Source organism: Prinia subflava, chromosome Z, assembly GCF_021018805.1.
Source record: "Prinia subflava isolate CZ2003 ecotype Zambia chromosome Z, Cam_Psub_1.2, whole genome shotgun sequence".
NCBI classification, from domain to species: Eukaryota; Metazoa; Chordata; class Aves; order Passeriformes; family Cisticolidae; genus Prinia; species Prinia subflava.
Window position 1 is genome coordinate 79,894,088 of NC_086283.1, and position 1,143,110 is coordinate 81,037,197.

The window sequence follows — 1,143,110 nt, forward strand, 5'->3', positions numbered from 1 at the left end:
CTCAGCTAGCAGCAGATCGATACCCCTGTGAACAGAGGTTCGACCCATAATTACAGGACATGTGGCAAAGCCAGAATGTTTCTCCTCTTACATAGGGGAGATGGAAAGGTTGGCCTCGCTGTTGTTATTTATTTAAAGGCTGGAAATGTAGTGCCTATAGGGGCGGGAATTTATTCCTGTTTGGAAGTGGGAGGGAGGGAGGGTTAGATTTTGTCTTTCTCGTTTTGTTTTGTGGCTTTAGGAAAAAAAAATATTATTTGACTTCCACTGTTCCATTACTTCCTTAAAGAAGGAAATTCTTAAAAAGTGACCTTTTTAGTCCAAAGTTTAATAGCTGTGATGTGCTGATGCTGTACACTGAGGGCTGCAGCCAGCACACTTGCTGCATGTGTTCTGGGCCAACTAAAACCTGGACAAATACACATCATGTGTCATCGTGCCCCAGACTTTGAGCCCAGCCAAAAGGCAGAGCCTGCTCACCTGGGCTCAGCTCTGTGCAAACACAATCACAGGGTATTAGAGGACCAGCAGATGTAAATACCGCTGGCTCAGGGTGCATGTGTGTCTCTTTGCAGTGTAATCCCAGGAAGGTCTCTGCTCAATTCCCATTCTTGGCAGCGTGGCTGTATTTGCAGTCTTGGACATGTACATTCAGCTCTCTGGCCTTTAACCCTGCATGTGGGACAAGGATAGCAAATCCCTGCTCTGGTTTAGACCCTATGCGATGTGGGGAAGGCTCTGGATGACCCAAAAATTAAGGTAATCTGAATGAGTAATATTTACTCTGACAAGTAAAGACTGTGAGCAGGGTGGGATGCTGCCACTTCTGTATGTTGAGAAAATTTTTCTGTATTTCCTGATTTGTCAGTCCTAGACCACAGTAGCCAGATCATGCTTCTAGATATCAATACAGTTACTGGAAGTAGTTGAATCTCTCCCAAAGGTTTCATAGCCTAATTTAGCACCTATTATTCTTTTTGAGTGAAATTTCCATCGTCAAGATGACTTTTGAAAAAAAATAAGAAGGACTCATTCCAAAAATAGAATTATATGAGTCCTAAAACAAGTTTTAAATTAATGTTACCATATTTTTGTATGTACTGCAGCTGTGCAGTCCTCACAATGCCGGAGGGAACATGCTGTGGCAGATTCTGTAAGAAATGCCTTAAAAGAAAAAGTACCTGCCTTAACAATCTCACAACTCACCCAGATCAGGAAAACAGAGAAAATTGTCCCATTCCCTTTTTCACAGACAAAGACCTGAGTCACTGAATGAATGGTTCAGTGACAAGTCCAATGTCAGACTCAACTTTAAGTTGATGATTTATTACTGCAACATCTTTTATGTATTATATAGGCAAAAATTATAGGATACATGGATTTTGATGTCTCATTGTGTTAAATTTTTTCCTTATGACATAAGAAAAAGGAGGTGGCACTTTTGTGCTTGAGGGCATGCCCTAGCTGTAGGAATCTCTAGCAGATATTGCATTCATAGGACCTAAGGAAAACTTTGGGCTCATGTCAAGACTGTAAATAAAGGTTGGGTGTTGGAAAAGGCTTCTGGCCTGAAAATCATTCCATCTTAGAGTGGATGAGTGATTGTAGAGTTGTGACATCTTCAGGAAATGGCAATAAGTGGGAACAATCAGGAAAGCATCTCCCTTATGTAATGGTGCATGACAGGGAAGGGTAACAGGTTTGGTCTCAGTGGGGTGGGGACAATCTGCAAACCCAAAGGAGGAGTGAGAGGACCAGTGGATTCTGCTTCATTTCCCCATGGCAGGGGTCAGCAGGTGGCACTCACACACAGACACAGAAGGTGCCAATGCTACTGGAGTAGTGGCAAGTTTCTCTTTTTAGAAATGCTGCATCATTCTTAGATCTTTGCTGCAGTTCCTTTGTGGGAAGCTGTGGCAAACAGCTCAGGAAGAGTTTTTTCTGTCATAGCATTTCTGACTTAACAGAGAATTGCACTTTGGGAAGTGGTTTGAAGTCCCTGAAAGCCGGATGGTCCAAACTCTGATTTTATAAGTTCTGTTAAATAAGCAACATATATAATATCAATACATTATCAAGTTGAACCCTTATATAGAGTCATGAATTCTTCCTTCAGCTGCAAGAACAAGATATCTGCCTGCAATGAGAAGTATCACTGTTCAGTGTTATTCAATCTCTTTAAAAACCCCACTATTATATGTTTTCTTTGAAAATGTTTATTATTGTGCAGTTTTTCATCTGTTTTAAAATAGATAATCTTCTTGGAAGTCAACAGCATTTTTTCCCCATTGATGTGCTGGTCGTATGTGATGATTGTAAGTTTGTACCTGGGTAAAGAGAGTACTGCAGTATTCTGGGCCTCTTGAGATCAAAGGTTCATCTGCTGTGTAATTAACTCAGTGAGGGTACTTGCCATAAGATTTTGTCATTCTTTCCTCCCTTTCTCCTTTTCAATTGTTTTCCATCTTCTCTATTCAGATATCTCTGCTTCATGTTCGCACTCATCCTTTCTTTATCTGATTTCACCATAACAAACAGAAAAAAATAATCATGATAATTTAAAATGCATTATTCTGGATTTTGACTCAGGACAAAAACCTTTTGTCCAGCTTTAGACTGTCAGTTTTGATTTGAAGGAACTCTAAGCAATCACTGCATTTAGAAAGATTATAGAAACCAAAAGACCAATCTTTCTGCAAGACAAAACCCTGAATTCACCCTCCACTGGTTAAACTAAACTCAAGATCAATGGCTAGTACTTGAGAATTTCATTCTGAATTATTGTTCCTTTGTATGACTAGTTACATTTGTTTAATTAAAGTAACAGGTCTGTACAGTAAATAGCCTGTGATCGGCCAGTAATATAATATTGTACAAGCACAGCAGAAATTGGATAGTGTAATGAAATGCATGGTGGTTTGGGGGTGGGTTTCTTTTTTGTTTGTTTGTTTGTTTGTTGTTGTTGTTGTTGTTGTTTTGTTTTGTTTGTTTTTTAAGAAAATATAATGAGATTTTATAATTTTATACAAACAGGTAATTAGTTCTTAGAAATACAGGTAGAGTAAATTATCTGCAGATTTGAACTGTCAGCAAGTATTTTATATAGCCTGGCTGAAAAGGGAAAAATGTTCTGTTTTTAATCTCTTGAAATTCAAAGCAAAATGGGGCCAGTAGGAAATTAACATATTAGTAATAGCTGAAAGGATTGAGTTTATTTCAAGCTGTCTGCCGTAATGCCTACCATGCTTGTGGGTGAATTTGTGTAGATGACAGCAACTGCCTGGGCAGCACTACACACAACTGCAAGCCATCACCCAACCAGATCACTGTGCATGAGATTCCTTTTCATTAGACTTTTCATATTAACTTCTTTTTAAGCCCGTTCATCAAATGTGCCACAATATGGAGACACTTCCCATAAGAGGATGTCCCAAAACCAGGTGTTTATGGTATTAGGAATATGTGTAGAAGAAGGGTGCCAGGTTCTGGTCTGGAGCTGCAGTCAATGCAGATCTGCTTCTGGGCTAATACTGAACCTCTGTTCCTCACTTTTGGAAAATGAATGCTGTTCTCTTGATGTATCACAATCACATCCTCAGAGGGAAGGGTGAGGAGGGAGGTAAAACACGTTAGCATAGGTTAACATCCAGAGGGTTTGGCAGGCAGGATCAGAAGTCAGGGGATGCAACTGCCTGCATTGTGTCCTGAAAATTATCCATCTTCCTGCTCAGACAGTCCTGATGTTTAATTGATACATTTCTGCCTTCCCCCTTGTTGTTAATATTTAAGCAGGTGAGCACAGCGGGCAATGGGCTGCTTGCAGTAGCCAGGTGGCCCTGGCAGTAGCCTGCTACACTGATCACCTCCCCAGAAATTTGCATTGTTTTGGTTCTCCTCTGAACAGGCACCAACAGCCCCAATTTGAAAATGCAAACAAATAAACACACATCTAAACTTTCTCTGAAGGAAGCCTAACCCCCTTGAAAAAGTTCCGCAGGGCCACCACTAGATTCTTTTATTCTCCTCTCTCTATATTTTTTTTGTTTGTTTTTCTCTCTGCCTTTTTGTTCAGCTTTCACTCTTGTTCTCAGCATTGCTTTCTTTTCTTTGTACTTTGATGTTTCTTTGGGGATGTGAGGAAGAAAAACAATAACAAAACAAAGCAAAACAACGACAAAAAATGGGGGGAAAAAAACCACAAAAAATTCCCTCAGAAAACCCTCTAAGGCATTTACAGTTTGTATTCACGTTAACTACATCTGCCAACAAACATGGGGGAGAAATATCAAGAAATACAGAGGCAGGAAGACTGGGCTACAGGGAACCATTATCCTTCCCTAGAGCCTCTGCCCTGAGAGCACAGCCTTCCAATCATCCAGAGTGAAAGGCGCTCTGCCTGACTTAATGGCTGGATCATTTTCTCTTCCCCCACCCCATTCTGGCTCTTTTCCAGAGCAGCAACCAGGTTGCAGGCAACTGATATATTTGCTCTTGTCTAAGGGACAGTTGGTTCAGGTTAAGAGCCTCCAGCATTCGATGGTCAGCTGCTTGGTGAAGAGTTAGATTAATGGAAGTAGTCTGTGGTTAGTGTTTGCCCAGTTATCACTTAAGTGTCTGGGTCCAAATTCTCCTTCGTACAATATTTAAGCCCATAAGAATCTGTGCCTCCCCAGTCTCCTTTTACTGTGGCTCAATAGCATGACTGCTCTGGACAGGCTTGAGCTCAAGTCCTCTGCTAGAAATGGTTTCATTTTGTACAGATTTTTTTTTTCTTTTTAATATTGAAGGGGTTAAGAAGGTACTGAAAAGCTTATTTTATCTTTATGTAATTAAAATCCCTTCTTTGTCAGCCTAGCTAAAATGAAAAGACTGTCCTGAAGCTTTCTCAGATCTTTGGATATTCTTAGTTCATTCCTGAACATCTCTGAGAAACTCTGGGCACAAATATAACAGTTCCATACATGAAACAATGTACTGTCTTGAAGCTAGTACAGTCATCCACAACTGAGGAGGTCTGAATCACTATAAACACAGAGGAAAGCCAGACTGTGATCCTGCTACTAAGATTACAGCAAACTTACAGCTATCAACTAGGCTAACTTGAAATAGCATTTGTGGCCATGAGTGGAAGAAGGTAGAAATCATTCAAGTAATCCAGAATTAGGCATCTGTTTTCCTGAAAAAGGTAGCTTTGAGTCAACTGAATAGTTTGGATGTGTTTTGCTCTGAGAACATGAACTCAACTAGTCAATTAATTTAAATCTATGAAGCCCTGTACCCTTAATGTGTGCTGCAGTTTGATGTAAAAGCTGGTCCTGTTGTGTTCATCACTCTAGCCATTGCATCCTTTGAAGTTTTAGAGCCCAGTAGAGAGTTAAAATAATTTCAAAGGGTCCCAGTGCCTGAGATCTACTGGTACTGAGAACAAGTATCATCCAAAGACCTATGAATACCTTGATTACAGACAACTAGCTCTATTTCTTTTTCTGGTGTGATTTACCAAGAATTCTGGTGAGTCCTTGTCCTGACTTCTCTAATGATGCAAAAGTCATTGTCCTTATGAATTTACTGGATGGTTTTGATTTAGTTTGGTTTGGGGTTTTTTGTGATTATATATAGCTTATTCATTAACAAAACAGGTTCCCAATACTCCTGTCCTTGTTTGACACTAGACACAGCTTGTTGTCCTGGCTAAGTCTGTGGACTTGCAAGGATGTAAAGACAGTTATAGTCATCCTTCTCTTTGTGTGGAATGCCAGATCATGACAAAGATGTTCCCATCGCTGTATGAAAGTACACAAACCTGGATCAACCAAAATAGTGGAGGTTCTGTATAGAAACATCACTTGGAGAAACCCCAAATCAGTCTTCTGCCACATTTCTTTCCTTTGTGACCCAGAGGTTATACTGTTAAGGAGTTAATACTAGCAGAAGTTCTCTGACCTCTGTGATGCTCTTGATAGGGACACAAGTGGTTGAGAAGTAGTGGAAAGGGGCAGAAATTGGCAATCTGTGAGTGAGAGAAAGGACTGGAGTGGGACATGCTGACTTTGAGGGAATAACTCAGAAAATATATTTGCTCAATCCGCATATGTTCTCCCAGACTTCTGAATTTTTCCAAGAATTATTTTTTTATGAGATATTAGAAATTTCTCATTTTCATCAGAAGCAGACACAATCTTACTATCCACTGAAGTGAACACTCACAGTTTTCTTGCATATTAATCAGAGTGACAATGATCTTTCAAGCCCTTAAGTAAAACAATCACTATTATTTTATTGTGTGTGTTTATTTTGTTTATACAGGGGAGCTCAACATCTGAACCACAAAACATCACTTTTACCACAGTTCCATTTTGTAAATCAGGCACTGGACAGTCAAAGGTTCTTTTGTGTTCATTTTATTACATCTTCTGCATCCTCTAGTTCTTTGTATGGTGGAAATTTTGCCTTCACTATGTGCTTTGTCTACAATGAAATGTCTTCCCCCATTCTTATGTAGATGTAGATGGTATTCTAACACTCCCATTTAATCCACAAAGAAAAAAAAATAGTAAAGAACAGGTGATTTATTTATATGGACAAAATGGTTTGATGCTGTTCCTTGTTGACAGACTGATCTAGCCAGAGTAACATTCTATTGCTAAAACTGTGAAGGAATGACATTCATCAACCACATGAAGTTATGGGATTGGGGAAAATTAATATGTCACAGAACTTTCTTTCCCAAGCTGTCAGATGTTTCTGGAGATTCGAAAAGCTGTGTGCTCACATTTGTGTTCACAACTACTTTATCATCACTTGTTCAACATTTTGTCCTTGCACACATTCCTGTCAATGCAGCAAAATTTGAGCTGTCGGTTTCAGCAGTTACCTACCAACATCAAGTACTTGAGACTTTTATCTTGGTGGGTCTCCAAAATATTTTTGCTTATCATTAAATAAGTAAATCCATAGAGAACACAGTAGTGATTTTTTGAGATTGTGCAAGATTTCTCTTCTCATGCACCAGAATATACAATTTAGACTTGGGACCTGTTACTTCCAGAACAGATTCTCTCCACGCATGTCAAAATTCTCCATGTACCATGTGATTGTTATAGCTAGAATCTGACTGAAAGGTAAAAGTCCTCTTCTCACAGAACAGATGCATTTTAAGAGGGTGGGAACCCAAATAAGTCTTAGTATCTGAAATTATCCATTACATCTCTTTGTTTCTTTTATCTTCTTCTCACTTGGGCTCTGCTCATGATCCTTCAGTAAAACATTTAGTCTCACAAACACACACACTTGGGGACCTGTCATCTTTAAATAAGGAGTACACATGGAAAGGAAAGTGCTTTTAATTTAGATCTGTCTTAACTAGAATTAAACAGAGCTTTAGATCCCATGAGGTGGTGTAAGTCTGACATTTGCTTCTTGCTTTGATTCAAGCTAGTGAGCACAAATGTGCTTCCTCTATAAAGTAACAGAAAAGCTAAGATTGAATGTAATTAAAATAAAATAAAACAATATTAAAATAATATTAAAGGAAGTAAATGTAGTGCATAAACTAGTCATTAACCCCAGCATCCTCAATAGATTTAAATTTGAGTAACTGTTGGTTGATTTGCCTACTTATAATTCCCACTCTAGTTTTAGCTGGATATTATATTCTTTTTCATTCATTAAAGCTTTGCAGCTGCTTCCCACTCCAGTGAGGGGTGCACTGTCATGCCGAAGGGAATGATTCCTAGACAGAAAGAAGTTTTCAGTCCTTTGGGAACTTCTACAATGATTCCAAGGAGGCCTAGGATTTTACCCATAGGCTCATATCTATGCTATAGATTATCCTGGTATATTGCATCTAAATTCTCCTGAATTCTTATCAAGTTAGTTAAGCAAAAAGTTAGTGTAAATAAGTGCACAGACTACCAGAATACCCTCCAGATGGATTTTTTTCATCTATGACCCAAATTTGGAACTTGACACTGCATTACTGCCCTTTCCTTTATCACTGTGTGTGCATATACATAAATGCATATATGAGTATGTACATATAGCCTAGTAAGACATACTAAAATGCTTTAGGATGCAAGATCCTGGATAAAATGTTATTTATGCAGTTTCCTTGGAGGAAGATTAATTGGGTTGAGGTATGTACACTAATGCATGAGTCAGCTGTGGTATCGTCACTGCAGATACATGGCTGATTCAGATGATTTAAAACACACAGCCATACTACAAAGCAGCTCAGGACAGGAAGTTAAGAATGATTTCAAAGCCAGCAGATACTGCAGGAGAAATCTGAGCTGGTAGAATATAATTACACCAGTCAGCATGTTGTCTAGGCAAGTGAATGAATATTCTCCTTTCTGCATGAGAGCCAGAGGCTTCTTTCAAATATCCATAACTCCAAGTTTAGACATGATTATGAGGATACTTTGGATTTAATATTGATTTAGAGAGCACAAGATACTGGATGGAGTCCTGTAAAGTAAATCTCGGGACTGACAATCCCAGTAAAGGCTCTAGTCACCGGAATGAGTTCTGAAGTCTGGTCCTGAAGCTGCCCTCTTTGTCCATAGGTTGTGCAACTTCAGTAACGGCACTTGACACAGTTCCAGCACTTCCAGAAATGCATCTGTGGCCCAGCAGCCGCCAGAAGCTCAAGTTCATGGCCCTGTAAGAGATATCTGAAGTGACTCAATCACTCTTTATAAAAACTGTACAATTTAAAGGACAAGGCAGACAAAGAAATTGAAACCACACTTTGAGAGTGAAGATGGTGCAAAGGGACCATGCAGAACTCTTAGCAATTTGGAAGTATAATTCTGGATTCACAGCCACTGGTAGAGCAGAGAGAAAACCTATGGCTCTGGAGTCCCCAGTGGTTTCCTCATAAAAGCATCCTTCTCTGGCTTAATTTAGAAATGTGTTTTATGAATCCAAGCTGAAAAATCTCCCATGAATCTGTAGTTTGAACTGACAGGAGAATCCAGCATGTGAGAGAGTTGGGACAGGGGTACAGAGAAGGGTCACAAATTCATGACGGAGATCCAAGTCCAGTCTGAAGACCCAGTCCCCTCAGCTACTTCACTATAAAGCTATTTCACCCTGATCATTTATTCTTTTAGTTAATGAGAAGGATCCAGAGTCCTCACTCCTCCCACCACATACCTTGCTGCCAGCCCCTTGGCTCCATTTCATGCCAAATCAATATTATTTGACAACGTACAGGTCAGCAATGATGGCAGTTATATCAGCAGCATGGAAATTACAAAAGAAACTATTGTTTGTCTTGAAATTGAGGGCTACCGAAATCAATAGAACATTTGAAAATTGATATCGACCACTCTGTATGGGTGTCTTTGTATACATGTGTGTGTATTTGCATGTTTATGTACAAGAAAAATTTTAGGGGTTAACTTGCCATTCAGCTACATAATTTCTGCTTCTTTTTGACAAAGTCAATGAAATCACCCTAAAAATTATACACATCTGAATCTTTTTGAAGCAATTGAAAGGAGAACAATATTGACAACTCATAATTGGATTTCCCCACTTATAATGGCAACAGCCACTGTTTTGTGATTATTTTCCAGGGCTTGTGTGTTGGTTTATTGTTTTCGAGGTTTGCTCTGGGTTTTGTTTTATTTATTTAAAGGTTTCTATTGAAGTCATATCAAGGAGAGGGGAGGAATAATGTCTGCAAATGCCATTTGGATCAAACAAGCCAAGAATAGTAATAGTGATTGTTTGGCATGTTTGAGAGCTATTGTGTGACAAATAGATTTGGAGTCATCATTTGTTTAAAAAGGCAGTAAATGAAATTTTATGAGATGAGGACAGAGTAACAACACAAAATTACCCATCCAGAACTCCTGATGGTGATCAGTAAAATGAAATAGATTAACTGTTTGTTTTTTCTCCCTCCAAGACACCAAGAAAATAAGATGCAATCAAAAATATTTGTTATCCTTGACCTACAGTGAACCAAAAAATTGCATAGTAGTGGCTCATGACAGCGGAGTTTGATGGGTAATGACTAGATAACCAGACACAGATGAGAACATAACAAAAGGCCAACCAAGTATTGTCACAGTCAGAACAACAAGGTTTTATGATGAGAAAAATGATATCGTTATGAAATATGACAGTTGTCTCCTGGTGTATGCTGAGCCCATGCTTCATGACTTCTCACTACCTGAATGGACAAGGAAAGATTTTTCTCTTCACCTTTTTCTCCACCTGTACTTAATGAATAATTTAGTTTGTTCACCTTCTCGGAACTTCATCTACAAATCACATATGAGAGCATTTGTGTAAAACCTGAGAATGGTGCTGAGTTACTCTTGATTGGTTTACTGTTATAAAAAAGTATCCCACTCAGTGTTAGACCTGGAGACAGGAACCTCTCTCTAGGAACGTTACTCGGCACAAAACAGTCTTGCTTGTTTTTTGTTTTTTTTTTTTTTTTTTTTCTTTTTTCTCTCTTTTTTTCTCGTATGCTAATTGTCTTCACTGGACTTCTGGCTTTTAGAGGAAGGGAACAAAATGAGAAGTGAATTGTAGAAGTCCTTTAAGTAGTGGCTCATACACAATGACTTGTGGATCAGATTATTTGAGATTATGAAATTTCACAGAGATAGTGGGGAGAACCTCTTTACTTTTGGTGCTGTGTCAAATATTGCACTGTGTTGTGCAAAGGATGTTGACATAGACTCTTTACAGCAGAGAGTGTGGAAAATCAATGTGTTTTCTATCATCTTTCTTTAGTCTGTTTTTTTGGGTTTATTTTCTCTCTCTCTCTCTCTTTTTTTTTTTTTTTAGGGTTTTTCTATGGGGTTTTTTTTTTGTTTGTTTGGGGTTTTTTGTGTGTTTTTTTGTTTGTTTGCTTGGGGTTTTTTTTAAATGTCTCTTCTTTGCTTTTATCAATTTTCACTAGATGAAATTCTAGAAGTTAGTTACTTTTCCTGGAAATTCCACAAATGCCATTTTCTAACTTCAATTTCAAGTTGTCCCACCCTATCCAACACCCAGCAGAAAGCCAAACAAAAAATACCAAAACCAAACAAACAAAAAAACAAACAAACAACAAAAAACTCCAAGCAACACAACAAAGCAAAAAGTAAAAAGTCTGACCAATTAAACAAACAAAATCTACATTGCATCATTATTGCTCAAAAAATGGTTCTGTTAAACTCGCCTTATGAGAAAGATGTTTACTTTTGTCTTAATCACCAAGACAATTCTTCACATAGATGTTGTGAATATTATTATTGATTATGTAGCATGTGTCACCAGCTTGAAGCACTTTCTCCTGAATTATAAACTATTTGGCCAAATTTTGATCTCTCTTGCACCTTTATGTTACAGATCCCCAGATGGAAGACACTATAAAGAGAGTGCTAAATTTGAAGAATATTCATTTGAACATTGACAGACAGCAAGAAGACTCTTTTCAGGCCGTGGGCCAAACTGTGCTTTGAAACTCACTGCTCCAAGTCTAATATAACTCCCCTGAGTCATCACCACTCTCAATATTTCTAGTCTCAAGTTTTTCCCTGCAGTCTATCTGCTTCTTAGCCTAATGAATCCTTTTCTAGCTTTTCTTTGCCTCTCCTGATAATCCCAAATCCTCATCCTTTCCCTTCAGGTTAAATCAAACCACACAAAGCATTCCTCAATCTGAACAAATATCCATTTCCCTCAAACTTAGATCCTCATCTAATTATGTAATTATAATAATTTCAGTTCACAAAAGTTGCTTTAACTGTCCTAATTTATACCAATAAGAAATCTTACACATAAATAAATTTTTAAATGTTGAAAACATATTGTGCTCAAAACCTGTGAAATGGTCTTTCAGTAATCTGCTTCAAATGTATTGTATTTTGACGTCCTTCATTCTGCAAATCACAGTTTGGATCTTTTTCTACTCTGTGTGTTTTTTCTACAAAACAACATCTTTCTTCTTTAAGTTACATACTGATTCTAAAATTTCCCCTGAAAGCCATGTGGACAATCCTATAGTCTGTTTTTTAGTTAAATTGTGACTGACATAGGAAGATGCATCAATCTTGAATATCTGGAATATGAAGCAGGAGGTAGATTCCTACAAAAGCTTAAGATGTAAGAATTAAAAAACTTTTTTTTTTTTTTTTTTTTTTTTTTTCTTTTTTTTCTTTTTTCTTTTTTTTTTCTCTCTTTCAGGACATCAGGAAACCAAGGAAACTGAATCTGTATCCTGGGATATGATGCCAACAAATTTCACCCTTTGAAAGCTCTAATCTAGCAGATTTAGGAACCCAGCTCTCCTGGTGTGATTTAGGTATAGATTTACAGAAAAGGTCAGCCTGTACCCTGAAATGGTTGTCTAAGTCCTCCCCAACCCAAATGGTTGTCAGTGAGAATCAATAAACCCTTCTCTCTTGGTGGCCTCTGTTTGGAGCATACAGTGGTGGCAGAGACCTCTCTAGATGGGAGATCAGCTGAGAATTGATATCCACATTGTCCCCCAGCTCGGCCAGGTGGGTTAAATAAATCCCACATCTTGGGCTTTCAGTGACACACAGCAAGGAAATTGTGTCTTTTGCATTTGCAACTGTAACTTCTGACAGAGACATTTTCCTGCTATATCCTGAAGATATATACCTTCTCTGATAGGAAATATAACCTACTTACATAAATTTCTTATATATTACTTAAGGATTTTAATTTCAGTAAAAATTAGTGTTATATTAAGGTTCATTATGACACATTTCATTTAATATTGTATTGCAAACATGGAGTTGGAAAAGCCTAATCACCATAAAAATTATACCTAAATGACATCTGGAAAAATCAAAAAGGAAGATTGAGCCAGGTAATGGAGGCAGAATAGGATTTTTTTTTTTCGTAGGTTGTTCTTTTTCTATTACTATAATTTTATTTTATTTTAGCTCACTGAATTCAAGCTATAGAAGAGTAATGAAACATAGTCCAACTTCCAAATAATAACAATAATGATAAAAATAAAAACTATGTGGGAGAAGTGGAGAACAAAACTGTTCAGCAGAAATGAGCGAGCAGCAGATTGGAAGTATGAACAAGCCTGTCCAATGTCATAGCATGCCAAATTCTTGAAGATGACAGATGGTAGAATTTTCTTTTACTGCACTCTACAGAAATACACAATAAAGCAAAATGCACCTCCTTCTCTTCCATCCTCTAGCAGGTCATTACTAGACTTCTTGAGACATTATAGCACTCGTCCCTAGTTTTTCCATGACTTATTTTATTTTGCATCATTTACCTCATATTTAGCATTTCTTTTTTTTCCTCATCTTTTAATGACAGGATATTGATGTTTTGTTTCTGTTCCATGTGATTAGAGTCTTTTATTCTATATTAAAAAAAAAAAAAAAGCTTTTTAATGAAAATTTCCTCAAAATGGTGAGTATTAACATCTCAGAGGAAGTGTTTTAATTTTTATTGTAAGCCATACCAGTAATTTCATATTCCAGAGACTACACATCCTCTTTTGCAATAACTACCCTTGTGACATCCCTACATTTCTAATCTTTTATTATCTTTCCTTTTAGATGGTGTTACTCTTATGCATTTAATAATACTCACACGTGTGGTGATGCTCTTTGTCTGGCCATCACAGGGCTCTCCTGAGGGGACAGAGAGGGAATGGCTACCTTAATGAGCAAAACACTTCCTGGGAACATTCACAGGTACTAGGAGATGATTACTGATACTACTAAACAGAACAACTCCAGATATGGGTTTGTATTATGACAATTATCCACCCCCAAAGCTATTCCTTGGCATGCAAACTGTATGAGTTAGGGACTGTTCTTAGTAGGCAGTGAAAGTCATGTTTTAAAATCTAAGAAATTGTTGCAATGTGGATGAGAGCCATTTCATGACATTCAGTCATCAAGGAATGGACCAACAAAGGTTTATTTTACCCCTAATGATATTGTCTAATAGTTCTGGAGTACCTCTACACTGAAAACCATGGGATATACCCACAAACACACCAAGGTGAGACCAGAGAATAAAGGAAAAGTTGCATGCAGGTTTAGAACCAGTCTGAATTCTCAAATGATATATACTGAATGAAAAACACACTTTCATTTTTCTCTCCATGCTCCTTCTCAATTTTGTCTGTTTTCTGCCTTCAAACAGTAGGATTTTCAGGTCAGGGACTATTCATCACTATTGTTATGACTATTTCTTAGCACAAAACATCATATCTCTCTCATAGCTAAAGGAGTTATGACAATTGTTGTTAACCTACAGATCTTGATCTTGAACACTCATTGCCAAAATAATGCAATTATTAATACAAATAAAATGATCTTTCTGAAGATTTTTATGGAAAAGCCAACATTAATGCTCATCTTTTCCTTCTTTGTCTTGTTTAGTAAGAAAACACCATCCTTCTCAAAAACATTTGCTATATTTTATTAAAGGATTAATTTGAAGAGCTTTGTAACTCCTCTTAATAACAAAATATCTCTTCAAGATGGATTGCCTCCTCTTCCTTTCTGTGAAATAGCAAGAGCCTGACAAAAATTCAAAGAAAAAGGCAATAGAAAGCACCTTTTCTGAAGAATTTTCAAGAAAATAATCCTGCTAAACCAGTTTGGGGAGAATGAATGAAGCATAGTGGTACAGCAAACACATTAAAAGTTACCACACAAAGAGAGATATTTTTTATTTGTTTGTTTCTCTCCTTGTGTCATCCATGGCCTGTCCGGAGGCAAAGAGACTGACACTTGTAATATCCTCCCTCTCAAGCCGTCTGTCAGCTGGGAAATAATGAAGGGAATTGAGCTTGTTTCAGCAGAGATCAAGATTTCTAATGGGAAACTGGTGATGGAGATTGTCTGAGTGCTTGTGCCCTAAGCATGGATGAGTTAGTCAATGTCAGAACATAAACCATCACTCAGGGAATGTGGATAAGCTTGTTTGGCTCCACAGCTGCTTGCTGTGTTGGGAAAACTCCATTATGTGCTATGCTTTTCTAATTATTATTTATTTTTAAAGGCAGCAATTTCTTTTGTAAATATACAGTCAGAAAAAAAACCCCATTCTGCTAGGTATAGAAGTATTTGTTGCCATTTTGAACATGTGAAATAGACGAGTTTTACAGGAGTCACATTTGGAGTATTTTTCTTTTCTGCGTATTATTTGTGCAATATGTGGTGGTTTGGGGGTTTTTTAACACAAGTTGTGATCATCTAGAGGTTTGCTATTAGCTGTTAAAAAAACCAAGATGGATTAGGCTAATGCTAAAAAGTTAGAAATTCCATACAAAATAACCATGACACATTATTTCTCTTTCCCTTAGCTGCTTTTTCTGCTGAGACCAAAGGCTATTTGGAACTGGAATTGCTTCTTTCTACAGGTTTGCACAATGTCAGCTGGTAAGACTTTAATCTGGCCTGTATTCTCCAAATTCTGGTGTAATATATGTAAGTACATGGTTAGCAATACATCACTGGTCATTACTGAGAACAAGAGATAGACAATCTTCTCTTGCAAATGGCTTAGAGTAGTTGATCCTGCCTTGGGGAAAGAACTACATGGATTACACACACTCTTAAGACCCTTTGCAATGCTGTTTTTCTGTGATTGCATCTAATACATACTTCACTGCCATTAAGGCATTTGGAATCTCAAACAGGACTCCTCCTTTAACATAAAGGGAAGTGGAACTAAGTTCATCTGAAAAGCAAAGCAAACTGAAACAAAACAAATTTTTGTTTCTGAATTGATTTAATAAATAAATATATATATTTTTTTAAAATTTCTGAGTCAGACATTGTTCTGAAGCAGCCTTTTGGATTGCTGGATTGGATCTGTTTCATCTATTGCTCTTTATTCTATTGGATATGTTTCAGATATAAAAATCACTTGCTGTGAGCTCAGGTAGAAAGGTATCTAACAGAAAGGGGAAGCATGCCCATCTTTTGAAGGGAGAAGCAATACCTAAAATCTTCTGTAGCTTAGTTGCAAAGGCAGTTCTGTCTGTGTTTTGTCACTGGTTTCTTCATGTGCTTTGCTCAGGGATAGTGCAAGCGGCATTTCTCCAGCTTCAGACCAAGCTGAGGACACAATATTTGATCTACAACTACCTTTTGCTTTCCAGTTCTGTGTGAAGAGGAATGCATTTTCTGTTAAATTATCTAATCAGAATTACGCAGTGATGAACTGCCAAACAAATTGAAGAGAGAAATACAAGACTAAATATAAAAGTTTAACGTTTGTCTAGATATGCTTAAGCTCTTGTTTCGCCTCCAAGCAGAGCCTGGTCCATCCTCAGACATCTCCCTGCAGTTACTGACAGACACTGATAAGGTACCCTCTCACTTCTCTCTTTTCCAGGATTAACAGACACAGCTCCCTCATCCTTTTCTTATAAGAGAGGTGTTCTGGCCCCTTAATCCATCCACTGGATCTGCCCCAGGAACTGCAGATCTCTCTCGTCTCTAGGAGCCCAGAACTGGACACAGCACTCCAAGTAAGGTGCCACTACAGCCTATACATAACAATAGAAGTCTTTGTTGAAAGTTCAAGATGAGAAATTTTCTTTTTTTACTAAGACAGTGCTGTGCTGGTCAGACTGTATGATGACCTTTTGCCATGCTGGGTCCTTACTCTGAGATGTTTGGTATCTGAACGTGGTCTCTCCAACTGGCTTGGGAGCTCTGATTCTGCATCTGCAGATAAATCATCTCTATTATCTTTGCTTTAGCTCAGCAAACTTGCATAACATGGCACACTATGAGCTATGGTTAAACATTCAGAACACCTTCCTATTTGTCACCAGGCATTTTTCTGTCCTCTAGAGCAGATAAAGGTCATATACAGAAATTTAAAGTGCACCTCAGGAAATTATCGTATGTTAATTGACCTCTTCAGATAGTGATCTGTTCTCTGTATTATTACAAAATGTTGGATATTTTGTTTTATCATGACTCCCCATTGGGCCTTTTGAGTAAGAAGTCCAGCAATGTATGAGGCCTTTATATTTACTTATTTTCCATGTCCATTTAGCAGATGTTTTTGCTAAGTACAAGTCCTCATTCTCAGGGGCTTCTCACGGCACAGAGGCTTAAAGTTCAACCACAGCCTCTACAGGATAAGACTTACATCCTCTTCTGGGCTTTTTGAATTGCTGGAAACTCTCTCATCCTTCATCTAATAATAAATAATTGCAATAATTAGTATTATTAATAATGCAAAATCTCAGAGGGCATAAGCTCTGGTAAAACAGACCATCCAAAAGATTTCTGTGAGCATAGAAATGCTCCCCCAAGGAAATAAAGTAATCAGAGGGAAATATCTGGAAAACAATGTAACTTTGGGAGAAATGTGTTGTTTCTAATACACTTTTAGTTCTCTATGGAACAACAACAAAAAAACCCATTAATTATTATAATTGTTGATTATTTGTTAGGCACTAAAAATGCAGTCAGGGTAATGAATGATTTTTAATTTTCAAGGCTTTAGGATACTTACGTGAAAAGACTATGGTGGATTTCAGTCAGTCTCATGCTGAAGAGGTCACAGAGCACAAACAGAATAGTGAACACCTATTTTCACAGTGCTATCTATAAACTGTAGGCCAAATAAAACTGAGCAATTAATTTTCTCTTTTTTGTTTCCTGCCAGGAATACTTCAACGTGGAACTCATTCTGTCCAGAATATGAGTGTCCAGACTATTTTGAGCATCTGAGTATAATTGGTAAGCTTTGGGTATCTATTCCATGAATAGATCTATTTTATCCAATAAAAACAGGTACAAATTTTTCCTTTCAAGGTCAAACCAAGAACTTTTGGAAAACATCCCAGAAGAAAATTGCCTTTATAGACTGGAAGTTACCAGGAATTTCATGTTCATATGGCCTCACGTGTCTTTCCAGTGGTCAGAGCCCTCCACTACTGTTTGTAAGACCGAATAAAACCTACTCCAAAGGAAAAAGCATATTTCAGGCCTGAATAGATTCAACAGAGAGATTACAAGCTCTCAAAGGATTACCACAGGTTACCTCTAGTCTTAGGAAGACATGGAGAGACAGGGAAGGACAGTGGCTCTGAGAATGTCCTGGAGTATCAGGTAGCATTGGCAGGAAGGACAAGGGATACAGCAACCTACTGGATTTTGGTGAGGGGCACAGATGTATTACTCCTCCTGTTGAACAATAGGCCACCAAGGCTTAAAATCAAGGCTAGAACAGGGAAAACTCTGCAGCAAACGAGTCTCCTATCTTTTTGGTATATAATTCAATTTTCTAATGCAATTCTTGAATTGCCTCCCAAACTCTTCTGAACAACACAAGAAAAGGATTTTCATTCTCAAACGCAAATTTTCTGTACAGTGACAAACAGTACCTTTTAGTACCCCAGACTCTTCATTCTTGATCTCATGCTACATCCATGAATCCCAACTCCATGCTGCTTCTTCCTTCTTCTGATCTCAAGGGAAGAGGATTTTTTAAAGTAGAAACTCCTGTTTTCATCTGGAAAAGTGGCAACACTGAGCCTGATTGTCAGCCTTTCTGGGCTGGTGAGGTTTTTATGAAATTAGACATATTTGTCTTGATGTTTAGTAGAGAGCATGAAATTCAAATCTCTTTGTTTGGCATTCTGCAGGCCAGCGCTTTAATATTCAATGACATAACTTCATTGCGGTTTTGACAACACTATATAGGAGTTGTGCTTACCATTGAAAATTAAAGCCACTGAAAGAGTTGACAACAGCAGAATTGTGAATGCTTCCAGGCTCCTGAAGTGATTGTTATTCCAGTTTGTCTAGAAGTGCTTATTGTGTTTGTAATACCGTCAGTTCCACTTAAGGGCTACTTGAAGTCAAAGCAATATGGGTAAGTATTACAGAAATCTTTCTTTCCTCCTGAACATTTATACCTCTGTGGCTCATTTGCATTTTCATTTGCCCATATGTTTATTGATTAGATTTTTCTTGAAATCTTATCCAGGGTTAGTGTTTATGTCTGTCTATCCTATCTACCAAGATTCTTATCTGTTCCTTGTCTCCATCATATTTTAGCAGCTCAGAATCACTCACAGGCTTTTATCCTGAGCTCTGAGGGACAGAAGTGCTGTCTGTGTTTCAGAAATTGGAGATTTGTATGCAAGCCCACGAATTATGAAAACTCTATCCTAATTTCCTGTACACATTAGTTACACAGATTGATCTTGCTAAGGCTTCTACAATGAAAAGGGATTGTGTACTGAGTATCCAAACTTGGTTCAAAAAACAATAGCAGTTTAAAACATTATAAAAAACAACCTCCAAACTGTAATAAATTCAAAGCAATGAAGCTATAGAGCTTTCAAAACTGATATGCGTAAAAGTCAGGGAATTAAGGATTTTGCTTTTCTCAGTGACTTTTACATGCACATCACAAAGCAAAATTGTTTGATCAGGTTTACCGTGCTGATCTCATTTCTTTATATTGTATCTTGTAAAATCTCTACACTGATATGTAGAACCAATCCTAAATTTATTCTTAACCAGTTTGAGACATGTGAAGCTCCCCACCTTATCTTCATCGTACCTTGCCGTTCAATGCAAAGATTTGCTGACGGAACTTATTTCTCAAGAGTGTCATTAAGACACAACCCATAATCCTCTGGGTTTTACAAACCCAAGTCTTTCTTAGAAATTAATCTGAAATACAATTTTTCTTGTTTTCATTAGCTCTTCTCCCTGCATTCCTGGAGACCCTGAGGGGCAATGGTCAAATGCCAATAGAAATGACAGTTATCCAGATCCTTTCACTGGGAAAGTTGGAACTTCCAATTGGCTTGACAGTCTTGATGGCTTGTGCATACTCCATCTCCTGATTTTGAGTTTTAAAGTTCTCAATAACTTAATTTAAACATTTTAAAAATTCAGTCAAATTTTTTTGCTTCTGTTAACATAATATGGTATTCCGCCCAAGTTTGTTGCAATTATATTAACATTTAAGTAGTGGAATAAAAAAAGTATGCAAGGAATATTCACATTAATGAAGTAGAATTATTAATAACCATAAAATTTGTGAAATATGTTGAAATAAATTTATATTAAGTAAATTCTTCTTATACAATCAGTATCACAGGAATGTCATAAATTTCTGTTCATAAAATGCAGGTATTATGTCTGAAAATTGCTTTTATTATTTACTGAATTATAAGAGAATTAGGTTTCCTTTTCCTGATCCTCATATTACAAGGCTGGGAGATTGAAGTTAGGCACATAAGTTAAAGTTAAATTTTAAAATTAACTTTCTTATTTTTTGCTGGGAATGTTGTTTCCCTTTTCATCCCACATTTATTCTTTGCCAATTTATCTCCATATACCCTTGTGCCAACAATGCTTTTTATCCTAATAGTTTCTTCTTCCCTCAATGTTTATTTCTCTTTCCCCTCACTCACAGGCATTCCAAAAGTATCCACATTTCTTATCATCCTCTAATATGATGTCAGTGTTGGCTATACACTTATGCTAGATTTGGGATGGACTTCATACCAGTGGTGATTTAATCTGTGCAAATTGCTGAAGTAGTGATGATATCAATGGAAAAACATCAAGAGCAATAGATGATTCAACAGAGACTGACACCATTGTCCAAGATAGGACCTGCAGATCACTGCATACATCCCTCTCCTGAATCCTGGGAGAACCTAGGTGAGCCATCTTAGATACAGTATTTAAGAGTGAAAAGCCTGGGTGTAAATCTGCCGTGTTTTCCCTGCAGGCCACAGGTGATTGTGGATTATTCTCCATGCTTTGGCATTATTTGAGTGATCCATATGAACAAAAGCAGATAATGCATAATAGAGGAACATAGGGCCCATTCTGCTGGCTCAGAGCAAGAGCTAATGGATTCAATGTCCTGTCTCCCACAAAAAGAGACTTGCCTGACTCAAAGAAAAATCACAGGCATCAACATTAGACAGAAAATAAATGTGAATAAAAAAGGCAAACAAATAATCAAACATCCAAATTTAAAAAGGCTGTTATGAGTTATTGAAAACCTGCCCCTAGGAAAATTCTTTCTTAAAGCCTGAAAGATGGTAGTTGGTAAATATTATCATTATTATTGTATTCATCTTATTTGAGTATCTGTCTCAGCATTTGAGTCATGATATCTTCTAGGAGAAACAGGCTATCCAGCTCCATAGCCTTCATATTTCCAACTTTCTTTTTTATTTCTGGTCCTCTTATTCCTTTGTTTAAGAAACTAAGATCTCGTTACCTGCTGCAGATGATTTCCATGCCAAGATCTTGTTTTTCCAAACATTGAATTATTTGTGCACAAGCAAAGCATCTGAAATGGTCTTCAGGCACGAAAAGTACTTGCAATTCCCCAGCCACAGATAACTCAAACCATGAGATTTGAAAACATTTTATGAACAAAAAAATAAACCCTAAAATATTCAGCTCAGAAAGTGAGATGTGTTTCAGCCTAGAGAAATTTGTCCAATGCCAAAAGTTTTTTTAAACTGTTAAAGGTGCTAAGGATACGTTGTAAGGGTCTTAGTTGGAGTGTAACCAGACAAGCTCTCATGAGGGGCACTGGAACTCTGCAGCAAATGATCAAGTTCAGAGCAGCTGAACGTTTCTAGCCTTACTACTCATGAATATCCCTCTGCAGACTTCTAAAGCCTGGAAGCCTCAGAAACCTTGTGTTTTCAATCAATTTCTTTCCAAAAAACATTTTAACAGAAATTGGACCCTCTTTTCCCTTGTTGGTGTAAGAGTTTCTCACATGGCTTTCATTTTCTTCTTCACTGTCAATCTCTTCCCAGTGGTTCTATTGAATTATTTTAAATCCTCCTGATAAAAGGCTATGAAAGCTCACTCCACAGGTTAGTTGTTGTTTATTTCTTTTCCCCTTGTTCAGAGACATTAAGTGGTTCTAGTGCAGAAAACAGAATCAGGTTCCCACTTGGACTGCTGGGTCAAGTTCTGGGTTCCCCAAAACAGAGACATGGATAAAACAGAGCACATCCAGCAAAGGTCCATAATGGTGATAAGGTACGTGGAGCACTTGGCATATGAAGAGAAGTTGAGAGGTCTGAAACTGTTCATCCTAAAGGAAGAAAGGCTCAGGGGGATCTTATATCAATCTGCATAAATACATCAGGAGAGAGTAAAGAAGTCACAGTAAACAGGACAAGAGGCAGTGGGCATAAGTAAAAACACAAGAAAATCGTCCAAGCAAACAAAAGAAGCAGTTTTCTAACTGTAGGGTTGGTCAAACACTGCAGCAAGTCATCTAGAGAGGTTAGAGAATCTCCATTCTTGAAAATACTGAAATCACAAATGGACATGGTCCTGAGTAATCTGTTTAAGGGGACCCTAATCAGCTAGGGGTAAGACCAGAGGAACTCCGGAGACAGCTCCTATTCTCACCTATTCTGTGACTTTATGATTGCTTACTGCTGTGAACACCTAGCACATGCAGAGAGAAAACAGGTTCCATTCTGCTTTTCTTTCCTGGCACCATGCTATTATTCCCTCTGAACCGTTACTTTAGTCCTTATATATTCGCCTCTGTGCCCATTATTCAGAAATATGGTGGCCCCCAGGTGTCAAATCCTAACTAGTTAACTTTTTTCTATGTGACTTTAGTCACAGCTTTTCTTTCTCAAAATCAGTGTCTACACATCTTTGCTAATGTTTTTTGTTAATTTTTTAAATCAGTTTTCAATCCCACTAATAGTATCAGCATTTCAGTCTTAGTACTTTTGTAGAACTTTATCCTACCTTTAAGCCTGTGAGTCATTTTGTCAGCATTAATGATTTCTTCTAATTAGTCCACATAAAATATGCAAGATTTGGTGGAATTCAAAAATCAGAAATAAATGCTGAATGGTTCAGAAAAGTCCTGTGAATTAGCAGGATGTATTTGATGAGTAAAGTCTAAGTAAAAGCTTAGTGAATATGAGAAGTCATCCAGGAATATCTGAGCAGTCTATGGTTTCAGACTGTTCTCACAGGAGCTACTTGTCATGAATTCTAGTCAGCAAGATTGCACTTGTATTTCATGTTGGTACATGCATGGTGCTTATCGAAGAAAAAGATCGCTCTTCTGACACCAATCTCCAAGGCTTTGGTTTCCTGTCCAAACACTGACATGTTGACAGATATAAAGCCCCCCATTTCTCAGGCAATATTGTTCTGATCATGATGGTTTTGACGAAATTCCATCTTTATCCCCAATCCATTTTATTTTTTATCATGGTGATCGCTTCCTAGTTTCCCTCAGATTACTTAGTAGCTCAGCATCAATAGACAGTGGTACTAAAGGGAATACACTTTAGTGCTTGTACAAAGACCATCCATCATGGAGAGATGGATTTGGGTATTTTTATAGGATTCTCCTCCATGGTTGGCTGAGTGCTGTTCTGCTGCTGTCTAACATGTGGGGATTATAGGTGTCTCTCTGTTGTACCTGCTGCTTTCATATTGCAAAGTAGGGGGTTATTAATAGCGATTGTTTTCAGCTGGAGCTTTTAAGGCTTGTAATACCAAGACATAGGATTGAAAGTTATTAAATGAACTGCCAGTGCTGCAGCAGAGATGATAGTGTCTAGCTCTGGGCACTTTCTTCCTCAGTTTCTTCCTTTTTCCTGGGTAAGCAGACTTTATGTTGAATGCTTTTTCACTATAGCGCTTTCCTTTAGCAGACTGCTTTCTATACATAGTTTCCAAACAATGCTAATCTTTATTTAATTCCTTTTTTTTTAACCTTTCCCCATTTTTTATTCTCTGACAATTTTTACCCTTGGCATCAGGCTCTTCATCATCTTTCAGCTCCCTCAGCCTTTCTTGTACATAACAGCTTTCTGTGAGTGTTCTCACTCTGAACATCTTGCCCAGGATCATTATCTAAAGGTATTACTGTACCTAGAACTTCTTGTCCCATACTTTCGTTTTCCTCACACAAAGAACTCAGTCCCAGGCTTTGCTGATAAACCTGGGAACAAAAATCCTCACTTTATTTGTGCCATGATGGGCTCAGAGCTATTTGGAAATGTGATCTTGGGATGATAAAAGACAGATTTAGAAATGCAAGAGAGAGAAAAGCACTGCAAGTCTGCAGTGTCCCTTAACACGATGCTGGGTGCAGTTCTGCTTTTCCTTATCTCTTAGAGCATGTAAGAGAACTAGAGAAGATATAGAAAAAAAAGGCAACAAGAGAGATCACAGGTATAAAACAGCATCTATCCATGAAACTCTGAGGCCTAAATAAAGAGATGACTGAAAAATTATTTGATAAGGATCTGTGAAAACAATGTTTATGAGATCTTTCAAAATACAAGCTAAGGCAGATGGGAGTTTAGCAATTAACTTAGAAATTAAGACATTAATTTAGACATTAAAAGGAAACACTTCTTGGAACTTCTGATTGTTGGGTATGCTACAATTCTTATGGCTTTGAAAAACAGATAGAATGAGTAGAAAATTTGTTGATAGTTATTATTCTCAAAGATACTGCCCTTGGAACAGGAAAAAGAAATGTTTCTGAAACAAGAAATCCTTGGAGGATATTTAGGAAAAAAAATCACTCCCCTCTTCCCATGCAACATTTCTCACGCTATAGTTCTGGTCAGAAAAAGATTTTGAAAACTGAATTTGATCAGAAATGTTATTTCAATAGGATTATTCTCTGTGTGCACGTATGTGTATGCATGTATGTCTGTGAAATGAAATACCAATGAATATTTTTGCTTCAAGCACCTTAAGAGAAACTTTGAGTAATACATTTTCTGTTCAAACATTTTAATGAAATATTTAAATTTAATATCTCAAAATACAGTTAAACAAAGAAAATTACCCTATTTCATATGGGATACATAAATGCATAGATAATCAGAATTATATATTTTTTAAAATGTGTTGACTAACTCAAAACAGGTATGTTTATGTAAACTTCTAGAAAGGAAATTTTAAAAAGGTTTTTTTCCAGATTTTTATTGATATTATATGACACTGTTTCTCTGCAATGACATTTTGTACAGTAAAGAATTTATACTTGTTTCTGCATAAAAAAATATTTTTACCATATAATCTTAACAGGCAGAGATCATAAGGACCTCACATTATTAAAATATTCCATTTCTCTCCCAGGGTAGGATTATTATCCGTACTTACATTGTCTAGTGATTTTCTTCTATCTCCAGTTTTAAAAATCCAAGCAAATGAGTTTACTGGAAAAAAAAAACCCTTAAAACTGCTCAAACTATTTTTTTTATACAACTTTTTTTCCCCCTTGAAAATGCCATTTAAGCAAAACCAAAATGTTTCTGGAATGTGCTAATTTTGATAAAATTCTCCATGGAAACTTTTTTAAACAGTTCCAGGTGGTAGTGATAGCTGTGTTTGCTGTGCTTCTGACATTTTGTTCTGTAAATATTCTCTTTCATATGAAATTCCAGACTACATTTTATTCTACATCAAAATGAAATTTAAAAAAAAATAAAAATGTGTTTAGGAGTTGAAATCTTACTGCAAAAATGCATTTTCAGGTGAGTTCTATGTATCAGTTAAAGAGCAAAGTACATTTATTAATGCTTTCATTTCCTTTTGTTATGAACCATGATGAGAAGATGAGCTTCTCAACAGTTACGAGTGGCAATTTCCCTCATGAAAAATCCTTTGAGAAAGTTTCATTCTCCTTGTCACTACCAACCCTATAAAGATGCCAAATCCTTTCTTATTTGTATTTATTAGTTTTATTCTTATTTTTTCTGACCAAGTCGGTTCCAGCTTTGCCTCACATGGAGCTTGCCATGGTGTGGACAAGGTTTGCTGGAACTGATGAGCCAGACCAGAGTCCCACGTTAGAGGATATTGCTCAGACAGGTTCCCAGACAGCAGTGAGGCATCTCTTTGACCTCTGAGCCTTGAATAGAAATGTTCATGTACTCAAGAAAGACCATGAGAAACCCCAACCAGGCTGTCACTGAAAACCGGGAAATAAGCTCTCCAAACAATTTGCTAGTTTAGAGAGCCAAAATTACTTCATTAGCAGTGTTGGGTGCATGGAGAATTCTCATCAAAGCATGCATGCCCAGTAACCTAAGAGATCAGGTTATATTCCTGGAATTAATACATATTCAGCACATTTTATGAATACATTTGTATATGCTAATGATTTCAGTGGACTTATTTGGGTATGGTTCTGGATATTCTGGTCTCTTTCACCTTGAGAGTATTTCAAGTAGGAGGTCAGGTCAAAATGTACTTCCCTTATTGTTCTTTGTTCTGACACATGATCCTTGTTCTCAAAACTAAGACATCTACTAGTACATATTAGTCACTGATATAAGTAAACAAGGAAGCATTAACTGGCACAAAACTTATCAGTCATAATGTAGGGAGCTAAAAAAAGGCCACAGTAATCTCTGGCATTTGCACTAAGAGCTGAGTAGTACAAAAATAAGCACTACCCACAAATATAGAGATCATTCAATATGTGCTGAAGTTGAAAGAATTTTTCAACATCTTCCCCCACTGCTGCATAGACTCCTTCTTAAAGAAATACAGGTTGTTTGGGAACAAAGGTATCGCAGATTATATGGGTACAGACTGTAAATTGTACTGGGAGAGGAGATGCAGTTAGAGACTGAAGCCCCAGAGAGCCTGGCTTAGCACTGAGAGGGATGCCTCCACATGAGCAGAGACAGGGAAGGTAAACCTTAAACAAAGATGTAGCTGCAGCTACAGAATGACAGGACACAGGCCTGTGATCCCAAGGGAGGATGAGCAATGCAGTCTGGCACTGACACTGTCTAATCTCTTCTTAAAAACCTCCCAAGCAACAAAGTTTCACAACATTGCATCTCCATCACAAGAAGTAATGACCTGACATTCACTGAATGATTGTATCCCCATTCCCTCTCCTTTCCAATCCTTCATGTGAGATGGGGAAGTGCTGTTAGCTTTGCTTTGGAGAAGACTGAAAAAAATAAATGTTTTGGCCAATGTTACACAGGAAGGCAGAGCAGGAACTGAAGCCACTGCCTGAGTGCCACGCTCTGCTCCTCCTGTTCTCTCTGCCTCTGAAGCATGACTATTCTTCTTACACTTGCTTCTTCCCTTCCTTTTTCAGTCTCTGCCGTGGTTGAAATCATTTCTCTGTTTTCCACTTGGCCATCCTCCCCAGGCTCCTGTGCCTGGTGCCTCAGCTCTGGGGGAGCAGCAGAGCAGGAACTCAGCCCTGGGATCAGCTGCACTACGCCAGCCACCTACAACAGCTTCAGGATCAACCCTAATTTCTCTCCAACCTTCAGCCGAGGAATTCAGAGAAAGATGAAGTATCAGGAGGGGGCTGGGGGAAAGGTGAGGCATTTTGTCATTAACAATATAGCCTCACTTATCACTTACAACTGGAAGTGCAGATAGCAGTTATTAAAAGATGTACCATTAGTACAAAAGCTCATTACAGTGCTGTAATCCTTGTAAGCATTTGTGACTGATACCAATGGAGTTGGCACTGTGTAGAGGGTTTTTTAATCTTTTTTCCCCCTTTTTATTTTTTTGTTACATATATCTTGGATTGAGAAAGGAACCAGAGATTCAAGGAGCAAGTTATGCTTAGAGAAAATCCTGGTTCCAGTCTAATTATAAGCAGTGTTTATAAAGGGGCTGAAGAGTTATGTGTGAATATTTTTCCCTCCTTCATAAAAAGAGACTAAAATTCACTTTCTGGTAAGAGGTAACTTAGAATGGGCCTGCTCATATTTTTTTACTTATATCTGACTTACTTTCTCCAACCACATTTATCTCACTCTTAAGTCTAGAGTCTTTTCTCTTTCTATCTGTTATTATGACACTTTCCCTTCACCCATTGTCCCATATTCTTTCTTTTCATTTGAAACGGAGTTTTCTGTCCTAAAAACCAAATCCCAATATAAACCAGGGCACTTTGCCAGACATTTGACAAACTTACACTGGAAACTGCTATTCTACCCTGTTGACCCTTGAACTTTTTCTGAGCTGTGGTTTATTTCCAGCCACTCCACTAACCTCCATTTTAACTGTTGGCAAATTATTTCATTATTTCAGTGCCTCAGGAAAACAAGGATAAGAACATTTCCTTGTTTTATGAAGTTCTCTAAGATATATATAAGAAAAAGCTATAAAGAGCTAAGTAGTACTACTGGTAGTAATAATAACAATCATAATGGAGTTAAAATGTGCCTGTGTTCCAAACTTTGATGCTTTTTTTTTTCCTTGAAAATATCATTACTGAAATAAAAAGGGAAATAATGACAGAAAGGAAGATGTAGTTCATTCTATTAATATAAAAAATAATAATAATAAAAAAGTAGATCTCCATGAGATTGGCTAACCAAAGTAATATTTTGTTCAGTACAAGAGAGTATAGGTGGCAGCTAATATTCAGACACATGGACTTAGGTATTACAAAATTAACAGAAACATCATATATGCAAGTCTTATCTGCCTATAAAATGCTTAGAAAATAAAGATCTCTTGGTTTCAAGGATTCTTCTTCACTGCAATTTAAAATCAATGGGTCAGTTTAGTAAAATCACTTTTGATTCAGGGTGAAAAATAAAAATATTGGTCTTTTTCTATTCTGAAGTCACAAATTGGACTGACAAAGGAGAATCTATGTGACTGATACCCAGCTACTTGCTGTGGTTTGTTCCTCCTCTCTTGATGAAAAAACCCCATTTTTTGGTTATGCATAAGTAAACTCCAAGGAAATATTTAATTCATGTCACCTTAATGGGTTGAAACACTTTTTGCAAGCTTGAATTTCAAACAAATAGTCAAGACCACAAGGCTGCCAACAGCTGACTGAAAGGCTGAAAAGCCACCATGGGTGAATTTTGGATGCAGACACAAATCTCATTAAATGTATTGATGTATTAAAGCTAATGTTTTGGCCAAAAAATATCCTTCAGGCTCAGCAAAAATGGGAAACAAGCTGTTCTTTGCAGTATAACAGCTGGATTGTGTCAAAGATCTGAAACTAAAGTACTTGACAGGCTGGGACAAGTAACATGGAGGCTTCCCATAGGTAAATAAAATATAAGAATTTGCATTCTATAATCCTCTTAAAACAGAAATAAATGAGTTTTGAGAATGAGCCAAGGGGCTGGAAGAGTGAGTCAAAGACAGAGAGACAGGGCCATTAGCACAGAGAATGTCCTGGTGAGATGGACATATAGACTTGACTAAGGCAACTGACCTTACTTTCAGTTAAAAATGCTTCAGGATAGCCTGTTGGTAGTTGTATGCAAATAGTCTCCTCCAAGATTTTAGCTGGCTGTGGTCACTGGGGTCTCAGTTCAATCCTGGACACCCCAGAGGAAGGGTATGAGATGTGAGGTGCATGAGGTGCTACTCTTTTGTGCCCTGCATAGCAATACTGAGAGATTCACCATGGGAGACAGACCCACTATGGGGAAAAGATTCCAGTGCTCCAGTGACACAAGCAGTGGACACTGTTGAATGAAAAGGAATGGCTTCAAAAGAGACATCACTGGCCAGGGATTCAAATAGCCCTTGACAGAGAGCAAAGCCTAGGGGAAAGCCACTGTGTGCTCCTCATTTCCCAGCCCAGTACCTGTGCTCACAAAACCCAAGAGCTGTCACATAGCATTCTGCCTTCCCTACTCAGATAGCTCAGTAGCCCTGGCTGCCTTATCATTGGATCCCGCACCTCACACTTCTAATAATTCCTACAAGAGCTCTTCTCTTTCCCTCCCATTAGTTTTCCCCTCCTCTCCTCATTCCTCTGAGTGATTCATGTTGAAGTTAGAAGGATTAAACAATATGTTATCTCAAATGCTGATAATAGCTTCAGGTTAAAACCATGCAGTCTGCAAGAGGCACCTTGTTGCTTAAGTTATGCAGAGACCAGAGGCTGCAGAGCAATAGAATCTCTTCCAGACTTTTATCATGCCCACTCTTATAATGTTTTATAAATCATTACCTTCCCACTCAGCATCCTGGAGTCACCAATATTCAACAGCATGCTTTTTTTTTGCTTAGAAATAAATTAATATATATTTAAAAAGAAAATGCTGACTAAATTTGCTGCTCAGAAAAGTGATTGTCTAAGAAAAGGTGTGAATGGCTGTGGTGTGAATTCACACACACAGCTCTGCAGTCCCCTCACCACCCTGCTGCCTGCTCCAGCCCAGCTTCCTTCCTACTTCTTGCTATTGGAGAGTACTTCTTTCACCCTGCTACTGCTCCATTCTTTATTATTCTGCTCTTTTTCATCCTTTCCCTTCAGCCCTGTCAAAGCAGTTGAACTCAAATTCAAAGCCAACTGAAGCCTAGTAAAGCTAAGAGCAGGTTTTTTCCATTGACTCAAGGGGACTTTTGATGAGGTCTTCAGTGATTCAGAGGAATGAATGGGGACCAGCTTGAGGAGGGAGCTTATGGGAATATCATCAGGTTTGACAGGAACAAATGCAAGGTGATGAACCTGAGTTGGGGCATGCTCAGTATCAGCACAGGCTGGGCATGAAAAGACCCAGAGCAGCCCTGCCCAGAAGGACTTGGGGGTGCTCTGGGTGAGGGGCTGGACACGCCCCGGCCATGGCACTCACAGCCCAGAGAGCCAAACGTGTCCTGGGCTGCATCCAGAGCCCCGTGGGCAGCAGGGGAGGGAGGGGATTCTGCCCCTCTGCTCTGCTCTGCTGAGACCCAGCTGGAGCTCTGCATCCAGAGCTGGGGTCCCAGCATGGGAAGGACAGGGACCTGCTGGAGAGAGCCTCTTTGAGATACTGATTAGCACTTGGTAGCACACTGTCTTAGTCTATGACCAGCTTTCCTGCCTGCTGTGGTCAGAGATGTATGATTAACAGTGCATGCATAGAATGTGTTACACTAAGTATTAGTGAAATAGCAAGGATCTATAAGCTTTCTATCTCAGAGAGATTCAGCTGTTGTGTGGGCCATCACAAAAGCCTTTTGGCTTCAGTGCCAGGTTAAAAGACCCTCTGAGCTACTCCTATTCTATTCCCTATTCTAGGGAAATTCAGCATACGAGGACTGTTTAACGAGCCCCATACAGTGGAAGAAATAGCATTTCTTAACCACTCATACGTGAAAATTTGTTGCTTCCCATATCTGGGACAGGTCTCTGTAAAGGTATAAACCTAGCTCTGCCTTAAGCTGCTCCAGGATTCCTTCAAACAACCGAGCTTTCCAGTCACCTTGCTATGTTCCAAAATTCTGTTACATTACAAGGTTTTATTTCTGTGTTACAACAGAGAGGACAAGAAAGGCAAAAGGAGACAAATGGCTCTAACTGAAAACGGAACTTCAGTCTACTCTGGAGCCTGGTAAACTGAAGCATAATTTGAGGACTATCATAATTTTTCCTTTTAATTTTGGGTAATGGTCTTGGGCCCATGTAATGCTGTCTAATTTTTCAGATTTGTCTTCTTTAGATGATTAACTACCCTATTTCTCCTCCCAAGAAAATCTAATGAAGAGATAGAGAGAAGTCTCTTGATCATTGTCCAGATCTGGACTGGACTCTAGTCCCAGACTTATCTCTGATGAAAACCAGGGAAAATCCCACTCCCCATGCTGGCACCCCCTCAAAGTGGATGGATCCAACCTGCTGCTCCACAGTGCCTGCTTCCCCCTCTCTGAAGGTGACAGTCCAGCTCCTGCCTGTGCTGCCTGATGCTCAGGGACCCTGACAACACTGGGGGTAGGATGATTTGGTGTTTCTGCAACACAGTTCTGCAATTCCCCCTGCTGTCCTTCCCTTCCCCAATGTTTTCTACAGTGTTTTGTTGGGCTTTGTTTAAAGTGTTATTGCATGCAATGCTGAGAATGGATTATTCCTTGTTATGAATTTATACAGCGCCCTAAGGGTCCCTTGATTTGTACTGTAGAGTTTCTCATGAACAGAACTCATCTGGGACCTGAGAGCTATGAAGTGAGGCTGAGCAGTTCGCTCTCTTCTAGATGAACTGTGAGCAGGGGACTCAGTGATATACAGAGAGAAAAGCTTACTGCTGAGGGGAAGACTTGAAGGAGCCTCCTCTTAAGAGACCAGCCAAGAAAGTGCTCAAAAACAAAATGTGCATTTCTAGCCCTTTCCTTTGAGCAAATAACTCCCCCCAAAACAAATCCCCACCATAATTCTCTCAAAACAGCCTGCAAAGTTATGGAAAAGGAGACCTCCTGCAGCAAACTCAAATGGCAGCCAGCCATCCCATTCCATATGTACACACTCACCAGCATACAACCAAGGATTATGTCTGAGTGCTATCGGAGATCAGAGGGAGCTTGTGGATGGGAAAACCATAAACCAGTTGATGGCAGAGACTTGGACCTGTTTCCTCCACGTGTGACAATCCAAAATGGAATAAACCCACTGACTGCAAGCCAGCAAGCCCTGGAAAATAAAACTTGTCTATTTGGACACTTTCATACAAAGTTTAGGTAATGCAGTTTCTGAATACTAACTACTGGAAGCTGTTCTCCAAAGATATGTCCTAAGTGCACTAGGAAAAAACAGTGTGGCACCGGGAGCCAGGGAAGTGAATTCTCCCTGGGACTGCTCTGTGTGTAACACTATGCCCTTATTTACTCTCTGTCTCCACCATCTAACAGGTCTCTAAACTCTTGAGGACATGGGCTGTCTCTGCCTCACAGCTCAGCTCTGTTGTCTTCTTTGGATATTGATTTTTTTTTGTTGGCATATCTTGCTAACATCTCACAGAGAAATGGAGATTCAGAAGGCTCAAACTGGTATATAATTCTTAGAAAAGAATGACTGCTCAGTGAGACTGAAGTCATGGTTTCTCCAGCAGCTGCTAAGTAGCATAGAAAAGGCAGTGGCACCCCTCAGGAAAGTCATCCTGGTGATAGATTTTGATAGTTAAGAAAAGCAGGGACTTAGAGTGGCACTCTGTATTAGCCACCCTCGAGTGCAAAAAGCTTTGCTAATAAAAGGACCAGGCTAAAAACGAGGAAGAATTCCAGAATGGAATTTAGGTTTTGTAGGAGTTGGTTTGTTTTCAAATTTCTGTTTGTATGTGTAATTTTTAATTAAGTAGAGATTTCTGCCAATATTTGGAGTAAGATCACATGTCATCATAATGGTGGTCAGCATAGCTGGCAAATACCAACTTACCTCCTTTTCCAGGGAGAAAGTTCAAGTCTGAGTTCAAATCTGATAATTCAGATACTACCAGCCTCTGCATATACCAATCTCACTACATGGACCCAGTAAGTTCTCTGTAACTGTCTCATTCTCCCCTCAATATGAGGGCAGAAGAGTAACACAGGGGTTTTTTTCTGAAATGGCTTTTGATGAATGCTAGGAAGCTAAGTCAAGAAAAAAAAAAACAAATCTTGGTGATACATTAGAATGAGAGAGTCAGGCCCATGTGTCGAATATATTCTGGTGCAAATATTATCCTCACTAATGATGTTTCCATGAAAACATAAAGATCAAGGAAAGGAAAAGGAATAACAACATCTTTCATTGTGTTTCTGTGTGTCTGATAAAGACATTAGGGAAAACAAGAAAATGGCTTTTTGATGCTGATGCTGCATAAACATGTTTTCTGAAGGAAAATGTTTTCACATTATCCTAAGAGGGGAAAAAGAAGAGAGATTAAACTGCCAGGCTTCTTACACTGAGGGGTGATTTCCTTTAGTACCACTGACAGAGGGCAGAATGGCCTGGATAAATGACTACAGGGGTGGGTAAAAGGGTACCATCATCCTCTCTGTCTGGAAGATGTACAGAAAAGGAGTGGAATGGTGCTTAAAGGCCAGAGGAGAGCTGAGTTTGTGAAGGGAGCTGCAGAGAAACTAGACAGCTGAGCTGAAATGATTACCTGGACAAGAAATATTGAAAAAGAACATCATTGTGAGGCTGGTACATCAGAGAACTTGTTACACTTGCTGAGACTCGCACAATGATACCTATAGTCCTCTGCTGGGAATGGATGGGTTCTAACCCAGACTTTCTGTTTTATACATAGACTCCAGGCAGGTGGCCAAGACCTGCAGTTCCCCTGATGGGGAACATCCATGAATGTTTTGTTCTCTCAAACCAAGCTCTTAGAAGGCACATTGCCTGAACAGAAAACATAGTCAGGACTCATTGCCCTGCAGTCCATCCTTTCAGTGCATGTCCTGAGTATAGACCTTTTTGGTGGGTTCCTATGCTATGGTAGTGGGAATGTTACAGCAGCCCTGTTGTTAGAGGGTAGAAACGAGCCAAGACACAGACTTCTTGTTTACCACAGCATGAAAAGGGTCCAGGTTCATTCCTGTTCACAGCTCAGCCATCCTGACTCCAACCATTCCCTGACTCTGGCTGCAGCAAGCTCCCACTGTAGGTTTCCTTTGCAGCCTCTGACTGATGGTTATTTCCTACTAAACTCTGCCTGCAGGTATAAGTGTGCAGACTCTGACTGCAGGCTTTTACCCAGCTAGACTGTGACTGCAGATTCCACCAACAGGCTCTAACTGCAGAGCCAGACTGACCTCACAGCAGGGATTCTCTCTCCCCAGGATCCTTCTCCATAATTTCCCCATTTCTGATTCCTCCAACTCTGTTCATAATCCTCACTAGCTAACCCTCTCCCTTTTATCACACTTATCTTTATTGCATACAGCTGTGACTCACCAGGGGAAAGGCTGTATTGGGTAATTAACACAGCTGTTACTTATCAGGGGTGAGGTCACCTGAATTCCTTTCTCCTACACAGGAAGACCAACTGTCCCAGTGATGAGTGTGCCAAAGGACAGCAGTTCTACATGAGACTCTGTTCAAGGTTATATAGACTTCATCTTGTCTCCTGTATATGATCTTTTGTTGTTCTGAAATGGAGATTAATATGGTGGCTTCTGGAAATTGGAATAACTTTGCTGAATTGTTTTGTTCAGTTTTTCTGTGCTGTGAATATTGTTTGATGAATGTACAACAAACAGGACATCTTGGACCAACTCCATGTAATGGAGTCATCCCCAAGCTGTGACCCCAAAGCTTGCATGTTTAATGCATTTTCAACATAATAGCTGAGTTCTGTAATATTATATCTCTTATGGACATAAATTAGTTTATACCGCATCATAAAATGTGTGTACCATTTCTTCTTATATCTACCTTGCTTAGACATGTCTTGGAGAATTCTTGGACCTCGCTAGGATGATGAAATTTTGAGAACTCACACTGAAAAGGCTAACGTTTAAAATCTTTGCTATTTATTAAAATTCATTGCAAAGTCTAGATTTTCAACAGCAGTGAAAATCCACACAAACAAACAAATAAAAAACAGATGAAAACTGGTTTTCATATTTCAGCTAGTTGGCCTAATTCTGCTACACTGAGTAACCCCAAGGAAAAGGAAAAAACCCTGGATATCAAAGTATTGGCTGGCCAATTAAACTCAACCAGACACTTTTTGTTTGCCTGGAAGAATGAGATGTGGATGGGGTGAGCTTGAAGGAGCTCTTTTAGGGCATCCTAAAAGAGTTGATCTCATTAACTTTTCCATGGGGGACATAAGTTTTCTGTGGTATGTTATCTGATGCCCACAGTCCAGGCCAGAAGTAATCTCTTTTTTGCACCTGCAGCTAGCAGGATCTTTAGATCTTTAAAAGCACAAATTAGCTCTGTCACATTATGGGGGCTCTAGGAACAACTTTTCTTTAAAAGCATTTTACTCTTCACTATTTTCTCTTTTTTTCTTTTTTTTTTTTTTTTTTCCCAGCATATCAAACCTTAACTTCCTTTCCTTTCTTCCTTCCATTCTTTTTCCTTTTTTTTTCTTTATCATTAACCCCTTTTTTGGTCTCTTTTTTTTTTTTTTTTTTTTTTTTTTTTTCTTCAACCTCATTTTGGAGGTCTGACAGCTCAGATCTGTAATGGGTCTTCCTGCTGGACAGCTTTATAATTGGGACTGCAGAGTTCTGAAAGCGTGCCAGATGTGTCGTCATCAAACAGCAAAGCCCTCATTAGAGCCCAAGTTGTAAGTGCATGTGTATGTTTTCAGAAGAACTTTTCCATTAATGGCTAGTAGGTGTCCAGGAGCAAAGATCATTGTTGCTTTTGTAGCTGTCCTTTATATAAAGGATTTTACCTAGTGAAGTGAAATATTTTCTTTTGTCCTACTGTGTTTTCCATTGTAATGGGGACTTATCTGTATCATTTAGTTGCTGAAGTGGTGCTTGATATGACAAGAAACCACTCTCCAGATGCTAATTGCCCTTGGGTTGCATTATTTATGCAGAAGAAGCAAAAAATGGGATGTTCCATTATTTTTTTTTCCCTCAATTCTTCAACAGGATAGTTTTCCCTTTATTTTGTACATGGCTGAGCTGTAACATTTACCCAAAAAAGATTAATTTTCTTTTATTTTGAAAGAGAGGGAAGGGTGTACAATGGTACCTTACTTGATGCCTCAGCCCAGATTCTGCATAAAAATAATCTAATTTTTGCAAATAATTTAGAATTTCCATATCTTAGCATGTTAGTGAGGAAATTAATGCAAATATCCTTTATCCAGACTGTGCTTTGGAGCTGTTTTGAGAATAAAATGTATATGAGGTAAAGTTCCTTGAATTGAAAAATATTTTTAGGTACAAAGTAATTATTTTTTTCTGTAGAAGAACTATAGTAGATAAGTTTATAGAGAGAACTCAAATGAACTGATTAGCTATTTTTTGGTGGGGTTCCTTTTTTCTTTAATATAATACAGAGATTTTTAAATAAGACTGGCAGAATGTCCTCTACCAACCTTTCTCTCTTTCTTGCAGAAAATGATTGTCAAAACGGCATGCTTGTGTGAAAATCTATCAATTCTAATAAAATTCCATTATGAAGAAATCTGAGAAGACTGTTCTGATGAGCTTGTAATGGAACAGAATGTTCAGATGTTTCCATTTCAGTACAGCCTTTTCTGTATATCATTTTAAAGCTGTTCATAGTGTATAAAATCAAACATGAACATTACAATGAATCATTTCGCTTTCTTTGAAAAAGTAGGTTTCAAATAAAAATCATTATTATTTTATTTCAGGCTCACATTCCCGAGTAAATTTCACATTTCTCCTATTATTATTATCCAGCTAAAAAGAGTGAAAATTATGGGAATAATGAAATTTTCTGTGAAACAGAAAATATATTTGCAGCCAGGTTCTACTTTTAAAAGTAAATTGGTCAAACCGTGAGTGAGCAATTTTGTAGATACATGAAGCAGGGTTTATGTCATCTACTGTTAGATGTGAATAGTTCTAAGGATTTCTAGATCCTTTCTCTATCTCTGGGATCCATGGAGAAAAATAGGTGTTTCCACAGGAATCGTCTCATGTGTCTTACAATGGCATGAAGTACTCATGGCAGATATATAGTTATATATTCTGTTTCTTCAGGAAAGAAATGCAAAGAAAATATTGTAGTGAGAATGACTTTGTTTTAATAAGAACACAGTACAGGAATGGTTCTGTGCATCTTATTTTGGTCTTTTTCTTGTTATAATCTTGTTAAATCAAAACTCAAGAATGATTATATTATTTGTATTCCTCTAGCACATAGTTTTGCTCTTCTGGACCAGACCCCACACTCTGCTTAGTGCAATATAGCAGAAGCCTGACTGTTGTTACTCTGTCAGTAAAAGCGTGCAATGCAAGGGGACAGCTGCGTGAATCCTCAGGTCAGTTTCAGAAACCTCAGGTAGATTTAGTTTTACCTTTTAGTACATGTTAAACAAAACTGAAAATGTCAGTGCTCTCCTCAGCCAACAGAGGAGAGAGAACAGCACAGTATCTCAGTGTACAACAGGATATGTGTCATTTACTCCTCCCCCATGATCTTGATCCTGGTTGCAAAAAATCAGAACAGTTCTGTAAGGATTTTGAATTCACACAATAGCAAGTAGGACCAGAAATTATTTTGTTAATAAAAGCATATGTGTGATTCACAACAGTGAAAGATATGGTGCATTGCTCTTTTTGACTTTATCCTTACTCTTTCTTTTCTACTCTGTTCTGTCCTTTCTGTCTCCCCTTTATTTTCTTCAATCCAGTTGTGATTTATCACATTATAATTATATGTTGTCTTCTGACTACTAATAATTCCAATATCCTATCCATCCATAAAACAGTAATTATTAGTTATAAAATGTTGCTCAAAACAAGGACAAACAGACTCTCTCTTTCTTTTTCTCTTTTTTTTTCTTTTATTTTTTAAGCTGGTTTTTGAAGGCATTCTTGGTAATGATGCCTTTGCCTCGTCCCCCAAGGAAAACGAACAAAAAAAGAAAAGAAAAAAACAAATGCCTACACAAAGGAAGAATGAGGATACAAAGAGGAAATTCAATACTGTGTATTAACTCACAAAGAGAAACAGTGAGTAAAGTGCTGGGCTTATCATCGACTGGAATGAAAAAAGATTACCCAACAAATCTATTCCTTCTGTTGATGCAGAGCTTTTCGTAGACTTGCACCAGAAATTAATCTGGACCAACAAAATTACTTTATAAAAGAAGCACTAAAAAGAAAACCAGCAAATCACTTCAGAATGGGATTATTTCTTCATTTTATATATACATAAATGCAAGGATTAAAGAACTTGCATTACATTTACTCTTGACATATGTTGTAAGAAGTACCACTATTTATCTTCCCATTCTTATTAGAAATTCAGATTTTAATTACAGGTATCCTAAAAGCACTACAAATTGAATTCTTTTAGAAAACTATGTTTTAACAATTATAAAACATGTTGCAAGTTTGGCCCACAGTGCCATAATAGATAGAGATCCACAGGTCTTTTGCTAATAAGATCAAAATATGAAAGATTCATTTCATTTGCTAAAATGCATTATTGAGAGCTGAATCTCAAGTCAGTTGAAAACAGTGGCAAATGTCCCAGTCATTTCAAATGCTTTGCCCCAAGCATCTTAGAAGCTTAGACCACCACAACTCTGTGACAATAGTTTGAAATATTCTAATCCATCAAAATAAGTAGCCTCTCTAATACTGACAATTGGTGGACGGCCAGGTAAGATAAACATATAGTGGCATTTTATCAGAGTACTCTTTCAGTCTCCAATGCTAACTGCAATTTGCAGTGCAGAGATTTCTAAGATAAGGAATGGCCTTTTTATGTTAGCCTTGATGGCTTTTTCTTTCATGAAGGGCTTTTTACGAACCTATATAGATATTTAATCTTCAAATGTTCCTGCAGCAAGAAGTTCAACAACTCATCAGGCTTTTAGTCTTTACAATCAGAACACTCTTGATTTGTTAGATTTGTGTTTGCTTTTTAATGATTGAATTTGATGTCCTCTATTTTCTCTGTTGAAAAAAAGGTCATCAAATGTAATCTTTAGAGCATAAAGTCTGAAAATCTTCTTATTGACCTCCATGTCCTTTGTATTGGGCTCATAATAATTTCTGCTAGAGTATCTCAGAAGAGGTCCAGCACTATATACAACAGAAAGTTCAATACTCCTCATTCATTGCTTCTTAGACTTACTCGTCAATTAGAGACTGACTATGAGATGGTGGAATCCAGGACCATGAGAGGAAGGCAAAAAAAATAACAGCAGGATGACAAGCCTGGATTTGAAGTCAGAAAACTTGGATCTGTTTGGGGATCTGCTTGAAGGAGTCCCATGAATACAGACCTGAAGTGAAAATAGGTCCTGTACAATTGGTTGATTTTCCCAAGTCCAAGCACTAAGACAGTTCATCTCAATTAACAAGAAACCAAGAAAAGGCATCAAAAAGCTTGCATGGGTGGACAGTAACCTGACAAAACTCAGGATATGAAGGTAAGTGTAGAAAAAGTTGATGGATCTGGTGACCTGTGAAGAATACAAAGACTGAGTTCATACTGATGATGAAAGGCCAGTCAGTGGAGTCAACTCTGGCAAGAGGCATGAAGGATAAAAAGAACAAAAGGAGAATTTATAGAAAGTTGAAAATTGCTTCTGAATGGAGGGGATTTGCAGCGTAGTGAAGGGTAAGATGCTCAACGCTTTATTTGGTTTGGGTTTTAGTGGTGAGACTTAACATCAGGAATTCCAAGGCTCTTGAGGAAATCCCAGGAGCAGTGGAAAAGTCTGAGCAAGGAATATTTACTCTTGGTGGAGGAGGATCATCTTAAATCACATTTTAACAGAATGGACATACACGTGAACTTGTGACCAGATGGAATGCACCTGCAAATGCTAAGGTCCTGGTCAATGCCATTGTGAGGCCATTTTAAAATAATTTTTGAAATGTCATGGCATTTAGAGGAGGTTCATGAGGAAGCAAATACCACCCTTGCAAGCAAGAAAAGCAACTAGGGGGATTTAAGGAACCATGGAATGCTTAGTGTTATGTCAGTCCTTGGGGAGATGATGGAGAATATACTCAAGGAGCCAAACAAACAAAGTACAGTGAGATGATTTAGAATAGTCAGTACAGGCCCACAATAGAGGAAATCAAATCTTACAAATAGTCTTACAAACCTGATAACCATCTAAGGTGAAAGGAACAATTGTGGAAAAAGAGAAGAGCTGTGAATCTTTGTTTTTCTTGATTATATCAAAACATATGGCAAAACTAATTAAAACTAATACTCACTAACAAACTGATTAAATATGGGCCAGTTAAATAGACAGTGAGGTAGTCTGAAATCTGCTTAAAGAGTTGGTGATCAGCAAAATCCATGGACGCCACTTACTAGTGGTATATCCCAAGTGGTATAACCCAAGGGTCTTTAATGAGGGTAAATATTATTAAAAAACTGTACTAATAAACTGGATGATGGGAAAATGAACCTCCAACATGTTTGCATTACAAGCAATAGGCACAGAAAGATATACACAAAATTCCATTGAAACATAAAGAAAACTTCTTAACTGTGAATGTGATAAAACATTGCAATAAATTGTTTAAAGAATTTGCATACCCATGGAGATACTCAAAATCCCTCTGGACCTAATCTGACCCTGATTTGATCAGGGAGCTGGACTGAGCAATCTCTAGAGATCTCTGTCAACCTCAGTTATTTTGTGATTCAGTTAAATTTCCAAGTGAGTAGGGGTTTGTGTTACCACTTTTTTTCCTTCCTATTTCTGACATAGGTTAAGGGGCTGGCCAGAGCATAAACAGACCATATAATATGCTCTGGAGTGTTATTAATCCCTAGTTCATAAATGTTAATGACTTTCCTGCTCATGGCTAATCCAGACAGAGAAAAGTGGTTTTGAGATTAGAAGATAAATCCTTACTTTCATGGCAGGCCCAAAGGACTCTGAAGCATTTGGGAAAATGACATGTTAGCATCAACACCAATTTTGCATCAGGATGCACCAGCACAAATTTATGTTCCTGAGAGGCATCCCATTTATCACGTGTGTGCTGCACGATTCCATTTTGCATAGATTTTCCCACAAAAGTTCAAGCCATGTTAAGGCTGAGAATATTAAGAGAAAAAATACCAAGAGAGACTCTGTAAGGTGAAATGACAGATACCTCCTGTACCTGTTCACTCACCATTCATTTCATTCCCTTTCACTTGTTACTTTGTCAGTGTGGACTGTGTTCTTACAGTCCCTCAGACAGTTGAGATTTGGCTCTCAACATGGACAACTTGAAAGAAACTCAGGTTTTATAGTCTTCTCTGAGCAATCTGAGAAGTACAACTTCAGGAAAACAGATGTGTTTCTACTCTTATCTGAACAGTTGACAGAAAGGGAGAGATATCGGGCTGATGCATATTCGATCTGACATTATTTATATGCATGTACATATTTTTTGCATGTGTATCTAAAAATACATGGAGATACATGTAGATATGCATATGTATACACACAGAGAGATAAAATATATACCAGGTAGATATGTCAAAGTGCTATAGTAAATGCCTGTTCAGACTACTATTACATTGGTTTGTGTGTTTTTGAGCATTAGGGGTAAAGTTTTTCAATACTTTTGTATTTCATCATCTCCTGTCTCTATCAAAGAGATGAAAGTTATGTTGGGACAAAGGAAAAAAATATAAGCATAGTAAAGCCATTCTAAACTGTTTCAGTGCCCAAGCCCAAGAACTGGTATCGCAGGATATTGCCACACTACAATTTAAGGGAAAGTTATTGTTATAAGGGCCAAATTCTTGTTAAAATGCTATGTCTTCAACATGTTTATCCATACAAGCCTCAGGAGTTGCTGAGAGCTCTTTCTGACTTTTGCCTGCTAGCTAATGCGAATATTTCCTTTTTTAAATATCTGTACATGACCCTCACGGCAATCGGGGTTGGTGATGAGTAAGAAACATGAAGAGATCACAGAATAATAGAATTAAGTTGGAGGGGATCTTAGAGGACATCCAGTTCCAAACCCCTGCCTAGACAGGGACACCTTCTACTAGACCAGGCTGCTCAAAGCTCCATCCAATGTGGGTTTAAGCACTTCAAGTTTTGGGATTTCCACTGCTGCTCTGGAATCTGGAGGTGGTCCCTATTTAGCCAAACTGACTTGGCACCTATCTGGAATAAAAACTGAGGCTGCTTTCTGCAAAATGCCATGAGTAAGTCAGTTTTAGGTTTCCAGATAGCCTTATTAATGGGTGTGTCCAAAAATCTAAGCACATGCAGCCCATGAGTAGATGTTAAGTCTACTTAAAAGTTCCTTAAGTCTTTTGTCTTTTTTATTCTAAGTAGAAAAAATTGTCAAATATAAGATAAAAGGTTGGTCAAAAACATAAATAAAGAAAGAGAGTTTTGTTTACCATACATATCCATTTACTTTTTAAATTTTAGAATGTATTTTGCATGACACAACCATCAGTCATAACCACTACTCTTTTGCATGTTACAATATTGGCAATTGAAAAGCTTGAAAAATGTATAGCTGGAGTGTCTCAGTCCTGGAGACATCCTCAGTGCTCGATGTAAACTGAAGTCCACCTGAACCTGGTACAGCCAACACTAACAGTATGTTAACAAAATATCCCAGTTATGAGCATTCTGGTTTGTCTGGAACAGAAACAAAAATATCAAGACAATTTATAAAGGTCTCAAGTAAAATTACGGTTTTTACAAGGCTCAGAACAATAAAAAGAAAAGAAACAAAAAAATCATTTATCAAGTATACTAGGAATAAAAAATATTTGAGGAGTGAAATATTTCCATTACTAAGTAGTAATAAAATTATAATAAGGATGAAAAAAGATATATTTATATAAGAAGTAGTTAGCTTTCATATTTGAAAGAAGCAATATGAAGTACTTGTTGCAGATGAGGTCAATTAAGCACTTTTCAGTCCAGCAGCAACCAATAAAGATAGAGAAATATTATTTCTAGACATGAGCATTTACAGATCATGGGACTGAAATTCTCCTATCAGAAATGCGAACATGTGCCCTAAGTGCTCATCTTCCTCTTAATGTGAATTTGTATTGGTTTTTTTAGAAAAAGAAAAAAACCAAAATAACACAAAATCACCACAGGTTTCTAAAAGATAATACTATGATTCATTATGTATATATAAAAAATACCCCTAGCTCTCAGTTCTGGGTAAGACAATGGAAAATTTTACCTAATACTCAGAAAAAAGAAAATTGAAAAGTATATAATTGGTAGAAAATATGTAGAATATGATCAATAATTAATAACAACAACAGTAATTATAATGCATTATCCAAATTATGTTCCATAGAACAAACCTAGTTTAATCTTTGGAGTTGCTTACAGCTGGCTTGAAAAGAATAACTCTAGTACCATGCTATACATTAAAGTATTCCCTATTTCAGCACACCATTTTGATTAAAAAGATGTACTTCAGAGTATCATCAACACACACACTTATCTGTGCTATCCTGCCAGATGATTAATTGACAGCTCTGAAAAGATATTTTTATCAATAAGGAATCACCAGTGAATATTAGAAGGTTAGAAAATGGTTTAGTGCCTATCAACATTTTAAACAGGAAACTGGAAGAAAATCTAAAGTCATCACTGATGAAATGTGCAGATGACACAAAATTTGTCCATCCTTTAGCCGATTGAGGGACAAATATTACCAATATCCGAGCAGCCATACAAAGGCATGTGGGCTGCTGGGTAAACTGGTCTTTGCCATCCATGATATTTAGTTTTGCTGTGTTTGGTTCTTTAAATGCAATCACATATTCGGGAACAACAGATGCACCCCAGACTCAGGACTCTGGAAAATGAAGACTTTGAAAAGGTTGAGTGTAAACAATTATTTGAAGAGAGGTACTGATAGAAAAGAAACTTGTGTGATGCTAGGGTGCATAAAAAGGGAAGAAGTAGGAAAGAGTGGAGAAAATATTCCATTTCAGTGTTCAGCATTCATAGGATTGAGACTAGAATACAATTGTGGCATCTGCATGAATAAAAATAAAGACTTTATTTAAAAAAATGAGCTGGGTGCAGAAAAGAGCCATGGAAGTGATTTCTGGTCCAGAGAAACTGCTTCACAGAGAGAGACTTAAAGAGCTCAATCTGTTCAGCCTATTAAAATGAAGACTGAGAGGTGACTGCAGTACAGCATATCAGTACCTTCACAGGGGAAGAATGCTGGGTATTAATGGGCTCTTTAATCTAGTGGGGAAAGGCACATCAAGAACTAATGGTTGGGAGCTGAAGCCAGACAAATTCAAATTACAAATTAGGCACAACGGAGGAGATGATTAACCAGTCACAAACTACTGAGGAAAACTGTTTTCCCCATTGCTTGATATCTTCAAAATCAGGAAAGAGAATTTTGGAGTTTTTATTTTTCAGATCAGTTTTGGCTGAAGTTTTATTTCTTATTAAAAAGCTTGACATGACACAGGTTGGTGGGAGAGGTTTCTTGATGTGCACTGAGGTAACAAAAAACTAAGTGAATGTAGTTAGCACAGAGATGAGGCTGAGGTAACTAATCTGGCCCATTTATTAAAGCTCCAGTCTCAGGAGTCTTTTATGCTTTCCAGTTGGTACAAGGAAATGCATCTTGTCTTTTTTTTTTACATGAAATATCCTATAGAAATATACTTTCTTGTAAATAAGGATACATTTTATATCCCTAAAGAGATGCAATATTCACATAACTTTGTCCAGGTACAACATCAGAACTTTAGTTTTGGGGTTTGCAGTTCACAAAGCTGTCTTTCAATTTTAAGGATCAATATTCTACTTTAAATATATATTTATGTGAATAACATTAAGTAATTGAGCTGTAGACCTCCTTTCTGAGTCTTTTTGTCTGCTCTGGGTGTTTTGTGGGGTCTTTTTGTTTCTTTAGTTTTTAATGAAATGTAGAGGAAAAAATGGGAGACACAACACAAAGGAACTAGAAAATTAAACTGGAATAAATTAATAAAATGTGAGCTGTGCTGCTAGAGTTTTTGAATTCATTAGCCACAATGTCTCAAATAAAGGGACTGCTGCCATTTTCTCCACCAGTTATTCCAGGAAACCTATGTACCATGCACAAGTGTTGCAAGAGTTTTAATATGCTGCTAGACACTTATTACTTTTCTCATTACAAGCAGACAAACAGATATCAAGGATGATGATTATATAGACTATATATCCTTCTATGATTTCCAGCTGGCTCTGCTTTTTTGTGATTTTAATGCCATTGCAAAATGTATTTATTAGAGTATGTTCTTTCTTTTATTTTTTCCTTTCCTTTCCTTTCCTTTCCTTTCCTTTCCTTTCCTTTCCTTTCCTTTCCTTTCCTTTCCTTTCCTTTCCTTTCCTTTCCTTTCCTTTCCTTTCCTTTCCTTTCCTTTCCTTTCCTTTCCTTTCCTTTCCTTTCCTTTCCTTTCCTTTCCTTTCCTTTCCTTTCCTTTCCTTTCCTTTCCTTTCCTTTCCTTTCCTTTCCTTTCCTTTCCTTTCCTTTCCTTTCCTTTCCTTTCCTTTCCTTTCCTTTTCTTTTCTCTCTCTCTTTTATTTATTTTTTTTTTCTGATACCCCAGAGTGCTGTGCAGTGCTGAGGAAGAATAATGCCATGCACTCCATGCCCCACTAAACTCTGGGAAGAAGCTCTGTCTGGAAGGAGCTGAGGGTCCTGGTGGACAAGAACCCTCCCCATAGCCAGCAGTGTTCCCTGCTGGAAGGCCAATGGTTCTTCAGGGTGCCTTAGGAAGAGCACTGGCAGCAGGTCAGGGAGGTGATCCTGACCCTCTGCCGAGCCCTGTGTCACAGGGAGCTCTGTGCCCTGTTCTCAGCTCCTCAGGACAGGGGAGACGTGGCGCTCTCGGAGCAATTCCAGCAGAGAGCTTACAAGGAGGATTAGGAACTGGAGTGTCTCTGTTACAAGGAAAGGCTGAGTGAGCTGGGGCTGAGAGGATATATCACTGAGAGGATAACTCATCCCTGTTTTTCAGGGTCTGCAGGGAGGTCACCGAGGATGGACCAGTCTCTGCTCAGTGGTGCCCAGCAATAGGACGAGAAGCAAGGCAGGAACTGATGGCCATGAAGTTCCACCTGAACTTGAGGAAGAACTTATTTACTGTTTGAGTGACTGAGCACTGGGACAGACTGGCCAGAAAGGGTAATGAGTCTCTTTCACAGGAGATACCCCTGAACAGTCTGGATGTTATCCTGTGCCCTGTGCTCTGGGATGGCCCACCACGGTCCCTCGAACTTAACCCATTCTGTGATTCTGTGATTCTGTGATTCTGTGATTCTGTGATTAAACACAAGTCTCTTCTTAATATCTGGATCTGATCTTTTCAGAGTGGTCACTATACTGTGTTTTCCAGCAGATCTATTTTTTTTTCCTGAAGCTCAACATAAAGAGTAGAAATAAAACATATTCAAATATTGTGCTTCAAATTTACATTAATTTCTTTGTGTATATTTAAAAAAGGACTACATTCGTGTTCAAAAATTGCTTAAAAATTCATTCAGTGTCTATGAGATTTAGTCTAGCTGTTTAATTATTTTTTTATACATGTTCACTGTTTAGGATTGCCATTTCAATGAAAGGTAGTATTTATTACACTTCACATTTTTGGACAAGCAAAATGTTATTAACTGTGGCCTCTTCTTTGCCTTCTCACTACATTAAAGAGGATTTTGATTTCAGAATGGCCTTTTAAGATAACGCATTTTCCCCATTTTTTTTCCAGAATTCATGCTAAGTCATTTGAAACAATTGATGTCAAGGTTATAAAGAAAAAGTAAACATCAGATCATGACAGGAATATAGTTATGGCTGAAGTCTCCAGTGTAGGTCTCAGTCTCCTCTGAATGATACCCAGACCAAACACACACAATGCAATGATGACACCAAAGATTTTACAGCTGAGATAGAATTGGCCAGCAACTTCTACAGGAATAAATATTTGATTTAAGAATGTATGGATCAAGATTTCAATAAGAATTTACAATTACCAGACTTACTTTTGTGAAAAAGCCCTTGTAGCATGTGGAGAATATATTTTCAAAAGAATGAAGCTTAGACTGAAGAGATGAAAAATGTGATAAAGGTGATAGATGTTACCAACATTTTTTAATTTGATTTTGTGCAAATGTCTCATGATTTTCAGTAACACTAGAAAACACTTGCATCAGTTCTCCTTGTTTCTAGCCCATTTCACTTTATAAGTCCTGAAGAAGTCAACTTTCCAAGGATTTAGGAAAACTCAATACATTCTTGAAAAATGAACTGGCTTAAACTTGAGAATTTCTTCCTGAGATTACAAGTCCTGAGCAAACCTGATGCAAAACCCTCTGAAATGACCCCAAGAGAAAGTGATAAAACCTTACACAGTTCATTAAAAATTTGTGTCTTTTACAAGTTTTCCAATCAAATAAAAGAAACTTTTAATACTAGTATATTATTTTAAAATTTTATTTTATTTTGACACATTATTCACTGTATAGAGCACAAGAGCATAAAAGTATAGTCTATACTGGGGGATGTGGAATTTCTTCTATTAACCCAAAATTTTATTTTGAAAATTGTGGTTGTGTGGTTTTTATTATATGCTTTTTGTTGACTTTGGATGGCTTTCTCTAGATTTCCCCCAAAGTGATTGGTTTATTCCAAGTTTCTCCTCTCTCTCCCTATTCCATCATACCCCGAACCTGCCTACCTAGATGTCAATCATCCCCAAGCCCTGCCTCTTGTTCCAGAATGTCCCATGTCAATCCTCCCTTGAGCCAACCCCCTGCCCAAATTCCTCCCTGACCCTACCTCCTCATGCTGTCCCCTAATACACGGCTGACCCCGCCTTCAGGTCCAGAAGTTTCCCTATTCCTCGACACCCCGTTGGTCCTCTTAAGTTGTAGCCTCGCCTTGCATTCCCCCATTGGTCACTGCCTTGTCTGTCCCTCCTGGAGCTCCTCCCCTGCTTATCCCTGACTAGTTTCTGTTTTGTACCCTCCCCTTGCTCCACCCCAGCTTAAAAGCCAGTGCAGCGCTCTGTGCTGGGTGCTCTTCTGTTGTCTGTCTCTTGTTGGTAAGGGGTAAGCCCCTCTGAGAACCACACGAAGGCCACTCCCTGCTCTTTGTCCTGGCGCTTTCACATCAGGGGCGGCAGGGAGCAGCGCTGCTGCTGCGGGGAGCAATGCTCTTGCTGCGGGGAGCAGTGTTGCTGCTGCGGGGAGCAATGCTCTTGCTGCGGGGACCAGCACTGCTGCTGCGGGGAGCAACGCTCTTGCTGCGGGGACCAGCGCTGCTGCTGCGGGGAGCAGCCCTGCGCTGCCTCCACTTGGGCCAGGCCTGGTGTGGGGAGGCCGCCCTGGGCACGGCCCGCGGAGGGGCTGGTTCGGGTTCTCCGGCACTCGCGTCAGAAAATACTAGAAAATATTAAAGATATCACAAGTAAGGTGTATCCTTGAAGTGCAACTTGATCAGTCCAGGCTGGATGGTGGAAAAATGCCTGCTATTAGGGATTGTGCAGTCCTGGAGATAATCACACAGGAAATTGGAGGAGTTTCTATCTGTGGATAGTTTCAAGATGAGGCCAGTAAGAATGTGCCTGGCCTAACACAATACCATCTTACTTAAATAGGGAGCTGGTCTAGAGGCTTCAAAAGATGTCTCCAACCCATATATTCTATAAGTGGCTAAATAATTGCAACTTGCATTGGATCACTTCTTTTTTTAAACTAAATTTGTTAATCAAGGCCTAACAAATGATATGAAATAAGTCATGAGGAGACCATGATTTTTGTATTAAATATTCTAAGACCTCTTAATTCAGTATTCTGCATTTTATGTTGCTCTATAGAAAGCAAAAAAGTACTTTTTATGAACAGTTACTAAATAATCTGGATTTAGAAGGAATTGCTAAAACACATTAGAAGCCCTTTTTTACAGGATCATAGAATCATTTAAGTTGGAAATAATTTTTAAGATCATGAAGTCCAACAGAAGACCCAGCACTGCCAACCTCACATGTCCTTAAGCCCCACAACTGGATGGTGAGTCAAACCCTAGACACACCGTTCCTGTGCTTGTCAAATTCTTCTTTTGATGAAGAATTATTTGCTTAATAGCCAATGTAGCCTCCTCTGACTCAACTTGTGGCTATTTCCTCTTGTCCTATTACTTGTTACTTTTAAATGTGTTCATTTTATTTTATTTTAACTTTATGAAAAAACAAAAAGTCATCTGAATAAAAATAAAGTTTTAGTGCCAATTTTGTTATGATACCACATTTTGACATATTTTGGAATGAAACATTATAGCTTTCAATTTCCAAAATATCATTTCTGTTATTCCCTTGAAAGATTAATCCTCTCCTTCCTTCTGCGTCTTCAAATAAAAGAAAAAGTTTAACTTTTTAATCTGAATATTTTCTTTGATGATCGGTTTGTGGTACTTTTCATTTTGTGTATTTATATTTCAGAGAAAATAAATTAAAATAATGAAAACAGTTTCATATTGATGGGTTTTCCTTCTCTCCAACTCTGTAGTTTTTTTATTTCAACCTTCAAGTGCAAAAACAACAACAACATAAAAATGGTATTCTACCAATCTGTTACTTATTGCTAGAATAAGTAATTGAAATACAAATTATTATCCAAAATACTAAAAAAAATATTTACAAGGTCGATTTGGAATGTGACTCTAGAGCTTTGGTATCCACCTTTAAAAAAAAATAAAGATGGTACTTTTCTACCACAGTCTTTCAAAATTTATACATTTGGAATGCTTAATACTACATAGAGTTATTTCTAATTTACAGCAGTATGACTCCCCTAAATACAGTGCTTTTTATTGTGATTTACACCACTGTTGCTGAGTTCTGAATCACAACCTTGTCTGTATTTATGGTTTTCACAATCCCTTTGGTTGTATGTAATTTTTACAGTAGAATAAAAATAGCAGACCCCCTACTTAAAGGACCTTATCATCATAGATCCTTAATTACAGCTATGTTAAAGTAACCTCTACAGTGGCCCACCAGCCAAAGCAACAATAAATAAAAGGGACTGTAAAGTGAGTAGCTTCTTCCAAAGGGAAATGTCAGCCTGCGCAAGGAAATGTCACCAGTGCAATAACATTTCCCACTGCAGCACGGGGTGGGAGCAGCACAGAGAGAGGAGCTGGGGCTCTGTGGGGGGCATGCGTGGTGAGAGGCTGGGGACACACAGGACAAAGCAGGAGCAGTTGCCAGGTGGGTGACCTCTTCCCACAGAGGGAATGGACTGTCAGGCTCAGCCAAACTGCAGCTCTGTTCTGGAGCTGTGGAATGAGGCTGCTGCATCAGTTTTGATATCAATGCCCCATTTGAGTACTGTTTATTTTAATTCAGACACTACACAGCCTTCCCTGGAAGCAGAAGATCTTTCTTCCATCAGATGTGTTCCTGTTTCTGCAACAGCTGACATGGCAGTGTCAATCAAAAGAGAGTGGACATAACAAAGTTCACCAGCCTCTGTCTTCTGGGTGAGGTGGTCACATGTGATAGGATGGGAACACTGTGGCAGAGTGCAGCTATCCTACAAGAAGCCTCATACGCAGAATATGGAGGAAGTTACCTCATGCTCCTACAGGCAGCAAGTCTATCGGCAATATGTACTTTCTAAATCTGTACTTCCATCTTCAGTAAACTGTGGGTTTCGATTTTGCTCTGGATTGTTTGATTTTTCCCAGCCTCCCACCACATGGGCTGCAGACACAATTTAGTCCTGGGTTTGAAGAACCACACTCTGGGCCAAAAGCTTCCCCCTTTTGCCTCTCATGCAGCCATCTCTTGGTATGCTAGATTGCTAACCCTTTGTTATTTCTGTTGCAGGAAGAGGTCTTCTTGCTTCATTTGCTAAATCTGAAAGGCTATGCCTAACAGAGTGTCTGGCTTTAATGAACTCAGTGATTATCTCTGTTCTGAGAGCAGATGTAAGAGCTCTTGGTGCAGTAATGCCAGTGAACAAAACACTCAGACCAAAAAGAAAAAGGGAATCTGCTGATTCTAAGCAATCGTTAAGCTTAGTACCTGTAAAAAGCGGTAACAAGGCAGGTGAAATTTAGTTAACCAGCTATGACATGGACTGAAACATGCTCAGCCACAACCCTAGGAAAGATGGTTTAGCTAGTGGTAGGGAGTAAGACTTATACAGAAATTTTTAGGCTGAAGATGGGAATTTGCATAGTGAAATATAAACTGTAATGCATTATACATGACATATAAATGAAAAAAACTGGTCAACAATACAAGGCATATGATTCCCTCTGCATATGGCTTTAGCAATAAGCATGAAAGGTTTGCTGGGACTTTCTTTCCCTCCACTAACTGAACTTGTTCTAAGGTGAAATGAGAATCAGACCCTTTGCTCAGGGGGAAATCAAACCCAGCAAATGGCTCTGGCCCTACCCCTCCAGTCTGTGCCACATCATATAGCTAAAAGATCCAGCCTTACATCTCAGAAGAACTAACCTTTTGAAGTTGCTCAGAGATGATACCTGCTGCCAATGTCCAATTTTAACTGCCAGACTTCTCACCTGGAAAAAACGGCTTCATTTTCCCAGCAGAGGTGAAACTATTTCTTCCACCTCCTTCTCTCCCAGCTCTTTTGCATCTTTTCAATTTATAAAATGCTTTGGGATCATTCTGAGAGAAAAGCTCCATGCAGTATAACCACATTAGCTTGTAAAGCAAACAGAAAAAAATGGCCTGTTGGTCATAAACAAGCTGTCTGCAAATTTTTCTTACGCTATCTCTGCACTGGATCTTATTCAGGACTGCAAGATGTGGTGGTTTGTTTTGTACTGATGGGCACTGTTGCCAGGGATTCCATCCCAATATAGATGTTTGTAATACACACCGTGTGTCAGTCTCTTCAGTCAGTTGTCAGTAATAGAGTTTGAAAGGCATATAGTGACAGTATAAATGCATATGGTATATCTGAATATTTTGTTAGAAGGATGATGGGTCCTGGCTGCTTAGGATGCTGCATGGACTCCCTGTACAACCTGCATTTTTACTAGCTCGGTCTCCCAAACTGCAAACAAAGACAAGCCATGCTGGTTTCTCTTTACTGTCAGTGGGGTGAAATCTGGAGGTCAATTCATCCGACCTGCTTTTGACCTTCACCTTAGAATGAGATGAGCTTCCTTCTGTATTCCTTTCCACTGGCTATGAAAACAAGACCCACATGACGAGCTTAACAACTAGAACTCTATGCAATTCCTTAAACTTAGGCCCCGCCTAAGTTTCTGATCAACCTCTCCTTCCTGGGAGGAGCATCCTTTTGATAACATATGGTATCTGCCAGCCCTTTTAGCTGTCTCAGCCTACAGTACTTTGAGTAGTACTTACCACTTTATACATGAGCAGCTGAAAGTCCCAGGTTAAGCTCAGTGCTGGGGGACCTTTTCAGTAGACCACAAGTAGGTGGTAGGGCATCACCTCTGGCTTCCAGTGGCAAGAGGTTCCAGACATTTCCGTAAAGTCCTGCTCCTCCACGTAGGCCAGGCCGTGTGGGTGTCTCCAAAATGCAAGGACGCTTCAAATGTTGTCAGACTTCTATTTTCAGGCAACTGACTCAAGCCACTATGTATCTAAATTTAGGTATTTGCATATGAGCTAGGTGTCTCAGCTTGGAGAGCTATTTGTTGACCAGATATAGACATTTGCTTTATCTCTTTCTAAACCACTAATTGCATTGACTAGACCTCTACTCTCTTTAATGGGTACCTGGCCATTTATCTTGTGTGTGGACATCTAAAATTAGATGTTTTAATCCCTGAGCCTAATCACACCACTAACTTTTAGATTCCTAATTAAGATAAATTAATTGAAAACTACAAGACCTTCACACCATTTTTGAGCTTTCTTTGAGCTTTCATCTGCCCCTAGTTGGAAAGAGTAGATGACCACACTGTTTTCTCCTTTGATGAATTGCAGGAATTGAAAACGAAAACAAAAACCAAAACAAAAACAAAACTACAAAACTTTTAAAAATCAGAAACTGGGCTTCTGAAGAAGAGAAACCAGCAGCTTCACATACATGGAGATATGCTTCTTCATTCTGAATAGTCATGAAATACCAGAGCTTCAAAAGATGGATTGCTCTGTCATCAAGTTAAGTGTGTCAGGAGAGGTTTTAGTTGGATATCAGGAGAAGATTCTTATCACAGAGAGTGGTTGGGCACTGAACAGGCTCAGCAGGGCAGTGATCATGGTGGGATTCTTGGGTCTATCCTGTGCAAGGCAAGGAGTTGGACTCTGATCCTTGTGGGTCCCTTCCAACTCAGGATATTCCCTGATTCTGTAATTCTGTTAAGAAATAGCTACAGAAGGGGCTTATTTTTTCCACCTGGTTAGCAATACTGGCCAGACCTGACTGAGGGTTTAGGTAACCTTACAACCAGAGCTTCATGCCAAGACTTAAAAGTCTTGTTAAGCTTGACCAGTAGGATCTGAATCAGATCTGCCCTGGCTGTTATGGAATGAGGGCTGAGTACAGTAATGTTCAGCTCTATGCCATTGCATGTGTAGCCTTTACCTTGTTGGAAGTGTTTACTCATGCTTTGGCATTTTGGGGAATTTTGGGTTTGTTGGGTTTTGTGCTTAATTTTTGCAGTTGTTGTTGTGGGATTTGTTTTTGTTTGTAGTTGGGTGGTTTTGTTTGGGTTTTTTTTTATGAAATATCAGGAGACAATTTGTTTCCTTGTCAAATAAAAGAGATACAAAGTTTTGACTACCAGCCTCAGATAAGTCTGGTGAAGTTGAAAGACTGTAACCATGACATCAATAATAAAAATTTTCAGCAAGCAGAACATGCACAGGGACAGGATACAACAGAATTGTCAAAAAATATTCAAAACTTGTACAAGAATTGAAAATTCTCATTCTTACCTAATTAGAGGTTATTTGTGTCTCTTTACAGAAAATGTCCTCTGAAAACTGGTTGTTTAAAGACCAGTGTTTATTTATGTAAGTTATTGTTTTCATTTTTTTTTTCTCAGAAATGGTGTCATATCAGTCATATGATTTCATTTCTTCAAAGTGGCACGTATTTTCCATTTCAACAGCTGTGAAAGGTAGTTAGTACAAATATTTCAGGTTTACATGAAAGGAACTGAGACAGAGAAGGCCAAACCATAAAAGTATTTAACCTCCTACTTCCTTTTGAAATTATCATATAGCAATATTTTTGGAGATGTAGCTATAAACTTTAAAAGCAATATTCAGAGTACTCACTTTCACATCATAATGGCCAAAAATCAATTTCATTGATTCTATGCTGGCTGTTGAGCAGGGAGAGCTCCTGATTCTCATGTCAGAGGCTCTGTGAGGTCTGTTCAAGAGTCATCTACAACCTGTAGATGTTTTTAAGGATAAGCCTTCATTGTGCAAATGGCTCTCTCCTTGCACTGGTACCCAGCTCCTCATATATTGATTCACTTGGGTGGTAAAGATCATCTTGTTCCAACCCCTGCTAGACCAGGCTACTCAAGGCCCCATCCAACCTGGCCTTGAACACTTCCAGATTCTCCCACAGCTTCTCTGAGAAACCTGTGCCAGTGCCTCACCACCTCCCCAGTAAGTAATTTCTTGCTAATATCTAAAGTAAATCGGCTGTCATCACACTGCCTACACAATACCATGTAGTTTGGTACTGCATGGAAAGAGATGAAAGGTCTCTTTCCAATACCCCAAAAACTGTTGTTGAGAGGATGAGCCATTCACTGCTCCGGGTTTTAAAAGCAGAATGATGGTGAACCCTCTGGATTCCATTCTGAGGTATTCACTCAGTGGCCACTGCCATATCTCTACAGAAAATGCAGACACAAATCAGACTGCACCAATCAACTGAGGGCCTGAAATTTCTGGACTTTTTGGGGGTTGTTTTTGTTTTTCCTTGCTATGGGACAGTAAATTGTTTTCAAGCTTTGCCTTGAATAACAGAGTGGTGGGAAGCATTTCATGTTTAGAAATTTTTTGAGGAAGTCCCTCTGTGTCGTGGGCCTGACTGCACTCTAATGCCACAGGCCAAGCCACTCATGATTGTCCTGTTCTTTCTGAGGTCAGGCATCATGGAAATCTGCAGTGAGATTTGTGAAGCTCTAAGCTTAGACAATCCCTTGAAAACAGCTTCCTGGAATTTAAGGTTTAAGTTCATTCAAACCCCCATTTGGACACTGAAATAAACACTCTGGACCTCATCTCAAGTGCTTTGTTCAAGGTCATCTGAGAGGAGTTCAATGCATCTTGGAAATGAGCCCAGATCTCTGCTTAACTCTAGCCATAGATCCATCCATTTTCATTCCATAGCAGCATAATAGGGATTTGGAAAACGACTGTAAAACCTTGAGAACTGAATAGATATCAAAATCCTTCTGTATGTATTTGGAATCATCCCACAGATTTCAGTGGAGGAATATATTCTTTCTTATAACAGATTGAATTGCTAAATACATATTGAAATCTCTGATTACTTGTTAAAGTAACTACAGCTTTCTCATAAATATTGTAGAGATACATGCAGAGGGTTAAAAAGTGACAGCTCAGTGGTCTGGAATTAAATCTGTTGCAGGTATATAATTTAGTGTGACATTAATTGGGTAGTGGGGAAGCATAAATGAGGAACACAATGCGTATACATTGGAATTTTTTGTTAAAGAAAGAACACTGCAAATGCTAACCTCAGCAGCCCAAAATCAAAGAGAGCAGAGAGGAAGGGGAGGAAAGAAAGAAAAAAACAACAAAACAATCAATTTCCCCTCCTACTCCCCCCCCAAAAAAAACCCAAAAAACCCAAAGCAACACACAAAACAGTGTACAACCAAACAATTGCGGTTTTTTCTTTGGGAAGAAGTTTAAATTAGCTACCAAGGATTAAGATTTTCAGCTGAAGGATATCAGTGTAGCTCTGAAAATGTGGGTTTAGCTGATTCTAAGTCATCGCAGTTCAGCTCATCTTTGTAATTGTGTACATCTTGGGGCAAGCAGAGGGCAGCGGAGCTTTGTGTTTCTCAGTTGTGACCATGCACAGCCAGTCGCTCACTCCCACAGCAGCAGGACTGGGGAAACGACTGCAAGAGTAAAAGCTGGAAGACTCATGGGTTGAAATAAAGACAGCTTAATAGGGAAAGCAAAAAGCCATGCACACAAGCAAAGCAAAGCAAGAATTAATTGAATGCTACCCATGGTCAGGCAGGTGTTCAGCTGTGTCCAGGAGAGCAGGGCCCCACTATGCTCCTGTGACTTGGGAAGACTAACTCAAAACTATCCCCTCTCTTCCTCCTTCTTCCCTCCACTTTACATTCTAAGCATGATGTCACATGGTCTGGAAGATCCCTTTGGTTACCTGTCCCAGCTGTGTCTCCTCCTAGCCTCCCAAGCACCCCCATCCCCTCCCCAGCCTGGCAGCGCAAAAAGCAGAAAAGGCCTTGGCTCTGTTCAGCAATAACTAAAACATCTATATTTTATCAACCCTGTGTTCAGCACAGACCCAAAGCACAGCCCCACACCAGACACTGTGAAGAAAGCTCTCCTCACATCAGCCAAAACCAGCACACCCATTCTCTGTTTTGCTCTCACTGGCTAACCAGTGTTCATTTGTAGAAAATACATGATGCATAGATTAAAGCTGGCAGAATGGGTGAGATCTTACTGAAATTCAAGCATCAAAGAGAACATAGTAACTGGGCAGCACAAGTCACATGAACACCAAGAGGAATATATACTTCAGTCTCCTCTCAGGAAAACTTGTTTTAGCCATTTACATGACAAAAATTAAAAAAAAAAAGTCAGAAAAACCTTCCCAGCAGTGCACATACTTACAGAGTTGAATGGATCCCTGCACCACAAGAAACCAAAAACTACAAAATATGCAATTTTGCACGACAAAAGAGCAGAAGATACAAAGAATATTGCCATTGTTGTAAGTCTCTTTTGCCCTAATTGCATCTGTGTTTTTCCTGGCCTAGAACAGGGCTTTCTGTACTCTTTTTACTTCTCTCTCTTTTATCTCTCACTCTGTTTTTTGAGTCATTAGACATAGAATGTCCTGGTTTGGGTATTCAATTGTGTGTTCAGGCACCAACCTGGATGATTAAGTCATTTCACCTATCTGCTGTTCCTCTGGGTTCTTCCTTGACTTTTATGTTTAGGGTAGGGTCTGTCTTGTGTATAATAGATACTGCTATGGGGCCTTGGTCTTTGCTAGGGATATTAAATGTTTCTCCCACACAGACATTAAGTGTGCCTGCAGTTAGGCACAGGTAATCTTACAGCAGAAACTGGGGAAAAAGAATAAATTCAATGCTCTACCATATTAATTTGCAGAGTCGCAGTTTTGGAGATTAGTCTTAAATTATTTTGAATTGCAAATCCAATTGGACTTTAATTATGATTATGACCTCTACTTTGTGGCACACAGTTCAGTCTGTACAGCCACAGCCTATGGTAAATTACTATAATGGTGCTGTAGATGATGCACCATAGCACAGAGCCTTGCCCTATATCTGTAGACAAAGACATGCATGCATATGCACATTTTGACTTGGAACAACCTGTTAATAATACAGATTTATTCTCCTTTGGTTTTGCTTTTTTGGCTTCCCTTCACTCCACATACAGGGTAGCAAGGACTCAGTGACTTGCTGGAAAAAATCTGTAGAGTATGTTAATTTCTGTGGAACTTAGGCAGCCTCATAAGTCTTAGAGATTAATAAGAATCTGGGAAGTATCTATCTTCTGGTGATGCTTTCATTTGCGCAGTAATAAAGCTCGCCTTTCTTGTTTAATAAAAACAATGAGGAAACAAATGGGTGTGCAGGCATTGGAACTTTTGAGGAATTAATTCAAAAGCACGGAGGAAAGTTTTTTATCATGCTGTAAGCACCAGAAAGGTGAAAATTACTCTTCTCTCAAGCCCTTACCCTCTGTGTGCCTTATCTCCAACTTACGCCAAATTTAAGGCAAAACCCTCAGAAGGGCCAAAGTACTGATCATTTTCCTGAAAGGTGGTGGTCACATTTCGGTGAGACCATCAGCAGCCTGGAAGAATTTGGCATAATTCACCTTCTTCCCTTGCGCACTGGAATAATTTCCTACGAGAACATTCTCTCTCAATCAAATGACGTTCCTGTGGGAAATTTCAAATCAGTGAAAATTTTGAGACTTTTTTTCTTTCTTATAATTCCGTTTTCGTTTTGGAGGGATGGTTGGGATTTTGCCTGGCTGTTCCCTTTATCCTCCCCCCTAGAAAGCTTTTGTCACTTTAGCTTTCTCTGCACAGACAGGCAATTGATGAAAACAGGAGCCTTGCAGCAGGCAGGGGGCCAGGGGCTGATCACCCAGCTCCTGCCCAGCTCCCAGTCTCCCTACAGCTCCAGCTGCCAAAGAGGCACCAACCCAAGTCACTTAGCATCCCCATATCTCCTGCAACTCTGTCTGCCAGAGAGCTAGAGCAGAGTGAGAAGTTGCAAAAGTAATTAGCTTACCCCTCAAAAAAATAATTTTGCAAGTTAGCACAATTTTGTTTCATTTAGGCAAAAGGATTTAACAAAAAAGAGAGATGTTTCAAACCTTTGTTTTCCTTTGATGCACATTATCAAACTTATTATATTAAAAGTGTCTTTGATGTCTTAAGAACTGCACCTTTGTCAGCTGAGGTTACACACTGAGACAGTCCTCTTGCTGTGGCCAGGAGGTGACCAAGTCTCCCTACAGCCACCAGTTCCCAAGCTCTGTTTCAGGATGAACACAGCTGCCTACAGGGGTCACATTCAGTACCAGGAATGAAAGGATTGTGCAGCAATCACTTATTCAGGGTTCTGGGTCTCCTTGTCTTGCTACTATGGCATTTGGTGGTCTCAGGAAATGGTCCTACTCTTGTCTTTCTACAGAGGGAAATTCTCTTAAAGAACGCTGGCCAATCTAGTATTTGTTCTGCTTCTCAAGCATGCCATTACTTCAGCACTTAGAGCCCACATGGATGGAAATGTAACATACAGAATTGTGGTTTGATAGGTACTGCATGCAGACGTTGCTGTCTTTCTGGTTCAAGGATGGAGTGGATGTTTGGGTTCTCCTCTTAGCTCCCCGTCCCCAAGGTGATTTTTCTCTAAGTGTCAGAAACATTTCCTGTTTCTTTCACTTTGAGAACCTGAGAAATAAAATTAATTGGGATATTATTCTCTCTGCAACAGTTTTACACAGTCTTACTGTATAAACCTACAAAAATTACTTGATGGGCAGGCCTGTTGTCTGAGGTGCCGAGGTTTGTTCTTGTTTTGCAGCTGGTTCTCATGTTAACTGCAGCCTTTATCTTCCACATAATTTATGTGGCGTCACCTTTAAGGGTGATCCAGCTCTTCCTGGGTGGAGAATATGCAGAACCCTTTATCCTGGTAGAAACACAGTTAAAGTCAGGAAGCTTTTGCCTTTGCTTCTGATCTGGAGCTGATACTGTGGCATCGGTCTGGGTCAGGATATTATGTTTGTAATCATATTACAGTGGATCTGTTTGGGCCCTGACTTTAACCTTCACTTAATAAAAATGTGTTCTAGCCACAGGCTATGAGTTCTCATGACTAGCAAAGGCAGGGACCTTTGCAGTGTAATAAAAACAGGGAAGAAATACTGTGAGATATTGCACAGGTTCTGCTCTCGCCCTCCCCTCTTCTTGCACGCTGATGTGAAATCTTTGTTTTAGAAATAAACACTTTGGAACTTAAATCAGTTTTTGTTTAATCAAGCCCACTTTTTAAATATTCTTAAATAAAATACTACTATAAATGGGTAATTTTACATGAAGTGGGAGAGAAATAGTGCAAGAACCTACAGTATATCAGACTGAATGAGTTTTTCATGCTACAAGATGTAAACAAATCTATTTAATTAGAACACCTTGTTCTTATTGCATTCAGAGTAATTTTTTATACAGGCAGAAGGAGAAAAAAAAAGGGTTTGGCAGCAAATTTATACAATACTACAAAAAACCCATCTGAACTGAACATCTCCCTCACTAAAATGGATATTTTCAACTTGTTTGAATCAGGGTCTCAAAGTCTTACCCTACCTAAAAAGATGATCCCTGCACCAAGTACATACATTCCTAGAGACCAGCTTTGATTTGAAACCCTTCCTTTCTATTTCAGTGTAGACATCAGATGTGTAGTGATGCAGGGGGAAGCTGATCTTTCAAGTATCTTGTTTAGGTCATGCATACCAAGACCAGACTTCACTCATGGAACTTGCTGCCTCTGCTAAGGCCATGAGATACCCATGCTTGCTCACCTCTGGGGAGATTTATCCAATTTTCACCACTATTCCATATGTGTAATGTGGAAACAATAATGACTTTCCTGTCTTTGCAGTTCTTTGCTTTATAAGGCAAAATGGAATCTGGAACAGTAACAAGAGGAAGGAGAGGCTGTGTGCTCGAGGGCTTTATTAAACTCCATAAAAACTCTGGGAACACCCTTCTCTTTCCCCTCTGGTAGCCGTGCAAGGAGCCCACTTGGCTATACAGGCTCATTAGTCACAATAGAGAGGCAGCACAAGGTCCCACAGTGACAAGCTGCCATCTAAAACTAGGTAATGTGCCGTGCTAAAATGCTGTATGCTTGCTTGCAGCAAGATCTCAGCTCCTTGCTTAGGTGATGTTTCGTTTTCTTCCTGAATTCTAGACCTGGATTTACCACCCTTGTGGCCTGTGTTTTCTTTGATACACATTTTAAAATGTGTCATGTCCTGCCCACACGCTTCCGAAGGCAGTAGAGGCACACAAATGTTATCTGGGAATATTATGCCAGACCTCTAGATCCAGTCACCGCGTGGAGACTCAGGCCAACACAGAGGTAGGTTGAGATATTAAACACCAACATGGGAGTCTTTCCTCTCCTCTGTACATAACAGCCAGGTCTGTTCCACCAGATTACCACTACAAGAAAGATTCTTTGACTGTGTTGCGGTAGAAAGACCTCATAGTGAAATCTGGGGGCAAAACAGGGACTAGTTTCCCAAATAATCTTTCCTGAATAATGTGACCAACTATTTGACCAGAGCTGCACAATGCTTTCAAGAATGTTTTCATTACATGATGCCATTTGTTTTGGTTCTTATTACTAGACAGTCATGTTGCATACTGCTCCAGAAGGATATGGATGTAGATTAAAGGCAACTTTAGTAATAAGGGGATTTTTATTTTTTTTCTCTCTTTCTGTGCCTCCTGGAATAAATATCTTCTTTGCATTTGTGGAAGACATCTCAGCCCATGGCAGGGAGTTTGGAACTCAATAATATTAAGGTCTCTTTCAAACCAAAATGCCCAAAATATTGTTTTTCCTCTCCCACCTTTCCTTTGACCTACCCATTTATATGACCAGTTCTTCAGGAGAGTCTGTTTTGTTCCATACTGATGTCCAATGGACTCTCATCTCATCTGAACTGTCCAGAAATGGTAGTAGCCTGTAATCACAATAACCACACTGAAAACAGGATGCCAACATTTTTGTACCAATGTGAGGGCTGTTTTGTATTCCTCTGGCTTTGTCCCCTGTATTGGGGGTACATGCTTAGTGGCAAAGTAAAAAGCTGATCATCTCACCACCATTAAACACTATCAGCTACTTTTAAACAGTTGTCAGTGAACTTAAGTGCTTGTGTAAGTGACTAATTAACAGTTCTGGCTTAATAAATATCCCAGATACTGGCACACTACTTAGGGGCAAACTGTCAGTTATGCCTGGCTTCAAAAGTCTCCATCTGGAGAAGCAGCCAAGCAGCACACGACTCTACTGTCTGAGCCATCCTCCTCACTCCCACCCAGAAGCCACAGCTCACTTTATCACTCCTCAGATCTACTCTCTGTAATCCAGCCTTCTCTCCTCCCCCATTCCTATTCCAATTGTGGCTTTCCTGTGGTTGCTTCACACCCCTCCAAAAATGCACTTCCATGCACTTCCTTTCTAACACTTACACTGTTTTCTCATCCGTCCTTCATCGGATAAAGCACTGCTCTGTGCATCAAGAACAAAAGAGATTTAGAGAATCAGTATGATAGGGTATTGTCAAGGAGGACACCATGCCCATCTGCAGTCCTGGAAGAAATGCTGTGTTCAGTTCTGGGTTCCTCAGCATGAGGAACTTCTGGAGACAGTCCAGCAGAGACCATAAAGATCTGGAGCATAAGGAATCTGGAGCCTCTCTGATGAGAAGAGATGTGAAAGCTGGGCTGGTTTAGTCCAGAGAAGAGAACACTGGGAGGGGACCTCATTAATGCATATAAGGATCTCAGAGGCAGGTGTCAGAGGAGGGTGCCAGATTCTTTTCAGTGATGCCCAGTGACAGGATGAGGAGCAGTAGTTATAAACTGAAATACAAAAAGTTTCACTGCAGTGTGAGGAAAACGTTCATTGCATTGAGTGTGGTAGAGCCTTGGAACAGCTGCCTGGGAGGTAGTAGACTCTCCCTCTCTGAAGACATTTAAACCCCACTTGGATGTGTTCGTGTACCACCTGCTCCAGGTGCCTTGGCAGGGAGTTGGCCTGGGTGTTTTTCAGAGGTCCCTTTCAACCCCAGCATTACTATGATTCTGTGAAATAGAAGCCAGTGTCATCATGTGGCAAAATCTGTGGCCTGAAGGGCACACTCTATTACTAAAGTGCCCCGCATAAAAAGACAATGATGTCACTAGAAAACGATGTGCCTATATAAGATTATTCATATTTGTGTGCCCTTCCCAAGCTCTGGAAAGGTAGGCAAGTGTTGTTATGTCTATTTCACATGTAAAACTTTGGTGTAGAAAGGTTATTTTGTCCAGATTTATAAAAGACATTTTATGTCAGTACAGAGACATTAATTCAGTTCTTTTTGCATCTTGATCACTGCTCTTTATTTCCTCTCTCACTGTGATTTCTAGTCTCTAAATTTTCATTAATTCCTAGGAGGTAAAATTTTTTTGTGAGAAAAAAGGGATCTGTGTCTTTACTGGCTGCATGAGGAACATGGTTTAATCAGATGATTTTCAAAACAAATCCCAAATGCCTTCCAGAGACTTATTACCTTCCTTATGGTCTTCTGAGTATTTACCTCAGGGAAAATAAAATTTTTAAAAAATCGCTCATTTGCTTCTCTCACTCGTCTCTTCTGTTCTTGCCCCGTGGTGCCCCTTCTGCTTGGACCACATCCCTGACACTGTTCTATTGTCCCTTAACTGACTGCCCATACAAACATCTGCAGTACCCCCAAGGAACAAAATTTTCTTCCTTATAAGTGCAGCAAGAAATAAAGCCCAATTCTGAACAAAAACAATGTCCCTTTCCTACTGTGCTGTGTGAAATACTTTCCCGATGCTGGTATCAACTCTCTCCGTTTAAGTGAAGCTCATTTGCAGTCACTTGCCTATTCATAGTGGTTGGGCAGAGAGCAGAGCTCGGCTGCCTGTCACCATGATGAATAGACAGATGGCATGGACAAACGTGGTCACATTTGGTCCGAGCCAGGGGTGCCATTTTTAAGGTCAGGTCTTCATCTTGTAGTGGTCAGGAGGAGGCCTGTGATGGTGATGATGACAGTACATTTGGAATGATACTGCTATTTGTTTATCATGGCTTTTGCACAGGAGGTACCAATTTTAGCAAACACAGGAGGAAAGCAATTGAGTTAGCCCTGCAGCAGCTTCTGAGGATGCTGCTGGATCTGCATGGATGCCTCTTTTCTTACCTACTGCATATCAGAGTTTAGGTACAGGAACAAAAGCTGTTTTCTGTCCTGGGGCAACAGTGAATATTTCCTAGTTTGTACTTCAGGACTTGCTAAATTTCTTCCCATCTCTTGTTGGACAGAACTACCTGCAACTTCATCTGAGATTTACTTGCCAGTTTGAACCAAACATTAATCAGAACGGCTGGATCCTTCACTGGTGCTTATCCCAATGTCCTGGTTCTATGGACATGGATTTATGTGGAAGCTTTCCACTAATCTCAAATGACTGGTCAGAGTTTTCCCTGGTTAAACTGAACACATCACAAAAATGGCTTTGTCCCTCTTCTTCCCCTCCTACATCCCAGTGCAGACAGATGTTAGACCAAAAAATTATTTTTCAGTCAGTGAAAATAGATGTAGGTTCTCCAAATGCAAACATGATGTGTCAGTTTACCTTCAGTCAAGACTCTGAGTATAAACAAATTCCAAATATCTCCCACAAGTGCAAAGACCAGAATATAATTAGATTTTACTTTATCAACAACCCTAGAAGAGGGCATTGATGTCTAATGCATTTGCCTCATTAATTGGAGACTAAAACTTGACCTAAAGTAGAAAAAGCATATTTATTTACAAGTTGGAGATATGCTTTAAATAGGAAATTAAAAGCAGATAGCCGTATAATCTTATAAGAATAAATGAGGAGGAAGACTGATAAAAAAAAAACAAAGAAAAATAAAATTTCTTGCTGCTGTGTTTCACATATGACCTCTTCAGAATGTGATTAAGAAATAAAAACAAACAAAAACCTTCCTTCTGGTATATGTAATGTACTTATGAATAAAAAGTAGTTTGGATTAGTGCTGTGTTAACCAACTGCAAAACATGAATCTCTGTATATTTAGTTTTAATGCTAGAAATCGAGTTCAGCAATGTGATGGCAGGAACAGTCTCTTTCCAGGATGGGAAGTAAATCAAAGTTATGGTGGTTCTGACGTGATCCTGGTGTTGTGACAACATAAAATTGGAGTCCAGAAATAGCCAAGATGTTGTGTGACCCCCTATACTTTACAGCGCAGGGTAAGGAAGGAAAAATAAAACCTTCTTCCTCTTTGTGTGGTGCATATCCATCCCAAGGACTTTTTTGGTGGACAGGTACCTACAGTCTCTCTGACTGTCAGGACCGAAGGAGGAAAGGAACACCCGCCTGCCCAGGTAACCTCTTCCTCTCCAGAGCTTACTTCTAGAGTTCACTGGAAGTGGAGTAAAAGCAAGAAGATACTTAGTATGCTTACAGATGATCTGGAATTAATTTTCTTGCTCTTCTGCAGATGCAAAGTGTAAACAGTACAGTGGATTGAGTCTGTCTCAGCCTCCTTTGAGTAGTGCAGCAAAATACATTTCCTTTCTTTTGGCACAAGTCCATTCCCTCAGGTTGTGAGCTCCTTTCCATGAGAATTCCTTTTACCTGTGCCATACTCTCTGTAGCCCAAGTAGGCACATACCACCGCAAACCTAGAGTAACAGACCTGTTAATTCCCAAATCGTTAGAGGTTGCATTTCCTTCTCTTCATTTTCCTTTCTAGTGAATTGCTTCCCTCAGTGATCTCCAGAGCAGTTCTCTGTTTTTGGGCTGTTTTGGGCACCACAACAGCTTCTCCAAGGCAGGTTGGGACCCTTTGGCTGCATGTCTCACAATGTGAGGAACAACTTGAGGAGTCCATTGCCCCCACCCCAGCTGCTGAGGGAAGGATGGTGTCACCAGCAAGGTCAGCCTCACTTGATGCCTGGTGGCACTCTGTCCCCATATGCATCTTGGCTACCACCTCCTGGTGGGAAAATGTTTTTATATGGAGCAAAAACCGCTTCCTGGGGAGACCATTATTGCCTCCTTGGAGAGAGTCCAGTACCGGAGGAGACTGCAGTTTATCAGTTCTGTCCTCACCACTCCACTCAAAGTGTCTGTGCAGTCAGGGGGATTGATGGAGTTGGGAAAGCCCCCAAAGCCATATAACTTGACATTAAAGAGAGGCTGTGAAGCTCTCACGACCAAGAGTACCTTTCAGAGAGACATGCAGAGAAAACTGCTCTGTCTCTTTGGTGGATGACTTTTATCTTGAAGCTGCACAAAGCCATTACTAAGAAAGGAACAAATTTGCTGGAGCTTGGGGGGGAGAAAAAGGAAAAGAATCAACAACAATAAAAATAAGACACATGCTGCTCTCTTTTTTTTTCAGAGGCTTTGGAAGAATCTCCTGAGGACTAGAGGCAGCTGAAGAGATGTGGTAAGGAGGGAACCGTGTGCACAACCCACCTGTAATTTGGCCCAGCATGAGCACTGCAGTGGACAGGACTCCTAGTGTAGCACTAGACATCCCACCCTAATAAATTCACCTGGATAATACCTCCAAGACTCCTTATATTACATGTCAGTTTATTCTTTGAGCCTTAGGGCAGACAGCAAGGATTGGAGGCAGCAGGGACCTCATGGCAGCTCAGCAAGTGACTTTCAACATGGACTCTGAAATCATAAGAAAAGGCTAGTACTTGGTGGGCTTGGTGTTGCTCTATCTGGCTTCCTAACTATGTAGGAGCTTTCTAGCTACTCAGGTGAATCCACACAGGAGTGGTGGCCATTCAGCAAGTGGATCCTGTGGCTTTGTGCATCCTGCACCATGGGCAGCCTCACATGGGCGTTCACTGTCAATAACATCATGGTAGTGTAGGTGAGAAAGGGGGACTAGAGGATTTTTTTTAACTTACTGCATAAATAGAATCAAGGAAAATATAATGTAATATAAATAAAAACAAATGGCTCAGTCAACTCATCTTTAATGCTTTGCTATGTGACATCTATTTTGTCTAATAGAATACGACTTTCATACACCAACTGGATATTTAACCTTGGCCAAAAGTTATGATGTACATTACAATACACTTTTATTATGTTACAATCTATTGTTGTTGTTTTTTTAATCTATTGCTAGGCCCCTAACAGTATGTCTGTGACGATGAAACCCATCTGTCAAAAGCACAGAAGGGACATTATTATGTAAATGTGGTTGGGTCTTCCTTTTGTGGAATTGGGGGCAGGAATTTAATATACTGTCCTAATATTCCAGCCAGAGGGGAAAAATATTTATGAAAAAATCTTCTCTTTTTTTTAAGTAAGAAAATAATCTAGCTGAATTTGGCTTTTAAAAAGTCAGATATTTCTCTTCACCCTTCCCAGTAAGATCTTTAGAGCTAATGATACAGTTTCTAATAAAAAATAAAATAAAATACATGAGAGACTTTTTAAGTGCACCAGGAGACAGGTCATTAATATCAGCACTGCTATCTTTTCTATATTACACTCATATTTCAATAACCTACATTTTGGGGTTATTCTTTTTTTTCTTTAACAGGTGCCATTTTGGATTATTCCTTTATTAGGGTTTGTTATAATATATGCACAAAGGTATGTAGATTTCTAGGAGAGGCGTGGATGAGGAGGAGATTATTTATTACAGTTCTTAAATATCAGCCAAAATCCATCCATCTAAATTGTCTTGCCTTAGACGCATTGTGCCACTATTTGCAAAATTAAGACATTTGTCCCTGCTCAGAAAAGGGACTAAAATTGAAATAGCCACTGTAGGAAATGAAATATCTACACATCCCTCCCCTGGGCAAGCTCCCAGCCTGAGGAACAGACTCCAGGAGGTTTGTCCCAATGTGATGCATGAAATGAAGTGTATGTAGCTCTCTAAATCCAGATTACCAGCTGATTTCCTCCCCTAAATTCAAAGGCACCATCTGCTGAAATCACGACAGCCTCCAATATGAGGATCTCTGAGGTGGGAAAGTGTTGTCATCTCCTTTTCTGCAGATGGGGTGCTGAGGATCAGAGCAGCTGAGTGTGTGTTTGCACAGAATTAAGGTATATTCACAGCATAAGGAATGGCACACGCGTGCTGGCTGTGTTTCCTTAGCACAGGTAATGGAAACAAGGAGCATATGACAGGGGAAGGTTTAGCATGGACAACAAGTATTTATGGCCCACTCACAGTCTGGATCACCCTTTGGATCCTGAGTCTTGCCTCCTGTTCGGTGAGTCTTGGTGAAAGCTCCTCCTGTTTGGGAATCCTTTCTAATTTCTTTGCAAGGCAAACTGAGAACAGCCTGGTTTGGTTGAGAGACCTTACCAAAGCACTGTGGGACAGGAGGCTTCTAGGGAAGCAATAGCCAGCACCAATAACGAGGCTGTACATGCCCTGTAGGAGTTAGCCAGGGATGTAAGCATCTAATTCAAAGACTGAAGCCAAAAAAGGCATGACTTCACCATATCTTTCTTGTGCTGTTTCCTTCTTTGATAAAAAAGCTTTTCAAGTACGCTATAGAACCCTTTTCTTTGGTGAATTAACATTGGCATGGGAAAAAACAAGTTTTCAATATCCATACTAGACTCAAACCCTCAGCTACCACCCAAGACAAAAACACCCTTGTTTCCAGGCAAGCTCCAGGAGGAGACATTTATCCCTGGTCCCAGAGGGGCCACTGCACAAAAAGGAGTGTAACAAACACAGATGATGCTAGTACCTACTGCTGTTTTTGCCAGAATTGGGAAAACATTTAGCTTTGGGTACACTTGTCTCTGTATAGAGCTTGTGGATGTCTTGGAAAGATCCTGTTTGCTAATACTAAGTGCCACAGGATGTCCACGTAAGTTCCTAGACTTGACATCCTGGGCATACTAAACTGTTGAGTTTCACATATAAGTCATGTTCAATAAATATCTTGAAAGCATTTGACAAATTCTTTTGCTAGAAAAACCTCTCTTTTATCCAGAAGTACAGAAAAGGAAGTGTTCACACAAGAATACGGTAACTAACTTTTAAACCCTCAGTCTTTTTGAAGTGGTTTGAAGCAATATCTTTTCGTTTTCTGAAGTTTGGGTTAAGGTAATTTGAGATAGGTGTGATGCCTGGCACCCATGGTGGAAATACTCTGTACCTTAAAGACTTGAGAAAATCACTGAGAAAAATGGAAACCTTACACTACTCTGCAGACTCTGGCCCTGATTATTAAGTTGTTGTGCAGACAGGGATTCCTTCTCAGTATTTGCATAATATGGTACACAGAAACACCCAAATTATAATGTTTGGCTGGCTGGGCCTGGGTCTCAGCTCCTGAGTGTTCAGTCCTTCTCTCATTTAAAACACATTAGGGCAAAGCAGAGCCTCTGTGTGAATGACTGTATCTGACAGTGAGCATTGAGGTTCTGGTTTAGACTGATGAGCTCATGGAATCACCAAGAGATTTATGTTGGAAGGATGTTTATAAATGCCACAGAGTCCAACCATACAGCAGCAAGGTGTTGCCCATGAGTCAGACTTCCAAAGTATTTCCAGCCTGCCCTCTCTCCTCTCTCCTCTCTGCTGCTGCATGTCACCGTCTCTGCCAAGGGAAGAAGGTGAAGCTCAGAGCTGAATGAGCATAAACATAATGACTGGGCTTAATTGGGCAGCATACAGTGGAGACAAACACAGTGACTTTTCCTCATCCATAACTAAGTCTCACTGCACTCAGCCACTAAAATGCTGAACCTGATCAGCAAAGCTAATTTTCATTAGCTAATTGAGCAGACTCACAGCATTCTCCAGCTCCTACTGCTCCCAGCTGCCTGCTGAAGGAGGTGCACTGAGAGCAGATCCCATCTCAGAAGGGTCAGCTCAGGAGGGAGCTGTCTCAAGAGAGGAAAGATAACCAGAGCTGTTCCTTTTGGACGCCTTTCCCTCCTGCTTTCCACACACACTTCTTCAGATATTTCTTAATTTAAACTTTAATCAAATTTTCTTTTAACATCTAAGCCCTTATGTGACATTAATATCTCTAAAGACTAAAATCCAGATCTATAGATATCTCCAAGTCTAAAAATACTTATCCACTGTTATTCCAATATGTTAAATAACTATTAATTCCCCTTCAGGGCCAGGTTTTAAACCAAGCTGTAGCGATGCATTGTGTGAAGGAGGATGTAAGACACTGTCACGTGCCACTCACGGTGCAGCACAAGGCAGAGAAGATAAAGTGTACTATTTAGTAGTGGGAAGAATCTGAACACTGGCTTGTGAATCTTTTAAAGCTCCAAGCTAATTGGATAGGACCCATTTGGCAGGCTACAGTGGAAGAAATGGCAGGGATGACAGGATCTGCTTAGTACTACTGAAGCTGTTAAGAAAAATGGATTATATGCTGGGCTTTATGGTTTCGGGAGAGATTTTCCTGAATTTTTTTTAATACAAATTTTAAAAAATAAAGATCTGAAAAGTTTCTATTCAGAATGTCACCTGGCTGTTTCATAGGAGCCACAGTTTCCACAAATTTTATGGAAATTTAGTGTGTTCATTCCCCTTAACTGGCTGAATTGTGTGGTTAAACTACATTTCCCATTGCACCTCACAGCATCTACATGCTAAAAGATTAGGTACTAAGGCAAAAGGACCTCTGAACACAACCAACCAGACAGACACAATCCAAGAGGCAGATCTGTGAATTAAGATATTTGTGTTTGCTCATGTAATTGGAGGGCAAGAAAATTCTTGTTCCACAGAATTATTATTGGTGAAAGAAAAATTCAACACTATTTGCAAAAAAGATTTTATTTGTAAAATATCACCTTGTGATACTGCAGTAATAATTGTCATTTTTATTATATATACATAAATAGAGAGTATATAGAGAGATGTGTATATGTATATGTATTTCATATGTGTATTTGTATAATACTTCTTTTAAACCATTGACAGATGCTTTTCCTGCATCTCAGGTGGGCATTATGGGAAGACCTTAGCAATCCAGTGGTGAAATAAATAACTTGGATGCCCATCTAAACTTTTCTGTGGGTGTTTTCTCCTCACAAATGTCTTTTGCACACCAAGCACCCCCATCCACAGGCTGGATGTGGTGCTGCCCTGAGGAGCCCAGCCGTGCCTCAGCAGCAGCAATTAGCAAGGAGGGGTGGTAGGGAGGCTTCACCCTATGGTCTGTGAAATTTTCCAGGCTGCAGAGGGTGCGTCCAGCACTTCTGTATTTACACGTGGCAGAGAAAGGATGCTGCTGCCTCAGTCTGGGGAGAGGGGACAGCTGCTCTGGGCTGGCAGCAGGTAAGTGGCAGATTGGGAGGCAGTTGAGGGAAGGAGCCCATCTCCAGTGGTCCTGCCTTTTGTGCCTTTGAAGGGTTTTCCATACCTGAGTGAGCTGCAGCAGGCAGCTGCTTCTGGGTGTCCCAGAAGCCTCCTGTCAGAGCACATCTTGATGACAGCATCCTCACATCTTTTTGAGCACTTCTGAGGCACACAGGCCATAAGGAGGTGGAATGGGGACAGTGCTGGAAGCACAGACCATCTTTCATAAGGTCAGCACTGCTCCTTGATTGGCAGGGCGGCAGCTTCTGATCAATAACTGCAAGGGGTTATTGATTCAGCCACCAATCTGAACTCTTAATTACTGATATTAAATGTCAGAAACTTCCAGAGTTTCAGTCATATGACTATAATCTCTTACTCCAGGAGCTCTGCTGTGGCAAGCTCTCACCAACTCTGTGTGGCAAGGGCGTGCTCTCAGCTCAGCTGTTGCACACAGGGAATGTTGTGGCTGGCTTTGGTGTGGCTGTTCTGGGCTTGCTGCATGGGAGGAAGGTATTGTCTGTCCCATTGTGTCTTTCTGCGGCATATCAGTCAAAATTAAAGCAGAATAACAAAGAACAGCCCTTCTCTCCCACTAGCAGAAACTGGAGTCCTCTATCAGATGTAATCCTTGCTTTAAGCACCTCAGAAAGTCAGGAGATGAAGCTTTCCTTGTTGGGCCCATATAAATATATGCCTATAAAAAGAAACACAGCAAGTGAGCATTTCATAGATATGTATTTTTCCTATGTATGATCGATGAACCTTTGTACAGAAAAGGAAAATAAGTCACTGTCATGCTTTATATCTACAGGTACACATCTGTTTGCATGAGTTAAATGCACACAAGTGTTCTGGGGATAGCTGTGACAGTCTCTGCCAACTGCTTAATTGAGTTGTCTGTCTGATACTTAGTAAAATTTGAGTCTCTTTCCTGATCATATAATATCTTGCTCTCCATGTCCATTATCGTCATTTTTCGTCTTTTAGAATCATAGAATTATTTGGGTGGAAAAAGCTGTTCAGATCAACCCCACTGTAAATTCAGCACTACCAAGCACCTCCTAGCACAATGTCTATATAGTTAGGAATTTTCTCCTACTTTTTAATTACTTTGCATATACAAGCACTCAATTCCACCTGCCATTTTTTTCCCTCTCATTCAGCATCATGAGATCTGTGCTTCTAGCTGTCAGATTTATTTTAGTTACCATGACTATCTCAATCCCATCAACAGAGTTTTGTTTCTGCTGCAACAGAAAGGATCCCTGTGGGACTCCTTTGGTCGCTCCAATAAAATATGAGCATTCATTACTACACTTCACACCTACTTCTTTAGGCAGTTATTAACCCAAGAAAAACATTTCCTACTTCTTTCTGAAATACTCTGGTTTCTTTACAAGCTATTGGTAAGGGACTTTTCAAAAATCCAAGTGTGCTTTTATCCATATGCTTGCTGACTCTTTAAAAGCACTATAATAAATTTTGTAAGGGATAACTACCTCCTATAAAAGTTGTGTTGCCTCTTTCATATTACATTAGATCCATCTACTTGCCTGCCAGTTCTGTTCTTGATTACAGTTCCTTCCAATTAGGTTGATACTGTGTCACACTTGCTGGTTTGCAGTTTCCCATTTCTCAAACTGAAAAAAAAAAAAAAATCCCTGATAAAAAGGTTTCCTCTTTAGCAAGAGCTAATAATGAAATTAAAGGCCATGGAGTACTCTTGATTGCTAATAACACTTGTGAGTTTAGAAGGAGGAGTTATTTCAAGTTACTGAATATACCTTCTTTTAAATCTTCAGACTATTTATAATCTGAACAAATCATTAAAGGTAGAAACTAAATCTTAATATCTGTCTCTCTGGATGGTGAATCAGGGTTGATTCCCTCCATTTAGTCTCTTGAACTGGGTTGTTTGTCATGTCATAATTTAAAAAAATGGAAAAAAATAGATGGTTCTTTGCTGTGAACATTTCATTCTCAGAAAAAGGGAACTGCATTAAAAGTAAAACAATACACAAATAGTAATTACTTCAGCCTCTTGCATATTTCTTTTTAAAGGGTTTTTGGAAGATATTACACCTTGGAGAGTCAGATGATTCTTGAGGGAACCAAGTACTCTATTATCAAAATTAGTAGCAGACATGTAATACTGTATCACAGGTAATTAAAATACTTTATAGATGGGCAAAATTCATTAAAGGGTTGGTGAATCCTATTTGGTGAATCCCATGGACAACCTAAGCAATTTATAAATGGGCAAATGTGACTAATCTTAAATAAATCCTATGAAACCAAAGAAAGCCTTTAAGTCAGTTAATCAAAAGAAACCAGTCAAGCAGTTGTCTTGAGGCAGGTAAATCAATGAATATCAAGAACCTTAAATCTTAAATAAATCCCATTACTTATCTTTGTTTACCAAATTGTAACTTCAGTGCCCTCTCCAGGAATATATATTCCAAAAAAGCTGGTATTCAAAAGTAAAAAAACCTTCAGCCATCTACATGGCAATAGCACTTCCACATCTTGGTAGAACTGTTCAAAAAGAATTTAAATTAAGTTCCGTGGCAAAACTTTCCTGATGCACATCACCTCTTCAAATGTCACATCAGTGATGTCATCACATGGTAGGAATAATGTTGAGTTATTGAATACTGCTGTTTTATTTTGAGTTGTACTGTCTTTTGTTCTCAGTCCTTCTTCTTAGGCCTCTGGTTGCTGAAAACTCCCAGGAGTGAACTGGAAAAGCTGTTGGCCATACTATAAAGCTGAGCAGTAGGAGAGCTGCCTCTTTATTTCAGAGGATTTTATAACCTTCTCTCTTACTATAGTCAGGGAAAAATGTGCATCTCTTTCAGACTTCACTGGATTCAAAATCAGCTCTTTTCATCTACTCCTTAACACCTCCATGGCTTTAGAAACATAGCTCAGGACTAAGTCAATTTAACACGTATGTAGGACACATCTAACTGGCTTTTGTATGTATATGTATCTGGAAAGAATGATTCAGAGTTCTTTTCAGGCAAGGTTTTACATTTTTGCATTTATTTGAACCACTTAGTTACATGAAGCTCAGTACAATCTGAAATTCTGCTTCAATTTAACTTGCAGTTAACTTCCCTTTTATAAAAGAATAAGGGAACAGTCTAACATTTTTCATAAAAATCTTTTAAGACTTGGTTTTCAAGAGGGCTTTCCAAATTGAATGACCATGAAAAAACACTTCTGTTTAACTTCTTAACCCATGTGTACAAGCTTGAACTCTTATTTTTCCTTTGATTTCCCATTTGGTAAGGAAAGCTATAGCTATAACATCAGTTGCTGGCAAGAACAATAGTTCAACTTTTCTGCTAAGTTTATCAGAACATGTAAGAATTTTGTTAAAACACAGTAAGCCTAAATGAATAACCAGGACTAGAAAGGAACACTATGCTTTATTCTGTTGAGCACACTTCTGCTCTGCCTGAACAATGGCCATAACAAGCTCTCTCTTTTTGCAGCCTAATCTTCAGCACAGGTCTACTTTAATGAGTACATCCAGTGCTAAACAACAAGTACATAGTCTTACTGAAATGTTCATCTGCAATTGTATACACTACAGAACAGCACGCAGTCTTACATTTGAAAGGTTTCCTGTTAATAACCAGTCATTTCACAAGTGCAGTTCCTCTCTGTCCATGGGGATGGATAAGGCTTCTGTGAGCTTTGCAAGTCAAGGTAAGGCAAGTTTTTACAGTACTAAATTTTTGCCTCCCAAAATCACACTCTGAACAGTCACTTGTTTCTCTGAGGGAAATAAATAAGCCTTTGAAAGCCACTAAATAAAGATAAAGTCTATGTAAGTTTAGGTATTTAAGGTATCTAGACACAACCTCCCCTTGGAAAGAATCCTGTGAAGAAACCAACCTTTCCTTATTGACCAACAGGAAAAGTTCGTCTCACTTGTCAACTGCATGGATTTAGCATCTCATTGGATTTGTCAGGTAAGATGTCCTGCGTCAGATAGGCAGCTGCAGGACATTGTGCTTTGGTTAGCTTCATATGTCAAACAAATGACAAATGTCATAAGGGATAAAAACATCATGAATTCACTACAGCGGGAACCTGTGAGGCTAGTTTAGACTATACTCCTTTCTCTTAAATGCTAAAGCATGGTAAAATTAATCCCAATGTTATTTTACAATACCTGCTTCAGTTACTGTTAAAGGTTAGGCTTATACTAGGTACAAACTAAAATATTAGATTTATAGATAGATGTCTCAGAGGAATTATACTATAGGAGATCAAAACGAAGAAGTGTCTATAAGAATAAGAGAAAACACATTTAATATAGAAGTAATTGCCTTTTCCTCTAAAGCCTTTCTGAGTTATAAATATGCTTCTGAAGGTTCAAAAGTTTAGACCATTTTTAGAAGAAAACATGTTCAATAAGAAATCATCAGGCAGACTTGGTTTTATTTCAACAAGAAGTTTTTTTTAGCGTGCGGAATGAGAGTTGTTTATGATATATTCTGTTAACATATCCCTGCATTACTCTTTGCTCTTTACATTTTTGAAAGTCAGGATTCTTTCTAAAGCATATTTTATAAAAATCTGTTTTTGCAAGATTATGATAATGTCTCTACCAGCTGGATGTCTAGTACAAGGAGTCTTGTTCTTTGAGGAGACGTTCATGCTAGTAGCTTGATTGTTGACCAAATGGCTCCTAGTTTTACAACTGCATTGCATTTGCAACTTCATAATTATGGGTTTTTATTTAATATTCTATACAAAGCAAAAAAATATAATGTTTATATCAATTCTAGTTTAAACTCCAGTTTAAATCTACTAAAAATATGTTAATGATTTTCTTTTTGAAAGTGTTTTTTAATAGGTGCCATAAAATATTCAATGTTTATAAATATGTTGCCAAGAATAGCTGAAGACAGTGAAAGCTAAAACACATTATAATTATACAAGCTGATTTTCAGACTTCATATAATACTGGCTGTTGTACAGCCTGTGATATTATCCTCCTCTAACATGTACAGCTGATTCTTGGATGAAAGCAATAGGACCAGAATGGACTATTTTTAATTAGCTTGAATATTTGAATAGCCTGAATACTTTGGTAAAATACACACCCAGATACTCTTAAACCTATTTTAAATATATGAGATTTAAAACAATTAAAAAGCTATCTTAAAATTTTCTGGCAAGCTACTAACCAGAGTAAATTCTGCTAATAATATGTTACAATGCTATCTACAGGTACTCAAGGATCAGCAGTGATTGCACGACCCTTTTAGAATTCTGCTGTCCTTCAGAATAGTGCTACAGCAATAAAACAGTGTCTTCCAGAGTCTAAGGGCTACTCATTTTACTTATTTAGGTATCTATTCAAAACCAAGGAAAAATTACATTTTATGTTTTCTGACAGTTGAAAATTTTCATGCATTCTCCCTTTAGATGGAATTAAACATATACTAAAACGAAATAGAATATCTTGGAGATCTAAAGGTAATGATTTTCTTTCTGGGTCTAAAGATGGAATAGACGTAGCTAGAGGAAAGGAGGAATACTAAAACTTTTTGTTTCTTTGTTTGTGTGTATAAAGAAGACTGCTATTTCAAAAGTCAAATGTATTTTTTTTAATGTTTTTAGTGTCTGACTCAGAAAAGGAGCCACCAGTGCATATGGGAACCTAAACAGATATGCCACCAATAATGATATACTTAGAAATACCTTTTCCTCTTGTCTATATGTACATGATATTATCTGAAGCATTCGAAAATGTGTTTGTGTACAGCAGCACTATAATAGGATTTTGTGAATTGTTCTTATCTAAGCGTTATATATGCATCCAGAGGGAAAACTTTACTTTAAGCAGGTACATTATCAGAAAATAACAATCTGGGCCATAAGCATCCCAAGTGTGCACCTTTTTTATGGTGTCAAACAAAGCAAACAATACATATATTTTCCCATTATTTCATGTTTGATATTATTATTATTATTATTATTATTATTATTATTATTATTATTATTATTATTATTATTATTATGTTAAGCCAACTGTGTTGGATATGTAAATGGACTATGACTGTTACACTATAGCCTCTGCTTATCCAAACAAGTCTCTCCTGATAACGGTGCCCAGCATTGCAGGCCAGGAAGTGGCAACAGGAGATGAAACAAAGGGTGTATCTCTGCCAGTGGCCACAGGTTTCACCTCAGGCTGATTTACATGAATGCAATAAGCAATTCAACACAAAAGAGTTGTTTTCAAAAAGATATTTCCAACAGGAGAGCAAATACAATCCCCCAAGCTGCCCAAAAATTAAGATCAGGGAGGCAATGGTTGTTTCTGTTAAAAGTCACATTCCTGTGAGAGCAATGCACTGGAAACCAGAAGAAGCAGGAATCAGCAATGAAAGTAGGCAAAGGTAGCAAACATTCTTCATATCTCTCCTATGTACAAGAAACCTTTTTTTTAACTTCAGCACTTATTCACATAATTGTTTAGTGTATATTCCCAGCAGTAGAAGACAAGCTAAGCAAATTTTCATCAAAAGAATCTTTGCAGGACTGAAGTGCAAAGAAAAGAAAAACTGATCTAACTACTAAGATGAGAGAAAACATTTTTTACAGAGCTTATAGATAGGCAATTACCATTTTCTTGATGACAATGTCTGTGTTAATCAGCTTTCCACCTGAATTTGGCATAGAGGCAAAGCAGGTTTATTAGTCAGCCCTTTAAGTGAGTGATTTCTGTGAGTTCTAGTTACCAGATGCTAAAGTCTTCTTAATCCAGATGGTGAAAGAAAAGAGATATAGAGAGGTGTTGAGCTATAGAGAGATCAAAAGTGGAAAAGATTCCATCAAGATCATCATAAATACTGCTTTTCATTCAACACTCTTGCAACAAAAAAATCTTATGCTTAACTTGAACCACAGCTGCCAAATCTCACTGTGGCATTTCTTTTCATTTGTTGTAGGGGTAAGTTTTCCTCTTTTCAGAGGGCAGGTTGAGCCCTTCCACAACCCAACAGGTAAATTTAGTGTTAGAAGTAAAATAAATAGAAGGTTCTCCATGTTTGAGAAAGCATCCTTTTTTTCGAGACATCTAAAGGAAGGAAAGTAGAGACTCCGTGTCACACTTTCAAGAAGTACCTATTTCACTGCAAGATTGAGAGTGTTTATACTCACTCATTCCTTACGCTCATGAAAATTAACAAGATCACTGAAGCTGCAATGGTGAAAGCTGTACATTTCCCAGACAGGATGCCTTCCTACTTTAGTCTCTTAGTTGGCGTGGCTGTAACTGATATTTTACTTCTTGGATGGTCTCTCAGGATTTCACTTGGCATGGTAAGTTCCTGGTAAACTCACAATATTACTGCAACAGTTCCAATGCTAGAAGTCCTCGCTTAGGACAAAACGTTTAATATCTCTCCTCTCCCTTTGCAGTGAAACATTTGGGAAGCACCATGAAGCAGCTGCACATGGGCTGGTAAGATATAATTTGATACCTTTACACGAGGCAGATACAGAAGTAATTGGAGCCTGGTTTTTCAAGATCCCATGAAGACTCAGTCCTGAGGTTGAGAAAAAAACATGCAAGTAATTTATTACTTTTCATTTATTGTGTTTGTTTGTTTGTTCTCCTGAAGGGGAACTTTTATCCCTGCATGCTGGTTTTAGATACTCAACATATCTGACCATTGAAAAGAGGAGTTAAAATTGTGGTGTGAAGGAGTAACTCTTAGACGGTAGAGCCGGCGACAAAGTATGTCTATAAGCAAAGTAGCAGGGGTAGCACGTGGTTTATTGTAAGGACCTTGCTTGTAAGTGCTAGACACAGCTAAAGCAGGCCAGGAGAGCAGGAACAGCGAGCAGAGAGCAGAGCCCCAAATACCGTACATTAAATATCTTTCCAAGTTGAATAGTATGAGTTGGACCAACCAATCTAATACAAGATAACAACATTTACATACAGCCAATAGAAATGTCCCATTACCTAAGGCAAGCAGAAGGGGATTGTTTAATCAAGGGGGCTGGCCCTCTATGGCTTAGCACATCGTTGTTCACAAGCTGATGGCCCTGTACCCCACACCCTAAATCTCAAAGCTTGCTTTCATTTCTATCTCGCTTGTTGAACTCAGACTCCCAGAATCTAAACCACCATATTTGCAAGGTCTTTCTACTTCATCCTTCCCAACAGTGGTGAATTCCAGAATTAAATTCTTTATGTGTGATGAGATGGACTGCAGTCGAACAGCCCTCAGAACATGATAATAATAGCTGGCATGAACCACTGGCTCTGGAGAGTAAAAGCACCTTGAGTGTTTCCAATACATGTGAATAAGTCTTCTGTAATCTGTAAGGTAGTTTGGCTACCACAGGCTTTGACTCCATGACCCATTCATAGTACAGTAGCACCGATGGCTCTGTCCATTGACTTCAGTAACTTCCCAAGTAATTGTTATCCATCTGCAGAGTGTGATCACTGGTTTGTGAAGCTGCTAAGTGTTTTGCAGTTTTAATATAGCTAAGACAAATTATGTAAACGATATCTATTTATATTTAAAAGTGATACTGTAAATAGTTAAGATTCCATTTAATGCATTGCGAAGTTAGGTAACATGAAAAACAATCTGATAACAGGCAGACTTTCAAATCCATTAAGTGCATTTGAATATTGCATCCTAAATCTCCATCACTATTACAGGATTTTATGTGAGAGTACAAATATATAGGACTTTAAAAAATCTACACTGAAGACAGTAATAAGATAGAAGCCTACTGAGTTTCTTCTTTGACTACTCTTTCTTCTTCCTTTTAATCTTTATTTGACACTTTATTAAAAGTCCAGAGCTCAAGATTGCAACCCTTGCTTAATCACCACTTAATTGTTTGACATAAGTTAAACACACATCTGTGCTACATTGGTTTTTCCCTATACTACTCTCCTGATTAACCATCAGATATTGCTTCCTTTTCCCAATTACATCTCTAATTTAGATGTGGTCAATCCACCTTCTAAAATACTGCCAAGTTTACATACTATAGATACTTTAAAAATTATATGTAAACATGTGTCATCCTTGAAACAGATGCCACCCTAAATTATGTTGTGAGCTCCAGAGGAAGGATACAGACATGGACTGGGAACAAGTTGGTGTTTAATCTTGCTCGCATAACTAAAACTCTAAACTTTAAGGAGCTTCTTTGTACTTAGTCACCATGTGGTGACTAAGCTGGACAAATTGGGAAGCTGTGTGAGACTATGTGGTGTTTCAAAATTGCACAATTCCACCTTAGAGCAATTGTTCACAAATAACTATTTACTGCTGGCCACAACTAATTGATGGATGTCAGGAATCATGTTTCTGCACGGTACTGCAGGAGAAGGGCTGGAACCAGTTTTCCTTCCACCTAACTTTTGTTGCCTTCTCTGCACACCACTTCTTCCTCCTGTGAGTTGCAGAATTAATTTCAGCAGCGATGTGTGATCAGGAATGCAGGAAATCTTTGAGCCGAGATGGCTGCTTGACATAATGAGTAGTACAGTGACACCATAGAACTCGTCAGCTGTGATCATCACCAGGGCGCTGAGAGTTTGGGATATTTTCTGTAAACACACACATCTTTATTTTTCCATGTGTTTTGCAAACCCGTATGGTAGAAGGCTTTTCACACTTTTAGCCTGCAGACTTTTATTGAGTGTGGAAGCAGAGTTTATAAATAGGACTTCTCTTTTTTCTTTTAATGCCATTTAGATCTCATTTTAGCAGAGTTTATAAACAAGTTGCATTTGTTCTTTTTATTGGCTCAAGAGAACAGCTGTCTATCAAGCATTCCTGTTTACATGATATCCTTTGGTAAACCATGCTTAGAGACCTGTGGGTTATCAGTAGCTGTTATATAAATAACAGCATATTGGATGAAATCTGTGATATTATTTCATGTGCATTTTCTTCCCTTAGACTGAAGTTCTCTTGTAAGCAGTGGCCCAGAACGAGATCCATTCACCTCTGAAATATCTCCAAAGTGTTCTTTACAGGCACTGTGTTAAATCCTGGCAGACAATGCCCCAGGGTTGCACAGATCATATGCTGGCTATCTGTAGAAGACTGCATTTCAGCCATAATGAATTAAATGATTTCTTTCTTCAAAAAGCTGGAGATGTTTGACAGAAAAGCTAAAAAACACAGTGCCAAAGTGGGAGGTCTGTGCTGTCAAGAGGTGTCAAACTGACAGAACTGGAGACCTAAACCTTCTGTTCCCCTACAGCAAAAAACAGATTTCAAACCACGTCACATACTAGAAGCACTGGCAATGGAAGAATTCATGTATGTTAGCCACGATATAGAGGCACCAGATGTACAGACGTGAGGAGATTTTTGTTGCCATCTCGATTCCAGTCTAAACTTTAGAGATCTAGAATTTACTTCCAGAGAACTTTATCCAATACTGCACCTTTTATTTCTGTAACACTCTCCAATGCTTATCTCCAGTGCTCATTCAAATATAGGATTTTTATTCCAAAGCAGCTGAAGATTCTACTTTTCATTGCCCAAACATTCCCCAATTATATCAGTGAAGTAAAATGTTCAGCACGTGTTTAACTCCATGTTTTAGAAGTAGTAAATGTTCAGATTCCTAAAGGGCACAGCCCAAGTTAACCATATGTTTAGACAGCATCCTGAGTCAGTTGTTGCCCTGCATGTGGGGGCTCAATAAAAAATAATTAAAAAAAAAAAAAGAATTCCTAATTGTAATCCTGATTTTGGGTCAGGATTTTATTGAAATATTTATAAATAAAGACATGGTGGTATTTAATTATTTAAGAAACAAACTGGTTGTGGAAATTTCACAGAGATGTAAGGTTCTTGGACTTGTGCAAGAGACAAACTTGGCCCACTTTCCTGTGACTAATGCAAGCAGTACAGAAAGAGACAAAGGGGAAGGAAAAGCCATTTTCTTTCGCAACAGGAACATATGATATTAAGGAAACTGAAAACTACATTTCTAAAATTGTTTCCATTTCAGTATTCTTCTGCCTATGGAGAATCAGTATGCCAGAAGAGCATAGCCTATAACATTAATATTACAGAATAAAATTTGTTTTTGATGGATTGATAGGCACATTTTCTTAAGGCCAAGCAATAATGAATACAACCTTTTTTCCAGATAGTCTGTCTTTCCCCTCTCCCTGCACAGAGGATGTAGAGAATAATATCATAACACTTGCCTGTATATAGAAACATCTGTTATTAAGCACCAAGAGGTTTCACTAGGATGCATGTCCTCAACCCCATATATCCAATTGAAACAGCAAGGGGAAATCAGAATACAGGAAAAGGCTGTTGTTTGCTCTGTTTCAGCTTCAGAAAGCCAGTCAATCAAGAAACCTTGGCTGATGTCATGGTGGCTAATAATTCCCTGGGGATTTTACTCTGCCCTAACTACACAGTCCCTAAGCAGGCTGAGCTTAAAAGCAAATCCATGTACACCCTGATTTCAACACGTAGTTTTACATCATGTCACACTTGCTTTCCTTTCTGAATCAGCAATAACTAGTAAGTGCTTCCCTAGTAATTCTGATCTAACACATGGACAGAATGAAAATAATAATTTAGCTGTTGTACTGACATTTGGTGATTTTTGCAGGGAGGAAGCATGGGCCCATATTTCTGGGGCACCTCTTAATTCCTATGGCTCTGAGAGATGCTTCCAAGATCAGTGGGTAAGCACTGAAGTTGTCTTTCAAATGTGTATATGTTTCACTGTCAGACACATTTTTATTCACTTTTGTACTTACAGAAGAGGTAATTCTGATTCCACAAATTCCCTCTTTTCCTTCCTGGGTCTTTCCCACTTAAAAATGACAAAGTCAAATCTGAGCATCCTTCAGAGGGAGAAGAAACCGCTGGACCCAAGTAAAAAGAGCTTTTTGCAAGGTTCCTATATATTCTATTCATATATATATGTATGTATGTATGTATTCTATTCAAATATATGTACTGAGAGGGTTGATAATGTGAAGAAAACAATTCTGCTCCCATTTGAGATAAACCAAATAGGAGAAAGGCATGATGTTAGGACATTTATATCATAAGTAGTTTTACTCGGTCATGGCACAGTTTATGCAGAATTCAGGGAAAAGGCTTTTATAGAATGTCACTTTGTAACAACTCACAGTTTAGACTAATCATTTTCTTAAACTAAGGACTGGGAGGAGTATTCTTATTTTGCCTCAATTAAAAACTGTGGGGGCTCTATCCTAACTCCATTCAGCATCCTTAGTTTTGTATAGCTGCTCTGACGGAGTCAAAATCAGTGGAAGAAAAAAAAATGGAGGGGAAAAAGATTCCTAAAGCAAAGTTAAAATCAGTGTAAGGGTTCAGTTAGAAATCAGAATTTTGCAAAGTTCAGAGCAACTTTGCCATCCCCTGTAGTATTGTATTCATTGTAGTATTGTAGTCATTGATTTCATTTTATTATTGTATTCTGAGTGCTAACTGAGGAACTGTATTAGTGCAGAAAACAATGAAACCTGACTCACCCAAATGTTATAATTGTCTGGAATGAGGTTAAAGATATCACCACAAAATTGTTTTTGTTATGTTATTGCTGAAAAACCCAGCTTTTGGCCAACTCTGGAGCACTGTTTTATGTATGGAGCAGAGAAGGAACTTACCCTTAAGTCCCAAGAGCTTAGAAACTAAAGCTTCCTTAAGAAGACTACAAGCTAAAGCTTAACGCTGCAGTATTACGTGTTGATTTGCAATAATATCAGCATTTGCACATTGTAATATGACTTAGGAATATGTTATTGATTTTCTTCCCTAAGCATCCAGTAATCAGCATCTTGGCTAAGGTTCCTCTATCCTTCCATATGTTGTACAGCAAGTCATTGTATCTCCACAGAACCGATCCTTTCTTATTTCTTTTTAGGTTATTGCAGCCCCCACCTGTGCCAGGTGCTTCCCAAAGAACAAAGCTGAGGAAGTAGCTTTGAGATCTATGTAAAAACTCATTATAATGGTATTTTTTCCTTCTCCTCTGAATTGAACTGCACCTTTCAACTAGTGAATTCAGCAGAGTTAGCAACTTACACCAAAAATTGGTCCTTTGTTAAACTTTCTCAAGCTTTCTTTTCTCCCTTGTTTTGAATAGAGGGAGATACGGTTTCATCAGTTGGTTGTTCAATGAAATTCTCTTGGTTCTTTTTTCTTTTCCTTTTCTTTTTCCTCAAGAATAAACAGATGGCTTTGTAACTAAAAATATGATATAACACACCTCCGGTCAAAGTCTTCTGAAGCATATCTGTTCTTATTTTTCTCTGCAACCATAAATGTCCCAAATACTTTACAGAAATCATACCTGACTCTCACCTGGAAATGAGGAGTGGAGTTTTTAGTGGGTTTCTTTGTAAGCCTTTTCACTTCTATCCACTTTGACAGAAGTTTGGAAACTCAGAACTAAAAGGCCTCCTACTCTATAAACTCATTTTGAGCCGTTTCTGGACATATCTTTTAGCTTAATAGCTGTGTTCAGAGAGTAAATTTTTTGCTTTCCATCTGTCTTGGATCAAAAAGTTTATTGTTATTTGTTCATTTTCTTCAAAACTCATAATGTATTTAATAATCATGTGATGGGAAATGTTACTCTTATGTCAAAGAAAAGGCCTGGAAATCTTTTCATCTAGCTTCTGAAATCAGGATTTGTTCTATGACCTTTAATAAATCAATTCTTTATGTGTTGGTTTCCCCACTGGTATTTGATTAATAAAGACTCTTAATATAATTTCTGTAGTTCAGAACAGGGTGCTGAAAGTGAAGGCCCAGTCCTGGCAACTTTTACTTTATCAGGTAGCACTTACTCCTGAGAACGATTTTATAAACCTCAGTAGAAACTGCTCAGCTGAGAAGTTTACATGAATAAGTATGTTTTATTTAATATCTGTCAATATTTGTTATTTTTTTTCAATTCTTGAGGTTTAACATGGCATTTAAGTGAAAATTGTCTTTTCTTTATGAAGGTCTTCTTTTAGCCCATCATGTCTTATGACAACGCAGATAATTTAGCACCCTTTTTAATGATGGAAGAGCTGTTATAGTTTGATGCCACTTGGCTGCAGTTTAGGTTTTTTTTTTATTTGGAGCTGGGGTGGGGAAGAACTTGTCTCTGTGTAATTTTTGCCAGCATGGGTTTACACATTCAGACAAAGGCTCAAGTTGACTGATGACATTTCCATCTAAGGTAGACAGCAAAACTCTTTCCAAAATTTAGCTGCTATACAGTTAAACACATGCAAAATGACTCATTCTTTATTGCAGTGGTATCCAAGATTGTTACAAGAGCTATGACAGTGTCCAAAACAAAGAATGCACTCCAATTTAGTGGTGAGGGAAAAATGGCAGAAATTAAGAGCCTAAGAAATATTCTTACCATCTCCCAGCTATATTCAGGGATTTCAGGTCTCCATTTTCATACCAGGAAGCCAACACTTTATTCTTTAACATCTGAACAATGATATAATTCATCAGTTATGGCACACTTCTCTGTTTCAAGAAGATACATGTTTCAACAGCTTTATCAAGATGCATAACAGCAGAATTTTGATGTAGGCTCTTCCCACAGCTTCAGGATACCTTCTGTGAATGGCTTTATAGGCATTTCAGGGAAAACTCTTCTCTTACTAGTGGGACAAATCTGTTTTTCTCTGTCTTTGCAGATACTGAAATCTGTATTAGTTGGGATGAAGTGACGAGTCAAGCTATGGGTCTCAAGTATTTAAATTTAATAAACTCACAGTGCTAATTTTGCTCACAAAATTATCCAGAAATTCCATAATTTTTATTTTGTGGTACTTAATCCATTGTCACTGCAGTTTTCAGCTGGGTCTAGAAGGTGATAACTACCATGATAATTTGATCACTCTTTTTTTCTTTTTTCTTTTTTCTTTTTCTTTTTTTTTCTTCTTTTTTTTCTTTTTTTTTCTTTTTTTTTTTCTTTTTTTTTCTTTTTTTTTTTCATTTCAAAAATCAATATTCTAGTTATTTTCCACTGTTTCTGTTTCCTCTCCAGATTTTCAATTACTTTTCCAAAGTATTTTTCTTGGATAAAATTAAACCAATTACTGCTGATCTTGACGCGAGTCATGACACATGCCCTATGAACTAGTAGCTCTTTCTGTACTCTGAAAACAATACTTCAGGAAGCAAAGGTGTTTATTTGTTCTTTTAATACTTCTTTCTCCAGAAAATAGAAAACTTAACTACCATGCCTCTTGATACATCAGAAACTTCTTCTGCCAAACTTTCAGTATTACCTTCTATCAGATAGTGCCCTTTGCTATTAGATTACGCTACTGAATATTTTATTTTTAATAGAATTTTTAAATTAAGCCCCTCTAAAATTCTTCACCAAGCAAAGATCTTGAGCCTCTTTTTAACTTAAATCATATAAAAGCAGGAACCTGGGACAGGATGGGACATCAGAGCATGCTCTGAGATTTTGCAGTACAAGAACTATTTACACTCTGAGTCATAATGAAAGAAAATTATTTCCTGCCTCCAGAAATGGACCAAGTCACATTATTTCCTTTCTGTATTTTCAAATCAAAATACAACCTAATTTATTTTTTTAAAGCTGCTTTCATCATTTCAAAGTAGTTAAGGGATAGAAAAACAAACCAAATCAGTCTTCTGTGTCTCTCCAAGGATTTTTGTGGGTTTTCTTCAGTGACAAAATGAAAAAAATCTTTTTGGGTCTACCAGCCAAGTGAAAAATCAATTAGTTACACAGGTCTGGCTATTTGTTAGGATTAGGTATCAGACAATGCATGCTTTTTGTTCATTATTTTTTCCCCATAATAGGACATATCATGGACCACAAAACCACTGAATTTTTGTTTACACATGTACAGACAAAGTAGCATTTTTAGCACCATTCTTCAAGGTGCAGACAAAAATTGTAATAAAAGAGAAGAAGAAGGAGAAACGAGTTTGTCTATATTTTAAAAATATATGTATATTTTCTTGGGGAAAAAAAGTGATTTAAAGATAGCCCTAGAATGTTCAGCAGTCAGGGTTTTTACATGAAATCTCAAAGTGAAACTTCATTTGATCCTCCCATTTAGTGAGATTCTATTTGGCCACCATCAAATTCAACTTCTCACACCTTAGTTAGACTATTTATTCCCCCCCCTCACTCTCTTAAGATACTATTTAGAGGCTAAAGAACATCCTATTATTTTCAGTCTGGCCTTGCACAAATACTCTGTATGTTCTTTCTCTTTTTCTAGCAGCTACAAATTCCTTCTGAAAACCTATTTCTTCTCCTAGAATATTTCTATGTTGCAGCCTATTAAGTCTCCAAGTTTCAATATACTCCAATAACCACCAAACACGTAATTAGGACCAGTTAAGTAAATGAGTTTGCCAGGTAAAGAGGCAATAACTTGGGGGCAAACCATCAGCTGCTGTGAAGTAGTCCAGCTCCACTGGGTTCAGCACAAGAATTTCTGGTTATAACAGAGAAGACATCAGTAAAAAATCTTCTCTGCTGGAAGGCACTCAGTAAGAGATACCTGCGAATAAAATGCATATTTAAGAGTAGACTAAGGAAGGCAGATTACAGGCAAAAGATCAGAATTTTTTTTAAAAAATCATCTCTCTTCTGCCACCTAAGCTGTTCGCTGTGGAAAAATAACAACTGATGTACAGGGAAGTTGACAAGGAATATAAGGAAGCACAACTTCTTGTGCACTGCCTTGGACTAGTTAATATTCATCAGCAAAGGTCAAGGCCTTAAACAGAAAGGTTATTTCAGGGAATTGTTTGGAATAACAAGAATCAGTACAGCCCAGAAGTGTTGAACTTGGAATTCAAGGGTCAAGGTTTCCAAGACCTGAAATTGCACATGTGGCTGGATGTTCAGATGCTGCATTGTTTTTAATTGCTATAAATCTTGCGAGTTTTTAAGCTGTGCACATAATCTGCCTTTCTGCAACACACAGTTGTTAGTTACCAGAAATCCAATGTATTATTAATTTATTTAACGCTGATGGACTGAATTGTGTAATGGGAGAAGACAGTGAAGGATCAGTGACTGGCAGGAATAAACCAGTTTCACTGAATGGGGACAGGGAGGGTTTTATTCAAGGAAATGGCAGTGAAACGCATCCTAATAAATAACCAAGCTGTGTTGGCTCAAGCACTTATAATGCCAGTGTCTGTGATAAGCAATGGAAACATTAATACAAAATGCCTCACCATAAACGGATACGGTAGAGCTCAGAATGATATATTGCAGCACAGTCATGCCTAGCATGGCATGCTTTAAAAGTGATGCTTATAATCATTTTTATTTTGGTAACAATAGGGGGAAAAAAAGAACAGAACAGCAAAAATTGTTATCTGCTAAAAAGGAACTGCAATAGCAAAATTTTCTGATAAGAACCTACATAAGGATTTAGCCACAGCAAGAGAACTGTGCTCAGATACAAATGCAGTGACTAGGAATGTGGTTGTAGCTTGTTCATTTCTAATCCTAGCTGTATGTTATAGTCAGATGGTGAAAGCAGTCATTTCATGAAATAACTGAAATTTTCAGATATTTCATGAAATGACCAGCATTATGGCTGTTCTACTACACTCAGACTCTTTCACTCCATCATTAAATTAAATGACTGGTGTTACCGTGAAAGTCACATTGGTGTGATTTTTATCACTCATATTTAGGCACCTGAACTTAGTTGTACAGGTCAATTTAGGCTCTCACAGTCATTGAAGAAAAGGTAGCATCCCCAGCTGGTAAATTAACTGATCCAAACATAGCTGGCTTTAGATTAAATAAACTATCCTTTGCATATACTGCTCTCTTTCACTTAATTATAAAAGAAGTCAAATGTGATAGGTTTGAACAAAGATGCTTATTCTTTGGTTGATCCTTTTGACTCCTATTCACTGTGTTGCTTCGTATTACAAATGCTCGTATCTGCTGTGAAAAGTACTTCTGTTATGACACACTTGGAGACACTAACTTTTTACAGCCTGTGCTCTTTGCTACAGGACATCTGATTGCACTGGAGCCATTTGCTCCCTCCTTGTAGCTTACATTTCCCTTTCCCAGTGTGCCATGTGGGCTACAGGATAGAATTAGTATTATATTCAGGGGTGTTTTTTTCATTTTGTTTTGATCAGAACAAATAGCATGACACATCTTTCTTTACCCAGTCTGGGACATTTATTAATGCTCTCCACAGTTATGGCTTTTCTACAGTCCCCAGACTTAAAAATTTGCCCCTGTTGTGACAGTCAAATTCTAGTGACAGATGAGCATGTTAAATGCCTTTACTGCCTTGAAGAAATCCTGTCTCATATTCCTAGTAAATGCAGCATTTGTTGGTCCTTCCCCTTGCAGGCCAGAAAAGACTAAGAGCCTGTCTTTCTAACTGCTTCCCTGGGAAGTGAAAAGTTCTATCTTCAGACAGCCATGATGAAGTGGTACCATTCACAGCGAAGACAATATTAGTTGAAGTATGGATGTGGTGAGTGTCCATGAAGTTATATGACAGGTTCACTCTCTCCTAACGAGAATCTGAGAGGAGCCAAGGGATTCTACACATCAGATTAGGAATGTCCAATAAGGTTCTGATAGAACAGAGAGACTGGAAACTACAACTCAAAGCAAGTTTCCTGGCTGTGACTGCATAGCAGGAGAGATGCAGTTCTGGGTTTTTCTGGGCCCTAGGACAAAGGCAAAGCAGGCATTTGCAAGACAAAGGAGAACCTGATTCTCCAAGAGACTTACTGGATACTGAAACTGATAAAAAAAGCAGTCCTTAAACCAGGGAAAAGTGTCATTTAAATGGATAGGGTTGAAGTTTTGGATGAGGTCAAAGACTACCTGCCAGTTTGAGTCTTTCAGTCTAGGCTGAGAATATGGATAAGGTAAATATTAGTTCCTATTTCATTTGCATGTAAAACTCAAAGCACATCACAAGGTAGTGACTATCAAATCTGTTCACAAAACTGGGTACTCTGAATTCCTTAGAAGGAGGCTTTTTTTAGTATGTACTCCTGTGTGTTCTTTTGGTTGTGGGATGTTACACGGAAGAACACTCAAGAAGATAAGCAGGACTCTGTTGTTGAGATCTATTGCCCTTCCTGCATAAAACTTTACCACAAATTCATACTCCAGAAGAAAGCAGGTAAGAGTTATAATGGCATAACAACAGACAAAGTGAGATGTCACAAGTCTTCAATGGAAACTAGACAGTGAGACCTAGAAAATACTGGTCACAGAGGGAAGGTATTTCTCACCATACTTCACACTGTTTTATCAGATACAGGTTGTTATCATGAATATGTGCAGCTACCTCAGAACAGTTTTGAACTGGTGAAATGTGTATTTATGTCAGCAAATATTATGCAAGCTGTAGATCTTGACCCACTGAACCCACTGCCCACTAGAAGGTACAAAACCAACTCAAAGTCATCTGACAGTCAAGTAATTCTGAGACAAAATGCTTTATGCTCTTTCCTGGTCATGGTCCCATGAATCCCAGTGGTTCCCTCCTTCCACATCAAAAATGTGAAAAGAAATTGCCTTCTGATTGGTGTCTCTTTTTACTTTTACAGTCTGCCTTGAGAGATAAATGATCAGTTGAAACATCCTTTACAGACTTCGTGACTATCAAACAGTGGAGAGACTTGTCCTGAACTTTTGTAAAGCTAGATATTTCAGAAAAGCTGAAATATTGGACAAGAAGTGGGAATGTAATCCCAGACAAGAAACGCAAATTATCTTCCTAGGGTTGCTGCTAAGGCAGTGAGAAACATTAGTGATTTGGGCTTGTTTTTGTTGTTTTCATATGTCATCTAGATATTTTAAAAAAAATATTTACCTTCCAAGTTTGTTCCTTAGACTTGAGTTTTCTAGATTTTTTTAAAAGGCTCAACTAGGTTATTTACAAATTAGTTCATTTAAAGATTAAAGTGTTAGTTACAGAATTTGTTTTTTCATTTATTTAATGTAATATTTTCAAACTTTCTGAGAAGCAGATTGGTGGTGTTTGTTTGGGTTTTTTAAAATTAAAAGTTGGGGTTTTTTCATATTATTTATTAGGGCTTTAATTTTGTTTTTATATGCACAGATTTTGAACATATGAGTTTATGTTTATTTGTACCGTTCTTCAGTAAAGCATATACAGTTAGACTTTTGAGTCAGTATCCATGAGGTCAAACAATCTGACTTTTGAACTCCAGCTTCACATATTTAAGATCAGAGAACAGTAGCGTAATTTCAGTAGTGAAGAACTCCTGAAAGGTCAGGATGACTCTGAGCTCGGCCAATTTAAAAGTTATACAGTTTGACATAGGCCCTCATTCAGCCAAGTTTTGTACGTCAGCAGGAATGGGTGTTTCACGTCTTGTCTGGGCCTCTGCCTTAATGTTTGACCAGCCTGACTGTGTGATATTTTTTTCCTAATTTCTAATCAGAATTTCACTCTCTGTAACCTGTGTCCTTTTGCCTCTGTCGTGGTTTGAAGGGAAGTGAGTTTTTTTGGAAGTAGTGGTCAAACCAATCAGTCCTTAGGTCTGAGTATTGGCACCTTTGCTGGCCACTAAGAGGTTGGACACGCCTCTGAGGACACGAGGGGTTAAAAGCCGGCTTTCCCAGCAGGACCCTCTCTTTCCCTGCTCTGCTTTCGGAGAGGGAGCGTCTTCTCCTCTCCCCTGCCCGGGCCTGGCTAGGCCGGGTGGGGGAGGGGAGCAAGGTGGGCCTGGCTGAGCAAGGTGGGCCTCGGGGTGGGGAACAGAGGGAGCTGGAGTGGAGCTGGTCCAGCTTCCATCTAGAATGGAGGGGTGGAGGGAGAACTTTGGAGGTGCCTTCCATCCCCCTCCCTGTTCCATCCCGTTCCCCCCCCCCCCCCCCCCCCCGGTCCCGTCTCTCTCCTCCCCCCACAGAGAGAAGGTGCCGAGCTGGAGCTGCTTGTGAGAACTGCAGTGCCTGCGATCGCCTGTGCCTGACCTTGGTGGTGGGAGATAAAAGCTTTTAACTCTTTCTAAGGCAGAAGAGAGTTATCCCTGGACGCTGTATTCTCATAGTTGGTGGTTTTAGGAGAGAGAGGACAGCCTGGGACCGAGAGGGTAATGTGAGATGAAAAGAAGCCCCTTCGATTGCCGGAATGAAGAGGAGTGGCTTATGAGGCTGGACTTTTCTTGCATAATGATAGCCATAGACGGACCCTGGACCCTCCTGACTATAAATAAGACTGTGTTTGGGTGGATGTTTTTGGCTCAAACCCAGAGACGTTCTGGCCTGCTTCTTGGAGCCCCCGGCCCCAGGGGTAAATGGGGGGGACCTGAGTCCCAAAATGAGAAGATGGCTGGTTTTTGGTACTTGGCCAAAACATCCTTAAAAAGAGCCCTGTTGCAGTGCAGGTCCATGGACGGCAGTGAGAGTGCCGGACATGGAAAGGAGGGTGTCACCCTGGCAGACTCTTCGAGGCAGTGCCATGGGTGACGTGGGAACACGGGATGGTGGACCTGTGTTTCCTGTGGGGGGGGTCTGTGGTGCGAGAGAGACTCCTCTCGTCCTGGATGGAATGTGGATTGTCTGAATTTTAAAGGATGATGATTTGGATTAGGAACCCAGGGTTGTTGAGGGATTAAGCAAGTAGATGAAGGTAATGTGCTGGAGTCAACTGAGTGAGCATGTATGGAATGGAATTGGGGGGAGGAGAAGCAGTGTTTTGGGAGGTTTTCTCTTCTGCTTTTGGGTGGTTGGGTTTTTCTTTCCTTTTCTATTGTCCATTGTTATGTAATATAATAAATTGTCTGTCTGTTTCAAGAAGTAGGCCTGCTCTGCTCTGTTCTTGACCACATCTCACAGGAGTTCATTAGGTAAAATATACCCTCATGGGTGCATTGGCATTTTGTCTAATGTCAACCCATGACAGCCTCCTACCTCCAAAATGAGCCTGGCTCCACTATCTCTCTAACTGCCTAATTCATATTTAATGACATTATAATGACATATATAATGACATTATATTTAATGTTTATTCTGCTTTTCTGAAGACTGAATAAACACAGCTGCCTCAGTTTCTTTTAGTAGCTCTTGTAGTCTGGACACCCACACACCTTGCACATGCAGCATGCAGCTGCCTGTTGGCCAAGCTTGAGTATCTTGCAGATGTAGGAGAGACATAGTACTCCAGGCCTGGTTTCACTGGTGCTAAATGGAATGTAATAATCACTTCCTTCAGGCTTCTTCCAATGGTCTTGCTAATGTATCACAGTCTGTGGTCAGCCATCACCTCTGTAAGGATGCATTGTGACCCATGTTCAACTCAGTGTCCACCAGCCCCCCTTCCATGTTCTTTTGTGCACAGCCATTTCCAAGGACAGCTGGTGGGTCAGTGCAGAAGCTCTTGATCTGCACAAAACCCCTCCAGTCTTGACCACATTCAGGGGCCCCAGACAGCAAAGCCCAAAAAACACCCTGCAAAGGAAATGACTGCACCTCTGCCAGCCTGATGAGCAATGCACATCCATCAGATCAGGCCCAAGACAAAGCAGTGGATGGTATACTCCTTCAAGGTGTGGCTGCTTTAAGGTGAAATGAATTGGGGTTGACAATTTTCTTCACAACAACTTAAAGCTTTAATACAAGCTTTACTCACAATGGTAGAGATAGAGATCCCCTAAACTGAGATTGTGAGAACGAATTGTCTCAAAATAAACTGAAAATGTGGAAAAACAGTTGTGCATTTCCAGATGGTAATGAAATGCAGTTATATATTTGAACCAAACAGATGTATCATATAGCAACTGTTTTGAAACTATTAGAAACTGCTCAAGAGAGTAAGTGTGCCTTCTTGTTTGTCCCAAGCTCACAAAAAACTGAACTATACTCAGATCTCCTCAACTGGTGGGAGAATACACCTTCACTAGCAGGTAGTTAAACAATGTTGACTGATAATTCCAAACACAGGTTGTATCTATTTAGTGAATGTGGGTATAGTCTTGCTAATTTTCCAGTAATCCAGAAGTTACATGATGACACTTTCTGCAGCCAAACGGGTTATGTCCAATACTGATACGAAACCAAAATTAATCACTGGAAATCTTTAAAACATGAGATAAGGGTCTTATGTGCATCTTGACAAAGCTTATAGTCTAAACAAGATTTTACAGTAGGAGAGAAGATTGTCTAATCTCCACCTAGAGTCAACACAGGGAGATGTGACTCTCTCTAGAGACATATTGTGATTTGCTAAATGATGGCCTCAGCATGTCTGGTGGGACGGCAAGGGTGTGTTACAGAGCCTCTAACTTGAGACATGTCATTCACATGCAGCAGTAGCAGATGAAGAAAAATCTTATCTTCTGTCTTCTGTTGCAGGCAGAACCAGAACATATTTACTGTGTTATGACTGCATCTGGTCGTGAATAAAGAATCCTGGAATGGCTTGGGTTGGGAGGGATCTATAAAGGTCATCTAATCTAAAGCCCTGCAGTGAGCAGGGACATCTTTATCTGGATCAGGTTGCTCAGACCCTCTCCAGCTTGCCTTTGAATGTTTCCAGGAACGAGGCATCCACCATGTCTTTGGATAACTTATGGCACCACTCTTTCTTATATCTAAGCTAAATCTACCATGTTAGTTTAAAACCATGAGCCCTTGTCCACTTGCTGTAGGTCTTGCTAAGTCTGTTCCCATCTTTCTCATAAACTTCTTTTGAGTACTATAAGGCTGTTATAAGCTCTGCCCAGAGCCTTCTCTTCACCAGGCTGACAAATCCCAATTTATTCAGCTTTCTCTCTTACGAGGAACCCTCCAATCATCTTTGTGGTCTCCTCTGGACCCACTTCAGTATGCCCATGTTCTTCTTATGTTGGGGTAATAAATTGACAAATTGTACAAAATTAAGATTTAGGGAGCAGGCTGATTTAATTACAGTTTAATTTAAAGTAATATAGGAAGAATACTTATGGCATTGTAATGTCCCTTTTCTGTACTGGTAGAACAAAAACTTGGTATTTGTGTTACAATATGATTGTTATATTATGATAACATTTTATCTTAGATGAAATCTAACAAGATTTTAATGACTTAATTAGAGGTAGAACCTCATTATTTTGTTAAGGGAAAATCTTTGTTCCTAATGAACATTTTTGGTATATTTTATACAGTTCAGAAAAAATAACTTAATCAACTCAGAAGTTGTTGATAAAATGAAATCTGCTTCTTTTTCACACCTCTAGGTTATTTATTACACTATTCTTCATTCAACATCTGGCCCTTATTTTCAGTTGAAACTTTCATTGTTGCGATGGTTGACTACTCATACCAATTATTGCTGTTCTTCTGGTTGTACTCTATTTGAAAGAATATGCACAGCAAGCAAATGCATTATTATCTATTATGACATTTATTATGATTATTAGTATGTGTAGGGAATATATGCAGAGTATTATTCATATGGTAGTTAGACAGTTACACAGTCTTGATATTTGCCATCTTTGATATCAAGCTATAACAGTTTCCCCACTTTATGTATTAGACATAGAAGGAAATAATAATTAAAAATCTTGCCCAAGGTTAAGGAGAGAAAATGAGTTGGAGCAGGCATTCACAGTCTTCTGGCTCTAATTGCTTATGGAACAATATGTTTCATTGTATTATTGAGACCAAAAAGAACTAAGAGTGATAGATGAAAAAACTCCCAGTAGCAGATATCTGACTTACTCCTGCAGCCATATCACCAAAATGGATTGATTTTCATATCAACACAGTCAGTTTAGAAAATATTTGTCTGAAATCCAGGAAGGCTGAATACATCCATAAATACAGAATATCCAGTTCTCAGAGAAGTCAACAGGCGCTTTCTAAAAATTATTTTGGGTTAGAAGTTTGATGGTTTGCTTTCTCTTTAATTAAATTGAAGTTGTTGACTTCTGTATAATGAAAGAGACTTGTCAATATTGAAGATGAGGGAAAAGTTGTGTAACCTGCAATGGTTTTCAGAAGATCGTCTCATATTTTCATGATAATCTGAGTTTTGCATTACCACAACGAAAGCGCAGTGGATTGATAGACGAATCTTGCTATTATAGGTTAAATATTGTACTGAAATAAGGAGTACACATAACTGGTGCCAAAATAAGGGCATATAACTTTCAGAATGTAAGAAAGACAAGTGCCTCCAGTAGATAATTAATTCCATACATTTTAGGCTCCTTTTTGGCCATTTGAAAGTGCTCTATCATACTTCTCAATCAAAGACTGGGACCAACTTAACAGCTTAAGTTAGTAGCAAAGGATCTTGCTCTAAAGGTTAGGTCTGGAGCAGCTAGGAACAGGTCACCAGTAGTGAAAGACACAGGGACGTGGAGCTGGATGAAATTAGGTGCAAGGGTAGTGAAGGCATAAAGGACCCAATATCTAATGTGTGTAGAACATACTATGAGTAATAAAGTGGGATGTAATACAAGGATGCAAACAAGAAAGAAAAAGCAAGGTGTATAAGGATGTTACAAAATATAAAAATAGCCCATGCCAGTTCCCAAGAAAAGAGGAATAATGAAGAAACCCCATTAACACAGCATTTTTTTCCCTATTTGTGAACTTGGAACACTGATGGCCTCAGTGAAGGAGGAAGGTTCCTTTGCTTGAGAAGATGTGTAGTATAGGATCCAGAAGGACAGTGGCAGGATTACAACAATATTTATGAAAGGGATAGGTGCTATTTTGTGCATGACAATTGTAACTGCTTTGTTATAGTGCTGAGACATTTTTTTGGTATAAATATTCTTTATTTTCTTATCCTGTAATAAATAAATCTGAACTAATAATACTTGTCTAGCTTTACTATTAAGATTTTGTTTTTGTTAATAATAAATTCTTGACTTCATGTATTCATGTATTTAACAAGATTTTAAACATAATAAAAAGCTTAAAGTTTTAACATACAAACAAGTTCCCATTTGACTAGTTTTCAAAAAAAGCTTCAGGAAGCAGCTAGGACAAACAATTGTGTTTGTTTTTGTCTCATCATGTTTTTATTTCTTAGTGGAATTTGCTGCTAGCGAGCAAAAAGCATTTCTGATCATAGTCAGTTACTCTGAAAAATATATTTTATTACTTTCAAAAAAACCACACTTAAATGAAGGGAATTATAAAATCATTTTTACAGCAGTCTTTGGATAATAAATTGTCAAGTCTTAAATATCATCAGATTCTTTTATCTGAGTTTATCTTGTCAAGATGGATCAGAATGCTGTAATCAATCACTCAGTTTAGCCATAAAATGGCTTCATCATGCATGTGTATTCTCTTCAAAATCTAGTTGTAACATTTGCACATAATAACTTACTGGGCTGCATGGTTAGTCCAAGCCTCTGTTCAATATTATCTGACATTTTATTGGCTACTACACAAACTTTTGCCTAATACAGTCATTTACTTAGAAATTTAATTGAAAGGTTGCCTGTAACAAAGTACTTTTTTAATGTAGGAAGAGTAATGTAAAACTGCTTGATGCATGGGAGGAAGACAGGAGACAGTAAAATGTGGGAGAAAATGAAGAAGAAAAAGAAAACATTCATTCTAATGAGAAATGGAGTTTGAAGAGGAAGTTTCATAAGGATGAATTCATTCCCTAAGGGAGCTTAGTCTGCATTTGGTGCCTGGATCAGCACACCTTCCTAGATGAAAAGTATAAATCACACAGTTATGTGATGGATGATGTTTATTTAGAACGAGGCTTGTTAAAGAGATGCTTAGCAGGGAACGGGCGTCTTCTTTCAAGGAATGAGATCTTGATGCCGGCGTTTTGAGAGAATGAAAAGGAAGGCAGGAAGGCATGAGCTTGTGGGGGAAAGCTCCAGCAGAGGATAAAAAAGGGCTATCCTCAGTTTGTGACTATCTGGACGTTGTCAGAGGAATGTGCCAGATGCAAAGAGGCCTCTACTGGAGGTTTCAGGCAGGCGATGGGTCTAGTTTACATGTGAAACTTATACTGATCTATTTCATATCACAGGAATGAGGCTTTACAAAAGGTGAGATAAAAGTCTGCTTAAAAGAGTAATTGATGTCTGGAATGATAAGCATGCAACAGGCAACAGTCAAAACAGAAATATAATATTAACCAAACACTATGTTTTCTCATATAGGTGTTATTTTTTTCTCTCCTCCCACATCTTAGAGGTCTATAATTCTGTTGAAGAAAACCTTATAAAGCCTTGTCTTTAGAAAGCTTTTTTTATCTATTCTCAGCTATACCTCTAGGACAGAAGGGAGTCACACTCACTTCCTGGTTCTAAAAATAAAAATACCCCAAACATACAAATAAAAAAAAAATTAATCAAACAAAAAGAAACAACTATTTTCTGAATCTCTCTTATATGTGACATAGAATTAATATGTTAACAGTATGTGAAAGCAAAGTATTTTAACAAACAAACTAAAGAATGAATAAGCATGAAGAATATTATTAAAGTTGGGATTGTGGTTCCTAAATTTATGTACAAGCAGTCGACATGGAATAACAGTGAAACTGAAAAACAAACAAGCAATAAAACTTCTAGAAGTGCTTTATCTTCATTACCGTTTAGTAGAAACTTCCTGAATAATAATATTCCCTCAGGAGGTGATAATTTAGAAAATAAAAATTCATAAAATATAAATGTTTTATGACAGCTATTGAATGTTGATAGAGCTGTGTTGAAATCTAAGACTGGGTTCATTTTAAAAAATTGTCTTTTCTTTGGTCCATGTCTCTGTCTTTTCTATAGGTTGGCTACGGGGATTGCCAGGATCCCACTGTGCCTCCTTATATGGAAGGAAGATGAAAACTTGGAAACTATTGGATCTTCAGTTCCTGAAAAACTTGGCCCCTCCTCATCTTCCTACTTACTGAAGTGACTTCCCACTTAATATGTGTAGGATAAGAGAGACAGAAAACTTGTGGAGCCTCTGTACACCCACAGTCCCAGGAGCTTCCAGTGTTCACACCTTCAGGATGGCTCTTCTGGTGGGCTTCCTGAAGACAGTGACATTTTTTATTTTACACAAAGAATTTGAAATGTGAGGTTCTCCTTCAGTTCATAACAAAGTCAGCTATTCTGAAATATCAAAGCCCTTTGTGAATTGGAATGACCTTTCCCTGGTTAGCTCCTGCCCTTTAGCAATGGGTGTTGCTGGTTGCTCAAAATTCACATACATGGCCATTTTTTGCAAAAAAAAAGGCTGTGAGGGGGCAAACTTTCTCCAAAAGGTCTTTAACTTAAAAAAGTCAACCCAAGGCATGAAAAAAGAGAACCAGTTCTGCAGGCTATTCACCTCTTGGCCTCTTTGCTGAAATTGCCAGCAAGCAGAGGAGCTGCGATGAAGACTATTCATTTATCTCTGAAAATAATGTTGAATATCTGTCACTGCTTTGGGAAATGATTGACCTGATAATGATAGGTTTTATATCAGCAGGTCCTCGAGTGCCATTCTCAAAGTCACTATATGGGGTTTGAAAATTGACTTCTTAATGGTGACAATCCTGTGAAACAGAAAGGAATTGCATTGCAGATGAATTTTCTGATGCAATTGCATTGACTTTTCTCTACCCAGATTGATGCCCATGCACTAAGTATGTTGCCCAGAGCAAAACTTAAGGGAATTATAGTTCAATGACATTACACAGAGCCATATACCTTTTAAAGTCATGTATTAATTTACTCTTAAACTTTTTGTTATGATGGCTAAATGGTTCTCACTTAAAAAAAGAAAAACAAAAAAAACCCACAACCCAAACATGCTTACAGGAGAGTTATATTTAAATCTATGAGTATATAGTTGAGCTTTAAAAAAAAAAATATTTATTTCCCTCTTGTTTTTAAGGTTTATTAGTGTTAAAGTTTCCTTCCAGAGAAGCATCTCACAAAGGTCAATAGAAACTATAGGGGATTAAGGATGGAATTTTCAAAGTAATTACTGCTGGCCTAAGTCTGATCTCACTGGTTTCAATGAACTACTGTTAACTTCCTTTTCCATAGAGGTAGTCAAATATCAGGAGCTTTTTGGAAATCCAGGTGGAGTGATGTGTCATTCAGTTGACAGTGAGAGTACAAGACCCTCAAAGTGGGTTATCTCCCACTTTCGTTTCTGTGAAGTGTGGATATTAATTTCTTAGAAACATACAAATGTTTCTAAACAAAACAAATATGCAAATATAGAAAGAGGAAAAAATAGAGTGAATGAAATTGAATGGTTGGGCAAAAAGGGGTTAACAAAGACAAATATAGATAAAAGTAAACAAATACAAATCCAATGAGATATTGCCTAGGAAAATTGCTACCTAATTTATTTCCTCATTAGCATTTTTGAAACTTAACTAGGCCCAATTTCCCAGTAAACAAGAAAAATGAATTGCAGATCCCAACTCTGTTTATGTTCAATTTCTATGCTTTGTTTTGTTCTCCCTGAATTAAAGAAAAAAATCTGTCTTGTTTGCTCTTGAATTAATATTATAATAAATGCAACTTTCCATGGTGTTTGCAGTTTGTCACTACTATTTATTAAATACAGTATGTTAACACCTAAAGAATAACCAACAGAGGTATTCTGTTGTGATAGGCAAGACTGAGACATTACCCATTCTCATCTTAGCACACTGAAATGGTTCATTTTTAATGAGTAAAGCAAGGAATACTTTCAGAGGTAGAAGAGCAAACTACATATACCACACAAGTTAAGAAAATAATATTCTGATTTGTAGACTTCAGATTATTCCTACAGTTTTGGGCAACTTTGAGGAATAGCTGCTTTACAGCAATTTTCTAAGGAAATTGAGAACTTATGGTAAAAAGAACTGTAGAACTGTAAAAGTTAAATTTTCAACCCATGCACTCTGCTGGCAGTTGTGCAGCTATTTTTGCATAGTGAGCCAGTAAAAGGAATGGATGCATTTTTATGCAACAGGAAGAAAGAACCCACTCAGCAATCCTAACTGGAAAAGTAAGGCTGTGTTCTGTACATAGAATCCCAAAATCATACAATAGCCAGGGTTGGAATGGACCTTAAAGATAATGTTGTTCCAACCTTACCAGAATTCATGCCAACCAGGCTGCTCCGAGCCCCATCCAGCCTGGCCTCGAACATTTCCAGGGCTGGGACATCCACAGCTTCTCTGGGCAACCTGCACCAGTGCCTCAACATCCTCACAGGGAAGGATTGCCTCCTAATATGTAAACTAAACATCCTCTCTTTCAGTCTGATGCTCAGCCTGTCAGTACACACCCCTGTAAAAAATTCCTCTCTTTTATTCTTCTAGGCTCTCTTGGAAGATGGAAGGCTGCAATTAGTCACTCCAAAGCCTTTTCTATTCCAGGCTGAATAATCCCTGTTCTCTCAGCCTTTCCTCATAACATATCCTGGGTTGTTTGTTTGTTTTGATGTTTTGTTTTTGGTTTGGTTTGGTTGTGGGTTTGGTTTGGTTTTGCTTTTGTTTTTGTGTTTTTAATTCAGTCATATACATTTTTTTCCTTTATCTGGATACTTCACTCACAGACTATCAGGTACAAACTGAACTTTGTGCAGAGAAGATGACCCTTCAACAGTTAGGACAAGATGTGAGTAGGAACCTGTTCTTAGACAGGTGCTGGAATCAATCATGTTTGCTTATGTTGTAGCTTTAGGCCCCAATCCTCCATAGGTGAATGCATATGTGTACATCCAAATTAGTAAATTACAGTAAATTTTACAATTAAATTAGATACATCAGCTTCTGATGAACAAAAACTGGTCTTTTTAGCATCAAATCTTTGGGCAGAGATTCAGCTATGCTGCAAAAACTTGCAATATGTGACTGCTGTTCTCTGGTAGCTGTGGATGTTGTCTAGGAAAACTTCTGGACTAATGGAATCCTAATGGAATCCTATTCAAAATATTTCAATGCAATTTTTTTTAAATTATTATTTTGGGCTTATTAGGGTTCTTTTTTTCTGAGTGTTTTTTTGCATAACACAAACATTTATTCTCCCAAATATAAAAAGTCTGCTTACAAGTACTCATCCCCTATATGATTTATTTACATTGGCATTTGCCTTTCTAGAGACTTTCATCCAAACATGTAAAAACACTGAAAAATATCAGGTAATGACTTATAATTGCTACTTCTGAAGGACTATGGATTTTATATGATTAATTTTTTTCCTTCTTACCAGCCTCACATCTTTATAAGAATACCTTTGTGGGATTTTTTTTTTCAGGCTGCAAATTCTGTGGAATAGGAATTGTATCATTTGATTTATTTTTACAGAGTCTGACATAAAATACCGTTGTATTTTGGGGGGAATCCCGGGGAGGGTCCCCCGGGAGCCCCCTGGGTCCTAGGGTCGCGGGTGTTCGCGTGCTGGCAGGCAAAGAGACTCCAGACGCCGGTGGGGTGCTGATGAGGTGAGGGTTTATTCACTGAGGGAGAGGGGGAAGGGAAGGGGAGAGGGGGAAGGGGAGAGAGGGAAGGGGAGCCTCCAGAGACCTCCTGGGCCAAGAGAGCAAAGAGGGCGAGCCCTCTGCCTTAGCATTCTTATCACAGAGGTTCAAAGGGGCGCGGTAACATTCCCCAGCCAATGAGGTTACAGATACAGGATACTGCAGGGAGGATACAGACTTGAGATAAACCATACATTTTCCAGGGGTGAGCTAGAGCATACCATTTCAGTAAAATGCAATCTCACAAAATACTAAATATGTCTGTATATAATCAGTGCTGTATCAGTGTTAATAATAAATAGTAAAAATCCTGTAAGATTATTATTCATCACTCAGGTAAAGAAAAATTGAAGTAAGTAAGTAGGCAACTACCTTAGGCTCCTATACAAATCAAGGGCAGAAACAACAAACAACCTTCCAAACCAAAGCAGATTAAGATTCATTTTCAAGGCATGACAAAATGATGTGTTTCTCTAAAAGCACAAGTAAAAGATAGACTTCATCTGCCATGAGTATCCAAGGGTTGTCCACTACGGACCATTCCAGGTGGCTTAACATTTTGGCACATAGTTTTCTTGTTAGCAAAGGGTGAGGAATACCCACTTCCCAAAACAAATTCCTCACAGCTCTCTGTCCTTGCAGAGGGGGAGCCAAGACAGCTCAGAAACTCCCAGACATTCATGTCTCAGCTCACTTGCATGCACTGACATCCGATGATCCAGGACATTCAGGCTGGGCTGGCGGATGGCACGCAGGACCTTCCAGGAGCCTCTTGTCCTGCAATATGAACCTCGTGCTTAGGATCCTTTTCCAAGGAAAGCCAATGTATTCTGGTGAATAATCAAGCTCTGCCTGAAGTAGGCATGGTGTTTAATCAGAGGAATCCCTCAGAGGAGTCACACAATTTTAGCAACTGGAGCTCAGAAAACCAGCTCTTAGGTAGACACTTACCCTGCAGTTAACTAAAATTAGGTGAAATGAATCCCAAAATCATAATTTTTAAATAACTATAGTTATATTAAATGCAAATGAGCCACTGAGCAGGGATCTGCAGTAATTTCTGATCAAAGATTCCAGAGTTGGGCTGGAAGATGATGGCTGCTAAAGTTCAGGAACAAAACAGAAGAGGAAGCAGGGGACCTCACACAGGACTTAAAGTGGTGCTAGGCAGACAGTTCCAATAGAATTGACTCAAATCTATCTCAAGGAAGGTATTTGGGGAGTATAAAACCTTAATGCTAGCACCAGGGTTATGTGAAGAGGACTGGTTGATATTTTGCATATTTTGTCTCTTTAGAGAACTGTGTATCAGATTTCCACCCTTAAAAATGGTTTACTAATTGTAGAAAGGATCTCTTTGTACTTAAAAATCAGATATGTTCCTTACACCAAAGAACATAAGGCAGAGATCTAGATCAAGAAATACTTAAGGAGATTATTTTTAAAGAAGACTGAGAAAGACTGTCAGGCTGACAGGCTCTTGAATGTGTTCCATCCGTATGGAATAGAGTATTGAGCAGCAAAAATATAATATGCATACGCAAGAGAAAAAAACACATAACTAAATGACACAATGAGGAGCACTAAGAGCCTGGTACCATTCTGAATGCTAGACTGATGTAGTCAAATGAAGTGGGGAGGAAGACAGCATTTATTGTGTGCATCAGGGAAGAAAGATTCTGCTTTAGGCCAGTTGCCTATCAGCAAACAGCAAAAATATATTTTCAGTTAATACTGGGTGAAAAAACAAAAACAAAAACAAAAAAACCCCACTATTCACAAGCAATTGAAAAGGTTGGGAGTAGTTTATTTTCTATTTTTTGCCTGTAAGCAAAATTATGATAAAAATGCTCAGTGCATTTGCAGGTATGTGTTTCAGCAAATGGGAAGAAAAAATACCAAAAACAAACAAGCAAACACATAATAAACAACAAACAACAAAATCATAAGCATTTCTGGAAAAACACAAATAAAATTGCAGGTCGTTTTCATTCCAAAAGATTTGTGGGTTTTTGTTTTATGTTTTCAAATAAAATTTTTTTGGAGTTCCCAAGTACAAGAAATGGTGACTACTTATAAATGACCCAGATTTGTGATTTCAACAGAAGAAGTGAGAACCCCTGACTTCCTCCTGTTTTACACACTCTGACTGGGAATACCTTGAAAAATACCAATCCCTTTCAAGGAAGACATAAAAAATAAAGGTGTAGTCATCTTTCTCATGCAAACCAACGTGACACGTTCTGACTTTAGTGCAATTATGACAACCAACATCAGTGGAAGATTTGTCTAAACTGAACCTGAACTCTTTCAGTATGGTAGTCCAAAGCTGTGACTGTCTTTCTTTCATGTAAGGCTAAATAGCTTTGTGCTAAAAAGGATCACCACAGGCTCTGACACCTAGTCCAAATCTGGAGAAGTAAATGTTTGAATGCCTGGTCTACTGGAGACATTTGTTGTTGCTGTTCAACACCAGAAAAGTAGTTGACTGTAACTGCAAAACCAACTAAAGGATCCCCTTCTGGTTACAGAGGAAATAGATATCTATAGATGAACTTCTACAAACATTTCCGAGATGCAAAGAGCAGGAAACATGCAGTAACTACTACACTGGCTCCATTCATACAGTCACTGCTGTGACTGCCACTATAAATTTTTTAAAAAAGCAGTGAGAAATTAAGTCATAAGAACAGATGTAGAAAAGAAAAAAAAAAAAAAAAAAGAAAAAAGACACTTCACAAGCCTTAATTGCAATTAAAAATATTTCTATCATTCCTGAGTGTTGGAGTCCGAGACCTGAGTGAAAAATTTCTGCATCACTAAGATATAATTTTAGTCATCTTATACCTACACTAACAGAACAGCAGTTTCTGACTATCTAAAGGTAGCAGAAGCCATGTTTTCCTAATCCTGGGGTTGTTTATTTCCCCCAACATATGCAGTTGAAATAATAACAAAGCAGCCTCATTCCACCTCTACAACCCAGCAGCAAATATAAATCCATCAGGGTGACAATAGGATTAAACTGTGGGCACTGCTTGCTTGTTAGTCTTCTCCCTTAAATAACTTCCATGTGAGATGGGAAATTAATGTTGCAATAAGTTGGTTCCTGTTGTGGGCTCAACAATAGAGCCAGCAATCCTCTTACCGTGGAGCATTACTTTTGCCTGTATGTCGGCTGGCTAAACTGTTCAGTCACCTTTTGTCTCCATAGGAGTACAATGTGCTTGTTGATTTGCCAAGTCCCAAATCCTATATTTAATACAATGCCTTGGTGTAATTTGAAATATAAAAGTATGACTCTCCCTGAATATCATTAAGAAAATTGAAGCGGAGGGGAGAGAAACAGGGGCACAAGCTCACATATAGATATTTTCACATTCACACCCCAGAAAAAGACTCAAGCTGTGTCTTCAGGTGAAAGGAGGCATGGAAAAAAGAAAATGTAGTAATTGGACCACCTCAGGACTAGGACTTAAGTTATCATGGCTCATCTTCTTTCATTGATTTTTTCCTTGCTATAGTGCAAGGCAATTTAGACCAGTGGAGAAAGAGGACAGTGCCAAGTCTCTTCCTTTTCCTAACTAAACAGATATTCCTACACCTAAATCCATCTGTATTGGGTTTTATTTGTTCCTAGTTGTCGAATCTAAGCTCTAAGCCTGAATAAATCCAACATATGTAAGTCTATGCTAAAGGGCTGTCTAGTTCAAGTCTTCATGAGGAAAAGGGCCATACCTACTGAGCAGCCTGGAGTTTCTGCCTGCACTCCTCCTTTAGATGCCTTAAGCTGGTCAGAACATTTCAGAGCCAAAGTCACTGCAATTTAAAGCTGTTCAAAACAATGTTGTCAGAATTCCTGCCTGGTGAGGAAAATTATATCTTTCAAAATGCCTAAAAAAAATATTGCTTTCAAGTAAATTTCATGCAAGGAGGAAAACAAATGAAACACAGTGATGGTGACAAATTGTACTGTGACAAAAGCTTCCACATGGGATATTTCTTCTAAATTTCAAAATAGCTTTAAAAAAATCATTTGTTTAGTGCATTAAAAAAATTATATATAGATTTACTGTGAATTAAGTGCTCCAAATTTAGTACAGCAAAATATGTGGATTGACCTTGACCTCCCTCAATTTCTTTCCTCCAGGGAATTTAATTTTGAAGCAAGATGTTTATTTGTTCTCAAGGCATTTTTTGTATTTTATGAATGAACAAATAAAAACCATGGATTTATATTTTCCCATCATACAGGGAAATCTGTGTGTCCTCTCTCCCCAAGCCTACCACTGTCTCACCTCTTTTCTGTAGGTAATTTATCTGTGCCCTCAGTTTGTCTCCTGTTGGGCAAAAATAATGCTCAGAACTTCCCCAGCACACAAAAAGGAGGAGGGAGGGCATTTTCAGCTGTAAAATTGTGGGCATTATTTGTGTTCCAACACACTCCTTGAAAACCCATTGCCCGGGACTGAGGATCTGCTACTGCTCACACAGGTGACAAAAATTCTCCTGAATTTACAATCAAGATGTAGAAAGAGACAGATGAGAGAAGAGAAGGGCAGGTAGCAAGGCAGGAGCAAGAGTACAAGATAAAAGAGTCACACTTCACCTGGAAAATTCTGAGCTTCTGTTTCTGATTGCATGACTAGCAGAGTTACACATCCTACAGCCTCCTCTGAGGCCATCCCTTCAAGTCAGACATCATGAGACAGGAGGGAATCTTGGACTGTCTCTGTCTCTTATTCTAGAGGTAAATAGATGAGTAGCATAATAAATTTACTTTAATGAGAGAAACAGATGCATGCAATTTATTATACTGAGGGGATAAGGAAAGCAAGCAGCACTGTTGTGGCTTAAACACGATTCAGCCCCACACAGCCACTCATCCACTCCTTGGCCATGGTGGAATGGGGAGAGAATCAGAAGTGAAGAAACGCATGGGTTTTTCATGAAGACAGTTAACAGGTAAAGGAAAAAACCCAAGAAAAAGCAAACCAAGGAATGCATCCAACACTTCCAACCAGCAGGCAGGTGCTGAGCAATTCCCAGGAAAGCAGGGGATCCATCACACACAATGATGACATGGGAAGACAAAAGCCATCACTCTAGACTCCCTGCACACACTTTCTTCTTGTACACTGAGAGCGATGCCTACAATGATATCCCTGAAAAACCTGGGGTCAGCTGTCTTGCCTCTGTCCCATCCCAAGTCCCTGTGCATCTGCTCACTGCTGAGATGAGGTGAGAAGAAAAGTGCTTGATCCTGTGCAAGCCCTGCTCAGCAATAATGACATCATCTCTGTATTATCAACACTGCTTCAGCAAAAATTCAAAACACATCCACGTGGTAAATATTGTCAAGGAAATTAACTCTACCCCAGACAAAACCAGCACATGCATGAATCTCCATCCAAAGCACAGGAGACAATTCCTGTGACAATGAAAATAAATGGAGGGCTTCTGGAGCAGAGGTGCATTCTCAAAGTGACTTTATAAAAGCTTTGTCCTCACTCCAGTCTTCTCCCCCACTCAGCAGCCTCCTTGAGATCTCATGTATCATTGTTTTGTGCACATCACTTTCCATGAGATGAGTTTAATAGCATTATAAAAGTCACATTGTGCACAAATTGGGAACTTCAGCGCCTCGGTAACTGCTATGATGCATACACACTTGCAAAGTTTTCAAAGCAGAAATGTTGAAGGCACTTCAAGGCACAAAAACATCCTTGGGTAAATTACTTCCTATTAGTATGTCACATATATCTTATATATGACTCTGGTTTCATGAAGTGACAGCCGCGCTTGACAATAAAACTTTGCACTCTTTTTTATTTATATTTTTCCTGATTTTTTTTATTTCTTCCAAGTATGTAATGTCTGATACTAAACCACTTATCTTCCTGCTACCAGTGAGACCAGCACTGCCTACTTTGCTTACCAATAAGCTAGAGCACTTCTACCCCACACCTCTGCCTGAAATATCAAACAATTCTAATCACTGCTGGTTAAGTCAGACAAGAGAAGGAAGCATGGATAGTTTTAAAAGGTGGGTAGGTTGTAAGTCCTGTGACCCATTTAACATTAAAGGGGAAAATCATGAAAGAAAAGCTGAGTAAAAAAGAGATGTTTCCTTGTCTGGATAAATTCCACCTTAGATCACAGGATATCACCTCTTTTTTTTCAATATCTGGAAGGTATATAGCAAGAACAAAAAGTACCCAGCCTTCCCTCTCACTTATAAAAAAGGGAGAAAGAGGCATAGCTTCTACCTATATGAATCCCCCAAATTGTCTGCAACCCTCCCCCTTTCCAGATAGTGATTCCAGAGTGAGTAATTTGGTTCTCAATTTTTTAATGAAGAATCTGATCTCCTTTTTTTGTTGTTGTTGTTGTGTTTTATGCTTCTGCATAATGGGACACTGAAATTGAAAAATCAGTTTAACTTCAGGTTTACAATCTATTTCACTTCCTCATTTCCAATTACAATTTTGGAATATTTTGTTGTTTGCATTTAAGGCATCATATGGAGATATTTAACACTTCATATATAGTAGGTTAAATGACAAATTTAATTGACTGTTAGGAAAGTTTAGAAATACATAAAAACTAGGAAAAGATAACTCCATTTTTCTCTACTTTTCTGCCCCATACACATTTATGCATCACTTTGAAACACAGAAGTCACATCTCCTTAACAAGTTGATCATTTAAATAGCTCTTGTTTAACTTCCTCTAGAGTATATTTCTGAAATTTTGTGGCTTAGAGAAAGATGGAGTAGATATAGCTAAATTCTACAGAAAATAGAAGTGTATCAAACCTCCATATTAATCCTCAACTAAATTCACAGTGTCTGTTTAACTGAGCTAAAAATTCTCTGTTTACAACTATGGGAAATGTTTCCTAAATAGTTCTCTTTCCAGTTAAATTCCTAAATGTGGCCACATCTTGCCAGAGGAAAATATGGGAGGGAAAATTCAGCAATTAATAATAAATAATTTGAAAATTTAGGTGAAAAATCTTACTTTTCAGATCTTCCAATAAATAATCAAATTTGTATCTAGGATTAAATGTTACAATTATGTTCACTTGCAAATTTATTTTTCTGTAAAACCCTGTAATTTGGTCTGCACTAGAAAACTAATAATAATTCATATTAATCCTAAACAAAAATCAAAACCAAACAAAAAAGCAGTAATCACATCAATACCATTACAAAGGGTAACTGTAGGTTGATTTACTTTAGACACACATTCTCCATGTTTGTACTGGCTGAAAAATATTTTTTAAAATTTACATTTCTTAATATATCAAAATAAATTAAAAAAAATTAAAGATCATTACTACTCCTTCAAATAAAGAATTCAGTTTAGAATTAATGCGTTATGATGGTTTTAACTTCTAGTTTATTTTATTTCTAATTTTTTTCTTTTTTTTAGTTTTAGGAAGCAGACAGCTATTCAATCCCAGACTTTGACCTGTTGGAGTTTTATTTTTTCAACATTATATGACATCATAAATCATATATAAAGCAAATATCTGAAGCATAAATCTCCCATTAGACACACTAGACAATGTAATTTCCTTCATTTAAGCTTCAAAGATTTAATCATGACTCTTTACCTGAATTTTAGTTCTGATTTAGGTAGTGGCTGTCTAAATAAATCTCTCATAAATTGTAGGGAAAATCTTAGTTTGAAGGAGGTAGAAAAATTGGGAAAGAAGGAGAGAAAGAGTGAAAGCAAAAATCGGGGGGGCGGAGGGAGGGAGGAAGGGAGAGAGGGAGGAAGGGAAGGAGGGAGGGAGGGAGGAAGGAAGAAGGGTGGAAGGAAGGCAGGAAGGCAGGAAGGCAGGAAGGCAGGAAGGCAGGAAGGAAAAGGATCTCAAGCAAGACTGAATCCAGGGAGATTGCAGTGGACTTTAAGACTAAACCTCATCAGAGAAAGCTTTATTCCCAAAGGGAGTTGCATTGAAAAGGAATAATTGACTACAGAACAGAAAGAACCGATTCATATTCTTTGAAGTCAAATCAAATTCCTCATCCTGAAAACTTCCTTTCACAGATTAAGGGCCAAGTTTTCTTCTGCATTCTGTGAAGCACAATAAATTACCCTGGTATGAGTGAGACAAAAACTCGTCTACAGGCATTTGATTCTTAGATCAAGGAAGCAGAATATTTTTATATGCATTGATTATTCTGCTCACCATTTCACTGTACAAAATCTCTATATGACAGTTCATATTCTCTATTTTTCAACATATTTATTCTTATACTCTTAAAAATCTTTTTTTCTCATTCCAATTACACCCCAACGAATGTGGCCACTAGGGTTAGTTAGGTCCAGGTGTTTCTTATTCCTTAGCCTTCTATAAGAAAATTGTTTGGTTTTTTTTAAATTACTCTTTCATATCAGGGCAATATGAGTTATCTCTAAGACCAGCAGAAGGAATGCAGAAGTACACTTGACACCCATAATAGAAAGCATTATAATTTATACAATGGCTCTTTCTCATTTCAAAAAAACTGAGGGCAGTTCCTTCTTTCACAAGAAGTCTTTACACTAATAGGCTCAGAGTGTTTATCAGTCCCAGTTTTACCTTTCCATAATTTACAAAGTGAGTCTCAAGACTCTGAGCTTGATGTATGAAAGCAGAGCAAGGAAGAGAGGGCGTAAATGTTTTCCTTCTGGGAGCAAAGGAATAGATAGGATGGTGGTGGTAGCCTTTCATTGGCAGCATAAATAGGTGTATATATGGATGGGAACTATCAAAAAGCAGTTGGTTTATATATTCTTGAAACAAAGCAAAGTCTTACCCACTTTTAAACTTGCACAGTTTCCTGCACTGACATCAAGAGAACCTCCAATGGTATGGGACATCTTAGTGGAGAGCTCTCCACACATGCATATCAGAATCTGGGCCAACACATCATAAGGAAATAAAGGGGAGACAGATGTCCTGAGTAAAGCCAGAACAACATTACCATGTTCTGGTCTTTGGGAAATTCAGTCCTTTTCCTACTGTTTGTGTGGCCTTTGATGATACGGGTTCACCTTTGCAAAAGACATTTTGCAGCAGACAGTTCAGATCGCTGTCCTTTAAATCCAGACATTACAACCAGCTGGAAGTCTGCAATGACCTCTTCCATGGCAGAGGAGAATAAATCAGTGACAAAGTGCTAGAATCATTGCAAGAACAAAAGAGGTCCCCCTCCTGAAGCCTGTATTTTAACCTCTTTAGATGAGATTCTTGTTACCTCACATGGTCCTCTGAAAGTTAGACATCTAAGTCTAAGCTAGCCATTTATGATTCCTTAAGAGTCAACAGAAAGAAACACAAACCTCCAAAAGGGCAGTTCACCTCGTCCAAAAATAGTCTTTGGGAATGAGTCAGCAGTACTGCCCTCTCCATTACCCATATCTGTGCTTTGACTGTAATGGATTGTGAGGGCAGTCCATACCTGTAAACTTCAGACACTGAATTTATATTTGAGGACTCCCACTTTCTTTATGGTATTCCAGATTTCATTCCTGCAGAGTCAAAAAACATGAAATTATGAAGTCCACATATTCAAGACTTGCCTCTTATAAGTACTTGAATAGGTAACATAATCACAATATGAGTTGAGGACTGATCTGAATGGAGAAAAGACGTGTGTTGGTCACCTTAGCTATTGTGGAAAAAATGTACTGTAAACATAAAACCATAATATCAATCTCACTTTTATGTCCACACACCCACACACAAAAAGAAAAGGAAACAAGGTAAATTTGGTCTCAATTTACGTAGATGGATAATAAGACTTTCAATTATTGTTGCATTATTTGTTAGTATGTGGATGAAAGATTAGGTGACAATATGCAAAATATATTTTGTGCATATTATAATATTTAGTAATGTCATTCGATTTTTTATATGTTTCATTAAATTGTTTTGTGGCTTTATTATCTACCCAGATGCACAGCTCAGAAATACAATTATTCAGATTTAGAAGCAATAAAATTTGGCATGCATTTACTTGTATTCAGAATTCCTGCACGCTAAAGAGAAATTACTGCATTCTCCCCACATAGCTCGGTTCTCATGCCTTCACTGAACCATTCATTAGAAGGAGCACATTATAGAAAATACACCATTTATGTTAAGAAACCCTCTGATAACAGATGTATTTGTACAAAGCAAATATTTCAATATATCATAGCCTTTTGATCATGACTATAATAGAAGCAAACCTATACACATTTTCTGTAATGCATATCTTTCTTCTGTGATTATTGGGAGCGGGGAGGGGGAATGAGTGTTATAGATTATATGTTGTAAGAAAAGGCACCTGCAGACAGAGGTTGACAGTCATTTGAAAACATTATTGAATACAATAAAAATTGTTCCATTTTATAATAAATGTTTTGAGGTTGCATTAAAAGGCATGTCTCCTAGCTGAAGCAGAGGGAGCTTTGGTATAGACAAGTCATTCCAGCTTTGTTTTGCCTTTGCTATGTTTCATAAATCAAGCACTGAAATATACGACACAATGTCCTGAAGTCGTCCCCTGTCCCCTGTAGTTGCAACTGAGTCTGTTCCTGATGGATAGCAGGGTAGGGAGTAAGTCAGCGGTCGTGTCCTAGCAGGGGAGCTCTCAGCAGGGGTGTCTGCTGTGCCCTGTGAGGCTGCACAAAGCACCTCGGGGCCCTGCTTGGACCTCGAGTGATGGTCCTGGGCAGAAGCATCCCAGATGCTTTAGTTTGTGTTTTTCGTAAAAGCATGCCAGATGCACACTCTCTGTAGTACAGACCGCTGGGCTAAAATGGGCTGTAACTGCTTATCAATATACAAATAAATACAGTAAGGGGAAGGTGATACTGCTCAGTTTTCCTTCTATTCTACCTTCCAACAGGAACAGCAATCCCACCACTGAGTCAGTGTTTTCTTTCACCAGTGTGTTGCTTCTCACAACATCTCCACAAGAGGAGCATCCCCTGGCAGGAGAGCACTAATGAACTTCCATTTGCTGCCCAGGGGCAAATGGGAGGATGTCCAGCAACAAGACTCCTCTCCATTCTGACAGTTCCTGACCAGTAGTTCCATACTGGATCAGGCCACACTGCCTGGTCTTTGCTCACTCTCAGTGTCAGTGCCACTCTGAGTCACTACTTTTCGTTTTAGGTAGTTCCCTAAGGCATTGTCATGTGCTACACTGAGGACCTCCTGGTCTTTGGTCCTTCCTTCATGCTATCAGGACTGTGCCATAACTGGTGTTACTGCTGATGGATATCTTGAAGTTTTGTCTCTCGCAGACTCAAGCTGTCTCCAATTTCTGCCCACCCATCTCAGTGGCAAACTTTTATCTTCTAAGTCTGTGTAAGAGAGGAGTCAATGATAATCAGCTGGGCAGCTATGATTTAAGAGTTGGATAGCTGAGGCATAACATGGCCATCTGCAGGGCACAATCCCTAACCAATTTGGGAGATCTACAGAGTATCAGAAACTGACGTTTTTTCTACTATTTCCTTCAAAAAGCAGAAAGGCCTCCAAGCAGCAATATTAGTCTGAATATCTCTGCTTTGCAAGAGGCACAGATCTCACCCTCTTCTTTTTCTGCTGGAATTATTAAAATGTAGAATAGCATTTTATTTTTTAAATTAATAACTTCTGCTTCAACATTTCTGATTAGAGTATAAGAGCTTTATTACATGAATGAAATCAGTATAATCTTTTTTGCCTAAATTTACACACATAATACAGATAGATTTACTTCCCATTTCTGCAGAGGTATAGAGTTTTTATTCTTTTATCCTAATGGATAGAATTTCAGGCAATTATGTTGTTTATATTTTAGAGACCAAACTATTTTTTTTAATGTTAATTTCGAGTAACTCTATTGACTTCAACACAGTTAAAGTGGATTTACATTACTATAAATGGTAGTACATGTTGGTCCTTAAATGACTATGGGGAGTTTGGATTACCCAATGGATTTGGCAAACCACACTCAATAATTTTGCTAAAAATGTCTTTATTCCTGGGGCCATTTAATATTTATGCACTTGTTTCAAGCTCATTTCTAAAGAGTACAATGATTTATTATGAACCAACACTTGCACAATAAGCTATAATAAAACAACTATTTAGGTTTGCTTATGTTTACCACAAAATCAGTTCAAGGCATCTGAGAATTTTCCTTGGTTAAAATACAGTATGTCCAATATAAAGAAGAAATGTTACTTGATATAACTCAAAAACTTGTAGCTCAGACAGCAAAGTGCCCTGGTTTGACAAATGCCAGTGGATATTCATTGCCCACCACATTTTCCCTTCTTAGGGCTTCCCTGTTCCTCTTCTCCCTCCAAATATGTTCTCTCTTGAAACTGGGGATAAGTCTTACCAATAGTGAAGAAGCAGCAATCTCTTTCTGTGCTTCTTCGCTGAACAGCTGAGGTTTTTACTTGAGGGGTAATGTTCTGCAAGTTTCAAAATTGTAAGACAAACAGATGGCTGTCATTTATGTATGGTTTTCAATTTGTACATTACAATCTTTCCATTATTATTTTGAAAAAGTATCTGAATAGCTTTCAGCTTCTTCAAACCATGAATCACCTCTTTCAACATGTCTGCAGTCTCCTTGGACAGGTACGTTGTCTCAAGGGAGAGGAAGCCCTGCTCTTCATGCATGATTTGACCCTACACCAAGGTCATTGAAGATTCTCCCACTTACACTGGGTAACTGAATGAGGGCTAAATGAGACACTTGACAGAGTCAGGGTCAGTGAACAGAAAGGTTTAGAAATTATATTTTAATTTATTTTAATTTAATTTAATTTACCTTATTTTAAAGACTCAGAATCTAAACTCTACAGACTCAGAAAAATATCATATTGATGACTGACATTTAAACCAAAGGCAAAATTGATTTGAGATTCCAGATTTTTAATCTCTTGCCCTTCTGTCAAATGATGCTTTTTAGTAACCAGAGATGACTTTGATTTAATTTTTCACTACATTCTACCCACCCTATTTTGTTGTCCATCAAGGAAGAAACATTAGCCATCACTCTGACAACAACAGAAAAAAAATGGCTAAAATAGAGGTCAGATATATATATCAACAGCTGTTATTCTTATGGCAAATCAAGGGAATAAAATTTCCACAAATTTTCTTAGACTCATGAAGTCTCATGCTCAGATATACAGCTGGGATTTTGAAAGCCACATCAAAGCACAAACTCTGTCACTGCCGTAAGAGGAGAAACCTTGCTCGAATCATCAGCACCTGCATTATGCATACCCACTTCCTTGCCTTTGATGACATCAATGAGATCAAAATGGGCTCAGCTCTCAGAAAGGAGTGTTGTGGCTCAGTCATAGCTGTTTTGGCCAGAGAGAAATTGTGGGGAGAAACTCTCCACCTTCAGGCTATGCAGTAACGTCACCAACAAGCAGTTAAAAGCAATTTATTGCATCATCCTCTCTCCCAAGCTTTCTGCTTTCCACAATATCACACAAGCAAAAGACTTTGCATTTAGAAGAAATGCTTGCTGTGTGGCAATTGTCAAATCCTTGGAGAGAAAACAAAACAAAAACAAACAAACAAAAAAACAACAACAACAACAAACAACAACAACAACAAATAGCCTAGAAGACTGGTATGATTTTGGAAATCTATGAAGAGAGATAGAGAAATTCTCAGGATATAGTTGAATTTTGTGGCCATTGTAATTGTCAGGCAGTAGAGCTTCCTTTAAAAGGACGCTACAAGAAAATTTGATATAGTCTTACTGCCATGAGACTGCTCAAGTGAATAAAGGACAAATGGGGACAGTGGGGAGAAGGAAGTATCTCCCACTTACAGGTGCTTCCAAACTTAACAAATCTAAAATGTGTCCTGTCATCCTTAAAGAGAAAAATAAGATGGAAAATGGGGGGAAAAAAGGGTTAGGGTTAATGCTATTAATTCTTGTTTAATAAGATAGAACTTTGGCATGTGCTCGTACAAATGGCATAGAACTCTGCACATTCAGGAGCCATCATTTCCACACTCCATTATTTAGGTTGGTTTCAACTCCTGACCCAGGTCCCTACAAATAAGCCACACTGGACATCAGAGAGCTAAACTAGTCATGGGGGTTTTGTTGTGGGACACTAGAACTCCAGAATGGATGGATTTGGGCAGCCTCAAAAATTGTGAGCCTGAAAACAAATACATAACTTAATTTAACGTGTTTAAATCAATTCCATAAGCCTTCACTGGTCACTCTGTGGCAAAAGAAAGGGAAATTGCACAGTTGAGTAATACAGAAAATTGACCACAGTCTGACTACCCAAACTGGTGACAGGCAGAGAAGTCACCTGGATGTTAAGGTGATCAATTCTCTGCAGACAGAATTCACTCACTTACAAGGGCCCAGACATAAGCTGTTCTGAGTACTAAATGCAGCATGTACTTATTTAATAAGAAGCAACAACTTTCCATTTTGGCCATAAACCACGTGTAAACATCTCATTACTTTCTATTTTCATGCTGGAAATATATTTTTTTGGTTTTGATATGATTTGTGAGATAAAACTAAACTCTGCAGACAGCTAAAACTTCAGTCCATCTCTCTGGAACATCTGCTGGAAGTGTGAAGGAACACAGTGCAGAGGTTTCCTCTGAGCTTATTCTTTGATTTAACACAACCAAATGCCTTAAAAAAAATTATACTGTACTTGCTAAACAACTACTCTGAAAGAGAATCTGCATATCTTGGGAGGTAAAATATAATATCCCAGTTCTGGTGTGATACCACCAGGGTGACCAAGCTGACTGTGCTGCCTGGTGATTAGCATGTAGGATAAAAGCAATTTGTTCAGACCATTTCCATTTTTCTCACTTTGTGGCTGCATTCAGACGTTGTAACTAATTCTGGGAATGTACTAGGGCCAGTTAAGAATTGAAAAGCCTAAGAAAAAGCTAAAAGATCTATTGAAAACAAACAAATGAAAACCAACAGAAAACCAACAGCTAGACAAATATAAATTGACATTTAAGAAGTTGTCAAGACTTGTTATACATGCCACAAATATAAGTCCAGTCCAAATCAAAAAAATCCAATGTCATTGACTCAGGGACAAAAAAAGAAAAGGCTCTCTGGAGCAAAGCTGACATAGGTCTGATTATGCTGACAGAGGAAAATAAAGTACTTGTTCAAGAATATTATTCTAACTTCCCTGAAAGCTTACTAGAAGACATTATGGCTAAACAGGTAATCAGACATGCCAAATCTATTTTTGCTAAATATAGTACACCTGCGATCAAAAAGTCTGACAGTGGGCTACAATTTTGTAATTTACGGATGGGAATTAGATATATTAAGCAGTAAAGAGGCCCCGAGCATCCATCCTGTGGTTTACTGAAGTAGTCTTCTTAGAACCATAGAATCATATGGTTGTTTATACTAAAAGAAACACTTTTAAGAACATGGAGTCCAATCATTAACCCAGCACTGTCATGTAGACTACAAAACCATGTCCCTAAGAGCCACATTTACATGTCTTTTAAATAGCTACAGGTATGGTGATTTAATCAGATCCCTGGGCAGCCTATTTCAAATCTTGACAACCCTTTCCATAAGGAACTTTTTCCTAATATCCAATGAACCTGACTCAACTTAAGTCCATTTCCTTTTGTGTTGTTGCTGTGATTTGGTAGAAGAGACTAAACCCCACTTCTTTTTAGGTACTTTCAGAGAGCACAAAGGTCTCCTTTTCTCCAAACTAAACAACCCGAGTTCTTTCAGCTGCTCCACATCACACTTATATTCCAGATCCTTTCCCAGCACCACTGCCCTTTTCTGGACACTCCAGCATCTCAATATCTTTCTTCTTGTGAGGAGCCCAGCCTCTTAAGAAGGACAGTCTGCCCCACAGCAATCCAAGGTGTCAGTGTTGCTGACTCCATCCTGCTTACTTCTCCAAGAATCAAAAACTCTGTTTTTCCATTATTACTATGCCCAGGGCAGCCTCTGACCATCACATCACTGACCAGTTGCCTGACCAACTCAGCAGCCTTCTATGAGGGAGACTGCATCAGTGGACAAGGGAAGGGGAAGGAAAGGATATAGATGTGATTCATCTGGACTTCTGTAAAGCCTTTGACATGGTGGCCTGCAACATCCTTCTCTCCAAACTGAGATGGATTCAACAAGTGAACTCCTAGATGGAGAAAGAATTTGTTTGATGGTTGTCCCATTGCCCCAAGATGAGCTCAAAGCTTTGGCCCAGTCCCAGAGATTTGACAACACAAGTGCAAGTGAAACCCAGTGAGATTGGAGTGCCCTGTTGGGGGGTTTCAGATGCTTCAGTGGGGAGAGTCAGGAGATCTGGAGGGGTGGCACTGTTTGTAATGGAAGGGCTGGAATGTGTGGAGCTCACAGCTGGCAGTGGCACAGCTGACAGCTCTGGGTAAGAATCCAGGAACAAGGAGATAGTGCAGATGCCATCATGGGAGTTTGCTACAGACCTCCCAGCCACTCTGAAATTTGTGTGATCCTCGTGACGTTGAACAGGAGCAGGTGCAAGGTGTGCCCCTTGCTCTGGTGAGACCCCATCTGGAGTACTGCCTCTAGCTCCGAGCAAGCTGCACTAGTGGGAGGTGTCCCTGCTCATGATAGGTGGGGTGGAACTGAGGGGTTTTTAAGGTCCCTTCCAACCCATTCTATGATCACATTACCAGCCAGTCCTAGTTGTTATCTGCCCAGGCCTTCCCCTTGATCCTTACTCATAAATTATCAGCTATCATTAAGCTCCAGACAACCAAAACACTCTCAACACACATGGCTACCCCACATCTCCTTCTTTGCCTTCTGATGAAGTTAAAACCATTTGTTGCAGCACACCAGTAGTTCAAGAAACCAATCCATGTTTCTTCCTGTTTATTCTCTCATTATTCCCTGCAGTTGGAAGGATAGAGAAGACTTTTTGTGCTCCTGAGCCCTTAACCACTCATCCCAAGGTTCTGAAGTCTCTCCTGGTGGCTGTAGGACTTCTTGTTGTAATTTCATGAGTGCCCACCTGGGAAATCAACAGTGAATAATGATCTCAAGGCCCTACCAGAGAAGGTCCTCCCCTTCATGTTGGGGCCCAAGGGCAGCAGCAGTGTTCCCTAAGGAATGAAGTGGTCATAGACACACCTCCTGAACTGGGCAGGAATTTGTTCCCATGTCCCTCTGTCCCTTCAGTCAGTGTGTTCAGTCAGGTGAGGAGAGGACAGGGATGTGTGTCCTGTTTTTCAGGCCTGTCTCAGAGAAGTCTGGGTGCACTACCAGTCTGTCTCACATTCCCTAACACTTGTCAAGCTAATCCTCTCCTCCTGGAGTGTTGTCACTAGACAGGGGAGTTTCTCTGCCTGGGTGACCTCCCAGTGGCATAAGAGCAGTGCCTATCCTGCAGCTGAGTGTTCTGCCAGAGCTCTGCCTGGGTGGTTGCCTTAGTCACGGTGGACATGGAGCTCACAGAGGTCATGCCTTTCTGTCCTGTGTACACCATTGCTTCCTGATAGAGCTGACAGGGTTTCCGTGCCCCTCCTGCGTGCCTTTCTGCAGGAGCTGCCACCCAAACTGCCAGGCTATGCCCTGACAGCTGTGTTGTTCCTGTTTTCCCACCTTGCTGGTGTCACTCCTGGTTGCTAGTGCTCCCTATAAGTTCTTATTTCACAGGTGCAGAGGCTTGGCCACCATTGCCACTGGACCCACCTGGCTTCTGTCATCCAAAGCCACGTGATCTGTGGGCTTCCAGAAGCTCTCTCGTCTCCTCCTGAGCTTCCCTCAGGTCAGGAAGCTCTGTTGTGCACTGCACCAGAGTGTTCTGCTGCCAGTCCTGCCAGGACCAGAGCTGCTCAACTCAGCAGCCTCGGGAAGACCAAGCGGAAGATGTGCTGACAAAGGGGACAGAGGCAAAATGAAAGGGACATTTTTGCCAAAAAAAAACAACAACAACAAAAAAAAATCACACAGGCACCAAACAAAAAAGGAAGAAAGCTCAAAAAGATAACTATCCCAGGACTGTTGGATCTGGTACTTCAGAGCAGCAAATTGTACATTTTAAAGGAGTCAGTCCTGGCAAAAATAACATTAGTAAACAAGCACAGAGTCTAAGTACTGATGAAAGTCCCAATACTACTGGTATCTCAGGATAAACTCAGTAATTTAGGAAACTAAAGAGGCCTAATTTAATTTAAAATTCTGAATGAACTAAATATGATAGTTACAGATATTTGTGACAGGGTGTCATTTGCCTACATTTTATAAGTTGGTTTTGTTTGTTTGTTTTCCTCTTGCCTAGGACAGTAAAGCAGAACAAGTTTTGGGAATTGCACCTTTCAATGGAAAAAACAGGCTTTGATTTATGCCACCTTAGACACTTAAAATCAGGATCAAAATCCAAGCGAGTAAAACAAGATCCATTTCTGTCTAATGACAGAAAAACAGACACCTTCATAGGATGCTTTTCCATACCTCAAGCCAGAAATCTAAACTGGGAAAAGATCTTTCCCCTCTCTCTCTGTGTCTCTATCTCCCCATTGCCTATACAGGGAACACATTGGGAAGTCAGGCTTAAGTGTCTTACTGTGTGACATTTAGAATCAGGGGCACTGAATCCTGTGCTCAGCCTCAAGGATGATGCTTGACTAACAGTGTCCCTAGGAGACAGTTGTTTTCCATGACCTTTTCAGTGACCTTAGGCCAGGCCTTCAATAAGAAAGCTTTTTATCACTTCACCAAGGACTCCTACATGCTACAGGAGTTTGCTCTATCACCCTTTTGCGACATTGGATCGATTTCCCTGAGAGTCTCTACTACAGCTAGTTTCAAGGTCCCAAGTTAATTTTCTTGGTATTTTCATTCCCACACCCCTTTGGAGTCCTCTTTTGCAGCAAACCAAAACCCAGGGAACAAATCCAGGGACAGGACATCTGCATTTCCCTTGGGTTTCATCTGTTCCCTCATGCATGGGGCTATTGGCTACAACTCTGTGCATATAAGATCAGGTTGCTTTGCATAGCGTCTAGCTCAGCATTACCACAGAGTCTGCAGCTTTCCCTGTCCTCCGAAATGCTAACACCAGGGCGCTCTCGAAAGGCGACTGGGTGGCTGCTGGGGCTGGAGGTAATGCCTGGGCTTCTGCATCCCACTTTGAATCAGGCCCATGGTAGATAGCAAACAAGCATTGCTACCATCTGATGGTTGCTTGGGGAAGTGAGTTTAGATGCTGCAAGTGTTCGTCTCTGAAAAAAACCACCACTCCCCCTTGCCTCAAGGAGCACGGTGCTGGCAGCTTCCTGGCTTGCAACAGGAAAGATTCCCAGGCTTATGCTTTATTTCTAGCTCCTCTCACATGACTCTGAGGAAACCAGGCAGCATAGATGAGTCAAACTGAAAAGTGAAGTATTTTATATAATTAAACACTCACGTGAAAGACAGAGGTGTATTTTTAACTTGGTCAGATATTTTACTCCCAGGGAATGTAAAAATTATATTAAAAAGTTGTTTTATTAACAAAGGGAAATGTTCATTATTTTCATAATAAATCTTCATTGGGCAGGAGGAGGAAAAGCACTAAAAGGGTTCTTTTGTTTCTTTTAAAAAGTTTGATTTTTTAAAAAAAATTGCCTTCTTTTCAGTGTATGGATAAATCAATGGATTACTTCATTGTTTTGATGGCATATCCTATATACTGGGAAACTAAGGCACTGAGATATTAAAGTTTAAAAGCACAGATTCTCCATGAAAATGGCCAGTACCTGACCTTATAGTGTAGTTCACTTTACACTCCCTTTTGCATGTTCAAAATCCAGCTGCAGTGAATTCATCTGTCACTGAAGACTCAGCATTTCATCAATTAGGATAATTGCCCTTCTTGCATATATTGTGTGGTCACAATGGTTTCTGCCCACAGCACAGTATTCATCCCCAGATTCTTCTTGCCTTCTTGTCCCTCGCCCCATTCATTTTTAATTAAATGCATCAACCATCCAGTCTGTTTTTAATTTTTCTCCTTTCCTCTTCAACAGTACCTAATTCCAATTTATTTTTCCCTCCTTCTCCTCTGTTTTTCCTGCCCTATAATTTTCTTGTCCTGAGCTGTTTCCAACATTCTCAAGTCAGGTTTCTTTCTCATATGTGCAGCAAGCAATTTCCTCATCTTCTCCAGGCAAGACTCACTCGAGGAGAGGAGAAAGGATGTATACCAGGTAAAGCACAGGAGAGTCATTGCATTCAGGTACCGAAATGCTGAGTTTCACAGCCCACCGCCCAAACTGCAATTGGAGCTGAAATTGAATTTAGCAGCTGAAATTTAAGATATCTCAAAGAGCTCGAGGAGCTTGTCAGTTTTAGAAACCTGTACATCAGTCAAGTCCTGGTCACAGCAAGTGACCCACAGAGATCTTGAATCTTTACTACAGCTTATCAGAGCTCTAGAGCTTAATTAACAAATATTACCCAAAATCTTCAGATAGGATAAGCAATATATTTTTCTGTAGTCTTGTTATCTGGGGGAAAAAAAACCAAAAACCAAAAACCAAAAAAACAAAACAAAACAAAAACAAAAACAAAAACAAAAACAAAAACAAAAACAAACAAAAAAAAACCACCCTAGTGTTTCTGGACTTTTTGAGGGTTGTATTGGCTAATGTTTTGTTTTGTTGTTTTGTTTTGTTTTGCTTTGTTCTCCCTAAGAAGACATGCAAGTACCTAAGATATTAGAGCTATAAGGAACTGGATTTAGGGCCAAATAATGGGTAGTGTCATGAACTTTAGGAAGAAACAGGAAAACCAGAGCTGCTTATCTGAAAGAAAATGGCCTATTTTTTCGAGGTGACAAGACCCAACAGCATGTCATGAATCCATTATCTGAACTATTATCTGCTTTACAAAATGCCAAACTCTCCACTTAAGGAATAATTACAGTTGCAAATTGCCATCGTTTGCATAGTTTACAAATCAGACCGTTTAAAAATCCTACCAATTGAAAGCACTGAGGCTTCCACATTTACCCACAAAATAGACAACTGCACGAGTCATGTAAGTTATCAAGAAACGGACATGTAAAGTGGTGCTACACTAAGAAACCAATTTTTTGTATTTATTTCTCATCCTGATTTTGGTACTTAAATGTAAAATAAGAAATGCCTACAGTATAAATTCTTTGTAAAATTAATATGTATGGGAAATCTCATTTGAGGTAAACTGGCATGTATTTTTTATACATATTATGATTTGTTCCTGGAGCAAATGCATTTGTTTATGAGTTAAACAGTAAAAGGTTTTTGTGTACCTAGATCTTTGTGCATAATCTGAAGAGTGTCAGCTCTTCAGAGTTTGTTACAGAGCAGTTGTTCTTTCCATAATGATGCTTATGCATCTTATAATTTTTTTTAATACCATTATACAGTTTTAAATTATTTTCTCCTTATGAGAAATCTCCTTCTCCATCTTAAAGTGAGAGAAAACGTAGACAAAAGAAAGCTTAATGATTTACCCACCGTCATACAGGAAGCAATAAGACAGCTGAATGAGTTTTTCTGTGTCATGTATAATGAGGACAATATTTGCTCTCACTCCTTAAGTTCTAGAAATATGTTTCTTGCCGACTGTAACGGCTAAGCATTTTTCAGGGGTGTCCTCACTTACTGAGTGGCACAGCTTGGAGTCTTAGATGGAAAAACTGCAGTCACTGTGGTGAAACCTACAGTTCTTACACAGACTAAAGCACAGCCCCTGAAATCCTTGCAACTGGTAGTAACAGAGCTACAGCATCATGTCACCTTCTTTAAACTACTTTCAGAGGGCAAAGAGTGAGATGAAGGGTTACAAGGTTGGTTGTCTAATCAAGGCCAAATAGAAAATAATTTCTATTTACATTGATGTATGAGACAAGAATTAATACCACCAAAAATCCTAATGCAAAAAGAAAAGAATGGAATATTATGGACATAAATATGGTGATACATGAGTTACACCTGTCCTCCTAAATAAAAGCTGAAGGAGCTGGAGCAGTTTGTCCAAAAATGTGGGAAGCAAAGTAATGGTTCTTCAGTTCAAGAGCTGCCAAGGCCAGTATGATGAATTATTTTTCAGAGGCACCATGAACAGGAAAAGAAGGCATGGACTTAAATTACAGCAAAGATTTAAAGTAGACACCAGTAATATGTTCTGGAATAGTTAAATAGCTGAGTAAACTGTTTGGGAATCTTGTAACATCTCCATTTCTTGACGTTCTTTAAAACATAGTAGAGACCTGTCAGGCCTCAAACAGGCAGAAAAACAGCCTTAGAAGGACAAAGGAAAGGATTGTTTAATGATTCTACATCCTAATACTTATCTTCCATGTCTTACTAACTAGAGTTGACTTTTGTTTTTTCTTAAACAGAAACTCTCTGTAATATACAGAACCAGGAGACAAGCATATGATCTAGTAAACTGAAGACCTAATTTGGAAAATATTCATGAGATTTCAAGGCTAGGATATTTGAGGCAAAAATAGAACCATTCTCTTCAATGATTTATAAGATTGCTTTAGAGAGACAGGGTAGAACATGCACAGTGATGTAGTGAGTGAAAACAAAAGTAATTGTTAACATGTTGCATTTTGAAGAGTAGCAGCACCATTTGCCCTCCTGAATTTTGTATCAGTATTTCCATGAGCTCTTCTGATCGGTGCAGATGTGACTTTGGTAGGCCTGGGAAAGGCATGACCTCGGTTATTCTCTTGACCTAGAAATGTCAGGGTTAATCTGTTCTTCCAATTTATATCTAGGTTGCCTGCCCTCCTTCCCTGGGAGTGTTTCAAGACAAACTCTAAGCAACCGCTCAAAACTCTCAGCTGCTGTCTTATCCTCTATTTGACAAACTTGTGAGTTTTTGTAAATGTAAGTCTTACTTTGATTTTTTCCTGCTGCATCAAGCCCCTCAAATTAAGGGTTACTATTTCATGAGACTGAAATTGCCTCATGGGCCATATGTCTCCAGCAGCACAGCACAGCACAAACAAAATGGTAACACTCTTCCACTTGCTTAATATTAGAAATAAAATTGCATGGGTAATTTTCACTATAAGATATTTATGAAGTACGAGGTAATACAATTAGATGATGCCTCACTCTACCTAAACCAGTTAAAAATGTTTGCTTTCTTTTTGGTTTTTTTACCTGAAACTACTGGTAAGGACTTTCACCTAAGTGGCTTCTCTGTCATCTGTACTGTAATTTGGTATTATGCCAAGTGAGAACAGATCTCTCACAGAAGTGATAGCATGGTGTTTTGAAAACAATTGGAACCAATATTCAGATAACTAGCAGCTAAATTTGCTCAGTGTATGTGAACAGAGGGGATCCCTGAGAAGTCTGAAACTTTGCTAAAGGGCCTTCAGCTTTTTGGAGCAACATAAGGCTAGCAGTAATATGTGTGAACACCTCTACCATAGCTCTCAGCAACCTTAGAAATGGCCATAAAATCCTTGTTTCAAGTATGAGATTGAAGCAGGTGTTCTGTCAAATATTGTTTCCACTGGTTTGAAAATCAAGTCTGGAAGAACAAGAATTCTGCTAGTTCTATCCTCCAGAATTTCACATCTTTTTTGTTGAGCCTATTTTCTCTGCAAAAATCTATTACTTTCTGAGAGTCAGAATAGGCCAAAAATACACCTATTTGAATGTTTCAAATAATTCTTGGTAAGGGCTAGAAAGGAACAGAACATTGAGGGATCTTTAGTTGCTTTGTTGTACATGTTAAATCATGGTGCCATTTGTGAAGCTGCAGCACTCAGCCTCACATCTTTGCCATATTTTTCTTCAGAGGTCACTTAGATGAATTGCCCCTTTAACCTTCCTTATCTTCACCTGAAATTTTCTCCCTTGCCCTACATAAGTCCTGCAGTAGAATCCAGAACCTCTGATGGATCAGTAACTTTGGAAACCCTGTGTCATTCTGCCCCACTGCTCTCACACATCTGTCTTCAGCCCAGAGTTCTCCACCTTTGAGTTCCAGTTCATCTCATTCTACAGTCTTGTAACTCATCAAATATTATTTATTCATTTCACTGTTGTGGTAGGTTTCAGCCTAGAGAAAAACATCACTGAGCTGTATGAACAATGTAGGAGAGTTTCTGTTGCTGAAAAATTTATAGTCAAAAGGAACAAATAGGGAGGGAAACACAGTATTTTTGTCATATTTTTTCTGAGGTTGAGTGGGAACATCAAACTATTGCCTTCTGTTCGCACAAGAAATCTCTGACGTTTTAAAATACTCTGCTTCTCTGCCTAGATTACAAAATCACCTTCCATTTCATCAAGGTTTTTTATTATGCAAATGGGAGAAGACAGTCATATTTTAGAAGATCCAATTCATTCCCAACATTCATCTTTAAAGAGATTTATTTGTTGGATGGTTTGGTGGGTTTGTTTGGTTTTTTGGGTTTTTTTTTTTTTTTTTTTTTTGTTTGTATTTTTTTTTCTTTCCACTTTCCAAAATGGTTTGCTTTGATTTCATGTTGTTAAAATTAAAACCTGCGATCACCTTCCCATAAAATTTTGTCTGTGCTCTGAATTTGTCTGTTTCCTCCGTGCTTTGGCCACTAGAGGGTAGCACAAACAGCCTCCTGGAGCGAAGGCCCGGGGACCCCCGGGAGGACACGGGGGACAGCAGAGGTGGAGCAGGGTGGTGAAGCAGGAGCCAGGGGCCGTGGCCAGAGCTCCTCGCCTCTGCTCAACTCAGCAGTGAAGCCACCCCTGAACCAGGTGGGTCTAGACATGGGTCATTCCTATTAACCAATCCTAGGCGTAATTTTGGGGAGATAGAGGGTATTCATGCATATATATTAATGATTTTCAGCAGAGGTTAGTCTTGTTTAAAATGGAATCTGTTTGTGTTTAACCCTTTGGGCAGCATTCATTTGGATCTGATTGAGAATGAACGGCACATTAATTGTTTACAGAAAAAAAATGGATAAACTCAATGATGGTAGAATTAATGAGATTAGTTAATATTTTTTCAATATTGAAAAAGAGAAGTAACCAAAACATATTAAAGAAGTGGAAGTAGTGACATTATGCCTCCGTAAATTCACATGTACAGTAGCCTGTATTCTCGGAATTGTTTAAAAATCTTGCTCCCACTAATAACCCTTTGGCTTATAAGTCACATCACTACCTTCTGACTTTGCCTTGAGAAATCTGTCATACGTCAATCCACAGGATGAAAGGTTTACTAGCTTACATCCCCAAGCCTGAAGAATAGCCCAAGACTGAGGAGAAAGACAGGAGATAAAAACTCTGGAGTCAGAGTAAATTTCCTGTGTAGATACTAAGAAACAAGTCAGAGCTTGTGTAAAAATTTTCTCCCTTCTAATGAAAATGAAAAGCAATAAAATACAATATCCATGCTAGGATTCTGTCCACCTTGGGTGTCCAGATCAGAAAAGAAGGTGAAAAAGCCAAATCAGACAGAGTGAAAACAGACCTGTTGTGTATACTGACCACCAGATATCCTGTAAACTTTAACTGCTACACAGAACGGAAAAAACAGAAGAAAAACTTTAGAAATTATCCAATATAGAACAGGATGCAACAGCTGAGCAAGGCCTATTATAAAGCAATTTTCATAAAGTCTCTACAGTAGGCCAAAGAACAGGGAAAAAAAAAAAAGCATAAGAACAACAGACGGAAAAATTATATAACAGGTTGTAGATCATCAGTGTTGTTTTGATTTTTTTTTTCCTTCTCAGCAGCAATGAATCTGATAGTAAAATCAGCAGAAAAGCAGCGTACAGGTCCACTGATGGCAGGAATAAAGCAGACCCAGGGGAAAGCCTAAATGGACAATAATTGCAGGTTATTATATACTGTGCTACAGTACAGTGGAAAGCTGGTCAGCTATTAGCAAGTTTGGAAGGAATAATCAAGAGGACAGAGAAGAGTTTATAATCTTCACACTCAGCAAATCACAGGCAAGTCTCTAGAGCTGAGAGATGGGAAAAGAAACTAGTAATATGATGTACCAGGCTGGTATATCGACTGGTGAGGAAGGAATTTGTCTGAGGAAGGAACTTGTCTAAATATGATTTTTTTAAATCACCGTGGCCTGCAAAGATGTACTGAGCTGGGATTCCTAGCCTGGGTGCAGAGGTGTTCTAGGCTGATGGAGACAGCACCTCGGGAAAGGAATTATTTATTAAGGCTCTAGGCTTTTATTTGCCTATGTTTAACACTTTCAGCAAAAAATCAGTTTTTTTGACATAGACATCCACTGTCACAGAAGGAGCAGTGGGACATCCCACACTGTCCTGGGAGTCCTGTGTCATATCTATCTGCCCCAAGCACATGTCTTAGCAGGGCACCTGAGAGAACACTGGATACCTGTGTTCAGACACATGCATCCCATCCCCAGGTACATAGTGTTGTGAATCCAATGAAAAATGATAAACAGCTCCTAATCCAGATGAAGATTTCCATCCTTCTGCCTCTAATTTATATATCCTTGAATAACCAAACCTCTTCTTTGTTTCCTCTGACAAGTGTCACAGGTAAGTGGGATGAGTCTGGACCTGAGTGCCTCCCAGTCCTCAACGTATTTATCCTACCAACATTCCTGTGAAGGAAGGAGATGCTGTAATTCCTCCCTGACATATGGGCAACAGAAACAGTCACACAGAGTTGTGCTCAAGAAGGAAATTGAGTCTCTGTCTCCTAGATTGTAGCTGTTGAATTGTTCCCTCTTATGTTAGAACTGATCGCCTGCACAACAGACAAAGATTTAAAAAACAATATTACTACTAATTAGATTCTGCTGCATTCATTTAGTTTAACACTGTAGATTATTTGTTACTTTTTTTAATGCATCTTTGTCAAGTCTGTTTTTATTTAACATATCTGGATTTAGTTATGGCATTAGGAAAAAGAAAAGGGAGACAAGAGCCCAACTTTTCTGCTGATTATTTCAACTCCCACTGCACAGCAGATGACTGAGAAATCCTAAAGATGAGTCAGAAGGTGAAATAGGAAGTGTGGAGAGATTGTTTTAAATTAATGGGTGTGCTGAAAAAAATATCTGACCAAAAAAACAAACCAAACCAAAACCACAAAAACAAACAAACAAACAAAATTTAAAAATAAAGATAATAACATTTCTAGATAAACTGTCTTTAAAGACTTTCTAAGACAGTAAAAGTATCTGTGTATCTCCATGTCAAAGAGACAAAAAGTGTTGGAAAACATTTTTTTTCTTGATTAATTTTAGTAAAAGATTGAAGAAATAATTAAATCACTGAAGTGTAATGCAGGAGAAATTTGCATTGTAAGGTATCACAACTCAGTTTTTACTGTGGTATTGCCACTAATACAAGCTTAGAATAATATTTATCTGGAGATCTGCACGGGAAAACCAAGTGGCTCACGAAATGGAGTGGGTCAGTATAAGATCTCTTTCCTTTTCCAGTTGATGCCAGTTACCAAGTAGGGCTCAGCTGAGGCCGTGAAGGATATTATGATCTTGAAGATGCCTTCCTTCAAATGAGATATAAAATCAAGTCCTGACTACTGATAGTTACTGAAGGCCTCAGAGCCTGTCCTACCCAAAGTCTAAAAGGAATAATCACACCTACTCTCCATATACTGATCCTTCATTATCAATCAAGGAGTTTTTCCTTCAATTACAGATCTAAAATGTTGCCTAGTGGCTATCTGCTATTAAACAGACACTGCTCTCAACAACCTCTGTCCTCTTGGGAATCACAATTTTACACCTCATCTGTGAAGGCCATTGCACTGCACTTCTGGGCTCAACACAGAGAACTCTTGGTTCAACACAGAGAACTATGAGGAGATTTTCCAACAGATCTGACAGGTGAAAGGCACCTCACACAAAAAATTCAAACATTTCAAGTCATGCCTTTTAGACAATCAGAAGTAATAGTAATTTTTGCCCAGACTCAGATACACATAACAGAGGATGAGAACTACTGTTATTGACAGGAAATAGGGGTAGACTGCGTAGATTGCCAAAATATTCTTTACCAGCAGAGTGCTTTCCATCAGCGAGTACCTGGAGGAGTCTGCAAAAGGCTAGAAGGCAGACAGCTATAGAAATGCACTGCTGCCAGTTGTGGGAGAAGTGGAGGGTTTTGTTGGCTATGTAGTGTGAAGCAGAATCTTGGAGATCTTGCTCCCAGATTATTGCTTGCAGCAAGGCTTGGGTGGAATCATTTAGCCTACCTGGTCTCTGAGGAGAATTGCTGTCCTGAGCTATTTTGCATGGATGTTAGTCTTCTTTCAGAACTGCCTTGTCATATTCTGTGAGTTTTTGAATTATCCACTCCAAACAGACAGTAACACCTTTGCCTTTGCCTTCTACTGCATTCAAAGGAGTTTTGCTTGTGTGTGGGCTGATAAAATAAGCTGATAAAAAGACTGGATAACTAGATTAGGGCAAATAGGATATAACTGATAATGACAGTGAGTGAGAAGGCTGGCAACCGGGCACAGATAACAGGATTTGTTGGGGAAATCAAACCTGAATTGAAATGTTTTTTGGCAACCAAATGAGTTAAAACAATAAAACAAGGGACACCAAACCAGGCCTTCAGAAAACCAAACTCCTGGGCCCAGTGTAGCAGAAGAGAGGAGAATGAATGATTATTAACAAAGAAAAAATAAAGCAATCAAACAAAAACCAACTCACACCTTAGCAGGGGAGCAGGAAGATGAGATGAAATGATGAATGCTGATCAGGAAAGGGAGTGGAGCAAATCCTTTTGCTTGGGCTTGAGGCCAGACTGTGGGAAACAGGTAAATAACATATTGCTTAAACTTGATCTAGCCATGCTTCATTATCTGCTTTTTTCTTGACCACAGTGATGCTGAAAGTAAGAGACATGTATGAGAATATTGTTCATGTGTTTATTTAATAGGAAACACAGAAAATAAAATCTAGCTTCCTTCTTCAGCTCTTCATCTTGTGAGTTATCTGAGTTCATTTGTTATGGTGCAAGAACAGCTGATTTCAGGTTCCTCAGCACACAGGGAAGATGGCAGGCTGCAATATGTGCTTTGTCTGTTTGCCTTTTGTAAGTGGAGAAATGTCTGTTTCCTTGTAGACTGTTTTACACAAGTGAGTATGGCTAGGGTTTTTTTGTTTTTCTTTCAGAGGTGTAATACATAATGTTGGCATTGGTTTTGTAGTGAGAATTAATTAGGCATAGGATTAAGGTGAGTTAGATTAGAAGGAAGATAAATCTCATTATTAATCCAGCTATAGTGTTAAGGAAAACAAAACAAAACAAAGAAAACCACCCCCCCAAAAACAAAAACAAAACAAAACAAAATAAAAAACAACAAAAAAAAAACTAGCAATAAATACTTCCTCACCCATCAGATTTCTCCAAGGTCTTCTTCAAGCTCATGTGACTGAGATTTTTTGGGTTTAGGCTTTGGTGGCTGATTTGTGCAGGTTTTTCCTGCTTCTCCTGTTGATCTAACATAACTCCTCTGCTTCCAGTGTTACAGGGAAGACCACAAAACTGGAATCCAAAATGAGTCACCACTTACATTCAGAGGGATGTTTTTCCTAGGCTGGGGGGGGGGGGTGGCCATAGCATCACAGTCAGGAGACAAACAGTGATATTCCAAGTGTGAGTATTTGACCTTAAAAAAGATAATGATTTTATATTGTTTCTTTGAAAGAGTGTGGGGGGGGATTGAGATAAGGGAGAAATAATGCTATTTCCATTTTAGAGCTCATGAAACATAAAACAAAGTGGCCCACAGCCACCTCAGAGATCAGAACCAAGGAGTCAGTCCAAGTCATCAGACTCCAGGTGTGAGAAAGCAGAGAATATTGCCTTGTCCTTTTATTGAGACTGCTTCCCTGGCATCTCTCACCAGTGCTAAACACATAAGGATAAGAATAACAAAGACTCTAAGTGCAGGGAAATAATGAAGATTGTGAGGTTTTGTTCAGTTGCAGCAATCTCACATGTTTATTAATAGAAGGTCACCATGTGTAAATATATAATTTTGGCTGGATATGGGCAGAATCTCTTTAATTATCTGAAGAAAGAGGGTATTCATTATGTAGATAGTAAAGGAACATCATTCAGCAGAAAAGCAACAGAAAATTTCAAGCAAAGAAAGGCATGAACAGCTATTTTTCCCTGTCTCTTGCTTACCATTATGAGTAATTTCTACAGAGTCTCTCTATGTATGTGTAAGAGTGTATGTATTTTTACACATAAAACCATAACATCTGTATGAGTTATATAAAATCATATGTGTACTTCCTTGGTAACTCTAAAGGCAGGCAGGAGCTGGAAATCTTGGGGGGAAAAAAAAGTTAAATGAATGCAGATCTGACCTGGCTCAGTGTGCAGTGACTGAGGGTAAAGTAGAATTTGGTTTCACAAATTGAACTTCCTTTCATAGCCAATGTGTCCTAAAGTGCTTTACATACAGTACAATAAGGGTGATGCTGGGAGTAGAGGCAAACACAGAAGTCATTGTAGGCACAAAAATAGCTCACATGTAGCCTTCTATATTAGAATCTGTTTCAGTTGGAGAATGGTCTTGGAAACATTATTAACTCTATATTTGTCTGTTTCCTTATTTCCAAGGGATGTTGAACTTCTCCTTAGACAGCCTCTGAGAGGATGACTTGAAGAGCCTCACAGTTTCAGTCCTTTTTAAAAACCCCTGCTATTATCACTTCCAAGTACTCACATTTCACAGCACAGTTATGGCTGTATTGGTCTTCTCTTTCTTTTCTTCCGTCTTGGACCTTATCTGATTGAGTGTGTATGATTGAGGATATCAGACTGTTATTCAATCAGAAGACTGGATAAGGGCCAACAGCAGCATTACACTCAGCCCTTTCCATTCATTGTATGCATTGAGTCATATTGCAAAGGAGTGTTTCATCATTGCTAAGATTCCCAGGCATCTCAGTCCACCATCATGCAAATTATCTCCCAGGAAATTATTGAGTCCAGGGGAACTGCTATTTGTCATATGGTATTTATGTACCATAGTCACCTTTCTTGTAGGCATTCATAGACCACTTATGAACTTGGAACTAAATTTTCCCCACCTATTTTCAGGACTACAGTGAATTAGTGACTAATTGTGAGCCTTTCCATGTCACACTCCATGTTTGTTGAATAGATAAAGGCATCTCAAGCAGCCAATTTTGATTAGTCAGGAATAAAATGTCATCCAGAGATTCAGGTGGAGGTCCACCTCCTGTTTTCTGGGGTCTTGTGTGGACAAAAATTTAAATTCATCACTTTTGAAAAAAAACCCAAGACAGTGTGGGTCTTCATTACTGATCTTCTGTTACTCAGTTCTAGTGGGAAGCTGGAGGTCAGCACAGATAGATGATGGCCCTACTGTGAGCAGCATTAGAGTCAGGAATGAAATTCTATCCTTATCATTCACATCCTTTACTTCAGCACAATGTAAACTTTGTGTCAGAACTTTGGAAAGTCTACTGAATGCTTTAGGGTTCAGTGTAACCCAACATATTTAAAGACTATATCCAAACTGAATAGCCAATACCTTGTTTGTTCATTTTATTAAATCACCATTGTTCTAATTTGCTGATTGCTCAAATCAGAGAGAACGAAGGAAACTATACAACAGTTCCCAGCCAGAGTTCATGTCTCACATTTCTTTCCATGGAAAACACGGCACAGGAGCCTTGATTCAGTCCTGAAACTCATCCTGATATGAGTCCAGGGACTCAAAAACAGCTAGGTTTTTTCTGTTTGTTTGTTAGGTCTACAAGCTGTTCTGTACTCAGTTAAGTTTGGAGACTAATACTGCTCAGCCTGACTCAGCTCACATGCAAATCAGTTTATAACAGTGCCTTCCAGTTTACACAAGCTTAAGGGCAAGAAGAACTACTAATGTCCCAACAGTAATTGGGACAATAATTATAACCACAGAAAGCTCTATGTGGATAGATGTCCTGGAATACTAAGGTCAATATTAGGGTCTACATTGAGATTGTTCAGCTGATGTATTGATTTATCAGGAGGCACATTTCTCTCCCAAGCCCACCTGACATTATTGAGTTCTATTTTAGAATCTGTGATTTTCAAACCTTCAATATGTTCTATGGCAAGTATTGCAAAATCAATGAGGTATGATGACTGGGGATGATTTGGTATTTAATCTGCTGCTGACCAAGTTGACTGCTTTGAAAGAAAAGAAAGGGAATATGGCAGCCAAAGGAGCTTTTTGAAATGTATGCTTATGCATTTGATGTATATATTTGAGAGATAATTATAAAGGGGTTTTTGGGGTTTTTTTTAGGTGGTTTTTTGTTTTGGTTTGGTTTTTTTTTGGTTTTTTGGTTTTTTCTTTTTTTTCAGCTTTCAATGCTTAGAAACACTTGAGATGAGTTCTAGTGCTTTGAAATTGAGGGGCATGGTGAAGGTTACAGTGTTTTGAGTCTTACATGCTTAAGCAGAAGTTTTTACCTCTCAATTCTTATTTTCATTTTAAAAAGTAGAATAGAGGACTTGAATAGCCGCAAGGTTTCTTATTTAATTGTTTGACATGAAAGAACAGATCCTTACCTGATATGGACTAAGATATTTTATACCAATCATTAAAACAGAATTCAAATTTGTGTGAAAGAGCTCTTTCTTTTAAATGAAAAAGCTGTGTTTTTTCTGGAATGGGCTGTGAAATATGATGTAAATTTTCTATAAATCTTGGGAGAGGTAGAGAGAACTGATGTCCTTTTGGCAGCCACACCTGCTCTCTTGAGAAGCAAACTTTTTGCAGAATATAGTCACCAAAATTTTATCCTACATTTTCAGTTAAGCAAAATACTTTGGTTCTGAAACCTAGACCAGTCCGCTTTAAATAATAGAAACTCACAAACCACAAGCAAGGCTCTTGTCGTAATTTGACCCCTTGAAGTGACTGTGGAAGGCAACCAAGATTTCAGGCTCTAACAGTCTGATTTGACCACATGTCAGTAGGACAGCTTCCCCTGGCCTGAGGCTCACGGGATATATGCAGTTACAGAAATTCAACTGATTCAGCTGTGTGGATGCAAAATCACCTAGAGATAGACACCCCTTTGCTAAAAATGTTCCATTTTATAACTGAACCCCAAAGACAAAGAATCTGTTGTTATGTCAGGGTTATAATCTTATTACATAATGTTTATCACCCATTTAAAAATCTTCAAAGTGGCCAATTTCCTCATGGCCTGATCCCAGCTCTTCAAGGGAGCAGAATTCTCTCACATGCATTGCTAAGAAAGCCTCTCTTGCCACTGATTTCAGGGACAAGAGTAATAATACACATGGCTGGCATTTGCTGGATATCTCTCATAAATGTCTGGTATAACCTTACCATTATGTCCCATTCTGTGGAATTGTGATTCTGCTCAAGTTGCACTGCAAGCAAGCAGATATCATGCTCTTCTTTAGCCAGTTAGTTGGACATTTTCTGCAGTTACAACCAAGAAGAAATACTGTATTTCCTTTCCTCTGCACAGACTGGGAAGAAGACCAGGCCTTTTCTATTCAAAATCAATTGCCCCTGGAAAGCAAGGTCTGATTCTGTCAGCCTGGGACCTAGCAGGGCTCTCTGTTGTCTCTTCTTAGTGCTTCTCTGGCCGCTTGCCAGCAGAAGCATGAACTAACACATAGAAGAAGAACTACAGGACAGAAAGCCTCCCATTTTGCCACTGAGTCTCCAAATGATCCAACTTTGGATAGATGTGCTTCATTTGACTTATTCCACATGCTTGAGAAGACTTGCTGTTTATTCTGATGGCAGACCTTCCAACCAATCTAGTGGGTGGAAGTTTATTTAAACTTGCCCCATTATTTCACACAAAAAAAAGCTGGCTTCCAACTGTGTGAGAAGCTAGTGCTGGTGTATCCTAAGTTTCAATGTCAAAATATGCATGTAAATACGTATATAAACTTGCCTGCTCATCTTATGCCCTTTTTTGGTATAGATAAATTCACAAAGGTCATGATATCTTTCCACTCGTTCCATTATTTTCTGTCACAACGTAATAGATGGTAGTGATAGCAGGTTTCCATGAGGAGCCGCTGTAGATGGAGCTGGAACATTTTGTTCAGACTCTTAAATTAATTCAGAGCTGTGGAATTATGGCAAGTTTCAGGGTCCTGTTAACTCCGTTATGGATTCTGGAAGTGCCAATGTGGTTTTTGTCATTTCTCCCCATGCACGACCTCTTTGACTTTATGTTTATACCCCTCCAGGCTCTTGCATCTAGTTTTCTTAAGTGTTTGTTCAGACCTTCCTCAGAAAGGCCTCAGAGTAGCCTTACCTACCTGATTCTTTTTTTTATAAATTCTTCATTTTTTTATCCCAACAGATATCCTCACCAAGACTTTGCTAGTTCTTCCAGGAAAGGTAGTAGTTTCACCTTCTCCTGCCTGAACTGTGACTTAGAATTTTCCCTTCAACCTTGAAGTTCCTTTCAATTTTCCCTCTCTACCTCCCTTTCCCTGTCCCTCTTTTGACTTTCTCTGAGTATTTTTCTCATCTGCTGCCTCCTAGAGATCCGGCATTTCTGCTTTCTGAATTCTAATCTACCAGTTCCTCTTCAGCTAAAGGTCTGGAGAGATGAACAGCCCCCAGTAACACCTACCTTTTAGAATCAACTGCAGATGTAACTGAGATTCCAAAATGAAATGGATACATGCAGAAAGCACAATGGATAAAAGATTGTCTGTTCTAATTTCAGGCCCAGCACAACCCACCAGATGGAAACGTAGGAAAGACTCTTCACCCTCCTGTTTCAGTCAGTGGAGCAAACTGAGTCTGAATCTTTGTATTATGGTGTCACTTGTACTATAACTATTACTTTTAGATCATAGGGACGTACATGCAACACACAGTTTTCCTGAGATGCTGGAAGGCTGGCTGAGAGAAAGCCAGCTTCCAGGGGGAAAAGTATTTCTGAAGTGACCAAGACCCTACACTTTCCTAGAGAGTGCACACTTGAGTGTGCACACGGCAGCCAGAAAATCTCTTCTATTTGTTCCATGAGCTTATTAATGTGGGCTTGACCCCATAGCTAACTAGCACCATGAGTATTCTCTCCCACTGCTGTTGAAGCCATGGACAATTCAAATATCCCTACTTATTTCCTTTACTGTCTCTACATGTATGGCTGGCCTTCAGAAGACAGCTCACTGTGATTTACTATTCTGACAGAAACAGACAAAAAACAAATAATTAATAGGAGTTTAAAGAGATATAAGAACAGATCTACATTTTATTATATTCATAAATCTGGGACAGATTTATAAATTTGACCATTAAGGAAACTGAGCATATTTGCAACACCAGTAACAAATAATGCAGGTAGAAATATCATCTATCAGACAGCAAAGAACTGATATATTTGTAGATATGGAGACAAACAGATAGGAAGGGAGTGAAATAGGCAGAGAGACTCGCAGAGAGAGGAAAAAAAAGTCCTTAAGGTCTCTATGAAATTCTAGCAGAAAACTGATGAGGAGTATTTTTGCATGTTTGGCTGTAGAGTACCTTCCTTTTCTTTCAGCAGTATTTCCCCGGGTGCATGTGTGGATGCAGTCCTACATGGGCTCACAGCACCCCAAGAAAACACACACACACACACACACAGAGACACACGCTGTCAGCACTTGGTCATCTGCCATGCATCTGCCTTAGAATGAGGTACATTAAATCAGCGGCATTAATGCTGGACCCTGACTGTCATTCCCTCTGGGCACTCAGAGAATAAAATAGGAGCAAGAATGGGTTTTATAAAACAAGTATTCACTCATGCAAATAAATACAGCATTGAGACTGTGCCGACAACCTGTGTCATTCAAAGCAAGGCTGGGCATAGCTTCAGAAGTAAAACACGCCATGGAATGTCAGGGTGTTCCGAATCTGAGCTCTGACTTTGCCATGTTTTTCCCCTGAGGCTGTAAAGGTCCATGTGAAAAGGGACCAGTGATTTGGGATACTAACGTCACACACCTAATCTCCATGCTTCATTCTCTCTAAAGTTCAGCAAGCAGCTGGGTGCCTAAATATGAGTTAGCTGCTTAAAGTCTTTTCTCAGATTTAGGCCTGGTGTTCAAGCATACACACTGACTGTGGCTCTAGGAGGACAACACTCTCCAAAAACTAGCTTATAATCCATCTTTAACCTTGGTAAATTGAGTTAAAGTCCCCAAATCCCAAACTGGATATATTAAAAAAAAAAAAGTGTTGTGGGAAGTTTATTTTGTTATGGGTTTTTTTGGTGGTTTTGTTTGTTTTTTGTTTTTTTGTTTTGTTGTTTTTGTGGTTTTTTGGTTGGTTGGTTGGTTTTTTGATTTTTTGTTGTTGTTGTTGTTGTTTTGTTTTTTGGGGGGTTTGTTTTGGTTGGTTTGTTTGTTTTGGGGGGTTTTGGGGGGGTTTTTTTGGGGTTTTTTTTGTTTTGTTTTTTTTTCCTTGCACACAAGCCCTAATTAAAAGGAAATTATTCTGGTTGCAAAGACAAGCACTTAAATATTAAGAGCTCCCAGAATTGAGGTTACTTGCACAACCTGGATTTTCCTTTGTTGTACAGATGCATTCTAATTCAGACTTTAATTACATGATCATTCACAGAGTAGATGGCATGTGTAGTGCTGTTTGTTGACTACAGAGGACTGAGAGATTACCTCACATTTCAAGTAGACTCACAAAAGAGTGGACTTTTAAGAGCAAGTATTCTTTCAGTCAAGACCTCCAGTTCTTTCATCCCCGTCTCAGATCCACCCCTTTCACTCTGTATTCCCTTTCACTGTTCTAATCCTGTATCCAATTCTGCTTTTTGGCTCTTTTTCAATTTGTCTCTTTTACCCTGCCTCAGTATTTAAGTGCCTTACCCCTAAGTTTACCAGGCTCAGAGATCTCAGATCCTCTGTGCTTTACTAGAATTTATTTTCTGATGTTTTCTTACGTTGTGTTTTGTGTATTAATCACTCACTTTTCCCTGGTTTTGTACTGCAGATGGTTGCCCATCAGATTTATCTCGCCTCCCATTTCTCTCCATTTTCCCAGATTCCTCCTACTGAGAAGCAGACTGCTGTGTCTCAACACAACCTTTTCTCCAAAGCTCTCTGTGGCTAACTGGGTCAATACAAATAAATAACCAGAGAACTCTTTAACCCTGGGTCCAAATGGCATGGCACCAACTATCCATATGGCTAAATGTTCTTTTCCATAAAAAAACCCACATTGTCCTGTCTGCAGTGCCTATTGAAAACACCACACTGGTCTGGGATGACCTCCAAGCTGCACCCAGAAGGTACCTGGGGGACTGGTAAGGACCAAACTTGTCAGACTGTGCTGAGATTAAGGAAATTAATACTTTTCTTAAACCTTTTCTCTGAACTCGGTCATTGATTTCCTGATACACATACTATCTTTGAATCTGAATCTCAGTCTGTTGCCCATTTGAGTCCCTTCTGAATCCAACACAAAGATACTCCAATCTCCTTGTCTTTCCAGCTTACCTGAATTTTCCTCCAGCTGCCTCTTTTTAGTTTCTGCTCTAGTCTCACTGTTGGATCTCTCTGTCAGCCCCTGAGAGCAAAGGGGAGACACATTCCCTGCTTTTGTCTTAGGTATCCAGACTCCAATTTTTTCTGCCCTGTCCTGGCCCTGAGCTGCAATGACAGGAATAACTCTCTCTACTGTAGCAAACCCAGTGAGAGCCAAGTCACTGGGGAATCTGGTTTTGGAAATCTGCCTCTCTAGTGAGCATCTGAGAACTGCCATTTTCCCCAGGCTTTTAATTGGCCACTTTGGGGCAGATTTTCCCAGAGACAGCAAAAAAACTTGAGAAAGAGCTTCACCTTCTGACAGCTCTTAGTATCATGCTGTAAACCATGGGGACAGGAGAGCTTTACAAAGCATCTCATTTGAATCCGTTCAATCCAGCCCAGTTCTCCTACGTGTTGTTCTCAGGAACAGACAAACAGTTATAGACAAAATTTTGAGAAATAGTTAAAGAAACTGAGCTGCATGCTGGTGCCCAGTTTAGAGTTTCAGCCAACACAAGTGCAGTTTATCAAAGCTGAACAGGATTTTATTAGACTGAGGCAACCTTTTTAATTGGTGGTGCTACCAGATCCTATTAAAGTGAAATCTCCCTTCCTCACAGGGGCGCTGTAAGCATTAATTTGTTAATGACGGTACAATGCTTTGATGATGAAAAGGACGGTATTAACATGAAGCATTATTGTTCCTACAATACCAGCTTGCCTGCTTTCATTACTCATTATGTACAGGGACATACCTATTATGAAAAGGGATGAGGAGATAATAAACTTGATATTCTTTTCAAAGGACTAATCCAACAAGTTTACGGTGTGTGCAGCACAAGCAACAGGAATATTCTGGAGAGCTGTTTAGATGGCAGAATCCATTGTGTGGAATGTAATGATGTGCATGCATGTGTCTGCACAAAACCTGTGTCTAAACATCCCTTCAAACAGGTGCATGCATGCTCTCTTCTACTTTTCTATCCTCTATTAACCATGAGGTTTTTTGCAGCTCTCCCTTTGCCACCTCAAACTCACTAGTTCTACTTTAATAACAAAATGCCTCCATAAACAAACTCTTATTTTGTAACAATCCTGTGCTAAGCTCCTTTGGATACAAATAATTTTTCATTTCTCTCCACAATCAACCTTCTTGATTCTAACTAAGGCAGAGAACAAAAACAAACAAACAAACAAAACCACCACCAACCCACACTGATTTATGCATTAATTCAGGGACCAATCTTGCAAATGTTCACATGGGTAATCCTTCCTCAGATGAATAATCCCTCTGACCACAGCAGAGTGATTAACAACAATGCAGATTAAGGTTTTCAGGATCGGGCCCATCCCCTGATGCTTGGGTTCTCACCCAAAGTTTAGTGGATGATGGTCCCTCTTCTTTTGTTACATGTTATTAGAGGCCCACATGCAGCTCTCAATTATTTCATTTGATTACGTAGCTAATATGCCCTGATCCTGTCAGCACTCCCTGCAAAGCCGAACAAGCTGAAGTAAACAATTCCAGCTGAGTTAGAAGACTTGGCAGGATTGGGCCCTTTAAGAGCAGCTGTGAGCTGTATCTGATTTGTGATCAGAATGTCTTTTATACTAACAGTCTCATGTTTCATTTAGAAATAATCTTAATTTAAAAAATTCTAGCAGAAAATCTATGAGTATATGAGTGTATTTGTGAGTATAGCTAACTAAATCTAAAGAAGGAGAAATTGCTGTTTAAAAGCAAAAGTCACGTGAATTGTTATTTCTTTGGAGCAAAACTTGCCTGCTATATAGCTTATCTGTTTAAAAATAAAATTCACATATATTGGTAATTTATTTGGAACAAAACCTGCCTGCAATTCTTTTTACATCATACAACAGCTGATGGGTTTGTGTGCTGTGGGTCCAGGGGTTTGAAGTTCAGCAGAAGAATCCCCCTCCAGCAACCTTTCAGCCTATTCCTACCTTTCTTCTTCACTTGCTCATTTCCTGGAGAACGAAGACAGTCAGGACTGATGTATCGCTGTGTCCCCCTTGCCTGCACCACATGGTGTTCATTAAAAACTTGCTGCTAGCAAGGGCCTGATCCAGCCCTCCTGGAAGTCATTGGAAAACTGTCTATTGACGTCATGGGGACGAGGAGCATACTAATGCATGCAAGTACCTTTACTAATGCGGCCAGTCCTGTTAACAACACCGAAGTTGTTCACAGGATTAACAGCAATCAATCAAGCCCTTTGAAAGGCACATTAAAAGCCAAAGCCTGGTCTGCAAGCCCTTTCTCACAGGAGGTGTGTATATACCTGTGGCTGGTCCTGCTGCATCCTTCTGCTCCCGGCTTGGCAGTGTCGTGTCGGTGCCTTCTTCCAGCCCTGTTGATTCCGGATAACATTTCTTCTGAGGAGGTAAAAATTGATGGCTATCTACCACCAAAATAAATGGTGATTGTGTGCTAAAAAAAAATAAAAATAAAAATATGTACTAACCAGAGAGAAGCAGGAGAAAAGAGAAAATGGGGCTGCAAATGGCTGTGGGAGAGGGCTGCTTTTTCCCTGTAAGTACCAAAAAAAAAAAAAAAAAAAAAAAAAAAAAAAAAAAAAAAAAAAGAAGTGCTTCATTTTGGTCCCAAGCAGATAAATAATTTTTACTCTCTTGGAGAAATAAATCGAAGCCTGATACAAAAGACTTTATCATTACAAAATTCCTGTGGACTTCTCAGCCTCTGGATTGCTGAACTGGACCCACTGTGATTACACTGGGAACATTTCTCACTGGGGAACTGTTTAGCAAAAGCTGGCTTACAGATAACAATTTCACTCCTCCTTTGCCTGTATCTGTTTAAAATCCGTTACAGCCCCTTGTACATGTGTAAAGGTGCTTACGGGGTATAGCTATTTCCACCCACAGCAGCAGCTGTGTTCATCTTGGAGCCCTTGTAGCAATATTTGTGTCCATATTATTTCATCCTGCCACCCCTCACAGCTGTGCCTGTGCACCAGGGGGCTGTACTTGAACAGCATCCATTTCTAAATGACTATACTTACGGCTCTGTGAAAACGGGGCATGGACCAGCTCAAAGTTTTAAAAAATAGAGATTGTTATAAAAGGGACACCAGCACTGAGCAGCAAACTGACTCTTTTTACTGCCCTGTTCATTTTAATTGGCTTTCATTTGGGATAAGCCGTGCTTGCAGGCAGAGTGGCCTGCTCATGGACAAGGTGTTAACAGAACTATCCCGGGGATGGATCGGTGTCGGACGTTATACCACTGTATATTTTCTGTTATATTTTCACTGTAGTGGATATTTCTTCTTTAAAAAAAAAAAGGTTTAGGTCCTCTTTCTAGTGAGTCCTCCTGGTTCTATCACGTGTGTGGTTTTAGGGGTCACAAAGAGCGGTTATTAGGATTTTTAAGGGACGGGGGGGAGGGCTGAAAGGTTTTGTTGTTGTTGTCATTCTTTTATCACAGTCCAAGGCACAAGGCAGGACTTGAAAACAGGTGAGTCACAGGGCTGGGAATTTGGGAGTGGGGCTGTCTGAGGGTTTTACCCTCCACGCAGCTCCTGGGCTGTCACATCTCCGTAGCCTTTAAAGGTTGCAGAAGTGTGCCGAGGAAGGGAAGACGGGAAGACCAGCCCTCTCAACCCCCCGGCTTGGACCCCAGTACACGGCACGCCTGGTCAGACGGCAGACAATGCGCGGTGCCTGCCACCAGCCCGGCACCAGGCGGCTGACAGCCGCTGCTGCCCATCAGCGCCCGGAGATTTAAAGAGCCGTAAAAGGCAGCGCAGGCTGCCCGGGGCTCGGCACGGGTGTCGCCCCCAGGTGCGGGCCCCCGGAGGGTGGGATGGGGAGGCTCCTCGGGGCCGGTCCCGTCCCGCCTCCCGCCTGCAGCGCTCCCCTCGCAGGGATCGGCGGCGGCCCCGGGGAGGGGCACAGTCCTGCCGCCCCCCGATCCATCCCCGCTCCTCTGCTGGCAGGACAGGGGAGTACTCTCAGACACAGCAGTAGTTGGAATAGCCGAGCCACCTGCAATGGGGTGATTTTAATTTTTTTAAGGTTTTTGTTGTTTGGGGGTGGTTTTTTGTTTGTGCTTTTTTTTTTTTTTTTTTTTTTTTTTTTTTTTTTTTTTTTTTTTTTTTAAAGGGAGGCGGAGGGGATGGGGGACAGAGGGGGTTGGCAGGACACTGCCTTCCTTCTCTATTATTAAAACAAAAGCCAAATAAAGTGGAAAGGTGGTAAAGCTTGCTCCTTTCTTTTGTTTGTTTGCTTGTTTGGTTGTTTTTAAAACAGAAATAAAATTTGAAAAAAAAAAAAATCCCGATCAGTAAAGCAAGGCAGGAAGGTTGAAATTTTAAACTAATAACCTCCTTCCTCCGCGGCTGCCCCTTCCGTCGGCTGTCACACGTGTTCCCTGCGCTCCCGGGGGACGGGCGGCCGGGGGGGTCCCGCTCCCAGCCCGCCCCCCCTTCCCCAACTCCCCGGGGCCGCCGCCGCCTCCGCCGCGGGGCTCGGCCGGCGGCGCCGGGAACAATGGCCGGAGCCCCGCGGGGCCGGAGCGGCGGGGCCGGCGGGGCTGCGGGCACCCCGGGCAGCGGGGAGAGAGAGCCGAGCGCCCAGCGCCTGCAGCCCGCCCGGGAGCGGAGACGGGGTTCAGGCCAGGTAACTCGCAGGCTGCTCCGAGCTCGCCTGCTGGTGTTCCTGCGAGCTTCATCCGCGCACGGCTCGCACGGGAAGCGGGAGAACCGCAGGAAAGGGAAAGGGGAGAAAAACAAACAAGGGGAAGATTGCTCAGAGCGCACGCAGAGCCTTGTTTTGTTGCTGTCCGGATTACTGTTATTATTATTTGGGGGACAAGGGGGAGTTGTGTCCTTAATCCGAGGCTCCCTGCCCTCCCCACCCCCAGATGCTGTGAAAGAAGAGCTGATTTCGTCTCCACCGTACAGTACACTTTGTCTAGAGAGCATTGTTCGGACAAGCAACTCCCGATCACTGATGACTACAAAATACGATTTATGTTTCCATCAGGGACAGACAAAATATCCTGATGGCTTGAAAGTCGGGCAAGAAAAACCTTACCTAATCAATCCCTTTCCAATATACACACGCACATACACACACAGCCCGTATAGGAGATAACGCCCGCACTGACTTTACGTAAAATAAATACTGGCAGCACAAAAATTAACAACAGTAATTTCAATATTTTTCTCCTCTCTTTAAAGCACTACAATAATATAGTTTGTGCTTTCTTAGTTTGATGTCATAATCAGTAACATAATTTATATTTTAAAAAAAGAGCTTAAAGAGCATGCATTTTTTTTTTTAGATGCAACATGAACAGATATAGTAAAGAGAGCTTGTAACATCACAATCACAACAACAACAGCAAAAGCAACCTCTGAGCCGGGGGATTCATCCATATCTGAACTGCTTTTATTATCATTTCCAAAATTATAATAAGAGTAAATAATAAGTAAGAGGCATCATCATAACAGAAAGAAGTCAAAACACCTTGGGTTTGGGTTTTTTCCCCTCTCAAATAAAAAGGCAGATTTCCCGATGATCACTGAAATTATAACGACAGCGATTGATCGGAGGGCTTGCAAAGGAAAAGGAAAAAAAAATCATCATCATTGGTCCTAAAAACGCAACCATTCCCCTTTGCTCACTTGGCACAATAGAAATTGACTGTCTCTCAAAGAGCCATGCGCCTAGTGCTATTTATAGCCAGGGGCTGTGTTGGAAGATACCATTAAGCCTCTGCCGGGCAGACAGACAGGGGGGTGGTTGAATGGGAGGAGGGGGTTTAGCCAGAGTAGAGGCAAAAGCAATCCCCCACCCCTAGCCTCTCTTCCCCGTACACACACACATCCACACACTCACACCCCACCCCCTAGTCTGGCTGGGAATTTGAACCGATCCAGCCTGTTTAAACGGAAAGGACACAGATCTTCAATGTAAAAAAAAAATCAGATCAGACCCAGAGAGAGAGAGAGAGAGACAGAGAGGGAGGAGTGTGTGTGTGTGTGAGTGTGTGTGTGTGTGTGTGTGAAAGAGGGAGAGGGAGCGAGAGAGCGAGAGAGAGGGAGAGAGAGAGGGAGAGAGAGAGGGAGAGAGAAAAGAAGAGGGGGGAAAAAAAGGAAAGAAGATTTTCTCTATGTATATAAAGATGGCCACGTTAGCAAACGGACAACCAGACAATACCAGCCTGAGTAGCAATCACAGCAACCCCAGCACCAACGGGCATATGAACGGATTAAACCATAGTCCCGGAAACCCATCCACCATCCCAATGAAGGACCACGATGCCATTAAGCTCTTTATTGGGCAGATCCCCCGTAACCTGGACGAGAAAGACCTCAAACCGCTCTTCGAGGAGTTCGGGAAGATCTATGAACTGACGGTGCTGAAGGACAGGTTCACTGGCATGCACAAAGGTGAGTTACCTCCTGAACTTTCCCGGGAGAGATCGGGAGAGAAAGGCAGGCTTCCTCTCTCTCCCTGGCTCTCTCTTTCTCTCTCTCTCTCTTTTCTTTCGATTTCATTTCATTTTATTTCATTTTTGGTTGGCCCGGGGGCGGAGGCGGCAGGCTGGGGGGGCAGGGAAAGAAATAATAGACCCATCCTGGGAAGAGAAAAGCGAGAGTCAGGGCAGGGAGTGCGCTCCGTTTGGCTTATTTATTAGTATTTTTATTTTTTTCCCCGCTTTTTTGGAGGGGTGAGAGGCAGCTCCCCGGGAGCGCCGGGCGAGCGGCGGCCCGGGCGCGGGGCCGGCGGCAGCTGTCCGCGGTGCTGAAGCCGGAGCGGGTGCTCTGTATTTACCTTCGGGAGCAGCTCTTCGTCAGCCCAGGGGTCTGTCTGTGTGTCTGTCTGTGTGTCCCTGGGTTTGCTGGCAGCCCCCAATTTTACAACTGTTCTGTATCTAGCACCGGCGGCTTTTTCTTCTTCTTCTTCTTCTTTTCTTTTCTTTTTTTTTTTCTTTTTTTTTTTTTTTTTTTTTTTTTTTGGCAATTATTTATTTTTGCTGCTGTCACATTTATAATTTGTAGTCCTCTACAAAGCAAGAAGTGGAGGAGAGTGAGTTGCTCCGGGAGAGCTATTTCATTTGGCTCTATTCAACACGGGAAGAGGGATATAAACAACAATAAAGAAACCCATCTCAAGCGGGGCAGGGGTGTGTGCACAAAATCACGGTATGTGTGCTTGTGTGGGAGAAGGCGAGACAAAAAAGACAGGTGACAGGTTAGTTCCAGAGGGGAGAAGTCTCTGACCAGGCATATTGCAAACACTACTTTAATGTGCCCGAAGTCCACACTGGGAACTTTTTAGATTTTCTCTAAAGGTAGTAGAGATGTACTCCTCACACGATGCCTCACTTGCTCCATCTCTGCCAGCTCATTTCGCCGCTCAGCTTAGGCTCTCCGGAGATGCCTATGAGATTAGATGGTGCTCCGTTTTGGGGGCGGGGGAGGGTGTGTGTAGTGGGGGAGAGATGCTCAGATCCTCGGGTAGAAAAGTAGGACTCGTAGGGAGGAAGTTGAAGGAAATTTGCATGGTAGCCCCGCTTAGGAGCGAGAGAGAACCAGGAGTGATATGAGCCACCTTATTAACTCAGATTCTGTATACAAGTGTGTATGTGAATGTTTATAATAATTTTTTAAAAATAAAAGGGAAAAGAAAAAGACGGGGTCAGAAGTGGTTGGGGTGTGACTCCAGATTTAGTGCAAGAGGAGAAAGCCTTTAGCACGGGGCCACGGGGAGAGGAGAAGTTGTATCTTTTGCAGGACAGCTTCAGTAGCAGTGTCTAGTCCAGCTTGGTGGACTTCTGGCAGTGACAGTCACCGGTAATGTCATTACTGGCTTTCCAGCTTTCCAGATGCCTTAGCGAGTTGTAAATCTTGAACTTAACGACATGTTTAGCAGGCATCTCTTCCCCCTTCCCACTCACTCCCCTCCTTGCTTCCACTCTCAGGAAATGCGAATGAAAATATACCCTGACAGTGCAAAGTACCAGTTTTACACAGGCTAGAGAAAGTGTTCGGGGCTCGGGGACTAGGGACGCAGTCTAAGTTATAGGATATTTCTTCCATCATTTCTTGCCGGTCGCTTCATACACCCTTCTCATTTTTAAAATGATCAGTATAGCTCTTTTGAACCTAGCTTTCTTTTCAGACTGTCTTCCTAGAAGCCACATCAAGGTCTGATTGGCATCATTTAAACATGACACCTGTACTATGATAATTATTAATAATAGCAATAAAAATAATAGTAAGAAGTGCAGGGAAAGAAAGGTCCTGAGAGATTTCATCTAACAGTGAGAGTAGACACTGAGTTCATCTGTGTATATGCATGTGTTTGCAAAAAATTATCTAAGGTTTCTGTAAAATAAAAATAATAGCAGTAAAAGCTACACTGAAGAGAATCTCTCAACCCAGTGTAGAGGATATCTTTGAGCTAACACTTTGATAAAGTATTTTTTTTTTTGGTAGTGAGAGGTTACGGTGATTTGTTGATGAGATTTTATTCTTTTGTTTTATGTTAAACCTGAGATTAATCGTTCTGTGCACTAACTTCAATTTCTGTCTCATAAATTTGAGTTCTCTCTCTTTCAGTTCAGTTTTGCTTTTACTGTATGCCTGTATGCCTCTTCACAGAGACAAACTCAGGAAGGGGGAGAGAGAGAGAGATAGAGAGAGGGAGAGAGAGAGGGAGAGAGAGAGAGAGAGAGAGAGGAGAGAGAGAGAGAGAGATCATTTATCTTGCTTGGATGTGTTTAACACATATCCCTGAATTAAGCAAGATGCTAACTTCATTTCCCTTCATTTCATTTCTGTTGTAAAGCTGCAACCTAGGAAAAAAGCCAGGTGGGGAATCTGTAACCTCATCAAATCAGATTGCATGAGTTCATCTCAAAATAAACAGTCATTTTTAACCTGCTATAAGTTTTGGACTTTGGAAAGAAAATTTATGATGATGATTGTTATTTTGCGGGCTAGGGTTTGAGCAAAACTTCAATAGACACTGAGCTGCCAGCATTTCAGAGATCGGTTTTATTTAGTACATCCAAGAAGAGTTTGAACTCCTTTCTAGCGATGCCGCTGATTTATTAGCTAATCCTGATAAAAATGTGCCTCTGGCTACCTGGAAAAAAATTACTTTCTTGCCAGTAGTGATTAATTACTATTAAGTCAAAAAGCGTGATGGGGCTTTGAAGTATGAGGGTTGTGTTTGGGGTTTTTTGCTATTATTTTATTCACTTTATTTCATTTTTAATCTATTTTTTCTCTTTTCCCTTCTCTAAATGCAGTCATGTGAAGCATTGTATTCACTCAGATGTCCTTATTTTGGCTTTGCTTTGCAGGCGTAGGTGAAGAATTGCATAAAGATAGCCCAACTTGGCTCACAGGGGTAGGTTGGCAATACAAAACCCCAAGATGCTTTCCATAGAGATGCATAATGCTTATACATTAATTGATCCATCACTCTCAGTTGATTTCATTCCTAATTCAGGGGATGAGACTGTGGCAGTGGTACACCCTGAAGGGTTAATAGTAGGCTTTAGTTTATTTAAGTGTGCGGAGAGCAAACCTTGGGTGTAGAGGGGGAGAAGGTGGGATTGTTCTAGGAGGAGGGAAGAGAGAGGAATTAACTTAAAGTAAAAAAACAGCAACCAGAGTAGTTTCAGGTGTAAATTCATTGAAACGAGATCAAAGGATGTGTATTCTTGAAAATATTACGAAGACATCCCATTGCGGTGCCCCTGTATGGCAGGAGGAAATTGAAAATTAAGAACCTAAAGTACATTACTATGCCCTCCTCCAAGAAAAACTATCACAAAAGGAGAGTGAAGTCCCAGGTTCTCTCACCAGCAGCTCTGACTGATACCAGTACAGACACCAGGAAAGAGGCAGGGGATTATGATTCTTTTGCAGATATGCAAAGAGAGAAGGGGTACGGGGGAAGCTGGATGTGGGAGAAGGTGGGAAAGGCTTGCCAGATCCCTGAAAAAATAAGCTTTTATGGCACGAGCATAGCTGCTCTGTATTTCCCCCCATCCTCGCTTCTCTCCACACGGGGCAGGAACAGGCTCTTGCTCTGGTACTTTGCTGTAGGGTTGGGAAGAGGCTGTGTGCTGAGATCCACGGGTAGAAATCTACCGGGGCTGAGCTGACCCACCCACGCACTCACACATACTCGCACACACATGCACTGAGTTAACTAATCACAATTTAACAATTTAGCAAGACATTCATTCATAACTTCCCCTCATCTAGCTGTGGAGTATGCTTAAAGGCTGAGTTACTGGGAGATATAAAGGTTAGTGCTCTCAGGACAGCCATATTATAATGCATTATCTTTGAAGTCATTTAAGGCCAATTTAAGAGGTATTTAGAATAATATTTATGAATTAATGTAATCTAAATATAGGACTGTCCCCATAGGTTTAAACAGTCTTTTCTATTGAAGCTTGCTTGTACCCAAGGCCTGGGAAATGTTTTAATTTAAAACATACAGGTCTCCATACTATTCTATTTAGGAAGTCAGAAGAAATCAGCATTCCACACTTTAATGAGATTTACTGAAACACATGCGGGCGAATGTACTTAAAGTGTGGAGATAGTGTGCACTGGGAAAGGAGCCTTGCGTAGACTTGAGACCAACAACACTCTTTCAACCTTTATTTTGGAAAAAGCACAAACCCCCTAAAACCTCCTTGAAATCCACTGCTGCAGTCCCGTGATTGGGGTGTTTTTCCTATCTGACCCAAACCTCACTCTGTAAGCATTCAGTGCAGATAGAAAAATGCAGTATGGAAAGAATAGTTTAGTTCTTTTACAGCTTTATGTTCTTAAAAGTATAAATAAATTTGAAATTTATGACAGCTCTGGGGTAGGGGAACAAGGCTTCCATTCATTATATTCTGTTCTATTTGATTACAAAGATAGATGATTAAAAAAAAAAAACTTGTTAAGTTTAAGGATGTTTATGAAGGTTTTGGATATGTCAGAAATTCAAAGGCGCAATGAAAATGAGCATTTAGTCAGGATGATGTGTATGTTTATATGCAGCAATGTATAGTTTTGTGTGTGTATACATACAGAAAAAGAGATGTGTACACATTCATGTTTACAGCCTTTGGGAAATGGAAATTTTAGTTGAAAAGAAGCACAATGCAATACAGGTGCTGAATAAACTCCTCTATAATTGAAACATAAGACTTGCCTGGCTGAAAGCAACACATACAGCATTTAGTATGGTAGTAAACCAAACAAGTTTTAGGGAGGTAAACGCACAAATAAACTGGAATAAAACAAAGGAGACTTAAGCCTTAGGTCTAAAGAACAATCCATTAAAAGAGTCACAGTGCAACTGGATAACTTGATGGAAGAGAGGAGAAAAGCAACCCTCTGTTCATTAAAATCTCCTGTACATATGAGAGTCTATGTGTTTTGATAGTGTCAAACAGATAGCCCAGATTGCTCCATAAATTATAAGGGTATATGTTAACTCTTTTTTTTTCAGGGGTCTGGACATGGATTCTGGTTTCTAAAAGCAGCTGCAGCCAGTTATGATGCTGTTGTTACGGTTGTGTCAGCATTTCCAATACAAAGTCTAATTTTCTGGGATCTCTTGCTTGCCTGTCAAGTTTTGCACTGAAAGCTGTTCCTCAGCTAGTCCCACTACCATATGAACTAATCATCCTTACAAGATGGATTTGTTTAAAAGTTACATTATTGCAGAAAAAGGAAAGACATTAAAGTTTGTGTGCCCACAGCTTTTGTTTCTTTTCTTACATTTCACCAGGTTAGACTTACATTTCTTACACTTTTACGGACTAAAATTGCTTCTGCCCCTCAATGTCTACATATACTGGTGCCTTTGGGAATTTTATGGAATAAAAAAGGTATCTTTCTTCTTTAAAAAAAAAAAAAAAAAAAACAAAACTAATTAGAAACAAGCAAATTTCATAGTATTTATTTGTCCCTACCAAGATTTTAATTAAGGGGTGAATCATAAACTTACTAATTTCTGCAAGAAACAATAGGAACATTAGGTAATTTGGTTTAGTTTTATATAATTTTTTTCCCATATCGAGCCAGAAAACATCGGAAATTTCAGCACTGAAGTAGAGGGAAAAATTGAGGATCCTTGTCACCTTGTATGAGAAGCGTGGTTCATCTGGTCCTGTATCCCACATCTGCTAGTGGCCAGTGCCACCGGCAAGGCTTTCTTTAGCAGAGGATTCAAATTCCATAGCATAATAAAAGCCATGCAGCTGATGGAATAGTCTTTTGGAGAAGATTGTCAGAAAGCACCTGGAAATTTTGTCCGAGTAAAGAGTGAGCGAGATTACGGAAGATGTCTTGTGCTCAACCGAAAGGCAGATTGTATCTGTCAGGGAGGGCAGGCAGAGAACTCTGTTCATGATGGTCAAGAGCAAGGGACGGAAGAGTTTGAGTGATCAAGGAGGGTCTCCTCTAGCCTTAAGAGCTGGAAGTATGCAGCCACATTTCTCAGCAAGACATCAGGGTGTTTCTTTATTATGCATACCCTGTGCACATGCATACCAGCCGCATTGACCCGACAGACCATAACGACACTAAAGGAGCTGTTACTGTCCCTCCCGTCAATCAAGAGTGAACTGAGGTGGGTTTATGCGACAGGCAGTAATGGTTCCAAGGGAGAAAAAGTAGGGGAGATGATCTAGGCTGTTGGACCGCTTACCTGCATTTAAAAGAGAGAGAAAGCATCAGATGCTGGTGTTTGTTACAGCCTCAAAGTAATATTCTGAAAAAGCAGGGGGAGAGCTTAACGTGACCTGCCCATCAAACCACTGTGAGGTTTCTGCCCCATAAAAGCTTGCACTAAGCAAGCGAGGTATTAAGGAAACTAAGTTGAATCCTGACTTTAACAAAGAGCTGGTGCTTCCTTGATCGCTGCACCACCTTTACTTCGGAGCAAAGGCCTACTGCTTGCTGGGCAGAACACAGTAAGATTTCTGCTACGTCTTAGGTGGCTTCACATTTGAAATCCTCATGCAGGTTTGCACTTAGTATTTCACATTCTCTTTAAAATTCTGGGTTATCAGTTTACATAGCAAACCTCAACACTTGCAGGTAATGCTACTAATTTCTGCGGTTGCTGGCTTGTCCCTTACCTTAGCTTTACTTACTTCTGTAAGTGAAACTAAAACTAAAACACAGCTAAGGAACTGAAAAAAGCCTGAGCTCTGCCACATTTCTCACTCACTTAAATGCTTCACCAATGCTTGTACGACTGTTCCCAGGGTTTGCCATGATGGACTGACTTTTATACATTAAAATATGCTGCAGAAAAAGGGAAAAATATTAACCATAGCTAGTAAAAATTATGGTTTTCTTCCACCATTGCTCCACTTACTGAGCTGGGGTACCTATTACAAGGGCCTCTCTTTCTCTCTACCTTCTGGAGAGCCATTGTCATATTTTGAGGATCTTAGGATCTACTGAGTCACTTTGTCTATGCTTCCTCTCTTGGTGTGGTCTGGAGTCAGGATGTCATCACAGAGATTGCATTTGTTTGCTTTTGTCACTGTGAGCCACAGCCTGAATGCACATGCAGGTGAATGCAGCTTTTAATGTGCATTCATTATATCCAACTGACATCCCCTTGAAGGAAGAGAAGGCTTATTATTGTCGCTCCTTAAAATAAAGATGGATGAGAGCTCTAAACCTCTCAAATAAAGTGCCTGACCATACGTAGTAGCTAAAAATAAATCATATATGGCCATCTATTCCATGTAAATGAATGGCAAGACATATAGATATAGACATTGTGTTAAGTTTGTCAAGCAGAAGCAGCCAAAAATATTGATCAAGGCATGGGGGAAAAATTGATAATGAACTGGACTCAAAGAAGACTTTAATTGACAGTGACTTCTGTGAACCAGCTTTGGACAGTATATATAAACTGACCACGATGTAACTTTATTGCAATGCACTCTCCTGTAATTAATTGTCACCTTTGTTAAGACTGGCTACAGATCAAAGATTTAAAGATACTTAACAGGTTCTTAGTAACAAACCCTTCAAATGCATTAGAAATATCCGACAGCTCAGCCAATGAGGCATGCAGATTTTGATCTACCTCACCCTTATCTGTTTATTTCTCCTTCCTTTGTTGAACACAGAAAGTCATTGTTTAACATTAACTATTTAATAGATGACTTCATCGGCAATTTTGATGCCTCCAGGGAAATATGGTTGTGGTGATGGGGACCTTCACTGTAAGGTCTTTCAAAGTATTTTGTCAAAGAAAAGTTGTTTGTGGTTTGGTAGGTCATGGTGTAGTGCAGACACACTTTGCAGTGCATACTATTCTTACCCCTTTACTTGGCTAAGGTGTTTAATTTTGTTATTTAAACCCAGAAAACATAAAAAGAACATAAAAATCTAAAAAAAAATCAGAAAAAGTGTAGCTGAGAGTGAACTTCTATAACAAAACTGCGTATGCAGTGAGATAGAAATGCGCCTGATGTTTGTATATCACACACATGCAACCATTTTTTTTATGTGCATGTTAATGAAAACATGCATTCAGTACAGGTAGGGTAATATCGGTTTTTAAATAATTCCTTTCCAAAAGACAGTACAGAGAACATACTCTTATGTGAAAGTTAGGTTACTTAAGAGGGTATTCCTGGAATTATATGCAGAGTTTAATATGATATGTAACCATTTGCTCATTATACTATTTTAATGATACAGTCACACTTAATTAATTCATCTCTGGTTTATTTGTACACTGTGTCTGAGCCTCCAAAATATTTTAGAGGTATCCAGGCTGCCTTCCTAGTGCACCAGGGCAGATAACTCTGGACATGAAGCTTCTTCAATCAGAATAAAAACGGAGCTTTGCAGACAGAGTTGGTCTGATGAGATCTGACTGCATATTTGGCCTGTTTCTAATTCAAATGCCTGTGTATATACTACACAGGGACTGTGCATGCATGCATGTATCGAAAGGGCAGACTTATATTTGCACATAGTTCCTCTCCTTTCCAGTCCCTAAGGATAGATTCGCATCACATAATATGCATCACTCACTGCAAACGCACACAAATATCTTTGTCGGACTCAGTAGCTTCTTGCAGGTAGATGTATAAAGCAGCATCAGTCTAATAATATCCCTATAAAACAGTGCTTCCTTCCTAGGATCGAGAGGGATGAAGGTTGTCAGAAGATCAAAAGATATATCATAGTGTGCTTGTAGAAATCCCCTGATTATGTTTCCTCTCTATAATGCTGTAATTCACTATTTGATCAATTGTAAAAGGGCCAATGCTTTAGGAGGAAAAAAAAAAAGTATTAGGTTACTAGATGCTTCAGAGTGAGTGAAAATCATACCTAAAATTTTATGTAGCAATACAGTAATGAACTTGTCAATACTTCTTTAAGGAATCTGACAGCCCTATATGTGAGATTCAGTTCTGTGAGCAAAGGTCGCAATATAGGTATTGCTTATTAAGATTATCGATAGCCTAGTTGACCAATCTAACCAGAGATCGTAAAATGTACCTCCTGTTAACAGGTGGGGAGGAGATCTACAAAGAATTTACAGAACTGCCCACGTGTAATATTAATAATATTGATTCATTCTAATAATATAATAAGGTAAAAGATGCACTTCTTTGAAATGGCGCATAGAGGAAGCAGGGGGAGAGTGAGATACCTTTGCCGAGCAGATTGAATTGGTTTTCACCTCTCTGAAAGTTAACCTAGAGAAAATTCAGTTTTCTTGCCTAGGCTCCATTTCCTGCTCATTATTTCACCCAATACACATGGAAACCAGATTTGCTTTTCTCTAGAATCAGGTCTTGGCCCTGCAGGTGCACAAAAGCCAGGGATCTGAGAAAACTTCTCACCGCGAAGAGCATTTTGATCAACAACTTCAGCCCCAGTCAAAACGGGATTAATCCCAGAGAGCTCTTTTTCAACGTAGAATTGCAATGAAAGTGTTTAATTTTATTTTCCCACACTTTTGTCAGCATTTAAGGGGTGGGGGGGGAAACATGGTAGAAATAATGTATGTTCTTACTGTGTAAAATCTACAATTGATAAGAAAGGACTTTGCAGAGCAGCCACAAACCTACCCCAAAGGCTGCTGAAGTCCAGAAAAAGCTCTACCATGCCTGCGGCTGTGTTCGGATTGGGCCCAAAGTTATGGGCAGTTCTGCAAGATGCCACTGGTTGAAGCAGAAGCGGCCGATCACATGCGATGTGACAGACTTAAGGTTGTTACACACCTATACCCAGGCACACAGACCTGGCTCCATCCAAATTTCCTAACTACTGCCTCTGCAACAGTAGGCTGCCTTATCTAGGTAAGCCAGTTAACTCCTTCTGCTGTACCATTCAGCTTCAGCCGTTCTCGTTCCTGTGTCTATGGTAGTTTCAAGGTTTGCATGTCATTACACTTTTTTTTTTCAGTTTACAGGCCAAGTGTTTTTCTTTTGTGAACATTTAATTGTTTTTAAATGTGAATTATTTGATCGTATTCCATCTTCAGTAATACATGGATGAGGATGCAATTTTTCACCCTCTTGTATAAAGATATATTGTTATTCAATTAAGCATTTCTGTGGGATTTGCTCTGTTTTGTGCATTCACAGGGAGCTTGGTTATTTTTTTACTTTGTTTTCCTTCTTCCTATATTCTTTTTGTTATTACTTATATGGATTTTTTTTTCTTTTTAGAAAAAAGAATCTCTTTCAAGATGCTGGCAATAAATGAGAAAAGTAGCAGTGGAAATGAGGAATGGGCAAGACAACCAACAAAAATCTCTTGGAAAAATTATTTAAAAGCATACCATTGCCTCATGTTTATTTACAAGAGGGGATACAGTCAATTTTGATACCAAAAAAAAGAGTATCTTAGAAATTATTTAATTCCAAGTTTAGGAATTGACAGAAAAGGGAAAAGGAAGAAGCAAGTCAGCCTGTGGGAACACTGGCAGAAAAGGCACCTAAAGACCTTGCAGGAGGCAAGGATGCCAGAGTAATGCTAGTTTCTACATTCTGCTATGGATTTGGAAAAGTTAAAAGCAAATTAAACAAACAATAAAAAACCAAGAAACACAAACATTGTCATTAATTCCGAATTATTTGTAATGGCTAATACACCTTGGAGCTGCTCCGTTTAAATTTCTGCCTGTTCCTGCAGCTTCATTCAAAGGAAAAGCATTATCTGGTGGGTGAGGGCGGGTGGTGAGGACGTCTAGGTTCTAATCACAGCGTGGATAATTACTCACCAACACTCTCTGATGGAGTCACTTAAGCTCAGTGCCTTCAGGCCTGAACTGAAACCTGTTGAATCAATGGAAAGGTTCCTATTGGCTCTAGTGAGCTATTGATCTTTCATTTCCCCAACTTCAATATTAGGCCAGCTGGATTTTTTTTTTTTTTTGTGTGTGTTTTTTTTTTTTTTTTTTTTTTTTTTTTTTTTTTTTTTTTTTTGTTTTGTTTTGTTTTGTTTTGTTTTGTTTTTTTTTTGTTTTTATGAGGGAGAAGATAATGCCATAAATTTGACATTTACTTTTTTCTGTGTAAAGGTTTTGGTACATCTCTGATGGTAAATGTATTACATCAGAGCCCCTTTCAGCATAGATCTGAAAAACATGCTTTCAAAAAACACTAAGTGTGGGCATGGAAAATTAGCTTTGCCCATTTCACTTGTAAATACATATTTGTCCCTGCTTTGCTAAGAAAGGGTCAATGGCAATTTTGCTGTTTTTCTTTGTGTAAGTAGGATTCGGCCTTTGTAATTTCTCTGTCTGCAGGAATGTCATCATTCACTGATTCAGGATCTTGATTTTTTTTTCCCTTCTTTTAGTGAATCACATACATACTCTTCATTGTTATGGCAACTGAGGGAGCTGCAAAACAAGGATTTGATGAAGGGCTACATCCCACCTTTCTTCTTTAAGGGCCTGATCCAAACCTTTGCAATACAGTTTGGATCAGGCTGAAGGTATCTGCCTTCCCCGGGTCAGTAAAAAGAGCAAGTTCCCTCTAGACAGGTGTACTCCTGCCCTCAGTACAGGCAGATGGAATTGGCAGTCGTCGCCCATTTGCCGAACACCGACCCAACACTCTCTGAAGTCAGTAGTTAGACTCTGACCCAGCCTCACAAACAACAGAGAGACACAGTGTGAATCCTTAAGCAGTGATGTGAATACCCCTGACTTTGACAGAGCAAGGTAGTCCAGAAGGGAGTTTTCCCTGCTGCTACCCAAGGTGTAGGTTGTGGGGAATAAACAACATCCCATTAGGTACCCAGCCACAAAAGATTTAATTTAGTAATATTTTCATCAGAGAGCAGGGTTTCAGGTGATTGCCTACAGCAAAGATCCGACAGACAAATTAATCAGGCTTCTTGTGTTTTTTCTTTAATTATTTTAGCTGTAGTTTTCGTTCGTTCATCAGTAGGAATGTACTTGGGACACTTTTGTTTGTTTGGGCTCTTTTTTTGGTGTTTCCATCCCATCTGTGGTCATGTGTTTTATGAAATAAATGAAAGTGCTGGGGTGTACGTGTGGTTATGTGTGTGTATAGAGTTGATTATCTAACCCCTAGTCTATTTGAAATCATCACAGTGCACTCAAGTCAATGATATTCTGTCAAAGGTGGAGAGGAAGCCTACGTGCAGTGTGAGCGTGTGAACGCAATGCTGTTTGATTGCCTGAAATCCAACTAAGTCTCAGTTTCAGAGGCCTGGGGGCAGCAGAGAAAGTATTTGTTTGTTTAAATATTTATATATTTACTCAGCTTTACTGACTGTGTTTGCAGATGGGGGAAAAAAAGAAAAAAAAATGTAGAAGTAATGTTGGGTTCTTGTTTGGAGGGGAACGTGTGTTGTATTAGCCTCAATCTGTTCTCCCATATAACATACTGCTGCTTTGTGCTGTTCAGTGGTCATTTGTTACTGACCAGCTCATTGAAAAAAGCCAGAGAGGTGCTGGTAGAATTAGATTTCACGAGTTTATTCATAAAAGGAGTTACACAATTGGTCTGTCATTCGCCTGTCTTTTCCTCCGCACTGATCCAGGGATAGGACTTCTGGCAGCAGTTTCTTAAGTCAAAAAGAAGTAGCTGAGCCACCAGCAAACCAGGTGACCCTGCTGTGATAAAAGGTACAGGTCCGATTGCCGAGTGTGCAGCTCACTCCTCCGGCTCGGGCCTCCATCCTCGGTCTCTGCCTCTGCTGTTCAACTGCAGCACTCAGGCTTTCACTTGCTGGGCTTGCATTCAAGACCAGCTCTTCATCCTGGCTTTCCAGCCTTCCTTGAAGGTACAGGTGTGGGTGTGTAGACCACAGGCTTAGATACACTCTCAGATTATGACCCTTCCCTATGTGCTGCTCCAGGCTCTCTGCCTGTTCCCACTTCGCAGCTTACCATGCTCATGAGGAGTTTATTTTCCACACCCAAGCTACAGATCATTTTCCCCAGCTCTCACCATCGCTGTTCACACTCCTCTTCCCTTGGTTCATCTCTGCACTGATGTTCTGCCCTCACACGGTCCCTTGCAGAAATCACTTCACCAGTTTATGTCACAAGTCACCTGGGTTCTCTCAGACCATGCTAGCTATCTCTCCTCTCTTTCCTCGTCTCCTTCCCTAGCAGGCTGGGGAAATGGAAGCCATGCTGTCCATATTTTCAGAAAGCAAAACAGCCATGGGTAGTAGTAGAAAGACCTGCATTCACAAAATATGCAGAAACACAGATACACAGATGCATTTCTGAATGTAAGCTACTAAGACAGTAGACTGAAAAACATTATTTTTCTTTTTCCATTTTGAGGTTCGAAGCTCAATGTCCTCTTTCAAAGATTAGAAAAGAAAAAAAAAAATAGTGCAGTGAGCCCTTGATTTCACCAAATCAGTCGCACCTTTTTTGTTTTTTAACTTTGCTTGTTTCATAAAATCAGCAACTTCTTTTTCACACCTGAATAAAGATCCTGCATAGGTTTTCCTTCAAATTCTAAAAATTGTGATCTTATTCTTAATATTCCTGGCAGCCCATTGTGGGATTACGCTTCAGCTTCTTGTAAAAATATTTTTTCCTGATGTTTTTCAACATAACTAACAGAACTTCCCTTCCAGAACCCCTCTCTAGCAATACAAAATTAATACAAGAAGGCAAAATAAGCATTTGATGTGGTGTTGCATCAGAGTCTTCTTCATTCAGAGCTAGGTAGAAAGGTATTAGGAGCCTATTTCTAGCCCAGTCCTCTTACTAACCTTCTGTTATTCTACCTGATCCCATTCCTAGACCTTGTTCTTCCTTAGTTTGCTATGTGTAAAGAGGAATTTATGATATCCAGCTTTGCAAAGAGCTTTGTGTGTATTTAAGGCAGATGTCATGCTGTAGCTTTAGCGGTGATGGTCTAAGGTTATAAATGAGACCACATTTGTAAGGAGAGGTAATATCTTTTATTAGTCCAGCTGATATAGCTAAGTAAAAAAAAAAAAAAAAAAAAAAAAAAAAAAAGACAGACTTCCTTGTGTGCCTGAAAGCTTGTCTATTTTTCTCCAACTGTATCACTCGGTCTAATAAAAGATATTACCTCTCCCAGGAAGGCTTGTCTCATTTGAGGTGAAAAGCATGTAGGCTAGTAATCTAGGCCTGGTTTTTGTCTGTCTTGAGTGATTAGACTTTTCCTCACCTAGGTGGACAAGTGAAAAAGCACAGTGGGTTGGTGTCCGTGTCTCTCACTTTCTCTGATCAGCGGTGGTGGCCATCTCACAGGCATTGAGAGGTGCAGAGAAGCTCTGACAGCCCCTGTTTTCTGATTGTGGAGATGTCCTTCCTTTTTTGCTGCCCTGCTCCCTTCCACAGCACCACATGCCCTCTCCTCACCCCTGCGACTGTGATTTATTTATAAAATTGCTGGGTGTATGTGTGTGCGCGTATGTGTGTGGGCAACCACACAAACATCTCCAAGCTGCCGAGCAAGCTGATGAGCATTTTCTAATTTATTTAGCGAGTAATAATGCAAACCACAGGCAAAAAGTACAAGGAGAACAGGTAAAATGCTTAAACCAGGGAAAACTTTTGAAGAAAGGGATTTTTTTTCCACAGCTATGAATAAATTGCAGCCCCCTCTACGGCTGGGAGAAACATTTTGGTGGGAATTTTTTTCTGTTTGTTTGTTTGATTTTATAAAGCATTGCTGAAAATACTGAGCAGCAGAAAAGAATCCAGAAGCAGATAGCAGGTTCTCAGACACAGCAAAATCTGACTCGTACACATAAGGCAGCAGTAGTCAGAGGACAGCTATTACTTATGCTTGGCTTTACTACCAGGGAAAGCGTCGGATCATCTATTCAGATCAGGATAGTCAGCTATGCCAAAGGTTTAATCAAATATTAAACATGGTCGTTAGACATGCAGGAGTTCTGTTCCTTTTCAAGCAAGCACTCTAAGAGAGGAAAGTTTTCTCCTGTCTCTCTCTGATGGAGACCTTTTGCGGCTGGAGGGATTCTTTTTTCAGACAGGGATCCACATGTATGTATTTTTGCATAAATAGGTATGCAGGTTGGTCTCCAAATATGTGTCCCCTACCCCGTCAAGTAGAGACAGAGTTGATTTTTCCCAACAAGTTCATATCTTTCTCACTCAGATCATTTCCTGTATGCTGTTAACTGCTCACCCTGTCCATTGCTCTGTCCATCTGTCCCTCTCCAAACATGTAATCTCATAATCTCTTCAACGGAGTTAGAAAGATGCATGCTTGTGTACTTGCAAACCCGTTCAGGTAAATATGGCTTTCTGGCTACTTACTGATAAATAATACACTTACAAAGCCACATCTGCCTCCTTCTTCTGTGCACTTGGGCTGTATTTACACTCTCCAGCTTTTATTATTCTGACTGAGGACAGTCAAAGGTAGAACATTTTGCAGGGAGTTATGGTTTACAATGTTACCTCTCCCTTCTATTATTCATTCTCTCTGATTTTTATCTAATCTCTCTTTGATTGTCCTGGTGCAGCTTAAGAGACAAAGTGAATTTTTATTACATCATCAATATAATCTTCAGCTAATCAGCATCTGTGTGCATTACCTTGCCCCCTTTGGCTTTTCATCTGTGTCCATAAATAATAAGAATAAGGGCTGGTTTTTGCGTGTGTGCGTGTGTTTGTGTGTTGGTATCAGGAAGAGAGTCACAGCTGCACTTTTTCATTTCAGCCAGCTTGTTTTAGCAACATTGGACTCAGCTTTCTGCAGATTGTCTTGACTATTGCCCAGATTATTTTCCTGGTGCCTAATGCTTAAATCATGGAAAAAATTAGTGGATGAATCCATACACATCTTCATGCAGCAACTGAACTTTGCTGTAAATTGTACACACATTTCCATGTCATTACAGGCAACATGCCCAATGCCTGTGGAGTGTGAGGTAGCCAGTGTATCCCCCTAAATAGGCATTTATCCTCTAAATTTTTAGTGAACACTTGCCACTCTTTCTTGGGTAGGAGGATAGTATATCGCATGTTTTTGAACAGGAACCTCAGAGACCAGATTTTTGGCTTCTGATTGCTGATATTTTTCCACAGCTTGTTTTGTAGCTCTTAGCCTTCCACTCAGGTCCACAGATTTTGCAGAGTTGAGCTCCTATACATTTTTTTCTCCTCCTTTTCCAGCTCTGGAAGAACAATGAGAATAATACTTCCCCATAAAGTAAGACTTGTGCTGTACTTTGAAATTCTCATCCTCTGTACAGATGCATTGCGAATTTTAAACAGAATCACTCTGCTATCTCTTTAAAATACCCTGATTTGGCAGAGCAAGACAGTAGAAGTGCCTCTCTGTTAAGCAGGCAGATTTCAGATTGGCTTCCCAGTGGCTGAGGGTGATACTCACATCCGATACACAAACTGTAATGCTTCTGTCCTGCTCTGAAGTGCCAGGATCCAGTCCTTTCCAAGTTGTCCAAGACTCCTCACAAACACTGTGCGAGGGTTCAATTAGATACGACAAAATCTTCAATTAAAAAAGGCACATACACTTACGGAAAAATTTTAGACTGATATACTGGACAGCAGCGAACCCTCTGGGAAAGAGTATGGCTCTCTTCCAGATGTAATGTAGTTATGGTATAGAGCTGCCTATCCAGCAAAGTATGCGCTTAATTCACATTGTGGAAAGCCTCCCAGAACGCAATAGGTTCTTAAAGTTGAGCAGGTGCTTAAATGCTTTGCTGGATCTGTGAAAATCTGTAGTTCAGATGAAATAATTAAGCATAGGGGTGTTACAGAAGCCAAGTGAAAAGCATAATTCTGTGACTCAGAAATAACACTCCTTCGTAGCTGTGACAGAACAGTGAAATAATGAAGAAGAACTGTGTACCTTGAACACCTTGCAGGGTGGATTGTGCTCAGACCACCTCTATATTTCAAAATATTTCCTTTCTGAATTCTTTCTTCATGGACAAATTCAGATTAGATTTGGTTTGGGAGTGGGATTTGCTTCGAGCAAACAGAAACACAGAACATTTTCAGTTCTCATCTTCTGTTTTCTTTTTTACAGCAAATCATTTTCCCTGGCCCCTCCAGTTCCAATCCCTGTTTTGACAAACCAGCTCATTTATCAGATGGGAAAAGAAGATCGGGGGAATAGGAATATTTTTGGTTGCTTCTGTTTTGCATGATATAATCCCCCTCTCCACTTAGCACCTCCGTAAATAGGAGTTCCAATCTGAAATTGGTCACAGTTTATCGAACTCAGGATGAGACCAGATTGGGTCCTGAGTCTCTGTCAACCATGTAATAAAGAAAACAGAGTGTTATACTTCAGACAAATCTGACACTTCATGTAACATCTTCTCGTTTTTCTGGATCTTTATCCTTTATTCTTTTCTTTTTTTTTTCTTTTTATTTAATTTTGAATGTTTAATTGCATGTGTGCTACTAGGTTTCTCATTATTGTTTCACTATTTATTTATGCTGCTTTGCATGTTTTTACACCCTTTTTTTCCCAGCTTCCTCAATCCCAGTAGCTAAATCCCTTGGACACGTATGAAACCACTATAATTGCTGGATAAAATTCTACCTTGAAGGATGAAGAGCATCCTCCATTTGGAACAGGAAGCCATGAAAAAGAACACATCACTTGTCTGAATTTGCTGTTCATTCAAGCACTGTTTATGGAGATTTACAGTTCCTTGCCTGTGCAAAGAGCTCTATTGCATGGTGTCTGCTGGAGGATTTTAGGTGGCAGTATTAGCTGCAGTATTAAAAATGCATCGGAAGGCACGGAGTGGGAGATTAGTTGGATAGAAGGACCCATGAATGAAGGGTTAATTGCATTCAAAGAGGCCATCATATGGAGCAGAAGAGGCAATAGGTTTCTTTTCTTCAAAATTTACTAAATAGCTGGAAACACGGTTTAATGAATTTTAATGGGATCTTTCTGAATCCTATGCATATTGCATCTGCTGACTGTAGGAAGTCAAAGTATTGTTGAAAGGGAGGGTATTGCCCTACTTTAGGTTTCACAGTTCTGTATTTAAAAAAATATTCTGCAACAAGCACTTTATTCAATATATATTTTTCTCCTTATTTAATTCCTGCCCCCCCTCCACTGCAAGTGGAAAGACTTTCAGGATCTGTGAGCTCTCAATACCATAGATTATTCTACTGTTATGTAACACATGCTTTACATTTATTGAGCCATCTTGTGCTGTCAAGATAAAGGAGGCCTTAGTATTTTCCTTGTTTATGAACCATCAATGAAGACGTGGTGATGAATTCTCCTCTTGGTTATATCAATGCAAATCTAGAGGAACTGACTCTCGTGAATTTCTTCTAAGATTATTGTGATATAAATGAGACCGATTTTTGGCCCAGTCTGGTGGGAGAAATAAAGAAGGGAAAGAGTTGGAGTTCTCTTTCTCCCTTCCAAGTGTGTATCCTAGTGTATCCAAGTGTATATCTCCTATCCAAGGCTGGGATCTCACATCATGAGAAACACATTTCCACGGCAGCTCCAGCAGAGGTAGCAGAAAAGCCTACCTATTTGACTTTGATGCAACACAAACCAGATACCCACTCATGCTTTAGAGAGAACTTTTTCCCATGGGAAACCGAGGCAGGGCATGCAGTGAGTTTTTCTCAGAGCAGCTGTGTGAATCCAGCACGTATTTTTTTACGTCTGTCTTCACTACGTTGAGGTTTCCCATTGCCTTGGTAACTTGAATTTTCTGTCGTTCATCCTCAAAATGCCAGGCACCCTCTCAGGATAAGGCTGCCCTACTTTTTATTAACCTGGGGCCCAGTTCTCCTTTGGGGTGCAGAGAGAATTGCTGAGACCCTCAGAAAAGAAGCTTTGAGGTTCCCTTGAAGCCAGCAGGAACTGACAGGGCTTGACATCTTACAGGATTGTGTCTAGGTCTGTGGAAGGAGAAAACTGCACTGTTTTAACTGCAGCAGCATGATCAGGATGACAAAACATCTCTGTCAGACGTGTTGTAGTGCCTGTATAGAAATGGTCACACTCCCAGTTACGCACACAGACATACATACAAATATAGATAATGTGAAAGGAAAGTAAAAGCATGCTGGCATTAGGCATTTTTACACCAATAGGACTGTTGTCATTACATTGGGATAATATTTTCTGTGACCAGTTGTTGTTACACTGGCTATGCAGATCCAGAGGGTGTCCCAACACAGGAACCAGGGGTTCCTAAGAGCAGGGACAACTTTAGATCTGGATTTGGAGTGAAACTGAGAACAGCAGAAAGACTTTGCACTCAGAGTTCTTTAAAAAAGAAAGACAGGTATTTAAACACTTTTCTGCAGGACTCCAGACAGCACTTCTTCCCAGTACAATGCTGGTGTTGCTTTTCCCCCTTTTCTCCCATCCCTCCCTCATGTGTTTCAGATCTTTGCTTAGAAGCTGGCAATATGATGCCTGCTTTAATGGCACAGATAAGTTAGCCATGCAACTCGGAGCGTCAGCCCTAAACCACCTATCCTCCTCCCTTTGATCTGGAATCAAAACAAAAGAGGGCGGCATCAAAACGATCCTTTGCCAGGTAACGGTTACTTTGTGCGCGTTGCCTTAATTCAGCTGCGAGCAGCTCTCCTCTTTGTATCGTGCCCAGATCTGTGCTCATCTTAATACTTTATCAATGTGCCAGCAAGCTGCTTCTATCGTGGATACAGCTGTGCAGAAGCTGCCAGCATTTTTAAGTAAAGCATTAAACAATACTTCTGGAGACAGCAAATTGTTATTTCCTTAGCCCTCCTCCCATTCTTCCCTCTTCCCCTCCCTCGCCAAGCCCAAATGATGAAGCCCTTATTTTTATGTCAGCTTCGTGCTCGAATTATACAACCCAAATTCATTTTCCTTCCCCCCCATTCCGCCCCGATGGGATACATTCTCTCTCAAAGGGGTGGAGAAAGAGAGGCACAGGAGTCCTTCTGAGGAGCTGCAGACTAAATCAACCTCACGAGCAAGCTGGCTGTTTTGGTGGCTCATTACTCGTCCGTTCCAGGTGAGCTGCTGGAGTGAACCCAGAAAAGCCACCCATCTCACCCACGTCCTTCCACAGGTAGAGCCTGTGTTTCACAGCCTTTTCTAGACTTTTAACACACGGTGTTGTTTAGAGCTTGGAGTCAGGAGACATAGTTGTGTTGTTTTTTTTTTTTCCTAGCTCAGCTGTTGCTTTACTCTGTAGACGCTGAGCAAGTAATTTCTACGGAAAAATTAAAAGTGTCTGTCACTTATTTTAGTGCCTACTTGTTTTGTGTGCTTGTTGTGTACATGCTTTGGGGAAGGGGGGTCCCTAGCAAAATTGGTGTTTCAAGTTGGACACTGTAAATTCAAGATTGATTTAAAAACTTCAAGATACTTATTATCATTTCCTTTCTGGTCCTTGCTTTACAAAACTGAATAAATAAAATTTCCCCATAAAGAACTTCGAGATTTTCCAAAAGGTTAGCAATTGACAGTCACTTGAAGTATCAGAGATCAGACCTTGTTGGACTTTCACATACTGTGTAAACACATACTTCCTAACAGGAATACTTTGCCAGATTCTTGCATAAGGGAATCCAGCTTGTTTTGGTGCATAATAATCAAGCCACCTTTTTTTTTTTTTTTTTTTTTTTTTTTTTTTTTTTTTTTTTTTTTTTTTTCCTCCCTTTTTTTTTTTCCCTTTTTCCAGACAGGGGCAGTTCTGAGGCACCAGTATCTGAGAACAAAGTTTACTCCTCATTTGTCGCCTTCGGCACTGACCCTCTCCTAATAAGTCAGGTCGAATTTGATACAGGCAGGACCAAGGTCAGGCTCGCTTGACTCCAGCTGTCTCTTCCACACACCAGATACAATGCTGCCACTTTGTGGTTCCTTCCTCTCTGTTCTGATGCACACACTCACCCAGAGCTCTCATCCTGCCAGACAGCATCCCAGCTTTCTCTCCAGGAAGGACTAGTGACACTCCAAACACTCCAGCTCTCACACTGCCTGGTTGGGGGTGCTGTCCAGCCCCACCTCCCTCCACAACAGGCTGAGACCAAAAAAAAAGCTCCTCTGCCAGTGGTGGTCTATTGTAAGCCCCTTGTGCACTCCCATAGCTTGTCTCATGTGGCAGCTAGTGCTTCCAACTGAGACCCTCTGAGTTGGAAGGAAGGGTGTAAGGATGCCAAACTTCATTTCTCATATAGACACCACCTGTTTTTCCCCTCCTCTCCAGATCCTTACGGGGGTGGCTGATGATTTTGGTGCAAGAAAAATGTACTCAGGCCATTCTTTTCCTAAACATCTTTTCTCCTTATTGTCTGCCAGGTTCTTGATCCTCTTTATTTTTTTCTACCATTGCTTTTTTCTTATTTCCTTCCTTCCTTTGAGGAAAAGAAAAACGCGTACACACAAAAACACAGCAGGACAGGAAATAAAACCTTTGCACAAAGATGATTTGGTAAGATGCTGGCTTTTCACTGATTGTTTTGCACTGATTTTTTTTTTTTTTTTTAATAGGGGAGAAAGGAAAGAGTGAGAGCAAAAGGATGTGGCAGAGAGAGTAACTAAGTAGAGGAAAAAAGTCCTTTGATATATTTGGAGAGCTCAGATATTGGTTGTTGCTTTTTCCCTACACACGTGAGAAAACCAAAAGAGCTGTGAACCCACCAGCAAAACACATGAATGAAAAGGCAGGTGGAACTGCTCCCATTTTCCTGGATATGATAAGGACAATTGCTTCCTCCTGGTGAGATTCTCCCCACATCATCCTGGTTAAGCAAGTCTTAGCTGTATTGCAACACCACTAGGCATTCCAAGGCTCCTTTTAATTTAAATGAATCCATCACTTTATACTGAAAGGTTGTTTTAAAATAAGGCCATAGCAGTTCCTTCAAATCCCTCTTGGTCTTTTATGAGGATATGAACACTACAGCCAGGAAGCACTGGATGTCTCTGGCTCCCTGCTCATCCTCAGTGCTCCCCAGACAGCATGGTTTGCCTCCATGAAGTGAATCCTCAGAGAGGCTCTTCCCCTTGGAGATACTGAAATCCAAAGAGCAGGATTAGGAATTTGCACTTCAAAAAAAAAAAGTGCAGGTATATCAAGGATAGTAGCTATTTCTGAGGAAGATGTGCCCCAGATAGAAAGATTCCAGTGTTCATTCATGGAAGGGTCTTACACTTCCTGGAAACATGTTCAGGTGCAATGAGAAACAATTGTAATGGAGTCCCAGCAAACCTTAGCCTTCAACCACAGGCTGGGAGCTTCCCCACATGTCCTGCACAGGGTGGAGTAGCCCAAGGGGGTGAGTACAGAGAAAGCTCTCCTGCCCCATCTGTCCCTGGTGGCTATCATCAAGGGATGCACCTGCAGTCCTTGTGATGCACAAACACTGCCACACTGCCACCATTGTGTATCTGCCACAAGATTTAAACAGTTTCTCGTTCACACACTACAAACCCAGAAAACACCGTGTTGTCTGTGGTTGCTTTGTTCCGTGTTCCTACTGTCATGAAGGACACTGCCTGCTCTTACTGAGGGAGAGGGACAGCTTTAAGGTGCTGAATGCTGTTATCAGAAAAAAAATCCAAAACCTGGTGAGGTGCAGACAGAGGTGGCATAAAGGAGTGGTTTAGTAGCCAGAGGAGTGGAACTGTAACTCTCCTCCCCGGAGACGTGTTTAAAATTGGGATACTTGTAAATCTGACCAAAACAAGGGGAATGTGTGTCTGTTCCAGGGCAGCATTTACAGGGGTGTTTTGCCGTTTTAAGATCTAAGTGCTTATTTATGTATCTTTTGTCTGGAGCAAAGTTCTGTCACTCAGTTTCCTGGACTGCAAAGTAAACAAGGTAATAATCCCATATCTGGGAGGGCAGGATGCAAAGCCTAGTTCACGCTTGTAAAATAATTGAGATGTTTTGAGGAAGGGTCACTAGAAGAGTTGAATAATTGAAAAGGCCACAGGAGATCAATGCACAGCAAAATACATGGTGTTTGCTGGTAATTTTTAAAGCACAAAAGAACATTAACAAATAGACTATAATAAAAAGGTCCTCAGATATTTTTTTCTTTCAGTTTAACTCTCAGTATGTCTCGGGCACTTGGGTTGGGGTTTTTTGGCAGTTGTTATCATATTTGTATTATATTTTTTCAGCAACAGCTGAGATCAAGAATGCACTGTGCTAGATGCACAGGCACTTACACAGCTGTCATATTCCAAATTTACACAAACAAGCACACATCCAGTCAGAGAAAAGAAGTACCAGATCGTGATCAAATATGTTGGGTTCCTAACCCAGAGTTGCACTGAGATTAAGACTCAGATTCTTAAAGGCACTTAGAGCCCAACTCCCATTGAAATCAATGGGTGTTAGATACCTAAATAGCTTTATGGATCCAAGCATAAATAACTTATCCAAGGGCAGAGCAGCAATCTACAGCTGGGTTGGGAATTAAACACAGATTATACAAGCCCCAGTCTGATTTCTTAATCACAAAATCATCTTTCCTCTCTGTATTTTGTGCAATAAATCCCCAGCATACACATCACAACGTGGATATGCAATGTCCACCCCATAAAATCACTGGAAACCTGCAGTGACAAAAATGGTTTTCCTCAACGCAAACCCAGCTACAGACACACACCAGTACTTCTGTTCTGTGCTTGGGGTTGGCTTCTGCTCTTCTTTACACCATAGAAGCTTTCATGATCTTCAGAGTTTCCTCCCTAGGTTTTTACACCCTGGTGACAGAGAGCAGAATCCGACCCCAGCACTACAAGTTCAAACATTTTTCACCCAGCTCTAGGGAAGGGATGGATTAGACAAACTGAACTTTCTGAAAAGATCAATATGGAACATCTCTTTCAATTACTCTCCAAGGCACTAAGCCTGTGAAGTCGGTTATGATGCATTTATAAAACTTTCCAGGAGGGGCTGTCTGACATTCTCCTCTTCCACCTTTACTCCCTGCAAATAATTCCCTGTTGCCTGGGATGGGCTGGCAGGGCAGTGTTACTCAGGAAGGATCAGGCTTGAATTTCTCAGAACCAGGACAGATGGGAATGATTTTCACCTCTCTTTCCCAGACTCTAAAATTCACATAATTAGAGACGCAGCTACAGAACAACAGGAGGGGCCAGGACCAAACCTTCCGAAAGGTTTGACACTGCAGAGTCACTGGGATCAGAAGAGGTTGCACAAGCTGAATGCATGTGTCACACTCTCCATAAAGGTCACAGCCCCAGTGGACCACTAGTTTAGATGCAATTATATAGGGGAATGGGGTGGGGGAGCCCTTATGCCAATACAGATCCCTTAATTCATGGAACAGGTTTAAAGCCTACCCAAAAAATTATGCTGGAGGTGTTGATTTAAGCTCATCTCCTACAAGCCTGCTGGCTCTGATACTGCAGAGCGAAGTGAGGATTTGGAGCACACAGGGAGAGTTTTCTAGAGGACCATGAGTCACTACACTGTGGCTATGCTTTTCTGTGCATTTACCTGCCAGGACAACAGGAAACCTGGCAGTTAAAAGAGCATCAGGGTTACTTGAGATGCAATCTGCGTCCCTAATTCTCCCTCTCCAAAAACCTTCGCTTAAGATCAGGCTGTCTGAAGTTTTATTTTGCGTTCTGTCTTGGTGTCTGGTTAGGACTTTCTCTAGAGGCATTAGCTGAAAGGCAGTAATAGGCTTGGGCAGCCAGGGCTGCGAGTGTTTAATTCATATAAGCTATTTAGACGTTGCATCAACAAAGCTGCAGGATTAACGCATATTAATTCCCATCTTTCAAATCCAACTGCAGACCAGGCCTAAAGACACCACTGCTGGCCAAGCTGTCTTCACTCCTGTGTGGGTGTTTTTTTCTTAGAGGGCATGGTGAGACAGCATTTGGGGGGCACATAGTCTGTGTCTCTTCTTAGGGTGTAATGAAATGCACAGGATGGTGTACAGACAGGAAAGAGATGCAGTGTGGTTCAGACTCCTCTCTGTGTAAAGTGCACCCTCCTGCTGCAGGTGGCACCTTGGGGTTGCCTTGGCTCTGGGCAAGAGTCTGTGACCTCTGCTGGGGCTGAGAGCCCCACTGCTGGGTGCTGCACATGTGGGGAACAAACAGGAGCCCCAGCCTCCAGGTGCTGAGATGCCAGGCAGGGGACAGGAGACAGCAGATGGACACTGGCAAACAGGGGATGTGTGAGCTGGTGCTGAGCAATTTTTCAGCAATGTGGCTGACATCAATCCCACCCACCCAGGTTTGGGTTCCCAGGCAAGAGCCAGGGGTGAGAAGGGACTCGGCAGTAGCTGAGGGGGTTTTGGTCTTGGCTTATTAACTCAGCAAATGTGACAGCCATCCAGGGATGTCTCCCACCAGGCCCCTTCCTGGCCTTCCAGCTCTTCTTTACCCCAACTTGAGAGATGCTGGAGGGGAGGTATGTCCTTGGGTCTTGTTTGCTCTGACAGCAGTACTGGGGTGATTCCTGGCCTGAAAGGGTCTGAATTGCTGATGCGTCTTCACATAGCAGACACCTCTGCAGCGTTTAACCCCTGCCTTTAAGGAATCAGAAGTTGCAGATGTGGGCAGGGAAAACGGGGGAGCCAGCAGTGTGTGAGAAAGGCTGCAAGTTCAGCTGGGGAAAGTGATCTCCACTGTTTCTTACTTTTGAGACGGAAGCCTCAGCAGCTACACAGGTCAAGCTCTTGATCTTTCACATGAGGGTGAGACTTTTGAGGGTAACCAGAAGGGACATTTAGGCACCAGTGTGACATCTTTTGCCCACCAAGCCTGTGGAAGCTGTGGCAGTCCAGATGATACCCTCACTGTTGGGAACAACACTGCGGGGCGGCAGCAGGGAAAATGCTTCAGGAGCAGCTGCAGATTGCAGGGAGTAAAACTGTCCATGACCTGATCCCAAATGCAGGATTAGGCTGCAGTGAGGTTGAAAAGGACCTGCCATCCTCAGTGACAGCACTCTGTGTAAGTGCCAGCTTATTTTAACCCAGTTGATGCTGTTATTGAGAGGATGTAATGGCACCGAGCAAAATTTGCATGCAGTGACTGCGCAAGGATTGAATCTTCGGAGTGAAATTTCTAGTGTGAGACAGTCTTGGTAGATGTTATGAAGAATTAATATTTATAGACCATCTAAACTCTTAGCTGGGAATTTCTACACAGAGGTACATTTGCATTCTTGGAAAAGAACTTTTTATGAACTTTTTCTTTCTTTATCACTAAATAGAAATTACTTGTTGATATACAGCATATAATTTGAACGGGTGATTACTGTCACATTTACAGATAATTGAGCAAAGTGCATATAATAGATGTATTTTTACATTGTAGTGGTTACATTATCTAGAAAAAACAGAGAAATGCACATGACTGCATTAAAGATTTAGGGCTCTATTCTGCAGCATTTAAGTCAATGGGAGTTTGTCACTGATTTTAATGGAAGTTAGGGGTTTATAAGCTGAAGTAATGCAGCTGCTAAGGAATAAATATTGACATAAGTGGGTCAATATATTGGTGTCTTTTAAGTGCTAAAACTGTACTTTGAAATACCTATTGCATTTTTTCTTGGTTTTTTTTTTTTTTTTGTTTTGGTTTTTTGTTTTGTTTTGGTTTTTTTGTGGGTTTTTTGTTTGGTTTTTTTTTGCATATTCATTGTAGCTGCAGTGCAGCCATCCTGCTGCTAAAAAGCAGGACATGGTGGGTACCAGTATTCATTGTGTAGTAGTGACACCTTCAGGTTACTACCAAAACCAGTCCCCTCTGTGCAAGGCACTGCACACACACGTGTGGAGAAAGAACCCTTTAGTGAGAGGTTTGGTGGCTTGACCAAGGACATAGGGCACATTAGTGATGGAGGTTGCAGTGAAAGCCAGGGACTGCAGCTCCAGGGAGAAATCAGAAAACTGCACACACTGAATCAAGTCTTGCTTGGGGGGGTTGGGATATTTTTCACACGTGTGGATAAAAAAAAAAAAAAAAAAAAAATTAAGTTGAGCACAAAAGTGACTTTGTTATTTTTCTATTAAAAACCCTCAGGTATTTTATTTTTTAAAACATCTATTTTGGGTCATATTCTATACTTTTCATAAAATACAATAAGAAAACAGGTCACACCCATTTCAGAAAAAAAATACTTGTTCCCACAGATAAACTTTTTTTTAAAGATGATGATAATAAAAAAAGTATTGAATTTATCCTTTTTATGTCCTGCTTGAAACAATTTGCCAAATTTCCTCCAAATCTGTGAACAGATTTCTTTCTTGCTAAGCTATTTTTCCCCTACAAATATCATCTGACAAAAAAAACTCTGCAAGTCTAGTCATCAAGCTAACAGTCTGCTCTCAGTCTCTCCAAACTAAGCAAACAGTATACAAAATAGAAAAGAAATTAGGAAAGAGCCAAAGAGACCTGAACAAAAGCAAAAAGGATTTATTTTCTTAAAGCATCAGCCTGGAGTACGGGGATATTACTCCAAGACGCACAAGAACCACTAGAAACAGCCACCTTCATATGAGCAGAGAGAGTGCTGTACTCTGCCTCCATATAATACGTGAGATTTATAAGTGCTTCAGCTCCCCAGAGGCACTCAGGCATATTGCTATATATAGGACTGTTCCCAGATTACAGAATGCCTTCCCTTGACTGTAGCATTTTCAGTCCACAGGGATTTTTTTGCCTCTTTTTATTTTCTTTTAAAACCAGCTCACTCCATGCTGCTTCCCTTTGTTTGCTCCAGCACCAGTGTTAATCATTGCATGGAAATGGGTTCAATGTCCGGTTCAAAAGCAATCCTAGGCAAATATAGATAAACAGCGTCTCCCAGGAAGTGACAATATTTGTGTGGCGTGTAATGTGGACAATAGATTAGTTTTCTGAATGAGTTAGCTGGAAAATCAGTTAGGGCTTTGCCTCACATTGAGCTGTGCCTCCACTGAGGCCAGGACTGGGGGCTGTGGATGCTGGGCTCAGGGCTGGTGGAGGCCCAGAGGGTAGCTGGAACCACCCAGGAATTGGGGTATGCTGCTTGCATCCCGTTCACTTGTGATCCATGGAGGATGTGGTTCTGTTCCAGCTCACACTCAGGCTTTTTAGCTCAGGAAGTCTTTGCTTTAATCTGAAGCATTTAGAGGGACAGCCCATCACTCTCACAGGAGCAGTGAAGAGGGGAATTGGACAGTGACAGCTGCAGTTCTCATATAGGATGTGATTTCACATGGTTTTGGGGAAGATGTGGACGGATCCTGCAAGAGTGCGGAGTTCCCTCTGTGCAGAGCTGGATCTCTTTCTCTTCAGCCTATAGGGAAATTAGTCTTTTTGCCCTCCTTCACTCTGAAACTGGTGTGTGATTTCATACATCTCTGCTTCTGCAATCACTGGCCCCTCCTCCATTTCTTAGATTTTTTTTTGTGCTTTCCTTCTTGTCATTATTTTTGTCCAACAGCTATTTGTTCAGTAATCTCCCCCAAGAGATTAGCACACTAATAGGCAGTCAACAAAACAAGAAAGAAAGAAAGACACAGTACTTAAAGGATGAATACTTGGGAGAGAGCATCAGTCTTTTGATGTCCTGATTCCAGTCGGGTTTATTTGCTATATATATGTCTATAATAACTATACATCTTCGTACAGCTGTCCTACTGCTGAAACAGAGATTTCTGACTGCCTTGCAAACCTTGTGAATCTCCTTCACTTGCAGAGCTGAGGGAAACGACGGCATTCCCAGTACGCAAAGGGGTACCCTGGCACAGAGCAACTCATGCATTTAGGGCAGCAGGACAGCTTAGCTGCAGTCAGCCCACCCCTTACGCACATTTTGCTGCCCTCTGTAGCAGCAGCCCACGCCTTGGAAACATGTCCACACCTTTTACTTTAACCCTACGGCTGCTCCCGTTCCCATTTGAAGGGTCTGTGCCTCCTGATGGTGCAGAACCAGGGGTCCATCTCCAGACGTGGATGCTGGGTTTCGCTCAGCCATGACTGACCCGAAGAGTATCATCTGATCTTTAGTGACCCTACTGTGCTGAGTGGATAACAGCCAGGCATTTAATATAGATGCAGAAAAAGGCAGGGCCACTCTGGAGGGAAAAGATGGCTGCAACTGCGTCACACTTTGCAGCACGGTCTGACAAAAGCAGCAAGTACACGTTTCAAAGAAAGTTTTGGTTTTTCAGGCATGCTCCATCTTTGGTGGTTGCTCTTGCTTTGTTTTTTCTCAGACAAATCCTTCTTTTAAACTGGCAGTGAAGACTTACTTAGGACTGCATTAGGGGCTCTTGAAAACACCCTGGAAATTGATACCACACACTTGGGCGATTTTATTTTTTTTAACAGATTGGTAGGCATTCTTTTAATTTCCCCCTTGTGATTTTATACAGAACACTTTTTCAGGCAGATCTTTTCGCACCCCTCCAAAGCAGTCAATGAAACCATTTGCATGCATACAATTAAGCACAAGGGAGGGGGTGAAAGCAGGAAAAACAACAGCTACAACAGCCAATAATTTAATCTGAAAAAAAAAATTCAGTCGGCTAATATTCTGAAGTAACAAGTCCTTTTGACAAAAATTCATGCATACCTCTAAAAATTATTTTATATGCCAACAAATTTAGGAGCATATGAAAGGTAATAATTTTAAATCTAGAAAAATAACATACATTCCACCCCCAGTTTGCCCCTAATCCTGCACAGTTGTTGGTGGTAGCAGCTTTATTATTGACTTTGTTGAGCATATGATGAAGTAGTTGATGGAGTGCAGCCTCCCTAAACTCAAATGGACTGTGCAGGTGTAGCAGAATTTGCCCCCACATTCCTGATAAAGTGAAACACAACCCCCCACCACCACCACTTAACACACTCCAATGCCCAGAAATCATAAAGGCACAACAGGGGGACCTGCATCTGGGGAATAAAAGTGAAAGAAGTTGGATCAGTAGGAATTAATCTCAAATCTTCACAGTAATATAGGTATCTTAGTTATCCAACATACTAGGCCTCCTCCCAAAAGATCAGAGCAGCGCAGTTATACTCTGTGGTTCCCAGTGTACACAGAAGAGGGAGTTACTCTTAGAGTTTAGAAGGCCATGAAGTTGTTACTTTTGATTTCAAAGAAAACAATTTGACATTTGAAGGTTAATAGGGTTTCATTTTCAGCTCTTACACGTTTAGAAAAATGGAAGACATCATCCAAAATTATGATGCCGGACTGAAATTCTCTAGACAAAATATGTTCAATCCTTTTAGCTCAAAACAGTGTATTCTGTTTTGCAGTATTTCAATCTATAAGATTCAACTTTTCTCAGTTAACACACAGACTAAAAAATGTACATTAAAAAAAAAAGAGTTGAGATTCTCATATATTCTCACACATTCTGGAGCTGGTTGTGAGGAAGTTGAGCAAAACACACCAGAACTGGAGGAACTAGAAGAGAGAGCAACACCAAAAAAAAGAATAGGAATATTTTCCTTTGAGTATGCACAGGATGCATTTAGTTATTTTCAGGGTCAGATCTCAAAATTATCCTTTAAATTTTGCTTTGCTGGCTATTCATTCCCATGCATCTCCTGGAATCCCGTGAACACAGGTATCGCTTTGTAAATAAAGTTGACACCTTTGAAGGTTGCTTAGAAAACCTTTTCAATATTAAGGATACAACAGGAAAAAGAAATAGAAAGAAAAGAATGACAAAGAAAATGAAGAATGGACAAGTGTGTGCAACACCTCCCTCAGACACTCTCCCAGGCTCTCACCATTTTCAGCCCAAGAGACTTCCAATGCCTGATGCTGCTCACTTCTTTCTGTAGTGAATCATGAGCTATTTCATCACCGTGCAGCCCCAACCCACAGGTTTTGAAGGCCTTGTACCATAGGTGCATAAGATATTCCATCTGTGTCAGTGCATCTGGTCAGAAGAGAGAAGAAAATAATTCAGAGGGCACAATAAAACCTTGAGCAGTGTCTTCTGGAAGCACACGAGAGGAAATACCAGTCCAGAGACCTGCCTGGAGTAGACAAGGTTTTCCTTTTAGGATTGGCATTTTAGGAATATATATCACTAATATAAGAAAAAGAGCAATCACATAATTCCTTGGAGAAGCAGTACATCTGGAACCAGATCAAATGTCTGCAATAAAAGCTGAATACAAGTAAAATTCACTGCATATAATGTTTTGCTTTAAGCTTCAGGGTCAGCTGGATTAGAATTTAAGTCTGTCCAACATTTCAGATGAGCCTGAAGTTTGAGAAAAACAGGAAGGACTTTTGGTTTTTCAACATTATCATGTAGATGGAACAGCCTTTCACTTTGAACCAACTATCAGTGTTCAAAAAAAAAAAACTTGAAAAAGTGTGACTTGAGAGAGTAGAAAAGGATTTATTTTGTTCATATTTTTATCATGCCTTTACAACATTTCCCAAATGAAAGGCTGGGGTATTAAAAGTGGCAACCAAATTTACCACCACTTCTGTAACAAGATCTTTAGACCATCCAATATCCTACAATGAAAGATCAATTTCTATCATCACCTTACACAAAATGCTGGTGTGAATCTTTAATTCCCACTTTCTGCCTCTGAACAATGCAATAACATCCTCTTGCTTTTTGTGTTTTCTGTCTCAGGACAGCTTTGATTTCTATTCAAGCCACTCTGTATTCCAAACCCAAGCCCCTGCCTCCCCTCATCCCAGGTAGACATTTGCATCCTTTAAATGATCTTGTTTATTCTATGTGTTGGAATACAGTTATCTGAATATTAATTATGGTTTTAGTGAAGTTCATCGGTTGAGTGCAGGAATTGAGAATTCTTCCTTCAGTTGCAGCCACCTGCTTAGATTTCTGTGTTTATCTGCTTCACTGAGTTTAAATCAGTTTCTGTAAGTGAAAGTCTGTTGCTTTGAGCAGATGTTAATGCTCAGAAATAGTGTACAGTCTGCCATTAGCATATGTAGCATAACTCTAATAAATAGAGGCATGTACCACCCTTGAAGGTGATTCTGATTTCAATAGAGAAATCTTCCCCCTCATCCTGCCAGCCCCTTTCCTTAGGGAAGCCTCTGGCATATACAGCTGCTAAAAGTGAGGGATCTTCCTCCCACCCCTGGGAAGACCTTAGCAAATGGTCCATTCTGTTTATGCTACATTTGGATGATTAATGATATTGTATAGTGTAACTAAATTGTACTGCTATTATCATCAGGTCACTGCTGACAATTAGATATATCATCTCGGGGGCTCATACACAGATAACAATTTTAACAATGTGGATAAGTAAAGGTTTGATGGTGTCCTAATGTTAATGTAAATATTACCACATATTGGAAATCAGTAATGCACCACATGCAGGGATCGCGTTACACAGCAGTGGCTGCCGGGGAGCTGGAGCTGCTGAGATGGTCGCAACAGTGGTTTTCTCCTTTATCCTTCTTGTTAGTTTTTTTTCCCTTCCCTAAGGATTTGGAACAATCCATCTGTAAAACATGACAGCTATTTAGGCTCTAAGGGACCCAGCAGCTTTTGTGCAAAGCTGTAATCAGACTGATTTGGGATGTCTCGGGTTTTGAGAGGGGGGAATTTCAGTTACCTCAGTACTCTCTTGGCTCCCTGCTCAATGCAGGGCTTAGAGCTCCAGTACTAAATCAGAGCCACTGGAAGAAAAGTTGTTGTTTGAGCATGGTCAGCTTAGCCAAGAGAATGAGAAAATCTGAGAAAATCAGATCCTGAAAGTGTCTTCATGTTTTGTCTTGAGAACAGATCAGTGCTCCTAATCCTGACAGCTGCAAGGAACCATTTGAGAGAGAGGTCGTATTAAGTCAAGATGAAAAATTTGAGAAAGGACTTATTGCAGAAATGCAACATTACAGCTCCTGGCTAAAGTTGAAAGTATATTGAAAAGGTTTGGAGGAGCAAGAATTCAAATTGAGCAAAGCCTCTGCCCCTTTTACTATTCATCCATCAATAACTGGCACATGTCATGTTAGGGCACAGACTAGAAATTAATTTTCTCGCTAATATTAAGAAACTTTATTGCACCAACCCTTATCTTCATAAATCCTGATATATACCAAGAGCAAAGAACACGGAAGTCACTGCAATAATATCAGCAGAAAACTGGAGCATGATAAAAATCAGCTTTACAGGCCTTGCATTTCCATGAGTCTAATTCCCATTTCATAGGGAGGAAAACATAGCAATCTGCACTCAAAAAGAGAAAAAAATCACTGGATCAGAGCCCCCAACTGATTTATACTCACAATTTCCTTCTGAGATAGCAACAGCGGATGTGAAAAGCAAAGACTACCAATAATTCTGTTCTCCTCCTGGCATGAGAAGGGAAAGATTTTCCCAAACTCAAGAAATTACTGGAGTCAAATTCATTCAGTGGTTATTTTTAAGTTGCTTGAGCTACCCACTTCCATCATTTCAGGTGGGTGATATATCCCATTTTCCACAGAGGAAGGCATTAAAAATGAGAATGTTTTTGTACAGAAATAAAGATACAAACTGACTTCACACTTCAGTGATTATTGCATACCTCTTCTGTTAATTAAATAATGGGGTTTAAATTAAAGCAAAAGCAAAATACAAAACCAAAGAAGAAATAATAAAAAATGTCACACAATGGTTGCTGCTCTTCTTAGGAAGCTGAATTCATGCTGCAGGAGCAGGTCTCTTGGTAAATTTTTACAGATACCCCAAAACTGACGAAACAATCCCAACAAAACCAAAGCAGATCCCAGAGCATCCAGGGTTATGCAATAGGAAAAGAGATGGTGGCAAGTAGATATTGGCTCCCAACTAATCAATACAGATCAGAGCATCATTTCATTTGACATTCTGCACCTCTTAGGAAAGGGATTCAGCTTCAAGAGAGTGTTTGTGTCTCTGGGCAGAGGTACCAAATTTCTGTGGGTCTCAGAATAAAAAAGCAAATATCTCCCTCTTCTCCAAGCACACCTCTCCTGTAAAATCAGTCCACTCAACAATTTAAGAGAGAGAAAATAAGGAATGTATAGTATAAATTCATTTTTATTCCACTGATGTTCCTTTGTCCAATATTTGCACTTATTGATCTGCAGCTAAGGGAGAAGGCCAGAAACAGTAAAAGATAAAGGTAAGCCCCAAAAGCACTGCTGTTCTAGAAGCTGGAGGGCAGAGGAGAGACAAGGAAGAAGAACAGCAAGAGAAAGGGAGAACAGAGGAAGGAAGAGAGAATTAGAAACAGAGCAAACAAGATTAAGTTTCATCTGACTTATTGGATGTATACTTGGAAAGCAAAAGACAGAGAGGAAGGGCAGGGGGAGAGAACATCAACTGCAGCAAGTTCTGTCCTGAGGCTCCATGCAATAGTTTTGTCAGAGACTCTCTGAGGCTGGTGCCACTTCACATGATGTGTAGCTTTAATGAAACAAGGAGGGGGGGCAGACAGGAGGGAAAGGAAAAAGAAAAAGTGACTGAGACTCTCTGTCTCTAGCTCGGTCCCAGTTTCAGAGACCTATTGGCTATAACTCTTGCAGGGCAAATAACAAGCATTCCCCATCCAAATGTAAGCACATTGGCACTTAATCCTATTTTATAAAGGTTATAGTTTTACATAAATCACTCGCTCTAAATGCACTTTAGTCATCCTCCTCATGTTAAGTTTCCCTTTAAGCCTAACTAGGCAAGGAGGATTTCTCCCACCGGCCCCCTGGACATGACGCCACCAAGATTGAACTATGCTCTCCATCTTTAATATCCCTGGAGGGATTCATCTATAATGATGTCAGGGGCTAAGCATATTCCCTTGCCAGGGCGGGGGAATTAAATCCGTCCTTCCCCTGTCTCGCTCAGGTCTAGCACAGCTGAAAACAAGTTGTTTGGAGACTAGAGAAAACTGGTGATATTTAACTTTTGATATCTTGCTCTCCATGCAGGTTCCCTAATGTCTACTAAAGGGTGAGCTCAGTAGCCTTTTCTTCAGTGATTTCACTGTCAGTCATCCCATTAATGAAGTTTGTAACAGTCACTGAGACCTCTCCTCTCTATCATATCATGTTGAATTCACCCAGTGATTTTCAGGGTTACACTGGAAGGACACACTGACAGACAGAGCCAGCCCTAGGTAGGCAGACAGCATATTGCTTGAAAAACACATATTTCACTAAGAAAGCAGACTAACAGTACCACTGACATAATTGCTGCAAGTCATCTTTTACGTGTTCTCACACAGATGCATCCCTGATGAAGAAAACACACTCAAGCTCCTGCACATTTTCCCAATGAGTTCTGAGTTTGTTTCATAGCAGGGTACACAGGCTTTTGAATCATCAAGCACTCACAGAACTTCACGAGCTTTGACCAAGTTAGTTACAATGATTTTAGCAACCTCAGAGCAGAAGTACACTACTCCAACTGCTGCCTTTTTTTTTTAAAGTATCTTGCCATGGACACAGAGCTTCATGTGGCCAAAACAGAGCTTGAATTCTTTCAGCTAGCATAGTTGAGACAACTCTGTGGTCTCTCACTAAGTCACCTTTATTCTAAATCTTTCTTCTCTACACAGATACCCGTTTTCATAGCATTTCTTACAGTTCAGTCACCCAGATTTTTGACCTTGTCAAGTTTTCTGAAGTTGAATAGATTTTCAGAAATCATTGGAGTGGACTAGGGGGAAGTCAGAGACAGTAACACCATCATCAGTAGCCTTGTCTTCTGAAAACTAATGTAAAAATACACCCTCTTTACAAGGAGAGAAGGTAGGTAAGTAACATCAGCTAGCAGAAATGCCCCTCAAGCTGTCTTGATCCCCTTCCACAGATCAGTTTCTGGGAACCTGCAAGGACACCCTGAATTTCTTCTGAGGAATCCAGAAACCTTTTTCAGTTTTCCACTAGCACAGACTTTACTTAGCCTTTGTGTTTAAGAAATGATTCATGAGATCCAGGTTTAAATGAGTGTCTCTGTCTAGCATTAGAAAAGAAGCTGAACAGCTTTTGTTCTTTCTGGCCTTACATCAGGCAAGAGACAGTTTATGTGACTTCCAGTCAACCGATGCAAAACCACGAGTCATTGAACTAAATTCCCAATGTCTGATTCAGAACACGACTGTAAATAGATGATGCTCCACTGAAATCATCGTTGTTTAACTCTCCTCACTAACTTTTTGACTCTCCAGAGCAATTCTGGTTCTAGCTTCAAATTAACATTAACAGCCCATAATCCGTCTTAACAGAAAACTAAGGACATAGATAGGAGATGAAAAGCTTGAACTCCTCTGCAGAGAGCAATCTCACACCTATGAAATCCTTAAGCCCTCTATGTCAGCCTCAGCTTAAATGACTGTAGAAACCTAAACAGGAATGAATTTCACCCACAAACAACATGAAGAAAAATTCTACTTGGCAGTCAGTGACGATTCATGCATTAGCAAATTCACGGGAAGTTCAAAGCTGCCTAGTTCTGTCACCAGCTTTGCACAGCTGGGAGAAACTCCATTTCCTTGCAATAGTAATGACATTCTACTACAAGAGTAAGAATAAATTTGTTTTCTATCAGACAACCAATAGAAATAATTCATAAGTTTGCCTTATGCAATATGGTTGCATTTGGAAAGCTCAGCTGTAATCAGTGCCCCACAGTGCAAGGTGCTGTTCATTCTTTAATAAAAACACAAGCCAAGAGAAACAGAAGAGGGGAAGTCATACACTCAAGGCCGTGCAGCAACTCAGCAGCCAAGGGAAAAAATGAACTTAAGTTTTTTGACCACCAGCCCAGTGTTCCTTATGCTGCACCATTCTCTGTGCCATCAGTGAGGTCAGAGAGGGTTTTATATTTACGCACTTTACACTGTCATCGTGCAAGATCACCTCACAGCCTAAGTTCTTATTATGCCCCTAGAAAGTAAAAGCTGCTTCTGTTCCCAGTAGCGTAAAAAAAGAAAACAAAAAAAAAGCTAGAGCTACAGCCATAAATAAATAAATAAAGATATAGATTGATAAATAAATAAATAAATAAATATGACTAGACCATAATTTGTGGTACTTATGTCCCAACCTCAAAAGCCCTTCTCAGTTTCTACTCAACCCCAAAAGCACCTATTCCATCAGCATAAATACTACTTCTCTAACGAATCCATATCTTGGAACAAGGCCCAGATCTGAGGTCTCCTCTGAGTCTCATAAATGCCCTTACCAGAGCATCGTTTTCTCAAATCTCTGATCCAGAATTAAGACACAAGAAACTGCAAAACATTTTTATCTCCTGTTATTGCAGCATCCAAAGCACCGCCTTGATTTTTCTTGGTGCACACTGGTTGTTTTGGGAACAGTAGTAGCTGTCACATCAAATGACTGCCATGTGCTTGGTGGGGGACTCAATCACCTGTACTGGTCCAGAGAGTCACCTCCAGCACCAGCATCCCTCAGCTGTGCTCAGCACACCCAGAGAAGCTGCCTGCTCTCCTTTATGCCTGAGATCCCCAGCCAAAATCTCTCTCACTCTCCACACAAATATACAAGAAAAATATTTATCTCAAATGTTTAGAGCACTAGTTTTTCTGAGGATTTGCTGTTAAAATCTCCTTGGCACTAAAAACCAGACTGGGTGATGGAAACACAAAGTTTCTAGTTTCTCTAACAGTTGACAGAAGAAAAACAAACAAACAAACAAACAAACACAAGAAAAACAAAAAACCCCACAACATTGTTTCTTTGCAGAGAAAAACAGGCTGAGGCCAAGGACAAAGAATCAAGTTGCTGTTTTCTAAAACATTGATTTGAACCTGCCTTACACTTAAAGTAAAACAGAAAGACAATAAATCCTAAGAAAGAATCAGCAGAGAACCCACAAGATATCAAAACATAAGGAGTTCTATAGTAAATCTAAGCTGCTCACATTAAGGTCTTCCTGCTGAAACATCCTAGGAGGACTTTTCTCCTCAAGGGGATGCCAGAGTCACCAAGGTTAGCTTATTTCCCTCCTGCAAACATCTTTGGAAGGTATCACAGCTGGAAGGCTGACGTAGATTTGAGACAGACACACACGCTGGACTGCTCATGCAAGAGACCCCACGCAGTTACAGTGACAGTCACACCTGCTCCATCTCTGCATAGGCAAGTCCCAGACTGCATCTGATCCACGTGGAACTGCTTCCATTTTCTGCTCCACTGTTTAGCTGCACAGAGCCACAAGGCAGGGCAGAGCAGCACATATGCTGTTCAAAAAACAAAGCAACAGAAACACAATGTCGTCAGTGAAAAGCAGGAGATTCTTCAGCACTACTGAAAGGTGAGTGATAAGAGAGTCCTCTTCTTTCTTTGAAAACAGCAAAACAATATTAGCTCTCCCAGCTGCCACCACAGCAACCTGTGAACAGGGCATATCAATTTTATGCAGTCACAGAATAAACACAAGGTATAGAAGATACTGTCCCTATGCTGCCAACAGATATTTCATGTCTCTGCTCCTTAACACTAAACATCTTCATAGGTCTCTCCATTCCGTTACATAATTCCTCCAGTGCAGGTATACCCAAACTTTTGAATCAAAACCTTTTTTTTTTTTTTTTTACCTCTCTTCCTTTCTTTTATTCCCCCAGCAACCCCACTTTGTTTTCTTCACTTCTGCAAAAGTATAAGACAGGCAATTATCGTCTTAGCACTTTCTACTGTTTCCCCTAAAGCCCACGAAGTTAGTCCCTGAAAATTGCTCTTATTCCTATCAGGACTGTCTAGAGAAGGTGCAACAATAGAGGATTAGGACAAAAAGGGGTTCTTTCACGTAGTCTGAAGAGGGGATACACTTTTTTTTGCTTAGAAATGAGGGTGGACTTTGGCAGGCTTCTCTGCAAAGCTCTACTCCTGTTCTGACAGCTCTCCTGGAGCGATTTCACATGGAGGCAGGAGCTCCTTGTAAGATCAGACCTGGTTCCCACTCACTGCATTTGTCATGAAGGTTCCCAGCTGGTACAAATTCACATTACTTTGCCAAAGTCAATAAAGCTACAGCTCAAGAGTTGGCTGTAAAGCCATTTTCTTTTTTCTGAACTTTTTCTTTAACTTTTTCCTTTAACTTTTTCCTTTAGAGAGCTATTCTATGTGAATTAATGGTCCATCCAAAGTGAGAGTGATGTAGACTTGCATCTAAAATGTTATTTACTTACCAGACCTGTTGCTGAAATCCCTTTGAAGGTATACACCTGACTCTGATTTTCAATTAAGCTCTTAGTTGCTAAAAAGGAAATACTTCCTTATTTCTTTATTTATGAGTATAAATTAATTTGCTGCCCACCTAGAATGTGGTCATCTAATTCTTTCCTTTCAGGAAGAATAGGAATGGAACTTGGTCAGCTAGAGCTATAGGGTAGTAACTCCTAAACTGCTAAGGAATGTATAAGCTCTGAAATTCACTTTCAACAGAAGCAAACACCATATCAGAGAAGTTAGCAAGTGGGAAAAGTATTTGCTATTCTACAGGCAGTTGTGTTTAAAAAAGCTTAGCTCCTGGAGTATCCCCTTCTTGCTCACAACCTTTTGACTCTCTCTACGTAAGTATTTATGAGAGGTTTTGGAAAACTGTACCAAAAAAAATCCTGAAGCAAGCCTTCCTTACAAACTTAGCTGACTTGCTTGTCCTTTGAGTCTTTCTTAGTTTTGTCACTACTGTAGTATCTTCTTGTATTTTATGAGGGGAACTTTTCTAATTAGGAAAAACCCAAAATTACACAAAACCAGAAATAACCTCAAAAACCTTTCCAATAATTTATTTTATTAGATATAATAGCAATCATAACAAATGCTCTAGAGAACAATTAAAAATAGTATTTCCAATATTTATTAATTGTTTATATTTAATTTCCCCTGAAGAGACTTGAAAAAGCAATTTACTCAAAAAGCGGAAGAACACAAGTCAAGACTGCCCCAAAAGCATCTTATACAAGCCCCAATGTTGTCTTCTTTTATCATTTCCTTCCCACAAGCTGCATCTTGTCAATGTTTTCCCTCTATGACAGCACATTTTAGTCTACTTTTTGGAGGGATTACTTCTTAACACAAGGGGTAAAAGCATTGCAAAGGCCCTAAAGAATCTATTTTGCAGTAGGAAGTAGATTGATAAATCTCTTTGTTTCAGGTTGCGAGTATCCTTATTTCTTGTTTGTGAGCTTTGATTTGGACTGTGTGTCTCGAACAAAACTAGTTATGCCTCTTCCCTTCCGCCCCCACTTAAAGCTTAGTAGTTATATTTTTCATTCCTAGCTGATTTTTGTTCTCCTGAAAGTTGTTCCAAGCTGCCTCACTAAAAAATCATCTCTGAGCAGACTTCAGACACAGAGAGGTTTTTTTTGTTTTCTGGAAGCTATGGATAGACTCATTCTTGCACAGATCCTTGGAAGTTATTCTCATTAATACAATATGCTAAATCCCAGACTTGAGAAGACTTTGATGTGTAGGCTTGGGAGATGTTCAGGATGGGATCTATCCATTAAGAAGGGTTTGCTTGGGACAATGAGTTTATGTGTTAGGGCCTAGAGCTATTAGTTTAAACACAAGTAATAAGATGAGGCTATTCCTGGATGTAAGGCTAAATATAGCACCACCTTTGCCAGTTTACACTTCTGCCTGTGCAACTATCTAACTCCTAAATCCCTATGCCACATTCCTGCACAGTTCTGGGATGCCGTTTTATCCCTCTAGGATCTTAATAAGCCTCACTGGCAAGGCAGAGAGCATTAGTCTTTGATGGGTAGGTAGATTAAATATGCACGCATAATAGTAAATATTTATTTAGGTACCTGAGCTATTCTGATTAATGGCTGCATTTTTCTTTTAAGCGATTTGAGTACTTTTTAATGGCAATTAATTAGTATTTATGGCATGATTATTTAATTTAGTTCACTCTTCTGTTGCTAGTACTATCAGGGAAGCTGGAAACTCCAGGTTTTTTACAGTTTTTTCAGGTTGGTAAATATTAGGGTTTGCTTCTGTCTTCTGTGTGCCTGGGGATGCACAAACCAGCATGGCTCTGCTCTATTTCCTGGCACTTATTTACCAGCAGCAGAACTACCATCCAGGGAAATAGGACTCTGATCATGCAAGCACTTCATGAAGTTTTTTAACTTTAAGTACACAAATAAACTTGTTGTGGTCAGCAGTGGCACAAGGATTACATGCATAAGTTTCCAGAATTGGGACCTCTAGGTCTCTCTAGTGACCTGCTTAGCTTGCAGTAATAACAGGGCAGCTCTCAAAGGACTGTGCGCAGAGATACCCCAGTGCCATAACCTGGCTTTGTAGGTCTGATGTAAGTAGTGGCAATATGATTTATTTTTGGCCCTGATTGTTGAAGTGTGAGGAAAATAAATGAGGATTTCAAGAAAAAGGACACAAACCCTTCTGTGTCAGGGATGTCTACTGCAGAAGTTTGGGCAAAGAGGGTATAGCAATATGTCTCTCCTTTCTTTGGCCTGTCAGGTAAGCTACAAGGATTGCAGGGATACATCTCTTGCTCCTGCCATCATTATACAGGGACCTAGTTGATTGACCCTGAGAAGACTCTCCAGTGTTTCCTTCTTAAAAAAACTACTGAATTAAAAAAACTATAATTTCTTCTGTGGGTGAAGTTGTAGAAGTTGTATGGGCTTTACTGTTGGTCATTTAAGTAGTTTGAGTCCTCCCTTGGCTTGATGTGTGCTTTGGCAGTTGGGTTTTTACTTTTTCCTGAGGCATGTGGGTTTGTAAATGAAACCAGTACTGTATTAAGACAAACCTTTGGAGTTCCCAGTTCTGTTCCAGATTTGTCTGAGGCAATTTCAGATATGTAAGGCTTCTGAGCTTATCTGGGTGCAGAAACTGCTGACAGCCTTGAGAAAACTTTGTCTCCCAACAAAGAGTAAGGACAGGATCAGCACCTTGCCTGGATCAGGCAGAGTTGGAGGCTATCAACAGGGAATGAGTTGATGGGAGAGGTCCTAATGAAGCAGAGGGTGAGACAATTAGTGCCAAGGGATAAATCTTACACAGACGGTTCTTATTCGTTCATCCCCTACGCTCTCCTCCCTCGACAGCCCTGAGTCAAGGCAAAGCAAACAGATGGGAAAAAATACAATTAGTTGCAGAGCCACCAGAAATCCAAACAATATTCCATCACAGGTTCTAGGCCAGCACACTAATTTATCGAGTGCACGGTGCTATTGGAAGTGGCCTGGTGTGCTAACTCGGCAATAGATCATGATAAAAAATGTAAGTGATCCGTTATCGCCAGGTTAATGCGCTTTACTATGCAGTTCTGCTAGCTCGACAGAAACATCATTACATAATGATAATGACGCTCTGCAAACAGAAGCTGGAGGAGGGGAAGGGGGGAAGGATACCTCAGGCTCTAGGAGTTTGCAGAAATTCCTGGACAAAAAGTGCTGGATTTCAAATTCATTTAAAAATAATTATTGGAAACTGAAGAGAGTCAAGTCTCAAAAAGCAAAGATGTTAAGGAATCATTAGTTCAAAGTAATGAATGCCTTTTTTTTTTTACAGTTCATCTGCCTGATTAGGAGTGTTGATAACCATGAAATTCACCAGATATTTGCTATTGTTTCATTTCTCAAGAGCTGACAGGCCTGTTAAAATCTGGATGCACTTTGCTGATAATGTGGATGAATCAGAAAACTGTCTTCCCACCTGGCACATGGGCTTTTGCAAGCTTGAAAGAGTCTGGAGGGAGGAGGCAGGAGGGAGGGTTAGAAAGTGAAAGTGATACTCAGTGCCTGGGACATAGATACAGAGAGAGTGGGACATGTGGGAGAGGCTGAGCTGGGCAGGGTAATAGGAATGGGGTAAAGGCAAAAATAAACCACAGCAGCATGACACCGGTGGAGCATGTGTGAAATGAGGGGAGGAAGTACATATAGGCAGTCCCCTGGGTGAAGAGTCCTGGGGAGTGAGCAGAAATAAGTGTGTGATGGAAAGACTCTGCCTGCTCTAAAGGCATGATGAGGTGAGTGACGTGAGTGAGACTCATGGCACAGCCATGATTCCAGCAGATAGGAGTGCTCAAAATCACTGCATGAGCAGGGGCCAAGAGGGAAATTCTCCTGCTTTTGGTGCCTCATTGTGTGCTGGTTGCAGGACAGAGACTTGGTCTCCCACAGGCTGCACTGCTTTACCCCCATCTTGCTCTGCATCTTCTGGGTGTAACACATTTCTCTGTGGTGCTGTGAAAAGCTCTTGCAGTTCATGTGCTTGCCTGGGTATTTTTAGCAGGTGCTTTACATTGTAAATCCTGTTGGCTTTAACATTGCTGGGTAGACTCGGTACAATTTACCTTTGGTTTAGCAAGAAATAGGAGCTGACTCAGGGATTCAGGTGTGTCAAGTCAACACAAATAAAAAATAATGCAGGGAAGGATTAGTCAAAGACGAATGCAACATGGGACGTGAGTGTTAATTGTGAGAACAGCACAGGGAAAGAAAAAATAAATCCTCCTTTATTCACCCCCTACTTCTCTGAAGACACAGCCTGTCTTGGGGTCAGTATTGACAACACATCCTGTTGACGTGACTCTCTGTAGTTTGCAGAGGTTGCATACCTTCCTGTGGAACTCGATGTCTTCATAGTCCAGGATTTGGAGTTGCATCTCTTAGACTGGGAAGCTCCTGCTAGGCCTCCCACACAGCAATCAGGGTGGCAGCCCTCAGCCACATCTCGTGGCTTGCAGCTGCTGTGTGATGTGGCTCTGAGCAGAGGCTGGCTGCTCACAGGATGAAATGGGAGATGCCTGATTTGACGCAGATTTCTTTCTCTGGCAGAAAGATTTCCCTTACAAGCTCCAAACAACTTAGCCATACTGGGAAGAGGAAATTTCTGAAGCATTAAAATTCTTCATGATAACCTGTTGTGGGAGGGAGGATGCTGTTGAGCAAAGCTGGTTTCTATTAAATACAGTGTCCTGTGACTTTGGTGAAAGATGAGGAGTGACTTGGCAACATTGGAAAGACAGTGAAAAAAGGGGCTGGTATTCCCCAGCCAATCCCTTTTTGTTTTTGTTTTTGTTTTGTTTTGTTTGTTTTGTTTTGTTTTTTTTTTTTTAATGAAAGACCCTGAAGGTTTCATCATTTGAACAAATTATAAAACTTCTGTCTTCCCTAAGGGTCAGGGGGCCTATTCTGTTTGAACTGCTGAGGTTCATGCTTTTGCCATATGGCAAAGGCTCAGGGTTGAATCCTTCAATGACTGTAGGGTAAACTACCTTCCACTATCATTCTCATTAAGCACAACTGTCCATACACACATATGGACTCTGCAGTGAAGCCTCTGTCACAGACTTCTGGCTTGTATGTTTCCCTGCTCATATTTCACATTTCATGGCCAGCATCAGGCTGTGACTGGAAGACAAAAGAAATGAAAATGGCTCTGTGTTTTTTATCTTCTTGTTCCTGTTCTACCTGTTCCCTGCCCTTGGCAGAAATAAATGGTTATAACAGACCTTGAAACAATAAATTTCATAGCCTTGGGTTGGTTTCTTATGAATTATTGTCCTCATTGACAATTTCTTTACATGTCCTTTCAATCCTTTTTCTACAAGAATATGCAAGGACTAATTTGGAAGGAGAGGATGGGAGCTCTTGCATGTGTACATGGACATGTACACATTCTCTCTAAAGGTAGTGTAAAATTTTTGATTAGTTTAGATTAGTTATGCTTCACATTCCCAATCAAAACTAGATGGGTTTTTTTGCTAGTCACAGCAATTTCACAATACCCACCCCTCTTCCCCCAATGTTCCTGACACAGTTGTCTGGCAGAAGCCCCTAGTAAGGATTCACTGGAGGCAGGAGAAGGCTGAGGGCTCCAAAATGCATACAAGTCAGCACAGGACAGTTGGTTTGGACCTCTTCACTGCCAATGCTGTGGCCCAGGAGTGACATCCCTTCACACTGCATGTGCAGAGTCCCACCAAGCACCAGGATGAAAACTCAAATCTTGCTGCCAGCCTTCTGAACTTCTGTGCATACACAAGCATGTGATGAATGAGGTGATATGATGGAGTGGGGATCTGTGGGTTGGAATTGTGTGACTTTTGGGCTGAAACAGGCAGGGTACTGCTACAAAATACTGCCTTCATCAGGCCTGGGCTTTTAAATTCTCTATAGGACTAGAGTGGCACTGCAGAGGTCTGAGGTAGACTCACAGGGTTAAGGATGCATGAGAGTCTATTAAGTAATTTAATCCTTCTCCTGGGCTAAATACAATTCTCCTGTGTTGAATCATCACCTCTGTGGTAGTACGTGTGAGCCTATGAGAAGACATTGCTAAGATTCCTAAAGAGAGTATATTTTTTAATTTCAATTTCTCTAAGAAGTGCAGAGATAGAGTGGAAACACTTGAATTTTTTCCCCACCATGATGTCACAAAGAGGAGGGATAATGCTGGTGCCAATGGAATATGGAGCCCCTATCATTGTACTCGAAGACCAAACCAATGAAAATCTCAGTCATACAAAATGCTTTATATCTGATCTTTCACTATAAATGCCATATAAAGAAAGGATCTCTCTGATATTTCAAGATTTCAAGGAGCAACAAAGTCTGTGATGACATGCTGGTATCAAGATTTGCATATTTATTATAGATAAGCTGTCAAAATGTATGTTGTCAATTTCACCTTATACTCAGAATTTAATGATGCACATAAAGGACAGAAAATCTTTAATATTAATATTAATATGATTTTAGATTATAAGACTTCATTGTGGATATCAATCACCTAGCCCTTAAGGACATGCCACTCAAGTTGATAGAGTTTATAGAAAATTAATGTGATCCATTCTGTATGATCTATTGCAGGATGGGGGGCTCAGGAGGTGGTGCAGGGAGTAGGCAGGGGGCTGGCCATCCTGGTTTGTATTTCTTTCTTAGGTATGTTCAGCCTTTTGAGTAGATTAACTCTCCCTGACCTAGGACTCGACTGCTGTCTTTTATGTAGCTGTTGAGGAGCTGTGTAACCTGTAACCAGAGGGAGAGTTTGCAGCTTTGCTGAAGGCCCCGTGTTGGGTCAGTGCCTGCATATGGAGGTTGTATTTCATCAGCAAGAGGTGCTCTTGGAGAAATATTTCACTTCCACTTGCTACCTAATAGCTTCAAAGGGGATGGGTATTACAGCTTCCAAGAATCTAAAGGGGAAGGGAACACAGGAAAGCAGTTGAGAAGGCAAGCTACTCCTATGATTGATATCCCTATAAGAAGAGTGTTGAGGTTGACAGGTTTCTTAAACTTGATTGCACCGATATTCTGGTAAAATCACCCTGATATTTAGAGAAAGGCTTTGAAAAGCAGTTACAAGCCTTGGTTGGGTTTATTTTTGGTATCTTCTTCCTCATGACAGAACAAGCTCATTCATTTAAGACACTACCAAATCAACCTTTTTATGCCTTCTTTGCATGGGCAGAAGTTTCTAGATAGAATTCAGAGAGGAATTTGGAGGTTTTGATCTTTCACTGCAGTATTTGCTGCTATAGTTCATTACCGACAGCACTTGACACCAGCAGCTCCAGTGAAGCTCACATGTAGGACCTTAGGGGAAGACAAAACGTGGACCAGGCTGCAACAATTAGATCTGTTTTCTTTTGAGTGGGGGCACACAACAAGACCATAGCATGCTCTTCTTAGCAACTCTCGTATGATAAGAAGAAATATTTTGTGGATGAACAGAATTAGAATCAGTTTCAAGCTCAGTCACAGTTAGGGAAAAATCCAAATACACTAAAAAAGTGGCGATCCTTCTTGTGTGCAGCTCTGGTGCCTTGCCCTTCCTCTGCAAGGCTTATGTTCGGACTGCAGCTGTGCTTCACAAGTACACAATGCATGGGTGTAGCCACACAATCTTATTTTAAATTGCTAGTTATGGTGCATCATGTCTGGTTACTTCCCCAACTCCCATCTCCCTTGACATTGGTTCCTAGGCAGAAGAGTGTTAAGCTTGCTGACAAAACCATGCCTTCAGCTTGCTGTGGTGTTTCTGGGTCATTTTTCTATGGGCCAAGAAGAAGTCATCCAAGTTTAAAAATTATCTATTTTGTTTCAGTCCCTGAAATTAAGTAGCTGACACTACTTTTATTTGGGACTTTAGGAAGCAAAATACCTGATTCCCACCTTTTGTGTTACCTTCTGAGCTGTGAGTTCAGAGAGACACTTAAATTTGTAGGGAGCACCTGGGCTCTAACACTATAGTGGGATGGGGATGAAGGAACTGGAAACTACTATTCCTACCAGCAGAGAATCATAATGTGAATGTTCAAGCATGAAATGAAGACAACATGAATCTGTTTCCTTGATCCATTTCATACCTGCAGAAAAGAGGTAGAACAGCTCTTATATTTAGCATGTGAAAGTACCAAAAAAGCTCTGGCAACACAGACTGGATTGATGCAGTTAGCTACTGTTGGAGTTTACACACATAAATGATACACCCCTTATCTCTGAAAAAGACAGTATGCATAGGCTCAATAAATCTAAAAAAAAAAAAAAAAAGGCAGATGGGAATGAGAAGGGGGGCAGAGATGGCCTGAAATATCTGTAGCACCTTTAAAAACACCTTCCTTTCATCATGGATTTTAATGGCGTTGAGTATCTACAGATCTTGTGTTAGGAACTTGGTTTCTGTCCCATATTCGGGTGGAGAAGAAGATATTGCATTGCATCCCGATTGTACAAATTAATGAGTGAACACCCCACACATGTTTTCTTTTCATAAATAGTACCAAAGATTCACTAGTACAACTTTCTCTGCATGCTGGCAAAATGCTGAACTGGGAGATCTTTCTGAACATGTTTATGCCTCTAGAGCAACTGTGAAAATTATAAATTCCAAAATCTGTCCTATTTTGACTGCTTTTTATCTCTGTGGTTTGTTTTTTTTTCCCTTCTTTTCTTCTTCCCCCAGCCAACCCCCGCCCCACCCCCCCCCCCCCCCCCCTCTCCTTTTTCTGCTTGCATATTTAGGACACTTACTCATCTGTGTAACTGTCTCATCTATTTCCTGTAGGTCTCCTGCATAGTAGTATGAGCAATGAAATAACCTAATCAGCCAAACACATGTGCTCTTTCTTACCTTGTGCATTTTCCCCTGGTTGTATCTGCTTATCTCCATGTCTCCAATATCTGCTTTTATCTATTAGTATGTCTTCTTTCGCATGTTTTATCCATTAATACCTCTTGTTCAGCTGAGGATAAATTCAGTAATAATTGCACTATAAAATGAAGAGTACACTACATGTCTCATATTGCTCAGGGGTCTGTTAATTGGAATTTATAAAGTTCAATAAACAGTAATCCAATAAGACCTAAACTCTTATTCATTTATCTTAGAGGTAATATCCAGGCTGCCAGCAGCAAGGTGGAAGTGGCTGAGCCACAAGCCTTGGTCACACGTGCAGAATGGATTTGTCTCTTTACCTCTCTGTAGTAGGTACCTGCAACTGTGAGTCTCCCAGCATCTGTGCCACTCTCAACAGCAGGAGATGTTTTCCCCCTCTATGGGAGACTTTGAAGGAATGTGGCAATAAGCAACTCATGCAAAGCAAAAGGTAATATTTTTTTTCCCCTTATGTCACAGCCTGTCTAGCAGATCCATGTAGAGGTAGTGAGTCCTGTGACTCTGAGTGTTTTTTTCCTGTTTTCTTCAGTTGGACACTGCTAATTTAGAGCTGATTTAAAACACTGTTCTCCCCCACCACCCCTTTGAATTCTGCCTTTTGAACCTTAGCCATGTATCAGAGGTGACTGCTCTGTTCTCCTCCTTCACTCTGGCCTAAACCAGTGCTTAGGAATCACACTGGACACCACTAGCTCATTTTCAACTCAGCCTAGGTTTTAACAAAGGGAGAGAGCATGAAGCAGCTCTATGATGTTTCTTCGGTACCATGCAGAGAGCTCTGTGTGTACAGGTACTAACTTTTCTGCAGTTTACTGCAGTGAAAACCAGTAGTGGGGTCCTGAAGACAGAGGTCAGGTCCTGTCCCTGAAACAGCCTGGAAAAGCAATGCAGATATGAGGTGAGACAGATCATGTTTTGAGGTCTCTTGTTGACTAGCATGATGGCCAATTGAATAGCCCTGCATTTGGCTATGCAAACAATTAAATGTTCTGTAACACAATCCCTGCAGATGTTGTACCAAATATATCTCAGGGATAATGCAACTTAAATAGCAATGTATTGACTGGACAGACTAAACAGATAACATGATACCTGATTACTGGATCAGTTTGGGAGCAAAAAGCTGTAGGATCTGAAAGTAATTTACATGGTCTTTTGAAGGCCATGATCTACTGTGTGTTTGCTGCTACCTAAGAGAACAAACAAATAAACAAAATCTGTGTAAAAACAATTTGTAAAAAAACAGACTTTCAGTCCATTTCTAGTAATTTTTTTTTAACCCTTTAATAAATTTGGGGCTTTAAACTGAGTCTGATAAAGCTAAATGCATTGCTCAGAAACCATCTTTGAAAATAACAGTTCGGTATCTCAGCATTTGCCAGGAAGCCCCACAGAAACCTCCCCATCATACAGCAATGGTTTTGCTCCTTGTAAATAGTTACTGTATATCTGAGAAGAGATGCCTGAACTGGGGATTACACAGCTGAGCTGAGGGTCTCACTCTTTCCTAACTCTTTTGCACCTTGAACCAAGACACTCTGTCAGCCCCTCACACGAAGAACATAACAAATACTGTTGGCTCGTCTTATCAGAAGTGCCCACAGTGCTTCCGCATTTTACCTGGATGCTCAAAGGGGAGTTTGATCTTGGCTCTGTGGCTTTTTTACCTCTGCTCCCAGAGGCTAGAGTGTCACTGGAGCTTTTTTATATACCTTCTCATATCCTGCCATCTGATATGAGCACCCTGTTAAGATTTTGAAGCAATGATATTACGGCAGTGTTTTCTACATCGTTGCCTATGCACTGGTTTCTACATCATTGCTTATCTTTGCAGCATGATGTGGTTGGCAGAAGTTTCCCATCTCAAAGTGACTAGGCAAATGTTCGGATAACTCCACTCAAGTGTTATGGGGTTTTTTGTTTGTTTTTTTTGGGGTTTTTTTGTTTGTTTGGGATTTTTTTTGGTTTTTTGGTTTTTGTTTTTTGTTTTTTTGTTTTTGTTTTTTTTTTAATCTAAGGTTGCTACTTTGGAGTCAGCAAATCTTTGAGATGTAGTTAGCAGAGGTTAAGAGACTATACAAGGAAGACAGCATACATATTTGTCCTGTTCTTGTGCTTTTTCACTTAATAGCCATTACTGACCACTGCCAGAGATGGGACACTGGGATAAATAGACACTGGGCCTGACCCAGCAGGCTGTGGTTACAAACAGCCCTCCTGAGACCCCTCTCTCTGCATTCACTGGCTGCATAAATAACTTTGAACCATCACAGTCTGTTCTGAGAGCCTCAGCCACGTAGATAAAGCAGAGTGGAAGGAATCTGTGTCTCCGGGTCTACTCCTGTCGAGCAAAAATCTAAAACAATAATTGTGAATGACAAATGCTTTCCAAACCCCAGAAGCACTGCTGGGTGAGGCAGTGTATTTACTTTGCCCCATTTTGGTGACAAAAAAATGGTTTCCTGAAGAACACTGAACATGTAAAAACCCTAAGTTCATCAGTGAGGAATTGATCCTTTCATACTTCATTGTTGTAACATAGGGTTTAATGGTAGGGTTTAATATTAGGGTTTAGAACAACATATATCCTTCTCTTGAGACTATTCACTTGTTTTAGCACTGTGGAAAAAACCACGAGCTCTGTAGTAATGAGATGAAAGGGATCTCAATTTTAGAAACTTTGGTACAGAAATGGACAAAAATCCTACCCTTGATTCAAAGCTTCAAAGGTATAAAATGAAGGCTCGTTATGACCTGTCCTTTCAAATAAAGCACAGTGGTTGTTCAGAGGTAATATCCTCATATATTATCATGCTTAAAAACAGGCAACATCATAAACTTTTGGAAGCACCTAACATACTACAGAAGCTGTGCAGGCTGGTAAAGTCACTAGTTAATATCTCTAAATCACATAAAGCTGCAAGTGCCATATTCTTTCCTGATGTGTTCAAGGTGACCTGCTATTCTCAGTATAAACTGGATTTTTAATTTTTTTTTTATTTAAGAAGGGAAATGCATCCACTCTTGCATCACAGCTTTTTAACCAAGCTGGGGTACTGTTCCTTAGGTAGGTAAAGACATGTGGCCTAACCAGAACTGAAGACTTTGCTGGTGACCACCATCCCAATATTGACAAATTTTTCAGTAACAGAGGCAGATGTCTTTGTTTCCTCATTTCTTCACAGCCATGATGCATTTGTTGAGCCTAAACACAAGTGAGCCCTGGATGTTGTCCTACAGCCTTTACAGGTGTAGCAACAGATTGAATTCTAGTCTTTTGTGGAGGGCAGTAGGATGTGTAAAGACAGTGAAAGTGCTGGCCCCCTGTGGGTTCCAACACTCTTCTCAAAGACAGGAATAGACGTTCAAACCTCTGTAGCTTATTTTTAAATATGTGCTTGAAGTCACACTTTTAATGCTCTGTGTAGGAACCAAAGTGTTCAGCCTGGCTTTCGGAGATGCCAAACACACAGAGGATCCCACTGGAATCAGTGGTGGTATTTTTGTGCTCAGAAGCTCTGAAATAATGCCATGATAGTGTCAGAGGGAGTGATTATTTCTTCCTCCCATAATCTATATCTTACCTAGGCAAGGTATACCTAGACCAGGATCATATGGAGCTCAGTGTTTTGAACAGGAGCTTCTGTCCTGTTTGATTTACTCTCTCCACACTCTGGTTTGCACTAATCCATCCCTCAAGCCCTCCTCCCTCTCTAAATTTCAGTACTGCTTCACTGACCATGTCAAAGGTTCACTTTGCTCCTGTAGAATTCTTTTCCAGCCTGGTTAATGTCAGTTAGCATTTAGCTACTGTGTTTGTTTTGAATCAGATTAATTAGGTTTCCCATGACTGGTGTTTTAAGAGCTTCTTGATTCATGTGTTCTGAATATTGTCTCTGGACGTGTTTTGTGGACAGTCTTTAAAAATGTTTGTGCAGTGGTGATGTTTGTTGCTAATTGCTGTGATTTGTTGAGACATGGAACAGTTGAGTGATATCACTGTTAGCAAGGACAGGCATACAAGTAGTAGATTTCATTCCGAGGTCAGAAAAAAAGTAGGAAAAAAATCCATTGCAAGTTCTAATGAAATTCTCCCTGTGTGCAAATAATTATTTTGAATAGCATCTAAACAAAAGGAATTTTTTTGGAAAACCAAACAAAAATCTGTTATGTTTCAGAAATAATAAAGTCTTACCAATGAAATACAGCTGTTCCCTGCAGCTATGTTAATGATGAAAGGTGCCTTTAAGCACCTGCTTAAACAGGGGTGGCCAGTACTGGACAATGTTACTGTTTTTCAAGTTCCCTTAGTAAAAAATAATTGTCAGAAAGTTTAAGTACAATATCCTTTCTAAAAACCTCCAGTGACTCCCAATGACTTCTAAAACTGTATAGCTAAATATGTAGATTGTGGCAGCTATCTCTCTGAAACATAAATGAACCTGCAAGAAGTTGCCTCTTCCTTCTGCTTCTAGGAATGCCTCCCCTTAAGGATCCTGAGTGCTTTTAGTATCAACTTTTCCTTGTAGGGATCAGATTGTCAAAATTGTGTTCATCTCCAAACAGATGTTCATCTCCAACAGTGAGAGGGATGTGGTGCTCTGGCAAGTTTTCTCTGCATGGATCTGTGGTCTCCTCAATATCTCAAAGACAACGGCTTCTGACTGAAAGTTTGGGATATAGTCTAGGCTACAGCAAGAGAATATGGTGGTAAAAGTTTATGGAACACTGGGATAAAGAGTGAAGGCTGTTTTCCAAGTACCAAGGGAAGCAAGCCTATTATGTTCCAGCTGTTGACAGTCATAGAGATTATGTTCATAATATAATAGATACAGACATGGAGTTGGATGTCTACAGAGTCCAGAATTTCAACTTGGCAGATTGCTATGTATTAGTAGCTTTTTAATTTTGGTCATATTGCCTCCTTGATCTATGTAAATTTGATAAGAGTGCATCTTTCACCCTGTCTTCTAGCTCACAGCTGCTGCCAGTGGGGTCAGAGTGACAGACTGCCATGGTGGTCTGGGATAGATGCTATTGAGGAATTGGTGCTTTTCTATGCTGCCAGAAATTCTTGGGGTTCCTGGTCTTGGCATCTTGCCTAGGTTCCATCTTTTCTACTGCAAATATATAGATTTTGTTCAGAGATGTGTGCATACCAGCCATCGTCTGGAGATTGCTTTGCCCAAGGTATGTTGTGTCAGGGCTCCTCAATTTTGAGCAAGCCTAAATTGTTTTATAGGTGTCCCTTCTCACAATATACATATAAATTGTTTTATATATGTCCCTTCTCCTCCGTTTGGTAGGAAACACAAAAATGTTTAATGTTTCAGGACTTTGATACCAGATACAAAGCAAGAGAAGAAATCATAGAATTATGGAATATTTTGAATTGGAGGAAAGTTTCATCTCTTCCAGTAGTTCTGCAATGAGCAGGGACATCTTCAACTGGATTTGTTTGCTCAGAGCCCTGTTCAATCCCATCTTGTGTGTTTGCAGGGAGGAGGGACCCAACACCTCTTTGGACAAGTTATTCTGGCGTTTTAAAAAATGTTTTCATTATGCTTCATCTAAATCTTCCTTATTTTAGTTTAAAACCATGATCCCTTCTCCTATCTTAATAGGCCCTACTACAAAGTTTATCGCCATCTTTCTTATAGGCCTCTTCAAATACTGAAAGGCCACAACAAACTTTGGAAAACCAGAATTCTGCCCTTTTCTTGAATATTCTCTTTGACGTACTATAAAAGTTACAGTAGCTTGCAAATTTACCATAACTGTTCTTCCTCTTCCTCCTCTTCTTCACGCTTTCTAATGTCATCAGGTACTTATGGCCACTGCTTAGGTAAAGGTTGTTAAACTGAAACACACAGTAAATTTCACAAGTGCTTTGTGTGGTTTTGTCTCTGGAAGAAATTCCAATGGTAGGATTTGCAAATGTGCTGGGAATGTAGGGTTCCTTTCCCTTGCCTTTGCTGAACACCTGCATGAAACTTACCCTACCAGAACCCAGATAAACTGCAACTCAAATATCTTCTGTGTATCTGAAACAAATTGTGCTGGCTGTTTGCCATGCAGTGAAATCACACAGTTTTTCATTACACTCTCAGAAGCCTTAATTAGTGAATAAGGCAGCTGTATGCTCTCAAAAATACATCTATCAGTACAAACGGCTGCCTGATGGTCCAAAATAAAACATGCCAACATTTCTTTCATGCTTTCTCTTCTCTTAGAGCTCATGGGCAGGTAACTGGGGGAAAGGGACCACTGAGGATTTTGTCACTTTGTGATTTATGTTCATCCTCAATTAAGAAGAAAAGACAGAATGCATCTTTAAATTGTTTGTCTGATTAAAATTATCTGTCTCTGTATGGAATTACATTCCCTTCTGTCTTTTCTAGGTATACAACTGGTACCTTGTAACTCCTGATTTTTTAGGTTCTTCACGCAGAGAAAGGTTTTCTAATCCTCACCCATTAGTTCCACAGTGCTGTTTGTCAGCATAAAGAAAAAAAGAATGCTTGTCTTGACACATCTTAAAGAGAGCAAGGCTTTTACCTTTCTTCGAGAACTGACCAGAATGTACTGTTTCTCTAAAAAAGGACAAGAATTTTATTTTAAAAATTGACGTGTCACTTCAAAAGGCTCTTGGTATTTTTGTTGAATAAATTGGCCCTTGGGACATGCACAGGTGAAGTTTCTTTGCCTGGAACTTTTCCTGGAATTTCCTCTTCCTTTTCACAACAAATTTTAAAATGAGCTTATGGAGGCTTTTTTCACTATCATGGCAGGTAAATAGCTCTCATCACCCAGTTCCCAAACCTCAAACAGGAAGTTTCCACCAGCTTTGAATTGGAGCTGCGGAAGCACCACTGGGGTACCATCCTCTTGAATACCCAGTGGGGCAGTGAAATTGAATGCTTGTTTTTACAGAGGGGAAAAAATCCCACCTGCCACCTAGGAAGCTTTCAGTGAATATGGGAATTGAACTCACACCTTTCACATCAGCAGGCACATGATGTTGATGTCATGAATGATTGGTACAACTTCAAGAAGGAAGAAGACTAGTTTAGGATAGCATCAAGAGAATACAAATTCACATTGATTCCTTTCATCTCCCTGGGCCAGGAAACCGCCTGATGATGCAAACTTGCAGAAAGTGACAGAAAGCCCAAGGGAAAGTTACAGAAATGGTACTATTCAAAATTTTATATAAAGAACAGTAAGGGTGATGAGACATCAGTCCTACTGTGAGTAATTTTTCTTGTTTGTACTGTTTTCTGTAGAGGTGGTTGAAACATCCTGCTTGAGAGACAGGGGGAGAAAGCTCTTTTTTCTCAGTTAGAGGTTCATATCTGGTGGAACAATGAAGTCTGGCCTTTATGCTTTTCTGCATCTCACATGTAATTTTACACTGTCTTTCTTTCTCCGCATTGCACCCTTAGAAGATTCAAGTACCTCTGCTTCATGTCTCCTCCAGATCATTTCTGATTCTTCTTCAACACAATTCTAGTACAAGTCTTGGTCTCCTGTGTCTGTCTCAATATGAGATTTGAGTGTGAGTCAGAGATCCATCTGGACACTCTCTGAGTCTTCTGCAGAAGATTCAAGGATCAGCATATGAGTTTTGCTAGCCTCAGCTACTGGAATGTCCTTTAGCTAGTCTACATCTCAGGTTTTCTGTTCCTTTTGGAGATTTGTAATTGAAAAATGTTTGCTGAAAACCTACTAGTAACAAAAGAAAGTTCAGCCTTTTTAATTTCTTTTAATCTGTATGAAGTGTGTACCCCTAGCAACTTCTGTTGCAGATCCTGGGAAATCTAATTCTTTTGCAGTATAGCACAGATGGAAAGACATCAAAAAACTTCAGGTGAACAAAATATATCAAAAAAACCTAGATTTAGACTTATTTTCCCCTCACTCCCTTAATTTCTCATATTTCTGCTTTTTGGACTATATTGTGAGGTTTTAGCTGTGGTTATGATATGAACAAAGAGCTTTGATAGTCAAGAGACTCATAAATAGAGGGTAATGCTAATTTTGAAGCTTTTACCATTGAATTAAATAATGAAATTAATTCTACACATCTGAACTTCCCAAAAAGGCAATATTTAGCCTTTGCATTAAAATACACATTTTCTCATAAAATCATACTCCAAACTGAATTTCATCCTTCAGCAAAGTCGGAAGGCAAGCAAGCAAAATTTGCTCCCCAAAAAATGAAAATCAAATAAATACAAGCCTTCTGTCCCTCAGCAGACTGGTAGCATCTCCAAGATAATGTTCCTACTTAGAGGTCTTCAGTGGTGCTGGGAGGAGATATGCAAGTAGACTTTTCAGACTTCTGTTTTTCCTGTACATTTCATCCTCCTCGTGCCTGAAAAAGAGGTAATATATAAAATCAGGGTTATTCATGATGGCAGTAATACCATTAACTGCTGCCTTAATAGCCTGCAGGAAATGAGTGGGAGTATGTATCTTTCTATTTATGGTGAGCAGAGGGACACTATGAAGAAGGCTTTGACAGCTCCAGTGGTTTCTGTGGTTCGTGTTGTCTATGGTGTGTTTATCTGACCTCAAAATGCACTTTGGCTGGGGCAAGAAATGAAGGAAAGGTGTTACCTTCTACAAAAGAGGGGTTAGAGGCCACCTGGATAGGGAGCTGACCCCAAAGAAGGTGGATTTCATACACAGCTTTGTTACCCTTCTCCTGGGTTGAGTTTGGCCAAGTCACTTCATATTTCTCCAAGTATCTGTCTTCTCATTAGCAAATGGAATAATGACATTGACCTAAGAGCTTTGAGATCTACTCAGATAAGATCATTTCCAAGACCATGGTGGGATTAACATGGTAGGTTGAGAGCTTTACCCTTTTCTGGGTAAATAGAATGCATTCTCTCAGGCTGTCAATCCAGTAGCTGCCACTTGTCAGAAGCACTAAATTCAGATCCAAAATGTATAATTGCAGACAAAGTTAAATGTACCAGGGTCAGAAGAAGGGGGTGGTGGGAAAATGAGATAAGTTGTTTATGTGGAGAGGGAAGGTACGTGTGTGGGGGAAGTGTTTGGTGAACTTCATAGACCACATCTTCTGAAAGATGGAGATGCGTTGCACAAGGATTCCAAATGCTAGTTTGTAGCATAAAGCATTAGCTGCTGGAGAAGCAAAACCATACATTATGGAGCAGCAGTTTCTGTAAATTTTTTGTGAAGCACACATTTGTAAACACATCTAAAATTAGAGTTCTGCATCAGAACAATGAGTACTAGCTCTTCATATTCTTTGCTCTCAATTTTTGATTTTTTTCCCTCTCCAGATCATAATATGAGTAGTGCATGGGTATATAATTTATTTATATTTTTAAAAGGAACTTTCTACATTTCCATCTGTTCCAATTAGACTGAATGGAACAGCTTTTGTAAGTAAATGGAGAGAGGGGGAGGAAGAGAAGAGTAAAAAGAACAAAATGGCTTAAAACACAAACCCTGAATGGAAGAAAACATTTGTTGCTTAGCACTAAGATGAAAAATATCTTCTCTCTACAAAAATCAAGGAAGCAAAATTCCTATTCCTCTTCCTCCGTCACCTTTTCTCCCTTAGAGAACTTCCAGCCACTAACAAGGAATATAGGTTGAAAGACTTGAGCGCATAAGGTCACACAGGACCTGGACATAGCATTGCTCCCATGGCAGATGGCGTTTTCCTAAAGAGAGAATAATATTGCAGTCAGAAAAGACCCTTCATTACCTCTCCATGTTTTGAGTTTATACAATCCAAGGAGAGGGAAGATCTTGGCCATATTGGACAACACGATCCTCAGAATCTCCTCCCGGTATCAACAGTTCTATGACTCAAGGTGGCCAGCAGCGTGCACTCTTCCTTGGTTTTGAGAGGTTGTAGTTTTGATTTCTGTCCTGGTGACTTGATAAGTGGAAGTTCTTGCCAGAAATTCTAATTTCATGGTGAAGCTTTTAAAAATCAGTTAGTTCACTTGGCTTGTGAAGCAATGATGAGAACAGACCAAGAGTATCCTGAAAGTCTGACTGTTTTGCTACCATTTTCCTCTTCTTGCCTTTGGATTTCTGTTGGGCTTTTTGTTGGTTTGGGTTTTTTGTTGGTTTGGGTTTCTTGTTGATTTGGGTTTTTCGTTGGTTTCTCTCACTTTTTTTTTTTTTTTGTCTAAATGGAATGCTTTTCAGTTTTTCAGATTAAAAGCTTGCACTTATTTTTCTCCAGGATTTTTTTGCTACTTTGTACCTCCACTTCTGGGTGAACAGAGGCTTGTAGAGCTGGTAGAAGCTTCTCTGAAATTTGTCCTTTTTCAACCTTTGTTTGAGGGTCTCAGCAGAAAGCTGAGACATGATTAAGGGTAGAAGCTGTTTCTCTCCTGGGACCTTGAATTGCAATGTGGCACTTGGAAGGTCCATCCATGCTAGATCCTTCCTTCAACCAAGTGGGAAACCCAACCAGACTGCCTAAGCACTTTCCACTCCAGAAGAGTGAACAGGCCTTCTTTAATGGTTGGAAGTTGCGTGGAGATGGGAACCCATGCAGTTTTTAGGTTCATAACCCCCTCCTTCCTCATCCCTCTCTTCCCATGTCGGTGTCTTGTTGCCATGGAGACAGTAATTACTCCAGGAGGTTTCTAGACTCCACTGAAGCTCCCATCAGTCTCACCTCCCACCTGGGGAGCTTCTGACATTGAGTTAAAGGTCAAGTCCTCATGTAAATGTTTTCCTTTCCAAAATGAAATATTTTACCTATTTTGGGTGACTGTGGCGGCAGCACAGAAAACAGTTTGTCAAATCACTTACAAAGCCAGAACTGGGACACTTAAATTCTATTCCCATCAGGTACATGGAAGTATGGGTGGAAATCAACAGCCTCATAAGTCATATTTTAGTCCAAGTTGAATGCTTGATTTTCCCTAACTAATATTGCACATGTGCTCTGCCATTCCCTTCCATCCCCCTCCTTCCAGCTTTTCTGAGCTTCTTGTTCTCATTAATTTGTTGTTTGCTCTCCTGCCTACACGTAAAAGCTGGGATGAAATCATTTTTATTGACGTTAGTCATAGGCTGACACCGTCCTAGAAAGGATCCCCTGGGTCATTGAGTCTGCCCCCCTGCTATTGCAGCAGGCAACCACGTAATTTAATTCCTTTCATAAACTACCTGTTAAAAGCCAGAATAATCCCTTTTTAAGTGACTGTGAGGGAGGTGGGAGAGGGAAAAAAAACCCTCAGCCCCTGGTGTTTCTTGTATAGAGGGCAAAGTAACGGAGATGTGTTGTTAGAGCACTTAGAATAAGAAGCAGGAAGATGTGGCTCTCTTGGTTTCTTTTCCACAATTAACCCATGCAGTCACCTGCTGGAAGGTGTTATCCACGTGTGTTAGACTAGACTAGGATCAATGAAATGATGGTGGTCATCCTCTCTGAAGAGAAGGACATTGTTGAAGTTTCAGATGCAGCACTGAGACTCATGTGACCAAGTTCTGCTTCTGCCTTTGTCCTGGAGCCTTCTTAGTAATCCCAGACAAACAATTTGTTTGACAAGGTCTTTGCTGTCTGTCCATTGATGCTGCAGATGACTTGCAGTTTTCCAGATAGGCCAAGACAGAAAGAAGTGTGTTTGTGGTGGCTCCTCCAGAAGGAATAGCTCTGCTGAGCAGTACTCCACCCAAGCCGTGTCTGCGCTCTGTGCCGCTGGCACGAGTGACTCGGAGGTCAACTGTGCTCTTGTCAGAGGCAGACTGGAAAGCAGCAAGTGTAATTTATGGAGGCTCGGTATGCAGTTAAGTGTAAAGTGATGGAAAGTGTGGTGGATCACTGCACTGGTGCACTTGACTTGTGCATCAGGCACATATCTATGCAAGTTCATGTTCAGTTCAAAGACAGTCCTGAAAGCATAAAAAATGGCAGCACTCTCAGCTGCAGCATTGTCAGTGTCAGAGGATGCCATGGGGTTTTGCTCTTGATACCTTCCCAAGCTTCTCAGCAAAGCACACAACTGTAATTAGTTGACAAGCTAGCTGTGAGGAAACTCTGGGCTTTTATAATACCGTCGTGTTTCACTGACATCTTTGATGCTGAAGTGCTTTACAAATTTCTGCATATGCACAGAGGAGACCGTTAACAATGGCATTGACATTCAGCTACTGCTGGGGTGATCTGCAGCAGGTGGGAAAACAAACAGCACTCACAGCTGCATTGGGTGCTGGAGAAAGAAACACGGAAGCAGTTGAAGAATTTTGGGTTGGCATCTTGGATAAGCCCATGTGAATGCCATTAGCTCAGGAAAAAAAAAAATGGAAGAAACTTTCAAAGTATGTTAGTGCATTGTTTCTAAACCAATGTGTTGAGCTAGGCGGCTTGCAATCAGAGAAAGTAATTCTGGAGGATCAAGTGTACTTGGCAGTTTTCTTTGAGAGAGGGACTCAAAGAACAGAGGGCTTTTTCTAACAGCTGAAACTCAGGATACAGGCTAAGCTCAGCCAGTGAAGTTGAGTTGATGGAGAAAACAACATCCTGCAAGCAGATCAAAGCTGGACTGTATAGACAGCAACTTTAGTATTGGTTGAGTATAAAGTGTACACAACTGATCCCTCAAAAGGATATCGGCTTAAGCAGACTTTTTTTTCCTCTTTTTTTCTTTTTTTTTTTTTTTTTTTTTTTTTTCTTTTTTTTTTCTTCTTTCTGTTTATGCTGGAGTGTAGAGGCTTTCAGAATGGTTGTGAGCAGTTCAGACCTGTGTCCACATCTGCAAATCCACACTTCTTATCGATTTGTTCTGGCCACATGTAGATACAGTCAATCATATGATATATCACTTGTTTAATGGTCAGACAGGTAGATATAAACAAGGGAAGAGAAAGAGAGTGCAAATGTCTGTCTTGAAGTGACAATGTGGCCTGTCCTACTGGTAAATTTCTTTTGTTGCCTGAGGTCAGGGTTTGCTGGTCTAGTCAAGTAGATGTCATACTTAGCAGTCAGGGACAAGTACTGACCTTGGGCTGTCTGTCTTTTCTCCTTGGTTTTTGAAGACCTTTGATCAGTCATGGTCAGACAGGGATGCAGTAACTACTGACTAGTTGTGATTTTCAATGAGTTTTCCAGTCACCATCACACCTTGGTTTCCTCATTTAGCAAGTGAAAGTAATCTCCTCTTTCACCAGCATGCTCAGAGGAAAGGAAACAGACCTTAGGTATGTTTCCATTGACTTGTATTACTAATGGAGAGCATCCTTTAGCTCAATTTAAAAAGTAGGAAAATTAATTTAATTAACACTTTGGGTAGGTGGGCACTGAGGTAGATTGAAACTTGCCCAGATCCAGAGGATGTAATAAGCAGAGTTTCTGGCTTGGAGACCTCTGAGTTCCCTGAGCTGCACTCTGAAACCTTGGTCTCTCCCAAAACACAGTGTAAAGTCATTGGACTGGACACAATATTAAACTTTCCTGCTTCACAAACTGTGATCTCTGTGGTGTGTAGCCACAGCACAGCACAGCAGCAGGCTGCTGTGTAGTAAATTCATTGTGTATTGTGCAAGGGACCATTAGTTAGCTTATTATTAATACATGTGTGGGCTTTAATATACTGGTACTGTATCTGTCAGCATCTCCACCAGGTTTGCATTTGTCCTTTGTGTTTTCCCAAAACAAGCTTATACAATTAGTTTCTTCTTGTTTCCTAAATTATTTTTGCTGTTCCTAATTATTTCACACTCCATATAAAAGAATTATTGGGGTGGGTAATGGGAGGCAAGGGATCACCTCGCCATTGCACTGCAGGCAATGTGACGTTAAGGCAATTTGGATTTGTTTTTGTACTTGTTTATATTTGGCTGCTTAAGAAATAGGAGATACTTGGGATCTGATTTTGGAGGTTATGGTGTGACTTTTCAGTAAAAAAAAAAGGTTTATCAACTTGGTCTTTATGCTCAAGTAGAATGTTTGCTGAAATAGTTCTAGACTAAATCACTTTTTCATCCAGAGATTAATGTTCTTAACTGAATATGTGGAGTTATTGGTTATTTCCCTGATTTTTATTCCTATATAGACAATCCTCTTTCTTCCCATCTTTAATTACCTGTAAATAGCATGTCCAAACCTTCATCATACATACATTCTCCATACATTCATCATATTTACATCATGGGCAGAAGACAGGATTCTGTTGAAGATTGTCTTCTCAGTCTCATACAGATAGTGGAGAAGAAATGTGTGAGGAGGGTGTGAATAAAATGAATTTTACACCTGGGCACTTAAAACACATTTACATTTCTGAGAAAACAGCCAGCTCCTTAAATACTGGTTTACTGAGTGTGAATAGGCCAAATATCACTTATCTCTAAAATATCAATTAAACAGCCATCTTAGGATTAGAATGCAGACCAGCAATGAAAAGAGCCTGAAGAGATTGTGTACAGAGTGTGCTGCTGACTTGCAGACAGTTCCTCTTGCCCATCCAGGACAGTGATCCATGTCCCTCACCAAGCATACCTGTGCTTGAAAATTTTGACCAGAACTGGAGCAGCAGCTGCGCTGTCCAAAGCTCTAGGGTAAACAGGGCCTCGAGTATGCTCATTGCCAAGTCATGCTTGGATTGCGGTGGTTAAATGCTCAAACACCATCTGCTTATATACTTTTGCTGCCTTCCACAGAGCAACACCCTTGCTAACGTTTGCTTTCTGGTAGAGATGAAGCATGTTTGCCTGTTCTTCCCAGGCTGAACTAGAGCAAACATATCCATTAGTTTTCCAATACAAAGTTTCTTGCTTAAAATTTGAGGGGTTCTTTCCTCAATGGACTCTTCCCTTCCAGTGATGACATCCTGCCTTCCTCTAGCCCAACCTCAGGCAGCAAGACCTTTGAAAAAATGTAATTTAATAAGAAGTGGGTTCTGAACTGGGGCTTATGAAGAGCTGGGGATGAAACAATACAGCTGGAAACACTGTGGGGAACATTATAGAGGTCAAGAAGAACATACTAATTAAATCTGATAAATATGTTTCTCTTGGGGACAAAAAAAAAGCATGCCAGTTTGTTGGTTGGGGTTTTGTTGTTGGTTGGGTTTTGTTTGTTTGATTGTTTGTTGAGTAGGCTATTTTGTTTGCTGGTTTGGTTTTTTGGTATTCTTTTTGTATGGTGAGTGGGGAGGTCTTGAAAAAGGGGAAATGCAGTTAACCTGATTATTTATTCCACAACTAAAGGCCATGGGCAACAGTTCCCCATTAGCAGGAGATGGTCTGGGCTGAGTGGCAGGGCCTTTTCACTGCAATTATCACTAGAATTCTCATATCCTCAGTATGAATGAGTCCTTGCTACAGGGGAAGGGAATGCCACAGGAAAAACAAGGGCATAAGCAGACAAATCCTCTCTAAATGGAATATTTGTTAGCTTTCCATGAGGCACTAGTGGGTTTTTAAGCTCTACCAAGCTTTGAACAAATTAAGACTGAGTGTAAAGTGTAGATATATTTATATTTGTTCCATCTCTTTTGGGTAAGTCAAGGATCTAGAGGAAGACTCATCAATTCAATGCATGTTCCATTAGAAATTTCTTGGGATTAGATCTGGTTAATGAAAGGAATAAATAGGGCTTTGACATGTTGTTTGGTTTTACAGGACTGTATTGTTTTATGATGTTTTATGAGAAGCACTTATACTACTCTTCAGGCAAGAGATTATTGAGCCTTTTATAAAAAGTAAAAGAAAACCTACTTCTCTTTCTTTTTCTCTCTGTTGCTAAGTAGATGCTATGTCTGTTTGGAGTTGTCATTTCCCAGTAGAAATGCTATGTTCTGGAGCACTGCCTAGAAAGAAATGGCCTCAGAGCACAGATTTCACAAGCAAAAGTGGTGGTGCGGTGGGAGGTACCCAAATCATGAACACCCAAAAAAATCTTGGAGTAAATAAGTTTTCTTGGAGAGAAGATGAATGAGCACAGTTCCACATGAATACACCCGAAGTCCAAAAAAGCCTCCTTGGGTTCTGTTCTGAAATATTGCTCTTGCAACGCTTTCTATTTCTTCAGAACTCGAATCTCAACAAACAATTGAAAACATTCTGACACCAAACCTCTGGCTGTACAGAGAACATCTGAGGTGATGTCAGTGTTCAATTTGAATAGGTTAAGCTCAAGCTCTGAAAGTTTCTAATGCCTACTTTCAGAGCTGGTCTTTTAGTCTTTCAGCATCCTGGTTAAAATGGGACAGCTGATTTTTGATTTGCTTTAAGGGTTTGAGATTGTCATGCCAAATCAACAGGGAGTACTTGTTAAGCTGCTTTATCTCTGACTTCACAGTATTCTGTTAGGGTTCAAATCTTTTCTGTAGGATTTTAAACAAAAACACAGTAAAAGTGTAAAACTGCATCCTAAGCTCCATCCTCTCTCGCTGCTTTACTCTCCAGCTCAGCTTCTCCATGCCAGGTTTCATATAGAATGACATCATTATTCCAGACACTGTCATTTCCACTTTTAGTATCCTCTCCCTTTCCCTATGATGACAATCCTCAAGTAACTGGTTTAACTTGCTAATGCTTCCAGCACCATGGAGAGGCACAGCAGTTACTATGCCCTTGCAGATGGGAGGCAGGGCCAAAGAAACAAAACAGTGTGCTCAGATCCACACTCAGCTTGGGGGATGCACAGATTTGAACAGGGTCCTCCCATAACCTTGGCTTTACAGGAGGCTCTGGGTTGTACTTGCAGACTGTCACCGGTTTTGTGATATGGACAAATGTCTGTTAGACCAATGTGACCCACTTATGCGTGTAACCTAATGAAGCTTTGAGTACAGACCTTTCCTCAGAGGCAAAAGTCCAATGCACTTGCCTATGAAGTCTCTTCTCATTCACCTTTAATATTTTGATGTTAATGGATCATGCTAAAAAGGATTAGCCATTTCAATTTATATTCTGCTGCTTTCTGCATTTAACATTCTCGCTGTAAGTGATGAATTATTGACTATTTAAATGTGACTACAAACAGTCTGAAAGAGAAGGTCTGCTTTACCATTTGCAATGCTGAACTCATACAGCACAGGTGAAGGTCTTTCTTTCTCTTTTTAGTTATCCATCAGTGGCCTGCCTTCCCAGCCTTCACCTACTGTCCTGGTACCCCAGGCTGGTGTACTGCCTGGCATTTAACAGCCCAAGAAGAGGCCCCAGGGTTAAATATTGTTAAGCATGTGAAATTTAACCTATATTATTGATATTGGGTTCAGACCAAAGTGTCTGCAAAGTGGCTTAAAAGGAAGAGTTCATTATAGAATAAAGCACTTTGGCAGAAGACCAAATCCACATGCCCTTAAAATTGCTCCTAATTCTCCCCTTCATATTTAAATGTACGTAATTACAGAACAGGCCACTGTTCAGAAATCAAGATCCTTCCTTTGAAAAAAAGTCAGAAGAGATCTAGGAGCAAGATGGGGTGTCAGAACTTGAAGCACAGTCTCCTGAACAGCTGTAGCAGTGCAGTAAGGCTGAGAGATCAGTGTTTTTCTGGCCCTGAAACACTTTCAGTGGCACAGTGTATGCCTATGAGAGCAACTGTGAGTGCAGAGGCTTCGGGAAAGTTTCTACAGACTGTAGCAAGGTTTCAGATTTCCCCTCTAGAAATTAAGGATTCATCCTTACCTTGCTCCCTGCAAATCTCCTGCAAGTCAGCTGTCTTTGGCCACCTCAGAGCTTAGAAGTGAATCATGCTGCTCCAAGGTGGCAACAAGGTTTCTACTCTTGTATGTTGGAATTTTTGGGGTCTGGAAGGAAATGAAGTGACCTGGCACTGGTTTCCATGTCATTCACTCTGGGGAAAAGTAAAACTTCCGCATAAATGTCCAGTCCTTACTTGTAGATGGTAATGGTGGAGGAACTTGGAAGTCACCTCTTATTGTGCATATGTGTTGTATCTAACATGATAGGCAGTTTTTGTAACTTTGACAGGGATAGTAGGTCATGGCAACTTTTTTTTGGATATGGGCAAAGAAGAGGGACAACTTTTCAAGCAATCAGACTGAGAAAGTTCTAAACTCTTTTTTATCAAGAAACTTCATTTAGCGTGTTTTTCTTTTCTTTTTTTTTTTTTTTTTTAAGTTCTACTTTCACAATTGCTCTGTAGGCTCTGCACCATGAGGGACTGACCACACATGGAAAGCAGCCACCAAGGAGAAACAAACAAAACAAATAAACAAACAAACAAACAAACCCCAAATCAGATGTGAAAATGAAAACTGAAGTGCTTCTATAAAATATGTTGTAGAAACCCAGACATAAAAGTGAGAGGCAGGCATGTGTTGGTTGTGCATGCAAGATTTTACCCTTAAATGTAGAGAGTGATTTCCCTGAGGGAGAAGAAAACTCCTGCTTGATGCCCTGGGAAACGATTTTCTAAGTACAGCAAGCAAAAGGCTTACTCACATGTTCCCTCAGTTCAAGCATGCAAACCATTACTAGAAGGTTCCTCGTTGTTTGTGTTACCATAGGTTGGTTTTTGGTGCAGGAATTTAAATATTCCTAATCATTCTCTCTGACTGGATCCTTCCCCGAGACCCCACCTTAACTCTCCACCCACACTGGGGTGTATAAATACCCCTGTCTCAGCCTGGGCCGCACCATTGCCTTTTGCCTTTGGCTTCTTGTTACTGCATTTTTGCAGTTTGCTGCAATATAGGGTACACCTTATTGTTTGTTATTTTGCATAATTAAAATTCCCTTTCAGACAATTGGATCACAGCTGTCTCTCTCTATCAAGTCACCATCAGGGCTGAGTCCTGAGGAAACTCAAAGGGTTGCGATCCTTTGGGCTCAGACCCCCAGGAGTTTCACTTAAATGTGAAACTTTCCCAGAGCAGTTAGTCAGAAGAGTATGAAATGGGTAGGTATTTGGTGAACTCTAAACAAACTCAGACTTGTCTGATCTGGTCTTCATGTGTGTGCATGAGAAACACAAACTCCTGATTAGAGGAGAAGGTGGCATCAACACAACCATACCCCATGAGATGGCTGAGTATGACCTAGCAGTTGGCACTGAGCATGGAATTTCTGCCTCCTCTTTCTGTGATAATTATGATCTGAATCTTCCATCAGCTATGGGGAAAGTTCGTTTTGTTTTGGTTTTGGTTTGTTTTGTGTGTTTGGGGGTTTGTTTGTTTTGTTTGGGGGTTTTTTGTGTTCTTTGTGGGTTTTTTGTTTGTTTGTGTTTATTTTGTTTTTTAATTAAAAGGCCCTACTTTAGTGCTAAGTATTTACTGGTTTGACACAATATTTGGTATCCGTGTTTCTTCATGAAACCATGTGCCTGGAGTGTTTTGCATATAAATTCATATAAAGGCATGCAATATTACATGATACTGTTAATATTAATTCTGCAGATTTGTTGAGGGCCTTTTGTAAAGGAGAACAATACATTTAGAACTTCTCTCATCACTCGAAAAGCTGGCACAGGAAGTTAGAAAACTGTTGACAGAGTTTGAAACATCTCTATTCCATCTCTGGCAAGGTTTCTTCTAAGCTAAAGAAATCATTTCCAGTGAATGCGTTTAGTCCCAACTGTAACAAGCAATAGTTAAAAACGAAGGTGAGAATTAGCTGCATGAATGCACTTTTTTTCAAGAAGAGGAATTGCATCTTGTAGAGGAGGGACATTATTAATTTCAAGAGACATGCTAACAGAAATGACTCAGTTGTGCAAAAATCCCTTTCTTTCTTGTGGGGGCTTCTTTTGGTTATTTATTTGTTTGTTTTTGTTGGTTTTATTTGTTTGTTTGTTTGGGTGGGGTTTTTTGTGGGTTTTTTAATGTATTTTTTTGGTAACTGAGGTCTTATTTTAAGAATTTTTACAGCTGCGAGAAAGAAAAAAATGACAGACCTTCAAATCATTTTGGGCCTTTCAGACTATGAAGCGTGATTTCTTAGCATATGGCTAGAGGGAGAGGGTCTGGATATGCTCTGAAAAATAATTTTCCACAAGCAATTGCCAACTCTGCAAAAGGATTTCCTGAACAGAGACAGAAAAACGCTTCTGATTCCACTCAGGGTGTTCTCTTTAATGGAAATGTCTAACTTGCTGCAGTAAACCTTGAAGTCCCCATGAAAAATTCATGGAGGATAGAAAAAAAGCTGAAGGACTTGTGTAGTGCTGCAGGAAGAGGCTGGCACTGAGGCTAGGTGACATGAGAAGTCCTGCAGCTCTGCCAGGTGGTGCCTTGGAAATAGCGAGGAGTCCAGCTCCTGTCATGCTCTTGAGCACTGCTGAGCTGGGAGCAGAGTACCACAGAGGAACCCAACCACACCTTCTAATTTAACTGGACTCCCTCTCTTTCAGCCTTGCTTTCTGTCTTGGGGAAGTCCAGACAGGGGTAGAACTCTGGCAGGATGTGAATAGCTTCCTCTCATTTTGGAAGGAAGACACAAAAAAGTAGTTCCTAGACTCCAACCCCACACACAGTCCTTCTGCCTGGGGAAAAAACAAACAAACAAACAAACACAAAAAACCCTCAACTTGTCTTCCTTGTCTTCTGGACAAAATCTCTGTTCTGGATTCAGTTCTGTTCGTTCAGTGTGAACTTAGCATGAGTTGAATTCCATTTATTCTGTGTGAATTCAATTCAGATGATTTCACTCTTGGTGTGAAGGGGAGAGAGAGACCTTTCTAGTGTAGAATATGACAGGCAATCATTGAATTTAGCTGTTCTTTTCCTTATGAAGAATGACTATAACTTGTTCTTTTTCTGAGAGGTGGAGTCTTGAAAGCAAACTAATGATGCTTCAAGGCCCACTGGGTAGTGGCAGCCAAATGGCAAAAAGGCAGTAAAATTGCTGGCATAGCAATTTGAGCAGTATGACCCTTGTGGTAAGGAATTTGCCTATAAATTACACCCAAATAAAATAATTTTCAGAGGAGGTGTGGAGTGAGATTTGAAAAGAAGCATAAAATAAGTAAAATATTCGCAATCCATCATAATTTATGGGCAACTGTGGGGGCTGTGTAGGGCTTGTTTGACAACAACGTGGTTGGGCAATGACATCCAGAAGCAGGAGAAAGATTTCCTATGTGGTGTTATGGCACACTAGAAGTTAAGAATATCTCAGAGGTCCAGTGATTGACATCATCAAATGCACTTACTGTTCCAAAGCTCTTGTCTGTCTCAGGCCTGTTTGGCAGCAGAGCCAAAGGTCAGAGAGAAATTAATCTGCTGTAAATGAAACTAAATGGATTTCAGGGTGCTGTTTGTGACAAGAGTAAGTGGTAGAAGACTTCAGCATGCAAAGGGCTGCAATTTAGACCTTGCTGGTGAACTGAGTCATTCATCTTTCAAATGTAAAATGAGGTGAACCTAATCTTTCCAACAAAATAAGGATAACAAGCAAGACGGGTGTTTTTAGCAATTTAACCCCAGGGCAGCTACTATCTAAATAACTAACTATTAATGTGCCTCTTCTGCCCCCTATCAAAAGGAATAAAAAGACTTATGCTCATATGAAAATAAAAAATAGTTAATTGTTGTCATTCTAGATAGCTCTAACTGAACCTCTGGTAATATATTCTATGTTCTCTAAAATTACTGGTGCTTGAGTAGTAATTATATCTGAGGAGTGCTGTGGACCAGTTCTGGATGAGAAAAAATTCTGATCCTGCTCCCAGATAGGTGATTTAGGGTGAGGAAATATTTTTGTCATGGCATTATGGCACCTGGTGCAGGGATCCCTCAACTCCTTTGCCATTGGCTGAGGTCATATCCTGCTTGATTCAATCCTCCTGGAGTTCTGAGTGCTTCTTATTCACTCTGTCTTCAGTGTTTTATTTAGTCCTCTGAAAAGCAATTAAGACATACTGACTTAAGAAAAAGATTAGTGTGCAGCCTACCTGAATGTGGTCCCAGGTGTGTATGTGTCTCTTTACATGAAGAAAACTGATTCTGGTTGAGATTCCTAGGTATTAGAAGGTATAAATAATCTCGTCTTGAAATGAAGTGAAATAAATGTGTACTTGAAGGAGAGCTAGCTTTCTATTGAGAAACGTATAATGATCCCAGCTTCTGAGGAGTCTGAGCCAAAATGTGTGTGTATATAAATGAATGTATATCTCAGTGCTTAGATGCTCAAGTGATGGATGCTTTGGGGGAAGATAAAGTAGCTTGGAAGGTACGAATAAATGTCTCACTAGTGCCTATCAGTAGGCAGTCACTGCTGCTGACATGCTGTGTCTCCATGGGCAAACAGTAAGGGCTTTAAGTAAAAACAATTATTGAATGTATGATGTCTAAGTCTATTAGTTGTATACTATTATTGACTGATGTTAGATTAAAAAGCATGTCCTTATTACTCCCTCCTGTCATTAACTTCCCAGAAAAGGTCAGTCAAGAACTATATTATTACTAAATTGTAGACTCACACATTTGTAGATGAAACAGGAATAAAGCCATGGAGGATTAGAGCCAAATTTTCAGGCTCTGGGGTCAGGCTCAGAGCCTAGTTTTGTTCTCACTCTCCACACTCTATAGCAAGGCCAACTGCTCCCCATCCAGATACGTTGTGACTTTGTCTATATTCTGTGGTGAAAACAAGCGGATTTGTCTTACTTTAGCTTTTCCCCAAATGCCTCAGGGTACCTCTGCACTGTGTAAGGAACTTGGATCTAAACCTGCATTTTAGTTCCAACCTGCTGTCCATCAATGCAGGGCATGTTAAAATCCACGGTGTGCTTGATCTAAGAGACAGAAGGAAAAGAGAGAGAATAAAGGCTTTGTGCTCAAAGTCATGGAGGGACCAGTCAGCTGTGTTCAGCCTGTCTCTTTCTGTTATTTAATGTTTCCTGCAGCCATGGTGGATGATCCACACCAAATAGTTGAGAAGATGCTGCCAAATCCTTCCTGAAAGAGCCTGACATCTGCTGCTGGAAAGCAGATGGGATCTGTAAGCAACCTGTCCTAAATCAACTCTCTGTCAGTCGACATCAGGAATCAAAGCCTCAAGCCAGAACATGGAAGAGTGAAGAGTGGGGATGGGCAGGGAAAGACCTGCCCATCAACCTTTTTGCTGACCTAAGAGTCACAAAGGCAAACACGTAGTTTCAGTGAGAGACCATCCGTATATCTTCTCTGATTTCAGTAGTAGTCTGAAATGCCTGGACTTTAGTGCATGAACTCCTTTCTCAGAAATAGTATTGAGCTAAGTAGAATGCCATTTTGCAGTGACTTCAGTATTTTGGAAGTCTTTACTTGGTGTTTAGTGTCATTGATATAAAATTGTAAGACAGAGGGTGGGTAGGACTCCACTTATTCCTTTTCCAGGAATTTCTTAAAATGGTCCTTCAGCTGCTCAAAACTTAACTTAGATATCAGAACAAATCAAGCTCAGAGGTGAAAATGGAAATTATTTTTTGTCCACAATGTGGACTTACAGATATAGCAATATGTTACTGACACAGACAGAGAAACAACTTGCACAAAAATGAAGCTACAAAAATGAAGCTTTGTTTTGATATTTTTTGGTCCCTTTGCTTCCTTCCTTGGACAGAAAGATTCATCACAGTCTTTTGATTCAGAACAAAGCTCCTTACAAACATCAAATTTGTGACTTTTCTTTTGGGAATAATGTCATTGTTTTGGCCTTGCACCTTCCTCCCTCTCCTTCCGTATTCTCAAGTAACCTCTTTGAAATCATCTGGGTTAGTGTGTTTTTATTCTTGAACCCTTGCATGCCTAAGGGAATTGAATCACAAATGGCTCGTGTTCACAAAATTGGTGGAATAAAGCCCAAGCTTTAAAGATACAGCTTGGCAGCTTTTAAAAGGGCATAAGTAAAGGCATAAAACATTGGGTGAAGTTTCCAGAGGGATCTGAGAAAGTGATTCCTAAGTGAGCTTAGAGAATTTAAAAAAGATTCTGACATTCATTTTTTGTCTCATAAAGATACAGAATGATGAGCCATTGCACATACATTTAAGCATCTTTAAGTGTGCTTCAGAATATATGTTATTCTGTTCCTGCAAGAATGGGGAGGGTGTGTGTGTGATTCCAGAACAGGCTCATCTTTAAAGTCAAACTCGGGAATGTCATGTGGCAGCAGTAAGAGGGAGTTAGGAAAAGAGTTTGACATTGTAGTGGGAGGGAAGGAAGGAGCTGTTTGCTCTTTGTGGAGGAGTTCAAAGGTTCAAGAACTGTTTAGGCATCTGGAAATATCAGTCCTGTTCTACAGACCAAAATCAGGGAGACAGGGTTATTCTGTTGTCTGAGAGCTGGCCATCCATCCTGAAAGTGAGCTGGAGGACATGTTTTACAGAGGAGCCAATTTCTGTTTCTTAACATGTAAAACTAAAGCAAGAGGGACAAGGTGTGCAGACATTAATGTTTGCCACAGGATCATTCTGACTCCTTTACATCCATCCTACTCTCTGCACTTCTCTCCAAGATACCCGTATCTCTTTAGCTCTCAGACCTTCACTTCCCAGCAACTTTGGAAAAAAAGTTAAGTTTTTGAAACTAATCTTAAGGGGTTTTATCTGTTTTAAATATCGTATCTCTTGTCTGCTGTGTTTCAGCAGTGTCACACCAAATCCTGAAGCGAAGAGTGAGAACACCAAGCTCTGCATAATGCAGGTGCCCAGGAGAGCAGTAGGCAGGCTGGTTGCTATAACAGCTTGTAGCTGTAGAACATCTTCCATTTTAGAAAAGATCCCAAATCTCTTTATGGACTCAGTTGAGAGAAGGTAAAATGCTCTATGGACGAGTTAGGAAAAGCTGAAAGAGGCAAAGTACTGGGTTTCACTTGGTATCTAGGATAAACAGTCCTGACCTACTAAGTAATCTGTATGCATAGATGAGAAAGGTAGTCAGTGTTCTTCTGCTTATTTCTAGACAGTCTTTCAACATCTGTGAAATAGGGATAGCAATTTCTGTCTTTTCACTGGTGCAGAAGAGGAATCATGCGGCATGGCTAGAAAACACCATGGCTTAGGAAGTTTAGTACACAGTACTCATCAGCTATTGCGCTTCTGTATAGAAGACAGTTAGGTTAGGTGAACGATGAGATGACAACTGACACCCTGGACTGTGTCTGTGCAGCCTGTTTTCCTTTTGGAAATTATAGAAATGGGGAGGTTTGTCCCTATGGCTTTAATAGCTGTGACTGAAGTGATCTAATTTGAGAAACATGGATGGAAAATATTGTTGGAGTGGTCAGGCATAAAACCACTGTGAATTATGTGGTGAGTTTATGACATCCTTAAGATTTCTCAAGATATCAGAGGTACTTGCTATATTCTTATCAGAAAATAATTTCCCTTGCAGTGTGAAACTGCTTTGCATATCAAGACTCATCTTTCCTGGGAACTTTATCAGTTATCTTAAGAAAAAAAAATAATGGCTAATATCAAGACTGCTGTTGGGGTAATCCTGGGACAACATTAACTTTGCAGAAGTGTAACATAAGGCTTTTTTATTGAAAAAGGAGGCGTGGTTATATTCTAAATCTTCTTCACCTGCCACCCTAATACTTAGTAGGATTCAGACTGAGGCGGTTTATATTGCACTATGATTCCAAAATGTAGATTCTTTTTATTTCTGGAGTTTTCTAGGAAAGAACTGGACAAAAAAGTGGTAAATGCTTTATGTATGCCCTGCATTTTGGTGGCTGGTGTGATGAGGTGACCTCGCAGGCTCCATTTCATAGTAATTGCTGTGAATTGACAGTTCTGTGATTCACCTGAAACTGCTAGGTAGCCAAGAGTGCTGCTCTCAGTTTTCAGAGTTGAACAGAAAATATGGTTTGCATGACTAATATGCTTATCTAGATGTGTTACCTCTCGCAACAAGACTTACAAATGCACAGACTGATTTTTATTAAATATCAAAATGGTTTACTGTGTATATATTTTGTTATCAAAATAATGGAGTAGTTTGCCGAAGTTTCCAATAGAAATAATTTTTCGTTTTTTTCCCCCCACCTTTATTTCAATGACAAATCATTAAGTTTCTTATTTCTCAACGTCTGTCAAGGTTTCCAGGGATTTTCTTCTTTTTTTTCTCTCTCTTCTTTTTTTCTTGCATTTTCAGTAGAAGTTCCCCTTCAATGTAAGTTTAAATGTATGATCTTTGGAAAAAAGGAAGCCAGTCCTGTTTTAGAGTAGGGTGATCTCTGAGATGCCTGTTAAATCACTGCGCTGCAGAGGAGTATTTAGGTTGACAGAATGCAGCCTGGAACACAGGACTGGGGGGAAAATCTGGCTCATCAGGATGTGTTCCCTACCATTGCAGACAACCACATCACATAATCCCTTTCATAAGTTTATCAAGCCTCATCTTTAAACTAATTAGGTCGTTTGCTCTCACTATCCTTGTTGGAAAGCAGTTCCAGAGCATCGCTCCTCTGATGGTTAGAAACCTTTTTCTAATTCCCAAATCAAATTTATTCATGGTCAATTTATACTTATTTGTCCTTGTGCAACATTGTCCTTTATTTTAAATGCTCCTTTTCTCCTTGATATTTACTGTGGGGATGTAGCTAGCAATCCTGTCTATGTGAAGCTTTTTTCCATTTTGCCAGCCAGACAGAGCAAGCTCTTATTTCTTGCATAATATAGGAATTGGGTAATATCTCTCTGGCTCCAGGTTTTGTATTCCACCTTTTGGAGTACAAGTGTGGGGAATGGAAACCCCTCTTCATGCTGAGCCTTCCCAACAGCCTTGTTAATGGCAATGGTATCTTTTTCCATGATTTTTGAACATCCTTCTTGACACATGCTTTGCTTTTTACTACTGCAACCAACATTAGAGCAACACACTGAGATTAGGCCACTGTCTGTTCCTTTTTGCACATGAAGGGAAGGATGTAATCATACCTAAAGCAAATAGTTTGGAACCGGGACACCTCCGGATGTTCATTCCAAAGTGTCACAACACGTCCTGTCACACAAAGCCCACTAGATGACCACCAGCTTTCCAAGCAGTCTCCAAATTTTTGAAGACTTACATGAATCTTGAATGCTGACCAAAACCAGAAAAAACAGTAGCTGCAAGCTGCTCTGTCTTTGCCCTTCCATTCACAATGTGATACACAGTACAGAACCATGTGTAAGGGGAAAGATCGGTTCATGTAGCTCTTCCTGGTGTGAGATGTGAGCTGCAAATAAAGCCCTCACAAATGGAGTTCTTCTGGGGACACAAAGTTCCATGAGTTTGCAGGAATCATAGCCAAAGGGGCAGTGATATGGCTGCAGGGCATCCGCTCAAAAACTGTGAAAGTGTTAGACATGGAAATGCAGAGCGGATGAAAGACTTTGTGGATACCTGGCTGTACTCCACGGAGGACAAAGACAAGAGGTAGAGGAACACAGCCATTAGCTAGTCCAGCGTGTCAGCAGGATGTCACTGAGGAGGGTTTTTCAGCAGTTGGACAGACCTGACCAAGAGACATCAAACGTCGTGTTAACACACCTTGACGTTAAACTATGTGAGCTGTCGATGCTAAATTTTATCTGTTTAGCTGTTAAGTAAGGCAGCTTGGTGAGGCAACTTCAAACTGCAGCATGCATCTACAGAACACGTCCTCGTGATCTTTGGGCATGAAATTCTTATGGCATGCATCCTGGTGAGAAGCAATTCTGAAATCTTTTTGTAGAGAGAGTAAAGGGGGAAAAAAGTACTGAACGATTAGAGTCTGAATTGTGTGAAGAAGTGTCATATGCATGTCAGAGGTTGGGAGGAAGATGTGGGCCTTTGAGAGACATCCAGCACCTTTCCTACTTAATAATAGCTGAATAAGAAGTTTCTGGTTTTGCCTCTTTTGTCCCTTTCCCAAGGTAAGAATTCCTGCTGCCTTAGCTATAAAATAACATTCTGTATATCCTGATAAACCTAATCTGTTGCAATTAAATAATATGGTGATCATATCACACATTTCAATTCAGATGGAGAAATGCTTCAGTTGTACAGGAGAAAGTGGCTGCACTGGCTTTATTTTGATGAAGATGCTGATCTGCTAGGATCTGTGCAAGAGGGGAACAAAGACAGTCCAGTGAGAGAAGCTAAAGTACAAGGAATGGAAAAATAGTGTGCAATCATATAACTGACATCTTCTATAAAGCATACATATATTAACATAGGTTTTCTATAGAGGCAATTTAAATTCTGCTGTTTCCTGGCTTCTAATTTCCATTTAAAAAAAATTATCTCAGGATCTTGTGTTTTCACTTTTGAAAATGTAAGGACCTTGCAGAGATTTCATAGTCCTTGTCCAAGGGAGGGTGGGGAAGGGGTGAAAGGAGTGTATGTAAGGGGGCGTCAGAGAAATATTATTTGTCATTCCTGTGGGTATTGTCCTATTATCATGAGAAATTTGGCTTATCAGAAGAGGTAGATTAGAAAAGAAATTCTGTGATAAATTATTTCCCTATTGAGCAATGTTGTTTTACAGGAACCAAAATATTTGAGAAATGCTTCAGCTCAAAGCTTCTGCCAGCTGTTGTATTTGTATCTTCAATATTTTGGTCTGTAAATGGGTTGGTAAGACACTGGGAGCCCTGTATGACATTTCTAAATCTATAACCTCTTGATTCACCTTTTAGACTGCTCCATAAAATTATAGGAGATTATAGGTTCTGGAAGTAGACTCTTATAATGAATGTTTTTAAACATTCTTAATTGTTTAAACATTCTTAAATGCGTGAAGTTTACTCGCCAGGGGTCTACTAGTTTTTCTGGAAAACTTACTATAAATTATAAGAAAACTCACAAAACAATCAAGCACCTTTAAATCTTTTTACAGAAGAAAAAAAAAAAAAAAAAGAAAATCAACACAAATAGAAACATTAAAACAGCAAATGTCTGTGGAAACTGAGAGATTTGGTTTCATCAAGTGATTATTGAATATACACAGAATACATTTGGACCAGAAGTCCCTGGACCACAAGGCTGAAATCTGAGAAGAATACCCGGAGAAGGCATGAAGCACATCCTCTGCTTACAATCTTTCCAGGGCCTCTGCTTCTGGCCACCACTGGAGTTGAGGCTATTGAAAAAGGTGGACTTTGTCTGAACTAGTACCATCACCCTTATATAATGTTTTGGTTCACTACTTTTGAAGGCAACGCTAGTTGTTCTTTGGGATTTTTAAACTCATTAAACTCTACTCTCCTACTTTCTGACACCAGCAGGGATTCTCCAGTGAGTTTTAGCCTCCCAGAGATGCACAGCAGCTGGCTCACTATTTTTAGCTTTCTTGATAGAAAAAAAATAGTGAAATGTAACTACGTCTTTGATGTGTGTCTGCTTTCAGGCACACACTATCCACTGATTCATTGACTGGTAACAGGGAAAATTTTGGTAGGTCACTGTATTATGAGATAGCCTAGAAAGTTTCTTTCATCTGTCTTTTAATGTCTTGGTCAAAATGGCTTCCAACAGTCTCTTTTGAGGAGACTGCTCTGCAGTCTGAATACTTCCCCACTGGGAACTATTTGCTGGTACTGTGTTGGTACAGATATGCCTTTCTGTTCATTGCTGGCCTAGAACTTCTCAGTCTGTACTAAAATACTGAGTTGTCTTATTAAACTTCTATTATAAAATATATATAGGAAAATTGTAATAGGTTGTGTGTGTGTGTGTATGTTTGTGTGATCGATTCTCATTTTTTTCTGTGAAATTAATTAATCTTTACAAAATAATAAATTATACCACTCAGGAAAATTTAATGACTTGCTGGCTGCTCAGCTCCATCCAACCCCTTGAAAATTACTGACATTTGCCCAGCTGACCATGGATGGAATGGTATTTTAATGCAGGTTTTATCACAATCAGTTGACATTTTGATTTCTTTTTACCAAGAAAGGCTATGGAAACTGTTTTCTTAAAAAATGAGCTTTTTCTTGGGTTAGACAATGTGTTAAACTTCTAGATAGAATCATTAAAGTTAGAAATAGGGAGAAGGGGGAAAATGGAGGCCCTCTTGGATCAGTATTAGCTTTTGTTTATGGTTTCAAGTCACTTAAGTAATAAAAGTTCCATGAAGGACTGATTTGCTCTAATGGCTGGGAGAGACAGTTAGTAATGTTTACTTTTACCTTCTGTAGGGTCATAAACTTCCATCTTATAGCCTGAATTGTCCTAAATGGCATAAGAATTTGTAGTTGTGATTCGCTTCCAGGGTTGCAAGAATTTCTCTCTCTTTATGCCTTTTAGCAGATTAAGGAGACAAAAACCTTACAGAACAGTCAGATGGAACAGTGACAAATAAAAGTGTTGGAAAATTACTGAATTAAAAGTTTGCACTAAGAAGCACCCTCTGCCCTTCCATATTGAATTAACTTTGCTGCCTTTTACCTCCCTGCCTTTTCACCATCCCTGCCTCCAGCACACACAGACATAGACACCCCTCAATCATGTTTAAGAGATTATTCCACTATTGCCCTTGAACTCGTATGATCTGAAAAGTGCCGGGTTATGTGGTCATGCACCACACTCATGCAAGTAAATGCCAATAAAATGAAATGAAATATATTGCAGACTAACAGGTTGTTTAGACACAAGAGACACTTTGAAGCTGTGCAGGAGGAACAAACACCAATATTCTGAACAGTGAGGAAGCATTCCTAAAGCTCAAGCTAAGTTTTCTAATGTTGAATTTCCTGTTGTTACTCCCAGTTACAGTTCCCTGGTAACACTCTGAATAACTTTTGCCCAGTCTTTTTCCTTATACCTTCAAGACTTGAAGCCTGTTATCATCTATCCCTCTGAGTCATCATTTACCCAAGTCATACACATTTACTCAATCTTCTCTTGTAAGTCAGTCCTCCCAGTCCATTACAAATTTCTATTACTCATCTCTGAAATTCATTTTTCATTTCCATTTTTTCTTCTTCCATGTGTTTCTGAGCACTTTTAGGTGATTAGAGCTGACAGGATCATTTTAGATGTGGGTTTTCTATTGACACCAAAGGAAGGAGGTGTCTGATCTGGAAAAGACATACACACTATTGTATGTGATACTGTCCACTGTCATCTGAAAATGTCTTTTGACATTACTGCCTTTCAGCTTCATTTGTCCTGTTGAGCATTTGCTTCTGTGGCTATTCTTTACTTGTATTTCCAGAGCTGAACCACGCAAGGTTCTAGGCTAATCCTCCCCCACAGGGATTCAGGTGACTGACCACGCTATTAAGGGGCTCAGCACCCTCTAGGATCTGTTGTAACTTATTCTCCAGTCCTCTTGATGTGTGAAATCTTCTTTGCTGTGCTGTTTAAATTTAATATCAGAACTTGTGCTTTGCTAGATAGTTCTTCTACAACTGACATTCATCATGCACGTTCCTCCTGGCAGCCCTCAGTGTTTTGTGGTCTACACTGTTCATCATCTAACATGAGTTCAGTTCACAAAGCAAAAAAGTTTCTACTATAAGCTGTTTCAAATGTTTGATTGAAGCAATTTACTGTATACTCAGCGTTCACTAATTTTTAAGTTGATCAACAAAAAGTGTGATCAAAATATGTCTCTGGTAGTTGATTACTACACACTTTTCCTCTGTTCTCTTTGTGTCAGGAAATTGTACTTCCTTTACTTCAGCCTGACAAGAGCCCTTTTTAAACCCAGTGCACTGAAGCTTGTAAATTGCACAGATCTTGTTTTAATTAAATTCACTGTTTCTTTTTCACTTCAAAGATTACATCTTTATACCTTTTGTAAAAATCTGAAATCTTAGGCTTAAATTCACACAGTTTGTTTTAAACTTGTTACCTAGGAACTTTGTCCCACAGTAGAGGATGGGAAAATGCACCTGGATATGAGGGACAATAGTGTTTTCCCAGGTTGCCATTTTGAGAGAATCACAGGAGATGTAATGTATTTTTGAGTCTGCATAGGAATGTGGCTATGTTCAAGAAAAACAGACTGATAGGTGTTCATAGGTTTAGGTAGGGTCTTGGGACATTTTAGGTTCAAGTTTGACCTTTACTACAAACTCATTGTGTGGCTTTGGACAGGTGGTTAAATCTTCATTCAGTGTCTGCTTGCATTGTTTATGTTCCTGAGTTAACTTGTGCATGAGCCAGGCTCTTGTAGGAAGCTTGTACCATACAAAGACAACTCAGCTTAAAGCATTTTACCAGAGAAGTAGTGGAGGCCCTTGCTCTTGGGACAGACATCTCTTCCTTTGTGTTATAACTGATTGATAGGGCCTTTGAGAAGCCCTTTCCATCTTTGTCCTGCCATGCTCCCAGAGCACATCATTTCACCTCCCTTTCTCATGCGCACACAGAGACTATGCCTTGTGGTTCTCAGCCCTAAGTCCATAGAGGTTTGTTGATTAAGAAGATTACTTCATCCCTGGAATCTTGCAGAACTTGATCCTACTTCATACCATTCTGCTACCTATACTTAAAGAACAAGCCAAATTGAGAAAGAAGGATAAAAAGAAAGAAATAGGTGATAAGAGACAATACTTATTTGCTCCCAACATCTCTTAGAGGATAGAAGAAGCTATTGAAAGTCAAAACATATGGAAAACAGCATCTGGTTATGGGAGCTTGGATATTAATTGTTCTGACAGCTGAAATTTGTCTCCAGAAATCTCATGAAGCCAGCTGGTATTGTAGAGTTTTCTCTGGCTCATATTGTGACTCTTACAAGTTTCTGGAGGCTTCTAGTCTCAGGGTGATCATCTTGTAGGAGCAGCTGCTGCTTAAAAATTTTCATTTCTATATCAGCTGGAATCAGGAAATACATTCTTTGTGGGTTTGGATTTGCTTTCATAACGTAAAAATCCTAAGGTGGCTTCAGATGCGCTTTCCTGAATTCAAACTTAACAAAACCTTGTGGAACTTAGCAGAGATGTTCTGATGTTGTCCAGTTTACAGTTCTCATATATGTGGTGTGGAGAAAAACTCAGTAACTGTTGTGGTAAGGTTGATTTTGAGAGGTATTTTAAGATTCCATTTTTAATCTGAATTTCCTGAATCAGAAAAATGGGCTGGCAAACATGGTAAGAGCAGTAACTCTTTAGAGATAATTATGATAATTTATTTCTGAATGGGCTCGCAGTTGTCTAATAATAGGTCTTTTCTGCAGTTGTTTTAGTGCCTTTTCCTTTCAACCTTGAGCTGGAAATGTCAGAAATCTATATTGACACTTGTGCCCTGTCTGAGAGAATAAAGAATATGAGATTGTTTAGAGAGCATACGAGTCTGTATTTAGAACAAGCTACTTACATGTTTCTGAGACAAAAGCATAAATAACTAATCATTTGATGATGCTATCAACAAGATGTTTGCTGCATGGCCCTGACATTTTTTAAGGGTGAAAATACCAACTTTGCTGCTGCAAAAGTACAAACACATTTCCTGCACATAGACTTGATGTTATTTTCCAAGAAATGTCTGTTCCTCACCCTTGTGAAAGCTTGTGAAAGATAATGAGCAGTAAAAGAAAAAAAAAGAAAAAAAAAATTAAAAACAAAGAGAGAGCGAAAAAAACCCTAAATCAAACCCACTCTATATAGATGCAGAAAAGAAGGGCTTGGACAAAGCTGTAAATAGCAGAGCAGTATAATTAGTTTAGAGAGAGTTTTGCTTTAGCTTTATTTTGCTAAGATTCAAGACATTCAAAGTGATTGTTGTTTAACAGCATAACCTCTGGAGACTAGTTGAACATTCTTGAAGAAGTCCCTCTAAAAGATGTGAATCCAAAATTAAAATGAAGAAGAGGAAAAGTTTCTGAAAGAGCAAAATGTTTTAGAAAATCCACTGAGTTATTCATATGCAGCTAACAATAGAAAGAACTCAAAAGGCAGGACCCAGAACAGCAGGTACATAGTCTAATTAATGCATGTACTCTAAGGAGGTTTAACCCATAAAATTCTGAATTTAAGTGTTACTTTTTCGCAGTGGGATTATATTCTCCTGACTTTCACTAGTCAATCACAAGACACACCCCCCCCCAACTTTTTTATCTTTATTGCCTCACTGCAAACAAGAAATCTTGAAGATTTCAAGCTATTTTTTGTTTCCTGAGGCTGCAATGTAAAATGGGTAACATAATTATATTGGTTTTTCTTCAAAGTAATGGAGAGATTGAAATGAGTCAAGATTAGAGATGATCAGGATTTTAACTCAAACTTGATGCAACCTTATGGAGTAGAAGCCGGAATCTACTTATTCTCACAAGTGATCTCCAGAGTTGGTTCATGAATTTCTCATCAATGGCAGAGTTCTGAAACACTGGGAGCACTGTTGCTTGGTCCAGAAAACCACTTGACTATTATTTTCACTTTAATATCTGTCTTTCTTTATTTTAAATCAAACGCATGCCCTAATGGTTTGATTAATAGGGCCTGAAGGCATACACCTCTCCTTACAAGATGGAGTCCACAGGTATTAGGCAACAAATGAGATATTGAAGTGAGGCTGTTCTGTTTAAAAGTAAGTTTTCTACTGTAACTGAAAGCATTAAATATTTCCAAGCCTTATTAGGCACACCAGCACTCTCTGTGGTAGACAATTATCTTAACCAGTAATCTACATTCTTATTTCTTTAATGGGTAGCCTATTCATTGGCCACTTCTTGTGTGTATGGAAATTAGACACCTGTACTGGGGAGAAAATGTTCTGGATACTCAGAATTGCAGAAACTTGAGCAGTGAGTCTTCTGTTGACTTAGCTGGGATGATCAAAATTGTCTCAGAAGTTTCAGGATGAAATTCAAAGCTGCATTGTCAATTATGAGAGAACAGGACTTGGTGAATGGTACATCAAATCAATGGTTCATTCTGCACCTTGTTTTGAATTTATCAGTCGGCAAAGGATCATTCAAAGCAACTTTGCAAGGAACTTTCAAGACCCCAGGAAAAAGCCATCTATGTGTGAATCAGAGCCAGACTCTGTTCCTCCACCCTGGGGAAGAAAGTTTGACAGATCAAAAGCCTTCCAGTTTTGCTGTGGTGCAGAGGCAAGGTATTAGTGGTGTTACTTAAAAAAATAAACGTAAGCCTTGGGGGTCTGCCACTGACAGTGTGTTCTCCTGTGTCAAAGCTCTGCACTTGAGTCCCTGTTTGTCTGATGCAGATTAGAGCCCAGATTACTGGCTGTCCTGGAATAAATTACTCTTGCTGTTGGATCTTGTCAGAAATGGTATCATGGGGCTGAGAAACTTGGTGAACTATTTCGTTGAAAATTTCTATGACAAATTCTGACTTTTAAAAACTGATGATTTCCATAAAAAATTACTTGTTATAAAAAATCAGGACAAAACCATTGTCTGTGTTGTTGAAACACACATACCAACAGATGCTTAAGTCTCTGCTGTCTGCCTGGACATGCTAAATATAATTAAACACTGCTTCCACTGAGGACTGACTCTGATTTGGACTGTGCATATCAATGTCTCATTTTGAACTATCATAAATACATTTTAAGTGAGCTAGTATTCTGTAAATACAGTTAACTTCTGCATTTGCAAATTTGGCCTCTGAATTTATTTTTCAGTATTGGTTCATGGGTGTATCTGAATGGGTCTTTTGTATGCTTTTAACACAGAAAACCCCATCAAGTTATCTGTAGCAGGAATATTACAGCATCATAACAGTTAATAGAAAACAGCATAAGAGGAAAAAGAAAATTAGCATTCCACACAGCAGGGCATTTCGGATGTTAATCTGCCTTGCAATATAATTGACAGGGAAGCTGATATCTGGGAAGATTTTTATTCCTATTTTTTTCTCTAAACAGTTAGTGTTCAGTTGTTCTGCAGCAGGGGAGATGGAGAAAAAGAAAGTTCTAGCCAAGTGAATGTTGTTTACCAGGAAAGATGTTAACTTTTTTCAGAAGGTAGTTAATCACTGAGAGAGAAACAGATGAATAAATTGGATAAAACATTTCCAGTTCCAAAAGTCTTTATTGATTGTGTCTCCCTCAAGAAAATTCAGCTCAATCTCTGAAACCCTCAAGTGATTAAACCTTGGGCAGTCCACTGTAGACAGAGCAAATGAGAATTGTTTCAAAACCAGACATGTAGAGCTAGGATAGTTAAAGTGAAAAAAGATTTCTTTTTCACTTTGAAATCCTAGCTAGGAGACGTAACCTGAGATGTTGATTTTAGGACAAGAGTTTTCTTAAGTGTCATGATCTCTCTCTATATAACAGATCTCTGAATTTTGAAGCAATGAACTTCTTTAATTTCAGAGACGGAGCTCTCTTAAAATACAAACCTAGAGTCTGGAAAATGGGGCACAGATCTCTGGTCCACCACAGATAACTCATACATCTTGGTCTAATTTTTTTCAAAGGTAATTAGGGCACAGAAAACTTGAGGCATCACTAAATGAGATGCTCAGACCTGTGACCAGTTGAGAGTTCCTATTTTTTTCCCCCAGCAATGTGAACTTTTTGCTCTCAAACCAGCTCCTCTAGAAGACTGTAGCTCTTCTTAAGTTAGAGCATGACCAATAGCCTGTGACCCAAGGTATCCAGAACTAATAGCCTCCTCCATTTTCAGTATACAGCATGAGGGTCTTGGAGAGTTGTGCTTTGATTTTATTTGCTTTCTGAAGGACCATAGTGGTCTGCTGGAGTAAAGCCCTTGGTTTCTCTGCTTTGGGGTTTTAGGGTGTGAGACACACTAAAGATGGTAGGGGAGAATGTAGACACTATAAGCTGACCTGTGCTCTTTCTTCTGTAGCAGAAGACACCCTTGTTCACTAGTTCATGTGCTGTGCAGAATTCTTACGTAACACAACACAGAAAGGCCAATTAAGAAAATCCTCAGTGTATAACTAATATATTTGTAACTAAAACCAAGAAGATATCTGACTCAAAGAAGAAAAACCAACAAAACTCCTGAAGCCTTGTGGAAGTTTTATCCTTTTTTGGCTACTGATTCTGATTTTAGTTACACTCACAAGCATTGGAAGGGCTGTAGTTTCAGAAGTTATCACCAGTCAGCCAAGCTGTGATAACTGGTTGAGTGCACACGCTACAGTCACAAAAGTTTGTGAATTAAAAATTGCCTTAGATCACTCAAGCCAGCCCTTAGAATGCCTGGGGTTATCCTAACTGTTCTGGACTATCATGGCTTAGGTGAGCATCTGAGCCAAGGATTCTTCCAAGAGAGGCAATGGATTAGGGTTCAAATCATCAATGTAATTTCACCGCTTTCTTCCAACTCCCCTGTCATGGACAGGTCTACCTTCTGCTAGATCAAGGCACCAAGCCTCATCCAACCTGGCCTTGAATATTTCCAGGGATGAGGCATCCACATCTTCTTTGCACAACCTATTGCAGTGCCTTATCACCTTCACAGTAAAAAATTTCTTCCTATGTCTGATCCAAATCTACCCCCTTCAAGTTTTAAGCCATATTTCCCCTTCTTCTATCACTTCTTGGTCTTGTGAAATATTCCTCTCCAGCTCTCTTGCAGCTCCTTAAGTTAGATGTCCCCAGAGCTTTCTTTTCTCCAAGCGGAACAAACTCAACTCTCTCAACTTTTCTTTACAAGAGAGGTGCCCCAGGACTTCCAGTCATCTTTGTGGTCTCCTCTGGACACTCTTCAACAGCTCCACGTACTTTGTGAGTTTGTGACTGCAGAAATGAAAGCAGTACTGCAAGTGGACTCTCACAGAGGTGGACTAGAGGGGAAAATCACCTCCCTCAATCTGATGGCACAATTATTTTGTTGCACCCCATGGTTGCAGGGCTTACATGGTTGGCTTTCTGGGCTGTCAGTATGCATTGCTGACATCAACCACCATTCAAAGTCCTTCTTGGAAGGGCTTCTCTCAATATATTCTCTGCCTAGTTTGTATTTGTTCCTGGGTTTGTCCCAAAAATAATAAAGGACTTTGCACTTGGTCTTGTTGAACTTCACAAAGTTTGCATGGGACCACCTCTCAAACCTGTTAGGATCCTCTGGATGGCATCCCTTCCCTGCAGAGTGTCGACTGCTCCACAAACCAAGTTTCTGTTTCAAGGTAAACCTGTTGGAGGTGCTCTGAAACCCAGAGTCTCTGTTGCCTGCAAAGATGTATAGCAGCACGAGTTCAAATACCAAATCCTGAGGAACAGGAACACCACTTGTCATTGTTCTTCTCTTGGACGTCAAGCCATTGGCAGCAACTCTTTGAGGGTGGCTGTCCAGCCAAATCCATTCTTGAAATCAATTTTTCTCCATTTTAGAGACAAGGATGTTTTGTGAGACAGTGTCACGTGCTTTGCACAAGTCCAGGCAGATGGTGCCAGCTGTTTTCCCCTTTTCCACAATTGCTACAATCCTGTTGTAAAAGGCCCGCAAGTTTGCCAGGCACAATTTGCCATTTGTGAAGCCATATTGACTGTCACTAAGCACATCCTTATTTTTTATGTAGCATGTTGTCCAGGAGGCTCTGCTCCGTAGTCTTATCCAACGTGGCCTGTAGTTTGCTGGGTCTTTGCAGTTTCTCTTTTAAAAATAGGGATTTTCTTCTTTTTTCCAATCAGTGGGTACTTTTCTACTCTCTTAAATATGCTGGACAGTGGCTTAACCACTTCACTTGCCAGTTCCCTCTGGACCCCTGGATTCATCTCATCAGGTTCCATGGACCTGTGCATTCTGAGGTTCCTTAGATGGTCTCAAACCTGATCTTCTGCTAAAGTGGGTTGTTTTCCATTCTCCCAGGTCTTGCCTTTGCCTTCTTCAACTCAGGCTGTGTGTCTCTCGGTTTTCAGAAGTATTCTGTTAAGTTCACAATGTGTCTCCTGACAGTTTTGTTCCCTAGGCTTGTGCAAAATCTTCTGGAGACTTACTATGAAGTTGGAGTTGCCATAACCACAATCACTATCCATCTGTATCTCATACAATTATTATTTACACTATTGAATTCTCTGGAGATAAAATTAAAATAGAGCTTTTGTAATTTCTTTTCCACCTCAAGTTTTTGTTTTTGTTTCCCACCGTCTCTTTAACAATCCTATTTCCCAAGAGACAACTTGATATGTCCTCATGCTTCCAAGACACTGTAGTTCAATAGGTTCAGAGTTAATTGGCAGGTGGGAGTTTCCGGATGTTTATGTACTTGCCCAAAAAGCTGTCTACTAGTAGCAAATGAACAGCTGTAAAGACACAATCCAAACACAGCACTTTTTAGCTGATTGACATGTGGCTGGAAGGCATGGTGTGTTTGAGAAAAATGCAATTCAAATTAGGAGCAGTTTGGACTGAGCCCTTCATTATCAATAATTAGTCAATTAGAATTTTTGTTCAGATTCCGATATAATTCACAAACACTGTACTGACTGAGTCATTACCACTCATAGAAGATAGAAATTGCTTTCACATTATCTTTACTTAAGAGAGAAGTTGAGAAATGTTCATGATACTGCTAAACATGGACAATTCAAAGGGAATGGAGGGTACAAAAGCCTTCCACCCAGAAGTCATGTTCACACCCAGACCAAACAACTGATGGAAAGTGAGCAGTTAAGTTGAGCTACTTAGGAGTTTACTATGAAAACCTTTTTTTTTTTCTTCTTTTTTTTTTTTTTTTTTCTTTTTTTTTTCTTTTTTCCCCCAGTGATATAAGTGGTTCTGTGCACAATCATGAGGTTCAGCAGGGAAAATTGATTGTTCTGAAATTGTGTTCCATCTGGGAAATCAAAATGAAAAGAAGGAAAAAAAAATCATACAAAAACAAACCACAATTTTTCCTCATTTTCTTTTCTCTGCAGAAACCCCTCAACATAGCATTTCGTACGACATTATTTCAAGGCTCAGTTGTTTGGAGTGCTGTGTTCCATAGTGTTAACCTGAGTGTCTAGTGTTGTGTTCTCTAAAAAACATTCTCCAGGAAGGAAGAGCCCTATGGAGGGGTCATATGGAGGCACATTGAAAGAGGTAGCCTAGGAAAAGTAACAACTGAAAGAGGTTTTACAGTTGCCATTCCATTAAACATCCCAGTACAAAGTAGAGATCAATTTGGATGTTTCAAGGAGGCAGGCAGCTTGGTGCAAGAAAGAATATTGCCTTTCATCCTAATGCACAAGGAGATGAAATACAGAAAATCTTGCAGGATGGAATAATAGATACGTATTGTTTTATAAGAGGCTTCATGTTTCTGAAAATTTAGCTGATGGCTAATGTTGTATATGTGCCTTAGAGACCAATCTTGTGGTAAGCAAAGGGAAGACAAAAAATCCCCATGAACCGTCCATTTCAAGTTCAGGTCCAAGGCCTGCTATGAGCATTAATCTCTGTTTTATTTCATTTGGCCACTGCTGGGATGGAACTCCTTATTGTCTCTAAGCAACCAAGTCTTACTTAAAATAAACAAGATATTGTTTTTCCTAAAGATACTACTTTTTACCCACACGTGTGGGACAGACTGTAATTCCTGTGCATGATGTATGAATGAAAAGGGAAAAATAAACACTTCCACAGAGCGTACATTTTGTCTCTGGAAAACAGAAGGAGTTTTTTGACTGATCATATCAGAAAATAAATTTCTTTTAGATTTCAAAGTCTTTTAGTCCATAACACTATATTTATGACATCAGTGATAATTGGATGTGTTCTGAGTACTGTTTTGGGGAGTTTGGTACTTCTACCACTCTTGACAACAGGTTCAGAGAGAACTTAATGAAGCTTTCTCTCTGGTGAGAACTTGCCTCCACACACAGACACAGTGTGGCTCTTGGGCAGAAATTTCTATCTTCAGAGAAGAGTTGTCTTCTGCTTACTCTGCCTGAATTACAGTCATGGTACTGTAGGAGCTGCAGGACATTGTTACCCTGAACTGTCATCATGGCAATCACAATGAGGAGAAAAATATAGCTATCATTATGAGAGCTTTACACTGCATAGTTTATCTCTATAACAGTGTGCTATGATGTGCCTAATTAGACTGTATCAGCTGCTCCATGTCTGCTGCTAAAGGGAGACTTTCTTATTGTGTCTAGTAAACAGAGCTCTCAGCCTGTGATTTAGCACTGAAATTAAATTTAAGCATAGTTTCCCATTAGATTATCAGGCTATGGGTGACTTTTAAGGACCCTTTTCAATCCATTACTTCTGCTAGCTGTAAACTCTCTGCTACGATTTCTTCCTGTTCTTTGGTGGATACAGACTAACTGACAACTCATCCACTTAAAGTTAGAGGAGAACAAATCACAATAATTCCAAGTACACAAACTTTTGATGGTGTTCAATCTCCTTTTTTGATTGTCACCTTCTGCATCTGAATCTCAATTATTGAGACATAATACAGTGTGATTGGCTTAAACAAACTGAAAGTAACAAGACCTCCAGAAAGTAATACAGGATAATAAATAGTGAAAAAAATATTCATTTTCTTATTTTTCATGCCGTGTCATAGCTTCATTGTGAGAGAAGTAGGGTGACTCCCACAGGACAATCTTTGAGAAAAAGAAAATGTAAATTTATAGAAAAAAATCTCATTTTCTTGTATGTACTAATGTATTAAAACCATGTAAAACTGTGTATTTCTTCAGTAATATTGTCTAAGGAAACATTTTGGGTAAAACAGTGGGCATTGCATGGAGAAAATGCTCACAGTGGCAATCAAAGCTGAAAAGAAGTTTACAGTCTACTATTTATTCACCTTTATATATTCTTGGGGAGGGGGTGGGTGGATCAAGATGAGGTTAAGGGACTTGTTTGCTTCTTTGGTAGTCTCTCTGAACTTGTGCTGCTCTTGAAAGACATTCTCAGTTTGAGGAACATGCTGCCTGAGCCTTGAAAGATATTATAACTCCATTTCAGGGAGCTGGATGTCTTCAGCTGTAGTAATTTCAGAGAAAATGTCTTCTGCATGACAAGTAAGGTTTTTTTACTGCAGAAACTGGCAGGTTTTCAGTATACTGCAGTAAAAAGAAATAATCTGATCACATCAGATACACAACTGGAGTAAGATATTTCAACATCAACAAGTTTTACCAGAAAGGAAGCATAGAGGTGGGGAACAAAAGCATAGTAAGGTCCTACTTTGACAAGGCTTTAGGGTTTGTAGTTGCTAGATTAATTTTAGGAAGAACCAGAGATGTAACCAATTGGTGTATCTCTGAAGTTCAAGTGATCTGTGGGTCAGGGATATTTTTGGAGTGATTGTTTGGGCTTTCGCCTGATTGTGTTTATGACTGGAAGCCAGTGAGTCCTTGCAGCAGCCAGTGCAGGGAGGTGGCTTTCTGGTGTGATGCAAAAAGAGCAAGGAGTTTTTGGTGCAGGTCAGGCTAAACAATAGAAAATTTCCTCTGCAGTAGTAAGTTCCAAGTCCTTGTATGCCCTTATCTTACAGTTCTTGGTACAGAAGGAAGGGGTGAGACCTTTCAGCATACAGCAGCAAGGGGCTTGTTCCCAGTGCTACTGCAGGAGCAGGAGTGGGATCTCATACCCCACCCTGCCATCATGTAGAACCTTTGAGATCCCTAATCCTGTGCAGCCTTCTGTAACTGACACCTAAGCATGTGTTGAAGGAAAAATAAGCACTCACAGGTACACTGTTGCTCACTTTCCAGCGGGGTTCAGAGGAAGCTATGATAGCTTCATTTCTTGACTCTTTCTACTGACACACTAAGGAAAGAATTTTATGATTGATTTACTGGGAATGGGATGATGACAGGAAAGTGGTTTGTTCTACATCTTAATTTCACAAGGATCTTCTGTGAAATAGTGCTGTTACTGAGGTTTTTCTTTTTCTTTGCAGGCTGTGCCTTCCTAACATACTGCGAAAGGGAGTCTGCTCTAAAGGCCCAGAGCGCACTGCATGAACAGAAGACACTGCCGGGGGTGAGTCCAGACTGATAACTTTTTCTTTTAAATCTAAAATGGGTTACATATGGTGTTCTCATCTCAGATTTGGGTAGCATAAAATCTCTGTTTGTTTGGATGATTCACTATTTGCATTGTGCTAATAAAATCAAGATACCACCAACCCACCCAAACGGTTTCCACGCACAAAACTAAAAGCTTTTTGCCCTTATTGGGAGTCAGGAAAACAGTAATCAGCTGGTCGTGGACTGGATTCTGCCAGTCTTACTCAGCTGAGGAACTGCTTTAGGATTCTGACCACTACAATGAAATGTTAGAAGTCCCCACCAGGTGCTTCCTCTCACTACTTTTCTTCTCTGAAGCAAGGTTTGGCAGTAAGAAATCAAGAAACAGATCGCATTATTGAGTTATCACAGAATGAAAACATATTCCTGATGACAAAGTGGTTTGACTCAGTTACTTTAGTATTCAAGCAGCTGTAGCAGATTGGAAAGGCGGTGAGACAAGGAGAAAAGAGAGAGAGGAAAGATGCACACGAGATAATGAGGAAAATTATTCACATGAGCAAGATCTAAGGTTCAGACAACACAAGCAGAACTAAAAATAGAATCAGCATTGTGTGGGGAAGACCTGCCCTGCTGGGATGGGTTTCTAGTTAAGTGGTTACCCAGGGGAGGGAGAGAGACTATTTAGATTCAGCCAGAGTACACGAACTGGGAGCAGCCAAGTGCTCCTGTAGCTGGAATGGGGATGATTTCACAATGACCAGGAGCCAGTGATCACATAACTACGAGCAGGCTTCTGAGGGTTCCAGGATGCATCTAAACTGAGAGGAAATCTATCAAGAAGTCTGCCTTTATTAGCTAGTGTTCAATGATTGATTCCTGTGTAACTATAACCTACCTTTCCTCCAGAACAAGGCACATCCCTTGCTCTGTGTTCTGAGGAAAGTGTTGGTTCTGCTCTGCTTGTTTCCATCATCCTGGGTCTATTTACCTATCTCTAAACCACCTTGCCAGTATGGAGATGCCCACGCACTTGCTCATCTACATCTATCTTTGCTTAAAAGGCCATACCTTATGAAATATATACATACTTCATTGCCTAAAAATATTTCTGTCAGCTGACAGCTCCCTCTGAATTTGTGGTTTTGTTTTTTTTTTTTTTTTTTCCTTAGAAACTCCTTAGCAGCAGATTAAAAGTAATTTAAGTCTTGGGGCGTGGGGGGGGGGGGTGGGGGGGGAGAGGTTAAGTTTTTCTTCCTCCACTCCCAATGTTTTCTTTTTGCTTCTGTCTTTCTTGAATGATAAAACTGAATCAAGGAAAAAAAAAAAGAGTATGTTGATTAAGGATGTTTCAGGTAATATTTTCACTGAAAATTTTTGAAATATTCTTGAAATAAAATATGTATTTATCAAAACTAGAGATGTGATGAATAGGTTGTATTTAAAAAAGACTACTTGAAATTAAAGATTTTTCACTGAGACTGTTTGCTCTTCTCATTAGGAGCTAGATCATTCACTTGCACATAGAACTCTATCATCTATATGAGTTTAAAATCTCATCCTGAAATTGTATGATGATAATATCTTCAAGAACACAGTGGGTCAGTGAGATTGAGGACTCAGGTGTTGGAGAGGGATGGCAAGTGATGATTTAGGATTTTACTTTTTCCAAAGGTCTTTATAGGTTCACAGTTCTTTGTGTTAGAAACTTCAAGTCAGAAAACTCTTAAAGTCAAACCTGTTTTCTTCGAAAGTGGTAAAATTCAACCAGCTTTTGCTTTAAGATCAAGACTTCCTTCAAAGGCTGCACCTACTAATTCTAGACTACAGGGAAAGTAGTTTCTTCCTTCATTTGTGTAATTTCTGTTACATATACTGCATACTGGCCACACAGCCTCTAGAAGGCTTTTTTTTTTTGTTTGTTTGTTTCGTTATACATTTTCAGGAAACACATCAGGATCTCATTGAATTGCAAACAGTGAATCCTCTATCTAAAAGAGCAACCGGGTTTCTTAGAGTTCTGACTCTGATTTTCCCTTTCATTTCCAGTTCTGTTTGTCTCAGAATAAAGGTTTACTTTCTACCAGCAAACCCTCTTCATGAAGCTTTCTGCCAAGTTTCTGAACTCATCCTCTGAATGATGTCACTGTAGTTTATTTAAGGAAACCAGTCTTGTCTCTTGATAAAGTATCATGCCTGGATACTGTTTTATGGTTCCTATCTGAGTAGCAGAGAATTATTTATGACTTACCTGACTGTTCTTTATAACATGCACCAAAAATATCAACCATAGTTCATCACCATAAAATAAGAGGCACTTTTAAGGTCAAGGGTCTAAGTCCTTATTCACACAAGTTCACAAATGAGACGTATATAACATCTTCTCTTGACACTCCCCCTGTCTGTGACACAAACAGCACAACTGAGGAGGCATCAAAAACAATTAACAGGCACAGTATAGGTAAAAATAAATAGTACTAGATGAAGGCATTTTTTACCATTTCCCAGTAAACTGTACACTTTCTTGCACTTGCAATATTGCTGTTTGTGTTCTCTGTATTATAAAACACAGAACTCAGTAATTTTTAATGATATTCACATGGTAATGTATGGAAATGGTGAGGCATGACGAGGTTTTGTCCAGATTCAGATGCCTTGCCTCTCAGCTATGCATCACTTTGTTTTTAGTGGAGTGGCTACATGCACATATATTACAGTAATTACTTTCTGGATGTGCTTTGTAAGGTGACAGAAATATGTTTCACATATTTCTATGTTATATGTAGGGCATAAACTCATCTTGTGGAATAATCAAAAGACTTCCAAGCAGGTATATGTTGATTAATAAAGTCTTTATGACACTTTGTTTTTGGGTGGGAAGAAATCATGATAGATATTTTGAAGCAACTAGAATGGAATGTAAAACATAAAACTATCAGTTGCATCTTCTTTATCTGAATGAGTAAATTAAGTTCTTTTGGAGAGTTTGAAATTGTTTTGCCTACAATGGAAGGTTAATGTAACACAGTGTGTATGGATGTGTAAAGAACACTTTGTGATTGTTGGACAATTCAAATTCTAGTGTTTACTTGTGATTGTTTATTTTAAATATAATAGAGTGGCTGGATGATGAAGTATATTAGTTCTTTAATAATTTATAGAAATGCTTTGATGTTGCAGTAATTACATTAAAGGTCACATATCAAAGGTAATTTGGTTGAGCAGCTGTGATGGTTTCTCAGAAGCAATCAATATTGCTGTCCATGGCGCTGATTTCACCAAGGGGACTGCCAGATTAAAGGAGGCTTATTACCAGACAGACAGACACGGGGGAAATCAAGAACAGATTGGAGAGATGCACTATTCTTTTTCCTCACCTATAATTAACACTGTTCACCATAATCTGCGCTAATCCTTCATAGTGGGAAACCACCTTTTTTTAAAAAAACCCTTGCATTATAAAAAGTGAATTAAGGCAAGGGAGAGTAATTTGGGGAGCAGGAGTGAGAAATTAGAGAAAGTAAAAGTTGAGTCACCCCTGGGATTTCTGATACTGATATATCCCACAATGATAAAATGCAATATCAAACCCACAGGCCGTGGTCCCGAGGAAAGCAAGGCAAGGGGGGGAAAGTGATCTAGACAACGACAGTGCAATGTATGGGAGAATAACCTGCCTGCAGATTTTGTATAATATTATCTATTTGCCCCACAAAGCTCCACAGGAAATGAAATCAGTGAAATAAAATTATGTTTTAAGTGTAGTCATTTTGATTACAAATTATACTGAAGCGAACTTTTTCCCCCTTTCTTTTTTCTTTCTCAAGTGAATGGCAGAGGATAATGCTGAGAAATGTAATTACGCTATCAAGATCTACTTTTATTTATAGCACAAATAAACTGAGCTCTTGTGTGATAAGCACAGCAGCATTTTTCTTCCCCTAGTTCTTTGTGGCTCTCTCAGGCAACGGGAGAGAACAGTCCATGTATACTTGGTTGGAGGCACTGTCACTTTGCATAATGTTAAAACCTTCCTGTAAGACTTGCAAAGAATAACTACGAAATTAAGTATGTACGAAACTGTTAACCTCAGCAATCTACAGGGCTGTTCAGTCTGGGAAATAGTCTGGGCTTTCTTACTGTATCTATTCCTCTTGAAAGAGAGTGGTACTACTGGTATGCTAAATTTCTCAGTGTGTAACATAATTAGTTTTCTCCCTAACTGTTCTGATATTCTTTGTCTCTTCTTGCCATCCAGAAAAAATGCATTCTGTTTTATTCATCGTATGCAAAAATATGCATCTTTAACATTAGAAGACAGGTGAGCTCATAAAACTCATATTAAACCAATTTTTTAAAGAAAAAAAACCACCATCTAATTACATTTGCCTACAGTTTGGTTTTTTCTGTTTTTTTGTTTCTGTTTGTTTTGTTGGAGGTTTTTGTTTGTTTATTTGTTTCTTTTAATTAAAAAAAAAGGTTTTTCTAATATTACTGGCCTTATCTGACTTGAATTTTTATGTACATGTGAGAAAAGACACTTGAGCATAGGGCAGAGGACGGACAGTACCTTGCAAGGTTTGGTCTCTCTTAAATCCATATAATAAGTCTTAAATGAGACATAAGAGTCATGTGGACCTCAGAAGTCCTCCATGTATAGCATGGATTTTTCTGTTTAAGCAGGCCTTGAAATTTTATTGTTTTATTGTCTTTTTTTTTTTTTTAACATTTCAAAGCTTTTTCCAAAAGCTTGTTAGAAAACCATTAAACCACATATCACCCTGCATGCTGTGTTGTGCCAAAAATGGTATTATATTCCCATAACTTCCCATTTCAGAAGTTTTTCTCTACTGATGTAAATTGCAATTTGGTCAGCAGTGGAAGGCTGGATGGATTCCATTGATTAAAGTAGCCTGCTGAACACAGAGCCTGCTCACCATGCCCTTTAGATTTTGAAAGAAAACACATTTAATTGTTCCCTTGGGAGAAACATGTCTGTTTTCTGAGGTTAAAAATGAAGATGAAAAGGAATAAAACCAGATTTGAGGTAAGAGACTTGGAAAAAAAAAAAAAAAAGAAAGAAGAAAAACAGAAAAAAAAATCAGTCCTTCAGAAATGCTCCAGAAATTCTCCCTTTAAGATCTTTGGATGTCAATGTCATGCTTAAAGTGATTTTTTTTTTTTTTTTTTACACCTTGTTTTCTCCTTCTGAGTGACCAGCCAGTAAAAGTACTTTTGGATCTTGCTTTGGATAAAGCAGGGCAGAGGAGAGGAAGCTATGTGCACTTTCTATTTGCTAAAAACCCCTGTAGTTTGACAGTGCTGTTCTGTTCACCAGATGAGATGAAACACCTGGGTCCTATCTGCTTGGTAAACATTAAAGTTCCATTTCACTAGTTAAAGATTGGCTTCTGTATCCCTATAAGGCAGCCTTTAGAATACAAAGTAAACTCTCTCTCTGCTACCCAGTCCAAAGAGCTTTGCAGAGAAAGAACACAGTGCCAGCATCCTGACAGAATCAGCTTGTTGGATGCACACTGTTATCTCAGCTGAGACTGGTGAACTCATTACCTTTGTGGTAGCAAACCACACTCAGCCTGAGATGCAAAATGGGAAAATAGCATTCCAGTCATGCCTGAGATTTGGTGGCAATTGAAAAATGATGTGGAAAAAAGTAAGTTATAATGGTAGCATTGTCTTGTCTTTTTAATTTGATGCCTTTTGGATCTCAGAGGATGATTTCCAAGTTATTCAACAAAAGCTTTTGCTGGACCTTCATTTGCTTTATGTGTTATTCAATGACAACTTTTCTCTCTGACATGTCTGCCATAGGAGGATCAATCTAATTTTATGTACAACTGTAAAGATGAATGATAAGTAGAAAGGATTCAGGCAAGTACAAGCTGAATAAATTATAAAGGGCAAATGATGACAGGACTGGGGGTCCCAAGAGACAGTGATATGATAACAGAAACTAAAGACGAATTTATGATGGATGTAGTTAGCATGTACTGAGGCTGTTAATTCTTCAGGGTAGTTTTACAACTTCTTGTGATTGGAGCAATCAAAGTATTTCATTTTAAAGAGATGCTGTATATTTTCACTTGTCTGTTCTGCATATTTGTATGTGTGTCCTCATTTACATGCATAGCAGTAAACTCCCATAGGCTAGTCAAGCTTACCTCCCATCAAAGAACCTCTATTCTCCAAACCATAATGCCACTGTTTATGCATAAATAAATAGATAATGTGCAACGATTTGAGGGCAAAGCTGGATATCAGGGAAAAAAAGTTTCCATTTTGATAGAACAGAGCAATCAAATTTTTTTAGACCCTGCAAGTAGCTGAGCACCTCCAGCTACCTTCAAAGCCAAGCCGAGCGACTGAGTTAGCTCACAGATCCCTGATGAAAAATTATATATAACAAGTTTCAGGTAGGTCAAATTTTGGGCTTAAGCTGCTTTAAGAGCAGCTGATGCAGCATCATAAAGTTAGAAGCAAATCTGATCTCAGAGCAGTTCTTGATTGCATTTCATTCATACTCTTATTTCCAACTCTTGTTCCTTATTATTAAGGATATTTGCATGAAAATGATCTTTTTTCCTTCCTCTGAAGGGTTGTCTCTTGTCTGTGAGTAATGCTTACTCTGGCCTACATTTGTGAATATCATGGGCTGGATTCTGACTTCATTTACACAAGTGTAAATCAGCAACGATCTGATTGAGGTCAAGGGATTTATATGGCATAGGAAAGAGCAAACTCAGCTATATTTGTCACTGCTGAAATGATGTCATCGTGAAAAGTACCGTAGCTCTAAATGGGGAAGCATATTTTTACCAAGAATCTTTGCATGCGAATACATGATCTCACAAAACACTGAGCATCCCTGACACCTTCTGGGCCTTCAATAGCTCCTGCACCCCTTCTGGCAGAGAGATGTCCCAGCCACAAACTGTAAGAATTGAAGATGGTTGGTGTCTTGGTGTTTCAACAGTGTTAAATATTAGGTATTAATGAACTCTAAGCATTTGGATTGCCAGTTGCATCACCCTACTGATTCAGCAATGATGGCATACAACCAGGAATAACTTGAAAGCAGTAAACCTTCTTTCCTCATCCCACGTTCCCAGTCACAGAGACAGAGGAAGAGAACAGGCACCCTTTACCTTTTCATGTTTTCAGTCATATCAGTGATAGTTTGTGGCATTACCTAGCCCAGGAGTCATTGTTCATAGGCTAACCTTTCCATAAACATCCACTTCCCATGTTTGCACTCCAATGTCTATGCTGGTTGTGATCTCTAAGGCCACTGTAAGTTTCTAGTAAAGCACTTAGTAGAAAATCCTGTATAATTATGTGATTTGGATTTCTCCCTGGGGTGACATGCCCACCTAAACCATAGCTTCACCAGCAGTACTACTCATAGCCTGCCCTGGTACAAGCTACCTGCCTGATGTTTTTCATGCAGTGTACACATCCCTTAAAATCCTTCAGATACTCAGTGACAGTAAAATATTCTTTTTAAATATAAATGTTGAAGACCATGCACAAGAGTGATGGATCAGATTTCTATGTCTGCCACCAAAATCATTATCTTTGAAACACACAGACCTGTGTCTTGGTCTAGTTTAATTTAAATATTCTATATAATAGCGATGAAAACATGGACTTGAATGGTGTGGAGTAATTGCAGTCCATGACTGTAATTCCTGGTGGGCAGTTCTAGAGTAAGGACTTGAATCTTGCCTGAAATATTATTTCTGGTAGCGCTACTTATGCTATGTAGGTTAAGAACATCTATGCTTGTTGAAAACATTTCAATTGCAGAGTAGACAGCATGCCAGCCTTACCATGTGAAATCCATCCACTGGCTGCAGATCCTTAAAAAAAAAAGGCTGTGTTTCCTTCAACAGTAATCTAAGAGCATGATTTGTGTGCATTAAACTTAAAACTGTTGTTTAAGGACATCTTTTAAAGGACTATCTGAGCTTTTGGGCAGAAACCGTCCCGTCTCTCCACTTATGGATAACTTCTGATAGGACTTGATGTGATGTAACCCATTTAGCTCCCGTGTTTCCCTTCTGCTGCGCTCTGTCTCTGGCAGGGAGAAGGTGGTGGGGAGTGACTGACCATGAGATTGCACTATCAGCTGAGGCAAGCAGGTATCTGAAGGGATTTTGCTCTGTTGAGTAGCTGCAGTGAGAGACTTACAGTGGCACCGCATGTATGAACTGCTGCACTTGGCAGGTTCCCAGCAATGTCAAATCTCTCTGATTAGTTTCTGTAAGGAAACAAGGACAAAATTAAGCTTAACCTATTTTTCAAACAAGAAATGTGCATTTCCCATTTTTCTCTTTAATGGAAACTTCTTGTATCTTGTGTCCCATACTTTTCCTTCCTTTCCCCTTTCCCACCATGTCACTCCTTAAAAAAAAAAGTTTGGTAAAATACAATTTCTTGTAAAAATATGTGCCTCCAAATTTCTTTGATATCCTTAACATTTTTTGACCTTGCTATCCATTCATTTTCAGCACCAAATGAATACTATGGTTCTAGAATAAAGTTGTTCTCTTACTTTCGCCTTAGGTATGGCAAACTATTACCCTAAAATCCTCTGCAACTTTCTAGTGCATTTTTTTTTTTTGATATGTTGCAAAAAATGAAGTGTTTTGATCGCTGGCTTTGTAGGCAGGTTTTGGCAGAGCAAGTTTTGTCCAGCTATAACTAATCCATTCCAAGCTCAGGTTGTTCCTTCAAACAGATGGAGAAAATTTATTTTTCTCTTGTTCTTAGAATGGTTCAGTAATTTCTATGCCACTATATTGACTTTGCACGGTAAATGTGTAACTGATAAGACATGCTGGCATGACTTTCTGATTTCATTTACAGCTTTGATCAGTGGAAGAGCACTTTGTTTTCAAGGTGGTAAAACTGGAATCAGTTTTTCTTAGTATTTTTATTTATGGCTAGCTTACTGTCAATATCTTCCTTGGTAAACATCTGAGGTGTTGCTCCTGTCTTTTAGGTTATTTTGTAGTGTCCTTTCTCAGTGAAGTCACCCTAATGTCTGCTGTCTGGCCAAGCATTATTTTCTCCTATTCTCCTACATCCCGTCTCATCCTGCATGTCTGTCCTTGCCATCTCTTATCTCCTTTGTAGATTTACTGGAAACATTACGCTGTGTTCTTGTAATGCTTGGTGAAATGAGTTGAGATTACAGCTGCTGAGGAGGAACACCATGCTTCTCAACTACTTCTGCCTGGGAGAGCACTCATTTTCTCCAGACAAAGGCAGAGACTCAGCTTACTGAACATTTCCACGTTTTGTGAGGCCTCATGTACATAGATTGCAGAGTTGGCTTGTCCTAAACTTGATGTCTCTTGAAATCATGAGGCTTAGTGTGTGTAAGATTTTCAGTGTATATTCATGTTGCCCAAGAGAAACAAGGCAGCCAGGAGAAGGTTGTACATGCTGTGTTGCTCTTGTCTGTTCTTCCTCAAAGCAACTGAGGAGTGACTGGGGATTGATTTCTGTGTTTATCCTGCACAGGGGAAGGGAGTGGCATGTACAAGGGGTGAATCTTTTGAACCTTTCAGGGTACCTGTTTTGTTGGCAGCAGCCTGCTGCTCCCACCTTGTTGTTTTTTGTACCACTGCATCTTCACCTTACTTGACGTGACACTCTTTCACCTGGGAGAGGAGAGGCTGAGACGCTCCTGGGGAAGTTGGGCATGTGTTGATAGCATTCAACAAGCACAGAGCTTCTGAGGGGAGCCTGAGAATATGCTGATATTTGAGGGCTTTGTGTGGGTTTTTTTCAGAAGCCACAGTACAGGCTCTACAAATGTGGATACACTACAAAGGGAACAGAAATGATACCCTTCAAAGAAAGTGTCTCATGTCCCAGTGGAGATCCCAAATTTATGAATATTGCTATGTGTTGCTCTTTCACTTTTTAGTCAGTTAACCCTTAAACCTTTTCCACCAGTACTCTGAACCCAACCTGCCACAGCACAATGATAATGCTTCTAAAGTGAGCCTGTCCAAACTAATTTCATTGTATTTGTTGAGTGAAGTGCAACAATTAAGAAGACAGCACAAATGGTTCCAGATAAATCGAGTATTTACAATTATTTCAGTTTGGATAATCTAATGTGATATTCATTGTGCAGCTAAGAATTACATTTCTCGGTGAGGAGAGGCTGTCATTCAGTACTCTTGTTGGCTGGATGTAAATTCAGAGTAACTCCATGTGCTCTTGCAGAGTTTAAGCTTCTTTACATCAGTGCAGTTCAAATGAGAATCTTGTTCTCTTTCTTTAGATGCTCTATAAAGCTGAGCCCCTTCAGCTGTGCTTGCACTTTAGAGATACAGCCAAGGGAGCTGGAAGGTCATTTTTTTTCCTATTTTTTCAATTTTTTTTTTTTCCATGGACCAGGGCTATGATGTTGAACTTGCTCACTTTAGGGAATCCAGCTTTGTCGGAGTGCCTCTTCACTCTCCAGCACTGAAACACTGACTGACAACTTGAGTTAGCCTCCCGATCTGGCATTGTTACTGACTTTCTGAACAGCACTGCAATCAGATCTCCTCATTACAGGTTCCTCTCTTTCTTGGTATTAACACCTTGTGGCTGTGCCCCACCTTTCCACCAAATCCAGCTGAAAACTCATAGCAATCCTGGTTGAAAGGCAAGGGATTTATACAAGCATATTGACGTTAAAGGCAGATTGCTTCTACTTTCTGCTTCATTTCTTTGCAGGATACATTACTTCTTGTTCCCTCCTCCCGGTCCCCCGGTCTGCTCAAGCAGAGCACACTGTGTTGCTGGGCAATTCTCACCAACTTAATCACATTTGGGCCCAATGTTTTTTTCCTGCAGACCCTGGAGTGTGCAATGCTTAGGCCTTGGTTATTAGTTTACACAATATATGAAGCCCATTAGAAGAGGATAATCAGGGCTTGGAGAAGGCCACCTCACTCGTTATCTGAGGAGGTTATGTTAAGCCTCTGTAGTTATTAATCATACTTTCCCATGCAGATAGCTGAAGATTAAGAGTCACATTTATCCTCTTTGCTCCTCATTCTTACGCACTGATGTGCAAACGCTCTTTATAATCGTTGTTATTACGGTTATTCATAGCCCAGCCAGGACTGCTCCTGAGATGTCGCTTGAAGTCTTGCACCTTTCCGTGGTGGCCTGATGATACAGATCAGAGCCACTGGAGGTCTCTCCAGTTGAAACTCAGAAAACATCCTTGAGAGTCCTAGAAAGTCTCTGCTAGCTGTTATTGAATTGCAGTATCTTGTCCAGAGGCCAAGAGAATTCTGAACAGAAGCCGACACCAATATGAGAGCCAAGTTTAACGGCAACACTCTTGATTTCACTTGCCTTGCTTTTTAATACCGGCTCTAACCTTGAACTTTGACTAAGATGATATGCTACCTTGTGGCTTTTTGAAACCTAGCCTAATGTCCTTTTAATCGAAGTGAATGATCCTTTTTCCGTACTTCATTTTTAAAGCACTTAAGTCAACTTGGATAAAATCAGAATTGTATCAAGTGAGCTCAACAATGTTAAAAAAAAAAAAAGGGGGGGGGTGGAGTAAAATAAAAGCATTTACAACATCACAGATTCTTTTTCTCCTAGAAATATGTTTAGGTATTCATCACTGTCTTTCTGATATCCCATGTACACATCAATATACACTCACTTAACACACACAAAACAACTCCCAAGAAAAACTTGTTTAAAACCAAGTAGTTGAAACATTTTCTCCATTGACTCTAGTCATGGAGCCTTTGGTTCAATAAAATTAAAGTTAAAACAACAGTTAACAACAAACACCATTCAGCATTTAGAGCCTGCACAACCATCCAGTCACAGACCACATCTGTGTACAACTACTCCCAACTATTCGCACATCTATTCCTTTCCTTTGTGTCCACTACCAGTTTTACAGAACCTTTCTCCATTATTTTTCTTGTTCCCCTTAAAGAGAACCATTTTTCTGTGAGTGGGCTTAGTTTCTGAAACTGTAGCCATGTCAATGACACACAAAAATCCAAAGCCATGGAGACCATAATATCTATTACGCAAATTTAAACTCACCTGTTCATCCAGTTGTTAAAACCAGAATTTAGTGTTTGAACCTGGAGTGTGAGTTACCATATATGTAAGTTTTTCCATTGAAAATTTTCATTTTCCAATTGAAAATTGAGAAAATTGTTTCTCAACCTGTGAGGAAAGACAAATTTCCAGAATGAACTTTTCATAACTTTTCTCCTTTGACTGAAACAAATAAAACTCCAAACTCTGATTTTTCCTTAAGAAGTCTATCTCATCACCAAATGTTGTGCTTATATACCAATTCTGCATATCTAGAGAAAATCAGTACTGCTGTATTGACTGAGACAGAGTCCACTAGACTCTGTCATCTTATGATCTGACTTCTCCTTTTTGCCTAGGCACAGTTCTTGATAATGCATAAGACCTTTGCTAGGGTGTTACGATTTTTTGGTTGTTTGGTTTAGGGTTGGTGGAGGGGCTTATTTGCTTGTGAGGTGAATATTTTTTATTATTTTTTAGTATTATTATTTTAATGAAAGTATTTTTTCTAGAAAATGTCAATTTGAGGTCTTTTCATTTGAGAGATCATAGTGGATTTGATCACGCATTTATATGAAGACTGGATTTTGGATCTGGTAGAAAAATCTTGCTCAGATGAAAAGGCCACTGTCCTAAGGTGACACTTTTTGACACTTTTCCCCTAAACCAGGACAGCCAGAAAAGCAGAAATCAACCCAAACAGGCAGGCATGACATTTGCTTGACATACGTAGTTTCTCTGATACAAATCCCTACGTTACCTAATTCAAACTAAAAAGTGAACAGACACTGTCTTTTCTCTGCCTTCCTCAGCTAAATGTCCTATTCACCTGATCCTTCGCTATTTGAAGATATTTGCACACATGCTTCCTTTATTTTCTCTTCCTCTCCCTATTTTTGTAGAAATTGTAATGTAATTTTCTGGAATTGCTAAGGACTTTTTTGAGTGGATGAATATTTTAGTGTGGTTCATTGAGGCAGAATACCAGACCTGGATGATTTTAAGATGAATGTATAGGTTTTTGACATGCAATGATGAGAGGGGACCAGGCATTCAGATGGAGTTTTCTGCCCACAACCTCAGGGTTCATTAATATGTTGGCAGCTCCTCAATTGTCTCTGTAAAAACTGGTCTCCTTTGTCCTCCCTGAGGTGGGGAAGTGAGGCTGTGAGAAAGTGAAGAGAGAAAATACCTAAAATAAAGAGCAGTTTTGAGGGCTGAACTAGAACCAGGATTTCCAAACTCTAGGTTCAATACTTGCCTATACTTGCCTTCCTAAAAAGGAACCCACCTTTGCCTTGATATCCTAACTATGAAATGGAGTTAATTAACGATCCCCCATTGTTGTCTCTTTGGTAGACATTTAGAGTCCTCCAGAAAAGTATATTTCCTTTCATATGCATCTGTGTTTGTGTACAGTGCTTAGCAGTGACAACTCTTGCTTTTGACTAAGGTGTCCTAGACACTCCTGTGATACTTACAAAGGATGATAACGGTTGGGAGGGAAAAGCTTTCTTCCAATATATGTTGATGGCTCAGGATGATTCTTACCTTTCAGAAGTGGGTTGCCTCTCTTCTTTTTCTCATGATTGACCTGAAAATAAATAAGGAAAGAGTGACATTCTTACTAGTGCTTTATTTTTATATTTTTTTTAAGAAAGGAGAATTTCTCTTAGACTCATGCTGTACTTGTCCATACTGTATTTGACATCTGTAATAAAATTTGGGTCAGATACACTTGCCGATGAAAAGAGGCATCCTACAAACAGCCCTGTGCTTGCATTAGGGTCATGTCAAGAATAATAGAGACTATTGTCACTGCAGTGAACCTCTGCATTGTATTAAGTATTCCTCACTTCTGTCCCCTCTGCCTCTCTCCAAGACATAATACAAGATGCCTATCATATTCCGCCACATCTCACCAAAGGGCACAGAAAGGGGAGATGGCTAGCAGGGAGCAAAACTCCTCCAAGTTCCTTCAGTATCAATGAGCACACAGAAAAATGGAACATCCATTGTCTTCCTTGATCATATGTCTTCTCTCCACTTTTATGGGTGAGATTTGCAGGGAAAAAAAGTGCTTTTGTTTAAGGGAGTTTAAGTTCTTCTTGTTATTTTTAAGCACAAGGTATATATTTGGGTGGTTTTTGTGAATGAACAGTGTCCTGGAGATGAAGGAATCACACACTGGTGTATGAAAGAGATGGTCCTTTCAGTGTTTTTTCCTTTGGGTCTCCCATGATGCTCACAGGTGCACAAACATCAGATACTTGTATGTAAAAAATGTTCTATCTGCTTTGTCTTAACAATGAGATTTCCTGCTACATCTCTACGCTGTCCAGGAAAATTCATGTGTTATCAGAGACCAGGAAAATTCATGTGCTATCAAAGACCTGCACCCACCTCTGACCTGCTCACATCTAGAGATGGTCCTTGGCCTTAATTGCCTCATACATCTTGCCCTGATAGTTCTGGATCATCACCCAAAGCAGTGTGGTGGCTCAGGACTCCTTTGTATAATCATCATTTTGTTTATCAGCACATTTGTAGTGGTCAAGAGTACTTTCAACACTGAACCTCAGTCAAACCTCTTCCAGTTCTGGTGAGACAACGGGAAACAAGGAGGGGAGACTGATTTCATTTCTCTCATATCTCACAAAAGGCTTAGAAGATAGGTTATGTAGGTTAAGGAATTATTTGCTCTGAATTTAACACCCAAAGTTGCTCTGATGTCCTCCACTGGACCTTTTCTGTCCCTGAATAATATTTTCTGGGATAGACAGTGAAATCTAGTCCCCCCCAGAAAGTTAAGACCCGGCTCTCCTCTGTACAATGACCAACACATCAATAATTCAGTGTCACCTGCTTTGGCACCACACACCTGCACTTTCCCTCCCTTCCTGTCTCTCCTTTTCCTCCTTTTTCCAAAGCCTAGTGACATCCTTTGCTATATTTTAGGTGCTAGCATAGATCAAAGTCCTCTCAGGATCAAACAACGTGCTGCATACAATCCTTACGGTAACAAACAAGGTCTTTCACTGACAGAAACACATTTCTGTGTTGAATTTTCAGCAGCCTATCAGACTTGATTCAAAGGTAGCTTTTGATTTCATAAGGAAAGATCTCCTGCCCTTCCCCCAGTTCTTCAGATAGAGGGGGAGGGGGATGGGGAAAAAAAACCCACTCAGTTTGCCTGCAAGGAAAGGGAGAAGGGTTTTCTTGAAACTTTGGGGAGAGACTTACTATTCCCATGCTGCATGCTTTATTTGTTGTATTAAGTAGCAGAACAGAGATCTTTAACGAAGGATGAATGTATCTAATGTAAAAAGCAAGAAAGAGAGAGGACTGAGACACTTGCCTGAGTGTTTCTTATGTCATTCTGATGGTATTTTATAATATTTTGTGGTCCTCACTTCCCAAAAAGGTTTTTCTCATTCAAATATCCCTTCAATACAACTTCTAATGTTTGAAGTGCCAGGTGGGTCGAGAGTGTGTTTTGAAAGTTGGATAAATGGGTTTCAATACAGGATACTAGTTACTATGGGCAACTATTTCCTATGAGTCCTGTCTTCATACAACTTCAAGAAAACCTTCAAGGGAGATGAAGTGAAAATATAACTATTAATGTACAGTTTTCTGACTAGCTTGTATCTTTTGTATTCTATCTCTTGGGGCTTCTGAAAAGCTCTCTGAAAATTTAAGTGACGTACATGCTGAAAATTGAATGCAAATACTAATTTTGCAAATCCCCTTTACAGAAGTTCACTTTAGTTTCCAGTACTCTGAGAACACTCTTTGTTGCACAACTTAGGGTTTGTTGTGTTTTATTTTTCAGACCATTTTATAAGAATCCCTTTTAAATTATTTTCAAGAGACAATTCTGCTTGAACCTTGGAAAAAAATCCCAAATACATATTTTCTTTGCCACTTTCTATACAGTCAGAAAAATGGAAAAGTAAGGAATGTAAACAGTAAGTAACACTCCTCTCCACATTAATGGAAGAAAAATCTATATTTTTGCTAGGGAAAATAATTGCTGATTAATATTTCTGAACAAACAATCCTCGTACTCCATAATTCGCATTTTATTATTAAAAAATCAATCAGTAGAAAGCTCTTCTTAATAATTAAGTTCAGGGATGTTACTGTTTACTCATAATGTTTCTGGGTTTGGAGCTCTTCTGCTTCATCCTGAATCACAGAGATGGAAAAAAAAAGCACTTACTTATAAGTGGCATACAGATGAAACATATTGCTTTCAAGAAGAAAATTAGAAATCCTCCCTTGATGCCCACTTCATCAGGGTCTGTTTATTTGCCGGGAGATTCTTAGTTTCATTCCTAGTTGGTATTTCTTCTCTAATTTTGAACATCCACTCTTCTTAGGGTACAAGTAGCTGGCTCACAGGTCCTCAGAAGATATGAAAAATGTAGATGATATGCTCTGAAAAACTGTTTGTCAGGAAGCAAGAACAGAACCCCACATGAGCCTGTGATTACCCATTATGGGATCACACACTTGCTAGCTTGCCTCAATGGCCTCTCTTCTGGAGTTCGTGCAGGGTAAATAGCTGTTAATTTCCTTGCTGGAATAGAGTGAAATTTCTGTCTTGTTTGAATAGAGGAGGTGCTCCTTTCCCCATGAAGAGTTTCTTTGTGTATTGGTTTGGATGAGACAATCAGGAGAGAAAGTCCTCTAATTACCACATACTCAAGTGAGATGCAGTGTGCCTTTCTCTCCCACAGTTAATTCCTTCAAATTCTTTCCTCACAAAGTTAAGTAATGTCTACGTTTCCTTCCCAAAGAAATATCCCTGATGGTCATTACAGAGAGCTGACGGTAACTCAGATGCATGATAAGAAAACAAAACAAAAAACCACAATACAAAACAAAAACAAACACAAACAAACAAACAAACACACCACTACCAAAGGCAAAATTATTATGAATTCACAAACTGGAGTGAAATTTCAAACCTCCACAAGGCAGGAAATGGTTACACAAAAAAAATCATAATGTGTACATATGCACTCTAATATAAGGAAATATGAGTAATATATGGAGGCATAAAGAGATTTGATGTGAACTCCAACAAGTTCATTGAAAATCTAACGAATTTTCAAATCCACTCCAAGTGCGACTCTCCCCCTCTGGATCATAATTTCATCTCCTTGCCTACTCTCAAAGAAATAAATTTCAAAGGAAACCTAGGAAAACTGTTTTATGGGAAATATGGAATGGTTAAATGGAGTTAAAATTTTACTTTTTTTGAAAGGAATGCATTCGTAGTTTTTCAGATTCTCTGTGAAAATGAGCATTACATAAACATCCTTCAAAAGTACACTGAAGCAATTTCATATAATGAAAACAGCTTCATTTAAATGAAAATACTGGTGTAATTCTCATTAAGATTTAAATTTATGAAAAATAACCCAAAGAATGATCTTAAAATGATTTAAAAGAAAAGGAGGACCCTTGCTAAACAAAAAAAAACAAGAGGGTCTGAAACAATTCTCAGTGAGGAAGGGGAAGACACTAACACGAAGAGATTGGTAAAATCCTGTTACATAAAGCGCTCTAGATTACGACCTAGAATGAGTGGACCAGCTCAGCACAAAGGGCAGGAGGCACTGACAACTTTTCTCTACACCCTTATTCATTACCACAAGCAAATCTTTCCAGGACAACTGCTCTGGACAGCTGAGGCTGCTGAGGCATCTTACTAGTTGCCAATTTCCTTCATGAAGCTCAGGGTGCTGGGCTGTGTGAACCATTTGGCTCTTTAGGCATCCAGCCAGGCCTCCAGGTGACTCAATCTCTATGCCCACCTTGGGCACAAACGCAGTGATCTGGGGGACTACTTCTCTCTGGGTTAGGCAGGGAGCAGCAGGAACACGTTGGAGCCTGTGGGATCTACTACAGGAGGATGAGACATCCAGTAGCATATGGCCTGTGTGTGCATTTCTGCCTGCTGCTGACTCACCGGTGCCTCCGCAGCCGGCGCTCACGTGTCTGAGAGAGGTTGCCTCTCCGTGTGGTGAAGCCCCACTGGTGTTTATTTGATGTCATCCTGGGAGTCCACAGTTTAGGCGTGTGGAAAAACTAGAGGCTTTCTGAAGTTGGAACTAAAGCACAGTTTTACTATTCCAAAGGAAAGACAATGAGGAGGCTCTTCAGGCTTTGTCTGTTGCTGGTTTTGATCTCTCTCTCTGCGAATTAGTCAATTACAAATGACTCATTTCAGTGCAGAGAACCCGAGTTAGTACTGGGGGAAGGGATGAAGTTGATTGGTTTTCTGTCAGTGTGTGGGTAGAGTTTTCTTATATATGTGTTCAGTATCTGTTTTGTTCTGCTCTCAGTTGGAACCAGTGAAAAATCTTCATCTGGATTCCCAGAAAGTAGAGCTAAGTCAAGGAGACGATAAACCTTTCTTTTCATGTGAACTATCCATTATGTCCATTCCCAGTATGTGTGGGAGAAGGTGGAACAGGGCTTAGTAAGCTGATGGTAGAGCTCTTTTATTTCCAAGGATGTTGTTTTTCTTATACTGGGAAGCTAGTGGGAGTTGTGCAGTGAGTAGGAGAATACAATTCTCAGAGGCTGGCTTGGTAGTGGCAGACGTGCAAGTTAAACTGGAAAATGCAGTCATGTGATTTGACTTTTAGATGAAGCTAAAGTGGGAGCAATATTCTGGTATTGCAGTGTTTTTGTGAGCTCGCTGATCTCAGCCACTTATCCAGATATTAACCCTTCCCCATCTCAAAAACTTTCTCCCTGGGATTTGGTATTTTAGGTTAGCATGTAGGCATCCTTATAGGAATCCAAGGCCATCCTACCATTTCCTGAGTGTATTCTCACTGTTCTTTTCCCATGGTTCTTTGATGTTTTATAGTGTAGAGAGACATCATGCATGATCTTACATGGTATGGCTGGTTCTCCTCTAGAAAGCAGAGTGGACAGGGTGAAGGAGATTATTGCCCATTTTCAGTCCTACCCAAATGTTCCCAAACTGTCTTTGAGAACAATCAGCTGGGTGGTTGAAGTTATTTGAATTGCTGATTTGTACGAACCTGATTAATCTGAGTCTGAAAGCAAGATGACTGCCTCCCTGTAGTGCAGAGGTTCCCAGGTGACTGTGGCACTGCTGTCATGAGCTGGGTAAGGCTTTATAGCTCAGATCCTCATCTGTAGCCAGTCTGGCTGGAAGCTGCTTACCTTTGGTACCACACATTCCTGGATCACTATTCTTTGCATCTCCAGAGAAGTTATTAACACTTTGAATTCTAGGTCCAACACCTAATAGCTCACCTTGACAGATGACATTGTTTCTTTTGTCTGTGCTTGGCTGTATTTCCCAAGTGGCCTTCAGTGGGGAGGAAAAGGCAGGGAGCAATGTGGACATAGTATTTATTTCAGGCACCTATACACAGGATGCTGTGTATCTGGAAAGAAAATATTCAAGCCAGAATTTCAGGAAAGCACTCCAGAGGAATGTAAATAAAGCACCGGGACTTCAGCGTTTCTTCTTGTGCTTGGCAAAATAAAGCTGACCATTCTTGTCCTGCAGTAAATAGAAACAGAACACCCATCCACTAATTCAGCTTCCAGTGATCCTGAGAGGAAATGCCAACCACAGCATGGGACTTGAGGTTTCAAATTTTTACCAGGTTAACTATTAGAAATATAGATTATATTGGGCAAATTATTTCGAATCTCTGAGTCTTGGGCTTTCACCCATAAAAGGAAGTCAAAGCTCCTGAACTCTTTTGCCAAGTGGCATAGAAAGATCACATATTTATTGCCCAGTCACCCGCTCCCCCTGCAGAGGAGAGATTTCATTTTTTTCCTTAACCATTTCACTATTGTCAGATGCTGGCAAGAACTGCTAAAACACCAACTGTTTTCCCACCTCTTGGCTTTTAAAAACTGTAAGCCCTTAAAATAAATTTTAAAAACACCAACCAAGCAAAAACCTGAATTTATCATCACCTGGTAGGTCTGGATAGGGCTATTCATGAGAACAATCCAAAGGCCTTCACCTTGACTTTCCAACATAGTTTGATGTGATTTTAATCTGATTATTAGCCTTTTGATACATCTTGCAAGCTTGTAAAAGATCCATTGCTGGCAGAAACATTTTCGTTACTGGGGAAACTTTTTGTTGTTGTTGATGTATGTGTTGCCTGCCATAAATACTCATCCAAGAGCCAAAGGTCATTTGGTAGCTGCTTAGCAGCTTCACTTTCTGAAATGAAACTCAAGTGTGTTGGACCTGCAGCAGAAAGCCGGGGGTGTAAAATAGATGAGGGAAGAACTGTTCAGTAGCACTGAAGCATCCAGATTATTTTCCCTCTTTTTTGGTTTGCTTTGGGTTTTTGGCCTTTTGTTTTGGTTTGTTTTGGGTTTTTTATTGGTGTTTTTCTTTTATTGTTGTTTGTTTGTTCTGTTTTGTTTATTTTGCTGTTCCATTTTCTTGTTTTTCTCCTTTGTTCTCTATTCTTCTTAATGTTGAAGTTAAGAAGTGCAAAGTGCAAAAGAGATAGCCTTGCTACCCAAACCTTGTGTTTACTTACAGGGTTTATTTGCAGGGCTGCATAGTACAGCTTGTGGCATTAAGTGATGCACTCCCAATGCCATGACCTTCTCCTGTGCTAGCCCAGGGGATTTGTCTGCAGAGCAGCAGATACAAATTTGGGCTTGTTTTCTGGGCTAACCAGAATGATTTGGTAACCAAGGGCAGTGGGTAATCAAGCCTTGACTGAGAAAATTCATTTTGTGTACAGAAACGAGGCAGAAGAAAAAACTGGGATTCTGGTTTACGCTTGGTGCGCAACTTAAATGTACTCTGAACACACAAAATCAGTTTAGCCCTATGTCCATTCAGTTTTCAGTTTACTTCTATAGAGTCTACTTGTGTAGGTACCAATTTCTGCTAGGGCTTGCAATATCTTTAAAAAACCTCTGTGACCCACATGACACAGCACATCAGATTAGGCGATACAGCAGCAAGTGCTCACTCTAAATTTCTTAATTTATTTTGTTTGGGGCATCACCTTATATCTCTCTAGATCTCTGAACTACCCTCACATAGGGTCTTGTTTCTGAATCTTCAAGAGTTGTGATTTGGTGTCAAAACTGAGGAAAAAAAAAATTGGCACTGTTATAGCCAACAGACCTGTTTGTCACTGGTGCATGAATAGCATTCACTGCAACTCTTTTTATATATACATACATATATATAAAACAAAACCAGAAAAGCCTTAAAACTGTCATTAAGAGCAGATTTTCACCAAACATTTTTGAGAAGTTAGCAGTTTTGGTTATGGAAACAGGTATCATCCACAGAAGTGACAGCACTGCCAAAATAGCAGCAGCTCCTGACTGCAAGACCAACACCTATCATCTTCCAGCAGTGAGGAGCAACTGGCCTGTGCTGAGAACTCCCTGTGTGCAGGATTTGTAGTGCAGTCAAGTTCACTATTAAAATTGTGGCTGCATCCTTCCTTGTTTAAAACACAAGACACTGCCAAATTTAATGAACAGACATGATAGAAAAATTAGCAAAAAAAGTTATTCTCCTGGAAAGCACTAAAATGTTTTCTGGAACAATGTTTCTTTTCGTATATTTCTTACTGGGATGGTGTCTCAGATGCAGAACAATAATTTGACCAAGTTCCCTTTATCCTCTTTTGATGACATCTTCCTTTACATGAAATCAGTAAGTAAACTGGTAGAGAAACTGGTAGAGAATTCTCCTTTAAAATTACATCTAATCACTGGATAATACACAGTGACATCTCTCCTCTCTAAAATATCAGTTCTCTCTTCAGAGGGAGAAATAAGCTTCATAGCCTTGAAATGTGCATTAAATGGAGTAATGTTTTTCTGGCCAGCCCTGGTGGTACCTTGTGATCATGGTTGCATTTCATCTTCCTTAACTTCAGCTTAATGAAGTTAAAATATTTGGTTTTCTTCTTACAGCCATTGCAGAATAGTACTTGAGTGTGGCCAGCCATCCCATCTTTTCCCTTAATGGAGAGTGACCCAAGGGCCAAGGCTGCTGAGTGATGTTAGGTGAAACTGTTCTGACAGCATGGTTGGTGAATTTATCCCCTGGTCCCAGGCAAAGGAGTAGCCAGGTCTTCCAAATGAAGCTAGTCAGAAAGTAGGTTTTCATCCTATTAACCCACATACTTAGAAGATATAGCATTATGCAGCTTGTTATAAGCTCTTCACTGTCTTTATTAAACTATTTATCTGAGGTAACTTCATATTTTCTTTTAGGATAAACTGGAGATAATGTAATGTGCTTGTTTTAATTTGCAAGGTTAACTGATCTAATTATCTGTGTGTGTTTATTTAAATCCTTTTGAGCACTAGGCCTTTGCAGGTGGCTGCTTTGTTTTCCACCAACAGGATATCTTTTAAAATGAGATGATATAGCTCAGTGGGTCTCCTTGTATAAAGGATTTTCTAATAATGTATGAATTTATTAAAGACAAATAGAGAGCTTATTTACACTAAACAAATTCACAAGGAACTATTTTTCCTTAACTGGAAACAACAAATGACACACTCTTCTTTTACTACATTTAATATTTTCTACAAAATATAAGACATCAACATTTTGGGTGAGGCCTTTTGACAGACATTTCCATTCTCATATCAGGCAAGTTTTTCAGTGTTTGTAAGTTAATATTTTCACAAAGTCTTTGAATCCTGATGATTTGGAGACTTCAGTGTCACAAGAAGCAGCACCACAGTTCTAAACTTCTGCTTCAGGCTGAATGAGTGCAACTTTTGTGCTGTTTTGTGTCTATTTGCTCAGTAATTTAAAGAGAAGAAACATGTTCCTACAGATGTCTAGATACCATTTCAGCAAAACTGAAAGGGGGGAATATTTTTCCTCTTTCATTACTTATGCTTATAGCCATATCCTCTTCTGCCTTTTACATGGCCAGATGAAACCTATATGTTCTACTTGCAAATGCTGATTTACTATTTGCTGTACCCAGCTGATGGAGTTAAGCTACAAGCTGTTCCATCTGGGGAAGCTTGTCAGCAAAGGTGCTGCATGAATGTGGCCAGACAGCCTCCAGACCAGAGAGGCTTCTGCCCTGGCATCACCTAATCTTTCAGACCAGGGATTACCTTGAACAGAGCCGACTTGTGCCAGCCTGCTCCTTATGTTGTACCGTCACCAAGGACCCCAGGAGGGACCGGTAAATTTCTTTTGTTTGTGCTGCAGAAGGCTTTCTCCTAGTAACTGTTCATCGACTCTGAATACTCCTCATATTAATGAATTACCATGTTCCTCCTATCAGCTCACAAAGCCACCTTTGATAAACAGACTCATTTGCTCTGTTTCCTGACCAAGCATTAGTTTAGTGGCCCAGCACATCCATCTTATCTTTTGGGAGCTTTGTTCACTATAGCAGAGCAGATATCTTGCTTCAGTTAAGCACCTGCCAGTGATAAACAGAAGAGAGACAGGTGCTAATCTCCCTGGGCCTGCCACTCCCCAGGGAAAAAGCCCATTTGGTCACAGATATGAATTGCTGATGGATTACTCTGTTGACACCACATCCCACCATAAAGGGAATTGGCTGAAACCCTTTCTCAGTTTTGGATGTTTTTAAATCTTGGATGTTTTTAAATCTTGGCTGTCTGGGGCACTGCAGAATGTGCTGCAGTGAACAGCCATGTTTTGGCTAGCATGTAAAACAGCACTGGTTTCAGACAGAGTTGTGTATGAGGAAGGTCTTACTTTTGCTGATCCTGCTTATGCTCCAGCCGGTCTTTTATAGGCTGTCAAAACACAGAGCCAAACTGAAGTCTTTCTTTGGATTATATGTGGTCTTTACTTGAGCAGACCCTGCACTAAGTGAGCAAAATCTAAATAAGGCTGTCAAGGCTTTGACCTAGAGTATTTACTCACATGAGTCCCAGTGAGAATTGCAGACTTTATACATCGGTGCAAATGTAAGTGTTTCAGTGCATTCTCCTGTGCTCTGACAAAGTTAATTGTCTAATCTTGACACCAAGTGCCCTGTACTTTTTTAAGTGGTTTATGCATGAGACTAATTATGTACTGTTAATTTAGCTGCTAGCAGCTTTCTGCTTTTAACATCCATTTGATTTGGGAATCATAGAGGGTGGCATTTGTATGTAACTAGTGCAAGGGCTGTAAACTGGATGCTGAAAGACAAAGGCAGCATATACCAGTGGTGCACTGAAAAAGAGGAGGAAATGCTGATTCCTTTGTCTTGGTGTCCAGAAATACTAAGATGCATGATCCACAAGTACAGAGAAATTTTTTCCTGCAGAGAAATTTTTCCAGTGTATATGTACTCTTTCCATGTAGGTAGGGTATACAGGGAAGATTAGCATTTTTTGTAATAACATTGAAGTGCAAGGAGAAAGAATTTAGGTTACAAGGGCAGGGCAGCAAGCCCTAGGTTGGGACAGGCTATTTCCATCAGTACCCTTGAACTTCCAGTTGTCTCAACCACTTTGGAGGCATCTTTAAACTTAGTAGTATCTTGCCAAGCAAGCCTTGAAATGAGACAAACTTGTGAGTTATCTAAATTCTTGAGGACACACTAGTCTGTCATAGCTAAAGGTGCCTCAAAATCTGAGCAAAGCCCTTGGACAGTTTCTGGAAATATTCAGCCCTATTTTTCACCCTCCCAGTTTTCATCAGAACTTCAAGTGGCTGCAACTGAAAGACAGAAAAGCGTACTGTGTTTTTTGTTCTGGCTCTAGAAAGTGCTGTGGAAAGCTAATCAGCTTTGTACCACAGGACCTTTACTGTACTGTGTTCCCAAAGTAGTTTCTCAATGGTATAATGAAGCACTTACAAAATTTCATATATTAAAAAAAAAAAAAAAAAAAAAAAGAAGTGGGGGAGGCAAGCCATTGTGGGAATCAGATTAATATGACAGCAATTTGTAGGTGTTTGGGGAGGGGGATGGTCTGAGCTCCTACTCTATTACAATCATGTTTTTCATGTCATTTCTATCTGAAATGAAACATTATGCCAAAGATCTTAACATTGAACTAATATAATGCTTCAGGAGTGGAGAAAGTTGGCTCTTCAGATGCTTCTATTTCAAAAGTTTGAGTAGATCAGAGCATCTGTAACTGGTTTTGATTATGAGCCACATAAATATACATTAAGTTCCTGCCAGGGCAGTCTCTGATTTGTAGTTTGGGAACTGGAAGACTGCAGGCTGTCCCCTCACATCACACAGATGTTTAATTTTGGGTTTAAGAATAACGAACCTTGATCTTGGGTTTCCAGCTGAAGTTCCCTGGGACTCTAAGCTCAGCTCCAAAGCCAGTGTTGATCTCAGCATGATGTAGCTGTGAGGCAGCTGGTCTTTGTTATCAACCTCAGACCTTCAGCCTGCAGGCCAAGACCTTTCTGAAACCCAAAGCAACCAAAAGAAAGCAAACTCCCCTGCAACGAAAATGGTGTAACAAATTTCTTAGGAGCTCTTCTGGCACTGTAGGCCGGATTGTTAAGAGTATCTGTAACTGTGGAGTCCCTGAAATGACTGCTCTTTATTTGGCAATTTCCCATCTGGTATAGATATCAGGCTGTCAACAAACCTGTTTTGATTAGAAGAAAAAAAAAATTAAGAAACCCAGGAGACATTAATAAGGTATTAGGATACCAATTTTTTATTTAAATCTAGGGGCTGAGACCTGAAGAATACTTTTTTTCCTCTGAGACAATACAGTGTCTTAAAACTGAAGACTTATTACCACATACCTGTGAACCATTTTGAGTCTGTAGGTGCATCTTTACCTGAGCAGGGGGCTAAAATAAACACCTAAGTTGATGGATGCTTAGCCAGTGAGGTTTTTAAAGGAGCAGGTGTTGCATGAAGTGTGAAAGCAACAAAATAAGGGGACTTGGTTTCTGAAGGCAGCTGGGCTGGTCAGGAGAAAAGCATAAGCTCAGGGGCAGGTGGTAACCTGTGCCGAGAGGAAGAATAAAGAGGAGCCTCTGTTGAGGACAGGGGAGAGTGAGCCTGCTCAAGCTGAGTGGGAGGCAGCAGGAGGAGGAAAGTTCACTGCGCGCTTAATTGCAGGGGGTGCCACAGTCCCACTGTGTACACAAAACCCTGTCAATAGCACTGAGGTGCCAGCCTGTTAATTAATGATTTACTTACACTGACCCTTAACCCTGAGGCAAATAAGGGGGATTTGTTTTGCTTCTATTAACTCCTCAGCTTGCTGAGCAGAGGCCCCAGATTTCCCAGAATCACATGGCCACACAGGAGCTATGTGTCCTTTATTGTGCGAGGATGCAGCTTGTGACAGAGGGGAGGGACTTTTCACGGGGCTCAGTAAAAAAAACGGGGGGCTCTGGGCCTCTCTTTTCCCCCTGCATAGCTTAAAAGCACATGTTGATGCAGCACTGTGGGTGGTGGGAAGCGAAATATGTACAACAGTCTCTTTGGAGCTGGATGTGATTTCCTGGTGGTATAAATGGAGACAGAAGTGCCCATACATCCTCAAGGACACCTGCTGTAATTATCACAGTCAATTTGGCCAAATGGCTCTCAGCAGAGCCTGGGGTGTGACCTGTGACTGGTGTCAAAGCCAGACTTCTGACACAGCACTGTCCTCTTGCACAACCATGACCAGACCTCAAGCCCACACCAAGATTCACGTCTCCAACTCCCATGCCGTAGGAAATTAAGGTCTGAGAAAGCATTGGGAAAGCAAAAGGAGCAGCAGTGATCTCTCCTTCCCTTGAGTAGGAGGAGGATAAATACATTTCAGAATGTAAAGAGATTGATACTATGGAAATAGGAACTCTATAAGTTACTTAGTTCTCACACGTGCAACTCCCCAAGGGTGTAACTAGGGTTGTTCTGGTTTTTTAGTATTATTGCTTCAGGCATTACACCTGAAAATGCCAGATGTATTTAAATCAAGTGTGATGGTGTCACTGCATAGTAATAGTGTTTTATCAGGGGGATGAACTGGTTTGCTTTCTCTCTCAAGAGCGTTTGGGAGAGTATGATGCAGAGTGGTTTGGAAGGCAGATGGGTTCCTATCTACTGGAGAATTACGTTTTTATTAAAGTAGCTGGTTGTTGCTTCAGTGGAGGGCCAGTGGCGGCTGCTGTGATCAATAGAACTGTGCTTTTTATGTAAGATTTACTCTTGCTTGTCCCAGTTTTGCCGAGAATGTTCAGCTTGCAATCGATAACAAGCCGTGATGACAAAGTAGCTTGTTTCAATTGAATTTGATGTCATTAAAAATGTTTAAAAAACTATTGTCTCTTCCACCTTTTTTTTTTTTTTTTAGAGAGAAGCTTTTCAATGAGAAACTTTGGTGCTGCCCTAACAACCCAGCATAGTGAGAATAACCAACCATCTGTCTCAGCCTTGCCAATGCTGGTCTAGGACTCTCATGCCTGAATCCCGCATCTGGTAGCCCTGTGCTTAGATGGGGTTGTGGCTGCAATTTCCCACGAAAAGAGGTGCCCATTGGTGAGGGGAGAAGATTCCTGATGGTGGGCTGTGATGTGATGTGATTCCAGGCAGTTTCCAAAGTAATTTTAGCTACTCCTACCTCCAAAAGGAGGAATCAGCCTCCTTTTGGCCTTTGGCATTAAGAGTCTGATATGTGATTAGAAGAATGACATTATGATAACTTTAAGCTCTGGTAGGTAACTGTTGCCATGTATCTCATAATTTTCCATTTCCAAAGTCAGAACACATTAAGTAAATATCCCTCTCGTGCCCAGAATGGGTGATTATATTCTATTCTGACTTGAAGAAACCCTGATGCAGGGGCTAAGTTGCTCCAGCTTTTGGAGAGCAGCCACTTCTTCTGACTCTGACTGGAGCACAATCGCATTTACCAGGCTTGTCTTGCACATTTCAGCTTGTTCAATTTCCTAATAAGTTCCTCTTCTTGGGCAGGGGAGTAAAGTGACTTCTCACTCTTCCAGGAAGTCAAATCATTCCTGGCTCAGGTGGTTCAGGTCACAGTGACATAGCATGGGGGGCATCCCAGCAGTAACTTTCTGCAGCAAAATAAATGGTTGCAGAATTTAATTCTTCTGGGAACTGTTCCGAGTTGTAGGTTTGACTTTTCCTCTGTAATCTGCAGAATAGTGTCTGCATTTAGAGAACCTGATATTTGCTAGGGAAAGCAGCCCTTACAAATCAGCTTCCAGCTGTTGTGGGGTTTTGGTTTTCTGTTTTTTGGTGGGATTTTTTTTTTTTTTTTTTGCTTTGTCCCACATCCTGCTTTAAAAGCATCCTTGCACCCATAAAATTCCCATCAGCAGGTATTTTAACACCACAGCCAGGCAGAGAGAGATACGTGTGGCTACAGAACTGCCTAATCCTTCCTCCTAGGTGAGTCTACTGGGTTAACTATCGCCTCAGAGCAGGCAGTCCCTCCTCTGAGAGCTTCTCAATGAGGGGCTGCAGCAGCAGAATAGGATGAAGGGGAATGGGATGAAATACACAAAGGCCCAAACCATCTTGCTACCTGCAGTTGGTACTGGAGAACACTGTCTTTAGATGGGCTTAGAGGTGGATGGAGCTGAAGTCTGACAAATGAGCTTGGAGACCCTGCTGTGTGCTTGGAGCAGGGGGAAGGCAGGATGGAGCGACTGCAGACCAGGCTGACAGACGGACTTTGTGCTGGTTGCTAGGCAAAGGCAACTAATGTCTGAGCCAGCAATCCCCAAACACTCCTGAGGAGCACCAGAGCTGGAGGTGAGGGCTGCTGCTATTCCAGTGCCAAGGAACACCACTTTCTTTTAAGAGCATGGTCCTGCTTTGTTTGTTTCCCCTCCAGCTGCTGGATATCAGTAGCAAGTTTAACTCTGTCATGGGTGGAGAGAATTCCTCGCTGTGGCCTGTTTCGTATCTTTTGTTTTGTTCTAATTTCATAACCTCAGCAACAAACTTCTCCCCCTCCTCCCTCCTTATTCCCCCTCTCCCCTCCTCCCCTTACTCCAATGGTTTATGAGTTTTGTGCTCTGTGGCCTATTAAGGTTCAGTTCCCAGCCAGTAAAAATGAGGAATTGGTTCCTGCCATTCCACGCAAGGAGGTTTAATGCACTCGGTCTCCTGGAAGCCTAAATGTTTTGTATCAGTGATAGTTGTGTAACATAAAGCCTTAATAAAGGTTTATAAAGGAAGGGATATGAAATGGAGCGTATGGAGTTCAGTTTGGCTGTGGCTCTGTTGGAGAGTTAAACCAGGGAGAATGTTTCTAGGAGATCTGGAGGTTTGTGATGTTTACAAACACCTACTGCTGTGACACCCCCATCCTAGCTGTGTTGCCTCCTCCCTGAGACAACAAACTCCCCATCCTCTGAACCCTGCAAGGGAATGGCGAAGCACTGGCCTGAAGAGACATGGTTCAGTTAGAGGTATGGGTTTCCAGGATGGACTCCTGTGTGTCTCATCCTGAGGTGTCCTGTGCTGCCCACCTCTCCAGAATCCTTGGACAGCCACTTCCCTGCACAAGTCCTCTCCAAACTTGTGTGTGCAGGGAAGGTGCCTGAATGTAGAGACAGCAGCTAGAGGGGCACCATCTCTCTGTATGCCTACTCAACTTTGGGCTGAAAACCTGGGTTTTGCTTCCACTTCATTTTTTGCTTGATTGTTGTGCAGTGATCCTTGAAAAGAAACTTTCTGTCACCTCCTTTTGCTGTCTCATCTTTTTGGGTTGTAAGCTCTTCAAGATGCTGTCTGCTCCTGTGCAGTGCCTAGCACAATCTTTCTTCAGTGGTCAGTGAGGCATCTAACACACATATTTAATATTTAATAATCTTGGGGGACTCACTCAGATGGGAAATACAGTCTCATACCTATCCCTTGTCTTTCCCCCATTTCAAGCATGGTGCCACATAGAGTAACAACTAGCCTGCCCCATTAGTTGATAAAACACAAGCTTTTTATGAGTTTTCCCATCAAAATTCTTGAAAGTCAGTGCATGGGAATGCATTTATTAGGGTTTGAGGAGTGCCCTTTAGCTGCCTTATGGTATGTAAACATGAAGATATTTTTTGTGGCTTTGTTCTTCAGCAAAGCAGCAAATCACTTCCTCTTCATTTTATTAAAATGCCTCATAAACATGAGCTTAAAGGGATAGGGATGGCAAGTTTTTGACATATAGGGAGTCTGGTTTTCCCCCCAGATCTTTGAACAAATGGAAGCAAAAACATGAGATTGTCTTTCCTTCTCAGTCAGTCTTCTGTTCTCAATATTTTAAATTTTAACTTTCCAGAAGTCTTCATAGCAGGTGGGGAAAGCACTGACTTTAATTTTGTTGTTGCTGTTATTTTTTGTGTTCAGAACCCCTCTGGTTCTAGACCCAGTCCCATTCCCAGTCACCTCAAATTCAGATTTCTGTATGGTTTCTATTTTTATGAAAAGGACTTGAGAGACAAACCTAAAAATGTTGATGAGTTTGGAAAAAGGTTTGTCTTCTGATCCTAAGGTCTGTTTCTTATTTCTTCAATATTTTGCTTGCAATCTTTTCATAATTTCAGAAATTTAAATTCAGATCTAATTACAACTGATTTAATTGTCAGTTCTTAATATACACATTTTCAGGCTTAGATTTCAAAACCAATAATGTTCAAATATATGTATGGGGGGCTTTTGGGGGGTTTTTTTGGATTTTTTTGGTTTTTTTGTTTTGTTTTGGTTTTGGGTTTTTTTGGGGTTTTTTTTTGGTTGTTTTGTTTTTTGGGGTTTTTTTAAGTTAGATGAAATAAATATGTGAAAATAGTACATTAGGGATCAGTGATCTAGTCCTTAATATTGCAAGAAAAATGCAGGAAGAGTTTAACTCTAAGAAAGACAGTGAACTGTCCTTAGTGATTAGAAATGGTGCTTCTGTAAGGCGTAAATTCCCCATAAATGTATTAAAGGATATTAACAATAAAGCCTAAAAATGATGGATGAATATTGCAATGAACTTTTTCATTGCTGATCAGGTTAATAGATGGGGTGAAGAAGGCTAGTATGAGGCCTTCTAAAGGTCTTTAGGAATTATTGCAGAGGACAAAAAGCAGAGATGAAATAGAGAAAATAGATACAGATAATAACCGTGCTTCTGAACAGGTGCAGTTTTCTCCTGTGCAGCAGAGGTGACAGAGTAATAGCAAGTGATAACTAAACTGGTGTTTCAGTAGTTGCAAAGTCTTGGTCCATGCCTTTGCATCCTGCTGGTTTTCTTGGGTTACTCTGATGAGAGGACAAAGTAGTCTTAAATAAATATACTTGTCTAATGATACAACCTACAAAAAATCATGAGTTTTTTTGAATGCTGATAGGCTGCCTCACATGCTGTTCACCTGCAAGCAGCACAGGACATCTGTAGCTCACCTAGTTTTGTCTCTGGAGCTGTTTTAAATGACAAAATTTGCCATCCTGTGTTTCTCAGTATGAAGGTTGATGTCCAAAAAGCTTTCAACCATTGATAACTGACTTTCTCAGATGGCTATGTTTCTTTGGCTTGACATAAACAGCATTTCCAGGGACATTATACCATGGATTGGTGTGGGGTACCCATAGAAAGGATGGTGACCTTAATATCATACCCAAGTTCACTTCCACTCCTTCAGAAAATTTCCTGCTCAGCCTAGACTAAACCAGTTTGTATTACACTCAGAAGAGTATTTGAGATGGGTGACTCATGTTGAAATCGATATGGATCCATTGCAGATACAAGGTCTGGTTCGTCTTGGCTTCATTTCCATGTGTGTAAAATGGTGAGAGCGGCAATCTCTGTCTCACAGAGAAGGACAAAATACATAAAATACTGGGAGCAGCTCAAATGCTGTGGTGATGGGCAGGCACACAACCACCAAGTTGCAAATACTTCAGACTAAAATGCCAGCAGGAAGAACAACTTCAGCATTGGAAGTAAGTCATCAGGGTATCTGCAAAGGGAAAAAAAATGCTTGAAAGAATCCCCTGAACAAATTAAATCTTGAGGCCTAAAGACAAAGGGAGAGAGAATTAATTTTTCTACAGATATGAAATGTTCTGAATCAGATAAGTCTTGTCATTAGAAAAGGCACTAAGCAGCAAATGTCTGGATAATACCGCCAGCTCCAAGCTTCTCTTGGAACCTCTAAATACATTAAATCCATAAAACTAAATGAAAGCAGCTGCAGTTTTATAGAAATAAAAGGCTCTCATATTAAAAAGCTAAGAGCTTATGAAATGAAAGAAAAAAAAATAATAATAAAATTAAAGTGGGGGAGGAGGAAAGAGAGAGAGAGAAGTGAAAGTTAGAAACATAAGTTCCTGGGAAAGGATGATGCAAAAAGCTCTAAGTTAATGTGAGAATCCTGCAGAAACAAAATAATACACATTCAGTGCTCAGTAAAAAAAAAAAAAAAAAAAAGGGTTTTTTTATTAAAACATTTTTTGGCTTTAAAGATGAGGTTTAGTGTAAAAATGCCATTTGGCAATAAAATCTTTTGGAGAATTGTGCCCTCTGAAATTCTGGGGGAGGCCCAGAGGGTTTATCCCTTTGCTCATTTGTGCTTCAGTTTTCTGAACTGAAGCATTTTTTGACTTTCCACTTTGAAGCGTTATTCTTCCACCTTTTTAAGTTACAAAAACCAATAAGTCTTTTTGTCCCCCTCTTCTTTTTCCTTAAACGCATCAATGCATAGAAATAGCCAAGCACATTTTGTGAGAAATTCTGCTGTTTCTTCTCTTTGTGGGAAATGGAAACAAGGTTTCTGTCCAGCAGTAATTCCTCGTGTCTTATGCATCCTTGAGATTCTCAGAAAAGAATGAAACTGGACGTGGGGGTATAGTGCGTGCAAAAATAACTTTCATTTGTATGCAAATTTGCTTTCATTAGGATTTTCAGTTCTTCTTTCTTAGATGTATTACAGCAGTGTTTGGAGGCCTGCTGTACAAACACATGAATTCTGCATTGCTAACCTCCCTTTGTGCAAGAGCTGTTGAGCCACATCTGCGTGATTTAAGCAGGGCTGCCACTTGTTGTGTCTTGGCTTTTGCAGAGCTGTTAGAGGAGATTCGTCTTACCCCATCTACGGTGTTTGAAAGTCAACTGTCCATGCATGATTTGGCTTAGACCCATTTTATAGCCAGGAAGGGGACAGGAACCTTCAGAGACACATTGGCCTTTGCCTGTAGGTCTACATTGACTATAAAAAGAAGTCTAAGTTGAATAACTCGAACTCGGAGTTCAGATTACTGACTCCCACTCCGATTCCTTAACTTACAGGAACCACTCTCACCAGATGGATTCTTTCTGTTGAAGTTGTGCATCACAGGACTGCTATTTTGCCAGCTATTCAGGAAAACGTGCATGTGGGCCAGATGGCTAAAAGTAGCCTTGATGTGTGGTGATTTAAGTAGGCCTTCTCCTGTTTGCTTTGTTTTTTTTTAGTTTTTATGATATGGAAAGGATGAAGGGGGAGAAGCTGGTTAAACATCCTATTCATAGGAATAATTACTGTTGTAAGGCATTTGAAGGGAAAACAAAGAATTATTTGATTCTCACAAGGAGAAAGGCAAGAGCTGAGACAACGAGACATCAATGAATATGTATTAAACCAGCCACCCCTAAGTAGGCTATGGACTCGTAGTTAGAGCTCACCTAAGCTCTCTTCCTGACTGTGTCACTGGTTTGATGCAAGAATGGGTGAAATGGGAAACATCCTTCTCCATTAGTCATCTTACTTGAATAAAAGAAATAAAAACTCAGACATTACCATTGATGATTTCAGGCACCAGACGCACTGACATTAATGAGGCCTTACAAATGTTAAAAGAAATTGATAATGCTTTGAAATCTTTAGCTGGATACTAGTTCTCAACAAAACAAAGTATTTTGAGTTCTATTATCCTTTAAATTCCTGTACCATTTTGCTTTTTTGCCTTGGTCTGATATGTCAAGCCTGTGAAGCAATATTCTTTCCTAGTCCTCTTGCCGTGGCAGGAAGACACAAAGGCCAGGGAAAGTTGTGTGATTTATTCTAATTTTCCTTAGAACCTCTCTCTTGATACGCTGAAACTCCAAGTGGGCAAATGCTCCCAATCCAGGAAGGCAAAGCTTGTCAGATGTTACCATGACAACCTGAGTGTAATTAAGGCCCGTTTCAGCTGCTAACAGCTGTGTGCATTTTATCTGTCGTGAAGATTATATATACACACACATAGATAAATATATATCTAGATGGACGTGTACAGTGAGGATATCTGCATCTATCTCGCTGTACATAAGCCCACACCTCAATTGCTGCCCCCATGCATTTCCATATTAGCTGAGCTGAATAAAAAAAATTTGCAAAGACTTTGCTGTTCTTAAGGATGCTGAAGCACCAGAGCTTCTCCATTGCCTTTCCTTTTACAACCAACCATTTTTAATGAGGTGTGGGAAAATAAATATTCATAACCAAGAAAAAGGAAACCTTGCTTCAGGGTTAGAGTTTCCAGCATCTTTTCAGGTTGGTCATAGAGACTATAATTTTTGTTCCTATTAAGGAGGAAATAGGATCTGTTTCCTAGCATGAAATGTTTCTTGCAAGTGTATCAAGCTCTGAAATAAGCCACTTGACCTTTAGGTAACTCTTCCTGTCTTCCTGCACGAAGCCATTCTCACGTGCATTGCTTCTGCACTCAGCATGGTGTGTGCTGCGGTGTGTCACCATGCTCCTTGGAGTGCCATGTCTCCAGGCTGGTTGGACCCTCTGCATCCCAGGACACAGTCAGTGCTGCTCTGCCTAGGTCCTGTGCAGTGGACAGCAGAGATCAGGAGCTGCTGCAGGTGGTCCTTTCACAGGAGAGGGAATGGGACTTGCAGGAATGGATACTCAGACCACTCAAAAACAGGCGCCAGACCGATGTACCTCAGTAGCCATCCGGGACAAGAACCTTTTGAGAGCGACCTAAGGCAGGTATGTTCACTGTCAGCTGTCAGACCACCCTGCTGAGCTCACTGGCTGGCTTTCCCTGCCTGTGCAAGGGGCTGCACTGGGCCTGCTTGGAGGATGTGAGGACCTTTCTTTGTGTCCCAGTGGGTTACAGAATTATCACCTAATAAACAGTGGTTCAGTTGATTGTGCTGCAGGTAAACACATTTGCTGTGAGTGTGGCTCTTAAAGGATGTGGGGTTTTGTGAGATATCACGTGTAACTTGTCTGAGGCTGTGAATATATTAGACTCCCACTCAAGTTTAGATACACATCCTTCCACCAGAGGAGTTTAACTCTTCATGGAGACCACAGGGATACAGTAAAGCGTTAGGAACTTCATAATTAAAAAATTTCTAATGTCTGTATCAATTGTCAGAAATTACACCACTTTCAGTAGGAACTGATGGTCAAGGGATTAAGTCAACCATTTATGGGAAAATAAAGGAAGATGAGGAGGTAAAAAAAATGAAGAACTGCTTTTGGGAAAGACAGTTCACAAAGTAAATGCAGTGTAATGAAGGCAATGATAGTATTCAAGAGACAATAAGCTCTGGACATATCTTCTAAGACCTAGATTTTGTTGTTGTTTTTTAATGTCCTCTAGGTTTGCACCTGCTATAAACCGTTCATATGTAGATGTCCAGAGTGTGTTTGGCTGGCCTTTGGGTTTTCTTTTGGTTTGTTTTTGCCTTTTTTTTTTTTTTAATTATAATAATCTCAGCTGGGGAATACAGCTGCATTCTCCTGCTCTTTTCCTTTGTGTGCGTGAAATTATATGTGCTAAGGGATCCTATGAACTTTCTGTTTTGGGAAAGAATTTCATTGCGATCTGCATTTTGGGAATGCAGAATTTCCCCTGAGTAAGTGAACAGGGTTATGTCCCTGAATGCTTTTTGCCTGGGGTACAAAGTAGAGGGAGGCTGCAGGCAGAGAAGCCAGCAGTGTGTGATTATGTCCATAAGGTCTTGTGTCTAAGGCACAGTTCTCAGAGGTCAGCTAACTCTCTGCAGCTCTGTTTTTGAATGTCTGGCTGAAAAAAGTCATCTGGCATCACTTGAAATTCTGTCTCAATCCTATACACTCTTCCTTCCCAGAAGGTCTCCTTGGTCATAGTGTTCCTCTTTCCACCACAAGTGATTGTGTCAGGACACTTTTATTTTCTTTTCCTTTTTTTTTTCTCATTTCTCTCTAGGAAATGATTGCAAAGAGTAAGTTAAATATTTTGATTAAAAGATTCTTTAAAATCCATTGAGAATGTGTTACATTTGTGTGCATATGCCCACAGGCATGTGTAATTTGGAACATGCTCAGGCTTGGATACTATAATGGCCACATCCTAGGTACAAGTATCCTGCACTGGGCACTGTTAAAGGTTTAGCTGCAGGTGCAAGATAAAGTGGGAGTGGTGTGCTACAAGTTAGCTTGAATCCAGAGAACTTAGAACAACTTGAATGCCATGCTGCACATTTAGCATGGTCTAAATGATTCCTCAGAGAAAAAAAATACATTCAGCATTTTGTGGTATTTATATGAGGGAAGTGCTGTTCAGGGAAAAGGGTGAGATGAAGGTTTCAAACAAAATAAATGGAATTTCATGAAGATATTTAAAAGGGGAAAAAAGTTGGAATGGTGGGAAGATTGGGGTGACAGAGAGTACTAGACCTTTGCAGACTATGGAGCTTTTTGTTAGAAGAATTTGTATGGGTTTTGATTTGCAGAATTCTGTGAATGATCAAAATATATTCTCCCTCCACCCACACACGTTTCCTTTTCCCCAAAAAAAACCCCCACAAAACCAAAGAAAAACTGATTATGAAAACTGTTCATTTTTGCTGAAATAATTCCAAACTTGAGATGTCAAAGAATGATTTTCAGGTCCAACTCTTGCATGTGAAAAGCTCCAGTTCTTAATTTCAAGTTGGCATATGCTTTATCAGACTGGAAAATCCATCTCTGAATGGAAGTGGAAGAAATAATAAACTTGTAATTGGGATAATATCATACTAAGATTAGCTTCCTCCATAGCTGCAATGCCTCAAGTCATTTTCTTGGGACTGTGATATCGAAGTTATATCTAACATTATTTTCTATTGAGCTATACATATATATATATATATTTATGATGTACTTAAATTCCCCCAATGATGTTTTATAGCTGGGTAGCCATTTTGTGAAGTGCAAAGTGAACACCCTCAGGGGAAAACATCAGCACCACTGCTTTTTGTGTGCCATTTTTGGGTTTCTGCTGCTCTTTCCCTACCCCATGAGAGGTGACACCATGAGGAAAGTGTTTCACTGGCAGTTTGTATGGAGAAATGGAGGAAGGTGAGGATGGGATGAGTAAGGGATAGAGAGGTCAAATATTTACAGAACTAGGTCACATTTTCCAAGCTCAACTTCTGGATAGCAATCACAAAGAAAAAACTCATTCCTTCAGAAACCAAGATGTGCCCTGAATAAGGAGGAGTCTGTAAGAAAATGAAAAACATGCTTATCACACAGTCAAAGGATCTACTTGGAACTGGGAGATTCAGCAGTTTAAATGTGCCTTTGGACTGTAAATAGACCCAAACCCCTATCTAACAGTCAAACAGACTCCAGTCCTTTTTAACATAAGATTTGCTTTAATTACAAAAGCATATTACCATTTATCGCCACACTCTAATCCCTAACCATACACCTCCTTAGCCTCTCTTATCCAGTAACTTTACTCAGCCTACTCTAACTGATATAAATCTACATCTACATATCAAACATATTCATGAACCTCTGTCACAAAAAGAAAAAAACCCACCCACCCCCTTCCCCATCAACTGCAGGATTAAGCCAGCAGAGGTGTGCCTGTGCAAAGTCTTGCTTTGCTGCTGCTGAAGCTGTAGCTCACTCGAGGTGCCTGCATCCACAGTAAGGGACAGGGACAGTCTCCCTGCCAGCCTTGCATGCACAGCCCATAAATTCCTTTCCCTTCAGAGTGTAGGTGTTTGGTGTCACGGTGCTTTACGCATCTCCTCAGTTGCTGCCGAAGCTGCCTGAGGTCCGCGGCGATGGATCAGGGTTTTGATGTTGGTTTGCCTGTCTGTACACTTTGCTAATTAGAATAACAAAACTGGTAGCAAATCTTCAGGCATCAGCCATGCACAGTATCAATTAAAAACATCAAAAACGAAGTCTCTCCTGGTTCCTCTCCTTTCCACTTGATGTCTTACTCCATGGGATGATGTAACAGTTTCCCTAAGTCCTTCTCCTAATTATAGTGTTCCTTCCTTTCTCTCTGAGCTTTCTTGCAACCCCAATCCTCTTCTCACATTTTATTTGCTTGCCCTTCCTTTTGCTGCTAGGTGATACCACTACTTTTATAGGGGGAAAAAAAGCATTTGCTGAGCTGATGTATTCTGGCAGAAATGTAAGCATAACATTTTTAACTATTTTTTTCTTCTTATTTAATTTGAAACTGAATTTTAAAATTTTCTTTACCAATTTTTTGCAGCATTTCTTCCAAAGGATAGATAAATATTGTTATCTCAGTTGCACGTGAGGTATTCAAGACACACAACTTTGAATTAGATGAGATCATATGTTCTACTGGATAAATTCTAAGCCACTGAGCAAGTAGGTTGATATCTTAGGACATTGACAAAACATGATTGTATGGAATTTAGATAAAATACCCTGAACATTAATTTTGACAGAGCTTGGATTCAGTTTTGAACTGTTAGGATTTAAACTCACTTCTCATGTTTAACTGATGCATAAATATAAAATACTTGGAGGAAAATAGAGACACTGCCCTAAATTTTTTTTTCTTAGGCAGTTTAGTATCTGCAAAACAAAGCAAAGGGAGATGCCTCACGGTAAATATAATTCTTTGTGCAGAGTCTGAAAAATGAGATCATGGTATAAAGAGGCTATTTCCGCACTGATGTAATTTCCTTATAGGCTTCTAATATAATTGTTTATTTTTCTTAGATTAATGTAAAAATAGAAAGAGTGCACTGAATATTTCAGGTGATCCATAAATCATACTGTGGCTATTTTGGTCTTGTCATCCCACTTTGTCCAGCTTGAATTATATCGTGGCACGTGGAGGAAAAGAAAAACACTGCTCAGTGGAACTCAACACCAAGTGTTCAGGCATTAATGTAATACACCGCCCCCACCCTCCCCCAATATGTCCCAACATTCAGACCATTAATATTTTGTCTTTTTTTCCTCCTATTTAATCTCTCCTATATTTTTGATTTTATGTACAAGTTTTCGCTGTTGACAATGAAAACTGGGATGGAAAATCTCATGACACAGGACAGTGCTTCCCCATCATGTTCTCCCTTTTGGTGACTCAGGTAGTTCAGAGAAGCATCTCAAACACAGGAATGTTTCTGAGTCTGAACTCTCAGCCTTTCATGCCTCACTTTTCAGACTCCTTGCTCTACTTTCACAGTGTTTGCTTGGCATCACATTAAAACCCACTTTTGCTGGTTTTAAATCTCCCTATCCAACTACAGCAATGCCCCTATTTCCCTTTCCTTCTCCTTCTCACTCTCTTCATCTGTGAATACTCAGAGCTGCTGTTGGGGGAGTGACTTGTACCAGGACAAACTGCATTTAATTCAAGTCACTCCTTACACCTACAGAGCTTCCTTCCTGCTGTTCAGCATATGTTATGAATCCCCTCTCCGTGCCTGGTCCGTCCGCCTTGGCAATTTAATTCAAGTTGCACAGCATCATGCTTAGAGTCCCCAGTTTGCTCTCAAGTGTCAGCCAAGATGGCTGCTGTCATATTCACTTAAACATCCCATGTAGATGAGCCCTTTGCATGACAGGAGAAGGGATTTGGTGGGTCAAAACCAGCACAAACCAGGAGACACAGCAGTTCCTATTTCTAGCTGAGCTATCCTGACATTCCTGACCAGACTCCACATGCCACAAAGGACTGACTGCAACACACACTTTCCTGATGAGTTTCTTCTTAATTAATTATTTCTCTTCAAAGAAGTTTTTTGGGGGTTGATATATTGATATACGGTTATTGCAGTCAGTCCAACGTAGAGATCTGTCTTAAAAATTTGAAGAATGCTTTATTAAAAAAAAAAAAACAAAACAAAACAAAAAACCACCAAACTGGAAGCAAAGCAAAAGCCCCAGGTGATTGCAGGGTGATTGCAGAACTTACAAAGAAAGCACTAGGGACCAGAAAAGGCAAAAAGTGATCAGTGTAAGTGCATCTGACAATGTGTAACAGGATGCCTGTTCTTGCATCCTTTGGTTAAATCAACTCAAAGTTACTGTCTAGGAGGAGGAAAAAAGAAGAGGGGAGTGGAGGAGATAGAGGATAAAGGTGGTTGGGGAACAGGGGGAAAGAAAGAGAAAAAAAAATCAATTGAAGCTGAGTGAGATTTTGTTTGCCAAGTTTCCAGCTGCTGCTCAGAGTGAATTTTTATGGCCAAGTTATAAACCTTTGAAAATAGGAGTTTCTAATGGAAATGCTGACAGACCCTTTATATGGTGACATTAACACTGGCCGCTCAGCAATTGTCCTTGCCTTCTTTTATTTATTTTCCTCTCTTTGTCCTTAAGGTCCTATCACACTTACTGTGATTCTGGTGAAGAAACAAAGAGAGAGAGGTCACAATCCCTTAGAAACAGGAACTCTTTGTAAACTGATGAAGCAGGTTGGGGAAGGGCAATTCACTGTGTGGGGACAGAAATGCTTCAAGTTATTTTACCTTCCCACCACAAAGCCTCTTGTGATGCAAATTAGTGTTCAATCTCTCAATATATATTGTTTTATCTTTCTTCTTTTTTTTTCCTACTCCAAGTAGCTAAATGTCTTGTGAATGGTGTTCCTCCTCACAGCCAATTAATGAGGTACATGTTTAAGATAATAACAAAAGTGAGCTTGAGAGTAAAAGGAAAAAAAAAAAGGAGAGAGAATTGTATCCTGTATTTTCCTTTTGATATTTTGTGCATGTTTCAAATACTCAGGTCTCTTTCTCAGCTAAAATTAAAGTTGTCTTTTAGGGGAAAATCAGTCTTTCCTACCTGTTTATTGAGAAACTTGATTATATTCCTACAGGCTTTTGATTTACTTCAGAAAGTTTAATTTTCCTTGTGTCTGGATGGCCTTAAAATGAGTCTCAAGCTGTATTTCTGAAGGAGGCAGTCACCTCTGGGTTGCTGAAAGAAAGCAAATGGTCACGAATATGACCTTGTCCATATTTGCTGCCACAAGCTTTTCCTTCACGTGTACAGGTTGGGATGGGGCATATTTAATGACCTGCAGAAAGCAGGCTCTGTGTGGAGCCAGCAAAAGGGTTAACAACTGGGGACTCTGAAAAAGATGTGAATCTTTCCTGAAGGAAAGGGAGGAGGGGATGTGCAAGGAGGGAAATGAGGACAACAGTCTTGGCCCCCTCATCTCCTTCTGCAGCCCCTTCAACTTGCCTGACCAAAGAGAAAAGTTTCTACATCACCTGAGATTTAGTTTAGTCCTACCATTCTCGGAGACATTAAGCATAAAGAAGGGTTTTAATTAAAGAGGAGAAGAAAAATATCTCTGATCTTTTAAATCCTGTTACTTACCCTTCCTAGGCCTTGCTGACTTGGCAAGCTGTTGTGTGCATCAGTGCCCCGGCAGCTGTGAGGGGGTGGGGCGTCACATTTGTGTTTCTTGTAAAGGAGGAGTAAAGGCTCCTCCCTGCCATGGTGAGTGGGTCCCAGGCTGGCCCCAGAGTGAGAGAGGCAAGTGTTGGGTCGCAGGATGAGCATTTGTAGCGTCTCTAAGCATCCTCAGTGAGAAAACAGGATGACACTTTCTCCCAAGAAATAATGGATACTCCTCTCCAGCGAGGCAGCCTGTTTGCCTGGTGGCACCACTCTCTAAAGTCTGTGTATCTGCTCTTCAGGGTTTGTGCCCTGACAGGACCTGAATGCACCTGCAGAACATTTGGCCATCATTGGATTTAATAGATCTCAGTCATGCCTCCCTGCACTCCCCAGAAGGCGGAAGTCAAATACATGCTGCATGTTTCAGTGCTCTTCAAACACATGTTTAGCATCTTAACTTTATTTCTTGGTTTCCATTTTCATGGTACACAAAGGGTTTAATGTTTTCATTGTTATACACAGTAGTTTAATTTTTTTCCTTGTAGCCTCTGGGCTGTTGCACCACTGTTATGAGATCCCTCCCAGGAACAGCAAGGCAGAAATGTTCTTTATTATGTGCTTGAATTTAACTTTTTTCCCTCTCCTCCCTTCGCTCCCTCCACAGTTTCGTTTGCCTCTCTGGTTTTAATTAGCCTTGCTTTTCCAATTAACATCCTGGTCGGCTGCAGCGAGGCCAAAGGAGGGAACCAGAAAGGCATGGCAAGAACCCCCTTTTCTGAGAAAGACTCGTGGCTGAGGCTTGGAGACTGAATTTTCCCAAGGTGGAGCTGCATTGACTGATTCTTAATAAAAGGAGAATTTGGGGCCCAGCGGCACTGTGGGTTTGTAACAGGCATTGTTCCTTGAAAATATTAAGCTCAGTAGGAAGCACGTTCCCCCTTGGCCTCTCCTAGTCTCAGGTAGTGATATGGAAACTATCATCACATTTGAACCCCTTGCAACCTGTCCCTAGGTGGTAATGCTTTATGAATACCACTGAGCAAGCAAAAAGAAGAAAGGAAACAGGAAAATAAAAGATTAAAGCAAAACCTTTTGGCTTGTCCCCCAGCACAATCTGCTTGGTATTTTCTAATAAAATAAACTAAAAAAAAAAATTAAAAAAAATAAAACAAAAGGGGGGCTGAGTAAATCCCTTAATTGGGACTTAAAGATTTTCTCAGACATTTACCAAAAGTGCCAAACTGCTTTTAGTGCATCACTTAATGTAATACATTTATCCTCTCTAGCCTGGCACTTGCTTACGATGAAGTGAGTCCGGATTTTCCTCCCTGATTTTCCTTCTCCTGAACATATCCAGGAAATATTGGGGCACAGGCATTGTGGAAGTCCCCTTGTCCAGCAGGGACAAACTGGCTCTGCTGGTCCCAGACCTTCCGTAATGGTCCATCCTTCCATAAGGAGTCATAGCAGATCACAGCCAAGGGAAAAGGGACCTGGATCAGCCTTGTTCCCTGGGGCGCAGTGTAGGGAAGGGTGGTGATGGTGACTTCCTGCCTGTGATGCTCTGTCCAGCTTTCCTTTCTCTGTCCAAACTGTGTTCTCTGGCTGGAGGCCGATCTGCAGTCACAGAGCCCTTGATCCTGGTGTGGCTTAGCAGGAATCAAAGCCTTCTAGGAAAGAATTGTAGGCACAAATTGTATACATGCATATTTCTATTCAGATTGGATATGTTTGCCTGATATTTCTAGATAAATAGCATCTTGCAGGAATATCACTTTCTAGAGAATATTTTTGATCTGATACAGCCGATATCTATTAATTGGCACAACCAAAGTTCGAAAAATTGCTTTGATCAAGACAGAGAATCTACCTAAATAAGGACAAATTAACATTTTAGAGAACATGTTTCCACCGGTGTTCTTGAACAGACTAAACTATCAGAACTTTAATTTTTTCTTTCTGTCCCTCTTCCTATCCCTTCTTGTTTTCCTAGCTGTGATCATGCATCCTTAATTCCATTCAGATTTCTTTCCTATGAGAAGATGGTATTAAATTAATAGCTTTGCTGGAAATACAAAAAAAGAATGCAGCCAATATGTAAAGTACCTGGAGATTTAACACTTTGCTGAAGAAATTAATAATTACAACAATATGAATCTCATTGCTTTGCCCAGCCCACCAAAAATTAACAAGTCTCTTCTCCTCTAGAGATGAAAATCTTATTTAGATCTGTTAGGAATATACTTTTGTTGCCTTTGCAATATCATTGTCAGTGTAGGAACAGGGGGAGGGGAAGAAGATTCTATGTCATGTAATGGATTTTGAATCTAAATATTTGATCACATCATTCTCTGCTGAGAGTTTTTTTCCTTATCTTACTTCCAACAGTTTATTTTACCCTCTTCCCTAGGATGGTGTAGCTTTAGTCACACTTCCAAAAGAGCTGTGTTAGACCCTGTATTCAGCCCTGGAAGGGTTATTATTAATAGTGATGTTTCTCAGTAAACTTGCCTCCCAAGGTTGCTCTAGCCAAGATTGTTTAGAAAACTCCACTGGGATACTTGTAAAGGACACCTTGGGTCTAATGTACTAGCATTTAATGGACAAATCTATTTAGGTCCCTGTGTTAATATAAAACGGTTTTGTTAGTTGTGAAGCAGGCACAAAGCACTACTAATAACAGCTGTGAAACAGAGCTAATTTGAGCATCAGTGGCCACCTGAATACTGGAAATTCAGGGCACTCTTAAAGCCTCTCTTGATGAATAAAATTGGATTGAGGTAAATTTCATTATTAAAACAGAAATTTTTACTTCCCATGGATTTCTTTTTTCACTTATTTGAAAGCAAAAAGTACATTTTCTTGAGAGAAAATAATTTTTTGATAGCTGGGGGAACTATATTCCCTGATTTTCCATGGCTTGTTTTAGAAGGCTGATCCCAGGCTGGTCTTATAATTCAAAAGGATTTGGAGCCTGTGCTAACATTTTAATGGCAATATTGGTGCTATTAATTTTGTGTTTCAGTCTGCCTTGTCCTGCCATGTTGCAGTTTTAGGACTGGACAGACTTGTCTTCTGCTCTGCAGGGAGCTGCCAGCCAGGTGATCTCCCCAGTTCAGGGTGCTGCTTATTCTCCCTGGTAAAGTGTTGCAGTAACCAGAGCTGCCACAGAAGTGGGGAGTCAATGGAGATTTCTGAGTGAAAAGAGGTGATTTGTAGCTTCAACATTGCAGCCCCCAGTGTGGGATGAAATTATCTCAGAATCCAGCCAGGTCCCCCAGTTTGTGTGACAGAGAGAAAGGAGGGTACAGAGAGCAGGGAGGAAGAGACAAAGAGAGACACCGAACCATGATGCAGCCACTTTCTTCCTACCCCAAATTACCCCTAGTTTCCCTTCACCTACCTCTTTTTCAAATCACATTTTCTACAGCTCACAAAAGTGGCCTTTGTGTCTCTCCTTTTCTTTCCACATTGAATAATACAGTGGTTTTAGATTTCCTTCTTGGAAGACTAAATCCTCACATGCTTGAGTCTTGTTCAGAATCTGACCTAACAGTCAATTTGTGTTCACTATGACAGAGGGAGTAACCACCCTATTTGGAGAAAGCATGGGGAGAAAAAAATAGAGGGCATTTTTTCTGGAATATTTCTGAAAGAAACCTTGTAGAAGGGCAGAAAGTTACAGAAGATTTAGCTTTTTTTTCTGTGGGACAACTGGGTGGAGGAAAGTTTTTGGACAGCAGGGAACTAGAGACTGGTGGTATGTGATGCTGTCTAGGTGTTGGATAGCAACACAGCAAGAAACAGCACAAGAAGCAAAAGGCCATTTGACCAGCCCATCTCCTGTGTCTGCACTGCTGTGCTTTTAAATGATGCATTGCTTTGGCTTTTCTTCCTGAGGCCTGTGGTGGATAATACCAACAGATTTAGTGCTGCCCTGGTATCCTGTGTGCACCAGTGTAGCTCAGTCTTGCCGTGACCCTGTGAATATCACTTTCAGTGGCACGGATCCATTCTGTTGCTCTTGGCTCTGCGGTGCCATGCAGGCTCTTCTATAACTGACAGGTGCATTTCTCAGGGGACTTATTTGTCAACCTGGAATTCCCCTTCCCCTGCTTTAGCAAAAACCTGTCGACATGATTAGCATGGGGACTGCTGATTCACCAAGTGGGAAACAAGAGGAGATTGTTTATTTGCTAATGTCAGATGTCAGTTCAAGGTAATCTCTGACCCTTGGTCAGGTCTCAGGAAATGAAGCTAAGTGATACCTTGGCCAGTTTACATTGACAGAAGCAGCAATATGTTATTATAAATTATACAGAAATTAAAAAGAAAAAAATAATATGGGAAAAGCCTTCCATGGGGGAAAAATTGGTAGCAAGGAATCCCCAGTGTATTATCCCTTTGAAGGTATCTTCACCTTTGTGACTTTTTACTTAAAAAAGTAACTTAATCTTAACCTAATCCTGCTCAAGTTTCAAAGAAAATTGGAAGAGGATATAGGAAACAAAACAAAACAAAACAAGAAAACCCCCACCAAAACAATGGAAATCCTTAGTGCTAACAGACGGGTAAAAAGTATGTATAAATTACATTGCTGAAAGACCTTACTGATGGCAAGTTGGTATCTCCCTAATAAAATAATGTGAAAGGTGTTTAATTTGTGGGATAAATTATTGGTTGGCAGCATGAAAAATCCATATGGTACACAATATCCACCAGCCCTCTCCTCTGTTGTATTCCATATCTAATATTGATAGTGAACAAAATATTCTGGGCTTTTAACAGTGCCTAATACTAAGATTTTACAGAGCTGATTATGTTTGTCATGATGCCTGCTCTTTACATAAACTGGATGAGACTGGATATATTTTTAAGTCTGAGCCAGAAGATGACTGAATTCTCTCCCTAAAACCCCTCTGATTTTAAATTGTTGCCTAAAGTAGGGTCTTAATCAGTCGCTGGTGCAAATGACTGGTGAGCAGCTGCCAGCCTAATCCAAACCTCACTGACGTTAGTAGGAATCCTTAACTCCATTGTGAATGGTCCATGAGAGCAAGTAGCCTGAGATTTTCCTTCCCACTTAAAACCCACACCAAGAGACTATGAAAAAACATCTCAGGGTCAATTTCTAATGGAGAACAGTGTTAATCTCTTAAAAAGCCTTACTCACAACTCATTCTTCATGTCTCTGGCCATTCACATACATTCCTGACTCCTTGCCTTCCTATGGTACCCATGAATGTGCAGCCCCTAAACTGGAGCTTGGTCTTGGTAACCCTCAGAACAGAACCTCCTGCCACAGCAGGCAGGAATAGAAGAACACTTGGGCAGATACTCAGTGGCAGAATTTGAGATAAATGAATCCTTGTCTGCTACAGTTCCCTCCTAAATACCCTTACTAGCATCCCGGTGAGATGAGTCTCCATTTCTGGTCTGATGATAGAAACAGATGATCTTTTAATAGTTCCAGTGGTGGGAATGCTGATCCCTCGTCTTCTGACGAGGAGTTTAGAAACCGACAGGTAATTAGCAGGAGCAGCTGTTCATATGAATAGGCCTATGTCCAGCTTTCCCCTCTTCAACTGTTATGCTCTGTGGAAACAAGGAAAAATGATATATCAGTGCAAGAGCAACTTCCTTTCATGTTCTTTTTCCTCTTCTCCATCATTTACAGTAGTTCCAACAGTACTGATGTGATGTCAGGTACCACTTAAAGCTAAGACCTGCTAAAGAATGAGATCCTTGACATTTATTCAATGGATTCAGAATTTATCCTTTTTGTTTTACCATATGGCACCTAAGGTTTTTTGATCTATATCTTGAAATTCAGAATTCTAAGATTTCTCATTTTTCAATGGTGGTTTTGTTCAGAAAATACAATTAAGTAGGTTAAAACAATCTGTGGCACAGACAGCTTCAAATAGAAGACGATAAAAGTAAATTTTTTAGAGTTCTTTGGGGGGTTTTTCTGCTTTGGTGCCTTCTATGTCAACATTTTGTGTGGTGGGTGGTAAAAGAAAGAAATACGCTGGAGGCTTCAGTATAAATTAAGACGTGCTTTCCAAATCATTAAAGGGAATTGTTAATATTCACAGACACTTCCAAGGGTCAGTTCAGCCTACCTAGGATCTGAATTGCCATCTGGCTATGCCAATCTCTGCTCATTCAATACATAGTGAATTTAGGAACTAAACTCCTAATACTAAGATGCTGTTTCCAATTTTGTATTAATATTCTACTCAGATGTGGAAGATCGTACTTCCATTAGAATCATCTAATTCAGAGGGTGCTTTTTTTTTTTTTTTAATGTGAGCTGTTGCCTTGTCAAAAGTAGTTCTGCTGGTGATGTAGTAATTCAGATTGTAAAGTTATGCATCAATAATTTCATGTTGAGTTCAGTGAGAGGCAGGACCCTGCAGGGTTAAGTGTCTCATGAATGTGCAGAGATGTCTCTTGCCTTTGGAGTCTTCCAGTGTGGGGAAGGAGTAAAGAGGCATGTCAGAAAACTGGGGTAAAGGAAGGCTTGTTCACCAGCAGCCAGCAGTACAGCAGTGCAGTGAAGAGAACTGGTGGTTCAGCCTTGTGTCTTTGACTGCCTGCCCCTGATTCACTCCAGCTGAGGTGTCAAGTTAGGAGCTAATCTCCTTCAGTTCACTCTGCAGTCAATGAAATCTCTTGAAGCGTTTCTGAAGGACAGGTTACTTAAGAGCTTGAAGTTAATGAGATAAATTGAACAGTTGGTGCCCCTTTAAGTTGCTGTCACTTCTGCCCATTGAAATCTCCAACGTGCTTTTGGTACGGCAGCATGACAAATCCTAAGCAACAGTAATGACAACTTCAGTCTCTCTAACACCAGTTAGCCAATATAATATAAAAGTGTTAGTAGTAGATGTTGTATTTTTGGTTAGATATACTATTTCTCTAGCTGGGAGAGGTGCTCCATGCAGAGTCCCATCAATAGCTCTGGAAACCATACTCAGTGTTGCTAATTGGATCCTCTGCATTTTCTAAATTGAGGGAGAAATGCTGGAACTGAGAAAGAGGCTGGAGCACCTCTTTTCCCTATCCACTCTGAAGCGCTTCTGCAGCTGCAACCATTGTTTTTCCAAGTAATTTCCAGGAACCCAGACAAAGGAGATTACATGATCACTCCAGTGGCTTCTCTGAAGAGACAGAGTGATTAAATGTGTTGATTAGAAATTTGCTGCTCACCTCTGATAGCAGTAGCATGGATCAAAAAGTCAGCCACAGGTGAAAAACAAACAAACAAACAAACTGCCTTTTGAGAAGAATTGAGTACATTTGTGTCAAATACTTACATTAGTATAGCACAACTAACAAGTGAGCAATTAGTTGAAAAGTTTTCTAGCTAAGTAATTTACCATATAAAAAACAGATGTATGAGTTTAGATGTTCTGTGTCTACCCCATGCATGGACATTTTGGTAACCACTGCCTACTCTGCTGCTACAGATACTCAAGTACACCAGCTGCCCTAGCCTTGAGCAAGTTTTTGTCCTTCATCTCCTCTGCTCCACCTAGCAATATGGTCACTCTGGCAAATTATGAAGTACCTTAGTTTTCCCTTGAAGAGGAAAGCCTTTTTTTTACACTAAAGTGTGTATTTAGGGTTTCCTGATTTCTACTGCAGGAACAAGGCTTATGTGGGACAGAGAACTGAGATGAAGAACTCGGGGTCCCTGCAGAACCTGCAAAACACAAGAATTAGATTCCAGCTTTGGAAGGTTTCTCCCTTTTCCAGCATATAATGGGTGGAGGAGAAAACTTGTTGGTGTTGTCCAAAGCACAATGCTTTGTATGTTTTCTCAGATTTGTAAAATCTAGAAACAGGCACATATTTTCAAAGGACTATTGTCAAGAGTTGAAACTACTTGTGTTGTTTAGCTGTTGTGATCTGTTGTGCTTGTGGTTCTGTAAGCATTCAGTAATAGACAATGTCTATTCTGGTGTTTTGGGTGGTTTTTTTAAATATTGAGACAAAATTTACAGCAGCATGGGAGGAGAAATGTTTTATTTATAATGTATTCTTCTCATTTTTCCACCTTGTCTTCTCCTGATTTTGCTCCTTGGACTCAAATTGCAAGGTATTGAGATGTTGCAATTTATTGAGATGTTGTGTTTTCATGATGGGGTTCCAGAATGATCCAGAGAGCAAGCTAACATATGATGCACATTAAATTTCCTCATATAATTTACAGGTTTTACAGAAAAACAGTGATGAAACCAAGATTTCAATCCTTATTTTCCTATGTTCCAGTGATTTAAGAGCAGAGTTGGACATTTTAGTTAATTTTTTTACCTATCAAGAGCATGTGGGCTAAACTATTTGGGGTTAGATTTTATGAACATTCTGGGTAATAATCAGATGTGAAATGTCATGCTAGGATGTTTATCTCTCCAGAATGTTACACTTTTCCTGGCCCTAGGAGGCCTCTGTCTCAAAGAAACTTTGCCATTCAGCTGCTTGTGAATAAAAGATTCTTCTCTAGGTCAGCAGAGCAGACCATGAGCTTTTGAACAAGACCAGACTAAGTTTGGCCCCTTTGGCCACTGAATAATTGAGCAGACAGAAGATGTCTCAAAAACTGACAAAACAAAACTTTTGAGGCTGCTGTCATTTTTGTTACACTGCACAGGGAGACAGTGTTTTAGTTGAAGAGTTTCATAGAGAAAAGAGAGGTACAGTATTTTTTATTTCTCCAAAGGCTCCTTAGCAACAGTACTTTTTGCTTCCAGTTTGGTGCCACACCTATAGGCTCAATCCCTCACCAATATGACCCCAATGAAACTGGCGATGAAGCTGCCCTCCACAAGATAAACTCCATTTGTCATGGCAGGTCTGAGTGTGGCATTTTGAACTCACTGTGTATGGCCTTAGGCTCCTCTGTCTTGAAAGGAGCTGTATTTCCATCTCAGGCACAGAGAGACTTTTTCATCCTGGACAGGACTCAGCCCTGCTTGCTTTAGTGATGCCTCGACTTCTCCTGTTGCTTTGTGTCTGCGGTACGGACACTGCTTCCTGGTGCTTCACAGATGAGGGCAGCAAGAGCTGTAACTATGTATAATGCTGCCACTGGTTGCAAAGGAGGCTCAAGAGCTTCAAAACTGTTTAGAAAGTGTGCCAGACCTAGAAGATCAGTGTGTGCAACAAGTCAATAAATACACAGGAGTGTGTATAGGAGTCAGAATACTATAGTGTCAGGATTCAGGAGCTGCCAATGTGTGCAGCTTAACCAGCTGACCAGTGTAACCAGTTATTTTGTCTTAAATTTTCATCCATTTTTCCTACTCATATTTTTAATCTATTTGCTTTCTATATTTTTCATTTTTTGAAACACGTGAGTAAAATGAGAGTAAGTATTATAGTGTAGAGGTCAAGAAGTTCCATCTTTGAAAGCACCACAATACTTTGAATTCCCTCTTAAGCTTGGATTTCTGAGAACACAAATCTCAAACATTTTTCCTGTAGCTCTATTTTCATTCTTGCCTTTTTTTAGTTTGTTGAACTGACTAGCCAAGTCACTTTTCCCTCTCTCTCTCTCTCTTTTCCTCTCTCTCCCTCTTCTGGAATAAGCCCTCTCAAATGTATTAATTTCCTACAAATCTAATGAAAATAAGGCTGTGGAGAGAAGAGGGAAAGCCTGATTCTCACTGAGGGAAAAGCCTTAGTTGAGATTAAGCATATTACTTTGACAGCAGAGAATCCAAACTGGGAGGAAGACTGGATAAATTAATGTTCAGTAGTTCCATCATTTGTGCACCTACATGCAGATTTCCTGGCTATCTGCTCCTTCATAAAATAATATTATTTAAGTAAGCATTTTTTTTTTTTAAGTATAAGTGTAAGAACAGTAGACTAATTTTGGACAAAAAACTAACACTTTTCACCTGGATGACCAGTTTGGCCTAGCTATTATCATAAACCCATTTTAAACCAGGACTTTTTGTAATCATTTATACTAGGGAAAATCACTGCACTTTCCTCAAAACTCCCTGGGGCCCATGGGACAAGCAATTTACTGGCACAGAAAAATACCATTGGACTGGCATATGAAATTCTTTCCTTCTTTTGAAAAAAATGGGGATTGGTGCCACTGATCTGAAAGTGCTGCTGAAGTGTCCCCCACAGGAGCTTGCCCTGCAGTGGGGTGTGGCAGCCCTGAGAGCAGCACCCAGCAGTTCTGCACAGAGCTGTAGGACAGGAGCCTACCCAAAACAGCAGCTGACAGATTTTTGGAGACCTTAAAAGGGACAAACCTGTACATGTGACTTCATCACAGTCCAGTGTGGTCCCATCCATCCAATATGTCCTCCTCAGCATATCCTAATCCAAACAAATCAGCTTTTCTCTGGTAGCTGCTGGGTCCTTTTGCATCCCAAACCTTCACAGAGAGCAGATGTGCTGGTCTGACCTGAGTACAAGATACCCTTCACTGCTGCTGCAGCAGGGCTGCCAGGATACTCCTGCCATCAACAGAGCTATCCATCCAATCCTTACTGGTAAATTGGAGCACAGATCAAATGCTTTTTCAGGCTAATGATGATATAAGGGAGTACAATCCATGGGTTGCCACTGCAGCAGCTCCAGGCTAGCACAGCCTCTGCTATTCAAACAAGAGAGAGGAAGAAAGCTTCCAAAATTCACCTGGTCTTTGCCCATCACGAATGAGCTTTCTCCTCCTGGCTTCAGGCTTCATTGTTAATATCAGAGCCAGGTACTGCTGACACTGGGACTTGGTAAGCCTGGTGTAGCACAGCTCAGTTTTCACTTGCTTACCTTTGACTCTCACGGGTACAGTCAAAGAAGGGGAAAATATCTCATGTTATTCTGAGAGCCTCTGTCCCTCAGCTGTTTGCTCAAGCAATGCAGCACCTGGCAGGGAATGGGGTGCAGGATTTTGTGACTGGTTGAGAGAGACAATATATTATGAATTCAAGTCTGCCTTGTGCTTCTGTTGGAGCAAATGGGAGTTTTGTCTCTAATTTTGTGGAGACAAGAATCAGGGCCCTGGTTGACAGAAAATCAACCTTTTAAACAAAAAGGGGTAAAATGTGAAGATGGATTTCTCTCTATTAAAGTTAAAAAGTACTTACTACTTGAAGGAAGGTACTTGTCTGAATCATGACACTGAAAGTCACCTTTCCAAAGAACTCTCTAAATAGATTTGTGTTTTCCTTTCAAAAGTTCACTGCAGAAAGTTAAGAAATCCCCAATAAACATTAAAATTTATTTACAAAGTTATTCATATGTGAATATGAAGCATAAAATGAATATTTAATATAAAAGAGCTCTTGCTTAATATATGTGCAATTGATTCATTTTTTTATTATCCCTGTCATAATGATCATTGTTTATTTCACACTGAAATCTGTTTCTGATGGTTAGTTCTAAGCAGACACTTTTTCTGTGATTAACATCATTGGACATCTCATTACAGGCAATCAAAGATTTTGATCTTAAATACTTTTTGATAATTAATTTGATGTTTTATTGAGTGGTTTTGGCTTTGTGATTGGTGCAGAAGACAAATCCTGCATTGTATGACAACGCAAAAAACTTAGGCTAAATTACTGACCACAAAGAATATTTAGTGTTTGGAAAAAAAAGCTATATTTAGAGTAAAGTCTCTCTAACTAGTTCTTCTGTAATGTGCAATTTAAGATTGACATGCCATCTAATCTATAACAGTGGATTACAGCACTTTCCTTACTGCTGCATTCAAATATTGAGCCTAGTTTGAAGTATTGATTCAGCTGTCTTCAGCCACTAAAAATATGACAGTTTATACCAGCTATCTGGTTAGTAATGTCTCCATAAAGTGATAAATTTTAAAAATACACACTTAAAAATAATACTTTAATTTTTTGCTTGCTTCTTAAAAAGACCATAATGGTTGTCATTAAATGAAAATAAAATGCTCTAGTTCTGAAGGACAAGCTTTATAATTTTTTTTTTACTGCAGCCAGTCAGGTCAGATGTACAGTCCTTGTGCAGCTGATACTCCTTTTACAACCAGTGTTGTGGACATCCTCATTTTATTTTGATTTTTAAACAATTTTGCTCAAGAAAGCTTTGCATAATTGGACCTTTATTCCATCACCATGCTGGTTCAGAACTGAGCTCTCACATCTGAAGGGCTGGTTTGTTTAAAAGCTCCTGTGTGTCAAAACAGGGGAGAGAAATACAACCGTTAGGAATTATTTATACAACAACAACGAGATTTCAAGGAAAAAATGAAAATCCTGATTTAATTTTTGCACAGTGAAGTGGAGGCCAAGCTGACCTTCTGATCCAAAGACACTTTGCCTGCCTGTGGCTCATTTCTTCTGTAGTTCTTCTGGCATCATGTCTTGCTTCAAGCTTCTCTCCACACCACAGAAGAGAGAGATAATCTAGAGATAAGATAATCTAGAGACTGAGGGACAGAGACACCACTGAAGGGAAAAATTCCTGGGGGTGACACTATGCTAATATCAAATAAATAACAAAATTAAACCCAAACTTGTTAGTGGGTAGGTCACACCGTCAACCCTTTTAGGATGACTTCTTGATGCTGGAGGGAAAAGAATATGAATCAACAGGCAGGACAGAGACCCTGCTTCTGCTGAATGACTCATTCTGGGAGTGAATTGTCTTCATTAGCATAATGTCACCCATTTATCTTCCTCTGTGGAAGGAAAGAGCTTCAGTTTCCTCTCTTCCTCACATGACCTTCTTCAAAGTTATTGTAGAAAACCACTTGGAGATCCAGCACCAGCTCTGTTGCTTTCCTGCTTTTCTCTTTTTTGTTTTTCAGTGTGGCAATAACTGCTATTTGAACCCAAAATCTTTGTAGGCTACTTACTCTCTCTTCTATTTAATTTCATATACCAAGTCTACATTATGACATTCTAATCAGGTTCCCACATGACACACATTGCTGCTGAAGTGACTTTTATTTATTGTTTCTTCCCTTCTCTCTCGTGCCCTCCTTCACAAGAAGGACATTGGGACTATCTGGGAAATGAAATGACTCACTCAGTGAGAAATCCATTTGTATCATACAGGAAGGGCAAAACAGATTTGCTCAGTTGCTTGCAGAATGTGAGGGCAAACCTTCTTGGTGGTTTTCCAGTATCTTTCCCCATGTTTTAAGCCTGGGAAACAAATAATTTTGAAATTGCTTTTTCTAACTTGGATTGAGTGTTTTCTCTCACATCTGTCTCGAGCTTACTGACTAGAGAAGAAATAGAGGGAGAGAGAGCAAGGCAAGTGGTTGGTGATAGAAGCCTTGGACAGAATCTGGTGAGGTTATCCAGCAAATCTTCCTTATTCCAAAGAGGGATCAACTGTTCTTTTCTGTGGAATTTGAACAGGAGGGTTTTTTGAATTCTGTGGAGCTGAATTTCTGGCCTGATTATTATCTAATCTCAACATGCAAGATTAAAATTGATAGTTCTAAAGCTGAGGAATACATATGTGAGGAATGAAGCTTTTAGCTGTATTGATCAAACTACCAGTTTTATATGAGAATTAGTTGGTATTTAATATATCTAGCAGCATATATCAAAATAACAACCTAAGGTTTTTAATACTTACAAAAAATTGGGAGGGGAGGCTTGGGGAAATATAAATCAATGGGATAAACTGTAATTAGCTTTTTTTCTGATAGATTATAGTTCCTTCCCTGAACGAGAACTCACTACAGTCACTATATATATTTAAATTGCATTAACTATCCTAAGAACTGTAAAATACCTGGAGCATGGGAGATGTCTAATATAATAAAGCAAATAGTAAGTAACCATATATAACTAGGAGCTAGTGTTGAATTTTTATGGGTCATGTTGTTTATAGCCTTATAACTGTGCTCTTGGTTGGAGCATGCACTAAGGAATACCTAAGAATCAAGGAGAATACTCTGCCAGAAGATTTGCATGAGTCCTTTTCTTTTATAAACTCTATTAACCATGTTCAAATATGGTAGCCTGCTCATGGAATGTAAAATTAAAAAAAAAAAAAAAAGAACAGAAAACATTTGTCAAAATATACTTTGTCTAAATATCTTTCAGTACCAAGTGTAAAAGATTACACAGAATTAGTAAAATGAATAAATTCATAAATAAATAAATAAAATTCTTAAAATTATAAACTGTAAACATTCCAGAAACATTGAATTTCAAAATCTCATTACTATTCTGAAGAACTTGCAAGTTTTCAGAGCTAAGATTTTGTTGCAATAGAACCTTCACTTTACTAGGCAACTGAAGTTTTGGACAAAGAGAACACAAACATAGAGCTGGAGAATCAAGTTTTGAAGAAACCTTTTGGCATTAATCAAGCTGACACCTTTAGGATGTTTTCTTCATACACTTTCTCCACCACTAACATTTTCAAGGCTGTGCTCAATCACCTCCAGCACACATGCTCAGTAGTTTTATAACTGGAGGTTGACTTATTGAGTTGTCCCTCCTCTTCACTGCCACTTTTATTTGGTTTCAGATTCTGAAATCCTTGTTCTCCAGTTGACTTTGTCAGAGTACCTATATGTGACTTGGTCTTACACCTGGGCCTATCTGAGGTGCATTTAGCAGCAACTCTTTAAACCTTGGTACAGTCATAAAACCTTCCAAGAAGATTGTAGTTAGCTCATCATCTTCTAATGGATGCCTTGTACAGCCCCTGAAGCAAAGAAAACTCAGGTACTGTTCTGAAATATACCTTGGGTTTGCTGTGCTTCTGGTCATCAAACATGAACACCAAATGTTTGCAATTAGATCGCCTATTGTAGAGGCTCAGGAGTTCCTTGAATATAGAGCAGCAAATGGTTCTGTAATAATGGTAGGCATTATTCCCCCATAGGAGAGATCCTATATTCAGTGACATGCTATCTTAAGTCTGCTTTACAACTGCTATGCAGGAAAAAAAAATATTGCTGTTTCAGTCCAACTCTGAGCATTTAGTTCTAGGTCTGCATCATGCTAAAGTTTTCTTTGGCCCTGCTGCTGCTTTCTTTTCTTATGACAATGCATCTATCAGGATTTTCAGGCTAATTTAGGGATCTGCCTGTTTACATGTTTATTATGAGTCTCAATCAAGCCATCAAGTCTTCTTCAAAAGTACAGAAAGCCTGGAAGTGCTTAGGATGTAATGAAAATAAGCAGCTTTATGACCATAAAGGAGGAGGGAAAGAGTGGGTGGCAGATGAGAATAAGCAAGGGGAAGTTTACATCTCTGTTTTTTCCATATGGTCCAATAGACAGAATTTCAATTCCACAAAGACCCGAGTCAACTCTGTTGAATTCCCTGACTGCAGTAGACATCCTACATGACTTTAGAAGTTCCTTAGCTTCTCTGTGGCTCAGTTCCCCTTCCTGCTTACTTGCTTTTAGGCAGCACATTGCTGATAGCAAGATACTCATAATTAGTGTCAGGGTAATAGATAGGAGTTGCACAGATGATCTGAGAGCTTTTTACTACTTCTGTTCTGACTTACCTTGGGCCATATGCCAAGTCCGGGCTAGTGCAGGAATAAAGCCATATTCTTTGCAGATTGGTGGCTTCCTAGTGAGACTTTCTGCTTGCTGTGCTGTGCTGATGGACAGGAGAAAGGGGATGCACTGGTTGGTGTGCTTGTATCAGGACTGGATAGATTATGGACACATGCCACCACAAACAATCAGTTTAAAATAATTCTTGTTGCTGTCACTTGGATCTTGATGCAGAAGTGGGTGAAGGTACTGAGTATAAGCATTGGATGAAGAATGATGGTCAAGAATATCTTATCTGAAATCTGACCTTGGTCTTGGAGGCTAATCCAGTGTGGTGCTCAGTGTGTTCATCTCCCCACCAGCTTCACCAGAATATGAGCAAGCTGTGCACCTCGAAGTATCAGACTCCTTTAGTACGTATTATAGCCTTTAGCAATGCATTAATTAAATGAGGATAATGCTTACTTTCCCCTTGAGGATATTGTGGGTCTTGGTGTAGAGAGATATTTTGAGCCCTTTTCATGAAAGACACTGCACAGAGTAAATGCCAAGCGTTATGCACCTCTTGAGAATCAAAAGGTCACCCACTGAAGACCAGGCTAAATTCCCATTGATTTTTATGAGAACTCTGGGTGGAGCCCAGAAAAACAATCCCCAGGGCATGGTCTGATCCTTCTGGCCTACTCAGTGCTGGGATTCTGTAAGCTTTGATACTTTCTGGAATTAAATAATTCACTTCTTCCTTAATTTTATCATCATTAATTGAGCCTATCTTGAAGAGAAGCAATAGGTCGGTTGGATGGGGGGTAAGGAAGCCACATGGAAGAAGCGAGGAGGAATTAATTAGGTATGCTGCTGGCAATGTGCTGCTACCTTCTGTGGAAGCCACAATGCTTAGAGCTATGGAACTACCAGGGAATGAAAAATAAAATAAAAGACTTTAGATTTACGATTCCTGCTCTTATGTGTTCTTGCCGTCGTTCATATGGATTAGGACTTAAGTTCAAACATTCCCTGTAGAAACGAGGGTTTGCTGACTTAGAACAAACAGCATTAGGAATACAGGTTAGGCAAACCCAGAGATATTCAGGTTCATCTTAAGTTTCAGCTGGAGTTGGTCTGAAGTGCTATGTTTAATTTTTTTTTACTCTGGTGCAGCAATATTCATAGGATAAACACAAACTGTGGAGTCTATACTGGTCAGAGTTTTTCAATGCCGTTTTGGGGAGAAATGTAAACTAGACCTAACACTCAAATATTTTTATAATTCCTCTTCCTTGACTTTTTCTGTTTCTAGCTTCTTCCAATATCTGTCCTTTCTACTGTTTCCTGGTTATTTCAGAGTCACCCTGGGCAGTGTTAATGTTGAGAAGTCCAGGTGTACCAGAGTGACAAATTCCTTCTATCTGAATAATAAGAAACTGGTATCTTGGTATCCAGCACTGTGGCAGTGCACAGAGGTCCAGAACCAAGATATGTCCATACAAATTAGACTTTGTATAAACATAGCTTGTGGCATAGAAGGTGTAAAAGTTACACTCATCAGATGAAGGAAAATAAAATAATTAAATATAACATTAGAGGTAGGAGCAGGAAAAAATGAAGAATGATGGACAAATTTGGCCTCTGTCTCATGGAAGTCATGTGAAGATGTGCTTCTATGGACAACTCCTCTGTTCAGAGAGTTTACAGCTACCACAGGGAACAGTAAGTTTCAAAATACAGGAAAAGAGGACTGCTTTAGGACTCAGTCTGTAGAAGGTCTGAAGATGATATTAGACAAGCATCCACAAACTACTGGATATTAGTATTTCCTACTGGAAAGCTGACCTTTTGGGATTCCTCACAGCTCTGATCACTAGCTTAAGAAACAACAACATTGATTTGAGACCTCAGCTTTTGAAGAAGATTGAGAAGGAAGTATTATGTACCTTGTAATAATTTTTTCAGCTAGTCTGGAACACAATCCAGACTTAAAATCATGTAACAGCTAAAAATGTGACTCTTAGTCTACTTGCACAGTTCAATTCTCTTTCTTGCCTGGGGCCAAGGCTGTCCCCAGGGCTATTTGATTTTGTTCTGCTTGATCCTGAGCACCAATTCCCTATTTTTTCATAAATCCAAAAGACAGAAGAACAGATCATAATGAAGGCAAATCCCATGATCCAGGAAGCTAAAGGGCTAGAAGGAATCATGAAATGTAAAACCACTCTCTACCTATCCTACTAGTTAAGTGACTTCTCCTTTCCAAATCTCACCCTCCCTTGCACCCATTCTGAACATGAATTTTGGGTCTGTACCACCCTGTGTTGATACAAGTCAGAAGGCAAATTCCTTTGTCTCCACATTAGGCAAAACATTCACTAATGTCATTAAACAAGGAGCCTCTTTCTACAGAATCCCTCCTCTGGAAAGAGCCTTCTGATTTCTGCTTTGGGGAATGCATTAATGATGCCGACAGGGAACTCTCTTGCAGGTTGTTTCTTGCAGCGTATGAGGATTTTACTCTATCAAAGGGTTTCTGGCTGTCTCTTAGGGCCCAGGCAGCATTACTGCTCTAATTCCTAGGCCTGGTTTTCATTTAGCTTTTTACTACTTCTACCTTGGTGTGACTCCACTGACCTGCAGAGGCTTTCCTCTGATTCATGCTAAAGTAGCAGCCTGTAGTTTAGAGATCTAGAAATCACTTTTTTCAATCCTTCTTCTGCATTTCAGTCACAATGGCCAGATGCTGGTCTGAGTTTCATCAATACCTTCCTGAAACATAACTTTGTTTGTGTGCACGGGTTGAATGTGTTTAAGGACAAGCGACCTTGGAGCCTGTCTGCATGAAAGGGGCCAGATGTTAATACCAAGCAGCTCTGTTTGTGAAGGGTCATGCATACACTTCCACATGTGTTCTGTTTCCAATTTCTTTCCCTGAGATGCAAAATCTTTCCTAGTGAGTCTGTGTTTAAAAACTTGTTCTACAAAAGGGTGAAAGGGTGATATTTGCATATCTGCAAAAGCACCAGGTTTTGGGTGAGAATCCTGATAGAGCAAGGATGTCACTTTTAATAAATTCCTCTTTTGTACAAGATTGCTGAAACTTCTCTTATCTGACACAACAAAACCAAAATTTTCTAGCAATGCTGTTTGATGTGAGGAGTTCCATTCCAAGCACTTATTTGCTCAGAAGCTGATTTAGAAGTTGTGAGACCTGATGCCTAATCCCAAATTCAAAGTGCTGTCACACACATCAGGTTATTGGAACTCTGTGCCTCGGTTTCTCCAGATATAAAAGGGAGAACAGCTACCATTTCCCGTTGCAAAATACAATGAGGATTAGAAAAATTACATAAAACAAAACACCTGAATTGAAATGCTGGTAATAAGAGCTTATTTTCCACGTTGCTTCAAACTCTCAGAAGTAATTCAAAGTAGTAGTGGTGTGTGTTTGTGTGTTAAGAAGGGAAGAAGTAAGAGCATTTATGAGGAGATGAGCAGGCTTAAGGTAACTTTACCTGAAAAGCTGTTGTCAGCATAAGGGGTGGTTTGAATTGAATGACAGAACTATGTGTGTGTTTATTTGTAGAAGTAAATGTAAAACATCTGTTGGGCCTGTGTATTTAAACCTCCTGGGAGTAGCTTTGAAGCTATATACCCCTATGTCTACGCATTTTGTTTCTCCAGGTTGGTGACTAAAGATAAAAAGAAATCAAGATATGCCTAAAACAATCTCACGTGCCCATCTGGATGTGGTGTTTCAGGCTTATTCAGACTGTAAGATTTATTTATGGTTTATTTTGTCACCAACCATCTCCAGTAAAACCCCTGGCCTTTTATTGTGCATTTGGTTCTTGTTATATCCTAGGTAATTAGACAGCAGATCCAGGTATTGAACACACATTCATTCACTTGCTATCTAAAATTAAAGGTAATCATAAAGACATTACAGAACACATCAAGATTTCCTTTATTACGACATTAATAAGACATTATGCATCGCACCCCATTTGATTAGCATATGGTGCCTCAGAGCAAATCAGTTAACACTGATGCATCTATTAAAGTGTCCAAGCATATTCCGCATCCCCTAAGTAATGCACGATAAATATATTGCTGTGTGGCTGCCCTCACCCAGCCTCTGCCAACCTGACACAGCCCTAAAGCTCCCAGGATGGGCTGGGTGCGCTGCAGACACAACACTGGGATGCCACCACAGGACTTGGAGGGCACTGGCCAGAAAGAGAGAAGGAATTTGAAGGCACATTTTAAGCCTTTGTATTCCAGCTAATCTTGTTTTAAGAATGCACTTGTTTTAAAGTGTGAGTTTAGTGAGGTAGAAGTGAGCCCTGCTGTTAAACTGAGACACTGCTGTTAAATTACCTGGTTCCACTGCATCCCAAAAGCCCTGTGAGCACAGTTCTCCCGTGAAGTCAGCGCTGTAGCTCAGTGCCTTCCTCTGCAACTGTACAAGAGAACCAGTTTCAAAACATTCCTCCTATCCCTTGTTATGGAATGGCAGCAGAAGCAGTAGTGCACGAATTGTCCTGATTCCTGCTGCAGTCAGTAAAGCCTGGAATAAATACATTAAGGGTTTGATAAATTTTAGGGTTTGATAAATTTGAGTTTTGCCTTGTCACTCAGTGGTCAGGTTTTCATCTCAGATTTGGACTCACGTCTCCTGCTCTCAGAGTATAATTCTTATTGCCTAACTCTGTCCTTTTACATTTTAAATTATGCCTTTATCTACAATTTATTCCTCTCTTCTGCAATTCAGAAATTTCTATTATTAATCCTGTGCAATATTAGAGACATGCAGGAAGTACCATGAAAAATTCAATTTACTTTTAAAAATTTATATTATTGTGATAAAAAAGAAATAAGAATGCTACTCAGAATTCAACATATTTAATTATATTTAACACATGTAATGACATTTAAGAAACAGACTAAAGACATGCTTGGGTTTGGATTTTTTTTTTCGGGGAGGGCGCGGGTGGGTCAGAAATTCAACCACAATTCACAGCAAATTCTGCTACATTGTGGCACATAACTGAGAGATTAAAGCAAACAGTAAATATGTTATCCCTTTTTTCCTGGATGGGAAAACTGCATCACAGGATAAGTTACATGACACAACAGAGAAACAGTAATAGCCTGGATATTAAATACATAGTCTTGTTTGCCCTAGATAAAGTCCCTGTGCATTTCTTTCTAGAGATTGTCTCTTATTGAGCAGCCTCTATTGTTCAGATATTCTGCCTGAAAGCCTTTGTCACTAACTCAGTATAGTAAAGTAGGAGCTAAACACTTGAAACATTTTCTCTCTTACTATAACTTGCAGGCACTTCAGGAACAGAAAGGATCATTTTTAAGTGTGGCACATCCTATTTCTTTAAAAGAACAAGTCAAAATCTCTGATGTGCTTTTGAACTTTCGCAAAATTCACACAGCACTTTCTTTGCTTGATGACTCTTAACACTGTGACAAGTTGGGTGAAGGTTGCCTGAGGTCAGCTGAATCAGACAGGAGTAAGCAAAACTATTCCTTGTCTAGTCTGTAGAGAGAGAATCACCCCGAAAAGAGAATTAGCCATGTGCAACCACTGGGCTCTTCTGCTATGAGCTGACAGCTGCCTGTCTTCCTCAAAAGCAGAAGCAGACTCTTAATTCTTTTTGGTTTTTTTTTTTCTTAGCAATAATAGCCTTTGCTGCACTAGTAACATGAATGATTTTTTTTTTCTTTTCTATTTTTAGCTTTTAAAATAAAATCCCTATTGGCAAACAAGAAATATTATCCAGGAAAGGTTCAGTAAACTGTGAATGCTACAAAGTCTGCAGGTACACAAGAGCTTAGAGAACAGAGGAAGGAAGAGTAGGTACTTCAGTTTGATGAGAATCATCTGAGTTTTTCTTGATGTCCCTGGAGCTCTGCCTTCCACTGGTGTGTTTCATCTGTGAAGCTCCAAGTCATGCCACTCACGCACTCCTGGAATTTTGGGCATGTAGCAAAGTTTTTAGAGCAGAGGCAGCCTCAATGTCTGGCACATGCTGTACATGCATTTTTCTAGAACCTACTCTAAAAATGCCCATTTCCAGACACATACAGGAAGCCCATTCTGAAGTTTAACAAACACCTTGTTTATAACATATAAGAGCTTTATTCAAAGCTCTTGTATAACTTGAAGAAAGGTGGAAAGGGGAAAATATTTTTATACTTTTTTTCTTTTTTAATAGAAAGCTGTAAACTGCAAGGTATTTATTCAAGAAACAAGAACTGTTCCCAAGAGCTATTCCAGTTGCTTTTAGAGTTCTCTCTGTGTTTCTCATCGTTTAGAAGAATTTTAATATTTGTCCCCTTCTTTTTACTTTTAAATATGATGTAAGTGGATCTGTGACAGTTTGAACTCACTGCTTACATTTTCCCTGACTGAAAGGGCTGCAGGAAGATAGGATAAAATTTAGAGGCATTGGTCACAGTTTTGATAAAACACATTTCAAGAATTGCTGCTACAGGAATGCTGCAGCCAAGATTTCCACAGCTAGTAAAATGTAATCACAAATGTTTTTCCTTGCTTTTCCCAATAAGAAATTCATCAAAATGGGGTTAGATCCTAATTTAAAAATCTAAAAAAGATGATTGTCAGAAGTGAGTACAAGACGGTGTGATTTATTTCCCCATAACACTCATATTCCCATAACAACTTTAACATAAGATCAAGTGAGGCATCTCAGTTACTCGGTCCTCTCCACTGTTGCCACAGCACCACCCTTGGAAAAGCTGTGTATTAATCCACACAGGCTCTTCAAGAATGTAATTCCTCTGCAGGTCACAATCCTTCAGGGCTAAAGATGTTTGCAATGTGTTTGCACCTATTGGTTTTTCCCTGATGGTGCCATGCACAACCAGCCCCGTGAACAGCAACACCCATGCTCTTTACTGTGTCCATTTAAACATCCAGGGGCTCTTCTGTTTACATTTGTGTAACTTCTCCAGCTGCAGAGGTTTCACTGCCACCAGGGCTACCTAAAAATGCAGACTGATGGTGGGCAATAGTAGCTAAGGCTTTAGATGCAGGGCGGTTAAATGTACTGGATGTGAGCTTGAACCTCTAATTCTCTGCTCTGGCACTGATTTCCCTGAAATTGTGAGCAATTTGTTTTACTTCTGAATCCTCCTTTCTCTGAATCACAGTGCTTACCTGCTTTGAGGTTTAATCAAGGAAACTGCAAGTGCCAGATACTGTATAAAAGCAAGAGGCAATTATTAAAAGTGGGCTTTGACTTTTTGAAGGTAGGATAACAGATGCTGGGTAATAAATCTCATTAACAATGATAGGGCAATTGTCTTACTTTTGAACTCTCATGGTGTTTGTTTCCTAACTTTTGTTACTGCTTAATACTCATTCTGGCTTCACTGTTTGTTTTCCGAAAGTGCTGAAAACAATTAGATGACACAATGAGCTATTATTTCCCTAGGGTGTCCTAGCACTTTCAGATTTGTGTTTATGTTTAGGAATTATTGAAGTATATTGTTTTGATATGGTTTTAAGCAAAATGATTGTCTTTCAGATCTAACCAACGCTGAGATTTGAAATCTGTTGAGCGAAGTAGCAGTGTTTTTAAACAGTGTTGCAGTTAGAAATTTATACAAAATACTTCACCGACCTAATATTTCTGTGTGTCTGTGAACACTTGTCTAGTGACAAAAATTATTGACTTAATAGGCTCTGATTTTTCTCTCTCAATTTAGAATGGGAAAAATAAGTCTTTTGTTTGCTCGTGATGAGAAATCTGCCTCCTGTCCACTTATATCAACAGCTCTGAACATGGGGCTGCAAATCCAGCCCGGCCTTGATTGCTCTCAGAAGTGTTTCTGCAGTTAAGAAGCTGCAGTGTAGCACTTGGTTCCACATGAGGAGAATCAGATGGGCTTTAGGATTTACTCTGCTCTGCTAGTGAATGTGCCTCAATTCTGCAAGTTCAAAATGGTGATGCATTTAAAGTTAGCTGCTGCACTTGACTCACCCACTGTTCTTCTTGGATGATTTCTGTCTTGCAACAAACAAAGGCACAGGAAATAAAGATCTAAGTTTGGGTGATTATTTGTCTTGAGATGATGGGTAAGGCATTCACATTGCAATTTTAAAAAAAATCCCAGAGTATAAAACACTTGCTGGAGTAGGAGACAAAAGTGTCAGTGGTAAATTAAGCCTCGAGCTCAGTTACCCTCTCCTACACAATTAGGAGTTTCATAGAAATGCCTCATGGCATGTTTTAAAGAGAGAAGACAGATCTGCACAAGAGGGAAATATCCTTATTCAGGGTTATGATAAATACTAATCATCCGAAATACTAAAAGTCAAGTGAAACAGAGGTTTGAGAGAATTAGATGTGGGTTGTTTTTTTTGGTTTTTTTTTGTTTTGTTTTGTGGTTTTTTTTGGTTTTGTTTTTGTTTTTTTTTTTGTTTGTTTGTTTTTTTGTTTTGTTTTTTGTTTTTGTTTTTGTTTTTTGTTTAAAAAAAAAAAAAAAAAAAAAAAAAAAAAAAAAAAAAAAAAAAAAAAAAAGATGTTGCTCTTGCAGACAGAAAACTGATAGATAGACATGGAGGTGGTGTACTTGTGCAGTCCTGGGCTTGCTGGAGATGCTGACCCCCCCCAGACATGGACACATCTATCTATCAGGCAGCTCCTCTCCGAGAAGTGTCCTGTGCTGATTCCCTGACTCATATTGTAAAGAGAGAGGGAGACCAGCCTCGTGCTTAGGATTTTATGATGGAGCATAAATCAGGTCTGCCTGTACTTGACCAAGGTTGAAACCCACAGTGCTGCATGGTAATTAGATTTTTAAAAGATTTTTTTTCCCTCTGGTTTATTTATATAGCAGTAATTACCTCCAGCACACAGTCGGAGTGACTGCTTGTCTTTCATGACCATACTTTTACCCTTTCATTTGACTGTCCTGTGCTTTTGTGGCTAATATAGAGCTTCATTCATTATCCCCGAGCCCCTTCCCCTGCCAGCCCTTGCACAGTGGCACAGCAGGGAGCACAAGGTTATTCTGTGGCAGCTTAAGTGGGAGTGGACGTGAAGAGCGGAGCAGGGATGTGTCCCTCAGCACTGAGCAGGCCAGACTTCTCCCACTCCTTCCCCAGAGGCACAGCATTCCTAGGGGGAACAGGGCTTGCCTGGGGGCTTTAAGCCCATGCACCCTCTCCTTGCTGTTTCTGGTGGTTCTCCCACCCCTGGCTCTTCCTGGTGTAACTCGCCAGTTGTGCAGAAATGCTCCTTAATAAATATCTCATTTTTTAGCTCTCCTTATCACAGAATCATTAAGGTTGGAAAAGGCCTTTAGGATCATCTGGTCCAACCTGCACTGCCAAGTCCACCACTAATCCATGTCCCCAAGTGCCACACCTGCATGTCTTTTAAATCCCTACAGGAATGGTGGCCCCACCAGGGCACTGGGCAGAGTGCTCCAGCGCTTGACAACATTTTCAATGATGAATCTTTCCTAATACCCAATCTAAACCTCCCCTGGTGCACATATATCTCTCTCTGCCTCTTTTCCTTCCATCTCTTCCCACTTTCCTTTCCCATTAAGTATCTTTTAAACTTGTTCCTGGGTTTGAGATGGCTTTGACAGCACCTGTTTTATTGCAATTAAAAATTACTTGGTTCTTACACTTCTCATCTTAATATGAGAGAAGAGCCATCAGTTAGCTTCCTGCAGAAAAAGCAAACCCTCATTGTTTCAGCCTGGCTCCTGACAGGCCTTATGGCCCCTGGAGAGAGGAGGCCAGGCTGGAGCAGGTTTGCTGGCAGGACTCATGATCCCGTGGGGGAACAAGCTGGAGCAGCCTGCTCCTGAAGGCGTCACCACGCTGGGAGTGTATGTGAAGGACTCAGCATGGAGCAGTGCATGCAGGACTGCCTCCTGCAGCAGGAGCCCCACACTGGAGCGTAGAAGGGTGTGAGGGGTCCAATCCCTGTGGAGGAAGAAGCAGCAAAGACAGCAAGTGGTGAGATGACCACAGACCCCATTTCCCATCCCCCTGTACCACTGATGTTGAGTAAATCAGGACTGAAGTTGAGCCTGGGAAGGAGGGAGGGGTGGGTGAAAGGTGTTTTAAGATTTGGTTTAATTTCTCCTTATTACACTGATTTGATTGGTAATAAATCAAAGTAATTTCCCTAAGCCAAATATATTTTTGCCTGAGATAGTAACTGGTGAATGATTTTGAATGATTTCTCCCTGTCCTTATGTGGACTCATGATCCGTTTGTTATATTTTCTCTCCACTGTCCAGCTGAGGAGGGGAGTAAAAGAGCTTTGGTGGGTGCCTGATGTCCAGCCAGGGTCAGCTCACTATGGCCCAACTTCTACCTGGCTGCAGTTAGAGAAAGTGACTCTCATGTGAGCCAATTTTCCTGAAGTCATACAAGGCTCTCAAAACCATATTGGTTCTGCTAGGCCAGTGTTAGGAAGGACTGAGGTGGATCCCTGCTGCAGCTCTGTGTGGCCATGCTCAGCAGCACAGGCTGCAGAGGGACACTGTCCTCTCTCTGGAGGCTCCTAGGAGATCTGGGTGTTCCCAGTTATTATTGCCTAATGTGCAACAGTGTGCTCCTAGACCAGCAGAAATGTGGGGTTTCCAGGGAATCTCTTTATAGCAGCTGTCAGAAGACTTGAAGCAGAACAGCTATGAAATGGAACATTTTCAGTACTCGAATGAGAGAGAAGGAGCCTGCTTAGCCACATGAGGTGGTGATGCTGCCGTCAGGCCAGTGCAGTCAGTCAAACAAATGCAACTCCCTTTACAGTGTGAAGAAAAATAGAAGATTTAAAAGCATCACCAGCCTCCCCAAAAGCAAACAATGTTGGTGAGTCAATAAATGATGGAGTTCATAAAGTGCCATTTACTTCCCCCTCCGTCTGCAGCAGTAAATTCAGATCAGACTTTCAGTAGCTGTCTGGCCTCACAGGGGTCTTGATTTCTGTTTGAAAACCATGGATGACAGTTACTTCTCTTCCCCGAGCTGTCAAGAAGGAGCTGATATGACTGTCAGAGGTACATTGTACATGGTGTAAGCAGCATTTCTGTTTCCACCTCACATTTGTAAATGTGGCTGCTAACATCTGAATTCAACACATTTCTAATTAGTAATTCAGTAACACTGAGCTGGCTTTCTCTTTCTGCAGAAATTTTCACTATTTACCAAGTATCTTGACAAGATCTTGAGTGAACAGGATCTAACTGTAGATATTACAGAGGTCCCAGCCTCTGGCAGAGGAGATCAGTGAGATGGAGGAAAGATGCTGGTAGTTCACATCTAGGGGGCAGGAGGCAGAAAGAGCTCTGCCAGAGGTCTGGTGCCAGCATCCAGGCCTTGGAGATCTACTGGCTAGCTGCCACCAAATCTTGGTGTCATGGGCTCTGCTGCTTCAAACCCATCACAGCTCTTGGATCTCTCTAGCCTTGTTAATCATGTGTCTCTACAGCAGTCAGGGAGGAACCACGTCTAGAACCACAGGGTCAGAGAAATATTTTGGTTTGAAGGGACCTTGAAGACTATCTCACTAAAACGCCCTGCCATGGATAGGGACACTTTCCACTAGAGGAGGTTATTAAGAGACCCATCCAACCTGGCCTCAAACTTTTCAGGGATGGGCCATCTATTCTCCAGGCAACCTGTGCCAGTGCTTCACCACCCTCACAAGAAAGAATATTTTGCTTCAGATTAAAGCCATTTCCCCTTGTCCTGCCAGTAAATGCCCATGCAAAAAGTGCCTCTCCAGCTTTCTTGTAAACCCCCTTTATGTTCTGAAAGGCTACAATAAAGTCACCTTCAGGCCTTCCATTCTCTGGGATAAACAGCCCTGACTGTCTCAGGCTCTCTCCATAGGAGAGGAGCTCCACCTGTCTGATCATCTTCATGGCCATCTCTGAACTCACTCTGACACATCCATGCCCTTCCTATGCTGGGGACGCCAGAGCTGGACACAGTGTTCCAGGTGGAGTATTGCCAGACCAGAGTAGGGAGTTCCTTCTCTGTCTTACTTGGACTTCTCTCTCACACCCTTTCACACCTGCATGTGCATAGAGCGGTAGGGATCGATCTGCCTTGAGCAGCAATACACAACTTCTTACCATGATACCACGGTCAGATTATCTGAAGACCAGATGCATGGCTCTCAGCACACCACAGGCCTATCCCAATACTACTTTCTGATAGTGATTAAATGCAGTTCTGGGGTTTTTTGTTTTATTTTTGTTTTCAAGGTACTAAAAGTGTGCACAATTTGAATTCCTGGTGTTTTTACCCGCTGTAAGATAGCACCTCACATTACCATTCTTCTGCAAAAAGCCATTTTTAACAACTGCAGGTCAGGAGTCTGTTTTTCCTTCCCAGCTTCAGCCCACAGGGATTTTCATGATAACATTTAGTTTCAGAGCTGCATGGTCTATAGAGAAATGTGATTCAACAGCTGCCCTTCCTGAACTGTGTCCTTAAAGTACATGCAAACCTTCCATAAAGCCAGGGATGTGGGGGAACAGGTTTGTATGTGTGTGAATGGGTTTATGTGTATATATAGGAATCACTCATATGAAGAAAATTTTGCTCCATTTCCTCAGATAACTTCTCGTTTCCAGGTACTGTAGAAATCTTGGTCTCTGGTCATTTTCCTGCAAAGGAAATCTGTAAGCGGTGACGACGAGCAGTGATGCTTTGGTAGCTGGAAACATTAGGTCGGGGTGTAGGTGAGGAGGGGGCAAAGCACCACCCATTGTGCATGAGAGTGGAGGTCATTCCCACCCCCTGGTAAACTTCCCCCAGTTTCAGTGTCAGGGTGTTACGTGGTCCCTGCCCTGGCAGGGCTATGTAGGTGTGAAGGGACTGGAGATGGAAAGCAGTTGACTCCTGCGTATGCTGAGGTAGTGCCCAAGTCATGAAACCTGGGCTATTAGTCAATTTTCTTTGTCTCTGTTCTCTCACAGTCTAAATTATATTCCTCTTTTGTTTGGTTGTTGTGGTTTTGGCTTTTTTTAATTATTATTATTATTTAGTTTCATTGGAGTTTTTTTCTGTTGCTTTTGTTTTGTTTTTCCCTAGACTCCTCTTTTCCATAGATTCTCCTTGTATGTGCTGTTTTCTTAAAGCTAGTTTGTTTCCTGTGTGTCTTCCATCTGCCCCCTTAGGGAGGAGTTGGACCTCTTGTCTTTTCACCCACAGACTCTACTTCCTGCCGTCATTTGGTGTGTGAGTGTGTTTTAGGGTTTGTTTTAATTATCATTAGTGTCCTGAAATGACCTACACGCCTAAGCTGCTTTGCATTCCCGAGAGCTGCTGTGGAGTAAAGCCTGTTTGGCTCCTCTCAGGCTGGGTGGGAGCTCTGAGGGATCACGGCTCAGCTCCTCTCCCTGCCCCTCGCCCACCGCCTGAGCCCTGGGGAGCCCACACAGAGCCGCCTTCCCCTGTCACCCCACAGCTGATTGAAAACCTCGCTCCACGGATTAAGACACAAAAGTCCTAAGTGAATTAAATTGCTCAGTCTCAGCTCTTTCCTTCGATGAGAGATTTCGGAGAACAAAAGCCTCTGTAGGTTGTTTTTTTCACATGGTTCAGCACAATTGGGGCATCTTTCGCTGAACAAAAGAGATGTGAAGCTGACGGGAAATTGCAGGGCTGGTTGTTGGACCCTGTCCTCCACCCTCCCCTCTGTTCTCTGCACCAAGTGCAAAGAGCTGAGAAGAAATTCCAGTTGTACACATGCTGGGAGTTTTCCCCCCTGCACCTTGGCCTGAATGTACCGAGGGTCCAGAACTGCCCTGGCCCCAAGTGTGTATTGCCTGATACTGTCACTTGAATTAAAGACGGATGATTTTCACATCATTCCTGCCCTGACAACATTAATCTGATGTGGCTTTCACAGCTTTAGTTGCAAATCCAATCACTTGATGGATGGGAATGTTTACCCACCCCAAATCTCAACTTTCCTGCCTTCCCCGCCTCCCAGCTAGTGTCAGCCAAGTCAGCAAGATCTCTGTCCATAAAATATACCAAGCAAGCTGCAACTTTGCAGTCTTACTGGGATTTATGGACAGACTTAAATGATAGAGGATATTTTTTTTTGTTTTGTTTTTGTCCTTTTAGGCTTTTATAAACAAACGTTTTCCATGAGTAGCTTTGTTTTCCTGAGTTGCATGTCAACCCAGCTCAGCTGATTCAGAGACCTTGCACGCCTTTCACAGCCACCTTAATTGCAATGAGTATTGTGGCAAACTGAGAGATGAATTTCGGTTTCTGGAGCATGGAATAAAATTCTTGCAAATTACTTTTAAGACTTAAATCTCCTTTTCTTTGTCAAACCAAGAGAGAATTGGAATATTGAAGAATATTGAGACAGGTATGGGGGGAAAATTGAAACAAAGCAACAAAAAATTGACAAAAAAAGCAACCAGATCTCACTCTCTTTTTTCTCTAATAGGACTGTAGAGGGTTGAGTATTATTTCTTTAACTATTGGCCTACTTATGAGACTATCTCAAATAAACCCCTTCTCTGACCAAATCAAGCAATGCAATGTGTATTTGTGTTTGTATTTGGATGTCAGTTCATGTCCTACCTTGTGTGACTTCACCATGTGTGGGGCAGAAATATTGATTGTGACAGAGTAATTAATCAAGGCCTTTTAAACCTCTTTTAGTAGACAGAATGGGACAGTTTTGTAAATACTGGTCCCATTCTCTAACAATTAGAAGGACTTTGTGTCATCCTCCCTCTGCTAGCTGTCATCCATAAAGCATTTGTTTTACAATGCATTAGTATCCTCTTTATAATCTCTCTCTGTTCCCCTGTCTGACTTTCCTTGAAAGGACAATGTCAAGATAAAAATCAAATATTTACTCTTGTGGGTGTAGACAAATCCTTTCTGTGTTACTTATAACACCTCAGATTATGAAATCGGACATGATTTCAATCCTCTAATTGACCTGTCATCATTTAGGCTATTTACTTTAGTTCTTGTGGTGATCACAGCTTAGACAGTAAATTCAAAGGAGGATGGGGGAAGAAAGATTTTATTTGTAAGTTGGATGCCTTTAGTCCTTTTATGGCAGTAGAAACCTTTACATCAAGTGATAACATTGAGAGGAACAGCCTGACATTAGCTGTGAGTAAGCACGGTATACAATCACTTCCCTAAAAATCTTATTTTGCTTCTCTGGTCTCTCATTAAAGAACTACAAAGCATAATTTGAGGAAATTTTTCATGTAAGTGCTGTCCTGGAAAACCTGGCTATTAAGGTTTTGTATTGACCCTCAGTGTACACTGTAGTGAAAGAAATGCAGTTTGGTAGTAAGGGTGTGAGTCATAAGCCCTGAAAGCTTCATTTGAGGGAGCAGTAAAGTCAATTGGAAGATCTCTGTTTATTTCAGCGTTATCTTCCTGGCTTGTATGTACTGACCTATGCTACCCAGGTAATTCTGATAATCCAAAGGATGCCAGGGTGTCATTGTTAGAGACTCAGTCCCTCTATAATAGATGTTGGAAGGCCATTCATTTCCAGCCATCACTGCTGAAGGATGGCCTTATGTCAATGTGGCTCAAAGGTATGATACAGAAACTAACATTTTTCTACCTTCTGCAAATCAATTTCCCAGTAAACATACACAAGTCCCCTTGAGAGGTCTTGGCTTAGGTTTAACGCCAGACCATTATTTGTTGTCTTGAAACTTAATCACTGCTGCTGAAACTTTTTTTGGGGAGGGACTGAGAAGAGCAGAATGAAGGAGGAAAAGAAAAGCCTTTAATCTTTCCAAAGGGCTGGGATGTAAGAGGCACTCTTCTATCTAAGAAAACCATCAGTTTCAGCAGGTATGTTGGTGCTTGGTGTCCACTCACATCATTTTATAGCATTCTCTGAAGACAATGTTGTTGAACAGTGTTGTTGAACAATGAAATTAACAGGTTCAACCTTTCTGAGAGCTCTAAGAACACTCGTGGGATGCTGCAACCTTTTCCTTTCCTTAGGGCAAGACATTGCTGCTTGTTGAAGTGGACAGGTGGCTACATGTTCATCCTTCACTCGTACAACAGTGACTGTTTTGGTCAACACAAAGGGCAGATTGATTGTCACCCTGAGGTGACACAGTATGCTTGGGAGGACCAGGAATACAGCTAAGGGTGCATCTTGCCTGTGTCAGACAGGAGTGAGCTGCTGGCCTATAGAATTATAGGAGAATTTGAGATAAAAAGTACTCCTGGCCTGGATCTTGCCTTCTTCTGTCACCATGCACATGGGGTTTAAGCACAACTTATTGCCTAATCACAATATATTTCATTGACAGTAATTTTTAGCTTCTGCCTCATGGCCACTGAGAGGTATGCTATGCTCTGCACATGGCAAGGAGTAAGTTAATGACTGTCATTTCAATTTCTTGTAAGAGCTACTGGGAAGATTTTAGCATGTTCCCTTTTCTTCCTAGTGTCTTCTCTCAGAGGCAGGAGGGTGACAAAATTCAGATGTGACTGTCACTGCCCATGGTAGTAAATCCATGACAGAGCCTTGACTACAGTCCATCTCTTCAAATTTGTTGCCTGGTTCTCCAGCTAGCTGATAGACAGAGTGGTATTGGCTGCAAGTGTGAGATCAGATGGTGTGGGTATTACTTGTACCTTTGCTTGTGCTCTGATTGGTGGCCTTGATTGAGTCCATGATCTTGTCTGTTCCTGTATCTTGCCACTGGAGGATCTGCATGTTTTTTTCTAGCTAGCTTTATAGCCTGGTAGCCAAACACATCAAACCATTAAAAATCTTGCTTCTGAGGCTAAAGTTGTGGGAACCCAAGAAGCTTTTGAGGGAAGGTGTTGTTCTTTATTTGTCTGTCTATTTAACCAGTCTCTTTCACAAATCAAGTTGTTACCCAACCAGTTGACTCTTTGGCAAGTGGGGTACCAAGCTGGAGTACCAAAATGGGAGCTTTCCAGGGGAGAGTCTCACAAGTAAAAGGAAAACAAGTGGCTTTTGTCAAACAAATTTCTGAAATGGAAAGCATCAATCTGTTTTAATACAGATGCTCAGGGAGAGTAAAGATAAGGGGAGAGAAAACAGGGTTAAAAATTGCAATCTGTGTAGTGGGCACGGTCAGCTGAAGAGTTAAGTGACAGAGCCTTATTCACTCATATGAATTAATAATTGATTCAGTAACAAATCACTAATGTTGCAGTAGTCATGGTGAATAAGATAATAAATGTGTCCTGTCCAGGGAATGCAATGTTGTTAGAATTCAGCTGAAATTATTCATAAATGTGCTACTTTTCCTCATCTCCAACTACTGCTAGTTTAGCTTTTCTTTTTAATCTTCCTAAGCTGTCACATTAGATGGTGGAGCTAGTCACATTCTATATACAGTGGGATATTAAGGAGAACTGTGGAGACATTATGTCAAATTTCAATAGATAATAGACACAAATTGAGAAACAAAGTGCCTCCATGCCTTTTTGTGCTCCTCATCTAGCTTAATAAATAAATAAAATAGAAGCCCAAAGGCTATTTAATAGCTTTTGCATGTGGCCCCTGCAGATTTTCTGCCCCCTCCTTCTTTTTCTGCTTGTGGAAGGAGCTCCAAGGACTTCTGTAGCCCTTTGGTGAGATGTGCAGTCTTCTGACTGACGAGGCTCCAGGGTACCTGGTATTTGATGTGCAGAGAGGATTCACAGCCCCTAACACCAGTCTGAAATGCCACCACAGCTGCTTTTGTATGTGAACCACTCTTCACCAAGGCAGGGGGTCCTGGGTGACAGGAAATAAGTGAGGGCCTGTAGTGGTATTTGAAACATGAGGAAAAAGGTGTTAGGGATGGAGAATCATTCAGCCAGCAATTAAAGAGAAGGTGAAGCAGATGGAGCAAGCTTGCAAAAGATGTGAAATGCTTAAGAATGTCATAGCTTAGATGATGTGATCAACAAAATCTAGTTTATCAATCTCTCTAGTTTATCAGCAAAAATGACACCAAGGACTAGCATTCATGAAAGCAAGCCAGACAAACACGATAAGTAAGATATGCTTTTGGTTTTTTTGTAATGATTTTTTTTGTAATTGAACTTTGTCATAACTTCAAATGGGTGAATTTTTCATTGCTTGAAGTTTTCAAATCAACATTTGGATTCCTTCCTAGAAAAGATGCTTTAGCCAAGGGCAAGGTGTTCAGTAAGTGAGTGGAAATTGTGGTGCATCATGTTAACAAGGTGAGATTAGGCCTTAAACTCTTTGAACATAATCCTTAAATACATCTGGAACATGGCAACAGTATGAAACAAAAACCATCAGTGTAAAAGTGAAGAATGCCGGAGAAATTATCAGTGTGTTCAAAGCGGGCAAATAATAAAGATAGGAAACAGTTCAGAACTGAGGGCTAATGGCAAGCAGTCTAGATGTAAGAACAAGGTAATTTTCAGAACAACAGCGGGATGAGTGGTAGAACATAGGAGATCTCATTTTAAAAGAGAGGAAAACATGGAGTATTCACATGCTGACAATACTTAGGGCTAGAGTGAATTGCAGTGGACAGCTTTGTAGGAATATAGGTCAGGGAGTCTTCAGTCCTGCTCTGCTCATATTCTTGGGACACAGAGAAGCACATGCCTCTGAGCCAGACAGAAGACTAGGGCTGAGTCAAAGACCAGAGACATAGCCAGAGGATTGATCAGTACCCTTGGAATACTGAATTGGGAAGGGGAGGGGGGGGGGCACAGGAGAAATCAGTGAGCTCTTTGGAGAGTGATCTCAGCTCTCCCTAGTTTCATAGGCATTCTTTGCTCATCTACAGTAATTCCATAAAACTTTCAAAAACTTGTTGTTAATTCACCTTTTTGTGCACTCCTCAGATATTAGCAATTTTGACTTTAACCTCCTGTTAAGATATAGCTTCCACCAGGAGACTCTTGCTATAGCGCAGCAACACAGCAACCCATTTCTGCCTGGAGATGCAGCAGCCAGAGAAGGTTTATCCATACAGCCTGTGATTCCCTAAGCTGGATGACAGCCAAGATGACGTTGTCAGATTGCTTGTTTTCAAAAGAAAAGAAAAAAAAAAAAAAAAAAAAACCAAAAAAAAAAAAACCACACCACTGCCATGGGGGCCACAGTGATCACACAAGAAGAGGACCTCCCACCTCTGCCTCCCCTTGCTCGGCTCCATGGGTGCTACCAGGGAACAATAAAGCCCAGCAGAAACGAGCATCACTCCTCCTGTAATCACACAGGATGAGACACGCTGTCTCTGCCTCCCCCCGGGTTACCTAACCCGTCGCGGTGACAGGAGATGTACGTGCCTCTCTGGGAGTGATGTCAGAGCGAGGCGTAGGGGGGCTGGGGTTGTGCCACATGGCAAGTCACATGCGGTGTAGCTGTCTTCACGTCCTCCTCCGAAGGGCTGGGTGTTTACTCGCGCTCCGCGGCGCAGCGCTCCTCTCTCGCAGCCCGCCGGGGACCGGCGTGCACACGTGTGCGCACACGTGTCTGCCGAGGGGGTACAGACACTGCCTCGCCTCCTCCCGCGCTGTTTTGGCGTCAGATTAGGGACATGCTCTCCCCTTGAGGCTATGAGGGTCCCTTGAAGTGAAGCCTGAGCTCTCCACGCTGCAAGAGGGAGAAAAAGAAGTGAGAATGGGGCTGGAGAGAAGTGGAGAGGACTGGAGTCCTTGGCTGGCTACTCAGCCTGTCCCCTTGTCCTCCCTCCACTCCTACATTCCCTCTTCCTCCTGCCACCCGGCCCTCCCCCCCCCCCCCCGCTCCATACACATACACTCCTTTTATTCTCAGTAAGTTATTAAAAATGTAGACATCACTGGCTCCCAGGGTCAATATGTTGTTTTTAAATTTAAACATGAATTTCCATTTCATTGAGCCTTCAGGCCTAATGAGATGTGCTTTGACAGGAGCAGCTAGCTGGAAAAGGCATGATTGAGGGGCGAGCCAATAATATTAACTCACAGCAGAGTGTGCACACACAGCGCTGGAGCCACGAGCCTTGATTCGCTCCTATCCAGGGCTCCGGATACAGCAGGCAAGGATTTCTGCTGCAGGCCCTGCAGTGAAATGTCAAATACATTTAACCATCTGTGAGCTCTGCTTGCTCGTGCTGGCCCAAGTTGGACAGCCTGAATGGAGTTTCTTTCAGCTGGGATGACAGACGGGGCCAGGAGGGCTCTGGAAGTTAGGCTTGTCAGTTTAGAGGGCGTCAGCTAAAACAAAGGGAAGAGTATAAAGCTGTGGCGAAGGCATTGGGATGGGACTCAGAAGATGTAGAGTTCCACTGGCTTAGTGTGTGATCTGGGTGGATCACTCTGCCTTTCCGGGAGGATGAGGAAGGGGTGTTTGCACATCCTGGTGTTGGAGGTCTGTCCTTTCCTGGGACAGCTAGTGGTAAGTGCCTCATTCTCCCAGGGGAGAGCTTCCAGCACACAAACTTGGCAATATTTCCTGTGGAGAACATGAATTTCCAACCCAATCTCTATAAAGCACATGTGGGAGTCTCTGTCAGGACTTCACTCTGGGAAGAGACAGCAACTCTGTTTCCACAGGGAAAATTTCCTCTCATTTGTGAGGTGGCCCACCCTACCAGTGTGTTCTGAGTGCTAAGGGACTATAGAGTCCTCAGCCTGGCTCTGTCACCAAATAAATTTGTCATTGGAAGTGACATTTTCCCATATTTCTGAAAGATGGCTCATTTGAGAATCTTTTTGTCTGTTACAGACAGGACCTCTTACCCAGCTCCAAGACCCATGTTTTGTTATTCCCAGGGTGGTGTGTAAGACCACAGATGTTTCAGGACAGCAGGACAGTGAGAATTCATGTAACAAAATATAAGTTGGTCTGATTTTTTTCAGCCTTCTATTAGAAAAGACTTCAGCTGGAAAGAGTGAGCAAAGGACCTCAAAAATGAAAAAGAGAATGATTTGTGAGTTGTCTCCAAATTAGGATTAGCACAAATGTTTTATCAGAGCTGTCTTTGGGAGAAATTAGATATTTGACCTTTAGATTTTATGAAGGGACTTTTTTTTCCCTCTGAAAATAGTGATTTAGCATTGATAAATTAAAGGGGGAAGTAGAGAAGAAAATCAAATTTTGGAAAAAATAAATAATTTTGATTTTCAATGCAAAATTGATGCTTCCCATAGACTGAATCCAATTAAAATGCTACTTTTTAAATCTTTCTTTTTCCCTATCTGGGCATATATAAAAATCCATTTCCCAGCCAGACCTAATCCAGACCCCTGGTGACTCAAATCACTTAGGAGGTTTCTGTCAAGTGTGATTTGTAGGGCTTCCTTGGTTTTGTTGATCCAGACTTAAAATCAGGAAGAGTCTTTCTCGTGGTACTTTACTGGGTTTTCTCCTGCTGAAATCCACAGCAGCAGATGCTGATCTCTCTGTGTGTGTTTATAAAATATGAAGGAAAAATGCAGCATGATATTAAATGAAAAGTAAATCAAAGTAATAATTAATAATAAAGGCTGCTGAATATTCTGAATCTTTGAAAAGGGATGGTTTCTTCCCCCCTGAATCCAGTGAGCACTCACTCGTATGAATAACATTACATGCATGAGTAATCCTTTTGAACTCAATGAAACCCAAGTTAAGTATGTGCAGGAGACCCACGCAGGATGGGGACCAGGAGCTTTAGCACTGAGCTGAGGGAAGCTGTAGCATTATGTTTGTACTGTTGCTTAATTGCAAAGCAGATGTAAATAGTAGGTCTCCCCAGCTCTGTTCTGTTTGGGCTTGGCTGGAAGAGATTCCCTCTTGGTGCCTAATCCTTTCTGGACTCGTGCATTTGTGGCCTTTAAAATGTGATATTTAGCTTTCAGAAAGCAAATAACAACCACTGTGCACTTTTTTGCACCTTTCTCCTGAGGGTCTTCCAAAGCACATTTGACAACATTAACTGTTGAGACCTGACAACTCCTCTGTTGAGAGGCAGCATTTAGGATTTGCCTCCCTCTTTGAGTCTGAATATATTTTTCACTTGCATAATGATATTTGGACCTTTCATAAAGCTTCCCCTGCTAAAAACATGTTTATATAAGAAGCCGAGTTTCCATTTCACATTTTCTCTAGGAATAAATTTCTAATCTCTACACACTTAAAATTAAAGAAAAAGCATAACTTATAAAAATCTTACATTTTTGAGGGAAGCAGTTCAATATGTCCTAATGTTTGGTTTTGAGAGTCCTGGGTGCTCAATTCTGATTTTATAGAGAACTAGATAGATAAAGGTGAAGTCTAATTTAGAGCGTTGTGCCCGGTATCATATAAATCATCAGTGTTAGGAGCAAGAATAAGAAACCCAGAGTACCAAATCCCTTGCTTTATGTCCTGGCTGACACTTGTAGTAGAAGAGACACAAACTGCAGCAGCTGAGATGGTGTGAGGATTTGCTGCCTTAACATACAGAATGTTTTCCATAAGCTGAGTTTCATGAGTCAGCATTTCAGAGAGCAATAACTTACAGTAATAAACAGGGAAAGAACACCAAGTTTGTGTGGGTAAATTTGGTTCTAAAATGAGTGATGTACTTCGTGGTAATCAGGTACAGTTGTGATTTGGACCCCTTAAAGCCTGTGAAATATGTTCTCTGTTGGATGATTCCAGTTTCTTTTTTTTTTTTTCCCATCTTTTATTTTCAGGGTTGTGGTGGGTTTTGGTTGTGTGGTTTTGTTTTCTTGGTTTTTTGTTTCTTTTTTCCTTTTTCCTCCCCTTCTCTTTAGCTTTAGCTGTCTTTAAGGACAGGTACCTCAGTGGGGTATTGTGCATTGCCACTACAGGAAAAAAGAATAGAGAGTGAGGCATGGAGAGGAAGAATACAAATTTCCCCATTCACTATTGATTTTTGTGATTTGCAGAGGGAAGCTGCTGTGGCTTCTATATGGAGGCTGTAGGTGGGGAAGATGGGGGAAATGATAAAGCAGATTCAGGAACAGTAGTTCCATGTAAATTTTTACCCATCCCTGTCTTTCTGCTCAGTGGAATCTTGGAGCAGATTCAGGCTTTTCATGTTCACAGAGAATTGGAAGCTTAGATCTCTGACCTTTTTAAAATCCATTTTGAGTCTCATCTTTCAGAGATTTAAACAAAAGATTTTGACCTAAAGGGCCGTTGTTTTACACTTTCTGATAGAGGGGATAAGAAAGGCTAAGAGGAAGGAGGGTAGACGCAGAGATTATCTGAAGCAGAACCTGCTGATTCAGGTGGTAATTTTGCAAGTGGGAGAAGGAGAGAGAAACCTGTGAAAGATGCAAGTTTCTGCTTTAAACCTGTAGCAGGAAATGTGGCAAGAGCCTTTGGGGCACAGACAAAGTCACTGTTGAAATAATACAGTTTTCCCTACTATAGTCAGGCTCAGTGTTAAAAGAAAAGGACACACTTGATTCTTTACTGCTATCATAATCAACTGCTTTTATTACTTTTATACTTAGACCCTGAAAAAATGTCTCAAATAGCAGAATTTTACAGACAGAGAAGGTGTTTCTGTTTGGAACAAATTTTGTGTGCATTTTGGCAAACAAATAGGATTAAATTCTGCATACCTCTTCTTTTTACCCCTGACCCATTCAAATATTTACCCACTCAAAGAATTAGAAATGGAAATGTACTAGTGAGGAATTCTCCATAGTTAGGAACTTTGGAAGGGGATGTGCCCTTTCCCTGATCACTCTAGGAGGACTTTTGTGATACAGAAATGTGCTACCACTGGAGCTTCATCTCTGGTCTTCATCTTCAGAAGGAAACATCAGTGGGTGTGGAGAGAGGAGGATCTGACACACTGGACACATAAGAGGGAGGAAGGATTAGCTCCCTGTTGAGATAAGGTCTCACCCCAGACTTCAGAAAAGACTAGAGCAAAGCTCTGCCCCCTCTCACTCCTGCCTCCCCAGCTGCAGTAGGCTGTACAGATGCAAGGACATTCAGTAAAAAGACTGGCTCCAGCTATGGAGTGTTCTGTTGGGAATGAAGGATTGAAGCAAACTTTCATTTTGCCTGGATTTGAGCTATGGTTTTAGTCTTACTTCCAAAGAAAACAGAGCCTATTCATTCACACAGCGCACCCACATCTACTCACTTGCTTTTGTTTTACCCCATTTCCATCTACACTCCCCCAAGTCACTTTTTAACCTATCAGTGGATTTCAACCATATCTAAAATGTCCTGAAACTCTTGATGATGATGGTTGGGGTTCCAGTGGTTGTGTAAAAATTGGCAGAGGAAAGGGATGCCAGTGCATTTCCCTTCTGAGGAGGTGGTGGCCAGAGTCTATCCAAGGCAGCAGCTCCAGTCTGCACTCAGGCAGCAGCCAGTGCAGCTGGAATGTGTCACACCCAGCACGAACCACAGAGCTCACAGGCTTTTGGACAAAGTGGAACCTACGGAGGAGGCTGGCTTATTGAGATGGGAGAGCACGGGAGGCCTGAGACACAAATCTGTAGCAAGCCAAGCTTCATTAGCTTGGCTTCATGCTTTGAGAAAGCAATTATTATTTCCAAAGCTTTCACAGTGTATGGAGGATGTGCTGCTTGGCTTAGAAAAATGCCACATCCTTGAGAAATATCTGTAGCATTGAAAGACCCAGGGTATGTACAGTCAGTCCCGAGTGCACTGAGACAGAGAGGAGACGTTAACTAGGCAGCTTTGGGATAGCTTGGAGTGGAGGCATTAAGATCTAAGTATGATGTGGAAGCTTCTCTACTGAAAAGAAGAAATCTTCCCTATGCAATAGGCAAAATGCTGAACCAATTGTTTCAGGATTTTGTGAAGATCAAGAGGTATTCCTGGAGTGGAAGGTTTGCATAATTAAATAAATAAAAGGACTACGCAAATATGGTTTAGGAAAATTTCCAGAGAAGGCAGCTATGGTGGCTCTCAAATATGGTTACCCATGTAACCCATTTCTGAGAAATGTCCATAATTGTTGATTTCCTGAGGATAAGAGGCTCTGGCTGGGGGGGATTGACTTGTATTCTTTCTATTTCTTCATCCACAAACATCTCCTATTTACTGTCTGAAATAGGTGCTGGACTTGAGGAGTCATTAGCACTACTGTATTCATTATTTCATCCTCATTTTTTTGGGTATTCTGAGTCCTACTCACTGAAGGATTGAAGTTTGAAACAGAATTCATTGGGAAGGAGGTATGGACAGATTGACAAAGGTGCTGTGGGATGAGAAACTGATAATTGTGTCAGATTTATGATGACCTTTATAAATGGGCATTGGAACCTTCAATTCAAGGAGGAAGCCATTAACCCTTTTGCAGATATTACAAATAATGTCATGGGGTATTTTAGGTATGCAAAATTTTTCCTCCTGATAACACACTTTCCTTTGGGTCTGATCTGAAAAGCTGTGCATTCTCTCAGGGGCTAAGCTTCAAATAATAGAGAAGTGTGTGGGGAAAGAAGTTACTTTCACACTTCATAAAAGCAGGACAACTTTCCACCAGGGAGCCAGCAAGCAGTGTCCCTGTAGGACCTGTAAAGGTGTGTTTAAAACAAAAGTGAGACAGGTTAAGAGAAGACTGCAGTGATTATCAGGGGGCCAAGTGTTCCCTGTGTATAATAATCTGATTACTGCAAAAGTGACATCAGCAGTTTCATTGATTTAGTGAATCAGTGGGTTCCACCCAGTTATTTCTTTGTGAAAACAAGAAAAATCTGGTAATACAGTTTTCTCATATTATAAAATATTTCAACACTCCAGAGTTATCTGAAATTTTAATGTTTTGGGAAAATGTGAAGCATTTTGCTTAAGAAAGGCAAGTTGATGAGAACAGCAGCAGATTTCCTTAGGATTTTATGGCAACTGTAATCTTCAATGTGCTGAAGCTGCTAAGATTTTGGAGGGAGAGTGAAAATTGTTAGTTCCCCAGCATGTGAGTGAGGCCACTGAGGACATGAGAGTTGAAAGGACCTTTTGAAAGAAATAGATGGTGAACTTCTTGGGGGGGGAAAGTGCTTTTGCTGAGTTTAGAGTCTCCTTTTTATCAGTGTTGTGACTAAATAAAATTTTCTTTTCAAATTCAGTACAAAATTATTTTTATGAAAACTCAGTGGGAGTGGCTTATATCTAGCTGCACAGTGATGAGGAACTACGAAGTAATTGATCAGCAATATCTTGAGAGGCGTTTTGCAACACTAACAGGAAAGACACTAACAATTTTATCATCTCTGTGCAGAATGGTGGTCACAACTCCCTATAAGCTTGGCACTGATGCCTCCCTTCAAATTCAATGGTCCCAGCCCACAGCTGTTCCAAGCACCATTTGAAGCCAGGATGACTTTTGTTCCTGTGGCACTGCATACTTCATCCTACCCTTCAGAACACGGTACCTGTGTGAAAAGTGCAGATATTTCCTGGAAAAGATAAAGGAAGAATAATAAAACCTGTTCCAGGCAACACTGATTGTATGATCTTATATGAACAGTTTTTTCCTTATTTCCAGGATAAATATACCTGTTATGAGGTCTGTTGGTCAGATGTCTGATAGGAAGAATAGACTGGCTCATCTCCATTGCTCATCTCCATTGTTCCTCTGAGCAAATGCATCACTTCTATTAACCTAATGTTCAGCATCCAGAGGAAAAAAGTGTACTCTGCCCTGGCAAGCAGGAGCAGGAGGGATGATTTTCCTCCATTAGTGTTTTGGAATATGGATAACTGCTTTGCCCCAGGATGGCTGATCATTCAGTAGGATATTTCTTTGCTCCACAGCCTACTGCAGAGGTGGTGGGGGAAAAGAAGAGAACAGTAGAGAATAAGCTTCTTCCAGCTCCTTTTCCTGTCCTTGCTCTCTCTTGTTCCTTTGATGTAGCTGCTAGGACATGTGCACAGGGACAGTGAAAGGCCCAGGCACAGAGGGAGCTGCCCAGAGCTGCCCCAGAGCATGTCAGAGGAGCCATGCAAGCACAGTGTGTCCAAGGTGAGCAGGATGTTCCAGCAACATTCTGCTGCTGGGGCAGAGCGGGTCTTACCAAAAGCTCTTCCTCTGGTGTGTAAATGAAAATAGAGCTGGTAGTCTGGGACACTGAAACCTGAAACAGGAACATATCATGAACACAAAATGAAAGTGAATGACAGTTACTTTTATCTATTTGTCTTTATTTCAGTGGATTCTCCCTTCACCCATTCCCAGCCGCCTCCCGTCCTTTTTTATTGGGTGAATAGCAGTTTTTGAACAATCTGATAGTAGTTGCTAGCTCAGCTCTTTTGCTTTTGAGCTGTATTTATTACTCATTTCCTGATTTCTTACAAAAGAGTTCTGCTGCCTTTGAGATTTACAGAGGGGTCTCTTCTCTGCAAGGAATAGAAGAGGAAACACAGGGAAGACTTTGCTCAAATCTGGCAGTGGAAAGAGCTTCCCCTCACCTTGTTGCTCTCACTGACCTTTTTTCAAACACTCATGCAAATGAAAATCAGGTTTTTTTCTATATATCCATTCCCTCCTCGCTCTGTATATCAGCTTCACATTGCAGATAATCATTATCAAGAAAAGCCTCCTACAGTGCACTTGTTGGTAGGGATCTGGAAAGTGTGTCTCTGTTCGGCTGCAAGGCAGGGCCAGACGTATCTAATTCATGCATAATTATAACCTATTTGGTCTTCCAAACTGCTGCTGCTGCTGAAGATTATCTAACCTTAAGAAGGACTAGCTTCAGCTACTGCAGCTGCAACCTCAGGAATGCCTCGCCCAGACCCACAGTTCCTCTGGCTCAGGCTAATAGAGATTAACCCTATTGCTCTGGGTTTTGTTTCCAATTTGTGACACGTCTGTTTTTGACAGCTGGCCTGCCCTGAGAGGACCTGGATGTGCCCATTAGCGAGCGAGCCCTGGGTGCACACTGGGTTCTCCTCTGGCTGTTGTAGTGGGGAGGCTTTTCACCACTACCACACAAATGCAGCTGCCAAATGGCAGTTTTGGGGACTGCAGCTGAGGAGGACAGCAGTGGAAATGTATGGGAACTTCAGCTCTTAAGAGTGGTGTGAGCAGTGGGTGCAAGGCCATGGTGATACCCAGGCAGAAACATTCAGGCCCAAAGAGGCACCTTCCAGACCCTCCTGATCAACCTAACTCCAGAAATAATCTTCTTCTTGTCCTGTGGAACTTGTTTATGAGTGTATTTGAACCCCTAAACTGTCCACATGTGAGCCAAGGAGAAACATGGGCCACTGATTTACCTTTCACCCTGCCCTCTCTAATGCATTTGATTTACCTATTAAAAAAAAAATCTGCAGAGGGAAGATCTGCCTGCTTATATGTGAAATTGCTGAATTCCAAGGATGGTAAATAGCTTAATATTATTACACAGTGACTGCGATATGAAAGAACACAGGTGACTTGACTTCTCCAACTCTTTATGATTTTCACCCTGTTCTCTCCCTTTCTGCAAAGTGATTGTGCACTAAAGTGCATGGGAACTGCTGCACTTTATACTCACTGAATATAGCTTTTAAATTTGGGCTGGTAGACCTTTCTCTTGAGTACCTGCAATTTACAGTCCCTCCTCTCCACATTTAATTGTGTTTGTAAATAATCAGTATATCTTTGGGTGGAAAAATAAAAGTGCAAAGGATCTGTTATAGGCTAGATTTGTAAACTAAATCTTTCTTCTGTAAAAAAGAGATACAGGGGAGGGGCCCTTTGGTAGTTTATTTCTTGCACAATTAAAAAGCTCTCATGCTGCTGTAAATAAAACTCCAGTAACCATAGTCAGCTGGCACCATGTGGAAATCACTGATTTTCAGGCTGAACAAAACTGTCCTTTTGTACACCTCTGCCATTTGTTGGCACTGAGCCGAAACACTTTGAGTGTGTGTGAAGAGGCAGCTGGCTGTTTGCTGTGTGCCTTGCCTGTGTAGCACCCAACACAGATATTTTCTGACTCAAAAAGAATGTTTTGAGGATGTTGCATTGGCGAAAATACATAATTATGTGTTGGGTGGTAGGTCATTACTGTGCTGACTGCATTTGTTCCTTAAGCAGCCTGAGAGAAGCCAGTATATCCCAATAGCTGAGAAAGGATTTGCACGCCTGGCTGAGGATCTCAGTGCTTTATCTGCTCTAGTGAACCAAGCCTGCAGCTCCCTCAAATGAAGAGAAATGCAGTCACTCAGGACCTTTTCCTTTGTCACTGATTTGCACAGTCCTGGACCAGAAGGGTATTTAAGTGGAGAGGGAGGGACAGAGCCTAGGTGTGGTTGTTCCTTAAGATGGCTTGCTCATTAATTCCTATTCCTAACATTAGATCACATTTTCTTTTTGAATTGGTTGTTTTGTAGTTTATTTTGAAGGGGATTTTTGGGGGGGGTTGTTGTTGATTTTTTTGTTATTTTGGGGTTTTTTGGTTGGTTGAATGGTTGGTTGGTGTTGGTTTTGGTTTTGGTTTTAGTTTTGATTTTTTTTGGTGATTGGGAGGAACAGAAATATTCATGACAGGTGTAAGACCAGAATAAGTTTATTTTCATATGAAGTTTCAGGGTGCCATTTCCTGTCAGCTGAATATCTTGATGGAGGAACCAGCCTGCAGGACACCTGCCCCTGCCCCATGGGCCATGGAGAGATCTTTGCACAGTGTTAGTAGCAAGTCTGCGGTACATATAGCGGAAAGTGTCTTTATCCCATTTTCTCCAATTTGGCATCTTCTCACCAGTAAGATGTGCAAAAATTGAAGGAAGTTTAGACAAGAGCCACAAAAATGATGAAGGACCTGTAAGGTGCTGACTTACGAGGAGAGATTAAAAAGAACCAAATATGTATAGCTTGGCTAAGGGATGACTGGGGAAGGGAGGAGGAAGGGAATGTGATATTTATCTCCATGTACATACAAGGATGTAAATTCCAAGGCAGGTGATGAACTGCTTATGATAGTACAAAGGAAGATTTATTAGAAGTTGTAGTAGGAAATTAAGCAAAGGAAATTTTCAGCTGAATATCAGGAGAATTTTGTTAAGGGTACGATAACGATGATAAATATTTATATAGCATTTTAATAGTGAGAAGGGGAGAATGGTGGCACAATGATTCCTGTGTCCAGTGATTCAAGGCAATAGGGAAGGATCACTTTCCACCCTGTACTGCTATTTGATAAAAGGCTTAGTTCAGAAAAGGAAAAGCTTTCCCTCCAATATGTGAAGCCGAGATGGCTAAAATCCTTGTCTAACCATAAATGGCTTTGGTTCTCTGGCAGTAGTAACTTAGAGAGACCTTGACCATTTTTCTTGGTCAAGTGTTGTGTAACCCGGTTTTGGTTACACATCTGTTAATGATGATGTTTTTAACAACAAACAGACTGATTTAGCTTTTTCCTGGGCAGCTCAAGCAGAAGATGTGGCTGTCTTCTCATGTAAGGGGCTTATATTCAGAAAAAACTTTGGAAAAACTGCTATTTACTTGGTAAATGATCTCTGCCTTCCAGAATTTTATCAATTCACTTCACATCTCTGTATTAGTGTGTTCTGAACTTAACAGGAACTTTCCAGCACCAGCCCAAGGAAAAATATCTTCTTAGTAGGGTGTTGGAAAGCCAATAGTTAAGGACCTGGAGGCAGGAATACCAGAATGTGCTTTGCAAGGGACAGTGCCATGCAAAGCTGGGAAGAGTGTGTAGGATGGAAAGAAACAGTGTCTTCTGTATCTCACGTCAATTACAGTGACCTCCTTCTGATGCCCCTCAAACCCACACTGGAGTCATTCACTTAACTTTGTTCAGCAAAGGGGAATCCCAAAGACCTTTCGAGCCTTACACATTCTTGCAGAAAAAGATTTCACACAATTCAAGGCAAAAGCAGAGTGAGTTTCTTTTTTTTCTTTTTTTTTTTTCTTTCCTTATGCAGTGTTCAGTGTCTGGGACACAAAAAAAAAGGTATTGTCAGATGTGTAAATGCAAATTTAATGAGTGCGTAAAAAAATCCCTTCAAATCAATGCAAAAATATTCCACGGTGGAGTCATTTTGATTAAAAAAAAAAGGGGGGGGAGGAGGAGGTTGCCTGAAATAAGCAAAATTTCAAGCTAATGGGAATCTCATTCATTATTTAATCCACTCCTTATCTGAAATGTACAAAAAATGGAATCTAATATGGCGTATGTATGTTGTTGTCTTAGCGAAAAGACAGGGGCAAAGGCCTGCAATTTCACTTAATATATTAAATCCTACTGCAGGCTTTGAGCCAGATTAATAACTCTAGTGAGCTAGAAAATCCCAATATATATTTTTTCTAGCTCCATGCATGATGCAGCTTGATTCATAAGCAGCTCTACTGCTGGGCTTTATTAAATACAAATAAAATATCTCTTCTATTGCAAAAGCCCACAAGGTGACAGAAAGAGGAGAAGAAACTGTCCTTGCTAGTTAAAATGTATTTTCTTTGGCTTCCTACTCCTTAACTCAGCCCCCAAGTCCCAAGTCCCTAGAATATTTATACAGTCATAACCCTGTGCATAGAATCCGGAGGGATACACTGAAAGGAAAGAATTTGTTCCCGATCACTGGGGCATGCTTGTGCAAAAGACCCTGCAGCATTCCTACCCTCAAGTGGACACGACTCAATTTTATGTCTGCTCAGGAAGAGAGTTTCAGCAGCCCAGCATGCTTCCTTACAGTCTGGGACAGCTGGTTTGTGGCTGATTTAAGAGTGTTACCCAACAATTTGCTGGCAGCTCTGCCACAAAACCTGGGTTGGTGCTGTGTTTGCCAGGTGGCGTATTTGAATCCCCAGCTTGGAAAGCAAGAACAGTGTCAGGGATCTGGTTTAAAAATCGTCAGACTGAAACTGTAAAATGTATAGGAGAGACCCTCTATATATATAGTTTCAGGATGGCTTTGCAAGTCTTTCTGTGTATATGCAACAATAGTAAAACAAAGGATTTAGGAGAAAAAAAATCAAAGTTACATGAGTAGCATAGTCCTGCCTATAAATTGTGGCACTAGTTTGGGAAATCCATTGGTTTTTTTGGACAACACTGAAACACTATGCCGTATGCATAACCAGGGATACACTTGAATGTCTTGAGAAGAGAAGGATTTACTCATGTACAACTTTGATTTAAACCTGGGCTTCTGTGTGCACAGTATTCAAGGCCAAGTGCTTGGGCTCTACACTGGGGTAGGTGGACAGAGCTTCCCAAAGAGTAGAATTGGATCCCATTGCAACCCTCTGCTTTGGTATTTTGCAATGCCATTAAAACCCCATATGAATATGCCTGGAGTCTAATGGTGGTGATCCCTGCAGGGGACACCAGCAAAAATCTGGGAACAGCAAATTTTCAATGGAAGGAGACCTGCTGAAGTAGATACAGTAAAAATATGTAGGAGTCGAATCCTTCTCTGGAAAGGTTAGAATGGAAATAGGCAAGTGAATTAGTGGAGAAAGAGATTACCTCTTCTGAAGGGGCAGAGCTGGCCTGATATAGACCAGGGGACAGGATATCTGCAAAAGCACTTTGGGGGAATATGATACCCTCTTCTTAAGGGCTTATTTAAACCCTGACTTATTCTTTCTAAAATAAACAGAAGAATAAGATCTTATTTAATTTATTTCTCTGGAGAAAATGGAGCTTTCAGTGTACTGGAACAGGATAAAATAACTTCTCCAATGTAATTTCACAACTTTTTTTTTTTTTTTTAAATCATAGATGACCGAAGGGGTTTGTTTCATTTTAATTAAAGGAAGAAGAAAAATGGAGACTTAAGGTAGTGCTGCAGGTTTTCAGATATCTGCAATGAAATAAGAAAGTAGTGGTTTTTATTGCTGCAGTTGTTTTTAAAGTGGGAAATTAGTGTAAAGTTATTTTTAAATCCACATTAGTAACTTGATGGATTTTTCCACTCACTCCTGGCACAGACCCAAGGATTCCAGTCCTCACTGCACTGAACTGATGGATGTGGTGTCCAAAGGGACCAAGGACAAGGGCATGGTGCAGGAGGAGGGACGGTTTTCTGTCTGTGTCTGTGAGGTGTGTGTCATGCTTCTGGTTGGGAGCTGAAAATGCTCTGGTGTCACTGCAGCACCTCTGCTGTGTTTTGAGCAACAGTAAGAGAAAAACCTGAAGAAATGTGAGGCTGACATGAACTACTCTGACTGTACTTCACAGCTGAGCCAGTCCTAAGGACTGCTGCTGTTGGTTTATTATAGCATGCATTGCCATGGGCACAGGAGGTCCTATCTGAAGGTAAAAGTCCTGGACTACTAAGTGCTTACCACATGCAAAATGGAAAGATGGTCCTTGACCTGAACTGCTCGGAGATGTGAACGCCTGAGAGAGGCCACAGCAAACAGATGGAGGGAGAGCAGGGTAATATAGAGTGGATTATGATTTGGTGGGGAAGTTGCAGTGATAGCACACTGGCTGCCTCGTGGGTGTTGAGTGGTTGGGAAGTGTCACTGCAAAGGTGAGTTTCAAGGAGGGATGACGACGCGGACTCTGTAGTAGATGCCTCTGATGCTGGCAGGACTTTCATATCCCTGGTACACAAAGGTCTCTGGACAGTAGAAACAGCTGACATAGCTTTGGGGTTAAGCCAACACTATCATGCTGTTAGGATGTTTATCTGAACCAACCGTCGCAAAAGGCTCTCCCATGCCTACCTCAATATTAAGGGCTCAGAGGATTTTGAGGACAGAGCGCATCATTTATCCTGACCTTCTGGATGTAGTAGAGGCCACGGGATTACAGTGATTCCTGCACCAGCCCCAGTCACTTGGGCTGAATCACAGCAGCTCTCTCAGAAAGGTGTACAAGCCTAACAGAGAGCCTGGAAGAGAGATAGTGTCTCACTTTTATAGGACCTGTGTATGTGTTTGCACAGCATATGAATTATAGTAAACATATATTTGTGGGAGTTTTTTGGTTTGGGTATTTTTTTTTTATGTTAAATGGGCTTAAGGGCCTTTCTGAAATGCTCAGGGGTTTTGAGCACAATTGTGTACTGCAGAGGCAGCAACTGTAGGCTAATTTGAAAAATTCACGCTGGACACTGGGCTGAGATGTGCCCTTTAAATGATGGTCAGTGACCCAGGAAGAATTTCCTGAGTGCAGGAGGACCTCAGCGGAATTGTTTCATGTCTGCAAGTGTGTGGCTAAGCATTTTAAATGGAAATAGTACTAAGGGCATATTGTTTTCCTCTGGCTTGCATTTAAAGTGCTTATCCTGTGCTTCAAATGCTCATGATTTTACATGAACTTAAGTTCAACATAAACATTTACAAACTTTAGAAATTCAGTAATATTACAAATCCGTATTTTAATTTATGGGGGTTTTTACTTCTTTTTGTCCCAAATGCCATGTTTCCTCTTATTTTTTCCATTTCCCTTATACAGTCAGAACCATTCAAAGGGTCCACAGATGGTACAGTTGGCTGTGACAATTAGAAATAAGATTTTAGCTAGAGGAATAGAATACAGGAAGTGGGTTGTCTGTGCCACAGAGTTGCTTTAGAAGGTTTGAGTGGGACATGAAAACATTATGGAAATACGGAGTTAAGGAGAAGTGTGGTATTTGGTTTCACAAATTCGTTAGGTAAATTGTTTACCTTTATGATAGTGAATGAGGGGGAATATGTTTTGTTCTGGAAACAGAATGGAGCACTGATCATTGCTGATCATTTTTTGACACTCTAAATCGAAGTGGAAAACAAAAAAATACTGTAAATTACAGGAAAATTTAAAATGCCACCATAAATTATTGCATTTACTGAGCCCCATGTCCTTGTCAACATTCTTCTAAACCTCCTCCATCCACTGCAAACCCTCTTCTCTGCTGAGATCATGGCTGTCTACTTTGTAAGCTTTGTGTATACAGTCCAAAACCACAGTTTCAGGCCCTGTTAAGAAATTGTGTTAGCACTAGGACAGAAAATTGATTAGTCCGTTTTCTCTGTTCCAACTTAAGAGAAGAGTGAAGCAGTAAATAGTGTTAATGCTGAAAAGTGAATTAGATTTCTAACACTCTTTCTGCTTTAATAGTTTTTTCCATTTGCTAATAGCCTAGATAATAGCAACTGCCCTTCAATAACATGTGTTGTTTTGTTTGTATCTTTCTTCTGACAGCATCTTTTTAAAGCACATGTTACAGCTCATTCATGAAATAGTTATCAATTCTGTCCTTGTTTGTTTCTCCAGGCAAGCTAAGTACGTCCTTGTTAACACTGGCTGTTGGGCATTGTGTACCTGCAGGCTGTGCTGAGCTCCCTCCCTTTAAGGGTCTCTCAGTAAATTAGAACTGCAGATGTAAATTCCAGGTGTTTTGGAATTGGGCTTTCAAACCCAACAGCCCATTTGACATTTTTCTGAGAAGCAGAGCAGCGCGGATGGGTGGTGATGGCTACTCCAGTCAGGAGCAGGGTGTCCCCTGAACCCCAGAGATGCTCGGCCAGATTGGATTATTTTGGTATCATCTTTTCCAAATCTCCTATCTTATTCATCTCAAAATCCTTCTTAAGCACACTTTTACCAGTCACGCTGTTCTTGTCAATTCTAGCTTTCATATTTACTATTTGCTGTATCTAAACACTTTCCAAGAGTGTCCAAATCAGCAGGGATATTACATCACCTGTAGCTAATATTCTTTATCCTCTCCTCAGCAGAGTGAGTGTTCTGCTAGGGTTTCTCTTGTTTCTGCCTCTCCAACCCATGTGCTGCTCCATGTGAACATTTGAAGGAGGAGGTTAAATTTGCTATAAGAAAGTGATGTGTCCAGAGTGCTCCTTCATTCTTGTGTTTGTTCTGAAATACTATATTTGTCTTGAAAACCATGGTTCCCAGTTAAGTAACACATATGGAGAAAAAGTCTGTCGAGCTTTCAAAACCTGTCAAATACAGGCCATAAAGTACAGCACTAGGACACTTCCACATGCATAGTCTGTGCCTTTGAGAGGTTCCCCACGTGTCCTTTGATGATTAAGTGACAATTTGTGTTTTGGTATTGACTAGAAAATTAATTTTCTTCCCCTGTACCAGACTTCTCAACCCACCCCATTCTGTTCTGTACCAGCATTTCAATGCCTAAATTATTAGGAAACTAGGGCAAAGACCATTTACTTTGGGGTGTCCATTCAGTATTTTTTCCAAGTATTTAATCTCAGATTGGTGACTGTAAAGCTACAGTAATTTGTAATTGCAATTACTGAGTGATGACAGCTAAATGGTATGTAATAAGAGCCTTTTAGTTACATACTGAGTTTTATCCTAGTTTATCACTGACATTTCATTCAGAGAAAAAATATCACAAAATTTTAGTTTAGTAGATACAGTCAGCTAGAGCAGAAATGTTTGCAGAGGAGTGCTACTCAGTTGGTTCTGTCATGCTATCCTTGGAAAAATACATGTTAAATTATAAAATACTCTTTTAATTTATTTGATAAAGATTTTTTTTTTTTTTTGGAATTGCTACTTACTTGGATCTCAAAAAATATATCTAGCTTTTTTTTTGCTAAATTAAATATCCTGGTTTGAATTAGTGTCTTTAAAAAAGAAACTGGTGAAATTTGCATGGAAGAATTATTTGATTAGTGCATTCTCAAATCCATTTAAATAGCCAAATATCTTCTTCTGCAACAGTGTGCAAAGCCTGTACCTAATCCCTGAGTGAGAGAACTCACAATTATCTAGGTGGAAAGGATCTCTTGCCACACATCCCTGGGAACCCTTCCTCTCCTCTTCTCTAGGGAAGCTAGCAGAGTTTGTCAAGAAGATGAGCTTGGGAAAAAGTTTCTGAAGTTCAAGGTGGGATGTTTGATAAATTACTGGCCAGCATATTATTTGTTGTACTGTGATTGTGATTAGTCCAGACACAGCCCTGGTTTTTTCTAGGGTTATTTCTTTCAGATTAAGCAAAGAATAATAGTGTGATAAAGTTGAAGTTTGTAAGGAAAGAGGTTAGAACATTCATTAAAATTTTCTGTATTTATCTCAGTCGTCTTGCAAGACAATTTCTTTTAAAGCCAAAGCCAGATACTTGGATGAAAAATGACCCATCTCCTTAGCTCTCCTATCCACCACTTTTCATGAAAATTGACCTCTCCATTAGATCAACTAATCAGTGAAGCATAACGGAGGTTTAATGGCCATCAAAGAGAAAACCAATTTAGTTTCAGCTGCTTTGACAGGAGTGCATCTGCAGGACTTTTGGGCAGAGTGATCATTGAGGTTTTTTTCCTGATCGTTGCGCCAAGTCTTTGCTAAATTTCAGGTAATGATCTCTCACAACTGTCCATTTTACTTTGTGTTTGTGCTAAAAATAAGTTACTGGATATTTGTCAGGAGTCATTGTCAGAGCCTGGACTTATATGTTTTATGAGAGCTATCATGTCACACTCCTGTGACATGGATAAGGGATCTAATCTCTCTTCAAACTACAGGAAGTGCTGCATCTCTCTTCAAGTGCCAGAGAGGCATCACCAAACAGTAATCACAGAATTTCCACCAAGTATACTTCCTGAAGTATTCTGCAACTTCATTGCCTGTGGGAGAGGATACAGGTTAAAAAATAAAATAAAAGCTTTTTACAATTCATTTTGCAGCTAGAGTAAACATGTTTCCTGTTCTTGTTCCAGGGATATTTTTGTATCTCCAGACTCTGATCCAGAGGAGCTCATTGCTATACAAGTATAGTCAATGAGAATAATTTTTGTAGGATTTAAACACAGAAAAGGAGAGAAAAATGCATGTAGAAACTAGTAAATTAAAAAAAAAATAAAAAAGGGAAACATTTTAAGACAGAATAATGCACATCTTTCAAAAGCATGAATTAAACCAACCTTTCACTGATTAGGCATTAGGATGAAAGTTTCCATGGGAACATATTATCTCATCAGTCTCTACTTCAGTGTTCCTTGTGTCCTCGATTGAAACAGCTGGAACTAGCTAAATTATGCCATTTTGTTTGTTCTCAATTGTATGAAACCTTTTTCTTTCTGTGTTTCAACTGCAACACCAAAAAGTCAGTGTCTCTTTTTTTTCCTCCTCCTTCTTTCTTGGCCAATGAATCTTTAATTATTTATACAAGTGGAATATCTCCAAAAAAAAAGTGAGGGGGAAAAAAGAGAAGGAGTAAAATGAAGAGAAATTGTTTTAGCTTTGCTGGTGTGGAGTTGATCCCAGTCTTGAAATAAATATCAGCCTTTTTGGACTTGGTTATTTACCAGTTAGGGAAAAAAAAAAAAAAAAAAAAAAAAAAAGAGAGAGAGAGAGAAAAATCATGAACCTCTGATCAATAATTCAGGCTCCTCCATCTGTGAAAATGTTGGATTTGGCCTAATTTTTCTTATAAACAAAGACCATCATCTGCTCCAGAAAATAAAATCTGCAAAATTCAGGTTTTGAAGGGGCACTTTTTCCCTGCCAAGATCTGATATATATTTTTTCCAACACACAGGCAATTAAAAAGCTAAACCAGGAAATTATAACAGAAAATCAGGCAGCTATCTTTAATCCCTTTTCTGGTAAAATGTCAGTTGCTTAGGGCTATGTTGTTGAAACACAGGTCAACAAGAAAGGAGTTGTCAGCTTTGCCAGGTTCTGCTATTCAGTGCCTAAATCCCTTTGGCAGCATGTGTTGGATACTTGATGCTGCTCTGGGAAGGAGACTCCATATCAAGGGCTCAGGTGGAGTTTGAAGAACAAGAAGTAACTTTAGCCTGTATCTTCTGTTCCAGAGAATGGATATCTCTTTCAAATTTAAAATAGTTCTAGTAAAACAGCTTCAGTAATTCTGCCCCTCCCAGGATTTTATTTCTTTAAACTGTAGAGAGATTTGTGGGTGCAAATATATGTTACTGTTGGCAGGTCACCTGCAATTAATGAATTCATAGAAACCTGCATAGAAACCTCAGCTGCAGCACTGAGTGGTTTCTAAGACCTCAGCATTCAGAGGTTTCAGGTGGTAAAGAGCTGAGGATTAGGACAACCTGAGGTTCAGGGATCTCATCATGTGTCAGTCTGTAGCCAAGGAATTGGTGATCTTCTGTCTTCTACATCAAAAGAGTTGGAGTGCAATGGCATGCAGCTGATTCTCCAGGTTTTGAGAGAGCCCAGTGCACAAGGGTGGGCAAATGTCAGGGGAAAGGCCTGTGGGAAGCTGAGTTGGGAATAGAAGGAAGGTATACCAGGCTGCAAACTTTGATATGTAGTCTAGAAAAGTGTGTTCAGTACTAAGTGTATAGACTTCAGAAGGAGAAGAAATTTGCAAGGAGGTGAGCCTGGATCCACATCTTAGAAAAATTCAGCAAGTGGTTGAGGGAGCTCTGAGAGGCCTCCAGTAGAAAATGCAATATGATGCTGGTAAACACATCAGCCCCATGGCAAATTCTTCTCTGCATTTGGCTTCTTCCTTTGATTTCACAGAGGTCCAGGGAAAAAAGACACCCACGAAACTACACCAAGACAAAATTGATCACAGCTTGTTTGGCAATTATTGTATTCATGTATGCGTGAAATTTCTGCTGGGAGCTTCTCAGGGTGAGTTTGTGGCTAAATTATCATCATTTCTCTCCTAAAACTCTAAAAATGTTAATGAGGGTTGGTGCAAAAACTTGTAACTTTAAAATTAGATTCATCCAGTAGAAATGACCTGAAAGTGAATACTCTGTGACAAGCAAACCAGAAATCTTGTGAGAGCAGAATGGGAGTTTTCCCTCAAGAGTGAGGGTGGTGAAGTCTGCTTTGCAACATCAGAATCAAATCCAGCTATCTGGCCTATCAGACAGGTGGAATATTTATCCACCTGCCACAAATCCATGTTTCTACTCAAGAGTAAACATAAGTGACACAGAGGATGAATCTATCATAAAGTGTTTAGGGAAAATAAAATAAATAAATAAGTACAAACCAACAAGATTTAGTGTTTCTCTTCTAGATTCAAATAAAGAAATATGAAATAGAAAAGCCACATTGTGAAATGAAATGTAAATAGATGTGGACACTTGGACTACATCCAGCTTGCTGGAAAGGGCTCACAAGGCTGTGCTGAGCAATGACATTATTTTAGCAATACGTGTGTCCATTTCTGAAATACTTCTGATGCCTTTATGGAGTGGCATTTTCAGTACAGAGTGGACAGAAACAGTCGTATCCAAAGGCCAGACAGTGTTTCCATGGTTGCTGAAGTTAGATGGAATAAAGTGGCTGTGGCTGAGCACTAGGGTGCCCAAAGGTGTGTGCCTGTCCTGATACACCCCAAGGAGCAGTGGCTGGGCTGAGGACAAAGAGAAGACAAGAAGTGGAGATAGGAAAGGATAAGCAGCATTATTTCCTGCAGCTTTTCACAGCTCTCCCTAGACATCAGGTTAGTTTCTGCACTCCCCTCCTGCTCTGTGGAGGTGCAGTGAGCACTGTCTGGAGTTGCTGTACCATGAGAGGAAAAGTGCATCATGTGGATTAGAGCAACAAACCTGATCAAATTCCCCAAAGGGAGCTGTTCTTTCTGAGGCTTTTGACAATCTGTTGGGAAGATGTTTCTTCCCTTTATCTTTCCTTTCCATGTTCCTCACAATCTGAACAGCATTTTAAAGAGCATTGTGCAGTCTGCAGAGAAAAGAGGAGAGGCTTTTCTCAGGGTGCCCCTTCCACCAGAGCGGAGCAGACACTACTCTTGTTTCTTTGGTGGGGTGAGAGCAATTGATGCAGACCTGCCTTTCTCCTTCCCCTGCCGAGCCAGACCTGGTCATGCAAGGAAGAAAGAAAATGAAACTTGCTTTTGGGATCAGGGGAGGAAGATGGGAATAACTCCTCTTCACTGTTATTTTCAGCCTGAGATTAGCTAATTTCTGAGCAATGACGCTCCATTAGACTTCGGGGAATCGGCTGTCCGGCCCTACACTGCCAGAAAATCAGTCCTTTCACAACGATAAACCTATTTTTAATTCAGCAGCAGCCAAATCCTGGGGAACAGCTCTGTGTACATGTCTATATGTGTGCAAGATAGTTATGAAAGACCTGTCTTTGACCTCCTCACTTTCAGCAGAAGGTTATTGTCTTAAATAGCACATCCAGCTTGCAATTCCCTTTGATCCTCTGAAACTTCAGCTCAGCCACCTGATATAATTTTCACCCCCCTCTCCAACTCCTTGCAATCCCTCCTGCCCATCCACCTCCCCCCAAACATTCAAAGACATTATAGCAGGAACTAATTTTGTCTGGACTATTATTAGATCATGAGATCAGGGCAACATAGAGGTCGTAAAATGTTTCATTCTCTCAGAATGGCCATCGTGCCCCTATCAGGTACCATAACGTTAGGTTTGCTTATTGTGCAGATTGCTTGAGTTGCAAATTGCACATTATCCAGCTTAAACACCTGGCATTTACATTCATTATAACCCTGACACCCCCCCTTTATGGCCTCCCGTGAGGGTCTTCCAATTGGTCAGAAGCGCAAATGAATGTTTTATGATTATGATGAATAATGTGAGGGGTTGTAGAGGGGAAAAAAAAAGATAAAATAAGAGAAAGGAAAAACAAGAATGAGATGTAGGCAGAGGAAGGGCCTTATAAAGCACTTTGGCAATGCAGAGCTTTTTGTCAGTTGTGTATAGTGATCTCTAGCTGGAAGAGGACTTGATGTAGCTAAATAAAGCTAAAGCACAAATAAAGTAGTTTTCAGGAAGGGATAAAAATGCGTCTTTATTGGAAGAAGGTTGAAAGTTTTGGCATCCTGACACTAAACAAAGAGTTGAAGGGAGGAGGTTATATTCCTGGTGGTGTTTTTTGTTTCTGAGTGATTTCAGGCCAGTACCTGCATGTATTTCCGTGCCTCAGTTTCCCTTTAAGCACTCATAGCAGCCACTTCTCCTCCTCTTCTGCTCGCTAGCTGTCTCAAGGCCTTTGCACTGGAACAATCCCTTCCCCAGCCTTTCCAGACTTCATCTTTTCCCCGAGAAGGGGCATTTGGAGCCTTGCTGCTAGCTGGAGTCACAACTAAATGCAGTTTTGAGATCTGTGACTGTAACATCCAAATCAAGAGCTATTCTTTCAGTGTTTTCCTGCCTCATTTGCTGGCATGAGGAAGGGTCATAGCTTTGAATTAGGATGCTGCAAACTAAATGTATGAAGCCATTTACTGCAGTACTTCTTGGGTATTTGGCTTTTTATTGGCTCCTTCGTTTCTGCTGTCAGTGGCTGCTGGGCCAGCTCTATCTCAAGAAGTCACACTGCGTTTTGAACCTGGGTGTTATATTTTCTATTTTATTTCTCCAACAAGACCTACTTCAACTACCCTAATGCTGTTATGCCTCAAGACTGTTTTTCAAGGGGCAGCAGAAGGTGGACAGAGTTTATCTCTTACCTCTGAGGCCGCCTTCAAAGTTGAGGAGCCTTGACTATGATTTGTTTTTTATTTTTCCAGGAAAGCTGTAGGAATTTTGCAATTGACTTCAGTGGAGCCAGAACTTCAGGGCTTATTTCCTAGACTGTGGTCAGACAGAAAAGTTGGAAAAAACAGTCTCTCTCTTGTGGGACTTTCATAGCCTAACAAGAGCCTGGAAATTGCCTCTGGGTTTGCTAGTGCCATATCTTCCCTCAGGAGGCACAGAGAGATCATTCCAGGATGCTCTAAGCAAGGAGAAAGGAAAAAAAAAAAAAAAGGACTACAAACAAACAAACGACGACCAAAAAAAAAAAAAAGGAAAAAACCCCGAAACAAAACGAAAAGTCTAAATGTCTGAATGAGACTCCATGTCTCCAGAGATTGTTTCTGTGGCTTAAATGATTTTAATTAATAAATAAATAAATGGGATTGAAAGTTGCCCGGGAGAGAGACTGAGGTTCTGAGATATTTTTAACCCCTCACTCCTCCCCCGCGATGTTGCTCTGCTTCATCTCTGAGCGGGATCGGATGGTTGCTGGGTGCTGCTCTGTGCATCCCAGTCTGGGCTAATGAGACTTTCGTGTGATGGAAAGCTCAGAGCAAGGGCAAAGCTAGATTCGGCTATTGTGTTCAGGGCTTGTGTGCATTGTAGGGCACCAGCTGGGCAAGGGAGGCTGATTTTAAGGGCTGGTTTTGTTACAGCCTCACAATTTAGAAACAATCAAGCAGCATACTGATAATGAGAGTTTTTAAATGCAGTCTTGGGGTCTGCACAAAACTGAACAGGTTGAATAGAAAATTGTTCTATATTGCTTTCTCTCACATTGTCTGTGATAGTTCACTTATTCATGATGTGCACTGAGCTCAGGGAAGCCACATGCCCAGCCTTAATCCATACAGAAAAAGCAAGTCAGTCTTACATGGAATATTTGCCAAAAACTAGCATGACATTTTGGATGGGTAGAAAAGAGACTGCTGGAAAGTCTTCTGCCTGATCTCTTTGTGGAACATTGCAGACAGCAAGGCTTGGAACAGTGGGATAGATGTGGGCTGTTGTCCCTTACAAATGACATGTACCTGTCAGTAGCTTTGTAGTCCATGTGGTTCATAACCTGTGATCTCTCTGACTAAAACATAAATCTTGCTTGGGAGAAGTGGAGGATTCATATACTGAATAGAAGTGAGCTCAAGCCCAGAAGGTGATTGAATCAGCAAGAAACCCAGTGCCCAGTCCTAAATTGTCCTAAGGTTGTCATCATATTGCAGCCCTCAAATCTACACATTCTTCAATTTTTCAAAATAGTCCTTTAATTGAATTATCAGCCTTTGATGGAAACTTACCCTTTGCCCACTACAGGCATAATCAGACCAATTCTACAGTACTCTTGACATATCAGTTTTTTATGGCAAAGTCCTATAACACTCAATAGGAATGAAATCATCAGGATTTTATAGAAACAACTCTGAGAGGGCATATAATCCATTTGATAATGTTTCGATGTCATATATAGATAGCTGTGGATATTTCAATACATCCTAGAGATTTTTCTAGGATCATATTAATTTCAATCCTATAGATGTGTGAACACCCAGATTTCCTCTCTCCTATATCTATAGACAGCATGGATATCCATTATACACAAGATAGCTATATAAGTGAAAAAATTTAACCCAAGCAAGGAGGGTGCCTTGTGTGTCATCAGTTACTTGAAAATTACTTGTGTAATTGAATCCAGCTAGGACTTCTTGATTGAACACATTGTCCATTTCTACCTCTATTTGTGGTGTTACAGGACAAGTGCTAAAATCCACTTAAGGAGTGAGTACAGAATAAACTGAATTTCTTCCCAACTTTGTTCCCATGTGGTTGACGTATGCCTGGAAGCATGAGGGTTATTTCCCTAGCATTTCTTATCCGAGACTGTGCAACTGTGGATGTTCTCATTATGCATATAAATGTCTAATCCTATTTGGAATTACGGTGAGGTCTCAGCTTTTGTGGAACCTTGTGGCAATTTGTTGCACAGGGTAATTATGCAGTGTAGTTAAAAAATAAATAAAAATCTTTTGTTGGCTTCAGAGTCATTCCTTCTTTCAGCTTACTGAGATTCTCCCTCAAACTGGTAATATATGCATATATATTTTATGCCGGGTTTTTCACAGAAAGTCTGCTGATCATGATAATGGTTTCTTGGAAGAATGAGGACTGCTTTCTGATCTCACTAATTTCTTTCTAGGCACCTATTTCTTCATATTTTGGGAGTATGTATTTGCTTCAACATCACTGCCACATTAAAAAAAAATAGACTTAAAAATAGATTTAGTTAGACATTCAGTTTAAGTAACATGGTGTTGTAAGTGATTAAATTAAAAACAAAAAACATTGAAAGAATATGTAAAAAGGTCGATGCTGCTGGGCAGTGTTTCTGGGAACGTGATGGATCTTCCATCAATAAGGGACGTTCACATGAAAATTGGATTGTGTTTTAAGATGAGCCGTACACCAGACAAGATGGAGGGACATGATGAAGATGCTATGGTGTAAGATTCTATGAGAGCACTTTATGTATGATGTTAGACTAAAAGCTACAGCATCTCCTCGTATTCCTAATGTCTGAATCCAGAAGAAAAATTTATGCTGATTCTTTTTATTTAATTTAACTCTAATTCCAAGTTGTTGAGCTGTTTTTTCCCAGTGGTTAATGGCTTGCAAATTTTTTAGCTTTAGGTTATAGGTGTTTGATCATATAACAATTTTTTAAAGTGTTGCAGAAGATGTTCAGAATATATTCCCCTTGAACTGAGTAGGATGTTATCAGATTTTAAGTTCGCTATAGGAAATGAGTCAATAAACCTGATGCTATAAAATAGAAAGTAAGATCTTTTCAGGGGGAGTTTTCACTATTCTTATAGGACTTGAGAAACTGAGTGCAAGTCTCTTTTGAGTGTTATCATGTGGCTCAAAATACTTAGGGATGGCTGATAGTTTCCAGTTAAATTCTAACAGGTTGAGAAATGTGACAAAGATGGAACCTGTGGAAGGGAGTGGAGTTCTTTTTGCCCTTAGTGATTTATGCTAGCTGATCTTTTCAACTACAATTCAAATTTGCAATTTCCTCTTAATTGTTTTATAGAATCATTATCTTCAGACTACCATTTTCATGCCCACGTGTAGGGCAGTTCTCTGACGCCAATCCTCTCTTTAAAGTTTGCCCTTTCTCAGCTGTACTCTTCTCTTACTTTATCTGATTCCTGCCTTGGTATCTGCAAGGGGCTGGCGTTGTGTGAAGCTACAGGAACAGTACAAAGTTGCCACTCATAAAACGATTTTCAAACATGAGAAACATAGCGTTCAATTTTCCTGTCCAGAGCTGCATCCTTAAGTTGGCATTGATAAATCAGCTCTTTATTTGGTGTCACAGAAGCCAAGTCCAGGAAGATTTCCTGATGCTTCTGGAACTCTCCCTCTCCATCTGTGTGGTGGATAGACCTCTTCATGCGGTGACCCACGACAGGGCTGCACCACAGATGTTGGGGACAGGCACAGAGCTGGTGACGGAAACCAGCTCAAGCTGGTGGGGCTGGGACAATTTACACAAGTGAGGGTCAGCAGGGACTGGAAAACCTTATTGGGGCTTGCATTTTGGACACATTTATCTCTTTTCTTCGAGAATTTCTTGGCACCCCCTTATTCCTTCCTCCCTTCCAAAAAAAAAAGAAACCAACCAAACCCATTAAAAAACACAAACAAAAAACCAAAATAAAACCCCCCAAACTACCAGAGTGATGTTCTGCCTCACCCTGTCCTCCTCCTCCTTGCCCAACTAGATCACGCTGTGAGTCTGCAGAAGTTTAGCAATAATTAGTGCCAACCTCTAGCTGCTCACTGCTAGCTGGGAATCCGGGTTGTCAGCTCCACCTGTCACAAGGCTGTGAGGAAATGAAGCATTGGGAGGCTCAGAGATGTGGGAAGGAGGAGGAGAGATGTCCCCGCGCTACAAAGCACATTGCTATTAAAGTGTCAGTTTTTTGGTTTACTGTTGCAGTTTGTGTGAAGAGTTTATGGATCAGCAGATAACAGTAATTATCACGGAGACTTTTCTGCTAAAGTCTAATCTAACCTTTTATAGTTTTGTACCACAGGGCATCCTTCTCCTCACTCCTCCCCCCACACCCTTATTTTTTAAGAGCTTATTGGGTGATTTTATTATTTTATTTTTATTTTTTATGGCCTTTAAATCATCAAAGTTGACATCAGACACCTTCACACACACAAAAAAAGGATGCATAGATTAATTGAATGAGGGGGAGAACAGTAGAGTTTTATTAATAATACCAATCTAGAAACTTTATTGTAGCAAAACCCAGGAACAAATTAAGTGCATTAAAAGAAAAGGGAGGGGGGAGTAGGGAAGAGTGAAAAAACTGAGAAATGTTAGTCAAGGTGAGATGCTGTCCTCAAATTTAAAGCACTTGAAAATGTATTGAATAACATTTCAGGCTTGGAAATACTGGTCCCAATCTGGAATCATTCTGTCAAAGGCAATACTTTTACTCTCCATTGGGGAACAGAATAGGAAGACTTACCCCAAAAGTGGCAGAGTGAAGAAAAATTTTAAAAAAAAGGTAAAAAATAATCACCAGCATTGTTAAAAAGCATAGAAAAATCACCACAAGGTAACTTTTTAACAGTTCTTTAAAAAAAAACACCACACATTAAGTCTTTGGGATAGTGTTGTAAACCTTGTTGGGGTGTCTTGTGCTTTTCTTTTGCTGAAACACAATTTTCAATGAAAATATCTGAAATGCTTATAAAACATGATGTGCCATTTTAACAAAGGGGCAAAGATTTTGATTATTTTTATTTCTACCTCCACAAACTTTGCTGTGCAATCATTACAAAGAGGTCCTGATGTGGTTAAACTCTCACTTTATATTACTTTTTCCCTCTCTCTCACACACCACTCCCACTTCTCCATAAGAACACAAAAATAAAGAAGTAGATCTAGAAATGAATAATGCAAGAAAGGGTGCATTTTCCTTTCCCTGCCCTTTGTGTTTTCCTTTGAAACATTTCAGAACTGTCAACACAGACATTTATTTCATTTGTTCACTATTTCATAATACAGTAAAATCATCCCAAAAAGCAATATTTATTTCTGTTTGCTTGAATATGTATTTTTGACAAGCTACTGATTCACAATAGTAATGTGGTGTTTTGGAGACAACATGCCAATTATCAGAGCCCCGGTAGAGTAAGGATGTTCAGACACCTTGGAGGAGCTGAGAACTGCCCTAAATAGCTTTCATGTGGGGGAAAAAAAAATGTTTAATTTATTTCTTTTTAAAGAAATATAATGGTCACCAGTCACTCTTCAGGGTATAAACATGCCAAAGAGGATGAGGATGATATTTTTGTTCCTATCTGAGGAGTAATGTGTAGATACAGCCTCGGTGCAGAGAACCATCACAGGTGCAAACCACTTGCCATGTCCTACCCATCATTAAATGATGGGAAATGTCCTCAGTGTACAGGTCTTCCCCTGGTGCTCAGCACAAGCATGAACTCACTTTGGAGCAAGATTGGGTGCCTAAGTGCAGTTTATTCCTGGATGTCAGGCATTTCACTTCTTTACCTGTTTTTCTCCTATTGTTCAAAAAGCCCCGGTTCATCAAAATTAAAAACAAACAAGCAAAAAAATCTCCCAAATTTTCACCTTCCTTACAGTACATGAGTCCAGCCTTTTTCATCCTAAAACGACAGAAGAATGGCAGGAACAGTGAACATGAAATGTAACAGTTCACTTAGCAAGAGAGCAGGCTCCTGGTGTTTGAGGTCTCTGAGAAGCCTCTGTCAAATGGCAGATGTGGCACCGGTGATCAGGCTTTGCTCTTGCTGGATTTAGCACAGTCAGAGGATTTGGACTGTTCTAGTCAACTGTGAAAACAAAATTTCCTTTTTTTCTGTTTTGTTCTAAACCTGAGAAGAGAGAAAAATAAAATACCAGTCTTTCAGATACACCGAAGGGCAGTTTTATTTATGTCATAATGGGAAATATTTTCATCCTGCAGATCCATCTCTGGATGCCTCAAATTTTGACATTGTTTTTATAATCTCTGTCCCCTTTCTTTGCCCTTTGGCAATATTGACTATTGTTTATCTAAGCCCTTCCTCAGTCACCTGAATATATGTTTCAAAGATTGAATTTCTCCCCCAGAAGTAGCTCTGTTCTATTTTCTCTAAAGACTGGAAGGAAATTGCTTCCAAGAGGGTATATGGCAGCTTGGATTGCAAAGGCTACCGGCATCTTCTTTCTCCAGCTCCACAATACATAGCCAGAGATGCCATTATTGCTATTGGACTTTTCATTTCTGAAATTAACCATGTAACCAGAGGCAGTAGCTCATTTCATGGCTTTGCTGGGAAGCGAAGGAGCCAGGGACAGATATCCAGGCATTTTTACTTTGGCTGCAAATTGATTTTAGCTCTTGCTCTGGAGGTTGCAGCTGGCCTTTGGCATCTGGAAAAGCATTTGCTGAGGAGAATCCAGCACAAATTAAGGACTCTCAATTTTTTTCTTAGGACATTCTCTTTACAGGAGATTTTTTTTATTCTCAGAGAGTGCAAAGGAAGTGTGGGAGGGTGACTTCTTAGACCTCTTGTTCCCTTCCTCCAAAGCCACTTCAAGCCTTTCAGCTCCCTGCAGTAGCCTTTTGGGGGTACAGATTTTTACCTCCTTTTAAAACAGGAGACAACAGAGCTGTCTAAAAGTAATATCAGAGACGTGGTATAAATGCTCTCACTTATGGTTCGACAGTCACAGTGGGCCTGAAGGCCTCAGGTTTGATGTTTGCAGATCTCGGAGGACCTATGGAGGTGCTTGAGTTTGGGCACTCCAGTTTTGAAAGATTTGTCCTATGAGATTGATGGGAGCAGACACAAAACCTAGGAGTCTGGCTCTCAAGATGCCTGCCTTAAACATCAGTTGCGTTCCCTCTCTTCTGCTATGGTACAATCATTATGATTATGGCAGCCTACAGGGTTATGGAAAAGTGCTGGCAATTTCTGCTTTTGGTTAAGAGAAATTACATCTTGGAAAACCCAGTGGACTTAGCAGGTCTTTTTACTCCCATTTTAGAGACTATGCTATCTGCTTACAACAAAGAAATCAAAATCACTATTTTTTCCCCCAGAAAAACAGGTTTTTTTGAAAGTTGATATTGGACAATAGAAAAATGAGTGGAAAAAAAAATGGAGAAAAAAGAAACCTGATAATGTGAAGGCTTTTCCCCAGAAATATTTTTAAATAAAAAAAAAATCCATGACCAGAAGTTCCACAGCAGTTCTGTTTCCCACTGCTCTGAGGAATCTGTGATTTCAGCTATTGAATGTTAAAAGCAGGGATATGTCAGCCCTGTAGTTTACATCTTCCCTCTCATTGCCAACTCTCTTCTCTAGCCAGTGCAGGAAGTCATGCAACATCTTTCTGGGCAGGAGGGAGTATAATATTCTCTGTGTAATCACAGTGGTTTGGCAACCTCCCTCTGCAATGCCATTTAGGAGCTGGAAGCCCCTTAAAATACCAGTGCTTCTGAGGACCATTCAGTCTGCAAACAACAGACAAACTAGTTAACTCCTGCTTTTGTGTTCTCAGGCATCCATTTAACACTCTTCTTTACACCTGCAGCAGCTCGAGTTTTGAGAAATGGTCACCTTCGCTCTGCTGCTTCTGCCACTACCCACGCCTCATCATCTGTCCTAAGTCTGGCAGGAACTTAACCACAAAGTTTGCAAGACTGGTCACTTTACTGAACCCAGAGCAAGTTCATTCTGGCATTGTTGTCTCATACAGGGGCAGATTTTAGGTTTCCCAACTGATACATCCCACAGGTTTAATCTAACTCTAAGCTCAGCCTTCTGCCACCATCTCCACTAGCCCCTCTGGAAATTTCCACTGAGAAACAAAGGATTCTTGCTGTTAATATTATTGGTGCAAGAGTCTGGTTAATTCCTTCTGGCTGCAAGTCACCACTTCAGTTTGAAGAACACTGGAAAATAGTATAGAATCTATGAGTCCTAGAAAAGAAAAGGCCTGTTAGTTTGGTTGGATAAACAAAGTTATTTGAATCCTTTTCTGCCAGCCTAAAACATGCTGGAGACAGGTTTATTAAAAGGAGAAAAAAAAATTCTTGTTGGTGTCTTTCAACTATCTTTCTATGACAATACTAAGCTGAGGAAAAACGCTTTTCCATCACTCCACACCTCTTGATTAGTTCAGATTATCAATACATCCTGATTATCTACATGGAATTGCTTCAAGAATTATCAGAGGTGACATTAAATTGATTAATCCAGTAAAGCTTTTCTTGCAATTAGATTCATCCTATTTCCAATTACCTAAGCACTTCCCTGGTATTTTATGCGGTAGAAGAGGAATCACTGAGATTTTCTTGTGCACTGGGTGCACTTTTCCCCGCTTTATGGAGGAGTTTATCTCAGAAATAGAAAATCACAATTCAGTGCTGTGTTTCCAACAGAGAGAGGTCACTGCTTCCAGACCTTTCAATGAGAGGGGCAGAGTTGAAAAAAATACCAGCTCCAAGTCAAAGTTGTAGAACACAGTCAAAGTTATCTTTTGACAAATCCGATTTCCCTATAGTCCTTTTGGTAATTTCTACCTGGAAAATGCACCAGTCTCCAGGCTTTCTGGTACTGTGTTTTGAAGATGGTCACTGCTGCTTCACACTAGAGAAGTTCTGTGTTTGACTTGCTGGTTTATGATGCAGGAGGTTTCTGGCTGCTCCCAGGACAGTGATTCTGTGTCAACCACCCTTTTCTGACTCTGCTGTGCCATCCATAAAACATGGGCAACAACATTCCCAATGCTTCCATGCTTTAATCTTGTCCCTCTTGACAGTAAGTTCTTTGACTTCAGAGGATCTGTACTGATTTACACGGGCAGAAATTCTGCCTTGGAAAGTTTTTGATGTGTTTTCCAGCTCTGTGGGTGAAGAACATGCTAAGTTTGCCTGAAATTAAAGGTGAGGGTGACTAGTTGGCTGTGTAAGAGCAGAGTTCTTGTGAGATGCCCTTCTCAAAGGGGGAAGAGCAAGCTGTTTTGCCACAACCCCATGCTGTGTGTCTCGTGTACAAAACAGGACCTGATAGAGTGAGATGCTTCTCAGCTGCAGTGAGAGAAGAGGAAGAGCAGTCTAAGCAGTAGGAGGGAATCTTCACAACAGCTTTAAAGGAAACAGATTTGAAATATAATGAAAGGTCTTATTGGGCTGTAAAAAAAAAAATAGAGAAAGGGAGAGGAAACAGCAACCAACCCTGCTGTTGTATTGTCTTGTTAACAGTGTGTCACCAAATTTAGCAGAAGGAAGGTTCTCCCACACATCTCCCCTCGCACAACTGCAACTGTCACAACCTCCCGAGATCTGAGGCACAGCTTTGATCCTGTGCAGCTCTGCCCCAGTTCTGCAGCACACAGGAAAGAGAAGAAAGGGGAATCACCTAGCAGATTTTCTGGGGGAACGAAGAACACCATTGCCAAGACAGGGTTAATTGCCATGACAACAGCACTTCCCCAGCATCTTTCCAGTCTCTGTCAGAAGGGCCCCCCTCCTCGTGTCCTCCTCCCCTCGCTGCATGTGTTGTGTTAATCTAATTTGTTCAGCTCAGTGGCTAAACAAATAACTGCAAACCTGGTGCTCATTCAGATGCATGGCAAGAGGGGGCAGCTCTCCGAAATGATATTTACTTGGTTATCTGATGATACACAAGTTGTATAAGAAAGGACAGGGCCTGGGAAGGGAGCAGACGGAGAGCAAGGTGAGATAAAAGTGAAGGGGCTCCTTAAGTGCCGACTGATTTGTGACTGTGTCCTGCTGCGGTTGGGCAGATTGTACAGAGCAAAGTTGGTCGCTGGAGCATGATGTGGAAAGGCTGTAGAGGAAATCTGCTTCCAAGGATTTCCACAGAAGTCCCAGAAGCAACTGACAAAACTGATAGAGAAAAAGAGAAAGGCTTCCTGCAATCACTGGGTCCCAGAACAGTTCTTAGAACAAAATCTCTTCTAGTTAAGATCTGAGTCTCTTTGTAAGATGTCTGATCCAAAGAAGTATTTGGCCCTTTCAATTTATTTCCTCATTTAATGATTATACTTGTGACCATGAAACCTGATTCCCTCCTCTCATGGGATTTTTGTGTTCTCAGCTACCCTCAGGAATACTTAGCTTTTCACAACTGTGTCATTTGGTTGACCTAAAATTTGAGAATTCTCTATGAACAGAAAAGTTTTTCCCCAAAAAGTGTTCTTTACCTTGATTTGCAGAGAACATACATTCTTAGATTTAGCTCAGAAAATCAGAAGTGAGGTGCTGAGTCCCACACCTACACATGGCTCAACCATTCTGTGACCATACGTGCATCAATCACCTTACGTGACACTATGTGCATCTTTTCTAAGGCATAGTGCTGTCTTTTAGATAGGGCAGATCCGTCCTAGGAAACAAAGCAGAGAAATACATGGAGGTGTCTTGCAAATTGCTGAGTGCCTTGAGCTTCTGTTTGCAGTGTGGAGGGTGCAGGCAGCTCCTCACCTCTGCAAAGTCTCTTCTGCATATTTATTTGAGGCAAGGCTTTTGCCAATGGACTGAATTTCCACATAGATTCCATTGAGCCTGTTATATTTCCAGCCAGACTGGGGAGCCATACTTGTAACCCGGCCATCCTCAGATTTCAAGTGATTTTCCCTTTATTTCTGTGCTCCCTGGATTCTGGGCAATCTCAGGGACAGGTAACAAAAACCCCTAAGAGTCCTCTACTCTGTGACCTCTGCATCAACTACCTGCACTTTCTGTGCCTCTGTTTCTCCTAGGAGCACTGCCTGCTTGGCTGTTATGCTCAGAATGAGCATTTACTGGGGTCCCAACAGGTGTTGCAGCACAGTCTTATGTATTATTAGCAGTAAATAGCAGAGCATTGCTGCAAAATGCTAAATATGTTTTGTTTTCCTTAGCTTCACTAAGCGGAAGGAACACCTATTAGCTCAGGTCTGTTCAGACCTGTAGGCAAGGACTTTCTTAATTTAATGTGAATTCTTCTCCAGTTAAAAATGATAGCCTGTTAGAAACACTGCACATGAACATAAGATTCAATGCCTCTCTTAGGGCTATCGTGTCCACATTGTTACAGAAGTCCTACATTTTAACAACAGACTCACCCATTGTGTCATTTTTGAAGGAAATTAAAAAGCTGAGTTCTTTTGGCCTTGGAATGGTTGTTTTTTAGTGCTTGTGGTTTGTTTTTTTACATTCCAGAGCACAGCATTGCTCTCTGAGACCTTACTTTGTTCAGAGGTAAGTCTGTTTTCAGGGGAATAACACTGGTATGATACTTCAGAAGTCCTCCTTTCCTTCTCTCAACAGTTTCAGGTTGTTTTTTCAATGTCTCCTCTTTCAGTATTTCACCAATTATGAGAGATTTGGGGAAGATACAAAAAATTTTCTGCAAACTCCTGCTCCCATTCCTTCTTTGCAGTGTGGGATTGTCCATCTCTGGGCTCATATGGAGAGTGGTGACCAAAACATCAACATGCTAATCTCAGGGCCCCAGGCCATTTTCCTTACTGTTGCTAAAGAACACAGCCCTACTGGCTGTGCCCTGGAGCTCTTATAGCAAGGAGCTGAATTTTGATGCTATCTTTCCTTCTCTTGCCCCCCCCCACTTTTTTTTTTATTCCCTGCCTTATTTTATAATTATATTTATTTGAAATTGAATTTTAAAGGTTCAGTCCCCAAAGCAGTGAGATGTAATTTCTGGTGGATATTAAAACTGAATAAAACTGCTCATATATCCCCTCATGAAGAACAGCTGGTACTCAGAGCAGAGGAGAGAGAAAGATACTGACTCTACCCTTTTTTCCATGCAAAAAACCCCAATAATAATAAACAAAAACTTATGATTTTCCCTTGGAAAAGAAAAAAACAAAACAAGACCGAGGTTACATGAAGGATAAAAGTTTGCTGTGTAAATTATAAACAAATATTCAACCATATAATTTAAAGTATTGCCGTTGAATTCAATACCATAATACTGCCTTGTGTTGGTGTAAGGTCTAACAGGGAACAACTCAAGCTGTTCCTGTCTGAGAGTGCAGGCTAAGAGACAGCCATGGGACCTCACTGCACTTTTTATACTGGAATTCAAGACCACATTTCTATCCAGGGTCCAGATTGTGATGCCTGTATTTTTAGTTCATCTCTTCCTCAAAGACGCACTGAAACAAAAGGATACAAATAAAACTGTGTTGTGTACCTGAATAGAGATGACAATAAGGCCTAGGGTTTATACAGAGACAAAATAGACAAGAACATGAAATACTGGGACAGAGATAAATCAATGGTGGTGGTAATTTGATCTACCTGTAGGTGCATTCAGTGTAGGCTTCTGTTTCTCTGTTCCCTTCATGGGTAATGGAGAGGTAGGAAAGACAGATGGTGAGTTTTGGGGCATGACTCGTGTTGGCCTTGAACAGATACCTGTGTCTAGCTGGATAAATTGCACTCCAGACTGGTGGGGCTCTTGGTTCCATCCCCAGTGGCTGTGAAGAGAGCCATGGATGAGACCTGCACAGGCTGTGCACTCTCGTTGCTGACAGGTAATTACATTAGCTGATACAGCCAGTGACCTGCTCCATGTTTCAGTGGCAGAAACAAGAAAGGAGCTCAGGTGTCTTGAATTTGAATCTTGTGTTCATCCTTCACCTCCTACAAAAATGGGAAAATTATTTTTCTGGTTTGGAGGAGTGGTTATCCTATACAGATATTTGTCTATACAGATGCACAGTTTGGGCATTTTTCCCCATTTCTATTGCTTTCCAGCTAAATTAATGAGATTCAACTTTCACTGAGAAAGCAGTAGGAAAACAAAAGTGGCCTCAGTGGCTGAATAGCCTGTTAGTGTGAGGGCTGAAACATCTCCACTGGCCTTAGTGGGCTAGGGAGCCATGAACATGACTTGAAAAGGACAGATTCTTGGAGGGCTGTGCAGAGGGCTGTTCACCTGATCAATAATTCATTAGGTACAATTTGTAAATAACTGAGTGGAAAATATCCTTTCTTTTCTTCTAATCATCCCAACTAATCTGCTGATCTAGAGAACAGATAGGTTGACAGGGAATGTTATCTCACACTCCAAATGTAGGAGGAAGAGGTCAGGCTTCTTTTTCAGGTCTCACCTCATGGACTTTGGATGCATTTTGGTCCAGGTGGTGTTATTTGAGCTCCTTGTTTCACTCCAGCCACAGCCTGATCTCCTTGACAAAGTGCTCACAAATCACTGATTTTTTTTTTCTTTTTTTTAATATCTCTGCTCTTTACTCTTGTATGGAAACCTGTGGAGATATCATATTCTAAACAATGCAGTCATGGGTGAGGTATTAACAGGTGGAAAATTCAAAGATAGCAACAGAAGAGTCTCTTTAGTGGATAAGAGTGGATAAGAGTGTACCCTGTCACTAATCTACCCTACACCCAAAGTCACATCTCTCAGTTCCTGTTTCACCTTTCCTTTCCCTCATCTCTTTTGACTATATGTTCTTGGATGGAATAGCTCAGTTACCACAACCATCACGATACTGAAAACACAGTCTGCCCCATATTACCCAAGAGTAGTAGGAGTCCCTTCCTCCTCCACATATGCATGCATTTCCTCCTGAAAATGTCAGTATTCTGCAGAAACCCATCTGTTTTCAGAGCAGTCTTGTAAAATTTCATTACTGTAAGACAAAAGACAGAGGGAAAAAGAAACTTTTTAGCTTTCCAGCCAGCAAGCTTTAGAGAGAAGTTGAGGGTGACAATTTTGTAGCTCAGTGTTAAAAACAAGTGTTCAGCTTATCGACATGAAGCTAATGGTCCAACTTAGACCAGAGGAGAGTAGTAGAATATGAATAAGATGCTCTTCCTGGCATTTATGTGGTTCCACAAAGACACCATAACGGAGAATAACCCTGGAATTTGGCATATTAATTCTTGTGGCCCAACAGTGTTACTCTTTGCCCTGTCTTACAAGGAGCATGATGATTTGATTTGTGTAGTAGTGTCTCTCTAACCCAACACAGAGCTGCAGGATCATTTAGGTTGGAAAAGACCTTTAAAATCAAGTTCAGCCATTGGCACAGCACTTCCAGGTCCACCACAAACCCATGTCCCTAAGCCTCATAGTTACCCAGTCACAGCCATAAGGAGTAGCCTGTGGCATGTTTTGCCCCTTCCTGGGCCGCTGGAAGATGCAAGGCAGTGTGAATCTCACATCTCACCCTCTGCTACCAAACAAGATTGAACAGTGTGCAGTGTACTTGTATTTAAAGATCTGTGTATTTCTGTACACACGAGCAACTATGCACTGACACAGATAAGGCATTATTTGTCCTTTGGATTCTGTTCACCTGACCTTTTTTCTGTCTCACTGATCTAGAAACACATAATAATATTTAATTATAAGTACACAGGAGACATTTTTATCATCAACAATAATACTAAAAAATTCCAACTTACTTCTTTATTCCCTTTGTTTTCTTGGAGAAGTTAAACTGTAAATTAATACCAAATTAGCTTTTCTGAGAAATCTTGCTGTGATGCAGATTTTGCAGTGACCTAAAGAAGCTCACATTGGTTTGAACTCTACAGCCCCTGATTGAAACTGTTTAATTACCTTTATTTTGCCCAAAGCAGAGCTGTTTATCCTGGAGTTCTTGACGATCTCTTGGACTCCCTCTGGTGGCTCATCTACTACGTTGTCAAAGTAAGGAAAAAGTTGTTTAGTCGGTGCGTTACATCGGGGCACTGTTTGTGCTGCCGCTGTGGTTTGCATTAATCTCTCTTAGTATTTCCTAGGACTGTGTCATCCTCTCTCTGCCTAATGCTTTTCTGTGAGGGTGTGATGGGCTCAAGTTAGTGGAAATAGCAAACCTAATCCTCAATTCCCCATGGCATTAAAAAAAAAGAAATAAATGTCACCATGCACATGAATGCCCAGATATTTCCATCAGTGCCCGGGGACATCTGCTGGATATCAAGCCTGTGAGGTGGGACTCAGGTTTCTCCTGCACTGCACAATTTCTTACTCACTGCCTTTTTTTCACAGTGGGATATTCCTGTGGTTTGAAACCCAAATTGAGAGCATTTCCCAGGTACTCAAAGAACCGGAGAATTCATCCTGACTAAGGATATAGACAAATACTATTTAATTTTGTTTTTCTGAAATGAGTTTTCTACATGGCAACAAACCTAACAAACAAAAAAACAAACAAACAAAAAAAAACCAAAAAACACAATAAACCCCACCTAGTGTTATTTGCAGCACAGCTGTTTTGCTCTGCTTGATATTTTTCCTTCTTAGTTTTCAAGTCAGCTCTTTGTTGTTGCTTTTGCTTTTTGGTTTTGCTGTTGTTGTCCTGGTTCCTTGGTTTTGTGATTTTTTTTTTTTTTTTTTTTTTTTTTTTTTTTTTTTTTTTTTTTTTTTTTTTTTTCCCTTCTGGCTGGTTTCATGTGAAACTGGATGTAGTTTTTGGTCAAACCCATCCTGTATTGTTCATCTGAGCTCAGATATTGGTAACTATGGCTTGAACATGGACACAAAGGCAGTGCATCCAGAGAAATATTAAAATATTCTGGTGCTAACTTCTCTTCCTTTGGTTCTATGAATGCCAGTTCAGTCTTATCCATGATAGAGGCCTCTGCACATCTCAGAAACTAGGATCCGTTTTCCTGGTGCAGACACAGATGTAAATCTGTTCACAGTACAGAGACAGCAAAAAGCTCCCTATATGGGCTCAGTGACATATCAAGCTGGCTGGAGTAGTTGCATCTGCATCATGGTGAGGATCAGGGATCTTCTGCTCATAGTGTTGCCCACAGGATTCTCCAGCACAAACTAAGCTTTTTCCGTGTGCCCACTCAAGCTGAGTTTAAGGGATGGGATTTGTTTAAAAGTCTAAAAGATAGATATTTACTTCTGAGATCATTATCTTCACCCCTTCTGTGGTCAGTGAAGGGAATGAACAACCTCTCTGTCATTAAAATAATCAAATTAAGCACTTGGGTCCAATGACAATCTATTCAAAATTATTTATCTGGGATAAATATGATTTTTTAATGGGATAAATATCTCAAATTCAGATGTCAAAGGTTTATATGTCAAGAACAAAGTACCTTTGAAGGGCACAAGCCTGTATTTAGGACAAAAAGTGACTTTCCCCTTTTGTGTGAATTGTGCACTGCCACATGTACACAAGTGCATCGGATCCAAGTAACATACTGTAGTATGTTTTGTTACAGTAATAGAAAAATTGTTGGAATGTTTGTTTGTTTGTTTGTTCTTTTCCAAAAGCAGAAGAATAAGCCACTCTGCAAGTGAAGTTCACATATATGTTAAGTGATTCCCTTTGCAATCAAAATTGGGCAAAGGATTTCATGGAAGATGTTGGGAGACACAGCAATGCCTGGACTGACTACTGTCCAGGTGCTTAAACTTTGTTGTGCTTTCACCAACAGTACTGTGTTCTTTCGTTAATAGAGCTCCTGAAACAGCTATCCATTGATGTGCTTTGGTCTCATTTCATAGAAGTCAGAGCCACTGCACTGATCTGTGTCATCTAATAATCAGTCCACTGCCTACAAAGAAGATGTCTCCTTACAGGCTTGATCTGAAGCTCCTAAAGACAGAGGGATGACTTCAGGGGACTTAGAAGCAGGCCCTCATTAAGGTTCAGCTCATGATAAGCAGATACCCAGCTCTGACTTCACATGATCAGGAGCATTATTGGGAAGAGGGTTGAGGCCCTTGATTACTGCTACTGATCATCTGGTGCCCCTTTCTGCCATTACAGCAAATTCTGCAGTTCCATGTCTCCTCTCAGGGGGAGTAACCTCACTCCGGGTCAAGGAAAGAGGATGGAGAGGCAACCCCAAGTTTGTAATCTCTAGGCAGAGAAATGCATGTCAAACTGTTGGAGTCAGCTGGAAACGCTGCTTGCAGCAGCTCCCGGTCACTGCCCAGTTGGTAGGTTACAAATGGCCTGTGAAGCACACTGTTGGCCACCCACAAGGCTCCCTCCCTCACAGCGGGCGGACCAGGGAGCAATCCCTGTACCAAATATCTGCAAAGCAGTAAAACAGATACATGGAAATCCCAAAATTTTATATGCAGATGCAGTCCCTGGGAGCAGACCTGGGGACCAGAGGAGCAGCCACCCTCTCCGCCCCACTGTCTGCTGCAAGGTAGACCTTGTCTGGTGAATTTTAAAGCATCTGCTGCCTTCAGAGAGGGAGATGTGAGGGAATTATTTTTTCCCATTTTCATTTGCTTTTTGGGTTTTCTTGAAGGCATTGAAAAAGGTTTGCCTTGATACTCACTGCCGAGGCGTTCCCAGTGATTTCCCCCATGGCAGATGCCAGTTGTCTTTACCTACCTGTCTGTTAGCACAGTGAAGGGAGTTTCTTTGGTGTTTGGGGCTAAATCAAGAACAAAGAGCCCAGTCTTTTCCTCTGTGGTTATCAGAAAACAGATGGTGGACAAAATACCTCTATTTCCATAGTGTTCTCTTTGTTCTGCTGAGTGAGGGATACGGAGGACACTTAGTCATTCTCGGACTTACTGATTTAAATTCTGCTACCAGGGATTCAAAATGATAATCCAGATGGTCCGTTCTGGCTTGAAACACCCAGGACCTATAGCTTTAGGACATTAAAGATATTACATCTCTCTTGAAGACTTAAGATCCTTAAGATCATTCGTTATCAGATTTTCTTTATACAATTTTGCATCCTTTTTTCAAGTGAGTTTAAAATGATCCCTCTCTGTCTCTTTTTTTTTTTTTTTTCAGTCACCAAAAGACTTACATCTTCCCCAATCTGGTCAGATCTCCCTGGAAATACTTGTCAGTCTTTTACAGATCTGACTCAATTACAAATCTTTAAGAAATACCCCCAAGTTGAGATGGTCATAGCCTTAAGCTATCTTACATGCATTTCATTACACCTCCTATCATGGAGAGAATTTCAAGGGTCTCTAGATACCTTTAGGATGAGCATCAGTACTGATTCAAGCATGCAAATAACTTGAGATATTTCTAATAATTTAACTGTGTCTTTGCAGAGCTGTTTATGTGTATCTCATATGTTCCCAAAGCAGACTTCACCTGCTCCAGCCAGAATCCTCGTCCCTCTGAGTTCTGTTTGTGTGCCAAGAACCACAAGTCATAGAGCATCTCAGGTAGCCCAGGTAAATGGTAGCTATGGATACAATCCAATCCCTGGAAGTGAAATTCAGTCCTCTCAGTTTGGGAGAGAAGGAGGGAGTTCAACTACAAATGAACAAGGCTTTCATGCTCACAAGTACCAGTCCATGGCTTGCTTTAGTTTTTTAGCAGATATGTGAGTGGTCAGAAAAGTAGTTTTGGAAGATTTCCACTGTTTCGTTTCTTCCTAAAGTCAGAAAGTCAGACTGCAAAGAGGTGTGGGTTGGGGCACAGCCTCATGGTCTGGAGCATGAAGTCATAGAATGTGAACCTTGACTTGCACAAGGGTTATGTCACCTCAGGGGGTAAAGGGAAAGTTCAGCTCAAGACAGGCAGCTTTTCAGTGTTTTCAAAGACCCTTTCAGGGGATCTTGGGAGAACAAAATTTTCCTGTGACATATCTTGCAAGGGTACCAGGAGGCAGAAGCTCCTGTGTGCCTCTGCAAAGGAGAGGTTTATTGGGTGTTTGAATTTCTCTTCCTGAAGGACATTGCAGGAACTCAGCTCCTCTCTCCTGTGCAGCTCCATCACTCTGTACATGCAGATGGAAGCCCCTTAATTCACTGTATGCCCTTCTCTCCCTTTTTCTGGTGCAAACATATGTGCATTTACATGCTCTGCTTTCTTGCATCCTCCTCACAGCCCCTGCCCTCTCTCCCACCCACACGCTATAAAAATCTGCCAGGGATCCAGTTAGTAAAAGGTGAATTTTTCCTGCCATCTGGGTGTTTGGTGGCACAGATTCTCCTGGCCTGCCTACACACGCTCGCGGGCGCGATACGCCCTCCTCTTTCCCCTTCCTCTTTCTCTCCCCCTCCCACGAGCTGGCAGTAAAAACAAAAGGGAAATCTTCAAAACCACAGTGTCAGCTGCCTGTGTCAGTGTGGGTTGAGAGGACGGATCACAGCGTACTCATCTCCCAGTAGGCAAAGGGGACTGTATTTCAATAAATTTACATACTACAGAAGACTCTGTAAGAGATTGCATTGGGGATCTCTCTGTTGAGTTGCTCTGGGGACATCAAGCCCTTGACTGGCTCAGGAAGGGTTTGATGCCACCTGCTCTAAAACTCTCATGTTCTCCGTATCCTTTTCATTTCAATACCAGTGTCCGTTGTTTGCTTCATAGCACTGTTTTGTTTTCTCCCAATTTTACATAAAGCTGTTTATTAATATATCTGGAAATGCTGGCTCTGGGCTTGCTCTCAGGGAAGAGCAATGATAGCTTCCCTCTGGTTAACTCCTGTACACACCTTGCTCCTGACCTTCTTGGGTCTCACTTAAAATTGTGACCTATCTTGAGTAGTTCACTCAACCTCTCTGCCTTTCTTTAATCTGTGGCTTCTCTTCTGATTAAATCCAGTGAAACTATTCTAACTTAGGAGAGCAATCTGTGAAAAATATAGTGTCACTGAAAACAGCATTTATGTGTTCATCTCACTTTTCTTCGGCATTATGTATAATTTTTTCCTGTGAAAAGATAATATTGAAACACTTCTTGCAACTGGCTGTTCAGTACAGATTACATCTTTTTGTTCAGAAGAGAAGAAGAAATTTTCCTTAGAAATCCCTGCATTTAAACATTTATGAATTGCATATTTCCACAAACCATGTGTAGTTGTTGCCTTTTTTTTTCTGGCTTCTAGAGAAGTGGCAGCTGTAGAAATAGCAACATTGCCTGAGGTTTTTTTGTATCCTTGTATGCTTCATGAAGGGTTGCCTCCTCTAGGACCTTAGCTTGACTGATCAGGGACCCAAACCCCATTCCAGAACAGCACAAAACATAGGGCCAGCTTTCCAGATGGTTGTTGCTGTTGCTTATTGGAGGGATTTGGTGTCATTCCCAGACTTTTTGAGGTGATCACCTCGAGGTAGCACTGGAAAAACCATGACCACAAAGTCTGCTGTAGGATAACTCACCTCTATGCTTCTCTATACTCCTACAAGCTCAGACTGATGTAATGGAGAAGCTGTCCTGCTGTCCTGATACTCTTCAAGCAGATGAAGATATCCTCACCTAGAGGATGGAATTTAGAGCTGGGTGTAGAAGGTTGTCTTGAGGAACATAAGGAGAGAGGAGCTAGTCAACATTTCATATACTCACCACTGACATCAAAGAAATGGCTTAAAACTCCCTCTTAGGCACGAGCTCTCTGTGTGAAAAGTGAATCAGCCTCCCTGTGGCTCCATTCCCAGTCTATGCAGTGAGGATACAGCACACAGCAGAGCAGCTAAGCACAGGTGCTGGTGAGATGTGCCACAGGAAAGGGGATGGAGGCACTGCTAAGAAGGGATAAAACAGGAGTGAATGGCAAAGGACCACATGGAACAACCAGAAGGAGCAACCTGCTGCCTAGGTGTTTACATGGCTCTGGAAGTGCACCATGTACCCATGGAAGGGCAAAAGACTCCGAACCAGATCATTTTAACACTTCCTGTCAGAGAAGCATTCATTTAATGCAGAGAGGGAACAGCTGAGCAGCTGCGTTTAGAGAGAAACACCGTAATCTATTACAGGGCTTGGGCCACCATTGATCAATATGGCAAAGTCAATAATAGCTTTTGATTCTAGTATATTAGGCTGACTGTCAGATTCATGTTTATTAGAAGTTTTTACAAATAAGTCAGGCTTGAAGGAAAGAGATTATGTGCCAAAACTCCAGGTGGAAGGCTATTTTTTTGTTGTTGTTTTTGTTCTGCTTTGGTTTTGTTTCGTTTGGGTTTTTTTTTGGTGGGGTTTATTTTTGGTTTTTTGTTTGTTTGTTTGTTTGTTTTTTCCTCAGGGCTACCATAGAATGATAGAGTAATTTGGGTTGGAAGGGGCCTTACAGATCATCTAGTTCCAATGCCTTGCCATGATTCATAGATTTTTAAGGAGGCGAAAAGAGCCCCATCTTTATATGTACAGAATGAAATTCAAATAAAATCCATTAAATTTGAGTTTTCTGTTAAGGAGGATGAGGATTATCTGAGGTTTAAACTTGTGATGACCAAAGCCTCATATCTCATTTTTTTCTCCTGAAACTTCCATGTCTGTAAATAAGTCAATCCATTGGTACTTAAAACTCTGCTCGAAAAGAAAGAAATACAAACCCAAAATACTGTAGGTATTCCACATGACATCAAAGAAATCTTACAACTATAACAAAAATTTATTTTAAATGTCCAGAAAACATGAGGACTGATATATAAATAATAATGTAATTGAAACACTACAGTAAGTTTTAAAAGGAAAATTTTAGTATAATTTTTAAATCCATTATATATGTTTGTACCTCAACAATGAATTTAGAATATTTTGACTGAAAAGAAAATATTTTTAAATTACCAAATATATAAATATTTTAGTTTTTACAGATATTATATTGACAGGTTAAAGTGGAAGTGTAAAAGTAAAAATACAGAACTCTTGAATTTAATCTCCTCTACCTTTCTAATCAACCATGTCCCAAAACTCTTCCTGGCAGTTAAGCAGCAGAAGTACAGAGACAGTGTATTAAAGAGAGAGGGGAATTAAAAGGTATAAGGAAAGAAAAAAGTTATAATTGAAACTAATTAGAATTGACAAGAAAAAAGGGAGGGTTTTCCTGATGTCTGGAAATGCACAACACAGAAACAAGCTCTCAACACAGCAGTGACAAGATTGTTTTAAAGACACTCACAAGAGGTCTCTGTCCTGGATGAAACCAGAGTGATACGACTTCACAGATGCAAGTGAGATTGGTGTGACTGGTGGAGAAATAAACACAGCAGCATTTTGATTTTTAGTTCTTGTATATTAGTAATCAATAGAGGCCAGCAAAATGAAATCTCTCTATTAGAAGAGAAAGGCTGTATGAACAAATAGGTGAGCAAACCTGTTGGAGAATAAGAGTGTGTGTCACAGCTCAGCCTTGAAGGAATATATAAGAAGAGCTGCTTGTGTCCTTATCTGAGTCTCCTCTGAGATGTTAGTGCATCCGATGCATTTTAAAATTTGATGGATTTCTGTGGTCCTTATCTTCTTTGTTCTGCTGGTGCTTTGCCCTTCTGCTTTCCTTTGATCGCTGCTTAGGATCAGTTTTTTGTAGCGCTACTGGGGCAGAGTGTGTTGGCCGCCTTGCTAGTCAATGACCCAGCAAGAGTGGTACAAGGACATTACATGGAGAGTTTTTCAAGAGATGCTGGATGAACAGCTTTATCATAATTAATAAACTTGCAGAGGAGAGAGCCTTGAAATCTTCCTGCTCCGGTCCTGTGTTCAGCCCTTTGCATGTAATTTGCTAGGTTCATACATCTTGGTAGGTTTATCTATTTTGGTAACTGCTGATGGGTGTGGGGCTTGAAATAGCACCCTAGAGAAAAGCAGGCTCTCACTTACATGCCAGTGGTGGTTTTAGTCAAGGGACTAAAACTGTGGAGTGACATTATAAATCTGTTCATTCTTAAGAGACAGAAAGGCTTTCAAAAGTACACATCTGCAGTGCCTGACTTACTGGTGGATTTCTGCAACTTTTTAAAGCAAACCTGAAAGTTTGAGAAACAAAAACCTAGGAAGTTTCTAAACTGCTGATTTCAGACTCAAGAGTACAGCCAGGGGAAAGATCACTCTGTAATTGCCATGGTTTTTATACACTTTCCCCAAACATCTGTTACAGGTCACTGTCAGGAACAGGTTATTTTGTTACAGACTTTTAGTCTGACCCAGGATGACAGTTTTTACGTTCTGATTAATAGCCTTAATCCAACATCACCCACAACTCCTATAAATCCTCTTACCTTTTCTTTGGCTCTTACCTACCAGAACCCCAGGAGTGGGAACACTACAAAGAAAATGTTTCTTTCCCTTGCAGCAGAATCCAACTTTAAATCCAACACAGTCTATCGAGTTTATCATTCATTTTTCTTTAAGCCTTGCCTTATCTGTTGTTATTGTCTTTCTTGGATCCAGAGCATTATGTGAAAGGAAAAATGATTGAAACCTAGAGTTAAGAGTCAAGATGGTGGTCATTCCATCAGCAGAGGAGCAGAGAGGTTTGCATAACACCATACTACCTTCTGGTTTTGTTCCCATGTTGTCATCATAGCACTATCCAACAGAGGATAATTTCCTCCTTTATTTTTTTTTTAAGAAAACAAAGAAACGTCTTACTTTTCAGCCTGCCAAACACATGTACCAAAAACAGGAAAGAGAACATGGTCATAATCTTACAATGCTTACAGGACTACAACACATATTTTCATACTGGAATAAATGTTGCATTTGCAACCAAGGCTTATTGCTGTAGTGCTCCCAGGATGTTTTGAAGTGTGTATCTTGTGGGCATAAAATTGTTTTCTGTAACACTGGTGAGGCAAAATGGCTTAGTGCATTTTACTTTCTTGTAACAGAAAGAATTGTTCTCTGCATTTGCTGTAAATACAGGATCTTGAAGCCAAATCCTTTATGAGTTAGTCTTTCTGAATGATTAACAGGACTAGTGTAGGTTGCACACCTTGATGTTAAACACATTCTGGTGCTTCTCTATTTCTCATTTCAGTTGCAATTCTTTTCTATCCAATATTTTAGTGGAAAAAAAGAAATACAATTTTTTTAGTGGTTTTTCCATTATTCTGATGTGTTTGATTGGTATATGTTCTTATGACCTTTCTTCTTTGCTCCGGGTTCTGCAGCCATCTACACACAGAATGGCCTTTTTTGTGTGTTTAGTGTGACCAAGTCTCTGTTTAAGGTGCCCAACTACTAGCCTACAGGCAAGAATGAGACAGCTCTGAGAGAAAGAGTTCTTCTTTGTGGTAACTAACTCTTTATATAATGAGCCCTTTGCAAATTCTCCTTGCATCCTTACTGACACCCCCGCAGTTACTTAAATGGGCATTATTGGTCACTAGGTCCCAAGGTCATTCAACAGAATGGGGTTGTTAAAAATAGGAATGAGGGTTCAAGGCACAGGGTCAAGAGAAATTAATTGAAAAATCTTCCGCAGGCCTGACATCATCTGTGGAATGGCAGTGCCCAGACACCTCCAGCTGCTGTTGCGTTTCTTGCGAATGTAAATGAATGGCTTCCTTTGTGGCACTGGGGTGGTTTCCAGGCTGACTTGTTCACTTTACTATGTTCTTTTGTCTTTATTTTTTTCCCCTACAGATCATCTTCTTAAGCAATTCTTTCCTTGGTGCCTTTTAGTCTTCCTTCCTGCCTTGTCCCCAGCTTTAACCTTTGAACTCTTTGGATAGATCCAATTACATGTGAAGTTCTGACAAGCTTTGTGGAATCAGGCTCCCAAAAGAAGGAATTACCCTTTACTATCCAACTTCATGAAATGGGATGCCTTAGTGGACTGTGGAGAATGCCCACCATTGCTGACACATGAAAAAATATTTCACCAACAAAAGTGCATTACTGCCCTTACAGACAGAATTGCTCACCTTTGGAGGTGGGTGGGTGTTGCTTTTCCGTATACCAGGTAAGAAATCAAAAGCTGTTCCCGAAAAGGATCTAAATCTACTTTTTTTTGTCAGCACACATTCCTAATCTAAGCCACTGAGTATTGCAGATCATGGCAAAAGATGAGCCCTGAAATAAGTCAAGACCTGAAATAGGTCGCTAGGATCCCACATTTAAGAACTAACCACAAACCCAAGTATGGAAAGTGTAAGTGCTTTGAGGAGGGTGTCTTCTGCAGGGTGTCACAACTTGGGATTCACCGATAAGTGTGTATAATGAACACACATCTGACCTAACTGCATAAACTCTGTACACAGTCAGTGAAGGGAAATAGGTAATTCCAGAGAGTGAGTCTCCTGACATCTACATTTGAATTAAATGGATCGTCCTCTAGAATTGACTATTTCTCATGGGTTGTGAAGGTGACCTAGATGACTATCTCAGATGTAAATGCCAGTACTGTAGATGACTAAATCTGTACCAATGAATCTACTCCCAGCGTTCTGATAAAGATATGCCAGTCCTGAATTGCTTCTGGCTGTTTATGCTTTAGAGGAGCCTGAGATCAGGACTTGCGTGCCAAGAGAACACCCCTTCCCAGTGCTGGGTTCTTTGGGATTTTTTTTGTAGAGAAACAAGACAAGCAAAACAACATCCCTTTTCAACAAATGTGACTGAAGTTATGTACCTTTCCCACTGTGACTTTGAAATTTTGGTACAGAATTGGTAATAAGACTGAAGTGTCTTCAGTCTTATTCCAGTACCTTAATCTTAAAATTAACTATTTTCAGAACACATAATTTTCAGGGTTTGAAGTCAGAATCATTTAAATTTGAGGTTCCTCACAGACCTAAACAGATTGTAGACCATGAAGACTCTAAGAGGTGTTGGATTTATTCCCTCCTCTGGTCAGAGAACTTTACCAGCTCAGAACTCACACTGCAAGTACCAAGTTCCCATCTAGTTAGGGTATGGTGCTCAGTTCACCAGTCACAACTTTCAACAGTCACTTCTTCCTGCCCCGATCTGCTGTGGAGGGTCACTTCTTTCCCTTTCTCTTTCTTCTTTAAAGAAAAAAAAATATTATTAGGCTTTGAGAGCTTAAAACTGTTGCTGCCTGCACATCTCTAAAAATAATATAAATCAGTGCCGAGGGACCACTTGTATTTTGGCTGCATGAGGAACTTTAACAGCAAAAGAAAAAGGGGAAAACTCATCAGTGCGTTGATCTCAAATCCTAGAATGCTGTGTCTGCAGCCTTTCAGAAAGTTCAGAAACCCATTAAAAACTTTATTTTTTATTTTCTTTCCTTTAGCTTTTTCTCTCTGATAGGTTATTCACCCTTAACATGGCTCTCATTTACACTTTTAACCAGGTTTGTAATACAGCAAACTGGATCATCTCAATCTGACTTGTCCTCTAGAAACAGATATGAAGCAACTGCAGGAAGAGAGATGCAGGGCCTCTGATTTCACACTTGTAGGTTACAATGTCAGCAGTGGTAACACAAGCTAGCAATAGGGTTCAAGAGATAATCTGTGATATCAGCATGTAATGAGGAATAACAGAAAGGCAGGTTGAGTGGTAGAGAGGCAGAAGGAAGTCAGCCAACATCAGCAGGACATGAAGAGTTAAACAGAAGTCCATTTGTTTCACATTTGACCTCTTCAACTTCTTGCATTTTTATCCGTAGCTGATGTGGCCTTTGAAATTCACCTGGAAGAACTGAAAGACTCTTCCAGGCATCTTCTTTATAGACTCATTTGTAAACATACATTTAAAAATTTCATGCTGTTAATGATTCCCTTGATATGCTGCTTGCTGAGGCAGCAGAGGATATTTAATGAATTTGAACTACTCCTCTATCCAACTCCATCCTCTTCCTCAGATGAAATATCAGCATTCAGGATCAGACCCATGATCCAGGTCTATTAGAAACAACTGTTGAGCCAAGTTCTCCCCTGTTGCCACACCAAATGAAGCAGAGGAATGAATATTCTTAACATGAACCCATCCATCTAACTGTTAAAGTACAGAAGATATTCTTTCACACATAAACTTGAGAGGGAGAAACAGTGATAAAAGTTAAACAATCCTTGAAGGCCAGATGGCCAAAAACCAGAAGGAACAAGAGCAATACTAAGGTTGTCCCAACTCCCTGCTGAATCTCTTACCTACAAGACAGACTTACTGACTGGATTTAGAGATCAAAGCCACTTACAGAGTGTCTTTGGGGCTGTCTTAACTACCCTTCTCTAATATCTTTCCTCCTGGCTCCTTGAACATTCCCCCTTCATCCTTTTTCTTATTCAAATGCACCGACTGTAAATCTGTCTAAGTAACATGATAATGACCAAAGGAATGGTTATGATGTCACTAAAATGAGCTATATATAATCAACCTAGTGTATTATTGGGAGCAGACAAGACAAGGAGATGGGAGAAAAGAGAGGGAGGAAAAGTGCTTGGAGTTAAATATCAATGTTTATTAGCCACCTGCTCAGAGGTGCTACTTTGAAGGTAACTGGTCTGTTCACTTCCAATTCTTTTGCCCCTTCACCTTCTTTTGCTGATGTATTAGAAGTTTAATTTTCATAGCAGAAGTATTCCCCCCCCACTCCCTTTGGTTTCCACTGTCTGATCTGTTTCACTGACATAGCACAATGGAGATGCTGCTAAGAGATATTAAAGTCAGGAATTATCAGCTTGGTAGTGTAATATTATTTGAATCTCATCCTCAGTAGATTGTCTGCATAGTGACATGCTGCCAAGGTGAAATGAATGAATGAACCTGAGGAGGTTCATTGCATGGTGAGCACAGGAAATTAAATAAACAAAGGGCAGAGCAATCCAATGTTAAGGAGGAACAGGGATGTGTGATTTGGAAGGGTTGCTTTCACCATCCTGCTAGAAATTGACCTACTGGTGGCACAGGGTTAGATTTGTGTCTGAAGGGCACATGCCAGGAGTTTAAATTCTTCTTGAATAGTGGAAATGATCTGTTCTGGTTATATGGATGAATTAATGAGAGAAAGATAATAGCCCTGTTCCTCTTGTAGACTGTTACTTGAAAGATCTGAATTTGGTTCAAGGGAAACAAAACCAAATAAAACCCTAGACACAACTCTCCAAGTACTTCAGGATTGTACCAAATAGCAAACCAATATTTAAAGGTAGGATATTATTGAATGTCCTGAGTAGGTATGTGGGAGAAAAAGCGAGGTTTGTGCCACAATCTTTCTTCATTCCTTAGACAATTAATGTAACCCCTTTTTTCCCCTTTTTCCTTGTTTCACTTCTTCCCTTGGGGGCAAGACAGTGAAACAATCCCTAGTGAGACTGTGATATTTCTTAACATCTGCCAGACATTTCTGAACATTATAGGGGAGTAGATCCTCATGCACATAGACAGGGTCTGACTGAACCACGGGATCAGACCCCCAGAGAGGGACAGTTGTTGGTGAGGCACAGGCTAATCAGCTCAGCTGAAGAGTGGTCATGATAATTTTGTTATCTCAACCTGTTCACTGAAGAAATTATATAGTACTGCCATGGAGATCCCTAAGCAGCTCTGACTTAATCTAAAATTATAAATCTGGCTTCAAGGGGAAGGAACACAGTCTGTGTCTCTCCTTCAACTTTTGAACTCAGCTGATTTTAGATAAATTTAGCAGGAGGTAAAAAGTCTCAAATACATTCTGCTTTAATATGAATTTAGGAAACAGGTAAAATGGTGAGGAAAAGGCACTACCACTGCTTCCACTGAAAGAAGAGCTAATTGATGTTGTCCTTTATTAAACATCAGAGAATCCAGTCACAAGCAGGCCATTAGCAAACAGTCCTCATGAATTTCACAAAGTCTGAAATAACTTTTTCCTATTTAGGAGCTAGGTTAAAATATTGAGGAAACACCGTCCAACTCTGTCCATCAGTAAACTGAAGCACACTACTGAAAATTAACAGTTTTAACAATCAACCTTTTGCTAATGACCAGCACAGACAACTGATTTTATGAGCCTCTAGGCAGCACCTCAAGACCAGCTTTGCGTATGTACTTGATTGTGCATTGTGATGAATTTAGGCTGATTCTTACTTCAAAGTATTTCCAAATTTCCCTCTGCCTGTCCCACACTTTGTGCCTCTCAGCACAATTCTCACATCCCATTAGAGAGACTTGTCCATGGTTCAGATTGCTGCACTCAGCCAAGATCGATGCAAGTCCCATACCCCTTGTTTTTACAGTCCACTCTGTGCACCTGCTGTCCTCAGCTGGAATCACTCATCTATCTGCACACCCTAGACTTGCTGCTTCAAGTGAAATCTGGCAGGAGTAACACGTTAAAGATGCATCTAGTGGAACCTGCACCCAGAGAAATGCCAGTTGGCGCTTCATACACTGCGGGCAGAGAAATCAGTCAGGAAAGGACTCTTACCTGATTAGGATTTGATGAGCTCCTCTACAAGCTTGAGACAAGAAAGCCTTAATCCTGTAACTCATCCAAAACAAAGTAAACAAACACAGAAAATGTTCAACTCCACACACACTTTTGCATCAACATGGATTCTGTTCAGAAACTTCGGATTAGCATTTTCATTTTATCATAGCTGTACAACCAGTGAATATCTCAGACTTCTTCCCAAGCCCCATGAGAAACTAGTAGCTATTTCACTTCCATGTGGTTGGAGATGAAGCAGAGACAAAAGCAAAGCTACTTGTGCTCTGTCACATGAGGATGGCAGTCCTGAGTAACAAACATCTCCAGTTGCAAAAGGACAGATAGATGTAAAATTATCTTTTGTCCTACAGCAACTTTCTTCAGCTGCTTTCAAATTGAATGTGTTTAGACAAAAAAAATGAGCAGAAGATAGCTACAGGATCTATCAGCATTATCTATGGGACACCACAGTCCCATATGGATGTTGATCCCCTTCCTGGTCATCTCTTCATCTATTTCTACAGCAGTTTAGTTTTGCCAAGTGTTGCCCACAATGAAAGAGTTTTACTCAGTGACAGACTTTTGAGGATTTAACATGCTTTAATGAATATTAAAGTAATATTGAGATCTCTCATATTTAGTGCCCACAAGGAGTAGGATGGGGTAGGTAAATCCACCCACATGAGAGAGACTGAGTGCTGCCCAGTGCTCATTGCATTTGTCTAGCTGATAGGAAAGCCTTTTACCTGCTCTTTTCTTCATTTGCTGAAGAATTATTTGAATCTTTGTCTTCAGACTTCTGCAATGAGTCCCCCTATGACAGAACTTTCATGCCTGCACCCCCTTTCCCTACAAACGTTTTATTATTTATAAAAGATAAAACTTTTCCAGCTGTAAGGACTGACAGGTTAAGGTACATAGGATGTTAAAGCCTCAGGCAAAAGTTTCTATCTTGTCTGCTATCCAGGACTAAACCCAGGGATCTCGTGTGAGTACCTTAACTGTTTGTCTATTCAAGGTCTCCCTGACTGCCATCCATTTATTCTGGAATGAATAAAAGCAAACTTGACATCAGCCACCAAATATGAAAATCCCGGGGGATTTAAAAACAAAACAATATCTGACTGATTTTAGACATTTTCTTCTCTGTGTTATTGGGAAAGGGAGGCAGGGGTAGAAGGAGGAGCTGTTTGTTTTTTAATCAATCCTATTAACAGAAAATTAAAATTATTGCTGAATTCTGTTGCAAAGACTTTAAATGCATGCACATATTTTGCCTTACAGAATACACACTGACTTAAATATTTTATCTCTCTAGAATTATTTTTATTTATGATAAACTCTTCAGAGTTTGAAAGGATTTCTTCTTAAATCAAATGGTATAAACTCTTTTAATTTTTATAGATATTTTCTATACAGTTAAAGGATAGATTTCAGGGGTTTAAACCTCTCAGGTCTGTGGAGACTTGCCAGTGGGAGATATTTCTGTGCTAATAGAGCCAGTCCAAAATAAGAAGGACTAGAATAAGACTCTGTTACTGCGTTCATTTTTGTTGCCTGCTGCATTATTGATGCAGGAGTGAAAAAGAGTAAGAAGCAGTGAGTTAAACAGGGACATATCAGTTGGTCTTGGTCTCTTGCAGCCTGTCCTTCTGTCTAGGACTTTCAGCATCAGTCACATACTTTTAAAGAGTTTTAGAGATCTATTCAAGGACACACTCCCACTGGATAATTAAAAAAAAAAAAAAAAAAAAAAAGCCACCACTATTCAGCACTTTTAGTAGACTTCTGGAGTCACAGTACTTCTACGAAGTCATTGGATAAATCAGATTATGTTTCATCTTGCAGACAAAGCAAATACATATTTTCATGCTGACAAAACCAGTTACAATTGGTGATCTCCTGGTGCCTAAAGTACCAGCTCTTTATCCAGAGTGAGAAATCTTCTTGCGCTTGGGAACCTCAGAGGAGAAAAAGATTGCAAATACCTTGACTTTGAACTTAGAAAGGTGAGATAAGGTCCAAATAACTGGCTTGGGAAAATTAAGGAACATTGCTTAGGACTGTACAGAAACATGGGAGGTTCCCACATTTCACAGACCTCAAAGAACTGAAATTCAGTTCATATTTGAAAGAAAATATCAGAGAAAAAACAAGCAAACACAGAAAACCCAGAAGCCCCTCAGAAGCTACTTCTCAAAAAAACTTTCTTGGCAAGGTGAGTAGGACATTGGTAAGCTGGATGGGGGTGGTTTGAAGAAGAGCCTGCTGCCAGTTGTTGATTGTCTGATGGAGCTGAAGGGAACATTGGCTCAGCCTCTGCCCTCGTTGTGTTTATTAGCATTCACACCATTCACTGGCCACCCCCTTGCACCAAAGACATTTTCTGAGGTTGCTAATTTTCATGAAAGCAAGTGAGGTCACTTTCCACCTTTTTTCCTCATCTCGACAAGGCTCGTCCCCTAGAGAGCTGAGAAGAAAGGCGCTTTCTTGTTGTCATCTGTGCAATTATCAGCTTTGAACACGATGGCAATTTGTTGTTGTTGTTGATTTCCTTTGTTATGCAAATGTACCAGCTCATTCTCTGAGTGCTTTTTTCCCCCACACAGCATAAAAAGGAATATTACACATTTAATTTCATGTTATCATTTGTTTCCCTCTGAGATTTCCTCCAGCCGTTTTTTGGTCTTCTTCAGGCTAGTGGGAGCTAAGCAGAGGCATTTTGAATTCTGACTTTGTCACTTCTATTTACTTTTTATCATAAAGGGGTATTGTCAATAGGTCTTATGTGGCACCTATAAAACCCATTTAGGAATTTAAATCTCCACTAAAACACAGAATTTATGCTTCCTTTTATGATTTATTAGTAGAAGCCTAAATTCTGCTTTTAATAGTCTACCCATTTATATTCAAAGCAATCAGCTTACATGCTGCACGAGCCTTAAAGTTGTTAGTGCACAACTAAAGAGAATAAAAGCAGGAGGATGTAGGCAGAGGCCTAAGCCAGGAAGTTCAGAATAGAATTCAAATTAGGACTTCTCCAGGGCTTTAAGATGCTGTATATCTCTGACACTTATTATGATTCAACTCCTCTATGCATCCTGTATTTCCCCCTTTGGGAAGAAAAACAATATTTGAAATCAAGACACAGGAATATATATATATATTTAAATTATTATTATTATTATATATATATATATATATAATATTTAAATCACATAATCAAACCTCAACTGGTTCCCTCACAAGTATAAATCACTCAAGAAGTTGAACACTTCTCTGGCTCAATTGTTCAAAACTTACTAGTCCTGTACCTACACCTGTAAGGTGGCAAGTGGTCAAAAACATATTTTTTAATGCTAATTGTTCTTAATCATTTTCAGACAAATTTAATGGTTATAATATGATTTTTTTTAAATTAAAGTGAGTAATAACACTTGTCTATAATAATGCTTGGAATAAATGAAAGAGACTGATGAATACTTAGGTGTTTTCAAGTTTTTTGATTAATTGAATTTTTTGCCTCTGAATTTTGAGGAAGACTAAGTGGAACAGGACAAAGCTCTTACCTCTTCTGGCCAATTACTTGTAATTTGTACCTATCAATAACTGCAGATTCATATCTCTTGATTTACATATTTGGAAGACTATTTGTTGGATGTAAGTTTAATTTGTCTTCCTTTTGATCTCACTGGAATAAATCTAAAAGTCTTCAGATAAATGAATGACTCTGGAGTATCACTATCATAACAAAATTATAATTTATTTTACATGCATAAAATAACCCATACCGCTTAAGGGTTAAAGTGTTAACCCAAATTTTTCCTACAACCTGACATCTCTTGCTTCATGTTATCATCATTGCATGCAGAGGCAATCTCAGAAATCGTACATCAAAAATGAGACTCAGAAGTTATCTATTTATGACAGAATATCTTTTGCTGATGAACTCTGTTGCAAATGATTTTATGCCTAGTGGGTTTTAAGGGAGTTCTCACAGATCATTACTGAGGTTCTGAGGAATGAATATGAGAGAGGATGCATCAAAACGTGGCCAGTTTAAAAATATCTTCTACTGTAAGTATTAGTGCTGTCTATTGATGAGCATTGTAGTGTGCATAGCAAGCTTTATCTTCACTGTAGATTTAGCAACATGCCATGCTGGAGCTGAAATAGATTTCTTGATGCAGCTGTGGTTCATCCAGTCAGCATACATAACAGTCTGATCTACCTCCCAGCCTGAAGTATGAAAAGCAGAAGCACGTAACAAGATAGTCCCCTAAGTTCCTTTTTAACTCTCTGCATTTCAGGCTATTCCAAAAAAAAAAAAAAATTATAAACTGCTTGTGGAATATCATGCACAATATCTTTTGCTATTTACCTGCACAATACTATTTGTGTTTTGTTCTTAAGAGTGATCATCAAGATCTATGGTGAATGTAACATATTGTTTTATTCAAGACATTTGATGCCTTTGTTTAAAGGGCATTTGGTTTGGTTTTGGTTTGTTTTTTTTTTCCTATCTTCTCAGGAAGAAATGTAGAACTCAGTATTTTACATATGCATTTTCATACAGAACATCTAGTGAATGTGGACCACCAGAGGCTTTCAGGTATTCTCTCTCCTTAGGTGTGGTGATGATGTATTTACCAGGTGAATGAGACATTTGTGGAGAGAGATATGCAAGGCACAGGGGGAGCATGGTGACCAGTATAAATCCTTAACGGCAGCCCAAAATTAGGTTTCCTCTTAAAGAAAAGGGTAATGACTACTTGCAGTTGGGCTAGCACAAGCTCAGAGCATTTCTTTAATTTCTTTCTGTGTCCACTGCTCTGCAGATCCCAGTCAGGCTCTTTTCCAAACCTGCAATGGAATGAGTGTGTGGCTCCTTCCTTCCAGGACTCACAAAGCCTTAGATGAGGTTAGAATTTTACCCATTTCTCACTCTCAGTCGTGTTCTGGGTCCAAAAATAGGTCATAACTTCTACCCTCCTTTTAGAAAGAAGACATTTCTCACAGCATAATCAGGATTTCCGTGGTGAATCTCTGCTTTGGATCTATATGCTCACTCTTCCAATTACGAGTGCTATGATAAAATGTCTTCACAAAGGACAAACTATTTCCATAGCATCAGTCAGTATCATTTAGACTCCAGTGCCCTTGCTGACTACGTTCATAAAAATGACATCTACATCCCAAACTCTTGGAGTAGAGGAAGCAGCTGCCTCTGCGAACAGCCATTTTTTCTTCTTATATTATGTTCCTAGTGATAAACAAAACTCTTTTGAAATATTCATGCTGCTGGCCCACCTGGGGTATTAAATATCCAGAAGGTAAATAATGAGCTAAGGTTTCTCAAAATATATCTCCAGACAGAATGGATCACGTCAACGGCTTCCAAAGTTCCAGAAAAATAAGTTCCTTAAACTTACTCCTGCCTTGGATAATGATGTTACCATGTTCCTGGAAACAGCTGATTTTACTCAGTATTGCAGGAGATTGCAGATCTTTGGAGTTATAATATTTTAGGGGTATATAACCATGAAATATATTCTATGTAGACCACAGTCAGTCCTCACTAAGCACGTTTTTAGCATGGTGCTGAGCTTGGCTTTGTATTCCCTAATTTTCACTACAGCTACTGAGCTTGGAGTAAAATCTTGATCAGCTATTGCTCACGTGGCTTTTTTTCAGAACTGGCATAGAACTGGCCATGGACATCATGTCTGCTATCAAACACAGACATAAGAAAAATAAGAAATTACCAGTTTTTCATCAGTCCTATCTGCAAATAGTTTCTTTTGTAGTCCCACAGCTCATCCTGATGGTCTCCATTTTACAGATATACTGTCTGTGAACAACTAGACCCTTTAAAAATCATCTAATAATGTCCTTCCACACAATATCCTGTGGTAGCAAATTCCAGAGATTCACCACTTACTGCATAAAGAGGTTTTTCCTTTTGTCAGTTTTAAACAAACTCAAAGCTACTTTCCTTATTTCCTTACTTCTTTTATTGCATGCTGTGTTCAACATCAACATTCCCACATTCAGCTCACTCAGTGCTTTCACCTTCTGTAACCTTTTTGAGGTGTGATACCTTTATGGTATCACACCTCAGACTCCTGAATTGTCTCAGTCTTTCAATTTCCCATCAAGAGGCAGCTCTGATCATAACACTTGCCCTTGATTTCACGTTCTTTAACTTCAGTATGTCTGTCTTGGGGTGTGTAAGCCAGAAAAGTGCACGTATCTGCTAAAGATGTGGGTGCACAACACCTTTTAGATACAAAGTGTGTTTCCTACTTGCTATCCACACCTTCATGATGGTGCCCAAAATCTCACTGGCTTTTTCAGTGGCCACTGCACATTGAGTCAATTTCAGACGTCTGACAATATGAAACCAAGATTTCATGTTCAGCTTTTTAAACCTTCAGTGATTATTTAGGGTCTTCTTTTTTTATCTTACTTGCATTAGTTTAGGTTTATCCACATCAGAGTTTATTTGTCAGTCATTTGTACACTTCTATGAGATCTGTCTGCAGCTCCTTGTCCAGAAAAGGACAGGTAACCAGATAACCAGAAAAGTGCTTATCATATCTGTAGAGCTGGATATTCCTCTGCCTATTTTTTCTCCAGGTCATGAGCAAAGATGTTGAATAAAATTGCTTCCAGGACCAATCCCTACTGACTTGTCTCTTGAAAAGTCTCTTTAATATTCCTTGCCTTTCATCCGTGCATTTACAGTCCCCCTGCCAGAACTTCAGCAGATTATTGAGGTGGGTTTTCCCTTTGCAGAAGCTATGCTACCCAACAGAAAATATAGTTCATGTACTGTATGATTTTATTGTTTATTATAGACTCTGTCATCTTTCAAGGCATGGAAGTCAGACTCACCAGTCTGTAGTTACCAAGATTTTCCCTAGAGTCCTATACACTCTGAGTGAGGTCAGTCTTTGATTAGAAATTATAGCCTGTCAGTATTGGTTTTGATAGCTAGGTTAGGAATCTCCTCCCATGGACTTTCTTGCACAGTTAGTCTTCGAAACAGAGCAAGAAAAATGTACGTCTATTTGAAAAAAATGGACATTTTACTCTTCCCCATTTTTTTTTCTTTTTTTGAATGAGTGAAATTAAAAGCTAGCACTGATTTTATCATTAAAATAGAGTGAAACCAATGTAGCTTCATACCATGCAAAAGGTAGGGGGAGGGACAAAACAGAAAATATACAAAAGGTTCCTTTTCTCACTATAGTAGAACATCATGTGAGAACTTGCCCAGGGTTTGGTGGGGGTTTTTTTTTGTTTTGGTTTGGTTTTTTTGGGGGGTTTTTTGGGGGTTTTTTGTTTGTTTTGTTTTGTTTTGTTTTGTTTTGTTTTGTTTTGTTTTGTTTTGTTTTGTTTTGTTTTGTTTTGTTTTGTTTTGTTTTGTTTTGTTTTGTTTTGTTTTGTTTTGTTTTGTTTTGTTTTGTTTTGTTTTGTAGAATAAGGATGTCATTCCTTATTCTGTTTCTACTTTAGAAATAGCATATCTAGGACTTTCAAACTCTTAACACAAATACCATCTCTGAATTAAGAAGATGTGAAATATCAATGAGTCTTTTCAACTGATTACTACTACAGGGATGAAGAGCTAGGACAGTCCAGCAAGACAGAGATATACCAGTCCTTTGCTAAGGGTCTCATTTTGCTGATTCAAATGTCTCTGTAGTCAGGGCTGTTTGAACAGAATCAAATTTACTTGTAATGAGCCATATAGAGATTGTCTTGTCTTTTTTTCTCCTTTTTTTTTTCTCTTGTCTTCACATTAATTTCTCAAAATAGCACATCTGATTTTGTAATGTGCTAAGCAACTGTTTCTCAATTACACTAAATTTTACTACTCCTCAGTTGACTTTTAAAGACATGGCAACTTCAATATTATCAAAGGTTCTCCTCACAATAAAGTGTAAAGTAATTCTTCACCAGTTTCATAAAAGTTTCAGTACCAAATTACTGCATGAATACTTGAGTAAGTAATACTTTCTACCAAATTCTTGGACTTGTTTCTAGAACATCATAGATCCATGGCAATGAAATCCAAATTGCCCACAATGGTAAACTGATAACTGCTGGACACATCCACATTACTTTTTATAAGGTTTTTTCTTCCTAACTCATGTTTTTTAATGTATGATTTTGAAAGTGTACTACAACTAGCAAGAAATAGCACATATATCTTTGGAGTTGAATAGAACAATAGAGGGATATAGGAGGTTCAAGGAGAGTAATGATGGAATAGGAACTACTTTATTTATCAATTATTTAGAAAAAATAAAAAAAGTGATATTTGTTCTTTCTTTTGGTTTTCCCGAAACCTTTGCCCTTTCTAAAGCAGCTGTTTAGGGTCTCTTCTTTTTGTAGACCCTCTCTGTCCATCTGTCACTTGGTGTGTCTTTTCCAGACAGCTCTTCCAGTTTCTGAATCTGTTTCTGATCTGCCCTTAACCCACTGCCATGACATTTCCATTTGTATGAGGGACACAACTTTATTCCTGTAGTTTATCTCTTTCTTGTGCATTTTGAGACTCTGGACTGGAACTTTATTCCTTGCTGAGGGATTTCAAAGTACTGTGAGGTGTTTATATATGATCCAGGACTCATACACTCAAAATACTTAAGAAATATGTATGAGAAGAAAGATGGGAGAAAATCCAATAAGGTTACAGACCAGAAATAAAATGCCATCATATGTGAAAATGTCCTTTATTCATGTTGAGGTCAGTAGAGATAATAGATATTACATACTTAAGTCTCTGTGAGATTCATGTCCAAGTTCCTGCAAGGTGGACAATCCACATGGAACAGGCTGTACATGTAGGAACTGTTTCATCACTTATCAATGACCATCAATGGCAAGAGTCACAGATGACTTTCTTCTCTCTCCATCAGGTATCTCTATTCTGAGTAACACGAGTCCTCTCCTCAAAACCAAAGTGTGAGATATGTTACTTATAGACAGAACTGTCTTGTACCTTTGCATTTCCTGTTTATGCTGGAAGGAAACTGCCAGCAACCCCAGCAAATTATGCTAGTAATTTTTCAGAACCACCACTTTCAAACATTACATTTTCTTTCTGCTTTTCTTAGTATTAAAATTCTTCCCTATGATGAAGCGAAGGGGTAAAAGAACCAGGCATTCTGATTATCTCCAGCAGTATGACGACCTATTCGTTGACATTGAGGATCAAGGCAATATGCTCCGGGCTGCGGAATCTTCCCAAACACCAACAGCCATTCATCATCTCTCCTGTAGCAGAAGCACTGGCATGAATCTCCACAGCTGGCTGAATATGGTGGTGTACTCAGTTCTGCTGGGGCTTAAATTGGTTTTCAACACATCTTTGTGAATCATGGCAAACTGGAGAATCAAAAGTTTCTGCTGAAAACACCAAGGTGAAGAGACCACATAATTTTTGTTTCTTTATTGGAGGACTAAATTCAGCAGAGACTCAAGTACTATAAATTACAACCTGAGACATGTTTGGAAATAGTTTAACTTACTTTTCTCATGGCCTCTTCCTTTTCTGGGACTAAAAGGGACTTGGTGACCAACATCAGTACCTGTGCTGCTGTAGGCGGAAATTAAAATCCTATGAAGCTGCCACAGTGAAAGACATTTGTCAGTGAAAATACAATATAAGAACACAGGTTTTTTCTGTTCCTGGACACATAACCTGCTCAGTTGTCACAGGAGTAACGAATGCAACAAAGAGAAATTCATCTCCCTCAGCATAAGCTGAATAATGAGAGAGCAGATTCCTGTGAATTCTTTATATTAAGAGTTAGGTATGACCTGTCAGAGCTCAGATGGTGCTTTCAGTGCAGCTGAGTTCACATGGCTTTTCAGTGCTAAGACACTTCCTAGAATATGACAGGAACTTCCACCATCACAGCCCAGTTTCAGACATACCCTGTGGATGTCTGCCAACTCCTTCTACGGCCATGCAGGCTCTACTTAAGACCTTTGCAGTGATGACAGTTCTGATGACCATTTTGACCTTTTTAAGTTATTCATTCCTTCTTTCAGATTTCCTTTTTCCTCATTTTCTGTAGTGGTTGCTCTTTTGGTTTAATTATATTAATATTGTGCAGTGCATCGATTGCCTAGAGATGGGTCCTTTAGAGAACAGTAAAAGAACAAGAGTTTGCAGTAAAACTTTTGTTGTAGAAATAGATACAAAATTCCAAACTTTGCCCCCAGGAACTGCCAATGTGATAATTTTCATTTCCCCTATATCTAAGGAAGAAGGCATCTTTTTGATGCAGCTGGTGGCTAGAGGAACTGTGATCTTTGTGCTCGTTTTCTCTGCCAAATACATGATTGAGGCAGTTCTTACAGCAGAAAAAAAAAGTGTGGTTTAAAAGCACTGCAGTCAGGGAAGTGTTCAGGAAGTGGACCTTTCTTAAGCTTCTGTCTGACTTGTCAAAATGCAAGAGAAGGAATGAGATGCAATTATGTCTGAGCCTTGATTAATATAAAATGAGAAGATAGTAACACCTCCAAGAAATTGTAATTGTTGGGTTTTTACCACTGAGATGGAGACCTTTCTGAGGTGAAGTTTCTGAGGAGATTTTCAGCTTTTTAAACTCCTCATCAAGCTGAAAGTGATGTGAAAGCCATGAATTCCTTTACTGCTTGGATTCAAAGCATTGACAACAGGCAAAAAATCCTAAATATCTACCTACAGTTTAAGGTAAGAGGACAGGTTATGAAGTCATCACCAGTAAAGGAGTCACTAGTAAGCAGCTGAATAAGAAAGTGCTTGTTGTGAGTGGGAAGCAAAGACCTCAATGGATGATCTTTAGTCTAAGACTTCTTTTTTTATCCAACTCTAGATCTCCCTGCTCTACTCCCCTACTTACTGCTTGAAATTTCTTATGGGAAACAATTCTTTAGTTGCAGGAATGTCATACCAGCACAGCAGAGAAAAAAGGATGAGAGGACAGGAAGTTTCTACCCCCTTTCTTCCCTCACCTCAATATTCCTAGAAGTATTTGTTCAGGTCCAGCAGTAATTACACTAGGGCTTACGTAAGACAGCCTCTGAGAAGTCAAAAGAATGTCACCCTTTTGCAGACTGAAAACACAGTGATACTGCACAATACATTCAGGTTTTTTAGGAGTTCAGGTCTCCTCTTCAGCTATTAACTTTTCACAGGAAATGTGAAGTATACAGAAAGTATATCCAGGTGGGGTTTGTCACAGACAACAGGGAATCTCCGGCTTCTCTGACTCATATCATATTCCTGTGCAAAAAAGACAGTATGTGATAAAATTATAACAATGAACAATTTGGATTGGGGTATAGGGGATGGGGAGTGGAATGAAATCTTTTGCTAATTTGACGAAACATTGTGAGTCCTTACATAGTAAAGTTCCCATTTGCTTCACTGACTGCACCAAGTGTCTCCCAATGTTAGAATTTTAGATATTCAGAGCAGACCAGACACTTTCAAGGCTTAAAAGGAACTTCTTCATGTAGCAAAAAACTGTATGACAACTTAAAGCATTCTCAAGCACCCTAAGAGTGCCTCAATGTTTCCTGACAGCTGACAAACTAAAAAGGACGAGGCTGTCAAATGCAAAGAATGGGTCCCCTCCTTTTGGCTCCTGTCCCTCTGGTCTATTCAATTAGGATTGATCAAGCTGTGTCAAAGGTCCCTCCTCTGTTTCAGTGGCCACCAAGAGCTTTCATGATGACTAATGATAGGCTAGCCTTAAAAAGAAAAGGAGAAAAAATAGAAAGGATAATACAAGCATATCTTTTTTTTCCCATTTCTTTCTTCTATACTTATGTTCCAATTAGGCACATTAACTTTACGGTGCACTAAATTAATTTATTATAATTGTCATTGTTCAATGATACACCAGGCCCTTCTGCTTTCCAACACTTGCTCTCAAGCAGAAACCACCACTTACTCAAGCAAAGCAAGATTTAATCATATTTGGTGAAAGACAAGGTGGAAGATAAATGTTTTTCTTCCTCTGAAATATATCTAAAATATTTAAATTCAGATATGGATAGCAAAGGGAAACTGGGTAACATTGTTGGTAAGAAACTTATATATTTCTTTGGTGTCTTGCATAAGTTAAAGAATTTATGCTGAACTGTTCCATCTCTGGTACTAGAATTGAGGAAATAACCCAGTCATCCTCTGATAGTTCCCATACCTGCTCATATTTCTCCCAAACCTTTTTCTGGACTTTTTACCTGTTTAATACTAATATTCAGGTACCATTCACACTTAAAGGTATAGGTCATGCTTTTCTTTGGGAGCATATATTAAGTTGTTGGTCCATGGCAGCCATGTCAAGATTTTTTGTCTGTCAGTCCTAAAACTGAGTGCGATTTGTAACAGATGTTTCCCAAGTCTTAAATTAGACCAGACACAGAAAGATATAATGATCTGCATCAAACAGTTTAGATGAAGGTGATGGAATGACACTATGAACAGAGTATAAATTTATGATGATAATTCTTATTATTGCAATAGCAATATAAAACCTGCATCTTGTTATTCTAGAAATTAGGACTGCCAAAGGCTCCCATCAAACATCAGTTATATACAGGATATAGGCCTTTATCGAGTTAAAAATCCTTCATTAATTTCTAAGGGTTAATTTTCTCTTAAAGGTAAAATATATAAAAGAAAGGAATTGGGAAATCCTAAGAGATTTTAAAAGCAAATAAAGCCTGAGAACCTAAATCTGTTGGAGTAACACAGGTCTAGGGATTTTTCTTTCAAGTTCACACAGAACTTCCTGATCTTCACAATCCTATTCATGTCTAGTGTAAAATCTTTGGAAATTTCTACTTTGTCTTAACAACAAATTATTTGCCTTGGCATCTGAGTGAGTTCTAATCACAACACGCCAGAGGCTCATCATGGCTGAATATCACTGTTCAACAGATACCTGATCCAGTGTTTCCCACACATAAAACTGTTCCTTAGGACTGAACATATTAGTAAATTTCCTAGTGTGATCGTGGTAAAACATTGGTGACAAAACTGTTGTGAAATCTAATTTTTTTCTTTTCTTTTCACAAAGGGGGTTATAGCATTTACTGCTGGTTGAATTTTTCCTACTTTGACCAGAAAGAAGAATCACTCATTTATTGTCAGAAAGTTTTATGAGATTTAGCAAACTTTTTGTAATACTTAATAGCTTTCCAAAACAACTGAAATTGAGGGACTTCTCATCTTCCAGTAAAACTCAGTGGCCATCCACTTAGTATCTTTCCTTAAAGCCATTGAAAATATGCCCTTAGATGAAAAAAAAAAAAATTCACTGTCAAAAACACAAATGAAATTTAAATATTGAGGTTGTGCATTATTCTGATTCTGTAACAATGCAACATTACATTTATCCTGAGCCTTTGTACTGAAGGATCCTAAACTGTGACGCAATGTAACATTAGCACTCACAGCCTTGAAGCATCAACTGTTATAATTGTTCAGCCCATGAGGAAGTGAAACAGACACAGGCTGAATTAATCCAGGTTCACAGATAGTCAGGAAGGGTCCTCACAATTTTGATAATCAAAGGAAACAGGGATCACATACAGAGATGCCCTGGAAAGGTTAGGGGAAGTGACAACTACCTAATTACTTAGGCAGATCATCACTTTCATCACTTATTGTATGTTTTACTGAACCCCAGATGTCATAAAAACCATCATTGGTGAGGAGAAGCCATAACTGTGCATACCAAAGACCAAGGTCTCACAGAGACCTGTCTAAATCACTGGCTACTGATTCTGAAGTGTAGCTCACTGGTATTAAAAAGAAGTCACAAATTCCAAGCTAATAAGATTTTCTGCCGTTATTAACATTACCTCCTCACAGAAACAGAACTGCCAGCCCCACCAGCAGGAGCTGAGGAGGTGGTGTTGCAAGACAAGCAGGTTTTGGGAGCAGCGAAAAGTCATGGAGCCAGGGAAAAGAGTAGGTGGAGAAGATGGTGTCTGGAGGTCCATCTTAAAAAGAAAAAAATGGGGAACAGCATGTCCAAATGCACAGATGAGGAGTGGGAGGGGAAGCAATGACAGAGGGGAAGGAATTGAGCCCAACTACATGATCATAAACAATATTTTTGCCACTGAAGAAGTCACCACTCTCCTGGTGAGATACAGCAGACAGACAGCCATACTATTATCACACAGCCTGAGTTGAAGGCACGTGTACACCCCTGTGAGGGTAACTGGATACAAAATGCACTGACTTCTTGGCTCATGACCTTGTGGCTAGCCCTCAGAAGAAAAAACATATGCAGTAATAAAAGACTCTTCAATCTAAGGGAACAAGCATTTCCAAAAAAAAAAAAAAAAAAAGAAAAAAACAACACAGAAGTTGAAATTAGATACTTTTTTTCTTTTCTAAGCAGTGAGTATAATTGCCTGTTGAAAAACAAGTGATGTATTTTGTAATACTTTCTTCAAAAAGAGTACAGGGATCTTTCAGAAGACAAATTTCAACTTAAAAAGTCATTGCATTTAATAAAGAGCTAATAAGGAAAATCCGTGGCCAGTTGTATGTAGAGGGTCAGACAAAAACAATGATGGAGAACTGTTGGCATTGGTGTTATGCCTGGCACTGTTGGAGGCCTGGAATGACACCAGCTGGTCTGTGCTGCCATGTTTTAAGCAAATTTGGCAAGAGCGACCCGAAAAATTTTCAGTTGAAACTGAAGGATCTAGAGGTCTTCAGAGGCAAATGCATTTCTGAATGAACACATTTGCTCTCTAGAAACATAACTACACTGCTTTGGTCAGGATCCTTTTGGAAGGGTGTGGGAAGAGCATCAGGCTTTATCAATAGACCAACATTTGTAAAACGTATGTCCACACAAATTGGCAATTATAGCAGAGACGTCCTATCTGAAGGTTTAAGTTACATTTATGTCTCTGTTACATGGTTGTCTGGAAGGATTGATTTCTAGCTACAGCCAGTATTGTGGACTAACTCTAGGGTTCACTTTGCCTAAATAAATAAGTAAATAAATAAATAAACATTGCCTGCTACCTCTTGTGGCAGCTAAAACTTCTTGGCTAGGCTTAGCTTTCCAATTCTGTATGTCATGGACATGCATTCTGAATAATGTCAAATGCCTCTAAAATATACATCACAAAACTGTAGGTCTGTTAAGATTTCTAACCTTTACTGGTGAGAATCAACTTTTCATTGCATACAGAGAAACCAATTCCCATCTCCTCTCCCTCCAGAAATTAGACTGTACAGTGGAAAGGCTCCAAGTCACTGCTGTTTAATGGCAAATTGGCTTGGGGCATCAGCAGTACTAGTTCTAAAATCATTAAGTGAGCTGCCACCAATACATCTTTCACAGTCAAGCTGCAGATAAATGAATGGTGAGGTTGTCAAAGATCGAATTCAAAGTTACTGATGAGTTCTATCCTCATACTTTGATTTTTTGAAAAAATAATATTATTTAACATTATTTTCTTCAAGTGCAATGTATTTTTTCCAGGTGGAAAATAAAGGGCTGTTATAAGAGAAAGGAGAGAATAATTTTCCTCTCTAAAACAATCAACTTCTCTCCCTACTCCCCTTTCTCCAAGACCAAACTCCATTAGTAGTTTGCTTTGATAGGAAGGGGTAAGATTTGTAAAAGCGTCTGAGATGAGGAGAAAAGAGACCAGAAAGAAAGAAAAATGATGCATCTTTTTGTTGAGGGGAGAGCAGCATGGCAGAGACATTTGTGGCTCCCACAGTATTGATCTTGAGACAAAGGTACCCCTCAGAATTCCCGGGTTACAAATGAACATGTCTTCCCCCATCCTCATACCCCATTAATCGAAATAAACTCTCTCCTTGAATCATGGCCTTGCTTCTGTTGCAGGTCAGTAAAAAAAACATTTACTGAGAATTGGGAAGAAATCCTTTCCAGGGGAAGTGTGGCATGCACTCACCTCTCCTCAGCTGCTGTGGATCACAGTCCAAGTGAGAAAGATGAGCAGGTTTTTGAATGGGTGGCACATGTACTGATGTGTCTCCGTATCTCTGAAGGCATGATTCGATGACAAAGGCTGTTAGAGGCTTTTCATGCAAATTGTGAAATCACATTAAAAGGTGCCTCCTGCCTGGAAGAGGTTGTTCCCTACAAGATACAGAGCAGAATGAAAGGGCGAGATTCAGGGAAAACATTGTTGTAGGTGCCTTTCCTATCTTTCTATGGAACTAAGCTAGGTTTTCTGCTTACTAAAGAGGTAAGAAAAGATATATAAAAACAATTACCTCTTTGTCTAAGGTATAATAAACTTTAGGATGGAATAAATGTTTTTCAGTGGAAGTACAGATCACTATTTATTGATTAGAATGTGGCCTTAGGCTTAAAATCTGAATACCTTAGATGAGACACTCTTCTCTGTCTTCTCTGAATTTTTTAGGCCAGGAAACCAACCTCTTCAGTTTGTTTAATCCCCAGGAGGTTCATAGGAAGAGAGTCATTGGTGATTTTAGACGAAAAATAGCTGTACCTTTAGCATTTTCCTACTCAATAAGAATATTTCATGGCCAAACATATGGATAAAACTGTGCTATGCGTGAGTCACAGGCATGGAAGATAAATATCTGAGACTGTCAACAGAGTGATCATTTCATGTCCTTACAGATATTAACTCCCACCATAGTTAAAGTCATTGCCTGTATAGAAACACTGTTTATTGGCAGGAAGCACATGGAAAATCTGAGTCATTTTACAGACTTCTGACATATGTAGGGATCATCAGGGATAGCAGAGTTATAATAGATGATGCTCCTCCAGCAAAAGACTTTTTTTTGTACCTTGCACTGCATATCACAGGTTCTCAGCATCACCCAGAAATCTTTGATGGTGATTTGTGACTTGTTTGAAAGGTTTTCTTATTTACGGCAGCAAAAAGTTTTTTCAGTCTTCTCTAGACTCTAGTATATTTCTGACCTGAACTGTTCCAAAGAGGTATCCAGATTCTCAGGAATACTATGTTAAACTGTTAGAAGGCTTTTTGCATAATCTTTTGTTATAAGCCTTTGGGTATTTAATATTTACTCCACATGAATTTATTCTATTTTATTTTATTGTTAATGGTTAGAAACAATGATATTAAGGTCTTTTCCAGCTTAAATGATTCTATTATTGTATTTTAATACTGCCCTTATGATTAATTGTGAAAGGACAATATTAAAGTGCAAATTCACCCCTTTCTTCCTAAGTCAACTCCACCAATGCCAGGGAAACAAGTGATTCTTCTTTTACAAGAAGATAAAATTATGATGAATGTAATATAAGAAATAATTGAATCAGTGTCATAACAGCAGCATAGACTTCAATTAGAAAAAATATTTCCATTGTGATAAAGTTCTGGCTATAAATTTCAGAAATCATACATTTTTGTAGCATTATATTTCTTCTCTCAGGAAATATCTGTCACTGAGAACCTGAGGATGACTGTAGAAATGAAAGGTTTCTCTTCACAGAAGAGCAAAAGAGGGGAAAAAAAAAAAAAAAAAAAAAAAAAAAAAAAAAAAAAAAAAAAAAGCCTGTCCTGTAAATGAGATACCATTTTCAGGAATCAAGTTAAAAGGTAAAAGACACTTCGCTCCCAAGCATGTGACTGTTAAGGTGTTTTGTTTAACATGACAAAGAGCAAAATGTGATTCTAGAGGTCTGTCTTAACTGTAAAACATTTTCTCCCATTATTCAGAAAGGAGGAAGAGGACAGAGATTAACAAAATGTGAAGGGACCAGATAGTGTAACATCTGAACTTGTTTAGACCATTGCTTAAAATGGAATAAAGCAATGGGTATAGATTTGTGCTGAAGGTAGTCAGTATCAGTAGTACACTTTTGAACAAGGTCCTAGTTATTATATATTTTCATCTGAGAAGTAAAAGGGAACGGGCGTTTCTCATGGCAATATGGTGTTCTACATATAAACCAAAATCCCAAAGAGTTTGGTAAAGAGTAAACTAACCTGCGGGGAAGTATGATGGCCAAGGAAGCCTTAAAAATTTTTTTGATAGTCTGTGTGTACACATGTGTGTGCATTTTGGGACCAGATGTTTTCAGTGGTTAATTACCAGTGTTAGCTGTTTGTGAAAAAATAATTGTGGTGAAAGATGGCTAACTTGAGTGAGAAGGAAAAAAGAAAAAAACAAAGACATATCCATATTGTTGATATTTCATTTTCTTGCACGTACTAAAGTTCATTTACAAACAGGAGAACATCTTAAGTGTCTTCAGGGAGCAGCCAAATCCATAGCTGTTGGGATGGGCTTGATTATTTCTCAGAATTACTTTAAAAATTGTTCCCTGTGTCTTCCATATTCCTTGCTCAAATTCTTTCACAAAGAAACAAAAAACCACCACCACCACCAACAACAACAAAAAAACCCCACAAAATTAAAACTTGTGTTTGTGATGTTCCAGTCCTGTTTCGTCATGATAGTAATTATTTATACAACACTGTCACTTTCAGCTGCAGACATGGAGCAGATACTCAGGGTCATTACTGAGAGAAGATCAGGCAGGACTGTACCCCCTTTTTGTCATGGCATTGCCACCATACAAACACAACACACAGCCTTGGCATTCCTAGGAATAAGTGTCGCTAGTGCCTCTTATTAGTGTTTATTATCATAACTGCTCATTGTATTGCCCATTATGTTAATGAATTAGCACAACAGACCTAAATGTTTGTTGTTGTATAAAGCTCATTAGTCTCTGAGAGGAACTCAATGCAACATGAAGGTTGAGGAGCTGGGTTGCAGGAATATTACCAATTAAGTCCTATATGAACACGCAATTAGGTAGGATGACATGCTTGATTTACGTTGCTTTATGGCTAAGCTGGATAAACAGCGTATTGCTGAAGAAGAGAAACCTGCTCCCCCTTTGCTCATCCCCACCCTGCTGGAACCTATTCTAATGTTTCCAGTGGGAGCTCAGCACACAAGAACGGCTGGGCAAGGTGATTGGTGCCATCTTGAAGCATATTTAACTCTCTCTGCTGAGCTAAAAGGATGGGGGCAGAGTGTGTTTGTGTTGTGGCACTGGTTTGTTTAGCTGCTCGTCCCTTTCTCACTGATGTTTGGTCTTCATGGGGTCTTTTTTTCCTCAGCACCTCAAGCCTGCAGTGACTGTCAGTTATAACAAATCCCACATCATACTTCTTCAAATAGAGCACTGGACTTAATTTAGATTTCTCCATCAGCCCTTGCCTGCCCTGAGAACACACACAAGAATTTATTATGCAGTACATAATGCAGCATACACCACTGCCCATCACACACGCATACATTGTACATCAACATGCGCCATTGGGTGTGGTTCTTGTGAAACATCACTCTTCCTTAACTTTCTCTTCCCTAAGTATGTGTTTGCGTCATTATACACATTTATCACAACAGAGGGGAGATGCATTTGAAAGGCACTTTCAGAAGTTGTCACCTCCAGCTTCTCAGCCATAAATTGTTACCTCCCAACTGAGACTTGGTAACTGATCATATGAGCATTCCTAATTGTTTCAGAGCAAGGTGAAACTTCAATAATGAATTAAACTATGGAATCAGCAACCATTAAATAGCGACATGTTGATTTCTTTTTTTTTTCAGGGTAACGCATTTTATTTCCAGAATTAGAGGTTACTTGTACAGGTAGAAACCCAACAGGAGCCAGACACAGGCAGCTGATCAGCAATATCTTGTTCTGTATGAAGCACCTGTCTCTCACAATTGTGTCTTTCAAAAAGCCACGTCTCCTCAGTCTTCTGGCTTATTCTGTGCAGTCTTTGGCACCTGAACAATCAGTTGTTGACCTCTGTTTTCAATGACGCTGGCTTGGCACTGAAATCAAGCCATAGAGACAGTGAGGTACAACTGAGAGATATTTTATGATGCTGTCTCTTACTGCCTGAAATGCTGCACATGAACAATTTAAATCATAGAGCTGTACAGAGGGCTTGTGTTTGCCTCACTTTTTCTGACTGTTCTAAGCAAATATGGTATGGCTACATACTAAGATATTTGTTGGGTATCTGGTGACTCAGAAATCAAGTTTATTCTTGGTGTTTTATTAAGCAGAACGATATAAATGTGCTCTAAGTCAGCTTTGGTAAGAGAGTAGGGAACTATACACCTTTTGCCCCTTACTGTTCCTATGTGTGCAATACTACTGAATCATTTGCTGTTTCAGCTGTGTGGCAGGCTTTTGCATCCTATCTTTTTGTTAATACTGGGATAGAAAGGTCAAAGTCCTCTCCTGTTTTAAATTGTGGATGAATATTGCATCCCCCTCATGGTCTTTTCCCCTATTCAGTGTGAAAAAATTTGAAACTTTCACCATTGCATTGCTTTAGACTTTAAATTCTGAAATTTCTGATGAAAAAATACTTAATAACAAAAAATGTACTCATCAATGGGGAAATGAATCTGTTTTAGAAACTAATGTAGCAATCAGCTTGGAATGGAAGTGAATGCTTAAAAGGAGCCTGAGAAGCACAAAATGTCAGTTTTGAATGGAAAAGAGAAGTGCTGTTAAGGGGAAACTGGGAAGATCAGAAGCATGATTCATTGGGAACACATACACAAATAAACAAAAAAATCCCACAAAAACCAAGAACAGACCCTAAAGGGAGAAAAGAGGAGGGGACCTGCAGTTACAGGAAGATTGAAAGAAAACAGTGACAGGTAGCTCTGATGTGTTCAGAAAATCTCTTTCGAGATCTTTCATGGTTCTAGCCTGGAGGCAGAGGAGGAGGACCTGACAGGAGGCAGCTGTACATCTGTAGAGCCTTCATTTGAAACCAAGAGTATTTCTCTAAGGATTTCTAAAGAAGATTTTGCTGCTGTCCATTTTTTCTTTCCTAAATATCCTACCCGAACATGTACTTCTTGATGGGTGGTTTGAGATCATTAGTTTTGGAGACTGGTGTTTGAAACAAACAGGCTGCATTTCTCCAGACAGACACATCCAGGTTATCTCAGCCCTATCCTGAAGGACCTATCCTTAACGCTGTGATTATCTAGTTGTCTTCTCTCCCACGTCCTCCTTGAGCTTTGGCAAGAGTGCAAAGTGATGTGCATTGTTAGGAGCAGAGGCAAACCCAGAGCTCTCCATTAGAACCTTCCTGCCCACTTGACTCCAGTCAGGCTGCCTCAATATCCCCGTAGACTCTGCTAGTCACTTTAATCTGGATTCAAACAAGTAATTGTTGATTGCAAGTTTCCTAGCAAGTGTGAAATATCCTAAGGTCCCTTACACTTTCCTCCATTTTACAAAGGAGCTTTCTCATGCAAGAAGGCAGAAATAGAGACACTGTTCTCTGGTACTTCATGCAAAGCAATCATGAAAGGTGAGAGGAATGGTCATTAGTAGGAATGAAAAAGGATTTTTTTTTAAATTTTATTTTCCATCTCCACAGAGTGTTTGCTGGAAGGATTGTTCCAATCTGCTCCTGTAGCTGCTAGACCAAGTGTCCTATTCCATCTGACTGCATTGTTTTTCCTTGATTGAATGGACTGAGGGTGAGAAGCCTCTAATGTGTGCTGATGAAAGTGGAGTTGGCACTCCACAGCAATGAGATAAAGGTGGCAGATCTGATTTTTCAAACTTGTCTGAGAACATCATTCCACTTTGTCTCATTTTTAACCTTCAGCTTCAAAGATGAGGGGAAAGTAAAAAGAAAGGGGTAAGATTCTTAAGGGCTAATTCTGAACAGTAATCTTCCCAAGCATGAACTCTATGGAGGTCATTTACTGTCAAGCACTTTAAAAATCAGAATTTGTCTTCTACACTGTCAAATGCAGCTGGAGGAAGACTAAAAAAAAAAAGAAAAATTCACTCTCCCTCACCCCTGCTGGTTTTGGAAGACACCACTCTGTGTCTCTCTAAAGAAACAGGAATCTACCATCATCTCTGGTTTTGGGCATCATTCATAGGAGCTTGCTGAAAAACTTTTTGAACTGGCCTTTTTTGGGGACTAAATTTTTATCATCTTTCCTTAGAGGTTGTTAGTTACTTGTTGCTTCTGCAAAATTTAGGTCTTTTTTGTCATGCTAATGAACAATCCTAAACCAATAGCTATTCCATGTCCCTGTTGAGGGAGCTGTCCCCAGTTTTAGATGACAACAGCTCTAAGGAAGACATGACTAAAACCCATGTGGAATGGAGTCAAGCTCTTTGCAGTCTAGTTAATTATAGTAGGAACAAGATATTCACTGGCACGTGCTTCCTAAAAATTTAATGTGAAACAGGAGTGAATGAAAAAGTGTGCCAAAAGAGTCCCAAATGTTAAAACTCATGTTGCAGATTTTGAAATCTAGGATTTCCTGTTTTCTGGAGATCAGAATCATTCAAGCTAGGATCCATTGAGGTGGATCCTAGAGGGACCTTTGGCTTAGTCTTAAATTATCTAGATTTGAACAATTACTTGAAAAACTTCTCTCATAATAACCAAAGTCTGTTAAAGGTGGGGATGGGTTATTTTCCAGAGGGAATACAACCACTTAATACTTGAATTGTTAATTTTTTCTTCATTGACTGGAGTGAGAGCTCATGACAGCCTCACTCTAAGCTTTAGTATCTTATTTAAATACATGGAAAGATCTGGGCCATTGGGCCAATCAAACCTAGATGGGTTTTACCCTGATTGTTATTCAGAACCAAGAACATTTTCAAATCACAAATCTATACAAACTTTATGGCAAAGCACAAGGTGTAATTTCTGAGCTGAGCTGAGCAATAAGATCTTCTGTGGTACCCACCAGTAAGATGAGAATACTTTTTAGTCATGGCACAAATCCACTGGTGGTAAAGTAGAACAGCTTAGACAGGAAAGGTTGTCCTCTTCAAAACCAAACTAACGGCAAACAAACTCACAGCCTTAATGTATACCGATTAAAAGGAAATCAGGATGGGTAATTAACTCCTCTCTCAAGTGTTTGTACAATTCACTTTCCCTCTGCTGCATTTCCTGAGCACTCCTGGTGCTAAGCTCTGAAGACGTTGAATAATGACTTAGACCACTGAGTTAAAAGTTTATTTTCTTAAAAGATCTGTTCTCCCATTCAATCCATTTCACACATTGCCCTCCACCAAGCAGAACAATAAAATGAACTATAATCATAAATCCACGGGTGTTTTGAGGTAGCCCATTCATAGTTTCTCAGACTAACAATATGAGGCAGCCTGCAGCACCAGGGGAGACATTAAATTTACGTTGTTAAATTTTCACTCTTACCTCTATAGTTTTTCTGAATCCTCCATCCTCTGTTTAATACAGACTGCTAATCTGTTTTCTGTTTATTTTTCAAACACAGGCCTTCTGCCTCCTGCACCATTCAGCATCCCACCCACCTCCCCTCCCCCTCTGACTTTCCCAGAGCAAACAGCGCGTTCAGATCGAACCAGATTGACAGGTGTGTGACAGATGGATGGACAGAAAACTGGATCAGTCCAAACTCCTTGGCACTTGAAAAATTGACAACACAACCAGAGCAGCGTAACGGGGAGAGATAGATTGGCAAATGGAATAAATGGTCCCCGGAAAGTTTGTGATTAATCTTTGCCCTGTCAAGTAATGGCCTGATAATGCAGGAATTTAATGGGAACAACTTCTGCTAGTTCAGAGGCACCCATTAGTAGGGAATAAAGCAGGAGACAGTAGTAGGCAATGTTCTTTTTCACAGCCTTTGTAAATAAGAAGAGATTATTAAAAGTGTACCATTTGCACCCCAGTCCCACTCTCCTAAATGACAGCTCCACACCTTTCCACTCTTCTGTTCATAAGGGGTGACACTTGTGGGTTTGCAGCTCCCTTCTGGGAAATATCCCATCTTATTTGATTTGTTTCATGCTTCTCCTCTCCAGAATGAAGTCCAAGCTACCTAATGAAGTTCGCACTGGAAGAGAAAGATTGTGTTAACTAAAAGGTGTATAGTTTTCAGAAAGTTTCTCAGTCCTGTCTTGAAAAAACTAGGTTTTCCTATCTTCACACATCATTTGGCTCTGCCTCAATTTCCCTAAACATAATAAGGCTGTTCCCCATCAATAGGGCACTGTGGAGGATTCTGCTAGGCAAGTCCAAAAGGAAAATTCTTTGTCTGAACAAATGTTGGTATTGTGTCAAATCTAAATTGTGCCTGACATGCTATGAGTGGTGATTAATAGTATGCTAGCTTAAGGATAGGTCTGATTAGGGTGAGAACACATCTATTCTAGTATTCTGTTTATAAAAACAGTTGTAGTGACTGGGGACATAACACAGGAGTAGGCAATAACATTTCCACTGAAATTTAAGTTGTAAAGACATTGTGTTCTGAAGTCATTTGGCTCAGTAGATACTAATTGGTATCTGTTTGGTTTGTCTTTTTGAACTTTTCTGAACTTCGTTGGTTGCCTCAGCATCTCCGGCAACAAGTGCTTTAATTCTGTACCACTTCAGGGGGAAAAATTGCTTTTACTTTCAATGTGCTTGTTTTCTCACTTCATTAGCTTCAAGTATTCAGAGCAGGTGGTAGCACTTTTGTCTTTAGCCCTTCAATTCCAGCCAGGGGCTTATTGCACAAGATGTCAAGAGGGTAGGGAAGGAGTTGTTGGGCGAAGGATCCCAAGAAAAGTGCAGGCAGATGTGATGCATCAGTGGGGTGATGTTTACTCTCCAAGAAGCCTGGTACAGACTGAGAAACCATAAGCCTAACTGATATGAATAACTGAGTCACCTTCACATTGGCAAGGAGGGGACTGGCTGGGGAGTGAGAGGGAGCCCAAGTGCTCAGTCACATCAGTGCAGCTGTAGCACTGGGGGAGGGAGGATGCAGGGGGGCGGAAGAAGCTCATTATGACTGATAAATAGAGGGCTCCTGTTGTCAGCAATGTCATTGTGTTCACCTTTTTTTTTTTCTTTACAGTCCCCTCTTTCCAGCTGTGTAATTAATTAATGGATTGGCAGTGCTTAGTTTCTAGTGATCTACAGGTTGACCTTGCACCTTCCCCTGCCAGTCTGCAACTGTTGTCAGTAGGTCTAGCTTTCACCAAAGACACCACCTCTTTAACCATCAGTCCCCATCCTAGTAATAGCTGATCCTGTATGTTCCTCCCCATGCCATTTTCAGAGTTCTGAGGAAAAGAAAGCAACAACCTTCTTTTTTGCTGGCGTTTTTACACTGACTTTGCATTTGCACTAGGATAAACATTGGCACAAGGTGAAGGTCCTCATGAGACAAAGGGTAGGATTAAGATCACAGACATTTTAGTTCCTGGAAGGAGGGATGATCATATCATTGGATAACTACCCAAAATAATGCATGCAATACAAACTAGGTTTTCTGGTTATTGTGCAGCCAGTCATGAGAAAGACGTCTCTACTCTCACACCCAGTGCAGGTAACTGTCTCAGAACAGGAAGAATCTCTTCCAAGAGAGATGTTTTCCTTACTTAGGCTAGGAGGACTATAGAGGTTAACACAGATACTTTGTGTTCAAGGTAGCTAAAATTAAGCAAAATATGTTTCATCCTCGTTATGTCTGCCTTGTACTTATAAATGAGATGAGTAGATCTATTTCTTCACCTCTTGTTTATATCTTTTAGCATATGTGTAAAGACATACAATGTTAAAACAGTTTACCAAAAAATTACAATTGTTAATGGGGACTGAAGAACTTGTACCAACAGGGACCTCATAGCTTCAGTCCATAACAGAACTCTTACTTTTTGCAGTATGTGAATAAAATAGCATGAGCTTTACAATCAACACCATGAATGAAAGTCTGGGTAAATACACTTGGTGACCTTGCTGGCAAATCTGCCCGACAATTTTGCAAAACAGACTCAGGCTATTGATCAAGTTGGCTGGAAGGGATCTTTTCACCTCAGGGTCTCTGGACTACATTTGACTTAGGGCAGTCAAGAGCAAAAGTGGCTGTTATCAAATGATAGGAGCAAGCTGAAGGTCTCAACCTAGCCTCTGGAGAAATAAGTCCAGGGTATGGAGATCTCAATCAATTTAAGTTATACTAGGGGTGACTGACTAGGTTCACATCACAAGACCAGTCTTCTCTTGGTTTTAGGCCTGAATGCATAAGAACACAGTTATTTAATCTTTTAGTTTGACATAAGATTGGAAGAAGGTCTGAAAGACCATTAGAGAATCTGCCAGTCTATTGCTTCACTGTTTCAGTTTCTCTGTAAAAGCAATTTTTTAAAAAAACTAACATATCCCAACACTGACAGTTTAAAACTTTCAGCTACCTTAATAAAGTATAATAACTAATTCAAGACTCTATTCCCCAGCGTCACCTTTTCCAAGAAGAAATACACCCTACACAAGAGCAGGATTATCTAAGCAAGTTGCAGGAGTGTGCCCAAAAGTGCTGGGTCAACCACTTTATTACTCTAGTGTACAGCTCTATGACTATAGGCTTTGTCCTATATGTTACTCATATATTTATTCACCCTAGCAAAACCCCACCTTTCCTAAGAGCTTTACTGACTCGGACCAAAACTCCACCTTGTCCAGCAGCTTCTCCTGCAACAGCGACTGTAAGTGTCCAAATAAAGGTGTAAGAGGACAGCAAAAATATTTTTGGTAATTAGTTTCAATACCTCTGCAGTAAGTTCAGGCTCAGGCATTTTCTGAGATGAGCCATTTGCATATAGGAGTGTTGGGTGGATTTTATTTTCTTGAATTCTCTACAGCTTTCAGATTTATGAGGGTATTTCATATCTGTATCTAGGAACAAGTTGATTCATAAGTCTAAGTACTATATAATCAACTCCTTTTCTATATTTTGAGTGTATTACAAGTTAATTCTGCTACAACCAAGTTCCAGATACTATTTTTTTATGGAAGGTCTTCCCTCTCTCCTTTATTCTTCTCCTTAGAAAAATGGACTTCTTCCCTTCCCTTCCCTTCCCTTCCCTTCCCTTCCCTTCCCTTCCCTTCCCTTCCCTTCCCTTCCCTTCCCTTCCCTTCCCTTCCCTTCCCTTCCCTTCCCTTCCCTTCCCTTCCCTTCCCTTCCCTTCCCTTCCCTTCCCTTCCCTTCCCTTCCCTTCCCTTCCCTTCCCTTCCCTTCCCTTCCCTTCCCTTCCCTTCCCTTCCCTTCCCTTCCCTTCCCTTCCCTTCCCTTCCCTTCCCTTCCCTTCCCTTCCCTTCCCTTCCCTTCCCTTCCCTTCCCTTCCCTTCCCTTCCCTTCCCTTCCCTTCCCTTCCCTTCCCTTCCCTTCCCTTCCCTTCCCTTCCCTTCCCTTCCCTTCCCTTCCCTTCCCTTCCCTTCCCTTCCCTTCCCTTCCCTTCCCGCACCTTCCCGCACCTTCCCTTCCCTTCCCTTCCCGCACCTTCCCTTCCCGCACCTTCCCTTCCCGCACCTTCCCTTCCCGCACCTTCCCTTCCCTTCCCGCACCTTCCCTTCCCTTCCCGCACCTTCCCTTCCCTTCCCTTCCCTTCCCTTCCCTTCCCTTCCCTTCCCTTCCCTTCCCTTCCCTTCCCTTCCCTTCCCTTCCCTTCCCTTCCCTTCCCTTCCCTTCCCTTCCCTTCCCTTCCCTTCCCTTCCCTTCCCTTCCCTTCCCTTCCCTTCCCTTCCCTTCCCTTCCCTTCCCTTCCCTTCCCTTCCCGCACCTTCCCTTCCCTTCCCTTCCCTTCCCTTCCCTTCCCTTCCCTTCCCTTCCCTTCCCTTCCCTTCCCTTCCCTTCCCTTCCCTTCCCTTCCCTTCCCTTCCCTTCCCTTCCCTTCCCGCACCTTCCCGCACCTTCCCTTCCCTTCCCTTCCCGCACCTTCCCTTCCCTTCCCTTCCCTTCCCGCACCTTCCCGCACCTTCCCGCACCTTCCCGCACCTTCCCGCACCTTCCCGCACCTTCCCGCACCTTCCCGCACCTTCCCGCACCTTCCCTTCCCGCACCTTCCCGCACCTTCCCGCACCTTCCCTTCCCGCACCTTCCCTTCCCTTCCCTTCCCGCACCTTCCCGCACCTTCCCGCACCTTCCCTTCCCGCACCTTCCCTTCCCGCACCTTCCCGCACCTTCCCGCACCTTCCCGCACCTTCCCGCACCTTCCCTTCCCGCACCTTCCCTTCCCGCACCTTCCCTTCCCTTCCCTTCCCGCACCTTCCCTTCCCGCACCTTCCCTTCCCTTCCCTTCCCGCACCTTCCCTTCCCTTCCCTTCCCTTCCCTTCCCTTCCCTTCCCTTCCCTTCCCTTCCCTTCCCTTCCCTTCCCTTCCCTTCCCTTCCCTTCCCTTCCCTTCCCTTCCCTTCCCTTCCCTTCCCTTCCCTTCCCTTCCCTTCCCTTCCCTTCCCTTCCCTTCCCTTCCCTTCCCTTCCCTTCCCTTCCCTTCCCTTCCCTTCCCTTCCCTTCCCTTCCCTTCCCTTCCCTTCCCTTCCCTTCCCTTCCCTTCCCTTCCCTTCCCTTCCCTTCCCTTCCCTTCCCTTCCCTTCCCTTCCCTTCCCTTCCCTTCCCTTCCCTTCCCTTCCCTTCCCTTCCCTTCCCTTCCCTTCCCGCACCTTCCCTTCCCTTCCCGCACCTTCCCTTCCCGCACCTTCCCTTCCCTTCCCTTCCCTTCCCTTCCCTTCCCTTCCCTTCCCTTCCCTTCCCTTCCCTTCCCTTCCCTTCCCTTCCCTTCCCTTCCCTTCCCTTCCCTTCCCTTCCCTTCCCTTCCCTTCCCTTCCCTTCCCTTCCCTTCCCTTCCCTTCCCTTCCCTTCCCTTCCCTTCCCTTCCCTTCCCTTCCCTTCCCTTCCCTTCCCTTCCCTTCCCTTCCCGCACCTTCCCTTCCCTTCCCTTCCCTTCCCTTCCCTTCCCTTCCCTTCCCTTCCCTTCCCTTCCCTTCCCTTCCCTTCCCTTCCCTTCCCTTCCCTTCCCTTCCCTTCCCTTCCCTTCCCTTCCCTTCCCTTCCCTTCCCTTCCCTTCCCTTCCCTTCCCTTCCCTTCCCTTCCCTTCCCTTCCCTTCCCTTCCCTTCCCTTCCCGCACCTTCCCGCACCTTCCCGCACCTTCCCGCACCTTCCCGCACCTTCCCGCACCTTCCCTTCCCGCACCTTCCCTTCCCGCACCTTCCCGCACCTTCCCGCACCTTCCCGCACCTTCCCTTCCCGCACCTTCCCGCACCTTCCCGCACCTTCCCGCACCTTCCCTTCCCTTCCCTTCCCGCACCTTCCCGCACCTTCCCGCACCTTCCCGCACCTTCCCGCACCTTCCCGCACCTTCCCGCACCTTCCCGCACCTTCCCGCACCTTCCCTTCCCTTCCCGCACCTTCCCTTCCCTTCCCGCACCTTCCCTTCCCGCACCTTCCCTTCCCGCACCTTCCCTTCCCGCACCTTCCCTTCCCTTCCCGCACCTTCCCTTCCCTTCCCGCACCTTCCCTTCCCGCACCTTCCCTTCCCGCACCTTCCCGCACCTTCCCGCACCTTCCCGCACCTTCCCGCACCTTCCCGCACCTTCCCTTCCCGCACCTTCCCTTCCCGCACCTTCCCTTCCCGCACCTTCCCTTCCCTTCCCGCACCTTCCCGCACCTTCCCGCACCTTCCCTTCCCGCACCTTCCCGCACCTTCCCTTCCCTTCCCGCACCTTCCCGCACCTTCCCGCACCTTCCCTTCCCGCACCTTCCCTTCCCGCACCTTCCCGCACCTTCCCTTCCCTTCCCGCACCTTCCCACACCTTCCCTTCCCTTCCCTTCCCGCACCTTCCCTTCCCTTCCCGCACCTTCCCGCACCTTCCCTTCCCTTCCCGCACCTTCCTTTCCCTTCCCTTCCCGCACCTTCCCTTCCCTTCCCGCACCTTCCCTTCCCGCACCTTCCCTTCCCGCACCTTCCCTTCCCGCACCTTCCCTTCCCGCACCTTCCCGCACCTTCCCGCACCTTCCTTTCCCTCACCTTCCCTTCCCGCACCTTCCCTTCCCGCACCTTCCCACACCTTCCCTTCCCGCACCTTCCCGCACCTTCCCGCACCTTCCCGCACCTTCCCTCCTGCACCTTCCCGCACCTTTCCTTCCCTTCCTTTCCCGCACCTTCCCTTCCCGCACCTTCCCTTCCCGCACCTTCCCTTCCCTTCCCTTCCCTTCCCGCACCTTCCCGCACCTTCCCTTCCCTTCTCTTCCCTTCCCGCACCTTCCCGCACCTTGCCGCACCTTCCCGCACCTTGCCGCACCTTCCCGCACCTTCCCGCACCTTCCCTTCCCGCACCTTCCCGCACCTTCCCTTTCCGCACCTTCCCTTCCCTGAACTTCGCTGAACTTCGCTGAACTTCCCTGAACTTCCCTGAACTTCCCTGAACTTCCCTTCCCTGAACTTCCCTTCCCTTTCCCAGAACTTCCCTGAACTTCCCTTCCTGGAACTTGCCCTCAATGTGTGAACTGCAGGAAAAGCAGGCTCAGAAGAAAACCAGGCCACAGAAAGCACAGAACAGCCCCCATGAGAGAACAGTCAGGACTCCACAGTCAGTTTCTGAGACCAATTTTATTGTGGTGCTGCTTTCTCTGCAGCTATGGGATTTGGGGGGAAGCAGCTGGCAGCAGGTTCTCTTGTACACTCTCCATTCTCTCTGACTGCTCTCTGCATCTGAGTTAGATGGTGTTTGTGTTTCTCCTCTTCAAATGTACATCAGCATTTCAAATGAAACTTCAGACCACCGCCGTGGCAGCCTTTTAAAAAGATACAGCACGAGATTTCTCTGTCTCCTCTCCTCCGCTGGAGAGCAAAGGCAAACCAGAAGAGGGATATTAATGTGCAAATTAGCGCAACCTGACTGGCTCCAGATTGCTACTTAGAATTTGCATATTAATAAATGTTTTTGTGACAGCATTTAGCAGATCAAGAAGGGCAGAGATTAAAAAAAGTCAACAAGATTTTTAAGCTTTTTCTTTATATTCCCTTCTCCTCACACTCACAGCCTCCTGTATATATCTATATCTCCCTATACCATATCCACATGTGCTTAGGTTGCATATCTATAGGTCAATTCATGTAAATCTGCCCCGCTCTTGACAGATGTGAGATTTGCAGAACTGCCCTGCGTGAAGTTGGAGAAACAGTTCTGTGCTGAAGGAGAGCAGGCAGCTTTGCCTGTGTGTGTATTTGAATAAGGGTTTTTTACACACTCACACAGAGTTAGAAAGATAGATGTAAGAACTGGACAGTCTCCCTCCCCCACCCCCTTTTCAAATCTTTTTCCAACAGGCGCTTTTATCCCATTCAGCTGAATAAATTGGGACTCTTGAAACTGTGATCTTGACAGATGTGAGGTTTTTTTCTGAGCTGCATTGGAAAAAGATAGATAGTGAAAACCTCCAGGGCATTTGGGCTTAGTGGAGCCAGTGAAAAGGGTTATTTCCAAGCATGCTGAATAATGCATCCCTCTGAATTCCTTAGTTCTCTCTTTCTGTCCTCCTTTCTGTCTTCCGCTCTCTCTTCCTTTAAATGCTTTGTGGATGAAATGTTGAATGCCCTCCCAGAGTTCTTCCACCACCACAGGAAAGTTTCGATCAAAATCTTACCAACCAATGGGCCTTTAAAGTGTCTTATGTGAGTAGTCTGTGGGGGTCAGAAAAAGAGGGGGAGAAAATATACAGATAGATAAACAGAGCAAGTTACATGTACATAACAGGTGCATTAAAGATATATTTCCCCATTTCAGCTAATTAGTTGTCACATCAGTCTTAAGCAGAGAAACTGGCTGATAGCCAGACTACATTTTTTTTTCAGAAATCTATGTGTCAAGAACATATGTTCAAAGAGACTCTCACCTCTATTAGATTTGTCTCCCTGGCTTATTTTTGTTTATCTATGACATGTTTATTAAAACAAGAAATAACTTGAAATTATCTCATTGTCAACTCTTTTCTTTGTTCTCCTCAACTTTCTTTATCCTTTCTCAGTTGGAGCTCAAAATTTGTGCTAGTTGGTCAAGGAAGGATTACAGTTTGGAGCGAGGAGAAACCCAGCTTCAGATTTAACTGAACCAAAATGTACAATTTCTGTATTAAACAAAGGAAAAATATGTAATCTCTTTCAGAATAAATGTAAAATGCTTTGTTCTTGCCCTGCTTCATACAAGACAGATGTTGGAAGGTTATGCAATTATTGTTTGGAGGTTTTTTTCTTAATTGTCCCAATTTTGGGGCCTTTTTCTTCCCTTTTTTAAAACAAAGGCATTTTGAAAAGAAAAGCCCAATTTCCAAACACAAAGGTTTTGTTTTTTCCTTTGGCATTTCCACCATAAAGCGCTTTGTCTCTGACTGCATTGAAATGCAGTGTTTTGACATTTTGCTATGTGGATGTCGGGCTAAGTGTCTTGCCTGAAACCACAGAGGGAATTAAGACCACATCTCTTGAGCCTTCGGTTAGCCCTTAACCACTGAATCATCCTTCCTCCTAGCAACTTTTAGGAATTTCTGAGCAAAAGTGAACCCATGGACAACAACATGGAGAGGGACATGTCCCTTTATCAGGGGCTCATGAGCAGAGATAACCGCAAGTGGTTTGTGGAGAGGGGTAGGCGCATACCTCCCATGCTGAAGTTGGCATCATCTGTCTTTTTTGCTCTGCCTCCACTACAAAAACAAAGATTTAAGAGAAGCACAACAGTGGCACACACACCCTTGGGCCACACATCAGTGAGTTTGCTGGCAAGAGCAAAGCTGCCGTGTCTCTGCAATGTTTTTGTCAGGATTATCTGACTTCCAGTCAAGGTGCAAACAAACCTGAGGTCTTCTGTCAATAGCAGCGTGTGAGATGAGAATCTCAATGTCTTCTGAAAGAAAGTTTGGGAGTTCTTCCAAAAAAAGAAAATGTGTGGGGAAAGGTTTCTATACCAACATTCAGAAAGTCACTAGGAGAGTCATAGTGAAGTGAAGACAATGCGAGAGTATCTCTTTGATGTGTCTTTTCAAGTGTTTTATTTGGTTCGGTTTTAAATGTCTCAAGTAGCCTTTAGTGTTTCTCTTGGGGGCCTAGTGCATCATCGCATTTCCATGAGTCTCCTCCATTTTACCTTCTCATGGTGTCACACAATCACTCCTTGCAATAAACCATCACTAGTGTAAATCACTGCAGAGCATCTCATTCTGGTTCTGGTTCTGGTTCTGGTTCTGGTTCTGGTTCTGGTTCTGGTTCTGGTTCTGGTTCTGGTTCTGGTTCTGGTTCTGGTTCTGGTTCTGGTTCTGGTTCTGGTTCTGGACAGCATTTGCACAGCTATGTTCAATCATCCCAGTGCTGCTCTCCTCCAGCCCCAAATACCTCTACACCTATCTGAAAACCAGTTACATGTATCCAGCTCCTGAGAGATGAGAAAATTGGATGCCACCCATCCATACAAAGTCTGTGACACAATTGTAGGTTCAGACGACTGCAAATGATAGCCCTGATTTCATTGATCCTAAGTCCATTTATTTGACCCAAACAGAATTCCCAAATTAACCTTACCACCTTATTGAGATTTCTTGTCCCTTGTTTCTCGTTCCATCCCAGTTTCTGCCTCCCTTTCTTGTTTTCCCTCTTTTCACAATACCCTGAAGCATTTTGTTCCCGCTGCCCTTCATCAGCCCATCCTCTACAGAAGCCCATAAGAGGCACCACAAAACCTTCTGAGCAAAGTCTTTGCTCCTCACACAAGCTTCTCCTCTGGGTGGGGGAGGTAGAAAAATGAGGACACAAAACATTTCTGACAGACATCAGTTACATTGCTTTATTTGTGGCTGGAAGGCTGTTAAGGACTGAAGATGTATATAACATCTTTGTGCAGCAGAATGAATGAAGCCCAGTTTCCCATGGTATCCAATCTCCTTCCTTTCTCTCATCACATCCTTTTTGTAGATTTTCCTATGTCTAATATAAGAAGGTGAACATACTTCAGTTTTCTCTCAAAAGAGGTTTACAAAGCTTTCCTTCACTCAGCTGTCTAGTCCTATAAACATCCATGGAAAGTAATGTCTCTTTTTTTCTCTTGAAGAATTTTCTTTCTCTCACTCTGTCAAATTTTGTTAAAATTGCTCAGCTGCTTTAAGAAATATTGGCAGAGAAAGAATGGGACAAGGAGATAGGTAATAAGCATAGCACGGTTCTGTAAATCTTGTTTCCTTAGGAAAACTGGGTAAAACAGGATGTTGAGGATTCAGCCAGGTCCAAGTGATGGACTTGATCACTGCCTCTTACCGATTCCTTGTGTGGAGGGCAGGTGTCAGAGCTTTCACTTGAAAGTGATCATTGTAACTGGGTGTGCCTGGAGGGGTTCATCCTGCCTGGATGGCTGAGGGTAACAGCACAAAGGTCCTTTCATAAAGTCCTAACATTTCAGATGCCCTGAAGTGTATGACTGTGTCCTAAAACGTACAGTATTTCAGTACGTAGTGAAAAGCTACATAAGCTTTCTCGTCTCACTTTTCCGACTTCACTTCCCCCTCTTTCTGTCTTCTTCCATCCTCAGTCAGCCTCTTTCTTGCCTCTCTCTGGTGTTCGTCAATAAATATTCAATTAGTGCTTTCCTATGATATAGATCTATGGGTGCCAGATAAGAACATCTTCACAGGATGAATGGTGCTGCTAAGTCTGGCGGCTAATTCTATGCAGATGCAGAAAGTCTGCTGGAAGTGACTTTACAAAATGGAGTGCTCAAGCATCCCTATTTTATTTTTTAATGCAGATGAGAATTTAAAAGCCTGTGTTTTCTACAATTAATTTTATGTACTATTCTTTTCAATTATTTATGTTCCCTGAATGATAAATGGGCTGGTGGAGAGGAAAAAAAGACTCAAGGTAGTGGGAATCTGTATAAAGAATCCTTTTCTCTCATTAGTTATTTATTTTTTTTAGACTAGAATAGCAGCCCAGGTGATAATTAAGAGAATGTGGGCCCTAGATCAACAGGTAATAGGAGATCAGTTTATCACCTAGCAAGGCTCAGAGGAAAAAGACCAGAATAGAGGATGGAGGTTTAGTCATAATTTTGCCACAGATTTATTTAATGTGCTTTGCCAAATCCCTTAACTTCCCCACTTGCAAATAGGAGTAGGTAGCTGGTTTTTGCAAAACAGAAATGGATAGCACAAGTAAGCACAAATTCTGTAGCCAATGAAAAAGCAAAATTTTCATGGATTCAGATAGACTTTTATTGCATATATCAGTGTTGATCCTGAGCCCAGGTAAAAGCTGCAGTCATTAGACACATGTTCATCCAAACCCAGAAAAATAACCTGGGGTAAATTTTGATGTTGGAAGCAGGAGAGAAGTGTTACAGGACATATCCATAGGTTCGTTGGACAACCTGTGCCAGTGCCTCACCATCCTCACAACAGAGAATGTTTCCTAGTATCCGATTTAAATCTACCCTCTTTCAGACTAAAGCCATTGCCATTCGTGCTATCTCTACAAATCCTTGTGAAGAGTCTCTCTCCAGCTTTCTTGTAGTCCCTTTAGGTACTGAAAGATGCTATAAGGTCTCCCTGGAGTCTCCTCCTCTCCAGGTTGGGCAACCTGAACTCTCTCAGCCCATCTTCACAGGAGAGGTGCTCCAGCCCTCTGGCCAATTCAGTGAGTTTTCTCTGGACTCGCTCCAGCAGATCAGCATCTTTCTCATGTTGAGGGCCCTGAGCTGGGCAAAATACTCCTTTTATTTTTTTATATATTTTATGCCTTCATGTGAGTTCTTGGCCTAGCACTTTCACAGCAATACAAACATGCTGACGAGAATAGCCTTCCTCAATAAAGCAAATGCCTGCTCAAATCAGTGGGTGTTTGAAACCTCTGGAGAGAGAGCCTGACCCTCTCTGGTTTCCAGTCCATTTCCGAGGGTTTTGGAGAAGCAACAGGACGGCATTTGGGGCCTTTGAGAAATTGATTCTAAAGATGTAAGGGGATTATTTTAGAGCAGAAGGGAGGAGACCCCATTAAAATAGCACTGAAATAGGAAGGAAGCTGAACAAATGGAGATGTGTTAAGCTGAGAGTTGTTTGAAGTGAAACATTTTGCTTGAGATATTGATTGGGTTTTTATGCCGTTCTTAACCTAAATCAGATCCTTAAAAACAAACAAAAACAACCTTGAGTAAAAAAAATGCAAAAAACCAAAACCAACGGACAACAACAACAAAAACCCAATAAAAAATATATAAAGGGTTATTTTAGGACTGAGAAGAACAGCCAGGATTTTCCTTCCTCACATTCTGCTTTTCCTAAAATAGTAGTGCTTGCTTGTAAGAGAGACATCTTGGCAGTAATGTATATTATTTTCTTTCAAGTTCATTTATAAGGTTAAAATCAGAAGGTTTGTGAGTTCTGCATGGAATTTTTTTCTCCTTTCTAAATTTATTTCAGCATAAAAGAGTTGAGTTGGAAGGAAAACAATGGTGGTAAAAATTACACACTGGAAAGAACTAGGGATGAAGCCACTTGAAAAATTGCCAACTTTCAGAGACAAATACACACTAATTTTAGAAATTTCAAACACTTTCACAAATGTATTTTTATTCACATTGTGCTTTCATGGTTCTTTAAGAAAGCAGGGCAGGGTGGGGGTGGGAGGATGGTAGATCAGAGTAGAGACCTTATCCCGGTTTGGGAAAACTAAGGTAAGCAATTTGGTCAATTTTACACAGATTAGAGTTTATTAAATTCAAAATTAGAAAAATCACCTATAAATTGTGAATTATACTGTAGATATAAACTGCCTGATCCTTTACAGCGTGTTCACAGGAACATCTGGAGTAATCTTTTCCACCATGACCTTCAGAGATGACAGAAATTAAGGCCTTTGATACTAGAACAATTCCTTCTGGAAAAAAAAAAAAAAAAAAAAAAAAAAAAAAAAAAAAAAAAAAAAAAAAAAAGGAAGGAGAAGTTAAAAAAATAAAAAAGAAATCCATCAGACTTATAGCATAAATGTTTGTCTTTGTCATAGAGGCTGTTAGATTAGTTCAGCTTCCATAATCTATTTAATTATTGTCTTTAATGGGACAGCCATTAACTGAACTAGTTACTTTCTGTAAACACGAGAAGTTATCTGCATTTTTTGCACCAGCCTGCCACCTTCTGAACCAAAGTTGTGTACTCATCGCAGTGACATTCCACTCTTTGCAGAAGAGATGTTGTTATGAGATGGAGAATGGGAACAATTGATTTCACCACTCTATCTATTCCACCACCGAGCTCTATTAGCAGAGGAAGATAACACCTGGAGAGAAACTGGGGTCTTTGCCCCACTTCTCCCTTTTTTTTTTGAGTCCATTGCACCAATGTCAGTGCAATTTGTGAGTTCTTTGTTGAGGAACACTGAGAAGGTAGGGATCAAGCTGAAGCTGAAGATTCATTTTTCTAGTGGCAAAGAAGATGTGCTAATGAAGCACTATTTCCCTGCTTGTCTCTGTGGCTGGAGAGGGACCTATTCCACTGGTATACTCAAAGATACCATGTGGTTTGGAGACTCTGCTATATTCTACTGAAATAATAATTAGGCTGAGTGAACAACTACAAAAAATAAGCTGGGAAATGTAACCATCTTCTGAATTAGGAGCCAAATCCATAAAACACCTTTGATACACTTTTTTTTTTTCTCCCTCAGAATTGCTTTTAAATAAATATTTTAAACTTTAAGGAAGGGGAGACTCTAGATCTCAGCAGAACCTGGACCTGACCTAAATCTCACTACACCACTCTATTTACTTATGACTTGTGGCATTTGGGGTGTTTTAATTCTTTCTGAGTGTTGTTTCTCTATGTCTCTGTTCTTTTCTTTTCCTGCAGATTTTTTCCTGTTTATTGTGCTCCTAGAATAAAAAGGGATCTGAAATTGTTCAACTCCTAGTAAGGGTTTTGACCCAGTGGTTGCTAGGTGATTAGATGTTTTGATGATGGGAAGTCATATAAACAGATAGCAAAAGCAGTATCCAAAATACAGCAAAAGCAAGTGTGAAAATATGTGGGTGATGAGCCTCTAATTTTACACTCTTCATCTTTCCACATGAGGCTGTGAGTTTACAGCTTGCGTGGATACTATCTAGATGCCTGTTGTATGAGGATGAGAGGTGCTGGGAAAAGGTAAGGCTGTCTTCAAAAATATATCCATAAACTCCCCTTAGCTACCAGTTACAGCAAGAAACAAACCATTAGAGCTCCCAATGACGGTGGAGAAAACTGGAGAAAACAAACTGCTCAAAATGGTGCCCCATGTCCCAAAGTGGCTTCAAACACACTGGTAGAAAAAAACATTCCTGAAATAAACCCTTTTTTTTATCTTTTCTTCCCCCTACCCCCCACATGTGATTACTTCATCCTAATTCACCATTTAGGAAACAGGAAGCCATGAGGCAGAAGAAACACTACAATGCCAGCCTGCTATTTCTTGCTGAGTAGCAACAGGCTGTGGAGTGGACATATAGCTTTTTCTGGATGTGGCAAAAGGTTTCTTTCAGCCCCTAATTTGCAGTGTCAGAGTAACCCATTATCAAGACGATTAAATTTAAAGAGACTGCAGTAAATGCTAGCATACAGAAGACATCAAGCATCATTAAAATGTAATTGGAAGCAAAGCTTAATGAGGTAAAAGGAAAAAAAATACCCAGAATCCTTTAGGGTTTTCTTCCCCCCCCTCCTCCTTTACTTGCTTTGCCTGAGCCAGCAACTACTGTATTGAAAATTATAACATGCAAGTTGCATTATTATTTGCTGTTCTTGCAGCAGCTATAAAGGCACGATGTTTAGTGTAGCTTTGCAATGAGTATGTAAAGTTACATTCGCTGTAATTTTAGACTAAAGGTGGGGATGCTTTTGCTTTCTCAAAGTCTAAGGTTTCTGGTGGCAGCGAAGCTGATCTGGTTTTGCTCATCTAGAGCAGACAATGCTGGCCAAATGGAAATGTGTGCCTACAGTTTTGCACTGATCTGTAGACAGCAGTAGGTTTTGAAGCAGCATGATTCCATCCTTCCTGTGGACAACAGGAACAGACAGGGGAGCACAAAAATTGAAAAGGATCAAGAGGAGAGCAGCACTCATTGTACCTGGTAAGCCAGAATGAAACTGCAGTGCCTCTGGTAGGGATATGGATAGTAAATGTAATGTTTGTATAGGAGGTAATCACTCAATAAGGCAGTGGGCTGGTTTCCCAGGTCCTTAAAGGCTACCTGCTACAAAGCATCTGCAGTTCAGCTGGTACCATTGTGATATGTGCTGGTAGAGCTCTCTGGAGAGGGTGTTGTTCCATTCATCTCTGTCTTGCAACAAGATTGAGGCCAAGCCTAGACTTTGTGAAGGCTGAGTTGGTGTGAGTCCAGATTTTTTTTATTATTATTATTATTTCTCTTTTTTTTTGTTTTCCGTTTCTCCCCAAGACATCAAGTCAACACATTTTGTACTTTTTTTCTGGAGGAGGAAACAGACTGGCTTTGTTGGCTGCATATCGCTATCTGGGCTTGAGTTAGTGCTTGTTCTCCTTGTACACAGCTGCATATTTCCTGGAACCATCACCACTTCAACTCAAGGCCCACACAGAAGTAAGTTAACAATACAAATATTTTTCACAAACCATCTGATCCAGCTAGGGTTCCAAGACGTGGCCCTTAAACTAACCAAATATATTAGTCTCAGTTGGATCCATGATGATTTTATCTTTTTTTTTTCGTTTGATGTTGTCCTTTAAATCAAAATTCTTTGGTCTCCAATGACGACTCTAGAAGGGAATTTTGTACCTTTGTTACAGAACAGAGAACCTGACCTCTACAGAAAGCTGCCTGAGCTACAAATAGAGACCCAAGCCTGCAGTGTGTGTTGCAGCTCAGTCCTACCAAACACCATTCACCATCCCTGGTTTCATTTACAGGAATTCATACCCAGCTTTGTGTATTAATTTTTTTAAAAAGGCTTCCAAAAGCCACAAAGTGACCTCAGAGCTTGGTAGTGATTTCCAAGCAATGTCTACACCAGGGGTGTCTCTCACAAATGCCTGAGCTCATTTGGAGCCAGGAGATACGTACACACAGCAGCAAACCCAGCTGTCCTGCCCCCTTATCCAGAACTGATATTTGCATCCACTATCCTCTTCCAGACAATCAAAAACATCCACTGTCCTTTTCCAGCTAACCAAAAGAATGGGCTTCTGAAAGTTTCTAGTATCCAAGCATTCTCTGAAAACGATGCCCTTCAACTTTTGTCTTTGCTTTTATGGCTGTTCCTATTCTCTGTCATGTCTCTTTTAATTTAAGTCCTTCAGGGAAAAGACACAGTTCCTTATTAGGAGCTCATACAATGTATAAAACAGCAGGGCTCTATCTTTTGCTCTCTAAGATCAAGCAAACAACCTGAAGAAATAAATTTTGTCAAAATATGTCAACAGAAGCTTGACTGAGTAGCACATCTCACTGCAGTAAAGGTGGTGTGCCTGATACAAAAGATTACAGATGGATCACTGCTTGTTTTTGTTGAATAAGATCCTCTTGCTTCCTTGCACTGTCACATTTATTTTTAATTGCAGATACAGTGTCAACTTAATTCAATATAGGGAATGATTAGTAGAGTATAACCTGCAACCACTGGACAGGTAGAGCACTCTTGAGGATCTTAGCTGGGCTGCAATTAAGTAGAGGTCGAGTATTTGAATAAGCTTCAGATTAAATTTTCCCTTCATTTTCTGAGTTGCTCTTATTGGCCAACTATTTTACACTGCCTAAAAATGTAAATCTTCAAGTCTCCAGCTGCTCAAACAAGACCTTTCACTGACACAGTGCTGTCTTTAAATTGAAAAAAATGCATAGTTGCAGGAAGCTGGTCACTGAATCTTTCATTTTTCTGCCCTTACTAGAAGAATATTTGCCTTATCAAATAAAAGTAAAGGGATATATGTGTATATATATATATATTGCTAGACTCTTTTGGTTTAATATTGAATGCAGTTTTTTTTTTTTGGTATCACAAAACCCTTTGAGTAACATCTCCAAGTGTTCTTTTCTCTAGTGAACATATGCAAAGTGCCATTGCCCCTTGTAGCATGTGAGAGACTGAGTCAAGTTTTTTGTTATGTTACCTTTCTTTGACAGTTTCTTCTAAATAAATACAGGAGGGTAGGGGAAAGTTGGAGCAATCATCCAGTAGTATGTCTCATAGTATGCCAAAGACCAAAAAAAGGAAACAGCTTGATTTTTTGCTGTATTTTGGCCCCACCCTTCACCAAGGTTGGGATTATGATGCCAACACTTATAAAGGTTTGAGGATTGGATTATTTTGATTTGGACAATATTAAAAAGCAGAAAGAGGATGAGCTGACATCTTCCCTGCCTGAAAAGGACTCTGTTTTCAACAGTTTTAAGAAGATATTGTGTGTCTTCAAGTTGAATGTGATTTTGCAGCTCTTCTTTTTTAGACAAATTAGATCCAAAGGATCTCCACAAATAATACAGCAAAGTTCTGTGTCTCAATGTGTTGTTTTTACATATCATGCTCTAGCTTTGCTGGGCAATCCTCACTATACTACGCTTTTTGCTAAAAATAGGGATATTATGCACTAGAAAACTGTAGCTAATTTTTTCCCATCAAAAATGTGTTTGACTTTTTAAAGGGGGAAGTTGAAGGATAGAGGTGAAGGTTTGTTGCCTTTTCAAGAGCAGCTGACACATTTTAGAAGATTTCAGCTTCTTATTTTATGTCAATTTTCAAAACTTTCATTAGAAAGAGAAATGAAAGGAAAAAGAGAACATATTTTTTGATCAACCTGTGTGACAGACAAATAAGCACTACATTTAACTACATAGGCATAAATTATAGTAGGTTTCCGTGTGGTACTGCAACACATAGATGCCTAAAACATGAATGTTGTCAGTTTTGGACAGAGTCTGAAAAATTTTTTGGTTTCATATTATAACATTTTGCAATTTTATAGGGTGAAACTCCAGATTTCAATTTCAATCCCTGTGTACTATGAAAACTTTTGGAAGGTGAAATAATTTTACTCCTAGAATTCAGAACTAGATATTTTGCTGCAGTTCAAAAGCACTTGGGATATCTTGGGATTTTCATTTTACCAGCCTAGTCCTTTATAGGAATTAACCATTGTACACTTATGATTTTGCAATAGCAATACTGAGCTTTATACTGCTCAGTTATAGATAAAGGCTCAGCCCTTAACAGTGGCCTACTAAAACTGAAGTTGTATAGTAACATCTGGGGCTCTGGGTAGACCATCTAGAAATATTTAGAAAGAAGATCACAGGTGAAGGAGAGAAAAGAGGATAACAGTTAAAAACCACCCTTGTTTTCCCTTCCCCGTGACCAAAAAAAAAAAAAAAAAAAAAATTTAAAAAAACCCCAACACCTTTGTATACACATTATCATAGAAATAGATTGCCCTGCAGCTGCTCCACTTCAGATATATTAACAGCTCTGGGATTCAAGAAACCATTGTACAAGCATAAGCTTAAAGCCATCAGAGTGACCGCAATGGACTTTTTCATTAACAACAGGATCACAGAGGAAGAATTTACTCAGGCAGAACAATTAAAAAGCATGGGGCTGCAATAAAAGGGAATGAGACTTCAGCTCTTTCTCTGCCTCTGTCTTTAGGACTCTTTCTCCATTCCTGTCTCTCTCTTTTTTTTTCCTTCTCTCTTTCACATTGTTGTTCTAATCCAGGGCTCCCAATGGTCTGGCATTACATCTTCCCTTGAATTAGCATTCCCATTCCCCCGGGAGGGCTGCTGTGGTGATGACTAAGGGAAGGGGTGATAAATGTTAACAGAAACACTTTTGCAGAGTGCTGATTTTTCTGTTTGTAAAGCATGCACCTGCACAAAAGATGCCGAGTGAGAGAAAATAACTCCATCTCGATGGGAGACAAGCGCACTCTGAGACACACACTTACTTAACATACATTACAGGGATGCCCTGTAGTAGTATCACACTGGGACTTTTATGGCAAGCAGGAAGGGGGAGAGGGAGGAGAGGTGCAGAGTGGAGAGGATGTTTGCTTTGGGGTTAAGGCTATAGCTCAGATTTTGTTCCACTAGCACACAGGCTCATCACCCCTTCTTTTCGTGACCTTGTGCATATCTCTTGCTTGGTGTCTCAGTTTGTCGGCATCAGTGTGATTCATGAAGTGGGGGTGGACAGCTGGGGGAAGGGAATTTGAGTCCCTGAATGTCAGCCACACTCTAAGGATACACCTTTTCAGGGAAGTTCAGTCCATTTCTTAATCCCCACATTCTTACATTTGGAATTTGAGGGGAAGCAGGGAGCCCATAGGTGACAAATTAGAAACTGTGGTGGTTCTGGTGCCTATGGGGTCTATATATGGAGATTAAGATGAGCAAGTTAGAACCTTGTCCCACCTGAAACTCCACTCCATTCCTGCCCCACACTATGAACCATTACACAGAGATATATCAGTACCTCTCCCATCATATCACTTGAGTGATGAGAGAAAAGAGAGTGGGATTCCAGCCTCACACAGGGGTGAGCTCATCTTCCAAAAGCTAGAACTGCAGAAGCTGTAACTTCTTAAATAAATATAGTTGATTCTGCTTTGGTATTGGAATAAAAATGATAAATATGAGCAACACATCCACATTTGATGAATTGCAGGGCTAAATGTTCTCATGCATATGTCTGAACCACTTCCTGAGTCACCCATTCTTGGCAACATCTACTTTTGGGCTCTCTATTATTCATGGCCATACTGTATTTGCAGTGTTTTTAGCTGAATGGACAAAGTAAGGCTGTGGACATTTTCTGGGATAAAGGTCAGTGCACTCCCCATATTGTAGATTCAGAAAAAAGTAAAAAACTTGTTCAGACCAGTGGCTGATGCACAGAAACTTGGGAGAAGTATGGTTTGCTTGTGATTATAGCTATGATAAGGATTTGGTCTAAGAATATTGCATTATAAGGACCTACTAAGCTGCCACAAACTTTGGATTAGTTTGGAAGGAGGTGTCCAATTCTTTTATGATAGTAATGAATTTTGGTCTTTTTCTGGAATTACTATTGTAAACAATTATATTATAGAATGGGGGGAAACATTGATTACTTTTTTCTTTGCAGCATGAGTCACCTACATTAAGAACAAGTTATGGAGTTAGTTTTACCAATTAACAGATTGTAAAAGTAAAGAAGGCTAAATCTTTCCTCCTTTAGAGGACGTTCTTCTTGCTTTACTTCTTCCCTTCTCTCAGACATGGTTGGAGATAGTGGGTAAAACCTGATTCTGGTGGGTTTTTTTAGACGCAAAGAGTTGGCTTCTCAGTATTTTTGTGCATGTCTAGGAAGGAAGGAAGGAATGAAGGAATATTTTTAATCTGTTTCCATCTCACCATCAGCCTGGTTCTTCCCCAGTGATGGATATGGGGTAATAAGGAGAAGACTCAGCCTCCTGCCACCTAGCAAGGCAGGCTCATCACTCAGTTGGATTGAACAGTCCAAAGTGATGGTGGGTGTTCTGACCCTTCTTTATGTAAAAAGTTGAGATGAAAGAACAAATCCATAGAAAACACTAGTTCAATAATAGTTCCAGCCAGCAAATTTGCTTTAGGGTGCTTAATGGCTATGGCTAGCACTTTCCTTCAAATGTTCTGGGAGAAAGCTGCATGGGCAGGTCTGTGAAAGAACATGGATATGTCTGAGCAGATCTTGGGCTTTCTAGGAGTCCTAAGAGAAGCCAACTTCTCTTAGGACTCTTCTGCCAGTCTTCAGGCTTCAAATTCCAGAACATGCAGCTGTGAGATGTTGGTAAAGACATCTAAACACCCTGCTCTGAAGGAGCTTCAGTCTTTGACAAATAGCAAGCACTTTGAGACAGGAAACCACTGACTTCATCCAGAAAAGGGAGGGGAAGAGAGGCAAAGGCAATGTTTAATTAGGAAGCTAATTTCATGACATCATGCCTCCTGGCCTTTATTCCATTAATGAAGCTGAAAGTAGGCCACAAACTACAGGGATTTACTCTTCCCTATTGGGACCATGTTATATCTGTCTGTCTGCTTGCATGGAAAATGCAACATCATTCCCAGTTGTTAACTTATTCCATAAACACTCACCATTCACTCTTCTCTTCCTGTACTCTCATTTGTACTGCATGTTTAATGCCCTGTAAAAATTGCCTCTCTCTGTATACTAATGTGGGCATATTTTTATTTTTTCTTATTATATTTTGTTCATGCAATGGGCATAGGAAGAGTGGAAACAGCTACCTCTGAGGATTTACCTGTGGGCTAAGCTCAGAGTATAAGGGCTGTCTCCCAAGATACCGAGAGGTGCTGAAACAGAAATTGTGAGATGGGAGAGCAAAGAATTAATGTTGGTTTTACCTGTACCGTGGGATGAATATTGAGGATCTGATAACTCAGCTCTTATGTGCAGAGAGAAGAGGCAGAAGAGGACAGTGAAAATTAGCTGGAGGCATGCTTGGGATAGTGCAGATTAAAACGCCTCGGGACCTGGCCCGTGCCCTGACTCCAGGCTCCTGGTGTTTGATGATAACGAATCCGTAGCGGTGCCTGTATCCCCCTCTCCCCAGCGTCTGCTGCTCCCCACAGACAAGGCAGTGGAGCAGAAGGCTCGTCTGCTCCATGCTGCTACAGCTCACAGCCCGGGGTCCTAACGCAACATGCAACAGATGCCAGGTCTGGTTCCTGCTGGAGCCATCCTCTGTCAAGACATTGGGAAAGGGAGCATCCTCAGCCCTTCTGCCGTCACTGTTGAGGCACTTATCTGGGCTAGAGGGGAGCAGTGTCTGAAGTCAGCCCCACATCAATCACCACAGCTCCTAAGACAGGACAGAAAAGGACATGTTTGGATAACGTAAGTAAATAGCTCCAATGGCCAGCTGCCACGAGCAGGGGCAATGTCATCCCCTGCCCTTATCTGCATGTTTGTGGTCTCTCTGCTGCACCAGCACAGCACTCATCAGGCTTGAGGGTTTTATCACAGTCATGGAACCAGGGAATATCCGGAGCTGGAAGGGACCCACAAAGGATCATTGAGTCCAGCTCCTGAGGAGTTCCTGAGGTGAACCAGCTCATGCAGTTGACCAGGCCTGGTGTGGGACCCATGTAGTGTCAGACAAACACCAGTGCCATCCTGAGAAAAGGGAAGAAAAAATATTTGGCTGCTGCTGCTGCCAAGAAATGCTCTCCCATGGATCTGCAGTGACACTGAAGTCTTGGATCCCTTTCCCAGACTGCACAGAAACAAAGTGAAGGCTGGGAAAGTAAGTAAATGCTGTCATGAGAATACAGCATCTCAGCACTGAAAATTGCGAGTTATACACAAAAAATTGCAGTCTCTTAGCTCAGACATGTACCCATCCTCTGTGTCTGAACAGTATCAGCACACATTACACCAAACCACTCCAAAGGCCTGCTCAGCAATCAGCTGGGTATATTCATAGATGTTAAAGCCCTGAGGACTACTGCAATAATCTGCTTTGACCTACATAACATGGGCTGGAGAAATTCACCCAGTATTTCCTGGAGTGAAAGGAATTGTTCTTCCCAGAGTGATTTCATTCAAAGTAGGACTGAGTTGATTGTCTGTGTGTTCGTGTGTGCTTGTGTTTAACTATGCATTATGTTGTGTCTCCTTTTAATTCTTTCTCCATCTCCCATTAGTGGCCTTTTCCCTTCTTCTGAATACTTAAGCCCTTGAGGATTTAACAGTATTCAGAGGATTCAAGATTCAGATTCATTGTGAGCATGACAACTGGAAATATCACCACAAAAGTGTGTTTAGTTCACCCTGGAAGATAGGGCCATAACAGCATGTGTCATTCTCTGACCAACCATAGGGAAAAGCTGTGATTCAAATTTCAGATCTCCACCCATGATAATGGTTGAATAAACATCACTTTTGTTTGATGCTTGACTGCTTAGGGACACCAGCAAACACTGGTCAAGTCAGCACTGATGCTCTGTGTCACGGATCCCCTGTATGAAGTGAAAAGGGACAGTCTCAAATAGCACAGTCAGAGCAGTTACCTGCATAAAGGTAATAAATGCAAAAGTATTTCCTTTATGGTTGGCATCTGTGTAGCCAAAGCAGAGCACTTTTCTCTGTCCTGCTCTGATTGTGGGATCAGGTTGTCCCACACCTGCATGCAGGATGCAATCCAGTGGCCCCAGATTTGGGAAAGTTCTGTGTTTTCTAAGCTGGCAGGCACCAAGGGATGTATTAAGGCTGATGAAAAATATTTCAGCTTGTTCAGGCTCTGGCCTCAGATATTGTGTGAGTGATGTTTGCTGATAGTACTTGATACTTATGGGGAGAAGATTCCCTCTTTTGCAAGGATAACATTGCCTCGAGTGATTATGAGCTGGGTGCAGCCATCACTTACTGAGAGGTAGAAGGACTGGTTTTTCCATGCCAAGGTATCCCTGTGCATTGTCTATTTTTCCAGGAAAGTCCTCTTTAAGTTGTAGCACAGAGCTCTATTCCTCTTCCTTTCACAAAATCTAAGCTGCTTCTTAGCTTATGCTTACAAACTATCCTTCGTGTAGGTACTGCCCTGCTGCTTCCTGCATCAAGTAAATTTTCTGCACGGTGCTTTTGGTTGTCCCTTTTCCCTGAGCTTTCTTCTATCAGATGGAGTAGTCTGATCAACATGTAGTCTACTGAGAAACAATGGAGGTCACAGATCAGGAAAGACACTGTGCTGTGTAGGGCTTCTAGTGACATTTTCTGAGTTGATTAATCCTTTTTACCTGGTCAACCCTGACATGTAGGTCCTTCCTCTCCATGTGGCCTCAGGGCCCTCTGTACACAAGCAGGTGCAGAATTCATCTGGTACTTCACATGCATCTCTCTCCAGTCTCCCAATAGCCCTTCATCCCCCAGCACATGCCCAACACTGACTGCTTTTGCCTTCCCACTCCCAACTCCAATCTCCAAGCAGCCATCTCCTGCCCTGCTCCTGCCCGGGAGTGCAAGCAGTGAGCACTGGGAATGAGCCCAGTCCCTCCTGCTCAGCAATGCAGAGTGCTGCGACGAGGTCAACCAGCCTGACCCTTGCGTGTTTTTTATAAATACATCCTCCAGTCACCAGGTCAGCCACATAAAGACTTCTTTCTGAAATACGGGAACCTGACAAGTGCTTAGCAGACGGCCCGACATCCTGAATCCGGTCTCGGTGAGATTCTCCTCTCAGCAGCGCCGGCACATGCTGTTCTGATGGTGCGGTGCCAAGTGACTTCTGGGTCAGTGCTGATCTTTGGAAATAAGTCTCAGTGGGGGATTGATGACAGAGTTCTTCTGACCTGAGGGAAATCGGTAGGAGGAAGGCACAGACGTGGAGCTGGTCTGCAGGAGGGGGTGAGGAGGGGAAGGGGCGGGCAGAGGGGAAGGGGGGATGGAAAGCTGGCGACTTGAATATTAAATCCTCTTGAGCCAGGGAGCATGGTGAGGCAGCTGAGCCTTTAGCTCCCTTCCTCGTGGGCTGTTTTCCAGGGAAGGAAAACAGCTTTAATCTGTTAGAAGAATCCCAATTTGTGTTTGAAAGCATATGTTTATGCTGGGAATCCAGCAAACGGCACTGCAGTGCTTAACTAGTAGGTCAATGCTGTGGACTGGGAATTCAGCTCTGCCTTCAGTCTGGAGAGTTTATCTACGTAGATCTGAGCTGACATGGTGGTACTGAGGAGCAGCATTTGCACAAGGAGGGCCCAGAGGATGCTGGCTCTCCAAAAGATTCAGCTGGACCTGCCTTTGTTCTAGAAGCTGACAGGGTTTGTGGGAACTGTCCTGTCTCTCTCTGCTTTCAATGAGGAACTGAGACACCCCTTCTGCCTTGCCTAAGAACACTGGCTGGACTCAGCCCCAGCACTGAAGGGTTCTTGGTCAAACAGGTGAAAGGGAGGAAACCCTTTGGCAGCTGTGACCTTAGGCAGGAGCCCACACTCCCTCCTCCCAAAACAAAACAGAGTATGTAGAAGTCTCAGGGGTCATTTTGTTACAACAGGTCTGGATCTTACACACCTTTTGTTGCTGAAAACCATTAGTGGTCTCAGGAGAAAGCACATAACAGCTCCTGGGATGGCACTGTCTGTGCCAATACTGCAGTCATGGCGTGCAGAGCAAATTCATCCTTCACCCCACTGCTGCTCCCCTGCCCCCAGCATGGTTTTGTGAAGAATTTCCTACAAGCTGCAGCAATACTTCACCCTGGTTTCTCATTTGAATCAGCAAGGCTCTACAAATGGTTTCTGCAAATGGAGGAACAAGAAACAGAAGGGTTAACCTAAGATGTGAATTATGCTAGGCCAGCCTCCAGCATAACCTCCCTGTTGACCTTACCCTGTTTGTTTTCAACTAGGCTCATTTGGGTTTTGTCACTTAGGTACAGCCTCGTTTGTGACAATAAGCAAAGGTTTACATTGGGTATTTTTATCAAGCACACAAAACCTAGTTTAAAAAAACCCCAACCAATCAGGATAATAGGAACTATCTCATTGTATCTTTGCTCCTGAAAGATAATGCTGAAGTTACGATTGCCCCCCCACCCTGTGTGAGAACACAGTGCTGCACTGTACATGGAAGCACAATAGAATAGTAACTCTTTATTACTCTTCTCTTCTCAAAATTATCCCTAACTTTGTCCCGTAATACCATTTTTTATATTTAAAAGTGTGAGTACAGGAACAGATTCTCAGCATTTCCATAAAAATTATATAGACAGGTACAATCTGCTGCAGGCAAGACAAGGAATACGTGATTCTCTCATTCTTTATTTGATTTGTCTAGCTATTTCTTGGCACGAGACAAGACAAGGCAGGAGTTTCCTTCACCTCTCATAGTAAGGAGCAAGCATGCATCAAATAAGGAGTTTGTGGCCATCTCCCGTGTGAGCACTCCCTAAGAATGTACTGGGGGAAGACCTCTCAGGGAAATATCACCCACTGGGAGAGAGAGAGATTTGCACTGTAGTTTAGTTGCTTCTGCAGAGGCAGAAAGCAGAACATCAGAGATGGAGTAAGATATTATGGCTGAAATCTAAAGTGGTGCTGTTGCATCTCCCTTGGCAAAGACCTCTCTGTAGAGATAAGGTGAGTTTTGCTACTTTGGGATACTTGGAAGCTGAAATTGTAGCTTAGGCTTCAGGTAATTGATGAGTTCACATCCAGGGTACTAAATCTCCTTAATTGCATGGTGAGTTTTAAGGAGTTTGGGCCAAGTCCCATGATATCATGGGAATACTTTAGTTGACAGCTAGGGACAGAGGATTAATCCCACATCTCGAAGGCCTGGTGGTGTCTAGTCCCAAACTTATTAGTCAGACTTGGAGTTACTTGTGTTTGGCATTAGGAAAGGTGCACTAAGACATAATCAGCTTCTTCTAACTCCATCTCATAATGGGAGAACAAGGGGTGACTTGGTGAAATTAATGACTGGTAAATTTAGAATAAATAAAAAGAACCACTATGCCATGTGCCAGTCCCCTGTGGGATTTACAGCCACAGGAGGTCATCCAGACAAATACTTTGGCTGTATTATTAAAACAGGCTAGATAATTTTATTACCATTAATAACGTTTACAGTTATGTAAGCTGAGATAATGAGGCTAATCAAATCTCATGCTTCAGGGCATAAACTGATTGCCTGCAGGGGTCAGGAAGAAGTTTCTTTTTCTCCACATGCAGCACTGCACAATTGGCTAAGTGCTCTGTCTGGAGAGGACACCAGCACACTGGCTGTCCCTGGAGCGAGTGACTAAAGCCAGAATCACGGCAGTGTCCCCATCCACGCTTTGCTGCCATCACTTCTTCCTCCATGTGTTCCTGCTGTTTTGCTTCTGACCCCATCTCCTGGTGTGCCCCTCCTCCTCATTTGCTGAGCATCCTCTGCATTCTCATTCTGCACCCCAGGTTCTTCTCACTGCCTCCAACTGCCTCTTTCCATTCTGTCTGCACTTTCCCACCTTCTGCACCAACCCACACCTTGCCTCTGCACCCTGCCACGAGCTCCAGCACGCTGGCTGGGAGCCCAGGCTAATAAGCCTGGCTCAATTTGTCTGACCCTGTCCAAAACTGACCCTGTGTGGAACAAGAAAATGTGTTTGTGTGGGGTCTGGGGTTCATGGTACAGGTTATGAACCTGTGATATTTTCTGCAGTTTCTTTGCAGATTTATTTTAAGGACTTAGAGCATTCCCTGGTAAGACTCACCATCCTCTGCTGAAAAGTTTTTTTGTAAGCAACCTAACAGAAGTGAGGGCACGTTTGCTGAGTGTCCAAAAAAAAAAAAAAAAATTAAAAAAAACTCTTTATTGGTGTGCAGAAATACTCTGAGAAGAAAAGAGAGGTGATAAGTAGACAGGGAAGTGCTTTTGGATATCTCTTCTGAGGAGCAGGTGAAAATAACAGTCGTGTCATTGTTATTTTGGGTGAGATGGGGAAAGGAGAAGCGAGGGAGAAAGTGTCATTTAAGTCACATGCAGTGTTTTGGATCTGCAGTGATTACTCATGCAGATATCTGTGCTGGCGTCTGACAGGCAGATGAACAAGCTTTGCGCTTGCAGAGCTGTGAGCAGGGGAGGTCAAACTCCAGGTAAAGAGGTTTGAATGTTCACTGCACTGTTACTAATTTGGCCAAAGTGGCCTTGTACCTGATAGCCCCAGGGGCAAGTCTCCCTCCCCTGTTACAGCCAGAGAGGGGCATGGTGAAATCAAGGGCTGATTCTGACTAGGTCCAAGGCTACCTTTTCAGCACAATGGTCCAAATTCTTCAGCTGCCCAACACCACAAGTAATTATCTGGCTCATCTTCTCACAAATTCTGTGACAGTCACTTGATCCTCTGATTTCCACTTCAAGTCTATAAACAGGCCAGATGAGAACTTGAAAGCCTGCTAGGAAAGGACTTTAATAAAGTAAGTTTGCTACTGTTGCAAGAGTGAGATGACTCCAGGGCATACACAGAGCTGTGAGCAGAGCTGATGTACACTTGCTCTTCTCAGTCAGAATGGTGATATGTTTTCTTCTTTAAGAATCCTTCCCAATTAACTCAACTTGGTAGGAAAGACACCTCATGTTAAATACCTTGCTCAGATTTTGTCCCTGAAAATACATGTGAGAAGCACGTTTTCCTCCTCAGTCATGGCAGACTCCCTCACCTCCAGGATCTGTGTTCACCTCAAACAAATTGAGAAGCTACAGGCTTTGTCAAACCCTGTCCTTGATGTAGCCGAACAACCTGACGTGCACTTTGAAGGGGTCTCTAATACAGCCATAATGTGGGGGTGACCTTATCACTGAGAAAATCTCTTACTGAACCAATATTTATTAATGTAGACAGGTGCAGAATGCACCTTTCAATACTCCTTTCTAGCTGAATGCACTGAAAATTACTACTGTTTTATGTAAGTCCATTGGGGGCCACTGAGATTTCAGTTTTGCAATTAGATGCTATAACAGATATGTATAAAATACATTATGGAGTTGGATTTTTTTCCCTTCCTTCTCTTTGATTAATCCTTCTTCCCTTAGATTTCCCTTGTTCTCCTGCCTCCATAGCACATTGTCCTCATGTTTGATCATCTCCCAGGAGTGGTTCTGCCAGTACCAAAAATGTGAAGTACAAGAATCATTTGGACTGGGACTGTAGATGAGAGACACTTTCTTCTGCAAGTGAATGATTTTCCCAGGCATTGTTACCAGTCACCTGGTAGCATGCTTTTCTTCTCCTTGTCCATATATATCCTTGGGATAGAGATTGTTCTGATAGCTTGTATACCTTGGAGTCTTTTGAAGAACATTACCCTGTGAGAAAAACTATTTGATTTTGGAACTAAGGTTTACTGATTAACAGAAATATGAGGTTCAGTCTTGTGCACTGGGGCTAATTCTTAAATATTTTAAAACCAAGTTTGCTTGTAAGAAGCCTTGATTTAAATTTATGGTTGACTTTCATACATAAAATGGTGGATATGGGATTTTAACACTAAAAAATGAGCTTAATAGCAGAGGGCTTGATTTAGAATTAGAAATTTAGAGAAAGCTGGGCAGGAAGGTTATCCTCTCTTAAATAAAATTAAATAAATAAATAAACAAAAATTTAAAATGTTGTTTCACAGAGCCAGGGAAGAGTAGAGAATTACTATAAGCAGCAGTAGCAGCAGTTGCCCCACTACAACCCCTAGGTAGACAGCCTAAATTGCTCTTCACAACTATGGTGTTTGCTCCAATTTTCAGCTCCACTGGCGCAAATACACCAGAGGTTGCACTGTTACAGCTATCCTGGTGGCTGCTGAACACACAACCACTTATCCTCCCCAGGATGGAAAATACTCTTTGCATCCAATCCCACCAAAACCTCTTTTTCTTGCTAAACTATCTTCTGAGAAGTTCACTGGAAGATTAAATACCTCCTTCTGCTATTGCCCTCCCTCTTTATGTTTTTATCACTCTGGATGGTCCAACCTTTCCCTCTTAAAGCTGTGCTCAGTGGTAATATAAAACCCAGACGAAAGCACAGAAGCACCGAAGACAGCAGCCAAGTAAGAATTTAGGTTGTGTCCTCTGAGCTCCTTTTCAGAATACTGCAGGCTTAATTTGTTGTTTGAGCATCTCCCATATTTATAATAATACCCTCTATTAAACAACATGCAGTTAGCCATAATTTCCCGTGTGATTTACATATTTATTATTTTTATTTTTATATATACAGAGGGTGATTTTGTCTCTAAGAATCTACTGCTCTCAGATGGCTCTGGTTGTTGCATTATTTTTTTTTTCCCATCCTTTACCAAGTGATCAGAGACAGATTGCAGGTGTTTTTTGGCTATTTTTTTAATAGAGTGGCCTGGCTAAAGAAGGGTAGAGTGAAAATGGGTGCAATGCAGTAAACCTGGAATCGACACAAGGAACCCAGAAGGTCTGCTAGGTTCTTGCCTCATTAAGAACTCCATATCTGCTCACTGACTAACCTTGCAAATGAGTTCACGCTCAGTAAAGGAAATTGATTACTTTCCATTGCAATTAACATCTGGTCCTGGGTCAGATCATTAGGATAATTTGTTATAGAAAAAACCAAAGAAGCTAGCTACAGGGTAATAAAGTTTCTTCTGGACCCAATTAAAGATGCATTCTCTGGTTATTTTGCAGGACATCAGCCATCTCTTGGGGGTATTGCCAGGGAGAAGGAAGCATACGGAGTGGACAATAGATGGTGGAATGCCATGTATGAGAAAGAGATATCAGGGGAATCATTTACTCTTGCCTCTAGGAAATGCTCCCATTTGCAGTCTGAGTTTCAGAAATGATGTATGACATCTATTTGGTGAGGAATGCACAGGGCTGAAGGGTTAGTAGGGACTGTGAATCTCTGGGGATTCCACTCAGAGAAGGCTATGTTCCAGTTTCGGACAGGTTCATAGATAAAAATAAAAAAATCTCTTTTTTAATTTCACATTCCTGTTTACTCTGAGACTCATAAAGATGTTGGCTTTCACCAGTAGAGTTTTCCCAATTTGAAACAAAACTCTGAATCATGCCCAAGAAATAATAAAGTGTTTTCTTGGATCCGAGACTTAGTTTCTGTTGTTTTGGTTTTTTTTTTTTTTCCTTACGTGTATATAGATCAAAAATCTAAGAAGTCTCTTAACATATACCAGCCAAATTTCAGCCCTATGTGTTGATTGAGCTAAAAAAGAAGCAAACACCACCACCTATGAAACCCAGTTTCCATGCATTTTTCTTGCAGCAACAGGTTTGCATGGCTCCAGGGAGAACATTTTGGGAGCCATGCTGCAGTTAGAAATGGAAACAATAATGTTCTTATTCATAGCAGTGAATGCTCTTGTAACAAAGCTGTTGGTGTCTGTGACTTCCTGGTGTTTCTTCTGCTTCTTTCTGTGGCCACTTAGAAATTCATGGTGGCAGGGAGGCTCAAAAACTAGGTTTTCCTGCAGCACAAACCATCCCCTACTACTGAGTTAAAGGTGAATCTTCATTAGCAGCAGAATGGATAAATAATGTTGTTCTAATTCTATATCTGAAACTGGGAAGTGGCATGTCAGAATTTGGTGTGAAGTGATTCTTTTTCCCCACTGTAAAGGAGTTTTTGAGATCACTTTTGATTTAGTATTTTTGTTCCAGTTGTGGAAAAAAAGTGAAACTGGGAAAGTGTTGCAAATAAACGTTTTCAAAAGTCAGGAGAATATATTTTAAAATCATGAGTTTGAACTGCTTAGTTTTCTCTTCATCATACTACATTTATTCATCCTTTAGATATGAACTACAATTTCAAATCAAAAAGTAATTTTCTAGTGACATTTACCCAATATGTCCTCTTTTAAAATTATTGAATCATTATTAATTTCAGATTGTAGAAGGGAGGAGTATTATTTTGTTGTTGAAGTTTTTACTTTTCTTTCAATTTTCTCTGTAAAAGTTGAGGGATTTTCTTTTTTAGCAGATTTTTCTTGCAAGAATTTTCAGTTCTTTCTCACCAACAAAACACCAAAATGTGATGGACGGAGAAAAATCAGAACTAATTACCCTATGAGAGGGTATAATACTGAGGGATAAGACTTTACAATATACCACTTTTTACTTATTTAATTGTCCTAAGAAATAAGCAAACTCTCAACTTAAAAAAAAATCAATCTTCATTTTTTTTTTTCCCTGAAAATGTGAGCCAGATATTGCAGATGGCTACAACAGTTTGGGTTGATCTCATTGCAGCACAGGATATGAGGGAGCAGAGCCTGGCTGAGTGCTTAGGTAAGACTCAAGTGATGCGTGGACTTCATGATGGCTCCGTGCAGGAGATGTAAATATTGGACTCCAGTGGCTTTGAAGCATCTTGCTGATAATTCATATGGTTACAGATCTATAAACCCGCTGGTTCTCAGGCACCTTTGACACAGCTATCCATGTTAATGGGAATGGGAAATGAAGCATATTTTTCTAGTAATGGATAAACATCAGGAGGTCCAGGGAGTTTGAATTCTTATTAGAGAAGACTACTCTACTTGTGAAAAGCCCTTCCAACTCTGGAACATTTTAGACCTAGATCACTGAAATCTGTATAGGTGGTACCTGGTTTTTTTGATGGGTTGAGTTTCCAGTTTCAAAGTCTCTGAAAACTAGAAGAGGCTGACATTTTTAAGATCTGGCTCTGGAGCTCAGTACTACAGCCTGACATCAGCTACTGTCCTGATGACCTTGTATTTATGTTTTGTGCCAAGATCAGCCTAAGCTTGTGGTCATTTATGATGAGACCTCAATCTCAACACAATGAAATAAACCAAGAGAAGCATTTTTCAAGCATGTTAAATGTCCAAGTTATTTATTTAAAGAAACTTTGGCACTGGCTCAGATTCATATTAGCAAGTTTAGACACCACATTACCTATATCTCTAAGCAACCTCTGTGTTCCATAGAGAAAATTAGCACTTGGAAGAGGGTTTCCACACTAGAACAGACATCTTGGAAGGTACCTGTTTTCTGCTATTACCTCTGATGTCACCAGCACAACAGAGAAAGTTTATGCGTGGTGAAAATGTCAAGTCGAATGCTATCCAAAAAGAATGCTCTGCCTACAATCTTCATATATCTTCATGTGACCCAAGATTGATTTAGATTCTGTGGGTTGGTAAACAGGCCAGTTACTGAATTTTACACCACAGTTCATCTCACCCCACAGTGGACACTCACATTTCATCATGTGAACAGGCAGAGGAGATTTCCATTGATTAAAGGAAAAGTGTAGACGTCTACCTTCCAGATACCTAAACTTGAGTGACAGGAATCCTACCCAAGATTATAGACTCATAGATTGATTTACATTGGAAGGAACCTTAAAGATCATCTCATTCCAACCCCCTTTCCATGGGGAGGGATACCTTCTACTAGACCAGGCTGTTCTTTCAGCCTGGCCTTGAATGCTTCCAGGGATGGAGCATCCACAACTTCTCTGGGCAACTTGTTCCAGTGTCTCTTTACTCCCATAGTAAAAAGTTTTTTCCGAATATCTAACCTGCCCACTATCCACCTTGCCCTATCACTCCAGGACTTGTTAAAAGTGCCTCTTCAGGTTTCTTGTAGGCTCCCTTTAGGTACTGGAAACTTCTATAAATTCTCCCTCTAAGCCTTCTGGTCTCCAGAGTGACCCACACCTCAGTCTTTCTTCACAGGAGAGGTTCTCCACCCTTCTGATCATTTTTGTGGCCTCTTCTGGACTCATTCCATTAGGTGCACATCCTTCTGGTAATTAAAAAGCTAATTTCAGTGGAAAGTGAGCTAGGTTGCATTTAAATCCCCCACCAGAAGGAGGGGTGGGTGAACTGTCTGTTTCAGGGGATTTGAACTTGGGTGGGCTATGGAGGCTTGTAAATGAGCTTAGAACAGTTTTATCACTATCTTGGTAATTCCTCAATAAATAAAATTAATGAGTTTTGTTGTTATCCACATCCCTACTGAAGAGGATTCAGATCCTCCTATCTCTGAAACCACTCAAGGAGTCTTGCTCCTCATCTGCTTACTGATGATATTTTCTTTTAAAGAAAGGTCCATTTAATATGTTCCTCCCCAAAAAGTATTTGCAATTAATTCTTATCAAGGGCAACAGCTGATTTGTAAGATTACTTATAAATTGGTAATTAATTAACCTATTACCACAGGAGGGAGGGGTGCTCTGATTGTCAAGAGGTTAGAGCTGATAAGTGATGAATGGTTGGGTTATATCAGGACCTTGGCTCCCCTCTCTGATCATTTTGGATGTTACCTAACCATGCATTATATTTGAACATGAATCACAGCTCCTCAGTCTTTATATTTCCTAAGCCAAAGCCTGACACACAGAACTATGGGTAGATCTCATTTATTATTGCTTAATTAAAGGCGCAATGCACAAAGAGACGCCTCTTGCTTCATTCTAGCTAGCCAGCAAGATCATAATTGTACTGATGTCGAGGCCAGCTTTCTAAGTAGCTATTGGAAGTCACAGTGAGGAAGATCTGAGCTATTCTGTAGGGAATTCTAGACAACAAAAGTTACAGTCATAATTTTTAATTAAGAAATTACTTCTTTTTTTTTCCCCTACCGGGCTGCAACATTGATTCCTTCTCATTCCTCTCATGGTTCCACACTGGAGCATTACAAGTAACAGGGAATAATTAGTTATTTTTCCTTGGTTTTAATTTTTGTGACTAGGGAAATATATTAAAATCTTCGCATTGACCAAAATGGTATCTTATAGCCCTGCCAGTATGACACATGTATGTTGTTTCAGCACTATAAAATAAATTTTCCAGTTTACCTTTGATATAGTCTTACACTTTTCAGGTTTAAATATTTTTAGATACTCTATAGAGAGCTGTTTATAATATAAAAAACAAAATTAAAATAACAGGTATATGCAACTCAACCGTAACACATCTGCAAAAAAAAATTCCAATTCTTCTATTTTTTTAATGTCTTTTAGTAAAAATAATTTCCTCTGACTAAAGTAGATTTAAAGTAGTATTTTATGTAGCCCCTCACATTGCTGTCTGACAGAAATTCCATAGGTTTGCAAGGTGACCAGACAATGTAAGGAAGAAAATGATCAAACTGGCCTTTTTTTGGGTTTTTTTGGCAGAATCTTTCTTTTCTGAGGTGATGTCAAAGTTAGATAATGCATGACCCATCCTTAGGGGGAGTGTGCCAGAGCTAAGTTAGAAATGAAAAAAAATTATTTTTGACTAAACAAACTCAACCTGGCAGTATGATGAGAGAGAGAGACAGAGAGATAAAATATGGAAAGCCCAGATGGCATTACAGAGTCACTTTTCCTGACTGTGAGTGTGTTTTCAGGAATTGTCCTGCACTCTGGGATCCCATAAATCGAACTTGATGTAATGCTGTACTGTTCAGTTGCTGTATGAAAACTTGCATCCTTGACTTTTTCAGTAGTGAGGTCTGGGGTTTGGGTTTTTTTCTATCACAGAGAAATAGGAGCATTTTTTTCTGTGAGATGGATGGAAGGCAGGCAGGAGGCATCTTCACTTCCCCACTCTGCTAAGCTCCCCATTTAGCAAGATAATCTCTGTTACATATAAATAATGACAGGCTTGCATTCCTGAGGAAGGCAAGCATGGAGCAGAGGTCTGCCAAATAGTAAGAAAGCCTAACTTCATGTAAATCAAGATGAAAGGTACTTTCAGATTGAGAAGTTCTTCTCTCCTGCTGACCAGCCGATCCCTTGTGAGGCCGCTTACGAAGTAGTGTCATGCAGGCAGGCTCTGCTCAGCCAGACAGACCAGGCCAGCAGGAAAAGTATTTGTTCCCTGCAAGTTCAGGTGGAGAACAGTGTCTCGATCCCAGAGACCTCTGGCGTTCCCCTGCTATTTGTCCTTCATGGCTGTGCTTTGGGTTAGCAGTCACCAGAGGCAAACTTACTGCCTGAAGTGTGGACCTGTCCACAGCTCAGGAAACTGCTGGGAGAAAACAATGGAGATTTCCTGCATCCTTGAGTTTCTTATCCTGCTCCTGACCACAGGGAAGGTTCTCACCAGCTACAAACAACTCTCCAGCCCATAAAAGCTTTTTCCTTGGATTCAGACGTGTAGAAATATACTTCTTTCTGTGTGTGGGTGTGTAATGTATTAGTGGATGAATACGGGTGTACATACAGTCACAACTCCATACATCTTTACATACAAATATTGTCATGATCCATCCGATTAGTGACAGATACCCCTGCTCAGATTAATGTGAAAATGAGACCATATGCCAAAATAAATCATATGGATGTTATTTAACAATAAATGTGGGGTATAGAGAGATAGAAGGAAGTAGAAAAGAGGAGGAGGCGAGGAGGGAGACGCATAGAGACAGAGGAATAAGGCAGAAGATAGTCATAAACCGTAGACCCATCAGCATCCTCCTGGTCCTTCTTCACCGTGGACTTCTTGGTGATGGGGGTTCTGGAGTACCAGCTTTATACAGTCTGGGGGCACCAGCTTTATATAGTCCAAATTTCAAGTATCCACAGGGTGGTTGCAGATGCTGTTCCAGTTACTGGGGATGATATGGGTATGAACCATTGCTTCCTTTCCTATGGTTTGCCACAGAGGGAATCATTGTCAGAGGGAATCAGTGGTGATAACCACTCTGTGGTAACGGTTATGTGTGTTAACCAAACAGATCTTGCTTCCACCAGGCCTGCAATTTACACCTTCCTCTCATAAATTCATTCCTCCTGTTCCTCCTGTGCTTATCTCAAGTTCCCACTATGGTGATTGTCTTAAGGCAGCTTCATTCCGTGGCTTTGTCAGTATTTGAGACAGGCAGCTGTGCCCTTTGAGTCCTTAAAAATGCATGTGTGTGTGTATATATATCTATGAATACATATATACACACACATATATATACACACATACATACATAAATATATATATACTCACATATGTATATACATACATGCATACATACATACATACGTACATACATACATACATACATACATATAGGGACATAACAATGTAGTTTCTTGATTTCTCTTTAGCTACCCAAAGTCAAGACATCAAGAGAAATATGTACTTGAATAAATTGATGTGGTTCTTGAAACATGAAATAGAAGACATTGGTGAGACATTGGAGTGATTTGTGTTGAGACACAGAACAGGCATCCTAATGAATGTCTTAAAATAATAATAATAATAATAATAATAATAATAATAATAATAATTAGAAGTGACATTAACTGACTATATGTAGCTGTATCTGCACCACTGCAGAGGCCTCCTCAAGACTTAGAGGTCTTTTTGGAGAGGCGAGTCCCTGCACAGTCTCTCAGGGTGTGAATGGTCAGTCTTGCATATCACTGTGCTAATTTCCAAATTGTGGAAGATTGGCTCCAAATTTTTACCAACCCATGTCCTATGCAAACAAGACCCATGCTTCTGTGTGCTTGCTGTTGTATTCAGTGCTTTAGAACAGCCCAACACCAGCAGTGTCGGCAGTTTTTAACAGTTGGCACTATTTTTGAGATAGTGCACTGGAAATGTAAGCACATAGATTAATTTTTTAAATTTTTTAATTTAAATAGTCTCTTGTCTTATTTCCTCCCACAGAATGGAGAAAGATTTATGTTATTATTATTTATCAAATCAGTTTGCAGGAACACTGAGCCTTATGAAATGCTTTTTATGTGAGCCAGCAGACGCCTGTGGGCCACAGGTGAAAAAATATTGGTGAGCTCTCATGGATAACCCCTGTCAGCAGTAAGCTCTACACAGCCACTTACACACTCCCAAAACCCAGCAGCATGGGGGAGATGATCAGAGGAGTAAAAGTGAGAAAACTTGTGGTTTGAGATAAAGAAAGTTTAACAAAACAAAACAAAACAAAACAAAACAAAACAAAACAAAACAAAACGACCTCCCCAAATAATGTTAACAACAACAACAACAACAACAATAATAATAATAATAATAATAATCTCTGTTATTTCTCACTACTCACCAACTGATGTCCACTCATCCAGCTCTCCCCACAGTTTATACACTGGACATGACAGTCTTTGGTATGGATAAACCCTGTGTGCAGCTGGGGTCAGCTCTCCTGGCCGTGCTCCCTCCCACCTTCTTTTGCACTGCTGGCCGTCACAGCTCGGGACTCTGAAAGGTCTTTGATCAGAGTGAGCACCAATAATCAACAACTGAGACACTGAGGTGTTGTCAACATTATTTTCATACTAAATCCAGGAAGAGCTGTATCAACCACAAGAAAGAATGTCAATTCTACCCCAGCTGACAGCAGGACACCAGCTTTCTCTAGAAAGATTTTCCTGTGTAAACAAACCCTCAGGGAAAGGTGACTTTAACAAAACTTAGCAAAGCCAGTTCATCACCAAATGCCTCTAAAAAACTGTACAATTGCAAGAAATTACTTGTCTACATGCAAGTGAGGTTTCAGTTAAGAGATGTTTTCTGTTTGAAGGATTTTTTGGTAAGTTGCCACACATTCAAAAACCAACTGAAAATTCTACTAGCTCTTCCTAGAGTAGTGCAGAAGGACAATGGCCTTTGATTTCCATGTTTGCCTGCCCAGGGTTCCATAGCAGTACACAGCATAATGACCTAGTACCCTGATTTAGTTTTAGTCAAAATACTAAGCTTTTTTGCAAATCTGGTGTACTTAAACTGTTCCTGTACTTACCAACATGCTCTCTGTTTCATTTTCTGGAACTTGGGATAACTAACTTTATGACAGTGATGTTGAGTAGCCATTAATTCTCATTTCTTTCAGCTATTCCTCAACTCCAGCTTATGAGTTCTTCAATAAAAATCTCCCAAAGTTACCTTGGCGACTCATACGTTTGCCAAGCTGACAGATTTATGACAGTTACATATATAAATATTTATATTCTGCGGCAATGCAATTTTTAAAGGCAGATATGTACACTCGCACCGAGACTTTCAAACAAGGCAAAACGCACTCGAACAATTGACAAAACTATATGCAAGTCAGTCTGTATCCATACGTGCCTGAACACCAGACACACACTCTAATGATCATACAGACTTTCTGACAAGTGTGTAGGCTCTGTACTCAAAGACCTTTTGGCAAGCCAGAGTGTGGTGATTGATGTGTGGCTGTAATACACACCTCAGACACCAGAATTAAACTTCCTACCCTACTACACTTTGCTGGACAAGGCAGCACAGAAACACACCTCCCACAGGAACTCCATGCAGTTTGTAGACTTCAACTTGGCACCACGTTCACTACTTCCCAATAAAGTTGGATACAGGACACCAAAAGATCTGCCCAACAAAGCCAGCTTCAACTGTTTATACAAGGCAATGCACATATAACGCATATATCTGGTAGTAATTATAGAAGAAATATCTCTAGAAATAATTCTCTTTAATTCTGCCCTGTCACACACTTGAGTACCTTCTTTTTAGACCTGACTGAATCTCTTTGTGTTGTATTGCCCTAGGTTGGTGACCACAGCAAACCCTTAGCCTATAAATTCTGATGATGAGTTCAGCTGTTTTATTGTCTAGCAGAATAGATGGAGATGATACAAAGTCCAAAGTTAAAAAAAAAAAAAAAAAAAAAAAAAGAGGAGGTGGCTAGAGAGGAGTCATTTATATGTAAACAACTCAGCAATTTATAGAATAAGCCAGGGATCTTTTATTTGTGTAAGACTGAAGGGACGCACAATCAGCATCACGTTAACCTGGGACATACTCTGAAGGTACCATTTTACTTTCTCCATCTTCCCTTTCTTTGTCTGAAAGTCTAAATATAAAATCATGTTCCCCCTCCTTCTCTTGCTTTAAAAATAGAACTGAGATGAAGTCTTCCTCCTCCCCTGCTTTTGATGGGGAAATCTCAGTGGCTGTTTAGATTTTGCTTTATATTAATAAAACATTACAGGGAAGTAGTAGGAGAAAGAGCAAAAATCTTTCCTGTGACATCAAAATGCCTTTCTATTCTGCTGTTGCCACTTGAATTCACTGCTGATTCTTCTAATCTCCAAAACTTTGGCTTGGTGTGAAATGTGCACATAGGGAGAGGTTATATATGTGCATATATTTTTGGATGTGTTGTGTCTCCCAATCCCTTGGATGCACACAGAGTAGTGTGACAAAGGATCCAAGAGAGCCTTCCCTTGAATAAGGTCTCTTCTTGCCACATCTGTGGACATTAGAGCAAAAAATGTTGGTGGGTTCCTAATTAAAGTCCCAGCCTTGGAGACTTTGCCTGTGCTTATGGCAGACTCAAAATTTTGTCAGGGTGGGTTCTGATTTTGCATGCTTTAAAGAGAGACACTTGTGGTGAAAGGAGCAAACATAAACAACTGTAGAGAAAAGAGAATGTGAGATTCTGAGAAGGAATGGGAATCTGAGCCAAGAGAGAAGTCAGCACAATCAGTGACTTTAGGACACTCAAACTGGGTGTGCAAAGCTGCAATCAAAACCTGGAAAATTAACTCCCTTGGCCGCATCTACCCATCTTAATCCCAGTTATCTACCATGCCTTTCATTCTGTGAGCAAAAGCTGGTGGTAAAGTGCTGGTAAAATGTTCTGCTCACTATCCTGACTACTGACAGCTAGCAAAGAGCCATGGCAATCTGCAAATTCAGCTGCCTGGGTAATCCTCAACCTAAGTCAAATCACATGGGATGAGAATTAGACAGGGCTGACATTAAATGTTTGTACCATTCTGTTTTCACCTGCATGTATCTTTGCAGAATTTACAGCACTTCCAAATACCATGGGCAAAACTATAATAAAAAATAATACAAAATAATAAGAAATTTTTAAAAATTGTGATATTTTTAGCTTTCTTTTTTGTTATTTTGTTGAGGGGTTCTTTACCACTCAGGCTATCAGATATGCAAAGTCATCCCCTCATTTTCAGACTTTTGATGGTCTGAGGTTCAGTCATCAGCTTTCTAGTTTGTTTCCCAGTTCTGCATCCACAGCTTTCCTTAGGATCTGAGCCAAATCCCTTTAATCCCAAGAAAAAGCCTCAATAAGCATGGTTTGTTCACTCTGTGCAGACCTCTAAGAAAGTTCTCCAGGTTTTTTGGGGTTTTTTCCTTACCTGTATAACACCGGGAAATACAACACTATATCTCTTCTTTCCCCTTTTCCTTTTCTTTTTTTCCTTAAGGGAAACCTTACTCATTGGTTGTCTTTGTCATTACTGCAGTATTATACAATGTGTGTGTATATATATATATTTATATTTATATATATACACATTTTGATATATTTTAAATATTTATATACATAGATATATGCCTCTATATATGTATTGTCACAAGTATACAATTCAGCTACTAAGATCTCCTGGTTTCATGGCAAAGAATAGTTTTTAAAGTTTAATTCTATTTCATATTAAGTATGGAGCCTCGACAAAGCTACAAGTCTTACCAGAGTGTTCAAACCTAGGAACAGGGCCATGTTTGAGTGGTTTGTTGGAAGTCGTGATTAGGATTGTTCCCATCTTCAATCACTTTCTAGGAATTAAAAATGAACCTGCAATGTAAGTGCCCATTGTGCTTTTGAGGTTTGGAAATTAAGGAAGTATAATAAATTTACTGAGTGGGATCTACTGTTTCTTGTCTTATTTTCTTCAGGGTAGTTAATCTTAAAATATACTGCCGCGTTTGCTGAATCTGTTTGTGTGTGTGTGTGTGTGTGTGTGTGTGTAGCCATTTTGAAGTAGGAAAAGAAGTACAGAGAATCCTTTAGGAATTTACTGTAAGTCAGTAATGGATTTTGCTTGTTTTCAGGCCTGGTTTTAAAATGTCTTCTAAAAAAATAATATCCCCAATGCATATTGTGCAGGAATTAATGTGGAACTAGAGCAAAATTACTCTGCCTCTCAGGCATTAAAAAAATCCCAGTGACACTAAGTTCAAAACATTGCAAAAATGTGTTTCTCCCTCCTTTTCTCCCTCTAATATTTTAGTAACTTAGTATAATTCTACATTATTGTGCTTTTTCATATATAGGCAAGGGGTCCTTGAACATAGAATAAGTGCTTCTAGTATAACTGTAAGATATGTGATCTGCAAAGCATAATATTACATAAGCCTGATAAAGCAGAATGTTTTTAAGCCATTAGCTAAAGCAGGTTTTGTAGGAGCAAGGGTTTAACTCAGTGGTGTACCACTGAGTTTATGCTAGTTTAACACCATCACCCATTTAAGGAAAATCCATAGATAAACCTCATCTTTGCAGCTGGGCAAGTTTTTTACCTTTGAAAGCTTTAATTTTTTTCCCTTTTATCATAGCACACTTGCATTAACAAAATAAGCATCCCATACTTACAGAAAACACATAAATCAAAGGACTGAAACTAAAAAAATCATCTCAATATGTATATGTATGTTAAGCAAGGGACCCTGATCCCAGCTGACACTGCTCAAGTGGAGCGTGGATCAAATTATCCCTTTCCAAACAAAGCCACTCCGGGATTTTGCAGCCCTGAGGGCTGAATTGTACCAATTTAAAGACTCCCATGATGAATTCAGGGGTCAGTCCACTGTTTGTTCACACAGTCTAAGCTTGCAGTGACCGACCTCCCACTGTAAGTCCAGTTGAAGAACAGGAGCTTAGGATATAATTTCTTGGAAAATCCTTTCTGTCACTGGATTTTGTTGTTGTCCGTGGTCTCAGGAGATCTAGACTTTATTCTTTCTTGGTTACTGATTTACAGTAAAACTCCATGGAAAGTATTTCCTCTTCTGTGCTTTACTTTTTTCATCCACAGGGAAGGACCTATTTGAGCCTGGCTTTGGGATGAACTGAGGAAAATCTGAGGGTATAATTATTTCAATGGTGCCACTCAAGGTTAACTTTTCTTGAACTGGATCCTGTCAAAACTTGTCAAAATAGTATTTTTGTCAACACCTAGACCCATGGAAGAGGACTCCCTTCTACACCTCCTGTTTTCTTCACACAGGAATAATTCATTTCCTAGAAATATTGTAATTGAATTAAGCAAACACAGCAGCCACTTTGTGGTTCTGTGGGAGATGGTGTTTAGAGTGGGAGGATGACTAGAGGATGTAAGATTAAATTAAGTGAGGGAAAATTAAGACTGAACATCAGGAGAAATGTTTTTCCAGTATTAAAATTGGAGAGGCTGTGATTGCAATTTTATAATCCAAGGGAAGGAGTCTGAGGAGGGGAAGGGGTGTTCATGGTATCCTTGAATGACAAAGCATAGCAGAAAATATGTTTCTGTTTCTGTTTACTGGACTCCCAAGTACACTGTGATCTGGTCTGGCTTGAATTACACAGTCTAATTAAAACAGACCCTTATTTAATGGGCTGGAGACACAGAACATTTAGGTACACAAATGCTGGTGTAAGCTTTGCATGCAGTTGCATTAATTTGCCTGCCCAGTTACAAGAATTCTGTGTAGAAATTGGTTAATTGCACCAATTGAATCGCTGATTGGGCATAATACCCTGCACAATAGCCTTATTTGCATATGCATTGATACAGGCTTGCATGTATAGTTATGTGTGCAACGGTGTTCATATTTTGTATATATAAGAGTGCATGTAAATTGCTTGAAAATCTGTCCCTGTAGATCTCTTCCATCTCTACTTTAGATCATTTTTGTTTGCTAAGCAATAGATCATCCCACTCTGATACGAAAATGCGTCAGCTTAGAGAGTGAATATCAATTAAATGGGTAAATAAAATGCTGCCAAAGGTGTATTTCTGTCTTTTATCTGCAAAATCCTTTTTTGCAGTTCTCATAACTAAAATTCTAGATTGTTCTGGGGCCCTTTTCTGGCTGTGAAAACCAGATTTTTCTTTCACTAATTTATTTATCAGCCCATTTTCACATAGATTTATTAACTATAAACCTGATGGAATTCCATATAAGGCACACCATTGATACTCCCACTAAATTCCATAGGATATGGGTTTAATTGGAATCAAGGCCTCATAACACTGGGAGCTATCAAGCTGCTGATAAGCTCCTCAAGGCTAGGATCTGTTTTGAGGCAGTTATATTGCCCAGTAAATACCTTTGCTTTGATTATTTTTCTTAGGTAGGGCAACTGAATCACAGAATGCAGAGGTCAGCTAAAATACTATTAAGGAAGCCACACATGCTGGTAAACTAGATCTTTGTTCATTGGTGAGTCTTTCAGCACTCCTTGCCCTCTCCTGTCTCCAAACATCAGCCAGCTGGCCTGCTCAGTCTCTTTTCTTCAGCTCATTGCTGCCTTTAGAAAGTAATGAGCCCTCCTGTGGCTCTCTTTTGTTTTGTCTCATTCTTCTTTGGCAAAGCAATGCATGTTGTCCAAAAGAGAAGAAATGGGAAGAGCTTTCTCAAACTTTTAACTCAACACAGGAAAGGCTACAGGATGAACTAAGAGAGCGTATTGGAATGTTCACCCATTCTTAGCCCTTTCTCATGTGGAGCACACACAGGGATTTGGGAGACTTCTGAAGGAAACAGAGTTTTCTGAGGAAAGGAAACAAGTGATTCCAAAAGGTTTGGTATTACACATGGGCATTATTTCAGCACAAAAGATTGAAGAACCTGCTTTTTTCCATATTCCCACATTTAGGAAAGAGACCCTGAAGAAGCAGGAGCATAGTACTGGGATTGGGCTGGTGGATGCCTGGGCAAGCCTAGAGAAACTTTCCATTGCATGTAACATGGGTTCTACTTTCCATAACTCCATCAGGAGCTGCATCAGGAGCTGCATGACCATACATTCCTCCTTCTATCAGAGGTGTGATTTATTTCTTAGTCAGGAATTCCCATCCTTTGTAAAACTATTTCTGACTTCCAGAGTGGGTTTATAGGATGTCAGCAGTTGACATGATGGACTAATTGCAGTAAAACAAGACTGCATTCCTTACAAGTAAAATTATATCATGTAAAGGGCCTGATGCCCCTTACAGGAATACAATAATCTGAACTTTAAAATACAAAACAGTTTGCAGCACAGTTTCCAAGCTATGAGTGTCCCAGAATAGCTAAAAATTGTCATACATCAGGTGAAGGAAATATCAGCTCCCTAAAGATGGGGGCAGTGAGAAATTGGAGCATCCTTAACAGATTAAACATAAATTGAGTCTCAGAACCTCCAGGTGTAGTCCCATTTTTGCAGGGAAGAATTAAAATTCAAGTGTGATTTGACGGGAATCTGTGATGCAGAAAGTAAGAGAAACTCTGCTGTTTAGAGGATGAGTCAAAGTTAGAAGGCACTCTTACCAGTAGAGAGTTCTCTGTACCTCTAGCCACAATAAGCAATAATGATGAAGCTTAAGAGAAGAGAAAACCATTTTGTGTTTTATAAATAGATAAGAGAAAACAAGGACAGAGTAAACTGGTGTCCAGCCTTTAGCACATGCTAAAAGCAAGCAAAGTTCCTTAAATTAAAAACTGAGATCCAGCGACTGTGGGAAAAGAGCACCTGTGTAAGCACTGGTATCACCAAAAAAGAAAAGGAGGTCTGACCATTTTCTTTTCATTGGAGTTGATGTGCCTAAGGCAGGTAACACCATTTTCCACTGCAGTATGTTATGCTCCCTGTCATGAAAAACACGTCTACTCCAGCCCTAGCCCTCTGTCCTATAAAAAGTCAACTCCTGTCATCCAAGAGCATGTCTTTGAATAACGAATCCTGAAAACAGCCAAGAATTTATAGCAAATCCTATCTAGCTTTCACAGATGCCAGACTTCCAGGTTCAGACTTAGTCAAGACTTTTGAGAAGCTCAGGTAAAGAAATAGGAAGTAGAAAGCTTCATTATTATTGCTTATTGTGGCTAGAGGTACAGAGACCTAGTCAGCTAGCAGCAGAAAATTGACAGCTTTTGAAATCCCCTTTAAAAAATGGAAGGTTCTTTGCAGGAGATTTTTTTTTTTTTTTTTTAATCCCAGTTTTGTCTTCTCTTTTACTCTGCATGTTTTGCTATTTTCACTTTGGCTGGTGCTATAGAAATAGAAATTATTATCCTTGAAGGCCAAGCCTTCAGATAATGGCAAAGTAGGGGAAATATTTCCATCAACAAAACAGGAAAAAAAAGGAAATACCTTCATGTCCCAAGATAATGCCATACATGATGAACACATTTCTTGATCATATTAAAGTGTTTAATTCATGTAAAATTACAAAGGTATGAAAATGAGCAGGATTCCTTTTGAAGTCAAGAAAGTTTACATAATCTTGGTGGTCATTTCTCAGGGAGGCAACTCTGAGTTTATTAATAATGAAGCTAAAAACCTATAGGGAAGGCTCTTTTTGTGGGTGGCTTTTTTCTTTTTTCTTTTTTTTTTCCCATTTCTTACAAGAAATAAACTAAATCACTTGAAGTATGGAGTATTCTGGGACCTAGAAACACTGGCATTCCTTGAAATAGCCATAAAATTCTTATTTGCTTGAATAAACTCTTGTCCCAGTCATTTCTTTTAATCACTGGGATAATTTCTTCTCAGCCTACATCATTCTTCTCTCTCAGGCCATCAGTCAAGAGGTTGAAATCCTGTCCCTACTATGGTCAATCAGTTTTCTCGTAGCCTTTACTCACTGACTGCAGCAGTAGCCAAATACCAAAACTTTGGATTATTCCGTGCAGTTGGGTGTTTTCTGAGACAAAGTTGTGGCAATAGTATGATGTGACTGTGTGACACACGAGAGATTTTCTGAAATCTTGGTTTGTGAGTTGTGAGTCTGCAGAAGAAAGTTTTGAGTTCAGCGTAGGACAGCCCAGCTTGGCACAAGTGGTGTCAAGGTGAGATTTGCATTAAAAAAACCAGCATTCACTATGAGAGATAACAGTATGTTATCTAAAGACATAAAAATTTAGAAGGAAGAAGTATTCATCACTGAAAGGACGACTCAAACATAGTTTTGTGACATGAGCAGCAATGGTCCAGTGGTTAAATGAATGAAACTTTTCCTCTAGAAGTCTTCAGTGGCACTCATCATACCTTATTGGTAAAGTAGAAAGTTGATGGATATATTTAGAAATAACTCAGTGATTTCTAACAGTGCCTAAGTTTGCAAAAGATTACTCCAGATCTTCATTACAGAGCTAGGAAGAAATTGGAGTTCTTGGTCCCATACTCTCCTTTTTCCCATATTAAAGATCTATAATATTTCCACACTAAAGAAAAAATACCTGGGATGAGACCCATCTGTCCTAAACCTGAAGGCCAAAAGAGAGACATCAAAGTCTGCACTGGTTATGCTAGACTCCCTTTATGGACAGTGGAGAGAAATAGTCCTCTCCCGAGAGTGATTAATCACATCCTGAGATACACGTCTCAGTTAACCCAACTGTGTGTTTCCAGAGCTTGCTGTTTCTTTCCACTGACTACAAACATAAAGTCCTGACTGTCTGAATGCAGATGTCTTAGTGAAAATGAAATTCTTGTTATCTTACACCCACCCTGAGAAGTCCCCACAACTTGACCCTTTCAGATACTATGTTTTTAGTATTTGAGTCTTCTTCACCAGCCACTTATCCTAAATAGTGCCAGTATTTATGTTTTGAAATGGCATTTAAGTGAGGTAACAGATATATATATATATATAAGACAAATCATATTCAAAAAGTGTCTCACCCACCAACACAGTATTTCTGAGGAGTCTGAGCAGAAGATGTCCTTAGATGGAAGTTTACACTGGACTTTTAGGTGAAGCTATTTCTAATTTCTCTGTGTGTGTGTGTACGTGAGTACGTCTATAATGGCACGTATGACAATGTGGTGTGTACGGGAAGAATGGGTGAACTTTACCATTTCATCCAAGCATTGTGTGCTACAGTAAATATCAGAGATAATGATATTGACTTTAAGGTATTGCAGCTTCAAATGTCAGTTCTACTCTATCTAACACTCCTTTGGATTTGATTTACATCTCTTCCTCCCACCTCAAAAGCTGCAAAAGGAGGATGTTGCAAAGGACTCGACACCGACACTCTTTGTCTCTGTTTTCGGGCCCTTCTTTTGACAAATTTTAATTGCAGATTTTTGACCAGGGCTGAAGAACTAACTCCACAGCCCTTTTTCCAACACTTTAATTCTGATTGTAAATAACTGTGCTTCAGGCTCAGGGGTAAATCAGATGGATGAAATATCATCAGCCTCGAAAGTGAGTTCTCTTGCCAGAGGTGCTGCAGCTGAAACAAAAGGTCAAGGAAGTATTAGTGACAGTTCAAACAGAAATTAAATGAGTCCAAAAAACCAAAGAACTCATAAGAATAACATTTAAACAGCATTTTTTGGTCCTTTACAGGCATGAACTAAGAAATCCTCACTGCACCCCAGTGACATAATGAGAAATATGATGATGGTATTGATACTGAAGATTCAGTTACATAATGCAACCAAATCTGCACCCTATAATTGAGTTGAAATCCTATATTTTTGATCCTTAGGAACTGCAAAATATTGACTTAAAACTCAAAATGGGCAGGAAACAGATTTTTCATCTGGTGGGAACTTTGCTTCTTTCTGAGCCTTGATAAGAGAAGCTGCAAAATAGCTAATTTGCAGGAAGGGGACAGCACAGAAAGAACCTAAATGCTTGATTCAGTGAGGGTATTTGGCTTTAATAGTCCTGAAGTGCTTATTTTTTTTTCAGGTCCTTGATTTTATTCTATCTTTTAGAGGAGTGTTGCAGCATATCATTCCCTGTGTGGGATCAAGTGAAGGTTGCTAAGGAGGTCAGTTCAATGGAAGTCACTTTTCCAAAGATTCTGCAAGGAAGTAATACCAAAGAATCCCCTAGTTATGGTTTTAAGCTTACTAAGTGCATTAGGTCACTTTACTGTAAAACCTTATCTTTCCGTTTTTTCTTCTAACACTCTCACCCTTACACTGTGTAGTATGGTTTTTCAATTTTAAGTATTTTGTATTTGTAGGGAAAGGAAATTACCTTGATAAGCTCTGTGGTTTTAGAGAAGCATTACCCTAGCTGGAAGAGACAGAGACATCTCTGTCTCATCATCTGTATCTCAAGGATGTAGGTACTGAAAGACTGTGTTTTTTCTTAAAAGGTGGTTAAAAGGACAAGAAATAATTACACAAAATGGAAGGGAAAAGTTGCCTATGAATGAAGGAGTTATTTAAGATGGTCCATGGGTTCATAACTAAGAATAATAGGATAAAAATAGGCAAAGAAAAACTCACAACATAAATCAAGCATGATTTCACATGCTGTCACTGAAGTATATCAAGCCGTGGTCTCCCAAAGAAATGGGTGGAAAATCCAAAGCTCAAAAGACCTCAAGGCACTTTGAGCAAAATGGGGAAACATATACAGGAAGGAACATTCAGACACTGGCAATAGAAATGGCTGGATGACTTACAAAAATATAGGTCTTTTTCTTACTCCTGGTCCTGGCAATTACTGTCCTATAAATCTAACTTCTCTCCCCATTAAAATAATGGAATATAAAGACAGAGAAAATATCATGAAACTTCTAGAGGACAATGGGATCAAGAGCTATAAGGAAGATGGGGTTGAGAATTAATAATAACATCAGTGTAAAGACAAAGCAGAGGTAAGGTTATGTGATAAGATTTTAGTAACAAGTTTGATAGAGTGCATCTGAAAATCTTGAACCCAATAGGTCATTTAGATATCTAAGATACTGCCACTTCCTTGTTAGGACTGTCTGTGAGAGAAGGTGATGATAAACAGCAGAGTTTCTAATGATGGAGACTGGTCTGAAAGTACTTTGCAGTGCCTTTTCCCTTGTGGTGTCTTCATTCCTGGTGCAGAAAAGAACCAGCATGATAATGATGTTCTTACTAACAGGAAGTTAATCTTAGTCCTAAATGCCTGTCATGGCAGACAAATATTTCCAAGGAATGTAAACACATTTGCGGTACTATTTGTTTGAGGGAATGGTATTTCAAAATTGTTCATTTTTAGGCTTCTCACACTTTGAATTATTCTAGACAACACTAGTCAATGCTAAGAAATGCTGATGGTGATATCCTTCTGTAATTCAGAGAAACATAGTTTTTCATATTTTGTTATGTGGTCTTCTTCTTTTTTAGAAAAAATGAAGCGTAAAGAGGTCACTTCCCTTAACCTATTGGGGTTGTTGTAGCTGGGAACAGACAACCTGACTTTCAGGGCCCTTAAGGATTTTTGAGATCCCTGCATATCATCACAATGGTGCTCACTGGTATGTAGGTAAATAAAGAAGCTGGGGTAGGATTTCTCTGACAGTTCATTACAAATCTGAATAGTTTAAACTTCTGCCCAGCACAGCTGTCCGGACTGCTCAGATATGTGGAATTTTCAGTTTCTTTTCCTTCATTGTAAACTATAGGATTAATTCAAATACAGACACAGAGGAATAAAAATAGGTGAGTTGACTCTCAGTCTTGTAACCAAGTCCTGTGAATTATTTGCTTGCTCTTGTAGTTCTTCCAGAACAACATCTATGACCTCCAGAGAATGCCTTTAGATGGTTAGTATTAACAGTTTTGTATTTTTGGTTTTTTTTTTCAAAGCAGCTGTATTTCTAAACATGGCATATTAAACCATATCCCTATATTTTTTTATCAGATTCTTACAGACAGAGTTCTGATTTTAGGCATTGTTCAGTGGGACAGAGTAGGTTCTTGTAGCTGGATTCTCAGTCTGGCCATTCCCCATCTCCTCCCACCTTCCTGATTGGGAGGTTTTATGCTAACAGATAACTGGATCAGTACAGACCACCAACCACACATGTAACCTCGTGAGGGCCCGCTGTAGAGAGCTTTCAGTCCTTCCAAAGGTGATTTTTGAGAGCACAAGCTCCTTAGTGGAGAACCTGGTCTTTCTTGCTAACTCTTTTGCCAGCTGGATTCTCATCGTACCTGGGACCTGGATGTACCTTGTGCCCGAGGTGTAGCTGAAACACCCCTGAGAAGAAAAGCTGCACTCCTACTCTTCAGCCATGACTCCTGTTCCTATTCCACATGGATCAGCAGGGAACATGTTTTAATCTGAGCAGACATTCCTTACTTTGCTGTGCCACTCTCCAACACTAGCCACTTCCTGGCCTTGGTGGTCTGTGCTGGATTCAATCTGAAAGGTCAGCTGGAGAGGGGAGGCCAGATGGCCGTGGAGACCCAGCATGTCAGAACACTATGTTTAATTACACACAAATTTACTGCAGCATGTCAGAAGGGACACAGGGAGCTTGTCCCATGGAAAGGTCAGGCATTGTGTGGTGGCTTTACCTAAATTACACTAGGAGGAATGGAAGTGAGACCCTGACCTTGTATAATAAATGTACAGCCAGACCCCAGTGGGCACAGTGCATTCATGTGTTCAGTTCTTTCTTCCCCAGTCACAGCAAAAATAATTTTTTTTCACATACTGACTAAAACGCTCCAGATTTTCCTTTTTTTAAAGAAGTAATAGTATTTCAGACTACAGGACACGACATATATTAGGATGTTAAAAACAAGAAAACCAAACAAGATGCAGGGCATGTTTTGGCCATGGAAAGCCGCCTAAATATGATATGGCTATCTGAAATAAGCTGGAAAACGAAAGTCCAGAGAAGAATCTAAATAATCAGATACAAAAATTTCCTCTTTTAGGGTAATTTGATCTGTTTATTTCTCTTTGAATTTTAAATTCTCCAACTTTAATATTTGGAGAGTTACTGTTTTTTGTTGGGTTTTTTTAAATCCCTTTCCTGGCATAAAAAATATGAAGAAACAGCTTACGTTTTTAACTTATGCACTAATTTAGCCTGTTTTAGTGTTCGTTGATTTGCTGTCTTGCTTCTGACAGAGGAGAAGATGGAATGAGGGAGGCAGGAGAGTTTCTCTGGCTGTTACTATTGATTTCGATCTCAGTGGCATCCACTGGTCACCATCACAATGAAGATCCCACGGTGCCCAGTGCTGTGTGTGCATTTCTTCAAGTGCAGTCTCCACTGAAAAACAGCACAATTCCCAGTAAATGTAACCAGGATTAAGACAGGGAATAAATAAAGAAAGTGGGAGATTGTTTCCCAAGATTCAGCTGATGAGTGACAAGCTGGAAGGGAACTTTGTTGTCCTGATTTCCAGTCTAGTTCTAGTCTTAACATAGGCTTATTCAAAGACATGAATATGATGTGAACACTTATCTGGGGAAGGTGCTGATTAAAAATTCTTGTAGGTAACTCACAGAGGTTAGGTTTCAGATTACATTAAGGGCTTGACATGATTTAACTGCTTCTGCAACTAACCAAATCTGATGGAGCCTATATATTTCCTTTCCTTGGAATGAAAAATCATAGACTGATCTCATTTTATTCAAAGCAGTTGTTCTACTACTGCCTTAAACAATGAGTTTTATATCATTATTTGTCAGTTTGGCCTCCTGGGATATTCCTTTAGTTTCCTTAAATGAGAAATGAAGAACAGATAGCAATGGTGACACTTACTAGTACCATATTGCTGTATCCTACCGTCTTACAGGTATTTACTCTGCAGAAGAAGTGACCTGTCATATATAAATGAAAGTGTTCAGGACCAGGAATTTATTTCTGTGGTTTTGAACTTACACATTCTATGAACAAACATTAAGAACTTAGTTAACTCCATAAAGAAAGTACTAGTATGAGAAGACAAAATTGCACAAAGAGTTAGAATGTATTGCACAGCAAAGAAAAATAAAACAAATAGCAATAAATAAATAAATAGATAAAAGCCAATAGATGGGGACTATACATCTATAGAAAGTTCTCACTATGCAACTTCATAAAATGGATGTTTCTTTTTCTGGGATTGCTTCTGACTTCATGTGCTTGATTTTGATTAGTGTTTTGGGAGTTTACCACTTTCCTGACCTTCATATTTTCAAAAGCCTGGGAGATTTTCAGCAACTCAGTTCAATAGAGTTGCATGCCATCTCTGTGAGAGAAAGCAGGTTTTCTCATGTAACCACAGAAAGGACATGTGCCTACGGTGCTGGCATATGAACAAGACGTGTGTTATGGGGTTGTGAAGTGTTATCTAAACAAGTGAAGCTCAAGATGACAGTTCAAAGGCCTCTTTATCAAGGGTTATGTGTTTATATCATTTACAGCTCCAACACTGTACAATTTTAATGTCCAGATTCATTCACTTTGACAGAGAAATCTTATATTCTTAGAGGTTGCTTCAGATCCTGGCCTGAATCACTCCATGGAGAGGCCTAAATCTCATCATTTCTCCCCATTTTTTATGAAGTCAAATGGTGGAAAAGCAGTTAAATGTCCTCATTCAAATATCCTCTGCCTAAAACAATGGTGTTGTTGCTGGGGATCTAAACAGCTCCACAACATTAGGTGTTCTGGTTAGCCATGTGTGAGAAATCTTCAGACCGACTGTTACACCATGGAAATGTTATTCCCCTAATTTATAGAGGACTAGGGGCAGGAGGGCAGCAGGGCAATGAAACTGGGAGGAACTGGTCCAGAAAGGTTCAGACTGTGACAAGCATCCAGTACCATGAGTTTTGTCCATCTATATCTGCACACCAGCAACACACATCCTAGTGGGGCAGACATGAGTCTCCAGTTTAAACACAGGAAAGGACATTGATGTAGGAAGACATCAAAATAAATCCTTTCACAATAATATTATCATCAACAGCTGATTTGAAGTTCATTTCAGCTTACTTGACAGCCTGTGGGTTAGATGTACAGAAGAAATCATCAACAGAGAGACATGGTTGAGTGACACTCTTATGGCCTCTTTCACTTAGGAGATCCCCATGCCTTCCTTCATCTACCACTGCAGGCAGTGTACCTGAGAAAGACTATTTGTCTCCTGAACACAAAGTTTAATTTCACACCCTTTCTATAAGCACACAATCCTAGGATGGTTTGGGTTGGAAAGGACCTTAAATATAATATTGTTCCAAGGGCAGGGGTATTACTATTACTACTGCACCAGATTGCTCACTGCTCAATTTTTGTTGTCTCAGTGATTGCACTGATCACTGACAGCCCTTCTCATTCCATTCTAATCTCTAATCAGAAGTAGTCCTTACACCTTCCTACATGACTGAGGTCACAAGCTCGAGCTAGTGGCGATCTGAATCCATCACCTCCTGCAAGGCTGCCTGGGAGGTGTGTCTGTCTGCTATGCACTTGTGCAGTGATGGTGAAAACTGCCTGAGAGAGATGACAGTCCTAAATCCAGCTTGCAGCAGCCAAAGGTAAATACGGCCGAGTTCTCTGGCTCTTTTCTGGGACTGGCACATTGGGGGGAAAAAAAGAAGGAAGAGATCACAGGTTCTTTTTACTACTTCACCATTACATTCTGAAAGTCAAAAAAACAAAGCACAACCAAAAAAATCCAAAGCTATTAAAGAAAAAAAAAGCACAGAAACAACAAAAGCAAACATGTTCACAAATATGTGCATAAAATGCTTTTCCAGCGCAGAGTCAAAGCTGAATTTAATACTGAGAAATTTTTTTCTTCCTTCTAAACTGAAACCTCCAATAATTGCTTCGTGTTCCTAGGAATGTAAATTACTCTTTTTGGTCTCTATGTGGGAAGCAAGGAGATGAATGGGAGTCTAAATTGGTTTTGCTTCCTGTTCCCTGTAGTGGTTGCAGGATTAGTCCAATGTGCCTCTTTGCCCTTCCATTTCCTTGAAGACATGGGAGAACCTTCATTTTGCTAGGAGTTACTTACTCATTAAAATGAATCAAACAAGCCAGCTTGTAGCAGGCATTTGAAAACCTGCTATCTGTCAAGAATTTTAAATTTAAAATTAACATTGAGTCCTCCTTTAAGACAAAAACCTTGACCTTAAGTTGCGTAGTGATTGGCAAGCACTCCCCATCCCCTGACTCGATTAACATTTAAATGCCATTTTGTGTGAATATGAGTAGTGCCTTTGGAACAAACAAATTACTAATGTCTTCCTGCAGGAAAGGAGCATCAGAAGTGTCTTATTAATTTGATGTCTAATTGAAAATCCCTTCCTTGTTCTGGAGAAGTCTATGTGGCCTAGGAGAAAAAGACATGGGATACTTTTGGACCCTCTGTTAGCTAATTCTTCCTTTATTTGTTCTTCTGGGCATTCTCTGCAGTGGGGCAAAGAGGAATACAGGATAAAACTTGTCTTATATGAGGAAATGTATGGTTTTTGTTTGAGTCTTCTGGGAATGAGCAATAAGGAACAACTTATGACAATTAAGCTTTGCAACCTGTAGTACAGCACCCAACTGCTATACCAGCGAATGAATGAAAGAAGAAAGCTATTGAGAAACACAAGTTCTGCTACCAAATTAACAAAAAAAGCAACACAACTGGGAGCCAAACTCAGAAATTCTGAGTTTTGCACTATTGAGCAGTTGAGATGTTGATGTTTTAAGACATAAACACTTTGCAGCCCTAACCACTATACATACCAAGTGCCCAGCTCATCTGGGTTTGTTGGATCTCACACATCTCCTGTAGCCAGTGCAGGTTAGAGTCTGAATATAATCATAGAGCTATTAAGGTTTGAAAACACCCCTGAAGACTATAAAGTCCAACCTTCAACCGAGTGCCACTATTCCCTCTAAACCATAGAATGAAGTTCCATGTCTGCTCATTTTTTGAACACATCTAGGGATGGTCACCCTATCACTTTCCTGGTGCACCTATTCCAAGTTTTCCAATAATAAATACACCTTGTTGGAGAGTATACTTTAGCGGTCTCCCCATCCTCCATCAGCACAGAGAAGTTTCACAACAAATTTGCAGGTTAACCTATCAGTGATGTGCTCCTGTTTTGCATTTCAACAAAATATCTGAGGACTGTGCTGTTGGCAGGGGAAAGTATAGAAGGGAATGCTTCACCAGCCAGCATATTTATCTGCCAGTACTAATTGTGCAAATGGGGAAAATGTGTAAGATGCAAAGGTGCCACTCAGAGAACAGCAGAATTTGCTGCTATATCAGATAAATAAATATGCATATGCAAATTAGAAATGGGCTGCTTTTTCTTTTTTTTTTGCTAGGATAATGCCTGCCATCTCCTTCAAATTATGTCAATTTGACATTGTAAATTTGCAAGGTACACACAGGAATCCTGATACACCAAGCCTAGCGCTTGTTCTGTTTCAAGTGGTTTTCCCCCCATCTCATTAACTCTGTCAGTTAATTCTTGTTCAGCCACTTTGCTATATTCTATATTTAAATTTTGAATAAGAAAATATGAGATTTTATTTAATTACTCCCTTGTCACACCTTTTCTTACTAGAACTCCCATTACAGTCTGTCTATACACACATGCTATGCATCATCTGTAGCTACAGAGATTTATTTTTTACCTACACTTGAGCTAATCAGCTGGTCTTTTGTTGTGGTTGGTAGAAATACACTATTTTATGATGTGAATCCTCTCATCCTAATGTTGAAATCTAAAGTCAGTCAAATTGATTTTGTCCCAAAAGTACACATTTCTCTTTGCTGATTATAGAGAATATCAAATGTGACTCAATCAGATGAAGTAATATATGTTCAATGACCACATCTGGCTGGATGAGCTTAAACTCACTCCATCCTCCTGGAGGAGAAATGTTCCTGAGGTACCAAACCCAAAATATTATCTCCTATTCCTGAGTAGCATTCATTACAGAGCTGTGATAGCTGTGGTGTCAAAGATTCTCACATGCCTGGAAATTAGTGATGGTGCAGTTGCATTCATATGTGAAGAAAACCCAAATATACAGACATTTCCTAGGTATTACCCTAGCTTCTGCTTTACCAAAATGGGATGGAGATGTTTTGTTTGAGCTTGCCCTCATCTTGTAAGGGTATCAATCAGATTGAGTGGTGACAGCATGATCATCAGTTTAGCATTCAAGTCCCCACCCCCTGCCAGTTCAAGGATGCTTTCTCCAAAGAATATTTAATCTGCAGCTATCTTATTCATGGCTTTAAGTAGTAGTATGATGAAAAGCTCCTCCTGACCTAAGTGTTATGCAAAAGTCTTAGGAGAGATATGTTCTCACAAGACTTTTAGCTCAGGCAGATTGAAACATTTATTTTTGTACAAAGAATGCATCACAACTTTACAGGTGCTCAGTCTTTAAACCTTATATTTTTTTCCCCATGCTAAAAAATAGTAATAAGAAAAGAAAACACGAACTATATATCGGCCTGTCCAGCTGGACCATGTGATGTTAAAGTACATGAGAGTTTGTCTGCCTGTTTTCAGTATATGAATGACTCTTAGTTGCAAGTGCTGAAGAAAATCCTGGTATTTGAGCACTTTGGGGATAGATCTGTCAGTATTTCTATCGTTTTCTTGAAAACTTAGGCTTGTTTGTCTGACACAGGGGTGCACAGTGCACAGAGTGCAGGTGACCTGGTCAAAGGTGTTTGGTTAATGCAGTTAATCACCTGTTCTGCTCTTCATCGTGAGGCTGTGTAATTTAAAAGATCACTGCTGTAAAACCATTGAAAACATGTATGCCATGCCGTTGGTGCTATAGACTCACAAAATGTGGGTAGCAGAACCTGCAAAAGGTGTTCCTATAAAGTTAGCTTTCTATAAGCTGGATATACATAATATAGATTACAATGGTAAAGGATATTGACATAGTCTTTTAAGTAAAATATAAAAATAAAGGGCTTTCTAAGTGAGATTATTTGGAATAAAGGCGGATTTGTGTTTAGGCTCATAGTGAGTAAATATCCAATAACATGGCTGTGAACAGCCATATTCAGAAGATACCTACATTCTCAATATTCCTGTAAAATAAGAGCTGGAAGGATGGATCAGGTGATGTAGGATGCAATTTTGCCAATTGTTTTCTGTTATGTATTTCCTCTACATCTGTCTGAGTGAGTATTCAAGATCCTAAATAAAAGGGCTTTCTTTATTTCCCAGGGTGGTTACAACCTAATATACTTTTCATTTATGAAAATTCTCCTTGGCATCTATGTCTTTCATTTTTCTTCATGTATTTGTGTGTAACTCTATCAGCAGATGATCTGTTCAAAACTGATGGCATTTTGGAACCCAGGATAGCATTTTACTCCTGTAGCTTGGTCAGCTAGTAGTAAAAAGCTCTGGAACATATCACTGGCTTCATTTAAGATTTTACCTTTCATCAGTTTCCAAAGGAAAGTGAGAGTGGGCCAGAAGTCTGAGTGGGAAATATCTTTATGGACTTGGACACTGTAACTTCATCTGTCTGTGGAATTGCCCATTTTGAAGAATTGCCACTATATGCGGAACAGCAGAAGCAAATACAAAGCAAATCAGAAAATAGAACATACTGTTCTTCCGTTCTCTTTTCAAGAAAAATTTATTTTTTCCCCCACAAAGTTTTGGTAATTTTATTAAGGATTCCTTTTCAAAAGGAAGAAAGCATGATCTCAATATTATCTTCTCTGTAATTGGAAAATTTCTAAAAATCCTTTAAGTTATGTTTACCTTATTTTTATTTACCTGATGGGAAAAACAATCCCAAACTTTCAGGAAAATAAGGTGGATTCTATGTTTCTTCAGATTCAATAAAAAATAAATAAACTTGCTACAGTTCCTATAACATCTACTAGTATTGTGATGGCTGGTTTTTAGAAATAGAAGAAATTGCTAGGTTTTCATAGAAGATGAAAATAATGTAGTAGTGTATGCTATGAAATAGAGGATGGAAGTCTAGGTGTGCAAAAATCTGCAGTGCGAAGAGGATGAAAAATGAAGGAGGGGTTTTGAAATGAGTTTGCTTTTATTCGACCACTTGCCCAGGATCTTTCTTAGTGCTTCAGAAAGCTTTCAATAAAAAACAAATAAAATGCTTAATAAAACACAGACTCACAACAAAAATTCAAATGACCATCCCAGTACAAGGCCATAAATAAAAGATTCAGCTAGTGAGGCACCCACAAAATACATTTTCAAAAGGCTTTTAAACTGATTAAGGAAGTTGACTTCATGTATATTGATACTGGAGGGTACAATTTCCTACAAAGTGCAGGCAGGCAAGGCTTAGTGTAAGGAGGGTAACTCAGGATGCATTTTTGTAAGCCTATAAAACCAGCCCTCACAACAGGTTGTTCTTAGAAGAAGACTGTCATTAAATCTTAAAGAAAGATTTAGGTATGTGTTCTTCTTCTTTCTTCCTCCTCCATCTATTTTAATTTCAAAAAGTTTTACAGTCCTCAGTGTAATAGCTCATCTATCTGCAAAATAGAATTTATTCTGTTCAGCTGAATCATGCAATAATGTAATCAGGAAAGAGTCATAGGTTAACACACACACAACTTGATCATATTAACTTAATTTTTTTAGAAAACCTAGCTCTACTTACTAAAAAGGACGCTAGCAATCATTTCAATCTACAGTTGTGTCCAAGAACCAAAGATTTTATTCTGTCTTGGCTTTAAATCTATCTCATCTTTTAAAGAAGATTGATTAGACATTTTAAAATCCCTTAAAATGAAAATGTTGTATTTTTAATGAAGAATAAGGATGGCAATAGAGTATTTCTAGCTATTGTTATCCAAAAGTGTCACAATACCGCCAAACAATATATTTATAACGCCAGTATAAAAGTATTGCTTGTATGCACGGGTGGGGAGGGTTTAGGTAAGATGTCTGTCTCTGTCTCCTTGGTTAAATTTTGCTCTCATCCCATCTGATCTCGCTGCGGTGTAAAGTTTGGGTTCCATATTACTAAAAGTCTCATTTTTGGCAGCCACACGGCTGTGTGGCAAGGTGAGATTGCCTTGCTTTCCCTGTTTATCATGGGTCCAGCGTGCTGGATGAATGTAGGAATGCAGTGAAGGCTGCTGACTAAACACAGGCTGCATCTCAAGAACCATCTGAGCTGAAAATTACTGGAGTTTAGGAGATTATTTAGGATAAATTTAATCTTTTTTACCTACTTTGCCCTATGCTCCGTCTCTGATGAGAGGAACTTTAGCTGGATGGACCTATTGTATGATACAGTAGAACTGGTCTTATTCCTTGAAAATATTTACTGTCATTACTGTTGGAGCATGGCATCCATCACCATAGGAAATGAGCTGAAATGAAATCTCAGAACACTTCATGCCAGATACACACCCACAGAGCAGAGCTGCACTCTCCAGGTATGCCCAGGATTGCTGAATGCCCAGAATAAATCACCCAAGTCCTCTAATTCAGTGTGTCTGCAATGATGTGGTAGAAACAGCTGTATGCTGGACACGTGACAGCCCTTCAAAAACTCTTTTCTGCATCCTCTTTCACTTACTGGCTTTTGGCTATTCAGTCAGACTTTTTGCTATGTGATGTAACACATGAGGCACTTGCAACCAGAAGAACTCAAAATATGAAATAAGACAGGCACAGAAGGGAAAATTTAAGCATGAGAAGATTAAATGACTTGCCCACAAGCATCTCAGGAGTCTGTAGCAGAGCCATGGACTAACCCCTGTTTTCCAGCTCTACTTCTTGCTTCAGTCTATCACTTGCTTTGTTTTCTTGTTTTTATCTGCCCCTTCTTTCCCTGAGGGCAGAGAAATTTCCCAACTCACTGGATCATTTTGTCAAGGGAGATAGATAACTTTCCAGTTCCTCCCTCTCCCCACCCTCTTCCCCCCATTAGCCAATCCAATTATAGAAAATCAAATATCTTGCTAGAGCTGGCCAAATTCAATTACACAGGTACTTCTGGGTAAATTTTGGCAGTGAATAGTTTGCTCACTTTACTCGGACTTTTCTCTTTAATAAAATGCTCCCAGTTAGCCAATATATCTTGTTATAAAATAAAACAAAACCCCATATATACATGCAACCACAGATAAGCTTAGACATTTTCTTCAGATGCTTTCTGAGTATAGATTTTCAGGTACCTCCCAGGACCTCTATACTACTCTGCATCTGAACTGTTAAATCCTGTCTACCGCCTCATGACTAAATAGCAGGATGGGAAGACCTGCCTTTCAAAGCTGGAGCTCAGCAGTCAAATACCAAAACTGCTTCTGCTCAAAATGTGTTCCTCTTTCACTAGGAAAAAAAAAAAAAAAAAAGTCATGTACAAGTACATTTTTAAGATAAGGTATTTCATTTGAAAGCTGTAATTTTTTATTAAAGAATGTCAGAGCAACACCAGGTGTAAGTTCAAATGACTCATATTTGTATTTATCTCTGTAGGCTTAACTCTTTAAGTTGCATTGCTTACTCTTATCTCTTCTGCTTTAAAAGGGGAAATTCATTGCTAGACATGAAGTCCACCTAGAGATCACTACTCAGAGAGGAGAAAGCAGACCTCTGGCAACTACCCTTTAGCTCACTGGAACAAACCTTTACCAAAATATTTGACCTCTTCTGTAAAAATTCTGCAAGGTAAAAAAATCCCAGAACAATTTTCCTTAGGAGGCAAATTATAAGGTTTTACAGGTCACCAAATTAACAGTTGCATAAGATAAAGGACATACCACTATAACAAAGTGAACCAACCAAAAAAATACTGCCTCAAAGAACAGTACCTCACACTATCTTTTTAGGGATCCCCAGACTAATACTAAAACCTCCACAAACATTTCAAAGTTCTGTGAAATACAAACAGGAAACATTGGCCAAAATAACCAAACCTCAACTATCCAGCAAGTATACAATATTGTCTAAAAATATTTTGTTGTGTTTTTAAAATTTTTTGAAGCTTCATGTGGAAAAATTCTACAAATATGCTCTCCCTCTGAGTCCTGTGGTTGTATTCTTGACCTTACGCGACTCATCCAGTAAAATGAGGCAGTGGACTGGCATTTGGAATGAGTCAGAGCTGATATGTCTCCTTCTTCTCATGGGTAACACCTTTTCTTCCTCTCAATAAAACCTTGTATTATTCAAATGGGGTGTAAAGACAGTGGACCAGCCAAGAAACATGCACTTAAAAAGTCTGAAATACAGAATACTAAACACATCCCCTGGATCCCTTCCAAGATAGTTTAGTTACTAGACTTGTTTCATAAAGGAAATGGGTGCTAAGTGTGGAAAGTGAAAATACATGGAAAGGCATTTTTCATGCCGCTTTAATGATCACAGCCAGATAACAAAAAATTGGTCATCTCTGTTTTTAGTAATTCTTCTGAAGTAATTCTTCTTCCTTGTTTGTTCTAAGATGGCAGAGCTGCTGTGAGTTATTAGACAAGTTTCTCTGTCCTGTCCAAGCAAAATCTTCAATTCACTTAAAAAATACACAAACAAACTACTGTTTGAGACCAACTTTTTGACAGTTTAGGAGGAGGAGGAGGGGAAGGGGGAGAATGGGATTAGACTTATATTAGGTAGCAAGAACATCCAGATTTAGTATTGTGAGGATTAAAAAAGAAAAATCCCAGAGCTTCAGAGTGGATAAATGCTTTCTTGCTTCAATGCTTGAACCAACTTCTAATTAATGGGGTTTAGGAAGACATTGTCCTTATGAGTATGTTATCCCCATAGCTGCCCACTGAAGGGTGCCCTGCCTGTTGCAGGGAAGCAGATGGTATTGACCACTGTCTGAGACAGGCTATTGAACTGACTGTTGATCTGGTCCTCTATGTCTGTGCTTTTTTAATCTAATCTCATCTAATCTAGTCCTAATGCATTTTTCTTTTGTGTCTCAAAAACTCCCAAGTATACACCTTTTTTTTTTTAATAAACTCTTCAATTCCAATTGAAAGTGGCTTTCTGGTTTGAGACAACCTCTGACCTTATGAATCCAGCTACGAAGTCTTCACCCCAAACAGTGAAGTCATCCACTGCAGGTATGACATTTTCACCCGGAACAAACAGCTGTCTAGTGTAAGGATCAATTACAAACACTTTGATTTTGGAGGAAAGCCTCCAATGGGTTGGGAGCCATAAGGGGTTGGTTTGTCCAGGAAACGTGCAGGGTGACACACAAACAAGTTTTCAGAGTCAAGATAAGCTGTCTGTGATGAGCTTTGTGAGGACACTGCTGACTATAAATGAGCGATCATTCCGTGGACACAAGATGTAGAGGATTGTCTGTGACTTGTACACCTGGATATAAATCATGCCATGACTTTTTTTTTTTTCCCACCAGTCAAACAGTCAGTGTTTTGAAGAAGACTTCGTCATATTTAATAGTGCTGTCAACCTTGCAGTTTTGCTGGCCTGTTAATAAGAAATTCCAACATGACACTATTAACTATTATTTTCCCAGAGCAGAGCAAAACCAGCCACCACAGAGTCTCACTTGATGTGGAGTGAAAGCCTTCATGGTGCAAAAATTATCAGCTCAATTCACCCCCAGGGTAACTTCAATATTTTTGGGAAGCCAGTCTGCCACCTGATTTGACAGCAACAGCTACAGGGGAAGGAATTTCAACCCTTCTGGGCTGATATGAATGTTGAGGCAAACACAGGTTGAAGTTCTTCTCAAAGTAAATAATTTATATTCTATATAATGCTGGTGCCTTTTTTTTTTTTTTTCTTCCTCTTCTTTTGCTTTTTTTTTCCTTTTCTTTTCTTTCCTTTTTTTTTTTCTTTTTTTTTCTCTGGGTGCTATCTCAGTGTGAAGATAAACAGGGCTGGCAGGAAATATCCTCTCAAAACAGAGAAAGAAAAGCCTTAAGGAACTTGAGAGATAAAATTGTACTTATATTTCCCTGCTCTGCTGAGAGATTTATCCTGCAATAAAAGTTATGCCAGAAGCTCAGACAGACAGGTCCAGACTAATGCCAAACTCCTGCCAGAACCACTAAATGATCTGCATGGCCAGAATTTACTTTCCAATATGTGAGAAATGACTGCCCTAACAGATGATTTAGTTTTAAGATTTGCTTTTAACAAGCTGTAGCAATGAGTTAGTGGGTGTTTGCCCAGTGCGTACAGTCAGATCCTATTGTGTTTTGGTGTGCACTTTCACCTTCTTAAGCAGGTCATTCTCCAACAGAAAAAAAAAAAAAAAAAAAAAAAAGGAAAATTAAAAATTCCTAGCTGTCCAGATGGTCCAAAAAAGCAACTCACAGGTGGTTGGAGTCAAAAAGGTTGAATGTTGAGCTGTTGATTTTGTTAATCCATTCACTCACAGCGATTCCTCTCCTTCAAACTCTTCTATTTCAGTCTTTTGATGCAGGTGATTTGACCTTACATGGGGGACACAAAAAGTGTTTGTTGAAAGACTAGGATGTTTTCAGAGTCATAGCACCTGAACAACTGATTTCAACTTCTATGGGGCCTTCCTTGATGCCAGCTTTAATTTTTATTCATCACGGTGTTGACTTGGTTAATTGTGCATTGAAAACAGCACCATTTGCACCATTAACATTGGGCTGATCTGTTCTAACAGAGGAACACAGCCCAAATTGATGCAAAACCCCTTGCAGCTGAAACTTGTCCTGTGAGATCTGGTTCCAAAAGACATTACCCACAGTTTCCAGGAAAAGTGGTGCAAAAAAGAAAATAATGCTTTTCCCCTTTGCAAAAACACAAAGTGACCCACAATAACAATAAGTAGAAAAAAGGTAGAGAGTGGAATTTTGTTACTGTTCAGATTATTCAACAAATGTTTGAACCAGCATTCACCGAAGTCAGCAGGATTCTTTCCATTCCATCCCTTGTCCAATTGCAGCATCATTAGCTACATTACTTCTAACTGTTGGGCATCTACATCTAATGTTGCCCTCTCAATTGCAGCAAATAAAAATAGAAAATTAGAGGACTCAGCTTTCCATATCAGCACCTGAGGAAGGGGATTGAGCAAAATTTCCAGCCGATTACCTTCATGGGCAGATGCACAAGGTTCTGATCACCTTTCCCTCAGTTTTGGAAGCATTATTTGCTGTGCAGCATTTTCCAGATAATATTGTAAATTATAGACCTCCATAGACAAGGTACACTATGTATAATGTTCTCCTGAAGCTGCAATCTTTGTACTTCCCATCTTTTTGCCACTTCATATTTGCATCAACATAGGGATGGGTGGTTTAATATGGGTGTGCCATTGTTTGCAAATCAGTTTGCAAAGCACTTTGGGATCCTTCTGGATAAAAGTGGAGATTTGGGCTGCATGTGAGTGCCATGAATGCACAGTTAATGGGAGTTCTAACAGATTACGCAGCATGGGGAGATTTGGCCTTGTGAAAGGAAGGGCATTTTCAGAGCTACAACTCCAGTTCTTAAAGCAGGACATCTAGGTAATGCCAGGGAATTTCAGCTTCTTTTCCTGCTCTGAGAGATGATTCCTGTCAGGACATGAAGTGGTGAATGTTGAGGGAATCTGTGGGAGGAACATTTTTGGGAACCCTGTAAAGTGGCAGCTGTATTGGGATTTGCAGCAGCTTCTGACCCTGTAGCAAGATGTGCCAGGGAAGCACCTTCTCAATAATTCTGTTCAAATTCATCTTGGAGCAAAACCTTTCAACAAGATAGGTGAGAAAAAGAAATCAAGAAGTAGTGTCTCTGGCATTTTGAGAGCTGGAATGTGTATCAGAAGAGACATCTGTTTTCTGTATTTTCAGAAAGAAGTTATGTTCATAACCGCCAAATATAACTAATCTTCTGTGTTAGCATCTCCTGTCTGCACCACTGTTCTGTAGGGGATTACTGTCCTTCTCATCACTACAAACAAAAAATCTTGTTTGGATGAACTTTAACTCCACTTCTGGGGACATTCCTACTTAGGACTGGGTGGTTGAGTGGTGTGGATTTTAGAGGGGTTTTTGTTTGTTTGTTTTGGGGGTTTTGTTTGTTTGTTTGTTTTTCTTGTTTTAATAGTTATTATTTTGCCTTTGGATAGTTTCTCAAGCATTTAAATTGAGACATTTCTGGGGACTCTAAAGTAGAGGGAAATCTGTTGTGGAACCATGTCCCAAGTTATGTATAGAAATATAGCCCTGGTTGTGAATACATCTATAGATGGCACAGGTTCTGCTTTTAATATTGCAATTTCATATCACTGTCTTCATTTATTTCTTGGGGAGGCTAAAAGCCAAGTGTTTGGCTCAAATCAGACATGACATTTTAAAACATAATTATAAAGTAATTGACTGAAACCAGAAGTTACTGTTAGCAAGTTGCACAGCTGAAGTGGAGATGGCCATAAAGCATATCTCATGATGTAACAGTCCCTAATGGTATACCAGAGCTGGATCTGGTATATCAGAACACGGTTTTGAAAACACCAACAGAAACAGCTAATGTCCTAACCATACGTGTCAGTATTCAGGCGTCTTCTTCCAAACAAAATTAACCCTCGATTTGGATTTTAAAACACCTAATTTTAGTCTAGTTTCTTAAGAAACAGAATTTATGCTTTGACTTCCTGTCCATCTGTTCCTCCTCCTCAGGAACTGTGCAACCACTGAAATATGACTGATCTGTGGCGTATTTGGGGTCCCCAGGTCTTGGATTTTGAAGTGGAACTAAAGCAGCATGAAGTGAGCTGAAGTGGAGGTGGAGTGAGGCAGCATGAAATTTGGCCCTTCTGAGTGGCTTGCCTTGCTTCTGAGTTTAAAGAACAGACAGAACATGTTGTATTCCCTGTGATAATGAAAAGGCAGATGCTACAAATATCCTGCTGGTTTGCTGGGCAGGAGCATGGCAGGCTGTATGCCTCATAGTCTACACTACACAATGCCAAGTTAGGGCAAATGGGACCTGTGGCATGAGCCACCTGGAAGTAAATCAAGGGCACACACCCATTTCCTCAGTTTATCAGAAAATTCCTGTCCCTTTCACTAAATCAGGTGTCATTTAGATCCATATGGATACCATACAGTCAAAAGAGGGAAAAGGACAAAGTAACCTTTATTCGTGGTATTTTTTGTGATGATCCACCTGTCCACACTATTATTGTCTTGTAATTAGAGTGAAAGACACAGCAATTCTCTTTTCTTTGTTTTCTTTATGGTCATGATTAGAAGTGGATTTTGGTTCATGTCTGCATCTTTATGTGTTCTTTTGCTTAAAATAATTTAGATTTTTTTAAAAGAACTAGGCTCAATTAACCCTCTGTCCCTTAGTTTTCCAGTTTGTAAAGATAGAGCTAATAAATGTTCCATTTACAGAAACGTTATTTAAAATTAACATTCGCAGAGAAATCAGTTGTGAAAATGATGCAGAGAAAAACCTTTTGCGAGTACAAATTATTGAAGATGAATTTACAGATGTATGATGACAAACAACTGTTCATGAAAATCCAGCTGCAAATCTTAAACACAATTATTTAGCACTAGCATACTTCTCTAGTAAGCTTTATGGATTAAGAGACCAAAAGGGATTTGGATTTGGAATGGATCAAGTCCCTCCAAGGTTTCTATTGGCCATGTATTTCCAAAATAATCCCACTATCATAACAGTGTTTTCATGTTCAGCTTGAAAAACATCATTTGATTTCTCATCTCTTCAAAGATTATTTGACTCCTAAATTGTTGATTACAATTCAGATGTTAATTGAGGAACTGGAGGATGAGTGTGGGTTTGGGGATGGTGGGTTTTTTTGGGGTTTTTTTACGTAGAATATTTTTGCTGGAGAAATCAGGTGGCAAAGGATGCTTTTGACAAATAGATGCCAATTTAATGCTGCTACATACACTATTCCTACTTTCCCCTGCAGGGGCTTCCTTTTACAGTCCCACAATGTGCTAGTTTCCAGAGGCTATGCCTCTGATTATCTCAAAGTTGACAGCATTTCAAACAGTCAGCAATCCTGCTTTAAACGAAGCTGTGGTGATTGGTTGAAAAACACAGCCCGAAGGCCTCCTGATCCAGGAAGTCACTTACACATATGACATCTTCCCCATACCCTTACTTCTTCAGATCCACTCAATACCAGTTTCTACCATGATAGTGCCCTCGGGAAATCAAACAATTAATAATGGCTGAGAAAAATGCAAAGTTAATTGATGCTTGTTCTATTCTTCAATGAAAATTGTGGTTGCCCATGATAGATCTGCAATAGTATTTCTCTTCCTGTGTCTTCCCTTTTGGCCCTGCTAAGTCTTTAGGTCGAGAAAGTGATTCTCATATATTTGTTAAGTTCCTGGTCTAAATTAACACTTCTGTTGGGAAAACAATTTTCTCCCTAATGTATAATTATTTTTTTCTTCATATTTTGAACATGCCTTGTAGAAATTAAAGTTGATTTAATGATTTTAAGGCTCAGAGATTTGACTCAATCATAGTAAACCATGCTGTAATTTTAGACTTAGTTTATCTTATGTGATATTCTGTGATGTTTTCATATCCTAAACTAAAATGCCCTCTGCCATCAGACAAATTTTCTTCTGATGGATAATAATAAAGGGGAACAAATTCTCCTAAACTTCCTTTGCAGAAGCTACATATACATCATCCTTAAATCCCTTTCTGAAAAAAGTTTCAAGGCCTTTCTGCTTTTTATTTAACTTTTCCATTGCCTTCACCTTTTATCAGTATTCAGTCTGTAAAATGGGCAGTTGAAAAATGCACTGTTTTGATTTAACATCCTCACTAAAGCCCTATGGATAAGTCATATTTGTTGCCTTTTCCTCATTAAGCCTTTACTCCTGGAACTCACAATCCTCTTGGTCCAGGAAATCACAGAGGGAATTTGCCATGCTGGCAATACAGCCTCAATTCTTCATGTGTGTTGCTGCCATTGTGTTCTGGATATATTCTTGCTTTCTTCCTGTTATAGTTGTGAGGCTGCACTTGGGGAGAGGAGGGAAGGTGAATGCAGGACCTTCAGGAAAAAAGGAGCATTTAAAGGGTGGAACGTGGAGACAAGATGTTCCAAGCATAACAGGAACATAAAAAGGAATGAAACATCATTTTGGACAAGCAGAAAAGGGGAGAGGAGACAAAAATGTTGAGTTGTTGGCAAGCACTAAATCAAAGAGGGGGGCCTTGAAGTCAAGGGCAATGCCTTCCATTATATCAATACAATTAATGGCATCCTTGTGTTCAGTTATTTGCATTAACAGCAAAGTTAATGCCGGCAAAGATCAATGCTGAGATTAGTGATGTCCAAATCAACATGCTTTTAAGCAAATTATTTCCACTGTCTGAGTCCCTCTCCTAGTTAGTAGCATGAATCTTTGGTGGTGTCTGCAGCTCCATCAGCAGATGCCTCTTAAGGGCTGCTGTCTCTTAAATATAGTCCTACTAACATTAGTACCGTTTGCACGGTAAGCAGGAATATCAGGTCAATAGATCCACTCAGTGTGAATGTCCTGTACGTTGGCAACAATGGCCAGAAGCAAAATGTTCCTTTTGCATGAGTGATTAATATTACTATTATTATTGAGAATATTTTAATTTTCGTTTCTCTTTGATCCTCCCTCACACAATCTGATTATTGTGCTTATTCCTTCTAAAAAAAATTAGTCTGTTGTCTTGGAACATTAAACCCAAACAAATAAAGCACACCAAATCCCATGAACTGCCTCTACCCATGTTGCAAAGGCAAAGTATCAGGCAGCTGTGGTCAGTAGCAGCTCCATAATGTGATGACAATGTGCCTCCTGCCAACAGGAGGTCTGGAAGCTTAAGACTTTCCAAAGCAGATTCAACAAGATGCCTTTAGCTGGGAGCTGGTGGAAATAAAGCTAAATCTGTGTAAAATCTGTGTATCTCAAAGTACCCCAAAAACCTCTTAAGGAAAATATCCTTGACAGCAGTGACCCAAGATATTCTGCATTATTACTCACTCTCACACACATGTCTGAGTGTTGATCCCTATTCAGCTCTTCCTATGTATTCTTCTCTGCCTCTGGGCCCTCTTGCAGCACTCAGAAGTTCTGCAGCTTTGGTTCTGCCCCTGCATTCAGAGGTGACAGATGCTGCGTGGTGCCTGCTGGAGCTTTGAACCCGCGCGCGGTAGCCAGCAAGGTGCTCTCCGCAGCTCCCCAGAGACACACCCACCTTACTCTGAGGAGCTGCTGGCAACTCTGGCTGGAAACGTGTTGGAAAGGACTGATCAAAGTAATTTAGACAACGTTTTTCCACTGAAAATCACATTTAAAAAAATTAAAAAGCCTTTTTTTTTTTTCCCAAGACAAACCACCAGGGAAGTCTCTTAGATTCAGGCTTGAATTTCTTTTGAAAATTGGTGACAGTGGGAGAGAGAGAGCTCTGGATTAGCAGGCTTTTAGGAAGTTATCAAAAAAAATCCTTTTTTGCTGATCAGTCAGTTATTCTCTAGTATTTCCCTCTTTATTTTTTAATCACTACAATAAATCTTTGTACTTTGTGAGTCAAATTTTCAGTTTGCTAACAACAAGTTAGAAAATTGGACACAATTCTATAAGAAACATCTTTTTAAATACCATTTTGTTGGAAGGCATGAATTCAAATTAATCTTAAGTGCAGACCATTGGCAAGATAGTTTTGCTGGTAATAATAGAACAAAGTTTTGATGATACAGCAAAGATATGAAAAATAAACCCAGAGCTCTGAGACTGTATATGAATGGAGCAGTAGAGGTATCAGTAGTAGTGGTATTAGTATGCTTTCTGATGACTGGATAGACAAGTGGATCACAGTGTGCAATAGTTTTGGTTATCAGTTAGTATTAAATAAGTGTTTCACAAAGAAATATCCACTATAACTAAAAACTGTGGTTCTGGCACCTTGAAGCACTGTCTAACCTGCTTGGATTCTAATTTATTTTAATTTCTAGAGACCCTGTCACCTCCCTCACAGAACAGCAATGTTTTCCACCCTACACATGGTATTTTGTGTCACTAAGACATAGTGTCAGATAAGCAAAGTGCTTTCTTGAAGTCCTTTTCCTTCCTGATAGCTCCCAATCCTTGCTAGGCTATTAAGGAGAGCCAGAAGAAGGTGAAGGGAACGTCTTTGGGCCCTGGTTTAATTCAGAGCACCTGCTGTCTTCCTGGGTGCCAGAATTGTATAGTCTTGTTGGGAGCCAGGATGTAATAGCTATGCCTGATAAATAGCAGCACTAAACGTGCTACAGCAAAGGTTTTCTGTACTATAATAATTGTAGGCACTGACTTGGTGCAATATATCTTTGCCAGCATGTAGTGACAGAATAAATAGCTGTTTTTAACTATAGGATCAAGAAAAGCTAATGCAGTGATTGAGAGAAAGTATCCAGCTAAACATAGTCTGTCTTTATTATTCCGTCCTTCCAGCCCAGTCCTACCTGTGCTGAGGGGGTGACGGATGGACTCCATCCTCTCTGCTCCTCCTGTGTCACAGCTGGGCTTCACTGTCAGGGCTGTATCTGCCCCCGTGATGGCTCGTGGGCAAAGATAAAGAGGAGGCAGAGAGGAGACTGAGAAACCAAGCGTTCCAAGAAGCTGTTGGAGGGGAAACAAATCAAGGTCATGAGTTCACAGTTTTGCAATCTGGTCAGTCTTTGTTGGCCAGAAGAAAATTAATGTGAGTCCAGCCCAATTCCTGGCAGGATTTCTCTTACACAGAAGGGTGCCAGAATGGTTGGTCACCATGCTGACAGTCCTACAGGGACCAGGATTGAGAGGGGTCTGGTATCTAAGCTAATGTCAACTATTTTTTCCTGCCCATACTTGGAATATTTTGTCTTGCTCAAGTGGTTGTAGGATATTTTCACACAGTCATTTCCCTGCTGTGGTTTGTTTTGTTGGGGTTTTTTTGTTTGGTTGGTTGGTTTTTTTGTTTTATTTTGGCTTTTGTTGTTGTTTTTGTTTGTTTGTTTTTAATAAAATAAGTGCAATACCAGAGAAGAACTTTCACTCATGCCATGTTCAAGGCAATAACCATCAGGAAAAAAAAGTCAGGCTTTGCAAAGTGTTGTCAGGGAAGAGAATCCCTTGTGGGGGGTTTGCTTGGGGTATAAGAGATAAATATTTTCCTTCTTGGGCTCTGGATTTTTATGTAAATCAATTTTACATGAAAGATTAAGGTACAATGGGAGTAACAAGTGAGGGATATTTGGAGCAGGGGCAAGCACAGACAGGGAGGGCCCTTGCTCCAGCTTGACTGTCACTGCAGCTGTCAGGAGGTCAAAGAAGGTGAAACCTTTTGCTTCCATCCAGAGGCTGACTCAGGATGAGGGTTCCCTCCCAGCATTTCCTGGCCAGTGTTGCATTTGCTCTGCCCTGCTTTGCAAGGCATTTTTCCTTCCATCTCTCTCTTTTCTGTGGCTTTGCAGGCTCTTGCTGCTTGTACTGAGAGTACACTTTGCATAATTTATCTCTTTCCTAATGAGGAGATGGAGTCCTGGCTGCAGCTAATGGCACTGAATTAGCTCACCTGCAGTCTGAGCACTGGATCTCATTTACCAAATCTGCTCTAGTGTCTGGGAGCTCCTGCCAGCCTTTGAGGTACACACCTTGGAGCTGTGCCTGGATGGTCAAGAGAGTGCTCAGGGGGGAAGAGTCTTTAGTCAGCTGGGACTAAGGCGTTTGAATTTTAAGTTGGTTCTTCTGGTTGGCTACAGTGAATGCCATATTCTTCTGAGTCTTCCTCGAGTGGAGTTACAAAGTAGTCTCACCCAGAACCAGTAAAGCCAGAAAGAAAAACCCTCAAACAGCAGATCTGCTAATCACTGTACATGAATTCTTTTCATGTACACAAGCAGTGGGTTTCAGGCAGGTCAGGAAGGTCTGCACATTGCTAGAGCTTTAATCAGTATTAGTGACTTGCAAATATGTTTCTCCTACAGCAAGGAAAAAAGTAACAACAACAAAAAAAAATCATAGAGGAAAAATTGGGGTTTAGAACTTCCATAGAAAATAAGCAAAACAAAACAAACCCAAACAAACCCATCTAAAAGGCAACCAATTCTTCTAGCAGCATTTCTTCTGTAAGGCATCAAAAGCTATGGATGATTGTAGGAACATTTTAAAAGGTAGGAAATTAATCCATATCAAACTTGATGGCCACCATTTTATTGAAGAAGTCAAACATTTCATGAATTTGGTAAAAGACTGCAGGAATCCTTGTCATTTTCAGGGTATTTAAAATGCAGCTCTTGATTCTTGGATATGAGTTCCATCCTTGTACCCTGTCTGTGGGGAAAAGGATCAAAAATAGGATACAGATCTGTGTCCATGCTGGACACACCAATCCAAAATAAAGTCAGAGGTATTCTGGTACAGCTTTTTATGTAAGAACAAATGTACAGTCCTGTTGAGTCAAATTAGAGATTCAGAGATTAGCAGAATTTCTAACTGGGGCAAGTGGCACACACTGAGGGAAAAGGTACCAAAAAGAAGGTAGCCTGACAGTGATGGCACTGATTTAATAAACACTTGTATTTCAGGCCGTGCTGCCAAGCCTGGAAAGTGTTCTCATGATCACATACAAAAATTAAGCATGTTGACCAAACTTGTTCCACAAACTGCAGAGAGAAACTGACATCTCAGGAGGATAGGAGCTATCTTACCCTAAGACATGTAACCTTTCCTGGCCAAAATAATCTGATGCCTTAACTGAAACTTCCTCAAAACTGAGCTAAGGTTTTTCTCAGTGATGTGCTTTAATACTATTTTCATACCTTTACTCATTCTTCAATTCTGCACTCTAAGCAGGAACAATTCTTTCAGCTGTTTCTTGTGGATAGTGTTTTCTCAGCATCTAACTCACTATTCTCTGAATTCACTGATCAATCCACACATTTCTTCAAGGAGAGTGCCAAACCTTGGTTCAGCTGGGGCTTTTTCAGTACAAAAGGACTGTAGAAACTGTTCGCCTTTTTTCTCCCATGGTCTAGTTATAGCCACTTGAGTTAGGAGGCAGAGTGAACAGTGTTAATGCACTGTGCTTAAAGACTGCATCAGTGCCGCTAGAGGATATTAAATATTTCATGGTTTGTTCTTGTTTCTTTTCTCATCATACTGTATGATTTCAGCATCTTGCGCAGCCTAGCAGAGGTTGCTTTAGGTAATAATGACTGGCTAATGCAAGGCAGAAAAACAATCTTGGATCATTCTTTTGGTCTTTTCTGGCCTTAATTTTTTGAATCTTCTGTTGTATTTGCTTGTCTTTCTAATACATGCATATGCATCTATATGTGTAATGCATGTTAATGTAGATAACCACCTGTACAATTATCCTTATAGCAACCATTACATGTTTTTGTGATTGCACTTACACATAAATCCATGTGTGTCTGAGTGTGTGAAAAACATCTGTAGGAACAACACTTGGAAGCACCCAAGTGCTTTTCAGTCCAAGGATTTGAGTTTGGGTTTGGCAAGGCTGTTTCTGTTACGGGAGAGAAGGAATGGAACTGAGGGCAGATTCTTGAAAAAAAAAAGATCTTTACTTTTACAGTCCTGAATAGTGATTGGTGCAGAATTAGTGTAACGTTTTTCCAGCACACCCAAATTGTCCCTAGATGAGAGCAGGCAGGCTGAAGGACAGAGCCATTTTGCTGCCCCTTAGCAATGTCCTTCTCTAGGCAAGCAAGCAGGTTTCTGGCCAGATCCATCCCTACATACACCTGAAAGTGTTTAGATAGGAATTTCATCACACCATATCAGTGAAAACCATCCTCTAGGACAAATGTGCTGGAGAGCAGAAGTCCCAAAAGCAGCCTAAACACCAGGAAAATTGCCAGACCCTGCTGCATGCTAGATATATGCTGAAAGCATCTCCAGACCATGATGAGATCCATGAATCCCTGGGCTTCATTTTCTTCCAGCCCCTGTTCATATTCATGAGTTCAGTGGCTTTCAACATAGGTTTTGTTCAATTTTCTGTTCTCCTTTTTAAGGCAAAAGAATCAAAGGCACTCTTAATTCACAGATTTCTGTGTATTCCTGAATAAGAAAGAAAATGTTGGAAAATTGAAACCATTTAGTTCTGGATAGTCCTTCTGTTTGATTGAGGTTTTTGGGTTCTTATCACCACTTCTATCCTACTACTCTCCCCCTTGTCTCTGCCTTTTGGGAGCAAAATTTCTAAGCATGGAGACAAAAATTGTACTGGAAATCAGCAACTGGGCACTTGCTCTGTAAATTTCACATGCTGATGCATTTCTATGTTAGCCAAAAATAGCAACCAAACCAACAATAAGAACAACAAAAGAAAAAAAGTGTTTAATGCAAATCACTTGCCACTGACTCTTTTCCAAAACAGTAACATTTAGTTTATAGTGCAGTGCAGCTGGCTGCTGGCCCCCTGTGGAGTTTTCTGACCAAGGTACCATTTAGAAACAATTTGGCTGATCCATCTTATGTATTTTTGGCAGTTCTTCTCCCTCATTTCTTCTTGACTAAGAAATTATGATAGATGAGCCTCAGACACAGATGTCATTTGCTAGATTCTCCTAGAGGATTATTTTAAACCTAGACCACCTGTAGATGTCCTATTCATCCTTTGGACACCTGTCCCAAGATCAGATGACCTGTGGTAATCCTATCTGTAAACTCTAAAACACCTCCTCTGGGATTCTCCAGTATTAGTAAAATCCAGAGTCTGCTGAAATCAGTGGCAAAGTTCTGATTTGTGCCCAAAGCCTGTTCATCCACAGGATGGTTCTCAAATTATGGAGATTCCCATTGCATCATTTGTTTATGGATTCATCTAGTCTTCATAGAGACTTTCTTGTCATCAGACTTGACTCTGGGGACTGAATTGGGGTCAGTATTAGGTTTCTCTTAGGTTGCAATTCAGTCCCTTGGCAATTTGATTTATTCTCAAGAAGTGCCATTGTTTTGTGAGATAACTGCAGAAGGAGCCTGATAGAACTAATTCAGGTCCCTTGTCTAATGAAAACTGGTGAAATTCAAATCCTTAGGGAAACCTAAGGGTGTGTGCAACACTTTTCCTCTTCAGCTGCCCATTGTTGCAGTGTCTCTATCTGTACCTTCATAATACACAGGTGAAAAAAGTGTTCATCTATTGTGACCTTCATGTAGTCACTTAATCTTAGTTCTAGAGTTCCTGTAACTTTCCATCCTTTCCTATCCATCATCGCTGCTTACACTGTGGAGTCTTTAGGCAGCTTAAACTTCCTGGTAACACTAAAATATAAATCATAAATTATATTAAGGTCATCTCTCTTCTTCTATATTATATTTAAACAAAACATATGTGGTTTTTCATCTGCTTTTCAACCATTGTTATCTTACCCTTTTCAGGCTAAAATGAGAGCTCTTACTGGATTACATTCAACACACACAAATTTTAGATGTCTGGGACTAAGGAGCTAAGGTTAATCTGGTCATCTAAACGTTTCTATAGACAATGGAGGAAACGGACCATCACAGAATAAAGTTTGCCTTATATATTATGAAACTATGACTAAGAACAAAAGAAATTTCTCTTCGGAGAAGTGTGCATCTCTTTATTTGATCATGGAAGGAGTTGGAATGATTAGGTTAAACTAAATACTACACTGTTAAAGTTCCAGTTGACAGAGATTAAATTAATCATATGCTAAATACACACTCTTATTACTGTGTCTGTGTTTTATCCAGTGCCCTGGATAAGCACGACATTTCTGCTTTTATATTTTCTGATTCAGACACATTTTGTTAAATGGATCATCTTCTCTTTCCCATACAAGCAAAGGACAGCACTGTTGGAAGTACCATTTTTTAAACAGGTGCTGTTGTAACAGACCCTAAGACACAAAATGCAGCTCTAAAGATGTCATGTAAGGCTGGAAATGCCCGTGATTGTGCAATCATGAAATATTTCTTCTCATCCCAAGTTTACCATACCTTTCAGTTTTGGTGACAGCCCAAAATTTCTTTCTGCAAACTTCCCTATTAAATGAAAACAGCCCACTTACACGTCTCTGTTTCCCCCTCAAAGATATTTTTGTTGATGTGTTTGAAACTTTGAGATTACATTGATCTTTCTGAAGGTTGAGAAATTAACACTGTTTTACCAAAGTCACTTTAAGGATATCTGCTATTTTTGCTTCATTTCACACATCATGTGGTGATTCTTGAAGGTGTAGTCTATGACATATAGTGACATGATTATGCAAAGATTGCCAGATATATTTTAGACAAAGATTCATTACCAAGAAGCTTGAATAACCTTCCATGATAGACAGCAAGGTAAAATATTTCAAAGATTTTGATTTAAAATAATTAGATTTTAGAGGTGGCTGCGCATGTTTTATACACATAACATTTTGCACATGATTATTTCTTTCAATGAAGCCAAAAAGACAAAATGCACCATCCAAAGCCTACTGACATTAAAGAGAAGATCTCTGACTTGAAAGCTACCTGCCTCAACAAGAATGAACTTAGACATGCTAATTTAACATTTTACTGTTCTGTTTTCTTTCTTTTCTTATCACATGAGCTGTTTCTCATAGTCTAGTTTTAAAAGTACAGTCTTAAATGATTTACAGTGATGGGTCTTTTTCTGTTAACTTATTGTCTGGCTATAAACATATGATAAATTTCAGACATAAAATATGCCAAAGTCTACAAACCCAGTGGGTCACCACATGGGATGAATAAAAAGCAGAGCTGCTATTTATCTGCCCTTGGAACTAATTAGTAACTGCAGCTCCTGGATCCCTTATGCTTTTGATACTCAAGCACTAACAGAACCCAGTTACACTTCAGGGTGTCTACTTATGCCTCACTTTTTATTAATTTATCTCTAAAATGCTTCTCTTTGCTCCAACCTGTAGGCCAAAGTGATTTAGATGTTACGTGGATCCTCCTAAATTCCAGGTAGCAATATGGGAAGAGTTAACTGCATACCTATACAGGATACTGGCTGACCTCCTGCCCCTCAGCAGAGAAAACCATCTTTACTAGCTTAGCTTGAGTTGATCTTGCTTTGTACTGAGGGAAACAGACCTTTGGAGCTCCCTTCCAACCCTGTTCTCTCTGATTTCCTTCAGGGAAAAGAGAGCTATCCAAAGCAATTTAGGGTGGGGTCTCTGGAGAATGCAGTATACTTTCTGCAAAGGGCAAAGCAAGGAAGAACTCATTCTGCTAAAGTTATTCAATGCTATTCCCTGCCAACATTTACTTAATTATCTTTCTGTTCTATAATGGCAATTGAGTTACAGCTCTTTCCTGGAACTTCTATATCCTTCCCTAGTGAATGTGTTTGTGTGTGTATTTTAAAGAAGAATAAATTGAGTCCAATCAGTTCTGTTTTGCTCAAGGCAGAATTTATGATGGCCTTGTTGGAGAAAGAAGCCATGAGGCAGGAGAGGACAGTGCTGCTGCTATATTTTAGCTGCTAAATATGCATCATAAACTGAATGCTCTTCTCTCCATACTCTTCAAAAATCTGTCTCGGGGATATTGTTGCCACTTGTCAGGATCGTGCACTGCCTAAATGTTTCTTCCCTCTGTACTTGGTCAGCTTCTCCAGATTACCTTAGTCCTTATGAATTACACTCACCCAGACCTCAGGCACACAGATTTGATGTTTCAACTCCATTCTCTCACTGCAGAGTCAATTTGATGCCCATATAAAATGGGAGGGTGATCATCTACACAGCACATCTGCCTGGTGAACTGAAGGAACCATTTTCTCTACTATCCACATTCTCCTGTGTTACTTTGAAGAAGACATCTGGATGGGAATCTTCTCAGCTAAGTGTAGTGCTAGTAAAAGGGAAGGTACTCAGTCTGGGTTACTATTCATAGCTCTCTCTGTCGTCAATAGGAAGATACAGGCATCTTTGTAAGCCAGTTGATGCCTCCTCTTGCAGCACAGAATGATTCACTGCATGGGGCACCTGATGATGATACAGCAAGTGGAGATGCCTAGAACAAACCTTATGTCTGAATTTTGCTGTTTCAGTTTAAATGATCTGAATTTACTCCTCAGTTATGTACCTGACAAATGAAAGTGGGCTGACTTCTCCAGAGATGTTTGAAGGATATGTACACTCTGAGTTGTTGCTCAGTTGGTATTCAGTGAGACCACTGTAGATGCTGAGGATTTGCCCCTTTTTCTCCTCCAAGAGCTTTCCCCAAGATCTCCTAGTTAATATTACAAATTGCAATCAAAGTCAGTTTAATCCTCACTTTCATAACCTACACATATAATTACAAAAACACTGCTCCTGCAACACCCTAAGAAAGCCATCAGCCATCAGCTGAGTGTATGAGTAACAGCAAAAAAGAACAAAATCTAGTCTCTTTCCTTGCAGGAGATTTTTGAAAATTAGGACACAGTAAATTTAAAAAAAAAACAGGAACAGTAAATTTCAAGTTTTAGAGGGTTCTTCCAGTGTTAATTTTTCAAGATGATTTTCATAAATTATTGTTAATGCTTCTCTGCAACATGAGGAGACCCCAGGTTGGGATAAAGGTCTGCTCTGCTGCCCTTTAGCAGAAGAGAATGCAGTCATGACAACATAACGCAAGTAAAAAAAGAGAAGATTAAATATTTTGCCAGTTACTGATCATGTGATCAGGAAAAAAAAATCCACTTAAAGAAACACTTGACAACATTCCCTCCAACTCTCCAGTAATGAATAGTTTCCAGCTCCCAAACGAGAAGAGACAGAGTATAACTGAATATAGGCCGAAGGTGCCTTTGCACTAATCCTCATGTCCTAGGGTTATTTGGCTTTAGTTTTATTTAGTGTCAAGTTTTACTTCTATAAAGAGAAAAGAGGAAAAAAAAAAAAAAAAAAGGAGCTGATGAATTTTCCTCTTCCTATGGAATGAAATGCCAGTACCTGTTGAGCTGCATCTTCATCGCTGCCTTGGGGGTATTTGATTTCATGAATCTGATTAAATTATTCTGCTTTCAGTATTTCTTTAATATTGCTTTATAAAATATACTCCTAGTGGCTTCAGTAGTGAGAGCACTTGCTGTACTTTCTTTAAAGCTTGCACTGTCCCTCTTGAGACTGGGGGAAAGAGCACTTATTAAAGAGTTCAGTCATAAACGCTTCTTCCTCTAGGAGAAGTACTTTGAAACAACGGAAACACACACATACTTTTTCATGATGATTATAGAGGCACCCATACTAATGCCTTTCAATGTACTATATGGTCATCTCTGATTTCATTGGCAGAAAACATTTTTCTGCAGAAATTTCAGAACATTGTCATCTGATGAGTCAACTGACTGGAGACCATTTTCCCCCCAGTGGTGAATACCTGCAATTTGGTCTGTGGTGAAATGTTGCATTTTTATATCATGAGGGTTTCTGAGGCTCTGACCTTTTGTAGGGTAAGGCCCTGCATGAACATCCAGTGAGGGACTGTCCTGGTGGCAAAGACTGCATAAACCTCTTGAGCAGCATGGATAAAATCAAAGTGAATGAAAAAAAAAGGAGAGAGGGGATTAAGTAAGGCCAAAGTGAGTGCCAAAGGTGAGTGGCAGAATTGAGGGGAAAACCCTTCCTCTCCCCCACCTGCCCAGTACTGCTGCACTGTTCCTAGCTAAGGATCCTGTTAAAATAAAAAATTAGCTGTTGCTGTACTGTGCACCTTGATCTGCCATGAGTTCGTTACCCAAACATGAAACATGAACATGAAAAGCATGAACAAAATATTATATAATGCACTGTTAATAGAATATATAACAGTGTACTGAAAAGCTTGTGCAAACAGTAGGAAAAAGTCAAAAATGCAGACTTTGTGGCTCCTGATCAGCCTCTATCTTCCTCACATGCTCATAGAAATTTCTGTTCTTTATATCACTTGGATGCATGTAGTATGATGTGCAGGGAAACACAGCCCTGTGTTCTACCTGGTCCTTAACTGGGAAATCATCCATCTTATTGCTGCTGATGAAAGCCCTTTATTGCTAATAAATGCCTGCAAATAACACCTAAATTGCGTTGCTTCTCTGAGAGTCACTTATTATATACATGTATAAATGTATATAATAATTGTTAGGAGCAACTCACGCATCTACTGCTGGTTTGCAAGATAAATGACATTAATCAATAGGATGCCTACAGAACTTTTGGTGAGTCATTTGTTATGCTAATTGAACCACTTAAAGTAAACTGTCAATGAATAGAGATTTTTGACAGCTGAGATGAGACGTGGGGCTAATTAGTCAGTTGCTATTAAAAAAAAACCCTACCCAATTTTCATAATGTAATGTTTAAGAGAGAAGATAATGTTAATCATCTGACCAGACCTCTCTCCCAGAGGATATAGTAGCAAAAGGCATAGCCCATCACAAAATCAAGTTTCTCTCTGAAGCAAACAAAACAAATGGCTGGCTGCACAGAGATGACAACCTTTGCAAGAGAGTTGATGTGTCCCATAGGTTACAGCAAACTTTTTAATTAATACACAAAAGCCCAAGTTCTGCTCTAAATTACCTGTGTCCTTTTAGATCAATCCCCTTGTTTTTGCTCAAAGTATTTTGCATTCATGCTGGCAGCAATGAGATCATTGGGTCTGACTGTGAGGCTTAGTCCTAACCTACAAATCAAATGGATTGATCGGATACACACACTGTCTAGAAGGCATGAGCAGCATTTTGGCAGCCCTTTGGAGCTGGGTTGTAGAGGATGTAACCGCATGAAGTTGTGATTGAGATCACAGGATAAACTTTAGAATGTTGCACCTCTCTTTCTGTGAGTTTCCAGAGCTTGTAATCCCTTGTTTTTCAGTGCTGTCACTTTCACTCATGAAATTGCAGAAACCACAGCAACAGAAGGATTCAAAAAAGAAGCCTTTTGGTCTTAGAGCACAACAGCAACTTTCCAATTCTAACAGGCTTAGAAATATTAGAAATATTTCTTTGGAAGAAATTACTGTTCCTTGCATACTCAGCTTCTCTACAGTATAAATAGTTAATCATGATTCCACTGAGGGCATGCCAGAACCCTTGATGCCTTTAAACAAAAGGACTGGGACTTGCTACTGTTAGTACATTCTACCCTGAGGTGGCCACAACTCTGTGGATGAACAGTGACTCTGGCACTGTTTCAAGTATCAGTAGCAATCACCAGTTACCAATTTCCCACTAAAACTCTCTCTTTTATGCTTACTAGAAAGGCTCTTATGACAATTTAACTTAAATTGCAAATTTCCATTCTTAATGGCAACCAGCAAGGCTGTGTGGAATCAGAGCTGTCTCCTGTGCTCAGGACAAGCATTGGAAGGAAAATAAAATAAGCTAACCAGCCAGTCATCTAAAGTGTTGCCATTCAAATTTTCCTTAAAATAATAGAATAAAATAAAGGCAAATTCTTGAATGTGTTGAGGAAAAAAGTAAGTGTGAGCCAGAAACTTCCATCTTGATTTCTTTCTGGTTTTATTACTGTTCTTGGAAATTACTGGATTTCACAAAATACATTTGGAAGAAAACTGATTTTCGTAGTTTTAAATTTTCAGGTTTTTAAAGTTAACCACATGGTACAGGTACCTGAAGTTAATACCTAAAAGTAGTCAAGGGGAAAGTATTCAAAGCAGCTTTTCAAAGGGCTAAGTGACAAGAAACTAGTTAATGTATCACACAAAAATGTCAACAGTACTGTAGATTGTCCTTTTCTTAGTCTATTTGTGTATATGCACCTATATCTCCACCATGATAGTACCTACATTTCTATGTTCCATAGCAACATTAAAAAGTTAAAGAAATTATTTCTGTGGGTTAGCTGTTGCCATTTTTCTGTTGCTCTGGCACTGACCTTGAACACATTGAAACACAAAGCCATGTGTACACACGTTGTTCAATAGACTTTGACTAAGATACAATGAACTGCATTTCCAGGAGCATTAGAAACAACACCCATCTTTAGCATCTACCCAGGTCAACTTGTAATTCTGCAGAATAAGTATCACAAATGTCACAAATTAGGAACTGGTATTTTCAGAAGCCCAGAGTGCTGAGATGTTTGCTGCTGCTGCTTGTAGATGGAAGGTAAGGTAACACAGACTTCACCATGAGGGAATGTTCAGCTTTCTCCAAGGCAATTCAGCTTAAGCAAGCATGAAGCACAAGCCTCATCACCCAAACCTCCAGACCTAGTTAATCTGACAGGTCTGAAATAGATCAAAGGCTACGAGTTCTTTCCTTTCTCTCTGCTTTCTGGTGTCCTGGCACTTAATGTCTTGCCCTGTCAGGAGCACTGTCTGAGTTGGAGTGGGTGATGTCCTGTGAATTGAAGGGTTAGTGAGGGCTGGAAAGTGTGAAGTGGACATGGCAAGTTTTTGGATTGAGTTAACAAACTGAACCATCCATGAGGCAAGGCGAACCAAAAGAAAAAAAAAAAAAAAAAAAAAAAAAAAAAAAAAAAAAACTGAAGCCTGTGCTTCAAGTTGAGAGCAGCTTGCCCATTCCCCACGGTGTCAAAGAGATGAGAAAGAAACCGCTGTAGGATGGGTCTCAGGCAGGCACTCAGAACTCAGACACAGGCTGAAATCTGTCCTGGGTCCAGCTGATTTGTTGAGTGTATCCTATGCTGTGGCTCACTCAGAGCTCAGGCATGGCCTTCAATTGTTTAAGACAGGTTTCTTGCCCAGAACCTGGCTGATTTCTTGAGGACTTTTCAAATCTAATTTTACGTGATTCTGTGCAGGGAGATTTATCGCAGTCAGGGACTCTTCTACGTTCCCCTTTTAATCAACAGAAGATACAAATCTTTCAGGGCCTTCTCTGGCCATTTGTCTCTGGTTTTAGCTTTTGACATCTGCATTGTGCTTTCCCAAATGACAGCTTTTGGAAGAAGGAAGGAAAAAACTTGTTTGTTTTAAACTCTCTTTACATCCTTGCTCTGTGCTACAGCAGCTTCATGCTTTATTGACTATTGAGAAATTTGTTCGTTTAAAGAACACTCAAATTTCAGACTTTCCGTTTTCCATCTGAAGAAAAAAAAAACATTTTGATGCAGGGTTTAGATTCAGAGAACTACTAATTTTTGTTAAAAAAAGAGGGTGATTTGGCTGATCCATGTTCATAACTGCAAACTCTGACCCTCATCTACAGTTTGTTTCCTTGCTTTTCCACTAATGCTGAGCAACTTTGAAAGAGATTCATGACTACAGTGGGCTGGGGAATAGGAAACCCAGGGCAGAAGGCAGAGGTGTTCATGTGTGGAGTAGGAAATGAGATTTCCTTCACCTTTACCGAGTACAAGGATTTTAAATCCAAACATTGGCATCTATATGTGTTGAGAGAATACTGCCTAAGAATATCCTTCTAGAAAATTCCAAATACTTCTTCAGCTGAACTCCAGACTTATAATGCATGCATCAGAAGTGAGGCTATGCTTTGAAATCTGGGTGGGCTTGAAATCTGAAGTAGCCTTCATCTCTTTAATGACCTCAACCCTCCCAAATTTTGCTGAGAAAAAAGAAAAAAAAATGGGTGTGAAAAAAGATCCAACTTTACAGCCTTGACCTATTTCTAATCTTGTTCTGATTGCTATTTACTGGGCTCCTTTCCAAACATACTGTTTACTTTAGGGCTGATTTTTCTCCATCCAGATTAAAATTCCAGTGAGTTTCCCTCATTCCTTTAGACTGTAACCCCAAATGGGCCATGGTATTTTATTCAGAATATAGTAGCTGGATAATGATGCTCTCAGCAACTCGCAGAAACCAGGCAGTTTGTATATGAGGAGCTCGTGTGCACACAGAAGCGCACGGGAGCTCATGCATATGGCCCTACAAATTGCCTCATGCACACACACACACACAGAGAAAAATGTGCTCCATGAACATGCCCACAGTTCTTTCTACGCCATGCACATATGGACTAAACAATTACACTCACCCATGAGCCTGTCACAAGGCAACAGAAATGCCAGCTGCCTTTGAAGTTTCCCGAAGAGCAGGAAAACGAGTCAACAGTGCTGGCCAACATCACATCATTAATCATCTATTAGCCGAGGTTGTGTGCTCCTGTCACCTGTCACTTTGTAATGCATGCAAATCACTCCAAGAGTAACATTTTCAGCCTGACATTTCCAGGGCCAGAGCTGGGATCAACCTGCTCTTTGTATTCAAGATTAAAAGGAAGTAGAGAAACAAGTGGTGAGATTGTTGGAAGGAGACAGGGAAAACGAGAAAAATAAGAAACGTAATGAAAAATTGGTTGGGAGAGATGAGTTTAAAAATAGAAAGCTAAAATCATGAGGTTTTGCATGTGACCAGGAAATACTCAGTTTAAAAACATACCTCTGCTCTATAGCTCTTAAAGGAAGTGAACCATAAAAATGACACAGTTTTCCAGATAAATTAAGTAGAAAGGGAGAATACTTGCTATATTTTTTTTCTTTATTTGTAACTTACAAATTTGAAGCCTGATCTAGCTTTAGAAATCTCTTTTTAAACTTTTTGGTGTAAGTTCCTATTATGATCAGTGTATGAAGTAAGATTTTTTTTTTTTTAATACAATTCCAGTATCTCTGTTTTAGATATATATGTTAAGAAGAAATAAATTGCTGAAATGCATGGAAATGTCTAATTCTCTCGTTTGTCTAGCAAGGGAGTTGAGGGTGACTAGGTGAGATATACAGGTACAGGTATCTATGTTTACTGAGTTAAATCTCATCCTTACTGATTTTTAACTCAGTTTGATTTCTGATGATTCAGAAGGGACAGAAAGTATTCCTCTAATATTTTTGTTACGTCTTGAAAAGGTAAAATAGTATAAACTCCTCATATCCTAGATCTGACCTACCTAAAAAAAGCTACATTAATTCTTGAATATCTTTATTTTGCTCTGTGTTGATTAACCAGGAACCTTTTCAGTAAATTAGTGCTGCATGACCAGCTTCTCCAGAAAGAGCCACTCTTCTACTTACAAACTTCTCCTGCCATAGTGAAGGCATCTTAAATTCTCTTTGGACAGGTTATACCTGAACACTGAAATGTCAGTGTTACAACAGTCTTTATTGTGCTGATCCACAACAGACTGTTAAGAGAAAAACATGAGTTTGGGGTCAAGTAAATCTTAGGGTTAAATAAATACCTGAGAAAAATCAGATGCAGATATCTTGTAGTTCAGGTAGAGGTATTCTGGTTTGTATGTCCAGATAGGCACAAGTTCCCACCTTCATATCTGTCTTTCCTAAGACACTCATATTAGCTTTCTCTCCAACCCCCTTCTTCCTTGTTATCATTCCTTTCTTTTTTACTATTTTCATTTCTTCTTCATTTGGCCCACTTTGGCAAGGTATGTCTGCCATTTCCCGTGTCCATCCTTATATGGATGAACATGTTAGAGAAAATCATCCTCACACGGATGAGCATCTCTTCAGTGTCAGCAAAGGATACCCTCGGACTGAAAAATAATAAGGGGTCACAGTCATCTCAGCTGTGACTCCCCTCTGGCAGGGATGGTGGTGCTCTCTGCCATGCCACATCTCACTGTGCCAGGAAGGCAGACGCAGATAAATCCTGCATGTACTGGTGGGGAAGTAACACTGGGAGGCTGGAATAAGGTATCAGCAATCCTTACAAAGATTCACTTACCTGTTTCCTGTCTTTGTCTTCTGAGGAAGCAGAGTACAGATATTTTCTTCCTCATTTAAAACCTACATTTGCTTTCCTTTCTCTACTGAGATAAATCAGCTTTATTCTTTAATTCCTTTGCTGGGTGTGAAAGGATATACCTTTCTGCAGGGACCAGCAGGGACACGTCTTGTCTGTCGAGTCTAAATTAGGGTGCAACACTCCAAGGATGGAGGGGCAATATCTTCAGCTAGCCCACAGGATATGTATTTGCAGGAGGTTTTGAGGCTTATTTCTTTGGATAGATAAACTGCAGATCATGAAGGCAATTAATCATGGACTCATGGACAAGTACATCTGGAAGGGACCTCAAGAGGTCATCTCATCCATCCCCCAGCACGGAGGCAGGATAAATGTGCACAGACCATCCCTGACAGATGTGTGTCTGCTTCTCTCTGCTTCCACTCTGGATACTTGCACACCATTATCCATCTAGAGAAGAAGCAGATTTAAAGTTATGAGGAGAGGCAGAAAATATCACTTTTTAAGCCTGAAGATTTCCCCCTTAGTGTCTCTTGGGGCCTGAATCCAGTTTTTGGCAAGAGGAAGATCCAATCCTCACTGTAAAATCTTATGAAGGAAAGGAGGTGTGAGCAATTTGCTCATTTTGTAGCCCAGGTTCTGTTCCAAGATCTAAGACCTTTTTGATTGCTAGTTCAGTAGAAAAGCTCAAAATTAAATCTTCTCTGTATGTGTGCATGTGTAAAAGAAAAAAAAAAAAGAAAAGGAGCAAAGGAGGAGGAGGAAAAGTTAAGTAAAAGGAGAGTGAAGAGAAAGAAAAAGAAGGGACAGAAAAAGATAAAATGTGTAAGACAAAAGGGCAAACTCAGAGGGGTAGAGACTAACTTGAAAGGAGGAATGAAGAAACAGGAGGAACAGAGGACATACAGGCTGAAGTGAGAACGTAGAGAGATGCAGGATTTTAAGCTGGCCATTTCTAACAGAGAGATCAGAACGACTTTTTGTTGTTGTTGTCCTTAAGTGACTTCTCCCACTGGCTAACATCTCATTTTATGGCAGGTAAATAAGCCTGCCTAATTGGTCCCTTGTTCAAGAATGGGAATATCGAGCTGAGCCTGCTCCTTCTGAAGTGGGATCTTGTCCAATTTATGGTCTTAGCAGATGTGATCTCTTCAGGGTTCCACTGTAATGATAAATTGAAACATTTGAATGCTGCGTTCCCAGGTCTGGGCATCCAGCTTTGTGAGTGGGGAGAGTGGATCTGATCAACTTTCCTTCTGAAATGACAAATTGTGGTTTCCAGAAACATGAATTAGTCCCATTTGCAAGCCTAACAGTTGTGGAGGCCAAGAGTGGGCTGGTTGAAGAAGGATGCACCAAGGTCATTTGAGTCTGAAGGACTCTGGTCTGGGAGAAAAGATCTCCTTAGAGAAGGAAAGTCGGGAAGTGCACCTTGACTCAGAAGCACTTTAAATTAAGGTGACACTTACAAACACTTTATTAATAATTAATAAGTGATTAATGAAAATTACTTTTTAGCTGATAAATTGCTTGAAGACACATTGGAGTATGTTTCAGAAAGACATGGATAAATATTTTTATGCATTCCCATTTATAAATGCTTAGTAATGGGCTCTCAACTTTCAGGTGTCTCGGCATCATTTATCCCCATCATCCTGGTGGCATGCTATAGAGACATCTTATAATCATTTATTTTGAAAATCTGTTCCTATTAATCATGTATTAATTATTATTAAGAAAACATTTGTGCACACTTCTCTTAATCTGAATTCTTGCTTGACTGCTTTTCCTAGAAGTGTGGAGGAACACCCAGCTTGCACAGTTCATCATGTACTCCAAAGCCAGGCAAGTGTAAAATGGTAGGCTGAGACTGCCTCAACTTTCTCCAGCTAAGAATTGAATCTAGCCTGCTCTGCCCTGGCTTTATTTTCACCTGTGGATCAAGGGGAGGATCTACAAGGATGCATATGCTTGGCTACCAGTGCTGAGCAGCACTGCTGTTTCTGTAGTGTCTGGCCATTCCAGGATGGGAACTCACTGCTGAAATCCATCCTCCTGTGAACAGACCAGCGCATTTTCCTCCTAGCTGGTAGGTGGCAATCCAAAGCACAGATGCACAGAAGTCCACATCTTGGAAATTTTTTAAACACCTATGGAAATTAATGAGCTTGCAGCTGAAAATGGCTGATGACTTATCTGCAGCTCAGTCCCATGCTGGTTCTTCACCTACTGGGTTGTTCTGCTGCAAGGTCAGGATTGGTCTGTCAGTGAGGTATTTACAGAGAGAGGGAGGAGATGGGCTGCATAAATTCTTTGCACAGGGCTTTGACTGAGTTTGCAGAGCCAGGCTGATTATTTCACTAACTAGCAATAGAGCTAGTAGACAGAGCTACCTCACTGATGGTTTTCTGATGAGTTTAAGATCATGGTTCCTAAGCCTGAGCTCAGTGCCTGTTACCTTTGAGACCCCTCAATATCAGCCTGAGAGATGAGAGACTAAAGGAGTAACTTGTTAAGACCAGGTACTGTAGAAACCACTTGCTCCATACCTTGATCTTCCAACCCCCAAAGGGCTGGAGGATTTCTGTTCTGTCCTACATGGACCAGGTAAATCACAAATAGAAGCTGTCTTAGCTTAGAACTTTCTTCAAATAAGAATTTCAATTTATTCACTATGTATTTAATGGTGAGAGGGGTCAACATTCAAAAAAAAACCCCTCCACTTTTGCAGGAAAGTTTTTTCAAAAAACACATTTTTCTTGGAAAATGAAAAAACAGCAAAACTATTTCCTTGCAGCTTCTTGTGATTACTTTCTCTCATGTCTATCAAGCTGCAAATGAAACCTCCAGTGTCAATTGGTTCAAAGTTATTGAGGGAAGAGGAAAAGAAAGAGAGATTAAATAGACATTAAGATATAGAATAATCACAAAATCCTTCATTTCTTTAGGAAACCAAACAAAAAATAATTTGAAAATTAAGTCAAAGATTCCTGCATCTGTCCCAGGTGCCTATACAGGGCTTTGCGACAACAGACCATTGTGCAGGACACAATAGCCCTGTGACTCCTGAATTGAATTTGTTCTGCCTGTTCATGGCCAGTTTGCACTCAATTTTTATGCCTGTTGCATAGAAGAATCATTTTTCACAGACAATGATTTCTCCATGAGCCGCTCTGGAATATGCACAGTGCAGTGACTGGCTGAATTCATAATTACCAATGCTCCTACTGGAAACACACAACTGCAAAAGTTATGCTCTTCCAGGCAGAGAACACAAACAATTTATCTGCCTGCCTAGGTGCTTGTATTCCCTGTGCCAGGCTGTGGAGTGCTTCTTGATCATTACTTGACCTACTGCCTCAAAAACTGTGGAAAATCAGAAAAATACTAACTCAGTGGTCAGCTGTGGGACAGGGACAGGACAAAGGACAGGACAAGCAGACTTGGCAGAGCTAGGAATTGAACTCAGGTCTAAAACCTAGTATCCATCCTGGCAGCTATACTCCTTTTCTGATCAAAATCTTCCACTACAACAGGGTATTAAATGTTTTGCCTTGATGACAAATGGCTGCCACTCGGCTTCAGTCCAAGAAATGCCCTTCCCATACACCTCTGTGAATAGCTCTTCAAAAAAAATAGCCAGTACCTACTCAAAAAATAATTCCAAGAGAGCATATGTATAAGACAAAAAAAAAAAAAAACACAAAAAAAACCACAAAAAAAAAAAAAAAAAAAAAACTCAGAAAGTCTCAGTCTTTTTCTCAACTCCCCTGCTGTAACTGATTTTTAAAATATCAGTAATATCTATAATACCAGTGTTACAGGGCACTCTGTTGCCTAGAAGGTAGGAGAAAAATATAAAAAGAGGCAAATCTGCATTATGTTCCCATTTTTTTTTCTATTGGGCGTGCTGCATGGCTTGTGTTATTCACTTTCCCTCAGCCTACCTGTAAAATTAAAGTAATTTGGGGAAATTTGCTGAAAACTGCTTCCCACAGAAGGTGTGTAAGGCCTATGTGTTTTTAATCACACCCATCTGGAGCTGTTATGAAAGGATGAGGGAAGGGCGGGTGTGCACAGATAAGGAAATGCACGTGGTAGGTACACGTGGAGAGCTTGGGAGGCACAGGAGTCTAGGGTTTGTCTCAGTGCAGGAGCTGCAAGGAGCAGGCATGGATCATCAGGCAAGAGGGAGAGATTTAAAGGTCTCTGATAGCCACACAGGTCAGTCAGGCTGTGGCTGCTGATGCTGTGATCCCTCCCGCAGAGTAGCCATCACACATTCCTGCTCCGGGCAAACACTGGAAGTGCCTGGTCTGAGATCCCTCCTCTTTATCAGGGCTGACATGTGCTCCAGTCCAACACCACCTGAGTGCCAGAGGCTGGAAAAACCCTTGCATTCTTTATAAGATGCTCTGGGCCTAGCTAGCAGTGTGTCATGTCTCTGCAGGTATTGTGAGAAAAGAAGCAGAGACATAGGTGATTACAAATAGATTCAGAGATATGACTTTCCATCCAGTTCCATCAGCCCCATCTTTCTTTAATATTTAGCCATTTCTCAATAAACTAGATTGACAACAGGGTCTCCTCTGCTGAGTATTTAAAATATATGTGTATACATAATATACAGATTGCTCCTTATTTCTTTCCCTCCTTATATCATTAAACTGGTGTTGTGTCTGCTGCTCTGTAAATGTGTAAATGGCAGCTTCTCTTACTGATAGTGGAAAAGTTTGAATAGTGTGGTTTTGCCGTAGATGAAGGAAGGGAGAGGGAAGAGGAGGACTGTCTGCATGTCTGCTGGGTGATGAGTGCGTGGTTGTGGGTGTTAAAGCAGAAACTATTTCCTCAGAGTCTTTGTGGTATGTTCTTTGACAGCCTCCTACACCCATGAAAATGTTTATGTGTTTAAATTCTTCTTTAGGACCCTAATCTTCTTTCCTTGCACTGGGCATAAAATATCTAAATGGAAGGCAGGGACCTTTATGTCTTTTCAGATCACTTAAGTTTCTCCCTTCCCAGTGTGTTAATTTTTATACATGGGGTCTTATCATGGATCAGGGGTACATAAGTGCCTGAGGAGCACACAAATGCAAAAGGGATGTGTGATTTTTCTGTGAGGCACATCACAAGAGCAACAGCCTGTGCACAGCATCATTTCTGGCCAACAAAGGAGCTCCTTCAAGCAAAGAGTCAGGCTGGGGGATACATCACCTTGTAGGGGTTCTGTGGCATCTCACACAGACAAAGACACAGGCACACACCCCGGAGTCCACAGCAGTTCAGTATGTGCGGAGCACACAGATAAACTGAGTAGGAATGGGTTTGGGGCACTTCAGTTTACAGGCAAAATGTGGCATAAAACAGCAGAGCAGCCACTGGAAATGAGATGGATGAGTCACCTGGTCAGGGACTTAAGAGTGGATTTTTCCAGCCTTTGGGAATCCAGGCATGTCTCTACTTCATAAAAACTGCAGAACCCTCTCGAATCAAGGGGATGTTGCCTATGCTTCCACAATGTTGTAATTCCACATGTGTAGATACCCACATATGTATCTAATGGAGAGAAAACAATATACAGCAAGATCTTCCCAAATAATTAAGTCCACAATACGCAATCAATCAATACAGAAAATCATACCTGTTCAGCCTCCTTGGGAGAGACATACCCAAGGCCCATCTGTTCAATGATCTAAAAGTGAATGCTTGGAAGAGGCATTTAAAAAACAAATGTAGCATGGAGTGACGTCTCCCTACATTAACCTACTCCAAGATTCTGGCAAGCACAAAACCACAGGGTGTCCAAAATCTCTTCTGTTTAAGGTATACCAGAAAGTAAAATGTTTTCTTGTGAGGTCATCAAGAAACACTTCTAAGCTTCAAAGCATTTTTTTTTTATTTAACCTTTGAGCATGGACTAAAATTTGCTTTCAAAATAGCCTTGATTTCCCTGTGCAAGTATAAAATGCTTAGAGTCATGATAGAGCTTCCAAGCTTCTACTTAAAGTCTGTGATTGCCGAAGAAAGTGGTGTGAATTTAGGTGATAGGAAGAGGTTTTGTAGAGACAGGTGCTCTAAAGAGAAACTGAAGAAGCCACTCTATCCTGGGGCCAGATTCTGAGACTGGAGTGACTTGCATTTCATCTGCACTCTCACATTGCATTTCCAGTTCCAGGAAGCTCTCCTAATATTCCACCTTTGCCTCTTCATTAGAGTAGCTCTGGTTATAATTAAACTCTTATTTTAAATAAGATACCAAATCCAGCCTGCAGAAAATAGTCATCAACGATTTCCATCTGTGTTAGCAAAGATTTCCATTCACTTGTTCTCCTGCCTCAACCCACCCCCTCTGACCAAACCTTTGGGAAGCTTTCAGTATGCTCACAAGGAGACTTCATCTTCCTCTGGGTAGATGTACTTTTAGCCTCATGGCAAATAAGAACCATGAATATTGAATTGGCTGTGGTTGTTTCTGGAACTGCTGTGGAGGCAGTAGCCTGATGTTGGTCAGAGAAGGGCTGTGTGCCAGGTGGCCTCATGGTTTAACCCTTTCACATGCTCAGTCACAAGACGTCTGCAAAGACTTTCTGACCAAGCAGCCTCTGGCACTGCTCTACTGAAGTCTGTTTATTTGCTAAAGGCAAAGCTGAGGGGCAGCCTCACTGGCAGTAGTTTTCCAAGCAGGGACTGCCTGCTTTTCGGAAGGTATCCAGGGATGCTGGCTGCCCTTTTCCCTCAAAGCCAAATATGCTCGTCCTTGTGCTAGCACTGTCCATTGTGCAGTTGGCAGTAGTGCTCCCAAAGGCTTGCAGTGAAACACCTGATCCTCAGGTGGGGATAAAAACCCCAACAGAACTGTTCCACTGACTTCAAGAGGTCTGTGTCATTCCATGCCAGATGAGCAACTACATCAGGAGACCTTAGAGTCACCAGAGAGGCTGGAAAATCACAAACTCTTAATTCTGTCTGAATAGTTCACCGACCTGAGAGGGGAACTGGATGCCATTGTCCCCAGAGCCAGTATATTCACCGGTTTCTAGGCATAAGCAATGCTGTCTGTATCAGGACAAGTGTAGTGTTGTCAGCCACTCTAAGAGATGGGGTCTCCCTGCTTTCACCAGGGTATGTCAGGCACTCAAAGATGTGTTAGCAGGGGGTGAGAGTCACACTCAATACCCACCCACCCTGTAGGAGCACATCTTTGTTTCTGTTTCACCCTGGAAAGGAGGTGTCCCTCACACCCTGTCAAGAGGAGGGTAATAGGAAGAGAGAAAAGTATAAGTCAGTGTAAATAGATTATGCTTGCAGCTCCATTGCCAAATAGAACAGGGCTAATTTGCCTTTTTCCTTCTAACATCTTTCTAACAATTCATGGCCTTTAGAAGCAATTTATTGTAATGTTTTCAGAAATTTCTTAATGTTTTCTTGAATTTAGTTGTAACTTTAGTCCCCAGAAGATTCTGTGGCAAAGAATTCCTCCAGTAAAATATATAAGGCACAAATAAGCAATAATTCTTTGATTTCAAATATAGTTTAACATTTCGCTATTATAATAAGTGAATCCTAACTATCTGTTTAAAAATCCTTTTGACATTTCATTTATTTTTTAATGTAAATCAATTTGATTTCCACTCTGTCTTGTCATTTCTGCTGGGGTATCTAGACCATTTCATCTTCCCCATCCTATAGAAACTATGCTTTCCCTCTGATCTTTAAATCCATCTTATTCTCTTCCCTTTCCAGTTTTATTTTACTCTTTTTCTATCTTTCTGGTGATTTCTGTACACCATTATAGGAGACAAACTCATTTAAGGATCATGACTTTGGAATATAATTTTGCCGCCTTTCTAATTCTATTAAATGACTCTGTGCTCATAGCTCACCTTCCAAAAGGAGGGGGGGAATTAGCAAAAAAAAAAGCTATGAATTTTATTTTTGTTTTCAATCAGTTATTTAAAACAAACAAACAAGCACCCCACCAAAAGCGAACATCACCCCAAAAAATCTAACCCCCAACATTTTTCTTGGATGGATGAGTGTTTTTGCTGTCAGGCTAAAGCCGAATGCACAGCTCCAGGGCATTGTTCCAGTATTTCAGTTCTTCAGCTAGGTGATACTTCTCGAGTGTTTGAACAAGAGATGCATCACGGAGTGGGGGAAGGAGGGGTGGAGAGGGAAGAGTCTGTCAGCAAGAGGCCCCATGCTAATCTTCTCCTTCAAGACGGGGGCCTTTTGGAAACCTGTTTTAATATTCATGGTCTTTAGGTAAATAGTCTCTGAGTCAGGCTGTCAGTTTCTGCAAATGTGGCTGTCTTGCTGAAGCTACTGCACATTTATCAGTGAGTAAACAGTGACAGGAGTAGGGGGATTAGAGAATTAAATTAGTGTGTAACCACTCTCCTTCTCAAGTTTTTGGCATTACCTCGTGTGTGTTTTGTTCCAAGAAGTTTTTTCTAGGTTGTTTTTTTTTATTATTTATTTTGAATCTCTGTCTCTCTCCTTCACACACACCCATGTCACATACCTACTTGAAATCTGAGATTTAGCTTTTTTTTTTTTTTTTTTTTTACATTGTGGGGGGTTTAATCTCATTTTCCATCAAAATGAGGTTTTAAAAATAGCAATGAGGTAGATTGTAGGAAAGGACCAGGACGCACTTGCTGATGCTGACCATTTCTGTTTTCTCCCCTTCTGGTCCGTTTAAGTTTCTCTGGAAAAGTTTCCCGATCGAACAGCTCTGTTCCAGTGAGAAGAGCTGGCACATCCCATCTGCACCGGTCTTATTTTTTCCCCCGTTCTTTCCCTTCCCTCTCCACCCCCCACAGGGCATGACATAGACTCTGCCACCTGCCTTGTACTCATCAGGTTATAAGCCAAATATGCGAGCCCCTTGGCAGCGCCACGTTCCTGACATCCTTTGTTGCCATCCCCTGACACCGGCGCACAGACACGCGGTGGTCACCCCTTCCCCCAGCCCATCTGTGACAGGAGGAGACGCTTTACTCTCTCCTGGCAGCCGCAGCCAGACCGATCGCAGAGGATGCCAATTAGGCCTCCGAGACACTAACCGGGTCACGTCCAGCAAATTTCACGCCGGCCCTCGCGGGGCTGTTGGCTCTCTCATGGGTGCTGGTGACTCCCCATAGAAACACGCTCCTGGTTTTTAAACACGGGGAGCCCAGTTTGCCAGCACCCTGAGGCACCCTGGGCAACTTGGGGTGTCGGCGTCACAGGCAGTGCTTGCATCAGTCCCACAACGTCTGCCCCTGTGTCACAGCACAAACAGAGCGTATGTTGAGCATCCTCTTCTGTTTGCTGTATCAAAGCCAGCCTATTGGGAGGACCGTGGACACGGCACTGGCTTCCAGACTCCCTTCCCAGCTCAGAGTAGAAAAAAAAGGTGAGAAGGAAGGAGGAAAGCAACTGCTTCCCCGTGTATCTCCTCGCCTTGTGTTAGGCTGATATCCACTGGCATGTACACTGCTACAGATGGGACAACAGTACCTTGTTGTGTATCCAGCCTACAGAGTTTGTCTTGTATGTGCGTCTGCTCGGTTCAGCCGGGTTCGCCAGGGTGGGTGGCGGGGAGCCAGTGCTGTAGCTCTCCGGATTTATTATTAACACCCAGCTTGAACCAACGCAGACTCCTTTTACAAACCTCATAGTAAGCTTTCTCAGGCAAAGGTTTCTTTACTAAGCAGAAGCTCTTCCCCATTCTGTGCAAGCTCTTAATTCAAATTTGGGGGCTGATGATGCTGGGGCTGCTCCTACATGCCAGTCATTTGGACTAAACCCTGCAATAGCCACTGCATATGGTAGTTTGTGTATGATCTGTCCTTCAGCTGTAAGGGCTGACCCACTTTCTGTTCTATTGGAGGATGGGGTGGCAGATGGGGCAGTTAAATTTGCTGCTGATGGGCAGAGGAGACTGCTGCAGGTCTCCATGGGGCTTCTGAATCCTTTACAAGGGGTAGGATAGGGTGAACGACTTCATCTGCCTCCACTCACCCTATAAATTGTGAGCATTTTACAATTTGCTAGCAGACATTTCAGCAGGAAAAATGCATAAATGGAATAAGGAGAACACAGTGCAAATAAATAGGGTTGTTTTGGCATATCTATCCCTGTGAACACCTACCGAAGAGTTAAGAGCTGCATAACAAGCCTATGAAATAGACAGAGATCCCATTTTGGCAAATTTGCTACTGACCATGTGGACATCCCTTTGATTTTTCCTATACTCCTCTCCATCACCATCAGCCTCCTGCAGGGCAGGTCATCACTGAGGGGAAGGAAAAGATGGTCCCACAGATGGCCTGAGTTCAGAGGGTCTGTGGGAGTGAGATAGCTCTCATTTCCAGATGTCAGTGGAAAAAATAAAATCAAATAAAGAAAAATAAAATAAGATAAAGTGTAAGCCACCCATGAAGCCCTCTCCCTCCACACCCTTGCCTGCACACAGATTACCCTGTTAATGACAACCACCCTTGGGGACTTTACCATTTGGAAATTCCAGAGTAGATGGAGAATGCAGCTGCTGCCCCCAAGCAAGTGCCTGGGCCGAACAAATGGACCTGCTGCCATGGTGTAAAGGCCTCCAAGATGTGCATGTGCTCCCTGCCCAGGATACACCCCTCCTCGTGACACATGGCACAACTCGCTAACAGCAAACACTCGTAGATGCCATCCAGCTGGGATGGGAACAGGAGCAGATGCTCCTATTAAAAAGGCTGTAAGACTCAGTGCCCCTGTGCCCTGTTCAAAGGGAAAGTCCAAAGTGGCTTGTACAAACAGAGGCTCTTCTCCTTCTGTCGCCTCATCCTCCCTGGGACTGAGTGCGAAAACCAGCCACCCCCAAAGATAGTTCTGCTCAGTTTCATGCTTTGCAGGACATCATTTATTGTCACAGATCTTGTCTCTGTGTTTGTAATGGTTGAAGCTGATGCCATGACTTCCCATGCTGAAGATGTTTTGGTTGGTTTGGGGTTTTTTTTGTTTTTTGTTTGGGGGTTTTGTTTGTTTTTTAATTTGGTCATTGGATCTCTGAAACTGATCTAGCTGGGAAAGGATTTTTTGGAGGGGTGTGTGCATGTCCTGCTTTTAACAGAGACCGGTCATAGGTGCATGAATCTCAATTACTGTGGTGTAAACAAAAAGCAAGAACTTTCCTGTAGTATCAGAAGCATACATTGCATGCCTTGTCATAGAGAAGTGCCTTTTCCACAGGTGTTTTGGGAGAGCAGACTGAGATCAGGTGCACTGTGTGTCATCCCACAATTCATGTATTTCTCATCTGCTCCCTTGGGCTTCCTAGGGAGGGACAGTGTCAACAAGACAGTTTCTTTCTTTCCCTGTACACTCCCATAGTGGCCCTAGGGGAGAGTTATAGATTCCCAAAACTCCAGATCTCTCAAGTGAATATAGTCTTAGAGAGTTTGTTTTTCTCTCATTAATGACCAGCCTTTACACTGGGAAAGAATGAGCTTGTGGTGTTGCCCTGTAAGCTAGGATTGTACCGTGCCCTCGAGAAGAGCCTAAAGGGGCAGATAGCAATTCTCCCTCTGAAATTCTGTCTTCATGTCCACGTGGAAAAGCAGAGCAGAAGAGGAGACAGTGCACTACATCTCGTCCCATGTGTGATGTTAGTTCTTCCACACCTGTGCTTTTGGAGCAAGCAGCAAAGACTAGGAGCTCTAGTCTTCCACAGATTCTTTGTATTTCTCTTGGAGATGGGAAGTGATAAAATACCATTTTTGTCTCCTCTCCTAAATTTCCTCGCTTCTTGTTGTTATCTCAAGGTCAACCACAATGCAGCCGGTCACCCCCTAAAACAAAGCCAGAATGAAAAAGCTTGTATGTAGTGCTGCAACCTGAAAAATAGCCTGGAACGGTGCTGTAGCCCAGGGATGGCTCTTAATGTGATGCATTTGAGAGAAAACAGACCTCTGGCATAACCAGCAATATGATTAAGGGGTTTCTTTGCTTCCAGTAATGCAATATTCCAGCCTAACACATGCAGGATTAATCAGCCTCTTCCTGTAGACTGGGAGCAGGACATGTGTAAGAAGTTACAGCCCTCGTTTAAACCCAACTGCAGAGGATTTTGCGGGGCTTTTGCTCGTTCTTCTCATCTGCAAAATGCCACTTTGGTGGTTTATGTCAGTCGTAACAGCACCACATAATGTTTTCTGAGCCCAGCTGGCCCTTATTTAGAGATCAGGAGGTAATGAAGGCACAGTGGAATGATATCGATGCGGCTGCTGAAAATTTTCAGGGCTGGATTGTAATTTGCAGGAGTGGGGGCCCCGGGGAGGGGATAACAGTGTGTTAACCCTTTCCATCTCATTGTCCTCCTGCTCCCAGCCAGGCTCTAATCGCTAGCAGAGTGAGCTAGTGAGACGCTTGTTTCTGATATTTCACAGAGATTGTATGGAGCCCCTTGACTTTTGGCTTGTTGCTGTTTTGTCATATGGACTCAAGGCCATTTTGCAGGAGATACTCCCCTGTGAATGAGCCTGAACTTGCTGGGTGTACTCAGCCAGCTCGGTGTGCCTTAAATCCTCCCTTAACTTCCTGAGATTTTTGAGAGGGCAAGATGACCAGTCTTGGAAAAAAATGACTCCAGCTCCTCCAGTCGATTGGATTAGCAGGAGTGACTGGATTAGCAGCTGCTAATGAGTAGTTGTCACTCGAGTTGATGCTACCTCACCGCATTACTAAACTAGCATCAGCTGCCCTCTACACACCTTGCCTGGCTTAAGCTCCATTTACATCCTAAAGCACAGTTTAAACAAAACTAGTGATTACTGGGGTGCAGAGGGGGTAAATATGAGTGCGACTCCAGAGGGGTGCAGAAGACTGTACAGAACTGCAGGCTGAGTGAAATCCTTAGGAAGAAAAGGTAAAGCAGCACATGCCATTGCATATTTCTGGGTATTGGACATTAATATGTTGGGAAGGAAACCATGTAACACACAGGAACTAGCACATTTCCTGCAGTTCTGGGGTTTGGGGATTCCTTTGGATTTTTTTTTATTGGATTTCTTAAAAGCTGCCTAACCTTGTCTTTCCTGTAATTCAGCTCATTCTGATGGTGATTCAATTGAGAGGAAAAAAAAAAAAAAAAAAAAAAAACGGAAAAGAAAGAAAGAAATCTTTCCTCTAGCTAAAGGGGGAATAAGCAGGTTGTGTGTGTGATGTGTGTGTGAGTTGTCAGAAGCCCCGCACAGGAGCTTACGATTCGCACACATCCTCCTCTCTGGTACAAGCGCCTAAATCTGGTAATTAGCATGACAGATAAGATTAGGGGGAACTGTTGGGTAGACATAGTTGGTAGCTTTTTTCTATGCTGTAACTTTTTGCTCTTTCCACACCTCTGGGGCTTTTTTTTTTTTTTTTTTTTTTACAGTTTCAATATATTTTTCACTCTGGCTGATTTTTCACTGTGCTAGTGTTTATTCTTTTACCTGCTTCCCCCACACACTCTGCTCTTTTGTTCACTGCCTCTCTTAATCAGAACACGAACTCAATAGCTTTAGACATAGAGTTGAAACGTTAAACCCATGATATTTAGTGGCTTCATAATTAGGAAAAAATTGTACCTGCCTCCCCAGCACATTAGCAGGTCTAGTAGATTTTTTTATCATAACAAGCTAAAAAGTTCTTTCCTCAGCATCATTTTGAGTGACTATTTATTAGGGAAAAACTGCTGATTTTCTTTTATTGTTTCTGTGCTGTCTCCACCCACAGAACTGAAATTCTTGTATCTTCTTCCTCATGGTAAAAGCCATATAGAGAAACTTGGATTTGTAGGTGTCCAGATGCCAAAGGAGCGATAACAAGGCAGGCAAAACGAGAGAGATTCCATCAGCTTCCAGAAAAAAACTCTAAAAATTGTCCTCTCATTTCCCTTCTGAAATGAAAGACTACAGCTATAGCAAAGCATCTTGCAAGGCAAACAGGTGGCCAATGTGTTGGCTGGACCAAAAAGGAGCGTAGGAAGTGTTGCAAGCCTGGTTATAATTATTTCCTTGCTCTTTCCTGCTTACAATGTTTCACTTACGTATGGTCTAGTTTTCCAAGCCTTCCTCTACCTGCTCATCCTTGCACATTTATTTGGACCTAGGATGCAGCGTGATAACACAACCCCACTTACCAACACACTGCCTGTACAAGGTGCAAGGAACTGCTCCTCCATAGGGATATGAGTGCCCCGTTTTGTCATCTTGGGACACTAATCTCTACCCCTACTTGTTAAATTAAAGAAAAAGAAAAAAAAAAAAAAAGTCACACTTCAGTCATTGCTTTTCCTATCAGATTTGTGCACAAATTCCAGGTTTGCATGATTGCCCTGATGAGGAAGAGGCTTTTGGTACAAAGTGATAAGGGTTTGGCCCATATTAAGGGAGAGCAAGGGAGGCAAGATAAGGTCAGGAAGGGGAACTAAACATAAACACCACGGTTACTGTTTCTGAAGCACTATTTGCCCAGTTTAATACAATTTGTGAAATGACAATCCCTGTGGTGGCTTTGTCCCAGCAAACGTTTGCTTTTCGGATTAAGCCTCATTTGATTTTATTTTCTATTTCCTCCTCCAAGAGCTCCGTGCCTACCTCTGAATCCTGCTGACAGACACAGGGACTCTTTGTGCTGCTTCTTCCTCACTGAAGTGGAACAGGGAGAATTGCATTTTTTTGCTTTTCCTCCTGCTGCCCTGGAAGAGAAGAACAGATGGAGGGGGCTGGGGCCAGCATTTTCTCACACAGATATCAGTGGCCTTTATGGTCCTTTCTAGTTTGAGGAAATTTGAAGAAAAGACCCCCACACCTATTGATTCTCTTTTTTCATATACCTGTACATACATATATACACCATATATATATGTATTTAAATGAAACCTCTATGAAAGATAACTATGTAAATATAAATTCATTTCAACCTCAGTCTGTCAAAGTGAAACATGGGAATTTCTTTTTATAAAGCAGCAGCCCAAATGAGTTCTTTGAAACCGTAAAATACTCCCCCTCTCACCAGTCACTGTCCTTTTAAGATCTATCTTTCCTTCTTCCTTCCCTATACAAATTTCTAGCCTGGACATACTCATTCTTGTGAAATTAATTCATCCTTCCCATCTGTCCCTAGACCTTTTCTTCTGCTTCATCTTTTGGGTGTCACGAGTGTGACACACAATTTAAGATCAGTCCTTATCCCCTTATTCCTATCTCCTTCCCCTGACTAGTTAGATTCATCTTAGCTTCATCAGGCTACCTTGATTTTATAGGCTGGAAGCCACGCAGCAGTTGTTAGTCAGAGAATCACAGAAGATGATGGGGAAAGAAAAGAGGAGGGGAGTAGGCCTAGAGAGGCTGTGCTGCTTGGTACGAACCACAGGAGAGGAGGTATTTTATGATACTTCTAATCTTTTCCTAAGGTGTTTTTCCTCTAGGAGGAACTTCAGGGACACTCATCCCCTCACCTTGGCTTTACCAAAGCCTGGAGGCTGGTGCCACTTCCCTGCTGCCAGCCCCATTTTGCAGAGCTGTCTCAGGGAGGGCGTTCTGCTGCTGTGTCAGCGAGGCCCTGAACCTCTGCCCCAGCAAGGCTGCTGGAAGCTGGCATGCCGGGCACAGGGCTTGGAGGCAAGGAGAGAGGAGAGAGCTGGGCGGCGATTTCTGCCCCATTAACTCCCCTCTCCCTGCAGTGAGGGTTTACATAAGAGGAGATGGCATGTGCCTGCATGGGATGGGCAGGACATCTGGACTCTTCTGCCTCTGGAATGGTATTGTTTTGAACAATGTAACCAGGTAAATGCCTTGATAGACTAGACCGCATCTCCAAGATAGCATTACTAATTTGATTATGTCACTGTGACATTATTAACCCACTCAACCATCCTTCAGATGCATCGCTGCATCCTGAACTTGCGCTGTTTTTCCTTCCCAGTGACAGGCTAAGGGTTCTTTCTCCCTAATCTATTGTTCTACACGACTACTACTTTACACAATAGTTTCTCATAATACTCAGCTTTCCTAAGAGCTAGCATGTCTGCCTCTCTCTGTCTTTCTCTGCCTGTTTAATCATACTCTCTTTTATAATAATTTCATAAAACATTTCTTCCTTATTTTGCAACCATATACATAGGTTATGGTCTTGAAAAATAGACCAACCTCTCTTTTGCTCATCTTTAAAAAAATAAATCTCTGAATGTATTTTGCATGAAATCAGTATTGGATAAAAGGCAAATGTATTAACTTTCCCACTCAAAGGTGTGCTCTCTAATCTCTGAGCTGTGGAGATATACCCCTGTCACTCCCCTTTCTTCTGCTCTATATATTCTTTCTGTCTTTTCTCACCAATTTCACAGTATTAGGAGGCAGAGGGTTCAACTCTCTCTCGTCTTTCTCAGTGTAGCTGATAGCCTGCTGGAAAGGAATTTTCCCTAGAGTAGAGCCAAGGAAGAGACTCAGCAGAAATCTCCTGTATGAGGGTGATCATCTCATCCTTGTAAAGGTTCTTTCAGCCTGAAGCAGATGATACCTTACCAGAAAGGTCTCCCATGTTGTGTGTAGCAAAGGGATAGCCACTAAAGGGAAGGCTCCCAGGCAGGCTGCACCTGCAGCCTCGCTAGCTGTGTTGTGGCTAGCTCTGCTCTCTCCTCGGGTAACGCTGTGCTCTGGTGCAGCCTCTGAAAGGCATGGCGTACGCACACAAGTGAGCGTCACCTGCGATAGTGAGACTCAAATGCATTTTTAAGTCTGTGCTAAATCAGGACCTCAGAGTGTTCCTGGGAGGGGATTTCTTTTCTAAGGCATTGTGCAGAGCTGTCTCTTTGTATCACACGAATAACTGGGATCTTGGGCTCTTAGAGTAGAGATGCCTTCCTCTTTCAGTTATGCCGAGGAATCATTTCACTGGAACCTCTGCTCCCCAGACATGTACCTTTTGCTCTGTTTCTGTACATCTGTGTTTTCCAGCAGCAGTAGCAATATTCTAACCATAGCAGTAGCAACTTAGGGATTCCACATAGGAACCTGGATCCTCCCATCCTCATTTGGGATGAGGATGTCACAAAGTAAACAACTCACTCCATTTGCTGTAGTTCCCTATGGCTCTTTGCATTGTAGTTTGTTCTTCTACTGTCCTGCAGTATGTTTTCTCCACATCTGAGTTTTTGTTTTTCCCTTGTCCACCCTGTGTTAGCTCTCTGGTGTCCATGTGTCCTTGTGCCTATGGCAGGAGATCTCTGTGTCTTTCCCATAATGGGACATGGACACACTCCGAAGGCTCAACCTTGGACACCTATTCTCATGAATCTTTGCAGAAACAAATCTCTTGGAAGCTAGTTCCACTCTGTCTCTCTCATCTGGACAAAATCCACTCACTCATCTGACAGAAATTACCAGAACTAGTGGGGGGAAAACTCTGAAAAGAGGTGTTAGCTTTTTACAGGACTAACACGTTGAATCATCTTTGTGTCTCACAAGCACCAAAACAGGCTTAGATGAGGGTGACAGGATCTCAAGGGAGCAGTTGGTGAGGGACAGAGCAGATCACTTATCCAGGCAGTGGTTTGAAACCCAGGAGGAGCCCCCCTTGTGCAGGTGCAGTCCAAAACAGAGGGATTCAGGCATGAAAGCGAAAGCAAAGGAACAAAGCTGTGGCACAAACTGCAATGAAAAATAACACCTGAGTACACCAAAAGCCTCACCCCTGAGCACTCTTCTATCTTTAAGCTTTTGGGAGCATTATGTTTAAGGAAATGCAGAGCTGAAATGAACTCTGACTGGAGCACAATGCAAATATGAAACAATGATGAGTAATATTAAAATTAAGCTGGACAAAGAACTGAGAGAGTAATCCATAAGGGAATAATCTCTCATCAATTCCTTGGAGCACCAATGCGGCAACTTATTAGCTCTTTATAGCTCCAGGAAAAAAAAAATGGAAAAAATCTAAGATTCCCTTAGTCAATTTGACTACAAAGTGATTTAATAATAGTAACAATTATAAACATAGTGGTAGGAGTAATAAAAATAACAATACTAAGATGACTTCTAAGAAAAAGGAAAACAGTTTCTTTACAGGCTCCTTCAAATAGTACTATTTGTAAAATAGCAACATTTGTACCACTGCATCTCTTTGTTCATCAGCTGCCAGCAAGTACCTGCCCACACTGACCATAAGAAAAAGAAAGGAAACACTGGACTGGTCTGTCGATCCTAGTTTTTATTCTGAATAGCTGATGTCTCAAGCAAGTGCAGCCTGAGCTCTGTCTCATTTGCAGGATACTCTGAGGAATCAGCCCTAATGCATACAGTGACCTGGCCCATAACAATGCACGGTGTGAAATAAAGGGAACTTTATAATATTTACAAAAACAAGCAGGTAGTGGTGAGCAGCTGTTTCTGCAGGTGCCGAACTCTCAGCTGAGTTGCAAGGAAAGTCAGCAAAGGGGGTTGATTTCTTTTCGTCCCTGTTTTTGCCTCTCAACACTGACAAGTGCTGCAGGATTAGGCTGTTACTGGTCCTCCCTCCCCCCTCCCCATTCTGCAGTGGACTGTGACTGCCCAAAACCAGCTGTATGTGCCCTTCACCCTGTCCATGCACGGGTAAATCACACACTCCACACTCCAGAAATAGGAAACACGGGGTGCTGCTGCACACCCTGCCTGCTGCACACAGAACCCGGCCAGCACGGCTGTGCCCAGGGTGGCCACACAGGCACAGTTTGCCTGCACGATTTACACCACAGCACAGGCACACTCTGCCCTGTGCCACCAGGCCCGCCAGCCCCCAGAGGGGCTGGCAGTGCACAGCGGTAGCTGCAGAGCTTGTCACAACAAACACAGTACACCCTGCATCTACAACCATTCCCCAGCATCACTTCCCACTGGAATTTTTTGCTGTTTCACTGACAGGCAGAGTACTGGCCCAGCACTGCACCCTGCACATGTGTGGCAACCTCTGGGTGTTGGTGTGGCTTGTCTGTGAGCACGCTGCACACACAGCACACACGGCCCACACAGAATCTTGCTTCCCCGTTCCTTCATTCCATCAGGCCCACGACCTCTCTTCACACACTTGCACTATTAGAACACACTGTGGCAGCTTGTGTCATCCTCCACGGAGTCAAGGGACAGCAGGTTCCTCTGCCACACACACCCCCGAAAGAACAGCACAAGCATAAGCACATACACCTCTGAATAAGGGAGGAGAAAGGGCTAAAAAAAGCAGTTTACTAATAGGAAAATAACACTAGCAAAGCCTAGTTGAAGAGACATGTGCTTTCTTCTCCTTCCTGAAGGGCTTTCATTTGATATCTTGGAAATGTTAATAAGAGTTAACCAGGTGAGACCGTCAACAGAAGGGATAGTGGCTGTGTTGGAGGCTGCTTGAAACACCTGTCCCCTCTTACAGGAGCAGTTCCCTGCTCCTCATCTTGCCTGTGCCGGCGAGGGAGAAAGCAGCTGCCAGTACAGATTTCTCGTTTAATTGCTCTATAATGCCATCTTGTGGCTTCTTCAGTCATGAAGCCGGTTTTTGTTATGTTTTCCCCAAATTAGGTGATTACCTTGTAAAGACAGGGATGAGCAGGGAAAAAAAAAAAAGGAAAGACAGAACTAAAAGAAGCAATTTATGAGCATCTACCCATATGTAAGGGGTGTGAATGGCTATGGGTAATACTATAATTTAAATTTTGAACAGACCAAATTGATACTCTGAAGACACCTGCATCCAGTAAACCTTGACAGACTTCTTCTATATAGTTTTCACATCTCTTGGAGTATCGGGTGATATGTTAAAAAATGTATTATTAGTAGTATTTAAGCTCAGATAATTCAGGTCCTTAGTTTGATGGAAGTGCAGAGAGATCTCATTTCCTATGCAAACCTGGTGTTTGAAGTATCTCATTTGTGGCAGGACTGATGCTAGCATGGGGCTTTTAGAACGCGTGGAGTCAGAAAGGAATCATGCTCAGAGCTTGCTGGTCACTATTGTGAAAGATGAAAGAAGTGTGGGGGACCCTGCAGGAAATCTGAAACACTGGACAAGCCAGGCAGCATACACAAATTCCTTTGTCAACTCTAGATACACATCAGAGTGAGGAAAAAAAAAAGTGTAAGGAAATGAACACAGCAAGAAATTACATCACTCAGTCATTGGTTTCAGGACCTGCTAGTGATGATTCCAAACCCTGAAAAAAAGGACTTCTCTGTAGGTGCAAGTATAGAGTGCTTGGGATATTTGTGGTGGGGTCCTCCATGTGTGATGGTGGTGGTTTTTGGCTTGAGATTCCCCAAAAATATAATTATGAAGCTGTTTGAAAAATTCACCTTTCAGAACCAGAGTCAGGTTCAACACAGAGACACCAAGACCAGAATACACAGGCCAGTTCTGAGATGCTGCCTCACCCTAAAAATAAAGCAAAACAAAAAACAGACACTACTCTCATAAGTGGGATTTAGTTCTCCTAACTCCTAGCAAAAGCAGGCAAGTGGGGCTTCATCCTGGGTGGAAGAAGGTTCCAATACCTTTGGGACCATGTGCGCTGGCTCCTTTTATGGCTCAGTTAACAGGTACCTGCTCTGAGATCCATTGCTGGGATCCAGTGCTGTCTGCACTCTGGAACGAAACTGTACCAGAGGTCCTGGTGTTTTTGTTGTAAAAACAGACACTGTGGTTTTGCTAAAAAGAGCCACTCAGAACACAAAAGCTTCTTCATCTTTTCTCTGCATCACCTACCACTGTTTCCCATTAGTTTTGGCAAGCGAAGCCATTCATAAGCAATAGTGGGGTTTTTATGAGATTTGAGGCAGCAATGGTAGCAGGAGTCACCATGTGGAAACTTGGTTTTATTCAAGGGGAAAGGAGTTTTGGAAGGGCATATTAGAGACAAATTAGAAGAAAAGAGTATAAAGAGAACCATCACTCTTGAACAAGTGTCTGCTTCCTCCTTATTTAAACAAAATCCTTGACTCACCTCTGATACAGAAGAGAAATGTTGTCATCTGTAGACTTTAAATTCAAATTAACAATGGAGATGCAGCTCTTCCCTACCCCGATATAAACTGAGAACTGTTGTATTGGTTTCAAAGGAAAGCATCTGTATTTTTATAGCAGTAGTTGTAAGCAGTTTCTGTCAAGGAAGTTTTTTTATTCACAGATTGTTACAAGAGTTGTCCCATTTAACCTGCAGTAGACTCCTTGCATCATCTCGTTCGATTATACCTTTTGTGTCAGATAATCTTCATGCAAGTGTTCTGTTGCACCTAAAAACTCTTAGGGATTTGTTGTTAACTTTTTTTCTTTATTTCTTTTTAAAATTCATTTTACCTAATTTTAATCACCTAAAGTGTAAATGTCTCTGTACCAGTTACCTTGGGTTCTCACAGCTCAGGGAGAAAAATAGGTGTTTCTGGACTGTGATTCATCTGGTCTATTTTGGATGCCTCATTAGGGTGAGATGATTCATAAGTGATGCTTCATTCTCTCCATTGAATAGAAAGGGCCTGGCTGTGTTCTAGACATCTGCATTTGTTCAGATCACTCCCATTCTTTGTTTTGGTTTGGAAGGCTTTTCCACATCTCTGTCTCCTCTTCATTTCTAGACTAAATTTATTCACAGCCAGTCCAAGCCCATCAGTTTAAACAGAGATGCTCTCCCTCACTTTGGACAGCCAAAGATCTCCATTTTGCTGTCAGCCTTTGTCAGCTTTGGGGCAGGTCAAGGGAGAAATGTTATCAAGAGCTTGGAAGAAGCAATGGCCAAGGACAGGTGTGATTTGCTGTATGCTACATGTCCATATAACCTCATGAATCTATTGCTCAGATTAGTTGTTTTACAAAAAAAAAAAAAAAAAAAAAAAAAAAAAAAAAAAAAAAAAAGGTGGAAACATCATCTGCTGTGTCTAAATAGGGATAAAGTATGGTGAACTGAAATGTTAAGCTCAGGGCACAAGTTTTTTTAGAGTTTTGTTTTCTCATTGGGTGCAAACCTAGCTTTCCCTAGTAAATTACCAGTGAATCACTCATGAACCAACCAAAAAGCCTATTCACCACCTGTACCTAATCACATGAGCAGGAAGTCTGGTACTTCTCCAGTCAGAACAATTTGAGGACAGAATCATTTATAGAGAAGCTCTAGTTAGAGTTGTCTTGGTCTCTTGTTTGCAACTGAGAGATTATACTTTGTTGAAACCACATACAGCCTGGGAAGTAATAGGCCTTGTTATCAGCAGCTGCAGAAGAAAGAGTTTTGTTGTTGTTGGGTTGGGGGTTTTTTTAAGTGTTTTTCTCGTGTAGATCTTACTGTGGTATTTACTGGGAAGCTGCTCAATCCTTCAAAATAAATGCAAGATAAACCAAAACACTGTTCAAATGGAATAAAATAAAATACTACCCATTAAATAGTCTGACTATATTTTAGTATTCCTTTTCATTCCAAACCAGGCTCAGTACCACAGCCAGCAGACTGAAGCTGCCTGTTGCAGCCACACTAGCTATAGATGCTCCATTGCACTGGCTTTTAAATGCTCTTTTACAAGGTGGAAGATGGGACAGTTCTCTGTGCTTTATCTAATCCTTCTCCCTGTAGTGTGCCTGCCAGCAGTAATACCCATTGTTAGTAAATGTGAGACTGATTTTGTCCTCTTTCATACCTTGTCCTTGAGGTCCTAGTAATGGCAATCAAACTCCTGCCTTTGCTACTACAAACTTACCAGGAAAAAAATGGTACCTTTATTTCCAGCCACCTTTTGTAGGCAGAGGAGGGAGAACTGTGTAGAATCCCTTCATGTGACATGAAGTTTCTGGATATTTTGCTCCGCACTGTTCTTGCTTGTCTTAGGGTGGTTGGCCCTGGTACCTGCAGGTGCACAGTTTTATTCTTTTAGCTTGTGTGCTGCTTGCTTTTATGTTTGCTTCAGTTTGCACAGCTACAGCATCAGCTGTCATTGCCCACCTTGCTGACCTCCCCTGTGGTCGATCCATTCACTGAAACTAGTCCTGCATTGTAAGCTGTGCATTACTGCACAGAAATTCCACATTTCTGTTGTGATCTCTCTTTTTCTGCAGTGAGCAGAGTGAAAAGGGAGGCAATCCATGGGCGAAGTGACACATACAAAGCCTTTGCTGAGTTCTTCCACTGTGGGATAAGAACTGCAGAGAGGAAAATGTATTGTTGAGCCCTGCCCTATGTATTGGCAGTCTGCTGCATTCTCAGAGAGTTTTGGACTTGGGAGCAGGAGTATAGGCTCAGCATAGTGGTCCAATTGGGTAAGTCATCACTGCATTAGTTAGAAGTCAGCCTTGAAGAGTTACAGAGGACAGAACTTATTTTGGGTGGGTCTGGCTGCTGCAGCAGCAGTGTACCAGGTACATTTTCATGGTATGCTTGTGGCAGCATCACCAGTTCCTCTGGTGAAGTGGAACTGATCACAGTTTGGTTCACCCAAACAAGGTGAGCAAGTAGAATGCTTTAGCCCGATTTTAAGGACATACTTTTTGGCACCCTCAGTGCAGGACACACTGTCTTTGCAAATCCACACTTACAGCAGGGATGTAGCAGGATTGCTGGATTTCCCAGATGACTTATGTCCTAAGAGAAAGCACCTCTTTAAGGACTGACTGATAGGAATAATAAAGACATGGACCCTGCAAAGGCAGCATCCTGAGGGTGTTTTTATTTTTGAGACTCCTCTGGAAGTGCAGGATGTTCCCTTCATATCCTGAAGAGCACTGGCTGCTTCACTGCCTTGTTCTTCCCTCTTAAATTTGTTCTCCTACCCACTTACTGCATTTAGCATCCCGTGAAGTAGGCACTCCAGCACTGCCAGCGAAATAAACTGCCTGCCACCTGCCTACCTATCTGCAGGTCCATTTTTTCCCTTGTTCTGGCTGTAAATATGTTGGTCAGAATCAGAGCTGGCCCATACCATCTGCATCAGGTTGTATTTCAGCACTGCCCTGGCTTGTTGCAGTGAAGGCTTCTGACTTAGGGCTGAGAAGAACAGTAAGAGTTGAGCTCCAGAGGAAGGAACCTGAACCAGGTCATTAGTTATCCCTCTGTTTTTCTGGAACCTGGGGCATGAAGATACCTGCTTTCATTCAGATGAATCCCACCATCACAGTGTAAGCTAATGAGGTGCAATTTTACAGCTCTAGGTGAATGAGGAATCTGAAACTGTTGTTTGCCTGCATGTACAACTGGTGGCAGGTGCTGAGCAGCTCCTTCAGAAAGTCTTGCACATCCGGCAAACCATGGGAAAAGCAGAGTAAGGAATCAAGGTGTGCTTTTTTCCACTGGAGTGTCTCTGTGTGTAGGTGATTTCCCAAAACAGAACTCCTAGGAACTTCTGCTTTGAGCCAGAATGACTTCCAGGGGCTGCCTGCTGCTGAAGCAGACATCTCTGCCTGGGCTCCTCTGTGGGGGACTTCATTCACTCAGCAGACTAACAAACAAAAAACTCTCCAGCAGGTTAATGGGAGGACCAGAGCAGAGAGGCACTTATGTGCCTACAAGCCACAGAGGGAGCACAGGATTTATTGATCCATGCTCCAAATGAGGGACAGAGCACTAGTGAGGACACAGGATACAGGGCTATACAGGGCTTATAAGATACCACAGAGAAATGGTGAACTGCCTCCCTTTACAGTGGCTGAAGAACAAACAAGTAATGGATTTGGCCTCCTTCAGCTTCTCTCCTGAAGGTCACTGTGCCCAGAATCTAAACACTCTGGATCATGGGACACTCTCCTTCAGGCCTGATTACACAGACTGAATTCCCCTCAGACAAAAGTGGGAAGGTGACCTGCTTTGTAGTCGCTTCAAAAAATGAGAATCATTTATACCAGTAAGACACCACCTCAGACTGAGGCCTTAGTAGCGATACTAATATTAGGTCGGCTTAGTTCAGCTGGTCCATTGTGTAGACAGCTGAAATTCTGCAGGAATATGATAATAGTTTGTCTGAGACTTTTTTGAGATAAGATGAGATGAAATGAGATGACAGGAAATGGTCTTGTAAGAAGGCAGAGGTGAAATCTGAAATGCACAGCTCTGTGTCTGCATGCTTGCAGTATCTGATGCTGGTACAAGGCACTTGTGCCTGTCTGTGGGACCATCTCTGCTCCTAAACACGGCTATTGGCAGGCTGGCTAGCACTTTGCTAGGTGCGTTATATAATTCCCCTTACTACCTTTTCCCCTCTTTGTTCAATTTCTTCTTTTTCATATTCTTGTCTTCTTCCTTTCTCCCCTTTTTCCCCTCTACCTTCTCCCCATTGTCTCCTCCTTCCGGTTGATTCTCCTCCATTCCTTCATTTTTTTTCCTCTCTTCTCTCATTTATTTGTTTAGAGTGAATTTTCAAATCTATAAACCCATTACAGCAAAGGGACTGTGTTGAGGCAGCCTCTGAGCCTGCAGATGTGGTGGGTCCTGGATTCCAATAACAGAACTTATTTGGAAAAAAACATTATCTGTAATGTGAAAATGGTTTGGCTTGAGGCTAAAATTTATCATCATTACCCTAATATCATCTCAAGCTTCAGCTCTGGCAGCAGCTAAAGAAAACACCAAGGCTTAATTCAGTCAGTGCAAGGAAAGAGAGACAGAGGATGGAAAATATGATTTATGATGGAAATCAATGCAATCATAATACTTTATGCTTGTAAAATTGGGCTGTTCCAACAGTGCTCATAGATTGTATAGGCAGCTCTCCACCAAAAAATCACATCAAGATAGAATGCAGTAGTATGATGGTGCAGCTGGCACAAAGGTATAATATTCAAGGTTCGGGGTGTGAATGGGAACAGGTTTGTTTTGATGGGGGTTTATTTTCCTTCCTTCCTTCCTTCTCCAGGGATCAGGCAACTTCACTCAGCTGAAGTCTATCTCCACAGGACAATAGAAAGATGCTGTCCTGCAGCTCCCAGAGGGTAGAGGAAGGAGGAAAGGGAAGGGAAGGATGACAATCTGGAATATGAAAGGAGTGCTGACTAGTTTTCCAAGTAAATGGCAAGATCTGGCAGGAGCAGTATCCCCAGTGTAAATGTGAAAGCAACAATGTGACTCATTCCTCTGCAGTGCGGAATACCTCTCAGAGACCAGCTGAAATATATTTACAAAAATTTGAATCAGGCTGTTCACCTCAGCTAAAGACAGACAAAAATTTTGAGGCCTGGGAGGTTTGTTCCTAATGCAGAAAACTAAAAAGCATCTGAACTTTTAAATTTGACCAAATCATGACTCCTTTCATCCCATAAATAAAATAAAAGTTGCAGAGATCATGGACAAACTGCTGACATAATGTTGGGTTAGCTCATATGTAGTGTAAAGTACAAGACTTTTTAAAATGTTATATACAAGTTCCCTGAACAGTTCTTGAAGGATGTTCTGCACTTTGGTTTTATGGGTGGGAGAATACCCTTTCAGCATTGTCTGTTCCAGGAGAAGCGGGACAGCTTAGTATCCCCAGCAGCCAGAATGAGAGAATACAGTTATTTTTCGAGAATGTAAAGAAAAATGCTCATTTATTTATATAATTTCATCAAAAGTGAAATGCATGATATCTAGGACTTACAATTCAATGCAAACTCTGTCAAAAAGACAGTCAAAAGAGGAGCACTTGCATTATTATTTTTCAATGGAATATATCTCTCCAAACAAACCTGTCTTTAGTAAGATGCTTTTGAAATTCTTTTGGTATTTCCTGATATCTTGAAAAATATGTCCCTAAAAGTTGTGTGAAAAAAAATTGGGTAATTCCTCCTTAAAAATAATCAAAATTTACAGATATCAATTTATGATTCATCACTCTCCTCTCCTTCTGCCTCTCCTCAGGCAGAGTAGATGCATGCAGTGATTTAGATCTATAGCCTCTACAGAGGAGTACATTGCAATGTGGAGCTGTGCTCACCACACTTTCATAGAAAGAGGGTACCTGCTGGAGCACACCACTGCACACCAGAAAATCCAAACAAGGTCACGACTAACAGTGCAAACCATTAGGAAGACAGGTTTCCTTTTCTTCAGGGCTCACAGAAGGTTTTTTTGTAAATGCAGTAGCCAGCAAAGGCAGAGTCTCCCTCTCCCTTACCAGCTTTCAGTAACTCCATGGGAGTGACACTGTGGCCAGCATTGAACAAGTTTATATAGGCAAGAGAAAATTGAAAGGAAATGCTGCTTAGGGTGACTCCATACCTGAACTTTCACCAGCAATGCTGAGGAGTACCTGGTGTGACAGGGGCCTCCAGAAACATGCAGCTGCAGGCAGGTTTGCATTCCCAGAAGGACCATCACAATGAAAAGACCATCGCTGCACAAAAGTAATGCAGTTCACCTTCCACTCCCAAGGCCAGAGCTAGGGTTACCAAGGACTTTGCCTTGTGCTGACAGGGACATCTCTGTCTATAACTTTAAATGCTTAAAGCTTCAACCACTGTGCTCTGCGGGAATGGATAATGAAAGAAAAGTGCAAAGGAGTCTTTAGTCTATTCTTCTCCATCTCATCCACTTCCACAAGGACACTGACAGATGAGGCTCTGTGGTGCCAGAGAACTTGTGTCCCTCTCTGATCTGAGATTTTCAAATGAAACCAAGAGGAGGCTGGTTTTTAGCCGACATTATGTCTTACTCTTATAGATACCCTGTTACATCCCAGCGGTATCTGGCCGTCATTTCTGTCACCTCCCAGCCCTGAATACACTACTTAATCCTCTTACTTTTCCCCTCCCCTGCATCCACAGCTTTCCACCACTACCCCGCACACCTACACATAGAGAGTGCACACACCTGTTTCACAGAGATCTGTTTGTGAAGCAGGTTGTTGTCTGATGGCCTAATTTCCCCAACGGATTAACAAATGACTCTACCACCGTCTGTAATTCTATCACATTGTCCCCACACTCTTTCTTGCTTGAGGAAAAGTTTGACAGCGGTAGCAAGGGATTGGAGAGCAAAAGGTCTGCTGAATGAAACCGAATTAAAAGTCTTGAACACCTGTGGTGCCAGTGTTGGACAGCCATCTGTCCCTCATTTGAGAGCACTGTTGCTGTCTGCCATACCTAATGTTGCTTGTCCCAGACAAATGTTAAGATGCTGCATGGACTAAGTTGATGTACAGAGCCTTGCTTTGCAAATCTATCCTTTATTTTTAAGACAGAAAGGAAGATATTCCACTGGTTTTTCTTCTAGTCCATTAATGAGATCAGAAGATTTAGATTATATGTTAACTCCTTTTGCTGTTTAGGAGTGTTACCTCAAAATAAACCTTCCTCTATAACTCACATCACTTTCTATCTGCACACTGCCTAAAGTACAGAAACACTCAGAGCAGGTGCAAGAGTATTTCCTCTTCATAATCACGTACATATATATATATATGTAATATATATATATATATATATATACACACACACACACACTTATAAAATGCTTTAAAATATGCTAGACTTATGCATATGCATACATTCACACATGCACACACATGGTTCACACATGTAAGTGATGAAATTTTTCATCAGATCAGTGTTCTGGGAGCAAAAAAGAGCAATGAAAACTTGTTTGATGCTAAATCTTTGAGCATACTGCCCATCCAAGAATAGAAGAAATAAGTCTTTAAGGACCTGATCGGTCCGAACATTTTGTACTCTAACAAAATCAGTTTAGCAGGAGGAAATCTTCAAGGGCCTTTAAAGGAAACAAAGAGGGATATATTTTTTTGTTTTCTAGTATATTTCTAATTTAAAGAAAATCTGATTATCCATTTCCTCACAGATTTATTTTTTAGTATGTCAGTTGAATTGGCAGAGGAATCACAGTTTTTGTGTAGGAGACAGAAAAACAGATTCCATTTGCCGGTGTACTTGAGAAGCATCTTATGCTACTTAACCTGATAGTGTTTCCTTGTCTGTGGTGGTATTGAAACCAAGAGATCTCAAAAGCCAGGAGAAATGGCTTTCACTAACTTATCTACAAATACTGTATGGGGCCTTTGCTGTAAACTGGGAAAGGCATGTTGCAAAGAAAATTTACCAGTAGTCATTGTTTTTTTCTTCTGAGGACTTACTGTACTTCTACAATCTTGTCCAGACACCAATCAGAATCAGAATAGGAAAAAGTGGGGAAGCTTCACCATCTTTGTCACTAAAGTCAAACTATGCAGATCCAGTCAGTTTGACAAATCAGTGGCAGTGAATCAGACCACGTCCTTAGTAAATAAAAGCCCATATCATATAACCATCACCATGTTCAGCATTTAATAGTGAAAGTTGTTTACTTCTAAGCACAATGGTTAAGATTGAAGGTTCAGAGAAGCTGTTACATCTTTACATCCTTGGAGACTGATGTTCAGTCACAGCAGAAATGGGAGGAACATGAAGGCCTCATTGGTTAATCGAGAGCCAGAGACTTAGTCAGTTTAACATTTTTCTCTACTGAAGTCATGAAAATAGGGATGATTTGAGTGGTTAATATTTTGCTTTCCATCACTTCAGATACATATTAAAATAATTTCAGAGCAGCTCAGCAGTGGTGATCAGTAAAGGCAGAGATAAGGTGCCTCTTGCTGCCACCACAGCTCTCACAGGAATCTCTTGGGGATGAAGCAACAGCATCAACGTGGCTGAGCAAAGAGGGGCATGACAGTGTTCAGAGAAGATTTTCTCGGGAGGGGGTGTTTGGTTTTTTGTTGGTATAGGCAGGAAGCTTAAGATGTTATCTTCAGGCTACAATGTGTGCCATTTAAAACACACTGCTCTTAATAAATACCGACAGCAAATCAGGACAAGAACAGACGCAAGTTGTTTCAGGCGACTTCTGTCAAGTGAACAGTAATGCGCCAGGATTAGTGGCAATCCTCTCCATATTGAAGAGAGCAAGTCGCCTGCAGATGAAGTGCTCCAGGCATTGCAATGGGTTTATCAAGGGGTCCTTGATATTCTGGAGCAGACGTGCAAGTTGCAACATTATCAGTAGCTTTTCAGTTCAGCCATCTCCTGCTGAAAACAGGGTGGTGGTAGTGGTGGGAGTGGGAGGCAGTTGTTTTTAATTGCAGATGCATCCTAAAGAACCCACACCCCAGTGATTCCCAGACTGCTGCCTTCCTCCCATTGATGTTGCTCATGCAACTAGACTTGCTCTTAATAAGTAAAATGTTGAAAGCACGGTATTGGCAGGGCAACAGTTTGAGCCAGTGAACAATTAACTTCCGTCCCATCATTTGCTATCAAAGTCAAAGTTCACTGGGGCTCAAAAAGGCAATGGTACCTATCCCCAGCGTCGCCATCCTCCCGTATACCAAGTGTCCCTTGAAAATGTCAGCCCAGAGGACAACCTTTTCTGGTATAATTTTATTAAATGTGTGCTAATATCTAAGGCACATTATTCTTCTCTCCACACTGAGAAAGGGAGTAGGTGTGTGAGTTAGCTCTCTAGATATGAAGAAGACATCTCTTACACATTCCTGAATAAGTATCTTTTTGGACTGACAGTGTTGAAATACTACCAGGCCTATTATTCCTTTACCTTTCAGCAGCTATATGCCATCCTGCTAGCTTAAGACTGCCTAAAAACTAGAAATTTATTGAATTACCATGAGGGAACCCTCATAAGAAAGCCAGCTGTGTTGTTTTACTAATAACACCATCAAGGCTGGTTTCCAGAAGAATCTATCTGATCACTGGCATCTGGTTTGAATTACTTTGTACATTAGCACTGAGAGCTGACTCAGTCTCTGGGCACCTCAAAGGTCTCTTTCTGGCACAGATTGGCTTGCTTGCTAGATCCTTGCCCACAGATGAACATCTAAACTTGTATTTCCACTCCAATTTAAAGGAAACATCCCAAGAAAAATCTGTCCCTGTAAGACCTGTAGGCTGGAAAATACTGAAAATTCGGGAAATTAAGATAAAAGCAGCATCTCACATTCCATGGAAACCATTTCTAAAAAACTTGTAACCACTTCTGGGATTTAGCTGTGCAAAACTTCTGGCTAAGAGTTTTAAAAGAGGTAATTAACAAAATACATATTATGGTCCCTTTGAAGCTGCATGGTGGGGTCTCGCTCTGATAACTTTCACTGCAGAGCTCCTGTCTTGACCCACCTCCATCTAGAGCTCAGGAAGCAGAAGTAAAGGGAATCCAGTTTGGAAATCCTTCCTAAATTATATTCTAGCACAGAAAAAGAGTTTATATGAACCTGGAAGTCTTTCCCCTGCTCATTCTGAGTTTACAACGAACAGGAACTTTTCTTGCCCTTTTTTTAACCCTCTGGTTTTTTATTCCTCGTTAGCCTTCCAGCAAAACATGCTGCATTACACATGATTGTGAAAGGGTCTGTATGCTCCATGTAATTTTTATGCAGTATATAAAATAAATAGCTTAATCAGACACACACCAAAAGAGGAATACAGACACACATAGAGTGAGAGACAGCAGGCACACCTGAGACTGAAGTGCATCCTCTTCATAAAGGGAGATATAGTGCTGATGGCATTTCACACTGAGGTATCCAGGGACCATCACATGGCTTGATGAGACCAAGGAAGCTCAATAGACTTTCCAAACCTAATTAGTACTTAATGATCTGGAGAGACATGGATGTCCATCACCTCTGCTTCAGCCCCTCTGTTCTTCCTCAAATTCTTAATTAACCTTTAAGGAGATGATGTGCTGATGAGTTTCCTAGGATATTGCATTGATTTTTTTTCACACACAAACACGCATGCATACTTGTGCACTCGCACAGCCACATGACACACACCAGCTCCCATATTAAAGAAGCTCTGGTACAATTTCTGAGCTCCAATGCACTCCACACAAGGGCTCTGCTGATCACTTTATTAATGAAGCGCTGCCTCGAAAATTGTTAATTGATGGCAATGTACAGAACATTGTCTGGAATTTAACCTTATTCATCATTTAAGTATGGGGGAAACTAGAGCGTGGTGTTAATTAATAGTGTAAGAACAAAGTTGGATCATTCTGCTGTGGATTTGAAAAACAAAATCGTAAGTGCAAAGAGAGGGAGAAAAAAGCTGTGATTAAATATAAAACCAGAGAAAAAACTGAGAGAAAATGGAGCCAAAGTCAGTGTCATATTCAAGATGACTCACTTTGTGGTGATAATGAAATAAAAATTTTCTTGTGAGCTTATGTAATATTTTACTCTTGTGTCATATTTAATCAACTCTGAGTTTTAACAAGCTGAGTAGAGGATGTGGGGAAGCTGCTACCAATGAAGTGAAAACAAATTAATAAGTTTTAAAAAGTTAATAGACAAATTTTGAGATTAAAAAAAAAGGGAAAATAATCAATGTTGGTTGCTGAATTCACCAGGGGGAAAATGACTAATGTAAAGTGCCTTACTTCAAGTTCACTTAATAACAATCTAAATATATGGTGATAATGTAGTGTACAATGCTAACAGCTGCACTCTTCCAAGCTTGTCTAGATGTTTTCAACAGCTGTTTGTTCTCCAAGTCATATGTTTGATTAGTGGGAACCTATCTACTTAGATATTCATTTAAATGTCATATTACCAAGGGGTCAACACACTGTGGTTTGAGTGTGGTACTGCCTTCCATGGGGCTGTTGCCCTTGATGAGCTAGGGCATTTGGACTACTTGAGTTTGGGCTCAGAATCTCAGTGCACAGGTTTCAGCCTGTTGTATGTGGGTAAGTGGACCACAGTTATGGACCACCTTCTGGTCCATGCAGGAATTTCTCTGCCACAAAGACCTTTGACCTGCCCCAGATCGTACCCAACACAAAGGATAACAGGGGACAGCATGGGCATTCCTGGCTGTGCTGAAAACTCATGGCATTGTGCTCTTATAGACTAAAGCCCCCTTTCTGCCTCTGATCAGACAAAAATATCTGTGTAGAGCAGAGGCTGAAGCCTAACATTTCCTCGGACCTGTCTTCTTCTGCAGTTTCTGTGTTTACATCAACTTGGGGTCTTAACCCTTTAAAGAGATATTTCAGTGACTCCTAGGTTGGAAAATCTGGAGGATGGTGTGAACATGTGGTGTGCTCCCCACTCCAGAAATCCTGTCATATAAAGAGATAAAAGAGATAGGATGGTCTGAAGAAAGAGAAGAAATTAAAAACACCAAAATAAGAAAAACAAAAACAAAAACACCCCAAACAAACAAACAAACAAAAAATCCCACAACCACAAACAACACCAATACAATTATACCAGATTTTCCTGAATTTTAGAGAAATGTTCTTCAGGGGTTAGTCCGGTCCTTTCCTTTCAGTTTAAAAGAAAAAGCATGCCATTTTGAAACAAAGATAAATCCCATTTATTTTCTTTATTTCCAAAACTCTTTTGTCCTTTTTCTTCCCAGAAAGTATTCTGGATGCTGACCAAATTTCTGACTTATCCAAGTCCCCCTAAAACTTAACTTTCAATTTATTTTTCTGTTTGTTTGGAACATATTTCTTAATTTCTGGGGAAGCTAAGGCATGAAATTATAAAATGTGGAGCTACACAAAGGTTGTTTAACCTACCTTCAGGTCCCAAATCTGTAACTCTTGGGTCATTTGGCTATGGGTGATCGGAAGTGGGTGGTGAGGAATGCCGAGCACAGGAGACGACAGTGCAGAGCATCAGGGACCATGGAGGATGTCAGTGGATACCTGATGCTACAGATGATGAGAAGGCAGAGATATTGTTTTGCCCAGATCTCCAAAGAGGAGAACAAGGGTCCTGGCAGTGCATATGCTATTCAAATTAAGCTCAGATTTCCTCTGATGTGATTAGTGACTGCTCGTTTGCAGCACACTCTGATGGCTGATAGTGGGAAGGTATCCAAAGGACATGGAAAGCTTCAGAGGTATCTGGACTATGTCAGAACCAGGATGGTGTTTTGCAGAAAATAGAAGAGAACATTCCATGTTCTGCATTTCATGGCCCTTGGATGAGGTCTGACTGTCCTGATACCACTCTGCTTTGTGCTTTCCCTGGGAGCTGATTCAGTCTTTATTGACTCTTCCCTCATGGCATGCCTGGGGGCATAGAGAACACCCAGCCCTCCAACTAGTCATGTAAACTGACATGTAAGTCACGTAAATCAAGTCATGTAAGAACAAATACCCCATCTCTCAGTCAAGAAATGCCTGGTGTGATGGTAAGAGTGCTTTCTTATTAGTGGCTGTAAAGTGAACTGTTTATTATTTAAAGTCAGGTGGCTTAACTGTTCCTGTGAGAGCAAAAAGCAAACAAATGTGTTATAGGTCAAGCTCATTTTACTTCCTGTCTTACAACTAACCTTTTTTACAGAACCTGGCAGCAACTGGACAAGAAGACAGCAGCTATTTTCTGCATCTTTCACTATTTCCTTTCTTCTACTTCTTACTGAGAAGAAAGCTTTTTGTTTAGCCTGTAAAAATTTGTTTAGATGAGCAATGAGAGGGAAAATATGCTGCCTAAATCTAGGACAGTAGCTGACTAGTTAAAAAGAACAATGGCCTCATATTTAGGAAGATTGCTCAATGAGAGGAGGAGCAGATTTTAGTTCCAGAAAATCAAAGAAATAAATTAATAAATACATAGAGGAAAAGGAAAGAAACCCACCTCCTCACTCTCTAGAATCTCAGTGCTTTTAGAGAGTCAGGTGAGGCCATCTAGAATCACCAAAGGCAACCCAAAGCTGGCAGCTTACTGACTGTGTTCTTAGGAGTGCTTATACCCAGCCCTGCACATTAGAATCTGTTTAACTGAGCAAAATAAACATGTTAATCATGATCCCAGGGATTAGCTCGTAGTCTGCTTGAAAATCGCTGCATCATTTTTGGCCACCAGAGTTACTCTTTATCAAAGCTGGTTTCACGCAGAGATTAGGCATCAGCAGGGCTTTCCAAAGTGTACCCATTACACTCCCAGGAGCATTTGGGGTCAGTGGTGAAGTACCTTGCAAATAAGTTCCTGGCATGTATGTCTCAAAGAAGCCCCTCCTGGTCTAGCAGGGAGAGTGTTAAACTGTGGATTGCTGCACTTGGTTCTGTTCCTTTCTTCACCTTTATGAGGGATATGAATGTGCAGGGCTCCCTTGTGTTTCCCATGCTGCTCTCTCTTCTCCGTACTATCGGCTACATAGGGTGTATAATTTTTTGATTCAATATTTGTTTCTTGTATTTAACACTTCCCTTGGCAAGGGGAAGGTTCAGCTTTGGTGGGAATTTGTTTCTGGGACACAAGAGTGAATCAGAACTAGTTCACTCTTACCTCCAGCACCAGTCAATTCCATCAGAGAAACCCTGCAGAAGAGAGTGCTCAAGCATGTGCCCTGAGCTAGAGGAGCTGCAGAGTGGTGAGACACTGGCACAGAGAAACTGTGGATGCCCCATCCCTGGAAGTGTTCAAGGCCTGGTTAGAGGAGGCTCTGAGCAACACAGTCTAGGGGTAGGTGTCCCTGCCCACAGCAAGGGTGTTGGAATGAAATGATCTTTAATGTCCCCTCCAGCCCAAACCGTTCTGCGATTCTGTGATTCTAAGATGCAGTGGGATATTCATTGTCTTCTTAAGCCCAAGAGAGTTGTCCTCTCTACTTGTCCCTGTTAAATCCTGCACTACCAATCTTGTCTTTTCACCTCTAGTGAACAAGAAGTAACTTTTGATTCCATGACTATGTGAGCTCCCAATAATGGTGTCAACATTCAGCTTTCACTGGCTTGACTTAACATCTTAACATGGCACAAGGTCAGAATCCATTGTCAAGTAACCTGAAGAGAGTGCTTAGTCTTGGAAAGAGAGAGCATTGAAGGCTTGTTTGTCTCCTAGACCTAGGGAAGCTGTGCCCAATGGGGAGCAGAGTGGAATCATGAGGCAGATGATTCCTGTTTTGGTAACAAATATGCTTTAATCAGCACCAGTGGTGGTGAGTGGGACATTACCTTGTTTATGCACAGTAGGATGCACTCAGCTTTCTGGGGGACATTCACATACTCGTTTGAGTACCTCACTTGACTCTAGCAGGTTCTTGTTATGAAATAAGGCTTTTTTTCACATATTAGAGTTAGTTTTGGTAGAACCCTGTCATCCCAAAAGACATCCTCTGAATCCTTCCTATTCCTTGGTATCTTCTTCCGATGACTAAACTTTTGCGTGCCTATTAGCAAACAGCCTCAGCATCCCATTATGTTACTTGAATGACACTATCATAAAAAATAAAATAAAAAATAAATAAAAAATACTAAAATCTGACTGGAGAATCTTTAAAGAACTTTTCTCAATCCTGTCTTGATATGTAATGTGCAGATTTCATTCCTTTCCTCCTCCTGTCATTTCTGTGCCTGCTTCCCCCTATCTCCCTCATTCCCTCTCCACTCATCCCTACAGGTATAAATAACCCCAAAAACACGTAGCTATGTCTGTGACACAGCCATGCTGTGTCAGTGTCTGCTGTGCCAGTTTCCCCATCTGCTGCCTCCCTGCCCCATGCTGCAAGTCCAACACAAGCTCTCGTCGTGCTGAGTGGAATAAGGTGGGAGCCCATGTTTGAAGTGAGGCAAAAGCTGAAGCCCTCTGCTGAATCTGAGACCTAGGTCGTGATACTGATGGTGAACAGGCAATTGTGCTTTTACAAGGGGGGACAGAGTGCATTTCACAATGCAAATGCTGACTATTAATGAGTCTAATAGACACAGGTATGAAAGTCATTGAAACAGCAATGTCCAGTTCTGCCTGCCAATGTAGAAAGATATCTGCTTGATCTTCCTGTGACCAGGCTAAAGGCTACTGCCTTGCATGAGCCCAAAAAGCACAATGATTCAATTTCCCATCTCTCTCCTGAAGTTGCTTAGGAAATGGAACATTTGCTGAAAAGAAATAAAGCAATCATTAGAAATGCTAGTCATTTACAGTGTGAACCTTCATATTCACCTGCCAAGACTTTGGTAGCAACTCAGCAATGTTGTTCCCTGAGCACTGACTGTTGGGTTTTAATTACATTGTTCTATTAGAGTTGTTCAAATCAACCATTTGAGAACTGTCTGGCTGCTGTAGTAAAAAAAAAATAATAATTTGACTTTGAAATCCTCTTCCTTCTCTTTGTCCTAGTACTCTTTGGAGGCAATCATTCATACAGTATATATCTTGTATATAGTCTGTCACTCTTCCTCTGCAGTCCTTGTGGGATCAAAATACCTTTTCTGGGTGTTCATGCTCCTTTATACTGCGCTGACTTTACTCAGCACGTAAATACTCATATTCCTGTGGGTGCCCTGTATATGTTCTCATGCTGGTGTTTCCTACCATCACTCTACCCCTCTGAGAGTTTGGCCATTGTTTGTGTTACCTTCTTCATGATTTACTACTTTGACTATATATGTCTTCATTAATGCTTAGAGTCTGTCTGCTCTCCCGTCTACCTTCATGCAATAAAGTCCCCTAGTAGTCAAGTGCAATAATGTTCCAAAATGTCAAGACCAGACCACCTATGAAGCTCTCTTATTATCAGAATATGTCTGCTTTTCCCTATTCCATCCCTAAGCCAGGGCTAATGAAAGGCAGATGGACAGGTTTTTAGTAGTCAAAAGACAAGTTCAAGCCGGTCTCTCATGGCAGACCTCCCTGAGAAGTTACTGTCTTCATCTCAGCTGACATTATCTTGACAGTTAATGAGTGTACAAGTTTTGAAAATGAAATGAAGATATGAGTGCACTGATCCCCAAGCCCCAAAAGATGGTTTTATAGGTAGTGGCCAATTCTGTTACCAGTTCTCCAAGATACTGCAGCTGGTAATTGACTTTTAGCATAGAAACAGCTTATTGCAACATTGTCTCTTAACAAGCATTTAAATACCATATCAGAAACAACACAAATAGAGATAAACTAGGTCTGTAATAAAAATGTAAACAATTTCATTTATGCTCCCTTTCCCCATAAAAAAAAAAGAAAAAAAAGAAAAAAAAGAAAAAAAAGAAAAAAAAAAAAAGAAAAAGAAAAAAAAAGAAAAAAAAAAAGTTTACAAAAACAATTATATGAGGTCCTTAAAATTTAACCATGGAGTATTTTGATTCCATGGACAAATAACTGAATGCATAAATATTTATTTATATTTAAAAGGCCACCACGCTGTGAATAGCAGTTTGGGTAACTGATGCTTATATCTCCTTCCATACCCCATAATCCTAAATTAGACTCCATGGATATGGTACATATACTAGTCTCTAGCCTTAGTGGGAAAAAGGAGTTCATCATGGGAACTTTTGCCAACAAAGTATCCTGAGAGGCTTAGTAGGTCTGGGGAAAATATCTCACAGCAGAGTACGATGAAAGCATAGGAAATGAAAATACACTTTCTCTGGCAGCATCTGCAGACTGAAATCTTTGGGGTTTGGGGGATTTGAAGGAGAAAAAAAAAATTCTCCGTAGACACCATTTGTTTCATGAAAAAACATAGAGCTCAAACACTAATTTTTTCTGAAGAAATAGCTTGATTTCACACTAAGTGGTGATTAAGACCCAAGAGGAGAGGCTTTCTCCAGAATGCAGCCACCCACCCATCCCCTAGATTTCTTTAGCCAAAAAATGCTATGAGGAATAAAATTGTCACGACCTTGTGGAGGAGTCTCAGTGAGATTCTTGTGATCATCCTGCTTGGCTCCAAGTCATGAGCAGGAGCAATAGCTTCCAGTTTCCTCCACAGCCACATTCCCAAGGACAGTCAGGGAGACCACAAGGAAAATGAGCATTTTGTATAACTGCTGCCCATGTGCAATATTCACACATATGGCACTTCTTGTCACCAGAATGATGATCTATTTTTTTCATTTATTACCAACATGAATTCAATTCTGGGTGGTGCTCCTGAGGGGAGGAAAAAAACAAAAACCCACCACAAAAATAAATTGTGCCTCTCCCATTACTATCCCTTTAGTTATCCTGTCCCCTACTGCCGCAAGAGACCTGCCATTAGCAAATTCCCAGTCCACCCATTTATTTCCAGGGCTGTGCTGTGAAGCCTCATTTTTCAAACATAACAAATCCAACAACTTCATGAGTTGAGCTATTGTGGATTTTTCCTGTGACTGCAAATGGGAATGGTCTGTACAAATAAAAGCCCAGATCTCTCTGCTATTACTAATAAAAGAGTCTGGGTGAAATATCTGCCAAGGAATATATTTTATGTGTTTTCTTTAACTTTCCATCCAAAAAGTGCTGAGTGATGGTCAGGTGCTGTTAGGAGGCACTGATAATGGCCTTACATTTATAAAGTACCACCCGTCCAGATGGACTCCTGAAGTACTTTATAAACTTTACTAACTGGTTGTTCCAGCTGCACACGTCACCTTATATCTATCCATCTGTTCACATCTATAGCCTTACACAGAGCACTTCGTTCACCACTAAAGGGTGGCTGTTCCTGATTTGGGATGTAGCTGATGTTTAAGAGCTCACATCAGCGAGGAGTAACTATTCCGTGGCTTAGCTCTGCTTCTCTTCCACAGCTCTGTTGACTTCAGAATGAATTAAAACTGGAGAGCAGAAAATGAAGCTGCTGAGGATTCAGGTCAAAAAGAGATGAGGTGATTTTTGCATAGCAAAGCAGAGTAGGGCACCTCATTGGCAACAGCTTAGATGCTCAAAGTTTAGATAGATGTGTGGGGAAGCTCACAAGTTCATGGAAAATCTTGATTCCATATCCACTTCTGCCACAGAGACATGCAATATCTCGGGGGAGATTACTGTTGGCAGACCAAGACCCACTAAGGTCACAGCTAGATTTGCGGTGTTTTTGTAAGTTTTCCTATAACAATACCCGCACAGAAGACCCAGCAGCAGGGCTTCTTGTCTGGGCAGTGACATGCCCAACTGGACATCATCAGGGAGCGTTGGCTCTCTAACCTCCCACTTACTTCTTGCAAGAAATTTGTTCAGATTTTCATCACTCTTTGCTACCTGGATTAATGAAAAGTTCTGGGTTGAAATCCCAACTGGGGCTACCAGCTGCAGTTACATACCTAACCAGGGAATGGTGAAGGTAAAGCCACTACGAAGGGAGAAGGAGGCAGTGAGGGGTCTGCTGTGAGTCCCTGTGAGACGCAGGGGACTGCTAATCTCCTCAGGTGAAGTGGGAAAGTTTTATGCAGTGCTTCCTCATCACAGAAATTGTTTAAACAAGGAGTACATGTGTCACTTTACACAGCCCTCTGACAGTTCTGTTCACATTTGGTTGGGGTTTAGATCAAAATTAGATTCTGTTAAATTCTGGTTTACATTTGGCTATAGGAAGCATTTAGATCAGATAGTCTCTGCTCTCCTGAAATATACTCAAAAAAAAAGCAAACATGATCGTGACTGGTTAGGCTATGATATTTTTTTTTCTTTTTAGTCCAGAGGATATGTTCAGACAACAATCTACATTTGCGTGAAATTAAGATCCATCCAGCACCCTGTAAAAAATCTAAACTAAAAGATTAATTGTTAGCCATGATTACCATATTATTTATTGTTATTGTGTGATGTTAAGACTATGTTTGGAACAGATGGGAATCCAATTACCTTAGTTCTGCCTTTGTCTGTGGGATGAGACATTAATTTCAGGACCACTCTCCACCTTGTCTGAATAGCTATGAGAAAAGAAATATGCTCATGGAACTTCATGTTTTTGAGACTGCTTGTCATATATTTTGTTTTCTCATGAAAGGACACTACTGGCTGCTAAGCAACAGAATAGCTGTGTTTATATGTACATTTATCTATATATATGCACATACATATGCAGACACAGGGAGTTGTTTACTCAAGGACAAGAGTCCTCAACAGACTGGCTTTCAACTGAGAGTAATTCTATTAATTAGGGCTGCAGATACCATCCCCCTTCTGCTTCCCCCACCTTACCCCTCCTTTTCTTTCCTCTGTTGCAACTATTACTATTTTTAATTAACGTGCCAAAATGTTCACTTCTAACTATAACAAGAAAAGAGAAAGACAAAAGGGCAGAAGCAGAGAGAGGAGCTCTGGAGAGAAAGACAATTTGTTTGACTAACCCTTTCAGAAAAAGACAGGCTTGTCAATGATTTCTCTTCAGGATGGTATCCCACAGCCAGGGGAGGGAACAGAAAAGCTTTTTAATGGGGCTTTTCTCCCAGCCAGGAGTAATCATGCCGAAAGAGAAGCCTTAAAGCAGCCTTCTGCTTGGAGGCAGTTCTGTTAACACATCTCAGTGGTATTTCTTTTTTCTCCTTTTTAACATCTCCTCTTTTTTCTTTTCCCTATTTTTTTGAGGTGTTATGAATCCTTGGTCTAGGAATTATCTCTCAATCCATCTATATTTTTTGTGCTGTATTGATTATTAGGTTATTTCTCTACCACAAATCTCTATCCCTGGATTTTAAATGTTACAACATTTGATGTAATCCCCACATTTCAAAACTGATATCCAGACACCACACTAAATATTTAGGGTTCAAGGTTGCCTCTCTGTTCTTCATCTTTGAAAGAGTTTGTGATTAATTGAATACTCATGAAAGGGAAGGTGATTAAGATGTTCATTGTAGAGAAACAGAAGTATAAAATACAATACTGGGATTGAGATATAAACACAGCATCAGCACTGGAAAAATTGTTAATTGAAGTTGGACATGTATGGGTATGAAACATGGCTTTTCACACACAGTAAATTCTATGAAATTATTCCATGCCATTATTGGTGCTGTTTTATTTAAGTTGAAGTTGTCTGAGTGTTGATGAAATACCAGGGGAGCTGAGTTCAAGAAAGAAAATCAGCTTTTAACTAAAAGAATAATGGCTTTGCATTTGCTAATGTTATCATTCTTCATGGATAATATTAATAATCAAAATGTTTGCCAGAAACTGGAAAAAATAGTTTGCTTATTTTAGGTTTTTTGTTGAACATTTTCCTTCCTAAGCCTCCTCCCTGTCCCTTCCCAAAATATGTGGGAAAAATTAAAAGCATCAGAAACTAGTGTGTTATGAGCCCCATCCTTTCCTGTTCTGAGGAGATGTGAGGTTTTAAAGCTTCCAGCTGGCATCTACCAGCCTTTCAAGACAAGCTGCGGATCTGGAGCCCACTGCTCCAGAGGTCTCTGATTCAAACTCAGTGGTTTTGTCAAGAGGGTGGTGACTACTTTTGCACACACACAAATTGGCAGTTTTCTGAACCACTGTGCGCAGAAATCCTTGACTCCTATTCATATGCATCAGGCAGTGTCTCTCATTTCAAATGACATTGGCTTATTTGACTTTCAAATGAGAAAACTAAGTATCGTGAACAGATGAAGAGATAATCAAAACATCTTTGTTCACGTTTTTGGAAACTGGTTTTGAAAACTGAAACTCCTGAGCCATTCTGCCAGTTCTCACAATATTTTTATCATTAAGAAAACAAGAACAACATTTGCTAATCGGTTTCCTCAGTCTCCTGCCTTTGGAGGCATGTGAATTGGTGCTGATTCACCTTAATAATAATTAAATGTAACTTATGTTTCTATCAAGCCGTATTTGTACGAAAGCTTGAACAACATTCACTTTCAAATGGAGAAGAATTGCGCATATGAGCTATTTCTAAGCCAATTCTCAGCCCTGACAACACTGCCGCAAGAGCCACCCTTGCTTTGAAAGCATTGGTGTAAAATCAAAAGTAATATAAAAATGGCAGAAACACATAATAGTGAAAAACCTTCCTATATCAGCAACTTTGATCCCTTACCACTGCATGAACTTGTCAAGGTTCATCTTGAACATGATCTTGTATCTTGCTCATCACTTTTCCAGCTAGGCTAGGACTGCTTATTGTTGATGAGAGATAATCTTCTTCCTAATTCCTAGGCTAAACATATTCATAGATGGTCAGTCTATTTCCTCATGCCAAAGAATTTCTATTAATGACTGGCTAATTGTTAATTCAATTATTCTTTGTAATTATTCTTAACTATAAGTTGCATTTTTCTCTCACTTTTTGCATATTTGAATTGTTATCTCTGCATATTCACTCTCCAGGCTGTTTTGGTGAGTTTTGATTGATCAGCAAAATCATATGGTGAATTTGTTTCATTTTCTCAATTCAATAAGCAGACACATTTCTCTGTGAGAAAATGGACTGCTCGTCTTTCTTTCATAGTTGAATATATGTCTTGGAATTTTGGGGTTTTCTTGAATATTCTTTGCTGTAGAGAACCATCTCACAGTTCACAGAAAGTGCACAAAATAGGTAAAGAAAATGTTACAAGCAACTCAGCCCGGTCCTCTGAAAAGGGAATTTACCTTCTCACACTGCTCTTGCTGTGTTATCTTCTATAAATGGCTGCATTTCAGCAATGTCATGGACAAATTTCTTATGGATTTAGTATACTATAAAGTACCACAGGACATTTTGGGATGTCATTGTGAGTATAGTTTGGTTGTGGCTAGATTGGTATTTTTTAAACAGACACCAGAGAATGGAATATCTTCAAGATAATAGCATTTCATAAGGATGGTCGGATGCTGTCAAGATGAGAAGGTCTAGCAGCATTTCTTAAGGGATTTCAGGGTCTTAGCCAGGCAATTCCAGAACTTCAGGCCTTGTTTGCTTATGTTTTGGTTTAATTATCTGGAGTGAAAGAACATCTTTGCTTTGTATTTGAACAGTGACACATCACCTGCCCTCTCTAACCCCAGCTAACAGCATTATCTCCTCAGGTCAAGTGAGAAAGGCCAGTGCTCTTGTTGCTGTGGGTGACAGGTTCAAACCCTTATAATCATCCATGACAGCACTTGTTATACTTCTTTTTTTATGAGAGTTTTTCAACCTCTCTTTTTTGGCTCCTTTATACTGCAAGTCTTTAGTTCTTAGCTTTAATTTTACATCATTGCCCTTATCCTTCATCAGCAGTCTTGCATTTCAATATTTCTATGGCTTGAACAGTTTTCCTCCAGGAATTAATTCACATGCTCATAGTCAAGTTTTTAAATCCATGGGGTTAATCTGGGTTTAATGTAAAACCAGAAGCATGTAACAGTCCAGTGCAAGCTCACACACAGACCTCTGCTGCTTGCCCTCTTTTTCTCTGGCCAGCAAGCTGGAGAAAGACATATAAACACGAATGCACACACCCCCAGGACACAGACATATCCTGTTCCCTCAGCTCTATCTTCAGTATCATCAAAATTAACAAGTAGGCACCTTAATCCTGCTCACTCATCAAAAGCCCTCTTGTTCCTTCGGATCTGGATCCACACCTATAGGCTTCTTATCTTGGAGGTGAAGTAAATAAAAGAAAGAGAAAGGAAGAAAAAAAAGACACCTTTCTACTCTTGCATAAACTTCACACCAACCTTCTTGCTATTGATAAGTGGCTTAAAGTGCTGTTTGGAAATGAAAATGTCACCCTGGTAAGATAACCCCTGGCCTTGGCAATTCCTGGCAAATTACTGTGCATCTCTGACTGGACACAGTTTCTCTTACTTTCAGCATAGACTGGCTCAAGCTGACACCCTGGATCACAGAGTGAGGTAACCCAGGGTAATCCCTTGCACTCACTAGTAGTGTTTTATTAATTGATATTGGGCCTTCTCCCCAGGTTTCTCTCCTGCCATCACTTCTGGGTTTTGTTTTGACTGGCGTTTTCTCTGCCAAGAGAGGCTTAAAAAGTGATATTTGACATTTTCTAGTCTCAGAAGAAAGGAAATCTTAGGAGCTGCACTGGCTGGTAGAGCTGCACTTGCTGGTACCTGGTCTGAGCTGCTGCATGTGGATACACCAGAGAGGGTGTCAGTACAGAAGAGAGAGGAGATGCTGTAGGGTATGAGGGCAGTGGAGTAATGGCAACTTTGGTGAAGGCTCTTCCCAGGATAGACTGAGAGCATGGTTCTCTTGGGAATTAACGTGATGTAATCTTCCTGTGGAAAGTGAAGTATGACCACGTGAATTAAGCCTGCTACTTTGCAGTAGGTGAGGAGATATTGTTGTCTGTGCCACTGCTCCATAGTTTTTCTCAGGAGGTAGTGTGTTGCATTATTGTTCTTCCTGCTGCTGTTGTTTTAATCTTTCACAGGAGATTATATAAAACAGCCTCTCCATGAACCAGAACACATCTCTGGGGAATATGATGACAGCATCTGTATCTTAAAAAGCCATGAAGTAGAGACACACTGTAGAAAGTAGTCATTCCCAGTAATAAGTGCAGTATGACATCCAGGAAAGATACCCTATTGTGACAAGTTTGAACACTAGTGCAAATCTAGAGAAAAGTACCTTTAAAACCACAGATGTTGCCATGCCTGTTATTTTAAAAAGATTTTCCTTCCCTAAATTACTCCAGCAGCCAGAACAAAGCCCATTAACCCTTGGAAGACCATAGACATTTCCTGATGCTCCCCAGCTCTAAAGCTTAAAACTGATTCCTCTTGAAGCCTGCATCACAGACATCCTCCCTTAAAATAGCAGCTCCCCTGCATTTTGCAGGACTCATACTTTAGTGTACTCCAGTCCATGTGGACCCTGACCTTGACGGGTGAACAAGCTGAAAAAGAGTTTTCTTCTTCCCTGATCTCACGCAGAGATTAATTTCTGGACTATATATAGTAGATGTGAGGTCTGATAACAGGCTTGTTCCAGGTCTTGCAGGAGCTGAGGCAGGAAGAGAAGATAACCAGAGCTCCAGTCACAGAGGGACAGAAGCAGCCTTCAACTTTCCGTTTGGAAAGTCTGCTGCACCTCAGAACAGCACACTTGTTGGCTATTGCTGTATTCATATCTGGAGGTGCAATCCTGCTGCATCACCCGTGCTGCAGCCCACAAGATGGAGTGGGAAAGTTTCCTTAGTGCAACTCCACTAATCTGTTAGGAGAATTCAGGCCACTGAGCTTTAACCACATTGGGCCACACTTTCAGAGCTGAAATGCCACCTCTATCCCTGTAGCTAGTCAGTGAAAGAACAAGAGACTCCCAAGTGTGATTGAGACTGCCTGAGCAAGGTGACATGCAGGATTCTGTTTAGAGCAAGTGAATGGAAAGCCCTGGGCACTGTGCAGGTCAGCCTCTCCAAATATGATGCTGTCTGCCTCAGTTTCCCCTCTCTGATCAATGTGCAAATTATGCCAGCAGCCACTGCCCCCAGTTAGGTTTTATTAATGAACTGCAGGACCAATAAGTCAATAGATCCTGGAGAAGTGTCACTATTACAACCATCCACAACAAGGGAAAGCACATTCTCAAGCAGGGACAGTGTGGAAGGCCTAATGAACATTAAGCAGAGCACTTGTTCAGCACTGGCTTTGTCGCTGCTGGGCAGCCTTGTCCTGACAGACCTCCTGTCCAACCAGGGACATACATCCATTCATCATTAGTCCTAATGCAAGCTTGGGAGTTTTAAAGCCAGGGCCAAATCAGACCATCTTAATTTGCAGGCTTAATGCATTGCATATTATCCGTATACTTCCTATGGGATTTATCTTGATTAAGTGCTAATTTGTAACTGGTGGTATACCCAATGAAGTGACTGATGAGAAGGGTGCCTGGGTTGAGAGTCTGTGTTTTGGCAGCAGTGCAGGCTGGAGATGGAAACTGCTGTTCCACTGCAGACGCTCAGGCAGGCAGCACATTTTATGCCCATCCCCATCAGCCTCGTAGGCAAAGTGTCCAGAAGGGTTTAGCTTGGGTTATCCTTCAGTTGTGACGGAAGCCTGAAGCCTGCAGTGGGAGAGAGGGACAGTCCTGTAAAGGTTTTTGGCTGTACTTATAATGCAAATCCCCGTGCTGGTGTACAGCCCTGTGTGGGCAAAACAGTGCAGGTCAGAGCAGGTGCAGATGATTCAGATACCCAAGTGCAGGCAGGTTTTTACACACGCTGACTGACACATCTTCTGTTGCCTGTTGGGCTCCTCCTGTCTGTGCCCACAGCTGAGCTGCCTGCCCATCCCCTGCAGTGACTCCCTGCCCAGCCCCTACCTGTCTCACTGCTTCCACTCAGTGTCCACCAAGAACCAAATGGAGTAAAATGTTGAGTCGGTGAGACCATCACAGTCTCGATTTGACCCCAAAAAGCTGGCATAGCCTAACAGCAACATAAAAAAGTCTCTTTAAGATGGGTAGAGCTATTCCAAGGAGCTAGGAAGCTCCTCTTTCAGGATAGTTTTACTTTGTTGACCTTCGTTTTGGAATCAGAAACAAAATTTCCACCTTTACCAGACACACCAAATCTCAGACCTATCTATATCAACATGTAAATTTTGCAGGCTTTGGGGAGAAGTGACTTTTAAGCAGAAATGGGTTCTTAACTTTTGCCATCACAGAATTGACATTTCACTAAAATAAAAGCCTTTTATATCATCTAGCACTTCAGTATCTGAAACTGTGTCTGATTCTGTAACCACCTGCCCGCCCCTCGCCCCCCAGATCCTAAATACACACTGAATATATGCCTTAAACAAATCTTACACACAGAAACACACATACAGAATTCAGGTCAAACTGTTTCATAGTGGTATTTTGCAGAAGACTGAAATGAAACTTCACTCAGTTTTCTCTGATGTGGTAATAGCAAACCCAAGGAAGGCATCCAAAATTTTAATTTGTGTTTTATATTGTACAGAGGTGTTCCCAAATAGCATTCCTTCTTTTGACTGTTTTTCCTAATGCTGAAAATAGTGGACAGTTTCTCAGCTGATGGGGTACTGCTTTCTTTTACTTGAGTAACTAATGACAGCATTTGAGGAGGAAGGGGGGCTTTGTGTAAAAAAGAAGTTAATTAATTTGGGGGGTTTTAATCTCTTTTCTTTTGTATTAAACTATAAAACAAAAATTCTTCAGGAGCCAGAACATGTACCTCCAGTAATCGAAAGAGAGGCAAGGATCTGACTAATAGATATTACGTTCCATTATATGGTCTTGAAGTCAATAAACATTAGGTTACCTTCATGCAGTGAAAAAAGACCAGATTTATTAAAAAATCTTATCTGGAGGGTTTGCATTTCAATAGGATGTGAATTTGCATATTTTAACAATAACCTCCCATCATTCTGTCTGATCTGTGCTCAGTTGGCCATACAGATCACTTTATCTTGAATAGATTATCACCGGTTTAATAAACCCTTCATAATATGCAGGTATAACAATGGTACTTCATTGGATAAAGAAGGTATTAAAGTTCTTTTTCTGGAAATAGGGGTGGCCCAGCTAGTGATTAACTTTATACCTCTGTACATCCCTGTGCTGAATACCGATTGAAGGAGAGTATTCCCATTATTCACATTCAAAATGGACCAGCTCTTCAGAGCTCCTGTTAACTCCTCCTTGCCCATGGCAGCTTTGCAGAGGTGGGAGTTAAAAAAGCCCAGGCTACCAGAGATGTTATCTCCAGCAGTGGCCACTGCCTGGAATATCAGGAAAAGCTGACATTCTTCCCCCAGGCTGAGTCTCTCACATGTGCAGGATGATCAGTGCAAGATGTCTTATGAAGGAGGCGTCATCTCAGTGCTAGATGGAATTAGGGTCAATGCACTGGTCAGCAAAGGGCCAAAAAGGCTTTTAGGTAAAAAAAATCTTAGATAACCTCTTTTCAGTTAAAAATCAGCATTATTCTTCCCTATGTCCTCTCACGGGCTTTTAGTAAATGTCCATTTCAACTTTCCACACAGAAGTTAATTTTTCACTGTTTGCCCTTTACAAAGGATGAGTCCATCCCACAGCTCCCATGTCCCAAATTGTCATCTCAAAATGTTTGGTTGGGAGAACACTCAGACTCTCCACAGGAGCACCAAGGAGTCTTTGCCAAACCACAGGGCTGCCTTTTGCCTCCTGCAGTTTCCACGGAGACAGACTATTATTTACATATGCCTGCAGTTCCTGGCTCCTGACCACCCTTCTCATGAGACACAGGGCAGAGCATTAGTACCAGTGCTGCAGTGACAGGGGCAAATATAATTTTCATGTTGTCCCGCAATTTTTGATTTCTTCATTTTTGTTTATTTGTTGACATTTGCACCCTGACTTGAAAAAAACCTGGTACTCTTCCTCTCCCGGGTACCCAGTACAAAGCAGGCAGCTGTGAGCGTTAACTGTGCACACACACAGCTTATACAACCCGCAGGCTACTGTGGCATTAAGCCCGAGCTTGTAGACCTTAATGAGAGATAATGTTTGCTCAGGACCAGCTCTGTGGTCATGCAGCCTTGGGATCTGGGCTGCCTCACATCTGACCAGCTGGGAGCAGAGGAATAATGAATTTAGGGGCTGAGTGTGCATGCATGTATGAGAAATAGAGAGTATGTCACACACACATTCCCCAAGACACTTCTGAGAGCAACTAGAACTTTTCACACTCTCTCCCTCCCCTGTTTTCTTTTTTTCTGCCCAAGCTGTGTTCGTGCTTGCTTTTCCAAAGCTCCCATCAGGAGATTTTTGCTTCAGAAGAGCCAACATGCCATTGTGCTGCCTGACAGTGGGAGCACAGCAAGGCTAGTGAATAATGGAAAGTTATTGACCTATAATAACCTGGCATTATTGACCATAAATGATTTAGTTAAAGCGCGCACACACACACACACCATCTCACGTGAAGGAGCTGAATTTTGAATTTCCTTTGTTCAGCACTGGCTCAATGGAGCTTGTCACAGGGGCATTTTGGACTGGCATGAAATTAATGTTAATCAAAACATTTCTGAGGATCCTCTAAATAAGATCATTGTGGGGAACAAGCACAGTACCTGAAGCCAAAAGCAGATTGTCCTGAATCTTTACTTGAGGGTCCATGAGAGCACAAACCTTTCCAAACTTCAGCAGAGTTCACAGATATTAAGGCTGAAGAGGACAATTTTCATAAAGCAGTTTGACCCCTACCATAAGGCAGACTAGAGACTAACTAGCAAGACCAATAACCTGCCACCAAACCAGAGCACAATATTTAGGGAGAAGGAAAAACATCCACTTTTGATGTCAGACTTCCCAATTTCCTATTATTTTTTTCTTTCTGCTGAGCCAGCTGTTCCCCTCCAGAGTGCTGACATCAGGTCCTTTGGAGCCACAAAGTGACAGTCGCCCTTCTGGAAAACACTCTCAGGGCTCATGGCTGGCCTCAGGTGCCCCTCTGGATCCCCAAGGTCAGACACTACCCCCCACCTGCCCTGATGAGACCCCAACACCTTCCTGTGCCAGAATGGAGGTCTGTGAAAGTGCAGGAATGTGAGCTGGCGAGCTTGGCTGGGTCAGATGAAGATGTGAGCTAGTACCTGTTTAGCTGAGCCAGATTTCTGAACCAGGTATAACCCCAACCACTTGCACAATTGCCATATGCTCACCTGAGATGTCTGTGTTTGTGTCAGCATCTGAATTTTGTGCCTGGCCCTTATTATGGAAAGTTCCTGTCCAGCTTTTGACAGGTGTAACTTTGCAGCTTGGACCTGTTCCTGATTATTTATCAGTGCTCTTAAAACAGCCAAAAAACCTTCTCATGACCTTTATGGGTGCTGTTCTTTATACACAAAATAACCATGATCACTGTGCCTCCTGGCATTCTTTGTTTTCTCAGGGTCAGATGGAGGAAAGGAAGGATTGCTTTGGTTTCAGATTTGCCTGACTGGGAGCTCTTGAAAGGGGATCCAAGAATAAAATTTTAACTCTCAATGGCACTGACCCATGGTAAGGAGGCAGCTATGAATTGGCATTTACAGCACAGAAAAGTGTCACGATGCAGGGATTCTTTCCTTTGCTTTTCCAAGATCAGGGCAATATTCTTCTACTGACTCCAGCAGGCAGTGGAAGCACCTGGAGCTGTTCCTGCAGTCAAAAATCACTGCAGACAGGCAGTCACTGAAGTCAGAGGTGCAATCCAGTCTGTGTACTGAAGTAACTAACTTTTGAGTACATTTTAAGTACCTAATGAAGCAGGCTTCCCGGAGTAAATCCTTAATTTCTCCATCTAGGAAATTGGGTTTGCATAATTTAGTTGTTTAAATTTAGGCAGCCAAGAGCTCCCTCTGGAGGTCTCCAAGCAGCCCGTTCCTCTGCATGGGCACGACCAGGCACTTGCTTCAGAAAGGAAATTTCAAGATGTTCCTGTCATTTCAGCACAAAATAAGTCTTTCCATTCAGGAAATAGGCTCTCCCCCAGATTTTCCAGTTCTTCCTCTAGCACTAGAGCTAAGTTAGGGGGCAAGGCCAGGTGGAAAGGAAAAACTGTTTTTCTCTCTGAAGTCAGTCAAGGCACATGATATCCTGAGGTAGATCAGCTTGTCACAGTGAGCAGTGGCAGCAGCACAGTACCTTATTTATACGTGCACACCATCACACACCTCTGCATACCCCCGATACCAGCCCAGAATACCCTGACTGTAGCTGGATGTGAACCAGCTCACAAGTTTTTCAAGGGGGGCAGAGATGGGGGTGCTGACCTCCTAATTCCATCATGGAATAAAATTGTAAAATTAGGATCTTTAGTTCAGCCTAAACACTGGGAAAATGGTCTTCACTGAGTGGGTGTCTGGTCACTGGGACAGGCTCAAAAGAGCACCAAGACTGTCACAGTTAAAGGAGCATCTAAGCAATGCTCCAAGTCATATAGACGAGTGTTAGGTACACTACAATCATCATTATAGGTCACTTACAGCTTGAGATTTTCCATGATTCCATGGCTTTCAGCTCTGCTCTTCCTTCCTCTCTGTGTAAGGGACTTTTGTACCAGCATTATCCGTGCCTGGATACCTTGGATTCATAGAGCTTCTAACAAATATAAATTCCCCTTTGCACACACCCCATTTAATCAAAACCTTGCTGGTTTAAGCAGTCTGTTTTATTAAATTACCAACCTATGAAGCCATTAACTCAATTAGAAGCAGCAGTTCTGTAGTCTTCAACAACCAAGGGGTAATATTGCAGTGGTAGATGTTATGCAGGTATGGCATGTTACAATAATAGTGAGAGCTCATACTTAAAACTTAAACTTTACAATTAAAACTTTACAATTTTGTAGGAATAGTATCTAATTAATCCTCATAATGGGCCCTGAAGGTAAAGATCACTGTCTAACCCCTTTTTCCATGGAGGAAACTTAGTGGGGAAGGAGATGATAGGTAATAGACTTCAGAAAACTGTACAAGGCTATATCTTTCCACAGTCTGCATTCACAGTAAGAAGGTTCCCCAAAATGCTGCTTTCCTTCAGAGCAAATTAACACCAAGTGACCTTTTCCTCCCTTTCTTGTCTCCATAGTGTAATGTGTAATGAGGTTGAGTTACTTTAAAAAAATATTTTTTTTGGAAGGTGTAGGGGTAGGAGTGTAAAAGTAAATAACACCAAACTATTTCTAAAAGTTAATATTTAAAGTAAATCATACAGAAATAGAGATGATAAATAGGAAAAGAAGCTGGACTTGATTTGAATTTGAAAGAGAAGTGACAAATTTAGGATCAGTTTATATTTTTAGCAAAATACTGAGAGGAAAATAAGCTGAAAACAGTGAAAATCAAATAATGTTTCAAATAATTAGCATAGTCAACCATAAAGATTCATCAATCATAAATTATCTCAAGCAATCCTGCATGATAAAATCATATAAATAAGAGAAAATTTATTTTTACATTTTTGTTTTCTTTGTGTGATATTTTGAGCATTAAGGATTTTCTTTTATTCTGGAATTAAGATTCCAGTTAAAAAGTTGCTCAGCTCCAGAAGCTGAAGATTTAAAGAATCTTAATTTAAATATGTCAGGAGACTGATGGTAAAATCCCAAAAGCTGGAAGCTCTGTCAGTGCTTGTAAGCAAGGCTAGATCAGGGCTACCTTTAAATGCAGAGAGGTTTGCATTTTACCCTTATTCAAAGAATTAATGAGTAGTTTATTTAAAGTATATGATTAAAAAAAAAAAAAAAAAAAAAGAAAGCCCTATGATTGTTCTCAGTGGTGATGGCTCCATTTTATCTCCTTTCGTATTTACACCATGAAGCACCCAATTCGCACTGCAGAGAGAGAAAGTACAATCTGGCCCAAATTTTCAAATATGCTCAGCACCCAGTGGACCAAAATCTTTTAATTATCTGTCTGTGCATTTGAGAACATCCTGCATTTGAAACAGAAGGCTCCATAAGTAGTGTGATTTCTTGCTCGGTTTCCCCCTCTGCTGTTTTTTTTTTTGCTCTCAGCATCACATCTCAGGACTGTTTCTGCACTGTGATTTCGGACAGATCCTGCTAGGAAGCACAAGCCTGGTTCTCCTCCAGGCTGGTTCAGACATGTCAGTGTTGTTTAGGCTTGCTACCCATCTCCCCAGGAGCACCAGAGCCCAGGAGCTCAGACACACAGCTGCAAAAGGTTAATGGCCATGGCCGCCAGAAAGTTTATAGCTGAACTTCTTCTGTCTCTGAAAAACGCTCCCTCTTCAGTCACAGCACAAGAAGAGAGAAGAGAGTGCTGCTGGATGCAGTTCCTAGTGAGGCCCTTCTGCTTTGCCTCTCCCAACTTAATCCAAGGTGAATATTCCGTACGAGCAAGTGAGGGGGTCAGTCTTGCAAGCAAGTGGGAATGGGGGTGATGAGGAAGGGAATAAATAACTTCAGATAACTTGGAGCTATTGGCTGTGATGCCAGAGGTGGCACACTGCTTCCGGCCACTAACACATGTGGACAGGTGAATCTTTACACCAAATCAATCATCATATTTATTCTAATTGTATCGTAATAGTCCCCCAGGAGCTCAGTTCAAATGAGCTTGACATTATTAAAATTTTAATGTCCAGTTTTCATAGCTGAATGAATATTTAAAGGGTATGTCCCAGGCTTAAGTTATGATGATGAAGAAATTAATGGAATGTCTTGTTTAATGCTTTGGTACATGTTGATTCAAAAAAAAAAAAAGAAAAAGAAAAAAGTGGTTGTTCAAGGCAGAAAAAAAGAAAGGCAATATTAGGCATAATTAGAGGAGGAGAACATCAGTGATGCATTAGTATCAGACATCAGTTTTGTTGGATAGCTCTCAGCAGAGGGGAAATATTTATCATTCAGGAGCGGGGGAAGTCAGGGTGCGGTCAGGGATCAGGAAAGAAGCAGCTCCACATGAATGACAGATCAGAAACCAATCTCTGGGAGTCTCTGACCACATCCCTCTATAGTGGAATGAGCTTGCTCGCCTTTGTTGCCTGGAACAGAGAGAGAAAATCACCTTTGTTACCAGGGTGTTTGTTTATTTTAAGTACCCAGATCAACTATGAAGGATGGCATAATTAATCAGCAAGACTCATCAGTCTGGTAATTATGTTACAGATAATTGTCAAAACATAGGACCAGATGATACCAGTTATACATAGATGGGAGTAAGAGGTAGCTCCTTTTGCACTGAGGGGCCTGATACTGGTATAGAGAATTGCACTGGGGGTTTGAAGTCTGGAGTGATTGAGGAGTTTTCTTTCCGTGTTTGGGTTTGGGGTTTTTCAAGCCTTCAATCCTTTTTCCAATTCAAGAAATATTTCGGGATCTATGTATTTTTGGTTTTTCCTCTTTTGAAGGCTCTACTAGAAATTACAAGGTTTCAGCTTGTGCTTATTCATTTACTGATAGAAACTGAGGAGTAACTTGAGCATCTGGATGGGCTTAAAATCACACCCTATATGCATTTCCTAGCAGTGAAGGAGGGCAGAAGAAAAAGGTAATACTCTAAGTCCCTTCACAGAAGATTTTCTCTAAGGGGGCATTATCAAGATTAAGATAATCTCATTCTTCCTCTGAGTCTTTCCTTGTTTGTTTCCTTTCTTGTAAAATTGTTTTTTATTTTCCTTTTGCCAGCTCAGGAGCCACAGCCCTGATCCAGTGCACAGCTAAAGGGGCTTATCATCAGAACAAAGTGCTCACACATCTAATTTGAGGTGTGATTTCAACACCTCAAAAGTTTCAACAGCTTAGACAAGTCAGCGCATAAGGTGGCATGGCTGCTGGAGGTTCATCTGCTGAAATGGAACTTGTTTCAGGCTGTCTAGAAAAAAATTAAACTTTATTTGTTAGTAGAACTGAAAGCAGAGCACAACCATAACACCTACATAGGATAGGGATACACCTTGAGAAGGAAGCTCTCATGCTTCAGAAATATGAGAGAATTCTACTTGGAATAGATTTAGGTCTGGGCCTCCTGTGGTTCAGAACTGAGGTAATGAACTGCTGTCTGTTATACTGCAACAAGCAGGTGACTTTAAACTTTTGAAAAAGGGAAATTAGGGTAGGAGAAAGAGAGTGAACACACTAGCCTAGACAGAAGGACCAGCTGGGGGAAAAACACCTTCTGGTTCAGTGTGGATCTAGCCCAGAACCAAGGAAAACCCTGCTTGCAATCTTAACCTAGTGAGAGCTCTTTCAGTTCTTGGGGAGGCTCTGAAGCTACCTGCACATTTAAATCAGTGAGAGAGCCTGTATTTCATAGTCCTGGCAATGGGTGAAAGCAGCTAGTTAATTTACACAGCTTAGTCAGTTGTTTGTTAAATGGCAGTGCTGTGGAAAGCATTTCTCCACAGGCAAAAAGGTTGGCTGTGGTTCTTATCTTTGTGGCCAGGCATACAAAGCTACAAGCACAGAAGGTCTAATCTTCTTGGATGGATGGTGGCCAAGGTCTTTTTGCACTCAAAGCACTGTAGTCAGTGGAGCTTGGCCTTGCCTAAAGTCTGCAGAGTCAAGCCAACTAACCATTAGTAGCAAAGGCAACCATTTGGGTCTTGCTTCAGAAGAAGAGATAAAGCCTGGAGAGGGAAGAGCACAGCAGGAAAGTTCCAATAGCCAAAGGTCATGGGCTCAGGATAAAGGAGAGACAAGACCAGATGTTCATCTTGTACTTAGGGAACAAGGGTTATGTCTACAATGCCTTCAGGGATACAACTGTCTCTCTGACCTGATTGCTGCCCTGCCCATGTCCGTGCTGAGGAGTCCCTTGGTCTCCGTGTGACCACAGTGTGCCCCACATGCAGAGAACATCCCACCTGTCCAACAGACAGCAGCAGAATAACACCAAGAGCACCTATGGGACCACTGGGATATGAGGTCTGAGAGGAGATTTTCAGCTGAGAGGTGCAGGGAGAGAGAGATCCACAACCAAAAACATGTTAGCTGAGCCTGCACTGCAAAACCCATCCAGGACCCTCAGCAGAGCTCTCATCCCTCATTTAAATGCTGTGATGCCTCGTGCATGCACTTAGCCATCAGCAGAGTAAGGACCCATGCTTGTTAGTGTAAGACTGTCTTTGTTGTATCTGCAGGGACTACCTTCATGCTCTGTGCTCAGCCTGGAGGAAAGGAGGCTCAGGGGAGGTCTCTTCACTCTCTGAAACTATCTGGAAGGGGATCATTGCCAGGTGGAGGTTGATCTCTTCTCCCAGATAACAAGTGACAGGACAGAGAAAATGGTTCAAGTTGTGCTAGGGGAGGTTGAAGTTGGATATTAGGAAACGTTTCCTCACCAAAAGGGTGGTCAATTATTGGAATAGACTGCCAAGGGAAGTGATGGAGCTGTCATCCCCGGAACTGTTGAAAAAGCTTGTAGATAGAACTGGGGACACATTTGGGGACACAATTTAGTGGTGGACTTGTCAGTGTTGTATTAACAGTTGGATTTGGTAATCCTAGAGGTCTTCTCCAACATTAATGGTTCCCTCATTCTATGACTATGCTGTTGTTCTGCTTTGAAGGAGTTTGGGATCACAGTGTCTAGGCTGAAAGAGAATGAGGTCTCTTTCTAGTTAATACATGCTATGTCTGCTAAAAGAAAAAGTTAGGAATAGAGAATGATTTTTGATAGAAAGTGCATGGGCATATTTTAAAATTGGGTGCAAATTATCTTGAAATAAACTCAGGAGATAAATTAGAAGAAAGATGGGATTGTGGAAAAATTTTTCCCTAGTGATACTAGGAAAGAAGGGAGGAAAGGACAGCAAAAGACTGATTTAGTTTTATATTAGAATCTGATTTGTTTATGATCAGAATTTTACAATGTAATATGAATTTCAGATTGCTCATCATATCAGCAGGGAATGAGATTTAATGAACAGCATGTTCATTCAAGAATTATACTTCTCCTGTCAGGATACACATAGAAATAAGCTTTTATGTAGCTTAGCATGACCAGAAGGACAGTCCTGGGACTCTTTATATGCTTGAGTATGCTTACTAAATGGTCAGAGACTTCTCACTCATGTGAGAGCTGTGGGGCTACAGACACAGTTTCAAAAGTCATCATCCACAAGATACCCTTCTTTTCCAGGAGAGAAAGGTCAAGTGCAGAAGCCAAGCAAGAGCCACGAGTGCAGTAAACACCCACCTGGGTGATCAGGGGATCATTCTCTTTCTTTAGTCACTAAGGTACTGTGTGGCAGCACAGTCTAGTGAGCAAAAATAGACCTATTGAATACCATTTTTACAGTGTCACTGTCCAAAATTTTAGCAAATCTCCGGCTGTCTCTTTTGCATGCACATTTCCATATGGAACATATGCATAAACATTTATAAAATATAAATAATAATAATAATAAGGCAGTCCTGCCTCTCTCATTTTGGAAAATGAGGTTTCACTCCAAGCATCCTGTGTTTTGTCCTCAAACATGCTGAAGACTGAGTTCTCCCTTTACCCTCTGCCACTTCATTTAAAACTAGACACCGTAAGGCTGAGCACTACAAGCTCAGCTACCCCAAATGGTTTGTTGTATTGGAAAGGCTCTAGTTGCCTATTAACAAGATTAGCAGTTTTTTCAAACTCAAGCCCAAATTGTTCTGTGAGGAAGAAGTTTTGTATTTGAAGCCACAGTCTTGTGCACGTGAGCACGAACTGAACTGGAGCCCCTCTAGGTTCCTCTATACACAGGAGAGAAGGGGAAAGATGGATCAATAAAACACAATATAATGTGTTTTATATGATATATAGAAAATATTCTCAGAGAGCAGGGATGGCCGGTAGCAATCATTCTCGGGTGTAGGCACCAGAGCATTGACTGATTTGGAAAGGTCAGACCTTTCAATGGGTTTTTTCTTACTTCATGCATTACCATTTCAGGCCTTCTCCTCTGTTTGTGTACATATCTATTGCACATATCTCAGCAAGTGGGGAAGAGGGTGGTGGGGAGGAATTAAGAGTCCTTAACCAAGATAAGGTTTCAGATAGTCATTTCAGAGGCAATGCATTACTAGCAAGGTAAACCTATGTGATTTAATTAGGGTTTTTTTTAAAACAAACTTGCTAAAATACTTCCTCTCCTTACTCTTTCATTAATTCAACATTGTAGCAATTCAGAGTGCCCACAGTAGATGTGGTTAACGTGTAATTACATATCAATCCATGCAAACACAGCACTTACCTCTATTCCCAGGGGGACAGGTTTTTGCTCTATGCATTACAGCTGAAATAGACAAATATAGGAGTCTACTTGTGTAACTAACCTGTGGTGAAGAAATCTTCCTGATCTTGTAGCATTTGGAGAAGTTTCTCTGAGCCCAGATTTTGTTTTTGGTTTTTTGTTTTTTGGGTTTTGTTTGTTTGTTTGTTTGTTTGGTTGGTTTTTTTGTCTTCAGAGAAAGGAGATTGCTTTGGATTCATGCTTGTGGCTATCTAGTTTAGATCACTGTAATTCAATTATGTCACTCAGAATCAGGTACAGAGTGATTTACTTGAACTTTGCAATTACACATACACAATTCAATTGTAGGTAATTTTCTCAGATTTCCCAACTTTGACACTGATATACTTTGCATTTCCTTAGGGCTCTCTATCAGGGCAGATTTTGTTCAATGCTTTAAAAATTATGACCCACTCTTACAAACACATTCCTGCCAATACCTTTGCTCACATAAATAGCTGTATTGAATTCAGAGGAATTACTATTGTGCACATGGCAGACTCAAAAAAGACTCATGGCAGACTCAGCTGGCAGAAATGGTAAAATGAAATTTCTCTTAGTGTTCTGGGGAGAGACTTTAAACAGAAAAACCTGTCCCACCAATGAAATAAATAGTGAACATATTTTCTGAAAATTTCAGAGCAGGTATTAAACCATTCCTAGCTCAAATTAACATCTGAGCTATGTCATGAGACCCTGAAGAACTATGTATTATTTTTAGGGAAGAAGTTACTTTGGATGGGATTTTTTTCTTCTTCATGAAGCTAACCAGGAACTACAGAGATGCAGGAGTGCCCAATAAACATTTGCTAAGACCTGTTAGCTGCATCCTTTATGATTAGGTCACAGCTGAGTTTCATCATTGATTTAGGGGGCTGATGCCTGAATAATACCAAACATAACACATCCTTCAGTGAGGATGAAGACTTTGCTATTTGCCATTATATCTGTCCACATAATTCAAGCGTAGAAATTACTGGATGTTTGTTTGTTTGTTTGGTTGGTTGGTTGGTTGGTTGGTTGGTTGGATGGATGGATGGTTGGTTGGTTGGTTGGTTGGTTGGTTGTCTGTTTAAAACCAGAATTTAGATAGGGTATTTTTCCCATCAACCACCTTCACAGTACATGATGATATCTTTATCTTCATTATGTAGAATAAAAAGGCGAGAAAGAGGCAGATGTAATGATGTGTCCAAAATCACCCAGAAACCCAGTAGAGAGCTGGAAAGAGGCCTTGCCAGAGGTTAGCACCTCTACTTTTTTTACACTCTTAGAAAAATTCCAGAAACATGGGCAGTAGAAATCCATTCATCATGGTTTTTGATAAAAACCAAAGCCCCCAATATGTCCTCAAGGAGTATTCCATTTTTTAAGAGCTCCAACCACAGTAGAAAGATTATTATTATTGTTTATGATCACCAGGATAATCTTCCATGGTCCTATAAAACACACAAGTTCTAGAATAACCCTTTCTCTCTTGAAGTGACATAATCTTTAAGCACAACCAGCAGATAATCTTCAACATACCTCTCTTCTGCTTGATCATCATCTTCCTAACTATTAATGGCATTTCTTTCATCTTCGGTAGTATCCTCATCTTTTCGCTTTTTCTTCCTTTCTCAGAGCACATTTTAAACTATTCAGGACATCTTCATTTTTTGAGGTCTTTTTCCCCATTTCTTCTTTTTTAAATCTCTGTATTTGTCCATTCTCAAGTAGAGTTTTAGATCTACTTAAAAACACAAGGTACATTGATAAGCAATAAGTGGGTGAGACAAGAAAGAAAAGGGTAGTAGGAACAGTGAGAGGAAGAAAGATGGAGACATTGAGAAATCCACTGTCTCTGCTTCCTCTTCTTTCCCAGGTGATCCTTCTACCTGCTCTAAATTAATATCAAAGCCAAAGGGAACAGAAAAAGGTTGGTGGGGGAAAAAAACGACAACCTTAGGAAAAGAAAAATCATGATGCAGAAAAGCGCCTGTCCCCTGTCTAATTCCTGCAGAGGCCTGTAGCTGATGGTGCTGAGAAAAATACAGCAGCAAGCTCTGACATTTCATTTCTGTGGAGAATTGAAAAAGGGCTTGCTATAATTCATCGCTTCTTGTAACTCAAACCCTTTTTGACAGGGGTACCTGCGCTGTCTTTTAACAGTGGCACCACAGTGGCTGTAATTGGACATGAAAAATGATGTTGTGTTTCCACTTGCTGGGAGAATTGGGGTGGGGGTAGGTGGGGCAGTGGCAATTTGGTGTGAGATGGCATAATTTGGATGGGTTGGTTTTTGGCAAAAGAAAGGAAAGACAGCCCAAAATGAAGGGTAGGAGGCGTAGTAAGTATGATCACTTTGCTTAAAGTTTGCAAAGGTGATAGTAAAAGTGGTATTCAGCAGAGATGAACATGCAAAGAATCACAGGAAAATGAGAATTGTGATGCACATGAAGTTCTAACTCCTTCATCAACACAAATATTTATGGCATTTATGGGAAAAGGACACACAACTCCTCTTCCTGAAATGGGCCTGTTCACAGCTGCAGTGGTACTTCTTCCCAGTAGAGATGGGGAACCTGAGCCATGGGCTTTTCTAACTCCACACTGAGGACACATTCGTGAATAAAACTCTGGTGTGCCGCTCTCTCACCACCTCGTTGAAAACTGTGCCTATATATGTAACCAGAGATCCAAATTAAATTATTTGGCTCCTGCCTAAATCTTTGTGCCTCAGTGGTCCTCAGCACATCTTCGCTACAAAATTGTTGTTGAGCAAAGCACTTCAAAGGAAATTTTTGGCCAATTGGGTCTCTGAATCATGAATAAGGATAAACATTGTCCTGATTTATAATGGTTTTATAACTATAGAGCATTCTGGTACCATAAAGTCAGGCATTTCCATATTATGGAGGGAATAAAAAATTTTAGTCAGGTCTTAAAGGATGGTAGAGAATTTAAAGGGCAGATAAATGCTTTTGGGACTAACAAATGGTAAAACAGTTTACTCCTTTCACCGTGGCACCTCAACAGGGATAACATAGAACCAGGAAGCGTGATTATATTTCAAATGAGAGCACAAAGAGCATCCATGAGCAGAGGAAAAAGGACCACTGAAAGGACAGGAGTAGCACATTCTAAAGGAAAGCTTAACAGAGTCCACTCACTCCATTTACCAATTCAGATGTTGGGCCAGCCTGCTCTAGGTCTTTTTCCATGTAGCCAAATACCTTTTGAAGCCTTCTAGTGACAGGGTTCAATAACACCTTACAGCCACATCTGTAATTCCACAGATCTCAGGTGGATTTCATGATGGTATTAATCAGATTTGCTGTCTGGCAAATATTCTTTCTTCTGTCACACTCTCAGGGTCCACCAAGACAGGACAGATATTAAAGATGTCCCTATCAGTATTTCCCCAAACACTCTTCAGAAGGCTGCATTTTGGAACATAAATTTTAATTTCATTTCACTTAACTTATGGCCATTTCCAGATAAAGAATAAGCAGAGAATTTGAATATCTGAATTCCCTTTTCCCCAGGAAGGCATTTCACTGGACTGAGGAAGCTACATTATTCTGCCATTTTATTTCCCCACTTAGCCCTTTTCTGGTCCCCATGACATGACACTCTGGGTCCTTGCTCCCAGAGTGTCTGTGTTAAAAAAAAAAATCCATAGATAGAGAAAGGAAACTTAATTATTTTCCTCTCAGTGTTTCTCCCCATAATTGGTGTCTTTCATGTCAAGATTATCTCAATTTGTATTATGGGCTCCGTTCAGGCAGCACTTTCTCTTTGGTCTATAAAGAAATTGTCAAGTGTATAAATCATGGTGTACATTAAATTACTCTAGCCTTTTACTTATTAATTTCCCCAGTTTTTTCTTCCTCTGCTGGATGCTAATTCCCTCTTTTTTTTTAAACTTTCTTCTAGATTTTCTTTTTCTCACTCCTCATTCTCAGAAAAAAACCAAATAACAAACCAAAACAAAACAAAAAGAAACAAAACAAAAACACAACTGAAGTCCAAACAAATATTTGTCTCCTTTCATTTTTGCCAAAGGGTCTGATGATGTCCTCTGCCTTGTGCAAACTGATTTCATTCACCTCAAAAAGAAGAATGAAGTCTGTCTAGTTTTTCTCAAGGCAGGATGCAAAAGTCACTTAAATTCAGTGCAAATTTTCGTGGACTTTAGCACACTTCAGATCAGAACCTATGTTGGTAGGTTTATGGGATGTTCTGCAACTCAAGGCTGCGTCCTTTGGACTCAAGGCTTTGCCTCTCAAGGCTGTATGCTGCACACCTCCTGTAAATTCCTGGCTACTGTGACTATTTCTCTTACTGACTGCTTGGGATTCAGATTCTGGCTGTCTTGGAATGAGCACCAGGGACCTCCAACCCCCCTCCTCTGACAACAACCCTATGGATTAGCCATAGGATTCACATCAGGAACCCATAATTTGTAATAGGGGTGCAAGTGTTAAAAGTAACCAAATCTCAAGTCAAATACTGGTGCATGGATGGTCAACACCAACCTCCTGCAAACACAGTCAGAGGCTGAGCAGCTGAGGGAACAACTAAGTAATTTAGCTTCATTGTCCTGCAGATGAGAAGCAAGATGGGGCTCATCTCAGCTAAGTCTAAATGCAAAGACAACCTCCATGATCCATAGAGAGGAACAAGCACTGCAAAAGTCCATACACTGTTTATGTCTCAAACACCAAGCGTAAGAGTGGTCTAAAGTTACACTTCTATACATTTGAAGTTATATGACATAGAGTATTGTCCTCACGTGCGTGATGCCAGATCTTTGAATGTGTGTAACAGCTAGCTGCTCACATGCGAGTATAAAGGAGCCCTGTGGCAGGATATCAGTCCTGCTACTGCTTCACCTATCACCTCTGCCCTGCTCATATCTTGTGGTATCTATGTGGGCAACAGGTCTCTGCAGCGGCAGAATCAAGGGCTGATACAAGGTTTAACTATTACCAGATTCTTCGTTGGGTTTAGCACTTCAGCTGGCTGAATTTTGTTAGATGACACAGGTATAGAGGAGAGCAGAAACTGCTCAGTAACATCTGTAGCCACTGATCCTTCTCTTCCAGAATGTGAGTCTAACTGTAGTCAATTTATGGATAAGTACATTTTCCTCTGGAGACAACAATACACCAGGATCTGCTAGGCTCTTCATCATCTTAACCTACTTGTCAGCCAGCTTGATAACTTGTTATTACTAAAAATGTGTGCAAAGCAATTAGAAGAAATCTAAGTTATTATGAAACACTTTCCAAAAACAAAAACAAAACAAAACAAAACAAAACAAACAAACAAACAAAAACCAAACCAACAAACAAACAAAAGGGTGAAAATTAGGGAAAATAAAAAAAGAAAAATAAAATTAATGACCTTGCTGCCCAACTGTGATTAGCCACAAATAAGGGATGGATATTATTCCCTGAAGGCATCCAGGGATATTCATCAGCCAATATGTGGTCTGAATTTATTAGGAAGACATATGTTAGGAGATTCCTATTGCCTTCTGACCTCATGCTCCTTGTGATGCTTGTTTGAACTTGTACTTTCTTTGTTGGCTGACAAATCAAAAAGATGTTTTCGTTCTGCTCAGAGGTGGTCACACACAGAAAGATATTTTGAATAGTTGATCTGCACAGGGTATTGACTGCTTTATGTGACAAGGAGTAAGAGGCAGGGAAGGGCTTTCAGATTAAATTTTTAGCTGGTTCTGATCCAATCTGAGTGTCTGGCTATTGACAGGTGTAGTATATCTTCATCTCTATTCTTCAGCCACCCACATCAGTTTAGGCACTGCCAGTGAAGAACATTGTGAGCATCTGTTGCCCTCTCTCCTGGGAGTGAGAAGCTCTGGGGATAGTGATAGTCCCCAGTGATTTCGTTGTGAGAGAGGGATAATTTGAATAACTGAAAACTTATTCACAGCACAGTGCCAAGGTTTTTAAACTTACTTATATTGTGACATGAGAAAGGAAAAAGATATCTGAAAAACCAATAGAAGGAACATCTGGTCCTCTACTCATAGAAAATTCTCAGCATCCAACACTCCTGAAGCATGTGGATAAATTAGATCCAAATCCCTTTTCCCAAGTTTGAAATGTAGGCTGTTATGTTACACATGACTATCCTACTGAGCTAACAGTAGAAGTGGAATTAGCTTTTCAATTTCCTTTTCATCATGCCAGTCTCAAAAAGTGTTTGCAATTTAAGTTTCACTGATCCTGATATTCTGACAAAGCATTTTTGCTCTCATACACCAGTGTTTCCAGAGGAAACTATTAGAAATTTTAAAAGTTACGTTTAAAATTTCATGACCTGTGTGAAATGAGTCAGGTCCTTCTCCCAATGTGATTCAACAAAGCCACTGTCAAGTAAGAGGAGTGACACTGATTTATTTGCCTCAGACCAAGCTGCAGCCTGCACTCCGTGGTTAGTTCTTTGTTTACTAATTGCTTTTCTCCCCTCTTGTGGAGTAAATTCTGGTGCTAATTATGATGCACAGTAAAGAAGCAAAGCAAGCCTCTGTGTATGAATGTCTGACTCCTCCATTAATTACACGTCTGTCTTTGTTCTTCCTTACAGATGAACAGACCGATCCAGGTGAAGCCAGCGGACAGCGAAAGCCGAGGAGGTAGTTGACTGCATTGCTTTCAGCCACAGTGCTAAATATAATTGTTGTCTCTGGCTTCTTTCAGGCAATGTGCTGATCAATTAGTAACGTAATCACTGCCAAAGAAATTCCCTCTGCAGCAAAGATTCTCTTTATTAAATCTCCTTTACTTCGTCACACTTTCCTCATATTCAATTATTATTTGATTTTAAAAGGCAGGCAGGTGCCAGTGATTGCCTGAGAAACAAATAACTGCCTCGTTAAGAAGTGAAGCATCAGACACTGACTTAACAAAGTTTAACAGCAGCAGACAGCAATGGGGGTTTTTTCAGACCCATGTCAGGCTGAGCTGTAGAAGTGTTTAATTTGGTTAGGATAAAGCAGATATTTTATGGTTTCTCTAACCATTTTGTTTCTGCTTGTACTGAAGCAAGCCTTCATCTGGAAAAAGCAAATTCTGAGCTGGCAGAGTTTTCTGCACCTGTATCAGCTTATCTGGATAAACCTCTTGTGGAAAACTGAAACTTCTCTCAGACCCAGGGAGTTATTCAGGATTTGCACAGGTGTAGCTGAAATCGGGAGCTGGTGTTTTGCTTTTCCATTCTACACAGTGGATTTGGAAGGCTTTGTTAAGTGATTGTTCAATAGATCACTGGTGATGAGGTGTTTCCTGTAAAAGGTTTTTTACCTGAACTGATGTGGTGATACTTCACTGTACTCTTCTAATGGGAGTCTGTTTGTCAGATCAAACACAAAGATCACTGAGAGCTTGTGAGATGGTCTGTTATGTTGGATAAATTACCATCCTGCTATTTTTTTCTTATATCTGTACATTTATATATATACACATGCATATATAAAATGACATGTTCTCTTCCTCTCTATCCCTATCTCTTTGGGAAAAGAATAGAGAGCCTTTTCCTCATTTTTTCAGTAAAAACCTCTAGTACTTACATATCAGATAGATGTGGGAGTAGATTTTGTCATTTAGTAATGATGTGGCTCTTAGATGTCTGAAAACTCTTCAATTTCCACCATAAATATAAACTCTTTTTCATTTGTGGGATGACTATCTTTGTGCTGGTGTTAATGGAAATCTCCAGCAACAACTACTTAAAAGGAGAAAAATACCTTAGACAAAAGGCACCACGTTCTCTCTCGTTTCATTTGAAAGTTGTGGATTTCAGAGACTTTGGCTGTGTCAGTGGGAGGCTGAAACTCTCCAGTGACTCAAGTCATTGGAAGACTTTGTATGTAGCTTGTAGTGAAAGGGCTGGTGTTGTGGGCTGGTGAAACCACAGGTCAAGAGAGGCTCTGAAAGGAATGGCTGTAATTGAAGAACTGGATTGAGTACTGGAAAAACACCAGAAATCTCAGGGATAAATATTGCACTTTCAGAGCCTCTCTAAAGAAAATTTGGGGGAATTTGGTTAATACTGGGCAGAAAGTATCTGATGGGACCTGGCAAGTCCTGCATCCAAGGTCCAGGGCACATTTCAGACTGGCAACAAAGACGTGTCACATCCTACAGCATTGTCTAGTGGTTTTTAATAGAACCAGGTCAATTTCCTCCCCTTTCCCTCCCTGTCTGATGATCTGGCTCTGTGTCTGAGTAGGATTGGGTAAGCCATGGGCAGTTGTCAATGCCAGTCTCCTAGGGGAAAAAGGAAATGCTCAGCTGCCTGGGCAAATGAGGGGACATTATGCACATTCCAGTGGAGTTCATGCTGACAGCGAGAGTGAAGGGAGGGCCTTTTGTCCATTTAATTAGACATACCAAAAATAATAATTAGGCTGGCCAATTTGCTTAGTGCGCCTACAGGGTATGTAGCTTCCAATCTCTCTTTTTTTTTTTTTTTTTTTTTTTAATGCAAATCAGTAATAGAGAACACATGCATGGCTTTCTGGGAAGGGTTTTCAAACTCCTTTGCTAAGAGCACCTGCTTTCAGGAGTGATGGTTTGAACTGCAAAGGGCTCCAGTGGCAGCTTGATTCCAGATTATCACACCCATGGTCCCCTTGTCATTGTATTTTTAGCTAATTATCTGCCCAACTCTCACAAACCTCATCTCTTCCCATCTAGTCTGCTCCCATATTTCTTCTACCAGTGATGATCATAATGCAGAGACCAAGCAGGTGCTCTCATCATTGGTGTGAAAGACATGTTGTCCTAATTCCCCACTGACAAGCTGCTTCTGGGCTGGTGATGTTTCAGGACAGCATGACTCAAGGGCAGCTATGGGAGAAAAGAACAATTGGCACCCAAGGGAGGCATTGTATGAAAACTTACATTCTTCAGGAGCCCACTGGTTAAAGCAGGCATAGCAAACAATGCTAAAAAGGAGGCCCTGTATCTCAGAAGCATATCAAAAGGCTTCATTAGGGCTGCAAGACAAAGGCTAACCTAAACAATAAAGAAGGTTAAGCTGTAGCTTATTATACTCTGCCCATCAGGATGGGACAGTGGGGAGAAGGGGAGCTTGGAAGATGAAGCAGCTCTTCCACACAGCACAAGTCTTTGGTCTGCCCAAAGCCCACACTCTGGATTATGGGAAGTAAACATCCTGGATTAAGGGAATTCTAGTGCCAGACCACAGTGTTAATGAATAAATGCAATATTCTCTGAAACTGCAGTTTGCAATAAGGTTTTTACTGAAAAAGGTGATCAGCAATCCTGAGGAAGTGAGATTGTGTTTTCTTTGGGGACAAATACTTACATTTTGCTGAAACATGCATGAATCTTTGAATTTTTCAGCAAGTTCTTCCACAAGAAAAAGGTGATGAGAGTTACAAATTTATTCTCTCCCTCAACCAGACTCAGCTCTGTTTTTCCTCTTTTTCTGGAGCCTGGATTTTTCAGTCTTTAACCCTCCCTGTGTCCTAACTTAGTTGAACTGAAAGTGAGTGTCAGCATTTAGTTGCTGTGAGCTAGAATTTAGACCATCTAACTTTGAGAAGTGTTCAATATATTGTTTGGCAAAAATTACAGTCAACCCACCAAAATGGATATGCTGAGTGCCTCTTAATGATTTGTCTGGGTTTATTATTTTGTTTGTTAATCTTCATATTATACTATGAGCAAGACAAAGTATGAAAACCTTTTAAGCAAAAATTGGCATTATTTACATTTGCCTAATCCTATGGGAAATAGAAATTAACATGTCCTCAATATATTTCTCTGTGGAAATAGTCTAAATTACTGGGAAAATTTTGCATTTTACATTCCTGCCTGTTTGTCCATCTATGTGCACAGTCGTGATACAAAATGTTATATAGGGGTACCCTTTCTATAAAATGCTTCATGAAGCTTCAAATACCTGATCAGAAGGTCAAAGTCCTTTGAATTTTTATAGAGACTTTAACACTAACGGAATTGATAGGATATGATAGAAAGTGAACAATCCATATTTTGTTCTGAAAAATCAGACTGTGAGTCTTGCTCTATTAAGGATATCTTATTGACAAACCCTCACTGGCCTCTGTTTTGGTCAAATTTTACCTTGACTATATGGAAAATACTTTGCCAGATATTAGTTAGTCCAATACAGTTTTAAGGATGTGAGTTAAACTCTGCATTAAAATTTTGAACATAAAAAATTCCAACTAAACTCTTAGAATTTGCTATTATTTTCATCTTGGTGGAGGTAGTTTTCCTCGGTTCCTTGTCTGATATTACACTCTAATAGGAGCCTGCAGATATCCATCACTTAAAGTTTATCAAACTCAGAGAATGATCTCAAGTCTGCCTTGTGGTTTGGGGCAAAAATTTAGAGCCAGTCCTTATTTCATCCACAATATCTCCAGCTCTCACCAGGCAACTCTCACTGCAGCTGGCAGGGTTAACCTATGATAAACGCGGCCCCGAGGTCCCACTACGTTGCACAGGCAGTAACATTTTTTAAAAGGAAAGGACTCTCCTGCTGCTCCAGTTGCAGTCCATTAGTGATGCTTAGATGCTCCACTGCTCCTACATTCCTCTCAAAGGACAGAGGAAGGTCCGTGAAGGAAAGCATGCAAAGATGTATACGGTGTGCTACCCTGGCTCAATGTAAATGTCACTACCAAAATGTGTTTCACAGTGGTTTTGGTGTCCTCCAGCATTTCGTGGATGAGAAACAGGAGGCTTCTGGACTAAAGAAAGGAAAAAGAAAGTGATTTAAAGTTGAAAGTGGTTTAGAGTTGAAAACCTAAACCTGGTTTAGTGTAGTGTCCTGCAGAGAAACTGTTAAGAGGTCTACAGGAGAGGCTGTGGTGCATTGTATTGCAGTGTTTTCTGTAGGGTAGAAATCTAAAGTTTCTGTCTGTGCTTTCAAGCAAGTTATTTTCTGTGCATGTTTGAGGGAGGCATGTGCTGTGTCCTTTTTTTGCTGTTTGGCAGCTGGAAATCTTGCACTTCTTATTTCAGGTAACTTGCAGCATTTCTCTACCTGCTACTTGATATGCAGGGTCTGAAACTATCTGTTTGGTTATGGTTTATTCCAGATTCAGGGCAGAATGTTCAAGAACTGAATTAGAGTTAATAGCAAAACAGTATGCCTTGCTCATGCACAATGTTCTGGGGTTTTTTATACCTTTCCATCAGCTTAGTAATGATGATGGGGTCAGAATGGCCTCTCCACATTTTCTAGCCCAATTATCATTTAGGACAAAAGCCTGGGTCTAATTCTTACCGTACAGGTAGTTTCTAACTTGCTAGCTCTCTGCTAGCAGGTGAAAGAGTAATCCGTCCTAACTCCCAGAAACTATTTGTTAGTTAGTTGTTTTCCATTTAACCCATTAGAATTACACAGCTTGTGCAGATAGCCAAAACCTCTCAGAAAGCTTCTTACCCAGGTGCTAACCAGATCTAGGCCTATTTAGGTGCTGCAGTCAAGCAAGACTGGTTGCCTTCAGCTTAGTTTGGCTTCACACTGGTATAACAGCCCCACATGGAATGATTTCCTTCCTCCTCCAAAGCCCTCTGTAAAGAGTAAATTGGTTGCTCAAATCTTTAGACCAGAAAAGTCTGAAGAAGACATTTAAGGATAAGAAAGGAGAGGGGAGTCTTGACAGAGCTCAGCATCTTCTCTTCTGTCCTGAAGATTGGGCTGTGCCTGTGTGCAACAAGTCTTTAATTCTGAGGCTATGAATGTGTCAGAGTTGTACTCTTATCTCTTCCTTAGTTCTAATCCACATGTGCTGCCTGTAGCATCAAGTTCTTTAGAAGACACTTTACTAGCTGTTTCAAATCTTTTCTCTTAAAACGACTTCCCACCCAATAGGCTGAAGAGCAGGTGGAGGGAATATCCTCTTCCAAGGGGTAATCCATACAACCTACCTTTATATGGCCTGCCACAGCTTTTCCTCAACTGTTTATCTTTTTTTTTTATCTTATGGTCTACACAGTCATTCAGCAGGAGTGAGTAGGTGGCATTGGCAAACTATTTAGGGAAAAAGACAACTTTCTCCCATTTCAGAGTTCAGGAAGAGATCTTGAGGAACACATCTCCATTAACTCTTTCAACATCACAATGAGTGCACTATGGCTCACACTGGTCTTTTATAGCTCAGGTAGAGAACAGCACAGACAGGGACTTGCAGTGCTCATACTACACATGAATCCCAGCCTTTGCTGAAAATGTTTTACTGGAGGTGCTGACTACTAATTGTAGGGCAACATTTTGAAATTGTATGAAATCTGGGCTCAAGACCTCTGAAAAAATCATTTTATACACCCTCATATTCCCCATTCTTTCTGTCAGTGTTTACAAGAGTTTAAAGAGCATCTCTCCCCCCTCTTCTCAGCTCTTGCAGTTTGAAAGGATGTTTCCAGCTCCATGTCAAGACGTCCTCCTAAGTGTCATACATCTCTTCTTCCAAAGATTTGTCCCAAACCTGTTCAGCTGGTTTTGACTATTCTTTCAGAAGGCATTTGAAAAAAATACTCCCACATCCAAATCTAAATATTTTTTCTCTATTAATATTATATATTAATTATATATCAAATAGTACCCATTAGTGCTGAATTGCATTATATCTGTGTGGATGGTAAAGAGAAGGAATGACTGGTTAAAATCCTAATATTCTGTTAAAAAGTCTATCAGAAGTGAAGATGAGCTCATGAATGAAAGGGAAAAAATAAAATGAAAAATCAGGAATCTAGGCAAAGATCTTGATATTAAATTGGGAGTCAACTTTGTTGCTTCAGAGGCTGGGGAAGTGTCAGAACCAACAGCAAACCGTGGTGTCATTGTCAGAGGCTCTTGAGGAATGGCTGTAGGCGATGCTACAGTATTGGGAGAGGTGTCAGTGCCTTGAAGGCTTTTTGTCTGTCTTGTCAAAGGCTGGGAAAGAGCTGGGCCCAGGACCACAACAGCTACTTGAGGTATCCCACAAACTTGAGCATCGGTCTGAAAACATGTCCACCAGGTGTTATTTCGGGTCTGAACATCTCTTATGACCTGCAGTGTTTTTCCTTCAGCCCTAAGATAAACCTAATCTAGAAAGAGCATTTTAGTCCTCATGGAAATCTTGTCTTTCTAGCTGTAGCTGGTTGTGGGTCTGATTACAGTCAATGGGAAATCAAAATCTCTTGTTTTTTATGGAACTTCAGCACTATGTGACCCTACTGACAGCTGACATTCTGTTGTCCTCAGAAAGCTGTATTTTCAAGCAGAGAGAATACACCAGCATGCAAATGCATTAGTTAATTCAAAGTGGCCCTGGATGACCCCATTCATGCTCTCCACTCTCTGTTAATACTTAATTCTGGGTGAGAAAAAGGGCTTCAGCAGATCCTTATGTGTAGTGTTTTATATTTGATGACTCTGCTGAAGGCTGATGTGCTCCATTCCACAGTCAAATGTTGAAATATAAGGAACATCAAACTTTTGTTCATGTCTGCCCTTCCCATGGTGATTGAAATCAATGGAAGTGTGCCCATCAATACGAACTGGAAAAGATCCACAGGACATTGTGTTCTAGCACATGTCCTCAGGACAACCTTCTAAAATCAAATATTAGGGGAATAAAAGGGAAAAAAACCCACAACCCAAAAACCACATTGCACATTTTTCATAAAGTGTCTCTAACCTAACAATTTTCTGACAAGAAGGAGGAGAGAGAGACTGGGGAACTCATCTTCTCAAGGTTTTGATATGGGTTCTGTTTCTTACTGTGACAGAACTTTTGATCAATTATGTAACTTTGATTCCCTTCTCCTTCACACCCTTCCTTTATTGTCTGCTTGGGCTGTGATATGCTTTTTTTTTGCTCATTTTTTGTAGATAGTGCCTTTGGCATTCATGCAAAGGCTGTCAGTGTCAAAGGGTTAAGGCACTAAAGAAAGCCTGTAGCTGTACACAGAAGGATGTGTACAGGGCCAAAAATCAGCTGTAGTGGGTGATCGAGAGCCCTCAGACCACAAAGTGATATTTGGAGTTTTCTTCAATAACAGGGTGAAATGGAAGAAGCAGTGGGAGGAGAAGAGTGGAGGAAATAAAATATATAATCCTATAAAAAGTCCTACCTTAGTAAATACAGTTCAGCCTCCTAGGTGAACTCGGGGACACATAACAATCCCAGTATCTTTTTCTTAATGTAAAGGTTACTTGTCAATGGAGTTTTATATGGCATTAATAATACATTTATATATACGCTCCACAATTAATTGCATAGCATTTATGGCACTGAACAGTTAGAATGCATTATGATAATCACTCCTCGTGCATTGACTTTATTGTAAAGGTTTTGCTGATCACTGTAATTGGCTTGTTATTACACAGGAATATAATAACACCTCTCTGTATAGTAGTTTATAGCACATCAATAGCAAATGCATTCCCTTTATTGGAAGCAATGTGCATTTTATTAGAATACAGCTGAATAAGTGCAATCTGTGTAGACAAATGAAGTTTCTAATGACCTGTCTCACAAAAGAGTCGAAATAACACGGCATTTATTATGTATTTTTTCTACTGATGAACTTCTAGTTGTGGTTACACAGTCACTCCTTTAAAGAAGTAAGGCATGTTTTGCCGTTCTTTCAAAGAAACATTTTGGGGAAAAAAATATATGGGCCATTTTTCTGCCTGTGTCAAATAAAGTAAGGGTGACTGATGCTCACACGTTAGAGATTTTGTTTAATTGTTGAAATTTTCCAAGCTTCTTCCTTGGTATTCGGTCTGACATTCACAAAGAATTAAAATGTTCTTACACTGACTCCAAATCCAGGTCCTGGAGCAGTGCTGTTCCAACAATCCCTACGCAGTTGCCAGCCTGTTAGGTATGAGGGGTTTGGTGTTGTCCTTACTCCTGTTGTATGGGTTTTTTTTCTTTATCATACAAAGAGGCATGCTTTAGAGTTAGCAACAAAGGATCTAAGAAGGTACCCAGAGTTTTTGCCTATTACTGCCACTATTACTCTAGATCTGAATTTCAGATTTTGCTGGGAGCTTAGAGTGGTGAGAAACTGGCATACACATGTAATTAATGTGCATTTGTTTATCCAACTATCCCCAAGTGTGATCAGTGTCAATCAAGTACCTAACCACTTCTGAAACCCTGAATCTGAGCAAACAAGATTGTTGTTTTCAGATCTGGTAAGGTTATACTGCTGTCTATGGTATAAACTAAGTCCAGTGTTCAGCACATAAGATGGTGAGTGCTGGTTTTTTGTCATAAACTTGGTTGATTAGAGGGTGGGGCTAATAATGCCAAAGTTGTGGGTTTGATCCCCATATCAACCACTCACTTAAGAGTTGGACTTTTGCTTCCCTTCCGCCTCAGAATATTCCATGATTCTGTGATACATGCCTGCTTCTTCTCAACTGTCATTTGTTTATTGTAGACTTGAAAAAACCCTTGGCTCTAGAGTAATTCAGAGTATTTCTGGAAAGCAGAAGCTAGGAAATGTCTGCATCAGGGACAGTACCCTCAGCTGTTGCACACAGACTGGCTCAACTTAGTCTTGACACAAACTCTCTTCTCTGAGTGGGAGTTTCAGTGGGGAGGGTTTTGTCTCTTGCCTGCTGAGATCTGATTAGAGTGTCACAGCTTGCAAGAAGTTTCAAGACTCCAGAAATACTAGAGGTCAAGAAAACTTTTCTTTGTGACATATACAGCATTTTCCAATTGCTATATATATTTTGCATGTACATGAAATCAGCTTGGGAGGCAGAAAATTTCTCTATGCAAATAATTTAGCTCTCTGAGTAAACTATCTAGTGCTTTTACCCAGAATCTGGGCCTCTTAAGAGCCTTAGACGTAGGGATAGAAGAAATTTTAAATAGGGCTACTATGACACTGTTCTTAGAATGTTATTGCAGGCAGAATTCACTTTTTCTAGCTTTATCACAAAAATATTATGCATATAGTTTAAGTTAGTCATCTTATCTCCTCCTATGGACAGTGAAGAGAGAGAGGAGCTTCCAAACTATGATTCATCCTGTCCTAAGACAGATCGGATAAATTGTACTTCAAAGTTTCCCTTCTCTCTCTCCTTGCTGAATCAGGAATGAACCTATGGCAATTAACTTAGATTTAGATATCTCACTTTTCGACACCTCAAGAGAGGTAAGATGAATCGCAACTTTCACCTTTTCAGGCCACAGTTTTCTATCTGTATTATATGAAGGATGATACTTGACTTTTCTGAAACCCTAGGCAAGATCTATGAATAAAAATTGTTATATAAGAACTATGGATTTTAGAACTTGGGGGTTTGTCTTAAAAAAAAAAACCTTTGCTTCATAATATCAGGGGAAGAAGAAGGGAGATTGCATTCTTGCATTCTTATCAGCGTGAGCAATACTGATAATCTGATCAGTTTTAATTCCTCTTTAAAGGAAATTTACTTTTTTTATTTTTTTTTCTTTTTTTTTTTCTTTTTTTTTTTTTTGTATTTTAGTTTGCTACCACTCACATGCTCAAGACACAAAGTGAACCAAAAATCCTTCCCAAAAACCTAAAATTAAAAGTAGTTGTGTGTACCATCAGTGTCTTTAAAATGTGTTTTCATAATTAAGAAAAGTACTTTTATCTTTAAAACCAGCTTGCTTTGGAATCTGCAATAGAAAATGAATATGGCCCCTTGTAATATCATTTGTAGAAAGGTAATTTTCAAGGCAGCATTGCACTGAAACATTTTCCCCCAGGGAGGATAAACTGTTGTCTTCAATTAGTGAGGGACTGTTTAGATTCTTTTCAATCTTAAGGACAGTCTTGCAGCCTGATCCTGCACAGAGGAAGAGAAAGCTCTGCACAGGGCATTTGACTGCAGCTTGGAAGAGTGAGGCTTAAATTTTGTCTTGCCACAGATATGCTTCTCGACCCTGAGGAGGTTACTTAGGATCAGGCTATTATTTTCACTCTATTTCTATCTGGTGACTATCATTACCTTTGACTGTCTGAATATACATGTAAAATGGTCCAACATCTTGCTCTGACTCCAGTTTCCTTCTATAAAATAATATTGGTGCTGCAAGGATACATGCATTAAAGATTATTAGGTGCTCAGGTTCTCTAATCATTAGTTCCACAGAAATAACTTGGTTAGATAAATAGAGGTGTTCAAAAGTGTCAAATGTGTTTCACTGCTCAAATCTCACATAAAGTCAATGGGCCTTGGGTGTCTAAATATTCCCTTTGAAAATCTCACCAAATAATGATGTTCTTCCAAATAGTTGGAGCCAGCTTTGTGGGGCTGATTCCTTACTCTTACAATGGAATCAGCTCTGTATTTTTCCAATAGGAGAGGCTGCCGGTGGATGCTTGTGGAAAGTGAAGAGGGCATGTTCCATGCCAGGGCAGGTTGGTTTCACAGAAGAAGCTGAGACTGCCTAATGAACAGGACTGGAAGAGTGTTAAAAATAAGGGAAAATAACCTAAGTATCTTAGGACTGGGCTTAGTGAGAGAACACTTTCTTTTACCATCAAACCTTGAATGCAGGAATTGAAAGTTAATAAAATACTTCCTGCCTATGCACTGCCATATGAATAGTAACTAATTTCCAAAAATCTTTATTTTGTCTGATTCTGGAGTCACTGATGAATGGCCAGATGCATTGATTACAAACCACAAAATACTAACACTTCCAAGCAGACAGCCAATTAACATGAAATTATATTGCCACAACGTAAGGTATATTAGATGCGTTGCTTTCTTGTTGTTTTTTGGTTTTTTTTTTTTCCAAAATGACTCTGAATAGTAGCAGTAGTAGTAGTAGTAGTAGTAGTAGTAGTAGTAGTAGTAGTAGTAGTAGTAGGTAATGAAAAATAGATGTGGAAGAGTGGGCCAGAATCACAGGCAACGGGTAATGAAGATTGTGTGAGTTTAATGACTTCAGAGATTGAACTAAACCAACACAGTCTCTCCACTCCCTAGATCAGAAATCTAATTATTTGTTATCTTTCTTGTGCCTAGAAGACCAGCCAGGAATGACAACACCAGGTTCACTGTACGGCACAGAACAGACAGAGGTCATCTTTTCCTTAAATATTAGTCTTTAAAGACAACCAGAGGCAGTGTCTGGATACGGAGTTGTCATATAATGTCTTCTTGGGTGTGACAAAAAAGCATTGTGCTGGGTTGCACAGTTGGGAGTGAAATTAGCAGATCAGGTCAGGGGCTGTGGAGATAGGGTCTACCCAGGGCAAGAAAACAGTAGGATGGCCTTCAAGCAAAGCTCCTTTTGGTGACACATCTTCTGACACAAAGCAAGAGACATCCTGAATAACGTACACAAGAGCTTAAGCCAACAGCACAGCCTCCTTCTTGACAAGGGCCATTCTGCTACACTCTCACACCACATGGTTGATAAATGTGATCACAGCAAGTGCCAAACAGCTCTTTTGGTGCACAGGCCTGCTAGCAGAAAAAAAACCCCTTTTAGCAGATATCTGAAGAACATAACAAGGAGCCTGTTATGCCACCATGCCACTTGCTACAGAGGAGGCAGGTCTGTGGGCACTGCAGTAGAAACAAGTGTGCAAGGATATAGATGTCCCTAAATACCAACTGTGTCTTTACAGAGAGCTCTTCAAAGGGACCAAGGCCACCTAAAACAAAACAGAGGTCAAAAATCATGTTCACAACAGAAATTCAAATCTAGTGTCTGCCATGAACAGAATGTATCCCTGTCTCTCCTTGATCCAACTGTGTGATCCCACATTCTTCCCTGGTATTGTAGGCAAAGGGGTTTAATTAGAACCTCTAATGTTTTCTTTTTGAAGTTTGGACTTTGAGAGGAAAGGCTGAAACACTGGAGTACTAGCCACCCTTCTGGTATTTCTGTCTAGCTAAAAAGGACATTAATAGGTTTTAGATCTAGATGAAATTGTTAGATCTCATTTAACCTTCTGCATAAACTGACTGTAAAATTTCACCCAGATGACCTGCGCTTAGACTTCTGCCTTGTATTTGATGGGAGAATAAAGAAATTTAGCCAGACAATGACCCTTTTCAGGCTTCAGTACAACTTTGATATCAAACAGGTTGGAATTGCAGAGATGAATCTTCTAAAAAGCTTTTAATAGTTCAATTCAATTAGCAAGGATGTATTTTGGTGATCAATTACATGTAACAAGTAGGATATATTTTCCATCAAATACCTAAATACATATGCCTTCCCTGGTTTCCCCCACAAAATATCATGGGACAATCTTTTCCTGGGGCAAAATTTTCCAGATTTTTTTAAAGAGACCTTTATAAAAACACAACAGGGTTATCCCTCTAAAATTGACTGGGTGGAAATATTCATTTCTATGTACAATGGACTTCATTCAGAACAATAAAAAGGGAGGTCTCCTAGAAAGCAGAAATTCCCATGCAGAGGATGCAGTCTTCATGGTTCCTCCCATGTGGTCCCAGTGCTGTGATTTCCCTTTTTTGTCACATGTCCATACCAACACAAATGTTTATTCTTTAGTTTCTATCTTCCTATTCTGACCATGTGCCAAAGAGGTGAGATATGTCCAGTGCTTTTCAGAAAGTTATGCTGTCCCCATCTCAAAAGGAATGTCTCATCCGCCTCAACCAGTGACCATGGGTTGTTCCTGCATGTCTGCAGACAATGTGGAGTGACAGAATTTCCATGGGCAAGTTATTAGGAGGGAGAAATCCTCCATTTTGCAGACATTAGTAACATGGTGACCTTTAACAACATTGCAAGCTTTCATTCTCTCTTTCAAGTATTATATCTGTCCTTAGGGAGAAAAAGTTGTAGCTAAGGATTGAAATCAGAAGTAGATCATAATGCTGGCTGTGCTATTCAATTGCCCTGCTTTATTTACGATCCATTTATTTCTAGCTAGGATGGGGTTTTTTTTTATTCTGTCTTGAATCTAAAAAAAGAAGTGACCAGACTGGCAGCGACATGTGATTAATAGATTACACCTTTAGAAAAAGTTAGCAGAAGGAGATAAGCATTGTAGCCTATTATTTATTAATTAAATGCAGACACCCTATTTATACCGGTGCTGATGACATTAGTTCACGTCCATGGTTCTGGGACTGCATTATCCATCCTGTCTCCCAGCATAGTAATGTTTGTTACTAAGCTGGTGGATGTTGATGGGCTCCTTCTGTCACTTGCTTCTGTTATCAGCAGGAAAGGACAGCCAAGAAGTTAAAGATCCAACCTGAACATTTTGTTTGAGTGTCTGCTTCGTCTCTAACAGCCCGAGTTACCTTGGCCGTATCTCTGGGCTCCTTTGGGACATCACTCCTTGCTTTTTACATCTGTACCTCCCTGTAGCTCAGTGTGCAGTGAAGATTAAGCATGCAAGGCAGTATGCTGTATGAGACCTTTTCCATTGCCTACAGGAGAAAGAATTACATTAGTGGGCATATAGGTACCTGCTGCAGCTATTGCAGTCAGCAGAATGGGAAAGAGTTATCACAAGTGTTTTTATTTAGAGGTGCCAGGGCAGAATATTATACTTCACATGACAATTGTTTGATAAGCTTCTCTTCCTGCCTACACTACAAAGTGTTCAAAGTTTGGAAGCTAATCCAGCCCTGAGGTTTCATTTCCGCTCTTCCCAGTAACTGTTTTCAAGATCCTGCCTTCAAACAACAGGAAAAACAACAAATGAATCAATTTGTTGCAGGACTCTTCCTGATTCCACCTCAGGGCAATGCCATGGGCTGCTCTGTCACACATATAACCTTGAGACAAGTAGGTTGCTGTGAAACTGCCCTCTCTTGTACCTAGAGAAAGAGAAAGCCCTAGTGATGCATGACATACTCCTGCTAGTTTTAAACCAGGAAATAGCTCTTTACTGCCTCATGAAGAAATACATGGCCTTTGGTTGGACCCACTGCGGTTGTATGAGCCAATAGACCATATATGTTTTGCCTTCAGAGTAAAGATGGGAATCCAGGGAATCCTCATATTCACCAGTTGATATCCTTGAAAAGTTGCAGTTTGGCTGTCCATAATCCAAATGATCAGCTACTCCTGCAGAAGCATGTCCTAGATGCTTAGATGTGGTAGGGTTTCTTGACAAGCTGTGATGTGCACTCTCTTGTGACTGTGTCTGGCTCTTTTTTCACACATTAAAGGACCAGCTAGATGCATGAACTAGCCTCCCAACAGTGTCTTCTACATGCAGGCAACTGCTTTGCCAGTCAGCAGGATGTTCTGCAACCAGAGCAGTCAGTCTCGTCATGAATGGGTTTAAGGTTTTCTTTCTACTCTGGGAAAATTCCTAAGCCTACCGAGGTACTAAAATAAGTTTTGAAACCATGGTGAACTCATGAAAACTATTTGGAATGTGATTCAAAACCCTCTCAGACTCAGACTTCTGGAGTCTGAGTAGGCTTTGGATCAACACCACCATGGAAGTATTCCTCCAGAACAATCTGAGGGCCTGAGCCTCAGATATTCTCTTACCAATATTTTGGTGTTTGCTTATTTAAATTTTCATCAGCTATCATGCTCCCTGGCTGAAAGTTGAGCACTGTAACAGCCAATAATTAGAAGTGAATATTGAAGAGTCTTTCAGCATTATCTATGCCACGATACAATCTGAACACATGCAAAAGACATTAAAAGATGAATGAAGAGAGTGAATGGGCTGATTTATCCTGGACTGTTTCTCACGGTGTGAAGTCTGCCTTTCACAGCCTGATGAAGTGCAGAGACAGTTAGTGGATTTGTTACCAGGAAGGGCACACATTCATTTCCCTTCCTGCAAATGTATTTAGAGCTGAAATGGAGCATAGGAAAAGTTAGAGCCAAAAAAGCAACCACTGAAAATGCAAACTATCATTTATTTTGGCAAGTTGGGGTTAGAAATAATAAGTTGAGGGTAGTAGAAACTGGCACAGAAATTTTACAGAAGGATTTGTCCCTGTCTGTGTATACTTCCAACTGGTTGTTTTTTTCTTCTTTTTTCTGTCCTGCATTTCTTGTAGCTTTCCACAGTTAGACATTGCTTTCTATGGAAATGTCTTAAATACTGTACCAGTTGTGAACATACCCAATCCTAACCTTAGACAAAAAGAGAGTTGGATGCAAAGTGAAACCGCAGCTCCTTCCCATCCCCACTACTGTGGCGGTAGCATAAAGCACCTCATTTTTATCCAGACAGTGAAGAAGGACAGAAAGGTGGATTTAAAATGGATGCTGCTCTGCTGGATGATGTAGATAATATTAACACTTCTGCATCTCTGTCAGTGACTCTCAAAGCCTCCTTCAGATGTAATCAGCCTCTTCACCTTGCTCAGTGTATGAACAAGGAAACTGAGGAACTGTGACTAATGTGGTTGGGAACAGAAAGTCACTACCCAGCTTGGAGGTGAAGTCACGTCTTCTAAATCCTGTTCGGTGCCCTATTAAATCTGGTCTTCTTCATTCATTTTGTCCACCTTCCTCCCCCCAGATTTTCATGAGTCTTCTGTATTTTGTAAATGTGCTAGAAAGTGAATCAGAGGGCATAGGAGTGCATAGGGGTGGAGAGTTTTCTGGGGAGTTCCCTGTGGGCCCAGCCTGTCAGCACCATAGCACCCACCCACGTGCACCTTGCTTGTGTATGGGGATCACTTGCATTGCAGGAAACAAAGGAAAAGGTGGTGGTATCATGCTGGAGAGGATGTAGCTCCATTCCTGACCTCCTTGCATCCTCTGTGCTGTAGGAATTCATCATCACTCTCCTGTCAGTTACATTATCTCCTGCGTGCAGCCGTGCAAACAGGCAGCATAACATGTACAAATATCTGGTCACAAAAGGCTCAGCAACAGCTCTGACCAAATAAAATCCCCCAAACAGACAGTGAGTTCAGATATTGTCCTTTTAAATCTGTTTTGAAGGTTTCAGGTTTTCCCCCTTTTTATGTAAATCTGTTCTACCTATACCACTCAAATGCCAGGAAGTCTTAGAACAGTAAATATCCCTGCAGCACAATCAAAAATTGTGCTTCAGAAAAAATTGTTCAGCTTCTCCAAGCCACAGTCTTGCCCTTTAAAATGAAGGACATGCTTCTGAAAAGCTTTCCTTCTTTTCAAGACCTTTGTTTTCAGCACGTTTTCAGCTGTACCACCTTTGCCAGTGATGGTATCATAACTTCTCAAGTTCAGCAAGGACGCTCAGTCCAGGGAGACATTAAAGTGATGTCTTAAAACTTCAGGAAGTGTTTTGCCATTGAGTTGATATTAAAGCAACATATTCAGAAGGCAATATGAAGCAATTTGCTGTAAGTTATCCAATGTATTGGCTAGGACCAATAAAACCCCTGCCCCTTCTTGCTAAAGGAAGTCAGACTTGTACAGTCAAGCTGTTTGTATGTGCATGTCTGGGCCCATCTATCGGTCAATCTGTCAGCAGTTCCTCCTCTGAGCTTTGAACCCACTGGGTAATTTAACCTGTCGTTGGCGGGGTGGAAGAAGTCCCAAAGCTACTGCGCTCCTATAAATTTCATGAAAATAGGCAGCCAAGCAGAGCAGAGGGTTCTCATTAGTGTTCATAAGCCCATCTTTTATTAGACATCAATGAACTCATGAGGGTAGGGACACTGGAAGAGGGTTTACACATTTGGCTGCCCATGAAGCAACTTGATTCAGTGTATGAGCTCTGATACCCTGTCAAGAGGCCTTCTTTAGTAACAGCTCCTTGGTTTTAACAGAATGTCAGACAGATTTCTTAGCTCCTTTCTGCTAATTTCAACAATGCTTCGCGTGGCAGAAAAGTCAGCCTGCTGGTTGCATTTCCCTTCCCTCCTCAGCCAAAGCCACTGGGGAGAATTCTGCACAATGTTTAACAAGTAGCTCAACATCAGAGGTGGCTGCTTTTCAGTGAGGATTACTTGAAGGAAACAAGAAAAAAGTACAGTCTTTTGAAATTTTTCTGTCTAGCATCATAAAAAGTAATACTCAAAAACAAACATATATCTGTTATTCAATCATACCATCAGGTTGTCCAAAACAGACTTCAGGATTAAGAAAGGTGTGTGAACAAATCTTAATTTCATTTAACATTGTTCAGACTGACTCAATTCCTCTTCCAAACCCTTTTGCATTAGTAGTGTTGATTTTTTTTTCTTTGTTCTGCAGAATAAAGAAATCTGAGCTGTTGCTCAAAGCATCTAGGTTAAAAACAGGAAAACACACTCTGAAGCAGACCTCAAAAGCTCTAGATGTGTGGCAGTGCAACAGGAGAGATGTCTCTTCAGCTTTAGTTCTAAAATCCCTGTGCTTTCCTGGGTTGGTGTCAAATCTCTGGCCATTACCCAGGCATACCTGTGGACAGAGGTATGTGGATGGAAGTGTCCACAGTATACAGTGTAATGCACTACAGACAAACTAAGGGATTTTGTCTCTAATAATAATTTTTGAAGTAGATTTGATACAACTTGGCTAAAAAGTGCAAGGAATAAATGGCATTTAAAAATATACACACATATATATAACAATAAAAAACTTTTTTTCAAAAACAGCATTGAATGACAACTGGAATATACCCCCAGCTGGTATCAGTCATATGGAAACCCATGTTTCAAAGAAAAACAACATAAAATTAATGTCATGTCAGAGTTACTGCTTTTTATGAACACCAGAAAATTCTCTGTCCTATTATTTCTGTAGATCAAAAATTTTAACATGTGTACTTATATTATTTGTTCTCATTGCAGCATTCTGGATAAAAGAAAAGTCAGTTTAATTCCTCATTTCAAAGAAAATCACACTAATTTGAATATGTGGATTGCACATAACTAGGTACTCTGTGGGTTGTGTGTGCACATGCATTGTTAAGGTCCTATGCCCCTTTATACTTTTTAAAAGTCAGTGGCAATTTTACAGAAAAATTATTGGGTTTATTTTCAATTTGTCAAAGTATTGGATTTTTTTTCTTAGACCTCAGTTCTGTGTTCTTTTTGCTGGAAGTACAATACCTTTTTTTTTCAGTCTTACCTTTATTTCTTTTGGGTTTGGCTTTCTTCCTTTCTTTCCTTCTTTCACCTGCCTGCCTGCCTCTCTGTTAGGTAATATCACCATAATTTCTAGAAGCTATAACAAGCAGGCAAAAGAATAGGACCAGCCTTTCTTCTTTTTAAATCGTGGTGACTAAGCAGTAACTCCACACAAGTTCTTAAAAGTCAGTTTGATTTACTGTGGGGTACATTAGAGCAGGCTTTGGTATACATTATCCTGCCAGAGAAGTTGTTTATATGTATGGAAGACCAATAGGATGAAGCTGAAAAGAAGGCTGGTTTCTGTCCCTCCTGAATGAATGGAAGCAGAAAATAAGGGAGGAGAAGAAGAGACAGGGTGGAAGAGACAATTCCACCAGGAGGGCATTTCTGCTTGCAAGGATTCTGCACAGTGCTCTCTCCTGATGTGAACCACCCTCTGTATAGCTGGATGTGTGCCAAGTGAGGAACCAGACTAGAGAGAGTAGCTTGGCAGCAGGAGGTGTTGCCAACATGGGTTTATGCAGAAGCTCAAATTTATTTTCTGAAGGTAGCCCCCTTTCTGTGACCATTATTCACTCCAGCCCTTACAATGTAATTATTTGGCCCTAATAGTGTTGTTTTCTTCATGTGAAACATCAAGCTAGGAATCACACGAGGAATGTCTGTCTCAAGTATCTCTAGAAGTTCCTGAATTCCTGAAGAAACAAGTCAAGAGGACAGAGGTTTGCAGAGTTATCTAAGCCTTTTGATTGCTTTTAGCTTAGCCTCTCTGTGGGCAGAATGAACTGGGAGCAATGTCCCATCCAAGTGGGATCAGATTATAGCCTTTGCCATGTAGCAGCACAGCCAGAACAAGGGGAAATCATCTTTGCGCTCAACTGATGTTAAAACAATAATATTACTTATCTTGTTCTCTGATATGCCACGAGGGTAATGTCCTCCACTGTCACTGTCCACCATCATTAATGTCCTCCCCTGTGAGATGTTCTGTGGTAGAGGGGCAGAATCATAAATGTATCTGTTTCCATACAACAGATGAAGTCCCTGTGCCATCCAGTACATGCCAGAGGTCTCTGAAGTAATGGGGTGGGGGAAGATCTTGGGGGCTTGGAAAAGTTTTGTGAAGCTCCTTTACAAATTTCATGCAAGTTCTTCTTCCTCCCAGTCTAACAGTGAGTCTCTGAACACACCACTGAGGCAGGAAATCAGAGGCAATACATTCCCTCAGGCCACGCTTGGCCATACTTGTCCTGATTTTGGATTGAGCACATCACTTTTTTTAGTGGGAATACTTATTTTCCAAGCCTAAATTATCTTTAGTGTTTTTGAGACTAGATTTTTACAGGTCAGGCTTTAGTATGGTCTTAAGCTGCCAATAAATTTTATTCAGATTGCCTGAACAACTTCTCATAGTTCTTATTTTTCACTGCTGGCAGTAGTCCTGCAGAAGTAGTTTGTTCTCCAACTCAAGTTCTGAAGTCCTGGCTTGCAGCCCAAGACCCTACATACTCCTCCATGGTGACCTATAATAGTTATCTTTGCAGTTGAAGGTTGTATTCATTTACAGGTCTCCTGTTTTATTAAACATGAAATTCATCTGGGGCTTGGAAAATATTCTTTTAGTCACTTGGCTTTTGTTGTGTTTGCTCAGACTTACTCGTAAGGTTTGGAATCAATGAGTACTTTAAATTTGGGATGGGCAGCATTTCTTGATTTGGATAGTATTTTGTCTTCTGGTGGTGTAAGCAACAAGTTAGACAGATAAAAAAAATTTCTGGAGTGATGTATCCTAGTGAAAATCATTATTTCCTTATTTTTTATGTAAAATGCGTAGTTGTCTCCCACCTTCAAATTGTTCAATTTCTATAATCCACTAGAAAAATGTTCCATCTGTGTGGGCTGAGGATTTGTCTCTTTTGCCAGGATCAGGCTTTTATTTTAATATCCTCTTTAATTCTTCTCATGGGCAAGGATGGAAAACAAACCTGAAGGTCACACCTGACACTCAGTACAGATCATGTTAACACTACTGTGACTATCAATGAACCTGTAAAGTTTTACAGAATGTCTGGGTGCACACATGCCTGTTGGAGTTGAAAGTACAATCCTGGGCAATTTTGATTTTGTTATTGATAAAATGCAATAAACTATTATTACTGAAGTGGAACCCTCTCAACTGTCAGAGAAGTTGCTAGTACAGAGCTTGCTAAGGATTAATATCTGTGTGTGTGTGAGTGTGTATCAAGGTGAATAATAATAACCACTTTAGTCAGGTGCTCTTTTCAATCCTTTCCTTTATGTCAGCTGTAGGTTTTAATATTTTTCTCCCTTCAGGGGTTATTTAAGTATGTTAGCTAAAAAGAAGTAAAGCAAACGCAAAACCAAATATTACTTGAAAACGGCATTCATTCCCAATGGGTTGCTGTGCATGGAATTTATCTAGCTTTTCTGTGTGTCTTCAATTATTATTATTTTGTAGAATTTAAACAGGGACATTTGCTCAAAGAAAAATAATATCAAAGATGATCCTCTGGCTCTGCTGCTTATAAGAAATGTCTTTATCCTCATTTCCTCTAAGGGGGGAATAAGGGTCTGAAAGCCACTGAGTTTGGATTAATCTGGATCCACAGACTGAATACTTTCTCCCTCCATTCTCCAATGCTCATTTGCCTTCTTCCCTTCTCATACACTCATCTACTGCAATACATACCAAAAACTCATTAAAAGAGTGACTCTGGGCTTCAAGCCACACTCATCCCTGAACCCAGTTTAATCATGTTGAGGGAATATCATCAGGACTGAGTATTTCCATTCTCTGGAGGATTTACTTCCTTTACACCCCCAAGACCAATTTCTTCTTGTTTTAAACAAAACAGCTACTACATTGCTGTTTTTCAACAGTGTAAATTCCAGTTTTACTTCGGTGGTTCATCACAAGTTGTATGCCAGATTTGAAAATGTCAGCTGGACACAAAACCAAAACCAATTGGCAAAACAGAGAGTAATGTTCCACATATGATTGCTGACTAGGGGGTTAACATTTGGTGAATGCTCTACAAGAAGAATGTTTGTTTCACCCCCTCCCCAAATAAATTTTACTCTTTCAAGTATGGGAGTTAATCAGTCTAAGAGAAGGACATTAGTCAATGTAACAGCTTTCTGAGGAAATCCTCATTGTTCAAGACTTTTAAAAATTGGCTGGACAATGAACTGCTTGAATACAGGGATTCATTTTGTTCCATCCAGGGAGCAAAGTAAGCATGTGGGATAGAAGAATTAATAAGTCTTTTCTGTTGCTAATTGCTGTAATTCTGAGAAAGAAAATAGAGCAAGAGCATTTCAGCAAGAGAGCCAAGAGACCCCAGGATGGGAGAGGTTAACACTTGTCATTCTTAATCATACACTTACAGTCTTGTGACAGAGGACTGTGCAGGGTACAAACACAGCTCACCCAAATCCATTTTCCCCACTGGCACCATCTCTTTATGACTTATGTTAATTAGCTCGCCTGCTCTGTTCCACAGCAGAGCTGAACATGCAGGGATTGCCACTTGAGGGAGAGGGGATGCTGTGCCCAGCACCAGCGACTTTGCTCTTCTGCACAAGAGTGGCTTTCAACGAGGCAGTTTTCCAGTCACCCCCAGGGGAGTAGAGCCTGTACAGCTGTCAAACAGGAGGGTCCTCCCCTCCCCTCAGCTCTTCTGAGACTGTTCCTGGGACTTGCTGGTCTCCACTGGAGCCTGGGGAGCTGCAGTCCAGTCTCGGAATTTGTCCCTACAACCACCTGGGATCTGGTTCCCAGAGATCAGCTTCAGACTGATGTGCTACAGGCCTGGAGGAGGGGGGGGATTGTTTCTTTGATTAGTTTTAAAGTAATTTAGTTTTAATGTCATGAAAATCAGTGTTTCCTCATTAAAATAGAAATAAAATATCCTTCCCTCTGCTGCTCCATTTTCCAAAAAAAGAAAAAATCGAAGGATTTCAGGCTCAGCCAAACTGAGTCCTATCCTTACAAGGGAGGATGTGTCAGCTTAGTACAGGAATAAGTGTGGCTCAAGGGAAGGAGTGTCCCAGCCAGAGGATTGAAGGTTGTTATACAAATTAATGTGGTAATTACAGTATCATCTGGAGAAAGCAACTGTGACTGTGTCCCTGTTCTGCTAAGAACTGTAAGCACTGTAATAGAGGAGAAGTCCTGACATGGTTATAATCTCAGCAGACAACTCAAAAGGAAAAAAAAAAAAAGTTCTTTATTACTGTATCATAGATAAGAAGCCAAGGCCCAGAGAAATTTTAAAGATAATGTAGTTACCAAGTCACCATCACCTCTGGTGTCATATTGGCTATAGTATGTACAAGACTAAATTGAAATTCTTGACAGGGAAATGGACAGCCACAAATGCTAAGAGTCAAAGCCATTTTCATTTAGAAATGAAAATTTCTTCCAAATTACATTTTATTTAAAGTTTCCTAATAATGAATGAAAAGGATAAGAAAAGCTGTTTCTTCTTCATTTATCCTTTGTCTTGGAGAAAAGGGATCTTATCTTAAATTCCAGAAGAACAAATTGATAGAAAGGATTCTTTCTAAATACAAAAACAAATCCTAACAAGAAAAAAAAAATTGGGACTAAGAACAGACATCCAAAACCAATTTTTTTGGTTGATAAAGTATGTGATTCTTAGGTTCAAATGTGTCCTTCCAAAATCTCTGCCTAAGAGTAGTTTGCAGAAGGTCATATAAAGAAGCTTTAGCAGAGTAGTCTTGTTAAAACTGTTTTAATAAAGGAAATAATGTTAATAAGATATCAAATGAGCAGTCATAAACACATTGTTAGCAGTAAGACAAAAAATGTAAGTATGTGAGAAGGGGGACCATCAAAAGCAACTTTTGCCCATGCCAAAACAACCCTATTACAAACAAAAAGGACATTAGGCAGAGATTATTAAAAACCAGTCCATTGTTCAGTAATAGCAAACATTTCACACCTCACAAGGCAGAAGCAATAAATCCCATTGATTCGTCTGAGACAGTTCACAATTAAATACTGATTTGCAAATAAATAAATAAATAAATAAAGGCAGAATTCATTGTGGCACCTTGCACCACCAAATCAAAGCAATTGGAGTGGAATTGAGAATAATTACCAGATGTGTTGCTTTGTGCTCAAAACGGCATCCATTATTTACAACTACCAGTGATGTTCCTTATTTATTCCTCCTGCTGGTCTAATGACTATTGCCATTCAGCTTTCTTTTATTTAATCATCAACATCCAAAAAAAGAAGTATCTTTTTTCTCTCTCTGTTTTTGTTTGTTTGTTTGTTTGTTTGTTTTGTTTGTTTTGTTTGTTTTTTTGTTTTTGTTTTTGTTTTTGTTTTTTTCTTTTGACAGTAGCAGGAAGGGAGAATTTTCCTAAACCCCAACAATAGCAAATTGCTCTGGAGGAATGTATCATTTTTTTCACATTGGCCTGTAATATAATTATGTGCACTGCCTTCAATTTATTGGACTTTTACAGATATGTAATCCAAATGGATGTTTCTTTAACTCCTGGAGTAATGAATATTTGTTTTCTCCTTGCCTATTTCTTATCTTTTCTGTGGAGGTTATTTCTGGATGGAAATTGACTGGTGGTCATAAGCATTAAGAGAGTCTGAAGCTCCCCCAGGGAGCCCAGTGCAGTCATAAAGTTGTAGTACATATTGCCATGCACACACAGAAAGAAAAGTGTTCTCAGGTGAAGAGACTCCAGGGGCATGGATTTTCTTTTTTCTTTATTCTTCTGTTTATTCCAAACCCATTTGCAGGCAGGGTGCTTTCCAGGCTCATTCTAGGTAAGGACAAAGGGAAAATATTCCTTGAAGAATGAAGAATTGATAGGTAGATATTAGTAGACAATTAAATAATCTGGCTTTTCACATGCTATGTCCATAACAGGTCATTTCATGAGTATCCCCACACTTTTTCTAGGATGTATTTGCATGGATATGTCTATTGAGATAGAGAAGGATTTTTGAAGAAATAAGTGAAGATGTACTGAATTGTGCCAGCTGCAACCTGTACTAGAAAACATTCCTCTTCCATTGCCATCTCATTATTTCCAGGAGCAAACGTTTTGGGACATCTCTTTTCCCTCCACAGTTTACAGATTGAACCTTATTTCTTTAATTTTCCCTCTCATTTTGGCTGTTCAGAATGGATCCTAGTGATTATATAGGGGTTGCTATGCTTTCAGGCCCTTATACACATTTCAGTTAATTCACATTTTGAATGAAGAGCTTTTATCACTGTTAGTCATCTTCAGAGAGCTCCACAGGAGAAGAAAGTCCTGGTAGGTCTGGCTTTGCAGGGACAGTGAATGAACACACACAAGGGAAACCTTTTCCCCTCCATTTCAGATGGAATCTAGCAGGTTCTCTCCAGTCACTGCACTTCCACTATAAGGGAAGTATGACCACAATACCCCTGCAAAAGTGTTCACCCTGAATCACAGTAAAAGGATTAGAGTAAACTAGAAGCCAGGAAATACTAGGGAAAGACACTAGGTAGCAGAAAATAATGGTACTTCTGCCACTTGCAGTCTTCTTCCAGGAATATTCAAAGTCAAATGAGCAGGAAATTCTGTAGGGACTACAGAAGGCATCACAGAAAAGCTGATATTTGAGCAACATTTCTATGTCTCTGCTAGTGTCCAAATTCTTCGCAACAGGATCTCTGAAGAACCAAGGGTGCAGACCACAGGAGCTGTGCCCTTTGGTGGTCTGTTACACATGTAAAGGTTATGAAAACTGGGCAGTAGCTGTCTAAGAAATGTACAGCAAATTTCATCATACACACACCCCCATACACAGAGATTCCTGAGCAGCTCAAAATCTCCTGTCAGTTGGGAACTCTCAGTGAAGACAGACATCACTGCTCCTTGTTCTGCACCTTTAATCTTCTGTTTTGCTCATTCTGCTCTTTAATCATCAGACAACTCCTGACAGTAATTGTGGATGTCCCTGGATAGCTCAGTAATAAATGTATCCTGAACAAACATGCCTGCCAGACTCTATTTAGCCTAGAGCACCAAGTTTATGACCTCATGAAAGAGAATCTTTCTTAAGTTCTCTAAACAGCTCTCAAAGTTAATCTCTACCTCTTCTGATCATTAACTATTTCTCACTATTTCCCTCCAGAATTAGGGCTAGCACCCTAAAAATTACACTGGTCCCAAACTTTGGACCACAGACATAATCTCTGTGTCCAAGTCTTCATGACTGCATTGCATTCTGCCACTTCAAGTCTATCTTTTGGGAAGACCAGAAGCAACAACACAATATTGCAGGACATCGTTAATGGAAGTACACTTCTCTCCTTAAAGATTGCTGTTGCAGAAGCATGGGGGACAAGCTCTTTTTCTGTATTCACCATTGAGCATAGTACATCTGCTGTGAGAGTTTCTCAGAGTAAAGAAGTGGAGTTGGAGAGAGGTTTCTTTCATTGTTAATTATTTGTGCTTCTGGTCTAGTGACCCAAACTATATTTAGCTCCCCATCAAAACCAAAACCTGAAAATTAAATGGACTGGAATGGAAAGGTGGTCTCTGTGTCACTCTCTGGATTCTGTTTCACAAGATGCAATCCTCCTCAATTTCCAAAACCAATTTTCTCCCATCATCTTATGAAGGTAGAGGTCATCCTGTGAAATGTGATAGCTCACCAGTTTTTATAAAAGAATGTGCCCTTCCCCATGAAAGCAGGGTTCATTAAATCATGCAGCTGATCAGATTGCTGAAGCCTTGATTGGCCGGCAGCCAGTGTGAAAAAATCCATGGGGAAGAGGCCCATGGCACCATCCAAATAGGCTGGACCTGAACTAGGGTATTTTAATCACACTGCTTTAGAGAGGAAAGAGGAATCTCAAAGAAGGGCAGTACAGGAGCTTTATCAACTTTTAGGGTCAACAGGAGATGATAAATAATCATCCAGCCACATCTGAGTTCCACAGTTAGCATTTATTCCCAGGCACCACTTTACCACTAATCAGAGTTCAAAAATAATTCACAACCTACCTCTGCCCTTTTGCACACCTTCTCTCCACAGTGTCCTTACAGAAACTGGCAAAAAGCTGTTTGGAGCTGGTATAAGAAGGCAGCTGCTTGTGGAGCAGGGCATCACAACGATGAGCAATACTTCCTACAGGACAGAAAACCCAGTAAGTTTTCAGAACAGGTCTAAGACAAACTTTGGGCAAAATGATGCCCTGGGCTAGCAGATGGGACAAAAACCCTTTTGTTCTGGGTAAAACAGGGAAAAGTGTGCAGGAACAAGTGAGATTGGGAAAGTATAGCTTATGTCTGAACTGGACATCAGGGTTAGATGTCCCAAATGTCAGGACTTGGAGTGAGCGTTATCTTGAGCTATGGGACTAATTTTTTTCCACAGATTTCATGTGGAATGAAAATAAACTGGATTTAAGCAACACTCTAATGTCTTTTTCAAGGTGTTCAAATAAAATTCAGAGCCATAACTTGATGACTCAAAGATTAGACAGGTCTGAATAAAGAACCAAGGGTCCATCTTGCAAGGCATGGATAGCCTGCACCTAAGAAAAGATAAAGATAGCATAAGAAGTCCTCCAGTTTTCATCACAGCTGTCTGGGGATCTGAGACAAAATAAGCTGGGGATTTTCTTTATATCAGCCAAGAAGAAGGGAGTTGTTAGAGCAGCGTCAATTGAATTACCCATTCCTCAGGCTTGAGAGGTTTGCATAGTTCATATGAGCAACCATTCTTCTGGCTTTAGCCACAATGCTATGTTTTTTGGGGAGCTATTACATACATTATTAATGGTTTGGGGTTTTGCCTCTGCTAGAAGACATTTTCCATTGATTTTGTGGAAAATGGGTATATACAGATCCTCTGTTCACTCTCAGGCTTAAAATTTGAAAATATGGATGGTGTTGCCAGCTAATATCTATAAACAACAAGTGCATTGTTTTACATCCATCCATTTTTACAAGAGGGAAACTGAGGCACAGAAAGACACAGGATTTAGACAAAGGTATAGGACTGAAAGACAAGGATCTCTGATGGCTGATAAGAACTGCCAAAGGGTCCTCGTCAACTAAGTTGAAAACTGCAAATTCAGGGCAGCTGACCCTTCATTCATGGGAATTGGCACATCCCTACCCTAGGGTGAGGCATTCAAAGGCCAAATGCCTTGCTCACCAACTGTTGTCTGAGAAGTTTTTCAGCTCTTTGGAGATTATTGATATTGATTGTAGAAAACAAGCATTAATCTGGAGAGACAGAGAAACACACATAAATAAAGTGCATTTGAGTTTAAAGAAAAAAGTTAGCGTCATGCCATTGAACTATTGACAAGGCTGTCACAAATATCATCTTGTCTCGGTGTAAATAAACAAGCTTAGTGCTGTTATTTTAGAATAAAAGGCCGGAATCGGTTTTGTATTGACTTTCTAATACCCACTCAAGAGTTGGAAGAAGAAAATTAAAGATAATAAAGTAAAAGTGCAAACCATAAAAGTGGAGACAGCCGGTGCATAGTAAACTGTGAATCTGAGTGCTCTTCAGTTCAGGAAACCAATTGTGCAACTCAGTAAAGGTCAGCAGCAGAAATAAGTTGAGCTTGTCAGTGAATCCCCTTCTATATTTGGAAGGATGACAACTGCAGGGTGATACAATCTTAGTCTGCACAGATTCAAAGACTGATGCTCATGTCCTACCCTTTGTGCATGCACTTGAGAGCTGGGTGATGTTCCTGGGCCCTGCCACGTTCGTTTGAAGTTGACCAGCTCTTGGATATCTTATCCAACCCACTGGGCAACAACGATAGTGTAAACTGGTAGTACCATATTAACTCTGTTCAGTGACAGGGATATTTATAACTCCCTACAATAAAATCAGGTGTGATCCCAAGCTCTCTGCATTTGACTTTCTTAGAAAAACATGCACTGATGCCACTTGGTATCTTTTTTGGAACTCATCACGCTGTGTCTTTGTGAAATTCAGGTCTCTTTCTGAATAAGGGTTATTCCTAGAGTAACATCATCATCTTTATTAGGTTTTTCTTAGAGCTTCTCTTATTTTCCAAGTTCTGTGATACTTTTGTGGACTTTCTCGCTTCCTTTTTCCTCCTAAGTGAAAGAGAATAGAAGGATTTGAAAAGATAAGAGAGGGCAGAAAAGAGAAATCCAACCCCCTAGTCCAGTAGACCTCTCGGGAAAGACAATTGTTTTGTCCTTTGACTCATCTCAGCATGCTTTGGCAAACTGAATGAGATATTAGACCTGAAAGCCCAAGATGTTCCCTTTAGGGGTGATAAACCCTATATAGGAGGCCACACTTTCCACTTGGCAAGTAAAGTAATGCTAAGTGAGTGAAGTTAAAGGTGAATAAGTGGTGATAGTTGGAGAGGTAAAAAGAGATTGCATAAGGAGCTGACAACATGATGAGGATTTTGAATGGCGGCGAACTTAATGAAGGTGACAATGTGAGAAAAATTTCTTTATTTACAAAGGGTAGTTGAGGAAGATATTGACAACACTAATGACTGTAGGCTGCTGCTCTGCTATCTCTGCCTAAACATCCCTACATCCAAGCAACCAAGGGACCAACAAGGCTTTCCATGACAATGACTTCTATGCATGATTTTGAATCTAATCAAAACATCCTCTAGATCTGAAGTATTTCAGAACTCGGTTCTGCCTTGTGGAGCTCCTTGAGTTTTCTATGATGTTACCTCATAATATCCAACATACCAAACTCATACAATTAGAAGGTGCCCATGAGTTATTGAATTCATGCAAAGCATTCATGCAATCATTTGGTTTGAATCAGGTTGGTTACTGTGTCAAAACAGTGCCATTTAAATAGGCTTCCTTGACATTACTACTCAAGTTTCTTTGAGTTGGAGAGTCAAATGTGAGGCAGGGAGGAGTTTTTTGTTTTGTTTTCTATTTCAAGGGAGAAAATTTGGATGGAAAACTCAGAAAATCCAGCTCTATATAGAAGCTGCAACTCCTTAGTCAGAAAAGAGATGGAGCTGCAATTGTATGGATAATCTCTGGTCTCCTGTACTGGGAGTATAAAGCTAAGGGCTGATACAAGTAGCGACAACACTTCCAATTTTTGCACTTTTTCCTTAGAGGGTTGAAGGCAGGAGTAGCCTTTGACATTTCTTCCTGGCCTCACACACAGTGCTGAATTCCAGCTAGTGATTCTTGCATCTGTCCCACAATGTATGGCTCAGCCAGAGGTACTTAATTGCCTTGAAAAGTCTCATAGCAAGGGAGAGGTTTCCTCATCCCTAGCCTCAATAGTTAATTACCCTTGCTGGTTAATTATGTTCACTTATTCTCTTCAGTGACAACAAGGTGGCTATAAGGGGATTTTTCCTACTGAGTTTGGTTTTTCCAAGTTTCAGATTCACCTTTGTTAAACTGGAAGTAATAAACAAAGAGCCAAATCATCCTCCAATACAGATTAACAGCACTGAGCATAAAAATACCTTTCCTACTTATTTAGTTGCCTGTTAGAGTCCTTTGAAAATCCTGCCTGTGCCACTCTGTATTTTGGTGGGCAGGATGCAAAAGTCCTGAACATGACATTGCCTGTGAAATGATGCAAGCCCACTATCTCTGCAGCATTGTTCTTACAGGCGTGTATCATATCAATAAAAGATTATCTGAGTTCAGGAATGAAAAAATAAAAATGAAGGAGAAAAGGATTGGGAATCATTCACAGCAGGTCATTTTGGTTGGACTGCGATCAGCTTGCCAGGCTTGATAAGACAGGTATTTGAGAGAGTATTGATCTCAGCTCTTTTCTCTCTTTAATTTCATTTTTTGTATTTGTTTATACTTAACATTTAATAAGCTCCTTGTATCTTGCCTGCTGGTTACATGCAGCCTCTGGCTTATATATGTGTTGCTCCTTGAAAGTTTTGTAAAATTTCTGCGGCTTTTGGGCCAGTGTCCATTTATGTGTGGCAGGTAAGGTCTTAGCTCACCATTCCCTCCCTCTTAGGTTTGTGTTGATTAATTAAACTCCAGTTTAATTCACAAGACCAATGCAATTTCCTCACTACATTTTCACTCTGAAAGATTTTTGCAAAGGGAATCCTGCCTTGGTACTGTCGTTTCTCTGCCTTTTGGGCATGTGTGGGCTCAGCACCACCATTTGCTTTCTGGTGACAATTCCAGGTGCTTGCTGCAAGTGGTTTGTGGGTCCTAAGCCATGTATTCACTCCTGATAAGGTGCAGTAGTTCTTGATCTGCAGATTCTGCCAGGATGTACAGAGAAGATGAGAGGGTAAACAAAGGCACAGAGGTGGGAATTACTTTTCCAAGGTCATATTGCTGACCATGTCAGAGCCTGCCTAGACCCCAGTGCTCTCAGTCACTCTCTGGAGAATAATCTCCAGCACCAGAACACCTCTCCAGGGTGATTTAAAAGGGCGTGATTTTAACCAAGCTCAAGGCCCAGCAGTCTAATGAATCTTCTCCCAACGACTGGCATGCACATAATTCATCTCATTTTTCAGGTTTTTGTGACTAATACAAGAGCTGTTCGCCCTAACCTGCCTATATGATTCATCTGTGTTTTGTATGGCTTTTGGTACTCAAATTGTAACTCTCAAGTGCAAGGGGTAAAAACAAAATTGAAGACTGATATCTGACAGCAGATGGAGATTTGATGATATGAAAAGTAAAGGTTTTACTGGATCTTGTTCCAAGTTGTATCAGTATTCGAGATCGTTAGACTTGGGCCAAAAATAACAAAAACCTTGAATTAAGAATTCAAATCTGAGCGGGGATTTTTGAGTTGGTTTTTTGAGTTTTTTGGGGCTGTTTGCTTGTTTGTTTTGGGTTTTTTGTGTTTTGTGGTTTGGGGGTTTTTGGGGGGTCTTTTATGGGTTTCTATCCAGTATTTCAGATATTATGCTAGAATAGATTCAGAGAATCATAGAATTGGATTAGGTTAAAAAAAATTTAAAATCATTTAGTCCAACTCTTAACCAGCACAACCAATTCCATCATTAAACCCTTTCCCTGAGCACCACATCTACACATCTACACATACCTCCAGGCAGGGTGACTCCAGAACTTTCCTAAACTTTCCTCGGAAAGCATGCTTGACAATCTTTTGCATGAAAAAATTTCTTCCTGATGTCCAAATGAACCTTCCTTTCCCCAGCTGTGTTGCCCTCCTCTGCACATTCTCTAGTACCCCAAATAGTAAGAAGAGACAGACAGTTCAATTCCAGTGTGTATTAAACCTTGTTTCATTTCCAGATTTGGGGTCTGTTCACGATGAGGGACTACAGGTCACATAGAATCAAGGTAGTCCAAAGGAAGGCCTGACTTAGAGCTATACCTCCTTCTTGACCAGATTTTTGTTTTTTCATCACAGCCAATCCTTGAATGTGTTTAAAGTTTCCGTGTCACCTTCCTCCCTTAGCCAAATAAATTGCAACGTTTTTGTTTATGTAATCCGCTTGATGGGATGATTAAAAGTTAAAATATATGAGGACTCTACTTAAAAGTTCTGGGTTTTTTGTTTAGACCCTGCTTTCATAAGGTGTCGGCTTAAGGGAATGTAATGGCATCTGCACAATTTTAAATGTTTCCTTTTGTTTAAGAGATGCTAATGAACACTGCTTTTTTGTGTTATTTATATTTATTATTATTATTATTAATAATATTATTATTAACAAAAGAAGGTCAGTGTGGTTTTGAATCAATTGTTTCACTCTACAGGAAAGTAAAACTCTAAAAAGGCTGAAAGTTGAGATACAGGAAAACACAATTTAAACACTCTGTGACTTTTTTATTACTGAATAAAAAGCTGTCCACTCCAAATAGGAACATTGAGCTCAGCTTTGCTATCCTCCACCCACTGCCCTTTCCAACAATGACTCCATGACTTAGCAGTCATTATTAGTTAGCAGAAGGAATTTCATTTAGGAATTATGTTTTGGTAAGATTTAAGACTATTTAAAAAAAAACCCTCACATTTCCCAAATGACAGGCTACGTAGGTGGTTAACCAGCTCCAAAGCACAGATCTAAAGCAAAACACTTTTTCAGAGAAACTGCACAACCTAAGCCCTTGGGGGACACGCTCAAGTAAAACGAAATGGGGTTTGCAAATTCATTGAAATTAGGTGAAGCATTCGAGAACCATCACCATTTAAAGATATTGATGAGCCCTCATCTGTACATGCAAGTCCATAGAATTAATCATTCACACAGACAGGAATGGACTGTAGTTTTCAAACAAGATTTGCTGAGGGTTGTTGGGCAGTTTGGAAAAGGCGTTTTTGTAGCTGGTGCTGAATATATTGGGGTAGAGGTGCAGGTGTAGCTCTCCCTACACCCTAGCACTGCAGTGCATCTCTCTCATCCTTCAGGCAACCCTGTTTGCAGCTGACACTGGCCAGCTCCTGGGACTTCAGTCAGTCCTGGCACCTTCCTGTGCCAGGGCTGAGGTTAAAATGCCAGTCTGAACCCAGCCTCTCCAGAGCAAGTCACGCCCCTCTTCCTGCTGCCCATGCCTCTGTTTCCTAAAGTAAGCAAAGTATAAGAGATATGTATTGATCTGTCTTGTAGGGTTGTCATACAAGAGAGGAAAAAGAAACATTTGCAGTATAAAATTAATAGAAAGTTCCACTGGATTTCATTTACTATGGGATTTGTGGAAAGTCTAGACCAGTTGTTATGTTTGGAGCTTTCAACCCCAACCTGAAATGTTTGGTTCCTTCCTCTCCCCTCATTAAGGTCTCATCCTGACACTTTTTACTAGTAAGAGTAAACAATGCCCTTTGAAACTGTCATGACCATTGACATGTAAGAACTCCGCATTACATAGGGTATTGGGAGCGAATAAAGATTTTAGGTTCAGTTTTAAATAAGGCTGCAGCAAAGGTGACTCAGTGAGAGGTGCCTGCTCCCATCCCTCAACCCCTGACTGCCCCAGAGTGCAGGTCTGCATCCTCAGCACTGGTGTCCTTCAGATAAACTGTTGACCAGCACTCTCTTATCCCATCTGTCTGTGATGACTGCTGCTCAAAAAAAAGCTTAAAAATATCCCAGTGTAACATTCTCAGAAGAGATGTGACCTCAACATCTTTGGCAAAGCACCCCTCTCACTGTAACGCAAGGCCCAGATATGAGCTGAGCATATGATGATTCCCAGGGTTTAACTATGCAGGGGCAGATCGAGTCCTTGGTTGACTGGCTCTGCAGAAACAACCCTCTTGCCCACCACCACTGTCACCAAACACCACTCCATGCAGTATCTGAGTGGTGATCCAGGGGATGAAGCTCCCTTTCAAAGACAAAGGCTCTCTGACACCCATTTGAGGATCCTCTGCATTGCATCTGCATTAAGATGTTGCCTGATTACAAGGTCTGGACTTCCCCCTGTGTACAATAACAAAAAGGGCATGCTGAGGGTGTATACCAGGTAACTCAGCATTGGCCTAAATCCTAATCCTTACGTCTGTGACTTCTGCATACTGCCTTTGTCCCATTCTGTACTTCTAATTGTTTCACTCACATAGCTCTTCCTCAGCACAGCTGATCTCTGGAGAAGAAAACAAAGGGAGTTCCCATGCTCAGTTCTCCCCTTCACCATGCAGCACTGGAGCCTATCAGTACTGGAGATAGGCTACTAAATTTACACCTTTGAAATCCTGCTTTGGTGTAGCAGGTCTCTAGTACTGGTAAAATATAGGAGGGCATCTTAAAGGTAGTCACTGACCCCCCTATTTTTTCCAAAATTCTAAGATCCCCTCCTTCTCCTCCTCCCTCAGTCAAGGGGAAGAGTGTCTGTTTCCAGAACCGCAGCAGTTGGCTGTTCATTCACAAATTAACTGCTCCAGCTCTCTGCCCTATTACTATTCATATTCGTTTCCCCATCCCATCAGGCAGTAATCCAGTAATAGATGTCAGCTGGTTAGCAGAATCATTTGGGAAAAGTTGGGAGACACTTAACAGACTTTCCCTTTCCACTGCCAGCCCCCTGCTACTAATTCAAATAGTCCCCAAAGCACTAGGGGGTTTATTTTATTTTCCTTTCTCTTTGTCTGTTTTCTTGGTTTTGTTGTTGGTTTGCATTTTTGGTTTTATTTTTCTTTTTTTTTCCTCCTGGACCCAGCTGCATCTCTGCAAATTCGATCTCCAAAATGGAAGGTTGGCTGAGCTGGAAGCTGTCAGCACCAATGGTTAGTAGCTGGCTGCAGCCACTTGCCAGGGAAGGGGGAAGATGAGTCCCTAGGCATCAAGGCAGCATGAAAAGTGACTACATCTAAATACTTCAGCACATGATTTCTTTCCCATTACTTTGATTCAAATCTCCTTTAATCCTCAGCTGAGTTAATGCAGTTAGTAGGTTATGAGTGCCGTATGTGGATGCCATTGGATTTGAGTCCTTCACACAATTGGTTGGTAAATAATTTAGTACCAGTTTCGCCTGGAACAGAACCTCAAAATAGCCAAGCTGCTTATAGCTCCTGCTTTCTCTCTTCCCACTTTTGTCCCCTTCACAAGCGCTGGGGGGGTTGTTTGTGAAAGCGCAGCCTGGCACAGGCTGCCATTTTACATGTCAGAGCTTTCTCCTGTTCCTGCTCATCAGGAGTTCTCTCAATTTATTTTCTAGAAGAGAAAGGAGGGTAAGAGTGGGGTCAGGCCAGAGAGCTGGAGCTACACACACAAAAAAACAACTGAATATTCCTGTCTTGGAATCTGCAAACAGTAAGAATTTGCCCAAATTTCTGCCACCAAAGTCAGTTTTTTCTTTACATCTGGGTGCTTTTGATATAGTGGTGTGTTAATTTATTTGAAATTCCTGAATCTCTTAAATTCTGTTTAAGGTCAACAGGGCAGGTAGACAGAAAATGGTAATAACAACGAAGGAATATATGAGTTTAGGAAAAAGTCCTGGATGAGCAAGGCAACAAGAATCCCACTGAAATGTCCAGTCAGTCTGGGATGGACCAAATTCAAGTGTTTCAGTTCTTCTTTGGACTGTAATAATATCCCTAATCATGTCCTTCATCCTGTTTTATTTCTTGCCACAATTCTTTGTCTTCTTCCCTGCTATCGACCATGGTGCACCACACTAGGCACTGTATCCCATGTTCCTTCTTCATACCAGGCACCACCCTCCTGACCCACAGGGGATTGAGCTTCACCCAGCAGGTGTGGAGAGGGTTCTAAATCCCTCATCATTGCTCATCATTCCTCCCAGTTCAACTGAGGTTCCTCTTGATCTGAACCATGGAGCATTTTCCCTCTCCTAACCCTATGAAATACTCATAAAGACAGGAGCGTACCTCAAAGCTGTTTTTGTGATACCCTCTTGATAGATTTCTATGGAAGCCATGGGAAGAATAGCAGAAACCATGGACAAAAAATGCCATTAAGCATTCTCCTAAATAGAGGCAAACCAGTTGCACATAGAAGCTGATGGTTGAAATACCTAATTTTGCTGTATTCAGGAGATTGTACTAGATGAAAAAATACCCAGATTCTTGACTTTTTGGTGGCTGTTAAAGTAAATGTTGCTGGGATCTCTCTCAATCACTAAGGCCAACCAACAAGGAACACATGGTGTCACCAAAGTCTACATCACAAACACTGATCCTCAGATAGGTATTTAGGGTAAGAGACCAGTGCATTCTTGTTTACACACCTTCGTACATCCCCAGACGCAGTCTGGGGGCCATGGTCCCTCCCTCAGGCACTAACTATCCTAGCACACTATATTTTGGTCAGTCTGCTTGCCCAGCTGCAAATAGACCTATTAGCCAGAAGCCAGAATGGTCACCCTCACACCAGATGTTTTTTGAATTTCATAGCTGCTTGTGAGCCTCCACCTCCCCACCCCAGGCCCCAATGGCTTTCCAAACACCTATTATAGAACTTTTCATCAGCACTTGAATTTAGCACAGTTTTATCTGTGATGTGTCAATTATTAATATGAGGATTTAATTACATATCACAGCCACAGGAAAAAAAGAGCACTGCGTGTGCCCTGCACTGCCCCAATGTTGCATTGTTACATCAGGGCTTTCACTTGCTCTTGCCTGCTTTTCTCTCTTGTTTTGCCTGTTTCCTGCTGCAGTTTCTTTCATCCGAGCAGTCTGGGATGTTTTGCAGACTTGCTGCTGTTGAGCTGCCCATGCTCAGTGAGGTGCAACATTATTTCATAGAAGGGAGGGCTGAGGCACAAAGAATTTAAGGTCAAAAAGTTCATCCTCATGTGCTTAGAGGCAGCAAATTTCTTCCGTATTTAAGGACCAGAGGGATGCTTGCCAGAGGTACTATCACTGTGTGTTTGCCTGTCCCGTCGTCTCTCATATGGGCAATGGTTGCTTAGCAACTTTGAGATGATGGCCAGCTATTCTGATGTCTGAGTAAGGATGCAGACATTTAATTTCACAGACTCACGTTAGAAAACACTGGTTTAGGTGAGATGATTAAGGTTACATGCAGAGATGGTGGCTGAGCAGTAGGTGCAGAGCCAAGCTTGCTCCTCAATGCCCGTTTCAATCAGGTGCAACTACCTGCTTCTTCAGGGACATTTTGGACCTTTGGTGTCAGGAATCATCTTTTCTGTCTTGGCACGGCTAAAGCTGGCTCCTGGGAATGGAATATTCATGGAAATGGGTGAGGTGAGAGTTTGGAATGACTGTCCACCCTAAGTACCTGCAGCCAAAGCTGGCATCCTCGCTGATGGCTGTGGTGACAAGGGGACTGTAGGGGTGCTGGGGCACTGAGCTGCTCAGGGGGGGGCTTCTCCAGCTTCTCTCACAGACCCCTTTTGAGGGTAACACATTTTCCCAGTCTGCAAAATGGGAATAGTGATGCTCAACCACCTTTGCCAAGAGCTTTGAGAGGCTTGTTTCCCTCCTACAAATGCTACGCAAGATCTAAATAGCAGTGTTATTTCTAGTGTGTTATCCTGATAGCGTGAGAGGCACAGACAAGATCCGCATTTGCTGATGGTGACTCACTGTGAGCCTTTGAGGGTTGTGTGGAAGGGCTTGCTCTGATGTTTTTGCTGCTCTGAGATAGATTATTGATTCTCTTTATCTGGTGTTCGTCTTACAAACCCAAGGTGATGAGCATCCTGTTAGTTTCAAGAGCATTGGTGCTATTTTTCTACTGCTTCAAGGGACACAGAATACGATCCAAGTACCCTCAGTTGAGCAAAAAAAGCAGGTCAACCTGGTTCACATCAATTAAACTGCCAACTCCAAGGGAAGGCTGAAAAGTAAGACTGGATAACAAAAGCAGACCTTGTCCAGTGTGAGGGTTGGGAATTTTCCATTAAATTGTATTTTGCTTGGCTTGGGTTGGCTTCTGTTGTTACTAAGTTTGCTAGGAAATTCCAGATCATTGAAAACGGTATCTTTCATCTGGGGGAAAAAATATCCGGAGAAAAATCTCAGAAAAATGTCAAAATGTTGTATTTTGACATTGCTGCCATAGGAAAAAAGTGTGTTCTTTCCCATTAAATAGCATTTGTTATTTTAGAAATGTAGTCTTATTCCCAGGTAATTAATACAAGGAAATGTGTAGAATCTAACAGATTTGTATATACAGCTGTCAAGATACAAAAATAAGGATTTGGCTGTAACACAATAGGGATTTCACTGTTCTTCTCAATCCATAGCAGAAAAAGGTCTCTCCAGCAGCAGCTGCAACATCAACATTTCTTTCTTTGCAGCAAACCCTCCAGCCAAGAAATGCTAGATGCAAAATTTACCACATTCTTCACAAAAAGGCTTTTTTTTTGGCTCACTCCCTCATCCCACCTTCTGCCTTTCTTGAAAGCCATAAATATGAAGAGGCCAGCTGAAGTTAACTGCAAAATACCCACTTGCAAACAGGTGTAACAAAAGAGTGAGTCTGAAATGAGTGTTCTGCAGAAAAGCGAAGGAGAAAGGAGGTGGGGTGGGAGGCGGGAATTGGGGAAAGGGGAAAAAAATAAAACCACTACATGATTGAAGGCCTTATAAATGTAAATGGTTTGACAGAAAGGGTTTAACAGCCCTGGGTAGAAGATTGCACTTGCTGTTTCAAGGCCCTTATTTTCAAAATCGCAGCACTGGATCCCTTTCAAAGCTGGTCCCTGTGTTTGCTTTTTCAATCAGTGAATATCAGGTTGTCTTTTTTTTTTTTTTTTTTCATTCTCTGCACTCAGATGTGCCAGGCTTAAATGAAACCTCAGAGAGAGAGAATACAAGCCGTGTTCTGGACCTTTGAAAGAGCTCATCCCTGCTGCCTTTATTGCTACTTATTTATGAATCTCCCATCTCCCTCTCCCAATCCCCCCTTCCTCACCAACCTCTACCTCTTGTTTTCCTGCAGCAAATCCCACCTTCCCCTTTGGATGTTTCTACTTTTATTTTTCCTCTACATTTATCTATATATTTTATACCCAGTAAGTCAATCAGTTTCAAATTATTGGTCCCTGAGACAGATGTTTGGTGAGTCATTTAGCTGCGCGAAGTTCTTTAGACGGCTTGCTCTTCCACCTCCTGTTCATTTAAAGCATCTTTTGAGGCTGATTTTTCCTTTTCAAAATGTCTTTAACTGCCGAACGTTTGCTCCCACCAGGCAGTCTAATGATGTTGGACACAATATGTGTGAACATCTCTTTAGAGGCCATCTCCCCTAGGCTACATTCTTGCCTATAAAATCATTGTTTATTTAGTCCTTAGGCCTAGGAACCATCTGCAGTCCCCATGGCTCCTGTTGTTTTTAAAGTCCTATTAAGTTTCTGCACTTCTCCTCAGAGCATTATTTTATTTCTAAATAACCACAGACAACTTCTTGTCAACACAGCTTCTGCCAGGCAAATTAGAGATGACAGTTTCATTCTTCTGACTGTGGTGAGCTCTCATCTGATGTTATTTAATGTGAAAAGCAACTGTTATATAGAGAGTGATTTAAAAACAATGAGGAAAAAATAATAATAGTAATAATAATAATTTTAAAGGAGAAGATGGAGAGGGTGGCCCAGAGACTCTGGGTTAAGATGCTCAGACGGTGTTTGCCAACCAAGGGATTGGAAGGCTCTATATAATGGTTATAACAAAAGAGAATCAATGAGAGCTGACTCGATGTCATTTTCAATCTTTCTTTTCCTGACTGGAACTGAAAACATTTTTGTTCGGTTGGGTAGGGTTGATTTTTGCTTTCCCTCCTTGCTCTCTTTTCCCACCTCACATTCCCCTTCTCTGCTGAGTAAGCACTCAAAGCCAAGGCCAGTAGCTGAGCCCTGTTCTCTGAGGGGGAGGCCATCCTGCTCAGCCACTTCTGGCCTCATCACCCAGGAGCTGGCAGCAGAGGCACCAGAATCCACCCCCTTGCTAGAGCAGCATCTCAGAAGCAGGATGCTCTTGGCATCAAGAGACACCTCCCCAATGTCTTTCCCTATGTCTTAGTAGAGGTGCTTCACTTAAACAGCTCTGGCTAAAAAAAGGTGAAGTCCCCACAATGATGTTAGTGCCAGGAGAGGGATGTCTGGGCAGCTACTTTTGCTCTAGCCACAGACTTGCTCTGCAGGCAAGTGAACCAGCATGACTCATGCTCACACTTCTAGAAATATTCTTCTCCATAAAGCCAGATGGTATCATCCAATTTTTCTTCTGGGAAAGCTTCCTGGCTCACAGTAGACCCCAAACCATGCCCAGGTATTGACTGTGAGTGCTAGCTGGTCAGGGCTGGCAGTATGCCAGTCTACATCAGTAAAAAAACAATTGGGAGTACAAAAGCAGAACACCTGAGCCCAAACTGCCTCCTTGGACAATGAGAGGGTCATAGTGTTCTGACCTCCCTCAGCTTCAGAACAAGCTGCTGGCTCTGGCTTCATGCTGACTGCTGCTGATAAAAGTGTGATCAGGGAGAAAGTGAAAAATCAGTAAGAAAAAGAGGTAAATCTGTGTGATGTCTGTGAACCAGCCAACATCTTACTGCATCAGCTTTGCCACCTGCTGATCAGCTGTGATAGCTGGGCAGGAAGGCTGTATTCAGTTGTGTTCATAAGGCTCTTCAAGACACACAGGGAGAGGCCTGTAAATGGAAATGTTTGGGAGGGGCTGATGTGTTTGGGGGGAACACATCACTATTGTAGTGCTGTGGCTCTTCAGTCAAACACTCAGACATCAGGAAAGGAGGTTAAGGTGACTTCTGCCGTCTTAACACTGCCTTCTCCTGCATATGCAGCAGGCTGTCAACCTTACCCTCATTTTGTGGAAGTTGTGTAGCTTCACTGTAGTTTTTAAAAGTCTGAAATTATATTGTGTTATATTAGCAAAGAAACTGCACATAACACTACTGAGAAAATAGGCTGACATCAATGGATCTGTGCTGATTGACACAGATGAAGAGTTGCCTTACACAGCAATCACAGTTTAGTTTTCCAGATAGTATGATATCACTTTAGGTAAGTGTTTCTGCAAACCTTAGCTGTTGCCATGCTTCTACAACCCATTTATCTCCTTGAATGCTCATCCTAGTTTTGCTCTGTCAGAGCAGTCTACGTTATTATCAACTTAGATGGTTTATCTTTTCACTATGGCTTGTATGCTAATCACCTGGGCACCTACCATCCAGTCTGAATTTGCTTTTGAAACAGCAGGGTAGACTTACATAGGTACAATTCAAGGGGAGAAGGCAATTCCATTACTGTGAAGTTCATTTACTGCATGCTTGGGTGGTCTATATATTTTAGTAAATTTTCACTGTTTATGCTGCAGCTGTGAATAATCTCCTGAATGCTGTCCTGTTCCAAATAGGTTTTCATCCCATTCTCAGCACCAGCATGCTAGAGAGACCTTGAGTCATGCATTAAGTAGTATGATCAGTTTCTCTCCAGTGAAGCTTTTCTGACATTTTCTTCTGAAGGGGACAAATTTAGGTGCACAATCATTTTTGTTTCAATGGTTTTATTTTTGAAGTCTGTCTCTATGTTTGTTCTTGGGGTGAACAGTAGAAAAGACAAGACAAAGTGTCCCTAGTTCTACAACTAAAAGATGTCTGCAGTCTATGATGAATACATTTTTTGTGAGAGCTGCTTCTATAAAGCCCTTGAGAAACTTTTTGGCTCTTACAAACCTGACACTGTCATTCAGTGTCTCTTACTCCAGTGGGAAGTTGTTGTTCATATGGCTCCAGGTGAATATGAAGGATATTTGGAGAGGTATAATGAAGACAAGCTAAGGAGTGATATAATGGGCTCTCCTCCAGTGTTTTTCAGAACAATTGGGGAGTTCTGGCCCAAGGGCTCAAGCTTACAAAAAGTTGGTCATTCCACAGGAAGAGATAATGGAATGGAAGCGATCTGCATAATTAACTATCTGTCTCCACTCTTTGCCTTGTTCCTCTACCCTAAAAGTGTAGGAGTCCTTTGCAGGAACAGTAAGGGCTCAGTAAGACTGAGGAGTGCTCACATTGAGTCCTTCCCTCAGCAACAGCCTTGTCAAATGGCCCTGACAAGCCTCCTAAGTTCTGTTTTAATTTTTGTATTGTGAAAGTTTGTTCAGGACTGGGCTAGTTACCTATGGCTCTTTTAAAAGCCAGCAGAGAGGAAAAGTTATTTCAGGCGATAATTCATCTCCTTGAACAAAATATAGAGCAATTGACTTCTGGAGGAATGTGTTTCACTCTACAGAGCAGTGGGACACAAGTTGTGGCTAGGAGATGAAATGCTGAATCTCAGCTGTGGCCCCTTTTGTGGGACCTATAACCTGGAGAGCAATCCCAAGTTCTACCTTGGGCAAGATTTAAGAAGAGAAATTCTTTAAAGAGGAAAGGGGTGCATTCTCATCCTGACGAACAACTGTGGAGATGATGATTTAGTGTATCCCCATCCAAAAGAGCTTTGTTTGAAGATGGGGAGGGAACGTTGTGGTGAATAGTTGAGTCCATCTATCCCACTGCACCGTCAAATGGTGGATGTGTGCTTCTTCAGATGCCAGTGATGTCTCCCCACAGGATATCCAGCTGTTCCTTTTATATGGGGAGAGGGGGGGCATGGGAAGTGAAGAAAATTACTTTGAGCCATTACAATTGAACCCAGACAGTACTTGGATGTGACTGCAATTAAAATGGAAGGTCTTTTAGATGTAGGAAAGAAATCCTGGCTCTTAGAGTCCGTGGAGAATGCAGTATTCAGTAACCACAGAGGCAGGCATACATTATAAATACATCTGTAACTACTGAGATAGGTGTGAAAATGTAATTAACTGGAAACCTACTGAGTTTAAATGGACTTTTAGTTGTTTCAGGTTTTTTTTCCTTTTTCTTTAGCCCTCCCTCCTCCCATTCTAAAGTTAAGTTTAGACTTGTGGGTCCTTTAACTCCCACTGGCACAGTGTAATTTAGCAAAGGTTGTTCCAGCCGAATTTGAAATTATTAATTTCAAATAGGCAAATCAATGATATTTAAAAGCTCCCTCCTGTGTGTTTGTACAATCTGCACAGGTATAAAAGCTAATCACATCTTGCTGAGGAAGAACATTTTTTATTGGTTTTAAGTAGAGCTTGGCAGTTTGGCGGGATCAAACACCATGTTTCTTCCTAAAGTGTGTGTGCGCCTCTGTAATTTAATATTTCTCATTAACTTAGTGCTGGGAAAAGGTGTCCATGCCAACAGGGAGAGGCCAGACAGCCCCCTGAGAGACCATTTATTTCGTGTCACAATGACATCTGCAAATAGAAGGAAGGGGACATAGAAGGGATCATGCATGATCAGAAACAGGAAGTTAAAAATAAAGTTTCTGAGGGTATTGCTTTTTTGGACAGTGGAAGGCTAGGTTTGGCTCTCCTAAAAGCCGTACTGGAGGATGCCAAAACACAGACTGCCTTCAAATATCCCTGCAAATGACATATTAGTTCAGCTCCAGTTGAACACTATTTGTTGTCCTTTGTCATGATCATAGCACTTTCAAATATCATATACCTCATGAAAAATATCAGAAAAAATTGAGAACTCTACATTTTTCATAATAGCATTTCTTACACCAGTAATTTACTTTTACTGCCCACTTGGAAATAAGATATTGTAAAACCACTCCCCACATTTTCTCTGTTTAGTATGATTTTGAATACTATTACTATCTGCAAATCAGATAATCAGACAATCAGAGTATCATAAAATGGTTTGGGTTGGAAGGAACCTGAAAGATCATGTCGATACGAATACTACCCCCTTTCTAAGTCCTCAAAGACCTTCAGCTGCAATAATTTCTTGCAGCAAAGAGTTCCATAGGTCAACTCTAGAGAAGCCAAAATATATGCTATTTCTATGCCAACTCCAATGTATAATTTATTTTCCGGATTAGTATTTTGCCTGTGCTTCTACATGAAAAGATCCTATTCAGCCCAGTGCTGTCTCATATGGAGAAGAAAAGCCAGCTGGCTGTGCTGAAATACTCTTTCAAAAAGTTCCAAGAAGGAGGAAGAGTCTCACATTTGTATTCTCCTTGCAACATCTCTTAATAATTTAATTCCCATTAGAAGTGCCTGTGTTGTAGGGGGGAAAGATTTATAGAGAGATTTCACTCCAGGTTGGGTTTTTGTCTTTCTGTGTTTTCTTGGCATTTATCATGCATGTTTTAATTTGGATCTGAGTCTTGCTACCATCTGGTCATTATTGCAAAGAAATATTCATTTTCTCTGAGTGACATGGGCTTCATTCATCATGGAACTAGCTGATTGCCCCTCATTTTTTTTTTCCTATTACTTGGAATGAAGTCTGAAGATATTTAGCACCAGACACAGCAGTAGTCAATAAAGTTTGCAAAGTTAGTGGCAGCTGGTAACTGGGCATAGGAAAAATTAGAAGACACTTTTTAGACTCTGATTCTTCCACTCATTTCCACACGTCATGCATGGGAAGTGCAGCATTAGAGGCCAAGGCAACATTGCAAAGGATGGGAAGTAAACTGATGACTCCATTCCCCTTCTACTATTGAACTGTGAAGTGCTGTCACCATTAGAGTGAAACTTGGAGGTTTTTGCTGTCACCTAAACATAGGGAAGACAAAAAGGCGACAATTTACCCCAGAGGAATGTTGCAACAGCTACGCTCCATTTCTCTCACAAAAGGAAAATACTTCTAAGAGTGACAGTCTCAGAAGCAGTGCGAGTTCTTCATGAAAAGGTCTCAAAAGCCATAACTCAAGCTTTGAAGGGAAATTAGATATGATTACTTTTAGGCTCCTACTATGCAAGAGCCTTCCCTAGATGCCTGTCACTGCAGACAATGGGTACAGGAAGCAGGGAGCAAACAGAGGAACTCAACTAGTTTTAGGATTATTTGCCATGTGTAGTGACCCTCAACCACATCTGCATACCCTTTGCGAATAAATTGCTTGTGACTATTCTTTTCCTTCCCTAGTACTTCTCACATCCTGTTGTGTAGATCCCCGGACTAATCTTTCTGTGGCTCCTTTTGTTGGAATACACTCCTTTGTAGCAGTTACTGCAAAGAGGGAGGCTGCATGTGTGACTGGGAGGGGTATGCCTCGATCTCTGCCGGCTGTGAAAGCCAGGTGTCCATCAGGGGGTTGGACTAGACAGTCTGAAGGACTGACATCCTTCAGCATCATCATTTATGTACCTCTCCAAATGGGGTATTGCTAAAAAAAGGCCAGCCAGGGGCAGATGGCAACTTGGGATCAGTCAGGAGCAGAGACAGATGGCAACATGCAACCAGTTGGAAGACAAGTTATTGCATGAGATTAGCTGGAAATGGATGGGAATTCTAAAATGGGACTGGTTGGGAATGTAATTCTGTGCAGTCATTTGCAAAGAGCTGAAAATTAGAACACTGTCCTATCTCCCTTGGCAGTCTTGGACCTACTTATGTTTCCAAACAGTGCAAAACCACACAGATCTGCAGAAAGTAAAGTGATCTCCCAGGGATAAGATCTGGCCAACATGATCTCACTACGACCTCTGGATTTGGTCCTAGAGATTAGCTTCTTTTTTGGAGAGGACAGGACTACTGGTAGCAAGCATTGCAGTTTAGTGTTCATCAACTGTTGTCACTGTGCCCAAGGAAATATGTTTAACAGTTTTTGGACACACAGCACATTCTGTTGCACCATGTCGAGGGTGGTTTCAAACGGAGCAGCCAACAACTGGAGGAGGTGATAGAACAGCTTGCTTCAATTTGGACCATCTGTGACAGTGAGATTTTGGGGTTATGAATACTCAGCCCTCCTCCAACCTAGCAAGGCAGAGAGAGAGAGAAAGAAAGTGGGAACAGCTGTGAATTTGTTGAAGGGTAGGACCAAGGTCCATATTGGGTAGAGCATCATCAAAACACTGAAATGACCAGGAAAAAAATTGTTCTCTATCAAAATTAAGTTTTACTCTTCCTAATAGGTGGCTTGTTTGGAGGCTTTGCTGCAGCTCAAAGTGATTTGAGGTTGGTCAGGTCCCATTACTCCTAGTGAAATCTGTCATGATCTATTCTAACATAGGCAGGAGGCTAAGCAGAGTATTTATTTATTTGACATCGAAGAAGAAGAGCAACAGAATCATACAGCAGTAAGGGCACATGGGTAGGAGAGAACAGGGGCGAGAGAAGCAATAAAAATAGAAGGCAGTCCAGATGTTTACTGCACACTAAAATACTGCCTTTCTTCTCTACTGATAGCACCGAATGCTATTTTGTTTCTTTGGAATTCGTTTTCTGAAAATGTCTGCATGAGGAACATCTGCTCCCTCAAATCCAGACCTACAATTTGAATAAATTATCAATATCTGGCAGAGCCTGTTATTAATGGCTAGAGTTTTATAAGATTCTCCAGTATAATAATAGCAAAACTAGTGGCTGGCATTCCTCCCAGAGGGACTCTTATTTGTCCCATTTTATTCTGTTCTGTTTTCTTTTCTCTTTTACTCTCTGAATCTGAGTGTCATCAGTTGATTTTTGCCATAGCTCTTGTCTCAAAAAAAAAAAAAAAAGGGGGGAAGAAAAGGAGAAAAGCCATTAGTATCCTATAAATCAAAAAGAAAAATGACATCCTCAGATATAAAAGACTCCCTTGAATGTTTTGTTATTATTACCTGTACAAGGTTGCACATGTGGTTTCAGAAACATCTTCTTCCATCAGGAATCATCGAGTAGTAAGATTTCTCACTTCCATGCAAGAGATTAGTTTTATTAACTTCCTCTTCAGCATATACTCTGGTAATTAATGATGCAGAGCACCTTTGAGGTACCCTAATGTAGGCCGTTTATCAAAAAGTGCAACTACATAGAAAAAGGACTGTGTTCCTTCAATATGATAAATCCAAGTGCGTGCTTGGGTGTTCTACATCTCTCTTTTAAGTACAGCCACTCCTTATAATTGCAGGGTTTGACTTTCATTGCAAGTTCCGAAAAATTGCCTTCTGGCAGAGAGGTCTTCCCATGCACGTGCGGATGGCCACAGACCAGGAAAAAACTCATCACTTCCCACAGTCAGCAGAGCACTAAACCCACGGAGAGATCATGCAAACTAATTTTTGGTGCCACTCTGTGGAGCCTGTGGCAAAAGTCATTTGTCTGAGTCTTCTTTGTCAGTGGGGATGAAGGAGAATCCATCAGGGTACCTGCATGGAATTTCTGCCCTCTGCTCTCACCTAAAACTAGTTTCTACAGCTTTGGCTTGTTTGTGTCCCAGAGTTTACCACTGGGAGACGCCTGTCATGAACCTTAGTGCAGGGTCAGGACCTGTGCCACTGAAGTCATTACTGCATGTCTGAGCTCTTGGCAGGATTAAACCAATTCCCTCAAACTGTTTGCAGAGAGGGTGGAGGTATTTGACCTATAGATATGCCCATTGCAAAAAGGGCAGAAAATAAGACTTCAAGGTGCTTTGGATTAAGTCCTAATGAAAAGCTCTGGTCATCATATAAGAAAAAGAAAAATACAGAAGAAAAGAATATAATCATGTTAGCAAAAACATGGAGCCTCCAGAGTCCACAGGTTGCCCCTTATCACTGTGATTTACTAAGAAAGGCTGGTGTCAACCCAAACACGAGGAAAGGCAGGTTTCACAGGAGTCTTCCTCAGGTGTAGATTCTGAAAACAGACCTGCATCAAGCAGCACACTGTTTCCAGCAGTTCCCACTGATGATACAAAGTGGCTCTGAATGGATATGTAGGTCCTGTAAATGTGGATAAACTGATGAGACTGGCAGCCCATCCCCAGGTGCCCAGAGGGCCATGGAGTCATCAGGACACAGAGACAGTCCTGGAGAGGGGAGTCACTAGAACAAACTCTGCACAATATCCCTCTCCACATGGGTAGGCAGAGCCTTGGGGTGTCTCTTGGAATATCAGATGCCAGTACTTTCAAGTAAAATGCTCCTTTAGTCAACCAGAGATGGTCACAATACTCATCCCAGAGGAATGCCACCCATGACTGCTCTTCAACTGGACACTGAAAAGACTAAAGTCTTTTAGTGCAACCATTCAGCCAATTCCTCATTCACTGAGTGGCCTATCTGTCAGACCCATGGCTCTGCAGTCTAGACAAAACAGTTCTGTGAGTCATTGTCAAATGCTTTTTTCAAGTCCAGGTAGATGATGTCAGTCACTCTTCCCTCATCCACCAGAGCTCTCATCCAGCTGTAGAAGGCCATGAAATATGTCAGGCACAATTTACTCTTAGTGAAGCCGTGGCAGCTGTCACCCATCACCTCATTATTTTCTGTGTGCCTTAGCATAGTTTCCAGGAGTATCTGCTCCGTGATCTTTCTGGACACAAAGATGAACCTTCTTTTTTTCTCCTTTTTAAATGGAGGATATAGTTACCCTTTCCCAGTCACTGGGAATTTCACCAGGCTGCCACAACTTCACAAAAATGATGCACAGTGCCTTAGCTACTTTACCTACCAGTACTCTCAGGACCCACAGATGCACTTCATCAGGTTCTATGGACTTGTGCACCATCAGGTTTTTTAGATGGTCTCAAACCTGCCCGTACCCATTCACAAGCTCCTAAGACACCCCTGTCCTTAGGACAAGTCAGCTGTTTTTTACCCAAAATTGGTCTCTGTGAGCAGAGTCAGTCCTGAATACATGAGCTGCTCTGCTGCCTTGGTTAAAATGCTCCATCCCATGCAGGGATGGTGAAGATTAATCAGTTAATTATGTAAAGTGCTTTGGAGATGAAAAGTGACATCTGAGGGCCAAGTATTACTATTAATAAGAAAAAATATACCACCTACCAGGTATTATTTCTTCTTTTCCCCCTAAAAAATATAGTTCTGCAGGTCAGGTTACACCAGCGCAATTCAGAAGGAAAGCATAAGATTTTCAGCAAAGTATTTAAATCTAAGCAATCTAGAATTCAGGGAAGCCCATTTTGTTTGGTTCTGCCTGTATTACCACCTCTGCACCGTGGTGTTCCAGCGCCAACATGAAATCCTAACAGATCACAAGTCTTTCACAAAAATCTGCCTGTCCTTATTCCAGAGTTTTTTTGGACACCTGGAGCACTTTGTTCAAATTCAAGGAACACATCTCTGTAGGTAAACAACATGCTGGATTCCTCCTCAGCAAATCACTTACATAGTTACTTAAATTAAAGCAGAGGTTTTAGGCTTGAGAAAGCTGGGTGCCAGATTCTTGGTGGAGCTTTAGTTTTACTGAAAGCCAGAGGGAGTGGGAAGGAGAGGGATGGGAGAAATTTCTTTGAAAATTCGACCTCACATGAAATTCCAGATTGTGGCACATGAAACAAGAAAAAAAAAAAAAAAACTTCAAAAAAAGGAAATTTTGTAGAGTATCATAAACTATACTTCAGATTTGTGTTGATATTTAAACCTGTAAGGTTTGTTCTTGCTGGGTCACTTGAAAACTGGACACTGGTGGCAAAAGCAGTTGGTCATTACTGATTTTGGTCTATTACAATATTTTAAGATAAAGACTCCAAAATTATTTTGTAAGGCAGCAGTTAAGTTACAAACTCTGCTGTAACAATGTGTCTTATTAAAAAAAAAGGATTCATATATTGCAACGAAGGCCAATATTAATTAAACAAGTCCAAACACTGCAGTGTGTTTCTGCAGGGGGGAAGGAGTTTTCTTTTCATGTACCATGCAGCCAGCCAAATGTAAGATATTTTGAGAATGAAGCAATTTGTTGAATACACATCTTTGTCCTCATCTCTCCCCCTCCTTTTCCTCTCTCTCCTTGCACAAAATTTGAAGGCATTCATGTAAAATGGCTCTTAGGAATTTCACACACAGTTTTATTTATGGTAAATTTATTATAAGGATGTTCTCTGTCATTGTCTGAGAGATTTATTTATTGTATCACACTTTTGAAACTGCTGATATTGATTGTTTCAAGAGTTTGCCTTAAAGGAAGAGGGAGAGAAAAACAACAACAAAAAGCCTCACGAATGAAAAGCAATGGCCATGTTGCTATCAATTATTTCATAATGAGATATGAGGAGAGAATTTTAAACATTATCTCTAGCAATACAGTTGAACAAACAATATATTTACTGGAAATTATACTCCAATGATGAATGGCTTGTTTTAAAATAGAGGCTTTTCTAATGGAGGCCTTTCAGAGAAGCAGTGACACACAGTCCAACTCCCAATTATTATTGCATTTTAATCAAAACTGAATTTCGTATTTCTGCCAGAGAGTGAAAAGAGTGAATCCCATTTGCAAATATCTCTGTCCTGATAATCCCTAAACAATAACAAATTCTTAGCCATCCAAAAATATTCTAGTGATAACTCCATTTGCCAGCAATTCATCCTCTTCTTCCTGCTACAACCACTCTTTCGCTTTCTTTCTCAGTGTCCAGGTACATTTTCAACTGGAAAGATTAAAAAAAAAGCTTTTCCCACCATCACCAAATGAGTGCACCCTTCCCCCACCACCCCCTTATGTAGAATAGGGAATTGAATATTACTCACTAAAGTTTCTAGCTATGACAGACAGTAATTTACCATTTTATTGTGATTCAGTGCTTTGGACAGAGGCACACATTGCCTGTCATGCTGTGTTCATCACTGACTGTAGAGACAAGCGTTGCTTGTCAAATAGCAGAGCCCTTATAATGAGGACACCTAGGTGTAACATAAAAGATTCACAGGCAAAAAGACTTCTTATGGAGGGCTTTAAGCCTCTAAATCAGTATGAGCTAGTTAGATAATACACAAACTTTAGAAGTGCTACAGACAGATATTTCCCCCTTATATCTATTAGGCATACCAAAAATGTTATCAACAGAACAATATGTAAACCTTTGTGCAAAGTAGGCAGAGCAATTTATTTGCATTATCTCACCATGCTGTAGAAGGGATGAAGGAGAAGGGGGTGTGTGTGAGTGTGGGGCACACAAACAAAACTGCACAACATAACCAGGAGTGTGCAAGGGAAAGCAAAAGCCTTCTACCTTTCACTGAAGCTGTTGGATGGTCACTAATGAGATTTCCAATGATTTTCATTTGTCTTCATTTCTACCAAGGTTGGCTCTGCATGGCAGTCTTTTCATAAAACGAGAGGTAAGGTGGGCCAGCAGGTTACAGCACACACGTCACTCCGTAAGCAGCTGTCAGGGGGCAGAACACTGACACTCAAGGGTGGATTAATCCTCCATCAAACCTAATTAGAAATAATGGACTGGATCCTCAGCTGGAGTAAATGGACACAAACCCAGTGTACTTCAGTAAGGCTGTCCTCTCTTATGCATATGTCTCATGTCATGAAGATGCACAACCTATATGCGACCCTCTGCTTGTCACTGTCCACATGGCTCCCAGGGTTGGAGCTGGTCCCTTGAAGCTGCACCCCTTTGATATGTCAGCTTCTCCTTGATCAGGTAGAAACAGGTCTGCACCGAACTGCTGAGGCACTGGAACTTGTCCAGAGAAACTGTGGCTTCCCCATCCCTGGAAGTGTTCAAGGAAGGGCTGGATGGGGCTTGGAGCAACCTGGGATAGTGAAAGGGGTCCCTGACCGTGGCAGGGGCGCTGAAACTAGATTATTTTTAAGATCCATTCTGACCCAAAACTTTCTCTGATTCTATGAAGGTTTGCTGAGCATGCAGGTGATACCTTGTCTCCTCTTCCGGGTGTGGTTCAGGCCCAGGGTTTGCTCAGCATTGCAGGAAGTTTTGGCAATAGGACAGAGTAAAGACCACGCTGGGGGACTGAGAGCTAGGTGTAAAGCCAGAACTGTGCTTGTCTTCAGACCCTTGGCCCCACTGTGTGCTTGAAACAACCTCTGAGGAGTAGCAAGCTCTTCACAGACTGGGGCCCTCTGTAGGTACAGTGCCTCTTGCTTTCTACCCCTCCCTCCCACCACAATCTAAGTGGGCATTGTTAGCTTGAGATTGCAAAGTCTCCTTTGAGTGTACACTTCCAAGGGTGAGCAGAGGCATATCTACATAAGTGGATATGCCTCTGTGAAGACCATGCATTGTCTAGGTGGGAGAAGGCTGTGTGAGAGGTTCATGAGCAATCTTTTCAAGACAAGTTTGCCTCAGGCTTCCCCAAAACTGAATACCACATTAGTAAACCCATCTCAGATTTCCTCTGGCCAAAGGAACAATGCCTTTCCTCAGCAGTCCTTCCCCTGGATATCCCGTGGGAGGTGGGACTTTTCTCCCCTCTTCACAGGGTCCTCTGTCCTCCCTTTCCCAGGACAAGGAGATGGAAGGAATAAAGCTGGATGCAAATGTTGCTCGGTGGAAGTTGCACCATGTGCTTTTATATTTTTGTATTTGCACAGTAATGTGGGCACACAAGTTCATCAGTGGATTATAGTATGCACATTTTCAGGCTTAGATGCTGTGTTACAGAAATCTGCCCCCACACACAGTTCAGCTCATTTGCAGGCAAGGTTATGTTTTCCTTTAAGGGTAGTTAGAAACACAACCAATTTTAGGTACTAATACTAATTTAGGAAAGTGCATGTTCTAATAAAGGTAGTTTAAATGTATTTAGAGGCTGAGGAGTACTTGAACTTTAATATTGCCGGTTTCAGATAACATTTGAATATTAGTGAAGCTAAACTGATTGATTGAATTACTTTAGGGAAGGGTGAGACACAAATGCAACATTTTAGTTAGTCTTATTACATTTTCATTTAGCTTAAGGGAAATTGTAACTGCTTGAAGATTGGATATTAGAATGCCCAGGTAAATTTTTGCAAGATTTTGCTTTATCACTACGTACATATGTCACATGCTGACATTCATTTTCTAATGCTCTTTCCCATCTTTTGTCCCACTTCTCCTAAAAAAGAAAACAATATGTGAAATTGAAAAATGGTGCTCACTGAGGGGTTTAAAGACATTTGAAATTTGGAATATATTTTAAAGGTCAATTTCAGCAGTAATTATGTTATAATGGTGAAGCTTTTAGAGAATGCGAAATGCAAGATTAATATGTTGCTGGATAAAAAGTGGCAGAAGGCTCTATCTTGTGAGTGTGTGAGTACGTGTGTGCACGTCGCACACGTTGAAGCTTAGAGGCTCCACCAACACACCAGAGCAGCTTTTCTAAGAACAAGAGAGACCACTACACTTTGGACAGAGTGGAATTAGTTATTTAATTAGCTAAAATGAAATATTCTGGTTTATAGTGTGTATGGTTGTAAATCTCAGATGAGTGCTTTAACTACATGATCATCTATGCAGCTTTATATTTTTTCAAGCATACTATTGGCTCCCTGTGTGCTCCTTGTTGTCTCACAACCTAATGTACCTTAGTGTACTTGATCAAAACAAAGAAATCTCTGAGTCAGGACAATGACAAATATCACATGAGTTTTCAACTCTTCTCGTGTGATTTGTGTAAGAAGTTTCAGATCTTTTGATGGAAACTTTTGCATAAAACATGGTGAGGACTTAGTCAATGTCGCCAATAAACTTATTTGTTACAAACCCCCTCTGCTAGATGCAATCCTACCACCCCAGGAATGGCCTTATCCTGAAAACTCAGTCCTGGCTTTTCACTGGTACAGACGGGAACTTCCATCCCAATAAAGTTTTTCAGTCCTCTGGCTTTTTTTTTGGAAATCCAAGACTGACAGCACATTTCTAAGATGAGCCACAGGGGTGGATCAAAGCCTGATCTTCTGAACATAGAAAGTCTCAGGAGGTTCTTCCCGAGATATATAGGTTTAGAGTCTTTTTTCCTTGAATGCCTGTGACAGAAGCAGAAGAAAGAGTCGGGGTTCACTATCTCGGGTTTCTCAAGGTTGTTTATTGTCTCTTATCTCTAAGTTCTTTCTGTGCCCAGCAAAGCTCCTTGGTGCAGCAAGAGCACGCAGCGACTCCCCACACGTCAGGAGTGCTGGACTTTTTGTACCTTTCTCTGACCCAACCACTGTCCACAACATATTTCTGGTTTACAGTTGGTTGCCAATACCTACTACCTATACTAGACATGTCACTTCTGTCCTAAACCAGTCCCTTGTGACCCACCACAGCAGAAGACGGAGGACGAGGACAAGAAGGAAGAAGAACAGGGCCACACCCTGATTCCTCCCTCTTGCCTTCCCCATTAGCACCTGGTGATAAACTAACTACTATTTAAATCAAACTCTTGGGGTCTGTGGTTCTTCATGCAATGATGGTAGCTTTTCTCAGGAGCTGAGCTCAAAGCCAGTGTCACTTTGGGCCCTGTGCCAGGGTCTCAGACCCCCCTGCCAGGATCCCAAACTCCCCTGTTGGGGTTCCAGACCCCTCTGCAGGGTCCCAGACCATCCAGGGCAGCCAGAGGGATGCTCTGGACTCCGACAAGAACAGAATGTTCATACCTTCTAGCTGTCTCTATGTGAAGAAAATCCTGTGAAATTTGGAGCCCAATATGTACCAACTCATTATATAAGAGTAAGATTCTTATTTCTTTCATTTTTAGCATTTTCAAGTCAGGGGATAATACCTGAGCTGGTTTTCTTTTAGGACCAGTAAAGAAAAATTGGCAGAAAATGAATGCATACCCAACCAGTTCTAGGTGGATATCCAGGTTTTTGCTGCTCTCCTCTCACTGCATAGGGAGGCTAAGTGACAAGCTCAGGGTAGGCATCTAACACTTAGGCACTTAATCCTTAGATGAACCTCAATTGCATGATATTCACTCCATTTGCATTTAAATTAGGTACCTAAAGACCCCAGGAAGATGGTAAGCTCCCATCTCTCCAGTGACAGAGGGAATATGAAAGCAGATCCCCTACAAGCAAGGGCTGTGATTGCTGTGAAGACTGCAAGGCACCTGGCCACTGCAGCAAGGCAAAGTAAAACAATAAACCAGAACATGATGTATAATGAGAGAACTAGTCATTTCCGAAAGCGCATCATAAATAGTATATTTACAACATTAATTAAATGTCTGCAAAATTATTTATAATAGAGATGTGAGAACTCAATAGACTATTAGTGAAGTCAACATGTTTCGTTCCAGAAGGGCCGGACAAAGACTTATTACACTGTATATGAAAGTCTTAAAGAGTTGCTGGCTTAGAAAAGTTTCTTTCCAAGATGTCTTCATAAAAATAATGAATGTGTTATAGAGCATAGCTTATGAGAGAAAGCCTAGTTTGTCTTGACTCCTCTCTGACATATTTCCCATATAAACAAGGGAAAAAAAAAATGCTTGTAGCCTAATGAAATAATAGCATACAGTGCTAAAAAGAGCCCCAGGAAACCTAGATATTGGTATGTTTGTCTTTGAGTTTCTCCACAGTGTGCAAACAAAGAGCAACTGAAGGCCAACAGGTTGCTGTCTTCATGGTCAGCAGTACCTACACCTCTACCTGTGAATAAAACAGGATGTGGGCCTATGCTCTGCCCTACAGTCTCCCACACTCCTGAATGATTAGCACATCCCTTGACAGCTTTGGCCTGTATCCAAGCTGACCACAGGTCCCTATGTGAAGGCACACATCATTCCAAGGACCATTCCTAAAAGCTTGTGAATAGATGTCTGCCAGGTTTGTCTCCTTTCACCCTGTTCCTCCCTCCACTCTGTTTCCACATGTTCTGCATGATCATGGGTGTTGATACATGCTCATGCCACAACTCAAGGCATTAGTATATGCCCTCATTTCCAGGCTTTGCAAAATGCTTTGTTATGTGGAGTTTCTTTCCTGCAGCTCTGAGGAGAACCCACACAAATTAGCATTCTTATTTACTGTGAGTGCGTCAGCAAACATCAACTGACCATGATGCTCGAGAAGGGTCCTTAGACCTGTTTTATTTAGACATGAAGAAATGCCTCTGCTGCTTTTGGGAGGCAAGGGATCATTTACAGCAGTAGAAAATCCATCTTTGAGCATTGATGAGCTTTTCTGTTCCTTCTTCAATTGTGATCTTGAGCTTGGAGGCTCAAGTGTTGTTTACTGTGAGCTGGTCAGGTCTTCCCCTTTTCCCTTTTCATACACCAGCATTTATTCACAGTCCACTCAAATGGACCAAAAAATTATCAGGGAAAGAAAGAGGAGGTGTAAGTAAGGCCTGTTATTATAACCTCTTATTTTCACTCTTTGGATCCCACCTTACAAGGCTGTGAGCATCTACCAGCCAGACAAAATTTAAAATATAGGTGGTAACTACCAAACTCCATTATCATTACTTTTAACTTTGACTTTCTTTTCCTTTTCTCCTCCCTCCTCCCTCCCTTCTGTGTTTTCACTGAGGTGACTGTACCCACTTCTTATTTATTCCTTCTCCTCAAGGTCGTGCACTATGAAGGTTTCTTTTCACTCCATACACTAAAGGGTAAATAAATCAGGAGAAATCTAGTCCCTCCATCCTCCCTAAGGAAAAAAATTGCCCCCTGCAACTTCTTCTGGTCCTCTTCATTGCTGTTGCCCACTTAATAAACACCTTAGCAAGGCAGTGTCTCTTTGTCATCTCCCTTCAGATTCCAAGACTGTTCTGCATTAAAGGTCTTGAGCCACAGGGTATGCCAAAAGCTGGGTCATATGTTTTTCTATGATGTTTCCACTATTTCAGCTCTATCTAGAAAGGGCAAATGGTCAATCATCTTCCTGAGAGTTAATGGAGCATTTCTGCAGCAAGAGGAAAAAGAGAAAAAGTTTAAAAAGACTGGCTTATTATCTCAATCAGCCAAAATTCACCTGGCCTGTCACCTGCCTAGAAGTTTTCATTATCTTTTCTTTATTCTTCCAGTTTTTTTTCCTTTGCTTTCTTTCACTTCTAAGCTTTCCTTTAATTCTGTTGCTTCAGTTTCAGATGCAGACCCCTGTTCAGTTCTCCAATTACAATATTTTGAACTTTAACATTAAAAGCAGGATACCTGTCTAACATCTTTCCTGTATGTTTCTAAGCTCTTTGCGGACAGTAATTAACTGAATCTGACAACAATTCTGAAAGTTTAGGTGATTGGAGGCACAGTGTGCATGAGTGTTCAGGTGCTTAATTAGTGGCAGAGAGAGGAAGGGAGCCCAAGAGTCCTGACTCCTCATTCCTTGATTTGACCATCTGATGTTGTCTCACACAAAGCATAGGAAAATGTGGATCTGACTATCTCTCTCCCCATCCCTCGTCATTTTATTCTAATTACCTGTCCATATTTAATCTACTTTATCAATGCCAAATACCCCACCAATCTGGGTAAAGCCCTGTGATGCTCTGATTACTCCATAATACTCTCTCTTCTGGCCCTAACCTTTCCCTTGAGATATCTCCCCTCACCTGCTCTAGCAGCACAGTGGCTATTAATTATATGAAAGGAGCATATCCAGCTACCTATACAAATGAATCCAGCCAAACAACTTAGTACTTTTCCTTTCTCCATCAGCAGGGACATAGAATCACATAACCATGGAATCACAGAATAGTTTGGGTGGAAAAGGACCTTTAAAAGTCATCTAGTCCAACATCCCTACAATGAGCAGGGACATCTTCAGCTAGATCTTGTTGCTCAGAACCTAGTCCAGCCTGACCTTGAATGTTTCCCAGGGGGGGGCTTGGTGAGCATTACGGGACTTTATTCTTGTTGAGAGGTTTATAAGCACATCTGGGCTGATTTTTTCCCCACCGTGTGCCTAAAGTTTACAGCTTTCCTTAACCACTGCTAAGCACGTTCCTTTCTCATTCATCCTGACAAGTTTAAATTTGTCTCTGACTTCAGGTAGGGACAATACCTTAAGAAAATAAGGTAATTAGAGCTTTCCCATCTATCCTATTCCTGACACGTTGCATTCCAGATTAAGCTCTTGTACTCCCTTTTGTTTGCTTGGGAAGAGCTGGGGGGCCAGATAGAGGGATGAGGATGTGGCACTGCCTTGATGGGAAGAGCACGGGTCAGTGAGCTCAAGACATTCTTCACATCTCCACAAAGACACATTTCAAACTACCAGCGTTGCAAAGGGAGCTGTGGTGGAGTTTCTAACTGTTTCCCTGCTAGTGTTTCTCGAGGTATCTCATTGCTGGTGGGGCCAAGCTTCACCTGCTCCATTCAGGTATTTCAGTGCAGCTGGGGGCAGCCAATCCTCACATTTACTGAATCCACCTGTCTCCATCTCTGCACTGTTTCTAGTGTTCATCATCCTGCCCCATGCTGCCATCTCCCTGACTAATTAATAAGTGAGTCATCTTCTCCTGTGGCCTCAAAATGCATTCAAGCTGTCAGTGGGACATTTATTTATTTATTTTGTTGTGGTTAAAGGACTACTCTGCTAAACAAGGAAAGGATAAATAAAATCAACTCAGACAAGGTTATTTCACATTCCTAATTTCCAACACTTTTTATTTTTGCTAAAGTCCCACGATGCTCGTTCATGTTTTTCCCCTTTCCTTCTCCCACCTGCTAACAAAAAAACAAAATACATTTTCGAATCAAGATAAAGCCATCAAAGAACTAACTAAACATGATTAGAAAAGACCTCTCCTTAATGGGAAAAAAATCATGATTTAGATCTGGCTGCTTTCCAAATATCCCTGTGCAATCAACCAAAGAAACACATTTTAGAAAACAGAATTGTAAAAGTAACTTTGAAGAATCGGTTGCCGTGGAAACAGATCTGTAAATACTTAACTGCAAACATTAAGTGACACAGTGATATTCCGGAGCTCAGGATGCTTTAAAAGCATGGCAAATTTCGCCCAGCTCTTTAAATAATCAACTCGGCTGTGCTTTGATTTTTCTTCTTTTTTTTTCCCTTCTCCTCTTTTTTTCACACTATTCAGTGCAATTGCATCCCTGTTCTCAGGCATGTGTGATAATGGAAATGCCAGAACTATTTTATAAAAGAGAGTCCTGATCTTTTATAACATGGAAGCAGAGAGGGAGGATGCAGCACCAAATACAGAATCAGAGCAACCTGTGGAGTCTGAAAATATAGCTCAAATTCATTCTGTTTCCCTATAACTGCAGGGTCAGAAGAAAGCATGATTGATTGTGGCTTTTCACTGCAAGAAAAACCACAAACGACCAGCAATTTCTTGTCATCTGCCAGGGAAGAATCAGATGCAAGGAAATAAAAGGGTTATGGGCAATTTTAATTTAAACAAGTGGGCACATTTATGTTGTGCTCTAGCCCTAAATCTTGGCTTAGAGCTAACTCACTTCAAGGTTCCCCAGTACATTTCAAGACCCAACTCCTGTTGAATTCAGTGGAGTAAGAATTCCCCGATCCCTTGAGGAGTTTGGGCCACACTTCTTTCTTGTCATGGAGCATCCCTGCCTCAGATACTTATCTGGTGCAGTCAAACAGATGACTTCATCTGAAACCTCAGGTGTTTGAGGGCCAAAACCTCTCTCCCATAGATGCTGATTATAGAAGAGTTTTGCAAGCCTGCTTTCTCAAGATTTTAAATTATTGAATTTTCAGATGTACTGCAGAAGATCTACATGTTCTCCCTAGCCTCAGGGGAGATAGATTGGGTCACCAGTCCCACGGTATGAAGGAAATCTTTAGGGATGGTCATGATCCAGTACATGGTAGTAGAGTGAACTGTGGTTCTACACCTAGTCCCATCAGATGCCCATTAAAGACTTTGCTCATCTGCTTGAAGCTTTGCTATATAGGTTTTGCTGCAGTTTTAAAGCCTCACATGGGCAAGTTAATTTAACTTGTAGAAATCTTTGGGCAAGGTGATTCCTCTTTGGCTTCTGACAGATTCTGCTCAGAGCCTCCCAATACTGCTAAAATAGCATATGGCTTTTCCAGAGTAAGGGACTAAGAGAGAGGAGAGGATATTTTCCCACTACAACTCTGCTGTTGGCAAGCATTTGGATTTGAACCAGAGATCCTCACTGCTGAGCAACAGCCTGTGAGTATCTGCAAACACGGGTTTAGCTGTTGCTTTAGGAGGACCTTTAATAACCTGCTTGTTTTCATCGTTCTGGTTGAGTTTGAGGTTTTCTCTTCCCCGTGGGCTGGCTGTGTTATCCTACTGAAAGCTGAGCGGTATTATCCTTTAAGCTGATTTTTCTGCCCAGCTTAGGAAAAGAAGGGACAGGCAGAGGAAAGAAAAAACATAGAGGCCAAGGAAGCAAGAAAAAAACAGGAGGGAACAGAGAAAAGCAGTTTGAAAGGAGTCTTGATCTCCAGAATGATCACCTTTTACTTATGCATTTTATTTGCTGGAAGTCTGTACGACTGCAGGAAATTAATCTAGTCCCTATCTAGTCTAGGGGATACTAAAATGGACAGTGAAACACAGATAGAGGGATAAACCTAGACATAGATAAGTTGGCAATCAATTTATATATATAGATGTATTTTTTTAAGTGGTGCCTTTATCTCATATAGCTGAAAAGTTCCCACCTGGATCTCTCCTCTGCACAGCTTGCCTATCTCTATATCTCACATATATGCCATCTGTCCGGGAACCTCTGAGAGAAACCTGTGTGATCTTTGTGGAAGGAAAGTGAGGAAAAGCACATTTTCCTTTGCCTTTCTCCACTCCCTCCTGCTCCCTCCTCTGGATGCATGCTTCAAGGAGATGTGTGCATGTCAGGCAGAACTCAGCCCAGGCAGGGAGAGGAGAGGTGGCTCTCATTTGCAAAATCTGCACTGTTTTCATCCTTGGCATGGTGGTGATGGGGTGGGGGAGAGAAAGGGGCTAAGGCATGTCACTTCACTTTATCACTGCCTGGGCTCTCGCCTTGTCATTCGGCACTTGCCATGAATCTAAAGAGAGTTTGGCCTTAATAACTTCACACAAGTACTGCACTGCCAGTGACTTTAGAGACGGGTGACAGCAAGCAAGGAATTATAATGAATTGCTGCAAATGCCTTCTTCACACAAATTACAGTTATTTTCCTCTGAGCCTGCAAGCCTTCAAACATCAGGATTTTGGTTCAGAAGATAGGGTAGGGTGTTTTTTTGTCTAGGGAGGCAGACATACATTTTACCATTGTACTTGGACCCCCTCACCCCTTTCTTTCCCTACTGCCTCCCTAGGGTTTCTTTGCTGTTGATTTGTTTCAGATTTTTTTTCTCTCTCATGCAGTCAGAAAACTGATTTTCTCACTGAAAACAGTACAGTGCTCACAAGCCACCCTGTACTTTAACAGAGAATGGAAGGAAGTCTGGCCTTTGTTGTGACTGCAACAGTTTTAATTTGAGATTAACATCTTTCCTTGCCACCACAGTTATCTAGACTGGACTGTGAAGGTCCTCTTCTCCACTGAGGGCCATGTCACCCTGGCTGTTTGTCCACCCTCACAGGTGTGCCCTGCTGAAGAAGCTCTCAAACACTCCTGCCTTTATCAAGGCAGCTGTTTTGATCTCAGTAGGGTGGGCTACTGCTCCCAGAAGCTTTTCTTGGTTGTTCAGCACCCAAAGTGCCCATGACTGGTTCAGGATGACTGTCACTGTTGCCCATAAGCAAATTCAGCTTTTCAGTCTATGGTTTGGTTCTGACCATTGAAGAGATCCCAAATACAACATGACTTCTTCTAGACTGATGTTAATGGCCAGTATATGGTCAGAAAATGGCTTATAACTGTTCTTCATTTCTCCATCACTTCCCATCCTTTCCTTTAACAGATATTTTTAGCAGTAGTGAAATGATGCAGTCCTTGGCATTTCCAAGAAGAAATTCTCTGCACAGACAGGTAAATTGCTGTAAATCTCTTTGATGTTAACACATAGCCAAATCCTCCATCTTAATGTTCATCCTGGAAACGTCTTCACTAGGGTTCAGATCATAGCTATCCTTCAGCTGAGGACAGAAGATTGTCTTCGTTTGTCACCCTCTGTGCTGAACACAGGACTAGAGATGACACTGTCTTCTCTGTGCATGAGTTCAGGTGATTTCAGTGGTGGTCTGCAGAGAGCAGAGGATATATGCCACACAGAATCAAGAACAGCCTCCCCTAAGGTGCAAAAACAGAACTGTCAGGCAGTCACTTTGTGCACCTCTGCAAAGGTCACTTCTGTTCTGGCAGAGCATCTTCTAAAATCACTAGAGTAAATAGGAAGATTTCTTTTCTCCTCCCTGCTTTTTGTTACAGACTGGGAACACAAGATAGTTTCTCCACACAAGTCAGAAGTGTAACTCTAAGTGCACTTTAACCTCATCGACTTTAGGTATTTAAAAGACTCTTTAAAGAATTTTGATTGAGACCACAGGTCAGCTGAACTCTGTACAGTTCAGGCAGCTTTTCATTCTTCCTCAGCATAATCATCCACACAACAAAGCCTTGCTTCAGCTGTTCAGTTCCTAGATTGGTTTTAAAACACATTATTTGTGCTATTGCCCGTGTTACTTGTTTAGTTAGCAGCTGTCATATGTCATGATCAACTGAGCGATGATAATGCGAGGCAGAAATATTTCAATTATACATGGAGCTATTCTTAAGAATTTTAAAAAAGAGGGATGTCTGTCACCCAAACCCATGTTATCCTGGAGATGCACACCTGCTGCTGCTGCTGGGTCTCAGGTGCATTCGGGACAGGTATTTGATCTTCTGTTTTCATTGGAAATGCGTTAGATTTTGCGAGGAGTGTTATGGGAAAAGAGGAAGTCCAGTAACAAAGTGTTCTGAGAAACAAGGGACTGAAGAGCAATATTGTTAAAGAGTGAGATATTTCAGTGAAGGCTCTAGGAGAAACATGCTTGTCTTTTCCCTAACCCAGTGTGTCTTTGAGTCACCGCTGACTGGGTTACTGGCAGGGAGAGTCTGTTGCTGGTGGCTCTGTGGTGTCAAAGCAGTTAAAGGGACACTGCCAACATGCTCTACCTCCTCAGGAACAAAATGTGAATTACAAGTAGTTTCAGGTGCTATGTTTGCCCTTGAGTATCCTTTGCTGATTTCTGTTGTCTCACAAACATGTTTTGAAATGCCTTTCCCTCCTTTGCTGCAATGTGAAAGCCCAATGTCAGACTATAAGTCGCTGAGGGAGTGTTGCTAAGTCCATCCCTGGGTAGATGGGTGATAGTTTCACTTTGTCAGTCTCCCTGAAAAAAAAAGTGTGTGGTGATGGTACCTTGCATCATGCACCTTGTCAATAATTTTATCAATTAAGTTTCAAGGCTAGGAAGACACCCCCAGGCAGCATCAGCACCTGTTCTTATGGAGTTTTTCCACTCATCGACTGCTGGCCTTTGTCAGAGATAGGACATGCTGCCTGGATCCACAGGCTCTCCCTGTGCAGTCATTTGCAGGTTATAAAGTGTGGCATGATGATTTCTTTACAGTTATGTCAAAAATGGAGCCAGGTTCTTTAGTGCTCGGATCAGAATTGAATTGGGCAGGATTAGCAGTTAAGAAAACCTATATGTAATTCGGAGGTGACTAAACATTACTGGTGCCAAATTGCAGGTATCTGATATTGCAGCTACTTTGGTCTATGGCTCAAAATCAGGAATGAACCCGCAACAACCTTGTACTAGTGTAATCATGCCGGACGGGACTGTGGCCACATGATCTAAAATTATCCAGCTACCAAAGCTTATGAGTTGTCATCCGCTTTTTGGGCTCCTTGTGCCTTCTACTGCCTGCATGGGTGGTAGGTCTAAGGGCATTTGTTTGATGAGTTATCTCAGGTCAACAGAAAAAGGATAATTACTTATGTATAGCACAAAAATCTCTAATATAGGAGCTGTGTGTTAAACACAGTGGTGTTAATATATCCAGATCAGGTGTGAGCACACAGTCAAGTTACATCAGTGAAACAGCTAGCTCCGCTACAGTCTTCAAGTTTTAACATTAGTTTTATGCAGAAGAATAGAAAGTAGATTTTCTGCAGCTGGGCATTATTCCCAGATTCTATCTGAACCCAAGGTTGAATCTGAAACTTTTTGAAACACAGTTAAAGCATCAAAAACATCAAAGACATTTGAAGTAGCGGTATCTAAGATCAGCACTTTATTTTATGCGCCTGAAGCTTTTGTGATCCTTTAGCTAGTTCCATGTACCTGGAAAACATTTAACCATGGCCTTACTTAAAATAGTTAAACCAAACGCTAATATTCCTTTAAGAGGGAAAGGATTCCACCTTATTTTAAAACTTCCTGAGTGAATCAAATGAAAGTGGAAATGTCCTCATAATCTTCTGCCCTTCTCTAACTAAATGAACCCAAACAGGAAAGCTGACTTAAGCAATTACTGTTTTGTCAACATTTGGTTTTGTTCTGGATTGGAATGAAAAGGCAGAATATCAAAACTCGTCTTGGGATAAGGAGTTCTAGAAACACTGAAACTTTTTTAGTCTGACATCTTTGATTGAAGAAAAACATTTAGACTTTCCTCAAATTGAAATTCAATTTCCAGGCGGCCAGACCTGAGCTGTCGCGGTGCCTCAGGCAAATGCTGTGGATGGGGGGCACCGTGGGATTTGTAGCCTGGCAGGGGAGCTCAGCCCTGTGAAGGCTGGGGATGTAAGACAGCTAAACTATTGCTCTCACAAGAAATGGCTTTCAGCACTATTATTTGAATTGTGGGAAGATTCCACTTTCATCAGAAGTCCTTCAATTACCTTTTTTCAAACAACAGATAATTATCCTCACTTAAAGGAGAAAATGATCTGTGGGTTTAGCAGAGAAAAGGGGACATTTGACCTAAAACGTATTCTTGAAAGGTGGAATTAAGTGTTCTGTGCATAATTTTGAAGGGGGAGGGAAAAAGGCCACAAAAGAATTCAAAACAAAAACTCTCCTCTCCCCAACACACACAAATAGTTTATTTGATGTGATGGTTGTGATTTCGGTGAGTTTGACCAGTGTTTGTCATTAAGAATCTACTAGTCTACTGGATTTTGAGACATTAATGGCAGGGATCACGACTTATTTTCTGTGCATAATTTAATTACTATTACTACTTAATGCAATAATAATAATGAAGTCCTCAGGCTTGAGCAAACTCTGTCACTTGAGTGATTCAGGTTGCTTTTCTTAGTACGAGATTTTCAAAAACAAAAATAATAAGGACAACAAAAAAATGGAAATTATTAATATCCTTTACAAAGTGAGAGGCTTCGGAGCTGTAGCACATTAGTTCAGGAGAGTGGACGGAGTTGTACATCATGTCTGTGAGGTTCCTGATTCTAGCAAAAGAGCAGTAGTTGAAAGTGGATTACAGCAGCTCTCTAGTTAAACACCTGTCTTCTTTGCAGAGAAACTTTCTCCATGCCTCTTTTAATTCCTTCTCTATTTCTTTTTCATTGTTATTTCCAATAAGTGGAAGCGATGAAAAAACCTGCCATGGTGACTATGAGCTGTGTCTTGTCCTCTTCTTCCTTCTCCCTGTTGGGTCAGCCAGAGTTACAACACCACACACAGAGTTACAAAGACAGGTTGGTGGGGAGGGTGTTACTATTGGTAATAGGAGATTTTCTGAGAAGGAAGAAAGATGGTTAATATTTAATTTGGTGAACTCTACCTCAGTCCTCTAGTACCTCAGAAAAGGAGAAGAAAGAAAAAAAAAAAGAAAAGAAAAAAAATTATTAAGGGTTTTTAAGGGAATGGGAAGGGTAGTGGCAAAGAACTGGCCAGAATGGAAAGCATTTTTAGAAACACAGACTTGTGGAAGAAACTGAGAGATGTATTGGGTGTTTCAAGTGAGACAGGAGCATGGGATCAGCTTGCTCTTCATTCTCTCTGCCACTGTTCTGCTGAGGTCCCATCACTGGTGAGGAATGGAGAAAGATGAATATGTTGTGGGGAGGGCAGAAAGGGATGCTCAGTCCTGGGTGGGAATCAGGCAGAGGAAATGCTTGGTCAGCTTAGCTTTGAATGAGGAAGAGAGGTGCCAAGAGGCAGAGAGAGGAGGAGAGGCAACTTTGGATGTTTTGTTAATTTAAATGTGCAGTGACACAATAGACCCTGTCGTTGCTGTCACCAATATGAGTTTCAGGCCTTTTCTTCTCAGAGAGCATCAGGGAAGGAAGCAAGAAAGGCAGAGGTGATCTTCAACCTTTCCCTCCCTAAAGAGCAAAGGGATGGGGCTGTCAGATGCAAAGAGGTCAGAGGAGCTCTGGCTGTTACCACCCACCACCAGGAGAAAGGTTCATCCCTGCTTTTGTTTTAAACAACAAAAGGAGATCTTGAAGGAAAGAAAAGTTACTCCATATCTTGCTGCAATGGAATTTAAATGCCTTTATTTACCAGCATTTGCAATAGTTTGCTGTTGGGATCAAGACATCACCAGCCAGTCTTTCAACTGATGGTGCATGGGGTCAGGAAATAATTCTCCTGCTCTCTCTGTTTAGCTTTGCATAATTGACCCTCTGAATTATGGGGGTGTTGGGGAGAGCACCATCTTCCAAGGCAGCAAGCACTACCTGGCAGAGGACAGGGACCAACAGTATAAAGGCCAGTGCAGCAAATTCTGTTGTCTTTTTCAATATCCTCAGTATTTCACCTGGAGAGACATCCAAAACCCAAAACATGTAATGCTAAAGTAGATAAGTCTGCTGCTGTTTGACGTGGTTTATCTCATCCTTGACTAGAATAAAATCTGACCAGTGATGTAAATACAAGTTCCTTTCCTTCAGAACATTTCCTGACAATTTGGACAAGAAATTAACTCAAAGGATAAGTTTTATTTCTAGCCACCTTTATATGCTGAAGTGCTGTGAATCATACCCAGTTCTCTAGTTCCTTGTCTCTCCACTCCTCACCCATGTTTTCTAAAGATAGTTCAACTAGGTTCAGTTTATTACAGAATAGGTGGGGTTGGAAATTATCTCTGGAGTTCATCTAGGTCAGCACCAGGAGGGATTGGACATATTCTTGATTTATGAGACAAACTGCCAGAACAAAGAGGAGCCAGCTAGACTCTGCTGCCTTTATTCATGATTAGTAAAGAGCAGGTTTCCTTGTCATACATCCCACATTTCATTTAGAAAGGAAAGCGCTGGCTTTACCCAAAAGTTTCTGCCTCCTGTTAAACGTGGAATTTTTTTTACAAGTCAGTGGCAGACAGCAGTGGAGTGATTACTTCAGATACTGAAGTATATGATTTTTCAAACAAAGGGTAGAGGGCTCAGAGAGAAAGTAAAGGTGTGGTGTGCAGGAGCTCTTGTCTGAATACACTGTCTTCATTTGAGCTTTGGCTGAGATACAAGAGGTGCACATCTTAACAGTTAGTAAAATCTGCTCCCAGAGGTGATGACCCCAGCTTCCCAAAGCCTTTTCTGCTTTTAGCAATGTAGCTAAGTCCTTCACTGGAGGCAGCTCTTACCACAACCATGTTTTCTGTACTTGTATGATCTTTCCCACATCTACCCGTGTGGCTCAAAGAGACCCTAAACTCCCTTTGTCTTCCTTGGCAGACTGATGGTGTCCTCTAGACTTCCTTACATTAAGCTTTTGTCTTTAACACCCTTGGGATCCTGAAAAGACCCTGAAACCAGTTCTAAGCTTCACAATCACTGTTGTTTTCACTGGGCATATGAATTCCCTAACTGTGGTATAATCAACAAGAAAATTGACACAAATCATAGTATTTTACAAAAAAAAAGCTCAAAAGCAATGAACAAATCTTCAAAAGTGATGAATAAGACCCCCAAAAAATCCTAGCACTGATTCTAGCTTAAAAAGTTGGGTGTTTTTTTTTTTTCTTAGTGGTTATATTTGTCTTCTTATCATTTCTCTTGTAGTTTTCAAGTCTTCAGGGCTCAGGACTTGGTTCATATTTTCAGGCTTTTGTTGTTCAGCAATTCGTGTCTGGAAAAGTATTTATTATTTAACTGAAGACCTGTGATTTGTACACATAACTGCAGAACTCTGAGAGGAGTCATGGATCAACACAAAACATTCTGACTCTCTAAGCAGTTGCTGGAGTTGGTAATATGGGTTCATTACCCCTGTTCTAGTGGCTTCTTTGAAACTAGCCAGTATGGTTTTAAGGACATTCGAAAATCAAGCAGAAGAAAAAAATCTTGATAAAAGAAGTCAGTAGCAATAGCTGGTCTGCTATGACAAAGATGGTTCTCAAACTGAGTAAGGATTTGTGGGAAATTATTTTTCATGAGCTGTGTGCTAGTGATCTGTTTGATGCTTGCATCTCTGAGGAGGATATATACATCTTTTAAAGTGCTCCTGGAGATATTCCCTGTGAATTCATGCACAAATTCACAAAGTTTAGAATCAATTTTCTTTAGCTCTAAGTAACCTCTCAGATGGATTTCTCTTGCATTCTAAGTAGTGGCCACTCACTGAACCCGGAAGGTGGGGATTTTGGATATATATTTTTTTTCTCCTTTACTGCAAAAGAGAAGGGTTTCCTCATGCAAATGGGACCAAAAAAGCAGAGAAAGGTACGACAAAACCTGTACAACGTGCAGCAAACCTTCCTCTGAGAGGACCCAGTGGCTTGAGAAAGACCCTTTGAATGATCAATTCCCTTATGTTGTTCATTGATTTTCTCCTGGTTTTCCCTTATCTTTCCCTTCCTGTTGATATCTCTTTAATTGATTCCTGATTACAGATTACACCAGTTACAAACTGTTATTTGTCAGACAATGGAGCCAGGCTTCTCTCTGTGGCTTGGAAAAATGCATGAAGCTTTTGATAGTTTTAGGAGGTTCAAACTGAACAAACTGTGAAGAACATAAGATGATCTGGTGGTAATTGGCAAAGAAGGAATCTGTATAGAGTCTTCGTCAAGTAACTACCTTGTTTACACTCCCAGGCCTTTATACTGCTAGGAAATCCTGTATCCTGCAGGAATTACAATGCAGTAGAATCTGCAACTGAGTTCAAAATGTGCTTCTCAGACTCATTATCAACTTCAGCTCTGTTTGCAATGCTTAGCATATAAATTATTTAAATTAAACTAACTACATAAATTATTCAAGTTTCTTTCCCTCCCCTTATCTTTTACAGACACTGCAGAAGTTCAGTGCTAGTTGTGTCACACTTCACTGCCAATCAGATAGGAGTGTTAAAAGCATCTCACAACATTGGCAGTGCCTAAATGACCATGAGACCCTTAGGAGGCAGCTACCAAAAGTTGAATGACAGTGACTCTGGAACAACCCACCACCATCGGTGGCAGCATTCTGCTCAGCAGTGTGAGCAAGGAATCAGTTACAAAGGGAATCACAGGAGGGATGGTTGTTCTGGAATAGGTGCAATCTAATCCTGTTAAATTCCTTCTGCTTTGCCTTTGCGTGTCTCCAGGACTTGCTGCTGTTGCTGTGGGGAACCTGGGGCTGTCAACGGCCATGCTGTGAGCAAACCTAGTACAATGTTAGGGCCTTTCCCCTTAGGAGACATTGCCTTGACCTGGCTCTCTCATCCCCTGGTGAAGTACTTACAAACGTCAAAGGAAGGGGGTCTTGATCTCTTCAGCTGCCTCCTTTCCTGTCATCTGCTGTATCATCTTCATGGCCAAAATCCACAGTGGCTAGAAAGAAGCTCTGGCTTGAAGGCAATGTGCAAGCTGACGTTTCTTCAGGGCCTCAGGGCCAGGTGTCTGTTTAGGTGTTTCACATGGGCAGGTATGCCTCCCAGCTCCAGGAGGGCAACAAATATAGCGACTGCTTTAGAGGGAGGGCTGTCAAGGGCTAGTTTGTAGACAAACTATCAAAGAGAGGCAGTAATAAAGAGTAATTATAATAGGAAACATGAGCAGAGCCCTTAGTTTCAATGGACTGTCTGAATTGGTCGTTATACACAGGTCTTTTCTTTCTTGTTTTGTTCTTGCTATTTTCTTAATTTCAAATATGATTTAAGAAAGCAGCCTCCACCATGTCCCCTGATTTTGCTCTGATTGATTTTGTAAATCTGTGAGGACATGGTTGAGTTAGATTTCTAAGTATGTCCAGACATTTTGATACATCACAGCTGTGGGGCTTGTGGGGGCTGTATTTCAGCTGTAGGGAAACAAATAAATTCTTTTGCTCATCACAGTGCCCATGGAACATCCATGTGATAGTTCAATACAGCTCTAAATAATAGAAGACAAATCCAAGATATTGATGACTACCTGTTTAGTCTTGAGTTAGTGGAGCTATCAAGGACTGACATCAATCCAGGCTGGAGGGGGGTAAGACAGATAAACTTATAATAAATATATAAATCATTTGAAGGACACAAGGATGGGCATAGCATGATCCTTGTTGAACAGAGAGGGCAGTACAGATCATACAGCAGGAGGACACGTTGCAAAGGGCTATTTGTTGAGACATATGGTGAAGTATCAGAGCATCATCCCCTCTTTGCATGGCTTGAGCATCCCTACAGACCGGGCTGCAGAGCCACCGAGGAAGAGTATGGCCTTTTTGCCACTTCAGAGAACTTGAACCAGCTAGAAAAACAGGCTCAAGGCTCAAATGATGTGAGTGTGATGGAGAGCATATTGCCACCCTTGTGATTTAACAGTGTCTCATGGTACTCAGGGATTTCCAATTATCGACAGCTCTTACAAGTATTTGTGCATATGAAAATCTGTTTTCCTTTGATTTGAAAAGAATAAAAGATTACATCCTGGTAACAAGTTCTGGAGAACCTGAGCTCTTAGAGAACATAGCAGAACAAGCAGAAAAAAGCCAAAATTACCCAGAGAAATTATTGAAAAAAAAAGCCTAACAAGAACCATTTTAATCCCTCCTCATGATTCAGGGCAAGCAAGGAGAACATACTCTCTCCTACCTCATTTATCAGCAGTTTGGGGTTGCCAAAATGCAAGCAGGTGAGAGATGTGTCATATTCATTAAAGATGGATGTGGCATGCTTCTCTCTTTTTAGGCCACCAAGAGATGACATTCTGTGTGCGGTGATAACTAAGAGGATAAGATAGTGTTTCTATTGGTTTCATGCTTGCCTATATTGGAGTAGATAGACGTAATCACCCTGGAGATACTGTATTTACTTCTCTTTACTAATTTACTGTGTTTCTTTTATTTCACTTTAGGGGACTAGGCTGGAATTGACATTTCTTTCTCTTCAGCAGCAGCCTCTTCTTTCAATGCAGAGTCTCTGGGCACTGAGTTAAGCCAGACAGTGGAATGGACCTGCTGTAAATAGTGTTGATAAATTGGGTAGATAACACAGCATGGCCTGGTTTACCCCAGTGCACAGAGTAATAAAAAGGAGCTTCCACCTCAGAAAGGTCACAGTATTGACAAGGGGAACAATTGTGGGAATGGCAGTTGTGAGACGCCTGTCTCTAAAGTCACTTTTCCACAGGAGATGCTGAAGGCCTTTTCCTCCCTGCCCTCACCCCTGAGGGCATTTGATTTAGTTAGTGGTGTTGGGAACTCTGTGAAGATGAGGATCCCTGGTGCCAAGAGAACTGAGCTCCAAGGTTCCCCCAAACCTCTCAGGATCTAGACAATCCCAAAATGGCCAATTATACGGGGACTTTTCCAACTTGACCAAAATGGGGTAGACACCCCCCACCCCAGGGCTGGCATAAGTGTCTTTAAACACTTTTTCACCGCATCCTGTTGAGCCATAAAGTCTTGGTGAAAGGGATTATATGGTCCCACTAATCAGTCACACTTCTGCCAAGCAGTTCAGAGATTTTATGGGGTAATTTTAAAAGTGGTCCTGTTTTAATCCTGTGCTTACACTTCTCATTTTATACACAGGCGAGAACTATAATAGCGAACAGAGGACCCACCTAAAAGACATCATTGAAACATAATTTTGGAGACACTGGATCACTTGTGGATCACAGAAACTGAGCAGAACTTGGGTCAGGTGTACCTGGCATGATGGAGATCAGCCAAAGAAATAGCTCCACTAGATAATTAGGAGTCTGTCTTGGTTTGAAAAGACAGGTATCTGTTAGGGAAAACTGGAGTTTCCCTTGGAATGGAGAATGTAAAAAACCCTCCTTCCAAAATTATTACAATTTTGTAATTAGGAGCTTTCAGGCAAAAATATAGGAATAGGAGTAACAGTTCTTTACTAGGAATATTAAAAAATACAAATAACAAGCAAGCAAACAAAATTCTTAGAAAACCCTTACAGAGTCAGGAATACGATCTGACACCCTGTCAGCCAGGGTGTTGGAAGCAGTCCAAATAAACCCTCCTGGAGTGACAGATGTGGTTCTGTTGGAGTAGAGATGATCCTATAGACAGGTTCAGTGGTGGTGAGATGAGTCCAGTCTTCCTCTGAGAATCCAGTGGAAAAGAGGATGTCTTGAGCCCCTGTGTCCCCATTTTATCTGGGTAGGGAATGGTTGGCTCCTCCTCACTGGGTGGAGCATCTCACAATGGGATGATGTAATGTGTCATGTCATTGGTGAGCCTTAATGGCCCATTAACAGAAGATATCCTTGCGGGGTGGACAGTTATTAAAAGAGATGAGAGACACTGCCCCAGCTGGTTTTAACAGCTGGTTTGTTATCAGAAGGCATCCACCCTCCTTCCCCCTGGAGTTACAAGAGATAAAGAAAAAAGAAACCATCCTCCAACTGCTTTCTACAGATGAAATAGAATACACGTTTTTTTTTTTGGTTGCATAATCCAAGACAGAGCCTCAGACCACTCTGGATAAACCTGCACCCAAAAATCTGGTCCTCAGCAACTCTGCTTTCCCCTTTGAGCAGTCAAAGCAAATGTTGTGCGTTCCAAGACACCAAAGCAGAGATGATAGAACAGGGAGTGCAGTAGGGTTGACATTCATCCACAAATAATAGCAAATTGAATAATCTCTAAGGTTTTGCCTAGACCTGCAATCCTTTTTATGTCACAGCACTTTTAAACAGATTTCCCATTAACATACCCAATATTAGGACTGGAAATTCAGGTCTAACAAGGTCTCATTAAAAAGCAAGGCATACAACCCACCAGCTGAATTCCATGGACCATGCCAATTGGCACTGGGTTGTGACATGATTACATAATAGCAGCCATTCTGTGTCACATTGAAGGTCCTTGTAGTCCACCAACCTTCTCCAACACTGGTCAGTAAAACATTTAAGAAACAAAACTGAGAGCGAAGTCTTGTTACAATGATTTTTGCCCCAGTTACTCTTCCAACACTCCAGAGCTTATGGGATTCCTAAATCAAACTCGTACATAAAGCACTTTGTACATCAATGAGAAAGTATACACTAAATGAAGGCATTGCTGCATGGTGGGGAAAAACATTTGTTCTCCCCAAAGAAGCTAAACAAGTATGACAAAGTATTGATTCCATCATTGTATTTCAAGAGTAACACTCGTGGTCTACTAGGGAAGGGAGTGTGTCCACAGTAGAGCGAGTTCCTTAGCTCTTTAATGTTTTGTGCTGCCCTAATAGTATAACAGACATGGTTTTCTGAACAGGAGGAATAATGGGTTTGGCCACTTTCTCTGTCTTTTGACTATTTACTTGCTACAAAATTGGCTTAATAGTAGTTTCTGACAGCATTCATGGCCTGCTCCCAGCTAGGAAACTCTTGTGAGTTTTTTATAAATGAGAATGAGGTTTTGGGGAAATTCATATTTTGCATTAAGAATTGGCCCACACCAAGGGCTAGAGTTTGATGTATCATCAATTTGTGTCACTGACTACCATTTCAAATTCAAAGTGACATGGATTTGGAAACCTTGCTAGATGCAGAACTGTGGCTAAAAGGCTGAGTTTGGCCAGGGTGGGAAATTGTAATGCCTTGAGAAGGTGACAGTAAACTGGCTCAGGGGAAGCTTAAGCAAGGCCCAAATGCTGCCCTATGCAAAGGCGATCTAATGATTTAATAACTTTTTTCCTGGAGAGTGGTGTCATGAAGCCCAGAACAGTAATCCTTGCTTTGGCCACACAACACTGTCTTCCAGGGAGCCAAGATCAGCTCATTAGACTGCAAGATCTGTGCTCCTTGCAAGAAGCTGGTCCCCATCCAGTTTTGACAGTCTCAGCCAACCTCTGCCATCTGTCTGGGACAGCTCCCCAAACACACAGCTTTCTCAGAGCTCCAGCCACATGGACGGAATATTTCAGAGAGCTTGAAACAGTGGTCACTGTCAAGTGCAGTAGATTTAGGCCCCAGTGGCCACTTTGTCACAGATGTTTCTGAGGTCTTTTGTAATTTCCAGGCACTTCTGGAAGGCAAAAAATAATTCAGTAATCACAAAATTAGAAAAGAAGTGGAAAACTGAAATTGGTAAGCACCCACCTAATGATTAATTTTCTCCCTCTCCCCTACCTCTGACTGCAAACCTCCCCTCTTTATTGACAGTATGACCTGAACCTGGGTTCCTGTGAAGTGAAGTTAGTTTGGGTTAGTCTTGCAGGAGGCTCTAGGCTCTGACTGATGGTGGAAAGTGAGATAATAGGGCCCTCAGCAACTCACCTTCACCTTAGTCTCATCCACTGGGCACATATGGGCTAATGCTTTCAACTCCTATTGCTAAGCAAGTTGGGGTTATAAACACGATTTTCATAATTGGGTTTTAGCATACATAGAAACCATCCAGCAGCAATGATAGCTTTGCACCAGAAGAGCCTTAAGACAGAGAACAGCTTCTCTGAAGTGTTAAGAATCCCAGCATATTTATCTTAATAAGTTTTATTACAGCCTGCCAGTTTAAACCTAATAACTAATTTATCGTATAAAATACCAGCAATATATTTTTTGGTTTTGCTAATTAATTATCTCAAACAAAGGTGATATTTATAAAACTGTCCAGAAATGGTATGTGCATTAAAATTGCCTTGCAGCAGAAGATGAAATTATTACTAATATGGGATCAAATTATTACTGTATTGACTTAGTTATTTTATTACCTCATAATGGATTTCTTCATTATTTTCCCCGGGATTGTAGCATTCATGATTGCATTAAAGTCTGTTAATCTATGCAAATATCATTAGGAGCTACTAATAACCATGGCAACTTTCTTCAATTTCCAGCAGGAATGTGGTAAGTACTCCCAACACATTGTTACGTTCTGTTAGTGTGATGGGATTAACTCAGCCCCCAAGTCCTTGGGACAGTGGGTGGGCAGCAGATCCCTGTGAGCCTTTCATATTTTACAGACAGATAAAGTGGAAGTTGGGAATTTTTTCTTCTGCTTAAGAAATGGCACAATTTTTAGCTCCACCATGTAACCCTGCCTCATGTCAACTAAATCACCTAGGAAAAGGGCCATGTCATATAAATTTCTTCTGTATTTTGAGGCCCACTGTCTATCCTCAAAACCAGCAGCCTACCCCATGGCCCCATGTTTTTAAACTGCAGTGGGAATCAGGCATTTTCTAAAGGTTAGGTCATGGAGTTGTGGCTTTTCTACGTGCAGGGTGAGGCAGAAGCAAATAAGAAAGGTGAATTTTCAACACTGGGCACAGCTTTCGAGTGTCTCTTATGTGGTCTAATGCCTTCACACTGATGTTTCAGAGGTGCTCAATGAATCATTTTTGAGAGGACTGAGATTGCTGCAGAACTGTGAGTTTGTCTGTCAGTGTTTGTATCGACCACTTCAAAAAATGCAGACAAATATTAAATATTGAATGTTTCCCTTTTCGATACCTCTAAAAACTGAAAGATGAATGCATGCATGATAGGTAAGGGAAAATGCACAGCTGCTGAATGGTGTAACTATTTATCTCTATTATCTATTAGTCTAATTTCACATCCCCCATACTTTGATAGTGAGGTTACGGACACCTTTGTAGTAATGCACACAAAATTAAATAAAGGAAAATCGGGTTAAACTGGATCACAGAGTGATAAGGGTGGAATTTCATCTTCTTACCCATATATGTCAGTCTGACGATCTGTCTTTCTAAATAATCTAGATCCATAGTTTGCATGCAAGCGAGACAATCCCAACATCAACTTTCCAGCAGTGATTTCCAACTGACCATTGCTACATTATTCCTGCAATATTAGGTCTTATGTTGGGCTCTCCTGTCATTTCTGAATGGCACCTGAAGCGTCCTCTTTGAATTGACCTTAGACTGAAATCAGTTTAGGTCCAATTATAAGAGCTACTGAACTCTGGGTGCCCTTGTTTTGCCCCATCAGCATGTGCACCACAACTGAGAGGAAGACGGGCTTTGAAAATGTTAAAGGCTTCAGTTTTTGACACAAAAGCTGCATTCTGAGCTAGAAACAAGCAAAACAGACTTGAGATGTTGGTGAGCAATCCCACAGCCCCAGGGATTCACAGAAATCCTGTCTTTTCCCTTAAACAGTAACAAGAGCCTCCCTCCCAAAAAAATCTCCTAAAAAAAAAAAAAAAAAAAAAAAAAAAAGACAGCCCAAAAACTCTGCTCTGGTGTCAGAGCAAAGTAGTGTTAGATTAGGCATTTACACCTCTGGAAATGAATTAATAAAATGTGATTGTTTTATGTTTGGCTGTCAATCTGCATTTGGCTCAGAGGGGATAATTTTTACTCAGAATGTGTTAAAAAGTATATTCGTAGATGGTAGCAGTCTAGGACCCTGCGAAACTCTCCATTTTCTTTTTTTGCTGATGAGCTGACCTTGTTCTGTTAAATAAGAAGAGACCCAAAACAGCATTTAGGAAGGGAAAAAGCAGGGTGAATCTATGGAAAACAAACCAACAAAGAATAAACCAAAAGAAGACCCAGCAACAAAGCAGCATTAAGGGTCCTGTCAAGGGTCTCTCTGGCTGTTTTCCTTTCACAGCCTGTTGCAGAACGCAAGCTCATTAATTCTTTGAGTTTAGACAGATTCTGCCAGAAAGGACTCTTTTGCAAAACCACTGAACAAACCACCCAACTTGAACTGCTTGGAGTTTTGGGACCGGAAACGCAGGGAGTTGGATTGCTTGTGTTATTCACCAAACAAGGGTCAGAACTCTGCAAAATTCTCAGGTCAACCCTGCTAAGGGGTTACAACAGATTCAGGTGTGAGGAGACAGATAGGGAAGGAGGATAAACATCTGCCTGTGGCTACACAAAACATGAATTTAAAAGGAGATGGGTCCCACCAGAGTAGTTTGGACCTCCAGTGCTCAGCATTCCTTTTAGGCCAGGCAGAGAGTGCAGTGGTTTAACTTAAAATGGAGGGTGTAAAAGCATATGCTTTGGACAGAAGTGAAAGTGGGAGGGAAGGTTTTCTTACTCCTTAAATCAGAGGGGGTTTGGAGTGTCTGACATTGGTTCTGAATGGCTGATACCTGCTAATAAAAGGTTTGTTCTCTGTCTGACTGGGTGGCTTTAATGTAATTTGGAATTTAGAAAAAGTCTGTATTCCAGCAGTGATCCCAATGCTGTCATCTTGAGCCCATCTCAAATAGCAATGGGGGGACCTAATTATGTGGTGTAAATCAGGATGACTTCACTGATGGTGCTGATTTACACCATCTGAGGACGTGGCTTAGCTCTGTTATGGCAGTGAGCTGCACTGCCTAACCTCCCTGAATTCCCTGCATGGATTCTACACATCACTTAACTTCAGGCAAGACTTTCTCACATTGTCTGAATGCTAATTGCACTTCTGTGCTACAGCTTATATTAAAATTAATATATAATTCCAAAAAAATAGAGATAATTGAACTGACCCAAAATATAACCCCTTTCCTTATTTCTTAAGCACTTGAGTTTTAGCACAAATCTCTTTTACTGCAGGGGCTTATGTTATGCCGTCAGCAAATGCAAAGAGCAATTAAACATTTAACATGATCACAAGGAGAAGAGGAAAGCTGCTCTTTAAATGCATCAAGAAAAAAAAGAAGAGAAAAAGAGCCCAGGAAAACAGCCTCTTGGTCTAATGTAAGGCAGAAAAAAATGCACTACAGTCAGGTCAATTCAAGAGCTTTGTTTACTGGGGATCTAGTATACTATTTTTAAAAGTAAAATTCCTACTTTGCTGAGCTCCTTAGTAGGAGTTTCAAAAAATCCTGTGCCACAGAGATGCCGTGTTGAAGCAAATGCTTTCTGGAGGGGTAAGCGCTATGATTTCCACCTTGCCTTTGTCTTCCTTCTTTGAGAGTGTTACCTGGATCTCGGGGAGTATCTGCTTTTGTAAAGAACTGCACTGCATTTCCTCACAAGAAGAAAAGAAGTAACAGACTTCAAAACTCTTCATCCTTACTGACATTCCTAATTTTTCTGTTTCACACATTTTCCTTTTCTGTTAAAAGGACATAATCTAACCTATGAGTCATCTTGGTCAGTGCTGCTGCTTATACCCAAAGTATTAATAAGAGGAATTAGTCCTGTTTGTCAGTCTGTCTGTGAATGAGAGATGTGGGATTAAGTCGCTAGATGATATTTGTTTTCTGTAGCTTATAGAGAATGTTTATTCAGTTGCCATAAGGACATCGGGGTCATTCAGCCTGATATGCAGCTTGAGCACAACTGCAGTGTGTGGCCCCATCCAGAGGGAAGTCGAGTCCCTGTCAGAGAAAGCAGCCCTGATTGGACATTCTAGTTGTCTGAGGGGTCTGCCTTAAAAATGTCCTTGGAGCCTGTTTCCCCAGTACAAAGGGATGCACAGCAATATGCACTCAAAAAGGCCCCCCTCCTGTTAATGGCTGGATGGGGAGAACAGATAAGGACTGGGACTCCAGGGCTGCTGTCAACCTGACAGCATCTTAACAAAGATACAGAGAAATTTTGGGGGGCCTAATTTGACAGGATTTGTCAGGTATTTTCATGGGACGCTACCCTTTTCAATTAAGTGTTTGTCATTTCGGTCCTTTTGATTCTGGTGGGTGGTTTAGGAGAGAGGGCCAATGCCAGAAAGCCAGACAGACAGTTGTGAGTTCTCTCATCAGTTCTGTGGAGTATTAGGGTATGAGCTGCTGAGATAATCTTTTTGGAACAGTGTGACACAGGGAGATTCTGAAATGGGGTGCTGGTCACCAGGAAGGCCACCATGTGCCCAGAACAGAATTCCCCCAGAATTTAAAACAGTGGGAGAGCAGTGATCTGAACCCATTCCCTTATATTTTAGGAGGATATCTGAATTCCAGAAAATGGAATCTATTTCTTCCAGCTCTCAGATATTTAAGAGTTTAGGATTTAGAGTACTTTTTTTTTTCATGGAAAAAGCTTTTAAAGTTTTTAGGTTGAATTCAGAAAAAGTGGGAAAATGACTCAAATATCAGCTGCTTTCTGCCTGCAAAAGCATTTTCTTCTCAGCTCTTGGATTAACACCTAGACTCAGGCAAGCCTGTGACACAAAGAGGCTCTTTATTTGCCAATCTCAATTTTTTCTGGGACTGCAATATCAGACACAAAGCAACATTTTCTCTAGTAGATTGTGCCACTAATACAATAAGGGTCTAATATATTAATGAATAAGGATCTATAATATGCTAATATTTCTGCATCACATTAATATTCTATTAGACTAATGTATTATTATGTTAATAAGCCTATTAAAAATGCAAAATATAATTATAAGTTCTGTATGGCTCCACTGTTGAAATCTGATTCCTGCCCTAGACACACTTGTGTGTGTATTTCTAGAAATTGTATTACCTGCTGTGCAAAGTTAGCGTGATCTACACCTGATGTCTTTCATCACGCACCCCAAGCAGCTGAGAGAGGATTCCATACCCCCAAACCCATTAACAGGTGAAACAGATTAAGTGCCTCAGCAGGTCCACATTTCAGCTGTGGGAGAGACAGGCTGACAGCCATGCTTTACAGACGCCTGACTCTCTCTTGGCATTTAACTTTCTTTTCTCTGAGCAGCTGATTGAGAGGGGATTCTCCTCTGGGTAGGTGTGTTTTGCCAGAAGAGTGTAACACACCTAAATCCTGGCAAGTCAGTCCCCTAAGAAAGGGTGCTGTGTGAGACCCGTTGAAAGAGATCCCTTTCTCTGTGGTGTTTTCTTTTGCCAAGTTCAGGCAGCTCCATACTCAGTGTGCTGCTCATATAGTTTATTCTTTAATGCCTAATTTCCCCTGACACCATCAAAGGAGGCTAATCCATAGGCAGAGAAGGCTGTGACTTTCTCCGGACAGCTAATCCCAAACATCAGGGCACTGTGTGTCTGTTTTCCCCACTGGTCCCAGCCCTGGCTGTGCTTCTGCTCCTCTGTCACTATGGAAAGGGAATTTTCAGTGCGCCTCCCACACTCCATAAATATATCCACACTCCTGCTCACTCCTGAATAATGGCATTTGGAGGAGAGGTCTCCTGCAGATCTTCCTACCACAGCTAAATGTTCACTTGATTGCTTTTAGATGGGCCAATTAAGAATGAAAAGGGAAAGTGAACAGCATGGTTTTGTTTTGTTTTAAAAATGTCATGTTTGCCAAGTTTATTAAGCAGGAGCTTAGAATGAATATTGAATTTTCAAAGACTGGCTCTGATAAAATTTGGAAAAAAAAGTGGAAGGACATGTCCTTCCCCTTGTCTCTGTCAGGATAACTCTCTGCCCTGTATCAATGTCTGCATCTCGTGGCATCAGCCATTTACTGTATGTTACAACAGACATCTCTAATGAAAGAACAGGGTTTCTGTTACCTGTCTGAAGATCTATTCACTTCCTTATTGCCACTGCAAAGAGGCAGACAATTGAATGGAGAAAGTTTCTGACTAAGAGAAATCTTTTCTAATGGGGAGGAAAGAAACTGTATGGGTAGGACTCATGGTCTGGGGAGGCTGAGGCTCTCTGTCACTGGACGCTGGTTTAAAATGGAAAAAATGTATCTGTCAGTAATTGCACACTTGATTGTGGTTCTGCACTGTGTCAATTGAGCTAGGTAGATTCTCCAGATGCCTGCCAAATCTTTCTTCTGGTTCTGGACCTTCCTTCATAGGCAGCAGACCCAAGGCTTTGTGAAGACCCTCACAGCTCTCAGGGTTTGTTTGTTTCGTACCCAAATAACAAAGAAGTTGGGATAGCACGGAATTGTCCTTATGTGTGGAATAGGAAAAACAATTTATAACTGCATCATAAAACTGGGAAGTGTGCTCAGTTTCACAAGATTTAAAGCTTCCATAAACATCTACATGCTTCACACAGCCCACCTGTATAGCACTGCCTTGTGCATTAATAACTTTGTTGTGTCGTAGCTGATTCTGTCATGGTAAGGATCCTGCTGCCATTAACAGTGACTGGATTTCTCTTTTAGAGCAAGAGAAAGAAATCCAGGTCTGTGGAAGTGAAAAATCTAAACATTTCACAATTATTTTCTATGGGTATCACTATGATTTATGTATATATATGCATGAGTGGTAAGGAACATATGTGACTCCCTGACTTGAATTTGTCCTAGGACACATGGTGAATGAGTAAGGGACTCAATTACACAATAATTGAAATAAGTTTTTTTTACTGTATCATATCCCTCATCTAACTTCCAAATTCCACTATTTTCAGGGCAGTAGCAGAATGATTACATACCAAGTGAAGATACACAAAGCATAGAATTGCCAACTCTGGTCTACAAAATAGGGAGCTCACACTCAAATCTTTATACTGTCCATGTTTTCAGCTTGCTGGTGGTGTCCCACAGCAAATTCCATTTCTGTTATTGTCATTATTACCATTGCTATTTTAATACATGGCTCATGCACCACCATTGCTGTGGATTCTCCAAGATGATGGTCAAGTGGTTTCAAACTGCTCCATCAACTTGAAGTTCAGTGGAGCTACACTGATTTACCTGAGCTGAGGCTTTAGCCCAAAGTTCCTATTGAAAGTGACAGAAAGCTTTTTGCTGGTCTGTCTCTCTCTGGGAAAGATAACACTTTTCACAGGAAAGCTGCTATTTGGTGTGTTCCCTTATGTAACAGCACTGCTGGCAAAGTAGAGAGATCAAAAAATATGAGGACTTTAGCACTCATGGGAAGGCTTAGGGTGCTGAAGTGAGCAGCCTCTCCACAGCACGACACTGTGCTTGTCAAACAAGTCCACAGAGGAAGGATTTTTATCAATATCTGTTCTTCAGTTTCTGCAGATATCTTCAATCTATATTTGTGTGGAACAAAGGTTTAAGTGTAGATTGTTACTCCAGTCTTTTGTTTTTCCTGAGTTAATCTGTTTAGTAAAAATCTTCTTGTCCTGTCTCCCACATATATTTTTGTGTCAATACATATCTGAAATATTTTTTTCTTCTCCAAACACAACCAGAGCAGAAGTTAGCCATGTTGATTGTCTTCTTGTTAAAGTGGTATGTTGGGTATTTTATAGGTTTTCTTGACCTCTAATTGGTCCATCCACAAAGGGAGATAGAAGTACCCCTATGTGCTTCAGCTATAACCTTAGATCTGCTGGATAAGTTCAGGTATTTCAGGGTTGGTATTTGTTGAACCATCACCATCTTTAAGACGTGTGTGGGCTCAAGAGCAAGAAAAGCCTTGCAGAGGGAGGGTTATACAGCACATCTCTGTGTCAAAGACCAACCCAGATGTTCCTGTGCAAGCCCCTGGAATGAGAGTTTGCTGCAGGAATCCTGAGTTACAGAAGCCTGGTGGCTCACTATCTGTCTATCTGTGTGTGTTTTCTTCCCCTGGGTTTCCTTCATACCAGGATAAATAAGTAAAGATTGGGCTGTAAAGCTTACACAGAATGCAATTCCCTCTCTATATAATGCTCCTCCTTTTGATGGAGAGGCTTGTTTTCCCCTCTAACTTTTTCTGTTTTTCTTTCTCTTGATCTCATTTTTCTGCAGTCTGAATGCAAGCATGTGTAAAAAATCGGGGTGAGAGGATTTGATCTCCAGGCAAAGAAAACACCAGAGGTTAATTAAAAACAAAAGGAAGCATAACAAGCAATTCCCTCTCTCTCCTACTCTCTCCCCACATGGGCCCTTCAAGCCCAGGGTTTATGCAGTAGTGGAGTTAGCCAGGACCAGAATGGAGGAAAGAGCCCTGGAGGAGAAAAAGAGTTTGCAATCTTTGAAAGGAGATAAAAGTGGGGGAAGACCACCCCACCAGTGTAATCCCAGTGCAATTTCATCTAGACCTGTTGTTTGTTAATGAGTTTTTATTCATCTTTAATTTGACAGGTCTTCTTTCCCAAAAGAGAGCCAAGAGAGCAAGGGAAAGGTGAAACACAACAATAGGGTAGAGAGCAAAGTCTTTGACAATATTTCTTTTTATATTTGTTTGTTTCTGTCTTAACTGGTAGCTAAATGTCTTTCTAATACATTTCTCTGTCTTTTTTACTAATGTATTTAGCAGAAAATTGGTTTTGGAAATAGCAAATGAAATAAATTAAGAAAGCAGATTGCAAAGAGTCAGTACAGTGTCCAAAATTTAGGAGAAAAATAAATCCTTCCTTCCTTCCTTCCTTCCTTCCTTCCTTCCTTCCTTCCTTCCTTCCTTCCTTCCTTCCTTCCTTCCTTCCTTCCTTCCTTCCTTCCTTCCTTCCTTCCTTCCTTCCTTCCGCCCTTCCTTCCGCCCTTCCTTCCGCCCTTCCTTCCGCCCTTCCTTCCGCCCTTCCTTCCGCCCTTCCTTCCGCCCTTCCTTCCTTCCGCCCTTCCTTCCTTCCTTCCGCCCTTCCTTCCTTCCGCCCTTCCTTCCTTCCGCCCTTCCTTCCTTCCTTCCGCCCTTCCTTCCTTCCTTCCTTCCTTCCGCCCTTCCTTCCTTCCTTCCTTCCTTCCGCCCTTCCTTCCTTCCGCCCTTCCTTCCTTCCTTCCTTCCTTCCGCCCTTCCTTCCTTCCTTCCGCCCTTCCTTCCTTCCTTCCTTCCTTCCTTCCTTCCTTCCTTCCTTCCTTCCTTCCTTCCTTCCTTCCTTCCTTCCTTCCTTCCTTCCGCCCTTCCTTCCGCCCTTCCTTCCTTCCTTCCTTCCGCCCTTCCTTCCGCCCTTCCTTCCGCCCTTCCTTCCGCCCTTCCTTCCTTCCGCCCTTCCTTCCTTCCTTCCTTCCTTCCTTCCTTCCTTCCTTCCGCCCTTCCTTCCTTCCGCCCTTCCTTCCTTCCGCCCTTCCTTCCTTCCTTCCGCCCTTCCTTCCTTCCTTCCTTCCTTCCGCCCTTCCTTCCTTCCTTCCTTCCGCCCTTCCTTCCTTCCTTCCTTCCTTCCTTCCTTCCTTCCTTCCTTCCTTCCTTCCTTCCTTCCTTCCTTCCTTCCTTCCTTCCTTCCTTCCTTCCTTCCTTCCGCCCTTCCTTCCGCCCTTCCTTCCTTCCGCCCTTCCTTCCTTCCGCCCTTCCTTCCTTCCGCCCTTCCTTCCTTCCTTCCGCCCTTCCTTCCTTCCTTCCGCCCTTCCTTCCTTCCTTCCTTCCTTCCTTCCTTCCTTCCTTCCTTCCTTCCTTCCTTCCTTCCGCCCTTCCTTCCTTCCTTCCGCCCTTCCTTCCTTCCTTCCGCCCTTCCTTCCTTCCTTCCTTCCGCCCTTCCTTCCTTCCTTCCTTCCTTCCTTCCTTCCTTCCTTCCTTCCGCCCTTCCTTCCTTCCTTCCTTCCTTCCTTCCTTCCGCCCTTCCTTCCGCCCTTCCTTCCGCCCTTCCTTCCTTCCTTCCTTCCTTCCTTCCTTCCTTCCGCCCTTCCTTCCTTCCTTCCTTCCGCCCTTCCTTCCTTCCTTCCGCCCTTCCTTCCTTCCTTCCGCCCTTCCTTCCTTCCGCCCTTCCTTCCTTCCGCCCTTCCTTCCTTCCGCCCTTCCTTCCTTCCTTCCGCCCTTCCTTCCTTCCTTCCTTCCGCCCTTCCTTCCTTCCTTCCTTCCTTCCTTCCTTCCTTCCTTCCTTCCTTCCTTCCTTCCTTCCTTCCTTCCTTCCTTCCTTCCTTCCTTCCTTCCTTCCTTCCTTCCTTCCTTCCTTCCTTCCTTCCTTCCTTCCTTCCTTCCTTCCGCCCTTCCTTCCTTCCGCCCTTCCTTCCTTCCGCCCTTCCTTCCTTCCTTCCGCCCTTCCTTCCTTCCGCCCTTCCTTCCTTCCTTCCGCCCTTCCTTCCTTCCGCCCTTCCTTCCTTCCTTCCGCCCTTCCTTCCTTCCGCCCTTCCTTCCTTCCTTCCGCCCTTCCTTCCTTCCTTCCTTCCGCCCTTCCTTCCTTCCTTCCTTCCGCCCTTCCTTCCTTCCTTCCGCCCTTCCTTCCGCCCTTCCTTCCTTCCTTCCTTCCGCCCTTCCTTCCTTCCTTCCGCCCTTCCGCCCTTCCTTCCGCCCTTCCTTCCGCCCTTCCTTCCGCCCTTCCTTCCGCCCTTCCTTCCGCCCTTCCTTCCTTCCTTCCGCCCTTCCTTCCTTCCTTCCGCCCTTCCTTCCTTCCTTCCTTCCGCCCTTCCTTCCTTCCGCCCTTCCTTCCTTCCTTCCTTCCGCCCTTCCTTCCTTCCGCCCTTCCTTCCGCCCTTCCTTCCGCCCTTCCGCCCTTCCTTCCGCCCTTCCTTCCTTCCTTCCGCCCTTCCTTCCTTCCTTCCTTCCGCCCTTCCTTCCTTCCGCCCTTCCTTCCTTCCGCCCTTCCTTCCTTCCTTCCTTCCGCCCTTCCTTCCTTCCTTCCGCCCTTCCTTCCTTCCTTCCTTCCTTCCTTCCGCCCTTCCTTCCGCCCTTCCTTCCGCCCTTCCTTCCGCCCTTCCTTCCTTCCTCCCTTCCTTCCTTCCTTCCTCCCTTCCTCCCTTCCTCCCTTCCTTCCTTCCTTCCTTCCTTCCTTCCTTCCGCCCTTCCGCCCTTCCTTCCGCCCTTCCGCCCTTCCTTCCTTCCGCCCTTCCTTCCTTCCTTCCGCCCTTCCTTCCTTCCGCCCTTCCTTCCTTCCTTCCGCCCTTCCTTCCTTCCTTCCTTCCTTCCTTCCTTCCGCCCTTCCGCCCTTCCGCCCTTCCGCCCTTCCAACCTTCCTTCCGCCCTTCCTTCTGCCCTTCCTTCCTTCCGCCCTTCCTTCCGCCCTTCCCTCCCTCCCTCCCTTCCGTCCCTTCCCTCCCTTCCCTCCCTTCCCTCCTCCCTTCCCTCCTTTCTTCTTTCCCTCTTCCCAGAGCTAGGAAGTTCAGCAAGACCAGAAACTTATTTTGGTTGTCTGGGTTATATATCTTGGATCACATCTAACTGGTTAGATTGAGCCATGATAGTATTTAAAGGGAAAAGTTGTGGAGTTTTTACAATAAGGAACAGGAATGTAGGGGATGGGATGAGTTTGGGGGATATCCAGTCTTGCTGATATGGTTTAAATGGGGTCTGGTCCTTTTGATAAAGAGTGGGGAAACTTTCCACCAAAACATTCATCACAGATTGGAGTCCAAGACAAAGTGAGAAGCTGGCTTGTTCATTTTCATTACTGGGGTTTCACATCTCACTTCCCTCGCTCTTTCACTCTCTTTCACCCATACATACACAGGTAGACTTTGAGTGTAATATTTTGCACATCTCCTACCACTGCATTACATCCCGCTGGCCATATCTTGACAGGCTGCATCAGTCAATAATGATGTAATATTAAAGGGTAATGACACAGCCATGCAGAGTAATGAGAGAAAGCAATTTCTCTCACTATTTACCCATTTACCAATCGATTGAATTCATCATGTCAAAAACACAGGGATAAGTCCATGAGAGGCTGACATATGTTCCTATTGTGTAGTGGTTCTGCTCAGCTGGCTGACAAAAAAGTCTAAGTAAACATATTAAGTTAAATTCTGCTCAGGGTGTGAAGACAAAGGAGAAAAAGGAAACAAGTCTGGACACAAACTTGGACTTGGAGAGGGAAAAAAATATTACTAAGAAATAAGGAGATGAAAGAAGGTAAAAGATTGCAGTTTGGGTCCATGCAGTGAGCGTCAGTCAAGGCATGTGTGTTGTTTCAGCAGAGCAATTAATTAATACAGGTGGGTCTATCACTAGAGTTTCTCAAGATTGCAACTCCACCCTGCAGTCCTTCCTGTGAGAGTCTCTACAGGCTCAGAAAACATCTGTGGCTCTCACGAGCTGCCCCCAGAAAAGATTAGAATGGACAAACTTCATTTACAATCAGGCAGAAAGTGAAAGCCAGATAAATCCTTAGATTAAGCAGAACAGTACCTGCATTCCCTCCTGGTGGTGAAATGGGAAGGGCTTGGATCTGCCACAAGTAAAGCTTGATGACCAGATATATCCAGGAAAATTACATTTGGAAAAGCAGAAGGCAGAATTTTGCATAAATTGGTAAGGAATTTCTTGGACTTCCAGGAAGTAGTGTCTTCCAGCAGTGCTGTCACTATTTTGGGTTCTTCCACCAAGCACTTTGAGGCTGATGAGACAGGCCACTTCTGCACCTTCATTGCTTCTGATTTCCATTTGAAGGTATTGATATTCCCTCCTCTGAAAAGCAAACTGGATATGCATTTCTAATACAGCTGCTCATATTTGCAAGGATATTTACAGAAAAAATCCTGCAAAAGTTGTGTGGCTCTTGGAGCAGGCCATTAGAAAGAAAGGTGTCAAACTCTGAATCTGGCTGATTATCACCTGATGAAGTGTTTGGCTTTAATAAACCACAGGCATCCTGCACAAGCTGTGGGGAAAAGGCAAGTACATACCATATACCAAGAGCAGTAGTATGTGAGGTGCTGCCCTAAAATACTATTCTCAAGTAACTAAGCAAGGCTGTGGGAGAGGAATAGTGTGGAGAGAGGAGTTAAAATCACTGAGACTCCAACAAAGATGGGTATTCACAGGTTCTGAGCTAGGGAGGTTTGGAACTGAGGGCATGGAGATAGGAGAGAGATAAGGATGTTGCAAAGTATTTTTTCTTTTTATTTTCTTTCTCTGAGCTGTTTATAGATGTAATCCTGCAACTGCAGAGTGTAAATCCTACACAAGTCTGAGTGATTATTGCAGCTGGATGTTCTGGGTGGTTTTGTAACCTCTCTGCTCTGCTTCAGCTGCTGAAAACCACAAGGAAAGAAGAGCAAAGGGAGGGAAGTGAAAGGAGGGAGGAGTGTTGGGCTCTAGCAAAAATCTTCATCCAAAAGCCCAGCTATTTTCCCAGCACTTAATGCCTCATGAATGCTGTCCAAATGGGAGAAGGAGGCACTGTCTTCTGGGCTGCATCAAAAGCAATGTGATCTGCAGGTAGAGAGAGGTGATTCTCCCCCTCTGCTCTTGTGAGGCTCCACCTGAAGTGCTGAATCCAGCTCTAGGACCCTCAACATAGGCAAGATCTGTTAGAACAGGTAGAGAGAAGGACCACAAAGATGATCAGAGTGCTGGGGCACCTCCACTATGGAGACAGGCTGAGACAGTTGGGGTTGTTCAGCCAGGAGAGGAGGAGGATCCGGGGTGACCTTCTAGCCCCTGGTAACTGAAGGGTCTAAAAGAGAATAGGAGAGGGACTTTTTAAAAGGATATGTACTGAGAGGACAAGATGTGACATCTTTAAACTAAAAGACAACAGGTGTGGATTAGACATTAGGAGGAAATTCTTGACTGTGAGGGTGGTGAGGCACTCGCACGGGTTGCCCAGAGAAGTTGTGGATGCCCCATCCCTGGAACTGTTCAAGGCCAGGTTGGAAGGAGCTCTGAACAACCTGGTTAGTGGAAGGAGTCCCTGCCCTGGCAGGGGGTGTAATGAGATAATCTTTAAGGTCTATTCCAACACAAACCATTCTGTGGTTCTATACTTCTTCCAAGATTCCTTTTCTCTCATGATGTCTTCCTGTACTGGGTACGTAGGAAAATGAAGTGTGATGTGATCTAGCACCAAATGCTGGTACAAAGGCCCAGGTTGCTGTCAGCAGGGGCTGGCTGCAGTGTTTATCTCCAGCTGTCTCAGCTCACAAGCATGCCCACCTGGCACACAGCAGCACATTTGCCTGCAGCACAGCAGAGTCAGCGCAGGCTGAGACCAGCTTGTGCTTTGCCACGCAGGGACAGAGACCAGCCTGTCAGACTCAGGAAACCACAGTCAGGAGTCAAATAGTTCTTTATGGACTAATAGTTTCAGGTCTCAATCATATGTATGTTTAAAAACATTTTGTTTCCATTTTCCTTTCTTTTTTTCCTTCATTGAGAGCCATTAACTATGGAAGAACGTGGCAGTCTTTGGGACTTGCTCTAAGTGTCCCCAAGGGCTTGACCACAAAAGGGCACCTCTTCTGTCTGCTTTGGGCAAGCTTCCAAAGGAAGGCAGGGGATATGTGAGCGGAGGGAGGGCATTTTTAAGTCAGTGGAGTGTGATGATTTCTTCAAGTGATGCAAATGAAGAACGCAGAAGCAGTCTTCTGGCAGCACTGCCGCATGCAGAGCATGGCTGCGCCCATGGAGCTGTGCCAGCTGGGAGAGGAGGGGACATGAGCACAGTCCCTGCAGTCTCCTTAGCTAAATGGGCTGCTCATGCCTTGGGACATTTCTGTGCACCACCTAACCAAGTGGGGCTCCTAACAGCATGCATAATGGAAGTAACTTACAATAGCAAAGCAAATAGACAGTAAAGCTGTCTTCTGTAATGTGAAATGAGATGCCAGAAACAGACAAACAGCCTCCAAATGATAGTAAAATGTCTGTCATTTTTATTAATTTAAAGGACATACTAGTGAGAAAGATAAGGAATCTTAAAAATACATTATTTTTCAAGCTGATGGTCGTTTCCTCAGACTCTCTCCTGTCTGATCCACCGAGGACTCATTGACAAACCCTAGGCTGAAACAGATCATTATCATAAATCGTTGGGACAAAAAGTTTTCCTCTTTAATTTTATTTACTAAGTTTGCTTTCAGAAAAGCTGATTTAGCTTTGGGACATTTACATCTAAAAAATAAATCTCCCTCCTTCCATTCTTCATCCCTCTCTCTTATCCCTTTCTTTGCATCCCTCTCTCTTCCCTTCCCTCCCAGCCCTTCCATCCTTCCATCTCTCTTTCTCACTCTCTCCCTCTCTCTTTCTCTCATTTTTTTCCTGGTTCAAAAAACCATAGACTGTCTCCTTGAGTGTTAAGGACAAACTGGCAATAATTTATGTTATAGTGTGATATGAAAAAAATTACATTACACTATAATTTATAATATGAAGAGTGAAATGCCAGGAAGGATGCCAAATGATGGTGGAAGTCCCATTAGACAACAGAGTTCTATTCCCTGCCACTCCCCACAGAAATCTTAGAAGGTTTGCATGAAACTGTTGTCATGAGGGGGGAGAGGAAGAAGATATACAACACAAAAGATAAAAAATATATTCAGTCAGCTGGAAATAGGAATTTTTTACTAATGTCTAAAAAGAAAGGTGACTTTTTTAGAGAGCTCTAAAAATTTCAAATCTGGTTACCCAGAATTTTGCGGTGCTGCCTCAAGCTGAAGCAGAGGCTGTGGTGAGGAGCTGTAATGTGTACTTATGCAGGACTGTTATCAGAGGGTCTCCGGGGTTTCATCCTCCCAGACAATCCCTGAGGAAGTTGCAGAAGTTCCTTGGGTCTTCAGGTACCCCTGCTCATGGCTGCAGGCCCAGAAGCCACTTGAGGATGTGCCGGGGCTGCCTGAAACCATACTGTGCTCTTATGGTTCTTCTCTGAGAAGTGAACTAATCAGGAGTGAAATTCAGAAGGGCTCTCAGAGAAAAATGGTAAAAAGGAGAGATGAGAGTCCAGAGCCATTTCTGACTTTGTGCTGGACTATTGTTCCTGGAGTCAGGTGGCTGCAGGGAAGCAGGAAATGGGTGATTTTGTACTTGTGGTTACATATTTGTCTTAACACTCATACTATCCAGAACCTGAGAAGATCCCAGGTACCTGTGGAGTCATCCTCATCTCCCCGTGTATTGCCTGTGCCCCAAATATTATTTAATTCCTAAAAATCTTCTCAGGTTGTCCATTACCCTGAATCTTAACCTGTGTCCATCTCTTCCTTAGATATAATGGTACCAAAATAGATGTCAGAAAAAAATGAACTGTTTTGTGCAAAAGGCTGTAAGTTGTAAAAACAGAGGGCACAATTTACCCAGGGGTAGAATGGCTGGTGCAGCTGTTGTTTTGCTCCTATCTCATGTCTGGTTAAAATAACAGTTTGAATCTGAAACTATCAGTCAAGTTTTATAATAAAGCAGTGTTAGTAAAGAAACAAGAGCCCTCTAGATACAAGGTAAAGAAAGAGGATAAGTTCATTGTAAGAAAGGGAATATTTTTATGATGGACCAAGAATGAGAAAATGTCTATTTTTCTTTAAAGATAAAAGAAAAACAAGACAAAAAAGGAAGAGAAAAAAAAAAGAACCCAAACCCACCAATTATTATTTTACTTTCGGGAAAAAAAGGGAAACTAAAACCATACCAAGCACCCCAATCAATGGAGAGAAAAGCAGCTTTGAGTGCCTTATTGAACTGACCTACAGAAAAAGCTTCAGAGTTTCAAGCCCAAACAAGTCCCTGATAAGATGTGAAATGCAATGGAAAAATCATTTAGGGGAAACAACAGAGAAGCTGATTTTGCTCTAGTTTTACAGGTCGGTTCAATAAAGGTTCCTGAACTCCCTTTTCAGTGTAATTCTAAAGAAGGGTCATTTAATTAATATATTTATCTGAAGGAAGAATAAAAAGAAGAATAAGGGAGGGAGAAAAACAAACTTAAAACAAAGACTGTATTTCACATTGAGCATTGCAGGTTTTGGTTGAGCCTGTCTAGCACATGAGCTCTCTGGGTACCCACAACCCTTTCTTCCACATGGTTGCTCTCTTAGCTTCATCCTTTAATTTGGTGTATAAATTATCACAAAAATGATGGAATCCAGAGAGGAAAAACACATCCAAGCACATTTCTTACTCATGTTTTCCTTCTTTAGCTCTTTGTGATTCATTTACTTCACTTTCAACCAACCCTCCTGGTTTTATGAGATGTTGAAAGACAGCTCAAGCATTTTATTATCTCCCTGCCAGCCTCCAGAGGAGCATCTAGCAGTGTTCAGGATACCCCCTGCAGTGGAACTGGTGAATGTAAAACTGTGGGGCTCAGTCCTCGGCCCCGCACCATTATTCATTCTGTGCTGCTCCCGGGCATGGCACAGCTGTGCAAACCTCAGCACACCACGGAGCTGGGAGCTGGGAGCATCTCCACAGCCTCTGGTGGACACACCTCAGGCTGAAGCTGTCTCGACAGCCCTTGACAGCTCTATTTCTCATGCAGGCAGGGCTGCTGGGGGGACAATGCAGCAAAAGGGTTCATCCATCCCTAGGTTTGAGAAGACGAGTCTGTGCCCAACTCTCAGTGCTCAGCCTAAGGCACTGAATGGGTGGGTTTGGTGGCAAAGCCCTGGTGTTTGCAGAGGACCCTGCTTAACATTGGCACTAAAGCCTTTTCACAACTCTGTAGTTCCAGCCCTATTTCCAAGAGAGAAAAACTTTACACAGCCTCGAGGAACTTGAGGGGCACCCCATGAACTGTGCCCTGTGAGCTGCCTAGACCGCTGGTTAGGAGCTGCAGTAATATCATAACAGAAAGATTTTTTTTTTTGTGCAAGAATAGGGCAAAAACCACTTCTGATGGTGTGTGGTCCCTCTAGTGGTGCTCCCCATCGGAGAGCCATGCTGAGGAAGGCAGAAGGCATCTGGAGCTTGGACTGGCGTGTCTGCGTGCATGTCATACATGGAGTTATTGTTGCCATCTGTGTTCCTACAGCTTCTCCGTGTTACTTTCCTATTGATAAAAGATGGAGAGAATTTTATCATGCCCCCTTCCCAATGACACTATATTAAAAGGTTGTTCTGCGCAGAGGAAGGAGAAGGGTTAATAGAAAAACTTTTCAAGGTGAGACAGAGAGCTAAACCTTCATGCCTTAGAGAAACTGAACTGTGGAGAAATGTGGGAAAAGGCTTTCTTCCCCCACCCCACACCACAATGCGGTCTGTCTCAAATTTAAAAAACAAAAAAAAAAAAACCTGTAAGATTTTTTTTTTTCATGTTCTTCCAAATATCACTTCTGCTTGTCACAATATTTATAAAAACCCTCTTGCTATCTCAAGCTGCACAGCCTTTGGCTCAGGTTCCTGCTTATGCAAAACAGGGTCATAAACATGTCACTGTGTATTTGATAAATCCATCTTCCTCTTGTCATTGTCACCAAGAAGCTGAGATGACGGGAGATTACTCCGTCAAATCGCCGTAGAAACGCCTGCAGAGTTTATGAATTTTCATAGGATGTAAGTCCTCTTTAATGGGAAGTGGGGCCCAGTGAAAGCTTGCTATTTTTAAGGAAAAGTACGTGCATCTGTGTGTCTTCATCGGTGTGTGGGAATACACTGCATGGCCAAAACTTAATCCACCACACATTAGGAGCTGTGCCAATGCATCCCACTTGAGAACATCATCCGGAGTTTGTGCCCGTTTCCTTGTATCTCCTTCTCTGCTGTGACCCCAATTCACATTTATATTAAGGCTTCCCTAAGCCATACTGGATGTGTAAAAGAGATGTTAAATAAGTGCAAATGCCATTAGAGGGTATTTACTGATCCAACATATTTCTTGTGAGCATTTTCATTACCACATCTTGACATGCTTGTCTCTGCCCTCGCCTCCTCCTTTTTCTGCAATCTAGTGAAGAAATCAACCCATCTTCAGTGAGAATTGCCTCTATGTCAGGGTTCGAAGGCCAGATGGGTTTCTCTTTCTGTAACAAAACTTAAAAGTAAACATATTTCACAGTTTTCCAGACAGGAAAAATGTCCTTTTTTCACCTCTTACAAGAATAAAAAAAAAATGGCTGACAGTATTATGGTCAAATTTTAGCAAAATAGGAGAAAACAGGTTAATATTAATGTTAACCTTCAGCTATGAAGCTCAGTTGAGCCAGGGCTGAACTCTGCTGAGGACATCCTAAGACCTGGTAACATCTTCAGCAGTTCAGTGGGATTTTTTGCAGCTTTCTACTGGCATTCATGCTCCTGCAATTAAACAGCTAATGCCCAACCTGGGAAGCTTACAGCTAAGTCTTTTATGTAGACTCTTCTTTATGAGTTAAATTTTTATTTATGACCTGCTGTAATGTCTTATATGATCCTGGGGCAGTCTCTTTGCATTAAAGTTGTTTTGTCTTCATTTTCCAGCATATCCAAGTAATTTAACCTCCTGGTGGGATGTTGTGGCTTAAGCCCAGCCAGCAACTCATCCCTATACAGCTGCTCACTCATTCCCTGCCAGTGGGATGGACAAGACAATCAGAAGTGTAAAAGTGAGAAAACTCAAGGCTTATGGTAATTTAATAAGTAAAGCAAATGCTGCACACAGAAATAAAGCAAAGCAAGGAATTCATCCAGCACTCCAATGGGCAGACACGTGTTCCATCATCTCCCCAAGAGCAGGGGTCACTCATGCACAATGTTGACTTGGGGAGACAAACACCACCACTGCAAATGTCCCACCTTCCTTATTCTCCCAGCTCTATAAGAATCATCTCTGTGGTCAGTTGGGGTCAGCTGTCCTAGCTGTGTCCTCTCCCAAATTCTTGTACATCCTTAACCCCCTCACTCGTGGGGTGGGGTGAGAAGCAGGAACAGGGCTCAAAGCTCTGCAGTGCTCACATGTCAGTGACTAAAAATGTCCCTGTATTGTCATTGTCACCTCCAGCACAAAAAAAACCCCACAAAACACAGTTATTATGAGGAAAACTAACTCCACCCAAGCCAAAACAAGCACAGGGTGCAAGTACAAAAGGCTTTTAAGGCTATACCATGGGCATTTAGCTTAATAAAAAACTGTTGTATCATGGTTGTTGCAGTGCAAACAAAAGCAGAACCCTCCCCAAACAGCTGCCCACATTTGAAACTGCAAAAAGGGGAGACCATTGCTCCTTCTCAGCACCTCAAGGCTTAAAGGGAGATAATACACTTTTGATCCTCATGGTAGCAACTACTGCAGTTTGTGCAGCCTCAGTGCATTGGTGTGTTTTCCCAGACAGGGATGAAGTAGCAACTCTGGCTCAGACTTAACCAAAGTGACCAAACTTCATTATTTATAACCTGTCTGCCTTGTGTATAGCTCTGAGTGTGTGTAATCCCGTGCAGTGTCCAGGAGAGCTGGGCTTCAGTGGGATTTTCATCCAAGTGATCCCACAAAGGCAGGGTCACTAATGTGCTCTCTGTCAGGACCTTCAGTGAGCAATTTCCCCATGCAGCGACACCAGGGGATGATTTTACCTGTGCCGGGTCTTGGATTACACCCCCTGAGCTTCTGTGATTGGCGCATTTTGTTTGCCATCACAGAATTCCTGCAAAAAACAGGAATCTCGATCACTAGAAGTAAATTCCAGTAGACACATTGGATGAAATTTCCTCCCTGGTATATCAGGACAATGCTGTGCATTTCAGCAGTCATCAAAGTGTTTTAGAGATCATGCACGCTGAACTGTATTACCAAGTCATTGATAAGCATACCAAAACTTAGAGGAATAGAATGAAAATCAGACAAAGCATTACCAGATACCACAATCTCACATTTCTTAGAATCATCTGACCACTTTATATTTTTCATTTGTTGAGAGGACATGCAGCATAAGGGAGTCTAATAAAAGCAGGAATATAGCCTTGGTCTGGTGATTTAAAAATTAATTTTCTCCTTTATAATGAAGGGATTCTGTCTTATTGTTTTGCAAGAAAACAGCAACTTATTCTTCTGAAATTTAGCATTCTGACTTTTGGAGGATGAAAGAAATTTTCAGAGAATTACAAGAGAAACATGTTCATTAGATTGTAAGTTAAAATTAATTTAAAAATGTATTCTCTAGGAAATGTATCATCTGTGCTCACACTCTTCATCCAAATGATGAAGATGTCAATAACAGAATAGCTCAGACTTCAAACTTTCTGTATAGTTGCAGTTAATTGAATTCATATGCTTGGGGTATTCTTGAAGAAATTAGGAAGTAATTAAGCTATGCTATTAACGATTGTATATAATTGATCTGATGATATAGCCAACAAATAGGTCAAGGTCAACAGCTTATTCAGCTCTTAAGTTTGATGTGTTCTCAGGGATGATGCTCCATTCCTTCCTCTGTTGTGGGTTTGCTTGCAGGGGTTCTACTGGCTGTACTGGGAGTTACGACTGTTTAGGGGAATCAGACCTGCCTTCTGCTATACAAAATCTGCCAGGTTGGGCAGCTGTGCTTGAGATACTTTATATGGCTTTGCACCTTACCAGGCAGCACTGGTTCATCTCTTCAACTCTGCCCACAACAGGGTATTCCACAGCAGGGTGTCCCAAAGCCCCTTTGGGCAGCCCTGAACCAGGTTCCTGCTTGTAGGGCTAAACCAAGCAGGTGACTCCCGATGCATAAACAGACTGTGTGAGTGGAAAGAGACATCCCAGCCTTCACCTGCCTCTAACACCTGTTACCCAGCCATTAAAAGGGCATCCAAAAACTAAATGCTAAATTCAGCAGTACAGTTTGGCTCCTTGCATGGCTGTAGCTCTGAGCAGCAGTTACAAATCCAGTTTAACAGGCCAGTGCTCTGACTCTTTGCATTGATTCAGCACACCGGTGGTTTTGTTCTTAAAGAATGAAGTCAAAACTCCCTTTGGCTTTGCCAAGGTCTGGCTTTCACCCTGCAGAGCTAGAAATCAATAGAAGCGATGGAAGGCAGAATTCACTGTAAATGCCTCTGAAGGGGGAGGTATGGAAAATGCAATTACCCAGAGAAGGAAACAACAAGACAAGCTTTTTTTATTTGCCCTTTTTTTTTTTCCTCTCTGGGTGAAGAGTACTATTGCAGGAATAGTCAAGAAAATGTATTTTGAACATTTTATTCTTCTTCTAAGCCAAATGCAGGAAATTTACTGACAGACAGAAATACAACCATGCAGATGTGTAAAAACTTACTATTTTTCTGTCCATTCAGAAATAGCATTATTACAAAAACACTGTAAAAACTGTCACAATGTGGAATTTGAAGAACGTGACTCAGTTACTTCATGGTGCCACTGATAACCAAGCATCAGTGTTAACAATGCTGGTAGCGTGTATACAATATTTGTCTTCAGGGGCCTTAAAAATTAATTGTTATTAAGATTGTGATGCAACCCTTTAAGAATATTAATGTAAGGTTTTATACAAGAATATATATGTTCTTATACATATAGTCTGGTGCATATATTCTTAACCTTTAATATAATTTCAGTAGGGATCTTGGCTCCCTGGGTGCTGTACTGCTTTGCCTTTTTATGCACATTGCAGTGAGCTGTTTTGGTCTTGCTGTTCCTCATCCAGGGGTAGCCCTTCTTTGGTCCCTCTGGAGAATGAAGGAGCTCAGGAGATAGTTTTCTGCATATGCATAGCTCCGTTCCTGTGTTTAAAATGCAGATACCTCTGAGGTTAAAATCAACCGCATTTTAACAACTTTCAGTTGTGAAGGATGGCTTCTGCAAGTCAGACTGATTGAGGGCTATCTGACAAGGGGAAGGGGGAAGCAAACACCATGAATTATAGATGGCAATCTGTCTATTTTACTATTACATACCCACAGTAGGAGCAGATTCATTCCTCTTGCACCTCCCATTGTGCAGTCACCCCCACTGTACATTCATTTCCATTGTTTCTCCTTCCATGTATTGTACATTCAGACCCAGTCTCAACTGTACATTCCAGCTCCGTGGCAGGAGATCCATCCATGGGCTCAGCTGTTTCACAAACAGATCTAATAGCTGTAGTGTGCTCAGATGAGCATGATGGGTAATAGCAGAGCAGATTGAACTATATTGTCCCAGGAGTTCATATATTTTTATACACTCATAGGGTACACATCATCTTGCTATGACAATGAGGCTAAGTCAAGCATCTCGGGATGCAATAAAGCAGATTACAATACCGTTCCTTCACTCATTTTCACTACACTTCCCCTCCCACTTTCTTTTGACAATGCCAGGCTATTTTACACGCAATTCCCAAATCATGGCTTGCTCTCTGTTCTCCTCCTTCCCCCTCAAAAAACTTATATCTCTTATTCCTCCTGAAACAGGAGTCTTCCGTGAAACATGAAGTCTTCTATGGAGATAAAACTAAGAATTTCCTAAATATCAAAGAAAGTTAAGGACATGAATTTCAGCAGAAAAGTTCCCAACAATTCAGTCTTAAAAATGCCGAGGTTAATAATTTTTTCCCTCCCCAAGCCATGTCACATTATTAAGTGAAATAAAGCTGACAAAGGAAGTGATATTCAAATAGCCAGTATTCTCATTTATTACATTATTATTACCATACAGCTTTCTCGTGCAGACGTGCTAGGCAATTAGGAGCCCAATTAGCCCCTCAGACACAGGCAAAGGGCTCCCCAGCATCTCAGTGTGAACTATGGGTGTTCTTTCAGAGGGTCAAGGTGTGACCCTGGATGGGTTTGAATCACAAACTTAGCCAAAAGCTGAAGAACACTTGTGTCCTCTTCCCAGTCCATGCCCACATACCCAAATGACAGCTGCATTCATCACTCGTCCTCTGAGGCGTTGTTCAGCTTTCCCACTTCCAGTCTGGCAGGGTAACACTCAGTGCTCTTGTGCATGAAGCAGGTAAATTGGCCCATGCTTTTCCTTGCTGGCTTCCACTGTAGAATTCCTGATCCAAAACATTCCAAATTAAGAGTCAAGCTTTAGAGAAGCACAAAAGTTGCTTAAACTATTGAGGTGCTTTTTTAACAGATACATAATACATAACATACATACAACATACAACAGATACATAATACATACAGATCACATCATATCTGGTCTTATACGTTCATTTTTTTCATTCCCTCAAGAGCTGAGAGGTGGGGTGACAGGGAGGTCCAGTGATTAGGGCACTTCTAAACTTAATGCAAAAATAAGTATGTAATGCTCTCTTTATTACAGAATTCCACGTATTAGTGTTAGAAAATGGCTGTAGGAAGTAACATTTATGATAGGGTAAACTTCACTCACACCAACAACACACTGTAAAATGGCAAAGCCCAAGAAATCTGAAATCCTTTGTTCACATGGCTGCTCCAGGACTACAGACCCAAAAGAACAGGATAAACAAACTTTTGTCTATAACCATGTAGATATGGCTGATCCTGTCCGCTGAGAAGAAAAATGAGCTCTTTCTGGGTGCCTTCGAGCCCAACAGTTGTGACAGTCTGTGAACTCAATTCCACTTTGTATTCTGATAGTTCTTCCCACCTTGAAATATCCCACTGAGTGCAGCAAACCATATATAAGGAAACACATCTTCCCAACACTGACATCCGTCTGTCCCGAGGTAGCCACAAGCATCTATCTTAATGACCCGCAACACCACCAGACAACAAATATCAGAGAGAGTGTCTGAGATGATGGGCCGGTGTAAAATGAGCCAGAGCAGGCTCTGTATAGATTTACACCACTGGAAAGTCAGACACAGGGACAGAAAATCATTACTACATGCTTTGGAAAGTAAATGTGTACCTTGGAAGGCCAAATACTGGATTGGAACTGGAGATTAATTGTGGCATAGATGGGGCATCAGGAAATGTATCATAAGGTACAATCGTCCTTAATGTATATTGACTCCTCTCACAAGGGTGCTGTGAAGCTTTGTGAGATTGTATCAGCAAGAGGTTCAGAGATGTTCCACAAGCAGGAGCCATGGGAATGCAACCCTGAGAGGACACTGCCTTCACCTTCAGGGCCATAGTAACAAAGGGAGAAAAAGATAAATCTTAGAAGGATGGAGAAAGGCTAGTTTGACAAGATGGCTATGATTTCCTCTTTCTTTTCTACTTTCTCTTTACTCCACCACTCACTTTCTGCTTCTGGACCCAATGGGATAAACACAGAACTATGAATTCCCCTGTCATGTCTTTCTTTTCCTCCATTTATTAAAAGGAAGTCTTTGTGTTCATGGTAAAACATATGTAAAATCTATAGCTAGAAATTAAACCATATGCAGATTCAGAACTCAGAGTCGAAGCTGAGCCAGAGCTTAGCAAATTTAATTCTGAAAAATTTTGCCAAAATCTTATAAATCTGTCTCTAAAGTGACAAAAATTTCCCAACGTCAGGTTTTGTGAGACTTTTATGGGATACAGGGCAAGTGGATACAAGCAAACAGGGCAGTGTTCCTTTCCTGTCTCTGATTCAGGCCACGTTTGTAACAGTCACTGTAGACTTGGAGTGCTGTTTTATCCCAAGCACCCGTCAATAAAGTCAAATATATCAATAAAGTCAATAGAGTCAATAAACAAGTCAAATATGAAGATTTGAGACAGATGAATGTAAATACTTTCCAATATCATTTCCCTATCCTTCACTTCCTTTTAGTGAGTCCTATCCACATGTTATTATGGTTTATTTCATTAGCAATAAGAGATACACTGGAGTTCTGGGGGGGAAACAAACAAACAAACAAAAACAAACAAAAATGGAAAAAACAAAAACAACAACAAAAAAAACTTGATTTATTTAGCGGGAAATTCAGTATATGTTCCAGATCTGAATTCCATAGAACCTTGTACCTGACACAGTTATGCCAGACCTGGGTTCCAGGTCTGGGTTCCAGCCCCTGGTCAGATCTGCCTTCATAACACTCTGCACCCCTGTTTTATGACCCCATTTCTGCACCTCACCAGCCTTCCTGCAACTAGACTGAGTTTGTCTTACTGACATGGAAGTATTTAGACTCCTTCTATACATTGGACATGGATTTCCATTTGGTCTGATGTGCCTGAGATGAATGTGATGGCTGTGCTGCTTCAATATTCTCCTGTGATTGTTAATGTTTCAGTTCCAACACAGAAGTACTGGTTAGACTATTTTCTTTTCTTTTCTTTTTCTTTTTTTTTTCTTTTTCTTTCCTTTTTTTTTTTTTTTTTTCAAGGCCATCTGACTTTGTTTCCTAGATCAGATGTGATGGGCAGGGATTGCATCATTGTTTTACAACCACTTTGCTCACTCATTGTGCTGCTGGATGTTTAGTTGGGATGGAGCAGAGGCAGCACCAAATACACCCAAACCCCGTGGTTCCTCTGAGGAAAGAGCCCAGCTTTTTCCAAATCCATTTCCAGGCATCCAGGAAGAAGCTACATAGTGCGTGTTAACCAGGTTTTGAGAAGGAGGGAAATATGGTAAAGAAATAGGAAAGTGAACTGCAAGATAGAGGATAGTCACAGCAGGCTGTTAGCAGGGAAGATACTGTTATCTTTAAACTTTCATGTCTCACTGTCCTGCTGTCACTACCACATGATGTAATCTTAAAGCATATATCTACTCTAGAAAATTAAACCAGCCAAGGCCCATTTTCTGGCCCACAGGACAAGAGACATAGTACAGCTTTTATCGAGTTGTCTAAACTCTCTTCCACCCAGAACAGAGAGAGTGAAACAGGTATCCCTGGAAAGGATGCCTGGCTCATAACAATCTATATGGCCCCAGCACAGTGTCTGGGTCTGTGCCTTCTTTTGGTTTAGCTGATAGATAGAGACAAAGTCCAGTACTAAACCTTTGTGCCAATTTCAAACTTTGGGAAAGGAGAAAAAACCCATTCAACTACCTTTCACATCTGCAAACTCCATTCCAGCTCCTACCCTGGTACTTAGCTGCAAACTCAAGGAAACCCCAAGCTTCATATAAGAACAGTTCCAGGAGGATGAAATTGTCATGGAAGGAAAGGATTAATGTTGTGCTTCAATTTTGATTACTAAAAGAAGAGAAGGGCCTGATGCATATCCAGATAGAGATTTGAAGTCCCTATCCGTGGGTACCTTGGGCTTTATGTTTCTTCCTGTTCTAAAAATCTGAGAGTAGAATGGGATTGCAGCCCAGAAATATGCATTTCTAGTGACGATCAGAGATGTTTGATCCTGAAAAATGTCTCTTTTATCAAAATCACCCTGTAAAAAAAAAGCCACTGTATGTGAACATCACACTGTGTCTTGCTCTTGTGCAGGAGAGTGTTTGAAAAAGGGCAGATGCATGCAAATCTGTCAATGGGCAGAAAAGAATGAACGGTGTAGTGAGGGGCTGAGGTACGAGTAAATTCAAAACAAGGGAAAATATTATTATGGTAAAAGCAATTCAGGCAATGGACTCATGTGTGAGGGAAGGGAAGAATCTCTTGGCTGGACAAGACAGTAGATTTTCAGCTGGAGCTGGTCATCATGTCAACACAAATCCTTCCACTGCAGGGAAGCGAGGTGCTCAGGTGAGCAGCACCTGACCCTGCAAGCCCTGAACTGTACCTGAGCCACTCCCAGGTGCTAGATCTTTGCATCCCTGTGAAGCTGTCCATTTCCAAAAAAAGTGCAGAATTTACTACAGAAGAAAAATTGGAGCCCGAGTGCCATTTATAGGATGTATGGCAGCGTTCTGTAATACATCAGTCCCACTTATAACATAATAGCTGTATAACTCATACAAGGCTCTGGCTCATGTGAGGCATGGAGGTCTACATTCCACAGGGGAGGAATAAGCAATGCAGTTACATACCCTGTAGCTGGGTAAGATTACAACACCAGCAGCAAGCTTTCCAGGCCTTAAATGCTGGAGAGAAGGACAAGGCATAGGAACAGCTTGATCCCTGATTTTATGAAAGTTAGAGCATTTTTACTGCAGAACTGCAGCAATTCTCTGCAAATCTCTCAGTGTATGTGTGTGTGGTCAGCAGTAATTCTTAGTTGTCTTAGAAGAGAAAGTAAGGAATGAATTGGTGATGGGAATTAAATTTGCATTCTTATTCTCTTGAGAGGTGATGCCAACAGTGTCAGTGAATAAAGAGGTGAAATGAGATGCATTCTCAGATGAAGAAAATTCTACAGCTCAGATGAAGTAAAGGGAGATGTGCTCCTTTATACTAGCTGAGTATATATTAGAGAACAAAAATATAAGGAAAACTTTATTGTTACAGATAAAGTTTCTTTAAAGAATTAAGAGCTCTGCACTTGCAGTATGACAGCTCTTTTGCATCTCTCAGTTCACATGGTTAGGCAGAGCAGGGTGACAAACTTCAGCTACAAAATATGTACTGTGAGAATCCAGTGCTTGACTTTTTAAAATTTTTTTCTGTATGATCTGAATTCAAAGCTTTGGTCTTCCACTATGGTAGGTGATGAACATCACTAGAAGTTACAAGTGAACCTTTAAAATGCTTCAGCCTTCCAGCAAAAGCAACCTTTGCCTTGGAGACTCAGTATCAGACTTCAATAATTCATGCATCTTAAGCCCAGTAGAGACTCGTGTGACAATCTAAGCTAGACTGCTGCATATAACAGGCCTTCAGACTTCTCTGAATTATTTCCCATTTCAAGTCCAAGAGCTATTGTCAAAGTAAAATATGTATTTCAGAAAAATACTCAACCCCATTTTAAAGTAGCTAGTGACAGGTTATCTTTTATAGTCCTTGGTAAAGGCTTCTAATAGTTAGTTACTCCAAAAAGAGGCAACTTCTTTCTTCTTTACATGTCAGACTTTGTCTTCTAGGATTTGGCTTTTTCTACCTCCCCATCTGCTAAAATAAAGGGCCCTGTATTCCCATATTTCTGCTCCACAGAAAGTGATTAAATAAATGCTTAATTTTAATTTTGGGGTGCTAACTGGTGCCTTTAGTCTCTCCAGGTAAAACTGGATTATGACAGATATATGTAAAACTGAGTGTCTCAAGGAAGATGAACAGAGAATAGTCATTCACTGCTTCTCCCAGTGTAACAGCTGGGGGACATCGAAATAATTATCAACCAGCACACGTAAAATGGATCCAGGGAAAATCATTTTTCATGGGACCCAGTCAGGTGATGTACCTCTTTTTTGAAAAACACAGAAATAGTTCCAAAAAGTCGTTAGAAGTGTTCTCCTTGACCCTGTTCCTGCCAGTCCCATATCAGTGCTGTATGTACCTCCATTTATCCATAGGTTTAGTTATGTTGTGGGTCTGGTCCAAGACTCAAATTAGAAAATATTAAATAATAATAGATAATGAAAAAAAAGGGTAAGTATCTTTAACAGGATTAGTTCTAACATTTTCCAAATGTTCAAAGTAGTACAAATAGCAATGGAAAGAGGCTCCTTTCCATGCTCAAAAGTTCATGGCTCAGCTCCAGCCCCCAAGATCTGAATAGAAGTTCCAGCATCAGTGGGAAGTTTGAGGTACTGAGTAAGAAGTGGGTATTATGTGCCTTCATGGACATGTGCTGCAGAGCCTGTCCACAAAGATAATGCTCATGAATTTTCTTCTGCGACATGAAGCTGCCCCTGAAGATCTCCACAGGCAGTCTGTGGATCTGTGCGCAGGGAAGCAGATATGAATACACCTGCATTGCAGCTGGCCAGAGTGAACATGAACAAGAGGAGAAGAATTACTCTTATCACTTTCCATTCCCAGTGTGGATCATCGGGAGGGTGGAATAGAGTAACAGAGGTTAAAAACTAGAATGCCTACTCTGGAATTAAGCCATAAGGTCTGACTGGACAGGGAGAGGAAGAGGGAGGTATGGATAATTGCACCCATAGGGCAATTAGAGTTACAAGGAGCAGTGAAGCTACACTGCAGTCCCAAGAGTGTGATTAATTGGCACTAACAATTAATTGGCACTAACAACCCCTCTGGAGTTGCATTATTGCTATTATGAAGACAAGTCTTTATTTTTTATTTTATTACTTTTTATTTATAAATGAAATATTTAAGTGCATGACTTTGATCGCCAGGATCTGCTAGTTAGTGCCGGCTTCAGCCACAAGGTGCCAAGATTAAAGATTCATCAAAGGCAAAGGATTAACCCACCCTGCTGGAATGCCAAGTAGCTAGTCAGGAAGAGCATGCTGCATTAAAGCCTGAGAAGTCCCTCTTTGCTTAGTTTGTTCTTTAGGGCTGTGCATTTGGAGTCTCCCCCTTCCCTCAGCCCCTGCTTAGTTCATATGCCCTTCTATACCTGTAAATTGTCTTGGAGGAAGAGGATGATGCCAACATTAAAAAATACAAATATCTTGTTAACATGGAGTAATCTCCTTTTAGAAAGAGGTAGTTGCGAAGGTGACAGCTCTAATGTCTAGGGTTGGAACACAATCTCCTCTGTCTTGTGAAGAAAGGGCTCAGATGAATCTGTGAATGGTGGTCTTTTCAAAAGGAGCCAGAAAGGAGACAGCAGAAACACCATCATCTCTCTTTAGGCAGAATCACCACACATCCACATTTTCCCTAGAGAGTTTCTTTGTTTCTGTGGAGAGATAGAAGCTGAAGCAGCTGTACATTTGTCTGAGATTTATGGGTGCTTGTTATTTGGACATGTTCTGTGATATGGTCACACCAATTGTGGGTCGATGCTGAGATGAACAGCAAAGCTCCACAGCTGTACAGCAGTCCATGACAGAGGAATGGCCATCTGTTTAGCAGTCTTAATCTATTTTAAATTCTTCTTCCTATCTTAGGAGTGATGGTCTTGAAGACATTCATTTACATGCCAAGACTAATAAAATAGACTGGTAATTTTTAGTCCTTCTGTTTACTCTCAGCTATAATAAACACCATAAGAAAAGTGTGTTTTGTGGCTTTTGGAAGTCCAAACCATTGCCAGAGTCTTAACTTGAAATTAGAAATTATTTTCCCTCCTTTAAGTATCCAACTGCTAAGTCTGAGCAAACACTAAATTTTTCCAACACCTACCCACCCAAGAAGGGACCACTGGAAAGCAGAGCTGTGTAAGCATCCACTTCCTTGCAACAGAAGTTGCAAACCAGTTAGTTCACTATTCATTTAATGGGATCTGTCCACAGATGAAACAAATGTGGGAGGAGAGAATCTACCTTGGACATACACGAGTTCATCCCAATAATCTTTGTCTGGCTGACTAGTGCCATGTTCCTTTCCTTTCCTTTCCTTTCCTTTCCTTTCCTTCCTTTCCTTTCCTTTCCTTTCCTTTCCTTTCCTTTCCTTTCCTTTCCTTTCCTTTCCTTTCCTTTCCTTTCCTTTCCTTTCCTTTCCTTTCCTTTCCTTTCCTTTCCTTTCCTTTCCTTTCCTTCTTTCTTTCCTTTCCTTTCCTTTCCTTTCCTTTCCTTTCCTTTCCTTTCCTTTCCTTTCCTTTCCTTTCCTTTCCTTTCCTTTCCTTTCCTTTCCTTTCCTTTCCTTTCCTTTCCTTTCCTTTCCTTTCCTTTCCTTTCCTTTCCTTTCCTTTCCTTTCCTTTCCTTTCCTTTCCTTTTCCTTTCCTTTCCTTTCCTTTCCTTTCCTTTCCTTTCCTTTCCTTTCCTTTCCTTCCCTTCCCTTCCCTTCCCTTCCCTTCCCTTCCCGCACCTTCCCTTCCCGCACCTTCCCTTCCCGCACCTTCCCTTCCCTTCCCGCACCTTCCCTTCCCTTCCCGCACCTTCCCTTCCCTTCCCTTCCCTTCCCTTCCCTTCCCTTCCCTTCCCTTCCCTTCCCTTCCCTTCCCGCACCTTCCCTTCCCTTCCCTTCCCTTCCCTTCCCTTCCCTTCCCTTCCTTCCTTCCCTTCCCTTCCCTTCCCTTCCCTTCCCTTCCCTTCCCTTCCCTTCCCTTCCCTTCCCTTCCCTTCCCTTCCCTTCCCTTCCCTTCCCTTCCCTTCCCTTCCCTTCCCTTCCCTTTCCCTTTCCCTTTCCCTTTCCCTTTCCCTTTCCCTTTCCCTTTCCCTTTCCCTTTCCCTTTCCCTTTCCCTTTCCCTTTCCCTTTCCCTTTCCCTTTCCCTTTCCCTTTCCCTTTCCCTTTCCCTTTCCCTTTCCCTTTCCTCTCCAAACCTCTCCAAACCTCTCCTCTCCAAACCTCTGCGAACCTCTCCGAACCTCTCCGAACCTCTCCTCTTTTTTTGCTGCCAAAATGAAGTAATTGGTAGGCTTTGGGAAGACTTGAAGTTTTTCTGGCATCTGGTTAAATAAGGTTTCCTTCTCTGTTGCGATTCCCATCTCTCTTCTATGATGTAGCTAGGGAGCCCAGCAATCTACCTTCCCTGCCAGATACCATCATTCAATTGGAAATACTATTGTTTTCTTTAGGCAGATGGTTAGATCCTTTGATCCTTTCACTAAACTCATTAGAAAACCTGGCCTCAGATCAAACCTTGAAAAGAAGAAAAAATCAGAGAGAAAAATAAATACCATGGTGATGAAGATGGCGTGTAAGATGCTGGATAGAATAGAACAGAACTTATTTTCTCTTTGCCTTTGAACCAGGGTTTTTTACCCTCTGAAGTCTGCCACTGTTTCTAATACTCATCAGATCTGGTCTTGTACATATGTGCACACACACATTTACACAGGCTCACATGAATGTTTTTCTGTGCCTGGCCATGTAGAAGTAACCAAAGGCATCTCCACTTGTTTCAGTCCATGTGTGGGCTATAAGAGCTGTGTGGGACTGGCTGCACTGGACCCTGTATTCCTCTAGTATTCCTTGCTGTATGTTGATAAGGGCTCTGCTGTATTTCTCATTTTGAAAATAAAGGTTATTTTCAGTGATTTGGGCCATAAGATGTAGGAGGAATAGCAGCCAAGTGACAGCTGACATGGCCTCTGTGCTTATCAACCTGAGTCCAATCCCTCTACACCTGGCAGTGCAGAGTGGGGACAAAGAGAGTGTTCAGCCATGAGTTATCAGAATAGCTCAGTGCCCCTCCCTTGTGTGGAGACAGATTTATTGCATTGTGCAGAGAAAAGGTGCCAGGTGTGCTTTTAAGAGAGGAGGATGGAAACAGGGGGTAGTCCAGCATCACAGTTCTGCTCTTCCTTTCATCTGTTGGAACAGACATCCAAGAATCCCCTATAAAACAGGACCACAGTGCATGACAGTAATGCCCAACAGCATAAAGGCACACAGAGAGGTCAAAGCAGGAGATGTGGAAACACAGCCTACTTTGAACACCACCCATTGGCACAAAGTGAAGTGGATCTATATGACTTTTGGATCTGAGCTATGTAAGAGGAGTCATCTCCAAGTCTGGTCATTTCTACTGAAGCAGGGAGAGACATATGAAGGAATTTTCCTCAGGTCCCTTAACAACAAACAAAGCCACCCCTCTAGAGGCAGTCAGTGGCTGTCTGTATGGGACTCCATCTCCCATGCTGAATTAAGGGGTGCTGAACACCCACAGATCTCATCAGTGAGGGCACAGGCACACCATTCACCCAAAATATCAGCACAGTGAGTTTTCCTCTGTAGAACAGGACTGGAGTCAAATACTGTGACTGGACTTTTTTATATTTTATTTTTTAATGGATTGTATAATTTTATGACTGTCAAGATGAACAAATAATTTGCAATGAATAATTTATCCAACAGATTTTGATTCTTTTGCAGCTTACTGAATATCCATGAGCAGACCTTGATTTCATCTGGCTTATTTATTGTTTGAATTTATTTGACATGTTCCCCTTTCCTTTATGTTTTTTTTTTTCAAAAATACTGTCAACTAATCAGACACAGCTCCTGAAAAAGTTTGATAGTCTGCAGTTGAAAGTAGTTGTAACAGCCATGAATCAGGGAGTGGATAGTAGAACATGTAGAAATTTCTCTTGAGAAATTTGGATTTAAGACCTTTCCTAGACTTTCAATGTGACCTTGATAAATAAAGCTGGGAACAATGTTGCTACTAAGAAGCTGTCCCTAGGTGACTAATCCAAGGGAAAGGGAGGAACAGAAGAATGACCATACTGGTACAAGCACATCAGTCTTGCCTGATGGTCTATCCTTGACTATGTCCAGGGCTATGTGTGTAAGACAATATGTAAAATCAGGGCAAGCAGGCAGTGATTCTTCCCTAAAGCTTTTATCCCGCTTCCCTCAATTAGTAGTTCAAAAGATCGCTGAGACAAAGATGATGTTTTACTGTTTGGCAGCCCTAGTCAGGGGTACACAACAAGTAGAACAAATAAGCAAGGCAAGATAACAAACTGAACAATACTGGGAGTGAACTGAATCCAGGATTACATCTGACTTTGCCCATGAGAGGCAGAAGTGTTTTGAAGGCACTGGAGCAAAAGGTAGACTTTAATTCAGGTTCTTTCCATACACAGACTCTCTGTCGAAATGAAGGAGGTATTTTAATCCCCTGAGAACAGAGCTATCAAATTGGCTGGATGGCTCCCTCTGTCACAAACAGCATATTTTATGCAATGTACCCACACTCTGCTTGGTTATGGTAAATCAGCTTTTCCTTCTCTGATGTTGTGCGTGGTTTTGCATAGATGGGTGGAGCGAAGGAGGGAGGAATGACCCAGGTGGACAGAGATGTAAAATGCTTTCTTGTCCAAGAGACAGGAAGAACTGCTTGTGAACAGGTGGGATTAAATAACACTTGATGTCAAATGTCTACACTGGCTGCTCAGGGTGGCCCTGAGAGCTCAAGACCAGGAAATCACCCTCTGTGCAGATAATGAGCCTGTAAGAATGGCTGAAGCTGTGTCAAGTCAGCTCCCACTGCACAGGACCTCACACACCCAGGGCCTCCTGGAGGGCCGGCACATTACCAGGCAGGCCCAAACAAACTCTCCACAGGCAAGCAGTCCGCGGGAGCTGGAGTGTGCCATGTTTCCTGCTGCTCCAGATGGTGCTCTTTCAGAGTAATGTAGATGTAGCCACTGAGGTCCTGCCGTGAGACAGCCCTCTCCTGCTGGGCAGCTGCACAGGAGATCAGCAGTGCTTTCCAAAGAGCTTCTGCATTGTCCAGTCTGTCCTTGCTCCATTCGGGAGGACTTGCTATGAACCCTCTCCTGGAAGCAGGATCTGGGCAGCACAGGAGGCTCTTGAGAGAGAAAATGGCCTCACAGCCCTCAAAACATGGGATCCTCTCATTAAGGGGTCTGTTTTCACAAGGTTGCTCCTCCTTTCTGTGGGAGGAGGGAAATAACAGATTTTGTTCCTTTCTTGGGACAGAAGGCTTGAAGGGTTCTTGAAGAGTAAATGTCAGGGTCGAAGTATTGACCATTGCTCTTTTGTTCCTTCTCTACTGACTAGGGAGAAGTGACTCTCTGCACCAGAGCCATAGCTGAAGCTCTCCAGTCTGAGCCTTGTTTCCAGACTCACAGCAGGCTCAGCTGAGATCACAGATGCCAAACTCACTGTGCTTTCTTCTGTCTTCCCTCATCATTCTGGACTCCCATTAGCTTTCTTTTACAATCTCAAGCCCTTAGGGTACCTAGGATGTTCTCAGCACCTCCCTCTACACCCTTCTTCTCCCTGGACCGTATCAGATCTATCTGCTTATCCTTGTTACTATGTTTTTCTGTCTCTAAGGAGTATTGTTATGTTCAGTGACCCAATCATCCCTTCAGAGCAAGAAGGATCTTTTCTTCCAGGCTGGTGTATTTGTTTCGGAGGTTGTCTTGATTCGGGTGAAAGTGTTTGCAGCCTGAATCTATTAGCTACTCAGAGTTGTTAGAATTACTTTCAAAAAGTAATTTGTCACTGATTCCCACATCTAAAAACTTATTGTCAATCTCATGTTCTTAGTGACCATCTCAGTAAAAGATAGTCACATATCCAGAATTAGAACCCAGCTGTTGTGAGCTCTGGGGAAATAAACTTGAGGTGCAAATGAAAGAGAGGTGTTTAGAGACAAATATAGTTTGGCTTTCAGTGCTCTTTTTTTATGGCTTGCTAGAAACCAGTATCCAAACTTGCTGGACCTTCAGCAGCACTTCTAAGCTAGTTACACATTGCCAGTGACACCCTGTGATTTTCTCCCCACAGCTCTCAGATTAAAGATGTGGTCCCATTTGCCCATGAACCATATCCAGGAGCCAGCAGATACCAGGGCACCAGACAGAGGGATCATCGTTCGTCTATAACAGGGCTCGAGGGCATTTTCTGCAATTCCAATTCAGCCAAGGTTCATCTTCTTTGCCTTAGGTGTCCTAAAAGCCAGATGTCTAATTGGGGTTAGTCATACCAGGCTTTTTTAATAATGAATACTCGAGAACAGGCACCTCCAGAGGTATTTTCATTACAGCCAAAGACAAATGTGTGACAAAATGCCAGATGAATTGCCCTCAGGATGTGTTTATATATCCAAAACAAAAAAAAAGAAACCTTAGGATGAACTTTTAGATACCCTCAGCTAGAGAAGATGCATCCCACACTCTATTGAGAAACTTAGTTGTCCAAACAAAAGCAGTTCAAGGCAAAATGTGGCTTGCAACATCTTTCCCAGTGCAAAGGATACCAAGTGGAAATTATGCCAAATTATTTTTATAGATTTGAAAAATATATATATGTTTGAATGGGCTTTGGTTGTTGAAGGAAGCACAGACTATTGCACTAGAAATGTGCCAGAAATGTGTGAAATGCAGGCAAAACTGTAGGGAAGCAGAGAAGAAAGAGGTATCATTAAAAGGGCAAAATATGTAAAACGTTAATATCATAGCACAGCATTGTGATGTACACATGGTTAGTGAGAGGGAAAGTCTCATGAGGCTGAGCTAAGAAACAGTCCTTTCTCGTTCCTCAGATTTGTTCTTAGAGGAGAAGTTTAGTAAAAAAATTATACCTTGACTCCAATTCAGCAAAGAAAGAAAAATTAAAATTTTTTGAAGCTTATCTCGTTCCTAATTTTCTTGATTTTCTCTGAAAATTACCTGTGTTCACACATGGAAGCAGACAAACTGCCTTATAGGACATTTCTGGATAAAGGGCTGAGGTGAGCACAGATAAATGATGTGTATTATGCTTTCTACAAGTGATACAAATTTTCAATTAAAGTAGGGTCTTTTTGACAGCATAAGATTAAGATGTTTTTCTCAAAATCACATTTATTTTCTGGACGAAGGGAACTGTCTCTCCAACAACATTTAGGCACTTTGCTGGGATAAAACTTCTCCATTAAAAAGCTGGATTTTGATTGAAAAAACATGAGTGAAAATGGCAAAAACTTGTACATGGAGTCTGAGCTGAGGGAGTTGCAGCAGTAAACTGCAGAGCTGAAGTAATGCAAACCCAAGGTCCCTCACTTGCACTTAGCTTGTCACACTGACATGCTAGAGGTATTTAAATATATCACAGGGGCCAATATTGAGGGGGGAAATGCCTTTCCTTCTTCTTCCATTTTAAAACCCAATAGGTCATTACTGGTCATTCTGACATCGGTGCTGGGAGGAGGCAGAACAAAAACCCTGTTCAAGGGCAGTGCCCAGAACTCCCTGCCACAGCCAAAATCCAGCTCTGTCTGTCCTCCTGGCAAGGATCCTCCTTGTCATGTAGAAATCACAGCTTTTTAATCCATCCATGGCATTTACACTGCCATATCCAACCATGGCAGGGATCAGTCATTGATAGTACTGATCTACTTAATCTTGCTGATCATGCAAAGCAGAGACACGAGTCAGTTCCAAAAAATGAAGATGGTTCTCACTGACAGTAAAGCAGTTAAATTTGCAGGGTGAAAGAAATATGGGCTGAAAAGCAGAGCAGACTTGGCCATTGAGGGATAATGCAGGTTGTCACAGGCTTTCTGTTCTTCTGCATGTGACCAAGGTTTTTGGCATTATCCAGTATATTGACCCAAACTTACCATTTCATTTGCTCCAGAGAAAGCTCCACTTCCTGCAGGCCTAATTCCAGGGCTGCCCATTTCTGCAGCTAGCTCATGTTTATCAGGCAAACAAGGAGCCGTAGCACTTGGGAGGGAACCAAAGCAGCTTTGAGGCTAAGCAGGATGTATGTGAGTCAACCTAAAGAGCAGTAGGAAAATCTACCACATACTGACCTCTTAAAAATGCTCCCATAGTCAAATGTGTCCTTGGTTTTTTTCTTATTGATCAGAAAAAGCACTCTTCTCAGATGTGGCTGTTTTGCCAGCTTCACAAAGGTGACAAGGAAGTCATTCTTCCTCTGGGTTGTCCCTTACTTGCACACAGAAAGAAACACGCTATTTATGTTTCCAAAAATGTGGAAGTATATACATATATGTACCTTGCACGGTATCATCTCCCCTGAATACGAAAAAGCCCAAGATTGGCCTTGTTCCAAATCATGTTGAACACGCCACCTGGAAGGAACAGAGACATCTGGAAAATCATTCCACAATCTCTGAGGAAATTACAGGAGAAATACCGGATGATTGGAAGAACAGCCCTTTGTGGGATTCTGACTTTATCAGCCAATTTCACTTAGATTTTTTTTTCATAAGTAGCATATGTTCAGAACTTCAATAAGAAATCTTTGAGTTCTGGGGGTTTATTTATTTGTTTATTTAATTTTTCTCATAAATGAAAAAAAGTTTTAGACATTTCAGAGGGGGCAGGGCAGAGGGTGAGGAAAACAAAACAAAACAATATGAAAGAAATATCTGATAATTCACACTTAAGAGTGCAATAGTGGGGAGGTTCATTCCCTTGCCTGGAATGTGATGCAGATTAAATGAGCCCACAAAAAGACTTAGCATGCCTGGACTGCAGAAGGCTGACTCATTGGTTAGTTCTCCATAAAGTCCTCCAGCAGACAAGCAGATTCGTTTAAAAAAACAGCAGAGTTGTGTCTGGTAAGAATAAAGGCCCAGGTAAAGCTGAGATTCTGTGTGTCCATGCAAAACATTGACTGCATTGTTGTCTGGGTATGGGGGAATGAGGGAAAGGGAGCACCTTGGCATGAGCTGATCTTCTCAGCAATGCACATTGCCTCTGATGCAGAGCTGCTCTACCCTAATGTTTGTAATTCCCCTTTAGATATGTGGATTTTCTACAATAAAGAAACCAAACAAGAAAGAGGAACCAACATCTCACCAAAATTCACACAGTATTCACCCACTTAAATCAGTTAAGCACTTAATCTAAAATACCTCTAATGGAATTAGGTATCATCTCTGTTAAAAATATTGCTAAAGATAGATGTGCTATCACTTAGCAGTTACTTAGTTAAATGTGGGGAATTGTTTGGCATTTAAATGCCCCATGGAGAAAACAGATAAGCTTTACTCTTTCCACTGCTATTGCAAGGTGAATGGCAGAGAAAACATTAGTTGAGGTCATGTAGATATTTGGGGAAACCAAGCCATATAAAGCATAAGAAAATCACAGGCATCTCCACTTGAGCTATATATCCATTCTGCACTTAACGGAAATACAATTTGTGCATTGTGTCTGTGCAGCTTACCTCAAGATTTAACTAAAATTCCAATGTCTGCTGGTTTCTGATTGGCTTACAGTGCTGTTCTTTTTTGCAAATACTTGCGCCAGTAACCTGAATAAATTTCATATATGAAATTCGTATTATCCTTCTTCATCTGCAGTTGGAATCCTACTCAGGAGTGAGGAGTCTAGATCTTTCCATTGGTAATAGAGAGTTTTCATGGTTCAATTTAGCTTTACTCCAACTTTTCAGGTATCTGCTGCCAGGTCAAATGAATTTCGGAGATTCTTACCCAATGAGTTTGGACTTCTCTTTAAAACCAATGAGAATGAGGCAAAGACTTTGTCTAGGGTCTACATCTAACCCCTCAGCAAAATCAAGTTGTCCATCACTTATGCAAACACCTCCTCAAACCTTAACTGTGTTCATTGCACAGCTAAGGAACTAGGAGCCATATCCACCCCCAGTACTTTCAGAGGATGCATTTGTACCAGCAGGAAGCACAGGCACCTGCTCCAAGAGAAGTGAGGATCCCTTGGTCTGCATCTCTGCTCACTGCCTGTCATATTCCTTGCAAAGTCTGAAACCTGGAAGGGCAGTTTGTAGGCTGGGACGAATGCAAATTCCATTGTGCCACCCAGCTACCAACACAGCCTTGGAGAGGGGAGCCTGCTCTGCAGAGCTAGGGAATGGTGGCACAGTAGTAGGACTAAGAACTTTGGACAAGTAAAACACACTAAACTCCTAGATATGTAACAAAATACAAAAGAAGCATAGGAAAGGATGTTAGCTGAAGGACTTACCCAAAGGAAGGCTTTCTTGGTGCACAGGGACCCCTCCAGTGCCATGGGTGTGAGCCCATATAAGATAACATCAGCCATTGAGGTGCACACTCCTTTTGACAAAGCTCTTTTCTCTCTTCCCTCTTCCTTGACTTTATCATTCAATTCCTTGTGAAATAATGTGAAAGCATCTGTTAATCTCTTTCATTTAATTTGTAAATACCCTCCCAAAGGGCTGGCAGAGCACATGTGTCAGTCCTTGCTTTCAAAGGCAAGGAACACAGGCTCCTGTCCTCACAGAACATGTACTCCATCCTTGCAGGACCCTGGTCATGGTGCATCAGCTGGAAAGACATTTAAAAATGAGTTTGGGTGATTTCTGCACATTCCTGGTGTGTGGAGGTGGTCGAGGGGCACTGGGGAGCTGTAGACATGCCTCAGATGCCCCCTGAACAGCTGGACAGAGAGGATAACAAACACCTCCATAGTGCTCAGATGTATGATGTCAGATGTGTTCAGCCCAACAAGCTGTTATGTTTTCTATGAAGTACAGTCATATCTGTCTTGCAGACAAAATTAATAAGAAAAAACCCCACCCTTCTGTTCTTATTAGTTTTCATGATAAAGATCACTAAGTATGGAGGAAGGGAAAAGACAATTCTGGAGTACATAAGCACATACTCAGATGTATTTGCTAAAGCAAGGAGGGTCTTTGCATTCCCTTTGCCATTCCCTTTACTTCAGATGGTCCTTGAGCTGCAGCTCAGTCATTTACAGAGTCCTTGAGACCGCAAACTTGTCATCAGCTTATGTGGCCATTCTGCCCCACAGCAGACTGTTAAAGGAGTCAAGGCTTCACCCATGATTGTTGTGATTACTATAAATTATCTTTTCATCGCACACTGAAGCCCTCAGGCACTGAGCACCTACAAAATCATGTTTCTTTCACCAGCAGGTGCAAGCTTTCAGTTCCTCAACACTCTCGTACGGCTGAGAAGACAGCTGAGACAGCCATCTGGAGACTCAGAAAGCAGCATACCTGGTCCTCCAGCTCTTCGGCTCTCTCACTGTCTCCATGCCTGACAGAAACAAGCCTTTCCTCTGCCTGGCAGCACACAGATTTTGTGGGTGACATGGCTTGTTCTGCCCAGTGCTTTCTCTGCCAGAAATCCAGACGCAGCCTCTTATACACATAATGCACTGACCAAAAATGGAGGCAGAAGTCAGGTTTCCTATACTTTAACAAGTAAACACTTTGTAAATGTGCTTCTTTCTTTGGAAATCAGTATAGACTGATAGCTAAATAGTTATTTATCTCTTGGTCTCTTTTCCTGGTTATAATCGTATTTAGTTGAGGGTAAGAAGTGCCCATGGGACATTTTAAAAGAACCATGGTAATCCCCTATTGACAACATTATAACATGTCTCCTGTCATCTTGCTGGTTTTGGTGTGCTTTGGGATTAATCTTCATTCCTCAGTCCTAGCACAAAGCAGGTGATTGAGACATGGAGGAATGGGCAAAGTGCCCAAGCTAGGCCAGCGGGAAGGTGGCAGGGCCAGTTTTAAAAGTCAGGAATTCAGACTTGGTCCGGCACTTTCGTTCCCTAAGATCTCTTCTGTTTCTTTCAGTCTGTAACCTGCTTGTCAGGCCCACCAAAGCCAGAAGCCCAGCCAGGGTAGAAGGAAGCTCTCCAGGCAGCAGTATATTTGCTCCCCTCCCCCTCCTTGCACCTGGAAAACTTACTGCAATAAATAGAGACGATCAGTACTTTTATAGACAGGCCTCCATACCAAGAGGGATTTCATCCTCACCCATTCTTCTAGATTGGGCTGATTGGCAAAGGCAGGTAGATCCCTACCCTTTGTTTAACAAGATGGGAAAATGATGGAAAGCAAGAAACGCCCACAGCCCTCCCAGGTATGAATGCTCAGGCTGATTCAAGCTCTTTCAAGTGTTTTGTCTCCAGCGATTTGCACTTTCCTGCCTCCCAGCCCTTCCCCACATTCCCATTCCCACTCCCAACTCTGTCTTGCCAAGTTCTTCCACCACTGTTATTATTTGTGAAGCGTGAGGAGAGTTATGACAAGGGAGGGATGTCATTAAACCACGCCGGGAGGAGATGTCAGCCGCCATGCAAACATCTTCCTGACACTCCACTTTCAAACGATTTCAGAAACTGCACTCAGATGATTTCAGGTTGGGTAGGCCTGTCAACTTGGATGGACGACACGCGTTGCTTTGGTGCGGGAGACAGCTCCGGAGCCTCTCAGCCGGCTGTTGCGCACTCGTGTACACAGCCCCATCCCCACACACACAGCTGCACATCATTATTTTTATGCCACTCCAAGACAGATATCCTTGAATGCCGCTGGAAGCGTCAGACTTTCACTGCAAGAGAAAGCTTTAACATTTAGAGGGTTCTTGTGTAATGCAAATGAACCAGAAAGGTAGGAAGGCATCCCAAATGCCACTCAATGCATTTATAAAAAGATAAGGTGACTTCGTCCTACCCTACCATATCACTTCATTACCAAGTGTCAGCAAAGAGCCTGGCAGCTCGATTGGTTGATGAAATCACATGGCCCAAGTGTTATCTTGCAAAAACACATGAAATTACTAAGCTTGAACAGCAAAGAAGTATAAATACTCCTACAGTTTATTCCCATCAACCCCCAAAAATACTATGTATCTCTTTATTTCCTCTCATTTTTTCTTCCCATTAGGAGGAAGAAAAAGAAATTCCCTATCTAATTTATAATTCAAGATATTTTGCTATCTAATATATTTATATTACTTTCTTCAATATCTAATTTAAGTGCTTTGTTTATGCATTATTCATTTGATCTTTGTTTTCCATCCTTATTGTTAACTTCCAATGCAATTTTAATGGGCTCATGGTCAGAGATCAGGGTGGCAGACTCTTTGATGCTGTGTTAACTCACTGACAAAAGGGCAGTGAGAAAATGAGAGTTAGGAAGACTTTAAAACCTTCATTTCTGATCCAGATCTGAGCTGTACCTTGCTAGTACATGCCTAATTTTCATGGGATCAGACTTCCTGGCTTTGCTGTGGTAGTCAGTTGGTGTTTGGGTGTCACACTACTAGCAAGTAAGAAGAAAAATGTAATTGCTTGAACCTCTGCAGAAGTGGGACATTAGCCAGTGCCTGCTGAGGTCTGTGGAAATCAGGCATTCTGCTGCTCTTCAACCTTTCAACGTCTCTGCTGAATCGCTCACTGAAGTGAACAGTGGTAAAGGTGATGGATGTGGCATGTTAGCAGAAAAATGGGTTGGTATTCAAGGTTTTCTAGTACCTGGGGTGGTGCTGCACAACGAGGAGTGCGCACTAGACTCAAGCAACATGCTGCTCTGGTGTCTGTGACTTACCCATAGCATATTCTGCCTTGTGCCTGCACAGGTACCAGGTATGGCCTTTTCATTCAAGGCGTTGGGGTTTCATATGGGCCCCCACCTCTTGAATGTCTCCTGGGCATGAATTTTGTTATGCAGTAACTCACTGAACTCACAGTTAAGCTGTCTTCCACATGCAAAAACTCAGCATTTCTCTTTCAGTTGAAATATTGCAGCCCAGCCCCACTGAGACATGAAACTTTCAGATTCACTGCTCACTCGAGCCAAAATCTTACTTTCATTCTTACTTTTTTCTTCTCAGCTTTAATTGCAACAAGACATTTTGCAGCAGACAAAGAGTTAATAACAGTGTAGGAACTGTAATTCAGCCTAGGAAAATATTGTATGGATATTCTTGGCATTTCTGGTTATCGGCACAGCTGTAGCATTGTCCCACCCATGAACAAATGTTCTTGGCCAAGACACCAGCTCTCACAGACCATTAAAGGGCTCCTGTAGGAAGGAGCACACAGCAAACAACGCTAACCTGCATTTACAACTGCTGCCCACTGAAAGTTGGCATGGACAGGTAGTGGAAGTATTAAGTGATAGAAGACACAGAGCATTGAAAGTGACAGGCAGCAGATGTAAATAGAGGTAATTTTGTGCAATAACCCACCAAATTCCATTTTAATGAACTTAGCTCTCCAGTCTCCACAAGACGAGACATCACCAGACAAGAGAGAGTGAGAGGGAGGTCCAAAAATAGTGTCATGAATACAGAGACTGCTAAAAAATTGCAGCAGCGATCCTGCAGAGAGCAGACTCCTGGGAGTAAACCCACCAGCCAGCTTCAGTTTGCACCAGTGACGGGAATTGTGGTAGCACCAAGGATGCCCAAGTAAGAATCTGTACTCACAGGGTGATGGGAGGAAAGACATGAGGAGGAAATTATGCTTTGCACATTCCAACAAGAAACCTGGCAGCGGATGGTGGAAATAAGGGAGATTTGTGGGATAAATGTTTGTCTGGGACCAGTGTGCCACTGACTTCCTTCTCCCCTTTGTTTTGCACATTTATTCCCCTTGAATTAACTCATGGAAGAGGAACAGATGCCGTCAGGATTGAAAACAGCATTTTCAGTAGCTTGAAACTAGTGCTTGAATGGAGGATGTCAGCATTTCCTCTGAATTGTACAAATCAGTGGCATTGTAACAGGGCTATTGTTCACAGATGATTTTTTTTTTATTAGAGATTCTTAAGGTCAGTTGCTGACAAATGTTTTTCAGAAAAATTGGGGACCATTTTTGGAATTCTCTCTGATCTAATGATACATCATTTTCAAAAGTTGGAAATAATATCTGCCAGGTGTTCTGGATTTTTATGCTGAAATAAATATCCATGTTTTCTGGAGCAGAAATTCCTGACTTTGATTCTCTTTCCCTTATGTTTGACTGACAACCATTGACACACTGTTGTGAATGAAGAGTTGCTGTCTATCTGAACTCAATGGCCTCAGACTTTCCCCTAGATGATTCATGTTATTCAAATGATCAGAAATCTATAAATCTCAGAATGGAAAAGTTCAAAAATGGCATCTTCATTATTCTTCTGATTCTTTTTTTTTCATCAAGGATTTAAGAGTCAGTTTTTCATATGTAGTTCCTGTTTCAGATTCAACATTCTTATCCTCAAAGTTTGAAAATCCTTCACATTAGTCTTTGCATGTGGTTAGAAGAGATGACCATCTCAGTTAGAAAACATTTTTGTACAAAATGCATCAAATGCAAATAAAATATCCTCATGTAAACTCTTGCTAGCTACTTTAGAACCATGATGGCAAGTTTATTTCTGAGCACAGGAAAAAAAGCACAGTATAGCTCGTGGGCTTACCATGGGGTAAAAGCAAACAAAATGAAAACATCAGTGGAAATATTACCCTTGTCTGTAGAAAATGTAATTTTAACTCATTTCTATCTGTTGTAAAATGAACTCCTTTAATAAGACCACATTTTTCCAAAACCTAGACAGCACTGAAAATTAAATTTCCTATCTCAAAATAGTTTTGGTGGAGAATCTTTAACCTGCCCTAAAAACAGCAAGTGTGGTGAGACGGCTGTCCCAGTCAAACCCCTGGTTGTGCTTGGTCATTCTTAAAAGCTGTTAATGACAATGCAAAACAATCCTATGCTTGACTGTGTAAAAATGTAATAATCACCAGACGCTCCATGTGTGAACGGAAAAGGGATTTCTACCCTTTCCCCATGGATGTGGTCCTTTCTCAGGGTTCAAAAGGATTTGAGTGTATGGTGGGGAAATATCTTTCTAGCATGGGAGAAGTAAAGGGGGGGAACAAAAAGAGACAGAAAAGGAAAAGAAAATTCTACTTGATTAGCTTCTTAGCATCAGTTGGATGTGACAACTCTTTGAATATGGATGAAGTCTACAAGAGGGATCATCTGCCAGCAGTAGTTGTTACCAAGGAAGTAAGTGATGCTAGAGGTCGGAGGGCATCTGTCTTGCCAGCTAATGAAAGAATTGTGGGAGACAGAGCTTTTCTATTTGATTAGTATAAGGGCTGTAATTCTTGTCCTTCCCACCCCCACACCTTCTCTGCTCTCTCTTTTAAAATTATTCTGAGTCTATTGTTATTGCAAGTGGGATGTGAAAGAGATTGTCCTAGGAAGAGCTTTTCCTCTCTTAAGTGATATTTTGGCCACCAACTTTTGCCAGTCTCATCATCCCACACAGATTCTGGAAGGGAAAAGCAACTCTTTTCTTTAATCTCTGCCACTTTTTTTTTCCCCAGTCATGCTGAGAGCGGAAAGTCACCCTTTATTTTCAAGGGGTATAAATGCAGTTGTTGGAAGGGACTGATTAAGCAGGAATGTATATATGGGGGTGGGAGTGATAGAAGTAATAAATCAGGAATGCTTTATCTGTAAGGGCAACAAAGACAAAGAAAGATTTTTGATAATCATGGGCTATTGTTTCAGTCCACTTTCCTTATCCAATTTACTGCAGAGATAACCTAAATAATCATATAGCTAGTACTCCTTTTAGGTGTCCTGAGAACTCCATCCTCACCCTTCCAAAAATCCCACAGAACAGACAGACCTTCAGCTAGAGCCATGGACACAGACCAAAAACTGGCAATTTGAGGATAAAGTTTCTGATTTGAAAGCAGATTTAGGCATGCAGCATTGTACACTGACTAGTGCATTGCAAACACAGGGAGGCAGAACATATACAGAAAAAAGTGCAGAAAAGGAAACAGACCTAAAAGTGCTAGGGATCACTCTGTGTTTTCCAAGGCAAAGCATAAACCAGAGCCTTCTCATTCCCAGGCAGAAGACCCCTCTGGTTATCTTAATCTCTGTCACTCTCTGGCTCAGACTTTCCCTTACATGCAAATCTGTTGCAGGAGCTCATCATGGCTTAAATCAGTAAGTTTCGGGACAGCTTTGGTGGTTTTCAAGAGCAAATAATTTGGCTCATGCATTTCATAGACAGACCCAAGATTTTGTTTGACCTCTCTAAAGCAGAAGTGGTCTGATCCTCTTATTTATTTACCAAGTAAATGCCACTCAGTGAATTTAAGATGTCAGAGAATATGAATTTACACACAGGTCTTCCACAGCCAGCATCAGGTTTCACAGAGTTTAATTAATGCTGAAGATAAGGCATTTTCCCTTCCACTAGAAGAGGAAAGAGAGATGGAGTCTGGAACTTCTTCATTGTTGAGCTATCACTCAAAAACTTTGCTACACTATCAATCGATACCATGCAATTGGGAAAAGATGGATATAGCGAGGCAGCTACTCCCATGATAACACCCAAACATGGATAGTTATACGAGGCTGCAGTGAAAGACACATCTATACCAAGGCATTGTGATTGAAGTGTCCTACTTCAGATAACTGTCAAAAGCACAGAGAAATGCCCCCAAACCCCTTGCCCTAAACAAGGTCCTCCAAAAGTTTTTCACTGCTATTCTGTTGAGGGCAGATATAAATCGATTTTCAGGAGTAATATCTTATTAGCTCACACTTTCAAAGATATTTACTAGCAGATTTCACTAAAACAATTTATACTTCATTAATTTGAAAGCCTTAATTTGCCACCTGATAGAAAAAACTGGGTCGTGATTATAGATTGCATTTTTAAGTGGAATTTATCTTTTGTACATATATGTATACATATATAGTTTACCTCTTTTGAGTGTATTTTCTTATAGACATGTAGATGGTAGCAAGAAGGGAAGTTCTCATTTTTCTATGCATTTAAAAGTCCTGATCATATTAAAAGAATGAAGATGAGTTCAGCAGAGATGGGACAAGCTAATAGTGTTTCTTCTACAGAGCATCTGCAATTTCAAATAAATTTGCAATATTGTGCATATTTGGTGCCTCTGCCCATAGGCATTCAATCTGAAATTAAAAGTATTTACTTTCATGTGCTGTTGCACAGCCAGCTTTAGGGAAACCATGGCCCTGTTAGGTTCTGCATAATCCTGTTAGCATCCTGAACAGCTTTAAGGAACAAACTCACTTTTAAACTGGTTGGTCAGGTTTAATGTTCCTTAAATTTACTCACACCTAAGACACCTAATTAAAATGCAGATCCTTCCAAAGATCCTTCCAAGTCAGTCAAGACTCGAAATATAGAACATAGAGAGAAAAGTGCCTTTTTAGAGGAAGTGTGATTTGGCTGAAAGCAGATTACTAAATTATGAAGAGAGTTGTGCCCTCGACTTTGCAGAGCAGATCCCTGTTAAGTACAGAAGAAAGACAAGGGTGATCATCTCAGATAGAGGTATGTCTTGAAGTAAACACTTAAATTTCTCCAAATGGAACCAACCCTTCCAAACACAAACCTCTAAATCTGCATATTATTGAAATCAATATTTAATTTTCTTTTCAGACATAGTCAAAATGCTATTCCAGATTACAAGCGAGGAAGGATTTTGTACAAATACTTTATTCACTGGGGAATGAAAATATATGCATGCTCCTATCAAATAATAAGATACCACAATCAGTTTACTTGATTGAAAATGTGAAAAATTTTGCTGATGAGGTATTTTTTAAACAAAGCTATTTCTTTTCCTTTTCTCAATTTCCTTTATTAATCTACTTGCTTTTAATGAAAAGAGAACAAAATAACAAAAAGAAAAGTTGTTCTATTTTGGGTCAGGAGAGACACTCTTTTAAACTGTAATTTTTTTATTATTATTATTTTGTTGATGTGCATTTTGGACAGTAAAGTAAACAGTATTCAGACAGATCTCAGTCCATGTATATGAATGCCAGCACCTACCCACAGACCTGGGGAAGAGCTGCCCAGGGCAGCCTTTGAGGATAGTGAAGGTCAGGGGTGTGCAGGGTCTGAGAAGTCAGGATCAACTAGATATTATAATATCTATTTGATCAAAATTTGATATATGTTATATTTAGATTGTATTTTAGGAAAAATGTCTTTATTGAAAGTGTGACTAGGCATTGGAGCAATCAGCCCAGGACAGTGGTACAATACTATCCTTGAAAGTGTTCAAAAGGTGTGTGGATGTGGCCCTTGGGAGACATGGCTTGGTGGTGATGAGTTAACAATGGGACTGGATCATCTGAGAGATCTTTTCCAATTTAAATGATTCTATGAACCTATATGGATCCTATGCTCATTTATGTAGCTACAGATGAAAGGAAAAGCCACTCCCTGGTAAGTTTTAGCTTCAGTTTCCTTCCCCGTACAAAGGTGCAGTTTGCCACAGCAGATGGGATGAGTGATCTCTCCTGTCAGGTACAGTGCCTCCAGCAGTGGCCTGTGCCTGGTGTGTGTAAAGCCCTCCCTCCTGGCAGCACCTGGACAAATGCATGGTGCTGGACAGAAAGGACAAATTTTTCCTCAGGCCCTGCAGCACTGACCTGGTGTACTATTGACAAACATGAAAACAAATGCTCTGTCCAAGTCGTGGGCTGTTGCAGGTCATCTTTGCACCTGCAGAGTCAAGACAGCCCCTTAGGTGATGTCTGGGCACAACACATGCATGAAGTCAGGGAGTTCCAGAGACAAAAGGCATCTGTGAGGACTGAAACATGGCCTGCAGGAAGGGCCTGCAGCAGAGGACAGCCCGGGCCCAGGACATCTCCCTCCACCATGGCCTGATCATCATTCATAGCAGGAGAGCTTGACATGGAGGATCAGCCTAATATTGATTTAGATGGTCTAAGGCACTATCTCTCTGCTTTATATTTTAGGATGATTGAAATATATGGGTACTGCCAGTTGTTTCTAGCAAATGAATGCCCACCTGTATGAGCTTACCCAGTTTTGAAGATAAAAGGTCCAGGGACCCGTGCAGGCATCAGGCAGAGCACCAGAGAGGGAAAGGATATGGACCATGTGCTCAGTCCTGCCCAAACCCCCAGAACCCAGGACCAGGCCCAGCTGTAGCAGGCTGGGAGCACATGTTTGTCTTGGATATTCATTATGAAAGCCTTGTTAGGAATCCCTTGATCCTGTGAGGAATGGGAGCAGCCAGGTGAAAGTTTGAAGAAGAGATAATCATGGGATTTCCTGAGCTGGAAAGGACCCATGAGGATCATGGAGTCTGTCTCCTGTCCCTGCACAGGACAGAGAAAGGAGATTGGAGATTCAGATCTGCTGGTGAGGAAGTAGGGTGAATGTATTAGGAAATGCTTCCTTGGTCATTTTATCAGAGACCTAAATTAGTGGTGTTTTCTGAAAATATTTTTAGAAGTTGTTTAAGAAAAAAAAAAGGAAAGGAAAGCTCACAATTCAGTAGTTCAGCTCCAGATCTCCATAACACTTTCAAATGAAGGCATTACCACAGAGCATTTTATTCCCAGAGACACTCTTGAGCTTGAGCGGAGGGGATTTGCATCTGTAAAAAGGATGGAAAGAAGGAGAAAGCAAGGCTTAGCCTTTGTATCCATCACCAGAGCTAGAGGAGGGGAAAGCCCAAGGAAGGGGGTGTTTGACCCTCACCTGGGTAGCAAAGAGATTGGAGACAAAAACATTTTACTCCAACAGGCCCACCTACTTTTTGTTCCCCCAACTCTAGAAGAGAAATCAGAGCTGCAATCTTGTGTTGTCAGGAGCTAATACATAAATAAAAAAGGCACAGATAAGATAACAACAGCCACAACAACAACAAAACATGTAGCAGCATCAGGGGCAGGAAGGATCAGCATCTACTTTAATTAAAAATCTGCCTTCGCTGATTTTTTTTAAAGGAACACATTTGTAGGGATATGAAGAAAATGCTTCCACTCCATCTTAGTTCAATGAGTGGTGTACATCCGCTGTTAGCTACAAATAAGCCTTTGATCATTTTACTGCTGTCTGTAAAAAAATAACTTTCCTGTATATTTTCCTTCTTTTTTTTTTTTCCCTTTAAATTGGGAGCTTAAAAGAGGGAGTGGCAATAGACAGATCTACTTGGGAAATCTCCGAATGAGGGTGGGGGAGAGAGTAAGGAGAGGAGAAATGAGAGTAAATACACAAAGCTCATCTAGCAGGGAGGGATCAGCTTGCCAGACCCCAGGGACTGAAACAACCAAGTGTACCAGCTCAGAAAACTCAAAATACTGTGCCTGCTGTTACAAGCTGCCTATACTCGTCTCCAAACATAACAATTAGAAGCATGTTGGTGTATTAAAATTGCAGGAAAGCATGCATTTGAGCCCAAATTTAACAGGAGAGCTTCATTGTGCTTACCCTCAGAGGAAAACTGAGGGATGAGGGAGGAGACAGTGTGGGAAATGCTGGTCCATGTGGGGGTGGGACATGGAGGACAGAGTTTTCCTTGCCAGAGATGGCATTTAGCAGTGCAACGCCAAACATGTGAAGATGGATGCCCGCCTTCCTGGGGAGACACCCTTGGTGGATGCAGTGTCGGTCCCACCTCTGCTGCCCACTTGAACAGTATTTGTGTGGGAATCATTCATGTTTCCCACTGTAAAATCAGCTTAAGACCACTTTGCCTGCCCCCCAGGGCTTCCTGAGTGTAAGCAGATTAAGGGTTTGGAAGCATGTGGGCACCACAGCGGTGGAGAGCAGAGGCCAGAGCAGCACTGCCGGCACTGGGGGGGATGCAGAGCCAATTGCAGCCGCCGCAGTTGGGTCCTGCTGCCTTCACATGTCACACAAGTGTGAGAAGCCATTGCAGGTGGTGGCTCTAAGGCAAAGGAGGCTCATTGTCTTGTCAGCAAGGGATTTGAATGCAGCTCCTATCTGCCTCCCTCCTCTTGTCCCAGCAATAGCAACTGGCTTAGCAAGATGGGGCTCTCTGCTGCTTTGTGCAAAATCCCTTCCTATCTATCTGATAGTATCAGTGACCCATTCTAGGGCTGGCCATGCTCCTTTATGGTAAAGGGAGGGCAGAAAAAAAAAAGTTTGTCCTAAAAGGCTGAGTAGCCTGGAGCTGGCCTTGGTGGGAACACAAGGGGAGCAGTCAGAAGGATGGAGGTGATAATATGGGGCATCTCTGCTGGGGGCTGTGTGGTGGCACAAACTGCTCCAAGATCCCAGTGAGTAGATATGTCCCTTTCGGCTGTGGGTGTCTTTTTGTGCAGTCTCTAAGATGTATTTCTCCATGGTTGTATATCATCCTGACTGTCAGTCCTTGACTTCCCAAGGGTTGGGGAGGTACAGGGAGTAGGATGTGGTGTTTCACCAAAAAGTTGCAGCTTCCTACCTTTAAATTGTGTGCCTCAGAGCTCAGTTTCTTCCAGTGGTTGCTGCCGAGGAGAGAAGCAGGAAGGCTTTTCTGCCCCCAGGGGCACCATGGCATGGGACACACATCACAGGGTCAGATCACTGGACCTTGCACCTATGTGCCCTCACCTCCGCTGGCCCTGCACATCCCATTCACAAGCAGCAGTGACAGTGTGAGAGGGTCCCTGCATGTGCATGTGTACCCACTGTACTAATACATATGTATGTGTATTTTTACATATCAGTTCTATAGGGCTCAGCAACATCAAAAGGAACCTGGATAATCAGAGCAGAAGATATAAAAGATCAAACAGAATATCTTTTAAACAGATCTGAGAAGCTTAATTTTCATCCAATGTTACTGCAGGAGCTTTTCCTTTTTTTTTTTCTCCCTCTCTCAATTTTTTTCCCACTTCCATGAGTTTCTTTGATCTGTTTTGATGTCTTTTTCAGCTCCTCTTTCAAAAAAACTCTTTTAAACCTTTTTTTTTTCTTTTTCTTTTTTTTTCTTTTCCCCGAAAGTCATGGAGGCTTCTAAGAGTAAGAAACTAGCTACATGCAACACTTCCCCACACGCTTTCCTCCCCACAATGCACATGCACTCCACAGTCCCTGTTCTACTCAGAAACCTCTGACTCCAGGGCAGAGGGATGAAATTAAAACTGCACTGAGTGAAATGTTATTTCCTTCATGTCAAGGGTTTTCAACTTGGTCACTTTTGAGTCTTGTTCAGGGTTTGAATTGGACTACATTTGTGGCAAAAGCTGTTCCCTCGGTTGTATGTCTAGCAAAAGGCCAACTTCACAGAGAGAAACCCGACAGTCTTCATTTCAGACCCGCGCTATCACTTCACATTGACAAGGATGTGAGTGTAGGGTCAGGTCACCTGTGATTTCCCCTTGATTTCCTTAAGTCCTGGACAAAGTTACTTAGCTTTTCAGCCTAACTAATGAAGAAATTACTAAATTCTGCAAACTGCTATACCTATAGGCAACAAGTAAAAGTTAAACTTCACCCATGAATGAAAATCACCAAAGAACAAATGTGCTCTTCACAGCTCTATGGCACATTTTCACTCTGGTTAGGGGCACACCAGAACACCTCCTCGTAGTTCTCCCAGGTGGTGTGAGCCCTGATGTCCCTTCAACACCCTGCAGTACCAAGCTCCCACACACAGCATTGCCTATTCCATGCCCAGATGTACCACCTCAACCTTGACACACTGGCATTGCATCCCACCAGTTCTCCACAGGTCACCTGGCCACATGTGGGGCAGCTGATGATCCACATATGTTCCCAACAGCCTCAACTCTCCTAGCAGCCTATCTCATTCCTGGTTTTGCTCCTCTTTCTGTAGCAGACACACTTTCAAAAAGCTGTTCTCCAGTGAAAGGAGCATTCACCAGCACTTCAGAGCTGGCCCTCCACAGCAGGAACCAAGAACAGGCAAGAGCTAAACAATATCAGGTGAGTGAAGTCAGGTGAATATATGTGGCAGGGCACTGCAGGGGATGGCTGTCTGCTAGGCAGAGGGCAGATAAAGCCAAAACTCTTTTCATGCTAGCCTTAAGCAGGCTGCGAGCAACTTCTCAGGATGCCAAGGCTCACAGTCCTGCATTAAGGCTCTCCCTCCCTCAACAGCTAGTGCCAAGCAGTAGGAATGCTGGTCCTGTTCTTCTAATTAATATGATTTCGATCTCTCATAGTGTCCTCAGAGCCCAGATAAAATGTAGAAAGTGTAAATACTGTACAGAGACACACAGACTCACAAGACTGCCTCATCTTTCAAGCCAAGTTAGCCTTTCTTGCAGCAAACAGATGAGCTCAGAGGAACGGGAAAAAAAAAATCCTGAGCTATTACAGCAGAAGTTTTGTGTGAAACCAAAACTGCCCTACAGATTGGAAATCTATTTTCAGTCATTCCAGTTCCTTCCAAAATACTAATAATAATAATAATTGAAGTTCTGAGGCTTTTCAAGTAATTTTTAACCACCAGCCTCCTCTGAAGTACAAAGCCAGCTCATGCCTGTCAGGCCAGCTGGGCTGAGCTCAATCTGAGACACAGGGTGCCAGAAATTTAATCCTGAATTTCCCAAATCTAATCGAAATGGCACAAGCCGTGATTAATAATTCAGTACTTTATTACTGATACGATGCCTCGGACTATCACAGCGTCTGAATAATTGATTTGCCAAGAGGGGCGACGTGTCCTTTCCTAAAGCAGAGAAAGTTTGACCAGAGAGTTGCTGTGTAAAGCTGGCTAAATGTTTTTAAATAGTTTGAGACTAGATCTCTGACATTCACTTGGTGTCTAAGTGCAAGCTGAGAAGAGGCAGACAGGAAGTTTTATACTATCTTCCACAGTACAGATCAGTCTGTATACGGTCTAGAAGCAAAGGGAAAGAAAGGTTAGAAAAGACCGGAAGGGAAGGAAATTAAGTTACCAGAAGAAAGAATCCCTATTGTACAAAGTATACATAGTATGAATATTAGCTGCCTTTAGATTTGATTCATTAGGTCTGTGTCCTCTTTCTTCCACACTGACCCCTACTTTGACTAATAATCAGATCCACTGAGTCTAAGGTATGGTGAATGTCCATAGAAGAGCTGAGCAAAATTTGGTGTAACACAGCTTCACTTTGTATTTTTTCATCCTGGAAGGCTGACTAAATTCTGGGTGACAGTCCTACTGTGCCTTAGGATTAGAGGCAAATTTGGGCTAGAAATGGTTTTTCAAAGTTCTCCAGAACTGACAGCCCCAAATCTGGGCCTTGAAAACACCTACAGCCATTATTTCAGTTTGAACAGTAAACAAAATTTCCTTGTCGCATCAAAACTGGACCTCAGTTTTCCCATTTGTAAAATAGAGATATTTGTATGGATAGACAGGAACTGGGAATACTTTAAACCACTGCTATCATCTCTGTGGATGTGGAATGGTGACAATACCATGCAAGTAGAGTTCTGAAGAATCAGAGGGACTTTGGTGAGGGCAAACTGTGGCCCTGCATTTCTAAAAAATATTATCTGAACTCTATCCCCTGCCAGATATGCAAGGTGACAGGTCTACCAGAAAGCAATCCCATCTACCTGCAGTTTTGTTAAAATTTTCAGAGCAAATGGCAGCCTCTGGCACTTTCAGGGAGCAAAACTGCAGCAAAACAAAACATTTTAACTGCTAGCTGGAAAAGGAGTCCTCTGCCTTTTTTCTCCACTTTATTTTAATACAGAACTTTGTACCTATAAAACAAGTCACCTACTGAGCTAGTAGCAAAGGGGTTAACATAACTGGGGCTGTTTTCTCCTCCTCTCCACTTTGCCTTTGGTAGTTAAATCGAAAGCAAGTGGTACTGCCTTATTACTATCATTGTGCTGAGATATTGCATTAAAGGAGTTTAGGGTTTCAAATTGAATGTCAAATATAATATCACAGTGGAAACTTGAAGTGCACAGCTGAGCTGCTCAGCTCTGGAGGGTTAACGCTGCCTGCCCGCCTGCCCAATGGCACTGCGAGCCACTGATGTCCATTTCAGCCCACTGAGCTACCTTCAGATGCTCACCACGACTTGCAGGCAGGAGAAGGGACCCCTGATGGATGTCAGGCAGCTGCAGATGGAGAGAAAGAGAGTTCAGTGTAACGAATTGATTGCTGGGGAATTGATTGGAGTTCTGTATTGCCTCAGCTGTAGCAGCCGATCATAACTAATCAACTCTTTGTCACTTCAGATTGGAGCAGCATCATGCTTGGACCAGGGATAGGGAGAATGTCTTCCATTTTCCTTGGTGGAAAAGTTCCTTGTTGGAAAAGAACCGTGGCCATTGCCATACAATTTTTCTACATCAGTGCTTAGAAGCTGAATAGTTCAGGTTTGGAATCATTTTCTAGGTGCATTGGCAAAATATTGCCAATGTTTTTCTCTAGTTCTTATATTTTTTTCTTGGTCTGATTTATCCTTTTTCTGCAGGGAACATTAACGAAGTTTGCCATATGATGGAAAAAATACATAGTACCACATACAGGCTTAATACTGGAAACATGCTTTTATCCTCCTGTTAATGTGAACTAAATTGTATTAAATCAAATCACTAAGAAAAGCAGATTAGACCTATTCACAGCTTGGAGGAATTCATACGTAGCCTGGAGAACAAATTCCCATTGAAGCAAATTTTCATTCCATGCAATGAGTTGTCACATTAATGAATTCTTGGGGTAAATACTTTACTCTGGCACCTTTTCTTCAGTGGCTGGAGGACTGCCAGTGCTGTTCATCTTTCCAGCCTCACTGACATCACTGCAGTTATGCCCTCCTTATACCAAAACTAGAGCTGTTTAGAAAACTGACCTGACACTGCAAAATTTTCTTTCAAGTGCTGTGAAAATCTTGGACTTAAGATTTAGTTAATCTTAGACTTAACCTACAGTTCTAGGCTTCTGAAAAAATGTGAAACTGCCCTAAAAATCTTTTTGCATGATCAGTTTGAGGATCAAGAAAACTCTTCTCATCCTTCTTCTCTCCCCGCTTTCCTCATAAACCCTCCCTGAGCATAGCCCATGTCTGTGTATTACTAAAAGGTACCTCATTTTCTGATTCCCTGAAGGACTGTGTTCTGGGATGTCAGGCTCAGTCTCAGACTGGCATCTGAGACTGCCCAGAGGGACTGGTTCACCATTTAATGTGGACAGGAGCTCATGAGCTACTTTTCCTGATAGCTGAGATGGGTAATGCAGGGCACACCCCACCCACCACATCACTCCAGTGAACAAAAACGCAGACAAAACACCTGCTCTGCCTGTGCATAAATTCCAGAGAGGAAAAGGGAGGCTTCATCTCTCAAAATTCACTGTTCAGCAAAGAAGCTATACATGTCTGTGCAGGTCTCTGCTCTGCAGGGAACTGTGACACATGCTGGACCTAATATGCACGTAACTTCATGCACAGCTTTAGGACAGGTTTAGCGTCAACGGCGTGTGTCAGTGCTTTGCTGGACAAAAATGGATCAAGCCTGACTTGTCTTTGGAAGAAGCATTGCTAATTACCAAAGAGTACTTTTGCACTTTGCATCATCTTTTGGTTATAAAAATATCTAGAAGCAATTATGAAAATGAGGTCTACTCATCACATGAATTGTGGTAGACACACTGTTGATTCATTACAAAATAAAAGAAAATTTTGTCAATGTAAATGTCTGAAAGAGATAAACCATCCCCAAAGCAGGTGGAAATGTGTAGATAGAGCTCCAGAGCAAGTCTGCTGAGAGTGAGAACACCTCATGCAGGAAAATCTTGGATCAACTCCACAAGTACGATACAGCTTTTTCCCTTCCATTACTCAATATCCTAGGAGTACAATGAAGATGGTAACTTTAGTTGATGCTGTATCTTTGTGTTTGTTTACTGCGTTTCATATTGTTTTGTAAAAGATTAAAAAGAAAAGAAACTTAAAAACCTGCAGGGATAAGTTAGAATTTTGTAGCCCTGTTGGGAAATAACATGGCAGGAGCAGCAGGTTCATCCTACAGATGCATTATATTTTGTGACAAACTCTGGTGCATGCAGAACATCCATCAATCATTGAGATAATTTTCCATCTCATCAATTATGCAAATTAAACCAGAAAAACTATGTTCAAATAACGCTAAGGGCCTGACATAAACCCAGGAAAGCGAGGCAGCTTGGAGCGAAGGTTGAAATCCTACCTTCTCTCTGCCCTGCCGTGCACTGGCTTTTCAGGAGACATGCTGCGCATGACTGCCACAGCAGAGCGGTCTTTTTGTTCCTGCCAGGAGCTCCAGTATCAGCAAACCATGCCATGGCTGCTAACAGGAGCCTGAGAGACAGACCTCCATATTCCTTCAGCTGAGATTCAAAATCCATTCTTTCCACACTGATTAGGGCCAGGACCTACCTAAGGTGGTTGTGAGGGTGTTCCATGGCCTGTAGCACCACGGCCCTGAACACTGTGCTGCTGATGGACAGGCTGAGCTATGAGTCATTCACTGTGTGTGTGAATTTAGAAGGTGGAGGGAGAAGTCTCAGCTCTCAGTGGCTGAGTTCATCTCACATCTCCTGAAGAAATGCCAGCATGAGGAAACTCCTCCTATGGCAATCCTGCACTTCTCACATGAATTAGTCCTACTTTTCTAGTTTTTTTCTACTATGGCATGACTTAATGAACAGAGCCACCCCTAGAGAGAGAAATCCATCCCTTTTGCAACTGTGGCATGGGACTCACACAGGTGGCAGACGCTGCCCACGTGAAGATATTGTCATTCTCCCGGCAGATCTTCCTCAAAGGCAGAGCAGGATAGCGAGAGTTAAATACCTCAGAGCTCAAAGCTCAAAGTGACAAGAATGACAGTGGATAAGACATTTGTTAGCTTTTCAGGGCTTTGGAGCAATCTTGCAATCAAAACTGCTGTCTTCTCATTGATGCCGTGTTGTCACCATGAAGCCTTGAGGAACTACAAACGTCGATGTGGATAATGTAACGCCACTTCTAAGTCATGGAATAAGGAAGACTCTCCCAATATGCTGCTTATTAATTACTATTATTATTGTTATATGATAATAATAATAACAACAAAAACCTCCTGCACCATGCCGAGCTTCATCTTCTGTTTCATTTACTTTAAAATCAAGGCAGTCATTCCTTTGCCTGAGTGTGTGTGTCTGTAGGGTATACATCTGTACCAGAGCAAATCTCTCTTGGCTGCCTCAAGAGTCAACAGGGAATTAGGCAATATGGTCAGTGCAGTTTGATCAAGGTTTATTTCAGCTCAAAGTAAGTCCCCATCATTCAGCCACAAGAATTTTATCCTGCATACTACTGACTGCATTGATGAGATCTCAGTTCCTGTCAGGGCATCTGGGCACCATTTGGACAATGCCTCAAACATTCACACCTACGCTATAAAACCTGCATTCAGCTGGGATCCATTTCATTATTGTTCCAAGTCTGAAGCATATAGTTTTAAACAGTTCCAGAGTTACATAACACTACAGAGAGGGCACGTCAGTGATTGTGGGATCCCTTTTTTTCTGCAGCACTCTGCTCTTGGAACTTTCTTCCAGTTTCCAGAGAACTTGCTACTTTTCATCAATAATACAGTGATGCCTTTTCAGTTGGTATATAGAGCAGTTTTGCTGCATGAGGAGTCAAATGAAAATGTACAGAGAAGTAAATGCTTTTCAGTCAAAAAGAAAAGATTTGTAGACAGAAGGAAAAAAACAATGCAGTTCCCTTGCCAAAGGACAAAATGCTTTTTAATTCCAAGTGCCAGGATCAAAAGACAAAAAACTCATTAAAAAAAAAAAGCCCACTCTATTTATTTAGCTATCTAGCTATCTACCAGAAAACTTGGGACAAAACACAGACAATCACAAAAATTACTTTTATCACAGCAGCCACACCACAAAAATTTTTGACCTCCAAATTATTACTAGTGAAGCCGTTTGCTAGGTTTTTTCCTCCTGCACCTCCATTTTTGATCACAAATGCATTGCTTGTACTCCCCGTTGGTTACACTCCACACTTGGTATGCGACCACCAGCTCTTAAATGTAAGTGAAGAACTATACTCCACTGATTTGTGTCAGTGAAGCTGTGTTTGGGAGATAATTGTTCACTGGGTTTATTTATTACAGTCACTCTCACAGGATCTGCATCACAGTATGGTCACAGCATGTCTCTGGAAATAAAGCAAAATGAATTGTATAAATAAATCGGGTACATTAACTCAACATGAGCTTTGCAGGAGCAATATAGTCAATAGAACATACTAGTAAAAGTGACAGGACATTATATATTCAATGACACATGCTAACAAAGGTAACAAGATGCACTTATTCCACAAAGCATACAAATATCAAGTAGAGAGAGAGGAAGTTTGAGTCACATCCAATTAAAATGGCTCATTTCTGGCAGGTCAGCTCTACTTGACAGATGTCCTCATATACAGCAGCACCTTGCAATGATCTTTGTACCCAGCCCAACTCATCTCTCATTAGCAAGACATTTCATTACCAGTCTGTGGGACCATCCTCACAGCATTGCTGATTTCTGTCTGCCCAGCAGAAATGCAGTCAAAGCCAAGAGCTTCCTGTAGGTGACTGTCTAGCCAGAGAGGGAACTTGGCACTCAGTAAAACCTACCTACTCGAGAGGCACCTGAGGCACTTGCAGACACATTTCCTGAATGCTATTCACTCAATCTTTTCTGACCTTTTTCTCTACATCTTCTAAGATAAATAATTTTAACCTGTTTTTCACCTTTTGTCCCTCCTTCCCCTACTCTTTACCTCATCAAAACTGCCTATCAGGATTCTGATATCACTTTTCTTTGTGGAGAATATCAGCTGACAGTAGGACTTCTGTGCTGACAGGAGAGCATGGAAATAGGGATAGGAAGATATTACAAATGTTCTGCTTCTCTTGCTAGGAGATAATCCCTCTCCTTTTACGTAACTCTATCCGGTTATGTAAACAGTTTCCACAGGAGAAAAAGGGGAACTTCTCAAACATTTGTCTGTCAGGTAAAGGTACACATTAACTTTGTGTTGAAAAATACAAGCATACTTAGGTACTTCTTTGCATCTACAGGATTTATTCAGAGGATTCAATTCTGGGAGAGCTGCCAGTGACCACAGTAGCACCCCCACATTCACCAGCAAATTAAATAAGAAAAGAGCCGATTTGTGCATTGGTTTTGCCAGAATGCTGGAGGGTCCTTGTAGTTTAGCTAGTAGACCATAAAAAGTACTTAGTGATTATTTCATTCTCTTTCTTCATACTCAGCTTGATTCTCTCAGCCACAGGTTTTAATTAGACAAAAACTTTGCTTTGACTGTTTTCAGGCCATGAAAATTTTGTAGAAGTAGAACAGAAGTGATTATTGACTCAGTGAAGGAATAGATTGTTGTTGAGTAAAGGATCTATGTGTTTGTGCATATATGGACTAATGTAGTAGGCATAACTCAGATGGAAATAAAAGCATCAGAAGCATCTTGCTGCAGCTCCAGCCTACCAGGAAAAAGCATAATTTTATGTTATTTTTTAAAACAATATACAAATGATATAGTATATATTATATATACATATATACTATGTATTCTATGTGTGTAGTATGATTTACTGTCAGTATTTCTCACCCCTTCCCTTTTCTCGTACCTATCATTCCTTTTAAGAAGTGATCCTCAAACTGATGAGCAAAGACATGATTTCAAGGACTACATTTCAATTGTTCCTTAATGTATACCATAGTATTAAACCACGGGGAATCTTTATTCCTTAGTTAATGAATGTCTTAGTGACACACTTTTTAGGTAGTTACCCATGACTGAAAGTCCTCGTTCAGTATCTTGTTACCTCAAACACTCTTCCCTCACACATCTATTTTGGCCAAGGCCAGAGGCACCTGCCCTTCAGCACACCAGTAAGGGAGAAAGTTGATTCTTATTTCTTTGTTCTCTGAACCAAGTGATAACCACACCACCACATAAGCCTTTAGCTAATGAAAGCCTTCCCAGAGCCACTGCTGCCGGTGAAATCGACCTGTGATTTATGTTCATTAACATCATGAACATTACTGTGAAATTTTTCACCCCGGCACTGTCTTTTTCAAGAAATAAAAATGAATGACTTCTACCAAAAACTCTTCTGTCACAGCAACAGGAAAACCATTTTCTGAAAATGTGGTTACTCTGCCTCTGCTTGAAGCAGAAGTCAATGGGTGCAGCTCTCTAGATTTATAAACATTTCTTAGAATTAATTTAACTGTGAAGTTTAACGTTTTCAGTGTAGTTGTACCTGTCAGATACAAATGATTCAGCTATGCAAGATGAAATCCCAATATGTCGATATGATCTACTGTAGAAACAGGTTATTTTTCTTTCCCCTTTTTCCAATATTAGATAACTAAGTCTCCATCCAGATACAAAGAAACAAAAGAAACCACATAATATAACCAATATCATTCAAATGCAATATTTAATAGTAGTCTGACCAATGGGGTGAGTAAGTCTTACTAAAGCAATGCTGATTTTCAGTATCTCAGCTCTGCATACTTTCCAGACATCCATATAGATCCTCATTGTCATTTTGATGTTTGTATCTGTCTGGCCTAAACTGAGGCAGGTTCACCCTAGGGTTCTGTCCCTTTGTGGCACTTTTCAGTTGTGAGGTGGTTTTTTTGGTTTTGTTTTTGTTTTTTCTTTTCTTTTGTTTTTTGTTTGTTCTGGTTTTTTTTCACAGTACAACTGTGGTAAACTGGAGGACTATAGCAGATATGATTTGCTCTTACAGAGCTTTTTTATTAATTCACAGCAGCAAAGTTAAGATCTCATATTCCGATTTGTAGGAGGTAATCTACAGAAATGAAATTTGCTGAACGTTCATTTTGTATCCCTCTTATGTGAGATGCAAGAAGGAGATGGAGCACCTTGTATCCACTCCTGTGAGAGCCTAAGATTAGAAGGAAAAGATACTGCTCGTATTTCCATTTCATTTTCATTTGGTACAGGCTTCAATTTGTCTTCTATCATTCCATAAGAAGGGAACAACATAGCAGTGAAAAGACTTAAAAAAAGCTGCCCTCAGATTTTAACGTTTCCATGGTAAATATGTGGCTTATGCAGAACAAAGGTGCAGCTGTGACATTACTCACTGCGTACATTGACCTCTTCTGAGGACCAAAATAAAAGGAGTGTAACTGAACATACAAGATAGAGAAAGGCATAGCAAAAGTTTTCAAGGAAAATACTTATCATTTCAAGCAGAGAAGTCATGACAACTTTATATCAGTGGGAGGGGGAAAATTAAAGATATGGCACTCTTCTGAGCACCAAATACATTGCAATTAGGAAAAGGCTGAAAATGAAGAAAACCTCAGAGAGTGTGACAACTGTAAGATTCTCTTTTGATGGTGGAAGTATGGTTCTTCCAGTGAAGTGGCAGAGGCTCTTCTGATTATGTCGCCTAATTTGAAATTGGATTGGACAAAGTAGCTAATTTCCAGTAACAACAAGCTGTGCTGAAACTTAGGTGAGGGAAGTTATTCTAATGGGCTTTGGGAACAGAAGGAGGGAAGATTCCACTGTGATGATCAAAGACTTCTGGTTTGGGCATCACTGTGCAGCAAATTGTTCATTAAAACAGTAACTACTTCTGTCTAATTATTATACTTGAACATTCCTGAGCACCAACAAGAAAAATTCCTGTTAGCAACATTAGCCTACCTCTGTCCTTCACATTTTTCACCCCAACCACCTACAATGGAAAGTGAACTTTGATCTCAGACCCTACATGATCCATCTAAAAGTAGACCTTGCTCAATCTCAGCCCTAACACAGTCATATCCTGTCTGAAGAAAGTCAGGTGCCACTACCAGCCCAACATTTAATGTGCAAATAAATAGAAAAGTGAGGGAAAAACACATGGTTAGTAGAGTAGAAGCAGAAAAATATTAATATTAATATTAATATTAATAATAATAATAATAATAGAAATTAGTTTACTTACAGATTATTATTTTAAGATCAAAAAGTACATTATAAACATTCAACCATTCAGTCTGAATGCACAGGCTTTGATAACCCATGTTCTTAGGATTTGCATTCTGGATTGCTTATTACTAACGATATTAATGAAACTGTTTTGCGTTAGAGCAACAAATAGCAATCTTAATCAGGGCCTGGAGGCCTCTTTCACTACATCTCACAATCATAGATGCTTAGAACAAACACTAGTTTCAGACCTGCACCTTTACAGGGTTTGGGTGGGATTTATCCCACCTTTCACTATCTAAAAGCAGGTTTCACAAGCACCTTGTGAAATTGCATGAGCGTCCTAGTTAACGGCAGACAAAAGTGTTTTTCTGTCAGCCACAACTTTCTGGGCTTCTGCAAGGAAATAAGAGCATGGGTTAAGGATATCCAGGGACTGAAATAATATGCTGTTACGGGTCTTTAAGTGTTGTAAATCCTTGAAATGCAGCAGTCTGATCTGTGTGTGTGTATTAGAAATGGTTTGTGTGTCCATCTGCACACAGAGAGAAGCGTATATATAGATAGATGGATATTTTACATGACTCATTCCTATATTGCCATTCTTTAATGGATGCTATTTGCTTCTTTTGAAACTATCCCTGACTAGCATATCAATCCATATTATGTAGACATCATTGAAACAGGCATAACAAGGAGCAATGACTTGAATCCTAAAAAGGAAACATTTAGTTTAGACATTAGTTTAAAAAAATCTTAATGATAAGGCCAATTAGGCACCAGAATGAGGCACTAGAGGTGTTTTGAGAGGAGGTTTAAAAAAGGACTTGCATCAGGGATTAGGAAGAAAATTATGCTTGTAATAGACGTGTTTCAGATAGATTAGACAGACAGACATGTTTGTGCATGTGTCTGTGTACATATATACATGTAACATGCACAAACAGCATTGTGCATTTTGTGTATGTTTATGTGTTTACACATATATGCACAGAAGTGTATGAATGACAGTCCCTACATGAACTGGCCCACTGAATATTTGTAAAAGGTGACCTACAAAATCAGTAGAACAGAAGGGGGGCTTTGTCTGCTAATCTGACTGTTGTGGAACTTTTATAATCTTGACCAAAAGCAACTTTTATGGGGCTGGAATGAAGTGTGGTCAAGCAGCCCTTGGTTCCCAAGGAATGACATTTTCAGTGGTTAATGACATCTGTAATAACTTCAGTAACTGTCCATGCTGCAAGGCCTGATTGGCAGTCATGTCTGAGACAGCCCTATGTTATTTGATTCACCAGCCCACTTCCTCTTCATGTTTTCCTCTTCAAAAATGGGAGTCCCTTCTGTTCTCTTCTTTTTTTTTTTTCCTCTTTCTAAGATAGAGGAAAATATAGACAGAGAAATATTTTCTCTCCAATTTAGGAGTACTCGTATGAGTAGCTAAGGAAGAGTGATGAAGCACACCCCTTTACCTGACTTTACAGCAAAAAGCAACTTTCATACAGATTTTATGTATCTGTGAAGATCACCACCCATTGGGCCCAAGTTTCGTTCTAGGAAACAATTTTGCAGTCTTGGCCTGTTTAGTGATACCAAGATGGGTAAAAAATTTTTTGTGAGGTGTCAATGAAGTGCTTTTGTGCACCTGCCTTGGCACAATTTCCATCTGAAAATATCCAAATGGAACCTATTAAATTCCGTCTCCTTCCAGCTCAGCTTCAAGGCTCATGTTGTTGAGCAAATCTTCCCTGGCCTAGCCAAGACTACATGCACATGCCTCACTTCAGGGCTACAGTAAGTCCTGTCAGTTTCCAAGGAATAGTAATCAAAGCTGGTCACAAAAAAGCAAAAAGCTGTGTGCCCCTAGGCCACAGAAGCTTGTGTCAAAGCCAGAGCTAATTTGAAATCTCCCAAATCCCAAATATTGCCATAACTGCTGGAAAGCACATGTAATGATACAGGAAAGGGCCATGCTGTTTGACTGTGACCAATACTGAGTATGTCCAAAAATCCCAGTCTGTGATAGCATAGGAGGAAGGAGGAGGAAGAAAGTCCTTCTGGCTCTAAATCAATCCCCTTCCCTGAAAATGACATGGACTATGTACCCTTCATGGCTTTCCTAGACATCTCTCTCAAACAACCATCCTTTCCATGCCAGGGGAATCTGATGCCCAGCACTACTTCACTCTGATTTTCTTAGAAAAAGAGTGAAAAGAATATCTGGATGGCAGCCTCTGGCAGTCAGCTCTTCATATTTCTTTCACTTACTCTTTCCGTCTCTCTTCTTTTTATTTCTTTTGGACTATAAGCTTCATTCCAGCTGGAAAGGACCAAAATATTTCTGTTAGATATACAGAGAAAAAACACCATTGTGTAAGAAAAATACATGCAGAAATAAAGACACACCTTTGGGCTCTGCCAAGCTAAAAACGGGGATATTTGTGTGTGTGTGTGTGTGTGTGTGTACAGAGAAAAGAAGCATAAAAATGTGCATGTGTCCACAGATGCAATTTAATTCTCCAAACCATAAAAAAACAGGCTTCAAAGTTCACTTCCCTGTTGTGCAGAATAGCCAGGCTGAGAACACCCAGCCCCAGTACACTGGTGTCTTCCACCAACACACCTGATAAGCAGTATGAAAGTGTCTCCTTTACACCATTTTCCACCAGTTTACCCTGAACTCTGCACTCAGGTAGCCTGAGAAACTGGGAGATCCTTGTATCCTAAACTGCTATATTTGTCTAATTAACTGGACAATGTGATGGAAAACATCCTTTTAGAGACTATAAAAGTGCCTGTGAACAATGGATTCTTCCTTGGAGGATTTGTTTGGGCTGGTGTAGATCCAGCCCACCTATCCTGAAATCAGCAGTGGTGTTCCAGATTTATACCTTAGCAGCACATGGTGCTGTCATGGGAAATAAAATTCAAATAGTGTATGGGTAGTGTAGAAAGCCTTAGAAAGGATGGATTTGGTCAGATTGACAAGTTTGTCTGTGACAGCTTACCTGTAGTACCTGGACAGCAAATTTATTTCAGAGGGAATCTGTGGAATTCATTTCATCACCACATTTTCTAAAATTCCATGACAGGAGCTAGACAGTTCTAAGTATTTATGAGTAAAGGTGATGGAGACAAGTGGCTTTGGGGCAGTGTAAAGGCTGGGAGCAGAGGTCTGATACAACTGTCTGTGGTGAGACAAGTGTATGGCCTCCTCCTACAAACAACCCTTCTGCCCAGCTTGCAAGACGTGACCTCTGCTGCAGCCACTCTCTATCCCACAGGAGATCAGCTTTGGCAAGTTACCTTTGTTTTTCCTGCTCTGGAAATCATATACAGAAAAAACAACAAGAAACCATGGCGAAAGCTGCAAAATTGCCCAGTGCTTCACTATGCAGACAGTGGTTCATCTGACAGTCTTTCTTTTCAGCACAAAGTGAGACTTCTCAGTCACCTAAACCCAAAATGGAATGAAAGATTTTTTTCTTCCCATCCCCACTTTGGACCCAAAAGAGAAGCACTTCTCTCTGACAGAGCTTTGCACTTTCCACTGCTCAGCACTGCAGTCCTTCAGGTGTAGACCTTCTTTCCATAAAGGAGATTAACAAGCAAGCCCTGCCTCAAGTGGGCTCTTTACTTTGGCTTCCTTTCTGTCTGTCATTAATGTTATTTTCTGTAATAGATGTTTTGAATTATTTGGAAACTTGGTAAATTAGATTCATTTATAATGTCATATAAAATAACTAAATAAATGTGCAGAGCACTGCTTTAAAAAGACCATGTCTTCCCAATCTCTGACAGGGATAAGGTCTGTGAAACTCAGCTAAGCTTATGTCTTAGCTAATGGCAGAGCTGGGGTTTCTGGATACAGATTTTTTCAAATAACAATGATGATATCCTATATTTGCCTAGTCCTTTCCACTCCAGCATTCCCCATAGCACATCCCAAATGTCTCATCGACCCCCAAAGCACAGATTCTATATTCCTATTCAGCTAAATCTTTCTTCTCTGCCATTGGCTTTTGCTTGAGTTAAGACTTCAAACCATGCTCCTATGTACACTCTAGTTTTGCTTTATATGGTACTCAGAGGCAATTTCCTGTGGGATGTAATACATCAGCTGTTCCAGCAAGGGAAAGCCACATATCTGCCCAGGGGTCTGCTCTCCAGCTGCTATAAGTCAATGGAGATGTTCCACTGGGCAGAAGAGGAATCTCTTAAACATAATGCTAGAAACAAGGCACGGAAACATTTACAGCCTGCATAGTAAGGACTTTTTGTGTTATTTTTTTCTCCTATCCAACAAACCACCTGCCTAGTAGACCTGCCAAAAGGCTCGAGGGGGATTTATGTAATTCAGTTTGGACAATATCTTCCACCTTGGCTTGAGTTGGTAGGAAAACTTTCACAGTTTTGATTAATTTTTCCTCTCTCAAAAGCTTGTCTTCCAACCAGACATTGCAGAAATATTCTTGCAGAAGTTCTCGAAATGGTAAGCTTGTCTCTTTTTTTGATCAGCCTGCTCACAGCCTGAGAAAGAGTGTCAGTATTTCCCTCTCCTTCAGCCAGTTTAAGACCCTTTGTTTAAGGGCAAGTGTCCTCCAAGGAGAGAATGCAAAGCCCAGGAAGACTGATGAGCAGCACTCGGCTGTTTGCAGAGCAGTGTCAAGCACCAATAGGCTCTGCAAGGGAGAACAGGCAAATGCAGTGCCAAAAGACACCTGTTCCCTATCTATCTCCAATGTCTCACACCTCTCCCTCCTGCTTTCGCTCATCTCTCACTAAAACCTCCTTTTTTTCTTTCTTTTTTTTTTTTTTTTTTTTTTTTTTTTTTTTTTTTTTTTTTTTTAACACAAATTAATTGCTGCTGCAGAAGCCACTGATAGAGATAGTTAGTTGACCCCAGTGTGCAATGCAGCTTCACTGAGGTGGAGAGGGGAAGAAAAAAAAAATAAAAGCCTCAAAAGGGTGATCTTTCAGAGTGCATTTTAGCAAGTCCCCAGGACAGCTGCTTTTTGGCACATCCTGTCACACCCAGGTCCTGCACCAAACTGGAAAGAAGGACAGGCTGTACTATATCCACATCCCCACAATGAACTGGCAGAGATGTGCTGCCATGGGTGGAAGAACAAAATTAAATTCAGGTTTTTTTCTTCCTTTGGACGTCCTCACTCTTACAGAAAAGGAAACCCTGTACCAGGTCTAATAGAAAAGCTTCCCCACCTCTTTTTTCGGGTGTTAGGATGGATATCCTCTTCTGGAAAGATCTCCCCAAAAGACCCTGCCCATCAGCCAAATAAGAAATGTCATTTTGTCTGTCCTGCCACTGGTTCTTAAGGGCCAATAGAGCTACAAACACTTCCTGCTGTCATGTCACCTCAAATTGTCACTCTTCTTATCTCAGAAATGCAAATCATGCAAGCCTAAGTGCTGACCCGTCATTCTCCTGATATACTGAGGAACAAATGATATGGACATCTGCATTCTTGTCTGCTGCCACATCTGCCAGTTTTCTGCAGAGGGAAAAAAAACCATAGATATCTTGTTTATAGCCCTCCTTATAGACCTCTTTTCACCCTGCAGCTTGGGTGCATCTGGAGCCCCTCAGAAGCTCTGTGGTTACAACTGAACCAAGCAAACTTCAGAGGGAATAAAAAGAGTTGTGCAGGTTTTCTGGAGTCTCTCCACACCTTAACTGAAGCAAGGCTCATCCCTCCCACTGTACTTTTCACAGATGAAGCTTTGCACAGACAACCAAGTTGTTTAGGCTCAGATACAAAATTTAGAGCATTTTTGGGGGTTTAAGAAACCAGTAGAGGAACTTAAACACACAGAAAGATATACCTTTGCGCAAATAAAACTAGCTTACAGATAATGAAATAATACTTCTGAATGCCTGTGCTTCCCTTAGGTTTCCTTCATGCTGCTGGGAATATGAAACATTAGTTATGTTCTCATTAGTGTAGCTCTGAGATGTGTTTGTGTTCTCCATTTAGCTCTGTCTTTTTTATCAGGTTCTCTGTATCTCCACATTCATGCTGAGCAGGCTCAAACCCTGCATTGCTGGGCAGGAATGAGGGAGAAGAACTACAACTGCCTTTTGCAGGAACACAGCTGTCCTCTCCAGGAATCCCCATGCTGGGGTAGTGAATGAAAGAACTGGGTATATGCTCTGCTTGAATACTTTGCCTCCATGTGCTGATGGAGTACTATCTCCATGACTTTGGAAACTGGAGTTACGGGACAAGTGTTATAAGCAGATGTATGACAAAATCTAAGGAATCCTTTTGTCCTTTTTCTAGTTTTGGGGGGGGTGAAAGGCGGTGAGGTTTTTTGTGGGGGGTGGTTTCCCAGTTATCAGCGGGGTTTGAAATGAAGGTTGGGTTGAAAATATAGCAATGTGTGTTTCTAATTCAGGGCCCAATAGAAGTGCCAGAGTCTAGTTTCTCCAAGACATAGCCTGACACTTCTGATCTGTTTACATCTCATCAGCAGAGTGGTGTTAAATCTGGCCAAGGCAGAACTCCAGGGGCAGAAATATTGCTGCTGTAGAAATCAGAGTTGGTCAATGACTGCATAGCACTTCCCTAGCACCCTTCTCCAGAACATTTCTGGGTTGTAAAACAGAAGTCCTGGGTAGTGCTTTAAAGACTCCTTTTCTCATTTTCTTTATGAGCTTAGACTCCAGCTTGGGCTATTGTATTTTGCCAGTTGTATGTGCAATGGTATTGAATACCTTTCTTTATTTTCCTGCAAAAACAACATTTTAGACAACTATAATGCCTCTTTGTGTATCCCCTGATGCCTTGCCATAGAAGCACCTTATTTTGCAAGAGGTAGTAAAACAGCTCCTCTGAGTAAGGAGCTACAGTCTGAAAGAAAGAAACGTAAGCAACTGCCTCAATGCTTATAGTTTGTGAATGTAGCCATGAGGAACTCTTGCACCTCAGAAGCCCTGCAAGCTTGATCCATGTACAGAATAAGTGCATCTATCTCCACTCCATCTTGAGATTCGGGAGTTTATTCCTGCTCCAGACTAGTCAGTAACACCTCCATGCAGGCAGCCTGCATGCCACCCAGGACATAGCATAATGCTAAAAATATGGGGAAAGAGAGAAGCCAGCACTGGAGGTCAGCAGGACAGAGTGGCCTGTTTCCTTCCTCTTCCAAGGTCTTGGCATTCTCATTTTGCCTTTCTCATTTTGCCTTCCTCATTTTGCCTGTTGTAATCCTCAGATCAGCCTCTGTGAGTGTTCATTTTCTCTGCACAGTTAAAAAAAAACCAGTGGGAAATAAAGCCCAAGAGTTAGGTTCCTTTTGTTACTGCAGGAGTGGCAGGAGGATTGTCCCTGCTTTTTGAGTACTGTGCAAAAAAAAAAAAAAAACGCTATGAAGCCTAAACTTCTTTCGTTCCACCATCAAGGTGGCAAATGCAAGGTCTAAGCATTTATTTATCAAAATCACTGTAGATATTTTCTTCACTGGGAGGCTCAGTACTTTAGGCTGAAATCATCCATCACAACTAGGGAAAGGGAAAAAAAAGGCTTTTCACCTTCATGGATTTCCCCCCTCCCTTCATCTCACCTTATTCGTGCTTAAATGGGTAGAAATTCATCTTTTTCTCCGAAGATCCAGCTGGCTGCAACACACTCTGTGCTTAAACAAGCTGCCTGCACTGGAAGCATTTTTCAGGCTCTCTGTCTCTCTCTTTCTCCCCCTCCCCAGCCCCCTGGGCCCTGATTGACATCTCATCTCATTTTTATATTTGACACCTCAGAAAAAAAATTAAAGAAAACCAGCTTAAAAGAATAGCCCCTATTTGTAAAAGCAAGGCAACTTTTCTCACAGACAAAACAGGCTTCCCATCATGAAGTGTTCACATTCTCCAGTAAATGCTCTTTGCTAGCAGCCTTGGCAAGGTGGACTCTGTGTGTGTGTGTGTGTGTGTAGTTACCCTTGCACACAATGTGTGAATGTTTCCATCTTCTGTAATATTTAATTCTGCCTTTCCTGAAAGCTGATATGGGAAAGCAAACACGCAGCAAGTTGCATGACTGTGGCTCTGAGAGCGAGATGTCTGTCTCGTGGCAACAGCTTTGATAAAGCTGCCAGCAGCTTCTCCTGTAGTGTCCATTAATGTACCTGCGTCCTTAAAGCAAGAGGTTTTGAGACAGTTCACCCCAAATATACTCAGATTGTGCGTCAAACCCACTCTGAACTGGAAAACATGAGTTTTTCTCAGTTCACTTCAGACAGAGAGTGAGCAGAAACCTCTGAGGGATGTAGGTCTATGCTGACAAGCCTGATGGTATGTGGTACCACTGAGGCTTCAGCTGTCTCTGTGGGGAGAATGAGGCAAAGCAATGCCACTGTTTTTACATCAGCAGCCATGGAAGAGAGCCCATAGCCTTGATTGGTTATGAAAGGTGATTGCATTCACATTTCTTGCACTAGGAGGAAAAAAGAAAAAAAAAAAAAAAAAAAGAAAAAAGAAAAAAGAAAAAAAAAAAAAAAAAGGGATTGACATCCTACTCCCAGGGAACATGGGACATGCATTCAGAAATGAGGTCATGGCAAAGCTTCTCTATTCCCACCTTTTCCCCTGTCTGCTTCTGTTTTGGAGGGTTAGTCAGCTTGGGCTGAGATTTCCTTCCCCATCTTTGTATAGATCCTGGAGAAAGGAGCCTTGAAAACTTTACAGCTCTCACAACAAATAAATTCTTCTTTATGCATCTGGGACCAGTTCAGGTTTTAAAACTCTGAATGGAGCAGAGGGATTTTGATCCCACAGATCCACATAAATATCTCTTCTGCCATTCCCACTCCCCTACTCATTAAAGAGGTGCTGTGGTTGGAATAGCAATACTGAGACCTGCTGGCCTTTCTCACCCTGACAGAAGCTCCCTGTGTCATCCCTCGGTTCCTTTGCAGTGTAGCACTGGGTTTGATAGGCTGTTAACATGTCAGCAGAGACAGACAAATCAGACTGTCTGAATCAAATCGCAATACTCTCCAAGACATGACAAACCAACAAAAAATGCATTGTCTCTGTAGTTGATCTCCGTTGGTTACAAACAATGAAGCTTCCAACTTTGTGGAAAGCAGTTTTCATTGCTCCAGTGGAACAGCTCAGTGCCTGATTCCTTGGCACAGCCCACAGCCTATAACCATAAGTGTGTGACTGCTGCAGATAACATGGCACTTCTGGGAAAGCTGCAATAGTTTACGCATTTTCTAGAGCCAAATTCCAATTTGAAAGGTCCATTATGCCTATCTACACACCCATTCAGCCTCACACAACCACAGCAACTGGCTACAAAATCCCTTCTTTCATCCTTCCCTAAATACTTGCTTATGGTGTGGCAGAATATTGCCACAGCTCCAGCAGAAGGAGTTGAGTTTTGGGGCCAGAGTAATTAATCCTGAAAGAACAGGGTTCTGTATAGACAGCAAAGCAACCTACAGCTTCTGGGGATAAGACACCTTCTCTGATTCTTCTCTTTCCTTCAATGCAATTGTGCACAATTTCACGAGATCCCAGGTGCCCAGATGGGGGACATCACATGAGACGGAGCCACTTTGCCTAACAGGGATGGGCTGACTTCTCTAACAATGAGAAGAGGTGGAACTCAGACTGCCATATACTAATTATTGTCAAATGTATATCTTGTAATGGGACATTTCAGGGGATTTTCCACTTTTCTTCGAGGCATTGATCTCTGCTGGATATGTAATAATACTGGATCAGAAAAGACTGAAAGTCTTTGTGGTTTATGTCTCTCTCCTTATTTCAGCTAAAATGATATGAATCTCCTGAACATTAGAGTGTTCTGTAGACTGAATCTTTCTCTTTTTAATTTTTTAAAATTTATTTATTTGCATTTCAGGTCAATCCAAAACATACTTTTGCATAAAATACATATTTGTGGGTAATGTGGTGGTTATTTAACCAATTTGTGCTCTTATAGAATTCAGGTCAAATTTTATTTAATATTACTTTGAAACAAGAGGTCATCAACTTCTTGTATCAGCTTTGATACAGGATCAAATATTTGCTCCAAGAAAGGCAATATTTTCATTTAAGATTTTTAAGTGTTCTTTATCCAAAATCACACTATTTAAATTTTGACACAAAATTCTCCTCTCCATTGAATGTAGTAATGGACCAAAAAAAAAAAAGAAAAAAAAAGAAAAAAAAATTAAAAAAAAAGAAAAAAAAAAATTCTCAGCCAACCATGTGCCATATGTCCTCGTGTTTTCTTATCTTACTAATTTGCATATCTTGCATATCTTACTGCAGGATGATTACTAAGAGGCAATGTCGTCCAACTTCATGATGCGCTCAGACTCAGATTTTCTCCCACGTTTGAACATTATGATAAACCATGTCCACTGAGGTGTGCTGGCTATTTTGCATGAAGGTCTGAGGATATATATGCAGCAATCATGGTGAATGCTTCACAATAACTCAGTTTAATAACCCAATATTAGGGTGTAATTTTCGGTTGATGTAATTCTTCGTATAGCCTTTAAGTGTGAAAAATTTCCACCTATTTAAATCAGCTGAAGATCTTGAGCCTGAATCTGGTTTAACTGCTTGGTCATTAAATTAGGAGCTTTCCAACCGCGATGCGATTGTATATGCAGTACTAATGCCTATTCACTCATATAGGCCACCCGAGATCGCTGACTTCAAAAGGCTCCTCATGCAAACAGCACTGAGAAATGCCCAAACTGCTCTCTGTAAATTCTGCAAGCTGAGAGCAAGTGTCTTTGTTAAGTCCGCGAGGAAGTGCACGAAAATCCTATTTGCTGACGTGCAAAGGCTTTGTAAGGCAGAGCCCCCAGCCTGAAATCGCTTGATTTGTGGATCCTTGCGATTAAGTTGAACTGAATGACATGCAAAGCTGGCAATTGAGATAAAGAATCACTCTAGGCTAAGGAAGGGAGGCAGCTAAAATCTGAAAACAAAGGATGTTAATCTCACACTCATCATCTTAAAACAGGGCACGTTAAAGTAGCAGGTAAGGCTCAGCCGATGCCTTCAGATTACTGGACGGGGATGTTGTCTTTTGTCTTCGTAAACCTCGTTTTGATCTAGCTGCTGACAATTCTCCCCGCTTTCCTTTCCTCCCTCACTTCCATCCCCTCAGGCGGAACATCTCATCCCAGTGGAGCCTTTGCCTCAGCTCCGCTCCTCGGCTCACAGGCAGGAGAGAAATCCTATCCACATCACGGAAAGTTTTCTCACAGTTCCCAGCCTCCCCCAGAGACCGATTTCTTTGTCCCTCTGCTCCTTTGCCTGCTTGGACTCGGGGGATCCTGCCCAGACAGCATTTTGCAGACAAACATGACACCTTCTGTAGGACATACGGCCAATCTGTCTGTCAAAACCTGGAGACAGCCGTAGAAAAACAAAGACGTTTGCCCAGAGTAGATGTGCGCAGCCTGGGGCTGAATCCCACTCACAGAGTTAGGTGAGACACTTATTTCTGACAGCCAAAGACTTGAAACTGTGCTGCAGGCTTCTACTTCAGCATCCCTAGCCCAGGACCCGGGATCTCAGGGTCTAGCACTTAGTGTAGCCTGTCACAGGTGGTCCCAGACGTCTGTGGACAACAAGTATTGTCCTTGTGCAAATTAACGCCGTGGTAGGGTCTGGCAACTTCCAGCCACAGCAGGATAATCTGCAAAGGGAGATGCATTTAAACAGTATTGGAAACATTAGAAACATTCCAACACTGCAGGTTAAAAACTGCTCCAAAATTGCAAGTTCGGCATTCTAGGGATCAGTGGGAGATTTCTCTGGAGATTAAGAGCAATTGAAAAGATCGACTTCCTCTCTATAGAGAAGTTCTAATAAGGCTGAAAATAAAATGCTGTTTCCCTCAGCCTTCCTGGCAGAGGAGCTCCAACGCGCCCCCCTGTTGTTTCAATAATTCAAACTTCAGCTTTAGCCAGCCAAATAGGCCTGAAATTCACCTGTGAAAGTTCATGAGGCTAAGTGAGATTCTGAACAAACTCCTCTTGTTTCCAAACTCATGTATAATGCAGCGAGGGACTTTGCTCAAAGCTAAGCTTTGGCTCGCTGTTATATTTACGATGCTCCACAAAGAAGAGCAGAAGGCAAACAGATAACGCCATGTCAGAGGCAGTGGACTGGGAGGGGAAGGAATGAGCACAGCCACCAACTTGTGATAAGCTGACATTCATCTGTAGCTGGGCAGCACCTGAATCTGCCTCTTCTCCCTTCTCAACTCGAAGTTGTTGCATTGCCCAGATACAGAGAGGAGGTTTGAGTACTCCAGCAGAGAGTGAAACAGACAAGGCAAGCACAAAAGAACAGAATAAGCAACTCTATGAGGAGGGTTGTTCCTTTAGCCAGATGTAAGAGGAAACTGAAGCTGAACCACAAGCATTGCTAGCCTTTCAGTTTTGCTCACACAGACATAAAGGCGTGTCCAAGTCTAGCTGTCCATCTGTCAGTGCTGTCTGTCTGTAGGAGCGTCCTGGGCCGGCTCTGGGCTCTCAGTTACCCCTGGCAGAAGGCATTTGCCAGTGTGCCCACAGAGCACCATGGCCAGATGGTGTTGGGCTGGCAGTGCCGCTGCATCCCTGACAAGGTGGAAATTTAAGCTTCAGCAGGGTTTGTTTCACCAAGAGTTATTCAGATAGTACAACATGTACCATTCTGTTTTGCTGCCACAAACCCATTCAGTAGACTGGAGCAGGTGCCATCTAAATTCACTTCCCTGCTGGCTCACCCTGTTTGTATTAAAACCCTATTCACAGACTGTAAACAGATTTCTGGAAACCTATAGCAGTTACCCATAGACATAATAGACATAGAAGTTTTATGTAGCTGGTATTAAGTAAGTGAAACCTGTGACTAAGTTTTAGGAATCAGCTTTTCATATCTACTTAAATTATCATTGTTTCTCTGAAGAAATACATACAGTGATTATATCTAATCATGAATTCCAGTGCTGATCTGAGATCTTTTCTCTTTCCTTCCTTCCCTTCTCTCTTTAATTACCTCACTAATGTGGTAAGATGTTTATTGTTGTTGCTTTTTTCATTTCAAGTATTTGATTTTTTTTGCAGTTTTCTGGGACTGGAGTAACTGAAGTGCAATGTGATTCATTTGAAAAAGTAAATATTTAACTACTAAATGGTACCTTGTTTTTCCTAGATCCCCATGTTCTTTCAAACTCTATTCATACTCTATATAGGAGTTGGAGTGTATCTAAAGGAGGACAGTGAAGTTGGTGGAGGGTCTGCAGCACAAGTCTGATAAGGATCAGCTCAGGGAGCTGAGGGTGTTTAGTTTGGAGAAAAAAAGGCTCAGAGGAGACCTTGACAACTCCCTAAAAGGCAAGTGTAGCCAGGTGGGCATTGTTCTCTTCTTCCAGGCAACAAGTGACAGGTTGAGAAGAAATGGGCTCAAGTTGCTCCAAGGAAGGTTTAGATTGGCTATTACAGAAAAAAAAAGTATGCTGAGGCATTGGAACAGGTTGCCAAAAGTCTGGTGGAATCACCATCCCTGTAAATGTTTAGAAAAAAAAAAAAAAAAGGTGGATGTGGTGCTTAGAAACATGGCTTAGTGTTGACTACACAGTGCTGGGTTAATGGTTGGACTCCACAATCTTAGAAATCTTTTCCAACATTAACAATTCTATGATATTCATCTTAGAAGTATGAATTGCATTAAAACAAGATAAATGTTATTGAATTGTCTTTGAAAATGTTAGACAATACCAATATGAGGCTAACTCAGGCAAATTTAATTCTTGTCAATTGTATTTCTCTTTGATTATTTCACTACTCACTTCTTGATTCTATAATTACATTGTGTTTTTTGAGAGCTGCTAAAACTGAGAGTGCAAAAGCCAAAGCTGGGCTGAATCAGCTTGCTGTGTTCACTCAAAAGCACAGGCATCTTAGGCCATGATGGACACCCTTTCCCAAATAAAGCAGAATTTACTCTTTAAAATTATGCTCTTATTGGTACCTTGTAGGCTGCAGTACATCAATGTAGCAACCTCTGCTGTTCTAGGGACCAGCTGGGTGGGCTTGGGGTTATGTTTGCCTCCTTTGCACCAGGCTGTCTGCTGCTGCTTTGGCTGAGTATTTTGAATGTTGACCATAATATTTACTGTTTTGATAATGTTAACCATAATATTTACAGCTTTGATGAGTGTATCAGGGAATGAGAATGAAAATTATACTTCAAAATATACAGGTGCTGCAAGCTAAGGCCATTCTGCAGAATTAATTTTGGTGTAAACTTGTGAGAAGTAGGAATGTTGCATTTATGTTTCTTGGTGAAAGTCCTTTTTTTCCTGCAACATTTGCTGCATTACAGTTAATGGAATTTATAAGAACAGTTTGTGATTCTCCAAAACTACCTGGTGCAGTCATTTCAACATGCACAATGTGAATTATGCAATAAACCATCACTTTAATTAAAACAAATTGCATTTACTGTATCAGTCTATACTATAAATCATTCCCTAGGGCCCCTCTTCAAGGTTTGTGCTTGGCCTATTCTTGAGAAATGTTGACAGCAGCCTCCATTACCAAAAATATTTTTGAGCATTTTGTTCTAATATCCTTTTCCAAGATCCAGCTTTTGAGCTCATTGCTCTGATATACAAAACAAAATTTATCCTTAAAGCAGGGCAGAAATCTTGGGAAAAAGCAGACTATCTCATTTTCCCTTTCTCTTCTGGTCTGCAGCATGCACTTTAGTAGACTGTGGCAGTGGAATATGAAGTTTATTAATTGAAATAATGATCATAATAAAAGCCAAAAAATGAAAGATGTAGATTAATTGTTTTCATCCAAAGTTAGGAGTCACATGGGATTCCTCACACTCAGTACTATAATTAGACTGAACAACAAGACAACCAGATTATTAATCCTTTGTGTATCTCTAGTTTAATAATGAGAATGGCCATTGTGTATTTATATTCATTTGAGCTCAGTGCAGCTTAAAATGCAGTACTAAATACAGCATATCATACTGCAGGATGAAGTAACCCACATTATAAGGAAAAAGCATCATCTTTTTTGTGACCTCTGATGAGGGGCCAAGGGTTTTTGCTTCATTCAGTTTGGATCAAGCAGGCTGAGACCATTCAGCACTACCTAATGTTTAAGTGAGTGTTTTCTTGAGCGTTTGTTAAGGTTTCCTTGCTTTGCAAATTAAAATAAAGTAGTTATATTCTTTTCTCAAAAGGCATATAGTTAAGAGTTCCCTGAATTAGAATTTTAGACTCAGTGGTGATTTCTGCATTTAGCCATAGGAGAGAGAGATTATTGCAATTCTGAAGGGGTTGCTATTTAAGACAATCCTGCACAGGTTAAAGTGCACAGGAGAGTCCTAACAGAAGGCTAATGCAAATTTTAAAATTTTAAGCAAGATTTTGCAGCCCCTTTTGTAGGAGTTGCTTAACTCTCATTAATTTGGTGGATCTTGTATGTGGAGCTGCTTCAGTAAAATTTATGAGCAAAGTGAAGCATTTATGTATAACACCAGTTACTTTGAAATTGCTGAAACCTCATGATGAACAACTGGGTCATTGAACATGTAAAATAAGACCCTGGAGCCTGATTGGAAAGGCATTAAAGCCAATGGAAAGGGACCCTCTGGCTGGAGCCAACAGTGGAGTAGATCCACAGAGAATAATCTAAACTAAATCTGTCTTCATATTTATTTTCTTCTTGATATATACCTAAAAGAAGCCCAGGTAGATTTGCAGCAGCCTTAATATCTACCTGTTTGTTGTGAAGATTATCTCACTTTACGTCAAAGCAGGTGTCCATCTCCTCCAGCAGCCTCATGCTGTTGTTGTTGAGGTCTTCAAATGAAAGCCTCTGTCACACAAACAAGTAAATATATCCCAAAACCAGATTTAAACATTGAGAAAGAAAGAAGGCAATACCCATTTTCTTTCCCTGAAAAGAAATGTAGACACAATTGGAAGCAGCATATGCCCAGACTGTGACTTCTGTTCTTCAGCCAAAATAAAGTCTGAAAATAATTGGCATCAATAAGCATTATCAAGGACCATTTGGAACATAAATGAAGTAAAAAGTGAGCAAATACCTTCAGAGCAGTAGATAAATAACTTAGTTGCATTTCTTATATATTTGTTGTATGGAAAAGACTGTTTAGCTTATGAATTCAAAAGGCATTTGTTGATGCTATAGTAAAGGCTCACTGCACAAAGCCCAGGAAGCTCAAAATGCTGAAGCCAGCAGAAAAGGTCCTTCAACCTCCAATAAGCATAAGTACATTTTCCATCTCTTACTGTTAGGCTTGCACTGTATCTGAGTGGTTTACAATTTCTCATTGTCTTTAATTTTTTTCTTTGCCTAAATTTAATGATAATAAAGTAGTTTCTCATGGATCCTGTGGTCATCACATTTTTTTGTGTTACAGGATGTTCAAAGTGCATGCCTACATTTTCCTTATAATGATCAAAAATAGTTTTGGTTTGGTTGGTTTGGAGTTTTTTTTCTTGAGTTTTGACAGCTCCAAAATAGCTGTGGAGATTATCTTCCAGCTTTCTAAATAAATTCACTGCTGGCCTGTTAATAAGAAAGTGTGAGAAAATTTCAAAGGTAATTTTGGGGGAAAGTTATAAACCATTGAAAACAGCAGCTTATAATGAAAGTGTCATCTCAACCATAAAAGGTACTTCAATGCTCCGAACAGGCACCGTAAAACATGATTGAAAGGGAGTTTAGGGATATTGCTAATGGCCCAACATAAGGAGTGTGGCTATAAAAGATGAAAAGATGCATGGCTAAACTGCCCACCACAAGTCTTTGAAGAACGTCTGACTACCCAGGCATGCCACAGACGGCGTTTGCTGATGGACCTGGTCATGCAAATCTGCTAAGACAGAGACACCTTCAAACACCTCATGCTTTTCTTCCTCTGAAAGTGATGCAATTGTTCAGCAAAGACACAGCTTTCATTTTCTTTTTTAATCCCCAGGCTCATCCTGGGGACACTGGGTGGCATTGGAGGGTAGGGATGGCCAAGAGTGAGGCAGGACTGTGGCATTCAGCCTCTAGGTCTGGAGGAATAACATGGCCTGGGGTTGTAAAATTCCAGTGTCTCATCAATTCGCTTTTCAGGCTTCAGCATCTTTGTACAGTTTTCATGAAACAGTATCATTTTGGTTAGAATGGAAGTCTGGAGAACATGCAGGAGTCTAGCCTCCTGCTCACAGCAAGAAAACTTCAAAGTTAGTTTTAAAGTAGTTCTGCTGTTCCTATTTAAGCCAGGTGATTTAAAGTGTAATTAATATGTGCAAAATACTTCTGCAGGCTGAAAGTCATTTCATGGACTTTCAGGGTTTGCGTTTGGCCATGCTTATTTTGCAACATGGTCCTCATGATATCTTTAGTGAAAAGGGTGCTGGTCTGTGCTGAGATTCAGTCAGGAGGACTGTTTTGGTTAAATTTATCCTACCCTTCAGGGAGCAAATTCTGAGTAAGAGATATATTTTGAATATCTGTAGGTCAAGGTTATGCATGACCATGACTGTGCATTTTATTTAGGCCATTTCAAAAAATGGATTGTAAGGCAAAATGGTGTTGAAGGCTATGTGGTGGAATCATTTTCTTTTTTAATCACTGGTCAGCAGATGAAATAACAATAAGGAGAGCTATGCCTTGGGGAAACTTACTTCAGTGCTAGCTTTCTGACTGAGACCCATCTGTTTCTCATTCTTACTAACTCCATGCCAGAGATATGAACAATGCATGCATCTAAAGGTCTGTGTCATGGGTTGACCTGGGCTGGACACCAGGTGTTAATCATTCCAGTCCTCATCTGGCCAGAGGAGAAAAAAATTTCACAACAAGCTCCTGGTTTGAATAAGGATGGATAAAGACCACTCACTGATTACCAACACAGGCAAAACAGACTAAACTCAGGGAAATTTACTGAATTTTTTACCAATCAAATCAGAAGAGGGTAATGCAAAATGAAAGTCAAATCTTAAAACAATTTCACTCCACCCCTCCTTTCTTCCTGGGCTTAGCTTCACTCTGTTTCTGGCTGTGGTCAGTTCATTGCATGTTATCTCTGCTGCTCCCTCCCCAGCAGGGGTTGGACTCTTCTCACTCTTACCCTGGTCCAGTGTGGGGTCACTCCCACAGGAGGCAGTCCTCCATGACCAGCTCCAGTGTGGATCACCTCCACAGGGTCAGTCCTTCAGGAGCAGCCTGTCCCAGCACAGATATGTCCCATGGGACCATTCCTTCAGGAACAAGCTCCTCCACTCAGGGTCTCCCAAGGGGTCACAGATCCTGCTAGGATCCCTCTCCAGCCTGGGCTCCTCTCTCTGCAGATCCTTGGGATCACAGCCTCCTTTGGGCATCCCCCTGCTCCCCTGGGCTCCTCCAGGGGCTGCAGGTGGATCTCTGCTCCCCTGTGCCCTCCCTATGCTGCAGGGACTCAGCTGCCTCACCATGGGCTGCTCCAGGGGCTGCAGGGGAATCTGAGCTCCAGAGCCTGGGGCAGCTCCTGCCCCTCCTTCTGCACTGCCCTGGCTGTCTGCAGGGCTGCTCCTCTCACACATTCTCAGTCCTCTCCTCCAGCTACTGTGCTGTTGTGCAGCAATTTTCACCCTTTCCTCTTCAATACTTTATGCCAGAGGTGCTACCACAGGGGCCCAGTGTGGAACAGCGGCAGGTCCAGCCAGTTGGCACTGGCTCTGTGAGATATAGGGGACCTATATCTGACACCTTACCACAGAAAATAGCCCTGCAGCCCCCCACTACCTTACTTCTCAAACCAAACACAGCCTGACTTTGCAAAACCCTTCCTGTATACCAGCTGCCCAAACTTGAAAATGTGAAGAATTTTCTAAAGTTTTCAAATGTTGACAAGTATATTTCTGAATATGTTCCCAAATATTATCAGAAGATCAAAGCTCCAGACATTTTCTTGGTGTTTATTAGCAACTTCAAGGACTCAGAAACTCTAAGTCAGACCTAAAGATGTCGTGAGGTTTTATTCATTTAATAATAGAGTTTAGGTTCCTTTATTTGTCTCCTGCTGAGCCTTTAGCTTGAACTTGGGTCACTTTCAAACTTTGGTATGCTCCTGAGGTCTAGAAAACCAGGGATTTATTGAACAAGAAAGAAAAAAAAATCTCAAGTGTGCACATGACAGCAGAGGGCAAGGCCTCAAACAGCTTGAGATTGCTGTAAAAATCCTGATGGGTTTCTAAGCCCTATCATTGTCACAAGCCTCTAGCAGGCACTACTCCTTGTAGCCAGTTAGGTTCCTTATGGGAGGCTGCAGAGCACGCAGCCTTTCCCCAGGGCTAAGAGGTGAGTGTCTCAGGCAAGATGTTAGCTTGAATTTTTTTAGAACAATTTCATATGAATTCTTCAAAGACAAAAAGGAATAGAAGAATAGCTAAATGTAAAACTAATTCTCCCTATTTTTCAAATTATGTTTGAGCTTACCCTTGCTCCTCAACTTTTTGGTTAGCATATCTTTCTCTTCCTCCCTCTTGTGGGCTAGGATTGTGCCTAATTTTGAAGATGATCTATCCTATTTCCCTCCAGTCTAGTGAGGGAAGTGGAGGAGTAGGGCCAGGAGAAGACTCTTGTTCAGTAACAAGAGCACCTCTGGAAAGCTGTGGAAGTAGTTTCATTCCTTAGGTCACAATGTGCTTCTCACCCTGCTGGGTGTTTCTGTGAGACTTTCCAGGACACAGGTACCCTAAAACTGAGTATTCTGGGTGTGAGCATGACCATCAAGGGGTGTTCAGGCATCACCTTTTTTCTCCCACCTATTTCCCACCTTCTGCAGCAGCAGGAGGTTCTTGGGGGCCAAAACAGCTTCTGCCCAGTTCCACACCAGGGTTCTGATTTACCTGGGCTGGGAAAGTATAACGGGAAATGCTTCTTTCCTGCAGCCTTGGGAGACTCCCTTCCACTACTGAGGGATCACCTCCTCCCCAGCCCCAGGACTAAGCTGTTCACAGATCTGACCTCATCACCACAACAGCCATGCTCCTGCCTACACCAAGTTACCCACAGTTACCAGGGTAGGGTGACATGGAGGTGAGAAACACTCTGCCTCTCCAAGATCTCTTTCTCTCATCAGTGCCCTTCACCCCTTGGTGTTGTCCTCATGTCCTTCTGCTGGGAGAACTGAACTTTGTGAGTAGGTAACTCTTGACAGAATCCCAGAATCATCAAGGTTGGAAAAAACCTCTGAGGTCATCAAGTCAAAAAATTAACCCAGCACCCCTGTGTTCACCATGAAAGCATGTCACCAGATGCCACATGCACACACCTTTTGAACACTTCTAGGGATGGTGACTCCATCATTGTCCTGGGCAGCGTGTTCGAATGCCTGACTACCATTTCAGTGAAGAATTTTTCCAATATCCAATCTAAACTTCCCCTGATATAGCTTGAGCCTGATTTTCTCCTGCCCTGTCACTTGTAATCTGAGAGAAGAGGCTGATACCCACTTGGCTGCACCCTCCTGTCAGGGAGTTGTAGAGAGTGAGAACATCCTCCTCTGAGCTTCCTTTCTCCAGGGTTGACCCCCACCTCCCAGCTCCTTTTAGATGCTCCTCATCAGACTGGTGGTCTAGACCCCTCACTGGCTCTGTTCCTTTCTCTGAATACACGCCACCACCTCAATGTCTTTCTTGTCCTGAGGGGCCAAAAACTGAGGCCAGGTGTGACTTGGATCAGTACAACCAGTGTGATGGGATGGTGATACACTTTGGGCACACTCTGCTCCTCCCCATCCGACGAGGAGGGTAGCAGGGAAATGAGTGCTGGCACCTGGGGATACTCAGGAGAAACAGGCAGATCAGTGCAACTCTTTTTTTCTCTGTGTTAACACTCAAAAGGAAAACCACGCGTCCTCCTTGAAAACCTCATCTGCAAACCCACGTGTCTCTCTAATTGAAACAGGGCAGGGTCTGAAACCATAGGAGTCCACAGCTGCTATTTCTATTGTGCATGTCTGAGTCAAGGTGAAGAGAAAAGTCAGCAAAATATCCCACAGGGTGAATCCTCCATGTGCCAAGAAAGCTGACTCCACATTAAAGGTGAGAGCCAGAGCTTGCAAAGCAGTGATGGCTTGGGAAGACAGAGGCCTTGATTCCTTCCAGCAGCCTCCAAGTGTTATTCCCATTAACACTGGCACTAGCAGTCACCCTGAATACCCCATGCACCAAAAGACAAGTGAAAGTGAGCATGTGGGAGGGAGGTGATAAAGTTGTCAGGCTGTAGGCAAGGCTCTGGCCTCCAAGGACTGGTAGAGATTGTGTCGTTTAGAGATACATCCTGGGATGTGTTTTAAGAGTAAATTGGAGATGCTCAGGATAAGGATGGATTTGTTGATCTTGCACAGGCTTCGTCTTTGGTCAGCCTTCAATTCACAGTGGTGGAAAATCAGGGCTCTGCCTTTTTCTTCTCTTTTCAATCTTCATTACCAGAGAAAGAAAAGCTCTATGGGGCACAAAAAATCCTGAGATGGCAAAGCCACTTACGGTTATCTTCCCACATGTGACAAATTTCAGCACTTGGTGAGTGTTGCTAACAAGGTTAGCAACCTTGGTTCACAAGGCAGCTGCCCTGACAGCCTCCAGGGTCGAAAGCACTTTCAGGCCCCCACCAGCAAATAAACTCTATTTTAAAGATCACAGCAACCAGTCAGAGCATGCCATGGGGAGACAAAAGAGAGTATCACTTCTGCACTGGATCTCTGCTTTGGTGTTGAAAGAGCAGCACTTAGATAAAACACAGAGCTGTAGACAGGATGGTTTATTTTTGCCATGAACAAGTCTGAATGCCACGAACAAATCAAAAGTATCCTTGTTACTGAAGGTCCAACCTCTTTTCAGAGCAGTGCAGCCTTTCTGCAGAAATTGTAGTAATTGATGCAGAATTGACAAGTGAGTCATTCCTCCTTGCCTCTTTTTTCTCCTCTTCCTCCCACCTTGGCACTGAAGTGCACTAAGAAAACAAGACGTCAGAAAGATGTCTTCTGGATCATTTCTGTAGCACCTTGTCTGCCTTCAGGCTCTGGTGTCAAGTAGTGATCAGCCTCTTTCCTCCAGCCCTGAAGTAGCAGTTTTCAGACATGACCTTCCACCCTTTCACAGCTCCTTGTGTCTCTGAAATGTGCAGAGGTCAGACCCCCACTGCCTCTGCAAGGAGACCTGTTTTGGAGATTCCTGCCTGGCATCAGCCCCACCTCATGTCCCTGTCATCTCCCATCATGTTACCAAACTGAAGGGGATACCAGGAGTTTAGATAGTGTCCTCCACCGTGACATGGACTCATCATTTCATTATTTGTTGGGGAATGGCAGCTGTGCACTGCTCACAGAAAGGTAGCCTTGACTGACTAGCTAAAAATTAGAGGTGACCTAGCTATACAACTTACAGCTCAGGAACAATGTGACAAACTTCATCTTTCTTCACTGCCAGCCTCTAAGGTTAGAGAGGGCCACTACCTGTCATAGTGGGGAGGAGAGAGACAGCTCTATGGATGTGTCTGTCGGTGCATGTGGAGGGGGGAGAGGAGGGGTATGCTCTTATTCTTTCTTTCCTACTTTGTTATATTGATTTTCAGTGACTTGAATGCTTGGAATGCAATAAGGGAGCAATTCCCTTCTATGCTGGCTAGTAAACATTGCCTGTAACTTTATTTTGGGTCAGAAAAGTCAGCACTTAAAATTAAAAGTGGTTCTAAAAGAGGAAAGCCATATTTTAGGAAATTCCAGCTGGGGGTTCCTTGTTACTGTACTTCATTTTAAAATCCAGTGTCGCATCACGTCGTGTCACATATGCCTTTAAAAAAGCATTTAACTGATATATATTCTCATCTGCTCTTTACTTGCAATATTTCAAGCAGAAAATATTTTTAAAAATTAGTTCCCTGGCTCTCTGAATTTACAGCAGAGGCCACAGACTATAAAGTGGAAGGAGTTGAAATTAAGCCCAAGGGAGAGAGAAATGCACTAGAGAGAAAGTCTCATATGCCAGGTGCTTAAACACATGCACAGTTTAAATCTTGTGCCATCTCACCAAAGCCAATGGAGCTGCTCTTGTATTTAAGACTAACCTGCCTTAAGTTCTGGGACATAATCTCTAAAAGAATGTGTGTAATGCTGGGGTACAGGCTGTGATGCCCATAAGCTGCTCCAGGTCTAAGCTACAATCAGCTGTGGGAGTTCCTTTTTTTCTGTGCAAAGCTTCTGTGCTCAAGTCTTGGAAAGCCAAAAGGTTTCCCCAAGGCAGGAAAGCAAATGTCCTGGACAGTCAGATTGAAGAATGCATGCCCTTGCTGACATGTGGCTCCCAAATGCAAATCCAAGCCTGGATCTGTGTGCTCAGGAGGAGAATTTTTGCTAGAGATGTTCCTCTCAGCAGAGGTTCATTTCTTGAGTGCTGGGTATTTTAGCTAAAAAGCTTCCTTCTCATGGATCAGGCACTTGCAGCAAGTGTTTCAGATGTAGTTAGGCAACAGCACTGAAAACATGGTGCACTACTTTTTAGTTGGATAGACAGGCATTTTACAGAACCCTGCCCCTGGCACTGTAAAAGCAGGGAATTGTTGGAAAACACACAGTGTAAGAAGCAGGACCACTAGTGTGGGGTGCCACCCTTTGGAATGCCACATGCTTTACCAAAGCAAGCACCCCCAATGCTCTATTTGCATTCTGTCCTTCTGCAAGAGTCCCTGAAAACATCCTTCCTTCTGCTGTGTATCCACAGGCTCAGCAGCAGGGCTGTCACCACTTTGTCAGGTCTCAGGGATGTCTGTGGCTGGAAACCCCACCGGGGACGTGAAGGAAGCCTGGACAGTTTACGAGATGGCAGAGCCAAAGTACATCTACCTGGCCCTGAACTCTGATGCACGGTCTCCTTTTCTCCCCACTTGACATGTACAAACAGTGACAAGCCCTGTCACCTGCTACCTGTTGCCTCCATTCCGAAAGCTGGGAAAGCCAGACATGCTGTTAACAACCCCAGCTTCCCCAAAGAAAGCCTCAGAGGCTTAAGACAAGGAACTGCCTTGACCAGGCCAAATGCACTCATGTTAGGAAACCTCCACAGCTGGCTCCCCAGGTGAAACAGCCCTGATGAAAGAACACCAGCAAGGCAAGCAGACAAAATGAAAGACCGGTGTTTCACCCCAGCTCTCCTCCTAGTCCCTTCTCTTCCTATGAGAGGAGAAACCCCTGGCTGAAAGATCTCAACCCTGGGAGTGACATAAGCTGCAGTAATTCTTTGCATCAACCCCATCTATGACTCCCTGCTCACTCACTTTCATGCTTTCCCCTGGTCAGTCTCCTAACCACAAGGACTGATGGAAGCACAGATACCAGTTCAAAAGATTCATCTGAGCACCTTCCTGGGTCTCAGTTTCCTGCAGCTCCACTGGTTTTGGTATCCAAATTCCTATTTCCTGGTGGTAAATCACAACCTGGATTTTAGGAGCTAGAAAAAGTTGCATTTCAAAGAAGACAAAATCTGTAGATTTGCAAGTCTTTACCATCAGCAGAAAACTTCCTAAATTTCCTAGGTTCCCAAACAATTCACACAGAACATCTACTTTCAACATTTTTCAGAAAGCTGCTCTTATTCAAGTCTCCATCTAAGCAGTCATGCAAGAAGCCTCACTTTCAAACAATGGTGTATTGATTACTTGCTTCATTAACAATGATGCTATTCCCTGGAGAGGTTTATTACTCTTGTTTTTTTATTATTTTGTGCCTTATGATTTGGTCATTAATGGGTACACTTGCATTTCATTTCATTGTAACTGACTTTCCTGCGAGGAATTCTCGGTGCAGTCCAAGAACCTCCATGAATAAATGTTTACTGTCAGGAGATATGAGTGTGTTGCAGGACTCAGTGGATGTTTTCATCGTGATGATGCAGCAGTAAATCAATTAAAAACACGATTGATTGTAAAATTGTGGCTAACTTGCTTTTGCCCTGGGATTTCACATGACCTAAGTTAGTCAGTATAAATCTAACAATGTATTACTCATGAAGTGATCATCTTGCTGATATCTACAGTGAGGACTGCTATGCACACAGCTAAGGCAAGAGCAAGGGCTAAAACTGGCCCTGGCACATCCTCAGCTCTACTCCTGCACAGAGCACAGAGCCTTGTCCCACTGGTGATTTAACTCCTTTTGGCAACAACTGAGTAGAATTCCCTTTACCAGAAGATAAAATAAATCGAAAGGGCTCTTGAAAGGGCTTTCTACACAGATATGTTCATTCAGATTAGGATATAGTGTACATTTAGCAAAGAATGGCTATTCTTAATTAATTCCCTGTCTAGTTGCTTTTTTTCAGTCAGACTACTGTAGCCCAAATTAGATTAATTGACTTTGGATATTTTTGCTAACAATCAGTTTCTCTTACTAAACATTATTAATATTAGTTCTTAGAAACTGATGATTCTGGAATAACTCACCACGTTTAGTTATATCCGGTGGCATACCACAGCCAGTGTGCTCTGACTTGAGCAGAAGTCCTCACACTCCCCATTTAAAGCTTTTGCCAAGAGCACTGGTTGTGTCTGCTGAGCAGAGGTAGTAGTTTCTGTTCTAAATTCAGTTCAGAAATCTTCTGTCTTAATCGTCTGCAGTAAAGTAAACCTCTTGGTAACAACACCAAATCCAGAAGCCACCATTCAGCACATAGTGCTGCAAGGGAAATGTGAACCAGAGAGACTGAAAAGACACGAGCTCGGGACAAAATTCACATCCCTGTCTCCCACACACCTATCCAGGGCTTCATCCAAACCCCAAGAATGTCGATATAAGTCCTGTGGGCTCTGAGTGCAGACCAGGGGATCTGCTGCCTCTCCATGTGTGCAAGTCTGCAGAGAGGAGCAGAGCAGCAATCTGCATGACTGTGCGCTCAAAGAGAGATTTACAGAGACAGTGTCCATAAATCTAGATAATTTATACTGTGCCACAAATACAAATAGCAACGGGCACCCTTCACAAATTCACACACACAAATGTACCCCCAGTGTGAATCATGCAGTGACAGTGAGCTGCCTTTGTGTGGACATCATTGGTATCAGCAATTAGGAATAATAGTTGTCTAATTGTACTGTTTCATTGTGTGCTGTGTCAAAGCGTAGGCGAGTAATTGCAATCATCAAAACCCTTTCAGAGTGTAAGCAAAGCCCTGACCCTCATCACCTGCTATCAAGCCTATCTGATCCACCACATACATGCACTTACTGGGCAGATGAACTAGCTAGATGGGCTGTTCTCTTTTATTAGTATTATTAGTATTAGTATTAGTATTAGTATTAGTATTAGTATTAGTATTAGTATTAGTATTAGTATTAGTATTAGTATTAGTATCTCTATCACTGTCACTATCAGTAGTAGTATTATTAGTATTATTAGTATTATTAGTATTATTAGTATTATTAGTATTTTTTTTTCTTCCCTCAAGGTTGTGTCTGATTCGTGAAGGGGGTTTAGATTTTTTTTTAAATTGTTGTTATTCTTATTTTTGTGCTCTATGTGTGTGTGAAAGAGAGAGAGAGCAATTGCTTTTGGGGTGAGATAATATAGATGACAGACATCAACAATTATACAAAATAATATGGTAACCAGCAACTGAAAAAAAAAATAACAATTGATTCTCATGGGCTGCTGAGTGTTACAATTTGAATGTCTTTCTATTAAAATCCTTGTAATAGACACAGGGAGAAAGCAGGGAGGAGGGAGAGAGAAAGCAGTTCTTTTTCAAATATTACTCATACGATGGAGACCAAGATATTTTCAGAATGCAAGAGGGACTGATCTCCATTAACATAATCCCATTTCCAGAATTTTTTATTAATATAAACATCTTGGCTCTGGGAATGCCTCCTGGATCACTTTTACCTGCTGTATTTTGCATTGGGTTTAGGGGAAAATCAAGGAGAGCACTAAAAAAAATATATATATAAAAATTGAACGTATTTGTTATATTCATTCTGAATTGCTAGCTGTATAATACCTGAGTGGAGAAGCAGATTTGATTATCAAATACAATTAGGGCCTGTTTTTGCTGATGTGGAGCACCTTGTAAGTGCATATTGTAAATATCTGTATAGAAGACAGGAACACCACAATCATATGGGCTACACACTCTGTCTTGCTGCTGGAGAGGATTTGAAGTGATTTTCTCTGGTTCAGCCTGCTGCAGCAAGGAATCCATCTCAGTGCTGTAACTACTATTACAAGAGACCACATCTTGTTCAGGGAGCACACAGTTTCATGGGTGGATACCCACTTTAGAGGGTCACAGCTTTGAGTTTTCTCATATCTGTCTTTGAGTGATATATCATATCTATTTATTAATAGTATCTGGTACCTTCAGAGACATGTCCTTTTTGCTGAAAGTATCTTCTGTTGCATAAGGACAATGTCTAGTTTCCATGGCTGTCAAACACTCATATGTGTGTGCTTGGATTTCTGCAATAAGACTAAAGTCTGTAATTAAACTCTGCAAGGAAGCAAGAGAAGTCCTATTTTTGTGCAAAATTCAAGTAAAAGGGAATTTTGCAGAATCGTAGAATCATTTAGGTTGGAACAAAACTTTAAGATCATTGTGTCAAACAATATTTAAAAAATATGTTCAAAGTTCAATGAAGAAAAGTCCTCGTGAATTTTCTCAGACTGTGGGTCAGGTTCCCAAGGAGAAGACATGTAACTTGTTATTTAGACCACTTAAAATGAGGATAGGCAATATATTTTTGAATATTCAGTGGGAAGATATGCCATGTTGTCAGAGACCCACAAACCCAAAGAAGCCTTTTTCATTTTAGTTGCTATAAGTCATCTCCACTGTGTTGTCTGACACTACTGCCCTCATTCTGCTCACTTTGAATTTGCTTCTGCCTTTGAAAGAAACAAATTCAGATGTACCAAAATACATACATTTTATAAGGCCTAGAAGCAATCAAAAATGGTGATGGTTTTGAAGAGGAGATACCAAAAAATACTTGATTGGAAACTTTATAGATTGTAGATTTTTCTCATTATTGCCACTGCAGAGGTCACCTTTTTTGAGACAGCAGAACACAGGTCTGGAAATAAGAAGAATTTATTCCTGTTGGTCTCATTCTTGCTGTAATATCTGGGGCAAGTCATTTGAGGGTGTAGTATGTTCATCTACAATACCTTCCATCTTGGGAAGACTAGGTGTTTATTCTTAGCTGTTTGTTTGAGATACATGAAGCAATCAATAAAGAAGAAAAAACTTTTTCAATGCAGTTATTCATTCACTTTTAAAACTGATTAGGATGAATCACTCTATGGAAGTTCATTTCTATCTACACATATTTTCTGTAGACCCGTGGCCAGCTTAAGTAAATTCCTGGATGGCAGAAATCATTACCCTAAAAACCTGTTATTTCCAAGTTGGAGAAATTTTATTCAACAGAAATGTTGGATTCAAAGACCTATAACTAGTTTTATTCCCATCTATAAATGTTTAGAATTTTACTGCCTAACATAAGGAGTGGGTTCATGTCTTCTGATGGAGCTTCATAATGATCTTGTAATAAGGACTTGTTTCCTCATTATAATGGTTCTGAAGGGCTAACTGGACTAAACCTTCATCTTAACAAAGTTGTAAATGCTTCTTTTCCTAATCAAAGAGAGCTGTTACCAATTTCCTGTTCCGTTACTCACTGTGCTTTGCCAGCAACATTTGGCCTAGATGTATTGAAGCATTGTGCTAGAAAGCAACTTTCCTAAATACTTATTAACTGCATGATAATTAGCCCTGACTGAGGTAATTTTTCAGGCAAAATTTCTAATTTTTCATGATTGCTACTCTGGGACAAAAGCAGAGGATTCAACAAAATTTTTATTGGACAGGTCTCTGAGTTCCAGGATGGACTTAGTGCAACAGCAAGTGCTCCAGTGTGTACTCCATACTCTGATGGCAGAGATTACCTGTGCAGCTGAGTTATCCTGATGTCTGTGCTCGTGGATGTTCGAAAGGGAAGAGTGATGATGTCAGTCCAACCATATTTTAAAGGTCATTGGTGCAGAACAAAAATTATGTATGAAAACTTGACATTTTCTGCTAAATGGAGTTCTTGTTTCCCACCTCACCCTAATTAAGATAGTGCTGAGAAGTGCTTGTCATGGGGAAGGACTGTACACTTTTTACAAAGACCAGCTAGGGGCATGCTCAACTCCAAAATTTTTACAATGCAAGATGAGTAAAGGAGAAGAAGGAACAAAACCAGAAAACAGAGTTGAGAAAACTATAAATTTTATAGCAAGAGGAGAAGTAGTTTCAACGCACATATGGTCGCAGTGTTGTCAAAATCAAATGTGAGCACAGGGGTATCAGTTTTGGAGAAATTTCAGGGAGCTGAGATGGGATTGCAGTTCTCTTTAAGGAGTTCCTACCATGCATAAAAGGGCCAGCATGGGAGAAACCAGTGAGACTCTTGTCTGCAAAATTCAATTACTGGCTGATAGAGGATGTTATCACAGGATAACCAAAGATGGGAGCTGGCATTCCAAAAGCAAATTAGAGATGTGAGGTAGGGGGGTGATAGGCAGTGAGGAGCCTTTCAGAGGTCCCTGTATGGACATTGAACCATAACAGCCACTCATCAGTGGTACAAAACTACCAGCAGCGGTATCCCCAGGCTGGGAAAGACTCCTCTTGGCAAGCTTGTGTACCACACCATGCCATCCAATAGAGCCCATCTTATTGAAAACTGAATCCCTTTGAGTTCCCTGGAACAGCAGCAGCTGGAGGGGAAATAACAGTAAAATTCTATGGCCATAATAAAACGCATTAGCCATCTGAACACTCATTTCAATCAAATAATGCAGCCTATTCATATTTAAACAGGAAATATTGTTTAATGTTTATGATAATGATCAAATCAAATTTTAAAAATTAAACACGAAATTAAACATTAAAGTGAGGTTCCAACATTGGGCACTTGGGACACTGCTTCCAACCCACGGCTGATGGTTGTATTCAGCAGGGTCTATCCCCTTACCTTTGCTTAGAGCAGCTCTTTGAGGAGGATGTTAGAAGAAGGCTTTGTTGTCCCCCAAATGACCACAGCTGGAGCAGGGTGGCTGATTTGGAGTAGATTGTTCCAGTATCCCCTTGCATCCTTTCTGCTTTCCGTGACAGTGACACTTAATGGTTGCTGAGGGGGGAGTGGAAATTCCAGAGGAAAATCTTTCATCTGGAAGAAGCTAAATGGGGCTTGTTTTTCATTCAAGTGGAAGGCAGTTGTGTTCCTATTGAAATATTTTGGACTTTTAACTTTTGCCTGAAGAGAATGGGGAGAAGTTACAGAGGTTTTTTCAAAGCATTCGGGAAACAGAAGTAGAAAATGACACAGTGAAAAAGCAAGTTCTCAGATGTGTATAATGGTCACAAGAGGCAGAAGTGGAAAATAACACCTTGCTGCTCTTTAAATACTGTTCCTTTGGGGCAAAACACAGCACCTTTTACACACCAGCAACACGCAGCCTTTCCAGTAGTGGCAGTAACTGGTGCAGAGCTACAGATTTCAAAAAATAATATGTTGTTTTACACCAGTGGAGTCATGAGCCCAGATGATTAATTTAAGGTTTTGACAGCACTGTCAAAGTTTGTATCTAATGAAGACCTTGGAGTGATGGCTAGCAGTTAGGGTATGGCTTTCAGACCATATCTTTTGCTACAGTAAACTCAGAGCCAGGAAACAACTTTCTCCCACATGAAATCTGTAGTGATTTTATTGATACTAAGCCTAGCAGGTTTTTTTCCCATCTCTCTCCACTTGAAGTCAGCAGAAAAACAAAATTTGAAACTAAAAAGGATTGAAACAAACTCATTGTCTTTAATATTCCTATGCTTTTCAGCCATGGACCTTATCTGTGCTGTAAGCCTGTGCAGTGACGTTAACATTTTGGTCTAATAGTTGCATCTCTCAAGGGAGTATACCCTCAGTGTAAATGAATATCAAATTAGTATGAATTAATACAAAATTAGCAAAGATTTGGACTGCTGTTAACTGCATGTTGTTTCTTAGAGTAAAAAAGAAATGGTCACAAAATACAGAATCAATCTGTCAGTCCCCATTCTTACAGCAATGTTTGCTCAAATTTATTATGGAAGAAGCATGCACGGAGATTTCCATACTATGAAAAAATAAATAAAATGACTGAATAAATTATCTGGGAAAATACAGCAAAACAGAAAGATTTATCTTGGACTGTGTCTATTGCTCTCATCCCTGCACCATGCACTTTAAAATTGGATTGGTATCCTATAAGAGATTGTCAAGGATTTCATTTGTTCTACTTGACATACAGATGTACAATTGGTAAAACTGCATCTTATCTTAGTAATTGTCTACACTGCTAAAGCTATACCTAGTTATTGACTTCAAAAGTCAGGTTTCATCTGTGCAGTTCCCTGATCCAACATCAGTACTACCACCTCAAGCTCTATCTGCTCATCTTTCAGTTCACCTTCCTGAGTTAAACCACCTTTCTTTTTGCTATAGCTGCTTTTCAGCTTTCTGTAATCAATCAAGCTTGGAGCGTGGGGGTTGAGAAGTGAATACCTTAGTTCCCTTGTTTTGGTAACATCATTGTGTATCTAAAAGAAAGTAATTGTGAGCTAGTGCTTAAGAACTTATTGAATTTTTTGAGGGCTTTTAAAGAAAAAAGGGTTTTTCTAGAATTTGGTGGGAGTTGTTATCTAGCTCTAGTGAAATCTCTGTTTAGTAAACAATTCATAGAGTTTAATGATCACAGGGAGAAATTTCTGTCTGTCTGATAGGCTTTTAAGCACATTATGTTCCAAATCCAGATAACAATGTTGACACTGTAAAGGTTCAATGATGTTGTTTCAAACCTGCAGCAACCTTCCCTTTTCACAGGCATATGCTGCAAATAGACTAACTTCTAAAACAGGGCATTTTGTTACCCAAAGAAAGCCTTTGAAAGTAGTTATTTGTTTTCCACTTCCAGCTGGAAAGAGATTTGACTTCTGTGTTTACAATTTAAAAGACAAATAATGCCCAGATTTCTTTCTGGGAAGCTCATATTTCTATGGCTTTTGCATATCCTAAATGCTGGGCATTATTATATCTGCAACTTTTCATGGAAACACTTTAAGCAACTGTTGGGAGAAAAAGGTTAAAAAGAAAACCTTCTTTTCTTCCAATTCTCCCCCTGTTTCAATAAACAGTAGTGCCATCCTGGGAACCAGTCTTGCTTGAATCCCAACAGTATGGATTCACTTTTTCCAAGGAAAATAGGAAAAGATATAGAACAACTATAGCCATTCAAACCAACACTTATTCTGACACATATCCCATCTCCTAGCCTAGTCAGTCATAAAGCAGAGGGAAAATTGCAAGAGCAATATTCTTTCTTGGCTTCCTACAATTGGCAGCTGAGGGATTTCCAGAGTCAGGGTACATTCTTTTTATCAGTAGTTTTCAATGATTTTTCTTCCGTGAGTTGTCCTACTGTTTTGAGTTTATGTGGATATTTAGACTCAGGTTTTGCATCACTGGCATTTCTCATTGTTTGAGCAGACCCGTTTGTCCCTGGAGAAGGCAAAAGTTAGTCAAAGAACCTCAAGACTGACAACTTGTACAATCATAAAACAAAGCACTGAAGTCTCTTTTCACTTCCCCAAATGCTGTCAGCCGAAGTGTCGATGTAGCTGTCATGGCAGAGAGAAAAGCCTGGCTGCACAGGGTGATGAAGCTTACCAGATGTCACCACTCAAGGTAGAATCCCAAACCCATGGTGCTTTACGCTTTGTAAGAAAGCTGTGAACTGCAGGAGTTCAGCAGCTGTTGTACAGCCCTGCAGAAGGAAAGTACCTCCAAGGCCAGTGTGGGTGGAAACATAGGTGAACTGGTTCCATATTCCAGAGTTAAAGCCATCTCCAGTCATAAGTGAGAGCCATGAGACAAAGAGCACCAGGTTTTCAGAAGGTCCTGCGGCACCTTTACCATAAGCCAAGCAGTCCAGAAACAACTCGTTTTTAAGAGCTGGCAAACAATACCAGTTCTAGGGATGGCAGGTTTTGCCTGTGTCAGCCAAACAGCACTCCAGCTCACAGTGAGGAAATTCCTGTGTTCTTAAGAAAAGAAAAAAAAAAATTGTCACCACTTTTTGGGGAGATGAGGTGGGTCTTCACCCCTGTTTCTCTTCCTGTGTTCTATTTTCAAGCTTCTCTACACAATCAGTGTTTGCAATAACCTGGAATGATGTTGAGGTAGTTGGAAGGACTGACACGTAGACAAATGGTAATTAGATTAGTGTATAGATCTGGGGTTGTCTGTTACACCCAGGGCTGTGTTCATGTGTTAGCTTTGTTCCTGGACCTCCTTTGTGAGAAATCTTTTTTCAGGACTTCACAGGAAATGCATTATGGCTTTTGTTGTTTGTAAATTTTTCACATTATATATTTTTTTTTATTCTTTGATTCTTGTATGGACTCCCCAGGTGCCAGTAACAATGCAGCAATCAACATGGATATGCTCAGTAGAAGAACTTCCCCTTTACAAATAAATCTATGCAGATATGGCAATCTACCTCAGGGCATCTTTCAGACTTGGGAAAAAATGCCAGGGAACAAGTCACATGATGCTTCAGACAGTTTGCGGACATTGCTCCCTGACTTTGGAGGCTCCTCTCACTTTTCTCTCTCTCTTCTCTCTTATCCTCTCACCCCAATGTACTTTCATAAAGACAAGTGAGTAAAACTGGCATGAGCTGTCTTCAGGGATCCTTTGTGATGCCCAGTAGTCGAGGTCCATCCCCAGAGCAGTGGTGTGTGAGGCGGAGCTCAGGGACATGTCCTGCTTTCAAATGTCTCCACACACCTGCTACTGGCCCCAGCTGGAACTCCCTGCAGGCACAGCTGAGCAGTGGATTTGAAACTAAGCGTCTATTAAAATAAAATAGAAAGCATGACATTTTTGGAAAACAGAGAGCCCAGTACTATTTACTGCAAATAGTAAAAGTGCAGCATGATGCAGACCCAAGGCAGGATTTGGCTTTGAATGACGCTCACAATTCTGTGTCCTCTGGGCTTGCCACCCACACAGCTGATTTCCTCAGCCAAGATTTTGCAGGAAAGGAGGACATAGCCTAACCTTCACAGCAAAACTGAGTATCTTAATCAGGCTTAGATGCCCAGGAGGAAATGTAGACAGACAGGTTCTTCCTCACAGACTCCCCCAAGAAAGGCCAAGTATCTTTATGAGGACAAGGGTGACCAAAGACCCCTGGAAAAGTGACCTTGGGGAATATCTGACATCCAGCTGTCTCTAAGCTGCAGGGGAGAAGCCTTCCTGGAGTGAAGTGGGAACTGTCTGTGGCCTTTGACGTCAGCCTAAAATGCTCCTATAGAATGACCCTCACCAGATCAAATTACTGTCTCTGTAGTTTGGGGGCATGCTTTTTTATCTTGTACTCTGTCACATCAGAAAAGAGAATGTTAAAACATTATAATGGAGGTTTAGCTACCATTACTAGGAGAAGCTGGTGAGGTCTGTCATCGTTTGCTATGAATATACTGGGAAGAGCCTGAAAGAGTATGAACCTACAGGATTCCCAGACAGACAATAAGAGCCAACACAGTTTTGAAGGGACAAAACTGGGATCTCACTGGGTAAAAATACCTTTTCAACTCCCAGGGCAGTAGGACAAATGTTATAATATATAAATTTAGATCATTTTCACCAAATATAAAAATCAAGACCCACTGTTGAAGAACAGATTGCCATAAATAAATGTACACAAGGAGATGGGCTCTGTGTAAAGAACAAATCCAAATAGAACAAAATTGAGTGGAATGACACTAAGGAATCTAGTTTAGATGAAAATGGTAAATAATTTCCACCATAAATGCTCTCAAAATGCATCACCCACTCTACGAAAGACCTTCACTACTTTAAAGAGAAAGAGGACCACCAAGTGCCCCTGCAGTGCCCCTCAGATTTGACAGCTCAAATGCCTCCTCCATACACAGGTGTCACCCCTGAATACTGCCTGTGTTTGCCATAAGCTTCCCTTTTTTGTTCACTGCCATTTACATACTGGCAGGTTGACTTTTTAATAGGGTAAGAGTAGGCTGAACGTGGGCACTTGAGAGACCCTCCCCTTCACAGCAAGCTCAGCTTCCTCAGTTTTAGCTCAGGCTGACATTATATCAAACTGTGCCTTTCCCCAGTGGGGATAACCACAGTTTATTTACAAGATACAACGGGAATGTCACACTAAATGAAGACGAAAGATGAGCAGGAAGTGTGATTGCTGCCTGTGCCTTCCTAAGAACTGCCTATTAAGGAAATTATCCTTTTAAGCAACCAAGAGCCACCAGAACTGGCCATGTTCAATACTGGGGCAGGACCTGACCTGCTCACCAACACCATCCATCGCTAGCATTCCTCCTGTGGCAATGATGCTAATGAGCATATTAATAATAAATCATACTGTGTGTATTTATCATGTCCCTGCTTCAAAGGGTGGGAAATGCTTTACCAACTAGAAAGTGTGAAGTCCCAGAGCAGCTCTTTGCTCTGTGTGGAGCCTATTGCTACCCTAAGCAAAGGGACTTTTGTCATTTGGGTAAGCAAAGACAAGTGGCAGTGGAAACACTGGATTCCAGTCACTACGGTGCTGCTGATTCATGGTGTGAACTTGGGGGAGTTATTTCAGTGCTCTGAACCTCAAGTTAACCATCTGTAAAATCAAGATAATTATATTTACAGTACTTATTTCATTGAGCTGCTGTGAAGATTAATTAATGCATATATATTTACAAAGTGCTTTGAGATCTTCAGGTGAAACTTGCTGCATATGTGTAAGATATTAATCTAAAATACCTTGAAATCTCAGGAGCTGCAGTGTTTTGCCAGGTATCACTACATTTTATAGTGCTTTTGTTCTTTGTCTAAGAAAGTTGTTTCGCAGGTAGCAGTAATATATTGTGTTAATGGTGTGATACTTTGAAAATAATAGTTTTTCCCCATTCTTTTAGACTTGTTCTTCTGTCATGCACCATGTGCAAGCAGATTATGGTTTCATCAATGAATAATTTTAGGTCACTATTAGGAAACATTTTTTTTCTTTGCTAATGTATATCTCATCACAAAGCAAATCCTAGTGTTAATTTGATATTGGCTATTCCAGCTGTGTTGGTTGTTTGTGATCAGTCAGATAAGCTATGATGCACATGACCCAGAAAGAAGATATGTGAAGGCACCGTGAGGGACTGAGGATTATGTGTGTTTGTTTTATGTGCTGTTGGCAGGATTGGCCTCCCCTAAATTCAACCATCTGAATATTAATGGTTAAGTCTGAAGTCGTTGTTTGAAGTTACTTCATACTCATTGGAAAGAAGTGGGCACTGGTTCAGAGCAGCTTGCCTAATCTTTTTTAAGTAAGAGAAATCAGTGCAGCTAACCAAATGTAGGTGTCTACTGAAGGATAAATGGAGCAGTGCACTGCATTCCCCCGACAGTACAACACTCCCTCCACTGGCTTTGACAACCTAAAAGGCAAGGCTATCTGTAGGTAAAATATGTGGCTATCTTAAACTGCAATTGAAGTCTCACCTCAGGCTTCATTAAGAGGATGAATACTGAATTATTTGATGCAGGCAGATATGTTGAGAGTGCCACATTTCCTACAGTTAAACAACGATGCCTTCTGCAGCGCTGAGTAGTCTGTAAGCATCTCAGTGTTTGTAAATCAACTTAAAAGAACAGCAGGTTTTGATAATATAAAACTCACATACACTCACCGGTTCTTATCTCTGCCTATTTCAGCTGTTCCAGGATTGTGCATGTTAGTCATATTGTGCCTAAGGTTCTCAAACTGTGATATTTCCACCTCCTTTATTTTGAAGCAATTCTTCAGTTTTAGGAACTCAAAGCCAAGATATTCAGTGGAAGGTTTCTTCCTTAATTTCTCTCTCTGACATGCAGTCAAAGCCCCATGAATCACATAATTCAATTCTTCCATCTCTCTGTGCTTATATATATACATCTCCAGATAGCTGCCACATCCAAGACACACACAGGTTTTCTTCCTAATTTTTTCCCTTTTTAGTCACCTTACAGAAAAATTCTGTATCCTAGATCTATAAGAAAGTGAAAATAATTTTTGCACATGCTCACCTATATACAGAAAAGTCAAAGCATACAGCTAAGGAAGCAAAAAGTTAATGACTGTTTAAGCATCTTCACATACTTTCCCTAATTCAGTGGACTTTTCCTATTTAGCACCAGCTGGCCACCTGCTTTAATATGCACATTTACACTCAGACCTACATATGTATCTTTAGATAGAGATATATAGATTTACATTGGAGTCTTGAGAGAAGAATTCCTTTGGTTTTCTCTGGACATCTGATCTTCCTTAAGGCAGTTGTCATTCTACATTAATCTGTCTTGTTCTGCCTCAGCTCACTCTTTTTTGTCTTAAATGCCATATTAGAAAATGTTTACAAGCCCCCTGCCTCCTTTGTGATACCCACAATCCACTTGGGCACCTAGGGAAGCATGCTGTGATCCTTGCTGACACATGTCAGCCAACATCTCATCAGGGGCTCAGCTGTGTCACCCCCGATGATACTGCATGGCAAGATCAGTCCTGGGCTACATTACACCCGATCCTGCCCCCAGGGGAGGTGGGAAGGACTATGCTAATTGCTTCTGACCCTCCAAGATCAGGGAGGGAAATCGCCTTCATCCGGTGCAACAACAGATCTGTTCAATGGAAAACGCATTGCTGCAACATGCACAAACCCCTCCAGTGCCTTTGCCAGATGGCAAAAGCCTTTGCCTTTGTGCTTGTGGTGAGATGATGAGGCACTAGGGTTACGTGATCAGCTCACCTGAAACTATTCTAAATAAATATAGGAGCATGTTCCTATTCACAGCCCTCACATATTTCCCAGCCTAGCTGTGGAGTTATAAAGACATGTGCTTGGACACCGCTGCATAGGTGTTGTTTCAGTGCCCTTTAAGAAACACCCTCAAAGCCCTGGATTCTCTCTCAGGGATCTTGGGAAACAGTGGGGCTGTCTATGAAATTGAGGAAAAACACAGAATATCAGTACATTTCAAGAAACCCTGCCTATTCTTTACTTTCTTGAAAGAAGGGAGGTTTTCTGCTTTACGCGAATCATAGGATGTTTCGGGTTGGAATAGCCCTTACAGATCCTCCTGTCCAACCCCTCTGCCCTGGGCAGGGAGAGCTTCCACTGCATCAGGTTGCTTCAAGCACTATCCAACCTGACCTTGGGTGGGACATCCACAACCTCTCCAGGCAACCTGTGCCAGTGTCTCAACATCCTCACAGTAAAGAATTTCCTCCTAATATTTTCTTAACGAAAGGTATCATCTATTTTGTGCAGCCAACAGAATGCTAGATTTAGGGAGAAACAGGAGTTCCTTCTGTTGCCCAAGACATGCCTTCAGCCCTTCACAGCCCTACCCGGAGCCAGTGGACCAACACACAAAAAAGAAGGATGAAAGAACCAGGGCTTCTCTGATCTGGCTCTGTATGTCCACATCATCAGATACACAATTCTTCATGTCTCTTGTTGCTGTCCTGAAAGGGAAATGTAGGACTGAGAGGTGCAATTATTCCCTCATCACATTCATTCTTTTCTTCTTCCATTTCTTGCTCTCTTTTTTACCAGTACTCCTTTCCCTGCTTTAGTCACACCTTACTACACTTGCTTTTATGCATCTCCTGCCAAATGACGTGCACAGGTTTCTGGCTTTACATTTCCCTGGCATCCAGATACTGCTGTCTTGTCCTTTGCTGGGCATGAACCCCAGAGTCATCACTTTCAACAAAATCAGACCCCTTTTCAGGTCCTGTGTCCTTGGTTAGGTTGTAGAAACATCTCAGAGGGAAAATAAATATGTGCAATTATGTGAAATAGTTAGAGCAACACTGGATAAAGAAAACAGAAATTGAATTTAGTAGCCTGTTTTCAATCAAGCTTTCAGAAGCACCAGGTGCTCTAGTAGAAGCAGAAGGCAGTTTTAAGATAGCCTTACACAAAACCAGTTCCTTGCCAGTTTTCCTGAATTAGACATTGGCTTTCATCCTGTACGATAGATATTTTGTCTCTTACCAAGTCCCAGAAACAGCTAGTCTTTGTAGAACAAAATCTTGCACTGAAAACCCCTTTGCAATGCTTGCCAAGGCAAACAATTTGTTCTGCAAAGCAGGGCAGGGAAAATAGGGAGTCAGAACTGGATTAGGCATTAAGGCTGGGACCTCAATACAAGCCAGAGGGGGACCTTGTTTGGTCATTGTTTGTTTGGGGTTTTTTTACTTGATTATCCAAAGGGTGCTGAGTAGGTGGTGTAAGATTTTAGTCAAATTGCTTGTGTTTAAATGCACACATACAGCACACACACACAAGTACACACTCATAAGCACATGAAAATGGGTGTTTCAGAGTGGGGGCAGGGGACAGGGTGGGAGAGTGGAGCTGTCAAGATGATGTCATGGCAAAGGCATCCCATCAGCTAGAGGGAGAGATTTTGTGGGCCTTGGTTTGAGAAGCAGACAGATGAGTGACAGGGGTTAAAAGCTTCCTGCTTTCTTTCCCACATTGCTTCCTTGATGGTAAAGAGTTCCCTGTCCCTCACACAGAAGGTGCTCTGAGATTTCAAAGCATTTTGCTGGAAATACTGTACAGACTATAATAAGCTATTGTAGCCCATGGCAGTGAAGCCCAGCTGAGCCTAATTCCCCATATCCTTAACTCATCAGCCTCTGATCATAATGCAGGTTCAGTGTCCTAGAGTACCATTAAATAAAAAAATGCAGACAAAAAACCAATTAGTACATTTCATGATGGTGAGGGATGTCAGACTGTGCACCCTGGGCATGGCAGTCCTCTGCTAAGTCATGAGCCAGGCAGTGTAATCTACCCCACAGTCTCCTGTGGACCTGAGCCAGAGGACCTGAAACCAAGGGACAGACAGGACCATGGGCTCCTCCATGCTTTCATTTTCCAGCTGCCTGACCGAGTCTGTCACAGGCAGACATGGCCAGTTTTCACATTGAAGACATTGTCATCCAGTCTTGTTAGGAACAGAGCACAGCCACCACCACCTCCAACACTGGCAGGAAGGAGGGGAAAATTAATGGTGCAGGTTAGCAAGGGAAATTAGGAGAAGGATATACAAATGAAAAGAAAGAGAAACGTGATTCTAAGTACCTGTGATGCTCCTGGAGATCATTGTTGGAGACAGTGAAAAAAGTGGTGACATTTGGCTCTGAGTGATAAAAATTACAGAAAAACAATAATAAAAAGCACCTGATATTTGCTGAAACAGACCACATTCCTCATAGACTCCTTTGCAAGTTCTGTGGGGGGAAATTATTTGTCTGCCTTGCATTTAATCAGTTCCCTCTCCCAAAGAGATCTGGCCTCAATCCATCTATTCCTCATTTTATCTTGGAGCTGTAATATATATTGAGCAGGAGATAAGACCTATAGTCTTGTTCTCCAGCACCACTTTTTTCACAAGAGACTGCATCAAACTTTCTAGACTAAGACACAGCAAACCTCACAGATTTCAGTGTTGGGGATTATGATCCCTCAAAGGTCTCTTTGGTTCACCAAGCCTGATGATAAGACATCATTGTGACACTTGCACTAAACACCTAAACAGATGAGAGATCTCAGCTCAAAAATCACACCTCCGAGCTTCGTTATTTAAATATTTCCACTCCTGGAAATAATTATTTAAATATTTCTACGCCTGAAAATAATTATGCCAGACAAATATCATGAAAACAACTTCTTAGCAAGGAGACAGTCAAACAGGCAGCAGTAAATCAGTGACCATGACTTCTTACCTCCCAAGCCTAGTTGTGAGGCTTCTGCCTGGTGGTTGCAGTAGCTGTTCCCATTTCCAGGGGAGGCTGGAGTGGTTCACTTGTGCCTAATGATGCTTTTTCCAGGGGAATGCAGCTCATGACTTAATGTAGACTGACCCACTGAGTGTGTTTAAGTGGGTCTCTCTTGACTACAGCATATTGGACCTATTTTTTGCACTTTGCAAAACCAAACACCCAGTAAAGACAGCAAAACCAGGAAATTAATAAATATTATATTTCTGTGTTTTCCTTCTATCAGTTCATTCAATTACTTCTTCCTAATAAAGAAGATCCATTTAGGATCAACAGGTCTCAGGACTGATTTTACTTTATTATCAACAAGGAGAACTGGCTTTGCTGTTAACCTTTCAATTTATTTAAAATGCCCTGGATTTCATATTCAATTTTTATGCTCCCTGTTTATGATTTTTTCCTTGAAATGGGAAATTCAAGGACTTTGATAAATGGATTGAAAGGTTGCCTTATTTCTCAGTCACTTATGCCTTTGCATCCTCTGCAGAATGCTGTTTTGCAAATCATAAAGATGGGTATTGCAACAAGTATTCATTAGAGTGTAACAGGGAGGGCTGTAGGGGCAGAACAGATTAGACTGTCCTAGTTAGGGGAAGAAGCAAGAAGCTGGTGGGAAACAGTGGAACAGTTTCTGAAATTAGAACAAACTGGCGTAGGCTGGTTGTCCCTCTAGTCTCTTTGATGGTGGTATCCATCCATGGGCCAAAACCAGTTTTACATTGCCATGATCTGTGGCAGTCTGGGAGTGATGGAAAAAGGCCTTCAGTGGGTTTGTGAAAAATATGTTGAAGAATTCATTTCCTAATTTGGGACTAATTTACACTCTTTTTATAGTAACTCCAGTTGAAATAGTGCTGATACAGGTATGTGTCAGACCGTGAGAGAGACTGATAGGTCTCCATTGCTGCACAAATTGTCACCTAAACTGCAAATGGCAATGCTTGTCCCACCCACTGCACGCCTCCCGAAACAGGATCACAAATTCTGGGGTATTCCATACCCCTTTGAATGAGGCATCACAAACAAGTTACTTCCTCAGAAGAGGTTTTCTTGAACTGAGTCACAGATAATAAGCAGCTAGTGCCAGAAGTTTCCCCAGTCAAGACTTTAGCATGCTCAAACAGCAGTCGCCTCTGAGGAGTCAAACTCAGGCCTTAAATAACTGCAGAATGAGAAACCTCAGGCAATAAATAGGTTATTTCTCTCCTGCACAAGCTGAGATAGGGTTTCTGTCCCTCCTGCATCATTGTAGTCCTTGCACAAGAGCTGATACCAGGAGCACCTGGAGATCTCTCCTAATAGCACCCAGAGTCACTTCAGTGGAGCTGGTCAATAAAAACATCCCTGTGCCACTGAACAGGGAGAGCTCCCTGCAGGGCAAACACCTGGGACTGCTGGCTCTCCTACTCTTCCATTCCTGTGCTCAGCTCATTCCCCCAGAGCCCCTCAGATGCCTTTCCAGCTTCTGAGCCCTCCAAGACCCACTGCAAAGAGCATGCCCCAGGGAATGCTAGACAAGAGGTGACCGAACCCTCCGTGTGTCACAAGGAGCTCCCTCCTCAGAGAGACATGAGCACCCCTCAGCGACCATGTGAACACAGCCAGTGGTGAAAGGGCCACGACCTTTCAGATGATTCAAATGTGTGATTGTCACCCTAGTCCCATCACACACTTCCATCAGGGCAGCCAGGACCCGTGTTCCTTCTGGCTCTGCACTTTTCACTCCCTTTCTTTGTGTTACTAGGGTAAGTAAGGAAAATGTTCAGCTCCCAGCTCTGAGTCATTGCCACCCTCCCAAAAAACAGTTGTGTCCTGAACTGCTCTCTCCCAGGAGCTGCCAAGCACATTCCAGTATTCACCCTAGCTTCTTAGGCAGCTACAAACTACAACTTGTAGCAGGAACCATTAATACTATTAATAACCTCTTTTTAACATGAGACCTTTTCAAACTGCAGGACCCAATACACTTGACACATTTCACTACCTACGTGTTGCAAATCCACACCCTCCAAGGAATTTCACAGCCATCACTGATGCAGACTGAGATCCCTGCAGAGCAACATCACAGACAGACCTCAGGTTGTCCGGCCCAAATATCATAAATGCGTCACCATAAAAAGGAACAAGGGGTCCTCTGCAGCATAACAGCTCCCCACCGTGCTTTGATACACCACCAAACAACTCCACTTCTGAGCATTCCTGTTCACCAGGGCATCATGAGTGGTGTGCAAGCTTCCACCTTCCTGGATCATTTCTCTCAGCAGCAAAATACTGGAACTGCTCAGCTCAGACCAGCAGGCTTACTATGCAAGGCTAACATTGCATCCAAAGATTCAAGGAAGGTAGAGTGCAATTCCTTTAGAACAGGAGTACTTTCTGGAGCAACGATCTCCTCTCTAGTCTGTTTGCTATTACATTCAACTGTCCATCCATCCATCCATCCATCTATCCCTCCATCCGTCCATCCTCATAGTCACCATTATTCTCACTACAGGTGAGCACCTACATTTCCATGGAAGGGGCAATGCAGGTTTTTTTCATTGATAGCCATCTCATCTCAGTTTGATTTATTTAGAAGGCAGACCTATTCTTTTTTTTGCTTGCTTTCACTTTGGATGCCACAGCCATGACTGACTTACTTGAGAGTCTCTGACCTTTATTGCCTGTGACCATTTCCCACCAAATACCTCTTCTGAAAGGGTTTGATTTTAAAAAGACACCATTTGTTGTAGGAACAGAGAATTTCTTTGCCTTTGCAGTCCCACTTGTGTGCTGGGGACAGGCAGTATTGGGAGGACTGCTGTGCCATACCCCAAGGTTGGAGAGAAGAATCTGGCCAGCATCAGGGTGATACTGATTGTAAGGAAGGGAGGGAGGGAAAGGGGTGATAGAGACACGAGAAACCGCGTCACTTCCACAACTGCTACTGCTCAGGAGAAAGAAGCAAAAGAAATATATATCTGCTTGCCTATTAATTTAAATCTAGACACAGGAAGAAGTCAACGAACTGTAATTTATGAGCTGTCAAAGCCTGAAAAATTCCTTTTGACACTGTATTTTCAGTTATTACATGCTTTCCTGCAAGACGACAGCGTAATTCTGTAGGGAGTCTTCTAGTGAGCAACACAATGGCAGAGGGCAGTGGGGACTTTCTTATTATCTTTTCTTCCCCCTTTCGTCTTCTCTCCCCACTCCTTTCAGTCATCTCCCCTTTCCTACCTTGCTGCTTTCCTAAACAGCAGAGAGGAACTAAATCAGCAGCATTCTCCATCCTGCCAGGCTTCAACAGCTCCAAGACAGTGCTTGGTGCTGGGCTGGATTTGGCACCATGCAGAGATTTCTGAGTGATCACTGGGTGATGGGAATGGAGATTAGGCAGTGACCACAACTGTGTCTGGCATTTTAAACACTTCTGCTGGTTTGTCTCTGCCCATGCTAGCTAGGTACCCACCACTCCTGCTGGCACACCTTTTGGTTGGGTCCCTCTCACTTTATCAGCATTGACTGACAAATGCCAGGTCCCTCAGATGCCCAGAAGTTGGCAGCACTGACCACCTGGCTCCCTGCTTCTCCATAAAATGAGTCAGGACAGTGGAGATTCCTGCAAGGATGCTGGGTAAAGAGCAGTTTCTCCTCTTTTCCTCTTCCTGAAGAAAAGGGCCCTCCTAAAGGTTTTCTCCTTGGAACACAGTGCTAGGATCTTGGGATGGACACCCCTGGACTGCACAAAAACCAGAGAGTGGGGTGGCACTTTGGTGGTAGTGTTTGTTGGAGGGGAAGGCATGAAAGGGCCACCTCCCAATGAGCATCTATCCACATCTCCATCAAGCTGTGGGGACATGCAGGTATGGAAAGTGATGACAATGACACCTTTGCCCAATGTCAGTTAACGGAGGAACTCAAGCTAACATCAAATGAAGTATGACCTGAAAAGGTTTCTTTCTCCTGAATCCAACCTGAAGTTCTGTTGGCATCCAGCTCATTTTCTTATCACTTAGGGACAGGAGTGGGGGAGGCTTTCACAACAAATGTCATTTAGCCCTGCATTTCCAAATCTTCCTTTTCCTTACACACACAAATGCTTTTTAATTTGAGTTGCTGGTGCTAGTGGTAAGGTTGTCTTTTTGCTTTATTTTTTGCTTTCAAGTTTTGGTTTCTCACTTACACCTCAGAAAACCCTTTTAAGGTCTATTCTCTGTGATAGGCACTTCGCCTCCTATTTAGAGAATCACTCCCACACACTGCATACATCCATACGCAAACACACAGACATATGATTTTTCTGGATGAACTGAACTATAAATCTTGTGCTTTAATATAATTTAGGCAGCCTTTGCAAAGCTCTCTGATGTCAGGATTATGGACTAGTCTTCTGAAAATTGCTGTAGAAAAGTCCAGAGAAAAGGATCAAGCTTTCTGCAGGGTCTTGCTGCAAGGCAAGTGCTCACAATTCCCAGAGTCTATTCCAGGTTGTGTGTGTCTAACTTCTGTGGGTCTCAGTCACCCCAAGCCTGAATCAGGGCCAACACCACCACCTACTACTACTTAGACAGTGTTTGAATGATTATGTTAGACCTTCCTTAAGTCTGCTATCGTTGCTGAGGTAGCATGTTCTTTCAGAATTGTGTATCAAAACAACCAAGGCCAAAACTCCCCTGGATTGCAGGTGAAGAGATGAAAAAAAAATGGAAAAAAAAAAAAAGAGGTTTGTCAAGAACTGCCCTCACATCTAACAGCAAAACAGGGAGATAAGTCTGTCTGTTGAATGTGAGGTGAATCCTTAGGGACCTGGGGACAAACCGTTGTATCTTACTCATGAGTGAGTTATTGATGGGCAAACTTTCAGTCTTTTTGTTAAAATTCAGAAAACCTGCACCAATTCCTTCAAGGTACTGCTCTCTGGGTCATAGCTTCCATTTAGATAAGATGTGAGCTACTACCTGAAAAAAAGATAGGACAAGTAGCTGTCTATAGCTACTTTGGTGTCCAAGGACCACCAAATCACCCAGGGCTAGATCTTCCTCAGTCTGGGACCATGGGGCTGGAACAGGTCAAAAAAAGAGACAGGGAAAGCCAGTAGTTAAAACAGTGAAACAGACAAAGCAGAGTTCAATGCATGTTCCCTGACATCTTTTGGTTAATGTTACATATGCTAAATAAATGTCATCCCAACTGGGACCTGGGCTTTGTCCAGAGAAGTGTTCAGGGAAGCTGAATGATAAGAGCCCTATTGCCTTTGCATTGCTTCACTGTGCAGGGAATTCTCTGAGTACCATACAACACAATTACTTTTGCTCCCAGGAAAAACTATATTGAGGTGGGAAAAGAAAAAACTGTCCTCTGTTTCTCATCACATGAAACACTCTTAGGAATTATGACTTTGGTTTCCTTTATTTGCTTGTCTCTCCAGCTCTCCTAATCTCAGTGGGAGCAATTTGTAGGTGAGTATTTAATCCCAGGGTCCTCCATATATAACCATGGCAAGAACATCATAAGGAAGAACAGAGTCCTTTTAGGGTAGTTAAGTCACTGTATTTGCAAAGATAACGTCTATACCCGCATAGCAAACACAACCTGCCAGTGAACCAGCCATTAAAAATAAACTTCAGTAACCAAAAATGAAGACCAGAAATAACTATGCCAAATTTTTATAGCAATATCTGGAGAAAGGAAAATACAGTATTCCTTAAATACTATTGTTAGAAGATTGTGCTGCAGCAGAGGTGAAGTCTTGCTGTTCAAGCTGGGAGAAGGAACAATGCCAGAGGCAAGGGAAGTTAGGAGAGGGGCTATGTATCTTTGAGATCCTATCTTCCCTGTGGCAAAACTGACTGATTGAGTTTTCCTTATCAGTGTAAGTTATCTTGAGCTGCAAAGGTTCTCCAGAATTGGAACTTCCTTGTAGTTCTTGCTGAGCACAGTGTTCAAAAGGGTGGACATTAAATGGATTAAGAGGTGGGTAATGGACAAATCTCAAAATGCAGTTGTCAAAGAGAAACCATGATAGAGTGAGGGTATTTGCAGCAGGGCTCTACATGGATCAGTAGCCAGCTCTGACGCTAGTCAGCATTGTCACGAATGATGTGGAATTATATATCCCAGCTGATAAAATCTGTGGATAACACAAAATGGAAAATTGTAAGGACAGAACTCTGATACAGAGTCATCTAAGTCACCTAGGTCACTCTGAACGAGTTTCAGCTGGCTGAGACATTATGTGTGTGTTTCTGCAGAACAAAATCTAAGTTGTCTTAGGGAGGAATAGGGCTGCAAAACAGGGCTAAAGAATGAGGGGTTGTATTTCATAAGACAGCAACCTAGAAAAGTACCTAGGCAATGACCTAGAAAACTGGTTAGCCTGGCTGAGGAAGACAACATCATCTCCCAGCGTGGTGGTGGGCAAAACCATCTAGTGGGCCTCTTGCTATATAAACAAAGAACCTAAAGGACAAAGATGATTTTTTAGTAAGTGACATGGCTGGAGAGAGCATTCCAGAAAACTGACCCAAGCCTGACATTCATCTTTTAAAAACTGCAATAGTTTTTTAGAAAACTTGTATAAATGAAACACATGCCTCTAAGTGCCAGGTTTGAAAAGCTGTGCTCATCCTTGCCGAGGAGAGCTACAAGAAACTTCAGTCTTTAAGTATTTTTTCTGGGAAAATAGCCTATATACGAAAGAACACTTTAATCACCTGGAGAGAGACTGCACTTTTCTCTGAAACTTTTGTAATTTGAACACGATGCCAAACACATTAAAGCGAGAAGTCAGAGACAGGCTCTTGTCACAAGAGGATGCACATCAAAGCAAGCTATGATGCTGTCGGTTGCTCTGCCCGTTGTCCTCGTAATAAGAGTTGGCCCCTCACCAGGACACACATTTTAGCCAAAACACAGCCTGGAGATGGCTGTGAGGCAGCAGCAAGATGGCTTCAGCACAGTGGTTCAGCCCCCTGGGGCAGCTCTGAGGGCATCTCTGGTACAGAGGTGCAGAGAAAAGACCCCTACAAATCGCTTTTGAACAATTAGGTGTGTGAGCCTCAGACTAGCCTGGGGTTAAGGAGGTTTGGGGATAAAGCAGGAGTTAGCCACTACTATATTTTTCCCTTTGCACTGCATTTTTCCCTGTGCAATTCCATTTTTGCTTCCTGACTGATGCTGCAGATCACTGAAGAGGGTCTTTAGCACGGGGAGCGTGGCGAGCCCGGGTGCTGGCGCTCTGTGTCGGTGTTATCGCTCGCTGTCACATTTTGAAAGAGGAAGCGAGTCTGTGCCACGCACACAGAGAACAAAGCCCTCGCCAAGCCGAGTGAGAGTTACAACTTGTCAGCACGTCTCTCAGCCTGCCGAGGGCCAAACATGAAACACAAAAAAGGCCTGAAATGAGGGAAAAAGGGAAAATAATAGCACAGTGAGCTCTCAAGCTCAAAAAAGGCTTGCTATAAAACAGCACCTTCGCTCTCTGCCTCTCTCTGTTTCTCTGAGTCCTGGCTACTGATGAAGGGAAGATATGACTCCCCTTAGCACAGTTACGGTACTGTTGCAGTAACAGGGACCTGAGCCAGGTTCAGATCTGGCTTGCACAGTCCTGCTTTCTCCACACACCCGAAAAAGCATTGTTAGCTAAAAAGTGTTATCAATAATGATGAAATCTGAGGTGGAAAGAGCCTGCAGAGGGTCATTTTTTACTACATGGACAGTAAAGCTCTAGAGGTTAGAAACACCTTTCTGAGACTTAGACTTTACCTTGAATTAGTCAATTAATTTCTCCCGTTACTAACACTGAGTAGGAATGGGATAACCGTTTTTTATATTTGCTGATCTTGCCTTAGCTGTGTTGGTGGGACAAATAATTCTATCATTGCATCGTGTATGTCTGTAATGTTGATTTCTACCTAGCAAGATCTTTTTTTAGGAAGCTTTCTAGATATATGCTTAATAATCATTTGGTCCAGGTGCATAATTTTCTGTTTCAAACACTTTTGACATGGATAATACGCCATAGCAAGAGAAAGACAATAGTATGGGGAGCACTGTGCAGGCTGAGATGAAAGACCAACTTCTGTGAAAGAGCACTTCTGTGAAAACACAGAGATGCATATATAAACCATCTGAAAACAAGTGACAAACTTCATATGGACTCCATCCTATACCGCCAGTTGTTGTTGATACAAATGGTAGTATATGCATCCTTCAGGCTCTCTGAAACTAATTAAAATTAGATGAAGCAGAGCACTGTCAGTAGAAAATTGCTTGACAAATATCTGTCTTGCTCCCATCATGGCACTGTGCTGCATCTCCTTCTGTTGCCCATACTGGTAAGGGATTGAGTTTCCCCCTATTAAGACTCACCTGCTGTTAAGAAAAATATCATCCGACAAAGTTCAACACCTTTGTCGCAGGCAAAGAGTTTCAGGTATGAGCTCAAGAGTGGCACATAGAAGATCAAGGTGTGGTTTAAAGCCAGGATTTTATATGACCCTTGATGAGCAAGACAACAAATTCATTAATCCTGAAGGAAAACATAAGGACAATAATGGTTCCTTCAGATAGTTCAAGACCACCCAGCTACGCTACTTTTACAGAAGAGAGCCCCCATTCAGTCAGTAAGAGTTACTAGGTAGTGTTGGGCTGAGCTGAGAAGGATTTAAAAAGACTGATGGAAAGGAGAAACTCAGCAAGGAGACAGACAAGGCAGGATTTCGCCCTGAGCACTCCCATCTTCTTGCAAGGAAGAGGATGGAGAAAAGGTTTGCAGGTGCCAGCCACTATGTCACAGGCATCCACTATGACCAACACCTGTTTGCTGTGATTTCAGACCACAGCAGCCATGATCAGAATTGCGGGACTGTCCCAGCAGGCTCACCAGGGAAGGGCTGACTAAACTGTGAATGTGGAGGTGCCGAGCCTTTTCCTGACCAAGCTCACCCCTGAGACCCACCTGTCCACAGCACTGCCAGCAGCACCAGTGGCTGCATTAAACTGCCTCTGCAGCAAGAGGCTGTTTATGAACTAATTCTTTACTGCTGGCATAGCACCCCGCTCGTTTTCACCTTTCTTAAAGGTTAACCTCATTTCCTTCTATTAGTTGGTTTTAGCGAATGCCATTCGGCGCCGCAGTTAAAGAGCTCTGTCAGCGGATGGAAATGACACTGGCATTTAAAGCCAGTCAGAGTTGAGAGCTGGGGGGGTGGGAAGGTGGGTGTAAGAAATAATCCTCAATAAAATGTTTATAGGGAGATGCTAAGTGACATCAAAGAAAGCAACCTTGCTTTCCCCAAGAGGAGAAATCTTTGGCTCAACGTGCTCAGTGGCATGGGCGTCCCCTGAGTTCAAAACCAGCCCAAATGCAGTGGAAAAAAGTCACTAGAGGACTCCAGAAAGGACTCTAGATATCCCACCCTTCTGGATAACTTCTTTTGGGGTCCAGCTGGCCTTGCTTAGTGACAAGTGTGTGCTGAATATTACTCTCACTGAAGGAAAGTTCCTCTGAGTGTGTTGATTATAAATTCTATTGCAAGCCCTGCCTAGCATTTCAGGCCATCCTGTCTGATCTCAGTTTTACTGCATTCCTTCACTGCTCTGCAGTACTGTTTTAAAACTTGAGGTGAGACCTGCAGGAAAGTCTTCTACTCAGAGGTGGGATGAGTTTTGCCTGTGCAGGAGATTTCACAGGGGATTTGTTTTTTTTTTCCTTACTGCAAGAGAAAGGTAAAAGAAATGTAAGCAAACAGGCTGAAACAGGGAAATACATCCGGACTACCAAACCCTGGCACTGGAAAGGTGTGATGGGCATCGTCCAGGCTCTTGATGTCCTTCTGCTCTGTCCTCACCAGATCTCTCCTGGCATGGGTGTAAGACATCATTCTGCATTAGAGAGAGAATCTGCAGTACCCAGCAGTGGCAGGGATATCTGAGCAGTCTTTCAGCAAATCAAGAGTCTGATCCAAAGCCTGAAAGGCTCCATGGCACTCTTTTTCATTAACTCCAATAAGCTTCAACTCTAACCCTGAATCCCCAATGTTTATTTCAAGCACTGGTGTAACTTCACTGGAATATAGTGTTCCTCCTCAGATGCACCTTAGGGTAACAGTCTAAATAAATATGTGGATAAGTCAGGCCAGATCCTGCTGAGTGGCATCCTGAAGCAGACCCATTCATTTCCTGGGTCATTTGCTGAGCTGGCCAAAGTATTTCAAAGGACCAGGTGTCAAGTCCATGTATTTTTGTAACTGGCAAAGCATTCCCCTGGAACAGATTCATTTCAATGAGATTTTTGCCAGGGGACATTTTTTTTTTAATTAATGCATTGAGTTCTCTTTTCAGGAGGTAAAAATCCATGCAATCTTTTCGATTTAATTTTGTTTCAAGTCTGTATTGTATTATACCACTAGCTTCTATTCTGAGTTAGACCAAAGGTTTGTCTAGCCCAGCATCCTCTGTTCCAACAGTGCCCATTAGAAACAGTAGGAACAAGGCTTTTATGAAGAGTGATCCTTCTCCTAATACCCTGTGGCTTCCAGCAGACAGAGGTTTAGTGACTAAGATAGATTTTGCATCTGGATATTCATGTTTTATAGCACTGAGTGGACATAACCAACACTAATCTGTCTCATTCGCCTCGGAGCTAATTTATGACTTCTGCATCCAGCAACATCCCATGACAGAAATGTCTTTTATTCATTCATATAGTGTGTGAAAATATACTTTCTTTTGTCTGGCTTAAAAACCGCAGCCATTCTGCTTTATATATTTTATGTTTTGAGGTTATTAAGACAAAGGCTTTTTATTCCTCTGAGACAATACCCTGTAACATTTCACAACTGAAGAATTTCCGTTTCACAAGAACTTTGGCCTCTCCAATTCAAAGTGGAAGTACATTTTTTGAGACATCAGTATTTCTTACAGAAAAAAAATCCCATTTTTCATCCAGTTTCTATCATTTCATTATAGCAGTGTAATTGAGGGTGACAACAGCAAAAATAAAAATATCCAAAAAACCTCAAAAAACAACCAACCAAAAAAACCCCAACAATAACAAAAACCTACTTAGGCACCCTGGGAAAAACTGGCAAGAATGAATTAAAGTTTCATAATAGCGCCTTCTTCCAGCCGGCTGGGCTAGGAGAGTCACAAGGACAGGTTGGGAGGAACAGACACCCCAGTATAATCACACTGCAGCAGGTCATGTGCCTCCACCTTACTGTTCAGCTGCCCATATGCAGGTGTGTTCTATATAGAAGCAGAGTCCAATTCTCACCTTCATTTTTATGAATAAAATCTTCCAAATGGGACTTCCACCCAGATAGATTGAAACTGGTTTAATAAAAGTTATGCTGTCTTTTTAGGTGACCTGCCTTGTGGGGAAAAAAAGTCACTGTTAGGGTGTCTAAGCAGTCAGTGGGATGTTTGAAAGATTAACTGGGTGGATCCTATTGGCATTCAGATTTTGTACTATTCACCTGCAACTGGCCACATGCACTGCATGCCCAGCTTCACTGCTCACATCCATAAGCAAAACCTTACAGGATTTCAGCTCTTGCTCCATAAAGCAGGGTGAAATTATTTTTCCCCCAGTCTTCTTATTTTTCTGCTCACAGTTATAGGCAAGACTATCTCTTTACAAGCTCATAAACATAGCCTGGCAAATTCCACTTTTGATTTTAACTAAGGATTCCAGGTACAACATCAAACAAATAATGCACAAAACTTCTGGGTGAAATACAGCTTCATAACTGAAGTAAACATTAGGCTAAGAGCTGTATGAAGTAGGAAAGGTGTTATTGAGACCTCTGAGATGTGCTGCTTGGATTCCTTTTTTATTATTGTTTTCTTTTGCCTTTTCTTCATTTTCTTTGTTTGTAGATGAGGGGATGGAGAGGGAAAAAAAAACCCCAGCAAGTTTATAAAAGCAATAGAGAAAGGAGTTGAGGCATTTTGTGGAGATCTTTAATGACATTCTGTATAATTTGAAAGTGGGGAGAAAAGGGGGGAGAGAAAAAGAGAATTAGCAAAAAAACTGGCAAAAGAAAAGTGGAATGTGGAGAGAAGTGTGTGGATGAATTTTAATGCAATCAGAAAGCTGTAATAATGGTAATAAAGGAATATATTCAGACGTCAAGAGAGGGAGAAGGGAACAGGACCCGCGACACCAGAATTTAAATTAGATATAGGCGTATAATTCTCTTTTCTTCCCCCCTCCTTTCTTCAAATGAAGAAAATGGAATTTTTAAGCACAGCAAAGGAGGGATTAACAATTGGCAGGTTTTCAGCCCTTTGTCTTTTGGCGAATCCCATTTAATCACCGTCTTTAATATTAAGAAGGCTGTGGCCGTGCGGGGCTGTCTCAGACTTGGGGGAAAAGGGATGATATATAGAGGAAAAGAGAGATAACACTTAGGTTCAGGCAATTGTGAGAAAGTGTTTCAATTACCTCCACTGAAGTCTTTAAAAACTGAAGTTTAATTTGATCTGAAATGTCGTCCCAACTCCTGCAAGAGAAAATATGTCCTTCCCACCCCCCTTCATGCCCATGCCTATGCTGTTTCAATAGTCCTCAGTGCTCAAGGCTGGACTGCTACCACAGATTAATGTCTTGGCCTTCTAGGCTTCTGGAAAAGGTTTCAAATCTTCGACAGGTCACCAGTGAGATGAGTTTAGGAACTGAAACTTATTTTCCTGACATACCAGTCTTGACACCATTGACCCTGCAGAGTTTGTCAAGAAGCTTCTAAGCTTTGCTCTGAACGAGTGTGAAAACCAAATGGCCCTTCGGGCTCAGCCTCAACCTTGTGTGGCCACAGAGTGAAAAGGGGATGTTACACATAGGAATTAAGATCTGTTAAATTCCCCAGAACCAAAGGCAGTAGAAGCTGTATTCAAATCTGAGCTGCCTCTGAAAGATGAGTGCAAAACCATAAATCAGTGTTCATTTGAGGTGTCATTTGATAGTACAAGACAGTCTTCTCCTTCATCTCTTTCTTCTTCTGGAAATCTATCAAACTGGGCTGAGATAATATTTGTGGATTCACAGGAGGAAGGAGCCTAAACAGTCATACACATTCCTGTGAAGTTTAGACAAAGCACAGCTGAACACATCTACTCTTCCGTGCTGGGTCTCCTTAGGTGCTTTCTCCCAAGAATATTTCCAGGGTTGTTCCCAGGAAATGGGAACTGTAAGAACAGGCTGCTAATAGCTAGGGAAAGAGGTCTAATTTTCACCTTTTTTTGTGATTCAAAGGTTGATTTGGATTCAAATATTCTTCCTGTTGTGACAATATTGTGAAAAGAAAGTGTATATTTAGGCTATAGGTTGAGTTTAGAAAGACCAGATTTTGACTCCCAAGTCTTTTCCTAAAAAGCACGTCCTCAGGAGTAATTCTCAAAAATATTCCAGTTGTGTGTTTCAGATAATGACTGGAGAAGAATTATGAGCTGTGAGGCACAGTTCAGAGGCAGAAGCTTTATGCTTTGCCTGGCATGGGGTTTTAGGTTTTTCTCACCAACAGCTTTCCTAAGCAAGAGCTACAAATAAAATGGATCTTTTCAAGTTGTTTTCCCAGCTCAATATCAAACATCATAAAACCTGTCATTTAAGATCTGCACAGGGAATAGCATCTCTTGGCAATGGACAGTTGTGACGGTGCTGTTCAGCAAGTCAGATATTTGTCTTGGGGTTATAATATTTGCAGCTGTACAAGAGTCTGCTGTTAGAATTGTTTAAACTATGTCTTCATGGCAGGGTTTGCTTGGCCCATGGCCAAAGTTTTGTCCATACCCTATGTGCACAGAGGAAGCTTGAGTGTGTTTTTCATCTGAACTGCCCAGATGAGGCTCTTGGTTTGTGGTTGGGTTTCACTTCGGTGCACCGTGGGTGCTGCTACAGCAGCACAGACCAGCCAAACCCAAACCACACCCACCCTCCTGCTCCAAAAGTCTTATCCATCTCCTTCCATTTTTTATCATGGCACTGCACTGTTTCCATCCTGCTCATACTCTTGCTCTCCCAGACAACACCTGAATGTGGTTTCCAGCTGCTGCACATCAAAGACCTCTTTCAGTTCCCTATATAGCAGGTCTCTTCTCAGGAAAGGACACTGAAAGAAGAGAATAGGTCCAGTCATGGTTAATTAAAAAACATAATCTTAGGCATTGGGTTCAACATCTGGCAACAAGTTAATTTTCTTTCCAGTTTCTCACGGGGCCAACAGCAGCCAGCCTCTGTGTTCTCTTGAACAGAACCACCTTGATCACTGTGTCTTCAGGGGTCACACTACGGCAGTACATGAAAATCTCTCCCTGTAAGATAACTCCAAGAGTCACAGTTATTTGTAATTTTAAAAAGTAGGTTTTACTGAGGACTAAACCCTGCCTTGACTTACCCCCATGCTCTTGCATGAAAAGCAGTTGAGAAAGCTCCAGCCACTTAAATCTGATAGAAACCTTTGTAGGGTTCAGCCACAGATCTAACTCCCAGCCTGCCATGTACATTTCATGGTTTCTGCCAGGACTACTTGTGAGTATGGCAAACCTCACCAGTGTCAGGTCTTGCCAGTTGCAAACACCAATTAGTCCTTTTGCAGGTGGGGAAACTGAGGCTGCCTTTTTCACAGGGAAATTTATGCAGCCCATATTTCCACTGAGACTGCTGTCCTTGGCAGAGATATAAGTATTTAATAACAGTAACTGCACAGTCATCTATCTCTTTGGTACCAGACATAACAAATCACTCTAAGAGAAATGTGATTTTGCTTTCCATAGTTTCCAAAGCGTGGCTTAAGAAGGGACTCAGAAGTCCCAAAAAAAAGTCTGAAATGTACAGAAAAGAGCTTGAGCCAAGCTCTTGAATATCTTCATGGGTCCACTCTTCCATAATTGGATCAGGAATGATTTCTACTCTTTCCCAAAGCAAGATCTAGGTTCTATCTGTCGAAAATAGTTTGTGGCATGGTCAAAATAAGCAGAAGGAAGAAGTACCTAACTCAGTGCATGCTTAAGCTGCAGAATGTCTTGCTGCAGGATGTGCTGGATGCTTACAAACACACATGGGTTCAAAAGTCCACTGAACAATTACATCAAAGAAAGACACTTCAGAAACTACTACATATGGAACAAAACAAACACAAAAACAAACACAAAAATAATACAACTGCAGAGTCCAGAATTCCCTCAATTGCAGAGCACTGTATTCTAGGAGAATATCTGCGGGGGGATCAACAAAATTCCCCATTCTTTTACTCTTCCCTAGATATCCACAGCTGCCTGTTGCCAGAGACAGCAAACAGAGTCAGACAGACTCTCCATCTCTTGTTCAGCTGTTCTTTCACTCTGTTTACAGGATCCATGTCCAAGTCAAGGCTCAGAGTGCAGCCAAGCAATTTAAGTAAGAGAAATCCTTCAAACTAAGTTTTTGACGTGCAACAGTGGAAACCAGTGCACCTGTGGGATGAAGCTTCCTTCTTTGCATGGGAGAATTACTCTCCCACACCTGGGTTTATGTTCATTTGCGCCTGTCCCCATCACACAGCTGTTCAGATTAGCTGTTATTCTCTCTGGCCCAGGTGTCTCAAAGCCTCTGTCTCCAGCAGTTGGAGACCAGCAGCTGTGCAATCATATCTGCTAACGTATGGGATATAAAGGATCTGTTAAGTAAAACCAAACCAGAGAGGGAGGATGGGGAGAGATCAGTGCAAAGAAATCAGTCCTGCTAAGATGTGATTAGGGATGCCCCACAACACCTAACAGCAAGGAAGAGTTGAACTCAGCAAACATTTTAAAGCCTGTAGCAGAATTAGCCCCTTAAGGGTCTTGTTTAATATGGGGAGGAGGAGGAGAAAGGCCAAATAGGAGCTGCAGGTGGAAGGAGGGTTTGTTTGCTATTATTATTGGAGTTAGGTAGCACTGTTTTTTTGTTATTTGGGCTTTTGAATCTTGTTGGATTTTCCCCATCCTAATTTTTGAAACACCAAAAAACCTTTTCCAGCAAGGTACCACAGAGAAGATAATTAGCTAATTTACAATTAGCTACAACAGAATTCATAATCACTTCCCCTGTGGAAAGGGTGGTAATCATCATCACATAGCTGTAGGACTGCTGTGAAAATGGCAATAGGAGTGTGAAACCCAGGCCCTGGGAAATGCCCTGCTTTTAGCCTATTGATCACCTGATTAGCACAGGTTAAGGGGAGTGGTGAGGCACTCTGGCTCAAAAGAATGACAGGTTTGAGCTTGCAGATTTGAGTTCAGATCTCAAACTAAACTTTCATAATGTTCAGGGCATCTGCAGCTCACCCTTCCTCTCTCAAGCTCCTTCTTCCTTCTTTGACCTGAGGAGATTCTTTGGTCATGACCGTCTGAAAGAAACTGAGGTTTATAGCTCCTTTTCACCACTGTGACTTTGGCATATGCCTGATCCCAGTGCTTGGAGCTGGAAGTTCTGCTGGATGAAAGCCTGGGCACGAGTCAAATTTGGGCTCTTGCAGCTCAGAAACCAGCCCTGTCCTGGTCTGCATAAAAAGAAAGTTAAGGCAGGTGGTTCTGCCCCTCTTTTCTGTTTTTGTGAGGTTGTTTTTGTGTTTTTGAGACTGCTACATGCAGCTCTGCCATAAGAATGGTGTGGACCTGTTATGGGGTATCCAGAGGAGGCCACACAGATTATCCAGAGATAATCAGGGGGTTGGAGTCCCTCTGCTATGAAGACAGGCTGAGAGAACTGGGATTGTTCAGCCTGGAGAAGGCTTCAGGCAGACCTTACTGAGGTCTTTAAATACTTTAGGATGCTTATGAGAAGTGGAGACAGACTTCTGAATATAGACAGTAGCAACAGGATAAAGGCTCCTGCTTTTCAAACAAAAGAGAGCAGATTCACTCTAGTTACAAGGAATAGCTTTTTAACCAAGAAGTTGGTGAAACAGTGACATAGGCTGCCCAGAAGGATTATAGATTTATCCTTTCTGGAAACTTTCAAGATCCTATTGGACAAGGTTCTGAGCAACCGGCTCTAGTTGAGGATGCCCCTGCTCACTGTCAGGGGCTTGGACCAAATGGGAGACCTTTTTAGGTCTCTCCCAACCCAAACCGTTCTGGTTCTGTGCATGTGGGGAGCATCCTCAGTGCTATCTCCTCTTCCTTCTCTGCCAAGGATGAATCGGGAGAGTGGGCAAGGAAGATCAACTCTGCTTCTTTGATTCTCTCTGGTAAATGTGCCACTTGGTAGTATGCACTGGCTTTTGTTCTTACCCTTACCTGCATAGGAAACTTCTCTAGGCTGCTTTGTTGTGATGTAGTGCCAAGGAGATAAGCTAGAGGCCTTCCCAGTGCCAGGGCCAAGGCACTGCAGCTGCTCCCCTTCTGTGTGTGCAAGCACGTTTGGGAAGGAGGGGAATAGCAGCAGGGACAAATAATTATTAGCTATATAAATTAGCCTGGGACACAGAGATGGTAAATCTGTTCTTCTTTATTTCCAAGGCCTCAGAAGCCATGTTCTAGATGGCAAAGCCTGTTTGTGCTTTCCTGATACAAGGATTCAACCTCTTTGTTTTGCGTGACGAATACTAGAACACAAGTGCATTTATATACTCTTATCTAAATGTACCCCCATGAACACACATACATTAGCGAGAGCTATCTGGATAAACACAATCCTGTGTCATGTCTCCCTGAGAGTGACCCTAATTTTCCCCCAGTCCCTCCACAATTGCTGTGATTCTTGTTCTTGTCCTCTTGCTCCACCGAGGGTCAAACATCCTGCATCTCATTGTCCCTTCTGTCTCTTTAATTAGTGCCCGTCCTCCCCCTTCTCCCCGTCGCTCCAGTGCTCCCCCTTCCCATCTCCTCTCAGCACTTGGTTTGCAGCGCTGTGTTATTTCACCTTTCACGTGTGCCGCCTCCTTCGCCCGGGCCCATCTGACACCTCTGCCTTACACTCATCATGGAAACATAACATTTAAATACAAATAGAACAGAGAATAATTTAACCCCTATTTGCACTGGGGAAGGTGCCAAGGCTGCATATAAACACTGCAGGGATGTCTGTAGATGCTCTATATTTATCTGACAAGTGGTGTTTCTTCACCACGGTGCCTTGCAGCCAGCTTTTCCTGACAGGCACAAGCCTCCATTCCTGGAAGAGTAGTCAAGAAGAGGGAAACCAGCTGTGATTTGTTTATGGTGAAATGGGGCAGACCTGAGACAAACTTAATTTTCAATATTAACTGAATTCATCAGCAAAAACCTCCTTGGCTCTCCCGGGTGCCACCACACATAAAAACATCCACACATGACTGGGTATTTCCATGGCAAAGGAGGCACGATGGACTCAGCTTGTAGAAAAAAAGACTGATAATGAGGTGTATAATAATGAAGGAAGACAAAACATGAGGAGAAGAGACTCACATGGACACCATATTCAGTTGCAATGTTGCAGGGCAGTGTCACTGCTGATAGTGGTGCTGGTTTTAGGGCTTTCACTGCAGCAAGGCTAGTGGGGAGTCCTCAGATGAGATAGAAACTGAAATTGTGACTTGAGAGAATGTAATAGACAGAAATTTGGACAGATTTTTCCTCACAAAAGCAAAGGGAAGACACTCAGATATGAATAAATACTTGATGCACAGCCATGTGTGGCCTTGAGGAGGTTACATGAAATAGGCTCCTTCCATCACACCTGTTCTGAGACACGCTGAGTAAGCTGTCTTCGTTCCCCTCCTAGGGAGGAGATGGAGGATGCTCCTCCTGGGTGCCCATCTCCATTGAGCAAGACTTTGTGGTACTGTGAGGTACAACAACTTCTCCATGGCCACAGGCCAGTTTACATTGCAGCACAAGGTCATGTCCACAGCTTATGCTGGGGATGTCCCTGATCATGGACTCATGCCTGGCCTCTTTTCATCCCTCTCTTCTGCCCTTGACAATGATATTTCTGTTCTCCTTGACTGTGTGTTCATTTTATTCTGGGACCCAGGTCTTTCAAACCCTAATCTGAAGGGTTTCTGCCCCACAGTCCTACAGTCTGAAATGGCATTGAGCATTGAGCCTGGCAAGGGAGGACATAGGGGACTGAGTCTGCCTAGTGCTCTGAAATTCAGATGTGGATCCTGAGACACATGTAATTGGAACGATGTCTCACTGAAAAAGAAGGAAGCATGGGACTCAGGATAGTGATATGCTTTGGTAGAGATGACCCTACAGGCAGGCAGAGCTTAGGGACAGCATGACCTAGGACTGCTCCAGGCTTGTGTGAAGCCTAATACTCTGATTTTAGTAGGATATAGTGCCCTCAAGTCTCACTGGAGCACTCTGGAAATGTCTGGTGAGGAGCATCAGGGGTGTGCACATGTGCTCAAGACACACCTTGATGATATCAGCAGATGATATCTTCATTTGATTCTTGCAAGCTCATGGCCTTTTTTAGACATATTTACAAATCAGAAGTAGTTGTCTTGGTGCATTGCATGTCACTTTTTGGCGGGAATGTGGAAGAATAATGAATGATGATGCCCAGGATGTAAGAGGCTCATAAAGGACCATTATACAATAAACTCATTAGCTCAGACCTGGAACACATTGGATGCTCTCTTCTGCTGGATTCTTCCCTCACATTTTGTACTCAGGGTATGTGAAAAGTGTTTTCAAAACACAATGTTGAGTTCCCTGAAAGAACTGGGATGTGAGAGGCAAACGCAGCACTTGGTTATAGAAACTACTGAAAGTAAAAAACTTGTTACATCGACTCAGTTTTTATCAGTCTAGTGTGCAATTGTGTAGAGTTCTGAGATGGCAGATATACAAATACCCTGACTACACAGGGTGCTGTTTTTCAAGAGGGAGATAGGATGCTGATTTGGAGATGGGGTTGGAGATGGTGTCCAAGCAGTGGCTGTCCATGGAGATCCACTTCACGCCATCTCCCCTGGACAAACAGTTTCTGGGAAAGGTGATCATCCCCTTTGACAGAGCCTGCTCCTGATGGTCTGATGACCATCTCATGGGCAGCTCACCAAAGCACCAATTATCTGCCAGCCAGTACAGTCCGTGTACTTCAAAGATGCAGGGTGGGGGGATGATAAAATAATACTTTGAGTGGTTCCTAAAACACCTGGTTTTAGCTTTGCATAAACTAGACCAGACAAGGCAGTTTCAGACCAGTTCCACACTAGACAGTTTTGCTGACAGAGGAGGGATGTGAATTTTTTTTTAAATTATACATTTATATTAGCAAAAGCTCTGGTGAAAACAGTTACACAGCCATAGGAGTGCTTTTGCTGATGCAGCTTATTTGAAACAGGGGAAGCCATATAAAGTACAATACAACACTCTTCTGTTGTGCTAGAAGTATTTAACAGACACAAAGTTCTAGGCAAAATCTTTTGCCAATCATATTCCTAGTTCTTTACAGCTGATCTTCCTCTTCCCTAAAATATCTTGCAGGAAGCTGATCCCATTTGCTAGATGGATTTTCTTCCAGTATCTGGGAAACCTTTAGGCTTTGGACTGGAGTGGTTTCCTAAAGCACTGTCATGCCCTAGGTTTAAAGATACCCTCCAGAGCACACAGTGGACTTCAGCAACTGCTTCTGTAAGGCTTGCACATCACATCTTGGAGTCTCTTTTGCAGGACACTTTGGCCATTGGGAAAACAAGCCTTTCACATGTCCAAATCACCTCCTTGTGAGGTGGGGACAACTACAAGCTGCATGGTGTTATGTGGGGCTTTCGGCACCACTACAATCTGAACTTTTTGTTGCCAGCAAAGACCTAAAAATGCCACTCTGCATAATCAATTCCAATATAAAGTAGGAATATTTCTTGCTTTAACAGGTCTATCAGAAGGCTATTTCTCACCTATCAGAAGTGTAGATGTATCTCCCTAAACCTATTTTTCCTACTAGTTCAGCAGCCTAGCTGAAGGCAACATAATTCCTGCTTTTCTGTGGGCAGTACATTTTTCGTTGTCGTGGATAACTCAACTGCAGGGTTGAAAGCTCCTAATATCCTCATTCAATAGCCACTGCATGAAAAATTATTCACATCCAAGGCTGTAAAGTAATTTGCCAATGTGCAGATGCATCTCAGAGAGGGGAATTTTGATCAAACACTGGTTGAAGCAGAACAGATTGCCTACACCAGTGATTTCTCAGTGAACAAAACCAGTCAACCAGAAAAGGGTTATTGCAAACCAGTGTTTTGTTCAGCTTTAAGTTAACCTGTACACTAAAAAAATTAATTTAATATTAAAAAAATTATTTAGATATTTACATATATTTATTCAAATTAGTTACATCTGCTCTGTAAAGTGCTCTGAAAAAACCCTCTTGGTTCACACATTTACATAGTGTTTAATGAATCATAAATAAGACATTTATGAATCATGTGCAAATGGCCTGTTTATATACACGATGTAAACTATGTAAATTTTCTTTTTTTCTGGGTGTAATGGCAGTGTCTTTGAACAGAAACCTGATCAAGAGGTGTTATTCAGCCCCCTCTGAGATCCTTTTGACAATCATTTATTTTCACCAATATTTTCTGGAGGTGTCTCATGAGGATCTCCAAACTTGGTTTAGTTCAAGTATAAATCATTCGGGTTTGAACGGACCCTGAAGATCATCTAGTTCCTGCTCTGGGCTCTCTCCAGCAGGTCCCTGTCCTTCCCATGCTGGGACCCCAGCTCTGGATGCAGAGCTCCAGCTGGGTCTCAGCAGAGCAGAGCAGAGGGGCAGAATCCCCTCCCTTCCCTGCTGCCCACGGGGCTCTGGATGCAGCCCAGGACACGGTCGGCTCTCTGGGCTGTGAGTGCACATTGCTGGGTCACATTGAGCATCCTTATTCAGAATATAATTATCCACTAGCACAAAATGCCCTGCTTTGGTATGAAATTCCACCTTCCTGACCTATCTCAGATATTAGCAATCATGTAAGTTAACCTTATGTTTCAAAAAACAATTTAAGTTTCAAAAACTTTGGGCTTATTTCAAATGAACTTCATAAATATATTAAAAATCTCATCCAAACTTGTAGACCCATGTCTCTGAGTGGGCATGAATGACAAATCTCCAGTTTACAGGCTGTGACTTCCATTAGATCCCGATTTTAAAAAGCTTATGTTATTTTTTTTTTCCTGCATCTTATTTAGTATCGCTAGGGCTACTAACTGATGTTATTTTTCGTTTGGACTTGGTTCCAATATTCTATATTTATCACATTCCTCTTGGATTGCAGTCTGAGCAATGTTGTCATTTCAGTTACTGCAAACTGATGGCAAAAACTGATCAGAAGAAGCTGATTTGGAAGACTCTGGTGCCTAGATTTTAAGAGGCAGATAAAGAATTTATATATAACCAAACCACTTTTGTTTGTTTTTCGGTTGCTTGGTTTTTCCAAAATTTGCTGGATTGTTTTCAAGCACTCATGTGAAGTCAGAGGCTGTTAAGGTTTTTTGAGCCAGCCACCTGAAAAGACTAGCAGCTTCTGAGATGTGTCACCTCGGTGAAGTCACCGTTTGTGTTGCATGTGATACTGAGCTGTCTTGGCTTTCATATCTCTCCTGAAATATGGTAAGCATCTCTTTATTTTGTTCCAGAAGACAGAAAACTCTTTGTGGGCATGCTCAATAAGCAGCAGTCGGAAGACGATGTGCGCAGGCTATTCGAGGCGTTTGGCAACATTGAGGAGTGTACAATCCTTCGGGGACCCGATGGCAACAGCAAAGGTAAGGGATGGCTTGTGTTGACCTAGACCCTGGTCTTCATCTATATCTCATTTTCTGGTGTAACAAAAGTGTCATGCAGCCCCCAGAACAGCACCTCTTACTTTAGCAGAGGTCACATTTTGACTCTGCTGTTGACTCTCTGCTTGTGCTTTAGATGAAAAAGCTAATCACGTTGTAAAACACATCTCCCTACATGCAAGCTGATGCCTCCCCTCTGAGCAGGACCTTTACGTGCACTCAAGATGTGCTCTCCCCACCCCGCTGAACAAGACGACTCTTTCTTTAAAAAAAAACAGTGTTGGTACTTTACATCTTGACTCGCTGGCTCCATCATCACCTCTGCTTATCTTCATCCACCAGCCGCAGGTCCTTCCCTTCTTCACCCAGTCTTTGCATGGACTCATACCAGCCAGTGATTGCAGCTGCAAGGGTACAGGTGCCAGCTTAAGTATTACACTTGTTACACATTTACTGTTTGAAACACGCAAATACCTAGTTGCAAAACTAGATGCCATTCCTCCTTCTGCCACTCTTTTTTGCCTGATAGCACAAAAGACCTTCTGCTACAGCCCAGGTGTGAGAATGAGGCTTCTCTCTTGTGAAGGAAGGTCATGTTTTTCCCCTATAAGTCTGTAGGTAAAGTAACTTCAATCTGACTAGGAAACCCTCTCCTCCTGGCAGTATAATGTGTCCATTAAATATTGATCTGCATATAATATAGCATAAACTGTGTTGGCATGTGCAACACCACAGAAAAGGCCAGTCCTGCCAACAGTTCTTATTTCACTGGATATTTTGACAAGTGACAACATCAACCAGCACATTTTTGCAACAGGGAGGCAAAAAAAATCCAAATCAGAGTGATGCACTGGAGAAAGATATTGTTATTCCATCAAATCACTGGTGGACAGAAAAAATACTTTACACCAGCCTCATAGCTGTTCAATACACATCAGCACAGCTCAGCCTTCCTGATATAAATGGCTGAAAATAAGCTGTGAGCACCTTTTTTTTCAGTTTTGTTGTTATTTTCTTTCCATAACACCCAAAGACAGGGTCTGGCCATGGGGAAGTAGTAGGATAGGGTGTCCTAGAGAAGCTCCAGCCATCATAACAGCAGACCGTTAAGCATGGTCAAATGAACTGTCAAATTAACAAATCAGTAGATTGGGGAAAAGCAAAAAAATCATGTCTGTCTACTTCCACTTGGAATGAAATCTAATGACAAAGAAGTTAAACAGAGTAATAATAAAGGCAATAAAGTCTGAGTTCTGTAAGAAACAAATTCCAGAGGAGATCCAACCCAAAGTCTTGTCTTCATACTTGCTCTATCTTTTTTTTTTCCCTTCTAAAACAATTTCATTATAAGACAGAATCTGAGTGGCAGCTCCATATTGCTAACCAGTTTAATTATTAGTGCTAGCAGGCTGCAGTCTCAGGCTGACGTTTCACTGAGCTGTTCAGAATCAATACAGAGCCTTGACAGAGTTAATATTACCAGCTTCCATTTGCTGGTGCTATTTACTGAGAATGTGAAGCTCCTAATTTACACACACACTGTTTCGTGCATGCACACATGCACACAGGGCAGTCAGTCCAATGGAACACTTAAGGCTAGTGCCCTTATCTTAGAAGACAGTCAGGCAAGCCACAACTCCCACAAAGTTATTCCCAGTCTGTAATGTTTTCCATCTGCTAGAAACCAATATGTGACACACATTGCTTGTGAGCTACTTATTTTGGGTAAAACTCATAAAGCCTAAATTTTACGTCAGTTGAGATTTAAGCAGATTGTCTAAATTCCAGATAGCAGTCAGATCCAACGCACTTAAATCCTACCCAGCCCACCAGGTATCCCTGTGGTGAACCTCTACACCCTTCAGGTAGCCCAGGGCAAGCACTGCTCTCAGAAGCTGGGTTGCAGCTCCCCAGTTTAATCCCATCACAGTTCAGGCACAGCCAAAAACCTGCCTAAGCCTTTTCTGAAGCCGTGGGTCTCTCCTGAGCCACGGGGCATGGCCTTCAGGGTCTGCAGAAATACCTCCTGCATGAGTTGTAGTGCTAGGAACAGTGGCTGGAATAGGGAACCAAGTGGCAGAAGAGCTGGGACTGAGGAATTTCTCACCCTGAAGGAGAATGCAGCACCTGTCTTTCCTGGGAGAGGATGGAGTGATCCTGCACCACTCCAAGTAAAGCTCAGGAGGATTCAGGCAGGAGTGCAGGAGGGACCTGAAGGGGATTCAGAAGGACTCACTGAGTCTTCATTGCTGATGCTCTCTGTGAAGCTATTCTTTTTCCCTCTTTATTTTTTTTTTTACCATTCAGCAGTCTGCCTCAATAACTCAGAAAGTAAAAATTTCCAATAGCACCCTCCAAAGGAAGAGCCTAACCACCCTCTGCAATTACAATCCTAGGGCCTGATTCTTCACTCTCCTCCAAGCTGACAAAACAGTCAGGGCAGCCCTTCCAGCTCTAATCTGGAAGCAAAAGAACAAGAAAAACTTAAGCACATGTATCTCTGTGTGTGTCAAAATCCCTTCACACTCCAGAGTTGCTCCTGTCAAAAGAACACCATTGTTCTGAGAAGAGTGACATGACTCATATCCTCAGCTCACCAGCTCCTGGAGGCAGTTCTGGTGACAATGGGAAGGAAGATTATGTGCACTTTTGGTGTTGTGTACAGAAGCCATCTGATTTCATGCTCAAACAAAAAGGATAAAATGTTGGTATCTCTGCTATTGCCTTGAAATACTGAAAACCCAGTAAAAGCTGGGGTTTTTTACTGAAAACCCAGTAAAAGCTGGGGTTTTTTACTGAAAACCCAGTAAAAGCTGGGTTTTCACTCATCCTGCTACCTCAAAATCTACTGGAAGCAGTTAATAGAAAGCAGTAGGAGGGATCTCATTAGCATCCTGGGCATTAAACAAGATAAGTACCTGCTACTCCCTTTATTCCCACCTTTATCCAGCTCCACTGATCCATCAGGACCCCCAGCACAGGGGTGAATTTCACCCAACAAGAGTGAAGTTTTTGACATGACAGCAATCCTGCTGTAAATGAAATTGGTGACTGGAACTGGAAAGCTTTTGTGTATTTGCTAATCAGCATCTTCTTTTTAGAGGCAGAAAGTACAAAAGAATCTCTGCAAATAATTAAACACTCTAATTCTGGATTATCTCTGATTAATGAAGAGGAAGACGCAGTATCTCAGGAGCCTGGGAATGCTGGGCTGGGATTATGTCATAATTGATCCCTATTGTTTCCAGCTGAAGTTTATCTATCTCATTTTCTTATGATTGTCTTCTCTCAGCTCCTTATAAATTAGATCCAACTATTAGCAATAATCACTGGCCCTTTCCTAAATACAGCCTGAGCATAGTGCTGAGAGGGTGATGCAAAGTGAACAGCTCTCAATGTGAACTGTAAGATATTTTATATTTGCATATTATTTTTAGAAGGGGCTATCACTACTTTCCTCAATCTCACTTCTATCAGCCTGCAGTGATGATTTTAGGGACCTTTGGGGTTCATTCTTTTACTTTGCAAGTTGTATTGATTCATTTTTCACCCTGCTCTGTAGGGATCCAAAAGGATGTAAAAACGTTCTAAAGATGCTGCAAAGGAGCTGAAGGAGAGCATCCCACTGTCGAGACTGGCATCCTATGCCCTGCAAACTACACTCCTTCAGGGAAACCGAGAGGGCTTTGCAAATTGATTAAAAGCTCAAAAGTTGTTGGTAGTAATAGGAGGGGATGGAAGCCAAAACTTCTCAGATCTCTCTCAATCTGTTCCAAAAACCGCCTTAGCATATGGAAATTACCCTTCATGTCTCTGAGTCAGTTTGCTTGTAGCTGGGAGTGTTGGCAATACTTTCCCCCACCCTAGAAGTGCATGTAACCCTTTGAAGTGTTGATCACTTGTGCACTCCAGCACGTATCCATAAATGCACCTTTCTGCCCTAAAACCTTATGTAAGGATTCAGTGTGAGCTTCCCTGCACAGCAAACAACACCGGCCAGAGAAACACTGCCCACATTTCTCTAATGTCCAGAAGAGAACACCTACTCAGGCACTGATTTTGCAGCTAAGAAAAACTAAGATTCAAGTTTTAGTGGTGGCAGGATGGCAATCAACACATGGGTACCTCTCCCACCCCTGCTACTTCACCAGAAGGTGTCTCATGCATTGCCAGACCTAAGTGGCTTGGAGCCAAGACAAGCTCTGGGCAGTCTGTCACAGAGCTCTACCAAGCAGTGATATAATAAGGTACCTTGTGGGTTTGGAGTAATTTGAACACTTTCTGTATGTTTGTCCTGTGGTTGCTTGTATCAAGTAAGTGCAGCTTTCCAGAAACTTGTACATGCTTCCATATTGTATTTCACAACCACACAGGGAGGAACACGCAGCATTAAGTCTAATACAAATAAAGCTTTTCACCCAATCAATTGTAAAACTGTGCAAGATTCTGCAATGGAAAGCTGTGGAGGTCAAAACATGACTAGACTCAAGATGTTCTTGCTAAGTTTGTGTCTATCAGTACTCAGTACAAGCAATGTGGGAATTCTGGAAGAAGCTTAGTCTTAAGAGGTCCTCAGGCTGCTGATGTCTGGACTCTGGAAAAGGACCAGGACATATGTTTTTTTAGTTATACTTTCTTCACAACCATATTATTGGCCTATTCTGAGGACAGGATACTTAGCTAGATGTATTTCACAGTATCCATGCAGACTTTCTTACGCTCTTCTTTTTCCTCTTCCAGGGTGTGCATTTGTGAAATACTCTTCACATGCAGAGGCCCAAGCTGCCATCAATGCCTTGCATGGCAGCCAGACAATGCCGGTGAGTAGCTCTGTAACACAGGCAAGTAAGAATCAGGCCAGCCCTGGTTGCCCTGTGGCCTGACTGAGAGGGAGAAAGTATTTATCTGTGCTCTGAAACTCGCCATCCAGGAAGGCCCAGGGTCTTGAGTGTGTTTAACTGATCAGAGGAAAGTCTGGGATGGCACTGTCATTCCTCACAGGCACAAAACCCCAATGGGTGCTGTGTTCTGTCACCAGACAGTACAGTTTTAATGACCTGAAAAAAAAGACATATGGTTCACACACGCCAAAAACTCTGGGTCAGACTCACCACGAGCACAGCTTTTCAAGTTTCCAGGGCATGAATCAAGTAGAAACTGGTGTCTAAGAGTTTCATCATTTTCCCCCCTCAGAGAGTCCCTGTCTGTAGGAAAAAGATAAAGAACTTTTTGCCAGCAGAGAGAAGCATGTTCACAACATGGTAGTAGGAGCTAGAGACAAATCACAACAGTGATGGGTGCCTTTCACTGTTAGCACAAAAGTTCCAACCTAGGCATAAGTCTGGTCCCCTACACCAGCCCTTTGAAAGTGTGTCAGACCAGTTAATGGATCTTCCTGGAAAAATCTGGGGCATCTGTCCACTGGCAAAAATTTCAAGTCATATGAGGTTTCAAGATTGATTGTTCAAGAAAATAGAAATGGGATTGTGTTTCTGTGCAAATAGATATTTGTACACCATTATGAGACAGAGAAGAATGTAAGGCATTCACTGCCAGTAGAAGAAAATATGGTACAACTTGTTTTGGTTTATTATAATAGAGTACTATTTTTATTATGAATTATTCACAGTGTAAAACATGGAAGGCTAAGAAGCATGCTGACAACTTGGAAAGGATACAAGAAAGCACAATTAAAAATATTTGAGACTGTACAATCTCCCTGTCAATAAGAGAATCTAATGTAAATTCATTAATTTATCCAAATAAGTTTAAAATGGGTCCAACAGATTTTCTCTAGATCTTTGCAGGAATGAAAATGGAAAATTCTTTATAAGCAAAAAAATTTCTAAAACTAGCAAACTATCAAGATCTCATTTTTTGGAACCCTATCTTAGACAAATCAGTTTAAAAATGGTACATGTTTACCAGTGATGGTACCAAAAAGTCTCCTCAAAATAGGGTCTCCATTCTTTGAAGGATTTAAGTACTTTTAAGTCTCTTCCTAAAAGTCTCCTTCTGACAAATCCAGATGCTGGGCTTGCTGCTGACATCCTGTACTGATATATTATGGACATCTTTCCTCAGACATGTTAAAGAGGTACTTTTAATGACTTCCTTTCAAACTTTGACTCAAAGTCAAAGTGTCTGTAAGACGACATCAGGAATTTCAATTCAGTAGGGTGTGGTACCACAAAAAAGTTTGGTAAAAAGACAATCCCAATCCCCAAAACCCTGCAAATTCTTGTGACAAAGGTGAGAGGAAGACATGACAAAAAAAGACAAAACCCAAGGAGAGTTAAAGATTTTATCTAGATCTAGTATACTCAAAATATCATTATTCCTCAGCCCTTTTCCTTCCTTCTTTCAGAACACTTTGGATTACAAAAACATATTCATCTCACAACCACCTGGAAACAACTTATGACTCCATCCTGGTGATATCACTGCAACTTAGGATATACAAAACACCAGAATTTGACCATGGGTCAGTTTTATGGGACCATTTGTCCTCTTGACTTATCTGACTCAAACACCTGTTAAAGAAATATTCTTTAATAACCAGATCAGGGCATCTGAAAAAGCACCACTATTTTACCTTTACTAGGTTAACCTTTGCCCATCCCAGACTCAGAATTGAGTTTTCACAGCTTTACAAGTTTCCATGGATTGGCTGAACCTCACAGTATATACTCTTAGTTCACAGGAAAAGCAAGGAGGAAATTAATTTCCTCCTCTTCTTTATAAGCGGTTACATGGCATTTCCTTGTGTCTCCCATGAGCTACAAGCAAGCACAACACTGCTACCAGAACACTGCAAGGTTCTTTGCAGAACCTTGAAGACCTGCAGAACGACCAACAGTCAATGAAGACGTGGAACACAACAGGTTTTTCCCACAGTGGCTAAAAATTTCCAAGGCTCTTTGAATAAGATAGGCCAAATCCTGCCAGGATCTCTGTGTCCATTCTTGTTTTCATGGTACTTTGGGGTGTGCAGCATTTTCAGGACGTACTTGGACGTTCACAGGGAAATGCAGCCACCTCGTGGTGAGATGCTGACGCAGCCCATCGTGCTTGGGAAGGAGGGGGGCATTTCTGCCATCTTCCCTCAGCCCCCCTTCCATTCCTCTTGCTCCTAGGTCTGGCCTCGTTTGTCCAGTTGCAATGCCAACTCAATGTTGTTCCTGTGGTAGGGCAAATTTCAGCATCTCTTGGTTTGTCCTCGTGTACCACCAGCAGGGTATCCATCATCATTCTTGTCAGGTCTCGAGCCGTTCATTCCTGCAGCAGGCTCCTGTTTCTCCACAGCTGTCAGCATTATTGCTCTACTGTGACTTCCTGTTCACACAACATATGTTGCCTAATAGTTTCAAAAGGCAACTCTCTTTTATGAAACTTCCTTTCTTTTTTTCTTTTTTTTTTTTCTTTTTTTTTTTTTTTTTAATTAACCTTACTTTGGACAAGTGCCTGACCATCAGCAATTACAAGCCTATTTCTCTTTGCAAGGCACCTGTTTCTCCTAAGGGTCCACCAAGTCTAAATCTTTCCGATTTTTACACAAATTCCTTTAGAAATAAGCTACCCAAAATCCCCTACTTTTGAGCAGGTGCAAAGTTCCTTCTCTAGCATCCTGTCAAAAGAGCTTCTTTTTTGTCTTTTTAGATTATATTTTCTATCAGCTCATTAACTTTATTACAGTGTTTTACTGGAACTCTGTATCATCCTTTGTAAGAGATCATAATCTTCATGTACTTTTGTTTGCACTTATATAATATATTTACAGCAATCATATGTCCTGTACTTTTAGCTTTGGTTACTACATCCCCTCCTGTCTCTGTTTCCTGTCCATATGGGGACATAAACAGGTCTCTTCCTATCATTCTCTTCTATTCCTCATCTAAGCCTTGTCCCTAACAGCCTTTTCCACCAACACAAATTCAGCTGCTATTACTGTAGTGACAGCTTGCAGATCTAATTTTTCTGCTTCAGGACTGACTCCTGTCCAACCCAAAATCTTGGTCTGTCTTTCCAGCATTTCTTGGTGGATGTTGAGCTGTCAGAACAAGCTCAATATGTATAAAACTGAGCTCTTGAACTTTCCCACTCAAAACCTGTCTTTTCTATCCTCCACCTCCATTCTCAAATACTGTGGACAATATTATTATTCTACCTGTCAGTCATGCTTCTTCCTAGGCATCATCTTCAGCTTGGTTTTCTCCTTCTCCCCATGTCTTTGTATCTGGGCAACAGCCAAATGTTGAAGAGCCATTCTGCAGAACACATCCTACAAATCTAAGATGTGGCCTTGTCCATCCACCCACGCAGAAAAAATCTCTTCCCAAAAGTTTATTGAACTATTATAGAATGGTTTGGATTGAAAGGGACCTTAAAGAGCATCTACATGTCCATTAGCAGGAGTAGAGACACTTTCAACTGGACCAGGTTGATCAAGGTCTTATCTAAGTAGGCCTTGGTCACTACCAGGGTTGGAGCACCCACAGCCTCTCTGGGCAACAGGCTCCCCTGCCTCACCATCCTTACAGGGACAGATTTCTTCCTATCAGCTGATCTAAGCCTGCCCTCTTTCAGTCTGAAACCACTCCCCTCTGTACTCTCACTGCAGACCCTTGTCAAAAGCCCTTCTTCAGCTCCCCTGTAGCCCTTTAGGCATGGGAAGGTGCTGTAAGGTCTCCCTGGAGCCCTCTCTTCTCCACCCTGAACAACACCAACTCTCTCAGCCTGTCTTCCCAGGAGAAGTGCCTCAGCACTCTGAGCATCTTTGTGTTCTCCTCTGGACTCGATCCAACAGGTCCATTTCCTTCTTATGTTTGGGATCCCAGAGCTGAATGCGGAACTGCAGGAGAGGTCTCAAGAGAGTGGAGTAGAAGGGCAGAATCACGCACGTTTAAGTCACAGCAACAATTATTCTACCCAGAAGCTACACAGGATTAAAAAACAGAGTATTTTTGCACCCTTTTCACCATCTTGCCCACTGTGGCAACTCAAAATTTCTTTGCTTATGAATTCATTCCTGGAAGGGGTAGAACAGTACTGTTTCTGTGTACATTTCCTGCACAGGAGTGAGAAGAATTGACAAGTGTGATGTGCTTATCTTTAACAACCTGAAACTTTGGCCCTATTCTAAATATCTTCTATGATTCCCACAGAAAGCAGAGAGACATTTCCAGAGATTTTTACATTCTTCATGTTTCTGTGCTAGGATGGGCAATAACACCTTCTGGGCATGCCTGTCCCATTACAATGGATTACTCAATAACAGACTTAGACTGAATACCTGAGGTGAGACTCATCTAACCTAATTTGAGACACCCAGAAGTTAAGAAACTCATGTCTGAGGTTGTCATCTAAGTTTATCATCTAAGTTCCTTGTATAATCAATAAAGGGAAATAGATACCTTTGGAGAAATTTTATTTTACAGAAATAGATTTTGAAACCTGTCTAACTAATAGGCAAAACCAAATTGAAGTGTGCTTTTCAGCTAATTTTAAGCATAAATTTGCTATGGTCCTATAGCTCCAAAATAGTGGTTCTTCATCCAAAGTGCAACGTAGAATGAAAGAAGGACCAATACTGCTTAAAAACTAAAGATAAACCCAGTGCAGCTTAAAGTGAACACATCACATCCAATGCAGGGAGACTTGAAATCTGTCCTGGATGTTTGCTGCCCAGATAAACCAATTTGGGATCAGAAACCAGGCATCCTGCAGCAGAGTCCCCCGACTCCTATTCCATTAGATGTGCAATGAACTTGCTTAACACGCTAATTGTCAGCACTATGTTCATTCCATACCTTTCTTTAATTAATGATGTTTAATGCCATCAAGACCTCCAGACTTCTGTAAGGTGGTTTTTCCCACCATACAGGCCAAATCCTCTATTTGTTTTACTACAGAAGCCTGCAGCAACTTGGTCAAAGCACTGCATTTCCTCTGCATCCAGGCAATAGCATCCCAAGTCTATCTACAGCTGGCTGAACATTTTCCATGAAAATTACTTTTCAGATGGAATCCTTGTTTAGTGAAAAGGGAAAATGTGAGACTTGGATACAAGCACTGAACAGACGTCTGCCTTTCAGAGAAAGATTCAATTTAGCTGAACTCTGAAAAAACAGTAGTATTGTGATGCACAACTTTGTTAACTTGAGGGTTTTCATTTAAATATTTTTCCATGCAGCTCTTATCAATGCAAATTACAAAACCAAATTCAAATCTCTGTCTAGGAACAACCAAATATCAAATTATGCAATTATTGCTCAATGTTGTTAGATGACATATGGATTAGATTTCTAGTGGTTGTACTTTACACTTTTTATTAAGCAAGAAAATATGAATGGCATAACACCTTGAATGAGATCGATTTTGAGCCTCTGTCTATCATGTTCTTTGGAAGTCCACACATAGTACGAAAATTCCCAGCTAAACGTGGGTAACAGTCAGCTGAAAGAATTGTCTTCTTTCCTTAGACAAAGTACTGTCTATCCCCTCATACCATAGATTTTTTTTTTCCATAATTTAAGCTAAAGGAATTTGTCACCTGTTTGGTTTATCAGGTAAGAATGACTTAAATATGAAATTATCAAAAACTGCCTCAATAATCATAGAATCACAGAATGGTTTGGGTAGGAAGAGACCACAAAGATCATCTAGTTCCAACACCCTGGCATGAGCAGGGATGCCAGGCACTAAACCAAGACTTAGACATGTCTTTGTCCTGTGCAGTGGCCTCTTTCAAACTAAAGGCAAAGGGGGCACTGGTTCTCATTTTCCTGGCTTTGGATGCTCAGGCACCCCACCAAGGAAACCACCCCCAGCTCACACTAATGACTGCTGCTGTTATTGCTGTGCATTCCTGTGGTGCAGCTACGACTTTACAAAGCTCTGTGAAGCTGCCTTCAGACACAGCCCCACTGTGGAAAACAGCTGAGCAGCTGTGCTCACTCCCCACTAATACAGCAGAGGAATATTTAGGTGAATTAGGGGTGGAAGGGAAAAGCAGTGCAGAGTCTTCAAAAGGAGCTCTGAGCAGGTGGAGAAAAGGAGGGAAATGGGCCTTTGTGGGCACGATGAAGCTGCAGCCTGGATCCTACACTCATGGAGTGGCGGGGAAGCAGATTTTGCAGGAGCAGGCTGCACCAAAGCACTAAGTAGGCAGGAACTCCCTGGGAGGAGCAGCCTAGTGGCTCCGGTGAGTGGGGGGCCACAATGTCGTAGATCAGCTGAGGTATTTTTAACAATTATTTTGGTATAAACAGCTCTGAACTTGAGGAGCTCCATGTAAATGGGAAGCAGTGGGGCTTGTAATTAGATTTGTGTACACTTTCATAAATTGCTGGAAAACATCAAAGCCGTGATAGAAGGCTGTGGTGCACTTTATTTCCTTCTTCTGTTCTTCTGTTAATTGAATGGTTGATGTGTGGATAGGAAGCGTTGGCTTCGCAGAGTACTATTTACAGACCCGCTGACAGCTGCACTGTGAAAATTAACAGGAACAGAGCAGCCTCTGTCACAGCTCTTCCCATGAGGGACTTGCTTCAAATTAGATCATTTCTTTCATAGGAGAAACTTTCCTCATTGCTCCTCCCTTCTTCGCAAATATGCACACACATCCAGCTGCACACTCCCCTCCTCCCCTCAGGCTCATGGCAGCCTTTAGTGCTCAGAAGGGTTTGTAATTTCCACAAAGTTTCAGTACTCAGGCTGCTGTTTAAAACCTGTAGTGCATTCCATTTCCAGCAAGATACATTCTTCAGGAAGTCATCCAAATCTGTGAGCTGGGTGTGTGGAGCCACAGCTTCTTGTTTGCAGGTCTCACATTAACTAGAACATTCTTTTCATCCTCCCAGAAACTATAGTAAGACATCCTCTCAGACTGCTACTGTTGGAAATGTGGTTATTGTTGTTCCTAGAGAAAACTGCCATGTGCTAAACACCATAAAAATCTCTGACAGGACAGTTCCTACACTCAGCAGTTTGCTAACTAGAGGCCAGGGTTAACCAGTATGGATGAATTACTTCAAAGTGTCAGTCAAAGTATAAAACTTCAAGACCATCTACACTTTTGTTAAATTTGATGGAGAGGATCTAGGTCTGGACTGTCTTGAGTTGCTGAGGGTTTAGAATTGATGCCCCAAATGCCTACAATTAGATAATCTGAATGTCTTTTTAACAGACAAGACACAAGAGAGAAACAAACAAAAAAATAATAACACAATGTATGGGAGTGAACCAGTCTTTTACATAATCAATCTATATGTTTAGCCTGTTCTTAGCTGAGTGACAGCAGTTCTTGTTCTTGGTTCCAGTAGAGAAGTAATAACCAGTGAACACCTGAGAATCTAAATCTTAATATTTATTGATATCTGGGAAATACAGAATATCAAACTTGAAGCCTACAATTCACCCCCTCACTTACCAAAAATGTCTTCAAAATATCTCAGTAACATAAATAGAACCATGGACATACCCATAGTATAAACAGACAACAATTAAATAGACCACGATTCAAAGTATTAATTAACCAACAAAAATTACTCTCATTGAGATTCCAGCATGGCCTCAGGTTCTCAATTAATAAAAACCACATTGTGAGGGTCAGTAGAGACACAGTCACTGAGCCCCTCAGGCTGTCAGGGTAAATAGAATCACACTACCACAGAATCATCAAAATTGGAAGAGATCTTTAAGTCCAACTAATAACCCAGCACTACCTTTGTAACTCCTAAACCACATCACCCAGGTCCAGATGCCTCTTAAATACTTCCAGGGATGGTGACTCCACTAGGGCAACCTATTCCAGTGCCTGAAAACCCTAATAGTGATTTTTTTTTTTCCTAACATCTAGTCTGGATGTCTCCTGTTTCAGCTTAAGACTATTTCCTCTGATCTTCTACTGCAGGTATAGTACAAAAAACCAGTCCCCACCTCTCTATAACCTCCTTTCAAGTAATCATAGAGAGCCATAAGTTCTCCCTTTGAACCTCCTCTTCTTGAAACTAAAATAGGAAATGGAAAATCCATTAGACTTTTCTTTTACATGACCACAGAAACATAAAGAGATTTTCAGAGGTAATCCAGGCTGAAAGTTGATGAAACTCCAGCATCTAAGTGACCTTCATGACTCATACCTGAGTTTGCGTGAAAGTTAGTTGCCTAAAGTCACAAAGTCTAGGGCAGAGTGAGGTACCATCACTGCCAGTCCACCTGTCCAAATTAAAGCAGAAGGCTGAGGCCTGGTTTTACGTGACTGTTGTTAGAGAAGCCATTGGGTGAGAATGGAGATGTCAGCTCTGACCGGTTTTTCTTCTCTTTTCTGTTGATCTCGAACTCTCTAAAGAAACCACATTCCTTGCAATGTCGTTTTGCAACACAGAGGGTGTGTTGTTTAACTCTGGGCAAAGCACAGCACATCCATTCCTTCTATTAAAAAATAGTAATACTTTAGGAACCCTTTAATAAGTCACCAGCAGCAGGCCTGACCCTCTTTCCAGTAATGAATGATTTTTTTGAATATGCTTCTTAAACACCATTTATAAAAGTGTGTGTTGTACTTCAGAGTGAAAAAAGCAGTGGACATTTAATACCTACATGTTAGTTAGCAGCCATTTCTACCACCAAAGTCCAGTGACTCTTGATAGCTCATCTTACCTTTTCATTGAGCAGTGGGCTCTAGATGGGGGGGCAGGGAAGAAAGCTCATAGGCCCAATCCCACCACTTCCATCAAGACTGCAGATTCTACAAGCTCTGGGACAGCAGTTTCACTGTGTTGCCATAATTTCCCTTAATTCTTCCCTTAATTCTTCCCTTAATTCTTTCTATAAAAAGTAAAATTGTAAGACTGCATTCCCTGCGTCTCCCACAGTTTCATAAATTAACTAATTAATCATGTTTCTAGGTCTCTGAGCAGAGATCCAGGCAGCCTGGCTGCCTGACACAGGGTGTGAATCATGAGGGCACCAAAAATGGCCTTCACTTCTCTGGTTATATCTCCAAAACCACACTGTAATCCAGCAGAGCACTGAAGAGACTTGTGGGACATAGATATCACTGGACATCTTCCCTGGGCCTCTCTGCTCCCTCTGACCCACAGCATTCACCACCTCCAAACAAGCGATGACTGCTTGTGAGCCACATTACCTCATTCTGGAAAAAAAATATCCAATTGGCACCCACCCAACCCTTCTCACCTCCAAGGGGAGCTGGGCATTAAATCAGCAGCTGTGGAGGTGGTCATGGAAAAGCAGGAACAGGATCATGTCACTGCTGAGAGTTGCCCAGGTCCTGGTGCTAACAACAGCCCCTGCAATTCTTACTCCACTCAACTCTTTTCTAAACTGTGCAAGATTAGGACTTGAGGGACTAAAATAATTCACAAGCAGTGACCTTCCTGGGATATCAGAGTCATTGATAAGCCTCCAGCCTGGGAGACATGAAACAGTCCCTGCCTGCCAGGGGAGTTCCTGGCCTATTGGAGGTAGCTCCACTGGGCATCACGACCTTCCTCTAATAAGGAGTAAAGATATTAGAATTGTCTTTACCTCTTCTGCTTGCTTTTGAGGGCATCTCTTTCTTCCTCCTTTTCTCTTCCTGTATCTTTTGATCTAAGCCTCATTAAATCAGTGGCGACCTCCTACATAGTTAGGCTATGGATCAGCATTAAATTGCTCTGGATACTTCTCATTTTTTCCCTTTAATTCACTCTTTCCCAGCCTTGCTCAGGTGTGTGGTCAGGATGGAGAACACATATTCTTGTGAGGAAAACAGAAAGATCTTAGTAACTGGTAGGATGTTATCCCTATCCAAAACAACGCATAGTGATGCAGTAGCTATTATCCAAATGGGTTTTGCAAAGTTCAAAATTAATTTTTAGAGGAAAAAGATGTCCCCAAATTATCAAAACTATGACTTTCAAACAAGGCTCTCAACTGAAGCTCACACAAATTCATGAATGTGAAGCCTCCTACCAGGCACCAATGTCTTTGCTTCAGATGTCCACTGGCACGTGAAATCACATAGAAGATCATGCTTGACTTCCCATTCCAAAGGTTTGTCTGGTGGTGCTCACAGGAATAGGGGTTGTGACGATGGCATGTTTCAGTCTTAGTGGAGTGGAATACAGCAAGGGCAGATCTTTCAACATAAACTGACTTCTTATTCCATGAAAACCCAGGAGATCTTCACTGAATTTACACCATTTCATAGCTCCAACTGACCATCTGTTTCTCTGTATTAAAGCATGCATGACACCTCCCTGAAAACAGAATACTTTCTCAATTAACTGTGCAATCATAGAAAAGTTTGGATTAGAAGTAACCTTTGAAGCTTATCTGGTCCAGCCCATGGCAGGACAGTGCTTGGAGATCTTCAGTTTAAATATGCTACAAAAATCCAAATCTTTTATTATCTCAGTTAAGCAACGTGGTTTACACCACAATAGCATGGAGTCTTGTAGCATGACAGGGATCTGAGAGGGACAGCCATGTGCAGGCTGTTGGCAATGTAGTGCCATGGAAATATTCTTTTATGTCATATGAACAGCTGAAATGAATCTGCCCAGCTTGCCAGCCCTTCTAGCTCTTTTTTTTTTTTCTCCCAAGTCATCATAGGCTGTTCATGTCATCACCCTGAGCTGCCAAAGAGGTGTGGAGCTCTTGTGAGCAGGGTCCTGAAGCATCAGGATCTCACAGCTGGTTGAGATGTTACTTTGCTTTGACAATAGTCAGTTCACTGTACGACTGGAATAATTCACTTCTATTATTTTCATCCTTGCTTGTTTAACTGAAAGATCATTCAAAGGGCTCTATACTGCAGCTACTAAATATGTTCTTAATAGTAATTATAGTAAGACTTTTTTTTTTTTTTTGGGGGGGGGGCAGGGCATGTAAGGATATTTTGAGGGAAGTATATTTTTAGTTATTATGGAACTAAACTTACCTAATCTTTCAAACCATGTTGCTCATCTTGTAAGGGAGAAATATACAACATTTTCTTTTGGATTCTGGATTTTATGTTTGTCTTCAAATAGACAAAAAAATGTATTTACTGCTTTCACAGTCCTAAGTATCAGGAAGGAATTTCTAGTCTGTTGGTGTAACAATACCTCCCACTTCATAATGCATTAAGGAAGGTGAATGATTTTGTGAGGACTTTTATCATCCATAGACTGAGCTGAAAAACAAAGAAGTGTTTGAAGAACTCTGCTTTTAAGTTTAGGTTTTTCAGATATCTGGCTTTGATTCGAGAGGCATACTAACACCTGGGTTATATATTGAGTTCTTCCTAATTAGAATTGGGTATAGTGACACCAGGACTCAATGATTCTGTTGCCCTGTGGAAAGCAATAACTTTAGCTCTGAGAGACACCTGGTAAGTAGTGTATGGGCAAATAAAACCTAAATCAAGCTTCCACTCCAAATAAATTAACAGCTCTGGAGACTTGTGGAGGGAAGTACCTGCAGCAACTCTCTCTGCTTAGACATTGCATGAAGAATCTTCTCTACTGAGGGAGCAGCATTATCAAAGGGTCCATCACTACAGTCCTGGATGAATGCCTCCTTTCCCCTCTCCATCTCTGTCACTCTCAAGAGTGTCTAAACCAGCTCTCAGGACTGTACAGTGGAAATAGCTCCTAGGGACTGCTGTCTACTCATCTTTCAGATGAGACATGAAATTGAAGCCCTAAGTGCCAGAAAAATAACATATTTCACAAGATGGGAGGGATGTTAGTCCTGGTCTTTTGGTCACCTTCCAGCCTGGGTAATTACATTTCTGCCTAGCTGAAATTCCCACTGCTCTAGAGTTTAATTGCACAGTAGTTTCTTTTTTGCTTGCCTAAAATCCCAGGTTGGGGTAAACCCCACTGTCTAATTCAGCAGCCCTCTTTTCAACAGAGCTTCCTAGGCATTTTCAAAAAAATTCCAAATTTGTTTTCAAACTTAGGGGACATCATGCCAAATGGCCTGAGATGACAGAGCCCAAAGCAAAGAAATCCTCCTTTGGCTTTTGGGCCTTAACATCAAGGATCCCTGCACGGAAATATTACCCTGATTGTCTTGCTGAAGGTCAGCAACTTTCCAGCTCTGCTTTCTAGTCAATAAAGGAGTGCTAAGGCAAAATTTCCACCACAGGCAAACCCTTTTCTGTGGTCACACTTAGGAATATAACCATTGTCTAAAAGAGGATTATCCAGCAGAACCTACTCAGTTAACCATCTTTGTGTACATGCCTGACATTTTGGAAGGTATTTTATAGGATTTGCACATTCAAATTTCTTATATTCAAGAGCTTTAGTCATTGGAACTTCAATATAACAATTTTTTAAAAAATATTTTTGGCCCAGAACTTTTACCTGGCTCCATTTGAGCTACTGAAGATGTAAAGGTCCACCTCCACGAGACACCCTTGTGTTAAAGTACTTAAATGTATGTTTGCCTCCAGCAAGAGATTCACTAAGCTTAAAGTGAAACACAATTTAATGACTTTGGCAAATTAGGCCCAGATTCATCAGTTTTGAAGGAAAAAGGTGTCTAACCATCTGTGGAGATTAGTAACCTACTGAATCAGAGCAGATTTACAGGGCTGGCAGGAAAAGGAAATTCAGGCATATATTCTGCAAGGCCAGACCTTCACAGAACATTTCCTAAGAATATTGTTTTAGGGAGAAATAATTGGACACCTGAGCTAGAAAACAGCAGAATAACTCCCCCTGTAATCCAAGCAGAAGCAGTAAGAGACATGCTGAGCTACCTAGGTGCTCACAAGACTGTGGGCCCAGATGAGATCCATTATAAAGTGATGAGGGAGCTGGCAGAAGAGCTTGCCAAGGCGTTCTCCATCATTTATCATCAGTCCTGGCTCACTGGGGAGATCCCAGATGACTGGAGGTACCTATGTGACATACATCCATCAGAACAGCTGGAAGAATGGTCTAGAAAAATACAGGCCTGTCAGCCTGACTTTGGTCCCCAGCAAAGTTATGGAACAGGCCATCATGACTGCCATCGCATGGCACCTACAAGATGGTCAAGGGATGAGACCCAGCTAGAAAGGGTTTAGGAGGGGCAGGTCCTGTCTGACCAAGCTGATCTCCTTTGATGACCAGATGACCCATCTGGTGGCTGTGGAGAAGGCTGTGGATGTGTCTGCCTGAACTTCAGCAAGGCCTTTGACACTGTCTCCCTCAGCACACTCCTGGAAAAGCTGGCAGCCACGGCTTGGACAGGAGCACTCTGCTGGGTTAGGAACTAGCTGCATGGCTGGGCCCAGAGAGTGATGGTGAAGGGTCCTGCATCCAGCTGGGGGCCAGCCACCAGTGGTGTCCTCCAGAGATCTGTGTTGGACCCAGTCCTGTTTTATTGATGATCTGGATGAGGGGGCTGTCCACCATTAGCAAATTTGCAGGTGACACCACTTTGAGGGGCAGTGTCAAAGGGTAGGAGTGCTCTGCAGAGGGACCTCTACAGGCTGGATAGGTGGGCTGAATCCAACAATGGATGGGGTCTGGGATCCTGCATTTTGGCCACAACACCCCCCTGCAGTGCTACAGGCTGGAAACAGTCTCTGGACAGCAGCCAGGCAGAAAGGGTTGTGGGGGAGCTGTTTGACAGCGGACTGAACATGAGCCAGTGGTAGGCCCTGGTGGCCAAGAAGGCCAGTGGCACCTGGCCTGGATCAGGAATAGTGTGGCCAGCCAGAACAGGGAAGTCATTCTTCCTCCGTACTTGGCACTGATGAGGCTCCACCTTAAAGACTGTGTCCAGTTCTAGGCCCCCCAATTTAGAAAGGACATTGAGATGCTGGAGCATGACCAGAAAAGGACAACAAAGATAGTGAAGGGTAGCATAATGTTACAGCAGCCCTCTTGTTAGAGGTAGAAATGAGCCAAGACACAGACTTCTTGTTTATCACAGCATGAAATTGGTCCGGGTTCATTCCTCTTTACAGCTCAGTCATCCTGATTCCAACAATTCCCTGACTCTGGCTGCAGCAAACTCCCATTGTAGGTTTCCTTTGCAGCCTCTGACTGATGGTTATTTCCTACTAAACTCTGCCTGCAGGTATTAGTGTGCAGACTCTGACTGCAGGCTTTTACCCAGCTAGACTGTATCTGCAGGTTCCAACAACAGGCTCTAACTGCAGAGCCAGACTGACCTCACAGCAGGGATTCTCTCTCCCCAGGATCCTTCTTCTCCATGAGCCTCTCATTTTGCCTTCCTCAAGGTTCCTCCTCCCTCATGATTCCCCCTCACTAGCTAACCCTCTCCCTTTTATCACTTATCTTTATTGCATACAGCTGTGACTTATCAGGGATGAGGTCACCTGAATTCCTTTCTCCTATAGCATAAGTCCTATGAGGAATGCCTGAGGAAGCTGTGGTCTGTTGGAAGCCTGGAGAAGAGGCTTAGGGATAACCTCTATATCCCTCTCTACAACTCCCTGACAGGAGTCTGTAGCTAAGGGAGGGTCAGTTTCTTCTCTCAGGAAATAAGACAAGAGGACACAGTCTTAAGCTGCTCTAGGCAAGGTTTAGGTTGGATATTAGAAGAAATTTCTTCACAGAAAGGGTGATTGGGCATTGGAATGGGCTGCCCAGGGAGGTTGTAGAGTCACAGTTCCTGGAGGTGTTTAAGACTGGATGTGGCACTCAGTGCCATGGTCTGGTGGACACAGTGGTGTTAGGTCATAGGCTGGACTCAATTATCTGAAAGATCTTTTCCATTCTAGTTGATTCTGTGATCTTTCTCTGCTGCCAGATAATGTTTGGCCTCCAAAAATGCTTTCACTTAATTTGTGTATACACTCCATTCAGAAGACCATATCTAATGCGAAAAAGTTCCAAAAACCAGGCAGTAGATTTGTTTTCCTTTGCCTTTAAATGAAATATCAATGGATGGATATTTTATTTTTAGCTGAATATGAAATTTCACAAGTGACCTGTCAAGCTCCTGTTTTCAAGAATGACTTTATTTCACATGTCAAGACAGGCTGGGAAATTAGTTTTTCTCACAGAGGACTCTGATTAGGGATTACAAAGTGAGTGTGGTGCAGAGTGATTTTTCCTCCATCTTTTCCCTCGCCCCACCAACCTAGAGAGTACTTGACTCTGCTGACTAAGGGGAGTAATTCATTTCCATTCATAAGAGGGGGATGGGAAGAAAGATAGTTATATTAAGTTGACTTGCTGGCCCAAGAGAGAATAGGAGAAGCATAATAATACTTAGCTGTTATCATTCTTTTCACCAGTAGATATCAAAGCACTTGAACAAGGAGGTTGATTTGATGGGAAAAGAGATAAATTCCAATTGCAAGCAGCCTATTGCAGAGGAACCAGCAGGAATGCTTACTTTCATGACAGTATCTTCTAACTGTGGGTCTGCAGGGTAGAGAAATGAACAGGTCCTTTCCTCAAAAAAATTCAGAAGTACACTTAAAATGTTATTGACTTACCCAGTGTAACTCTCATGGGGTTTAGCAAAATATGAGGTCTTGTCCAAGAACCAGAGAGAGCAAGGAGACTATGTATTACTGGTAAATGACAGAGCAGACAGGACCTATTGCCTTTGTCAGCAGACAACAGCTGATTTACACCATGGGTTAACTCCTTGCGGAAGCAATAAATAATTCAGATGAAGGGCTGTGGCATTTCTACCCTAGAAAATCTGGCCCATTCTGGGGCATTTCTACTGTTTTCCAGTGGATTACTAGAAGTGACTGGAGTAGAAAGTAGCCTTGTTCTGCTGCATATGAACAGCAATATTTGGCTCCACTGTTAAAAGTCCTGCACTGGCTGATCTGATACAGTTTCTGCCTGATTTCCTTTGGGCCACATGAAAGAGCTGCACATGAGGAGCCACATAATGAAAGCATCAATCCCAAGGTCAGTCTTCATATTCAAGAGCCATGCAGCATCTCTACTGGCTACACATCTTTAACCACTTACATGCACATCTCATTGCAGAGAACTCTTAGAAAAACCTCTTCTTTTTCTCTTCTCTCTTTGTAGTGTGTGGTCTAGCTTGCATCTATTTGCAAATGGCCTTTCTGCCCTGTGTATATGATAGCAATGTTCAAAGAGGCTTGAAGTCCTGCTGCGACAGGCAACCCAGAAAAACATCTCTCAGGAGGCAAGATGAGATCCCATTGGGTCAAACAGCTGCTGTGCAGTCACTATGACTCACATCAGAAGGCAGGAACACTCCAGGGGCAAGTACTTCATGTGGAAGCTGCCCATGTTTTCATGATGCCATCTACAATAATAGCTTGGTTTCCAGCAGTGTGAGGCATCAGCCAGTGCCTGAGGCAGATCTCTGGCCCTCGGACTTCCAGGGCAAATAGAGATTGAAAGAAAAGGAGAAGGAAGACACAAACTTATTTACGCTTCTTTGTCATGCTAACAACAGCAGATCACATCTTCAAAACCCCTTCTGCAGAGAAGAATACACTCTCACCTTACTCAATTTCAAAATCCTCCATCCTGCATTTTGCCCATCATGATGCAGTCTCTGCTCTGTGAATCACAGCAGCTGCTCTGAATACCTCAATCTGCTGTGGACCACTGCCTCCCTCGAATACAGCTGCAAATAGGTTTAAATCATTAGATGCAAGTTACCAAACAGTCTCTTGGATCAGGGTTAATTAAATGAGTGTTGAAATCTAATTAAGAACTGGTCCAGGTGATAATTAGCAGGAAATGTATGCATTAAAATATTCATTTGTCGATGAACTGCAATTAAGAGTGTGATTTGGGGAAGGATCAATATCTGCATCATGTGATCTAAAGAAAAATTAAAAGTCACCCAGCCTTCAACAGAAATGCAGGGGAATTTTGGCCACCGGGGGTTTTTTTCTGTCCTCTCCTCCACTCCTTCTTCTGTTTTGGTTTTGTAATAACTGCTGAAGATTGCTCTCTGTCTTTGAATGGAGCATTCATCTCTGCATCCTTTTGTTTTCCTGAAGCACTTCTTTCAAAACCTTGCACTTCACCACATTGTGTGAGTGGGTTATAGATTTATTAGAGAGAGACTAACAGGTCAAAAAGAAAGATTCTTTGCCAATGAAAATCACTGTCTCCCAGAACACATTGCTAATCCAAGGGAACATCACTCATTGTGTGGTGTTAGATTGTTGGGGTCTTTTTTTAGCAGGTTAATTCCTCAAGTCTTATTCGTAACTGAAGGTCTGAAGAGGCTACTGAATATGTATAGCTTAGACTTATGTATATGTACATCTATAGCTGTGGTTTACTACATTCTTCCCAATATGTAGCAGAGCAATTCTGCTTTCACTGAGGCTGTTATTTCTGGTTACAGGTACATAGGGGTGTGTGGAAGCCAGTTAATAATATTTTTCTTGTGCATCCCAGAAAATTCCTCTTCTGCTAGAAAAACAAGGGTCCTGCAGCAGTTCAGCTCCTCTGGCATGGAGCTGGTCTTCCTCTGTTGCCACAGCCAGAAACGGAGCTGGTCATTCCCCACTGACTGTACTTCTGCAAGTGAATACCAGTTTCTCAAAACAAAAGCTCTGGGAGCATAATTATTTCAGCTGTTCTTCATCAATGTCCTGACAGCTAACCAAACATCTCTGCAGCTTAGGTGGCAGCCCAGCTCCCAGGGCCACTGTCCCCTGCTGTCAGGGCTGCAGCCAGACTGTCCCTCCCCTACACCTCCTGTATCCCTGGGGAGGCCACCCTGTGGGGAAACAACCAACCCATGAAGTTAGGACTTCCTTGGAGACACACCAAAAAATACCTTCCTACGTAGATCCATTTCTTCTCATCTCTGCCTCGTCTCAGAAATTTAAGGATTACAGCTACTGACCTTTCGTCTGGTTTCAGAAAGGAGAGTGGTTTCTTTCATTCCCCAAAGCACTACTTTCTTCACAGATTTCTGCAGGCAGCCCTGATGATCATCCATAGTTCTGTGCTGGTTTGGACTGCAGACATAATCCTAATATTGTAAATCTTTCCTGAAAATGTGTGGGGTCTTTCAAGGCAGCCTCTATTTCCTACTGTTAGTGGGGAGGAAGCTCTGGTCCACCCAGTAGTATTTTTGCTCCCTTAATTTAGCAGTGCTGAAGACATGCCATTTCATGATGACACATACACCCTGCCCAGCATGCTGACTCCTGTCTCCAAGGCTGGGCAGGGATTTCTCACTGGACTTGCATGTTACAAGACAGAGCATTGTGAAAGGGTAATTCACTTCAGGGGTCTACAATGCAGAGACCTCATACATTCCACCAAAACAAACCGATCCACAAATCCCGTCACATTCATGCAGCAAAGCCTCCTACATTTTGCTGCACTGTGTCCAGATCTTTGTCCTCTGATGATGACAACATTCTGTGCCTGGAGGTTGAAAGAATAAGGCAACTTTTGCAGAGAAAATGTAAATGACATCCTAGAAGCTTGAATTTGGGAGGCAGCTAGGGGTCAGGCTGCTGGAGTTCATCCTCCAGGGTCCTCTACTTCCTGATGCTCTCACCCTCTTGCAAGGGTCAAAATTCATAGCCTGATAGGTTGCATGGAAAACATCAGCACCTGGATCCCATTCTACTAAAACTGTGTTAGATATGTGGATTGATGAGCTGGTGTGCATCAGGCTCATTCCCTGTGTGTCTCCTTTTGTTTCCTGTGCTGCAGGGGGCCTCTTCAAGCCTGGTGGTGAAGTTTGCTGACACGGACAAGGAGCGTACAATGAGGCGCATGCAGCAAATGGCAGGACAAATGGGCATGTTCAACCCCATGGCCATCCAGTTTGGAGCTTATGGCGCCTATGCACAGGCAGTAAGTATAGATACCAGCTCTCTGCGTGTTTATGGGAGGAGGAGTATCACCTGGAAATGCACAAAAAACTCGTGGGAGTGGACAAAAACCTGGGCAGAAAAGGAAGCGGCGGCTTATGTGTAAAACTGGTGACATGATGGGAATAAAAATTAGCCATGCCATCCAGACTATCCTGGAATCTCCCAGATATCTCCAACATGCCACAGACAGCTCTAGCAATAACTTTTTGTTATGTGTGGGCCCTTGCAAAACACTTACTATGGGGGCTAAGCCATGGTTGTCAAATAAAATAACAACTACACTTTGAGGATTGAGATAAAATAAGCCTGCTCAGTTTATCCTGGTTCTCTGCCCCATGTCACCATGACACTGCTGCACCTTGCATCACTGTGGGTAACTCTGGAGTGACCATAGGATAAAACAGCAGCCATTGAGAGAAATGGTTTTAGATTCACAAAGCATAATAGACAATAATAAAATGTACACACAGATGCATGCCCACACACAGTCCTGCTGCCCCAAAGAGTATGATTGAAGCACACAGGGGAAAAAATCCTGTTGTGCTAACTTCAGGTTTCCTGTGGACATACCAAACCTGAGAAGATGTGACTGTACAGTGGGCTGGGTTCTTGATGATGTTCTGAAATGGATGCCTCTGGCATTACTTGTCTTCCTTAGCCTAAAATTAACAAAGATCTGCAAGACAAGACCAGGATCAGGTAACTTGGCCACTCTGCCAGATATTTTGGAGGAAGATGGAGGTGATGCCTGCAGCAGGCAGACACAATACTGCCCAATGACTTTGGCTGCTTTCTCTGAATCAGATCTTCAGGCAATGAGAGTGTATATTTGTGCTTCATTTATTTGATGGCAAAAGGCAGCCCTCTGCATGATTTATACACAGAAAGGAAGTACTGTTGAACACATTGTCCAGAGTAGCATCTTCCTGAATATGAGACCCAAGTCTTAGGTATGCAGGGCCAGCTCAGGAATAACACTCTGGTGTGCCAATACTCCTTCCAGTGCAATGACCACAAGGTTTTTCATTCTTCCCTGACTATTTCTGTCTCATGTGCTGGCACCAAGTATTTCCCATCACATCCCCATTTTCTGTTTTTAATTTTAAGGTCTTGACATTTCTGTTCTTCTCTGATAGTCCTGGTCCTCGCTGAGTGTTTGGTACAACCCAGCCTACCCCTTGTGTGAGCCATGCAGAGTTGTGAGGACATGCTGTAGAGCTCCACTGAAGTTTCTCCTCTCCTTCCAGCCGCACCTCTCGGCACACTCCTGGAGTTTTTGTTCTCTCTTCTCCAGAAAAATTCTATTTTTACATCCATTTTGCTCTCTTCATTTTTATTCCTAGTCAAAGTCAGTCTCTATCTCTTCCTTTGTCCTCTGTTCCCTTCCTCACATGATAGAAGAGTTTCTTCCTCCTCAGCCTGGTCGTGTTTAACACTCCCCTAGCCAGGGAAGGCTGCAGGAAGAGAAAAAGAGAAAGTAGATCCCAAATGAGCCTAGGTCAGTGGCCAGCAGACTGTCAGAGGGATGTAGCACCTTTTTCCCATGCACCAGAGGAATTAACAGGAGGCAATCCACAGACAGCTTGGACCAAACGGTTGCTGAGGTTGTCATGCAGGAGAAGTGGCTTCAGTGTTACTCTACAGACATTTGTCAGGCAGCAGGAGAGATGGTAAAGACAACACTGTCCTGATGTTCTGGTCCAAAAACTCTTCTTGCATTATTTTTAGTCTAGATTAACCCTTCTAATTTCCAGACAAGGTTTATACTGAAATAAGAGGATGCAGTTTGCACTTTTACACCACAGAAATTTCCTCTGTTTCTCACCAGAAAACACAGGTGCATTATGAGGGGAGGTGAGGAATCAAGGTGGAAGGAAAAGGAAAAACAATTTCTGGTCTTTTCCCTTCCACTTGAAACAAATGGATATTTTTCATGTTGATTTCTGTGAAAGCAGAATTGGACCCATACTCTTTTTTTTTATTTTCCTGATAAAAATGGTAATAAGGGGGAAAGAATAAGTTTTAGATCTTGACCCATTGGATATGACAAGCTGGTGACACCAATTACCCTGGGGACTTCAGAGCTGTCTAAATGATGGGATCACATTTCTGTGTGGCGCCTGTACACCCAGAGCGTGCTCAGATGCTGTCTCTCAATCAGCCTCCCTATCTGCTCCATCTCACATGAAAGGGAAAGAAAGGAGCGTTGAGGCTCTGACGTTGCCTTGGTCCCGATTAATCCAGCTCGGACTGCTGGTTCTCAGATATCAGGGTGATTGGCACCTCGCAAATGCCAGCAGGAGATGGAGGAATCAATAGGGGAGAGGGAAAAGGGAGACAGCAGTTTTATTCAGCCTGAAGCTGAAGAGCTAAGGCAAGTCAAGAGGAGGGAAGGTGAAATATCAGGAGCAGGGCTGTCATAATGGGTGATGCCACTTCCACCAGCAACTCTCATGACATTGGTTGAATTGTTTGACTCCCTGATCTTGTTTCCTCATGTACAAATAAACCTGATGATCAGATTTATTTATTTTCACTTCTCCCTCAGGGACATGGCTGTCTCTTGTACTGTCCCTCCATGAGCTTTCTCAGAGTGGTGTGGCAGTAACATAAGGGTAAGAATTACCTCAGTGCTTAATAGTAAGGCCAGCACAAGCATGAGACCTCAGGCTCTCTGATTCATACTTGTAGCCTGTGCTCCCAGCTATCCCACAGCAGTCCAAACCTGACTGATGTCTCTATATGATTCCGAAGCAATCCCATGACAGTGTTTTTTCAGTAGCTTCTAATGGTCTGTCCCCATGGAGAAGGTTCCTCAGGACCCCGTTGCTGCAGTTTCTTGCTGAATTTCCCCCAGAGAAGCATCTCACACATCACTGTGACTGGATTAGCTCCCAAAAAGGCCTCAATGCACCAAGGTGGTCCATGCAGCAGAAACCCCCATGGTGTGGCTGTTTGATAGAATGGTGGGCAGCCGTGAGTTTGCCAATCCAACAGCACCACTGAGGAGAGGCAGCAAGGGTCTCAGTCCATCGAAGTTTGACAGATAAACTTTAGTGCTGCCATCAGGACAGATTTGGGCCCACAGCTCCTCTCCAAGTTACCTCCCTCTACAGCCCAGCAAATGGCCATTCCACAGCTCTCCCTGCTGCTGCATATTGCCAACCCCCTCAGCCTCAACTTAAACAACTTTAACCCTGATAGCAGCCATGATCTCATATCAGCCAAGCAACCAGTCCTGGGGCTCAGCAGCCATCTGGCCTCAGACACAGAGGCAAAAGAAAAGAGGAAGCAAAGGGAGTTCTCCACTGTGTGTGGTTTTCTATCCCTTCCTCATGTGCCACCTTCAAGCAGACCAGACAGACCTTGGCACTGACTCTGTATGCTGCTTCAGTGGCACAGAAAGTCACATCAGACCTACCTCACCTCTTTTGTATGCAGCTCAAGGCAAGTCAGATTTCATAACTTTCTAAAGCTCCCAGAGCCCCTACTTTAATTTATTTCAGGGTGGGTTTTTTGATTGTTTTAGGTTTTTTCTCTTCAGCAATATCTTCCCATACTCATTTAACTTCCCCTTTTATGGAGCAATTATTTATTTTATTTCACAAGTGTACAGGGCACCAGCCCTTTTCATTGTCAGGTTACTGTGGATCTACATCAGCTGGGTACTGACAGCTGTTTCTGCAGTCTACAGCCAGGTTGAGATATAGATCTGGATTCAGCCTGGAGAGAAGGAGAGTGATGCTACCTGGCACCACCTTTGATTTGCTGCCAGTCTAGGAAGAACCTGCAGGCACACTCTCCACCTGACAGTGCACAGCACACCTACATAGGGTGGCCAAGCCCAAAATCACAAGCAGTGGCAATCAAAACAGTCTGTGAATGCTGGTAGTATAGTTCTGGCACAAATAAGCTACAGTTCCTGCAGGTCTTTCAGTGAAAAAAAGGGGCAAGGAGTGTTTAGTGTCTGTCTCATGTCAGTGATGTCTCACCATGCAGAAAGGAAATGTGCACAGATCAAAAAAGGGTGAGGGAGATGGGAAAATGCAGAAGAGCAAAGTAAGAACAAAGGAAGGAGCCCTGGAAAGTGACAGATATAGTATAAATTATTTAATTTTTAAATTATTTAAGATAAGATCAAAGTCATAAATCAAGTTTGCATAAAAAATGGGGTGGGACTGTTAGCCACACTCTTCTGGCCAAACTCCAGCCATGGGACTGATTGCATCCTGCAGCAGGGGATAGGCATAGAGTTGGTGTGTAAAAACAGACGGACTGGGACAGAGACAACACAGGCAATGTTAACATTGTTCTCTGGCCTGGAAAAAGTTCTTTCTCAGTAAATCCCAGCTCTCCTCACTCTGAAAAAGTACAAATGGCTGCTGCTCCTGAACTGCAGACGATAACTGCAACAAAAATTTGGAATGTCCAGCAAAGCAGAGCTCTCAGATGTCACCTCAAGTGATCTCCATGGTTAGTTGGGGCAGCTGTGACTACCATGCTGACCATAAAACCCTTGGTGCCCTATTCTGCCTCCCTGTCCAGGTCCCATGGAAATGGAAGGATATTTTTGCTAAATTATCTGAGGCAATGCTGACAGGAAGAATTGCTTTTTCCAATATTTCTTCAATTTGTACTGTGAAATTATTTTGGAGAGCTACTTAAAAATAAAATTAGGTAGCCCTATGAAATCAGGGAAAAATTACCAACTACAAGCTGCCTTCTGGACATAATAGTCATTACATTTAAATTACCAAAGTGGGCCAGTGTATTTGGTAAATACTACCTGTTATGCAAGTTATTTGCATTGATTCATTCCAGAAGAGGAAGCTATTTTGAGGCCACAGTACTTTGTAGCAGGGATAATACCATATTTGTGACCACCAGCTTCCTGGTAATTCAGAAATAATGAACACTGAGATTTGGGCTCTACATACAAATATTTTAGGTCTTTGGGGGGGTGTGGGTGGCAATGGTTTCCACAGTTCTCAGGAAGTTAGGAACCAAAGATATTTTGTGTCAGACTTTGGAAAGACACTAAGACACACAAATCCAGGTGTTGCATATTTGTTTAGGTTGGGTTTTTAATATCCTAATTATATTTAAATTTTATTTTCAAAGCAGAGTTTTCTATTTCCAAAGAAACATAAGAAGTATGAAGGACAATTCTGATTTTTCTAACAATTATCTTCTGTTTGTTTCAAGACTTGGAAAGTATTTTTAGTTTTAACTCCCAATTGCCAGTTAAGTATAGCAGACATGAAATTGTCAGTTACATGATTTTACCAAATATGAGTTGTATTACTGCTTGATTGATTACTTTACTTGCCTCTTTCTATCACAAGGATACCATGAGGATTCATCAGCTAAGACTTTGTGTAAATCATTAGAGTGGGAAGTGTGGGATGCTGTTATTACTTTTATTATTATTGCTGAGTGAAGAATATAAAAAGTCAAACAAAACACTGTGTGGTTCAGAGACAGAGATAAAAAATAACACTTGAAAAAAAGGAGAAGGTCATCACATTGCTCAGAGAAAGACTTAAGGGCAATAATTACACTATTTCAGAAAGAGCTCATCAGAAAAAAATCCCCCTTTCTCCTCTTCCCCTTCTTCAGTTTCACATACATTTCTTCTTGGGGATGGGGAAGGCAGGCTGTGCATGTTTTTCCTGTTTCTAGCAGGATTTTTTTTCTCTGAGAAAGTTCCTTCATCTCTCCATGCAATTGTTCCTATGTAAGAAAAGGGCAGTATTTCCTGCCCTTGAGTACCATCGCAACTTAAAGTAGGAACAAGATGTGTGAGACAAACCCTTACATGTGTCTCTATTGATCAGCCAACACTGCCACCCCATCCCATGATTTGGATGGCTGATCCAGTGCCTCTCCACCTGTTTCAAGCATTGGGATGGTGACAGCAGGCTCTTATCTCTTGGTGTGCTGTCCAAGGGCAGGAACCTGTCCAGTAGAGTCTCCTGGTCTCCTCAGAAGATAAATATTTGAGCAATAGAAAAAACAGCAGGAAAGAAGAAATAGATCTTTAAGATGGATGGGAAAGAGCTCTAAATGCTGAGGCAAAGGTCATGCGAAGGAAGTAGGAGAAGCAAAAGGAAGTATGTCCTTTTAGCTAAGTGAGGGAAAAGCTCCTCTCTGTCCCCTTGGATCAGTCTGAGATAATAAGGCTGCTGCCTTCCTGATTAGTGCTCTGTAGCCCCAGCCCAGGCAGGGAAAATCTGCATTTCAAATGGCATATTTTAAAGTACACAATACCCAGGGGCTGCTGCTATTGATTTGCCTCTGGTGGGGTCACTGCCTCTCTTTCTACAGCTTTATTAACTGGGACCATACACTGGGTCTCTTTCAAAGTGAAAGGAGAGTGGATGGGACATTTGTCTTCAGGGGGAGCTGGGGAAGAAGCGGGGTGACTTTCACTGGGAATGCCTTGGAGGTTTTAGAAGGAAGACTAGTGACCCTTACAGGACTTGTTCTCCTTGTTCTCCTTCTGCAAATTTCCCTAGAGCCACCCTGAGGGGGAAGGAGGTAGGTCTTATGCTGTCAGCTTCTTTCAAGGTGACTGAGTTCCTGTCCTCCCACCCTCGTGGTGCCGTTGCACTCAGCCAAGCTCTGACCATCAGCCACTGGGCTGGGTAGGAGCCCCCTCTTCTTCCCCCTTAGCCTTTGGCCCTGAGCACCTCCAAAAAGAATGGGATGGACATGAATGGAATCTGTGACCTCAGAAATATGGCAGAAACTCTGTCAAGGGTTGAAATGACCAGACATTCCTTGGGCCTTGGTTGAGGCCACCTCTCCAGCCAAGGAAGCAAAGCCATCGGCTGGGGTACCCAGCTGTGTTCAGGTGTGCAGTGCTCTACTCCTTCCATCTGCAGGCAATCCCACTACAGACTAGGTCTGAAGGCTGCAGAGAGGTCTGTGTCCTCTGGGTCATGATATGAAGGGTTCATTTCAACATGCCAGAGGGGTTCCCTGGTCTCTAGGACATCTCAGAGAGTACATCCAGTACTGAGTGTATTAGATATTGGGTGACTGTTCTCTGCAGGAGCACCGCTGTTTTGTAGCAGAAGCATCTGATCCAGCTTCCCATCACAGGTTAGGACATTATTTTTACCACATTAAAGTGTGAAAAGGGGTAAGAAGGTGCTAGAGGCTATAAAACTATGTATTAAAAATCTAAAAAGCTACAAATACATGAAAAATATATTTAAAACAAAACAAACAAACAAAAAAAAAACTTTAGGCATCACCCAGGTAAAAACATCCAGAACAGAAAATGCAATGTGAGTCAGCACACCTAGTGCTGGAGTCAATCCAGTGTTAAAGACAGATGGATTCCCCTTCCATCTTCACTTCCTTGGCATACTTTCTAATATCGCCTGCTCACTACCTCCTCTGGAGAATAAACTCAAACGATGCCCAGGAACAAATATACTCCTTAAAGGAGAGTCAACACAGTGTATAATACAAAATGTTGTCTAATCACTCCATCAGTAATTGCAATGAGCAAAATATCCCTAATTAAAATGTAAAAGTGCCTTATGCAGGGTAAAATAAAAAAGGGTAATTAGCCATCAAAGGGAAAGCCACCACTTTCCCACCAATCTGCATTAGGCTTAGAAAAATAATAATACTCAAATCCAGTACAACACACTTCACCTGTAGATCTGACAATGTGTGGAATCAAGTATCCTGTGTTACATTTTATTGCTGGAGAAATCAAGGCAATTTTACATAACTTGTGCATGGTTATTCAGCAGGTTGTTGTCAGAGCACCCCTTACTGTTTATGGATGGTGACAAGGAAAGTTTCAGCATTTGAATGAGTGCAGTGATTTCAAGGGTTTGTTTTAGTGTATACGGGTAAGAAGAGATAATTTAACAGATACTTCAATATTAAAGCAAACAGAAGGAAACAGTCTGTTCCTTGCCATGACTTCTGAGGTCTGTTTAATTCTGAGAAGCACATGTCCCATGTGCTTAAAGAACACTATCAGAGGTGATTTCCTGATAGGAGAGAGAGTGAAATCAGAGAGAGCAGTGAAACAGAGTTACTCCAGTTTTGGAGACAGCAAAGACAAGACTCACTTCTAAAATCACAAAAAACCTCTTCTCTTTTCCACTATTATCATCAAGTCACAGATTACCAGAGGCTGGGGAATGTACAGAGTGAGGTTTCCCAAATTTTCTGCACATCTTCTTTCCCGCACAGCTTCTTGAAGCACCCAGCACATTCATTCCTGAGGGCAGGATACTCAGACATGCCCACTCTGTCTGGCTTTTTGTACAGCACCAGGGAGGGAGACAAGAAGCCGCTTCAACCAAACTGTCTTATCTTTCACACCAGGACGATTTTAAAATCTCTCTGCACATCTACCATATACATGAACCGCACCAGCTGTGTGCTAGGTTCTGAGTGTAACATAATGATAACAAAGCCTTGTTTTAATCAAAGAAGTATTTCCAGGATTCATAAACATTCAACAGCCTTCTGCTCCAAAGTTTTGAGCCCCAAATGCCTGAAAATGCAGCCTGCATTTATTATTTTTTACTTTTGTAGGTGCCCTGAAAGAAGGAGCGTTTTGACCACTTTCTAGAAAAAAATTAATTGAGAAAGTCAACACAGATCAAAACCACAGGGAAGGGATTTTCTCGTTAGATAATATCAATCTTGCTAAAACAGGGGAGCTCCCTTCTCTTGTACAGCTCTTCTGGGGGTCTCTGATAGTGCTGGAAATAGGTGATATGATCTGAAAGTGATCTGATTAAAAGTTTTGGTTGTGGTTTTGCTCAGTACTCAGCTGAAGCCTCCTAGCAACACCAGAAAAAGTGATTTTTGTCATTGACACATGACAATAGATCAGGTTATCTCTAGAGAACTAGACAAAATTTCCACTTTGTAGAAAGGATCCCTTTTTCCTACATACACTGGTCTCCCATCAGTAACCTCCAGGCTCTCCCGGAGTGTTGATATAAGCAATGTAAGCCACAAAACCGCTCTGCTCAAATATATTGTGTTTTGTCTGTATAAAGACTTTTCTCTGCCTTTCTGACCAGAGAACTGGTGGGCTGAGTCCGGGTCACAGGACACCTCCACACTAGGGAACACATGGCGGGATGGGTGCCATGAAGACCCCAAACGAGAAGAATGACCAAGCCTGGGGGGCGTACCACCGGGGTGGTGTGCTGACACCCCAAAACCCTGGGATGCATCCCCCCCTCACCGGGCGCCCTCCTGGTGCCGGTGCCACAGGCTGCCCCGGCAGTGACCGCGTGATATTTTTTCCCTGCTCTCTTTGTTCCAGCTGATGCAGCAGCAAGCGGCGATCATGGCGTCGGTGGCGCAGGGCGGATACCTGAACCCCATGGCAGCCTTTGCAGCCGCCCAGATGCAGCAGATGGCGGCGCTGAACATGAACGGCCTGGCAGCCGCCCCCATGACTCCAACCTCAGGTAAGGGGGAAGCGGGATGGAGAGGGAAAAGGGCAGGGAAACTAGACCACATCCCACCGGACACCTGGCAGGACTTGTTAGCTCTTTGTCCAAGTGAGGATCAGTCTCTCCTCTCAGGCAGCAAGTGAAAGGACCAGAGGAAAGGATCTCACGTGGCACCAGGGGAGGTTTGGATTGGATATTAGAAAAAGTTTAATTCCCAAAAGTGTTGTTAAATGTTGTAAGAGACTGCCCGGGCCAGTGAACAAACATCAGTCTCTGGAGCTATTTAAAAGGTGTGTAGACATGGGACTTAGGGACATGGCTTAGTGGCAGGCTTGGCACTGCTGTGTTAATGGTTGGACTCAATCATCTTAGAGGTCTTTTAGAACCTTAACTATTCTGTGCTTCTGTGACATTTGTCAGTCTAATCCCACACACAACTTCTCTTTAGCTCTGAGAACCCACAAAACGTCCCACAGTGTCCTATGTGCATTTATGTGTCAAAGGGGTCAGTGCTGGTGCTATCACAGCCAGGCTATCCCAAAGACTAGCAAAATAGGGCTGTGGTGAGATTCAGTGTCATTAACAAGATGAATTTTGCCTTTGGGACACATAAGCCTTTCCCCCTGTTGTGAAATAAGATAGAAGATAGTCAAGGAAGACAACTGGTGCTACCTGGAATGAGGGTGTTTAGTGAGGGAGTTTTTAGGCTGCAGGGACATAGACAGGTAGCCAGTGAAGGGGTCCTAGGAAAAAAGTCCATTCTATGAACTGCAGTATATGGCTCAGCAGGCAGAGAAATAAGCTGAGGTGGGAACAGGACTGTCTTTGTTGGTCTTGAAGAACAAGATTAACATTTAGGCAGGAACAGACCAAGGAATCCTCAGCCCTGGTAGTCCTGGACTGACATGTGGCCTAACAGCAGGAAAATAGGGAAGCTGGAAAAGTGGGGCCAAACCTTGAAAGAAGTGAGGATTTGGGAAGTTTTGCAACATACTAGAGTCTGGTAGGGAGGAAGAGGACTCAAAGGTACATCTTGAAAGGACCATTTGTAATAGAATATCACAAGGAACTGGGGAGAGAAGAGAGAGTAAGATAGATCTCATTCCACAAGACTTTATGGAGATTCAACGAAAAGCACTTGACTCGAAAATCTTATACTGCACATTTCAAAATACGTGTTTACACAATGATAAATGTATAAACAAAAAGTCGATGGAGCTACTGCAAATCCAAATAAAAAAGTGGCTTAATTATATGTGCACCCTTTAAACCCACTGCTGGCAAGATTATCATATTTGCATTAGCTAGATTTGTTTTGTGTTGGTGGGAGCAGAGAGAACATCAAACAAAGACTGACTGGAATTCAAATATTGTCAGGGCCTGGAAAGCTGAATCAAGGCAGTGGTTTGCAATGGACCCACCACAAAAGAGCACAAGTTCTTTTGAATATACATAAGTATATTCTTGAAAATGAGTGCATTCTGTGTCATGGGTGTAAAAACACTTATACAACAGCCAAATTCTGTGCCTAAGAGGATTTCCACCACATGAAAAATATCCCAGGTCTTTTCTGGTGTAATTGTTTCCACTGCTGTTATGACCAGTGCCTTTCAGAGTCATAGAATCATACAATTTAGATTGTAAAGGATCTTTAAGATTATCAAGGCTGACCATTAACCCAGCACTGCCAAGCCCACCACTAAACCATATCCTCCAACACCACATAAATGTGTCTTTAAAATACATCCAGAGATGGCAATTCCACCATTTCCTTGGGCAGCCCATTCCAGTGTTTGACAGAATGAGGGGACTGTTAAAATCTCACTGTCAGAATACAGGAGAGGAAACTCATGTTTTTTGCATGCTTTCTGGATCACCCATGACTGGTCATTATTGAAAATAAGATGCTGGTTTAGATGATCGCTTGATGTCTTTCACAGCAGCCAATTTTGCACTCCCCTAATGACATTTTTTTCAATCACAGAGCCTATTCACTTTGGCATTATTGCAGATTTACCTTGAATGAGTAGCTTCCTTCATGAAAAACCCCTGTGGTGGGTTGTGGAAATGTCCATTGACAATTATTCCTTAGGAGATATGTTTAGACTTTGAAATTACTCCTTGTATTACTACAACACTCACAAAGCATGTGATAAGATGCATAGAAAATGTTTCACATAATGTCTGAGCAAGCAAGCCTACAACACTAGCAGCGATTTTTGAGTAGCCAGGAGATATCTGAAGCCTAACATTAATTCTCCTGCTGGGTTTTGTTAGCATACAGAAAGCCAAATGGAAACTGATCATTCTGCTTCATAGCAGGATTTCCAGTCATTGAAGTATATCTTTGTTCTGCCTTGGAAGGAAAATGAAATATTTCAAAGTTCTCAGAAAAAAAAAATAATAAAAAAACAGGCACTAGAAAAAAGTGTTTGGAACATTGGAAAAAAAAAAAAGGAAGTGTTTTGATCTTCTTAAAGAAAAAGAAAAACTGTGCTAGAAAAAAAAGATTATGGTAACCCAGAAGTCCTAGAGGCTTTGGAGGTATTGGCTCGCTGCAGTGCCTCTGTGCTGGTATCTTCAGTCCTCATAATAGACCTGGTTTCCTCTGTGTCCCACCTCTAGGAGAGTGGATTCCTGGGAATATGACCATAATTCATTCCCATGGGACCTCGGGGCTCAGAGTTTTGGATCCAGGCAAATCTAACAGATAGGAGACAGTATCCATCTCACCTGGCTTTAACCATACAAAACTTAGACATCTCATTTGAACTTTTGTCCAGGGAGTGCAATAAGTGCTGCCTGTGGGTAATTCTGACCAAGAAAATGTTAATGCTGTTTGCTGTCATTTTAACAGTCTTCCATCAAGAGTCAGATTTATCTCACACAACAGCCCATAACTGTGAGGCAATGTATTTGACTTTTCTGAGAGTTTGGTTCAGGTTTTACATTTCTTCCATCACTGCTACAGTCTGAGTGAAAAGTGGGTCTGGCAGTCGGTCTGCCACTCTGTTACCTGCAGCGAGGGGATAGAAATGAAATTTTATTTAGGCTTACTTCCTTCTTGCTCCTCTTCCTCCCTTCTTATCTCTCTCTATGTTGTAAATCTGCACCTGGTGTAGCTATAGCAAGAGATCTCAAACAAGGGATGAAATCTCCAACTGGCATGCACCACCACCATTCATTTTCCAGGGTGGAATTATGCCAATTTTACTCCAGCTACAGATCTGACCTCTCCAGGGTTGCTCTTTATAAAAAGAAAATTTAAAAATTCCGATAAATATGCCTGAACTTCCTTAGACATGCACAAAATGGCAAGCACAAATCCCTTGCTGCAATTTTAGAAAAAAAATTATTTACATTTTCTATGCAAATAAAGGAGAGATCCAGAAAAGCAACTGAAATTTTAAGTAGCCTTTGTGATTTGGAATCTGATGGCATATGCTGAGAGCATTGCCTTTGGACTTCAGTTGCCACTGCTGGCTCCCTGTACCTCCACAGAGGACATTTTTAAAGGCCAACTCCATTTAAATAAGAAAAGGGGAAGCAGCAGCTTGTCTGCTCAGGGTATAAGAAATGAGCTGAAGTACTGCTTTTCTTTTTTTTTTTGGCTATTCAAATCTGAACATATTAAAACATCTCATGCACCCGTAGTGGCTTTCTTAAAGCACCAACACAGATTTAAACAGTTGTTGAAGGGTGTTATTGGACTTACCCATTATAGAATGCTACAATGGTGAAGAAAATATCTGCAATTGGTTTAAAAGAGAGGTTACTGCAAAAATGGTGCTTTCAATCAGTAGTATACCCTGACACAGAAAGATATTGTTGAAGATAAGATAGTTTAACTTCCCACACACACCTAGCAAGAGAAAAATATGATTTCAGGCTCATTGAAAACACATTTTTGGTCCCTGAAATCATCCTGAACATGTTGAGAGAAGAACAGACTGTCTAGTCATTTTACACATACATAGGAGGAAGACAGGGAGGTAACAGACAGATTTAATTCTCTCCCCAGAAATTTAAGAATTCAGTGGGTGACAAGATCCCACTCAGAACATAAAGATGAATTTCTTCTTCTGAAATAGCAGCATTACAGTCCCCCACAGGATGCATCTGGGAAGAAGGAAAGAATAAGATTTCATGAAAGGAACAAATTTAGTCCAATTTTTCCCCCGTTCATTGGGAGATATCTGTTAAAACAGTATGAAGTCAAGTTTGGGCCAAACAGTGACATTAAAAAATGTATCACTGGCTACCTTTAGGCTACAAATAAACTTGACAAGTCTTTTAAGGATCCCTAGTGCTGAGAAAGTTCAGAATGAGTTTGCACATGAAAGGTGTATTCATGAGAGAGTGCAGACAGAGCTGTCCTGGAAATCAGTACACCCACTGAGATCCAAAGGGAATCTGATAGGAACTGCTGTAGAAAGCTGGGGCTGAGAGTTTTTTTGGAGGTTTTTCAAGCTTTTCTTGAGTGCTTTCTGAACAGGAGGGCAGTTGCAAGCAGCCCATTTATTTGCTCAACAGCTTTTCATTTCTCGTTTTTTTCTTTGCGGGTGGCGGTCACAGCTGTTGTGTCAGCAGTTTTCTCCAAAAAATTGTTGTTTCCACTACTTACCAGCCCTGCCCTTGTGTCCTCCCCATTTGCAGGTGGAAGTACGCCTCCTGGCATAACTGCACCAGCTGTGCCTAGCATCCCATCTCCAATTGGGGTGAATGGTTTCACTGGCCTCCCGCCGCAGGCTAATGGGCAGCCAGCCGCTGAAGCCGTGTTTGCTAATGGCATTCACCCTTATCCAGGTAAGCCAGACCAATCCTGTGCCCACAACCTGTTGCCTCAGTCCTAGGGATACTGTCCACACCCACAGGCTTTGCCCAACAAAAGTCTGTGGCATAGGCTCAGAAGGGTTATATCCCACGCCACCAGGGCTCATTATAGCATTGGTGTATTGTGTCTTACGCAGCTACAGTGTTGAACGGTTCAATCTGGATGATAAACATCAAGGGCATGTTGGAGGTGGAAAAACTGTGTACTGAATATTTGAGTGCTCATTTGCTGGATAGCATGTCTGGTGAATACAGTCAGGACAACCATCATGTTTTGCTTCAGCTGAAAACTGACCTGACTCCTGAGCAGTTCATGCTGGCAGATCCCCTCACAGTACTGCCAAGGGTCTTGCTTCTGGTTAGCCTTGAAGGAGCTGGGCTAAGCCTGTTTGCACCCAGCATTGGTTTCTCCTGCTGGAATTCCCCTGCAGCCAGATGGCTCTGGGAGAATGATCCAAAGGGTCCACATGTCTGCTGACCCAAGTGTCTTTCTGTGTGCAAGGAGCAGGTCTTGATCCCAAAAATGCTCTCTGCACACAAATCCTGCTGCCTTACCAGGCCTGGAGAGTGAATCTGCATTAATATAGCCTCTGTGTGGGCTCAGGGTCACCCTTTGGTGGCACACTGCAGGAAAACTGCTGCTGGGATTCACACTGTGCCTAGCTTGAAGATGCCAGCACTAAAGAAGTGATTTTGCAACCACTGGCAGTCAGAGATGAATGAGGGAAGTTAAAGGATACATACTGCCCCTGTACATGTATTTACAAATACACATACACTCTAAATCTGTAATTAACAAGAACTAAGGAGTTTACCATTCCTTAATGTTCACCTATATTTTTTCAGTATCCTTGAGATTTGAGATACATCTCTTCTCCAATACACTTCCTCTAGGAAGACATTTTTTACCATTCCTGTACATATACTAATGGTAACAATCATAGCAATAAAAATCCAAGTAAATGCTACTAATTGATCCTAATCACCAGCTGGCAAAGGAGTATTTTACCCTGGGGAACTGATAGATTGATCTAGTCTGTTAGGAAATCAAATACTGAGTTCAATGTTCCAGCCAAAAAGCCCCAAAAATCTCTAAGAAAAAAATAATTCTTTCAATCTTAGCCAGTTCTGAAAACTCAGAAGATTCATCATCATAGGGGACTTTATGAGCTACAAGGAAAAATACCATATAATATAGAAATACCAAAATCTTACCTAACTATTGACAAATAATTGTCTTCCTCCCAACAAACACTTTGCAAACATGGAGTTTGAGTTCAGCTCTAAGCAGAATTAAAATCAAGGAACTTACTGAACTCAAAATTAGACATATATATATGTGTTGTAGCAGATGAAGGACTGGGGAGATTTTTGAGTCATCACAAGACTGCAGAGAGCCCTCAGTATTCTCAGTGAGTTCAACCACAACACTGAGAAAGCATTCTGTCTTTAAGGTTATACAAATATGGCCATCTGTTCTTCTGTCCATTTATTTCAGTTTGCCTGTTTGCCAGTCAATTATTTCTCTGTTTATTCATCCATTTCTATGTATGTCTGTCCTTTTTTTCTGGTTTATTTAGATCCTTTTAGCCAATTTCGATGATCCATTACTGTGGGTATCAGAGAAAAGATGTTCTTTTATAGGTGAATCTTAATGGCTTGAGCTTTTGTTACAATCCCCAACTATCTCCATAATTAAAGAATACTTCATTTAGGTGTTTCATCCATAGTTATATAAAAGTCAGTAGTCTTAACCTGATTCTCTCTGAGCTTCGGAAAGAGTTGCTCAGGCAGAAAATCACAGTAAGTCCCTGCACAAACACCAACAGTCTGACACACTGAAGGGTGACAGTCATCCTGCCCCTCTTTTCTGCAGGCAGAGAGACACCCTTCTGCCAGTAAAGTTGACATCCAAACAGTCTGAGCTGTGTAAAGTTTGGCAGGGTAACTTCAGCAATATATTTGTCTTTCTCATTGCTCAGTTTCCCCATGATGTGGTGACACCTTAAGTTATACCAGAGGTGTAAAGGGAACAGTGGCAGGTCAAACACCCACCTCTCATTATGTTTTTGTCTGTCCCTGAAATGCTGAAAGCAAGTCCATATAGCTTACATCATGCATTTGCTCCATCTAATTGTGCTCCTTCTCATGAGCATTTATGCACTCTCCAAACCTCTCCTCCTTGCCACAGGCTTTATTCAGTCCTGGAGCTTAGCAGCGTAAAAAAATAAAAGGATTAGACATTTATATGGGTAATGAGAACATCCACAGCCATATTAGACTGGATAAAAATGTAGATAGGACACAAAACTTCACGTTTTATGATATACGCCAGCCACTAATTGCTTGGGGTTAGAAAGAAAATTTCATCACTGGGCAGCTTGTTCCATTATTATGGGATTTTTCTCACTCTCCTCTATTGCATCTCTTACTGCCCTGTGGTTCTGGATGGCTGTCTCTAAATGCAAGAGTAGAAATAAAATATTACAGCTGAGCGGGCAATTGCACTAGCATAGAGAAAGGAAGATCATGACAGTCCCCATCCAAAGTCAGCATCTTCCAAACAACTTTCTTTTATAGTGTATCTCTCATTCTAAAAGCAGCTAAGACTGCTGCTGTATTATGTACATAATCATAGTCTTGCTATGATTATGACTTGCCATATATTGTTTAAATCCTGAATATTGCTTTCAGATACTCTTTCATACTCCACAAAAAAACCCTCAAATTTGGGTTCACACCATTACAGCCTGTAGCAGAATGTTCTTTGTTGCCTGAAAATATCAAAACAGGACAATGAACATCTCTAGAGCCAAGACATCCATATCATTCAGATCCTAATAAATTCCATTAATTGTGCAGTTTGTTTAGATGTTCACCTTTATGACTCGCCATATTATTTTTGATTCTGCATCAAAAGGACACCAGAATACCACAGTCTTTATAAAAATAAGTCCTTATTACATAAATGCATTTAGTCTGTGATGTGGCTCTTTTTTCTTCTGTCTTCCCCTGATCCTTTTTTCAAAGATTCTCTTTGACTGGAGAAGGGATATACATGGTATCGTTTCAGTCAGATTACCAAGTTATCCATGGCTTTGCAGCAAAGACCAGAATTTGAACATTCTTATTTGCCAGGGCTTTGATCACAGCACCTGTCCCTGCAGGAATTAGCTTTCTCTGTTAATCTGGTCAGGGTATGGATCCATGCAGTGGCACTAGAAAACCATTCCTTGCAGTCATAACCTTTGCAAGCCAGGGTCTCACCTTCTCCAAGATCAGACAGTACATAATGCCTCAGTGCACTTTTTGCCACAGAGTGAATAACAAGGCAATAAGTATTTCCCCTTCCACTAGTCTGAGCCCCTTTGGAGATTTGACCTTTTTGTGTATTAATTCCTGCCCTTTAGTCTTGCAGTTTGCAGAGCTATTGAACGTGGCAATGTGTCACAACATATAGTGGGGACAAAGAGCATAATCTGCTGTGCCATGATCTTGTGAGTCACTTTGCAGCAGCACAAGAGTGTTTGCCATTTCCACATTAGTCACAGTAGCAGGGACTGCACTCTTCTGCCAAAGCTTCTTAGCCATACAGAGCCCAGAGCCTCTCTGGTAACCATGTGTGATGTACTGTAACAGTAGACACCATCTGCACTGGCTTCTGCTCTGTCTCACATCATCAGAATTCTGCTCTCTGATAACAGGTCCTGCCCTGCTGAATTGCATTTTGAGGGCCTAGACAAAATTCTCACTCTAAAATAAAGCCTTTTTGGTAAGAGAATGGGAGGGAGAGAGATGAGAAAACTGTGAGACCAAAGGGTAGCAAACAACAGAGAGATGGGATTGGCTGTCAAAGAATTGGTGAAATGAGAGAACTGGAAGAAGGAACAAAGCAGAGCTCCCAGAAAAGTGAGGACTGCTCAATAATCTTTTGTCCAGTGATGTGCCCAGAAAGAAGTGGAAATACACCTCAAAGAACCTTACATCCCCCTCACTCCTCCTGAGCGAGGGATGGCCCAGCAGTTTGGCAGCTTTGTGGAGCCTTAGATGGGGAATGCTTTCACACTGAGCTCTTCAGCTTCCTCACAAGGGGAATCAGAGGGGCAGGCACTGGTCTCTTCTCTGGTGACCAGTAACAGAACCTGAGGGAATGGCCTGAAGTTGTGTCAGAGGAGATTTAATTTGGATATCAGCAAAAGATTCATCACTCAGAGGGTGGTTGGGCACTAGAACAGACTCCCTAGGAAAACAGTCACAGTACCAAGCCTGACAGGTTCAAGAATCATTTGGACAATGCTTTCAGGCACATGGTGTGACTCTTGGGGTTCCCTTGTGCAGGATTTTGATGATCCTTATGGATCCATTTCTGATCAGGATGTTCTATGATTCTGATTATGTGCATTTGGTCTGGATTTAGGTTGCTGAGGAAAGAAAATCTAAGTCCCCTTAGTTCCTCATAATCCATTAAAAGTGTGTCACCTCATTTACCATTTTCAGGCACTCAGTGGTTCTGTTTCTGACTGGTCACCATTTGCAGGACTGGCTCCATTGTTCCACTCTGCAGACACAGCACTAGTTCCTCCACCACCACTCCCCTTTAGCACACAGTGGGTATGTCTGGGTTAGACAGCAATCCCCACTTCATACCCTGTTCAGGGTCCAACCCTCTCTTGTGAGGACTAGTTGTCAGTACAAACGGGCAGCCAAGCTTTTATGTCTGAATTTTTCCAACTCACCACTGAGACAGGCAGTAAAGGTGTGCCCCAGAGGGGAATTCCTGTTCTGTAGCAACTCATGTCTTTGTAACCGAACCAAGACCATCAATTCATTTTCCTTGGCTCAACAAAGAGGTATAAGGCAGTCACCAATTTCACCCAGTGCCAGCAGAGACAGCATTCAGATTCCATCTGTAATTATTATCATTACCCAAGTTAATTTTGCAGAAGAGGAGTTGCTAACATGCTGCTCTGACAGCTTTATCCATCAGTTTGCCAATTAGCAGTGCTGCTGATGGACAGGCTGCTGTTCCAGACCAGTGAGTCCAGTGCCAGTCCTGACCAAAGCAGGCACCATGCAGTGGCACTGGGCAAGAGCAAGGCTTCACTAGTATAGGGAGAGGAGAGGACTGGCTTCCCATACCCCAATGTCTACCCTGATTATTCAGGCCTGAAAGGTGTTAGACAAGAAGAGTTTAGAGAGGAGGTGAACTGGGAGAACAGAAAAAGAGTGACCTGCCTGCACCTGTAGAAGGTCCAGGATGAAAACCAAACCCCACAGCTTTTGGTCCAGACATAACTATGGCCTAGAAACATGCCTGGCTCAGCTACCCTGAGGCCAAGTTCCTCACTACAGGAAACCTCTGGCTCTGTATTGTTTGTCCACTCTAAATCTCCAGGTGAGAGCTTTCCTGTTCATATTTTGTATCAGCAGTTCCAAAACTGCAACAGTGAGCACCTGAGACATCCTTATGACTAGGAAGCATTTATTTGACCCATTTGTAACAATCTGCCATGTGCCATAAACCACACTTTACTGGTAAAATAAACAAGTGAAGGAATGCACTCATTAAAAATATAAAAACAAGTTGCCATCTTCAATTGTAATCTAAGCCACTTTAATGATGTCATGTACTTCCAATGACCATGCTGCAGTTGTAATGAATGAGGTTGTTTAAGGCAGTTGTGTGAGTCTTTCCAGAGCAAAAGTGTTTTCTCCTCTGATCTGGAAGAAGATGTAAACACAAATCAGGCTCTGTGCTGATGTCTTCAGTAGCATCTATGTGAGTTAAGAGTTTGAGCTTTATTTTTAAAGATGACTTAAACTAAGCTCCCCCAAAATATGGACTTAAGAGTGCCTTAAGAGCTTTTAAAACCTAACCCTGACTTATGTGATTATTGCCTTTGGCAAAGAGAGGGAAGTCTGGTCCTGACTTTGTTGTTGAACATTTATCACCTTAACTAGCCATGTCCACCAGTCTGCCTGTGTCTTTCTTGCTTTGTTACCTGGAAAGTCTTCATTGCCAGACATGTCTCCTATCACGTTTTCACTGGGAATCCATCTCAGAAGGAATCTGATAAGGGATGGGACCTGGAGGTGGGACTATTAAGAAAATAATAAAGATAATCCTGGTTTCCATGATTGAGCTATATAAATTTTATAGTGGGTCCATATGTTGTCCCAAACAAGCACATAACAATAGTTGCGGATGCTACCAAAAGGGCTATTTCCTACAAACAGGATGAGGCAGAGGGTACAAAACCACTGGATTTCTTTGCTCTTTTGATGTGTAGGGGAAGAGACAGAGGGACAGGGTGTCTTTAGCTGAGTGGTGTCCACCCCTAAATGGCAAAACGAGATTATAAAACACAGGATCAGTCTCTGTTTTCTGCCAGATCAGCACATTCTTTCTGTTATTGCAGTTATTGTTGTGTCTGAATACCTAATTAATTACAACAGTAAGCGCTGGCTTCTTTAATCACAGCATCAGCTGTCCTAATCAATCTTAATAATATGGAATCTGTACTATGGCACCCATGAATTTTAATCTACATAAATTTCTTAAGACCTCTCGCAAGCTTGTTGTACGAAATGATATAATTATGGATATAGATTAGGGCTGTAGAGAGTGATTTAAATTGGATTTAAGGAGAAGGTGAATAGAGCCCTCCCACCCAGTTATTTATTTATTTTAATTCTGGCCTTCACATATACTTTTTTTTCTTATCATTATGTTATTACCCCCCCCCCCCAACACAGCCTCACTTTGATTGCCCTCCTTCCCTATCCACCTTCCCAAAGGGGATAGTAGCCAAGCTGCAGCACCTAGGAGAGATATAGAATAACTCCAGGACAGTGAGAGGAATGAATAGGTGGGGCAGAGCAGAAAGCTGAGGATTCTGCTCATAATATGCTATTTCAGACCTATACAGGAAGCATCTGTGCAAAATAGAGTGAAATAGAAGGAATTGAGCATTGTCAGGCACAAAATGCACAGACAGTCAGAAGCAAGGAGTGGAAAGAATACCACATAGGAGTAAGATCACTCCTTCCACCAAAATGAAATCACAAGCCATCTTAAGGGCCAAAAATGTGCCAGCTTCTGCTTTTGTCTTTCAGAAGCACTAGAATCCTCTAGTTTCAGGCAGCAGACCACTTTGGCTTTCTCCTCTCTGTGCTGGGACAAGAAGGCTGTCCCATAGTCCACTGAGGGCATTTGAAGGCATCTTTTGCTGGTTCAGGCTGTAACTATGGTTGTTTTTACTCACCAGCCCACTCACTTCTATGCAGATCCTCTTGATTTACACCCCTGAATACCACAGCAGACTCCAGTCCTCTGTCCCTTACAACCATTTTCACTTGGGGCACACATATAACAGCTTGTCTTGGACAGACACTGGAGTCAGGCTACTGACACCTCAGGAAGGATTCTTTATAGAATATCATTTAAACCAATTTTATTTATTTTTAACAACGTGGTTCATTCTTCCACCTCCATCCATTCACTCTCTGACAAAAGCTAAATGTCAGGCCCAACACTAACTGAAAGCCCCTTTAAAAAGTTGGATTTCAATCTAGAAATATATCAGGAGTAAGAAAGTTTCCTGGTGTTAATTTTAAAGCACTTGTATTTCATGCTGACTTGGGAAATCATCCTCAGCTTTTGGCATCAGGCAGAGGATTTGGAAAGTGACATTAACGGATCTACTTTCTTTGAAGGACTTGGGAGTTATTTCTTGACTTCTGCCTAATGAATAAGTGCTGCCTTCGTTAAATTTATATTTATGGCCATATAGTAGGTCATTGGCTTGTTTTATGTCTCCAGGTTTATGGAAGGTTATCTGCCATGGTCACCTTGTGGCATCTTGGCCAGGATTGTCTTGCAAAGAGACAATTGTATCTGAGCAGGATTTTTCCCGTGGAGATATGGAAATGATCAAATTAATATAGAGGAGATGTCCAGGGATAAGGCTCTTGCCCTGAGCTGCCAAATGAAGTTACTATTAGCATCTGTTTTCACAGTACACCTTTAGTTTGCCCTGGCAAGGCCAGATCCTCAGCTCCTGGAAAGCAGCAAGGCCACGGGGACTTCTGTGGGGCTAATGTGATTGATAGTTGTCCTCTGGCCTCTCAGGAGCCTCTCTGCTTTTTTTTTTCCCTTCACCAGCTGATCCTCAGCATTTACATTACAGCACCTTTAATCCTGGAAATGTCTGTATGTTAGACATGACACCTCCATGGGTCCGGCCACAAGGAAATCTGTTTCAGATGTTCTCCTTAGGCACATTTGCACAGAATCAACACATCCAAGGTCTGCGGATGATGATACAACATAGAGACATACTGGTGCCGGTCCAAAAGCCGCTGTAAGGTGCTCTATAATATCCATGCCTCTCATCTATAGCTCTTACCAGCCCTTATACACCGACTTACCTTGTGTGCCATGATGGGCTTGCATCCTGGCACAGACAGCACACAGAGGAGCTGAGGTGTTTTCTCAGGCCCGTATGTTTGTGTTCTACTAATATTTTCTGTATCAAAGAAGACTGGTAAGCTGGATGGGGAGAAAGGGTGACTGAGGCAGGTTAGCTCTCCCACCAATGATCTATGTGAAGGCCACCCTCTGAAGTTATGTGTCTCTTTTGGAGGAATAAGGCAACTCTACCTGATGGTCTCCTTGTGCTGAGATACAGAAAATACTCATAACTCTCAATCACTTTGAATTTTACCAAGTCGTGGGCTACAGCCATACCTAACCCCTGTAGTAGGTTGGCTCTGAATTGTGCTAAACCAGGACAGCTCCTCGTATATTTGAGCCCTTGATGAACTCCTCGTAGGTCATTAATACATAATTACAGATTATGTATTAATTACTATTACATAATTTACGGAACACAGCATGCCCACAACTTCCTCAAATGTCTGATCTGTGTCTTGAGATTTCTGAATCAATACCAGCTGTTGGCTCCATCCATGCCACATCTGGGAGCACAGGCAGTTATGCCCTTCTCTAGGTCTGATTCATCTGTCAGGGGGAACAACAGCATGGAGATGTGCTTATGGCTGCCCAAGATGTTTTGGCCAGGCTGTCCAGCCATCCCTGGAGTCTGTGTCCCTGCATCTTCATAGGCCATGTTGGACACGGACATGTCCACTGAGCTGAAATCACATCTTCATTTGCTGAGCAAACACAGTCTTCAAGCTAAGGAAGGCAAGTTCTTCAGTGAGCAGAGGTCATCACTTTCAAGAGGTGCCAAGTTAAATTCATGCTGGTTGCGAGTCACCACAACCAGCTTTGGCACAACTTTGGCTTTTCCCAAATGACCAAGGAAGGCTATGAGACTACAAGTAAAACAGAGCCCCAAGTCAGGAGCTGCTGCCTCCCCAGGGGTGTTTTCAACTCTCCTTTCAAGAGCTTTCTAGGGATGATTGGGTCAGTTAGGGCCTTGTGTGTTAGAACAGATACTTAGCATATTCTTTTCCCATGAGAAAGTGACTTCCAGGTTGGAGCAAAGCTAACTGAAACCAAGGCAGAACTTTCTCGCTGGCTTGCATGTGCTGTGAGCCAAGAGGAAACCCCATGCATGACCTGGGTCATAAGGCAGCCTCATGAGAAACACTCAGTTAGATATTACCCTTGGTGGCGAGTCACTAACAGTTAGGAAAATAATGAACTCTGAAAGCTTTCATGTGAAAGACTGAAAGGCTGCATTTCATGGCCTGTTATCCCAAACACTTTAAATAAAGTATTTACCCAATTCTAATATTTAATCTTCACCCAATTCTAATATTTAATCTTAAAGGTGGGGGATTCTCAGCATACATTTCCTAAGCAGAATATCTTAGTTCTGATGGTCAAAGTATGTTTCCAAAGGCACGTGAGGTATCCACAGGTGGAGCAGAGCAGCTCTGCAGTGAGCCAGATGGTCGTGTCCAGGAGATAGACTCAGCTACAGCTGGGAGGTTGGGCAGTTCCCACATGTGGCCAGATAAGACAAGGAATAAAGGAAAGGACTACAGGCAGGTCCTGCTTAGTGAGTTCTCCTGTGTCAGTGAAGTGCCAGCCATTGCTAATCATCAGCAGGACAGGGAGAGAACAATCATGTCCAAGTCAGCTTCATCTGGGGAGAATGAAATACTGTAACTGCATTTCCTGAACAGCAGAGACAATTTCTTCTTCTGTGCAATGAAAGAAGGACAGTTGCCTCTGGGGTAGAGATGGCAGATCGTTCCCTTCTTTGCAGTCTGCAAAACCATAGTTATAAAGATTAGCTTCTGTTACCAAAGGTTCCCTCACCTTTCTCAGAAAATATTTTCTACATAACAGCACTTGAAGGGTCTAAGTTATTATGATCCATTCTCCTAAAGGGGTGAGGGAACTGATTGATTACTCAACTTTTCATAGCTATTCAGTTTTCTTGTGCAGCAGTATGATCAATATTCTGTTTTTGAGGAAAACAGTTCTAAGCAGAGGTTAAAAAGAATAGACTTTTGTTGGTTTCTTCTTCAAGAAGAATATAGTAAGTAAAAAAAAAATTGTATTTTCCAAACATTACCTCCATTGTTTTCCTGGAACAACTATTCTTTAAAAATGTAGTGTAGAATCTCTAGTCTTCCTTCCACTGACCTCCAACAGATTTTAATGTATTGTCCTCACACCATTTTGTAAGAAATGAAAATCCTTACAGTAAGTCAGTGCTTTCCCATTTCACATACACACATATTGAGGGACTTGCCAAAAGTCAGCTAGGAAACCATTCCAAGCTAAGACTGAAATCCCACTTATTTCTTCCCATGACTACCCCAACCTCAAAGTCCACATGATCCAGTAATATCCATAATGAACAGGAGCTTCCAAGCCTTAGCCAGCTAATTGGGTTTGCCACCTCAAAATTGGTCGTTTCACCATTCGTCCTTGTATTTTGGGAGAAAAGTGCAAGACCTTGCAAGTTTCCATCATGACCAATGGTGATCTTTAAAGTTAAGTTTCAAGCTGGTATTTCTATTTGTAAGAAAACACTTTATCCATGTTCCTTGGGTATGTAATACTCACGTATGACAACCTCCCCCACACTTTGCCATACAGTCAGTGTCTTTCCTTGGATAGGTGTATGGCACCAGATTTCCTTCCAAGAGGCCCCCACCTTTGCATCCTCCAAGCCTTGCCTCCAGCCACACCTCTGTGCGGGTAAGAAGGAAAAAAGGTGGGATGGATGTGGGAAAGTGGCACTTCCCTAAGGGATCATCCTACAAGGAATAGGTTGGAGGGACTGCATAAATGTAGAATTGTGCCGTTCCAATAAATACAAATTAAACTCATAACAAGAAGTGAAATATTAGGGCCAAGGTGACATTTGGACTGGAGGTTTAGCCAAGCTTTGCTTTAAATTTTTTATTGATGCAGATAAAGAAAGAGCTTATCCAACAAGTTTCTCTCTCTTTTTCCTCCCTATCAACCAAAGGAGAAAAAGAAAAAAAAATCTTAACTAGCTTTGGTTGTATTTGAGCAAGACTTCAAAGTTTCACAAAAATAAACAGTTTTAGTGGGGAGGAATGCACACTTGTAAAGAGAGAAAATACACTTTGAAGACAGCAAGAGACTGCATGCTTTATGCAGAGATTCACAGCATCCTCCCTAGAGCAGACAAGTGGTGTCCCCCTCCCCTCCATGCAGCTTCTACTCTCTCACTGGGGGCTGCCTGGCAGCAACACAGTCCTTCGAAGGGATGTGGGGATGACAGGAGCCATTGCTTTGTTCTCTTCTCCTTCCTCCTGCTATGCCCTGTTGTTTTCTGCTCTGATTGAAAGTTTCATGTGACTGTAGCTGTCACTGAGATCTGAGTGTGCACAGCACCTAGCACAGTGCTAGTCCTGGCTTAAGATGAGAGTTCTTTGGGGTTGATTAGTGTCAAAAATCTGCATGATCAGTGCAGATCCATAATTTAAGCTTGGGAAATGAGAAGAGAGGTTTATTTGTCCTCTGTTCCAAGGTCTCACAGGGTGATGGCTGGGGGACAGAACCCTCTTAGCTATCCTAGGGGGTTCTCTGCATTCCTGTCCATAGGGCAAGTGAGCTCCTTCTCTTCAGCCCTCAGCCCCTGGGTCTGTCTGTTTCATAACACATATTGATGATAAAAGATAAGGGGAGAGTGCTTATCATGTTTTAACCCCTTAATTCCTTGTTTCTCTTGTGTCTCCACAGCACAGAGCCCCACTGCAGCAGACCCCTTGCAGCAAGCCTACGCTGGAGTGCAGCAGTACGCAGGTCGTTAGTATTAACACTTTCTCCCAATAAACCTTTCTCCTCTCTAAAGCCATTACCCTCTGAACACACCTCAGGGGGCTGAGGGAAGGAAGGGTCCTACTGATAAAGGGACAAGCTGGGGGCCACAAACTCCCTGATTCAATTTGCACAAACATCAAGACAGCCAGGGTCTTCTCACACAAAAGAGGCAACCTCCTCACTTTCCCATGGAAAGGCTCCCACTGACCTGCACCTCAGTGAAGCTTCATCAACAGAACTGTGTCTGGTCTGCCTTAGCATAGTGCACAAGTGCAAAATCAGGCCACTGCTTTGGAGGCCACTTTCTAAAATAAGTCTCCTGAGTGCTGCAGCAAAGAGGGAAGATGAGCAGCCAGACCCTGCAGAGCTGCTGCTGGTGGTGCCTGGCAGTATATAGAATGCCTGCACACAGCCATTTTTTTAGGGTGTGTCTGCTGGCCATGCCCCACTTAATCAGACTGAGCCTTGCTTAAGAGCTACCCAGACATGCCGCCACCTTCCAGCAGGTTTCACCAGAAGTCTCTGTGGGTCAGCCACTGCTCGTGCTGCCCTGTGTGCTGAGCAGCTCCTTTGCAGTTGATGGACTGACACCAGCCAAAGTGACCTGGTGCAGACCACGAACCTGCCGTGTACAGCCTCCCCTCACGAGGTGTCCATGGCCAACGTTGCGAGGAAGCTGCCACCCCAAAGTCATTATTTCCTGTGGTAACTGGAGCAATCACGGGTTCCCGCTGAGGAATGGCTATTATCTTGTGTCAGTGCTGTATCTGGAAACTTAATTTAATTCTCCATGTAGGGCTTCATTTGCCGGTGTTTTAGTTATTGTCATTTATTGCTTGTGAGGTTTGATAGATGGGAAGCAACTCAACCCTTTGAGCTGTTAATTAACCCCTCTGCACACACATGGCCCCTATCCTCTTCTCTCTGGTCTTGCAGGCAACCCATACTCTTTATTTTTAGCAGCAAGGCACATCATCTACCATCTGTGGTAGTGAATGGCTCCCCTTGTTTGCTTGGTGGGGGAGCTGAGATGGGGAAAATTGTTTAATTGCTGCTCACTGTTTCCACTGTGTTTGTGTGAGAGAGAGGAAGTCTCTACAGGCGTGAAAGAAAATGTATATCTGAGAGTGTACGTGCAACTGTCTGTACAGCCTGTGGGCACATGAAGGGGGAAACACACGTGTGAACTGTTTTTATGAGCATGGGAGTTAATCAGGGTGTCAGACATGAGCTGGGGGAAAGGAGTGCACGTGCTCTGCACACGGCTGTCAGCGTGGGCATCTCTGCACTGAGCTCGTGAGTGAATGTGTTTCTGTCACCACTTGGAATGGCTGCACATCTTTGTTGGGAGTGGTCTCAGCAGAGCCCCCCCATTTTCACTGCATGGCTGCCCTGGGTGTCACTGCTGATAAGGCTGGTGGGAGAGAGGGAGGATGCTATGGGCCCTGTGGCACCTCCTGGAGCACGAACATGGCTCTTATGCCACACCTCAGGCTGCACAAAGTGGCCCTTCACAGAGCCAAAATGCAGGGGCAAAGCCCATGTCTAGTTTGGTGTGGTGGTTTGGAGTGAAAGCTCCTTGCTTCCCAGCACTGAAATCTGTCTTTCCTTCTTTTTTCCCTTTGTCTCTCCTTTAGCTGCTTATCCTGCTGCTTATGGCCAGATTAGCCAAGCGTTCCCACAGCCACCTCCCATGATCCCACAGCAACAGAGAGAAGGTGAGTAAAAGTGATGTCCTCCTTTGTGACCCAGCGAGCCATTCCCACCTCATGGTTCCCCTCCTCATGCACCAAGAGCATCCATTAAACACCAATTGCTTTGAATGCCTGGACCACTGAGTTTTTCTCCATTCCATATGTGGCATTGTGTCACTGTCACCAACGGTGCTGTGGTGGACCATCCATGGGGGGAACAGCTGATGAGATCTCTTCAGTCCCCAGGAAGGAAAGCATGCTGCTGTGCATGGGAGATGGAAAGACCAGCTAGCAACATAGCCATTAACATCCAGTGGGGGCCCCAGTTCAAGACAAGCAACAAGAATGCAGATAAAAATGCAATTGTATTGGAATAAAGAGCTTAATGGGAAACAAAGCACTAGTGGCCCTTCATTAAAAGCCAGTAACAACATTTCAGACACCTGCTGTTTGGAGAACAAGAACTTGCTATTTAGAGTAGCTGATCTAGTCCTCTCAGCCTTTTGGCCTCCACTGATAATCTAGAAACATCAGTCAGACCTTGTAGAGCACAATCCCTATATCAGGATGAGAAAAAAAACATGTAGTATAAGTTCCTATTTCTTTGCAATGACTATGAGAGCTACCTACTCCACAGGACTGGATGGCTTCACAGAAGATATGACAAGTGAGGAGAGGTGAATTTACCATTTTTGCATGTAAATGCCTTGGGGGGAAACTGTGCCATGTAATATTTCCTTTACATTCAGTGGGGAGCAGTGTAATCCTCAGAGGCAACACACTTTGGTGGTTCTATTCCAATTGTCCTCCAAGGAGTCTGCTCCCTTTTGACAAGAAGGAGAGGACTGCTTGCCTGAGTGAGACATTAAAGTCAGGTGCTCCTGCTTAGCAACACTCATTTTAAATAGTTACATTTTAAATTTTATCCTCTATTAGATCACTAATTCAGACATATTCTCTATTATATGTGTTATTATATGTATGTAATTACATTTAATATTTTAATACAGTGTAAGAGTCAGAATGGAATGAATCTAGATTACACCATCAACTAAAATATTCTGATGATCTAAAACTACTTTGGGGGAGAAATCTCATTTTGTAAGAAAATTAGAAATGTCGTCATTTCCATCTAATTTGGAATTAATTTTTTCCTATGTCAGAATTTCCTGGGGAACACAACTTCCAGCTCCTGATTAGCTCTAGTACATGTCCCTGCTGTGAGAACAGATGCACAGACCTATCGTATCATTACAGAGATGTTTCCCCCATGCTGAAGGACTTTGCTTTTTATTACTTACTGGGGCTAGATTAAGCACAGGACAAAATGGCGAGCAGATCCTCGCTCAGCAAAGCACTGTGCCAGGAACCACCAGAAGCTGTGGTGCACACTTGGAAGACCCTCTGCCTGCAGACCCCTGTGTTCACAAGGCATGGGGTGTCTCCGTGGGTTAGGAATGAGTGTCACCCAATGGACAAGTTATGAGATAACTCTGCTCCTCCTATAAGCAGCTGGCATTGAGAATGAGGATGGTTGGGGGACAGCAATATGAGATGAGCCACCACTCCAGTGCAGGCTGCATTCCCAGTGTTCCTCATTTTCCTGCAGTGCTGAGAGGCTGTGTCTTTCTCTGCTTCTTGCTAGAGGAATATTCTCTAAAGCACAACACTCTCCTTTAGCAGAGGGTCAAGACCTTTAACCATCTCTAACTTTTAACAGGAAAAGACAGTGAGAGGGAACTCAATAATAACAATAATGCTCAGTGCTGAAAAGAGTATTTTAGGTTTGCAAGGATGTGCACTAACATTGATTCGTTAGTGAACCAGCCCTACCACCACAGTAACACCAGTGATCACATTGTTAATGACAATCTTAGCTCTCCACTCCTGGATCCCAGTTGGATAACAAGCCCGGGGACATTTTGTTGCTGCAACATTCCTGTAGAGATGAGTCATTACTTCCACATGAGCACTGAGGCTGCTGGCAGCTGACAGGGTGCATAGGGTGGAACTGATCCAAAACTATCAAAGCTTAAGATAAAGTCTTGATTCAGGCCATGTCAGCCACACAAAACTTGGAGATAATTTTTAGTTTGTATGGTATTACTCATACTGATGTAGTTTCTGAAACTAGGAAGTACAACTTCTTGGTACAAGTTTGCAACTCTTATCCATGCTGTGCTCAAACCTTCTGGGCAAGCAGAAGAGGCAATGAAATTCCATCCTCTGAGTGCTTGCTGTAAAGATGAGGTGTGCAGCTAAACAAAGTGCTGCAGCCTCACTTCATACAACCTCATTGGTTAGCCCAGTTTTAACTACTGTTGGAAAACAAGCCTCATCATAGCCTTTCCTCATGACATTGCCTCCCAGTGCTGGGATGTAATGATGGATAGCTGATGTCAGAACAGGTATGTGGAGCTCACTTATGTTGAAAGTGGGCACACAGGGAGAGGCTGGGTCTGCAGCTGTCCCTGTGCTAAGAAACTGACAATGAGCTCATGTGAGGAGCATGGGCAGAGCAATGGCTTACCAATGGTTCAGCTCAGATCGGCCCAGACCGTGTGGTTCTGTGCCCTCAGTCACTGTTTTTTCCATTATCCAGCATAGTTTGACTGTAGTCTACAGAACATCCATAAACTGTGAAATCCTTAAAGCTTTTTTTGCTTTTTTTTGTCGAAATCAAGGCTAACTGTTCTTCTTGTGTCTAAATTAAGATAAATGTATATATGTCATAAAACATAAACATGTTATAAAACCAAGAGCCATGGCAGACGTCAGTGTTGAAACAAAACTTCATTTTTTCTGATGATGTGTCATGGGATTTAAATTTCAAGCTACACTACAGCCCTTTTGAAAACAAAAGTAAAGCCTGTCGTAAATAATTTTATTATTGTATTCAGCCCTGAATTGCCAAGTATAATGATTTCCAATAATCCATTAACTCTATCCAAAACAAGAACTTTTTCTCCAAACAGAGAGTTGGACTCCTCATTAAAGCTTTTCCATACCAGCTGTGGTTTTTCTGTTATTCCAGTATCCTGCACAAGCCCCATAGAACTCATTGCATTTGTGCTCTGAGAACTCAGATCTTTAAAGCATTCTGAGATGAACAACAAATGGGATCATAAAACTGTTTTGGTTGGAAGGGTTATTTAAGACCCTCTGGTTCCAACCCCTTGCCACAAACAGGGACGCCTTTCACTAGGTCAGGTTGATCAGAGCTCTATCCTCCCTTGAACATATCCGGGAAAGGGGCATCCACAGCTTCTCTGGGTAACCTGTTCCAGAGCCTCACAGTAAAGAATTTCTTCCTTATGATCTTGTCTTTAGTTTCTTAAAAATATACCTAAGTATACAGCAAGACAGCCATACACACAAGCACATAGCCTTCTACGGAGTGCCCAAATTAACTTGAGTCAGGCGAAAACATATCCAAAAAACTAGGAGAGCCGAGGCAGAAGATCTTGTTTTGTGAGTTGTTTACCAAGGGCTCTGACTGTGACATGTAACTCACAGACAGATTTAACAAAAAAACACTTGTTAAATTCTAGAGGCAGAAATTTTATATTTGAGGGTGACAAAACAAATCAAAGTGCCCGTTTGGGGCTGTTTCTCACAAGCAAGTGAAGTTTTCAAGATTAGAAGTTAGGAAAAACCCTTCCATAGCTGGAAACAAAGTGAGTTTGGCCTTGAATATCTGGGTCAGTAGGGGAAGACACAGCACAGGTTTCCCAGGCACATTTTAGAGCTAAGTTGCTCTTTGAGAATGTTCCCTGCTTTCTCACACCCTCCCTAGCCTCTTCCTCTTGGTCACTGAGTCATGTGAGGAAAAGTTAATTTCAAGGTGAACTACGGGTTGTTCTCTCCTTGAGCCCAGGCTAAAGGTGGTGTAGTTAAAGCTGTGTGCCTCCTGGTCTGCCTTATGCCTTGGTAGGTATTTCTCAGCACACACAGGCAGAATCCCTACTCATGCACAACACATCCAAGACCCCAGGAAATGCAGCTGGTATTTTTGAAAGAATTGGCCAGTTATACAGTGCAAACTGCTGGCTCTGGTGATGTCAGTGGGAATTTTGCCACCAACTGCAGCAAAGCCAAAATTTTACCCATTTTATTATAATGTGGATCTCAAATCCCACAGCAGAAGTGCTCTGGGGCACGTTCAGATGAAGGAATGAATTTTTTCCATGTTATTCTGGATCATGGTCTGCTCCTGGGCGGAATTTTCTCAATTTTAACAGACACCTAAGGGGGTTAGTGTTTGTTTAACACTTTCAGACTGTTTCATATCTAGCTTATTATGCCAATAACTCTGTATTGTGTGGAAATGGATGCAGCAAAGATTGGAAAAATTATAGTTGCTCAGTGAGAAGACTAAAGAAGAGGCAGACAGGAGGTGGGGGGAAGCTGAAAAAAGCTTGGCATGAAATAGGGGAGCCTGATTATGAGCCACTGAGGTTCAAAAGTAATTTGGCTAAGCAGATGACCGAATGCCTAATTAGTTAATTATCCCACCATACCACTATCCCCCCCCATTTGGAAGAAACCCTGTTACCATCCTCATGACCTTTAGGAAATGCACAAGATGCAAAGGATCAGCTGTTCCTTCATGACAGTCCTTTTAGCAAATTAGTGGGGAAAATTGTGCTTAGCAAATATTCATTAGGGCTTCATTTTCCATTAATCCAAAAGGAAATGTGGAGAGCCTGTGACTTCAATCATGCTGAGGCCCAGGAATTTTAATGAGCTTTAAATGGGCATCTGCCAGAATCCTGACTTCACTGTACTTCTCTTGCCAGCCGGGGGGATGAGTAATGGGTAATAAAAGGTGGGAGCATCTAGGCGAACTCCTCTCCCTAACAGGAAAGGCAAAGTTGTAATTTGCTGTGTTATGACACTGTAATTATGCCCTGATGAAGAAAACTACAGTATTAAAAAACCCTTTCCTTCCCCACACTGTGCCCCAGACGTAAAAAGGGGAAAGTTCACTGAGTCAGGTCACAGGGCTGTAGGCACATGGGCTAGGAGGAAGGAGGAAATTCTCCTTTTCTCTGACCTCTAACCCTTTTGGCAAAGGGCACACAATGTAACCCCTTCATCTCAACCCCTCTGAGTCAAGCAGAGCTGGAGTTACCTGTTGAGGTCAGTGCAGCAGCTGGAAGTACCTTTAGAATTAAAAAAAATTAAAAAACAATCCCTGTCTCATCAAACTATACAGTTTTCTGCTACTGAAGACTGCAAAGGTTTTAAATGCTTAATTTTTTTAACAAAACCACCTGGACACACCTTTCTGACTGTCACCCAAGGACAGCATGCATAAAAATAAAAGCCAGGTTGAAAACCTATATTCTAGGCTATTCACACAAGGCAGGTTTGCCCTCTTCTGTCCCAAAATACAATTTCAACAGAATATTTTTTGAAGGTCTCTACTTTAATTTCGTCTTCCAGCTAAAGACATCTCTCTGAATGTTTTCCAAAACACTCTCTGACACTGGTAAGAGTATGTGTTACAGGATTGAAGCAAAAAAGCCAATCCCTCTTGTCTAGTACTTTGGATTTAAATCCGCCTAAAATCCCTCCTGCAGAATGCTCTAGAATGAAGGACATGGCCTAACTGTCCAGATCTAGGGGAGTCTTCAGGCTGAGTCAAGATGGGGATATGAATGTAACATTCTACAAAACAAGATGAGCCTGTGGGTTAGTGCATATCTTTCTGCCTATTATCATAATTTGTGTGATGTTACTGTCATCATACAGATTCAAGAAGGATAATAAAAACTTCTGCATGCAGACACTGGGAAGAGACAAGGGATAGTGTGGATCATCCAAAATTCTACAGATTAAATAAGATTATGAGGAACAAATAAAATCTACAAAATATATTCTTTCATTCTTTGTGTTCTTATTCCTCCGTTCTGTTGTTTACATGGCCACATGTGCTGGTACATTCCTCTCTCTCTAGATTTCTATCCTGGTGTCCTGGGAAACCTACTGAAGTTACTATAGCCTCTAGGTGACTTTTTGAATTCCTGGTCTTCTACTTTGTCCATTCCTCTGAGAATCTACAGGCTGCTTCCTAACGTGACCACTCACCAGTCAGAGAGAGAAGATGCCAAAGTAAATCTCCACCATGTGCTTTCTCATATCCTATTTCTCTTCATTCATGGGTCTTCTTTTTCTCTTGATAGGACCAGAGGGCTGTAACCTGTTTATCTACCATCTGCCCCAGGAGTTTGGGGATGCTGAGCTGATGCAGATGTTCCTGCCTTTCGGTAATGTCATCTCCTCGAAAGTGTTTGTGGATCGGGCGACAAACCAAAGTAAATGCTTTGGTGGGTAAAGATAACAAAACAATTAGATTCATCCAGGAAAGGGCTTTCTCTGAATACTTTACCTTTCAAACTGCTTTCTTTCTGCTTAAGCTTTATGATTTCTCTCAATTTACTCCCTGTCAATACTTTCCCCTTCCTTCTTTCTCTCTCATGCTCAAAGTTGCGTGTGCTGCTTAGAGGTCAAGGTTCAGCATCTCACCAGAAGCAAGGTGCTGCAGACACTGGTGGGGTCAAAAAATACTCCCCTTGTAAAGGGAGGTGGGGAGGGTGTAGAAAAGACTAAAGCACCTGGAGCAAAATGGAGGGGGCTGGGCATAGGTGAAATTATGAGATCAGCAGAGGGATCATGTTGCAGAAGGGATATTTATGTGCCTAAAGAAAAGGAGAAACAGGTCCTGGGATTGAAGGGAAGACAGAGTTGTGGGGGCAGCTTTCCTGCAGCTGTGACGCATTAGATTGCAAGGGGGTAAGGGCTGAGCATCTGCTGAGAGCTTGCTGGTTTTCTGGGGGGTGGTGGCTGCTTGCTAGATCACAATCAGACATGACCTACTGGACCTGAGGCAGCACCTCAGCAGACAGAGATGGGCCAAGGTAACCCTGTGCCTCAGCTATCACGCTGTGCTAAGAGACTGAGTTTGAAAGCTGCACCTAGCTCAGACAGCTCTGGCCTCACTGCTGGCACCAGCTGGAGCGAGAAAGAGCCCCAGGCAGGAGCACCCTGAGCCATACTCACAATGGGAGGGCTCAGCCAGCCAACAGCCATGGGGTGATGTGTGTGTGCTCTCACTTGCATACCATCTTTAGTGAAGTTGGGGCTGTTAAAGGTCCCTTTTGGCAGTGTGGCAGCATGAGGACCCTGCCACATTTGATCCCGTCACACCTGGTGGACAGAGGATCTCTCACCGCTATGTGCCCACTGGGATATGTAATTTTTGATTCTCTGCCATCCTGCACCTCTTGCAGACCCTCCCTGGGAAGTGCAACAGAACAAACTATTGCTTTTCTTTTCCTGTTACTTGCAGCTAATCTGGATTCTGTCTCTCAGGCAAACTTCCAGAGTTAAGAATCACTGGAGTTTTCATTTGATTTTAAAACCATTCTCAATCTCCACACTATGCTTTCTTTTCATGCTGCCTTCCCCTTTCCTCTCCTGAACAGCCCACCTCCCAAATCTCCTACCTCATCCCTTGCTACTCATGGTGCATGTCAGAGAGTACTTCAAGGGTTTTGTGCCCTTTCTCCACACACAGTTTCTCCTGCCCATCCACAGAGGGTCTGAACAGGCTATTTTCCCCTTTGTTTGAAGGAACCCTGACTCCTGATGAGAGGGACACAGCCCTCCCAGTCACCAGAAGTCACTGGGTTTCTGCACTCTCTAGCACCAGAGGAATGAAGGACAAAGAGTCTGGGATGCAGAGGCAATTGGCAAATTCAAATTAGAACTCAAAACTATGAAATAACCCCAATGAATTCAGAGCCCACCTGTTTCATATATATATATACATATATATATATAAATCTCAGGAGCTGAGCAGACCACAGCTCTAGGTGACACTGAAACTGATGCTCCAAGGAGATCCATGGATTAGAAATGGACCTTGAGCAGTGAAGCTGTCATCAATGTTTAGAGAAATTCTAGGCCTGGTTCTCCACATATTGAGAAGCAAATGGAGATGCCTTCCGGACAGCTATGAGCTTTATCCCCATTCAGATGAAAGGCTCACGGCTACAAGGCCCCATGAGGACATGACACACACCCCAGTTGTGGGCAGGGATTTGGGGCTGTTTCCAAGGCACTGTGAGATCAAGGCTGAGCATTAAGCAGGAACTGAGGGCTCTTAGGAGCATTTTTTCCCAGAGTTTTACTAGAAGAAACTCAGCATCAGCTTGTTGAATGAAGTGAACTCCAAAGCTAACTGTGAGATATTGAAGGATGAAATAGGGAGGTACCCTTTGGAAGTATTTACTCAAGCACACAGACAAGCAAAAGAAAGAATTAGAGATTGCTGGTGGATTGTAGTCAACTTATATCAGCTTCTGATATTCTGATATTACCTGGACAGATACCCAGGTCGAGGCAGTTTGAGGACTGAGGTGTCAAGTCCCAGTTGTCTCTGGATTTCACTTAGTTTTCCATAGAGCTGAGTGCCTGCTGTGACTGCTGGTCTCAGACAAATATGTTGACTGTGCTTCAGAAGGATTGAAATAACAGAAGAACAGGTAACTAACTATCACAGGTGGGTTACATTGCTTTTCAAAAACTCCCACCCCCCTGACCTTCAGGTTTAAAGCAATGTAAACATGTAAAATGTATTAGAGGAAATGAGACCTTTCATTTGTTTTGCTAAGTCTACTGAAGCTGGCATTTTTGTTGAGGAAATAAATTTAAATAAAAAATAAATTACTTTTTCCTAAAGGAAAAGAAGGGATTTTATTAACTTTGAAAGTAAGAAAATTCCTTCTTTGCTGCTTAAACATTTCCCAAAACTCAACATGTAAGAACACAGCATTTGCATTCTATTTCACTTTTTTTTCCCATGCAGCTACAGCTCTCCAACTGCTAGCCTGGGGGGACAATTCTGTCTGGCCCCAAAAAGATATTCCACTATTATATGACCTTTTAAAATATATCTGCTAAGCAGATCCCAAATAAATTGCTGTAACAGAGTTTAGCCCCAGGTTGTCGAAAAATTGTCAAGAAGTCCTGCTCTAGACAAACTTTAAAAATTCTATGGAGAAAAATGTCACTATGTTTTTTTCCATGGGAACAGAAAAAACTTTATTTGACACCTTTGTTTCACTATTGAATAGCTTCTAAACAGCTGGCACAAACTGAACAAGTCAGTAAAGCAACATGTCAAAATAGAATTGTGGAGGCCCACAAGGATGATAAGGGGGTTGGGTCACTATTCCTCTGAAGGTGGGCTGAGAGAATTGGTGTCGTTTAGCCTGGAGAAGGCTCCAGGGGAACCTGACAGCAAAAAACCTTCCAGTATTTAAAGTGGCTGCAAGAGAGCTGAGATGGACATTTTACAAAACCGTGTACAGGTAGGACAAAGGGGAATGGCTTTAAAGTGAACGAGGGGAGATATAGCTCAGCTATTGAGAACAAATTCTTGACTGTGAGGGTGGTGAGGTCCTGCAACAGGCTGGCCAGAGAAACTGTGAATGTCCCAGCCCTGGAAGTGTCCAAGGCCAGGCTGGATGAAGCTGGGAGCAACATGACCTAGTGGAAGGTGTCTGCACAGGCAAGGGTGGTTGGAACCTGATGAACTCAAAGGTGCCTTCCCACCCAAACCATTCTATGATTCTTTTTCCTTATTATTTGGCTCTGGATGCTTGCCTGCATTTTGAACACAAATTTATCTCTTTTTGCCATTACTGGTAGGATAATGTTGGGGCAGCTACAGGAATGTTAGGAAGAAAATGAGATCAGAAACAAACCTTTCTCCTGGTTTCTGGAGTCCATGAGCCTGCAGAGAAATACTAGCACCTGCACATGCTAAAGAAACTATAGTGTGGCCAGCAAGCCTTTGACATTCCCAATTTAGAGGCCACGGCCTCCTGGCTGACAAGGAGCAGCAAGTAATGCCAGCTACAGTAAACACGAATACCAGATATAAAATGTGAAACTGTTCAGAGTATGTCTGTCATTTTCCCTAGTGGGATTGCCTGCTCTACTATGAAAGACTGCATAAGAAACAACCCTGACTTCTCCCTGAAAAAAGTAATTTAGCCTGGGAGGCTTCTTTGCCTATGACTTTTCTTCTGCTGCACACATCCAGGCTAGACCTAAATCCTTCATTTTCTCTTGCAATTTTTCAAACCTCTGGCTTTTTTTTCTCCCTTCCCTGTCCTGATGCAGCCATGGCCATCCTTGGCCTTGGCCATCCAAAATGTAGACCATTCTTGTCCTTCCCATTCACCAGCACCCTGTGTATCCCCATAACCTGAGCCTCCATCACCAACCATATCTGCATCCCCTTAGTTTTCTCCTCAGGCACTGTTCTGTCCCCATTCTTGTATTCAGACTTAGTGATTTCACCTTCACAGCTCTTCACCGTTCTGTCCTTCTCACTCCTCTCTCACTGGTCCTTCACTCAATGCCCAGCTGACCCCTGTAGCCTGTGCCCACACACTCCTTTTGCTGCCAGCATGTTTCTCCAGCTGGGCCATACTGTCAATTCCCAGCGAAATGGCAGGGCCACAGCAGGACTCATCTCACTCAGAGAAAAATTACACTTAGTTGGACACTCCTTGGAGATGGTGACTCCCATTCTCAGAGTGGGCTGGTCTAGGAAGACTTGCACGGAGGTAAAGTGTGCCACAGCCTGAATGTCAATATCTGCAGGAACCCAGTTTGTGTCTGCACCAGGCAGAATTTGCGCTGGGTCTCTCACATTCCCACCATATGTGTGCCAGTTATTCTGTGTGTAGGTGTGCTAAATGTCAGAGCATGTGGTTTACATCTTTGTGCTGGTCTCAATGGTTCTGGTGATAATTCCCCTCTCAGTTCTGTAGATAGTTTAAATGTGAACAGTTTGTGTACAAAGCTAAAAGAGAACTCTAGTAAAACAATGCTATTAAGGCTGCTAAGGCAAGTATGCAATGTGAGAAGGGCAACTTTTCACCCTGCCCACACATGGCTAACTCTACCTCTGTCATAGGGTGACGCTGCAACACAGCCAGGAACACTCACTGTTGTCTCATAAGACACATTTAAAGAAAGCATTGGAAGACATTAAGTTAGTGAAATGTGGAGACAGACATACTTTAGAAAAATGTTTTAACAGAGAAGAGAGCAAGCAAGACAGGTTTGGGCAGTATTAATTAGGAAGACATGTCAGAAATTAGAAAAACGAGAACATGGATGGAGAAGCAGAGGTCAAATGGTTATCTCAAAGTGTCAAGTAAGATGTAGATAAATTAAAGCTAGAGGAATTGCTTTACTGGAACACTTGGTTTGCTCCAGTCACCTTTTTCTGAGAGCAATAAACACCTGGATCTGCCAACTTTTTGCACACCACTGAGCAGCAGACACTGTCAGGCCAATTCTGCTCCATGTCCCTGCTTTGTCCCCTACATGTCTCCTTGGCATGTGCCTGTTCTTCATACCCATTGATGTAGCAGCTCCAGTTTCTCCCCACGGGACAGTGACTCCAGAAGGCTGTGAACAACCTGTCTTATTCCCAGAGAGATGCTGATTCCCTCCACTCAGTTTGACATGCTCTGACACCCTAGGTGTAAGCAGCCACAAGTGCCATATGTTTTTCTCCTTTTCTGCACATTCCAGATGCACTTTCACATCAGCAAAACGTTCCACCCCTGTTTGAAATGTCCCACATTAAAGAAAACAAGGAGCATTCTAGCTTACAAACTGCAAGGGCTTCTTAGGACCATAGATTGACATGTCCTAAAGGAAATATCTTGCTTGACTCCTAGTACAACATGAACATTGAGTTTCATTCCAGATTCCTGCAGGGAGTGCATTTGAAAGTTGCTAATGGGCCACCTCATTTGGAAAAACATCCAGTCTTCTCTGAAGATGCCAAGATAGAGGAAATAACATCACTTGATGAGGGTCATAATAGTTAATTAAATTTGCTGTTAAATAATTCTATTCCCTACTAAACTCCTCCTAGCTTATGAAAAGAAACTGGAGATACAAAGGAGAGACATTAAAAGTGAGAAAAGCGGTGAGGAATGAGAACTGAACACAGGAGGGGGTGAAGCTCGGGAGAATGGCTGAGGGATGGGTAGAGCTTGTATCCTGTTATTAAAAACATGCTGTGGCAGTTAAATGCTGCAGTGTGGTGGCAAAAGAGGTGGGGTGGGAGATGCAAGGCAGCAAGCAGGTCATGATGATCTACAGAGTTTCAATCTGGAAGCTGAAATAGAAAGAAGAAAGATGTGTCAAGAGAATAGGACAATGGCAAAGCTGTACAGGGCCCTGGGACAAGGGGCATTGCATATTAGGTCTAAAGTGCATTGGCAGCACTCCACAAGACATAGGAGTGGAACAAGGCACCCTGAGGCACATTAGGAAAATATTGTTCAGCACCTGCTGACAATGTGCCTCCAATATGCTCTGCCATATATGGGAGTTTCTCATTTAATAAAAAAAAAATTAAAAGGCAACAACTCTCCTTGGGTTCATCCAGGGAAATGGGCAGCTGCAGAAGAAAGGTGTTGTAAAGGGAAGAAATTCCAGTTGCATGGTCATCACCCATATGGGTGATCACAGGTCAGCCTAGCTGTTAGGCTTGGGTTCCCCTTCTTAGAGCAGTACACTGATTCCTTTGCTAAGGTCTGTCAGATTCATGGATGAGGAGAGTTATTTATCAGATCAAAGGTTTTTGGGGTTTCTTTTCTGATTTTTCTTTTAGTAAACAGGAAATTCTCACCAAATAGGTGCATTATTAGAAAGGTCTTGAGGCATGTAGCTCTGTTTGTTGCTGTTATCCGTACTGTGATTAGGTCTGACTTTTTTTTTTCCTTTTTACTATTAACCAGATTTCAAATTTTCTAAGGAAAGTCTCTACCTGATTCTTTCTTGCTGTAGCCCTTAGAATTATGCTCTGTCCTTTATTTTACATGATCTAGTGAGAATACATTTTGTTTCAGGGCCCTGGAAAATCTGTTTGTCATTCCCGTATGGCTAAAACCTACAGATCAAAGATCAAAGAGCAGTGGAAGAAGCCACTTGTTTGAGTGCCAGAGTTGAGACAAATAGACCTGATTTTCCAGGCATATTAAGCATGTCTGACCCCTGGTATATTTCTGTTCAGATCAGCACGGGTTTTTTGTGGTCCTCTCCAATTTGAAAGACCTAGCACAGCCAGAGAGCCAAGGAGGAATTCATAAAATATGTCCATCTCAGCTGGAAACTTATCCAAGGGGAGGAGGACAGCCCCAGAGGGATGCTTTGAGATCTCAGAGAGAAGAGGAAGGAGACATAGAAGTTTAGTATTTGCTAGCATATTCCAAAGCAGCCAGGCTCTGAGATTTCAGGTCTGCAGAGTGAGGATGGAACTATTCCAGCTGATAAGGAAAGAGTTGTGTGAGTAGAAAAGAGAAGGAGCTGTTCATCAAACTCGCTGCACAGCACCTCCAGCCATTGCAGTTGGCTGGAGGAGGCTTTAGGGGGAGGAGGAGGAGCGGGAGAAGTATTAGGGCTGTGAGCCACTATTCATTTACAAACTATAATTAATTTGATGTTTAGATTAATTTCTGATGCACTCTCAAAGGTGCACTGAAAGCATTTTTCCTTTATTATAATGTTGATTGCTTATTGGGGAGATAAATCTAACTGTCAGTTATGCACTGACTTACCAAAACTTTCAGACCAAGCAAGCATGTATGCATAAGGAACAGCTGTTTGCAGCTCTCCAGTTAAAGGGACAGCTCTGTCTTTTCCCAATAACTCACGTTAAAGAAAATCTATACATTGTACACAGGGACTTCTGCTTCCTTTTGTAGCTCAACAATTTATTAGACAAGAATATGTTAGCAGAATCTATCTTCTATTTAGGTGTCCATGTGTCTATCACTATTCTACCCATCTCTCCTCAGAAGTGATAAAGTCTACCCCAATATTTTTTTAAGTTATTGGTATACGTGTACATACCTACTCACATGCACACTTATACCATCATTTTAGATGTTCTTTCTCATAGGAGAATTAGATGGAGGAGCTCATTACTGCAGGGTCATTGTGGCTACTCTTTTAGTGGTGTTCAAAAGGGAAATGGTCATTATCTAACTAAAAGATAACCAGAGTCATGAGTTAACACCAGAGGAGGAGTATTAGTGCTACTTTTATTCCAGTCAGAAGTTTCTGTTCAGAAGTCAGAATAATGACCCCTCCAATGGGCAGGCCCATTTCTGAACTCAAACTGATGGATTTGCAGAGTGCAGACTTAACATATCCTACTCTTGTGAGACTGCAGACCCACTAGAGCATTTTGTCTATCCATGGCATCTGGGTTTATTTTTTGTTCTCCCAAGATCTCTGATGCAAGGGAAATTCAAGCTGTAGAATGGATGAGTCTCTATCAGTCCATGCAGCCATCCATCCCCCCACATACCTATCTTGAGCTTCTTTACATCCACCCATTCTGTCTCACTGCACAGGTCTGCTCTTCACCAACTTCAAGTCTGTTGCCTAGTTAGTTACCCAGCAGCTGTTCAATAGATCCTCACATCTTCATGCTTGGCCCCAAGCCTTCCTTTTATACAATATTCAAACTCTTCAATGAATATGAATTTATTTTTATTTCCTCATCTGTTTTCCTAAGTCCCTTCCCAGCAGAGTACTTGAGAGATTCATGGAGCTACGTAACAGCATATTGATGGTGCTCATGGTGTCCTCATTTCACCAAGGGGATGATGAGGCAGGGAAATATCCAAAACAATTTATTGATCTTGGATTCCTAATCTGAGTTGCCACAAGCCTGATCAGTCTGTTTACCTACCTTATCTAAGAATTTAGCATAATGCAAAGCATGCTATGCTTTTGTCTGCTTCAGAGGCAGGTATAGCCAGCAGCCTTTCTGCCAGTGAAAACTCAGGTCATGCACCAAGAGAAGAGGAAAACTCAGTTTTTCACTGAAAGCTAAAGAGGCTTCACACATCTGCAAAAAAAAACCACTCTGCCACAATTTTACATATATATTTTTAACATTTTTGTGCCATTATCTCAATTTGGGTGGGCCATGACAATTAAGCCACAGCTGGAACTTTCTTGGGCGTGACTCAGCAATAACAAGGGATAGAAACACCCACTTTTGAGAGATAAGAGAGTTTAATGACATAGATTAAGCCATGGTGTACCACTGCCACTCAGAACCTGCTCTATTTTATTTAATAGTAAAAAAAAGCTTAGAAGTCTGACTAAAGGAATTCTGTGGTATATGATATGCTTCACATAACTGTGATGTCATGGCAGAAATAGGGACAAATTCCAGTTTTCCAAGGCAACATCTGCTTGTACAACTACAAAACCATCCTTTCTCTGCCTTATTTACTGTCTAAATTCCAACACTTACAATAACAATTCTGATACATTGCCATTTTCCGTGCTATGTTATGTTATTCATTCTCGACAGTAATTAAAAGAAGGATGCCATGAAAGAGAAAAATACAGAAATATGTGGTTAGAAGCAATGCCTTTATGCATATACAAAGCAATACAGAATTAAAATTTTATAGGTAACATAATTTCTTGCATTTCTAAATTGAGTACTTCATTTTGCAACTTTATCGTTGTTTCAATTTATGGTTGCGTGTGATGTCTTCCCTTTTCAAGTAAGTAAACCTAAATCAAAAAATCCCCAGATAAGATTAGCATCTTCAAGTAATATATATCGACATATTCAAAAGCTGTCATCAGGGTAACAACTTGCAGATCCCATAAAAACAGGTGTATCATTCTTAACCATTTCTGGCTTCATCTGTATTAAATCCCCAAACACAATTCAGGATCAACTCTGCTCTCTCCAGTGTTGATCTGTGTCCTATCACACACATATAAATATTTACATTATATATATTATATAAGATATGCATGGGTATTTATATTATGCATGTACTACATATACATTTATTCAATAACAAATATAAAAACTTGCAGACACAAGTTATTGAAAACAATGAAAATTGCTGAGCAATTGTTTGAATTTTAGCAACCTGTTCCAATGCTTACTGGCCTTCAAGGTGCGGAGCTTTTTCTTGTGTTCAGTCTAAACCTCTGCTGTTTCAATTTATGTCCCCTGTCTCTTTTTCTCTCATCATTCACCTCTGTGAATCATATCTCAGATCGGAAGGGACCCATAAAGACCACAGAGTCCAACCTTCTGCTCCTCCCAGAACTAACAAAAACTAATTCATATGGTTAAGAGCATCATCCAGATGCTCCATGAACTCTGTCAGGAAACAGATTTTCTTCCTTTTGGACAACATGACCTAAAACTCTGACTGTGTTTTGACCATTTATAGGTGAAATTAAATGATTCTTCTAATGATTGGTCTCTACAGACCCTTTAAATCCTTCTTTAAAAGGATATTCAGAAATTGTAAAGCCTTTACCCACATCTTTGTGCATCTTCTGACATGGCTGAACAGGTTTCAGAAGGATTATTATTTTGCTAGGGGTTTTTTATTATTATTATTTTAATGAGGGAATTTCTGCTTCTGGGCTTTTGAATTTGATGCAAAAGACACTTTTTTTAGGAGTGGCTCATATTTTTACCTCATTCCTTCATACTAAGATCCTTCTATAAACTATCTATATGCATCATGCCTTTCTTAGGTCTTTAGCATCTTTGTGCAAAGGCATTTTCAAAACCCTGTTTTCAAGATATATTTCTGGTCCTCTTATTTCAGTAATTAAAACACAATCTTCTTTTTCAGTTTTCTACCCAAGTGTGGATCAAGAGCTCAGATGGGTCATTGGGCTGAGTCTCCAGAGCCAGTAATAGATCAGGATTTACTATATCTGTATTATGATTCAGGTCCCACAGACTGAATTTAACTCTTCTGAGGAACTTCAGACTGTTCTTCACTGAGATCTCTAAGATTCAAGCCTTTGAAGGCCACCAATGATGAACATTCTGCTGGCAGATCCACAGGAATCTATCAGCATCTCTGCTATGATATGATGGTTTTTTCTGTCCCATTGCTGTTTTCGAAAAAAGAAGCCAGACAATAATTTTTTTTTGTCCTCTGGCATGGTTGAAAGCATGCATGGAGGTCTTATAAGGACAGTGAAAGTACCAGAAATTTAATAGCTGGTAGAATCCAGAGATGTTATCCTCCAGTTAAAAAGTGTACAACTCTTTACTTTCTCCTCTTGCTACCAAGTATAGGTCAGTGCCAGTTCACAACCTCCTGGTCTCGATACTGAGATATTTTCTTTTTTCCTTTCCTTTCCCAATGACTCACTGCATATGAGGAGGTGTGTTTTCCTGTTGAGTTCAGTTTTAGTTTGGTTAGCTGTTTTTGACACATTCGCCTCCATAGAAAGTAAAATATTCCTTCGAAAATCATGGCCAAAAACTGTTCATCATCACTTCTGGCTACTGAACAGAAACTTCCAGACTGACACACAAGAGAAGCTTCAGGCCTTTCTTTCTCTGTTGGGTTGTCCCAAACCATCCATTCAGAGGTATCAGGTGTTCATCAACCAGCAGGGAAGGAGTGAGTAATTGTCCATCTAAGTGATGGTCAGCAAGAGCAAGATGGGAAGGTTCTATGCATTGCTGCACCAAAAATTGATGTATTTCAGAGGCTCCCTGGGACATGAGAGAACTGCGAAAAAATAGTGACTAGTACTGTTCACAGCACACTTTTCTGACAGAATTTCCTGGTTTGTTTGGGTGTTTTGGTTTGTGGTTTTTGGACTCTTTTTCTTGATTAGTCCAGGAACAAATTTCCTTACCTTACCTAATAATATTTTCAAGAAGAAGGTTACTTTTTATAATGCTTGTCTCTTATAGACCAAGAAGAATGACTGGCGATTTCAGCAGTTGCCTTGTTTCTACGTGGCTTCTTTATCAAAAAGTCACAAATTAAGCAGGATCCAAGAGAGAATCGGGGAGCAAAGAAATTAGATTTAGATATTAAATGGATTGTGACATGGCTGGTGAGAGCTTCAATAATTATTTTCATCTAGTTTATATTGGAAACTTCAGCAAAACAAATGTAAAAATAGCCTTCATTTTGATTCAGTAACAATCTCAGTGCATTCTTAACTGAATTAGAACTTGTGCAAAAACCTGCATTATACTTATCCTTTATTTCCAGTTTCACATTAGAGAAAGACATGTATCCTCAAAAGTTCACCTGCTTTTTTCAACAATGTGCTTTTCCAAATAAACCGTATACTGGCACATGATGACATCAGATGTTTTCACGGAAGGCTCAGAATACAAGTCCAGAAGAATTCTATCCATTTCTGAAAGCATTTAGGGAATAGCTTCAGTCATACTCATCATTCATAAAGAGGACAAATACTATTTATCTCATCTGTGGAGGATTCGTTACTGGCTGTTTGTTTCTTGTGAGGAAGATCATCATCATCACCTGGGCTGGAACATTGTGTTTCTTATAGAAGAATCACAGTGATTTCTGTCCACAGAGACATGTGTCAGATACTGGTCCAGTATCTGACTCTTGGGCTCTCCAAAAAATTGCTGAAGCCTCAATCCTTCACTTCTTCCATCAATTCTTTGGATGGCTTCAACTCCTACTTATAAGAATATAAAAATGGATAGAACCACAGTCTCTTGCATCAGACATGCAATTGCTCATCCTTTAGAAAACCTCTGTTTACAGGAAAAAGAGAAATTTTAAACTTTATTCCATTTTTATGATGAAACATCTGTTGTGGTTTTCTATATGAATTTTTTTCTCTCTTTTATCTTTTTAGAAAAAGTTCGTCCTGGTCATGTGCCCAGATGTATATATGAGCCAAAACCTTGAATCACAGAATCATAGAATTGTTTGGGTTGGAAGGAACCTTAAAGATCATTTCCTTCCAGTCCCTTGCCATGGGCAGTGACATCCTCCACTAGACCATGTTGCTCCCAGCCCCATCGAGCCTGGACGTGAACACTTCCATGGCTGTGGCATCCACAGCTTCTGTGGGCAACATGTGCCAGAGTCTCTTCCCTCTCACAGGAAAGAATTTCCCCTCTTTGAGTTTGAACCCTCAGATAGATCTGACCTTACAATAGTTTAAATTGTCAGAATTCCAGTCTATTCTAGAGTCTTACCCTTGTGCTTTCAATATGAGTCATGACAACAATTTTCCTATGAAAAACAATCAAACACCATACAGATTATTAAAAAGCCTCCTAGGTGGAATAGTCCTTCTTGGTCTTAAGGACCATATTCGGGGTCAGCATCTATAGCCCTCTACTTTCAGAGAAGACACTGCTTCTTTTACGTGGATATTTCTCCATCTGGAGATCATCCAACAGGAAATGCACAAAAACAAGGACCAACTTCTCTGCACACTTCAGCTCACACTGTTGCAATGTGGAGAGGTAGTTTTGTGCACAGGAAGACAGGAAGGCAACATAAGGAAGATACTTGTGTATTTCAAGCTACCTTCTGCACTGGGTGTTCTGACCTTTAAAGTTAATCATGCCATCTACTTTCACTCTTCATTTAATCTCCCCTTCCCATCTGTTCAGTTTCTCTCAGCTGGAAGCAAGATGAAGAACGAGTACCAGTCAGCCCTCTCAGTGGTCTGCAGCCCACGCTTTGGGGCCATTTATTATAAGGCATTAACATCAATTGTCACCTGTATCATGACTGTTACATCAATCCAGCCCAGATTAGTAAGAAAGAACTTTAGATTCTCTAAATATCCAAAATGCAAAATGAACAATAGATAGACAGATATCAAAAGCAATAGACAGGGAGTATAAAAAAATTCTGTTCTGATCCTTTGGACTGAAGTCTGAAATAACATATGCCAGGTGCCTCAGCTCACATGACAGGTTAAAATGTTCTGCTTGACTCATAGCATCCCTTTTAGAAAATCTCTTAATCAAAGTTTCATGTGATTGGTGCTCCACCCCAATTGCCAAACAAGATGTTTTCCAAAATAGTTAATTACCTTCACAATTTAAAATATTCAGACTTGGTGTCTTATCTCCATTTTAAATTTGACAAATACCTGCTTCCAGCTAGAAGAAATCAGCAAGCTCTTTTTTTTCCCTCTATTCTAAAAGAACCCCATGTTTTAGTAGGTATTATTTATAGGCAATGGACAGAAGTATGTTAAACCTTCTCTTCAAGAAACTGTGGCCACTTTGATTACTCTTTCAGACCTAGAATTACCCTTCTACTTCTGGATGAGTATTAAAACTTACTTGTTTTGTAGAGCAATCACTAGAACTAAATGCAGAATTCCAGTAAGGATCTTTCCTGAGCCATACTAAAGGTAACACTACCTTGCTGTTTCTAGAAGGTATTTAGCAGAGGTTAACTTCATCCCAAAACTGTACTAAGTCTTGGGACTTCGAGAATTTCAACACAGTACTGAGAGCTCATATATTTGGCTGTTACTATGACACCCATCTTCTTCTTAAGAAGCACCGTTTTCTAATGAGGATTTCCTCTTTTTTATGAGTGACCCACTTGCTTTTTCCTGCAGATACTTAATTTTGCATTTGACTAAATTAAAATGAACACTTTTTAACTGTGTCCAGCCTATGTAGTGACCCAGGTCACTTACTTCTGTCATTATTTCACCATTTTTGTGTGATTGGCCAATTTTACCAGTAATTACTTCAAATGTCTTCCAAGTAACACTAGAGAAATTGAATAGCACGGAGATTTCAGCACACTGCTGAAGGAGCCTACTAGAATCTCTGCAATTTTGTTTGTCACAACTGACAGATTTTTTTGTGGCCTCATTTCTGGGCTGATTTCATTTTCCGTAAAGAAGTGCTGTCTGAAATACTCCAGCAAAGTTTAAATACACTTTATGATAACTTACTTTATTCACTGAACTTGCAATTTTATGCAATCAGTTTCATTTGATAGATGCTATGTAGCATGAAACCATGATGATTGGTACTAATTGTGTATCTTTAAATTCTTTGCCATATTATCTCATATCAAAATTTTCATAATTTTTCTGACACTTATGAAAGATTAACTAAGTTTATCAGGTCACCTAGTTTACACCCTTTAAATTTAATATTAATTTTTTTTTTCTTTTCCTGGAACATTTTGAAGGTTTTCTAATATTCCATAAATTTCTAAAATGAACATTAATGGTTCAGCAGATTTCTGCGCCAATTCATTGAATATTCTGAGTTTCCAATTATCTCATCCCGCAGATGGGAAATATTTAATACTAGTTGTTTAGCACAGTCGTCAGTTACTGACTCTTCATACATTAAAAAAAATAAATGGATGGATGGATAGGATGGATAGCTGGGTAGACAGATCTCTCTCGGACATGATTAAACAGCAGTGGAAGGTTAAATAATCCAAAAAGTCATCCAACCCTATTAGACACTGGAAAACAGCTGAAGTACTGTGCCCTTGCTCTGCAGACGGACTCCTTTATTGAGTATTCCAGTACCCATAAATCACCTTACAATACAATACCTTCCAATGCACACATACATTATAGAGCTACTTACATACAGATTGTATCCTGAAATTCTTTACAGCACTAAAAAATTGCGAGGCAGCAGCTAGTACATTGTGTAAAGAACACAGCAAGGTAAAGACCTTGCAAAGCAATTAAAGGAAAACCTCCATTCTCTGATAAGACTAATAAACACAGAGGAAAAGAAACTGAGCAGTCGTAGGAATTAAATAGATTGAAGTAGCAGGGAAGGTCTGAGGAGCAGGTGGGCAGGTCCTGATGGGGGGGAGAAGGACAGGAGCTACTGAACATCACTCTTCCCACAGGAAGACTACTGATATGAATACCTTATTGCTGCCTGCACAGCAAAAAAAGCCTCCCTAGATCTCACCTTTCACTGGTCAGTAACAAAAGCAAGAAATCCATGAGCTGAGGGGACAGTTATATTAATAACTAATTGTATCAATAACTAAATCCCTAATTACTAACTCAGATTCTTGGAGGAGTAATAGGAGAGCAAGGTCTCTGGTCTAACCAATTACCAGTACTTTCTGCAGGTCCCTGCATTTTAGTATTCTCAGACACATGGTGTGACTCTTGGGGATGTCCTATGTAGGGCCAGGAGCTGGACTAAATGATCCTTGTGGGTCCCTTCCAGCTCAGGATATTCTACAATTCTGTGGTTCTAGTCTGGCCAAGTTCCCTTTTTACAGCCTGGGTAGAAGCACTCCAGACACAAGGAAAGCAAAAGACATGGACTTCTCCTTATTGCTAGTGCCTAGACCATGTGTGTGGCATTTCTTCTCTTTTTCTCCCAGAGGCAAGAGAGCAACAGATCCTTGCTCTTCTGTTACTCTCATTTCCCTCTAGTAAAATGAATATGGGTTGAATGTCAAAAGGAAGAAGTTCAGAGAGGCTCTCCTTAGCTAGTGACTTGTATTACTGAAGGAACAAGAAGTACCAGGAAAGATTCTTCATGGCATTCAGACAAATATTCTGATGGCCAGAACTAGTAAAAAAAAAAAAAAAAAAAAAGTCTGGCCTAAAAAGGGCTAATAGGCAGCTATTTCTACTTGCTTCTGTTGCAGTCTCTTGAAAAGTATATCTCTGAGATGACAGTGAGTATCTGTAATATAGACAAAAATATTCTTCTTAGTTTTAAGGCCAGTTTAATATTCATTTCTTTGAGGTCCCTCTTTTCCTTTCCATTGCCTGAAGGCAACCTAGCTACATGAGTGGACCTGTTATAGGATCATCTGTCCCCAGTTTATGAGTGAGTCTGGATGAAAAGCTTTCATCTGGACCTCATTCATGGTCTTGTCTCCTGATTTAAGGGAAGTTGAGCATAGTTACTATGCACTGGGCTCCATCCAGAGGAAAACTTCTGCCCAAGACAGACAACATGTTATTCTAGCCTGGTAGCAGATCATCAACAGGTTGTTTTGTACATTAACTACTAATTCTCCTTGCTGGATGCAAAGCAAAACAGAAAACTCAGAAGGACCAATTAAGGACCCATGGAAACACAACCATGTCTCATTCAGGACTACTCTTAGTGCACAGACTAATTCATGGACATGCAGAGGAAACACAGACCATAAAAAAAATTTTACAGTTACAAAACAGTTCTCAGTTGTACTCTGACATAGATTGTGAATTCCCTTCTTTATCATCCTGGCTGATTAAAACAGAAAAACAGCCCTTAAGTAATACCTGTTACATAAAGACATTGGTGATCATGTAATGAGAAAGGCACAAATCTCCCTCCCCACGTCACACCATGAGAATTTTTGTGGAAGAAAGAGGGAGAAAATAAAGCCATTCCAAAATTGTACCCCAATTTCTGCCTACTAATTGTTAATATGGTCTTGTAGGAAAAGAGCAGGCCAGGAAAAGTAGTGGGCTCCAACAACAGTATCCTTCCTGGAGGATGCTGTGCAGAATCAGAAAGATTAGATGCCCTCTGTTGCTGTCCTAGCAGCTTTCACCTTTCTCTGTCACTTTTGATAAATCATTTATTAGAACAGCGTTTTTACATAATCCCTGGGGGGGGGGGGGGGGGGAAGGGAAAAATAAAAAACCCACGAATGTCCCCCCCCCATAAAGTAGATTTATCACAAAATGCTGTCCTCCTACCAACTGTCTTCAGACCAGAACATATATTTCTCTGATTATTAATTAACCAATGCACAGAAAGAGCTTCAAGCTTTTTAACCTCTCCCTTTCTCTTTTGTCCTTCAAGCATCTAGATGACAATGCAGGAGTGCTGTTCAAAACACAGATAGCAACTATAATACTGCCATCATGTTTTGAGCCCATGGTCTCAAATACTAAAGCCATTTAGGAACCGAGTATTAAATTATTTTCCCAGTACATACATTCTGTTCCTAGTCATACATGTTCAAATCTGTCATAGTACCATGAATCCTGCTGACATAGATGAGGAGAAACAAAGATGGTTAACTGCCAATACTGCATGTAACAACAACAAAAGTCAAATCTGCCAGTAGGTATTTGACCTGGGAAGACAAATGCTGTTGTTAGCCCAATGTGTCTATCTGCCTATCCCTTATCCACTGTCAAATCTCAAATCTCAGGATAAGCCATAGCTTTTCTTATCTTTGGAGTTCATCCAAATACCTTCAACAATATGAAACATAGCTACACATAAATAACAGGAAATGGGGAGACTTGAATGCACCAGAAACTTCTGAGCATGTCAAAGCCCTCGAAAACTAAAACTGTTTGCTCTATCCCTAGAATATGATCTAGGGACAATCAAAGAAAATACAGTTATTGGCATTTGCCCATCTCTTTCCCCAGCTTTTGAATCCCAGTTCCTCTATCCTCAGCATCCAGACTGAAGAGATTTTGATATTGTTTCAGTGAATACTAGAAAAACTAAGGAGAAAAAAATCTGGTCCAAATCTGTAGGCAACTAATACCAGAATTGGAGTACAACTCCCAGCTTCATTATCTGGTCTAAATGAAATATAGTGAGCAAATGCACTTCCGATCTTTCTTATTAGTCCCATTTGTTAAAATGTTGTATTATTTACAGCTTTGTACAGAATGAGGAAATGGGCTTAGAATTCCATCTCAAAGCAAAGTGGTGATAAAAACTGGTATTGCTTTGTGAGCTTATCTCACAGCAAGGTTCTTGCAGAGGTACAGCTATAGTCTTGGCAAAACTAGAGAAATAATAATCTTCTGTCATAGTGGGCAACATTTCTGGAGGAGTTTGATTCTGCAATTAACATCACTTTGGGGAGTGACCCACCCAGGTACTAGACAGTTAACATTTTACCATGAGATATTTACTCCTAACTATGGAGCCAGGTGGATCCCACAATGGAGGTTCCTTGATTTAAGCTCGGTGCCTGCGTTCACTGCAGCCAGCACTGCTGCCCAACCAGTGACTCATTTAAACACAGCTACGGGTGGCCTGATCAAAGAGAGAAACCCTGCCCTACACTCCACATTCAAGCATTGGCTGGACCTGCAGTTATTACTGTAGGGTCCTAAGGTGACTTGTTCACAAATGGATGAACATGCAGGCACAATGTAGGTGTGCACATGTAGTCAGTAGGAGGGACATTCCAAAATGACCTGTTGCAAGAATAGAAATCAAAGTTCCCAGGCAAGGTATGTTCTCTAAAGACATGAGCTAAGCCACCACCCAGCTGCAGCCAACTCAGCTCTGATACTGGATTGCTGTGTGTATCAGTAAAGTAAACATACCTGGCATTTCTCCCTAGCACTGGGGACAGCTGGCACAAAATGGCCTACACCCAAACTATTAAATTCTCTCACTTTCCAGAATATTGTGGACACATCAAAGTTAACCACTGAACACAGCCTGTGTTCTGTGCTAAAACTCAGACTTTGTTCAGGATTTGTTTGATGTTAAACACAAGTGCAAAAAAACCCCAAAACTCAGCACTACAGATTATTAGGTTCCAGTTTCTCTGAGCTTCCCTGGAACATCTACTGTGAAGATGTGTGTTGGCCAGGAATATCAGCAAAACAGATGTGATTTTGAAAAAGAAATGGATTTCACTACATCCTATATTCAAGTACATGAAGTATATAGATATATTTAAGGTTAAAGCTCAAGTAAGGCGTCCCCAAGCGAGTTTCCAGAAGTATTTTAAGTCTGAACGTGCTTGAGTGAAACCAGGAAGTGTTTCATTTATTCCTTCGCTGAGAGTGAATCAGGACTTTGTTGATAGATTATTCAAGTAGTCAAATGTAAAATGGTAACATCACCAGGCACTCACTGACTAAGAAGTGATGGCAAGAGCAGATCCATTGCTATTGAATAAAACCACAGCTCATTGCTCACTATAGCTCTACAGTTTTCTGCTCTAGAAATTGATGATTGCTGTGGGGCTTGAGAGTACTTTTTGTCTGCTCATCTCCAGAGCTGCACTGTTGGTATCTCCTCAAGCAGGAGGTTGGCAGGCAAGCTGTGTGGACAGCCAGTTTACTTGGAGCCTTGGCTTCAAGAGGGGAGGACAAAGTAGGTACTCTATTTATTCCATGGGTCTCCCCTTTAAAACCCTGTGTGTCATACTCAGTAAACCTGTTGTCTCACTTTGAGAGACTAAGACCATAGGTTCCATGACCTGTCATGAAGTCACATTATTAGCCAAGGTCAGGGAGCACAGTTTAATGCAGGAGTGAGAAGGTGCCTTTGCATGCACAGCTCTGTGCCTTTTTCAGATGCAAGGCACCCTGTGTCACCTGTGAGACTCGCTTCCGAGGAAGAACTAGACCAGGGAGGAGGGGCTGCTGAATGAATACACAGTACAGCTCAAGGCTGTAAGCCAGGTCTGGTGCTGCTGTCAGGAGCAGGTGTATACCTGGCAGCAAACACTCAGCTTTAGCTTTTTGAGGACTTGCAAAAACCCGTCTCTTCATTTCAGCCTGTCTGTTGAGCAACACCAGGCTCCTAGGATTGATCTGTGCTGCCAGAGCCTTGTAGGGGTGGGTAAACAGATGGCTTTGTCTGGAGAGCAGGCTGGTCCAGGCTAGTCTCACCCAAGGTTTGTGCTCAGAAATGTTGTTGGCACACAGGGACATTTCTGGGAAAAGTAGCAGAGGCAATGCTTGTACAATGTGATGGCCCTCTGCCTCACTAATATCTCAGACCCATGGTTGCTCCAGCTACAGCCATATACATTTGAGAAAATGAGGCCTCTTTTTGGATCTAACATAAGAAAAAAGATTATATATATATATGTATTAAAAATATTTTATAAAAGTAAAGCCACACACAATCTCTCCCCAAACTGAATGCATTAGATGCATTGCATCCTGTGTGGTTGACCTTTATTATTTCATCAGACTGTTAGAGAGCAAATCAAGACAAAGGATGTCTTAGGTGACTAGTAGATACAATGTTCAGTCACTATAGTTGCTTCTAGAGCTGGATGTGCTCCATGGTTCACTGAGAGATTTCTGGCAAAGTGTGACATTCCATGAAGAAACCATGTGAGGAAAATGCTTGTGCTCATCTCTCAACTGCAGAGTAACATGCAGTTTGCAGAAATTGCCAGAGATTAAAGCTCTTTATATTGCTTGGCTGGCCAACAATCAAACCATTCCTGCTGATTAATACAATAATAAAGAATTTATTTAATTCACATTTTACTTACATTGCCATAATAAGAAAGTAGCAGTAGGTGTGTCAGCCTCCTCTCATCATTAGTATTGGAAGGCAAAGAAAAGGTTATGCTGGCAAGTTAAGGAAGGTCTAGAGGTTTACCCCAGCCACAATGGAGGGAGATAGTGGAAGACAGAGTGCCTTGAGACCATGCATTACATCTGCTGACTCCCAGCTCAAAAGTGACCCAAATCTTGTGGCACCAACATTTGGATCCCTGTGCTCCACATAGTCTAGTGTTCAGACTGGCAGTCAGACCAGGCACTGTGTCCTGGGACACTGATCTGTAACAAACCCTCCTATCCTTTGTCCCACATTGGCAACCATCCTCTCCTCACTCTCCTGCCCACCTGCCCACCCTCCTACCTGCTCACTTGTCCCCTCTCAGTGCCCTCACTCCCTTCCCCATGTTCATTCTCAGTGGTCGTTGCATGTACGTGCCTTGGCACCCTTCAGCTCATTAAGTCCCCTGCCTTGCCTCATGTTTTGACAGGTTTTGTGAGTTTTGACAATCCTGCCAGTGCCCAAGCTGCTATCCAGGCCATGAATGGATTCCAGATTGGCATGAAGAGGCTGAAGGTGCAGCTGAAGAGGCCAAAGGATGCTAATCGTCCCTACTGAAAAGTTGTGGGAACCACTGGATACAAAGCACTAGCACAGGTAACTGCATGGGGAAGGGGGTGTCAGCTACTCCTGTCGTGTCTCTCTGTGTTGTAGACCCTCAAGGAGATTCAGCTCTGTGACTCTCTATCTTCTGCCTTTTTGACTCTGGCTAGAGCCACTCTGCTCAGACATGCACCCACGCATAAACTAGGAACTGTTTGTGTGTGTGTCTCTTTAGAAAAAGAGGTGGAAGGATGCTTACCAAGGGATAAGGCAGCTTCCTCATCCCAAGGGCATCCTGCATCTCTGGAAGGTGTTTCTGGTCACTAGAGGAGAGTCAGAGGCTGTCCTGATTCCCCTTGCTCAGTGAAAGAGAGCATTTTCTGGTGCTTGAAGAAAATCTGCAGTTAAGAGGTGGGACTGGGCTGCGATTTAATCCCAGGTGACTGGACTGGGACAGTGTCTGTCTCAATAGCTCTGTGTTGCAAACGTTTCAAAGCATTCTTCATTCTTCATGCAGTACAGTCTGTATCCAATTCCATCTCAGCATAATAACTTAATGTAAATATGTCTCCCTGACAACCAAATAACCCCTGATTTATTTCTTCACAAACACGAAAAATTAATAGAAGGATCCATGTTCACTTCTTGCTCAGTTGCTTTAAACTACTGCATAAAACCCAATAAAAGCCAAGGAAGTTTAGCTGGAGTAAGGACCTGAGGTTGCATTTTTAGACTCATGTGCCATGTATTGCTGGAAAAAAGCCAGCTAGATGTTCCATGGGAAATTCTAATACATGTAACAACACCAAAAATATCAGAAGACACTTCTTGTTTCATTGGAATCCCGACATATCACCAATAACAAAAATGAAGATGTTTCCAAAAACAGAAATATTTTCCACCACTGGCTGGCTCTTTCATTAGGTAATTCTTTGAGAAACAGAAATATAAACCTCTATGTGTGTGTTTACTGAGACAGGAATTCTCCCTATTGTTAAAACTTTTCCGCAACAGAGATTCCTCAATAAACTCAGAACCTAGGGAGGCCCTAAGCAAATTGTACTCCTGAATTAGAGATTGGTTAGGTGACCTTTCTCTGTCATTTTAGCTGTAATATCTAAGATTCTGTGATTTTTATTGAGGCTTCTTTTGATTCATCTAAGACAGGCAGGAAATCCCTATCTTCAACTTTCCCAAAGAAAAACAAAGTGTTTTAATTTTTCCCTGGGATCCCAAATATCTTTGCAAAATATATTTCTCCAGTCTTCAGAACAGTATCCTTTCCAGTGAGAATTCAAGAATGGGATGAAACCGTCTTTGAATGGGGTGCTGCACTGAAGACAGCCTAAAGAGATTAAGCAACCTTTCAATAAACATATTAGATGCATGTGCAGGAAACAGTCTCCATAGTTTAGAATCTCCTTTATATGTGACTATATGAAGATAACTGTCAATGCATTTTCCCCCTTCAAAAACCTCTTTTCTTTTCCTTGCTTATGAAAAGGCCTCTTGGAAGCTTGAAACCAAAACATGTTGCCATATCCAAATGCTTTTTGCTTCATCACACTGGCTTTTTTTCTGCAGGCTTTGCTGGGGGAGAGTGGGGGGTGCATGCATGCAATTGTGCTAAAGCAGGGGCTGCCTTTGTCAGGGAGGTTTTCTGTGACACCTGCAAAGGGATCGAGGGACACAGAGGTCTCCCTTTATGTCTTTTATAGCTGTGTTCACTGAGGATATGCTTATTTCTCATGGTGGTGTAAGATGCAGGGCTGTGGATATCTGTGTTGTTCAAGATTCACCAGTATGAGTCTACAGTGGTTTTTATTATCATGGCTCATCATGAAATGCTCTGATGTCTCAGCCTTTCCCACAGTAAGATAACTCACTAGTAGAACTAAGATTTGTTGCTTGGGTATTTTTTTCCCCAGTAAATTATATAAAAAAGAATCAGCAAGTAAAATGGTAATATAATTCCATATGTCTCTCTTAGAGCATTTTTTCCTTTCCTTTGCTTCTACTAAGCAGAACAGTCTTGAAGCGTTGCCTCTAGATGGGAAGCTCTCTATTTACTTCGGCTTCAGTAGTCTGCTGTCCAGAAAAATTATTCCATTTTTACCACCAGATCACGTCCACCCTTGGCTTAGAGAACCTTGTTTAGAGACTCTATCAAAATGTGTCTCAGAGGTCCTTGTTCTCTTGTGTACTCCCACTTTGTTGAGCCTGATGCAGGAGCTGTACACAACTTTCAGCAGAAAGGAGTTCTCCAGGAGAAAAAGTTTTATATGTGTGTTTTTCCACCTGACAGAAGGAATTGCTCAAGTGTAGGTGATCCCGGGAGAACATTGCAGGAACATTCACCAGCAGAGGATTTGGGGTTAGCACAGGGAGAATTATGCTTGATGACGTACACTTGATGACAGCAAGGATACCCAGAAGGCCAGATGGGCTTAAACCCAGGTCTCTCTTCAGCTCATCTGCCTCCCAGTGCTTGAGAACATTGATACCAGCACTCTAGAGGCAGGCAGGATTCTCACAAAGGTCACAGGTCATCTTCCCACCAGGCTGGGCAATAGTGATCAGCAGAGGGCTAAGTCCTCAGGAATAAGCCTCACTCAGAGATAGGTCAGCTGTTCTTGGCCTGTTGATTTGCAACTTCCTTGAACTGATGGAAAGATAATAACTCTACTGTGTTTTTTAGCTATCTTTACTTCGGATGCCGCTCTTCAGGGTCTTTAATTCCAATTTGAAGCATGTGTATAACCATATTGACACCAGTGTAATTACTCATGTGCTTCAAGAGGATGCTCAAGAAACTTTTTAATTGGGATTTTTCCACGGAAAGGCTTTTCTCTATTGAATTGCTTTCAAGAAATAAGAAGCTGCCAATGACAACAGCAACAACAGAAAGCAGCATCCAGTTTGATATAATCCGCCACAGTGATTTCTTCCTAACTGAGAAAGAAGAGCTTCACTGAATTTTAATTCTGGATGAGCATTTTTTTAAAAACTTATAAATCTCCCTTTTGGGAGTCTCTAGGCCACAGTGATTTGAAGTCCTTTGTTTTGTTTGCAAGTGCTCCAAATTTGCTGTCAAACACTGAAAGGGTGTCTCTGATACGGCAGATAAGCCCAAAGCTGCAGTAAGCAAAGCCCTGAAGAATTTAGATGACAACATGGCTGCCCCTGTTCTCTTTTTGCTTTATAATTAAAGACGTGGTTGGGAGGAATGATGGGCTGGGAGAAAGCAAAATAGAGGAGGATCATTTGAGGCAACTCTGCCAAAATCTGTCTATTCTAATGTGAATCCCCCCTCAGGACTAGGAAGCAAGGACTTGGAGACACTCCACGTGTCTTTCAGATAGTAAATGCACAAAATAGTTAATAAAACAACCCAAAGTCCACAGCTCCCTTAGGTGGGCATGGGTAGGAGCCCTTCCACACCCTGTGCTATGACCAAGGTGCAAGTGCGGCCGTGCCTGGGGCTGTTTGAGCCCTGAGCCCACAAGGGCTGTGGGGACAGGAAGGCATGGGAGGACAACACTGCCTGGAAAACTGCACGGCTCACAGCCCTTCCAGAGCTCAGGGCAGAACGCAGAGCAGCCCAGCAGCATCCAGCTGACAGATCAATAACAGACACAGCACACAATAGCCCTGAAAATCCTGTCCATTCCACTTCCGTGGCTTCACTGCAGCGACTGGTCACTGCCAAAGTGATGTTTTCCACCTCAGACAGACACTCTGCTGCTGAAGTTATATTTAAAGCTCAAGCAGCAGAGACATTTGGGTGAGACTAACCCAGAGCACTGGCATGAAACTGAGTGAGACAAAGTAAGTGTGAGCGAGACAAACTGATCGAGGCAAAAGCGAAACAGAAAAGTAAAAAAAAAAAAAAAACAGAAAAAAGATCAACAGCAAGATTTTTTTAGCTTGGCTTCAGAGTAGTGACAAAACATTAAATGAATGCACTGCCCAAGCAACCTGCTTCTACAAAACACCAGGGGAAATAACACAGGTCAAAGCTCAAATATGGAAAAAAAAAAAAAAAAAAAAAAAAAAAAAAAAATTAAAATTTTCAGGTCCTCCTTAACTGCTTCTCAAATGTGAACTGATTTTTGGTTTATTGTAAAATGTGTGAAATATAGGTTTTTGCATTTTTTCTTTTTTTTTCCCCTAATAAGAGAAAAAATAAAAGCAACCCAAACTCTATTTTAAAGTAAGATTATACTATCAGCCAAGAATAAAACAAAATAGCAATAAACAAAAATATGTGAGTGGAAAATTTCTATCTTATCTTGTCATTTAAGATGACTTCAATGCAAAGTCTAGTGAAAGTGTATTTTTAGTGAATTTTTTTTGCTTATGCCTCTCAGATAGTCTTCTATTACCTCTAGTGAGAGGCTATTCTGCAGCTGCATTGATCTCACTGTTTTCTATTAGGCTGTTCATCTTGAGATTCATTCCAAATACACTTTTTGAAGACAAAATCCCATTTCTTGTAGTTATGCCTCCTACAATCATGCTAACCAGCTCCTTTTCCACCTGCACAGATTATTGTTGTTTCCCTCTTTTAGTCATCACTTAGATAATTTAGACTTGCTTACATTATGGAAATTTGCACTAGTATAATTGCATCAAAACAGTACTCCAGCACAAGCTTTAATATGAGTGAATAAAGAGAGAAAAAAAAACCAGCACAGCTTAATTTTGGAAAGTCTGTTCAGGTACTGGAAAAACATCACCTCAGCCAATATGGTTTCTTGTTCTTTGGATTACTTTTGTTTTTCCTTTCCACTGACACCTGTGATTAAATTAAGCATCCCTCACTGTGTTTGCAACCCAAACTTTGTGCTGTTGTGCTTGTACTGAGAGAATGGAAGTTAATTTTAGTGGGGGAGGCTAAAACAGGATCCCTGAAGGTGTTTGCAATACTGACAAGGATATCCTTTATTTTTCTGTCTGATCATTTTTAACCTGCCTGTCCATTCAAATTACTGATAACTTTATTATGGCAAAATTCTCAAGTCTGTTCTACAAACCACAGTTTCAATACTAGAGCATGCAAAATCCCATTTGCTAATTATTTTATTCTAAGATTGGCACACAATATAATGCACTGATGGAAAACGACAATAATTAATTACTGCATTTACTCCAAAATTACAATCTGTAATTACTGCTCTGAGACTGAATTCCATTCAGCAATATTTGGAACTTGTTCTTCCTCAAAGCAGGGCAGCTTTTCAGGAGTATTGCTGTGTTTGCATCTAAATGAGTCCATGTAGGTCACTAACGGATCCGCGCTATTTGTCACGGGAGTGATAGAGCAGCACAAGGCAATACCACAACACTTCCCCTCGGTCTGGAGCAGGAATTCTTCATTAAAACCCAAGTCCCCCTTTTTTTTTTCCTTTTTTTTTTTTTTTTTAAGTCAGATAATGTAAATACTTCAGAATTAAATAATAGATATTAAAGCAACCTCCCACTTCTCATCTCACTGTGGTACTCTTGGCCCTTGTGCTCTGAGGTAAACTTCTGGAGAATTGTGACAAGTTTTGCCAAAGACTCAGTCAGCAAAGAGACTTCTGAGTTTTTCCTCATATATACAATACTGTGGAAAGACCAGGAACTTCTTATGGTGGTGCCCTCTTCAAAGGCTTCCACCAGCAAAACCCCCAAAGCTCCAGGGTTGACTGGAGGGTGGTAATTTCGTATTCAGCCACTTCACCAAGATTAGTGTGGGAGACCATATGGACAATGTCACACAAATTACTTAAGTCAGATTTTAGTGCCTTTCTGACCTCAGTGTAAGCTCCAGTTGCATCAGTTAATGGGCAGCTGCAGTAACCTGAAAACAGCAGCCTTTGAAGGAACATTTGATTTGCTGGGCCAGTGCATGAGGGACAATAACTTGAAGAAAAAATGGAAAATATAAGAAAAGGAAAGAGTAGGCATTTGAAACAGCAATGATTTGATATGAGAGCCAAAGAGATGGAAAAATACAGGAGACATCTATAGCCAAATTTTTTGTTCAAGTAGCAGCAGCAGCAGCAAACAGTGACAGAATGAATCCTCTACTAAATAAAATATGTACAAAACAAATGGGAGAAGGCAAAGATCCATAATGAAAGAGGATTTTGAAAATACAGGATGAGTCCTAGAAAACAAGCACAGTCATTTTTCTACAGGACCTTCAAATGAGTTACAAGTCAGCAAAATCCATTGATATGGGGGCACTAGAGAGACCGGTACTCACTAGTGAGCAAACAGGGAACAGGCATGTTACCAATTTGCAAATGCTGTTCAGGGAGAGGGCAAAGAAAGGTCTAGAACTTCAGAAATGTTCTTTTCAGATGTCCCCATATTTGAAGGCAGATAGAGCTGTCTTTGGTGTGTTCATACAAACATCAGCACCATGAACATGGTTTTTTGTCCAGGTAAAGACAATATGAACAGTATAGGCCAAAGGCAGGGCACAGCCCTCTAGTTCTAAGAGGAAGGTTAAAACCTTCTTCCAGGAAAACTGGAAATTCACAATGAAATCAGTTATGAGTCAGCTCCAACATGTGATTCACAGGACTCAGGTCACTTGTGCAGCTTTGATCAGTAAGCTGAAAATGATCTGATCTTTTTGTCACTGACCTTTGAGAGCTACTGCAGAACCATGAATTGAAGCTCTATGGGGTAGTGTTTGGCACTTACACTGTAGAGATAAAGAAAAGGGAGGCTAAAAAACTCCATGAAATTTACTCTGCAGGGGAAAACTGCTACAGGAGTTGGCAAGAATCTTAATAAGGGGTTGCAGAGTACTCCATCAATGTGAGCACCTTAAATTGATGTCCTTATGGTTTGGAAGGCATATACAATCAGCTGCACTAGAACACTGTTTCTCGTTCCCACAGTTATAACCAGTGATATATCAAATGCAATAATTGCATATTTGAATAATTCATAGGTACGGTAACTTTGGCCAGATACAAGTGAATATCAAAACTCTGGTCTCTGAAGTGTTTGATTCAGCTGCAGCAGAGAATTGAAGGTTTACGGTACAATCCTTGCTCCTCAGATGTCTTTCATCCTGCCCTGTGACTGCAGTTAGGGAAAAAAAAAGAGTTTTTATTTCAAATGGTTCATTTTTCCACTTAGCTGAGCTTCATCCAACCTTTTTGAAATATTGGGTAGAAGGCTGAGCTGGAGGGGAAAGGAGAACAGCAGTCAAGTCATTTCCCAAGCAAGAAGCAGAGTAAATGAAAACTCAGTGCTCTGTCTGGAAAAGTACTAACCACAACCATGATTGGGCTAAGTTCTCGGGCAGCGTCAATCACCAGCTCCTCTGAAGCCAGTGAAGTGACACTGATTTATGGCAGCCAAGGATTCAGGCCCACTATTACTTATTTAACTCTAAATGTTCTCCTAGCAGAGATGTTTCAAATTTTTGCAAATCTAGAGGGAGATGCAATGTCACCATTCTGGCTGCTCTGGTGTTCTTAGAGTAGAGACACTAGGGAATGATCATGCCCACCTCCAAATATCACCATGGCTCATTTTAAAAATGCCTTTTTAGGATAATGACTTGCAAACAGAAGAAAAATCTCTTGTACCCATGGAAGTCTGCAGCTCCACACTCAAGTAATCCTCTTTGCAAAGCAGATTTCTCCCATTTATTGGAAGATACATTCTCCCTCCCCATCTCTTCAGATATCCCTTTTTCCTGTGTAAAACAGATCCAGCAGCTGGGCTGCCTGAAGCATCTGTTCTATGCAGAGCAATAACACTCTAAAATCCTCACGGTGACAAGATGCCTACCTTTGAAATTTCTGGCTCTATGATGCCCATTCCTTGATGACAGAGATATCTTTTGGTGGATTTGGATGGGCTGTAGACCACAGTTGTCATGGTAGAGCCTTAAAAATAGGTTGTTGCAAAAGGAGACAGGTTTTTACTACCTTGATTTCTAAGGATATGGAAACAAATGGGCCATTAAATCCATGGGCTGTGCAGTCAGCTAAAAATTTCTTTGCTGGCTAAGATTCTCTGTTTTTCTCTACTCTCTTGAAGCATCTCCACTCATGAGCAGAGGTTGCATCCCATTTGCTGTGACGTATGACAAGTGAATGCTTTCCAAGCTCTTTATTTTCCTCTGTGCTTTCTCCTTGCATGGTACCCTTTTCTCCATCGTGGCAGATTGGACACTCAGAAAGGAAGCCAGGCAGGCAGCCCAATGCCAGCAGTACGAAACTGGGCTCCTACATGTCAGTTTTAAGAGACTTGGTGGTTTCAGAAGCGAGTTTATTTGGGGAGTTTCTGTCTTCTGCTCAGGTTTCAAAGACATTGTTTAGTACAGACCATACAGATCTTGTTACAAAAAATCCCGACAGGAATTCATACCAGCCTTGTTCCCTTTACCCATGAAGACTGGGGTAATGCAATTTAGAGAAAGATGTACGGATCCTCAACAGGAGCAAAGGAATAGCTCACACTTGGAGAAGTATTCCTATACTTAAACATGAATGGAGGAATTAATGTCCTTTGATGGGTTTGTTGAGGAGCATGCTAACGTGCTGTTAGTAATTAGGAAAGGCACAAAGACTGGCACCATGCTTATCTCTGGGGTCTTTTCTCTTTCAGCACAGACCCACTTCCTGACAGCCTGACTTCTGGTACACACCAGGGATTCCTAGAAGTAACTTCAGGATGCCACTTAGGATTAAAATGCAAATAATTTATTTCTTCAGAAATGCTCTAGAATAAATGAGTTGTCCTGAGGTTCATAGGTATCTGAAGAAGTGCTAGGCCTGTCCTTCACCTGGGGAAAGAAAGTAGGCTTTAAGGGAGTCATGATGATTTGTGCTAGCTAAAGGCTTGCTGTGGGATTTGGCCACTTATGCTCAGGGAGCAGAAATCTTCTGCTTTTTCTCTTCTGATCTTTCAAATTGCCTCTGTAATTTTTTTCCCAGGTTGTGTGTGCTCAGTGTGTTCTGTCGATGTGAGATGTGGTAATGTCACTCTGCTAGGAGTTTTATAGTTCACAGAAGGCAGGATTTGTATTGAGATAGACAGATAGATGCATGTCTGGTGCCTGCACATAATGTATTACAGAGATTGATCCAAAATTTTCAACACTAAAATCCCAAACGATAGACTGAGGGAATCTCTGTCTGGGAGATTTCACCTGGATTTTATATCTTTTTTTTTTTTTTTTTCTGATTAATACAAGCCTTTGAAAGCATATCATCTCTGTCCCTTTGCCCAGATAATTGGAGAAGATCAGAGTAAAGAAGGATCAATGGCAAATTAGTCTACATTTTCTCAGGTATCCATGTAAAGGAGATCAGACATGCCATACTGGAAAGGGAAGGATACACATTTAAGGAAGTCTGGTGTGCATTCAGATAAGGGACGTTCATAGTGACAAATGAGGAGATGAATCCTGTTGCCCATGCAGCTGGTGAACTCAGGGAAGGTGGCAATGATGCTCATGTCCCCCTGGCCATCCAGGCTCAGGGCTAAACTGAGATCCGGGCTCTCCCTGCATATGAGAGGGAAATGGAAAGGAGCAGAAGCGCTGGCTGATGGGAGCAGTAGGGACACCATCCTGCCAAGCTGCCTGCAGAGCCTGGAGCTGCCTCCTAATGAAGGCAGGCGGCTGGTCACAACTGGAGGCGAGCTGCTCCCCATTTGTTTGTGCTCCTCAGAGTGGCAGGGATCCGCTCTCCATCAGAATAATCCAATTGAACAAAATGATTCATATTAGCAGGCACATCTGTCTGAGGCCAAAGCAGAACCCTGGTGTTAGTTTAATAAATGGCGTTCATTAAACTCAGCTGAAAATATAATCTGGAGAGACTGATGGGGTGAACAGAGCAAAGAATAAGCAAAAGGAGTTAGCAATTATCGGATGTCATTTGTTCTACTGGTACCATGGAATTGGAGCTTGTTTGCTGAAATCTTAATTTCATTTTGCTGAGGCAGAATCCATCAGAGAAGCTTATACTGCAGCTATGATTCCTGTTTGTCAGCCCTTGGTAGGGAATGTGGCATTTTTCTTTCCTCCTTTCCTAACAGGCAGAGCTCTGAAGGAGCACAGATCCCATCAGGGAGCCCAAGGACAGGAAAAACAGAGGAAGCAGCCTCTTGTTTGCCATGAAAAGACCTCCAATAGAGAGAACATGGGCAGTGCCTTGGGACAGGAACTTTTGGGTACTTCCAATGCAGCAGAAGCCAAAAGTCTTCCCAGTTCCTTTGCCATTTCCATGCATACCAAGAGAGTGTAGAAATAATTCTCACTTGACTTCAGGTGCATTTTACTCTCTATAGCATAGGGGCCAGTGTTTCCACTGGCAAATGTTTCCCTCTTTTCAGACTATACAAAGGTTGGGTTCTTCTTGGTGGTCAGGACAGGGAAACTCTTACAGCTGTGGACCAGTGGCTGTCAAAGGCAGCACAGGGAGGAGGCACAGGCAGAGGTATTGAGGTGCAGGAAGCAACCCACATATCCAGAGCTTAACCCTGATGGTGTGGGGCTGCCTCCTTCAGGCCCAGCTGTTTCAGCTCAGCCAGCTCAGTTATCTGGCATTAACATTCCTGGCCATAAGTCTCCACACAAAACACTGAATCCAGAGGGAGTGCTCTTAAGAGGGAGAGCTGCCTCTCCCAATTCCTGGCAAGCAGAGACAAGTTTCTTGGGACTGACTTACAGAACAGTCAGCATTTGAGGATTGGCTGGACAACCTGTTTCTTACCTATTTCTTTGGTTCTATTTAGTTTTAACTTGTCACTACGGGCATTCAAATAATCCTTGGTGTGCTCCAGGGGAAGGCAAGAAAGGATTTTATATTTATAGACTTGCCAGAGCTATCAAGTCCTAGCCAGTTAGAAAAAATCAAAAGAATAATGGAGGAGAAGGGAAAGCTTGACCTCATGAGCTTTCAGCGTTGATTAGTTTGTTGGTGTCAGGAACCTTTTCTTGTTCAGGGCACACTAACTGTGAAATAACTTTTTCCCCCCTATTCTTTAATCTGTCTCCTGTATTCCCAAGGGGAAGGAGGAGTCAAAATCTACCTTCCTGGAGTTCAGCTTCAGAGGAAGCAAGTGCATGGACTTGTACATCAGCAGTGAGGGGCTGGTGGGTTCGGGTTTTTTCTGAGATTTATCTCCTTGGTGTGCACTTTGGCAAGAGGCTGAAAACCTTTAATTTCCCTCAAAATTGTGTAAGAATCTGTTGTCGACGTGAGCTGCTCTGGAGATGGTCAGAGGTTTTTTCACCCTGATGAGCACAAAAGCGAAAGGGAAAGTTGCAGAAATGGGCAGCATCTTTCTGATATTTGCCCTGGATTCCACCATCACAATCAGGCCTCTTTCACAATCATGGAAGAGGGTGAGACTTGCACTGAATCCCACCTCTTGCCCACTATCATTCTTCTCTCAGGTTAATCCTGAGCTTCTTGGCACAGGGAGGAACACAAAGGCTTAGGTTGACACGATCCCGTCATTTGTGTGAGACTGGTGAGCCACTTGCTGGATTTGCTTGGTTCAGTTCTGTGGATCAGGCAATAATAGCACTCCCAAACTAGCACAGCTGCAGGCACAAGGGGACATGCTTCATAAGCACAGGCTATCTCAGGTGACAATGAACCAGAAACCCAAAAAACTGAGACTGATCAGACTCAACTGCATGCGAATAGAATTTGGGATTTATTTTCAATAGTCTTTTCAAAGTACATTGAAGTAATCTTATGAACCATACATCATGGGAATCAGCAAAATTGTTTTCAGTGCTTTCAAAAAAACATTGTTTTGTTTTGGATTTCTTTTTTAACTCTCAGACAAAAAGTTTTGACTATTTTTAAGCAGTGATAATGTTTGACTGATCACCTGCATTTTCCACCCAGAGAGGCTTTGAACGAAAATGTGATCCAGTTCTAAATTAGAATCATAAAAATACCTCAGCTATAGCAGTGAAATGAGTCACAGACATAAGTCACATGCATAAGTGTTTTCAAAATCAAAATCTGAGATACTAAAATTCACCAAGAGATGTGAATTCTTCATATGGAAACCACTCCAACTATATGGTGGAATTCTTGTCTTATCTTTCTCCAACTCAGAAAGAGTTACCATCTCCTTAGTAAAAGTGTCTTCTTTTAGAAGCTTCATACAGAATTTGGCTTCAAGAATGTTTGTGGTGTTTTTAACAAAAAATTATGAATATTTAATAATTAATAGAACTATGTGAGCTTATTGAGTCATCCTGGATTTTAATAAATTTTAAATATTTGGGGCACCAATTTCCACCTTACTGCTCCTCACTGGAGGTATATCAGAACTTTAGTGCAATTAAAACAAAGCAGGAAATATTTTTAGCTAATTGCACTGTGCTCCTTGAAGGTAATTTGAAGCTGCAGGCAAAAAAAATAAAATATCAAAAGGAGTAATTGAGTGCTGCAAGCTGGGAGTATGTGTTTCTGGCTGCATTCTGATTTAAAGGGATATAGAGACTGGGCATGGAGCTGAACATCCTTGGCAGAAGGAGAGTGAAATCTCACCTCTGGAGAACAGTCCCAGGATGCATCACAGGGCAGCAGACCCAGCAGCCCTGTCACTGGCACAGGACCAGCTTTGAGAGGGTCACTGGAGAACATGCCCCTGAAAGGGATGTCAGGCTGGGAGAAGAGCTGGGGTCTTCTCCTTTTGCAACCCCCCACAAGCATCACTCCGACACATCCTTTCTATGCCCTGTGAGCAACTACAGACCAGTTCTCACCCCTCCAGCCTTGCAGGCAGCAGTGGGCTCTCATTTGTTATGGTAGATACAGGAGCCACTGGTGGGGTATCAGGCAACTCCCTAGGATGGCACAGGCAGCTTAATCGTACCTGCTGAGATCTTTGAGCTGGACTTGATTACTGTCTTGATGTCATCTGAGGGGTCTGCTGAAGAAAGAAAGAGAGGAATAGGATCACCATCTAACTGTTCGCAACAAAAACAAGAGAGTGTAGCACTGGTTTCATCAGCATTTTGATAAGGTCTAGTCAATCTATAAAGGGAAAAAGCAGAAACAGCGGAGACCAGCCACAAAGGCTTTCTTACAGCTTCCCAATTAGACTTAGTTCCCCACCATGTACATTTTTTTAATTAAACTGTTGGTACAATGCTCAGGAGATAGAAAACTCCTTGAGGCTCTCTAGTAATAAAGAACCTTTCACTGTATGCAGAAAGGCAAGCTTAATTTCCTCTCCCACCTAATATTCACCTGCAGCAAAAGCAGGGGTGAGCACTGTGTATGAGGCAGGATAAATGCTCCTCAGGGCACAGGACCCAGTGATTTGGCCACTGGGAGGGAAAGAGGCTACATCCTTTACTGCAAAAGTAGCCATTTAACACTCATTTGACCTTTACCATCACTGCTTCACAAAATGGCCTGTGTTCATTGCACTGATCTTTGCCTGCAAAGCTCTTGATTGGCAAAACAGAGCTGAGAGAGGAAAAGAGCCACGGCTATGTTTGCATGAGCAAGTAAATTCTGGGTGTTGTTGTGGATAGGGCTGTGACGACTCAGACCTTATCACGCCCTTAGTTGCTCCCAGCTGCAACCCTGGTGGTGACCAGAGCTCCCTCCTGCAACCAGCCCACCCTGAATCCCCACTCTGCCCAGCCCAGCCCAGCCCAGCCCAGCCCTCCCTCCCGACACACACCTCCACATCTTTGTCGAAGAACCTCCACCACCCCTGTGGCCCCCACCACCCTGAGGCCACCTCTTCTGCCACTGCTCAGGGTCAGAGGGAGAAAAGGTAACACTGCTCAGGGAGCCAGTGACATTTTCTGACTGCCCAGGCTGGCTTCTCCAGGAGCAGCTGCTCCGTTGTGGTGCTTTTTCATCCGCTGCTTGAGACCAATGGCTCTAGAAAAATAGATAAATCAGAGGTGACACAGCTATTGCTGTTTGACAATTTTTCATCAAACAAGCTGGTGGAGGAGGGGATGACCAAAAAGTGACATTTTGACCAAACTGGATGTTTCCTCAGCAAATTTTCATTCCAGTAGATTAAAAAAGAAATTCAAATAGCACAAAAAACATAACTGTCTTGATTAAAAATGCTGGCCTTCAAAACCCTAAATTCCTGTTAAAAATGGACTGGTTTTTGGATTGATTAAAAAAAAAGACAAAAATTAATCTATTTCTCTGCCCACCTCTCCCAACCCAGACTTGTTTTCTTTATTAACTAAAATATTCACAGGAAAGAAAGCCAAAATAATGACAATTTTCATCCAGAAAATAATTGTCATTTTTCAACTAGCTCTTAATGTAACAGTTAAATGAGAGCAGTCCTAGTAACAACACTGCACAGCAAGTAAGTCATACAATTATTTGAAAGAAGGGCATTGCAATTTAAGAGCTAATTTTTATCATCACCTTAAATTTATAAATGGGAAAAATGAGGCGAGGTCATCAAGAATATTTAAAAAAAAAAAAAAAAAAGAAAAGAAAAAAACACAGAGAAAACATTAGCATTTGAAATGCTGGACCCCCATCTCCCTGTTAGATCACATTGGCTTCTCTGTCTCTGTGTGTGCGCAATTGTCTCTGTTGATACGTATGTACATGTAATACCTCTGTACATATATATATGGATAGGTTAGTGTGCATTTTCATGTATATAAAGATTCATTTTTACAATCTGTCCACTTTTTAACCTTCAGATGTTAGAATTGAATCATCTGACAAGAACATTTTCTTCCCCCCCCCCCTCATAAAAATCACACCACAAGAATCCAGGTAAATGTGTTGATGTCTGGTATAAATCGTCAGGCTTCTTTTAATTCCAGCATGGATGCAAAGTCCCTTCACACTGCCTTTCCCACTGTAACACATTTGGGCTCCTGATCTTGGGCTCACCACACAGCCTTAGCAGTGGTTGTCATAGGGATGGAGTCTGTTTTGGAGAGCCTCGCCTCCGTTTTCCACCTCTGCCAGACAGTCCAGGCAGGAGCCGGGGAAGCAGGGGAATCTCTGTGGGTTGGTATCAGGATACAGTGAAGAGAAGGACTGAGGCCTAAGGTAAGCAAAGCCATCCAGCAGTACTGGAGGCAAAAACAGAGAGGGAAATCGCTATAGAAACAGTACAGAAGGCAGGGGAGAAAAACACGGACTAGAATTTTAATAATATTGATCAGCTTCAGAGGCAATAGCAGTGAAGATCTATCACCAGTAGCAAAAACATCTCCAGTTCCTTACAGTAGGTGTGCATGGCCACAGGCTCCAGCAGACAGAAGGACAGGATTCTGACTGCAGTTTTGGGTGCAAAGGCACACAAATATGTAAATAGAGATGAATAAAAGTTGTATAAAGGTGAAGATGTTGACATATGCCATGATCAGAGACTTAAGTGTGAGCATGTGAGGCTGCTACCTTCCTGCTGGAGGAAGAGATGGCCTCTGAGTTTCATTGGGCAGATGACAACAAGAAAAAAGGTATAGAGATGATCAGTGGAGACTCGACCAATAAGGACTCAGGAGAGAGACACTGTAGAAATTATGTGGAACTGGAGGCAGTAGATTTCTGCAGTGAAAGAAGAACCCAACCCGATAGCCCACAAGAATGGTGGCAGTGTTGGGACAATTGTCTGGTCCTGTGAAGGGCACAGGGCAATCTTGCACCTGCAGCTGGCTGCATATGCAGCTTAGCAGATATACAATGACAGCACTCACCAGATAGTCAGGGACTGTTGGGCTTGTGCCACTTGCACACTGCTCTCAGGTCACCTACCTGCTATAAGGGTATCATGGAATCATACAGATTAGGTTGTAAAAAAGCCTCTAAAAGTATTGAATTCAATCATTAACCCAGCACTGACAAGTCCACCACTAAACTCTGGCTCTAAGCACCACTTCAGGAATACACCACAGCTTACCAAGGTAGCCAGTTCCAGTGCCCAATAAGCCTTTCAGTGAAGAAGTTATTCCTAATATCCAATCTAAACCACTCACATTGCAACCCAAGGCTGTTTTCTCTTGCTCTGTCACTGGTTACCAGGGGGAAGAGACTGACCCCCACCTGCAACCTCTTTTCAGAGGGAGAGTGATAAGGTCTTTCCTCAGCTTCCTACTGTGCACCCCTGCAGAACACCACTGCTGACCAGCCCCAGCTGGATGTTTTTCCATTCACCAACACCCATTGTGCCCAAGTATCATTCATTTTTTTACCTAGGCAATAGTGCATGGTCAAAAGCATCACACCATGCAAGCCATGAGCAGCCAGTTTCTTCTGGAAAATTTCTGTGGGAAATGCTGTCAAAGGCTTTACTAAGTCCACATAGACACATTCCCAGGATTTCCCTCATCAGCTAAGTGGTTCATCTTGTCACAGAAGGAGATCAGGTTGGTTAAGCAGGACCTGTCTTTCATGAACTCATGCTGCTGGGCCTGCTCCCTTGGTTGTCTTGCACATGCTGCATGATGGCACTGAGGATGATCTGCTTCATGAGCCTCCCCAGCACTGAGGTCAGGCTGACAGATGTGAATTCCCTAGGTCCTCCTTCCAGCCGTTTTTTTTTGGATGGTCATCTCTCTGGGTAACCTACACCAACTGGGACAGCTCTGGTTACCAAGACTGCTGATAAATGGTGGAGTTGCTTAGTGAGCACCTCTGCCAGCTCCCTCAGTGCACACCACATGGGCAATGAGTGTCCCCCACAATGAGCTTATCCTCACAGTCCAGCCAGAAACTGCTGTTGAAAGCTTTATGACAGAGGTGTTTGTAGCAATAGGACTACTGTGCTGACAGCACAGGTTGCAAGGACGTGACTAGATTTATGTTTGTCTAACCAAGGCTTTAACTGAGATTCATTTCCCCAATTGTATAGACCTACACTGCAACTTCCCTTCATAGCAAGTCAGTCAAGGTCCTCATTATAACCACAAGAGAGATACTGGTTCCTTTTGCCCATGATTCAGTCTTATCTGAAACAGTTCCTAAGCATGAGTGAATTGGGACCTAAAATCCCTGTGTGTCTCCACAAATGCTGTCCTAGAGTGATCTGTTCTGATGAAGGTGTCTGCATCTTGAATTCCATCATTAGGACTTCAAGCCCTTACCTCTCTTCGTTGTTCAAGGAGAGCAGACCCAGGATGCTAGGCACTTAGGTGCTACCAAAAAGAAGTTGGACACTTAACCAGATTTATTTGGCTGTCGTCAGTGGAGCAAGACCTTGGACAAAACTATCAAAATGTCTTTTCCCATCCATTGACTAGGTAGCTGCTGCAGATCCCTTACTTTAGAAGAGCAGCTTCATTTGGTGCTTGAAATACAGACTCAAGTCACTCAGACAGAATTACCATATGTAAATTTTGGTGTGAAAAAATATTTTCAAGTGGCTTTTTTTTTCCCTTTTTTTGCCTTTTTTTTTTTTCTTTTTTTTTGCTTTTTATAGCCTCAGCAAGTCCTAATTCTTCATCTGTACATATGTGTGTGTGTGTGTGTGTATGTGTATGTTTCATCTTCAGTGTCTGGGGGTATCTGTGGAGGACAGGCAGAGGGATGGTAGTACCTCCAAAGCAGTGGTCACTGATTGACCAGTCCCATCCTTCCCACTCTGCACATTAGATATTTTCCTCAGTAAAATTATAGCAAAGAACATCTCCCTAGCTAGACAGTTGCCTGATCTAGCATCCGTATGTAAAGCCACAACCCACTAAGCTCCACTCCTGATGCTGCAGCTGGCGCTACCTGATATTTCAACCCCAGAGAGGAGAAGTGTGTTGCTGCTTCCCAGGAATAGAGAAGGATATTGTTTGCTCCATCAGATCTCTCTCATTCCTGTTGCCGTCTTCATCCATTCATTGAATCAAAGCCTGTTAACCCTTCCTTTTCCTGCTGGCACAGCTGGGGTAAGGAAAGAGACAGGTCATGCCAGGATGGTGTTGACAGCTCTCCTTCCTTTCACAGCTGCTTGTTTCCTGTATTATGACATGGACAGAAAACCCAGAGGGGTAAGAGGGATGTTAGAGATCTTTTCCAGGAGCTGTACAGCTGACACTGTTTGCTCTTGGGTACCTAGGGACACAAATGACAACAATTCTTCCCTGGCCCATCTTCAGAAGGACAGTTCTCCCTGTCTTGTATTGTGAAATAACTGTAGACACAGATCTTGCATCTGCCTTGGGGATACCAGTCTAATGTCTATGTCAAACCCCAGGAAGCTCAGGCTGACACTTCCAGATCATCAAAGGGCAAGACTTTGGGGCCAGGCCATCAAGAAGGAGTCAGCTTCAACCAAGACAGCAGCCAACTGTAGCAAAAGTGTGGAGCTGAAGCCAGAGCTCAGATCAGGGGCTTAGTTCAGCATCATCCCGTGTCAGCTAAGCATAACTGCTGCAGCCAAGAAAGCATGTTTCAGTTCACAGAAACAACAAAGAAACCCAAGACAAATGAACAAAAAGCCAGGGAAGGAATTTTCACTAGCCAGAGTGCATGACTTCAGGGTAAGAACTGCCAACAATTTTCTTGTGACACCCCAACACGAGGTGAAATTTTATTTGTGTGCAGTGACTTTTCAGAAATAGGCTGCAAGGAAAGATATGAGCCCTGCCAAGGGGACAGAAAGGCAATACCTGAGGAACAGGGTGCAGAGCTGCTGACTGAGACAAGTGTATTGTTGTGTGCAGTGATTTCTGGTGTTTACTGAGGTAAAACTCTGTGGACCAGTAAAGGGACATTTTCCTTCACAGGAAAGGAAGGGCGTTTCTACAGATGGTAGTAACCAACCCCTGGCAGGTTTTATTCCTTTTCTCTTTTCTTTTCTTTTCTTTTCTTTTCTTTTCTTTTCTTTTCTTTTCTTTTCTTTTCTTTTCTTTTCTTTTCTTTTCTTTTCTTTTCTTTTCTTTTCTTTTCTTTTCTTTTCTTTTCTTTTCTTTCCTCTCCTCTCCTCTCCTCTCCTCTCCTCTCCTCTCCTCTCCTCTCCTCTCCTCTCCTCTCCTCTCCTCTCCTCGAATCTCCTCTCCTCGAATCTCCTCTCCTCTCCTCTCCTCTCCTCTCCTCTCCTCTCCTCTCCTCTCCTCAAATCTCCTCTCCTCTCCTCTCCTCTCCTCTCCTCTCCTCTCCTCTCCTCTCCTCTCCTCTCCTCTCCTCTCCTCTCCTCGAATCTCCTCTCCTCAAATCTCCTCGAATCTCCTCGAATCTCCTCTCCTCTCCTCGAATCTCCTCTCCTCTCCTCGAATCTCCTCAAATCTCCTCGAATCTCCTCGAATCTCCTCGAATCTCCTTGAATCTCCTCTCCTTGAATCTCCTCTCCTTGAATCTCCTCTCCTTGAATCTCCTCTCCTCTCCTTGAATCTCCTCTCCCCTCCTTGAATCTCCTCTCCTTGAATCTCCTCGAATCTCCTCGAACCTCCTCTCCTCAAATCTCCTCTCATCTCCTCTCCAAACCTCTCCGAACCTCCCTTTTCTCCTCTTTCTCCTATCCCTTTTGTTTTCCATTATCTTTTCAATTCAGACCAGAGCTAAATGCCAAAGGAGTAAATGTCCTTCTTTTAATGATGCTGATTTAGGGACCATTGTATCATCCAAGTCCTCTTACGAGTCTGCTTCCCACATCATACCAGCCTTGCTGTTTCAGAGACCGCCATCCTGTGAACTGCTAAATGGACATGCAGCAACAAGCAGTAGCTGCTTTCCTTTTTGGTTTTCTTTTTCTGTTGTTTTGTTTGGGGTTTTATTTTCATTTATTTATTCTCAGTATCCAATGCAGCTCTCGGCCTATTACTTCCCCATGATTTTAAACTTGGGATGTAAACCAAATCAGAGTGGTACCTGCTCTGGAGTCGATCAGAGCCAGCGGAGAGGCTCCCAGAGGACGCTGGCCAGCCATCCAGCAAAGCGGAGCTGGGGGTGGTGCGGGGAAGGCCGGTGCTAATGAAAGCATTCTGGTTGGCAGTGAATGTATTTATTTTCCAGACTCCGCAAACCGATCTGTGTCTGCGCTCATCCATTCAGTGCATGCTCTCCTCAACAGCCGCTGCATCACGCTCTGTTCCTGTTCACTGTTGACCGTGTGTCCACATTTAAGTGTGTGTTTTATGTGTGTCTCTGGCTAGGCCTCCTCCATTCTTTATTCTTTTTTATTCTTCCTTACTTTGTTTTCTTTCTGTTCAGTTTGTTTGTTTTGCTCTCATTCTTGTTTCATTTTCTATAGTTTAATGGCAAGTATTTCCATTCAAATTTTTTGATTGATGCTGTGTTTGTAACTTTTTTTTAATTATTATTTTTATATATATCTTCTTTCCCTACCTTTCCCTTTTTCCACACTATATATAAATATATATATATAAAAAATCTTTTCTTCTTTTGTCATTCAATCAAATTCCAACCAAGAGCCAGTCAAATCCACCACAGTCTCGCGCTGAGCTAGGAAAAAAGTTCTCGTAATGACATGAAAGTGGAGAATACAGTTCCCCAGGCCGTAAGTTCAAATCAACTCGAAGTTGAAAGTGTGACATGATGGCGTCATGTAACAAGCTAAGAATTGGTTGCATGACATGCCGTCAAGTTTCGTGCAGGTGCCGTGATTGAAGCATTTTTCTTGGATGTTGTATCAGTTGATGATTGGCCAGTCATGATCACATGTGCCTTTTTTGACTTTGTGCTGCCACAATTTTTTGCTGTGCTCATTTTCGTTTTGTTTTTGGTGCTTGCAGTGGTTTCTTTATTTGTCGTTTGATTTCTCGTCAGCGTTTTATGCTTCTTTAGATGTCACATAGAAGGAAAAAAAAAAAAGATGGATTCCTAATTCTTTAGAAAAAAAAATGGGATTGTTGTAACTACAGATAATTTGGAAAAAAAATAGAGAGAAAAATGTGTGGTTAATTTTTTGCACTGAAAATCTTGTGATTATTTTTTTTTTCCGGAGAATTGGGGCCTTTTTCAATTGACACCTTTTTTTTCCCCTTAGGATATTTCAAATAACTTTCTAAAAATAATAAAAAAGAAAAAACAAAAACGGAAAAAACAAATCAAAACTAAAAAGACTAATGATAGTAATGGTAGTTTGCAAACTAAAGCAATCAAAAAAAGCAACCCCAAGAAAAGCCTCATTGTATGTCTTTTCAAGAATTCCTAATTCTAAGGTGCCGTATTACATCAACTCCAACAAAAATTAATTGCTTAGAGGGAGGGAGGGATTGAGTGGGAAAAAAATCCATCCAGATCAAAAAGCAAAATGCATCTTTTTGTTTACAACTGAAAAAGGGTCCTTGACGAGTGTTTTTTATTTTTTTATTATATTATTATTTTTGGTGTTGTAATTGTTTAGACTGCTGTGTACGGTTTGCTGTTTGTTGAACCAACAGTGTGAAAACCTGCCAGCATGGATTGATATTCCGCATGACACTTTTCCACCAGAGTGGACCTTTTGCAGTTTCTAAGTTTCTTGATGTAATAAATCACCGAGTGTATAAGAAGAACCTGCTTGCTAGAAGGAGATAAGAGCTAATCCTTAATGATTAAGCATCCTACTTAAATGTCAAGCCTAGTCGGATCATGATTATATTTTTTTAAATATTTTTTTTATTTAAGAAATGTTAGCTTTACTCTTTTTTTTCCCTAAAAAAAAAAGTTTATTCCAACAGACTTTTTATTTAACCTCCTGTAAATTGCCTGTTCAAAGTCCTACTTTCTGACATTCACAAAGGAGTAGATGTTATTGGCAGCTATGTCTCCACAGAAAGCTCATTCCCTGTCAAAGATGGCACCCCATTAAAATATAGAACTACCCATTCCTGATGCCTTTCAGCCTACAAAAGACTGCCAAGCAAGATTGGGATCTGGCATTGCAAAGTGGCACTAAAACGTAATTAAAATGCCGCTGTCTTCACATGTGTAGTGATACAGATTTACATAGACATGCCCTAATATTATTTTGATTTATTATTCTTATTATTACTAATAGGAACAATTGTGGTTTTCTTTATCATGATCGTGACTACCTTGCTTACTTTGGGTTTGATCCGGTTCCCACTGAAGTCAAGGGGAATCCCTCTGTTGATGTTAAGTGGGAGCAGAATCAGAGCCAAGGCCTTCAAAAGCAAAACACCAAAGCAGAAGCCCCATCCTGTCCCAATTGAAGGGAGAAGAAAACATCCATTACTTTCAACGGGAGCAGGATTGGGCCCAAAAGAACAGGCTTGATTTTAATTTCATTTTCATTTTTAGGTTTTTTCCCCCCTCCTGTCTCAAATACTCCCCCCACACCTTCCCTGCTTCCTTCTCCCATTTTTGATTTAATTTGCAATGATCTTCTTCATTTTTTAGGGCAGCAGCTGAATGGGCCACATTTAGAAAAAAAAAAAGTATATATATATTAAAAAAAAAAGTGAACTGTTGGATTACACCTTTGACATATCAGCAAATATCAGTCAAGCTGAAGACTTCAGACCTATTCTCTCTTTGATTGTTTAGACTGTAACATTTCTTCAAGAAAAGTATCACATCTGCTGACTTCGAAGGACATGCGCTTGAAAACAAACAAACACATAAAGTAAAATCAGAGCAGGAGGAAGATGAACCGGGATTTCTGAAGAGACACTGATATCACCACAGCGGCTTTTCTTCAAACAGGAGATGCAAACCTGGATTCTGGCAAAGGAGTGCCTGTTTGCCACCAAGGATGCGGTTACCATGCGAGACCCATGGTAACAGTCACTGAGCATCTTTATCTGTCATTCCTTAGCTATATAGGGACCAAAGGACAAAACTTTTTACCGCAGACTTGTAGCTGTATGTAAAATATGGAAGTTCTTTCCTTTTCTCTGAGCTGTTCCTAAAACAGTTTTTGAGAGCGATTATATGAAATATGTAAAACCTAAAAAAAAAAAAAACCAACAAAAAAAACCACAAAAACACAAAAACACCAAAAAAAAAAAAACCACAAAAAAATTACAAATGCTTAAATGCTTTTAAAACGGCAAGATAATAGCTCTTTGATACTTTGGGAGGTTCTTTGGTTATACATTAATTAGAGTCTATGAAGCTTTCATATGGTTTTCTGTATAATACGCAAGGATTGCGTTGTTAAAGGCAGGTAAGATGGATATCTATGAAAAGCAAAAAAAGGTAAATAAATACGTAATTAAGTACATAAAAAGGCATAGAAAAGAGAAAGGAAAGTTGGTTGATATTAAATGGAAAACAAAAAGGTTTGTAAATGCTTCTAACTCTCCCCATTTAAAATCCTAATAGTTGTACAGAATTTAAAAAAAGAAAGTTTAAAATACCTATATAATAGAAAAAATTAGACAACATAAAAATAAAAAAAAACAAAAAAGCAAAAAAAAATACTACATAGAAGTTAGCGTTAATGCTAAAAACAAAGATGTTGTAGAACTGTAATTTTTGTAGAGTTTAGATTGAGCATAAATTCCTACTCTCTGCCAATTGCTGTTGGATGCTGTTATTTATCAAGGAGAAAAAGGAGAAAAATGGCTATTTTGGCAGCTTTTTTAACTGCAAGCATTCCAGCGATTAAAAAATAAACAAGACTCAATTCTGTAGACAATGCAAATGGGAAAAAAAAAAAAAAAACAGCTGTCTTTTTATCAGACATTAGTTCTAACTTGAACAACAAAACACAGCTAAACGCTTCATGTCTTCATGATCTGCTGTCCGCAAAATTCCCATCATCCTATGCTTCAGTAGCTTCCATATTTGCTCTAGAAACCTTCAGGGCAAGGGATTAGCCTAGTACCTTAATCTTAAAAAAGAAAAAAAAAACCAAAAAAAACCTAAAAAAACTTTAAAAAAACCTAAAAAAAAAAAAAACTTAAAAGTAAACTAAAGAAACAATCTCTTTGAAGAATTTCTGAAACTGTTTACAAGGAATTTTGAAAAACAGGGGGATGTTTAAAAAATAAAAAAGATGCTGGCTCTGTTTTCTGTAAATAAATTTGCATATTTTGTAGGACTTTTAATTGTAATGATAGAGAAAAAACAAGGAAAACTATTTAATGAAAGCACGATATTTATCTTTGGTAAATGACTTTAGAGCAGTTAAAAATAAGACATTGCTTTAAAAAATCTGACTCAGAAAAAACAATGAATTATTTAAGAACACATATATTTTAAAGTATATCATATTTATTATAATTTATTTTCACAGTCTTAAAACTTGATTTACATAATTCTCACACTTGTTTGCATCGATTAAGCAGTGTGATAATTGTTTTTGATTATTTATTTGGTTATACAATTGTTTTTGGTTTATGCTCTTGTTTGTTTTTCTCAATATTTTTTATCTCAATCTCAAACTTCCTTTATTTGATCTTTTTCCTTGTTGCTTTTTTTTTTTCCTTTTTTTTAATGTTAATTTTGATTACATATTGGGCCTGACCGTGCAGTCCTTACTCTTCCAAAACTCTCATGGGGATATAACGAGCATTTTGCCAGAGTAAGGACTGAAGCAAACTGAGCCCACAGCTAGGAAGTACAGATGTGTAACGCAGCTGCAGTTCCATACAACTGCTCTTTCACTCTCAATTCCCTAAAACTCCTTGTAATCTTCTGTAATTATTGAATGACGCTTTCCAGCTTAGCCCTAAATAAAGCACAGTTTAAAAAAAAAAAAAAAAAAAAAGCCGTGTTCTTTACTTCTTGATGGCTTTTCTTAATGTGTTTGCTTTGAGAACAAAATGAATCTATTTCGACTCTTTCATTAATATACATTGTTTGAGTATCAGAACAAATCCCTTTGTTATATAAAATGTATCTCATTGGATTGAATTAATGACACTGTTTCATTTAATGTCTGCTTGATATTCCAGTGTGGTTTACCTTAAACCTAGTAGGTTAGAAGATCAAATAATGGTACATACAAATTAGTGTCACTGTAGTTCCCATTTGAAGCCTGTTGTTTGATTTCACGCTCATGGTTTTTTCATGCTGATAAGTATAGAGGCCAAAGCTCAGGACGTTGCTCCTTTTACTGCTTTGGGAAAACCCTGTGAAATTCAGCAGTCTCCAGAGATGAGGCTCAATTTCTTCCTCAGCATCCCTCACATCTTGTCTTTTGAATGGTTATTTTCCTTTCCCCTGAAACAGCTGTACCAGATCGGCTGAGATCAGGAGCCTTTGCATTTTCTCCCTGCTTCTTACAGCCACGTCTGCATTTGGACAAGTTGTACAGGCTATATCTACCTCTAAATGAGACTAATGTGCTTGTCCATAATTTGAACTCCTCCATTGGAAGGAGTTCTGTTAGTAGAAATTCCTATTCTTAATACTATCAGTTACTTAAGTCTGTTCAGGGCAGTAGGAATAAGTGAGAATGAGAATATAAAATAAATGAGAAATAAATAAGATGATGAATACAAGGAGGGAGCACGGTCACTATTTGCTTTTCTTCTGAAGGAACAGGCAAATACAGAAGAGCACATACACCAAACCCATCCCTGCCTTTCAGCACAGAAGATGCTCTGCAGAGGACAGAGTAGGCTAGAAACATGGGAATTGGTCTCAGATGTCACTAAGAGAGAAAATGAGGATTAGATTTCCAGTAAAAAGAGTTTTCTATTCCAAAAGTTATTCAGCATCTTGTCCCGAGCTGCAGAGATGAACTGACAAAAGCACAACCTCTTACCTGTGTCAGGTTGAGAATAAAGTGTGGGAGAGGGCTGATGAAAATCACTACTTGAAGGAAGAAAACCTCACAACAAACAGGGAAGGCTCAGTTTCCCAAACTGGCATAGCAAAGGGAGAACTAAAAGGTGCTGCCTGATTGTCACCCCACTTCTCAGGCCACCTTCCACACCCTCCTCTGTGACCTTCAGTGTCCTCACAGTGCTTCCCTTCCCTGCTCGAGGTAGATGCTGTGTCTCTGCAGTGTGAGTCACAATCCTGATGGATCTGCAAGAACACATCCATGTCATCCAAGCAGGATGGGCTGCACCCCGGGGGCATCCAGCTGGGAACACTTCTGGCCAATGAGATACAGCTGTGGGCTGTTGACTGATGATTGTGAGACAAAATTTTGTCTTGTTTCAGGTATCCTGCAATACTCGGCAGATAAAATACCCAGTGTTGGAGGGCAATCAGCTCCCATGAGGAGACCAGAAAACACTACTAAAGATTACTCTGTAACTTACATCATTACCCCAAAAATGTTTCACTTTGCAGAGACATCTTTGGGGTTACTGGACTGGGGAAACTGGAAATGAGGACCAGCAGGGACAATCAGTGACACAAGAGAGACCATGCCCGGTCCTGACCTTTCTCCCAGGACATCCCCATGCGTTACACTGCAAGCTCAAAAACTCGTCAAATCTCCAAGTTCAGCCACCAGTGAATAGGGAAACACCACAAGGCTGTCAGCCTACTCGAGGTTCATTTACAATAGTGTGCTGGGAAATAAAGCACTGCTATCACCACACTGCTGCCTAAACCAAGTGACGGGTACTTGCCATACTCAGCTCTCTGGTTGTGGTAGAGGTACAGACTAGAATAGAACGGGCTGAAGGATAAATGCAGATATGGTCTTATGGCTGGTTAAAACACCCTTCTCCTGGCTATACATCCCTGATTTAAGTGCCTGTCTCAGAAACACTCCATACTTCTCTCCAGAAGTTCATCCATTTACACTGCAGGTGCTGTTAAGCAAAACAAATTGCAGCACAAGGCTGTTTTGGCATGGGGCTTTGTTGTTGGGGCAGGCAATTATCCAAAGAAATATCCTAATCTGAAGCTATGAAAATGAAGAGAGAGACCAGGTCTACCTGAAAGCCTGTAGCTGCATGTCTGTGTGCACCAGCACACAGAACAGTATTACAGAGGTTCAAAAGCCACTGCATGTTTGATGCTGACTCCTCTCTCTAGTTTGTAGCTGCTAAGTCACATTACATGAAACTTTTTAAAGGTCAAAACTTTCATTTTTCACCAGTATGCTCCTTGGTACCACTGTGATTTTAGTTAACTTCAATCCCATACCCGTGAGTAGTTCAAGGCAATCTCTGGTACAAGAACAGGGCATGGTTTGCTGTCATTCTTTGAGGAGTCTCATGAAGACATCTCAACCAATAATTACATTTTCATGACCCTAAAAAAGCAGTTCACACCCTCCTAGAGTCACTTTTCCATATCAGCATTTCTTCTCATAGGCACTGAGCCACTCTCCCTTTGCACACAAAAGGTGAAAAAATTCCTCTTCCCAGCTCCATCCCAATCCCACTCCAGGCAGATGTCCATTAGAGAAAACTGTATTTTATTAAAGGATAATATGGACTTTAAACAAGGCTGCAAACTTCTGCCTGTTTTCCCTTTGTATAACAAATATTAAAATAATGTTTAGAAATGTCCTTGCAAAGCAAGGTCAGGACTTTTCCTCCAATATTTCTCTTTCCAACAGCACATTTCTCCCAGTCCCAAATATGATCTGGGGGCAGCGACTGTCCCATAGGCCTAGAACCAAGGTGTTTGTGATTCCAGAAATAACTCACACATCACAGAGGGACTGGTAGGTGGGGAAACTCATCACCAGGTGTTTCAGTGCAACACTGTGCAAGATTGTGCTCTGCACCACTTGGAGAAGGAAGCTGCTGATGCTCTTCCTTAGTAATGTCCCTTAGCAAAGCTCATTTGACACAGTCTGACTTGTTATGCCACTCCAGAGACAATGAAATGGGAATAGGCTGCAAACACAAGGCAGCCAACTGTTGAGCCTGAAAATGTCTTTTGGAATAGCATTGCTGTCTACTTGTTGAGGAAATCATCTCTTAAAACAGGTTTCAATACTACAGCTTTTCTCTCAGTACAGTATACACTCACATTTACAGCAAACACATCCCCAAAAAGCACTCAAAAGGTTCCAAGTCAGAGCCCTTGCATTTCATTTATTAAGGGTATGAGGTCACTGGTGTGTCTCATAGAACAATGAAGATGTTTGAGTTGAGAAGAACCTTTCAAGATCATTCAACCCCCCTGCAGCTGGGGGATCAGGTTGTTCAGAACCTCATCCCTCTGCACACTTGTCCTCACCATTATGCAAGCTTCTGTTAATGCCCACACAACCTGAACACCTTCCCCACATTGCCTCTGAGGAACCTCTGTAACGTCAGCACTGGTAAGCACACAACAAATGCTGGTGGGAAGAAATACACTCGAAGCAAACACCCTCTCACCATGGCATTCATGAGTGATCCTGATTTCTGGGTCTCAGTCTGGTAAGTTCTGAGCTTGGCATGGACCACCTCCAGCAAGAGAGGGAAAGGTGTTTCCTTGCACAGGTATAGGTAAGCATATGCTCTCCACCTGTAAGCAGCAGCCTTGCAGGGTTCAGTGTATTCACAGGAGACCCAGGAAGAGTAGGTTCAGATTCTTCCCCATCCAGACAAAGTTTGCCCCATGAGAAGATGGCCCTGATTATAAAATGGTAGGTCAGTCCAGGGAGGTGTTCACAACTCCTCTCATTGATCTGCCTTGTCTTGTTTAAAAAGGTGGAAATAGAAATGGAATCAGGAGGTGAGTGGCTCTATAACTTCTCCTGGGAGACCCAGACTCCTAACACCACTCCTGAATATGACATACATTGTACAGGACACTGGCTCTCACCTTGCTACTCTTTAGTCTGCTCCTCGTGGCATTTTCTTGGGCTGTAATCATTGCTGGGTTGTAGCTATTGCTTTCAGCACTCAAAAAGAAGAGATACAAACATACAGGTTTGCAGTCAGCTGGTGAGCGGGTAGGTTAACTCTCCCCAGTGGGGAACCACAGCCTGACACCCCAAAAATGAGTGCCTCTCCCCACCTCCAAAGAGAGAGAGGCCCTAAATTTCTCCTCACCCTTTGGGGCAGATGGAATCACACATTTTATTTTCTTCCATACACAGCACAGAGAATGCAATTGCCTAATCCAGTGTGGTGAGTCCTACCAGATAGCAAAACACCCACAAATTAGGCATCATGACTGTGACGCCTCCTTTGTGAGTCCCTCCTACAGAGGGTGAGAGATAATTCCGCTTCAGCGAGCTACAGAACAGGCTCCAAAACTGGAGTGGTTGTCAGGAGGCATATTGTACACAGATCCTCCTACCACCTCCTACAAGAAAAGATTACCTTCTTTCAGCTAGAACAAAGAGCTATTAAGTGAGACAATGGGCCTAGCAGCATTGGTGAACCATCTGTCATCAAGCGTTAGACATTAGCAATGTCTTTTTTAAGCCAAGCCAATAGAACCCCCCAGCCACTGTTACAATGGCACATAAGCACAGATGAAAAGTGTCAGCCCAATTTATCCTTTTTTTAACTCCTTCCACTTGGTCTGTTGTGTTACTTCTGCTTCCTGTAGCAACCCCAGTACATGCAGGACCACACAGATTTCTCACAATAACCATCAAACTACACTTTGCACATTTCACACACATGCAGAAGATTTGGGCTGCTCTGGGGTGCAGGCTGATTTGCTTTGAGGGCTGGCAACCAGGAGACTGATATGAGACAATTTCCCTTCTAGACCCAACTCTCCTAACTCCAAGGAACAACTATCCCAGACACCTCTAATCGTGTTCCAGAGCCCAAACGTCAAAGAGGGTCTGAGTCCCTGTGCACAACTCTGATAGCTGATTAGCAGCCAAGTGAAGGATAAGAGATGAAACATGAGATTTAGACTGAGACATGTAGATGACTGAAGAGTTCAGGCTGACCCTATGTGTGGGAACAGTCATCAGGCTCCTCTGCCCAGCCTAAACATCCCACTCAGTAAAAAATCCTGTTCTGGGCTGTACAGAGCAACCCAAGCTAAACCTGGATACACAGCTAGAGAGCTACCTGGCTCTGCAGATTAAACTTTGTATCTTAAAACAGGAGCTGTCCTGTATCTGGCTTATTTACACCTTTCAGTTTCCAGCCCAAAAGCCTGACCTTAAAGCTTTACTAAGTATATATTTTCTCTCCTTGATTACCAAGCTTTTGCAGTGCTGGGAGGGGACTAAGTTTGAGTGAAATACTGGACATTTAAGGTGTTTTATTTTTTCTAGAAGCAAAGAACTTACATGAAGCAACACATTTGCCTGAAAGACTGACAGTTCAAATCCAGTTTAACTGGAGACTGGGGAATTTTTCCTTTCATGGAGGGGTGGATACAACTAAATGCCAAATTTTAGCACAGGTTTTCACGCATCAGATTTAAAGGAGCATTTTGTCCCCACAAACAGCAGGTGAAGGTCTGCAGCTGGGGTGAAAGGACAAACGGCCTAACTGGACAATGCTTTGCCTCTTCCCAGATCATGTGAAGTCTTTGGTGGTCCTGGATCAAAGGACTGTCTATCACTGCTCATGAGCCCATTTAGTGATTGGTTTTTTTTGCACTTTCAGCTGAGGACCCAGGAAAAGCGTGAGATGTCACTTCTCAGTGGCTGGTCCTGGGCCTGAGCACACAGAGGCATCTCGCCTGTCCCACAGGTGACAGGCTGATGGTCATGGCCAAGCATTACACCTGGCTAAATCAGGAAACAGCTTCCGTGCAGAGGGAAACCAGTAAAGCTCATCGGGGAGGTGATGACTGATGCCAAGTGAAGCGGGAAGTGAAACAGATTAGCCGTGGTTTGTACTCACTATTTGGAATGGCCTCAGAGGGGGCACACATGGTCAGGTACCACATGCAAGAGAGAAGTGCTGGTGTTTCTGTGCACCCTGAGCTGAGCAGCAGCAACTCCCAGCCAACAGGCTTGAGGTGTGTTAGGACCAAGAGGCCACAGGTTCACAGAAGAGCAGGATTCAAGGGGTGTTGTCACAATCCACCAATATAGTCGGATATCATGATGGTTTGTTTTTGATCTCAGACCTCAAAAGACACACAGGGGGACTTCAAATTAATCTCAACAGCAGTGCACTTTTATTGAGTACTAACAACACGAGTATGCCATAGATGGAGAGGAAAAAAAACAAAGAATAGAGAGAAAAAGAGAGTGGGGGAGAATAGCTACCAACAGAGGAGATTAAATCCTTGTGGTCATCTGCCAATAGATCCGTATGAAGAGATGGAGTCCTCATAGTTGTCCACCAATAGATCCATCTTCTCCTGTGGAGAGATCTCAAAAGTATCATGTTAGAAAATCCCTTATTTTGAGTATTTTCAGAAGCGAGGGGCCATTGGCCAAAGAGGAGGGGAAGCCCGGGATCCTTGTGATGAGGCCCATTGCGCTGGGAGCCAGGTGCACCCACTCAGACCAGGCCAGTCTATGCCTGCTCGCTGGTCCAGGCAGTGAGCACAGGCTGTCCAGCCGTGACCTGGACCATAGTCCTGGTACATGTTTCCTTGGGGACACATACCAGTTCTTGGTCACACCTGAGGGCAAAACCTGGCAGACATCCCACCTCAGGCAGACAGTACTCCTGTGTTGTGGTTTTAGGGTTTCAGTCTATCGCCACGGGCAGGCCTAGCCAGAAAACAGACTGGGGACACAGATCTGGGTGCAACAGAGCATGCAGGGCAGAAGACTGCCCTTAGTTTATTTTGCCATTATATACCTGTGGCAAGGTGACCGTGGATTGGAGAAGGGTATCCCCACCTCTCCTACCACATTGGTCAAGGAGGCTGTCATTCAACCTCCCCTTCTCTTGGAGAAGGAATTCATAACATTGCCAATATTTACAAAACATGGTCCTGTGTTTACAATTCACGAACGTGAGAAACTGCACATTTCTCCTTTAATATGAACGCTCAGCAAACCAGGAAAATTCATGGCAACATCAGTCTCTGTCCTTGGGGTTTCAGCCTCTGTCCTTGTCGACAGTCATCAGGCAGATGAGGGATCTTCAGACCGTGTTTTACAGGGGTCAATCTAGCTTCTCCCATTCTCTGGAAATATAAATTCAAAGACAAAATAGAAGAGGGACAAAACTGGAATTCGAGCCAGAAGGACAGTTATTGGTCAGCACCACATGGCAAGAACAGAAATGGTATGAAACAGAGACTTTGAGATCTTCAGCCACTTCACTGCATACTAAACTGTGACTGGTATGGAGACTGAATGGATCGGAGGGTGGCATGCAGCACTGCACATGCTAAACAGATCACAATGTTCTTGTATGACCTGCCCTGGTTATTATCAAGTGGCACCATTTTCATGGTGACTGGAAACACCAATGATGAAGGCACACTGCTCCACAAATTTTTCCAGTGGCTGGTCTTTTATAAAGCTCCTCCCATGCCTTTCTAACTGGGGTTGTGAAAAGCATTCAACAGTGGCCTCTTTCTGCAGCAAAATAAGTTAATAGGAATATTTACCACTGTTTTCAGTGAACACCTTACAAAAGTCAACAAGAAACTGCAATTTTAGTGTGTCAAAGGAGCCAGAATATCCTGTCCCAACATGCCCATCTTTTACCCAATAAAATCCACGATTGGTGTGACAAGCTGTAATAGACAAACAACTATGCTCTGTCATTCTTCTGTGTGAAAACACCTTTAGTCCTTTGCTTTATCAGGCCTAAAGTAATTTCTTTGGCAATAAGATCAACAGAAACCTCTGCATTTTTCTTCCAACAGTTAAATTATTTATGAGCTTTGAAAATAATCCCACTTTGTCTTCTAACCCTAGTTTTGCATATATACATGTCGACCCTTGTGAATTCTTCAGCTAAAATATGCATTCATTACAAAAGCATTTCAGGGTATTTTTTTCTTTCCTCTTTATCTACTTGTTTGAATATGTTGTAAATTTGATTAATGTTGCCTTCTAATCTCTTTCTTTCTAGAGAGAACACCTGGAGCTCTTTTAACCTGCCTCAAATAAAAAATAAAACCCAAGAGACAAACAAACCAAGTGGCAATGTCACACTTCTGCAACCCTTTCCTTTCCCTGGCCACGCATTTCTCCACTTCTAAGAGGGTGGACACATGGGCAAAACTTGTGTCAATGAACCTACAGGGCCATGGATTTCTTCTAAAGCCCCCTTCCTTATGCTACTAGTAACCTGCTTAGTTTCAAGCTTCTCTCAGACTGCAATAGTTTGGGGAGATTTATGACAGCAATTCTTCTGGTTCCTTTCACAATGTGTTTTCCGCTATTCTCATCTATCGCTCTGCCAACATGCATCATTTATTTAATACCAGTCACTAGCCACATTAAGGGTTTCTTTCTTTTTCTTTTTTATTTTTTTTCCCTTTTTTTGAGGACATTTCCCCCCACACCTGGACAAATCATGCAGGTAAATAACATCTGAGCCAACAGTCTTGGACCTGCCTTTTCTGTCTCCATCCAAAGCTTTCCAGGGGTATCAATCATCCCTGAACTAGGATTCTTCTCATTTTAATTATGCTAATATCGCCATAATTTCATTCTCGTTAACAGCAATTGAGTTTCAGTCTCTGCAGATGGTGAAGCTGGACAATTACCAAGCCACATGCCATCTTGAGAGGAGGTTATGGACCAGTGCTTAGCCTGCGGCAGTGCTGCTCACCACCGTTTCTGGGTTGCATCACTTCACTTTACCCATTTGTGAAATGGCATATGCCTTTGCCTGGTTCTGGTTTTGAGATTTACAAAGGACACTTTGAAAATAGAGAGTCCGTTGCTCAGCTAGCTCATTCTTGTTAAAATAGAGCCCTGCCTGCTTTGACCATTTCAGGTGAAGGCCAGAGAGGAATTATGCTATTAATTTAAAGTGGCTACAAAGAGGACACACACTCCTCACAAGGAGCCTTGGGAGAAGACAAAGGAGAACAAGTACAAGTTGCACCAGGAGAAGTTTGTTCTCAACATAAGAAAGATATTTTTTACAGTGAAAACTATCAATCACTGGAACAACCTCCCCAGGGATGTGGTAGAGTCTCCATCACCGGAGATTTTCAGCATGCCATTGTGTTCCACTGGGTGCTAGATAATCTCATCTAAGGTCCCTTTCCCTTGAAAATTTGGAGCACATGAACTTTCTAGGTCTCTTACAACATGGGGTGTTTCATGATTCTGCATTCCTGTGGTTGCTGTAGGTGTGCACAGATGTGTGAGTATGGTACCAACCCTCTGAACCTCCCCAAGAGAGCAGGTGTAGTTACCAAATCATAGCAGTGCTGATGGGAAGGACCTGTGTGGTTTTCTTGTGCAGCCTCCTACTGAAATCAGGTTGGGCTATCTGGGTATGTTCCTTGCTTTTCTCACAAAATAAAGCTATTAAAGGCTACGCAGGCAAATTTGTATGACCACAATCATACCTATGCCGTGGGACTGGCACCCAATTCAGCCCCTCTCCTCACCACTGTTCAGCCTGGTAGATGGACCAGGATTTGCTGCCATCTCCTTTTTAGACTGGGTTTCTCTTCAAGGAAAACCGGTGTGGGTAGAATGAGTGGTGAGCACAAAAGCAGTCACCCACAGAAATATTGGCATATGCAGAGGAACCAGGACCTTAGTGTACATTATGAGGAACTACTCTGCCCCACAGAGCAGCTCCTGTTCCACCCAGAGGAGATAGGCGGTTTTCCAGATGAACCCTGGATAATCCACCACTGGCTGTCCTCACTAGGCCTGACCCACCTATACCATCTGTGAGCTACTCACACGTTCCAGGCACAACTCAGCTCTAAGATAAGGGAACTCTCACTGCTTCCTGGCTGACAGACAGAGGAAGCTTCAACTTAAACCTGGCTACAAGTCAGAAATCAATACATCATAAACCAAACTGCACCAGTTCTGCAGGAAAGGCCTGACATTGTGACTGAAAGTGTGATGAATGATTTTTACAAGAATTTGATGTTTGGGTTGTTGAGGGTTTTTTAATCCAAGTACAGAGTCTGGTAAAGCAAATAGAGATTATGATAGACTATTGCAGCTTTCTGGTCTGAAGAACATATTAAAATCTCTTCAGGAGATTATATCTGACCAGCTTCTTACACAACGGTTGCCTCCTCCTACTCCATTTGACAGCTGACCTCCCTGATAATCAAAGTAAGACACAGATGGCAGCTGCACAGCTGAGGTAAACATGAAATGGTCTCTATAACAGCCTAGAAGAGCCATTGTTTTATCATCCCTAAATCAGATGGCAATCTAGGATCCCAGCCAGACCTATCTTCCCCCAAGCATTAAAAGCACACAAGGAATGAAGAGGCACCATAGTCAGAAGGGTGAGAAACAATTTCAGTAAGATTTTGTATTACAGTAGGTCTCCAGATACTTTTAGGGTGTACTCTTAATCCATAGCAAGGACTTTGATTTTTTTTAATTATTTCATATGTTAGAGGGAGATTAATTAAAACATCAGAGAGGGTCACCTCTTAAGGGCAAAAGATTTTGAATTCTGCTTGCTGATAGGGGTGACGACAGTATTTATGCTGATGGGCAAAAAGGGCATTTCTGACTCTGATTCCATTTCCAGAAAACATTAACTTTACCTCGTGGTGCATTATTTGAATCGGCGCACGTCGCCAGGGGTTGAATAAGACAGTTTCTCCACACTCCACGACAGAGTACCGACACTTACTAAATTATGATGTTAAATACTGTAGTATGGCTATAAAATACAATGAAGGCCCGTGGAAAGATGCCAGCCTCTTTCTGAGAGAGAGAGAGCACTTTTTGGAACCCTGCCTGTGGCCCGTAATTTTCACTTCCTCCTACTACAGTCTGAAGTGACATGAAAGGACTTGTAAAGTCAAGTCCAGGAGACTGGTGGGGATTTGGAGGAGTAAAGATAAAGTTAGAACATCGATGGTAGCATTTGACCTACTTGAACTTCGCCAGGAAAGAAGGAAGGAGCCAAATCTCCCACACATCTCTATAGCAGACCACACTGAGGGGAAAAAAAAAGGAAAAATTCCAGCCTGCAAAATCTACATTTTTCAGCCCAGACAGGGCCAAAATATTGAAAGCATATAAACTTTTAATGGAGAAAACTGTTCAATCAAAAGCAGCAAAACTTGACAGAAAAGTTTCTAGCTAGCAAGCTATTTCAGTATTTCATGGGAAATGGCATTTGGTGAAGGAAAAGAACCAATGGCACAAGATGGGAGGATGGAAGAATTGCTTACACAAACTAAGTATTGTCAGATCTTGCAGCAATTCACATGGACCTTGACATGCACAACCAATAATGAAGTCCTTTAAGCCCAGCAAGCCCAAAATTAAATACTTTTTCTTACTAGTGATTACAAATGAGTTGAAGGACTCAGAATGCGCCTTTGTGAAAAATATTTCAGTAGGAAAGATTTGTCCTTCTCCAGTGGTCATAAAATTAGACTTGTCACACTCTGTGTATGCCTAAAACCCTTAACTCCAGGAACACAGACAAAACTGTGTTGCCCACTAAGCTTAAAATCAAGCTGAGGAGCAACAACAAAAACAAAACCAACACACAACTATTCAGGTCAGCTCAGTGACAGTGCCTAATAGACAACACACACAATATTCTGCCCTCCTGTTTGCTACCACAGCTCTACAGGGGTTGATTAGTTCATCAGAGGAAGGCTGAACATAAAAATAGGGTGAAGATGGGTGAGCACAATTCCACAGAATTTTTTGTCTTTTATGTTGACATATATCTTAATCTATGTTTTATATCCCCACACCCACAAACTTATACACATATCCAGCCAATCACTCAGCCTAAAATGTGTGCCCTTAGTTGTCTTGCATGTAAGCTTTCATCAGATGGTCAAAACTGGAGAGCTTCAGAATTTTCTTAGCAACAGTGTTTGAACAGAGACAAACTTGGATTTACCCAAAACACCCTATATTCATGTTCTGGGCTGGGTGTTCACTGGAGGTGATTGTTACACACTGTGTCTGCAACAGATCGAGCTTGAGGCATGATTTTCAAATGTATTAAAAATTCAGACCGGCTCTGGTGGCTGCAGAAAACCTTCACATGGTTCCTAGGGATAACTCTGTCAGCAAAGCTCAGAGCTACCTTATTCCACACAACCTACTTCTTAAAACCCTGTCCAGCCCAGGCACATGCAGGCAGTGATTGCCAGAAGTACTTCTTATGGAAAGGATTTGAAAGGAGTTGTTAAGCCCAGTGATACAGGGCAGCCTGGAGAGCTCCTGCCCAGCCCCTCCTGCAACTAGGAAGGAGGGGAACTGCATTAGAAAGAGCTCTGCTTAAATCTCAGGCTGCCTGATACTGTCACAAAATCTGCACACACCGCACAGGGAACACAATCAGGTTCCAGAGAGTGCAGCCTCCAACGAGTGGACCTGAAATGCAGGAAGCTGTATTAAGGAAGATGCTACGCCTTGTCACCCAAAATAAAGTTTATGTCAAAGAAAATTCTCCATGCCAGCAGCATAGGAACCACTTTCCTCCCCCTAACCCTTAGCTTTTTTCTCATCTCCACTGCACTTTTGGAGCAAAATTCCCAGTGCAGTTGGTCACAGCAGTTCAGCTGAGGACAGGGATGAGTATCAGGAGTGGAACAAAATACACAAAAGGGTCCCTTTTACATTTCCAGACACCGACTGTTTTTTCCCCTTTCCCTCGGGCTCTGTCACTTCACTTTCAACTCCCACAAGTAGCTCTTGGAGAGCAAAGAAAGTGGGGGAGAGGTGTGAGAAAGCTGAGCCATCTGCCTGGAGGAGAACAGGGATTCAGACACTGGCAGATGAGCTCTGCAAACACTGCCACGGTGTCCTCAGGTCCTACCACGTGCTCCTGCATCCTCAGCTCCTGTCATGGGCACCCTCACACATCAAGGGGGATGGAAAGGATTCTGGAACACAGACCAAGGAAAACTGATGAGATGCTAGACTTTCAGAGACAGGCAGAGGTTCCCCCCTCTGCTGAGGAAGTGTTGAAGTGTTAGTAATAAACTGTGGGGATAAATGGCAGCAGCTTCCCTCACTGCTTCTGCCTGCACCTTGAGCAGGGGTTGCACCATGGCCGAGAGGGCAGAGGGAGGGATTTAGTGAGCAGCCATACCCCTGTGACAGCAGGCATGAAAAACACTCCCCTATGCCAGCTGTCTTCAGGCAGGACTGGTCTTGGTCCATGTAAGATGTCATTTTGTTTCTCTGCCTCATACTTCCCAATGTGACAAATTCCTTTTCAAGTGAAAGTCTTTCATCCACCTTCTTCCTCCCATTGTAAATATGTGAGAAAAAACAAACAAACCAACAACCAAATAACCAACTCTTGACACAAATAATTTTGGCTCAGGTTTTTTGTTAAATACTAGCATTTCTTTATCCTTCAGTTTCACTCTTCTCGACAAACTCTGAGCAAGAATTTCTGGCAAAGTTCATCTCTGGAGTTTTCTCCATGAAGAACTTACTGTATTGAAGCTGGGCTGGGGAACTCTTCCTCTGCCTGTGGGGAGTAGACACGACATGGAGTGGGCATGTGCCCAGGACACTGCAGCATGGCCTGTCTGTAGATATTCTGTTTTATTTCATTGCAGGCATCACTTCAGTCGTTGTTATAGAGGAAATGGTCCCATCTAGCTGCCAATGCCAACATCTGAGCCTGAGATCATCACTGTTTGGGTCAGCAGAGCTCTAGTCATCAGACCTGATTGCATCATCAGATTGCATGCACAAAACCTGTGACAAAGACCAGCATCGAGGTCCAAACCCCAAACCTTTGCTTCCTCCTTGAGTGCTGCAGCCATGAGTCTGCTCCTTTCTGCTCTTCTTGGCTGCAGACTGAGACATGTCATTGAACTGTCCTCCTGAACTGACCCTTTCACAGAGGATTTGATACCAAGGTGTGTGAAACTGCATCAAAGTGTTTCCCTCCACATGCCAGCACTGGCAGAAAAGCCAATGGGGAGTCAGAACACGTAAGCATACAGAGAGGAAAGAAGCTCCTTGCTCCTGGCCTTGGGGGCTTAACAGAGGTGCTCACAGTCCAAGTGGATGCAGTCAACAGTTTTGGATTCCCTGCTGAGGTCCAAACCAGGCTTCCAGACCTCACCCTCACAGAAGAAGGAAGCAAGGGGATAGTTTTGCTGGATCTCACCTGTATCTAAGTTCTAGGCAGTGAATGAAGAAAATACCTAAATTTCTGTCCAGCCAGTGGGGCGGAACAACTGCTTTTCAAGGCTTCAGACAGACAACTTCTACTGAAATTGTCAGATAGGCTCTTGAAAAAAATAACCCTCTTAGATAGCTACCTAAAATACAGTTGCAAGTCTGATGTCTAAGCCAGGCACACCTGCTAATGTTCAACTTTTGTATTTTAACTTCAAGAGAAGCTCTTATTATGGTGAAATATATGGGGTAGCAGACCATGGCAGCAGAGCTAAAGCCCATAGATCACAGAGTTAAATATTCTACTGTGGGCTGAAAGTGAGAGCACACAGTTTCAGCCCATGTGTTGGTTGAAGTTATGAGCACACCAGAAAAGAGGATTTATAATGAGAATGGCAATTCAACCTCAATTATAGTGCACGACTGTCTGCACACTATAAACTGAAGGTTTAATAATGAGGCAAGAAGGCTGAAGGAGAGAATTTCATTGTGTCTGTTTCACAGCCTGAAATTCTTACTAAATTCATCAGATTACTTGAGTTCTCCTGACAACTGGAGCAGTATGACTAATTTTAAAGGGGTTTATTGTATATTCAGACTGCAACAGAAGATACAGGCAGAGAAAACCCCATAGTAAAAGAGAACTCCAGATCGAGGACTATAATGTATATGAGAATTGAAAGAAGTAAGTGCTAAAAGATGTAGACAGCAGTTTTTCAGGGTCCTTAACCTTGATGAATAAATGAATAAAATCCCTTAAAAAATTGCAGTGTTTCTTTCAAGTGGTTTCCAGCATGTTAATGATCAAGAGAAGCTGAGAAAATTGCTGGGAAAGGAGATGACTTTCCTCAATATGCTTTTACCACAGAGACTATGAGACAGACATGAATTGTAAGCAAATAATGCACAAAATATGACAGAGAGAGAAGAACAGAGGCTCTTTATCTGTCCATAATGCATTTACATACAAATGTCTTGACTGCAAGACTTTGTGACAAATCAAAGGTTTAATGGAGACTTGGAGCCTTCAAATTCTTCCATATCCAGGTACTTAGGACTCCCCTGTATTGTGTTTACCTTACTATACCAAGAGAAAAAGTACCTAATTTGAAAAGGGACACAGAGACTACACAAAAGGCTTTATCCACCACCATAAGCATCCCACTCACTGTGTACAACACCCCTCCAGCTAACAATCAATGACAAGGGGGCCTGAGTATCCCACCCCTCTAATTTCTATCACCAAAGTCTTGTAAGAATTGCAGAAAAATTTAAAGACACACCAGTAGAATGCACTACAGAAAAGGGGCATCTCCCCACCTTCTGCAATACAGGAAAGGAATATCTTATTGGTGTCCTGGCATGGCCTTGCCCAAGGGAACTGAAGGAAGGTGTAACTGAGGCAGGGAGCATCAAGCACTGATAGGCAACTTCTCTTCTAAAAAATATCCCAGATTTAAAAAGCCATAAAATGGCAAAGGAGAAAGGGGTGCTGAAAGCTAAAATTTTGAAGGTATCATCTCCAGCAAGGTTTTCACCCCGCAGTTTTACTGTCTGACAGTGCTTGAAGACAATGCTCTTGTCTCTCTGTCTTTGAACTCTCCCCAGCACCAAGATCACCCACACACCCATCTTCTCTCCTGGCCCCACCAACCTCCAGGTAATAATGTAGCTGATTAGATCTTTCATCATTTTTATTGTTACCCACCCGCAGATTAATAAAACAGCGCTCCGGCTGTTTCTGGCTGACCACATTCCCTAATTTATCATAAAGGCTTAGCCTGAAACGCTCCTGTCTGACATGTGGGGGGAGCTGCAGCCCCTCCCAGCTCAGCACAGCTGCGGGAGCGCCGTGGTCCGCAGCAGCACCAGCATTCTCACCTCACAGAGCAGAAGTTAACGCGCTGCAGCAGAGCTGCTAAAGCAAAATTACCAGAGATTGGTACCAGAGTCACAGAGGTGGAAAAATGGGGAGTTAACTCCAGCTCACTGGAGCACACTGCTTCCTATCTGTACTGTCTCTTAATATGAGGGAATATGCTCTTAAAGCACTCCAAATTTTCTGTTTAAAGATAGTAATTGCAAGGGTGACTTAACATGGCCTCAGGGACTATCCTGAAAGAATTGGAAGACTTGATCCCTTAAAAGTCAAGCTGCAGGAATCATGAAACTGGCACTGGAGCTCCCACACATGCTCACCTTCTTCTTCTTCTTGTCCCCTCCCCTCCCATCCTCTGCCATATCCCTTCCCTTCCCCCTTTGCCTTCCTCCTTTACAGGGTACTGATTTAAACTGAGAAGAAATGCAAAACTCAAATGTCTTGCAATTCAAAGGAGGATTTGAACCCCCAAACTCAAAAGCAATTCCCCACAAAATCACACAGAGCTCTATTAAACTAATGGCCTCATTCATTTATTTGGAGTACATTACTGGCCAAGTGAAGGTGAATTCTTCTTTGAGTGGCCAATGTTATCCTGGAAGCAGCTGTGACCTATTCACTGTTCCACAACCAAAAGTGACAAAAAAATAATGAACTTCTGTCAGGTACACATTTCTGTTGGACTTTCCTGTTTTAAACTGAACAACAAGAAGAATTTTTGAATTAACAAAAGGGGAAAGGAATCCAAAAAGGTGGAAACCTTTTTGTTAAAGAAAAAAAAAGTCGAAAAATTCTACAGAACCAATATTGTTTTATAGAAAGATTCCATTTAACAAAAAGAAGTCAATTTTCTGATAAGAAATATTTTCAGGGGATGCATTTCAGTCAGGGCTGTCTACTGTTACTTGCCTTTGAATCACTGACCAAACCAAAGCAATCTTTTTCTTACAGAGCTGGGGTGTCATTTGGGAAAGAGCTGAGTATAACAAGTAATGGGGTGAAGGTGCAATAACAAGATCACACAGATACAGGTCACCATGACAGAACAGCCCAAAAGCAGAGCATGTTTGAAAACAGCTGCCTCCCAGCCACGTAAGCCCTGCCTGGGTCCATGCAGGAACCCAAAGACGTCCAACACAGTCTTCTACCAGATCTTAACAAAACCTCTTTGAGAAAAAGCCTCAGATCTCTCAGGGTAGTGCAGTGACAGTGAGGTAGATAAGGACGGAGCAGGAAAGAGGCAGATAGGGTATGAACTGCCTCCTCCTTGAAGACACATGTCCAGCTGGCTTACACAGCTCTGTGGTAAAGACAAGCACCCTTATCCTCTACAGTGCAAGGCCGTGGAAAACTGGCACGATGCTGATATCACCAGGAAAAGGTGTGAGCTGAGAACATGCAACCCAGAGTTGCCAGTTCCTTCCAATGAAAAAAACTTTACCTATTCTGATATCCAAAATATTCTCCTCACTTTCTACTGTTATATGTTTGTTTCTTCTCACTTTCATTTTTGCTATTCCTTTTCCTCCTCATTTTCAGCTGAGCCACCCAAAATTTCTGTGAGCTGCAGAACCAAGACTGATTTCCCATGACTCAAGGCCAAGTTCTTTTTTGTTTGTGTGTGTGTGTGGGTTTGCCTCTCTGTTTTATGGGAATCTTGTGCTTACCAGGGCCAATGAAGGGACACCATGAACATCAGGGTACTTCCACAGATGCTCCTCCTCCATACCTTTCTTCACAAAACAGACAGGGGCTTAAGAAATTTGAGATTTCTTCCTCCTCTACCTAAACCTTCTTCAAAGGAGTTAAAAGTCAACATTAGAGGGGCACCATCCAGCTGAATGGCACATGAAGTACAATTCCATTTACCTTTCAGAAGCCAGACCTTGGTGACATATATTCCCCATCCTCCTCGTGCCTGATAGTTCATGCATGCTGCCTGACCAACCGCAGACCTGGGTTATTTTATATCCTATGCCAGCCTCACCTCTTTCTCCTTTCCTCCCACCCAAATCTGAGACCAAAAACAGCAGTAAAAAAGACTATCAGGAGCTGGTTTTTGGAACAGAGACCTAAGCAACAAGTCCCTCATGAACAAGTTATACTTAGCCCAACCAAGTCCAAAGGGTACCCTGACAAAGTCAGATTAAAATGGGCCACATATGGCTTTTCTTAGCTTTCCCATCCCAGGGAAGACATGGGTCTAATTCACAGCTCCCAGCCAGCTCTGCAGTGACAGATGCTGCCTGGAACTGAGGGAGAAATGATGATGCAGGGCCGTTCCCTTCGAGATGCCGTTCTGTCACCATGGAGGCAGACAGTGTGCTCTCAACAAGTTTATCTGCAAAGTAACATGAAAATTCCTCACAGCAGGAGAGATTTGACAGGACGTGCCTAGCACAGCTTTATAAAAAGGTTTCTTCAAATGCTTCCAAATCCCATGGATCTTTTTCTTGCTTTATCATCCTTTTCAACATCCTTCTTTCTCTCACTTTTTCTCTTTTTTAGCGTCTTCACAAAGCACATTTATCAACATCAAAGCACATTCTCTTGCAGCTCAGTTTTTTCCTTCTGAATCCACTCTTGCAAAATCCAAACTACTATTTCTCTCCACATGCAGTGACTTCACTGGGAGCAAAACTTGCCTTTGTGCATGAAATCTTCTTCCAATCTGGGTAGTATTGACATACTAACACAGGGACTGAGTTCCCTTACACAAAGGTGATTTCCTCTGGGACAGTGCATTTGCATTTGAAACTCCTGCAGGCTCCACTTTGCCTAAGCTAAATTTTGATGGCCACCTCACCTATGAGTTTCTCCTACCTCCCAAACCAAACCAGAGGTTCATGCTGCATTACATTCATAGGCTGCATTCAGGATGTAAAGCCCAGATGAACAAGTCCTTTGCCCTGTGCTGCTGTCACCAGAGAGATGCTGAAGGCTTGGTCCTGCAGCTACCACATCACATTGCAGGCAGCCAGGGCTGAGGCAACTGTCAAGTCCTTTCAGACCTGTTTCCTGGGCACAGCTCAGCCTGTCTACCCACATGACAGGGCAGTGCTGTCCCCATGTAGCCCCCAGGCCCCCTCAGGTGACAGATACTCTAGCAATGGTGATGTGAAGAAAAATTTGGACCCAAGAACAGGTCTAAGCCTCTTGCCCCACACCCTCAAAGCTGTTAAAAATTCTCCTCCTCTCCCTGATTTCTTCCATTTTAAGGAAGAGCTCAACCATGTTCTATCAAGCTCTAAAAACATGAGTGTGTCTGCATGGCATAGGTACGAAAGTTTTCAAGGCTCAGTTGGTCTCCAAATGTTTTCCAGACAAGACTACTTCATACAGGTCTGCTTTCATTAAAAACACCAAGGCAAGTCCCATAGGATTCTTAAATCCAAACCTGGTAATTCCCACCTTACAGAACCTTACATCTGCCCTCCTCAGCACTGGCACTGCCATGGGCATAGGCTGGGCACAGGGGCAGCTTCCGAGTGGCTTTCTCCACTTTTTGGCAAATTTCATTTGGCAACTGGCCATAGGAAGATGAAAACTGAGTTCAAGGATGTGTAGTCACTCTCAGTGCAAAAAGGGCTGTGTGCGTTGGGGTGGGGATAGGAGAAGGTGAAAGGGTAGTTGGAACTGTGAAGTTTGAAGGTGAAAAAAGTCTTTATGTCTGGATTAGTGGAGTCCTGGGGCCTTCAAAAAATAGTTAAAATTCCCTTTTTTGAGTAATGGAGAAGTAGTTTGCATTGATCTTAAGAATTTGCTTATAGTTTTCCCTGGAGTTCAATGTACTGGGGAGTGCAAAGCTGACACAGCTCAAAAGTTTTATGAACCTCAGGTAACAGCGTGAAAGGAAATTTTAATAAATATTACATTTATTTAAATTTAATTTCTTTCCTTGTTAATAATAAAAGCCAACCTTGGTCTTCTGGGCTTTTCTCGTATGCCTGCTTAATACAGCAGCGAAATCGTAGAATTATTTATATTTTAACTTCATTTTCAGTAAATCGTCAATCATTCACCTTTCAAAAGCATTAAATTCAGAGACGAACAGCAGGGGAGAGGGAGACTGAAAAATAAATATTGACTTTCAGGGGTTTGTTTTGGGTTTGTTTTTTTTTAAGCACAGGGTTAGAAATAGAAGCTGTTGTGAGTGATGAGTAAAAGCACAGAAAAAAGGAAAAGACATTTGTGCCTATAGATTTCTCCCCATCACAGTCCAGCAACTCTGTTTTGTTTGCAGGAAGCTGCAGCAGTACTTATGGGTAGTGGCCCTTGCTGGCTTAAAGAAGCACTTGGCTGAAAATTTTGGGTCTACTCATCATTGGGTAAATGGTCTTCTATTGGCATTACCAGCAGGACAGGAGGGAAGCAGCCCGGGCTTGCTGGAAAGCCCAGCGGCTGGGCCAGAAGGCTGCTGTTGCAGTGTTACCCACAAAGATACCCTTGGCCAGCCAGGTACTGCAAGCGGGGCTTGAGCACGTGGGGACAAGCCTGGACTTGCCCGGAGCTCCAGAGGCAGGGAGTGAGAACTGCCTTTGCAGAGGGTCGCTCTGCCGGAGGAGCTTGTGGACTAATAGCGAAGAGGAGAGTCCGTTCTGGTGGGGTTTCAATCCAGAGCTTTACTGTAGTTTGCAGGCATCTGAATTCAGCAACTGCCCCGCCAGAAGGCCCCAAACCACACGGTTCCCCTGGGTTTTATCGGGGGGAGGGGAGGTGGGAAGGGGCAGGACTCACCAATCAGGTGTGTAAGGGAGGGGGGGTCTCAAGTGAAGAAGGACACCTGGACAGCCAATACTCTCCAAAAGGTGAAGGGCATCTTTTGAATCAGCCATTCACTCGACGCTCCTTAGGAATTCCTCCAGGATAAGGGGAAGGTTCCTTTTTTGGTGACAGACAGAGCTCTAGAGATTGGCAAGGGGTCTGGGTGGGGAGAGGAGGAAGGATGGACACAACTTGGAGGAGGAACCCAGGGGAAGGACCAGGGGTTCAGGGATAAACCACAAAAGCACACTGCAACGGTCTTCCTTACACAGGACTCCCACTATTAGCCATGGATACTGGTATTGTCAGCACCAAGGAAAACCCAAGGAAAGAGGCATGATAGAATTGAGAAATCCACCAGGACTGCAATACAGTGACACTTAGGCCATCTGAGGATGCCACAGATTCTTCTTTTCAAGTTCAGTAGCCCAATCAATGCCTAAGGATAATGACAGCCTCTTGTTACTGGTCTCTCCTGTCCTCGGAGCCAGGACTACAGCCAGCTGCCCCCTTAGGTGCTCTAGAAACCTTCTGCAGGGTTCTTGCTGTTCTGTGAGTGACAGAATCTCTTCAATCTCCAAGTAACATCCACAGTCCACACCAACCTCATCTGCCATTCCTCCCCCTAAACCACGTGAAATCACAGCCTGTGCAGGCTAAGATGCATCAAGAGGGGCTAAACACGGCCTGGCAGATATGTGGAGAGGAGGCAAAGGCCATATATCAGGTGTTATGCTCATTACTCGCCCAGTAAACACTCAAGTTGGAGCCAAAAACCACAGCAAGAGGAGCCCAGCCTTCAGTTTGGGCTTCAAAGCACCCCAGTGAGCCACCTGATAGATTGGGGTCAACTACAGCCACACAGCCTTGCTTCAAAGACCTCCTCAGGTGAAATCTCTTCCAAGACCTTTGGCAGTTTGTTCCTAGAGACAATGACCAGCATAACAAGTGCCTGGATCCCTGCTCACATGTATTTGTGTTCAGCTTGTGGGCACTGATCTGTCTTATGCCTTTCTTTCTCTTTGAGGTTTAAGAGTCCTCTACAGCAGGTGCACACACACAGCAAGCTGCCACTCAAGCTTGCTGATGAGCTGAACAATTTGCTCTCTTAGAAGCATTTTCTCCAGTCCAGATTTGTGTGGGTTTCTGCATCCTCTCCAATTTCTTGTTTTTCTTAACAAAGCACATGTCCCCAGACTGGAGATGAGTTTCTGCTGTCCAACTCCTCCCAAAGGTGAAATGAGACCTGTCCTTGCACCAGTCTCCTTCAAGCTGACATTAGCTGGTGCCTCCACCATACTGAGAATATAGGTCCAGGTGAAGGGCCTTCCTTTAAGACCTCTTAATCACCTTGGGAGGTGCTGCCTTCCAGAGGCACTCTGCACCCTGGGACCAGCCAGCTGGAAAGCAGCTTGGCAGAGGAGGACCTGGGGGTCCTGGTGAACACCCAGTTGACCACAAAGCCATCAATGTGCCCCTGTCACAAACAAGGCCAACAGGCTCCTGGGCAGCCTTAGGCTGATCACTGCCAGCAGATGGAAAGAGGAGATCCTTCTCCTCTACTCAGCACAGCTGAGACAGGCCTGGAGTGCTGTGTCCCGCTCTGTCCCCAGTATCAGTGAACAGTGTATTGGAACAAGTCCCACAAAGGGCCACAAAAACTGCAAATGAATTGCAGCATGCGATGTGTGAGGAAAGGCTGAGGCTGCACTGGCCAGCATGTTGAAGAGAAGGGGTTCTTTAGAGGATCTTATCAATAAGCATGAATACCTGTTGGGTGCAAATAAAGAAGACAGATCCAGAATCTTCTCAGTGGTGCCAGGGAAAGGCCAAGAAGCACAAAATGAAATACAGAAAATTCCATTTAAATGCAAGAAAAAGCTCTTTTTAACTGTGATGATACTAAAACACTGTAATAAATTTCTAGAGAGGTTGTAGAGTCTCCATCTTTGGACATATTCAAAACACAACTGGTTGTGGTCCTGAGCAATCTGCTCTGGCTGCCCTTACTCTGAGCAAAAGGGGTTGGAGCAGATGACGCCCAAAGATGCTTTCCAACCCTTCCAATCTCAGCTATTCAGCCTATACTTCCACCTGTCCTCCTGGTTCGATTCTCTCTCCTGGTTTGATGCTGTCAAAATATATGTTCTACATGCCTGGACTGCTGATGTCCTTTGCACACATCCTCAAGCCATATTAATCACTCCTCCAAACTTTAGGTTATCTGTACAATTTAGCCAGCAGCGTTGTTTTTATGTATTTCCAGACCATTGATGGAAACATTAATTTGCATCTAAGTTATGACTGCCTTCACAGGAAAGCCATAGGAAAGTGCTCATTAAACAGATTTCCTGCTCATAATTTCTGTCCAAGATCTGTCAACTACCCATTGCTCAATCTATCAAATATCAGCACATAAAAGAAACATAGATTTCCAGTCCATATAGTCTTTATGTCCTATTTCTCTCCATTTAACAGCAACAGAGACCTAGGAAATGACTGCAAGAACTGCAACACATCCACACCCTCACACAGCCTCCATGCTTCTGACAGCTGGATTTTTAAGAGTAGCAATGGCAACCAAACTGTTGGGTCCCACAGTCAGCAGTGGACCTGAATTGTTCTACATTTTTAAGTTGTTTGCATGTTAGTTGTTCACTGCCTAATTGTAAATTAATTTACAATTAATTCCCTAAAAGGAATTTTTACCCCAAGAAAAATTACTTCCCCTTTTCTGTTTCAAACTTTTGTGTGGTATTTTCACTGGACATTGTCTCCTTTATGCCACATGGGAAGCAGTGAGTCAGTTTGCCTTCTTCATGTCATCTCTAGAACTCAAGATTTCATAGCCTTCCATTCAGGCCACCTTGCTGACACTTGTCAGTCTCTTTGTGCCAGACTTATTTCCAGGGAGGACATTCTATCATTCTAACTCTTTCCTTTGGAACTGGTGCTAGATGTCTACAGGCAGCCAGGCAGGGCTTTGTCCTTCTCTGCCATCACATCACACTGCCTCTGCAGCTCCCAATGGCCTGAAACCACCCCTGTTTGGGTTGCATCCAGTTGGGACAACTAATTTTCTTAGGAAGCAGGACATGAACCTTTCACAAGGAAACAGAGGCTGGAGCCCTTACAACCTTCTGCCCTTTGCACAAAAAGCATTTTCCTTCCCTGCTGCCCTCCCCAGGCAGGCAGGCAGCAGCTCACCATGCGAGCAAGCACGTGAAAGGGGAAACAAAAATTAAGCAGTGGTTAAGGGAATAGGAGAAGAAAAACAGATGACCCCCCGGAGTCTGGGGCTGAGCAGCATGAGCAGCCGGAGCTCCGGGAAGCCAGCTCATCCATGCGCACTGCCCTTGCTGCCTCTCTGTTCCCAGGAGGGGGCCTAATAAATTTTACAAAAGAGCAAACAGCTGAAAAATGCTCGTATTTAAAAATATATTGAGAGAATTTGCATGTTGTTCCCTTTTGTGTGGGGATGGCATTTATACACCCGGCATTTCAGCAGCACTGCATCTCAGAGCACTTTACATAGCAATTAATTACACACTGGTAGTGGAGTGACTGTCTACAGGCAAACTCATCAGCCATTATCCACTCAGCAACATCCAGCGTACAGCTGTGAATATTTGCATTAGCAGAAAGTCATCCTGGCTGCCATTAGCAGGGTGCAGGGTGTCAGCGAGGGTGAGAGGGGTCGGCTCACCCCCCTCTCCTTCCCAAAAAGCCTTTGACAGCCACGGTCACAGCTTTCACAGCAAAACTTGTGACCCTTCCCTCGTTTGACCCTAGGTTTGGACCAGGGAGATGCCATCAGCTTACAGCACACTGCAGTCCACATCCAGCACCATAATGCCAGCTTCTCCTACAAGATGGGAAACATTTTTGGAAGAGAGACTTCTGAGATGGCACATAAAGGTACAATCACCAAATCTGTGGAGTGGATGGCGTTATGGTCTGAACCTTGTTCACAGCAATGACAGTTTCTATCTCATTTTTTCCATGACACCTCTGTACCCCAGGATTACTTCAGCACTCCCCAGGTCTCTCCATAAACCAGTCTGGAAAGACACTTAAGATCTGAAAGACCAATGTCTGATAATTGCTGTGACCTAAATGCTATTCAGAAGTACTTTATGATGCCAAATTCTCTCCTGAGTCCCCTTTGCCTCTGTTTTACCCACAGCACGTCAATAGCATGTGTGGTGCCACAACCAAGGAGATCAGAAGAAACCTGTGAGCAAAGAAGATCCCAGTAGTGCACTGACCTTCAGAGGGGACATGAGGACAAGAGATCAACCAACAGCACTTACAGAACCCAGAGACAGTCAAGCTAAAGCATTAAAATAAACACCTATACTATATCTTTACCACCTGAACAGACAGTTGTAAAAATGTCCCTGGACATTAGAACTTGATCTTCTGTATTGTAAGTTGTTAAAACACTACCTGGCACGTTTTTGGCACAATCTAGCCAGGACGCTCCCGAATGATACCTACACACAGCCTGGGAATTAGCACAGACTAGTGCCCATTCTCAGTAGGCAATTTGGATGTAATCCCCCCTTTTTGGAAGGTGAGAGAATTCAATAGTACAGATGCAGGATATCCTGTGCCAGCTGGCCTCTGCACAAGACAGCAGACCTAGCTACAGTTAATTTACAGGTATAGATTCAGCCTCAGAGCCCTGGACAACATCCAGCCGATGATTGCACCCTCCTCCTTTCAATTTCACCAGCCTGAATTGCAAAAGAAAGCCACAATTCTTTTAATCTTTAATTGCGTCTGTGGACCAATGAAATGGTTCTGTCTTTTGATCCTGGATAAGGTGATCTTTGAATTTCTGAAAGTTAGAGTGTATTAAGTCTTTGGAGCGCCTTTGAAGAGCCACATGAGATATGACTGCAGCATAAACCACTAGGGTCTCTTTATTCTATGTTACTGTGTTCCACGTGTGCAAAAATATCCAAAACAATTATTCATTTTGCAAGGCTGGTGTGTCTTTCTTGCTGAGCCCACCAAGCCAGCTCTAGTCACCATGAGACCAGAGAGCGCAAACAACCTGAATCATTATTGCCATGTGGCAGGCAGCAACTCTCAGCCAAGAAGGAGACATGAGAAATACCTACACACCTGTGTAGCACAGACCTTTTCCAGTTTATACTTTTTAAGAACATAAGTTGAGTGGATGAGGAAAATCTAATGGACTTGGGTGGATAAACACAGTCTTACAAAAGCTCTCCAGTTTGGAGTTTTTTTCTCATTAAAGCTGAATAAACCAGGACTCTGCAGGACCATTGCCTGAAGGCAGAAAAGGTCTCTCTGCTGAACCTGCCTACCCACTCTGCAGCCTGAACTTGCTATCCAGGGTTGCAGGACCTGTGGCACTAGAGGTGAGCAGACATGGTCTCTTCCCAGACCTTTCTGCAAAGAAGAGAAGGGAATCAATGTTTCAGTGTCTGGAGAGGATGGAAATCCTTCCAAGCAGCTGGTTTACAGCAAAACCACAAAATTTTTAGAAATAGAATAAGATAATATCTCTGAGGTTTCCTTTATCTTATTTTTGCTGTCAGGTTTTCAACATTCCCTTGGGGTATGGACAGACACATTTTAATGAACTTGTAGGAGATGGGGTACTTATCCCACTGCTTGATGTAGGCTGGATCCCATTATGAGGTTGATTCCCATAAAACTTATCTGCCTTTATTCACTCACTTGTTTCCTGTGAGACTTCCCAATTTCTTCCCCGAACACACTGCAAACTCCTTCCAAACCCACAGAAACTGCCACCTAGCTTTCAAGGTTTCTAGGGTGTGTCACTGTTCAGGGACTTCAACACAGCCAATGAAATATTCAGGAAGCTGAGAAGGGTGTTCCTGAGCAGACAAGAAATGGGAACAGTAAAGGCCACAGCTCTCTGTGCTCAGATATCCACGAAGACCTCCCCTGAGTCAGCAGCCACCACACTTGGCTTGGGGACTTCACTTCTATTGGGCTCCTGGAAGCCTCTGCAGCCAAAGCAACTTTTTCTACATTAGCACTATAGGGACCTTGATTAATTTTGTGCACTTGTTCTCCATCCCAGTCTGTAGGGAAGAGTGCCTGATCCCTTGGCCCTTACCTGCTGCTGGTATCCCTCTCCCCAGCTGTTTCCCAGACAGGGGAGCAGAGCAGAAACTGCTTTCTTGGTGATGCACAGCCATGTCCTGGGAAGCAGAACTGCAAACCACCAGGCAATTGCACAGATTCCACTAGAAACCATTTCAGAGAAGCCACTGAGCTTGATAATGCTGATTTACATAGTGGTGCCGCTTCCACTCACTGTGGGAATTGCTGGGTGGCATTCCCTGGCCTATACAATGCCAGAGGTCAGGCTGCTGATCAGAGCAGTCCCATCTGGCCTGAAAATCTATAAATTCAGATCTGGATGAAATTGGGCAATTTTGGATTAGGATAAGCATTCATGAATTTAAATGAATAAATAATAATATAATAATAAATCATTCATCTCGCTGTCTAGTGTGCGAGTCCCCTCAAAGACCTGCAGTTCAGAAGCAGCCAAAGTTTGACTACCTCTACAACTGGCAATTAGAGCGAATGAATTTCAAATGAGAGGGAGGGAGGGAGGGGTAAAAAGCAGGAGAAAAGAAATGTTGGTGGGGGGACATTTATTCAAAGTGACTTCCCCCTCCCTGCGGGTCATACAAGGAGTGGGTGCTAACAAATTCATCCCACTGCTGGCTCGGGGTAGTGGCACTGGTAAGAGCTTCCATCTCCCAATACCTCTACTCAAGATAAGCAAGATCCATCAATCCAGTGAGTTCCAGATCTGCTATGTTAATATAAAGCTTGCAGTCCTCACAGCCAGTTCACTGGGCTAGGCTCAAGACCTTCTGGCTCAATCCCAAGCAACCATGTCGGGCAAGTAGATTTCCTTTGGTTGTCTTATGGAAAAGAGCTGTGGGCTAGAGTAATTTTGTGCTCTGCTCAGAGTCAGGCTCTCTCCCATGAGAGGTAAATCCATGGGAAGTCACCATGGTGGAGAGGAGATAACAGGCTGGGCAGCACGTCTGATGGGCAATCTCCACTCCTGATCTCTCACAGAGCTGTCTTCTCACTCCTACTGAGGGGCCTTCACCAGCCACTCGCTTTGGACAAAATTCCTAGCACTGTTCCATCCTTCTTTTCCTCACCCTTCCAACTGTTATATCCCCTTGAACCACCCCCAAACCAATTCTGTCCTGATTCTCTGTGGTGAGTTTCTGCCCTCCCCAAAACTTTGTGTTTAATTTCCTCTCTAAGCCAGCTCTAGCAGCTTCCCCCAGTTCAGCCTCCTTCACTCATTTCATTAACATGCTGTTTACTTCTGCTTGTAGATCATTAGCAGCAATATTAAACAACTGGCAGCCTGCCCAGGAGGCTGCAATCTCTGGGGTTGATGACTTGTTTTATTTTTCCTCCCTGAGAGAGAGCAGCAAAAGCATCAGGTTTGGGTGGACATGGAAAGACCGAGCCAGGAGCAGAGATAAGAGAGGCGGCTTTCTTGCTTTCCTACTCTGCTTTGCCTTTAAATTTCTCACACATGTAGGTCCTTCTCTAATGGGCATGCTTCTGATACATTTATCTGAACCATTTTCTTGAAATAAGGTTTTACCACTCCTTACTCCTCTTCAAATCGCTTGGTTAGGAATCAGTGAGTCCACATCTGGGACTGAATTTTAGGTCAATTGTCTTTCAAGCCCCTTGTGTCACAAATTCCTTCTGTTCTTGTACTAAAAGAAGAGCCAACAAACTTGTTGACTGAGTTTGTCATCTTACCTGTTCTGGTACAAGGACTTAACTCCTTACAGAGGAACGCATTTCCACAACTCAGACTCTTGAGGTTCACATATGATTCCCTCAGAAGATTCCTCTAAGGAACTTTGCAGAGGTGTGGGAAAAGTTCACATTCAAGTCAGGAACTCAGAAAATCTTTTTAGTAACCTAGACCAGATATGAAATGAACCCAAGGCAATCTGTGAAGCCAGGAGGAACCTTAGACCAGGGCAAAGGTGCTTTGGTGCCTTGCAACAGCTATTCTGTAGTGAACAGAGCAGAGAACTGGCTGCACACTTTCATTAAACATTCATCCATTTTCTTTTTAATATGATGACGTTTTTTCTTTTTCTGCCAGGGAAAGCTGAAGAGAAGGAAGGGTGAAAAGGAATTGGCACATTCAAAATCTTCCAATATCTGGCAAAAATATCAACAGAAATGTCACTTGAAAATTCTAATTCAGACAATTTTGACTGATCTCTATTCATGTTTCCAATGCCTCCACTGGGCTGTTGGCCACCTCCTCCTTGGACAGATATTGTCTTGTTCACACAGGACTTGCAGGGACCTGCAGTTAGCACTGTAAAAATTTTTGCTAGTAGGGATATCTTCAGAACATGCTGCTTCTCTGCTCCTTTTTTTTTTTTTCCAGATCAGGTTGTTCCCAGCCATCATCACAAAAGCCTGGAAAACTACCTCTAGATTGCTCACACAAGGCACACTTACATTAGTTTGCTCCTGTTCTAGCACTGCCAAGAAGCGTTTTCCTCCACTCTGCACACAGGGGAATCTTTGGGGAATTACAGGGTTCCCTCTTGGTCCCCTGTTAGCTGGATTAAGGAAACCAAACCCTTTAGACTCTCTCTATCCAAAGTAAAGTGACTCTTCTTCTAACCCATGGTCAGCAGATCCTGCCATTAGGAAGTGACATGATTAATTTGAGTAAAAAACCTCCTTTCTGTTCAAGTAACTCCTTCTCCCCAATGTGCTGCTATTTCAGACAGATTTGAGTGTGTTTTTCCACTCAAAGGCCTTCCATCAAAGGCCATTCATGTGGGGCACCTTTTTGTAGTGTTTCAGAAATTCTTTATGATTTCACTCTTTCTCCACCTTGCTGCCTGTCTTCCCCACACCTTACTGGCCAAAGGCATCACACACTGTTCCAGAGGTATCCTGCTGTGCCCATCACTCCTTGGACACAGACTGCTGTGTCCCCACTTTTAGGAGTGTGCAGCAGAGCTGTGTGACAGATAGAAGCTGCATTTGTTCTTCACCCCCAGGCACCTAATGTCCCCACATGGCCTTTTATCTCTACTTCCCTGCCCACTTGCCAAACATCAAGCTATAATTCCCTGCTTGTCTTTGCAGCCTCCTCAAATCTTTTTGTTTTACTTCCACTGTCCAAACCAACCCCTCTAGCTCCTCCCAGTTTAGCTTCACCCACACATTTCATTAACATGTTGTTTATTCTCACTTCCAGATGATTAGCAAAGGCATTAAATGACTGGCAGCCTGCCCGGAGAGGCCATTACCTTTGGGGTTGATGACTTGTTTTATGTACCTCTCAGAATGGTGAGAGCAGCAGAGCTGGGCAGGTCTGGAAGGTCCTGAGCAGCACTGGGAAGAGCCAGAGGAAGCTCCACACCTTTTCGGCACACTGGTGATCTCTGCTTGCCCTATATCACCACGTGGAGCCACCATGAGCCCTGGGACAGCCCCAAGCAGGGCCTTTTAAAGGGGAGCAAGAGGGCATGAAGAGGAGAGCTGGTAGGGAACGTGACTTTTTGTCAGGAATTCTGCTCCACAAAACTGGGTGAAAAGAAGGGTGGCAACTAACAAAAGCAGGACTCCTCTGGCAATGGCACATAGTGGCCTTACCACCTGTAAGGAATGGGGGATGATGTGACAGCATGGTGTTTGTAAAGTCATTAAAATGTTACGTTTCAGAGTGTGTTTTAACTCTGACTGAGGTGAAAATGTTTCTTTTGAGAAGATATCCAGTGAACACCAGTGTCTCTGTGGTCTCAGTAGGAAGTTGGGTAAAATCTCTTTGCAGAACCTCTCTCAGCCTTCAGGAGCCCAAGTTTCAGCAGGGACAAAAGCTGTCACATACACACTGCTGAGGGGAACTCTTACCAGGCAGCTGGGGGGGTCCAAGGACAACTGTGAAAGCAGATGCCTTGAGACCTGACAAGGTGCAGCCTCAGATCCTCTGCTTCCACTCCCCCAGTGGGGAAAACACTTTTCCTTGGAAAAGATCTCCTTGTCAACACAGTGCCCAGCACCAAAAACCCTCCAAAAGACAACTTGCACAAGGGCAACATGTTTCCTTATGGTCCCTTCACCAGACTGGATGGTCTTTGGAGACTCTCAGCCTGCTGGAATAGTCTGGACAGCCACTGGAATGCCTCAAAGCAATGATTTTGCTAAGCAGCTCTGAGTGTAACAGTAGTTCCAGACCAAAGCTCTTCCCCACATGAGTAGTCACATTTTCACTAGCTAGGCTGCTTCCAGTGCAAGGAAGATGCTGGTCACCCTTACAGAAAAGCACTCTCTTTTGGAGCTTTTAGAAATACAGATCTTACCTGCCTTTTACACTCTTTTAAAGAACAAGATGCAAAGCGATCTCTTCCCCAATGAATAAAATCACTGAGTTGAGAAAGAAAATGTACCAGGTGGCTCCCACTATTTCCTGCCTTAAAAAAAAAAAAAAAAAAAAAAAAAAAAAAAAAAAAAAAAAAAGGAAGAAGAAGAAAAGAAAGTAAGAAAAAGGCTTTGAGCTGTTCTTCAAAGGCTGTCTGATTTGCTTTGAATAATATAAAATGATGATGGAGGGGAAAAAAGAGAATATTAAACTCAAGGCTGTAAAAGCTGTGCACTCAGGCTGAGCCACTGAAAAAGATCCACGTACACTTTTCATGAAATAACCACAATGATCCCTCCCTGTCTCTGTAACAGCTGGGGGATCAACAGTGATGCAAACCTCAGCCCAAACATGGCCTGGGTAACAAAAGCTGGGGTGCTTCTTCCCTGGAGATGTTTCCTCCCTTGATATATCCAAATTTCCCATACCTTGCTGTGGGTTTCTCCACCAGACTCCCCTGTGTGCCCCCGTCCTGGGCCAGAGATCCCAGAAAAGGGAGGCAGGAAAGCGGGACAGGAGGGACATGCAGAAAGAGAGGGAAAAATGAACGAAAAAGTATTTTCTTCTCAGTTCCCCTGAGAAAATTAATGTGAAGCTGGAAGGAGCTGATTGCTGTCAAGGCCTGCCAGAGCCCAGATAGCCAGCTGCAGTCCCCAGGCACAAATGTGATAATAGCCAACAAGCTAAAATCATTAACAGTAATGATTGCCTCTGGAAAGACCCCAACACCTAGGAGGAAAAACCAGTGACAGGAGACAGAGAAAAAAAAATTAAAAGAGAGAAATTGTAATTTCCTCTTAGCATTTCTGCACTCTGTTTTCCATAACCCCCTGATCCCAATAAAGACTGCCTCACCTAGTTATGGCTCAGTCTGGCTTTCCCAGTCAGTCTGGCTGGACTCCAATGGTCAGTTCTTCTCCCTCTGTTAGCTGGTGGTAGAGCAGAGGGAATGAGCGTGAGGGGAGGAAAGGCAAATACTTGGTGAAAATAGCCTTCACCTTTAACTGGACTGATAGCTCTCATGGATGTTAACTGCTACAACAAAAGGATCTTTGTAGTGTTGTCTGGATGAGCCAAGCCTGTGTGATGAACATCTGGGGTTTCCTCACAGCCCAAGGCACGTGACACAGAAGGAGGGAAAAAATCCATTTCTCAAGTAGATCTTTGAAGTGCCAGAGACTAAAGGAGTACTGGAGTGGTCTGTTCTGGGACCAGTCTGGATCAGCTTCTTCCTACAACTTGGAGAGAGGATCAGAATTTGCAAGTGATGACAGAATTAGGGGACTACTCCGAGCTATGCTCAGAGAAGTTTGGGATGGAACAGTCAGGTATTGGTAAAGCTGCCCAGACAGCTTATCCATCCCAGAGCCTGTTGCATACCCATCCCTAAAGGTTTACAAGAGCCATTAGGATAAAGCCCTGAGCAACCTGGTCTCACAGCTGGCACTGCCTTTAGGAGGGTGCACCTGAGACCTCCTGAGGTCCCTGCCAAACTGAATCGTCCTGTGATCCAAACCAGACACCAATACCTCTGCTCTCTGGTCACACAGCCAGCTTCACCACTCTTGCTCAGTCAGCACATCTCTGTCTACTCCAGCATCCTGATTCTCCTGGGAATGGAGAATCTCAAGGAATCTTGAGTGACAACCAGAATAGGAAAGTAGGCCGTAATGAGTCTGTGTGTTCTGCATTAAAATAAAACATTTTCAGCTAAGACTTTTGGTGGCAAGGCCCCTTAAATCTTTAGCAATTCACATCCCAGTCTGGAAACCTGAAAAAAATTTCTTGCTTCCCAACTTCATGCCCAGTCCAGGCTGTTTTTCTAATCTCATCTCAGAGCAAGCTCCATGTGAACAGCCTTTGGTTAATGAACTGGTTCTGCAAGGAAGGAAAATAACATCAGCTTTTAACAGTAAAAACAACAGATTTTGGCTCCTGTTGTATTTGTGAGAACATTGGATTCATGTGTAGGATTTCATGCTTTATCTTGGTACAGCTCCATGTACCAAGCAGGTGTCTTCCATTCAGGGGTAGGTGACACAAGTGGAAAAATGATGAATTTGCCCCTGAAGTATATGGCCCAGAGCGCACCCTGCCCAGGACAGTTCTAATATTAGAGGGAGAGGAGTACATTCCTCCTAAAAATCCCCAGCATAATGCAAGGCTACATTTACTGTGTTCTCTTTGGACTCATTTGCCTTTTTGCAAACAATTCTCTGCAGTGCCGTGGCTGACATTCAGGAAAGAGCAACGAAGTGGAGCACCAGGAGCTTTTTGCACCAGCCAGTGAGCCCATTGCTAAGCTGCTTTGTGCAGAAGTTGTAGAAATCACATCCCATGCTGACTCTCACCTTCTTGGGGAGCTGGCGGGGAGGACCACATTCCTTTCCAAAGATTGTCAGGGCTCAGAGAAGCATTTAGCAAAGCCACACTGAACCTGTTCAGTTGCAGCTGGAGTTTGTAAAATAGGGAACACTTCTTCCAAAATTAATTCCTGGCTTTGGGTTTCTCTGTGTAAAGAGTTTAATTTTCCAGCTCAGAAAACTCTGTGCTGTTCTTTAGTGAAGGGATAGGAAGGCCCCCAACCTCCCTGCCTTGACCAGCAAAAACACAAATTCTCAGGCTGCTCCTGGGAAGTTTCCTGATGCACCTCTTCTTACCCACAGGATATCCTCACATGTCTTCAGTCCCAGGCTCAATGTTGTGGTGGGAGATCACTGCACCAGCTCAGCAGCACTGGCTCAGGAGAGGCTGTGTGACCTTCAGGCCTGTGTAAGAGCAGGAAGTGACCTGTGGAGTTTGTTCAGGCTCCCCCAGGACCTTTAGCACATCGCTCTAGAAAACCAGCACATCACACTGTCCTTAGCACCCCCAGCCACTTAAAGAACTTGTCAGTGCAGCACTCCCCAGTCAGGGACTTGAGAGACCCTGCCACACCCCGCCACCCACACAGCTCCCCAGTGACCTCAGCATGTCCCACCTTGGCTGCCCTAGCTCTCCAAAGGACCACAAAGGCTGGCCCAGACCTCTTCCTGGGATTTTCTACGGGGTACTTAGGCAGTTCTTCTGCACTTCTAGTGTCCTACACTGCCTGATGGGTTATTGATCAACAGAGATGCAAGTGAGTTTTGGCGTGGGAATCTGTCCTTTCCCAGATGGATTTTACACCGAGGCCCACTGGAACATTCGTACCACGAGTGGATATTGAGCTCCAAGCCACAGGATGCTCCTCAGACACTCCATTCAAGAATCAAACAGCTTTATTGGGATATTGTGAAAATCCCATATGAATACACAGTGGCACAAAGCTTAAAGAAACAATTTCATGAGCTTCCCCTGTTCTCACTACATTCTGAACCTTCTGCTGTGGGAAAGTGGGTTGGCAGGTTCTCCTCTTAAAAAGAAGTGCCCATGGATACTTAGAGAGTGTCTCCAAGACACTGAGACTAAATCTTGTATCAGATCTCCAGCTGGAAGAAAAGAGGAAGGAGGGAAAGAAAAAGATAAAAGTAAACAGAAAATTTCCTACACCCTGAAATGGGAACTAAAAGGTGGAGAAATCCCATGTGAAGGACACCATTCAGAAATCTTGGCAGAGTTTCAGACATGAGACTTCACAGTCAAGTAACTGATGGCAGAGATAAGAAAAAGAAACTGTCAGAAGTGTACATAGTGCACATATCACCTTGGTATCTAATTAGCTAAAAAAGTCTGAGTCTTTACTCAAAAGTAAAATTTTTCCCAATGTACACAAAAGCTGATTAAACTTTAACCCCTCCACTCCCCATAAATTAACGGAGACCCCAGTCAAAGTGATATGGTACAAAACTTGGTCAAACAAAAGTTTTGGAGCTCTTATCTCCAGTTTACATTCTCTGTTGAGATTTCCTATCCTTGATTAATAACTTGCCTTTTTTTTTTTAGGGGTATGTCTTCTGCTTAACCTCTGAAAGCTCCACAGTGTTACTGGACTCTGAACAGACCAAGACTAATTGTCTCTTTTAAAGATCAACCTGTGTCTTACATACCTTCTGTCCCCTCACAAAACATCTAGGAAGGTGGATATTCCTAGTGTGATTCAGCCAGTCTTAACACCCCAGGGTTTGTCTACACTAGTTCATTTAGTCTGAATTAAATATATGAAATAAAGACTGGTCACACCACACCAGAAGCTCCTCAGGCATGTCCATTTGATGTCAAAAAGGTATCTCATCTCTTTTGGTTAATTGAAGGGGTTTTACTTCAACTCGCCTTAATTCTGAGTGTTGAAACAGAGTTCTGATTCATTTTAATTAATCCCCTTTAAGAATGAATTTGAATTAATTCTCCCATGGGTCTCAAAACAGAGAGATGCCCAGAAATCACTACGTGGCTTAATGTTTAGAATGAGATGGAACTCTTTCAGGGTGAGCTGCTAAACCCTACCTGAAGATTTCATTTTCCTTATTACTGGAGATTGGAGGAAATGTTTTAACTCAGAAAGCAATTATGGGCAGTGCTGCCATGCCCATGTTTTGATCATAAGTTTGATGAAGTGGAAAGGTCACAGCTCTTGAAGTCAAGTGCTAGGATGATATTCCCACATGCCACATAAGTTTATAACTGAAAAAAAATAGGAAAAAAGCTTTGAAGCGTAATAATAAAAGCAAAAACAAGACCTCAAATGCATTAGTATTTTTCCAAATCACACATTTTTTTCATAGTTGTGGTTGGCAGTGTAACATCCAACAGCATCTGCAAAACACTAAGTACTATTTGTACAGACCAAATGCTCAGGAAGGGAGCCAGAAAAATGTTCATAGCAAAATTTACCAGCCCTTAAATTTAATTACAAATCCAGAACTAAAACTGTGTTCAATGAAAATTTCACTGTGGTGAATGCAGTAGAGATGGGCCTGAGCCAAGAGGGAGCAAAGAAGCAAATCCAGACCTCAGAAGCCTGGACATTGTTCTGAACTTCACAACTGTGGAACAGGGATGAAAGACCTGGACCTGAGCGCCATTCAGCTTGGAGAATTCAAAATCTCTGTCAATCACCATGGGTAGCCAAAGAGGATTTTCAGAGCCAGGGGAGCACCTCCTCCCTCCCAGGGGTGTCACCTCCAGCTCCAATGGGGACTGCCAGGGACTCTGCAAATTTGAAATCCAGCAGTGCCACATGCACAGAGTGGGCAAATGAGTGAGATCTGGCACATACCAACAAATCCACACTGAAAAACTTCTTTGAAGCAGTCCTGGCCAACAAAAATCTGACTTTTCCTGGCTCACTCTTTTTCCATCTCTCCAGTACCTGCCCACCTTCCACCCAGTGGTCAAATACACAAGGCTTTCAGTGACTTTGAGGAGATTGGGGTTTTTTTATTTCTCCCTCTAGCAGATCTCATGGAGGTTTGGCTGCCCAGTGTCTCTGTCTAGGGAAAAGAAAAAAGAAAATGAAAAAAAGCAGAGGCTGGCCCCTCTGCCCATGGCAGCTGATGAGCCTCAGCTGTGGATAGTACTGGGCAGTGGTCACGTGCAGCCCTGTGGTGCAGAAATTCTGTCTCACACGATAGATGCTCTTGTAGCTCTGCAATACTGTCTACATTTATTAAGTGAAATCACTGCCTGTTTTCTGCAGCATTAAAAGTGAGCTGGAGTACAATATAATTATTGATTGCTACTAAACACACCCTGGGCCTCCCTCCAGTTTTCCTCTCCTGTTTATTCAAGCAGAGCTCAAAGCACATACACACACCTGCATCCCTAGGATAGGCTATGCCCTGTCCATGGAAAAGGGGAGCCAAAACTGCTGCCCCAGCCCCGGTGTTTTACCTCTCAGCAGTGATGCACTCCCACATATAGGGGAGTTGAAGTCACCAGGAAAGAGAGGGAGTGATGAGACCCCTGGGTGGGCAGGACACAGCTACCAGAACTGGCAGGAGGAGGCAACGGGTGTTGGACTCCTGGGATTAAAACAAGAAGCATAGATGAGGAGAAGGCTGATGAAGGCATCTCCACAGCTTTCCCTGGGCTGGTTTTAGGAGGAATAGATGCCAGAAAGGACACCCCACCACTGCACATGGTGGTGGGGACACAGGTGAGAAGCCCAGGCTTGGGCACAGCCCATACAGGCAGTGAATCCCACTTTGTTACTACTCCTTGACACCCTGGAGACCCACAGCAGAGAAATGAGCCCCTGGATTTATCCCCCTTTTCCAATTAGCCTCATTTCCCCTCCTCCTCTCCTTCCACCCTGCTGGAATCAATCCTTGTCCTGGCATTTTAAAGGGCAATGTGCACGTTTTATGGCTGTCCCCTATAAAACCATTCTACATGATAACACATACAGCCCTTTATTAGGGACGTTTGGCAAGTTTATTAGCCAGACATTTTTCTGCACTGACAGATGAGGTCCTGCCATCACTTCTCTGAGCACGAGAGGCCCTCTCCCGACCCCTCCTCCCCTTTCCTGAGCTAACCAACCCCGTGATGCCAGCAACCCACAGACATCCTCAGTGCACCCCCTGGGCCACTGAAGTCCTCAGTGTCCATCACCTCACCCACAGCAAAGTGAGGAGCAGCAGCAGGAGCACCCCCTTCATCCCCAGGAACTAGCAATATTTAATTACCCTCTACAGCCACACCCACCAAAGGCCCATTAACCCTTCATAGCCAGGGAAATGCTCTTGGCTTCGTACACAGGCATCCAGAGGAGCAGACTTTCGTGTCATGTCAGGATAACTCCTCAAGTTCTACAGGAAGGTTGTGCCTGGAGGAGCTGGAAGGTTTTTAGGTATCTTGGGGGGTGACTGTTTTCATTAGACACTAGGAAACCAACTGACCTTTGTAGTTCGGGCACTGTGATGCTTTGGCCCAGTCAAACCTGATCCCAACGTCACCACAAACATGAGACTTCGTTTCTGCAACACTCCATGATGCAGAAGCTGGGACACAAGTTCAGCAGATGTTACATGGTGCACAGGGGCTCTGCTTCCCAAAAAAGACAGAACTGTGCTGCCAAAGTGGGTTTGTCTCAGCCCTCAGATGCTGATGCCACTGAGACTGTGTCTGTGCCAGCTCCTCCTCCCTGTGAAGCTGGGAGGACTTGATGTAAAGCCAGCTTCAAGTTTTATTGTCCTGTGCTCACAGCTGTCCATGTGTGTAACAGTGAGCGGAAGGGTCAGCAGGGGTTTAATGGGGGGTCAGAGATTAAGAACAGAGACTGAAATTTATCTGAGTGCTTACCTGGTGCCTCCTTGCCACACTCCAGGGCTACTGGCCACTGCTGAGGGGTCTGCTCCCCACACAACAGCACAGCCAGAGGGGATGAGTCCCTGGTAAAATGGAACCTCTGGCTCAGGTTGCATCCCAGTCAGGCAGTTGTTGGCAGTCACCCTCCCAGGTCAAGGCAGCTGGTCCTTTGTCACCCTTCAGGTGCTTTGATGACACAATGCACATTAAAATTGGAAGGAAATACAAGGCCGTGTTGTGATTATCACCCTGCAGGGACCCTCCCACCAGGCTGTGGTTCCACTCACTGATCTTGACCCATTGCTGATGTTTACCCCTTGGCAGGGCCACCAGGAGCAGTGGTGGGCTTCCTGCACCTTCCAGACCCCCTGCCAAATGTTGGTTCACATGTCACATTCCCAGGCTGTGTTATTCTTAAGTGCTGTAAATCTCTCACTATTATTCTCCCACTTGATATAGTGAGCTGTGTCATTTTGAAAGGAAATACATAACAGTATATTAAAGAAATCATGGATCTCCTCATTCATGTTTAAAACAAATTTATTACAATGTAAGAAACCCTGAATAGCATGAATTTATTATAATGATTTAAGGCTCCTGGCACTTGAGTTAAAAATGTCTCTCAATAAATAACTTTCCCTTGAAAACACAGCAAATTAATATAGTTTACCATTTCCAAAGTTATATAAATCCAAGAGGCTTAAATCAACAGTATGCTGGATAAGATTACTGTTGCTCAACCATAGACTAGTATTGCAGCTCAGAGGGATGGAAAAACCAGTGAAAAATGAATGGCTTTTTTTTTTTTTTTTTTTTTTTTTTTTTTTTTTTTTGGTCACCTTTCCTCTCCTTTTCACCACCCTAGGCTATGTCTGCTCTGTGAAAGTCAGACTAATGGGAAACGGATGACAGCAGCTCTGGCCTTTGCACACAGGTATCATTAAAACAGAGCAGCTACTCCACCACCAGACTCAACAAGCACCGCTCTGGTATTTCCCCAAAGTGCCCTTACACACACAGCTTTCCATGGCAATGTTTTAATTTCCTGCAACCCAAGAGCTGAGATGTCTCCAGCTTGGATGCCTCCAGCCCTGCTGCAGCCTCCCAAGTCTAGAGCAAACAGGGTTAGGGTTCTAAAAAAACTGCCTGGCCCCAGTGCAGGATCACACACGGATGAACTAGAAAGGGAAGCGACACCCCACATGTGGCTGTAGCCGTCAGTGGGACTGGCAGGTTTTTGCCTGGCCCAGAACTTGCTCCAAGAGCTGTCTGTGGAGCTCAGCAGCTGTTGCAGACAACAGCCTGTGCACATCTGTGTGTCCTGGGAAGCAGCGGTTTTGCTCAGCTGCGTGCACAGCTGGATGCCACCTCAGAGAAAATGTCTCATATCTTCTCCCTCTCCATGGACCTTCCTTCTCCACAGGCCACCCTCCAGGCAGCAGGAAGAGCTCAGCATCATCAGCTGAACAACCAGGCAGCCCTTCCCTCAGCAAGGTTTTCCATGGCTTTTTACTTTTTGAAGGCCTAATTTTTTTTCTCTTTACTGTCAGCATGTCAATTTTTTTCCACAACATGCATGATGACTACTTTTTTAAACAAAGTACAGCACCAGTGACATCCTGACAGTGCCAATACAGCCAGAGTACACCCACCTGAGCTTTTCAACACAGGAAGTTAGGGCTGTTAAGAGTCAGATTGACAGCCTCGGTAAATTCAAGTCCTCTGTTCAGCAGATGACAAGGAGTTATTAGAAGCAGACAAGGCTTTCAGGTCATCCAGTCCATCTCCCACCCCACCTTTTAATTGTCTCTCTCACCCATGCTATAAATATCTGACTCTTCTCATGTTGTTTCCTCATTATGTCAATTATAGCAGTCCCTGATCATTTTTATTACTCCTCACTGAGATCTCTCCAATCTGCCAGTAAGCTCTCTGGTAATGAGATCCCTGTGCTAAAGGCACAAGTGCAAATAGAGGGGCACCAGCTCCACTGACAAGGAGCCATTTCCTGTGTATCTCAGAGATGTCATTGCCTCCTCACCGGCAGCTCAAGTCTCCTCGTCTGTTTTTGTTGCTATTACTGCCTTGTGCTTTGTTCACTCTTCTCCTTCTGAGAGTTTGTGTTGTCTGGGTTTCCCCCATCCCATCAAGAATGTGTCTGGCAGATTGTTATCAAGGTGTCTGAGTTCACAGATACTGCACCCACAAGTTTATGCTCCATCCCAAACTGAATGCTGCAATCTTTTTCTTTCCTGCTTGGTATTTCTACTTCACATTATTCCTTCCTCCTCAACTCTTCTAAATTTAGCAGGGTCTCCTGGTTTCATTTCTTACAGAATTTCTGCTTCAAGAAACAGAACCACAATCTGAAATGCAACCAGATCTGGTACTGAGCCCAACACCTCCAAAAAATAAAAAAGGCTTCTGAAAGTGGCAAAAAGGAACGGCTGTGCAGAAATGAGGCCACACTGTCACTATTTCACATCAGCAGCTGGGTATTTTGCTCTAGCATAAACCCTTCAAGATGCGTAAATGCTAGAGAAAGTTCAGGAACAGGCCCTCCAAATCATCCAGGGGCTGGAAAAGACATTAGAAGACAAGCCATAAAGGATGCTGTCTCAACAAAGAGAAGACCAGGAGTTTATCACTGCCTTTGGGGTCCTCAGTCTGGAAACACAGCAACTTTGTAATCCTGCTTCTAGAGGCACAACACAGTCAGCAGCTGGAAATTCAGGTAGATAACCTCAGCCTCAAAATAAGGCAGTTTTGTAGAAGCAAGAATAATTACATGCTGGAAGATTTTGACACGACACTTTTAAAATTACAATGCAACTTCCTTGCAGTCATCTCTAATTCAACAATGAACTAGATTTTGTGCCTGTGAATTTGTCTTGTCCTTTCCCTTATAATCAGGTGTAGCAGAGGAGAGGAGTTCCCACTCTGTTCTTAATGCTCACAGTACTCAACATTTTGTGTTTGGGCAAGTGCTTTAATCAAACCTGTGCTTCAAAGTCCTAATGTAGTTGCCAGTAAGCAACCAGAAAACATACCTTTTTTCAGCTTTTCACTTTCCTCTTGTCTGTAGACAGGAGACCAGAAAGAATGAACTCATACTGGTTATTGAATGCTCTGCATGAAAATTATTTTGTTTTACATACTCTGGACGAATCCTGAATCAAGGAAACTAGGCTCTCACTGCAGCTCATGGATTAGTTCATCTGTTGGGACCCCCTAGGCATTTCTCACCTCATGTATGTCAGGACCTCATCTCTTAGTGACATCTGAGTTTCTCCAGTTTAGCTCCCCAACGCCTGAAATGACTGCTTCAAGCCTCAAAATACATGAAGTCCGAGTGCTTCAGCTTCTGTTCAACAGGAATGTCTGGCCCATTTGTTTCTGCTCTTACAGGTTCACAGACATTTTGGTGGATACCTCCAGTGCCTTGTACTGTGGGCACTGATGCAGATCATGGCCCCTCCGAGATGTGGTGCTAAACACAGTTCAGCACAGAACTCACATCATGCTGTGTGTGCAGGGAGGCAAACTGGCTTCTCCAGAGCTGGAAAACAAATCCAATTTCCCCCCAGCCCATCCTTTTCCTGCAGCTGGGATGCTCTTCCACCCCCTTTAACAAATGCAGGAGTCCTCAAGAACCAACACTGGCCAGGCCAAGTTTGGTTACTTGCTGGTTTATAGCTGAATTCTGCTTTCAAACACCCTAGTCAGGGATCACCACAAAAACTCTGCTACACAGCTGTGGCAGAGATGCTCAAGGTAGATGTCTCTCAGCTACATGGAGTCACAATATTGTAAAACATTTATTGTGCTGTGAGCAAACAAGCTTTCCAATGATGCAGGGCACAGGTCTGGATCGGGAGAGGCATTTTCCAGAGGAAAGCCACCCAGTTAGAGCAGACTACATTGCTTCTGCTGGTTTAAATCACTTCATTCAATATTCTGTGTTGTCTTATGTTGCATGCAGTTATGTAAATTTATAAATCATACACTAATTAGCACACAATTTCATAAATTTAGTTACAGTGAAAAAGGAGGTTTCTAACTAACTAGGCTGTGCTCTCTCCCTCACAGATGGTACAAATTGAAATACAGCCTGGAGGTCGTATTTGAGAAAATCTTTGCTGCAACTTCTAGAGTTTAACGCCAGGCTCACATGCACTTTCAAGGGCTCTCTTTTGGATGTCTCAGGCTCAATCTCTTTGAAGTGCAGCTAAGTCCCTTTCTCTCCTTCCTAAACACCAAACCTCCACAGCTCATTGGATCACTGTAAATTTTATTTGTTCATTCTGATTCTTGCTCTCCAGTCTCCTATTCTTCAGCCATCTAAGTCAGCATTCCTTGCGAGCAATTAAGTTCAGTCCATGCCCTGCGTTATACCTGGGTTCTGCACAGTTGCTCTCCATGCGCTCTGGCCTCCCTGTCTACCTGCTCTGAAGCAGAGACACTAAAGTTAAGCACAGGTAATTTCCTTCTTTCCCTCATTTGCCAGGTATGCCTTGGACAGTAGCTCCTCAAATGCAGGAACATGATTTGGAAAAGGGTGTGGAGTCATAAGGCTCTTATGTGAACCAGTGTTTTAAAACATTTCTCACTTTAAGAAACAAGCACACAGTTGTTCTTCATCAGCTTATTCTAGTTTAACAGCTCATCCCTGCCCTCTGGCTCACTCCCACTTCATCTCCACCTTTGGTACAGTTATCTGCCTTGCAGTTATCTTTGTTCTTTCTTGCCTTCACCACCATCCTTTCTTCCTTACTCTTTAATTCAATTTTTTGTCCCAAAGCATGGTTCTGTCTTCTCCAGTTCTCTTCTCCTTTGTATTTTTGACCTCTCTCTTACTTCAAGCTCCAAAGGAGGCCTTGCTCCTTCTCACAGTAAGACCCATGTCCTAGAGAGGAAGAGAATCTTAGCAACTTGGAAACTCACAATATAATATGATGTGATGCTGTGGGAAGCAGAACACATTGTCAATGGCAGTACTGACATCTGAGCTGGACAAAAATCAGAAGACAAGCCAAATAAAAGTCTGGAAGAATAAATTAAACCCCCAGATAATTTATTAGATTAAGACCTCACATACACATATAAATACGTGCTTGAGATGGGATTCAATAGCAAGACTGGAAAGGCTAGAAATGAAAAGAGTGTGATTATTACAGGGCTGTGATGTGCAAGGTGCACAAAAGCAGTAACTACACAAATAGCTGGCAAGTGTGTGTGCACAAACCACATGGGAAGGACACAAACTGAAGGCATGGGTAGGAGCCTTAGCAGCTGTCATGTTACTCCACAAAACCTCACGGAAAATGCAGCTTGATGCGTAGCTGAAGCACATTCACTGGACAAACAGTCTATGCTGGACATACTCCCCAGCAGCAGCGCCCAATATAGAAGCTCAAACTTAAAAGGACACTGTCATGTCATTGCTTTCGCTAGTTTAATTTTTGCATTTCCTCTACTGTTTTAGCAGATGGAAAACAATTCCCCTCCTAGTACCAACTACTGATTTTGTCCTTTCCTATTTGACAATCATTGATTTTTTTTTCCTAAGGCTATAAATGTTTTAATAACTTCAACTTTGTAGTGCCTCATGGCAAAATATCTTCGCTTGCACTGACTGCTAAAGACTATTCCTAATGTACTGCTGGTAACTAGAGCAAGAGCCAGCATTATAAAAAATTATTTTCCACGGGTCTACAAAATTAACAGCTTTTGTTTCTTTTGTCCACATCTCACAGAGAGTTAAAGCATACAGCTCTTCACCCATAAGGCATTTCAACCATCGTTTACCAGAAAAATTTGCTTCACAAAGGTGTGCCCCCTGTGTAGGTCTGACTGACAGACAGCACCTTGAGCATAGAGCCCACAACCCTGACAATGTCCTTTTAGAGAGAGCTACAACCAAAAAATACAGATTCAAGTGAAAAGTCACCTTCAGAATTAAATTCTTTTACAGACTAAGTGATCATAAGGAATCCCAAAGCAGTTAAATATTGGCCCCCACAAAAGAATCAAAGAACAGAATGCTCCCATGGAGTGTTCTCAACACAAAGGCACCTTTCAAGAAACATATGTGTATTTTTTTCTGTTTTGAAAGGTCAGTTAGCATTTATCAGAAAAGGCAATTAAAGTTTCAATCAAATTAGAAAAGACACAAGAAACAATTGGACTGAAATCAGAGAACTGTTTCTCTATAAATGCCAACACTTAAAAAAACACCACCAAAGCTAAAAAAAACACCATGAAACAACTCCGAAGTCTAAGTTCTATGTGACAACTATCCCCAAATTTCCTGCTGGTCCTTGTACATTTTTCTCTTTTTTATCCTCCTTTTCCCCACCCTCTTTAAGCAGCAGATTACTCAGCCAACAGAACAAGAAAACCTATATTCTCATCTGGTCTACTTGGGCCAGGGCACTGAATACATCTTTTGGGGCTCGTAGAGAGACCTGGGCCTTCCCAGGCTCAGGGAGTAGAAAAAGAGAGACATTCAACAGCAGGTGGACATATTCCAGAAAACTGTAATACTTCACTAAAAGCAGGATAGACCATGCAGGGGCTTTCCACAGCAGTAATCTTCTGGTCCAGCAATGCTGCTTCCCCCTTTAAATTCCTCCAAGCAGCTTTTAAAATTCAGCTGGGATGCACAGAAAGAATATCATCCAATTTGTGATTAAGACTGGGCCTGAATGAAGCAGCCCAGAGTAACCTGAGGTCCTTTCCCCTTCATTCTCCTTTTGTTTCACTGACGGAGCAGAGTGCTGCCAGGGGCTGCAGGGCTCTTGTCTGAGATCCACCTCGCAGAGCATCACACGTTGCACAGGAGCAGCGTGGGGAGGAAGGCAGCAGCCATACCCCAAGCATCAGTACAGCAACTCAACCCAGCCATTAAGATAAGCAGGGTTGCCTAAAGAGACCGTCTGAAAAGCAGTACTGGCCCATGAAGTGGTATTTGGGAGCAAATGGCCTAGAACTTGCCCATACTGGATCAATTCTACCTTTCCCTCGCTGCAATTTTACTGTGCAAAATGAGTATTTTAGTCTCATATTTCTAGGAACACATGCCGGTGGCTACTGTTACAATAAAATATGAACACTGCATTGTGGAGAAAATGACCATTAATCCTGTAATGTGCAGTCATTTTTACCAATTCGGCACATTTCTTTAAATAACCAAGTACATGCAGTAGATGGAAATGCATTTAAATAAACTGAAATAGATACAGCATGAATAATTAAAGCTGGCAGGAAAGTGTGCATTGTGAGCTGCTAGTAAAAATAATTACTGATTTGTCTTATTTACAATGGAGCCTGGATGCAGGACCAAAATAGTGCAAGTTAGTGAAAATGTCTTAAGACTGCTCTTATACTAGCACTAATATGTATTTCATCTTGGAAAGTACATCAAGTAGGTTTTGGATCTCTACAATGTCTGACTCTGTTTTACTCTTTCAGGGTTACGTTACCCAGCACATAAACTCTGTCAAATAGCACTGATTTAAAGAGGAAATAATTCAAACCTGTGCCTAGTACATCAACCTGCAACATCATCTATTAACATTATCAGACACTGTGGAGTTCAGCTTACAATATATCCCCTAAAAACTCAGTATCTTAAATATCAGAATGTTGAAGGAAAAAGTAGATCATAAAATCAGTGAAGAAGTACTAAAGTGCTTGTACTTTTATAATATGCCAGGTTTTAAACAGACTTGTTTAATTAGAAAATAATCTGCTTTGAACATGCTGGTTCTTGAATGTTAGGCAGTTCTTGCAAACTGCTTTAGAGTCAAAAAAATCGATAATGAAATATACTTCCGATATAAGGCTGGCAAAACTGTGACTTCAATCTATTAGAAAATGTTGTAGATTAAAAAAAATGCTATTTAAATTGATTTCTTGGCACAAGAAAGGTTTAGGAAAAAAGTTAGCACTTTCTGATTGGCATACCCCAACAATATACTTGCATCATGATTACTAAATCCAAAATTAACCTGGATGCTAATTAACTATGTTTTAGAAGAGGGAAAACAAGCAGTGATCACTCAAATAATTTAAGAGTAGCTGTAGACCAAGGAGTTGTGTCAAATGAAGAAGATCTCCTCCAGGAGGCGACTCTCCTCCAGCTCCTCTGCTCTGCTCCTGGGGCTGCAGGGGCTCTGGCACCAAGAGGAGGACAGGCTGTGGTTCACACAGCAGCGCTGGTGTGTTTTGTTCTTGTCACAAGGTTCTTGGCAGAGGTGTCCCACAGCTGGTACTGGGTTCATAGCTTCCACCAGGTCAAGAAGAGAGGCTTCATACCTACAGAAACACAATGAGAAAAAAGCTCTGTTAAGATCACAGCACTATGCAAGCGTTGAATCCAGTTGCCTCCATAAATCAGACGAGACCTAGATTTGTCTGCCAAAGGGCCACTGGCACAGAACAAATTTTGCTGTATGGACTCCTGTCAGTAATTTTTCAAAATTCAGCAAAAGGTACTGAAAAAGAGGCAAGCAAAGCATGGGTGCTCAGGTTATTTTAGGCTGTTTCATCAACTTTTCCATTTGAGGTGTGTATTGTCTTAGTTGCACTCTGGAGACTGAACACAGACCTCAGAGAGATGACAGCCAAATACACCAAACAAGGCAGATCCATGCTGGTAACAGTAAAGTGACTTATACACGTGCTGCACTCTTTTTTTTTTTTTCTCCTTTTTGAATAGACCTCTACACTTGATTTAGTTTCTCAGGGATTTGAAAACAGAGACTTTATTTTTATTGCCACAAACTACATGTGCTTCCTGTAAATCTCTGTGTACTATATGGAGTCTGTCTTGTGGAAGCACTGAAGGAATAGAATCTAAGCAAGGCAATACAACATCAACACTTGAGGCACCAAGAGAAAAGACAAGGGTGCTAAGCATCACTCAGGCTGTCCTTTAAGTGCAAGTACAGACATGGGGGAAGGTTGCAAGCCAATGTGATCTGGTAATGCTCACTGAATAATGGCAGGTACTTGAGACAAGGATTTCCTATTAATATTCACAGAAGACAAGATTTGATCTAAATACCAGCACAGGATTGATCATTACAATATATTTCCTCCTGTCCAATTTTAAATGTCTTTAACAATACCATTTCCACTGCTTCCCTAGAGAGCACTCCAGTGATCTTTCAGTGATATGTAACAGATATCACTCTTAGAGTTTTACCCAAAAGTCTCTTTGTTCCAAGCTTTTGTTAGCACCAATCTGCCTGATATTCCCAGCACTGAAATGATTCACACATTCAAAGACTTTCATGCACAAAATGCTATTCACATTATTCACCCAAATGAAACTATCAGCACAGGTGATTGGATCCATAGGGTACCTCTCTTGTAAGCAAACAGAATTCATCTATAGCATGAGGAAACATCTCAAGCTGTTCTCTGCTTTGAGAAAATTCTGTTTCTGCTTTTGTGACTGTAAGAACCTAGAAAGATGAAGCAACTAAGACAGCTGGGGGAAGTTTCTCAACTCGGATGGGATGAAAAATTCTTAAGAACAAATGTTTACAGCAGTTTATGGATGTGAGAGATTAGCAGTGGCCAATGTACCTCCTAAAGGCAGACCTGCACCTGTGCTGTCCAACAGCCTTCTGCAGCAGCAGCAGGTAGAAGGTTTTCCTACCCTGAACTAGCCATGCCATGAAAAACTCCATCTTTATCTCCACAAACAAGTGCTACATCCCATCTGTTATCAGAACACTGTCACAGAATAATTTAGACTAGAAAAGACCTCCAAGACCATTGAGTCCAACCTTTGACTGGTCACTACCCTGCCAACCAGACCAGAGCACCGAGTGCTACATGCAGTCATTTCCTGAAAGCCAGCAGGGACAGTGACTCCACCACCATCCTGGGAAGCCCGTTTTAGTGCTTGACATGACAAGTTACTTTGTCCATAACAAAATAAGTCATTTTTATGTCTGAGACACAGAGCTAGTCCCTCAGCTCAAAGGAGTTAGCAGTGGTACTGATGTGTTAATATCAATGTTAATTGTGACTACTGGAGTTATGCTAAAAAAGCTGTTTCTTTCAATTTTTATTGTTTCTTCCAATCTGATGGTCACTGTCATTTCTAATACAGGCTGACTTGACATTACTGCCTCACAGAGCTGTTTGACTACAGATTGTTTTGTTTTCCTGCAGATGTGCTAGCTTTAATCTCACAATCAAAAAGCCAATTTGCAAATTTCTTTCACCACATTTTAAGCTTGCCTACATGTCTATTATCTGTCTAAGTAGCAAAAAGATGAGTGACTCAAAATGAAAAAATACATCCTTTTTTAAACTAGATCTTGTTTGTGGCTAACCTTAAGCAAACATTATGTCTTTTAGTTACCCTAACCAAAAAATTCAGACAGATGTAGAGTTTTGGGTAGCCAAACCAGATCATTGTAGAGAAATCTGTTGTTTGTACTAGCATTCAGAAAATACTATTAAAACCCGAAACTCCTCAAAGATATCGCCAACATCAAATAAAATAAGCTGCACTGATAGCAAGAACTAGCACACAGATATACAAGACTTTTCATATGGAGAAAGTTTAAAACTAGACTCTATATAGATACATACATATGGTTTGAACCCCAAAGAAACTCAGTTAACACATACACTGCTTTCATTAGCCACACCTAAAACTTCTTTTTAGATTAATCTAGTCTAGCATACAAATGCTTATCTCCTCTGACGGTAGTGCTATCATAAAATTTCAATTTCTCCAGCAGCCACATGCAATCACAGATTAGACAGGGGAAACCAAACCAGCCAGTGCATTTAGAGCAAATGTGCAGGCCCTAGATTTCAGCAGTACCTTCAAGTTCATTTCTTCTGCAAGTTTATCTAAGTTTTACAGCATTTCTGCTATCAGGAAGGCTAAGTGATTTGCCAGATTACAAGTGCAGCAAATAGCAAAGATTATGTAAAAGACCAGGTGTTGTAAATCAGTCTATTTGACACCACAGTTATATATGCAATAAAGTGAATGAACTCCACTAACAGAGCCCTATCTGATAAAGAGAATGCTCCTTGCAGGTATTTAATGTTTAATCCCAGGATAATGGTTTGCCCTGGTTTGTCTAAGTAACATCAGACAGCATCTGGCTGGAGGCAACAGAGGAGACCTAGAATGGTTTGAAACTTGCAAAGACAATTTTCTCACCATTTATTTGTTTCCTAAATATTTAAAGAATGCTTGAATCCTGAAATGCAACTTTCCATAAAACCAGGATATGTATCCTTTGCATGACTTGAATAAAAACGTAAGTAAAACCAGGCACTATTGTTGTTGTTGTTGTTGTTATTATTATAACACTTAATGGCTTCAGTGAAGTCAAAGCTACAGGATCAGCTACCCAAGAGTCAGAACACTTCTAACAGGAAAACTGATTTGGCAAACTTGGCTTGTGAATAGTGAATGCTCTTTTAAAGCAAACTAAGGGCCAAGGGTCCCCTTGTATTGTTCCTGCTTCCAGAGGAGGAAAAAATATCAAACATTCTGCAGAAGTACCAGCACTGTACATTAAGCGACATACAGAAATTCCTCACGTATAGATGTTCAACCAAGCAACCAAATGTCTCATCAGTGCTGGTGCTTACGCACATTTTCTTTGATAGGTTTTGCCCTCCCAGCAGAAGGAAAATGGCATGGGCAACTGTCCCTTTAAGGATGGTGATAATTCAGTGTGTCCTCACTTTTTTGGTACATTTGCCAGTGTACTGGAAGGTCAGTGAGCAAGGGGAGTGTAACCCAGGTTCTTGTTACTGGATCCCTTGGAGTGAATTAGAATGAAACGTCACATATTCCAATGGGTTAAAATATACTCAGGCTCAGTGGGAATGTTCAGGTACCTCCCTGGGGGGAGGAGAAGGGAATTGTTAAGGTGGGGAGGAGCTTTCATTGCTCTGGTGGAAGGCCCCAGAAATGAGTTGGGGGGCATTTAGAGAATCTTTGATAGTTGATGATCCCTTCTCAGGGACTGCCTCGCAATTGAGCCAATAATGCCCCATCAGATCTTTGCCCAGGGGAAGGGGCAGTTTAACAACTGAGGGAGTTACTTAAGGAAGAGCAATTAGTATAGCAAGAAGCACCACCTCGCCTTGCAGGATCCAGGCCCTGATAGTTCACCTCTTCTGTCTCACACAGACTAGCATATGTACACCCAAAAACTCACCTCCTCCCTCGAGAGATGCAAATCTGGCCTCCGCAAAGCACCCTGGCACCTCCACAAATGGGCAAATGTTATCAGTCATTAATCATTAATAGTCCAGTCTCTCACAGCATCTCTGCAACAGACTGGAAAATAATCTCTTTTTTTGACACTTCCCCCATGTATACTTTTTCATCTAACTTTAATGAGCTTGAAAGTCTGTATGTTTCATCATGGGAGAAGAAAATTTGTAAGGTCTACAAGTTTGAATTAGAAGTCTAACTATTTAGACAGATAAAGTTTGGTGAAAGTAATCTTCTGAAGTCTCAAAAAAATTCATCAGGAGACAGAACACCAAGAGCTGGTGAGTGTACAAAGCAGAAGAAAGGCAGGGCCATGGGCAAGAGGATAGAGATAAGAGTAGGCAGACTAGACCACAGCAAGCTTTGAAACTCTTCTTTCAGTGAAGAGCTTTCACATTTGCTTTTATTGTAGAAGATAAAGCTCCAAATACAGCTCACAGAGGAGCACAGAGATGGCCAGTCTAGGAGGCTAGTACCACTGGGATAAAGCTGGTACAGCTGGGTCAGAGCAGAACTGCGACCCAGGTAGCAAAATCCACCCTGGTCAGGCATTGCATTGTGCTGTGAAAGCATTCCCTTCATCTCCTCTGCATTACTAAAACAGGCTGCCAGCAATTTGTCTCCTCAGCCACTAAAACCCTTTTGGAAATTTTATTAGAAACTCTCAGCATTGGCTCTTAATTAAATAAGTATCTAGAAGACTTTATAAACTCTATAGGTAAAAAGAGTTTTGTAGTCTATCACTAAGATAAAAGGAAACATCATAAACCATTACGATTCATAAAAGATCATTAAAAATTCACATTTTAAAAAGGAAAACAAAAATAAACACAAGATAGCCCAGACCCAGATCCCTCTTTCCACAGTGTGTCTTTTTCACTGCTCATGGAGCAGGAATACAGCTCTCTAAACACCTAGAGGTGAATCTTACTTTGTCCCATGATTCTAAACTGAATGGGAAGGAAGGCTTTCACATTTTTATGATGAACACACAAATATGGCTGATGCTCTGGGAAGCATAAGACCATTTATGCCCAGGATGGTTGGTGAGAAAACACCTGAAACACTTGGTATTCCTTCTGATAAAACCTACAGGGCAATCAAAGCTCAGACAGTCCCACAATGTACAGTACCTAAAAAATGATCAGATTATGCAAGAGTGATGCACAGAACTCATAACTGTGCAGGATATTAGAAAGGACAGTGCTCTTGAAGATAACCACAAAGCTTACTTGCCTCAATTGGCTGAACAGTGATGTTTATTTATTTAGACATTTGGGATAGGCCAATGGATTTTTAATGTTTCTCTATTTCCACTGCTGGTAAAATATATTATATTTCTTACACACTGTCCAATTTTTAAACTACATTATTGTATTTTCATATCATGCAGTCCCATTTAGCTAATAATACAATTTGTTCCTTCCTGAAAAAAAAAAAAAGCACAACTTCAACAAGTTTGATATTTGGAGGAGCAGGAATCTCCTTATGAGGCAAAATAACTAAACTTATTAGAATCATAAATACTCTGACAGCAAAATATATGTATATTTCTTTAAACAAGCAATGTCAGATAATATTTCATCACTATATTTAAAGACATCTTTTCATTTACAGTCTCTGAAAAATTATTTTGCAACCATAAACATGTAGAAAACACATGGAATGTCTCCTTACAAAGTGATGGCATTTCAACAAAACATACTGCAATATGGTTTTGTAGCTGTGTAGGCTTACTTTATTTAACTGTATATACCAGAGGAAATAAAAAGGTTTATTTTTATACTAGTGCTTATATTTTCAACATAAAGTTCAAAGTGATTTACTAATGTTACATGAATTGCCTTTGAATTACGGTACAGTATTGTGCCTAAGTACAAAGCCTAACACTATTTTGTATTCATAAAACACCACCTGCCCCCAAGCACTTTACAAATGCTAAATACAGCTAAAAACACATTCAAGGGGTAGGGAACAGACCCATTTTACAGAAAATTAAACAGTTTATTGTTATGATAGAGCAAATATCAAATCATTGTTTGACTGGAACAGGGCAAATAAAAGCAGAGAAAAAACAGATGCACATAAGAAGTGGCCTGAGCCAACTTCCAACTACCTGAAACATGAAGACACCACACTAATGATACAGCCTGGGGTTATATGGAAGAAACCCACGCCCAAGCTCTACAGGTGAATGGAAGAACTCAACCCAAATTAAAGGGTCCTAAGCACTTTCTGCCATCTTTAGTCTGGCATCCACAATTACAGCATAAGCAATGAAAGGTTATCTCCATGGCTTGTCCTGTCAACATCTATGTACCACCCAACTGTCCATATATTTGCCTAATTGTTTTTTCAACCTGCAGTTTCCACAATGTCCTGTGACAGCAAGCTCAGGAAGTTCACTGCTGTTGATAGACATACTTTTGTTTTCTGTTTTAGTACCTTGCTAGTGTTGCCTTAAGGACTGACTGCAGTTAATCTCTTTCACATGGTGGCATCAGGTAAAAAACAGCTGCACATTCAATTTATCCACCACCTTCACAATTTTGCACCCCTGATCATTTTCTCAGTATTTTCCTATCCAAAGTCACTGCTTCTTGGACTCTACTTAAACTGCTTTATCCTGATGATCAAATGAATTGTTCTGTGCACCTTTCCTAGCTTCCATTACAGCTTCCTTGAAAGGCAAAGACCAGGCAGAATCAAAACATGGGTACAGCAGTACCTATGTATTCACAAGCTGTTGCGGAATTCCAGAAAGGTTTGAACTCCACAAATCCAACCACCTACTCAGATCCAATATTATATAGGTATGGTGTTGATGACCTTTCCCCAGGTAAATTACAGTTTCAATTGCTCAGTTTTGATTTGCCTTTTTGGAGTTGTTTGCTACTGATATATCATTGGACTACCTGAAAGAACTTAGTATTGAAATACACAAATTTATTAGGTCACCCAGGAGATTTTGCTGTTCACTTCTCACTCCAGGTCACTGATGAAGAACCAGCTCAGTAAGTTCCTGGGGGATCCCTCTGCTAACTCTGAAAAATGAACATTAAGTCACTTTGCTTGCTATCATTTAACCAGCACTAAAACCCTAGAAGGAATTGTCCTCCAATCCTACAGAAATTTGATTCATTTAACAACTTTTAGTGTGGAACCTTGGCAAAAGCCTTTTGAAAATCCATAGGACTGAGCTGATACCTCAGATTCTTTTTGCCCCACTCCCTGCTCTGTGAGAATAATTCAAATCTCAACCAGCAGGCTATTTGGCCCAGGAAACTCAAAATGAATATGTCAGTGAACATTAGAGGCTGATTGGGTAGAAAATGAAAGCTGAGAAAGAGAAGCTGATTTTGCAGTCATTCCCTAAAAGGCCACACATCAGGATCAGGGAGCTTGTCTTTCATGTGTGAGCTGCACCTTCAGTGACGAAAACACATCCTGGGGGATGTGATCCCATGTACTGAATGTCAAGGCATCAAATCAGAAAAAAAAAAATCCCACAACACAGTGAAGGACAATTCATGAGGCTGAAACACCAAGAGAAGGAACAAGATTAAATTGAGCATTAGAGACAAAGGAACTGTGACAGCCTGAGATTCCCATTTTCCCATTACTTTCAAGCAAGAACTCAGAGCAGATGCTTCACTGTGGGATACAGGAGGAGGCAAATTTAACAGTGTTGTATATGTATTTAAACCAAGTCCAGGTGGAGACATACTTCTCACCTGCAACAAGTCTGTATCTTCCAAAAGCATTCCAGAGTTTCTTAGTTCTTAAAGAAAAAGATTAGACTGCAGAATATTTCAAAGCAATTAAAAGAAGATCTGAACCTTTTATTTAAAATATATCACACAATGTAAAACAGAATGTATTTATACACTGTCCTCAGCAAGAGCCTTCTGGAGTGCTGTAAAACCCACACCCACGTAATAGAGAGCTTACACTATCAGAGACTTTTAGAGAGCTCTCCAAGGCAGTATTCACAAAATCATAACCTAGAGAAGGAAAAGACTTATTAGATCATCCAGCCTCTCCCTGCTGACAGAACTGCTCCCTACAGTGTGCTTTCTCACATTTGTTGCTAACAATCAGCCTCTCACTACTCTCCTTGGGAAGCCATTCCACAGCCAAATATATCTCATGCTATCATTACCATTATTACTTATTTATGGGCCACAGTATAACCTAAAGGGCCTTGATCAGGATCAGGGAGACCAACTCTAGTACCACTTGTAAGAGCACTCCTCTCTCCAAAAGAGCACACAATCAAAAGAGGTAAGCCAAAGCCCAGTGGGAAACATATAACATACCATTAAGGAGAACAGAATAGTACGGGAAGTGCCACAAATTTTTGCTTCAGATTTTGGTGGGAGGGAAAGATATGTGTCACAAATAAGAACATCTTTCTGATAGTCCCCTAGAAATAAACAAAGAGGATTTTCTTCCTCCAAACTTCATCCTATTAGTTATGGCTAAAGATCTGGCCCAGTATTAAGAAATCCCTCTTCTTTTTTGATGCAAATACACCTTAAGTATTTAAACAATGTTACATTTTTTCATTCTGCTCCAGTCTCAGTCAACATTTATCTGAGCCACACGTATTTTAATATTCTCTCATAAATCAATACCTCGAGCATTGCAACAGATTTTGCCACTCTCCTTCTATCTTTGACAATTTTTTCCCAGTAAGCAATCACCCAGAAATAAGCACCATATCCCCTAGAGGGGCTGCACAGAAATAGAGAGGAGATCAGCTCCCTCCATCACTCACGCAATGCTTGTCTGTGCACATTCAGCCCTTCTGCTGCTGCTGCTTCCTTGCTCCACAGGTCCCTCGCTTACCCGTAGGTCTCACAGAGCAGTGAATTCAATGCCTCATTTTCTGGGGTTACTAACAATTATCACCAAATCGTGTGGAAAGCAGCATTGGACATTAAAGCCCTTGCACAGGGGAATTTGGAGAGAAGCAGCAGAACTGAGTAACAGTATCACACGTGTGCTCACTGAAACGTGCTGTGCTTGGAAGTGTTCTGGGACAAGCCTCCCTCCCCAGTATGGTGAACAGCAGTAAAGAGCTAAAGAGGACTTGGACTTGAAAGAGGCTGAGGACTCTGGTTTGCCCCTGGTCATTTGTATACCAAGCAGTGCCAGTGCTCTAAAAGACACCAGATCCAGCAACAGCATCTCAAAAACCTTTTGCCCTAAGGCAGAGCTGATAAAGGAGATTCTTTTTTCCCCCCACTTTTCACCCTAGCTTCACCTGTGATAACATCCAAGTAGCTCTAATTACTGAAACAAGAGTTACTTCTGCTCTCGTTCCTCCTTGCTACATAAGCAGGACATTTTCATTTACCTGCTTGTCAGAGACCAACACCTGCTTTCCTCACTTTTCCACACTCCCATCTCAATGCTCTCAATCCAGCTATCCTACCTCTTTGTTGATGGTAACTCAGCCTTTGTTATTTCCCCACTGGACTCAGACTCTGGTACACTGTTACCAACCAGCCAGATACAATTCAAAGTGCTGCTTCACTGTTTTTGTCTCTGTGAGCTTTTAGTAGCTAAATAATAACTAACTAACTAACTAACTAACTAACTAACTAACTAACTAAAGACAAAGAATAAGAAACACCACAGATCATTTCTTTTAAGGTACAGCTGCAGGTTGCAGCTCAATTGGCATAACTAAGGTTGTAATAATTTTGGAAGAGGGAGGGTGAACGGCAACATGAGTGCTGGGAAGTAAAGAAACCTTTTAAATCAGATCTGCCAATAACAGAAGAATAATTTAGAATGAAGTTTTTTGTACAAAAGAGAGAAATTACAGAACCAGGTAACTACCACTGAGTTTAACAACCACCTTCTGCAATCACTCTGTTTGTATTGTCCTTCTCTCCCCTCCCACACAGCCACTTCTGTGTCATCAAGTCTGAAAGCTATTCAGATCAGAAAATGAACCTTGGTGTATGTACAACACCTGGGGCCCTGATTCTGCTGTGATATTACATAACAACTTTGCACTTCAGAGCACACTTAGCTTTTATTCGTTTTAAGCACTCTGTCATCACAGCACATCTTCAGCAAGATCTTCACCCTTTATTGTTCTGGGCCAAAACTAAGCTGTCATCATCTTTTCTGCTACAGTTCATACCCCTACATCTCCTGCCTTAACAGCCTTTCTTTTCAATTTTTTACTGACAAGTTTGTCCCCAAGCATCCTTCCCCTCAAAGCAAACTCTAATTCAATGAATCATCTTCAAAACTGTGCCTTTTCTTTTATAATGTACTAAAGCCTCTGACAAAGGGTTGCATATGTAAGTCACGGCACAATCCTGCACCTCCTCTCTGCCAGCCTCAGTGCTACTCCTCAGTTTGGATTTCTTTTCCACTTTTCATGTCTTCTTCCTAGCACACTTTCAGCAAAGCTGGGACTACCTTACCCTAGAACTTTGTGAGTATTAAATAACTACACAACAATTTTAAGGGGCATGGCTTAGCGGAAAAAGAACCCCACCACATACGATTTGCAAAGTCTATCACCATTTACACGGATTAGCAACCCTTTTCGCAAGCTCAGTCCAAATTCCCAGCCCCCAGATTATAAATCAACTTTTTGCTTCAGTTGTACAGTCATTGGGAGATCTGCATAGTTTTAGGTCAAGCATTTATATCCTTTTTATGATTCCAAAGTTTCTCATCTTGTCATTTAGTTACTGAACTGTGAGCTTTCACTGACTTTCTAACCATTGTGGCAAGAACTGTGAGTAGATGCGCAAGATTTAGAACCTCACTAAGCAGAGGAGCACAATCAGACTGCAGTAATTTTAAGTATATACTGGGGTGGAATGGTGACCCTATGGAAGCCAATGGATGTTCTGCCACTGTTTCAGTGGGGTTAGCTTTCTTCCCTGCCATTTCTTGTGCTGGGGTGACTAAGTATTGCAAGCTCTCTATTTTACACCCTGGAAATAAGACGGCTCAGAATGCTTGGAAATAGTTTATTCTACCACTCTATTTTCCCTTTTTTTCCCCTATCCTGGTAAAATATTTTTCCATACAGTAAATTTCTGTACCTAAACAGCAATTCTTCTTGTGGTTCTGCATGATCCATCCTCTCCTGCTTGTCAGCCTAATTTCTTCTGCTGTGGCATGGAGTGTGTAATAGCAAATCTAGCACTCAAATTCTTCTGTTTCTTAATTATCTCTGCCCTGTCAGCTATATCAGTGAAAACAAGTTGGCATTAGACAATTCAGATATAAGTAAACATCAAGTTATGATAATATAGAGTCCTGCATTACTGTCATTATGGAAAAAGCTGTTTCAGGGAGGCTTAAAAAATTAAATAAGCCCAGCACTTCTAAATGGCCAAAAACCTAAGGATATCTAAATTATTCTTCAATATCTTAATCATCCGGGAGAATCATGATCTTATATAATGGCCATTTTAAATGAAAGGTTTGCTGCTCTGCATGGTTACCACTTCCTTTCTAATTGTGAATTAAAGTATAATTTAGAGTGGCTGTATGCCAACTTGACTAGAAAAATTTAGACAGTAACTCTGGTTGAAAGAAGGGGGAGAAAAGCAGTTAGATTTCTTTAAGTAATAGAAAATCACTCACCAAGTTGTACTTTAAAACAAAATGCTAGAGCTTTAACTTGACAAACTGACTTGAATTAAACCACAGAAAAAAGTGCTTGCACTGTAAATCTTATAGGGCAGAAGTGATGGTAGGTTATCATTCTGTTTATTAGCATGCACTTTGGAGAGTTCAGGGCAAGTATGGATACACATTCATTCCATTTTATGCCGCACATTACTGAAAACACATTCCTCATAAATTATTCATAAATGCATTGTCTGAAATTTCAGATTCCAAAAATACAACATCATTTTGAACTTTATGGTTGCTTGGTCTTCAAAACAGAAACAGACAATTGGATGGATGGACTTCACAAACCTGGTAAGAACCTATCAGTCAGAATTACCCTCCAGAGGTAAATGCAAACATCTCTCAGCCTCTGATCCCTGTAAGCAAGGCCATGATGACAGACCGACCCTGTGCTTGTGCTAGCAGTCCCTTGGTAGGGAGCAGATAGAAAAAGAGAAAGGGCAGAAGTAACCATATAGTGAGGTGTGGTGGAGAGCTAATAAGTTGAAATGGGGTAGAAATCCAGAGTAATTTAAATTTAAGGTACATTAATAGTCAAAATACAAAGACTGGATATAGCTTGTCTTGCAAAAAGCCCATTTTTCAGACCAGATTGCACTAGAAACTTGAGCTCTGCTTGTTGTCAGGTTTTTACTGGTATCACTTTGTTTATGACATAGTAACTGGCATCATCTTTATGCCAGCTATGCTAGCACGAGAGAGGTGAATAGGTTCTTGCACTTCATCTAAAGTCTAATTCCTGTAGGGAGCAGAGTGACCACAACACACAAAAGAACCTGAAGTATGCTTCACAGGCTAGAGTGCTTAGGATTTATATACACTGTGATTTCTGTATCTTGCTGACACTATATATGTAGCTTATATTCAGTTGTTTTTTAATCTTCATATCATGTTCAGAAGCTTGACATCAGATAGCAGCTGCTATTCAGAGAGATTTGCATTCACTTGCTCTGTACTACTCACCTCTCAGTGACAGGAACACATAATTTTGGGTACCTTATGTAGAGAAACCCTTGGTGCCCAGCTCCTAAGGGAACAACAGCCCTCTATCTCCCTATGCACCAGATCTTTATATGAACTCATTCCCTCCAATTTGCCTGAGAACAAACATTGCAACTGAGCTCAAATACTTGGCATCCCAACGCACTGACTGCTTGGGTGCAGACCACATGTGAAAAAACAATGCTCTCATAAAAATTGTATTCCAGTACCCAACTGCTGTAAAACTTTCCACTCAGTGTTCCAGTGTGGAAAGACTGGTACTATCTGTCACTCCGTTCATTTCCAGGTGTGCTGAACTCTCTGGGGTAATATTTAAATCAGCTGAGATTTCATACATCAAAGATGAGGATACATAATTCAAGAGGAGCCACTGAGATAAAACAGTAGCTGTAAAAAATACAGCATGTTGGTGGTGCCTGGTTTAGCATGTCAAAGAGGGGCCACTGCTGGCGAGGAGCCGCACGCTGCTGGCAGCGGAGCGGGTCGTGTGGCAGAGCAGGCACAGTCGCTGTAAACTTCACAGGGACACAGCCACCGAGCAGGTCTGGCACTGTGCAAGTACGGGGTTGCAAGGCACCCTACAGAAAAAAACAGCAGTGAGGCATGGAACACCGGGCGCTCAGGCCCGGTGTCCCTTGGCTACAGTCATCACACACTAACAACCTCTTTCAAAAACTTTACACAGGTGGTAGGTGTCCCACTGAGATAAATTACCTACTTTCAGCTGCTGAACAGATGGGCAGGGAAGTGAAATTTTAGTTTGTTCATTCCCAGCAGTAACTAACAAAGATGATCTCGGCTGCTGCAGGATTACTTTCGATAACCACACACCTGCAAACAGTCCATGATTCTTTTAGAAACTACATAAGGCCATTAATACACTACAAAATAAGGCAGGGCACTTAACAGCTCAAGAAACTGATGCTAGGTCTCTCATTCCCATATTCTTCAAAATATACTCTAGGCTGAGAGATGCCAGAAAGTGTACAGAGACAGACTTCAACAGGCAGGAGAAATGTGCTCACAAGCATCTCACAACATGCAACAACAGGAAATGCCTTGTCCTGTACTTGGGGAGGAATAACCCCAGGCACCAGCACATGGCAGGTTTGACTGGCTGGAAGGCAGCTTTGCAGAGAAGAACCTGAATACCTGTTGTCCTGATACACAAAAAAACGTGAATAGAGGCCAGCAAAGACCAGAACTGCTGGAAGGTCAAGGGAGTTGATCCTTCTCAACTCAGCACCAGTGGGACACAGCTGGAGTGTTGTGCCCTGTATTGGACTCTCCAATGTAAGAGCCATGGACCCAATGAGAATGATTAAGGCTTTGATGTATCTAACACGAAAGTAAAATGTGAGAAAGCTGGGACTGTTCAACCTGGAGCAAATGCAGCTCAGGGTGATCTCACCAATGGGTATAAATACTTCATATGGCAAGGAAATAAGCTAGAGCCAGGCTCTTCTCTGGAGTGCCCAGTGAAAGGACAAGAGGTAATGGGTACAAATTAAAATTCAGGGAATTCCATTCAAATGGAAGTAAAAAAGTTTTCTTGCTATGTAGATGGTTGAACATGGGCACAGATTGCCCAGAGATGTTCATCAGCACAGACTAAAAGGGCAAAGACTGACTACCAAGGACTGGTACCAATGCTGACCTACCACACGTGCAGTGCGGGCTTGATACAAACAGGGAAGTTTAAAATACCAATCAATGCCTGCAAACCAGGAATCTCCAGAAACAAATCTCCAAACATTAACCAAGGACTTCTGCCCAGAAAAGTCTGCAACTCATGAAAACAAGGATTATGGGACACCTGATGATATATTTGAACAAGGCTTTTCTCTCTCTTTCCCACATACTTCACCAAGTCACTTGCAACTATTCACATGCAAATTTATTGCAGTGTAGCCCAAACTCCATACATATTCTTTTTTTTTCCTAGTAAGATGGTCACAGCCATACTGTAAAAAACTTAACAAAAAATAGTTTTAGTATCTTCCCTTTAAGCTTGCAAATATTTTCCTGGCAGAACTCCTGAGCTAACTTTACAGCGAGATCTCTCAAAGGAAACAGAAGTTAAAAAAAAAAAAATTAAAAAAACCCACTGCAAAATGAATGTGACCCAGGGACTTACCCTTCTATGCAACAACACGATCAGAGTGCACAGAGACAGTGAAGTCCGCAGGGCGTGAAATTAAAATTTTCACACAGATACAATGAAGTAATGATACAACGTTACAACCTTGGCACAAAAATCTTCTGGTTTGAGTAAAGTCAATGTCATGTGATGGTATGGTTTGTGCACTGGTAGAAAGGGTCTGCTGCTAAAAAGTTCATAATAAAACAGAAGAGGCAAAAGCAAGGAAATGGTACAGCTAATTACAATAGACCTGTACATTCTAGTGATCCAGACATCCCTTAAGATGCTCATCACAGTCAAATCTGGCTGCCAGTGCAGGCTGACTTAAGAAAACACACTTATCTTTCATGTCTAAAAATCTAGATGCTGAGAGGCCATTAGGAGATAAGAAAAAGATTGGCAAGGAAGGGGGAGGGAGAGAACAACTCTCTTATGAGGTCAGTTTGTTGCCTACAAACGAGGTAGATATACAGGTTCAAAATTCCAAGCATATGGATAAGAACAGGGATGCACAGAGCAATTAACAGAGTCAAGCAGAAGCTGAGATGAGCAGCAGCTGGAGCACCGTTAAAGTCCTTCTAGGAATTGCTTCACCTGTTACAGTAAAAAGAAAAGGGAGTGCTGGAAGAATACTGGCTCCTCAGCAAGGACAAGGTCATCAGAACAAAGGAGGAGCTTGAAAAATTATGGGCAGAACCAGGCATAGAGGCACAGACACTTTAGAAGACTGTGCCACATCAGAGTGGTACCTGCAAAGCAAGCAACCTTTGTACTGCAGATACACCAACACAGTCCCACAGGGAAGCATCAGATACTCTGCAGGGAGCAGGAAGCATTTTATTTCTGAGAGTATGGAAAAGTCTCTTGTGGTGATGCGTTTTTCTTTATGCATATTTTTGTAAACTGGGTTGAAAGGTTTGTTCCTATGTTTCCCCCCGATATATATGGTTTTATCCAGTTTTCTCCTCCTTCTTACAGGCTGTCATTTGCTCCCTAGATCCACCTGTTATGCCATTTACATAATGTCAATATTCCCTAGTCCGTACCCCTTCTTCCAGAGAATTCCGTCAGTCCTAAACTCCTCCCTGGAATTCCCCTAATCCTCCACCTCCTGTTGGTCCATGTGATCCTTTCCACTCCCATTGTATTCCCTACTGGTTGTCATATTTTGAGCCCCTCCCTAATCCCCTCCCCATTGTACCCCTGATTGGTTGAAGAATTGTGTCCTCCCCCTGTTCCTCCCCTGTTCAAAAGATTGTGCAAGACGCAGGCTTTTCGGTTTTTTCATCACTGCCCCCCTTGGGGAGTAAACTCCTTTGAGAAGCCCACAAGAGACCCCTCCCTGCTCTTGGCCCCAATCCTCGACGCTGAACCACTGGGTGCCGTTGAGAGCAGCCAGCCCTGCTCTGTACCGCTACTCCGGTCAAAGCCGGACCCGGGAGCAGCCACTCCTGGCGCATGCGGCAGGGAGTGTGAGATAGCTGGGCTTCTCTGGCATTGTGTCAGTCTCTCATAAATCATAAAGTTGCTTGTACATTAGGAAGTTTCACAGAGATCCAACAGACTGCAAGACATGCATGTATTCTACAAAATATATTTACAGGCATGAACTCTGTGGAGGAAGAATTGGAATAAAGTAATACTACTAATCTTCAAACCACAGTTTTGTGATCACAGGCACAGGAGTTAATACATGCAAGAACTACTGGCAATGTATTTCCAGTAACCCTCTGGAAATATAACAGAGAAAGTCAGTCTAACAGTGCAAAGGTCATTCCTTACAAAACAAGTTTCTCATCCTACTGATCCAAGACGGTACACACACAGAAACATACAGCCAAATGTGACTTAATAAAAACTTCAAGTCTTCAGCTTATTAATTTTTTTTTAATTTTTCTCATTTCATTCCAGTGATTTCATTAGGTTAGACTTCTTCATCTTTATTATAAAATAATCAGAATTGAAATGTTTCAATAAACCCAATTTCTGTTTAAAGTAGTAAAAGATGATTCAATGCAGATGAAGCAAAAACGAAAGTTAAAAAGTACAATGGCCTTAGAAGTTTTCAGAATATACTTTAAAAGCTGTTAAATACATAAATTATATATTAGTACTCTGTCTTTGATTGTTTTTACATGCAAAACGTAACTGTATCAACTTTTTTTTTCAGAGAATAATAGAATAGTATGGGTCAGAAAGGACTTTTAAAGGTTATCCAGTACAATCCCCTGTAATAAGCAGGGACATCTTAAACAAGGTAGTTTTCACTATGTTCTCCAGTAGTGTTGCTCTCCAGAAACAAAGCAAAATACTTCAACACTTACAGGTAGGAAGAAACAAAGGTGAAAAACAACACTTAAGTCACCACCATTAAAACAGAGAGAGCTAACTTAGTACAGGGCAGAAACAAAGATAGAATATTATTCTTAGTAAAAGATTTAGATTTCCCTCCCAACACACTCAGACTAAAAGAAATAATTCATTTTTCCCCCCTCAGAGGGCCATAAACTAAGTACCATCCCAAAACCAACACAGACCAGATAAAAATTAACATACATGGCCCTAAACTACTGGGGAGCTTGAAACATGCTGCATGGAGAAATTTAAAAGTTAAATATAATCAGTATGTACAACTCAATAAATGGTAAAAAACCCAGCAAGATACTGTTTTCCTTCATGACTATCTAAATATTGAAGAGATAGCTTCAGTCAGTGCTCTAGTCACAGCCCAACACAAAGCCAAACTTAACAATGATCAATAGCATGTGTTTTTGAAAAGGAAAAGTGGCCTAGGAAGATAAAAGAGTCACACCTACAGTAGAAACTGGTGCACTAAGCTTAAATAAAGATCTGTAAACACAGACTGCAACATCACTCTCTGTTTCCTTCAACTTTGTATTAGAAAGCTAAAGGCATATTACCGATTCAGGGTTCCCCAAAGTAAAGCCAACAATATAAAAAAAATATCCAGTTCAGTAGTTCAAAGTTCAATATTCTTTACACTGAAACACCACCATTACTTTCCCTAAACAAATGTGGAAGATACATTGGCTTTTTCATCATCCTACCAGGAAAAATCAGGGCCCAAATCTTCTGTTATGATGTCCTATTGAACTCAAGACAGATATGTAACATGGTAGGATTGAGACACAAGCCCAGATACTGGGTTTTTCACAATCAGAAGTATCTTAACAAGGATGATAAGAGTTAATAGTTATTTAAAAATCATTACTATAATCCATATATTAAGAACTATTTTAAAAAGCTCTATAAATTAGAGGAAATTACAATAACAATCTTGACGTATGTGGAGTTTAGAAATACAATGATGATAAAAGATCAGGACACAAGCTTACTGCTGGTTTCTGTCTTCATTTACATCATCTGAATAGGCCATCTCACAACTCTGTCTGATGCCCATCAGTTTTTCCAGTAGACAAGTGTCTTGGGTTGCAATGCAAGGTGTATTCTATTCCCGATCTGTTGAAACGAGTTGAAGAGATTTGGGGTTTTTTCTCTGTCTCATAACTTTGGAGGGGAGGGGCAGGTGTCTGTTAATGGGCCAACTGTTAAAACCAGGTGGAGCAATGTTCCTTATCTCTTTCACAACCCATCCTCCCTCCAGGAGGATATCAGCTGTTAATGGGCCATTAAGGCTCACCATGATTGATAACATACTATCATCCCGTTGTGAGATGCGCCACCCAGTGTGAGGAGCCAAGCATTTCTGGCTGGATAAAAACCTGATATTCAGAACACCAGCCATCTGGTTTTCCACTGGATTCTCAGAGGAGGACTGAATTCATCTCGCCATCACTGGAACCTTCTACAGGATCATGTCTACTCCTACAGAACCACATCTGTTACTTTGGGAGGACTAATTTGGACTTCTTCCAATCCCCTGGCCAACAGGGTGTCAGGTAGTTTTCTGACTCTGTCAGAGTTTCTAGGATTTTTGGTTGGTTGGTTGATCTTTGTACTATTACATTTGTATTTTTAATAATCCTAGTAAAGAACTGTCACTCCTATTCCCATATCTTTGCCTTTGTCTTGGGTTGGAAAATGTAACCAAAAATGGGTATTATTTTCATCTGTTGAAACCTGTTGGGAGATATTGTTCTTCTCTCCTCCTGCACCCATCCTCCTCCCACACCCATCCTCCTCCGAGGGACATCACCTGTGAATGGGCCATTCAAAGCCTCTCACATGACTGTTAACATTACTTCGTCCCATTGTGAGATGCTCCACTCAGTAGGAGGAGCCAACCAGAATAAAACCTGCAATCCCAAACACTAATGCAGCTGGTTTTTCCACTGAATTCTCAAAGGAAGACCAGACCCATCTCGCCAGCACTGAACTCTTTGTTCTACAGGATCATCTCTACTCCCCAGAAAAACCTCTGTTACTAGAGGAAGACTTATTTGGACTTCCAACACCCTTCCAACAACAGGGTGTCAGGTCGTACCTCTGACTCTGTCAGAGTTTTCTAGGACTTTTGTTTGCTTGTTTGGGTTTTTTGTACAACTGTATTTGTATTTTTCTTTTCTAAATATTCCTAATAAACAACTGTTATTCCTATTCCCATACTTTTGCCTGAAAGCTCCTAATTGCAAAATTGTAATAATTTGGAGGGAGGGGGATTTTTACATTCTCCCTTCCAAGGGAAGCTCCAGCTTTCCCTGGCGGACACCTGTCTTTCCAAATCACAACAACAAGACAATAAAGAATTGTTCCCTATTCATTTTCTGCAAGTCACTTATAATTTTATAAAATTCTAATAGTATCCTAAACTTAGCCACCTCTTTTCCAAGCTGAAGAGTCCCAGCTGTGCTGTTCCTCCCATAAAACCTCTCTCACATCTGGGAGCAATCCATTGCACTACCCAAATGTGACAACCAACATACAGTAACCACTATTAAGCAAAAATTGGCCGCAACAGTCTTTCACTTCAGAATTGAAAACAATATAAAAATGAGAAAGCTTGTTAAAAATAATAGTCATACTAGGGCTCCAAAACTGAAGATTTAACCTAAGGAAAAAGACTTCACAAGGATGAGAAGAAACTTTACCAGTTTAAGTGAAACCGTAAACTGTCATCCAGTCAGGTCTAAATAAAGAAAATGAAACAAATTGCTAGCTCAAGGAAAGGAAAAAAAATACTACAAACTCACAACCAAAAACCCCACAAAATCAAACCCCACAAAGAATTCCAGCCAAAGACTAAGGGTATTATGCTGAAAGCATTAGGTCCAATAACAAATCCCAGTTTTAAGTATATAAAATATAAGAAGTTAAAGCTAAAAGGAAATGAAGTTACAAAAGGAAGGGGATGATAAAGCCACAGCAGAAGAACTCAATGAGATGAACATACATTCACCATGTAGAAACTTACAAAGTTACTGAAGCTGTGGAGGACACAGTGGAAGACCTGTTTGTAGCTGAGATGTCCTACAAATAAATTACAGAACAAATCAACATGAATGAACAAAAATGAATTACTGGGATCAGCTGGTACTCCTTCAAACTTCTGAAGGAGCTCAGGTGTGAAACAGCTGAACTATTAACTGTAGCATGTGACTAATTGTCTACAACTGCTTCGGTTCTGGGCAAATGTAGGATTTTTTTAAATGATCTGGAAAGATGTAGAAATCTACAAATGGAGAGGTCTAATGAGCAAGCAGATTGATAGAAATTATAATAAGGAATTATTAAACTCGATATATTGGTAGAGACTAAATACAAAGTCTTCGTTCACTGGGGACCTGTAAAAGATTCGTAATATTATTACACATCTAAAAAAAGAAAGTATAGTTTATACAGTCTATCTGGAGTTCCAAAAGTCCTCCAGCAAAATCTATTATCAAAGACTTAAAAGCTGACATAAACTAAGAGAAAAAATCCATTAATGGATAGATAACTGGCTAAAACTCAGGAAATTAAGAGAAAACATTAAAACTGGTCTGCTATAAAGAGGTCAGAGAGGTCACCAGTGGAGCTCACAGAAATCTGTGAGGGCCTGAACTCTTTAATGCATTCACAAGTGGCCTAGAGAAAGGATAAATAAGGAAGAGACGTTTGATGATGATACTACCCTATTCATGGTAGCTCAAAGAAAAGTTGAATGTCTTTATTGAGGCAGAAAACTAGAATATCACAAAGGCTTAAAAAAGTACATTAAAAACTGGAAATGGGGCAAATCAGACACTATAAAGCAAGCACTGATTACTGTCCTTAAATGACAGAGAGGCAGGAATTTATTTTTGAAGGAGGAAACTCATCAGCTGGAAATAACTGATGAAATACCTGAGAAGACAGAGTTGTGTCTGCCTGCTGAGACCATCCCCTGGTGCATGGCACATCTGACAGGCAGGAATGGGACAGGACAGGTGCAAGGCCCCGCTCAGACCAAAAATCACTGCAGTACCACAGTCACTGGTGCTCGAGCTACAGGGCATTACCAGGTCACAAGAGTTCAAAACAAGATTCTCCAAAGCAGCCACAGTTTTTATTGAAAATATTACCACATTGCAAGCTCATGTCCTGCTGAAAGAGATGCTGCGTGTTCATGACCAGGCATATACAGAGCCTGTCCAAGAGTGAAGAGCTTTACATCTTTCATGCCTAAGCCCTTTGATTCATAATGCAAGCATTAAAAGTATATTAATAGGGCACTGACCATGCAGCACATACGTTAACCCTGAATTTGCCTCCGACCCATAATGAAAATATGAATGACAAACAACTTATTTTTAGTTCCACATCTACAGCTGCAAGATGGATAAGGTGTCAGTGTGTGTTACTCCACACTTATTTTACAGCTCACAGGATAACAGGTATCACCAAAAGAATATTTAGCTGATTCTAAAATAAAATAGTGAAGGTAACTAGCTCAGTTACTCTCAAGAGCTCAGTCTCAGGATAAGAAACAGAAATTCCACCCTAACTATACTATCATCACAGTTAAACATCATTACTGCATGGACCAGCCAAGCATGAAGAGATGCTGTGGCAAGATCTTGCCGTAAGGATTTTACAGCCTGAAAGGCCCAGAAAAGTGAAGGAGAGAAGAAAAAGGGAATTTATTAAGCATAAGCAATATGGTGGTAGGATGGCAGAGACATCTTTTGGGATAAAGGCTTCTTAAAGTAAGATGCAATTATCCTGCATATATTATTCATTAATTCCTCTCATCTCAAAGAAAAAACAAACCTCCAGAAAACAAGAGGAAATGCCTCGGAAAGATGATACATTACTACAGTACTAGGAACAGAACAGTTTCTTAAAGAACCATGAAGACAGGAATCAAGACTGGTCTTACCTTGCTCTGTAGAAATTGCCATCACAGTAATTCTAAAGAAGTTTTTAAAAGTACAGGGCAGAACATTCAAGGTATCAGTGCAGGAAAAAGGGACAGTAATTTTTTTTTTTTGACAAAGAAGTAGAGGAAAACACAGAGGAACCTGAAAATATTTTGAGGTTGTTTTCATTGCTGTGATTAAAAATGTAAAAAGGAATCACATCCAATGAATCAACATTCTCTTAAGGTTTGACGTGGTATTTCAGAACCTGTAAATGCACATGGGGAAAAATTATAAAAAATAGTAATTAAAATAACAATAAAAATGATGCAAAGAGTTAAGTCAGTTTAATAACATGATCTGTACTCTATTTTCCTTTGCTTATTATTACTTTCAAACTACAATCAAGTTATTGTCATACCACTAAATGATGGAAACCTTGCCAACTACTTCAAAACTGACACGTTTTCTGTTGCACTGAGCATTCCCAGAAGACATTTCTCCTCATTTTAATACAAAATCCTGTCAGATCCATGGAGCTGAAAAAAAATACGTGTAAAGGATATGTAGCTGTAATAGACCTCCCCCAACTAGTCGAGTTTGGAATAACAGATGATCAAAAAAGACTCAAAGATCTAGTGCTAGATTAATGCAAATATCTGCTTGTTTGCAAGTGTACTTTTTGATTAAACTGGCATACATCAAGTACAATTAGAAGGGTTATTTATAACTAAGAAATACATAATTCTGCATTTTAATGAGGGTGACAATTACAGCCAACAGTTGGTAATTAACATTAATCCTTTTGCACTGCAAATCAGAATTTCCCAATATGATTTTCATTGTCAGCAATGGACACACAAAAACTGTTATTGCAAAGTAGCTGTTAGGTAGGCTGCTTTGACACAAATAGGTGTTCTGTTACACACAGTAAAGAAAGAAGCCAATGATGTGTTAAATTTGATAACCTCAGATGTAAATACAGAATGTCACTTCAAAATTTACTTGATATCTACAACACAAAATATAATCAAGGCTTATCATTTTCACGGCTGAACCCAATTCCAAGTTTCCCAAGAGCCAGGCTTCACAGGTGAAATCAGATTTCAACACAAGTTTAAAATCTCCCATTGTTAAATTTGGTTTAGATCCCAGCCCTGAGTTCACATCTGCATTTCCCCCCAAGACTTCAAAGCTTTCAGTGGTTGTAACCAAACAGCGCACATAAGGAGGAGCGTTTGCCCAGCTGGTGTCAGTTTCCACAACAGAACTCTGGAGCAACTACTGAAGATAGGAATCACTACTGAAGGATTTGCAACTGTAGCAAAATCTTATTACAAATTCTTTCCTTAAGCAGGTTACTAATAAAATTTTGGTTCTCAAACCCACTGAATTTTAAATCTCAATCTTCTCAAATTGCTTGAACACATTTCTATTCCTTGAGTAAAAATTTCTCTGGAAATAAGTTCCATGTCTGTAATAAATGTTGAATTTATTAAACACTTCCTTTCTGAGATCTGTAATCTTTGAAGAGATTATTTAGATTTGCTCTGCGTGTCTTTCAAGAGAGATGGTATTTCTGTTTTAGCCTCTCAGCTGTTGTCTTCAGAGAGAAGCAACAGAAAACTCTTTTCATACTGGTCTTTCATAGGACAAGGGACCTAGCCCAAATCCTATCTGAGGCAAAAGATCACAATGTAGCCAGTAAATGAAGCCTCTAGAAGAGTGCTGTGGTGTTCACCACCTGGGTCAGGCAATGGGAGGGGGATCAGTGTCAGATACAAGTAAATGAGAAGGTAGAAAAGGAAAACTGTTAGCAGAAAGCCAAGAAACCTACAATGCACTTCTTACAAAGAGCTGTAAAATACACATTTATTTTGTAAGTATGATATAGATGGGTTATTTCTACATACAGAGGTGCCCAACTAAAATCAAAATAAGTGATATTAATGTCCTATGGTCAGTATTATTGAACCTCGAAAGCAATAAAGTATGAGTCGATAAATATTACATTTGCAACATAGTTAACATTCTTCTACTGTCTCTGGCACTTATTACACATTGTAACCGCAAGTCTACAATACATTATTCATATTTGGGGTGTCACTGAGTGATGGATTGCTGTAAGAGAGGCTGTCCTTTAAATAAATCAACAAATAAAAATGCAAATGTTAACATTTTCAGCCACAACTTTTTCCATCTTGAATGGAGAATGAAAATTTCACATTATATCGACAGCCAGCAGAGAGAACAATTAACAACCTACACTGTGAATAAGAGAGATTAATTTGCCAATGTCTGGTTTTATCACTTGCATATGGAACTACATTGGACTTTTTGCACTGCTGGCTTTCTCAGGGAGTATGCAAAACTTGAGTCTCCTACCACGTTCAGAAACTAACTCACCACCATACTCCTAAAACACTTCTAATCTCCTTAGATGTTCCTAAATTAAATCTGGAATGAAAGTTTTCTGCTCCTTTTGAATCTTGAGTGGTGTCTGATCCTAAGGGCAAAAGAAATTCTATTTCTTTGGCAGTGGTTGCTTAGACTCTACTGTATAAATTCCGAAATCATCTTAAGTTGATAGCCATATTTAAGCATCCAAAATACAAAGATGTGAAAATCAACTACCACACAAGTAAGACAAAAGCTTGAATCTCATCACTGTCGTATTTCCTAACACTCAGCGAAACAGATCTACTTTAGACTATTCCAGTGTGCATTATTAAGTATACAATTCTGCACATTATATTTCACATCATATATTAATTTGCTTAAAAGTCCCTGAGTACACATTCACCTGAGATGTGCTGGGCAATTGGGTAAATAGCTTTGTTTTTAAAATGTCCCTAAACACAAATTTACACAATACAATCTGTTTAGAAGAACTCCAACAGGCCACGGTAGTCTAACAGATAATAATACAGCTCAAATACAGCATTCATACTGCAAGAACTTCTAAATCACTTCTTTAATTAGCTACAAGAAATTTCACTCCAAGACAATGCATTCAGCAAGTAAGAAAGCTTTGATCTGAAACTGCAACCAAAACCCACAGACTTAATGCTGAAATCCCAGACTATCAAACAGTCCCTTAATTTACCTAACTGTTTTTGAATTTGCTTTTCCAAAGTGAAAAACACTACAGGAGAATTATCTGTTTCCATGGTGAGCAGAACAAACTTTGCCTGTGTCTTTTCAAGTGCTTAATTTCTGCAGTGTTATAGGACTTACTGTGCCAAACTCAACGCTACATGGGGAGAGCCTCACAATTGCAACAGGGCTGTAATCAAATTAAATGGTATTTCAGAATGTACAATTTATAACTTCCTTTTTTTATTCCCCTAGAAATAGCTGAATACTTTAATTTAGGTCAGTTTCCCTTTTGTATGCAATGCAACATTTGTTTTGCTGTAATCAGTACCTGAGTATAGCTAAGGTAAGATCTAGTTTATGTAAAAATTTCATTACAAAATCAAAGCATCAATATAACAGTTCTTCCCCTGTCCAGCTCCCCTCCAGTTCAGTAGAATCACAGACCCTCTCTTCTAGATAAACACCAGTTATGAAAATATGTACCTAGTCACCAAGAAATTAATATTTAACACAATCAGAATAACCATGCTTTAGGAATAAATCTACTTTTCCAAATTTACCTAGCCCCAATCTTGCCTGTGAATTTTTTCCCCAAATATATTTGCTTTGGTCTAGACAAATAAACACATGGAGTAGGAGAGTTTTCTAGACCTGTTGTGAACATAATTTCAAGGGCCTCATGCAGGCGTAGACGCTTGGCTTAAGAACACTGGATAACCAAACTTGCAGTGTTTGGGCATGTTATGGAAGACAGCAGCAGGCATGCACAGAAGTCCAACAGGCAAACAAATTCACTATTAGCCCAGCTCCAGATGCCAGATAAGAAAATGCCGGGGTTTTCTTTTTCTTTCAGAGGTATCACTGAAATCACCTTGTGCACACCTGTTTTGCAAGTCTGGTCCTTCTGCAGGTCCAGCACTAAGGCTCTCAAGGTTTACATCTACTTTCTAGGGACACTTATTTCTTGTTTGTGACATGATTCATTCTAAGACAGAGAAGAAAGCATGACTGCATCAATTCTTTCTCAAGCAGGAGGTAGTTGTAACACACTGGAGCCTCCAGTTGACCCCTGCCAAGGCAAGCTATCATGGCAACATCTTCTACCTGCCGTGCCTGCTTACCAGCCAGCCCTTCCCAGAAGTTGTGCTAGCACCCTGATGCCTCTCACTGCCAGGGAGCTTCTGTCACTTTCCAACAGCTTCTCTCTGGCAGGCTTTGCATTGCTGCTGCTGCCGGGTGCCAGGGCTTGTGCTGGTTAAAGCTGGCACAAACACGAGTTGAATCTAGTCCTATAAATTTAAATAGTCAAAAGTAATTAGGTTTACATGTACTGCTGAATAAATAAATTTGCTCTTAGGCTAGAGCTTTGTGTTGCAAGTTTCAGTTCTGTGCCAACTGTTGTGGTTAAGCTGTTAACCCCCCCAAATCACAGCTCATAATGAACATGCTGACAAACCCTAACTTTAGTGGCACAAAAGCAGCAATAATTCTCAATATTGATTAATTTAGTTAGTTAAACCTGCAGTCTAAGCTTATAACCATTCAGTGATAAATTGAGACTGACCTGCTGCCCAAGCAGGTTTTTTGATGAAGGATAGAATCAGCTTTAGGTCTCCCCAGAAATACTTGTCCATTTACCATTTTCAATTAGAGAAGGGCAGGAGTAAGGGAAAGCACAACATGGCTGTTTAACCTCGTCAATAATACCTACAGCATCAGTAGTGAGAAAGAAAGGGAGGAAGCATGGGAGAAAGCGCCCAGCAATACAGGATTTTTCATCAACTGGTAAAATAATACTTTAAAGATGACATATAATCAGACTCCCTTTACTGATCACTTTACCTGGTATGATTTCTAGGAGCACATTTCAACAAATATTTTACTCCCCTCTGTGGAAAAGAATAGACCATCAATCCTCCTGAATAAAATTTCTTTTTGAGCACTTTTCATATGATGTGCATAATTATATCTACTCCTCAGTCCTTGAACAGAATCTCAATCTAGCACCATTAGACAGTATCAAGCAGCATCTTTACACACACTTTATCTGCTATGTCTGCATTGCAAAGGTAACTATTGCTTCCAAGAGAAATGCTGAGACAATCATGTGGCTTCTGTTAGTTTAAGCATACAGCTACTTGTGGGAAACAGCCCTATCTAACTCAGTTCTTAAATCCTCCAAGAATTATCACCCTTCCATCAGAAGAAAAAAAAAGTGTTTCCATAACAAGTAAGTACAAATTTGTCAATATTGATACTGGTTTTTCACCTATTATATATCACAAGTTCTCTCAGAAGATAAAAATAAACTGCCAGCTGCTGCCAAGAATACAGGGATGATATCAAGCATACATTTTTCCAAGTCCACTGGGCCAAAAGAAGATTAAATCTGACTCTAGCCCTCTCATCTTCCAAGAAACATTTAACTCTTCTCATGAACAGTTGCACATTCCTGTTATGCCACTGCACTGTTATCTAACTAGTGGTATAAAATACTGCAAGTTCGTATTTCAATCTGCTTGTATTTTGTAGCTTAACTAAAGATTTTGTTAGGAGAAAATGTGGAATATGATAAAGAAGAGCAGGGATTGTATGCTGTTCTTCTAGGCATTTACCACTAGAAATGTAATCCTGCCCAAAGAAGGCAAGTTGTTGTCAGACTTGTAAGTGTAACAACAATGCTGCTTACAGTTTTTTTCACTGGAACAGAAGTGATAATGCTGCTTTTCCAGTGCATTTAGTGCAGACATATAGTATAATCAGGAATTGCTGACTTGATGTGATTTTATTGCTTGTCATTAAACATAAAATAACTCTCATACAAAACATTTTAAAGAAATGCCATTTGATAAAAATGGGGGTGGGGAAGAGGCAGGCAAATGGCGAGTGATTAAAATCTTCAAGCAAATGTAAAACGTAATGGGGTTAACATGGTCCATTAAAATTATTTACAAAGGTATTTAATGCACCAGGACTTGAAACATGAAATACTTTCTGTTCAAAATCTAAGTAAAATTAAAATGTTAGAACTTGACATATTCTTGGTTTTTTATTCTAACATGCAACCTAAGGCTTACTATAAATGTCAAAAGGATATGGCAGGTTTTGGTTTATATTATTCACCTTGTGCTAATGTGAAACATCCTAGAAATTCAGTCACTTCCCTACATCTAGGAGAATTTGATGCTTATGTTTGCAGAATCTTAAACCAGAGATTACCCAGCAGCTTACCGTGAAGGGTCATGCTGAATCGGTGATAGAGCTGTGGTTGCATGCATTTTGCTGCGGCCCATCAACCCAGAAGCTATGGCTGCATCCTTCCTAAGTCCTGAAGCTGTCCCTGCAGAATAAAGTGAAGACAAATCAGGCATTAGAAGCTAGAGATTTTGGAACAGATGTTTCTCAATTCTGCCTTATTATAGAGCATCAGGATGAAAAACTGAAAGAGTTTTTGAGTGAGAAATATACACAGAGAAACGACAGAGAGCTCATGAGTTGATGGTAGTGTCCTCAGCATCCTTTTCAGGACCATGCAAAATTGAATCTGTAGAATAAGACACACTCTGCAGCCTCCATCTTACTGCCCAGAGTTTGATACACTTGCATGGTTATTATTCCTTAAGTGGCCCACAGGATTCAGCTTGTTTCACAGATGCAGTTCTCATAATGTGCTTTAAGATGCTAATTCTCCAAGTGTAAATATCACCACAACAGTATTTTCATTTAAATAAAATAGAACTGAGAGTACATTCCTTCCCACCTCCAAATAACTCTTGAATTATAAAATAATCTAGCTTTAAAGGTGAAGTTTGGAGGTCATGTAGTTCAATCCTCCATTCAAACACAATCAACAGGTTTCAACTTGTCACAATTGGCTGAATGGCTCCACTGATAGAAACTCTCCATGAAACTCCTCTGGTTCCATTGTTTGATCAGCCTCATAGTCAAAAATGTTTCCTGTATAGCTAATAAGAATTTTCTGAGTTGTGACTTTTCCCTGTTGTCTCTTGTTGGCTGATGATGACTTCAAGAAGTCTCATTCCCTTTTCTCTACACCCTCTCCTAAGGTAGCTGAAGCAAGAAGGAAGATCTATGCTGAGTTACCTCTTCTTAAGGCTGAATGCACCCAGCTTCCTCAGCCTCCTGCTTCAGCTCCATCTGCCAGACTTCCTACAGTTTGTCAGTGTTGTCCATGCACTGTGGAGTCCCAGACTGAACACAGTCCATTCACGGACACAGTCCATCCACGGACACAGTCTCACTAAGCTGACTGGGGGAGCACTCTGATGACCACAGTTGTATGATTATGGCCCTATAAGAGGTCCAGCTACTCCATGACACAGGCACATCACTGACTAATTGCTGTTCAGCAGGACTCTCCATTCTTTTCTGGCAAAACTGCTTTCAGGGCTGTCCTGCTACATGAGGGTTCTGTCAAATCATTTTCTCAGCCTGTTGATGTCCCTTGAATACTGTGCCCTGTTCTCCAGCACACTGACTGCTTCCCCACGCCTGCAAACCTGGTGAAGGCACATCCTGTTCCCCTGCCCAGGCTGTTGATGTTAAGCAGCTAACCACTATGAACTGGCTGCCAGCTGGACCAAAGACAATCCTTGAAGGCTGGTGGTCCAGCCAAGTTTCCACTTGCTCACCTGAGAATTGAGTGTCACTGATCAGATTTAGTAAGACAAATAGCATACAGGTAAGTAAGAGGTAAAGGGCAATAGGAAAATTAGGAGCTATCTGATCTACCATACAAAAACCTGTGAATTTGGACTTTTTTAATATAGCCTAATTAGTTGTGTGCAACTAACATCATTCAACTAGAGTCAGTATAGGGAAAATGAAACATATCAGCAAAAATTGAAGTCAAACCAGTGTTTAGCTCCTTATGTAACCCTGTGATGACCAAATATTTCTCAGTTCTGTGTACAGAAGTATTATCAACCATGCCGAAACATGATGCAACACCAATTGTTGTAATTCCATCTTCCATGTGAAATATACAGTTGTCCAAAGAATTATTTAAAACAATGAATTGATCTAAGATTTATACAAATATATACACTTCAGTAAACCCGCATATTTTAAGATGCATTTTAAAGAGACTAACAAAAATATATGTTATCACCCTGCTACAATGAACTGTGTTTCAGCACTGTGCAGAGAAAAAATCTTGCCTAAGAAAGTGTTAATTATCAGTGAAGGAAGTCTTGGAAATACGCTGATTGTGTGTCCCTGGTAACTTGATAGTATGCCAATCCATGATGAGAAGAGGGAGTGTGCACATAAAGACTGGAAGCCTCTTGCTTAAGAGTTTTGACTTTACAATCGAATAAGAGGTATACAGAAATCATTTCACGTGACAGTGGGATGAGGCAACTGGGTTTTAAGAAACTAACACTAAAGTAAAAAAAATCTTGTTAACATGGGAGAAAATATTCAATTGCTAATATGAGACAAGGCTGGCACATGTCAACAGACAACGTCCACAAAAAATGAGAGGTATCTCTGCAAAAAAAGACAATATATGGACTCAGAAGTAGCCAACACAGCCTCAAGGGGACTGTTCAAATGCCCAAGTTTGAAAATATTACTGGAGTTAGAAGCAGAAAACAAGAAAAGGAACTCAGCAGGAATTTACTGAGGCTTAAGGCTGCACAGACATAAAGCAGAAGAATCAAGAAATTTCAAATAAATGTATATTTAAAAAAAAGGTTTAAAAATACATCTTAGGAAAGGCACACAAGTCTTTTGAGGGGAAAAAAACCACTCAGGAACAAGCAAATATATAAAGATGATTAAATCAATAACATTCCCAAAAATGTCCAAGCTACTACTAATTTTAAAACATATTATGAGAAAAAAATAAAGGAAGGGAAAATTGGCAAGTAGAGGATAATGAAGACCTTGTTGATGTATAATACCTGCCTATATAAAGCTGATGAAAAGAAACTACCAGAGGGAAATAAAAAGACACCAAGTCTTTAGTCTGAAGGATATATATTTCAGAGCTAAAGGGAATTAGTTAATGAATTTATGAAGTGACTGGTAATTATTTATAAAAAGTCATAGAGAACTGGGGTGATACAAATGACAGCAAATTAATTAGATTGCAGGTGTTAGAAAACAGTTTGAGACTGGAGACATTGCAGATGATCTAGAGAAGCAAGTAACGTGGAAAAAGAATAGACACAGTTACCCTGGAAAAAAGAAAAAGCTCTTACATAGTATGGTAATTTAAACCTTGACACAAATGGAAAGAACCTGGAGCTGCAAAGAAGCACAAAAAATACCCCAAAAAAAACCTAGATAGAAGCTTAAAAGGCAAGCTACCCCCAAAGCAATTATAAATGTCTCCTAAATGGTAATGTTAAGAATACTATTTTCAATTTGGCTAACTTGGTACAAGAATGATTTAAAGTAGATTAAAGAATCATTTGAGAAAACTCAAATAGCCATATATTTCTGCTTGAAAAACAGACAACTAAAACCTTATGAAAATGTGGAAATACAGCATTCTATATTTTAGAAGTGTAAACATTAAGAATGAAGAAATATGGTTGAGGCTGGTTCATGCAGCAATGAAATGAAAGTAACCAATGGGAAATATAGGTTGATAATCATAAAAGAAATCTTTATGACTTGAATAATAGTAATATTCATAAAACTTAACATTTATATAGTACTTCACATCTTCAAAGCATTTCACTAATATTAACTAATTGCTCTATTCAGTTGTAGGGAACAGTCTTCCCTTAAGGGAAGAAGTTCCAGATCCTGAATCCCTAAGAAGCTACATCAGAAAAACTACTGAAAAACAAACACTATCTAGAGAAATCAGCCTCTGGAAAAACACAGAGCTAAAATGAGCTAAAATAATTTTTCTCCTCTGGCTTTTCCTTTCGCATATGAAAAAGGAAACTGTGCAGGCTATACAACATCATGCAGGTGTTATGTCCAACCAGAAGAAACAAAGGTTCCAGAAAATAGTTCTTCCTTTTGTTTCAATGCAGAGGTATTTCAGGAAACGTTCGTAAAGAGGAATACTTTAAACAGAAATGTAGAGAATTGCCGAATATTGCATAGTGCAATGGATGTAAGTTTCTGAGCCCCACAGCAAAGTTTTCAAGAGCACAGAGGAAAAGAAATACACATTTCTGTACTCAGCGCTTCTTAACTAGACAAGTTGTTAGATTTTAGTACACACTGACATAGCTGGTGGTGACACCAATAAAAATAATTTACTGCTGAAAGGATCTAAGACTTCAGGATTGTTCCAACTGCTTAAAGTTTTCCTAGTAAAACTAAAAAAAATTGACTACAAGACACTAACACCTGCTAAAGTACTGGGATAAAAACTAAGGAACAAGCAGAAACAGAAGACAATATCAACAGTGAAGGGATAAAAATTGATTTCCTAAGTTGATCTAATAAGTTTCTACCCTGAAAAGAGGGCAGAAGTGACACTTTCCACTCCACTAGGTGAAAGGACCACGTTAACAATGTTCTTCTCCCCCATTACCAACCATCATCAGATAATGGTTTTCAGAAAAAAAATGTATTTGGAAAAGTGTTAGGAAATCACCCTTTTCAAACCCACTGTTGTCACAGCAGGTAAGCAGTCCTGTAGACAGGAAAGCCTTCCACCATTCCAGGATAGGGACAGCTTTCTGATTATAAGTTTAAACCTGACACAAGTGCCTCTGTGGCTCTGGAGGGACACTACCACTGATACAGCCACCACTCCCAGTGGTACAACAAGCCGAAGGGCTCACATCAGTACTCACACTGCACCAAAGTGTGTTCAGATAGAGTTACCGTCCTGAAGAACATATAATTTAAATAGACCAGACTGATACAGGCATGAGAAAAAATAAACCTCTGTAAAAATTTTCAGCTGGACATGTTTTGTACACAGCACTGCTGTGTTCCGACCAAAAGGCCACCTTCAGGTATGTGCCTAAATGACATTAAGTTTCATGCCTCAAGATATCACCTTGTGGATTTCATGCCCCTTTCTCATACTGCATTGAACCAGAAATCCCAGGTCAGCAGCAGATGGGAATATGCTGCAAAAGGAAGGACAGAGCCAACTAAATCCAGGCTACCCAGAATTTAAAATCTTGGCATTGTATCCTGGTGATCCCCTAAGATGGAAAAAACACTTTACAAGTGTGTGTGTGTGCTTGCTAAAGGAGTTCAAATATATAACAGAAGGAAGCCAATTAAAAAGGTACTAAATACAGAAGACTTCAACTTCAGTGATTAGTGCTAGGTAATTTGCCTTGTGATAAACAACCATTCAAATCAGTAATAGGCCTGAGGTTGTTCCACAGCTTGAAAGCATTCCTCTGAACTTTATCAGCTATCACAGCAAGTGCCAATGTTTGTAAGTCAAATTTTGCCATGCAGCTCTACACCATAAAAGCCAGCAATCCCAGTAAATGCTTGCAAAAGATGCCCAGCATCTTCAGAGGTAATGCTGACCACGACATCCACTAAATCAGCATAGGTGCAGCTCAGTTGCTACATGCAATAGCCAGATGCAGCTCATAACTTCTCCTCAGTCCTACAAATTGAAATGAATGAATGAAGAAGAGGCTAGGTTGGATATTTTCCCCTGAATCTTTGGAAAATAAAATACTTTTGGGGACAGCCCCCATCCAAGGAGGAAAACCTGTCATCCAGCTGTGAAAAATCCTAGTTTCATCAGTGGGGCATAGAGATGAAGAGGAGTAGAAGGAAGAGGAAAAGAGAAGAAAAAAAAATGATAGCCGAAAAAAACCCATAAAAGAAAACCATCAGTGAAAATTGCCCCTGAAACTTTGCAGAATTGTAACAGCTTTCTCTTGCTTAAATTGATTGGTGTAGCAATGTTATAAAATTACTATTAGGATTCATTGTGCACAACAGAAAGTGTGAAATGTCAGCAGATTATACAGCAAAAGTAATGGGTCCTGAACCCCTGTTAGTCAAAAATGATTTTGTTTCAAATTAGAAATTGATTTTTTTGGACACAAGCCCTTTACAGGCTTCCAACTTTTGTAGCTGTGCCTTGGAAGAGATTAACCTCAGCCACTGTGTGGGTCCAGGCTGATGATACCCTTTTGAAAGTTTCTTCACAGGGACTGCTTTTTAATGTTGGTACAGTCTTAACCAATAATACAAGTTATTTGTTCCTTTGAGAACTGCACCACATTTCTTCTCATTTTGCCATTTTCTTTATTTTTATGCTGACATATACGGCAAACTGGCAGACAAGTTAAAATTAAAAAAAAAAAACAAACAAACAAAAAAAAAACTAGTTCATAATTGAACCAAGGATTATGTTCAAGGCTAAGCAGTGAAACATCCAAGCTGCTTTTATTCCCAACCTTTTCTCTTCATAAGAGAGAAAAGATTGCTTCTCTGCTCCTTAAGTGGAGGCACTAAGCTAAGGGCAGGATAGGTTCTAGCACTACAGACAATCCCTGTGTGACAAAACAACAGGTTCTGATGGTGAAGTCATCACTCAAGGAGGAAAAGAATGCAATGATTACATTTAAAGAGCAAACCCCACTGCAGTTATTCTCACTGCCTTCTGGGAAAGTTAAAAAACAAATCACTGAAGGAGTTTTCTGAGATTAAGGGACTACTTTTTTCTCTTTTATCAGGAAAAGCAGATAAGATCACCGCTTGTTATTTAAAGTATTTTCTGTTTTTTAAATGGAGCTACCACCTTCTCTTAGGTTCTTTCAAACACCTGCAAACCTCTTCCTTTAATTGTGCACTTTACTGATAACCTTTTCAACACACCAGCACACTCATGGCCCTGCAAGACAGTATGCTTCCCCTTACCTTTCCTGGACTTAGTGCCTTCCCTCTTGGTCTGCATTAGGGGGCTTTGCCCATCATCCATGTTTGCACCAAAGCCCACCATTTTCTTCCCTGAACTGCTCCCACGACTGCTCCCTGGTTTTGTTGAGTTTTTGCTCACTGGAGGTGTCCTCAGTATATAATCTTCATGTTTCAACGCCGGGACACTGGGAGGAAAGAAAGATTGCACTGTTACATGATGCATTCAGCCCATTAACACTGCACCCAGCTCTCTACCCAACTTTTACTCTCCAGAAGCGTAAACATCATGCTGCTTGTTGAGCTCTTGTTGAATCCATTTATATTTTCTGAAAGCAAGATGCCTAAGGCTTGAAGAGTTACCAACCCACTTTATCAGGAGTCTTTGGTTATCAGCAGCCAGCAGCACCCTGACAACTATATTTGGAGTTTTGCAGCTTTTGGCACATTCCCTAAAGCATTAGGTCCTGGATTTTTCAAGTGGTTACAACAGCACCACAGGGATGAAGACATGCAAACGAAGATGGAAGATGAAGATGAAGATGAATACACTTTTTCCCACATAGTGCGTCAAAATTGAAAGAACAAGTAATTTAAAAAATGTTCACTTTGCTACAATAAAGGGGAAACAGAGAAGATTATGTGAAAAGAAATGTGAAATTTTAGTTTGCAAAAGTGAAGCAAATCACAGAATCACAGAATAATTTTTCTTGTAAAGGACCTTTGAGATCATCTAAGTACAACTGCCAAGGCCACCACTAAACCATATCCCCAAGTGCTACATCCACATGTTTTTTAAAAACCTCCAGGGATGGTGAGAGGCTGATTCAGGAAGAAAATGGATGAGAAGAGAGGAGACAAAGAGGTGAGAGTGATAAACAGAGGTAGTATTAAACAGGATAGAGAATGTATGAGCAAACTGGTGGGAGAGGATCTGGTGCAGAAGTGCAGTACTCTGAGTAAAATAAGAAAAGACAAAGTTGACCAGAACAATTGTGGTTCAAGATGAACTTCAACACAAGATCATAAGCACTACATAGAGGCAGGAGGAAAATCTGGTGATGGGGAACAATCATGACCTCTTCAGACACAGGTATCTCAGAATGTTCTGAGCAGACAGGAGGCTGTGAAGATTCATGTTTCTCTCAGTAAAGAAAAGCTACTGCTTTCAAATTCTGTTTCTTGGGAAATAACTACTGCTTTAAATCACAACTCCCAACATATGCAAGTCATTAGTCCCTGTCATAAAAGGCTACATTATAAAACAAATTAAAAATAAAAAAACCTAAAAAAGTATTTTTGTATTATCCACATGAAATAATATAATTTATCCCAAGATTATATTAATCTACTTACAATCATGGAAGCGACAAACATCTTTCTTAAGTTATTAGAAGATGAAATAAACCCTAATAGCTGGACTCTGTGATCCTAGAGGTCTTTTCCAACCTAAAACATTCTATATTTCTACGATAAATCTCTTTCCTGTTTAAGCACCAATTTTACATTGGCAACCTGAAGACTGTTTAATGAGCTTTTATTGGTTAGGATACAGCTTCATGGAGGTTGAATCACAAAGTTACTGCAGATCTGAGAAAAATGCAGGAAATGATAGCCACATTAAAAGTTTCCCATCAATGTGCTGTACAAGACATTGTTTAATAAGGCCCACTGAGCCTGTTGGACAATTAGTATTACTCCTGTATTATTAATGCAGAACAGTATATAATGGCTTATGACCTATAATAACTGACTGAAGTGTTGGATATAACTTCTCCAAATAACCTCCGTTTACTTTAGGGCTTCTAACTGTGTGACCACTAATAATACTGCAAAGTGTTTTTTAAAATTTATGGTGGACTAAATTACTATCTTATTTGAATTATATGAAATTATTAACCTACTAATTCCTGCAACTCCAAGAGCACCAAGAGGTGGTGTTGGATCCTAGCAACTGCTTAAAGAGGCTTAAAGATGTAGCACTTGACCAGATTTCTCTGATAAAACAGGACTTGATATTCCATTTGCTTGTACTTGGGATGATTAACAGCATTTAAAAAAAATAGTGAGGTTGTCATTATTTGGATGTTTTTTGAGTTGTTTAAAGCACATTTGATTAGAACCTACAGTCCTCATGTGAAGACAGTGACCTTTGCCTTGCAGATAAGGAGGTGATTATTCGACTGGTTCTCCTTCTGAATGCAGTATGTTCTATATGGTGCATTTACCTCTAGAATACTGAGTTCTGTTTCAAACACTGCAGTGGCAGAGGCAATTCAGACAGAAACTTCTATTAGGAAGTTACATAAGCTAAGGTATAATAAATAATAAAAGCAAGTGTATTTGCATTTATAACGTCAATAAACAACTAGAGCCTCATTGTTTAGTATATAATAGAAGACAGCTCATGCTGAAGTTTTGCTCAAGTAAGGGCAGAGTCCCAAATCTTAAAATGACACTTCATCTGAAAGGTGTGCAGATCAAGGAGGGAAAGAAATAACACAGAGAGATAAAAAAAAAAAAAACAGTAATTAACAATCTACCACAATTAAACAAAGAAAACATAAAGGGGAGAAAAAGATGTTTCAGAACAAAATTACTCATTCACCTCTGGAATAATTAGTAAAATGAATTATGTGACTATCGCAACATGGACATTGAAACTCAATGTGATCAAAAGGAATCAGCAATTTATATCTGGAGAGTTTATCAGCAAAAGAGGTTTTTGTCCATTTTCAAATCCAACTACCCATCATGTCACTCAAAGGCACCATGGTTAGTAGGACTTCCTGCAGGTCATCACAATATCCTATGAATTTTCATGGCACTCCTTGAAACTACTCAACAGAGAAGACTGTCTAAATAAAGATCTTATCAACCTACCTACCCTTCATACGAGGGCAGGAGATGTAGTGCAACCAGAAAAGAAGCGAGTCTCAGCATCACTGCCTCATTATGAATATCCAAGTACTCCATCACCAAAGGAAAACACACCTTGAATATTCCTTCTATCCCGTCTGAGCCTTATATCGCGATATCCCTGCTGAGCAGGAATGGCAAATTTTAAATGTCATTCAGGACCCATTGAATACTGCTAGTATTTGCATTCCTTAAAAAGTAGAAAAACATTAACCTTTTGTTTTATTGAATTAAAATGCCATGGAAATGCTGATGTAGTCTTCAGAGACTGAAATACTTTTACAAAGAAGAATAGCTGTCATTTATTAGACACAAAGAACAATTACTTGATAGGATGCTTTCTGACAAAAAGCAGATTGGTATTCTCATCATAGAAAAGGCATTGTAAAAAAACCCAGCACAGACCTCTGAGACTTGAATAATTTAAAGCTGCATTTGGTGCAATTTGAATTTTTCTTTAGGGAGGCAAAGTTAAATACCTTTAATTTGTTCTAATTATTTCAAATTTGCAAGTTAATTATGGCTGATCATTAAATAACAAAAAGGACTATCGTCTCCATAGAGTTTTACCTCCTACCCTCTGCATTACTTAAGCTAGATTTTAGTATGCATGAATTAACTTTCTAAATAATCACATGGTTTGACTAAATGGCTCAGTAAAATGAGCTCTGATCCTCACAATAAGCATTAATGGACATTAGAAAGGCTATTGGGACCCATGTTACTTACATTATAAGTATTTTTAATGGGGTCTTATTTACTAATCTTTATGTACTGTTCAAGTTAAGGCATCATATAGATACATTATTCTGCTTTAATAGAGGAAAGTCAGTTCTTCAAGATAGTAAAATAAATGTCCACTTAGAGCCAACTAAATTCATTTTTAAACTAATGCAGGAAAATTCTGATAGAATATAACTTTTTTTAGCTGCTGATCCAATGAATCAATCCAATATAATGGCAGCCTTGTTCTGCAAATGGAGTTTTGCAGATCTGTTGAATCGCTAAGCAACTCAAGCAGCTCAGGCTCTTGCCAGAGTCATGCTTACTATCAACATGTGATTTACCTCGCCCACGAGGCTTCCTCTCTTCCCTGCTCCACACCCAGCGTTCAGCTGACTGGGTTCTCAGTCTTTGATCACAGATTTGATGCTCACCTTTCACTGAACTCTGATCTTTCTGTGAATTTTTCAGTGCAGATCAGTGGCATTCAGAGAAAAAGACTATGTTGCAACTATTCAGAAACGCAAAATGCGAGGCAATTCATGCTCCACTATGTATGTTCAACAGATGGCTGCCTTAATGGTACCCTACTGCACTCTGCTGAGGCAAGGGCTTGCGAGTTTAACCATTATCAAACTAACAGATTGCCGTGGTAGGTTAGCTCCAAAAGCAAACATGTTGGAATGTTATTTTCCTGTTCCGTAATTTCTGTTTTAAAAATAAAATAATTAACAGTTCATGTGTGCAATCTGCTGCAATTATATCAGGCCAAGAATGCATAACACTTAATGATGCAAAACTGGTGATAAGTAGACAACCCAAGCAATACGTTTTTGTAGCTGGAACCTGAATTGCCATTTCAGATGCAGTTTGACAAACAGGCTGAAAATTGCTTCTTCCCCTGCCACTTTGGTTGGGAGTGTTTTCCAGCCAGATCAGTTTCCAGAGTTAGCTCAGTATAAATCAGCAGTACTACAAGCACTGGCACAAAAGAGAAGATGCTAAGATCTTCTTTTCAGCAGGGGTACAAATTGAGATCAGTTCACATCAAGCTTGTTATCAAACAGCACTTTTGAAAACCACCCGTTCCAAAGTGGAGCTGCTTGGGAGGTTATTTCTCTGCACAGCAAATAAAAAAAAATATTTCTAGGGGGAAAAGAAGCACTGTAGACTTTATGCATAGATCTGAAAACAAATGGCAGTAGTCTACTGAACAATCACAAGTTTTCCAGTCCCCTCAAGTGGAGCTGAGGAGAAACATCAGAACATACAAGCCAGCAGAGCAGCACACAGGGAAGAGAAGGGAGATTGATTTACTTGCTACTGTTTTGTGCAGGCTGTACAAATTCAGAGGGCAGCTGGGCAGAGCTGGAAGGGAGGTAAGAAAGTTGCAAGTGAGGAGGAGAACCACAGTGTGAACTTCAGGGCAATCTCTTATCCCTGAATGCCATCACCCTTCCCTTCCTAAAAACTGCTTTTTTAGCTTGGCATTTTTTCCTCCCTTTAAGAAGCAGGAAAAAGTCCTTTTCTAATACAGATCTTGCAGACCATATTCAAGCCCAGAGTGAGATGTCAAGGGGCAATTATGAAACCTGGCATTTTGAGGCTTGTGTTAGATGCATCAGCATGTTAATGGCACTGCTGGGATCTAGTGAATGTCAATAAGAAACAGCTGCTTTTCTTTCTAGTGAGCATGTGCATTTAAAGCTTTGAGATCACAGAATCAGAGAACAGTCTTGGTTAGAAGCAACCTTTTAAAGGTCCCCTGGCCCAATCCCCTTGCAAGGAGCAGGGACATCTTCAGCTAGAACAGATTGCTCAGAGCCTATCCAAAGTGACCTTGAATGTTTCCAGCTCTTGGAAATCCACTACCTTTCTGAGCGACCTGTACCACTGTTTCACCATTCTCACAGTGAAACATTTCTTCATCATTTCTAACTTGAATCTGCCCATTAAGTTTAAAAGCATGACCACTTGTCCTATAGTTACAGACCCTGTTCAAAATTCTGTCTCTATCTTTCTTAAAAGACCACTTTAACCATTGAAAAGATGCAGTTAGATTTCCCCAACACCTTCTCTCCTCTAGCTGTCTTCAGGTCCACATCCATCTCATTTCTCGCATATTTTTTAGGCAAAAGGCAGGAGGGAAGGGACAGGTAGGGAAATACTTCAACAGTCAGTGAGAGTTCTAGAACTGAAATATAAATATTATCAAATCTGCTTGTAATAAAAGGATTTTTCATCACAGAAAATAGACAGTGATTGCCTACAATCTACATGTTATTATGCAGACAATATATTGCTGAGCTGTCATGCAGAGATTTCATCTCTTTCAGTACTATTCAGGCTCAATGCCCTTGAATCCAGTAATGCCCATGGCTGTGTCAGGTTTCTCTGTTATTTTGGCAGTTTTTCCCCCCTGTTGAGCTCTCTCTCAAAACTACTGCATTTGGTTTACTTTTCTCTCATCTTGGAGGAGGTACTCTGGTACCTATGCTAATATTTTTTCCATATCCGAAGCTGTACCAGGGTCCATAGCACGGCTTCCCCAGACCATTCTTTCAGAGACCAGTTCCTTCCCCATTCCCTCGGTGGCTAATGCTCAGATATTTTAATTTCACCAGCAAGAATTGAGGCCACACATGTTCTTAATTAGCAGTGACCTATTGGATCATACCAGCCATAGGTGAAACCCTAGCCCCACTGAATCAATCAGAATACTGTCTTTATTTTCAGCAAAGTCAGGACTTAATATACATGGTTAGAGGTCCATTTGTAGCAAGCATTAAGCTAAATTTAACCTAGAATTATATTCATGCCTTCCCTTTGAAGCCCTCTCCTTCCTCTGGTTTAAATTCACTACATTTCAACTCCCTACCAGCACCTTTCCAACATATCTGACTCTTCCTAATTAACAGCAAAATTACAGCTGTGATTACTTTTCTATCTTTTCTGAATTCAAAGAAAATTCTAGCGTAAAGGTTTCCAGACAGTCACAGAGAAATGATTACAGGAAACAGACTGGCCAAGCTTTAGCAGGGCAAAATTCTGTAGCTGTGTGTTTGGCCTTTCTTATAGAGCAGAGCAGAGCAGAGCGGCTGTCATTCCAGCAAACTCTGCTGTCAGGCTTCACAGAAGGAAGTCATGCAAATGTCAAGTCACAGGTATAAAAACAATCCTTCCAAACAGCATCTGAAAAGCCTGCCTGGCCGTCACCAGTCAAAGCACCACAAGGAATGATGCAAAACCCTGTTTAGGACAAAGTTTTTGAACTAGATCTAAACTTCTTCAGTACATCAGGCAGCATCACTCGCTCCTTCAGAAAGAGAATCACATGCTCTTCAGCAAAGTGAATGCCAGTCTTAGTGCCTTATTCAGCATCACTAGTGTCTGGCTGAGAGCCAGCCCCAATCACAAGATACCCATCGAAATGCCATATGCAAGCTATCTCCTGAACAAACATGCCCCAAATTGGATTGCAATTTGGTTGTGATAAAGGCATAGAAGAACAACACATCATCTCTTCTCAACTTGGCTCACCCAGAAAAAAAGGCTTCGCAGTAGATGGGCTGCATTTCAAAACAGGCTGTGGCAGAGATGGGTCTGGGTGTGCAGGTGACCACCTTATGTCTTCCTCTGCTAAGATTAGTACACAAGCACTCTCTCCTCTATAGAAGTTTCCAGACAGGTTGATAGGTGTTGATAACAGCAGCTTTCAGTAAATGAGCAATTGCAGAAGTGCTTTTTCTGATCATGGATCACATCATGAAGCAATCATTTGCCAAGGGTAACTGACAGCAGTTAAAGAGTTACCTGGTCTTTAAGTGAAGAAATGAAGGAACAAAGTTTCAGATTTCTCACACCAACAGAAATAAAAATTAATAACCACTAAACTTGGGCAAATAGACATATCCCTAAGGATCCTGAGGTGACTTTCTGGGTCACAGACAGCTCCCCTAATATCAGGGAACATGTCACAGGGAAAGTCTCTCATAAATGCATCAAATTCCATAATAAACACAATTAGAGTTTTTATACTGTCTATTCTGAGGCTGCAGAATCTGATTTCTCTAACCAGGAACCACTGCCACTGAAAACAGCAAAGAAGCACCCTTGCAGGACTCATATTTTTCCATGAAATTTTTGTCTTCATATTTTAATCACCTTTATCTGTACCACAGGATGATTGAATTAGGCATGTTAAGCACAGGTTACTACAGGTTTTTAGGGTTATAGTGTGTTAATGTAAAAGTCTTACAAATCTTGGGACTAGTGAATCTGGAAGCTGCAGTGCTTTACTTATTCCAAAATGCCATTTGGCTCCTCTGCCAAATACAAACATGACATGGGTTTTGATTTTTGTTATATAACGATAAAAATAACCATGTTATAATTTTGCCAGGTCTGTAAGTACAAATGTATATGGCATTCTAAATATTCTCATACTACAGCATCTTTTAAAATAGTGTCATACACTATCCCACATCAATTAGAAACACCCTTCATGATGCATCTTCACACTTCATTGGCCTTTTCTCCATGATTAAATCACATCTGTGGGACATGGTCACTCTATGATTAAAGAGTATATTAATGATTTACCACTACACTAGTACTCATCCATATTATATTGCTTAGTAAAATGAAAACACTGAGATTGTTTATTGATCTGCTTTAAAAAAAAATTTCTAGCCTGAAAAGAAGTAAATAGAGAAGTTGACACTTCAGACTTTACTCTGATTAGTATATTACCATGCCCAACAGATGCAGATTTGACAAGATAGCTCCTGGTAAAGATTTAAAATAACAATTTTAGCCACTTCAGTTGCCTTGAATTCACTGAAGTTACATATTTCACAGAGCATGTTTGATGGGTAGTGACTGTAAAATCAAGTATTTATTGCAAGAGCAATACAGCCTTAGATGCCTAAATAATGGCATACAACTATAAAAACCACAGCCTGGGCCCCACAGAAAAACCAACATACTAAAGATTTCCTTTCAGTGCATATATTTTATGTGAATTTGACAGCACCACCAAATATTGACTCAACCAGGATGCTTATGGAACAGATTTAACATATTTTTGCACTTGTATTTAGGAAATATTCAGATACAATAGAACTGAAATGAGATGGAAACCACTGCCTCACTAAAAGGCACATACCACTGATATATGTATTGACATTGCTCTGATGTCCAGTATCAAGGAGAAGAACAAAGGGAAGAGATCCTGGCACAAAGGTGTTTGCCATGAAGCTTTGGGCTGTGGGCTGCTAGTTCCCAGCCTCTGGAAACCCTCTTGGTCCAGACACAAGTAATCTTTGCCATCTTTGAGCTACCACTATTGAGTTTTGGGTGTGAAAGCCTACCTTTACATACACGTTTGTTACAACCTGATGGAAACACCTGTCCAGAGCAGACGCCATGAATGGCACTCTGACACTGTGATGGGGGTTCAGGGGTTTGCATTACTTGTGCTGCCAAACCATCTTAGCCCTACTGAGTCTACAGCTGGTATATAAACTTAGCTCATCTCTCAGAGACATGGTTTGCTAAAAAAAGATGCAAAGATGTAAACGGAGATTAAAGGAACACAAAGTTAAAAAGAAAAGAAGGATTAACTATGCATTGATCAAACAGAAGGGCATGTAGTTATACAATGAGGTGAAATCTGGTACTATTGACAGAAGACTGAACACACGTGCAAATTGTTTTGTTTTAAACTCTTGTGCGTGCTAGAAGCCACAGGAAAGTGTTTCTACAAAGAAGAGCTGTTGATTTGTCACTGCAGTTTAGTTCTAATGCTTTTCTCCCCAGATCACCAATGAAATCTTTTGAATACAGTTTAGATTTTAGGTGGATTTACCAGGCAGAGACCACCTTTGTGATCAGTGAGAAGAAACACATTAATTTGAAACTCACCAAATTAGGAAGAGTAAAAGAGCACTCTTAAAAAGCTCAGTACAAAAAAAGAGGGAAAAAAAAAAAAAAAAAAAAGAGTTCAAAGTGATAAAATGTAAAACAAGAAACATTGTCAGAACACACAGATAGAGGCAGAAGTCACCATGACATGATCCAGTGGTCCTAAGAGACAGAAAGAATTAGGGAATGTAGTAGCAGCACATGGCTGAAAGTTAATCCAACACACAAAAAACCCTGAGTGCTACATAACTGATGAAGTAAAGAGGTGAGGGCAGCGAAAATAAAATAAGAAACAGCTTTATGACTTTTAACAGACAACTGGCCCCTGAAGGTGAGTTTAAAAGAAGTAAAGCAGACAAGACCTGAAAAAGCAGCCAAGATACCCATTTGGAAAACTTATTTTGAAGCAGGTGAATGAATACTGAGCAGGTAAAGAAGACTTTAGAGTAGTCAGGGTGCGAGAAGGACTAAAACAAGGGTTTTTGTTTTAACTGTCAACATAGCAAAAGGATATTTTTGGCTGCAAAGGAGAAGGAAGCTGCAATAGCCGTCAGCAGCCCAGATGCATGCAGAGACGGAGAGGTATCCCGAGGTTATGAGTCTGAGTGGCAGGGAGGATGTGGCATTATCAAAATCAGAAGTGAAGAGAGATTCAAAAGAAAAAAGTAAGTAGTTCTGTTTTGGCCAGATTAGGAATGATCTGAAGGCAAAACAACTGGGATTATGTGTCAGGGAGGCAGTCAGATATGCAAGACTAGATGGAACAGAGCAGAAGGTTTAAGAGTTATTGGCAGGGAGATGATAGCCAAATCCGTGTAACAGGATGTTGTCATCCAGTGGGTACAGAAATCTCCAGTCAAATCAAGGAGTGACTAAATCCCTTCCCTGCCACCTCACAGATGTTCTTACCTAGTTTTAAATGAAATTATCTAAAATAGTGCTGCAAAAACATGCATAAAAAAACCTGACTTTCCATAAAATCTAAAGATCATACTGTTTCTAAAACTAGGGCAACCACTAAATGAAAGTTAACCCGAACAATAACTTTAGCTAAACTTCAGGTCACATGCATTTAATATAATGAGATGAGGAATATGAAAAGGCCATTCATAATGGAATTCATCGAGTTAGGAATGCCATGCTTAGCTGCCTTATAACATATAATTAATGATCCTATAAAAATCCAGCAGTACGAACTCTCCCGGCTGCCTGCAGAACTGCTCTTTATGCTGGGTAGGGCAAGCAAGCATCTGCTTCCACAAATACTGCCCTTTGAGAAGCTCAAAAGCTTTTTTCCCCTGCTCCATCAGGGACCACAGTGCCATTTCCATGACATGCTGAGCTTTGAACCATTACCCAAACCAGGCTATAGCATTTGGCAATCCAGTACACATCTGTCATGATAGACTGGTTATTGGTCAAATGTTAAAGAAAAAGTCATTAACTCTCTTCCATTGCTTCTAATACCCCACCTTCCTCCAGATTATTTATAATCCCCACTAAACCCACCCTCTGTTTATAGTCTTCTAACACAACAGTGAAATATATACTGCCTGTCTTGCCTTATACCAGTCCCAACCATTTGGTACAACAAAAGATGTTCTCCCTCCATCAAAAGGCCTGATCCCTTCTGAAGCATTCATGCTCACATTCAAGGTTAAAGGATTAAGGCCTGAAGCACTGGGTACTAGAGGAAGTGAAGCCAAATATCGAAAGAAACACAAAAATCAATCCTCTTCACTGCAGGAGCAGTGTGAAGAACAAATCAGCTGGGCTGAATCTAAAATTTTCTCTGCATGGTTCTCAAAAATTAGCACTTTTATAAATATAATGGGTAGTTCTGCAAAGCCTCAGCTCCCGTGCAAAAACACAGTGTTCAGCTCAATACATCAGTATGGTCTGGGAAGTTTTATGTCAGAATAATTCAGTGGCAAATACACAAAGTCCACTTCAGAGAGAGCAAGAGCTGGGAAGAGAGTGAGGATACATGTGCTGTTATCTTTATATATAGTCTGCAAATCTGCAAGTGGCAGAACCTAATATTTACTAAAGTTTGCCTTTTGCTTCAATTTTCTGAGTGCTGAAGTGCAGCCAAGGTCAGAGGAGGGGTGGGGGACTGGGTTTTAGCTTAGTGCAGCTGTGATCATGGGCAGAACAGCAGGGTACAGAGGATTTCTTGCTTAACTTTGTAATACCAATAGCTTTTGTTCTTAGTCCTGCCCCATCAGTTTTGATATAAGCTTAAAATGGCATGGAAGTTGTGCAAGTGGGTTTAGAATTTCCTGATTTAAAACTATCTTCCAGAATATTTTGTTTTATGAGGCTTTTCTTAACTTTTCCAACTGATAAATTTCTGGGACATATGAATGCCTAGATTAAACAAAATATTTTCTTCATCCAAGATTACACATAAAAATAAAAAGTAACAAAATAGTATGTTTGAAAAAGTAATCCACTCCAATTTATAAAAATAGTATTCAGGTTTTCAAAATTCAATTCAGGCAGTAAGCTAACAGTGTCTACATTTTTCCGTAAAGGAGGCATCTGCAAAAATGTCTCTCACTGTCTGCAAGCATTGGCAAGGAAAAAACTCCTTCAGGAGATGCATGCATTTCACATATTTCAACTCAAAAAATTCTCCAAGCATTTTCAGTTTTGATGTGGGATATTACCGAACCAAACCCATGCAGAACACTGGCAGGAAACACAAGCTTTGTAAAAATACCAAAGCACTTGTGCTTTAACAAGACTGTTTTGACCAACTGCCATCCCAAGCTGAGCAGTGTTTCTAACACCTGAGTGTCTGTGCTTTTTGAAGACCTCACCTACAGGCTGAGTGTATCTGCCTATGGAAACCACTTATGGCATTTTCTGCTTACATCTTATACCTCCAGTCACTCGGTAGGCTTCCTGCTCAAGGTTACTTTGGACTGCAACGAGAATGATGTAATACTGCTGTGTGCAGCAGACGTGATCATGAGAACAGAATCAGCATAATTCAGGTAAATGTTAAGATAGGCAGCTTGAAATCACTGTTGCAGTTGAAAGTAAACCTGAAAATTAGATTAGTGAGGGACCTAGGTCAGCAGAAATGAACTCCACTCTCTCCAGTCTGATAAGGATCACTGCCTACCCTAACAAAAAAACCCCAACATTAAATGCATGCATAGGTATATGTAAAAAATTGCCACTCACTCCCCTTTATGCTTTTAGTAACCACATCAGAACAAAAACCTTCACTCTGTACAAGAAAGCCTACTACCTTCAGTGCCTCACGTGGCACTAATGAAGCAAGAATGTGTGTCTAACTCTCCCATACGTCACAGCAGACTCCAGCAGCCATCTGTTGGAAGGATGCTGTGCCTATATATAGCCAGACACCACCACGAGAGAAAGAAAAACTCATACCTGCACCTAATTCAGCGTGTGCACTGTTGGCAGATCTGCAAGCACTTTTTTTTTTACCGGCCAAACAAGCGTTCGCTCCACAAATATCCTATCTAAAAATGATACAAACTTCAATGTAAAATTATGTGGAACAAGAAAGTAACTTGGTTGTTAAAAGGAGCACTAACAGGTGGATAAGCAGCTTCCACATACACAGATTTTATGGGCCATTTGCAAGCACAGTTGATTTCATCCCAATTTAATGTGCCAGTCTGCAAAACAGCAAATAGAAGAAAAAATTGCAACAAACTGTATTCGGTACATTCCTAAAAGCTGGCCAAGTATATAGATACACCTATATAGATACACCTTAAAAGACCAAGGACAACTCAGAGATGACCTGAAACCTGGGAGTCTTGGACAATGACACAGTTGCAGCACCGATGAGAATTTCTCTTTCAGAGGCTCAGGACTTGGACACACCTCAGGACCTGGGAAGTGACATGCTGGAATGAAGAACTGAAAAGAAAATTTCTCATAGGAAACCAGATGGCTGCTACCATTGTTTTTTAATTCTTCTCAAAAACAGGAGTAATGGGGGCAGCAAAAATCAGACCAGAGGTAGCAGAGCCATGCAATTGCATGTGATTTTTATTTTATATTTAAATTTTTTGGAGGTGGGAGTTGAGTAAACAAACTTGGATATGCCTGGGACAGCAGGGGGAGCTGCGAGTCTGCGTTCCTCTGCAGGTCTATTTAACTGCATTGAATATTTGGACAAAAGCACACAAGTGTGCTTGCACATCACCACAGAAAGATGCCTGCATGTCTAATAAGCCTCAGAAAAGAGAGTTCATAACAAAGCATTAAACTAGGAGCAACAGATAATTGTCACCTTCTCTCACTAGATTGTAAAAATAGTTACACCATAAACACAAAAATCTTTTAAAAGACCCCTGACAGCACTCCCTCCTGGAACTATCACCATAGCAATGAGCATCCAAGTACAGGGGAAGTACTGCTGAATCCCGTGTTTGATATTTTCAAGTAACTAGAAAACGCAAACTGGCAAAAATACACATGGGTGATGTAGAATGAGGCACACAAACCTAAAGAGCCTTCAATGAAATTAAAGGTGGCAAATTCCACCTGCAAATCTTGAATATACCAGGAAAGAATCCCTTCACCAGGTAGCATACATTGAACGAGTGCCTGCAGTAAACACATTTGATAGCTGCTGTATCCAACAACTCCTATTTAGAACACTTTGCATGAGTTTGTGTAGAGGCTCAGTGGCAAAATTGTGTGAAATCCGAGGCAAAGATGCCCGTTAAAGAGAAGGCAGTAAAAAGCGACACTGGCAGAGCCTTATAGTAAACCTAAGACTTGGAAAAGCAGGGAATCTTGAATGTTAAGATTTAGGCACACAGCAGCACTCTGGGGAGGGGTGCTTGCAAAGTGAAAAACTGTCTCTCCTCAAGCTGGTGCCATTAAATACATCTTATTTCCATGCCATTCAGATCAAAGTTAGGATTAAACGAAGGAGGGAAGAGTTTTAAAATTCCTTTCCCAGATGCAGATGTCAGGAGCACACACAAAAGCAGGTGCTGGGTGTATTGATCCTACTGAATACGCATGGAGTGGGTACTTGAGCATGTACCAAGCATCTGCATCTGGGAGATGGAAAGCACTTTGTAAAAGGCTGTTTTATGCTAAACAAATGCATCAGGTTATGTTTTTATTTTGAATATTTTAAAGCATCTTGCACACTGGGACAGACTTGAAAAGAAATTATACGGACAACTTGCCATTAATTGCACAAGCTACCATCTCCATAGCTGCAAATTGTCTGTGGGCTCACTTAAGAGCGCTGCAAGCTACCAAAAACTACCCTCAATAAAATCTGCTCTAACTGCTGCACCTTAGAGAAAAGGAGACCCTGCATCTGAACGTGGTTCAGGTCCCAAATGCTGGCCCAGCTGCAAGCAGGCAAAGTGATGGGCACGTTTCTTCTCAACATCAGGGAAGAGACAAATCCAACACTGCAAATTCATACCAGAATAGGTATCCAAATAGGCTGAGACAGACAATGCTTGCTGTCAATGACAAGAAAAAGACCTTAATAGTACATGTAGAAGAAAAAACAAAACAGGCACCCTTTGAAAATCTGGCTATAGTTTGAAGTAGCCCCTGAGATCAAAGTTTTTATTTTCAGTAACAGACTATCGGGAAAATCTGTATCAGAAATCAAACTCTGCACTATGTTTGCTTGTGGAACCTTTTTTGATTTCTTCAATGAGGGAAAAAATTAATCCCTGCAGGAGATGACAAGATGCCTCATTTCTTACTACAATTACCCTTGAATAGTCTGGCACAGCTGCATGCTCGTATTTGCTTTTTTTTTTATTAAAGGTTCCTCTATTATTTGTACCCATCCTATAGCATTTATGCCTGGCAGTGCTGCACATTCCTTTGTCTACAATTCTTCCTACAGATAGTAGAGGATAAATTGCAATTAGATTTTTGTAATTGTAGATGATTAACTCAAAATGAGCTATTAATTATAAAAAAACCCAATGGTTTTTTCAGTTCTTGATTATATTATTTATTTTACCTCTCACTTCAGCAACATTCATATTTTAAAGGTATTTCACCATTTCCTTTGAAATACAAGAATATTTTTAAAGTAAGTTTTGCTTATTTGAAGACTGAAATCAAGTTCTACACTGTGAGATTTTTCTAGAAGAGCTCTCATGTATGAACTGAAAGTCAGAGAGGGCTGATTTTTCATTAGTGTTCTGTTGGCATTTGCCATAACAAGAACTGTTTGATAGGTCAATTACAAAGCAAACACTGCCACCACTAAAAAAAAAAAGTGCCCCACATAATGAAAAAAACCCCTAAAAAATAAAAAGGCAGAAAAAAAACAACGAAAAGAGACAGTTAAAAAAAGGATGTATGTCTGTCTACCAGCTCTTCCTCTTTTCTAAGACACAGTCACACACTTACACACTCTCCCTCTCTGTACTGAAGAAAACATCACTTACATATTCAAATGAATAAAAGAGACAAATGGACTTGTCTTCCAGAGGCTCTTTAAGCCTTACATTAGAGTAAATTATTTAGGGACCATTCATCTGGTAACCTTTGCAAAACTGAAGATGGCATATAGGAAGAAAAACTTCCAAGTATTTTGCTGCCAAACTTTGTAACCAGCTGGCACGGCACCTTGAGACTGCTCAAACCCACAATAACTTTGAAAAATTACAGTAAATTAAACCAGGGGAATGAAGAGAGGGTGGGGAACTTTTTGAAATCTGGGATTCTCACTTTGTTAACAGCACAGGTTTTCCTCATTTTCCCTGTTAGGATATGTAGATATTCGCAGGTTTTTGGTAAACTTGCCAAGAAGCCCTACAGATATTCTAGGTTACATTTTTCCTCCAAGGGGCTTAATGCTGCTGCATCTTAAACATGTCATGACTCTCCATCTTTTTTGTTACAGTGATAATACTTTGATCACTTCAGTTTGTGTGAAAATGAAAGTAAAAAGCATCCAAATACAACAAAGAATATGCCAGTAACTCACAGCAGCCAAACACCTGGTTAAGCAGTGAAGTATTCCAAGGAAACTAACAACTCCTGCTGTTCTGGAGAAAAAACAGGCTTATCGCTTTTCAGTGAAAAGGGATCTCAAAAAGAAAAATAAAATTAGTATAACAAAGTTAAAAAATAAGAAAAAATAAGGTACTGGACCCTTAGTTTATAAATGAATTATCAATTCTTCCAGCATTCTCAGAACAAAGTTTATTATTTTGAGGTATTCTCTTGTCACTAAAGAAGGAGTTGTTCAAAGTACAGCAGCTCATCTTGTCCACCATTCTTTGTTCAAAAGAATACCTATAGTTACAGCACAGAACAAGAAGCTGTTACTTTCTGAGAAAAGGAGAAAACCTTGTCAGTTTTTATTTTTTGCTTTCCTAATAAGGCTGAATCTTCTTCCCATATTAACTTCAATGCGACAGCATAGGACAGAAGGAAAGTACAACAGTGTACTGATTGAAGTTTCAAATAGCAAGCAGGACGGAGATAAAGAGCTAAATATTGGCTTAACTCTGCTTCTAGTTATTTCAGTGGTGGTTTGCTCTGATCTCAGTGAAGCAGAGGTGCAATGCAGAGTTATGTAGAAAAAAGGAACTGTCACCAACCATGGAAGATCTATCTGAAAGAAAGGATAATGTATTATTTACATCAAGTCCAAATAAACACAAAAGAGATGTTCTGATCTTAATTTAAAAAGTAACAAGCAGCACCTAGAACAAAGAACTAAAACTAAGATTTTGTGAGAACTCCATTTTGCACCAGGCTAAGAGGTGGCACACAAAACCTGAAGCCTCTTCAGGAAGTCAGCACCTAAACTTTGAGTAGTAACAGGTCAGCATAAGTATTGAGTTGACTCATAAAACACAGCAGTCAATGAATTTTACCTCTCCTGCAGAAAAAAAGCTCTTAATCTGAAACAAACACATGAACAAATACACTTGGCAGGCAACAGCACACTGTCAAGAAGATATACCGACCCTGTGAAGCACTTAGAAGTGAAGAGAGAAATTACCTTAGCCCCATGCTGCTGCCATTCATCATCAGAGCAAGTTCTCTGGGTGCTTCAGCAATGGGCACATCATCTGAACCAGACACAGGGCCTCCAATCCTGGAAGAGATGAGTTAATTGGTTCTGCAGCTGGGCAAATCACACCAGGAACTTGCCACTAAAAGGTGACCTATGTGTCTACAAATGGGGCACTTATACACACTAAATACAGAAGCTTTCACAATTATCTTTACACTTTCAAATACATTTTATTATTGGAAGGCTGGTTCAGACCCAGTGCCTTTGCTTCTAAGGGTTACCACTGGGGTGCAACTCAGTTGAGTACTAGCATTTCAGCATTAGAAAGGGAAAACAATACGGAAAAATCTGCAGTCTTTTTGTTAGGGAAACAGAAAAGTTTCATTTACAGATTACAGCATCAGAGCTAAAAGCTCATCATGTGTAAGCCACATAGAACAGAATTTGTATAAGATGGTTGTGTGTCCTCAAACTATGGGCTCACAAATGATACTCCATTTTTAACAGATTACTCCACCTTCACCTTTCTCTCCAACAAAGACAGAAAAGTCAAGATAGAGATATTTCTTTTTTATTTGACTGAAATTCCAGTTTCCCTCACTGGTCTGCTCCAGAGAAGCTAGAACCAGGAGGACGCACTGAACTGCACATACACACACCATTTTTGACAGCTGAACAACTATTTCACATAGAGAGTAACTGCAAACTGAAAGCACTATGGTCACATAAGGCTAAATAGAGAAATGTGGAAAATTAAAAGCAGTCATGATGCAGTGTGGCAAAAAAAAAAAAAAAAGGATTACTTCACACTTTAGCTAAAAGATTAGCAAAGTTATTTGCCAATAACTTCAAGTGGTCAAACCTCTTATTTATCATTCAATGACAATGGACCTTAATCAGAACTCCACTCAGGCAGAAGGACAGAAATAAATACTATCTCGAAAAGGATTTTTCTTGTATTGTTTTGTTGTTGTTGTTGTTGTTGTTATGATGTTCTAACTCAGTTAGAACCTCCTGACAATGAAGCAAAGGGTATTTGGGCTTAGCTAAACAAATTTTTATTGTTAGCAATATATAAAATTACCCTGTTACCAAGCACAAAAGTGAATTATATATCTGGAACTGAAATAGAACTGTGATGCCAAAGAGATTTACCTCTAAATATCAAACATTTAATTCTAAAGATACTGAAATATTTTTAAGAGAAAGCACTTTATATTCTAGTTGTTTTCTTAGAGAGAATATGGCAAATCTCTCTATGTGCAGATTTCACATGCACCTCTGAAGAGATCACAAAAATACCAAGTTCTCAGAATGATTATAGATGATTTTTTCATGGAATTCTTTTTAAGTAACTAAAGCTCTGTAAACCACAAAGGTTTTTTTCAAGAAAAAAAAAGTAGCTATACTAGATATAATGGTACTAACAACCACATCTTTACAGATATTTAAGGTGCATTTGTTTCTGAACTTACACCTCCGAACCTGAAAATTTTCCATTAGGAAAAAAACATCCACCAAAAAACTCAGTTTGCATGTCCTTCATATCTACTTGTTTTTCATTAGAGAGATGCATGCATAGAATTAAGGTATTTGATGATTAAGAATCCATCTGTTCCTACTTAATTCTCACCTGAAGTCATAATCCTTTGTTAGCAACCTCAGTCATTTTCAACACACAAATTTGTGATTTCCTCTAAGGCAGGTACTTTTAAAGCCACATACACATTATTTTCAATATAAACAACAATTCAAGAAGACACTCAAAAAACCACCTAGATTACAGTACTCTTTTACAGTTTGAAAAGTAATCAGGGGGCTGAAATGAAGAAGGGAAGGAAGGTGATGTATTCCTTCATGGTGGTTATAGTACACAGATGTAGGAAGTGGGTCATCTAATGCAGTTTCTCATGCGGTGCTGTCAGCAGCTGCCATATTAAAACAGTATAGAAATACCCATCCCTGTTAAAAACTCCTACCACCTCATCCAAAAGACTGCAGAATATTTCCCTATTGTTTTTCTTTTCTAATGCTGAAATGCTGGTACTCAGCTGAGTTACAATGGCAAATTTAACCTGTTACCAATCACTGTTCTGATGACTTTAATAACATCATAAGAAGTTGCTCTTTCTTTCTCACTCTATTTACATTGTTGAAAAGTGTTAACTTCTGCAACAAACTCACAGCCCTTTCAAGCCAGATCTCACATTTCTATGGCTGCTCCATCTCCCTTCAAGTTTTAAGCACATATTGTGCCTCAGTTTTGGCATTCTCCCTTTTCACTAACATCACTGGAAAGAAAATGTCTTTGCTACACTGAGCTCCCCTCTTTTCTATAAATAAATGGGGGAAAAACATATATTCCATACATAAAAAAGTATAAACACACATATATGTGTGTGTATATATATGTGATGATTTCCACATTTTCTATAAAACACACTTCTCCTAGCCCCGACCTAGGAGGGTGCAACACTTCAAAACTGACCTTTCTCAGGAAAGAAGGGAGAATGCCACAATCTATGTCATACATGCTCACACTGCCCTCTTGCCAAATGTCTGTATTCCTTTCAAGTGCCTGCACTAAGATTGTCTCATTTTCTTTTACTGCTTCTCTTTTCCAGTGTTGTCTTTTGGCAGTGCTGTTCTTCTGCCTTTCTTTCTACCACATACTGTTCTCCTCTGCTGCTTTACACAGCTGTCATGCTGCTTCCCAACAGTATACACTAACATACTAAAGTCTCATCTCCTCTGAATCGCTCTTAGAAATTGTGCCGTATGCCTTGCCTGTCTTGTTCTATTCTATCTATTGTTGCCTTGTTCTATTCTCCCACTTAAATCAACTGTTTCCCACATGCTCCTTAGAGATTTTAGATTTTTTTTACATTTTAAGTCTCAAAATCACCTGTTATAATCCATACGGGATTGGTGTAGTTGCTGTTGTTTTAGGAGCAGTTTTGCTTCTTGCTTAGTCAATAAATGTTGAAGTCGTTCCTTTTCAATTTCCAGCTCCATTTTTTGAAGAAGCAGCTTCTGCCTTCTTTCTTCATACAATCTTTTAGCCAGTTCTGTTTCCTTAGGCTCTGAGTCCATGCTGTGATTCAGACCAGAATGTCGACAGGGCCTGGAGTGCTCACAAGTTTTGTGAACAATCCCAGAGTGTTTTCTAAGTACCTGGCTGACATAGCAACTCTCTTCCACACTTCCTGAGCTCCCCACGTGCTTCCAGGCACAGCCATGACTCACTTGCCAAGGGCATGTGCTCTGAAATTCACTTGCTCTCTGGTCCATCTCCTGAGCTTGCTTTACATGCTGAGGGCTCCTCTGCTTGGCTGGGGAAATCACGTTGCTGCACTTTCTGTGTAAGTCGTTTTCCATTGGATACTCCTTCAGATACTCCTGATGATTGTATTGCATTTCATGGTTATTCCTGCAAGGTTGAGACAACACAACACGGGCTGGGCTTTCACCCTTCGGTGCTCTACTGTTCTTATGAAGAATCCAAGGCCCCCCAGTACCCAAGTAGGAGCTGTCCAGCCCCAAAAAGGGCTGTTGGCACAAACTCTTCATACTGGATACCTGCAATAGGAGAAACAATTTCCTGTAGATCACTAAAATTCATCTTTGTTCACCAATTTCCCTTGGTAAATGTGCTCTCTTCAAAACAGCTGCTGGTCCATGTTGATGGACATGCAGCCAAACTCGACAAAATGTTTACCAGAACACAGACACAAATTGCTATCAAATCTACATTTCATTTCATCTACATAAGTATAATAAATGTAAAACTACCGTGTGCAGGATCCTCAGCATAAAATGAGTCACGTCAGAGTATCAAGTACTTGTGAGCATCTAGGGTTACATAAAATCAACTTGAAGAGTGGCAAAAAACATTAAATGGTAAGGTTTGAAAATGTTTAATTTTGAATACTGAGCCAAAAAATCCATTCGGCCACTATAAATACTCTTTGATTGGCTATTACACAGCAGGAGATTTGATGTAAAACATTTCACCTTGCGCTGAATGGTATATTACTTACCGCTGGAAATTTGATGAGAGTTTTTGAAATATCTTTACAGAAACACAGATAAAAACCAACTACTTTCTGTAAAAAATGGTTGTACATCAAAAGCTGTCATTTAAATACAAAACATGTTTAAATACTGCTATAAACGTAAGTGATTTTTCAATTAAGCTGGGCAAGTGATTATAGTCTGATAAAACCCTGAAGAAAACAAGCAACTGTAATTCACATTTGTCAACCCAGTACAAGTGAATTCTAGTGGTTTTGTTATAGTCATGGATATTATGTAATAGACATCACAATCCTAGTTCCATCCTGGAGCATCTTTGCACTACGGTTCATCTAGGCAGTTAAGCATTTGAGCTTTTATGCACATCACAACAACAGTGTATCAGGCACATGGATTTCTTTTGCTAGAACTGTGCATTAATTTGAATAACAAACTGAATTTAAGCTCCTCCAGCCTTTGGGACCTTCCACAAAGATATGGGGCTTTTTAATTACAGAAGCCAGATTTGTTGAAGATAGCAAAACTACTGCAGTGTAAGTAGTTTAGCAGAGAAATCTGGAATCCACTGATGGAAAAAAAGGTATTATTTGCCCTCTAGGAATGCTTACAATAGATAGGTATTGTGCACATAGAGTGCAAGACTCTATGTCAGCCAGACCCAAAACATTCAAATTTAGGAATGCAGGCAATGATTAGAAGAGAGATATAACACAAATCTAGGCAGCATTTATATGTGTAATTTAGATTCTTTTTTTAGTAAATAAACAAAATACCAAATATACTCAGCTGCCCTTCAAGACAACCAATTACAAGTTTCTTGTAGACTTCACAGAATGTAAATTAATGTGGATTAGCACCTGAATACGGATATTTTATTATTTCCAGTTTTGTGCATACAAATATATCCTCTCTGCCATGTGATTGAAAGCCAGCGATGTCATGTTTTGCCCCAAAGGGCCCAGTGAGTTGGAGGCATTTGCATTACTGTCAGTGCTAAATGTCTGAGTAAAGTCTGGTGCTTGGACTGGGTGAAAAGTGCAGGACACTAAAATATTTTAAAGTCAGAGGGGCTGGCAGGGCAACTGAGTGGAAATGCAACATGCTGCCAAAAAGACGGAGTTTTGTTATTTATTATTTGTAGCATGCCATCCTTGTCAGCAATATTTTCTAGACAAATAAAGGCTACAGAGGCATTTAATCTGAATTAAACAATACAGAAAGGTCTCTCATTTCCTCTCATCACCTGCTTCTGGTTATACAGCATTTAGGGCACTGACAGGAAGAGATTTCAAGGTGGAGGGTTTCTGAGTCCCCATGGACAGCAGAAGGTCTCAGACCTGAAGATATTCTTAGAGCATCCTATCAGGGCTGACAGTGTAGAGTGGTCACAGAAAGCAAATTCCTGTCTTTCTGCAGCCCATAAATAGTTAAAAAGAACACACATAGAAAAAGGAAACTCAAAAGATGAAGCGTCTGAGAATACCTTTATTTTAGCAGTTTGCTGACTGAAGACACAAGAGAATGTTAAGAAGTCTAAGCACACAAATGAAGATGTTACAAAATAATCATCAGGTTTAAGAATAAAGGTCCACACTGCAAATTAACTTCATGGCTGAGACTCTATTAACAGTCCCTGAAGGCCCTAAAAGAGAGGTACCAGTTAGCATTTGTTGACCTTGGCTGCCATTAAGTCTGCCCTGATGGTCTCAGAAATGGCATTGACATTTAAAGACTTCATAACAAGGCAGAGAAACTTTAATGTTATTTCACAGTTACAATATGTTTGCAGGGGGGAAAATTCTCATTAATGTCATTGAATGTGAGTGGGATTTTCTTATTCCTTTAGAAGGAGGAGGTCATGTTAGGCAGAAGACTGAGTTCCACATGCCTTTGATGGCTACTCAGTACTTTGCAGGGTCTAACTCCAAATAAAAACTAACTATTGGGAGTCAGAAACTAGTCAACAACATTTTTAGTAATTTGTGGGTTTTCTGCTAAAGCCCTAATTGAAAATACAGCTGGACAGTAGACATTGCAGGGAAAATGGACTGACACACATATGAGGGACCAGTGAATGACATGACAGATCTGTAGGATGCAGGCCAGGCAAAGGGGAAAAGTAAAGAAATATTCCTAAGACCCACCTACTACTGTGAGTCTAAAGACACACAAGCATAAGGAATAAGGTAATTTTACAAGATGAGTTTAAGAAAGATACTGCCTATGGGACACATGGAAACCATGATAGACCATGATGCAACAGCTGTGCTTTCTCCTCCATGGAGCTCTTCCAGGCTTGCTGTGCTGTATTTAAAGATACAAGTTCCTTTAACTAAGGCTTAAACAAACTCAGACTGCTCCTTGTAAGGTAAGGAGTTAATAAGACTTGATCAGATGTGAAACTCCTGTGAAACAAGGAGACACTAAAAATGGTTTTAACAAGCTTTAGAAAGATTTAAAGATGAAGACACGTATGGAGGTCTACAAAGTCTTTAGAACAACCCCAGTAATTTTTGTTCAGGGATTCAGCGCAGAGTTTAAACAAACATCCAGTCCTTAAAGCTTCCTATGAACAGACAAACAGTGCACCAGTTTTATGCACGTAGCATTACGATCAGTGCAAATTGTTCTTAAATGCAACTTGTGTGCTTTGCAGTTCTAATTCACAGTGCTGCCAGAGGAAGCACAGGTACAGTCTGACTCCAGCAAAAAGGGCTTTGTACTGCATGGCATGAACTAGCAACTGAGCGTCACAGGCAAGGTCCTGATAGATTTTATTACGTGTACAAATATGTTTAAGAATCAGCCCAAAATCATTATCTTGAGAAGTCCTGTGTGCTCTGAGGGACAAAAGCTGGCATCCCAGCAAAATACAATGCTGTTAGGGTGCAGAGCAAAATTGCTAGAGATGTTTACAGTCTTAGGAGTTTAGTTCATAGCACTCGGGTCTGTAGTTTTTAGCTGAAGTATGTCTGAATACAAGAAAAACAGATAATGAAATAAAATACTTCTCAGTTGTATCTTGAGGATATTTCTCTAATCGGGATTTTCAGCTCAGGAGTTTCTTTTGGTGGGGTAGAAAGAGTAGAAGGAACATACAGATTCAGAACCAGCCCGTTGTGCTGATCTAAGTGGGGACCCTAAAGGAAAACAAGAAGAATGAACAGAAGCAGCAACCAGAGGAGAAATACAAAGATTTAAAGATTCTTAAAGATGATGTGGATACTACTATACACAGAAAGAACACCAAGGGCACAAACTTAAGATTTTTCACTAGTGTAGTTGTTCTTTGGACACGGTCAGCAAAATTTATTAGGGAAAAAATTTTCACTGGAAGCATTGTCAAGCCCTGGCACAGGCTGTCCGGGGCAGTGGTGGAGTCACCAGCTCTGGATGTACTTAGGAGACATGCAGATGTGGTGTTTAGTGATGAGTTTTAGTGGTGGGCTTCGCAGTGCTGGGTTACTGGTTGGACTCAGAGGTGGTTTGCAATCTAAACAATTCTGTGATTCCATTAGTGACCTAGCTGACACCCTCACCAAGGTATACGACCTAAAGCTGGAACTGAGTCACAACTCTGAATGGTTGATATATGGGTCTCATCTGAATAAAGCTTGGCTTTGGGTTTCAGGTCTATCAACAGTATAAACACTTGCTTTTGTCAGCAAAATGAGGAGGATGTATTAAAAATAAGTTCAGATAGGATATTGAGGCAACAGAAATGTTGATTTTAAGAACAATTACATAAAATTATAGGACTATTTGAAGTACATTGCTAGTGATTAAGGAGCTATTCTTTCCAAGATTCTGTAAGAATTTATCAGGGAGAATGAAAAAGCATAAAGATTTTAAAGGATATTAGTACGATCTACTGAAGGCTATAAATTCTTTTCTTTAAATCGTATAATTCTTTGTTAAAATCTGTGCCATAAATAACACAATATCAGTTATTACAAAGTGCCATGTAATAGTACAACAACTGTCTCTGTCACTGCCTAAGATAAATACAGTAGATAACTCCTAAGGTAAGCCAACCATTTTTCAAGCAAGAAACAAAGCACTATTTTCTGTAGAAATTATGTATAGTTACGATAGCCGTATTCACTGAATAAAACAAGTGGTCTCAAATGAAAGATACTGTGAATGACAGTCACTAACCTGTATTTTTCCTGTAAAAATCTACTGAACTCCACATACTGAACAGGCTAAAAAAAAGTAATACCACATCACAAAAATGTGAATCTATAGATGGTAGTTGACAGCAGAGGAACACCTCCCATGTTTGTGCTGCCTTCAGTATTTTTTGTCATCTTTGTTAAGAGGGTTAGAGCTGGCATGCCAGGTGCACAAAAAAACTGAATTCAAAGTAGCATGTGAGCATTTGCTGGCGCTCAGCTTTTATATTTTGCATTCATAAACATGCCACCCTTCTTCTCCAGCTACCCAAACACTGTAGAGATAATATCTAACAAAGGCTCCGATTTCAGATCAGCAGACTGGTTCTACACTGCCTGATAAGGCAGTAAATAATACAGTGCTCCAAGAAAACTTAAGAGAGGTGTACGCGTGCCAAGTCCTGGAAGTCACTGTGAGCAAAATGTCCATTAATCCCCCATGGTACCCACACGTGGCAGTGCAATACCTGGCCACTAAATTTAAGCAAACATGTTTGCTTTTCAAAACAAAACTGTATCATTCCTTTTTGCACTACAGAAAAATGCCACTACACTAATCTTTACAGCACCATGTCCAACTATTAAGATTCAATGTGCTGCCAACATTATAAAAATAATTTTTAAAAAAATCCCAATCTTCTGACTTCAATTTTTTACTTCTGCCCTTTATTTTACTGAAGAATCAGTAGTTCAGGACCTAGATAAATATTTCAAGAACTATACTATTTGTGAGTAGAGCAGGTCACTACTATTTCCCAGTGCATTTGGAGTTCATGTGAAATAAGGGCAAAAGAGTTATGAGCTGCATTTTTAACATGGGCATATACAGAATAGTTGTCTAGCTGATAGAGAATGTGTAATGCAACATCTGCACTGCACGCCTTGCCAAAGCCCATCCCAAATAAATGTAGTGCATTCTCCCTAGTGCAATTAACTCTTGTACTCTGGCAGGTTGTGCTAGAAGATCATCAAGGTAGATTACCTTCCAGCATACGAACTAAATACTTACAGGTGTTATATCATCAGTTATTACTTACAAACTTCTGCATTTAACAAGACATCCAGGCAAATGAATGATCTAATTTATGAATTATTTATAAGAATTTCACAGCATGCTCCTGGCGTCATCCATGGCCTTTTCCAGGTCATATGACACCAATTAGAGCTGAATTTTAAATTATTCAATAACCTGAACTCTCTTGTCATTTAACATATAGATATCAATGCAGTAAACAAGTTAAGTCTAATGGGCCCTGGAGGTTTGCGTTCCTCCACCCATCAGCAGCAGAGGCTGTATGCTACCACTGGAATAGAAAATAATAGAATGCAGCAGTCAAAAACATTTGCAAGGTTTTAATAAATTATTTTGCCTCCCTTAGGGATTTTAGTATAACTTACAAGCTCTGAATCTAAAACATATTAAAGTCCTTAGCTATGTGCTTTTAAAACAAAATTAGGACATAGCAAAAGAGCAAGTCTGACACTAACCCTAATTTAGGCCCTTAATTTGAAAAGTAGCGGAAATTATGGAGTAAGCAAGATTTGTTATGCATAACTCATTACCTTCAGGCTCTCCTACAGTAAAGCCAAAAATAGCCCTTCTCCCAACATAGATACACCTGCCTATAAAGATAAGGCTACACAGAGGGAAATGGAAATGTTAATTTAACAGCTATCAGTTGACAGGTGTATCTCACACTCCTCACCATTTGGGTGGCAAAATGCTGCCCACCATTCTTCTGTCCCAACAGCACTAGAGACACCAGTGATGTAGAAACTCATCAGGATTTGGGTACTGGCTTCAAGACATAACAGTTCAGAGAGGTCTAAGGTTGCACCTCATCATAAAAAGAAGTGACTGTAACACCTCCAAAGCACACACGCGAAAAAAGATATCTTAAAACCATAATTTTCCATGAGGACTACAAGAAGAACAAGAGGATATCAATAACAAAATGATGAGATGAATAGTATCATTAGATATTTTATTGTGCCTCAGTGTACAGTCTGTAGGAAATGCACACCATGTCCCGGCTCCTGATTGCATGAGCTTGTGAGCATGACCCCCTATCCACTGCTGATCCACTCTGACTCCAAGTCACATGGTAGAAAACTTCTGAGATTGGGTGTGCTCAGTAAAAGCCTAAACTCTGCCTAGCACCAATAGACTTATTTTTATATAGTACCTGTGCCTCAGCTTCCTAAAGGCTGCTAAACTAAATCCCAGACCCATACCTCCAGATGGTCACTTGCAGACCCCTGTCCTGGAGGACCCAGCAACCTCACTCATCTGCACATACATTTCCTTTGCCCACTGCTTTGCAAGGATTAAAAAGTTTCTGGAGATCTATCCAACACCAAAAGGAAAAGACAGAGAGGGAGATGCTCAGCTTATCCATTTAAACACTAGCAAGAAGTTCTCTAGCTACTGCTGTCAAGATAAATGCCAAAAAAACGATGTTGAGAAAACATCATGCCAAATAAGTAAAAACACACGTATCCAAAATGTCTAGCCAGATTAGCAAGAATAAGGATTTAGATAAAGAACACAACATTGGATTTTCTGCTCCCTGACCTTATCATAGGAGAGTGCTGGAACAGAGTTCTCCATGGTTTTTTAAACTTTTTAAACATTTTAAGAAAAATAGCAGAGGGGGTGGGGAAAGACAACTGCCTAATCTCTCAGCACACATTTTAAGAACATACAAAAATAGCTATAAGGGATTTTATTTTGGTTGGCAACCAGATTTAGCTTCATTGCTACACTGGGCAGCATTTGATTATTTCACATTAAGTGTAGTAACATGTTGGACGATAAGAGGGAAGTTCATACTGGTTTTCATTAAAGAGTAATATCCACCATGTATTTGGGTTTTCAAGGTAACTTTTTCAAAGTAACTTTAAAAAGCAAACAGTTTTCCACTTGGAATCACAAGTTTAGCATATCACAGGCTACACATGTCCTCAGCTATTGCCAGTTGCTTTAATATTCAATCAACATTTGCTCCAAAGTCATGCTTTCACAGCTCCAGACACAAGACAAAAGGGCAAATATACTGTGACCCTTCTAAATAGCCCTGATTACTGTGATCAAACAGAAGCCAGATACTGATGTGGAGAAGAAGGTGCAGAGTTTGATGTGTAAAGATTACTGCAGAAGTAGACATTGAATCAGCAATTGCCAACATGCACCTCCACCATGACAGCCAGTATCACCTTTCCCCTGTATTTGCAGTAGAGATAATTCTGTTACCCACTGGCCAGGGATGAACTGTAAGTAACAGCCACTGCTTATTCAGAAAATTACAGAAAGTTTTACTTCCTTCAGGTGTCTCCTGCCCCATCCTTGGGGTATGGATGAAGGCTTTGAAATACTTCTGCTACACAAATAAAAGAATAGATGACATCTAGGAATTAAAAGCATTTTCAGAAGTAGAGATAGTGTTTTGGGGAAAAGAAGAAAAAAAAAAAAAAAAAAAAAAAAAAACCAGAAAATTATTTAAATAGTAAAGAAATTCCACACACGCAAAAGCAGAAAATTTTTTGATTTTAAGAGTGGAAAGATGTGCCTAAGTGAGCGCATTCTGTCAGGAGTGTCCTTGCACTAAGAGCTAGACAGCATTTGGATTCTGCTAATGATCCCATCTCTGGGAAATAATTCATAAAAAGTAAACAGTAATTTTCATATGCCTGCCCTTTTGATCTTACATTTGTAGGGAGTATCCTGAGGCTAGCTGTGGGCGCCCTCATGGCTCTGGCTGATTGACCTCTAATCTGCCCCTCAAGTAACGATCATGCCAAGGAATGACAACAAGAGTTGCAGACGTTTCAGTGCAATCCCATTAAAGGCAGACTGACTCACTTCATCTTGTCAAATAAGAAGTTTCACACAAGAAATAAAACCTTTTTAGAAGGACTCTTTTATTTTGTAATGATGCTGTTCTCCAGAACAAAGACTGGAACAAGAGTAACGCACCAGGACCTGACTGGGACAGAGCTTACATTAACGAGCCAAATGCTGGTGCAAGTTACGTGGCAAACAGTCTCAGTAGCAGAAAATAAGGAACATCTTCTAAAAGAATCAAGTCAGAACCATAGTCGTTGACCTCTGCACATTTCAAAAAAGTACAGATACCATTTATAAGACAGCAGTTGTCTAACTGACTGCTCACAGTTTCATTAGCCACACAAAGCTGTGAGCTTTGAGTCCCCAGCCTGTGTAGTTTTTTCACCCCATACTAACCCTTAGTAAACACAAGAGGGGTTCTTACGTCTCTCCTACTGCGTATGAAGCTTAGAGTGGAAACAGCCAGTCCGGAGCAGCTGACATCTAGAAACTTGCTGTCATGCCAAAACTCGCTATAATGCAAGGTGACTAATTTATTGAAATAAGGGAGTGAAGAAACTACAAATTAACCTGCTGGAATCCAAAGAAATGAGACCACAGACTATTTCCTATATTAGAGTAGTACTGAAAAAGCATGCATGCTCCTGACACACTGCAACAATGCAACAGAGAGATAAATGAACAAGTAGAAATAGAGCATTCGAGTTGCCACCAAAGTCCTTAGGACACTAAGTTGTACCTGAGTAGTACCACAACTCTGTCATGGGCATATATATTTTATATATATATATTATGCTTCCACTTCCTGCTTCAGTCTTTCCACAGTTCATATCCCTGCTCTTGTCAGATTCTCTTGCTTTAGCAAGAAGTCAGCATCTTAATTTACAGTTATGTAAGAAGAGCACTCTGCAAATTGAAAGGAAATGAACTTTTTAGACTAAGAACACATCTAGCTGGAAGTTTTGTGCAAAATACAATGAGTCCTGAAGAAGTTACACCTAAGTGTGATACCTCATAATCTGTTTCCTAATCTGACAGTCTCTGCATGGCACACGAGTCCCTGAGACCTCTGAGCAACACAGGCAAATGATCTCATGGGAGTCTGGAAGGCTCTGCTTGCTGAACATAAAAATTCAAGGTTCTCTTGGCATACAGGCTGTGATTTCAGTGAGAGATTAAATGTTTTCTCTTTGGCAGGTTTGCAGTATGTCAAAGAGGTATATAAATTAACTAATGAAAGACTGCATGCAAAGTTGAATCAAGGAATAGGAACATGGAGCAAATAGCAATCTCTCCCAGGGTAAGCCAGCTGTTGCCTTTTGAAGCTCACCACAAAAATGCTGACTCCACAACATTCCCACCACACCTGAAATGTGACAATGGATGTCCGAGCAGACATTCCATGTATGGCTGAGGCTCCTTAAGAGCTGAGGGCATCTTGAAGTGGGTTTAGTACTGTTGGAGGTGGCAATCACTGACAGAGGGAAATGACCTCTGATACATCAAGTGACAAAGATCAACTTCCTCTCGACCTATGGAAATAGATCTTTTATAGTCCTGCTTAACACCATAAAGTATAGCAATATTGTCGCAGCTATTATTTGCATAAAATGGCGCTGGATGTGTTGTAGAGCAGTTTGACAGTCCAACCTGATGGGTCTCAGCTGCAGAATATTGATATAAAGGCTCTTCTATGGTAACCATAGGCCATTAGGTTGTCTGAATGGACATCCATCACTACCAGTTTGTGTGAAGAAGAACATTAAGTTAAAAAGGCATGACCAAGAATAAATTGAAAGGCCCTTCACTACTCCAGGGCACCAATGACTTTGTGAGGCAATCGCTTTCACTCTGTGGCAGTCTGGACAGAAAGACCAAGTAAAACCACCCCCAGGTTTATTAAAGGGAGTTCAGTTTCATAAAGTTCTCAAAGTCTCAGCACTTGCAAGAGCCAGAGAAAGGACATCCTTGCAAAAAGCTGGGCCTTGGTCACAGGCACACAAAAATATGCAAAATACTTAAGTATATGATCTTAGTCTCACATTAATAGTTAGCAAAACAGTCTCCCTGCTTACAAGCTGCAGGACAGGGACATGGAAGGACAGGTTCCAGCTGTGAACCCCTACCTTACAGTCTTTTCAAGTTGCAGATGTGGAGCTTCCTTTCAATAGAGAACCATTATTTTGTTGTGCTGTGCCAATTTAAGAACTCTATTGTGATGAACAGGCACTCCATACCTCTTTTGTGCCATTTCCAACTAGTATCCTGACATGCATACAAAAAAAGAAAAATCTCTTCCCCACCATAGCAATTAATGTAGTATATATTAAAAAACTGAAATTTGACCTTAATTATTCTCATGTAGGGAACCAATTTTTGATGGGAATTCTTTTTCCCAGGGTAAACCATAGAAGTTTGTGGTTTTATATTTTACCTTTCCTCTGGTTTATCCTTCCCAACTTTGTGAACTCCATCTGCACAGTAAGTCTGTACAAATGCTGAAAGTAGGAACAGCCCATGATGCAGAAAGCAGAGACAGGCCATGATGCCAAAAGGTATAAATTTTTGAAGTTCTGACAAAATTCTAATGCAAAGTTGAACCCTCTATCTGGGTTCCCAGGCCACTTCTTTGGATAGAGTTAGTTAATAAATGTATTCTGATTACCAGGCTTAAGCCTTTCTTATTCCATCTGAAAGAGCTGCACTTCAGCTCTCCTCCTTAAACTCTGGATTCAACAAAGAATAGTAACGCTTTGAGGCTGAAAATCTCTAAAACCACTCAGTGCCAACTTTAACAGGAGCAGAATTAGGTCAACAGTAAAATTCACTCCCTCCAGGAACAGAGTTTGAACCATCCACTTGAGCAGAGAAGAAATTTTCACCGTATGCTTTCATATCTGTAAAGTCCCTTGGGATCTGTAAATTAAAAAAAAAAAAAAGAAAAAAAAAAAGAAAAAAAATCCAAATATTGTTGCAGAGCAGAAAGCGCTATCCTATCAGAGAAGTAAAAAGCAGATTGAGCATCCCTCATAGTTACATATTAAATAAGTATATCTTTTGAAGTGTCACAAACTTGATGGAGGAAAAGACGTGAAGTCTCAAGTATTCAGAAGAACTGTTTGGAGGGGAAAAAAACAAGGAAGAAGGAAAAAGAGTAAAGCAGAAACCCAAATCACATTGGTTCAGTCAGGTATTTAAAATGAGTTTTCTTTAATTAGCTGAACTGTAATACAAATTAAAACGGAGTTTCTTGTTCATAGTATATTCATTGGAGGGGAGGGGATGCAGCTGGCTATTTCCAGAGCAGCTCAATCTAGTCCAGTTCTGCAGGACTGAACAGGAGCCAGTTTCCGTCCTTCTCAAAAAGACCAAAAAGCAGCTTGGCAGCAGAGTCTGACTGCAAGCTCCATCTCAGAAATACTTATGAAGCACAACAAACCCGTGGCAATTGTGACTAAACTCATTAAAATCACTGCAGATTATTTAAAGTCTTCATGCCTGACATTCAAGTCCTTTATTATGCTTTAAATGTCCAGGAAAAAGAAGCTGTAGACACAGGGCAGAAATGAGGGCTTTAATACTGCAGCGGATTGCTACATGATAAGTAAAAGGACTTTGGTCCCACACTGTATTTTTGTCATGAAATGTTAAACTGGATTGATTATAGAATTTCCCCTTATTTTTGAAATCTTTTGCTTTCTGATGGTAGAACTGTTGATGATACAAATACCCAAGCCCAGCTTTCAGTCTGGATAATGACCAGAAGCAAAGTAATCAGATCTCTTGGATCAGTGTGTGTCTCATGGTACAAGATAAGATTAATAGTTTCATGCTGATTTGCCATTTCCTAGAGTAGTGTTAAATTACACATTTACAGGGGGATGGGAGGGGATGTGTACCGTATGAAACTCTCAGAAAAGGGCAAAACCAAAGCACAGTTATCATAAGATAAAACCATAAAACAATCACAGCCCTTGGGGGACCAGAAGCTCTGTGAAGCCTCTCATGTGTCAGATCATCACAGGGTGCCTGGTTATTTCATGATAAGATTATCTAATGTTAATCTTACCACTAGAACTGCCTGCAATAAAAATGTTACAAACCTTCTAATTTTAATTACTGGGTTCCTGAAGATAACTACTTCAATTATGTTTGGAAAAAACCAACCAACCAACAACAACAGCAAAAAAACCAAAACCGCTCCCCATGCTTTCTCTGAAGCTGGGAGTATTTCAAATACCAAAACCGCAAATTTGATGATTTCCCTCTCCTCCCTTTCTATTTTCACTCTAACACAGGGCAGTAAGTGCCTATAGGATAATACAGTTTCTTCCATTTATGTCACAAACTACATCAAAAAAGTGCCAAACGCCTCAAAAGAAAAATAGAATGCACCTGTAAGTACGCATTCTTGAAATAAAGCAGAAGGGGAAACTTTTCCTAACTAAAAATTGCCAATGTGATGATCTTAGCATTAGCTAGCAGAAATGGTAACTGACTGTAACAACTCCAACAGCAGAAGCATACGAGCTAATTCCCTGGAGAAGATTTCTGTAGAGCATTATCTTCAGAACCCGCCACTAACTTACTGAAGAGATAATCTCAGGTGTTAGTTACATTAACTGGTATTGTAACACATGCACACACACATATCCTCCTTGCATTGTAATTCTTATACCTACAAAGCTTTATAGCAAATATCTCCCTCCCACTACCCCAATGCACAATGGCAAATGACTGCAGAGCCATATATGTCATTTACTGTCATAGGACTTCAAACTGCAGACAAGAACTTTCAAAAGGAGAAACTGTGCAAAAATCACCTAGGGAATTAAGTTTTTGGGGGCAGTGGAGTTGGTTCCTCAGGAACACATTATTAAACAGGAGGGGAAAAAACTAAGCATAAAGACTCAGACAAATTCAATAACCTTCCACTGTATCAACTTGATCTGGTCCAAAACTACATTGTCACCAGGACCCTTGTTAATAATAATAATCCACAGTTTGAGTCTGATCCTACATTTTTCATCAAACCTTACTGTAATTGAATTAAGGACTTCATGCTATAACAAAATAAGTTCCTCACAAGAGTTGCAACCTGTTAAGCCAAATAAATATGTCCTGCTCACACTGCCTTTGGATATTATTCTGCCGGATAGTATGTAATTTTCTGTAGATGAAACTAGAGAATAAGAACAGCTGAAGTAATTTTAAAAATAGATTTGTCATTTTACTCACTGGTATGATACAATTTGCTTATACATCAGTTATTTTATATATGCATACATAATCTGTGGTCTGCATTTTCCTTGTGCTTTTAGCATAAAAACGGTTAGAGAAAAATCTAGATGTGTATTTCTCCTGAGTTCACCAGTTCCTGCTGTTTGTTTCTCACCTGAAGTCATAATCCCGTCTTTGACATCATAATCATTTGCACAGCCACCAATTGAGATGTCACAAATGGAGGATTATGGCCAGGTGGGGAATAAGCAGCAGGAGCAGTTGAACTCTTAAGAAACAAAAATCTTGTTTTCATGCAAATGTCCTTCATAATAGAGAACAAAAGAACAAAGGGAGAAAGCTACAATGGAGAGAAAAATACTAGAAGCCAGATTGTTTCTAAATACATGATCTCCCTGAAGTTCCCTCTGAGGAGTCAGCTGCTGATTAACAACTGCACAAATCATTACAAAAATAAAACATAACTTGACATCTGATGATTGAACTCCCCCACTACACCCACTACAAATATACACAGTCTTCTACTTAACATGAAATTAGCAGAAATACAAGGCACTTTGAGAGAACTTGTAACCTTTAGAGGTATTTATATATTCCTGGCAGTAACTAAGCAGTCTTCTCCTTGTTCTATAGATGAACACATTCAGGTCAAAGAATACACAGGACCTCTCTGAATCTCAGTCACAAACAGACTGCTGAAAGACTTTAGGTATTACAAAATTCAGAGCTGAAGTGGCACAAATTCTGGAGTAAGAGAAAACCCACAGCTCCAGTTGCAGTACAACGGGAGGCTGCTACAGAAGAGCTACTCTGGTTTACCAGTTACAAGGAGTTAAAAGAATTATGAACAATTTTTATATTTTAAAAAATGATTCATAAATTAATCTGTCTGAAATGGATAGCTAGAATCAATTTGAATGCCATTACAAAGTCACTGGGAAAAAAAAATTAAACCAAAATTGCAATCCAGATCCAAAACAACAGTAACTTTATATGTAAAGAGAAATCCAAGCTACACTGCTACTGCTCACTTTGTAAGGTTGCTGCAAAAATATCTACCAGGAATAGATGCGTTCATTTTGACTGACTTCCTTCATTCAGGTTTGGGTAAGCATTGCTAAACTGAAAAATGCTTAAATTGCCATATTCTTAGCACTGCTGCTATACCCTTATCAAGAAAATCAGCATTTCTGCATGAGACTCATTAAAAAATGCAAGAATTTCATTTCTGAAAAAGGAAAAAAGAGAAAGTACTGTTTCACATGTTTGTGTTCTGCCTCACTGTTGCTTGTGATGATGCTGAATATATGTCTTTATATGTGACAGCATTGCTCAAACAATTCCATCATCTGCCTTCCCACATAGTCTTCCGGATATATCCTGTCCAGATCTTGTCACAGCACAGCAGAAGTGGCAGTTCATCCCCTCAGCAGTAGTGCAGGGTAGGAAGCTTAACATGAAAACTGTGCCCTCTATCCTCTTGTTTTCAGTCTCCAATTTGTGGTGGTGAAGCGTCAGGACTATTCATTGTTCATTTGAATTGTCCAAATACCCTGCGTGTAAATAAAAGTGCCATTTGACAAAGGAGTAATTCAGTAGAAAAACTTTTTGACTTTGCCACTAATCACTTTGTATTTTAGAGCAAACTCCCTCTTCCCTCCAAATGTGAAATGAGTACAAGCAGGACTATAAACAGCATTCCAGCTTTTAGACACTATCAAGCATGAGAGCAGAGTGCTAAAAACATAGACCAATCTGGGTATCTGTACAAGACAATTGCACATGAAAAAACTAAGTAGTATATATGAAATCTAACTATGACTCTAGTAAACGAGTTGCTGAATAACTGTTAAGATCACTTAGGATTTTCCACTTGATGGACAAACCTCTAATTACCCTAACTAGATTTTAAACAAACTGTTAATTGCTGTCAAGTTGCATTTACCTATGAAATCTGCTGCTTCCTTTTCAGATCTCAAAAGAAGTTTGACTGCCCAGAAGCTTATTAATTTTTCCAGTCTTATCAGTCTAGTTTAACAAAAAATAGTAAGCCTACCCAGAAATCTTGTCCTCCATTTGCTTTTAAACCTATCCTGCATTTTTTCAAAATAGAAGCTATATTCATCCACAGTATTCTAATCATCTTTAAACCTGTTGCTTTAAGAGTCCAGATGGTAGAAGAATCTTTTGCTCCTGTACAAATTTATGTATTATGTATTAATAAGGCTCAAATTCTATATTCAGAAAGCAGATACAGATATTTATGAGTAACTAAAAGAAAACTGCTTTACAGAAAATACATTTAAATTCCTCCCTTCATCTTTCACAAAGGATGATGGGTAGTTGGTTACAGTAATAATCACTTGGAACATGCAAAGGGATATTTCACTATGTTCCTATATCTTACTGGTGGCAGTTACCATGCTACTCCTATTCATACTAAAAGAAGCAGACATACAGGAACATGGTCAAGTTAAGAGCAGGTGAAAGTCATTGTTTTACTTTGACCTGTACTGAAGCTTCTCATCTAGAGGGAAAACAGGTACTTTTCTAAAAAATTTACACACCTGTACTGAAAGCAAAAGTTCAATCATCTTGGAAAGAGTTACACTGTGTTCATATTGAATCTTTACTTCTAGGTGGAGGGAATAAAGGGTGGAATCAATTCTACATGAAATACATGTTCAAACCCTGTATTTCCATAAGACCTTTGTAAGATGAGCAGCACCTGTGCTGAGAATTGCCTACTGAGAATTCCAAGACTCAGCCTTTAGATAACATATGGCAGCAATGGATAATGGACACTCTAGGAGGCAGGAGATAGAAAAATGCCAGTTAAAATATTTAAACACCAAGGAGGCAACAAGCCTTTCAGAATGAAAAAAATCTCCTCTTAGAAATAAATCAAACAAGTGCAGCATACTTTGTTCAAGGCAAAAAAGAATGGGTTTGAGGATGCAAACCCATGCATTTGAAACCAAGACTGAAGGCCAGTTCAGCCACACCTCTACCAGTATGTAAGTAGCAGCATTTCATTCCTAGAGGCCATTGGTGTATGCTGTTAGAGTGAAAAAGTCTGGTAGGTAACAGTATAACTGATGTGCCTTCCAGCTAAAAATCCTTACTGTCATAAAACTGAGTGCTAAGCAGAGCTTTAAATAAATTTTGGAAGTGAAATGTTCTCAAACATTAGCCTGTGATTTCTGAAATTAGAGGCCAACTCTATTACCCCTTGATGCTTGACTTCTGAAATTCCTTAAAATATGACACTTGCTTCCCATTTTCAGGAACACACCTCATGCAGTCAAGCACATGGAGTCAATAAAGGTGTCTCTTCATCTGCCATCTGAAGCTTTATTTTTCTCACTTATAAACTGCAACTGGTTTTAGCAATAGCAATCCCTGCACACATTTGAAATGCACTTCCATTTTCCACATTGCAGAGCTATATGGCTTAGTAAATACATGCAATTTGGGTTCAAAACCATAGCTCCAGGCACTACATATCTAGAATTTTATATTACTGAAAATTAATGCCTTTTTTGCATATGCTTGAGCAATAAATTAAAAAGCTATGTCTTATATGTAACAACTGGGATTTTCTTAGCCTTCATTTTTAAGAAGAATCATGCATACAGAGTTGCATTTTGGTTTCTTCTCTGGGCTTTTAATAAGAGATATGAATTTATTTCAATTCATCAAAAGCAACTAACTAGAACTCTAGGAGTCTCATATTTTGTACTGAAATTTGTAGGTGTTCAACTGTATCAATATCGACCTCTGAATTCAATTTTCCAACTGAAAAAAAAAATTGGCACCTGCGTGTACAGAAATCATGCCATTACCCAAGTAGAATAATCAAAATAATAGTCATAATTTCTTTCAGCACAGAAAACTGCAGTCTGCATATCAGAGCTGAGAGGAAAATAAATGAAGTTATGATAATCGCTGGAAGGGTGGCACCAGGACTAAATAATGCTTTGATCATGTTCTCTCCTGGAGAACCCTATTTCATCCTGAAATCTCCATTCTCCCATGCACATGGAGCAGAGATAAAGCCATGGGTATTACTGAATGCATATTGAAGGTGACTGAGAAACAGGGCAAGAGTCTTGCTCTCTGCTTGCTAACACAACCTTGCCTCCTCCATGGCTTTCTTTTTGCCACCTCAGTCTGACCAGTGACCAAGGTGTGAATGCTGGAGTATGCCATAGCTTAGGGACTCTTCAAATTAAGGCTACTGTAGAAGTGGCCCAAGTGATGGCCAAGGAAGGGCCAACAACTGTTGGTCCTTATGCCTCCTCACCTCAATATAGAAGGGAGAGCCTGGAGACAATTTAACACAACTGGCTGGAATGCCAGGCCACAGACTTGTGGGATAGAAAGCTGAATCATGGAATCAGCACGCTGTGTCAAAAACCACTTGAAACAAACATCTCACGCAGAACTCATTTGGGAGAAGCCTTTCATTTCTGTCATACATAAACCATAAAGAAGACTGAATTGGAAATAAACCTTTTTCATCCTGTATGTCTTACTTGCTTCACTCAGAATATGCCTCTGCTCTAAATTCGATTTAAACTTGGAGACGTCATGCTTCAGAAAGTAAAACTAATATGGAAAAGATGAAAAAGAACTTTCAACACGCAATCTAATACTGTTTTTATCTCCAAAGTAAAGATGGAAGCACTAATTCAATAAAACAATGGTAAGAGGAATCTCTTCGTTTATTTCCCAGTGAATCTTAGGACTTCACATGCATTGTTAGCAATTATACTATGTGGTTTCATGAATTGCTCTAATTTTAAAATGTATTATTTCATAAAATCCACAAAAATGATTACATAAATCAGAAGAATTTGAAAAGAAGTATCACCTTCCACTTCACAAAGGCAATGAGCAAGCCAAGCTGCTCACTTATAAAAGAGAGATCTAGAAAATTATAAACATTTTCATTACGACAATTTTAACCCACCAATATTTGAGAGGAATATATATCACTTGTACACAAGTTAAGTTGAAGCTAAAGTTCTGAATTTGATGGTGTTTTTTAAACCTTCAGTCTACAAAATCCATAGTAATGTATTTTGTTTGTGTTTTTTCAGCAGTGGGATGTCCCTGGAACTGGAGCAATGTCAGATCTGTCCACTACCACAAGGCTTGGTATCAGCAGTGGAAGCCTTCCTAGAGACACTTTTTGAAAGTAACTTTCAATGTCTTTCCTACATTACAAGTATACTAAATGCACCAAATATAATTTTCTCTAAACAAAATGGTATTCATCAAATCTTCAACCTATTATACCACATTCTCTTTTGGAACAGACACATCGATAGAACAGCATCGTCAATCAATCCGATAGATTTTGAGTCTATCTGCAATGAATCTACTCTGCAATAAATTGGCTTGAGTCATTTAAAAACTCCTATCTTAATGTTATGAGAAGAAAAATTATTATTTTGATCTACTCCTCCTCCCCTTAAAGCACCTTGGCCAAGGGCTGAGCATTAAAAAGAAAAAGAACCAACAGCTGTATTACAGCAATAAAGCCTAAAAAAAAAAGGACTGATCAATCCAGAGGAGAAAAAATATAAAAGACATCATTCTGTATAAAACACACACAAAGATTTTAACTCAAAATTTTCAACCGTGTCAAATGTGTTATAGTAATTAAACAAGCAGACAGAGTGCCAAAGCTGTAAGTAGTTACAACACCCATATTTTCCCCCTTTTAAATCTTTCTGTAGTTTCCTAAACCATTTACACTTGTATCCTTTCACAAACACTGTTCTATTAAGGTACTTAGCAAGAGTACCACAGGCAACGATGACCCATAAACCTCTATGTGGATTTCTCTGCTTGTGTCTACAGCACCACCAAAGGAGAGCCAGGATTTTCTCCTCCCTCCTTGCACTAGGGAGGAATTTGCAATTCCTTTTCAGAAATTATTCCCATTACACTTCCTCTTCAATGTGTGTTGCATTTACTTCTCTTAGATGAATCTCAGCTATGTTGAACTGCATCTCACACTCCTATCAGCTCACCTTAAAACATTGTTTTCCTTCATGAAATGGTTGAGCATAAAAATACATAATTCACTACAATTTCATCAAACAGCACTGAGCAACAGCTTAGCTCAAATTGTAAAGAAAGAAGAAGGTTTTCCAGAAGGCAGTTTCTGCCACCCATAAAAAATAATTTTCTGACATTTGAGCAACATAGTAGCTTGGAAAGGTGCTGAGGAGCTGAGTGCTCCCACTTTTCAACAGTTTTAGAGTCAAGAACACTCGGCATCAGAAGTATTAGTTCAAGCCCATGTCAAATCACTTTATCTGAACATATATTTAAATATGTAAAGTAAGGTACATATATAACTGAAAACTGCACAGAACAAAATCAAGAGGGCCAGTTTTGCAAGGCAGAGGATCAACTGGAAGAGAGTAGCAAATCAGGCTTTCAATACCTAATGAAGAAGTCCTTCAAAAGAATCCCAAGGTAGTTTTCCCTATAATTGAAGGCACATAAACCTATTTCAAATACTTCTGATACTGTAAGATCACCCTAAAAAGTTTGCACAAAGTAACTTTTAGACTGATCTATCATTCTGTTCAAATCAATTCTCTTCAATGCATTGCACAAAGGAAGACTAGCTGAGATACGGCTGGCATCAATGACAGCACCATGAAAACTGAAAAATTACCTCTAAAATGGTTTGAGAAGAAAATACTCAACACTGTATTTCATATCACAGTCTGAAACAGAGTATGTTATTTATAATGCTTTGTGAAAGTACTACCATTAAAAAAATTAAGATGGATTAAGATTCAGAGAACAATTTATAACAGCAGTGATCTGGTTAAAAAACAAACATTTAAAAAAAAACATAATGCATTAACAGGTTAATAACAAATAATAGGCAACAGTTACACAGGCTACTAAAAATGGGTGTGAAATGATGAAATGGGAAATAAGGACTATAAAAATGCTTTGTGATGGCAAACCACAAAAAAAGCCTCCCATGGGAAGTAATGGAAACAAACTTTCATGCTATTTAGGCTGGACAAAAATGTTTAAAAGAAGATATGTAAGGAGAAAAATCCTACAGTGGGAGCAAGGAATCAAAGATGAAAATTTTGGTTACACACATGGATGGGGAATGCAAGGATAAGATGAATTGCCAAAGTAACACTAGAAATTTGAGAGAAGCCCAGAACACTCTAGGTGGGAGGGGGGCAGAGAAGGAACGACTAGAGAAGTTCTTTGTCCCTAATATTTCTGATATTTACATCGTTTTTCCAATGCAATAAAAGCAAGCAACAATCTCCAAGTAGAATTAACAAGCATACAGAAAGGCAATAAATATGGGTTTAAAATGGAACATCTAATAAGAAAAGAAAGTCTTTCTCTTTTCTGCAAATGGAGGATAATGACAATTTAAATAAAAAAACCCATAGGAAACCATATTCATAATATACGGTTTCTGCAGGCTACAAAAATCATTGCGAGGTGCTGTATACTGCAGAGTTTTATGACATTTTTTGGCTGAGTTGATGATTAGGAGATTACATAAGCTGTTTATTACTTGCTGCAGCCTATGGAGCGCAAAAAAATGAACTGGTCATTTAATTTACACTAAATTTGTCCCAGATAGCAGAAAAAAAGCAAAGCAACTCACTGAAGACAGAGCAAGCATTAAAATGCTGCAACTGAGACAACAGCACGATTTTCCAATATCGCGTACTACAGAGAAGTAGTTTGGTAAAAGACAATTAGTATAAAAAAGCTCTTGAACTCTGCCTGGACCCATGGATTAATGCCTAGCAACAGAAATGTGTGCATGCGTATTCACTTGCACGCGTGCATGAGCATAATGGTTGTGGATGGAAAAGGGAAGAGCTCAAGAATGACACAGGGCAAGAGAGGAAAAGAATGGCAATTCAGTCTTCATGTTTCCCAAAAGTCTCAACCAGAACTAATCAAAATGAATTCATCTGAATGTCTGTGATGGCCAAGAATTTAGTCACACACAGTCTGGCTGTCCAAATGAATGGTGAGGAAAGGGCTCACATCAATCAACTTCATCCAAGAAGATTGGCACAATTTCAATAGGGATTGACAGAGTTCAGTGTCTGCCAGACTGATGAGCCAAGCACCAAGCTGAAAATGTTCTGACTATTCATAATGACATTGCAATCTAGGGTCTTTGATTAATTAATTCAGGAACTAAAGCATTCAGTTACTGTAAGAATAATATTCGAGGTAGCTGTTTCTCACCCTTTACTGTATATGAAATCCCACTGCTCTGCCTCAGGCCTGCACTGGTACTATTACCAGAATGCCTTTCACTGCTGCTATGCTGGGTCTAATGTACAGCCCAGTTCCTCCCCTCCCTCAAACAATTTACTTACTTACAAAATAAATAAAGCCTTGCAAATGCTCAGTGCCTTGCCTTTGAGAGATTTTGCTAAATGAGCCTTCTTCAAGCCACAGAAGAAACATTTGTCTTAATTGTTACTAATAATGTTATCTTTCAGCCCTCTCCGAAAATCTCTGACCAACAGCAGGGCCCTCGCCAGGCACTGCTAAAAATGTCGCTAGGTAGCATTACACATGCAGGCAATTAACAGCTTCAAAAAGAAGGTTGATCATTTTATTGCATTATTGTTCAGACAGAAGAAAATTAATTTTCATTAAGATAAGACCTTTCTACTCATTCTCAGCCCTAAATCTGGTTAGATGAAGGCAAGGTGTCTGCTATATTAATGAATTCCAATTAAACACAATTGGGCAACACAAATAGGAAACTTGAACAAGTTGTATTGAAGTTAGGGAGTGCTGCTACACTTTCTTGGATGTGCAGTCAATCACACTGACTGTGTTTAATGGAAACCTTGAAGGATGAAAGACATTATACTGAAGTCAGATTGAAAAAAATCCCCATATTTAGCTTTCCCCAACCTAAATTATCTCAAATATATTGTCCATGTATTTGAACAGAGTAACTCAGTCTGTAGTTACCCTTTCTTTCCTTCCAGTGTGCATCATTTTTCTGCTTAGCAATGGTGTTCTCTGTAGCATTAAAGTATCCATCTGCACTGAAAAATATTTTAAAGGGAAGCAACAAGCTTGACATAAAGAGTAGGAGTGAGATCCCAGAAAAACAGCAGCAAGAAAGAAAACCAAGGACTTAAGTTGGGAGAGTTTATTAATTGACCTTGTTTCTCCAGTACACATTGCACCTAGGGTGTATTTATTTTTTGAAACTCCATTTTTTCAAAAATAATACTTGCCTTTTGCTGGAACAAAGTCAATCACCAACAAGTACTGTGACCCACGTAAATGGAGAAATTTAGCTAGAATTAATATATGTGCTGCTTTAATAGGAAAATGAAGAGGCATTTGCTTAATTTTCATGCCTATTTAAGCAATCTTTTTGTTCTAGGCTAAGTCTCACCTAGCAGAAGACCTTTAAGCTACAAAGCACAGGGGATTCACAATGCAGTGGCATGAAGGTGTCTCACAGGCCACATACAATGAATCCCTAATGGAAACACACCTGGCAAAAAGGATGCAGTAAACTCACCAGATTCCCAAACTACACCCTTCTCCAAATTACAAATTGTAAGGGACACACAAAGACTAAGGTGCATTTATAGGCTTGTGGCTGCTCACAGCTTTCAATGTGGATTCAAAACTCCAGTTTTGCTCCTTAGTGAATAATATATTCTATATGAAGACTATTTTCTCCTTCTTAGCACTGGGAAATATGACCTTTAGGATATTTTAGCTTAGTTCAAGTGATTTGACTGTGTTTCTCCCTTCCCTCATTCCGTTTCAATAGAAGTTCATATAATTCAACTTCATCTGCAAAGCTCAGGGAAGCCTATAGGTAGAGAACAAGGTACTGAACTGTTACAAAGCAGCAACTGGTAAAGAACTTTTTACTTCTTCTTAACTTTTAATCAAGCACTCTTCAGTAGTTTCTTGTATGAACTGAGAAGATTTGTCACACCAGCACCTAATTCTGAAAATCAGCTTAAAAATCAACTATAAGCAGAGCAACAGTTATTTCAAAGCTGAAGGACAAGACACTCAGGGAAACAAGAAGTCTGTTAATTTAAACTGAGTTACTGAGATCCAGAAAGTCTCAATGAAAATGAGACCATCTATCACTAAAGCAAAGCCATCCCACCAAAAATGCCTATACACAAAACTGTACTCATTTCATTTCGGCCATACATATGTGTATCTCCCACTACACAGCTAACAGCTGACATGGGGAAGGGACTTTTAAAATCTTTATTCCTTCCTTCTATCCTGTTGTCACTGCTGTGCACTTCAGCCTCCCTGCCCCTTGGTGCAGTCACCTCTATGAAAGCCACATAAGTATTGCAAATTGACTAACAAGATTAGCAAATCTTCGCTTGACTTGTTCAATAAGGTGTTGATGCATACAGATATATTTGCCGAAATTACTTCATCCAGGAGCCATCAAATCTCACTGGAGCCCCTTCTATTTTTAGTCCCTAATCCCTAAACCTTTTTAACCTGCATATAAGACAAAGGAAAAAAAAAAAAAAAAAAAAAAAAAAGGGAGCTGAAAAGGAAGGCGAAGAGATAATGATGCCCTCCGCGAAGGCAGCCGATCAGGAGTGCCTCCCCCAGCCCCTGCACATACAGTCAGTGCCAGCTGTAGGCCAATTAAACCCAGCCGCTCGCAGGTGTTCGCAGAAATGACTAACACAAAAGAAATTCGCACTTCAGAACTGCAATATTTAAAAGCTTTGAGGTGGAACCAAGAAAGATAAAAGCCCGAATTAAGTTTATTGCCACCTTGTGCTTCACTCTAATGCAGGTTTTGAACAGGGCCTCCCATTGGTATTAAAACTTGGATGAACATCTGCATTTAAAATACAAGAAAGTGAGCACGTGAAGTGCTTTTAAAATGCCAGTTGCCATAGTAGATGGGGGCTTTAGTATATGTTCATTTATTATTATAGTTGTACAGTGATATGGTAAAATATATTTGCCAAGTGGGCAATACAAGCTTAACTCTAAGTCAACATAATATGCTAGATTGCTTAGATTTTCATAAATATTTTTGGTGCTTATTTTCCCTAAACATAACTCTCATTTCCCAAAATAACAATTTCTTTAATTTTTAATGAGAACAAAACCATGGCAAGATCTTATCATGCTCTCTTACGTTCAGATTAAAAACCACAAGAGGGGATAAAAAGGGAATGAGAGGCAGCCCCCTAACAACTCTCTGTGTTCTCTAAGTGGTCGAGTGACAGGAACTATCTGATAGTGAATTCTTTCTCTCTCTCTACAGAGCAGCAGGCAAAGTATCTGTAAAATGAATTTCTCTATGTGGTCCTATACCAAAAATAAGTATACAAATTAACATCCAAATGTCTTTAATTCCCATGATATGTCTATTAAGCAGCAATTCTCCATAAGGCTGTTTAGCTATCCAAACAGCAGCCTAAAATTATTATCTCTATAAGCTTTCCATAACTTATCACTGAGTTCCTCTGAAAAGCCATTAATTTTGGCCTCTCTCTATCTTGGTCTCGCAGGAAATATTCTGCAAAGGGATGTAATAAAAATGTGATTTCTGCCATCATTTCATTAAAATTCCCTGTTAAATTTCTATCTGAACAGTGTACATAATATAAAAAAACTCAAGGCTCTTATTAATGGTGCTGTTCCTTATGATATGGACTTTAAAAAGTAATGAAGACCATTTCTTACTTGTAAGAATATTGTTCATTTTTCATTCCTATTAAAATTTAATCTGGAAGTTGTTTAAAAATGTTTAAGTTTCATTACATTTCAACATCTTAAGAAGGGAAAAGAGTTAGTAAGTTCATGAGCAGGAATGCTGTCACTCATCTGCCTCCTCCACTGATATCTCAACAGTAAATCACTCAACCCATCCATGACTCAAGATACCCATCTGCAACACTTTACTACTTAGCAGTCTCACAAAAGCACTGTGAGGTGATGTTTGCTGATATCTTCAGCTCCATGGGTGGAGGATGATAGCAAAGAGGAGCAAACTGCTTCCTCCACAGTACCTCTGAAGTTTTGGGAGAGAGTTTTTGGAGGTTTTTATTGGTGGTTTTGGTGTGAGTTATTTTGTTTTGATTTGATTTTTGGAGGTTAGTGGGTATTTCTGGAGGATTTAGGCAAGCTGAAATCAATGCAAAAAATTGTAGGCAATACACAACAAAAAACGCATTAAAAGCCACCAAGTGTTCAATATGGGAGCATTCTCAGTAAACACTACTGAGATGCAACCCCAAATTGCCTTTTAGAAACTGGAGAATCAACCTGTGTAGAGTGTTAGTCTGGTTCTCAAAAGTGGACACCATGCAGCTTTTCCCCACAGCAACAGCAGGTTACTTCACATTTTAAGTTTCCTAGAAGGAATGAGTGGTCTGATTTTCAATGGTCCTTTCTCTGCCTCCTTATCTGTAAATACTCAGTGGTAAAACACAGTTCCACCCACCTGAGTCAGTGTGCTGCAAGGGCACATCCCTCAACCAGCCCAAGTCAAGAGAACGAGACATTGTTTTGCGGCAACACTGAGTTAAATGAAGAGACAGTAACCCACCAAGAAAACTAAAATTAAACTATCAGAACTAGGGCATGCATCTCTTTACAAACACTGTGCTTAAGCACTTTCTACAATCAGGTCTTTTATTCAGGAGTTTAATTTTAGATATCCAAGTATAAAAATTCTGGCCCATACATTTAATGGAAGAGTGCAATTGCCAAGCTGAGAATGTTAAATCTAATTTTAGGTTTTCTTTGCGCACTTGTTTTTTCACACGATTTCTGCAACTGAATAGGAAAATATCTGTGATATTTTCTGGACTGTATTCACAATACTCTATTTAGTCATTGCATGTGGTATAGTCACAAAGCCTACTCAAAACTGAGTTGGAGCTTTTTCATTATTGACAGTGAGACCAAAATTTAATTTGAAGCAGTTGAAGTATTTTCTGGGGATTTTTTTTTTAATTCTAGAAAGAGTTCTATTAAAAATAATAGTATATTGTAATCTGCACACATTCTAAATTAGAAATTATAAGTTCACTGAAAGTCTTCATTTTAGATCTCTTTGTGCAACCATCACGTAGTTACTGTGCTACAGGCAAATTTTTAAATTGTCTTCCTCACAGAGATAGGCTCATAACAGCAATATATTGATTTAAGCTAGTTTCATTACTACTAATGCTCTGCTAAATTTTAAAGACAATGCAGTATTGAACAGAATAATGTGTTCTATTAATAAGCATGCTATTGAAATACTGAGCAGATTTATTGCATTTGGATGTTCAAATAAACACTAAGATCATTTTATATATATCATCTCCTGCCTAAAACAATGACTGAAATGGGATTTGATTTAAAAAATAATAATAAAAGCAACAAAAAATTTTTTGAATAATTAACCAATGGATTTTAATCAAAAATAATATTCTCTAATCAGACATGGTGGGCCTTGCTTAAAGCAGTATTTATTCCTTATTCTCATGGATAAAAAGGACCTCTGAAGGCAATGTCTGTAGCAAAAGTTTGAGGAAAGAAGTTTAAAAGGAGATTTAAGGTCTGTTTTGTAAATGAAATAAAGAAAAGATGGCAAAACTTTAAGTTCACACTGCACAGCGCTTGGCTCTTGCACACATACTTAAGCTGGCTCGGGAACTAGAAGTTAAGTATCCATGTCAGTGCAGTATCTGCTTGAGCCTGCTAATTAAGCTTGCTGAGAAGAACTAATTACTGATGCAGCTCTACTGCTTCTGGGAGCTGAGCTAATACCACTATGTGGTACAACATATCAGCCTGTTCAGGGGGTACCTCACCAAAGCAGGGCACAACCATGCCCTCAAGTAATTCATTTCTGATAACAAACAACAAATAAAGATCCTGTTTCTTCACCAGTGACCCAGCATGTGATCTCCCACAGGCCCTCTCCTCTGTGCCTCATCTGCCACATGCAGAAAATGCTTCTGCAAGACTGCCTGAGCAGGGAAGGACTTACTGAAAGACAGGAAAATAAGCACCTTCTGAGCACTAGCTTAACTGCAGCCAAGGGTTTGCACACACTGAAATCTTCTTCATTAACTCTGCTACAAAGCATCCTCATTTCCTGCATTGTTGACTGCCACAAATATTGCACTAAGTGCTCAGGTTAAGAGAGAACACTTGAAGCCATTTTCCAGCGCAAATTTGAGCTGCCATAAAACATTTTCTTCCTATCTTGCTCTAGCAGTTCTCCATAAGAATATTGTTAAAATTACATGGGAATCCAAGCTGAGGGGGAAAAAAGCAAGATTGTAATCAGAATAGCAAGCCCTGCTAGGGCTAACAACAACTGCCAGTTACTACTACTGCTAGAAGATAACAGTGAGGCAGGCACAGAGCACCACTGTGCTCCCAGCAAGCACAGGGCAATATGCTCTGTGGTCATCCTTGTCTTTCCATCTCTGCTATCACCACTACATATTTTTCTTTCATTTCTCTGTTGCTTGCACCCCAAACCATAAACTGGACAGGACAGGAACTCTGTTTTATTTACATGGGCAGTACCTTTCTAAATTACTCCAAGATTGATGACTGTGGCCCCTCCATTTTCCCACACCTCTGCAGTGACACCAATAAAGCAAAATCCGCGTTTTGTTTCTAGCTTACTACAGCAGTTCACATAACCTGACAGCTCCCTTGGCTGTCAGTATATACATCCAGGCTCAGGACCCTGTTGCTCAGAACACCACCAGACTGCCCAGACAAGAGCCTACACAGAGATGTGGGCATCAAACTGTGCTTCTGCAAGATCATGGCAATGGGACAGAAATCTCTATCTTCCTTTAGTATTCATGCCATACATAAAAGAATGGAGCTTCAGTTTCTAAACACTAACACAATACAAACAACTACACTAATTTTTTTCAACCTGCCATTTCTACTTACACATGCTGCCTGGCCTACAAAAGGTTATGCATATAAAATTGTTAGGTTACAGTTATTATCTTCTTAGAAAGAACATTTTAAGAGCATTTGAGGAATGAAAGCGCTTTTTTGTATTAATATTTCAGTAAAACTACAAGGGTGTAGTACTTGCTTCTGATGTATGAAAAACTAATTTCAATTCAGTAATGCAGCATAACTGCAACACCAAATCCCAACATGCCTCCAAAATCTTAAAGATATGAAATTAGGCCACAGTCAGACCCTAACCCAATCTTCACTAGTTCAGCAGCAATCTTCCACTGCCTAAACAAGCTCTCTAATCATGGCTATGTAGGAATCTCTACACATTAAATCTCTACAGATATTAAATCTTTATAATCCCAATACTGATTAAGTGTATTTTAAAATGTTCCCAACAATTATTGTCATCACAGAGGACCTCTCATTGACCTGTGCTGCATACTTTCTACTGTTCCTCTAATCATTTTATTCCCTACCCACATTCTCTCTACAGCTTACCACAAAAGCATAAAAGCCTTTTTTTAATTAAATGATCTCATCTTTGATGGACAGTTGAACTTGGCGAACTGAAGACACCCGCTGTGTAGCAAAGGCACATACTTACCCTTACTTATGGAGTAAAGGACAGTTTCTTCCAGGTTTTAGAGAAATATCAACTCTGGATCTCCACAAAGCCCTCTTACCATGCACTTACAGATATTCTTCACAATGCCTATCTCAAAAGATTACCCTCTCAAGAAACAATAATCTGGATGAATTCTTCTTCTCATGGAGTATCTACTGAGATAGCCTTATCATAGTTCACAAGTATCAAGAGCATACTGATGCTATATCATCTCCATGTTTCTACCCTTTGTCTTTTTCTCATTCTGCTCTTATATTCTCATTTCACCCATTTACTGTTAATCTTCAGGTAACAACTTCTGTAACAAACACGTTACAATGCATGTTTTAGGTAAACATTATGTAAGCATCACAACTCTTCTGATTATTTTCAATCATTCTTAATCTATATTGGCTTACCAAGTAAAGTATTTGTCGACTACTATGCGCCCTCTTCTCAATTATGTCCTAAACCAAGCTTTGAAAACTAAGTTGATAAAAGAAATAAGGATGAAGTACCTCAGGTTTCACTAACATAGAGTCTTTAGCTATCACTCAATATCCTTCCATCCATTCTTCTTCAAAGGATCCACCCCTTTCAGCTGACATGATTCAATACTACTTCCTATGCCCCTAACCTTTTTAAATAACTGTCTGGAACAATGATGAAATTAACCTTACCAAGTGCTCACTGGTCATTAGTTCACTGCCTAGCCAGCACCAGTACCTGGTGCCAATCCTTTAGTTTCCATGAACAGGCACAGTTTGGTCACATTACTGCACCCTCAGTTTAATTAAATGTGAAAACTTACATGTTCTGGGCCAAAATGAGAAGCAGGGCTCAGAAGCATCAACCTGAGGAATCTAACACAATCTTGATAGAATTTAAATGGTTTGCCATTTTGCATGAACACTTCTTAAGGCTATTTTGTATCTCAAAAATAGAAAAAGGACAACAGATTTGATTCACCCAGCCCAACTGTTCTTATTTCAATAGAGGACTTTGGTACAAAGGGAGGAATGCCATTATGAATCATGACAGTGCTTTGTTCTTGTGGTTTTCAAACACCGAACTTGAAAAGCTTTACAAGAGCTGGTGGGAAGCACTGTTGACCTCACTGTACAAATACTGAGCTTAGGCACAGAAAGCTGAAGTAATTATCCAAAGGTCACAGAGTGAATCAGTAGCAGTTGCAGGACAAGGAACCACTTACATTCACTCCCAAATTCCGCCCCCTCTGCAAGGAAGTTGTAAGTGTAAATCAATAACTGAGGTCACCAAAAACTTTCTGCATGCAGATCGCAGCCAAGTCACCCTCAAAGAAAGCAATGACAAAAAGGAAGGTGCTTAATGAATTTTTCAATGGTCCTTACATAAGGATACAGCAATCCAAGAGGAGGTGAGAAGACACTCACTCTGGAAGCCCTGTAACAAGGCTGCAGTGACAAATCATTACTCCCAGAACACTGCTCAAGGAAACGTAATGCTGCCGTCTTCCAAATGCTGGGTTATAAAACCTTTCACATATACAATATTTAAAACCATGAATTACACCTGAGAATGTATCCAAACTTCTAACAGTATCAAGTCATATTAATGGTTATCTGTTTATAGGTCAGAAGGGCAGTAAATTACTGCAACAGAAAGCAGTAAAGCCACATTGTATCCAGTTGTGCTGTTTAACAGGTGATAGTGAAAAGTAGGTGATGCATGGAAACTTCAAGTTTTTATAGCTCCTGCCTCAATCTATATTCACTTATATAAAGATGTCACATTTTTAAACATTTAAAAGTCAAATTGTCTGGAGAATAGATCCATATAAAATTTATTTTCAGAAACTGATATTTAGCCTACTGCTATCAGAGTTGATTGCTCTTATGTATAAGCTTTATTCAAGTTTCCACAGGTTTGAAAATACAAAGACTGACATTTCAGATGCCATACTCAAGTGTGTCATTAACCAGAAATTGAAATGGGAACATTTCCACTTTCTCAGAAATACTCTGTTTGTTAGGATGATAAGTGCATTAACTGTTTTTGAATTTTTGTGAAGCTACTAAATATGACTCTATTTCAACACAGACAGGAAGGGGGAGTCACAATGGCAAAAGAAAAATCCTAAATTGGTTCCTTACCCAGCACAATGTGCCCTGAGAATGAAATAGTTTCAAAGCTCTGCCAAAATAGATATTTGTAAGTGGCTAATAGCAGAAATGTTTTATTCTGTTTATGTCAAAGACACGTTTGTCAGGCGCTGGACAGCCAGACAAATCAGGGTCTAATTAGTTCAGTCAATTCCCTCAGTTTTATCCTTTCAGTCTACACTGAGTTATTAAAGCATCAGAAATAAAATGCTACTGAGACAGCAATAAGGGAAATAAGATGTCAGAACTCTATTAACAATGGCATTTTCAGGAAGCAATGTAAATAGAAAATCAAATTTATGCAAGAAATATATATCAGTAAGTAATACTTAATTTAATCATGCTGCATTTATCTTCAAAGCAGCTTTCATATCCAACCAATTTTTAAAAAAATGCTTCAACACATCAACATTGTGACTTCTTTGGAACAGTGACCATCATTCAGATTCAAATTCAGATGCCTACCTCATACAAGAGGATATTGGTCTCCAATCCAAATAGTACAGTTATACAAATAACAGTATGTGAGTAATAATTTATTCCACCCTCGACATTTAGCCAGCTCAGAAAGAACGTGTGACAGTGAAGCAGTTGCAAGATAAAAAGAACCAGAAAATGCCACATTCAACTGAAATGACAGGAAATATCTAGGTAGACAGAATGTAATAAATTTGGCAGACTTATGGGAGTTTAATTGCCCCTTTGTGAAAAGAGATAAACACATGTAAAAACTGTAACTGTGAGGACCAGTTTCTGGGAGGAACAGCTTTCTGTTAGAGGTGTCTAAATCTTCATTACTTGAATCAGACCACCAGAGAAAGGAAATTTTCCCGACCCACAATGGTGATGGTTGTGCTGGCAGCAGCAGCTCCCAGCTCTGCGCCCAGCACCAAGGGAACAGTGGCCTCCTGCCCCAGAGTGCTGTCATATGTACCCACTACTTAGTGGCCTTACAACAGTTCATATCTGCTAGTACACACACTGACGTCTTTCCTACTTCATACAGCATCTGCAACCCAAATAACTGAGTCCTATTTGCTCCCAAATGTTCCCAGAATGAACCTTTTTCCTCTCCCCTACCACTGTGAAATAGTGCATCTTACTGTGATGGCTGGCAAGTTCCACTTCAGCTCTCACTCAAGTCATTCTATCCATCAAACCATGATATGGAGAGATACCTCACTAACACGGAGAAAAAAGATTGGTGATTACACTGAAAGTAAGAAGTTTTTCCTGGGCTTCTGATACTTTACAAAATGACCAGCCCTCCACTTTACAGTATTTCTGACATTTCAAAGTGTTTTTGTAATACCCTTAAACTTTTATTTCATGTTTATTTTAACAGAAGCCTTAATCTCTTAATTCAGTATTTTAACTTGCTTCTGTTAGGGAAAACAGGGTTAAAAGGGAATAATGAACACCTCTAGTCTTGCCCAGGTCTGTTTGCCCATCTGCCATTTGTTCCCACACAGAAGTGCAGACTTATGGGTCCAAAAGGTTGAAGAGAAATTAAAAAGAATGCTCAAAATGTTTATTAATTTTAAGAGAAGATGTAAGTTCAACATGTAAAAAGCCTTAATAATATTTCTGAAAATCAACAAGCCAGACCAGAAAAAAACCATGCTCCTGCTTATTACTTAGGGTTGTGCATTTCACATGCTGTGTTGATCATCTTAGTGATGATGCCGTCTAATCACTGAGGAAAAAGTAAAAGGAGTATCTTGATGTTTCATAAAATATAACAAGGACTTCAGAAAGAAGGTGGTTAGATTCATCTAAACTGAATCATCTGCTGAATTTGAGTAACTTTCCACAGGTGCCTCACACTTTCACTCTTGCCATGTCCACAGACACCCAAGACTGACTGACATTGCTGTCACTCACCATTAGAAAGAAGGAATCAGGGAGTAACTTTCCTATATGTACATGTCCACTGAGTTACATGGTCTGACTGACAAAGCACTGAAAGGGAAAAGCTGCAAGTTTTCAAATACTTTTTATAAAGCAAACCTGTAGTCCTCTACATTTACCTCTTTTTAAATAAACACACTATTACCACAGTGTTTTCAATAAACTGTTGTAATAGAATTAATCCTTAAATAAACTGATAATAAGAATACATAGGGGTGTGTCTACATACTAGAAGACTCCAGCATCATCATCTTTTATTTTACTCACAGAAGCATATACTCTCTATTTCAGATTATGTGATTCTTTTTACTTCTGATGAATAAACATATCCATGAAATGGATCATACAATATGTGTATCTGCCTTGTATCATACAGCATTGGAGGAATGAATTTTTCCCATGCTGAGTACTTGTTTTTCCAACCCAGCACAAGCAAAAAGATTACCTTTTTGCAAGAATTAACTTATGTATGAAGAAGCCCCAGGCTAACTGAGTGCTCCTTACATTACCTCACAACTAGACCAACAATTCAACTCAGCATTTACACAGCATTTTAAATTCATCGAGCTTACATTCTCTAACAAACACTCGGCATCATCTCCTATTTAAAGAGCAACAAACTAATCCAGAAAGGAATTAAATAATTTGATGACAATAATAATTTGTGATACAGTAACAGAATAGAATTAGATCCCAATTCATCTACTTGCCAGCCCTCACCTACCTGGGTAGACCACAGTAGCAGTCCCAGCTGTACACTTGCATGTAGAATTCTCAGAGTCAGCACAAGTAATGAAAAACATTAATCACAATTTCTCAAGTCCCTTTAATGATATTCCCATGGAAAAAAATGAAAAACAATGGCCTAAATATTTAAAGACCTTTTTAAATGTGTGTCCGAACTCTCATTTCTGCAAGTAAAAAGGACTGCCTCCAGACCTACTCCTGGCTCTGAAATATCTGACACTTGGAATCTACAGTAAGGGCGTAAGACAAGATTTCAAAAAGCTAACATCAGCTGAGTAACCAGAATGTTCAAGTTGTAAATAAATAAATAAATAGATTCGGGACTTATTTCTATGTTAGGATTTAGAAAAACCAGGAAATACTATAGTCACACAACCAGACAGATCATTATATTCAAAGCTTGCTTACATGTATCAGTTCAAGTGGGAATGCTGAACTTGTGCTCATGTTTCAGCCATAGGTTTGTGTCTTCAACAGGTGCTACACATGGGTTTGCTAAAAAAGAGGTTACTTACAAGTCAGTCTGTGTATTAATTTACATGATGTTTGCACATTCACCCAGGAACACCGAACAGGTGGCTTTCTGCAATGGCCCTGCTGGTCAGAAGCAAGTCCTTCCCACATGTATGCTGATATCAGAACACCCCTGTGCATCCCAGATCCTCCATCCCTCTCAACGTCAAAATCTCCAGGGACCCCAAGGAAGTGTGCTCACACATAATGCAAAAGTTACAGCTAAAAATAATCTTTCTGTCTCCTTCAATCCCACACCTATATGTGCACACTCATTACAAAGGACACTTTCAGATACACCAAAACCACAAATGACAAGGAGTCCCAGAGCTGAACAAATTCTGAAGTATAAGTATTCAAAAAGAAGTCACATTAACTGCAAAATGTTACACTTCATATGAGGGGCATACGGATCTCTGGAAAAGAAATGGTCTCCAGAGCTGTCACTTAATATCCAGATGAGGGACTTCAGTTGCTCACAGGCCCTTGCACTCCTGTGCTCTCACTTAATGAGACAAGTTCTCCAATAAGATTTTCAGTCTCATTTTCTGTAACCACAAACATAAATGGTTCCTGACCAAAATGATGTTCTCAATATGACTGTGAATAAAAGTTTTTCTCCTCAGGTTTAAAAGTGACAGCGTGCAAGAGTAGGTCCATAACCTAGTCAAGAAAGGACCAAGGTTCTTAGAATCACACAACCATTTAGGTTGGAAAATACTTCCAAGATCACAAAGTCCAACCATTAATCCAGCACTGCCATGCTCACCACTAAACCACGTCCCCAGCTGCTACATCTACACAAAATCTAAATGCTTGCAGGGATGGTGACTATCACTTCCCTGGGCAGCCTGTTCTAATGATTGATCTCTCTTTCAGTGAAGAAATACTTTTTCATATCAAATTTAAACCTGTCCTGGCACAACTCAAGGTCATTTCTTCTTGTCTTTGTTACCTGGGAGAAGACCAGGTGACCCCCACCTGACCTCCTTTCAGGTCATTGCAGTGAGAGAAGGTCCTCCCTGAGTCTCCCTTTCTCCAGGCTGAGTCTCTGCAGCTCCCTCAGCCACTCCTCCCAGACTTGTGCTTCAGACCCTTCCCCAGCTCTGTTGCTCTTCTATGGACACACTCTAGCCCCCTCAGTGTCCTCCTTGCTGTGAGGAAACAAAGCTGAACATAAGATTCCAGGTGTGGCCTCACCACTGCCCCAGCACAGGGGGATGGCCACTGCCCTGGTCCTGCTGGCCACACTATTGCTGACACAAGCCATTGGCCTCCTTGGCCACCTGGGCACACCCTGGCTCATGTTCAGCCACTCATAACCAGCACCTCCAGGTCCTTTCCCACTCAGCAGCTTTCCAGCCACTCTGTCCCAGCCTGGAGCTGCAGAAGTTGTTGTGACACAGGGACAGGACCCAGCACTTGGCCTTGTTGAACCTCACCCCACTGGTCTCAGCCCATGGACCCAGCCTGTCCTGATCCCTGGGCAGAGCCTTCCTGCCCTCCAGCTGACCAACACTCCCACCCAACTTGGCACTGTTCTCAAACTGACTAAAGGAGCTTTTTAGTCCCTCATTCAGATCATCACTAAAGATAAAAAACAGGCCTGACCCCAGAACAGCACCCTGGGGGACACCACTAGTGACTGGCCTCAGCTGGATGTAATTCCATTCACCACTCTTTGGGTAGGGACATCCAGCCTTTTTTTTTCCTCAGTGCACCCATCCAAACTATGGACAGCCAGTTTCTCCAGGACAATGTTGCAGAAGACAGAGTCAAAAGCTTTACTAAATTACACACAGACACCAGCTCTGGCCTAATCCACCAAGCAGGTTTTTGTGAAAATTCCTCTGAAGTTTTAGAGCAGAGACATTCATCAGATGCATCATAAAACTAAGGTACTGATGTTCATCACTCAGCTCCAGAGAGTAAGAGGAGTTTTTGAAATTACACACCAGAAAACAGAAGACATCTTGAGTGTTTCTCTGGTCTGCTCCAGTCAATAGAATTGCTATCACTTATGGAGAACAGATGGGGGAAGATATAACATGGAATTAAATGCATCTATTAAAGATTAATGAGAAATTACTTTATTTCAAGGCAGAGACCAACTTCAAGGAAAACCAGACTTCCAAGAGGGGTCAGAGGATATAATTTGCTTTCTCGTGCTCTAAATCTTAGTAAGTAACTCAGTCAGCCTGAGAACCCATGCATATGTGTGGGTAGCTTTGAATACTTATGTTTCAGATTGACCATCTTCTTGCACAGACAGCAGAAACTCATGTATTCTTTTCTCTGTTGATGGTACTGTGAAACCTCTTTGGCACATGATAGCACTGAATGTCCACTGAATGATCTGTTTCTACCCATGTTCCAAAATCTGAAATTATACAAAGTTTCAAAATGAAGAACAACGTGCGTTACTGGAACTCGGAGAAACATGTCAGACATTTTTTGGCATTTGCCATAAATAGATGGCAACCAAAAATTGTTATACAATGATATTTAATGCATTCACTACCTCAGAGACAAGCAATCATGCTGCTGTCAACCAAAAATCACATGCAATGTATATGAAGACTTGCAGTAAATGCTGCAGATGCCTGGTCTGTGCAGATGACACCTCACCAGTTACATTCTGCTTATATAAGGAGATGAGTCCAGCTGTCTCAAAAACTTAAGAAATTTGTTCTATGGTGGATAAAATCCCAGAAGGAGACTTCTTACACATTTCAAATGGCAAACTGCACATAGGAAAAACTTTAAGTCCAAACTTTTTTGCAGCTCAAAATGAAAGACTCAAGCTAAATCTTAGGGTATTCAGAACTAACTCGAAAAGATATTTCTGCAGGCAATCATCCTGGTACAGACAGATAACGAATTCCCACCTTCTTAGCTGAAAGAAAATTACACCCTCGGCTCTCATGAAAAATCTTTCTGCCATACAAAGACCAACCTTTAGTGCTCTGAACTGATAATCACCTGGCTTTCATTAAATAAAGACACTTGTAATTAAACAACCTGATCAACACACAAAAATGTGTGCTTTGCAGGCAAGAGATGGCAAGCAATTTATCTTTCAATATAGTAATCACTTATATCACACTATCTGTAATCTACAGTGATGAATAAAGGTATTTAGATTATGAAATACTAGATGAGTTACAGACTGTATTCATTTCAACAGCAAGAAACAGCAACTCTAACTATTTGCATATTCAGAAATAGGATTCCAGTTGTTGGATCGGCCCAGAAACATTTTCACTTTGTACCAAAATATGTTCTCACAGGATGGTCTCACTCTTGAAAGGCTGGTGAAGAGAGAATACATAACAGTCAATGCAAAATTCAAGTTGGATGGGAACTGTGCTGGTTATCTGGTCTACACCACACCAAAACAAGGCAAGCTTCAAAGTACATTAGGTTCCTAGTTCAGCTGGGTTTTGAAAACTCCCAGCATCGATTTTCCTGAAGTTCAGGAATGTAATGTTAATCATAACATGAAGGACATGCCACACTTGGAGGAATCAGACACATCTAAGAACTGGGAACTGTTGAATCAAGAATATAAGTACATGAGAAACTGATTTTCAAGAGTCTCAAGTTTTGAAAAAGGCTAAATGCTGCTGAATCAAAGGGCACATGCATAGGTCAAATGGACTATACATCAGTAGTGACAGCATATGGCTAGGCAGTTGGTACGCTTGCACTCCCAATGACTGCCAGGTAAACAGGTAACTCCACAGAGTGATGTATAGAGCAGAATTTTCCTTCCTCAAGGCCTGTAGCATAATACAAAATCCTTGACGGCAAGTGCATTCATATGCAGCCTTGAATCCACTGAAGCCAGCCTTACTCCCACTTCAAAGTGAGAGGATGCTGGTGAGTATGGCCACAATTCACTCTCCCAAGAGCCACTACAATGCTAGACTGGAGAAACTGCAATATCAGATCTAAGAGTTTGCAAAGTGCTTCTCAAGGACAGGCAATTCTGCTGTAAATTTAAATTCTCATTTAAATCCAGAGGTGAGTACCATCAGAAGCCTACAAAGCCAAGAGGCTGTTTTGATCTTGGAGAATGGAAAGGAAGGTACTGTCTTCTCTCCAGATTTATCCCCCAACAGAAAAATATACACTAGAGATGACTGCTCACCCAAGGAAAAGATTTCCATAGGAGAGACAGTTTTTAAAGCTAAATTGATGAAACTGAAAGAGACATATTCAAAGTAAACAAAATGAAAATATCTTAAAAGACACTAGAGACAAGGCTGATTAAAGACTGTAGAAGAAAGAGATGGTGAACTGGCACAGATCTCAGTTAAGTGGTGAACTGAGTGAGCTGAGAGGGAAGTGCTTATCGTCAGGAATACCATGTCATCCACATTAAAAAAATGGAGTGGGCAAGCCAAACAGTTCTACTGTGGCACACATTCCACAGGATTGAGTGTGGGTGGAATTCTGTCGTGAATGCTAGCAGTGCACAGGTATCATAATACTGATATTTCCTTTTTGCTTAAATATTAATATATATATATAATTTAATTTCATATATATATCATTTGCATTCCTGCTCGATGTTAACATCTTTTAGAAAAGACAGGTAAATTAACTACAACCTACTATCTCAGAGGTAAAAGGAAAAAAAAACCATTCTTTTTCTTCATGCTATTACAGGGTAGACTATTCCAGACCACCCTACATTTGAAATATCATTGCTTATCACTTTGAATGCCCATGAAAAAGTACCCAAAACCTGACACTCTCAGTAAAAAAAAAAACAAAAAAAAAAAAAAAAACAAAAAAACAAAAAAAAAAAACAAAAAAAAAAACAAAAAAAAAAAAAAAAAAAAAAAAAAAAACACAAAAAAAAAACACCCACAAAGAATGAGGATAAAAACATGATCTCATTTTTACAGATAAGAGAGGCATAGAGAGAGATCAGAGGACTTGCAGAAAGTAACACAGGTAAGGCAAGGCAACTCCTGACAGTTACTCATGCTAAAATTGTCTCTGTCTGGCCTTGTAAAATTATTCCCATACCCTTGAGTCTCTAGTCAAATTAGTTCTTTATTTATTATCCCAATTTTCAAGTATCTTTCAGATAGGCTCATCCATTGTTCCCATACAGCTGGGTAAACAGACAAAGTCAATTCTATAATGAAGGTTTACCTTATAGCATTCAAAACCCTTCGCATATGTGGGATATTCTTTTTCCTTTAAGCAAGCTAAGAATGTATTTAAAGGTGACCTGTGCTGAAAAAAAATGGATCTGGGGAAGTTTGGGGACAATCACAAAAGAAAGGCTTCTGAAGATTGGCACATTTCAGTATCTTTTTCAAAGGAAAAAATTAATAAATCAAATAAGTAATGCTTGAAGCTTTAGTATGTAATCATCCTTATTAAGGCAAAAAAAAAAAGGGCAAGAATCTTAGTTGCTAATATCAAAAGAAAACAAGGCTTACTGGTTTTTGCAGATAAAGGCTTTTTTTTTGGAATTTACTATGAAGTGCATTCAACAAATTTTAAGAAGTGATTCAAGACAAAAAGTAACATTATTTTAAAAGTTTTTAAAGAAGCACCTTCCCAAAAGGCAATTCTGTTAGTATTTTACCGTATGTTCAAAGCAGATCGTGTCTTTCAGGATGTTTGCATGGTGCTTAGCATTGAACAGTACCTCATTCCTGATGAGGGCCACTGGCAAACCCCAAAAGACAGGGCAGATATCAGAACACAGAAGGAGAGGGGAGATGATACACCACTGAAAACAAATTCTTGATAATCATTTCTGTCTATAATCCCACTCCATATCCATGCTTCTTCTACACAAGGAAGAACTGAAGCCTCACACACACATACAAGAATCTCTGTGAACCAAGGGAATTAGCAGATGTGTTGGTAATCTTACACAAACAAGAAACAAATGCTGTCAGGTGTACTTGTAAATTCAGCGATTAACATTAATAGGCAGTGCTAAGAGTACAGATACTATCTTTCCTTAAAGTGATAGAGCTCGAGAACCCCAGTTCTGCAGAAACTCAGCTACCTATCCAACTTTTGTGCCTCAAGTCCTACCCTACACTGCAGAACATCTACAGATTCATCAGCCAGAATGAGCCAAATCTAACTGGATTCTTGCCACTGTTTGAGATGGCAGTGAAGTGGCAAGTATATAAACTAGGTCAGACATGATTACCTAGAACAAAGGCAATTTTCTTTACACGCTTCTGAAAAGCGTGAAAAGCTTCTGAAAATGGCAAAGACTGAATATTTGGGTGCTGCAGAGACTATATCCAAAAATCATTTTTTATAGAAAAGTTTAACTATATTTTAATATGAATGATATTTTCTATTAACAGCAAACCAGAAGCCTATTTTTCAGTAGAGCTCTTCCTTTACCAAAGTGCTATCTCTCTGAATCTGAGTCAACTTTAGTGACCACTTTAATATTCACTTTACAATTAATGCTTCTTTTTATGGGTTGGTAGAAGGTAAACCAATTTCAGTTCGGCTTCTAGGTATTGAATTTATTATAAAAAGTTATGTACTTAAAACTCCTATAATGAAACCAGAGGCATCATGAGATATTAACCTAGAGTTAATGCTGAGAAGGCCAGTTTGAATAATTCAATTTATGTCACCTTAAGTATCTTTTCAAATGGAATTAACTTTATCTCACAAAAAAAAGGAAGTTCCATGTTCCAGTCACTGATTATTGACTCCACGAGAGTTCTGACTTAAATCATCTTACCACCATCTTCCCAGCAATTTTATTTCACTGTGACCAAGATGCTTCTTTACATTTTGAGGTCTCACTTTCATTACAAAGAAGTAATATTAGCTAAGAGGAAAACATGGTTTCAGAGTTACTGCTATCATTAGGTGATACTAAAACAGACAAAAATAAAAGTTAACACCAAAGCATCTGCATTAGTTCAGTACAGCTACAAAACAGGACTGCATTTCAACCACATGCACACAGCTACTGCAGTCATTTACGTCCTATAGAACTCTACCTCTTTTTAGAACAATGCCATCAATGTTTGATAACGCTGCTGTTCTCTTGACCTGTTAATTGTCTTATTCTGACAGAAAACCCAGCATTTAAACACAGAAAGGAGATGTTTCCAAATACCTATCTAAACACCTATCTAGGCCCAGGGGAAAGTGACAGCTCATGATCCGAACTGTGGTATGGTAAGAACGAGGGAGGCAGGTGAAAATCAGAAGCAGGAGGCTTTAAGATATAGGTGTAGCACAAGAAATCACTCCATACTAACAAGTAAGAAAAAGAGTGGGAAATGAACAGAAAAAAGACCAGGTCAAAACAGGCAGAACAAAAAAGTTCTTCTTTTATGGAGTACAGCTGCGCAGTCTGTTATTAGATGGGTAATGCAATGTTTGGCTCTCTCAGTTAAGGGATGAATTTTAACAGGAGTATTATGAGATGTATACTTATGCTCTTGTGATTTGTTCTCCACATAGTCCCCTTTCCCCTCCCCTTTGTACTGTGGACAGCCTTGGTAGCCGGGGCATTTGGGGACAGGGCTGGCTTGTTACTAGGAGGTGGGGCATGGCAACACCTGACCTCCAATCAAGTTGCAAGAAAGCAGTCTCTACCAATGGATGGAAGAATTGACTGGCAGACTTCAGAGAGGGGCCAGGGTTACCTGATGCAACACCAGGGGTATAAAAGGCAGAGCAGCTATTTTTATGGGTGAGCATGTGGCGGCTTAGTTCCACACTCCCAGTGCGACTCCTTCTCCTTATTCAGTCATTTGTTATATTTGTTAAGGTTTAATAAACCTTTGAAATTTTAAAGTGAGAGGTTTGTTTCTCACAAGTCCAATGTTTCTGCAAGAGATGGGAAAATCAGAACATCATACATTGAAACACAGAGACCCCGGTACAATCACCAGTGTCCTGAAATAGGAAACACTGATTATGTCTCCCAGATAGTTCTGTGAAGAGAAAACTATGTAGCACGCTAGTTATATTGCTTTAAACCCAGACATATCCAAGATTTCCTTAACCCAGACAAAATCAAGTGAAAAGATTTCAAGTGGATCTAGATTTAAACAAAACTCACTAAGACTTCCATTGTCCTAACATTTAAATAAGATTGTTCTTGTCAAAGTCCACCTTAAAACAGAAAGGAGAGCACAAAAGCTTCAGTGGGGCAGAAGGAACTGGCATGGGCGGTACTTGAAGAAGGAGTAAAGTGTTCTGCATCTGTCCTCTTCCAATTCCTTCCTCTCAAAAATCCCTCTCTGCGGCAGATCCCGTCAGGCAGACAGAACAACGCTGGCCTGAACTAGTGTGTTAAGCCAACACTCAAACAGAACAAAGAGAGACCCATCAGGATACTAAGCGGTCACAGTTCAGGTATTAAAAGATGTGTGAAAATAACATGCAAGTCCCATCAAGAAGCAGCCCAGTGACCCTTCTTGGATTTCCCAAAGCTATCCCGTGAAGGAATGCCTGAGGGAAAGAACTGACAGAGTGGGACAGTCCTGCTCACCTCTTCACAGTTTCTACACTGTGAGGAGAAATACAGCACAAAGTGCTTGTTTGGGTGAAAAATGGTAACAATTTATAAAGCCAAATACAAAGAATGAAAAAATTGAAGAGGAAGGCTAGAAACATCAGAAGCATTTTGCACACTGCAAGAAAAACCAGTTGAAGCATGTTTTGACAGGTTTTTATCTATACCTACAATGCTTTGCACACAACAAGAGGACTAGGGTAATTTCAGACTTGCTAAGCTGGAGCTGTAGAGTATGTAACCATAAATGAAATGTCAAGGCAAACTTCGATATAATATCTGAATTTGCATTTGTGGACAAAAGTACCTGTAAGTATAGAGAAAAGAAATAATGGAAGCAAAGATGAGCTTGATAGAACTTTGAACATGAAACCAGAAAACAATTTTAAAGAAGTCTCTTGTATGTACTGTTAGAGTGATTAGGAAGACAGAAGATCAAGAGGAGATGAATCAGGATTGTTGAACTAATTTGACAGTCAGTGGGCTGAAGGTTTCCTATTATGTGCTTCCATGCGTTTATCCTATAGATGTTATGACATTGGATCCCTCAATACTAAGGGCTAAACCCAGTATAGGATAAATGTATTTGAAGCTGGAAGGCTAGAAATTAAACATTCAGGGCAAAACCTGAAAGAAGGATTGGCATCACCCAAAATACACAGTGCTTTTGGACTATATGGACTCCTCTGGACAATTTTCAATGGAAATCCCCAGCAAGTTGCCAAACAAGCAACAACACAGACATCATCCATTCTGGAGAGATAGTCTTGTTTTGAATTCAATGCCATTACAAAAATGGATGGCAGATGATATAAACACAAAAGAATGAAAATGAAATGTTTATAAAAGGTTAAAAGCCTGACAAACAGCTCAAGATCTAAAAATGTTGGACCAAAAAAAGAAAAAGCTAAAAAAACCCACAAAAACCCCCCCACATCATCAGGACAAAAGAAACCCAAACAACATTCCTGATGCCAATGAAGTTACTTACAGAATATTCCTACCTGCTTCCTGAGAGAATTAAAAGACTCCTTCCTGCACAGTCTCCTGAGAAACAGTATCTGCTGTATAATTCTCACAGCAGGGAACCACTGAGATGCCAGAATCAGGCCTCCTTTCGAATACTTTGTGCTGATGACTTTACTTCTAGCTCTGTTATAAATAAGCCTTTAAGACTGTTCCTGCAAAGAGGGGATCAAGGGCATAACCTCTACAAAAAGGCATGGTCTTAGGTAGGATCGATTCCGGAGATCTGCAGATGAAAGCTGCTACCAGAGAACAGCAAGCAAGAACATGGGGTAGAGCACTTGCACAGGCAGTCTTCTTTTTCAGGTATAATCTGCCACCAGCAGGGATGCAAACTGAGCACCTAGCTAATAGAAAAAATCTCAGGCAACAATGTTCTCAAGGCTTTGGTTGCCTACATCTGAGAAACATTTTACCACTTAACATGTATCCCGAGTCAACATTTTCTGGTTTTAACTGCATACAGAATAATAGGTCTTCTCTAAATACCTCAAATCAAAGGAGCTGCTTTACAGACTTGAGAAAGCTCTTACTGACCAATCACATCACCTGTAAGGCCCTTTTCAATCATCAAAAGCCACAGTGTGTGAAACGCTATACCTACAGTGACTGCAATTATTTTCCTATTTAAATAACAGAACAGAAAACAGACGCATCTTAACTTTTTCCTTGGCAAAAGTGTGGGTTCCCATGATTCCTACTCCATTCCAACCATTCACCCATTCACCCATTCCATTGACCCAAACCTTGTCAGGGTTTTTCTCCTTGTTTTTCTCTTTGTTTTCCTGCAATTCATGTATTAAGGCAAGGACTCATGGGAAATCAATCCCAAAATAGTATTCTGCACTTTATGATGTAAGATAATACACTCACAATCTCAAAAAGATGTTTTGACAAGTTCATTTAAAAAAATGAGATGGCAAAAAAGACCTTACCGTCTGCTCCTTTTCCTTGGCAGCGCTGAGTTCAGAAAGGGAGCGTGACAGTTTTTCTTGTTGCTCAGCCAGGTACTTCTGATAAAGGCTCAGAAGTTCTTGGCATTCTCTGTACTGCTGCTGCAGAGGTGAGACATCAGAAGTTAAGGGAAAAACACTCTTTAGCGAACAGTTATAGCCAAATATATACCAACTTACTCTGTGTAAATCTGATTTAGATCCATAACAGTTCAATTTAAAAACAGATACCATGTGTTTGAGTAGCGCCTAATGATGATAAATCTGCCAAAAGATGAATGTTCAAGTACAACCTTCTTCCTACTCAGAGTGGAAAAAGAAGAATCGCACCAAATTCTTTTATCATTGGAAAAGGGACAGCAGCAGGAGGCAGGTAATGACATTGTTTCTGCTGGAACAACTACAACCCTCTTATTCATATTCAACAAAGCCAGCCATTACCACTGTTTATTTATAAATAAATAAATAGCCAGCCAAGTAAGTAAATAGTCCATTTTTAAGCACAGACATCGATTCACAAGCCCACATACCCAAATCCAATCTCTTTGCTTGAGTGCCAATGGCTCAAAACCCCACAGTCACAGATGCAGTGCTACAGGCCTTTTACAGACCAGCAATAATTTTTGGACAGTAATCTGGAGAAGCAGCAACTGTGGTGTTTGCAAGTATATTAGCAACAGTGTCCTGCCTTGCTTGCAGCATTGAAATTCCAACAGGAGATAAAACTGCTCTTCACCTGTCATTGTGTAATTCCCTCCCTTGCTCATGTAGCATGGTAAACCATTTATGCTCCCCTTTCTCCCCCCTCACTTTTAATTATGCATGCAGATGGGATAAGGGCTCGCTGTCCAAAGAGATTACTCTGAATAAATACTTTAATAACAAGTCACTGCAATTAAGGTAGGGAACAAAAACTTCTTCAATCTTTAAAACGGTGTTGAGTTACAGATTTCCTTAACATTTTTATGATCTAATCATTGCTTCTGGGCAAATTCATGTTGCAATCACTTTTGCCAATCATGGCTGCATAAATAACTCACTGCTTTGTTATTCCCTGTTATGACCCTAAGGGGTTTTTTTTTGGTTTGGTTTTGTTGCCTTCCCTCCTCCCCCCCCCCCACTTTCTTCTTACGCTTTTGCAGGAGGGGTGGCCTTGCCAGGGCGTCATTTTTGTTGTTGTTTGGTTGGTTTTCTTTCCTTTAAATAAAAGCCTACTGAGAGAATAAGCAAAACATTTTAGGATGGAATGGAAGATTAATAAACCCCAATGCTTAAATCAATCAGGAGAGCTCTCATAACACCTTTGCTCAGCACCTGGAAATATGGGAGGGTACAAACAATGGTCTTAACAAGCTAATTGCTTTCCAGAGCCAGCCTGCCTGAAGCCAGAGCTATTTTACATTTCAGTTCATTTCGTCAGAGAGCACCAAAAGGCTGAAGTGATTTGTGGTGGTCTCAGGAGTCTCTGCCAACTATGATGTATATAAAAAGAATTTTTTATTCCAGTTGTAACCATAGGCAGTAATGTTTATAGTTGGTGAACATATTAGCCTGGACGCAGGGCATGAATTTTACTCTAGCAAAAGCCAGTTCATTTATACAGCCTAAGAGTTAAATGTCGGTATTTGAAGACAAATTATAGGGAAATTCATTTAAATCCATGTTATGTGGCAGAATATAAAAACGGACAATCCTATCTATCTTGATCAATTTTTTACAGCCCTCTTAATTCACTTTGCTTCCAGCAACCCCTTCCCCCAAAACAGGTTTTGCCCTCTCCTCTGTCTGGCAAGCAACCTGCTGGCACCAGAAACAAGCACCCTAAATAGCCTTGGGGCACACGAGTGATGGCCAGGCAGCCATCCTCACTCTTGCCACAGTATGAGTATCACTCCTATTGGAAAGCCAGGCAAGACTGCCTGCACTGCCAGGCACCATTAAAATATGCCCCATTTGTGTTTTACAGACTGCAGAGCCCTCACGGTACACATGATGCCATCACTTCCTCTGTGTGGCTGCCAAATTTATTTAAAATTTTAAAAGTTTAAAACAGAACAAGCAAAATTAACATTAGCAAAGTATGCAAGCTAATCCTGATCGGCCAAAGGCCAGCTATGTGATCATGAGTGGGAAGGGCAATAGTTCACATGAGCTTGAGTGGTGGCCAAGATGTCCCTGAAACTCTTGTGAGATTTGGTCAGCCACAGTAAAACTTGGGGTATTAGAAGATTAAAACCTTGTTCATTCATACAATCCCTTCACATTAGCCAAAGCATTGTTAGAGCCACCACAGTCTAAGAGTTTAAAGCCCTGCTTTGCTTACTAAGTAAACATTAAGCCTCAAATATGAAAAAAGAGTTCATTTTTTTTAACACACATGCAAAATAGCTGAAAGTACGGTAATTCTCAAAAGTGTGCTGGTACATTTAGTGCAGAATATCTTCTTTAAAAAAAAGCCTTAATAGTAGATACACTCTCTCATTCTATTGAATTTTTTGCTACAAGCAGCAAGATGATCTTTTTTCTCCTACAAATTAGCCAGACAATACACAACAGTTCCACAAAAGTATTTAAGTTATTCAGATATAACAAGATCATGCATCTACTAAGGCAGTACAGTCTTTGGGCAGACAAGCACGTTATAAATATTTTCATAATCTGCTTTTTAAAAAGTTGGAAGGTTGAAAAAATACTACAGGAGAAGTCCTACAGATTTGCATTCCAAAAAAAGTAATATACCTGAATGGACACATTTGGTAAATCTTCATGTGTTCAGGAGCACAAATATTGGATTTGCAAGATGTTAGTTACCTGGGAGAAGTGGTACTTGGCATTTCACAGAATGGTAGTTTTATGTCCAAGAAATATGTATTTGAATGTATTAGAGTAATACTTTTTATGCAGTTTATTAGTAAAGTATCAAAATTGTATGTGGAGGGGGGAGATAAAAAAATAGAATTAGAAATGCAGAGGCTAGGATTTCAACAGTCACATTTATGTGTCATACTGCAAGTACTACATATTTTGTAGAATAAATTAGTTAATTTTTTCACTGAATGTAAGTCAAAGAATTAAGAGCTCATTTATGCCTCTTAACAGATAATAATCTCAGTGGAGATAGTTTGCTTTGAGAGGAGGGGCTGCCAGCACACAGTAGTGACACACTTACAGGAGCCAGGAATGGATGTCCAGGGAGCCAGGCAGAAAGCAAAGAGCTTTTCCTTGGGGTGAAGCTTCACAAGAAGGCACAGCCAACCTAATGGTCAGCTGTTTCCAAAGATACTCTCCACTCCATCCATCCCACTTCACCCACTCCTTCCATCCACACCGGCTCTGCTGCCCCCCAGATCCCTCACTCTAAGCCTGAGCAAACTGTCCCAGCGAGGCAAAAGGACAGCCAGGTACAAGATCTGGCACGAGGCAAGCAGAGGGAGTGGAGCTGGGAGCAGAGGATACCTCTTCCAGCAACAGTCACCTATCTGGAAGTGTTTATCCACCTTGCAAAGTCTTAACCCCTTCCTCCAGTTGCATTCTTAATCCTCAGGCTTTTAAGTCTGCTCCATGGCTACCTCAACTACTCACAGCTTACTCCTTGCTGAAATGCTGCTGTCAGCCTACCACAGACTGAAGCAAAAAAAAACCCTACAGTTCCTGCTTTCCCAGAATGTGGGAGGAGAAGGGCCAGTCTGTAGCACACCCACTGACTTCCTGTTCCCAGTTCACTGTTTCCACTGCCACTCTGAGTAGAAGTGAAGCCTAGCTTAGAATCTGAAGTGTTTTAGTTCAGAGCATCCAGCATCTACCTAAGAAGCTCCTGAATTCTTGACATCAGCCTCCACATGCTTGTGCAAGCAATGTTCATGCTACAGCAATTCAAACAACTACTGGTCTCTTCAGTCCAGGTTTCCAAATGAAGCCAACATCAGGTTTGATGAGGACTATTTACCGAAATTTACAGCCATGAGGACTATAGTTACCAAAACTCTGTTTTTCTTGTATCGCTTTTTGTAAGAGAGAAAAAGACAACCAAACCAAAAGACAGGCAATCTTCTCCTTAGAAAGAAGATTTCTTTAAGGGCCTTTATCTTTTAAGAAGACACATTTAGTTTTATCCCACTTTATTAAAAGAAAAAAATAAATTTAAAGCAGCTTCCAATCACAGCAAACTGAGGCTGGAAAAAACTTTTCTAGAATCTACTAGCGAGGGAAGAGAACACAGCTAACTAGATTCTTTGCAATCAATCTAGTAACAAAGGCCCTTCTCTATTTTCAGAGTGTTTGTGAGAACTCACCACCTGGTGACATTTTCCTCACTGGTTTGCCAAGAGCATTTTTGGGACAGGCAGCAGCTCTACTGTTCCCTTTTTACACATGGGAAAACTGTCATGAGGAGTCTTTGGGCACGTCCGAGCACACAGGTGCAGCCCAGCAGCCCCGCACTCCTCAAGCCAGCTCCAGGACATGCGTCTTGCTGCTGCAGGGTAAACTAGCACAGCTTAGGCACAGCACTAACAGACCAGATTGATCTTGCACCTGATTAGCTCAGAGTCTGAGTTTGCCTGCATTCACCCATGCAGAAAAGCCCTAATAGACCTCACAAGCCTCAAACAAGATGCCCAATGATGACTCATTCCTGTAGTCCCTGCCTGTAGCTTCAGCTTGGACTGTCCTTTCACTCAAGGCTGCATTCTCTGATCCATGGCCAGAATAGAACACAGGAGGCTGAATCTCCATCTTCAGTCACCAGATGCTGCAGTCCCATCAGCCCTCATATCCAATGGAAGACTCTGTAGAGACTCAGAGCTATTACAGAGATATGCAAAGATGAATAAAGCAATCAAAGGAAAGAAAAAGTCAAACACACACAAATTAGATTGGAATTTAAATCAGCATTAACTTGAACTCTGTGGTAAAGATACAAGAAACTTTCTGTGATGTGATGAAGAAAGTTTTTTGACATGTGCAATCACAACCCAGTAGCCACAAAGCACTGGTCTTTTTAAATTCCTGCTTAAGGACATGCATCTAGAAACCTGACTGGTTACCATCATGTTGGCAGTTTCAGCAGACTCAATTCTTTACTGCCTCAGGTATTCCCTTGAAGACAAATGCTGTGAGAAAAACTAGACAAGGAAGGAGATGCTGAGGAAATGCCATTGACAGTGCATGGATGAAGTGACACTAAGCTCTGATAGGTCTCTGGTCTCCCAAGAAAAATCTACTCTGATAAATTGCAAGCAGACCTAAGCTTGTCTGCAGGCTCCCCAAGCAGGTGTGTGTGCCAGAGCCATTCAAGGAGCCGTGCACAGTCCCACCAGCACAGCATCAAGCACTACATGCCTAATCTAACTTATCTTGCTTTGATGTTTTTGTGGGGTTTGTTTGGGGGTTGGGTTTTTTCTGGCAGCAATAGCAACACTACAAACTTCCAAAATGCCACTGCCCTGTGGCTGGCACTTGAAGAATGTCACAGCGAGCTCACAGCTGTTTAACAGAGACACCACTGCATCCATAACTTTGGCACCATGTACTACTACAACATTTCACTGTACAGTCAATAGTCCAAAAATTACTTTAAAGAATGCTGCAAGAGTAAGAAAGCATTTTACCAAACTCAGGCAAAGGCTAAGACCCATGCAGCTGGGTCTTCAAACACTCCCTGTAGCTACAACTAAAGATCAAGCTACATTTTAATGCTCATAGTACACAGGAACCAAATTCATAGTCTGCAGAGCCCCAAAGATCCAAGACAGACTGATGGCAAATTCCACTACAAGTGTGTTCAGTTTGAAGTGTACCCACACTTTTTTTATGCATCACCCAAGCATATATTTTCATAGTATTTTGACATGTAAAGCAATGGGGTTTATTTTCTGCCTTAATATTTTGCATATCAATAGGAAAGAGATACTGTGCCTTTTGGGAAAGAAGCAATACGTATGTCATTCTGATTTCCACCTGCAGGCTTTTTTCTTCCTAACCAAAGAAAGGATTAAAATAATGCAGCTTCAACTACTTACATATGAAAAGTCATATGAATAAAAATAAACTGCTGGTATTAATGAATTAACATCTAAAAGGAACACTTTAAAATATAAACTAAGATATTCTAAGCTCTTTCCTTTAGCATTTAACAATTACATACTTCATTGGAAGCTGACCCACGTTTAATTTTAAAATACTACTTGTGTTTAATACATACAGTCCTGTGCTCTGACAGTCTCATCTCAGAAGAGCAACAGGACTGCATTTTAGAAATCAGACTATCCAGGCACAGATCAAAGTCAACCTTAATATGTTTCTTCTGCTTTTAAAATTAAGAGAAATAAAGCGGTTTGACTCTATGTGAATCACTGTTCTGAGAAAGGGTAGAGACTAGTAACTTCTATGAAGGTTTATTATCTAAACTCTGAAGTTGCTGCAAAGACTGAAGGTAATAAAATGTTTTATGAACAACTCCACTTTGCTCGTTCTTATATAACTGAGTTTATGTGGACTCCCTGGCACAGTGATGCTAAGAACCTGTAGGGAACTTTCTGCACATCCACTTTTCGATGTATTAAAAAAATCATCTGGTGAGAGTCTGAACCTTATGAGCCTTCAATTCAAAATACAATTTCCTTCTGATCCAAATGCCTTAGGAAGCACCATTCTGAAAACACTATAAAGAAGCAAGTCACATACAATAAGACAGAGTGATCTCCAATCTGAAGCCCAACAGTTACATTTTAATTTACACTTGAATATTTTAATGTTGTTATCCAGTCAGTAAATTAACTCAAGATGCAAGAATAAAAAGGGAAGATGCATAGGGAAAAAGGTCACAAGGTCCACAAAAGTTAAGAACTTCACTTCTGTTTGAAACATCAGCATTATGTTGTTGAATGCCACAGCTCACATATAAAGGAATTGCTTAATACATTCCCATTCTGTTTGAAGGGAAATTAAATTTACATTCTTTGGGAATATGGTATTGTAATTAGTTCATGACTTGATTACACTTTGAAGTGAGCCGAGACTGCATATGGTGCATACAAATTAGTTACGTTATGGTTACCTACCGACAGAAAAGCTACTGAGTTAAAGTTAGGGACAAAGCCAGGGCAGTCCTTTGGAGCTTTCAGGAAGCACATGAAAAACATCAAATTCAAATGTAGTCTCTGGACTCACAGATGTCAGATGTGAACAGAAATAAAAAAACAGTTTCCTAAACAGCTAAACAGAAGAGTTGTTTTCAAACAATAATCTTTCCATTTCCACCTATAGCACCTGTAGAACCACTATTAAAACTGATCCCAAAGAAAAGGCAATAAAAGATGTAAGATTTCCTACCCTGGTTAAACTCACCAGTATGATTTATCCTAGTACTTGTAATTTTGTGATTTCTTTTATAGACTAAGTTTTATATCGTCTACCAAGATGCTCTGTTCCACACAGATGATGAAATTCCCAAGTTTGCTTTAACACTCTGTAAAATACTGAGATTAACAATGCAAATATAGTGTATCTAAAATTGGCCAAAGAAGATAGCCCGTATGATTTGATGAGAGCAACGAAAGCATTTAAACCTAAAACTAATTCCCAATATAGCAGATGAACTCAGAGAAGTCTCTAACATACTTTCCAAATGCAAAAGCAGTTTAGGGTACAGGATTTGATCCATTGTGCTGAAAATCCTTCCCACAGGATATGCCAATCAAACTGGACAGCTTATCTGCCATGTTCTCTAGTTCAAAGGTGAGTAAGGACAAAAATATCACACGCCATCATATGCCAGTAGATGTGCCTGGATCAATAAATGCAAATACCATCTCAGAGTTCGTATTTTCTGTTCCAAGTGAAAAGCACATCTCCAGCCTTATCTTCATTAATACAAACAAAAGAATACTTACAAGCAAAGAAAAAAACTAAAACAAAGATTTATTTTACAGCCTGGCTCTGTTAACAAGTTCTTTACTGAAAAGGAAGGAAGAACATAACAGACAAAAGACAAATTACGCTGCTACACATACTGGCAAAAAATGCATTTTCATAATCATGAACATAGGGGATCTGATGAGAAAAAAATGAAGAACCCGAATACACAAAATAAAGACCCACAGACCATTGTAACAAGATACTAGTCCTGGCATGGGTCACGAAAATTTTTACTTTTAGCTTGTGAACTGCAATAGCAGATGATTTTCCTCACTGGCAAGAAGGAATTTGTTCACAACATACTTGCTCCTTTCAGAGAAGCTCTGCCAACAACTATAGTAACTTTCAGAATTTAAAGACTTCCTTTGGCATTTGCTTAAACAGCATAGCTATCCAGCCTCTTCCACTGGAAACTGCGACGGAACTTGTTTCTTATGTATTTGTCTACCCACCAGTAAATGTATCATGCATTTTTTATAGAACAAAGGAGCCGGGAGATTCAGATATACACAGTTTCTGTGTGAAACAGTCCTAGCACCTGAGAACAACTCCACACATTTCATCATGTACGAGAGAAAATAATCACAACCTGTGCTGTGTGAGAACACGAGGCCAAAAGGAGGCACTGTACCTATCACCATCCACACAAAACCAGCGCTATTTTTCCTTCAACATATTTAGAGCGCAAAATTAAACAAATAAAAGGAACACTGCATAATTTAGCTTTCATTTTGTATCAAATTGCTCATAATTGTAACCATAAAATGATAATACTGTGCCATATGTGCATCTGCAGATCCGGCAGCGGCAGTGACCGGCCCGGCCGCGCCAAAAGTGGGGCTGTGGCGCCACCGTGCGCCCGCTCCGGGTATTGCCGCTGCCCGGCCCGTGCAAACGCTCGGGGTTCATTTCCCCACCGAAAAGCATCGCTTTCAAATGTGGAAGTCCGCAATTCTCCCCTTACTCTTCTTCCTCAGTTACCCTCTGCCCCATCCGCATAGGCAGTCACGGCTTTTTGTAAAAGACCCATCGCCGGGAACGTTTGCTGTTTTAGTTGCAGGTCTTTGTAAGAACTAAAAAAATTTTCACAGTAGCCACCATTACCGTTTACACAAAGTCATTTGTCATCTCAGTACTACTCAATATTAAAACAGACGTGTTCTGTACTCTAATTTGACAATGGAGCTCCTGGCAGCAGCCTGAGGAGAGATAAGGTGGGAATTGAGGTATCTGAGGAAGGATGCTTAGCCTCTGTTTAGACACAGTAAGAGGAGTTATTTAACAGGATAAATGTGAGCTTGGAGTCAGAAGCATGGAGAAAAGGGGATGAAGAGGTAAAAGAGAAATGGAATGTAAAAGCTGAACTTAGTGAGAGCACAGCTACAGCATGTATTCTCAAATAAAGAACATGCATAGTAAATCAGAAATGTGTCTGCTTTGCAAGGAATAAGAATGTAAGATCACAAAACATCAACTCGTTTTGTAACTAAGCAAATCAGGTTTGGCCTTGGTTACTATCAGAATGGGAATCATCTGAGAATATGCAATAGTGTCTCGTTGCTTCCTTGCAGGAAACAATCAATCATCACTTTTAATTTTATATACTTAATGTCTCTCACGGAACCTCAAACAGGAATAATGCTAATGGAGAAAAGCAGTCTCTCCTTCAGCCCAGCTGCCACCACCTTCAGCTGTCCTCGTTTGGGTCCTTACTGGAAAGGAAACTGGGATGTTAGGGTAAGTTTTTGTTTGCTGCTTCCTAACATGGTTGCCACTCTGTGTCTTCCACAGCGAGCATCGGGCTTGGGTACTTAAACTTCCTTATTTCCTCTTTTTAAAATAGAACATAGTCAGACAGCAGCATTCATATTTTAACCTGACTATAAGCAAATGGTGCAAGAGGCAAGATGAAAATCTGTAAATGTTGCTGGACAAAAATAGAAAAAAAAATAAATACCAGTGAACTAAGGAATTTTACCCTTCTTATGGAACTGTCTTTAGCACTATAGTTAAAGGAGCACCAAATGTAAAAATCACAGATCACTCTAGATAATTTTTTTCCTTTAAAACTATTGCTATTTTGACAGTCTTTCTAACCCTGTTAGAACACAATCTGTTTGCATGATGTAGATGAGAGAAATGCAGTGCTCCTTTTCCTAAGATACAGTTGAGGTCAAGACAGACTCCATACCAGCACACTAATATTAAGGGAGGTGTCCTCAAACCCAAAAAAGGGAAAATATTACATGACGGAGTGCTAGAAAGATCTTTCCCACCATGTACTGTACGCATCACTAATGTGGTAAGGACTTCAAAATGATAGAGATCTCAGAAAGTTGATCCTTTCTTGTGAAATCTGGCTTTAAACATGCGAAACTCAGAAGCGCTGGTTTCACTGAACTGAGGCCAGTGAAGGAAAGATTTAATAACACCCTCATTATAAGGTTCATTGTTGTAGGACTACTTAATATACAAGATTAACACATCTTATCTCCCACTTTCACTCAAACCTATTATACCCCTCATTAATACATGCACATTTCAACATCATTTACAGCACTCAGGAATCAAATATTATTGCCTGAAACAGGGTGTGTTCTGCTGCTCTTCCTGGTGATAGGCTCTTTTTGCAATAACAGTACTCAAAAACAAGCCTCACAACTCAAAAATTAAGACATGGGTAGGTAAACAGAGAAATTAAAAATAAAAATCATTTGTTTTGCCAACATTCTGGATTTCATTTCTTGATTTCAGTTCCCTCACATCCAAACCATTCAAATATTGTAAGACAGTAAACTTCTGCTTTCTCAGCCTAATGAATAATGGCATCCTTTCCTCCTGGCAACTTGAGATGTAGAAGTAGGTGAAGTGACCCACAGCTCCTCAAACTAGAAGGCATTTTAAAAGTCTTCTTTTGGTTTGGTAAGACAGGTGTCTGGCAGGGAAATCTGGAGTTTCCCTTGGAATGGAGAATATAAAAATCCCTGCCTCCAAAATTATTATAGTTTTGAAATTAGGAGCTTTCAGGCAAAAATATGGGAATAGGAATAACAGTGCTTTACTAGGAATATTAAAAATGCAAATGCAGTAATAATAATTAAAAAAAAAAAAAAAAAAAAAAAAAAGCAAACAAACAAAAGTCCTAGAAAACCCTGACGGAGTCAGGAATATGATCTGACACCCTGTCGGCCAGGGTGTTAGAAGCAGCCCAAATAAACCCTCCTGGAGTGACAGATGTGGTTCTGTTGGAGTAGGGATGATGACAAAAAAGGTTGGAGTAGAGATGATCCTGTAAACACTGGAGGTGAGATGAATCCAGTCTTCCTCTGAGAATCCAGTGGAAAACAGGATGTCTTGGGCCCCTGTGTCCCCATTTTATCTGGGTAGGGAATGGTTGGCTTGTCCTCACTGGGTGGAGCATCTCACAATGGGATGATGTAATGTGTCATGTCATTGGTGAGCCTTAATGGCCCATTAACAGAAGATATCCTTAGGGGGTGGACAGTTTATAAAAGCGATAAGAAACACTCCCCTACCTGGTTTTAACAGCTGGCCTATTATCAGAAGACATCCACCCTCCCCCCTGGAGTTACAAGAGATAAAGAAAAAAAAGAAACCATTTCCCAACTGCTTTCTACAGATGAAATAGAATACAGTTTTTTTTTTTGTGGTTACATAACCCAAGACATCTTCAGATCTGGATTATCAAAGAAAAAAAGGAAGCTGTGAGATAGGAACAGTACAACACTTCCCCAGATTACATTCCTTTGTGTACACAGACATACCAGGGCAGGCCAGAACAATGTACTTTAAAATTATATGAAGGGGAGAACAAAATACCCACTTTTATGTTCTCAAGAGACCAAAGGCTGCAGGTTATCCCCTATTCTTGAACCAACTGTTATGAGCTTGCAAGTATCTCAGGACAGAGAAAATGCACCTCTCCAGCAACTGAGCAGATCCAGGTGTCTACAAGCCCTCCTGAGTTCCCCTAAGCTGTGGAAATGCTCTCTTCAGGAGGCTGCAAATGTTTATAGGGACTCACATGAACAAAACAACAGTAACAACAACAATACCATCCAGTGTTACCAAACACAGAGAAACATTCTCACTGCAGTTTTTATTTACCAGTTTCTGGACATTGTGAGACTTTCAGGGGCCAGTATTATCCTACCCTTATACTTTGCTACATGCTTGTGGCCACTGACAGTACTGCAGTACTGGACTTCAATACAGTACTGATGTTTTATGTTTTCATCACACTGCAATTAGTAAGTTATAACATATTAAAATATTCTAAGAATAGTGAAGATACCTCTTTCCAGCCATCTGAGGAGAACTGCTACCCCTTGTGCATTGTTAGAAGGCATGTTTCCGAAATTCCCTTTCCTTCATACCTTACTTTCTGAAGCCACCCTACGATAACAACAAGGTTTTCAAATTGAATAGTTAATACTTATTGAAGAGAAAGAAAATAATGCCCTGGGCTGATTCTCCTGGGAAGTACTGATAGCAAAGACTTAACTTTTACAGGCCAAATGAACAGCTCCTAGGATTTTTTCTACTCTTCTTGGAGTCATAGATGTTTACTTTGGCTGATTAATTTTGTATAAGAAAATGCAACTTGCTGGGACAGGCCAAAGCGATCCATTCACACTGAACTTCAGGCTTTTTGGAATTGTCCATGCTTTCAGGTAAAAACCGTCATGAGGTTTTGGAATTTGCTACCTCCTGCAAGAAAAAACATTAATCCTTAAATCCTCACATTTATTACCACTGACATCCTGAAGGTATTCTTGGGTTCTTACCAGGTGCATACCAAGGTATGCAGCTGATGTGTATGGACCACAAAAGTTCAAGGTACTGGTGGGCAAGAAAGAAAACCACTTTCCCACAGCTATGACTTTTTTTCCCTTGCACTACAGTTCTCCATTCATCTTAGAGAAAAATTGCTGTGTGTTTGCCTTGAGCATATCAGTGCTGGAGGGCTGTTACTCCTGAAGACAGGAATTCCTGAATCTAAACTCAAAAGTGCTCATCAGAAGAAAAAATAGCTGAAAAGAGTTTGCATAAAGACAGTTACTGGCAGCAAGAAAATGATACTTTCAGATATACTCCTCTCACAGGATTAATATTTGAGTAAGCAAATAGTTCTTTGGCAAATTCTTTACTTATGCAATACAGTCAGAATCACAGTGAGATGACTCCATGCATACAGCAACTGCTGATAATGCACGGATCACCACAGATGCTTAGAAGAGCTTAGTGAACTCAGGAATGGAATAGGCCTTCTTGTCAAACATGTTCCCGTGGTTATAATAAATTTCTGAGCCATCAGACCAAATACAACAAAAGGAAATGGGAAAAAATATCAAACACTAAAAGGTTTTACATAACAGGGGCCTAGAAAAATTAGAGAAATTAGTGGTATTTTCCAGACCAACAGGTGATCAAGATAGCCTGCACACCATGCTATATGGGAACACCTATTTCCTGCCAACAAAAAGGAAAGAAAAATTACTGTATGTTAACAGCTTGCAAGGACCCTGGACTAGAAGTGAATTGCTTTCAGGAAAAGCCATAAAATTAAAGATACAAATAAATAAATATAGACTGCCATCTTCCTCCCAGAAGTTCAAAACAGAAGACAAAGGGTACAAAAGCACTGCACATTTAGTCAGATTTTGTCACTGACAGACATCATGTAGATTGTGGAGGAGTAATAGCACCCAAAGATGTAATTTCTTTAGTGCAGGATTAATTTAGAAGCCAAAACTGCAGGAGAGGTGCTCAGTACCTCTCCTTAATTTCAACAGATCAAGGAAACACCCATACCTTTTCCATCTCAAATGGAAACTTATTCCTGTATTAACAGCCAGAAACCTTCATCATTGCAGTATCTCAACAGCTTATGTGTATCAACAGACTTATTGTCATCATCCCTGTATGTTCACTCTGCAGGGAAGGTCACATTTGATATGGGGTAAGCTGAGATACAGACAAGGTATGTGATTTACAGGACTTCACAGAAGTAAGAAAACCCATGTGTATCAGACCTGAGAGTGCTTCCACAGGAGCCTGCAGTGCCATTCTGTCAGCACCATTCTCTGAACTGTTGCACTCCATGCTGCTGATATGGCTTCCTGGCCAGCCTCCCTAACAGTCCAATCCCTAGTTAAACAAGGGATGTGCACTTTCCTCTTTTTTGTCAAATTTTCATGAGTAAGACACTTCATATACTCTTGCCTTCCCCTTCCAAGGATTAAGATGAGAACGAACTGAAGCAAAATAGGGACAAAAATTAAAGCAGTAACTGTACCACAACATATCTGCCTCTGAAGCAAGAAGGAACAGGCAGCACCAAAACATCTTCAGTTCTGACAGGGTGCTCTGCTACAAATCTGTACTAGCAGGTGAGACATGTCACTCCATGACAAGTATCAGAAATAAAGGAGCTTAATACAACTTCTAGTATTTTATAAGATTTCTCTCTGTTGTGCAAAAGGAGACGACAAGCAGTTCTAACAAAACATGGGGAGATTTTTTTCCCCTGAGCTGCAAAGCTTTAAAATTAGCACTTTGTGTATGCTTGTTCTTTTAATGTCTGCATTTATTAAGGAGCAAAACAACCATGCATCTGAAATGCCAGAGAAATATGGATCCATAAATAATGCCACATTCTTATTCACACCTAATCTAAATATTTATGTAGTAATTTAACAGCAAAAGATGCAAACTATTCTTTAAATGCTACATTGTATTAAAGGTTAACCATGTGACATGTTTTATTATAAGGCTCTGTATGTTTAATACTTTTTTTTTTTTTTTCAGTGAAAGTTCTGGTGCTGAAATGGATGGACAGGGACATGGAGTTTAAGTCATCTCTCGAAGATGAATGATGAAGTTTAGATTTCTTCAGTATTTCCTCAGTCCACATAGCCATAGGCCATGCAACTCGGCAGCATACTGATTGGGAGAGGAAGAGCCACCTTCTTCAGAACTAGAAGAGCTAGAAATAGCTCCATCAGTGTGGCTTGATGCTTACAGCAGGCTTGTTGGTGCAGAGTTTCGCTTAGATACGCAGCCTCTACTGGAATCAGGGCCAAATCAAAAGGACTGTGCATGCATCCCCGAGGGAAATGTTAAATAAAATAGCAGAACTGCCCCCAGTACAAAGTACAAGCACATGCCCTCAAATTTCACAGCTGCTAGATGCAGTCTCACCTCAACAGTGAGGTAACAGCGCTCTGCCCAGTACCTTACACAGGAATTCATGATCCACTCCTCACTCAGTCCCACAAAACCCAGCTTCTCTTTCACTTCATGTCCTGCTGCAGTCATCATGACATATTTATGGCCATAACTGCTTCTTTGGGTTCCTCCTTCAGCTCTCACCTTCATGCCTTCTGTTCCTAAAACCTTTCATATTAGACATAGTTTCCAACTTATCTTCTATTTTCTCTCTTACACAAGGCTTTCTTTAGAAATATTACTTTGCTGACTTCATTTCCAATTCTCTTGATCTCTACGTGGTCTTCCACACAGAACACTTTCTTCATGTCATCACTTTCCTCAGATGCAAGACCTTTGAAGCTCACTGCAGACTCAGCCGTGCAGGAACCGATACAAAGATTTTCCTGTGTTTTCCTTTTTCACGAACAGAGCCCCTTCCATTTACACTACACTGAGAGAGAGCCAGTCTTGTCTAACTTTTTGAGCCTATAATATGCCAGAGTTTTCAAGGCTGTAAAACAGAGGGGTAAAAAAGCCCCCACACTTAAGTAGTGTTCTGGGAGATAAATACCTTCCAGCTTGTAGTATAAGAAGAAAATTACCACTACTACCAATATGCCACCTCCTAGACTGAAACTCTCATGGCAACAGAAATTCCCCAGGTCTAAGTACAAGGTATTCACAAATAAACATCATTATCCATTTTACATGTCCAGACTTCTTCATATCTCCTTTGTGACTGTTAAAGCAGATACCACTAACTCAACAGCGGAAAGGATCACTTTTTCCAGAAAGTGCTAATCAGGCAGAGCAACATGAGATCCAGTAATGTTGCCTGCTTCAGCAAGAGATGAAGTGCAGACTTATTGACAGAATCTGCATTTTTGGTTCTCATTTTTTCTGCCTGAATAAGCTCACCAATCTGAGGCAACACTTTCAGACACTGGTATTTTGAATACCACTGGTCTCAGGGACTATCCTTTTTCTGTACATCACCATATTTAGATTGAAGAAACCTTGGCAAAAAAACGGAGGAGCTGGAAGCATAAATGTTCATTCTTAAGTTGCAGTAAAATCTTTCATTTCAATGATATACAGAAGTACTTGGAATGTAGTACAGCTGATAAATGCAGAAATGAGGTATAGAATACTACTGAAAATAGACCTTATTTGTATGCACGCCATACAAATATGTTAAAATACGTAGTTAAATATGCTGTTGGAGTTAAGTAGCTTTCATAGAAGAGAATCATTGCAATTATCAGTAGTAATAGCAAATCCTCTCTGATACAGATGTTTACTTCCTGTTCTAAGAACTAGGGCAGGAAACAGCCATGTTAAAAATATTTGTCTAGCACAAGCCATAGTGTTCCTATTTGTTACAGCTAAGTATACAACCTGTAACAAAAATAGTTTTTTTCTTCCTCCCCCTCCAGCATAACTTAATATATTTAAAATCTTTAGTCGACAACCAAATGGCTGCTACCATATTTTGGTGCAAGCTGTCGCTAACTACAGTCCTATCCCTTCAGTTATCAACTGGAACAGAGAATTAGTCATCTCTAAGAAACAGATAGCATTAGCTTTTCATCACAAAAAGCTCAATTAAAGCCCATTTGAGAGAAGCTGAGCCACTTCTTTATTGCATTTTTTTTCTTTTCCCTGCCTCTTGATAGCTAGGCTGAACCTAAATATCATTAACTGCTGTGAAGGCTAATATGCAAAGCCTAAGTACAGACCTGACTATGGCGAGTGTCTCTCTCAGTTCTGATGCATGGGGAAAAAAAAAAATAAGTCATCCACATACAGACACAGTTTCTTCCCCATGCCCACATGTTTACCTCTTGGAAATTTCTTTTGTAAAATGGTAACTGTCTATTCAATTGTTTAAATTTCACTATATCCCTACTGTTTCTTAGAACATGGCAAATACTGTCTCTACACTATACCCCTAGTACTTAGAATGCAAAACACTTTATGTAACTTCTAGCTCTGGGAGAAGAGAAAATGAAGCATGAAATAAGAAATATACTAGCAGAACAATATTTATTGACACTGGTGAATCTGTATACTGCTGCATTGGGAAAGTATTAGTATTTGGTGTTTTAGGCTTTTGTTTTTAATGTGTTTGCCCAGCTTGTCCAATGTCAACGGTATGTCTGCCCTTGCAGCTTTTCCATGTAACATGCAACCCAAATACCAAATTAATCAAATTATGCTCAAATCCAGCAGATTTACACATTCTCATTTAAATAAAAATATTTTTTAAGCTAAAGTATGTAAATATCCTCATACTTTTTCATAAATCGCCCACCCCTGAAGAAATACTATCACATTTGTGGAGAGTCTGAGGTCAAACAGAGAACTAGAAATCTTTTCTCTCCTAGCAAGAGTCTAGAACTAGTAATAATATTTTCTTTCCTAGCAAGGGTCAAGACAACAGATTCACAATCAATAAACCATAAACACAGAACAAAACACAAAAAAATCTCGACAGACCAAAAACTGACTTTGGTTGAAAATTTTTTTTACAAATTAATCTTAGTTTCTTGTAACTTGTACTACAAGAAATGGAATTGAAAGAAATTGAAAGAAAATGGCACCAAAAAGATGGAAAAAAATCATATTCTTTAAGTCCATTATGTACCAGCAATATTCAATTTAACATGCACTAATTTGGTCAGCTTCACACTGATATTAGATAATGTGCCCTTGCACAGTTTTTAATATACAAAAGCTAAAATTCCTGCAGAAATATACACAGGCAAGACTGTAAAATCTGTCACATCCAAAAAGTAAGAGTTGGGCAAACAATAATTGGGAGAAAATGCATCGCACAAGCAAAATAAAGATTAAAAACAGAATTAAAACTGCTTTTCAGAGCAGACTTCTGAACCTCAGTCCCAAAAGAGGAGTGATGAGAGTCAGCCATCTAAAGCATATCCTGGTCTGCTGTGTGGCAGGAAAAATATGGGAGCCTCCACACCACCACACCAGAGAAAATATACAGAGACTGACACTCCTGCAGCAGGTATCAAAGCAGAGGCAGATTTATGTATATCGGGCTAATCAATACTAAAATGGATCATATCTGAGCTACCTAGTGCCTCACACCAGGAATTCAAATAATCTGAGAAGCCTTTCTTTTGGAAAATGATTTGTACAACCCCCTTCAAGATGCCACTTGTACTGCTGCCACCTTCCTCACAGCTCAGCGAAAATATCCCTCTTATTCTACTTTTAATGGAAAAACCTTCCATATACTGTAGGAAGGTACAAGACAGATCAGCACTTCTTCACTTCTTTGGGTGAACTAGTTAGAAATTTGGCTAAAGTCATTACAGCTAAATGAGAACAACTTACAACTTTTACTAGTGATGTGCTTGAATTATACAGCAGATTCACACTAACGTAATAGGCAACTTGGAATATGCAGCCCTGATTTACCATGGATTCTCTCATGAGGAATTAGTTAAAGCAAAGAAGGTACTAACTTAGTGACAAAGGCAAAGATAAATGTCACAGCATTAATCACCAGCAGGTGCAGTGCAATACTGACAGTGTCAAATGTACAGCATTGGGTACTGACAATGTGAACACATAACAAATATGTAAAAATCACTTTGTGTACCTCCTTTTATTTTATTTTCTTCCACTGTCTTGGGGAAGGACCATTACCACCAGTTTGACCTCTCTTCAAATCTACCTAGACTCTTTTTGAAGGGAGAAGCTGCTATTTCATGGTTTCTAAACCATTTTCAAAGCGTATCACTTTGGTCTCAATATATTTTCAAAGAACAAAAGGAACTACACCACCTACCTTACATATGCAAAAAAAAAAAATCCATAATTATAACTGTACAACATAGAACACCAAAAGAATTTCCTCATATTTTGCATCCAATTTAGTTTTAGACCACTACAAAGGGACTATTGTTTTTTTTCATTCCACTTCCTTTAGGCAAGAGGGATGCAAAACTGTAGGGGAGGCAGCAAAAACAAAAGATGACTTTCAACATCCAGAGTAGAATGTGCAATGTAGCTTTTTTTTTTTTTTCATCCCAAAAAACTGATGGGGTCTTATTTACAAGAGACATGATTGGGGGAAAAAAAAGTTCTTAATGTACTCTTTACATTAAGGATAATATGAATTGTGGTACAAGTGTCTTTTATTTCCTGCTACATAAATGAAGTAATTGACTAAGAAGCCCAAAATAATCTCATGCCACAAACACCACACACCACTCATCACAGCTGAGATGCTGACATATGCTGCAGGGCTGGTACTGCTGCACTGAACTTAGGCACATAATCCACCTCTTTTCTAATTTAACTAGAATCTATTCTAGTCTGTAGAAGAACTACAATCTTAACTGCAGAATATGTATATTTTTCCCTTGATTGCATCTACTTGTTCTTTCAAGGGCATTCCCATTAGGAACAAACACTTCTCCATCCTCTCTCCCCCTTAGAGCAGAGTGAAAATAATCCTATCAAGGGAAACTTATTACTGTTTCCAAATTGCGCCTGGTTCTCAGCAGGCACACTCTCCAGGCAACAGTTTTGCCGCTACATTGTAACTAATTTTTTTTTCCAGATGACATTTTGTACTGTAAGTAGGTAGAGGAAGGACAGATCTATGTGATTTGGGATAAGAAAGAACATTCTTGAGCCAAGCAAAGAAGCAGTGTCTCCCCTCACTCTGCACCCTTCTGCAAAGAAATTTTGTTCTCACTCCTCAGAGAGATTTCTTAGCACGTTGCACCATGGCAAAAAACAGACCCTTTCACAAATTAACGCTGCAAGAGACAGATGAAACCTGTAGTTTGTTCAAATTCGGAGCTCCTGGCTGCAGAGGATAATGAAGAAATAACAGGAAAAAGGGGAAGAAGGAGAACAAAAGAAAGCCCAAAGCCATCATTTGATTCGCGGTACCTGGACACGGCACTCGCTGTCCAACGCTGCCACCTGGTGGCCCATAGCGCAGCGACACAGCTCCGGCTCCGAAAAACACGGCTGGGAGTGTCACCCCCACTGTCCCCTTCCACAGCTACCGACTCCTGGATCACCATTCTGGAAACAGAAAAACCCCTCTCCACTTCCTGTTCCTTTCCCTTCCTTTGGAAGGCTTTCTGCAATCCTTCCAAACAGATTCACCAGAATGCTTTAAATAAAGGCAACCCGATCTCAAATCAAGACATATTCAATGGAATTAAATGTAGCACATTTGATTTTTAGTGAGAAGATAAAGAGCAGTTCTAAAATGAATTCAAGCTAAATACACTAAAGCCTGCTTCGGGATCAATTAACAAAAATGTCTCAGAGTCCCAGGCCATTCTTCCAGACAACGGGAAACTTACCCAAATACATACCAAGGAATTTATGTATCATTTCTAGCTTTTTAAACAGAACATAGACTAACACACAGGTCTTACCAACAGAGCCAAATGAAATTTAGCAGGATTAGACAACTATCTGAATTAAGAGAAAAAAAAAGCCCTATCTTAACCACTTCTTCTGAGTAAAAAATCAAGGGAAATAGATACTTCTTTGGGAACAGGACAGAAAGAACACAGGAATTGTACAGTAACAACAGAGAGCTGTGAATGTCAGAACACCACTTCAAAATCAGATTGAAGAGAGGTCAGGAGCTAGATCCCAGCCTTTAATCCGCAAATGTAAGAACAGCAACTCTCAACCTACCTAAAAGAAAGGTTATACACTGCCATTCTCTCTCCCAGTAACCCCTACGGCCCAGCTCCTCCTTGGGAGACTCTCAGCTTAAGAGCAGGTTCAGCTGAGAGGTACTATTTAACCACATCACACTCACCTGGACATTACCCTGTTCTGCATTTCACAGTTTCACAAAAGCATTTAACCAGCCACATTAATGTCCTTTCCCACCACATGTTCTATGCTCCTAACCTGAATAATGTTCTTGCTCCTCACCTCGTCTCCCCATGCACCAGGGAGGACCTCCCCCCTACCCCATGCACAGGCATTTCTGAAAAGCTGAACCATTCCCCTTGATTCCAGAACCCAGGTGGGGCAACCCCCACAGATTCACAGCATTCATACCTTTCTTGCCCATGGAAGTGAGAAACAAAAGTCTACAAAACCCACAGCAGGTTCATGTTTTAGGAAAACATACTACAGGCTTGACATGAAACAAGGAATTCATTAAGAGACAGGAAAGCAGCATCCCAGGCTTATTCCCCAGATGATGCATAATTCCAACTCCCCAATTTTTTGCACAGCACCTTTTCATGTCAAACACAACATAGTTACATGATACTTGCTTAAAAATCCTTTTGGCCAGCAGAGAGTAACACTTTAGAATGGGAGGCCAGCAGGGAGTAAGAACTATGCCATAGCTGAAGTATCAAATCAGAAAAAAATACTGATGCAGTCAGTTCTACAGGCACTAACATTGTCAGGAAAGACAAAGCTTTGAAGCCACAAAATCCCCTTCAAAGCTTGGTGCCAAGCAACTATCACTTTTTAAATTTCAACTGTAATAGATTACAATTTTAAGGGAAAGGGCCTGGCAAGCCTGAAGTACTTGGAATTAAATAAATAAATGAAGTTTTAAAAAATACTAAAAATGGAGACCCTGTGATTTAGTGCCAGCTTCAAAAAATATAAGTGAGATGACTTATGTCAGGCTTCTTTCTTTAACTATATGGGGAAAGACTTCACAAAGCACATGTAGATTTTTCTAAATAATTTAAATACTCCAGCTATGGATGGCCATACTGGTGCAACTCAGGCCTTTTTAATACTGATTTCTTTTTCTTCTGACTAGAAACTATCATTAAGCTGATTTTGATATTTCTTCTCATAATTCTCCAACAATAGGCTGACCTTGGTCACTGAAAGTCTTCCTTTAGTTAAGTGAAACACAACACTTTTTCCTTATGAACTTGCTGCATCCTTAAATACAGCACACAGTCCCTGTATCCTCATTCTGGTGCTTCTTTGTTTCCAAAAATGTCAGAAGTCAGGAGGACAATCAAAATCAAATCACTTTTCTCTCAGCAGGTCTCTGTAACACATTCAGCTTGCTGTGTTTTCTGTTGTTTTAAATCTGTAATGTCCTCTTCAGTTTGTAAATTTTTAATTGGAACCACAAGACATGCAATTGTTCTCCCATTTCTGTAACTCCTGGGAACCTCATACCACTATCATCTTGTTATTGAGCATTTTACTCCATAGGCTCTGACAGTTTGACTTCAACTGTTTTCACCACCTATTTTTTTGTTACTACATTCAGATTTCTACCTTCCTATCCACATCTTTACTAGACAGTCAGATTCAGGTAAACTGTTATCACTGTCCACTGCCTGTATCACTCTGGCTAAGTACCTACTGCCTTAGAAATTCAGATGCAGAACAGAAAGATTGTACCTGCTCCAAATAATTCACAATTGAATACAATCTTTGCAATAAATTTTGCATCTTATTTCTTTCCTCATCATGATCATAAAACAACTGCTGGAGTTTGTATTTCCTCTGAATGAGATTCCCCAAACATATCCTGAATTCAGTCAGCTATAGGAATTCATTATTTTAGTTCGATCTAATGCTCAATCTTGATTGTGCCTGTGTGTCAGCTATCATTTCTTGGCTTCTTCACCTCTTCCTATCACTTCAGTGCTTTACATCTCTACCTTGCACAGTGTTACAGCTTTTACTCCCACTGTTCTCTGGACTTCAGAGGACCTGTATCTGCTTTCAAAGATGTTCTGCATAGGCATTAACATGAGATTGCCCTCATCACTAATGCTTACCCTACAATCTCATCTATTAAATTTCCACTTTTAATTATCTTGATTTGCTAGGTATTTGGATGGCAAATATCCTAGTAAAAATACTGTAAATGTACGTGCCTAATGCAAAAGTATAAATACAGCTCTGAGCAAGTCACATGTGAACCAGACAAACTGAGGCTGCAAAAGTAAAATACCTTTTTTTGCACACTTTGAGATAAATTTTGGATGAAACAAGGGAGCAGACCAGAGATCTCCAGTGTGCCATGTTCGTTCAGCATGGCTCACACAGCTGCAATAAGCAGCAAGCACTGCTCCAGCAGAATATTCCAATCGGCTTTCAAAATAAATCTCAAGTAGGGAGTGTAATAATCAAGTTGGTAAACTCAATTTGAACATGAAATGTATTGATTTCTTCTGTGGCTAATCACCATCGTGATTCTAAATTATAAAGATCAGAAATTCTTTTCTCCCTGAATGCATACAGTAAATTGCAAACCAACAACAGCCCACAGAGCTGTAATTGCTATCCTGACAGAATAAAAACGCCTACTCGTCATATTGTTTTTGTGAGTCCATCTCCTCTCTCTCTTTTCCTCTGCCTTTCTCCTTTCCAAATTTTATGTTTTTTCATCACAAATGTGAACTTTGGGGATACAGAAATGAAGAGCTTTTTCCAGACGTTTCCCACAGAACATAGTGCTTCATTCAATGCCCCAAAAACTTGCCCTTTCCTGCAGTGTAACAGGCTACACATTCTCAGGTCAGTCATAGAATCACAGAGTGGTTTGGGTTAGAATGGAACCCCAAAGACCACCTAACTCCAACCCTCCACTATATGCAGGGACCCCTTCCACTTGATCAAGTAGCTCAGAGTAATATCCAACCTGGCTTTGAACACTTCCAAGAATGGAGCATCCACAGTTTCCGTGAGCAGCCTGTGACAATGTCTGGCCAATCTCACAGTAAAGTATTTAGATATTAAATCTATCCTTTCAGTTTGGAGCCACTCCCCCTTGTCCTGTCACTATAGGCCCTAGTAAATAGTCTTGCCTCATCTTTCATCTAAGTTCACAGTTAATAACCATGACTAATGAACCTCACATTTTCCAGTTACTTCTCTATAACCTGTGCTCCATTCAACTGAGTATTTTCATGCATTCTGTTAATTGCACCCCTCTGCTGGTTTTTGGGTTGTTTCTTTTCAAGCACAGTCATCCCAATTTAACTTACTCCTAAAATACAAATTTCACCCAAGTTCTGCAACACTTAACTAATCCACAAAGATAGTGGCAACTCTCTAGTATCCCAGAAGTAAGTGAGCTGATGTGTATATCTCAAACACCAAAAACCAATAACCAGATGGCTGAGGAGCCAACCAAGGATTGTGGGTAATAACAGACAAGAATTGCTGATAACAACCAGGATAGCTGGTATTAACACACCATGAGAAAAAAACAGGATGTGGCTGGAGAAGGAGGCATACAGGGATAGGGCAGCACATTCCTGGGACAAACATCCTTGTCCTGGCTCCTGGAGGTAAGCATAACACAGCCCAAGTACAGGAATGAGGTCAAGAAGCAGGCATGGGCTGTGGGGAGATATGGAGACCACCAAATACCGTGAAACCTCCAACCCATTTCCACAGTAACTAAATTACAGAGAGAGGGAGTAATTGACCTGCAGTGCAGGGAAACTCATCTATAAAAAGGTACCCACAAAAGCCCAGGTGTGTGTGCACCCCAGGACCCTGCAAACCCCATCAGCTACATCAGTGATGGAGCCAGGATCTCCCTGATGGTCTCCTTCTTTTTTCCTGCCCCTCTTTAATTCATCTCTCTCTCTCTCTCTCTCTCTCTCTCTCTTCCATTTCACCTTTATCCTAAACCAACTGCTATGTGCTTTTAGCAGGCCAAGGACTGACATACCACTTTTCATGCCAAGTGTGTAATTTATTAATATAACCTTGTGATTGTTTGCAGACTGTTGACTCCTGTTGTTCCTTTCAACCATGTGCATCTACAAATCTTTGGTGTTCTCTTCCCCTTGCAAGTGGGACATCATGATCACCAGAGATATGAAAGGAAATTCAACCTCCAACTTGTAAGAGCTACCATAAATATCATGAACCAGTTTGGGGTATTTTATCACATTCCTGTCCATAGATTTCACTTTTAGTATGTTCAAAAAACCTGAAGGACTTAGAATTCACAAGCCTGAAATGTTTAACAGTTTTGACACCATACATACCAACTATACAACTTGGATTATTTTTCACAACTGTATTACTCTGTGTTTTTGCCTAATTTAATACTACTGGTTTTGCCAAATTTAATGCTTATCTACTTCTACTGTCTTGGTTCCTAAAAGAGTAAATCTGTTTCATAAGGGTAATGCCTCATGGAGTTAACATTTGTATTATCTGATGTAGAAAAACATGGATAATTTTAACTGTGTCTGACAAGATACCCATGAAAAAAAGCCTTACACATCTTCATTGGGATTACTGCTATACAAAGCTGAACCCTGTTTGAAGACAGTATCTCTGAGTAAAGGTCCCAACCTGAGGGTGGAAAGAACAGCAGAATTTTCTCTTTTGATTTTCTAAGAGATATCATTAAACAAAGCAGTAATACTGCTGCTGTTCATTCTGAAAAGAATCTGTCACCTTCAGAGATCAGGACACACAATACGGGCAATTAAGCTTCAACTGAGATTTGGCTCAAAGTAAGCAAGGATGCAAATTAAAGCAGGGCAGTCTGGAACTTACTAGAAGGTCCTGAACTACGATCTTCATCTTTAATAATTAGACAAAGAATAATAAAGATCACTCTCTGGTAAAGAGCTGTCTGAAAATTACAGGAGGAACAAGTTTTAAGTATTATACCTTCACTTATTTTATTCATAATCATCAAATAGAAGGTAATGATGGAAAGTATGGAATGTCTTTTTGAAGAGGGTAAGATAGCACTTGGTGTTTATTCTCAACATTTACTGTCAGAGAGCTTACATCACCCTGTATCAACCTCAAAACTAATATTTAAGCATAACTGACTATTTTAACCAAAATCAAGAGGAGAAAAACAGCTCATTTGAAAAGAACGTCCTGCCTCTAGCATACAACACAACATTCTTGTGCGATCAGAGTAGATGATAACTTCAGCAAAAGAACTGTACTTTCAACAAGGGCAACAGAAGCATTTTTCCCCCCTGGTAATCCCTCGCCACTGGTGTTTTACCAATTTGGTAAACACAGAAAGGCTGACAGCACAGTAGCTGTCCACTTTTCCAGCATCTCTCACTGCTCAAAGAAAAATCTTTCATCCTCATCTTTTCCACTCTTCGAGTATTCAGCTGCATATTCCCTTCCAAAACAAAACAGGTTGTATTTTTAGCAACTTCGAAGTCTTAAGTAGGAAGATACAGCTTCGGTATTAAAAACCAGAGGGCTGCCATTACTTGAAAGGAGTCTGTTGGATGCCATTGTCCCCTGCATTTGCATGGATGAGCTGCTAATGAGAGAGTTCAGGCATATTTTCATTTGAACTCCAAAATGTCCTCAAAAAGCTCCAATTCTGTGCCAGAAATCTCATCCTCTTGAGTTTAAGCAAAACAAAGAGGAATTCATTTGCAATTCTCTACACAAACCATTTTCAGCCAGTAGAAGGCTGTACCCTGATATCAAAGAAAGAGGACTGTTGCTCATATCACTCTTTATTCACAACTGCCTGCTCATGTGAGGGCCATACCAACTTAGTCATTCTAAAGTTTTGGTATTATAAAGAAATCCTACTGATAATTTGCCTTCAATTTCAAAAGAGAATTCTCATTTCCCATACCTTTCACTGTACCCAAAACCACTGCATCAATCCATCTGCCAAACTGAGGCTTCTGTATTTTAGAAGTGTTCCATTAGATCCCTAAAATTTAGGTCTTCTGTTAGGCCTGGATCTAACCAGGCTAGATGCCGGTCTGCCAATGGCAGTTCCCCTCTGAGAGGTAAGTAAAGAAAAGTGCCCTAGCATTATGTACTTGCTCAATTCTACCACTACATAATTCCAGCTAGAACAGAAATCTGTGCACCTCCCACCAACCACACAGGCTGGGTTACAAACCTCTCCACAGGTGCAAGTATTTTCTTCCCCGAGCAGGAGTGGAAGGAAGCAATATTTCCTAGTCATTGCAAGGATACAAAAATTGTACATACAAGGAAAAGTTACAAAAGCATACTCCAAATATTCTGAAGATGGGTGTATTGTTCCAGAAAAGTCTTTGGATATGGTCTGAATACAGCTTCCTCATACAGACTGCCACCAATCAACAAAAAGCCCTCTTAACAGAGGGAACAAAAATGCAATTATTAAAACAAAAGGAAGGGTTTCTTTTGGACACACAGTAACTTAATTCAGTGAAAATTATCAAGGATCTCTAGACAGAAACCAGAAAAGCCATCAGTCAGGGTCCTCTGTGCTTTAAAATTACTCCTCTTGGAAAAGGAAAGTTTCAACATAAAAGTATTAAGATATTTCCTCTGAAGTAAATCCCTCCACCTACTCAAGGACCATGTTGCCAAAGGTGACAGATATCATATTGCACTCACTGTATCTCCACTAGACAATAAATTAAGTTTGCAATATAAAGTTGTTCAAGAACAAGATAAAATATCAGCAGCCACACATCCAAACAGATACTTAACATGGAAATGGCAAAAGGCACTGTTTCAATTTACACCACTTGATTTTGTAGAAACCCTAAAGCTGTCTAAGGAATTAATGTTCATGTGCAGACAAATGGAAAATGCCTAAATGTTCCAGGAGGAGATTAAGGCTGAGTCTGAAATGAAAATATAGGAAGACAAAAGCAGCAGTAACTTGCAAGAACCATTGTCAGATAGGTTCTTGCAAGTAGCAAAATGATACAGTTTGACATAAGTAGGTTTAATACCACATCTTTAGGAAAGAGACTTCAGAAACAATATTGGTTGGGGAATCTGAAGTTGTCTTTCTTTGTGAGCAAAAGGATGTTTTTACAGACTACTGCAGGCTGTCCTAATTGGCTGTAAAACTCATCTTCACATGTTTTTGAATGAAGTCCTAGTCCTTCTGCCTTCAGTGAACACAAAAGTTTTCTCACAGAGTTTTACTGTGCAAGCTCAGAAATTAAGACAAAAAAAAAAATCAAAGGAAAACACAAGTAGCAGAATAAAGACATCTGAATTTTAAACATAGTCCTACTACAACCCTCCTTTAAGATGCTGAATGAATTCGCAAATTTCTACTTCATTTTCTTCATTTTTATGAAGATGAGATGGCAGCAATACATTTAACTCAGAGAATGAGGACAGAATTATGAGCATTTGTAAACCACTGATCTCCCAGAACGAAAGGACCTAGATTAGCACAACACATTATATCAGTCCTTAGAACGAGCTGATTTTAAGTGAGCAGCAGCATTATGTAAATTAGTTACAAGAAAGAAATTAGAAGAAGATTCAAATACAGTCAAAAGGTTTGAGTAAATATGAAGTTTAGTACAGATATATACCCACTGCCTCCACACACACATTTTCTGTTTCCACACACAAACTGGAAGCTACTGCATTTTCTAATTATATTGCAAAAGAAGATGACCATTCCATGAAGTTCCAAATACATTATTTCAATTCAGTAACCCTGTATGTTCTCATAAAGCCTGAAATATCTATATAGAGACACATATACACATCACCTTTCTAGTTTTACAAACACTGAAAGAAAAGAGCCATGATGCATACAAACTCAAGTTTCACACTATTTTTAGAGTTGACTGCAATGTACAAAAACCGCCTGAAATTTCCCATGTTCTCAACAACACTATACCTTGTCCTCAGAAACGTAAGTGTAATTTTGCAATTCATAAGATTCACCATAGTTTCCCAGTTCATGCAGAGTTCTACACAATGCTGTTGCAAGCTGAACAATTCTTAGAATTGACAAAGTTTGTGTACTCTCAAGGTAGATTGCATAGTGCTATGCCCAGAAAGTAAAGTATTCGTCAGAGGTTTTTTTATCGTTTGTCCTCTGCAAAAGGAAAAAGTAGCATGGGAAAGAATATAAAATGCTAGGTGCAGCTAAATATCCATAATTTCATGTTTATGCATGCTTATCCAGATCACAAAAATAAAGTGATAGCAAAAAATAAATCAGTTTGACCTGCATAACCAGGGCATAACTGAGAAAAGGTTTATTTTCAGGATGGTCCCATGGAAATTATTAAAACTAGTTACAGAAATTAAAGATGTGTGAAGGTGCCTTTCTATGATGACATGCCTAGAATTATTGCCAAGACAAGCAAAAATGACAAGCCTAGAATTACAGTTTTGGAACAGAAATTCTTCTATATTCTCCAGTATTTCAGTGAGATACACTAACGTGGTCTCTTTCAGGACACTGAATACCTTCTCTGCAGCTCCTATGACAATAATGTAAGGGTTGTCACCTTCACAGAAATATATCAAAATCTAAGGCAAAATAAATGCAAACATTTTAATCCACGATTACGGTTCATAGAAAGAAAGTAACAAGCAGCAAGGCATGCAAAAATACAGAGTTCAGTACAAACGTTACTCCAGCCATACCACATATTCTATACAACTTACAACACAATTTACTAAAACCGGTAAAATAAAACCATGTGTAACTGAAAAAGCAAAACATCAAAATTCTACAATGAACTTATTAACACCACATATGCAAAAAGCTCATTAAAACCTACTGTAAAATTCCTAGACTGGTTTCATAGAACAACCTCTTCCCCACTTGGGGTATTTTGGATCATGTTACTGCATATTAAGGTGAACAAGCAACTATTCATGCTCCCTCTCACACCTCTCATTAGCTGTAATTAACATATCTGTACTTCACATATCCTGTCTCAAACTGTCATATGTTCTCTTAAAAGAAATTTTAACTCCTAGGGCCTCGAATAGAAGTCATGGCAACCTGGGAAACATAAGCCATAGTTCTTGTCTCCTGCCCTTTTTTACCTTTATATTCAGGAGACTGGCTTACTCCTTAAATTGGGAACCTTGACTTAAACAAGGAGATGCTCGCAATGAAGCAGTATAAATCAAAGCCATCTGCATGTCTGTGCACATGCCATAGCCATAACTGAAAGCAGCACTCTTTCAGAGGGCACAGAAATCTTTCAAATACCACCAAAAACCATGTAAGTCAAACTTTTGCACTTTTTAAGAGGAACAGCTGCAAATATGCTTCAGACATGCATTTAAAGGAAACCTAAAATGCTAACTTGAAATGTGACTCTCCTTTTTCCCCAGCTGAAAACTTGAGCAAGCTTACTTTTTAAAACAGAACACATGTCTGTCCTCATATATTCACTCCCACTTATCAATCTCTACTCTTCCCATCACCAAACCCAAAATTCCATTTGTGATCCGCAGAAATTTAAGACTGGGAATTCATGAGGCTGACTACAGAGAAAGGGTGCCTTTAAAGGAAGAAAATTATTTTCGGCATAACAACTCCTCAGCCCACGACTGTTGGTTTCACCTTCCCACCATGAATTGCTAATACAATGCAAATAAAAATACACACAGTATTGCAACCCAACAATATTTTGTTCACACATGCACACAATACAGAAACAACATAGTTACAAGAACATGAACTGTCATAGATTGTCTTCTAAATTAATAGTATTAATCTTCAAAGTTTACTATGGTAGTCCTGTACTATGACTTGAAACACAAAGGAATACAATACACATCTATTAACAAGTGAATAGAAGTCTGTTCTATGCCTATAACGTTTATCATAGGATCTCAGTTCTGGTCAAACAAAATCTTTAGACTGAAATTGTTGCCTTATTAGGAAAAGATAAACCTGTTTTGTTTATGAAGGACAGATCTGCCATTTGCATGCATTTCTGTAACACAAGCATGGAAGCTAGAGAAATATTAAATAGTACGAGAACTGCATTACATTCACATAAAGGGTAGTTTAATAATTCAAGGTTTATTTGGAGGTTTGTTTGCAACTGTAGGAAAGGTCAAACCTTATACGAATAAGGTATTAAGATTTGCACATAAAGTCTAAGGTAAGGATAAGTAAAAAGGCTTATTTACCATGCAGTTGCTCAGTACTGTAGAGAGCTAATATTTTTAAAACCAACGCAGTGATAACAGCATGGATTACTGAAAAGATTCTGCATAGAGATCAGCACACATGCATCAAGAATTCAACTGAAAATCACAAAGTTAACACACAGATTGTGGGAAGAAGTTCTACTGTTTCAAGAGATGTGTGGCTTTGAGTTACATTTAACATCCTTATTTTAAATTTCTCATTACTCTTCCTTGCACTCCTTGGATTTAGTACTTTACAAGACAGACTCACATGTTTTGCATTTCATGCTTCCCACACTGTTCAGGGGCAGTCAGCTACAACAAATTGTTAAGTCTGGACCCAGCCTGTGCAATTCAGAAAAGAACTCATTACATCAATAAGCATCTACTTTGGGCATCCATAACTGGATGCAGAGACAGATATATCCAAGAGAATGCAGAAATGCATATATCCTGCTGCTCTGGGACTGCTAGCTAAGTATTTGAACACATACGTGTGCATATTCAGATATGCACGTTTTCACATTAAATAAGCTCAAACAAACTCTTACCAAAACACTTCCTCAAAGAAGAGACAGGTACACTAAAGATACTCAGTAGCCAACAGAAAGCAAAAATATTCCACAGCTGCAGAAAACACAAAAAGCAGGTTTCAGGAAAAGCAGACTCTGGGCTCATACAGAAATGTTTCCACATCACGCACCCTGCCTTGGAAGAAAGAAATTTCAGAAAAAATAACAGAAATTTCTAAGCTTGAGAAATCGTTTTTTTCTAACCCAAGCTTTGCTGATCAAATTCACAGAAGTCTTAGTAGCATAAAAGTAATATAATTTCATTCAATCCTTTTTGCCTATTGATCTAAAAAACAAAAGTGCTTCTTCTGCAAATCCTGCATTCTCTCAGCATCATCCTCAAGTAGGTATGTGTTACAGGTTGACACAGCTTGGATTTTAGTAAATGTGGATGTAGTTTCCTGTTAGGACCTGGGGATTGTTTCCCTCACATCCAGAGGTGCTTGTCCTCTGATAGGTGGACAAGCACCTATCAGAGTCCATTTTTGAATATTGACATAATGTTGGATCGTTGAGGAAGCTAGATGCGACTTTGAGGAATACCCATATAAAATTCTATATTGAGTTGAGTCCAAGTTGCCCTTCCCTCCTTCCACCCTCGAAGGGGGTAAGAGGCAGCCCCGGCTCTCTCCTTGAGGGGCGCCGGGACGGCCGAAGGCCTGGCCAGGCCCCGGCCTTTCATGGGAGGTTCACTTGGCCCGGTGGCTCCCGGGCCGGGGGAGGGAATGAGAATATGTCCCCGGCCCGGCACGGCCCAGATCGGGTTTTAGCAGCTGTAAAACACCCTGCCGCTTTCCCCTGCTGGGTGTGGCGGTGAGCCAGCCCAGGGCCTGCCCGTGGCCCTGAGCCCTTCCCCCAGCAGGGGCAGGGGAGCCTGTGAGCCTGTGTTCGCCGATGGCAGCTCCGGGCTGAGCCTCCCCATGAAATCCCACGGGTGGGCAAGAGACACTTATAAGCATTTACGAATCCTGACAACCCAGCTGCCTGGAGCTCTGCTCGGCCTTGAAATCTGACATCATAAGCCACACTGAAGGAGAGAGAACTTGAGCAACCTGAAGCCTCCAGAATGCCAACCTTTTCCCTGAGAGAGAGAAGAAAGAACACAGAAAGGGAGAGACCGCATGATAAAGTCAGCGAAACGACTCATAAAGATTATTGGAAGGAGGGTTCGAGGAGTTCACTGTTTTTGGCTGGACGTCTCTTGTGAAAACCATGGAGAATGGACTATTCCCTGTAACATATGAATGCTGTTTGGGGGGATGCATGGCTCTAGTTGAGAGCTGTGGATTGATAATGCCTTTGCTCCTAGGGAAAAAGGAGATTTCTAGTTTTTGAGATGAAACTGATGTTGGAGATGGAAGAAGAGAATCTTTACTTAATACTAGAAGAGGCATCCTTAAATGGTACCCTAAATAAGCAAGCATAGCCCATATGTAGTGTTGGGAAAGCTGCTAATGGGAGGAACTTCACAAAGGCAAGTTCCTGGATGGCTATATTGTAAGAGTTGAGACCCACAGGAAAACAGTGGGGAAAATTCACGGGATATCAAGAGACACTCCTCTCCCAAAGTGATGGAAGATTAGCTTTAAATGGTGAAACTGACTGAAAATCATAGTTTCGTCTCTCTAGGTTGGTTGTGGGAAAGTGAATAGTTGTGGGGAAGGGAGAAGAGTTTTGAAGGGTTCAAATCTTCTTTTTTTCCCTTTTGTTTTTTTTCCTTTTGTTGGTGTGTGTTAATAAAACTATCTTTGTAACCTTTAAGTTAGTCTTGTTTTACCTTTCTCCTCCCAAAGTCTATCTTACAGCAAGGAATGAGAGTAAAGAGAAAAAACCATCACGAATTTGGTTTTTCTGCCTGGTTCTGAATCAAACCAGGACAATGAATGGTAGCACCGTAAACTAGCACAGGGGGCCACAACACAGTCTGCATCAGGCAGGTCAACTGCAGCTAAGAACCCCTTGACCATCTGCAGTATCTCTACCCTTCTTTCAGACGTGAGGGAGGAGCAGAGGATCCCCAGGCTGGCTCAGCCAACAGCCAGGCTGCAGAACAGGTGCTTTCAGAACAGTCACATCAACACAGTGCAAATGCAGCACAGGGCAGACATCATCTGTGCAAGCTGCACATCCATCAGGAAGGATTTAACCAGTCTGCATCTACTTTAAGCAAGAAGCCGCAATTATTTTATCCTATGGTTTCCTTTACTTACTTGCACTTTCACATCATCATGATTTTGTTCTGCAGTTTAAACATGATTTATACCCTCAATTTAACTTTGATTCATAGTTTCTAATAACATCAGTCCATTGTCCAAACACTGCAAGGGGATATTAAACAAGCTTAGATGGTCTGGGGAATTTGCCCACCAACATTAAACATAGAATAATTGGTTGCCATAATATTGTTCTAGATAACAGTTTCAGATAAACAAGGTATAACTGTAAAGTTCCTGCTCTGAACCAAGAAAATAAAAAATAAATTCAACAACCGTTGGACAATATTGCAAAACCTTGTATTATTAAAACACATAAGTGGTTATAGCTTATTCCAAAGAATTGTAACCCAATTTCAAATTATATAAGAGCAGAAAAACAACCACAAATAAAAATTTTGAGTTTTATGAGGGGATACTGCCCACAGCTCAATATGAAGCTCTATTGTCTTCGTCCAGACTCTATAAGCTTGCTTACTAGCTGCAGTATGTCACTGTCAGGAGTTTAGGTTAAATTGTCACTAGTTTGGAAACATAGGCATCTGTTAATACATACACAAACATACACACACACACATATATAAGTAAAATTACGCTATGCCTAATAGGTACCTAAGTTAGTTTTGAACTCTTACTAATGATACATTTCTCTGTAGAGCAAACAATGCCCTAAAAATGAAGTGCACAGCATATGGCTTTTTTAAAGTGTGATTTAAATACGTGGCACATGTATGACATGTGCCTTTCTTTGATTTTCCAGACACTAATTGTTAAATAAGAATTCTGAAGTATGCATAAATGCATGGAATTCAATAATCAGTCGAGTATTTAGACACAAAAGAGAAGTCAGCAAAATTTTATGGATAGACAAAAATTAACTTAGCAAAACTAGAGTATATTCTGTGCTAAAAACATAGTCAGCACTATGAAAAAAATGTTAAAATAATACAAGTGCTTGTTAGAATAATACAATAATAAAACAGAGACACAAAGGAAATTGTTTCCATTTTCACACCTAAAAGCATAAATATCCCTTAGAATTCTATCATTTCCCTTATGAAATCTAAGTATTAATAGGCAAGGTTTTTTAATGAGAACTGTTTTCTGCCATTTAATAGGGTATCTACTCTTTTTCCCCAAGAGCCTGATACCTCTTTTTTCCTCTCTGTATTGAATACTCAGTTCCCTTTCATCCACCTCTGTATCTTGGGTTTGTCAGTCCTTTTTCTTTGCCAGTGCTCCTTATTCTTAGAAGTCTCCCCAGCACAGTGTCATCAGTATTTTTGGAATATACATTCCTGCACACACTAATTCCAAACACAGCAAGCATACATACTCCATACTTGCATATATATCATTAGGAGACTTCTAGGACCTTATCCTGTCAAGCCTTATTAAAGTGACATTTTTAAGGCTGACATTCCATTTTCTCTAAGCTTGTTTTGAGCAGACATTTAGCAGAAACCTCCTCCCATTCAGGATTTTAATCAAGAAAGAAAATTAGGAAAAAGTTAAGTCTGCTATCTAGGAAAAAGATCTATTAGGTCCTGTCTGGACTAGAGAAATGTATTCTTCTAAGAATCAATTTAGTCTTTGCAATGCACTTGTAAAATGTCACACATTCACACACAGAAAGCATTGCAGATCCTGTTAAAACTAGTTTCATTAACTCTAAATGCTATTTCAGTTGGGCTGAATTAATGGCAGATGAGTTAAAGGTTTACTGGCATTGTAGTTAATGCTGATCAAAGAACTTACCCATCACTTTCCCCACAATATACTCATGGCCCTTTGAAATCTGCCCAACTTCACCATTTCTGAGACCTCTACCACAAATCTGTGGGATAGGTACCCAAACTGCAGTGCAGCTCACAAAGCACAACTGAGGAGAGAAGAAACCTGTGACAGCTTGAAAAGCTTATTAGCAGTGGACATTGCAGAGCTTAATTTGCTGAGTAAAAAACAATTCAAATTTCTAGACAAAGCCTTACAGGTATGGCAAAGCCTCCAAATCAAAATGAAAATCTAAACTTAAATTAGGGCTATCTGTACAAAGAATTAGCAGCCAGAGAGAAAGACATAGAGTGAGCCACCCTCTGCTGGAAAAGAAAAGAAGGCCTAGAGATCTATTTCAGGTTTTTTTCCTAATATATGCTGCTAACCACACCAACCTTCCATCAAAATCACTTTTCAAAGAGAAGAAGAAAGGCAACATGCTGAAATTTAAGAAAATTCTCCCTTTTTCCAAAGAAGACAATATTTTCATTTTGCATCAGATGTTTGGTTGCTTGTCGAAGTTTTCTTTTATCACAAATTGTCACGTTTTGCTCATTATATTAGAAAAAAATTCTTTTCAGCAGAGGCGAAAAGTCTAATTGGATGACTGATTCAGTATTGATAAAACATGCATGTTGAAATGACAGACTGACACAGTTTCAAAAAACAAATAAATCATTTCCATTATGTCAGAGCACAATCATCAGAACAGCAGGATCACAACCTGAGTCTCTCACTATGTCATGAAAGAACATAAAACCAAAACATGACATCTTTAGCTTGTTTGAAATACATTTTAGTGAAAGAAAAATGCATTTCAAAGTATTAACAATGCCTGCAAAATAGAAATTTAAAATGCCAATCAGCTCTACATGAAAAAAAATTGTTGCTTCTTTTTAATTCACTTAATTTTCAAAGCCTGGTTAAGAACAACTACTATATAAGCCAAAAGGCAGATGGAAGAGATTTCTATTTCTAATCTAAGATAGAACTGAAAAAGATAGACTAAAATATATAAGGTGCTAGAAGTTGTTTTCTTTTCTTGACAAGATCCATCATAATAAAATGGTAGGATCAATTAACAACAATTTCCTAGCACTGCACCATGGCTGTCTAACCACTATAAATTCTGTTGTAATTTTTGCATGTAACAGTTTATTTCACCAAACCATTGTGTGTTCAAGGCTATAAAAACTGTGGGAGACTCTTCTTGTAAATTCTGTTGTAATTTTTGCATGTAACAGTTTATTTCACCAAACCATTGTCTGTTCAAGGCTATAAAAACTGTGGGAGATTCTTCTTGTAAATGAATCTTAATCAAAATTTATTTTGAGCATTGCTATGTTTTCCAAGACTCCTAATGCATTCTTTTCACAGAGCAAGGCTGTGAGTGTTCAGTTTCAAGGTCATTAGAATCTGATCTTACTCTCCTTGTGATAGCTCCTCCTCTGACCCAGACCCTAAAACTCCCCCCTACAACACCTGATAAATCCCCATGACCGGGCTCCTCCTCGACCTTGTCTTCACTTTCCTCTCCCTCCCCAGTCCTGGGGGAAATAAAATGGATCCTGGTGCTTAACAAATAGAGGCTGTCTCATCTGTTTCCCTGCCAGGGGCTGTACCTCCCTGGACACGATGGTCACTGTTGCCATACGTTGCAACACAAGGCATTTAGGATTCAACATTCTGCAGGAGAAAACTGCAGCAAAATTGACATTGTGGGAATAGAGGCTACATCTCCATTAAACTTACAAAACAAAGGGACAACTGAGTTTTGAAAAGACAAAGCACCACAGGAGTCTCATTTCTGTAAGTAAGTCTGTTACTAGTTGACCAGGGTTCTGACAGATGATCTGGTATGCAAGTTCATTACTGAATCTGTCCACACTCTGTACTTTTCATACTGGAGTTCTGTCACGCCAATGAAAACCTGACAAACATCCTGCAGTGCGACACCATCCCTCTATGTATCTGTTTTATTAACGTGCATTTGGTGCAGCTTAATGTACGAAAATGTTAGTGAATTATACTTCTGTTATCAGATACTTATCTTGGCACTAGGCTTAATACTACATTTGATTCTCATATTGACTTTATAAACATGAAACTGTTATATCCATAGTCCATAACAAAAAAAGTGTTTTGATAATTATTGTTCTGATATAAAAGTTCACAAGCATGGAAACACTACTGTCCATTACCCAGATGACTTTAGAAGACTGACTGTTTGAGAGAAAACCGAGATCAAAGAACCCTAATCCCAAAGATGAACAACAAATTTTAACGAACTCAGGATAAATGTATCCAATCCAATGTGCTACTAACTCAATTTCTCCATTCTTTGTATATTTGTTACTACATAACTGGCGAAAAATGGGAGATAAGCAGGAAAAAAAAAATACTCCGTGCATTCACATAAATTTATAGCTGAGTCTCCTCAGGAGAGAATGATTCCATGAATCTACTGCAATCACGATTTGTGTTGTGCCTGGCTACTACACTCCTTTCTGGACATGCCCATGCTACAGGCACACAAGGCACTCTCAGAACACATCACCTGCAGCCCACCCAAAGCATTGGATCACAGATGCCACTGGGATCAAGGTGGGCAAGGCAAACACTGACAACACTGACAAGGGTGAGAGGCAGAATTGAGCAAACAGGCCTCCAGTACTCTCTCCAAGGAGTTCACTACAGCTTAGACTTCATGGGCAGCAGGTGTGTCCTCATGTTTATTATTTAGGAAGGACACCAGAAAGTCCCAGAGATAACATATCCAGAAGCACAGTGCTTCCAGAATGTAAGATACATGGATTTTATTCCAGAATAAAATCCATGTATCATCTCTAGTTCTCTTCATGTGATATAACAGCGTAATTGCAGTCCACAAGGGAGAGAAATGCTTGTCCTGCATGCAGCTACCCGAAGAAACTACAAAGCCTTGTGCTTCATACATTACGTGCCGTCCCTTGGAACTTCTGCCTCATCCTATGTCCATACTGCTCCTGACTAAAAACAATCTTCATTGTCAAACAGACATGAAAAAATAAATTCCAAAATATACAAAATATGACCCAAAGTAACACAAACTGGATCAACCTACACAAATACACAACCCTTTCAAAATACATAGCATTGAAAAACAGATTCATATTAAGGAACACACTTCAAAGACTGTAAGACTAATTATCTTCCAGGAAAATTTGGAGAATATGAGCAGAAAGCCTCTTTCCTATGGAATGAAGATTCACATCAACTAGCAAGCAGATCCAAGGAGTGAAAAGGAGTTTATGTATAATCTCATATACTTTTCATGAGCCTTATAAACTTTTGGCAGATTTAGTAATCTTCCATAAGTCTCCAGATTTCACAAGTCATATTAAAATAAAATTCCTGACATTGAAAGAAAAAGCAAGTAGAAGAACACCTTAAGCAATGCAATATGGACAGAGGTGAGAGTGAGTGGAAAGAATCAGTCTTTATTACATCTCACAAACAAATTTTGGGTTGCTCTTGAGGCCAAAAGATAGAAAAGAGAAAAAATACCACTGATTCAGCATGCCCACAGCAACTTTATGTCAAATCTACAAACCACAATGCAAAGCTCCTGCAATTCCCACACTTTACTTAATTTCAAGGACGAGCAGAAAATAATAACTCATTCAGTAAGATATTAATTGCAGAGCTTTCCTATGTTTTCTACGAAATGTAAGGTAAGAATCTATTTTAGTGCCTGCAAAGAGCAACAGATATGGCAATGGTAAAATGCAGCATATCATCCAAAAGAGGGACAGATGAAGACAAAGATGGAGCCCCTAAATAAACACCCAAGGACAGCATTTAGCAACTCTGAATTAATAATCAGTTGTCCTGTAATTTCTGTCAGAATTATTTCAGCTGTGTTTATTTCCTCATGCACAGTAAAAACTCACAACATGAAAAGCAAATAAAATATAAATCTGTTGCAGATGAAAGTCCCAAACCTCTGATTACTTTATTACTGGAATTTTAAAGGTAGAAATCATAATGCTAGGAAGTAAACCCTGATTTTACTATGAGCAGCACCATTCACAGTTCTGAGACACCACCAGCTATACAGTTAATGCAAATCCAGCTACATGATGCCTTTTTTCCAAAAATTTAAACCATTCACAGCAGCTCAATGTCCTTGACCAACAGGCATAAGAATACAACAGTGGTGTGTGTCTGACTGATGATACACAAGACTGAACCAAATTCCTAAGGAGAAGAACTGAGAAGCCACCTTTGCCATGGGGGAAGTCAAGAGGCCTACATAAAGTCACATTGTAATTTGTCTGCTCAGTCATCTCAGGTATTTTAGAGAACCAACCTTTAATTGTAACATACTTGTGTATGTAATCTGACCTTTGGAAACTTCAGAAGTTTTTCTATCTACCTTTGCAAAGATGAACTTCATCAAGATAACTTCTATAGGCGAGAAAAACCAAACAAATCCCAATTAGTCCACATTACTGCTCCAACTTTGCTAAGCTTTTCTGACCTTCCTGTCATACAATCCTTCTCAGCCTTGTTCCATTTCACTCAGATTTCTAGCCTGTTCTAATACAGAAGCCAAGACTTCCCATCATTCATACAACATGTGAAACTTCTCTCACTTCGTCCTCTCTTTTCCCTTTGAGAGAGGGAATGTCTATTGCTGTAATCCCTTCTACATAAACATGAAAGAGAAGATCTATTTAAGCAAAACACTGGCACATAAACAAGTATGTTTAAGCTAGCTGTGACTGTGTCTAGCCTGGAAATTAGGAGGTGTCATAAAAAAAAATTAGAAGCTCTTCTAAAACACTGATACTTAAAAAACAGCACAGAGAGAACTAACAAGTGAACCAAGGCACATATTTACAGCTTTAGGAACAGAAATATGTTGAGAGGATTGTTTGAAAGAGCCAGAAGGTTCCTGATTGTCTTCTGTTCTCTGCAGATGAGCCAGAAGACTCTCCAATGTATTCAATGTCTGGCCAGAACAATGTAATTATACTGTTGTTAAAATGTTTGCACTGTTCTGTGGTTGTTTCCAGAAAGACAAGTGTAATATAATAACATGAACTGTGCCAACATAAGAGAAGTTCAGTATAAACAGTTCATTAAAACAACTGGGATTCACAGGTTTTGTGTGCACCAGAGCAGATGGACCCAGGAAATACCCAGATGGCTTTCTGGGGAAACCACGAGCCTTTCTGGGTTACCCAATCTAGCACCACACTACCAGACAATACCAGGCAATGCTTCCCATAATGAAATTCGGTTCTGTTGGTAAGTTCATTTCACTTACTCCCATAACTTGTCTCTGCAGATAATTAGAAAAGTATTTCTCATTTTTAATTTCCTTCTTTTCATAGGAAAGAAATATCTAGTAGATTTATTAGCAGGTTAAAGCAAAGAGCAATGGCAAGTTAAATATGGTTATTTGCACTGAAATAGAGCAGTAAGACCTTGCGGGGCTTGTCCAGTTACCTGAAGTGACAGCTGGACACTAAAGCTGTGCTCACTTGAGTCTTACTCTGCACCATTAAGAAATGTTGAGTAACATCTTTAAAATCATCTAAGGATCTTTCATCAATGCATCCAGCAATATTTATAGAAACCAAAAATTTCTCCCTGAAGATAATGAAATATGAAGAAATCCACACTGGAAGAGTAAATATATTATAAAGGCTGTTAAATGCTTTGCTTGCATTTTTATATAATTACTAAAATTCTACTCTCTGAAAAACTATTTGAAAGCAACACACTTAGTTCAGTATTCTGTTCTCTGGATGTAAACAAAATTAGACCTGCCAATCTTTGTAACCATAGTAAGTTTTCTTTACTCTTTCTTTTATTTTTGCATTTTGGAATCAGCCATATTCCAATCCTCCTTTTGATTCTTCCTACACAATTTCAAAGTCTCACAGCTTAATGTGCCCAAACATGCCAAAAACAACATTACAAGATTACTAAATGCCCAAATTGCACTCTAAAAATTCGTTTACAGGACTTCAGAAGACAGCAAGATGTCACTTCATTGTCAAATTCCAAGCTGAGTTTACAGAACTACTAGGTGGGGGAAAAAAGCATCATTTTTACTAACAAGGACTTAAAAGATGCAGAAGTCAAATGACAAACCTTCACAATGGCTTTTTCACATTACCAAACAGTAACATCAAGTAATTCAGAAAGCAAATATGTACTTCATGTATCAAAACGTGCCAATCCACCAGAAAATGAAACCGTACAGGAGTAAAAAAAAGCCTGGCTGACTGCAAACCGCTGAAAGAAAAGTAGCATTGCTAAATTAATCATATTTGAGCCTTCCTGGAGGTAGATGAACCTAGCAGCCAAGAAGAGTCTTGGCCTGAGTATAAATGTAAGCATAATGATGACTTGGTGGCATAAAATTATAGATTAGGATGCCATTACAGTATGCACTACTCCCTCACTAGATCTGCACTGGCACCTGGGCAAGACCCAGTCACTGTAAACAACACCACACTTTGGTCTCCTGGTTCAGCCACGACATCTTGAGAAAGTTTTGATAACCACAATTGTTTTATTCCATTTTATTCTCACTACTTGGATATACATCCTTCAGCTGAATCATTTTTTAAATCACTTCAGTACTTAAACTGTCACACTCGACACATAATCTGACACCACAGAGTCAGAGTTTGAGTACTTCAGTTCTATTACTTTTAATTCTGTACCAGTTAATCATATTTTATTTTAAGGTAAAATGTTAATCTTCTGATGTTAAAAATCATCATGCATTACCTTTTTATGGCTGCATATTAAAATAAGGATACTTGCCAATTACCTAGAGTCTTCTTTTCAGGATTTAAGTGAGACATTGACAAGAGGTCAGCTCAGACTTTCTGCAGTACAACAGTCTGCTCCACATGCCAGAGGTGCTCTCTTTAAATTTCCCAATACTTTGCAGCTGAAATTAGCACATCTTACAGATTTGCTAGTCTACATTGGTGTATCCATATTTAATTCTGAGTAAAAGGTATACAAAAAGCACCTGGCTCCAAACTGTTTGCTATAAAATGGTTGCCCTATTGCAAGCTCAAACTCTGACAGAAATCCTTCAAAAATCCTGTGGCTCCCTCTGATGTATTAAAAGCAAAATTTGTTACTGTTTTAATATTGCTATTTCTCATGACTTAAAACACACCTCTACACACACCACCAGAACAAATTCTTAGACTGCAAGCATTTCCCAGCAGGGATTTTTGTCTCCATACTTGTCTGCAAAGCAACTAGGAAACTGTTAATCATCTATAATTAAAGGCACCATAAGCCCAAAACCCATTAGAGTATATCTCCAGTTTGCTCATATGGCCCTTTACGGATAAAATAGGCCTTTTTATTTCACTCCGAGTACCTTTTTCTACTTGGATGCCTCCTTCCAAACTTCTTCTAAGACATGACCGAGAAAGGCATTCTTTAACATGTATTTTTATGTATAAAACAATGAAAATTACAAATATACTATGTAATATACTTCTCTCAGTCTTTTCTTTGACCCTAAACTTTTTTGTTTTATTTTCATAGCATGTCAATGAAATGCCATAACTAAGATAACATGCTTTAACCTTCATGTCACACAAAGGCCAGCAAGCAGTATCACAAAAGTTTAAACAGGTGAGTAGGAGAGAAAACAGCAGAACTGCTCAATGCCACATCTGGTAAGTCAAGAAAGCAGAGAACTGAGCTGGAGATCCACTGGATTTCCAGGCTCATTCACATGGGTCATGTCTGGCTCACAAGCAACACACTCTGTATCTCAACAGTTACTTTTTCTGTGACCACAGCTGCATACTACAGGTTGCATACACTTGCATCTAACTTTAGCACTCTATTCACAATGCTAAGCAAATCATCCCGAGATAAAATTCATAGAGAACCAGATGCAACACACTAATTTCATTTTTAAATGGAAGAAAAGCAGTGTGGTTTTGGTGGTGGTGCTGATTATATTTATTTATTTTTATTCCATTGTTTCCACATTCAGACCTACAACTATTAGCAATGTTGCTCAGGTTTGTGAGTTTTCAGTGCTGACTTCAGTACAAGCATCAAAGCTCTTACAAACATTAAAAAAAAGTCAACACTGTTCATACAGCTACCATCCGCTTAGCTGGCAAGAGCACATATACCTCTGCCTGTATGCAATATGAAAAAAAATACTTTAAGTGTAAGACTAAAAAACAGACAATGGACAATTCAAAATGCACTTCTGCTGACAGAGCCTACCAGGTGAAACTGCTCCCTCCCTTAACCTTCTTTATAGCCATGCTCTGCTGGCAGGTACGCAAATCCATGGACCACTGCCTGACCAGTTGCTTGCTCTGTAAGACTCCATGCCTTACACAGGTGGGAAGCTCAGGGCTACAGTTTTTATTTTAACATAATTGCCTTGAATTTTAGGAGACTCTTTCTCCTTCAGGCAGAGGACAGTTTCCCACTGTTCACAATGAAGGTATCTGTTATTACAGCATTTGGAAGTGACTAATGGGGGTGAAAGCCAAGTTTCATTTCTTATAGATTCTTTAGAATGAAACAAAATATATCTAAAAAGTGCAGATATGCTTTTTTATTTCTTTTGCAGTTCAGGGGAGGGGGGAGGGAAAAGCATCACTGATTTGTATATTAAAGTGCAAGCATCTGTCCTACTGATGACATTCTAGGGAAGCGCATTAGCATAAAATTTAACGATGTCAAATAAGTGGATGTGAAATAGGGACTGCGTAAAGACACTATTTCCAAGCCTGACAGAAACATCACTGTTTAGAAATGCAAATGATACCATTATGTTCAATAATTATATGAAAATATGAACAGTTCAGCATGTTTTCCAGCCCTGATGGCGGTTAATGGGATGTACGCTTATGTAAATAACTACTATTAAAGCTAATGCTGAAAAAAACTAATAAATTCATACTAAAGCAACTGATTTAGTACGCTTTTAAACCCCAGCAGTGCTCACTTATTAGAAAGGAGTGCATTCTTATGTTTAGAACTCATTACTGTTACAAGTCACTGCAACTCCATCAATTACCATGCATTAATGAAAATGGGACACATACAAAAAAAAAATTATTGCCTCTCAGCAGTTTTCTTTAAAGACAAAATATAGGGGTATTAGCATCACTGGGCCTTGAGGGGAACTTATCAGCAACATAATCCTTATTACTACAACTGTACTCCCTGTTCTATAAACCCTGGGGTATTTTTTGTCCCAAAAAGGGGATGACCTTTATGTAAATCTCTTGCCATATGCACACTGGAAGTGACCATATTGCCATCAGTAAAAGCTTTCCATTTAGCTTACCACAGTTAAAAATGTATTTAAATAAATACATGCATACTAGGATCTGAACTGAAAACTGTAAATGTGAAATGAAAAACTACAACTCCTGAAACTAGATAGACCAAAGGAGGTGTAATGCCAGTAGAACTAAGGATAAAAGGTATATGTGGAAGTCTTCAATTAAGTTCTTGTATCCAGATAAATTCCATCCAGTTTTACACTTACACTTTTGATAACCTCCTAGAGAGTCATGGAATTAAGACTTTAAGGATGCTAGTCATTCCTCTTTGGATGTTTTTTCTGACTCCTCAGTATTACTCAAAATTCTTAGCCCTCGTTAAACATCACAACTGATAAAGGAAACAAAACCAAGAGTGCTGTTACAGTAATGAATTCCTAAGGAAATTAAAAGCTGAGATTTACTGGATGTCTACAACTCTACAACTAACCCACTTTCATTTTCTAAGAAGTCCATGGAAATGAGAGAATAGTGTAACATACACTAGACCCTAAGAAATTTAGAAAGGCTAAAAATGCATTTGTATGTTTTGCATTGACTGACAATTTAAAATTAAAGATGAATTTCAATAACCTTACAAGAGACTATGGACAAAGAGCTGATGCCAAATGGAGAAGGCTAATGTAGGACAGTTACCTGTCCAGTCTCATCTGCTGTAAAACAAGATAGCATTTTGCTATGGGAAGGCACAGACTTGCAACTCCTGACTACAAAAGCACTGTCACTAAGAACCATGAAATGCCACATCAGTAAAAGGGGTTAAGATGCTGTTTTCATCATGCTTGAATAGCAATAAAGTTCTTACAGGCCAACATCCACTGTAATAGCCAATGTTAAATTAATGGTATTCTTAAGAGCAGTGTACTCCACACAGCATAAGGCAAAAATAAAGCCTAGCCCACCCTGAAAAATTTCCAATCTAAAAGCAGGCAGCAAAACAAGGCTTTCAGAGAGCTAGCAGCTCACAGAATACAACAGCAAACACATGATGACAGCCACTGTGACAAATGTTTAATTGGAGAGAGATGGAAGAAAAAAACTATCTGACTGCTTTCACTAAATCTCTGTTGAAAGAGAGGTATGAACTGTTTTGCTATCTAGACCATTAAAACTATTTCATGAGTGAAGGCCACTCTAAAAACAGTAAGACAAATTTGCTACTGATTAATAATAAAGCCATTCATTTTATTCTTCAAATCTAAAGTAATTACAAGCCAGACCATGGCAAATGGATTTAGAAGAAGCCATTACGTCAGAAGAATCCTTTAAAGAAGAACAGTAATTTAAAAGACTGAACTGAATAATGAACTCTCCTGAACAACAATTATTATGAGATTGATTTATTGAAAGTGTATTTAATTATGCAAGAAATGTTTAAACTTTCCAAAACGGTGCAGGAAGACAGAGAAACCAATCGCAGAGTCAGCCCTTCGTCCTCATTATAGTTGAGAAGCTGAAGCAGATGGAGAATTCATTTAGTTTAGAAGGATAAAGTACATCAATTTCTCTGAATCCACATTTCTAGTCAATTTGTTACAGTACCAGCTTCAACAATTAATGATCTCATTTTCCCATTTGTGCCTCCTTTTAAAAGATCTCAGTTTTTGTTTCCAAATGAGTAAAATGTCATAAAAAAAAATTAACTCAAACATCACTTTGAAAGCCCACGTGCCTGAAGTCAAATGTTTCAACAATAACCACAGAACCAGGTTATTCAGTCAGGTAAATAGCCTGGTCAGTTTAAGTACCTGGAAAAAGCAGAAAGATCTTTCACCTGAGACACTTAAACTGACCAGCCTGACTCCTACATAGAATTTTTTTTTTACCTGAACTACTTCTCTTTTTTCCCTTGAAACACCTGATACTCATATATGAGATTGCCATGGCTGAAGGAGCATTTCCAATGACAGGTGTCTCTTGTTTAGTTTAGACAGGGGCAGGCCATCATCATATCCAGTTCTGACACGACCACCACTCAGTTAATGTAGATAGCATCACAAATTGTGCAACAGATACTCAGAGCTGGGAGACAGGCTGTCAGGGAAGCTTATAGCTAACTCACTGGTATCAACAATCTGGCAGGGCAGAACTCCAGCTCTTATTCAGTTTCAAAATCATCAAATCTCTAGTACCAGGTGCAGATCACCACAATGTAAAAACCTGATGAAACATGGGAGATGAGAGAATGCTACCAGCCAACAACACTCACCTCAGGGGAACTCCAAAATTCTATACAAGAGCCCTTGGGTGGGAACACCTCCACTTCAATTAGATACACGCAGACGACCATTCCACCCTTCGTATAAAACACAGAGCAAATATGCTTCTCCCATTCCACAGCTGTATTGCTATGCTGACAGTACCATCTCACACACAATTCTGCACCACTGAGTGCAGAGTGTTAGGGCAAAGACCCTGTCCAGCTCATACTCCACTGAGGCTTTTGTCAACTGCTTAGATGCTGCCTGCTGATTCTGGGTGTTTTCATAACATGGACAGTGTTGCTAGATTGTGCTACAAGGCACTAAGTAGGATTAAGCATAGAAAGCTTCAAATGAATCTCCAGTCATTGGTCCATTTGAATACTCACATTACAGTATGTTTCACCTTGTTTTAGTTTAAAAGTTCATGAAAAATTCAAAATATCTTATTTACCCAATAGCCCTTGACTGATTCTTCTACATTTAAGTTCATAAATACATACATTATTTAGCCAAAACTGCAGTTACAGAATAGCATATAAATATTCAGGGACTTTTTAAAAAGTGCAGCTTTTTTTCAACAGACCACAATGGTTGCTTAGAAACATTTACTAGTAGGATACCTGAAATAACAGTGAGAGAAATACAGTGAGAGTAAAATAGTTGGATATAATGGAAGAAAGAAGCAAAATACTGATTTTCCATTCTTCTCACACACCTTCAAACAAATTATGATGCACAAGAAGACATATAGTATGCCTTCACATATGAAAAATAAAAAGGGAAAAAACTTCAAATGATAAGCTGAGGAAGCCAAGTTAAGAAATAAAAAGAAAATAATGACAGTCATTTTCAAACCCTCAGTTCATAACTTGTCAGAAACCATACTATCAGGAACAGACTTAGCCAAAGTTAATATCTAAAATTGTTACTGAGTTTTAAATAAATAGCCAAACTTTCAAAAGCTCAGGTTTCCTGAAAATGGCAAGTTTGCTTTATAAAGAAATTTTCTTCAGGTCTTTTTTTATTTTTTTTTTAGGGGGAAATGGTGGGGGAACAGCAAGGCAGGGCCCCATTTTTATATATAGATGCCTAACTTCAGTGTTAATGTCTGTGCCCCGCCTCCCCCAACACTGTGCAGTCATTTTGAGTGCAGACTGTCCCCTTGGCAATAGCAGCCCCAGGGAGGCACACACACATGGATCTGCCATGCAGGACACTGGGACCACACAGCAACAAAACACACGGCCAAAGCCTTCCTGTGCAAGACCACCTTTGTTCCCTCACCTGTGATGACAACTTGGTGGGTCTGATTAAAAAGGAAAGGAAGCAGAAGTGTTGTATTTTCAGAAGATCAAGTTAATCAAATTATAGGGAAAATAAGGCAGAACGGGCAAGTAAATTCGGTACTCTGACATGTCCTTTTTCTACCATTTTGTCTTTGCATTAGGCAAGCCACTAACTCTTTTTCTTCTGAAAAATACTACGAATTTTACATTAACACAGCAAGATAGGAAAAGGACAAAATATGTACGTGGTCCTAATTTATGTATGCAAGACATATGTAATGAACAGTACTATGGCAAAACTAAAAGCATTTTATTAAAATCTCTAGATAATGCTAATAAAGCTCATTATTCTTCCAGCAAATTAATATTCTATGTCTCACTAACAATATAAGCAAATGAACTGTTTTAGTTAAATTAATATTAATGTTAACTGCATGTAAAACCAACTAATTAAGTAGATCTATAATATTAAGGACATATGTAAACTGAGTCTATGATCAATTTTAAGACTAACCAAGTAAATCATCCAGGATTTGTTGTGTGAATTTGGCTAGGTCTTCAGCAACCTGGTCTACTGGGAAGTGTCCCTGTCTCAGAGTTGGACCTACATGATATTTTAGGGTCAAAACATTTTCTAAGTCTATGTTCAGTCAGAAAATAATTCCAACACAAAGCATTAAGTAACACAGGTACACTCTAAATAAAAACCAAAACAGCAGCATAGTACAGCTGACTAGTTTAAATCTACAAAAAAGAAAAAAGGTTCATAATGAACATAATTTCTTCTTTCCTTTATCTGCCTATTTTTTGTCTATATAATAATAATTTAAGCAGAGCTTAGAATTAACAATTTTTTAAAAAAATTTTTAAAGAAGTATCCTCTTCACCTATTAATAAGTCTTTACAGAAATGTTACAGCTGCTTTTTCTTCTTCATTTATACAACAGCATCAAATTTACATGAAAAAAATCCCTCAAGGTGATAAGAAGAAAAGCTAAAGATCACAACATTATTTCTTTGAGCTATGAAGTATCAGTAGTATTTGTTTCTTAATAATCTCATTATAATTTTCTTTCTAAGACATCTATCATGACAGTATTGGGACATCTTACAAAGGATATTTTCCTGATTGTTAAATTAAATTATATTTGGGACCTAAATTAATACCAGGTGCCTGAAAATACATCAAGGGAAAAAAAGGAAAGCCAAAAGCTTTTCTATTAGCAGCTCCTAGCAAAAGAGGAAAAAGATGCTGCACAAGTAGTCTAAGTGCATAACATGGAGCATACTGCCCATCCCTTACTGTGAAAATGCAAATGAAATAACACAAATAAAAAGGAAGTTGCATGTCACACACTCCAAAGAGAATGTGAGAATCTAGACTGCCACTAGAAGCAGTTTAGTCACCACACAGCAGAAAGAGAACACAAATACCAAAAGCAGATGCTGTAGAAGACACTGCAGGAGGTTACACATGGCAATTCTTCTCACATGCACTTAGTCCCAAATTCTGTTTCAAAAGTTCAGACTGCTTGAATACCCTAAGCAGACACATCCCTGCTTGCATCAGCTGTCTTACAATTGTCTGACTGATCCTAGATCACCATCTTGGCTCTTATTAACACTGACTGCTTATCCCAAACACTTCTGAACCCATCAGTCACAGGTTTTTGTTGCTTCCACATCAGTCATGTCCAGCCCAACGTCCTTTTCCAAGTCCTTCTTTCTTGACACATTCTAGATCTCACTTTCCCAACACACATGCAATTTACATTTATCTTTATCTTTTACGTAAACTTCACTTTCAGAAAGAGATCTTTTTCCCCACCACTTTATCATCTTCATAGTTGTAAGGTGCTTTCATTGGAGAGGGCATGAAAAGAGCATGAGCAGCTGTTACTGGAATTATCCAGTTCAGCCCAACTGGGCAAATTTTAATAAGAACAGCAAGAGATGTCATCCCAGCATGCATACTTGAACACCACTAAGTGCCACATCTTCTAGGAACAGCAGCACAAAAACATTCCATTTTATTTTATTATAGGCAAAAGAGTTTACTACAAACAAAACAAAGTTTGGATCTTCTTTTGGTTTTGGAACACTTTGGATAAAGTTTCTTGTGAACGAAGTCGATCTGAAGTGTAAATGTCATGAGACAAACGAAGCCAAAACAGCTACTTTTGACCAAATTATAAGACAATATGATAGGCCTAAATACTGCTTTAGGAAGAAGGTGTAGGCCAACTGACTACTTGAAATGCCTAATCTTCCTTAATTCTGTGATACTAAGTATTTGGCAACCCTGAGAATAGGCTGGACTATTTACGGTTCACAGCATGCTCATTACTGTTGCTCTCCATTAACACCATAGTACTAAGTACTCAAAGTTTCACCAGCTAAGGAAAGGTAGAAATGACTTCTAAATCTGCGTGAAATTTTAGTAGTTGTTCCCTACCCAGAAAACACTACGCAGATCCAAAGTAAACGTCAGCTTGGGCTGCAGACAGATGCTGTTTTTTAAATGCTGATAAGTTACTTGAAGTTTGGTAGTGAGATCATTGCGTACCACCCATCTCCTTTCCCCCAAAGCTTCTCTCATACTTCAGCAGCAGCAAATTTGAACAGAGCGGTCTTCACAGCTCTTCAGGGGTAAAAAAAATTAACCACAACAAAATAAGGATAGATTTTCCTCAAAGTAGGGATTTCAAGCACCAAACGATACTTCTGCAAGAATCTCAAGGAAACAAAAAAGAAAACAACAAAAACACATGTTGCTGAAAAAACCCACACAGTCCCCATGCTAACTGAACTACACCCTTACCAAGTTGAAATTGCAGTTTGCTGGACAGCTACAGTTATATCGGAAGCACCAATTTATTACTGCAGGGTAGTTTTAAATACTGCAGAAAATAAAGTTATCTTATAGAGAATAAATTAGCTGTGTGAGAAAAAAAATTATTTTAACAGACTCAAATTTTTTTTCTTTTGGTATTATATGCCTGATATCTTATTTGCAAGTGGACACTAGAATCCAGAACTTAAAGAATTCCAAGTTGCTGTACTTGAAATAGCCATAATCTGTATTCAGCCTCAGCAAGTCATTTCTACTATTCCTTGTCTTTGCAACAAGCTTTAAAAAATTAAGTGATCAGAGTTACACTGAAAATCTTGAATCATTCATGTATGATAGGCAAGTATTGCAGCAGTTAAAATTACATTGTTTTAAATTATAACCTTGTTTTATATATCTGGGTTTTACACAGTTTTATGAAGTGTAAAATTGCATGCATTAACTTTCTGCTATATCTACCAGACTCCTGGAAAAGTATTCATGCCTGTGCAATCTATTTCTGATAAAGAAAAAAAGAGAAAGGGAAAAAAATCCAAACAACAAAATAAAAAAGCAAATATGTCTACTTTCCACTAGCCAAATAAACTTCATGTGAATTAATGAAAGCTTTGTGTGGATAAATAACAAAAAATCAGGAATATGCATCCCATCCACATTCATGAGCTGAGTACACTCAACTTAATATACAACAAAATAATGAAGTCAATGTCAAAGAGTTGTTGTCACAACTGATGGCTCTTGAAATATCTCAGATCTAATATTTTCCAGTAACAGCTCACAGGCAGCTAAGTTTGTTGATGTGTCTGTTATTTAGGACAGACAAAATTCCTTCCAGAAAAAGAAGAGCCACTCTGCTACAAGGGATGTTCTAGGTCATCAAGGGCAATGGTCTCCTGACAGACCACACATCATTGAATTCCTTTCCTAAGCCAAGCAAGTTCCATCATAAAGAAAGCTTTGTTTTTGTTAAGCCTCCCAGTGCTAAACTGTGAAATAGGATTGCCGGAATTTTCAAGAACCCTCCTCAAAATTAATGTTTAAGTTTCTGAATTATCTCTATTTCTGTTTCAACACTGGCCCATAGCTTGAACGGCCTCTTTTTGTCACTAACTTTGTTTTTAACTTGAACAAGGGATGGTTCAGGATTGAAAACTGTACTGCATGCTGGTACAAACCATCATGCTTTTGAAAACATTACTACCCTCCCTATTAGCAATGCAGCTCCCAATAAATCACACACTATTTGCTTTTCCTGTAGTTGTAACCCTGTCTCTTCCCTATCCCACTGTAGCCAATCCTTAGCCCTCTGAGAAATTTAACAACAAAGCATCAATATCTGAGATTTGGAAGAGAAATAAACAAGAGAATTTTGTAAAGGTCTGTCACACTTCAGAAAGGAAAACTGCAATTCCTACAATAGTGATTTCATATGTGATATTCCAGGATTGGTACTAAGCATACACACCTTAAAGAAATGCAAGTCACAGTCAGCAAGAAAAGAGAATCTGCTAACTGTTTTTATACACAAACAAACCCTACACCAAACAAAAAGTTTAAGCTAGCTAAATCTCCTAGTACATATATTTAATTTATATCTATTTAGTGTAGATTCCCTCTCTCTGGACATGGAGAGAAATGAAATACCATGCAAGTTTTAGACCTAAATTACAACCACCTAACAGAAATAAAAAAAAATCTATGATCATATTTAAATGTGTAAATTCCTTATTGTCATTTTTTAGTTGACAAATATCTATTTCATAGCAAAACAACATCATAGGAACAGCTGGATGGTAGTTTAAGCTCAAATGAACCAGTGTCACATGCTGACAAGTCATCTCTCTGATTGCTTTTGAAAGGCAGCACATGCAGATTTATTCTATGCCATAAATTAGAACAATTATTTCTTTGTACTTCACTTTTTATTTCGGAGTCATTGCACATATTTTTAAAGGATATCTTCCCTTTCCTTGATGATGAGTTCATTCTGCTCCTCTAGCTGTCTGATCTTCTTCTCAAATGACTCCTGCTCAGCTTTCAGCCGTTCTTCCGTCACTTCTTTTTCTTCACTTACCCTGAAAAGAATTTGAGAAAAATAAAATATATGTCCATAACCACAGTGCTTGACTTCTGAATCCCTCCACCACTTTGCAGGTAAACGGATAACATCCTCTCCACTCCTATGCAGGTTAGTTCCTCAGAATGTTTATTTTAATATATTACACAGGAAGATGTGTATGACTTTATGCAATACATTGGTTTTTTGGTTGGGTTTTTTTTTCAAAAATACTGATCTCAGTGGAGTACATGCACATTGATGGGCAGCATGGAAGAACAAAGTTAGGACCTGAACCCACAATTAGGTTTGTCCAACCTGATTCCCTGTAGCTATAATGAAGATTCTCTGGGATACTTACAAACCTAGGACATGAAGATAGAAAACACAGAGGGAAGAGCTTAGCTGACATGACAGGAAGAAAATTCTGGGAAACTTTTCTGTTTCTTAATCTATAAACTAACCCTTCTTTCACCTTTACTGGTCAAATACAGGTCCAGGAAAGAATTATTTTTCTTGTTAACTTTCTCCAAACAAAACAGTTTGTTCTTTTCTGAGGATTTTCAAATATCAAGCTGCAGGAGTAAATTTTCCTTTCTGTCTGCAGCATGGCACCCTGTATCTTGCTGCTCAGTGTAAATAACTGGATCAAGATTAAAAGATGACAGTGGGAGAAAGGCTTACAATGATCATTTATTCTGCACCTCAAGAGCAGGCTGTAAAAACAATTATTCTGGTATCACATAGGCAAGAAGATCATTATGCACAGATGATCCTATAACTATGCTAAAAAACGTTGCTTGGAAATCATCGTTCTATAAAAGCTCCACAAAAATATTAAGTAATGAGCTTAGACTAATAAATATTATTGCTCTGCACTTAGGCAATTTCTGTTGCTGAAGGCTCTCAAAGTTCAGTCTTTTATGATGATGAAACAGCTGCCACAACACAGGTGACAGAAGACTAAAGCAATAATACTTTTAGAAAACTCCAACTTCCCTAAAGTGGAACAATCTCATAGGAAGAGGAAAGAGGAGGAAAAAAAAGAAAAAAGAAAAAAATATATAAGCATATAAAGATATATAAAAGTATTAGACTATGCCTTCCAGTTGTCCCATTAGACTAATATTCTTATCAGAATATTTTATTCAAGGACTGAGCCATACTTCTGATATCATTGTTTCCCTTAAGAGGGCACAGATTTGTTTTGATCTTCCAGTGGAAAAGTCATAAATACCACAACTGGGTCACACCCCTGGTGTGCATTATAGATAAGCAGTATTCCCCAACTCCAAGATCAACCCATAGCCCTTCCCGTATCAGCTCAAGAAGACTGCATGAAGTTGGAAATAATAATACTGAAATTCACTTTTTCTCTACTTTTTCTCTACAAACCTAGAGGGAAACAAACAACAGATCCGTATAATCAAATTCTTTAAATTAGGGCAGTTTGAAAGCTTGGATCAAACTATTAATTGTAAAGTTTCTAAAATACAGGGAATAAAAAGACATGGATTTAGCATAAAAGCATTCCATTAGTCAAATGCACAAGGTTTCACAACCTTGGGCCCAACCTGGGAAGGTGTGATGAGTTCAACCTGCTCCCAGGCGCATTCCCCTCCATTCACAGGCTGTCAAAAGGGTTGTCCACATAGCATTAAAGACATTAAAGTAAAGGGAACTAACTACCTGTATGAACTCTGGACTCACACCAACACCTCTGCACTCCTTAGCTAAGCAGGCAGCAAACTTTTGAGGAATATCCATCACACATCCTTGCAGTAACAAAGCACATTTGCCACAGTCTGCAGATAGAGACTTTCGTATCTAACGGTGGCCCATTTCCTCCAGTCCAGTGCAACCACCTAAATGACTACAGCACATATGACCTTCCCTCACACACTCAGTGTGATTTTTTTTGAAAAACAAACAAAAAAAATCATTAGAAAACCACAATGAAGAACTCAATGACCACACGGATGAAAAACAGGAATGAAACAAGAGTGGGGCAGGGAACTGGAAAGAGAGAAAAAGTACCATTCCAGGATTCTATGAAAGGAAGGAAGCTTGCTCAGTAACTTGCAGGAGTGATGCTGTATGACAAAAGGGTTTGGGGCAACAAATGCTGAGCCATGCAGGCACCCAGTAACACCAAAATTGAACAACACTATAATAAAAAAGGTAAGAAAGAACAGAGCATTAGAAAAATCAGACAAAACCTAGCAGGCTTTACTCATCTCTAGATTCTGTGATTTGTTGCTTATATCAGTGTGCATCACATTCATGTGTTGTGTTTGTATTTAACACGTATCACAGCAAGCTGTCACACTCCCAGACATATGAATATATTGTGCCACATATCTTACGCAGTAAATGACTGAGAACAGCAAGTGATCTCAGAAGAAATGTGGCGGCGTGTGTTTATGTATCACAAAGCAGGAGACAGCCCATAAAGCGCAGGCGAGATACAAAAGACGGTTACTCACAGGAGGTGGCAAAAGGAAGTTAGAGAAAAAGGAATACAAGAATGTCATCAGATTATGCTGGATTTATGTCACTTCCTATAAATAGCTCATACATTTATTTCTTTGCCTTCTGGCAGTAAAGAACAGATGATTTTTAGCAGAACTATGGAGGACTTCACTGATGCTGTACAAAAACATTACAAGGTTCATATAAACTCCTCAAAAGTATTTTCACCTTCTGTTCACCCACTTGGGTCAGAAAAGAGCACTGAAAGAACGAAGGCATAACTACAAAGGGCTCAACTGCTCCACTGAGCAAAACATGCTGGTATCCAGATCCACTGTTCTTGCTTCCAGGATCAAACAGTCAACTGACAGCTGAGAGCACAGACGATGAATCAGTGAAAGTATTCCTTCTATTTAGTGTCTGCAACATATTCTTGTATGCCATTCACATTCATCTACCTTGTGCCATAAGACATGCACCTTCTTGGTTCAAGATTTGTTTTAAATTCAACAGTTCAAAGCCTATATAATTCTAGATGCATTTAAATAAATAATTTTATTTTACAGAACCTCTTTAGAAAAACTCTTAATGCAAATATATTGACAAAAAGCCCTCCTAGGACATCTGCCTTAGGGTTAAACTTAATTCCTAGTTCACCAGTTCCAATTATTATTGTGTGCTCCCAGGTCCACTGCTGATACCAGTATTTGTCAGATCTAAAGAAGGAATTGATCAAGAAGTTTGCTGATGACATTGATCTCATTCCACTGAGTAAGCAGGACTGATACTCTCCAGGAGGAATTTTTGAAGCACTGCACAAGTCAACAGCATTTCAAGTTCTATTTGTTTAATGAAAAACTGCTATGCACAAGAAAGAGCCATGATAATACTGACATCAACACTACACTAGGGACAGAACTCAGCTCTTTCTGACTGAAGGCAGTGTTGAAAAAGCAAATTGAAAACAGTGTCTTCTGTTTCTTAAAATTTTTTAAAAATGAGCTTTCAGCAATGAAATGCAATAAGAACACTGCGTCTCAGCTAGTTAAGACAGAAGACAAATTAAATGAAAAACAGAGATCTAGACACTGGGAACTTCACTGAACAGTCCTATACTCCTTGAGAACACTTATCTTTTAGTAAAAACCAAACTGGTATTAGTCTGCCAATTGGCTAGGAAAGATGAAAATAGTTTGGTGACCATTCTTGAAAACTACAAGTTTTAAATTCCAGGCAAAGAATGGCATCTGGAACACCACCATGTGGAAGACCACCATGGAGGAGGGGGGGAGAGGGGGACAAAAGAAAGAAACAGAGTTTTTGTCCAAGGATCAGGGTTCAGAAACATGATACGTTTTACTCAAGCATCACATGTAGTTTGTACACATTAGAAAAAAATAATAAAAAAACACTATGGGCCCAAAACCTAATTGAAATTGTTACACAATGGAGAAATTTTATGATATGCAACCTGCAAAATACAAAACTAGATTTCACAGCATGAATTTATAGCTACAAATGACTTTTTAAGCACAGAAAGTAAGTGTGATTGGTGATACAATAATCCTGGGCATGCTTTACCTATCAACACAAAGTAATTTCCAGACAAGCTTAGGGATATCTCATTTGCAGTCTCACTGCCTGACCAATTAAGAAAACTGCAGCACAAAATTGCTCCTAAAATAACACATAAAAAAAGAGAAAAGATTTTGATGTTAAAGCCAGGTAACAATTTGGTTAAATATGAAGTAGTGTAATCCAGGAGAGAAAGCAACACAAGAGGCCAAACATACAAGATTTGTAATACAAACCACAAGCAAGTTTTCCTTCAAAGATCTTAAGGACTGGAAGAAAAAACAGCAGCTATACACTATAATAGCTTTACTGAAACCTGTGCCATAGTTTCCAGATCTGTAACTAAATTAATGTTCTGTTTTGAAGCCCATTTTCAGCTTTTGTTAGAAAATTTCAGTTTTAGTTGGTCAATTTCAATTTCATATCAAAGACGATAGAAAAGATACTAACACCCTACAACAGGTTTAGGAATCCAGGGTCTTGGGAAGAGGGTAGCATTGTCCCAAGAAGGGATAAAGGGCTGTCTGGAGGCTGTTTTAGTAGCTGCCAGTTACAAGTCATTCTGGGCATGCCAGTGATCTTAGCCAGAACAACACTAAAATAGTAGCAAAAACCATCTTGTATCTCATTTGGAAATGGGTGCATAAGGGCATGATGATACCTTTCCACCTAAATTGCTTTTTAAGATTTGTTTGCAAAGACAACAGGAAGCCAGCTTTCTCCAATTTTATCTTATTTCAAGAAAGAAAGGATAGAATGCAAAATAGTTAGATACCAATTTTCACCACTAAAATCAAAAATTAAACTTTAATGAACCATTCTACATCACTTAGTCAATGCCTCTGTTCACTCAAAAAGCAAACTTCATATGTGAGCTGTACAGCATCTGAGATCAGCAAAGAAGTGTTTATGATGTACCTGCCATACTGGAGCCCCAAAGCCACAGAACTATGGCTATATATCAGATACGAGTGGAGTGAATACCTGCAAGCACACACACATTCACTCTCTCTGTTAAGGACTTACGATCCTCTCTATTCAGCCAAATGCCAAGACAGAGAGAACGCTCAAATTCTGCATATCACTCAAAGTATTTCACTCTAGAGTACTTCATAATCATTCTCAGTGTGGTGTCTAGCAAGTCCTTAATGTTAAACAGTCAACTGGCTATGTCCCAGCGAGCCCTGCACTGCTCCTGCTCAGAAGAGGCTAATGTGTCCTGACACTGGCAGCGAGTACGAGCATAGGAATCTTTCTGAGTCTTCACCATGTCACTGCTCATTTCATTACATAAGCTGATCACTGCTTCAGGAGCACCCTGCAGGAATAAAAGCTCGGTGAGAGTCTTCTTTGCCTCCTTTGAAAGGACTTTGCTTATATGGAGAGGTAAAATTTGTTCTTACTGTGCCACTTTCACCACCACACCAGAAGGACCTCACTGAAAACATGAAGGTGCCTCGTTGGTTGTCCCAGAAAATAATGACTGATCACACTCAAGAATACCCCACTTACTCACAATGCACTTTGGCATTCATGGGCATGACTAATTTTTCTCAGAAATTCCTCTACAAAAGCAGTTTTAAAAAAATTTGCTGACACAATAAATCAAAAAGCTCAAATTTGCAACATTTGAATATTTTAAACTTTGGCTCCAGTCTGCTACTCTCACCTTAAAAGGATACACTCAAAGAAGGGCACAATAATGGTTAGATTTACAGCTGGTAGCACAGATTGAAAACTATGATTTTTAGTCAGGAAAGGAGGATTAGAAAGGATACAACTGAGTCCATTCTTTAGACCCTGTCTCAAAATCCAATTCCATAAAATTCCAAACAGCTAAGGTGATGTCAGCCACTGGAATCCCTGGCAACAGCTCTTACAGCCCAGAAGCTCTTCTTTATTTTCAGAGAAAATGATACTAATGTAGCCAACATCAGAGTTTACTCATACCAAGACAAAGTCTGACACTTCAGCAAATTAACAAATGCATTGGCACACACCCCTCAATGTTCAAAAGTGCAGTGCGAGTGAAAGTTGGAGGAAGAGAAGTATAAAATAGGAAGAGGAAGAAAAGTACAGTCTGCTTCAGCAGTCACAGAAGTTGGGGAACAACCACTACCCTGAACTGTTCAAGCAAGACCTGGCTGAAATTCAAGCCCCAGGAATCAATCATATTTTGCAACTGGTTTCCACACAAACAGAATTTTACCACTTTACATGAGCCTTCAAGCAACTACTTACTGACCAATCTATTTCTGTTCACCATCCTGCAACAAACGTGCATGAATTAGCATCAACTACTATTCATAAATTGTAGCAAAATAAGGAACAACTATGTACAGGCCAAGTGAGACCTTTATTATTCCAAGTGATTACTGCAGGACAGTGTTCCTGTAAAACTTTCAACATTCTATTGTTACTTTTTCTTCTCCAAAGTAGCAAAGAATGTTCTACTGCTTGTAAAAACTCTATCATTGAACAACTAAGGATGAAAATTATGGAGAGTTTTAAAAAAGTGACGAGGTGAGCGGAATTAAAGTTCAACTTCCCTATTACTCTGCAAAGGACTTTTAATTACATCCAATAAAAATATGATTAGGTTTAAAAATAAAAGAGAACTAAGTATAAAATAATAGTGTTCCACTAATTTTACTTTTCAAAATTAATGTTGCTGCACCTTCTATTTTTCTTCAAAGAAATGTCAGGCAGAAATATCAAACTGTCCTCAGGGAAAAATCACAGCATCTGAGATTTAAGAAGAATCCCATGCTCGAATGAATTACTGTACTACTATTCACTAGGGAGCAGTGTATTATGAGGAACAATGTAATAAAAGGCTTTTTTTAATATTAGAATATACCTCTATATATCAACAGTGGCAACAGTGTCCGAATAGCTCTAACATCTGACAATTTGTAACTTTCCACCAATCTACTCTTTATGACAGTCTTCTTCTAATACAAGGCACAATAAAATAGAGTTGCAAGCATGAAGAACTTCAGAAATTATTAAAATATTGTATGGCAAGACATCGTGTATTAGTACAAATTATTAGCAGGTAAAATGGTCCACTGGATAAGGATAATCAGAGGGAAAATATTCCTAGCTGCACCAGAGAGTTATTGGATGACCTTGAGCAAGTCACTTAATTTCTCCAATTTTCCAGATTTTCCTATATAAAATGAAAAAGAACAGTTAAAGCTTGGCCATTATTGCACAGACATAAGGGATCTATGTCAAAAAGCATTTAATTATTACCAGAGCACCTACAGTTCTAGAAAAACTTTGCCTTTAAAAGTTCTATGTACAATAACTTTTAGCCCAAAGGACCTGGGGTCACCTCACAAGAGCTTCTTCACTAATATGGCAAAGCCTGCCAAAGGCCCATGTGCTCCTTCTCCTTTTTACAGCCACTCTGTAAGAAACAGATTTCCAGAGATTCTGAGGTGTTAGGGACAAAGAGGACAAAATCTCCTCACTTTAATTCAACCTCTTTTTTACCTCCTTCACCTTTGAGAATGTAACTAGCACTGGAATGAAAGTGACTTAGTCTTAGAAAAAGACTTTTGCTAAAGCTGAGGAACTTGCACTATTTCTACCTCTCCTTTCAAGAAATAGGTAGGAACTGAAGAAATTAACAGAAGCGATAAGTTTGTCTAGGTTAAGTAAAAATTACACAGGCAAATCATTACCAACATGTTTCAGCCACAATATCAGCAATGCACCTTTAACATGGCCTTCCACATAAAAGCTTACCTCTGCCAAATAATAAGCAGTACAAAGTTTCATAGCAACAAAGTCTGTCATTTCCAAAAGCAGAATGTGTTTATCTATAGAACTTGATACAACAAGCAAAATCCTAGCCCTGTTATTAGGTTATTACGACGAAGTACTGCTGGTCAAGAAATTTTGACCTCTGTTTTAGAGGCTCAGGAAGCAAGGAAAAACCAACCAGGCTGCTTCATACTTTTCCAGAAAGAAAAATTACCTTGTGCAAATATTCAGGTTTTTAATGCAGCTCTGCATTGCTTGATGTTAATTAGAGAAACGACTCTCTTTAAACTTAATGCATTTTCAGGTGATGCTTCTTCTTACCTGGCAAGTTCTTTAATTAAGTTCGCAATGCGTCTCTTGTCCTCAGGACACAAATCCTTTAAAGAAGCACTCTTCATTCCTCCTTCATTAGTGCCCTGAAAATTTAAAGTTTAACAGTACATATTAGAATGTACTGTTTAAAAGAAAACAAATATTTCATAAGCTATTAAAAGCATTTCAAGACCTAATAATTAGAAGCTGAAAGTAGATCAATTCCAACTAGAAATAAAATTCGTATTTTTTAAAACATAAGTACATTTCAATGAAACAAATTACCAAATTGTGAAGAATTAAGAGATTTGAAATTCAAATGCAAACTGCTAGCTTCAATACTAAAACATGCTGGGTAACGTTTTAAGACATGCACTATTCCTTGATTCATGCTAAATAAAGAGGATAAGGTTCTCATGACTTTGAAATCTAGTGCAGCAATATCCAAATCCAACTTCAAACTTTATCATATTAGGATCATAATGTAGGGAGTAAGAAAAAAAAATGCTGCTTTAGCATTTATGACCAAAGCATTCAAAACAGCAAAATATTGTTAGCACAGAGTGTAAGTCTCTGATTTCATTTTTCTAATACAAAGCACACACACCTTCATATGTAGCTATTGCTTGGTTTTAATGGCTTATTTGCTACTTTTGTAAATAATACTTGTCAAAAGAAGGCTGTAGCAGGGGTGAGTACTTCATCTTTCACGCATTCCCGGGGACGCTGAGAAAACCGCTGCACTTGCCATGTGTGCCCAGCAGAGGGCAGTCAGCTGCCCGACATTCCGGACTTCGGCTGTTTCCACGCAGGAAAAGGTTCCAAACTGGTTTTATTCACCAAAAATTCCTGTGATCGGGTATTCAGTTCTGCACTGCTAGTGGTAAGCATGAAATACGAACCCAAAGATAAATGCAGCAATAAGAGCCATGCTGTTCTGTCCAGGATCTTGGCAAGTTTCACATTTCATTTTGACAATGCCCACTCATTCTGAAGGAGTTTCAGTTTATACTTTTACAAACGCCCCCAAGTGCATGCAGTGCTTTACAACAGATAAAAGAATGCCACCAGATGCCTTGCAGTTTGGCCAACAAAAGTGCACAAAAGAATACAAAGCCAACACTGGACTTCCCTCATTATCAGTAACAGCAGCTGATCTACACACACCAGAGAGGAAGAGACCCCTTTCCTTCTTAGCTAACTGCCTCTTAAACAGTATTTTTAAAACAATTAAAGAACAATGTCCACTAAAAAGAGAGCTGATGTTTTCAGACAGGCTCATGTTCACACTGCCTGACCCTTCATTTTGACTTTAATGTATTCTTCTGGGGGGCAAGGCGAAAAGGAATTTCACAAGGCAAGTTTCAGCACTTTCCACGGGGTATTTGATTTCACAGTTTTCTTCCCAAACATATGTCACTTACAGATGAAGAGAGAGTATCTTGACTGAATTCAGCTAAACGTATGGTTGAAGGAACCTCACTTCCCATGCTAAAAATGTGTGACCTTTTTTTTTTTTAGCAGATGATGGAACTTCTTTAAGACAAATGAAAATTCACAGTTCTCAAAAAAGAGAATGAAGCTTGATGACATTATTGAAGGCGATTTTAACACAAGGTCTCTCAAACTATCCAAACTGATGTACATACAGTCAGATAAACCTCTGCGAGATGAAGAGGAAAATCAGCTTTTTCTATCACCCATGAGTATGCATAGATGGTACACAAGAAATTCTCAGAGGCAGACTTGTATCATTACACACATTAAAATGAAGCTGTGGAATAATGCACAGCAACAGCTCGACCATCAAAAGAAGACCACAAAGGAGGTAGAGGCCAAGACTGTTTGGTTTCCTTTTCCCAGTTTTCTGTCCTTTCTACACAGTTCAGAATAGGAGACAGTTTTGGAACTCAGTACTGAGAAGATATTCTCCACACCTTGGAAGGTGACAACTGCATGACAAAATCATATAGAATCACAGAAAGGACCACAGCAGCTCACCTACTCCAGCCTAGAGCATTTTACTCAGAATTATGTCCAGCCCAGGCTGGATGACACTCTGAGCAGCCCACACTAGTGAAAGGTGTCCCTGCCCATGGCAGGAAGGTTGGACTGGATGATCTTTAGGGTCCCATTCAACCCAAACCATTCTATGACTCTATGCCACAGTAAAGCCATCAGTTCTCCCTAGATACGCACACAACACTTCGCAGAAAGTGAATTGTGTTGTTGATGAAAATTCCACGCAAAATAAGTTCTTCTCCAATAATGAGTAAAAACATTTGTTCTGTTTGTTTCAAGTATTCAGAGCTTATCTTCAGAGTACAAAGTTTCCATGAGAATTTGGCAAGGTAAGTGAAAACAAGAAGGTTTAAAAAGACAAAAATGAAACATAGCTTTGAACACATCTTGTTGTCAATAATACAAAAAGCACAAGTCACCAATCAAGATTTCACATATCAGGCATTATATTTAAAAAAAGAGTACACCAAAACTCATTTATACAATGATTTCCACAAAAAAGGAGTAAAAACTCTCTAGACAACAAGTAACGCAATCAATGCACCATTCAACAAAACAGATTTTAATGTGACATATGAAGGCATCTGTGAGGCAGCAGGCTTGTATATACTTCTGAAGAGACGCTTCTACATAAAAACTTTGCATAATGGGGGCTATTTGTGGAATTGATCTGCATGCTACTTAACAGCATCATTTGCAAAGTAGAGGTACATACCAGCCTCTATAATAAAGTACTGATAAACAGAGAAAGGGAAATATACAAGTCCAGGAAAAGCCCTAAAAATTAATATTAATTTAATAATTTGTCACGTGTAATGCTGAAGGATTCAAAGGGCAATGACACTGTCAAAGCAACAAGAATGGAGTAACTTGTCTTCACATCAGTGTTTTGAACCTACATGTGTGCCACACAGCAGCTATTCAGCACACAGAAGGCAGAGAAGGACATCTTAGATGAAGAACAAGATTTAACTGCATGATAATAAAACAGCAATGCAGAAGTAGTTAAAGGTTTTAGGCCCTGCCTGTAAAAGGGAGGATGCCAAACCCCAGTGATTTACAGGCTGGCCCAAGATGACTGCTAGGCAAGAGACTCAACAGCACTCAAATGACTTACACAGTCATTGTACTACACAAACCACATTAGAAATATGGCATCTCTCAACAGATTCCTAAACATCACAGCATCTATCACAATACAGAATAACCTTCCAAAGGAAACCCCGCTGTTTTGGAATTTCTAATCTAAGAAACTGTAGAAAAAACATCACCTAGCCTCACAGGAGGAGACCGCAAAATTCAAAGCAGCTGACATCAACTGAAAAAGCTACTTCTATTGCTCAAATGCATTTTGAACTTTTACTATCAAAACAAAAAGTGATTTTACCCCTCTAACATGAGCAGGCACAGCAAAAAGATCTCTAAAATGAGTTTTTACTCGGTTATTTCTAAATGAGATGACTAGAGCAATGAAAATTAATAAACTGAATAAAACTTCTTGCATGTTAGCTAGTAAAGTATAGGTTAGGCACTACCCAGGGCTACATGCACTGTCTCTGTACAAATACACACGTAGAAATATAAATAATCTACTTTACATAGCCCCACTTACACACCATTTACATAAATTAGCACAGTTCACCTTTGTTCTCTTTAGGTGATACTTTCTCTAGAAAGCCACCATGTAAAGCGGGCAAAAAGTGTAAGAGATTGTAAAAATAACTACTCTAAAACCACTTAACTGTTTTCAATGTAAGAATTTTCAGCCATTTTTTCTACTATGTGCACTCATAAGAGCAAGAAAAAATTGCCTTTACTGACCTGCTGTTCTGTCAGACCTCCTGTACCTCTAACAGGATCCATGGAAACAGAAGCAACAGCTACAGGCACCTTCAGTTCAGTTTGACCTGTCTGATATTTTGGCAAACACCTCGTTCTTAAATTTCCTTTTGTTGACACTTCTGTAATTGAAGGACAAGTAAAAAAATGCAGATTATAAAGTGAAAAGGGGCCCTATTCTTGCCTTGTATAACCAGACTTCCACAAAGGCAACCTTGCATTAGCAGCTCTTTTTTTTGAAAAGAATGATCACCTCAGGAATACAGCTGCAGTTCTCCCCCCATCCTCTCACTCCATGAAAAATTTCATTAAGATTAATGCATCATAAGAAAAAGAGATGCATGGCACTGAAGCACACCAAGCCGCAATGAACCTTTCGTAAATTCTGAAATGTACATTACGTCTTCAGACTGAATTTCAGTGCAAATAAACAGCTTGATTAAGATGCAAAAGTATAAAATTGAGCTTCTGCTTTGATACCCAAAAAGAGTAAGGAACCAATCATCAGTAAAGCCATTAAAAGTACCACTCATATAATAAAACATCACTTTTTCTGTTACACAGCCAACCTACTGATGCTCAGGCTGCTTGTTTCTTTCAGCACCAGGGGTATGAGTAAGGAAACACTGAAGTGCACACTCCACAGATCATTTGTCAAACACTTCCTGCCATAATTAGAATTAGATCACCACTACAAATGGTAAGAACATGAAAGCACTGAAAATCCTGATGCTGCAATTACAAAGTGACACTAACATAAAACCTCCTAGAGCCAGATTAAAGCCCATACCTACTTGGTGCTGCCTCAGGGTTTGATTTTTGACTGGTCAGAAGTGCAAAAAGTTTTGAATAAAAAACATTAACTTCATACTAGCAGATCAATTACATTTATTTGGATAATTAATTTCAGAAGTGTCCCAGCAATTCAAGTGAAAGAATCAAATTATAATTATAATTATCAATCAAATTATAATAATCTAATATTCCATGCTTGTACACAAGGGAGAACAATGGTCCTGAGATTCTCTTCCACAGAAATGGAGGAAAGCTTCCCAGAGTAAATCAATTTCCATCATTTAGGATCACTGCATTCTTTCCAGGACACAGAAAAACAATCCAACATCACCTGGCTTAAAAATCTCTGCATGTGTTTTGTAGTTCAACAGAGATGTTTGACCAGTAGTTTTGAAGGGTAAACTATGCTACCCCAAACCTAAAGAGTGCAATTTCAAACTAGAGTTAGCCATCCCCAGATATGTCTCCAGGACTTCGTGTCACTTTAAGAGCTGTGTTTGAAAACAACTAAGAAAATTCTGAAGGGGAACTAAGAACATTCATCTTTTCCACAGCAATGTACACAAGTATGCACTCAGTAAATCAAGGTCAAAAGAACTAATAAAATAAAATAATTGCTTTATCTGTACACAACGAATCTTCATTTCAATTGATAGTTTCAAAGTTTACAAAAGACCTAACACCTCTAATGCTTCAATGTTCCTTGGAGATCACATTATAAGTTCAGCTTGCCTTATAAACTGGATAAAGCCATGCTTAATCTGCAACAGGAAAATTCACCTGGAACTATTCATCTTAAAGAGTATGCTTATCTAACCAGCAGAGCATGAATTCTCTGCTATAATTATATACGTCCCATTACAACTTATGATGACTCTACCTTACACACACTTATGTACACAAACCACAGATCTGAAAAGACATTGCAAATTTTATCATCCACAGGAAAAAAACTTTGTTTATGTCTATTACAAGGTCATACCTGAAACAGATACCAGTGGATCTCGATCAGAAGCTGCATGTGGCCCTGTTAAAGGAAATAAAAAGAGTGCAGGCTTGGCTCTTTAAACAGGACCGTAAACAGAAGTATTTTGTCTCTTAATTTTACACAGCTGTTGATAAGAAAACAGTCAACATCTTTAGAGAAAGAAAAGTAAGGAAAATCTGGTTAGAAAAAAAAATCACCAAAGAGATTGCTGAAACAAAAGGCCTTACTCCTTCTTCACTGTGTATTAACTTTTAGCCTGTAAAGATTATCTTAGAGGTCACCTTTGCAGAAGGTCTCAGGGACCAGCCCCAGTTACAAGACCAATTACTAAGATAATAAACTAATAATATTTATTTAAATTTAAACAGCTTATCGTTATATAGGGAACATCTTGATGTGTAGGGAAAGCAAATTCTGAAACAGTATTTATTGATACTGTAATAAATGAGGATAAATGCAAAAGGTTTCAAACCGGTCATCCTCATCTGATCATCACATGATGAGCAATACATAAAAGCCCAAGGACTGATTCTCTTTAAGAAGTTTCAAGAACTTTCAAATATCCCAGAGGTTTAACTATTGAATTACTTGACCACAGAAAACATTTTAAAATCTGAAATAGCAGGGCACCATATTACTTGTGCTATTAGCAGTCACTGTGACTGTTATCAGTCACTGAACTTAAATCCCTGCCTCCTAAAAGCCACTAAAAATGGAACTCAATATAACTCAGGGAAAGGTGTAAATCATACTCTCTTCTTTAAAGGAGCAGTTCCATTTAGCTAAATGTAAAGATTATTATTCCCACATAAATAACTAACATACTTGTGGCTTAATCCCAGCCAGCAACTCGGTACCACGCAGCCACTCCCTGTCTAACTTCCTGCCCCAAGTAGGGAGGAAAATCAGAGCAAAAGAGTAAACCTCATGGGTAGAGATAAGAAAAGATTAATAACTGAAATAAAGTAAAATAAAATAGGATAATAATACTAATTGCAATATGTAAAGGGAAGAGAGAGAGAAAATTAAAACCCGAAAGAAGTAAGAGGTGCACAGTATAGCTGCTCACTGAGCAATGCCCAACCCTTTCCCAGCAGGAACTGGCAGCTCCCAGCCTACACTCCCCAGTTTAAGTACTGGACATGATGTTCTGTTATGGAATCTCCCTTCGGCCAGTTCGGGTTGGCTCTCCTGGACACGATCCCTCCCAGCTTCTTCTGCATCTGCTCGCTGGCAGAGCACGGATCACTCAAGTCCATGTTTTGATTAGGCACTGCTGAGCAACATCCAAAACATCAGCATGTTATCAGCATTATCCTCATACTAAATAAAAACACAGCATTACCAAGTACAAGGGAAAAATTAATTCTATTCCGGCTGAAACCAGGGCAATACTAAAGTGGTAAACAAAAGCATAGGACTCAAAATTCTCCTCCACTATCTTTTGTTTATACCCCTTGACTTTCCTCAACTTTCTATGGTTGGACAATCAACTCAATTATCTAATTTCTGTACTGTTAACAGAAAAATGCATTTAAGGTTTTGCAGCTGCATTCATACAATAAAGTAAAATTGTGAAAGTATTTCAATGACCTTATTCAAACTTTTGCCTTAACTAAAATTTGATTCTGATAGCACCATTTCAAACACTTAATTGGAGAAAATTAGGACAAGTCTAGGACTCTCCTCCTGTGGATAGCAACTTCAATCAACACCCACTGTCCATCAAACAACTGGTACTTGTCACACTGGAAGGGCCTGATCCCAGGCTCATTTATGATCTTGGTGATGCCCTTTATCACTTGTAAACGATTACCACTCATCAGCCTCACACCAATTTAAAAACACATACAGTGAGTACTGCTGTCAAAGCCAGCTCTCTCTACAAACACTGAGAGCACTTCTGTTCTCACTTGTGAGATGCAGCCTGCCATGTCCAGCTGCCAGAACACACTGTGTGGGCACAGCACAAACGGGGCAAGGAAGCTGAACAAACTCCACGAGGAAGGCACTGTCTGTACCCTCTTTTCAAAAAGCACCCAGGTGGATCAAAAGTCCGAGTCTGGATCACAGCCCAGCCCAAACAGCTGTGTCAGCACAACCACAGCAGCAAGCTGCAGGGTACTGAGAAGTGTATGTTCAGTTCACACTGCCTCAGGAAACAATCAACTTCAGCACAGGCAGTTCCTACTCAACTGACATATGGGTAATCTGTGTGTCAACACATGGCTACAGGAAATAAAACTATCTGCTTTCAGAGTGTGCCTCTGGTATTGCCAGCTGTTGTGGATAAATTCCTAGTAGCAGGATGCAACAACTAGTCGAAGTTGTCACCATTACTGTCCCCAGCTACCAGGACAACTTTCCTGGTGAAGCTTTGCAGCCCAGTGTATTAGAACTCACAGTCAGAGCAGGCTAACTCAGTCAGCTGAACTGAAAATCACAATGACTCAGAGGCTGATTCATAAGCAATGTCCTTGCCTCAGAGTAAAGAGACTGGGGACAGCACCAGAATCAACCTTTTGACATGAATCCACTGCCACATGCCTCCCAAGACTGCCAGCAAGGCAGCTGCAGTATTATAAACCTTGTACCACCACAGCTAAAGTTCAGTGCAACAGCAGAGAGAGGCACTGGACAAACTCAACTCCTGGGTACAGCTCACCTATACAACCTGCCTTGCTGGGCTGAGTCAATTCAACAAAGATGAAGAGAACTACAGTTTTCCAGATGTACCAAATCAATATGGAAATTCCCCATACAGTCCTCTTTTTTTAAAGCATACTCTACCATTATTTTTAAATTGTGCCATGTACTTTTCTAAGAATTTAAACTTTTCCAAGACCAAAGGCAATACTGCATATTCACCAAAACACGTAGAATAGAAATGGCTGAAAGAAAGAACTTCATTCCTTGGAATATCATGATGCATGAGGCCACTGTTGGGCTCAAGAAACCATATTTAGTCATAGGAAACAATCTGTTCACTGATAAAATAAATAAATAAATAAATAAAATTACTGTCAGTGTAATTGCATCAACACCTCCACAACTGAGCAGAATAGTGTCAGTGTGGCAATAAATCTGGTATATCCACACACCTTCATCCCATTCACAGCACAGAAAAAGTTGTAGACAATCTTTTTTACTTTACAGAGATGGGAAGTCATAACAATGTGCTCCCTAAAAAGGACATGGGCTGGTTGGCCTGTTTCACTTGTATATTGTCCCAGTGAGTGTGCAGTCAGCATGTAAATAAAAGAGCACACACACACATACTCTACTTGCCAATCACTTCCAGTTGATGCTGAAATCCCACTCTCAGTGTAACAGCAATGCCTCAAACCTCTCATAACTGGAACTAAATTGTCAGTTTCTAAATTTCCACCAGGCCAGACTGTCAGTTCTACCCCAATGACTTCAAGTCACTGAGCCTCCAACTCAGCCACACAAGCCCAAACACCAACAGCACCTCTTGGTTCTCTGAGCCACACAAGCACATCTATCCCTAACCAGGCTTGTACAGGCTGAGCTCACAACACCACAGCAACCATCCACTCCATCTACGTGTCCAGCCCCACGTAGTCTCCCACAACAGGAGTCTGCAGATCCTCTCCACATGAAACAACCCCAACCTCACACTCACCCCTTACAGACAGAGCCCTCCAAGTCCCACACAGACACACCCAAAATGCTGTGCTTGTAGTCAAGCTTAGGTGGTAGTCACAAAAGACACATCTCTTCCCTGCTCAGCTTCTAGCCTCAGTTTCAAAGAATCACAGAATCAATGAGGTTAGAAAAGACCTCTGAGATCATCGAGCCCAACCTATGACTGGACACCATCGTGTCAATCACTGAGTGCCAGGTCCAGTCTTTCCTTAAATACCTCCAGGGACGGTGACTCCACCACCACCTTGGGCAGCCCACTCCAATGCCCTATCACCCTTTGTGAGAACAAACGTCCAATCTAAACCTCTCCTGAAGCAGCTTAAGACTGTGTCCTCTTGTCCTGCCACTTGTCACCTGGGAAAAGAGCCCGACCACCACCCGGCTACAACCAACCTCCAGTCAGCAGCTGTAGTGTGCGATAGGGTCACTCCTGAGCCTCTTTTTCTCCAGCCTGTACAACCTCTTTCTCTCTATTGAGTCCCTTACAAGTGCCCACAAGTCGAACGCAGTTTTCCCATTTCCTATATATTTACTTGCCCCGAGATTTCACAGCTGGGTCACACTGAAAAGGACTTACGACCTTCCCTTCTCCCCCACTTTGAAATGCCGCGCACCCCGTACAAACAAGCACATACCCAATCCCTATCCCCAGGCCAACCCCCACCCCCCCACACACTCACCAGCGGAGTCCCCACATAGCCTCTGCCACGGCCACAGAACCCCACCCGATCCACACCGCCGCATCGGCTCCATGCCAAACCCCCCGAAAGGACGCCTCGCACGCTCCTGGCGGTCCCTCCCGCCGCTGTCCCCTCACACCGAGCCCCAGGCAAGGATACAGCCCCGGCCACAGCGAACACCTCCATCCACACCGGCGGCCGCCGCCGCCATCTTGAAACAACCGCCACTCCCCGCATACGCCCGCCGCCCCACCCGGCTCTCGCCGCCCATTGGCTGTCTGCGCCGCAGGCACGCGGTGGATGCGGGGCATACCGGGAATCGTGGTTCTCTGAGCGCTGGCCGCCAGCGTGGGCCCACCGGGGCACCACCCGGAAGAACTATTATTCCTAGCGTGCCCTGCGGCTACGGGGCAGTAGGAAGGACAGAAAGGCTTTGTTCTCTGTGGGGCTCGACAGAGGCAGGAGGGTCCCGCGGAGGATGGAGGAAAAACTCCCCACCGGCATCAAGCCCTACCTGGACAAGCTCACCCTGGGCGTCACAAGGATTTTGGGTGAGTGGCGTTGCGCTACAGCCCCACGGGGCGGGGTCAGGCCGGGAGCGGGGGAGCCACCCTGTTGTCACGGCCCCTCCTGTGAATCGCGCAGCTGAGCAGCCTATGCATACACACAGACACATCCTTATACTTGGAAGCAACGGCAGGAATTCCGAATCTCTTGACGTTAAGAGTTTCATAAACACCAGAGAAGGAGAAGGTGGTGTTTTGTGAAAAACCATGGAATCACTGGATATTAAAAGATGGGAAGAGACCAGAAAGATCATCCTGTCCCAACCCTGATGGCACGGGCAGCTTCCACTAGAGCAGGTTGCTCAAGGCTTTATCCAGCCTGGCCTTGAACACTGCCAGGGATGGGCATCCCCAGCTTCTCTTGGTAAGCCTGCCGGTGTCTCACAACCTTCAAAGTAAAGATTTTCTTCCTAATACCCAACCCAAATTTCCCCTCTTTCAATTTATATCCATTTGGTTATACAGCTTATAATGAAGAGTCCTTCTCCAGCTTTCCTGTAGGCTCCTTCTAGATACTGCAGTGTTCCTATGAGGTGTCCACAGAACCTTCCTGTGTAAATTGTGCCTAAATTTGATCCTCTGGCGTAGTGTGGGGTCAGCAGGGAGTGTGCCCCATGAGGAGGAGTTCAGCATGATGCAGTGTTCTGGTAGAAGGCCGGTTTGTGAATCTGCTCGGGATCAGATCCCCATAAATAGTTGCCCTGCATCTCATTCCCACAGTGTGAGACTTGTTCCACAAAATGCCCTGCTTCCCATTTCCAGGTTTTGCTCACATCTTGAGCCTTCTTGCATCCCATCAGCTCCCTTTGAAATTCAGCAGGACTGCAAGGCATGCAAAGGAAGGATTCTCGGCCAACACTTTGCTCATACCAGTAGAATCACAAGGATTTGTGCAAGTATTTGTGTGTGCAAAGGATTTCAGGATTAGATCTTTCATACCTCAGCAGCACAGAGCACAGGACTGTCTTATTTGCAAGGCTGGAAAGCCATACATCTATCCCAAACCATATGTACGGCAAGATTACAAGTTGCAGTCTTGGAATTTCTTCCTGGGAATTTTATAGCCAAAAGTGAGTTCTGTAATTATTTCACCCCAGTGCTGCATTGCAGGACAATGAGTTTCACCTGGTAATTTCAGTGTATCTGTAGTTGCACATGGGTTTAGATAGCTGTTCAGACAGATGAGATTAAAAGATCAGGGTTAAATTCTTTCTCTGAGCTTCAGTGAGGACAGGATTTCACCCTCAATCTCTGATCAGTGTTGTTATACTGATTTATTATTGGACTTCTTGAAGGGCAGTGGGTGGATTTTTTTTTCTGTTTGTTTGTTTTGTTAGTTATGAGGTCAGGATAACATTATATCTACTCTGTGAGTGAAACTGATGATCATCATCACAGCAAAAGCTTCTTTGTGATTGCCTTAAGTTTTAGCTTTCATATTTTCCAGATTCTGTAGTGCATTTGTTCATAACTCTGAACTTCATATAAAGTGTTACCAAGTTCTCTTTACAGTTTAGTTAGACACAACAATCCTTTTCCAGCCAGAGAACCAAGGACACGGTTGCAGCTTCAGGCCCAAAAAGTATAAACAACAGCAAATTGAGGAGAGCAAACTGGGAGGATGGGATTTCATAACCTGAAGCTGTAATTGGACAATTAACCTCAATATGTAAATGGACCAAAACTTAGAAATGTGTGAAAATATGTGACCTGTTGGCCATCTTGAGTGGAGCCATGGCCAGGCTCTTGTACTGCCCAAGGAGTATCCTTTGAAGGCCTTTTTAATAAATACCTACTTTATTCCTTCAACACTGCCTAACCTCTGTTCCAGATAGCCTCACAAGGCATCATTTGAAGTAGCTCTTTTTAAAAGTTGACTAGCCCTACCCACATTTTTACCATCCTCAGGTGTGTGAGAGCTGTGAGATGTGAACTGTGTCCAGATGTTTGTATGTTGCCATATAAACTGTTTTGGGTAAGTGTGTTGTCTACACCAGCACAACATGGCAATGTGGGTATGACTCTGAAAGTCCTGTAACATCGCTGAAACATCCTTTCATGTGGAAGGTGTTTCCTGGTTTGTGTTTACTTGTTTTTCTCTCATTGTCTCTGACAACTTGTGTTGTGCACTAAAGCAATGTCCATCACAGTGATGTTTTACTCCACTTCTTTTCCCTGTCTCTCCACACGTGGGAATTTGGCATATTTTTTCCAATGAAGTTGTCCAAGGCATTTCAACTGCACCACCAAATTAATTAGAATTGCTTAGCTAACTGGGAAACATTACCACTCTGTTCAGTGCTTGTTTCTTTCAAATAACAAAGGGTATTATTTCAAATTACAAAGGGTATTCAGAACGACACCTTGCTCAGTATTTAGTACTATTAGAAACTATCTTACTTGAAATCTTTTGGAAAGTCTCATGAAGTCATGTTATTTTCTGTCTAATGTAAAGTACAGTCAGGCATTGTTTTGTTGATTTGGGCTTTTTTTTTTGAACTTTAGTCTCTGTGGAAGTCCCTACAAGAAGGGATTTTTCTCACAAGCATTGTAGAGGTTATACCTTGAGGGGAAAAAAGGGAGAGATCTTCCCCATTGCCAGTATGATTCATTTTGCTGAAGTTCTGTGAGTAACAGAAAATTCCAGAAAGATTTATTATTCATAATTAAGTCAGAATGGGAGGTGTTAGCTCTTCTAGACTGCCCTGGCTGGAACCAAACTTCACTGTTGGCACTCTCTATTAGGTAAGAACATAACTATTCAAACGTTTTTAAATTATGCTGAGAGTGTAGCCAACTTACAGGCAGTATTAGCAGTACTGTAAAGACTGAAAATCCTGTGGTTTCCTGCTTCATCTTTGTGTCACGCCATTACATTGAGTGTTTTGGATTCATACTGCAAAGTGTTTTTGGAAGCTTCCAGTTGAAATACCCTAAAAACAAGGCAGAGTTTGCTATGATCTTGATTCTGATTGATTGATAGGATGGAGTCACCTGAAAAAGTTAAACTTTATCATGTATCTAGGTGCCACTAAAGTTGCGTCTTCGTTTCTTCCACCCAGAAGGAAAAGCAGCTTACGGCAGAGTTAACCCTAAATGTTCAATGGAGCTGTCGTCCATACCTATGCACATCTGTTAAACATGGTCTTCAGTTTACCACAGTAGATTTTTAATGTAGTACTTGGGCTTTTAAGATGGAATTTCTCTTTCTTTTGATCTTGGATTTGGTTCAGACCTCTTTAGAAGTTGCATTCTCTCATTCCTAGACATCTTCTTTGACTGATACAATATTTAATCTTCTGTCATCCCAGCCAAAATGTTGTGCATGATGAATTAAACATTCCTGCTGTTTTCTTTGATCACAGAAATAACAATTACTCTGTTATTATAATCTCCTCAACTTGTCATAAAGTTTGCATAGCTTAAATGGAAAAGACCAGTTAGATAATTGATTCCACTCTCTTGTTCAGACAGCTTATATTTGAGCAAGAGACAGATCGCCCCTCCTTGGACCCACCTACCAGGAGTAAAACTTGGTGAAACATCAGATTCTTCTGTGTGTTGGGAGTTCCCCTTGGCCAGACAAATTTACCTACGTGACCAATTATGATTTTTTAAAATGTCTTTAACTTGGAGTTTGTTTTTCTGATGCCATGCTTTATCTTTTCAATTATCTGACAATGTAACAATCAATATTTCCAACTGAAGTGAAGCTTAGGCTTCCTGAAACTGAGTGCCGCTCCTCCACCAACAGAACTGAGAAGGACAATGCTACTGATAGAATTAAAAACCTGGCATTGAAGATAAAAAACAAACCAAAGCTCTCTAGTGCCTGCTTTTCCAGTCTGGTGCACTGTGTTTGTTTTACCAGAAAGCAATTGTAATGTGTGTGACTGCTTTAGGGGCCAATACGTTCACAGCAGAGCCAGTCTTAAAAGCCCTGCATAGTTATCACTTCTATTCCATGGCCCTGTCTGCTGGGCGTGCAGTTCCCACAACAAGTTAGTAGTCTTTCTGGACTTTATCCAAAGAGAATTATCTCAGAGGGAATTATTTCAGTTGGCTGTGGGTGAAGTAAAAAATTATAAAACAGTAAGTGTAAGGGAGTCTGTTCTGCCATCATACACCTGAAAGCACTATGTGGATTAGCATCTTACATTTATATAGCATTCTTTCCCATAAAATACTCAGAAGATTTTTACAGATTGATACAAGTTCAGTGCTCGTAACAAATTTTCATGTGTCCAACTGAGGTTCCAGAGAACTGATGTTTGCTCATGCAGATGCCCTCAGCAGGATCAGGTTCTATGTCTGTCCAAACCCACTGAATCCAGAACTGAAGTGTTCTTGTCCTTGAGGAATAGGGTTATTAGCAGTTCACAGCAGCACTGCATTACATCTTGGCCCCAGCTGAGGATATCCACCCAACAGAAGCCACAGGGCATGCCTACAAATAAAGATTCATGCCCCTGTAAGGGTTTGCCTCAAATCCCATCACTGATTTTTTTTTCCATTTTTCCATGAAACCTCTGCAAAAGATCACACCTTAAAGACAAATGGTGTGTGCTTATAATAGAATGGTTTGAGTTGGAAGGAACCTTAAAGATCATCTTGTTCCAACCCCTCCAGTGGGAATGCTGCCCACGAAATCAGTGTATGTGTAGATATAGCATGATACATGCATATATATGTATAAACAAAATCCAAGGATAACATTTTGTGCCACACCACACATTCTCGTGCCAACACATGCAGAGTACAGTTACGGACAAAAGAAAGTGACTGCTCAGGCACCAGCACAATGCTTGCAATCATTAATGCCTTTTTCCTGGATGTCACTCAGAATAGTTTGCAAAATTGTCTGTCTCACAGTGTTGGCATCACCCATGCCAGCTGCAAACATGCTTCTCTTTTCCTTTCAGAGACTTCCCCAGGAGTTGCTGAAGTGACTTTTGTGGAAAAGGAGCCAGCTGAACGCCACACAATCATCTCTTGGGAGCAAGTGAGTATTTTCCTGATAAAACTGCAGTGAGGTCAGTTCGAATGTGCAGCAGCCCATGGAGAATGTCAAATGCAACAGCAACCTTGTGTTTATGAGACAGCTTGTTACCAAGTTTGATGCACAGTGCAGCCTAAACAGGAGTTGTTGGTTTTTCGTGATTAGATATCACTCTTTTAGGCTGTCACGTGCACCTGTTCTGTTGGAGAAACATCATCAGTGTGAGTACATTCAGCATGACAGCTCTAAAAAGAAACCACATAACTGTAGTAGGCAGCTACATTGGTGACTCAATGGAGAGCAAACATTTTTCTGACTCAGGTCTGAAAACGTTTTCCAACTCCCTTAAAAACACAATGAAGTAGTGTTTTATTATCCATGGCCGTTTGAGGTAAAGGCCTCAAGCTGGCAAATAACATGGAGCTACTCAGTTTGTTCCAGTTATCTGTTTCTTTTTTTAGTCTCAGCCGTTTGCTTCAATTTCTCATATCCTTTTCTTTCACTTCCTCTTTGGCTATGCAGCCCAATTTTTTGGTCAGGGCATGTCCTGTTGTCTGTTCTAGAAGACTACGAAGGACACATGCTATCTTCACTGTGTATTATCTGACCCTACTGCATCAGTCTGTGGGATCAGAGGGCTCCTAAAAACATTTGTGTGACTCTCATGGGGAGAGGTGGCATTTTCACTCCCTTTTTGGAATATACATATATTCATTAATCCCATGGCCATGGTGGAATAGCTGTTTGGTAGATATTGCTTGTGTAGGAATGGAGCCGTAGAAGCTCTCTGGCCTTTGGAAAGGGACATGGCAGAGGATGGAGTTGAGTGAATCATCCTCCCTCTGCTCTAACCCTGGCTGTGGCGTAAAGCAACTGCTGCTAGAGACTACTCTTTTTACCACTGCATAAAATATTTTCCCCTTTGGCACCTTGCCATTTACTGTTTTTCCTAAACAGTGAGGAAAATCTTACCCTAGTTTTGGTAGTGCCCTATTCCAATTAATGACATTTATCAAGAACATCTATAATATATATTTATATAATATATTCCAGGTCGGAATGTATGTGATGTAAACCTGTGTGTTACTTACGGAAACTTGTCCAGAAGTCAGCAGTTGTGGTCAGGGAGAAAGGTCCTGTTTTTCAGGTTTGTGTAAACTGATCCCTGGTTTCCTGTAGCTGTTGTTCAGGTGTTGGGTTAACCGAGCTGGAAAGTTTGAGGCACCATGACTGTAACCCACCCAGGTCTAGGAACACAGAGTGATATTTGCTCATTCTTCTCTTGAATGGAGAGGACTGCTTCTCCTGGACACAGTGCTCATTCCTCTCATTTTAAGGTGCTGTTCTCCTCTAAACTAAAATGGAGAAAACCGAGCTATTATTGTAAAGCCAAACAAATGCTGTAGCCAAAGCACTTCATTCAAGAGAAGCCAAAACAAAATTTCAGTTCCCAGCCACCCCCCACCACCCAGCGATGGACTAAGTCAATTGTGGAAGTAAGTGTTCAAAGTTAAATGAGTAGTTGAGTTGAACTTCTAATAGTAAAGGGCTTGACTGTCTATTTCTTTGGGTTTGGTTCCAGTTGCATTGACAAATTAGACAAATTAAAACCCTTCTCAAACTGAAAGGTAACTGGATTTTTTTTTCCTTTTTTTTGTTTTCTTGAACTCTGACTGACTCAGTTAACCCAGTTGCAGGACAAAATGTCCTGCCGCGATGATGAGGTGCAATGCACTCACCAATTCACAAAGCCATTCCAGGATCAACTTGTACCTCGTTTTTCCTGAAACTTACCTCTCTTGAATTTGAATACGTTTGTTTTTATCGTGATTTTGGCCACTAGGTGGCAATACTTACACACATAATCGTTCCTCCATGGGTCGGATTTTTAACAAGATTTTTTGTCAAAGTATATTTTTAACTTTCCTCTACGTCTTTGGTTGTGAAACTGTTTGCAGGACTTTTTCTATGACGAAGGGAAAACTGGTGAAACTGTTCCCAAAACTACATTATTTTCCCCCTAACAACTTCTCTCTTTATTGAGACTCACCAAATAAAAGCTTTATTGATTAGATTATTGTTTAATGGAATCAGTTTTTCCAGTCCTATTTCAGTTTTGCAAATAAAGATTTTTTTTCTGAGAAAAAAATGTGTGTTCAGAAAAAGTGTTCAGAAGCTCTTAAAAGAAAATCAACCTATTAAAAATTATTAACATTATTTTATTCACTCATTTTTTGTTTCCATCAGCCATGTTTTCTAAATTGTGCTGTGCCATGTTTGTGCTACTATATAATTGGATATTACTGTGATTTTAAAATCTTACCTTGTTGAGATTAAAAAAAATCTTTAAAATCTTAAGCTTGTTGAATGTCCCTTAGCTGCCATGAACCTTTGCTGGGAAGCTGAGCTTCATGGCAGGAGTTAGTGCAGTAAGGCTGTAGGAGAGAAGCAGAGATTTTTCCCAAGGCAGAAAGAGCTGCTAAGTGTTACGCGTCAGAAAATCAAGCTTGAAATCACTCCTGAAGAAGTTATTGGAAATCAGCACACTCAGAAAAATGTTTAAGGTATATGATAGCCAAGTGTATTTACATGGGTAAAGCATCGCTTCCCCTAAAATTGTAAGCGGTTCAATATATTTTAATAAAACCAGATATTTTTTCAATGTTTCCTCATATTTAAACCTACTAAGATGTTACCTTTTCCCCAAGAAAGAGAGACAAGAAATACAAGGGGAAGTAGATACAGGGTTACCTGGTCACCAGAAAACCAGTGCTAATAACTGTATATCATCCTAAGAACCCTTTCCCACTCTTAAAATTATGCTTGCAATGGCCCTACTGCCTCCACATACAATTTTTAGAAATAGGTGTTACACTAAAACACTGCTAGGAGGCACTCTGGTGCAGTGTCTGAATCACATTTTCTTTTTGCCTCAACTAGAAGAAAGATGAGTCACTCACATCATGGTTTTGGTTTTCAAAAATTAGAAAATTGCATTTTGTTAAAGGTACACAGTGGTACGTGAGACCATTTTCTCTTGCCCTTTTCTCTTGTTACTTGGGAGAAAAGCCTGACCCACACCTGGCTTTCAGAGACCTCTAGTACCTTTCAGGTGGTAGAGAGTGAGAAGGTCTCCCTCAGCCTCCTCCACTCTGAACACCCCCAACTCCCTCAGCCACTCCTCCCAGACTTGTGCTTCAGACCCTTCCCCAGCTCTGTTGCTCTTCTATGGACACACTCTAGCCCCCTCAGTGTCCTCCTTGCTGTGAGGAAACAAAGCTGAACATAAGATTCCAGGTGTGGCCTCACCACTGCCCCAGCACAGGGAGATGGCCACTGCCCTGGTCCTGCTGGCCACACTATTGCTGACACAAGCCATTGGCCTCCTTGGCCACCTGGGCACACCCTGGCTCATGTTCAGCCACTCATAACCAGCACCTCCAGGTCCTTTCCCACTCAGCAGCTTTCCAGCCACTCTGTCCCAGCCTGGAGCTGCAGAGGTTGTTGTGACACAGGGACAGGACCCAGCACTTGGCCTTGTTGAACCTCACCCCACTGGCCTCAGCCCATGGACCCAGCCTGTCCTGATCCCTGGGCAGAGCCTTCCTGCCCTCCAGCAGATCAACACTCCCACCCAACTTGGCACTGTTCTCAAACTGACTGAGGGTGCTCTCAATTCCCTCATCCAGATCATCAATAAAAGTAACAGAGCTGGCCCCAGTACAGAGACCTGGGAAACACCACTTGCGACTGGCCTCATCCAAACAGTTGGATGTAGTTCCATTCACCAGCACTCTTTGGGCAGGGACATCAGTTTCAGCAAACAGTGCACCCATCGAAGCCATGAGCAGCCAATTTCACCAGGAAAATGTTGTGGGAATGGTGTCAAAGGCTTTACTGAAGTCTGGGTAGACAGACACATCCCCATCCACATTCTCTCATCCACTAAGAGGCTCACTGTGTTACAGAAGGAGATTGGGTCGGGCAGTTATGCCTTTCACAAACCCATGCTGGCTGTGCCTAATCCCCTGGATCTCCTGTACATGCCATGTGATGGGCACTCAAGAACATCTCCATGAGCTTCCCCAGCACCGATGTCAGGCTGATAGACCTGTAGTTTCCTGGTTCCTCATTCAAACCCGTACACATAATCCAGGAGCCTTCTGAGCTGCTCCCTCTCTACTGTATAGTGTTTCCAGCACAAGTCTGGAATGCCATCCTCCTTGCTTTTACTGCATCTCTTTTGGACACCAAATATGCACACAGGGTGCTCATCTTCAGTGGCCCTTCTTGGCATCCTTCTTGTCCTCCTTTAACATTAGCCAAGCCTGCCGTCCCTGATCCCCATGAGAACAGGATCTACCCACCTTGAGCTTGCCTTGTGGCTGTGACTGTGGGAGAGGTGGGGAAATGGATCCAGGAAAGCTATGTTTCTTCAAGCTGCATAATGGGGAACAGGCTGGAGGACTTTTGGGACGTACATAGTGTTTCTTACCCAGTGTTCCCCCTCTTGTTAAGCTTTATAACATACTGAAAAACTGGCTGCACAACAATATTCTCAAGAGAACTTTTAAATCCTGTTCTCTTCTGCAGAGGATCAAGTCTACTCCAGCCCCAGAAAATCAACGTGATCTCCTGGGGGACTCCCAGGTCAGATTTATTAAACGTGCAAAAAGAACATCTCAATATGTTACATAAATTAAAACCGGCATTCACTGGCAGCTAGGACAAACAACTATGAAACTGCAGGACATTAGGGAGAGAGAAAGATGGCTGCTGATGTGGTCGGACACTTGGAAGCCCTGAGAAGTGACATGAATGCCTTCCTTCTCTCCCCAGAAGTTGGATAAGACTCATTCATGTTTTTAGAGAAGTCCCTCAAGAGCTATATATTTTGATTGCTTTTTGTTTCTTTAGTATATATGCTTGAGAGGCATTGTTTGAACAGTGTTTCAAGTGAATTGCCATATGTCAGCTTTCTTAGCTTTGGATCCAGTTCTAATCAGGTCCTGGCAGCAAAAGTAAGATTCTAATATTTTTCTCTGTACTCAATGGACTGTGCTTTCTTGAAAGACTATTTGGAGATAATACTAAGAACAAAAAAAGGAGTAGACCTCATGCACCATATTAAGCACTTGAGATATTTTGTTTTATGAGCTGATGAGTGTAACCAGATAACTGGAATGAAAACAGCTGCTTGCCAGGGCTGTGATTAAGCCAATTCTGACATTATTTAGGAACAGTGTATTTTATGGGGCTGGAGAACACAACTCTGAGAACTAACAATTGAGCAAGAGCAATACAGAGTTTGATAAGCCATTTTTAATATATAGTGTCTTGTTTCTCCAACTGCTGTCAGATTACTTTTCTCATGTTGTATGTTCATGTGACTAAGCACAATGTGACAGATCAATCGATCCTTTCCATCAGATGAGAGAAATGTGGACTAATAAAGCCTTTTATTTACTGGCCTTCTCCTACAGACTCCAGATCTGGTACTGCATTTTCTACCCATGTATTTTGCACCATCATTTGGAAACTTATGCAGAGGGACATGGTTTAGAGAATCCTGAAATAAATTCAGAGAGCAGCCATCTGGAGAAACATGCACACAATTATATTGTTCAAAAGGAGGATTCAAAGCAGAAAACCTATTTAGATGTGATTTTTCTCTTGTCCTAGTGAGCTATATTTGCTAAATTGGTGCCTGAGTTGTAGCAGGATTTATGTGGATACTGCAGTGGAAGTTTTAAAATCTTAGATTTTTGTCATCTCAGTGGATCTGGTTCTCCTGCTTGGAGACTAACACCCACTGAAGCCAGGACACCTATTCACATATGTGTTTTTACTGCTGCAATGAATTAGTTGAAATTGGAGGATTTGAAATGTAAAAGAGTTAAGTAAACTTTTGTACTCTCCTGAGGCTTTGTAGCAGGTCCGTCATACTTTCTTTCTTTCTTCATAGTTTTAGCTGTAGTCACTGTGCTTACAGGTACAGCTTGAAACTGGATGTGATGAAAGCACAGCACAAAATTATAAATATTTAGGACTGAGGAGAACCACAGAAGAAGGTGTGTTTGTTAAAGGCATTTGAAGAACTTCAGATATGTCCATGTGGTTTACTAATCGCTTTAAACTTACTACCAGGTCGCCAGCCATGCACAGACTCTTGTTGTAGGATGGTAAATTCTTCTCAAAACAGTCTCTTCAGTATCAAGTTATCTGCTTTAAGACCTGTATATATACCCTCAAGATTTCTCTGTCTGGATTAGGAAAGCTCTGAGATAGTGACTAGACTGCTTGACGAGGCAAGTAAAGTGACCTGCCCTATTCCAAGTTGCAAAGCCTTTAGTGTCTGAGACCCATCAGTAGCAGACAACCAATATTAATGGATGTGCTTTAAAAGTAAGTTAACAAGCACAAGGTTGTGGGCAGATTAGGGCATCCTGCATAGTGTGTACACCCCAGTTTAGGGGACAGAGACTGTAACAACCCAAAGAAAGTGTGTGTGAATAAGGCTTTAACAGACAGAAAGGTTGCCGTCATCCTAGGGGTGGGAGGACATGTGGACTGGATGAGACCAGCACCTTCTCTTGCTCAGCCAGTAGCTGATGACTAGAGGCCAGCATTGCAGATGGATGCACAGCTGGCTGGTTGCTCTTGCTGGATAGATACATCGCTCTTCTCTTGAGATGTTAAAAATTCATGCCCCAAATGAAGCAAAAATACTTGAATTGCATGAGCCTCTTCCTTTTCCTTAGCTACTGGTTACTAGAATTTGCTGTCTTTATTTAATGAAACCTTTCCACAAGGAGTGTGGTGCAGCCCTTGGACAAGTCAACATGCACAGATTGTGGAACCTCCATCATGGGGATGCTTTTGTGAGATTTGAGGTGTGATTCATTTGGAGTCCTGAGGGTGACTGTTTTAAATTTTAACTCACTGGAATCAATCTGATTTTTTCTCTAAAATGGTTACAAACAGACCAACATGTAACTCCTTTAGTCACGCTTGTTGCTTGTGTTATTAAGACTGTCAGGCTTCCATCCAGTTTAATTATAGGTACTTGACACTTCAGCAAGAAGACAGTAGTCTGCAGCCAGTCCTGTCCCCAGGAGCAGGGTCTACAAATGCCTATAGCTCTTTGGGTTTCCTTTTGTTCTGAGGATTAAGCTTTTATCCTTCCTTCCCTTGTATTTGCAGCTTAACTGAAGAGTCTAAGCTAAGAAAGACTCCTTCCGCAACCAAGACAGGTATAGGAGAAGTGTTCTGGTTCCTAGAAACTCGAGCTCACTGGGGTTGCTTCTTTCACTGGTGGCTCAGAAGGAAGCGGGCTCAGGAGGCCCAGCCATGCACTGAAGTTTGGAGGGATGAAGCCAGACCAGCAGGTTTGTGAGTCTGGCTTTGTATGTGTTTGCACACATACTTTTTTTTTTAAGTGAAATGTCAAATCTGCTTGAGTATGTGCAGCTTTTTGAGTATGTGCAGGAGAGTCTGTGCTTTTTTTCACCTACTTGGAGCTGAAATCCCTCAGAAGAAGAGAGTCATTGTGCTAATATTGTACATGCTTTAGTGGAACAGGTAAGTTTAGTCTGATTTCACTTAAAGCAAAACTCTACTCTTTTAAGAAATATATATGAAAAAGCTGATTGTTCCGATTTACGTGAATTTGGAGTGGCTGCTAATCTCAAAAGGTAATATGATCTCTCTGTTTGGGAACAATGCTGTAATAACTTTGTGATGATTAATTGCTCATTGTGAAATTTTCCCAAGCTACTTTTGTTAAGACTAGCAGAATCCCAAGAAATAAGCAGTTTTCTCTCAAGGTTTTAAAATGAGATATTTGAACTGATTTGAGTCACCTTGGACTTAAGCAAAAAACTTGGTGGCAAATATTTCTGTACCAATTTTCAGTTGTTCTTAGGGTTTGAGGGGTGTTCTGCATTTTCCCATTACACTTTGATTGTAATTTGCAGAAGAACTCCTGTGTATTACCTGAGGATTTAAAGAACTTCTATCTGATGACCGATGGCTTCCAGATGACCTGGAGTGTGAAGACAGATGGTGAGTCCCTGTGTTCCCTTCCACTGACAAGCTGAATTCATTGCAGCAAGTCCTTCCTTTGCAAAGCCTCTTTACATTCAAACTTACTTTCTGCACAATCAATACACATCTCTCAGGGCAAAATCTATTGCTTGCATGTTCTAGCCTCCCACAGAAGGCGCGCATACTCAGAACACAGGCAAGAAACTAATTATTCATGACATAGATACTCTTCTGTAATACACTGGCCATCTCTTGACACTCAGATTTAGGTGTGTCATTTAAATCTTATACCTTAACTTCCTCTGTAGCTCATGGAGAGAGAAACAGTTGTAGCTCATTATCCCATCATAAATCTGTAGGAAGAGTCACCCTCTGATAATTCTTCATTCTCGTTAAAATGTGCGTGTAGATGTTGGAGCCTGATTCTGCTTTTCACCAGCTAAAGTCCAAGCTCTGTTTTCTGTCCTTATTTGGTAAAAATCAGGTAGGTTGTTCACTCTGCAGCTGTTATCCTGGCTCTCATTGCCTTCAGGCACGGTCCTCAAATTGGGCTGTGGACACTGCTCAGTTCTGGAGATGGATGTCAAATGCAGGATCTTCCTCAGGAAGTGAAATGACATTTCAGAGACAGTTGACATCAGTACTTTAGCACCTGCAGTGACTCCCATTGTGTTTCAAGGGGGACTTGCTGTGCTATGACCTCTGAGGAGTCTTGTTTTCAGGGCTCACAAGTGTGCAGAGACCAAGGCTGCTGGTACAACTGTCTTGTTTGAGCAAACATCCAGCAGTGCCTTCTGAGACCCATCACACTGGCATGTAGCTGAACAAGGTGCTTGCTGCCTTGATGACTGGTAACAGTCTGAGCCCTCAGAAACACGGACAAGTGACAAGTCCTGTAGGATTCTTTCAGGAGCACATGTTGATGCAGTGATAAAATCCTCTGTGGAAGTGGGAACCAAGAGGATGTACCCCAAACAGGTAGGTACATGGAGTGGAAGAGGACAAACTACCCTGTAAGCTGTGAATGTGTGGGGTTGTTTCTGATAGGAGGAGCAGCAGCAGGGAAAAGAGCTTTGAGGAAGAGGCTGTAGTTAAAATCCTGTTGCCAGGATTTTTAATTTTTCACAGAACTGAGCTAAGAGCTGCAGGACAGTTCTTGCCAGAAGTGTAATTCTCATACCATTATAGCTCTGAGATGGTGTTGCATCAGATGTAAGTGGGAGTCTTTGTTTGAAAAAGCCTCATTTTTGCTCCTGTAGAGTCTTACTTCAGTTAAATGTCCAGGTCTGCTGGGTATAACTATCTCTTCTCCCCACAGAGGTTGATGTCTGGAGGAAAAGAAATACCTCCCATACTTTCTTGACAGTGGATGTGATTAATGATTGGTCTTGTTGCAGATACCCCAATGCCCCTGGGCTCCATGGTGATTAACAGTGTCTCGAAGCTGTGCCGGCTTGGCGGTGCCTCTATGTACACTCTGCCTAGTGCTCCAACTCTTGCTGACCTGGAAGATGACACAGATGAGGAAGGTAAGGCACTGCAAACAGGCTAGAAGACCTGCTCTGTCTCATCCTTTTTGTTCTATTAATGTTAGGATATAACATAAGATATGTGCACCAAAGCACTCTTCACCAGACAAGGCTGCTCAGAGCTCCATCCAGCACAGCCTTAAACGCTTCTAGGGTTGGGCTATCCACAATTTCTCCTGGCAGCCTGTGCCAGTGCCTCATTACTCTCATAGTAAAGATTTTTTTCCTAATATCTAATGTAAATCTGCCTTCTGTCAGTGTGAAGCCACTCCCCCTTGTCCTATCACTACATATCCTTGTAAAAACTCCCTCTCCATCTTTCTTGTAGGCTCCCTTCCAGATACTGGAAGGCCACTGGAAGGTCACCCTGAAGCCTTCTGTTATCCAGGCTGAGCAAACCCAATTCTCTTAGCACCTGAGCGATCCCTCATGGCAGGGGAATTGAAACAAGATGATCTTTAATATCCCTTCCATTCTACAATGCAGCAACAGAAAAGGTCACTCCAGGTTTAGCAACCTGGTCTAGAGAAGGGTGTCCATGTCTGTGTCAGAGCATTTAGAACAATATGATCTTCAAGGTCTTTTTCCATCCCAAATCATTCTGTGATTCTGTGATTCTCTGTTCTCCTGGGCTAGATCTGTTGTGTATCTTATTAGTTCCCTACAGCCTTGGCACATTCACATCTGTATGCTGTGAATGTCATGGGGATTAGTGTTATTTGCATCCTCTTTTAAAAGCCTGTTCTGCCTTTTCCCTGTTTAAACTTTCACCTCAGCCTTGCTCCAGTGATTCAGCTTCCAAAGTCTTTGTGTTCTTATGGTGTTACATGAACAAAAGGCAATGGGTTTTGTTTCGGTAGTGAAAAGACAGCTGGAACTGGAAAAGTAACTGGTATGTACGTATAACTCTGAGGTTACCCTGGAACACATGTGTTCCAGGCTGCCTAAAAATGCTGGGAATGCTCCTATTTGGAGAGAATAAAAAAGAAAAAGAAAGCCCAGTCGTTTTGTCAGAGTTCTCACAGTCCAGCTGGAAAAATCAAGAGAATAATAACACAGCCAGGTGTCACACCAATTTCTTAAAAGAATGCTATTTGATTTCAGTCTTGTCTCTGCATGTCTATAAGCTCTTCTAGCTTCTAAATATGGCTCGAAGTATTTTTGGACATTCCAGTTTGGCTGCTGTCCTGATGTTCCAGCCATTGTAGTGAAATGCACCAAATTCTGCTTCTATTTAGTGGCTTAAACGTTCACTGATGCATTTATAAGGTGCACTGAGAAAAAATTACATCCCCATAGAAGGTGTCACCCTAACTTTCATGGAAAATTCTTCTGAAGAGTACAGCTATTACGTCCCACTTCTTCCCTATTTAGATTTCATTTAGATTTAGTTTTAGATTTCAAAATTGCATTCTGCAGGAACTTACAGCTACACAGTCCCAAAATGATGTTGTAAAAATGCTCCATGATGGTTGAGGGTCACAAGTTGAATAAGTCAGATATGGTTGTTGAGACGGATGCTGATGTCACACTGGAATGTATGGAGAAATATACATATCTCTGCAATTTCATTAAAGTTTTGTCCCAAGACAAAAAGAATAAGTTGTTCTCCCTGTCCTCCTTAGAAAAAAAATAAATCAGGACATAAAAAGGAATCCTATATACAACAGAAATAATGGGCTTCAACTGTAGCAGAAAAGATTGAGGATCCATGAGGAAAATGTTTAAGTGATAAGTGATGGATTTGGGTTGAGTGCCTAGAGACTGTGCCTTCTCTAACAGCGGTGAACTTTAAGAAAAGATGAGACAAACCTCAAGAGTGACATCTGTAAACCTTGTCTTGCTTAATGCCAGGGAGGAACTAGAAGTTAGCTCATCTATTTTCAGATTTTGACTCTGTGGTTTGTTTTCCTAACAGATGAAAATTTTTCTCTTTTTTTTTTTCTTAGTTTTATTTTAAACATAGGGAACTTAATAATTTTCAAGAAGTATAAATGTAATATTAGTTTGATCCAGTTCTTCATCAGCTGATTTATTAATGTATAAAACAAATTGACTCTTTGCAACTAAGTCATAGTCAGTTTTCCAAACATGTTTCATAAATTTTTTTCCTTGGTTTCAGGTAATGGAGACAAACCAGAGAAGCCACACTTTGATTCTCGTAGTCTTATCTTTGAATTAGACCCATGTAATGGGAATGGGAAGGTCTGTCTTGTTTATAAGCATGCTGAACCAGGTAAGACTGAAAAAAGAAAAGTTAGCCATCTCTTGTGAATTGCATCTGGAGATCACATACGGAGAGTTATCATGTATTTCTGATCTTCTTTGTAATTTGTAGGTAAAACTTTTACTGGGATGTCCTGTCTCCACTGAAGTCAGGAGCTAAATCTTAGCTAGATGTAACATTTTCACTCCTTTTAGTGTTGGAGTCTAAGTTATAACTCAAAATTTCTGCATGCATAGAAACAGGGAAGTATTCACATGTGACCTACAGACAATTGTGTTGAAATAATACAGAGCTCCACTAATCTGGTTACTTGCCTGTCTTGGAAGAAAGCTGTTACATATTTCTGAGAAAGGGTGTAACTCTGCTTAGAAACAAAGTGTAGATGATAAGAAAAGCTGAGACAGAATTAGACTGGGTTCTCCACCTTGTGCATGGATGGTGAGCCTCCATGGTGCTCACTAGACCAAAGTGTGGCAGAAAGGGTCAGTGGGAGGGTTAGATATGGGAGCTGAGCTGTTTGTTGTGACAGATACAGAGATAACTGTTATCAGTGAGAGAATAGTGAAACACCCAAGGCACATGTAAAATAGTTGTCCTCTGACACAGTGCATGGGTCACTAAATGTATGTGTGTTTACTGTGTAGGATTGTGTAATTGCAATACATAGGTTCTTAAGAAAAATCTTGTGTCTTTCACTGGGTGTGACTAGAACTGCAATGGCAGGAAGTTCTTGTCCTCTTGCCTCCCAGTGTTAGTGATTTCAGCACATGCAGTGGATTACCTGGGCAAAGGAAGTAAGCATTGGTTACAGGTGTCGATGTCAACACAGGGGCAGTCTGTTTAAATGACAGTTCAGCATCTGCGTCTCCGAAGAAAGTAACTTCTTTCTGTGCTATAAGGAATGTCACCACCAGAGAAATATTTGATCTGTGGAAAGATTTTGCAAAATGTGTTTTTGTTGGCAGCACATACTCCCATGACTTCCAGACTCTGAACTCTATTCAGTAATCCAGATTACTGACAATTGAGTTAGTTGCTTTTTACTTTGTGGGGCAGATAAATGTTTGCCATAATTGTACTTTGAACATATACTACAAAGTTGCTGATGTCTGAGAATGTTCCATGTAGCGTGTCACTCCCAGGTTGTGAAGGAACAGCATTGCATTCATTGTCCAGCACACAGCTAATCAAATACCCCATGCAGTGAATGAACACTGGCTGATGGGTTGGACACAAAAAGTTATAGTAAATAGGGCTAAATAGTATGTAGTCTTCACATCAGGCTGACAGCTGGTCACTGGTGAGGTTCTGAAGGGCTCCATCTTGGGCCCAGCGTTCTTCAATGTCTTCATGAACAGCATGGACACAGGACTGGAAGGGGTACTAAATTTGTCCATTATACTAAACTGGGAGGATCTGGTGTCTCCCTCTAAAGCCCTGCAAAGACACCTCAACAAATTGGAGAGGTGTGCAACCACCAACTCTATAAATTTTAACAAAGACGAGTTCTGGATTCTGGATATACATAAAACAGCCCTTCTGATAAGTGTGTTAAGTCTCTCACCTGACAATGGCCAGGGACTAATCTTAGTACTGCAAACAACAGTGTAATTTGTGCTTGTTTTATTCTAGTGGTCTCCCCAGACACAGAGATCTGGTTCCTGGACAGAGCTCTCTATTGGCATTTCCTCACCAAAACCTTCACAGCCTACTACCGCCTGCTCATCACCCACCTGGGTCTCCCACAGTGGCAATATGCCTTCACCAGCTATGGGGTCAGCCCCCAGGCCAAGGTAGGACAGCAGCATCCAGCCTGTCAATATTTTGCATAAGTATAGACTGGAAAAACATCTTCCTATCTTTGGGCAAGCTGTCTGTCTGCTCAAGGAGGCCTCCCTGGTGAGCCACAGAATGGACCACAAGTTTTTTTCTGTGTAACATGTTAACAGTCATTTGTTTCACAGTAATTTGAATTCACTAATATTGTGTTAACCCTTCTTTTCTCTCAGCAGTTGGGCCTCAATAAAAATTATGCCCAAAAAAGGGCAGTATAAAGTCCTGTAGAGGACTTCAAAGAGGTGGCTAGAGAATACCTCTACATAAAGCCTTGTGAGCATTCCAGTCACTTAATATCGTTAAAATTACTATTCTGTGATGCCAAAATCCTGCTATTAGAGGCTTCTGCTGTTCTTCTGTGTTTGACTGGTTCCATCCTGTGAGAGGTCAGGGAGTGGAGCTGATGGTCTTACTGAACACAGCTCCTAAGCCAGCATAGTGTCAGTGCATCTTGGCAAAGTCTGTTGGCACTTGCGTGTCCTGCACTTCACCCAGGACATGACAGCTGTCTTACCAGCATGAGATTCCCTGGTCCTTTGTGCACATCAGAATTACTAAAATCAGTCCTGACTTCCCACCAAAAGCGGCTGTAGAATTTGGTTCTTCTCATTCGCTGTTAGACTGCACTGGTCTTTACCAGTCAAGGCTGTGTACATGGCACTGTGCTCTTGCCTTTCTGTAACTTCCCTGCTATAAATATTTTATTACATTTAGTATATTTGCAAACCTTTAGAGGAATCATTCTTATATTCCCTAATCATTTGCAGCTCCTGTTGGTTAAAATCCTCCTAGTTCATTAACCATTATCATTTTTAAAGGTTTTCAGGGGAGTATATTAAAGCTGTGTTCCCCTCATCTGTACCTTAATAGACGACTATCTCTATTTTGGTATTGATCTTGTGTTTATCTTGTTCAACACTTCGCTGATGGTTTCACTGTGATTTGTAATACCATAAGTACCATAGTTTTATTTCCTGACTTTGTTAATGAAAAATTGATATCAAAAAAACTGTAGGGCATAACATTGTTGTGTCTGCTGCAACCAAAAAACCAAATAATTGTAGTTACTTCTATACAGAAAATCACAAACAGAAACAATAAGACAAACAAACACAAAATCCTTTATGTAAGGAGTTAAAAAAAATCATTCTTTTATGTGTGAGGAGAGGAAGGAAGGTTACATTTGAGAAATTCAACTAGTTGGTTTTCAGTTTATACGCACATTTAAATTCCAAAGGTTTTTTAATCCTTTCTACTTATCTGAATCTAGATAAATATTGTTTAGTTTCATCTCCTCCTTTTGCTTTTCCTCCTGTGTTGTAAATCAGGATTTGCTCTTAATAGGAGTTACATTGCAGGAAAAATGGTGTTAGGGTTGTGTCTGGTTCTCTTTTTCCCTATCTGGAATGCAGTTCCAGGACTGGGGCTGTAGCCATGCCTTGTGTATCATTATCACAAGCACTCTTCCAAGTCCTGCTAACTGCAAACTGATAAGTGTCATAGGATTAAGATCATGTCTTGGGGAAGATGGGGAGCAAGGTGGAATTGTCTAACTGCAATTTGAATTTAACCTGTTCCTTCCACATCATCCTGCCTTTCAGCAATGGTTTAACATGTATAAACCCATAACCATCAACACAGCACTCCTGTCTGAAGAAGCTGATTCCTTTGTGAACAAGCTGGACCCCAATAAGGTATTTAAAAGCAAGAACAAAACTCCAGTGCTCAAGAAGAAACAACCTTTACAGCCACCAGGCTCCCAAAAGAGTCACACGAGCATGACCTCTGCCAAGACATCCTCACTAGCTGGGAATTCTTCAAGGAAGTGAGCCCACCAGATCTGACCCTGGACAACTTTTGCAATAAGCTGTCATGTTTTCTGCTGCAGAGTCTCAGACCAAGTTCCTTGTGCATGAATAGATGTGCCCATGGAAAACACATTGCAGCACTTGCATGAAAAATAGCCACGATGTGGATGTAGTTCCTGAAGACTCTTAAAAAAACCTTGATACATCAGTTTTATTCCCTTCTGCTACTTGCAGCATGTACTTTTCAGAGGACGTGAAGAAACCTTTGATGTCACTGCTCCATAGGAAAGCTTTTGTTCCTGTGCAACTGCAGCAGTGAAATGAAAGCAGATGTAATTCACAGTAACTTTAACAGACCCATGCTGATGTAGAGAGTGTGAAGATATTTCTCCCATGTCCTTTGAAAGAAAACTGCCCTGACCTTGCATGCTGTGGGAGCAGGCTAGGACTCACTGAACACAGAAGTATCTTTCACACTAGATAGTATCAAACTCTGCACTTCCTGTGCTTCATCCAACTTTTTCTCTGAGATTCATGGTACAGTGAGGCTTGGGACTTCCATGTCTCTGCATTAGCCTAGCCACTTGCTCTGCAGCCTGAACCACTTTTCGGCCTTTGAGCTGTATCTTTTCAGATGGTGACATGATTTGCAATAATCTTGAAGCCAGAAGCTGCAAGATCCTTTGTTGCCTCCCTTTTGTGGGAACTCCTGAGCAGGGAGTCAATGGTGTTGAGTCCCGTCAGTCAGGAGGACCCCTTGGTTTGTCACACATTTGTTTGCAAAGCTGACTATTGAAACGGACACTTTTTAGTAGGGCAGGATCTCATGAGGGGCCACTGAGATCCTACAGCCTTAGAAGCCCCTGATGCTGTTTTCTGTACTGTAAGTTTTCAGGTTAGAACTGCACTTTAACCCATTCACTGCTGGTTTTCAGTTGCTACTGTTTGTTTCCATCACTTTTCTATGCTATTCTGTCTTCCAAATACGCTGGAATCATGGATCGCAGCCAACACATTTTGTGCCTGAATATGGAAATCGAAATCACTATCTTTAAGTAAGCATTGACTATTTAAACAGCATCATCTCTAATTTTTGAAACCACCACATAATTACACAAGACAAACCTACCTCACAGGGATGTTGTGAGGCTTTCATGAGTATTTGTATGGCCTTCAGAAAGATGAAGCCATCCTGTAAGTGCTTAATAGTATTTTAATAAATATTTAAATATTTTCCTCCACAATGATTGGGTATTTGAAGATGCTTTGGGGAGCACATGGATATGGGATGCAAAGGATGTGTGACAAGAACAGTGTTCAGGATGGATTGTTTGAGGTGTTTTTTTAATGCAGTAGAGAATCTCACTGAGAAGGGATGGGTTAAAGTGCTTTCAGCTAATCCCTCTTGAGCTACTCAGAAATTCCCTGTTTATTTCACACAGGCCAAAACACTGAACTGTGTGGCAGCTGTTCTACTTCTGTCCCGCAGTCACTATACAAAATCTCTGCAGCCATCAGCCCCTGCTCAGGTGTATTTTGCCACTTCCAGCACTGCCAAGGGCACACCTTCAAATGCTGTTGCTGCATTGCCTGGCGGCCACTGTCTGCCACCCCCAGATGACAAGAAATCCTCTAATGCACCCTCTCAAGCCCATGCACATCTTGAGACAGGTGAAGATCTTTTGTAGCTGCTCTACTGATGAAAAGTGAGCTCTAATGAGAAAGCATATTTCTCTTCCCACCCATCCCCACTTCCCATGCCATAGTAATACCTCCATTACCCTTTTAATATTGGTTGGGAATGGTCATTAAAGCCAGTAAATGCCCTTTCCTGGAATTCTGTGCAGTAGTGATGTTCTGTCACTTCCTACTGTTGGAGAACTCAGTGTTGTTTATTCATGGCACCCATCCCTGGGACTGCAGTTATGTGCATGACATACGTACTATACTCGCTTAAGCACTTTCTGGAAAAGTTTAGGCTGTTGTCACTCTCCTGGGAACAGACAGCTTCTGATAGTGTTCTGCTTTTAATCCAGTGACACCTCAAACTTGTAAGGCTGTTGCAGGCCCACTTCCTCATTCAGATGGAGGTGGCAGAATTCCTGCAGCAGCGGAATTACATTTCTCATGCATTCAGAGTAGGAAAAAAGCATAGGAGGTGAGGCAGGGGCCAGTTCGTTCGAGATTTTGGAAAGGCTGTCACAAAAGTTCTCTGATTTCCTTCCCATGTTGGTAGTTGGCGTAGCTCAAGTCTAGAGTGTCAGTGATGCCAGCATGTTCCAGCAGAACTGTGACAGGATTCAGGAGACCTTGTAGTTTAGAAATTTTTAATGCTCCCTGAATGTTCAGATTTAAAAAAAAAAGCATAAAAAAACCCCAAACAACCCACAGGTTCATTTTAGACTGTCCTTGTTCTTCTCTCTTCTGTGCTGTTCCAAACTTGTTTGTTAGGGTGACAGATATGCAAATGAAGCAAGCCCCTGGTCCATCACTGTAGTATCTGCCTTTTACCAAAGAATATTCCAGACCAAAACTTCTGTGGTAATTAACTAAATCATGTTGTATCTGCCACTGTTCATGCCTGTATTTTGATTTATATGAATATATACATATCTGGAGACTTGTAGCTCTGCTTTGCTTTTCTTTAGAATATAATGATTGTTTAGGGGTTGAGTTTTGTTTTAGGTTTTTTAGTTTTTTGGTCTTTGGGGTTGGGGTTTGTTTTGTTTTTTGGTAGATTTTTACACAGGGAGATTGGATCATTTCTTCAGGTCACAGTTAGGTCTAGCCCTACACAGGTCTGCTCAATATCTCAGCTACCAAGTTTGTCTGTTTAAGCAGAGTAGGTTTACTGAAATGTAGTCCCTCATCTGTCCACCTGTATGGTGGACAAACAGATGTGCCCTGCACATGTGTCATCACAGCATGTGGCCATCATAATGTGGAAATCTCCATGACTGCCTGTTCTTTCTCGTGTTCAGTTTCATGGTCAGGTTGGTTGTGAAAATCAATGCAGAGTTTGTAGATGAAAACACCAAAAAGACTTCCCAGAATTGGAGCTGCAACTGGGACCCACCACCAGGAATGGTCATCCCTAAAATGAAACACAGAGGAGGCAGCTGGTGAGGTAGACTGGAACGTCCTGCTGGGGTGGAAGTGAGCTGTATGAGCAGAGGAGTCTGTCCCACTCCAGGCACTAAGCTTACAATTGGCTTAGACAATTTTGCTATCCCCCCACATAACTGCTGGAGAAGTTATTTTCCCCATCAGCATGAAAAGGTGGCTCCACACTGCAGGTTTCTTGTTCTCCAAAAGAAATGGGCTGTGTGGTCTTGATGAGTAGGACTCTCATACAGACATAGGCATTTTGTTTCCCCATTTCAAGTGACTCCTCTACTGAGCTCTCAGATATATTTTCTGGGAATTAAGGAAAATGGGCATCTGGGACAGGTAATGATCTCACCATAGGAAAAGCCATAACATGACACCATGTTACTAGACAGAGGAAGACCAGGTTTCATGTCCAAATTCAGACTATAAGTTTATGAGACCTGTTCAGCAATCCACCTGCATTCAGGTGAGCTGTGTTCTGGCTCTCTGCTCACTGCAAAAACCAGCTGGATCTCCAGTGAACAGGCAGATCATTTGGTCCCCAGACTGAGATATCTCAGCATCAGGGTGAATCCCTTGCCAGAGAATAAGTGTATTCCAAATTTTGTGCACAAGGCTACTGTAAGCACAACCCTCACACTCTGCAGTGATACCATTGCTTGGTCCAAATCAAAACAGGCTTCATGACACATTTTATCTTGTGCTTATCTCCCCCCTGGCAAGCTGAGCAGTGTAAGAGCAAAACAGGTCACTCACGTGAAGACGGCCGTTCCCCAGCCAGCAACTGCTGTGAAGATCCGAGGGGGCAGGTCTCTGGAGGGGTTTATGGCATAGCCTGTGTTCAGCCCCATTCCCAGACCAATGCCCAGGACCAGCAAACCCGAGAGCATAGGCTGAGTGGCTTTAATGGCAGCATTGTTTTTCTCATCATGGATGACCATAACACCCAGGATCAACATAACTGTTGCTGTAAACTGCAGGAACAGAGGAGGGAAAAGAGCAAGTCAGGAGAGAGAATGGGGAAGGTTGAAAGATCCTGCTCAGCAGAGCAGGAGAGACATCCCAGAATGAAAGAGCAGATGAGATTCATGGTCTGATCAAGGCAGGAGGGACCCAAATATTACTACCTCCTCACAGTGGACCGAAGAAAATTCTTTTCTCAGCAAAAACATCATCACCAAGACTGATACAAACTTCTCAGCAGTGTCATCTCTGTCTATCTTTCAAGTCAGGGAAATGGGTTATTTGAAGTACATTCTGTCTAATTGAAGCAGAGCCATAACAAACTGCTCACAAGACAAACCTGATCATCCCCAGCGGAAGTGGCGTTTTGCACAGCCTGTATGCAGATATCAGATTCTCACCTGGGAAACTGAATTTCCCATCAGTGACTACATAGCTGACATTTGTAGATTTGCAGTGCCCAGGACATCAAAAGCATAGTTTTGATAGAGGTGATGACACCTGTCTCTTTATGCTTCAGAAAATGCACCTGGAGAGACTTGGGCTGCTTGCACTGACACTGGCAAAACCAGAAACTGCAGCTTTTGGCAAGGCACTGTCACTCTTATTTGCTTTCTTGTGCATCAAGGACACTGCCTGGTCCACAGGAGGCCGAGGGGATCCACTCCCTACCTCTAGGCTCTTCCACCATCCTCTTCATCATGCCCAGGCAGGAGTTTTGTCAGCTCAGAATCCAAATCACAGGCTTCCAAAGGTTTGCATTGGAATTGAATATTCCTTCTCTGTTGTCTTAGTGCCCCACATCCCCTGAAGAATCCCTTTCCTGTTTCTGGGCATCTGGACACTGTGCTGTAAACTGGGAATGCACTGCACACAGTCTCAATGAATCTGTTCAAACACAGAGGTTCAGTCCAGGCTGTGCTCATGTGGAGACAGTCCCAGGCTCTCTGTGCTGGGGACAGGCAGCCAGCACAGCTGCCAAGGAGCATGGAGTGGGTGTAGAATCCAAATAGGGAAGGAACAATTCAGCCCAGCACTCAGAGGAGATGGCTGGTAATATAGCTCAGCTTCTTACTTCTCACTGCTTGTATGACATGCAGGGAAGGTGTCTGGAGAGCCCCTGGACCAAGCTGTGGAGCAGCCTACAAGTATTAGGCTTTAGGCTGAACCCTTTAGACTTGCCCAGCTACCAACGTGCCTTGGATCTTACCTTTCACGTGCCTGCCTGGATGCTGGGCTCCTTGGGAAAACAGGTTGTGGTTGTGTCTGTGCATGTAGGGATGTGGGGACCTGTAGAAGCTCTGCAGCAGCACCTGTAACCACCCACCTCCTAGGACACCACGGCCATTCCCACTGACCTCTGTGAAGAAGGCTCCCTGCAAGGATACATTGGGAGCAGGGTAAGTAGAGAAGATCATTGCTGTAGCTGTTGGTCCCGTCACTGTAAGGTTCCCTTTGGTGTAGTCGTAAATAGCATCTAGGAGAAGTGGGAATTACGGAAGTTAGCACAGCATTCATCCCACAGGATACACACACAAGGCCACCTGTTGCAGCCAGCACAGACATCAGGGAGAAGGGGGGCAGTGGAAGATGTGATGGAGGTGATACATTCCTCGCAGAGCATGATCTCACTAATATCTGTTACCCACAGACTTTGGTCTGCAGTCACTTCCTTACACCTACCAGCTCCTTATTGCTGCTGCAGGAGCCCCAGGTAGCCTGGATGGTCTGGATGCACTAAGGGCCTCCAACCCTCTGCCCCTCAGAGACTGATACATGCTAGAGACAGCAGGTGGTGGATCCTCTGCTCACAGCTGAAAACCCCCAAAATGGATGCGAACCTGTGTTCCACAAAGCAGCAGGGTCCCCCCAGAGCTCCAGCAGCACCTAAGACATGGTAGTTCATGTAAATAAAGCCCCTGCAGACCCGGAAAATACTGACAAAATGCAACTCCTGCCCTTCTGCTGAAGACATGTCGCAGAAGTGGGAATGCCCTGAGTAAAAGGAGCTGTGTTCTCCAGGAACTGTATCCTTCCCAAAGGTATATCTAGGACCTGCTCTGAACTTGAGCTGTAGTCTGTCCCAGGAGCCAGGAGCTTGCCCTCCTTACCCAGAAATCATGCTGGGTACTATAAAAGGACATATTTTTGGCAACACTGTGAGCTGACTGAAATTACGCCTACAGCAACCTCTGTGATAAAAGACATGACCCTACCATAGTAGAGAGCAAAGACGGTGGCTGCTGCCATAAAGGAGCCCAGGAACTGGCCGATGATATAAGCTGCAACCGTTGTCCAGGAGATGTTTCCTAAAACACACTGTGTTATGGTGATGGCAGCATTCAAATGAGCTCCTACAAAATCGCAGAAAAAGAGAGGCCTCAACACTGATGCAGCTGTTTTGGAACATGTGACATGGTGGATGCCCTGTCCCTAGAAATACTCAATGCCAGATTGAACAGGGCTCTGAGCAATCTACTCTAGTTGATGTTTCTGCGCATCGCAGGGCAGTTGGAACTTGAAAGGTCTCTTCCAACCCAAGCTATTCTTTGGTTCTATGTCCCATGCCCTGCAGTAATGACCCAGACAGACCCAGAACATCAAGACTTCTCTCAGGTCTTACTCCTGCACAGACAAAAAATGACCCTTTCTATCTCGACAGCTGAATTATGCAGGTCAGACAGCTCCTACCTAGTCTTCTAAAAACTCTGTAGACCACAGGCTGCCTCCTGAGACTGGGCTGTCTCACCTGTCAGATATACTTCTCATGGGATGGCATGAGTTTCACTGTGAGTTTCTCAGTGGGCTTCTCCCTACTGAGCTTAAAAAGAGCCTGTACTTTAGCACATTTTAAGTAGCTACAGGTAGATGAGAACCTATGTTTTGATGAAATACTTCCTGTGGAGGAGGTTGGTATCACAATGGTGCTTTTGAAGACTAAATAGGTCTGGGTCTTGTGGCCTTGGTGCAAACCACATGTGTTCTCCAGGCCTCCTGTCCCCAGGAGTCTAAAGAAAATATTTATTTTTCCTGTCTGATAGGTATAAACTTTCAGTGTCAGTAAATATTCCAGCCTTCATGATCATCTTCTACTCCAGACTCCAGAAGGGGTAAGATGCAGACACCCATTTTTTCATCAAAGTGCAGGACAGAGTGAAGTGGAAGTGCATATATCACCTGCTACAGTGCAACAACCACAACTGGAATGGGGGCAGATTTCTTCTTAGACTCTCTGCTCTTTTGTGGGCGTGGCAAGCCATTTCAGAGATCACAACAGAGAGGTGTTGTGACACAGATGATGCCAAATTACTATGTCAGGAAGGTCTGAAGTTTATTTTGTAACCATACTATTGCTGGCTGAACTGAGATCTCTTCTGCACTGCCCTGTGCCCTCAACAGATCAGCTCCTTCTAAAAAGTCACTTGGGACTGCAGAATCTACTTTCCTCAGTCTACTTTCCCCAGATATTTCCACCAGCTCCAAATGGACAAGAAAATCAAAAGCTGACTGCTCCTGACTGATCACATGGAATTTTTTTTTTCCTTTCCAAGCCAGCCCCATGTTTGGACCTCTGTCTACTCCAACAGTTCAAGAGCAAGGAATTGCTTTAATTTTCTGCCCATTAGGGCCCTTAATGTTTTCTCTTGGTGCAAATGAATGCAGAAATTGCAGAAGGCAAAGGTAATGCTCTTGTCATGTGAGGGATGCCACTCCATGGCCCTGAAACACCCCTTCCAAGTTCATGTGGGGCATCTGTGCATGGGGGTGTGTGATAAGGAGAAAAATTGCATACCTTTCCTTTTGCAACATCAGCAGTAAGCTCTCCTTTGCAATAAATTATTTACTTCCCCATGGATCGTATCAGGAGCAGGTTATGGGATCTCCTTGTCTCCTTGGGCCATGCTGGCATGTCCCAAATGGAGGAGCTGCTGAAATCTGGCTCTGCTGGCCACAACGGAAGGGGCTGGCCAAACCTCCTCCCCTCTCCCTGTCTCACTTGCCCTGTCACAGCTCAGAACACAAGTTTGGGGTCAGTATTCCTACGTATGCTGTGCATGCCTTGTCCCTGGCCTCTCCTGCTTTTTTTGCCTGAGGACTCTAGGACTGTTTTTTTTTCAGTTGAGGGCATTGCCCATACCATAATGCACCCCTGCATACCCCAGTCCTGCTGTCCCCGATGCACATGTCCCATGCGTGACAGTGCTGCTCACCAGATATTTCTCTAGCCGCATAGACGCCCAAGGTAGTACCAATGCCAAATGCCATATTGATGCTCAGATACTGACCAGTGTTTCCTTTTCCCAATACCACTTGTGCCACAGAAGACAAGCCAAAAACCTGTGTAAAAAGAAAGGAGTGTTAAGAGTATTCTTGTTGCTGTGGTAGACTGAGCTTCTTTGCTATTTTTTCTGCAAAATAATGAACTCCCAAAGACAGGAAGTCTCTAGGATGACCATAGTAAGAAGACAAAGAACAACCTTGCCCTGCAAAAACTGAAGTGATACCTGAGACTGGTGCCCATCAAGCAAAACTAATCACTCTCATTATGGTTGGGTATGGGGAGACAAACCCCAAACACTCACTCCAAGGGCTGGGGCTCAGTGGGGGTCACTCACACAGCTACACTGCAGATATCTCTGCCTGAAACCAGGGACATGAACTGGAGGACCATCACCGTGGACCACTGGGAGATAATGTCCAAGGTGGATAGAAGGAGGGTGTGCAAATTCTTACTGTCCTTTTTCTGGTGTGCAATTTATTGACTAAATATGTAGTTTGGGCAGCACACAGCTATTTGCCAAACTCAACTCTAATTCTGGTGACATTCCAGTGAAAGACTAGAAAGGAAATTCTGGTTTAACTTTTCCATTCAACACATATATATTCAGTTTGGAAATAGCCAAAGCTTCAGTGGGTTTTTTAGTGACTAAAGGAGAACCGGGGGAAAAGAACTAAAGATAAACACTCTCCAGCAAGAAAACACATATTCAAGACACTGCTCTGTGCTCAAAGAGAGAATTCTATTTCATGCTTTTGATGTGGTAAGAGTGTAAAAATCAGTTCTTTGTGTGCTCTTTGCACACTGAAATCTAGAGAGGGACAAGGCTTCTCTTGAGGTTTCTGCCTCACAAACCACTGAGGGTTTGGAAAGTGTATCCTGTTCCTTAGACTGCATTGATATTTATCCAAGGTGACATGTCTTTCAAAGACAAGAAAGTCAATATGTTCTCCAGCACACAAACTTCTGCTTTGGCTTGTACTGTTTAACTGTGATTTTTTTCTGGCTACTCTGCCTGCATCCGAATTTTATCTCATGTGTGTGCTTCCCCTCATTGCATTTAGACATCACCCAAATCCCCTGTTCCCCAGAGATGCTGCTCTTCTTATCTGTCTTGTAGACACAAACCACACTCTGTGCTCTGCACAGAGCTACAGCCCCCACAGTGTGAGCCCTTCTCAGCCTGCCTCAGCAAAAGCCCCCAGAAATAGTTTGTGATGTCCCCTTAACATCTGAAAATTACACAATTTCTGTATATTCATCTCTGGTTTTCCCAAAGCCAGATACAAGAGACAATAAATGTGTAAGGCACAGGTTTTACAGGAGAGCACACAGGTGCAGAGAGAGGGTTGCAGGGGAGGAGACATGACTGTGCACAAAAAGCACTATCCTGAACAAAAGCAGAAGATAGGACATGGGATCTGTTTTTAAGCACAGATCCAAACTTCTGTTTTCTTCCTGTATCCTCACAGTCCCAAAACACCATTTATTTTCATTTCTTCTTCCTCAGTCCTTGTGCTGCTTAGTCCTGCTGCCTGGTTCCTCTTACCAACACTGCCTGTCCATTAAATTGAGGGGCCCTGGCATGAGTTTCATTGTCCAAACAACAGCCATTCAGGAATTCTGGGAGTGCATCCAGAACACTGCCTGTTTCACTGAGGGTCTAGGGTGCTGTATGCTTTGTTCTGATACTGGACACTGCTTGTCTTCAGCCCTTGATGGGACCCATGTGCAGTGCCCTCCTTTTCTGTCTTCCTGCAGAGGGATCACTGGAGGAAGAGGCAATGTGGTCTGCAGGTTGCAAAATCTGCCTTGAACTGTCAGAGTGCAGAGTAAAGTCTCCACCTCATACTGCTTCCCTGCCACAACAATCCTGAAGTTGTTCTTTATCACCTGGGAACTTCTACCACCAAACAACAGAGAATGGAAAAACACAAAATAGTTTGCTAAGCTACTGCAGAGGAGTCATAGATGTCTGTACTCAGGCTTAGTATGGGTGCAAAACTACCTGGGAGTGAAATTCAAAGAGCTGGACATGCAAAATTACGTGATAAAAAGCAACCACACTCTGCACAGACAGTTGTTGCCCTTGGAAATGACTGCCTTTCTTGGTACAGAAAGCTATGTCAGAAGGTCTCTATGTCACAATTCTTGAATTCTTCCTCTTTAAATCTTAATTTCTTCCTCTTTAAATCTTAATTTCTTCCTCTTTAAATCTCCAAGTACAAGTTATTTAGGCTATGCCCAGCCTTTACATGCCAGTCCCTGTCCAGTCTGAAGTGTGTCTGCCCAGGCTAAGTCCAGGTATAGCAAATTGGCAGAGATAGATACTGGGCCTTTTCAGAGGGAGCTTCTCACTCTGCTCTGTTGATCAAACATTCAAAGTCTCTGGGGCCAGTGGATACTTCATCCCCATCAGCCCCCACAGTGACTGCAAGATCTTCCTAATCCTCTACCCAAACATTTCTGAAGCAGCCCAGGAGCTCAAACCCACTGAATTATTTCTTGGTGAAACAGATCCCTCAGGCAAGGGGGCAGTTTATGTATGATTTACATAAGCACTGTTCGATTGGCAGCAAGAAAATCAAAAGTGAAATCCTGCCATGCTTCACACCCTTTAATTACATTTCCTAATGGTGGGTTGTGGCTCTGGAGAATTACTCTGGAAAGTTCATTACCCTGGCAACCCCAAGGAGAAGATGGATGAATGCTGTTTTCATTTTGCAGCAGCTGTCAGAAGAGTCCATGTCTGTTCCCCAGACCTGTTCAGACTGCCCCCAGCTGCACCTCACCTCTGACACAGCAGGAGGAAAAGCCTCCATTCACTGTGTGGGATCTTCCAGGGGGTGTGGCACAAGCATTGTACACACCTTGATGTCATTCCCAAACTCTTCCTCAGTTTTCTCCAGAAGAGAACTGAAAGAGCAACATGTTCAGAGAAGGGCAGTGGAGCTGAGGAAGGGTCCACAGGAGCACAGGTCTGATGAGGAGCAGCTGCAGGAGCTGGGGATGTTCAGCCTGGAGAAAAGGAGGCTCAGGGAAGACCTGATCTCTCTCTCCAGCTCCCTGACAGGAGGGTGTAGCCAGGGGAGGCTGGTCTCTCCTCCAATGTAACAACTGACGGGGCAAAAGGAAATGGCCTCAAATTGTGCCAGGGGAGGATTAGATTGGATACTAGGGAAAATCTGTTCACCTGTAGGCTTGTCAAGCATTGGAACAGGCTGCCCAGGAAAGTGGTGGGTTTACAGATATTAAATGTATGTCATACTTTGGAGGTATTTAAAGGACATGTAGATGTGGCACTTAGGGATATGGTTTAGTGGTGGCCTCTGCAGTGCCATGTTAATGCTTGAACTCTTAAAAGTCTTTCCCAATTTAAATGATTCTGTGGTGTTTTAATTCTATCCCACCTACTTCACTCTCCCCCAGCACCCACCTCCCTTTCCCTGCATGACTTTTTTTGATCCAAAAGGTTTTTGGCAGATGGTCTGCCAGCTGGGAAACTGCCAACCCACCAAAGCAGACGGGTTGAGCAGTACCAACCAACCACTGGGCAACCCTGAGGATGTGACAGGAAACCACTGACCTTACAAATCACTCCTTAAATGGCTGCACACACACGCACATACACATGCACAGACTTCTCCTTACCATGAGGATGAACATTCCCAGTGCTTCTGCCAGCATCCTCCTTATGGTACTGTTACGAATTCTGAGCAGCTTCCTGATCTTCTCCAACATTATCTTCCCCGCCTCCTTACGGCTGGCTTTGTGCTCCTGTTGTGATGGCACACTTCATTGCACTGAGCCAAGTTACCCTTTGAAACTTGGCACCCTTTCTTCACCCCCAGACACCTTCTCTCCTTTGGTTAACGATGAACAAGACAATAAAGCAGCAGCTAACTTCAAAGTCTTTCCCCCTCTCCCCTCCCTCCCCATTTGCCATCCTATAAAAGCTGTATGGTAGGGATGTAATATTTCTGTTATAAGGGCACTGGTGACACTGTGCCTCTACCCAGGAGAGCCTAACCCCAGAACAATGGAGCTGTCAATAGCCTTGATGTGCTCCTGGAGCCTGTCTTTCTCCTTAACCTTTTCTACAGGAACTGAGCAGGAATTTTGACTCTGCTTTGCATTGTAACCCATTGACTGATGGTTTGGTACTGCTTTTTTAAACAAATTGGATTGGGACCATTTGCCTGTGCAGGCCTGTTTGGATGCATCTTCTGCAGCAAGGATGCTCTGCCTGGAGCTGGTATGCTGTGCTGTCTGCAGCTGGGAAGAGCACAATGCATTGTTTCAGGTGAAATATTTACTCTTATTGAATGTACCTGTGTCTGCAGTGCCATCAAACTCACAGAGCCTTACCACCAGCCACCCTCTCTGTCCTCTCATATAGGACAAGGAGAAACCTGCCTCAGCAATGGTCTCAAGAAAGCTTCAGTCATACCAGCCTGCCAGAGCAGAACCATTGCTGTCCTGTTCCTCGTCCATCTCCTCATTCCCTCTGCCTATCTCCTTGTTCACCAGGTGCTCTTACCTTTCCACGATGAAAACTTTGATTAATCATGGAAATACTTATATCCACTGAACATCAAGACCTTTTCCCTTGAGCCTTTTCTGGTTCTTCGCTGGTTTTTTTTGCCTTCCTCACAGTCTGCTGCAGCTTCTCAGTGTGGCTCTGGAGGGGACAGCTCTGAAGAGGTGTCAGCAGCTGCCCTGATGGGGACGTGGTGCTCTGCTCATGCTGCCCCTTGCCTTGTCTCCCCCTCCTCTACTGCGTGGCAAAAGTTTATGAGCTTTTCTTTCACCCACAGGGCACTCAGCAGCTGTATGGAAGTTGATTCTCCTTTCTGCTCCATAAATGATTGCATGCCTTTTGGCAGGGAGAGTTTTATGGACTGGGGTAATCCCTCCTCCAGTGACAGATTTGCTATTGACCTCAGTGAACACCTGGCTAAATGTTCAGTAAATTACTAGTCTGTCTCTGATACTGAGGATCGTTTAACTATAATGGATGATAATCATGTTACTTGCAAGGGTGTTTCTATATAATTTTTCTAGGTGGGAAGGTTTTTGTCCTATGTATATGTGGCCTATGCTGTAGCATAGAATAAAACCTTTCTAGGTCACTTCATTCTCTGCCATGTAAATGTTTATTGGTGGAGCAAAAACCATGGGTCCTGGAGCACCGAGTTGGGGTGGTGACAGGACCCTCAAGTCTCTTCTGTACATGGTGATTTCCAGCTGACTCTACATGTCACCTGAGATCCTTGTATCTCCATGTGCTGGAGCCTTTCTCAGATGGATAATTGTAGCAGTGGGTCAATAACACCCACAACTGGACCTACAACTTTATTTTTTCTCCTGGATCTCAGAGCCTTCCAAGTGGATTCCTTCCCTGTGGGTAAACAGTAAGCTGCTGTGTATCTGATAGGCTTTGTCTCCTACATTCAAGCATCAATTGTAAGCATCTCAATATTCTGATTCGGGCTGAAAAAATAGACAAGTATTTTCTGGGAACACCACGTTGCCACAAACTTGTAGTCTTCTCAGGGAAAAATGCAATCCCAGTTTGCAGTAGAAATCTTTGGTTCAGTGATAATATTGCAGCATAATTCCCAATATTACCACCAAACTGTATAAAACTCCAGCATGCTTCTAGGAGCTTGTCCTTTTATACAGGTATTCCACAAGATGGCACTGAGACATTAATTTCTCCCTTTAAGATATTCAGAAGAGCTCCTCTGTTGGCTGCTGAATATGTGAGAATCCTTTGAGGTTCTGCTGGCCATTTTTAGACATTAACGTGACCTGCTGGTGTTCAAGAACTGAAAAAATAATGAAACCCTCACCTTTCCAAAGGTCCTGTAGGTCAGAGCACCTCTGCTCTGTGAGTACAGATACCCAAAGTGTGTGAGCCTGTGCCTGAGTTTGTAACAAGCAAAGAAAAACAGGCAGCTCCAGGGGGCAATTCTTCCTCACCTAAAATAAGCATCTGAGGCCTGACCTGTGAGTCACACTAGATACTGGCACTTCCCCTCCAGTGTCTGCACACATGCAGACATGGAGTGATGGGCTCCAGTGTGCACACCTACAGCTGCCAGGTGAGCTGGACTGCCCCTTCTCCCTGCATCCAGATATGGTGATCTTGAGCAAGTGCAAGCCAAGTGAGTCAGCCAAGGGATGGATTGTGAATATCTACTGGTTTCCCAACAGCAACCTGCTCGTACTTGCTTGGTTTCACTTACCCACAGGGCTGATGAGGATCTCTGGGGTCACTAAATACAGTCCCCTACTGACACAGGCAGCCACACCATATCTGTCCTTTGGTGATCTGGCCACTTTGCATTTTAGTGGTAGACAGTCATTGCCCAACTCCTTCTTGTTGTACTTTGTTACCTGAACTTGCTGCTCTGAAGATTAGACACTTTCCTCTAATTTTCAGCCAAATTCTCAAAGCCATTTGTCCATGAGCAGCATTAGCCCATCACAGTCATGAGTTAACTTACTTCTTGTGGGTGCTATGGCTTAAGGTTTGTTAGAAGAGCATTGGCTGCCCTGGCTTAGCTCCATACCTGATGTTTGCCTTGATACCCTCACAGGCTGAAACTTCACTCAACATTGGCCCTACAATGATTTTGCCACGTTTTCCACTGGACATTAAGCAGCCACCTGCTAAACCAAACCCACTTACCTCCCCAAGACAAGTGTGTTTCCAGCACTACTAGTAATAGTCTCAGTTTGGAAAGGAAAGTTTTGACACAGTCAAGGTCCACTAACAGTTCTGGTGTTGATGCCCATGGTAATGAAGAACCAGGAGAACAATGTCCCTGTGTCCTGCAAGAAGAGCCCTGTGAAGAATGAGTACCCAGGCATTCCAGGGCATTTTGCAAGGAATAACTTCTCTGACTCAGCTGGACAGTGCACATGCTTCCTCTGCACCCAAGAGCTCATTTATCTCTTAATTGGGCTAATCAGCAGGTGGAACTTTGCCACTCCTTTCACTTCAACCCTGCTGGTGGAGCATTTTCTCCCCAGAGGCCGAGAGGAGCATAAGCAGAGAGCTGAGCAGGGGAGCTGCTCACCACAGAAAAGAACAGCTTGTTCCTCAATCAGACCAAATGAACAGGGCACCGAAATATCTCCAGTGTCCTTCATGAAGCAAGACCCAGTCAGAGAGCTCATAACAGCACTGGTATGACCTTTGCTGTCCAGGACAGACCCTGTTCGACATAACCTGTAGCATCTGCTCCCTACGGTCTCATGTTCCTCACTCATGGTCTGTCTCCTTCTCTTCTTTAGGGATGGCAAGTACCAAGCAAGTCTCACACACCCCACATGTCTCTCAGCAGATGTCTTTGCTCTCTGCACTGTCACCCCCCTCTCAATTCCCAGGATACTGGCCTCCACAGTCTCTCAGCTCACCCACTGTCCCTTGCCCTGAAGCCAGCCAAAAGTTCATCACCTGCACATCCTGCTCTTCCTTGAGACTAGGCCTGCTCCGGTCATTCCGGACAGAATTGGGAGGTGGATGGATATGTGGAGGGACATATGGAGGGAAGTCACGGTTCATCCCAGGTGGGGTCCTGCCTTGGGCACAGTGCTGCTGTGCCCCAGGCTGCTCCAGCTACAGGGCTGCTCCAGCTACAGGGCTGCTCCAGCTACAGGGCTGCTCAGATGGAGGTAATCCATGAGGTGATGCTGCCAGCAGGAGCAGAATTACTTGGCTTTGTTTGTCTTTAGGGACAGAGCAGGGGTCTGTGTGACAGGGTTGCCAGGGGTGGCCCTGGCCTCATTGTTGGCCAACAGAGTGGAACTCTCCTGGTCACCAGGAACCTATCCACTCCATGCTGAGCCACACTCCTCTTGCCCTTGTCTGACTTTCAGACAGGATTAAGTCATTCTTAAATGGAGCAACATGTGATGGTTTTTGAGGCACCCACCAGCGTTGATCTGTGAAAAGCCCTGGAAAATCGCCCCCACCCACAAATGTTCAACAGAGACTGAAATGGAGGGACAAGAGTAGATCAGGTCATAGAATCATGGAATGTCAAAGATTAGAAGGGACCTCTCCCACTAGGCCAGTTTGCTGGAGGCCCTATCCAATCTGGCCTTGAATGCTGGCAGGGATGGGGCATCCACAGCTTCCCTGGGCAACTTCTTCCAGTATCTCACCACCTTCACAGTAATGTATTTTTCCTAATATCTAGCTTACATTTCCCCTCTTTCAATTTGTACCTGTTATTCCCTGTCCTATAACTACAGCTCCTGACAAAAGGTCCCTCTCTGGCTTCCCTCTCTGGCTTCCCCATGGGCCCCTTCAGATACTGGAAGGTTCCTCTGAGATCTCCACACAACCTCTTCTCCAGGATGAACAGCCACAATCTCCTCAGACTGTCTTTGTACAGAAAGTACTCCAGTCTTCTCAGCAGTCCCCTTTGGATTTTCTCTAGCAGTTCCATGTCCTTCTTATATTTGGAGCACCAGAACTGTAAGCAGCAGAGGTCCCACAAGGTACCATGGGATTTCCAACAGGGTCATGCTGGCTCCTCACCTGCCATCATCCCTCATTTCCGTGACCACATTGTTCTCTTGACCTGCTCAGGGCCATGCTCCCACCACACTCCTCTGTGTGAGAGCATCTGCCTGCCTGCCTGCACTGGGACCCTGCTGTGGGGCTGCCCAGGCCCAGGCAGAGAGCAGCAGACTCTGTGGCTTCAAGTGCTCTTTCTGAGCCTTCAGCTGCCTGCTCTGGTCTGCTTTCAATCCACAGATAAAGTGAAAGCTGGGGAAACTTACAGGGGTCACAGGACATCATCACCCTGGAGATAAGAGCAGCCAGTCTTTCTCCTAGAGGAGCACAAACATCCACATTCTGAAACGAGAGATTAAAGGGGAAAAGCTCTAGGCTGGGGGAGGAGACACTGGGTCAGGTACAAGAGGTTTTGAAATTGCAGAGTGTGGTGAAGCCAACACACTGCTCTGAACACTTCCCCGCCTCTGACTGAGCCCAGTGTGGCTGTGTGCCCCCCACCAGTTTACAATGAGTTTGCTCTTACAAATAATGCTACTGATGAAACCCCATGTACCTCATCCCATCTCTCTCTTCTGCCTCATCCTTTCCCCAGGCACTCCAGTCTGGAGTGCAGGTTGTTCTGCAAAACGCACCAGCCCAGCACCTACTGGAGCAGCACCAAAAAGCACAAGCTTGTGTTGACATTCACAAAGAGCAAGATCAGAGCAGGTCTGCTGCCAGTCACACAGCCATGCCTGCTCCTTCTGCTGCCGAGCAAGCAGGGCAAGGCTGAGCCAGTAGTACTTCACACAGTTCTTCACAGCTACCAGGTGCTTAAGGGGGTACTGCATCCATACATTCCACTCATAGAAGTTATGCCTGTAAGCCTTTCAAGAGATGATGCTAAACCCATAGGCATAGAATCACAGAATCATGGAACATTTTAGGTTGAAGACACCTTAAACGCTGCCTCATTCCAACCCCCTGCCATAGGCAGGAACACCTTCCACTAGACCAAGTTGCTAAGATCCCCATCCAACCTGGCCTTGAACAATCCCAGTCTGGGGCAGCCACAGCTTCTCTGGGCAGCCTACACCAGGGCCTCATGACCCTCACTAGAACTGATTCTTAATATCTAATCTAAACCTGCCCTCCTCCATTTTACGGCCACTCGCCCTTGTCCTATCACTTTGGGCACTTGTAAAACATCCATCTTTTCTGCTGTCTGTTATCCAGATGTTTTGTGGGGTGAGGAACCAACTAGTGACACTAATCATTGCCCACATGTGTAATCAGTGAATTACCCAGCTATCTCCCCCAGAATACAACTGTGCTCTCCTGTATCACACCTGCCAGGGGATGTCTGAAGATAATACAGCATCTGGCATGACTCACTGGCATGACCAGTGCTGAGAAATGCCTGCCCCATAGGATTTGTCTCTCCACAAGGGAGGGAAAGACCAGGATGTAGATGGCTGGGTCAGCTTTTCCAGCACCTACCCCAGAGGGCTGCTGCTGGTGAGGACGTGAAGGCATCCAAGGAAACCCCGAAGGCTCCCAGTATCTCAGCTCTGGGGAGATGCCACAGATTCCTTGCAGGCATGCACACAAATCCTCTCAGACACTGCCCAGCCTCTCCCAGAGCTCCAAGGATCCCCACAGGCATTTCAGTGTGAGTAGGCGTTTCCTCCAGCGTCACCTAGGCCCCACACCCTCATAATACCCCAGCCTCTTTTGCCTCTTGTGCTGTTTTGAGACACAGGAAAGAGGGGCCAGGTGTGGATCTGGATGGTTCCCTGGCCATTCCCATTCTTACAGTTCCTGCATGTAAAGACATTGATCCAGAGGAATATAGAGAAGCTGAAAATCCATCTGTTGATGGGCTCTGAAAATGAGCCAGTTTTCCTAGCTCATGTAATTTCCCACCACAAGTCCTGGATGACACAAGTGGCAGCTACATGAATTTTCCCATATTAAGCATAGCAGTAACATGCAGTTTATTTCCCTAAGCACAGGACACCACATATCAGTCACCACTAACAGTGCAGATATCCCTAACCCATGGCAATTACTAAATTTTGTCACTGTCTTTACTGTCCCTATGTTTGTTTTTACACAGACTCTCAAATGTATACATCCTTATCAGCCATTTCCTAGTGAAGAAGTAACTGTTACACACCACCTTCTGAGTTTTGACTTCATAGGAACCTCATTATTAAATCAAATTATCAATATGTAATCTTATGAGAAGGGCAGAGACTCTGTCTCTCACTCCTTACGTGAACCAGTTACAGCTCTCAGGAGCTACCTCAGGGTGTGTGTGCACAGGACCTGATGTGATGGGCCTCTGACCACAACACAGCCCTCAGGTTCTGCCATGAGATACAGACCATGACAGGTCTGCGAAGACAAAGGCAGTGATTTGGCACCTCAGTTGCTCATGTATGTTCCAAGCTGCAGCATTAGGCACAGCAGGTGCCAGTCTGGACCTTACACCCACAGGAACAGCCAGTGAAGAATCTGCTGGGAAATACGTGACTACTGCAATGACTTTGCTCAGAATAAGCTCAAACTGCTGTTCATGCACTAGGCTATGTAATGAATGTTTAAAAGCCCTTGACACAGGATGCTGAACATTGTAAAAACACATCCAAAGATAGACAAATTCATGAAGGTAAAAATCCACCCATGGCTATTAAACATGACCTCCCCTGTATCAGAAGTGGTCCCTGAACTGTGAATCATTGAAGATTGTAAGATAGTTCTGGGGAAGTACATTTGTTCTGTTCACACACTCTTTTCATATCACACTCTTATGGATCACAGGTCCAACCCATCTCAGTGACCTCTGCCTGGCTACCTGTGCTGTCCAGTGGAATAGGACGTCCATTGCTTCAGTACTTAAGTCACAAGAACAGAAGACTGGCAGAGTATACTAGCTGCTGTTCTTGAATTTCTCAGATCTGAGATGACATGAAAATGGTAAAAATATATTCCTGGCTCTACTGTTCACCAGTGTGAGACCTGAGCATCCACTCTCCTCCGTGCCTCTTTCCCCATCTCCAGGGGGTGGCCAATACATCTTGTTCAGACACAGCCTGTGGTGGGTAGAGGACACTTTTGCGCCTGCACACAGCATGTTGTATGATCTTTGCTAAAACAATGAGGCCTTAAGTCTTAGCTTACACCTGGCGCAGCTGAGTGTGGAAGTGCCATCAGCTGCTGGGTAATCTTTCTCATTACTCTCTTCTCCACTATGCAGTGCAGGTAGTGACCTATTCCAGCCCCAGGACAGCCAAGGACATCCACGTCACCACTGGTGAGGTCAGTGGTCAGAGGGGTAAGTGGGATTGTCCTTCATACCTGCAACAGGTCAAGCCAGCAGAGCAACTCCTCAGCTCACCAGAGCACTTACTATAATGCCTACAGCAATGCAGCAATTCAATGATATTTTAGATACAGTAAAAGCTTTAGATGGGGGATATCTATTGCATTGTCGTAGAGCTTCCTTTCTCTTTCCCTTCAGGAGCTAGAGGAGGCCACATCACATGCGTCATTTAGAAGCAGATTTGAAGCAAAAGGCACTTGAAAATTTACCATGGGGAACAATCACACTCAGGGCAATAAACAATTGACTTTGTCTTGTTCATCTCATATTTTATGGCCTTTGCTGTTTGTACAGTGCTTCACAGGAGAAGACAAGCTACCGGAGCAGAGCCTGCTCACTGCTCACCTGCCTCCTCGCCTATGCAAGCACCATCTCCTCTCCTGTGCTTTCTCTTATGCTCAGCTCCATGGAACACTAGCATTGGATGCCACACCACCACACTGTAGTCACACAGTACTGTCTGCAAGGGCCTGGGGGAGAAAAATGCTGCCAGCATGCTGAGACCATTGCAGGACCTCTGGCCACACTCCCTCCTCTGTGCCTGAGGTGAGAGCTTGCAGCCTCCTCCCTCCTGGTCAGTCCAATCCCTGATCCACATGGAAGTGTAGCAGGGAAAGGAGTGTCAGAGCAGAGTATCACTCCCTTGCAAGTGCCATGGTGTTTGCCATGGGCCATCCTGGAAATTTAGGACATGGACAAGATCCTCTGGACTCACAGGACCACTTTTAAAGCCCACGTTGGCAATCACCTTGGGAGCAGCAAAGGAGAAGTTTTACACCCAGCAATTGTGTGGGACACAGTACACTTGTTGAAGACCTGGGGTGGTGTGGGGGAACAGAGATGTCTGGCTTCACTATGGTCTCCTTGGCATGCAGCTGGACTCTAAAAGCATGCATTTGTTCAGGAGCTTTGGATAAGTTCTCGTTAGCTGTTATTTCTGTCATACTATTGCCCCATACTTTTTGGACTCTGACTTATTTGGAAGCACTGCCAAAATAATCCATCACAGTGACTTATACCCATAGGCAATAGCCTGATGGAAGACATCATGCTCTGATCAACATCTGCATAGAGCAAGATATGATCCAGGAGTGACAAAAACATGTTATGTTCTAGGTTGTCAGCACTGAGGAAAAAAACATGTTCATAATTTGCATTTGTTGATTCACACTTACTAACAGGCTAGCAAGATTGATCAACACAGGGCAAATGAATTGGGAGCAATTAATGCGATTAATGAATCCTGATCATCTTTAAGCTCTTGACAGACTGATCCTAATCCATACCTTAGTCAAAGTCTACATTATTCTGAGTTTTGTATCAGCTAACTCAACACCCATAAACTTATTGAAATGAAGATACGTCCTGAAGAAAGCAATCCTGATACTTTAAATTTCTTCCTGCCTGCTGACAAACCATAACTGTGAAGAAAACTGCAAATCCCATGAAAAAGTCCTACAGTATCAGCTGGTGATTGACTTGGATGACTTCAAGAATGTAAGGAAAACCATGGTTCCATGGGTAGTGTCCCACCCAGCCTGTCTGGAAGGAGTTTATCCCTCACAGATGCTGTCACCAGTTGCTGCAGCACTCACAGGTTTAATCAGAAGTTTCCCTCTCAAGCACTGACCAGTCCTGCTGGATCAGTCCTGCTCAGCTTTCACCACATGACAGGATTGTAAGCCAAGGCAAACGTAAGCAAAGGAGAGAAACAGAGGATAGAGATCTCCAATACGCAATTACACACATAACGATGTTATGTTATGCACAAAGGTGCGTGAAATATGTTTAAGAAAAAAAAATCTGCATAGATAGGAGAGCTGTTCATAGTTCAGGATGTTATCAGATCTGGGAAAATGCCATGTGAATGAGTCACTGGAGCATCAGTCAATTTCTGTTTACAGAAAATGCCACAAAATTGGCTGTTGTAGTCCCTCTCCTGCATTTGTATTTCCTGTTCATGATTTCTGTAAATGATTGACTAAAATGTAATATGGGCCGCTCTCTTGCATTATAGTTATCTGCCCTCCTACCTTGCTCCAGTCCAGTCCCGCCTCCATTTCAGTAAAACATATTTTAATGAAATATCTTTTTCAGATGATGGTTGGAGAGCAAACTAAGGCCCCTTGAAAAAATGTTTTGCATATTCCTGTTGCAGCCACAGCTGCACTCCAATCAACCTGCCAGCATACACGCCTTAAACCAAGGAGGGACACCAAATGTGACTGATCCAGCAAGTTTATATATGACCCATTCCTTCAGGAACTGCTGTTCACTACCTCAATTCCCCAGCATTTGGCACCTGGAAAATTCAAAAGCTGGTGATCTGCAGATCAAGACTCTGGCACAGAAAGCTTGTAAATCAGAGATAGTGCCTTCAGCCCCAGCTAGAAGCCACCAGCCAGACTCCAGAGATCCCACAGCATTGATGGCACCCTCAACACAGAGGTCTGTCTGGATCTCTACCGCAAGATGGGTCCGTGCCCTGAGCCCTGTGCTGGGCTGGCCTCAGACAGGCAAGGACCTTCCCTGCAGGACAGCTTCTGGCTTAGCTCCCATTCCAACCATCCCAAATGGGCAGGGGTAAAAACAGAGGAATTGGGGAAAAAAGAGGGGAAACAAGAGGGACTGTCTGAGGAAAAACTGGGAAGCAGGAGGGCCCTATGCTCAGACTCACTGGTGGTATGGTTCATGTGGCACAACACATCAAGGCCTAGACAAGCCTGGGAGAAGGTAGGATCCCTCTAAATCCTGGGCTGCTGTGAGCTGCCACCACATTCCCACAGGGCAGCAAATCACCTCCACGCCCTGTTTGCAAAGGCCTTGGTAGCAGGACACTAAACTGTCTAAAGAGCCTGTGGCTTCAGGATTGAGGCTGCCTTTGGTGTTTCTTCTTTGAGCAGTATTGAACTCTATCCTCCTCTGTAGGAGGAAGAGTCTGTGTGGGAACAGCCACACCCTGTGGAGCAAAACTTTCCCACAGCTAAAAGCCCTCACAAGCTGCCTCCTGGTGTACCTCAACAAGCTTAAAAGGAGAGCTCTACATGTGTGTCTGCATGTGTGCCTCTGTGAAAAAGCAAGGGAGAGACTGACTTGCTGCAATGAGCATTCAAACAAAACAATATAATTACACATATTTTCCTCCCTTGAGCAGGATGGGAACTCAACATGCAACATCTGTTGCTTAATGCATTCCTAGATAGCATACAGATATTATGCTGATAAGCACCACTTAAGAACCAAGATAGCAAAGAACAGAAAGTAATGATTGTAGTTAGATAGAGAACAGGTCAGATCTTAGTGTGACTTTAAAGCAACCTGGTTTTCACTCTTCCATTTATCATAGTGAAAGTAATGCATATAGCAGTGAAGAATTTTAATAGCATTTTAGAGGCAACAAGAGCTTCAGAAAGATGACTTTCATTACACAGCTATACAGCTGTCCCTGGGAACTGCAGAGGGCCACATCACTCACCATTTATATCCTGCACTGAAAAAAATCCTTTGGAAATTAAGTGCCTGTATGAATGATCTTGTGCTGTTTGAGTATCTAGATGAGACCAAAACTCACACCTGTTTCAGATCTTTGGCCTTCTCCTGAGCACAGCTTATCATGTGAAATGGCAAATTACCAAAATTAAGACGTGCCCACCCAGTTCTTCTCACATGCTGGCCTCTGCCAGTACACCATGACAGTGCATCCCATGCTGGGTTAGTCCCTTATTCCCAGCTCCAAGAGGTGGCAGCAGCACCCCTGCCTTTGGGAAGCCACTCCTGTGAGGGACTGACATCCTCCCTCACCCTTGAGAAGGACTGGCACCCAGGGGAAAAGCAAGTGCACATCCACCCACTCAGACAACCTCAGCATTTCTAAGCTGACCACCAGCTGCAACAGGTCTAGCACTGTAGACAACCTTAATATAAAGCATAGGACAGCGGACTAAAAAGAATTTAAACTATTTTTAAACATTTTTGCATCTCACTAATTTTTTCATGTTAATGAAGATGGGGAAAACTACTTCTGGGGTTGAAAAGAGCCTTGAGACTATTCTCATTATTCCCAAGGGAAGCTTTATAGCATTGCCAATTACAAAAACCTTTGCAGAAATATCACTTGCTTTGACTGTCTCCAGCCATATCAGAGACTAAAGGTTGAAAACAAATCCACAGTTGTTAGTAAAAGAAGAACAGAGAAACAAACATGGCCCTTCTCTCAGATACAGTATAATCTCAACAGAACAAATATACAATGGAAAACGGGGTGAAGAGAGCCAGCAATAGACAAAAGTTCTTTGCATCCTGGGATAAAAATACATCCCACCAGTTCTCATCCCACCTGCAACAGTGAGACTTTCGGGTGAGCACAACAGCAGTGTGTCACTAAACAGGGTGCTGTCACCTCTTCTTAAGTGGCTTTTTGTGTTTGGAGGTCTCCTTCTGCTGCCACAGGAGAGCAAAATATTTGGAGGTCTGCATCTGTCAAAGCAGTGATATAGCTCAGTAAATATAATTCTTGAAATTGCTGGTGAAAGACACAAGTTTTGGCATCCAGGCTTATCTTGACCTCTGCTGGTATTAGTTTACATTAACAACTGCCAGTGGTCAAATAACTTCTGTATAACCTGTTCTGGCTTTATCTCTGTGTTACCATATAGGGTAAAATGGCAAACATAGGTAGTCACTGCATAACAAGAAATAGCCCTTTAGGTTAACTGAGGCTGGGGAAAGCTGTTGTGCAACTTTTAAACTTTACCTGGAAACTACTAAGGAGACAAAAGAGTGTAATGAGAAAAAAGCACAAAAATAGCCCCAAGCAGACTGCAGGCCTGAGGAGCAAAGAACACGACCATGAATTTCGTGCTCGTCCTGGTGACAGCTCAGGACACTGATGACTCACAGAGACAAGCCACCACCACCTCTCTGCTTGAGGAGGCTGGTGCCACCAGCTGCAAGACTGGCACATCAAAAGGTGAGGATAGCACTGGAGAGGAGGATTAGATATTGCGACTTTTCTTTGTAGCAGTTTTAAGAGTATTATGATTAATAAGGATTTTTCTGTATTAATCCGGGTTACAAGTGTTAGTATCATTGCTACTGGACTAATAATCAATTTATTACGTTTTAAGTTAAAATTTTAATAAAACTTTTTGCTCTGTATGAATGTAATGTATTCATCTTGGCACATAACAATATTTTAAGCATAGTATGACAGAAGTTGTCAGAAACCCAAGCTCACTATCAGGCACTAGCAGAGCAGAGCTGAGAAAGCCTCTCCAGACAGTAGCTTCAAAGACATGAGTGAACCTTGCACAAACCTTTTCCCTTGGACCTTATCCTGCCTGTTTAACTGTTTGAGGATGCACAGGACAACTGTTACTCTCACAAGAGTTGCAGCTATTCAACGTGCTCCAGCTGGGAATTTTCAAACAAATTTTTTAAACAACTATCAAGTGTCACCTACTCTGAGCTTGTGCTCACGTTGTAGCCAACCCCATCTCTTCTGGGACTGTCAGTTCAGCCCTTCATTTATCCAAACTGATCTTTCCCACAAATTCTTACATCTCTCAAAGAGCTGGGAGCTGAAATTAAAAATGAGAGTGGGATCACTTACACTCAGGCTCACTGTCTTTGACCCACCTACAACTGATTTGGGTTTACCTGTGAAAACATAATTCTGACCAAAAAAACTCCATCTCAGGCTAGAAACACATTTCCAACAAGACCCAGAACTTAGAAAAGAAGAGAGAAACATGCTTGTCATTCCCTCCTTGTTAGGTTATCCTCAAATATTTCCTGACCATTCTCTGCTCCAACTTTTTAACCTCCCTGTCTATGCAAGGGCAGACTGAGCATTACTGAAAGCAGATGAAAAGCCTCAAAACTGTCACTGAAATCCTCATCTCCCAAAACTCACTGCACCATACAGTCACAGGCCAAAGTGACATTGTCACCTGTGCAAGAAGCCCAGCTGATAAGTAGTAATAGAGACAAGAAAAGCCTGAAGTGATGCTTGTTAGAAGATGAAGAGGCTTGAATGGATATGGATTTTATTGTCCAGCTGACCCAGCAAAGTTATTTAGTTTAAATTTTCCTGTACCAAACTTCGGCTGAAATAAATTTTTACCCAAGAAATGTGTTCAGTCTGAAAGCATTTTGCTTAGAGATAGGACAGTGTAGTGTGGGAATACGAAGCTTTTCAATTGCTCAGGCTTTAAAAATATAATAATGTCAGCCTTCCCCTCCACTTTTCATGAGCTGGCTCCTCACTATCTGAAGAGTACAATGTCCTTCACTGAGATGAGCTTACAATAGCCAACCAACTCATAAGGCATTATTCTAGAAGGAAAAGTGTCATGTGGGCTGCATTTTATTGTTTCAGATTTTGGAGGGATTTCTTCCCATGACTAACAGTCATCTCTACCATATGTAATGGTTTCCAAAGTCTGTCCTGATTTCCCAAGGACAGAGGGAAAACAATTCCAGCCTTTCCTTTTTAAAATGGACAGAGGGGAATGGGAATATGGGGAAGGAAGTGTAAGACAGATATCTTTGTTAGAGGCTAGCCACAGTGACACTGCAAAGAAATGAAAGCATCCTGCTGGTGGCAGACTAATTTTCTGTGTAGCAACCACATTAGTCAGGAAAGATGTGAACACTCAGAGGTTTCTACGTATTTCCACACATCAGATTTAAAACCTAAACTTTAAAAAAACCAAACTTGTAATAAAACGCTGAGACTTGGCCAAAAACTATCCTGCCCCCAACAGATGAATCAGGCTTTGACAGTTTCTAAGTTTTTTCCCAGTCACAATAGTACATAGCAACATGATAAAATAATTTTCAGGTTTTCTGGAAATATCTTCTCACCCTTACCCCATACCCTAGCAAGAAGTCCCAGATGAAGAGACTCTTTTGGTCAGCAGCTGCATCCAAACCTGTGTTATTTGGTTAAGCTGAGGGCCGTGCAAAGCAGCCAGCAACACAAGACAACTGTTTGGAAGAGACGACTCAAATGCTTTACTGGCTACAACAGAGAGATCCGTAGGTCCCCTTCCCACTGGATGTACTGTCCTCTTGCCTTTACATCCTGCTCTTGACTCCCACCAGTCTGATCCACAGCAACCAAGAGACCTGAGGTTTGCAAGGAAAATTCCGTTGCTGTGCAGGGAATACAGCCACATGCCTTCTGTTGGCACACTGCTTCTCAGGGGGAAATAAGTGGAACCTCCCAAGGGTGTGCAGCAGCATCTGGACAAACACAAAACAAAGCAAATAAAGGAAAATAATCTTGCAGCTGCCCAGTATCCAGAGCTGGAGCAGATTTCTCAAACTCATCAACTGCCATTCAGGCACAAAAGAAGCAGCCAGATATTCAAAGTAGCTCTGCATCCAGTGCCAAGAAGGGTCACAAAGTTGGCCTTTCAAAAGGTGTCCACTGTTCTCTTGCTAACGCTCATCTCTCAGGTTGCAGTGCATGTGGGTAAGCAGTGATTCCAACAGGAGTCAGAGACAACAAAAAAAGGAATTGCAAGAACTCTTCCAGTAGTGGAGGGGGCATTTACAGCCCTTCTGTGGAAGCCAGCTTCCTCCCCTGCCTCCACTCTTCTTGTAAATCAATTGCAAGTCCTGTCAAGCAAAAGCTTCTCCTGTTCCATGGCTTTTCCCTGTGGCCTATGACTGCTCTTGGCAAAGCACTGCCTGCACCAAATGCAGCATCCAAGAATCCAGTGCTGATGTAGCTGCTAAAGACATGAGAATTCCATCTGAAAATGATGAAGAAGAGAAAATTATTCCTGTGGGGAAGACGCTGTTAAAAATAAGTTGTTCTGTGACCAGTGGAGTTAATAAGGTGACCTTTCCTACAGTTCCCTTTCCAATCTCCTCCACCCTGATACTACAGCTCCTTCCAGAGTCTGCTACTCATTTGGCTGGTGATTTGGGTCCTGTGCTGTGGCTGGCTTGGAGTAGTATCTGAACTGCTTCATTACCCAGGACATAAGTGCTCCTTGGTCAAGAGTATGCATATGGTACAGAACTCTGCTCCTGGCTTGTGTAGAAGGAACAGGGAGCAGCAATAACACAGATCTTTCTGCTCTATCCAGCTGCCAGTTTTCACAAAACTGTGAACAAATTAAAATTTTGGTCATTTCTTACTAGATGGAAAGTATAGTGGAAATCATATTTTTGGGGACATAGTAGGGAAAGAGAAAACAAATAGAGAGAAAAAGTAAATGTAACGCCTTGTTTCTCTCGGTAACTAGGTTTAAAAATGCTAACAAATGACATTACTATGAACTTTATACACCTATTTAGTACAGGATAACCTGCAGTATCAATCAGGGATACAGTGGAAGTGTGAGGTCACGCCTGCTGCAACCTCTAAAAGACCTTCTGATCTCATTAAAGTCACTTTCAAGCTTATTTTAAGCAAGTGTGAGTGATTGTCAGAACGGCCAGACAGAGAAAGGGAGAAAGACAAAAGAAATGCAGTACTAAAACCTGGGCCAAAAGAAGCCTCTAACTGGCTGCTAAATTGTGCCTGCTCCTAAGCAGGAAAGGTACACTGCCAGGAGAAATTAAAATCCCTGCACTCATGAGTCAGTGGTACCTGGGCTGCGGAATTTATCTGCATGAGGGGCCAAGAGATTGCATCCCTACCAGAGGTTTTGTGACTTCATCAAAAGGCCACTCTGTCTCCCAGGAAATTTGGTTTTCCTGGCTGACAATTTTCTGGGGAAGCTCCAGAGAAAAACAATTGCAACTTGCAGCACTGCAAAAGAGTGCAATATCTGGTGATTTCTGAGATTCCTCCATCTCTGTTTCTCTGTGATGCTATGTTTTTTCCTGAAAGTCTTGGACCTTTGTCTTTGAAAAGCAGTTCTGAAATGCTGAAAGAGGAAATAGACAAAACTATGTTCAAAAGCTCCACCCTCTGCATCTGCTGCAGTTACCATTTCTTACCATGTCTTCTGCTGTGCTGATCCACGGCACAATCAAGAAAAGCAGAATAAGAATAGGGAAGGGACCTTTAGCACTTTTATCTTGTGACATCAAAACCCACAAACTTCTAAGACCACAAGAGGAAATATTCTCCCTGACAAGCTGATTTTTTGTTTCAAATTTTGATTTTTTTTCAGATTTTACCCTGTATTTGCCCCTGCTAGTGAATTTTTTCCAGCTATTTCATTAATTTTCATTTCTGTCACTGTAGTCTGTCTACATAACAGCTAAGAGATGAGTAGCCCAGTTTAAAGCATCAAAGCTCGATTTATATTTTTTAATTTTCTCCTGTCTTGATGACCAAGAAACCCAAAAGCTAATAATGTAGAGGAAAAAGGTGAGTCTGGTGCCAGCTTATGTTTTCCTAAAGAATCCTTCTTGAGAAAGGTGTATACCTTGTTACAAGTTGGGAAACTGAGACATGAACTTTCCCATGGAGTTGCCAACAATAACAAAGGAAAAGTATCTTTTCAGGAAGAAAATCTGTTTTTCTCTTTGTTGTCTCTTGCAGAGGTTTCCTGTCCATTATTTCCCCATGATGAACTGCCAGTCAGCTCTCATTTTAATCAGAAAACCTAAACCAGCATTAAATGCGGGGATTTAAAACTAGCCTTCCTTTCTCTGACACTTTTCTGTGGGTTGTGTTGAGGCATCAGAGAGCTGAAAAGCTGAGCTAGTGTGAGTTTAGAGGTTTTATGGCAGTGCAGCTCAGCCAGGGACAGTTTGCTTCTGAGCTGGGACTTGAGCAGCAAAATATCTAGATGCAGAGGAAGGAAGAGCCTGTGCCAGAAATAGCTGCAGGGCTCCAGTGTGTCCCACAGACCACCAGGCAGACACCATCTGCCTGTAAATATCCAAAAAGGGTGGGTGAGCAGTTCCTCATGTGCTGCAGATGGGCTTTGGAGAAAGGAACTGCCACAACCAGCACAGATGGAGGTATGGGAGAGCATGGATGTGTACCAGGAATGTGCGTCACAGAGTCCAGTAACTTCTGATCCCCCACCAGTCCTTCCCCTTCTTCTGCTCAGGACTCTCCTAAAAGCTCTCCCTTTGAACAGTCTGAGTCACCATTCTTTTGTTGTTTGACTAGCCATGAAACACCAAAATTTCTTCATGAAAAAGGATTGAGAAAGACATATGCCAGATGCATAGCTTGGATTTGTTCCAGACTGTCTGGATTTTCTGCAGGGGCTGAACATCAGCCATGAAGATGTAAACAGGGAGTTTCCACACAAAACTGGAAGAAAGAGAAGCTGGAAACGCAGAATGATGGTGGTTAATTATTTGATAACACTTGCGTGGTGTTGGCCAGTGATCAGATCTACTTGCCAGGTACAATAGACATAGACATGGCACTGCATTATATGGTTTAGTGAGTATGGTGGTGTTCAGTTCAAAAGTTGGACTTGATGGTCTTGAAAGGCTTTTCCAGCCTTTATGAACCTGTGATTTATAATTCTGTGGTCTTTTTATTTCTCGCAAGTCCTAAGCACCATGTGCATTCAATATGGGGCCATTCATGACTCGTGGTACTTGTTAGCAGTTTTGGCAGCTTATAGCAACTCTAGCACATAATTGGCACCATGATCATCACTTCCTGTAATCTGAAGGATCTCATAACACTGTAATTAATTTCTTACAGTGCCCCTTTTGCCATCATGCAAACAATGACAATTTCATCTCCCATTTTAGGAGAAAACCAGTTTCCCAGGCTCATGTCTGCAAATTTCTTGCGTAAATCATAGAGGTTTGAGAGCACAAGACAGGCAAATAAAGGCACAGCTACATTCCTAGACCAAGGAAATTGAATCACACTTCTCAAAAACTTCCATCCAGCAGAGCTGTGTGTCAGTAGTGTCAGACTACTGTCACTGTATGAGTACTCAGTCATGGCCTCTGCAACATAATAAAGAAAAGGGAGGAGGGAATGGAACTAATTAAAACATCTTAAACTCATCCTTTTACAGACACATTGTGTGGGAACTTAACCACTTATGAGAAGCCTGACTTCTTAAGCATACTCTGAGCCTCTCATTAATTCTATAGCTCAGCATCCTGCAACACTATCTGCTACAACTCCCACCCTTCCAGAGCTCCTGCACTGAGTCCAGCTTTCCAATCAGACCTTTTGCACAGGCTGTGACAAGCTACTTCCCAGATTCCATCAGCCCCTTTAAATCCAACCAGTTCTATGAGATAGGTCCTCATCTGGGAGCCACAAAAGGTGTCGTAGTTTCCTAGGGTTGTAACCTCACACCTCCCTTTAGCCTGCACACAGGCCAATACCCACAACCAGCTCCTCCTTTGGAAATCATCTCCCAATAGTTGTCAGGTTTTTCTCAAGCAGGCCACACCAGTTCCAGCAGAACCCTGCTTGGAAAGAGTGCTATGATCTGATGTTCCCTACCAGATTCTTCTGAGGATAAAATCTGAATCCATCACTGCAAAAACAAGTTTCTGGGCAAGATGCTCAAGAGTTTATTCCCTGGATAAGAAACCTGACATGAGATGTGACCGTGGGATGCAGTGAGCTGTGAAAAAAACTTTCCTTTCCTGCTGTCTGTGACATCTGAAAATCAAACAACTATGTCTACAGTGGCAGCATCCAAACGCCCAGCCACCTGCACATTAGCTCTTGCCCTAGTAACTGGTAAGCCTGACAAGTATGCTTGGAGAGATTTAGGTGATTCCTGGTTAGGTGCAGGCATAAATTTTGTTTTCATTCACTCACATGAGAGAACTCAATGATCCTAGAGGTCTTTCCCAACCAAGATAATTCTCTGATTCTAAGACAGTCTGCCACAGTTCAGGTATGTATATGGAGGAAGAAAGCTTCTTCCATGTGTCAGGAATAGAAGTGGGTACTAAATGTTGTACTTCACAATTGAAATCCAGAGAAGTTAAAATATTGTGAAAATTTGGGAAAAGCAGATGTTCATCCAGTAGAGATGCACAAGGAGTTAGAAGGTGAGACCATGCAGGTTTTGACATCAGGTTAATCCTGCTCCTGACCTGTGGAGCATTTGCTCTCTGTGCTTTAAGCTTTAGGATAAAATGTGTTCTCCAAGGAAAATACATCACCCTGGAGCTGGGATCCTTCCCATCCAACACTTTGTGTCTGGGGTGGAGGTACCTCTGCCAGTGGTGGATCTCACAGTGCAAATGGGAATGTGTAGTTTAATTAGAAGCTGACCTCCAAGAGCAGTATCAACTTAACCATCTTGGAAATTTAATACATGTTCAAATGCAGACAATTACCCTCTGCTGAAGCCCAGATTTCGTCAGATGGCTCAAGACCCACCTATCTTTTCCCAAGAGAGGTGGAAAAAATTATGTCTCTGGTATGCAGCATGACACATGTCCCTGTCTGCAATAAAGCCTTCATGTTCACTCCCAGTTTGTCTTCACTTTGCCTTTGAAGAAGTGTGAGCCCCAAAATACCAACTGAACCTGCTAGCCCAGGGTACTGGAAAAACTTCCTTATGGGAAACACAGCCATTTATATTAAACAAAAAATTTAAAAATTGAAGCCATTTTGCATTCCTCTGCAAATACAGCCCCAGACCAAACTCCAGTCAGATAAACTGGGTCCTGGTGTCCTGAGTTCCAGGTGTGAAACAGCTGGGGGCAGGAGTGCTTCCCAAAATATGAGAAAAAAAGAGAGAAAAACATTCCCAGCCAGATATGCTGGGAAGAAGGAGCCAAGGGGTTTTAATAGCTAATGAGAACTGCCTTGTCAGGTGCATGGCCACACAGAAATGCAGCCCCTTCTCCCTGACTTCTCCTGCTCTGCTCCTCTCCAGTCCACCTGCCAAGCTCAGGGCTGTGTCCACCAAATCCCCACCTTTCCTCCTATAAAATGACCAGTCTGTTGAGCAAAATTCCTGCATGTCGATCTCCCTGTTTCAGATCTCGTCTGGGTTTTCTGTCTGCCACCAGGCTTTCTGGCTGGCTCAGCATTTTGGGAAAGAACCAAAACTTCAGAGGAGAGAGAGGGAATGGCAGAACACGGTCAATTTTCCACTGTCTGGGAAGCCAGGACAGAGGTCTGAGCCCTCTTGGCTATACAAAAGGGGAGATAAAAGGCTGTTGTTGATGTGGTGGGTGTTGAGGGTGAGGAAGGCAGTTCCAACCATGCAGGGCTGTGAGTGTCTGTGTCTCTGGTGGCTGAAGTATCTGAAAGATCTAAGGGAGGATCTGGTATTTACATGTCTGCAAGTGCGCGTCTGTGTGGGAGTAGGGTTTGTATATATTATAAGAAGCTGCAGATGGAAACAAGCCATTTTGGTGTCTATGGCCTGGTTCAGAGCCCAGTAAAATCAGCAGGAGTCATTCTACTTACAGTGGTGCGTTTTGGCCACATCTCTCCTTGCCCTTCCTTAAAATGCTTATGACCTCAAGAGCTGCTTCTTGCTGCATAACCTCAGTTTAACCCTGTGAGTAAGGGGGCTTCCCGTGTTCCCCAGAGTGGTGGCTTTACAGGGGATCTCTGGGTATGCCCCCACCTCTGCTGTCACACCCTGCAGTTACTGAGAGGCAAGTGCTGCTCATTCATCTCTCCTTGCTCAAGATCCTGAGATGCCACTGTTTGATTTGGTTTAGTAAATTGGCATCACCAGGGCGTTTTTTTCCATCTTTTGTGTTACTTTTATCTGAACACACTTCAGCATCATCTCCCTTCTCAGAAGCCAGAATTTGAGATCAGAACAGCCCACCATCCCATCACCTTCATCCAGCCTGTCATGTTTCTCCCAACTCTGCCTGCTCTCTTTTTAACCTGTCTGCATCCATTTCTGAAAGGTCTTCATTCTGGGTTTCAGACATCAAAAACTGATGAACCTTTGGTGTAATGGCTGCGTTCTGTGCACAGTGACGGTGTTGCTTTCTCTCCTTTGGTTTTGTCAGGTTATTGCTGCACTCCTGTGTATAAAAGAGCCCTTTAAGATCTTATCACTTCCATATAAGTGTGGTAATAGCCTGTAAACAAGGCACATCCCTGGCGGGTTTTTTTCAGTAAAATCACAGGTTTATGCTCCTGAAGGCTTTCACTGTAAGGCTTTTTATTTCATGTTTTCCATTTGTCACAGCATTTTAAAATATGGATGCTAGAACAGCACAAGGGTATCAATCATAAAGACGCAAGGTTGTCTACACTCGTCACTCCATCATTTATGCAGCCACAGATTGCAACAGCTTTGTTTGCCACAACATTGAGATAGAGGTCAGAATTCAGCTGCTTCTTCTTTCTGCACCACAAACCCCCATCAGAAATACTGCTGTCTGCTCTCCCCCTTGTCCTCCCTGAAATACCACCCATCACCATGGCTCTCTGGTGTGTATCACACCGAGTCTTGTGTATCACCAGGCTGAACAGATCCATTCAGCTTTTCCATCCTGATAACATCACGGGTCAGAGTGGAATGAACAGAAAGTGAAGGGTTGAGCCACCGAAGCGGATCAAGATCTGCCACAGGGGTGCCATGGACAGTAATGTAATGTTCCGCATGAGCATGCAGGAGATGTGGTCAGGGATAATGTACTTACATAGATAGAGAATTTTTATAATTCCAGGATTTTATCAGATCTGGAAAAATGCTGAATGAGTGGGTCGCTGCAGTATCAGTGTATTGCTACACCATGAAAAGGGAGCTGTGTTCCTTCTCTAACATCAATGCTGTAACTGGACAGCCTCTGCAAATAATTGAGTCTAACCAGACTCTTTTCCCTGCATTAAATGTGTATTATCAGCCCATTCTCTACCTCAAAAATTAATTTTCACTCTCAGATCCACACTCCTTTATTACAATAGATAATGTGACATTTTATCCCAAATAATTTGGTGGGAATACTAGGAAGAAAGGAGTTTCAGCCTGTTTGGGAAGAGGGAAAAGACTGAGGAGACAAAAACTGCAAGAATATTCAGCCCCATGCTGCAATTTATAATCTGATCACATATACATTCATGCATGCACATGTAGGCATAGTTATCTCATTATTGCCACAAGTTGTGGTCTGGTTTCAGCAGCCAAGGCTTTCCAAGCATTGAACTAGGAGATTGTGTTGCTGATCCCTGAAATTGTGTTGCTGATCCCTGGAACTCCATACCCAAAACGCATGCTTGCGTGGTGAGCTGGGGCTGTTATGGGCAGGCATAACCATGAACTTTGCTTAATAGTCCTGTAGTCTGCTCCAAACTGAGCCATTCATCTGGAACAGGCACACAGGGAGATGGTGAAGTTTGCTAACACTGCTCCACCGTACACCTCCCGGAGCATCTCCCAGAGCTCTCACTACTCCATCCTCAAGCCCAAAGCCAGTACTAACTCCCAGGTATGGCAATGATGCCTGATGAGGTGTTTTTCTTCAGTGCTTTTGATACTAACCCAAGCATACCAGAGAATGAGGCAAGGAGTGGCTGGGGCAGAATAGCCAGGGTGTCACAAATGTAGAAGTGGGAAGGCTACAGAAGTTGTGGGTGTACTTCAGTCAAAAGAAAGGAAATAAGCATTGAGCTGAAGCTTCCCATTAGTTGGACTCCCAGCAGTTTGGAAATATACCATGGAAATATACCTATTTGATGAAATTAAATGTTCCCAACATAAGCATTTTTTCCAGATAATTGTGAAACTTAAGGCTAAATAGGAGTGTGTCTGGTAAGGTAACTTCTTGCCAGAAGCAGGTTGCTTACTGCAGTATCTTATACTCTGAAGCAAATACTGTTTGTGGCCCAGGGCCACAAGCAGCCCCTTTGAGCTGAGGGACTCCTCTTACTTGGACAAATAGGATACAAGGGTACCTGATTTGGAAAAAGGGGCAAGTGACCCTTCTACTCAGGGTGAACCTCTCAGGAACTCATCTCCAGTCCTTTTCAGAGCCTGGAAAAGTGGCTTTGTAAGTTACCACTTATACTGAGATAGTGGATGTAGAGTCCAGGGCTGTCCTGAGAGCTCCCACTTCCAGTGCAAGGAAGATCTCACACAGTCTCATATGGTCCCAGTGTGGACAAAGCACTGAGAGAATGCAACACAAAACCAACCACAATTGAACTGACGAAGCTTTAAATGAGATTAAATCAATGTGGAAACAAAAGAAGTGTAAATACTGTCTTTATTCTTTGAAAATATGAAAGAAGAGCTAATCTGAAAATAAAATCCCCGTACAGAAGAAGCTACAGCAAAAAAGACTAAGTTGCAAACCACTGCTGGAGTTTGCTGTCGGTATTGCACAACCAGCACAAGTGAGAATCAGAAAAGTACCTTCTCCAGGATGAATCCTGACAGGACAGGAAGGAAGGCTGTGTGTGGAGGGGCAACCCCAGCGAACGCCACACTGTACATAGCAGAAGCTGGTCTGCATTGGAACTGTTTCAATTTTATGTCCATCATCCCCAGGCTGTTTTTTCCATCTCCTACCATAGTGCATTCAGAAATCGTGGTGCAACCCTTCATGGCAGCTTTCAGAGACAGTCCACCTATGCAGGAGAAATACAAGAAATACATGCCATGCATCAGGGGATCCAATCCCCAACATTTTTCCCACCCTGGCCAGTGCAGTCCCCATTTCCAACTTAAGAATTGCCCAATTGGGCAATTTTGGTTGGTTCCAAACTCATTAGGCCTATCTGCTTCCATCCCCTGAACAAGGTGGAAGAAACAGCAAGGCTATCTTGGTTGACTTGAAATACAAATGGTTAAAGGTTTGTCTTCTTTCTTTCTGCTGAATAAAGATTACTTTAAAAAATCCAAGTATTTAAATTTTAGAAATGAAAATGTCTTAAGTAGTTCTCTTTCTCTTGTTTAAAGATTCTTCTGCCCAAACTTTGGCTTCCTAAAGAAATCAGGGTGTGTAACAGTATGCCATGTATTCATTGTCTCCTTCTCTCTCTGACCCTCTCATAACACTCCAACTGGAAGACTTTCTCTCAGTCAGGTTTGACATGAAGTGGAGAAGTCTCAGTGACAATACAGCCTGAGCCATTTGTTAAGAGAAATTCATTTTTGGAGGCTTTATAAACATTTTAGCCAAACCAAGAGAGAAACCTACTGATGGGCCCACTGAAACCTGAACTTGTCCTTTACCACTGGAACATTCAACAGAAGAGGTGACTTGGGCAGATGCTGAGTGCCTAACTCCCCATTCAGATATTCTTGCTCTTATTGCTTGCTTTTGCTAATGCTGTTCATGTGTCTCTGCTGTGCAGGTTTATAGAGGTCCAGAATACTTTGTTGGACAATTTTATCTCAAATAGAAATAGCATGTAAAGGCACTTCATTAGTTCCTTCCTGTGCTCCCCTACACTGCTGCTTTCTTTGCACAGTTCATCACACTACACAGGCCTTCTCCATTCACAGTGGCTGATCAATCAAGTTAAGGCAAGTTAGGAGTATTTTTTTTTTATTTCAGTATGCACTGAATTAATTGTGCCACTCTATTTTCATTGCTGTGACTTCAAAAATTTTTGTTTTCCTTCATGTTGTCTCTGTGAAACATGATCTAATTCAGGGTTTGGACAGCACATTAATAAAGTCTATATGAAGGACTGTCAAGCATAACATCATCACCTAGCAATATTATCAACTCAAAGGAACTTCATCCATAACCATATACAAGATAATTGTTTTTCAGTCTGCTTCTATAGCTGATGTTGCTGCCCTTTATTTCCATGGATTTGTTCCTGCCTGGTGGAACACAGGTGTGCCATGAAAGATGAAAGTCTTTTACCTGCAGCAGGAGTGTAAAACTTTCTGTTGTCTACTTTCCTCTCTCTAATTACAGGATCTGAGGTGGGAAAAAGATTTCTTATGGAGCTATCCAAAGACTGGACTTCAAGGGAGGGGACCTGTCCCCAGCTTTCCTCATGCAGAAGCACCACTGCAACAGTGTCTTGTCTCAAGTGACTGATATTACCCCACGGGAAAGCAATGTTTCTGCAAAGCTCCATCTGAACCTCCACTAAGCTGGCAACTGGCTTAGATCCAGACTCACCCTCACATATCCTAACTAGGGCCAACAGGTTCAGGGGCTTGATTAAGTTTGTTACACACCCATATACCAGACTGCCCGAAGAAACCAGTTTTACTCTTGATCTCAGTTATGCCATGTTATCAGGAATTCCAGCAATTATCCATGCATGATTGGGAAGAAGGAAAGAAAAACAACACCTGCCCTTTGATCAGCTTGAAGTTCTCAAGTTTCAGCTTTAAGTTCCTTGTATCTTCTTCTTCTTTTTATTTCACAACTTTTGCCTATTTTTATCTCAGTAGTGCTTTATATTAGACAAGTTTCACCCATTTTACCCATCAAGAAGATGAAAAACAGCCCCAGATGATAGGCATTTACCAGCATTCATTAACCCAGCAAGGTCAACACATTGGTCTTCAGATCCAGTGCAGTTTACAACTTCATTACTGCACTGAAAGGAGTCCACACTGTAGCAGGCAGGACACTGGTATCCATTGGGCACATCATTATCTGGTGGCACTGGAATGAAAGACATTGGCTGTAGTTGGTTTCAGTGAGAGAATGAGAGGAAGAACTCAGGTGATGGCTTAGTCTGGAAGGCCTCACCATAGAATGGATCAGACAGAGAGGGGATGGGCTATAAGGAAAATAAAAAGTTTACATGACACGGAGGTGGTCCGGCAGTCATCGCCCGTGCAGCAAACCAAGTGGCTCTTTGCTTTCACCTTCCCATAGTTCACGGTGACAGGATCAAGGTGGCATATGTGGGATGGCAGGCAGGATTTGATGGATGAAGAGATGGCCATCCCCCCTGTCACGAGGCAGAAGGCAGTGCCAAGTTGTTCAACACAAAGTAACTCCCTTCCCCTCCCATTAGTTCCTGTACCACCTTCTAGGCAGCTGTCCCAGGGCTTGAGCCCCCTGAGAAGCACCACCAGTGAGCCAGGACACCTCATCTGCAGAGATTATGGTGTGACACATGCCTCTGACCCCCACAGGCTTGCTTAGCCTGTGTAAAATGTGCAGAGTGTACAGTCCATCACAGCATCCTGGCATGGGCAAGTCTGGTCTACCCCATCAGCTAAGCCCAAAGGTGCAAAGGGGAGCAGAACAGCTAATTTGAGTCTGCTGAAGTACTTAAGGTTGAAGGGTGGGTGCACCAGCAGAATGAGGCAGACACTAGAGCTGCCAGCACCTAGGCTGGTAGGGTATGGGCCAGACTCCAGTCTAAAAGGCACCAATCACATCACTAAGGCTGAGCAATGGCTGAGGCCATGCCTCTAACACAACTGAGTGTTCAGCTGTGTTAGGGCTCAGCACCAGATTTAACTTATCAGCCACGAGGCCATGGTTACTGGTTGACAACCTTTCCTGTGAGGACGAGTTAAAAGAGTTGGGATTGTTCAACCTAGAGAAGAGCAGACTCCAAGGTCACCTTACAGCAACTTCCATTGCCTAAAGGAGCTACAAGAGAGCTGGAGAGGTGCTTTTGACAAGGACGTGAACTAATAGGGCTAGAGGGAATGGCTTCAGACTGAAAGATGGTAAATTAAGATTAGCTGTTAAGAAAAAATTCCTGACAGTGAGGGTAGTGAAATACTAGGACAAGTTGCCAGGGGAGGCTGTGGCAGTGTTCACAGCTCCCATCTCTGGCAGTGTTCAAGGCCAGGTTGGATAGGGCTCTAAGCAGCCTGGTCTAGTAGAAGGTCTTCCTGCCCAGGGCAGGGAGTTTGAAACTAGATTATCTTCAAGGTTTCTTCCAACCTAAACTGATTGATGATGATGATGATGATGATGATTACAATGATGAGGTGATAGCTCAGTCCTGGTGGCACTACATGGCTGCATGGTCCCCAGGGATGGGGTGTCCCTGGGATGTCCCCAGGGTGTTCCATCCCTGCCTGAGGATCCCTGGCTGAGGACAGGCAAGATTCTCTCTCCACACATCACCAGTGCACCCCCAGTACTAGATGTCAGCAGCTTACTGTAGGTCATTGTTCAGTCTCTCAGCTTCCTGACTCAACTACTCACCTTGACCAGAATTAAAAGCCAGTGTCTCCTCCCACTAAGAGGTTTTGGTCCTTCCCTGCACAGCTAAGAACCAAACCCACCCAGTAGAAAATTATTTATTGAAATAGAGGAATAAAGAGCTTTTCCTATCCCAGACTATCCTGATCTCTCAGTCATCTGTCAGTAAAAGCAAAATAAACAGGTTATCCAAGGATGGACCATAGTACCAGTAACAAAAGTGGGGAGAGAGACAAGTCCCCTAGCCAGCCCCACTCTGAAAGCCACACTGACTTAGAGGACGTTCTCACCTATTAGGACTTCATGCAGAATAATGCCACAGGTGTCTTCACCACCAGAGCAGGTCTTCATGGGGCCAGAGCAGCTTTTTCCCATGCTGTGGCATATCTCGCACTGGAGGCAGGTCCCTGGAGAGAAGAGGACGCATTCCTGAGCAACAGTCATAAGGGATTTCACTTCCTCTTTCACTGATGTTTGATTTCAGCATTGATCAGCACTTTTCACATTTCTCTTCCCTTATTTTTCCTGTTTCACTGTGCAATCTATATTGGGCTTTTCCTGAGGTTGCTGATGATAGCAGCCCTACAAATCCCTTCATTCTCACAGGCACTCAGGTGTCCCTGGATCCACAGACCCCAAATTCTTTCTGTGTAGTGAATAAGGGCACCGGAGTGGCTGGGGAATGAGAGCTGCCAGCAAGTACTGGCTGTACTCTGTACAAACTGGAGACTTTCTTTGTAAGCATTATCTCTTTGTATATCTCTTTGTGAGCATTAGGGGCAACCACTTCACCAGATACTTGCAGGAACACTTTAAGCAGACCAGAATATCAGATAGATACTCATCAGAAAACACTTAGAAAGGAATAACATGCATTTTGACAGAGGACAAACAGGATCTCTTTCATGACAGACACCGACAAGGGTCCTGCATGTAGATTAACAGGTCCAGGACACGTGTCACTTCCTTAAACCCAGGTGCCAGCTAAGGCACCTTGCAGTGGCCATGGCATCTACTGTGACTCAAGACCTCCAAGGCAGTTGTGCTTTTCTGGAGAAGAGCTGAAGGACAGCTGAGATGATATTATGTCCAAAATGTCACACAACCCTGGACATAAGTAAAATAAATGAGCCTGGAGATGGATTCAGCTTACCAAAGTCTGGCTGTCTCAGGGTAACCTGAATCACTGTGATTCCTGTGTTAGCTATATTGCCAGCGAGCACCACAGAAAATCAGAGTGCAAGCTCAGTTTGTAAATGCCAACACCCTCATCTGCACATTGGCTCATAAGACCAAAGATACCCCAAGACCAGTCACCCTCACCCCTCTGCAGTGCAAATCCTCTAAGAGGAGAGAGGTTTATGGCTCAGATGGCAGGAATAGCCTCACACACGAGGCACGCCATTCCCAGACCTCTTTCATATCTCACAACCCCACAGGTCCAAGCGAAAAACTCACCTGGGTCCAGGAAAGCCAGGAGAAAGCTGAGTCCAAGGGATACTCTCATGCTGATGGGATGTAAGCACAGGGAGCTGCCAAGTCTTGCCCAATAAAGCAGTGTGTATCACAAGGGCTTTATAAACTGGAAGGAAAGGGGGTGTTTTGAGGAAGTAGAAGTTGAGAAAGTTTTCTGAACAATATATATATTGCTGAGCACTAGCACCAGTGTTTGCTTTTTCTTTTAAAGAACAGGTTTTGCTTTTTTCTTCACATGAGTGATGCTGTTTGTTTTTCCCCTGTTTAGAGCATGCATCCTGTGGGGTAAGCCTGGCTTTTCTGGAGATACCAGGTATGTCTCTGGTAAAGACTTTGAACAACATTCAGCCTCCACTGTCCATACGAATGATGGTGAGGAAGCCATTTAAAAAACCCTCTTGTGCTCTTACTGTTAGGCCCGAAGAAGCAAAGTATAGCAAGAACCAGCCACAAAACTCCCCTGTGGCTGATTTTTTTATGGCTGGTTTCCCATTTCATCATTCTCCTCACAGAGTCAGGAGCTCTCATGCCTGGAGTGCAGCGGGAAAGCAGGCAGCATCAAAGCAGTGAGCCTCCTCTCCAAGCTAGAGTGCAGCCTCAGTTTGTAACATGTCTGCCAAAGAACAGCTTGGAGCAGGCTCAGTCAAGGATTCTTGAGATGAATATGTGAAAGCAGCAAAGCCAGTACTCCACGCTTTGGATTTTGATATAAAACACTTGGAGATTGATAAGGAAGTCTCCTATTGTCTTTCTGGGCTTTAAATTACACCAAGTCAGCACAGAGCATCGATGCAGCTGCAAGACAGCCTGGTCACAAATTAGATAAGGTCATAGCAGTTTTCCATGGCCTAGCATCTTATGATGGGCTAATGACAAGTGGCAGTGACCAGCTTGCCATTGGCCCACAGGTTCCCTGCCTCACGTGCAGGCTTTAGCAGGGTGTGCTGCCTCATTGAAACCATACCATACCCTGAAGATACCCTCTCGTCCTGCACTGTATTGGACACACACTCTCCAGAACTTTTTGCACTGACAGGAAGAACTGAAGTGCCCTCATGTTCCCCTCCCATTTGAGACTAATCTCTTCAAAGGACAGTGGTCTTTTGACATTTCCCAATATATTGAGTAGTCCAGTGGGACCAGCTCTTAGCTAAGCCCACAGTGCTATGGGAAGGGGAATCACACCAGGTAAGAACCTTGGGCCCCACTGTCCATAAAGCTGATATCATAAGGAAACAAGGGAGAATTATCTTCACCCTGAAATTCTTTTCCAGCTCAGGAATGGTCTCACGCCGCAGTAGATACACCAAAATGAAATCAGAGACCTGACTGCAGCCTGTTCAGGATTAAAATTAATTTCTTATTGGTCTTAAACCTCAGACAGAATAAAACCATGTCCCCAGGCAGGCTGGGGTACTTAGATTGGGGTGATTCTGCCATTTGACTACATATGGGACTGCAGATACGGATAGGAAAATGAGAAGATGTGACTGTCTCTGGTGATTTTAATTTCATGCCATTTCATTTAAGATGATTAGTGAAGTGCCTGGGTGATTTTCCCTGAACAACATGACTGCACTAGTCTCACTGAACTGTATAGAATTCACTTGCTTCCCACCTCTCACAGAGGGAGGGTGTGAAGCTGCAGCCTTTTCATGTGTTCTTTTAGAGATGAAACCAAGCAGAGCAAGGAGGAGGCACAATCTGCAGCAATAAGAGACCAAGAAAATAAGACTTATTAGAGAAGGCGAAAACAATAAAGGTGCTCAGGAGACATCCAGTCACATCATATATGTCTACAGAAAAACAGGGCTGGATAGGAAAAACTATCACAGGAGGCTTACGTTAGGCACTGGGGGAATTTTTAAACAGTGACAATAGTGAAGTTGATTGTCTGGGAAGGTGTGAATCCTCCATCCTGAGTAGCTTGGAAAAACAGACTAGACAAGTACTTATTAGGGAATTATTTAAGTTGATAGGATTCTGCTCCAGGGCTGAGAGATGGACTAGATGCTCTCTCTCAAGATTCTTTCTAAATTCCTTCTTGTATTTTAATTTCATGGTGTGTATGAAGTTTTTATCCTCTGCAGCATGTCTATGTTTTCAGAAGGAGAGAAGGATGATAACACAGCAGTCACACTCTTCAGGGAGCTGAGACGGAGGCTGGGGAGGTCAAAGAAATCTGTGAGATGAGAAAAGTTAAAAATCCAGCCCTGAAAATAGCACTGGTAGGAAGGGAAGATGAAAATGGATAAAAATTAAAAGGAAGATCATTCTATGATCAGCAGAAGAAAGATATCCATCTAGGCTAGAGCATCTAAGAAAATATATGTGAATTTGTCCTGTAGTGTTGTAGTAGAAAATTCCAGTGAGTTTCATAAAATCAGATAATTGTTTAGGTTGGAAAAGACCTTTAAGAACACTGAGTCCAGCCATAACCCAATAGTGCCAAGCCCAGCAATAACTCATGTTCCTAAATGAAATATCCACATATCTGCTAAATATCTCCAGAGATGGTGACACCACAACTTCCCTGGGAAGCCTCTTTCCATACTTGACAACCCTTTCTGTGAAGAAATTTTCTCAATTTCCAATATAAATTTCTTATGGCACAACATAATGCTGTTTTTCTCTCATTCCAAGAGACCAAACATAAAGGTATTCTTCAAAGCATAAACGTAATATATCAGATTTACATCACAGCTGAGGAACTCGGGTCAGAAAGCTCTGAAAAAGAAAGAAAAGTGACAAAAGTGTGACAAAGAAAGTAAAGGTTAGAAAGGACTGGGGTGAACAGTTACTGTAGGGGATACTGGAGGAAAGCCTTGCACAGTCTTAACTGGCTTTCAAAGGGAGGATTCCTAGGGGAGAATTACAATGATGGCTTTGAAAAAGAAGTGAGGTCAGAGCTAAGGATAAACCCTCTGATGGTGAGATCAGCTGGGGCCAAGAGGAGCACCCTTTTCCTGTGATGAAACTCTTGAGAAGAAACCAGAAGGAGAGGATGTGCCTGGGAGAAGGGCGAACCCAACAGAGTCCTGGAAACAGGCAAGCGCACAGTGCCTGGCAGCCCTTGTCCCTCACAGTCACTGCAGCACAAGGGCAGGCAGTCACACAGACAACAGATCCCCTCCCAGCAGCCCAAAGCCAGCAAAGCCCTTTCTGCAATGGCAGACAAATTGGTGGTCAGCATGAAGTCCTGCACACAAGGCTGGGGTGCTCAGCTGCATCCAAAGAGTTATCCAGAATACTGGCAGGCACAGGAGGGCTGTCACCCCTTGCCCACATGACCAGGACACAGCTCCTGAAAAAGACAGGAGGGACCATCACCATAGCCATTTTTAACCACAATGTGTCTCCTTTCTCCTCTGCTTTGGAAGACAGTCCTAACTTCCCAGCCTCACTGGGCTAACATTTAAGCTATGTTAACATGGGGCTGTCTGTGACTTCCGGACCTTGTATGTCTCCAACAGCTCTAATACCTCCAGTAAAAGAAAAGTCTAACAGTGTTCCAAAAACCCAGGCTCAGGTTCTGTGGGAGCAGTAGAACAAAGGTGTCTCCTTACCTCTGTTTAAAAATGGTGCAAGAAGACAGAACCATAATATGTTATGACAACATTTCAATGGTGAAGTCATCCAGCACATAAAAAAAGGTATAAAAGAAGACTCAAACCCACTCATTTTCTTGGGTGCTGAAGAACAAGGAGCTGATTCCTTGTTCTCCAGAGCAGAGATCGGAAAAAACTGCCAGTCTGGTTAACCAGGCAAGGAAACATAACACAGCAAACCTAACCACCCCATGCAAGGGTTAGTACACCTGTCCCAAAGGGTGAGAGCAGGAGGATTCTCACCGTGTGCTTGCTGACTATAGGCTGAGGAAGTTTTCACAGAATCACAAAATGGACTGAGTTGAAAGGGACCTTAAGGATCATCTAGTTCCAACCTCCTCTCACCTTCCACTAGACCAGATCAATTTGACAGTCATTTGTGTTACTGTGATTACACAAATTAATAAACCAGACAGGTGGTGGTAGGTCAGTATAAATCTAATTTCCACTCCTGATATGGAGCTTCCCAAACTGCCCCCTCAGCTGTGCTCCCCCCAGTGCTTCACCAAATAACTCTGGACCAGAAAGGAAGGGATTTTATTGCCTCTCCCCACCTGCTGCCGATGTGGGATCAGTCCTGGAAACAGGACCTGGGGAGGGAAGGGTGGTGGCACCCAGATGGTTCAAGGGAGCAAAGCCACACCTGTGGCTTCATGGGAGTCACAGAACCAAGAGTTTGTCAGCAAGGAAGTTACCGTGTGTCTGGAAGAGCAGCATTCCTGTAATATGGTGCCAGTTTTACACATTAATTTCCCATGTGGACTTGACATGGCATGGTGCCAATACCAGCTCCCAGGTGGCTGCACTAAGCCATCTCCTTGCACCTCTCCCCAGACAAGGGCTCCCTCCCTCTTCCAGCCAGTGCTGAACCTGCCTTACATAAAAATACCCTTCAGGGTTCAGTTTCCAGCCAGTCAGGTCAGTCCCTTAAGGTGAGAGCTCCTGTTGACAAAGAATTTGTGAACCAGGGAAGAAAAGTTGAAGGCTAGAAATAATATGAATGTCATAACATAAAACTGCTGCTTAAATGCTTTCTATTGTGGCTAAAACAGATGGTTTTTAACATGTTATTGCACCTGTGCAGCAACACTCTGAGAAAACACACAGAATCAAATCGCCTAGTACTATCAAATTATGAAACTTCATCTCTCAAGAGATCAAGATATTTAAAGGAGTGCAAGGAACATTTTATTTAACCTTTGACACCATGCCATTTATGCCATTAGCATTGATGAATTGTTGGAACCCTGGCCAGTAGTTACTTTTTCAGCTGGAGTATTTGCCAGGCAATCCAACAGTTTTTCAAATATCCTGAAGGAAGATAAATTTGCTTGCACATTAGTGTATTCAATGAATTCCCTGTTCCAGAATGAGTCATCAGCAATGTCATCTTTGAACATTCAAGAAAACAGCACCTGTTTAATCCACTGGTGGATGGTGTAGAAAGTACGTCCTTACTAGATATTCACACCTCTTATTAGACATCCATATTTCAACCTCCTCTTCCATGAACTGCTCCAATGTGCAACTTTACCAGCAGCAGAGCTCATTCACTGAGAGAGTTCCAGGGTGCCAGCTGAGGCAGACCAGTTTACCAGTTTTAACTGGTACATTAAGCCAAAGTTAATGCTGCCATGGTCTGGTATCAGAAAAACCCAATTAATACAAAAGATGAAGACTTTTAATACAATATTAATATCCACACATTATATTTGTAGCTCATCGTAGTGATTAGGGCTCTCAAAATGCAATAGAAATTCAGTGTTTTAGTAATCATGTCTAGGTGGGCTCTCAAGTAACCTGGATCTGCTCTTCTTCCTTGAAAAATTTGCCCGATCCCAAGACCCTGGCAACTTGGTTTAATGTGTTTAGAAGGCTTTATTTTTTCCTGCTTTCTGCAAGAAAATTCTTCTCTCCCATATAGTGGAGTTGATGATGAAGGTCCCAGGTCCTGGGAAGGCAGTGGACTAGTGACAGCCTTCTATATCACGTGGAATTTGTGAAAGAATTAGTGAAAAAAATGGGAACCTATAAAGTTCTTTTAAAGGCCTAATTTTGCAGGGGAAAAAAAGAGCCAGTCAAAGACCATCTGGTGATGAGGCATTGAAAGACTCAAGTGCTAAGCTGATCTGGGAGATTTTGGAAGACAAAGATCCATTCAGCCACTCATCTAGTCCTTCCCTCTGTCTATGCACTGCACCTATCAGCACACCTCTGGCATGGAAAGCCTCCTTAAAATAAACCACATACTTGGAAACAGAAGATGTGAATTGTAAACGCATTAACTTTTTCCCTGGATTGCATTTTTTCTGAAAAAATATCACTCTGTCTGTTTTCCACCTTCTCTTTGTCATCAGTCAATTACTAACTAAGTCCCACTGACAGGAAAGAAGATTTTATCATGAAAAACAGCAGTCACAAGTGAGTAAGACCTGCCTTGCAAATGGACAGATGCAGCCAAATAAAGAAAAATAAAAATAAATAGTTACCATCAGGCTTGAGACAAAAGGCCATGCTGTGGCTACAAACTCTCCATGTGGTGGGAAATTGTTACATTCCCCTGGGGAATGGTTTCTCCCCCCTCAGGGACCCTTAGAGCCTGTAACCATGTAGTTTAACCCTTCGTCCCCTTTCTGACCCTGTTTGCTGTGTCCCAACTGCCCCTCCCTGGAGAAGCTAGATAAGACCCTCTTCTCTGCACTCGTTCTCTTTCCCCTCTGGTTACCACTGGAATAAACGTCTTGAACCACAGCTGGGGATCAGAGCCTCTTTTGGAATCCTTTGTCCTGCTCATGAATTATTCCTCCAAAGCCCCCTAAGGACTGAGCTAGCCTTGGAACATAAGAGGGGCTACAGGGGGATTTATTTCAGGAAATATTTGAAAGTAGGCGTTCTTTAAACCTTTACAGAGATGCAAACTGTCTGTTTACACTTGAGATCTTCGAAGTGTGAAGATCCAGATATTATAAATGCCAATTCAATATTCCAATTGAAAATATGATTTGGTTTATTAAATGACAGAATTTCGGTAAAAACCCCCAGCAGAGTTACGGTGATGATAAACCCGGGATCGTCCAAGGCTGAACTGGGACGCAGCCTCTAGCACACTGCAGTCCCCCCAAAGTTCACAAATTGGCCCCATTTGGGGTCCAGGTTTTATACACTTTATTTTGCCCCCGGCATAAGATTTCCCCACAGTTCTTTGTTTCCCAGGACTAGTTATTCGAATTCATCGCCATCGTTGGTCTGTTGAATGGGGTCTCCTCTAGGAGGGAGAAGTGTCAATTTTAGTCCTCCGGTGGGTGAATGAAAGCTGAAATTTTTGAATGGACAGACGTTCTCCTCCCAGAGATCAGTGTGATGATGATGCTCTGATGGCTCTGCTGCCCACGGGAGGAGAACTGATTCCTTATCTTAATGTGTCTTCCTTTCTGATGCCAATCTCATCATCTCCAGGTCCTGACATCTCATTGTGTCCTCCTAAATGGAGGTTACTGGCTGGTGCCTGCCTAGGAATTTCTCAGTTCCGTGGCTGGCTGGAATTTAGTTTACACTCTATATTATATTTTACCAAACCATGATTTTAACATTTTATAATCCATAAAAGCACGAATTAACCCACTATATCTATCACACAGACAACCTCATTTACCACTTTTTCTTAAGCTGAAGTTATCTGGAACTGACTGAACCCTCCTTACAATTTTTAGCATTCCATCTCTCAGTAGTGTGATGTTACTTCATCAATGCCATCCTTTTCTGTTGCCATGAATTTTCCTGGTTTGCTGAGCGTTCATATTAAAGGAGAAATGTGCAGTTTCTCACGCTGGTGAATTGTAAACACACGATCATGTTTTGTAAATATTGGCAATGTTATGAATTCCTTCTCCAAGAGAAGGGAAGGTTGAATGACAGCCTCCTGGACCAATGTGGCAGGAGAGGTGGGGATACCCTTCTCCAATCCATGGTCACCTTGCCACAGGTATATAATGGCAAAATAAACTAAGGGGCAGTCTTCTGCCCTGCTACTCTGTTGCACCCAGATCTGTGTCCCCAGTCTGTTTTCTGGCTAGGCCTCCACAGTGATACTTTTCTGTTGCAGGACTTTTCCTGAGTGTGCACACATCATTTCCAGTGGCCCCAGCTGTAATGTGCTTTTCAGCACTTTCTGTCTCCTCTTTCCAGGCCTTTAGTATGAAGCATAACACATTGCATAAGGAAGAACCCAAAACCCCATGCCCTGCAGCACAAGGAGACATCATCCTAGCTTTCCAAATGATGCTCACCTTTCCCATTCCTTTCCAGTCCAACATTTTTCACTGGGTGATAAGCATCATAAAAGAAATTTATTCCCACATGAGTGTGACAGATAACACTAAGAAGATGATGTTTGCTTAAAGCCTGCATTGGACTGGGCATTTTTTAATCATCAGTCACTTTCAGAAAGCAAAATCTGTTGTTCGATTTGTCTGGTTGTTCTTTCATTCTCTCAGACATTAATGAGGAAATGCATCCATTGCTCAAGGCAAGGCAGGCCTCTGGGCAAAACCACTGTTTGGCAAGCTGTAGTACTGCGGATGTTTCAAACTGAAAGAAAGTAGGTTTAGATAAGATATTACAAAAAATCTTTACTGTGAGGGTGGTGAGGCACTGGAACAGGTTGTTCAGAGAAGCTGTAGATGCCCCATGCATGCAAGAATTCAAGACCAAACTGGATGAAGCTCTGAGCAACCTGGTCTAGTGGAAGATATTTCTGACCATGGCAGAGGAGTTGGAATGAGATGATCTCTGAGGTCCCTTCAACCCAAACCATTCTGTGATTCTACGTTCAAATATTACAGCAAACATAAGATAAATATCCAGGAACAGCAAAGTGTGAATGGCAAGGGTAGAGATCCAAGCAAAACTCCAGAGCACTCAGCATGGAGGTGCCTGGGGTAGTTCAGCACCAGCTGGAAGAGTTTGTGACACAGCACCATGTGGACACATGGGTTCAGGTCCCTTGAGCAGGCTAGGCATGGGGTGCCATGCTGGCCTCCAGGATCCAGAGCAAAAGGAGCTGTCCTGTGTGGAATGGAGGTGCTCACACAGCTACCTCCCACATGGTTTCTCCAGTGCTGGGGGGGCTCTGAAACCAGTGTCAGCCACTGTTGGTCCATGTTTGGAGCTGTGCAAGCTGTGCCGCAAGACAAATGACCTTACTTGTCCTCAGATACACAGATTGGAAAGAACAAGGTAGAAAGTTCCAAGTCACCTGATTGACCTTGCAAGGGATAATTAAACTTTTCTATGTCTTGTGCCTCAAATCCTGTGGTCAGTTTTGGGCCTCCCACCACAAGAAAGACATTGAGGTGCTAGAGAATTTCCAGAGAAGGGAGCAGAGAAGGGAAGGGTCTGGAGCATAAGTTTGATGAGCAGCAGCTGGGTTGTTTAGTCTGGAGGCAAGGGGACTCAGGGGGGACTTTCTGCCTGTCTACAACTCTGTGACAGGAGGGTGTTGCCCAGTTGGGTCAATCTCTTCTCTTCACAAACAAGTGACAGGAGAAGGAGAAATTGCCTCAAATCATGCCAGGAGAGATTTAGATTAGGTATAGGGAAACGTTTTCTCCACTGAAAAGCGTTTGTAAAGCCCTGGAACAGGCTGTCCAGGGAAGTGGTGGAGTCATCATAGCTGCAGGTGTTAAAAAAACCTTGTTTTGCTCTGCACCTGAGAGCAACATTGGTGATGAACATGTGGTGGTGATGGGTTGAAAGTTGGACTTTATGATCTTGGAGGTCCTTTCCAACCTTAACAATTCTTTTTACGGTTCTATGTCATGCTTTTATCTACTAATCCCAAAAGGATATGGACCAGGATTTCTCACTCACTAACATCTTGGTTGTGGAGATAAAAAACATCCTGGCAAGGAGCTCTCTCCAGGATAATGTATGATAAGGAATACATTTTCACAGATAGGCCCTCACTCTGCTATTCCAACCAAAGAGTCACTGGTTTTAGCAAATCAGGAGATCAGACTACAGATATACTGGCTGTATTAAATCAAAATTTTATAACCGGAATATCCCCAGTAAAAAGTTTCTTAACTTATCACTGATATGTATGCAAACCAAATCCCCACAAGATGTGGTCTGTAAGAGTCTGCCCTGTTTCTTCAAACCCAGGATGTTACAAACATACCTGATAGAGGTGATATACTGACAAATGACTTGTGCTTGTGTGTCTTTTTAGGCCCCAAGCAATCATCTGGGAAACCACAAGATTTTAATGATCCTGCCCCAGAAACATTAGGTTTTATGGAAACAGATTAAAAGAATTTTACATAACAACTTAATCATGCAGTATAATGAGAAAATAATTTAAAAAGTGCTCTACAGATAAGACATGGGAAATTCCAGCCCCAGTGATATGAAATGTATGGAAATGATAATCAGGTGGATGCAGAAGGAAAATAAAAGCAAATGTGAAAGAAGAAAGGCAGATATTTAAAACAGGGATTATAAGATTATTAAAAGACTAGGGCAGTTACATATAAGAGAAAAAACCCTAATGTAATATCTTTCAAGAAAGTTCTTGTCATCTTCATTTTTTAACTTTTACATGAACATAGAGGGAAAAGTTAAGCAGTACAGCTTGGTTCCAGATCTCTGCATGGTCTTAAGGAGGACTTTAAAATACCTGTATCTCAATATGATGAATGCCAAAATTACATTCACTGCTTCATGGAAAATCTCATTATGAGGACCACCTCACTCTATATTGCAGGGCAAAAAAGGTTGCAAATAAAGATGAAAATTAAGACAAAGCTGGGACTTTGAGAAAGACACACTCTTCTTATCACATATCCCAAGACCAGAGAAATAGACGAAGCATAGACTGCACACCCCACCACAGGATCTGGACTTCCAAACCCTGTCAGTTTTGTGGGTGAAGATCAGTTTTGAGGCATGTAGTGTTGAAGACAGTATGGGACCCTAAGAAGAGTCACTGATGTAGCACTCAAATCTGCTGAATGATGTCTTTGAAAGGCCATTTGAAGCTGCTCCTTCGGGTTTGCTGCAGCTCCTGTGTAAGGCCTGACAGCCACACAGGGATTTTTCAGATACTGTAGACCATTTCAAATGGTGCCTAAATGCATTTGATTGCCCAAACTTCAGTCTTAGCCTGCAAATTCAATCCCACCTCAGGAGGCAAAGGCATTACTTTACATTACAATTTTTCCCATACCAGATGATCCAAAGCTATAAAACCCACAGATTCATGAGTGCTCTGATAGTGCTTTGTATTACACAATCCCTAGGGAAATTTAACTGCAACAGATCCAGTTATGCCAGCACTGTATATATGCATAGAGAGAGGCAATACCAGGTCCTAAATCCCTTAGTAATGAGACCTAAACTCAGATGTGGTGGTGCATCCCCCCACCTTTCCCAGGCAGCACTGTCATCTGAGAAATGCTCATGAGGTCTTGGCCTTGGCAAAAAGCACCTGGACTCAGCTCTTCTTGATCTTATTAGACTGCTCCTAGGAACTGCTGCTACCTTACGAGCTCCTGTTTTCTTTATGAGCAGACTTGGAAATTATTTTTCTTCCCTGAATAGCAGAAACATCTCTGTTCTTACACTTTCAAAGAAAGTGCCAACCCAAACTGTGGCCCACAGATGAAACACTGTTATGACTAAAGCCCACTGTCTTGCAACCCCATAAACAGTGGTCCAAAAGGAGACTCTTGGAGCTCTCCTGGGCCCCAGGAGGCTGTGACCAGCCTCCTCCTCTGAGTGGGGCCTCTCAGAACCAGCCAACTCTCATGTTTGTTGTACTCAGAGAATCACTGGACGACAGTGAATCTTAGGCCAACACCCCTACTCTTTAGGGCCCAACTCTTGGACCACTGGGGTATTGCAAAGGCATCCAAAGTGAGTATTTGCCTACCTTTGAGGGGAATTTTTCACAAGTACCTTCCTTGCACTGACCCTTTCTCTCTGTGCGCATGCACATGTGCATATACTGTAGCAATCTGGGAGAAATGCTGCTTTCTTAGATGTTTAGGTATCTTAGATATCTAAATTAGACCTGTAAGTAAAGTTGTCATAAGTTATAAGCTGAGTTAAATGCTGCTAACTGTTCTTTTGCTAAATTGCCAAGTTTAACTTTGAAGTTATAAGTTAGGTTAAACATTGTTAAGAGTTATTCCTCTGTTAAATTGTAAAGGTTAAATTCTAAGTTAAATTTAAGGTATAAATTAAGGTTAAGTTATAAGTTAAGCCTAAGCACTGTTGAGTGCTCTTAAGATTTTAGGCCATTTTCATTTTTATCCTTGCCCTTACTCTCCTTTTGTCTCACACACACACATATATAGACATTCTTGGTTCATTTCTGTTTTGATTGGCTAGATTTTGTTTGGTTTTGTTGTTGCTTGTTTTTCCTTGGTGTGCCTTAAGTATCCAGTAGGTAGTAGAGTGAACCTTGTTAATGAACTTTGTCATGCTGTTGCTCAATCTTAAATCTGGTTTTTACTGATACCCTTGCTGGTGATTCTTTAAGTGATTTCAAATACTCACGTGTAACAAGTGGTCTAAGTGAGTTCCTCATGGTCTCTTGGACAGCCTAAGTACCCCTCCAAAAGTGAATGTGCAAAGGACCTGATGCTTGTACTTGCATCACTCATTCCCCGTGACAGTCCCATTGTGGTGACAACGCCATGTGGCAAGGCTGGAGACAGTCAGAGGCATCACCGACCCTGGAGGCAATGTGCAGGTGAGGCAAGACACAGCATCATGTGGGGGTAGCTCCAGCTACTCTCATCTCTTGTTATATCACCTGTTGCTAAGGGAATAGCTTTTGTGCTTCACTTGGGTTTGCAGCCATCAAGACTTGCAATTTATGAGGCAGAAAATCACTGTGGGAATACACGTCTTGACCTGCCTTTTCTTTGTGCCAAGGAATAGAATTCTTTGTGCCATACTGGCCTGTCAGAGAGGAATTGTTCTTTGGTATGGAGCTGGGGAAGCAGAAAACTATTGCCCTCTCTTTATGCATCCAAGGGGCTCCTAGTGCCAGAAAAAGAAGTTGTAGCTATGTGAAGCAAAGCTGTGGTGCAACTTAAGTTTACACTGCTGACAGAAATGTATTCCAAGGATTAACTCTGATCTGGCAGGCTTTGTTCTGGATCAGACCCAGCACAGACTGTACTGTGCTGTCTCCAGGTCAAATCAGGTGTCATCTGACTGCACTAAGCCCTTATAGTATCTCACCATGGCAGTTAAGCCAAGATCACATATTCCCTCTCCTGTATTGTCTGCTCTGTGTGATCTCCTTCTCCTCCTTCTCCTTCTCCTTCTCCTTCTCCTTCTCCTTCTCCTTCTCCTTCTCCTTCTCCTTCTCCTTCTCCTTCTCCTTCTCCTTCTCCTTCTCCTTCTCCTTCTCCTTCTCCTTCTCCTTCTCCTTCTCCTTCTCCTTCTCCTTCTCCTTCTCCTTCTCCTTCTCCTTCTCCTTCTCCTTCTCCTTCTCCTTCTCCTTCTCCTTCTCCTTCTCCTTCTCCTTCTCCTTCTCCTTCTCCTTCTCCTTCTCCTTCTCCTTCTCCTTCTCCTTCTCCTTCTCCTTCTCCTTCTCCTTCTCCTTCTCCTCCTTCCTCTCCCTTGTGCCACTGCCAGTGCTCTTGTGCTCCCTGGAGAGGCAGTTCATGGAGCACATCTAACAGTCATCCAGCAATGAAAATGGCAACGTTTTCAGGCCATGCAGTCAGGCTGGCAAGGACAGAGAGGACAAGGTTGCAGCTGTCCACATTTAGCTTGGCTAACATTGCCAGGGAACCACACACCAACTTGGTGCATGTGCTTGGTTGGGCACATATAAAAAACATATCTGTTGCCTAATGTATGTGTTATGAATCTTGGCTAATAGAATTCAAATTTATTCAGGACTCAAACCATGTTTTAATACAAATCTGTGTTGTAACGTGACCCA

The 1,143,110-nt window shown here is 40.9% G+C and overlaps 5 protein-coding genes and 2 long non-coding RNA genes across 60 annotated transcripts; 4 read left to right on the plus strand and 3 right to left on the minus strand.

The window, feature by feature from the left end:
• The first annotated feature begins 74,936 nt into the window (after positions 1–74,936).
• Positions 74,937–100,791, plus strand: LOC134564450 (uncharacterized). Its single transcript, XR_010083563.1, has 4 exons — positions 74,937–74,990; positions 78,723–78,765; positions 82,929–83,004; positions 99,077–100,791. It is a non-coding gene; the product is annotated as an uncharacterized LOC134564450 (long non-coding RNA).
• LOC134563926 (uncharacterized) lies at positions 91,988–93,128 on the plus strand. Its single transcript, XR_010083440.1, has 2 exons — positions 91,988–92,068; positions 92,240–93,128. It is a non-coding gene; the product is annotated as an uncharacterized LOC134563926 (long non-coding RNA).
• Positions 100,792–146,350: 45,559 nt separating the features above from the next.
• CELF4 (CUGBP Elav-like family member 4) lies at positions 146,351–822,410 on the plus strand. 50 transcript variants are annotated; one of them, XM_063422567.1, is made up of 15 exons: positions 146,351–146,770; positions 237,642–237,724; positions 540,980–541,031; positions 567,534–567,543; positions 610,557–610,573; positions 742,460–742,585; positions 747,344–747,423; positions 766,258–766,401; positions 775,738–775,885; positions 780,527–780,676; positions 792,903–792,968; positions 793,487–793,489; positions 794,621–794,701; positions 800,866–800,949; positions 822,283–822,410. In XM_063422567.1, exons 1-15 carry the CDS (start codon positions 146,491–146,493, stop codon positions 822,408–822,410), a joined length of 1,452 nt encoding a protein of 483 aa, XP_063278637.1. In that variant the 5' UTR covers positions 146,351–146,490. The 50 variants fall into 50 exon arrangements, with proteins under 50 accessions (XP_063278637.1, XP_063278641.1, XP_063278636.1 ...); XM_063422571.1 differs by having other exon boundaries at positions 766,258–766,398; XM_063422566.1 differs by lacking the exon at positions 610,557–610,573 and adding an exon at positions 728,464–728,480 and having other exon boundaries at positions 742,457–742,585.
• A 68,283-nt stretch (positions 822,411–890,693) lies between these two features.
• On the minus strand, positions 890,694–1,067,060 carry KIAA1328 (KIAA1328 ortholog). 3 transcript variants are annotated; one of them, XM_063423522.1, is made up of 12 exons: positions 1,066,804–1,066,933; positions 1,063,592–1,063,727; positions 1,062,449–1,062,493; positions 1,060,654–1,060,793; positions 1,056,820–1,056,914; positions 1,048,581–1,048,696; positions 995,305–995,432; positions 949,484–950,157; positions 946,564–946,659; positions 928,998–929,182; positions 922,389–922,497; positions 890,694–893,980 (listed from the first exon to the last, which is right to left on the minus strand). In XM_063423522.1, exons 2-12 carry the CDS (start codon positions 1,063,596–1,063,598, stop codon positions 893,764–893,766), a joined length of 1,812 nt encoding a protein of 603 aa, XP_063279592.1. In that variant the 5' UTR covers positions 1,063,599–1,063,727; positions 1,066,804–1,066,933; the 3' UTR covers positions 890,694–893,763. The 3 variants fall into 3 exon arrangements, with proteins under 3 accessions (XP_063279592.1, XP_063279591.1, XP_063279590.1); XM_063423521.1 differs by lacking the exons at positions 1,063,592–1,063,727; positions 1,066,804–1,066,933 and adding an exon at positions 1,066,963–1,067,060 and having other exon boundaries at positions 1,062,449–1,062,481; XM_063423520.1 differs by lacking the exon at positions 1,063,592–1,063,727 and having other exon boundaries at positions 1,066,804–1,066,940.
• A 125-nt stretch (positions 1,067,061–1,067,185) lies between these two features.
• On the plus strand, positions 1,067,186–1,089,058 carry TPGS2 (tubulin polyglutamylase complex subunit 2). 3 transcript variants are annotated; one of them, XM_063423524.1, is made up of 8 exons: positions 1,067,296–1,067,354; positions 1,072,292–1,072,371; positions 1,079,572–1,079,756; positions 1,080,345–1,080,432; positions 1,081,812–1,081,943; positions 1,084,066–1,084,179; positions 1,085,803–1,085,963; positions 1,087,608–1,089,058. In XM_063423524.1, the coding sequence occupies exons 3-8, from the start codon at positions 1,079,739–1,079,741 to the stop codon at positions 1,087,833–1,087,835; spliced, it is 741 nt and encodes a 246-aa protein (XP_063279594.1). In that variant the 5' UTR covers positions 1,067,296–1,067,354; positions 1,072,292–1,072,371; positions 1,079,572–1,079,738; the 3' UTR covers positions 1,087,836–1,089,058. The 3 variants fall into 3 exon arrangements, with proteins under 3 accessions (XP_063279593.1, XP_063279594.1, XP_063279595.1); XM_063423525.1 differs by lacking the exon at positions 1,067,296–1,067,354 and adding an exon at positions 1,067,450–1,067,733; XM_063423523.1 differs by lacking the exon at positions 1,079,572–1,079,756 and having other exon boundaries at positions 1,067,186–1,067,354.
• Positions 1,089,059–1,090,748: 1,690 nt separating this feature from the next.
• Positions 1,090,749–1,105,536, minus strand: LOC134564550 (aquaporin-7-like). The gene is made up of 8 exons (XM_063423443.1): positions 1,105,354–1,105,536; positions 1,103,636–1,103,773; positions 1,099,819–1,099,944; positions 1,096,100–1,096,226; positions 1,094,105–1,094,242; positions 1,093,247–1,093,365; positions 1,091,682–1,091,899; positions 1,090,749–1,090,908 (listed from the first exon to the last, which is right to left on the minus strand). The coding sequence occupies exons 1-8, from the start codon at positions 1,105,534–1,105,536 to the stop codon at positions 1,090,749–1,090,751; spliced, it is 1,209 nt and encodes a 402-aa protein (XP_063279513.1).
• Positions 1,105,537–1,124,162: 18,626 nt separating this feature from the next.
• Positions 1,124,163–1,129,662, minus strand: LOC134563749 (phospholipase A2 inhibitor NAI-like). The gene is made up of 5 exons (XM_063421993.1): positions 1,129,521–1,129,662; positions 1,128,353–1,128,469; positions 1,126,696–1,126,845; positions 1,126,413–1,126,553; positions 1,124,163–1,124,544 (listed from the first exon to the last, which is right to left on the minus strand). Exons 1-5 carry the CDS (start codon positions 1,129,567–1,129,569, stop codon positions 1,124,318–1,124,320), a joined length of 684 nt encoding a protein of 227 aa, XP_063278063.1. The 5' UTR covers positions 1,129,570–1,129,662; the 3' UTR covers positions 1,124,163–1,124,317.
• Between the last annotated feature and the right edge of the window lie 13,448 nt (positions 1,129,663–1,143,110).

Excerpts from the sequence above, each read along its gene's own strand:
- TPGS2 (XM_063423523.1), top strand. The coding sequence starts at position 1,067,282 with ATGGAGGAAAAACTCCCCACCGGCATCAAGCCCTACCTGGACAAGCTC. Across the intron at positions 1,084,180-1,085,802 it reads TTATAAGCATGCTGAACCAG|TGGTCTCCCCAGACACAGAG; the intron begins GTAAGACTGAAA and ends GTTTTATTCTAG. Across the intron at positions 1,085,964-1,087,607 it reads GGGTCAGCCCCCAGGCCAAG|CAATGGTTTAACATGTATAA; the intron begins GTAGGACAGCAG and ends CCTGCCTTTCAG.
- LOC134564550 (XM_063423443.1), bottom strand. The coding sequence starts at position 1,105,536 with ATGCAGTACCCCCTTAAGCACCTGGTAGCTGTGAAGAACTGTGTGAAG. Across the intron at positions 1,103,774-1,105,353 it reads TGCTTTTTGGTGCTGCTCCA|CACTGTGCCCAAGGCAGGAC; the intron begins GTAGGTGCTGGG and ends GGGGCACAGCAG. Across the intron at positions 1,090,909-1,091,681 it reads TGGGGAACGGCCGTCTTCAC|GGATGACCATTCCTGGTGGT; the intron begins GTGAGTGACCTG and ends GTTTCATTTTAG.
- CELF4 (XM_063422542.1), top strand. The coding sequence starts at position 146,491 with ATGTATATAAAGATGGCCACGTTAGCAAACGGACAACCAGACAATACC. Across the intron at positions 747,424-766,257 it reads ATGGCAGCCAGACAATGCCG|GGGGCCTCTTCAAGCCTGGT; the intron begins GTGAGTAGCTCT and ends CCTGTGCTGCAG. Across the intron at positions 780,677-792,902 it reads TGGCATTCACCCTTATCCAG|CACAGAGCCCCACTGCAGCA; the intron begins GTAAGCCAGACC and ends GTGTCTCCACAG.
- KIAA1328 (XM_063423520.1), bottom strand. The coding sequence starts at position 1,066,876 with ATGGAGCCGATGCGGCGGTGTGGATCGGGTGGGGTTCTGTGGCCGTGG. Across the intron at positions 922,498-928,997 it reads AGGCACTAAGTCCAGGAAAG|GGACAGCTTCAGGACTTAGG; the intron begins GTAAGGGGAAGC and ends TTTATTCTGCAG. Across the intron at positions 893,981-922,388 it reads ATTCAGCATGACCCTTCACG|GTATGAAGCCTCTCTTCTTG; the intron begins GTAAGCTGCTGG and ends GTGTTTCTGTAG.
- LOC134563749 (XM_063421993.1), bottom strand. The coding sequence starts at position 1,129,569 with ATGAGAGTATCCCTTGGACTCAGCTTTCTCCTGGCTTTCCTGGACCCA. Across the intron at positions 1,126,846-1,128,352 it reads TCTGCATGAAGTCCTAATAG|GGGGGATGGCCATCTCTTCA; the intron begins GTGAGAACGTCC and ends GCCTCGTGACAG. Across the intron at positions 1,124,545-1,126,412 it reads TGCTGGGTTAATGAATGCTG|GTGGACTGTCTCTGAAAGCT; the intron begins GTAAATGCCTAT and ends TCTCCTGCATAG.